The sequence below is a fragment of the Cuculus canorus genome, chromosome 21, assembly GCF_017976375.1.
Source record: "Cuculus canorus isolate bCucCan1 chromosome 21, bCucCan1.pri, whole genome shotgun sequence".
In the NCBI taxonomy this organism is placed as follows: domain Eukaryota; kingdom Metazoa; phylum Chordata; class Aves; order Cuculiformes; family Cuculidae; genus Cuculus; species Cuculus canorus.
The window spans coordinates 86612-1222420 of NC_071421.1; the positions used below are offsets into that span (position 1 = coordinate 86612).

At 47.7% G+C, this 1135809-nt stretch overlaps 15 protein-coding genes and 3 long non-coding RNA genes across 49 annotated transcripts in view; 12 read left to right on the forward strand and 6 right to left on the reverse strand.

Moving 5' to 3' along the window:
* Positions 1 to 2121: 2121 nt before the first annotated feature.
* On the forward strand, positions 2122 to 23882 carry LOC128854238 (uncharacterized). The gene is made up of 6 exons (XR_008453227.1): positions 2122 to 2273; positions 3474 to 3686; positions 7836 to 7946; positions 11750 to 11839; positions 19457 to 19661; positions 19831 to 23882. It is a non-coding gene; the product is annotated as an uncharacterized LOC128854238 (long non-coding RNA).
* Positions 23883 to 26780: 2898 nt separating this feature from the next.
* GPR157 (G protein-coupled receptor 157) lies at positions 26781 to 42872 on the forward strand. Of its 3 annotated transcripts, none has more exons than XM_054085696.1 (5): positions 26781 to 27557; positions 34438 to 34651; positions 37216 to 37410; positions 37931 to 38188; positions 42735 to 42872. In XM_054085696.1, exons 1-4 carry the CDS (start codon positions 27187 to 27189, stop codon positions 38144 to 38146), a joined length of 996 nt encoding a protein of 331 aa, XP_053941671.1. In that variant the 5' UTR covers positions 26781 to 27186; the 3' UTR covers positions 38147 to 38188; positions 42735 to 42872. The 3 variants fall into 3 exon arrangements, with proteins under 3 accessions (XP_053941671.1, XP_053941670.1, XP_009555046.1); XM_054085695.1 differs by having other exon boundaries at positions 42727 to 42863; XM_009556751.2 differs by lacking the exon at positions 42735 to 42872 and adding an exon at positions 40736 to 41563 and having other exon boundaries at positions 26782 to 27557.
* A 1562-nt stretch (positions 42873 to 44434) lies between these two features.
* On the forward strand, positions 44435 to 55842 carry SLC2A5 (solute carrier family 2 member 5). Of its 3 annotated transcripts, XM_009556710.2 has the most exons (12): positions 44435 to 44574; positions 46108 to 46206; positions 46640 to 46800; positions 47440 to 47564; positions 50853 to 51005; positions 51089 to 51214; positions 51496 to 51683; positions 52086 to 52196; positions 52688 to 52789; positions 53399 to 53474; positions 54895 to 55022; positions 55570 to 55842. In XM_009556710.2, exons 1-12 carry the CDS (start codon positions 44518 to 44520, stop codon positions 55798 to 55800), a joined length of 1557 nt encoding a protein of 518 aa, XP_009555005.1. In that variant the 5' UTR covers positions 44435 to 44517; the 3' UTR covers positions 55801 to 55842. The 3 variants fall into 3 exon arrangements, with proteins under 3 accessions (XP_009555005.1, XP_053941667.1, XP_053941668.1); XM_054085692.1 differs by lacking the exons at positions 44435 to 44574; positions 46108 to 46206 and having other exon boundaries at positions 46667 to 46800; positions 47484 to 47564; XM_054085693.1 differs by lacking the exons at positions 44435 to 44574; positions 46108 to 46206; positions 46640 to 46800; positions 47440 to 47564 and adding an exon at positions 49495 to 50281.
* Positions 55843 to 57862: 2020 nt separating this feature from the next.
* On the reverse strand, positions 57863 to 74568 carry CA6 (carbonic anhydrase 6). Of its 4 annotated transcripts, none has more exons than XM_054085690.1 (10): positions 74455 to 74568; positions 66659 to 66751; positions 64723 to 64905; positions 63129 to 63277; positions 62646 to 62741; positions 62040 to 62106; positions 61307 to 61464; positions 60027 to 60150; positions 59449 to 59547; positions 57863 to 58483 (listed from the first exon to the last, which is right to left on the reverse strand). In XM_054085690.1, exons 2-10 carry the CDS (start codon positions 66735 to 66737, stop codon positions 57870 to 57872), a joined length of 1569 nt encoding a protein of 522 aa, XP_053941665.1. In that variant the 5' UTR covers positions 66738 to 66751; positions 74455 to 74568; the 3' UTR covers positions 57863 to 57869. The 4 variants fall into 4 exon arrangements, with proteins under 4 accessions (XP_053941665.1, XP_053941663.1, XP_053941662.1 ...); XM_054085688.1 differs by having other exon boundaries at positions 74342 to 74483; XM_054085687.1 differs by lacking the exon at positions 74455 to 74568 and adding an exon at positions 72025 to 72163.
* On the forward strand, positions 60295 to 74215 carry LOC128854239 (uncharacterized). Its single transcript, XR_008453228.1, has 3 exons — positions 60295 to 60841; positions 66157 to 66240; positions 74039 to 74215. It is a non-coding gene; the product is annotated as an uncharacterized LOC128854239 (long non-coding RNA).
* Positions 74569 to 80173: 5605 nt separating the features above from the next.
* On the forward strand, positions 80174 to 92779 carry ENO1 (enolase 1). Its single transcript, XM_054085913.1, has 12 exons — positions 80174 to 80239; positions 84427 to 84520; positions 85840 to 85935; positions 87176 to 87234; positions 87825 to 87894; positions 88086 to 88219; positions 88388 to 88610; positions 90191 to 90388; positions 90591 to 90792; positions 91174 to 91282; positions 91717 to 91775; positions 92305 to 92779. Exons 2-12 carry the CDS (start codon positions 84436 to 84438, stop codon positions 92372 to 92374), a joined length of 1305 nt encoding a protein of 434 aa, XP_053941888.1. The 5' UTR covers positions 80174 to 80239; positions 84427 to 84435; the 3' UTR covers positions 92375 to 92779.
* Positions 92780 to 109740: 16961 nt separating this feature from the next.
* On the forward strand, positions 109741 to 342305 carry RERE (arginine-glutamic acid dipeptide repeats). 7 transcript variants are annotated; one of them, XM_054085460.1, is made up of 22 exons: positions 109741 to 109937; positions 187922 to 188386; positions 204700 to 204770; positions 232144 to 232249; positions 233752 to 233848; positions 237356 to 237460; positions 251620 to 251668; positions 255230 to 255354; positions 256202 to 256301; positions 268777 to 268875; positions 296239 to 296319; positions 325859 to 326021; positions 328236 to 328328; positions 329094 to 329293; positions 330545 to 330706; positions 332122 to 332235; positions 332618 to 334002; positions 334468 to 334690; positions 335971 to 336691; positions 340191 to 340337; positions 340559 to 340739; positions 341766 to 342305. In XM_054085460.1, exons 2-22 carry the CDS (start codon positions 188068 to 188070, stop codon positions 341797 to 341799), a joined length of 4575 nt encoding a protein of 1524 aa, XP_053941435.1. In that variant the 5' UTR covers positions 109741 to 109937; positions 187922 to 188067; the 3' UTR covers positions 341800 to 342305. The 7 variants fall into 7 exon arrangements, with proteins under 7 accessions (XP_053941435.1, XP_053941436.1, XP_053941432.1 ...); XM_054085461.1 differs by having other exon boundaries at positions 109742 to 109937; positions 332125 to 332235; positions 335968 to 336691; XM_054085457.1 differs by having other exon boundaries at positions 109745 to 109937; positions 335968 to 336691.
* A 138-nt stretch (positions 342306 to 342443) lies between these two features.
* SAMD11 (sterile alpha motif domain containing 11) lies at positions 342444 to 576106 on the forward strand. Of its 8 annotated transcripts, none has more exons than XM_054085465.1 (24): positions 342444 to 347749; positions 394420 to 394465; positions 397260 to 397547; positions 400882 to 400966; positions 409394 to 409521; positions 420184 to 420336; positions 420429 to 420521; positions 437782 to 437895; positions 441482 to 441568; positions 443603 to 443676; positions 444227 to 445008; positions 446055 to 446146; positions 483452 to 483630; positions 492708 to 492758; positions 518075 to 518199; positions 535247 to 535339; positions 542140 to 542304; positions 548889 to 549039; positions 558907 to 559022; positions 559396 to 559474; positions 559626 to 560329; positions 566725 to 566849; positions 570630 to 570740; positions 573232 to 576106. In XM_054085465.1, exons 11-24 carry the CDS (start codon positions 444240 to 444242, stop codon positions 573475 to 573477), a joined length of 3006 nt encoding a protein of 1001 aa, XP_053941440.1. In that variant the 5' UTR covers positions 342444 to 347749; positions 394420 to 394465; positions 397260 to 397547; positions 400882 to 400966; positions 409394 to 409521; positions 420184 to 420336; positions 420429 to 420521; positions 437782 to 437895; positions 441482 to 441568; positions 443603 to 443676; positions 444227 to 444239; the 3' UTR covers positions 573478 to 576106. The 8 variants fall into 8 exon arrangements, with proteins under 8 accessions (XP_053941440.1, XP_053941442.1, XP_053941443.1 ...); XM_054085467.1 differs by having other exon boundaries at positions 446055 to 446095; XM_054085468.1 differs by lacking the exon at positions 492708 to 492758.
* Positions 576107 to 576292: 186 nt separating this feature from the next.
* Positions 576293 to 625717, reverse strand: NOC2L (NOC2 like nucleolar associated transcriptional repressor). The gene is made up of 19 exons (XM_054085474.1): positions 625633 to 625717; positions 624924 to 625088; positions 623773 to 623941; positions 623132 to 623239; positions 622358 to 622478; positions 621018 to 621108; positions 619361 to 619439; positions 617382 to 617492; positions 614895 to 615008; positions 613555 to 613743; positions 611740 to 611879; positions 608000 to 608111; positions 600538 to 600651; positions 600272 to 600373; positions 595689 to 595832; positions 589877 to 589990; positions 584199 to 584334; positions 578514 to 578654; positions 576293 to 576715 (listed from the first exon to the last, which is right to left on the reverse strand). Exons 1-19 carry the CDS (start codon positions 625650 to 625652, stop codon positions 576570 to 576572), a joined length of 2316 nt encoding a protein of 771 aa, XP_053941449.1. The 5' UTR covers positions 625653 to 625717; the 3' UTR covers positions 576293 to 576569.
* Positions 625718 to 625748: 31 nt separating this feature from the next.
* KLHL17 (kelch like family member 17) lies at positions 625749 to 648125 on the forward strand. 4 transcript variants are annotated; one of them, XM_054085477.1, is made up of 14 exons: positions 625769 to 625814; positions 626691 to 626765; positions 629122 to 629309; positions 636837 to 637089; positions 637516 to 637637; positions 638082 to 638303; positions 639328 to 639444; positions 640072 to 640285; positions 640373 to 640517; positions 641087 to 641254; positions 641601 to 641689; positions 642742 to 642815; positions 643630 to 643811; positions 644439 to 648125. In XM_054085477.1, exons 4-14 carry the CDS (start codon positions 636879 to 636881, stop codon positions 644665 to 644667), a joined length of 1773 nt encoding a protein of 590 aa, XP_053941452.1. In that variant the 5' UTR covers positions 625769 to 625814; positions 626691 to 626765; positions 629122 to 629309; positions 636837 to 636878; the 3' UTR covers positions 644668 to 648125. The 4 variants fall into 4 exon arrangements, with proteins under 4 accessions (XP_053941450.1, XP_053941452.1, XP_053941451.1 ...); XM_054085475.1 differs by lacking the exon at positions 629122 to 629309 and having other exon boundaries at positions 625749 to 625814; XM_054085476.1 differs by lacking the exon at positions 629122 to 629309 and having other exon boundaries at positions 625776 to 625814; positions 626688 to 626765.
* A 4065-nt stretch (positions 648126 to 652190) lies between these two features.
* Positions 652191 to 678043, forward strand: PLEKHN1 (pleckstrin homology domain containing N1). The gene is made up of 16 exons (XM_054086077.1): positions 652191 to 652379; positions 654010 to 654109; positions 659733 to 659879; positions 660253 to 660333; positions 661424 to 661511; positions 665009 to 665133; positions 666477 to 666626; positions 667010 to 667090; positions 670959 to 671028; positions 671492 to 671646; positions 672588 to 672782; positions 673279 to 673539; positions 674082 to 674234; positions 675002 to 675190; positions 675608 to 675656; positions 676071 to 678043. The coding sequence occupies exons 1-16, from the start codon at positions 652300 to 652302 to the stop codon at positions 676262 to 676264; spliced, it is 2118 nt and encodes a 705-aa protein (XP_053942052.1). The 5' UTR covers positions 652191 to 652299; the 3' UTR covers positions 676265 to 678043.
* Positions 678044 to 683781: 5738 nt separating this feature from the next.
* Positions 683782 to 692658, reverse strand: PERM1 (PPARGC1 and ESRR induced regulator, muscle 1). Its single transcript, XM_054086121.1, has 4 exons — positions 692514 to 692658; positions 689916 to 691928; positions 687765 to 687881; positions 683782 to 685510 (listed from the first exon to the last, which is right to left on the reverse strand). The coding sequence occupies exons 1-4, from the start codon at positions 692569 to 692571 to the stop codon at positions 685431 to 685433; spliced, it is 2268 nt and encodes a 755-aa protein (XP_053942096.1). The 5' UTR covers positions 692572 to 692658; the 3' UTR covers positions 683782 to 685430.
* An 81028-nt stretch (positions 692659 to 773686) lies between these two features.
* On the reverse strand, positions 773687 to 775735 carry HES4 (hes family bHLH transcription factor 4). 2 transcript variants are annotated; one of them, XM_009556718.2, is made up of 4 exons: positions 775471 to 775735; positions 775285 to 775380; positions 775109 to 775196; positions 773687 to 774629 (listed from the first exon to the last, which is right to left on the reverse strand). In XM_009556718.2, exons 1-4 carry the CDS (start codon positions 775648 to 775650, stop codon positions 774061 to 774063), a joined length of 933 nt encoding a protein of 310 aa, XP_009555013.2. In that variant the 5' UTR covers positions 775651 to 775735; the 3' UTR covers positions 773687 to 774060. The 2 variants fall into 2 exon arrangements, with proteins under 2 accessions (XP_009555013.2, XP_053941822.1); XM_054085847.1 differs by having other exon boundaries at positions 773688 to 774629; positions 775540 to 775735.
* A 65848-nt stretch (positions 775736 to 841583) lies between these two features.
* On the forward strand, positions 841584 to 960505 carry AGRN (agrin). 5 transcript variants are annotated; one of them, XM_054085681.1, is made up of 38 exons: positions 841584 to 842051; positions 849789 to 850050; positions 886584 to 886604; positions 900343 to 900390; positions 916514 to 916729; positions 917975 to 918199; positions 920291 to 920515; positions 920670 to 920876; positions 926538 to 926759; positions 928480 to 928674; positions 930287 to 930487; positions 932083 to 932228; positions 932403 to 932508; positions 932841 to 932954; positions 934582 to 934746; positions 935422 to 935565; positions 935827 to 935951; positions 936357 to 936462; positions 936673 to 937056; positions 937525 to 937659; positions 939015 to 939142; positions 940981 to 941095; positions 941427 to 941546; positions 941943 to 942299; positions 943524 to 943716; positions 944297 to 944512; positions 944753 to 944982; positions 945508 to 945642; positions 945808 to 945904; positions 946294 to 946458; positions 946835 to 946946; positions 948138 to 948149; positions 949527 to 949643; positions 949950 to 950139; positions 950870 to 950957; positions 954902 to 955126; positions 956118 to 956221; positions 957662 to 960505. In XM_054085681.1, the coding sequence occupies exons 1-38, from the start codon at positions 841872 to 841874 to the stop codon at positions 957817 to 957819; spliced, it is 6189 nt and encodes a 2062-aa protein (XP_053941656.1). In that variant the 5' UTR covers positions 841584 to 841871; the 3' UTR covers positions 957820 to 960505. The 5 variants fall into 5 exon arrangements, with proteins under 5 accessions (XP_053941656.1, XP_053941657.1, XP_053941658.1 ...); XM_054085682.1 differs by lacking the exon at positions 948138 to 948149 and having other exon boundaries at positions 841585 to 842051; XM_054085683.1 differs by lacking the exon at positions 886584 to 886604 and having other exon boundaries at positions 841585 to 842051.
* A 5894-nt stretch (positions 960506 to 966399) lies between these two features.
* On the forward strand, positions 966400 to 1017806 carry LOC104055615 (tyrosine-protein phosphatase non-receptor type 11). The gene is made up of 16 exons (XM_054085866.1): positions 966400 to 966490; positions 995418 to 995540; positions 1004708 to 1004902; positions 1007569 to 1007761; positions 1007863 to 1007982; positions 1008255 to 1008368; positions 1008797 to 1008893; positions 1009228 to 1009307; positions 1010343 to 1010498; positions 1011486 to 1011617; positions 1012189 to 1012343; positions 1012715 to 1012782; positions 1013601 to 1013752; positions 1014215 to 1014315; positions 1015924 to 1016043; positions 1016462 to 1017806. Exons 1-15 carry the CDS (start codon positions 966477 to 966479, stop codon positions 1016006 to 1016008), a joined length of 1785 nt encoding a protein of 594 aa, XP_053941841.1. The 5' UTR covers positions 966400 to 966476; the 3' UTR covers positions 1016009 to 1016043; positions 1016462 to 1017806.
* Positions 1017807 to 1017989: 183 nt separating this feature from the next.
* RNF223 (ring finger protein 223) lies at positions 1017990 to 1024707 on the reverse strand. 3 transcript variants are annotated; one of them, XR_008453241.1, is made up of 4 exons: positions 1024516 to 1024707; positions 1021226 to 1021357; positions 1019223 to 1020884; positions 1017990 to 1018928 (listed from the first exon to the last, which is right to left on the reverse strand). XR_008453241.1 is itself a non-coding variant. In XM_054085867.1 (3 exons), exons 2-3 carry the CDS (start codon positions 1021275 to 1021277, stop codon positions 1020040 to 1020042), a joined length of 897 nt encoding a protein of 298 aa, XP_053941842.1. In that variant the 5' UTR covers positions 1021278 to 1021357; positions 1024516 to 1024707; the 3' UTR covers positions 1017990 to 1020039. The 3 variants fall into 3 exon arrangements, 2 of the variants coding, with proteins under 2 accessions (XP_053941842.1, XP_053941843.1); XM_054085867.1 differs by having other exon boundaries at positions 1017990 to 1020884; XM_054085868.1 differs by lacking the exon at positions 1021226 to 1021357 and having other exon boundaries at positions 1017990 to 1020884.
* Positions 1024708 to 1046317: 21610 nt separating this feature from the next.
* C21H1orf159 (chromosome 21 C1orf159 homolog) lies at positions 1046318 to 1065297 on the forward strand. Its single transcript, XM_054086101.1, has 10 exons — positions 1046318 to 1046389; positions 1047997 to 1048112; positions 1052406 to 1052496; positions 1054156 to 1054231; positions 1056199 to 1056303; positions 1057182 to 1057247; positions 1058602 to 1058736; positions 1060784 to 1060809; positions 1061138 to 1061168; positions 1062588 to 1065297. The coding sequence occupies exons 3-10, from the start codon at positions 1052425 to 1052427 to the stop codon at positions 1062683 to 1062685; spliced, it is 609 nt and encodes a 202-aa protein (XP_053942076.1). The 5' UTR covers positions 1046318 to 1046389; positions 1047997 to 1048112; positions 1052406 to 1052424; the 3' UTR covers positions 1062686 to 1065297.
* A 63511-nt stretch (positions 1065298 to 1128808) lies between these two features.
* The window catches only part of LOC128854257 (uncharacterized), a 13376-nt gene continuing 6375 nt past the window's right edge, over positions 1128809 to 1135809 (reverse strand). Inside the window, exons 2-3 of one of the 2 annotated variants that reach the window (XR_008453252.1) lie at positions 1130991 to 1131154; positions 1128809 to 1128942 (exon numbers count right to left, since the gene is read on the reverse strand). This is a non-coding gene — a long non-coding RNA (uncharacterized LOC128854257). Of the gene's footprint in view, positions 1128943 to 1129564; positions 1131155 to 1135040; positions 1135277 to 1135809 lie in introns of those variants that run through there. The other variant, XR_008453251.1, reaches the window with a different exon arrangement.

Consider the following 1135809-nt stretch of genomic DNA (forward strand, 5'->3'; position numbering starts at 1 on the left):
GTTGCCTCAGCCAGGATGTTATAATGTTCTGGGGAGTAAAACGACAGATGCAGCGCATTATGTGGCAGTGGTGTTGCTGGAAAGGAAGTGTAGACCAAAGAAATGGTGAATTGCTGCTGCAGTGCAGGCAATCCTTGGATTACTGTTGTTGCGGCACACACAAAATATCTGGACTGTATGCTGAGGGAAACAGTAAGATAAAATGCAGTTTGTAGAATCGTAGAATGCAGTTCATGTGTTTTGCCTTCTAGGAATTAAAGCTCTTCAACTGGAAACAGCCTTTTTTGGACCCCAACAAAAGCACTGCTGCTGCAGTGGAAGACTGCAGGCTGCCCTGTGGGATGATCTGTTCTGCCTCTCTTGGGAGAATTGCCTCCAAAGAGGAGGCCCAAGAGTGGAAGAGGACTCGACTGGTCTATGGACCACCTGCAGGGGTGCTGGCCACAGACTGCTGGGGACTTGGAGAAGTGCATGTGAAGGGGGTGTCCTGCTACGCTGCTGCCAAGCTGGACATCTTGGCAGGCACAACCTGCGAGCCAAGCAGAGTTTGGCCACTTTGCTCTGGAAGGTGTTGCAAACAGGCGTGGTAAGGCTTTTAAATTTTTCTCTCTAAAAGTTAATTTGTTAGCTTAACACCTTATGGTAGAGTCATAATATTGAAGTAGAGGAGACTGGACATTTGCTTAGATCACCTTATATGCAGTTTCTTGTGGTGCTGGCAAACTGATAACTTAGAATTGGAGAAGCAAAGTTCGCAGGAGACCTCAGGTGTGGGGAAAAAACTTGCAGTGTTAAATTGTTTCTGACTGTTCCTGTAAGACACACAAGTTGAATACAGCATGCAATGAGTGTACTTCTGTTGGTAGGTAGCATTCATCATATTAATATTTAGCTGATATTTAGTCTGTTTTAAGAAACTGACTCAGATTTACACATGATGATGTTTCTAGTAACAAAGCTCTTACCTCTGAGTCCTGTTGCTGGCAATGTTGGTGCGTTTAGTTGTATAAACAACTTGTGGCACAAAATCTAAAACCAGGCGTTTGACCAGCGCACATGGAACTGGTATTAGTGTGTTTGGGCAGCTTGATTTATAGCTGGCCTTTTTTTGCCGTGGTCTTGTGTTCTGAAGTGCTGCAGTAGCAGACAGGAGGGATGAGAGACCTGTGCATCTGCGTTTTCCAATGCTTTGAATTGCTGCAGTTGTGTTCTTGATGACTGCTTTATGCAGTGCCATCTCAATGGGTTCAAAGCTGCTTTTCATTAGGCAAGAATGGGCAGAGAGTTTGGAGAAGGATGGATTAGGAAGCGTTTCTTTCTGTGGTAGTTATTTCAAGCGGAATGGAGGGCTTGCAGCAGTGGTAGAGAAAGTATGGCCAGGCTTGCGGCTGTCAGTATTCTGGCACTGTTCTTGAGGTGCAAAAGTGTATGCCTGCTGCTGCATAGGCTTCCCTCTCTGAGCATGTCTGCATGTAAGGCAACTGAACCTGACCTCTTTTCCTGCTGGAAACCCTACTGGTTCCACAGATGTGAAGCATGCAACAAAATAAAGATACCTGCAGTCTGGGCATTGTGGGAGGAAGGGCGATGGCAAAAAGCCCAGGTTTCATTAAGCAGTTGACCAAAATGACCTTTTGTCTCCATCTGAATTAATAGGAAAAAGGTGATGAGCTTCTCCTAGCTGCATCTGGAGGAGATTCTTCCATCTGTACCCCTCTGTACTGCTGTGGCCCTGTGACCTTGTGCGCCTGCAGAGGCCCTTGGTGGGGAAGTCTCTTCACTAGGGCTTCCGGTTAGAGGAGGAGAAGATGCCTGGCTGCCAGGGCAAGGTTTCCCCTCTGGGTCTGCTGGCTGCCTGCCTCCCAGCAGAGGGAGGCAGAAGCACGCCAAGTTGCAGTCATGCAGCCTTCAGCTGCTCTGTGCTCTTTCAGCCTTGGTGTCATTAGAAGCAAACAAAAAAAAAAAAAAAAAAAAAAAATCCCACAACACCTTGTCAAGGAAAGAGGCATTTCTCTTGCTGCCTAACGATAAAGCCTTTGAGAAGCAGGGATTTGCTACCTGTAATTGCACCAGCTAATCCTACTAGCAAGCTCTGCCCTTCACCTTAGGTGCTATTCTTAGTTCAGTCCCTACCGGATTCTTGACAGAGCAAATGCTAAGGCTTGGTCTGTGCTTCTGGAGAGATTTGTTGAATGAGTGACTTGAGAAGCATCCTCTCTTTAAGAGGCAAAGACATGCAAGAGATTGATGGAGATGCTGCTTTTTGAAGGAAGGTAAGTCAAATGCTGATGGAAATGCTAAGGAAGTGATGGGAATGCTGTTGAATGAACTTGGAACTGCACCCAAGGGAGTGGGCTCAATGACTTAAGTTTCTTGTGACTCTTTGCTCTTGTGACCTCAGTATAAAAGTCTGTCTTTTGTTGACCTGCTTTTTTCATCTGAAATTAGATCTCCAACTTGCTGCACTTGTTCCATCAACTAAAATGCAGAATCCTTGTACCATCCAGGCCCTGCTTATGTGAGTGGGTGTGATTTTGAGGAGGAGTGACGCAGTCCAGGAGATTAATGGCTATTTGAAGACATGTCTGCTCCTTAGAGTTATAATGGGACTGCCGTGTCTCCTGTAGCATTCTTTTCCCTGAGACTACAGGGCCAGGGTTTTGAGTTGCAGAAAAGAAGTAGGATATATCAGTGTCTCAGCTTTGGGCTTTTGCAGCCTCATGATCTTCTGAGTGTCTCAGTCTGTCAGTGGTACGAGTTCTTTCTAACAGGTTGATTGCAACCACATCAGTGTGTTGAGGTGTACCTGCACCTGGCAGTTACTGCTGGATGCCATCTTCTGTGCAGCATGGAGATTGGGGGTGAGGGGGTGTCCTTGCTTTGGTTTCTATCTGATCAGGAGGGAGAGAGACCAAGAAAAGTACTGATCTTGCAACTGGTGTATGTCTGAGCAAGGCTAAACACACTATCAGAGTGAATAAGGCACTTGAGCTTGAGTAGTCAGATGTTTGTCATCACAGAAATATTCAACTGCCTGGAATGTCCTCCCTTGCGCTGTGCTTGAATTAGTACAGTTCCTTACACTAATCTCTCTGCTTCTGTTTCCTGTTCCTGCAAAAAGGGGAAATGGTCACAGGCTGTTGTACCCACAAAATGGTTCGGGAGAGAATTTGACAGAATTCTTGGTGACCAGGAGCTTCTGGGAGATGATGGTTTTGGTGATGTCTGAACGTGTTTTTGTTTAGACAGAAGCGCCTTAGGGGCCAGAACCAGCCCTGAGTTGCTGTGCACTGATGAGAGAGGCTAATTCGCATTTGGTGTGTAGAGGTAGCTTGTACATTAGACCACTACCTGTGAGGTGGTCTTTCCTTATATCTGAAGATATTTCTTCCTTCTTGTGCAAAATATGCCTTCATAAATCCTCAGAAGTGCTTATTGATGCACTTATTTTATTGCCTCCAACATTTTCACAGATTATTCTCTTGAAAATAACACCCCTGGCAATTGTGACGTGGTATAAAAGTAGCCAGAATGCGGCGAGCAGCCTGGGCCACAAAGGATCCCTGACAACCCAACCACACAGGGATTTGCGAGGGCTCACTGAACACTTGCTGCTAGATCTTCTGCTTAAAGATGAAGCAAAAGGAAAGCCCAGCACTGAGAGATGCATTTGCAGAACATGACAGGTAAAATCTGAACACTACTGCAACTAGATTGAGAATTAGAAAGACTCAAGTATTTCACGTGACTGTGAAAGTGGTAACTCAGATTTGCAAGATGAATGGGAGTGCCAATAATTTAGCAACTTAAGTGTTTGTTGTGTGCTTACTGGTACTAATCACTCTGTTTTCAACTATGCTACTGAAGACTTAGTCTCTACAAAGCACGCATGTTTGCCTGCAGCAGTCTTGCCAGAAAGCAGCCTAGGGAGAAAGTATCTGCAGAGGAGCTGAGGAAGGGTGGACTTGTATCTGAGTTTGTCAGCAAGTTCATTGCCCCATCCCTGGAGGTGTTCAAGGACAAGTTGGGTGGGGTCTTAGGCAGCCTGATCTAGTGGAAGGTGTCCATGCCCATGGCAGGAAGGTTGGAACTGGATGATCTTCAAGGCCCCTTCCAACCTGAACTTTTCTATGATTATAGTTTGTGTTCCTGTAGCAGCTATAGAACTTTTATGCTTATGTTCAAATTCCAGGTGGTTAATGTGTCTTAGTCTCCAGCCCTTTTTCACCTAGTTGCTGTGAGTAAAAGCTTGACCAGAGCACTAGCCGCAAAAGAGCGGTAATAGTATACTTAGACCCCAATGTGTTATCTCAAGTCGGATTGGTAGGTGAAATATGCTTTCATACTCGTAGGCTATAGCACATGGCAGGTGGGTGATTCAGGTAAGTGCTTCTTCAGTGTGAGCTGATAGTTGTTGTGGTAATGCCTGTTAACACAGGCTATGAGGTTGTACACGTGGATAGTTAGTCCAGCTCTATCGAAGTATGGCATAAGCTAAGGGAACTTGTTCAGACATATGACACTGCAGTTGGATGCCTTCTGCATTCACTTGCTGATCAGGTTTCCCAGCTTAGATGCTAACCGAGGCGTTTCCACAATGGAAGATGTAGAACAGGTTATTGAGGTTTCCCAGGTTTGTATGAAGAACTTGAGCGATGTCTCAGCCGTGTTTTACTTGGCCTCTGGGAAACACTCATGATAGAAGGTAAAGGGCCTGTTGGGTAGGCACAAACTATTTATATTAAGATGTGTGCACTTAATGTCATTCAGCTTAATCCTTCTGTTCAACTGTAGTGTCTCAGTTGCCTGTGAAATGACAATAGTAGTTGTTGCTGTGGTGGTGGTGTCCAATAGTGAATAGGAGTGTATTTCCAGGCTTTAAATCAGTTTGGGGTCTGTCAGACTAATACCCACCCATGCCTGGAAAACCACAGGCACTTTGGCTTTGAAACCTGCTTTTAAAGGGAGTTTCCAGGCATACCCTAACCTGTGGTGATACCATAAGGCGAACCACGTGATGGGGGGGGCCTCTTCTTGTGCTGCAGGCAATGCACTGAGCAGCATCCTGAATCAAGAGAGCAGCGATATTGCATGTTGGAAGGATGTACAGCTGCTCTGGGCTAAAGAGAGTGGGAGGGATTACAAACCCCAGAATGGTGGAAAAGAAGTGATGTTATGCACGCTAGAGTGGAAACTCATCCAAGATCTCCCTATGCAACCTAGTTCCTTCAGGCTGCCTTTGATATTGTTATTGTTCCTTTTTATGCAGTGTTGGGCGATGCAGCTATTTCACTCTGGCTTTTTCTCTTCTTCAGGGCCAGAGCATGATCTAAGAGTAGCCCTGCGATATGTAGGGAGAAAGAGAAGGCAGCTATGAGGGGCGATGAACATGGAAATAAATGTAGCATCAGTAGAAACATGCAGTGTAAAGGGCATTCTCTCATCTAGGTCTTTGCGGGTAGAGTATAGCTGAGTCACTTACTGCATTTCTCCTCCTCTGTAACAGGCTTTCTCACTTCAGTGCCAGAGAGCTGCTTTGGCACATCTGTTCTTTGTGTTTGTCCAAACGCTGATTGTCAAAGTGGCTGTAGTCACTTATGCTTGTATGCTGTTGTTGGCTCGCACGAGGGTTGATGTATGTGTGTATAATGAGGGGTTGCACCTGAAAATATCTCTGGAAAGAGGCTGCAGACTGGCTTGATATCTTGAGCGATGCCAGACCTGTGCTGCAGTGTACTAGTGACCAATGTGTAAATGAATTTCATGTAGCCAGTCTTGAAGTTATCAGATCTCTTGACCGTTTCTTTCTCTGAATGGCTTATCAAAACCATCCCTTGCCGAACAGTGGCTCTTCCAGTGACTCCTAGGGAAGTCCTTGAGGCTGTGAGAACTTGGATGCTTGTAGCACTTCCAGAGTTAGGAATACAATCAGTTGCTTTTTCTGGCTCCCTCAGCAAATAATCTCTTATTTTTTGTATGAATCCTGTAAACTATTAGCTTAAAGGTGGAGATGATAGAAAACTTGCCATCTGGATTGAATATGGTTTGCATGTTTCCTTTTGTACTTTAATATTGTAACTTTTATATTTGCTTCCTTTATAAACGGAAGTGCAGAGACTCAAAGACTTGAAATCTGTTATTTGTACCACATCAGCCAATCTCTTCATCAAACTCTGAATTGCTATTAAGAGGTGGGAGTTATGAAGGGTGCTGGGTGGGGAATTGATGGAGTTTCCTGGGTTGCTAAGACCTCTCAGCTGTTCAGAAGTTGTTAGGGTTTGGCGTTTAAAAATAATTTTATTTGAAAGCTGTCAGTTTAGAAGTTTGAGTAAGGTGGAAATCTCAGCCTCGTGAAGTAGGAGAACCCTGGTGAATTGTGTGAGCAAATGCAGAGTTGGCAATGTTGCTGTTGGAACGGTTTAGTACTTTGTACTTCTTTCCTGGACCACTCTGCTTTGCGTCTTTCCTACATGGAAAATGTTGGGGGAAGGAGTGAAAGGTGTACTCGCTTGTAGTACAAACTTAAGGAACTCCATGCATAAGGCTAGTTTATTTTTCAAATATATTTGTGGAAATGCATTTTTTAAAAAGAAAAAATACATTGGAGCTGTCAGATATCCCACTTGATCCCATCACGCTGTACATCCTGACCCCTTTTTCTTCCCGCAGCTGCATCTGTGCGTCACTGCAGGGGAAGCAAGGGCACCTGGAAGAAAGCGGAGGAGGGAAGTGCCATTTGCTGCTGCAGCAGGGGCACAGCCTCAGTGCAACCTGATCTGTGGGCACTGCAAACTTCAGAGTGGCTCTATTAATTGTTGGTTGAAAGATGCTGTAGAATTGGATAGTCTGTATAGAAGCCTATTTAGAAAGAAAAAATAACAAAGTGAAGCTTGGCTTCATTTTGCGCAGTATTTTTTTCTTATTGTAGATATAATGGGGCAAATTCTTTACTTTTTCAAGTAGGTAATAGTGAAGTCATGCAGTAAAGCATCAGGATTGCTCTGAGCTTGTGCTGTGCTAAAATCTGAATCGGGCCCTGCAGCTTTAAGAAGAAAAGTAATTGTGAACACTCGCTGATACAGAGGAAAGGAAAAATATCTGCATTGTGTAAGTGGGGAGGAGGCTGCTGCAGTTCTGTCTCTGAAGAGCTCATTATTAATTAGCTGTGTGCACAATAAGTGCTTCTCTGGAGAATGAATGAGGTGCCTTAGCCTCCTTTTGCAATTCTACTATTTGTAACAAAATGAGTGTTGGAGAGAGAGACGGGAGCATATTTGGGATGAGTGGTGGATGGGCTGGCAGGAAGGAAGCCTCCAGACCATGCTGGATGTGTTCTGATGCGTGCATTTCAAACCAGGGTCCTGCACCGATGTGTTTCTGATGTCATTGCTGCAGTACATCTCAGTTGCCAGTTTGCGCTATTTTTCCCAGTTGCTGGAGTCTCTTATGTGATTGCAAAGTTGTGGGTTGCATTCCTTTGCCAGGAAGAAGCCTGGATAGATAGTGCATTTTTCCTACTGTGGTTTTCTTAGAGTGAAACAGATAAAATTCAGCCCTGACACAAGCATGCCGAACTTGAACTGTTCCTATCTGGGGTATTTCAGCTTTACTGAGGATGCTGCATCAGAAGAAACGAGGTCCTGTTTTGTACTAAATGGATGTGTGTGACCCCTCCTGTGGTCTGCGCCAGCCTGGGGGCCACAGGAGATGGCCGGTGGTAGCCAGCTCTGACATCTGAGAGGGCTGGCTTCTCTATAACCGGGCAGGCTCAGGAAGAGGCTTTATTTGGGCTTGTCTGGGCTTGTTCAGGCCTGAGCCTGCCTTTGTCTTTGCAGTCCCAGGAACTGGAGTGGATTGAAGAGTATCTGCCTCTGCTGATGAGACCTCCTTGAGACCCCAGCAGCCATCCCTGAACTGGAGCTTTCTGACCACCTCTGTCTCTCCAGGTAAATGTTCTGTGTGTGTGTTTACTGTGCCTGCAGATGTACCGCGTGTATCTGCCTGTGTTACACTCCCTGCCAGTTTTTTCCAGAGCCTTTTTGTGTCTGAGTAGGGCTGGGGAATGTGGTGACATCTGTGCCAAAATGTACAGGTAGGTAAGCTTTCAGAGGTCTTAAAACAATAGTTTTACTACTGTGTTACAGTAACTACCCTTGCCTTTCCCTTTTTTTTCCACTTTCCTCTTTTGTAGCCCCCTTACTTTAAGGCCTTCATACACAAATGCAAACTGGGGTTGGAGATGCTGGGGTGTGTCTAGTTTTTGAGGGATTCCGAAAGTAAAAGCACATGTTGTCAAACTGTACGTGCTGCACCTGTATAGGGAACACTGGGGATGCTGCATGAATCTAGTGAGCAGTAAGTGACTCAGAGTCAGTTGTCTGGCTTCTACATCCAGGTGTCAAGGTAACTGAATTTGTGTGGTATTAGCCACTCTGCAGTTCATGGTCATGTCTAGCATTTACACATGCAAGCTGAATGATTAATTCTTTGCTCTGTGAGGAGCTGGCAGCCGTCCCCATCTCCTGCTGCACTTAGGATAGAGAAGACAGTTTGTGCTGTTTTCAGTGTTGTTACCTGGCTCAAAAATGTTCCTGCATACTCATTTTGTAAGGGTAAATGGATAAATAACATAGCTCAAGTGATAACCTAATGCTTGTATGGAGGAAGAAAGCTCAATTCTGCTGCGTTTGGTTTTGATCCCCACTGCTCCAGTTCAGTCTTGTGAGTCTTTGCTTTACCTGCATCTGCCACCCTATGCATCACTCGCCTACTTATCGTGAGGTTTTGGGTGTCTGTGCAAACTACTGATGGGATTATCTGTTAGCTGGTGAGCTGTTACCTTGCATAGGAGAAGGGCCTTTCTGTGACTTAGGAAGGACTAGCTCAGGTGAGAATTGAAAAAGGCACTAGGAATCATTTCAGATCAGAGGTGAGTACCAGTCTCTTAGAGCTAATTGTTTACACCAGCACAGATCAAGCCTGGCTTAGGGTTTGCTGTTATTTCTGCTTCTACACTTCAGAACCATCTCAGTGGGGTAGGTGAGTGGATATGAAGTTTTCCTCTGCCTTTTGAGGGCAAGCCCCCCGCCCCCCCTTGCCTTTTACATCTCTGATATAAAGTGTATTCACACATAATCAACCTACCTCTCATCTATACAGTGTGTTTTGGTCTTTTATTGTCTGTATGTTTCCCAGTGGGTTTTGGAGTTTCCACCTACTGAAAGTGTTCTGCTTATTATTGGCTTCATAACTTAAGTGCTGTGAGGTGCTTTTTTGTTGAGTAGAACCAGAGATAAGAGAGGTTATTTTGCAGGATACAAAAGTAAACATATAATATGTGGTTATGATGAATGCCATTCTCTTCTGATGACTACATTGCACCGTCAGCAAGTTTGTGGATGACACTAAGCTGGGTGGAAGTGTGGATAAGATGGAGAGTAGGGAGGCTCTGCAAAGGGATCTTAACAGGCTGGACCACTGGGCCGAGGCCAATGGCATGAGGTTCAACAAGGCCAAATACCGGGTCCTGCACTTGGGGCACAACAACCCTATGCAGTGCTACAGACTGGGGGAAGAGTGGCTGGAGAGCTGCACGGAGGAGAAGGACCTGGGGGTAATGGTTGACAGACGATGAGCATGAGCCAGCAGTGTGCCCAGGTGGCTAAGAAGGCCAATGGCATCTTGGCTTGTATCAGAAACAGTGTGACAAGCAGGTCCAGGGAGGTGATTCTCCCTCTGTACTCGGCATTGGTGAGACAGCACCTTGAGTACTGTGTTCAGTTCTGGGCCCCTCACCACAAGAAGGGTGTTGAGGCTCTGGAGCGTGTCTAGAGAAGAGCAACGAAGCTAGTGAGGGGGCTGGAGAACAAGTGTTACGAGGAGCAGCTGAGAGAGCTGGGGTTGTTTAGCCTTGAGAAGAGGAGGCTGAGGGGAGACCTTATTACTCTCCACAACTACCTGAAAGGAGGTTGTGGAGAGGAGGGAGCTGGGTTCTTCTCCCAAGTGATAGAGGACAGGACAAGGGGGAATGGCCTGAAGCTCTGCCAGGGCAGGTTCAGGCTGGATATCAGAAAAAAATTTTTCACAGAGTCATTGGCCGCTGGAACGGGCTGCCCAGGGAGCTGGTTGAGTCGCCTTCCCTGGAGGCATTTAAGGAATGGGTTGATGAAGTGCTTAGGGACATGGTTTATGGGAGCGTTAGGAATGGTCGGACTCTGATCCGGTGGGTCCTTTCCAACCTGGTGATTCTATGATTGCTTCTGCCATTGATAGTATTGGGAATCAGCAATGTTTAAAGTGTACCACTCCAGGCAAGAGTTAGGTTTGCAAGTGTTTATGTCGGCAGGCAGCTGCAGGGTGTTTCAGATCAGACTTTAACCCTTGAACACTGACAGGATCAGACTGCAGCTCTTCCAACCTTAGAAGAACTTGTAGTCTGACAGAATAAGGCATTTTGTGGGTGGTGTTGCATGTAGGACTCTGCTTCAGGCTTAATGAGGGCAACAAAGCCACGTGCACTGTGAAAACTGCCTGTTCTGGGCTCTGTGAAATGACCTACTCAGTCTAAATTTCAAACAGAGTAAGAGGGACAACGGATTTTTAAATAATGAACCTCTTTTTTTTCTTTCCTTGTACTCCATGCCTTCTGCACCTGACCTGAGGAGACTGAGTATGGGCACATCTGGTGACCACGCTTCTGTCTGGTCATCTCACGCTGTTTTCTCCCCACAAGAGAAAATTAATTGACCTATTTTAAGTAGCTCCAGAAAGCTGAGGCACAAAAGAAATATTTGAGGGGGTGAGTGATGTTGGAGCAGTAATGTGATGCTAAAGTTGCTGCTTGGGTAACTCCACTGACTTTGGAGTAATGCTAGGGATTCTTTGCTCCTTGGACTCCAGATTGAGATTCTCTAAAACTAGTTTTGTGGGGCTTTTTAATGTTCTTTTTCACTTTAGACAAGTGGTTTTTGACAGCCTTTTTGACAGACAGAACTGTGGATGAGTTTTAGGAAGGGGGTTTGATGAGAGCAGGCAAGGAAGAGCTCCTCTGAAAACAGTAGCCTCTAAGTAGTCTGTTGCTGCTAGCTGACTACTTGTGCTCTCTAGTACTTTGTTTTGATTTGTTCTGTAGCACAGAGGACGAACAGGCTTATAATGTAAGCGACACAATAACAGTTTTCATACCGATGATGAGAAGACAAGACTTTTCTGCCCTGACTTCTTGACGTCGCGGTGCATGTACCTTGTCTCAAAGCATGGGGCAGCTAGAAGGTTTTTAGAACAGATCTTGGAAAATCTTTTCCTTGCACTCACATATACTTCGGCCTTGGAAGAAAGCTGGTTAAATGAGAAAGCCATTAGTGCTTTCGTGCTGAAAACATGTCAGTCCTCTTTTCTATAAAAAAACAGTTATTTCTCCTTGTTCTTTACAGCTGGGTGGAGAATGCTTCTCCTTAGCAGGTTTCTTTGTATGGCCGGGGTCTTGTTTTGAGCATATGATGAAACATGCTAGTCCATTTTGTAGGCAAGCCTGTGTTTTCTTGTATTTTGAAGGTAGAAGACCAGTAATCTTTCTGTAACTGGTACAGACCATCTCTTAATGCAAATGGAGACAAGTTAATAACACATGAGCCATTGTTTTCTTTCCAAAGAGAGAGGCTAAGCTGAAGAGGCTTATAAAACTCTGGGACACTAATTCCAACCTTAATTTTTATGTATTTTTTTCTGTTTGCATTTGAATGTATTGCAGGACCAGTGACCGGGCATCAAAACTGCTCTCGGCCTGTCTGAAACGACATGAAATGAGAATCCTTCACCCAGTGGACAAGAGAGGGCTTTGGTAAGAGGAATTAGAGTAAACAAATTTTATACTGCTGAAAATAGTTGTTTAATCTCTCTCACTTGAGCCTCCCTGTAGATGTTCTCCCCTGGTGATGTGGGTCTACTCGTGTACTACTTTTTTACAAAGAAAGCAGCTATGATACAAGGCTCTTACCTTGTCTAGAATATTGCCGTGCACTCGGGATTAATTTGAAGGCAACTTAGTAAGGATGATAGTCCTTTTTTTCCTGCAGCTAGATAGAATCCATGTCAAGTTTTGCTAAATGCAGGCTTTATTCATCTCAGGAGTCACCTGAAGATGAAGCTCGATGGAGGAGCAGCGTCTGGCACTGTTTTGTTACAAATAACCTTGGGCAGGTTATTTGTGGGGAGGAAGATGTGCTCCTGGGGAACATCCGAGGGTAGCTTCTCCAGCTGTGTTGCATGTGTCCTATTGCCCTTTCACTAGTTTTGGTGTCACAAGGTCCATCTTGTCTCCTTGGACAGATGGGAAGGCCAGATGACATGCTGATAATAATCCTGATCTTATCTCCCTGCATGCTTTGGTGCATGGCGAGCATCTCTTGGTGTAGAGGATGGTGACCACTTCAGCTAGTGGTGCCTAAGACTCTTCTGAAGTTCCCTGGCTATTGTGGTGAGTGGCTGACTGAGCAGTAATGGGCGTCAAAATGTAGTTTCCCTAATGCAGGTCAGACAAGGGAAGAAACTGTGCAGGCAGCAGTTCCTGCTTTGACGCTCAGCCTTGTGCTTTAAGTCAGACAATTAAAAATGGGTGCATCTGCCCTTGGAAGAAAGGAAATGGGCACATCCAGTGGGAGGTCCTAGAAAGGTCCCTTGAAGTCCTAGTAAAGGAGGAGCCTGAGCTTAACAAGCAAGAAAGAATGGAACTGCTGCCACAATAATATCTCTGCTATGAATCAGCCTCCAAGAGTCCTGTCTGTCCCAGCAGATTGAATTGAGGAGACTGGTCAGGAACTTGTTGGGTTGGATAAATTGTCTTCCCCAGGCCCATCTAGGCTCTAAGACACAGGTTTTTGGGTTTGGCACTGATGTGCTAGGGTAGTCCTGGAGCTACGGACAGCTCTGACTCTGGGCTTACAATCTCTGGCTGGTGCTTGCACATTGCTTGGTTAATGAGTCATGGGTGCTGACATGTGGCTTAGTCCTCTGAAGCCTGCAGTACACTGGACTCTGCCCAGGCCTCTCCCAAGGCACTGAATCAGCAGAGCCCCTAAATAGCTCTGTGTCCTTAGTTTATACTGACTCCTGCAGAGTGGAACTGGCTAGGAAAAGGGGTGGCCTTCCTTCAAGGAGGTATGGCAGCATTGCAGCTTCCGATGGGGCTATCCACCATGCTTTACTGTTTTGCACAACTCTGTGCACATCTACCCAAAAATTAATATCACTCCTGTACACGTAGTAGCTAGCTCAGCTGCTAATGGAACTGTGAGCTGCTTGTGTAAGCTCCAAAATGACAACTCCTTAAAGACCTTCTCTAAGGTGCTGTATAGGGAGAAACTGTGTTTATGGTATTTGATAAATGACCACAGAGCAAGTTTAACAGAACTTTTTTTGCTTCTGCTTAAACCTTTTGGGTGATGAAGTTCACTCTGACCGTGTTTTATTTAAGTTAGGTAAGATCTGGAGAGGGAATTGTGTAAAGGGAAGGGGGAAATGTTGTGCACTCAGTTCAATATGTGAAATATGAAGGTCTGTCTCCTGTTTAGTGCTAGGTGCTCTTCTGGCCAGCAAGACTGGACTACTCTTGCAGTTGAAGTTCAGATGTTGCTACTGGACATCTCTGGTCTCTTTTGGGAGAGAAGAGTAGGGGGAAAAGGTAATGAAAGCTGTGAAAATCTTGTTATTACAAGGGGAAGACCATAATTTACTAGAATGCAGAGGGTTGGAGTTTTTTTATTTTCATGTAAAAAAATCTGAAAGAAAGGAAGAAGTTGCACTGAATCTGGCAAAGAATGAATTATTTAACTCTGCTGTGGAAGGAGGCTTGAGTCTGCTGTACTCTGTGTGGGTGTATTTCTCACTGCACAGTATGTGGAGAACTTCAGTAAGTGATATATATAAAGTCCATGTCTTTGTCTTATTTTGGTGTAGGGATTTAGTATTGCTTAAGCCAGTGATATTGGCCAGACCCAATGAGATACCAAATGAAGATTGGCTTAGGTGAGATGTTGTAGACTTTAAATATGATAGCTTTTAAGCAATAGGAGGCAGTTGCTCTAACTTTTCCTAATAGTATCCTTAACTTAGCATATTCTAAGGATTTTTTTTGTGTATGTATCTCTTGGAGTACATGGTCAAGTGACAGACAGCTGTCCTGCAGGTGATGTAGTAAATTGAACTCCTTCCTGAATCTTTCCTGTTGTATCAGAAAGCTTTTGTGCTTCTTGGAGTGCAGGACAGTTTGTGTAAAGAAGCTACTGAGAGTAAATCTAGATTCCATCTGCAACATGATCCCAGGACTACAAAACTGCTGCTGCTTATTCACTTGTCACCTGCAATAAGACAAAAATAGCTGGTTACCCCATGGCTGTGTCCCTCCAAGCTGAGTGACCAGCTGAGAACAAGTAGGGTTGGGAATGCAGCTGTCCTACAGGTGTAGGAATGCTGACCAGCCTCAGACTAGGACTCTTTCCCCTGTCATTCTGTCACCCATCTAGAGAGATTTTTTGCCTGTCTTACTGTATTTTAGAGAAAGGAATTGCTGGTACTGTCTACTCTTTACTCTTAATTCTACCTGTGACTCGCTGCAAAGGTATTGTCCCATTTCCTTATTAGCTGTGAGGCTGGCAGGCAGGAGCGGTGGCAGGCTGTGGGGTGGAGTTGCAGCTATAGCAAGAAAGCCGGAACTGTTTGAGTTTGCAGCGAGTCTGAATTCTGAAGCAGGTGTTTACACCGCTCTGGAACCTGTGCTCAGCTTGCTTGCAATATATCAGGGCTAGCAGTAGGAAGCTGGGGTCACCTGGGAGCCGTGATGGACTTGGGCTACCACTGCCAGATGGATCGTCTCCCACCAGAGAACTGGAAGAAACTGGTAAATATCTTTCCTGTCTCTTAAGGGAAGTTTCTGTTGTATGATGAATAAAAAAAAGGCAAACAAGTTAAGCAGCTTGTGACCTATATTTGGGCAATTAGAACGCTATGGGGGGTTGGGAGGAGAAGAAAGTGACTGGGAAAGTATGGTAATAACAATGCTTAATAAGCATTGCCAAGAGTCATAGCCTAGAACCATTTTCTGGTTAGCTTGGTGGTGTATCGCCGGTGTTGCAGTAGACCATGGGATAATGTAGCATTAGTCTGAAAATATTTGGAGAGACTGTCCCAAACCCCGTGATCCGTGTGTCATAGGACTTGTATCAAAGTCAGGATTTAACAAATATATTCTTAGCTTAAAAAGGGAAACCTGTCAAGGTTATGAGCCAGGAAAACAGACTGTATTTAGAGAAGGAAGACGTTCCTCTCCTGAAAGTTCGTAATAGGAAAGTCTGATATCTTCTCTGAAAGAAAGGAGCAAATTTTTTCTTGCCCTGTGGCCAGTACTAGTGGTTTGGTTGGTATAGCTTTAACATTATTTTTCTCTGGGATGACAGTTCATCCTGACAATAATAATAGTCAGCTGGACAACACTTCTAATTCTATGGTTTAGAAACGGTGTGTGTTTAACACAATCTAAATAAAAGACACTGAGCATCCTGATCTAGTTTTGAAGTTAGCCTTGTTTAAAGTGGGCAGTTGAATTTGCTGATCACCAAGAGTCTCTTCCAACCTAAATTTTTCTGAAGATTGAAAATTGTGATTTCATCTCTCATTCAAGCTTTCTCCTGTTGCTGAGTTTAACTCATAAATTTCATGGATGAAAATTCAGCTTTGAAAATTCAGCTTTGTTTTACCTCAAAACAGGAATTGTTTGAAGATTTCAGTGGCAGGATCTGTTGGAATCAGACTTTCAGCAGTTGTTGAAATCTTTAGAGAAAATGTTTAGGTGCTAGCTCAAGGCGTGTGACTAGGTCAGTCACAGCTTAAACCTCCGCTTGTTGACAATAGGAGGGTGACACTGCTGGGGATGAACTTGCAATAAAAATGTTTAATTAAATGGAGCATATGCCATCACGTATTTCAGTGATGACAAAATGGTTGCTGCATATCTTACCTGACAGGATTTTTTACCTCTTTGGAATGCAGTATTTCCGTAACTGGAGACTGTCTCCATCCTCCACACCCATCAGCTTGTTAGTTTAGAGTAGCAATTTTTTTTATAGGCTTATTGCTTGTATGGTTATATGATCCACTAAACAACTTTTATCTGCTGCATTGTCACAGGCAGAGTGAGATTAAGCACAATTTTTCATTTAGCCACTTAACCTAGCTCAGGATCAATGTGAGTTGGTGTGGTTTGTGCAGACTGGGTCACCTCGCTCCAGGAGAAGCGCCCCAACAAGTAATGTGAAGTGAAACAGGTCATGTGGCCAGCAGGTCAAGGGAGGGATTCTGCCCCTCTATTCCTCTCTTGTGAGAACTCATCTGGAGTATTGTGTCCAGGTCTGGAATCATCAACGTAAGAAGGAGATGGAGCTGTTGGAACAGGCCCAGAGGAGGGCTACAAAGATAATTCAAGGGCTGAAGCAGCTCCCATACAAGGACAGGCTGAGAGAGTTGGGCTTGTTCAGGCTGGAGAAGAGAAGGCTCCGAGGAGATCTTATAGCAACGTTCCAGTCCCTGAAGGCAGCTACAAGAAAGCTGGGAAGGGGCTGTTCACAAGGGGTTGTAGTGATAGGACAAGGGGCAATGGATATAAACTAGAGATGGGCAGATTTAGACATAAAGAGGAATTTCTTCACTGAGAGAGTGGTGAGGCACTGGAACAGGTTGCCTAGGGAAGTTGTGGCTGCCCCATCGCTGGAGGTGTTCAAGGCCAGGTCGGATGGGGCTTTAAGCCCCCTGATCTAGTGGGAGGTGTCCCTGCCCATCACAGAGGGGCTGGAACTGGATGATGTTTAAGGTCCCTTCCAAACCAAACTATTCTATGATTCTACAGATACAAATCTCTCTACTTCTTAAACTTGTAAAATTTGAAGGACCCTTGCATGATTGCAAGCTTGTTTGGACTCCCATTTGTGGTAAATCCGGTTCACATCTATAGAGGAGGCTTCTGCATTTCTTATTTGTTGAAAAAAATATCTGTCTATTGTCTCAGACTCACGTAAACTAAAACTTTGAGTTGCAGCTTATAGGTTCTGTCTAGGTATGTCAATAAGAGGTGAAGAAGGATGCTCCCTCACACCTGCCTGTGCTGAGATTCCATTTATACTTAATACCATGAAGATTTTTGCCTCATTAAGGAAAGATGTTCTTCTAAGCTGACTCAGCAGTGATTTGGGACAGAATTAATAAAGAATTAATATCTCATCTCATGCAAACCAGTTGTGTTGATGTTAGTGCAGAATAAACTCTTTAGGAGTAGGGATGCATTCTTGTACTATATCACAGTACTGTGCCTAGAATGGCAGTCTCCATTCAGCTGACATCTTAGACTACACTCTATAATAAACCATAGTGAGCTGCACTATAATTTAATAGATATTGTCTAGATTTATAGAACATCTGTCTGAAAGCCTATTTTTGTGTCAAACAATCTCTTTCCTGTTTCACACACTTCGTTCTTGCATGTATGCGGTGGGCTGATGCTGTCCTATGCAAATTGTTACTGAGCTGCCCTTGTGGATCCAGTGCCTTTAAGATTAAACACTTTTTCAGCTTTAGACACATTTGAATTGCAAGAAACGCATGAGAGTGTTACCTGTGCACTAATGTCCTTCCTTTCTGCATTGTCTAGAACGTACTACCACTTTGGCAGCGAGACAAAATGAGATCTTTGGCTGCTAGGAGCAGAAGTTAATGGATTAGATCCAACTGAGATGTACACTTGCATCTAGGATGCTGGCTCCTTGCAGCTGAAGGCTTGGGTAGAATTGTTTCGATCAGTTGAGTGGCACCGATGTGGAATGTTGTGCTCCCTCTTTCCTTGGGTGTTGAGCATGGATTATTTTCAGCTGCCTTTCTTGTGAGGCTTGAATACAGAGGTGGTTTTGCTGCTCTATGTTCTCCCAGAGTTTTAAACAGTTTCAGACAGGTGACTGGTTCCCTCTTTCCCTAAAGCACTAGGAATTCTGTAGGTAGCAAGCAGCAGAGGGGAAGCTTTAGTAATTTGAAAAGTTAAAAGCAGGATGATTATTCTGCTGCTCCCCAAAGCATCTTTCCCCAGTCCCTGTCATGCTTAGTTTTTAGTGGCTCAAAGGAGAGTTTTACAGTTCCCAAAACAGCAGTTATGCAGTCTTGTATGTCCGTGGAGGAGGATGACAGATGAAGTAGCATCTTCCTTTTCTGTACCAGATTGTTTTGCTCTTCTATAGCTCTGCTTGTCCCTGACCTATTAATTGCCTTTGAGATAATCTGGTTTGTTATGATCCTGGTGGGAAGTGGTGGAGGGATGATTAGGTCATTGTTCAAACAAGATGGCCAGTTCCAGAGTGGGACATCTTTTCAGGGCAAGAAGGCAGGGGCTGTTGTCAAGTCTTGATTTTGAATGTTTTGGAATTGTTAGCTTTTTTTTTCTTCAGGGTGAAAAGGTTACAGTCAAGAAGTGATTTGTTAATTAATTGGTGCTGTCTCCTGGGACACAGGGAATGGAGCCCTTGTTCTGTTATTACAATGCCTGGTGGGTATTATTATTCTTTACTCTTCTGGTTTGATTGGTGTGCACTTACAGCACTTCATTTCACCTTTGTCTGTCTCCTTTTGAGATTATATAGAGGGCATGGGCTTTTTCAGTCACCTGCACTGTCTGTACAATAGAAGCCACTGAACTTTCTTTTGTGACTCTTGCAATAAACCAAACAGGTTTGTCTTGGGTTGCTGTACACCTTTTGAAAAAACATACACATCCAAACACAGGCTGTTCCGAAGACTTGGCAACAGCCAGGAGTTTGTGTTTTAAAATAATTCTTTTTCAGTTGGAAGTGTTTCCATTTTTGCCCGTCAGTTAGTGCTCGTGCCTATCTTTGCAGGATGGCAGGATTCTGATGCTTATTGGAAGATGAAATAGTTTCCTTGTGAGGAAAACGGGATAAGAGCAAGAAAGAATTGTCTTAGCTTTCTCTGTCTTGCTATCCGAACACAACCTGAATTCCTGAGCTGTTGGAATTAGTTACCTGGTGTATTAGAAGGGGGAATAGAAGGCTTAGCTGTGTCTGAATATACCAATGTAGTGTTGCCAGTGGACCGCTGAAGTAAGTTAGAGGCTGATAAAAGTCACTGAGTGTCTAGTCATGCAGCATGTTTTACCTTTACATTCAAGTGTTGCACAAGAGGCCCCCTGAGTAATAACCTGCTCTTGAGGCTATGATGCAAGAGTTAAGGAGTTGCTTTGCCCTGAAGGCTGTTTTCTCACATGTTTCATGTGTTTCCAGTAACTGAGGATTGCAGGAATGCTAGATAAAACTGTTATCTTGTGTGTCTCGGGCTATTTGACATGCATATTGGGAAAGTCAAATGGCTTTAGTATAGCTAAGTATTGGTCCCTTTTTCATTTGTTTTGCAGGTCATTGTGTTACCAGTGAGCTCTCCTCATGTCTGAAATGTCATATGCGTGACCAAAGAGCAGAGCTGTGCAGTCAAGTGAACCCACCAAGACTCGAAACATAAACCATTATACATCTGGAGACACTTCATTGTTCTGCTGTCTTGCTCCTACAGTGTTGTGTGAAACCTGGGAGCTCATTGAGATAAGCATGGATTGCAGACAAGTAAGCTGGGTTTGTCTTGTTCCTACCTGTAATTCATAGAGGACTTAATCAAGACTGGGGTTGAGGGACAGAGTAACTGTCAATTTCTGGGTTTGAGCCTTTTCTCTTTTGAAAGCTGTTTTCTTTAGTACTGCTGCTGTTGCTCCACTGGCTCTTTGTTTGTCTCCAGGCTCTTGCTTTTTGTGAATGAGAAGACAGGAGGATCTCCAACAACCTGCCCTAACTTCCCTCCTTGCGTGATGCCAGCTGTGAGTGTTTCTTTGGCAGTGTCTTAGCTGGTTGTTGTGAACAATAGTCAAGGAAGCAATCAGCAAGTATACTGCCCTAGAAGTGCTACACATTGTTGGGCCTGCCTCACATCTCCATGGTTTGAGAGGGCGGATGGGGATCCAGGTTTGGATGCTGCCCAGCTGTGCTGTGTTGTCCTGGAGCTTGGGGTGCCTGATGGAGGAGAGGGCTGATGTCAGAAATGCCACAGGATGCTTGATGATGTGGGCACTGCATCAGAGACAAGATGAAGAAAAGGTCAACATGTTGCAAGTTACTTTGCTCTTTCTTTGTCCTTTACATGTGCATCTTCCTGAAAGTAAAATACTAGCTCTTGTTAGTAACATGACAGAAATGTAACACTGGATATTGAGAGAAGGACCAGCTTTTGGGGAGAATTTGCCTCACCCTCAGGCTGGTAATGACAAGCTAACTTGGCTTTGAGGCTACCATTGGAGCAATACACCTGTAGTTACCATCTCTCCTGGGTGCCCGTCAGCAGCTAGACATTGCCAGTACACGCAGCCAGGTGCCCAAACACTTAGCTGATCTTTCTGGGAAGAATTAATTAGATTTTAATTCTGCAACGAGACATTACATACATTGGATAAGAGGGAGGCAAGGAGGATTTATAGAATGGACAAAGCTATGGCATGGGGTCATTCTAAGGGAGGAAATGCAAGAGCATCACAACCTTGGCAGAAGGAAAGGCCTTGCCTAAACCTTTTTTTAAAACTTTCAGTACTCACATAGAGGATAAATGCTTACATTAATTTTTATCAAACCAAGTTGGTTGTGTTTTATTTTCTGTGGCCCTCACTGATTTGGCATGAGCTGGTTGTGGATCCAGGGATGCTGGAACTCCAACCCCCAAGTACATCAGATTTCCTCATAAAATACTACATTTTCATTGCTCTTTACTTTCAGACTTTTTTTTTCCTTCATAGAGCCAAAGATTACCATCAGTTCTACAGCGGGAGAGAAACAGGGTGTGTTGTTAAATGTAATGAGAATAGCTAGAACATATCATTGGAAGATCACCATGAAGATGGCTATGGAAAGTGCTTCTCTGTGTTCTGTGTAAATGCCCCTTCTGGTGCCCCATCCCACTGTGCCACTGCTCCATACTCGAGTGTTGACTTAATGGAATTGATGCAGTGACTGGAATGTGGATGGGCTGACAAACATGGGGCTTGACCTGTCTCACTTAGCATGTAATTCCTGAGGAACTTCACCTGTATTAATAAAGTCAGTGAGTTTGAATTCCATGTTATATGGTTATGTTCTGCTCTTCAGCTTTCCTGAATGTAACTTTGCAGTAGTGCTTAAATGGGTTAGTTTCTCTAAATACGTGGTCATTGTATTTCAAATAGTTTTATTAAACGTGGTCTTGGCTACCTTTTTCCATGATGGAAACAGCATTGTTGAATACCAGGTGGAGTTCTGGAGTTCTGCGTTGGGGATGTGCCTGCCGCTGACCCCAGAGTTAGATGAACGGTAGTAGCTGTTGCACCATCTGCTGGAACCTGAGCACTTGGCACCCACACATGGAGATAGAATCTGTACATTATATAACATGAATGTATTATGTCTGCCTTCAAAGAGGGAGCGTGAGGAGTATGCAACTGTTTTACTGCCCATGTTTTTCAAAGTCATATTTGGATTCTGGACTGTAGATGTCAAGTGTCCTCTTGTAGAAATAGCCTCCTGGGCTTTGTTGCACCCTTTTTCCTTTTAACAGAGTTCTCTCTGCTGCTTCACATTGTCTGTATGAAATAACTTGAGTGAGGCTTCTAGCTCAGTAACCAGGGAAGCTGCCGTGCTTCATTTCTTCTTCTTGAGAGTCTCATTATTAGCTTTTATATTCCTGTCTCATCTGTGTTAAAACTACAGGCTGTAGGCAGACCTTTCTGTTGCAAAGCACAATGCATGCCTCCAGTTTACAGTAAAAGCTACACCCTAGAAAGACTAGTTTTTGGCCTATTTTCATATCACTAAATATAAGAGATGCGGTCCATATGTTTTTATTCTAGGTAATGAGAATGGCTAAAAAAACAGCATTGGAAGTGTGCCACAAAGCTGACAATGAAGAGTACTGCTTTGTATTCTGTGCAAGTGCCCTTTCTAATGCCCTTTCCTAAAGTGCTCCCCTCCCATACTTTGGTCTGAGCTGTATGGCCTGAAGACAGAGTCTTAAGTGTAACTTTTTTTTATCGTGGCATACTATATTTCATTATCAATGTACAATATTAATATCTTCATACAGCCACAGCGTGAAGTAATATCACATATTAAAGAAAGACTGCATAAATCCCAGACTTCTCTTGCACCAGCAGGTTTTTAGTCTGTCATGCTTGCCTCGGGGCTGTTCTTCTATCCCTATGCTGAGCCTGCCAGCAATTTAAAATTTTTAATAGTTGCCTGTCATGTTGGTCTGGTTAAAGAAGATAAGGGCACTGCATATTTCACTGTCTTAATAATCACGAGGAGTCAGGCTGGAGCAGCAGACATGCCACAGTTACTACTGGGATACTGGGAACAGCCATGCCTGCCTTGGAGGGCGCCCTTCTGTGCTGTTTAACACAGGGATGGGAAGCAGGAGAAAGGTGGTAAGAATCTAGAAGTAGCAGCAGCAGGGGAAGGCATAGTATTTGGTTTAGCATAATCATAAATAAAATAGGAATTCATGTAGCATTTGTTAATTCTAGAGGACCTAGAATGAATTCAAACGGTGTAGTTACTGAACTGTGAAACTTTGCTTTGTAGGTTTGCACACAAGGAGAGTCAGGAAAAACAGTACGTATCCTTTATAGACCCAGGTCACTTTTATTGGCTGTATGTACTTCTAGGAATATTGCAGTTCAACCTCCAGAAAGTCTGTTCTCGATATGCAAAATTGCCTCCTGCTGTACCAAACTTCCAGCATGACTCTTCACATGAGAATGTCGGATTCCTCCTAGTCAACTTGATAGTACCTAGTTGTACTTGTTACAAAACTGTCTTGATGCTGGTCTTTGCCAAATGCCAACATTTTAAATCTCTGAAAACTACTTTTTTGAGAATAAAAGCAACAGTTGGCTATGGTGTCTGCACCTGTTTCATGGAGTGCCTTGTTGCTTAGCATTCTTCATAGATATGTGGGCTTTTTGCTTGATTCTTCTCAATCTATTTGAAGATGTTGTCTGGAGGAAGCAGCTATGAACAAGTTATGAATCTGTCGGGAGGTCTCCCTGCCTGTTGCAGGGGATTGGAGCTGGATGATCTTTAAGGTCCCTTCCAACCAAAACTATTCTGTGAAGGCTGTTGGTTGTAACTTTGGAATTTCTTGAGCAACCCTATATGTATTTATTGATATGCTTTATTAGATTCTATCCAAAATAGAGTCGATGGGGTTAATCAAGTCAAGGATTAGGTCCTTAATCTGCACCAGGACTGCTAGAAATGTAGATTTTTTTTTATTATTATTATTTTTGTCACATGCTAGAAAAAGAAACAAAGGAAAAACATGAGGATTTTCACCTCCTTTAGAAAACCTCTCTTAGCCACACTTCCTTGGCTTTCTTTCAGCTGATGCAGTGAACCTAAAAGTCAGGTGATGACTTAAAAATGGTCTCGTTCTTCTGGAAATGAAGAGCTCAGGTGCTGGTAAAACTGTGGGCTAGCTTTTTGTATTGTTTTATGATTCCAGGGTTAGCTTTATGTTTCCAGAGAATCAGGTTTGTTAATTCTCAAGTAGAATTTCTTATGTATCCATGGTGTGTGCATAGCCAAGCTGTGCAGAGATCTATGTCGGTGAAAGATGATGCATTTAATTTGGTGTTTCGCTGAGAAAGGTGGGTGGGAGCTGGGTGCCTCCCAGGCTGAGCCTGGAGGAGCTGATGAGTACAAGCAACAGTTGTACTGATTTCCTTCAGAAGGAACTGTGTGGTGATTTGCAAACTAAAACATTAAAGAGCTTTAGCCCAAATAGAGCCTCTAATGACTGATTTTTATAAAAAAAGGCTTTTGTTTTCTGGCGATTTCAGTACACGCTAACTTTTTTAATGGATGCAATGAAGCTGTGGTCTCTGGTTTTTCTCCGGGCTCCTACTTGAAACTGTTTCTGTCTAAGCGATGGGCATGACACAGGGATGGCAAAAGCTGGCCAAGATCTGCTGGTGTTAGAGCCATCTGCCTTTATCGGAGACAGAGCTATGGTGGAAAAGAGCTTGTTAGGGCAGGACAAAGGTGATGGGGAAAATGTTACTGCTTGGAACAGCAGTGACCTCTTGTGGGTAGTCAGCATAGCTGGGTATGCTGGTGGTTGGCACTTGAAGTCAGAGGGTATTATTGCGTTGTAATTACACCTGTGGTCTTGAAGTGGATGTGGTAAGGGGAGCTTAGATTCTCTTGGCTGGGTATCAGAAACAAACAGCTATAAGTGGTGTTAAGTCTTTCCTTCTTTGTCTGTGCGTGTGCTCTGAAGCTGTGATGTGCAACGGTGTCCTAATTGTTTAGGAGCTGCCTGGCGTCCTCTCTCCCTGGTGAAACCAGGGCTGGCCTTTGAGCACATCAGGGGAGGAAATGGAGTGGGACCAGAACTTTTGCTCATGTACTTTTTCCATGAAGTGTCTCCATCTCCTGATCAAAGCTAGTCTGGCGAAAAAACCAACCAAACAAACAAACAAAAAAAACCCCAACAAAACCAGGAAGGTAGCATGGTACTATACGAGCAATCATTGTCTGTGGTGTGCAGAGGTATTGTGGGTCTCTTGGCCCCCAGTAATCCCTTAAAAGCCCTAAGGCATATAACCATGTTCCTAGTTAACCAAGCACTGTGCCTTAGCCCAGCTGCAAAGGCAAAGTAAAAACTTCTTGTTGAAGCCTTTTTTTCAACAGAGATTATATTGGTGTGTTCTATCTCATGGTTAGTGAAGGGAAATTTGTATGAGTGCAGTGCAGTGTATAATTTCTGGCCTGTGCGCCAGAAAGCTCATTTAGTAGTCAGAGAAATGAATTCAACTTGGGAAAAAAGACTTTCTGTGTCTTTCCACCAAGTACAAGGTTGCTTCATCTCCCTGTGCTTTAAGAGTATCGGAAGGTGAAATTCTCAAAGGAGGATTTTCATTTTATCTGTTGCTTTGTGACAAGCTATCTTCTTCGATATTTACTTCTGTCTCCTCTGAGCTATACACGACGCTGCCTTTGAATTGTCATGTCTTTGGGCACCTTCCAAATATTTCTATTCCCTGGACAACTGCAGATTCTGTAGGACTGGAGGTAGGAATGTGTGTCTGGGCAGAGACAGCTGCACTGCTACCCTGCAATTAGAAGGTGACAATATCAGAATTGGAGGAATGCCACAGAGATGCTGAGTGGTGGATGTTTTGCATGTGCAGAAAATTAAAGGCAGTGGAAATCTTTTGAAAGAAATTAATAAATGGCAACGGTGCAAAACCAGGGTTCAATTAAATACTAGTTATCCTGAAAAACATACTGCTAGTGTAGTCTAAATACAAGACTGGTCAAGAGAAGCAATTAAAAAAGCTGAGACGAACCCTTTCTCTATCTGGAATGTATAACTAAAGGGACACCATGGTCAGAAGTAATACACAAACGCTGAATAATTTTGGTTTTTTTTAAAGATGTTTGTCAGATATGTTTTCTAGGATGTGATAGATGGTTTCAGGGTGCTGAGAGAAGCGTAGGTGGGGGATAAGGCACCTGCTTTCTACAGGTCAGAATAAACCTTGTTAAAAAATGAGTTCAGCAGGGATCCTTCACTGCTAGGTAGTTGGGAAATTGAGCTGTTTGAGAGAAGGTGACACCTGGAACAACGATAGTCTTGAGAAACTAAGGACGTCGCGATCCACATCAAAGGCACAAGGTATGAGCATCTGTGTGTAAGGCAATGAAGTATCAGGCAAGGTGGAAGCAAATGAGGATGTGCTTTCAACTTGTGCCTTGTTTGAAGGGGTGAAAAAACAAGCACTTTCTTAACAACAGAAATCTAAAATCCGTTTAACATGGTCATGAATGCTCTCCTGTGACTGCTTGTCATGTTCTGCCTCACAGGTTGCAGGACACTGCAAGAGTCAGTGTTGGTGTGTTTTGAAGTGAAGGATGTGGAAGGTCAAGGTAAGGGTGGTGCCACCTCAGGAAGGTGAGGAGTTGGATTAATGGGTTGATGACCTCTGCTCCTGGACATCAGAACACATACTGTTTGAGCTGTGCCCTCAGAGTGTTTGGCCAAGCACTGACAGGTATAGTTCTACCTTGGAAAGGGTTGGGGGATTGTGCGCTCCCCTTGGGGAAAGGATGGGGGAGGCAGGATGAGAGGGGAGTGGCTTTAAATTGGAAGGGGAAAGATTTAGGACATGAGGAAGAAACTCTTCACAATCTGGGTGGTGAAGCCCCAGCCCAGGTTGTCCAGAGCAGCGGTGGCAGCCCCATCCCTGGAGGGGTTCAAGGCCAAGTTGGATGGGGCTTGGAGCAACCTGACCCAGCAGGGGGTGCCCCTGCCTGTGGCAGGGGTGGAACTGGATGGGGCTTTGAGATGCCTTCCAACCCAACTCACTGTATGAAAAAAGATGTTGAGGGTGCCTTTTAGGAGATGGTAGTTATAAAAAACAGTTCTTTCGGAAATAAATTGCACCGGACAATTTTTTATTTGAAGGCAAGAGATGGTTTCTGGGCTGGCGAGTGCAGCGCGGCCTCTCTAATGCCCTTGCAGCTCCAAATCCCACGGGATGCAGGGCTTTCCCTGTGAAAAGGTTCTGGGGGACTAGTTCCCCCGGCCCCGCCCCGGGCTCGCCCCGCCCCGCCTCTCTTCTGCCCTTTCCTTGCTCATCCCCTCCTTTTCCTTCCTCGCTGCTTTCCCGTCCTGCTCCGTTCCTTGGTCTTTCCCTCCTCTCCCCTTCTCCTCATCCCTGGCTCCTTCCCTCCCCTCCCGTTCCGCTCCATCCCTAGGTCTTTCCCTCCCCTCCTGTCCCGCTCTGCCTCTGGCTCTTTTCGCTGTTCTCCCGCTCCCTCCCTCCCTCCCTCTCTCTCGTTCCGTCCCATCCCCGAGTCTTTCCTTCTTCTCCCGTCCTGCTCTATCCCTGAGTATTTCTTTCCTCTCCCGTCCCTCTCTGTCTCTGTGTTTTTCCGTCTTCTCCCGTCCTGCTCCGTCCCTGGGTCTCTCCCTCTTCTCCCGTCCCGCTCCATCCATCCGTGCGTGTCTCCCTCTTCTCCCGGCTCTGCATCCCGGTCATTCCCGGGACCAGTTCCCTCTCGGGCGATGCCATTGCCAGCTACGGAGCTTCACACCTCGGAGCGGGTGGTCGTGCTGGTGTCCTGCGTGCTCTCCTTCCTGGGTTCCAGCCTCCTGGTGTGCACCCATGCCCTCTGGCCGGAGCTGCGCACCCGTCCCAGGCAGCTCCTGCTCTACCTGTCTCTGGCAGACCTGCTCTCAGCCCTCTCCTACTTCTACGGGGTGCTGCAGGACTTCGACAAGACCTCGTGGGACTGCGTGCTGCAAGGCGCCCTGTCCACCTTCTCCAACACCAGCTCTTTCTTCTGGACCATGGCCGTTGCCCTCTATCTCTATATCATCATTGTCAGGGGCTCACCCACGGGCACGGGCTTGCTCTGCTGCTTCCACATCGTGAGGTAGGTGCTGTTTCTGGGCGAATGTGAGGTGTGGACCCCTAGGAACCCACCCTGTGGCCAGGAGCCACCATGCTGTGTGTGGAATACTCCACTTGGTGATGGAGCGCTTGTGTGGTTGCTGCAGTCACCTGCTCCCTTCTTAAGGATAGTGTCTCCTTCTCGAGTTCCCTTTAAACAGGGATTTTGCTGTTTTCTTAACTAAGCCTTGCTGATTTAACCCGCTCCCCTCTCAAGTGAAGAAATGGGGACTTGCAAAAGGTAAGAATGATCAGTTATAAGAACAACGAGCTGGTTTAAGGTTACATAGAAAAAAATCAGGCAAGAGGTAATGACTGAAAATCCTGGCTTCTGCTTTACCTCCACAATCTGCCCTGACATCCTAGAAATAATATTGTGAAACTTGCGTTTGCAGTACCTCTCTACTGCTGCCAAAAGTCTGTGTTTAGGATCTGTTTCCAAGGATCCCTGACGTCCCAGGATCAGCCTGGGCTGTAGATCCTTCCCCTTTCCCCAGGCAGGTCGCTGTAGTTCAATACTCGTAGGAGAACATAGGCTACAAGTGAGGAGTCTGCTAGAAAAGCACTCTGAAGGTTGTTTTGGCGTGTTTGATTGAAAGCAAGACAAAAAAGCCCACAGGGTAGCTGTACGGCTGAGTTTGTGCTGTTTAGGGAACTGGGTTTCCACATCACGTTTAATAAAAGCTTTCATTATGCAATTTGAGCTTGTGGAATCATGTGCTACCTCTATGCTGAGCAAAACAGTGATCCTTCAGTCCTCTGTGCTGCCAAGCTTTTGCAATAAATAAGAGGAATGAACTAGCTTAAAGCCATCAGAACAAATGCTGAATTTTCTTAGCAGAAAGCGCTGAAGGTTCTTAGCAACCTTCCAGTACCTGAAGGGGCTACAAGAAAGCTGTGGAGGAAGTGTTTGCAAAGGCTTGTAGCGATAGGACGAGGGTCAATGGCTATTAGAGAGAGGGAGATTTAGACTAGACATAAGGAGGGATTTCTTCACCATGAGAGTGGTGAGGCCCTGGTGCAGTTGCCCAGAAAAGTTGTTGCTGCCCCATCCCTGGAGGTGTTCAAGGCCAGGTGGGATGGGCCTTGGGCAGCCTGATCCAGCGGGAAGTGTCCCTGCCCATGGCAGGGGGGGTGGAACTGGATGATCTTTAAGGTGCCTTCCAACCCAAACTATTCTATGATTCTATAGTTTGTGAACACTAATCTTCAAACAGCATAATGTGGGGGATCATTGAATTAAAGATGAACCCAGCTAAAACTGGGCCAGAGAAAGACCTTAAAGCTAAGTGTGAATCAGGGAGGAACTTCAGTTCCTGCCCTACCTGTTCTATAATAATTATAGTTTGGCAGCAAGGTCTGCTTGTGAGGAAGCCTGAGGTGACTGCATGCCCACCTGGATACACCAGGCTGTCGGTGAGGTTGAGATGAGATGCAGTGAGACACTGGAGTATGTTAAGTTATTTTAAGTGAATACTGTCGCACTGTAAGAATTACAGGGCGGATGGAGTGCCAGTGAGGTGCCACACATCAAGTATGGAACAAAAAAAAGGAGTCTGACTTCTTTATGGTCATGCTGTCTCTGTTGGGGTACATCAAAGTATTAATGCAAATCTGGCCTATTGGTAATTTTCCTGTCTGTTAATCACTTGTTGTGTGATAGAGCATGGAATCGTAGAGCAGTTTGGGTTGGAAGGAACCTTAAAGATCATATAGTTCCAACACCCCTGTCATGGGCAGAGACACCTCCCACTGGAATAATATCTCTACTTTAACTTCCCCACCTGATTTAACGCTTCTCAGCCTCATCAGCTGCGAAGTTTGGAAAGAAATGGGCAGATTCACTGAGATAATCTTGGCCATAATTTGTGCACTCTGGAAGCTATAGAAGTCCTGCAAGATTGCTCTAACTCTGCCACAGAGAGGAACTACTGCAACTGATAGGAAACAATACTAGTGACTGATTAATTGCTTAAAGTAGGTGAGGGAGACCTCTCTAAGGCAGAAGGAAAGGTGGCAAAGAGCAGATTGTGTTTTAAGGATTTAAAGGCAAGTTTCCAGTATTGTTGTCTGGAGAAGAATCGGAGAGTCTCCTTGTTTCACACGTTACCAATGTGGTCATGCAGTCACCATTGTGTGAAGAGTCATTCTGAGACACTTCTGGAAGGGATTCAAACCAGGGTGGAGTTTTGTCACACATTTCTTATTCTTCACAGTTACTCATAAGGGGCAGGTGATGGTAAAGGCAAATACTTTGTTAATGTTAATTATAACCAGAGACTGTTTCTTAGCCAAGTGGCGCTGATTAAGTATGTATTGGAAGTCAGTACTTGATGTTTTCTTTTTAGGGAAATTAGGATGTCACACTGGTTCAAACCTGTCAAACAGGTTTTTTTCTATTAATTCATGTGGTAACACATCCACTTCGTTTGCTGCCGGACTAGAGAAGTACAGGCTCTGTTTTGGTTTTAAACAAGTTGAGTTCAGACTCAAGCCTCCAGTCAGCTTTGAATGTATTTATGTAGTTGCAATGTGTAGGCATCCAGAGCATAAGTTTCCAGGCTGTGTCACTTGTTTTGGATTTCTAAATATCAAATATCATTTGCTTAGGTAATGCCGTCTTTGCTGTGAGAGCAGTTGATCCGAACTCTGGGTAAGAAATGGACCAGAACTCTCCTTGGGGTTGCTTCTTGCATCACTTTTGATAGCAATTACTGTCAACGTCTAAAGTATTTGCATTTCATGATCAAGCTCTGCAGATGTTTATAAATGTGTATGCTTGCTTTTGTATAGAATAGAATAGTTTAGGTTGGAAGGGACCTTGAAGCCCATCCAGTTCCAACACCCCTGCCAGGGGCAGGGACACCTCCCACTAAATCAGGGGGCTCCAAGCCCCATCCAACCTGGCCTTGAACACCTCCAGGGATGGGGACGCCACAACTTCCCTGGGCAACCTGTTCCAGTGCCTCACCACTCTCTCAGTAAAGAAATTCCTCCTTATGTCTAGTCTAAATCTGCCCCTCTCCAGTTTATACCCATTGCCCCTCATCCTATCCCCACAAGCCTTTGTAAACGCTCTCTCCCCAGCTTTCTTGTAGCCCCTTCAGGTACTGGAAGGTGGCTCTAAGGTCTCCTTGGAGCCTTCTCTTCTCCACGCTGAGCAAGCCTAACTCTCTCAGCCTGTCCTCGTATGGGAGGTGCTCCAGCCCTCGGATCATCTTTGTAGCCTCCTCTGGACTCGTTTCAACAGCTCCATGTCCTTCTTATGTTGATAATTCCAGACCTGGACACAGTCCTCCAGATGAGGTCTCACAGGAGAGGAATAGAGGGGCAGAATCCCCTCCCTCGCCCTGCTGGCCACGCTGCTTTGGATGCTGCCCAGGGTATGGTTGGCCGTCTGGGCTGTGAGCGCACATTGTTGGCTCATGTTGAGCTTCTCAATATGTGTTTATGTGTATACAGAAGCACACACACATATCTTTTGCTTATGTATTTGTATCTATTTACATATATGTATATATGCGTGCATGTCCATGGAGTACTTGAACATCCTTTCACCTAGTACTGTGTGGTACATCTGGGTCTCCTGAACTGCCTCATGCGTGATGGTGCCAGTGCCAAATTTCAGAACCGTGTTTAAGTCCCTATGAGTTGCCTGTAAGGTGCTGGGATCTCTTAAAATTTGCTGTGGGTTTATCATCAGTTTGTAAAAGCTTTTGCATTTGCCTAGTTTGTAAAAGCTTTTGCTCAAAGCATGAGCGACCTGACTGCCAGCGCCTTAGTTCCTAAACTCTTGCTTGCTCCTCTGGAGGAGTCTCTGCTTGGTACTTTGATACTGCAAACAGCTCAATGTTTGAGGGTGAGGGGAAAGTAAAAATTATGTTGGAGCAGATTTGCTCTGGAGTTGTGCTTACAATGTATGCTTAAAGCTCTTTCCTGCGACTGGCTGGTATAGCCATAATATTGATTTTTCTCTCTTTACAGAGTAAAAATTCCTGTTCCCAGAAGGAATTGCCTGCAGGCTTGCTTGCTGGTAGAAAGATTTGTTGTCTAACCTATGCAGGCAGGTGACTGCAAATCTTCCCTGCTTGCAAAAGCCTCTGGAAAAGAAAAAAAAAAAAAAAAAACAAAAACCAACCGAAAAGCAGTTGTGCAGTGTAAATCAAAACGGGGTATTAAGCAATCTGATCCAGGCATACTGAGGGCAAGAAAACCAATACAGCTTGGGCTGTACGCTGTGGTACTTCAAGCGTCCTTGTCTTACCTTGTATAAATGTAGCATTGGTGTTAATGTGGAAAGATATGTTGGCTTACATGTGTTCTTATTAATAGATTGCCAGGGGCTGTGTTAGGGAAATAAGTCCTTTTGTTATCTGCCTTAGAGATGGCTTTGCCAGCCTTGGTACAGAGATGCAAGGAGTGGCCACCTTTCCCTTCTTTCCCTTCCCTGCTGCCTTTTTGTGTTATCTTGAATGCTTTTTATCCCAATCTTTACTTATGCCACAGGCATATAATATTCTGGTTCTCCTGGTCCTCCATTTTAAATGGGTGTAAAGCACTGATATTTTCCAGTCCTTGGGAATCTGTCATGTAGAGGTTCTTAAGAATAACAAAATCATTGTCTCATTGTCTCAGTTTTCCTCAGTTTTCTAAAAGGGAGCTGAAGAAGTTCACTGAAATGCCTGAGTCCTTTCTAGATTCTTCCTAACTTTACTTTGAGCAAAGTTCTTTGTCTTTGGTGTTAGTTAAGAGCCATCGTTTCCCAAAAAGGCTATTGCAGTGAAAATTAATTGCTTGGTATGTGGCAGTTTTCTTCCTCATTCTTCCTTTTACTAGCTAGATACTTGAAGATTTTTTTAGTGCCTTGCCTAGAAGTCTGTTATTTCCTACTGTGGCCTCTCTTACTGTTTTATGCTGTTCTTGTGTATAGCCATGCCTAGTAATTTCACTGTTTTTATCTTCTCATATAGTTCATTCAATTTCAGATCACTATGGAGATCACTCTTTAGGCAAGTAGGTTTTTTAATACACTTCCTTCTTCTAGGTGCTGGATTTGTTTGTGCTTATGTGCCTTCATATGGTTTCTTTAAGGAAGCACCAGTTCTTTTGAAGTCTTAAAGGTTTGTTGTTCCTAATGTGCAAACATTTGACTCTCTTTGCATCTGCAATCCTTGTTTTCAGGAAAATCACAGTTTCTACCAAAATGAGTCTCAATTTAGGGTTTCTACCAAAATGAGTCTCAATTTATGTCAAAAAATTCCGTAGTGGTAGCAGTGTTTGGGATGTTTTTAGCAAGCCTGCTCTATAATAAATAGCACAGGTGGGGTTTCTGCAGCAGAACTGCTCTTAAGTTACAGCAGTGGCGTGGATTGGCACTGGCTGTTCAGAACTGAAACAAAATGTTCTAGACATGCTAAAAGGTTAACTGACTTTTTTTTTCACAGAAGTATGTTTAAATTTGTTGGTTTTTCTGAGTAGGAGAACTTAGATATTATCTAAGAGTAGGAAATAGGGGTTTTGGAGATCTAATATCATGAGTTTTTCTGTGATTTTTTTTTTTTTTTCAGTTGGGCTGTGGAACTTCAGATAATCTAGTCTAAGCAACTGCTGGTTGCCTACGTGGTCCAATGCATGTGAACCTGATTTTAGGAGGAGGATCCTTTTCATGCTCTCAGCAGCTGCTCCAAGCTGTCAGTGGAAGATGAGCATGAACCAGGAAAGCAATGAGAGCAGTACAGTAATGGCTTTGTTTTCTTTGCACCTGGAGAGACCAGGAGGTTAATCCTGGAACCTCAGTCTGAGCGTTTGTGCCATTTATTAAGGAAGGGTCACTTGTCCCTCTTAAGGCTCCACAGAACCTTTCTCTGAGGATGAATGTGGGACAGGAGATGATGCATTCAGGGCAGTAGTTGCGGAGCAGTTTGACTTGTCCACCACAGGCTGGGGTAGGTCTATGAAATCCTTGGTGTTAACAGCACCCAGGAAGGGGCTGAGTATTTTTAAATTTAGGGTCATGGAATTTTTCAGTTCCTGCTCATGTTTTTTTATGGGCAGCCCAAGATGCTGAGTGACGTAAATCATGTGTGTCACCACGGTTATTTTTCTTCTAAGTGCTTCCTTCTACTTGCCTCTGCTATCAAGAGCAAATAAGTCAAAACACAGCTCCAAATGTGTGACTATGGTTCCTCTTTCTTAGCTTTTGGCTTTTAATGCCAGTGCTTTTTCTTGTGACAAGAAACTGGCCCTTTGTCCTTCAGAAATTATCCTTTTGCTCTCAAAATATTGATTCCATCTCTAGCAAACAAAAAACCCCACTGATGGAAAAAAATTGTGCATTTCTTTGTGTGCTCATCCTTTGTGCCACGTGCCGCTTAGGAACCAGCGTGTGGGATTTGGTTGCTTGTGTTCTAGAAGCTGCAAATCAGCCAGCTTGCTCTTGTATGGCTGGGCCCTGCAGGATACTCACCTTGTCCAATGCTCTGGTCTTGTCAAATCCTCAATCTCCCATTCCAGGAGAGGAGTAGCTGGAATGCCTCCTGTTCACCTTGCTGGACCCTGACTGCTTACTCTTTGGGCCAAGTCCAGTTTGGTGTCTAGCACATCATTATGCCTCTGTCCTTTAGGACTGGGGATCCAAGTTCATAGAGTGGGTCCCTAGGAAGTGGATTTGCAATTCATATGCTGTCAAATACCTGTTTATCAGCTGCTTCCTTCAGCCTGATGCAGGAGTGTCCATGTTCAGGAGTAGATATTGGCATTCCGTCTGATGAAGAATCCCTTGATCTCTCACCTGTTTTCTCTGGCTTGTGGAGGGACTAAACTGTGTTCTTGCCTGACCCTTGTTCTTTATGCTCTCTCCTCAGCTGGGGAGTCCCCCTCGGCATTACAGTGGCTGCTGTTGCTATGAAGAAGATTGGCTATGATGCCTCCAATGTTTCTGTGGGCTGGTGTTGGGTCAACTTGGATGCAGAGGATCGGGTCTTGTGGATGTTGTTAACGGGGAAAGTCTGGGAGATACTGGCATATGTGACTTTGCCGGTGCTCTACATTCTCATCAAGAAGCACATTAATAGAGCGGTGAGTATTCTGCTGCTTTCAGCTTAGGTAACAGCCCTGCTATGTGATTATATCCTCCTGTGCTCTGGAGGTTTTGCTGCATATTTAGCAGCTACACAGGCAGGAATTGCTTCATATCCCGCTGCAACGCACCCAGTGCTGGGAGAAGCAGGAAACCTGATTGAGCAGCCTGCAGTGTCATTGCACAATGAGTTGACACAAGAAGGATGTAAAAGCTTTTTGAAAACTTAAGGGGTTATGGAATATACACGAGTGAAGTGAAAGACAAAATTCAGTCTTCCATAGTTCCACTTGCACCAAGCCTGAGATGGGCATTTGGGTGTATCACAGCCAAGTGTTTTTAGGATCTCTAATGATAGTTTTTGTTGATGAATAAGTGATTTCTACGAGCAGCATAAAGTCCCATTTGGGATTCTGGGCACTATAGCATGAGGCACAATGTACTGACACCCTGTCCTGGAGGGTTTCAGAATTCTGAGGCTTATTTGCTGTTATTCCTTGTGAACACAAAGAATCCAGGCACTTTGGACATCTTTTACGTAATAGAAAAATCTAAAATGAGAGTGGCAGAAGGAACCACATCCAGAGGTTCCTTTTTTCTTAAAAGTTGTATTAGGGGAAGGTGGGGGGAATGGATTGCTGTCCTTTTGGAAAGTGCTGCCTGCTGCTTGCTGTGGTGAAGCTATGGCACTACTATGGGGATAAATGAGAATCTGGTTAGGGCAGGATCCTGCAGGTGAATTGGAAGAACAACGCAGTGTTAAGCAGCCCTGAAATTGCTGGGAGAGGAGAGCTAGGAAGGGTTTGCTAGCACCTCTCGTGTCACCTGACATAAATCGGCCAGGACTCTGTGTTCCGGCTGCTGTCAAGATAGCAGTGGGATTGCCTGGAAACCCAACCTGGCCAGGCTTGTACCCTCCTGCTCTGCCAGGGATTCCTGGGCACGCTGTTCTCCCTTCCCCACTCCCAGCCCTGACCCTCTCATAGCAGCAGTGCTGCAGGCAGACAGTTGTTGCTCTCTATTCACGTAATGGGGATCTGAGGGCTGGGGCAGCACCCAGGACTATCTGGAGTGGAGAACCTCTCTTCTCCTCAGAAGAGATGTTGCCGAGCCTGTTAGCCTGCTTACTAAACCTCTTCGCTGACAGATTTCCCACTTCCAAGGAAGAGCGATAGGCAACCAGGACTCGGTTTGGGATATATTAGTGGCTGAAGTGAGTTTTTGCACTAGTCATTCCTACGTAGTCTGAGAGGCAGAAGAAATGATGGCAGGAGCTGGTTGAGGGGGGATACGTGCAGGGTGTGTATTCCAGGCTTCCCGAATGGAAGGGACTCTATGGGAGTGGGTAGGAAGTTGCAGTGAATATCCTCTGCAGGGTTTGTCTCTCTTCTGGAGAACCAAGGCATCAGGACTGGGAATACTGGAGGAAAGGAGTAAGCTATGCATCCAACTTGTGTATGCTCTGTAACCCTGATGGTAGGAGGAATAGCTTCCTGCAGATCAGGTTTCCTGAGATGTAATCTCTTCAGCCATAAGGAAATAAGGCAACAATAGAAGTTATTCAGCAATTAAACAGCATCACTGACCCAAGTCACCAAAAGGGTCATCAGGCTCTTGCAGAGGCTGCCCATGGGAGTGGTCAAGTCACCATCCCTAGAACTATTTAAAAGACAGGTAGATGAGGTACTTATGGATATGGTTTAGTGGCAGATAGGAATGGTTGCGCTTCATGATCTCAGAGGTCTTTTCCAACCTGGTGATTCTGTGATTAACATTCTGATATTCAGCATCATGTGTCCCAGCAGCTGCTCTGTGTTGGGTTCACCTGCTCTCCCCAGCCAGGAATCTGAGTGCATCCAGGAGCTTCTGCTATTGGATGGTCTCCAGCCACTCCGATTCAGGGCATAGATTCCCAGTTTTTTTCATATGCTGGTATAGCAAGGCTTGCTGTATTGTCCAAATCCATGGAAGCCCTCTGCTGATGGTACGTGGTCAGAGATCAGGCAGCAGGTTCTACACAAACATGCTGAAGGTCTGCTTTGCATGGGTGTAAATTTCTTTTGAAACTTACTGGCTGTGGCTGTGATGAAGGCTAAAACCTTGAATAGTTTGAGAAGGATGACCCAGACTTCTCCCCATGTGTATCTCTATCTATCAAGAGGTCTTCCCAAGGCCAAACCTTTGCCATGCATTTACAGAGCAGTAATGCCAGCAGCAATGGGGCTGGGACACTGGACCAGCAAAACTGTATTGTGGAGCACCACACTTCTTTTTACATTGTTGTGACCTGATTTCTTGGCCACTATGGAGCGATGTTTTCTAATATCAGCCTTTAATGGGATTCTGAAAGGGCCAGATAACCTGTATTTGCCATTCCTTGGCTTCAGCAGGAACGTTTGTGTTAGTCAGGGCAGAATGTGGCTGAAGACTGATGCTCGTAACTGTGTCGCTTCCCACAAGATGCAAAAATTTAGTTTGCTTTGGAAAGAATCCTTGGAGCTGAATGTCCAGTGTGCCTAGCTTTTTGTTCATGTTTTTGTCTCCCTCCCATCCTCCATGGAAGCATGCAGCTCTCTCAGAGTATCGCCCCATTCTCTCAAGAGCACCTGCATTTCAGCCCCGGACTTCCATAGCAGATAAGAAGTTGATTCTCATCCCTGTCATCTTTATCATCCTCCGCATCTGGAGCACTGTGCGATTCATTCTGACCCTCTGTAACTCCCCTGCAGTGCAAAATTCAGTCCTGGTTGTTCTGCATGTAAGTATTTGTCAGGAAATTCATTAGAAAGAGGATCTGGGAGGGAGATAAAGCATTGTTGCTCTTAATATCGCCTTTTCTTTGTGGCAGGATGCACTGCATACTGTTAAAACAAAATGTGTGTTGCAAGAACATCTGCTCCCTTCTGGCAAGGGCTGCCTGGGATGTTCAGCAACAGCTATTTCAGCAGCATCTAGTGGCTACAGAGAATAACTGCAATAGGAGTGCTGGGCAATGCCTGTTGCTTGTGGGAAAAGCAGGTTCAGACTAGAAATGTTGGGTGTCTGTCTTTCAGCAGGGTTCAACCTGCTCTTCCCCTGGACCAGGCTGTAGAAATGGCAACGCACAGCAGCTGTCTGGTCCATTTCAGGTCTGAGGCTGATCTTTCTGAATCTGTTTTTCTCATTTAGGTGTCGGCTGTCAGTTTGGCAGCGCTATAGCTGATCTGACATGGTATTTGCTCTTCTCTAGAGGGTGCTTGTAGGAGCATCTCTGGTCAATTCCTTTCTTGCCCTTGCAGGGAATTGGTAACACGTTCCAAGGAGGTGCCAACTGTATCATGTTTGTCCTCTGTACGCGGGCAGTCCGGACTCGGCTCTTTTCCTCCATTTGGTGTTGCTGCTGCAATGAGTTGGATTTGGCTTCACAAAGATCAGACGGCTTCTGGCAGCACCCAGAACCCCACAAGGATGTGCCAGCCCCTGAGAGGATAAAATCCGTGCTTTCCAGCACCTGAGTCTGGGCTGCCTACATCTTGGGGTTGATTTCTTCTTTCTTGGTAAGTATTTAGTGTAGGTGTTTTGTCCTGTACTGTGTGTGCACAGCTTCATGATGTGAGGGGTAGGGAACAACTATCAGTCAGCAGCTGATGGAAGTAGGTTTGTGCTGGTGCCATGGAGGTTCCCTGTCTGGCTCTGCAGTGGCTCCCCTTTGTGCTCCTTTGGAGTGAAAACATTTACAGAACTGGTCATTCCCCTTCCCTGTGAGCTGGGGCAGTGTCTGTTACTCAGGCCTGTAAAATGAGGAAATGGACTGCAGTCTTGTCTGGCCCACAAGGTCAGGAATTAGTGGCCACTTCTGATGTAAAATACCATGTGCACCTACATATCTCCAGTACTGCACTGATCAGATATATTTAGTGCCCCAAATATTCCTCATAATATAATGCAATCATCCTAAAAAGAAAGTAGAGTGCAAGTGGTTTAGCTAAGCTTACGTAGAAAATCTGCAGGAACAAAAACTTGACAGAAGTTTCATCATTTCAGGTACAAGATTGGACACTGATGTCCTTACATTGGTCTAGTAGTGTAACATCTTGTTTCCTTGTGCTTGACCTCATGGGTGATGGCTGCAGGAAGGAACATCTAGGAGTATCAGACTTAATCCATTGAAGAGCACTTGGGTCAGGGTGCTGCATGGGCTTCTGTCTGTGAAGCAAATGCTGGCCCAGGTTGCCCAGGGAAGTTGTGGCTGCCCCATCCCTGGAGGTGTTCAAGGCCAGGCTGGATGGGGTCTTGGGCAGCCTGATCCAGTGGGAGATGTCCCTGCCCATGGCAGGGGGTGGAACTGGATGATCTCTAAGGTCCCTTCCACCCCAAACTATTCTATGATTCTATAGTGTAAAAGAGCACAGCTGAAGGAGGTAAAAACCTAGAGCAGCTGTTCTGGCTGCTTAGGTAGGCTGTGATGTGCTGGAAACTGTAGTCTCTCCAGAAGGAGTATGACACCCTATGTTTTTCTGCGGTTCTACTTATCCTGCAGGTCCTTTTGGTAAGAAGGGCTGATTCTGCCTGGGTCGTGGGGCACAGCAGGGTTTGAGCATCCTGGGAAGGAAGCTGTGGTTTGGGCTTGGTAGGTCTCTGAGTAGTACATCCATTTCTTGTCCTCCCAGACAGTGAAGCCCCCCAAAACCAGAGTATTTATTTTAAATTGATTGATGATTCGTTTTAATTTGTATAACAAGTTTTTGCGAAGAGTGGAGCCTCGTGACAGCTGTCAGGCTCCCACCACTCCAGGCACCCAACTGTTCAAAAGCTGCTCTTACTCATGTAATTCTAATAATTTTAACAGCATATAGAATAATAAAATGATAGAGTGATCTTGTGGGACTGTAGGCAGAGGTTATTCCTATTTCCTGAATTGAAGATTTGGCATTGACTTTATTATATTAACACATTTAAGCCCCTTTGTTCACAGGCTGTGTAAACATGAGAAGGTGGAGTCCTCAAGAGCTCAGGAGCTCATTTTATGGGGCTGTAAAGGGGCTCGGCTTTTTATTGTCCCCAGAGTCTTTGAAGTCTAGATGCAAGCATCTTATCTCTGGCATAAATGACTTCAAGAGGTTTTATCTGCTTTCAAAAGGCTTTTTTTAAACTTCTGAAGGCGAAGTAGCAACCTTGGTAGCTCAACCTCACGTTAATCCCACATGGCTTGGAAAGGCTATGTTAAAAACTTAGTAATGAAAGGTAGGATAGTAAATCTAAAATGTGGAGACTTATAATTGTGCTGTGTTCAGTTTTTTGGAGCCAGCCCTGAAGAGAGGAAGTTAAAACTATCGCCACCTTGGCTTAGGGGAGAACAAAACAAAACACCATGAACACCACCACCCCTTGGAACAACAAAAAGCCCAGCTACAACAACAGCAAAAGAAAACCCTAATCAAAACTGACTCCTTTTTCTCAGTTTAGCTTTGTCCATATCAGCGCTCTAAGAAATGCTTTTGGAGGAATGCGCAGATCAACAGAGCTACATTTCTATCTCCCAGGGGTTCCGGGAAGCATGCTGATGTGTCAAGGCCAGCTGTTGGCAATGGCACCTCTGCTGACACCAGTGGAAAGTCTCTGATCATCTTCTTATAAGCAAGCAGAGAAAGAAAAACAGCCAACAGAGAACTTAGAAGTGCCTGTAGTTCCTAGAACTGAAGCTGACTGCAGCCTAAATAGAATCAGTGATGGGATAATAGGGAAGTGGTGCGCAGGAATGCTTGGCTGCTCCTAGCAGGTTCCTTTCAGTCTCTGGCATCAAGTGTAAATGTAATGCTGGAACCTGGTTCTCCCTGCAGCCTGTCTGTGAAGATGACTGAACTCTTTCCTGTCAGACATGGACTGGAGAGTTTTAACTTGGATGTTTTTGGAGGTCGCTGAGGTTGGGCTATGTGGCTGTACTTCAGGAATGGGTCCATCGTGCGTGTTTTCAGCTGCTGCAAAGATGTCCCTGTGGCTTGAACCACAGCAAGGCTGTTGTCCTGGCTTAGGGAAAACCTGTGCAGACTAGTTGCAGGAGGATGGGGCAGTCCTGGATTTTAAGTGTGCTTCATTTTGTGCAGGTGCAAGTTTGTCCCAGAATCCACAGAGGGAACTAAAACCTGGGGAAAAGCACCACTGGAGTGGCTGAGGAAACGGAAGAGGTCCTGTTCCTCCTCAGCGTTCAGATCCCAGCTGCTTCCATCTTGAACTTTGCTCAGGATCTTCAGGAAGATACTGTTTGTCTGTGCTCCAGCTTCCTGGGTTTTGTCCCTCCTTGCCCTCTCCCTCCACTATAAATCTTGAAAATTGTTTGGGGTTTTGCTGTTCTGTCTGACAAGATGAATGTGTTGCAAGTTCTGGGGTGAACAAATATCATGGTGAATAGGACTGTCCTGAGCATGGATTTCAGTCCTAGTGTGTGAGGTCTTCCAGGAAGCTCCAGACTGGCTCCTGTTCTTCATTTGAATGTGGACAATATTGTACAAAGATGCTTGTTTTGTGGTGGGGATGGATGATATCTCGTGATGGTTTGTCCTGCTTGGTGGTTAGGGGCTGTTGTCATCAGGGTTTGTGGTGGCAGCATGCTTATTGTCTTCTGGGGAAATCTGAACTCTGCAGACTCCCTTGGTGCTTGGGGATATCTGGGTGTACCACCCCAGTCTCTGACAAGGAAGCCCTCACCAGCAGCCAGATGATGCCTGGTGTGTGCTCTGAACTCCAGATGTCTTCTGCCAAAGCACAGGCTGTGGTCTGTTCTTGCTTTGGGAGTGTTTATCAGAGCTGTGGAGGGGATGGGTTTTGTTTACTATTTGAAGGTAGTGTTTTACCTTATTTACAGCTCCTCGCTTGCTTGTATTTTAAACGTTTTCTCCAACTTTTACAAAATAAAGATTTATTCTTTACCAAGATCATGTTCAGGCGTGTTGTGATAGGTCTGAGCACCTTGGAGAATTTGGGTGAGAGACTGTTGCAAGATCCTCCTCTGTATTTCCTCTGTGTCCATCTTAAAGACTAAGACATGTAGGAAGACATATTTTCTATCTATTTGTAGATAATTCCTCTTTATGTATATAAATGTAACCTTGCCAATAGAGAAAGGACCAAACAGTTCCCAGACCAGCTTCTCAAATAACGTTATGGAAAGTTTACAGATCTGTTCCTGTGTTTTTATTTTGGAGGCACATCTGTGTGGTTGAGGCTGTTCGGAGATGGCCTTTGAGGGCAGCAATGGAAAAGCCAGAAGGCTGGCTGGATGCTACCTAGCATTGCTTTTGTGCAGCCAAAATAGTCTCATTTACCTCTTAGATCCAGAGCCTCATGTCTGTTACTGTTCACCTGCAGAATGTGCTTATTTCTCCAGCAACTCCCGTTCCTATTGCTAGAGGATCAGACTGTCATGTCTACCTCTTAATTGACTGGAAGCCATTTATGCAGCTGTTAACTCAGTATCTGTATATGATTTATTTGCAGGCAAATCATTTGTTACTTAAATTTATTATTTCAACTTGAGGCCCCAGTTGTTGCTCTGGACTGCATTATTGAATTATTGAATTAACCTTGACTGAACATGCAATTCCTTCCCAAAATGCAGATGAAAAAGCTGCTAATGTCACTTTTGGACATAAACTGCAGCATGTCTCCTAATAAGTATCCTTACCGCAAGAATTGCTATCAGCGTACTGCAGTGTGGCTAACTGCCAGCTCCTGACCTAACCATTGCTATTCTATAGCTCATTGCTGATGTTCTCCAGCAGACTTTATTCTTCTGGAAACTAAGCCTCCTGTCTTCATTATTTTTGCCAAAGATATAAGGACTTCATAGAATCCAGCTCTGAGCACGGATAATTGGGCTAAGTGTAAATAGTTCCCTGCATAGTTCCTCTTATTATGTGGTTGACAAGTACAGATGGGAAAAGACAGAAAGCTGAGTGAATGTCTTCAGGCAAATGCACTCTGGGCTGAAGAGCAGATGTAAGAAGATTAGTACATGCTGTAGCTGAAATGAAAATTTGCTTGTAAAATGCCTGTAAAAATGGCTTTCTGAAGTTATTGGCTCTGTTCTTTGCTTGAGTCCAACAGGATCTCAGCTGCTGAAGAAGTTATACCCCTGCAGTTGCTTTGGAAGTCCAAGGAGAAGTTCATTCACCGTCCTGTCTCCCTTCATTGATCTCTTCCAAGATCATTCCTGTGCCAATTAGTACCTTACGGATGTTGTTACTGAATTTTTGCTGTGATTTGGCAAATATTCAAAGTGGTCTGCTGCCAGAAGCAAATATTTACTGTGATGAAATGTGATTTTTGATAGCAAACATACATGTCCTGTTTGATTTCTGTAGGTAGCAAGACTATTTCTTCAAGTTTAGATAGAGAGTTCTCTTTTCTTAACATTACTGGGTATCAGAGTGGGTGTCATTCTGCCAAGAGCTCCCAGAAGAGTGATAGTGTCTTTAAAGAACAGGGAATTCCTGAAAAGTTTATCCTCCTTGCAATTTCCCCAGCCCTGGGGCAGAATTTTCTTTGCATTTTCTCTCTTCTGGCCAAAGATCTGTGAAAGTGAGAACTAAACCAGTTGCTAAGTGAGCTGTGACTGGTCCTATTTGTTTTGAGCAACGTTTGAAGGCAGCGTGAGAAAAACTGAGCTAGCTCAGTGTCTTGGTTAGTGCCAACCAGCTGTGTGACCTCAATGGGAATGCTTAGGAAAGTTGACAAAGATGGATTATGGGTGAAATATTCTAGTTTGCATCTCTCTTCAGTTAAGACACCACATGGTAGGTGAGACTAGGAAGCAGAAGTTCCTGAAAGTCATAGGAGTGTTCTTGGGTTGTGGTCCACTGTCAAGATATCTTAGCAAACAGAATCCTTAAGGATGTAAACTTAAAACAAATGCAATGAAAGGCAAATTACAAGAAGTCTAAAGACTAAGTTCTACTACCCTGAAAGGAACAGGATTCTGTTCCCTTTCTTATTTTCAGAGCAGGATAATTTCACCTGGAGGAAGGGAGGCAGCAGCTAGTCAAAGAATACGTGCAAGATGCCTCAACTCCTGTTGCTCAAGAGGATGCATTTTTTTTTTTTTTTTTTTTTTAAGCTGGCTGGTTAAGACAGATGGAACAATAACATCAAGGTTTGGTTCCAGTTTCTCCAGCTGCTGGAGCTATCTGTGAACTTTGCATTTATCTGATAAACTTCTGAAATGGTAGTCAACTGTTAACCAAGTTCTGTACTGTCCAAAGTAGACTCATAGCGTAGGAAGTTAATACTAAGCCAGCAGTACGTGGTGTCCCTTGCATGTAGAGGGAAAGGAATTAATGCTTCGAGGGAAAAACATTGTGTTCTATGCGCTATCAAAAACAAATCTAAGGGGATGAACCTGTTCTCCACAAACTGCAGAAGTGCCCTGAGCAAGCTGGTCCGTGCAAGGTAGGACAAAGAGCTGTGTATTGGCCCAAGGGCAGATATGCAGCAGCAGCTCTATTGCTATAGACTCATATTGTCCATGTGTATATGATGAGGGAAATCGGCTTGTTTAACAGTTTTTGTGATGTCTGCCCCTTCTAGTCAAACTGAGGAGCCCGTTTCCCCTGTAACCAGGCAGCACCTCTGTTTTGAGTCAGGATCCAGCAGAAGAACATCTGACCTAGTGGTGACAGCCTTGGAAAAGGAAAAGAAAGGCAAGACACAAGGGAGTCGTGCAGAGTAAGGGAACAATCGGACAACAACAACTTTGGCTGATAGAGCTTGTCATTGATTGGATGTTTTGTGAAAAGTCACAGAGGGACTGTCTGTAGGGAGTTTCCACCCCCTGCATTGTCTGTTTTAAGTATAAAAGCCTGTACTCAGCATCTGTGATTCAAACACCAAAATGAAGTTGAAAGGAGGGAAGCAGGAGACCTCCGACTGCAGTGAAGGTTCGAAGGGGGTAAGTATGCCAAACTCTATGCACCCACTTTCAGCATCCCAGAGATACAGAGCCAAGCTGTTTGGGATCTGCAGTCATTTGTAGAGGAAGGAGCAGACCAAGACCTTTTGGGCTGGCATACTCCCAGCTGATCTTGCAGGGAGAGCAGAGATGCTGATGCCTTTGACCCAGGTTTATGTCCGTCTGCAGCACAGCATTGTACTGAGTCTCCTGATTCTCTCTCTTTGCAGCTGACCTACTGTGTAACTTCTGTGTGACTTTCCCCCTTTTCTGTGTGAATTTTCTTTCCAACTTTCTAATCATTTTTGGGCTGCAGATGCTTCTGGATGGGTGCTGCTTTTCCCAGCAGCATTTTTGTGGAATCTTGCACAATGTGAAGGTTTTCCTAGAAGTGCTGAATGTAAATAATTAACACCAGTGGCTCTTTTTAACTCCTGGGATTTGTTTAACGAGAGCAACACAGCCTGCTTTTCATCACCAATGAGAAAATGTCAACAGCTTACTCCTAGAAAATGTAGCTGGAAGCCCTAGCTTCCTCCTGATCCTTAATCTGAGTTTGGCTTGAATTTTGATCTCCTGCAGTGCCTTAAACTCTGCTGATCTCTGTAGGTGAGCTGCTGAGGAATATAAGGAGTACCAGCAGCTACTTGGACAAATGTTCAATTGGGAAATGAGAGATCCTTTATGTGGAGCCTGAGTTGAGTGTTGGGGCATGAAACCTTGCAGACATTAAGGCCAATAATGGTGACAAAGATATGTGTGTGAATGAAAAATGACTTTATTGGTGTGGCAGCAGTGAGAGAGATCAGTGAGCTATAAAGCAAAAGAACCAGAACAGCTCAGCAACACAGCAGGACCAGCCTGAGGAATGAATAGCAACTAAATTGTTGCAGAAAACAAGTTGCTTGTAACCCCACATTGGTGCCACTAACGTGGCTGGTGATCCTACTCAGATGGCAATTTCGCCCTTCTGTTTAATTGCAAAGTGCTGCTTTTGTAACCCATAACGAAGCCCTCGCTGAGCTGCTTGGATAAGTTCTAATTGGCTTCAATGGCAATTGGATTAGATCCATAAACAGCTTGATGCTCAAATGTAGGAGGCAGAACAAATGAACAGGAAAGGGATTTTGCCACTTAATGCAAAATCTCTTCCTTTTCAAGCTTTCCTGTGCTGATATCCTCCGTTATTTCACTAACCAATTTGCATGTTGGAAAAAGAATAATTGCATACAACTTAGTTCCCTACGGGGTGGTATTCTAAGAATGATAACTTAGAAGTTATTCATCATTCAAATGATCCATCAACACCAACAAAGAGTAGAATGAATTATTGTAATGACTATGTGCAAATTAAGTAGAACAAAATGACTTATAATGAAAGAACCCATTGGGCTTTCTTTATACAGTAACATGAAATGCAAACCACACAAGGCGAGTCTTGGGGCATTTCTGTTTTTTACTGAATGCCATTTATGCCTATAAATCAAACCTGCTTCCAAGGTGTTTTTCTGTGTGTTTTTTTCCCCTCTACAGAAAATGACACTTTTGCTTGCCTTGGTGACACTGATATCTGCATTTGGATCTTCTTTCCAGTATGGCTACAACGTGTCTGTCATCAATTCTCCATCCCCGGTAGGTTGGACTGTGGGGTGAACCATGACCTAGGTGTAGGTTTAAAAACAAATAAGGCAGGAGTGTAATAATAGATTACGGGTGTTTGTAGGGAGATGCTTGCACTTCCCTGTGCTTTGAGTCAGCAGGCATCCGGTTAAAAAAAGTTCCCCAGGGAAGGAAACCCTTCTTTCCTTTATTTATGTTAAGGTGTATAACTTTATGCCCAGAAGAGACAGGACATGAGGAACAGCTTCCCGTCCTGAAACCAGGCAAATCCTATAAAGCAGGGTAACTTGTAGCAACAGTTTTCTATTCCAGGTTTCTAATCACCCTCTTAAATTCATTTTCTAACTCACCAGTTCTGGTTTTGATCTACACATTTGTCTAAAGCTTTATGGCATTTGCTGTTAACTCTCTTTTATAGTTAAATATGCTCTGTATTTCATTCCAGTACATGAAAGACTTTTACAACCAAACCCACTTCAACAGGACTGGAGTGCCTATGGACAAGAGCTTCCAGACACTGCTCTGGTCTCTTACTGTGTCCATGTACCCTCTGGGTGGCTTCGTTGGGTCCCTCGTGGTATGGCCTCTTGTCAACAGTTGTGGTCGGTACGTGACAGTGATGCTTAGCACTCTTCAGCAGTCATAAAATCATAGAATAGTTTTGGTTGGAAGGGACTTGAAAGGTCATCTAGTTCCTACCCCCTTGGGACGGGGAGGGACATGTCCCACTAGATCAGGCTGCCCAAGGCTCCAACCTGGCCTGGAACACCTCCAGACTGCTGGGCTCAGACAAGACCTGCCCCACCGGTCACTCCAGCTTGCCAAGCCCATCAGGAGCATGATTGTTTTCCACACACCCTGATGGCAAGGCAGGTGGGCTAGTGACTAGTTGCTGGGCTCAGCAGTGTTTTTTCATATGTGTAGAAGACTTTAAATGGTTTCAATACGGTCAAGGCCAGGCTTCGTGCTTGGCGCTGAGCCAGGTGGAGAGCAATGGTGAACGTCCTGGGCTGGGATTCGAGCTTCTGCTGACTGGTGTTTCCTGAGAAAGTTCAGTTCTTGAAGCCTTCAGTCCCTGCAGGCAATAATGGGACAATCGTCATTTTCTCTTGGATCAGTCTGTGGGATGCTGATTCATTTCAGTTTTGGAAGGGATAGCACAGAGGGGATCTTTCTGCTTTTGGGGCCTTACGAAGAAAAAAAAAAATCCAACCAGAATCTGTCTCCTTCTCTACTACTTTGCAGAAAGGGCACTTTGCTGATAAATAACCTCTTCTCCATTGCTGCAGCCATCCTTATGGGAACTTCAGAGCTATCAAAAACTCCTGGAGTAATCATCTTCTCACGGTTTATCATGGGAATATATGCTGGTAAGTGAAAGATTGGATGGTAAAGGGAGAGCAACCAATATGTTCTTGGCTATATAAAGGGGTTTTTTTATATTCTCACAACAGATGGTTTCACAGGTAGCTGTTTTAGCTATACATCTGCATAACAATGCTGTCCTTGCTTGATTAACAGTTGTCATCTGCGTGTTGCAGGACTACTAAAGATCTCTAGTAAACGATGGCAGTGAGACTGAAATTTAAGATGTAGGGAGACTTGTGTCTGTAGAATCATAGAATAGTTTGGGTTGGAAGGGACCTTAAAGCCCATCCAGTTCCAATGCCACTGCCATGGGCAGGGACACCTCCCACTACATCAGGCTGCCCAAGCCCCATCCAACCTGGCCTCGAACACCTCCAAGGATTGGGCAGCCACCAGCTTCCCTGGGCAACCTGTTCCAGGGCCTCAGCACTCTCATTGTGAAGAAATTCTTCCTTATGCCTAGTCTAAATCTGCCCCTCTCCAGTTTATACCAATTGCCCCTCGTCCTATCACTACTACCCTTTGTAAACAGTCCCTCCCCAGCTTTCTCATAGCCCGTTCAGGTACTGGAAGGTGGCTCTAAGGTCTCCTCGAGCCTTCTCTTTTCCACACTGAACCACCCCAACTCTCTCAGCCTGTCCTTGTAAGGGAGGCGCTCCAGCCCTCGGATCATCTTTGTAGCCTCTTCGGGACCCATTCCAACAGCTCCATCTCCTTATGTTGATAATTAGAGACCTGGACACAATACTCCAGATGAGCTCTCACAAGAGAGGAATAGAGGGGCAGCTCAGGACACGTTTGGTTTCTGGGCTGCGAGTGCACATTGCTGGCTCATATTGAGCTTCTCATCAACCAGCACCCCAAGTCCTTCTCTGCAGGGCTGTTCTCAATCAAAAAAAAATGCGGCTATTCTCTGCAGTAAACATCTGCTAGGCACTGGAGCTCCAACAGCCAGGAAACCTAGTGATGATTATCTGTTTTCCCAGATACCTTAAAGCAGATAGCCTGGGATTTTTTAATGTTTATTGGGTTTTTTGGGTGCTTTGGGTTTTTTTGCTTTTTAATGTAACATGAACAGAATAAATACTTCTAAATCAAAGTCATTGGAGATGATGCCAGATCCAATAATCCAGTCCTGGAACTGACTGTTCTTCCTGCAGGAGAAAAGAAATGTTAAAAGGGAGAGCAGAGGAGCTAGGGCCACTGGATTTACCATAAGGACCGTTGGAAGCCAAGGAGAAGGCTGTCTGAGTTGCTGTTATGAGTGGCTCTATTAGATCTGTAGGAATAAGGAACAAACAGAAACCGAGAATGTCTGGGTACCCCACACAGTACTGTATAGAGTATGTGCCGAACCAGGTTGATAGGGGTCCTAACAGCATTTTGGCTCAGTCAATTGGTGTTAGGCTAGTGAGGCTGACATGCTTCGTGATTTATTAGTGAGCTGGGATATCCTGTAAAGATAGAATGAGAAGACGAGAAACCACCACAGGAAAACAACTTGCTCTGTAACATGCAGCAATTGCAGTTGATGAGGTAAGGCAGGAAATTCATCCAGTCCAAAGGCTTTATTTTGGCTTTTGACTTTTCTAAGCCTGGCAGCTGCTTTTAGTGTTAGTTGTCTGAGTAAATACTAAGGGATCTGCTAAGTGTGATCCCTCTTTCCAGTTATAAATAACTGACTAAGGAATCTGTACTGGCTAACCCAACTTGTCCTTTGCAGCTTGACCTCACTCCAGCTGTGAATGTTGTGGCTGGGGAGGGAAGCTGCTGAAACAAGGCAGGCTGCTTCAGGCTCTGGTGGGATCCAAGAGTCACCCTGCCTCGCAGAAGGGCAGTTCTGGTGCTGGTAACAGTGTCTGCAGCCCTGGACTACACAGGGTCCCTCTGTGACAGGCTTGATCCATTCAAGTCTGAACAGTTCGAAAGACACTGTCACTTGAATGCAGTAGTCCAAGAGTCACTGCCAACGTGTTTTAAGTTGGGTCCAGACAATTAAATGACTGGCTATAGTGCAGACTTAAACCACCATACCTGATAAGTTTAGTTTTATAATGTTTTCTAGTGGCTTTAATATTTATTCTGTGCCTTTTGGCTCTCAGATAACAGCTCGATCACCTTTGTAACTCCAAACTCCTGAAGGCTATGAACTTTAGAAATGTAAGATAAGAGTTTTATGTGGCCATTTGACTCCAGGAATTCGTGTTACATGCCAAGCTTTACAGCATCGTCATGGGAGCTGGCAGCTCACCAGGGTTACCGTGGGTAACCATGTGACGTTCCTCAAAATAACCTGTGTCCTTACTGTTCCATTCATGTAGAAATACCCACTCCAGCATGCTGTCTGTAAGAGATCTTAAACCACCAAACCTCTCCGCAAAACCTTTACTGAGCAAGTAAAGCAAGAGGTTACATCCCTCTGCCCTTAAATCAGCTTATTTAGATACTCTTAACTTGTTTTAGGGGAAGTAGAAATTCTTCCATTCTGCTTTGGGTTGTTTCCAAACCTGAAGTAGAACACAATTATTCTTTGCGTGTTGCACGTTGAAGTACTTGCAGACCTTGCTGGGAGAAAGCTAATTTGGGGAAGGTGAACATCAAGAGCCCCATAATCATCTGCCAGGTCTGTATGCAAGACAGTCTACTGCCATCCTTCCCAGAATCCTACAATGCTTCGCTGCTGAGCAGTTAATAAGCTAGACCCTTGCAGCACCAAAAGGTGAGCAGGTTGCAGTCCTAAGGCCCACCATGCACGTGTGGTTGGTTCCTTACTGTATTTTAATTGAAATGAGTGAAACCATCTAGGCCCCTTAAATTATCTCCAGCACTGGGGTGTATCTGCAGCTTAGCCACAGAGATGATATCTGTCTGAAGGTATGTGAATGTAACACAGAAAGCCTTGGCGAAGGAACAGCATTATTTACAAACAGAGAGGCAGTGGGACAAACTTCTTTAACAACAGCACCTGGAGAAAACTGAGTTCCTGGGCCTTTCTGAGGACACTAGATACAGTAGATGGATTTTATACTTCTCCACCTATTGAATGAATTGATGCCACATAGTTTTTGTCCACGTTGCTCTGAAGATTGAGGAGAACAGATGACATTCACTGGCCAGAAGATATTAAAACTTCATCTGTAGAAAGAGGGTTTGAGTGTAAGGTTTCCATGTGCCCTGTGGGCCAGCAGGGATCATTTGAGTCTCACATGGGGAAAAAGGAGATTTACAGAAGATGGTGAGCATGCTGATGTCAGACAGCTTCATGTCTAACATTGTTCTCTACCCACCAGGTCTGGCTTCCAATGTGGTTCCAATGTTCCTTGGAGAACTGTCCCCCAAAAATCTGAGAGGTGCTATTGGGGTAGTACCCCAGCTCTTCATCACTCTAGGGATCCTTGTAGCTCAGATCCTTGGTCTCCACAGAATCCTCGGGAATGACGAAGGTAAAGCCCTTGCTCGGGACTTTTCTGTGGGCTCCACTGGGGAAAGATTTCTCATAGCTGTCACTGTGTCTCACTTGTTGCAGGCTGGCCTGTGCTGCTGGGGCTCACTGGGATCCCATCCCTAATTCAGCTCCTCACACTGCCCTTCTTCCCTGAGAGTCCCAGATATCTGCTGATACAAAAGGGCAACGAAGAGCAAGCTCGACAAGGTACAGTATCATCATCTAATGAAAGGGGAGGTGGAACAGGGTAGATCTGACTGTGGGACATGACTGACAGTGAAGGAAGCAAGTGTGAAATTCTTCATTGACATGTTGCAGGTGTATGGCTTTCTTGCAACATTGCTATTTTCTCTGTGTATGTGAATCCCTGACTTCCCACCATGGAAGCACTGCTGTCCATGGCTTACATATTGTTCAGTCTTTATTTGAAGCAAGAGAGCTCACTATAGCTCTCTGGGGTCCATAACCCACCTTCTTCTCCCAACTAGCTTTACAGAAGCTGAGAGGCTGTGATGATGTGGATTATGAGATAGAAGAAATGCGCCAAGAAGACCTGTCAGAAAAGGAAGGAGGACATTTCTCTGTGCTCAGCCTGTGTACCTTCAGAGCCTTGCGATGGCAGCTCATCTCTATTGTGGCCATGATGATGGGACAGCAGCTGTCTGGGATTAATGCGGTGAGTGAGAAAAGGTAAAGAGATGGGGCTGGGGTAAAGGGATGAGGCTTTAGTGTGGGTTATGTAGGGTGGCGCTGAGACAGGACCTAGAATCTAGGACACAGGAGTACCCTTTCGTCATGAACACTGATTCTGTATCATGTTGTGGTAGGTTGACCCTGGCCTTTACCAAACCCAGTACATACATTTACTAGATACAGAGTCAAACTGTCCTGTTATGATAGTTTGGATGTTTTTAGAGTAAGGTGCTTGTGCCTGGATCCATACACCAATGTCTCCAGAAATGAAAAAATTCAATTCTTAGGCTTCTGTGCACAAGTTCCAGGATGTAGAAGTGGCCAAAATGGGATTCCTGTGTTCTGGCTTTGGCCACATATAAACGCAGCTGTGGTTTTGCTGCAGGTCTTCTACTACGCAGACAGTATCTTCCAGTCAGCAGGTGTGCCTGAGAACGATGTCCAATATGTGACCGTGTCGATAGGTGCCATCAATGTTGTTATGACTTTGCTTGCTGTAAGTTTCTATTTGGGCTCTTTCGACTTCTACCATGTCTGGTCTTCCCTGTCTGTCACTGTTTAAATTATCAGGCTGTTATTAACACACACTGTGAGCTGCTTTGCACAGCAGATGCCCTGCGGTGTCACTTGGTTGAAGGGAGCTCTGTTGAAGTGATTAATCATGCTGATCTCTCGCATGCCTCAGAAGTTTTCAGTCTCTGGTCTGCAGGCTGATAGGTGATTTTTTGCTGTCCAGTGTTACCTTGTAGGGATTCTACACAGTTCTCACTGGGCCTGGGGACCGAAGGGTGGCCTGTGTATTCTCTGTGTCATTGACACATTCAGCTTTTTGCAGTTCCTGGGTGGCTTCATGCCCACAATCCATCAGTAGATGGTGGAAATTTCACTGAATTCCTTAAAAGACAAAGATTACCTTAATTTTTGGGGGGGAATAATCAGCACTGTGCCCTAGCTCTCTGATTTCTCACCCTCTTCTGTCTCTTTCAGGTTTTCATCGTGGAATCCCTAGGAAGGAGAATCCTTCTCCTTGCTGGCTTTGGTTTATGCTGTGTCTCCTGTGCAGTGCTAACTTTGGCCCTCAGTCTCCAGGTGTGTCATTGAATGGCTCAGGTGATGCTACCGATGCATTTCTAGATCTTCCAGCAGACAGGCCATTGGTATATTTTGAAGTTGTTTCTACAACCTGGGCAGGAGGGGGACAGTATGAAAGGTCTCTATCCTTGTACATCTACTTTGAGTAGGCCCAGGAAAAGCTATGGTCCTGCTTGTCTAAATAGAATCATAGAATAGTTTGGGTTGAAAGGGACCTTAAAGATGATCCAGTTCCAACCCCCAGCTGTGGGCAGGGACACCTTCCACTAGATCAAGCTGCCCAAGGCCTCATCCAACCTGGTCTTGAACACCTCCAGGGATGGGGCAGCCACCACTGCTCTGGGTAGCCTCTGGCAGTGCCTCACCACTCTCATAGTGAAGAAATTCCTCCTTAAATACTATTTCTTTTAAGTCCTGTTCATGGTCCCTGTTGCATCCATTTGATGGAAGCAAGGATCATACCCGGACTATGATTTTTGTGGCTAGCTATGGATACATGTGGCAACGGAGAGCGGCACTGGCTCTAGAATGCCTTCAAATCTTACTTCAAGATTATGTGATGTTCGGATAAGAACCACATCTAACCTGTGGTTACATTCTTCACAGACCACTTTCTTATGGATGTCTTACCTCAGCATTGTGTGCGTCATTGTTTACATCATTGGGCATGCTATTGGAGCCAGTAAGTATGCACAGTTTAGTATACTGTCCTCCACAAACTGAGTTAAGCCAAGTGTTATAGAAACATACAATGATGGAACAGTTTGGGTTGGAAGGGATCTTAAAGCCCATCCAGTTCCAATCCCCTGCCATGGGCAGGGACACCTCCCACTGAATCAGGGGCTCCAAGCCCCATCCAACCTGGCCTGGAACACCTCCAGGGATGGGGCAGCCACCATTGCTCTGGGTAACTAGGGCCAGTGCCTTCCCACCCTCATAGGAAAACACTTCTCTGTAGGATCTCCTCTCAATCTCCCATCTTTCAGCTTAAAACCATTCCCCCACATCCTGTCCCTGCACTCCCTGATAAAGAGCCCTGAATTTCAAATCAAAAGCTCTGTGGAGCTAATCCAAGGAGATGGAATTTCTTCACCATGTGGCCATACACCTTGTTGGTTGTCTGCCAGGCTTATATTCCAGTGATTTGCTGACTGTTTCCATAAGGCATGTAAGTATCTGGCTTTCAAGAGGAAAAGCCAAGGCACAATTGTGCGTGTGCCTGATTTTCCCTCAGTAAATTCTGAAGCATAACTACAGATAGTAATCCCTACCAACTGGGCAGAAATGTTGCGTACTGGCATCTATAGGCAGCAAATCAATGCAAGCAACTCACATTATACCTGTGACCCTGCAAATCACTTTGCAGAAAGAAGATGTGCACGTAGATGCGGGTATTGGAAAGACTTTGTCCTGACTCAGTTTCTGAGCATGGTAGTTGTCTGTTTAGCTTGGAAAGCCCTGCCAGATCCTTGCTGGATGGGGCGCTGTGTGTTTGAAATTGCTGTAGAGGCAGATAGAATTATTATTACAAACAACCCTCTCTTTTCCATCTATGCCATCAGGCAGATTCAAGCTTCAGGGCAAGGAGATTACTGAAGGGAGACCCTCCAGCCCAGCTGGACCTGTGGCCTGACCCAGGACTGTTTCTGCTTAACCATGCTGCAAGGCAGCAGCACGGGGCACCAGCCTGAGGGCTTGTTCCACAAGTTGCTTTCCATCACTTGCATGTGTTGGGATGTTTTCTGTTTTTCTTTTTTCAAGAGGCAATCGCTTGCTTAGTTGCAGCTCAGAGGATGCTTTCTGCAGAGACAGTTTGTGTTTATCAACCTTATTTTACAATTTGTGCTGGAGAGAGGTTCATGGCTAAGGTGCAGCCATAGAGAAGAGGCTGATTGGTGTATGTGAGCCTAGGGAAAGTCATTTAGTTGTCCTGGTTTTGTTTGTTTGTTTTTTTTTATTTAATCCTTTATTTGACTTATTGGCTGTTTCTAAAACTAGTAGTTTAGAAACCATTGGCTGCCACTGAAATGAACAGCGTAATCTAGGAACTTAGAGTGGGGGAAATTGCCTTTGAGATGTCCAAATACACAACTGTCTTCCAGGTCCAATTCCTTTTGTGATGATCACGGAGATGTTCCTCCAGTCATCCCGGCCTGCGGCGTTCATGGTGGGTGGGTCTGTGCACTGGCTAAGCAACTTCACTGTGGGGTTTGTGTTTGTCTACATGGAGGTAAGATGCAACTGCACAACAGGACAAGACCTCAACTTAAAATTAGCATCTTCATCCCTGTGTTATTACAGGGAACCTTTTTTAATCCTGAGACCTGTAAATGCCCAAGGTGATTTTTTTAGCTGAATGTCTGATTCTGAATTTAGGAGCATGGAAAAGTGTGCAAATTCCTCATCCTCCACTTTAACTTGTTCTAGCTTTTGACCTCTGGGTCAGCAGTTAGAACTGATCCCCATTAATAGGGCTCCATAAATTGCTACAGCTGCTGATTTTACCATGTGCAAAGGGAGCTGGTAAGTTGAGTTTGATTTATGTAACAAAACCTCACCCTCATTTTCCAGTAAATCCATGGTGGTTCCCAACAAATCCATGCTGGTAGTATGAGAGGACAGAATCTAGAACCACCTCTAACTTCTAGTTGTTCAACTTACAATATGTGCACATCACTGTGCCTGGTTTTTTTTGTGGCTATTGCTTGCTCAAATCATGCAAACTACACAACTGGAATATTACTCTGAACCTTCTCTGTCTCCTTTCATTGCGCTAGGAGGGACTGGGGCCCTACTGCTTTCTCATCTTCTGTGCCATCTGCCTCACCACGATAGTTTACATCTTCTTCATTGTTCCTGAAACAAAGAACAAAACCTTCATGGAAATCAACAGGATCATGGCCAAGAGGAACAAGGTGGAAATTCCTGAAGATGAAGAGTTTAAGGATTTCCACACTGTCCCAGGTGGACAGGCAGTGAAGAAAGAAATCTCCAGCAGTGAGCTGTGACCTAGCCCAGCGTTTGGCCTGGCACAGACATATTTCAGTATCTGTTCAGCGGGAAAACAAATACTTCAATTCATCCTTTTATACTGATCTTCGTTCAGGCCTTCTATGAACTTCCCATTGAGGAAGTTTCCAAATAAACCATGGTGTGTTGAGAGTGTTCTCATTGTGAATAATTAGCAGGACCATTCTACATCATGGCATAGCCACTGCCAAGGCAAATTACCCACTCATGGTATTTGTCACAGGGAAAAAGGCAGCATCCTCAGCCAGCTCAGTTCCTGTGATCAAGTAACCGATGTCATAAGGTGATGCATGTCTCTGATGTCCTGACTGACACAAGCCAGCACCTGGGCTGGGTTTTGGTTAGTTGTGTGCAAGGAGTGCATGATGTATCTCTGAGGAACTGTCATTCATGTATTTGAGGGTGCAGCATGAGTGATGCCAGCATTTGATGTTCTGAGGTGGAGCGGTTCAGCTGTTTTGAGGTACTTTGTTAGGCAGGCTGAAAAGGGTGTTTATCCTGTCAAATCTTATCATTCCTTCACGTGCCTCAAAGGACTACTAAACTGGAAATGCTTATCACTATCATATAACCCCCACGCCACTCACTCAACTCTCCCATTCAAATGAAACCTAGTGCTCAACTATTGCTGATGAGTCCTTCCAAAGCCTTATTCTTGAGGTGAGGAGTCATCCATCTGGCTGATGCTTATTTACCAGCCCATTTATACCCAGAGGTACATTAGTCTTTGAGCTGTTTAGCTCATTTCAGTCTTCAGTCTCTAGTGTTTATACTTCAATTGCCAAAAAGCCATGGCCCCTCTCTTAATCCTTTAATAACCCACATACTCCTATTCTGTATGTATAAGCCACTTGGACCTCATTTGTCCCCCAGGGGTACATGGTATTGAACTAAGAAAGAACCTCCCTGCTGCACTGAAGGGGATGAATTCAGGTTGATTCCTGTGCAGGGGGCTACAGGTTGGAGCCTGTATTTACAAACATGTCCAAATTTGTCTTCAGCTATTCACATTGTGTTAATTATGTTTAGTTTTTGAAATAACTTTGCTCCCAGGTACGTGAAACCGCTTGAAAATGTCTTCAAATAGTTTACAGCTTGGTCCTTCTACTGGTTTCTGGTTGTGTCCTTGAAGGGCACCATTCCACCTAAACGCTAAATGGGTTTGAAAGCTCTGAGTCTAAAGGACCTAGGGATGATTTTTCATAAGAAAGTAAAGTGCACAGTGCTAAAAATAGATGATTTCTTAAAGTATTTATTAGCTTATGGAAGTTTGGGACTAATTATGGCATAATTTAACATGGGGAAATTCAATGTTATTTGTTGTTATGCAGGGCTGCTGCCCTCTGTTTTGAAAAAAGCAGAATTGTTGAACAGCCTGGCATGGATTTTGTTATTGATGGAGATAGCCCTTCATGTGATTTACTTTAACCTTAGAAGATGAGCTTTATACATTCCCTCACACTTGTGATGTTTTATGTTGAAAAAGAAGCTGTTTCCATGCTCAGTCTCTATCCATTTCCAGAAAAGAAGCCCTGCCACTGATCAAAGCACGATGATTGCATAGGACCACACTCTGTCCGGCAAGGGTTTTATGTACCTGTTCCTATGTGATACATCTACAGGGGCAGGGGTGATGATCTGATGGTGAGAAATGGGAAGGAAGGATGCATGCAGGGCAGATGGTGAGAAACTGAGGCTGTGTGAAGAATGTGAGACATTTTACTTGAGAAAGTGGCCCCTTTGGCCAAAGGGAGTGGCTTTTTGACATGTAGCAAGATCTATGTATCGTGATCTAAATCAAACTGCTGGGAGGGATGTGACAATACAAAGTGTTGGACTGTGCCAAGTTCAGCTCTGTTCTTTGCCTCTGTCCCACTCATGGAGGCTTTGGTCCCATGTATGTGCTTTGAAAAATGACCTGAAGTGCTATCAGGTGCATTGTGAGCCTATTCACAGCAGAAGAAACAAGCAAATCACCTGCTTTCCTCAGTTTCCCCAGGAAGCAGTTTGGATTCTTCTGCTGCCTTAAAAGAAAAATAAGTTTGGGTCACTGACAGCTGGTGTCTGACTCCAGAACCACTCCCCCAAAGAGGGTCATGGAGGTTTCTCCCCATGCTATGACATCTCCCCTCAGTTGCCCTGGTTTGCACATTGCAAGTGCCCGAACATCTGCAGGGCTGAGAACTTGGCTCCACAGGTTGACATGGGTCATCCAGCCTGCAAAACCATTGGAGAAGGTGCCAAGAAGAGTGTCTCTGTCTTTCCCAAGGACAAGTGTCCCTCCAGCCTGGCTCACATACCCCTTCTGGATACTCTTTTCTTTACCAGCTGCTCCATTGAGCCATAGATTTGCCGTTCCAGACTGGGAGGCCCATGCCATGCAGTAGTGCAGCCAATCTTGTGCCTTGTGATTCAGGGGGAAGCTGATGAAATGGCTTCCTATCCACAATCCCACTTCTGTGCCCACGGTCATCACTAGCTCCTTCTCCCTCTCCTGTGTGGAGTAGGAAAGAACAGTCTGACTGCCAGCATGCTGGGCTTTTGTCCAGAAACATAAGGTGAAGGCTTGGAGGGACATATCATGGAGGACGTGGACTTTCACAAAACTCTCAATGTTTTCCACAGGGAAGTAGAAAGCTGGAAAAGTGCTGGATTTAATACCTGAAATAACCAGAAAGCCAGCTGTTACATTTACTATGCTCATACATCAGCCCAAATCCTGATGAATACATGCATAGGGACTGGCAGGGATGTGGCAGTCTTAGCTGTCTTGAGCCAAAGTCACTGGCATGTGTTGTGCCAACAGGAAAGGGGGCTTGAAATGATGAAAAGCTCACCTCCCTCACCCAGCTGTTTGGGAAAATAATCCCGCCCCTCCCTTTCTCTTTTTTTATCATAGAATCATAGAATGGTTTGAGTTGGAAGGAACCTTAAAGATCATCCAGTTCCAACCCCCATGCCATGGGCAGGGACACCTCCCACTGGATCAGGGGCTCCAAGCCCCATCCAACCTGCCCTTGAACACCTCCAGGGATGAGGCAGCCACCACTGCTCTGGGCAACCAGGGCCAGGGCCTCCCCACCCTCAGTGGAAAAATATTTCTTCCTAAGATCTCATCTAAATCTCCTCTCTTTCAGCCTAAAACTGTTTCCCCTCATCCAGCCCCTGCACTCCATGATCAAGAGCTTCAGCTTTCCTGGAGCCCCCTTCAGTACTGGAAGCTGCTCTAAAGTCTCCCCAGAGCCTTCTCTTCTCTAGGTTAAACAAACCCAACTCCGTCAGCCTGTCCTCATGTGGACAAGCACCTGGGAGGTGCTTGTATCAAAGAGATGATTATTAATCCTGGGGGAACTGTGAGCTTAGCACCCTTGCAGTTTGTAAAAAATGTTCTTACATGTTGCAGGAGAAAGGTGCAGTTGCTGTGAGAATAGCTACATTAGGGCTAGGTTTACTGATGCTGTAAATGCAGAATTTCCATCAGCAGGCCTAGATATGGGGAAAAAAAAATCTACCTACATATATCAGTACCAAATCTGTTATTGATTTAGGTCGTCAAGGAACGCAGGGCATGAGCTCTTCATCCTTGGAAGGTAAGCTGGACTTAAGAACAAAAATGTGTTTCTTACCTATGTGGCTTGCTCTGTTCAGCAACTCGCTCTTCATGTCTTGGAGCTGTGTCTGGATTTGTTCCAGCCTGAGGCTGAACTCCTCTGGATGGCATTGTTCTAGAGCAATCAGACAGCTGAATTTACAGAAGGCCAGGACCTGCACATGGTAGATTGTCTGTTCTCTAGTTTGTAGAAGGTTTTGGGATAACCTCTGTATTAAAATGCAGTTTTTTACTTCCACATGGTGTCTGGCTCATCAGCCATGCCAGAGCTGTTTCTGCAGTGGTTAATACCTCACCAATATGGATGCCGGCATGTCTGAACTTGCTGTTCTTGTGTGGTGCCATGTGGCACTGTGGGACCCCACTGCAGTCAAAGCAAGGGGCTGGCACACAACCTACAGCCACCACTGCACTGTTAGAAGCAAGATGTGTTGGGAGTGGGCAAAGAGCCCTATGGGGCATCTCCACCTGCTATGAAGGGACACTGATGCTCCTGGAAAAGGTGATCTCCACTCCTCTTAGTGATTAGCAGCTTAACTCCTTCCTCATAGGTTTTTTGCCCCTCCCAGAGTCCTGCCTGATGACTGCCTTTACCTTGAGTGCGTTTGGCTCTGAAGGAGGACTCCACCACTCGCCCATTGAGGGGCTGAGCATGCCGGTAGTCATTGCGCAGCGTCCTGTTTTGCCAGTCCAGCAACGTGTTCTCCAGGAGGTTAATCTGTGAGCAATGCAGACTTATTACGGAGGACAATGGGAACAACATTTTTACCTAGAAGTGCAACATGATCCTGTAGCTCAGGATTAAACCTAGCAATTTGTTATAGAGGAACCCACAGGGTCTCTTGCTGAGCAAGGGAAAGGAACAGAACATGAGGACTCTTATCAACTAATTCATGATAAAGATATTTAGCCTGAAGGGAGTTTCTAACAGCTCCCTGATGGTATGCATGGATGGAGATTTTACTGCTGTTCTGTAGTGTACTGCTTTCTCACAAGTGCTTAATAGCCTCCCCCCTGCCAAAAAGAGATTTCTCTTTCAAATGAGGACACACTGTGATCTTCCACTGCCGTAGTCTCCATTTATCTTGTTCTTCCTCTAGAAGAAAATGTTTCCGATGCTGCTTTTTAATTCAGAAGATGAACCTCTCTGCAAGATTCAGCAGTAAGCTTATTTACTTGTGTTACTTTTTCCCCTGCTAAGGCCCTTGTCCTGACAAGGCAGAGAGAAGAGAAAGGGATCCTGTCACGTGATGGGATTCAACTGCTGGGACAGGTGGAGTTATTGCCCTGTGCCTCCTGTGCACTCAAGGTCCTCCTTAAAGCCTCTGGAGCCTGGACAAACACTCTCCTGTCACATAGCCAGACGCTCAGCAGGCCACTACTGCTATGTTCCCATGGAGCTCAACGACGTAAGTGTAGACAAGAAAAAACCCAAAATACTCTTCTAAAAATGTGCCGATTATTCTGTAATTATTTTAGTGTCAATAATGGTTCTTTTATGTTTTTTTCTGGGGGTTGGTGTTGGTGTTGACTCTCTTGCAGTAGTTTTTGCCTTGTTGATTCTGCCTGGTCTCTTCTTTTTTTTAGTGCTTCAGTATGGTTGAGCTAAACTGAGCAGAGTGCTTCGTTATCACATACCATCCCTGAGGTGAACTGCTGCTATAGAGAAACTCTTGCTGTGATGGAGCATCACTGTGTCATTACAGCCATTTGTAATTCCATTTGCTTAGGAGGTCATCCAAAAGTTGTATGTGAGAGACACCCTCTTAGATCCACTGTCAGGCTGTTCCCAAAATCACAGGAGAACAGAAAAAGAAAAAGTGAAACGTGGAGAAGAGAGAAGCTGCTTTGTCTGGTAAACAGCTATCACTTACCTGTGTGTGTGACAGGACAATTGGAGAATGAAAAATGGTCCAGATCACACTCTCGGAGCAAGGGGGTGTTGTCAGTGAGCCCTGGTACCTGTAGAAGTGTGACAGGTTTTCTGGCAGCATGGCTCGGACATCCAGAGAAAGGAGCTTTGTTGATTGACCTCAAAAGGAAACAGAGGCAATAATAACAATGAGGGACAAAGAGAAAGGTGAGAGTACTGTTAGAGCTGGCATTGGCAAATCACTTTGCCCAGAGCACTGGTGTTTGGGACCTTTGGCAGAACTGGATGAAGATGGAGGGAAATGAATGGTCTTTTTTGCGGTTTTACAGTTTGTCACTCGGAGATACCTAGGGTCCTGGAGGTGGTGGGCAACTGCACCTCAATGCTCTGCCAGTAGCTGTTAGTTCTCCCAGGAAGCAGAGTGTCTTAGTGCAGCAGAGACCTGCTATCCGGGCATCAGGACTGCAGGATCATAGGAAGTTGTTATTCAATGATGCTGCAGTGTGTTTTGTAGCCCTGTTGGGAGTGTGTGTTGCTGCCTTGAGCATCTCCCACATCACCCTGCTGCATGGGCTGCTGTTTGAGGTGCCAGGGCAGGGATGGCGTGGAGTTGTGCATGGGTGAGGATGCTTGGCCATGTAGCTGCAAGTAAAGCAGCAGCAAAATGTGTCTCCAGTGCGTACGTACAGGTTTTGAGAATATTAAGGATGGAGAAAGACATTCCCAGGTCTTACCTGCAAACCTGATTTTTGCCAGTTTGGAAATAAATTCACTGTAGTAGGTGTTCTCAAAGTGCCCATCCTAAACGCAACATAGAAACATGAACAAAAGGTTAGTGACCTGCCTGTCTTCTATACAACTCATCAGCATGAGGGACTAATTGATGTACTGGGGGACAAAGAGAGTAAATACTATTGCAGATCTTTTGATAGGCTGGGCAATTCTAGGCATGATAAGGTACACATAGATCTTAGGTAGAGTAGTGAACTATCAGCATCCTTTTTCACCACTTCTAAATCCACACAAAATCAACTGTTCCTATTTGCAGAGCCTTGAGGTGCAGTAGGGAAAACCCAGCTGCCACACCTGATAATTTATCTGTACTTCTTATGGAGCAAACTTTTCTGGGGTTCCCAAATTGTGTTGGCTGATATTGTGTGAACCCCAGATAGCATAAGAGAATAGCCCTGCTGCCAAACAGTTTCTTCAACTGGTGGCAAACATCATCTCTTTGGACAGACATGCAAACCTAGAACAGGCTGTATGTGTCTGGACTGTGAATGTAGTATAAACAGAGGTCACAGACAGGCATGGCTCAGCAGCCCGGGCATCAAACCTACCGCATACAGGAAAGCAAGCACAGCCAGTCCATTTGGTTTGTCTTTGGCTTCTTCAAAGCTTGAGTATTCAGCTGAGTTGTAATGGACAATATGCAGCTGTCAGAAGAGAGACAGAGTCATGTGGCAAGAAGTGATAAATAGCTTCCTCAGTGCTCTAAAGGAACCCATACAGACTGAAGGGAGAGTCAGCATCCCAGTTCCTGCTGCTTGTGCCTCACAGCACAGCCACACAGACTTTTATTTTAATAGGTTTGGGATGAGTGTGGAAGAACAACTCCATCCTTGAAGGATATTAGTGCTGTTGCTACTCTTCCTGTCTTCTGTGCGCTCAGCCCCTGCATTGCACATTGCACTTGTAGGAGACTCGATTCTCCCACTTGTCTCTGAATAGCTTCCTGGAGGCTTTGAGGACTGCAGCTTCCCATTTCCCAGTTGCCAGATTTGCAATGCACCCTCCCTCCAGCCTGCTCTGTTCCCAAGTACCTCTGCAAAGTATCTCATCCCGTTGATGGTGTGTTCGGAGCCGCTGGTCTCCAGGTCCAGGCCACCCCAGTGGAGATGCATCTGTACAGCTGTGTAGAGACCTGGGAGCCCTCTGGAGATGTGCATGGTGGGTGGCAAATCAAACTGAACTGAAAAAAACCCAGGACTGGAGACAGCAATGGGTGCAGGTGTGCCCATTTTTGTAGTTACACTGCCAAGTGCTTTCTGCCACTAACACTCTCTCTGAAATAAGCTGGCACAGTCAGATCCAGAGCACTGACTCCAGTAGGTAAGGAAACCACTGAAGCTTAAAGCTTGGTGCTCTTAAAAATCTTTCCTGACGTCAGGCTCATGCACAACAAAGACCACACCAGGCACAAAGATGACTGGGCAGTAGCCATGTCTGTAGACTTTTATGTCTCAGCAGCTCTTTTTTCCTTAGGCAGTAATGAAAGTACTCGCACAGTACAGCGCATCTTGTAGAGCTCTACATGGCTTTAACTGCTTTATTTCCAAGGAAAAAAAGAGGGATAGAAATCAACAGTGACTGGCCTCATCTAACCTGTCATCATAATTTCCAGCATTCTGGACTCTGCATCTTCTAGGAACAGGCATACAGAGTTTGAAAAGGCTATGTTTAATGCTTGAAGGATTTGTAGAGACAAATCTCTGCTTCTCTTTGCCAAGGAGTAGTCACAAAGAGAACACAAAACATTTGTCTTCCTGCTAATGTACTGCCACAAATACAAACTGTATATTATGTTAATAGTTATGCCAAACCTACGAGTGAAAATGGGGAATTGCCTCATCCTACTGAAAGCCCAGAGCATGTTATAAAAATAGCAACTATCCTTGCTAATGTTCTAGCTATGACGGGTTGGAGATGAACATACAGGAGCTGCTCCTGTATCCTGCGTGGGCTGGAAAAATACACACCTGAACCCATAAAATCTCTTTTAAACCCCAAAAGCAATGTAGTAAGTTCATGCTGCACTGCCTAGGTGAAACCTCCAGAGGATACACCACAGCTTATTTATAGCTTAAAAGCAGAAATCTGTCAGGCTCAGATAATTCTTCCATTAGCTGTTCCAGCAGGAAAGTATGTTCTTTCTCCCATTAGTTGCACTGCAAGGACTAAACCCCTTATGATGCACAGAAACATGAACTCATCACTGCCGGATGGTAACAAAGTGGTGTGCATAAAAGGGTTAGGTTTTCAGGACAGACCTACTATTCAAGATATCTCATTTCAAAAGCGTAAGGCCTTTGCTTTGCTGCTGCTGACCTGTTCCTTGTACTGCTGTCACAGAAACAGTGCATGGGAGGCCCCTGGATGCTGCATGTGCAGTGATCCATGCATGTACTAAGCCTTGGCTCAGGGGCAAAATAGGGCTGAAGGATACAGGCAGCAATTGCTTCCCTCTGCCTGAGAGCTTCCCTTTCTGCTTGACAGCAGGAGCTACTGCAGGACCAATCAAACTCCTGGAGCTGCATGCCCTGATTTCTGGCTCAGGCTGCTCCTTTCTCAGCAAGAACTTCTAGACCAGCTCCTTTTTTTAGGCAGGTAATGAGAAGGATCCCAACCCAGCCTTACCAGAGTGACCATTGTTGGTCATTGTGAAATCCCCCTGCAAAGGCCCATCGTAACCGCTCAGCTCCAGCTGCAGTAACTGTGGGTTGTACATCACTTTTTTCCTCTGGATGTCAATTGGAGATTGGCGCTTGCCAGCACAGTCTGCAAATTGCTTTCCCCAGTGCTCTTCATCCAGCTCTCCTTCTGCGTGGAGGAGAAGCAAAACGGGTTATTAGGACCTGACAAAAACTGCTTTTAGCTCAGGAATCAGAAAACTCTGCTCATTTGCCAGCAGGGCATGCCAATCCAGTTGTTATAACACCAGGAGCTGCGGCAATAAAAGGTTTTTCTGCCTTCCCTAGAGTGAAAATACACATTGTTCTGTCTGCAGGACAACTGCACTGCAAAATAAGAGATCTGCATTGCAGTAAGACCTTATTGATCATGGGAAACCGAAAGAGTGTTTCTATAGAAATGGGGATTTAAATGGGTCTCAACAGCCAAAGGTGTGGAATCAAGCTCTCAACCAAAATGAGAGTGAATAGGACCAGGGCAATAGGCTGGAAGTTAACCTAGGGAGAGAGCTAACAAAGGAAGAATAGGGCTGAAATGGTTTAACTAAATAGAACCTTTTGTATGTTGTCTGGGCTGGCTTTGATGTCCTGGGCATGTTTTTTATTAACAAAGCCCCCTCCTCTCCTGAGCACAGAGATATCCCTCTTCCTGGCACTCTATTTTTATATACAACAAACAATGACAAAGCGATTCCTGGCTCTTGTGAGACAGATCCTGGTGTGGAATAGGACCTGGGTGTCCCACTTTCAGGTTTCAGTTGATTGCTCTGAGCTCTTGATGCCCCTCCAGCCCCTAGGACTCACAGGCCTCAAAGTTCATGCTAAGTCTACTGCAAAGATGGTTTGGAAGCAGAGGTTTTAAAAAGAAAATAGAATCATACAATAGTTTGGGTTAGAAGGGACTTCAAAGATCACCCAGTTCCAATCCCCCTGTCATGGGCAGGGACACCTCCCACTGGCTCAGGCTGCCCAAGCCCCATCCAACCTGGCCTTGAACACCTTCAGGGATGCGGCAGCCACAACTTCCTTGGGCAATGTGGGCCAGAAATTCCTCCTTACGTCTAGTCTAAATCTGCCCCTCTCCAATTTATAGCCACTGCCCCTAGTCCTATCACTCGATGCTACTGCGTCATCATACTAATTTCAAATTATTATAATTACAGCCACATCTGGGGATTTGTTACTATTTGCCAATTGTTTTCTTTTCATTTCATTTAAGCAATGCTAGTTTGCAAGTATTAGTTTCCTGACACAGATTAAAGATGGGAAGCTTAGGAGACGCAGGCAGCCTGGCCAAAAGAAAATCCAGAGAGAACTTCTGCAAACAGCTTAGCATCCTGATTGCAATATTGCATCTATTTAACAATATCTTTTGTTTCAGCTTGATTCCCAGCCCAGTGAAGGTAATAAAAGGACTACCATTTACTTCAATGAGCTCTGTAAATAACCAACAAATGAAAATAAGGTAAAATTTCACAAAATATATAAATAAGCACCATTTAGTGATTTGTACTGCACGGAGTATGACAATAAAGTAAAAAGCAGGCAGTATTTAAAGCTTTTCCTTCCAGGATCATCCAAAGGGCAGCTTTTATTCTAGCACATTGTAAAGATTTTCCCCATTGTTCAGACCTCATTGCTCTGCCAACTCTGACAATGTGTTCTGACCACACAAAGGAGTAAAGAGGGGTGACATTAAAGAGAATCACTTTCAAGACACACAGGCTTCAATAAAGTGGAATGAATTAACTGCTGGGTGGAGATATTTCAGTAATGGAAAGATAATCAAGCCGAGTGTTGCTTTTGCAGCACGAAAAAGGACTGGAGCATCTTTACCGAGCTGGCAGTCAGTAGCAATCCAAGACAGCCTCATTTTTCATTACCTTTGTATGTCCACTGCACAAAGTGGGAGCAGCCCAGATGCACCAGGAGTAGGTGGAACAAGACAGCCACGATCCACATGTCTCTTGCTGAATCTGCAATGGGAACAAAGGAAGGCAGTGTGTTTCTTTAAGAATCCTCAGGAAGCCTAAATACCAATTTACACCAGGTCTGGCCTTTCCAGCGCTCATCCCGCCCTTCTCCTGACCCATCCAAAGCAAGAACAGCAAACAGTACCCCAGGGATTTTTTTATTTGGACAGTCAGCTTTAAACCCTAAAGGCTTTATTGATGCTCTAAACCAAGCTGTCCATGCGGATGGAACAGGTTTCCCCCAATGGCCAAAGCTGATAGCCTTGGAGTCACAGTCTGACCCCAGCTGCTACACATGCTCCGCTTGCTTTTCCTGTCCATTCATTCCTGATGAGCACACAGAAAATCTTCATTGCAAGTATGTGTGAAACAATGCCTTGTAAGCAAAGATACCTAACCCAGACCTCAAATCTCCCAGTTGCCCTGAGCTGGCCAACTGTTTCCTGGTTACACAGAGGAAGGAGCCAAGGCAGAAGGCATTTAAGGGACTGGTTTTCAAAAGAGCTGAGTGTTCACAATCTTAGTAGAAGGTAAAATTGTAGACACTTAGCTCCTTTGAAAATCAGCCTTCTGAGGCCAGATTTAAAAGCACTCCACACCCACAAGCCTAGTATTTCAAAGCATTTTGCTTTCAGCACCTTCCCTTATTCACTGAAAATCTAGTTTTGAATGTAAGAGATTTGCAGACTTTGGAAAATTCAGAGCCCTGAAAAACTGCTTAGACTGTTCAAAGGAACAGGCATGATAAAAGATGCCAAAACCCTGGTGGATTTTTAAAAAGCATATTGGAATTAAAATAAAAATGAGCCAGTGACAGATGTCTAGACGCTTTTGCGGACTTCAGCAGCTGTTCTGTACGTATTCAGACACTTATTTCCTTAAAAATGTGTCCCAAACAAGTAATTGCCCAAGGTCCATTAGAAAAGTCATTTGGCAGCCCACAGAATAGACCATGGATCTTCTGCCTGCCTTTTTGTATCCCATCACTAGGCAAATGTCATTCCCTTTGAAAAGCCTTCTCCTTTTCCCCCTAAAATGACACACTAGTGACAGCTCTTTCTGCCCAGCAGTGCCTCCCAGCCCATAAACCCACGGCTTAATAACAGTAAGGGAGCAGAAATCTCCTGAGGAATGGAATTTTCGCCTGGTACTAAGAAGAGCTACAGCTTCCACCACACACAGTACAACTTTGCTGTTGATTTTAAGTGATGGGCAGCAATATTAAACATTTGGCAAGAAAGCTCAGATCCATGAAATCTCAGCACTTCTGTTTGCAATGTTCCTGCCACTTGCAATTACATTTGCAATTATTATTTTCAGCAATAAGGTACATAATAACAGCAATTCAGCAATAATGGCCATAGATGAGTTATAGATTTCATCCAAACTCAAGTTTCTAGGAGCAGACTGTGCTGAAACACAGAAGCAGGTCTTTTTATTCGAAATCTTATTCTTCACCAGTGAATGGTAAACACTAAAAGGCCTTTCCTGGTTTGCTGTTTTCTGCAGTGCATAATTAATCTTTGGAACCTGCTGTAATATTGTTGATTAACCAAATGTGTCTTCTTCCCTCTCTCCCTTAAAGAAGTCATTTAATCTGACAGTTGCACTGAACTGTGTAAGGACTAAACTAATCAAACATGCCCCCCAATGCACTTCATAATCCTTGTATATCCAGTTCGGTAAACAGACTTTGAAATTAGCTGAGGGAGAAATTTTGGAGGTTTATACCTGTTTACACTCCAGGATTCCACACAGCAGCATGTGAGGGTGATAACCAGAGTCAAGAACAGGTCACCTCTGCACCAAAGCATCCCTCCTGTCACTCTGCCTGTGTGCGCATGACAAGAGTGTTTAAATGGGTGTAACTTAGGGACAAGCCATTTCTCCTGGCTGGGTTTTATCAATCAGCTAACCCAGTCTGCACAAAGGATTTGAAATAAAGCCCATTCGGGAATGTACTGGTGCACGGAAACTGGAGATGACAGTGAATTAATTTTTAATGGAGCCTTTGCAACATGCTAAAATTGTGCCATTTCACTTGACATCCGCAGGAGCTGTGAGTGCTCAAAAAACACCCCTCTTAGCGCAAGCTAACTTCGCCTAAATTAGCGGCTCTGGAAGACACAGCAGCCTGGGGACAGGATTTACTAAGAGCAATAAGTATTAACTTGTTTTGGAGTTACGATAGAACAATTTTAATTAAACTCTTTAAATGTATTTGGATATTAAGCTTCTAACTACAAGTTGAATAATATGGAAGGAGTCCTCCTGTATGAAATATTGCACATGTCAATAGCCACTAACTGGCTCTTGGAGCCTTTTTTAATGTATATGGTATTAAACCTGGTTAGCTTGAAGCTTGTGTTTATTAGTGATCTGTTCTGCTACCTCAATATAATTGCTAGAGAGAAGTATGGACATAGTGCCTAGGAAGCCCCGTTCTGTGCTTGAAGTAAACTGGTGTTTTACAGGTGGAGAATATGGTAGGGATAGCAGGAATAAGCTCTGCACCCAGATTTAACCAGTGGGAAAATCTAATGTCATATATCTCAGCTATTACTATTCTTGGCATGATTTCTTCACAAAGGCTACTTTCACACAGATGCAGTTGTACAGACCTCAGCCGCCTACCTCCTACCCCGACTACAGTAGGAAATAAGCCTTTAATCCCACATCATTGGCTTCCATGCACTTCACTTTTATCTCTACAGTATTCCCTGACTCTTTGCCATCTTTTAAATCCTGCTTCTCCCAAGCTACTCCCTCTGTCCTCGCTGGCCTTAAGCTCAGCTCAAGTCTGACTTTCAGCTCCATTCTGAGTATTGGTAGCCACATTAAAACCCTGACATTGCATTGAAGTAGCTGTCTCAGTACCTCAGTGCTCCTTTGACCCAGGACTTGAAAGAGTTAACTCCTTTCCTTCTGAATCAGCAGGAATTTCATCAGCGGTTGTAGTAATAGCTAGATCGCTCCCAAGCCCAGCAAATGTTTGACCAGGAACAGGCTGTTTGATGTGAGATGGACATTGCCTTCAATCAAGCTATCTAGGTTTCTGTGAGTGAGGCTAAAACCTCTTCAAATGAACCTAAAACCTCTTCAAAAAGAGTTCTCTCTGCTGAACTCACGCTGAATGAATAGAAGTATTCAGATCCTACACACGTTTTATGAAAGAAAAAAGCAGCCAGTGCCAGTCAGTCCAAACCCTTGGGTAAATCTGGCAGTAGCTGTGTGGATTGAAACATGAGATCCTTTTATTCAACAATTCCTTTTCTAGATCTTCCTTCCAAAACTGGCCCTCGCTGCTTTGAAATCTTGTCCATGTTGTGTTTTTTCCTTCCCCTTTTGCACCCTGGCTTTCAACAGCCTGCAGAGATCACAAAGGTCAGAGGTAGAAATGTGCTAGAATTCATTTCTCCAGTTCACACAATCCCTCCAGGCCTCCTTCCCCTTATATAATATCTTGATGTGATTGGCTAAATTCACCTTCTGCTGGCATAAATTCAGTTACATTTGTTGATTCTACTGAAGCTTTGTGATAGAAACAGGCTTTGAGGCAGTCAGAGACGGACACTGGAGGTTTGCACCAGTGTTACTAAAAGCAGGATTTGCCCATTCTAAAGCAGAAAGGTTTCCACTGTGAATTCCATTTCACGGTCTAGCAGATCTCAGCATTAGCTGCCTGCAGTTCATTGTCAACCTAAATTTTCTTTTGCTCAGTTTCAGCCAATTACTCTTAGTTATAGCTATAGCCCGTGGATTATTTTAAAACACTTTTCCCCTCTTTTATGTTCACATCACTTCTGGGGTGGTTATCACTTCACCACACCATGATAGAATACAAACAGCCTTTCACTTGCCATTTCCCCAAGGTGGTGAAAAGGACAATGGGATGCTATAAAAACAGGAGAACATGGTCAAATAATCCCTCTTCATTTCCAGTTCCAGGAAATGCAATTACAGCTCTTGTAATGTCTATATAGGTCTGCTCTACAGACTGCTGAAAGCAATTTCACATTCTGGATCTCTATGTGAGCCTTTGATAAAAAACAGAATGTGAAGGGAGGATTAGGAGAGTCAATCTTCCCTCTTCATTTAGGGTGAAGTGAGCAGGAATGTGGCCCAAGCATGGGGATTGAAGGAGCACTGTTGAGACCCAGCCTGGGAGAAATTTTCCCATCATACCAGGGCTCTATGCTGTGGACTGGGTGGTGGTGGGTTAAAGAAAGAATAAATCAGTGACAAGACAGCTTTGCAGCCTGTCCAAATACCTCTCCACCTTCTGAGACACTGTGTTATTAATATTTTATGCATACCTGCACCTCCTTCCATAAAAATACTCATTTTGCTCCTGATCTCCCAGTGTAATAACATGTAGAGGAAGCACAGTTGCTGCTCAGTCTCTCTGAAAATCAGTATTAACAGCACATAAACACAGCAAAAAGCCCCACACCCCTTAACAAACAAACACTCCTCACAGAAAAAATAACGGCTCTGGAAATGTGGCTTTTGCCCATTGCTGGGTAAGCACTTTTCCTTTCTTATTTCAGCTGTATTGTGTGTTGAGCAGCTGTGACATCCAGTGGCCAAACACAATACAGTTGGGTTTGGTACAGAACCCTTCATACATGGTAACAATAACAGAGCCCTTCCACTGTGCTTCTCATCTTCAAAGAGCTGAATAAACAGGAATTCATTAACCCTCACACAGCTCAGTGCGGCAGATGAATGTAATGACCCTAATAGTACACATGAGAAGGGGAAACCACTCTCCAAGCTCCACAAGCTTGGCAAACTGCTCTCCAGAGAGGTGAAAAGCTTGCCCTGGGGCTAGAGCGCAGGACCTTCGCTTGCCTCTTCAGAAAGCAGCTGTAGAGAGACCAAGGACCAGAAAGGTGCAGCTCATTCAGCATTTGATAAAGAGGGTACACCTGAGGGAAGGGTGGTGCTCTTTTTCCCCTAGAGCAAGAGAGCCTACTGTTAGGGAAAGCTATATGAGAGGACACAGCAGGATCAGACACGGTTAGGAAGAGGTGCTTTGTCAGCAGCAAAGGCTTCTGTAGTGATTTTCTGAAGGTGAAGACTTTGTTGATAGATGTGGAAGGCAAGGAAGGGTGCCCAAACATGGATTTGGATTAAGAATACAGTGGTGCAATCAAAGAAATGTGACTGTAATGAGATCCCAGTAATTAACTGAGATTCCTGTTATGACTGGTAAATTGGAAGATTCAGAAAACAAGAAAACAAATCAGTGAAATTGAGGAGCTGGGTCTCACCTGTGGAGCAGGGCATCCCAAACTGATGCTAGGAAACGTCTATTCGACAAAGAAAAAAAAATGGACCAAGGTTTGACAGAGGTTTAATCTAGGTTTAATTTAGAGCATCTGCTGCATTTCAGGCTTTGCTCAATTCTTTGGCTGTACTTGAAGTCATGTGCTGAAGGAGCTGAGCTGCCGACAGCCTATGAGTTAGGTTTCAGTGTTACAGGTGCAGTTACTCCATAACCTAAAGAGTGCAAGATCCAGGAAGTCATGCCAAAGTTCCATGCCTAGTTACGAATTTGCCACTTTAAGATTCCTTTCTAGCCCATGCAGAGAGATATCCTTGCTACAGATGCTGTGTTCTATAAGGGTATCTTTGAGCTCAATCCAGACCTGCCTGTTTCCTTTTGATTATAAAAGCAGACTTGCGTGACTCAGAGATCTAAAGTAGGGACAGATGCATCCAGTTTCAGAGATCGGGAAATCAGTCCCCACATCTCCCAAGTCATCTGTGCCCCACTGCTTGCTCAGACCTGCAGTGGTTTTTCGCTACAGACAAAGTCCATGCAGGAACACTGAGTAAGATCAGAAGTGCCCACAGCCCCTCCTCTTCTGATAGATCATCACAACTGCCCGTGCAAGAGGGAGGAAGGCAGCAGGAGCTAAAAGTGATTCCCATGAGAACGAGATTGATATTTAAGGCAGTAAGGCAACATGAAGGAAATTTAAATCTTACCATCTGTGCTGTACCTGTTCTGTGGCAAGAGAATCCTGCTTGATAACCCTTGCGCTTTACATAAGTTTTATGCGTTCATTAAGAAAACAAATGAGTTGTTATTGGTTTACTCACACTGTTTTTCTCAAGTTTCCACTCTAAAAAACCCCTACATACCAAATAATATATAATATATAATATAATTTCTTAATGGCTAATCGATTTCTAGCTTATTTTCCCTTTTATAGCAAAATATATTTCAAAGTGAGAGAGAAAGACCTGCTCAGCAAGGAGACTTGAACACCCTGTAAGAGGCAGTGCAAGATTTGCACACTGGCCTCTATAAAGGGGATTACTTAATGATTTTGTCATGGTTTGAATGAGTAGCTATGGGTTTTGGAATCATAATTCCTGGCAATTAATATCCAGCTGATTTTAAAGCTTTCAGTCTCACCTCAGATCACCACATCAGATCATTAGCTGCTGGGAAACGTACTCTTTGGTATTTGCCCCCTGATTTGTGCATTGGTTTGCTTCCAAATAACCTTCCACCATGACCTCCAAGTGGATGTAGTAGTTTTTGATGTAGGTTAGCATTTACAGTACATATAAAGTAGTATATATTTTTCCTGTTCCAGACATTTTATCTGTTTTTTGTTGTTGTTGTCATGTTTATTGTGCAGAAATGCTCCATTTTAAAACAAATATGTTCAAATCTGCCTAGTACACGAGTGTCTGACACAGCCCTTGTTTATTCACATGGGCTGATGATAGACCCATGCTACATATTCATTGTTACACACAAAACCTGCGTCCATAGTATCAGTCCTCAAAAAACGGCCAGTTACACTCGTGTTCACCTGCATGTTCAAGATCCATCAAACTGCCTTCAGTACTGAACAAACTCTGAGCTTCCATTTAATAGGAAATCAGACATAAAAACCTCTGGCCAAAGTTTGTAAGCTCCCCGCCCTCTCCCTGCTGGCCTGCAAGCTGGGGGCAGCAATTTCCATAGAAAATTCAATCCCAAACCTACTGATTCCAGCTGGCATTAGAGAACATCAGAAATCAGACTGTCTGGCGCGATAGCAGGCTGAGATCCTTGCAGCCATGCAGGGCTTGTCCCTCTGATAGCAGATCCTCACTAACAAATCTTTGTTTAATTTTTGTGCTGTAATTGCAAGTTTTCAACATAAGGACCCAAAAAGGTCTAATTCAGACTAGGTTCTTTCCTTACAGACCTCAGTCACTGAAATGAAGTTACTTTTGATTGGCTATTAAATGAGGAACTGATGACTTTTAAATCTTTTTCAGGACACTAACCAGTTCATCTCTAAAATCCTGGGAGAATACAGGAGGAATAAGAGAAGTGGTGGAAGTTATAAGCATTAAGACATACATCAGGTCTGTCATCTCATGTCATTCGTGTGCCTAAAACCTGTGGTGTTTAATCACGGAGTTAAGCTCTAAGACACACACATGACAGAAAAGGAGGATGAAAAGCAAGAGAGAAGGATGTAAAGTCAGAGGAGGTTTTGAATGCCTGGAAGAAAATATCTTAAACAGTATTTCAATAATTTTAACAGATATCCAGAAACAGCGTTAGTCAGATATTACCTTTTCAATGGAAGTTCCTTGAAAATACCACAATCTGCTGTCAATAAAGAGAAGAAATCTGAGCGACAGTGTGCTCACTTTTGCATCTGATCGCCTTCCTCCAGAGATCTCACCTTGACTGTGGGGATGTAGGAACGCAGTCAGAAAGTCTTATTCAAAAGGCCACTTGGGTGCAGGACTGCTTTTCAAACAGAAACCTAGTGAGACATAACAGGCTGGCACTTGCAGACCTGTCAGATGGAGTTGATGAGGGTGGTGCATACACGGTAACCCAGACACGTTCTTCAGGTGTTTTGTGAAGCACTGGGGAGAAAGAGAAGTCCCTGCAGTATTCAGGAAGTGCATTCAAGGTGCTACGAAAGCTCACGCCCTGGAATGCACCTACACTGCATAATGGTTCTTAAGTATATTAATGCACTGGCAAACAAGTCCTGATCTGTGGTGGTTCTGCTCCCTGCCTTGGCATCCTCAGCCATCTGAACCAGCGATTTCACACTCGGCAGAGCTCTGAACTCTCCTGTCCAACCACTTCAAACAGGGAAGGAAAAGGCTGGCCTGGTCAGCTTCAGTGCTCATGAGCATGTGGCAAGCAATCAAAAAACTCACATGTATTACACTTACAATTTTACTATGCAAGGAACGACTAGGCCTTGCAATGCAAGGGGATTTTGATCATGAGAACTGTTTTCTGCTTCTGGATGGTAGATGACTGTAAGCCAGATTAGTGTTTCTTCTCCATCTGCTCCTTACACCAGCGTGTTGGTGTACTCGTGTGGGAGTCAAACTGAGTTTTTAGCTACAGTGGCTTTATGTTTCCTGAAAGTTTCCATTCCTAGCATCCCACCCTGAGCCCCCCGCCATACATCCCCTCTCAAACCATGACAGACATACATTAAGTGTGCATTTTGTATTTGTTTAACTGCTAACAAGCTGGGATTCCCACAGGAACTCATGCTAGCTGGATATCTCGTGGTCTTAGCAACACTCAACTTTTTCCTTAAAGAAAAAGAAGAAGGAAAATCAGGCAGAATACATGATTGAGCACTGGCATTTTTAATATCAGCTCCGCTTTTTCTTTTAATATGCATGGTGCTGCGCGATTTTAAATCTGCTCATCCAGGAAAAATTATACGAACACCTGAACAGTGCCAGACTTCTGCTCATGGATGTCTGACCAATGCTGCCTGTAGCTACTGCACTGCCAGTGTCTTCAGCTGCACCCTGTCTTGCAGACACATATTCATTGGAGCAGACTCTTGGCACGGTGTCTGTGGCCAGGATGGCGAGTGAGTGCTGCCTGCTGGGGATGGCACTGTGTGAGTATCAGAGGATGCAGGTTCTCAGCACACAGCTTGTTGCTTGCACTTCAGCAGAGGAAACGTGCTTGCTTTGTGCTGCTCTTGCAGTCACAAGGAAAGAACAGTCTAGGCAAGGGACAAGTGGGAGAATTTCGACTGGTCTTCTGCAACCAATCCTCTTTTGGTTGAATGGTAATATAGAGCTACAAAAGCCTCAGTGCTCAGTTTCCCAAGAGAGAAGATTTGCTTTGCACACCACTTCTGCTCACCACCATTCTAATTATGACCTTTCCTAACAAGCCTTCTCTTCCCAAAGAACACTCTACTGTACTTCGACATCGGCCTTTTGCTCAACTACTACAATGTTGAATTTTCCTCAGCCTTATGCTTTCTTGTGCTTCCTCTTTTCTAGCTCATTGTAAGACTTTGCACCTCTACGTGATTTTCCATGCATCAATCAAAAGACTTTTACAAAGTGGGAGATGGTGGAGCATCTCTAAACCAGCAGTTATCCAGCATAAAAAATCCAATTTTATGATTTCCAGCATCTGATGTTTTTGAAGGGAATGCTCGCCTCTCATCCCTTTGTACCAGGAAGGGTAAGGCTCCAGAATAAGTCAGGAACTACTGCCAGAGACGCTGCTATAAAGACAGATTTGGGGAGTTTGGCACTGCAAAGAATCATTTACCTATAAAGTGACAGTTTAAGCCCAAGGGCTTTTCCTGGCCAACATTGCTTTATCTCAGCTGTGCACAACCCAGAAGCATTTCAACCTCACTTATGTCTGTGCAGCCTGCAAGGCAGAAAAAGCACAAAACCCAGCACACAGTGTCATTCTGGACATGTGGGCCATATCACGCTGTCACTAAACAGCTTGGGTTTCAAACTGTGCCTCCTTCCTAAGAGCCTTGGAGTCACGCAGGGGCCCTTGCGGAGTACTGTGTCAGCGTGGCATGCTTAGAGAGGCAGTCAGTTCAACAGATCTCCTTTGCTTTTTATTGGACGTAAAGCTTGTCCCGAGGGCATGTTCTCAGGAAGAAAAGAAAAATGTGCCCAGAAGAAATGACCAGTCATAGGCTGGAAGGGCAAGGCAGTTTCTGGAGCAAGCACAAACATAATTGAACTTTGCAAGCAACAAAATGGCTTTGTATGGTGCAGTCAGGATGAACTGGGCACTGCCGGACCTCTGGAGCCTCCAGACCCCAACTCCAAGCTTGGGGAACATCACAGGTTTGATGTTAGGTGCTTGAAATACTGCAGGTCCAGGCCCCAATCCATCTGAACACAGACTGTGTAGTGCTATCTGAAATGGAAGAAAGCAAACCCAGGAGAACTGGGAATCCCCATGGGATTACACACATGGGTCTGGGCTTTGAAGTGTCAGCAAGGGAAAGCCCTGGTTTGTGCTCAGGCCTTCCCACTCTCACGGCTAGGGATGGTGCTCTGCCTTGAACAGAAGCAATTACATACCGGAGTGCAGGCTGAGGGCACAGGAAGGTGAGAAGGCACAAGGCCAGCCTTGTTCAAATGTTTTGACCTTGCAAGGGGCTTCCCCTCATTGCAGACTTGCTTCCACACTCCAATACATGGCTATCCCTCAGTTAAAAAATCCTGGAAGAAAAACAGGTTTATGGGAAGCGTGGGCACATAATAAATTCACAAAGACCTCGTCTTATGGCTGCAACTTCTCTAGTGTAGTTAAAGTAGTGTATTGCTGGGCGACTGGAGGAATGGTGGAAACCTCCGCTGAGGGCAAGGAGGCGTGCCCCGTGGTCCAGTGCTCCAGCACAGAGGAGGGGATGGAGTGAAGCCTCCCCAAGCTAGTCACAGGGAGCAACTACTGAGCAGAATTGAATAGATCCTTCACAGAAAGAGTCATTGGGCACTGGAACAGCTGCCCAGGGAGGTGGTCGAGTCGCCTTCCCTGGAGGTGTTTAAGGAACGGGTGAATGAAGTGCTTAGGGACATGGTTTAGGGAGTGTTAGGAATGGTTGGACTCGATGATCCAGTGGGTCCTTTCCAACCTGGTGATTCTGTGTGTGATTCTGTGTGTGAGATAAGCCAAGGAAGGAACAGGACCCCTCCACAGTGCCGCAGCTGGGAACAACTCATGTGAGTGGTCATGCTCTTATTAAACACCCCGACTCTGCTGAGTCCATAGAAAGTTGAGTATTACTTTCCAGGCATCGAAGCTTTTCCAATCACAGAGCACAGTTTATTCAGCAATGCGTGGTTCATACTCCACTGTAACTCAGCAGGCTAAATCATTATTAATGAATAGCTTGATGATTTTTTCCCAACATCCACACAGGGACTGGAACACGAGTCACTTCATTTTGGCAAAGTGTTTAATTCTGTGGCCTGGTGTTGACATCTGCTTCGCTCCATTGTTGTTTGGTCACAACGTGGTCTTCAAGAACATGCTTTAGGTCATCAGATGCCCTTGTGTGGATCCAGGTAAAGCACTGGAAGCTTTTGTTCCCGTTGACACAGTGGTATAGTGTCACCATGGGTCGAGGGAGTACCCTGTCTCCACTTCAGGAAGTGTAACAGTTATTCACTTCAAAACCAAAGCAAACACTTATTACATTTGTAATTAACCTTTTCCTAGAACAAATGACCCCTTCCTGTCCTCCCAGCCTTCCTCTTGCCAGTGTGCTGCTCCTATAGAATAGAATCATAGAATCACCAGGTTGGAAAGGACCCACTGGATCATAGAGTCCAACCATTACTAACACTCCCTTAAACCATGTCCCTAAGCACTTCATCAACCTGTTCCTTAAACACCTCCAGGGAAGGCGACCCAACCACCTCCCTGGGCAGCCTGTTCCAGTGCCCGATGACTCTTTCCGTGAAGAATTTTTTTCTGATATCCAGCCTGAACCTCCCCTGGCGGAACTTCAGGCCATTCCCGCTTGTCCTGGATGGTTCTAGCTGTTATTTCCTTGGGATCCATGGCTGCAGGTCTCTCCCAAGTGATATGAGAAGTAATCACTATTACAAAAAGTGGAATATTTCGATTTAAGCTAAAGTAAAGTTTCATCCAAGTAATTTTGTTCTTTGAAATCTAGACAGAACGTCCTTCTGATAGCATGTTTTCTTTAAAACAGTGTTTTTCCAGACACTGTTCATTCTTTGGAGATGATGTCTTGTGTGAAATATGATCTGTGCCAAACAGAGGTGTCTTCTTCTGTAATCTCCTCAGTTTGGAGTTTTCTTCGCATCTTAAAGGGAAGGTCAGGCACAGACCTGGAGCCAGCTCCAAATCAGCTAGAGTTTAGACCTCATCTGGAGTATTGTGGCCAGGTCTGGAATCCTCAACATAAGGAGGAGATGGAGCTGTTGGAATGGGTCCAGAAGAGGCTAGAAGGATGATCCGAGGGCTGGAGCACCTCCTATACAAGAACAGACTGAGGCAGTTTGGCTTGTTCAGCCTGGAGAAGAGAAGGCTCCAAGGAGACCTTAGAGCCACCCTCCAGTACCTGAAGGGGCTACAAGAAAGCTGGGGAGGGACTGTTCACAACGGCCTGTAGCGATAGGACTGGGAGCAATGGATATGAACTGGAGCACGGCAGATTTAGACTAGACATAAGGAAGAATTTCTTCACTATGAGAGTGATGAGGTCCTGGCACAGGTTGCCCAGGGAAGTGGTCGCTGCCCCATTCCTGGAGGTGTTCAAGGCCAAGGGCAGCCTGATCCAGTGGGAGGTGTCCCTGCCCATGGCAGGAGGGTTGGAACTGGATGGGCTTTGAGGTCCCTTCCAACCCAAACTATTCTATGATTCTACGATTCATAGTAACTTAAAATTAGACCTTGGAGAATAATAGAATATGCATAAGAATCCTGGGAAAATTTACACATATGCATATAAGTAGGAAATATATTCTGTAACCAGCTTTTGCCTCATTGCACGTCAGTTGGAGCTCACTCCTTGTGTCGCCCAGCCCTGATAAAGGATGCTTCTTTTGTAAAACTCCAAAATGAGACTTAAAGAAAGTTTATTTGCCATCATTTTCGCTACCACCAGCACACAAGCATGGATTTCTGCGACATGGCAGCAGTGACAAACCACACACTTGTGGATCCTTTGCAAAGCCAAGGCTCATCTCGCAGTTTTAGTGCCAGCCAACAGATTCAACGCCTGCTCTCTGCCCACAAACACGCGTGGATGCATGCACAGCTACTGTGCATGTACATGCATAAAGCAGCTGTGGGCTTTGCAGCAGAGAAGCCCACGGGTGGAAGATTGCTTGCACATGGTAGAGAAGCCCAAGGGTGCAGAATTCGCTGCCCCCCCCACCCCCCACGCGTGGGCCACCCGGGACGGGGCGGGGCGGGAATTTTCCACCGGCCGCCGCGGCACGTAGCGCACGCACGCATTCCCGCCTCTGGCGCGAGGCGTAGGCAGCCAATGGGAGGGCGGAGAGAGGCCGAGCCAGCCAATGGGAGAGCGAAAGCCACTGGGCCAGCCAATGGGAAGCGGGAGGCGGGAGTCTTATTTGCATAGGGTGGGCTATAGCCGGGTGCCCACGCGGCGGCCCTGTCTCAGTCAGCGGTGAGGCGAGCGTGGTGCGTAGCGGAGGGAGCGGTCGGGCCCGGTGAGTGCAGCGGGGCCGCGGCCAGGCCTCAGCGCACGGCCCTGGGCGCGACTGCCGTTCGTAGCAGCCCCGCTGCCGCTGCGGGATGCAGCCGGGTCTGCTGCGGAGGGTGAGGGTGGGGGACAGGCTGCGAGGGGTTGAGGAGGTCAGGACGTGATGGAGACCAGGCTACGAGGGGCTGGGGGATCAGGCCAGACCGCGAGGAGTGAGGGGACTAGGCCACGAGGGGGCCCAGGCCAGGCCGTGAGGGGCACAAGCCATCGTAGAGTGTAAGCCTTAATGGGAGGCCAGGGCAGGCCGTGAGGGGTCTAGGCCATGATGGGGGACCAGGCCACCATGGAGGCCAGGCCTTAATGGGAGGTCAGGCCAGGCCATGAGGGGTGAGGCGTCTAGGCCAAGTTGAGGGGCCAAGTCAGGCTGTGAGGGGGCTAGGCCGTGTTGGGAGGCCAAACCAGACCATGAGGAGTGAAGGGTCTAGGCCGTGTTGGGGGCTGGGCCAGACAACGAAGAGTGAGGGATCTAGGTCAGACCCGGTCATGAAGGTGGGGTCGCCAGGCCAGATCAAACCGTGAACAGGGCAGGCCGTTATGGTGGGCCAGGCCAAGCCATTAGGGGCTGGGGGACCAGACCAGGCTGTGAAGGGGGAGGACAGGCTAGAGCGAGCCATGAGAGGAGGGGGCAGGCCACGGGGGCGTGCTGGGACAACGACCAGGCCAGGACATCAGGGGCGGGGAGGGTGCAGGACCAGGCCATGAGTGGTGGGGCTCCAGGCCAGACCAGGAGTTGTGGGGGAGGACGCGCTGGAGGGTACTATGTGTCAGAGGGAGTGGGTCGAGGTTTCCCTCGGATGCAGTGCTTAACCCCCTCTCTTAATCATTAACAGTTGCTCTGGCATTGCATGTCGTGATTTGGACCTTCTCCTCTTTAGCAGCAGTGGATGGCCTTCAGCTTCACATATCAAATATTTAATTTGATGTCAGCACTTGGATCTGTGTGCCTTATGTCTCCTGGCGAGGCTGATAAAGTGCAAGCTGTCTCCAGGCAGCAGTTTTTGAGGGGTAGTACCTGACTGCTTGGTGCACATCTCTGAATGCTAAGGCCGGGGGAGAAAAGTTCCCTCTTAACCACCGTGTCTCATGCTGCTGGAGAGGATTTTGGTCTTTCTCCTGTTCCGTTACTCACCTGCTGAGTCACAGGGTAGGGCTGTGACTTTCTGAGCCTGGCAGGAAGTACTGAAGCTTGTCATCCAAACCCACAGATTGAGGCAATGCTATTTCAGGCTTCCATCTTGCTGAACAACGAGAAGAGAAAGTAGTTCAACATGTCTGCCACTTACTCCCTGCTAGACTTTTTTTAAAACAGGTTGCATCATGTTGCAGAGTGTAGAGGTGAATTAATACTGCACAGAATGTGAAGGAATAGCATTGGAACATGCTTTTGTTGGCCTGCATTTGCCCAGTTTTTAGGAGTGCTCCAGCAGTAGAGTTGCTCTGTTAGGATCTGATACAGTGAGCTTAAAGGTCAGAATGGTGATGGTGCGAGAGCTGCAAAAGGTCAGAGTGGTGATGATATGAGAGTCGCAGTCGTGTAGGACCTGTTAACGTCACATCAGAGTATCACTGATAGCTGCATGGAAGTTCTGTAATAAGACACTAAGTAGGATAGTTTCTAAAGCCAGACTTCACTGTAGTTGCTTAATGTCAATTCAGATGCTTGCAGTGCTCAATCTTTACCCTGTCTTGACTCAAGAGAAATATGGCTGCAAAACAGCTCACAAATAGAGCCTTTGGTGAAAAAGTTGGCTGTAAACAAAATGTCTGGAAATAACTTTAAGTAGGAGTACTCCATTTTGCTGATAGTATGCACATTTGCTATGCAGAGCACAGGATCAGCTAGGGAGTAAGTGGTGATGTCCAGGGCTTCCTTCAGTTGATAGCAAAGCAAGTGCTTGGAACTGGGAGTGGTGCACTGGGCTGTGATTTAGCCTTGAGGTAGGTAATAACATCTGCTTCCCTTCTAAAGGGAGGCACTGACCTTGCCAGCAGATTGGGGGGGGGGGTGAAATTAATCAAAGGTAATGCATGTGTTAAATAATGCTCTGGTGTTTGTGAATTTTGTTTTTTGCTAGCTCTGTCACTGAGGACAAAGGTCTGGAGCAGGCAGTGCTACTGATGAGCGCTCATGTGTTCAGTTAGCATTTCTGCAGCTAGACCTGTGCATGGGCTGGCTCTCACTTTCTAGATTGACTCTTGGTAGTGCAACACAATGCTCAGCTTCTGATGAGCTAAACAGCATTGGGCTTTTATGCAAGAATAGCTCAGTGCAAAAACTGTTACTTGAAGACAGAAGTGGGGTTCAAAATAAGCTAAAAGAAATAGTGCAAGGAATTTCTGGAATGGTGTGGTGCAGTGAAATGCCTCCCCCGAAAGCAAGGGGAGGGACTGCTGGAGAGGTCAGTTTTCAGGGACACTTGAATAGCGTCAACTCTGGCAGGCAGAAGCTCTTGCAGTGTGTATTCCTGAAGTGCCGCCTTCTTTGTTGAGGTGAACAAATGGTTCTTGCATTGCAAGGAGACCTCCTGTGAGTTGGCTGTGCCTTCTAAACCTTCTAAAGCATCTAATGTTCTGTCCTGAAGCCACGGTTCTGAAAATAAGGCAGTGCAGGTGCTAGCTGAAGAAGCTCTGAAAGCCCTTTTCAGATAAATGGGGGTGCTTTCTATTAGCCTTTGCTTGGTCCATGTGTAGAGAGATAAGCGTTGGAGTGGATGGGACTGATAACTGGAGAGTAGCAGGGATTTCTTTCTAGCTTATATACTTACTGATTAAGTACTGGCAGCAGGAAGGCCAGCTTGAAACTGAGTTGTCTTGCTTTTTAGATTAGTCATCATCTGCCAGAGTGTGGGCCTTACTGTAAAGCAAGCAGTACCTAAAAATCTTTGAGTTGTTATATGATATGCTACTTAGAGGCGTGACAACTGGAAGGGGACCTTTAAAGCCAGAGGGACAAACTAAATGTCTGCCCCTATTTTTAACATGTATACAGAAAAATATGCTGTGGAGGGATATGGAGCTTATGAAGTTAACCCCACGTGTACACCCTCTGTACAGGCAGCAGCATTTGTAAGGTCCTGTTTTCTTAATTTGGCAGTAACTGTGGAGACCATTTCTGTAAGCAGGGTTACCACTCACGCACTGGCTTGCCAGAAAGCTAGCTTCCAGTCAGTTCTGCTTCTGAGGCTGAGCTTTCTTCTCTGCAGATGAACTGGTTTGGTGCCAGTCGATGACTTACAGGCATTTGTATGGCTTGATTTTTAAAATGTAGCTGAGCTCATGTAAGGCATTGCTTACCACAGTTTTCTTAAGGATAAGTGTACAGATATGTGAGAAGGAAAAAGGAGGTATTCAGAAGGTGGTGGTGTTTTCTTTTTTTCCTTTTAGGATGAAAAGCTATTCCTGTAAATACTCAAGATGGGGCGTGACTATTAATGCAAGCTATTAATTAGAGCTGTGACTGTTTCTGTTTCAAGATAGGTTGCATTTGGCTCTGAGCAGCTGCTGTGCATATTGAGAACTGTTGTGCTTTAGTCTCTTATCAAAAATAATTCTAACTAGTAGCAGAGATATCCTGTATTGAGATTGCTTGACTGCTCTGATGGGATGACATTCCCTTAGATATCTCTGTAAACAAGGCTTCTGGTCTTAGACTGCTTTTCCCTCCCAGACTGAGATTTCTGTCCTCTCAACATACGACTTGTAACTCTTGCCAGATATAAGTTTTCTCAGTTGAAGTAGTGTGGAGTGATGGTCTTGAACTGTTCTCATGACTGCAGGTGTTTGCAAAATACAAAAGTCAAGCTGATGCTAGCAGCAGCAGTTGCTGCATTTGGAGAGGAGTGCAAGGCTGGCAAGGTCCCTAGGGAGGGGATGAGGTATGTCTGTACTCCTGGCATGCCTGGGCCGTGGGGTAAGGTGGGTGATATGAGCTGTGCCTGTGGCCAGCTCAAGCATAGAGAAGCTGTGGATACCCAGTCAGTGGGAGTTTTCAAAGTCAAATTGAGCAGAGCTTTGAGTAACCTGATCTAGTGGAAGATGTCCTTGCCTGTGGCGGGAAGGTTGGGCTTGGATGATCTTTGAAGATGCCTTCCTACCCAGACTATTCTATGATTAATGCTAAACTCTTCTATTCAGGTGTTAAAGATGTCTATTCTCAAGATCCATGCTCGTGAAATCTTTGACTCTCGTGGGAATCCCACTGTTGAGGTAGACCTCTTTACCAACAAAGGTGAGTCCTTAGCTGTAGATGTTATTCCTTTCTTCTATCTGATAGAACTAAAGAGGTAGTCAAAAGTATGCAAACTTGTCCTGTTCCAGCAGCGGAATTCTGCTTGGTCTGTTCTCCATGCATTCAGTATGTTGCTGAGCTTGTAGGAAAATCCTCTACCTCATTCTGCTAGGGTGAACTTGCTGAGATCAGGATATGGGCCTGGACAGTGAAGGGATTTTTTGTGGGGTGCCACTTGATGCAGTCTGAAATGGTGCAAGTGTTAATACAAACCTGCCTTCCTCCTCCTGCCACAAGCATAGGCTGGGACAGCACTTGGAAATCCAGAGTTAATGGGGCCTTCATGCTTGTCCTTAAACAGCTGCTGCTAGTCTCAGTTTTCCCTAAACTCTTCATGGCTGTACTTGAAGTTCAATTATTGATTTGCCTAGCAGTCACTTTGTTTAATGAAACAATCTTCTGCTGCAGAGTTGAATCTAGGGTAAGGGTTTCTTCTCTGCGCAAGTGCTCCAGGCACGACTGAACTTGTCTAATTGGGTTTTCCCATAGTCTTATATTTTTAATTATTGTAGAACTTTCCCCTGGTTTGTTACTTGTTCATCCCACATCTGATAGGATCTGACAAAGGCATTGTGCAAGCACACACCAGTGTGGTTTGGTGGAATGGGCAAACACAATAGCAGTAATACACTAACTATGTTGCTGATCTTTCTGCTTCAATAGATTAATGCAGGCATTTAATGAGATGGCTGTTTCTAAGCTCTTTGTAGTGAGGTAAGGGGAAGACTGAACCTAGTATTTTGAACCAGAGGCAGAACAGAGTCCAGTGTACTGATTTGCTCCAAGTTCAGTGTCCTTGGATGGAAGAGTGGGCTGTCTGGGTGGCTGTGCTGTTGTCAGAGGAGCTCAGTACTCATATTAACAAAACAGGCCTCCTAAATTACCTTTTTATGCTGTATCTTAGAGTTTAGGAGCTCTCCTGCCAAACTGAGCTAAAAAGTAGATTCAGGAAATAGAGCAATCTTTTTGGAAGTGGAATGGATGACTCCTGACTTCAAGACTTGCAATGCATAGTGGAAGAGAATGAATCAGTCACCTTGCTGTTGATCGGCATGAAGGAGGCACTGAACTGTTGCTGCTGTAAAGGAGCAAGCAGCTCTCTCAGGATCGCTTTATAAGTGAGCAGAGTTGTGGTTTAGAGATGACCTCTTTCATCTCCAGGGTTGGAAGTATGTTGTATGTTGGGGTGCTCTTTGCGTGGAGAATGTTTTGTGGGCTTGAATGTGCCAAGGCAGTTCTTTTTTTTGTGTTATGAACAGGTCTGTTCAGAGCCGCTGTTCCCAGTGGTGCCTCCACCGGCATCTATGAAGCTCTGGAGCTTCGTGACAATGACAAGACACGCTACATGGGGAAAGGTAAACCTGATTTTTGCTACACAGCTTGGCCTGTTACAGTGGCTGTGTTGCTGCGTATGTAATCATGGAAGATACTTTTGTTTCAGACTGCGTAATCCCTAAAGCCACTTGAGCTTTTTGTCATTAAAGATAGCCAGGATACGCAAGTCTTAATGGTGTAATATTTTAGTTGTCTGGGGGCTGATTGTGTGTTCTAAAAGAACATTAAACATAGCAGTCACCAGACTGGCTTGGAAACAAGTGTGGGGGAAAATGAATGTCTGCGTACACAATGTCATTACCTAATGAACTTCCTAATGGTAATTCTACTCAGAGCTTGGACAGTCAGGACTGCTTTTAGCTTACTGCTGTAAAAACAGTGGTGATGCCTTCCAGGTATAAGCAATCAACTTAACTTTTGGCTGGGAGAGAGAATTACTTGTCTTCAGGCTTTTCTACCAGGCTTTTTTTGTTAAGAATGATTAGAGGGGATAATTAAGGAATTGAACTTGAAGAACCTTGTTTGAGAATATGCATGGTGGTTACTTGAACACAGAAGAAACTCCTAGATGACTGACTGTTCCAAAATGCTGAAGAGCTTATGCTCTTTACCTAGGGCACTTTTCCTTGAGGAGAGCAAATGCATACTTATCTCAGCGTGCTAAACATGTGCTAAATCAGATCCTACAGGTAGTCCCTTGTGGCACACAGCTAGACAGTAGCCTGTTGTGGAAGCTCAGACTGTCACAAGTAGGTTTTTGTTGGCTGAGCAGCAGCATGAGTTATGAGAATATACTCAATAATGGGGAAGAGTTGCAGATAGCTGGTGGTTCTTCAGTAATACAGATCTGCAGACCTGGACTGTTCTGAGTCTTCCTCTCTGCCTTGGTTCTCTTGTCCGTTTCGCTTCTGTCAGGTGTATCCAGAGCTGTTAAATATGTTAATGAGTTCCTGGGGACAGCATTGTGTACACAGGTAATGGATGTGCTTTCAAGTGCAACCTTGTCACTTGGATGAAGTTCTCCAGTGCACGGTGTTGCAAACTAACATTGCAGCAGGCATTCCTAGACAATGCTGACTTCATGCAACTTCCATTCAGTTGAAGTGACCTCTGTAGGCATTCAGAATTGAAGCTCTGGTTGGATCAGGGTTCAAACAGCATGTGGTGGTATTTTTTAGATTGGATTGTTACTGAGATCACCTACTAATGCCTGCATAACCAGTGTGGTTGACCAGTGTCTGATTTGCTTGTTCCTTCCAGGTGTCTCAAAAGCTGTTGAGCACGTCAATAAAACAATTGCACCTGCATTGATTAGTAAGGTAGGAGCAATCTGTCTTCTGCTAACATCAGCTAATGCCAGTCCAATGTGCCCTAACTGATGGGTTGTCCCTCTAGAGACAGTTAGAGGAACCATATTACATGAGGGGTGTTATTCTGTGTATTGGAGTGCATGTGAACAAACTGACCCGCAGCAGTTGCTTACTTAAAAAAAAAAGTACTTAAGCGCCTGGAAATTTTAGTGGTGTGCAATTAAGATACAAGCCACTTCGTGCTTGAAAGTGGCTGAATAATGGTGAGGGGCTGGGTTTTGTCCAAGTTGACTAATTTAGAAAGGAATCTGAGGCCATCTTAAAGTCTGCTTATGTGAGATTCCTATGCACGCTGTGGGCACTAAGCCCTAGCTACAAAAAGATGGCCTGAAACCAAGCTTTTGATCTGTCAGCCTTGGTTTGCTGGCCGTGATGGGAAGGTGCTGTGTGACAAATGACGAGAACTAGTCTCTTAAACTATGGGTGGTTGCCTTTAAGCAAGTCTTGATGCCTGCCAGGGAGATGAAAATGCAGTGGGTAGGCGAGTTTGTAGAGCTATGTTTCGTGTCAAGCAGTGCTTTGCTTGCTTTTCTTTGCAGAATGTCAGTGTTGTGGAGCAAGAAAAGATTGATAAACTGATGCTGGAAATGGACGGAACTGAGAACAAGTGTAAGTGGGCTTTGTATTGTAGTGAAATGTGAAAAGATGAAGGCTTGTTTGGAGAATTCTAGCTTACTTTATCATAAACAATGGGCATTGCATGGCATGTGCTGTGCTTTTCCATAATCAAGACAATGGTGCTCATATTGCTGAACGTCTTTGTGAAGATACATTTTGTAATTAATTTCTTCCTATTTCAGCTAAATTTGGTGCCAATGCCATCCTGGGTGTATCTTTGGCTGTATGCAAAGCTGGTGCTGCTGAGAAAGGTGTCCCCTTGTACCGTCACATTGCTGACCTGGCTGGAAATGCAGAAGTCATTCTTCCAGTTCCTGTAAGTCTCTTGATAAGACTGAACTGAAGACTTGATCTGACCAGCTGCTTCATCATGTCTTGTGGTCTTGGATGAAGTGTTCTAGAGGCTGAGGAGTCTCAGTGTAAATGCTATTAGCGATTTACCCTGAAATGTTGTAACTGAACTTCTCATTTTGGTTACTCCTAGGCTTTCAATGTGATCAATGGTGGCTCTCATGCTGGCAATAAGCTGGCTATGCAGGAGTTCATGATCCTCCCTGTGGGTGCTGACAGTTTCAAGGAGGCAATGCGCATTGGGGCAGAGGTCTACCACAATCTAAAGAATGTAATCAAGGAGAAGTATGGCAAGGATGCAACCAATGTGGGTGATGAGGGTGGCTTTGCCCCCAACATCCTGGAGAATAAAGAAGGTAAGAATGAGCTAAGTGTGGAGGGAGACATAACTGATAGCCAGAGAATAAGGACTGTACCTGTCCACTATGAGCAGAAAACAAGATGAGTAGTTTGTAGGACTTGCTGCTGGTCTTTGCTGCTTATCCTGACAAACTTTCCAAGACACTATACTGGTATGGTCCAATAAAGGACCAGAGAGCTATTCCCTTGCACATCAGTTTATGCAGCTTGGCAGGATGGCTTTGACTTCAGTGCCTCATTACTGTTTCATTCTTGTAGCAACTTGACACAGTCTTACCTCTTTCCAGTTGAAAAGTGGTATGGGAATGTCTGCAGGCATTGCAGGTTTCCCTGTTGTTAGTAGTCAAAATTTAGTATTGCTTTCCTCCTTTGTCAGCAAAAAACCAGTTTGAACTATGCCTGGTAAAGTGTGGGAGTGTATGGAGGCTTGCCTTGGGAAGTTGGGCCATTTGCTGCTTCCACAGGCAAACAGTTTGTTCAGAAACCTTTGTGAGAAGGAGGCAGTTTTTGTGGAGAGTGAGATATCTGTTCCTACAAAACTATACCAGAAGAGCTGTTTTTCTGCCTCTTTTGCAGAGATGAAGCTGCTATAATAAGCCAGTAGAATACTAGAACTCTCAAGTTATCTGTTACTTGAAAACTATTATTTACATTATTGTCGAAGCTGGCCTCAGAACTTTATTGACTTTTTTGACACTGATACTGAATCGGCACCAGAAATCAGGACATCTCTGAATCCTGCAGTCTTGTGCAGCTCTTGCTAGGTCTGTACCCTCTCAGGCATCAGTGAAGACAACCTTGAATGAACATTACAGTCCAAGGAGTTTGTTGCTGCTAGCACTTGCTTTTGCAGCACTACGTGAACATTTTAAAAAGAAAACCTCCAAACAAACAAAAAAAAGCCATACCCAAAAAACCAAGCAAAACCACTTGATCTAAGCCTTTCCTACTGCAAGTAGCCTGGCTGATCCAGCTGCTTGGCTTTTAGTCATGGGTGACCGATAGTCTTGCTGGTTGTGACCATACTGAATTTCCTTGCTTGGACTCTCCCCAGCAGGGTAGTACAGTGGGTGTTATCTAGAGACTCCTACTGAGTGGTCTGTTCCCTCTTCTGCATATGAATGTGCAAGTGGAGAGCAGGCAGGTGAAAGAGTACCTGGCATAGAGGCAGGCTGTGCATCGCACTGCCTGTTGGGGCTTAGGTGCTCACCACTGCCATGGTCAGTACCTGATCTGGAGCTAAAAGGGATTAAAGTGCAGTCAGTACTTCCTGCCCACACGCACATAGCTGGAAGAGGATGTAGTATCATCTAGTATTAAGCATTCTGGGCTGACAGGTAGTCCTGCCTGAAGAGATAAATCCCATAATGGTGTCTCAATGCTATTGCAAGCTAAAAGCAGTATTAAAGTAGTGTCTTGTTCCAGTTAATTCAGAAGTGGGAGAGTTTTAAGAATGTCTTCTCTGCAGCCTTTGGGCTTTCTGTAGGGGTAATGGAGATTCTTTGCCAAGTCCTGTTAGTAAATGAATAGCTTTGGGTTAGGATGTTTGACTCAGAAATACCTTACCATGTTTCAGCTCTGGAGCTGCTGAAGACAGCCATCAGCAAGGCTGGCTACACTGATAAGGTGGTAATCGGCATGGATGTGGCTGCCTCAGAGTTCTACCGTGATGGGAAATACGACTTGGACTTCAAATCCCCTGATGATCCCAGCAGATACATTTCTCCTGATCAACTGGCTGATCTGTACAAGGGCTTTGTCAAGAACTACCCCTGTAAGTCGTTTGTCAGCAAGAAGCATGGTGGTGAATAATAGAGGTTGATTGCTGAAGGGAAGAGTTAGGATGCAGCCTTCCTTGGAAGAGGGATCAAGAGCAGAACAAATAACTAGCATTTCGGGGGTGGGTAGTGCTTGGCTGCTTTCAAACAAGACCTTTCAGGGCAGCATTGTCTAAAGCTCCTTGTATCCCTCTACAGTGGTGTCCATTGAAGACCCGTTTGACCAGGATGACTGGGCTGCCTGGAAGAAGTTCACTGGCAGTATTGGCATCCAGGTGGTTGGTGATGATCTGACTGTGACCAATCCAAAGCGTATTGCCAAGGCTGTGGAGGAGAAATCTTGCAACTGCCTCCTCCTCAAGGTCAACCAGATTGGCTCTGTGACAGAATCCCTGCAAGCGTAAGTTCTTCCCTCTTGGCCATGCCAGGGAGTGGCATTGTCTTAATTGAGGAAGAGTAACATGCGAATGGGAACTAATGGAATAGAAATCTGTTTATAGGGCATTTGTGAAAGGAGAACAATTGTTAACTCCTAGGGGATGTTGATGGGTGAACCCTTACCTTTGTGGTCTTGATATGGGGACATCAAACAACTTCACTTGGTTGAAGCCTGTTTGAAAGCAGCTTTATGTCACTGCACTATCGTGTAGCCCTGAAGTGTTCCAAAGGGTAGCTCTGTCTTGCCAAAGCAAGGCATTCCTGCTGCTTGACAGCATTGCTAGAGCAAAGGCTGCTGAGCAGATGGGAATGGTGTGGGGCTTTATCTGTTTCTCTCTTCTAGCTGCAAGCTTGCCCAGTCTAATGGCTGGGGTGTGATGGTGAGTCACCGCTCTGGAGAAACAGAAGATACCTTCATTGCTGATCTGGTAGTTGGTCTCTGCACTGGTCAGGTTGGTACCTGGTGCTGCTGTAGTTTGCCTTTTCTCTTGATGAGATAATATGGTGATGCTGTGCTGGACTTCAGATGGTGTCTATTCTGACTTAAGCATGGATGTGTGTTTCTGCGTGCAGAAAACTGATCTGTCTAATGGGAGTGTGATGAGGGGACATTTTATCTTGTGTAAACGCAACCTTAACTGCCAATTTAAAAAAATCTTAGTTAACGCCAGTGGGTGCATTGGCATTCACTGATAGTGAAGCTGTTAGCAAACAATCTTTATTGCTCCAAAGCCCTATCTGGTCTGAGTATGCAGCTATTTAGAGCCTGATGCTGAAATAAAACTTGTGATTATGCTTATTAATCTAAATGGAGTGGAGTAGTTCTGTTAGCATCTGTGGCCTTTTCTGCTCTAGTTCTTTACTAGATTTCTGGTCTCCCTTTCAGATCAAAACTGGTGCCCCTTGCCGATCTGAGCGTCTAGCCAAGTACAACCAGCTACTGAGGTGAGACTCTTGGGGCAGGGGGAAAACGGTTGAGCCTGATGTAGAATGGGTGCTCCACTAATGGATTTGTGCGGTGTGTTCTTCTGAATCTCAGAAATGCTCTGCAGCTTAAGGAGATAAACTAACACTGGCAGAGCTGCTTGTGGGCTGGTGCTGTGCTGGCAGAGCTGACTGTAGCTTAGTGGTGGCTTGGGTGGGTTATGTCTGTAACAGGCACACTAAAGGGGAACATCATACAAAGTGTCCTGTGAAACCTAGATATGAGACAATGTCCTTCTGTCTGCGTGATGCAGTTCCCTTGGACAGGCATTTAGAATGTCTGGGCGAAGTTACATAGGTTGGGTGATGCTGACCTGTGCAGTGGTGTGTGTGTGTGTATCTCATGTTGCTCGTTCAGAGCTGACTTGTGGCTCTGGCTATATCTTCAGTGCCAGGCCAGTCAGGTGATGGAGCGTAAGGTCAGCAGCTGTGCTGTTGTGGGAGTTGTGCATTCTCTGCTCACACTCAGTCCTCTCTTCCCTTACATCAGAATTGAAGAGGAACTTGGCAGCAAGGCCCGCTTTGCTGGAAGGAACTTCAGGAACCCTCGTGTCAACTAAGACGTATGGAGCAGTCAACCTCTATTCTGGTTTAGAGCACTAGTCATCTACTTAGATCACCATTACCTGTGCTAGAAAGATAAGGGCAGCTGAAGGAAAAAGACCAGTCTTGCAGGTCCTGTTCTCCCCCTAGATGATTCCTTCACCTAGCATTTGCACCAGTTCTGACTTGTTATTTGTAATGCTCTGCTGCTTCTGTAGAACTGTCCCTGGCAGGGGTTCTGTGCACAGAACACCCTCGAGGATCAGGACCTTGTGACTCTGGGCATAAATACTTTAATTCCTGTCTCTGCCTGTCTGGTCTTTGAGGTTTGGAGTTGTGTGGCTTGCAGTGTAGCAAGAGGTACCTGCAAACAGAAATAGTAGTGTTTTTACATGTGATAAATAAAAGCATCAAACAACCCAGCAACGAGTGGCTTTGAGTTACTGTGGGGGAGACTGCAGAGCAGGCATACTGACCTCTGCATAATTGTGTCCTGTTTTAGAGGCTTTCTCCTGGAAGCAACGGTTGGACTGTGGTCAGATGGTCACTGACCATGGGATTGACTTAAGTTGCTTTGTGACAAGCAGAGGAAGAATTAGCTGAATGCATGTGCTTGCTACCAAGCTAAGGGCCTTCTGGTATATGTTTAGTTGTTATGAAGGGAGACTAAGAACAGGATTCTAACTCTTATATCAACTGTGATCGTGCAGGGGAAGAGAAAAAGCTTGGAGGTCTTCTCTCACTTATCAAATATGAGAGGTATCCTGACAAAAGCTGTGGTTAACATTTATCGTGGACTGTTACAGATGTCTACTTCTCAATTTTGTCACTGAAAAATTCCATGGTAGCCTTGGCTTTTAGCAAGAGTTCAGCACAGTGTTAGCCATGTTGAAAGTGAACTTGTAACCTCCAGCTTGATCTCATGCAGCGAGGAGGAGATGTTCCACAACTCGCATCCTGTCAAACTACAATACTGTTGTACTTGGGAGAGAAAGGAAAAGCCACACATAATGAGTGATTTTAGGAGATGGTGATATACTCTGTAGATATTTTTGTGTGACATGGTACTAGGAACCCTGGTGTGAGTGGGATGCCTTATTCAATTAAGAACAAAACTGTAGTCAATGTTGGGTGCTGCATTTGTTTCATCTTTGTTAATAGCACTCTGATGTGAGGTGTAATTGAAAGTTGATCTGATTCACCTCAGTTTTTACCCTATTAGTTTCTAGGCACCATATTTCATATGGGAGAAGAGGATTCTCAGCTGTGTGAGAACAGACGGCTATAAACAAAAGGCTTGAAAGCAAATATTTTTCTTTCCAACACCCTTTGTTTTGTTCAGGCTGCAGTTCTGCTGCTTTGGCTCTACAGGGATAGGAAGGCAGGGAGGGACATGGCAAAGCATACAGCTCATCCTCAATCAGTGCTTATGTTCTTGATGAAGCTGTTGGGCCCTTACCAGGCAGGAAAAGGCAAATTGTTGTCCAGCTAAGAGCGTGGTTGTCTAGGGCTGTTCCTGTTGCTTATAGGGTTTTTTTTTTCCTGTAATTGTAGATTTGTAAGAAAAAAAAAAAAATCTGAGTCACTTCAACAACTTCTCATCTTTCAATTCCAGAAAGCTGAATTTTCTGTGGCTGGAAACCTGCTTTGAGGAGCAGAACAGTGCCCCGCTGTGGGCCTCGCTCATGTTGCAGTGTGCTGCATTATCGTGTAAGTCAGCTTTAGATCTCAGAGTTTAACATGAGTAAGATGGAAGTGGCAGAAGCTACTGTTAGGAAGTTCAGAGCTTTAAATGGCTGAGGGGTAAGGGCTGTGTGTTAAAACCCTAAAAAGACCTGCACAGCAGTGCTGTTCCCCAGAGGACAAGGGGTATGAGACTGCCTCTGAGGAGCACAGCTGGAGCAGAGGTGTCTTAGAGTTGCTGGGGGTGTTATGTCTGTGCAGTCCTAGTGTAATAGCTTTGAGAGTATTTAGTGTACAGGGGACCCTTCATGGGAAAGTCTGGCTTCCAAAGCATCTGCTGATCGATGTTTTAACTGGCAAGACTCATCTGTTGTTGGCATTTCCAATAACACCCTAGTTGGGTATTCTCCTAGATGGGAGAAGCTGCAACACCAAGAATGCTAAATGCTCCTCACATGGGAAAGGAGGAGGTTTTGGCATTGCACAGGGAAGAAGAAAAACACTGGCTTGTGTACGGTGCTGTGTTTTCTGATGTGAGCAGCCCCTGTGCAAAAGGCTGAAGCTCAGCTCTGGCCAGGATGTAGCCAATGGAGCTATGAGCTAGTTCACTTGGAAAGGAGGAAGAATATTGAACACCTGTCACCCAGGATGTGGGTGTACTTGGATCCAGGTCTGTTTTGCAATGTCCAAGTGAGTATGGACCAACTTCCATTGGGAGTAAGGTGAACTGTGCCCCCAGCCTCAATTTGGGCTTCCCCCTGGCCTTAGAGGCAGGTCAGCAGATGGAGCCTGAAACTATCACAGGCACAGCTGGCTACAGAAACAAAGACAAGAGCTGGTGCCACGAAAATATTCCTTTGTGTTAGTTGGCAACTGTTTCTCTTTGTGAGATTTATCTCCTCTGTCAAGCCCTTCTTAAGAAGAGCTTTGCTATAAATAGTGAATTTACCAGCCCAATCTCAATGTATGGTAAATGCCCCCTCTCACACATTTGTTCTTTCATAAGGCATTGGATGGAGCTGGTTGCACTCCATGCAGATTTGAAACCCAGTGCACTTTTCACACATAGCTGATCTCTGAATTAGACCTGTTACATGTAATTAGCTGGTTTATTCATTTAAATCCTATCAAGGGATTCTTCTGTCAAAGATGCATGCTTGTAAGATATGAAAAATGGTTTTGAAATCTTTTTAGGAGAGCCATTTTAGGAAGCAAGAGAGTGGCAGTTTCGCACGAGGTACTTCAGAAGTGATGTCCAAATTCTCAGCCTGCCATCCTTGGAACTTGGTGTTTACACTTGATGATGCAGGTTTTCTTTGAGTAAGCATCAGAAAGAAATCTTTAGAAAGAGCTGGGAAAGGGGGTGTTGGCTTGCCATAATTGGCAAGCCCCAAACTGGCCGCACAGCCCTTGGAAATGCCTGATGTGAGTACTGGCTGCCACCCTCTCTGCTTGTGTGCAGCTGCGCAAACCTGGGGTGAAGAGGAAGCTGCTCCCCTGAGCTGGGATCTTCCTCTGCTTGGATGAATGGTTTGGTCCTAGCTCTGACAAAAGAGCTTCTACTTCTGCTGGTTAATAACCCTGCAAATGAAGCCAAGGTCTTAATTCATTATTGTGCACACCTTGTTAGTGCGCGATGGAGAACTGTTCTATGTGCAATTACCAGATGTCATGTCCTGAAATAATCAGGATATTGCATTCAGAATGGCGGGGTTAAAAGAACATTGCCTGGGCTCCCAGGTAAAAAGCTGAAGTCAGATGCTGTTGAACTGTATGCTCCTTCCTACCCCAGGAAATCAATCCCACAATGTCAGCCGCTGTGCTCAGCTGCCCCATCATGCCATTGCTAGGTAGAGCTTTCAAGTTGAATCTCAGACAGTATTTGGGCCAGATCAGCAAGGTGCTTCTAGCTGCAGAGGATTCAGGCTCTACCTAATGAGGCTGGAGCATTGAAAGGAGTCACTTGCAAAGGAAGAAAAGAGACCAGAATGGGTAAGTGCTGAAATGCAGGACTGTGGCTGGTAGATAAGAATTGAAAGTGTGTTAGAGGAAAGTGAATGATTGATAACTGTATGTGTGTGTTTGGAGTGAGGGGAATGACTGAATAGGGAGCAAGATTTGATGGCTGAAAATCAAGACCTAAATCTGCAGTGCTAGAGAGGAGGGAGATGTGTCTACTCCTTAATCAGGGCTTGAATCCCGCTGCACAGCTCCTCACCTTTCTGTACCGTCCCCATGGAGCTGTGCTTTATAACAGAGTGCAAATGTAGCACAGCCAGTGTCTTTATTACTGTAATAATTTGTGGGGATGACACTCTTTGGAGCAGAAGGAGGCATCAGCTTAACAAACACGAACTGGGAGGCTATTCTGAGAATAGCAGGCAGCCTTAGAAGTGGATCTGAAGTGTAGGCAGAAGAGATGAGTGATGAGCAGAGGGGAGAGGCAGGCGGCACTTTCGGGAGCTATTCAGGTAACAGGATGGATAATGGACCAGTGCAAAGGCTGGAGTGGGAAAGATCTTCCATTACCCACTGGCTCTGTTTCTAGATCTGTAAAGGTAACTTTTCTGCTTTGTAGCCCAGCCTGCTTTCAGTATTAATTTCCTAGTATCCTGGCTTCTGGGGCTCGTACAGGCTCTGTCTCAAGCAGTTTATTCGGGACAGAAAGGGATGGTGCTGTCCCCCTATAATCACTGAGACCCAGTAACCCACCATTTGCTCTTCTCAGACCCTGTTAGGGAGCAAGCCCATTGTTCATAACCTTCTCTTGCAGAAACTGAAACTGTCGGTGTAAGGCATGTTTTCTGCTCCTGTGGTTATTTCAAACCACCCATATAGTCTGCTCGCTCATTTTCTGGTATCATGGGCATCAAAATTGGGCCCTAACTCCCAGCAGCAGCAGCAGCAGCAGCAATGGAGTCAAACATAACAGTGCTGTAACCTTCCTACCTTCTGTTCGGTAATGTTGGGGCTCACTGTCTGATCACGCACCTGGTAAGGACAGCTCTGTCCCTGGAGCGCAGAGAACTGACTTTGCATGTGTCTGTAATGCAATGCTGTCCGGTGTGAGGATTTGTGCGTGTGTTTCATCCTGTTCATCTTCTTTCCCCAAGTCTTGTGTAATTCAAAAAATGTTAGAAATTATTTTTTTTAACTCAGATAATTGATTTTGAAAAAAAAACAAAACCAAAATTACATTTGAACAGCTGATTGACCCTGTTCCTTGCAGGAACTGCTCAGCTCTGTGAAATCTTGAGACTTGACAGGTAGGAGATTTTCCTGCTTCTAATGTGAGCATAACAATTTTATACCCAATGCTTTTTTTTTTTCCTCCTGTTTGCTTATCCGGGCATACCTCATGGGCCACTTCCAAGCATCCCACACACAAATTCACGGTCTCATCGTGAGCAGCCAGCACGAGCAGCCTGTGGTAGGTGCTCTTCGTCCTGGTCTGCTGTGATGACTCCAGAGAGGGACCTAGCAAGCTGTGCCGCATTTCCCTGTCTCAGGAGAGTCAGAAGCTGTGGGAGTGACCTATTTTTCCTTGAGGGAAATTAACTGGCTGCACTGCTTTGTGAACACCCACTCACTCATTCATAGACAAGAAAGTGTGTGTAAACAGCCTCACACGCTGCTGGAGGCTCAGCAGCTGCAGGGAAAAAGCCCTGCAACAGTGCAGAGCACCAATAGGAGTAGATGAGGGAAGTGCAGCTGTTGTGTTTTTCCAGTTGGAAAGAGGATATTTGGATTTCCTGATGCTGTATAGACTCCAAGGAGACATGAGGGCGGATGGTGGATGTAGGGAATGAGGGTTTCTGCTGGGCAGGCAGCCAGCCCTGCCTGCCCTGCAGCAGCATCTCAGGCTGTGGCCTTGTGCTCCATTTCAAAGCAGGCTTTAAAGAACTGTGCCAGGCATCAGCTTAGTCTCACCACTCCCTTGGAAAGCTTTTATTACTGTTCTCTTTGTATTGCTGGGTAAAATGATTTCCTTGTAGATATGAGCTGTGGGTGGGTGTGAGAATGAAATGCAAGAACCCTGCTCCTCTCTGAGCACATGGGAACACGGCCTGGCCTCTCCCTGCATCTGACTGCTAGGGTCACTGTGATGGTGCTCAAGCTGCCCCATCCTGGGGAGCCCAGGTTTGGTCATTTCTAAAGTGAGGGAGATGATACCCATCTGTGTTTCCTCTTTTGGTCTGCAAGAGGAACTAAAGTGTGTTATCACATTTGACACACTCTGCTCTTTGTGCTCCATGGATAGATAGAGTCACAGAGACTGGAAGTTCAGGGTGTGGAGGAGGGTAAGAAGAAGAAATAAAGCCATATTAGCTGCAGCACTCAATTCTGCTAAGAAAAGGTGAAAGTAAAATTAAGGAGTGGAAAAAAAATATAAGGAAGAGAATGGAAGCAGAGAGGAAGAACTTGTGATAAAAATGAGAGATATGCAAACAAAACCAAAAAAACTATAAAGAAGAAATAGATCACAAGATCCAGATCACCATTTTGTGCCACATTTAAAGTATGCGGGTGGTGAAATCTCATGACTATAATACAGTGCATAGGCTTAGCTCTGTCTAGAAACACACGCATTTAATCATCCAGAGTGGCAGTTAAAGGCTTAAGTTACAGGAGAGAAAAGAAATGTAAACTAGTTCTGCAAAATAAAAGCCTTGGAAAATGCCCAGGCAAAATGACACCTTGCTGACAACAGTGTTTGCAGTGGAGACACTGCGACCAGCACTGAGCACCCCTGGGCCATCACCTTATGCTTCTAACAGGGCTGAGCCTCACTCTACCTGGCTGTGCTAGCAGCTCAGTTCAGCTCTGGTCCAGCATCTCCCATAGTTGATGCTGGCTGTCAGCAACCAGCAATTTTACCAGTGTAACAAGGTGTATGAAGTTAACCTAGTCATCCAAAGAGTAGTTTGAGAATGAGGGAGTTCTGTGATGGGCAGGGCAGTGTAGCATTCCCTTGGAAAATGAGCTGGGAATGCACCTGGATTGGTGCACTGCAAAAGTGGAACATGTGGTCTTCCTTGGTTTCTTTGCAAGGACCCAAGCACATTATCCTGTGCTGTCCAAAACATTTGTTTTCAGAAGCAGGGGCTCCTGCTCTGCCAGATGTTTCACTTCAATAGACCAAACCCCTGCTAGTAGTGAGGAATGGCAGAGCTCACTCTGCCCACCTGGAACTGTTTACAAAGTTGGCAAATTCATTTAAGCTCAAAATATTGTTTACATGATAATGTGTTTTGTTTTGGCATTTTGAGAACAAACACTTTCACTGACATAGTTTCTTTTGAAGGGATACTTCTTTTGAAAACTCTGTAAGAAAACGTTTAACTATCAAGGAAACCAAACACTTTCTGCCAGAACAAAAAAAAAAAAAAAAATTTGATTTGCTAATATTCCATTTTGCTGACTGTCTCGGTTTCAGGGTGACCCAACACGATTTGTGTGTGGACAGGGGAACAGAAACTTTGATTTTTGTGTACATTTAACTTGCAGTATGTGAGTTTCCTGAATCCCTCACTCCACAAACCCACTTGCTTTTATTTCTGAGTCTCTGTTTAATAGCAAGCATTTTACAATGTGTTTTAATCTGAGAAGTTATCCAAAAGCACCAACTGATTCTTGTTAACCAGATGCTTGCCTGTCACTTAAGGCACCAATGTCCTATAGCAGTTGCATTGGTCAAAGCAAAGGACACAGCGACAACTTCATATATCAAGATGCCAATGTGGTTCGTTTGCTTTCTGTGGGCCTCATCTCTATCTCATTGTCAGTGCTTGTTTGCACTCCCTGAAATTTTGCAGAAGGGTTTTGAATAATATATGTTCCATTAAAGAGGAATCTAGCACTGAAAAATAAGAGGACTGATTCTGTTAATTCAACTTCCTATGCAGGTTTTAAAACTAAAATGCACGTTAAGATGCTTTTCAGTCGAAGTCCCAGTAGTGAAATTTCTGTCACTGAACACTGAGAACAGAGGAGCTTAGCCCCTGCTGCCAGGCAAGGAGGGGTGGGGTGAGGGTGACTTTGGGACAGGAGAGGGCATGAGGAAAATGCCTCCACTTAGTGTTTTCAGTCTGCTTCTGAAGGCTCCTCAGTAAAATGTGTAGACCTTGGTTTTGGTGGCTTATGGTGACCTGATTCTCTGTTGCTTATTCAGTGTGATAGAATGGATGTTTATTGGACTGATCCAGTAAATGTCGGACTGCTTCTGATCAGAGATACCTCAGTATCAGCTGAGGTGATCACTGTTCGTAGATTCCAGGGACAGAAAAACACCACGAGATTAAATTGGTTTAACTTAACCAGTGTCCAAATGGCTGCCAAGGCTATGCAAATGCAGCGAATCTGAGGCTACTTTCTCCCCAAACACTGCTTAGACCAAGAAGGAAAGAGGTATGGAATTTGATAGAAGAGAACAAACATTTGTGTTGTCCTTTGGCTTCCTTCTCACTGTGACCAGAGTCCTCATAGATTTTAGGTGTGTCTGAAGAGTTGTGATGTGGGTATGCAGAGTGCAGTTGGGCCTAGAAAATGCACTGCTCATTTACTAGCCTTGCCGTGGCTTCAGAGGCCCCAGCTGGCCATGAATATCAGGATAGGAAGGACTTCTGTGTCAGAAGCCTAATGCCAACCGTGTCTCCTTTGCACTACTATGAAAGCATGCAAAATCAAAAGGATGTTGAAAAAGGCAGTGTAAGCTAGAAGTCTCTAAGAGTGTACTTCTGAGAGTAGATGACAAATCCCTGAAAAATACCTGCTTGCTAAGACAAGCGAAGCTGCAAGGCTTTTGTAAAGGCAGGTTCCAGGGTGTGCTCCCATCTCCATGCTATTTTTTGATTTGTCTCCTCGTTGAAGCAGGTATGCAAACAAAAGCTGGGGGGAAAGTGTCACAGGTGGCTGTGCTCCTCTCCCGTTGCAAAGCTGACTGATCCATTTTACAGCACTACTTTAAATAAGTCCTAACCTGTGTGTTTTATGCTCTGGAGTACTCAGGTTCTCACATCTCCTGCGATAAACAGCAATTGAAAGATGCATATTGTGGCTTTTATGTAGGCTATAAAATCACTGAAAGTGGGAATAGCTGAATTCAGAGCCTAAAAGTCTACTGTCCCATCAAAATCCGGAGAGCAGACGTTTCTAGGTATGTGCAGCCTGAACCTGTCTTCAGCCTCTAAACTGGAGAGTTATATGTCTTTAGGCAGGAAGATAGATGTCTTTGTCACTTAATAAAACCTAAAATCATCTTGCCCAGCTGTTCAGGATGAAGTGTGTTAAGAGGCCTCTCCAGTGGAGAAAGTCCTCACATGGGTGCCAGGAAGTTGTGAGGTGAGCTCTCACCCCGGACAGACTCTGAGACCTTGGATGTGTTGTTCTATTTCTCCATTGCTCACTTGTCTCATCTGTCCCATGGGATGGATGACGCTTTCCAGTAAGGTGAGAGAATTCATTGATTGATTTTCTATAGCGCTTTGAAGATAACAAGTGCGAAGGGAGAAAAAAAGAGATGATGCTTGAGATGGAAATTTTCCCATTTCCATCACTGCGTTTTCTCTCCTTTTAAGAAAGTACATTCAAATGTATCATCAAAGGTAGATGCGTTGCAATACCAGGGAAAGAGCAGCTACAGTGGGAAGGTGGGAGCCAGAAACCTCCTCCTGGAGGAGCAGATTTGCAGTGGGAAGGACAAAAATGCAAATCTGAAATCAACCCATCTCTCTCTCCCTTGAACGCTTTGGCCATTTATAACAGTTTAAAGTGAAGTCAGTCACTGAGAACAAGAAGAGAAGCTTGTAAATCCATCTACTACTTTCTGCATTACAGGAGAAGCAGTGAATTTATAGTGGAAATGCAGTAAGTGCACAGACGAGATGTTCCACATTAGCAGTAGAGGATGGCTCAAAAATATCAGAGCAAACCTTTGAACAAACAGAAAGCATGTCAGCCTTGGATCCAGATGTATCAAAGAGCTTTGTGGACTAATCTTCCCTCCACTGCCCTGGCTCTGAGTTTTCATCAAAGGCGCAGAGGTGTGTATGCCACAACTCCTTTCGATTTCCTCTTTGTTTGCAGTCTCATTTTGCTGGCAGCACAAGCCTTGTTGTCGCTCCCAAAACCTTTCCTGCCACAGTGGGGATGGAAAGCTGTGTCAGAAAATAGGGCTCTTTACCTGAGAGGTGGAATTTGGCCTCCCTAGGCAGCAGGTGAGTCTGCTTACAGCTTGGTGGACTTAACAGCAGGCATTACAAGATCTCAACTGTACATGTAAACCACTTTCTGCCTGGTTTAGCAAGACCTTGCACCTTGTCGGACCAGTGCTGTGATTCCAGAGCTCCCTTTCCTGCAAGACCAGTGAGCCTGGACCAAAACCATCATGCTTTGGTGTGTTGGAGGCAGCCAGCTTCCCAGTCTGTAATTTCAGATTCAACTGGTTTTTACGCATGCTTCTATTACAAGCAATCAATTGATGTTAACCATAAGAAACGTAAAAATGAGCCAACTCTGTGCATGTCCCAAGTTTGTTGCTGACAGCAAAGTCCATTTACAAAAGTCCAACGGTTTAGATGACATTGGAAATTTAGTGTAGAAAAGAGAAAGTTCTGGGGAGACCTTAGAGCAACCTCCCAGTGCTGAAAGGGAGCCTTCAGGAAAGCTGGGGAGGGGCTCTCTATTGGGGAGTGCAGGGATAGGATGAAGTGGAATGGTTTTAAGCTGAAAGAGGGGAGACTGAGATGAGATATTAGGAAGAAATATTTTCCTGTGAGGATGGTGAGGCCCTAGCCCAGGTTTCCCAGAGAACTGGTGGCTACCCCATCCCTGGCCAGGCTGGATGGGGCTTTTAGCAGCCTGATCCACTAGGAGGTGTCCCTGCCCATGGCAGGGGGTTGGAACTGGATGCGCTTAAAGGTCCCTTCTGACTCAAACCATTCTGTGATTGTATTAGAAAGAACCAGATTGATTTGCCCCTGGCTTCTTGGCATGAGGCTGAAGAAATAGATCTAAGCATGCCTGGGTATTTATGTGTGTGAATGTGCCTGTGCTGTTACTATTTGATGTCCAGTGGCTGCTACTGCTCAGACTCAAAGCTATGATACCTGAAAGTAAAAAGGTGCCATAATACACAAAAACTCACCACAAACCCCCGCAGTGCTTCCCATCCTCTCCACGGTGTCTTGCTTGAAAGGACTGCTTTCAGTTTGAGATGTTATTGCTATCCAATAGCTGGTTTGGATTGAAACTAAGTTAATGTTTTCTTTACTTAAAAGAAATTATCTGGTATGTAAATCACAGAATGAATTACCTTGTAATGATCCCCAGGTATAAACAGGATACAGAACTAAACATCAAGGGGTGATGTGATTAATCCCACTCATGAGGAAAGACTGTCATTAGTCATTTGCAGCTTCAGCAGTGGTGACTTTCAAGGTGTACAAATCTCTCATTAGATTCATTCATGTTCTGCAGATGGCCATTTTGTCTTCTCGCTGCGTGCACTGGAACATGCCCAAGTATACAAAAATAAGACGAACGATTGTTAGGGCTGAAAATTTTTTGTTTCTTTTCAATGGGATTTTTTTTCCTTTGCATGGCGCACATCCTGGGCTTTGATAAATGAGTCTCGCTAGACATTGTGGTAAGCCAACCACTGCTAATATTCATTATGCAGAACCCACTAGAAAATGGTCTGAGTCAGGGAAATGGAAAACCTTCAAAAGACAGAAAGAAAAAAAAAAATTATTTGCAAGGAAACTGATTTATAGCGCTTTACATTTCTGGGATATTTTAGAATGCTAATAAAAAAAGATTTCAGGGCTGGGCTGTATGGGCTATCAATGTATTGAAAACTTCATAGTAAAGATGTAATGATTGAGCCATGTGCAAAGATGAAGACAGGACTTTTTTTAAGTCACAGAAAATGTATTCAAAGGTGACTTATGAGCCTGCTGATAAAGAATCTGAAGGAAGGCACCAAGGTGGAAGCTGGGTGGGAACATGCTCTGTGCCGCTGATGCTACGATCTCTGTGGTGGGCACGTTTGCATCCCAGTAACCTTTTCCTCTTCTAGTGGCCCTGGAAGAGACCAAGAGCATCTTTACCATGGTCACTATGGGGTAGCTGATACCCAGTAACTTGTTGCTTTGTTAGTAACTTGTTTCTCCAGCTTCTAAAAAGTTGCATCAGATAAGCAAGTAACATGATTCTTTTTAACAGATTCTGTTCAGCCACTAATTTTTTATGCACTTGAATAAGCTCCAATTGATTTAAATCTCATTTACGTTACTTTTTTCTTTCATTGCACCTCATGCAGCCAGTTTTAAATAGGTAATGGTGTCTAGGAGGAGTTTGAACCGCCTAGTGCATCATCCTTCAAGTGGTATGAGACTTCCAGAAAGTTCTCTAGTAATGTGTGTAAAAAATGAGATTTTCGGTTCCTGCAATTTCTACAGTAAACAAAATGGAAAAACCTCCAAAGCAAACAGTTTTCAGTTAAGGGGCTGATATTCAGATATTACAAAGGGAAAGAAAATATAAAATCCTTTTTTTGTCAGTGGAGTTAGGTTGTCTGTAAAAGCCTCTTGGAATATTATCTTCCAAGCTAATCGCTGTATTGACATTTGCCTGTTTCATTACAGCTCAGTTTTTACTGCATTGCTGAGGTTAGAACCTGACTCATCTGTCATGGTCAAGGGCTGGTTTGTAATTTCATGACTGTAGAATAAAAAAGAAATATATCTCCATTAACTTAACCAGTAGGGTTGAAATAGCGTTCACAGAACCCCCAGTATTGGTGGTTTTTGACTTCATAGTTCCTAGTTGGATTTTTTTTTTTCTCATAGGTTTTTGTTTCATTCAGTTGGCAAAGTGAGTTACTGAAAAAGAACCATGTTAAAATACATTTGTAAGAGGCAATTTAAAAAACTGAAGATATTCCACATACACTGACATACAGATGTCAGCTGTAATAGATGCAAGTGCTAACAAAGGGAGAAATAAAGAAATGTTCTCTAAAACCACAAAGGAAGAAACAATTTAGACCAGAACTAAGTCAATTATCCATGTAATAAACCTCCATGGTTACTGACTGAACAGATGAGATCAGGATCTCTGTAATACATCGACAGGAAGCTGCAGGGAAAGGGAAGTGTCAGAAATGCAGGATCTGTACCTGAAAGAATAATTCTATGAGAATAATAGTATTAAACATTCCAAGTTCCTGCCATGTCTTTTGCCTCAGTGGATGCCGGACGCATCACCAGCAGAACTGAGCTCTGGAGCTGGGAGGCCCAAAAGGGAGCTGGCAGAAGAACTTGGGACAGGAGGTGTGTGAGGGCGTGGAAGGTAGGAAAGCAGCAGATGAGGCAGAAGTAACACTGTGTTTTCTGCTAACCTGAAAGACACATTGCAGCCTGCACAAGGCTCCTGGAACACCTACGAGTGTGCTCTTGGCTAAATGATTTCCCTGATGAACACCTACACGTCTACCAGGGACAGGCAGCCCTGCCAGAGGGTCTATGAACAGTAAGGGGACTCTGCTGTGACCCTGTTTGCAGTCAAGATGGGGTCATTTCCAGCTGACAGCAGAAGCAGTGTTTCAGATCCGTAACACTCAGCAGAAATGTTGCTGCACCAGATCTTTAGAAATATCCAGAGGTAAGGAACAGGATTTTGAGGATTAACATTTTGTGTGTAGATACCTTATGTGGCATGTTGGAATTCAAATCTCTTTGTGGATTTGGCCAATTAGGTGTTCTCTGCATCAGCAATTTTATACCTCCCAGGAGTGCTGGGGCATAGATGCCTGAAACGTTGCAAAGATGTCAGAAACTGCCTTGTTAGAGACCTGCTAGAGTCTTGTGTAGACAATCTATATGTACGTAAAATATTTTACACGTAGAATGTGCCCAGTCATTTCACCATCAATCTTTCTCCGCTGGGATGTGAACCATGAAAATCTGCAGTCACTGGAGAGAGGAGCAGTGAGCTCTCTCTGCAGCATTTGGGTCTTCCTTGATCTTCCTGGTGTTCACTAAAGCTTGTACTACTTTAGCTGGTAGAAGATTACAGGACAAGCTCTGTGGCTCTGTTGATTATTGTCCACAGGGAGGGCTGCATCTTTGAGAGGAAAAAGAAAGGGAAAGGAGAGGAGAAAGGAGAAAGGAAAAAACAGCCTCTAGTGCTGTTCTTGCAACAAACCTCTGTTTAAGAAGGAAACTTATAACTCAATCATTCATGTATAGTATGAGGATGTGGGCGTGTCTGCTGTACAAGCTGTGGATAATCACCTACTTTGCAGTTCAACTTGTGTGGATTTCAGAGGGTACAGAGATGCAATGTTATACATTACAGGGAGGAATTCCTCCCCCTCCAACAGTTTCTTTATGTTTAACAACAAAATAAGAGTAAGTGGTGATGTGATCAACGGGAGGTTAGTGGCAGAGGAAAGAGAGAGAAAAAGAGAGTGAGGCTGCTGCAGATAATTTTTCAGTCACAGAGATGGTGAAAGCTGAAGGCAAGCCTGCCGTTGTATCAATTCATACAGTTTTAACACAGACATCCAGAGACCAAGGAACATGAAATCGTAATTAGCAGAGAAAATAGGAGAGATGGAATCAGGCTCTATCAAGGACAGCTTAAGTGTAGGCTCCAAAATGGCTGTGCCAGACATTCAACTGATGTGCCTTTCTAGACGCTTATCTAAATTAGTTATTAGAACACAATCAACTTAGTGCCTCAACCTCTGGTGGTGGTGTCCCTGAAGTTATGCTAGGGATAAATTTGTCCTGTATGTTCAGGGCAAAGAACTGAATTCTTCTGATGTACAGACCTCAAATCTCCTTGTGTGTGCCTTTCTCTTCAGTGAAAACAGTTCCCACTTCCCTCTGCTAAAGGCAATAATGTTAAAAGCTTCAAACTTATCTCCTGTGATGCTACTGGAATCAGCCATGAAGATGGTTTACAGAGACAGCAAACAGTTGGGGTTACACAAGTGTAATTGAGGGCAAAATCTGTCCTGACATATCCTAGCACTTCTTCAAAAAGAAGATACAATTCCACATGAAATTTCTCAGATCCCTGGGAAGAACGTGTGACTTTCTTTACTGCCATGTGATTTATTTTGCTGGCCTGTGTTCCATGGATGAAAGGTGAGGTTAATGTTAAACAACAAGTTTGCTTCATTTTCGCTACTGGTACCTTTATGCAGTCTTTTCTAACTATGTGATAGCTCAGAGATGAAAAAGCTTAAAAAAAATCTCCTAAGTGACCAAGTATTTTATTGATTGCTACTCAGTAATTTCTAATTCTGCTGTTGTGACAGCTTCTTCACTGCACAGAGCAATAAAAAGCAGCATCAGCTTTTTATCCACCAATAAGCTTATGCATAATCTTAACTTTCATAGAATTGTTTGGGTTGGAAAAGACCTTTAAGATTGTCAAGCTGAGTCACGAAAGAATTTTTTCCAACATCCAATCTAAACCTCTCCTGACACAACTTGAGGCGATTTCCTCTTGTCCTATTGCTTGTTACTTGGGAGAAGAGACCAAAACCCACCTCACTACGACCTCCTTTCAGGCAGTTGTAGAGAGCAATGAAGTCTCTCTCGGCCTCCTCTTCTACAGGCTAAACAATCTCAGTTTCCTCAGCTGTTCCCGTAACCCCTGTGCTCCAGACGTGCTCCTGACCCTCAATGTCTGTCTTGTAGTGGAGTGCTCAAAGCTGAGCACAGGAATTGAGGTGCAGCCTCACCAGCACTGAGGTGAGTGGTGATGATCCCTCCCCTGCTCCTGCTAGCCACACTGTGGCTGATCCAAGCCAGGATGCCACTGGCCTTCTTGGCCACCTGGGCCACTGCTGGCTCCTGTTCATCCAGCTGTTGACCAACACCCTCAGGTCCTCTTCCTGGGGGAAAAGACCAGTTCACAACCAGTAACAGTGGCTTAAAGTGACTAATAGGGAGTGTGGACCTGGAAGGTCTGATGGACTGGAGTCACAAGCTTCAGATATAGCCATACAATTTTGTAACTTGTCTCTTGTTGAAGACACTTCCAACACATTTACTGTTTACTTATTCATGAGGACAAGACGACTCGGAAGAAACACTTGCATGCGAAATGCATGTTGCATGCGTACTGCCATAGAGCCTGGGGGAAGGGTGCTACGTGAAGTATTATACAAACGCCGCAATGCAATGCCGGGGATGCTCCGCCTTCGTGCTGCACCTTGTGTGTCTGCAGGGCTGGTGGGGCTGGGCTGTTTGGCTGATGCCGTCCTGCCCTGGGAGAGGGCCTCATGGCTGATGGCCACCTTGGCTAGTGGAGTGAGGACTGGGACAGGGACTGATGGCCAGTGGTCACCCTGGCCGGCAAAGTGAGAGCTGAGACAGGGTCGGATGGCCAGCAGCCACTGTGGCCAGCAGCTCCAGGCTTGGACCAGAACCCTCCACGGATGATGGGACTCATGGTCCCTATTGTATTCTCTGGCCATGGCAGTCGTGGATGAAGGCAAGCTAAAACAAATCAACCTTGCAATGCTTTTGACAGGGAATCGTTAATTGCAGAGCACACGTGTCTGTGGTCTCTGCTGGTGGGGACCGCAGTGGATGATGGTGCCTGGGTGGGTGCCGTTGCCCTAGATGGATGCTGTTGCCCTAGATGGATGCTGATGCCTTGGATGGGTACTGATATCAGGGTGAGTGCTAAGGGAAGGGTTACAGGGGTACCAGTACAAGTGCTAGTGCCGGGGTGGATGCTGTTCCCCTGGATGAGTACTGGTACTGGATTGGGTGCTGGAAGGGATACCGGTACTAGTGTGGGTGCCAGGGTGAGCGCTGGTGCCTGCATGGGTAGTGGTACCAGCACGGGTGCTCATGCCCTGGACGGGCATCGGTACTGAGATGGTGCTGGTGCCTGGATGGATACTGGTGTCTGGATGGGTACCAGTGCCAGTGCCCTGGATGGGTATTGCTACCGGGGCGGGTGCTGGTGCCTGGGTGGGTACCAGTCTCTGGAGGGGAGCCAGTACCAGTGTGGGTACTGGTGCCCGGATGTGTACCAGTACTGGTACCTGGGTGGGTGCCAGTGCCCTGGATGGGTACGGGTATTGGTACCGGGGCAGGTGCTGGTGCTGGTCCCTGGATGGGTACCAGTAACTGGATGGATGCTGGTACCAGCGTAGGTACCATTGCCTGGATAGGTATTGGTGCCGGTTCCTGGATGGATGCCATAACCGGTGTGGATACTGGTTCCAGGATGTGTACTGGTGTCTGAATGGGTATGGGTATCGGTATGGGGCGGGTACCAGTGCCTGGATGAATACTGGTACCAGTGTGAGTACCGGTGTCTGGATGGGTATTAGTGCCGGTACTAGTGTGTTTGCCGGTGCCTGGATGGATGGATGGATGGATGGATGGATGGATGGATGGGTGCCGGTGCCCTCGCCTCCGCGTCCCGCCGCCCCCTCCCCTCTTTGTGCCTCCCCTCCGCCTTCCCCCTATTCTTTTAAATCACTTCCATCCCCTCCGCCGATTGGCCGCGGGCTCCTGCCGGGTCACGGGGGTGCCTTTCTCCCGCCAATCGGCAGCGGGGATACTGGCAGGCGGCTCCGGCCTGGCTGCGGTGCCCGGTGCGTGCGGGAAGGCAGGCGGAGCAGCGCTCGGACCCCAGCCCGCTCCTCCTCCTCCTCTTCCTCCTCCTCTTCTTCTTCTTCCTCCTCCTCCTCCTCCTTTTCTTCTTCCTCCTCCTCCTCTCTCCGTGTCTCCCCGGGACGATGCTCCTGAGCTGCCGCCGCTGAGGCTCCGTGCGGGGACCCCACTGCTCGCCGCTTTTCTCCCCCTCCGCTCCCGCTTTGTCCCGCGGATCCGCCGTGGATGGTGTAAAACCCGCAGGGTAGGGGCAGGGGGCCGCGGGGATGCTGGGGTGCGGCTCTGTGCGCTCTGAGGGGGGCTTGGGGCCGTTTGGAGGGGGTTGAGTGTCCTTTAGGTTTTTTTTTTTAATGTTATTCGGGTCGGTTTTGGTGTCGTTTGGGTGTCTTTCAATTTATTCGGGTGGGTTTTGATGTAATTTGTGTTTTTCAATTTATTTGTGTGGGTTTTGGTGTCATTTCGGTTTTTTTTAAATGCTGTTTTTAATGTTGTTTGGGTTTTGTTGTCGTTTGGGTGCTTTTTTTGTGTTACTTGAATGGATTTTGGTGTCGTTTGTCTTTTAATTTATTTCGATGAGTTTTGGAATCATTTGGATGCTTTTTTATGGCATTGGAGTGTGTTTTGGTATCGTTTGGATGTCTTTTATGTTACTTGAGTGCGTTTTGATGTCGTTTGGGTGTTTTTATGTTATTTGGGTAGGTTTTGATGTTATTTGGGTGCTTTTTATGTTATTTGAGTGGGATTTGGTGTCGTTGGAGTGTTTTTTAATGTTATTTGTATGGGTTTGGGTGTCATTTGGATTTTTTTAATGTTATTTGGATGGGTTTTAGTATCGTTTGGGTGTTTTTTTAACGTTATTTGGGTGGGTTTTGATGTCATCTGGGAAGGTTTTGTAGGTATTTAGATGGATTTTGGTGTCATTTGAGTGTTTTTTTAATGTCATTTGGGAAGAGTTTAGTACTATATGGGGGCTGGTGGTGTCATTTGGGAGGGTTTTAGTGTCATTTGGGTGGGTTTTGCTACTATATGGGGGCTGGTGGTGTAATTTGGGAGGGCTTTGGTGTTGTTTGGGTAGTTTTTAATGTTATTTGGTTGCATTTTGATGCTTTGTGGGTTTTGTTGTTATTTGGGGGAGTTAGTGTCATTTGGGGGGGTTGGTGTCATTTAAGTGGTTTCTCATGTCATTTAGGTCGGTTTTGATGCTGTGGAGGGGTTTGGTGCTGTTTGGTGGGTGGGTTTTTGGTGTATTTGGAGATGTGTACTATTTTGTTGTGTCTGGTGCTTGGGAGGGGAAAGGTTCTGCGAGAGATGCAGAACTTGTGAACCTCGGAATAAACCTAAAGATAAGGTAGGGGTATTGAACCTAAATGGACACAGAAGAAACCCTTGGCGGGGGTGGGTTAGGAGGTGCAGTTGTGTGTGGTAGGTATTGAGCTGTGAAATGAAGGCTTTATGCAAATGAAGTCAAGCATAACATTTTCAATAGCAGAGGGTGGCGTTTTTCCCTTTTCTTTTTTTCCTATTTCTCTTTCTAAAGTGTGAAAAGGAGGTGACCAGAATCAGAAAAGTAGTAAGAAGCAGGCAGTATTAGAGGCTTCATCGCTGAAACTGGCTGTTCCAGAGATTGCTGGGAAGCAAACAATGTGATTCATTGTTGAGGTGTCTCTTTGCTTAGATTTATTTTTACACACTGGTTGCAGTTATTTTGATTTAGTGACTTCTTGTGCCGAGTTTTTCCTCGAAGCAGTTATGCTCTCGGAGACAAGAAGCTCCGAACATGTTTGTGCAGTCAGCAGGCTGCTGGCAGATGTCTGTTTACTCCCACGTTATGTTGACCCATTATTGAAATCAAAGACATCATTTTGCTTGTGCAGCAGTGTGACTGAAATGAGGATCCTGAGCCACTACTTCTTACCCTTACAATTTAGTAAAATTGGATTCTCAGAACAAATCTGAAGTGACATAATTCAGATAGTCTGCCTGTTCTTGAGCATGGGTTTTAGCCAGATAAAAATGAACACTGATACGAAAGCAATAGTTGTTGGTTGTAAAAGGCACGTGTCTTATTCCTAATTGATGTGCAATGTATATTTTTTCATAGTTTTAATATTGCCAGGTGAACATTTTGGGTTTTTGTACGCTGCTCCCTTAGAATTGAGAAATCCACGGCAGTTAAGAGGGGTGGAAGCATTTCTCTAATAATAGAAGCACATCTGATTTTGGTTTTACTCCTTGAGTTTGTACCTTAAACTGTAAACCGGGGTTGATTTCTGTGGCCTAGTTTGGATGATCAGCGATTTTGGAGGTTTGCCTTGCTGGTTGATGAGGTCTGGAGGGAAGAGGCGGAGGTAGATGCACACAATGCCCAGGCTGGGGAGCTCATTGTTCTTTGCTGTAAGCTCTGCTGTGTTTGGGACCGCATTTTCACTCAAACACGGTGTCTTTTTCTTTTGGGAAGTGAAAGAGAATGGGAAGCATTTTCTACCTCTTTCCTCTTTCACCAGAATGGCCTTTTGGTAACCTTGCAAGAAAGCAAAATAGTAAATTGGAAGCTAAAGGACGCCAAAACCTCCCGTGTGTGCTTTCCTTGTCCCCTCCCAGTGCTGGCTCTGCTGCTTTCTCTGGCGGTAAGTGAAGGTTTAAAGAGAGAGGGAGCACATGAGGTGATGCTCGGAAATACACTCTGTTGAGCGCCTCTCTATTTTTGTTCATGTTTCACCTTCTCCCCCCGAAAATGAAAACCCCAGCTGGCATGAAATAAAAGTTGCTCCGTTTCAGATTTGTGGGATGTTTGATCTGGAGGCTCATGTGCTGCAAAAGCTGCTGTCAATGAAGAATAGTTCAGATAAATGCATTGGGATGGCAAAAGTAAAAGGAAGTATGCAGAGGTTAGAAGGTAATTTCGGTGTAGACATGGTTTTCTTTCTTGATGTGTTGTCTAATGCTTCTGTTTTTACACTAGCATCTGTAAAAGAAACAAAACTAGCTGTGGAATTGTAGCATATTTTGAGTTGGAAGGGACTCATATGGATCATTGGACTGCTGTAGTGTGTGCTGAAGCTGTGAAAGGGCAACTGCTGCATAAGGGCTTGAGCCACTGCATAGGCTGAGTTATGAGGTATGGTCAAGTCTTTGTTAGCTCACTGGTAACTTCAACTAGCTGTGATATTGAGGGTTAAAAAATAATATGGGTGAAGATGCTTTCCTCTTTGGAAAGAGGATCTATTTTCATGACTGGCATAGTTTAATTTTGAAGCCTCTAAGTTCTGCTTTTGACTCTGTAGCTGACTTCAATATGTAGTTGGGGTAAATGACTTCACTTTCCTTACCTGAATAAAGTGTGGTGATCACCTTTGGGCTGAGGACATGGTGGGTTTTTTTTGGTTTTTTTTTTTTTTTTTTGTATTTTTCAGCCATTCCTATGGCTTTGGTGTGGAAAGTAATAATTTTAACGTTATTGTAGACTGTTGTCTGTATGAGTGCTACAGTGTGAGTTCAGAGAGGTACAGTGAAATACTTGCGCTGCCTCTCTGGCTTTATGCTTCCTTTCATATGAAATTTGCGCTATGGGGTGACTGAGAGGGGGTTAACTCTCCGTCGGGACAAAGCTCTTGATATCCTCATGCCATGGGAAGTGTTTCTGGCAGAAAAGGTGAGCGTAGCTAGGGGAAGCAGACCTGCCTTAAACAGTAATTAGGTAGTTGGATTAAGAAATAGTGATTTCTTTGCATCCAGAGGTTTGTTTTACCTTAGTGGGGGTTTTGTCTGCCTGCACAAGTCCATCCTGAAGAGCTGTGGGTATAGATTCAGTGTTGCTGCAGCAAAAGGCTGATGATCAATAATATTTACAAATGTGGTGAGATGTGTGTAATTCTTAGTGCTGATCGCATCTTAGGTGAGAAAAAATGGCCTTCTGATATTGCAGTTTAGTAATCAACTTCTTTAAATAACATGCTACTTGTAAATTTAATGTTATAGCTACAAAATGCATCTCTATTCTAGCCATACTGGGTAGTTGTTTTGCCCATAAAGAACTTATTCCGCTTTTAGGAGTGGGAGGAAAAAGCGAGTGCTGTGAGCATATAGAATTTTGCAAGTGTGTGTTACTGGCTGTGTAATGGCACAGCAGAACCTGTGTTATCCTCTCAGCAGAGCTGTTCATACATTAAGACTGCCTGAGGGTAGCTTTGATTTCATTGCGTGCCATATTTAAGGACACTGTAAGCTTCAGTAACGTGTTATTATGCTCTGTGTTGTTGGCATGTGAATGCAGTACCCGAATTTCTAGTTGAAAAAGTAATGATAACTGGGAAGCAATTAAATATTATGCGATCCTGTGAGGGAACAGCTACCTAAATTGAAAAAGGGTGGTCTGGGTTGGAGTTAACCTTTACAAACAACCAAATAACTGTCTAACTTTGTAATGTACTGGTTTGGTTTTTTTAGGATGGTGTCTTGGCTGGACTATTTTAAGGTGCATTTATTTTCCATTCTGGTTTTGCTCTGGAAATACATTGCAGTTGTTTCAGTTGCAGGAAGTCGAAACAAATCATCCTGCTTGACCTAAAGGGATGCATAGTTATCTGACTTCACCTTCGAGCTTAAATTTAAACCAATAGGCTTAAAATGTGGCATATTAAAAAAAACCCAACCCTATCTTAGAACTAAAACAAAACAAACCCCTGTATTGATTTGAGACTTGTTTGTTTAATGTGCTTTCATGAAGCTGCTTGAAACAAAGCTTGTTCTCCACTGCTGGTTTTTTTTATGTGTTGGGGCAATTGGAAGGGATTTGAGATGGGCAGTGGGAGTGTGGAAGGTGTCAGGAGGAGGTGAGGGTGATTAAACAGTTTGGAAATAGCATTTCCAGCAAGTTGCTAGGAAGAAAAATCGAACCACTCTTTTTGGAGTCATAGGAGGTGTTAGGGAGCAGGATCTACAACGCGTTATTGTGCTTTTTATGTTGGTTTGCCAGCAGCATTTTACACAAGCTTTTATAACGTTGGTAGCTGTGCCCAACTGCTCTTTTCAGAGAGGCTGATGTGTGAACAAAGGAGCAAACAAGATATGAATACTATGCTGGCTCCTTTTGATTTAGAAGTCTACTGAGGCAAGGGATTGTTGTAAGAGACTGAAAAACAAACAGATGGAAATATTAGCTGACTAGTCCCCTCTCAATAGGTGTTTTGGTGGTTTTTTTTTGTTTATTTGTTTTTTATTTTAAGACAGATGTCTGTTTAGCTCACTGAGCAGCCAGAAGAGTAGGTTGACCTAGAGAAAAGTGAAACTAGTTTGGATAGAAACCTCAGTTTCCCCTCTATGCCTAATGGGGATAATGATGGCCTTTATTTTTTGTGAAATTCTTAGAAATGTGTGCATAAAATGCACTGTGTCAGAGCTGATGGTGTTTCTTGGAATTCTGGGCACAAAGGATTACATTTGTATTTGGCATCTTAATTCTGTTAAAAGCACAACTCTGAAAATGTGGATCAGCTTAGGGATTGCTTAAATTTGATAGATTAAAAAATAAATTTTTATGACTGAGTTATCAAAAACATGGGTGATTCTTTGAACATGTCGGTTGTCCTTTGTTCTTCCTACAGAATACGAATGAGAGGCTAGTTCACTGCTTTAAGATTCAAGATAAGTGGAAGAAAATGAGTGCTCGTTAATTTTAAGGTTTTAGTTAATCTATGTATTTAATCTGCTTTTCTATATGAAAAAAAATCGTTATCGTGGTATTATCAGCCCGTGTTACTGAGAGTCAGTTTTGGCCTGTTTCAAACACATAACAGGGTTTCTGTTTTATAATGCTGGGTGTTACATGGTCTTCTCTCATGCACACAGTTGAGGTAGCGTAAACTTGAGTTTCACGATCAGCAGTACTCATGAAGCTTATGTTCCAGTAGTTCTTTGGAGGACACAGGAGCCTGGAAGTCCTGAAGTTTGCCCCCTCCATCCCTGTTGCTTTTTCTCTTTCCCTGGTCCTTCACAGGAGTTAGAATAGAATAGCTTGGGTTGGAAGGAACCTTAAAGCCCATCCAGTTCCAACCCCCCTGCCATGGGCAGGGACACCTCCCACTGGATCAGGCTGCCCAAGGCCCCATCTAACCTGGCCTTGAACACCTCCAAGAATGGGGCAGCCAAAACTTCCCTGGGCAACCTGTGGCAGTGCCTCACCACTCTCATGGTGAAGAAATTCCTCCTTATGTCTAGTCTAAATCTGCCCCTCTCCTGTTTATACCTGTTCTCCCTCGTCCTAGCACAAGCGTTTGTGAATAGCCCCTCCCCAGCTTTCTTGTAGCTCCTTCAGGGACTGGAAGTCACTATAAGATCTCCTCGGGGCCTTCTCTTGTCCAGGCTGAACAAGTCCAACTCTCTCAGCCTGTCCTCTTATGGGATGTGCTCCAGCCCTTGGATCATGCTTGGAGCCTCATGGACCAGTTCCAACAGCTCCATCTCCTTCTTATGTTAAGGATCCCAGAACTGGACACAGTACTCCAGTTGAGGTCTCAGATGAAGGGCTAAGTGGTTGTGCTGTTGGTCTAGCTGGCTGCCCAGCAAAACCTAAATGCTGGTTTCTGTCTGGCTGTGCCGTAGTGGGGATGTCATTAATTAGAGGATTCTTTCCTATTCATCTGCTGGCTTGCACAAAACTTGCAGGAATGTTGGTTATTGCTGAGATGACTGTTGTGGCAGGCTGGTTTGAAATTCATTACGCTTGAGAAGTTACTGGCATGAAATGAGAGGATAAAGGAATCGGGATGAAGAGGGGGAAGTGAGGGGAATTAGGGATTTTCTCTGAGAAACCAGGTTAAAGAAAGAGGAAGGAAATTGTCTTCCAATGCTAATAAAGGTTTCTGTCTGATGAGCGGTTTCTCCTTTATATTCATCTTTTTGATATGGTGAACTGTTTTGGGGTAGAAACAGATGTTCTTGAGCACTTGGCCCATCTTCCTGCAGATCTTTCTTCCTTCCTTCTTTGTGGAACTGTTTGGAAGCATTCTTGGTGATGAGCAGGCATCTGGTACAATACATAGGGAGAACATTCTTGTTATTAATCCTTAGCATAATACTTAAAGCCATTAAGGAGCTGAATTTCTTATTAGTGAGAGTTCACTGTTAAAATTTCACAAAATAAGGCTTTTGTTTGGTTTAACTTGGCTCTCAGTGTGTGTGCTTATACCGATTCTCTAGCAAACGAATCCTTATTTGGAGCAAGCCTAATTCATTTTATGGGACTAAAAAATGATAGATTTAATCTCGGATGCCTTCCAAGTGGTACGCATTAAATTATTTTGCAGATATTGTGTATTAAACTTGTGATCCTACAGTCAGATTTCTGTACATGGAATCATGGTAGTTCGGATGTGTGTAGGGGAGTGGATAAGGGAACCTGCTTGGGGGTGGGATTGTTGGCCATGCACATCAAGACACGCACAACATATATATACATCTTTGTGCTTGATGAGATGCAGGGTCTCATTAATGAGTTCATGTAGGATAAGTTGCTTTGTAACTGACTGAATATTGGATACGCAGCAAGTGTTCGTACTCGGTGACAGCGTATGAGAGAGATGCTGGTTTTCTTTCCCTGGAGGACAGGTAACTTCAAGCAGCCTTGTTTACTTCTCTCGTTTAGTAAATGGCTCTGGGTGCCTAACACAGAGCAGCTATGACTCATGGGACCTCATCTGTGCATTTACACCTGGAGTCGCCAGTCTGTGCAGTACTGCTCATTCCACCCAGGTATTGCATAAACTGACAAATAGTCTTGTTTTAGCTTATCTTAAAAATTTTAATGGATTATATTTTTAATGTTGTAACTAGAAGCTCTAATGAAGAGGGGTTTTAAGGCCCCTTTAAGTGAGAAATGGGTCAGAGCATGTATAAACCATGGGAGAGCTAAAATGTGTGGTGAATAGTGGACTTTTGGTGTTGGAGTTACAGCTAAAGGCATTGAGTCAGCCTTTTGATGCCAGAGATAGGTGTCAATACTGCTACCAAATCGTCTACAGGCAGCATCAGACTGTGCTTGGATTTAAACCCGAGTGCTTAGGATAATTACGCGGTTGCATTGCTGTGTAAAGCAGGATGATCTAGACTCGAGTGTGTTGGTGTGATGTAGAGAATTAAAAGAGAATATGATGGTTTCTGTGAAAGCCTATTATTTTCAAAACCAGTTTAAAGAAAAATGGCAAGTTCAGTTATTCATTTACTATGTGTTATAGGATGGTAAGGGGATCAGAGTTTTGTACTAAATATCAAAGTTATTAAACATATGCATTTAAGGATTATGAATCTTCTTAAACAAGTGTGTATATGGCATTAGCCTGCTGATAGCAACAACCACAAGGGACTAGAGTACATGATGTTGATGCTAAAATGCCTCTATCTTTGCCTTGATTTAGGATGCTTCATCCATTCATGCATGGTAACATGAAGTCATGAATATGAAAGAGGAAAATGGCAGTATATAATAGAATTTTAAGTGTTTAAAGGGTTTTTTTTTTCCTCCCAGAAATTATGCCCAGTACAAAAATGTGCTGCCCGGGCACCTTCAGGTTTGCTTTGAATTAAGGAGCGCTTGGCACGTGTGAAGGTTCTTCACCGCCATAGGGTAGACACATATATCATGTACTTTTTTCTCTGCCTGTAAGTGAAGAGTGACTGAGTTTGGAAAACTTGGAGATGAAGTGAGCTGCTTTTCTCTTAAACTTCTGTCTTCCCTTCTGTGTGTGTGTGGTTTGATTTTTTTTTTCTGTAGACTTTTAATAGTGGTGCTCATCTGTTCTTTAGAAGTTTCTCGCCCACAAAACCACCTTAACCTGTCTCTTGGAATTCTACCTGTGTGCCTTTATAATTATTCTTCAACTTGTTTTTCCTCCCCTTCTGTCTGCAATAGCTGTAATATCTCTTGTTCAGATGCGTCAGCCTCACTGTGATCATCCTCAGGGTGACCTAGAACCTTAGTCTGAACTTGAAAGTATGATACTGATGCAGAAGTATGGATTTGCAGTGGTCAAGTTGCTTAAAACCTACCTGGTGAAGGCCCAGCATCTGAGAAGATTCTGTGTGGAAAGCTTTACCTTGCTCCTTGTTCTAAGTAAGTTATAAATTGGAAAGACCACAAGTTCTTTAGGTGAACAAAGCACACACAGTTTAATGATGGTTGTGTGTTCTTCTGGTACCTGATATTTCCATGCCTGGATGGTACACCTTATACAAAAAAGGAATGCAGTATCTCCATTAGATTTCGTCGAATGAGGTCGGTACAGGAGACTTAAGTCCTTAATCCTCATTTGTATGAACTGGGAGTGAGATGCAGGAAATCTAATTTACGTCTCCAAAGTCATTTATTTTTGTGAAACTTGATAGAACTGACTTGGACGGCTCTTAAACCACTTAATTATGCTGCTTGCCTTCTGACCTGAACTCTTATGGTAAGAAAATCTACCCAGTGGTAGAATGAACTTAAAGGTATCCGTTTAGTGACTTCTGTGAGTCAAATGCCGAGCTAGTAAGAGCCATCGGGAAAGAAACTGGCTTACGATAAGACTGAGTTGAGCTACGCATTTAATTTCTAAAGTATTTTGTTTGTAAGACTTCAGCTAGAGGTTTATCATTATCACACGTGTGTTAATTTATATTACTGGGAACAAAATAAAAATGAGTGTGTTTTCAGTGAAGTAAATCTCATTTTACTCTTTGAGAAGTTGTAATGATTTGATTTGCCCCTGATATCTGTGATTAATCAGAGAAACCTCCTCCTCCTTTCTTGTTCAGTGTTTTCTGCGAGTCAGTTTCCATGGTAAATTTCATATTCCCTGCTGCTTAATTCCACTGAACTCAATACGCAAACTATGGAAGCTTTTCAGATGATGGCAGTAGGAAAACAGTTTAAGGCTGCTCTTGTGTCAGCTAGCCAAAGCTCCAGTAGGGTGTTGTTTCAGAGGTTAAGTTTTAAATCAAAGGAATTGAGTGAAAAGGGGCAAATGTGGATAACTTGAAGGTGAACGTGAAACGTGGATGGAGTATTGTAACGCAAGTGGTTCTCCTAAGGCAGAGATGCAAATCAAACAGCCTAAGTGTGAATAAAGGGAGTTTGGGTTTAGGGCTTTTCTGTGTCTCGACAGTGCTGGGGGGAGGTGGTAATGCATTCTTCTGGGTGAAAGTCTGAGCAACATTTGGGTTAGAGAAGGCCCAAGTCGGCTGTTTCCATATGCTCCTGAGAGAAAACAGGCAGAATACAAGCTCTCTTTTGACCTGCTGAAACAGCCCCTGATGCTGTTTGTGTGTCTTCAGCAAGGTCTTGAGATATTGTAGGAGTGCAGTAGGTGCAAAGATTGTGCTGCAGGTAGTCTAGTAGGCTTAATTTGTTGTACTAATTTGTAGGGAGGTGCTAGGATTATCAGTGACACCTTGATACATCCAGTGCCCTTTAGAAGGTCAGTAGAATTATATGTGGCTTATTATATTTATTTTCAAACTCTGCTTGTATTTTTGTTCATGTTACACCAATTTCTCTGCTGTGGACTTCAGGATTCTACCTGCCATTATTCTTTCTTGGTCATTAATGTGAAAGTTTGGGGGTATATTTCTTTTCCCATGAGTCTTGGTCACTATCTATCTCGGCTTACCTTCTAGGCTGGCTTTGTCAAACACACAGTCCTGTAAACAGCACATCTGCTCGGCCTTCTGGTTGGAAAAAGGCATTTGATTCTTATTTCCTGCTTCTCTTGAATAGGCTTAGTCTTTTATTGTTGCATTTTATTGTCTGACTGCATGCTTCACTTTCCACGTCTGTAAAATATGAAAAATTAAACCGGCTCCACTCATATTCTCATTGTACGTCACTTCACTTCATGCAGGATTGCTTCAATTAATGAGAGCCCTGTTCTCTCCCCTACACTAATTATTCATCACATAACTCCTTCCATAGCTTTTGTCCCAAAGTACAAATTTAGTAAGACATGGAAAGTAATTACTTTTGTGTGTGTTTAGTGAAGTCTTCTGAGCCCTGATAAGTTATATTCATGCTTTTCCTTGCTGGGACTTTTATGAGGCCCTGATGCATGTGTTCCATCTTCTTGAATAGAAAAAAAGGCTGGGAGGAATTATTAATGAATACTTGTGTTTATACCATTCTGCTTGAAATTAAACATGTTTCCTGTATTAAATCCCTAGGATATTTTAATTAGGTCATATATTTAATCCCTGAAGAAGACAAAGGATCATGCTACCAGAAGACAACAAGAGAGACTGGAAAGATTGCGTGTTGTTAATTCATAACAATAGTTTAGGTGTCATTAGTATTGCAGTATTTGGATTGTGCTCCAGGAACTTGAAAAAAAGACAACAAACCCAGCTTTTTGCATGACCTTGAGCTGAGTGACTTGTGCCAGTTGTGTTTTTCTGCTTACCAAATAGGTGTGATGGTACTTTTTCATTGGGGCCATGAAGCTTTGTAGACGCTAAGCAATAGGAAAATGCTAATTTTTAAATATCTGTTTCCTTTGCTAATCTGAAAATGTATGTTGTTCGTTACGTGTTCACTTTTTGCAATGATCATGAAATAAATAACTGGTTAATACTTTAAAAACAGCACAAACACCCTCTGAAAGCGAGCGGCTTGGCCACCCTGATATTGAGAGAGCTTCATGGCTTAGAACCATGAAGGCCTGCGCTGTGGCAGACCTGCAACTTGTGTTTGGTGGTACATTAGGGCTTGGTCTAGAGGACCGGTGAGTTGTAAAATAGTGATGAAATAGATGCGGAATCTTTAATAATGGCAGTTTGTGCTCAGCTGTGGTTACAGAGCAGTGGGTAACCTCTCTGGAACCTGTTATTTTGCTGGTGAAGTGACACCATTGCAGAAATACAATTTGAGCAGCTCTCTCCTCAGTTTGTTGCGGTTACCTGCACCTTTTCCTCCCGCCTCCTGAAGAATGAAGTTTCTCTAGTATTGTACCATGTTACTGGTTTCCTCCACCTGGAACATACCAGGGCGGTCAACCGTGCTTTAAAAGTATGGAGGTTGTTCTGGTGGTGTGTTTTTATAGAATCATAGAATAGTTTGGGTTGGAAGAGACCTTAAAGATCATCCAGTTCCAACTCCCCTGCGATGAGCAGGGACACCTCCCACTGGATCAGGCTGCCCAAGGCTCCATCCAACCTGGCCTTGAACACCTCCAAGGATGGGGCAGCCACAGCTTCTCTGGGCAACCTGTGTCAGTGCCTCACCACTCTCACAATGAAGAAATTCCTCCTTATGTCTAGTCTGAATCTGCGCCTCTCCAGTTTATACCCGTTCTCCCTCGTCCTATTATGACAAGCGTTTGTGAATAGTCCCTCCTCAGCTTTCTTGTAGTCCCTCGTGTTTTTTCCTATATTGATATTCCTGATTTAGTGGGATGTCCTTGCCCACGGCAGGGGGGTTGGAACTGGATGATCTTTAAGGTCGCTTCCAAACCAAACTATTCTATGATGCTGTGATTCTATGATATATGTTAGGTGTTCTGTTTGCACTTGTGAACTCTGTCCTATGTGGCACAGATCACCACTTTCTTGCTGCATCTTTTAATTTAAGACATAGTTGCTCTTCTTTTACTTCAAAGTCTTACTCTGATGGCAACTTTCTATTGCATCTGTGTGTTTGTTATGATGCGTCTGCATGTATCATCAATATCCAGTTGGTGTTACTTGTCCATATTGAAGTAGTTAAGGATTTTCTTATGACAGCAGCTGTGGAAAATATCCAGTTCTTCAGTATTGAATGGAAATTATTATTTTTTAAATGCCTGTTCTGTTAGCTGCCAAATTTGAGTAATAATACGTTTTCTTCTTGAAGTTTTAGAACTTCAAGTTCTTCAAGTAAACTTCAAGTTTACTGTTTGCTGTGTTTCTCTGAACCGTTTTATGCTATGGTTCTTGTCCTGGATCAAGTATGCCTTTAAAATAAGCTGTATAGGTATTACTGTAACTTATTACTCCTTGGTTTCCTAATTTGGGCTTTTAGCAGAAAATATGTCTTTATGCTCTGTAATACCAGGACGTCTCTATGTATTGCTAATGGAGAACTCCTGTACTTCATTTCCCTTTAGTTGCTAATTGACTCTTTGCTCATTCAGACAACAGTTCTTAATCAATACTGTAAACGGACTACTAACGTTCTCTCTTCCTCCCTAAAGTGAATGAAATCGGGATTTTTCTTTCAGGTGTACAAGGGTAACGATATAAATATTGAATGAACCTCTTGAGATGGAAAGAGGTGGTGCCACCCATTAGTAAGCCCAGGAAAGCCAGAAGGATATTTCCTATGTACACGTTTGCTTTTAATAAAAGAATGTTCTTTAGAATCTAGTTCAGTAGGAACATAATTTGAACCTCATTTCAATATGATTCTTTTAAATCAGCCTGTGGTTCAGTGTGTGTATGAAGAATAACATCCGTCTTCTTTCTAGCTTGCTTTCTCCTCTGCCCCCAGGTGACAGGATGGAAGGACTCCAGAGAAGAACATTAGGCAGAAGAAATTAATACTTGCAGTACAAAACATGGACCGATCCTTCTGTGATCTGAAGTTTCTATTTGAAGTCCAGCCAGGTCCATTCTATGTGTGGCTGGATATGTTTGTGAACTTGTGTTGCCTTTCTGTCTAGTCTGTGATTAGGAGAAGAGTTGGTGGTCGTAGTGAGCTGGTGTCATGAGTACAACCAAAATATAGAATCGTGGAATCATAGAATGGTTTGGGTTGGAAGGGACCTCAAAGCCCATCCAGGTCCAACACCCTGCCATGAGCAGGGACACCTCCCACTGGTTCAGATTGTCCAAGGCCCAACCAACATCCAGGGTTGAGGCAGCCACAGCTTCCCTGAGTGACCCGTTCCAGTGCCTCACCACTCCTGTAGTGATGAAATTCCTCCTTATGTCCAGTCTAAATATGCCCCTCTCCAGCTTATACCTGTTGCCCCTCGTCCTGTCGCTACAGGCCTTTGTGAACAGCCCCTCCCCAGCTTTCTTGTAGCCCCTTCAGGTACTGGAAGCTGCTCTAAGGTCTCCTCAGAGCCTTCTCTTCTCCAGGCTGAACAAGCACAACTCTCTCAGCCTGTCCTCTGATGGGAGGTACTTCAGCCCTCCCATTATCTTTGTAGCCTTCCTCTGGACCCGTTCCAACAGCTCCACCTCCTTCTTTTGTTGATGATTCCAGACCTGGACACAATACTCCAGATGAGTTCTCACAAGAAAGGAATAGAGGGTCAGAATCCCCTCCCTTGACCTGCTGGCCACTTTAAACTTGCAAGTAAAACCTGCCATCATACAAACAATTACTGGGGAGCCTGTCTGAGCAGAAGATGGTTTCCTTCTCCTTCTTTTCTGGAAGTACTCAGGCATGTTTATGAGCACCCATGAGTTGTTGAATGTCATTCACTTTTTTCCCCCCTTCTCGTTTATATTTTTGTGAGAAAACATCCACTGTTTTCATTTTCCGCACTATGACAATACCAACAGATACCAGACTTAAGATGTGCCTTAAAAGAACAGCTTCGCTGCAGCAGCAGAGCCCCTGTCTTCAGTGCTCTAAGTCCAGGCAAGTGCCTTGGTGATAACAAGTATTTTGAATTTTGAAAGTAGTGGATTTTCATGCGGGGAGAACCTATGTGGGTAGCATCACTGAAATATCCCTTGGAGATTGTTGCCTGCTTAGTTCCTTGATGTTAACAGTTCTCAGGTCGTTGGTTCCTACTTGCAGAAATAGGATGTTGGGGCCAGTCATCCACAGCGTGGTCTGACTGCTGCGGCTGTAAAAAACTGTCTTCTGTTTCCAGAGGCTGCAGATGTTAAGTGTTTGTCAGAAAGAACTTGCAGAGCATGGTATGGGGCTGATCTGCTTGCTCAAGTGACTCGTTTAGCTATGAATTTGGACGGTAGATAAATTGACTGTCAGGGTGAGCTCCAAGTGTTGTCTCTATAGCACACACGGATTTTATTTCTTTATTTTTCTTCAACCGTGGTGTCAAACCAAGCCTCTGCTGCTGTGGGAACCGAATGCTGCTGGAGCTTGCGTTGGAAGTTTTCACGTTGGTGAGAAACTGTTTAGAGATGAAGGGTGTGCAGCCAGCCCGACCCTTGGGGGTGGCGCTGGGTGATGAAATGCGTTAGATGATTTAAGAGGAGTGAGCTGATCCACGCTATTACAGTACAACATCTCCAAGAGTTGGTTTCAAAATGTGAGTGAGCTTCCTGTGAGCAATGGCACCCCTCCCTGATCCCTTTAGGAGCTCTGTATCCATCTGAATTATGTTTGGCCATTAGGATTAGTTGAGTACGTTACTGAAGAGACAAAGGCTTTGTGTAGTCTTGCTTTTCTGATGAACCTAAGCTTGAGGAAACCCACATTTCCCTGTAGTGGTAACTCACTCAGCTCTGCCTAGAACTTGATGCTCTCTTGTAGAAGGCAAAATATTTGCTATATGTTTAGTTCTCAGGGAAGTGTCACAGGTGAAATGTGTTTAAAGAAACCTATGTAAGATTCCAAGGTTTGATTTTGATTGGTAGTGCAGATATTTATTCCTTTCCCCCCCCTGATTCCACTGGGTTTTCTTGATATTTTCAGTGTAAAAAGAGCCTATGCAGTCAGTGCCCTTCATCGTGGCATAGTCTAATCCAAAGGCGTTTATATGGAAAATTTACAGGCTCACCTACACACCACTTAAGGATAGTTCATTAGGTATTTACTTTTATTTGTTACAGAGAATTCAGTTTGTGACTTTGAATAATTATAAAGCTCAGAATTGCCCAGCTAAAGTATTTGAGGTGAGAAATTGATTTGGATTTGGGATACAGGTGGATGCTACTTCTGTACTGGTCACCGGTTTGACTGTTAGCGCTACATAAAATGGTAGAGTAGAGCTTTGGACTTCACTGTTCTTGGTCAGAGGAGTGAAGATGCAGATATGTACATGGCCCATTGCGTGATTGTTGTGTGGTTGGTGCTGACAGAACTGGCCTGGATGCTGCTCGCCACAGCTATGAGACAGTGACTGGGGTAAAGGGAAGCAGAAAAAGCTTTCCTGGAGGCTTTTGGGTCATTTGAAATATTTCTAACTGGCTTTTGAAGAAGGGAAAGGAGCTTTGGCGATGATTACTAGGAGGGCTTGGGTGTGCAAAATGTAAACAAGCCAAGACATACACAGAATTGTTAAGATCTGTCTTCTGATCAGCTTTTTAGTGTGAAAAGAGCTTCCCAGTTTGGATCACAGGCTCTGGGTAAATGATCACCTGAGATTTGGTTAAAAATAGCAAATTTATATTGTGTCCAGTCAAATAAGGCTCTTGGCATTCAAAATGAATTTTCAAATGAAATCTATGTTGACTTCTCTCTGACAGCCACGTGACTCAGATTCTACATTTCTTGAAGGAAAATTACTTTTTAAAATTTTAAGTTTATTCCATTGTAGCTTGTAACAAAAAAGAATCTTGTACTGGATTTTCTTTAAAAGAACAGGATCCATAACTCTGCAAGGATGTTGTGGTTCAACTATTTAAAATTGGTTTGTTTTTTTTTTTAATGCTTATGCTAAGGCTAGTTATGATTTGTGAAAACTATTTTTTCAGTGTGAAATGGTCTGCTGAATGCTTCCTTAGCTGCTTTCTGCACACTTCAGTTTGCCAGATTAACAGAGCTGTTAATAATAGCCACTCTTGCTTTTTCAGCGCAACAGAGTTGGTAAGTGTGGAGCTATATGTAGTTTGTATTTTTAATTAAACTTGTACTGGGATTATCTTGTAATACTAGTTACCTTCTAGAAGATTATGTTCATAAAAGGTTCATGAGTTGTTAAGTAGAAGAGATTAAAGTGATTGTTGGCATGTTAGTAGAATTGTTTGTTGCCTACGCAGCATTTGTTCATAGCTTTAATTTGGTAGTAATGGCAGACAAGTAAAATGCTAGCATCTGAATTTTAAAATCTATACTAGCTGACAAACTGAGCTGTGTTTCAGAGTGATTGGCTTTTTTATTGTTATTTTTCTTTAATGTGATGTTCAGTTGTTTAGGAATATTGAGTGGAAGGGCAGTTTTTCGGTGTTTCTGTGCTGTTACTTTATGATGATGCTCTTAATGGTGTGAGCAGAAGAGTATTTTATTAAAGAATGGAAAACCACTTAAAGGATGGAGGGCACAAACGAGCATAAAGAATGGATGGGTGGATTCTGGAGGCGACTGCTTCCATTGCAGTGGGTTGTAAATCCTTGCTGGTTTGGTCAGTCTCCCAATATGGGAGAGATGTCAAAGGGATCCTGTTTGTGGATAAATAACGAAATACAATGATAGTGTGATTGCATTGTGTGTTTAGCGTTAGCTGTGAAATATGTGATGGTAATGAAGAATACAGTGGGTGTCTCTGCCGTTATCAAAACGCATTAGCAAGTTTTGCTGTGCTTGAATGCCGTTCATTGTTGTGTTTCCTGGTTCACCCCGAGAGCATTATCTGTAAATGGCATCCATTCTGCGCTGGTATAAACAGTTCCTAGATGCTGTACAAACAATGATGGTACAGTTTGAGTAAATATGTGCTTAGATTTTAATAATGGATACCAGGCAGGTTGTAGGACTTTTAGCTACAGTTGTCTATTTTAGCTACAATGAGGAGAAACAAATACAGGAGATGGTACAGCAAACCCTTATGTTGTCTGATTATGCTCAGATACACTGTAGAAATGACCTATTGTTTTGACAGGTAATCTGCAGAGTGAATTTTGTGTAGAGTAGCATGTTAAATAGATGCAGTAAATCCAGTTCCAGCGTGTTCTGTGCTGCTACAGGAACAGATTGCACTATATCACTTTGCAAGTCTCCCAATAAATATATTTTCTGCTCCTATTTTTAACAAGAGCTCCCCTAGTAGGTTCTCTGAATTTCTGTGGGCTTCGGGAAAAGGAGATCTGTCTGTCTATGGCTAAATTTGAGTTGACACATTATAGCAGCCTTGTTGCCCAATTCTGATGCTAAGCTTGCTGTCTCAAACTGATGATGTCTGCGAAACTTGACATTGCCACTCGCTCTCCCACATGCTAATACACTTACCTCAAATTGGGGGATGTTTGAAATGATTAAGAATTCTAATCTTGATTGCTCTTTGGTTGCCAACAGTGTATTCTGTTAACAATATGTCCAATTTATCTTCATCCAGCTCTCCTTCTGCCCTGTAACGATGGCGGCATTATGTTGTCAGTGTAAATATGTGCCTGGCTTACTGAATTTACAGAAAGACTGTGCTACGTGACTGTATTTGGAGGTCATGTATTGAGTGAGATGTGTCCGAGTTGAATTTGAAAGCTTACAAAGCGTTTGCTGTTCCTAGTGTTCTGCTTTGAACTGTGAAAACACAATTCCTGCCTGCAACCAACCTGCAAAACCAGATTCAGATTGCAGAACTCGTGATGAATGCATCACTGTTTTGAGACACAACTTCTTGTTTTATTTAATTTTCTTGCAGATGGGCAATAGAGGCATGATTCTGAGTCACCACGTGGTGGCAGTTTGCTGGGTAAAGAAATGCACTTGGATAAAAGGCCTGAGCTTCCCCTGCTCAAACATGAAGAATGCTATCATGCTTTAAGTTAGGTGTTAGTAACATTGATCACTGTTCTCCAGATGCAGTGTGCTTGAGAAGGGGTATAAATCAGAAGGAGCGATCGAGAAATTAATATTAGCTCTGTCTTTGAGTTTAGTATTTTATGCATGTCTAGCCGGTAGAGTGCTAAATGCATTATTTTTTTTCAATTATAAAGGTTTAGAGATTACTCTAAAATACTTCCTTTTAGATATATAATGCAAAAGGAAAATCTGGGTTCTTAATGTAAAAAACTAAAATGGAACCAGCTGCAACATTGTGCCACCCTGATACAACTTTGATGCTACGTTTTTAGCCATTAAATTAAATATTGATACCTCTTCCCTTCACCTTCCTGTTCTCTCTTAAAGCTTCTGCAGTTGTTTTTAAGTTTTATCAGAAGCTGGACCAGTTTTTCTATGATTTTTTGCCACTAGATCGTTATGAAGGATTAAGAGTTTGCTTGTAGTGTAGGGGGAAAAAACTGTGTGAGCAATTTTTCCTGTACATATACCCAAGATCAAGTAAACAGTATATGAAATTAAACTAGTAAAATGGAAAATAGAAGTGTAATTATATCACAGATGAAAGACAGATGTTAGGAACTTGGGGATTATGAGGGCTGGTATGAAAACCATGAAGCAATTTGATGCTTGTTTGAACCATATGTTTGCTCTCAAGTGTGAGTTATAAAGCACTGAAACTGCTCAGGGTACAGGAAAAATAGTTCTTATACTTCTGAGGGCTCGGAAAGTAGAGAGGTTAAGAGGAGATTTGTAAGGCTGTCGGTATATTCTGCTAGGACTGAAAATGTGGATTTGTGGGATGATAAGGAAAAGAAAATCGCTTTGCTGTGTTGCAGGGGGTACAGGTTGTCTGATGCTAGCAGCAAGGTAGTGAAGAGGTCTTATTTTCTCACTGTTGGCTTCTCAGAGTGAGCAGCTTGGCGTAGCTTAGCCCATCCCCAAATACCTCACACCTGTAAGCAAACTGGTATTTATGAAATGGATTCACTAAATGCTCTTTCCTTACTATCAAAGCAGCTGAAATGCCAAAATACTTAAAATTCTCATTTTAGTGAGCTAAAGGTGGCACTGTGCAGTGTTGTAACTGAAGGGGGGTTGGAGGATCACTGAAAATGTTTTTAGGTCCAGCTGTAAGGTCTATAAAATACTGATCTAAGTTCCGATGTCTTAATCTGGTCCTTATGGTGGTGGGAATTAAATCAATGGGAAATGTTTCAGGACTGGTCTGTCCTGACCCAAACATTGCCAAACTGTTGGTGTTTCTTTTTTAATTTCTATAGGTCGTATTGCCTTGCTTTTTATTTTGGAGAATCCTGTAGCAAACTGACTGACTACTTAAGTTGTCAGCACCAGGCTTGAAAAAAGACGTGCTAAGATGACATGACTGATAGGGCTCTCTCTTCTGATATATTGTACAGCTCTCTTCTATGTATGTGCATGTGTGTTTGCAGCTTTATCTCTAAGTAGATAGTCAAAAGCTCAAGGTCTCTAAGATGCATAGCAGATTGCTTGCTCTGTGAGTGTGTTTTAGCTTCTTGTAAGTTGATGACAACATTGAGTGCTTTGAGAAATGGCTTTTGTTGTGAAAATTTTCTGCCTTTGTACTTCTTGTGGTGTTCTGCTCACCTCCTATCTTGCCACGTGGAAAGTGGATCATAGAATCATAGAATGATAGAATAGTTTGGGTTGGAAGGGACCTTAAAGATCATCCAGTTCCAACCCCCTGCCATGGGCAGGGACACCTCCCACTAGATCAGGTTACTCCAAGCCCCATCCAGCCTGCCCTTGAACACCTCCAAGGATGGGGCAGCCACAACTTCACTGGGCAACCTGTTCCAGTGGATATCGGAGAGTGCTGAGTGCAGTTTGTCATCTGTCAGTAGCTTGGCTTTCTGCAGTAGTGGGTGTACTGGATTGTTCGGCTTGAGTTCATGTGTCTTTAACTGGGCCAAGTAGTTGTGTGAGAGAGGGATGAAGGAGAGGTCATAATGACTGAATGATGGTGAGCTTCATAGAATGATAGAATAGTTTGGGTCGGAAGGGACCTTAAAGCCAATCCAGTTCCAACACCCCTGCCATGGGCAGGGGCACCTCCCACTTTATCAGGCTGCCCAAGGCCCATCCAACCTGGCCTTGAATGCCTCCAGGGATGGGACAGCCACAACTTACCAGGGCAACCTGTGGCAGTGCCGCACCACTCTCATGGTGAAGAAATTCCTCCTTATGTCTAGTCTAAATCTGCCCCTCTCCAGTTTATACCTGTTGCCCCTCGTCCTGTCGCTACAGGCCTTTGTGAACAGCCCCTCCCCAGCTTTCTTGTAGCCCCTTCAGGTACTGGAGGGTGGCTCTAAGGTCTCCTTGGAGCCTTCTCTTCTCCAGGCTGAACAACTCCAACTCTCAGCCTGTCCTCTGATGGGAGGTAGTTCAGCCTTCCCGTTATCTTTGTAGCCTTCCTCTGGACCCGTTCCAACAGCTCCATCTCCTTCTTATGCTGAAGATTCCAGACCGGGACACAATACTCCAGATGCAATCTCAGTGTTTGTGTGTCTCACGAGTTTGCATGTGGAAGCTCAAGACCTCGCCTATATCTTTTTTGTTGAGCATAGCTTGTTTGCTTTCAGGGAAAAGCTTGGTTGTACTCTTGCTTAGAAACAACCTCCCTGCCTCTCCAAGAGTTAAAAGTCCGTCGGAAGGTGTTTGGTTTCTACATTTCTTTTTTTTCTGGATGTCGTGGCTTGCTTCCTGAGAAACATCCCTGAAGGATTTTAGGGACTAGAGTCCCAGCCTTTGATGTGCACTGGAGGTTGAGTAAAGGACACCGTTAGTTACACCAAGTTGTGATAAGCAGCACTGGCTTCCCAAACACCAATTCTTCAGCCTCTGTGACCATGACATGAATTCATCAGCTGACTGCATCATTGGAGATGGAAATTGCACTTGACTTGCCTCGAAGGATCAGATCATTGACATTCAAGGGATGGAATGCAGTCGATATTCCCCAATTCTAATAAAACTTGGCAGCTGTACAGTGACAGCCACGCATCACGGCTGGAGACTTTCACATTTACAGAATTGCCAGTAATAAGTCTTTTGACTTTGTTTTTCTAAAGAACCGTAAGCATTTGTGTGATGCAGTGGGTGGTTTCTATAAAGATGAGTAGTTCTCCAACTGGCTCTTAGATTCTTGGAAAGGCTTACTGGATAGTGTGATGTTCCGTTACTGGATAGGTATGGGAGTGAAGGGAGTTTTGGTGTTCCCTCCAGTTTGGATATGAAGCTTTCCAGGTCAAAGCCCACCCAGTGTTGCTTTTTGCTCCTGTGTGGTTGTGCGTGGAGCAGACTTGTCTGCATCTTGACTGAGGAAAGCTGTCTGCTAGGATAGAGAAGGGCGGTGGGCTGCGAGGAACCGCTGCTACAAAGCTGCTGTAAAGAGCAGGGAAGGAAATAAATGTATAGCTTCATGACGGAATGCTCTGTTGGGAAGCAGCGCGAGGGGAGAATGGCCGTATTCTGTGACAGCAGAATCAATAGGGCCTCTGCTGAAACGAATGAAAATTTTTATCTCTTGAGGCTATTGTTGAGGGCAAACTGAGGCAAATGGTGAATGTCTTCATGCTTTTGAAATAACTGTATAACTGTAAAGGAGAGAAACATGCTTTTAAAAATTGAGTGAGCAATTAGGAAAAGGAGGTTAGTTGCCACTTCTGTAAATGGTTCTGTTTGTCGGAGTTGAGTATTCAGTGTTTGAACAAGTGCCAGGGAGTCAGCAGTCACAGCAATCACAGCATTTCTGTTTATGCATTTATTTTGTGACTTCAGACTTGGTGTGTGTTGATCTGCTTGGCTGCAAAATCATAGAATCATAGAATAGTTTGGATTGGAAGGGACCTCAAAGCCCATCCAGTTCCAACCCCCTTGCCATGGGCAGGGACACCTCCCAGTGGATCAGGTTGCTCAAAACCCCATCCAACCTGGCCTTGAACACCTCCAGAGATGGGACAGCCACAACTTCCCTTGGCAGCCTGGACCAGGGCCTCATCACTCTCACAGTGAAGAAATTCTTCCTTATGTCTAGTCTAAATCTGCCTCTCTCCAGTTTATACCCATTGCCCCTATTCCTATTACTACAGCCCCTCCCCAGCTTTTGTTTATCCCCTTCAGGTACTGGAAGGTCGCTATAAGTTCATTTCAGAGCCTTCTCCAGGCTGAACAACCAGAGCATCCACACAAGTTTTTGTTCAAGGCCAGATTGGATGGGGCTTGGGCAGCCTGATCTAGTGGAATGTCCCTGCCCATGGGAGGGTTATGAAGATAGTTCTGGATAAACATGCAGCTCACTTGAATTTCATATCTAGCTGTGGTATTAATTATGCAAACAAGGAGAAACGAGTACTCACTGGGTTGCTTGGGGTGATCGTGCTTCATTGATTTTTTTTTCTAACCTATTAATTTTGTTTAAGATGGAAAATGTTGACTTAGGTCATTTGCCAAGTTTGATACTTTCTTGTGTTGTTTTTAAAATACTGGCAGTACCAAAAGTCTTCCTTACATCCTTACTTAAATTACTGCAGTGGAAACCAGGGAAGAAGCATGCTTTTTTGAAAAATGAAAGAATAGCATGAGTTTCAGGAATACTAAGCTGAAATGATTTTATTTTTTTTTTTCCCTTTTACCTTGCCAAATTAACATGATTGCATGTTTCACTTCTTATGCTAAAGAGTTTCTGATCTTCAAAGGCAACTTTCAAAAAGACGTGCTGGTTCAGCCAAGGAGACTAATATTTTAGAAGGAATATTACCAGTAATAAAAAAGACAGAATTATGATAGCTTGCATTAATTTTAATAACTTTTTGTATAGCTCTTGAGTCAAGATGTGAGAAATTAAAGGGAAGCATGGTTCCGAGTTTGACTGCGGTGTATTTATACCTGATGTATGGTGTTATCTCATGCAGATGTGGAAAAAGGCTGCATGAAATCTCTTTGTGTGGCTGTAGTAGTACTGTAACAGAGGTGCAAGTTCATTTTCTCGTCTCTCATTAGGAGCGACATGACCCTGTATCTGTATTGCCTCTGCTTGTGATCTCTGCCCTGCAAATGGGGAAAAATGCTATAAAAATGGTCTTGAAGTTCAGAAGCGCTGGGTTTAGTAGAGGGTAAAAATAATGTGGTCTGTGGCACCTAAATTCCTGTCCTTCCCATCAGAGGTTGGTAAAGAGGATAACCCTTGTTTTCTCAGACTTTTATGGTCAAATTAACATTTATTCACCAGTTTTGGATACCTGCTTTGCTGTAAAGTAATGTGACTGACATAAAATGCCTTCTGTTTAACTTTCTGAGGCTGTAGCAGCAGCTCATATTTGCAATCCACCGTGCAAGCTGGTTCCTTTGCAATTTGTGGGCCAGGAATATCAGCTCAGTTTCTTCTGGTAGTCTGGTGTAGCAGTTGATGGCATCTTCCTTCTATGAAGATCAAGCAGAGATTGATATGAAAACTTGAGTCTTGATTTTCCCCACCTTCAGATGAGACAGTAAAGAGGTACATGTGCTGGGCTCTGAGTACTGCTGGGGCTCTAGTTTGTCTCGGAGTAATGTAAGAGATGTGAATGTGACTGACCTAATCAAAAGTATGCAAATAGCACAGTGAATATTCATGGAAAAAGGAAAAAAATTAAACTTAACTGTGTTGTCAGAAATAATTATACACGCCTGACTGAGAAAATCATCTAATGATAGTGGTAAGTAGTGTTCGTCAATTAAACTTGAGCAAAGTTAAGGGGGGTCTGGAAATTATTAGAATTTTTTTCCCTGAGAACCCTGCAACCTGGTGTGATGAGTGAGGAGAAAGACGATAAGAAAGAAAGGGGTCTGTCTTGTCAGAAAGAACTCATACGGTGGCGAGTGGATGATTTAGTGCTTGGTTACTTTCTCTGCCTTCCAGTGATGTGAGCATAACAGCTTGTAGCAAGAGAAAAGGAAACCAAGAGCTGTCTTCCCTGCCCCCACATAAAAGATGCAAGTATTTCTTTTTGTACTTTATATATTATTTAGGAATGAGAATTCCTAATATATGCAGCCACCTTTTCCTCAAGTCCCAGTTATCCATACAATGCATGTTTTCCAGAAAGATGTAAAATCAGAAACAAATGTAGGTCTTCCACTTTGTGAGTATGGGACATAAACAGAATAACTGATGAGTTCCTGTGAGATGCCAAATTTCATTTATCATCATAAGCATCAACAGTGCACCAGGTGTTTTGACTGCATTTTAGTTTTGTATAAAATGAAACGTGGGCAGGGGTGCATGAAGTTCATCTTTAATGTTGCCAGAGCTGGGGCTGTTGACAACTACTGTTTGTGTTGGGTGGTTTGGGTTTTTTTTGGTGTTTCTAGCAAGATGTGTGTATGGCTTGTGTGTTTGTAGGTGTATTGCTGATAGGAAGAGTTGCTCTCAGATTAGTTACCTTCATTCAGATAAACTTATACTCGTTAGTTAATACTGCTTTGAACAATTTTTCTTCCATTCTGTAAATCAATTCCTACATTTTTGGGTTTAATAAGTAATTATGTTCCCTGTCTGCCTCTTACTTGCAGAAAGGGAGGCAAGGTTGTGAATGGTAATAATTCACAACTGGGGAGAGACTGTTTACAAAGGCTTATAGTGACAGGACAAGGGGCAATGGGTATAAACTGGAGAGGGGCAGATTCAGACTGGGCATAAGGAGGAATTTCTTCACTGTGAGAGTGATGAGGCCCTGGAACAGGTTGCCCAGGAAAGTTGTGGCTGCCCCATCCCTGGAGGTGTTCAAGGCCAGGTTGGATGAGGCCTTGGGCAGCCTGATCCAGTGGGAGGTGTCCCTGCCCATGGCAGGGTGTGGGACTGGATGGGCTTTAAGGTCCCTTCCAATCCGAACTATTCTATGATTCTATGATTCTAATTATATCTAATGTTTTTTTGTTGGAAGGTAAGCAGGAAACGTCAAATGGGTTGTGTCTTCTACTTAATAAACCTTTTGTCTAAAATGCAATCTCCAGTGATTTTGTATGTGATGCACAGCCTAAATGCTAACTAAGGCATTAGAATTTTTACTGCTAGGAGCTGATGCCAACAGTACTCTGGCTGTGTGCAGGGAGGGGTGTCTGCAGCGTGATCCGTAGCGACGTGTGGGAGCAGTAGGATAATTAAGATGGCAAACCTTGAAGATCTCGCATCCCCTCCCTCTCCCCTTAGAAAATCAGCTACGTCGTTGAAACAAGACTTGCAAAGCACGCTCTGAAGCCAGAACAAACACACTGAAATTTTTATCATAATGTTGCTTTTAAAAGTCCTAAATGTCCTCTATTTAAAATGAAATTCTTTTGTATTAACCTGCTTTCATATGCTAGCTTTCACCAGACTGCAGAATTGCCTGATTTGACTTTCTAATGTAACTGTAATGAATCTTCTGGGAAATGGAGTGATTGAATGCATATACTGTGCTGCTCCATTGTAAAATATTCTGTCAGATCTGCTATATTTCTGATTTTATTTTATTTTCAGGGGAGGGGTGTCCCTGCCAGGTATTAAAGCCTCAACCAAATGTATCCTCTGGGGAACTTGAGCTCAGACACTACAGTGTGTAATATTACCTTGATTAAATGTATTTTCAGCACCACACACATAAATACGCTGGTACCGTTATATTAAATTCAAAGGCGTGAATTTGGAGAGAGAAAGAATAAAGATGAAAATTATTGGCAGATACTCTTGTAAGGGGCACAAACAGAGCTGCTGTGTTGCGCACGCATAGATAGCAAGGTGAAATATTTGGTAGCCACATAAAGGCTGTATACAGCTGCGTATAATAGCTCATAAGGACATTTCTTCTATAGGCGTTGTTATAATATAAGCATTGTATTCTGCCCGTCAGTGTAGCAGCTGGTGGCGTTTTAAAAGGGATTTCTGTGATACAAGTTTTTTTTGTAACTGGTGTATCCACAGCGTTTGTTATTGTAATAATATAATGCTGTTTTATTTGCATGTTAGAAATCAAGAACTGGAGTTTAATAATTAAGAATTTATTAATTAAAACTTCATGTCATAATTAGCCAGCTGCTGCTGTTTTGAAATAGTTAACTGCAATTAGTTTTTTTTAATAGAAAGGTCTTGCGTTTAGTGCTGTATAGGCTCGACTTTGAGGGCTTCAGTCTTTAGAACCTATTGAAATCCAATGCTGAAGATAAATTTTCTTTTTCTTCTAGTGAAAAGCAGTCATTATACTGAAATTTCAGGCTAGGTAAGGAAATTTGGAGAACTTGAGGTTTTTGTTTTCCTTAACGTGACATTGAGGGTGGAGTGTGTGGTGGCAGTTTGGTTTTGGTTTGTTTGGTGGGGGGTGGTTGTTTTGCTTGTAAGCAAAAGATGTTTCTCTAATGCTGTATGTGTGTGGACTCTTCTATTGTTTTGGGGTTTTCTGTTCTTTTTTTTTCCCTTTATCCTAGAAACCGTGACTGTATTGATTGTTCCATTTTAGCCACAGATAATTATAGAATCATAGAATAGTTTGGGTTGGAAGGGACCTTAAAGATCATCCAGTTCTAACCCCCTACCATGGGCAGGGACGCGTCCCACTGGATCAGGCTGCTAACGGCCCCATCCAACCTGGCCTTGAACACCTCCAGGGATGAGGCAGCCACAACTTCCCTGGGCAACCTGTTCCAGTGGCTCACCACTCTCATAGTGAAGAAATTCCTCCTTATGTCCAGTCTAAATCTGCCCCTCTCCAGTTTATACCCATTGCCCCTTGTCCTGTCACTATAAGCCTTTGTAAACAGTCCCTCCCCAGTAATGTCACCAAACGGGCAACCATCTCATACCCTTACATCTCCTACATATGAGTTATCTGGGATGAAAAACATTGTGGGACAGGACTTGTAAAAATGTGTTAGTGTTTTTGTCCTGGGCAGGCATTTTTTACTAATACCTGCTTCAGTGGTGTGATGAAGTGTCCGATGAGCCCTCCTGAGAGAGGATGATTATACTGGAGAGATATCAAACTATGAATCATTTACACTAACCTCTTGTGAAGCACAGCTTGCATTTTTAATGAAGGATGATTGCGTTTCATAAACAGACCTTTAAAAATTAAAATAATATCGATTCTGTTTCATTTAGATCTATTAAAACGGGAAGATATACATCCCCTACGAATAGCTACAGGACAGATTATTTGAAAAAAATATACTAAAGTGTGCAAAATCCTCTAAATAGAGAGTATATTTTTGTACAAAGATACCTCCTTATTCTGCAGCTGTACTTAGTGTCTGACTCATGAACAAAAAGGCCATTTGAAAAATACTGCATTTTACCATATGTGAAAGGGAGGAGGGAATCCAAGTATCCAGTGTGCAGCTTGGCACCTGGATTTCCACTTCTATTTCAGGTCTGAAAGGCCTATTGTTTGCACTCTTTACAGTCAGGAAATGCTGTACTCAAAGACTGTTGTGTATTGTCTGCATTGGTCCCCTTTAAGGAGGTGTATGGAGCCTTGCTTCCCTTGGTGCCTGTATCTTCAGGGCTTTCCATGTCTCCCAGATGGCTGCTGCAACAGGTGGAGGTGGCCATCGTCATTCTTGAGCTGCATCCGACTTGTGAATGCTGCAGTGTGAATCTCATGAAGCTGTCCATACCCTCACTGTGGGTGTGATGTTACTGCAGCTTCTGGGATGCCAAATTCCTCAGTGGCAGGAGGGAAGCCAGTGGAACGAGACCTGTGTGAGCCAGGCTGTCCTTGCCTCCTTGGTCTCCTGCTGTGGTGGGGCTGTAGGATACCTCGGAAGCCTTCATCGGCTGTTGTGTGTGGAGATGTCATACCCTTCGTCTTTCTATGTCTCCTGATTCATAGGGACATAAAGGTTAGTCAGCTTTTTAGTAAAATTTCCTTGTAAATTAAGTGGAAATTAATATTTGTACAATCACTGTATCGTAGAATAGTTTGGGTTGGAAGGGACCTTAAAGATCGTTCATAGTGAAGAAATTGCTCCTCATGTCCAGTCTAAATCTGCCTCTCTCCAGTTTGTACCCATTGCCCCTTGTCCTGTCACCACAAGCCTTTGTAAACAGTTCCTCTTCAACTTTCCTGTAGCTCCTTCAGGTACTGAAAGGTTGTTATAAGGTCTCCTCAGAGCCTTCTCTTCTCCAGCCTGAACAACCCCAACTCTCTCAGCCTGTCCTCGTATGAGAGATGCTCCAGCCCTTGGGTCATCTTTGTAGCCTCCTCTGGACCCATTCCAACAGCTCCATCTTCTTCTTATGTTGAGGATTCCAGAACTGGACAGAGTATTCCAGATGAGGTCTCACACAAGAGGAATAGAGGGGCGAAATCCCCTGCCTTGCCCTGCTGGCCACGCTGCTTTTGATGCGCTCCAGGACGCGGTTGGTTTCTGGGCTGCTAATGCACATTGCTGGCTCATGTAGAGCTTCTCATCAGCCAGCACCCCTAGTCCTTCTCCACAAGGCTGCTCTCAATAATAACAATAATATTGGCAGCATTGTGAAATACTAGGTCAGAAGTTCAGGTTCTGTCTGTTTCTGCCACTGGATCCTGGTGGTGAGCAGGCTTAATATGTTTGCGGTGTTTGAGATGGAGGCCTTTTGTATGATAAATAGTCTCTTGAATTTCCTTTAATTATGTACGGGTCTGAGCCAAAGTTATTTTAAGGCCCTGTGTTGTGCTGTTACACTCTAAAACTGGGGAGTAAACAGAAGCGGCAGCCAGCATTGTGGTAGCTTCTCAGAGTAGTAGATTGGATTATTCAAAGATTATCCCATATGAGGACAGGCTGAGAGAGTTGGGGTTGTTCAGCCTGGAGAAGAGAAGGCTCTGAGGAGACCTTAGAGCAACCTTCCACGACCTGAAGGGGCTGCAGGAAAGCTGAGGAGGGGCTGTGTTCACAAAGGCTTGTGGTGGTAGGTCGAGGGGCAATGGGTATGAGCTGGAGAGGGGCAGATTTAGACTAGACATAAGGAGGAATTTCTTCACTATGAGAGTGGTGAACAGGTTGCCCAGGGAAGTTGTGGCTGCCCCATCCCTGGAGGTGTTCAAGGGCAGGTTGGATGGGGCCTTGGGCAGCCAGATCCAGGTGTCTCTGCCCATTGCAGGAAGTTGGAATTGCATGATCTTTAAGGTCCCTTCCAACCCAAACTATTCTATGATTCTATGATTAAGTGGTTTTCAAGATTTAAACATCAGATAGGTAGATGTTTCCCCCAGTGTTATGGTTATTGGATTTTCTTTTAAATTTACATGAGCATTGTAACTACACATAATAAATCTGTGTATGTAGAGATTTCAAAGTGGTCCACAAAATAGTGAAGTATCATTCAGTTTAGATCTATTATTTGAAAAGGCTGTACTTAGTAAAAGAATTGTATAGACCACTAGCTTGTTGTTGGTTTCAAAAGTGACTTTCAGCAATCTCATTTTCAGATTAGTGATTGGGGTAATCAGTAAATCTTCTTTGCATCTGCACATGTGTGTCTGTGCTGCCTTTTGGGAGAGGGCCAGGATACGGCCTTTAACAGAAAGGATAGGAAATGTTGGCAGTCGCAACTTAAGGCAGCAAAATAATCGAAGAGAATTATCTACAAGTGCTAACTTCCATCTTGGTGACTGACACAGCTTCAATTCTCCTTAAAGAGGATTTCCCCAGCAGCACATTTGCCTGACAAGGCTCCAGCTGATCTTTTCATTCAGAACGGTTTTGTACAATGCCTTCTTCTTGAAGGTAGCGAGTGGAAAATTGCCATGAATAAAACCAGGCATAGTTTATATATCTGCAGGCGAAAAAAAAAAATCAGTGTTTTCTTTGGGATTTGACGTTGAGTCCCATGGCCAAGGGGCAATTTTAAATTTAAATCTGTTTAACTTTAAAATGCAGGCGGTATATGGTAAGTTTAAGATGGATAAGTACAAATCAGGTTCTCAAGCCATGGCAAATGTTATAATTTCTATTAGGTTGGAGTGAAAATAATTGCTTTAAAAATAATTGCTATATTTTATATAGAAAATAATGAACTTTTAAAGCAGTATCTCTCATCTTAGAATAAAATTTATTAATAAAAATATTTTTTTTATTAGAATCTACGTGTTTTTGCCAACAAGAAACAAGGCTATTCTGGTAGCATAGAATTCTGGAGTCCTGGAACTGATGAGTTTTTTTTGAAGGCATTTTGAGCTGCAGCTTGGCTGTGTAAAAACTCTTGTAGGAAGTTGTTGAAATACTTGAAAATGTGGTAACTGGTGGGAGAGATCCTGGGGGGAAGCTGGGCAAGGCAAAATTTTGTAGCGCAGTTCATGCAGCTTCTGAAGAGTTGTTTGCAAGAGATAGGGTCGGGCATTGTTGTGGAGAAGAACTAGTCATTTTTGTTTGAGCAATGTTGGACATAAACATAGTTCAGGGTGCATTTTCTGGATTCCATGGCAATACTTCTCTGCTCTGGTGGTTTTGCCAGGGTTCAAGAAGTTGTAGTGGATGATTCCACTTGCTGACCACCAAACGGTGACCATGACCACATTTAGGTGCAGCTTTGGTTGGGGAAACTGTCTTGGTGCTTCACCTTGGTCCAGTCACTGTGTGGAATGCAGTTGCTTATCATGTAGTATCATAGTGTCATAGAATAGTTTGGGTTGGAAGAGACCTTAAAGATCATCCAGTTCTAACCTCCCTGCCATGGGCAGGGACATCCCACTGGATCAGGCTACCCAGGCCCCGTCCAACCTGCCTTTGAACACCTCCAAGGATGGGGCAGCCAAAACTTCCCTGTGCAACCTGTGGCAGTGCCTCACCACTCTCATGGTGAAGAAATTCCTCCTTATGTTTAGTCTATATGTGCCCCTCTCCTGTTTATACTCGTTCCCCCTCGTCCTATCTCTACAAACCTTTATTAATAGCCCCTCTCCAGCTCTCCTGTAGGCCCTTCAGGTACTGGAAGGTTGCTATAAGATCTCATTGGAGCCTTCTCTTCTCCAGGCTGAACAGACCCAACTCTCTCAGGCTGTCCTCGTAGGGAAGGTGCTCCAGCCCTCCGATTATCTTTGTAGCCTTCCTCTAGACCCGTTCCAACAGCTCCATCTCCTTATGTTGAGGATTCCAGAACTGGACACAATGCTCCTGATGAGGTCTCACAAGAGAGGAATAGAGGGGCAGAATCACTTCCCTCAACCTGCTGGCCGCACTTCTTTTCATGCAGCCCAGGATACGGTTGACCTTCTGGGCTGTGAGCGCTCATTGCTGTATGTGTATCGTATCCACGTTCCATCACACGTCACAATGCACTCAAGAAGTGGTTTGGGTTTGTTGTGCGAAAGAAGCACAGAGAAGAGCTTTTCCAATTTAGAACAAATGTTGACCAACAATTCGGATTTGTTCTTCTGTAACCGCTTGACTTGTTTTGTGTGGGTACCCTTCAATACCAGTCCTCAGCTGGTTATCATCTATCACAGAGAGACGGCTGCAACCCTCCTGATCTTCAAGGCTCTTGTTTCCGTTGATTTTTTTTGAGCCAGTGTTGAGCTCTACAGTTTTTGATGGTCCCCATGCCAAATGCTTGGTTGATATTGCTGGCAATTTCTGCTGCGTTACATCCCCTTTGAACTCCTACAACAAAACTGCTATAGTTTGCTTTTTTCCATCTTTAATTTGACAGCATAATATAAAAGAGAATAAGCGGTGAAAACAAAACCATTAGCATAAATAAGTAGAGGAAATTTCATGCTTTAAAATGGTATGCTACATGAACACAGTTAAATAAGTTTAATCCAAAATAAGCATCACAGTTTATAATGACAAAACCAGCAATTATTTTTGCACCAACCTAATATATTTTTCTTATAGAGAACCTTTTTTTTCTTTTGTCAGTTGAGTTGGGCAATTGAAATAAAGACTGGTGTTGCACAGAAAATGTTTTGTGGCCTTATCTCCATATCATGTCAGTGTTTTCCGCTCCCCTCTCTTCCCTCTCTGGTTTCCTTCCATATGAAATGTAATGCCTCAAATCCATTGTCGCAGATAGACTTGCATCTTCCTGTCTCTAAAATGAGTTATATAGAAATCAGCCTTTTGTCAGGGCATTTGAAAAAAAGCAGGCTGTGTTTGGAGTCAAGGGCTTTAAAACCTGTGTGTGTCACTGCTTCAGCACCGTGAATTTATTTTACGTGTTCCTATGTGGACGGTGTACGTGCAGTGTTTATCGATAACTGAAATCTTTCTCCTGGTTGTTGCCATTTTGCATTCTGGTTTTGTAATCATCTGGTATAAAATGGCTTTATTGTTCACTGATCAGGTGTGTCCTGACATAAATAAAACATTGGCAGTAATTGGCTGTGACAGATTTTCCGCTCTCCCTCCTCTCCCCAGTGCATGCAGGCTCTGACAACCGCAGACGGCGTCTACAGAACCCAGTCCTCACCCGGGAAGGTCCCTGAGGTAATTGGCTTTGACGGCTACTGGTTGCTGCAATAATACTGATCCATGAGCTTGTGTGAGCTGCATAATGCCTCAAGGATTTTGTACCCATCAATGTGTCCTCAGCTTGAATCATTTTTTTCATACTTTTTCCGTGGCAGTTTATTAAAAGAAACGCTTGCTACACTTACTGTGTGTTTGGTAGCTACACAACCTCGGCTGTCAGGGTAGATGAAAACACAATCCTGCTGCTCTGTGCCAAGCATCTGCAGCCGATACAAAGGGAATTTCTCCTGCAAGTGGTGGGAGATGCTTGTCTCGTATTTATGTAGGTACATTGATGTGTTAAAATTATCTATGATAATAAAACGGGAGAGTCTGTTGGGAAGAACACGGCTGCTTTTGTTTACGGAACTGAATAAGCTGTGAGACAAAACTGAAAACGTGAAGAGGCAGAGATGTGCGTGCTAAGTGAGGACCAGCACTCGGTCAGGTATAACGCAGCTCAAAGGCTTGCTGACTTGTTTCCTGCCTTAAGTAATAGCTGAGATTTCTTTTGTGGGGTCTGGTGGATAAACAAAATCTGAGAGCCAGTGGTATTGATCACACCTGATCTTACAAGGACATCCTGAGCAATGTAAATGGCAGCAAATCCACCTTGGCTGGATCCTAGGCCAAAGTTATTGGGTTCTTAACCAGAATCGGCATGCGGAGCCAAAATGCATTAAAAGTGATTCCTGGAACAGGATTACTTTTTCTCAGCTGGAATTACTGCTTGTTCACCACTTAAAGCAGAATTTCTGTGGATGAAGAGTGGGCCAGAATAATCTACTATCTCAACAGTATTGGTGATTGTTTTGGGGAAGGAGGTTTGTATAAATATCCCTGTGTGACCTTCTCTGCCAAGTTTAAGACTTTCTGTTTAGGGAATGGGTTCTAAAGGATTCCAGTAGTAGTTCAGGTAAGACTGTACAGTGGACCAAGGCTACAATGGCTGAGAACCTGCTCTTTAAATAGATAAAAATGAAATCAAGTTGTTTTGGTGTACCTCAAACCAACTTGCACCTATGATGGAATCTGAGTGGATAATGCATCTTTTGAAATGAGTGAAATGGGGAAAGGTTAGGGATTGCTTCTCATTATGTTTCGGTGCTGGGCTCTAGTCCACTGGAATTATTATTTTAACTGAACTGTGATAATTCTAACATGATTGATGGTTTGTAGTTGTGCAGTCCCAGTGTGTGGATGACTTCTCTTGGCAAATACCCGATCCCTCTCAATGGGATGTTCTGCATCTGTAATTCTAGAAACAAAACCTTTCCCAGAGAAACAAACACAATGGGGAAATCTGGCAAAATTTTCAATTCCGTGTTTCATAGACTCAGCTCTGTCTTGATACAGAAAATAAAAGTTGGCTGTTTAGTTAATTGCAGAGAGGAAGTTAATGATCAATGTCTGATTATTTGCTTCTGGGTTCCAGTTCTTTGTGACAACAAAATAATGCTTCCTATCTAGCTCATATTTTATCAGTTTCTTTTAGAACTGCTTATCTGTCTTGAATCTTTAGGCAAAATCCTGAGGAAAGGGTACTGGAATATCATTTTTTACACTAGATGAGCACAAAGTGCAGATAAAATTTAAAAAAATGGGATTTCCTTTGTTTTTGGCAGATTATCTCCCCTGGAAATTACAGTAATCATCTGGGAAGAAGCCTTTCAGAGGCAGGAAGAACAGTTTAAGCAGCTCACTTGTGCATTCAGGAGTACTTTAACTAGAATATTGCAGTGTTTTTATCCTTTTCGCCTTTTGCGTTATCCACACAGTGACCAGTCATACCAGATTCTGTCCCGTGTACATTGTGCACTGAAGATCATGTGCTGTTTTCCAGGTAAACCTTAATTTGAAAACATAATGAGATTTAAAACCATTCGGCCTCTTTTGTAGTGTGTTATTGATATCCCTCCCACCCGGAAGAACTAGGGAATATCAGTCTTTCCAATATGCCCAGCAAGGCCTTAGGAATCAAGCATAGCAAAATGCAATTACAGGCTAATTGATTAATGTAATTACATGTAAATTTGACAAAAACTGGGATCTGCAACGTTAGTGATTTAATTACAAAATGCATTATGATTGTAAAACTAGCAAAGATATTTTGCTGATAGATGTAGCTGCTATTTCACATTCCATTTTCTACATAAACCAGTCTTTAAGTAGTTAGTGTGTGAATAAGTGGAAATGGGAACTTAAGCACATTACAAGATTGCTTATGAAACTTTTAAGTTAAGAAAAGTAACTTTAATTCTTAAGGCTTTAGACTCTTGCGTGTAAATTCGATTTTAAACATCTTGTCAAGTACCAGCTAGTGAGCTCTCTCATTCTTGGACGTCATTTGGGAATGTTGAATCTATTTAGGAGGAAGCGTTTTTGCCTGGTATATATCTTCTTGCTCCTTCTGCTTCTGGTTTAGGTCTCTTTCTTTCATGGCATACTAGTAGGAGTTTTAGCGCGTGTTAGTTCAGCGGCTGACCCTGCCTAGGTAATTTTTTAAAAGCTATTTCCAAGCTTGTCTTTATTGCCTTAACCAGAAGCCTTGACGTGGAACTTAAATTTCAGGAAGAGTGACAGTTGCCTATTGGCATGGCTCGAGACCTTTGTATACAAGAAGAATACTGGATGCAGTGGGTGTAGACCAAGAATTGTGAGGCTGTGCTAGTTCTTTCTTGGGGTTTTTTGTGTTTTTTTCTTATTTGGTGAGTGGGTAGTGGACCTGAAGAGGGCAGATACTTTGGATCACAACAGTTGCGTGAAGAGGTGTATTTGAGAGAGGGATTGGTTTGGCATTTAGATTTTGGGAAGTGTCTTGGATGCAGTTAGAATCACTGTTCCCTGGGCAGAAGTTGGCAGTGGTCAAGGTGTGCAGCTTTTGTCCTTTGGTTTGCTGTCTGATCAGATGAGTAGGATGATATTCTCTTTTCTCTCCTTTTCCCTTCTCCCTCTCTGCTCTCCCCTTTGCCCTCTCTTTCCTCCAACGTAAGAAAGTTGTCATTCCAAATCGTACTAGTTGCAATGCATCTAGATGTGTTTCTAACTTTCAAAAGCTCTTTAAAATTACGGAAGGTATTGATTGGCTTGTCTCCTGTGTCTTTTTACACATGGAGGCTGACAAGACCTGAGCTGTATTTCCTAATACAGTCCTTTCAGATTTGTATGCTTAGTTTACTTTACACTCTCTGAGTACAGTTTTTTTATTCCTGTTTTTTTTCATGCATGTATATGGTTGAGGTTTTTTAGGTTTGAGTATAAGGAAGGTAATGCATTCCACCCAATGCTGGTACCAGCTACCCAGTGTCAAATTGTTTTCAGCAGAGGGATTTTCCTCTTTTAAATCAAGTGATGGAATCAGAAATGATCTTGCTAAGAATAGCAGAAATCCCTGCCGGTAGTTTGAAGAGGCCCAATGAAGACCCTGTTTGCTCTGCCTTCTAAATGAGGACTGGCACAACAGGAGTGGTGCAAATAAGGGTTTTTCTGGTGAAACCTGCTTTTGGTGTAGTTTGCTGCAACGTAAATAACTGCTGGGCCTGATCCATGTACTTTCTGATGCAAGCAAGAAACAAGCAGTGACAAGCAGCAGAAGCTCATCTGTGTGGTGTCTGTCCTGGAGAACAGTAGCATGGAAAGCTGTTGCGTTCGCCGTCTCTTTGGCATTAGTATTAGTTAGAATGACTGTCAGTAAAGGTCACAGTCCTGCTGATCCAATGTGAAAGCTACACAATCCTGTTAGCCGATACTGTAGCACGTAAAAGAGGATTACGGAGCAATAATAGCTCATAGTGGATCTTTGGATTGCTCTCCAAAGGAGATTGATTCATTTTCAGGTGTATGAATGACAAAATACAAAACTGGAGTTAACCATTTTCTCAATAAAATGTACAGTTCGTGTAATACTTCAAATGTGCTCTTCTGAATAACCTCGTAATGATCTACAAGCTTGTCCTGGCTTAAGAAGATTAAGGAATTAATGTCAAATTACAGACATAACTGCAAATAGTACTTACCGTGTTTGGCACGCAGGAGAGGCAGTTGACAAACATTACATGTTTTTTGAGGTCCTTTTTTCTTAAAGGAAGAATCACCACTGATATAATTGAATATCAGCGTGAGCTGAGTGTATGTGAGGAGAAAATGGTGTTGGGCAGTGATTGTGTCCTTCTGTTCTGGGAAGGTTTGGTGAAGGGTTTGGGCAGATTGGCTCTGGAGCAGAAGGTGTCAGTTCAGTTCGACATCAGACAGTTCCTTGGATGTCAGCAAAATCTGGAGCTGTCAGCTATGCAAAGTGTACGTGTGCAGTGAGTTAGTTTTGGTGTGAGATAGTGCTAAAATGCTTAAGAAGATTGTCTCTGTTACGTAACGCTAATGGAATTATGGTTGGATAAACATGTTAATGTGAGGGAGGGAGAAAAGGCACAGACTTCAACTGTGGGAGGAGTAAATGTTGCTGCTGAGATCCAGGGCATCATTTCTGAGCGTGTTTTTATATTCAGTGCAGCTAGTTAAAAATAACATGTAATAGATTTTATTTTTCCCAGCTGCAAATGGTTTCCATTAATCTTTCTATTTTGGTCAAATGAAAGGGAAATGAGGTCTGAGGGAAAGGCTCTTTAGCGGAAGACGGGAAAGCTACCACGACTGCTTATCTGTCAGTTGAATTACAGGTAATATGTTTGTATATGCACAGCAGTTTACTCCTGTGCACTGGTTCTACAAAAGAAATGGGTTGTGCTAGACCAGGGGCCAGACAATTGATCCTTTCCGAAAAGTAATCTGTATTGGGACATGTAGTAAAGATTTGTAGCTATCAAAGATTCTAGCTGTGTCTTTGAATAGATGCTATTTCTAGCCGCTGTTCTCAATTATTTATTTTTGATGCTCAGAGGTAAATAAACATATACAAAGGCACAAGCGTAAAACTCCCAGCTGCACCTTGCATTGACAACTGTTATAAAACTGCCACCTTCGTCTGTGTGGAGGCACAGAGCTGTGAACAGGAAGGCTGGTAGATGTTAGCTTTATGTGGCACTTAATTTGGACCTTAAAAGCTGTTACTTTACAGCTTTTGTGGCTCAAACTCCAGCATCTTGCAGGTATTATTAATCCAGCAATATTCTATGAGTTTGGCACTTATTTCCATCAGGCTATTGCTAAAGATAACATTCAAAATGATTATATTTAAGATTTGGGAACCTAATGTTAACCAGTATACGGAAACGACCTCTGTTCTAGATCATGGTCACCCACACATATGTATGGTTCTCTTGAAAAGGTTTACAAGTAGATGCTGTTTTGATATGTTGATTGAATCCAAGAAAAATAAAATCACATGTAGAGTTTGCAAGGAAGACACAACTCAATTTTTAGATTAAACTGCACATGCTGGGCTTTGGGTGATGTTTTTTGCAGTCCAAGTAGCCCAGCCTGGTTTTGGTAGCTAGGAAATAGCTGTTGTGGCTGTGATGTTGAGTTTCTGACTTGCATTTGTCAGGCAGCTGTAATTTTGAACATTTCTCTTGTTCAAGTATCTCAAGTATCAAGTATCTCAGTGGAACATCATTTCTGATGGAAGCTTATTATATCCTTTCTGTAGGCTCATGTTTCTGCCTGTTCATATTAGAAAAACCTTTTCTGACTTCTTTCTCCCCCCCAAATATTTTCTTTCCTGGCAATGACTTAGTGTCTTGGAGAGAAAAATGGTGTTTTTTCTGCCTCTTTGGCTTTATGTTGAACTTGTTTAAAAATAAACCCTTTTTTTTTTTTTTTTTTTGGTAACTCATTTTTGTACTTTAAAGGATGTACTTTAAAGGAAACGGCTGGTTGAAGATATCCCTGAAATCTATGGCGCTTAAAGCTCTTGGAATTTTTGCCTATGTCCAAAAGCAGGGTCCTTGAGATCTTTCTGAATCCCCGTAGATGAAGGATGGATATCCTCTTCAGGAAAGATTAGAAGGATAATCATAGATTTTCTGAAACAGAAGATGGGTGTCCAGTATGAGATATGTGAATAAAACTCCAGAGCATAACCTTTTAGGTTTACTTGCTTTTCTGTGACAGAAAATGTGGCCCTCAGACAGGAGAATGAAGATGGGGTGGTGGTGGTGGTGGTGAGGGAAGCTGTGCTCCGCTTAGCAAAAGCAACACCCTTTCCTAAAAGAAAATCCAAGTTTTGCCTTATCACATAGGTGTCAACAGCCTGCCTTAATATGTTGGTAGTTGTTCAAAGGTGCAAGAATTTCTTCATGCATTAGGATGCCGCTGCACCCTGGCTCTTTCACTCACCCCTCTTCCCAGCTGGTTCTGTTATATATACACACAGGTATGAATGTACACGGATGTATTTATATATTTATGGGTGTATATATGTGTAGATGTGTGTATTTATGTCTACACTCTATGCAAATTTAGCAAAGAATACACTTATCCCTTGATGTCTGAAAAATGCTGTTGTGTTTACCAATACATAACGGGTCTGTTAGCAGTTTTTGTGTAAAATGGTACCAGATTTTAGGAACCCAGAGATGCCAGTGGTGTGGATCCTTATGTGTGCAGGTGTTGGCGTTGGATGCGGTGGCAGAGGAGCTGACTCTAGAGGGCACTCCAAATCCAGGGAGTGGGCTCCTTCCCCTTCTTTCTCAAGCAAAGGTGATGTTTTGCTGAGGAAGAGCAATAAAAGTGTCTGTGCAACCCTTCTGTCCTCCTCCCCAAGCACCTGGCCTCTTAGTAGATTGGAAACGGGAATATTGGTTTGGCCTGGAGACTTGCTCTGGAAGATGCATCTTAATTATTGAGCTTGGGGGAATGATTCCTTCAGAAGGCTTCGAAAACGCTGTGAGCTCCAACATCTTGCCTGTCGTTTTCATCCTGACTTAAATAATTTGGATGTTTGAAGTATGTTTTCAGGCCTCTATAGAGTATAAATAAAAAGATGAATGGTTCAAATGTGATGGCGTTTTCTTCCTTTCTGGGACAAGAGGTAAAATACTGCATTTTTGCCTCGATATACTCAAAGCAATGTCTTCACCATCTGTGATTTTTAATATTCCTTTCTAGCTGCTAGTAATAACCGATAATATAACATGTAATAATGTACACATTCCAAATTGGTATTTCACATAAGGATTTTCTCCCTGTTGTTTTTAACTCTCCCTGTACAATTTTTTCCCTACATTTACTTAGTCTTGTGATGCTTTCCCAAACTCCCTGGTTAGAGCTTGTAAAGCTCCAAAGCCCTGCTGGTTTGTAGCTGCTTAGTGTTGGGCTGCAACATAAGGTGTCTGTTCAAATTTGTCTTTGCTCTGTGGCAAGAATGATGCATTTCTTTTACAGTTTAAAGCCTTGTCTTGACTCCTTGGAGTCCGTGGTCATTGTGGTACATGCAAAATTAGGGAATACGATTGCTTGGGCTCACTTGTCTTGTTGCACTTGAATATATTTCGCCTTTTTCCCCTGGAAAAGTATAACTCAAATATACAATCAGGTAAGATTATACGAATGTCATAATTTTTACCTCTGACTTGAGCTGTTATGAGGACAGTAATTGTTTCAGCCTGATGGAGGTTAAAACTTGTCTCCCATGTCAGTTATTAAGTGCTGGAGTAGTTGCAGGCTGTGGAATAAAATGTTTGATTTACAGTGCATCTCTGAAAGGCTATAATGCAAGAACTGTATAGATCTGTTTGGTATGAAAGCTTCATTTAAGAGGAGAAGAAGCTGCAGCCTACTAGACTGTTTCTGGTTTCTATTTAAGCAGGCTGCAGCCCAATGTGGTGATTTGTGTGGCATAATGATGGTAATTCAGTGCTGGAAGATGAGCTGTCTGTAATTTCAAGCCTTTCTCAGTGTTACAGCTCCTTATCAGCATAGTTAACAGAAGCTGAACTGTCTGTAACACATGGAGTTTTCCTCCTTTCCCAAGTTAAAGGTTAAAGTTATTACAAGTGTGTCTGTTAGCTTTTGTTGGCATTGAAGGGTTCTTTGGACACTCACACGTTATTGCTGTGGACATATTTTTCTACTTAACGCAGTGAGCAGTTGTTTAATTGGAAAAGCTGTTACTTCTCTTGATCCTGACTATAGTAAAAATCAATGTCTTCTCTGCAGTCTGAACTAATAGGAATCAAACTCATTGAAGGGTGAAAATGGTTTAATCAACAGAGAGCAGTCTTAAAAGTTATTTAAAAAAAAACTCCAACCAAACTAACCTCCTCCACCCAGACTCTAAAACTAATGAGCAAAATGCGGTGTGTCCTACCGTAAGTTGAATTAATGGAGGGGAGGTGCTAGAAGGTTTAATCTGAAATGGATATAGAGATATTGGGAGCTATTTGATTTCAAAGTCATTCCTTTTAAACACCCCTGCCTGTATCTATCTTCAGCCTTTGGATGAACTGTCAAAAATGGAGTCTAATGATGGGTTTCTTTGTAGTGGAAGCCATGAAAGGCTTTCTGTCTATTCATTCCACGAATAGAACCTAACAGGATTGTCAGGCTTGTTCTTGACCTCATTTGTCCAGTGAGATCCATTTATTTAAAATAGATCTGTCACTTGTCTGGTTATCGTGATCTAAAGGTGTAGCTTCCATTGAGAAAGAAGTAGCAAGGGGAATGACAATGGCATAGAATCATAGAATAGTTTGGGTTGGAAGGGAACTTAAAGCCCATCCAATTCCAACCCCCCCCTGCCATGGGCAGGGACACCTCCCACTGGATCAGGCTGCCCAAGGCTCCATGCAGCCTGGCCCTGAACACCTCCAGGGGTGGGGCAGCCACAACTTCCCTGGGCAACCTGTTCCAGGGCCTCACCACCCTCATAGTGAAGAAATTCCTCATGTCCAATCTAAATCTGCCCCTCTCCAGTTTATACCCATTCTCCCTCCTCCTATTACGACAAGTGCTTGTGAACAGTCCCTCCCCAGCTTTCTTGTAGCCCCTTCAGGTACTGGAAGGTCGCTCTGAGGTCTCCTCGGGGCCTTCTCTTGTCCAGGCTGAACAACCCCACCTCTCTCAGCCTGTCCTTGTACGGTAGGTGCTCCAGCCCTCGGATCATCTTTGTAGCCTCTTCTGGACCTGTTCCAACAGCTCCATCTCCTTCTTATGTTGCTGATTCCAGACCTGGACACAATCCTCCAGATGAGGTCTCACCAGAGAGGAATAGAGGGGCAGAATCCCCTCCCTCCTTTTTGGCATCCCTTGGATGCAGCCCAGGACATGGTTGGTTTCTGGGCTGTGAGCGCACATTGCTGGCTCGTATCGAGCTTCTCATCAACCAGCCCCCCAAGTCCTTCTCTGCAGGGCTGCTCTCAATTTATTTGTTGCCTTTTATTATTATTATTCGTATTTTGTTTCCTTTTCCTTTGGAAAAATGCAGGTGGTGGTGGGGTTGGGACTGATGGCTTGAGACCCTGTAAATTGGGTAAGGGAATAAGCAGTCATTGCTTATGTGTCTGTAAGGGGAGGCTATGGACATACTTTATGTTGGTTCCTTGAAACTGCATTCATTGTTAATATTTAACCACTTTTAGCAGCTGTGCTTTACAAATGAGCCTGAACGTTCAGGCTGTGATTCTACTTAGTGAACTTTCCAGTTCCCACTCTTCTCTAAATTTGTAGTAGATTCTTTTTTTCTCTTTATTCACTCCTGACAATTGCCTGCTTAATATGTGGCATCCTCATGGAAGTTAGACATTGGCAGTGTGACCTTTCTGTCTGCATAGGGGGAGGGTACAGGTTCTTGCTTTCTCTGTGTGGTTTCGTGAAGCTGGAGCTACAAGTGCATGTGCTGGAGTAGACGCGTGAATTGAAAAGTTTCATTCTGAAACTTGACAACTGGAGGCCCTAAACAGGAGCAAAGTGGATAAGCCTGTGTTCTGTGACTGCTTATTGAGAACTGTGTTCAAGTGTAACCTTTAAATTATGTTTTCATCTCTTGATATACCACCCTTGGCATCTTCAGACCCTAAAAAGCTAAGAAGCGGATTTTATTTCATGAAGAATTGCCTGCTGAGCTTTAATAAAAGTCTCATTAATGGACTGTTAATGAACTTGTGAGGTGCCCATGTATCATGTTTTCTAATAAAACACTAGCACGAAGATTCAGCAGTTCCCGTCGGTCACCTCGTCAGAGCCTAGATGTGTTTAACAGAGAAGGAGATAACAGCTCATCAACCAAATAATGCCTTTAAGGTTCTGTGCACCACATGTCTTGTGTTTCTCTGGAGTTTCGTGCACTTTATACACTGGCTTTGTTGTTGTTTAGTTCATGTTGTGATTAATGAATTGTGTCGTTAGCTGGAGTGAGAACCAAACATATTCCAGAACTTCCTTTGAGGCTGTTTCACTTTGTGCATTGTGGGTTTTTCTTCCTGCTTTCAGTGCTGTTGTCAGCACTTGACGGGGGGAAACCCAGAGGCTTAAAACTTGCAGTCACAAGTCTCTGCGTGGTGTCTCTGGCTCACTGGAATTTGCAGTGCTGGTGGGTTTTATGCTGTTTCTTTTAGGAGCCTGGCACTAGGTGGCACACCACAGCTGGGCCATGGCACCTGGTTAGAAAATGCTCACTGATGGCTCTCCAGCACTTTTTGTTGAGGGAAGTTTCCATGCAGTGGCTTTAAAGCTGTTTGTTACATTGAAAACTTGCCTCACAGCCTTGGAAACTCATGCATTTGTCCAGGGAAGCTTGCTTTTCATGTAAAATTAATGTAGAACCTGTAAGTATTCTCTTAAATGAATATTTGTTTTATGAAATTGTCCCTGTATGTGTGTTTCAGGTCTTGATTTGCAATATGCAGGGAGCTGGTTTCAACAAAGATGTGGTGTCTGGAACATGATTTAGGGTGAGAGGGTATGCTGCTCTGATGTTTTACGGTTTTCTGCAAGTACTTCTCTTGTGAAACCTCATCTAGAGTACTGTGTCCTGTTCTGGAATCTTCAACATAAGAAGGATATGGAGCTGTTGGAATGGATCCAGAGAAGGCTACAAGGACGATCTGAGGGCTGGAGCACCTACTGTACGAGGACAGGCTGGGAAAATTGGGCTTGTTCAGCCTGGAGAAGAGAAGGCTCCGAGGAGACCTTAGAGCAACCTTCCAGTACCTGAAGGGGCTACAAGAAAGCTGGGGAGGGACTGTTCACAAACTCTTGTTGTGCTAGGATGAGGGAGAACGGGTATAAACTGGAGAGGGCAGATTTAGACTAGACATAAGGAGGAATTTCTTCACTGTGAGGGTGGTGAGGCCCTGGAACAGGTTGCCCAGGGAAGTTGTGACTGCCCCATCCCTGGAGGCGTTCAAGGCCAGGTTGGATGGGGCTTGGGCAGCCTGATCCAGTGGGAGGTGACCTGAATGGTCCCTTGAGGTCCCTTGAGGTCCCTTGCAACCCAAATTGTTCTATGATTCTGTGATTCTTCTTTAAAGAAATGACGTAGATGGATCTCCCAAATCCTTATTGCTGTGTTGCCTTCACATTATTTGATTGCTTAGTTAGGTTAGCAATTACGTGTTTTGTGGTTTTCTGTTTGGTTTGTTTGGTCTGTGTAGATTTCTGTGGTTTGTCTCTGTATTACAAGAAAACTAAATAGAAGAGCTGGGATGCCTCTTACATTAAATTCTCTTTCTGAAAACCATTGAAGGAGCAGTGTTTGGGAAAAACTCGTGTGTAGCCTTGCTGAAAACACTAAGTTAATTTGTGTGTTTCTGTAGTAGCTCGATTACAAATGAAATCAAGGTGAACATACTTAACACCGGTGCGTCTTCTCCTTCAGAATTCTGGTGGAATTTCAGAGTTGGAATGCGGTCACATGAATGGGATTTTTAAGCCCTTAGTGTGACTTTGTTATTTTGTGTCATATGATGTCAAAACAATGCACGTTTTCCTAAGTAGCACAGAACTGATTTATGTTAAAATACACAGCAGGATCCATTTTCTTTTTTGAGTGTTCAATAATCTGATGTAAATCATGCTTAACTGATGCCGCCTCTTCATCTGCAGTGAGGGAAATACTGCGAGATGAATTTTCAAAGGCCTTTTTGACTGTTAATTGGTTGATATTGGCTATCAAAAATCTGCTGCTTCCTCTTAGTTCACTTCAAGCTTCTTTGTAGGTGGTTGAAGACCGCTGTGTGAAACAGATTCCTACATCAGAAAATCCCCATCTGTTAGATGAACAAATCAAAATAAAGCGAGTCTAGCAAAATGTATACATAATTTGTGTGATTTAAGGGAGGTTGTGTTGCACTCAGGGAGATACAGTTTGGAATTTATCTCTTCCTCGAGTCTTCTGAGGTGTAAAGAGACCTTTTTCTGAAGGATAAAAGCTGGTTTCTAAAGGCTGTAGCATGGCCAGGACACACACATGTCTAACACTAGGTTGCAGTTCTTCCCTTGGTATTTGTTTTTTAAGGCTCTTCAGAACTGGATTCGCGTGCGAAGGGATCAGGTTTTGACATTAAAACACTAATTCTTCCTATGAGATGGAAGCTGTCTTACTTGCTTACTCTTAGGGAGGAAACTGGAGAAGAGGAATAATCAAAGAACCTCCATATTTCTTGTTTTTAGGTGTTCTGAAGGAATAAACTAAGAACCTTCATATGATGATCTGAGGGCTGGAGCACCTACCGTACAAGGACAGGCTGAGAGAGGTGGGGTTGTTCAGCCTGGACAAGAGAAGGCTCCGAGGAGATCTTATAGTGACCTTCCAGTACCTGAAGAAGCTACAAGAAAGCTGGGGAGGGACTGTTCACAAGGGCTTGTGGTGATAGGACGAGGGGCAATGGGTATAAACTGGAGAGGGGCAGATTTAGACTAGACATAAGGAGGAATTTCTTCACTATGAGGGTGGTGAGGCCCTGGCCCAGGTTGCCCAGAGAAGTTGTGGCTACCCTATCCCTGGAGGTGTTCGAGGCCACGTTGGATGGGACTTGGGCAGCCTGATCCAGTGGGAGATGTCCCTGCCCATGGCAGGGGGTTGGAACTGGATGGCCTTTGACTTCCCTTCCAACCTGAACTGTTATATGATTCTAGAAGAGAAGGCTCAGAAGAGATCTTATAGTGACCTTCCAGTACCTGAAGGGGCCTGCAGGAAAGCTGGAGAGGGGCTATTCATAAAGGCTTGTGGGGATAGGACATGGGGGAACGGGTATAAACTGGAGGCGGTCAGATTTAGACTAGGCATTAGGAAGAATTTCTTCGCTATGAGAGTGGTGAGACACTGGAACAGGTTGCCCAGAGCAGTGGTGGCTGCGCCATCCCTGGAGGTGTTTAAGGCCAGGTTGGATGGGGCCTTGAGCAGCCTGATTTAGTGGGATGTCCCTGCCCATGGCAAGGGGATTGGAACTAGATGATCTGTGAGGTTCCTTCCAACCATAACTATTCTATGATTCTATATTATTCCATGTTTTGAGAGGTTCTGGAGGGCTGTGATGGAGCAATGCCTGTATTGAAGTCATACCTCAGGTACCTTCTCCCATGGTTTTGGGAGTTGGAGGGTTTCTTCCCCGTGTAACAGAGTCCTGTGGTTTCAGACTATTAACATTTTTTTTTTTAAGATTATAGTAGACACTTCCTGTTTTTAGGGCTTATCTCCCTGTCTGGAGGGAAAGATTATTATAGGTATGGTCACATCCTGTGGTTATTGTCACTTAAAAAAAAAGTCTATTGAATTTTCTAAAGCCTTTGAATGTGCAAGTGATTACAACACTAAAAACCTGTGAGCTGTAGTTACATCTCCACTGTGATTTCAATAAAACGCCATAAATCCACTGCAAATTTTACATAACTGTTAGTTTAACTTCTGCTGTACTTGGTGTCTTGAGAAAAATCTCTTGGTAAAGAATCTATCTTCTTCTGGAAGGAAGACTGTAAAGGAAGCATTTGGCAGTTATTTCCTTTAGCTTGTGAGTATGAGCATGCTTTATATTATAACAATTTAAACACACCACAGGCTGTTCATAAAGGTACTAAATTTTCCGTTCCCAAAGTCACTTTTAGTTGAAACTGGAGGGAGGAGCAGGCAGACTTCCATTGTTTTACAGCTGCTTTGATGGAGTTGAAAAAGATGCATTTGCTTGCTTTTTCCTTCCCTCCTTTTGGCTTTGCTACCTCCCCCTTTCCCCCTGTACATCTCACTACTTAAAAGTTTATTTTGTTAGCTTTTTAATACTTAACTGTGAACAATAACTTCTTGTTATTTATTTTTGTTTGTTTAATCTGTTTATTATTTTTTCAGGTTTGAAAATATTGCTTTTAAATATGAACATTTTCTTGACAAATATTTGAATTGTTTTTCTTGCTTTGTTTAACACTAAACCTTCTAAAATAAATCTTGTGTGTCACTTTGTAGTTAAATTCAAGAACCTGCTGAACCGGGTGGTGTCTTGCCATAAGTACCACAAAATCTGGCAGACACAACTGGATTTGGGTTTAATACTTTTGGCTTACAATGTATTATTCTGTAATTTGGAGCTTCCCAGGGTAGGGATTTTCTACAAAAAAGCTTTTGAATTCGAGTACTGGTCCCTACAGAGAAGAGGAAACAAACCAGGGGAGAGATTGGAAAAAAATAGTTATTTTTGTGATTAGCAGACTGTTTTTGCTTGAATGTCTCACTTGGTTTGTTTAGCTTTTGGGAGAGGAAAGCTGTAGCTGAGTTTCACGTTCCACATCTCCCTTCTTGTTCCGCGGTAGCTTGGTCACAATCTCCCAGCTGAGTTGATTATGCTTCATACTTAAGCACATTAAAAAAGCTTTTATTTTAAACATCTTGCTGAGTTGCTGCATTCCTCAAGTTGTCCACCTTGTTTGTTTTCTTTTTCCCCACTTTTCCCTTCCCAAAGAAAGCATCCTGTTGGTCTGGTGGAATGTTGTCTTTTTTGAGGTACCTTAGAGCATGGTCGTTGTATGAAAGTTATTAAGTTTTAGCTGTAAGTGGAAAATGGTGTGGCCCCTTCCCTACCTTTTGTTGGTTTTTCCTTAGGCTTTGTGTTAGGCACGCTGCAGACCAATTTCTGGGCGTTATGTAGCTGGTGGAATTGAGTCTTGAGTGTTTGGAGGGGGAAGAACAGTGAGAAGGGGATAGTTTGACTCTACTGTGAATGCTCACTTAATTGTGTGGGAACTGGAGATCGAGCTCCTAGTAGGCTTGGCTGTATCTCTTCGGTTTCAGTGGGTTTTTGTTCTTTTGGGTTTGTTTTTCCCCTCGACTCATGCTAAGCCAGCCCTTCCTTTGTAAAATCCAGAGGTTGCACATGTTAGCATGTGGATTGTCTTAGCCTTCACAGCTCCCTGAGGGAGCGAGTCTTGTTTTTTCTTCCCTGCTGTGACAGAAATGCTGCCTGCATTCAAGATGCCGCATAAAAATAACTAGACTTCTTCCAAAGTCATGTGGAATAGAGTGCGAGACTTAATGTCCTTGAAGTCTCTATCCCCGTCTTTAGCTGAGTGATGCATTGCCTGGACCAATAACTTTTTGGCTGTGTCACGGGTTCTGTATGGTCTGAGGTGGAATCTGAGGGAACTTACGGTTTTACCTAGTAACAAGCAGCTGTATTAACAGAGTGAGCACTACCAGAGTGTGGGGATTGGCATTTGTTTAGCTTTTTTTTCCTTTGGAGGATTTTTATTTGCTTTTGTGAATTGCTCTTGAGACTTGTGCCTCTTGTTGGGTAGAGTTGGCCCGAAGGTGTTAACTTACTGAGATGTAAAGGAGTTGGTGACAGTTGATGGTGACAGTTAGAACAAGGGTGGTGCCTGGGGCTCTGGGGCTCAAGGGCGGTTAAAATGAAGTTGGAGTTCCTCAGGCTTTTCTGTACTTGGTAGGGTCCTCCTTTCCCGGAACATCGGTGTGGTGTAAGATTTTAATCGTCGGACTTGCAGTGTGACTGGAGGTCTTCTGAAATATGAACCTGAACACCGTGTAAGTACAGAAAAGGAGGTTTAGTTCTTGAACCATAAAATACGCAATAGTGTTAGTAGTTTGGTTTAGCAGGTTCTAGGTTAGATGCTTCGTTTCTAGAGGCTTGGGGGGGAAAAAACCCTCACCCCAAACAAAGATGAACAACCAAACCTACCAAAACCAACCAGGCAAAATCTAAGCCAATGAAAAAAGTCAAACTTCTGAAGGTTCATGGTCTGCAAATGGTACAGGTACCATTTGGGGATTTGAGAGGGGTAAGGAAATGGTTGATCCAAATTTTAGCAGTTGTACACTATATTAAAATAACTCTTTGTGTGCTGCCTTTTAAGAGCTGCTGCCTACCGTACATGCAGGCGTGGTGGGTTGGAAGTGGACAAGACTGTGTTTAACTGTGTACAGCATTTACAGTCTCCTTAGGCAGGCTTGGATTACTGAATGAAATGGCCTTTTGATTATGTTGAAGCAATAATAACATTTCACTGAATTTCCTCTTCGAGATTACATTTTAATAGTGTGGAAAAGCACCCTCATATAACCATGGAGTGAGCTGTAGCTCCATCAGGGCTGTGGCAAGAGGCTGCTTAAAACTCAGTGTGTGTTTCCTGTTGTGTATTCCCATGTGCTTACAGATCCACGAGTGTGGACAAGACTTTTCCTGCTTCAAGCAGGTTTGAAGAAATTTGTGTGTAGACAGTGGTAACGGTCTTGTCAGGAGCTGAGGATCATTAATTCTCAGCTGTGTTTATAGTAATAGAACAGGGCATGATTTGCAGAGGAAGAAAAGGTCACCTCTAACCTGACCAAAGGTTTCGTGTTTGGAATAGATAGAGCCTGGATGCTTTGATGTGGAATTGAGAACAAACAGAAGCAGGTAGCAAATAGTGCTCCTGTTCTGAGCAGTTCAGAGGTGACCTTTCATGCTGCTAGCCCAGCCTGCTTTTCCTCTCCTCTGCTGAAGAGTCTGCAGTTGACCATTGGCCTCAGGAATTTTCTATCTCCTTTTCAGCTCAAACTGCCTCTACTTCAGGCTTTTTGTTTATCACTGTTGTTTTGGCTGGGAATATATGCACTGACAGTGAAAGGGTAACTTGTGATGAGGACTGGAATTAACTGACACACCAGAAAAAAGTGTTGTGGCAATATTAAGCTGTTAGCTTGTTCTCTGTGAACCTACTCCCTTCCTCTTCCCCCTACCCAATGCCAAATCCAAAGGGAGAGCTTGGTTTACGTGAAGCTCTGAAAACAGCGTTAAGTCCCCTTTTAGAAATAGGTTCAGCTTAGCGGGGGTTTAATATGTTGGACTTGTTGCTTGCCTAAGCTGGGAAGCAGTGTTATATTTTAGAAAACACTTGTCATGGTCATATCTCCGTGTGGTGTTAGAAATAAGTTGAAGGCTTCTTTTTGTACGTTTTGTGCAAGCCTGAACGTTTTAACAGAAGTTAACTGGATGGGTTACCTGCATGACTTCAGAGTGTGTGAGACAGCTTTGTCTTGGATGTCTCTTAAAAAAGAAGTTAATTTACCTGTTTAATCTGTATAACCTCATTAAGCCTGTTTACAGTTTGTTTGTGTTTCAAGTGTATACATATCTGGTAGACCTGAAATTGCTCCTTCGAAGTAGTTTTTCTAGTGGATGAGGTGTTTAAGTGTATTCTCTGCCTAATTTTGTCAGAAGGAGTGGAGAACGCTGCTGATCAATAGATCTGCTGTGGCAGGCGGCTGGAACTGGGTGGGCTTTTAAGGTCTCTTCCAACCCAAGCCATTCTGTGAGTGTATGACCTTGTGGCTTGGAGGGAATATATTTCTATTTAGTATTCCTCAAATTTGTATGCCTGTATTTAATATTCCTCAAACACGGTAGGGCTCTTGTGTGAGTTATGAATTATTCGTATTTGTTATGAGTAGTATGTCTAGAAAGCGGCACATTTTGCAGCCCTTTGAAGCTCTGCTGTCTGTCACTTCTCAGTGCTCAATCTTTCATAAGCTCAAGTGCTTAGGTGCGGTGTACAAAGTGCTACAGCATTCTAGGAAGGGCTGAGAAAGGAAACCCACGAGTTAGCGAGTGCTTTCCAGTCCTTGGTATGGAGGGAAGGTGCAACGGGGTGTGTACACGCCTTTAAGCCGTGGCAGGAGTTGCCAACAGCAAGTCAAAGCCTTATTTTTTCAGATTTCCAGCTTCTGTTGTTTATTATCACAACCTTAATTTTTTTTTCAAGTAGGTGTTCTATTTAATTATCGTGTTTATAATAAATATCAGCTCACTTGGCTGTGTGCTGGGGCCTGTGGCATGTGGAGTGCTGTGCTGTAACTGCATCCCTTGTCTCAGTTCATTATCTGTTAATGGTACTTGACATGACTGGGTCTTTTTTTTTTTTCCTTGATAAATGGAGGCTGCCAGGAAAAACAGGCTGGATTTTCTATGTGGTGGAACCGAGTTTTGTTTCATTGTGTAACAGCAGATTGCTAATGCACGCTGGACCAAGCGCAGCCACACATCGTGTGAGGTCTCTTAGTACTGTCAGGCAGTGCATCTCTGCTCTGGATCTCATTCTCTGCGATATATTTGGCCCTTGTAGAGAGATACCTTTTGCTTGAGTGGTCTTTATGGGCTTGGTGTATGTGTAATTCGCCTCCTACCCCCTTTTCTGACATGCGTGCTTTTAGAGGAGACACTTAAAGAAATGCTGTTGTCAGTGTATAATGCTGTGACTGGCAAAGGTCTGTTTGATGGCCAGGAAGAGGTTTTCATCTTTTATAATCCATTTCCAAAAGAAAAGATAAAAAGTCCCTATTGCAGAACGGAGCTTGAGGCTGTACTCTGTGCATGTTTTTTATTTGTGTCTGTGGAACAGGGGCAGAACTCTGTGTCTCATAGGAAAGCCAATTAGTGAAAGTTCAGTTGTTTCTGATGTCAGTTACAATGCTGTAGCTGCTCTGTTCATTCATGGATCTCCAATATGCTGTATAAAACCAGATGGGACTCGAGATGATTTCACTGCCATCTACCACATTGTTGGATTCTGTGGTTGGTTTGCCTTGGCTTTGCAAGACACTGTCTGAAATTGAAGACCACTTTCAATCTTGCTGTTTTTGAACTGCTGGATGCTGTGCTCTGTGCTGTTTGGACGAATCTAATCCTCGAGGGATACAAAAAATTCTACACATACACTTTGTTTTTAATTTGAGTGTATTTTCCCAATACTGACTTCTAGGATTCATGGAACAAGCTGGCTGTGTCATGTCCTAAAGGAATAAGGTGATTTTGAACAAATACCATCAAAGCGGCGAAGGGGGGGGGGGGGGGGAGAGGGATGTGTGCGGGGGGGGGGGGGTGGGGGGGGTGGGTGGGGTGGGGTGTGGGTTTTCAAATAAATGGAACTTGGCCTGAATGAACTTAGTGCTGGGAAGCTCTTCTAGAAGTTATTGGAAGTAAGTGGTGATTTCAATACATACTTGAGCAGTAAGTTCCTTTCCATGATTTGCCAGGTGTCAGGCACATTCGATTAGAGAATTGAAGTGAGGATGAAGCCAATGCAGTCGCTTTGTACTGTATTTGAGGATTGAATTTCAGCTCGGGCAGGTTTGGAGTGATCTCACAGCTACTCAGTTCCAAAGCTTGTTTTGAACCAGTTTTTTTTTTTCAAGGGATTGGCTCCAGGTCAGTTGTACAATGAACATCACGGGAGTGGAGCTTGTGCTGCTTACTGTCTTCAATTTGTATTGATCACAGCAGTCTGGCAGTGTGGCAAGGGCATTGGAATCAATCAGCTGCTTCAGCTGTGTTAGTGTTTTTTGGTAGCTATTTCTAGGGACTAGAGAATGAATTTTGAAGTTGGTCCTTTGTCTCCTGAAGGACTCATGTGCTGTGATATGAAACAAGGGAGAAGAGAATGCTCTGGGGAGACCTTATAGTGACCTCCCAGTACCTGAAAGGGCTACAAGAAAGCTGGGGAGGGGCTGTTTACAAAGGCCTGTAGTGGTAGGACTGGGGGCAATGGTTATGAACTGGAGAGGGGCAGATTTAGACTGGACATAAGGAGGAATTTCTTCACCATGAGAGTGGTGAGGCACTGGCCCAGGTTGCCCAGAGCAGTGGGGGCTGCCCCATCCCTGGAGGGGTTCCAGGCCAGGTTGGATGGGGCTTGGAGCCCCTGATCCAGTGGGAGGTGTCCCTGCCCATGGCAGGGGGCTTGGAACTGGGTGGGCTTTGAGGTCGCTTCCAACCCAAACCATTCTATGATTCTATGAAATATCTATGGATAAATAGAGAGGAAAATATAAAACAATTCATAACTAACAGCATCTGAAAGGAATAAGCTGGCAGACTTGAGCGTGTTGCTGTAATTAACTGGGTTGGTAACCTTGATTATTATTCTTTTAATTTTTATTTTTAAGCTTGGCATTGTAAAACCAGCTCTGGGAAGGTGAACTCCCTTTATTTCATAGGTAAAATACCACGGCATGGCTAGGAAATGGATTTGCTTGGCAGGGAGATGTCTCTTGCCCTCGGGTAATGGATTACATAGATGACTTGGTTTGCATTTTATTCTGCAAGGGAAATAGCAGAGCTTTGCTCTGAAATGCAGCCGGTTTCAGCTCACAGCTGAAAGGTCAGGGTGGCAGTGTTCAAGAAATGGTGACATTCCGTCAAGTTCCAGGTTTGCATGAAGACACATGGTAAGAGATAAATATTCATTATTTAAAAAAAAAATTGCCAATTAAATACAATTAAAGGGAAGATGTTTTGTTGAGCAGATGGGTCTGTTTCTGCTGGGGGGAAGGGAGGAAGAGGGGGTAAGAAGGATTTGAAACAAAATGGTTTGCTAATTGTGTACCCTGCGACAGCGTCCGTGTGGCTTGGTGGGACACGGGACAGGCGTGCCTTTCTTATCCAGCTCGGGAATGACTGTGGATGATCCCCTCCACTCATGTTCTCTGCATTTCCCCCATTCCCGGGATGCAAAACCCCCGTCGCTCTCAGGGGATGCTTTGCAGATGCTTTTTTCGCTGATCGCGCTCTTTTAGAGACCGGCCATCCGACACCGCTGCGCGGGGCAATCCCGGGGAAGGGATCCGCGCCGGGTTTTCCCTCACACCGCGTGCTCCCGGTGCCGTCCGAGACCTGCCGTGCGGGGCGCGTGGATCAGGACAAACTCCACTCCGGGTTTTCCCCCGCGCCGTGTCCGCGTGGGACCCGCGGCCGCGCTGCTGAGGGACAGGGGGAGCGCGTGGATCAGGTCAGGTTCCACTCCGTGTTTTCCCTCTCTCCGCTCCCAGTGCCGTGTGCGGGACTCTCTTGGCTTGGCTCTGGCTCCAGTCCATGTTTTCCCTCTCTCGCGCCCGGTGCCGTGTACGGGACCCTCGTGGCTCGGCTCCGGCTCCAGTCCGTGTTTCCGCGCTCTCCGCGCCGCGCGGGACCCGCGGTGCCGCTGGGGGGTGTCCCGGCGTCCCCGCTCGCTCCGGCCGCGGCGCCTCCTTTTGTTCGCCTCCTCGCCGCCCGTACCGAGCGCGCGAGTCCCGCAGCGGATGCCCGCCTGGGATTCCCCCTGGAAATCGGTGGTGGCCGCTCCTAAAGTTGCGTTTAGTCAACGCCCGCGGATGGAGAAGGAGCTCGGGGTAGCTCCTGTTCCCCCTCGAGGCTCTCGAGGACGAAGCAGGCGCTGCTTGGGAGGTGAGGAGGCGCCTTGGGGAGCTCAGGGCGCTGCGGGGGGGTTCTTTCCATAGGGAGGTTTTCTCGCAGGGCAGAAGGCTCAGCCCGAGGTGTGCTTCGTACTGGGTTTGTGAGCGCGTGAGATAAGGGGAGGAGGGTTGCGTTTGTCTTGTCCTGACACGGGGTGCTTGGTCTCTGCTCGGGCTGGGAGAGCTGGACTTGCTCAGTTTGGGGAAGAGAAAGGGTGTAGGGAGACCTTGGAGCAGCTTCCAGTATGGAAAAGGGCTCCGTTGGGACCCGGGAGCAGCTTCCAGTACAGAAAGGGGCTCCAGGAAAGCTGGGGAGGGGGTTTTGATCAGGAAGGACAGGGATGGGATGAGGGGATGGTTTTAACCTGAAAGAGGGGAGGTGGAGATGAGATCTTAGGAAAAAATGTTTTCCTGTGTGGGTGGCCCAGGTTGCCCAGAGCAGTGGTGGCTGCCCCATCCCTGGAGGTCTTCAAGGCCAGGTTGGATAGGGCTTTGGGCAGCCTGATCCAGTGGGAGGTGTCCCTGCCCATGGCAGGGGGTGGGACTGGATGGGCTTTGAGGTCCCTTCCAATCCAAACTGTTGTGGGATGCCCTGGATGGGGTTTGGAGCCCCCTGATCCAATGGGAGGTGTCTCTGCCCGTGGCAGGGAGTGGAACTGGATGGGCTTTAAGGGCCCTTCCAGCCTAAACCATTCCTGATTGTGTGATAAAATGGAATGCCTTTGAAGTACTGATCATCGTGCGGTGTGTGGTGTAACTGTTGTTTTAGCAGTGTTTAATTGAATCATGTGGTAAGATAGCCAGGCTTGCCCGGCCACTCGGTGTTCCAAGGAAGAGACTGGCTTTGCTTTGTTTTGCCTTGGGATTTAAGCTTCTCTGGAGTAGAGGTGCTCAGGGGTGATTTAGTAGGCAACAAGTACGGTTGGACTTGACGATCTCAAAGGTCTTTTTGAACTTAATGAATCTGTGATTCTTTGTTTCTATGATTCTACGTGGCTTTGCTGAGCATGGGGTGCTGTGTGCCATGTGGGGCTGCTGGGGTTGTGTGTGGAGGGAGTTGGCAGCTACAGAGAGGCTTTGCTTATTGATTTTTAATTTAACATTAGGCATAAAGTAGAGAAAAGTTCAGAGTATAAATCCAGTGAAGAAAGATGGGGAAAAAGTTTTTAGCAGGGCCTGTAGCCGTAGGACAAGGGGTAATGGTTTTAAACTAAAAGAAGAGAGGTTTAGGCTAGATAGTAGGAAGAAATTTTTCACGCTGAGGGTGGTGAAACACCGGCACAGGTTGCCCAGCCAGATGGTGGATGCCTCATCTCTGGAAACTTTCAAAGTCAGGTTGAATGGGGCTCTGAGCAACCTGATCTGGTTGAAGGTGTCTCTGCTCACTGCAGGGGGATTGGACTGGATGACCTTCATTATCCTTTCCAACTCAAACCATTCTCTGTTTCTGTAATTCTGTGATGTGTGGGTTCAGGTGCTTCACCAATATGTTTCTTCTGGGAACTCAATTTAAAGTAAACTGGATGTAAAACCCTGCAGCCGCACACTATTCCAATGTGAAGCCGTTAATCTTAAGGCAATTAGTTCCAGACGTGCAGCCAGCCCTCTGTTTCTGTCAGTTTTTGTTCTTACAGGCAATCACATTTTTGAATCCTTATGCCTAGTGACTATCACAAGGCAGACGTTTTGGATGCTTACAGTGAGTGGAGAATTGTGTGGGAGCCGCAGTGAAAAGCTTTTATTTGTTTTTCCAACCCTGTAATTTAGTAGTGTTTAAACTATTTTATAAAGATCTCTGGGAGCAGTGAAAGGTGGGTTGGAGGCCAGAGCACTCGAGTGCTTATTGTGCTCTGGCAGGCTGGGTTCTTGGCAGGCGGTTCTCCAAATGTTATTTGATCACGTTGCCTGATGGAATTGTCTGGATTACACTATCCATCCCTCCTCCAGGCTCTTGGAGAGGGATGCACCAGTGAGGGGAGTTCAATAGAGTGTGTTCAGACGCAAACTGCATGTGTTCACTTTAAGTATGTTTCCAGAGAAAGGCGGTTAAGAATGTGTCTTGTTTTGCGGTTAGGATTTATGAATTGAGGCAAGGGCTGACGTAATCCATCCTACCACTTCCTTTGTGTGTGTTTTATGTTGATAGGGCTTTGTTTTCCTTTAAATAGTGAGGGCTGTTTCCTAAATACTTTTCTATTTCCTTTACACTGTGGCCTTCAGTGTAAGTAGACAGCTTGTTCAAGTAGTGTGTGATTATGCCACTTCGAGGAAATGGTTCCGTCCTTTTGTCACTGAGGTTCAGTGGATTGCTTGTATGCTAAGTGGATGAGACTTTAATTTTAATTAACATAATGATATGTACAGCTGTTCTGTCAGAATGCATCAACTGCCTTTGCAATATTAGTACAGGATGTGGAGAATCTCTTGGTGTGTATCTCAGCCCCTTTTTTGCTTTTATTTATGTAGAGATGACAAGATGGGGCTTTTGTTTCCTGATATGAGTGGTTTATAACTCATCTATGATAGCGCTTTGTTTTGCTTTCTATGTGGGCAAAAGAAAATAAGCTATTTATTATTAAACTAATCCTAACCCTCCTTGGGTTTTTTTTGGGGGGGGAGGGGGTTATGCTGCTTATTGTTTTGCTTAAGAGTAATCAGAAGGAATCCCTCCCTTCCTGATTTCACAGGATCAGTGGTATATGTTTTCCTTTTCTTTTTTCCCTGGTGCACTGTGAATGAGTTCCTGCTGTAGTGATTGACCTGTGTGTAGGGAAAGCCCTGAAAGCTCTCTATCTGGAAAAAAACCAAACTGCTTTTCGAGTGTCGCAGCAACACCACTGCTGTTTGGCGCCTAAGGTCATCTTCATACTGCTGAAATATTCATTTAACAGACTGAATTTCAGCAAGTGAAAAATACACAGATCTCTCCAAACTCAGCAGAGTTACTTCAGCATCAACTGCAAGAACTGCTTGATATCCAGCTCATAGTCTGAAAATCCCATATTGAGAGACTACGTTAACTCTGTGGTAGCATATTATATGGTTGATGTTTATAGAGAGAAGAAGCTATCCTTCCAATAATTTCTGCTTCATCTTGGCAATGGGGTCCTGCAGATTTTTAGGAAAAGATGGTCTTTTGCAGAGATGTGTTGTGTTCTCTAATGGCTGTGCAGCTTCATAGAGCTGGCCCTGAATGCTCAGTGTGCCTATGTTACTCTTTTCCTCCTTCTGGGATGTTTTCAAGTGATACAAAGATTGTGCTGATACTGTGTATGCTGGATTAGGTGTAGAAGACTGAAAATCAGTATTTCTGTAGTTTTGTTGATCCATACCGATAACAGGGTAGTTCACTTGAGGTCTGCATACTGGTAAAAAAAAAAAAAAAAAACCAATTGCAAAGGCAGAGCGTAGAAATATGTGTTGACGTTATCATGAAATGCTGTTTTGGCCAAATGATTTTGAAGTTAAGGCTGTTTGTGTGCAGCATTAGCCTGGGCTCTGACAGATGAATGGATTAGAAGGTGGTGACTGGAGTTGTTCCAGTCTCTGGCTGTTGGCCTTTCCGTCTGGTGGCTCTTCTTACCCTGGTCCTTGAAGAAGGACTGTCTAAACCATGAGTTGATGCTGGTGTCAAGCAGACATGTTTAGTTAAACAAATCCTAATTCTGCTTTAGGGATGCAGTCGTTTTAGGGGACTTTTCTGTAGCCAAGCGATTCAGAAAACTGTGTAGAACAGTTTTTCTAGGCATTAGGAAGCAGAAATTCCGTATAGCCTGTGTTTGTCGATGGAAATGCTCAGCACTGTCAGCTTTGTAAGGACTCCAAAGTCTCAAAGCCAGGGTGGCTTTGGCTGCTTCACTGGAACGGTCACTCACTGATGTGGTTGGGTTACTCACCAGCCTTGTGTGTTGGTGTTATTAATTTCAGTGAGCTGTGATGTCTCTGCTGAGATGCCTGCTTCTTGCTTCAAATATATTCTTTTCTTTTGAACCTTGTGTATTTAAAATATAAGATGGAGCTCAGTAAATGACTTATAAGAACACTTAGTAGCTGTATTTTGCATTTTAAGGGTAAATAAGAGAAATGGAGTCTTAGGCTAGAAAGCACCTGATATGCTGATGTGAATGTCTAACATTGATAATCAGCTGCATGAATCTTTAAACAAGGTTTTCCAGTCTTTTTTGCAGAACACCGAGCATCGATTCAGAAATAGGTCTGTCCAAGAGGCAGCAAAAGTGCTTTTGGTGTGTGAGGGGAGGGAGGTTCTGCCAGTCTCCAGATCTCAGGCATCCCTGAGCCACACATAGTGCTGGTATAAGAGTTCAGTACAATGGAGATTCTCAACTGAGATAGGCAGGCCTTTGTCTGGAGTGATTTATTGCTCAGTAACATGTAGATTCACGCTCAAATATTTTCTAATATGTGTAAAATGAGATGATTGTAGAAGGGGCATTTTAGGGAAGAAGGGCTGTGCTAGGAAAACTGGGATGGTGATTGGCATAGCTCACAATGCCACATCAGCTGGACCTCGTGTAGCCTTGCTCCTTGATGAACTCTTGCTCATGTTGGTGTGTATTTCTCACAGAACAAATGTCTCTATTATGAAAGAAAACAAAAGCCTGTAGAGATGTAACACTGTGAATGAAGCAATAAAGGATAGGGCCCCTGGAAAACTTCCTACATGCTTCATGAAAAACATCACGAAGCGTCTTTGAAAAGATCAGAGGGAAATCTGTTTTTTTACTTCAACTTTCTTGACAGAGGTGAAATTCTTTCCAGAAGAATGGGCAAAAATAATATTTATTCCAGAGTTTGCCTGGGGTAGTGGTTTGTGTTCTGACCTTTGGATACAAAGTGAGAACAAATAGTGTTGAAGAATGTAAATGATTAAAACAAGCTGGCCTGCTCTAGGAAACCTTTTTTGTGAAGTTTTGCCAAGAAAAGGTCTTGGTGGTTGGATGAACATTTTACTACTGGAATAAACAGTATTTGATTGTGATACATAGATTTTTCTTATAACCCCACAGGGGTTTTTTTGGATGTAATGATGGGTTTGGAATTCAGGTTTTCTCTCATGTTAGCAAAGGCACAGAAGCAATGATGACTGTAAATTTATCATTTAGCAACGTAGCTGTACACCTGCTCTTGTGAAGGAACGACAGATTTTGAAAGTGAGCTTGCTTTGATTAGGCTTCTGAAAAGGGATATCATTTTCATGCAAGATGCTGATACAGTGTGAAATAACGAATCTAGAATGCATTAATATTGCTTCCTGAAAGTTAGATACTTGCACGTTTTTTCTGCCTCTTTCTTTTTTACTGAACTGACTTTGAAGAGCTTAGGAATAGGTAAATGTTTATTGAAGCCAACCAGCTTTGGTATAGATACATCGCTGCTTCTGTGACACCAATTTAGTACATGTAATAAACTTTGGTTTAGGTGCTAATTTGTATTTTCTTAAAACTAGCAATAAGGAAATGTTTTGTCTTTAACAATTTTTTTTCATTGTGCATTTGTAGATATCAAAATGACTTGTTTTTCAGATAAAGCTGAATTTTTGCTAATAGACAATCAGTATTTCAGCAGCATCTGGAGTCTGATAGGTTTTTATTCTGTTTAGATATTTACAACTAAAAGCATTTAGTAGTTTGAACATTATTGTCAGGTTTTGCATAGTAATCTTCTTTTAGAAGATCAGGGTCTCTGTTTTGATTGGAGGCAATGCAGGGAGTTTAGATTTACACTGGGCGTTTTAATCCTTCATTCTTTAATTGCTGTTCTTGTTCATCACGCTAGTAAAATGATCACAGTAAAAGTTCTAAATCCCAAGCCCAACATCACTTTAGGTTCTCTGCTGAGGAAGTTTCAGCCTGTTAATCCAATCTGTCCACAAAATCAACATACTGACCCGAACCAGGACTGACAGGTTACTTGCTTTGCCAGTTCATAGCCCTTTTGTTCTGCCAACGGCTTCTCACCCGATGTATTGCTTGGAAAACCATAGAGACCCAGCAGAGAGCAGGAGGTGTTTCAACCCAAGCTGAGGTTGGACCTGGGAACTTAATTTGTACTTTTTCATGTTGTGAAGTTTCTTTGGGTTTAGTTAGTGGTTGATGGCTAGAAGTGGCCTCAGCAGGTAGTTAAATTGCAATACAATATGGAAATGACTGAGCCATAATATGAGTCAATACAATTTGAGTACTTAAGGTTGGAGACTTTTTAAAGAAGTTTGACATAGTGATGGATCCCTGTAGAATTTATTCTTCCAAGCAGTCAAAACATAATCTGTTTGCTCCATTTCCTATTAAAATACAACAAAGGAGACAAAAATCAGATTCCTCTGTCCTGATAATAAAGCTATTTCTTTGAGAGCAGAGCTGGGGATGGATTTCTCTTTTTATACAGCAATTCCTGCTTATTAATTTTGCATGCTCTTAGGTCATCCTGTGTGCTGGTGTGTAGGAGGGTATGTGAGGAAGAAGACATCTGACTGGTGTGTTTAAATTAGGCTATTTGTAATTGGCATAAAGGTGGAGACCTGGCCCGTGCTTGTAGTTGAGACCCGTATAAAAGAGTTAAGAGCAGCCCAAGGTTATTAGATCATTTGGAGACTGATTACCCTTTCACAGTGTAATAAAGTAATTATGAATAGTGTATGAAAATTGGTTGCAGTCTGTTTCAACATTATGACTGCCTGTCTTTAAAAGCAATTGCATTGTCCTCTTTTGTGTGGATCTTATAATTTGCATATTCAAAGCCTGTTAGATATTTGCCACTTCCAGCTGTAAATGCTAAGTAGCATTTAAAAAAACAAATTATGCCATCTGTTTGTATAGGTTTTCTGTGAGGTTTTTCAGTTCCTGGTAATATTTCACCTTGAGTCTGTTCTCTTACAATAGTGCACACCGCTGTTGCTAAGGGAACTTGAAGCACGTTCTGGTCTAAATTGAAAGAATTCTTTCATGAATGGGTGTAGTAATCGCAACTGAGCAGGGCTGTTGCAACTTTATCTGTTTGTGGGGTAGTCTCGTGCAGCCCTGATGTAAGAAAAGGTTCTGTTTGGAAAGAAGCAGTCATGGAGCTGTTTTTTTTAACTGGGTAGCATGTGATGATGTGCTCCAGTGCAGGGGCAATACCGCTGTGAATTAGGATTAAAAAAACCCTTTATTTTTAAGTTTTAGCCTAACTTGTCTTTGTGCACAAATGAGATCTGTTGCCGTGAGGGATCCAGTTTGTGACTAAATTATGATTAATGTAAAAGCTGAGTATAGCTGTGATCTCTATCACAACTAGAAACAGCTTACCTTAGAATTGCTTTACCTGTGCTTCCTTTAGACATCCCCTCCCTGCTGGAAGGATGATTTAGCTGCTTGCCAGGGAGTTGCTGCTTCTGTGGAATTTAGCAGCATCCCTGGGTCCAAGTACCATGCTGAGTTTTCCTCCAGCAGAGTGGTAATGAGGCTGGGCAGATGCAAGCAGTACCTTCCTGTGTCACCATGCTTTTGTCTGCTGACACTTGGGAGCCAGAGGCTGCATTGGATCGACTGATTGTCTGAGGTTTGCCCTGGAAAGATGTGCAAACTCCATGTAGTTGGTAAAAGCAGTCCCTGTGGATTTTTGAAGCATGGAGCCAGGAATAAAATTAGACTGAGGCTGACAATGTACATGCTGAATTTCAGGGTTTGCTGATGTATGAAGTTACATTTTGGGGTAGTGTTGTATTGAATCCATGCTTCTGGCTGAGTTGTTTTCTTCCGAGGACACGCTGTGGTATCTGAGATGCCAAAGGTAAACATAGCGATCTTGTTCTGTTACATTCCCATGTTCAACAGTGGTTTAGGATTTCAGGAGCACTGCATGGTTTCTGACAGCAAAATCTTTGCTCTGTTCACATCTCGGCTCATTTCAAGTATAGAGAATTGATGTTGGAGATCATTTTTAAGCTTTGTATCTCAGGTTAATAAAACTCTGAGGTCATTCCTGGCTCTGAAGCCAGTGCTTTGATGTGTAGCATGCAGGTGATGGGGATCTCGGGAGGGAACTGGGAGAGGCTGCCAGCCTTGGCTGCAGCGTGCTGTGGGCGCTGCTGGGGGTGAGGGGTTGCCAGAGCCCTCTGAGTGCTGTGGGGTGGCTGGGTTCAGGGCAAAGCCCTCTGGCATGGCCAGGGTGGAAGCTTAGCATTGTGTGGGTAGGACAGCATCTCTGGATGGGCTTTATTGAAGTGATGTGAACAGACTAGTGCAATGCTGTGACATTAAGCTGAACTGATATGTTAGGTTTTTATGATATGATTTTTTTGTAGTTGAGAAATCCAGTCCTTACCAGGCTGAATACCTTGGTTTTGCTGCTGCAAGATAAGAGTACACGACGCAGAAGGCTGCCCTTTCTGTGTGCCTACATCTTTATTGCGGTTCCTAAAGATGCTGGTGCTGCTGGAAGACCCACTGGAAATATTAAACCGAGCAATGAGATTCTGCAGTGTGATTTTTTTTTGCATCGCTGTCATGGATATCTCAGAATTCAAGGAGACTCCAGCCAGGCCAGGCGTTCTTCATAAACACTGCTGTTGTTTTCCTCCAAATTTACTTTTAAATGCAGTTTGAACATGTGAAATGCAGCAGTAGCTTAAGGTTTTTTTGAGTTTGCTTCCATGAAGGGTTCTGAAGTATATTAACAGTTTTCTTAAGCAGATGAACAAATGATTGAGTCCTGTAGATGATGATTTGGATAAATGATGAATAATAGCAACTTTCCCTGTGATTCTCTTTTGGACATGTTTAAAACCTTCCAGCCTCAATTGTGTATGTGGCTTCTTCAGTTTAGTTCTGTTTTGAAGTGTAGGTGTTTTTATATGACAAAAACAGTGGGGGTGTGTTAGTTTTCTTCCGGATTTGGAATTTTTTGCCTTTTTTTTTTTTTTTTGTGTGTAGAATAGTTTTTGTGTTTTTTTTCTTTTGCTTGGAGCTCTTCCTATAGTTGTTGCTTTGTTTTGGGGTGGCGTGGGGTTTTTTGTGGGAGTTTTGGTTTGGTGTGTGTGTAGCTTTCTTAAACTTTAGGCATTATCAATGAAGGTATAGCCATTTGCAAACGCGTGGACAAAGAAATAATACACAAGCATTAGAGAAAAATTATGAGAAGGTTTTCATTTTGCTCTTGGGCTGAGAGCGTGATAGATATCCTTTTATAGGAGTTTATATTCTTGCTTGGCCCTGTCAATGCATTTGATACTAAAATGCTATATGTAAAAAATATATTTCATGTTTTGAATAAAAAAAATAGTTTGATACTTGTTTTGAAATGTAACTTACACTGAAGTTCACTCTGGTTCACAGGCCAGGTCACAATTCAGCTCGTTAAGAATGAGTCAACAGTAATAAGTCTCTCCATAGCTGTGTGTTATCTCATGGGAGAGGCGGCAGGTCTGCAGGAGAAAACAGACTGACCCCAGGGTGTTGGGTAGGTTTAATGAGGTCCCAGTTGTTTGGGTATCTGGCGCTTGGTGAATTTTTTTCTGTAGTATTTTCTAAGTATCTCTTAAGTCATCTCCTGATTAAGTCAGTGTTGGAGGACAAACTTGTGACACGAGATCCTCCTGAACTCCTGCTTGTTCAGTTCTTGGATGCTTGCGTGCAGTAAGTGGCAAACTTCATAGAGGAAAATCTTCAAAGGTACGCTTTTACAAGTAAAACTTCATTGCAGCCTGTTTATTATGGTGTAATTTGTTTTGCTGGTTTTGGTTGCTAAAGAATTACCATGGTTTTATTTGAAAGGATGAGGGAACTATGGTAATCCTAGTTTATATTATTGTGGGAATAAAGGTCTTAAGACATTCCTTGGTGAGAGATAGATAAAACACTGCCCCAAACAGTTTATGGTGTTCTGCTTCACTTAATGTCTTGTCCTCTATAGACTGCAAACAGGTTCAGTAATATTTTAACGATGTTTCAGAGCTGTTCCTGGTGTCTGACCTTAAAGCTTTACCTTGAAAATAGAGTAAGGAATTTCATACTGCTTCATTTAGGAAAATAACATCCATTTTGAAGGCGTTTTCAGTGTGATATGTGGCTGGTGTGGTCTCACTTTACATGTGATGGGTTATTAGCATGTAATTATGAAAGTGATTTTCCTTAATTTCTTACTTAATGTGCTTATTGTTCACTTTAGGTGTTTCGAGTCTCTTATTTTCGTGAGGATGTATCATTTGCTACCCAGAGAATGGGTTGTGATAGATTTAAGGAGGGCAAAGCACAAGCACTGTGGCAAAAGTTGGATTTTTGTGACCCTCTGCCATCTCCCAATTTGCTATCAGTGGCAAATAATGCGATGCGGTGTATTGTAATGTGAGTAAGGCCACTACGTTTCATGTGTGGCTTAATAATCGCTTGCATCCGTTATTCTGTGCTTAAGGGCTTATGGTCTAATTTTGCAACTTTGTTCTCAGCAGCTTACAAGATCAGACCTAAATACATTAATAGAACTGTATTGCCTCATTCTCTTACATGAGATTCCACTCCTTTGGTTCTACAATACTTAAGAATCTCTACTAAGAGCACTGGAAGGAGAAATTATATTAACATCTGAAGTGTGACCAGAGTCAGAATTTATTTCATGCAGTGTAAAATACCTCCTCTCCCTTTGGAGTAGCAGCAAACCAATCGTTTGGAGCATTTCTTCATGTTTTCTTCCCCTTCTCGTGACAGGCTCAGGCTGTTACCCCGTCCCTTTCATCGTGATTCATGGACAGTGCCCAACAGATGGTGGATCTGATGCCTCCTATAGCAGAGAGTCTGCTGTTTGAGTCATGATGCGTGGTGGTGGAATGCTGAACGCATGAGACCTAGGAACAGGTCCTTTCTTCAAAAATAGGGCTTCAGGCCTAATAAGGAATTTGCTTGTTTACTGCCCAAGAGCAGTAAAGAATGTGATTTTTTTTCCTGTTATCTTTGATACTATCTAAGTTTATTTTTAAAAGAAAACTCACTGACTTTGTGAAAAGTGAATCAGACTTAAGGGAAAAAATACAGAAGTACGGTGAGAAGTCCTACTGGATACCCTGGAGCAAATGAGAGATCTGGGATTCATGTGTGGTGTGGAAACTGGCATGAGCAGGGTGTAGGCAAGTTCCTGGGCTGTTTAACCTGCTCTAAATACAGCTCTGTTTGCCTATGTGAATGTGCTGAGAACTTCCTAATGTTGCAGGTGGTTGGAGCTGCAGGAACTGTGTGGAACTGCTGTTCCCTGGTTCTGATTTGCCTGGGTGGAATGAGCTCTGTGATGGTTTATTGTAGCAAGCACAGTAGATACAGATGAATGGATGCTGCTTTGTAGCAATAAGTTTCTGCTGGGCAGAAAAATAACATAACCTGAAAGTTGTAAAATTTTTAGTTATTGAGTCACAATGAATTTGTTTTTAATGCAGTCTGTAGTTGTAAGAGATCCTCCTGATAACCACTGCCTTGGAGTAGAGGAAACTTAAGGCTTTGGAACACTAAGGAAAAGCAGGTTTGGAAGTCAGCCAACCCTTAGAGTGTCCTGCTTGTGTGAATTTTGATGTTTGAGTATAATTCAAATAAGCTTATTGCTTATTTGTCTTAAATTAAAACATAAAGGCTGATGTGTCAGTAGGGAATTCTTGTTCTCACTCTTGGAGATTCGTATTATGTACAGTGCATGGGTGATTGTATCTGGTTTGGTTGTATTGGGATAGCTGTAGTCCAAGTTACTTGGTGGTGCTGGAGCAAGTGTTACTGCTTCCCTCGCTTGCATGGGATAATCTAAAAATGGCTATAGACAATGGGTTTTTGTTTGTGTATCTGTTCTGCTTCATGATCCTATGTATTAAGATAACCTGTATCTTCTAATTTTCTTTGGTATTTGTCAAGAAAAACAGATCTGTGGGATTTGTGTGGTTTCTCCCTTGTGTTTAACAACTTCTGACACGGAAAGATGGAATATTTCTTAATTACCTGTTCCCTGCCATTTGTTACCTGACACATTCACTCTTGGTGGTATGGGAGTAAGATGGCCCTTTCAGATTAAAATGAAATTAAGTATTGCAATGGCACAATATCACATGTTGAGCAAGGCACTCTCCTTAATTCTGGGTGGTGATGCTAGTCCCTGCTCTTTGAAGAGCCAAGAAAATAACATCGGGGATTTTGGATAGAAACAGATTTTGCTGTGATCTACTGGCATGCATAACCAGTGTCAATTTTCTTTCATGTTTTTTTTTTTTTGTAAAGTGGTAGAGATGGAGTTGAGAGGAGGAGGTAGGGGTGGAGACAGATTATTGCAGGTCTGCCAGGGTCTGAGTGTGACCTCGGACAAGTTGGATGTATTCACAGATAGCTAAAAGACCGCTCCATTTGGGGGATGAAAATATGTGGTTATTGACAGCTTTGGCTTGCTGTCATAGAATCATAGAATAGTTTGGGTTGGAAGGCACCTTAATGATCATCCAGTTCCAACAGCCCTGCCATGCGCAGGGACATCTTCCACTGGATCAGGGGCTCCAAGCCCCATCCAACCTGGCCTTGAACACCTGCAGGGATGGGGCAGCCACAGCACCCCTAGGCAATCTGTTCCAGTGCCTCCCCACTCTCCTAGTGAAGAAATTCTTCCCTATGTCTAGTCACTTCAGGTCATACAAGAGCTCACAGGATCCCTTGAAATATAGACCCTCTTAACGAATACCTTTTAAAGTGTTTTGAAGTCATTATCAAGAATATAGAAGGATACTGAGCTGTTGCATAGGTTTACTGCAGCTAACAAACTTAAACAGCATACCTGTGTCAGAACTTTGTGTGCTTGCACTTATTCGTTCTTGCATATGGTGTTGTTTGCTCTTTGAATAATATTCCTGCTGCTGCTAGCAGAAGCTGCTTGCGAAGCTGAAGAGCAGCAATCAAAGGTCAAGCTGCCACCAGTGAGGTTTTACTTCTTTAAATACTGAGTATGTGGTACCATTTTTGGTGAATGCAGTAAAGGAAGCGAGGTATAATTTAATACATTTAATTTGTTAAGCGTTATGATGAATATGCTGGCCATTTGCTGTACGTGGTCCATAATACAGGGATCAAGCCTGCATTTCACATGTGAATAAGCACACTTAATCTCGTGATTGCAACTGTGCTGCTATACTGGGAAAAGGCTTTGTAGGGAAGACAGTTCTGACGTCTGCTCTGTCATTAACCACAATAAACTGTTCCTCGGAGAAAATGAGACCAATGTCTAAAATTAAAGATTGTTTTGCTAGGCAGAAATATAATTTTTCCTGATGCTTGTGTAAAAAGTGTTTTAAGACAGTGGACAACAGAAATTCTGTCCTATTAATCTGTTGCTCATTCTGATAACATTTTGCCATGTTTTCCCCCTTTATTGCAGGACTAAAAGAGAGCACAGTTTTTGTTTCTGCTGTTGTGGGATTCTATGGAATGCTTTAGCAGCATAGCTTTCGTTAGTCTTGTGGATGGTCTCTGCAGCTCTCAGGAGGCTGCTTTCTGTAGAGAGAAATTGCTTTAATTATAGTGGAGATGTCTGGTTAGTCAGCTCGTCAGAGGAGCCCACCCTGCAGTTACTCTTCCATTTTGAGTAGTTCAAACATGCAGACAGTGGTAGGGAGCTAAAGAAAACTGTTAATATGGCTCCAGACCAGAGTTTTTGCCTTTGCTGCTCAGAAGGGTTTTCCAAAAATAACCTGATCTAGTTTTCGTCTGGGTGATTTAAGTGAAGGTAGTTTGGAGGCTTTCTAGAAGATAAAAGGATTGCAAGAGGGCGGCTGAGTGTTCAACCATTTAAAAATGCAACATCCCATGGGGAAAAGTACAGCTATAGATAGGAACGTACAGAGAAAGACAGTCTAGTAGGTATTTGTGGACATGTTGCAGAAATGGAGGTACCAAAGTAAAACTCAGAATGGAAATTGGAATTAGTTCTGAGAAAGTGTCATTTATTTGTTGATGCGTGTCTGGTCAGTGATGGTGATGATGGAACGGTTGCCTCTGCCTTTGATTTAGGTTCTCCACCCTAATCTCACTTTCTCTCCTCTGTGTTTTGTTGGCTGAAAAATCCAGTTCTGGCTTGATGTGGCTAAGTAAAGCACAGTAGTTGTGCCTGATGAAAGTCAAACTGTTCAGAATAGTCTGCTGTATATCATAACAAATTCTTGTTGAACTTTTCTCTGTTTTAAATGTTGTTAAGCAACCTTATAATGCAGATGTTTTCTAGGCTCCAAATGACATTAAATTCCCTGGATAATAGTCTTGTTACAATAGCAGCTCTTTACGGGTCCCGTGGGCCTTTTCTCCCCTAACAGCCTTTTAAAGTGAGGGAGCTGTGTGGCATTATATGGACATTTTAAAAAGTCCTATGTGTTTTTTTAATGGTGTTATGGGACAACTGCTTTACATTACTCAGGCCTAAATTGCAGCAATCATTTACATTAGCCTGAATGACTTCAGAGAAAATGTAGTAAATACATGGCTTTCTATTTGCTGTCTGTTGATTGTTGTTTGTTCCCATATGTTATGACTGTGGAGGCCATTAAAGCAGCACTTAAAATAACTGGAGGAGCATCCTTGTTTAGTAGGCTATATCAGTGTAGTAGGCTGGGGGTTGAGGTTTTGTTCTCTGGCATATGTCTGTGACATGGTTGCTCTCAGGTTTTGAAGCTTTAACCTGGCCACTTGGCCCTAGGACCTCTTGATTTTTGAGAGAGGGGAAAGGAGCAGAGGGTTTTAGAGGGGCCATCTCCAGTGTTTTATGTGTCAGAGCATGGTAAGTGAGCGTTGAACCCTCCAGCTGGTGACCACTCCTAGCAAAATGAGTGTGCAGGCAGCTCCAGTGTTCCTGCTGTTCTTCACATCCCTCACCAACCAGTAACAGCATGAGCAGGAAGTCTAGCAGATTTATCTCTGAAGTTTGGGAAATCTTATTGCGGGTAGAGAGACTTTCCAAACCTTCACTGATTTTATGTTGCTTCTCTAGAATTAATGTGAGGAGAAGTTGTGACTTATTTGGATTTACATTACTTTTATGGAAGCTTATGTGTAAAACTCTGTAAAAGCCTGTGTTCTCAGAGAGCTTTTCATAGATAACGGTTGTATGTAAATTGCCCAGTCATTTTTGGAGGAGGTAGGAGCTGGTGCATTCACCCCAAATGTTGTCCCTCATCTTTCTGTCTACTCTGTGGCCAAAGCTGACTGTCATGTAAAATTCTGTGGTTACTACTTACTCAATCTATGACCTTTTGCAGTTGGGTAGTTGTTCCACCTGTTCTGTGCTGAATAGAATACCACAAAGTAAAAATGTCGTCTTGTAAGCACATTCTAGTCTTCAAATATACTCACAATTGGCAGGTAAACCAGGCTGCTTTCTCAGGAAGGGTTTGAAAATACCAGAAACGTTCTTGAGTAAAATGAAATGGAACATGTTCCTTTTCTGGAAATGTAACTCTGAAGACATGTAGAATAGCCTTAATTTTCTGTTGATAAACTCAGAATTAATTGGTTTAGCCTTGTGAGATCTTGTTTTGCTTCTGGGAAGAATGTCCTTCACTCTCTGCTTTTCTCCTGTTTCTTTAAGTTTTGTAGCATCAACATTGTGTTGAAGAGAGGGACTTTGGATCTTATCTGAGCTGTCATCCTGCATAGCTCGTCCATCAAACAGACTCTCAACCTGGATTTCAGAATGATGCCATGATATCCCGAGTCAGAGCATGTCAGTGTGAAGGTGGAATGTGCAGTGGGAGGGAGAGTGCTGATAGGCAGCATTATGCAGGCTGTGACTTAAAGACTGACAGCTGTGAGCATGGTTGGGGTAAGGCGTGACTCAGAAATAGGAGATCCCTGGGTTTGTTTTTTTTCTCAGGTCAAGTTGGGTAAATAGCAGGGAGGTGGGAAAAAAAAGATCGTGTTCTGTCATGAGAAATTCCTTGAATTGTCTGCCTCTTTTCAAGTGTTGATTGCTTCTCAGCTGTGAGAGATGCTGCTAAAGCTGGCGTGTGTTTCTTTCTACACTTGCTTGTGAACCATTTGGGAATGATTAGCAGAGAGTAGTTCAAAGTGAAAAAAACACGCTTTTAATTGCATGCACTTAAGAGGGCTTACAAGAGCTATGGACTGTAAATATGTAACTCGTAATGACCATTGCCAGCCAGTGTTCCAGGGCTCTGTTTGTGTTACAAACTCAAAATGCCAGGGAAGGAGATAAGGAAGACAACTGATAAGAGGCATATCGTTCATTGGAGAGAGACTGTAAGAGCTTTTTTAAGAGACTTTAAGCAAACTTGCTTCCAGAAGCATTGCAGACCAGTCTCGTGAGCGTTTGAGAATGGGCAGCGGACCACTTCCACACCTGCTCGGCTGGAAAACTGGCACACATCTTCAAGGAGGGTCCTGAGGTACATGAGAGCAGAGGAGAAAATTAGCTTTATTACTGACCAGTACATTAATGTTGTAGGGAAAAAGTTTGAGTATATGTGTTAGAACAGAAGCCTTTAAAGCTTGAGCAAGACTTAGTGAATGAACCCTGAAGTAACACAAGCCTCATCATATTTACTTCATTCAGAGATCTCAAAGGTTTACAAACGCCTAAATGCTTTTAAGATACTTAAGGTTCTGCAGCAGGTACTGCTATCTGGGGATGTGGGACAGACAGATGTAGCTATCGGTGTTTTCTTTTTTTTTCAGTCAGGAAGAGTTATTTCTGTGTGAGCTGGTCATATTGTCTCTTATTAGTATGTGAATTCACGTGACTGTGTTCAGTCATATCCAGGTCTTTCTCAACAACTTATGAAACCACTACCAGTTTAGTTTCTCAGACTATTCACTGCTCCCCCAGCCTCCTTTTTTTCCTGTACAGGAGTAGCAATATTAAACCAGTATCACACTGAACCCAGCACAACAGATAGTGCAAAAGTAGCAGAGACTGCGTGAATCTCGGCTCTTTTGGCAGCTATCCACTGTTATAGAATAGTCTTGTGGGAAGTGAGATAAACCTTGGGTTCTGTGGAAATGCAGAGTCTAAAGGAACAGAAGGAACAGTGCTATCTATGAAGGTCTGGTATTGACAGGCAATTCTGTGTATGCTGCCAGGCAGGATAGTTGTCTGCTGCTGCCTTCAGGAACTGGGCTCGTTTTCCTTTCTCTTCTTCTGGCAGGGAGAGATCTGTGTTTAGGCTCTGTATGTGGCAGATGATTGGAAAATACTCTTGGATCTGGATTACAGAAGTTGAGGCGAGTATATTCAGTAAAATCTTACTCCAAACTGTGAAATAGTGTCCAAGTGTAACGGTAGGAAGCTTTTACTGTATCTTTGTTTTTTCCTTTCCCTTCCCATGCTGTCTTCTCATTGAATTTGCCTTCAGTTTGCAACCTGTGGATGTGTGTTGTGAGGCTGGTAGCTCTGGCTCTCCTGTGGGAGATGATGAATGAATTGTTGGGGTGGGCAGTGTTCTGAGGGATATTCTGAATGAACTCTAAGGGCTTTGCCACTCTGCATATTTGCAGCTCACATTATGGAAAGAACGTTGGAGAAAGTTGGTAGCGGATGTTCTTAGTCTTTCCTGAAACTCAGAGTTTAAACTTCTCTATGGGAAGAGGTGGAACTCATGCAGCTGATGAGCTTTGTTATGGGAGGAGGGATCTTTTGAAGTGTGAGCTGTATAGAAGCTGCTTTCTTGTGTGTTTGAAGCAGGCACATGAGTGTTTAGGCTGTAGTGTTGGTGCCGCATTGTCATAGTTGCCGTTTGGCTCATGGTTCTATGTTGCAGCTGAGGTTTTCTTGTTAGGTTATTTTTCACAAATGATCTTGAAAGTTTTCTTAAAGCAGTTCTTCAAACATTATGAGTGTATGAGGGAATGTTCACGGGCTGTTTAATTTAATCCCTTGCACTAAAACCAAGTTCAGATTCTTCCTTAACATCAAAATTGGAACAACTCTGTGGCAGGGATTCCGGTTCCAGCAGTTGCAGCACATGCATCCTTTAATCTGGCATTTGCCGAGAACAGACCCTTTTTATCTTGTAATACTAGACTAAAAGCTTACAGAAGAATGGTCCTGTTGTGTTTGTTTAGACTAGTAACACATGACCAAACAAATCTTGTTAGAAGATTTATCTGTCTGGCTTAAATAAGAAAAAGGAGCTCTTCTTCATGTTCTCAGCTACCCTGCATACCGAGATGCCTTCCTGTTTCACTCTCGTAGCATTTCTGTTGGACTTGCTTTCACATTATCTTTAAAACCTGACTCTTTAGTACTAGTTAAGAGGTTTAACTACTTAACGTGTAGAGAGATGGTATGTATGCAGTTTGCCTTGATAATGGTTTTCAGGTGTACAGATCAAATAGCTGCAGAGCTAGGTGTGATGCGTGGCTGCAGCTTGGTCACCTTAACAACTCACAGTGCCCAGATCTGACTGTAACTCCTTTCTCCTGGGAGTAGTAGTTTCCTGCTTTCCTGACTAGGATGGGAGGATGTGGAGGATTTTGTTTGTGAACATGATGAAACTTTAATTCGAACTAGATTTAAAATGCTGGGAAAACCTCAACCAGGTGAATGTGTGGTAATGATCGGTTGAAGATAATGATTGTGAACTTAAGCACTGCAGTTTTTTAAATGAAGTTTAAAGGTTAAATTGTGCCTGCTTGATTTCTTATAAGAAAGAGTCTTTGGCAATATGAGAGACGTTTAGTGAGACTCAGTTCTGGCACCTGGCTACTGTTGCGTTTGACAAGAGAAAGACCAGTAATGCCATGTCTGTATGCCCTGTGTCCTGAAAGGTGATTGGGACTGAGTGCATTCCTTCCTTTCTTAGCGATGTTGCTTTCAGGTTGTCTGTGAAATAGGAGACGGTTACAAAACACCACATCAGGAATGCAGGACTCTCACTGCGGTGCTTTTCCTTCTGACCTCCTTTGCACTAAAGTGTTCCTCTTGGGATTCTGTGGGCTGGAGTCACCCTGGAGACTTGTCTGAAGTTGTGACAATTTTAACTGTTCTGTGAAGCCCTTGTACAATGTTAAACATCTTTTCTCTTTAAAAATAGGGTGTTTGCAAGCACTGGGGGTGCTTGGGGTTTGGTACCAAGTAGCAGAATGCTGTAGGGGCAATCGTCTGACCTGGTGGAGCATCTATGTTCACACCTCGCTACACAGGACACTTAGTATCTGCTTGCCTTCATCATGTCTGGCCCAGATGCCTAAATTAAAGTTCCTGTCTCCTACTATAACCATTGTTTCCTCTGTTCCTTCATCTCTGGAGACCTCAAGGTTTTAACAGGAATAAGGGTATTTTGAATCATAGAATCATAGAATAGTTTGGGTTGGAAGGGACCTTAAAGATCATCTAGTTCCAATATGGCTTGAAGTTGTAGACACCTGTGTTTTCTACTAGAGAAGTAGAAAAGCAGAGAACAGACTTCCACAAGTGGCTATGCAAACGAATTTTTTTGTTTATATTTGACTTGTAAACAGTTTAGGATAGCAAGGACATTAATTGTCCAATGGCACACTGGGGGACATAAGCAGTTATACTGGATATGATAAACTTACTTGGATAAATGGACAGATCCCAAGGCTCTAGTTAAAACACAACAGCAACAAATCCTAGAGAGTGATCGCAGTGAGGCTGATGTTTTTCCACAGGTTTTTGACAATGTGTTGAACAAATACTGGGCAGGGGCTGTTCTCCTGCTCCTTGGTATACCAGTCTGAGGTGCTGTAAAGTGAATGCTTCCCTTTTAGCTTAAAAGACTTCTTTCTGAGGTTAATCACTAAAAAATTCCCTATGGAAGAAGCAATAAACCAGTATCAAAGGCGGTTAAAGCTCTTCAACCTGTGGTGTTGTAGCCTGAATTTATTGGCTGTAGTGTGATGACAGCAGCAGCTGCTCTGGTAGTGGTTTGCTGTGGTGAGATTAAGAAGCTGCCAGTGGCAAAAAACGTCTGGAACACCAAGCTACAGAGCTTGCCAAAAAACACTTAAGATTTTCAATGTATTTGCTTCTACTGTCCTAATCCAAATTTAAACATCTGTGTGAATACTGTATTTGGCAATAGACACGATGTGTTATCCCAGTTTACTTCAGAGAACAAAAAAGAAAGGTTGGAATATTTTGGTGATGATACTGTTTTTATGGGTTCCATACTCATACATAATTACGTATAGAATGGTAAAAGTGCTTAAGCACTGCAACATCTGTAACTGATGGAGGATGTTGAGCCAGCAGATACATTTTGACAGTATTTAGGTTTTGTGATTAGACAACTGTAAAGCCTTAGAATATAGGTCGTGTTCTCCTGTGTGATTGGTGGGCAAAGTAAGAATTTATGAGATGAAATGCAAATGTTTAAGTTTAGATGATGTAGTAGTTGAGTTGTAAGATACTTTCTGCTGTCTGGTTGCAGAGATCCTTCCAAACACAGGGTGTATGCTTCTGTTTGTAAATCGCTAATTGCTGTTATTTCTGATTATCAGTAAATAATAAGTGAGGAGGTAGCAGGGGAAATGCTGTGCTTCACTGTAGATGCAAAATATGTCTTGGAATCTTTGAAATGTGTTTGGATCACTGCTTAAATAATTGAATCATTAATTGAATACTTCTCTGTGATAATAACTTAATCTTAATGGGGTGGTTGCTGATAAAACAACTTTTCTTTGCTTTTCTGGTAGTCCTGTAATACTGCTACGCAGCTGAGGTCAGGAAACAGTATCTTTCCTCTTTTTAATCTAATCATGGTGCGCCTGCTCCTAAGATTATGTGACTGCTTCATTCTTAGAGAGACAGAAGTTTTTATTGTTTCATGATATTCATTTAGTCCTCCAGTATTTTTAAAATAGATTTTTTTTTTTTTTTAGTAAAGTAGTCTTGGAAATGCAATATATTTGTGTAAGGAAGTTGAGTAGTGCTTGTGAGGACATTTCTTCACTTGCCTTGTAATGCTGCTCAAACGAGATGGGGGCTCTGATTAGACAAAGAGGCTTCCTGTGCTGCACATAAACATGCTGGCTGTGAAAATTGCTTCTGTACAGATTCTCCTGAACCAGGAGATAGGAGGAAGGGGGCGATTTTGCTGTATTTGTACCTGGAAGTTTTGTAGATCAGCAGAGTAACTGAGCAAATACACATGTTCTTGTGCAGCCTTACAGTAAACTAAATCATTATAGCACGGTGTTTATCTAAAGTTACTCCTCTATACAGAACTTCGGGGCGGGGGGGGGGGAACCCTGACCACAAAATAATTGAACTTGTAATGAAAACACTGAAGTACTTTGTGTTTAATTTAAGATAAACAACAGGGACTCAAATCTGCAGTTGCATGGAGAGTTCTCTTAGGTTCTGCAGTGTTCCTTTGTGTTCATTAACAGTGAGAACTGGAATTGGTCAGAGTTTGCTCTGCAGCTGCAACCTTTGGCATTTGAGGCTTCTCTCCTTGCCCTCTGTGACAGGTTGTGTAGAGGATGTTTCTTCCTGCTGGAAGTTGGTTTTGCCTATGCCCCTAAAAAATGTTGGTGGAAATAGAAGAAATGGAGCAAAGGCAAGTGCATTGGGTGTGGGACTTCTGTGAAGTAATTTACCTGCTGTCGTGTGGACGTCACTGTGTATCTGACATGGTGTTGGCTCCTAAACAGACTCCACCAGTGTAAAATGTAGCTGGATTTTATCCATCCCTGGAGGTAACTGAATAAAATTTTTAGGTATATCCTTTAGTTTCCAATCTGTAAAGAACACATAAAGATCTCTTGTATATAAGTTGAGATGCCATTGCTTGTAATTTTTAGATTGCCCTGGGAAAGCAATTAGTTTTCATTCAAAATGAATAGATTGTTTACTCTCCAAAGTGTATTTTGTATCTACAACAATAGAAAAAAACTTCCAAGCTTGCTACTGGGTAATTTCCTAGCCTCTAGAAATTTAAGATGTTTCTTATTGAGTCCCTGTAGACCATTGCTATTTCTGTTAGCTGCAGCTTCTCTGGCAACTGACAGGTTCATAGTCTTCTCTTACTGGAGTTTCATTGGATTCCCCTCGTGGGTTATCAGGATGATGGCAGCTGCTCTACGGAAGAAAGCAAATAGAATCATTTCCTACCTGGATGATGGGTTCATTCAGGAAATGCTTGAGAGATTCAAGCCACAGCCTGAATTGTATCAGCAAAAGCAGTTTGTCTCTTTGGCAATTTCCATTGCTGGAAGTAGTAGTCAACAGGGACAGGAATGATGTAGTCTGTGATTCATGTGAGAGTGAAGAAATTTCAACTACGTAGGATCACTGACTGCTCAGCTGACTTCTTAAAAATCAAAATAGTATTTTTCCTTCTGTAATGTAGTTTCTGATGCTTAATGCTTGAACATTCAATCTTCGTAGGCCCCTGAGTTCCATTCTACACAGTGAACTAATCTCAAGTTCCAGCTTCCTGAGAACGTAGGAGCTGAGTGTGGGCAAATTCAGCTTTATCCTGAATCGGTGAAGTATGGAATGAAGTACCTTACCTTTGTATGTTGAATGTACTCGTCCTGAAATATTATTGCATGAATATTGGCAGAAAAAATGGACTGTTATGGTTCTTGTGGGGAAGGAGCTGTAACTGTTCAGGCTGCTGCTCATGAACAGTGTTAAAAGGCTTGTAAATACTCTTGTAGCAGCAAATTTGAACTTGTGTTGAAGGAATAAAAGGATGCAGTTAGATGTTAATGGTATTGATTAGGTGATCAGGGAAGTAAAAACATAAGGTTATCTCTTCCCTTCCTGTTTCCCAGCAGGAAACTGAATGGTGTGAGGGTGATGAGTTACAAAATCCATTTCTGTGTGTTCTGTTATTGTTGAAGCAAGCATGAAAGGTTGTGATTTTGATACGTGGAAAACCAGATTTTGTTAGAGCACTTGTAACTGCTGTGGTTTGGTTTTAATTAATTAATTCCTCTAATCTGTGGATTACAGGTTAGCTCTATTTTTGGAAAAACAGGGTAAAGGGAAGACTTCCTAACAGATTGCTCTGGAGTGGCAGATGGCATTCTTTACTCAGTACCGGCTTTGTAGGACATGCGCTGCTGGTAGTGTTGAGACAGAAAACGACACAGCCATTTGTTAGACTTCATTTGCTTCGAGGAAAAAAAAATGTTGTAGACTCTTCCAGTTTTTCACTTTTCTCTACTTAAATGTTTTTGTTGCACTGGCGTGCTTCTTATTCAGGTATAAAATGAGATGTAGTCTCAGTGGGCATTTCCCATCCCAGAACTAATAGTTCTGTAGTGAACAAAAGAATTTTTAAAGAATTGTGAGATCTTTTGGAGGGTGGAGACAGCTTTCAAACATTTTACAGGCACTTAAGTTATCATTTCTTCGAAGGCTTCAAAAGACCAGCTTGTATTTTGTTGTCTTGTGTACTGAAATGCTTTAGGATATGGGGTTTTCTTTGTTTGTTGTGTTTACTTTCAGAAATTGAAAGCATTTTGAATATTAACATGGGCTTTTCCCCTCTTTCTTCCCCCTCTACCTCGTCAAGAACCTTTTTAAAACTTTGGGGTTGTTGGAGTGGTTGAATTTTTCCTGGATTTGAGTGAGAAATTCAGAAGACTGAAGCCCAGGCTCACTGTCTACCTTTCACGGAGGCCCAGCCGTGAGAGGACAGAAGAAGGCACGTGGCGAATCATGACAGCGGACAAAGAAAAAGACAAAGACAAGGACAGGGATAGAGACCGGGATAAGGAACGAGACAAGAGAGACAAGGCGAGGGAGAATGAGAACTCACGTCCTCGACGGAGCTGTACGTTGGAAGGAGGCGCCAAGAATTATGCAGAAAGTGACCACAGTGAAGATGAGGACAATGACAACAACAGTGCCACCACAGAGGAGTCCACAAAGAAAAGCAAAAAGAAACCTCCCAAGAAGAAGTCCCGATATGAGAGAACAGACAACGGTGAAATAACGTCCTTTATCACAGAGGATGATGTTGTTTACAGGCCTGGAGGTAAGAAACTCTTACGTTTTGTTTCCATTGAAAGTAATTGTGCACCAGAGCTACCAGTCACTTGGCAGCAGACAGCACAGTGTGCTAGCTGTTAATTTAAATTATGATTGTCCTAGGGGCAGGTTGCCACATTTCCATTGTAGGTTAATACAGATACGCACGCTAAAGTTTTTGACTGTATCTTGTAATATCTGATTTGTTGGAATTAACTTAGCTTCTCTTTGAAAAAAAAGCCACTCTTTTTCCTGCTTTTACATTAATAATCTGTGTGTTATGTGGAATCTCTGTCCTTGGGAAGTTTAGAACTAAATTGGATAAAGCCCTGGGCACTTTGCTCTGACTTTGAAATGAAACCTGATCTGAGCTGGAGATTTGACTAGGTGGGATGTTGTCCAACCTTTCGGACAAGTTCTTCTGTGAATCTGTGGTTTCTTTATGGAGTTTCTCTCCTGTCTTCTGTCTGTGCAATATAAATGGGGTGACCTAAGATCTCATACTAGTTAGACCATTGATTTCACCCCCCTTGCTAATAGCTGGTTAATGCCTATGCACAGCAGCTTGGCTGTTGGTCAAAGCAGTATTGGTGCCAGCAAGTGTCTGGGCTGGTTTGGGGACAGAAGCAGAAGCTTGCAGTGTGCTCTGGATGTGACACTTCATTACTGCCAAGCTCACATAAGGTTTTTAGGATTCCATGTAAGGCTTCAAGATTTGACCTGTAGCTGCTGCCAGCTTCTTCTTGAAATTAAATGGCACTTGAAAATTCTATTATTCAGTTAGCTCTAGTCCTCATTTTTGAGTAGAAATTTCTGTGTTCATCTAAGCAGGATTTAGAAAGTGTTGATTGCAGTTGTTTGTTTCACCACAAGGAGTAGTTACGTTTGGCTCCACTGTTCAGAGCACTGGCTTAAGGGCTCTGGTAGTTTTATATTACTTTTCTGTAAAACGATCAGTGTGCTGTGGTACTACTGCTGGAACAGAACAGAGATGGATTCAAACTAAAAACCATGGAAACAAATGAGGTAAAATCTTGTCTGATTTTTCCATGAGGTGCTGTATATCTCAGCTACTAAAATCTCATTGTATGAGTACAGATGTAAATGTTTTAGGCGCTCTATCCAGTGGCAATTACTGTAAATGCTCTAATGTGCTCCTTGTGTGCGTGGGCGGCATCGGCTACAGATACAGATAGGCTGGAATTCTCCTGGTTTCGGAGATATAGCATTCCATACTTATTCTTCCATGTGAAAGCTGCAAGTTTGTTTCCACTTTGGTTCTGTTTGTCAGATAGGTTGTCTATTGAAATGCTTCAAATATAATTTCAACCCATTCAAAAGATGTTTTTCCCTTGATTCGCGCTTGTAGCTGATTAATATTTGTTGCTGAGCAGTAGCAGTAGGGAGACTGCACAAAAGTCATCTTCGGTGGCAATGTTACTTTCAGTGTCAGAAGATGAAAAATAATTTGGAATCTGTTAAGAGCAGCTGTTGTGTGGGCCCAGCAGCACAATGCGATACGCTGGCTGTAGCACAAGAAGGCTTTGCTTAAAATTGAGATGGAAAATCAGTTTGTGATCTCAGTTTTGTCGTGTAGTAGGATGGAGGAGCATTAGCATTCGTTATCTGTAGGTGCAGTGCTTGTAGCACCTCTGATGTAGCAGTACTGGGATAGGGATGTGTTTGCAGGACAGCAGGAATTAAACATAGTTTAAGCTGTAGTTAAACATTTTGCAGCGTTGCTAGATAATTCTCAAAGAAGGGGAGAGAGCCTATAAGTGCTGGTGGTGTGGAGGGAGCTTGAATTGGTTAAACTGTCTTTTTCGCAAGAGTATCCGTTCAGAAGAGAAGTCTTTATGTGCAGACTGGCAAGAGCTTCAGTTGTGTTATGTACCTTCACACTTGCCAGCAGTTACGCACCAGGGAGTTGCCAGGTAAAGCCTCAGTTATGGCACAGATGTTGGAGAACCCCATGCAGCAAACACTCGGTACATGCTGGCCAGTTACCACATGGGACTTAGGGACTTAAAGGAGCTGCTAGTGTGGGAGAACAATCATCCCTGACAGGCTGAGTACTTCTTCAGACTCATTTTGGTGCTGGTGGTTGCAGAAGCAATGGTAAGGGAGCCACTTGCTTGGCGAGCAATTCCTCCATATCCAAGTAGTGTTGGGCAGGGTTTGGAAGCGCTTGCCCTGGGTTTGAAAGCTGCTCTGCTCAGTCTTGACTAGAACTAGTGCTGGCCACAGGCAGCTTGCTCTGTTTTCTCTTTGCTTACCTCTTTTTGCTTTGTTATCTCTTTTGCAGTGTGTGAAAAAAGGGGTGGAGAAAGGTGGGTTGTTTCTGATCTGGAGTTAGGTTATCCAGTGAACTAGCAAGGGAAGCCACAGAACTCACGATAATTAAGGTTTTACACCTGGTTTGTAAAATCTGCTTATTAAATTTAACATTTTATTAGTAGTAATCAGCATAAGATGTGCATCCGGGCACTGAACAGTTTCTGTTTAGTTTGCTCTTTGTGCTTTTTTTAAACTGGCATCTGTCCTTGTCTGAGAGCACACATTAGCCATTGGTTCATTGTCAGAGGGACGTGAGCCTGGTCGAAACCTTAATTGACTCCTTATCTTTTTACACTGATTTAAAATTTTTTTTTTAAACATAATTTCTTAACAGGAGTGAGATTTTGAATGCACATTCTGGTGTGTAGTATATTCTAATGCAATTTTAGCTTCTGTTGGAGAAGGAAGTCTTTGCCTTCTGTCTTACAACTGGGTTACAGACAGGGAGATGTAGCTACGGGTACAGATACATAAAATTTAAGAGATTAACAGTGTTTAATTAATGAGACTTGCACAGCAAGGATTAGAAAGATGAAAATTAAAGGTGTGTGTAGAATGGATGGCTGTTTTTGGCTTGCATCTTCTAGGCATTAAGGAAAGGAAATCTTTCTATTCATTTGACTCTCTTAAATACTCTTATCTGATACAGCTGAATGCTAAAGGTCTGCATTTTCTTTCTGTGAAGGTTAAAATTTCATTCTATATTTACCCCAATGCTGTACAGTACTTAATCCAACCCTTAATATTGCTTTTTATCTGTGCTGAGCTCAGCTCTACTTGATTAATAGCAAATAAACTGTAAATAAATAGATAATCAAGATCACTGGAATTTTTCAGATGAAAGGTTACACTACATTGTTACTATATAAATACTGCTCTTAATTCGCATACATATAATGAATGTATGCATAGCTCTAAACCACGTGTTAAAATTTATTGAGTAGAGCTTAGACAACACCATGCAATTAATCTTCTCTTCTTTGTTGGAAATCACACAGTCCTGTGCTAAAAGCTTGTTGTCCCACTTCCCCATCTGTCCTCGGCTTCCACAGCCTCCCTCACGTTTCCTTCCTAGACTGATCTGCTGGGTTTGTTTTCTTCTTTTTCTCTCCCAGTTCTTACTTTGCTTTTGTCAACATGACTGTTGTGGTAGCACACGAATTTTTATTGTACAATGTGTCTTCAGATTTGCTCATGGGCTTCCTTACCATAAAGTAATGATGATACAAGGTGGTGCATCCAGACTGAGATATTTTTCTTGTCCTTTTAGATTCAGTTAGATTATTTATTGCTGAATTTCCATCTGTTTTCTATCCTAGAATCCAGCATGGTTTGAAGGGTTGATTTCCTTTGTATGCATGTGTGGTGTGGTTAATACATGGCTCTGATCAGATGCACTCTGAAATTGGTTGGTTTGTTTTATAGTATGGGTTTCTGTAGTTCTCCTTTTTTCACTTTCAGACTGAGAATGAATCTGAATGCTTTGATTCTTGGTGGTACAAACCAGACTTGGTAACTACATCTGTTGTTTGGGTTAGACGGTTGATCTCTGCGTAGGATTTTCCATATAGGAGAAGGTACGGAAGTGCTGTCAGTCAGACGGCTGTCAATGTGTCGTACTGACTTGTGTTGCTAAGGTGCTTTTGGAGCAGCTGTCCAGGCTTTTTCCATGTGTAAGGCTACTCCAGACACTGCTGAGCGTTTGAGCAGCTTGTGTGTAGGCCCTGTTTTGGGTATTTTGTTAAGAGAATGACTTGCCTAGCTGGAAGAGGAAATGAGCGCTATGTGATGGAAAACAAATAGTGCTGTCAGTACCTTGAAATTGCTGGCCTGTGTAATGAAAGTTAGGTGTCCTGGTTTCAACTGGAACGGAGTTGGCTCAGATAGAGTTGATGTTCTTCTCAGCAAGTGCTGCATTTTGGATACAGCGCACGTAAAATGTTCGTAACCACATTGGTTTATGCTTGACTGGGATAGAATTCATTTTCTTTCCAGGAGCTGCTGTTTTCTAGGTTTTAGTACAGGAAAGCTGAAAAATACTGATGTTTTTAGTTGTTGCTAAGAAACAAAGGGCTCTCTTAAGGTTCCTGTGTTTTACAAGTAAGCAAGTTTGTGAAGCTGGGAGGAGCAGAACCAGGACAGCAGATCCAAACTGGCTAATAGAAGTACTCCATACCACAAACATCACACTCCCTTTATAAGCGGAAAGTTTGTTGGGGATGCCCTTCTCTTGGTGTCTCACTTGGTCTCAACGTTGCTGCTCTAAGAGTCCAGCTGCTGGTGCTCCAGGTTCAGTTTCCATCTTCAGTGATGTCTGCACTGGCTGTGACCTCCATGCCTGCTGGAACTGCTGTGTCCACTATATGGCAGTCAATGCTTGGGGCAGCCTTTCGACTGCTGCTGTCTGGGACAGGCTATTATATTATTACTCTCTCTCCCTTATTGTTTTATTAGAACTGTTTTTATTTCAACCCACGAGTTTTCCCTTTCCTTTTCCCATTCTCCTCCAAAGTCCAGGGGATGGCAAAGCGACCATATGCTGTCTGGCTGCCAGCTAAGGGCTAAACTAAGACACGCTGTTCCCGAGAACTCTTCCATCCTTGTACTGGAGGGCAGCAACATGCTTAAATAAGTCTTACAAGGGCCTGGTGTATGGGGGTACTTTTCTTGTGTATCTTCAACTTGCCTTTGAACATGGAGATTTTAAGTATCTCAGTAAATCTCTCTTAGAAAGTAAATGAATTAAGATCCCAGAGAAGATACATTGCAGGAATATCTGCATCAAAATAATAGTAGGTGATGTGGATGCATGTATTGCCTGATATGATTATTGTTCTCTGAACTCCTTATTACCCTCCTTGCTGGAGGGAGCTGTGTGGTCCCTGCCTCCTCTCACTCTCAGTCTGATCAACAAGTCAGGACAGGGCTTTTCTGTATTAAAGCCACAAAGCTTCATACTGAGGGCATTGTTGCTCCTGGGCAGACTGCTGAAATGCCATCATGGTGGCACCTCAAATGCTGGTATGGAAGAACTTTGTTGGATGAAAGTCTTAAGTTGATTTGGAGCCTCGGGAGAACAGATGACTTTGTCACCTGGAGATAAGGACAGTGTTTGCTCTACCTACGTAGAAACATTTAAATGGATCTGCAGGTATTAAAAGGATTTATGGGGATCTGTTTCTACAGTGACATCAGTAGCTATATAAACAGCACATCAGCAAGAGTAATGAGCATGAGGTAACACAAGGTGAAATGCTTCTGTAGGGAGAGTAGTGCATTAGGAAAATTCATAGTTCTACAGATGGCTTTGGGAGAGCTCGTGTGAGAGCCCCTGTTGTAGGTCTTGTAAGAGCTGTGTGAAGCTGGAAGAGGTGCAGTGTTAGATATGGGAAATGTGGTTTGATATAGTGCAGAGAAAGAGGCAGAATTAGCTTCATGTGCATCCTGGAATATCTGGCCTAGTATACGAAGAAGTAGGAGTGTGTCTGCACTTGGAGATGGTTTAGGCAGTCACTCTATGGGGCAGCTGTGGGACTTTGGGGTTTAGTTGCCTTTTTTTTTAAGGTATGGAAAATCACCGTCATTAGGATGAAAGTGAGATATTGCTACTGGGAAATATAACCATAGTCAAGTACTGACTTCTCTAGATTTATAGGTTGATGTTACTTCACAGGTTTGCTAATTTTGTGTCCCTGAGCACTGTTCAGGAGAAACTGTGCCTCCACAAATTATCTGGAGGGCATTGGAGAAGGAAAGAGAAACAGGATTTGCAGGGTGAATGCACTGTTGTGAAACACTGCTGCTCAGTTGTCACCAAATGCGTCAAAGTGAGATCTTACATTCTTTTCACTTCGATGTGTTCTGTATGTGGCTGTTTTTAAAAGGGAGCACTCCGTAGGCTATGAAACAGTTTGCAGTCTTCAGTGACTGAGGTTAGAAGCCTGCACGTGTTGGGTTATTGCACTGTCACAGTAACAAAGATAGTCAGACATCTCTGGTGTGAATCTGAGGATCTGACATTCAAAGTCTGTCCCGTGGAGTGTGGCCAATGGAATTCCAGTCCCGGTGCAACCAGAACTGTTTACCCAAGATCTCGTCAGACTATGATTTCTTCTCAGTATCTTAAAATCCGCTGCCAGTTTTGTTATTGAGCAGGTATTAGGGCTTCCAAATTTCTAAGCTTTAGTTTTTGATGTTGTAATTAATCATTAAACATTCATTTTATTATGACTGTGCCGAGATATTTTGCATCGTTGTAACTGAGGAAATGACTGAAATGGTTGTTTTAGTCTAGAAATCTCCATCAGCTTTATAAAAATACACATAAACCAAACCCAAGCCGAAGTGCTTCCCCTCTCTGTATCAATAAGTGCTGTACTGGTATCTGGGTTGAATGTTGGTGCAATTTGAAATGCAGGTGTTTGGCTCATGCTCTGGCAGTGGTGGGTGTGCGTTGACATTGACCCATGTGTTTGTCATTCTTCTAGGTTTTGCCCTGTATTCATTCTGACAGCTTTACCAGCTGAGGAGGGTGGCTGTGCCAGAATTAAATACGTATAATGCGAACAAGATTTTTTTACTATAAACCTTGAAGTTTCAGCAAGGGATTTTTAGGCTGCTAAAAAGTTGGTAGGGGGAAAAAAGTTAATTAATCTTTGGAAAGATTTAAAATTTGAGTTTTATGCAGAAGGAGGAAAAGTAACTAAATTATTTCTTCAGGTGTAAATTTTAATTTCAGGAGGTCTTTGGACAGCCTGTTTTGTGTCCGTGTTGCACGGATTCACCAAGTTTGTCGTGGAGATGTGTATTTTTCCCCTGTTCTCTTCCCACTAAATCTTCAGAGTTGAAACGAGCTCATATTCAGAAAATGATCTGTGGATTCTATGAACAGTGGCAGCACTGTATGTGGCTCTGTCTCAGCTCAGAAGAGAATGATTGTAAAAGTGATCAGAGTTGATTTTCTTGATTTGTTTAAGAGAGTTACAAGCACAGTCTTGGGGTTTTTTTGTGTTGGGCTCATATGCTGTGTACTAAAAACTTCGTAATGTTCCCCGAGAAGCTCGTAATGTGGAATGCAAAGACCTTGTCAAACTGTGTTGGTTTGGAGCTGTTATAGGATGCGTGTGGAACTTTGCGTGAACACCCTTCTGCTGTAATTGCGTGACTGCAACAGTTATTGTTGGCAATTTGTGCTTTGACCGCCATGGGTAATGGTGGAACACAGGTAGGAGCAATTCTGCAGGCTGCATGGGGGAATTCTTTTTGCAGAGGATGTGAAATGGAGAGAGATTTTAACCTGGGCGAACACTAATCCTGGGTGGGGAGTGCAGCGTGCCGTCGGGAAATCAGGCAGATGGAAATCTTGAAATAAAAACACAGTGAGTGTGAAGTGGAAAAATTAGATTAAGGGGAAGCAGTTCCTCGAAATGGTGCTTTTCAAGGAGTGCAAGTGGAGTTTCAGTTGTTGTTCATGGCTTGTCCTCAGTTTATTTCAGTGAAAATAGTTTGTACTTCCAGTGTTTGAATTATCAGCCCTTTTTCTTTTGCTCTGTGAAGTTGCCACGTCTGTCATGGACCATTAGATAGAGGAGTGTGTGGTTGATTATAATGGCAATGCCTGTGTAAGCAGAAAATGAACCCTCATTTTAGCTTCTGTACTGGGAGCAGTGCTGCGGCTTCCCAGGTCACATAGGAATTTCTGCCAGAAGGAGAGTTTTCTGATAAATTGGGGGAGGGAGTAGAATTTAATCTGTCAGAGTTTGATCCCGGGACTGACCTTTTCTGTTTCATTTTGGAGCACAGGTTGTGTGAAAATATCTTGTAAAGGTGTTTGAGGGGGATGGAGAAGGAGGTTCATAGGTGAAGGAGGTGTTTCTCTGCAGGTTTGCCCTCAGTGCCCCAGCTGAGCAGGCTGGGAGAAGAGTGCATTACAGTGAGACTGCTGTTGGTTATTGTGTCCAGGTGGAACAGAAAATGCAGGAGGCTAAATAAGTACAACTTGACAATTGATAAAAACAAGTTCTCCTTTAGCAGTTATCTGTGTTTTCATGGTACTGCTTGATGGGCTGTATTGAGAAGGTGTTTGTCTGTAACTGGGTATCTTCTAATGGGTCATTGAATTACACTTTCCTGCAATATCGTAAGTTTTGGGCAGCCTGTTTGGTTTTCCTTTTGTCCCAAAGAGATAGTTTTGAATTAACAGCATCCGGTAGCAGATAATGTGTTGCTCTAAAGAAGCATTTGTATTGCTGTAAAGAAGCATTTTGAGCAAATTGAGCTACAAATGGAAATACTTTTGCTTTGTTTCAGCATTGGCAGGAAGAATGGATCTATGCAGTTGTCTTTTATCTTCAAAGACCAGAAAGTGTTATGGATGCTTTTGCGAAAAGCAGCGAAGATATTTAAAGCAAAAACAGTCCAAAGCCCTCCTGTAAAAGGAGTTGTGAGATATACATGAAAACTGATATAGATTTGAGACTTCTTCATTTGAATTGTTTGTTTAGGAAAGAAATATACCCAAACATGAAGCATATTTGTTTTCCTCTATCTGGAAAATTTATATTTCTGTGTTTACTGTGGTGATTCTACTCCTCTGTTTTTCTTAATCGTGAGGAAAGTTGGGTTTTTTTTATCCTGAAATGGGCATTTCTTATTTAAGCAGCTGACCAGCGTACTGGCGTGATCACTGTGCTTTAAAATACAGGAAAAAAGATGACATACCAGTATTGAATAAAGTAAATACACATCTGCTGTACAGCTGCTGCACTGACTTGTTCTGTATAAAATAAACAATAGGAAATATTTTTCTTTTAATAAAAAAACCATGTTTTCTTAAAATACAGATACTTTTTCAGAGCTGCTAGGTATTTTCAGGTAGGTGAGTGTCAGGTTAGCAGACACTAGGGAGAATGTCACATCTCTTACCTGACAGAAGCGTCTGCATTTGCATCACAGCAGACTGGGAAGCCACAGACTGCCGTGTTTGAAATAATGTTCTGTGAAAATCATCCTCACCCAAGCGACACATTTAGTTTCCCCCCTTCTGAACATGTGTTACTCTTCAGGGCTGTGCTGGCAGTTAAAAAAATGGGTTACCCTCCCCATTTAATTAATCGGGAAGATGAGGTGATAGACTGGTTGCTAAGGAAGCAGTAGTGGCTGTAATATTTTTCTAGTTGAGGGCTACACAAATAAAGCCCATTCCTATTTTGATGAGGTTTTGTAGTGTGTTGCTCTGTAATTATCAGCAGGGCAGCCGAAAGAGAAGTTAAGCAATCATTTGCTGTCTGTGATAGGCTTGGGAATAGAAGAATGTTCTCTTCCAAGTCCTTTTGGTGTGCTTGTTTTGCCTGCTAGAGCATGGAGTTACAGTTAGGCATGGTCCAGTAAAAGAACTTAAACTCAAAGCCGTGTCAAGATGCTGGTTTCCAAATCAAGTATGGTTTCATGGGCCAACTCCAGAATCGATGATCCAAGATGTCTTTTCCAGCCTGGTGATTCTATGATTCTAAGTTGTGACTGCCCCATCCCTTGAGGTGTTCAGGGCCAGGTTGGATGGGGCTTTGAGCAGCCTGATCCAGTGGGAGGTGTCCCTGTCCCCTTCCAACCCAAACTGGTCTATGATTCTATGAATTCCATGCTATTGATTTAGTTCTAATATTAGCCTTGACTCATTATCAAACCTTGGAAACATGGGAATGAAAAGTCATGAGAAGGAAGATGCTGTACGTTAAGTGATTTAGAATCCTGATCCCTTCTCCGCTTCAGGTTTTTGTGTGTATTGGCCCAGTGCCTGCTCTGTTGCAAGACATTGTGGAGGTTATTTGGTTCCACATAGACTTTGACAGCTTCTTCTCTTTGTTTCTTAAGGCTTATTACTAATGCTTGTGTTTGAGGTCTCAGAGAAATTATCTGTAGCTGTTGTTCTTCAAATATTTTGTAATTTGTGCATTAAGGAATTTTTAATAGATACAGAACTAAGGATGTGTAAAGAAGTGAGGTAATGTAGCAATGTGGTACATTTGTGGTGCTGCTCACCTTTTGTCTTCCCCAGTACTTTAGAAATGAGTGGCCGTGCAGAGCGACTGAAGTGCGTCCAGATCAGGTTTGAGACAGTGGCTGCCCAGGCATTTGTGCAATATCAGAGAAGTGTTAGGAGCAAACATTACACCTCTAGCCAAAGTTTGTGACCTTAAAAGAGCAGAAAAGACTGTCTTAAATGGCATGCCTGCAGTAAAGCTTGTCTTTTGCTGAAGAAGGAGCTCTCAGGCTGGTTATTTACTTGCACTTTATAGTGGTCTGCACTCTTTATTTCCACCTCTCCTCCTTTTTCATGTGTTTAACTGAAAAAGAAAACCAGTTCTAAGACAGGAGGACACTAACGAGTGTGAGTTAGGGGCTCAGCATCTACACAGTCTTGGTTTTCATTGTGGCATTTTTTGGTACTACTGCTTTTTATAAGATGTTGTATCAAAATTGTTGACAAAGTGTGTCTGAATGCATCTTGCAAGAACTGTAGTGGTGCGGGCATGCATGAGAAGTGCAGAAAAATAATTGGTGTGGGAAATGCTGGAGCCAAGTGCCTGAACTGCAGAGCAGCCACTTTTATAAAATTGGGAGCTGTGGACTACAATTAGCTGTCATTAATTTTCTTGAATAGAAATATGTTCCATTTATTGTGGAATCAGGAGCCAGGCTTGAATGAGTTTAAATAGATGAAATCTAAATTGGACTGACAGTCTATTAAACAGCAGCAAAACCCCTTAAAGAAAATGGATTCACTATTATACCAGTTAATAGTAAAATCATTTGCCAAATAAGAACTATAGTGTAGGCATCAGGAATGCTCCTGTGAGTTTCCAGTGAACAACAGCAAATTGGTTGAACCTTTTATTGCAGAGCAGGGGTTGTTTTCTGACAGGGAGCCAGCAGTATTGCTTGAAATCCGCTCAGCAGGAAGGGACACTCAGAGACCAGACTGGCAATTTGTTTGTTGTTGGCCATATGGGGGGGAAGAGAAGCATCTGCATCGCTCCCTGCCTGCCAGGGGTGATCTCATCCTGGTTAAAACCAGGGGTTTGTCATTCCCGATGCATTCCTGCCTGCATTTCTACTGTTACTAAACCATTGTGCCAGGTGTATTGCTGTAGTTAGAGGTTTGTCTCCATTACTGACCCTTTCAAGGGTTTGATCATTTTCCTGTGTTTGGAATTTAGATTTCAACATTTAGAATTCACTGAATGTTGCAAATGTTTTTCTAAGCCTTAGAAAAGCCCACTTTGTTATTAACGATCTGTGACTGCTAACGTTGTACTCATATTTAGCTCTTCTGGGGGGTGGTTTGTGCTGCTTTGCTGCTTAGCAGAGGGCACTAGGACAGTTAAGCCGTTTAACGTTAGACACCAGAATGGAGAGGTGTAAAGATCCTTTAATTCTGGGATGCAAATATCCTTTAGTTATTTGCCTATCCCACAACATGTATTTGCGATGTATACCTGCATCTGCATACACACATGTAGAGAGTCTGTCTCCTTCCCTTCCTTTCAGTTCCTTGTGTGTGACTCTGTAAAGTCTGTAAATAAAATTTTCTGTCTCCCAAAGAATTGGGGTCCATCTCAATAAACAATTTTCTTTCCTTTCTTGGTTAAATCCAGGATGGTTCTGATGAAATGAACCTGTTAGGCAGGGCTTGCCTGGACAATTATCTTTTACAGTCTCAGATCCATCACACATTTCTGCTCTGTTGCAGCTGAATCTGCAGACTTAGTGATGCAAGAAGCAATGTTTGTATGTCCATAATGTTAGAAGCAACTGGAGTGGACACGTGTGCTGCAGGGATAAGTAAATCTGGTTTTTAGCACACTGAATGGTTGGATATAGAGCTTGTGTTACTACTAGTTCCATGAGCCTTGTGATTGATCTGGTAGGTGGTGTCGGTGTAAGAGTTGCTGTGTGAACCACTCAAACTCAGTGTCTTCTGACCCCTCCCCTAAGTTGTACCTGAATCATTAGGAACAGTGGTTTTTACAGATCAGCTGTATCATTTTTCAGAACCTCTAACACAGAATAGCTGAAGGAAAGCAAATGGAGGGGAAGAATACATAATCCAGTAAGATACTGGGATGTCATAGCAGGAAATGTGTGTATGTTGGAACTCTGGTTGCTTACAGCTGTGCTGTGACATCTGAGCTTGAGGCTGTTGAAATGGTGGGAGAGGGTTGTGGACAATTTCTTGATGATGGCTTTCAAGAAATATCTTCCCTGTGGAAGCGTAGTTCTGTGCAGACACCCTGGGGCTTTGTTTCTTGGATAATGCAAGATTTTATCATTTGATAAAACATAGGATTTTAATTATGAAGGTGGCTACAATATAAACTGCAGATTTTGAGCTGATAAAGTTTTGGGTGTTCAGAAAAGTGAGGTGGTTGGCTTTTTTTCCCTGCCAAATATTTTTAAGTCCATTATTGAAGCTCTAATTTTTAAAGCAGCTTTTAGTGTGGGAATATTAATGTATCCCTTCAGAACTAGGGCACATCTGGTGACTATCACGAGCCCAAAGGCATAATGATGCTCTACCATGTGTTGTAAAAATGCTTCATCTCCAGTGGGACATTTTACACGAAATAGGAAAGGAAGGAAATGCATCTCATGACTGGAGACAGGCAGAAAGTCCTACTAGCTGGGCAAGGAACTTAAGATTTCTACTTCCTTTTGCCATTGTAACGGCAAAGGTTGTGGGAAGCCTTTTTAAAATAGTTTTTTTTTTTTCTGTTGGGGAGTTGCTGGTTTGTCACGAGTAAAGTCGGTGTTGTAACAGCTCAAATGGTTAACTTGACGGAGGTGGCCCTTGGAGGTGACATGTGGATGTTATCTTGCTGTGGAGAAAGCCAGAAGGTGAATTTATAGCGCACTCATTTCCTGTGGTTACTGGCTTCATGGTCATTCTTGGTTACTGACACATGCAGGGTGACCGTCTTTCAGGAAAAGAAATAAACTTACACTTCAAGTGTGTAAGATGTTCAGAGCAACAGGTTTTGTTTGCTGTATTTCATCTTATAGCTTACTTTACAGGAATCTTTGTTTTGCTGATTTTTCACTTAGTGAAAAAATATAGGGATAAAAGTGTTCTAGAAATACAGGGGAAAAAAAAAGGGTGCAACGGTGCATTCCAGTGTGCTGGGGGTAAGGAGGGGTTGTTCTGTGTTTTAAATGACTGTAAGTCTTACCTATACACGTTTCTTACATTGGAAAAATGATGCACAGGTTTTCTTTGTTGCTTGGGTCCATCTGGAATCTTTTCTTCAAAATAATGTGTTTGTATTTTGGATTCCTGGCAAATGAAAGTAATTGCTCTTATGGAGAGTTTTGAGTGGTTAATGTGAGCGCATCTATAAATGTTCTCCTTTTGGCATTTTTCCAGTTTCTAGTGCTCATGACATTGCTTTGTACCTGGATTAACTTGTTTTCTCATCTGTATGGCCTTTATTGCTTTGGAGACATCTTAACTGGATGTCATCTTTGTTTTAAATCCTGGCAGGCAGCCAGCAGCACCTTCCTTAAATGCAATATCCTCTTGAGTCAACATGTTTGCTTTATCCATAGTGGATGCCAGATTCTCATGTCAACCATTTCAGAGGGATGCTTAGCTGTTTACTCTGTGTGCTATCTGAGCACTCTGAAAACGATGCTTGCAAATCAGATATTAAAAAAGAAGACCACCTTGCAGGTAGTGATGTTTCCTGTGTCTGAGATTTTGTAGCTTTTTATACACATTTCCCATTGAATACTGCAGAACTTCCTCAGATGAGTGGTGGAGCATCACATAAATGGATCACCTGGGCTAGCAGGTGGTTGGTTTGAGTGAGTAGAGGGCTGTCTAAATCACAGAATCACTAGGTTGGAAAAGACCTCCAGAATCATCGAGTCCAACCATTCCTATTACACAGTAAACCATGGCCCTGAGCATCTCAATGAAATGATATCCAAGGAATTCTGGGATAGCAATGTGGTGTAGGAATACTTTGATGTGATTAGATTGATATAGCTTTGGAATAAACTGGTTTGAATCCTGTTGTATCAATGCAAGTAGGATTCACTTGGTTCAAGGATTCATTCTTCCCTCCCCAGAGAGACTTAATAGCTTCTGTGAGATTTCCAGGATTTGGATGAAAAATGCTATCTCAGTGTGAGTTACAAGTCAAATAGATTACTGCTCTTCTGGCATTGATGGTATTTCAGGCTTTTAAAATGCCCATCTCTGTGCTGTTGCGACAGCTGCTGCTATCCTAGCTAGGCAACACAAATCTTGAAATTGGTCGTTTAGAAAAGGCAAGTTGCACTTGAAATGAGTGGATGTAATTCTTTGTGATTTTGCTGAGATACTGGAGGTTGTTACCTACAACTGTTTATAATTATTTTCTTACTAAAAAAGAAACCCCAAGATTTTAGTGAATTTTACGTCTATGAAAATGATATTTCTCTTGAGATTACTGAAACATTTGGATTATCACATTGTAGACAGTGAAAGTACACAGCAGAATTTGGGGAAAGGTGCTAACTGCATTTAGAGCTTGGTTTGCCAGCCAGGTTACTTTGATCCTGGCATAACATCAGTTACTGAGACTAATGAAGATGGGTACTGTACACCTCTACCTCTCGTTAGAACAGGATATGGTGCTGCTGCTACATGGAAAATCAGATGCACAACCATGTAATTCTGGCATGTATCAGTGAAGGACTCTAGGCTTGAAATGCCTGGCTTGTTCCAGCTAGGTTGTTATCGCTACTAAGACTTTCTGCACCTTTTGATAGTCCTAAACGCTAAACAGCTGCTAAGTTTCTTTTATTTTAAATTGATCTTTGAGTTTACTCTGGGTGGTGAGGGAATTCCTGAGTACAGCTTGGGTTTCAAATGATTAATGAAGAGTTTCTTTATTCTTTCAGGAGGAAGATGTTTGATTGCTGTGAACAATGACACTACATCCTTAAGAGTGCTCTTTGTGGAGCGTAGAAACTAGAAAAAGATTGTCTTGAACAACTTGTAGATTTGACAAGACATGAAGCAGGGTACTGTTTGTCTTTTGAAACAAGTCTTATGAAACTCTAAGACTGATTTTTTTTTTTTTTTTTTTCCTGCAGGAATATGAATAGGTTCATGGAGAAGATAATAGTTGGTGTTTGTGTCTTCTATCTCTTGAGTAGCAGTTGACTATCTGAATATAGGAGAACACAGTGACTGTCCTTTAAATACTTGTTGGGTTTGGGGAGTTCATCTTTGCCTTCTAGCAAGCTGTGGATGAATTTCCTGCTTTCTAAGCTTGTTATCATTAATCAGGCACTTCTTTCTCATCGTCTGTAATTTTATTCAGAGGCAGTGCTTTTGTTGTGATTATTGCCAAGACTATTCAAATACAACAGACCTTATTTTACAGCAACCTCCTGGAGTCCAGTTGTCAAAAGCAAACAAAAATAATTACTTGGCTTCTGTCATGTCAAATGTAATTTGAGAAGGCCCAGTCCTTCCCTGGGGTAAATCTAATTTAGTTTGCTGCATTTCAACTATGATTGGTTGTCTTGGTTTTCTTCACAATTAGAAGAGAAAATATGTTAGTGCCAGGTTCTTAATAGCAGGCTAGCCACAAAAGAGCTGATTACTTTTCTGTCTCATTTTGATCTGGTTCATAGGTTGTGACCCAGTCATTGTTATTAACTACATTCAGAATGGTCTAATATCATTACTTATTGTTTTTCTAGCAAAATATCTATTCAGATCTAAGTTAATTTTTATGCAGTTAATTCCCTTATCGTCATAAAGTATCTTAGTTTCTATTTTTAGATAACACTTGGAATAAATTACATGTTAAGCAAATGAAATGGTGGCTCTTTCTAAGCTTAAGCTGTTCTTTTAATTTATCCTGGTTTTATGTTCTGTCTTGGAGGTACAGAAGTTAATTTCCATTATTGTAAAATCTTTTGTTTTTAAAGATTGCGTATATATTGAAAGTCGCCGGCCGAATACTCCATATTTCATCTGCAGCATTCAAGACTTCAAACTGGTAAGGAAACTTTTCACATTTCCTCCTCCTCCTCCTTTTTCCCTGCCCCGTTCTCTAGTGAAGTGGCAGTAGTTCCTAGTCTGTACCTCTTCCTGTAGCTCCTTGCTCCTTCTGAGCATACCTTTAACTGGTTTGCCATTTAGACAGCGATCTGTCCTCAGTGTAGACCTAGTGGACTAGGCTGTAGATTTCAAAGGGAGGTCTATGTTGTTACACTGTTTTGTAATCCACAGAAGTAGGAACTTTGAGTGCTTTTGGGGAATTGTGGCTCAGCGAGTTAAAGTTTTCTTGGGAAGCTAAATCTGGCTGTGCCTTTACCTCTGGTTCTATACAGCAGAGCTGCGTAAGTGGAAGTGCGTGGGCTGAGATATGGTAACCTGGGATCTCAGCTGACGGGTGAACTGACAGGGGTGCTAAGAGAGTCTGGATCTGTATGACAAGTCTGTATTAATTTGGAGAAATGTAAAGTTACATCTAAGAATGCTTTGATGCTTTATCCTTTAAAAATGAAAAGTTGGGGACTTGTGCAAACAAATTAGTTGGAGTTGTGCTTTGCCCCCTTTTATCTGAATTCATACACCTGAAAGGTTACCTGTGTTCTGTCTCGGTGTGCTATAGCTGCCCAGAAACCACTTGCTGCTTTGCTTCACTAAGGGCATCCCTGCTTTTTCTGGGCTTTGGGGTAGTGTGAGCAGGTTATTTGGAAAAGGTAACAGTTTCTGCTGATCATCATGTTGCTTTTGGTTTATGGAAGTTCTAGCTATGTTATCAAACTGTCCATCATGTCAAGATGCAGTCAGCAGATGGAAATCACCTACTTTCTGTTGCTATGAGGATAGATCTTCCTTTTCCAAGCTTTCTGACTCATGTCTTCAGTTTTACTCCTTTTTATGTGAGACCACAGTGAAGGAGAATGTGTAGCCTTTCTTCAGTATCAGTGTTTGGAGTGATGCTGGGCACTGGTGAGCACGGGTGTACTCCCTCTTCTCCGCCCTTATTTAAAGGAGTTGTTGGATGTCTAGTTCCCAGGTCCTAGCAATGGGTTAAGCCACAATTATGCTCCTCTCGTACATCAGCAGGTGCTTCTATGTCTGACTGGAATTGCAATACAAGAGCTGCTGTTCTGGGCAATAAGTTCCTGCTGTGTTGCATTAATTGCTCAGGATATTAACAACAAAAGCTGAAGCTTCTGTTGTCAGCATTGGTCTTGTACAGCATGTTAAAGCTGATTGCAAAACTATGTGTAAGCATCTTGCAGTATGTTTTAATGCAGTTTCATGCTTTCTTTTGAGTGGTTTCTATTTACTCATGTTTTTAGTGGGCAAAGGACATGGCATCAGGGTTGCTGGCAATTTTGCATATCATTTCACATGGAAATACTATCATTGCTTTCTGTTTACTTTTGCCTGCTCAGAGTTATTTAATTTCTCTTTTATATTTTTTCTTTCTGACTGACACCATGCATAAAAGGAACTCGTAAAAATGGCAAAACTTATCCCCCCTTGCTGCTGATCATGATAGGATGAGTGAATCTTCAGTGTGTTTGTCACTTGAGTTTTTACTTCTGAGGGAAAGGAAAGATGTACAGTGGAAAGGACACTCTATTTCTTTCCTGGTGTGAGATACCAACAGGAAAACAGCCTTGTTTTGCCTTCAGCTAAATATGTCAAGTGAAGTGGGAAAGCTAAAGTCAACAGTTTTGAAATGTCGTCTACTAATTAAGTACATTATCATGGAGGCTGTCATAAATTCAGTTTTTGGCTCAATGTGAGTGTCTCCCCCTGTGCTTCCAGTTCATCTAGGGGCAGTTCAGGCACAGGAGTTGATGGTGGTGGATTTTAACTGATAAAAACAAGGAATGTAAACTTGAATTAGGAAAAAAAAAGGAGAAAAGAGTTAAAAATGACAAAGCAAATGCTGTCTGGGACATGTGTAGATTGTCCTGTAGGGTGAAAGGTACTGAACTAGAGAACCATTCGGGCTCATTCTTGAAGTAAATTACTGCATTCCCTACCGAGGCGTTTACTCTCCTATGTGTGACTCAGGCTGTCCTAGGAGCAGCACCTTTGTACTTGGAACTGTTTTGCCTGCTTTGCTTTCACAAATATCAGTGTGGAAAATGGGGTGAGGATTAACTTTTTCTTCTTTAAAAGCTGTTTATGGCTTAAATGCCATACAAATTGCTTGTCTTGAAACTTGAGTTTGTACAAATAGAAGGAGGGGTTTTATGGGTGGTGGTATGGTAAATAAGAATGGAGAATCATTTAGTAGCTTGTGGGAGCTGAAGTTCCCTCATGTTTTACTGCAGTGTCATGTTCTTGGTTTAGATTTACTGCATAGGAGAGACTCGGTTTCATTGTGAGTTTTTAGGGAACTAGTTAACTTGTTTTGTTGTTCAGAATGATGCATAATATGGAAGGTACTAAGGGGAAAAGGCTATTGTGTGGCTTTAAGGAAGCTTTGGTTTGTTTCTCCCTTCACTGGAAGATGCCACAGCTAGTACAAATGTACCAGATTTTACTTTGCCTTGCCACAAAATGACAGTGGATTTCAAAACCACTTTCTAAATAGACACAGTTGCTTTCTGGTAGTCGTAGTCTTAGAATTCAAGGAAATTCAGCGCTTATTTAGGACCAAAGCAAAGGGTTAGGATTCAGGATAAGGCAACAGTGAGTATTTTTAAGTCACGGTGTCTTCAGTCTTTTCTGTTATTTTCATCGGTCTGAACTTTGCTTAATAAAGCAGATGGGCAATGTTCGGATTCTGGGAACGAGGGAAATCTCATACGTTTCAGCTGCTGGCTGCATGCTGAGCTGGGTGCTGGGTTCAGAGCCCAGCTGCCTGGTGCAGGAGCCTGTCAGTATCTGGTGGGTCTTCAGGACGAATGAGGGGAGGGATAGCAGGGAAAACAAGCAGATAATTTTCTTTCTCTCTGATTTTTAACAAATTAGAAGTGCAGTGTTGGTCATATTTATCTGTTGAATCAGATGCTTCTATGTACCACTGAATGTTTTCTTTTTAATAGGTCATATTTTTTATCTTTTGCTTTCTAATGTTTTGTCTTTGCATAATCAAGAGTTTTGTTGCTGTTTCTATAGTGGCTGTTAACGGGGATTTGCTAAATGGATAGTGAATTGTAGTTATGACATTAATTTTGACCAGCTTTCTCTTCACGTTCATTGTCTGACTTTCTCTACTTAGATAGAGAGGCGCAGCAATCTTTTTTCTGACAAACCATTGCAATGTGTGTGAGCATTCTGTAGGAATTCCATCAATATTCAGGCAGCCAGCGGAATCTAGCGTAAAGGTAATTTTGATTGCGGTTCACTAAAGGCAAAAAATTGCTGCCAAACCCTCTGTAGCCTGATCTGAACCAGATCTACTTGGCAAAGCTCCCTTAGTGTACATATCTGTTAAATTCCACAGAGATGCACCGATCTAACACAGTGCAATCGTAGAGCTGCTGGATAAAAAATATTACAGGTTTTCAAATACTGTCCTTATGTTAAATTTTTACTATACCAGGTGTCCTCACTAATAGACTTTTTTTTTTTGTAAATTTAGCTTTTATTAAGGTAACAGTGATTGCAATTTAATTTAAGCTTCTTCCTGAAAATTTTCAGCTATACGTTTAATTATGGGTGTAGTCCACTGACTGCAGAATCACAGAATCATTTAGGCTGGAAAGCACCTTTAAAATCGAGCCAATCTATAAACCTCACGCTGCCAACTCCACCACCAAACCGTGTCCCTAGGTGCCACATCTATGTGCTTTTTGAACCCCTCCAGGGATGGTGACTCCCCCGCTTCCCTGCGCAGCCTTTTCCAATGCTGGACGACCCCTTCAGTGAAGGAGTTTTTCCCAATGTGCAATCTAAACCCAGACTCATAGAATAGTTTGGGTTGGAAGGGACCTTAAAGCCCATCCGATTCAAACCCCCTGCCATGGACAGGGACACCTCCCGCTGGATCAGGCTGCCCAAGGCCCCATCCAACCTGATCTTGAACACCTCCAGGGATGGGGCAGCCACAACTTCCCTGGGCAACCTGGTCCAGGGCCTCACCACTCTCATGGTGAAGAAATTCCTCCATATGTCAAGCCCAAATCTGTCCCTCTCCAGTTTATACCCATTCCCCCTCATCGTATCACTACAAGCTGTTGTAAACAGCCCCTCCCCATCTTTCTTGTAGTCCCCTCAGCCACTGGAAGGTTGCTATAAGATCTCCTCAGAGCCTTCTCTTCTCCAGGCTGAACAAGCCCAGCTCTCTCTCCTCCCCTTGTGCAACCTGAGGCTTGGATAATTTGTGTTCAATATGTCTACCAGAGAGGCATGATGAGATGTTTTACAAATCCTTAAGGATGTAATTTATTTGGTATGGAAACGTATGTTGTTCTAGAGCCAGGGACCACCCTGCTGCCTGCTCTTCCTTCTGCGGAAGGGCTGAGGTTTGGGACAGGTGCTATTGCTGGCCAGCACTGTCCTTGGTGAAGGTGTGTTCATGGTAATGTCAACTTACCCATCTCACAGGGTTAGGGAACCCCTTTGTAACACAGATACTCACACTCCCCTAGTTACAGAAACTTTAGGGAGAGCTCTGTGATGAAGTCCATGGGAGAAGTCCAAAAGAAGTGTTCTTTCCAGTCTGGTAGAATTCAGGCAAACATTTCTATCTCTGTGCAGAGGAGCAGAGCTGTGGACACTTGGTTCCAAGCCCTTGACCTGTCTGGTAGCGCGAGCTGCTCCATCAGAGGCCACAACAGCAGCTGTAGTGGATTGTGAACAAAACAAGCCTGCAGTATTGGTTACATGATTGTTTTATCCCAGTAAGACTCTTCTCCTCACTTTAGATGGACAGCAGTTGCCTTGAATGTGTGATGCAACAGTAGTAATTGCATTTCAAATATGAATATATTAATTATGCAGTGCATCTCAAACGAGCGTATCCAGCTTTGATTACTTGTCTCAATTTAAATATCAAAAGTGGTAAAGAGCTGTGGATATTGGAAATATGTTTATCTGTATGCAGAGATCAGTAATAAAGTAAGATTACTGAATTTTAGGGTTTTGGGAGGAAGATACAAAGCACAATGCAGAACTTCCCTAAGTTTTAACCTACTGATTGTAAAATGTAGGTGATCATGGAGCATTGCACTTTGGAATGTTTTGAATATAAATTTCCGATTAATTTACTGAAACCAAGGCAATTCCAACTAAACTTCTAAGTTGAAAGAGGTGTGATAGGTTTAAGTGTAAGAAGGAGAGATGAATTGAGAAGTAAAGTAATCACGAACAACAACATAGCCACTGGGGGATAAAGGACACCCAAAGGGAACACTGGAAATAACAGGATATCTCTTGACTCTGATACCAGGTAATCTATACAAATGCAATACGTCTTGCGAATCTGACCTCTAAGTCTGTGAGTTAAACCTTTCTTGGTATGAATTTCCAGCATTTGATAAAATCTTAAAGTGGAGATTTGGGGTTATTTCTTTTTTGCCAGTGAGAGACAGACCTACCAGCAAATGGGTTTCAGCAGCGTGCTTGTGATGGTTCGCGTTTTGACTTAATTTGATATTGTGTTTAAAATGCTAATGACGACACTCCGACTCTGAACACGAGAAAGGAACTTATAAACACAGAAATGGTGAATTTGCCGTATAAAAGGAAATGTTATTAACTGTGATGTGGTTGCCCTTTGTGCCTGTCTGTTTACCTGACTGAAGCATCTTCACTGTGGTGCTTTCTCCTTGAAGCCTGATTTGAATGGAGCACACAGCTGGATTGCCCCAGGGCCTTGTAACAATTTATAGTCTGGATGGAAAGGCAGAAGTGCATAAAAAGACAGTTGTGAAATGCCGCTAGTGCCCTGTAATAGAAAATCTGTGTATGATGACCTTGGCTGTATGGGCCTATGGGATCATTTTGCTGTGATCTGAAGGATTATAACATAGAGACTATGGCATCTCACCTGGAACAAAAGAAAAAATGGAAAAAAAAAATCTGTTTTTCTATATTATGCAGAATGTGCTTCCTCTCCTTCGCATTTTTCCTGCATATGGCCTTGCATTTTAGCAAACATGTTAAAATTACATCTGTTCTTCTCTCACTTTTACAGGAGCTGGTGTTTTTGAATGCAAATATGTGTGAGGTTTCTGTAGCCACAAGCATTTATGTATTTAAAAGCCTCCTTCGGTTTGTAGATGAATTGATGCTCTGTTCCTGAACTGCCGCTGAATTAATTTGCGGGTAATTTTTCCTGGCCAGTTAGGAGGCAGCGTGACCTTTCCTTTTTGGTGTGGAAAAAATGCTGATTAATATAGATTCTTGCTCCTCCAGATTCATCTCCCTTTCTACAGCCGAGACAAGGCTGAAAGATTTTCTTTCTCCTCCAAACCTTTGCTAGAACTGCTGTCCCGTGATTACTCAATCCTGCCTTCAGCATGGAAAAGGTTGCTATTAAGGTACGGAGTGGGCTTGCTAATAGAGGCAGACGTATGAGACATGTGAAGGAGTGCTGAATTATTTAAGAAAAAAAATTTAATCTGCAAATGAGGTTGGCTTTTATGTCTAATGTGAAGCAGATTGAAATGCCTCTGTGATTACAGCAGGGCATGTGTAGGGTGGAGATGAGTATGAAAATGTGGGCATGGGGGCTCTGAACGAAGTAGCAGGGAATGATGAAGGATCAGAGGTGACAGTTTAAGGATTGCATGGCAGGAGCTGCACAGTGATTAAATTCGCTGATGCTGTCACTGAGCCGTAAGGCTGGAGATAACATTCTCTCCCTGTGCTGAAAACAAGAATCAATACAAACTCCTTGACGGGGACTAAATTATTAAATAGAGCCTTTCTTAGAATGTTTCATTATCTGGGATTTACCTCAGCTGGTGATTTGTCAGCAGTGCGGGGAGATTTGCTGGGCATTTTGTATTAAAATCATTCCAGATGGATATGAATCCATTTTGATAATTCCCTTCCTTTTAACAGTGCTTCTCCCTAGATATTTTTTTGTTTATTTTTGCCCAGTTGACGCTTCACATTTTCACAGAGACCCGAAGCTGTAGGGTTAGATCTGGTCACATACATGGAAAGAAAAAATTATTTGTGTATTAACAGACTGTTCTTCCAAGTACTGAGTTGATTTGCTTGCTTTCAGTGTGTTAAATTAGCAAGGTATTTGAAATGTCTTTCAGGTGAGAGATGGAAATTAAAGGAAGAGGCGGGAGGCTGCTGTGTGATTTACGAGGATTGGGATTTCACAACGTGGCTGAAAAATGTAGCAACATTCTTCTTACTTTGTTGTATATCTTCTGAACACAGGAGCAGAAACCATCTATTCTGAAGGAGCTAACCCAGCACATTTTGCGTTCCCAAAGTGCACAGGACAGTGTGAAGATGGATTTAGACCTGGTTGATGCTGGCAGAGATCTGTAATTTCATCAGTGGCATTATTTGGTCAAGTAAAGAGTGTTTAGCATTTTTTTTTCTTGAGGGGAGGTAGTTTGGTTTTATTTTTTGAGTGGGTTTGCAACAGACCAATGCAAGTAAATTAGTTTATACAGAGCTGCAATGTTATGTCACAGTTGCATCGTCTTTTGGAAAGGGAGAAAACATCCATATTCAGGGGGTTAAAACAGATGGTAGCATTGTTAGGAGTAAAGATTTAACAGCTGGAAGCTAAGACTGGATGTGTGTGTGTTAGGGCTCAACTCCAGTTCTTCTGCTGTTCCCCTCCATATGGCCTAGATGTTTACAATTGAAATGCAGACCTTGAGATTTAGGGGCTACATCTGAAAAAAAAAAAAACAAGCCCCAAAAAGCCAGACCTATCACCAAACTCCAGAATAATCCACAGTTGTTTTTTGTGTGATTACCTTGTTTGGGTTTGTACCGACTGGCGGTCGGAAGGCCAGCAATTGGAATTTACATTGCTGGCTTCTTGCCACATGAAAAATGAAAGCCTGGCTGGAGGCTCTGGAGGATTCGCCCCTACTGAAGGCTCCCAGAGCTCATCCACTGGCTCCAAAGCAGCTGCTGAAGCTTTTCTGTAGAGCCACTGGAACATCCCGAACGGCTCCCAGTGGCGGGAAGCCTGTCTGTGTGTGTGCACTGTTGTTACAGATGCTCTCCGAGGAGAGAATATGGCAAGCGGTGCCTTCCTGTAAGCTGATGATGCTTGTCAGCTTGTTTTAAATCAGAAAACAGCTCTCATTTATCGTAAAGCTGTTTTATTTTGAGAGCCGACTTCTGTATAAAGCAGAAAAGGGGATTCTAAGAATTGCAGGATGACAAAAATAGGACTGACACTGAAATGCCATTCTGCAATATTGCTATTGTGTTATTTTTGCTAGTTTTATGAAAAGGAAAGCAGCAAGCACAATTGATTAAAAATTCCATTAACAACGCAGCCAACTCTCCCACCTCTCATCTGACTGAGCTAAGGATGAAAACAGGCATTGAGCAAATGGGGAAGATCATTGATGTACCACTTGTGGCTGTGAAGTATCATCAGGATTGCTTCTCCCAGCCTGGGATACCAAGAGGGACACGTGTACGTGAGAACGTGTTAATAGCAGTGGCTTGACTGTAGATATGGAAACCACAGCATTTATTAACATCCCTCTGTATATCTCCAGCACTATTCTCCTGTTTTGTTTCCTCCTCCTCACCGAATTGGCTACACCTGATCTTGAGATAATCGTCAGCTAAATCAATCAATAGTTGTCAGCTTGAAAATACGGAGCAAAAATATTGTTATTTCTAGGTTTTGGAGGAGAAGTATTGAATGGTACATTAGCTGTTTTAAATGTAGCAAGAGCAAACAAAGTTAGAATAAATTTAGCCATGTCCTCTAGTGTTGAATAGCGAAAGCATCTGTCATGCTTAATAACGCTTCTGACCTTTAGGATTATTGAAGTTGAAATTTCCTCTCTGGTCATTTGGGGGTACTTGAACACCGTCAGATTTCTTGTGTCTGTGGAAGTCTCCAAAGATACATAGTTATGCTTCGTGAGCTGGTGAAGAAATTTGTTTTCCCGCTTTCAAAATGATTTTCCTTAAGTAATGTGAAATGTCACTGTGGTGACTAAATTTTAGTGTGACCCGTGCTTTGCCTTTTGCTGGGAAAGGGCAGCCTCGCTCGTGTGCTTCATATCACTCTTCAGGGTAGCGATAAAGGTCTTGTGATAGTAAAATGCTCCACGTTGCGTGTGGAGGTGTAGGGCATAATAAATATCCCACCACCCAACTGTTACTGATGCTCTTGTGACTTCAGTGGTTAGAGTTTCAGTGTTGTATTACAGTAGCTGTGCTGTAGGGATGGCTAAGGGCAGCTTGGATGCACAAGCATTTTGCTAAGCATTTGCATCCAGATTTGCTGTCTGGATGCTTAAAAATCAAACACAGGCAGAAAAAAATAATGCCTAGTCTGTAAATAGACTTCTTTGTTTTTTTCAGCTACATTGCAGAAAGTGCAGTTGAGTTGTAGTGGAGTTCAGTTGTGGAGAACATCACTGACACTGTCTAACTGAAGTAATAGATGGCATGGTTTGAATTGGAAGAGATCTCGATGTCCATACAGTTCCAATTCCTTGCCATGGGCCGGGACACCTCCCAGTGGATCAGGTTGCTGAAAGCCCCATCCAACCTGGCCTTGAACACCTCCAGGGATGGGGTAGTCAGGACTGCTCTGGGCAACCCGTGCCAGTGCCTCACCATCTTATTGTCGTAAGGGCCGTGGAAGAACAGTGCACGGTTAAAGGTGGGAGGTGGCAAGTGTTCCCACTGTTGGCAATCTTGGCAGAGAAAACTCATCACCTGAATCTGGGTAGAGATGTGAGCATACTAGGAAATCTCCGTTTCTCCTTCCCGGCCCCGTACTGCGTTGCTTGAACTCATTGTTCCCGTTTCCCTAGGTTCCTTAAGATTTCAAGACTTGGGAACGCTTACGGTTATTGGCACATATGTGTATTCATCTTGATTTGTGGTTTGCTTCCCTTGCAAGTATGTCTTGCCTTTCTGCAGTTCTGCCGCTCAAGCGGGTAGCGATTGTCTTTCTCCATAAAGAGCAGCCGTTGTTTCTCTTACTGTGAAGCACTTGCTAATGTGATAGACATTGGGCAACTGGGGTATGTTCTGAAATGTCAGCTTCCTTCATTATCACTGCTGACGTGCCGTTTCCATGCACTACCCCTACTCTTGCTGTGTGATTGCTGTGTAGAGCAAGCATGTTCTTGAAGGGAAGTGATCGTTTTATCTGCAGTTAGTAAATCTGAGGTCGGTACAGCACACGATGTTAAAGGGGTTGATTTTGTATAGATTACAAAATGCTAGGAAAGGTACAGTTTCTTGCAGGTGCTGGTGAGAGGCACAGCCTGCTGGCATGTGGAAGGGAAAACAGTACAGATGCTCTTTGAATACCTGGGATGCGTTCTGTGTCTGACTGGCAGGAAAGGTGATGCATCGCTCCCTCTGGTACAGCAGAGACTGATGGAGTCACTGAGGAAAACGCTCCAAGTCAGCTCCACCTTGTGACTGTCACGTAGAGCTTCAGATCTTTTTCAAATCCTTTTTTCCTCTGTAATACGCAGAAGGCAGGCATGAGGTCTGTGCGCTACCTGGGGCCTGTGTAGAAAGCACAAACGGGGCTCAGCGGCTGGCTCGCTGCCTGTCTGCCTGAGCTTGAGATTCCTGTGTTTTGTCTAAATGAGAGAGCCCGTTCTTTTCCCTACTTGGGACTTGGAGCGAGTAAAAAGTAGGGATGTGATGAATATGCATCTTTGACTCTGTAGTCACTGAACACTAATCCATGGAGAATTTGAACTTCTAATTTTGATTGTGATTGATTTTAAATCACCCTGAGTTCGTTTTGGGCCGTTAGAGGGTATTTAAATGGAAAATAACTCTTTAATTAAATTACTGGTGCATAAGTTTCCTGCTCTGCTTTCTAAGCAGAACTACTGTGGTTTTTTAGTCTTCTTTCAATGTCTTATTTCATAGCATATTTTAAGGTTAAAAGCAATATTAAACCAAAGCAACTTGTACTAAGCAAATCTTCAACTTCATTTGAACTCTTTTTCTCTTTGGAAGATACTCAAATATTCTTGTTCTGTAAAGCAATTTATGTTCCGTCCACCTGTACTTGCTGTTAATATGTCTTGTGTAGGAAATGCTGGTCAAACAACAAAAACTGTGTTTTCCCTTTTATTTGTAAAACATCTTTTCAAAATAAACAAAGTACCAGTTGTAATTACAGGTAAAATGTAAAGCATAAGTCGTCTAAACGCAAGGATTCTTCTCAAGAGTAAGTTCTGGCCACAGTAAGAGTTCTGAGAGTGAGTGCTCTGAAAAATAAGTGGTTCAGCAGTTACCATTTCATAACAAATTGTGGCGATGAGAGGGGACTCCTCTGCGCCTTGCAGACAGGTGTAGGTGGAGCAATCCACTTGATATAGCTGTGATTTGCTGTGGATTTCTTGAGATGAGTCTTGATGCATTCTTGACTTGGTTTAATCAAGTGCTGGGAATGCCTTCAGAGTGCTGTCTTAAGAGGTGTATTATAAAATTCAGTTCAGACATCAGCTATATCAAGTGATCTATCGACTTGAGCAGCAATAAAGAATCCAAGAATCCCAAGAGGTAATGCCTCCCATGACACTGTTTTGGCAGCTTAAAATTTGCCAAACCAAAATTCCATGTGTGATTTGCCTTTTACAGACGATAAAAGGAATTGTCTTTGCCTTGTGTGGTGTTTCAGGTACTTCTTCAGTACTGGTTTAAACATCCTGGGTTAAATAAGTTTTAATTGTAGGCAGCAGAATTGGAAGGGTGGTTCTTACCAGTCCAGATAGGGTGTGTGTCAAATTGTCTTTTTACTGCTGTTGATGTCTAAAACTAGAACAGTGCAGCTGTAGAGATCTGTCTCTCTCTTCCAGTTAACAGTGTGCAATCTGTGATTTTCTGAACCTACTTTGCAGTTGTCTGGGTAAGTGAATCTTCATGGCTCTGGTTGTTTTTTATCTTCCTTAGGTCATAAACATCTTAGAAATACTAGAAGAGTGGAGAAAGGTGAGAGAGGCACTCTAAATTGAGCCGAATGTCATGGAACTCTTTGGAAATCTTTTAGCTTTAACAGAAAATCCGACAGTTGTAGTTTTGCCGTAAAACACCGGGTAGAGGCAATGTCTCAGTATTTGGTTGTATATAGTGTCTCTTCTGGGACAAGTGGTTGGAAACCAGCCTGTGCGACCAATGCAGCAGGCTTTTGTCTAGGACGTTGTAAAATAAGATTTGATGAGCTGTAAAGAAGGTTGTTCTATCACAATTCCTTTCTTCTGTATCAGACCATATCGGCATATCACTAGGGCTGGTTGAACTTCTGGGTCTTGCTCGTTTGGATTTCATAGCTGAGTATTTGTGCAAAGCTCTATGGTTTCTTTCAGAATTGAGGTTTCCATAAAGTGGATTCATTCGTGGTCACAGCCAGTGTGAGGATTTTGGCAGATCAAATAATCGGTTTAGTTCCCTGCAATGTTGAATTTGAAAGGTGCTGGTTGCTGACAGATGTCTCATGCTGATGCCTGTGCAGAAAAAGATTTCGTCCCTTCTGCTGTGATTTGCAGTTGTAGAATTCCAGCGAATGTCTGATTCAGAGGGGGCTTTTTTTTCAAATAGCCTGACACCACCAGGGTGCTTGCACTTGCTCTTTTATATGCTCCGTATCCTCATTTTGCTGGGAAAGCTAACTAATGCTTTACAGTGAATGAACGTACTAGTCTGTATCCAGGTTTATGACTCAGGGTAATAAGCACGTTCAGAAAACATGTCAAGTATCTTAAGAATGCTAGAGCTGTTGCGTATAAAAATACATGCAGCTCATCTGCACACCAGTGCTTTCCTATGTGGGAGAGAGTTCTTGATTAGCGATAGGGCCACTTGAGAGCTTGCACAAGTAACTGTATAGTAGAAACAGGGATAAATGTGGCATCGGCATGTTTGTGTTATGTAGAAAAAGAAAACTGGGGGGGAGGGGGGGCGGAATGGTGCAGATTGAGGCTTATGCATAACCTTGCCAGAAAGGAAAGAGATGGAACATTCATGCTAGGAATATTGCAGTAGAGAAAGGAGTTGCAGCTGTTTACACCCCTAATGGCTACAAAGACGTATGGAATATTCGATTTATAGAAAGGCTGAAGTAATTAAGATAAAGAATATACAATGATTCACTACTGTGAAATAGCAAGACATAATTTATGCTCTGTATCTACTGTAGTTATGATTAGTGACCCTAAGGCTGTTGAACTTCCTCTTTATGGATTGCAGAAATGCTGTGACAGTTTTCAAGGGAATTGCTCTCTTTGAGCTTAAAGAGATGAAAATGGGCCTGCTAACAAGGAGCAGCTTCAGCATGTGCTTTCATATTCTTCATGTTTAAAAAAAAGGGGGAAAAAAAGGCAATTGGGTTCTTTGATATGGCTGAACCTTAGGACCTGGTGAGGCAGAAGGTGCATAATATATACCATCACACAATGTATGCCAAGAAATCTGTGGAAAGGCATTCCCTTGGATGCCGTTCAGAAGGTCTGTTGCTGAAAAGACTGAGAAATATGTTTTCAAAAAAGGAAGCTGTTATTTGGTGTTAGTTTTCTAATCCTGATGTGTATAGGGTTTCACATATTTTATATTATAAAATTGTTCATAAACCTGGGAATTCTTGCTCCTTCTGCTATGCTCTATGCTCAGAGATGATGGCTGTTGCCAGTATGGCCTGTGATGGAGTGCATCGCGTGCACTGGTTGAGGCACATTTGAAAGGAAATACTTGAAATTGGATACTGATTTAGGTGCTGTTTCTATGTACTTTCCTGAGTCCTTGGAGCATTCTTTCCTATAAGCTGTTTGAGTTTTGAAGTAGCTTGGGCCTTTAAACTAAAATCTTCACACACTGAAGTGCAGAATTCCATGAACACTGTGGTAAACATCATCCTAAATCTTTCATGTGGAAACTGCAGCTGTCATGATGCCTTCTACAGTCTTAGTGTACTTGCTGCTCGGTGTGGTTCTGTGCACTGTGGCTTCCCTCCTGGTTAGGAAGGGCATCTCCGCTGGCTGTGCTCCGGTGCCCACGTGTTGACTGTTGTGCTGTCAAGGAGGGCTAGTAGGGCAGCGTTGAGTTGGTAGGGTGGTGTTGATGTGGTGTTGAATGCTGGTCTTTTGATGCTGAGTGCAGAGAGGAGAGGTGATTAAACCAACAGTGTTGTGTCAGTGAGGGGTATTGAGGCAGGAAGATCTGCGGCTGGGAGAGTATCTGGAGCATCCCTGCTTTGGAAATACACAAACTGCCTAGTAAATATTTAAAGTATTGAGCTAATGATGAATTATGTTAGAGATTCATTTATTACTGTATTAATTGGAAAGCATTTGATAGAACAAGTGCAATAGTTTACTTGAAGTGGTTGGAAAGCATTTGTCAGTGTTGCTTTTGCCACACTCATGAATATTTTATTTAACTTTCCTGAGAAATAAGTACACAAGTGGCTCCACACCTCTTAGGCTCAGGCTCCAGTGCACTAGGACTCTCTTTCCATCCCCTCCAGTTCCCAGTAGTATTAAAAGTCCCTTTGAGCCTGGCAGTATCTTCACAGCTTTCCAATAGTCTGGGCATCACAGGTGTTATGAGGAGCGGCTGAGAGAAATGGGGTTGTTTAAAACCTGGAGAAAAGGAGGCTGAGGGGAGAGCTCGTTGCTCTCATGCGTCTCTCTGCAAGGAAGTTGTAGTGAGGTGGGTGCTGGTCTCTTCTCCCAAGTAACAAGTGACAGCAATGAGAGGAATGGCCTCAAACTGTGCCCAGCAGAGGTTTAGATTGGATATTAGAAGAAAGTTTCTTTACTGAAAAAGTGGTGAAGCATTTGAAGAGGCTGCCCAGGGCAGTGGTGAAGTCATCAACCCTGGAAGTGTTCCAAAAGCACGTAGATGTGGCACTTTGGGACATGGTTTAGTTGACACAGTGATGTTGGGCTGGGTTTGGACTGGATTAGCTTAGAGGCCTTTCCCAACCTTAACAATTGTATGATTCTATGAATGCATGAACTTGTGAGGAGCAGAAGTCAGAGATGACGTAGCCAGAACTGAAGACAATTGCACAAGCTTCTCAAATACCAGTTTCAATACTGATTTCAGTTAGCTTCTCCCTTTAATGTACACATCGAAGACAGGGAGAGCGCCTGGTTTAATTACATAGTCTCTAACACTTTTTTTTTTTCTCCCAAGTGAGACTGCAGTTTAAAGAACTAAAGCTCCCGGTGATTTTAAAAACAAATTTTTATGTCATGCTGATGGATTGGTTTTGGCAAAAGGAAACTAATCTAAATAATGAGCTATTGCTATAACAGTCAAATAAGGTTTTGCACAAATTTCCTTAATGAGTTTTAGTAGCACTTGATTAGGGTGGGTTTGTTTGCTTTATGAACATTTTTTTTTCTTTTCTGTAAGGTATTCTGCCCACTTTTGCAATTATAGGTAATGGTTGCACATAGAATTCTTAATCAGGTGTCCTGTTGCTTTCAATGAGTCTCTAAAATTGGCTCTGATGATGCACTTTGCATAAATCCTTGTGCCCAGAACAATGGAAAGGTGTAAACTTTCAATAACAATACATAATGATTTTCAAATCAAGAGCGTTTCAGTCTGGCAAAGATGGGTCCCATTCAGTGCCTTTAGCAATAAAGGAAATTAATTTTAATTCTATACGAGGCTGAAATGTGGTTATGGAACTCCTAGTTGGTCTCAAAGTGTTCTACTTAATGGATCTCTGACTGAAAGTAACACCTTGACTTTTTTAAATGGAAAACTGTTAGTAGCTTCATTTGTTAAAGTTGTAATGCCGTGACAATTGTATTGCCCAAGACAGATGATTAGCCTTAGAATTGTATGTCAGCTTCGCTGTCTCTGTTCCCTTTAATCTTAATTCAAATGGGAGTGCAGATGGTGTCCCTGATATGTTTATGATATATTTAAAAACTATGCATCTTTGTTTCAGACCTCCTTTTCTAGTGGCTCATCTTGTCTGTCTGTATGTTCCCACGTTATTTTTATAGCACCTGAGAAAAGGTCTTCTTTGTACTTCTCCCAGCTTTTCTTTCGAGCATTTTTCTTTTATGGCAGGTAAATGCATCCATTTTATTCTCCAGTGTAGTTACTTCTGATTTTAGCATTTTGAATATTTAGTGATTTCCAGATGAACAGAGGCCATCTTCCCAATGGATGGGCTTGGGCTGGGTGACCTGCTTCAGGGTGTATTTGCTTACTACTGATTCACATGTAAGTGCAAGGAAAAAAAGATAGTCTAGCATTACTGATTCCTGCTGTTGATACTGTGACAGTCAGCAATAATCTGTATTCGAAATTCCTGCGTGGTAAGATGCAGTCGTACCTTCTAATCCTTGACATTTTAAGACTGCTAGTTTGTTTTCTGTGTTTAATCCCTGGCCTTTCCCATCAATTACTATTTTCATTAAGGTTGTTTATCAGCCAGTGTCTGCACACCTTAATGTATGAAGCTCATGTGTAGAGAACTTTTTTTGTGGTTTAAAACATTAGGTTTTTTTCTATATAGCGGTGTGTACGGAGCAGGTTTTTAGAAATGTCAGCCTCTGAAGTAACCAACCATTTAATAAGCGAATGCTTACATCTTCTGAGGAGCTGCACAACGAAACGTTTGCTTTCCAGGCACTTATTTTCCAAATACGCTTTCTTTCCTCATAGGACCACTGTTTCGTTATATGTTGAAATAGCTAAGTCACAGAATCTGGATGATCAGTATTATAGTATTATTCTCTTTATTCTATACTTTTAAAACCCCAGCTCACTGGCAGAGTGGCCGGTTTTTGCAGGTGTCTTCAGCTTTCCTGCTATAAATTCCCCTGGACTATTGGGCGATATTTTAACAGCTGCATGACTGTTCAAACTCTGGGCTGGGGTTTGCAGAGCAAACTGTCTCCTGATTGTTTTATCCTTTCAACTCCTGGTATCTCTTTGTTAAAAGGTAAACCCCTTAGTGAGATGTTGAAGAAAATGTGGCCTCTTGATATTTTAAAGGTGAGAAATCTATTTAAAGTGTATATGATGGCTTCAAATAGTCCCACTGCTGGTGCTGCTTTGTTTAATGGAAAGTGATAGAATGCTGTGGCTGGTAGTGCTTGGCAATTAGATTTGAGCTCTATACTATAAAATGACATTTAATTGGCAAATGACAGGCACGGTCCTGAACGATATCTTCATTTGTGTTGTGTTTCTGTAGGATAATGCTTAAAAAACCTTAATGGAATTTAATTACCAGAGCATATATTCAATGATTAGTTAAATGCATTTGTAATACCATTAGTTGTTGGGTAACTGTTTGCTTATTATGCTTGACACAGAGTGTGTTTGATGTACAATGAATATCGCATGCAGTGCAGTGCTAGAGATGCTAATAAGGCTGTGTGCGAAGGAGGGTCGCCATTGACACCATGTCAGCAGCTCGCTGCCAAATTGGCGGCAGTAGACAGGCAGAAGCTGTAATCAAGGCTGAGTTTGTAGAAGCAGCAAACACGAACAGAGATGCTGTGATCAAAAATAGCGCTTATTTCTCTCTGTTATTGACTTTAATTACGGACTATTAATGACTTCTCACCCCTGTTTGTGTCTCTCAATAGGGCTTTCGTGATGCTTGTAGGGATAATAGCTGAGATACAGTACCTTCACTGCCTCATCTGTGGTTTGTACAGCAGAGCAGAGTGTACTGTGTGTGGGTTTATAGAAATGCAGGAGGTTTGTGTGTTGTGAGGCAGGGTGCAAGGTTATGTGGGTATCGCATGGAGATGGGCAATTGGGGAAAGCTTTTTTGTGCCACAAACAGCTTTAGAATGATGAATGTGTTGAGTTGGATGGGAACTTTAAAGATCATCAAGTTCCATACCCTGCTGTTTTCTGGTGTCTCATCTCATCTCCCTCTTTCAGCTTAAAACCACCCCCCCCACACCCCCCCCCCCCCCCCCTCGCTCCTATCCCTGCACTCCCTGATCAGGAGCCCCTCCCCAGCTTCCCTGGAGCCCCTTTACTGTAAACTCTTCTAAGGTCTCCCTGGAGCCTTTTCTCCAAGCCAAACAACCCCAGCTCAGTCTGTCATCGTAGGGGAGGTTGAATAGGTGGACACACTGTCCTCTAGGCCTGACAGCTGCAATTAAACAGGCTTGTTTGTGGGCTGTCACATGCTGGAATAGTGTGATTACTTTATGCATTTACTCGGCGTAACTGACACTATGAACCACAGATGGGATTCGGAGAACATAAAAGGGAAACGGAGCAGAAAGATACCACAAAGGGATTAAATGAGGTAGTAAGCTATGACCCATAACCTTCATGAAAGATATTTTGATAGTTTTACTTTAAGCCAGCCCGTTTTTAAGCATAACTGCTTTTTTACAGGATGAAATTATCTTTGTCGTTTAGAATTGCACTGAGATCTTAAAGCTATTGCCATACTTAAATGTATTTCACTGAGAGGAAAATGGGTGACTTGCGAGATCTTGGCACAGTAAGCAGCTTTATTTCTAGTAAAGCTGAAATTTTTATGGAATAAATACTATAGTTTGTTTTAAATATAGAAATTTGTCATGGTTGTTACCTGAAATGAGTAATGTTCTTTTTTCTTTGAGACCTTGAACGTGGCTACGCTTAATTCTGTTTCCTGGATTACTCAAAAGCTGAAAGCCTGTGATGAATATGTACTTAATTTCTGATATTTGATGGATTGTAGGGTGTAAGTATGCTGTGTAAGAAAGATATAAGTGTACTCTGTCCCTGTGTCACACCAGGTAAAAGTAGAGAAGATGGGACTAACTCTAAGTAGTGTAGGTAAGGAAGAATTGCCTCAGGCATTTGGTAGAAAACACAAATAACTCAGGCAAAGGATGTATAGAGTAGGTTTTTTTTCCGAGGTTCAAAAAAGTCAGGCTTCATTTTATTTGGCTCATGGCAAGGTCTCTTTTTAAAGCTATTGTTCCGTATGAGCTTGGGTTCTGGAAAGTAGGGACTATTTGCCTGTTGGTGTTTTCATTTATTCCTTGTGTTTCCTTTTTCTTTCCAATAGCGCCAAATTCACAAATTGATTATCCTATTGTTGGCGTTCCGCACATCAGTGTCAGCCTGGTGTTCAATGGGGAATTGCTGACATGCACCCCTTGGCAGTGCATTTGGAAGCAAATCATTAGAGGACATTGTTTGAAAACAGTGAGGAAAAATAGCAGCAGAAGGAAGCAGAAGAGACTCTGAAAGACTTTGTCATCTGAATCCATTCTTGACGAGAGCTACCACTCTTTGAGGATGAAGCTGATATCAATATGTTGGAGAGGAGTATTTTGTCTCTAAAAGGGGCAGTTTTAGGAGCTCAGAGCTCTTCGTTATTGATGCCCCCCTCTGTGGAGTGATATTCGGCTGACTGGTGAGGTGTGAATGTGTAACACCTCCCACTAAAGACAAAAACGGAGTTGTAACCTCTAAAGCTGCAAGCACTTTCCCTGTTTTGATGGGGATGCTTTGGGGGTGTCTGCAGGAGAACTGAAAGCTAATCTGGCACACTGATTTTACTGTGAGGATCTTCTGATGAAACTGGGTCTGGATACTGGTTAGGGTTAGTATAGCTGTGCTTGAATGACAGCTTATCACTTTTGGGTGTCTGGGCTGAATTTTGGCTTCATTATTTCAGGATGGTGTGGACATCTGGAGAGAGATTGGAAGGGAAGATATATGGGGGACACTAAATAAAATTAAGAGCTGGTAGGTAATGTTTATTCCACGTTAGTTGATATTTGTGAAAGTGATGAGGGAAGACTGAGCTATGAGGACCAGGCAGAAGGAAGACAAAAATGCATTCAAATGGTTCTGCTTGTTTAGCTTTGTCTTAGAAGTGCATCTGTTCGAAGCACAATGATAATTCAGTGCTAACCTGTATCCTCATGAGCCAGACAGTACTGTGGGATTCACTACGACTCATGCAGTCTTAGCGCCATTTGTAGCAGTTTCTGATAGATCTTTCCCTAGTTCTCAGTTACCATAATTATTCTTTGTCTGTCATACATGCTGTGGAGTTCTTGCCTTGTGGCTCATTTCTGTCCCACCAGAACATCGAGTGCTCGTGAAATGGCAGCACAGTGAGTTTTGATCATAGAGTTCTTCTGGTGAGCTGAAGACTGTTTTTTTTTTTTCTTAAGACAGTCTAGCAACTATAATGCCAAACCACCCACACTAGGAGACAGCATATGGCACCTACTGTGAATTAACATGCGGATAAGTAGCATATCACCTAGTGTTTTTAAAGGCTTGAGTATTGATGGCTGGATTCTGAGATTTTGGCTGTCTGGCTGTCACCCCACAAAGCACAAAACCCAGCCTTGCAGATGATGAGTCAAGATTAGACTAATTTTGGCCCACTTTTTGCAGTTTGTTTAAAAGTGCAGGCAATATATTGTTGGTTTTTAGTTGCAATACATGTCTGTTGTGTGTTTATAGGCTGACGTTTACAGGTGTGATTATGGGACTTGGATGCTTTCCCTTCTCCTTATGTAGGAAGCAACTCTGTCTACAAATAACCCATCTATACTGTGTAACATTTTCTGTTGTTTAGCTTTACTTCAAACTTTGTAGGAGCTCTAGTAGAGGTCTAGAACAAATAATGTTCTCAACAAAGCAGGGTGGCTCTGAGCAGGACCACGTTTCTGGGGAGACCTTAGAGCAGCCTTCCAGGACTGAAATGGGCTACAGGAAAGTTGGAGAGGGGCTTTTTATCAGGGAATGCATAGAGAAGGGGAATGGTTTTGAGCTAAAAGAGGGGAGATTGAGATCTTGGGAAGAAACTTTTTCCTGTGAAAGTGGTGAGACTCTGGCCCAGGTTGCCCAGAGAAGTTGTGGCTGCCCCATCCCTGGAGGTCTTCAAGCCAGGTTGGATGGGGCTTGGAGCAACCTGATCCGGTGGGAGGTGTCCCTGCCCATGGCCGGGGATTGGAACTTGATGAGCTTTGAGGTCCCTTCCAGCCTAAACCATTCTAGGATTCTACAGGATGGTCTTCAGGGCAGGTGAATCCCTGAGGATGTGAAAGAAATTGTGCACGTGTGCATCCGAGTGTAAAGATTTGAAATTCAGGGGAAAGGGAGTGTGATGCTTGTTTTACATCTGAGTTATTTGTACATGAGACTGAATTAATTTGTAGCATGCTGAGGTAACTTCTTGAATTCCGGAAGGAGTTTCATTTGTTTAACTTGTGAATAAAACTGACACAAGAGACATTTTTGCTGTAAAAAGTCACAAAAAATCATGAGCAAGAAGTTGGGAAAAAATCCAACGTTTTTTTTGTCAATAAATTATGTTTTCTCCTGCATAGATCACAGAAATGGGACTTTATTCTGAAAACAGCAATATTTGATACCCCAGGTAGCTTATTCCCAGCTCAGCTCACACTTCACTGAATACACTGATCGATTATCCGCGGCTTAACCAAGCCTTCTCATTTCCTGCCTTCCATTACTGTGCTCAATCAAGCTGGCGGTTCTTTGTGGCCTGCCTTGTGTGTGGCGATAAGCCATCAAGGCATGTTTCTATTAGAAAAGCTCTTGTAGATGGAATAGTCATTAGATAACACTAACAGGTTTAAAGGTTGCAATCTTTGTGCTGGTTGGGGTTAAGAGGACAGGAACCAGAAGCAGCTGCCTCGGGTGGTTGTGTTTGAGGGGCAGAGAGGATTAACCACACATTGCAGTACTTAGTGCTCTTATTTAACGTTTTATTTCTTTTTTGAATATGCATAGCTCTCACTTTTGACAATGCCTCTGTGTTTCAAGGAAGCGATTACATGTTAATATGCACACATGCATCCAAAATAAATAATCAGCTGCAAAAATAATGTTCATGTATAGGAATAGCCTCTGTATTTCCAAGCTGGGCTTTCTTGGCTTACAAACAGCCACTCAGGTTTCCTATTTAATTAGAAAACAGCCTACAAAGAGATATCCTGAGAACTTGAAATGACATGTGCTGTTGCAGAGTGGGAAGAAAAATGATCCATACTGGATCTCTTTGGCTCTTTATTTGTTTGTTCCTCTCTGCCTCCCCCCCCACTGCAGGAGATCTGGTCTCTATTTTGTTTTTTTTTTCGCCCTCCTTTTAATATTAGTAAATGTAAAAACTGAGTAAGTGTACGGATACTTGAGCAGGAGTAGGGACGTAGGTAGTGATTCGGCTCAGCAGGGGTGGGGCGTGATGAGTAGAGCGGGTCAGGTCTCGTGTTTTGGAGTCGGGGAGATGCTCTGTCGTGGGGCATCGTTAGAACTGTTTGTATGTTGTGAGATAAGCAGTTTTGGGAACAATCAGTGCACCAGTGGGTTGGGTTAAGTTGTAGTGTTAAAAAATAACTATAATATCCACTGGAAAACTGGCTTTATGGGCCAGAACTGCTGTGCTGCGGTGCAAGAGGTGTTCATTGTGCACAGTGTAGTGACCCTTAAAATATTTAGCATGGTAAAATAATACAAAGAATTCAGCAACTTAGAATAAAACACATTATTTTCAGATAGAAAAATTCATTTGTTCGAATATACCTATTAAGGGATGATGTTCCTTTCCTTGTTTCCATTTTGCTGTTTTTCTTTGTGATAGCCACTATTCTCCAACTCCAGCATGCCCATCTGTCAGCACTGGCAATTGGTATATTGCTTCCAAAGCTTGTTGTGATTTAACATGGTATCTAAGTAGGGCAAGTAATAAAGGATACTGCTTAAATCCCTCTGAAAGAGTCTGCAAGACATCTGTGATCATTTGTGTGGTTCGGTTAGTTGTAACCCTGGGAAAAGAATGTGAAATCTCTTCAGATGGGAATTGTAATGTGCGGTAAAGCTGTTTTTAAGTGTTTTCTAAGAAATAAAAACCTGCTGGCACCTTGGAATTGTCACAAATGCTATGGAAATTTGTGCATTCATATTAAAGAGAGCCTGCAAGATCAGTTTTGTCCCTTTTAAAGGAGAGGTTCATCTATAACTAGAAGTTGCCCAGATATTTGTGAACTGGGATGCTCTAATCCGTCTACAGATCTAGTTCTTGCTGAATGTCCAAAGCTGATTTATATGTTTTAAAAGGAACAAAAAAACCAAAGCAGCAGCAACAACGTGCCTCCCAAATAAGTACTTTTTGCATCAGACAGTATTTTCATTTAAGGGACAAATGGAGTTCTGTGCACAGGGAAGCTTTTTGAGCCAACAGACAGACAGACACTTTGAAACCCTTGCTCTTTCTGTGGTTTCTGCAAGGCTGGGTTTGGTGTGTGCCTGTCTACAGCCTTCGCATGTAAAGGTGTAAAAAGAAAACTAACACTGTAAGAAGGAGGGGCCGCTTCTTTTGTGTGCACATGGTTTTAAGATGCATAGTGTACCACAGAAGCTGGCGCCGTGACGCCTCCAAGAGTAGTCTGCTCGAAATGACATACGTATTTAGAAAACTGGCTGACAAAACAGCGTGTCTAGGAATTCCGGTGCAATGAAGGATGTAAATGTGGAAACCAGGATTCTGACAGACGTTTTAAATCTTCAGGGAGATTTAAGCTTCAAGTTAAACCCCACATTATAATGCATGGAGAGTAGATCCAGAAATTACTTTGAAAGAGGAAGCTTTTAAATTAATTAGACAAAAAGCAGCAATGATGGTTAAGAGAGGTATTCAGGAATGAGATCAGATACACCTCCCGCTCAAACTAAATCCAAAACTCAAGAAAACAAAAAACCTAACCAAAAACCCCACAAAGCCAAAAAGCCCACCCCAACACAGCCACAACCAGCAGAGCACAAATAGCAGCTCATCAGGATGTCAGCTTATTTTTAGTTGCATCTTTGTCCAGAGGCTCTTCTGTAAAAAGTTACTTGCCCATCTCTGTGGTAAATGATGAGCTTTTGTTGCTGTGTTCCTTACATACAGAGGCATTGAGTCATGCTATGCATTCTGTGGTTCAGTTGGTGAAGACCAGTTGGCATCGTGGAGTTGGTGCTGCTTTCTTTTTTGAAAGATGAGTCTTATTTTTTAAGATATGTACACGGGCCGTGTTTGTGTTTTCCTGTCACTTATAGTTGATTTTAAATGCCTATTTCCTAAAATTTAGTTTTTAGGGGTTAATAGTGTAGAAATTTGGTGTATGCCTTAGCTTCAAATCTATGCTTACACACACCATATGGGTTGATTGTTGTTTTTATTATCTCTTTCAGTTTTCATTATACCTTCATCTTTCTCGTCTGTAGCTCTTAAAGAGGTGTTATTTTTGTTTCTGAAGCGTAATGGAAAAGCCACTTTTCCATGTTATGAAAACCCTTGTGATTTCTTTTTCTTTGTAATCTTCCCCTCTGACAACGCCTCACAACTACATGATCAGCTTCCAGAAGTCAATCGCATTCCTCTTGGCAAGTTGCAGTGTAGGGCAATTCATCATCTCTCTGAGAATGCCTTTGGTTCAGCCAGCCTCCTGAAATTCAATCTCATTCCCCGTGCTTCCTGATTGTAAACTGATTTCAGGGGAGGGGATGTTGTTCTCTTTCGCTGTGCAGAGAACACAGTGAAGGGAAAGACTCGGGCATTCTGTGAGTCTGAGAGTTTCAAAGTGGGAACTGAGCACCCTCCCATCTGAACTAAAATGCTTTAGCTAGCGGAAGGTCTGGACTGTATACAGATGTTACGCTTTGCTAAAGTATGATATTTTTGAGTGATGAAGTGATAAAATACTGCAAAACATAGTAAATACTTTGCCTGCCTTCCTTGTGTGTTCTTGTATGAATATTCCGAATAAGCTCTTGTGTAATCCACTGCTATTCTCTTTTTTTTAATGCATTGGGAACTTTGGTGTTTGTGGTGAAGCTTGCAGGAGGGATACAGCAATGAGCCTAAACTTCTTTGCATTGACTAAACGACAAACTGGGAAAGGCTTCAGGGAGGAGGGGAGAGAGTGAGGTGGTCCCTTATGGCAGCAAGTGGAAAAACCTCGCTTCCAACCACTGGTTTCCATCCAAGTGTATCAGGATGCTTGCTGAGTGTTGACCTTGGCCTCATACCCATGCTGCTAAAAGCCCTGTGCTATTCCATAATATAATAAGAAGCAGAGACAGGGAAGTGAGGCGATTGCGTCACCATCTCCATTAGTCTTGGCCTGATGCGCAGTAAAGCTGTGACCTCACCTCTCTCTCTGCTGCTGAGGCAATGAAAACATTTGACTGTCCTGATCCCTCCCTTTTTGTTGTAAAATAACCTCAGTCGGTGCATACACAGAAGATATTCCTTTGCCCAAAGCTGTTACTCTTCCCGAGTTCCTTCTGCAAAGCTGTGCTCCTGCAGCGGAATCCCTGTGAGATTACACATGAGGTTGTGTCCGTTCAGTCATCATTTCATAACTTTGTCCTCTTCACCGTAGCGCTTTTTTATCAGCTTATACCAACTCGTTCCCTTTTCTCAGGTCTCCCCAGTGGCTGGTGGTTGGTGTTCGGACTTGTGGTGATTTGATTTGTAGATCGGCATTTGTAAGCACCATCCCTGACAAAACATGGTGTAGACTTCGAGCTCCTCTGCTTCCCTAACAAAATTCTGTACTGGATTTTGTAGCCCTCCTTTGTGGTCACAGGTACTTGTGAGCTCCTGCCTGCTTCATGCTCTGTGGAAATGTTTGGAACACACTCAACTTTAGTGGGACGGTACAAGGAAATGGGAGCACTTGATTTTGATGCCTGTTGTGAAGTGTCCCTACTTGCAAGCGAGCAGTTGTAGTTCCATGAAGTGCCACTGAGTATGTTCTTAGGGCTTCCTGTCACACACGAAGGATGCTTTTCCCTCTTAACTAAGCAATGCAAAGAGAACTTGCAGAGAAGCATGGTGTTAATGTTTCCTGTAATCATTGTATCCTGTAATGGAATTTATGAAATCAGCAAGAGGATAACAAAACATTTAACATTTTTTGTCCTCAATTCAGAGAAGCTCTTCATAAATGATGCACAGAATTTGATTTCAGAACAGAAAAGCCTGCACTCACCTCTTTTGAACAGCAGGCAGCAGCGATCAGTGTGACCTCTCAGGCTCGTTGCTTTTGATTTTGCGTTAGCCAAGCTGCTCCTATTTGGCTGTGAAAGTGTTATTTGAAAAACAAGCAGTAGGTGCAGGTTTCAGGATGTTCCTGTCTGGTTTTTGATTCCATAGAGCACATGTGGGATTCAGTAGCAAACTCTTCTCTGGCCCAATGCTGCCGCTAGCAGCTTTTCGATGGTATTACATGTAGGCTTAGTCAAAGGCTTCAGGAGTAGTGCATTTGATGGAATTATTTTGATGATATTTATTAAGCAGAAGAAGTGGAAATTGCCGGAACGACAAGGCAATAAGTGATAACGGTATGATAAGCGCTTTCTGGTGCTTCAACTTATAAAAGTGAATGTTTAAGGACAGCTTTCCAAGGGTCTGGAGGGCTGTGGTCCAGGAACAACAATGGGTGCTTGCAGCTGCCTCATGCTGAAAGAATGTTCCTTTCCCTTCAGGCATTCCTCTGTTTCTTCAAGTGTGTTGGAGCAGTAGAAAGAGTTCACTACCCAGGGTTTCAAAGATAAACTGAAGCAGGATCTCTAATAAATTGATTGAAAAATTTTCTTTTCAAGTGGTTTATGCTTCAGTTTTTCTAAGAAGGAGCAAACTGGTGCCTGGATTCTCAGATGAAAAAAGAACAGTAGAGGAAGAGTTCTGTATCAGTTTTGCTGTTGGTTTTGTGAGGTACATGAGCAGAGCCTGTAGTTATTAACGTTGAAGAGCAGCATCCTGTTCTTTGTGTAAGGGAGTGTAATAAAGTGTAAAATGTCTGAATCCATCTGTCCTTAGGGGGAGAAAAAGGTGCTATCTTTGGGTTTCAACTGTTACGAACAGCTGCATTGAATTACATTGCTTTTTGTAGTCCTTTTTCTGTGTTTAGCCATAGATACTTTTTGTTTTTAGGAATCGATCATGCTGCACAAGGCCAAAACTTCCAATCATTTTCTGATCCCTGCCTTCTCCTTTCTTGGCTTAGAGTTTTGTGCATGAATACACGAGCACTTGCTGGTCTGTTATTTAGATATACAACTGTGTGCTGATGCAGCAGATTCTCGATGCCTTTGTCCAGTTTGACAGTCAATCATTAGCACCTTGCCCTTGTTTCATTGCCATAGAAAAATGTTCTTGCTTTTGGGTCTCACCAAGTTTTCTTCGGTGTGAAAACAAATTTTATACTTAAGAAGATTGTGTTAGATGTGGTCTGATTTACTTTTTAGTAATGCCTTTAGACTTTCTTTTTCAGAGTAAACGGGACCACCTCCTTATGAATGTCAAATGGTACTATCGCCAGTCCGAAGTCCCAGATTCAGTCTATCAGCATTTGGTTCAGGACAGACACAATGAGAATGGTAAGTTAGGCTCTGGAGAGTAAAGCCTTCTTTACTTGTACTCTGAATTTCGAGTTTTAATGGTGCAGAAAGCAAGAACGCTTTTGCCTAGGGATATGAAGCAAGGATTGTTGATGAAGACAATACATTAGAAGATCAGTCGTAGTGTTTCATATCTGCCTTGTTTGTTCTAACTAGTGTATGTCCTGTGACCGTAGCCATCATCAAATACACTTCAGGTATGGTTTAAATACTCTGCTATACTGTACTAATGCCTTAAGAAGTGAAAAATAAGGTTGGATCCTTTGTAGTCTGCCTGGACAGCGTACCAATAGCTAACTGGCTGAAGACCAGGTTGTCTGAAGAAATGGTGAATCTCTTCTATTTTTTTGTAATTCTGCCATACTGTCATGAGAATTACATTTCTACATTCGTTATATTCATGTGTGGATACTCACTGTGATTATTATTGCAGTAAGTGTTCATAGAATCAGAGGATAGTTTGGGTTGGAAGGGACCTTAAAGACCATCTAGTTCCAACCCCCCTAATGTGACTGAAGAACTCGTAGCAGAGTTTCCCCATTTCTCTTTGCAAAAACAAGTGTGATCTTGGGTTTAATAAAAGCAGAAGAAACTTTAGCACATATTCCAGTGCTGTTTATTCCTTGCCTCTAGGGAAGACAGAACATTTGCTTATATTCTTACCAGGTACTTTCCTTGAGGCAGCTGTTAAAATAGAAACTCCATGCTGAATTGTGATGATAAAAATTGATGCCTGAAACGCGGCACGTTCTCTTTTTTGCAGGCATTAAGGACATTTTGTGTGTGCTTTTAGCAAAATCTGCACAAACCTAACATTTCTCTTATTTATTTGAAATTTCCAACAATGGCATTATAGACTGTCAAAAAGTGAGCATTTTAACATCACTGAGCAGGTTAACATCACTGCTTTTTTTATGTCATGCTTGTGCATGTGGAGAACTATTCTTGTGTGTTTTTCAGAGGTATAAAGAAGTCATGGAAAAACTTGTCTTCCAGTTGTCTGTTAACTCTGAGTATTTTTGTATTTGGACATGAATATTAATATTTATCTCCAAGCCAGAGCACTTAGTACTGTCGAGATTTTGTTGAAGATGTGAGTTTAAATACACAAAACAACCAAAACCTTAACATAGAACCTAAAAGCCAGTAATAGATTAGTTTGCCTCGTACCTTTCACTTGAGAGTGGCTACTTCAATGGATAAAATGTGTCATCCAACCCCTAAAATTTGTTTTCCTTCAGCAGTTCTTTAGAGATGGCAAGAGAGAGTTCATGTGTAAAAAAAGTTTCACGTTATTTCCATACCTTACAGGCCATATAAACCATTTGAACATTTGTCATCTGTCGCACTGAGGAGTGTGTATCTGACAAAGATCTTTAAACTTTGGCCTCTAAAAAGTACCTGCAAATGGTGATGGTAGATGCTTTCTGACTTCAGCTAATGTGTTGGTGGTTTTTGTTTGTATTTTTGCTTTCTGGCAGACTCTGGACGAGAGCTCGTTATTACAGACCCGGTTATCAAGAACCGAGAGCTCTTCATTTCAGATTATGTTGACACATACCACGCTGCTGCACTTAGGTAAGTTATAGGGGATGTGGTGCTGTGGATGAGAAAAATCTTTTTGAGAGAGCTGCTTTTTCTGGATTTCTGTGGGTTTGTTAGTGCACTGCTCAGCTTTCTCCTCATCTCCTGCAGTAATTAACTGCTGTTATCTGTTCCCATTCAAAAAGAAGCTATAATTCTACGGTCTCCTTATAATCTCAGTTAATCAGTGTTGCTCAGAAAATACTGTTTCCCATTATTGCTAATTGAAGTTATTGCTAGTTCCAACTTCTGCTTGGGCAGAAATACTCCCCTTCTCTCCTCGCGTTTGATTTCACTGTTAACAATAGCCTCTCCCAGTAAAGTAACTGTTGGCGTGTTGCTCTGATTAAATTGCGTTAAAGGCGTTTGCTCTGAGGCACTTGTCATTGTTGCAGCTCTGCTAAGAGCTCCATTGAAAACTGAGCCCTGAGCCATGCAGACAGGAGGTAATGGACCCCGGTGCTGTGCTCTGTGTCATCTGGCCTTCCCTGCAGGCTGCGGCTCTCTTTACCCACTCGAGTTTTGACTCAAGTGTGTAATCTTTGCTGAGGCAGAGAGGATAGAATCATAGAATCATAGAATGGTTTGGGTTGGAAGGGACCTTAAAGTTCATCCAGTTCCACCCCCCTGTGATGGGCAGGGACACCTCCCACTGGATCAGGCTGCCAAAGCCCCATCCAGCCTGGCCTTGAACACCTCCAGGGACGGGGCAACCACAACTTCCCTGGGCAACCTGGGCCAGTGCCTCACTGCTGTCATTGTGAAGAAATTCTTCCTTACGTCTAGTTTAAATCTGCCCCTCTCCAGTTCATACCCATTGCCCCTTGCCCTATCACTACAAGCCTTTGTAAACAGTCCCTCCCCAGCTTTCTTGTAGCCCCCTTCAGGTATTGGGAGGTAGCTCTGAGGTCTCCTCAGACCCTTCTCTTCTCTTTGGAGCCTTCTCTACTCCATTACTTCAAAGTGTGTTCAAATAGAAATGACGAGACATCATTTTTCAGCACATATGGTTGGACTCGATGATCCATTGGGTCCTTTCCAATCTAATGATTCCATGATTCTGTGATTTTCAGCATGCCAGACACGCACAGATATTGTCAGAACCGATCTCCCTGATGATAATGCTCCAATGATGCCTCACTAGAACCATCTGGGGACATGTTTTGTTCAGTCAGTTTGCTGAAGCTGCTTACTTTAGAACAAATTACCTGCAACTGCTGTTCTGAGGGTGGAAGAGGTTGTTGATTCACATAGACTTATTAATAAACTCGGATATTGTAACCTTATGGAATTCCACCATGCCTTCTCTGAGTTACAGAAGTTCTTCTCATTTTAAATGGACATTCTTAGAAACGAACTAGCAGGATGTTAGCTGTCTGAATGGAACCAATCTTGGAAATCTGTCTGCTTAAGTAAAGAGCAACTGAACTATGTATATGGAATTTTCCCTGGGAATGTTTTAACTTCTCTTCTACAACCTTTCTGTTTTCTTCTTTAAAGAAAAGCTAAAAATGGAACAAAAGATAAAAGCGGATTTCTTTTTCAAAGCAAACTTGAAAAATAACTTCTTTCCCCTTCTTAAGAGGATGGAGGCTGCTTAAACACCCAACTGACCATTGACACCTTTCATATAACTCCCTTGTGTCTTTGTTGGCCTGGGGTTTCAGTGCTATTTTGTTGTGTTCTGAATTGTCCATGCTTTTGATAATCTTTACAGGCTTGTAGATGGTATCTCAAGATGCTGATAGTTGGGAGGAATGCACTTTTTGCGGGATAAAGGTTATATTTTTGCTGATTATTCTCTAGCAAATTGTGATTAATACACACCAGTAATTTTCAGTGTACCATTGGAACATAAGGGTAATTGCACATGGTGTTCTTGCAGTCTGAGAACACAGATGAGGCAGAATGTATTGTGATGCATGAAAGGAGGGTTAACATGAAATTCTAATTTATTGTAATAGGAGACTATTTCTCTGCAAGCAAATAGCTCTGGTCACACAATGAATTGATGATGAACTGGGAAATAAAACCAGTGATTATAACTATCAATCTTTTGCTCCAACCAGTGGAAACATTTAACTAGAGGATACTTGTAGATCCCTGTGGAAGTGTATAATAAAAGTTATGTCCTTTTTACCTATGCGGTAATATGTAGTGCTACTTGTCTGGAATGCACTGAACAAGATGTACTGCTCTCATGAATATAGATAATAAAGGTTATCTGAAAAATGCTTATTAACTGTCAGGAATTATTGAAAGGAAACAAAATTCTTTTTTCCCAGTAATTTTAAAATGTGAATTTAATGTGAAATATCCAAACAAACACCCCTTCTCGTTTTATTTCTAAATTACTCAAGTAGGAACCTCTAACAGCTTCAGCCACCAGGGATGAAATAAATATTAGTGACCGAGTTTGCCCTTCAGTATTTCTCTGTGTGATGTCTCAATTCCAAACCTTGTTAATGTTACATTGCAACCTGGCATGACTTGTGCACAATCCAGGGTGGCTTTGTCCTTGGCCAGGATGGCAGTTGACTGAGAATTAGGCAATCCTAGGGACAGTTTTGCAGCCTCAGCTCACAGGATAGCCAGATTGATTTTTGTCTTGGAACTTTAGTCATCCTTCATCCTCCTGGGCTGCTTTCCTCACCAGCAGGAGCTGGTGTTTGTGTATTGGAGAGCCCGCGTTACAAGGCAAAGCACTTAGTGTCTGTGGTTGGTAAGTCTCTCTGAAGTGCTTTAGCGGGGAAAAATTAGGAAGGGAGCTTTGCATTTCACCTTTCTAGTGCTGTTTTCCAAGCATGCACAACCATTTAAGCTCTGCTGAGAAGAGTAGGCAAAAAGATCCACTGTTGTTACAGGCAAGATAATTATTCATCTTGGCGTACTGGTGGCAATAGCACTTTTCATTCTGTTTTAACCAAGACTGGCAAACCTTTTTTTTTATAGTGTTAAACAAGCCCCATAGCAGCTTGGTTTATAATAGCAAATGGCGTTCAGTAGGATTGCTAAAACCAGCATAGCTTTCCTTTTTAGTTAGAAACATTGTAAAACTGATGTTGTGGTTAGCTTTCTAAGTAAAAAGCTGACATTCCAAATAAAATGAATAGTAGAATTCTGGAAGCGTCTTTAAAAATGTAAGTGTAATAGGTCTGTAAAAACTTTGAAAACGCGACATTTGGAGGTTTGTATTTCTAGGGTTGATGTTGTTCATTTGTCTGATTAAATTTGGGCACCTCAGGAATGTGTACTGGCCAAATGGGAATTAATGAATCTCGGTAGAACACCATCTGAGGCACAGTAACTGAATTTTCTTCCCTTTCTGCAGTGGGAAGAATCTGCATGGTTATTTGTTACAACAGCTTATGTTTATGAAGTTCTAGACATGTATGAGAACACAAGGATGTCTGTGGCTTATACACAGATTGCAGTGGCACTTAATTAAAATAGCTCTTATTGAAGATAGAATTCTAATACTATTTTCCTTCTTTCTTGCAGAGGAAAGTGTAACATCTCCCATTTCTCTGACATCTTTGCTGCTAGAGAGTTTAAAGCCCGAGTGGACTCATTTTTCTACATACTGGGCTATAATCCAGAGACAAGGTAAGTGAAGCATCTTTTAAAGGCAAGCGTTTTGCCTCTGATCTGAGCCTGTAGGAGCAGGAAAACTACTCAAGAGAGGGAAAGTTAAAATTGAGTGTGATGCTAATTGGAAGGTGGGATGGAAGAGAAAGCAAGGACAAGCCAGCTCTTCCTGCTGAGTCTGTGCATAGGAGAAGACTGAGCAGTAGATAACAAGATTGTGAATCGTGATGCCTGGTTGCCTCTCTGGGTAAATAACATACTGCTACAGACTGGGTTTTTAGAATTGTTAAATTCTTTTGAAGGTTGCAACTATTGGCTAGAATTTTTAGCAATGTTGAAATTCACACACTTTGAAGTAATGAAATTGGAAGTTTTGAGTGTGGGAATTTGTGATTCATGTGCGAATACTCATATGGGTCCCATAGCGATAATTCCTATTTTATGCTTTGCTGGCCTGGAGCAAATTAGAGGTACAGAAAGAGCTTATTTGGGAATTAATGTGTGTTTGAGGAAGGTATGTTCAGTGTGCTTTTTCATTTCACGGTCCTTTCAGCCTGCCTGGGAATTGTCCAACCAGTCTTCATCATCTGTGTTGGGAAAGCAAAGCTTTTGTACCTTCGTTGTGTTTCTTATTTTTGCACGTATGTAGTTTTGTGAACACAATAATGCCTTACAAACACTAGCCTTAAAAGAGTTTCCTGTCTAGGAGTGTATTTGGAGTGTACTTGGAGTGCACTTGAGTATAAAATTAATGATGTATAACAGGGCTCAGCAAGGTCTGTGCTGGCTGGAGGTTGAGTTGTTTCTTTCGATGCAGGAAACATAATTAGACTGTGGGCCTTGAATTCTGGAGATATCATGGAGAACAACATTATTTTAAGTGGGGATTAGATATGCATATAAAAAAAATAAATATTGGAATTGTTACATTGTCCATTTACTGTTTTTAAGGCAGATCTGAATCTTTATGATCCAGGGCACAGCCAGCCACTGACTGCTTGCAGTTAGGAAGAATCTCCCTGTGGGGGCATATTATTCTGTAATTGCCTGTTTATGAGGCTTCCTGTACCTTGCTTCGAAGTGTTCTGAGCTGTCCGTGTGTCCGAGGCAGTTTGCTGGGCTGAGTAAACTCCCAGCATCGATTCAGGTTATGTTTATTGCAGGCGATGTCAGGGTAAGTCCCTAGAGGCCATCTGGCTGGTGTGGTGCTGAGCTCTGGCAAAAGGGCTTGAAATCCTATAATATTTTAAAACCCCAATGTTTTAAAATGTTTCGTAACGTCATTTCTGTGGGGTTTTGAGCGATCTGCCAAGGCGAGGCGTTTGTGAAGTTTGTCATGCTGAATATCAAAGGTTTCTCATCATGCTTGACCTGTGTATTTAACTTTGTCACTCTTCAGTGCATTTTAGTTTTGAGGATGTGAATGCCAAGTGAATTATTTGTATTAATGTTCAAGTTCTGTGTTTAATGGATGATTTCTCTTATGAAATGCTATTTATGTCAGTTGTCAGTGCAGTTTTAAACACACTTTCTGCATAACAGTAGGCGTTAGGTTCTTCCAGCTATTAGGAAATGTCTGAGCCTGCAAAGATCAATGAAATGACAAAGTGTGGCTCTTAGTGATCAGCTAATTACTGGGACTAGCCAGCTCTCCAGTCCTAGAGTTTTCTTTATTTGTTTGCAGCCACATTTGTTTGTTTCTCTGTGTTTGTGTGGGGTTTTTGTGGTTTTTTTTTGGTTTTTTTTTGGTTTTTTTTTCCCCATCATTCTAGCTCTGTTTTGTCTTGGAATGGGGCAAGTTTAGGAAGAGGAGTGGGGTCAGAGTTGTTGATTGTTTTTGACCTGTGTGTTTGCTGCTGCTGCCTCTTTGAATACCTAATTTTAGATTTACTTAGGTCTTGGAAGTAAAAGTGTTTTAACACACATTCCAGGATGACCTGTTGGTGGTTTGTCCAGAGAACCAAAACTTCATCTTGAACTTCAGCTTTTCGAGTGTCATGGTTTGATTTGCATGGAAAGGGTGGAAAATGTTCATGATGGCTTGAAGTAATAGGATGGTGTGGGTAACGTTTGGAGTTCTGCAGTGGGACCCCTCAGCTGCCTTGTACAAGTGTGTGAGGAGCCATTCTTAAACCAAATGAGTTGGAGTGGTGGATTTGATTTATGACAATGCGTTCCTGTTTGAGTCATTTTATTTTGCGTTCAGCCTAAGACGATCATGTACCTTTCCAGGACTCTCAAACACAGTGGAATGTGTTGGAAATCTAATAATTTTTGATGTTTTCATGTTAAAGGCTTGGGGATGCTGTTGGACATTCTGCCTGAGCTCAGACAGCTGTTTCTCACCACTCACATCTTACCGTCATTCACTACAACTCCAGTTCTTGCCCTGCCTGTAGTACAGTGCCAGATGTACCTGGTTCTGGCAAGAACTTCTCGCAGTCCTTCGTTTTATACCCTGACATGTGTATGGACTTAGAGAAACAGCTTTGGGCTCTCACTCAAGACGTGGGCGTGCCTGCACTGTTGGTGTTTGCCTGGTTTTGTAGTATACTGGTATGTACTGGGCAATTGGTTCTTTGATCTCAGGACTAAATAAATACGGGATATAATATTGTCTGACACTGACATAGATTTAAATTCCATTGGATTTGTTAGTGTTCTTGTTGGGTGATGTTGTGAGCTGAATGAGTGTTGGTGTCTCTGAGTGTTCCCAAGAGTGATATTGAAGGGGACTTACTGTTGAATTTTCTTGTCCTTTGTGGCTTCCTATTTTCTGTTGAAAGTCTGGATCAAGAGCCTCTTTTATTCCTCTTTTCTCTTTTCAGTGGAAAGGACAGTGGAAGGAGTACAAGTTTCAGTTCTAGCAGCAGATAAGAATAGTGGAGGTTCTTACAAATTCAGGAAGCGGGTACAGAGCTATGTGTGTGTACATAGCATTTTCAAAGCTTCCTCTTAATATTGCCCTTGAGAAATTGCTATCCACAACCAAAATGTGAGCACAGGCTGAAATGTGCAGAGCTCTGCTTTGCTCTTTTGATCTTTTGTCTGGTTCTTTCTCAGCAGTGAGGACACCTTCTAGTGGGAGCTGTCTCTGCCTATGGCAGGGGATGGAACTGGATGATCTTAAAGGTCTCCTCTGACCCAAACCACTCTAGGAATCTATGTTTTTGTATGGGATTGTAGTGCTTAGGGCAGTTTTGTATGGTTTTGTATGGGATTGTAATGCTTAGGGCAGTGATAAAAGGTGAAATTATCGTACTTGTTTTGAAATGTATCCATCCTTATGTCTCAAATCAGAGCCTTAAAATGAGATCTTTCTATGCTGACAGTTTGTAGAACGCTGACAATTTGTAGCGTAGGTTAAAGACCGTTCCTACAGTGTATTGAGAGTCCATTTTTTTAAAAAGAAAGGTAGGTTTAGCACTATTAAATACCAGAATCCTCCTGATGCGGGGATTGGGGGCTGTTTGTGTGGTATACCCATGTGATATGAAACAGATGGCTTCTGGATGTCTTACAAAACAAATTTGCTGTAATTTAGTATTACCCATGTCCATTATTTGCAGGAAAGAACTATGGAAGATGCTGAGCACCCTCACTTGTGTCACTAGGTGCTGTCATGGACTGAATTGCCTTGTACTTGATTTCTTTTCAACAAAACGGACACACACAGCCCACAAACTATATTTAGATAAAAGGACATGTAACTTCCTTGGGTTCTGGCTGATCTCACACCTATTATCATTTGAAAAATGTTATTTCTATGGGTACATATAGCATAAAAACTGAAAACTACTTCTCAAGTTCATGTTGTGAACTTGAAGGGGGGGAAAAAACCAACCCAAAGCAATAGCAACAAAAAAAAATGAGAAATACATTTCAGCTGTAGTTGGAATGAAGATCAGATAATGTTTGGCCTTGGCAGTGTTGGTAATTACATTGGTCGGCTGGTAACGACTGTGTAGTATCTTTGGAGTAGTTACCACCTTCTAGTCTGCAGTCAGGGAAAATTTCATCACAGTTACTTCAAACAGCGAGTCAAGTAGGGCTCCTCTTGGATTCCTGTTGTGTTCACCCATGTTTGTAAATGGCTGAGGCATTGCTGCTGAGAAGTCATTCTGTAAATGTTCTCATGTATGGCATTATCGATAGGTAGAATACAAGTAGTTTGTGAATCACCTTGCTGCTTTGTCTCCTAACAGCTGACTTGTATTTTAAAATCATCGTAGAATCATAGAGAAGTTCGGGTTGGAAGAAGGGACCTTAAAGCCCATACAGTTCCAACCCCCCTGCCATGGACAGGGACACCTCCCGCTGGATCAGGCTGTTCAAGGCCCCATCCAACCTGGCCTTGAACACCTCCAGGGATGGGGCAGTCACAACTTCCCTGGACAACCTGGGCCAGGGCCTCACCACTCTCATACTGAATAAATTCCTCCTTATGTCCAGTCTAAATCTGCCCCTTTCCAGTTTATACCCATTTCCCCTTGTCCTATCCCCACAAGTGTTTGTAAACAGCCCCTCTCCAGCTTTCTTGTAGCCCCTTCAGGTACTGGAAGGTCGCTATAAGGTCGCCTCAGAGCCTTCTCTTCTCCAGCCTGAACAAGCCCCACTCTTTTAGCCTGTCCTTGTATGGGAGGTGCTCCAGCCCTCGGATCATCTTTGTAGCCTCCTCTGGACCCATTCCAACAGCTCCATCTCCTTCTTATGTTGAGGATTCCAGACCTGGACACAGTCCTCCAGATGAGGTCTCACCAGAGAGGAATGGAGGGGCAGAATCCCCTCCCTCCCTGCTGGCCACGCTGCTTTGGATGCAACCCAGGACATGGTTGGTTTCTGGTCTGTGAGCACACATTGCTGGCTCATGTCGAGCTTCTCATCAACCAGCACCCCAAGTCCTTCTCCGCAGTGCTGTTCTCAATCACATCACCCCCATCCTGTATTGAAACCAGAAATTGCCCTGACCCAGGTTTAGACCTTGTGCTTGGCCTTGCTAAACCTCATGAGCTTCACACAGCCCCGCTTCTCCAGTCTGTCCAGGTCCCTCTGGATGACATCCTGTCCTTCCGGTCTGGCAACTATACCACTCAGCTTGGTGTCACCCGCGAACTTGCTGAGAGTGCACTCGATCTCGTTGTCTGTATCATTGATGAAGATATTAAACAGTCCTGGTCCCACTATGGACCCTTGAGGGACATGTGAAGCTCCTGCCATTTGCATCTGTGGAAACCTCTAATTTTGTTAAAAGCTAATCACAAACTAGGAAAAAAGAAAAAAGCTTTTAGAAGTCTATTTTTTTTTAAACCGGTGTGTATGTCTCTAGGAGAAGAAATGAGAAATCGGCCCCTCTAGTGCTGAGCGACTCTGTTCCCACGTGTTGGCCATCCCGGATCCCCCAGTCGAGGCCCCTTTTCCGCACGCTGGCTTGGCGTGCGAGCAGCAGAGACTGTGCCGCGCGTTGTATTTACGGAAACTGCAGGGTTGAGATTGATTGCGTGGTGAGACAGCGTGTGGATGAGGGAGGGTCACAGCACATGCTCAGTCCTGTCAGTCTGAGGGCGAAGTTTCTGCGTTCTGCGTGCAGGCTTAGGTCATAGCACAAGCTCAGTGAAAGCTCTCCGAGGTCTCTCAGACTGCATGTGCCTCCATTTTGAGTTGGTAGAGTGGAAAAGGCAGAGTTTTAGCTGTTAAGTAGAGGGTTCAGGAATACATCTAAACCCACAAGAGCCCGTCATAGTCATGGATGATCCATTCAGCCCCTGCAGGTAGGCTGCATCACTCTGGCCTCCCCTAAACCATGATGATTTTTGCTGTTATTTGTGACTTCTGAAATGTTTATGAAATCATTTCATTACTGTTGCATGTTCCACAGAACCTCCTAATCCCAGCAGCGTTGCTGTGCAGCTGCTTGGATGCTGCATGAGGGCACTGAGCAGGGACTCTGCTGCCTACGGGGTGCATGGAGCAAAACGCTGAAGCTGTGTGGGCTTATATTTTATTCCCCTCGTGGTACAGCTGTACTGTCAGTTGTGCTGTCTGCATGCCAGCCCGCTGGTGGGTCTGTAGGGAGCTGCTGAGGCGTGCTGCAAGGTGCAGGGCTGCCGGAGTAGCGATTAGGAAGTGTTCGGGCCTGCTAAAGATGTTTTAGGGAGGGCCGGGCAACAGCAGCCAGTGGCTGCTCTGAGGGTGGGTGTTTGCGTTAGAACTGAGGGGCAGTGGTCCTGCTGATGCTTCCTCAAGTATTTAGGGGGCAAAAAAGTAGGCAGCATAGTTAAAAAAAAACAATGAAGAAATGTTTTCCTGTGCGGGTGGGGACGCCCTGGTCCAGGTTGCCCAGAGAAGTGGTGGCTGCCCCATCCCTGGAGGGGTTCAAGGCCAGGTTGGATGGGGCTTGGAGGCCCTGATCCAGTGGGAGATGTCCCTGCCCATGGCAGGGGGTTAGAACTGGCTGGGCTTTGAGGTCCTTTCCAACCCAAACCATTCCATGATAGTTCTGCTTGCTTGTCAGTCCCACGCAAATACCACTTCTGCATCTAAAATATAGCAGTATTATGGTATGCATTGAGAAGCTTCTCACATGGCAGCTGGGTAAGCAATACACACGTCAGTTTTATCAGCCTACTGTATTTTTAGACGGATGTGAATAAAATAGAGGAGTTGGCTCTACAGTTTTGTGTAAAGATGGTATGTTTACAACTGGCTTTGAGGTCCTTGTGGAAGAGCTGTCACTGTCACTGCTAGATACAGATGGGTTTGAGAGGACCTGAGTGTGTGGAATTGGCAGCAAACTTGATTCTGCAGGATGTTCTCATTCACAGTAGTGTCTGAACCTGCGCAAAGCTGGATGCTGCTGTGCTGTGGCCCCTTTGCCTGGCCTCATGGCTCGCAGAACTGATCTCGGCACCATGGGGTCTGTTGCTGAGGGGAACTGCTTCCATCAGGGTAACTTGTTTGTGAGTTACTGGAGTGTGTTGAGTTTGAAGGTGATGAGATCTCTTCTGCTGGTCATGCTGATGTCTCTGGAACTTCTTAGCAGAAGGCTGACTTTTAGCTTCGCACACATAGTCCCATGCGGTGGGTGTTACTGGGTTGCCTTCTTTCTTCCTTGAACTTCAGTCTGGCTGAATCACCTCAGAGCTGAATGGGCTGACTTAAAAACATTCTTATTCCAAATTCCAGTATTGGAAAACATATATTAGAGAGAATAAAATGTACAAGCAAAATATTAACCACACATAGGTAATTCCTATGTGGAGAGAATGCTTGTTTCCTTGCAATAACTTGTGTCTCAGAATGGCTGTAATATAGTCACTTCCATCCTGCCTTTTGAGTAGAGTGTATATAAATAATATATCTATGTATATACATAAACCTGATGAAAAACAACATTATCTTTAAGCTTTCCTGTCTGATTCAAACTTCTGCAAGTGCTTCCTTCACCAAACAGAGCATGGGTGCAGAACACAGAGTCCTCAGCTTCCCTAAAGTTTTGACTGCAATCAGTCAGCAGGTTCGAGCTTGCACTGAAGATGAAAGTGTTGGCACATGTTTATTCATTCCTGCTTTAGATGGAGCAATCACTAAAAGCATTGCCATATAAGTTCCTTTGCCCTGAAACACAGGCTTGATTTTTTTCACTCGGAACACAAAATTGCCTGTGCCTTTTTTAATATAACACACTGTTACAACAGGTTTTAAACAAACTTTCTAGAGGCTGTCCGTTAGCAAAAGTATTTTCTGAGCTTTAAGATACTTAGAGAAGGGATTTTGAAGTCCTACTTATAAAAGTTTTAAGGCACAAGCGCCTGGTGGACATATGAAATGGGGGAACTTGAAGTGAAACTTTCATGTAGAAAATAATTGTTGGAAAAGCTTACCATAGAATAGTTCGGGTTGGAAAGGACCTTAAAGACCATCTAGTTCCAACCCCCCCTGCCATGGACAGGGACACCTTCCACTAGATCAGGCTGCCCAAGCCCCACCCAACCTGGCCTTGAATACCTCCAGGGATGAGGCAGCCACAACTTTTCTGGGCAACCTGTTCCACTGCCTCACCACTCTTCACAGTGAAGAAATTCCTCCTTATGTCTAGTCTAAATCTGCCCCTCTCCAGTTTATACCCATTGCCCCTCGTCCTATCACCACAAGCCTTTGTAAACAGTTCCTCCCCAGCTTTCTTGTAGCCCCTTCAGGTACTGGAAGGTTGCTATAAGGTCCCCTTCAGAGCCTTCTCTTCTCCAGCCTGAAGAACCCCAACTCTCTCAGCCTGTCCTTGTATGGGAGGTGCTCCAGCCCTCTGATCATCTTTGTAGCCTCCTCTGGACCTCCATGCGTAGATCCTCATGTAATGAAAATGAAGCAGGGTGGCCAGCTCAGTGTCTTTATGAATGACAGAGCTGCTGTTTAGAGGAGGAGAGAGGACCCGATTCTGTTGTTCCTAGTCACCTGGCTCACTGGTGCTTGGTGGTTGTGGGCATTTGGTTCAAGGTTGAGCGGCTGGAATCTGGTTGTCCTTTTTGCGTGTTGAACTGTGTAATGCAAGAACGTAAAATGCATAAGAAAGATCTTCCTGGTCAAACTGAGGTCCCGTTGGGTCAGGATCCTGTCTCCCAACAGTGACCATAAGCAAATGCTTGGAGAAAACGAGAATAGAGCTGTATTGTGTAGCCAGGCTATTCTGCATCACTGTGGTGAAATCTTATGACTTCTCTCGTGCTGCAAAAGAGCCAATATGTGTAAAGCTCTTCTTTTATAGCCAAGTCTTTGCAGACAGAGCCTGCGTAGTATTGGATGAGTGAGGAGCGTGGATTTTACTGTATGGATGCACAGAATAAGAATGTCCTACCAAATGGATCTCTTCAATGCGATGCCAGTCCCTTTCAGGCCTTGATAAACTGTTTTTTGACCAGCTGCAGTTGGAGTGGAGGAATTCAGTTCTCTGCTGTTTTGTCCGTCTAGAAATGGAACAAAATGATCCTTGCCAGATGTTTTTAGAAGTGCTGCCGAGGAGCATTTTTTTCATCTTGAGTGTTGGACTATTTGCATAAAAGGATTTTTTTGAGAATCCTTTTCTTGAGTCTTTCCTAACTACTTCAGGTGTATATTCATTTGACAGAGATCACAGATACCTAGGAGTTGCCCTGTTGTACCATACTGTCAGTTTGTGAATATGATTACCTTGCCAATAATAGTGACTGTTTGGCTACATAAGGGTTAAACTGGATAACTGCAATTGAGTATCTTTTCTGACTATAATATGTATATAGTTGATTTTGGTTTTATTAAGTCATTGATTTCCTTTCTAGGCTTCATAAATAAACCCAAATCTCGTAAGAATAATTTTGTTGCTCTAGCTTGCTGTTGCTTACTAAAAGCAAAAATCCACCTCCCCAAACCTCTGCATATCCTAGCTTTAAGTTGCGTCTTTCTTCTTTTAATCTTTTGTTATATCAAAATGACATCTTCCAACTGATTGCACCCATGTCCTTGGTGAACAATCTGTCCTCACCCTGATGGCTGATGGCATAGTAATCGCTATTCTGATACCCCTCTGGTCTTACCTCGGGAGCCCCGTCCCCTCCTCAGGCTGTGTTCCAGGGTGGGAAAGCTGCTTGGACTGATTGTGCTGCTGGTTTAATTGCCAAAACCTTCTTTTGCATGGTGTAGTTTGCGTTAGTGAGGGGTGTGTGTTGCAGTGGATTCCCACAGGTTGGATCTGAAAACCCTTTTTGGAGAGCTCTGAAGAGAATCAGAGGCTGTTTGATGGGTCATCTGAGCTGAGTGATCTGGCTGGTTGAAAAGCCTGTTGAAGCATCTCAGACCGCAATGCACAGAATCAGGAATGTTCATGCCAAGAGTGGTTGGTTAAACCAGTAGCACAGAATGCTGCCCTGTATACAACATTTGGGTTGTGTTGTATTGTTTTTTACACTTAACGGCAGCATGAAGTTATTTGGGTGTTTTCTGAGCTGCTGCTGGCTAGCAGCGAGTGTTTCAGAATGCCGGGGGAAGTGCAGTACGTGTTGGCCAGTGTTGAGTGCATGGTGACTGTGGCAGGATAAATTAAACCATATCTGTGTGGGGTTAAATGAGCTGTTGAAGACCACAGCTGGGTCAGTGTGATCCTGCAGCTGTGCCATCTCTCTCACCAATGTCTTGGGATTGTAAGTCAGTATAAAATATGTGCAATTACTGTGTAGCGTGCTTCTTGCTGAACTTTAGTAGTGAAAAGGAAAACATGAAAGAAGCAGTATTGCAGTTTCCAAGATGCCACCTTGTACATGTGATCCCAGACCTTGAAGGTCTGCCTTCCATACATACATAGTGTGTGTGGCTTCCTAGTGACGATGTGCTGGGTGAAGAACTGACTGGGATTCATGCCATGAAATCATAGAATGGTTTCGTTTGGAAAAGACCTCAAAGCCCATCCAGTTCCACCCCCTGCCATGGGCAGGGACACCTCCCACTTGAACACCTCCAGGGATGGGGCAGCCACCGCTTCTCTGAGCAACCTATTCCTGTTATGTCAAGGATAGGACAGTGCAGGGAAGTGCCATTGCCTCCAAACTCTGGAGAATTTTCCGGCTTTGAATCCTGTCTGGCTCTGATGGTGCTGCCATAGCGGTCGGTGTTGCGAATCCTGAACCCGACATGTCCCTAAGGCTGCTCTGGTGCACGTCACTGTAGTGCAGACTCTTGTGGCAGTTTGGTTGTTGACACTTTTTGGTCTATGATGGTTTGCAACACTGCATTATTTTCATGGACAAAGGCTACCGGTTGTTGGTGTAAATGATGTGAATCTGGCATAGATGATAACCAGAGTTAAACTTGTTTCTGTGCTGGAAGTCATGCAGGAGCTGTTGCTGCTGGCTTGCCTTCCTCTCTTTCCTTCTTTCTAGAGCTGATCAATGAAAGCCTTGCAGCCTGTTCTGACTCCTGTACCCCTCTCATCCTCCTCTCTCAACTATTTTCTTGTGGTGCTGCTTTGGCCTCGACCCTCCAGCCTCTCCTGTTGCTTTAGAACTGCGAGGACAAAGTGTCACTGAACTCAGCATTCTCTCTCTTCTCTGGAACTGTTTGGAACAAGCCTCTCTCGGGTTAGAGTGGGCTTGTTTTGCCCTGCTCTGTACAGAAGCTCCTTGCCTTTTTGATATGCAGTTGCTGGCTTCCATCTCCTTTCTGACCAGCCCCTGTTTACTTTGCAGAATACAACGTTGTCATGGCAACAGGTTACTTTTCAAAGGGAACATCTTGTCATTATATTTAATCCACTGCAGCTGAAGAGGACTGAAATATTAAGTTGTTGTTGCTATGGATACTGCTTTGTTACAGCAGTTTCTTTTGTGTCAGATTTCATATACAGCATTGGGTCCCCTTTCTTCTTTCTCAGAGAACAAACACAGGGAGCCGGTCCATTATTGTAATTGCTCTCTGCCAATATAATTTAGCTTAAAAATCTACAGGGCATTTTAGTTTCCATAGCAAGAATTTTCTTTCCATTTGCAAACCCATTCCTGGGGACACGGAATCAGTAAAAATTTTTTAACACACTGAGTGCTCTTGCAGAGCCATCAGCTTCGTGCACTTCTGAAACCAGGTGGGATGTGGTAAGGTGTGATAGAGTCTGAATTCAGTGCAGTCCTGACCTTTAGGAGCAGGGAAGGGAGCACCTTTGGCGTATGAATATAATCAGGGATGCTACGTGAGAGATGAAAAGGCACACAAATTTCTCTCCATGCTTAATTTTCGCATGAGGCATCATGATTAGGTAGGTAGCTTCTTGGAGTTTCCCCAGGTAACTTCACACGATGAGTGAGGAGCATGAGTCCTGTCCAAAACGTTGCTTTTTGCTTGACAATTACACGGTACTCCAGCATCCTATAATCAGTCCCCATTCCTAAATGCTTTATTTATCGTATTTGGTGTGATACAACTGGAGAACTTGGGAGCTGGGGGATATTTTGATTGCTGTTTGTGCTATCTAAACAGAAAACAGCTTAATCTTCCTTTTAAGTACAAACCCAGCTTGTGCGGGCTTGGGCTGGCCTGAAGTGTTGTGGCTGGCAGAAAACGCATGGACGTGTTTTGTGTTTGACTTGCACGGACTAGTAGAGATGCATGTGGCTTTAAAGTAAATTTGGGAATAAAGGAAGAGCATCAGCATTTTCTGTTGTCAGCTTCCCCTTTGTTCCTTACAGGGAAAAATTCTAACACTTGGTAGCTGAAAAAAAAATGTATCCAAGTATTTAATTTATAATTTTGTTGTAAATATAAAATTGATTTTCTAGTTCAGGCATTTCTTAGCATGACCTGAAAACAAGAGAACAGTGTTAGATCATGTCTTGCCAAAATATGCATTGGAGAAAAACATTTTGACATGTTCTCATTCTTATCAGGAGTCTTTTGGCACACATTTCAGTGTGGATCTGCTTACCAGGCAGGTAGCGTAGCATAGGCATCGCTGCATGAGACGGAGCGTTACAAAACCTGTGTGTATTCCTGTCTGACAGGTTCTCCTATTGTGTTTTCTTGGATGAGGTTCATGGAGATCTGCTGCTGTAGTTTGCCCACTTGTGCCACAGTGAATAACATTTCAAAATGGTCATGAGGTGAAGCAGAACTTAATAAATGTGACATATATGTGTGATTGACTTTGTGGGTGACAGTGTGTGCTTGCAGCCCAGAAACCCATCCGTATCCTGGGCTGCATCAGAAAAAGTGTCACCAGTAGGGCAAGGGAGGCAATTCTGCCCCTCTACTCTGCTTTCATGAGACCCCACCTGGAGCCTTCAGCATTGGGTTACATGGAGATTTGGATTAGTTCTTAGGAAGAAATTCTTCAGTATGAGGTGGGGGAGGCCCTGGCCCAGGTTGCCCAGAGAAGTTATGAGAGTGATATCCCACTGGACCAGGCTGCCCAAGTCCCATCCGACCTGGCCTTGAACACCTCCAGTGATGGGGCACCCATGACTTCCCTGGGCAACCTGTTCCAGTGGCTCACCACTCTCACAGTGAAGAAGTTCCTCCTTGTGTCTAGTCTAAATCTGCCCCTCTCCAGTTTATACCTTTTGCCCCTCGTCCTATCACTACAGGCCTTTGTGAACAGTCCCTCCCCAGCTTTCTTGTAGCCCCTTTTGGTACTGGAAGGTCGCTGTAAGGTTTCCCTGGAGCCTTCTCTTCTCCAGCCTGAACAGACCCAACTCTCTCAGCCTGTCCTCGTATGGAAGGGGCTCCAGCCCTCTGATCATCTTTGTAGCCTCCTCTGGACCCATTCCAGCAGCTCCATCTCCTTCTTATGCTGAGGACTCCAGAACACCAATGTTCAGATGCAGGTGCCTTTATAGACTTTAGCGATCTGGGTCTCAACAAAAGTTTTGACTTCTTAAAACTCTTGTTTTAAGAGCTGGATAGTTTTGCATGTGAAATCCTAAGTATAGTTTTCCATGAACTCTTTCTGCAAAAGGAGGAATTAGTTTTGCCAGTTCTGGTCATTCAAGGCTCTGTTCATCAAAGATTAGTATCCCAAATATTTTTATTTAAGATACTTTGTCTTTCAAAATGAACATGACCACAAAACTGTTCATGAGGTATGTGTTACTTTCCGTATATTAACCTGGAGCGCAGTGCCTAGCACACGTCCGTGTCATTGTAGGTTTGGTGTTGAAATAAGCACTCGAAGGCACAAGGGACTGGTAGCAGTCAGGTGCCATTGGAAGGCAATTCTCCCTGTAGCCAGGTTGTGAGTTGCCTGGCTAAATCACAGAATGTTCAGAGCTTGGAACACTGGAGAGGCTTCTAAAGGGTCTTGATTAGAAGATGCTTGTGCTCTTTTCAAAACGCAAACTTCACAAAGTAGAAACATGGGTGTTCCGTTACCAGCTGCCCAGTGCCTTCGTGCTGCTGCATTGACAGATCGCACTGATCCTTTTCCTGACTTCATCTTCTTGACTGGAAGTTCCAGACCTTGGTTGTTTTTTGCCATTTGCAGTGTGACCTGTAATACACTGAGAGTGTGTGTATATGTATATCCTTCTTTGTTTTCTTAGTAATGTATTCTTTTTGCTTCTCTTCCATTTCCATTGGAAATGCAATGACCAAAAAATACAGAATATGATCCTAAACTTCATTAATTAGAATTCTTTCTCATTACTAATTTTTTTTTCTTTTTATATTAGGAGGCTAAATAGCACGCAAGGTGAAATCAGAGTTGGACCCAGCCATCAGGTAAGGGATTTTGTTTGTATTTTCATATCCAGAGGATGTGCTACTTGATCTGTTCAGAGAGCACTTGTCTTAAATTGTGTGCGTTCAAATATAATGAGTGGCTTCTAGATTCATTGTAAGTTAATGAGATTTTTCTCTGTCACATGTTGGTATGTTTATGAGATTTTTAGTACCCAAAGTGCTGTTGGGTTTGTTCTAGAAGACGTTGAAGGAATCTGAGTGACTACTGGGAATGAAAGAAAAGTCCCAGCTATTATTGGGCACATTCTGGAGTTAAAGAGAAAGGCGTTCTTAGCTGGCTTCCACCAAGCGCTGTTTTTAATAAACTATAAAAATGTAATTTAGTGGTGTTTTCCAGTTATATTCAAAGTGGATCTTTTAAATTTGCTTAGTACAATTGTCAAGTCAGTAGTAAGAGTCCTTTTTTGTGAATCTAGGTATTTAAACAAAGTGGAGTTCTATTAGATGTGATTAAACAATAAGACTGCTATTTTCCAAGAACAACATAAGAAAATTAGACAGATGGGAGAACTTTAAACCTGGGAAAACGCCTTTCGTGTCTTGGAAATATATTTATTTATGTATGCATTCCTCTTTTAATGCAAGATACAGTACTTGTGAGTGTGTCTGTTAATGTCGCTGTCACTAGTGCACAATCCACTGTACACTGGCTCTCCCTTTTATATTTGGCGCTGTCTGGTGTCATGTCTGTGGCTTTGCCTTTCCTTATTGACTTGTGTTTATGCTTGGAGTCTGCACATTCTCTCTTACTTTACTGTGTTAAATGAGTTTGGGCAACTGTGTCACTTGAGCACAAGAGTCAGGGGACGCACTATGTATTTAACAGTCATCTTAAAAATGATATTAGCATTTCTAGTTGGAGTTTTGGCAGCTGTTAGGGCCAGACTTCTTTCCAAATAACCCTCATCCTATGTTGCCATATGCCAACATCACCAACACCCTCCCCCTGCCGTTAGGAGCGGGTTAGGCGGTCCTCACCCTTTGTACCTGCATAATTTTCATACAAAACAGTTTAAATTCTTTTTAGCCAGGATTTCTGGATGATTATTGAAGTATCCCTTTCGTCCATAGTCTACAGAAGTCATTTTATAATTACAGTGTCTTATTTGTGTTTCCCAGGGAGATTTTTCTGCAGGCTTTCTTTTAGCTTTCTGATGTGGTAGAGAGGATAAGTTTCGGTTTTAAAGGTAGGGAGACGTCTGCTGTATTGTTTATTTGACTGTTAGAAACTATGAGAGCTGTAAGTTCTTAAAACCAGTGCCTTAAATCATTTGGATTGTTGAAATAGAAATGGAGAAAATACGCTGAATGTATTCAAACACCAGGAAGCAGAATGAGGTTGAGACTCTGGATGTTCATTTGTTCCTGGATTGTTAGTTCTGAGTTGAGGGAAATCCTTTGTAAGTATTGAAAGTAATCTGTTCTTAAAGGGCATTAACTTACAAATTTACTCTGGTTTACAAGGCTGAATCTGTCACTAGGAGCCCAGCGCTCTCCTTTTCCTGTGGAATTGACTTTGTACTGTCTGAGTGGTGGATTTTTGCATCCAAATAATGAATGCTCGCTCACACGCTCTTTAAAATCTTGTTTAATAACTAGGGAAAGGAGACTTTTAAGGAACCTGTGTAATATTCTTAAGGCTTTATAGGAAAGAAGTTCTCGGCAGATAAACTTGCAGTATATTTTTCACCAGTCATAATAAATGCCCTGGAAATGATACCTTCACAACAACTTTCATCTCAAAATGTCATGTAATATTTTGGCAGGCATTAGTCACCTGCGCCGTAAGGTATGATTACCAAGTGCATTTATAGATGGGAAAAAAAGTGTGAAGGAAGTCCACTGATTTAGAACATTCTTAATTTTTGCTTGCTTAACATTTTAAACATCCATTGTTCTTTCCCTCATTTGCTGAGTTTGACAAATGTCATCACTGAGAGGATGTATTCTGCTCCTGTTTATTAGTAGAAGGTACAATCTTAAGATGTATAAATGGTTGATTGTAGGCCATAGTAGGAAGTCAGACTGAAGAGGACAGTTGCCACTTTCCATTCTGTAGTCTGAATCATCTTATGGAAAGCGTAAAAACAGTCTCCTCTACACCCTGGGCTTTCTTAACTTGGGGAAGGGATAAATTTTCCTCCACCCACCTCTGTGAAAAAGATGCGTAGCAGAATCCAAAACCAGCCCTGAGGTCCCAGTACTGGTTTCCGATAAAATATCTGTTGCCTTCATTTTCCTTAAATTGTGTGTGTTAGAGGTGCTAGACGACTGTTGAGGGGATTTTGATCCTTAGTGTGCAGATACCTCTAACTATTGCTTGTCTCATAACAGCAAGAGAGGCACAAGTGAGGAGAAGTGTTTGTAGAATTGCAAAATTCATGTTCGTGGGAGGAGAGCAGGTCTCTAATAAATGTTGTCCTGTGAAAACTTTTGGTGACAAATTAATGACCAGAGGTGTTAGACGGGAACTTGCTCTCAGGAGTAACTTTATTAAGGAAGTGTGTTCCTGGGGTACGTGAGGATAAATGGTAATCTGTGAAGACACCCTGGTTGCTGGAATTCATAGAGCTCATGGAAATTTCATCCTGATATAATGCCTGTTTAAACTTTTTCAGAAGAGAAGTTCAATAACACATCCATTTTCCCAGAGAAGGAGTAAAATAAAAGTACAGATTAAAGAGCAGAACATGAAAGACATCTGAACCTGTGACTTGTAATTACCAGTTACGTATACATGTTGCCTCTCAAATGTGTTTAGCATTGTAAGTATAGGAGGTAATTACAGGGCTTAAAAGCTGTTCAGAAGAGACTCTCGGCTATCTCATCCCATAGCAGTAGATGACTAAAGATGCTAATTGGGTCTCTGGATGCAGTGTAATACTTACTTAATGGCAGCCTTCATTTCCCTGAGCTGCCTTGCTTTCAGGAAATTTCTTTGTTTCTCTTTAGAGTTTTACTTATTTACTGAGGATTTAATTATAAACTTAGTGTTGAATGTTTTCACTGATTTAAAGTGGTTACACATATGGTAGCCACGTTCTTGCTGTCTTTCATATTAGTATTTTATATGAGTATATTTTAGGCCACAAGCAGGAGTTGTTACAGTATCTTTTAGACAAATGAAGAGCTGTCTCTGAGGGTAAATTGTCCAATAGTGTTTGACTTCTACCCAGTGGAGGACTACATATCCAGGACAAAATGGTTTACTTCCAAGCTGCAAACATGCTCACACTTGGTTTGTCTACTGAAGGTGGGCCGAGAGGTGATGTCAGCTCTGCAGAATTTTCAGGAGATGTACTGCCCTTGTAAAGGAAGAAATGCTGGATAAAAGAAATGGATTGGGGCTTGGTGACCCAGTTTCCTCATAAACTTGTGAAACTTTGATCAGATGGCTTCACCCTCTGTTGTCTGAACATCTCATATCTGTGTGATTGTGATATTCCAGAGAACTCGCAAACTTTATTATCAATAGCACTTGTGTATCCTCCTAACCTTATTAATAACTGTAATGTCTGAGTGACCTCTTCATTTTTTCAGGCTAAGCTTCCTGATCTACAGCCGTTTCCTTCCCCAGACGGTGACACAGTGACACAGCATGAAGAACTTGTGTGGATGCCAGGAGTCAACGACTGTGACTTACTTATGTACCTTAGGGCAGCAAGGTAATTTCAGCCAAGATACTACCAACACCTTCGGAATGCTGTAGTGGAAGCATGGTCTGCCATGTCTGTGCAGTTGGCTACGGTCACTCTTTAATGTCCTGTTTGGGTGTAGTGTGGATGTCAGGTGCATAAGGTGAAATATTTAGTTTGAGACAAGAATGCTCTGGTTTGATGTTGGGCCAGCATAGAATCTTTCCATTAGCTGTTGCTTTTGGATTTACAGTGCAAAGCCAGCAGTATGTGATAGTGTTGGATGTGTACTGTGTACCAAGGGATGTGACTGCTCTGAGTGGAATAGCTGGGATAGCTCAGAGTTCCTTCAGAGACCATGTGTTTTTTTGCATGAGCTCTAGTTTGCCTTTCAGTCTCTCGTATGCCTGGTAGATTGATTTGTTGCATTGATGGGCCTGATAATAAATCAGAGTATGAGTAAATTACCTAAAGTTTGCAAGAATTCAGAGATGTGGGGAGTCTTCAATTTAACTCCATTTTCTAACGTAATGAAGCGAAGATGAAAACATCAAGTTTGCTGTCTCTGGTGAGACTGTCCTTGTGTGTGGAGGTTTTATCTTCCATAATCCTGATCACAGGCTGTGGTACTACTGCAGTGCAGGCTTTTAATTGGTGAAACCCACTTCAGTTGGATTTTAATTTTGAATTAATTACTTGATATGCTGAGGTGCCTCGGTTTACATAACAACTAACAGTGTGTGTGGTGCCTTGTTCTCCTGGTTTCGCAAGGCCCTGAAGTTTGATTTAAGTTATAAATATACTATTTCTGTTTGCATGATGTGTGCATCAAACAGTAGTTGAAGAATTTAAACTTTTTTCCCCTCAAATTATAAAGGAGCATGGCAGCTTTTGCAGGCATGTGTGATGGAGGATCCACAGAAGACGGTTGTGTTGCAGCCTCCCGTGACGACACTACACTTAATGCACTCAATACGGTAAGTATATAAAAATACTGTATGGAGGAACAGTCTTTCCATTTTGTTTCTGGACTCCTTAAATCGTATAGTGTGTAAAATACTTAGCAGCTAAAATAGCATTGAGGATCACAGTATGAGTAGTAGCCTGGGATATCGTAACTTCTTTTCAAATACCAACTAGTTGTTAAAAGTGTAGCCTACAGAACTACAGTGGTGAACTATTGGTTGGTGCTTTTTGGTGCTGGTGACAGCCAGGGAATGTTCCATGTGGGGAGTTACTCGGGTCATGTATGCCAGCTGAAGTTGTTACTCATTCAGCTGAGAGCGGACCCAGCCATGGGTCCTTTCATTCAGTCCAGCTAGCTTCGACCTGTGGGTAAGCAATAGTTATTTCCTAGAAGGAGAATTCATAATGCTATCAGATATGTGTCATGTATGTGGTGATGCCTGGAATTCATACCCCTCATGATCCAGTTTTCTCTATAATTTATATATGGATGCCTGTATGTCCAGTTATCTCTTGCATAAACATAACGTGTAAATAAAGCGTTACTGAGTAGTGATATGGACGTGAGTGTACATTGAGATGCTCACAGAGCTTTAGTGCAGCCACAACTATTTAACTGTTTGGGGGGAGGCACTAACATCAGTAAATCATGACTCTGTGAAATGTTTTTTTTAAGATCAAGCTGAAGAAACTTGTCTGTCATTCCCTCTTTGTTGGTAACATAGCGGAATCGATAGTTGCTTGTTTTCCAGAGCCCCATCTGCAGCTTTTGGAGAATTGGTGTGGCAGTGACTATACGCTGACCTTTGTCATTTTTGTTTTCTTCCTGAAATAATAAAAGTAAATTATGTCTAACTGGTCACATGTTACTCTGAAGAAACAGATAGACAAATCTGCTGGCTCGACCAACACACAATTTTCTTTCTCTTTTTATATCACCTTTTATCCATGAAACATATCTTGGCGATATGAACAGTTGCATTCTATCCTGTCACATTGATGATTATTGGTTATTGGATGATTATAGGCACTTGTGGAAGCTGTAAAAGGGATAGAATGTACCCTTTTCTGAATGAGGTTATAAATCAGTGAAATGCTTTAGGGACAATCTCAACAGAAGTGTGCAGCCCCCATGGACAGCTGGTAGGGCTGGAAGCTGGGAGTGACTTGGTTTGAGCATGCCCAAGGAGGATGCTCTGTGTAGCTTCAGATTTAAGTTTTAAAGCTATCCTTTCCTAAAAGTAGTTTGAAGCACATTCTGCCTCGGCATCCAGGGCTGTAGCTATCTACAGTGACTCGTATATTACTTTGTTCGCTGTGCTTGAGCCTCCAGTAATTTGTTTTCATTCAGTAAGAGTAAAATAAGTAGTGATACCAACAGAAAAACACTTTACTATGTTGTACTCCTGCAGACTAATGTTAAATACCACCTAATGACCACAAGATTATGTCTGCCTCTGCTTGCTGTGCTTTTAATTATTTACAGATGCATAGTTTTAAACCATTTATTTATAAAATTCTGTAAAGCTTGTGGCTGGTTATGATGCACATCAGCAACTGAGCGATAATCACTGCACTGGAGTGCAGATTATTGGTTTGTTTAGAGGAAGGATCCTGAGCATGCTGTTATTTGGTTGTTTTATTAAAGTTAGTGGGACTGACTTTCTCAAATTAATCACATTAGGTATGCTTAACTGATTCTTTACTTCCAGTGAAGCATCTCATTATGTGAAGCTCAGGCTGTGTAACTTGTAGAACTGGTTGGTCACTGTTGATGTCCCTGATAAGGTGTGTATGACTTGAGATCTACACTGAGGTTAACATTCCTGTATTCTTAAGGTGCACAATGTTACTTATGTTACCTTAGCTTACCAAAACCATGCATGTTGCTTTTTTGCTTTATTCCTGCTTCTATTCGATTACTTGTGTTTCAGAGTACTTCAGTTTGTCATTTCTTGAAACAGCCAGGAGAAAATTGGGATTAAGACCTAAAATGTGCCTGTGTGATGCTTACTAAATGAACAGAAATGGGACTTTCTTAATCTGCAGAATAGTTTAAATACAGTCTATACGCTCACACGTGTAAACACTTCTTTGTTCTCGCTTTTATATCTGCAAAGTCAAGGATTATTCTCAGTGCTTCACAAGCACTCCACAACTGAGGTGAATGTATAAATCTTGGTCCTTTGTTCCTCTCCTGATGACCAGTGTCTTTAAGATTTGTATGCTGTTTGGTAAAAATTGCAGTTAAGTCTGTAAGGCACATCCACTGCGGTTTCTTACCCCTTTTACATTTTATTTCCTTCCTTTCTCTTGGGATAGATGCCATTTGATCCTGGGGGCTTACCACACTAGAGTTTTGTAAGTTGTTCCCTAATATAATTCTTAGGGACTCAAATCTCTGTTAAGGCCAGTAATCATCAAAGTGCTTTTTGGAATTGGAATTTCTTTCCGCTTGTCTGTATAAAAAAACTAAACCAGAAAATTTGTTTAACTTCACTGCTTCACTATCTACTTCAAGTACCCCCTTTAATCACTTGGGAGTTGAAGAAGCCTGTAGTTGTACTTGTAGACTTCTTGCTTCCGAAATTTAGATTAGTCCCAAAATATTTTGGGTTTGTTCTTCTGATTCTCTTCCCTTTGCAGTTTGAGTTCACATCTATTTTAGAAAATCACTGCTGATTCATTTTCCGAGTGGGGGAGGGTTTCAGACTTCTGAAATAAAAGATTCTGCAAACTCTTAATTGATCCTCTTAAGCATCATCTTTCTATGTAATATTTTTGGTTGCTGTTGTCATGATTTCCTCTCTCTCCCAATATGACATCTTAATGTGTAGCAGCAAGACTTGCCCTGTGGTGTTTGTGTAATCATCTCAAGGAGGTGATTCTGCCCCTCTATTCCTCTTGTGTGAGACCTCATCTGGAGTAATGTCCAGTTCTGGAATCATCAACATAAAGAGGAGATGGAGCTGTTGGAACAGGTTCAGAGGAGGCTACAAAGATTATCAGAGGGCTGGAGCCCCTCCCATACGAGGACAGGCTGAGAGAGTTGGGGTTCTTCAGGCTGGAGAAGAGAAGGCTCTGAAGGGGACCTTATAGCGACCTTTCAGTACCTGACAAAGGCTTGTGGTGGTAGGACTGGGGGCATTGGGTACAAACTGGAGAGGGGCAGATTTAGACTAGACATATGGAGGAATTTCTTCAGTATGAGAGTGGTGAGGCCCTGGCCCAGGTTGCCCAGGAAAGTTGTGGCTGCCTCATCCCTGGAGGTGTTCAAGGCCGCGATGGATGGGGCTTGGAGCAGCCGGGTCTAATGGGAGGTGTCCCTGCCCATGGCAGGGGGGTTTGGAACTGGATGGGCTTTAAGATCCCTTCCAACCCAAACTATTCAATGATTCTGTGATTCATTAACCTCAGCTTTGCTGAAGTCTTTCTTTTGTAGGTGTTGTGGGGCAAGCCCTCTTCCTCTCTAGGTTCATTCCAACCCTGTATTGACGCTATGAGGTTCCTATTAAATAGTCTGCCTGAACATGGACCGTTGTGCTTCCATGAAAAGGCAGTCTGCAAGGTTTGACCTTAATGGCTGATGAAAGGTCTCTGGGCTTCTCTGATGTTTCATTTATTCATGCTTCAAAAATCTACTCTGTGTACTAACTCTGTGCTTTCCTATTTTTAGGAATCAGTGAAAATACTTCCCTTGTTCACTTGGAGTTGTGCTGGAAAAATGTTTTCTTATGACAGAGTTCTGTCACGAGGGGTATTTTAAGAAACTTTGACTTATTTCTTATCACCTCCTTTTTTAGGCTAACTTACAACAGTTAAGAAAGGTAATCAGTCGTCCTGACACAATGGTGCCCTTTCTGTCTTGTTGTTCACTATTTAAAACTTAAGATTTATCTGATAAATAATTATGAGAACCTTTCCCCACACTGTGTTGTATTTTTGTTTAGAAATTATCATATTCAACCCAGAAGATTAATGTAGAAAAAAATGATACGGTATAATTTCTTATTATGGAAATCCAATAAACTTGAGAGCAGCACTTCATGTAAATCAGGCTTGACAAGCTCCTTTGCCAGTGTTTTATTTATGTAATAACAGATACTGTAGCCCCCAGAATGATTTATCATTAATTATAGCAGATAGCAACAAAGATCCTGGAAGGCACAATGCAACAGATCTATCAGCTCATTGAAATCATTATTCACTTAATGTTCCAGGTAAATTTGTACTCCTGTTCCTTTGTTTGGCTGTTGAGATTCGATGCCACATTTATCATTGTAACCTCTAGGAAGGAAACGACGTTTTCATGTGGAGTTTGTTGCCCTCCTGATGGGTGGTGGCTGTTGTAGTGAGAGCTATGGAGGAGAACATTTTAGTTCCTGGAAGTCATTCACCATTTTTAGCTGGAGAGGGGCAGTCCTGTTACGCTACCATAGCACAGGTAGCTGATTTTGGCTGACTCTGAAACAAGCTGGGGTTTGTGCTTCGTTTAAATATTCATGGGAGGAGGCTGTTTGATGCATTAAACCTTAAAATATTAGTCATACATGTGTTTCCCACAGCCTCCTTCCAGAACAAGGCATTTGTTACGGTCTAGAGAAGTGGTCCATGTGATGGGTGGGGGACTGGTGGACAGGTTGCACCCCGAGGGTGGTGGTCAGTAGCTCCATTTCCAACTGACAACCTGTCACAAGTGGGTTACCCCAGGGATCAGTATTGCACCCAACACAATGTCTTCCTAAGTGATACGGATAATGTAGCTTTCTGTGACCTCTAGAGCTCTGATTTAGGATCAGATCTGCTTTAAGATCCTCTTGTGCTCCGTACTAACACAAAGCCAGAAACTCATCACTTGTATCCTTTGCTGCTTTTGCTCTATGCTTGCTGTCAGAGTTTCTGCAGCTCTTTTTTCAGATAACCCAGGTAAAGAAGGTGTAAAATTACTTCTTTGTTCCCAGTTTTAAAAACATTCCAGGATAATAATTCATTCTCGGAGTTCTGCCTTACCCGTTACTCTGATTGCAGAGTAAGAGTGCGCATCAGGTATGTAGAACGACAGTCCCTAGGACAGAAGCTGGAGCTAACAGTGTGTAAACTGGGTGGATAAGAGGGAATTGCAATTTTTCATCATTTTAGTACACGTTATTTTTGCTGGGGCAATTGGAGCCAGCAACTCTTTCCTTATACAATAAGAAAATCCCCCACTTACGCTTGCGCACTGCTACATGGAAGAAAGACAAAACAATTGTATGCTAATATTGTATGTGTCTTTCTTTACTAATAGCTTTGTCCTGACTTCTCATGCCACACTATTACATGGCGACGTGTCATTATGAGTGACAGACACGACAGGGTAATATTAGTTTAAGGAAATTCACTTCTAAGTAAGATGTAACCCAGACAAATTACTCCCGGTTTTAACTTGCCCTTAGACCAGATTTTCTTGTTCATTAACTACAGACAAGGTTGAAAGCATAAAAAATTATTTAAATATATGTTAGCATTTCTTATTATTACTAGTTTTCCTTTTGGATGAATCTTAATTAACAGCTACTCTCATGGTTCAGATGAGGTAGCACAGCACTTCAGGGGCCATCGCTGTCTGCCTGGGCACGTTGGGAAATGAAGCCACTTCTAGTGCCTAAGACAATTTTGCCACTTTGAGTTTTCATTCATCCTTATACTTGCTCTTAGGGGAAACACTTCAGTGCTTTATTTGTGAGATGAGTCAGGAAACCTTTCTAGGGAAACTATTGAAACAGGCAGATGAAAGGGCCAAAAATGACTGCCATGGTTGATTCTAAAAATGGGTTTGGAATATGTAAAGTATTCTTTTTTCGAAAGTTTGGGGTTTTTTTTAAATGTTATTCCAAGTTTTGCCTGACTTTGGCAAGTTTTCACCCAAGATGCTGTGGAACTTTAGCCCTGCCTCTTCTGTTGGCCCAGGCAGCTCCCTTTGCCAATCTGTCGTCTGAGTGGGTTGGGAGAGCCCTGGTAGTGCCAGTGTGAATAGTAGATGTGGCACAAGTGTTTGGCTTTTTAATCACCATCATTAGCATCTCAGATCACTGTATATCAGTTATTTAGAAGCTTAAAATAGATAAGAACTGAGGGGCAAGAGATGGAAGTTGCTGCCCCACCCCCGCTGAATGAGGACTGATTTCTATATTTTCAAGCTGTCAGTACCACAAATTATGTATTTATGATATTAGGTATTTAAAAAAAATAGAACAAAAAAAATTTCTTTTGAATCATAGAATCATGGAATGGTTTGAGTTGGAATTTAAAGCCCATCCAGTTCCAGCCAGGGACACTTCCCAGTGGATCCAGTTGCTCCAAGCCCCATCCAATCTGGCCTTGAACACCTCCAGGGATGGGGCAGCCACCGCTTCTCTGGTTAACCTGGGCCAGGGCCTCCCCACCCTCACAGAAAAACATTTCCTTTGTAAAATGCCATCTCAATCTTCCCTCTTTCAGCTTCAAACCATTCCCCCTCGTCTTCTCCCTGCCCTCTCTGATCAAGAACCCCTCCCCAGCTTTCCTGGAGCTCCTTTCAGCACTGGAAGCTGCTCTAAGGTCTCCCTGGAGCCTTCTCTTCTCGAGGCTGAACCCCAGCTCTCTCCGCCTGGCCTCGTAGGGGAGTAGCTTACTGATTTCTGTCACCTTTTTAGTTTCAAATTCCATAGCAGGCCAAGCCCTGCCAACGAGGATGGAGTCAAAACTGTCCTATTAGCTGCGACAGCGCGGTGGCAAAACACTGCCTTTGGCAGAGCCTTTTTATTGGGAAGTAGAGTTCTCGAATGGTTCAAGGTTCCCTTGTCCTTGGGCACCAGAGGGAGCTCAGCAAAGTAATTCTCTTTTCTTAGGGCAGCATATTTTTTATGTGATCCTGATTGTTCGGTGTGCTGCAGCAGATGGGAATGAGGTAGAATTTCAAAGAGGATGGGGGAAGGAAATTCCTGGAAATAAAGGGCATTTGGGGCTAGTATTCTGTTGGGTACTGGACATGGTTTGTGAAAGTAAAATCTTGCCATTTGGGAAGATTAGCGCTTTAAAATGCTGCAAATTTGAAAACAGATTTTGCTGTTTCACCTAATAAGTTACAGTTGCTATGGAGTTTATTCCATTTGATAGTAGGGCAAGATGTCCGTAGCTATAAAGGGAATCTGCCTCAATTGAAATTTGTCAGCTCTAGTACTGAAAGAAATTGGCTGAATTAGATTTCTTATTAAGTCGGGTGCTTGGATTAAGTAATTATGCCAAAAGCCCTACCTACTCAAGCTACACGACAGCAATTCTTGTTCTGCTTTTCATTTTCCTTGTTGTCTTTTTCCTTCTCTCTTTATTTCCTACCTTCTTAAACACACTAGTTTGACAGAGCTGCTGGGTATCTTGACCATTGTCCCCCCTCAGTGAGAGAAGCAAATCCCTCCTTAACAATTAAGTGTTATTAAACATGTTTAGATTAAAATAACTGGTGCTCCAGTTAGGGTTGTATTGTGTAAATATTGGTGGTGCAGCACCCAGCACTCAGCATCATCTGTGCTTCCACTGAAGCCTCTTGCATGGCAGCAGTGAGAAAATGAACTCATCTGTATTATTTGAATCTTAAAATGCTCTTGCAATATTGGTAGTATTTACCTCATGTTTGGCAGGTTAAGCCTTGTGCCTTGACAAGTGATGGGATTTGTCCATGACCAGTAGAAGATCCAGCACCTGGAAGACTCCTCAATTCCTCTAAATGCTGGATGTGACTGTATCCCCACAAAAGTGTGTTCTGGCTGAACAATCCCTTTTACTGGCTTTTCTAGGTAGATTTCAAAGTGGTTCAGTGCTATTTTCTCACTGCACAGTAGCAATTTTTCTTTAGAGAAAAAGGCTCTGGATTCTTAACAGTGTTCTTAATGGACTGCAGTTATTTAATATTGTAGCATGAATGCAGCTGAACTCGGATGGGCTTTTCAACAGGGATCATAATGACTGTAATTGCGAAAGGATGCCTTGCTGAAGGAGAAGCTGCCAGATGCAATGCCATTCTGATCTAAAAAGGTCACAGTAAAAGGGACATTTAAATTAAGTTATAAATTACAGTTGAAGAACAATATTTTGATGAGCAAGACCAGAGATGTCAGAGCTGCAAGATGTAATTCATGGGCTCATTACAGAACAGAGGTGCCTGACAGCTGAGCCATGCCAAAAGGAGAATTTATTTGCAACATCAGGCACCAGAAAATGGCAGCTTTGTCGAGGAGCCGTAGTGGAAACGTGAAACCTTGTGGTAATGTGCAGGCTTTATGGTAATAAAGCCTGTGATCTTGTGTTGTTTAATGACTATTGTAATGTAAATGAGTGGCTTGGACACATGCACATTCAGAATTTTTCTTAAATCTAAAGGCCTGTCCAGTGATGCAGCTGTACCTTCTGTTTTAAAGAGTAAGTACGTTTGTGTCGATTCCTTTTGTTGCATTTCTATACAGGCATAATGACTCAGGTTCAAAATGTAGATGGCAGAGTTAATGCTAAAAATGGTGATTCTGTAGATGACAGGATAGTAATCTCGTGCTTATAGCAATACCTCGAGAAGTTCAACCAGAAGTTAATGAAACCATAGGCAGTCATCATTAGCTATTATTTATGTGTTGGAGCTGCTTGCCAATAAAGTGCTTGTGTATATTAAATGGCCAAAAGTAATAAGCAGAGAATGAGCTGGATTGGAACAAGTCAATTTAATTCTGGCACTTAAAAAAAATATTTTTCCTTTTTGCTGCATTATCCTACTCCTGGCACTTATAAAAGCTTTTTTTTTCCTCTGCTTGCTAAAAGTAACATTTTTCAGGAGTCTCTAAACCTCTGTCAGTTATCTTATTTTCACATCTGTCTTTTACTTCATGTGGTTCTTCCTCTTTCGTGTCTGTGCTTATGGGTTTTGTGATTGTTATTAATGTAATTACTTGGTCGAAAGTGCTTGTATTGATCTAGACCAGTTCTGATGGCCTGGAAACTCTTCAATTTGTCAGTAACCAGAGTGGTTACCCATTAGACCACTCTGTTCTTTCTGGGCTGATGTTTGCAGCTTGAACTGCTTGGGCAGTAGGGCTGCCAGGGAAAAACACGTGTTGTCCTTGAGGCAAAATAAAGGTGCCTCCAAGTTATAAAGAAGCTTTGGCATCACTGCATGTTTTGAGAGGGAGCAAAGAGGGGAAAAAAACCAGAAGCACCATTCTCTTCAACACAGCCAGATTTCCTAAGTGAAAAATCTTCAAGGTAGGGGCATGCACAGTGAAAAGCATTTGCAAGGTGAGATGGCAAAACAAACAGTGCTTTTTTCTTCAAGATGGATCCCTTCCCAGTGCTGGAGTGCAAACAAGGAGCAAATGAATTTGTACCCAGTAGAAAAGACAACATCTTATTTTCATGGCTGTAAGTAGCTATTGCATACCATGAGAGTATTAAAAAAAACAGGTTAAAAAGAAGTTTCAAGTCAATGGTGGTGTTTGAGTGTTGCATTGAGCAGTCACGCTGCAAGGCGAACTTTCTACCCTTATCAGTTGCCTCGTGGCTTACGTAAGATGGACTGAGATTGCTGTTTTGCTTGCATGGAGGTGTAGTCACGGGAGCTGGGAGTCAGTGGACGCAGATTTACCAGCCATTAGCCTGTTGTATGTTAGGAGATTTCACCTGGGGAGAGAGGTTTGAAAGTGATGGTTTCTACTAGGTGATCTCTGGTCATGTCTCTGCCTGACTTGAAGCAGCGTGGGGGACTATTGATGGCTCTGATGCGTTAATGCATCTCATAGCAGCAGCTCACAGAGATCACGTAGCTGAGGGAGGCGCATGGGGAGGAAATTATTGCTCAGAGTATCTGTAACTTCCCCATAGGTGCTATATGGAAAGCTGGAAATGAATAGAAAACCTCTCTGGGTTAATTTTCATGCTTGTTCCCATTCTGTTAGCCAAGCACGTGTTTCGCTGCAGTAACACTCTGTATGCTATTATTGGTTCAACCAGTGGTGAGGACAAAAAAAAGATGTTCAGGTCACCAGTTAAGGGAACATTACTATTTGTTCTGAAAACAAAACACACTGCAGGTAATGATTGGAGGTCTTTGCCCAGCAGTGACCTTTTATTTTTAGAAGTACTTTACTTTCTTTAAAGTCCCCCAAGTATAAATAAGTTTTGAATGCCCCAGTAACATGGTGGACGCGGAAGAATACCATCAGTTCAAGCTCTGTTCCTGCTGGTGATAGAAGATTTGAGCCAATTGGTGTGAAGTGCAACCCATATTGTACTCATTTCTCCTTTAACACAGCTAGGAACACATTCATCTCTGTCAGTAGAAGGCGTGCATTATGACTTAAAATCATGGAATCATAGCGTGATTAGGATTGGAAGGGACCTTGAAGCCCATTCAGTTCCTGCCATGGGCAGAGACACCTCCCACTGGATCAGGATGCTCCAAGCCCTGTCTAACCTGGGCTCCAACACCTTCAGGGATGGGGCAGCCATGACTTCTCTGGGCAGCCTGGGCCAGTGCAAGCATGTCTGTATTTCGCTGTAGATGCCATCGTAGCAATTGAAGTTGCCATTTCACCTTCTTCTTTCTGTAAGTTGTGTGGTGGCTTTCAAAAGTCAGTGCACAAACCTTTCATAGCAACATGATTTACTGGGACAGCTGCACAATGCTGGCTTTTTTTTGATGGAAATGGATTTGTATTATAGTCTTGCTAAAAAAAATTTCTGTAGGGCTAGTGATTTTTTTTTCCCTTCCCTTCTGTCTTGATTGGGATGTCTGCCTTTATTTCTTAATAGAGATCACTTAGACCTACATAACAGAAGTAAATGTGAGTAATTTAGAGCTCTTAAAAGTCTCTCTGAATCATTCTATTGGATGCAGTGTGAATGCAGAGCATTGTCAGGCGCCAAAGAGCTTCCACGCTGAGTTAAGATGAGATAAAAGATGCAATATAAGGAAAAAACAATTCTGTTCAGAGATGGCCCCAGGGTGGAAGGGTCTGGCCATTGTCGAACTTACATAATTGGTGTATATGGATTGGTTGAGAGATGCAAAGCTAAAGTAAGCAGCGCTAAGAAAATAATCTTGCTATTTTTATTCGAAGCAGAATTCTGTTCTGAAATTTCCCCCATTTGATGTAAGAAAAATGAGACTTTCCCTCTTGTAATCAGGTTTTGTTAAACCTTTATATTATTAGCGTCAAAGTCGTTAATAGCTTGTCACTGTTCAGTAATTGTATTCTGATCCTTGTTCAGTTCATCGGTCCTGGGGAAAATTCAAGAGTTCTGGTACTTGTCGAAGTGTTTTCTGAGAGTGTTTAAGCACAGGTTTAGCAGCTCGAATGTTTCTAGAGAGTGGGATGCAGGTGGCTCAGGATAAATTTTGGGTAGGAAGGAAAAGTAGGAGATAATCAAAATACAGAATCATATTTTGGTTGTCTCTATTGTAAAGAAACTTCTGAGGGTCTGTAAAATTCTCCACTGTTAACAGATAGCTTTTAAGCTTTGGTGTGCTTAGCACCTGGGTTAGAAAAACTGCCTGTTGGCTGTGTGAGGCAGTTTCCATGCAAATTGTAGCCCTTTTGTGTAGGAGGATAATTTGTTTTTCGTCATCCAAGCAATGTTTCTTTTAGATCATTTTCAGAAGACATAGAGCAGAGCTCTGGCCTAGTTCTTCAGTTCTTAAAATCCCACTGTACTTGGAAGACATGACAGGCTGTAAATCTGCAGTGCGCAGTGTGTTTTCTATCAAGGAGATTCTCATGGGTTCATTGTTGCATGGGTTTTTAATGTAGTTGCTTTTCTACCTCACCCTGATTTAAAAGTCTACTGTCTACTTCAGGCAGCTTTTGATCATGCAGATACCAAATTTATGGTTGAAAATAAGGTACAATGTAGTCTGTGACCAGCTGAAACAGAATGTGGACTTAGACATCCCTGTTTTTATGCACTCCTGTAGCTCTCTGTAGAGGTTTTGTTTCTTTTCTATACTCGTTTTCCAACAACGTGGTGATCTTTGCACTGCAATAAAATCAGAGAGAATGGGTGAGTAAGCTTGATATCCCATGGCTTGCAATCCCTTTTGTATGTTGGTTTTTCCAGTTGGGTTTACTAATCTGCACAAAATGTGCTGTATAAAGTACGACTCCTTTAAAAAATATTTTGTTGGAGCTTCTTCAAATTTGAATTTCTAACGTGAAAAAGAATTTTCAGGGCTTTCTTCAGTGCTTTATGGCCTCAAACATTATCTAGGACAAGTTTAGGAAGGAAGGGGAAAACATACTTGTTTCAATGCTTTTTCTTCTACTGAAAACCTCATTACCCTTCAGGTTATTTAAATTTCACTTCGTATATCAATAGTAAAAATAATTAGGCATAGTAAATCTCGTGTGGCCGCTTTAGTGGTTTTGCTCCAATATCAGATCACTGCTAATTTCGTTGAATGATCTGTTTGTCTTCTTTATTTTTTAGCTACATGAAAGTAACTATGATGCTGGAAAAGCCCTGCAGCGATTGGTGAAGAAACCGGTGCCAAAACTGATTGAGAAGTGTTGGACTGAAGATGAAGTGGTAGGGAAATTAATTATTCCCTTGCGCTTTGTATTTCATGTTGTTTCCCTTGCTTTTCTCTTTCTTTTTGTTTTATAAAGAGGTTATCTTTATGTGAAAGAAGAGGGGAAAATCTGTTGCACAGGACAGGTTTTTACACAATTGTGCCCTAGTTTAATATACGGGGCTTTATTAGGCTGGGGAAAATGCCATTCTAATAGCAGAATGAGAGAGTAGTGGGTCAAGTGGTTGGTTTTGAGAGGGTAAATGAACAGCTGCAGAACTTCTGGACTCTTAAAGTTCACTTCATTTTCACCTCCGGGAAGGCTGGCTACATTCCTTAATTGCAATAGAACAAGATGTACAAGGCATGCAAAGTATTCTTCCTGCTGGTACTGCAGGAAGCTGACAATGTCAGCTCAGCTTCGCTAACAGGAGGTTGGATATTAGTGCTTCTCCTAAGCAAAGGTTGAGATTAAATCCTTTCTTCCCCTCACATGGAATGTTGGAAAGTGTTTACTGACATAGCTCTTGATGGATGAATCTTTGACAAAGAGCAGACCAAAACAAGATTATCTGAAAGCTGGGATTTAGCCGTGCCATCCGCATTTACTGTAAAGTACATAGAAATTGTCAGGCTCCAAAACTGTCCTGAAAGCAGTGAATCCGTGTTATATGTAGTACCCAAAATGATGTATGGACATGATGGATTGGGTGTGCAGTGTGGTATTGTGTCCGCAGTTATGGGCCTGGAACCACTGAGGGATTTGGGCTCATGAAATGAATCCTGGTACACTGCAAGTCTCATCAACTTGGACAGCTTCATAGTCACTGTGTGGACTCTTCCACACGACTCCTTCAGTCCTTCCAGTGTGTGCTGTGTTAATGGTGTGGGCTTGTGATGCAGGTAGGGAAGGAACATGGGAATGTCATTCTTCTCTTCAGACAGAAGTTGATTATTGGTGTGTATGACTTTGGATCGAGATTTTACTGTTGTTATTTGCTTACTGGAAGATAATGCTCCTCAGCCTGGATGGAAAAAAATGTGATTTTGACCAAAGAAAGACTTCATAAAAGCTGGAGTTGACAGTGAGGTTGTGCTGATGGGAAAGGGCTGCGCATGCACATGGACCACTTTTATGTTTATTTCTGGGTATTTTTCCAGAATTTGGGGGAGATGATATCTGCATGAGAATTAGTGAAGCAAAGCTGCTGCTTGTGGTTCATTCTGCACCTTAATTGCTGCAATTGTGAGGTTTCTGCTGCCTTAATTTTTGTATGTATGATATAATGCAACTGTTCTTAATAAACAGTTTTCTGTAGTGTTGTAAGCCACAATGAATGATGAGAAGTTGGGAGCAAATTATAGATTCTTAATTTGCTGACAACTTGTAAACAAACATTCTTAAATACCCATTCAACACAAGATGCATTTTCTGGCAGCGTTTGGAATCCAAACGGTGCTCCATTACAACCCTTTGTTTGTCAGACTGTGCAGTGAAGCTCGCACGTGAGTGCCCAACTGTTTAAAAAGAAAAAGTAACTCTCGTGCATTTTCAGTACTCGGGCAAAATGCTGAACAAGTTCTCTTGGATTGCATCCTAAAAATATTTTGCATTTTAACGGTGCTGTTAATTGTGCTTCGCAGAAGAGATGTATGTGAAATATAACGTGTAAGAAGTCTGTGCCACTGCAGCCACCTGACGAGACATATCTGGGTTTGCGAAATGGAAAATGTTTTATTTTCAAGCTCAATAATTAGGCTGCATCGGGCATTAGAGTAGAAAATCAGATGATTGGAAGTTAGTTGTGGTAAAATGTTTATTACTGAAGAATTTCAAACTCGCTTATGGCTTTTACCTTGCACTGTTGGAAAAGCTGCTTCTCTTATGTATGGTGTTGGAATAAACAGAGGTAGCCATTCAACTGGTCAGGTAGGCTTACTGGGAACAGAAGTGAAAAAATCTGGTAGGGTAAAAGTGACAGGAGAAAAGAGTTTGATTTGTTTGTTTTCCTTGAATGAATGATTTTTTTAAGCTGGTGCAAGTGGTAAAGTATTTAAAGAGGTAAATAAAACTAAAAATCCTGTTGTCTCATCAAGCCATTGATAAAGCTGGCATTGGTGCCGTAAAAGAGAATGAAACAGTGCGGCCAGCAGGACTGGAGAAGTGATTGTGCCCCTATACTTGGCATTGGTGAGGCTGCACCTCAGACGCTGTTCTCAGTTTTGGGCCCCTCACTCCAAGGACATTGAGGTTCTGGAGCACGTCCAGAGAAGGGGAACAAAGCTGGTAAAGGAACTGGAGAACAAGTCTTAGAAGAGGTGGCTGAGGGAACCACGTTCTTTAGTCTGGAGAAAAGGGGGCTGAGGGGAGACCATATCACTGTCTATAACTACCTGAGGTTGTAGCAAGGAGAGTGTTGGTCTCTTCTTCCAAGTAACAAGTAATGGGATGATAGGAAATGGCCTCAAGTTGCTCCAGGGGAGGTATAGATGGGATATTAAGAAAAATTTCCTGACTGAAAGGGCTCTTGGGCACTGGAACAGCTGCCCAGGGCTATGGTTGAACCACCATCCCTGAAGGGGTTTAAAAGACAGGTAGATGAACTGCTCAGGGATCTGATTTAATAGTGAACAGGTGTGATTGGACTCGATGATCTCAAAGATCTTTTCCAACCAAACGGTTCTATGATTAGTAATAGGTGAAGCTTCTGCAGTTTCTTTGCATTTTTAATTATTCAGACAATGGCTGGGAGACTTTTTTTAAAGCTTGACTCTCTCTGGAAGTCTGTCAGGGAGTTATTCTGATGCATTGTGTGTGCTTGCTCTCTTCCTGGGTAAACCTTTTTGCACGAGCTCAATGGGGGGTATGGCAGCCCCTCTAAACCTGTGTCATGGCAGGCTTATTCTGAAAGAACCTTTGTGACGAGGAGATCACCTGAAGTCACAGAGCGAAAGAGGATCATGTGCCAACACCAGTAGCAAAGTGGAGACGAGGATGAGTAAAAAGCCCAGAACGCAGTTTCCTGTTTTACCTCTATCTCGTCATACAAGGGAATTTTGTTGTGGGAACTGAGTGCTGGAACAAATACTCAAGTGCTCTGCCCTGTGTTAAGTTTCTATTTGTATTATTTTAACTCTGTTTTCTCTGCGTACGTTCTTTCCTGCATTGATGGTTAAATTGTGCAGTGCCAACACTTCTTTTTTCCGTGTAGATTTTTTTCACTGCTTGTTTTTTTCCATCAGCTGCACTCAGATGTAGCTGCTGCAGCTCAGGGTTTTTTGTCGAGCACTCCACGTTCAATGACAGAGAACAGAGGCTTATGAATAGGAAAAAGCCGAGTTTATTGAGAAGTGAAACATTGCTCTGAACGTGCAAACTCTGTGAGTACAGAATAATCATCATTGACTCTATAAATCATTGTCAGTCTCAGCTCATTTTATCGTATTTGTTCTTGTTCTGTTCCATCCAAGTTTCCAGAAACACTTGGCAGCCCTCCAGCCTCAGCCCAGCCAAAGATCAAACTGTGCTCTTATTTATAGACTGCTAAGCTCCACCTGCACAACTTCAGAGCATGTTTGTCCCTGGCAGTTTGCAGAAAAGGCCAGATTAAAGCAGCTCTACTGCGCTTCTGAGCATGTCTGAGACTTGTAAGGGAATTTTCCTTACTGTTGGCTCTGTGAAAACAAGGAAAACTCGGCATGATTCACAGGGTGCTTGAGCTGCATAGGAACTCCACAACAAAGCGTTTTTCTGAAACCACTGATGTGTCAAACACAAAGTCTGGCCAAAACAATTAAGTATAGGTGAGAACCCTATTAAGTGTCCCCCCTTTGTTTCATGATGATAAGTGAGGACGAGGAGGAAGCCTTAAGTGACGTGGCTGGTTGATATACCACGAGAGACACTTCTAAGGGCAGTGGAACACCCAGGTCCAAATAGTGTTCTTCTCTGTGCTGGACTTTGAATAAATCTTTTCTAATGGCCCAGCAAACGTTTACTTACGTCGTTTTCACACCTTATACAAATAAGCAAGTTCCACCCTAGCTACAAAGCCTTGATGAGTTGCCCTTCTCGGATTTGGTGGCTGGTGACCAACTGAAAGAATGGAGATCATGGCTTTTAGTGTTTCAATTTTTCCATTCCTGCTTTTTTAATCGTATAATCATACTTTACCTGTGCCATGCCCTGGACCCCGAGAGAGTCTCACTCCTGGCTATTCTTGAGTTAATTTTCTGCCAGTTTAAGATGAGCATCAGAACTGTTCTGTTGCAGGGAGGGTGTAAGGCAATGTGGCCAGACGGAGAGCAGCTTCTGGCAGCGTCAGAAGCAACTGGAGTTGAAGTGCAGTCATACTGATTCAGGGAAAGAACTGGCTTAGTACAAAACTGATCCTTAAAACTTTACACTTCCCTAAGTCAAAAATGCCCTGGAAGTTGGGTGGTTCATCATGTGCACAAGTACTTTGAGTCCACTTCCCTCTTTGGTTAATGCAGTTGATTTTGTGATGCGCATAATAGCAACGCTGCGTCCAGCACAGGGCTCTGTACTATTTGTGATATAATCCTCTGTGAATAACTCAATTTATTGAAAATGTGTTTGTTTATAAAGCTTTAAACTTTCTCTGTGGACTCACTGTTGCCCAAAATGAATCCTTTCTTGTTAATTAAAACAACTTTGTTGCCTTTGACCAAGAGCTGCTTTGCAGTGATCAGAACTGATTAAAATAAAGGATGGAAGTTATTTTTGTTACTGATGATGTAGTTACAGAGGTTAAGATCAAATTAAACAGAGGATAAAATTTGCCCGTGATTGAATTAAATGGAAGGCTCTGTAAATATGAAGATGGAGGGTTGTTGTCTCCCTTGTGTTTCTAAACCTACGGTTATTTTTAAACCTAATTTATTCAGGTATGTAAATTCAGAGGCACACTATGAAAAACAGTCTTCCACCCTGCCTGATAGAAGTGGCCAAAAACTTCTTTACTGGTGCATCCGCAGGGAGCTCTACCAGCAGCTGCTTCCTGTTTATGACGGCTTGCGCACACCTGACAGCATCAATTTAGAATCTCAGGATGGTTTGGATTGGAAGAAACCTTAAAGATCACCCAGTTCCAAACCTCTGTGCTATGGGCAGGGACGCCTCCCACTGGATCAGGTTGCTCAAAGCACCCCATCCAACCTGGCCTCAAACACCTCCAGGGATGGGGTTTCCACAATGCAATTTCCAGCTGTGGTTTGATGAGGGGAGTTGGTTTCTCTTCTAATGTTCAGGAATTTTCTTCTGTGGACAAATTCATTGAGCAATTGCCATATATAATGCCAGATTCAAGTACTCTCTAAGGACACACTTTGTAGACCAACATTCAGCGTCACCTGGTGGAATCTTGTCCTGCAGTTTCATATAGGAAGTGATGCAGTTCAAAGTAGATGCATAATTTGGGAAGAAGCCTTGGAGCAAGGCGTCTCTTGATGCAGCTGGTGGCAGTGCTCTTTTACAAGTTTCTTACCATTGAGTGTTGTGGCATGACAGCCTCTGCTAGGGCAAGGTCAGTGTAGCTGGGAAAGCTGACTTAGCTGCGGGCATGTTTTCCGTGTGATGGTTTTGGCTTACAGGAGACTGCAGAGTAGCGACTTTTCTCCTCTGTTTTTCTTCAGCCACCTTTCCCAGTGTCCCTAAGTCCCAGTGGTTCCCAGTCTCTCTGACATTGATTTTGTCATTCTGTACAAGTTTGTTGTAGTGCAGGCCAGCTGGAGTTAGTATTTCTTGTACTTTCAGCTCACTAAGAAAACAAAAATGCTTCGCTCAAACTCTGAAAGGGATTGTCAGAGTGAGAGAGATGTGAGCTCTTCTCTGCAACTCATGGTCAACTCTAAAAAATATCTCTTCTAATCTGTGACATAGTGCAGGCATTTTTGATGCGAGCAATCTGAAATCCCTGATAAGAACAGAATGGTGCTGGTCAGTTCTTCTCCAGTTGGAAATTTTGCAAAACTAACATTGAAATTGTACAGTGAAACCTGCAGAGCTGGAGTTCATTGTCTGTGGGGGAGTAAATACAACAAACCTGAAACTCAACGCCTGTCTTAACACCCTGGTGCTTTCCCTGGTGATGTCATGCTTTGCTTTCCACAGATTCCAAGTCTGGAACTATGACCGTCAGCTTCTTTCAGATCAGGTTCAATTAAACGCTCATATTTCCTGATACGGTTTCAGTGGGAATATTTCCAAAGAAAAATTGTACTTATGTAATTTCCACCTGTTTGGGGACAAAATCTTCTCGGCAAAATGGCTTTTATAGTCCATGATCATCAGGATGATTTTGACCCTGCACTTGCTCCAGGTCCAAAAGTGAGCTTATCGTGCACCTTCTGTTTCAGATAAATACCCTATCACGTGGCTGTCACAGAGGAGACAATTTTCATCTAAGTTTTCTTATTTTAATGAAAATGTTTTCAATTCTGGCATGCATCGTATTGGAAATGGAGAAGAAAATTGAATGGTTCTTGCTTTTCTTCACATGAGCCCTGCTGGCTGGTTCTCACAGTTTTGTCTTTAGTCAGAATGTGCATTTTTCTGTCTTTTTATCAAAAGTGCTCACAAAATCAATATGGCTTACAGAAGGGAGAAATACAAATCAGAACTAAAAGAACCTGTAGTTTATTATGTTTTAAATTAAACATGATGAGCACATTTTAAATAACCCAAAGGCCTCAGGCTGAGCTGCATCTAATCGAAACAGATTAAGTCACTTGTCCACACTTGGGTAGTTATTAATTCTGTTTACTTATGCATGCTAGCTATAGGCAGAGTTCACTGCTGTTGCTGTCTTGCAGTTTATTGCACAGGGATGCTTTTGCTGCATGGAATTGTGCTCCTAATTAGCATTCAAGTGTTGATTATGAACAACACTGAGGAGGCAAAATGAACCACCTTTAAAATTCAGGGCCTTGTCTTCCAAAGTTAGAGAGAATCTGGGTGAAACAGGAGTTACACATTATTTCTCCAACACTTTATCCTTTCTTTTCTACACTTGAGATGTTAAATTCCTCAAAAGAAATTGCTCAGTCTTCCTTAGGAAGGTTTTTTGCTTGTGCATCTCCATGCAGAGCTGTTGATGGCACCCCGTGACGTCCTTGATAACTTGCTTTTATTATGAAATATGCTGCCCTTTAAATATTTTACGTTGCTTTTGATATAGAGTAGTTGAGGTAAACAACCTCTTAAATTTATGTGCAGGGATAGTTAATCCTTGCTGGCAATAAACCTTAATTGGCCATGTACATGGATTTACAAGTTCATAAATTTTAAAATATCTACACCTGGCTTTGGCTTAAAGCTCATTTGTTGTAAAACACAAGTGGAGATTCTTCTGCCAGAACTGACAAGATACAGCAAACTCCTTCCTTAATGTCTTTGTAATCCAGTGTTGCTGGTCAAGAAATTGCTTATGCAAAACACACATACTTATTTGCTTGGCTTCTTTGCCTGGAATCATCTTCAAATGTCTCTTGTTTGCCCTTTTTGGAGCATCTGCTCATGAAAACATTGGCTTTTTCTGTTTACTGCTTTGAAGCCAGGCTTTTCAGATATGCTGGAAGACAGAGCTGCTTACTGGGGCAAAAATACCATGAATTTTATTTACTGTTTATATGGCAGCTATAGAAAATGTAATTCATAGCGAAATTGAAACAGAGCCTCTGGAATAGTTGAGCAGGGGGAAATCATCCAGGGATGTTGGAAAGGGAGGCTGGCATTGCAGGGCTGCGTTTGAGAAAGCAAGTGGGCATAGAAGGTCAAGATACTCATTATTGCTCAATTTTGATATTTCTATCCACAAGAAGTAAATGTTACAGCTCCTGTGATTCTAGGATAGTGGAGTGAGAATCCCACTAAATTCACATTTTCTGGACCTTCCAAATCAAGAAGTCTGATACCATTTGCAAGTGTTTTATCAGGAACAGTTGAAAATTAACTGAGCAGTGAAATAAAAAAACGAATGCAAATTGCTGTGGTCTAGGAAGAAGAATAAATAAGATTTTAGTTCCAGAAAGAGTAGGAATGTACAGTCTTGACATAGGTTATTCCAAGAGCTTAGCATGTGAAAGAACCATCAGTCCTCACAGTAAAAGGTAACTGATGAAGGATGACATTATTCTGCTTGGGGGAAAAATGTTATTATTTAAAAGTTGCATTAAATTCCAGTTATTTAGAGTTGGCAGGTATACAGATCTGTAAGGTGCAGTTGAGCTAGAAATTATAAGGTGTAATATGACTAGAAAAGGTGTATTTAGTTTGAACACAGGCGTCTAGACCGAAGATAACCGTCTTTTTGGCTGTGATTAACTTGTATCAGTCTTTGATCCAAGCCCTTGTTTAAAGGGATCGATATCACACATAGAGTCCTGAGTTTATTGTCAAGTCCTTTCAGAAATAAGACAGTGAATTAAAAATCAATTATACGTGCAGAAAAGTTTGTGTAGGGCAATCAATTTTCTCCTTTTAGTTTGCAGAAAGATTCCATTGTTTAACCAGCTGTGGCAAGGAATGAATTTTAAAAGCCTCCAGCAAATGAAATTGCCCAAATGGGGGCGGAGGGGTGTTTGTGTGTGTGAAAAAAAAATTATTTCGGCATTTCATGTTCAGCAAAAGCTGCCTTCAGGGATAAATCCATAAATCCTGGCAGTGACCTTGGCTTCAAAATGGGTGATTTCACTGCTTTCGCTAATCTTGATCTTTCCGCAGCTGCCAGATAAGTTAGTCTTTCCATAACAATATCATTTTTTCTATTTACTTTGTTTAACCACCATATGCTTCTCAATTCATCGTCTTTCTGCCTTTATGTGGTATATTTTTATCTATTAAGCACTTACCATATTGCTGATCCCAAAGAATAACACGACAAATGTTTACACTGGCCACTTGCCACAGTGAAGAGGCTGTTTCTGAGCGGGGATGGGAAGTGAAACTCCAGACTCAAAGTTGAACTTCAGTGTAAACAGAATAATTTGTAGGGGCTTTCAGAAGCTGTTGTGTAGGTTTGTTTTCTAGAAGAAGGTTTGTAGTAGAGGGACGGTAGCACACACACATAATTCACTGTTGCCAAGGGGAAAGAATCTGCTGGTTGGAAGATTAATAAGTCTGATGGCAGTTGATTGTTGAAACCATGTTTTTCATCTCATTTTCAAGGGCATCTTAAAAATGGAGATCGCTTACACTTCCTAGCATCCTCGATCATCCTTCTGTGTTCATTTAAAAATGAGAACAAGGCACTGGAGGACTTGAGAGATTGTGTTCGCTTTCCCATAGAGCGGAGTGGTTATTTTATAAATGAAGAGGGCCAAAACCACTATCCGTCGTGGTTCCTTAGCAACAGAGCTGGAGCCAGTTTTAATGTTCGTTTATATCTCACAAGTTCTATCTATAGAAGCCCGAGCTGTGCAGCTCGGAAGTATCACACTGAAACAAAGACTATTCACCCTCGCCTTGTGCAAAGGAAGAAAATAAACCAGACGCCCTGACATGCCGTGTGGACTCGGCCGCCTTTTCCCTTCTCGCTGTCTGATGATGTTCTGGCCGGTGACACAGTGACGGTCTTCAATTCACTGACCTTTCATTCAGATTTTATCTGCTAGGAGGTCCGGAATCTGGTTTAAGTATAGCATCATCCTATGTCGTGTTCTTCTCCAAAAGGAAACTGAGCCATGACATTACAGCACTAAGAGCAGCTGGAGAGCACAGGGAGCACCAGCATTTCTAGGGCTGCTGAGCACTTTTGCCATGGCAAGCAGAACCAAGGGAGCGAGCATAAGTGTTCCTCTCTTGTGATCATGGGAAAACTCGATGACCCAGTGGGTCCCTTCCAACCTAGTGATTCTATGATTCTATGAAACTGGTTTTGCTCTTTATCTGTTTGGTTTGGGGGGCTCTGCGTGTGTGTGTCCCTGATTTAATGAAAGCTTTCTTGCTTAAATTCCACTGAGCTAGTTACTCTCCATTACTTTGTACGTACCTTAATTTACAAATTTGGGAATTTAGGTTTTTTTTTAAAGATAATCCATATTTGTTAATGTATGATTGACTTTTAAAAGACTGATAGTCTTAATAAGACACATTTCACAGTTTGCTTCTCATTCTGAATGCAAATGTAATAAATGGCGTCAGGAGGGTTCCTGGTGTGGGCTCCTTGGGATACGTTATCCCAGCACCCCAAGATCTACGATTAAGTGAGTTTGTTTATGCATTAGAAAGCAATTTTGTAATTGAAATATTACAAATATTGTTTAGCTCTCTTTTCAAAGATTTTCAAAGATTTCAAAGATTTCAAAAGATTTTGTTTGTTTTGGAAATGCTATGAGTAGTGTGATTTCAATTCAGGTTCACCTTTTCTAATGGTAGTCGGACTTGATTATTGTAGAGGTCTTTTCCTCTTAATGAGTCTATGATTCTGTAATGGTTAAGGCGGGGTGGCTGGATCATTGGCCTGGGTTGACAGCAACATCCTGAGTTCTTGGTTTGATTTCAGATTGTTTCAATAGTCCTGTCGTTTTAGTAGCTTGGTTGAGTTTCAATCTTGCCTATGTTAAGAAATTTAACTTAGTCTACAGAATCCTTACCTCTTCAATACCTAGACATGTGATTATAATATCGTAATAGTGCAATGCTTTGATAATTTTCTGTGTTTTGTCTATGATAGGAATCTCAGACGTCTTTCCAAGTAATTGTGGCTTAGGCTGAGTTAATATAGAATCACAGAATAGTTTGGGTTGGAAGGGACCTTAAAGATCATCCAGTTTCAACCCCCTGCCATGTGCAGGGACACATCCCACTGGATCAGGCTGCCCAAGGCCCATCCGACCTGGCCTTGAACACCTCCAGGGATGGGGCAGCCACAACTTCCCTGGGCAACCTGTTCCAGTGCCTCACCACTCTCATAGTGAAGAAATTCCTCCTTATGTTTAGTATAAATCTGCCCCTCTCCAGTTTATACCCATTGCCCCCAGTCCTACCACTACAAGCCTTTGTGAACAGTCCCTCCCCAGCTTTCTTGTAGCCCTTGCAGGTACTGGGAGGTCACTCTAAGGTCTCCTTGGAGCTTTCTCTTCTCCAGCCTGAAGAACCCCAACTCTCTCAGCCTGTCCTTGTATGGGAGGTGCTCCAGCCCTCTGATAATCTTTGTAACCTCCTCTGGACCTGTTCCAACAGCTCCATGTCCTTCTTATGTTGAGGATTCCAGACCTGGACACAATCCTCCAGATGAGGTCTCACATGAGAGGAACAGAGGGGCAGAATTGCCTCTCTTGCCCTGCTGGCCACTCTGCTTTTGATACAGCCCAGGACATGGTTGGCCTTCTGGGCCAACAACTTACGTTGTAATTACCCTTTACTAAATACATAGAGCCCTGAAAAGGATTACTTGATATGGCATATCACTGTTTTGTTTTGATAGTTTGCTGTCTAAACCATGGGGAATGGCAGTTTGCTGTTCCTAACAAGATTGCTTTAAAAACATAAAAACCCACCTAAAACAAAGCAATTGTGGAGACAGATTAGTGTTGTCTCCAACTTGGCAAGGTGACATTTGATTCCTACACACACATCTTTTTTTTCCCCTGCAGATAGTTTGTGTAATATCTTTGTCTTAGCCTTGGCTTCCATTCTGTTGGACCACGAGCTTTCGGCTCAGGCTGAACAAGGGGAATCCTAAGACTGAACTGCAGCTGTAGAGAGTTCAAGAATGAGCAGAACTGGAAACGGGTGAGAGCATTTTAGTAAGAAAACAAGATGGAGCTTGGTCCATGCATCAATGAACCCCCATTCTCTGTTCCAGTGTCGTGGCAGCAGTCAGTAAGAGATTGTCGTGGCAGCAGTCGGTAAGGGATATTGGTTCGTGGAAGGGATGCTCTGTGCAGAAATGGCAGAGAAGCCCTGTCGCGTTCTTGCTCAAAGCAGAATTATGGAAGAATAGAAGTTACTTTTCTAGTGTTAAATCCTAATTGTTTTTTAAATAACTATCCAGCTTCCTAAGTCTCTTCCCAGCATCTTCGGGCAATGAAAGCTACAGGTTGGATTGGAGGGGGAAGAGGAAAACTGAGTAGGTTTGCCACCTGGCTGTGGAGGGTGAGAGAACCGCACAGGCTATCTTAGAAAGCTTTAGTGTGATTAAAATTACACTTGAAATGCAGTACTCTTGCTTGAAGATTTGATTTTCATGTTGGGAAAGGCTAATGGATATTTTGCTTTTTCTAATAATTATAAAAAAAAAATAAATCTGTTTTTCTTCCAAACTATGAGCGCCACTGGATTCTCTGTGGTTCTGCCTGACAGCTTCTCTGAAATTGCTCAGTGTGGGCCAGTGGCCATCACAGCTGAAAATAACAAAATGTTTCTTGAAAGTTGTGCACTGACATAATTTTTAGTTAAGAAGCTCTAATTACAGGCACAATACGGATGCTCTGTATGCTTTAGTGCTCAGGACTTATCTGTCTTGCACAAGCATAAGCAATACAAATGCCAAAATATGCCTCATTTGTAAGTTCTGTTTACATGATAAATTTTATTCTTCTAATCTTCTCTATCAACGGCACCGATTTTTTATAATTTTTCAGGTGACATAAAAATGCATTTTAATGAAGCAGACGATAACAGCTTTGTCTCTGGTTGTGTATGAGCAGGACGGCTGTATTCAGTTAGGCTGAAAAATGATCATTTGTTCTATTACAGGCTGGAAGAGAGGGAGTGAAAAAACTGTGATCCATCACCAGTTGCTCAGCTTTGTTACTGAAATCACTTGCCATTTTGTCAGGGACTCTGAATCCTCTCCGGGAGCCATTATTTAATTTAAGTTTGTGGAGGTGTCACTTGTTTGATAATAGGCTGCTTCTGTAGTAGACGCATAGTGACTAAATATTAATCATTTTCTGCATCCATCCAAGATTCCTAATTAGTTACGAAGGTAACAGTGCCAGTAAAGCTAATAATTATACTGCCATAAAAAGAATTTGACAGTAAATAAGGACTTGATCCACAGATACTTGGTACTTGTAGAACTGTGTAAGTCTTCTAGAGCTCAAAAGGCTCAGTTTCCGAGTCTGGCTCCATGCTGCTTACACAGCAAATCATAGAATGGTTTGGGTTGGAAGGAACCTCAAAGCCCATCCAGTCCCACTCCCTGCCATGGGCAGGGACACCTCTCACTGGATCAGGGGCTCCAAGGCCCATCCAACCTGGCCTGGAACCCCTCCAGGGATGGGGCAGCCACAGGTTCCCTGGGTAACCTGGGCCTGCCCACCCTCACAGGAAAGCATTTCTTCCCAAGATCTTAACTCAAGCTCCTCTCTTGCAGCTGAAAACCATTCTCCTTTGTCCTCTCCCTGCGCTCCCTGACCAAGAGCCTCTCCCTAGCTTTCCTGGAGCCCCTTTCAGTACTGGAAGCTGGTCTAAGGTCTCCCTGGAGTCTTCTCTTCTCCTGGCTAAACAACCCCAACTCTCTCAGCCTGTCCTCAGATGGGATGTGCTCCAGCCCTCTGGTGAGGGCTTTCCTGGATCTGGAAAGAAACTTAGATCCGAGTGTGGAAATGCCACTATTGCGGAACACTGGTTTCTATTTCGTAGCAGCTGAGTAACTTCACTTTTAACCTTTTGAAAAGTTGATGTAGTTGACCCAGATAAGCCCTGGCACAGGAGTCCCGGCCAGCTTGTGAATACAGCCCATGCATCTCCGGAGCTGCTCCGAACTGGCGTGTGGTTAGGTTGGCTCTTCCTTTCTCCTTGTTTAAGTGTTGTGTAAAAGATGTGTTGTGTTGATCAGTGCTCATGAGGGTGCATTTAAAACCTACTCCTTTGTGCTCCTGTCCACTGTTGCTTTTGTATGTTCATGTGCTTTGTGGTTTTGCATGTATTGTGGTCAGGACTCTGAGTGTGTGTAGCTGCTGGGTTTGTGGTTTTGCTTCAGCTTTTACTGGCCTTCTGAGATCTCACTTGTTCCCCCATCCACTTGTGCATTGTCCACCACGGTTTTTCTTACTCCTGTGTTCCTTTCCTCATTCCTCCCTCTGCTTTTCACCCTCATTCGTAGTATATTCTCAGATTTATATAGCTTTTAGGCTACACTGAGAGATTGATCAGACAGGGACTTAAGCGTTTAGAGGAGCTAATAAATAAGCATCCCAGCGTATTACCCACCACTGCATTGGAATAACTTCAAACAGTCAAATCAAACATTCCATTTGTTACAAATTGGGGAAGGCAATTTGTTTTATTAGGGTGCATATTTCATTTATCTGTTAAGGAAGATATTGTCCAGCTCTGTGTGTCTGGAGAGGTAATTCCATGGTCTCAGCACCTTTACCTGTTTTTTGGGTTTCTTTTCAGTGTTCACCTTCGTTATAGATGCGTTTCTGGTCCTTCCTTTTCAAATCTTATTTCTTTTCTGTATTATTTGTGGGTCACTTTTTCATATTTGGCACCATTCCCACCCCCTGCCATTGTAGATGTGTTTGTTCAGTCCCTTACAAAAAGAAAAGGGAACTTCCAAATAATTTTATTCTTTTTAAAACTACTTTTCTATGTTACTGCCCAGATCACCTTATGAGCCAACGTCTTCTTTAGTGACTGAGCAGCTGCATTGCAAAGTGCATCATTCACTGTGCTGAAATCATACTTGCTTTTAACAAACCTGCTATACAGGGGACAGCTGAACAGCGAGGGCTGGGGTGTGGGTTCAGACAGAGGCTTGCAAGGAACTGAAACCCTGTGCAGTGGGACTTAGTGGTTAAAAATAATTTTAAAAATGTAATTATTTATAATCAGCAAGCTTAGCTGACTGTTGATCTACTTTGTTATTGATTTTGGTGCTCAGGGTGCCACTTGTACGTACTCTGGCAGTAGCTGAAGGGTTAGAATCTTACTATTAGGGCAGCATTGGTGCTGTTTATGACATTCTGATGCTTTTAAATATCAGGCAGTGAAGGTAGTCTTTAATTAGCAATCAGTATTCTGGAAGAGGTTAGGCTTTACCTCCTTGTTTGGAGAGGAGGCTACGTGGTGTGATTTCAGTGCGGAGTCTTGTAGCTGGGAGGGCAGTGCTGATGCTCTCCAAGAACCCGCTGCGTAGCCAGGTCAGAGCAGGCTGCACAACTGAAATAAAGAATTGATTGAGTTATTGGAATGCCAGATTGGGGTGTTCAGTTTGTATAAAAGTGTCAGTGGATGCATGTCTGTTACCATTTGGAAATTAGTCTCCTCTTTAAACTGTCACCCATCTTCTAAACAGTGCAAAGTATCCTGAGTAACATTATCTGGCCTCCACCTTCAGAGCTTTTGGGTAGCAGTCACAGACACAAAATACACTCCCACTGTCACCCAGCCCACGTCTAAAGAGGGAGTTTAAGAGCTTGCTCACATGATAAACCCTGACTGTCAAAGGAGACAGTATCATATACTTAGATTCCCCTGCAATTTATCATCTCTCATGTTTTTAACTGTCAGAATTGTCTTATAGTAAAAGCCTCAGTGCAAGAAAGAAAACACAGATTGAAAAAAGTCTTAAATTATGAGGCTTAGGAGACTAAACTTTCTGAAGAGCTGTATGGAACTTGATGTTCTGAATATGCTTAGTTTAGTCTTAAATGTTTCAGGTTTTCTGATCCTGTATCCTTTTAGGTGAAAAGAGGCATTACTAAATGTTCACCTCTCTGTAACTAAGAGTATTGAGTTCTTCAAACACATCAGAACGCCCTGATTTTTTTGTAAACAACTTGGCAGGATGAAGAACAACTGTCGGAGGAAGAAGTTTGTGTTCTGTGTGATACAGGAAAGGTGTCTCATTGTGAATGTCTGTCTTAGCCTGGAGCTCGGTTTTCTCATCACTGGTATTTATTACATCCAGGTACACATGCTCACGTTCCTCTTCCTTCCACTGCAGTTGCTTATCCTGAGAGAAAGTCGGGAAGTTTGTAGAGGTTTCTGTAAGTCGTTTAAGTAAGGGTCACAAACTGGAATTTGTATCTTCATGCTTGAACTCAACACCGAGCATTACGACTGTGCCCAACCCTGCTGCTTAATTATTTGCCTGGCAGAGTCACCGACAGAAGTGTTTGCTCTCTCTAGGTATGATTTTCTTGGAGATTTTTGCCACCATTTTGTCTCATTACTCTTGGATTTGTTCATAATATGGGAGCTGTTGAAGTGGGTTTATTTGTTTCCTTCTGTCATCTGCATTAAGGCTCCATTTGAAGGCAGAAATAGAGTCTCCAGAATAATCGACAATCATAGAATAGTTTGGGCTGGAACGGACCTTGAAGATCATCCAGTTCCAACCTCCCCTATGATGGGCAGGGACATCTCCCACTGGATCAGGCTGCCCAAGGCCCAATCCAGCTTGGCCTTGAACACCTCCAGGGATGGGGCAGCACCTCCAGGGATGGGACAATAATGGCTGAATTCCTGACGGAACAAAATTTCTACAACAGGGAGCTTCCACAAGCAATGTTTGAGCCTTGGGAGGATCAGGCAGTGTATTTCAAGGAGTCTGAGTACAGCTTTTTTGTGCTTAGTGTTACAAATTGACTGAAAGGACAAAAAAAAGTCACAGTGAAAGAGAACAATTTCAGTCTTGCATAATAGTGTTAAACTTGAGTAAACAGACATGTATTTCCATAGCTCTGTAATGGTCTGTGTAACAAAATGAACATTTTCTGTGGAAAAATACAGAGAAAGTAGAAATGTTGTGATGTTTAAGGAAAGAGCTCAGTGGAAGCTTGTTTTGTGTGAAGCCTCATGTTAGTTATTAGCCTTGTAGTCTGATCTTCTGAATGGCAGCACGTGGCCTGGGGCTGGTGTCTGTCTGTGGTCACCCACCTGTGTCTTTGCCTGGAATGGCCATCTCAGTATTGATGATTTAGATGTATGTTGTGTTAGCGGGCGGAGGGGTGTTACCTACAGGACTGTAAGTTGAGTAAAAACCCCGTTAAGAAAAACAGTATGAGGAGAATGAAGTTCAGAGGGAGGCCAACACAGGATATTTTCCTTTTGGCTTGTTTCTGCCCAGTAAAGGTGAGGAAACACAGGAGCATCTTCAGCCATGTGAAAGATGTTACACATTCTGCTGTTGGCATTATTCAAGGAAATATTCATCGCTGTAAGAATGCACTGGCATTGCAGCCTTTGGTACAGGTATTTGAGATTCAGAGTATGTGAGAAAAGGAAGGTAAATATTCCAAATTGATGCATGAGAACCATTCCTTTGGAGGATAGGTGGTAGAGTAGGGCATTGTTCATGGCCTTCAAGGGCTGCTTTTCCTGTTTGGATCATATTGCATATGCTGTTTATATCTGTTTTTCTCTGCTTGTTGATTCTGTGCTTTGACTGGTTTCATCCTGTTCAAAGAAAACCAACAACAACTGAGATGATAAATTCTTTTGTTAGAAAATGCATCTTTAACAGGTTTGGGTGAGCATGAGTTTGAGAAATGAAAAGCTAGTTTTGGGCTTTTTTTTTGGCTTGAAGTTTGCAGGTTAAGTGCTGAATTTCTACTTCTTACCTATACTAAAGGGAGGTTCTTTGACAGAGAAAAGGAACGTAGTGTTTAACTTTTTCTTTTTACTTTCTCTTTGATTTTGATGTATATGGAGGCTTTTTGTATATCAGCATTTTTACAGCAGTTTAAAATAACAATCAGAAATGAATCTCTTTGTGTACAGAAAAAGATAATCTGAAGTATAATCAAAAGCTTTCTGTTGTCTCTTGGCAACAGCACATTGGTTTGCTTCCCTGGGTCACAAATGTGCCAGACCTTTGTTCTCTTTAACTCTTGAAATGCACCTTTAAAAAGATTATTTGTGTAAAAACACACTCAAGACTTGTTTGCAGCACGGAGAAACTGTTGATTACAGGAGACAACAGTCTTCAGCTCTTGTTCTATAAATAGCAGGCTTTTTTTTTTTTTTTTTTTTTTTTTTTTTTTTTTTTGTCGTCATTGAAGGCAATCTTCAGTTTGATTTTTAAGGTTTGTGTCCATAGAGGGGGGATGGTCTTAGACTTACGGTGTGAAACCTGGATTATGGTCATGTGCAACATGATCGTTGTCTGAAGATCACAAAGAGCAAATGTCTCAGGGGGCTTTATGAGCAACAGGAACATTTCACAGGTCTGGATCTGCCTGTTTTGCCTGCATAGATGGGCCCTTGTGTCTATCATGGGCATTTAAATACAAGTGTGGGCAAGGTGGCCAGCCCAGTTTCTTGCTGGTGGAAATGATTAAGTTTAGTAAAATGCTTGCCTGTGTGTTACACAGAGCGGCCTTTTACCACAGCCATTTAGAGGAGAGGCATGTGCAGTCCTGGGGGCATTGTGAATTTCCAGCCTTCTGGAGGTTCAGGACTTGTTGCTCCCTTGGGAAGATCTTCCTGCAGTTTGACCCTCTGTTGCAGAGCCACCAGGAGTGAGTTTTCCAGACCTGGTTTGGGAAAATTAGTGCCACCTCTTCCTACCCTTCCTTTAGCAGAGTGGGGAAGTAAATTGTGAACTGAGCAGTCTTCAAACAAGAATGCTCATCATTCCCTACCTTTGTTCATCTTCCGATACTTAAGGAGCACCTAGAGGAAAGCTGGGGACAGACTTTTTAGCAAGGCCTGTTGTGATAGGATAAGGAGAATTGGCTTTAAACCAAGGGAGGAGAGATTTAGACTGGGTATGAGGAACACATTTTTCACAGAGAGGGTGGTGAGGCACTGACCTAGGTTGCCCAGGGAGGAGGGGAGGCTCTATCCCTGGAAACATTCGTGGTCAGGTTGGATGGTGCTCTGAGTAACCTGATCTGGTTGAAGATCCCTGCTCACTGCAGGGGGGTTGGACTGGGTGACCTGTAAAGGTCCCTTCCAACCCAAACCATTTTATGATTCTATCTTTCCATTGAGATATGGGACAACCATTTAGACTAGACATTAGGAAGAATTTCTTCACTATGAGAGTGGTGAGACACTGGAACAGGTTGCCCAGGGAAGTTGTGGCTGCCCCATCCCTGGAGGTGTTCAAGGCCAGGTTGGATGGGCCTTGGGCAGCCTGATTTGGTGGGAAGTGTCCCTGCCCATGGCAAGGGGTTGGAACTAGGTGATCTTTAAGGTCCCTTCCAACCCAAACTATTCTATGATTCTGTGACCACGCAGCTGCAGTAGTGGTACGATGGATGATAATGCTTGTAATAATCCATGAACTATTTTTCTAAAGAGCCAAGGTTGTTTATCAAATACCTCTTCTAGAGCTCAGGAAAAGTAGTCGGGTTTTCTTTTTCTGCTGCTGCTGCTTTAATATCCAGCCTGTTTTTGATGTGTGCATCAGCTTCTGATGTGCCACTGCAGGCTGTGCTTAGATCAGGTTTCTTGGCGTGCTGTTGACTTTATCTCGTTTACTGGATCACATTTCTGTTGCTGTACGCTGTGTGATCGCAGCCTCCCCACAGCTTTTGAACAATTAGTAATTGAGCAGGAAGTGTGTGTTCATTACAATAGCCTTTTGATTTTGATTTTACAATCACGCCGTGTTTCGCGCAGAGCAGAGGCAGGGGAGGCACTTCTCCCAAACACGTTTTTGACAGCGAGAAGTCTGTTGTTGCAGCCACTTGGCTATTTGTCAGCACTTCTCAGACATCCCTCTTGCGCAGGTTGCTTGGCAACCCAGAGCCATCGCACCATGGCCAGTGCATTTCCAAGAGCAGGTTGGGAGATGATTTATCATCAAGGCTGCGAGCGTGGTGAACCCGAGAGGCAGGACTGGACCTTTTAACAGGAACCGACATGAAATGTGAAGGCAAGAGAGACTGGCTGACTTGGGAGTGTTATCTGGGGATGTGCGGTTATCTGGGAAAGCACCCAGAGCTGATAATCAGAAGGCACAATTAGAGCAAAAATAAAAGCTCCTCATTTAGACATAATTGATTTTTTTTGGCTGTTTTGTTCTCTCTTTCTCATCTAGGCTCTTGACACAGAAACAGGTACAATGCAGAGAGTGAATCAAAGCGTTGAGAACTGCTTTAGGTGAACCTGAAATCTCTCTCTCTCTAAAACCAGCTCTGTTAAAATACTGATGGTAACGCGAAGGTGGGTTAGGCCATTAGGTTAGCAGCACCCTGACAGCTCAAAGCCTGGGGTGAGGCAATAGCTGAATTCTTCCCCAGCTTTGGAAATGTCTCAGAGCTGTTCTGTCACCTTTGATATCATGCTGCCTTTTGGAGAGACTTTTGCATTGAGCTCTGGCATTAAACAGAGAAGGGAAAGAAGAGTTTTACCAGCTTGCATTTAGGTAGTTGTTCACGCTGGGGTTGCATGTGGAACTCTTACACCTCCTTAAAACATCACCTTCAGTAAACTGAACTGAAGGAAGTTTGGATAACCTTTAGGTAAGCACCATGGTTCAGTGTCTTCTGCTAGCTTGAGTCCCTTTTCCAGGAGAGCCGTGGTAAGGAATTGGCAGTGTGTGGAGAGTACATTCACAGGAGCATTTTCACTTACTTCTAAGAAGGCAAAGAGGAAAGTAGGATGATGAATCCACTTTGACCTCTTGACTGGCAGTGTAAATTCTTTATTGAAAATCCTAAATAAATTGTTTGTAACCAGTAATCCTGCTCTGCGTGCAATCTCATTTAGCCAACTGTGTATGCAAATGTGCTATTAATGTGTTTTCATCCAGTATAAATATACAAATCTAATCTGTTTATATATGTAATTTACACACAGCTGTGCTCATGCTCACTTAATACCAATATTTTCAGCAAGCGAGAGGTATCATGGGAGATCTATTGTTCAAAACAAAAGCCAACAGTGCAGCACCATGGAAGGGGGATCATTATCATTCCTGGATCTTTTGGCATTCCCTTGAGGGAGACTGCTTAATGACTTCCCGTCTGTGTATATGGCTATGGATGTAGGGAACACAGAGCCTGGTGGATGGTGTTTGCATCTGTGTTACACTTTGGTGCTGAATCCCTTACAGTCTGAGGTAGGGTTTAATTTTTCAGTATGATTTTTCAGGAAGACCAAAGCCATCTGACTGAGAGGGAAAGCTAATTGTACAGCACCTTTAAGCCTCTCAGCTGATGTAGTTTGTTTATGGAGGACACTTGATCTCACAGTCATGTGGCCTGAGGAGTAAAGGGGTTTTATCTCATGTAGATGACCAGCACTGTGAAGAAGTGCTTTGAATAGCCGATGAGAGCGTTAATGCCTTTTAATATCGACTGGCATCTAATGAATACCATCAAAATAGTTCTGTTTTACCATAATATCCTTGAGTAAAAGGACCTGGTGAAAAAAAGCATTTTACTTTTAAAATACCACAAAGGCCAGAGGATCAGTTTGGCTTGACACAGAGAATGATTTCATTTAAATAAATCGACAAGAAAAATAAAGAGAGTAGGATCTATTAAATGAATGCCGAGTTTGTTTTTATTATGTATTTTGAACTAAGCCACAATCTGCTGATTGAAGCAGCAAATCAAGTAGCTATCTTTCAGAGGTAAGGGATGCTTTCAACCAAAAAAGTCTCTGTATACCCTCAAATACATATATATGGTTATTCTCCTCCAGCCTTGCTCTACAGAACGCTCACCTGTGTGTGTGCCTTTCTGCTTGGGCTGGAAGTCTGGAACCGTGTTTGTAGCACAATTTAAGAAACATTTAGCTGTTTAGAGTTGTGAAAGGGGATTGTTTTACCAAAAAAAAAAAAAAAAAAAAAAAAAAAAAACAGGCAAGAAACCCCCCAGCAAACAAACAAATTTGTCCCAAAATTTGTTACTTAAATCTGTAGTTTGTAATGGAGCAGCAAGAAGTGGCATTTCTTGTTCTTCACACCTCACTGTCACAGCCAGCTGGGGCAGCGTGCAGTGCACCAAGTGTACTGGAGCATCTTCACTTGCTGTTACTTCACAGCTTTCTGCAAGCCAAACAGATCATGAGAGAGCTGTGTAGTGTTGGGATCATCAGAGCACGGACATAGCCCTACAACATGGGATTTCCTAGAGAAAATGCATTTGATCTAAATGTGATGGAAGCATCACCTCAGAAGAGACCTGTCGGTAGCAATTATGAATTTACAATTTTCTCAAGTGTCTCCCTGCCTTTCTGATGCCCATAAGGTTTCAGTTTGAAATTTTTAGATTGATTAAATGGGTTATTTTATATTAGATGTTGTTCTTACGTGCTTCTAGAAGCACCTTTGGTTTAAATTTCTGCAGTAGAGAAGAAAGGTGGACTGGTAACCTCAGTTCCCCGTTAAACCTGGGGTGCTGAATCTCAGCATGCAGGAGCAAATTTATCATGCCAAGCTGTAATCTCTTGATAATAGAAACCCTGCCACATAACCTTAACTACGGCTCTGCAGTGGCATTAGCATCACATTGATAAACATGCTATCTGAGCTCTGTTCATCGGACATAATGGCTTTGTGTATCTTGTCATGATATTTGTTTCTTGGGAATAAAATATGGGACCTGCAAGTAACACACATTCAAACATTAACATGCTTGGTCCTTGTTCTTCTGTGGTTATTTACAGCTCCCTGTTTGCTCATCGTAGCAGGCTATGGCAGAATCCAATACATTTCAATGGGGAAGCTCGAATTATTAAATGGTATTGGGAGATCTTGTGTTGGGACCAGTCAACAGCCATGGTAACCACTGGTGAAGTGTAACCGTGGTGTCTGTCAGCACTGACCTAGCAAGCCAGGGAGTCCCTAATGCCCCTTCACAGCAGTTATTAACCGGAGCATTTTCTCAGTTGTGTTTATCTGCAGTACAGTACAAACAGCAACGCCAACTGAATTCTGTCATAAATGATGTTTAAAAGTGGTAAAACTGCAAGGTTTATCTTAATATATAAAAGTGCAGAACTTGGATTTTTAAACCATTGTGTTCTAGAGCCAATTCTACTTCGTATCAAACCTTCTTTTTCTCATGCTTTCAGCCTGTTGGCTCTCCCAGCCCTGGATTGTAAGGCTATTTTAATTCAGCAGCTGTCATTGTCAGATGCCTTCTGTAAGTGCAACATTTCCTGCACCATTCAAATGCAGGCAGAAGATTTGTTGCGTGTTATTTGGGCAGAGGAGAGAAAATTTCAACTGTGTTATGCGGTCTGGTTTATGAGACGCCAGAGAGCAACAGGTCGCTGCTGATTTGGCGTGCAACTAGTTGGTTCTTTTATGTTTAAAAACATTTAGCGGTCTCTCTTGTGCTTGACTTGGAGTGAAGCAGAAGCTGTTCTTGCTGCAGACACAGGGAGAACTGAACATGATGCCTGAATTAGTGGCAGAATGGGATAGGAAGCAAAATCTGAAAAAGAAAACATTTTTAATAGACCTTGATCGTTTTGTTAAGCTTTAGGTTTTCTGTTTTAAGTTCCTGAAACTAATTTTTGTGTGCTTTGTTCTTTGTGTGTTAAGAATTGGCTGTCTCTTGCCTTTCAGTAGAGGCACACAACTATTTTATAGATGGGTATCTTCCACCGCCTCGGTGGCCTAGTGGGTTCGGTGTGACAGCAACATTGGCCAATGTTTCAGTGAGGCAGAAGGATTAACTTCATTCATATTTGGAAATACAGAACAGCATTTCAAGCCCTCTCTAATTCTGTTATTCAGATAGGCTGTATGCTAGGCTCACATTCCTAATAGAGATTTCTGACATCTCATGAGCTCAAAGGAAAAAGGGTTGTCATAGGGTTTTTAATGTGGGGATGAATCGCAACACAAAACAAATATAAAATAGTTTTGTTAAAAGGAATCTTAAATAAAATGTTCCCCTCAGAATTCAGATTAGGCCAGAATTCAGGCCATAGTAAGTCTTTGGAAAAGTGAGGGAGAAGGGAATCGGGGATTTTCTTTTTATGCAATGGATTAGATTGCCTTTTCATATTTCCCCTGTGCTTTTTCACCCATTTTTTGAGTGTTCCAGCTCTCATTTCTTTTTCCCCTACAACTTTTTATGTTGCCTTTTCCAATGTATGATCTGTTAGCTGATGCTGCAGAAGCATCTTACCGTGGATATGGTCCACAAGACAGCAATGTCGGAGCTGGGAACTGAGCTGCATCGTTTAGAACCCAAGTTCCCTTTGCATCACCTGTTTTTAAATGTCTCTTAATTTAATTTGGTTTCATTCTTTGTGGTAATCTACAGACAGGAATTCTGTTGCTCTATGGGATGTCGGGAACAGCATGAGGGCACGGTTAATTGCCTTTTTGCTGCTGCCATCTTCCCTTGCCCAGAAGCACAGAAGAGGGATGCGTGTGGTGCCAGGAGTGGGTTTGTTGTCTCCCCGGAGGAAGGAAAATTCCTTGTCATTCAGGGTAAAAAGAGAAAACTGTGCGGGTGCATTAGTGCCCCATTACACACACTAGGCAGTTTTGGTGTCTTGCTCTATATTTACTATATAGATATCTGTATCTACTATAGATCTGTATTTATTTGTGTTACTTCTGCTTGGAAATGGGAGGCTGGTACCTTGCTACTAGTACAATTTTCCTCGTTTGGGAGCCCAAGCACCCCTGTTGCTGCACTCCCAAATTCCCAAGTGCTCTGTTTGCCAGTTTAAAAGGAGCAGGCAGGGATGAACAAATCACACTGGAAGGGTCTGTAATCTCAAGGCACATAGAACTGGTGGTTCATGCCTGTCTCCGTGCCCCTAGGCACGTTCCTGGGGAACCCAAGCAGTCTTGCTGGTTTTGAGGGTCAGGGTTAGGTAAGGATAGGTCCCTGTGGGAGCATTTCAAAGACACTGCTCACTCATTCAGTATTATGGTGGGAGCTTAGGAGGTGTAGAGGCACTATCTTAGGAGTGAATTACTCTTTCTGGGATTCCTTACTACGCAACATGGAAACCCCTAATCATCTGCCCACCTCCTCCAAGCAGATATTTGCAAGACAGGCGGAGAGAGTTGGGGTTGTTCAGCCTGAAGAAGAGAAGGCTTCGGGAAGACCTTAGAGCAGCTTCCAGTCCTGGAGGGGGGTCCAGGAAAGCTGGGGAGGGGCTCTTGATCAGGGAGGGTAAGGACAGGGCAGGGGGAACAGTTTTAAGATGAAAGAGAGGAGATTGAGATGAGATCTTAGGAAGAAATGTTTTCCTGTGAAGGTGGTGAGGCAGTAGCACAAGTTGTCCAGAGCAGTGGTGGCTGCCCCATCCCTGGAGGGGTTCAAGGCCAGGTTGGATGGGGCTTGGAGACCCTGATGCAGTGGGAGGTGTCCCTGCCTATGGCAGGGGCGGGACTGGGTGGGCTTTAAGGTCCCTTCCAACCCAAACCATTCCATCATTTTAAGAAAACGTTTTAAGCCAAGGCGAGGGATGCTTCCTTTTAGGTAATTATGAATTCTCATCTCCACAGAATGTTAGTGCCCGTGGTCTCAACATCCCTATATATTTTAATTTATTCTTTTTTCAAGCAGGATTTGCTATTTCCTAGTGTTCATCCCTGTAGGCTTAGCATAGGAAGGGGGGGCCTTGACTGTGTTTGCGCTCAAATCTCCTCTTACCTTAAAGAGGCCCTTGGGCAGCCTGGTCTTGTGGCATGTCCCTGCTCGTGGCAGGGGGTTGGAACTGTATGATCTTTAAGGTCCCTTCCAACCCCAACTATTCTATGAATCTGTGATTCTGCTGTGTTTGGGCTCAGTCTTGTAGTACTCAAAAGAAGGATTCTGCTGCGGTTCATCCCCTGGTACTCTGAAGAAGTATTCTGCTGTTTTTGAGCTCAGACTTGTGGTACCTAAATGAAGGGCTTTGCTGTGTTTAGGTTTGATCTTAGGCTACCCAAAGGAGGGATTCTGCTGTGTTTGGGTTTCATCTCCTGGTTCCCGTTCCCGGTGGAGATGCTAGGGGGTGGTAGGCACTGCGGGCTGGGATGGAGGGCGGCAGGGATTAACCGAGGGAAGAAGATGCTCTCCCTGGTGCGAGGAGCAAGGGTTGAGCGATCTCCCGGGCAGGCTGGTAGAGGCCAGGCACGCCCTGCATCCAGCACTCCCCGGTCCCCGCGGAGCACCCCCTGCATCCAGCACTCCCCGGTCCCCGCGGAGCACCCCCTGCATCCAGCACCCCCGGTCCCCGCGGAGCACCCCCTGCATCCAGCACTCCCCGGTACCCGCGGAGCACCCCCTGCATCCAGCACCCCCGGGTACCCGCGGAGCACCCCCTGCATCCAGCACTCCCCGGTACCCGCGGAGCACCCCCTGCATCCAGCACCCCCGGGTACCCGCGGAGCACCCCCTGCATCCAGCACTCCCCGGTACCCGCGGAGCACCCCCTGCATCCAGCACCCCCGGGTACCCGCGGAGCACCCCCTGCATCCAGCACTCCCCGGTACCCGCGGAGCACCCCCTGCATCCAGCACCCCCGGGTACCCGCGGAGCACCCCCTGCATCCAGCACCCCCTGGTACCCGCGGAGCACCCCCTGCATCCAGCACCCCCTGGTACCCGCGGAGCACCCCCTGCATCCAGCACCCCCGGGTACCCGCGGAGCACCCCCTGCATCCAGCACTCCCCGGTACCCGCGGAGCACCCCCTGCATCCAGCACCCCCGGGTACCCGCGGAGCACCCCCTGCATCCAGCACCCCCGGGTACCCGCGGAGCACCCCCTGCATCCAGCACCCCCGGGTACCCGCGGAGCACCCCCTGCATCCAGCACCCCCGGGTACCCGCGGAGCACCCCCGGGATGCAGGGCTCGGGGCGCGGGGGCGATGCTGCGATCCAGGCCGCCTTTTGCGGCGCACCCCGCGGTCCCGCCCGCCCGGCCCCGCCGCGATCACATGCTGGGCGGCCGCCTCCCTCCCGGCCCGCGGTTCCTCGTTTTTCCTCCGTTTTTCTGCCTCTTTCGCTCGCCGCCATCGCTCCCCCAGCCCCGGCTGCAGCGCAGGACGCGGCCACCAGCGCCGCGGCTCCGCTGGGATAAAGAAGGTTGGAGAGAGGGGCAAGGAAAGCGAATCGGTCAAGCTTTATCCTCGGGAAAGCTTTTATCCTCGGAAAACCGGCGCTGCGAGGAGCCCTGAGCTCCCTCGCTGGAGTCACTTTCCTCCCCCGAAAGCCAGCGTTGCGCATTTCCCTTCTCCCCGCTTGGAGAACCGGCTCCCAGGGACGAACAGCGGGATTTTGGGTCCTCCTGGAGCTCAGCCAGCTGTGGGACCGACTGATTTTATCCTTCACACGGTACAAGTTTGATGGGGAAGGGAATGGGGTTGGAATTTTTCAGCGTTTCGCCTTTCCTCGGTCGGTTTTGGGCTGCCGTGTGGGGACAGGTTTCTGCTGTCCCTGATCCAAGAATGCTGTTGTGCTGATTAACAACATCTTCTCTCCCCCCCCCCCCCCCCGCCCCTTTCTGCTGACACGCTGTTTTTGTTATCTTTTATCGCAGAAACGTTTTATTAAGGGGTTGAGGCAGTACGGCAAGAACTTCTTCAGGATCCGAAAGGAGTTGCTTCCGAATAAGGAGACTGTGAGTACATTTGGACTTAATTTGTTTTCTCGCTGCTTGATCTTACAAAACTTATTTACTTTTTACCCCAAACAGAATGATTTTCGGGTAAATACAAGAGAAATCTGCAGTAGAAAAGGTAGCTGTGATTTTTTTATCACTGTTTTTTTTAGGTCTTGGGGAATGAAAGTGTTATATAAAATAGTCGTCATTGCTGGACGGAGTTGCTAAGGTTGGACAGAGCATGTTTGTGGAGACCAAATCTAATTTTATATTCTGACATTATGCTGGGATAATACATATATGTCACCCAGTTGGGCTCAAATGGCAGTGGGTAATTAAAGAAAGCCTAAAACAAAACACAGTCTAATTGAATCTGGAAGGCTGAGGTATGTGCCGGCTGCTCCAAGACCTGCAGGATTTGGTTGTTGTATTTAACTCTTTGCCTTCCTGAAATGTGGACAGCAAGTGCATAACTTCAGTTTCTGAACAGGTCTGTGGCTCATTACGGGACTTCATAAAGCTGCCGTAGCTATAATTTTGCTGCAGATCCTGGCAGGTACTTGGGAGGAAGATGGACAGGGAGGAGTGGTTGACTTCTTCAAAGGAAAGAGGGCTTGGAAAGCCTTGGGAACCTGGCTACTTTTCCATTAGCCCTAATTTCCAAGCTTCTCTAGAAGCTTCGATTTCTGTTCTGCAGGTGTCATTGAACTGCTGGGAGGGTGCTTTGGGAAAGCGGTTTTCATATTTTTTCTGAATTCAGAGGGGAGGTAACTCAATGAAAATTGAGTGAGACGGTTTTCTAGCCATGCGTTAGTGATCTGGAAAGCATTTAAAGCATAACTAGTTGTTTAGACTTCTCTGTGTGTGGGATTTGGGTGTTCAGTGCAGAAGATTACTGTAAAATTATTTTAACCCTTATCGCTCACTTTAGGATGTTTGCGCTCTCTTCTGAGATGATGATGTGAGACAGTGCTGTGATATCGCAATCTTGCATTGGTAAATGGCTTAGTAACACCGTGAAAATCAAATAGGGGAGGAGCCCTGGAGTGCCTCAGTTGGTGCATGTTTTCACGGATTCTGTTGAGAAGGATGGGAAAACTTAATTACCGATGACAGTGGGTAGACTTTGCTTTAGTATTCTGTTGGATTTTGAGGCATGAAGGCCCAGTGTTGGAAAGATGACAGCCTAGAAGGAATGCTGAAGTAGTGTCCTTCTTTGCAACATCTAATACATTCAGCACAGAGGTGAAGCAGTCATTTCCTCTTCCCTTTAGACATCTCCCAGCAATGTTTTTAGGACGAATTGGTGTTTACTTTAGAAGCAATTTCTGCTGGTGGTAAAGCTGCTGAGAGGCAAAATTTACCACTCTGAAGTTTGTATTACAGCAGCTATGAAATACTCTTTGAAATATGAAATATGAGAGAAGAACAGTTTGCAGGGGAAAGGAAAACTGAAGAACTGAGAGTCGGGGGCAGATGTCTGACCATGTTTGTACTCCGTGACTTATACATTTGAAGCTGAGTGTTGGGCCCGAGGCTTAGGTAAAAGTTTTGCAAGTTTGTAAGTGGTGTTGAACTTCACATACTTTCTCATTTTTCAAGTGTTACACTTTAGATCTAGTTTTTAGTATGGAGGAGACTAAATATTATGTTTGAGCAGCTGGGAAGCAGGGTGTTCGGGGCTCTGAGCAGGGTGTTTTAGCCCCTAGTGGTAACTGATCTACAAATAAACTCTGACCTACAATGGGTTGTTTGACCTCCATTTCCTATTTTTGCCCACAGGTCTCATGCTTTCTTTTAATTCCCAATCTTTTTCAGACTTAATTTACAGCAGTTTTGCTGTAAATTTTTTGTAGTAAGACATGCAGAATAAAGGCTGCAGTAAACGTTTGACCATCCAGTTTTGCTTTCCTCCTTAAAGTGCAATGAATAATGTGAATTACAAAGCTGTGGAGTTTGGTTTTTCACCAGCAGAATAATTTCAGATACTTTGCCTGCCATTTTTCTGTTACAGTGTGAAATAACCCTCTAGCAATTCTAGAAACGCTAGAAAAAAAGGCCCAGCTTTTTTGTTAAGCCACCATACTAACATGAGGTGAAACTCTGAAAATTATTATATGGACACAAAAGCACTACAGTGACTCTCAAATTCTGCAATATTTACTTGAAAATGAATTAGGGGCTTTCTTGAAGTGACTTGCCCTAAATGGGAGCCAAACTATAGGGCAAAATACCCTGCATCTTTCTCATTTGTAAGGGTTTGCCTTACCAGTCACCGAAGCCTGTGGGGAGGGGAGCCAGAGTTTTGGCCCCTCTGCAAAACCCACTTAAAGTTAAATCGCCTTATTATCATGCTTATTGTAAACAAGCACTTTTTCTAGGCACTTATATTGATGCTGCTTGCATTGGTGGAGATCTTCTCCTACTGCAGCCTTAGCCCTGTGGTAGTGGCAGAGAAGGAATATAGTAAAAATACAAAATTGTTGTAGAGGCAAGGCCTCTTCTGTATGAAATCAAGCTGATGCTACTGTACAGAAAGTCAGAATATAGAGGTGAATATGACATTGTATTTCTCTTATAATTTGGAAGGTGTAAAGTGACAGACAGGAATTAGGCCATGCTGTACTGAGTTTTCACAAGCATGTTAAGGTCTGTCCTATTTGAGTTGTGTCTTTGCTTTTTTTTTCCCTTTCCATGGTTCATGTACCACATCTTTTAAGAAGAAACTGTATTGTATGTTTTCACTAATTTAACGTAGTTTTTCAAATTTTTTTTTTATTGCTTCTTTTAAACAAATAACCAGCAGGAAAGAAATCTTGGTGATAGAAAACATTTACTGCATAGCAGAGCTGTGAGTTCATTTAGGTCTTCTCTCTTCCTTTATTTCAAAGTCGATGACCAAGAGGGGTTTCCAGTGGGCATAAGTGTAAATACCTGTTGCGTTCTCTTCAACCTTTTGTGAGCAAGAGACATAGGAACTAAAATCAGCGCTTAACGTGCCCTCTGCTGAAATGGGAATGCTTAAACGGATCATGGAAAGCCAGTAGTTTTGAGGATGGGTGGATGTTAATCTGATACTCTGGAGAAAAAGTGCCTCCATGTAGATGTGTTTCAATAAAATTTGTAAAGCTTCCTTGGGTTTCCATTGAACTCGATCTTAAATAGCTTAAATATCTTCTCTGTTCCTGCGTGTCTTTCTTCCTTTCTCCTGAGCAGTTTTCTCACGGTTCTAGCTGTAGTTGAGGGCCACAGTGGGTGAAGCTTCCTGCTCTCATTTGCTTCATGCTTAAGTATCTGATTTGGCTTTAAATGCGTTACCTTTTTTCCCCATATTTCGGGAGAATTTGCTAAAACTTTGTCATAATATGGGATTTTCCAAGCATTTAAAATTCTCCTGCTCTGAATTCCTGAGGTGATTACACTGAGCTACTTGAATCTGAGAGTTCTGGGAGCACCAGCATTGTGATAGGCCTGAGATAAATGTGAAATGCCTATGAGGTCAGAGACTGACTTACCCTGTTCCTGTAACTCTGTGTTAGTGACATGCAAAAGGTAAATAGAAACATGGAATGAACTGAGCTTGTGCAGAGCAGTAATGTCCTCTTGGAGGAGAAGGCTGCCAAGCCATGGTGTCAGCTTGCTCAGATTTAGAGCTGGGTCCTGTTGCTTCAGCCTGCCCTTGTGCTGGTCACTCAAAAATACTCCATGAGCTCTGGTTAGGGTGTAGTTCCAGTCTGACTGGACTATTTAAGGCCACAGTCCCAAAAGGAACAGATTTGTTTTCCTCTGGTTGGAGTTCCCTCAGCCTGCTTTATGTCAGATGTGCTGTCTGACCAAGTAAGCTCAAACATCTTGTGCCAGTGAGTTATCATCCAGGAGTGGAAAGGGGTCATAGAATCATAAAATCATAGAATGGTTTAGGTTGGAAGAGACCTTAAAGCCCATCCAGTCCCACCCCCTGCCATAGGCAGGGACACCTCCCACTGGCTCAGGGGCTCCAAACCCCATCCAACCTGGCCTGGAGCCCCTCCAGGGATGGGGCAGTCACCACTGCTCTGGGCAACCTGGGCCAGGGCCTCCCCACCCTCACAGCAAAACATTTCTTCTGGAGATCTCATCTCAATCTCCCCTCTTTCAGTTTCAGACCATTCCCCTCGTCCCATCCCTGCCCTTCCTGATCAAGAGCTCCTTTCCAGCTTTCCTGGAGCCCCTTTCAGTACTGGAAGCTGCTCTAAGGTCTGCCTGGAGCCTTTTCTTCAGGCTGAACAACCCCACTCTCAGCCTGTTCTCATATGGGAGATGCGCCAGCCTTCAGATCATCTTCATGGCCCTTTGGCAGCCTTACACAGGTTTGACAGTAATACATGGGACTGCCATGGTGTGTGCTGCAGCTGAATGAGGTTTTGGAAGCAGCCTTTCATGGGCATAGGCCTCAGGACTTCTGACCTCTCTTCCCTGTTTTTAACACTGGGGATGGTACCTGCCTGAATGTTTTGAGGGTCTCAAATGACTCCTGCTGCATTCTTAGGGGAGGTTTGTGGTGGTGCAGTGGTTGTGACTGTGCTCTAATTGTCTGCTTGTCTCTTTTCGTGGCAGGCTGGAGCTCCTTAGTGAGGTTGGTAGAGCTGCCTGCTTAGTTAGGAGTCTAAAAAGAAGACAGTGAATATTTGTTTGCAGAGTTTGGGCTAATTTTGTGTTGAGTTTCTTTGTGAGCATATAAGTACCTTTGGTGTGTGTCGTCTTTGCTGCCTGTGATTTTGGGTTTGGCTGCTGAGCAAAAGATGACAGAATGCAGTCGAAAGGTCTTGCCTTCTGTGTTTAGCTTTAAAACGCAGTGCAAATAGAAATAATGAATATCAACTGTTTGTTGTAGATCAAAATACCTGTATTTATGTGCGTAAGAACTGAATATGAATCACTTTCTTCTTTAGGAAAAATATTCTCTTCCGATAGTAAAATCTTCCTCTGCAAATGAAATGCTGTTGGGATTTAGCTAAGAGACTAAATAAGCTGTGTTTTCTTAATGCTAGGAGACAAATTGAGTGCAGTGTGAGCTTTCAGCCTAAACTTCTGTTTAATTTTAGATTGGGGTTTAGATAAACAATTTTATTCTTGCCTCATTAATGCTTAATCTTGTGTTACATAATGTACAACGCGGGCTTCCTGCATGGCGCTTAAATATAGTGCAAACATGGAGTGGCTGCAAGGTCCCTGCAGTTCCCATATGTGCAGGCTGGCAAGGTGTTTGTCCTCTCCGAGGACAGGCTGGGAACCGCTCCTCTCAACAAACAGCCTCAGTCATGTTTGTGCAACGCTCTCGTGAGCATACGAAAGGTAAAGGCTCTTCCTCAGCATAATTGTTCAAATGGCAGTTTTCCTTTGATCGAGAACAGGGCATAATTTGGTGTGTTAGTATAAAATGATTAGTTAGACCTACATGGGCTTTTTGATGTTTGCATTGTAGCAATAGCTGAGTTTGTGTCTGGGGCATGGGCGTTATCCCTGTTGTCCTTTCCCAAAGGAGATAACATTTCATTTGCTGAGATATTCCCCTAATGAAAGGATATTAATACATTGCATACCGAAGGCCTGTTATTCACTGCCTTGCCTTTGCTGCAGGAGTGTTCAGCATGGCACAAGCTACATAAGCCTGTGCTGTTTGAAAGCTGAACCTTTTTCCTTAATAACTTGCTCTTGCCTGGATGCAGCCAGAGCTGAAATTTTCCATTAGAGTTTGAAGCGACTGCCAACGTAAACAGCCACTGCTTCTTTTCATTTCATCTCAGCTCGCTCCTGCGAGTGCTTCCATTGCGTGGCTATTGCAGCTGGAGGGTTTTGTTCTTGTAAAATCAGGGGCTGTAGCTTCACATTTTAAAAACGATAGCCCAGGACTTTTTTTCTTTAGTCCTAGCAGATACCCTGCTAGGCTTCAGTACATTTTGAAACATGGGCAGAGGCATCCGTTTGTTGCTTTTCCTGTATAAGTAAAACCACTGATTCATTTGCATAACAAACTCTTCTGCAGGGAACAGGTTGCCTTGTTTTTTCTTCCTTTTTTTTTTTAAGTGTGGCTATTTTGGGCGATTGAGGGAGAACATTACATTCATATGTTTGGCGTTAAGGTGAGGCACTCGGTGATGCAGTTCAGCTTCTCCCCAGGAGCAGAATCGGTAAGCCAAAGAATTTAATGAAAGCTGAGCTCACAGGAGCTGTGCTCAGATGGAGATATTCCCACGTTTAAGTGGTGCTGAGCTGAAGGCTGTTTTCAAAGACCCGATCGTCTGTAAAGGATGTATGTGTCTTCATGCTGATTTCCCTTGTTTTTAGAAGTTTAACTGTTAAACCTATTGCAAATATCATCAGTTTATTAGATAATAAACCAGAAGGTTTGTGAATGTCTTTAAAGAGACATAAAGGTTTACCTCTGGTATGCACCATGTTGTCTTCATCTATAAAACTGGTTTCAGGTCTTACAGGTGGGCAGAGCTGGTGACTATTTCATTGGACAAGCTCGAGCCCCATGTCCAGCTGCATGGCTTAATGCCACACGTGTTCTTTTTGTTTCAATTTCTTGAGTTTTTTCTTTTGACTCAACATATCCTGAGGGTATTTATTGCTTACCTCTTAAATCCTTGCTCTGTGAACTGCCTTTTTACGTTGGCTATTTGCTTTCCCAGCACAGGGCCACTATTTTGTGGTCATTTGATTAATGACTATGGTTATGTCTTCCAAAGACCACAATACCCTTTTGTATGCCTGAGTATCCCAATTTCAGCTGAAGCAAGTAAAACCAATGAGAGTACCTAACCTGCTTTGGTTTTATTTGTTTTAAAACTCCTAAGCTTTCTCTTAATAGAATATAATAATTCATTTTAATTGTATTATCTTACTCTTGTACTCTAAAGGTAATTTACAACATCAGCTCAGCCACAGGGCTGCTGATTTGAGTTTCTTGCTAAGAAACCTTTGCAGGTGAAGAGCATAAAACCAGGTGGTGTATTCACTGTGCCAGCCGAACTCTAGAATTGCATTTAGGGTGGGTAATAAATTAACGCTGCACTCTGTTGTTCTGGGGGTTTTTAATGATTTTGTGTTACAAAATTGAAGCTCATTGTTTATTTTTCTCTGCAAGTTCATAGGTAGGTAGTGGTAAAATATTGTTGCAAGCCAAAGAGGGCCATTAGGTGATTGCATTGAGTTCTATCAGAGAGCCAGAAGAGACAGTTTTCTGAAAGGTATGTAGTTGGAAGATCTAAGCCAAGAATATTTGGGAAATGGATACAATATTGTCTTCCTCAGTAAGAGAGAGAACACAGTGCTGCTGTGACTCCTCATCCGTTACACTTCATTTTCCTTACCTTCTCTTTGTAATTCACCATCAGAAGGCATTTTGTTTTATTTTCCTATTGTGAATTCTCTTTTTCACTTCTATGCCAAAAGGACGTGTGTGACCAATTTAAAATGGTTTTGTTCATCAAGAGCTGTGTACTTTTTATTCTGTAATTTTCTTTCCCTATGAGAAAAGATACTGGCTGCTTTTCTTCTGTAGCAGTTGTCAGATGGTATCAAATACGCAGACATCAATCCTAAGGTCCTATGCAGCTCAGATAAGTAAAACAGGTATCTGTTTGAGAGTTTGTGCAGTTCATTTTGATGGTTGAGTCTCTTACCCTGGCAAGATTCTTTTCTATGCATGCAGAGCACCAAACCCTCCATGTTGTTTATGTCTGGTTTAGTTGGAGGCTGAAGAAATGCTTTAAAACATGAAGATGGCTTTCAGAAAGGCAAAAATACAAAAGAGGGCCACAAAGATGATCGCGGGGCTGGAGCACCTCCCATACGATGGGCTGAGAGAGTTGGGATTGGCAGTTGGGGAGTTTTACGGCAGTTGTTCCAGTCTGAGCAAAACAAACTGTGGTGAAACTCAAGCAGTTTGTGCAGCTAATTCAACTTCTTTGTTTAAACTTGCTGTTTGTGGCCTCTGTGTAATTGACTTTTTGATTGTGTGTGTGTTTGAGCCACATTTTATCCCTGGTTACCCACTGGAAGCCAGCACAGACTGCTCACCGGCAATTTTTGGCAGACTAGTGGCTTGCTTACATTTGAGGAACAAGCATTTTTGTCTTGCTCCTGGATTTTCTTTTCCTCAGCACCCACACTGCTTTCTTATCTTAGTCAGGAATAATAAAGATTAATTACAAGTGTACCGTTAAGGAGGGGAAACTGGAGGAGGGGCAGTGGGGTTGTAGAGAACAGAACTGCAGATGTTATCTAGGTGTTGTCCGAAGTGGTGCCATTTAGACTACAGTTTTAAAAGGTATCCCAGCAGTTTTCTTTGAGTTTTCAAGTTCAAGAAGTAGAGGAACATTGACAGCTCTGACCTGTTGAGAGTCGGGTGATCTGGAGTTCTTCGCGGTGCTAAGTGTTTCCAGTTCCTTAACATAGACATTGATAAAATCGTTATCTGGGTTGTGTGGGATTCGGCAGAGCGAGCTGTTAGGGCTAAAAAATGGTGCACCAGGAAAAATAATCATCTGTTGGCAGGGAGTAAACTGTGCTGTTCATGAGTCCTGCCTGCCACGCTGAGCATGAAATGAACTTTCTTCCTCCACAACAGATCACTGGCCTTAATCATCCTTCCTGCCCCAGATGGCACTGTAGGAATGGTATCTACAGCTTTCTTTTGGCTCAGAATCAGCCCCCAAATACATTATTCAGTCTTAAATATCCCATAATATGCTCCTATAAATGTACTGTGAGCACAAGACAATAACAGCTACAGTAGACAGATGCGCTCATTTTGTCAGTTTTGTTTCAAACCAGCTGTAAAAAAGAAGCAGTGCTTGATTACTGGTGTTTTTCTGTTGTTTTTCTTCTTGCCAAGGAAAACTCCCAGGAATTACACAGATTGCAGAATAAACTGAGAATGGGGAGTTAAGAATTGTGGCTTTTGTTTAAAGGGGCTGTGCCATAGGGTAAACTATGGCAGTTTGTGGATCGAACAGGCTGGGTAAGCCTTGTACTTCTAACATTTAACACCGCAAGCTGGAATCTGCTGCATTTGCTTTTGTTTTGTTTCCTCTTTCTATTTTGTATCTGAAAGAAGAATGCTTAGGAGTGGTATGACAGAATTCATACTGTCCAGACATGAAAGTGCTAATATGCTTACTTGTAGGTGATGGTGGTGGTGTTTTGGGTAAGCATCCCCTGTGTTTATCACAGCAGCACTAAAGGAAGAGGCTCATCCTGCCTCTTCACTTCGTAGGAGGAAGGCTGCAAATCCAGACCACAGCCCTATATCCAATACGTGCATGTGATGGTGGGTGTGTAGTGGGGGATTCCTTTCCCTGCCAAGAGGTGGAATGCATTTTCAGGCACTTTAATGTCTTCTGGTACGTGTAAAACAAAAGGTCACGAAGCTATGAGCCATGTGAAGTGTTTAGGCATTGGGTTTCTCTTTCCTGCTAGTAATAAGTGTCTTGGAAGGCTGAGGTTCACCATTTGTGCTGTTGGTGCCTTTTGCTTGGAGTAGAAGGACCTCCCTCTGAGTGTGGCACTGCCAGTGTCCCAGGCAGAATTGATCCTGTGTCCATCACTCATTCTGTAGTGAAGAAGTTTGACAGACTGCATTGCTTCTTGCTTTTAGTCTGATTAAGAAGGTACAGGTAGTGTCGCATCAACCATTGTGTGGTCAAAGCACAGAAAACTTTTTGCTTCACAAATTTTTTTAAGATCTTAAGAGTGCTGGCAGGTGTATTTCCTTCTGATTTAGATCGTTCAAGGTTAGACTTCTCAATTCCCTTTTGCTTTGTAAATGTGAAGTTAGGAACTTTCTGTTTTGGGGAGGTGGTTTCCTAAGCAATCATTGTATTTAAGAGCTTGGGAGTCATAAGAAATTGTTACGAGATTAATGACAAAGTAATGGTTATGAGATTAATGACAGTGCTGATGTTTGGGAAACCATTATAGGTTCTGGTCATCTGGTTTATAGAAATTGGCAGGGAATATTGTTTATTTTTATGCTACCAAACTCTGGCATTAGAAGGGTGCTGATAAGTACTTTTATTGCCATGGGGAAACAGATTGTTCTCATTGGATGGAACAGTTGAGTTGATTCCTCCTTGCCTTTCTCCATACATATTTTCTGTGCTCTCTTTTGACTTTTTCCTGACATTTCTGACACAAATGGAATTATTTTGGACAATGCCTCTAACCCTTAGCCTTTAAGGAAAGGGAGAGGACATTCCAGGTTATAAACCACCTCTTTCCTCATGCAATTTGAGAAGTCCTCCCTGTTAAATTGGGAGTCTGCTCTGTGCCAGTGCCCCTTGTTGTGCAAAGCTCTAGGACAGTACTGCAGAAACTCCTGGTTTGTTTGGCTAACTCTGCCCTTCTCTGCGGGTCAGGAAACTCTAATGGTCTGTGCAGCTCTGAGATCTTTTGAGTTGAATGGTAGTAGTTCTAAGAACCTCCTTTACTACGTGAAAGTCTTAACACTTTCCACATGCTGGGTTTTTGGCGTCACAAAAAGCTCACCCCCTACAAATAATAGTTTGTACAGTGAGACGTCCTGGGCGGGGCTAGTTAATTCTGTGGGGAAATTGGGGAAGAAAAAAATGTAATGAACCCTCGGCCAACAAGGGAGATATGATACGGTGGGCGTGTTTTGTTGCCTGTTTGAACTGCTCAGGTTTGATTAGCTTTGTTTCCGGTAAGCTTAATGATGGTTCTTTTTTTTTATGGCTAAGGAGGGGATCTCTGCCAAAGCTCCAGTCTTTCATTACCTGACTTGCAGTGGGAGGGAACCAGAGAAATAAATCATGCAACCTCCTCAACAAACCAACCAAACAAAAACCCAACCAAAACGCCACCAAAATAAAATGCCACTGGACTCCAGAAAATAATGCTTTTCCCTCTGCTTTCCCTGTGCCTGCAGCTCTACCACTATTTAGTTTCCATACATAACTTTCCCTTCCCTGGAGCTTCTTTAGGTCTTTAGGGTTAGGAGTGAGTTCAGACGAGCATGAAGTGCTGGCTGCATTACTTCCATTTACTGTTGCTATGTAGTAATGCGAAATAAGGGAAGGAGAGAGTTTGCCATCCTAAATGCTGCTTATTTCTGGAAACCCAAAGTACCTGTTTATTGCCTGTCTTCGTAGGAGAAGGTGGGTCATGAAGCATCCTACCATCAGCAGAGACTACTTGCTGGTTTGCATAGGATGTGTTTGCCTGGACATTCTTCGCCTTTAGCTGTTGGGCTTCACTAGAGCTTGACTGACTTCTGCAATTTTGATGTTGCGCAGGCTAGGATTCCTGTGCAGGCTTCCTTTCATTGCATTAGATCAGTGCCATCGCCATGTGTAATGGCTTAGATTGTCTAAGAACATAATTTACAGAAATAGGTGCAGTTTGATTTGGACTCTGCAGAATTTCAGGGTTCAGATTGTGATTAAAAGCAAGTGCCTTTAACCTTGCATGCTCTGAACGCTTAAAGAGCATATGGAAAAATGCATTTATCCCTATTTCCAATGTTACTTTAGATCCAATATGTGGAATAACTCCGTGGGTTGGACTTTCGCCTTGTTATGATGAAGTGACGCAGACAAAGGCCTTCCACCTTCCCTGCTGTGTTCAAGTCGTATTGATTTAACAATTCCAGCTCATGTTCTTATTCTGTGCCATTTGATGTGATAGATTTTTGTTGTTGCTTGGCTTTAGAAGAGCGTTCTTTTGTTGTGAGCCTGAGAGTTACTAAAAGGAATTTGTCTGCTCACCATGGGCATAAAGCCCTCTTCCCTATCTTTCCCTTATTTATATTTCAAGGTCGGTAATGTTTTTTGTTTCAGAGAAATGTGTTTCTTAAACTTGTAAGCCTTTCAAAAATTATTTACAGAATCATGGAATGGCTTGAGTCAGAAAGGACCTCAAAGCCCGTCCAGATCCAACCCCCTGCCATGGGCAGGAACACCTCCCACTGGATCAGGCTGCCCGAAGCACATCCAACCTGGCTTTGAACACCTCCAGGAATGGGGCAGCCACCACTGCTCTGGGCAACCCGGGTCCTTATGTCTAATCTAAATCTGCCCCTGTCGAAATACACCCTAGCATTTCCCCACCTCATCCGCTTGCTCTTTCATAGTCCTTATTCCATGTTTACACAATCTTGAGTCATGACTCTAAAAACCATGCTTGCATTTGCAAGTTGTGACTGTAGTTTTCATTGCTTCAGCAATTAAGTACTATGTAACAAATTAATGTGAATCACCACTCAATAAGTGGGTTTATGAATTTATGTCTGTGCCAAACCACTTAAGTTCTGGGGTTTTTTTTTAATTACTGAAGTTTTGCTTTGACCTTTTCAAGTGGGCTCATGTAGAAAAGAGATGGTAGATTCCTGAAACCGAGTTTCACATTATGTTTGATTTTTTTACTTGTCAGAGCTGCAAACATGGATGAAGTCCTTCAGGCTGTAGATAAATGGCCTTTCTGGTGCACTGTTCAGCCTTAGGTTTGTTGCACTATAGGTCACACTAAAGGTCACGTTAAAATGAGGAAAACAAACTCAGAACAACATAAAACCTCAGACTAGCAGGGGCTTCTTATCTTAGAAATAAGAAGTTCTTTGGGCTACTGATTTCTCGGATGTTCTTGCTTCAGTCTCCAGGAACGTAATAGAGCATCTTTCCTTCAGTGCTGAAAGAGTCCATTGTGTAACTTCCCACTCAAATACTCCGATAATCAGCCTCCAGCTTTTGCAAGTTCATTGTGGCTGTAATGCTCTCTTGGCAAAAGGAAGGCTGAGAAGAAGAGGTGGTTTATTTCATTGGGTTAATAATGCCTGTGGTTGAGGTCTTTGCAGACCTTTGCAGAGGTCTTGAGCAGTGCAGGGGAAAACCCAGCTGGTGGAAACCTGGTGGGTGGGCACTGCTGGATGGTTTTTACCCTGACACTGCGGAGAGCCCTGTCCCTTTGGAGCAGTTGTTACAGGAGGAAGAATGGGGATGCAGGAGCTGCTCTGTTGGGTACCAAGCAGTTTACTAAGATCTTTTATTCCTCTTCTCCCCTACCTCCCAAAGTCACCTTCATCTGCAACATATAGTGGGGATTTCCATTTTATTTCATTAGAGCTATTTTTGAAGGGCAGCAGGAAAGTAAATCTGCTGCTGCCAAAGCTTTGTTGCCTCTGTACTATTTTGCCTTGTCTCTGTAATAATTATGTTGACGTTGCTTGCTTGAAGGCTGCTGGGTTCCTGGCAGCCCTGTGTTCTTCCTCCCCAGGGGATCCGTTAGCCATGGGATGTTCACCCTCTGAGATGCAGACGCTGGAAAAAATTAAGTTGCAGGTACCTGCATCTTTTTCTGAGCAGAAACAATGTACACCCATTAATTAAATATTTTAATAGGTTAAAAGCGCTTTTGTAGGAGGTTTATAATTCCTTGGTTAGCTTTGAAGCTGAGGAATTCCATGAAACAGAACCTCGTGGATGCTATGGCCTTCACGTACCTCGGTGTTTGGAGGTTGCAGGCTGTTCACCCATGCTGGGGTCAGGCTGTCACAAACTTCTCTAAGCCTGGTGAGTAACCAAACCACAGTAAAAAATGGAAAGTGAGCCACAGGAAAAGCTTTGTTTGTGTGTTCGACAACCGGAATGGTTTCAGTTGTGAGACTGCTTTGCAGTAGCATGCATGTGATGGATTAGGGAAATATGAGCAATTGAAAACCTGTCTTGCTGCTTTCTGCGCTTGAGTCTTCTGATGGGAGGGAGAAGCCTGTGTGATTTGGGTTAGCAACAGCTTTCTTCTGAATAGAGAAAGACAAATTAAGGAGGTCTTTGTGATTTTAAATATAGGCAATTACTAAGTAAATACACACAGCCACTTACTATTTGAAGTCAGAGTTGTGTGTGATATTTCCTTATATACTTTTTTCCACTTTTAACACATTTTCAGGGGTGCTGTGGGAATTTATGCCTGGTTGAGCTTTCGTTATCAAGTCTTACTGTGCTTCAAGTAACTGTCTGCTGCGATTATAAGGAAATGATTTCTATCAGTTGTAGGTTTGTTAGGTCTTGGTGTGTTTTTTGGTTTATAATTACCAGAGCACTGAGTACAGAACAGATGCTCTTCTGACATAGATACCAAGAAAGGACACAGGTAAATGCTGTTTCTTGTAATGCTTTCACTTTGTCCCACATGTTTAATCAATTTAAAAATGCAAACATGCTTAGAAGTCTGTGTATCTGTACAGTAAGTAACTGGTCTTTAATGTTAATTCCTCTGTCTAAGGCCAAAAGAAAATCAGTGTTATCCTACGTTGCTGAATGTGATTCTTTGGTGTATTAAACATTTTCTTTCGTGGTAAATTTAAATATGCACACATCCGTAGCTACAGTACCTGGAGACCATCCCAATTCAGGAAACAACCTGATTTGTTATCCTTCCCACAGTCTGTGTCTTGTGAGCTGGATTGTTCCTCTTGGGCAGAACCACAAGACAGTTTAGTAGCCGAGTAGTTAAGTGTGTCTGCACAGCCTTGCCGCGTAGGTGACACCGTGTGCTCTGCTGACCTGTTACCTTCTTTACAACAACTCCTGGTTAATTATTTTTTCCGGTTGACTGTCTTTTGAACTCTTCCTGTAGGGAAAACTACCATGGGTTTGGAAACGAACACAATGATTTTTAACTTTTAATCTTATTTGAACTTGTTAAACTTTTATTTGAATTGATGCCAAGGAACGCAGCATTGTGTGGAGGACAAAATGACTAACAGGCTTGTTACTGATCAACATGATCCTTAAAAAAAACATGATATTAGCGCTTTCCTCTCTCCCTCTTACCTGGTTGTTCAAACCTAGTGCAATGTTGCTGAAAGCCTCACTCTTTTCTGGCTGAACTAACACCACTGGCTGCCATGAAGGATAGTTATCACCGGTGATGGTGAGGTAGCTGATAATGTAGTTGTCTGCGCTTTGGAAACTGAATTAATGTTCGCTGTCTTAATTTGCTGCTTTGTTTTATTCCTATCTGAAGACTTCACCTTTATTCCTGCTGTGTCCAGCTCTGGGGAATCCCAGCCGTGCTCACATGTGTATAGGAAGCAGCTGTATCCCAGACAGCGATTCTACAAGTGAGGCCAAAGCAATGGGAACACACAAATAAATGGAGAAATTATTCAGTTACTTTATAAACAATACCTGCAAGGATGGACCAAAAATAAACAATATATTAGTGATGTTACTGTGAGGAGTTTGATGAGGTAAAAAATGGGAGCTAGAATTACTTAGAAAATTATACTGAAGACACACTCAAAGCATACCCTGTGCTTAAAACGTGCATGGCCATATCTACCAGAGTAAAATGATCTTTTTAATCAAGAAAATAGTGTTTGTGGTCTGTTCTTCATGTACCATAAGGTTTCTTTTCTAGAGTTGTGTAATGTCTGCAGTCCAGGTTATCACAAGATGTCTGCCTTGCTTGTCAGCTGTTTGGGTAACTGAACATCAGAAAGGAGCATGTATTTTTTCCTGTGAGAGTGACCCAGGTTGCACACAGCAGTGGTGGCTGCCTCATCTGTGGAGGGGTTCCAGGCCAGGTTGGATGGGGCTTGGAGCCCCTGATCCAGTGGGAGGTGTCTCTGCCCATGGCAGGTGGTTGGAACTGGATGTGCTTTGAGGTCCCTTCCAACCCAACCCCTTCTGTGATTCTGTGGTCTTCGGTTCATGGCTTTTTGTTTCTTTGACTTTTCCTAACCCTGCAAGGTATAGGATTGGTGGTTGGTAGAAGCGGGTGCTGCTCATGCAAAAACCGGACAGGCAGATAGGGAAGAGTTAAGCAGAACAGAAAGACTGTTGTGAGGTAATGATGTTGCTGTTGAATAACTTGAGGTGATGGATTGTTTGAAGCAGCAGATGCCTTTAAGAGCTGAAATGGCTGTCACTGCTGTGTTCGGCTTCTAATTGATGGAGAACTGCACATAAAGCTGAGAGCATTCTTAGATTATTGAATATTTCATATGGAAAACACAGGGATTCTGCGTTTAGAGAGGCTGCAAAGATGTCAGCCACAAAGTACCTTCGTTTTTCAGCACATAGCTTTAGAAAGTACCTCTCTTTCCTGCCTGTTACACCAAACTCAATCAGGTGCATCATTCCTCTGACTGCACTAAATCACCGCTTTCACCAGGTATGTAGATAACCACATGAAGTTCAGCGAGGCCACGTGCAAGGTCCTATGTCAGGGCAACCGCTGGTATCAATACCGGCTGGAGGATGAGTTGATTGAGAGCAACCCTGAGGAGAAGGACTTTAGGGTGCTGGTGGATGAAAAATGCATATGATCCAGCAATGTGTTGTTACTGCCCAGAAAGCCAACTGGGCTGCGTTAAACTTCAAGGTAAAATCAGGTCAAGTTTATGGTTGCAGTTCTGCTTGCTGCTACCACTTTGTTTTGTTGGATTTTTTTGCTTACAGTGTGGTGTTCCAATTTTCTCTGTAGTGCCTTTTCAGATTCAAGATGGAAAAGCTAACGTGTTTCCAAGTAGAGCCTCCTGTGTGGTACCACTGTGTTTAAGCTGGGTACCAGGGGCTGGTTTGCAGGTGGCATTGCTTGACAAACCTGCAGTCACGCTTGGGAGGAAGGAATTGAAGAAGGCAGAGGATTCCATGAAGCCAAGTTTAAGGAAAGAATGCAGTGGGGAATTTTGGTGGCTAATAGTGATCAAAGTGTCTGGTTGGAAGCGCAGGATGAGTAGTTCTGTTTGAAAATAGTGCTGTGTAGAGGTTGCCCTCTGGTTGTCTGTTGTGGCACTTGGGGACATGGCTTGGTAGGCACGGTGGGCTTGTGTTGATGGTTGGACTGGATAAGCTGCAAGGCCTTTTCCAGCCTTAACGAGTCTATGATTCTATGAATTCTATGAATTTGTGACCTGTTACTGGTACTGAGAAGCAGGTCTGAAGCATGGAAAGTGGGTGGGAGCGCCAGTTTGGGGTGGCGAAGCTGTCAAGTACCCTTCAGAGGAATTGATTGTAACATTTTGCATATCTAATAAAGCAATGATGAAGCCTTGTCTTCATTCTCTGACTGGGTAAAAGTGATGTTTTATTCCTTTTATCAGAAACTGTCTCAATCTCTACGTAACTCGTAAAAGATCTCAGGAAGGCAGACAGAGACAAGACAAGCCTGATGCCTGTGAAAAGGCAAATAAACCTGACTTGTTTTCCATGAGGGAATCGAGCTCTTCTTGGGTAGTAATGTGAAATGAAGAGAGCAGTGGTTTTGGGAAGCAAAAGGCAGCTCTAGAACAGCCTGTCCAGCTGCTGTAGGTGCTATGTACGCAGCAGGTTGGCTGGGTAATAGGTCAGCCCTTGTGTGCCAGCATTCCTGGGAGCTGCGCTTCTTTTCCCTCTGGCATAAGAATGCAGGGCCAGAACAGGCAGGGGGATTGCTGAATATAAAGTACTGTTGTCACAGGCAACCATCTCTCAAATCCCTTTCATGAACAGCTCAAACTCCATATTAAAGCTCATAAGGTCGGTAGCCATTTGTTCATTTGCCAGTGCTGCCCTTTTGCTTGAATAGCTCTAAGCTTCCCCAGTGGGTAACAGCACGTGGAGCTGTGGTTCTGTACAACAGGTGTTGTGCAGAGCCAGGCAGGTGAAGACGCCTATTCTGACGCTGCCACTGTTTTATATCATCCACTGGGTCAAAGTCTGAAATTTGCCCAACTTATGAGTAATAGCTGTTGGAAAGTTAGCTTGCCCGGTGCAGGGATTCAGAGCTCTTGGATTTTACTCTGGTCTGAGGTTTCTGGTTCTGAGCAACAGCTGATTTTTGGGTTGATGAAAAATGCTATTGCCTTAACTTCCTTATTCCATTGTGCTTCATTTCTCTCCCGCTACATGGCTCTTCTGTTGGAGGTTAGCGTCCCTGCAGCACATGTGAGAGAAAGGTAAAAATGAGCCCAGTGTTCAATTGCAGTTGGCAGTGTACACTGAAATCGGTGACATTTTAGATTAGCGCGCTCTGAAATGAGCTGCGGCAGCCCTGTCGTCTGTCATGACAGCCCTGCTGTGGATGGGACCGTGTACAGGGAGGACAGGATTGATGACAGAGACAGATTTCATTTACCATAGGATGATTTTTTAAGATCTCCTAAGTCAGGGCCCCAGGTTGTGCCCCAAATTACTGGCCTTTTTTTTTCTCCTCATCCCTGATTGTGAAGCAGAGATCAAATTCACTTTTCAAGGGAACAGCTGGATTAATGCTTGCTGGAGACACCAAGGCAGAATAGTACTGTAAAAAATTAGCAGTTGCTTTACTTCTGAGCTCACTGTGTAGGTATTATAGTAAGCTATGAAGTATTGGTCTTTTTAATACTGCTTTACAGCTCTTACCCTTGTCTTTTAGTTAAATTTTGCTTGCTGAGGGTCTTTTCCTGACAAAGAATTTGAGACTGGAGAGAAGCAACAATAACAGAGGGGTAAGCAGCTTATTCGACAGTTCTTTGTGTTTTCAGGGGCTGGGGAGCTTTACTGGATGCCCTGCTTTAGTATTCTTCTTCCCCTACATTGCTCTGATAAACAGGAAGATGCTTAAGGAGCCCTCAGCCCTCCACTCTTCATCTGGAAAATCTGCTGGTGTAGAGAAATGTTCTTGGAAAAGAATGTTCCTTCAGGAAAAGGAAAACAGCTGCTCAGGGGGCAGAGCTGAGGGAAGCGAAGTCTGTGTTGAATCAAGGCTTAATGACAGGGGGACTGGCCAGGAGGTTTTGTTTGCAGGTTTGTTATGTTGCCTACAGCTCAACTGAAGAGCAGAGCGTGAACCCATCCTCCTTAAACCCGTGTGTAGTGGGAGAGTGAAGTCAGCAGTGGTGAGCCTGGTGGTTGAGTTATTTGATGCTTTCCAGGTGTGAAATGGATGGCTTTCTTCCTCTGTCTGATTGTTTCAGGTGTTGGACATCCTGTGATAGAGATTTTTATTAAGAGGTCAAATTCCAGCAGTCTTCAGCATGGAGTCAGGGGTTGTGATAGTCTTCATCATGAAATATCCATAACACTGGCAATTAAAAAAAAGGATGGAAAATTTCTGGTTCCATGTGTTTGCACGTTCACTTTCCTCATTAGCAGTGAGGATGATTTTCCATAGTTTGCCTCCTGTTTTTCAGTGTTTTCTGAACGCTGTTGTTTTTACCATGACTTTTATTCTAAACTGTGAAAACTCAACAGCTCCCCTGTAGGCCATGAGCTGCAAAGGGGAGGAAGCTGTGTTAGGAAAGGGAATCCTTAAGTCTGACAAGCTGGGCTTTGTGTGATGCATCACAGATGTGTTTGGAAAACCACAAACATCTGTTACATCGTGGTGTGGAATGCAAGTCAGTGGGCAGACGCATCGGCACTCTGAAACAGTGCTGCTCGTGGGCAAGTTGCATTGCTGGTGATTGTCTCAGAACTAAGTGGATCTTCAATTCTTATTTCTATATTTAAATAAAAGCAGTTACAGAATGTAACATTCTAGGATAAAATGGCTAATTCCTTCCTTACATTTCGGCTCTTCTTGTGGAAAGCTGCTTACCTTCCAAACTTACAGAGTTTTCAATTGCTTATTTATTTTAGTGTCTGTTTCTTTGGTTTTTGGGATGAATCTTCTCAGTGACCACTGCCTGCCCAGGAAAGAAATGGGGCTGGGATTGCAGAGCACAGTGCAAGTGATCTTGAGGCAAAAAACAGGTCTCCAAAGGAATAAGGGGGGAAAAAGCCCTGTCTGACACCATGGGAGTGAGCTCTAACTGAGAATGTAATCAGATTCCAGTAATAGGATATCATAGAATCAGAATGCTTTGGGTTGGAAAGAACCTCAAAGCCCACCCAGTCCCACCCCCTGCCATGGGCAGGGACACCTCTCACTGAATCAGGGGCTCCAAGCCCCATCCAACCTGAACCCCTCCAGGGATGGGGCAGCCACCACTGCTCTGGGCAGCCTGGGCCAGGGCCTCCCCACCCGCACAGCAAAACATTTCTTCCTAAGATCTCATCTCAGTCTCCCTTCTTTCAGCTTGAAAATGTTCCTTCTTGTCCTCTCGCTGCACTCACTGATCCACAGCCCCTCCCCAGCTTTCCTGGAGACCCTTTCAGGACTGGAAGGCTGCTCTAAATCTGCTCTAGTATTTTGAGAATCAGAGTTGTTTTGAAATCTTATAACGTAATATATTCTAATTTTAGTCAGGAAGGCATGAGACAGACTAGTTTCGTACAAGGAAGCAAACAGAAGTCCCAGTGATCATTAACAGGAGGACAGTCCTTGGTGACCCATAAAATGTTGTAGGATTTGCACGTTTGACTATTACAGGAAAGTTTGGGGGTTGGAACTTCTTTCCAGACCATCCAGGGACCCTAGCAGTGTGGAATGATGTGCTTTGTTGGACCTGAGATGCTTGCCCACTCATGGACTAATTGGTGAGTTTTAAACTCCAGCTTGAAAGACAGCCAGAAACTTCTGTGTTAGATGTTGAAGCCCCCAGTGTGTTGGATAATCTTTGAAAGATGTGAACGCTTCACCATTTGACATAGTCCTTTCAGATCAGTAAATAGCATCCGTCGTATCACTGTGTCCAGAAGGGTAGTTTGCTGAGCTGTGCGATGTCTCTCTGGTTTAGCTAATGCAGAGTGGGGATTATTTTATTGCCTTTCCCTGATACTCTAGCAAGAGGAAACCTTTCTAGTTCTGCTGAGCTCCAAGTCAGTGATTTCTGCCATCCCTTCAGTTGTCAGTGTCAGTGCCCGCTGTGGCCAGCACAGCCCTGCAGAAATGCAGGACATTGATTCAAAGTGACAATTAACTGGAAGTGGTTCGGTTTAAATACCAACTTGTGTTATTGCTGTGAAGTAGTTGACTAACAGAACAAATAAAGCCAACAATTATAACACGGGACATGTTTTGGTAAAGTTTGGTTGGATTCTATTGTTAAATGGTCATCGTGCAATAATAAAAATCATAGAATCATAGAATAGTTACGTTGAGGATTCCAGAACTGGACACAGTACTCCAGATAAGGTCTCAGGAGAGAGGAGCAGAGGGGCAGAATCCCCTCCCTCGACCTGCTGCCCACGCTGCTTTTGATGCAGCTCAGGAAACTGTGAAGTAGTAAAACTTGGATAATCACAAGCTTAATTTCAGTTGTGCAGAATTGGAACACAAATCAGCATGTGCACACCTTACTGAGATGCGGGAGGATTAAGTTCCCTGCTGAATAATAGAATTAAATTTCTAATACTTCTGTTAAATGAAAATTATGAAAGTAGAAAGCTCTGCTGCCCTTGCAGTCGCAGTGTCGCTTCCTACACACATGTGCACATACGCAAATTAGACTTATATTTAAATTAATTAAAGCTGACAGGCAAACCACAACAGAAAGCAGTTGGGTTGGGGATGAAATTACCAAAGTCAATATTTTTGCTCGGTTTGAATAGCTGATTTGTATTTGATACAATTTTAGCCCCTATATAAAACCCATAAGCCATAGGAACCGCTGTGGTTGGTGGAAGCTTTTCCATTTTCTGGTAGCCATTCTACGCTGCCAGTACATTTTTTTTCCTAACAGTCCTTTCCCTGGCTCCGAAATGGATTTCCCCCAGCCACTGTCATTCAATTATCACCTCAGGAAATGCATGGATATAACTGATGATCCCTTTACAACATCCTGCGGTATTCCACTCCTCCCATCTTTCATTTTTCTTCTCGCTCCAGTCATTAGGTGTAACGTTGCTGATGTATATTTTATAGGGTGACCCTGACGGCTGTCGCTTTAAGGGTGTGCAGAGATAATAAGATTGTGCATGTAATGAAGGGCAGATAAATAGAAACTTGTTTACGGAATGGAGTGTGGTAGTTTTAACTGCTTTATGGCTTCCTTCTCCCTCATACCTACACCCACGTGAACCATTGATGCCTTTGTTTTAAACAGTGAAAATGTGATGTATTGGAGGCATAGAGAACGATACCATTGTGATGTAGCCACTAGCAGTGAAATGGGCTTTTGTCTCACACCTGAACTCCAGCAATATGCAGCCAAGAAACTTAATTATTGAGCTAGTGCAAAAAGAAAGTGCAGTTAAAGGGATGATGTATCAGTGCTTGGCACCTTCATTGAGAAAATCCTACTCCTTGTATTGTGCTGCTGAATTTTTTATGTCAGCGGAATGCATGGAAAAGCAAGCATGAAGGGAGAAGGATGTGATACAGTGCAGGCTGTGCTGAGCTCTGCTCTAAAAGCTTTTCTAAATACCTTGCATTTCATTTATCTGGGTATTTATCCCACTCTGCTTTTTGTCCTGATGTGTGAGCTCCGATATCAAGAACTTGTTGTTTACAAGAGGCTGGCAGCGAGGAACGGTGCATGAAAACCACTGTGAACTGCGGGAGTTCAGTGTGGGTTGTAAAATGGAATGAAAGAATTGCTGGCTCAAGAAAAGAGAGGCTTCTTCCATCTAGGGATAAGCATTTAATCTGTTCTTCAGAACAACATTGTGCTTAATTCACCTGGCCTACGTGTGTTTTGTTAGGGGCAGCACTTGGGGCATCAGGATGTCGTGTGGCAAGGGGAAAAAGGTATTTGTGTTTGCTAGGGAGAACAAAGGGATCTTGAACAGTGGGTTGAAAGGAAACTTAAGTGTGTGCCAGCCTCAGCCTCAAGAGGAAGGGAGGTATCCTGGCTCCACAGGCGCTAAATTACATTTTCTGGCTCTGTTTGCATGGAGCAGTTTGTGCTGGGTGAAGACATCTCATCAGTGCTGATGGCTTAGGCCATGCTGGGTTGGGAGAACCCTCTGTATGGCAGAGCCTGAGAAGGGCTGGTGGATGTGGGGACACACTGGGGAAGCTTAGTAGAGGAGGAGGGAAGATCACAGAATCATTGTGGTTGAAAAAAACCTCAGCTTATCCATTCCAAGCATCAACCCAACACCACTGTGCCTACTAAACCATGTCCCAAAGTGCCCCCTCTGTGTTAAATGATTGGAGTTAAAAGTGGTCAAGCAAATCAGGATTTCAGACCTCAGAAATTTTGTTAATGTAAGTTGCAAAGAGGAGCCAAGTAGAAGAAAATTCCTTGGCAAATGTGTATAAGGCAAGCAGGTTCTTAATTCTTTCCCCATATTGATAACCTGAATTGATCAAGTGCTGGAGGTGGTTGTGAGCGTACCTGGTGTCACTGGCAGTGAGTACGCGGTCCTGCAGAACTATAACCGGCTCTATTAAAGCTAGGCTCTAATAATTAATAATGGATGCAGCCAACAGTCTGTGAGTTCCTGTGGGGACTGGGAACTCTGTTGATTAACAAAGAGGCATCTCTGGAGGAAGAAGCCTTAATTACAAAAGCTTTATTTTCATTCTGGCGTGCTGTACAGCTGGAGGGAGGATCAGCAGCTTTTAACTGGGGCTGGGGCTTAAAACAAGGCACTGCGCGTTTGTTTTTGCAGAACTGATAAAGCGGGTACACAGATCCCTAGAAGTAGTCGTGGGGAGGAATAAACAGTTTGCATAGAGCAAATAGCTAAGATAAATTCCATAATGTGCCAATTATCTTATTCCCTACCAGTATGTGCAACCTTAATTATGAACACTGGAAAAAGTTAGCAAATGACCTACATGAAAATTGTGAGTTAGATGTGGCACAGAGACAGCCAGTCTTCTCCTAGAATTGTAGATGGAGTTCTTGGCAGAGACCAGGGAGAGAAGACTGCATTGCCATCCAAGAAATAATAAATAGCTAGAGGAGCTACTAGATCAAATGCCTATGCTTGTAAAATATGCTAGAGAACAGAGAGACCTGCGGGATATTCCTTAGAAAGCATCCCACAATTTTTAATGTTTTTTTTTTTGTAGTGTTAGTAAAATATTACTTGTTTTTTAAAAGCCTCTCTTAAAATTTCAGTAATGTTTCAGATTATGCAGTATTCCTGTACACCCAAGGTGAGCATTAATCAGTGCTACTGAAAAGCTGCTGCAACTTATTGCTTAATTAGAGCATATCTAAACCTATTTGTCGTAGTTGGCAGAGACACGTAGACGAGGCTTACAGTTGCAGCAGTGCCTAGGTTCAACTCTGGAGCTGCACGCAGCTGTTCTTTCTCTTCTCTGCTTCATTAGTTGAACACTTTAACTTGTTCAGACTTAAGATTTCCACATTTCCTCCATCCTTTGGCAAGAAATGGCCATGCCGTGCTCTCTGCTTGTTGCCCAGCTCTGCACTGGTGTAGCAACCAAGCTGTTCTGGAGGTGAGAGCATCGTTGTGTGACTGTGCTAGCCGCTTTCCATATATTTATCCTGAGTTGGAAAGGACCCACGAGGATCATCGAGTGCAACTCCTGTCCCTGCACAGGGCAACCCCAACATTCATACCATGTGTCTGACACCTTGTCCAAATGCTTCTGGAACATTGTTAGGCGTGGTGCAGTGACTGCTTCCCTGGGAGGTGTTCCAGTGCTCCACCACCCTCTGGGTGAAGAACCCTTTCCTGCTATCCATCCAACCTAACCCTCCCCAGGCCCATCTTCCTGCTGTTCCCTCAAGTCCTATCACTGGTCACCAGAGAGGAGAGCTCAACGCTTGCTCCTCCTCTACCCCTTGTGAGGAAGCTGTGAACTGTGATGAGGTACCCACTCAGTCTCCTTCAGGCTGAACAGACCAAGTGATTTAGCCACTCCTCACACAGCTTCCACTCTAAATGCTTCATCAACTCTGTGGCTTCCTGGACATGCTCCAGCACCTTTACATCCTTTTTATACTATGGCTTCCAGAACCAGTACCTTCAGTTCTGTCTCCCAGCATAACAGTAACCAGGGTTCTTCTGTAACATCTCAGGAAGCGACCTGGACTGTTAGCAGGACTTGGCGTTTGCAGTCCATTTTCTTGACCTTTTTTTGAGCAGATGTAACTGAGATTGCTAAAAGTAGGGGATTCAGTGGAGGAGGCAGGTGCTTCAGACAGCGTTTTACCACAGGACTTGGGTAATGGGGAGCATTAGCTAAATTGAGTTCACTTAATAAAATCTTGATGCATTCCAGAAAGGTTGTGAATTCATTAAGGCCACAGCTGGACAATCTGTTCCCCTCTGGTCTGCCGTGACTGGGTTAGAGCCATCGAAGAGAGTTGCCATTTACCTTTGCTGTTTAATTACTGTAAAGCTCTTTCCTTCAGCCTGCCCCCCCTTTTTTCCCTGGCAGAGCGATGCTCTGGGGAAATTAAACAGCAATTATTCTGTTTGCTCACTCTGTTATACCATAACAGATAGTTGAAGGTAAGGTGATGTGTTTGTGTGATTGGCTTCCATAGGAGCAGCCTCTGTGCTGTCAGACCCTCTCCAATCCCGAACTGCACAGGCAGTGTTAATCCTTTGTTTACCTAAGGCAAGACTAAACACAAACATGGAGCACAGCTTGTATTGTGTGTTTTACATTTGAAAACTACTGATAAGAAGTGAGAATCCAGGGCATGCAGCACTCACTGGCTCCTGTTAGCTTGTTAAGGGTATGGAAGAGTCAGTTTGCCTGCCCTGGGGTTTTTGGAAACAACTGGGATAGCTTGATCGAGCTGCAAAGAAATATGATTGAGAGCAGTGGCTGGAAATGGTGGGAGGGATAGGAGAAAAATGCCACACGGCAAGGACTCTCCCAGTAAATGGGCTCTAAGGTGCAAGCAGGAGCGCTAGGATGGGGAGGATGCAAGCTGTGGGGCACTCGGGCTCTCCTGTGTCAGCTCCCAAAGTCTCACTGCTCAGTGTTCCTGCAGGACTGGGTCGGAACCGTTTCTTTCTCTTTACAAATCATCCTTAGAATGGAGCTAAAAGGAGATGAAGCATGACTTCTTTCTGTCTACCTCCAACATGGGGTCATGCAGCCCTGCAGGAGAAGACCAGAGGTCTGAGGAGTTGTGCGCTCTGGCTGGATTTCAGAGTGGTTGAAAGCTGGACCCTGTTTTTTAGTGAAGAGCTCTGTCCTGTCAAGCTTCAGTAATGGGAAAGTAGATGTTCTCAAGAAATTGAATTTATTGGTAGCAGATTCAAAGGGACGGTTGTGTCGGCAACATCAGTATCCGGTGGCCTGAGAGAGGAGGTGGATTTCAGGGACACTGGCCCAAGTTGCCCAGAGAAGAGGTGGCTGCCCCATCCCTGGGGGTGTTCAAGGCCAGGTTGGATGGGGCTTTGAGCAACCTGAGCAAGTGGAAGGTGTCCCTGACCATAGCAGGGAGATTGGAACTAGATGGGCTTTGAGGTCCCTTCCAACCCAAACTATTCTATGATTTTAATGTGCATGTTACTAGCAATACCCAGTTCCTGGCACAAAAAGCTGCGAAGGAGACACAGAGTGTATTTGCAGGTGGTTAGGTTAGGGCTGTTCCCCTGGATGTAAACCTGCTACCCAGAAAATGGGATTTGGAGCAGCTGGCCACAGCGCTCCCCCAGTGAACAAGCCCCAGAGCTCCTGCCTTCATCCTGCACTTTGCAATTACAGTGAAGAGCTGTAGGATGTGTTGACTGCGAGACCTTGTGGTGAGGTGAGATCACCGGGAACAAAATGATCATTACAGGCCATTCATGTCAGCAGCTTTTATGCTTTTCTGTTTGCTTGCAAGCAAAAAACAGCAGCTAATTTGCAAGGCTGCCTTTTGTAAAAGGGCCTTTTGATCAATGCTCGCCTGTGTTAATGTTTCAGTAGGCTATTGATTTCTGCAACAGCTTTTGTTCCCTGAATTTATGTGCCACGGATTTCAGCAGTGCACACTATGCATGTTTGATTAAAGTTCATTTGACCTCACTTGCAGTGAAGCTGGAAGCTGTTTTCACTCCCTGTTTGTAGAGCCGAAGCTTTCCTGACTTACCCCTTTGTGCTCCCGCGTCTGCCACCCGTGCAGACCCCAGGATGCTGTTTCTAATCCTTCCAGACTTGCTCCACTCCAGCATTTAATCCCTTAGGTAGACAATGTAATATTAGATAGCCAGGCAGCTAATAATATCTGGCATGGAATTTTTTCAGCGTAGTACAACTCAACAGTGTGTAAGGATGTCAGAGGAACGTTCTCTGCGCCTGCTTCCTCTCTGGCTTTTACTTCTTCATCCTTGTCAGAGAGTTGAGTCATTTACTGAGTCGTAGCTCTGCAGTCGGACGATGAATTTGAAGTACAGAATGTTCTTCAGTCCTTTATCCAGATGGGGTAAAAATAGTTGGATAAACTTCTGTTTCATCTTTATCTGCTGCAGCTTTGGATGGGTCTTGGGGAAAATAAAAGCATGATGGTCATGAAGTTCATATTTTCTATAAATACATACCATTCCTTTTTTTTAAAGTTTGGTTCTTAATGCACTGTTTGTAGGAGATGTTAAACTTCCCTTGGGACCTGATGGCTTTGATGTGTAAATAGAGCTCAAATAGGTTCCGAGTTTCCTATTTTGTGATGGAGGAAAGCAGATTGGTTTGCCTTCTGCTGTTACCTGTGTCAGAGGACACATTAACTCACTGACATAAAGACATGGGATTTAATGACTTGCTTCTGGATGCTGATGCCTCAGATTTGGTAGAAAATAATTTATAGGTAAAATGTATCAGGTTTAATTTGCAAGAGACTTTCCAGCTCAGAAAAACATCACATAAGCTTTTCTGCAAGGCTTCATCCACCCGCTGGCGCAGGTCGTATCCTTGATTTGACAAACAGTTGTGCTGCGTGGACTTTGTGCCCTCTTAATGGACTCGGAGTAAAACGGCATTTCTAAAGCAAACACATACAGTGGAACACGCAGCAGCAAAGCTGGGTGCTGAGCGCCAGAACTCTCTGTTCTTCCCAGGTCTGACATAGCTTGAATGCTCATTGCCAGCCCACATCTGTTTTAGTTCTGGGTTCTCTTCAGGGAAGGCATAGATAGAATCATAGAATGGGTTGGGCTGGAAGAGACCTTAAAGATCATCCAGTTCCAACCCCTGTGCCATGGGCAGGGACACCTCCTAGTGGATCAGGATGCTCAAAGCCTCATCCAACCTGGTGAGATAGATATAGATATAAATATAGATATATATCGTAATACATATATAAAGATACATATTTATAGTAGGGCTTTTGTCCTTCAGAATCACAGTTGTAGGTAATGATCCATTTTGCGCATTTACTCCTTCCTTTCTCACCAGTCTCATTCTGCACACAGTTCAGTGCAAATATTGCTCAGGGCTGTGGGGATCAGTAGCATCGATCCGAGGCTGTGGGATGCAGATTAAAGATGCCTCTGTTTTGTCTATCACCAGATCTCACAGTTGTTGTGTTCTCTTTCTGGTGTTTCTGTTTTTAAATTAGGCATCGGCAAAATTCTTAAGGGCCTTAAATGTCAGCAACAACTGTCTAAACAGCATCCTCCTTTGGCCTCTCGAATGTTTCAGATGTCCCCGTGAAGTGAATGGGATTGCTGGTTTGTAGCCCTTGGGAGAGTTTGGATGAAGGGAGTGTCGGTATTAGAGTTAACAGAGTGATCTGCCCGGAGTATGGGCTGCAGGATTTCCCCATGGAGGGAGCGGGAGGTGGTGTTTGATCCCTTAAAATGCAGTTCAAAGAAACCTTTTGTGGGCAATTCAGGTGTGTTTGTTCTGATGTTGATTTTTCAAGGGACTGGTTAGAACTTCGTAGCCTTTCTCTTGCAACTTGAAAGAAACACCACCTTTTACCTTAGAGGCAGCGGAGTCACTAGGAAATGATGGGGTTTCAAAGTAAGAGAAAATAGATTAAAACCACATGCTGTTCTTCAGTTCGGTGTTGCATCCGCTAGTGTGAATGGCAGCTGCTCCAGGTTTTGAATGTAAGCCAGCTTCTTTATGCTGTGAAATTATCACTCATTTCTCTAGATGTGCTCTTTTAACTGCTTAATTAATTTAGATGTGGGCATATATATTCACATTAAAACACATTTTACTGTAGTAGAGTTGAGATATGGTTATAGACTTTTTGCTGAATGCATCTTTATTTCAACTTTCAGCTGCTTAAACAGGAATATTTAAAAATATTGATATGCAGAATGGAGGTTGACAAAATGGCAGTATCTGTTTGAATTGATCCTTATTCTTTCTGTAAACACCAGAGAGTTCTTGGCGGCTATCAGTTATTGGTTCTGACAGCTCACTGACAGGCAGGACCTCTCTAGATGCAATTCCTCAGGAGTTGTGCGGAGGTGCCAGCAGAATGCTGACAGCAAGATGCGGGCACCCACTGCTGAGATGTTGAGGCCAGCAGTGCCCGTAGCATCCAGGTGGAAGCTGGATACGTGCTACCCAACCTCTTTTCTAGTTGGAGGAGGAGAGGAGTAAGAAGGCATCAATGTACTTTTTGTTCCTTCCCTGCAAAAGCAAGCCAAAAATAATGAGGGTTTTTTTTTTTTTTATTTTCTGTCTTTTCCTTTTGTCTGACTGAAATCCATCGTGAAGCTTCTTACAAAAATACGTGTGCTCACTTAGGGAGAGCAAAAGGGAGGAAAAGAGCTGACGAGTCAGATTTGCATGCCCCTCTAACATACTCCTTCTGTGTTTGCAGGGAGAACTAATCACCTTCTATTACTATTGGAAGAAAACTCCTGAAGCAGCAAGTTCTCGAGCCCACCGTAGGCATCGAAGACAGGCTGTGTTTCGGAGAATTAAAACTCGAACTGCTTCCACTCCGGTCAACACTCCCTCCAGGCCCCCCTCCAGTGAATTCTGTAAGTGGAAGCTAAAGGCAATGCATTTATCTTTGTTTAGATGCAGGGAGCAACAGTAATGTAGTGGTGCTGTGCCGTCAAGTGAATGAAGCAAGGAAATGGAGTTCAGGCAGTTGCCCTCTTCTGGTCTTGTACCATTATGCTGGAATGTGATATGCGTCTTTGATCACCAAGCGCTTTGTGCAATTCGTAAGCATAAAGGCATCCCTTAAGGATGGAAACACTGCCCTGGTGTGGAATTTCCCTACTTTTTTTTGTGGGTTTGTGTTGTATTTTCTCCTAGCTTATTACAGTAATGGGGATTAGAAAATGCAGAATGGAGGGAGTCCTCCATTCCTTTAGAAAGAAGCCTCTTTCGTCCTTACTTGGTCACCCACGCCTTCTGCTTGATCACAGTGTGTGCTGCAGCCGGCACTATTGTGTCTTAACGCATCTTGGAAGAACTTTGGCCTTGACTGAAGCAGAAGTGTCTAAACCAAGAATAATGACCCAAACCAGTGGAATTCCTGCTTTGCAAAGGGTTACAATTAGTGGTGTCTGCATGGACATAGAAGATTTTATCCTGATGTCAAAGGCTTATATTACCCTGTGAGTTTTAAATCTTTCTGTGGACTAAACCCAGCACATTTCACACACCTTCTAAAGAAAAGGGACAACGTGGATGGCAGAAATGGGCAGAATCTTATTCATGTGGAGTGGGTAGAGGATGTGGTGATTAAGCAATAGAGAGAATTTTTGAAGAGAGTGCTAGTGAGGGAGTAAGAAAGGACTATAAGCTTCTCCTTGCTGAAGTTGATAGGTTTTATTGCTGATTTCTGTGTGCAGAAGTGAGGATCTTTACAGCTTGATCTAAAATACTCAGCATTTCAGAGCGCATGTGGCTGGAAGGACCTATCCATATGCATCTGACTGCAGGCTGAGAATGAAAATCAATTTAGTGAAAGAAAGCAAATCCCAGCCTGGTGTCAATTTTGCAGTCAGAGTTTGAATACCTGCAAGAATTAACGTAGAAATTGTGGCAGTCCTAGCAGGTACCATTATTAAATGGGACCCTGTGTTATTTTGAAGGGTAATGAGTTGATGACAAACACTAATGACCGGTACTGTAGAATCTCTCCTTCTCTATAACCTGCATGCAGTACAAAATATGCTCTTGCAAACTTTAGAAAAACAATATTCTTGCATCAAGGACTTCTTTTTTAATTAAAGATGTGAACAAAAGAAGCCACGGGGCTTTCTGCTTGTGGCAAATTACAGACCTGTTATGTTCTGAATTCATAGTGGCGGTGCTAGAAAAAAGCAGTACTCATTAAGAAAGGATTTACTCCTCAGTTGTTTCTTAGAAGATGAGGTAAGATGCAGTTTTTGTGATGTCTGCACGTTTTCAGTGGTTTAGATGGTGGTTTTTAGCTCACAGCCTTGTAATTAGCTAATTTGCTATTTACTGCTTGCCCTGAAGGAAAGTGGCCCGTTCCATACTCTCCACTCCTTCAAATCGTGACATTGTTGAAATGTAAGTTTGCCACAAGTTAAAACTCTTTACAGAGGCTTGCGGTAAGAAAGGGAAGGCTGATAGTATCCTTGTAGTACTTCCCCTCCGAAAGAATCACTATATTTTTCAGTCAGGTACATTATATACAAGCATCTTGTTTTCTTCCACCCATAAGACACATCCAGCTCTTGGGTTAAGTCCGGCCACTGTCTAGCAGAGCAGAACAGCAGTGCCCATCTGGGTTAGAAGATGAAGTCTGGAAACAAAATAAAACCTTAAGAGCCACCACAGTATCTGTCCATGGAATCTGATAAAGTAGGGTTAAGTATAGAATATTTGATTCTAAATTTGACCAGGTTCTAGAGATTAACATCTTTTCTCTTGAAAGCTGTGCTTTAAGAGCACAGCCTCTCTACCTATGCATAAGCAGTATTTGAACGACAACTTAATTGGAAAAGTAACGAGTACTGAATCCAAAGTTGTGTGAACGCTGTCACTTGATGCATTCCTGGAACCCTTCTTTAGTCTTCAGACTGATCAGGTCAGGCCTTGCTTAGTTTGCATGATCAGAATCCAGGCAAGGTGGTTGTAGGAAGGCACAATATGTATGTGACAGCTATTATTATTAATGGTTATTTTGGCCATGTAGGAGGAAATAGAAAATCCTGTTGAGTTGTTCTTTTCTCTTTCCCTCTTCTTTCCTTGTTCTTTACTTTATTCAGTGGACTTGAGCTCGGCCAGTGAAGATGACTTTGACAGCGAGGACAGCGAACAGGAACTGAAGGGCTACGCCTGTCGTCACTGCTTCACAACCAGTAGGCACCTGATTCATTGCCGTATTTCTCTCCTTTCTGCTGCTGCCCATATTTAATGCAGGCTCATTCAAGCAAGAGCAGTTCCTGTGCATGTACAGCTGCTCAAAAAAAGTGGGATGAATCAGCTAAAATATGTGGTGTTCCTAGCAGGGTTAGTCATGCTTTGCTATTGCAACTTAATATTGCTGCGACAAAGGAGAACGCTGAGAGGTAGATGTTTAAACAGGAAAAAAACCCTATGTAATCCATAATCTATCTAATCCACTTGTGGTATTGCACATCAGTGTGCAATGTGACTGTGCCTGTCACACACAAAACTTCTGCACCAAATCTCTTCTGTAAGTCTCATTCCTGTAGGTATTCCTGGAGGTTCTCTGATATTTGGGCATGTGCATGGCATGGAATTGCTAGCCCCAGAATAGGGAAGGAAATGAGAAGTTCATAGCTCACTTTACTTTAAGAAACCACAGCTTTGGACAACAATAGCTGCCTGTTAGTTGCCAGGTAGAGCACATGAGGCTGCTTTGTATTCAAAGCTGTAGTTGCTTAAGTAAATGAAGAGTTTGTAAACTGAATATTGAAGATGAGAAGTGGAGCATAAACTGAGCCTGGAACAGGCTAAAGTTGTCCAGAAATTTGTCTAACTTTGCCTGTTGAAAAGCAGCTGCTTTACTAGTTGTGTGCTTTTTTACTAATGCAAAGTGTTTGTGCTGAGTATCTGGTATTGATTGCATGTTTCTAAGCCGTTGCTTTTCCTGCCCCAAGCCTCCAAGGACTGGCACCACGGCGGTCGAGAAAACATTTTATTGTGCACCGATTGTCGCATCCACTTCAAAAAATACGGAGAGCTGCCACCCATCGAGAAGCCTGTAGACCCTCCGCCCTTTATGTTTAAGCCTGTCAAAGAGGAAGATGATGGACTTAGTGGAAAGCATAGCATGAGGACAAGGCGGAGTCGAGGCTCGGTAGGCTTAACACTCTTGCATTGCAGCTTCTTCTGTAAAGAGGAGGTGGTGGCTGGAAAAAGGTAGTCAAACTTTTAAAATGTCGCTTTTTCCATCTTGCTTGTTTGCTGTGTGCGTGCCTGCCACTGCCTTTGTGTGTGCAAGCGTGAGATCTGCTGATGTTGAGGCTTTCCTTGGAAAAAGGGGCTGAAGTGTCTCTTTTGCAAGCTCTAGTCAAACTTGTTATTTCCATTTTTAATGACCGGCAGTGGACTGTCATCATAAGGGGGCATTTGACCAGTGTGTCATTACAGATTGTGTACTATCATGTGTCCTTCTTCCAGCTGGATCCTGTCCGAGGTAAGCCCTTGGGCTTATTTTAAAGGAAGAGGTTTAAATTAAATGCCATTTGTGTGATCTCTTCCTGTTACTGGAGATAAAATCCCTTCCCTACAGAAAGCAGTAGTTTGCTCCTATAGTCAGTGTGCTCTGTCGCCCAGTTTTTACTTGGGGTGTAATGCCAGGAGCCTCGCTGTCTGCAAGTCACTTGTGAGATCTCTGACAGCAGCTCTGCTTAATTTGATGTTTGCTTTGGGTTCTGGCTGATAGGAAGCAGCAGATCTATTTCTTTTCCTTGCCCTCCCTGTTTATCTTTCTGATCATGATGATTGGACCATTGCTTCTAAACCTCTGGTGAGGCTGCACTGACAGGTGAGGTTGGCTTCGGTGTTTTGATGGTCACCAGTCACCCAAAGCACTGCCCTACTGGGAGGGAAACAGCATTAATGTGCTGTGCTGTGGTTCTCACCGTGTTGCAGGAGCACGTTGAAACAGTGGTTTTAGAAACAGGCCTTGGCTGCTTCAATGCCTAGTGATAGACCTGTTATTAATGGAATCCAAGGGTCCTCTCCTGCCTCATTCACTGTGTGTGATGCACGCTTGCAAATGTATGTGCATGTATTTTATGAAGAAAACTGAGCATGCGAACAGCAGCAGCTTTGGAACATCTTTCTAATGTTGTCATTTCTGGCAGGCACTATTAAGTAAAATAACTAGCACTTAATATTTTTGAGTAGACGTATCAAGGATTTGCCTCTCTAAGTCCAAATGAGCTTGCCAGAAAAAAATGTTTTGATGTCAAATGCTCTTGTTTTTTTATTTTTCAAGCTCTTATCAAGCGTGCTCTATCCATGCCCCTGCTGTAAGACAGAAAAATAAAGAGGTTGGTCAAATGATGACTTGGATATGCTTTTATTTCTGTTAAACAAATAGATGTCTACACTACGTAGTGGTCGTAAAAAGCAGCCAGCCAGCCCTGATGGTAGAGCCTCGCCTATTAATGAAGACATCCGTTCGAGTGGCCGCAACTCTCCTAGCGCTGCCAGCACTTCCAGTAATGACAGCAAAGCGGATTCAGTGAAGAAGTCTACCAAGGTAAGATTTTCCTATTCTGCTTTTCTCTTCAGACTGGACACCTGAGGCCTTGTCAGTCAGATAATGGAGATGCAGGCTCTAGGAGGTGAGGGAATCTCTTGGTGACGTGGAAATTCCTGCTTGTGTGGAGAAGCAACAAAATTAATGGTGCATCAGACTGGTGTTTTGTTCCTGGACATACGGATGTGCAGTGATAACAAACATTAATGTATCCCTGTATAACCTTACTGCTCTCATGATAAACTAATCCTTCAATTTGAGATGCAAATGCAAGCATTAGGCTCATGGAAGCAATGTTACGTTTGAGACAAGTAGACAGTTTTAGGGATTTTTTTTTTTTAAGCAGTACTTAGTCTTTGCTTACAAAGATTATGAATATGTAGTAATTGAGGCTTCTTCTGTGTGTATATTTGCTTGTTTTTTTCAGAGCAAGCTGACAGTTTAGTGTGTTTGAATGAGTAAGTGCCTTTCCAAGAGAGCACTGAAGAAACTAAGCCAGATAAAGCGGGAAGGCTGGCTATTAGGCAGCGTAAATTGAGAAGTGGCAAGTTAAAAATAAACCTAAGAGAGATCCTAAGTCAGAACTGGAGCACAGAGCAAGTTTTCACGTGATAAAACTGAAAACTTAGCAAAATGCAAAGTTAGGTTTGGTAATTATGTGATGTATGAAGCTGTCCCAGGCCATGAAAGAAGGTAGTAATCTTGTAATAGCTACTAACTGTTATCCCTGTATTTGATTGGATATAAAAATAACCCTCTCAAAATACCAGGAGTAAAGCAAGACTTCCAGAAAGAGGCTTATCCTGTGCCAGTCAGCTCAGAAATGCTTGCTTCATCCTTTGCTAACAACCGGTGTTGGTCTTGGTTGGAGGAGTACACTGGGACAGTTGATCTGGTCTGAGTTCCTGAAGGACTTGTTTTTGCACAGCTGAAGACAACTGCTTTGTTTAAAGTATTCCTTTGCTTTCAGAGCTTGAAACCATGTGATGAGGAATGCTTTACTCCATGTTCCTTTTTCCTGCTACCCTGTGTCAGAAACATGTGCGGTGTTTGTGTGCAAACTGCTCCTTGGGTTTCTGTCTGCAGAAGTAAAATTGCAGTCTGCTTGGGGTTCCCTCTTAAACTTGACCTCCAAAGGGATTCGCTCAAGTATGTAGGTGCAGGTTTTCTGCGAGCTGCTCCTTGGCGGTGGTGGAAGCAGAACCTCCAGAATGGATTCCCCTGCAACTGGACAAAGGAACAGATGCGTATTGCATTGTTAAATACCAACTATCTCAACTTCTGATCAGTTCTCCTGCTGCAGAGGAACCTTTCTAATTTTTTATTTGAGTAAATACAGTAGCTCTGGCGTATGCTCAGTTGACTTTTGCATTTACACCACTGGTAACTGTTGTGTTATGCTTTGTTTGTGACAGAAGATAAAAGAAGAGGTGTCTTCTCCTCTGAAGAACTCCAAGAGGCAGCGGGAAAAGGCAGCTTCTGACACAGAGGAACCTGACAGATCCAATGCCAAAAAATCCAAAACTCAAGTGAGTCCCACTTACGAGCATTTTGAGAGTGAAAGGGGTTGCAAACCTGCTAACAAACCAAAAAGAGTCTCTCGAAAGATGGAGTGTCCACAACTTCTCTCTGCAACCACTTTCAATGCTTGGTCACCCTTGTAGTGAAGAAATGTTTCCTGGTCTTGAGGCAGAACCTCCTTTATTTCAGTTTGCCCCCACTGAAAAAGTGTGTGGCTCTGTTATCTTTACACTCTCACTTTGGGTATTTATGTTGCCTGAGCTGTTTTAAGTCCTCTGAGGTTCAGATATTGGCCCTTGCACTTGTGTTTGTGGAATAGGTTGCATCATATGGCATGTTCTGTGTGCAGCTTTCTCATGCTTGGTGGTTGTTCTTCCCCTCTCCCTGCAGGAGATCAGCAGGCCAAACTCTCCGTCAGAGGGTGAGGGCGAAGGTGAGAGCTCTGACAGCCGCAGCGTCAATGACGAAGGGAGCAGCGATCCCAAGGACATTGACCAGGATAACCGGAGCACATCACCTAGCATCCCTAGTCCTCAAGACAATGAGAGCGACTCAGATTCATCTGCTCAACAACAAGTGCTGCAGGCACAGCCCCAAGTGCTTCAGGCACAGAGCGGTTCTGGCCAAGCTCCTCCTCCTACACCACCTGTATCGGCCCAGTTACCAGCATCGCTGCCAGCTGTGTCGAGTGCTGCTTCAGCTGCACCACAGGTCTCACCGTCAGCATCTCAGCCCCCCAGCCAGCCTCAGGCCCCTGCCCCTCCACCTCCCCATTCTCACATACAGCAGGCCCCTGCTCTGCACCCGCAGAGACTCCCGTCACCCCACCCGCCTCTACAGCCCATGAGCGTGTCGCAGAGCCAGCCCACCCCTGCCCCGTCACAGCCTCACTCGCAGCCTCCGCTCCACAGTCAGGCCCAGCCTGCCCCTCACAGCCTGCAGGCTCAGACCCTCCTGCCTCATCCTGTACCTTCCCAGCCATTCTCCCTCCCCACTCAGTCATCTCAGTCTCAGGTTCCCCTTCAGACACAAGCGCCATCTCATTCTCACTCCGCTCTCCAGGTTCAGGTGACGCAGCCTGTCCTGCCAACCACAACCTCGCTGCAGCAGGCGCAGCCTCCACGGGAGCAGCCCTTGCCCCCTGCACCCATGGCCATGCCTCATATCAAACCTCCTCCTACCACCCCCATCCCTCAGCTCCCCACTGCTCCATCCCACAAGCATCCTCCTCATCTCTCTGGCCCTTCTCCATTCTCGATGAACTCCAACTTGCCTCCACCACCTGCTTTAAAGCCTCTGAGCTCCCTCTCAACTCATCATCCTCCATCTGCGCACCCTCCTCCTTTGCAGCTGATGCCTCAGAGCCAGCCACTGCAGTCTTCGCAAGCCCAGCCTCCCATACTGACGCAGAGTCAGAGCCTTCCCCCCCCTGCTAATCATCCCCCATCTGGACTCCATCAGGTATCCTCCCAGCCCCCCTTTTCCCAGCATCCGTTTGTCCCCGGAGGCCCACCTTCCATCACGCCTCCTTCTTGCCCTTCCACTTCCACACCACCCGCTGTGCCTGGCATCCCGCTTCAGACTTCCATCTCCACATCAGCAGCTTCTAGTGGGAACGTGCCAGTGGTGACAGCCTGCACGCTACCACCTATTCAAATCAAAGAAGAAGTCCCAGACGAAGCTGAGGAACCAGAAAGTCCTCCCCCTCCACCCCGAAGTCCATCACCAGAGCCAACTGTGGTGGATACACCAAGCCATGCCAGTCAGTCAGCCAGGTATGGAGGTTGTCAGCTGTGCTTCCTTAACTTGCTCTGTTTTTGTGGGTAGCAGGGCACTCTCAAAAGCTGAGAAAGTTGGACTCGATGGTCCAGTGGGTCCTTTCCAACCTAGTGATTCTATGATTCTGTGAAAGGAGCTCCTGTGGGAGCTGAGTGTGTTTATATGTGCATCTTGTCAGGCTCTCTCGCTAGCATGGGTTTGCTCTGTTTTTCTGGAAAGGTGCTCTTTCCACCAACGTATTCAGACAGGGCGTTACAGTTTGTGATTGTGAGAGGGGTTTTGTGCTCTGCTTGTCTGTGGAGTAATATGGTACAATTCATTTTCTCATGGCTTTTGGGGAAGCTGGTAGTGCTGCTGTGTAAGTGTAAAGTGGCAATTTCTTCTTTTTTACATAGAGTTCTTAAATTGCAGAGTCTTGCATCTTTCCCAGGGCTGAGCACTTTCTGATTAATTTCTTTCAGGTTCTATAAGCATCTGGACCGTGGCTACAATTCGTGCTCAAGAGCAGACTTATACTTTATGCCTCTGGCAGGATCGAAACTGGCCAAGAAGAGAGAAGAGGTCATCGAGAAGGCCAAAAGGGAAGCAGAGCAGAAGGCCAGAGAAGAGAGGGAAAGAGAAAAAGAAAAGGAGAAGGAAAGAGAGAGGGAGCGGGAACGTGAAAGAGAAGCAGAACGAGCTGTGGTAGGTTTATTTGTAGCTAAGAGCTGTTTAAGGGAGTTGGCACGTTAGGATCTGACCTGGATGGTGACCAGAATGCAAATCCCCAGAAGCACTTTAACACATGTGCAATCAGGTATTTGTGAAAGTAGGTGCGTATGGAGTGAAAGCCAACCGGCTATGAGCACCTCCTGGCCTGCCTGGGACTTTATTCTCTTTGAAGGACATGAAGAGCTTCTATTCCCACTCTGTTTCTGATGTGTGGGAAGCCAATGCAGCTGGGGATAACCAGGCCAAGTATTTACCTGTACTTGCAGTAAAAAAAGCGCTCTGTGCAGAGATGGTGAATGCGTTTGTGCACCCTGTTCTGCTGTGCAGGCACAGGCGTGCTGTCTGCTGGAAAAAGGGATCTGAAGACTTCTAGGATTTCTAATAAACTAATTAAAGACATGTAACCTTTTTTTATGAGGAGACCTGAACTCCAGTCTTGGTATAAAGAGCCAGTACAACTGATTTGTTTCTCTGTGGCCTGTCAGAAAGGAATGATCACTTCTGGACCCACAGAACTGATGGGCTTGTAATAGAGTATTCATGCTGAAACAGAAGATGCTGATGTCTTCCTATTCCAGAGTGCATTTCAGAGATCTGATATGCACTGTGTTTCAGTAGCATTATAAAAGACAGGATATAGCATCTGTCCATGAAAGGATTTGTCCTATGAAAGGATTTGTCCTGTATAGGACTTGGCTTTATTTTGGGGATAGGGATCCTGGCGCAATTGCACGGTTAAGCTGTACTCATTCCACCCCCAAAAGTGGTGTGCAGCTCTTGTACGTGAGGGGAGAGCACGATGGAAAGTCCTGATGTGAAAGGAGTGGAATTCGTTGTGTTGCACATTGTGGAGATGAGTTTCCTTGTGTTTAGTAAGTTTTGGGTTACAGGCGAGTGTGGAGAGGAGAGCAAGAGCACTCTGCGGACAAGACTGGTGTGTAGTGATGTGTACCAGCTAGCCATTCCCATAGCTGTGATGTGTCCCAGCTGGTTGCTGTTCTGCTGACTGTAAAGCAGTTGGTGTAGCTTTGAGGCTGTTGCTACAGAGCAGTTATTGTCTGGCCCACAGGACAGACAAGATCCAGTTCTTCCCCAAAGCAGATTGGAGCACACAGCTGCAGGAGCCGCAAGGCTCAGCAGACTGAACTTGCCTCCTTGTAGAGCTTGAAGCACAGGAAGGGAAGTGTGTGCCTGCTGTGTTTTTAAGTCAGATGTGTTGAAGTAAAATTCTTTTCCCCCGTTCTGTGCAGCAGAAGGTATCCAGCTCCTCCCATGAAGGCCGTCTTGGAGAATCTCAGCTCAGCGGGCCAGCACACATGAGACCTTCATTTGAACCTCCGCCAACGACCATTGCTGCTGTACCACCTTATATTGGTCCGGATACACCTGCATTACGAACACTGAGTGAATATGCCCGTCCTCATGTCATGTCACCAACAAACCGTAACCATCCCTTCTTTGTCCCCCTGAACCCCACTGATCCACTGCTGGCCTACCATATGCCTGGCCTCTACAATGTGGATCCCACCATTCGGGAACGAGAGCTGCGAGAACGGGAAATCCGGGAGCGAGAAATCCGGGAGAGGGAGTTGAGAGAGAGAATGAAACCTGGCTTCGAGGTCAAGCCCCCGGAGCTGGATGCACTGCACCCAGCTACTAACCCGATGGAGCATTTTGCCAGGCATGGTGCACTGACTATTCCCCCAACAGCAGGACCTCACCCGTTTGCTTCCTTCCATCCGGGTTTGAACCCCCTCGAAAGAGAGAGACTTGCACTGGCAGGCCCACAGTTACGGCCTGAAATGAGCTACCCTGACAGACTGGCAGCAGAGAGAATACATGCTGAGCGGATGGCATCGCTGACAAACGACCCCTTGGCACGGCTCCAGATGTTCAATGTTACGCCTCACCATCATCAACATTCACACATACACTCGCATTTACACCTACATCAGCAGGATCCCTTACATCAAGGTGAGCCCAGGGAAATGGGTTGGGTAGTTGCCCGGGGAATCTCTCTCATCAGCTGTTAGCAGAACTTGACCTGAACCAAGCAGACTGTGACTCCTGGAATTCAAGTGGCAAAACTCCTCTTGATTTTGATGTGGCTTCGGTGCTGTATAAGGTTGTGATGAATGAAATGCAAACAGTTAGTTTTCAGTAGGGTAGACCAATAGCAGTGATAAAGTAAATGATGGTAACATAACAGCAATTTTGAGACTGTAAAAAGCTTTGCTGGGGTTTTTTTTTGTTTATATTTAAAGTACTGGAGTTCTAGAGCACCACCTTACAGTGGTGTCTGCTGTACCGGTGGGGATCCCACTAGGAGAAGAAAATTCACAAGGAGAGCTGTCATGTAACTGGTGACACTGCCAATGCTACCGGCTGCTAAAAGTTAAAACTGGAGAGGAGCTGAAGCTGGAATTTACATAGAGAAGCTGAAAAAAGACAAGTTAGAGGAGAAAGACTTCATTTCTTTAGCCATTTGACATGCCCACCATCTGGCTTTAGTTGAGCTGAAATCCTGTGTCACAATTCTCGTAAGAACCATCTGACTTTATGGTTTGGCACCTTTTGCAGCAGAGTATTCCTATGCGTGGGATTTTTTTTTCCCCCCAAAGTATTTTAGTCTCAAATGAATTTATGCAGTTCTCATTTCTAAAGCAAGATATGTGGTTACTACAGTCTGGAACCTGGAAGATGAGACACTAAGCAGGATTTTTCTGATTTTCTGGTGGCAGACTGGGTAGAAAACAGCAAGCAAGGCCCCAGGTGCAGTAGCTGCTAAGGAAGAAGAAAAAAAGGTCCAAGTATTTAAAGTGCAGCTTCTGGTGCAGCCAGCTACAAATGGAGTGTTTGTGCAAGCAAATGGAGCATACTTTGCCTTGGAGCGGTATGCATTAAACATAGCTGGGATGTCTGCTTTTTTGAGTTTTGAGTGCTGTTGCAGAAGCCGAAGTGTGTATCAAGGCTATCAGCAGGGCCCTGTGAGACTGGTCAGGGCTGGAGGGGGTTACTGTTAGGAGGCGATAGTGGTGAGTATCAGCATTCCTAAAGCTGTCAGCTTTGGGCTTGGGTTGAGACTGCACGAATTACGGACTGGTTCAGTGTGAGGCAGGTTTGCATAATAACCCCTTGATAGCAGAAGCAGTTTGTCATAGATTGTGTCTGTACAAGGAGGACAGGCTGAGAGAGTTGGGGTTGTTTGGCCTGGAGAAGAGAAGGCTCCGAGGAGACCTTAGAGCAGCTTCCAGTACCTGAAAGGGCTACAAGAAAGCTGAGGAGGGACTGTTTACAAAGGCTTGTAGTGAAAGGATGAGGGGCAACGGGTATAAACTGGAGAGGGGCAGATTTAGGCTAGACATAAGGAAGAATTTCTTCACTATGAGAGTGGTGAGGCACTGGCATCGGTTGCCCAGGAAAGTTGTGGCTGCTCTATCCCTGAAGGTGTTCAAGGCCAGGTTGGATGGGGACTTGGGCAGCCTGATCTAGTGTTTCTGCCCATGGCTGGGCACTGGAACTGGATGATCTTTAAGGTGCCTTTCAACCCAAACTATTCTGTGATTCTGTTGTCAGTAAGTCCCCGCCTCTGCGGGTGAGTCCCCCAGTTACTTGATCTGGATGAAACTATTGCTGGTACATTCTCACTCTCTGTCTAGTGAGAGACTCGGCAGACAAAGCCAGATCAAAGCCTTGTCAAGTCTCTTACCTGCATTTGAAAAGTAATTTGGCTTTAATCTCAGATGCCAGGTTAAAATTCAGTTAGGGGCTCTCAAGCATCTCCAAGTAGTTCTTGCTCCAGAGTAGCTTCATAGGTGGGTACGGCCCTAACATGCGTAACCTGTGTGTCTCCTTGAGCAGGGGTGGACAGAGGGTGAAATGACCACACATTTCTGCTCTGGACCAATACGAGCTGATGGAAAACTGTGTCAACTGTGCTGTATTCCTTCCCTTTGCAGTTCCTCTGTGATCTGCTGACAGCCTAACATGCAGAGATTTCAGATGAGCTGATGGAGTGGGTTTTAGGTTTTGCTGGTGTCTTTTTTTCATCCCATTGGTAAAACAGCATTAGAGAAGTGCTTTACAGCTGTCCCTCTCCACACAAGAGTGGTGACATTGTCATTATTTGCCAACAGAGGTTTTTGCCAGCTTTTGGTCTGTCAAGTAGTACTGGTAAAGTCAGAAGGATGCTTAAGTGCTGCTGTACTAAATGTCACTGGTAATCCTCCAGTTTCGTGTGTGTAAGGAGAAATGGGAGAGAGTTTTGGGGAAGCATTTCTAAACGCTGAGCATCTTTGTTGTGAGGAGATCAGAGGTTTTTTTCAGAAAGAGGCCGAGTGTCAGAGATTGATAGTTAAAGAAGATCACGTTGTTTTTCCCTGTCACAATGCTGTGGTAAAGCATTCCACAGTTGTCTCTTGTTTTCCTTTCTCTCCGTGTAGTTATCGGAGTTGAGCGTATTCCTTCCTCAGTTTATCTGTGGGAGCTTCACTTGCACTAACAAAAAGAAATGGGATCTTTCCCATCTTGTATTCCAAGAAGTCTCCAGAAAAATCCACCTAAGCAGTTCAGTTTGTAGCAGTATGTTTGAGTTAACTTGTAAAAGTCAAGAACAGGAGATTGCTAGGAGAGCAGAGTGTAAAATTTGGCCCAGCGATCCACAGATCAAGAGGTGGCCTCACGTTTGGCAGCGCTACAGAGTTGAAATAAAGCTGATATGGATTTGCCCAGCTGCTGATGGATTTGGTTGGGTTTTTATCTCTGTTTTCTGGCATAACAGTGGCCTGTTCCCCAGGCCAGTCCATTGTGCAGGCACACCAACAAGGATAGAGAACAAGTGAGCTGGGAGGTAAAGACTGAAGAGCAGGTTGCTTTTTTCAGAGTCCACTTAAGGTGTTTGCCAAGGTGGTTGCACTCTGAACATATGGTAGAAATATCATGATAAGCAGTTTAAAAAAACTGTACACAGGAGAGATCTTGCAAGGCCAGGAAAGGGTGAAACACAGCTGTGCAGTAGGATATCTTTTTTTAAGTCTCCAGTGTTGAACAGATTTCCCAGCAGCATCTCAATTTACTTGTGTTAGGCTGAGAAGGTCTGATCAACGAGCACTGCTGCTCTTTGTGCTGGCGGGGAGTGGGAGGAACATCTGAAAATGAAAGCTCAGGTGGGTTAGTTGCTTAATTTTTTTAAAAGAAGTGGGTTTTTTTCCCCTGCCGCTTCGTGGATGTCTTTTTCTTGTAGAAATTGAAAGCCCTGGGTTGTTGCTTTAACAGTTGAGACTATTTGGTAAGCAGATGTCACTTGAAGATAGAACAGTGGGTTTCAAATTGGATGGAGCTGTGCCTCTGGTAGTTATGTGCGAGTTAGGCCAAATGCTGATCTAACTGAAGTCAGACAGGGCTTTTGATCTCCCAATAGTGAGTGATGCTTCCTAAAGCAGATGATTGCTTTCTTTCTTTCCCTCTTTTAAAGGTTCAGCAGGACCTGTTCACCCGCTGGTGGATCCTTTAGCAGCTGGACCCCATTTGGCACGTTTTCCCTACCCACCTGGGACCATCCCCAACCCGTTGCTAGGGCAGCCACCTCACGAGCATGAAATGCTCCGGCATCCAGTCTTTGGTGAGAGCATTTTACAGTCCTCTATGAAGGTTGTCTCTTGACCTCAACTGTGTCTTTCTGGCTCCTTAACATATTTTAGGAGGGGAGTTGGTGGAGTTGAGCTGTAGCTTAAGTTACTGCCAAAGGTTGATTATTTGGTTTGTTTAAAAAAAAAAGAAAGGTTCCTGGGACAACTCTCTGCATAGCAAAGAGATGTCTAAAAAGGAGAAAATCTCTCTTAGGTACTCCTTATCCACGAGATCTGCCTGGTGCCATTCCACCTCCGATGTCAGCAGCCCACCAGCTGCAGGCCATGCACGCCCAGTCCGCAGAGCTGCAAAGACTGGCAATGGAGCAGCAGTGGTTGCACGGGCATCCTCACATGCACGGTGGTCATCTACCAAGTCAGGAAGATTATTACAGGTGAGAGAGGCACCGAAGGCATTTGGAGACTTGGGGGGTGCTACAGCTTGTTTTTTATCCACATTCCATCTTTTTTCTTCTAAATTGCCACCTGCCTTATTGTGTGCTGAGTTATTGTCCTGATGCAGTTAGGGAAGGTGGTGAAGCTGTACTGAAACCTAATCTGGGCAGAGGAGATAGGGCAAATTGGAAACTAGGTCCAAATTACTGGCATGAGAAGTAGACCAGTTGGGTCTCACATTGCAGAATTACATCTGTTTGGAGTTTTTTTGTGTGATATATGCTCTGATTGCTGCTTCAACGTCTCTTTTCCTTGAGAGCAGTGGAGAAGAGTGGGTAAGAAGCTTTCTGAATGAGGACAGGGGAGGAATTCGATGCATCTTAAGAAATTGCTGAAGGCAATAGGAAGTTGAAATGTATAAGTAATAGAGCAGACAATGCCTAGATGGATCAGGAGAGCTCCTTCTCTACAGAATGCTATATGGTGTTGATAGTAGAGTGGTTCTCCTGGCCTGCCTTATATGACAGCACATATTTCCTGTTTGGCAATGATTGCTATAATAACAAAAAGCCACCAGCACCTAGCAGGGATATTTCTGCATCTGTGAGTGGCAAGGATATATAGGAAACGGTGTATTAAACCCCTGCCTTGCACTGCTTTACTCTGGTGTTTCAGTCCTTGCTTTGCCCTGCTGGCCTTGTGCCGCGGGGCAGCCAGTCTGCCTGCAGCCGCCTGTCACATCTGCAGCTGCAGATAAAGCTGGAGCTCGATGAGCTGGCACCAGCAATCTCGCTGACATGTAAGGAGCACTTCAAGTAGAAAAAGGTCATCACTTCCTTCCAACGCAGACAGCGTTATCGCTGCTGTTACAGTGGCGTTCAGTTCTGTGCAGAAAGCTCACAAGTCCTCTTGCAGCCTCTGTTCCCTTCAGGGCAGGAGGGCGAGGTTAGTAGGAAGGCAAACTGTCTCTGAAGTGTGGTGACACCTCCTTCGTTATGTTAAAATGAGTTTTCTTTCTCTTTCAGTCGACTGAAGAAAGAAGGCGACAAACAGTTGTAATTAATTATTTATTTGTAATGCTGGCTATGGAAACCCCAGTCCTTGGGAAGGAGTGGAACATTTTTACATACAATAAGAGCTACAAAAGGAAAAGAATATCTTATAAAGATTTCTTTATATATTTAAAACAGAATCAACCACCCAGCAAGTAGAGACTTATCAGCAGTGTGTTCATTTGTAGAGAAGATTTCTCAAGACTCGTGTGGGTCTCCCTGCATGACAACGTATTCAGAAGCCTATTGAGAGTACAGGACTGTGTGAAATATTCAGAGAACTTCCTGCAATCTTGGGTTTTTTTCCTTACTAGTTTGTTTTGAGTAGGTGCTAGAATCAGGTTCACAACACAAGTCACTGTGCGTGAAGAGACACTTGATGCATCTATAGCTATTTTAAAAAAAACAAGGATTGCAAGTAGGTGACATAACAAGCTCTGAATCCAAGTGCTATAATAATAAAAATCTACTTTTATTTTAATACATTGTAGGAAATCTTCATAATTTTAAAGAGAGCTCAGTTCTGCAGCATGGCTTTTTAAGTCTGTAAATAACTTTTTTTGGGTAGAGGGGAGAAACAGAACAAAACAAAACTCCAGAAACGTTTATCTTGATTTTCAGTAACATCACAACTTGTGAATTCCTACCTGGTATTGACAGAATACAGAGTTGATTTTTTAATAAAATATATATATATAATTATCCCTTTAATTAAAGGGAACAATGGGTATCAATAATTTCAAATGGGTAAAAGCTTGAAATTTGGTTTAATATCAACAATAAGCATTAAAGGGAGTTGCAGGGATAATGTTGCAAATGACTGTTTCTGTTCTTGTTTTTTTGGTTTGTTTGGGTTTTTTTGTTAGTGTTACATCTCTCTGTTCTGAAGGTGATTTCTGTTGAGTTGGGTTTCTCAGCAGTGCAGGTGTCCCTTGGAACCAGCTTATCCTTTTGATGCCTACTTCAAGGGTTAATTTCCAGTGTGGCCATAATACACTTCTTTCCTATTACCTTTTGAAATTTAATCAATCTACATTGGTTTAAGACTTTAGGCAAGGGTTCAAAGAAATAGCCTGTTCTAAAATCTCTTTTATAAAACGTTCTGTGACTCAAACCAGTACAGCCAGAATTTTGTATGCACAGGCACGTTTTTGGAGGACGTGCTCTTTCTGGCCTCTTACGTTTGATATGTTCTTATGAAAAGCCGATAGGCAACTCAGTTAATATTCTTAAAGTTGTTTTGCGAAAAAACAGTTTGTATTTCTCTTTGACTGTTCTAATTTTGCTTTTGTAAGCAAAAACTTCTTAATTGCCACCGGTGTTCTGTATCTCAGGAGCTCGCTGCTTTGGGATTAACCGGGTATATGGACAGTAACATTTACTGACTCCCAACACAACAGGTCCATGCAGAATAACTCCTGTTGGCTAGGTCCCATGAGGATGGTAAAAGGAGAGGAACACACAGAAGGCCAGTGACCATTACTTTGGAGACAGCTCTACTTACTGTCGAGGCAGAAATTATTTTTTTACTGTTTTTCTGTGTTTTTACTTTGCTGGAGCAGAAGGTGATGCAACCAATGGACATCTGAATCTGCTGGCCATTTTTCCTGCTGGTGCATAACATCCCCCCATTCTCTCTCTTAAACTCACCGAGTGCTCTCTCTGCTGTTGTAGACTGTTCAGTGTGATGGTTGTGTCATAGGACTGTACTGAGCCATGTTTGATAAACTTGTAGTTAATCATGCATTCTGATGGAAGGCGTGGCGTGCACAGTGCTCTGTCCACCTCATGGATCTCAGACCAGTGTCAGACAGTGCCCAGTGTCAGACAGTGAGTAACATCAATTTACCAATTAAAAATACACATTAGGGTATTCTAGGTCCACTTAAGGAAAGGTGTATAGGGGAGAAAGGAAGACTATTTCAGCTGATGTTGATCTTACATTTTTTCTGTCCTCCATTCCAGATTTCTCAGTGCTTAAGAACTGCAATAGCATTTAATCAGTTCCATCTGCTATATTTGATCTCTCTGTGAAGGTATTAAAAGGAACAGCTAGTGTTCTGAAATTCGGAAACCGTGAGGTCGAGGATGGTAAAGTCATCTTCAGTTGATGCCTTCGGTCACTGTCTGCAGTGATCAGCAAGATGGTTTTCTCCTGAGGAACAGTTTTCACTGTTGCTAACAGAGGAGTAGTGCTAAGATCAGTCTGCTCAGCAGAGAGAGGGCCTCAGTTTACTTTTCAAAAGTCTCATTAGGCACATTTCAGTTAAACCTCCCCTCCTTGTTTTTACCATGTGGAATTTGGGAGTTTGAGGGAGTTCAGTCACTCTAGCCATTTTGTCTGACCCTTCTCTTTTGGTGTTATTTTTAGCTATGGTTCTTCTTAAGGAAAAAAAAGCTAATTGCCTCCGGCGGTGTTCTCTCTCTGTATTTTTTTTTCAGCTGAAGTTTGCAGTCTGTTCAAAAGCTGTTCATTGATCTCTTTTCTTTTTTTCTTCTAAGAAAAGCATTCTGATAATTTGTAGGAGTTTTTTTTCTCACATAATTCAGCAAATAAGCACTGAAATTCTTCCATTTTAGACTATTGATTAACTACAACTTTACATGCAGTGGTTTTTGAAGCCATTTTGGTGTTCGATGCCCTATTAAAACAACCCAGACCTTTTGATTTTCTTTAAGAAATCTCTCTTATTTTTCCTCTGTTTTGAAAGTTGATTTTTGTTTTATTTACTTTTGCTTTAGTGTTTTTGAAACGTCTCTCTTGTTCTATGTCGTCATGGTTGAGCTTGTTTCACTGCACCGTTAAAGCAGAGTGTACATTCTGACTGCTACATTTATATATATCTTGAAGCTTAATGTATATATGAGTAGTTTGCCATGGGATAACACAGTGTAAACAGAGTAGAAACCCAGAAATCGTGACTTCTGTGTTCTCTCCATTTGAGTATTTTGTAATTTTTTTGAAATATTTGTGGACATAAATAAAACCAAGCTACACTACAGCAGCCAGGTTTTGCCTGCAAGCGAAATGTGTCTGTTAATTGTTGTTAGTGGGAAAAGAGTTATTTTCATCTGGGATAATATGGGATGCTGGCATGGCCATCTTGTCTGTTTTAAAGCTGTCTTGTCTTTCTTGGCTTTATTTTTTCCTCCTTTGAGCTCATTTCTTTTTTAATATACAGTATACAAGCACCAACATTATGTCTCGTTACAGACATTTATTCTGCCTCCCTGAAACACATTTAATATTCAGGGTAATACTACATAACTTTGCCATGTTATTCTGTAAGTTAAGCAGTCAAATTGGTAAGAACGCATGTGTAAGAATGCTTTGGCTGTTGTGACTGCAGGAGCTTTCTGTGTACAGCGTTGCTATGTCCACTGATCTGTCTGCCTGAGCACAAACGAGAAGTTAAAATGAAGTGTGTGTGTAAGCTTTCAGTGCGTCAGCTGAAGAACAGAAAAACAAGAACTTCTAAACCAGAGTGGACAATTTTCCTCATTTCAACAGAGTAGGAAAGACTGCATGCCGTCATCTTTTAAATTTGCCTGTGAACCAAACTGTTCAGAAGACGTGCAAGGGAGAATGAACCCTGATGACTCATGAAATGGTAGCTTGAAGTTAGATTTAGTACGCTATATATACCCCAGTAGCCAAGTTTTTTACATATCTTATTTTCTAAGAGGTGTTACTTTGTGCCAGTAGAGTCATCTTGCATACAACCAATCCAGACCTGGCAAGAGATGGATTCCAAAGGGGTGGTGATTGCAGAGAGGAAGATGTACAATTCATTGTCTTTTCATTGCCTGCTGAAAAGCTGGGATTTGCTTTCAGATTGCACCAACTTGTGTTTGTGTGCATTTGTAACAGCTTCTTATCTTCTGTCTACGAGGGGTTATAATGTATTTGGGTGGGTGAGCTGCTTGAGTGTTCCATATATGATAGCAGTGTCTCCAAAGTGTTACGATGCCAGAGAGAGGGGGATGATGAGTATCTTTACAGAATAAATGTTTGGTCAAAAGGGAGACAGGAAGGCTGCATTCTTGATCCGATTCTGCTTTGGTTTTGACCTGTGACTTTTCAGAAATAGGTATTTTGACTCCAGTTCAAGCTAACCAGTGCTCTGAGTGTACTGAGAAAAGTGCCCTGTTGTTTGAGTGTGCTTGAAGCAGACTGAGAAGTATTCATGACAAATAGCGCAGGAGTTTGGAGCTGCATATTTGAAGAGGCTGCTCTATTTATACCCTGTGGCATTTTGTAAGGGGAAGGTCAGTTCTTGTCTACTGGATATAGCTTCTGAAAATGCTTTTTTTGAGGCTGGCTTGAACATGTGCTGTGGTGGATATTTTGACATTTCTCTTTGGTTTTTAATTCCTTGCACTCAGAACTTGAACGGGCTTGGGCTGCCCTCCTGCTCTTGCTATAGGCTTTGAGGTTCCAGGCTTTGAATAGTTATTCCTGCAGGGAGAAGGCCAAAGTGGATTGTTATTGCTGTATAAATTGAACAACACGGTTCCTATAGCAGTGGTGGTCTCATGTCAGCGATGTCTTGCCGATGCAAGGAAAAGGTGGGAACGCTGGCTGCCTTGTGGCTGTGTTCTGTGCGTGGGAACAGCCATCGTTCTCATGTCACATAACTGTGGAAAGTAACCCATAGAGGAGGGCTCCCATTGTTTCTCAGCCGTGGATCACTGTTACAACTTACACTCAGGCACAAGGAGGAATGCTGAAGCCTGCTGTTTTGTTTGGAAATCTGATTTTCTGTTCTTTGAACGTGAAAAAAAGGCATCTGTGGCATTGCTGCTTGTGGCATTTCTGGGCTTTGTGGAAGCTCCTGTGCACTGGGTTTGATCTCTGAGGGTCTTTAATCACTTTACTCAAGGCAAGTGTGCTGGGAGGGCGGGTCCTGCTCCAAAGGGAGTGGCTGCCCAAACCTTCTGGAAGATGCTGTGAGGGAGCCCCTCAGCCCTGGCAATGTGGGGTTGTGCAGGGAAAATGGTGGTGGGAGGGAGCCTAGGGCACAGCCTTTTCTCTCAGAGCAGCCCTGCCTGTGGAAGGAAGCCCGGATCGTGGGATTTGCTATCACCCAGCCCCTCCTGGCAGGGTTCCTTGGGAATACAGTTCCTATTGTAGCAGTGGATTTGTGTCAGCAATGCCTTGGTGGTGCAAGGACAAGGTGGGAAAGCCAGCTGCCTCGTGGCTGCTCTATCCATGGGAATAGCCTCCATTCTAATGTCATTTAGCTGTGGAAAGTAACCCAGGCAGGAGGGATTCCATCCTTGCTTGGGCATTGATGCTGTTTACAGCTTACATTTAGGCATGAGGTGAAAAGCTGAAGCCTGCTGTTTTGTTTGGAAATTTGATTTTCTGTTGTTTGAAGATGAAAAAAGGCAACTCTGACATTGCTGCTTGTGGTGTCTCGTGCACTGGGTTTGGTCTCTGAGGGTCTTTAATCACTTTACTCAAGGCAGGTGTGCTGGGAGGGCGGGTCCTGCTCCACAGGGAGTGGCTGCCCCAAACCTTCTGGAGGGTGCTGTGAAGGAGCCTCTCAGTCCTGGCAGCGTGCTGGTGTGAGGTAAGAGCGAGCCTTTCCCTTCTAGGATGGGGAAAAAGATGGCAGGAAAGGGTGGGAAGGAGTCTGGGACGCAGCTTTTTCTCTCAGAGCGGCCCTGCCTGTGGAGTGAAACCCAGATTTTGGGATGTGGTCCTTGACCCAGAAGGGAGCTAGCTTTCCCTCTGCCCCTCCTGGCACTGTCCTGTGGTCCCCAAAGAAGCTGGGTCTCTCTCTGATCCTCCTCCAAACGTCCTTTGGTCCCCGAGGCAGCTGGGACCCGGGTGCTGGTTCAGTTTGCTCAGCTCCATCCGTGTTGCTGTCACAGGTGCCCTGCGTCCCAGGCAGCTGCTCCTGTGGTGACAGTCCTGGAAGTTTTTCCTCCTTGGCTTTCCCATGTGACAGGTAAGCTTGAGAAAACTTTGTTGGTGTTTGTGTTGGGTCGTTTTCCAGGGTAGCTCTCACCCTAAAGGGTATCAGAAAGGCTCCAGATGTCTGATTTTGGAGGGAAGCCTTTGAGGTGCCCTGCCTGTCCTTTGCAAATGACTGCTCTTCTTGTTTCCCTCTTCTACTTTAAGGCAAGCTTTTTTCTCATGGTGTTGGCTTTGCAAAAACAAACAGGAGGAAAATGTAGAAACAACATCATGTGAACCACAAATCTCAAGTGGATAATTTAGTCCGGTTAATTTTGTTATTTACAAGTGCTCATAGAGTCACAGAATGATTTGGGTTGGAAGGGACCTTAAAGGTCATCCAGTTCCACCCCCTGCCGTGGGCAGGGACACCTCCCACTGGATCAGGGGCTCCAAGCCCCATCCAACCTGGCCTGGAACCCCTCCAGGGATGGGGCAGCCACCACTGCTCTGGGCACCCTGGGCCAGGGCCTCCCCACCCTCATAGGAAAAATTTCTCCCTAAAATCTCATCTAAATCTCCCCTCTTTCATCTCAAAATCATTCCCCATCGTCCCCTCCCTGCATTCCCTGATTGAGAGCCCCTCCCAGCTTTCCTGTAGCCCCATTGAAGTACTTTGCATCTGTGTAGAAGTGGTAACCTGGCTCCTGCAAAATGTATGTGAAGAATTTACTTCCCTGCTTTGTTCCTAATCACCATCCTTCTTCCCACTCTCCCCCTGAAAAAAACCCAAAAAACTGAAGGAATCTGACAAAACACATTTATCTGCATAAAGTCTCAGAAGATTTGCAAAACTATCTGCTAGGAATGGTCACCCCTAGCACCCAACAGATGTACTGGTGAATGTTGATGCAGCACAGGTTTCAGACACAACATAAACGTTTCTTCCTTGGGTCTCACAAGTGAGAGAAATGAGGCTCCCTAGTAAACATTATTCAAATCCACTTTCCAGCTGGGTAAGTAATGAGAAGAGTCAGGCTGATCTTGCATTGCTCTGCAGAAGGGAGGAAAAGTACTACGAAAAAAATAGCACTTAGTGCGTGGAGGACTCTGGGTGGCTAGCAGTCACATCCAGGACAGTATTTGATAATTCTGTTGCTTGCACAGTCTCATGTTTGAAAGTCAGAATATGTAAATTTTAGGGCACTAAATCAAGCCCAGCTTCAATATAAGCATGAATACCTTTACTGATGATTAGTATTAATGTAGTGTGCTTTCCCTTACACTAAAGCAGACTTTGGGTAACTCCAAAGTGCAGTTGTCAAAGTGACTTAGAAAAGATTCAAGATCAGACTTGTTGACCATCCTTTTGCTCTGGATTAATTTGAGTCTTTTTAGTTTCTGAATCCTGTTGCGATACCATTTCATTATTTGTTAGGTCTTTAGATGTTTGCCCCACGTCCTTACCTGTGGCAATGTCACCGGAGAGAAGTGTGCTCTACAGAGTTGTCGCTCAGCTTGTGAACACTCCTGTCTAGCTATATCTGCAAGGCTTTGAGTTTCCTGCACCAGGGAACATGTGTGTGGGAGAGGAAATTATGGAATAAATTGATGCACTGGCCTTGGAAAATAGCTGTGCGTGATGTCAATGGAGTTGTATTTCACTTTGCCTGGGGTCTTGATTTTGCTGGAACAGACTGTTAGTCAAATCTGTAAGATGGAAATTTCTCTGGCCTGGCAGAACCCTAATTACAAAGTCTCTTCCTAAGCTGGATTGTTTCATTGTTGTCTAACTGACTCTTTTATCCTTCTTTTCACTTCTCTCTGGTCTGTTACTTCACAGCTTAATGCTTTTTATATAGTAGCAAATAAAATGGCTATCAGTAGCAATATTTTGAGAAGCACAAGAGAATACTCAGTAGGAAAGGAGTGAAAGAGCACGGTACCCAGCCTCCATAGGAAGCTCTAGTGAGCTTCAGCTCTTTGTAATACCAAGTCTTATTGGTATTACAAAAGGGATGTGACAATTTATTAGAAATAGGAGGAGAGGATTAACAGAGGAAATTATTCAACAGTCGAAGTGTCCATTTTGAAATAAATTAATTCTCTGGGTGCTGTTATTTTTTTTCTGGAAAAGGGTGCACTCAGCCCTAAATCTTCTAGCGGGCAAAATTGCAGTGTCCTGCGTATCTGCCAGCAAAGGTTTTTATGTTGGAAGCGTTCCTCTAGCCATCGTTTGAGGGGAGGAAAATGTGAAGGTAAATGAAGATCGTAGTTTGGACTTCTTAGCCCTGTATAGATAAATGGCTACTGAAGATCTGTACAGGGAGAAGGGGGATTTCTCCCCTTCCAGCTGCTGTGTCAGGAAGGATAATGAGCTTGAGGAGCATCTCAGAAGGAAGGCCGGAGTGTTTCACTCCGGGTGGTTTCAACAGTTTCTGGAGCTATACCTTTGGGCATTTTGAAGGGTTTATCTTCAATAAACTTGCAAATCATTGTGATGCACTGTGCCCTTGGGCCAGCACATTTTTCACCTGACTCCTGGTGCCATCCAGTTGCTTCTCCAGAAGAGAAAAATGAGTTTGATGCAGAATGAGCAGATGCATGTTTGCAGCTGCTGCCACAATTTAAAAAGTGCACAAGTGTCTTGTGATACAGAACTGAAGTGGTTTGCAAAATGCTGGGGTTGACCTAGGGCCGCTGTGAACTGTCTCACTGCTCATAATAAACCAGCGTTTAATTAAATATTCCATCATGTGCACGTTCTGTGTTGACGTACAGGGACCCTCCAGGTGAAGGCAGGCTGTCAGGAGAGCGTCTGGGACATTTTGTACAGCTGCCTCAGCATATGGGGAAGCTTTGTCTGCGTTTGTGTAGGTTGTAACTTGTTCCAAGTTGATCTCAGAATTGGAATCTGAGCAGAGACTTCAGTCCCTAGGGTGGCACTGAGCTGTAACTAAATTCATTCCGATGACAATACTTAAGTAATTCCCTGGCTATCTCCTGTTTCACAATCTGTGGCACAGCTTTTCTTTACTTTGAAACTATTAATTAGGGGTTTTTTTTGTTTCTTGCCCCCTTTTGAACTGCTTTTTTGGCTCAAGAGGAGAATGTGCTGGACCTAGAGGACTTTGCAATTTGTCCTTCATCCCTCAAGCCTCTCCTTTAAAGCCTGATCTGTACTGAGTTTTACGGTCAGTGGTGTTGATTAGGAAGATAGAAATACATATTTTTCTTCCCCAGCTGACTGACTGCAAGATAATTTTATTGTTTATGCTTGAATCTGTTGCTTTTACTCTTGTAACCGTTGTGTAGTGCTGGAACAGGACACATTTCTAGCATGGACAAGCATTTCAACAAGAGCAGCAAAAAGCACAGGTCAGTTATTGTTTGTTGATATTTCTGTGGTAGCCGGTCATATACTTACCAAGGGCAGTGAAAATCCTCATCAGATTTGTGCTCACTGGGGAAAAAAATATTAAAATAGGTACCTTTGCAAAGCACTGCCGCTGTATCAGTACTGAAGCAATGTACCGTGCATTTTGTTTGTCAGGTGTCTGGAAGAGTTGGAGTGTGAAGAGCTGAGAGAGGCTGGAGGGTAAAGCCTGCATGGTGTATATTTGTGGTGGTATTACAGCATGGAATCCAGCCCATTGTCAGCGTGTGAGGGTTCATAGCCTGGTGGGAGGAGCCTCTGTAACCAGTACACTCACAAAGTGGGGTGTTTACCAGTTTGTGCTGGAAAAATCCATTTCCAGACACAAGCTCTTTGCTGTTTCTTCCTGATGTGAAGATGCAACTCACCTTTCACCTGTTGACATTGCTTTACTACAGATTTTGTGATTCTGGATGACAATATACTTGTGGTGGGACTGTAGAAATATGTTTTTCCCATTTCCTTCAGTGTTTAAAGAAAAGCTCCTTGACTTTACTAATTTCTTTTGGAGACTATACCTGAGGCCAGAAGCTGTTGGGAGGTGGTAACAGAAATGCCTTCATCTAAATGTAAATGTTGCTTCCCTGCCTCAGGCTGCCTTTAAGAGGCTTTTTCTATGAGAAGTAATGGTCCCAATCAATGTATTCGCGTCAATAAAAGGTCTTTTATATGTTTATTTGAAATGTATTGTTCTGGGGTGATGGGTTCACATTTGTTTTTTAAGCAGGTGCCTGAGATGGAATGAAAAATAGGGAGCATAAAGGAGAGGGAAAAAGCTTGGGGGCGGGAGGGTGCAAAAGGGTGGAAGGAACCAGGGTGCCTTAATAGTGGGACACAGGACAATGTGCAAGGTAGGAGTGGGACAGAGCTTCCTGGTGCTGCTTCCTGGGCACTGGGACAGTCCATTCTGACTGGCACTGGACCTTGAGTACACGAGTTAGTGGAGGGTCATAGAATCATTAAATGATTTGGGTTGGAAGGGACCTTAAAGCCCATACGTTCCAACGCCTGCCATGGGCAGGGACACCTCCCACTGGATCAGGGTGCTTAAAGTCTCATCCAGCCTGGCCTGGAACCCCTCCAGGGATGGGGCAGCCACCACTGCTCTGGGCAGCCTGGGCCAGGGCCTCCCCAACCTCAAAGTGGGTCCCTGACAAAGATGGAGGGAAAGATTTTCTGAATCACTGCAAGTATAGTGACATCTGCTTGTAGGTGATCATCTTAGGCTAAGTTAGCTTGAAATTCTTTTCCCACACTCCCTCCTTTCTGGTTAAAAAGGAAAGCAGGTAAAGAGGTGCCACACCAAAGTGGGAAAGATAACTGTTTCTTTGTGTATTCTATATTCCACCTTGAAGTGTGAATTCCGAATGTGTTCTGCCAGCACCACTGATGAGCGTTGCCTTATATGTGTGGAATTTCATGTCTTTTAACTTGGCCTTCATTTTGAGGTAACCTCACTGTACTGTTCCTGACAGCGAGAGGCTAGTAGGCATCTGCAGGCATTGATGGCAAATCAGCTTCCTCTGCTGGTGGGTGCCACGTGCTGTAATCCAGGCTTTCATTTCTCTCAAACAGCATTTTGGCATTCAGGACAAATTAGTTAATGGCCTGCTGAAAGCTACATCTGTCCCACAGGGCCTAGGCTGATGGCTTTCCCGGTCTGCCTGGTGACGTTTGGTTTTGCCTCTGCTGGTGTACTGTGCCTTGCTCTAGATTCTGGGTTTGTGCTTTCAAAAGAGGTTTGAGCAGATGGATTTCTACTATTTGTATTTGTGCAATATAGATGGATGAGAAGGTGCTGTTAGTAAAGGGGTTTGAGACCCTTGAATCCTAACGGCTACAGAATTAATAATTGCAGTCATGTGGTGTCACATGTGGTTTGCACCTTGGCTAATGGGGTTCCTTACACTTTCTGTTCTGCTAACAAGGCCCTGTTATGGGGTGTGGATTTGGCCCCTAATGCTCTGGAGCTGGTGCTTTAGAGGAGGCGGGAAGGTAATGCTTCCATCTCCATCGCTCTCCTCCAGTTTGCCTGACCAATCACAAGTTGCAGCATCTCTTCTGAAGTGATACCTTGTGAGCTGCCGGTTACACCACCATAAAGCAGGAGAAATGCTGTTGAGTTCAGCTGGATTTGTTTGGCGTAACTGAGAGCAATGCTTACAATGTTCTACCTAGATTTGTCATCTAAGAGCTGGTTTGCAGTGCACATGCCACCATGCACAGTCAGGTGTTTGCTCGGAGGTGCTGGGATGCTATGGATGATGAGCTGAGCCTTTGCTGCAGCATTTGGGAGGTGAAGTCTAAGCCTTTGCAATGGATAAGGTCTCTTTAGCTGGGTTTTCTTACTGGCCAAGGAATACTAACTTCCAGGCATCTCATCTCTGTCGCGTCCGAGTGTCTAGGTATGCAGCTGTTGCGTTTTTTATCACCAGTCTCACACACTGCTGTGCAGCATTCCTGCAGTGCCCTGGGTATTTTTGCCTGTGCCAGACTGAGCTCTGAGTCACTTGAGCAGACGCTCAGATGGTGGGGGACTGGACTGTTTCTGGCGGAGCCCCGGGGGCTCTTGTCCGACTGATTTTTATTTACAAGATTGCAAATAAGAAAACATGAGCAGTTGGCTGCTGGCCCTGGCGTGCGTTCCTGTGCCCAGCTGGGCTGCAGGTGCTTGGCAGAGCCGCCTTTGCAATGCCTCCTGGCTACTGGAGTGCTGGCCTGGGGCAGGGAGACTCCCTCTTCCACCTTGCGTTTTCTTACTGGCCAAGGAATACTAACTCCCAAGGGTCTCGTCTCTGTCCTCTCCAAGTGTCTAGGTCTTCCACCTTGGGTGGAGGTAGAGAGGACAGGGAAAGAAGACCAAGAGGTGGAAGCTTGCGCTGAATTGATTCCTGCTCAGTGTGATTTGGTAGTTCCCTGGAGCAGTTGGTTTGTGTTTGTGGTTCGCCCAGTCCTTTCTCCTTGTAGGAGCTGCTGGACACTGCCAGGCTCTCGCAGCCCCCGGGCTGTCCCTCTGCCCTGGCTGCCGTTGCAGCCTTTGCCACCGGATGGCAGCAGATGCTCGGATAAAGGAAATTCAACCCTCGCCCTTAAGCATCTTTCCAGGAAAACTTGAGGAACTGACACTGATTCCTGTACTGAACTCATGGTCAGAAAAACAAGGCTTCCACAAACATCACAGCATGGACTTCCTGGCTGCAGGGGTCTGTGAGACCCAGGACCACATGCTCCCACACAGCACGGCAAGCCGGGCTTTCCTTGGGTTTCATTTGTTTTGCAAAAATAAGTTTCTGTTGACAAAACTTCCCAGCTGCTTCCTCGTCTTTTCCTCGCATGGCTGTGCACTGTGCAGTTTTTAGCTTTATCTGGCACTGCAGAGTGATCGCAATTCTCTTTTCCTTTGCTTTTCTCCCCACTTTAGGGGCTGGGAGATACAAGCCAAACCTTTCCAGTGCTCTGTGTGTGTGCCCACACACGTTTATTTCCTGGGGGAATGCAGTCTCGGAATTCTAGTCTGGACTCTTGACCTCTGTGGCCCTGCATGAGCTGCACTGCTGCCTGGTGTCTTGGTTTGCCTCCCTGCAAGTGATGCTTTTGATGCCCTTGTATGGAATCGGGAATATAAACACAAGGCAGCTGCCCTGAGAATATTTGTTTCTTTTAGATGGCTTCAGCTCCAGGCTCACTCTTGAACTTGAAAAATATACAAGCCATGCAATAATATTTAACAGAACAATGCCAGCTAACAACAGCCCTCTTCTTCCACACCATTCGGCAGCTGGGTGATGGCACAAGGGGGTTTCTGCCAGATTTTCTTGGCTTGACTGTCGCAGTCTCTTGGGAGCCAGCACTTGCCTGGAGGGCATGCAGAGTGCTGTCAGTTACTGCTGAAGGCAGATGTCATTCATCAGGCAGATGGACTGCGGCGATCAATAGCTACTGTCAAACAGTATTGGTCTAGTAAGGACCGGTCTCTGTTGTATTGGTAAAGGATGCCCTACATAAAATCTTTCTGACCTTATTGATCAGTGCTCTCTCCTCTGCACATGGCTCTTGTGTACAGAGAGGGGACGTGCCTCAAGATGTCTTACAAGGGGCTTGGCTTTCTGAAAATTTCCCTTGTAATCCTGTCTCAGAGGGAGTACCCAGACCCTGGGTTGTGGGCTATGTCCAAGACTGGTGTGCATGGACTGTCCTTGGGCATAGCTTCAACACACAAGCATCTGCTAATATGGAGTCGGGGCCCCTTATTACCCAATCCTGTACTTGTGACACCCCAACCCTTGCCTTGACATTACATGCCCCCTGGTCCTTGACAGTTGGCAGGACTAAGAAGTGATGAAGGAGGTCAGGGCTCCAGGTTTGTTTGATCCGTTTGGTAGATAGATAGCACGTTTGTTTGCTGATCTGGCTGCTCCAGTCAATGGTGCTAGCATTTTCTGTTGAGGTCAATGTCCAGCGCCATTGATAGTCTTGGAGGATCTGGGTGGCAAGTGAACCGAGTGAAAGCACAGGCAATTTGGCAGCAATGCACACAGGCAGAAAGGCGGGCAGTAGAATAACGCGTCTGGCAGGACTGTTACATGAGATGCAGAGGATTTCTTGGGGCAGGCATGAAGAGGACTGCTTTTCTACTATGTGGCAAATACTTTGTCTCTGAAAAATCAGTTTTAAAAGATGGAGAATGATAGCCAGCTTTGACAGTTCCTGCTGTCTTCCCTCGTTGCTTCCCAGCCCCCGAGCTCTCCAAACCTTACAGCGTTGCAGAGCTTCTCTAAAAGTGGTTTCCCCTCATGGATCGAAGTTGGAATAGGATCATTTAACAGAATGAAATGTTTCACAGACTGATATGGAATCCTCCTGCAGCTCTGGACCTGCTCTACCATGAGCCATACTACTCCCAAGCAGGTTATGGTCAAGAACACTTGAGGATGTGGCTTGACCACAAACAGCATGCAAATCTCTGGTGAGGCATTTAATTCCAAATCATAGACTGGGGTCTCAGCTGCCTCCTCTCTGTGTGCAGCAGTGAGGTCAGTTGTGGGATTGGCTCAGCCTGCTGGCAGTAGGCAAATTTCTATGCTGTGGGTGATACCTGTGTGTCCGTACGTGAAATACGCACTAATACTTTGTGTAACTCTTTTTTTGCATCTAAATGTTATTAAGAGAGTGTGGCTAGCTGACAGTAAGAATTATTTAAAGTAAATTGAGGTAGCAATTGGCTACGTCACACAGTTATCTCTAAGTCCTGGTGTTCAGCAAGCTCTTTGGGGTCTGAGTCGTGCTTTGCCTGTATTGAGCATTCCAGCAGCACTTTGTCAGTGCTACAGGAAACAAATTGTGAGGGAGCAGGAGCTCAGAGCAACTGAGTGTGTTGCTCGAAGGCTCTGTGAGAGGCAGAGGGAGCTGACAGCGAGTGCCTGGCTCCTGCCTCCTTCAGTGGCTGGTGTTTATATATAAATGTGTAGCTTGTGTATATATCCACTCTGAACTTGTGTGTGTGCATATATTGTGTGTGCATATATTGAGCATGCAGTTCTGCCAGCGAAATGTCCATAGGGGCTGCTCTAGGTGTTTACTGCGAGCATTGAAATGCCTTTCCTTTGTCCCAGTTTTTTTATCCTGCCTCTTCGCGGATAAGGACAGCAGTAGGGTCCAGAATCAGTCGGGCATGCTGGCTGCTTCTGTATTTCTTTGATTCAAAATCAAGGAGGTAGTCTCTGTGCCATTTTTAAGTCTGCTTATACTAAAAATAGCTCCTCTGGATCAGTTTGGGGTATTTTGTGGCTGTTTGGTAGTGGTGGAAGTCTATATTACTTCTCCTTGAACCTGTGAGTGGTTTGTGGCCGTGGAAAGAAATAAGAATGTGCCTGCTTTTCAAACCTTTAGCTGCAGCAAGGCAGAACCATTATGTATTTATTGTAAATACATTTTTCAGTATGAAAGTCCCTTCTTCTATGTCTGATGTCCCTGGTCCAATACCAATATTGATTTCTTATACGCGGGGAGCAAGCTTTACTTATGTTCTGGAGACATTTCCTTGGGCTGCAGTACCATCTTTCTAGCTTCCAGAAATGCCCTTTCATTTAGCTTTAACTGCAAGGCCTCCAGCTACTCTCTAGCTCCTGGCAAGTACCACCCCTTCTACATTCCTGGTTTCACCTAATCATCTTCGGCTTTTGTTTTGAAGATGCATAAAAAGAGGGCCAACCGTAGATTCACCCTGAAAAGGACACTTAAAGTCTGGTTTTTTGACTGGAAAAACTTTTCAACAGCATCAAAGACAGACAGATGACTTTGAGAACAAGGCTCAACTCTGAGTGAGGAACCAGCTTTTTGAAAGAGACCAGAGAGAGGAGAAGAGAAATAGTTCCCGTTGCCTGTCTGCCTTTGTGTTGCTTTTGTCCCATCAATACATAGACTTGGCCAGTCTTTCGTTATCTTCTGCTTTCAGTGGAATGCAATATTAATTCTGCTTCCTGATGCCTGGAATTGGAGGTAAAAATGTATCTATTCAAGTGCTGTGGTCTTTGGACAATCTATATGGACACTGAATGCTTCCTGTGAATCACAAAGCACATTCATCTGTGTGTGTACAAGCTCTGGAGAGACACACAGTCTAATTAGCAGTGAGTGGGGAAGAGGCTCACTTGTTAGGATCAGGATGCAATAAATAAAATATTAGCAAGAGGAGGTGGGTGAGCCAGGAGATACAAACAGGGCTGCACAGAAGCTCTTTTAAAAAGAGACACTGTGGGGAGTCCACAGTAAGAGGAGATACTGTCAAAAATACACACAATATTCTGTTTGCTGCCTGCCCCAGTGGATTGCCTGGTATTATGCAGTCTTGGGCTTCTGGGAAATCAATCCCATGCACATGACTGTACTTTTTTTTCCCAACCGCAAGGAAGGATTTCAGCACATGCTAGGGAAAAGACGTGAGAATCTTCTCTTCACTGACTTGTGTTTCAGCATTTGTTCCAGTCATTAAATTGGCCCTTTAAAGACACTGGTATAGGTTGTTGATGGTTCAACACTCAGCTTGTTATGAGGAGGTTTATCTGCCTTGGCTTTCTCAGTCTTCTTCAGTGTTTCAGCTTCCTCTCCTGTAGACTTAAGAGTGGTAGGAGGCTTGCATTAAGGGTTGTTAAATGCTCTCAGATCTTAAGTGGAAAAGATCCTGAAGGCACGCAACATAATGATGGGAACCCATGATGAAAAAAGGTTGTTCATGTGTCCTAAATGAAAGATATATTAGATTTTATTTTGGTTACTAGCAGCTTGGGCAAGAATGAATAAATGTGGAAAGGGTTGGGCCTAAAAAAAAAAGCGCCTTTTTCTCCATGTTTGTAAAAAGTTAAGTGGTGCTCTTGCCTCTGAGTGATGCTCTGACAGCATCCTTAGCCCTGAGGTAGTGGCTGACTCTGGTTCCTGCCTTACAGCTGCTTGTTCTGTGCTAAGGGGGTTTGTTTGGGTGGGAGAGCAGGCTTGCCAACAGCTTCAACACTGTCAAAATGCAGTGGTAAAGTGTTTGTATTAAGGGTGAGAAGGAGGGAAGTTTTGTCTGGCTTTTCAGTGCGTGTACAGGCATTTGGAGGTGGCAGGATCTCTCCTACTGGCTGTTTCAGGGAAAGCCAAGGAGGAGAACCACTAGGTGGGGGAAAACAAGGTCAAACAAGTCCTTCTAGGGCAAAAGAGCAGTTAAAAAATCATTTTGGTCCTTAACAGGAAGGCAGTGAAGCGACTAAAAAGCGGGTGTGATATGTTGAGATAATCTAATATAAGAAAGGACCCTGGAGGCAGATGAAGCCATGTTTAAAACCATCAGCAGCTACTGGAAAGGCTTATCGGGAGCAGCAGGAAGTTGGAATAATCAATTCTAGAAGGAAAACAGTTTATTGCTGCAGCAGGTAAAGCTATGAAATATTTCACATCTTAGTAGTATGACTTGGATTACCCAAAACTCAGCAGCTGGATAAGACCTAAATAAACCCCAGTGAAACAAACCCCAAATAAATGAAAAGCCAAAGAATCCCCCCCAGCCTTGACTGTCTACTGCCATTTAGTGTCATGTGCCACTTTTCACAAGAGATCTCTAAATCCAGACCTGGAAAGTAAAAATCAGTTCTACCAAAAAGCTTTGCCAATTAACTGCATAGCACATCTTTCATGTATCATGTTAAACTGGCTTATCGTGTTTTAAGATCTCCGTTAAGAACTGCTGTACCTACTGTTGTAGCTGTGAAAGAATCATTCTCCCATAGGGTGCTTTCAGATGCGTGAGGATAGACTCTCTTTAAATTAGTACATTCAGACTTGCAAGACAGGCAACTTCATGAAGGTTTCTCAAGCTCCTAGCAATCAGCAGGGTCTGGTCCGTGGCAGCTGCAAAGAAGGAGCAGCTCATTTTTCTGCTTCTATCCTTATCGTTCAGTTCAAGGATAAAAATGATAGAAAATGGCAGTGATGCTGGGCGAAATCCAACAACTGGCGAGTTCTGAACTTGGAATCCAAAGCAGAGCAAATCCAAACAGGCTTGTGTGATTTGTGACTTAGCATTACAAACCAAAGATTTGGATTAACCTTGCCTTCCTTCTAATGCTGCACAGTGTTTGGTGAAGGGATTCCTCTCTGGGCCCTAATAGTGCCTGGGTTAGTTAGACCTCCTTCTTAATGTGTGCTGAAGTAAGACATAGCAGTGTCCTGCATTGCACTGGAAGGGTTTTCACCGCCTTCCTTAGGCAGGTAAGCGTCACCCTTGTTCGTTGTCACGAGTCCCGGCCTTGTATGTGTGTGTATGTATACATACCTATGTATGCATGGACAAATGCTTAATATTTGTATTTATCTATGTTCGCAAATATACATTCATAGAAGAGAGATCAAAAACCTGCTCAGTGAAGGGGCAGGAGTCAGACAAGGGAGGGAGGATCTGGTTGTGTAGTGCAGAGGTGAGGAAAGCTATTCCAGGCCCGTTAGAGGAAACAGATGAGACAGACCATCAACTTTAGAGCACTAAAAGACAGCGAACACTAAAAGACAGCGAGCACTGAGCTTCCAGCCGGTGCTCTGATCGTGGCATGACGGAAATGGGACAGAAGTTCAGTGTTACCACTGGCTGAGCACAGGATAATGAGGGCCCAGACAACCATGGCTGGGCTCATTAGCCATTCTGCTGCCCAATTAGGCTAGGAGCTAATTGCTCATTAATGAGACCATACCTGCTGAGGCAGCTGGGCTTCCCTAGAATTCACGGCTGGAGCCACAGCAGAGACTGGAGAGAACAGAAGCAAAATTTGAAACCAAGGAAATGGAAAAACTTGTCTGCCACTGAGGAAAGATTTTGCTGCCTCTGCCGCTGCTCCCTGGGGACAGGAGTTCGATTCCTGGCACTGCTGCTGCCTGAAAGGCATGTCAATTAGTCCCGAGCTCCCAGTGAAGGCTTCCTCTTCCTGGCATCCTACAGCCCCAACGCTGGTGACGTGGAAAGGGAGTGGCTGACGTGAAGGTGCTGGGGAATTGAAGGTGGAGGGTTATTCTGACCTTTATTTCTCTCCTGGACAGTCTCTGGAGAGAGGCCAAGTTTCTGACTAAGAGGAGGAAGTGTGGTGATTTGAAACACTACACTCACAGACAAGGGTCAGCAGTAGGGTGTTGGAGAAAGTTCTCAGTCAAGTCCATCTCCACAGGATATAGGCCCTAACGGCAGACCAGCAACAGCTTCTAGAAAATGAAAGCTGAGAGCAATAATATGCTTAACACCGTGCATGTCAGCTGCCTTTTGATACAGGCTTGTTTTATTTAGTAGTGGAAGCACAGGGACCATGAGGATGAACCTTTATGTATGTCTAAAGGTTATCTACAACACAGGTAAATATGACAATGTTGCCCACACACTAGACAAAGGCATGCGAGATGACAATTTCCTATCTAACAGCAGAGAAAGAACTTTTATTAACATTGTGGAGTTCTCTGTATATGCCCTGACATCCTGTGAAGAAGGTCATAGGATTAGGTTGGGTTTAGTTGTGAGTTTGTTACTTCCTTTCCCTTTATTCTTTCCCCCAATGTTTTCTATAGTGTTATTTTTACGATTTAGGCTTTTTTTTTTTTTTTTTTTTTTACACTAAAACAATATAGGGAATGTTTCAGCATAGTCAGAGTTGGCTGGTGGATGATTTAGGTACAAAAATGGGCTGGTTTTTAACTGGCTGTGAATGGTATGTAAGCAGCGGGCATGAGAGAGAGTGGGCATGAGGCCAGTTCTGTGCTTTTCTCTAGCCTGGTTGCTATTGGATCGAGTGTATGGGGCTCCAGCAGAATGCTGGATTGAGACCCTGCCTTGGTTTCATAGGATACGAGTGAAATAAATAGTTTTACACTGTGAATGTGTATGGGACAGTAACTGGTGAAGAAGCTTTCTGGGTGATGGTGTTTGGCAATTCCCAGCTTTGGTGATTCCATTTTAAATCTCAAAGAATTGCAATTGTGTTTTTCTTTGTAACTAAGGATAGAAATATTGTTCTGCCCTATGAACAGGTGAAGAATTTGAGGGCAGGATCTTGTATGCAATGCGTGACAGGGCTTGGAGACCCGGTTGCTATAAAGACCCATCGTATATTAAAGAACCGGGCCTTTACTATGAGGTGTAACTTCCTTTTCTAAGAGGCAGCATTAAACCAAATAGGTTTTTTTAGTCAAAATAAGCTGAATATTGTCTGAGTCTTAGCATCTCTCCAAAAATCTCAATTCCAAGTAATTCATAGCCATAGTGACATTGGTGAGAAACAGAGGTGAGGAGGGAATAACATAAGAAAGATTTTGGCAAAGAGTTTCAGAGCTGCAGGGTAGAATGCTCCTAAATGCAGGTGTGCAACCCTGAATGTGGATGAATGTGCGTAGGTGAGACTGGAGTGATTGTTTTGGTGACTAAACTCCACTTGTGATGTTTTTTAAGCAAAATCTTCCAAAGTCAGTGCTAATTCAGTTCCTCAGGTGCTATGTTTCTCTGAGAAATGGAGTTCAGTCCCACAAATGCTTTGCTTCTGTTGAATTATTTCTGTTGAATTATTAGAATTTCTGTTGAATTATTATAATAATATATGTAATTATAATAATAATAATATTATTATTACGTACTGAATGCATGTCTATACTGAAACCCTATGGAGTGGTTTGGAAGAGGAATGCAGTAATTTAGCCGTCAGAAGGGGATGAGCGCCTAGCCTTTTTTTTTTGTAGCATCACGTATCTTTCTGTCCACTCAGCATAACTTTATATTTTCCATTTCCCGCAAGCTATGCCTGAATGGGGGCTGCAGGCTGTCTGAGAGCAGCAACAGGATTAATGCACAAACTTCGTATTTTAGTTTGCAGACTCTTTGTCTCAAAGGGAAGCAGAGAAGCACTGGCTTGGGCTTCACACTCCTTTGTCTCGGAGCAGGCTGACATACTTTTTCTGTAAGCAGTTGGCTGCAGGAGAGGGAGTGGGAAGAGAGGGAATGCATTTCTCATTATGTGCTGCAGCCTCTCCACTCTGGCAGCCTGAGAAGAGAAATTTTCTCTCACTCCGCAGGCCCGCTACCCCCTGCAGCTCGCTGATTATTTTTGGCTGAGGTGGAAAGCACAACCCTAGCATTTTTCCCACAGGGGAGTGACCGAAGCAGGAGGGGATTGAAGCCTAGGCTGTTCTCTTTGTGCTTTCAATTAAAAGCCACACTTTTGCATGTCTATAGCTTCTTTCCTCCGAGTTCTTATACTGTTCCAGCTCACTTCTGCTTAGCAGAAGAGGTGAAACACAGGCACAGGGAGCTGCTGAGTGTCACACAGGGAGGCAGCAACTTTCCATCCACTTTGCTTAGGCTTTTTTTCCTCAGGCTCTTTCCATGATGTTGAAGGCCCTTATTCCCTGCTCTGATTCCGTTGTGCTGGGCTTCCCTCCTGGCTTCATGGTGCTGTCGGTGATGCCTGCAGGCTGTTACCACAACTTTGGAATAAGGTTTCTCTGGATGGTGCCTTCAGTGATCTCTTAAAATACATCTTGGAAAGGTGGCTCTGTCAGGCATGGGGTTGTAGCTGTTGAGGAATAGTGGCATGTATGTGGGATTCAGTTGAGGACAGAGCATCCACAGAAAGTGCACGTAGAAAGCTGAGTAGAGAAGAAAGTTGTGCAGAAGAAAGTGGGGTCAAGGATGCCCCAATAAGCCTGTGAGTAGTGTCTATGCCCACCCACAGAAACCAGTGCCTTGTGCAGGGTTGGATTTCCCAGGTTCTCTGCTTTCCCCGCTGACATGAGGCGAACTGCCTGTGCTTGGGAGCAGCATGGCTTGTTTTCTCAGCTAACAGAAAGCACATGAGGAGCACAGTCAGGCACAGCGACAGCTGCTGGGAGTGATTCATTTGGGACACAGACAGGATTCAGAGGCTGGCTGATCTCTGGGCAGAGCCTGTCTGCCGCTCCAAGTCTTTCCAGGGGGTGACTCTGACCTCCGGAGCCCCCTCCAGCCCCAGCAGTGACTCACTTCCTCCAGCCTTGGCAGAAGCTCTGTGCAGGAGGGCCAGGTTATGCTTTAGGGCATTAAACTTCCCAAACCTCTTTCCTCTCCCCTGCCCCTTCTGATTTTGGCTTGTTCTGCTCTGAGGGCAGAGCCCATCCATGTTTGATCAGTGAGGCCAGGAGGGGAAGCTGCACAAAGGTCTCCAGCCAGAAGTAAATAACATGTTGTAACGTGTTCATGCCAGCAAAACTGAACAGCATAGGAAAAAGCAGAATAAACCTACTGGCTGGAAAGTTTCTCTCCACTGAGAGTGTGCAGCTAAAGGAGATGTTGGGGCAGGCGGGGGGTGGGTGGGAATAGCTATTGATGATACATCCTGGTTTCTGGGGTTTATTTACTGTTCATTCACATCCTTTGCTGGCTTCTGTTAACTCCATGTTGTGACCCAGGACTGATACACAGTTCTTAGATGGTAAAGGCTGGCCCTGAGATAACCTGGATTGGGTTTTGCTTTCTCTTACTACTTATCCAACAGCTTTAGTGCTTGTTTTAAAGTCTGATGTGCTTCAAAGCACCAAAGTCTAGAATGGCAAAACTGGAGTGTCTCAGCATATAGAGTCCTGGCTTTCTTTGAAGGTAACCTGATTTTTTCCATCCTGACATGCTAGATCCCAAATTCCTATAGTGCAAGCTGCCTGTACCCTGCACTTGCAGCTCTGCTTGCTGCCCTGTGACCCAGCCAGCCCTCTGCTCCTGCTTCTCTCTCTCTGCGTGCCAGCAGGCTGGTGATTACTGGAGCAGGAGAGACAGGCAGAGGTGCCACAGTGCTGGTAACAGCAGACAGAGCAAGCAAGGAAGGAGCTTAGGAGTGAGAGAGTGTGTTCCTCCTTGACCTCTCTGAAGGCCTGGCAAGAAAAAAGCTATTTGGAAAGACCTCTAGATCCAGGCACTGCCTCTTTTGAAAGCAGGAGGGCTCTCTTTTAGGAAGCCCAGCTGCGTATGCTGAAAACTGGGGGACGATGGTGCCACCTGCTCCCCCCTTGGGACACTCCTGTCTCCCAAGGCTGCCCTCCAGAGCTGTGTGTCCCACAGAGGAATCTGAACCATGGGATGGGAAGCCTGGATGGCGCCACCATGGCCCCGTTGTGGGGATAAGCTCCAGAATTGGCCCCTCCACCCCCTCACTCCAGCAGACACCGCCAGTTGCGTCCTGAGCAGCATTGCTAGGCTGGTCATGAAGGTCTTCTTGCCCCTTTAGCTGCTGCCTGTCCTCCTCCCCTTCTCCTATTGCCCTTGCCCTTTTGCACTGATGCTGCCCTTGGAATCGGGTCTGGCAGGTGCGATGTTGTCATCAGGGCTGACACGGTATTGCACGGCTGAAAAGAGCTCGCATCTTTCCTCCTTCCTTAAAACCCTCACATTCCTTTTGTGCCCTCCGGGCTGCCTGGATACCGCACTCAGCTGTCACGGGATAATAGCTGTCAGGTCCTAATTACGAATCTCCTTGGCTTGATCAGAGGGCGGCTGGGCAGTTCCATCTAGATCATCTCTCTGGGATAGCAGTGTGGGGGACTGAAAGCAGAGGAAGTGCAGGAGAAATGGTACACAAATGTTGTGACACTCGGAAGCACACTCCAGGCCTCCAGCCTGAGACAAAAACAATCAGCTAGCCTCCAGTGGAGGCTCTGCAGCAGAACGTGGTAACAGGCGCATACCTCATCCAGCCTAGCGCAGCCCTGCGCACGCTGGATTGGAAAGGGCAGATGGACTTGATTCCAAAGCACCTCCAGGGGCCCATCTGTCAATCTGAGCTCCTCTTGGACTTCCTGCAATGAGAAGGGAAGCTAAAGAGGTTTCATCAGCTGTGTAGCATCTCCAGTGGAGACTTCGCAGGACCTGCAGAATCTCCATGACAAAGCACCGACTGCAAAAAGGCACCTGCAGGGAGGATTCCCTTGTGTCCTCTCTCTGGCCAGCTGGCTCCTCAAGGAACGAGAAGCACCCAGAACATATGCTCGTTGCTTTCCAAAGTGGCTGGAGCCATGTGGACTATAACAGCACTGCTCAGAAAAGAGAGCACGTAAAAGAAGTTGCCTCCCAAGTGCATTACTGTGAAATGATAAGGCTCGTTTTAGAACTGTAAAGGAGGGAAAAGACCTCTTGTCCTGGAGGATTTTGAAGTGAGAAAGAATCAGGCCTCCTGGTATTCCACCTGGATCAGGAGTTAAATGTGGATACGGGAAGAATCAGCTGAGAATAGAGTGAGGAGAGATACGCTGAGGGCTGGGACTTGTTGAGCAAGAGGCAAAAAGACGAGGTCTGGTTTTGTGTCTGTGCCATTTTGGAGTGGACCCCTACTCCTCACAAGCTCATATTTAATTGTTGTGAAGACTGGGGACAGTAGTGGAGGGGATGCTTCTGCTTTTACCCCTATGATGCTATTTTCTTGATATTAAGAGGCACAGTTCATTTAAAACCTGGGCAAGAATAATACGTGCGACTCTCACAAGGCATCAAAGGGTCTAGAGCAAAAACTAAATGCGTGGCAGGGACTGATCAGTCCTCTGGGGGCTAATGCAGTATGGCAGTTGCCCTGCTTGGCTTCCCGCTTCAGCATCGCTTTTCCCCTGGCCTCCCCTCGCCCTGACTCCCTGCAGGGCTCTTCTTCCCAGGAGTTATCCGAGGCCAGCAACGTGGCAGTGGCTGCCGCCGCCGCCGCTTCTGCTCCTCTTCCGCTGAGTTTAACCCAAGGTCAAGCAACATCATGACATTTGCAGCCTCCCGAGTTCTTGAGAGATTTAATTTTCAAAGTGCTCCCAACATCCTCTGGGATAGACCTTGGCCAAGGTCCAAGGCTTGTGACTGCCAAAAGGAACTGCACTAGGGCCAGACCGACAATAATAGCTTGCTTGCTCTATTCTACCAAAGAAAGAAAAGAAAAGGAGGGGAGAGGACCCAAGGCCCTTTTGGCCTTAAGCAGGCTTAGTGATGCCTGCAGCTAAGTGTAACCTACAGCTGACACGGTAATAAAGCACACAAGGATGAAGTACATGTGTACAGAGTCTTGTCCCCTCAAACACAGCTGCTGAAAATCTCCTGCCTGGCACAGAGGGGTTTGTGTGTGTGTCTGTAGGAGGAAAGAGTGTGTCCAGGGATTTTTCTCTTGGAAAACAGAGAAGGGGCTGCTCTTGGTTCTGAGGGAAGCGATGGGCTTACCAGTGCAGCTGTGGCCACATAACACATAGAGAAGCGCTGGAGAAATTGTTCTCCCCTGTCAGCTGGTGGGCTTTGCAGACACCTAAGTCCTGGCCCATAACGTCATCTGCTTTTCCAGCCGCAGGCTCTGCCACACGTGAATCTTTTGAAATGATTCTAGCCTGATTTGCTACCCTGGCTCTTTCGGTCCAGAGTGACAGCTCAGCCCCGATGCCTGCTTTCTGTTGTTTCCACACTGGATTCCTCCTTTCTGTCCTGATAGCCCCACTGTGTTTCGTTGCTGGGCATCCACTTTGGTTTCTGGAACTCTTAACGTCCTCCTTCATCTCCGGTTTCTTGCAGTCCTTCTTTTCCAATGGTTCTCAGTCTAGTGCAGTAGCAGCTCAAAGAATAGCAAAGGCAGCGATGTCAGCCACAGGTTGACATTTGAAACAGCCCTGTCCTGCTTTTGACCCTCAGAGAAGGGGTAATGGGCTGATGGAAGGTACCAGTAAGTATGAAAAATGAGAATGGTTAAAGGTGAGGGGAGGCCTGCTGGAGGAGTGTGGAGTACTCCAAGATGTAGGATGCTGGATGTGGCTTTTGGGGTTTGTAGGAGGGCATACAAGGTAAGTGATGGATGTTTGAGGATTTAGCATTTCTTGCTTGGATCATGATCCTTTCTAGAACCAAGCCCCACTCTGAAATTCCCTGGTATTTACTTTGTGACCCGGGTACTGCTATTCACTGCCCAACCGCTTTCATTACGGTGTACTTCGGAGTGCAGTTGTGTTTTCTCTTGCTGTTGTCTCAACTGAGCGTTCACTCCCTGTAGCTCCAGTCTCTCTGGGTTGAGCTGGACGGGGCTGCACTTGCCTTTCTCACTGCAATCTCCCCACAGCTGCTGAGCTGCACAGAGAATGGCCTCTGTCTGCTGTTCTTACTTTATTTTCTTTACAGTCCTAGAAGCAAGGCAGGAATTAGGGGAGGAGAGGAGGTAGTGGTTATTTTAGATGGTATTGGTCACAAGCCAGCAAGCTGGGAAGGCAGAGGATGGGGTGGTGGCGTGTGGGGAAGCAGGGGTTTACTAAGGCTAAAATGCTCTTATGTTTCTGTAGTCATGAATGCAAAACCCAAACCAGAAGTGGTTTTGGTTTTGACCTTGTAAAATGAAAACATGACAACTGAGCTGTTGCCAAACCCAATCCCCCGTCGCCTGTGCTCCATTCTAGCTCTGGTCCACTGTCCTGCCATCCCTCCCAGCTATCCTGGCAGGCAGAGGCATAAGGAAGGGGGAGGCTTGTTTCTTCCCAGATGGGCTTTAAGGTTTGCCTGCAGCAGCTTGCCTGCTAGTGGGTAGAGGAGTCTGCCTCGGATGCTCCTAAGCCTCTGCTCTGTAATCACAGCTTCCTTTGTAACTTTATTGTGCAGACCTATGCTGGAATAGTCTCTGGAACCACGTTTTGGGCTCTCCAGCAGAGTTAAAAACAGGAGCTTCCCCAGGCAGGGAGTAGAGCTGCTGGATTTGTCAGAAGACGGAGCAGCCAGATAGTGACGGAGAAGGGGAGTGTGTGAGAAAGCGGCTCCATATTCCCGTTTCCATTTCAGACTCTGGTCCCATGAGAATGCCCTGATAAAGGCTGTCTTTGGCAGGCTGCAGAGGCCTGGAGTGCAGAAAGAAGTGGGCATTGAAAGGGGAAAATGAGAGAAGGCAGATGGACGTGGCCATGGTGGCACATACTGGAATGAAAACTGATTTATGGACTTGCATATTCCAAAGAAAGATTGGGGCTAATGTTAGTTCTGAATTGGAGGATGACTCCAGCCACAGAACTGCTTTGAAGCTTTTTGACAACAAGTAGGGAACCTAACAGCAATGTCCCCTTACAAAGACAGGGAGAGCTGGGCCCTCGAGGGTCAGGGAGATCCGACCGTCCTTGTCTTTCAGGACACAGTGCCTGCTCCCAGCCTGTACCCTGGGGATGGCTACCCCGAACTCAGCAAGATGAAGGTGAATAGGGGAACTGTATTACCTCATGGAGTTCATCCTGATTTTTGTTTTTATTAGCTCAAAACGGTAAGTTCACTCTTTGTGGTCTGGCCAGCAAGTCATTTGCAGGTACTGCTGATGAGGGTTTGTACCAAAGTGACTTATGATGACCACAGTAGAAGAACTTGAATGGTAAGGATATTACTTTACACACAAAAAAAATATGTTATTCATTGTGATGTTGCAGCAAGAAGGTGGTACAGTTTTGAGAACAAGAGGTTTTCTGATGCTGTTTTCTGTTGTGTGGACAGATCAGAATTTAAGGCATGAATTTGACTGCTCCCAAATCTTATAATGTCTTATGGCAAGATTTGCACCAGAAGTGGCACCGACTGTGGCTTTATCATGACTACAATAGGAAAATATTTACTGGCTTTGAATCTCCCACCCCCAAACCAAATTCAAGGAGCAAATTCTTTTGGAGAGGAAATGTGAATGTTTCTACTAGAGAAATGTATATTATTTCTATTCTAGAAATATATTTTGGTGTTCTACTCTGGAAATGTTATAGTATGGTCTATACCACATCCTCCTCCTGCTGAGAATCAATAAATAACATAAGTATGTAACCTAATTGTTAGGTGGACAGAGTAGCCGCAGTTCCAGCATGTTAAGTGGAATTCAGGAGTGCTCTCAGCCTGTCTGAAAATCGACACATGTGGCTGCAAAAGGTAAGGTCCTGAAAAACCATAGGCAATGAGGTTGATCAGGGTGGCAAGGTTTCTAACAGTGGGGCTTGGGTTCTGGGATTTGTGTGTGCACTGTGTGACTTCTGGGCTTGTTTTTTCTAGCTCTGGCCTTAGCCCTTGGTGCTTGTCTTCAAGGAGGATGGAATTTCCTACTGAGCATACTTGGGGAAGTCAAGCCCTGTATGTGATGCTGGAAATTGATCTGTTTTGGGATTTCTGTTGTCTACGTAAAATACTCCTATTAAAAAGGGGTTGCAAGTATGGGAAGGTCTTAGTTTTGAACATGGGGAGGATCAGCTGTATATAAATGTGTGGCACAGCTACTGTGTATGGCCAGAACGGCTGCTAAGTTTCCTGAAGACTGCAGCAAGTGGTAGTTTAAAAAAAATCAGAGGAAGGGGGAATAGTCTTCCAAAATATGGAACACCTCATAAAGCTGGGGAGGTAGGAAACAAGTCAAGCAATCCCAGCCATGGTTTAAACTTGCAGGAGGCATACTGTACCATACATAAAGCCCAGGGAATCAACTCAGGATGCCAGCTAATGAGCTTTTTAATTAGCTGCAATTGCAGGCAAGGTTTAAAACAGAATCGATGAGAGGTCAGCACTTAACTGCTTTGGCATTTTAATATTTTAACTTTACAGTAAGTTTGCAGGGCCGAAGAGGAACTGCACCTTTAAGGAAGCAGAAGGCTCTCATTTTTCTGGTCTGAAGCCCTTTGGCTGGAACATGCCATCTGCAAAGATCCATAAATCATCCTGTACTCAACAGTCTGGAGTCCAGCAAGGTCTCCATGTGTTCTGGCTCTTGCCTGGAACCTGCAGGGCATTTTCAGCAAGCAAGCGCTCCTTTGTGCTGCAGTCCAGGTGTTTCTCCCCAGCCACAGTTCTCCCGTTGAGGCAACGGGAACCATGGCCACGAAACTTGCTGTCACCTTGGAAGCCTTCACTCTGCTGCTCTGCAGCAGTGAATGGTCTGTGCTTACTGCCGCAGCAATCCCTGACTTTGAACACTCAGGAAAGTCCGCTTCTTTTATGGTGAGTGGTGACAGAATGGGTGAATTGTCCCCATGTCCTGAGCTGCGTTGCCTCACAGCGCTCTCTTTTCTACAAGTGCCTGACTCCTTCCAAACTTCCCTCTCTCCCTTTGCTGTGGGGTGTTCTGTAACCATTCAGATATGTCAGACTGTTGTCCCTACCCATATCTGTGCCTTAAAAATGAGATTGTCAGCTCTGTGCAACTCGCCTGCACCAGGAGAGAAGCAACTGTGGAGACAGCTTGATTGCAAGTGTTTCATGAGAATGAGTTCCTTTCTCCTAATTGTACCCAGGAGGCAAGGCAGGGTCAGGCTCAGGAACCACAAGGTACTCAAGATCTCTTGCTACCTACGCTACCCGAGAGCTTTAGCCTTATTCAGGGGTAGCTCCTTTTAGAGGATGAGCGCACTTTTGCCATACTCATTTGTTGGCCTTGCTGTTAGAAACACAGAGGATATAATGAGGAAGTCAATATAGAGGGATTAAGTGTGGGTGCAGGCTTGGGTTGCACTCCTGTCCAGTATTAGACTAGCAGTCACCTTTATCTAAGAGAATCAGCACGTACCCAAGTTGTCAGTTTAAATCTACGGTGACTCCACTAAGGCCAGAAGTGCGTAAGTGGGTTTGTATGGGTGCAAAAGTGAGAATGTGACCCATAATCAGAGATAATTGGGAAATTAAAGGACTTGGCTCCTGTGTGGCATTAGGATTATGCAGTAGTTTTGCTAGCTGTCTTGCCCATCACTCATCACATTTGCAGGGCGTCATGCCTTTTGTATCTTTAGTCATTTTTGCAGCTCATATCATGGTTCAGAGGGCAGCAAAGTTTATTTAGAAGTAAAAAGTCACTGAGAAATTGAAGTGGTTTTAGGGCCATTTTATTTTAAACTACTGTGGATGGTGTTAGTCTGACATTTTGGGATGCTGGAGCAGCCTGTGTTGTACTGTATCGTGCATGTTGGTGTTCAGGTGTTGGTCACTGGTGATCTCTGTGTGGCTGCACACACCTTGTGGGGTAGCTGTGCAATAGCCCAGGCACCCGTCTTCTCTGGCAAAGTTGGATGCAGTGGTGTCTTGTTGGGGCTCAGGGGAAATGGTGTATTGCCGGCAACAAACTGCCACCTTTTTCACATTCTGTGCATAACATGCGTGTCAGAAGCAATTAAAAATCACCAGGATGTCCCCTTGTGCCTTTGCAAGAAGGCAGAGCAAAGTAGAAGCTGCTCTTCATTATGCCGATGCTCCTGGCTGCCTTCAGGGATGGAGAATGCTAAACAACCTCAGTCCTCCAAGTCTGAGGTGCATTGGAGAGCCAGGCAAGCACTGCAAGACAGGGCTGCCTCCCACTGCCTAAGTAGTACTGTCACATAGGCAATAATCATATCTTGCAGGGTTTGGAACAGAAGGAAATGAATTTGTCTGTAATCGTGGTGCTTTGTTAGGGTCTTTCATCTGAAGATTTCAAACGGCTTTGCGCGTATCAATTGATAAAGCCTTACTTTGCACTTCCAGAAAGAGAAATATTATTGTCCTAGAGGGAAGCCTGAGGCACAAAGAGGTCAAGTGAGCAGCCCGGCAGAGAGTTCAGCATTGGCAGAGCTGAGACTACAGTCCAGGATTTGTGTCACCCTCTGGTCAGGTGTCACCTGGTAGAGCACTGCTTTCTTTCACCTAGGAGCAGTCTAATGTTTCAGAGGGTTTAGCAAGGTGGGTGCTGTGGAGTAAGTATCGAATGGAGGACATTTAGTTCTATCAATTGTAGTTTCATTTACCAGTGTCCTGCCTTACTGCATCCTCTGTATTTCCGTTCTTGAGACAACCCCAATCAGAAGCTGCCATTTAGACCTTCTGGGTCACACAGTGCTCTCATACTTAATAAACCCATAGGGACACAAGTAGAATTTGAATCCAGGCTTTGGAATTATCAAAAGGGCCAAATATGAACATTAATAATGAGCTGCTCCTGTGGGAAAATTCATTTTGTCTTTATTTTTTAAGAAAGACAATAAAGCACACATTCCAAGCTGTTAGAATTTGGATATGCAATAGGGGCCAAATGGGTTTGTTCAAATGATGATTTACTAAGACTAGTGTAAGAGAGGGGGGAGAGAGAAATCAGAGAGGTGGGAGGCAAAGAAGAATCCAGCCCCCAGTGGCCTTGAAAGCAATTTGCAAGTGACTGCTGTCTCCATACTGATGTATTTGCTGTCACCTCTCCGTGGCGTGAGGTGACAGATTTCTCTGTTGGATGAGCCAGAACCAATACCCATCCATCACTGTGAGGACAGACAGGAGTGGAAGGAGGCATAGAGGGGGAGAAAGCAAGCCATGGTAAAATGTTTCTCTACCTTCCTTCCTTGTCAATGCTGAGTCATGGGAAAATAGGTCTTCTACGTGCAGGTGTTTCGGGTGGCCATCTCTGAAAGGATGGAGGATCAGAGGCTGGGAACAGGAGTGGAGGGGTGTGCACGTGGAGGGAAAGCTCTCTTCGGAAGGCAGAGAGCTCTATTTAGGAGGCTTCTCTTGGGACTTGTATTACCGTATCATATCGTATTGTATTATCCAGTCATGGGGGGAAGGCATCTGGAGCTGCTGGTGTGTTTGGCCTTTCTGTTGAAATTGCAGTTACTAGCAGATGGAAGGGCAGGTCACCGTGGTGTGGCAGCTGGGTCAGGGGTCTCCAAAAGGCTTGCCAGCTCTGCCTCCTATGCATGAGCAGTAGAGCCAGAGCTCAGGAACACTCTTGGGCACCTCATGTCCAAGAGACTTCTCCTTTTGTCTCTTTTCGAATTGCAGAGATAAAGTTTTATGGTTGGAGTTCCCTATCACGCCTTTTCACCCCTTCAGTGTGGTTTCAGAGCTGAAAGCAAGACAAAGGCAATGTGATGTCCGCTTTAACCCGTATTGTTGGGCAGGACAAAATGCTTTCTCCATTCCTGCAGGCTGGAAATATTAAAGACTTAGCCCTTCGATTCATTCGGGTATCTTCAGGATAGCAAGATGGGCAGGGAGGAGCTGCAAATCCTCTTTCTCTCAGATTCACGACACAGGAATGCTGTTCCTGCTCACCGAGACAGTGTCTTTCACCAGAGAGATACTGGGAAAACTTTGTTTTGCTTCGTAAAGACTGTGAGAGGAAATTGTTCTTCTCTACCAGTTAGACATCAACAGAGGTGAATAGTTACGGCACAAACTGGATGTGAGTGTTTTAGCTGGAAATCAGGAGATTGCTTCCGTGTTGCTTTAGGGCAGTGGAGTTGTAGAGGGACCTCCAAGTGATGGTACAGTGTAAGAATTATGTTTAGGATTATTTTTAGGATGAATCTTGGTCGATTTCAGACCCGTATGCAGCGTGTATCTGTGATGGGAGAGGCCTTTTCTGTCTTGTGTGACTGCTCTCCCTGATGAAGTAACTAGGACTTCTGGGGCTTGATAGTCTCGCCTGTGTTATTACCACTCCTTTGTCATGTGTAAGTAAACATCAAGGAAGTTTGGAGCATGGGTTTTGCATTTGGACAAAATCCAGATACTTCTGTTGACAAATGACAGTTGACAAATGAGAGAAGTGCTTTGCTCTTTTCTTACCAATTTCCCAAAACGGTAAAAACAAACAAACCCCTCTTCCCTTGTATGATTTCAGGTAAAAACTGTTTGTGCTCTTGTTTTTAGGATGTGATGTCAGTGGATGAGACCCTGTGTGAGGTGAACTGATTTTGCTTTATAACATTAAATTGCTCTTTTGAATCTGCCAGTTTTCACTTACAAATTAAATCATGCTCTCCTGGTAGGACCTACAGTGTTGCTCTTCTGTGCTAATCGGTGCCCTCTGAGGGCCTGCAGCAGAATGAAATGAGTCAGTTCTGAGAGCTAGACTGGAAGAGCAAGTCTAAGGAAATGACCTGCAGGAACTATATTCATTTAGTGTATCCTTAAAGAGATTTGTTTCTTGTGCAAGGAGAAAAGGGTCTGACAAACAGATGGACCAGGCATGTGGCAACATTTCTCTGTGCCTAGCCATGCCATAAAGCCAAAAGGAGTTCAGCACTTCATCCATTTAGAAGTTCTTCTGAACCCTGCAAAGCATGGTTGTCCAGGACCACAAGAAAAGCTTACAGGAAAGCAGAGGAGGGGCTCTTGATCAGGGAGTGCAGGGACAAGACAAGGGCGGATGGCTTTCAGCTGAAAGAGGGGAGCTTGAGATGAGATCTCAGAAAGAAACGTTTTCCTGTGGGGAGGAAACCTGTAGCTGTTTGCTGAAAAGCAAAAAGCACAAGAGCGTTCCTTTAAACTGAATTAGCATGCACAAACCTAGGGCTGCTGTTGAAGCCACAAACCTGGGGCTGCTGTTGAAGCTCCCAGGCCTCAGACTCTGCATCTGTTTTTTCATTTGCAATAGGCTAATGTGCTCTGACACTGCACCCCTCTGGGCAGCTGCCAACAGGTGGTGGCAATATTTCCTTTAGAAAAAACACCCCAACCTCTAAAGTGTTGCTTTAATATATGCTTTTCAGAATTAAATTACAGAGCATGCAGGCTGGAAGCCTCCACCTGAAGAAAATGTTCCCAATTCAACCTGTGCATTTCCTGCATCCCTGGAGTCCATTTTTCTGTTGTCTTGTCTTTCCCTTCTCTTCAGAGCAGAAAGGGAATGTGAATATTCCCTGTCATTTTTGGCAGCTGCTGGACCAGGCTATACAAATGTCTCAGCCAGGCTGTTGTGCTGTCAGCTGGAAGTATTCCAGTTTTCAGAAGTCAGGCACCCCAAACCTGGAGATTGGCACAATGGTCAGGAAAATTAAATACAGGCATTTGGAGGGCTGTTTCTTTTTAGTTTGCTTATTTTGTTCTGTTGTTTTACTTCTTCACTTTGACATTTGAACAATCACACTTTCACATTTGTCAAGAAACTCTCAAAGGCAAGGAATTATTCTTGGAAGGGAGAAAGATTTGGGTCTGGACATAAGCACTTGACTCCAAGAGTGAAGGCTTTGTGAAAAACACTAGGTATAAGAAGCGGTTTGTGATTAAATCACACCTGTTGATAGTAGCCAAGGTGGGTTTTCCCTGGGGCTATGGGAGTACTACTGGGAAAGGTGCAATTCACACCATGGTTCTCCTTTCCATCTGGACAAGGCTGTCTACTGAAAAGAAAATGAGAAAGGATGCACAGGATAGATCCTAACTCCAGCCTGTACCTGGCATCCACTATTAACATCACCTGTGGGTTGCTTCTTGCCAGCCCTGCTCCAATACCTGTTTGATTTCTTGGTCATCGTTTTCACAGAGTTCCTGTAACCCCTGTGCTAGCAAGCAAACTGCAAACAACCCTTACCAGCCTCGCTTTTGCTTTGGTTACGAGTGCAAGAGGTGAATTTCTTGAGCTTGTATGGTTTCTATTGGATTTTAAATAGTTCATTAAACAGTGAACTGTTTACCTTAAAGAGGGCTTGCTGAATTAGCAGCGTTGGAATATCCAACTACGGTGCTATTTTGCCCTTAAGCAGACTTGCAGTAAGCTGGCCAAAGTTAACGTTATGAGGATTTAATGGCCGGTATTTGAGGACCATGCAAGGGTAAAGACCGGCATCATTTTACTGACTTTATACTCTTAGGCAGCAGTTACTGTGAAGCTGCATTGGCCAGTCCATCACTGGAGACTTTAATCCCCCTGAACTTGCACTTAAATACCATCTGGCCCTGGTGATTTACTGTCTATGAGTTCCTCTGCTCAGTTCATAACTTCCTCTGTGGAGATTTTGCTGTGTGCTAAGGCCATAGTCTGATTTCCCATGAAAGGAGCTTTCGGAATAGGAATCTCTCCATTGTTCTCAAAGGGAGAGACAAGAAACACAATTAACTTTCCTACTACTTTCTTTTAAAGGGACTGAGGGCTTATCATCATGCATACATCCTTCTTGCTTCTTATTTATGTATCCTTCTGGTTTAAGAGAGTCTTTATTATTAGATGTATTCTCATATTATTATCTACTCAAATTTCCTGTTTGGAACTCTTATGACATAGATTATATTCTAAATGGCGACATATTAAGGGAGCAATTGTCTTTCTCAAAGATGCTGAGAAAATATGCCTTCTCTCTGAACTGTACTGGTTTTATTCTCCCTCCCTTGAAGCACACACACAGAAGCTCCTGCTGCAGCATCCAAAGTGGCTCTCCAATTAATGAGATAGGTTTGGATTCCCCTTGCCATTCTTCCATTCCCCTTTCTTTTATGTAGTTGACCAAGGATCTAAAATTACCTAAAATAAGAAAATCAGTCCTGTGGTTACGGCATCTTTAAGGTGTTCCATTTTAAACAGTTCTGCAATATCCGTGTCTTTTCTCCTATAGTTTTTATTTATATTAACTGGGATGAGTGAATCTCCAGTGCCTGCACCAAACATAATAACGAGTAGGAACAAAAAAACCTGCAGATTTCTCTCTGTGAAGAGCAACCAAGCATGTTCTTGGTCCTGTGTGGCTGAGCACTCCCATGGCAGCTCCAGCAGAAATACCTCGCAGGAGCCAGGTCTAGATGCATTCTGCAATGGCTTGGGGTATGTCCTGTGCTGTGCCTTGCCAGGCAAGGATCTACTTACGTCTAAGTGAGCTAATCTGGACCTGGAAGAGAGACAGTGCCTGTCAGAGAGATGCTCCACCCAAGACAATTACCTAACTACCTGAGAAGCAGGTTTAATTAACTTGGGTGGGTGGCTGCAGTCACGGCTGTGCTCCTCTTGTGAACTGAGCTGATTTCCCTGTGCTTTGTGGGATATGGATGGACAACTCATGTGGTGATAAATGGGATATTTCTATTCAGATGCGCTCTGCCATCCCCTTGATGAATCAGGACCACATGAATGCTGAATTAATTAACTTTCACTGTGATTTCATGGCTATTTAATGATCTCTTTGTTATGGGTGGAGAACTGAGGCACAGAGCAATTAGGGACTCTCTCAAGGTCACCCAGGAATTCTCTGGGAGAGGTGGGAACTGAAGCTGGCATTTCCTATCCATGATTTAATCACAGCAGTTCCTTATTTCTCTCAGAGAGTTGGGGACAGGTGCATGGGCTTGGAAGCTGCATCCCAAGGTTGACAGGCTGCAAGTTGTTTTTGGGAGGTGTGTAGCATGATTATCTCTCAAGAACTGTGGGTTTGTTCATAGGCTTTTAGATAAACCCTCACTGTGGCATCACAGCTCTATTCAAACACAGGAATGAGATTAAAGGTGAAGTTTCTGCCCCAAGCTCATCCTCAGGCAGGACAGAAAATAGAACCAAGAGTTCTCTGGGTTTTTCCCCAGACTGGAGATGCTCTGTTGGCCAGGATGTCATTTATGATTTTATTTGTGCTGTTCTCTCGTCCTTTCTCATTAACCCCTTCTCCTGTGTGGATCCTGCAGACTACACAGGGCTCTTCCCTGCAGCCAACATGGAATCATTCTGCCTCTCTGAACAGGAATCCCCAATATGTGGATTTTCTGCTCCTCTCTCCAGGCTCTCCTGTAGTCTTCCCTGCTTCATGTTTCTCACATTTTAACGATTTTGTAGGTCTCCCTTCTCCCTCACAACATCCCGGTCTTGCCACCTCTCCCCTTACTAACGTAAAATATTCCTCTTTCCTTCTATGTCTCCTTAAGACTCTGCTTGGAAGATGGTTGTAGGAATGGAGCCAGGCGCTGGCAGCCCCGTGTGCTAGCCCAAGAGATCTTGCTGTGTGTTTTGACAAGTTGAGTTTTATCTTTCCTACCTGCCTCTTGCCAAGCGTGCTGAGCTGAAACTTGGGAAGTTGCTTATTGTGGTTTCAAGATTTAATGCCTCACCTCTGCTCACCAGCCCTTCTTCCCCATGGCTGCTCCGGAGCAGTGGCGGCCTGCTGTGCTGTGTGGTCTGGTCAGATCTTTGGCTTTCTCTGCCTCTCAATAAGTTTGGGATAGTTCTTTATATCATAATGATAAATAAATTTTAATTCCTTGTATCATTGGGATAATTCATTATATCTTCAAAGCGCTTTGCAAATGTCAGCTCTTTTTTGTGCTACTCCTCTAAGGTAGAAAAGGACAGTAAGTCATAGAGCAACCTCAGTTAATTTACCCCTAATATTACACCCAAACAACTGTTCTGGCAAAGATACAAAGTGGACATTAAATTGGCCAGAATTTATAGATCTCTATCTGCCATTCAATCCGGTAGCCAGTTATTTAGAAAAAGGTTTCTGTTGTCATTTGTGCAACAGATTTGTGACTCCTCTTTCCCAAGGCGGCCATAAGGGGCACTGCAGGGTAAGGAACGGGGACAAACAGTGGTCCCACAGCAAGTCTGGCTTCAGAGGACACCACAGCTAAGTCTGTAGAGTCTTAAAGACTGAACGCTAAGGGAGGTTGTTGTGTGGGCGCTGCTGACATACATATCTACAGGGATTTAACCTTGTAACCGGTGGGACCTGGACGATGAAACAGTCTGGACCAGGCTTGGGTGTGTGCACAGGGGCGTACATTTTTTTAAAGCAAAGGTCTGAATGTCAGACTTTGCTTCTGAGAGGTGCATCTGTGTGATCAGTCATGAATGCTGCAGGTAGAGGAGGTGACACTACTGAGGGATAAGGAGAGCTTTGTCACAAGATGACACAGGCTTTCAGCTGCTCCCTTTCAGTTTGATTTTTCTCCTCTGTTCCAATTTTTCTTCCAAAGACCCTATTTGGTTTTAACTTAAGTGATTTCTAGCTTGCATCCAAAGTACTCCAGCATTGTCTCTACGGCTTGGAGAGCCAATGCAGAAAGTCAAACGAGGCACTGGTTTTGTCCTTGTGCTCTTCTGTGCTCCACCAGTTCCACAATAGCCTCGAAGTTTAGTAGCAACTTACACTCATTCATTCAACAAGGTCTTTGGGTTTCCATGCAGAAGCTGAGCAGTTGTGCCTTTCTAAATGTCTGTTCTCTGTTGTACAGGCTGTTTTTCTGTATTTTAAGTACAGGTGGAACTAAGATCCGCAACAAATCTAAGATATGCTTTCTCAGGAGGGGGAAGCAAGGCAGGGAGTCAGGCCTGAGCTATCACCTGCTTGTGGTCTCATCTATCACCTTGAATTGTGTTGCAGAATAAAATTACTCACCCAAACCTAATGTTAAATTAAATCAAGTCTGGAGCAAAGAGGATTAATGAGCTGTGCACACAGGCACACCTTTGGCAGAGTGGCTGCAACCCAGGCAAAGTTTGAAATGCTTTCTGGGAATTGTGAAGGTAGGCTTAGGAAGGCTGGAAGATTCTTGCATCCCTTTGCAGAATTACACGGGACTGTGGGACCAGCTTCCACCCAGTGAAATTGGAGATGACTCGTTGTGGAGTCACCTGTACTCTCTAAGAATTTATCCAAGAGGAGGAGTATCTCTGCCACGATAAGGGCCTTGTATAGATGGGGAAAAACATGGAAGAGGAAGGCTTTTAGTAAATGACTATATAAGCTCTAAACATGTTTGATGAAGACCAACAGCATCTGTGTTGCTTCTGGGGAAACAGTGGATGGTGTAAGAGCAGAGACTCTGAGTATGGACTGAGTGGTAACATTTAGTGATTGCAGAAGTCTGCTGTCAAAACCAAGGACAAAGCAATTCTTAAAGATCCTCTGTGTGTGTAAAATACAGTATTCTTTGGAGGACTGAATATGGGGCTGGGAGCTAGGACGCTTAGGTCCTCTTCTCCAGAGTAACTAGTGGTAGGATGAGAGGAAATGAGCTCAAGTTGCGCCAGTGGAGGTTTAGATTAGACGTCAGGAAAATGTTCTTCACAAAAAGGTTTCTCAAGCACTGGCACAGCTGCCCAAGGTGGTGGTGGAGTCCCCATCCCTGGAAGTGTTTGAAAGACTGGTGGATGAGGTGCTCAGGGAAATGGCTTAATAGTGGACAGGTACAGTTGGACTTGATGATCTCAAAGGTCTTTACCAACCAAAAGATTCTACGATTCTCTTCCCTGCTGTGCTCACTAGAATAGCCTGGGACAGGCTTGATGGATTCAGCGTAGCTTCATCCTCTCATGCTAGATTGGACTGGGAAAGTAGACAGTCATCAGGTTGCCCTCAGCCTTAACATCTATGAGCATTCTAGGCCTGCATAGGCAAGGATGTGGCAGCCTTTGATATTCTGTGCCTGTTGAGCAATTCAGGGACATGAATTAGTCCTGTTTCTGTGATGGGGACACTGAGGCATAGAGAGACTGTGGATACCAGGTGCTCTGATTACACCCTTCCCTGGCCTCCCTCCCACTCAAACTGCTAACTCACTTTGCCTTATCACCTGACAATGTTTTTCAAAATCAACAGCCTCATAAAGCTTTTCATAATTGACAGCAGATGCAGTGAGGAGCCCGTTTATTGGCTTCATGGAGGGAAAAACCAAACGCAAAACGAAAAACCAACCTTCTCCTAACCTGCCACACAAGCGCACTATAATAAATAAAGTAAATGTGCGTGGGGGGTGGGTAGTTCATCCCCAAAGCAAACAGGGTGTTTCTCTCCCTCTCTTGGTTTTGGCTAAAAAAAGCAAATAAACCACAGAGGAAGCGCGTCACGGTGCAAACCATAACCAGATGGCGCAGGCGAGAGCGTGGGAGGGGAGAGGGGATTTCTCCAAACAGAATATGAATGTCAAAGAGGAAAACTAAAGAGACAACCGTTATTGGACGGTTTGGGTTGCCCCTCAGCTACAGCTGAGAGCCCTCCCTGGAGGAAAGGGGGAAAAGTCTGTGACTGAAATTGAGTTTGCTGGGGGCTGCGGGTGGAGCATGAAATAGGGCAGGACTCCCCAGAGTCAGCAGCCCACGAAACACCTCACTCGGCTCCTTTCTTTTTCTGTTTCACTGCTGCATGCTACTGGGCTCTGTTAGGTGCTTCTATCTCTTTGCTCTCACTTGCCACCTCTTTTCTGAGGTTCCTAGAAACACATTTCTGGTCCTTCTCTCCTTCCTGCACCTTTCTCCATGCCTGTCCGTCAGTCTGTGCCAGGGGATGTGCTGGGGAGCCAGCCTGGCTGGACTCAGCAGAGCCAGGCTGCTGGATGCAGGTCTTGCTCTTTCTTTCGCTGCTCCCACCTTGGCCAGCATCCTGCTGGAATGATTCAAAGGCCGTTCGTCCTACAAGGCCTCCTGACAGGTAGGCATGGACATTGGCTCTTGATGAGTCTTCAGTCTTTGATGTGAGATGATGAGCTGGATTTCTATGCACTGAGCTCTTTTTCTCTCTCCTTTGCATTGGGTGACATAGAGAAAAAAAGTGTTTTCCCCCATGGTGGTTATGTACAGTGGTGTGTGGCAGAGAAACAAGCAGGGCATTCATGCTGTGAAGTGGGCACTGCTTTTGCTTCTGTAAAATATAAATCCCCTCTTGCAGGGCAGTCAGAAGGGCTCTTATTAGACTTTTTTTCCTTCAGTGTTGGTGCTCAGGCCAGCAAGGAATGGGGAAACTCCACCATGTGCTACCATAAACCAGCTCCAGCTGGGGTGGAGCCTGTGGGCATGCATGGATAAAAGGTCCTCTCTTCCTATCCCTTCAGATTGGCTCAGCCTTGTTAATGTGGTGCAGGTAATTTTTTTTTGTCACAGGGGACTGAGCAAAAAGATAAGAAGGAAAGACACTATGGAGAATGGACAAACGTTTAGAAACCTGGTTTGGCTCTGATGTTTTGTATGTGCACATGCACACATAGTCAAAGTGTCAGCAGACCCTATGTAAGCCAAGTGTGCATCTCCATACTCATATTATTTCAGAACATGGACAAGCAGCAAGGCCTTAGAACTTCTTGAGGATGTTCTCTTTCCTTATATCACTTGGCCACAGTTTTCTCAAAAGGCTTCGGAGAAAATACTGCCAATAATATTTTGAACAATGTCTTAGGAGCACTCTTCAAATGTTAACTTTCATCCTGCCTTAGGCAGGAGTGATCAGTGCCGTTTTGGGTGGGGAAACTGGGGCACAAAGAAGTGAAGAGCGTTACCTGAGGCTATGCAGTGAACTGCTGCCAATGGAAGGACTGAGGGATTCTACAATTGGTGCAGAGCCCAACTGTTTAAATCACTTGGGACAGTGGCAGTTGGGTGCTGTAAGTCTGAGCCACAGGCACAAGAAGATGAATGGGATTGTGTGAGGTGAACGTACTTATCAGCCAGGGAGGGAAAAAGACATAGAATCATAGATGCATTGGGTTGGAAGGGACCTCTACACGTCATCCAGTCCATTCCTCCTGCTGGAAGAGGGATGTCTTCAACAAGATCATGTTGCTCAGAGCCCTGTCCAACCTGACCTTGAATGTTTCCAGGAATGGGGCTTCCACTGCCTCCCTGGGCAACCTGGGGCAGTGCCTCACTACCCTTAGTGTAAAAAATTCTTCCTTATACCTAGTCTAGCTCTCCTCTCCCTTAGTTTAAAAGCATTACTCTTTGTCCTGTCACAACAGGCCTTACTGAAAAAATCTGCTCCCATCCTTCCTGTGGCTCCTTTCAGTACTGGAAGCTGCTGTAAGGTCTCCCCAGAGCTTTTTCTTCTCCAGGCTAAACAAGCCCTGTTTAGCCTGTCCTCCTAGGAGAGGTGCTTCAGCCCTCCGATAATTTTTGTGGCCTCCTCTGGACCTGTTCCAACAGCTCCATCTCCTTCCTGTCCTGAGAGATAATAAAAATATTGTAATAAAAATAGAGAATAATGTGTGAGAGTAGATAATTAGGACAACTGAGTGAACACAGGCAGGAAGGCTTGTAAATAAGGTATGGCAGGGTTGATTGATGGGAACCTGAAGAGGACAATGGTGTCTGGAGTGAAAAGCATAGTGTGACAGTATAAAAAAAGGTGTAAAGAGGAGGTTTATGGCGTGTAGTCTGTAGAAATACAAGATGGAGAAAGGAGAGATGTGGTGGTGAGGCTGCAGAGTGGGATCTGCTAGGAGCAAGAAATAGGAGTGAATGGAAAGAGATGGAGTCACAAACTTGAGGATGAAGATGGGGGTGAAGTGAGCACATGCAATAAGAGAGGATTAAGGATGGGAGAGGGAAAGGGTGCGTGTGCAGGGTTTGGATGGGACAGGGCCTGGAGCATTTGGCTTGTGCAGTGCATTAGCAACACAGAGAGCCCGGAGTGCTGTCCTGTCAAGCATGACTGATGTGGCTCCATATTTCGTGTTGTGAGTGTGGGGTGTTTGCCCGTTGGGCAGAGTGAAGTTATGCATTTTCCACCCACGGACTGTTTCAGGAAAGGGCTGCTGCAGCTCTTCTGGCAAGAGGGAGGTTTGGGCAGATCTTCACCAGTCAGAATGACAAGGGAAGAGTAGAGGGGAAAAACCCCACACAAACAAAAAGCTGTCTGTTCCCCTAAAGGAGAGGCAGCCGTCAGCAGCCCCCCGTCCCCAGTGACTCCCAGATAATTCCCATGACTGTGAAGCAGAGCTTCTGGCTCTGGACACGTAGGAATGTTTTTCAACAAAACAAAATGCAGATCTTTTTTCCCCAGCAAGTCCTTGTGCTGGCTTCTGCCTCCCTTTCCAGCTTCCATTCCAGCAATACACAGGCAGCTCCCATCCCTTTTGGTTTGATTATTGCTGCTGTGTGCTAGTCACACACTCTGGAGTAGCTTCTGGGGGGGGAGCCAAGAGCTCTGGAGGGAGAGAGGACAGGAGGAAATAAAACACCAGCAGCACCACCATGATCTAAAAGAAGCTTTGCTGGAGCAGAGGGAGTTCTCTCTTTGCTTTGATCCTCTTCCCTCTCCATTGATATTAAGGGGGACAAGATTGAGTCAACCGTGAACACATGGGTCATTATATCTACTTTCCCTCCACTGTCCACAGAGATGTGATAGTCTCTCATCAGGAGCAAGGAGAGCCGGTTGGATCCACAGGCTTCTTGGGCCAAGATGAGACTCTGCAACTGGTAATGGAGATAGTCCTGTGTTCTGGCTCTGAATAAGGTTATGGGCTGTGGCAAGCGTTCTGCCAAGGATGTAGGATTTCAGGAGCCCATCTGTGGAAGCAGAACAGGAGTAGAATTCGTCTTTGCCAAGACAGTGAGAGAGATACATGGCATATAATATTTTGTCCTTCAGGGTAAAGACTGGGGTCTAGAAGGAGCCCTTTGAATTAAGTCCTCAAAGGTGTGGGAAATTAAGTCTTCCAGAGAAACTGAAACACGGAAAACCAGAAATGAGACAGGTTCATGAGGGGAAATGGTAACAGAGCCCAAACCTGAGCTTCCCACAGCAACGGTGAGCAGCCAGCTTCGGTGGTGGCAAAGTGCTGCTGCACAACTGACTACATTATTTGAGTGTTACAAGCAGGCAGTTCTCCTGTGATGGACACAACTAATGGATTTAATGGGTTTGTTTGTCTGGACAACTGCTCTTCCACACCAAGCAGAGCAGTGCACTGCTTGCCTTAGGATTATAGTGCAACACATAATGCAATGGGCTCCTGATCTCTGCAGGTGTTGCTCTTACAGACAAGAACCTGCCTTGCTGTGGCAATTGCTATGAAATGAATGCCATAATTTGCTAGGACTCCGGACCCCATTTCTGTTGCAAACATTTTCTCTTGCTTCTCAACTCTGCGTGTGTTGCTTAATCTCTGAAATGGGGCCAGTCACTATGAACCACTTGCAGAGTTGATACTGAGGAAGAATGCGGCCCCAAGCCTCAAATCCCTAAGAAATTCATATCCTTAAGGGCTATTCATCAAATCCAGACTATGTGGCTTAGGCTAATTGCTGGCCAATATTAACTAAAAGCATTGACATGATGTGGTGTTCACTACAACTTGTTCCGTGGTCATTACCTCAGTGACCTGTTTCACAGAATCACAGAATCACAAGGTTGGAAAGGACCCATTGGATCATAGAGTCCAACCATTCCTAACACTCCCTAAACCATGTCCCTCAGCACTTCATCCACCTGTTCCTTAAACACCTCCAGGGAAGGCGACTCGACCACCTCCCTGGGCAGCTGTTCCAGTACCCAATGACTCTTACTGTTAAGAATTGTTTTCTGATATCCAGCCTGACCCTCCCCTGACGGAGCTTCAGGCCATTTCCCTCTTGTCCTGTCCTCAGTCACTTGGGAGAAGAGGCCAACTCCCTCCTCTCCACAACCTCCTTTCAGGTAGTTGTAGAGAGTAATAAGGTTCTCCCCTCAGCCTCCTCTTCTCCAGGCTAAACAACCCCAGCTCTCTCAGCCGCTCCTCATACGACTTGTTCTCCAGCCCCTTCACCAGCTTCGTTGCTCGAAGACATGTTTCATGTCTTTGACGAATAGGTTGGATTTTCCTTTGAGTGTTTGGTATCATTCGGAGGTGTTTCTCGATATCCATGTTACATGTTCCTCATCCTAAATTTCCCCACCTTTGTACTGTTCCTGAAAGGTAGGGTGAGAGTTGGCTGCCAAATGAAGTGCTGCATCTCGCTCTGTGAGCAGGGTGTTTATGTCTGAATGCTGCTGGGATACATCTGCTGGCTGGTACTAGAATGCACCGAAATGAGGCCAGAATTAGAAATCACATTAGCTCTCCCATCCCTCCCTCTTGGCAAGGGGTGGGGCAGGAGAGAGGATGGGAACTTTAGAAGGCAGTTCTGATGAAATCCATCTCCCTTTCCTGGCCCTCTGCATGGAAGCAATCCCAGCAAAACAACGATGCAGATGGTCTCACCCCTGGAGCCAATGCCTATGTCAAGCGCCTTAGAAATGTGAGACCATACCACCAATGAAGTTCAAACAGCACTGAATATCTGCTGTCAACGCTGAGCAGACTCCTCCACCCTCCTTTTCTTTTCTTTTTTTTTCTTTTTTTCTTTTTTTTTTTTTTTTTGTAATTGCTGATGCCTTTCTTGTTTTGTTTCTTTTTATTTTGTTTTTGTGTGGTTTGTTTTCTGTCTTTAGGCTTTCTTGGGGGCCTGAAGAAAAACTGATGGAAAAACAATCAGTCTTACTTGGATGGTTTTGCTAAAGGCTAGGGAGATCCTGTTTTGAGATCACATCTGGAAGGGTATTTTCTAGGTATATCTCTGTGTATCTCTACCCCTCCCTCTCCTCCCTCCTACGTTCTTTCCCCTCCCTCCAGCATTACCACTCATCAGAGTTTCAGTGGAAGAATTGAGTAATAGGTACTGTGGGACCCAACCAAGCCCCACTGATCGCAGTTCAACGTCTGACTTGTACAGAGACAGTGTTCACATCGTTGCCTCCTACCCTGCTCTGCATGCTGTACCTGAGCAAGCAGTCTCTCCAGGCTCCTCTCTCCCTTCTGTCGGCACCACAGCCTCTGTGTTTATGGTTTTCCAGCACCTGCCTTGCTCTTTCGGCACAGCCACTGCTCCATCTCTGCTGTGTCCTCAGCATGAGGTCTCTTGCTGTAATGATGCCATCCTATGAGTAAGTCTGTAGGTTTTAGCCCTTGCTGAGCCTTCTCTTTTGGTAAAGTGAAGGCTAGACTGCCTGTTCCACAAGTCAGGCTGTCCTCTCAGGCTCCGAGTGCAGAGGATGAGCAGAAGTCTCAACATTGTATTTTCTAGGCCACGTATTTCATGAACTGCTGAGCTGGAAGCAGTGACCGTTCTCCACTGTAGTGGTGGGTTTTCCAGCATCCCAGAGGAACACTGATCCTATTTCAAGCCCTGTTGGTTCATCAGACATCATACTTCAGCTGTTGGTCCTTCAAACAAAGTGAAGAAGGAAGGGCAGATGGGTGTGGAAGCTTCCTGAGCTGGAGCATCCCAAGCCTGCTGGACCAATCTGCCTCAACTCGATGGCATCCGGCAAACTCCTCCATGGGAAATGCTTTGGCACGGAATGGCCTTTTGGGCTAAACTGTCGTGCAGGCTCAAATTGATTAGAAAGCAGTAATTTGCCTGCTGACATTCTGTGCTACTCTTCCTCATGGTACATCGTGAATCGGGTTTCATCCAGGTCCAGGAGAAAAGTATGTGTGTGAGGTCCAATGTGTGTCCTCTGTGGTACCTGTGCAGGGAAGTAAATAAACTTCCTTCCATCCATCCATCCATGCATCCATCCATCCCAGACAGTTACAAGTTGTGGCTGCTTGGGAGAACGTCATAAAGAGCTACAAAATGAAAGTCCAGCTGCTGTGCTTGCTTTGAGGAGTTTCATAGGAGTATGTGAACATACTCAAAACGCACAGCAGAGGAACAGGTATTGAGAAGCTCCTGGTACTGGTGTTTCAGAATGAATTAGTTTGACATTAATAAATTGTTTCATTCATTTTGTACCTTTTCCCAGTTTTCATTTTTCTTTACTTGATTTTTTCCCCCTTTCTAGTCCTAAGTTCAAAAGGGGTGCAATACAGACAGATGACCAGCCCTCTGACTTGTCTTAGCTTTTTACTTTCTGAAGTGAAAAATAGCAGAGATCAAAACAAATCGGTATGTGTCTGGAAGAATCCAAAGCACTTGGACATGCAACAATTCACTGAATATTCAGGAAAAAAAGGAGAATTAATCAGATCAGTAAGCAACTACAAATCTAAAGGAAATAGAACCATGATAAAATTACTTATGCTGGAGCAGCATGGAGCTTAATCATTGGAGATTTTGAAAAGCTAGTATATGTTCTGAGATGTTTTTATTCTTTCAGTCATGTCTTTTGCAATAAAAAATAATAAGCTAATTAAAATGTACCCAAGCGTGGCTGTGAGAAATGAGATGAGAGTATAGACATAAAACCCCAAACAAACATGCGTACAATCCTTTGGGTGTATGGTCATGTTCCAGCTTTCTGAACGCTGGTGATATCAGTGGGAATACAGGCTTCACTCAGTGCCTGAAGACGGCATTCATCAATGGGTCAGGCAGGACTTCAGTAAAACTGCAAAGGCCCTGTTTTGCTCTTGTGCTGCTCAAAAGCTGGTACGACAAGCAGCAAGATGTATAATTAGTACCAGCATCAGAGGGCTGGAGCTTCTCCCATCCGAGGACAGGCTGAGAGAGGTGGGGTTGTTCAGCCTGAATAAGAGAAGGCTCTGAGGAGACCTTATAGCGACCTTCCAGTACCTAAAGGGGCTGCAAGAAAGCTGGAGAGGGACTGTTCACAAAGGCTTGTGGGGATAGGATGAGGGGCAATGGGTATAAACTGGAGAGGGGCAGATTTAGACTGGACATAAGGAAGAATTTCTTCACCATGAGAGTGGTGAGGCTCTGGCCCAGGTTGCCCAGGGAAGTTATGGCTGCCCCATCCCTGGAAGTGTTCCAGGCCAGGTTGGATGGGGCTTGGGCAGCCTGATCCAGTGGGAGGTGTCCCTGCCCATGGCAGGGGGGATGGAACTGGATGATCTTTAAGGTCCCTTCCAACCCAAACTATTCTATGATTAAGAGAATTCGTGGACTCCTTTACAGACAGGCCAAATGTCAGAGCCAGATAAACAGTCCTTGCTGTAGCAACACAGTACTTGCAAGGAGGTAGTGTGAGATTTTTCACATTTGACGCTGCTGCCACAGAGTGGGTGCAGCCAGGAGCTCCAGCGCTCTCACTCTTCCTGCCAGAAATGCGTTACTTCCATTTCCTGCCACAGTGGTGAGAAAAGCCTTCGCATTCCTGCCTCCTCCCTTGCCCTTTCAAACGCCCTCTCCTCAGCTGAGTCTGCTTTCTGACATACAATGTGCCCTGAGGAGGATCTGAAAGACAAAGCGTACTCAAAGGGTGCCCCCCTTGCTATGCACAGGCTTGCTGGGCAGGCAGCCTTTGGTCATCTCCTATGCCTCATTCGCAGAAACACTTGCTCTTGAACAGAAACAGCTGGTGGTTAATGTGGTTCCAGTAAAATACCTCCTGAGTAGGTAGCTAGTTTCCATAATATAGAGAAGCCTCAAGAAAAGAAAACTCTGATCTGCAACAGAGAAATCACCTATCACTGGCAGCAGGCAAGAGCATGATGTTCGGTACTGTTTTGTGTTTGCTCAGTGCTAGTTTTGACCCGACTGTATGGCTGCTGAATGTGGTTTAAACCATATATGGCTGAACTCTCACTGAACTCGCCAGGAAAAAGGTATTTTTCCAGTGTGGAATGGGGTTAGGGACAAGTAGGCCTGCAGAGAGCTGAAGTCATTCTTGTGCTCTTCAGGAAGGGAACTGCATCCGACCATTGCTGGTATTTTCTGTCCCATGGAAAATTCTGCTCAACATCTGGTTTTCCAAATGGCTTGGTGAGGCCAGGCTTTTTCCAACTGCTTTTCAAGCTCAGTTGGCTGACTTGTGTCTGAAGGTCAAGTGCCTTAACCCCATAGGTCATGGAGCAAGTGAGCACTTTGATCCTTGTCCTGACAGATGAGATCAGTTTGAGGCAGTTCTGCTGCCAGCGTTGAGGTCTGAGCTTCACGCTTTGGAGGCAGGGTGTTTCCTGGATTACAGACCTCCTTTTGCCAGGGACTAAAGGGACTGTAGGGAAAGTTTTAGTTATTTGCATCAAATTTGACCTGATCTCAGATATGAAAGCAGAAAATCTTGTTCTGTAAATGGACTGAAAATGAAGGAATAGCAAGGAATAGTTTTGCTAGCTGGCTGCTCCTGCAGTGCACACACAAGAGCATGCAGGCTTGCAGACTGAGTATTTACATTGTGGGAATGGGTTGGAAAGGTTGGTTTTTTTCATGGAAACTGATGCTCTCCACCTGCTCTGTTATGGACGCCTCTGTTGTTATATCTGAGCCAGTCAGTGCAGGTGCTCTCTGCATCATCGTTTCCCATCCTTGGAAACCTCGACAACATTAAACCTAATGATAAGAAATAAATAAGCCTGATAAGAAATAAAAGTACTGTCTGACCACCTGCCACAAATATCTGAATGCATAAACCCTCCTTTTGTGGGCAGGCAGGCTTGGATGAAGCCTAAGGTATTCCAGCTATTGCTATTCTTCCTCTTGCAGCCCTTTCTAGCATCCAGCAAGGGGAGCTGAGAACCTGCTCCCTTTCCTTTCCCCATCACAACTGCATCTAGGCTGTCCCCAAGCAAAGAAAGCAGCATCTCTGCATCAATTTACAACTCGCAAGAGCTGATTCCCATCCTGCTTCATGCCTTGTGGCTCTTGCTGGACTGGGATTCTGTTGGAAAGCCCTTGGATGGGAGCCTGCACACCAGCAGGCTAATGTGCTAAACAGCTGTTGCCAGGCCATATTTCACATTCATGCCTCACACTCAGAACCTGCGTCTCAGGAAGGCAGCGCTTTGCCCTTATTGCTTTCCACTTCTTCCATTGTGGGAGGGTTCTCTTTCACCAGAATATTTCCCCCCTGGTTTTCAGAATTCTCTTATTCCCTCCTTCCCCCCCACAGCCCCCGGTGGTGCCTGAAGCACAGGAGTTACACTGAATATAAGGGTCAAGCCATAGAGCCATGCCTGGGAAACTGCCTCGTTTCAGCAGTTCACCTCCTTACTCCCTCTGCCTTCCCTGTAAGAAGACTTCACAGGGGACAGGAAAACAACAACAGTTTAGTATTGTTCTGCTGTCTCATCCCAGGAGAAGATGGAGGCTCAGTCACACTTAGAAGTTGGCATTTCATGTGACAATCTCCGTACGCCCATGCAGAGGTTCCTGCACTAATCTCTGTGTCTTCCTTTGGTGTCAGCCTTGCCCCAGTCTTGAGCTGCATATTCTATTGGATCTCTGGTTTTGTTCCACAGGGAAAGCACAGATCCCACAGCCAGAATCCAAGTTATTCATATATGCCCTGTTCTCCCTCCTCAACCTCCCTGAAGGTGGCCAAGGAAGAAGCTTGACCTTCCTTGCCATTGCTCTACAGGGAGATCCAAGTCTCTCGTCAATACTAGATTGCCTTTAGCAAGGTTCTGCTATTAATTCCAATAGCAGCAAGGATAGATTTTTGGTTTGTGTGAGCCTGGGTGCCTATGGAGGTCTCTGTGAGAAGAATTCTATTCTCCAAGCTGTGTTTTTTTCTGTACCCATTCTAGGCTCAAGTTTTGTGGTCTTCTCCTGAGGTTTGTATCGAGGATGGGATCTCTGTCAGGGAGGGAAAGTGGTGGCACACAGTGTTTCTGGCTCTCTACAAGGTATCAAAGCCATCTAAGTTGCCTTTGCGGTGCCAAGAAGGAAGGCAGATGCTGATAAATTCCTACCTGAAATTGTATTTGTATTGGCTTCACTATGGAGAAATACAGTTTTGTTATCATCCTCAGTTGCCATCAGGCAAAGGAGAGTGACGGTGTAGATGTGAGATCTACATAGCAGGCGATTCCACAGTCACAAAGCACAGGGAAGAAGGGAATGAAGGACTGTCTTGAGCATACAAGGGGTAAATGCTTCTAAAACGACATTGAAAAATAACACAGGAACTTGAAGCTAAAAATAAAACTCACCTGAGCAGCAGCACCACAGCTCCCATCTTCCCTGAAAGCCCTTTGGACTGGGGGCTTTGGACTGGGCACTTTCAACCTTCTTTGTTTAGTGGTTTTGGCACTCAGCTTGGCAAGGAGGGATCCACAGGCAGATATCTGCCTCTGATCATGGCTTTTACATTCATTTGAATAACTTCTCATTCCAATTATCCTTTGATATGAATATATGCATGCACACGATAATTCACAGACGAGATCACCCTTCCTTGCAGGCAATGAGGCTGATCTCTGAGATCTTTGCAAGAATCATTGATCTCTCTTGCATACATTGGGTCCGTCCTGGCACTGTACGGATGGCAGGTCTCAGATTTCCCTGTTTCCTCTGGTAGGTGAAGCACCATCAGGAAAGTGATGAGCAGAGAAGTTAAATAACTCAAGGTTCACACAAAAATTTAGTGACAGCTGGAAGAATAAACCCCAGGATTCCCAGCTCCCTGCTGCCTGCCCAGTGGCAGGTACGAGATGTCAGGAAGGAGCACTGATTTCCCTGGGGCCCTGCGGCTGGCGGATGCTGCCTATCATTTTTGCTACAGCACAGTGTAGCCACATTGTCACCACACACACGGAGCTCCAAGGCAGCTTGAAAAGAATTCCATTCATTTGTAGGAAACCCCCTGAGAGCAATGTCCAAAGCTGGGGAGAAAAAAGCTTGAGGGATTTGCGTGTTTTGTTGCTCCTCCCCTTCCTTTCCCTACCTTCATACTTCCATTAAAAGACTTTTCTGTCTCCTGTCTAAGCAGTCAAACATTGCAAAATGCAGAGGCACCAGGGCAGGCTTCCCTCTGCGAGCCTTTGCTGGCCAAACCATGTGGCAGTGGGTGCCGGGAGCGCACACGTGCATGGAGAAGTAGAGAGGAGACAGAGCTGCTGCCATAAGGCCTTTTTTTTCCTACTTCTTGCCAACATAATCAAAACAACTCACTTACACCTAATAAAATAAAACGCAGAATCCAAAAGCCTTCCTTCCCTCCAGCAGTTTGCTTGGAACCTATTCCTTGAAGCTGAGCTGTGAGAGCAAGAAGGCGTTTTGGTTGTGTTGTTAATTTTTCTAGAATGAAAAGTACTAACAGCGACGCAGAAGGTGCAGCGCGTTTCTGGCACGGATGGGAGGCAAGTGTTCCTAACTCTGCTTGATCCGATGGGACCAAACTTCATGGCTAAGTCAGTGTCTGAGGTTTTTCCTTTTCTTTCTTTCTTTGTTTTTCTCTGAGAGAGAACTCTCCCCTCTCCTCTGTTTGATTTAGTCTTCGCTTTCCACAGATAGGTGGGATTTAAGCCCTCCTTCTCTCTTCTAAATACAGGTTTACACTTTTCCAGTTAGACCCAAACATTCCATTTGGTCTGTTTCCATTTAAGATTGCTTTCCACCACAGCTGTAAATCTCCGAAGTACCAGACAATGAATGTAGGAAATATCAGCAGTCCTTTACAGAGTGGCTGGAATGACCGGGGATGGTGGATCTAAAGTGCTAAGAAATAAAAGAAAGCATAAAGGCAAGAGATGCCATATGATGTACTGGCAATCCCATGTATTCATTAATCCTTTTGCATCCCCTGAATATGTAAATGGCAACAGTGAAGGGGACTGCTCCAGTCGTCAATTAAAAGCAAAGTTAATGACCTAGTGTGTTGGTGATGCAAAGCTAGGCTTGCTTCTTGGTGGTTCTGAGTAATGTTGATTGCAAAATGATCAACTGGAAATGCGAGTTTATACAAAATTGAAGGAGTTAACAAAGTTTTCAGGGGAAAAGCACTGGAAGAAATAGCCTTGGACTTGTCCATTTTATGTTTCTCCTTTGACCAGATTTCTCATATTGAATGTTACAGGGACAGACACAGCTCTGATGTGAATGCAAGCACAGCTATGCCAGCGTCAGGGAATGCAGGGGCACCCCTACCCCTGCAATGGGGCACTTTTACTCCTGCAAACTGACTCTTGGGGTGGGATGGTTGGCACAAAGCTGCAGCTGGGGAGACACGCACGGTCCTGCAGGCACCCAGCTGTCCTGCCTCACAAGCAGGACATAGGGAGCCCCTCAAGATCCAAGTCTGACACAGGACAGAGCTTGCACTCGGGACGTGCCAGCTGCCAGGAAGGTGGGAATGCAGTGGAAATTTGGTTTGAAGGATGAAATGAAGGTCCTTCAGCTCTTCCAGTAAATCTTCCTTGTCATTCCAACAGGAAAGAGTGAAATGCACCAGTATTAAGGTGACTCGGCAATGACAGTCAGCAATTGAGCCCATGAACACTGGTCTCAGTACTTGTTCTTTAGCTACAAGACTGTGGTGTACAAGAGAGATCTATATTCATGTTCAATGTTTTCTTTTTACTGTCATGCATATTTAATATGCATCTAATAAATGACTAAATTCCACAGCTTGTGCCACTGCAGCTATGAAAATATGCAATAACCCAGTGCCTCTTATCTTTGTTTCAGTTTTGTCTAATGATGGAGGGAGAAGAAGCCTGCCGTTAAAACACAGGTAAATGGGCTCTCCTGAAGTCACTGGGGCTTACGCATCTGCTCTTAAGGCACTGGTTGCCCAACTTTATTACTTGCTAAATTATGTCTTAGAAACTATTGTATTATTTCCACTTCCATCAGGCCTTACAGACTGCTGTGTCATTAAAAAAAACCCTCAAACTAAAATCTACTGGACTAAGGTGACAAATAAAAGGTAAAAATAGATTGTATAATATGAAGGTAATGGAATAAGCTCCATAGACCTTCATGCATTTATGGGCAGATTTAGCAGGGAAGCAAAGAGGACTGTGACCCCCTAATTTCTTTTACACCCTGTGTCACAACGATGAAGGAAAGTTATTCCTGTCACCAGTGGGCTGCATGCAACCCTGATGCGAGCTCTCTACTCTCCAGCGTCCCGTCTATCCCATCAGGTACTGCTCTGTGTTTCGCAGCTTCAGTAAATCCTTTTTCATTAAATCTACAGAAGCTCATGGTTCTAACGCAGCTGTTTTCCCCAGGCTGAACCCTTGGTGTTGGTCAGAGGATGCTGTCACATATGTGCACATCATCTACCCTGTAAACCCCAGTTTTTTAAAGCAGTAGATGCAAAGCAAGTAGGAAAATTAAGAGAGCTGATCCACTCACAAAAGTCAACTCTCTTGAGATCATTATGGTGTGTAACACCCCTGAGTGAAATGGAGTTATCATCCAAACCTGTAATTTCCAAGTAATCACCAAGTTGAGTGTTGTCATGCTATTACCAGCAGTAGCCAGCATGTGAAAGGGAGGCAGCAGAGGGTTTCTGTTAATAGGTAATCAAAAATGTTTTTATTAATGGCACGTTCAAAAACTGAAGCATCACAGGTGTACCTCGTGAATCCCTGTCTGTATTGGGAGCAGCAGAGCCACCATGCAGTGAAGAAAGGAAAAGTTTTGATTCTAAACTACAAAACCACCATGAAGGAGGCATAATACAGTAATTTGCAGGTTGGGATTTAAAAATATCAATGCTCAATTCTGCGTATTGAGCTATTATGTCTAAGTTGTTATTAGCAGCATAATTGCTCAGCTCAGGTGCTGGTGGCAAGAGATTTCATGACAAATGCGCCTCAAACATAAGTCAATTCTCTTCACCAGTGTTTGACTGAGGACAAATTGGGTTGTTTATGTCCAGGGATGAATTTGGTGAAAACAGCCTCTACCAAAGGGCCTGGAGGTTTGAAAAGGTAAGGTAAGATAAACATAAATGTTTCACGGTGCAGAATATTATTATCTCGTAGTAAACCTTTTTCTACAGGATTCAAATATGTAAGAGCCTGATACATATGTAGTAGCTCTGATTCTTTCTGCATGTACCAGCTCAATTTTCAGTATTGGAAGTACAGAGTAATTGTCACTTTAAATTTAACCTATCGAAGCAGACACAATTCCATTGAGACACCTGCAATTCTTCAGCCATTATCAAGACTTAGTACAAAACCTGTCCTCTTCCTTACCATTTCAAAGCTAGATTGTTAAACATCTTAAACAGTTTTGGAGGAATAATAACAGTGAAAAGATACCAACACATCACCCTTATCTCCTTAAATATCAGGGAGGGGATGAACTTTCCTTAGTGCCTTCTACAATTGTGTGTTATCATGAAAGAGGGACTATACTGCCTTGTTAAAAAGAAGGAGGGGAGGGAGGAAAATGCAGCCATTGGGGAAGTCCCAGCTCCCTAACTGTATTTCCATATAAAGTTATTTGCATTCTCTGCCTCGATCGGTCTTAGGTACCCTTTGGAGAAGTTTTGCTCCAGATACATCAGTTCAGTTTTGCTGCTGTTACTAAAAAATACCAAAATGCTTTGCTCTTATCCTCATGCCCCAGGGAACCCAAAGTGCATTCCAGGAGCCAAATGCATGGCTCGAATATTTCTTTCTTACTCCAGTGACTTGGCCTGCGTATTGCTCGTAGCACTGCAAAACTGAACCTGTATGGGACTCGGCTAAAAGCTCTTCTGTTCAGTGGCAGAGGAAGCGCAAGTGGCTGTGCACGTTCTGCATGGCCATCCCACAGGTACAACTCTCCAGTGCTCGGTACATTCCCTGCTCTTGTTATGGAATCCCTGGGTACAAATGGGAACTCTGTGTTGGAAGAGACCTTAAAGATCATCCAGTTCCAACCCCCCTGCCATGGGCAGGGACACCTCCCACTGGATCAGGGGCTCCAAGCCCCATCCAACCTGGCCTTGAACACTTCCAGGGATGGGGCAGCAACAACTTCCCTGGGCAGCCTGCTCCAGTGTCTCACCACTCTCATGGTGAAGAAATTCTTCCTTATGTCCAGTCTAAATCTGCCCCTCTCCAGTTTATACCCATTGCCCCTTGTCCTATCACTACAGACCTTTGTGAACAGTCCCTCTCCAGCTTTCTTGTAGCCCCTTCAGGTACCAGAAGGTCGCTATAAGGTCTCCCTGGAGCTTTCTCTTCTCCAGGCTGAACAACTCCAACTCTCTCAGCCTGTCCTTGTACAGGGTACCCCTTGCTACAAGAAGTCCACAAACAGATGACTTGTGGGGCAAACTGTTGCTTCACACTGGTAGAGGAGAAAGTTGCCTTGCTGCGGTTCAGCAATTGAAGCCTCTAACCTCTGTTTGTGAATTTCTTCCTAATGTCAAAGTGTTGGGGTAACAACTCAAAAAACCTTAGTCTCTACGAAAACCCTTACATAGAGAGAGAGTGTGTATGTGTGGCTGGCTGCCTTCCTGACAACCTACAGTTACCGTATGAAAATCATGCTTCCATGTTTTATCTCTCCTTCTGCAGGATCTGCCCATTGTTCTTGTCTGGATTCGTCATTAACTCAGCCTGTGTCTGTGGCAAACTGGTGACTGTCTTCCCAAGAGCCATCCCAGGTGTTGGGGCTGTATTCCTGCCTCAGGGAAAGGGAATGGAAACACGGCAAGATCGCCCACAGAAATGTGCACTAGATTAGCACCTGAATTCTTCATTCCGGTCACAAGAATTCTAATTTCATCAGCCAACATCTGAATAGAGCCTGGAATGACACGGCTAGGTGTCTCTGGTGTTTGTTCTACTCCATTCAGCTCAGAGGTAAATTCCATTGGCGGTAGAATGAGTTTTAACGAAATGTTTGCTTTGGGTTGGGTTCCCTTTTCGTTAATATTGTTTTATCAAAAACTGATGTAAGCAAAGGAATAATTAGGCTATAGATTTTTTATTTTATATGTTTTTTTAATTATTGTGGAATTGTTGAGCAAACATGCTGATTTTTGGTAACAGACTGGGATATCTCAAATGAATTTCTTAAATGCCTGTTTTTTTAGCTCAGTCCTTTGTTTCTTCATTCTTTACAGCAGGACTAGGACATAATGGGGCTGGAATGCCCTTGATTGTGCATGTTAGTTCTCTGTGTCAAGCAGAAATGAAACTCCAGCTAATCCTGCCATAAATTTAGGTATTCTTAATCCTTCAGTATTCCCACTTTTCTTCGGGTATTAGGCATGTAATCAGTCCTGTGCCAAAATAAAGAATATTAAAGAAAAAATTGGAACTGTAAGCAGCTATAAAATAATGAAAAATGCACAAGCTGCCTAGTATTGCTCAAGTTCAGACGGTTCAAAGAGCTCTTTCTTCTAACCTGTCAGGCTCTGCAGTCCCTTTGCACAGAAAAATGATATTTGGGAGCATGCAAATGTCTTTCTTGGGGGTTTTTCACAGCTCAGTACTCTTGGTACAGTGGTACGGTGGTGCTTTGCCTGCTCTTGTAGTGTTCGTTAAAGGTGCCCATCTCTGCTCTTTGTAAGTGTGGTAGAACTCAACCACAGCACCCAGCTCATGCCTGGCGCCAACAAGAAAAGGGAGCCAGTGGTGACACTTAGAGTTAGAGGGGACATTTAATGGTGTTAAGTATATCCTTTGGGGATTTAAACAGAAAAGAGTTGTTCCAAGAGAAAAGGGGCCTGTTGAGAGCTGCTGGCCCACAAGCAAGGGCCCAGTTTCAAGTTGGGTTGGTTCTTGTGAGGGTGTATGTTATCCCTTCTTCCCTGTGGAGCTGAGGAAGGGAGTCTGTGCTCTGCATTCCTCCGGCCAGAGCCACCTTAGGGACAAAACTGCTTTTCAGGCCGTGGAAATCAATAACGAGCTCAGGGCATGCAGTGCGGGAAGGGGTAAAAGGAAACAGGGCTTCAAGAAAAAGGAAAAACTAGTGCTGTTTTGTGGAGGGAAAACAAGTTGGGAGGTGGACGTCCCTGGTGCTAACAGTGAGCAGAAAATGCATCCCTATCAATCTGCACAGTGGTGTTTCGCTATGGTCTGCTCCATCGCTGTTAACCCCCTTTCCTGATGCCTTATTACTAATGTTACGTGATCCCTTGCAAAAGTAACATTTCTGCTTCCGTCTGCCTTCTTTCTAGCTTGCGTTGCATTTGTTCTTTCCTCTCCTGCTCAGTCTGTGGCTTATATTCCTGATATGTTTAAAGAAGTGAGTTAAGTTTCCTCTTCTAGGTTATATTTATTTCTTCAGGAGTTATCAGTTTCATGTATGTACACGTTATGAGGTGCTGTGCTTCTTGGCCAGTGTTTTGCTGGGGGGAGGTCCTGTTATTCTTGCTGTGACTTGAAAGGGCTTGGAGGTAGTAATTATTTTATTATTAGAGAAAAGATGGAAAGGAAAACAACCTCAGCCTGTGAAATTTAAACTCAGATGGCTACTCCATTTAAAATCAGGCTTAGAATTATCAAAGCGAACAAAGAAAATGGGGTTAGCTATAATAAACCAGTGGCTGTTTTTGAGGCATCTACCGCTTTTCAGTTGGCAGGGGACTGGAAATTGGAAGCCAGTCAGGGTATCAGTATAGGTGCAACTGCTGCCCGCTTGGACAAAGCCCAGCGACTGGAATTCTCCCGCTAAGTTCTGTATCCTACATAGTTAGACGTGTCAGCATGGGACAGCAGCCTTGCAGGCAGACTTTGGCTTGCCATCGTTTTTCTATAGCGTGGAGGATCCAAGGAAAAGGACCAGCAGGGATTTTAGTGGGAGCTATCAAAGAGGGTACAGGGAGAATCCAAGGTGAAGCGCAGCCACTGTTCCCAGCTCTGGGTTGGAGTGATGGTTTCATGCCTCTCACAGGACATTTCTAAATCATCAGGTCTGCCTATTTGAGTACCTATGGGCTCTTCCATCACAGCCATCCCTGTTCTGTGGGCCTGGTTGGAGCTAACTTGGAGAACTACCTCTGTGCACCACAGCACAAAGACCTTGGCCTGGCCCTATCACCAAAGGGGATTTTCTCCCCTTGGGCATGCTGTGTGAACCATGTATCTGGTATGTCTTTGTATCTGGTACATCTTTCTGGCTGATGTGGAGCCTTACAAGCAAGACAGCTGTCTTGAGGAGCCCACGGCCACACAGCTCCAACTTTGTCTTTTTATAAACACCAAAATAGACAATAGGGGAAAAAATAGAAATAAACAGGCTGGCTGCTTTTGATTAGGAGCAGCCCTTCTTCAGTCTGCACTAAAAGCACTCATGTTTGCTTAACAGTACAAATCATTAAGCATGTGAAAGTAGGTTCCTGGACCAGAATGAGATGGCAGGACCTTTTATGTGCTCCCACAGGCCCATTTCTGGTGGGTTCCACTAGCAACCTGTCAGTGTTCTCTGGGAGATGAAGCCTGTAGAAAAGTACAAGGATTGGTGAAATGGTTCCTTTGTCACCAGGCAGTCCTGCATCAGGCCTACCGTGTGAGATTCCTAGCTGTCTGCAGGAGGTTGTTCCCTTTTGTGCTTGGGTTCTGCTAAAATGAGAGTATGGGACTTTCCCTGTAAATCCACAAAGCAAAATAAGCAACCTGACTGGCCCTAGGAGCAGTGGCTTTACGCCGTGAGCTTATGCCTGCACACTGATTTTCACACTTGGCAGGAAAGCATATCTCTCCTTCACTTAGCAAGCAGTAGGTTTTCATGCTTTGGGCAGCCTGATCCAATGGGAAGTGTCCTTGCCCATGCAGGGGTGTTGGAACTAGATGATCTTTAAGGTCCCTTCCGACCCAAACGATTCTATAATTCTATAAAAACAAGCATGATATGCAAGTTCTGCCAAGGGCCTATGAAACTGAGGATCCTCGACTGTATTCCCAGCTTCTCTACCAACACCTCGTGGGCCTCAGTTTGTGCACCTGTAGAGTTGGGGACAGACATCTGTATGTGCCTTACAGGAATGAATGGTGTCAGGTTGAATTGAGGAACGTCTTGGAGATGCTGAGACAAAGGATGTGCTGCGAACAGTTCTTACTGGTCTTATTAAACCCTGCTCACAGGAGGGAGAAAAAGTTCTATGCCGCCTTGCTGTAAATGGGGCAGAGTGTAAGGCACAGCTACAAATGAAAACTGCTTAGATTGTTTCTTTTTTCTTTTCCCCTGCAGAGAACCTGGCCCTGCTTCTGCTGTCATGCTGGTGTGTGAGAGCAATTCAACTGGTGTCAGAGGATTCCACTGACATAAATCTAGCGTAAGCAGGAGTATCACGGGGCTCTATATTGGATGTTTTCCGCTTCCCAGGGTGAACGCGTGGACTTCTTTCAAGCAGAGAAGCCTCAGCAGGCTGCTGCTTTGTCCTTGCCCTTATTTTTTTCTTCTATTTGCCCGTGCTGTTTTGCTGTGCAAATTTTAAGAATTCTATCCCATAAATATGCATTAAAATAAGCCATAGTTAAACACTTCAGAGAGACTTTCCCACTTCCCACTGATAATCCCTTCCAAATTGGCAATAATATATAGGTTTTGCCATCCATAGGCAGGCAGCTCTGCTGGTATTTATCATGATTGATAATGACACTTTAATTAATTAATTATTTTCATAGGATTTTGAAGTATTGCAAACGTCCTGCAGAACAAACAAGCCCCAGCCCTAAGGAACTTTGCAGCAAAAGTATGTCTGATAAAGAGTATTGAATTAGACTGAGACGTGGGTACATAAGGTCAAGCTTGCTATTCTGCTTTCATATGACTTCTTCAGTAACTCCCATGGTAATAAATAATAATGATTACCTAAATAACTGTAAAGCGTAATAGCAGCTTTCATCCAAGATCTTAAAAACTCTTTGAAAGGTGGATTTTTGCAAGTGTAGAACTGTGGCACAGGCATGAACAGCTTGATTTCTATCAGACAGCATAGAATTTGCCAAGGGATACCCAGGGGAGTGTGTAGCAAAAAGGGATTGGGTTTATGCTTCTCGCAGCACTGTCCAGTGCCTCATTTTTGTGGGTGGTTGTGCCACACAATCGTCAGACATCCTTCCCACAGTGTGCGTTCTTGTCTGCCTGCCTTTTTTATGTGACCCAGAGCACTGAGTAATGTCTCTCAGGCTTATTTTTGAGACAGGTACTCCTAGAAACTTCCATCTGGTTGTAGAGCTTTTTTCCTGTAGAGCAAGAAAGCTGCATTCTCAGCTTCTCGGAGCAGCCTCCCAGGATAACCTTACACCTGAAAAGTGCAAGATCAGAAAGGTGCTGAGCATAATGTACACTGAGGGCAAATGCACAGCTCATGCGCAGAGTCACGTGTGCAGGCAACAATGTGTAGAGTTTCTTGTTAGAAGAAAATCCTTACTGAACAGTCTAGACCATTTTTGGTTTTTAATACAAATGTATTGACTGTAGGTTTTCCCTCCCTCCACTGCCATTTCTGCCAAAAGAGCAGGAGAGCTGTGGTCAATGGCAGCACTGAAGGACGTGTGGGCTGACAGCAAGTTTGCTGCGGCAACTACTGCAGCCTTTTCCAACAGAGGCAAAACAAATCACATGTTGTCAGTGGTATTCCAGGTCAAGTGTGAGTTTTGCCAGCTCCTCCAGTCTGAGCAGAAACAGAAATCCAAGCAGTGAATGGAGACAGAAAAGATGGCTGAGGCACCAGCTGCCTGCTCAGAGCTGCCCGTTTAATTTAGTTATTTGATTATATTTGTTTTCCTGGACTCTTTTTATTTAACATGCAGAGTCTCCCAATTTCCTATTATATCATTATAGTTAGGAGTGTAATTCTATGCCCAGCATCAAAGCCGTGTGTGTCAGGGTAAAAAGTTTTCAAGGTGTAGCAGGCCCAGAAGTACTTCTCTCCATGCATGCATGAGATGCTGTGATTAAAAATGGTCCCACAGAGGTGAAAATATAAACAACAGCCCAGGAACTCCTTGAAGAAAGATATTTATGTCCTAAGTTGTAAAACTAGCCAATCATCTCCCCAAAGAAACAGCAGTAACAAAACTTAGCAGTTGGAACTCAAAGATGCATTGTTCTGATTTAATAATTAATGTGGAGTTAATTGAGGCTTTTACCGAACTGAAACAGGATAAAAGAAACCCGCCAGTCTGGACGCCATGGTTCTCTGAGAACAAGTTCATTCTGTTCCCCTATGCCCCCCTCCCCACTCCCTTTCCGCACGCTGCTCCCTCTTTCCTTTTGCCCAAATGGGTGTGGAGCGTGACCGCTTCTGCTGTTGTGGACCCAAAGCAAGGAGGCAGGAAGATGGACACAGAGACATCTGGTTATGGGAAGCAGAGAGCTAGGAGAGAACCAAGTCTGGTGGTGAATGGAGCTTTCCTCCTTCTCTCTCTTGGGAAAGGAACAATGGTTTCACAGGGATTTTCCATATATGCAACTTGGGAATCTCTGAGCCATGCAGCGGTCACAAAGAATGCCTCCGAAAGGCCACAGAATGGAGAGTCGCAGAGAGAAACTGGCTCCATGTTATCTGTAAGAAAGTAAATAATGACATGGCTTTATGGCTTACAATTTACTGCTTTAGAAATTGAGTCACACAGGCCATATCCTGGACAAGATGTGTTTTAACTCCTTGGAGTATGTGTAACTACTAATAAATACTGCTCAGGTTTGTTGGAAAAAAGAGCAAAATGTTGGTGTCGGGAGTTACTGGGGAATGAAGCGATCAGAGAGCATTCCAGGTTAGGGTATGGCTGCTAGGTTTTAGATCCTCTGGAAGAAATGCTGGAGTGGCCTTCATCATGTTGTAGTCAGTAGGAGTCTTTATACCTCTTTCAAGGACTGTTGGATGAGAATTTATCAGCCTATGATGGAGGAAGAGCTGCTCTTTATAGATTTATTTCTGAATATAACAGTATGGGGGCACACAGGGCACTAGGATGGATAAGTCTTGGAGCAGATCTGCTCTAAATTCTGGCCCGTGCAGTCTCCAGCCCTGGGTCTACGTTTCATGGAAGAGCACAGCTTTCTTTTCAGCCTGCTGACATATTATGGTTAGAGAGGCAAGAGAGTTCTACTTATAAGGAAAGGGTAAAAGAAGGGTCTCTGAGAAGGAATGGCTCCTTTCTCTTGATTCTTCTTTCCTTCCTTTCGCCCCCTCCTGTGCTAGGCTCCTGCTACATTTATTCCACACATCATCATCTCTTTAGAAACCAGAGGAATAGCAACAACTGTTGGAAGTCCATGAGATGGTGGCCACTTAGTTGTTTGTGAAACAGACCTTGAATATTACTACCAAAACTCTATGCCCTGCTACTCCAAGCCACCAGTGATGTGTGGTGTGGGAGGATCAGACTCTTCTGTCACAAGGACTTGCTCTAGAGACAGCTGAACTTCTGAGATTCAATTAAACCTTATCAACACAATCCCTCCTAGAGGATGAGGGAATAGAAGTCAAGGGAACCCAAGGAAACCAGGGAGCCCCTACTATTTAGCCAATGCTTTTTTCCCTCCTAGGTTTGGTGAGGAGAGGGAAAGCAGGGGCACTGGCTGGGACTCAAGACTGAACTGGATTTTTGCTCAGTAAGCCTTCAAGCACATGCAAAATCAAGTTATACACAAACATTGAAGGTGTTTCACCTTCTTCCTCGTCCCCATCCTGTTATTCGAGTGGTTTATTAGGGAGGTCACATAGTGGTGGCTAGAAGAATTACTCCAGCAATGCTGACCCGGAGTTCAACTATCCCTCACTTCCAGTCACTGCTTTCAATTTTCCAGCTAAGGCCTCTGTTCTTTGAATCCCTTTGCACTTCCAGCCACCAGACATCCTCTCCTCTAACATCCTGCAGAGGAAGCAGTGCCATAGCATTCATTTTGCCTTGTTGCCCTAGCTGGAAGTGGGATTATATTGGAAATGTGGGAGGACCTTTGCCCATTTTCCCATGTAGCAACTGTTCTTCAGCACCTGCTCTGCGGTGGAACATTTTATTGAAAGTTTTCCCTTTATTATTCTAGGTTCACCGAACACAGTGAGTGAAAACTCCTGCCTGGAGCACAAGAAACCTGCGAAGCAAAGCTCCTCCACATTGTTGATGCTTGATGGGATCATCAAGGAATGAGGTATGCAACTCTTCTTTCTCACTGGGGATTCAGATGCTTTTTGTAAATGGGAATGCTGGAATGTTGGGTCCTTTTCCCTCCAGATGAATGGGGTGACATAGAAGATTACTAAGCTTGCAGGAAGTGCTTTTTCACCACCTCTAAGTCCTGAAAACTACCTAGGATGTCATCTCCAATGTATGGCCTCCTTAGAACACTCATCTCCAGACCTCTCTCGAGCCTGCGTGCTGGAGACAGTTATCAGCCACCTTAAGCCTTGGCCAGCTCTCCCCTTTGCCTGATTATGCACTTTAGAAAATTAAGGGTATCACATGCCTACTACAAAGCAAGCACTGCGAGCACATTCAGGAATCTGCTGTGCTCCCCCCTCTGCTCCACGTGAATCGGAAGAAGTTAGGGAATGCTGCCAGTGATGGAATTTACGATGGTAAACTGCTGCTAACGCATGCTCCACAGATGTTGGCTTGGGATCTGGTGGTACGCAGGGCATGCACACTCTGATTATGGAATGGGTGGCTCTCTGGATAAAACTACACAGCCGGTTAATGCACCATCTAAAAACTACTGTTATACCCTGCAGAGATTGGCGTCTGTCCTTTGGGTTTTTACTTTATAGCCTCATAGCTGGAGATTGAATCCCTTATTCAGGGAAGTAATTATTGTTCATGTAAATAGGCCTGCTGGAGCAGGAGGGAGGGATGGTCAGTTTTACCAATGCAAGTCTCTATGGTGTTGTCCAATGAGCAATGTAGCATTTAGTTCATGTAGGAATGGTGATAATCTGGTAGTCTGTAGAGATCCAGGTTCAGCTGCTGGCTGAGGGCATAGCCCTTCCAGGCTTCCTTCTGCATAGGATGGACTCGTAAAAGTCTGCATCAGCCCCACGCCAGTGATAGGCTGGATGGTAGGACGTGGTTCTTCCTGAAACCAGTGTTACGCAGAGAGCTCCTACTTTGGAGCTCGGATCTCAGTCTCCAAACGCCATAGGTAGCTGCTGCTAGACCACTTGACAGGGTTTTGATGAAGGAGTCTGGAGCTGTAGTTTTGCCCTCTGAATAGAAACAGGCGCCAAGGTTCAGACTCCTTCATTTTTAACAGCTAAATACATTAGATGCAATTTCTGTGGCTCAAAACAAGGGAGGTTTGCAGGAATTTATAACGTGTTGTTTCGTTAGTGCCTGTACCAGCTGGCAGCTGGGGCCGAGGGGGATCCTGCAGTGCTCACACCCTTATCACCCAAAGAGCGTTCCTGGCAGTGGTGCTGGGGCTGTCACACCAGGCCAGGAAGCAGGCGCGTGCAGCAGCAGAGCTGTGATTTTTGACTTTCCTCCCTCCATGTGGGGGAACTCTGTCAGCTGCCAAGTGGAAACATTGCAGCACACAGCACATTTCTGAGGATGGAAAAGGGGATGCTGGGCACTTGGAGTAAGAGGGAGGACCGTGAAGAACAAAACCTGAACAGAATCCCTCACTTCTTGATGCTCCTGTAAACAGGCTATATGTAAACAGAATCTCTCACTTCTTGAGGCTCATGTAAATAGGCTATATGTGGGCCTCTGCTCCCTGTTTATTAATATGGGATAGCTTTATCATCTGAGTGTAAGATGCATGTGGAGTTCAAAGAAAAGAAAGGTGCGTGGGATGAGGATCTGGTTGTGGTCATTGTTGCCAAAGAAGCCAATTTAAGGAAAAAACAAAGTTTATATCCCTGTGGGATATTATTTATGTACAGTCTCCTAGGAGCCAGAAGCCTGTATCACAGATTAGAACCATACCATAACACACGGAACTCTTGCTCCTCTACAACACTTAAATTGTTGTGATTGTGTTTTCATTTCTAGCTTTAGTTTTGCTTTTTTTGTTGATGCTGGGTTTTTTTCTTTGTTCAGTTTTGTTTTTTTTTTTTTACTGTTGTCACTTTATCTGGGGATTTATTGATCCTGCATTTGGGTAAGATTTTGAGCTGCAGTTGGTGTTGTTTTAGCTTTGTTGCCATTTAAGATAATAAGCTGGTCTAATTCTGTTCACAGCTCACCAGCTTCTGTATGAATGGACTTATGCCAGTATTGGTATTGAATCTGGAAAACCATTTGCAACTGTGTGCCAAAGCCCCGGAGGGTTTGCTGTTTAGAAACACAGAAATTAGGGAAAAAAAAGAATGGGTCCAGTGATCCAGTTCCTAAACTGTTCGTTGTATGACCGTAGGCAACTCATTTAATTTCTTTGTGCCACAGTTTATCTATCAAAAAAAAGGGCTGATATCTATTTGTCTCTTGCAATAGGGTGGGAAATCTAATAAATGTTGGCAATAAGCTTTTAATCCTGTAAAAGTAGCAGGGAATGGCAAAAGACTGTATTATTTACAAATTCATGTTTCATTTTTCATGGAATCGACATCATTATGGTGCTATTTGCAATTAAGCCAATGCTAAATAGTTTACTGAAACAGAGTACAACAGACTCTTGATTCTGGCGTTCTGGGGGTTCTAATGGCACTCAAATGCAGAGTTTCTCTTTCATTTGCTTAGGCAGCTGAATTGAGTCTTGTTGGGCATGTGGTCCCGGAGGGGAAGTAGCTTCCATGGATCGCACTTACCTGTTCTCCATCGCACCACCCCTATTCTGTGTTCCAGGCACATTAGATATGGCACAGAGTCTGACCAGGTTTCTTTGACTGTGTCCTCTCTCTTTCTCTAGGTGACTCTGTGGTTTTGGCTTAGTCAGTATAGAGAAGGATGTTGATTGTGCTGAGCTTTTATATCAAAACTGGTCCATAAACAAAATAAATCACAAACTCGGCTGGAGTTGGAGCTGTGAAAACGGGCAGTACTGGAAAATAAGCCTTGTTTAGGGAGATTTATTGAAATAAGCCATGTATTCACACCAATATGTACTGCCTATCTGTGCATGCGTACCTGGGTCTGTACAGGTGTGCATTAGACAGCAGGAAGTATTTCCTTCCCTAATGAGAAAATGGAAATAAACATAAAGAAAAAAAAAAAAGTGAAGAAAGAAGGAAAGAAGGAAAGAAGGAAGGAAAGAAAGAAGGAAAGAAAGAAAGGAAGAAAACATACAGAGGTACATTCCAGGAACAGAACACCGTCAGCTGGAACAGAGGCACAAATAAGGGACATATCTGGGTCCCAAGGCTTCCTCAGGACTGTGGTCTGCCATTCCCTAGAACATCAGACTGGGTGAGGAGAGCAGGTCCTGGATGAAGTCTCTTTCTCAAAGTCCTACAGACCTTAGGAATGGCTTAAGAGGGCACATGTGCAGCAAAGAGAAACAGGCAGAATCATGCTACACAGATGGGGAGAATTTAATTCAGGGTTTGAGACACCCGAAAGGAGATTAATACCCATAATTTAAAATATATATATATGTATACATATCTCCCTTCCATCAGAAAATCCTTTGCCTCCCAGCAGGAGAGAGGAGAGTGCGAACTGAACAGAATGTGGGATATAAGAGCAAACTGTAACCCAGTGAATTAGTCTTAACTATAGCGAAAACAGCACTTGTGTAAATGAGGTCCCTAAGGGCCGATAACCAAGCAGTAAAATGTTACAGGAGGGAAGTAAGTCAGGGCTATAAACCTGGGAAGTCAGGACTGGGTAGCCAGGATCTGGAGCATAAAACAGGTGAGATTAAAGGATGACAGATGAGGGCTGGGAAGGATGCATGAATCCTTACCAGCAGCATAAAGATTCTGTGGCTAAAGACAGGCTTGTTCCTCCGAGTACTGCTAGGTACCAGAAAATGACTGAGGTGCCCAGTGAGAACTTGAGAGGAGAGCAAGAGAGTGAGCGATATATGATAAATAAAATAAGGAAATATAATCAAATCAACATTGAGTATATTTGATTTAGGAGGACACCAATGAATAGAGAAGGGGAAAAATGCAGCAGGGTAGGAGTTGCTGTTGGATAGGGCTGCGACTTGAGTGAGATATAGTGCAAGCCCTAAATTATCATCATCATTATTTTTTGGCTGGGCTGTGTTGTGACATCAATACCAATTTACACTCCAGGTGAGCAGCACTTACTACCTTCTTGTCTTCATAAATTGTGCATTGTCCTTATTTATTTCCTTCCCTGTCCCCTTCCTCTCTTCCTACATTGCCTCTCTCTTCCTTTATAAGCAAGATGGGGATGGTTTATCCTTGCTATGTCCTTGATAAGTTTGACATCTAACCCCAGTTATGAACCCCCAGCTCCTCTCTCCATTCTTTTGTGTCAGGTATAGAATCATAGAATCATGGAGTGGTTTGGGTTGAAAGGGACCTTAAAGATCACCCAGTTCCAACCCCCTGCCATGGCCAGGGGCAACGGTGAATGTGTGTTCAATGTATGGCAACGTTCTGTTGTATTCTTTCTTGTGAGGATGGTGTGTACAAAAGAAAGCCAGGTTGATATTATTCTTGACCTGTTAACAAGTGGTTCTTTTATCACCATGCAGCCTGTATTTCCATGATATTTTGTGTTCCTCATGTCTAGCCAGGAGTAGACATGTTGGCTATTCTGAGTCAAAGCCTTCCTGACACCACGTGGTACATGTTTAAAGATCATAATTTTTATCCTTGCTTTCTCTCCAACTTTAGTAAGCCACAACCTGTTGCAAAGTCCCACTGAAGCACTGCTGTGGCATGACAAGATACCTTCAAAACTACCCTCAAGCATGGAAGAAGGAGGTTACATCATGGCAAACTTCATCAGTGCCTGGAAGCAGGTTTGCTATTTTTGATATATCCATAGGACAGAGCTACTCAATCTTTTCACTTTGTGGACTAAATTCTAACAGAGAGATCATTCTGCAGGTCACCTGCCTTCCCAGAGTACCCCTGTGATACCTACTGTAATGTGAAAAGGACAGAGTGTCATTGTTTTTCTTTGAACATATAAGAGCAGCGGAAGAAAAAAGTCCATTGTACCACTGACCACATTATCCTAGGTGACTACAACATCTGTCTCTCTGCTGTTCCCAAAACGTGCAGCTAGAGAAATGGAACCCATTTGATTGTATTGTTTTTTTCTGTAAATATGTGTTGGAGTTTTCATCCTGGAGAAAACACAGCATTGAGGAAGGAAGTGTGGGAGAATTGTAGGATGGGTTGGGCTGGAAGGGACCTCAAAACCATCCAGTTCCAATCCCCTGCCATGGGCAGGGACACTTCCCACTGGATCAGGGGCTCCTAGCCCCATCCAGCCTGGCCTTGAACACCTCCAGGGATGGGGCAGCCACCACTGCTCTGGACAACCTGGGCCAGGGCCTCCCCACTCTCACAGCAAAACATTTCTTTTTAAGATCTCATCTACATCTCCCCCTGTTTCAGCTTAAAAACACTCCCCCCAAAAAAAGATCAGACTTGAACTGTAAACTTTATGGATTACTTTATGGGAAGTTATCTGATTAGTCAACAGACTGGAGAGTTTGATTGTGGGTTGTAAGAACAGTCTGTCCCAGATGAATGATTAGATCCCAGCTACAGCAGAGTTCTCAGACACTAGAGACAGGTAATGTGTCTGGCCTGGTGTCACTCACCATCCCCTTTTGTAATCCTAATTAATTAAGAGATTTGCTTGCTCTTTTGGCATGAACAATTAAGACCATCCATCTTGAGGAGGGGAGAAAATGAAATTCAGTTACCACATTTCCTTGGAGCGGGAGAACTTTTGCCTATCTGATTACTTTTCTGGAGCAAAGCTGGAGATGTGGCGGTCCTTTCTTTGTTTTCTCTCTACTCCTTATACGCTGTTTTTTTATTCCGTAATGTTGGAAAAAGCAATCAGCTTGGTGTAGCAGAAAGTGGATGAAGTGTCTGTAACAGATAGAGGCCATGTAATTTACCAACTTGTTTTGCCCCCCATTGTCTGCTAAGGACTACAGGATTCACAGGCTGAATATCCAGGTATCTAGAAAGGAGTCCTGCAGAAAAATATTCCTTACAGCACACTGCATATTTTGTTAGAAATACCTTTGAATACATGCAATTAAAAGGAGGAAAAAGCAGTGAGGGGCTTTTCTCTATCTTGCAGACTATCAGGTGATCTTTTTGGGTACTCCTTGTCATTGGCATAAAGGAGGTCAGGACAGAAGGGAAAAGAGAAACAATGTCTGTCTGGGTTACTGGTTGAGGTCCCGCTATCCCTAGTTCCAAAAGAGTGTGAAGACATGAGCTGTGCATCCCTGGAGCACAGAGGACTCTGAATGCTTAGCAGTTCTGGTTTTAGACTGAGCTCTTACGTGGGATTTTTAACTGACGTGGCTTGTCATTTTTTATGCTAATTTCCACTGTGTCACTTGGTTGGAGAAAGGGTGTCTGTAACCACTAACAAGAGTGATGATGGAAAGAGAAGAAAAATTTGGGAAGCTTATAAGGCTCATTTTACATCAACCAGCAGAGATGCATGGGTTTTCACTGGTAGTTTGTGCTAAACCACAGAATTTTACATTGAAACACCTAGGTTGTGCACACACTCTACAGTTCTGGCCTTGTGACTGGGTCAGTGTTAAACGCATGAGACAAAGTCCACTCGGAAAGAGAATGTGTAGCAGCTTCCTTTTTTCAGTTTCATCTGAAACTCTGATATAAATTAAACAGAAAAAAAGTCTGAGTCAAAATGGGAAACCTCTTTCAGTTGCCTAAAATCTCACCTTAAGCTGATCTGATATCCCTCAGCACATGGGATAACTCTTAATCTCCTTGTGAACTGAAGTCTGACTGTCAGAGGGGCAGATGTTGAAGCTGAAACCAATAGTGTGGGCTCTTGGGTGTGGCAGGAGTGTTAAGAAGTAGAACAGAGCTCGGAGTGACAGGTTTATTTTCACAGCTTGGTGTCCACATTTACCCACCAAAAGTTGTTCTCCCACAAAAGAATGCAAGGAAGAGGGCGATGAGAAACAGCACCGTACCGTGAGCAAGTACTCACACACAAAATCCTGTTTAATGGAGAGGGGATTTCTATCTGCATAAGTACCACCATTGCATATAAGGGTGCAGAAAATCCAGAATAACAGTGGTAAATGGAGGAGAGTGGGAGATCAAATTCAGTTGGGAATGCCTCAGTTGGTGTGTTATTTCATTTGGCACACGGGTGCCAGGTGATGGGCAGTGCCACCGTCAGGAAAAGGACAGAGACTTCTTCTGTGCTAAAGGATTACAGATTTACTCTGTTATAACAAAACCTTGTCTCCTGTTCGCAGTAGTAACTCTCAATTCACACTCTCTCCTGTCATATTCTGCACCAAGTTGATTGTTTATTCCTGCATACAAGAAATACAAGGTTTCTTCCTGATTCCTGTATGATCAGTTCATTATCTGATGCTTACAGCCAACAGAACAGAAAGTTGGGAATTCGCTTTCTTTTGAGAATCTGCTTTGCTGAAATGAAAATAGATTCAGGAAAAGAACCTTGGTCGCTAGTGCCTTCCTGGAGGAAACAGGCAAAGGAGGGAGAGACAGGGAAAATAAAAGCCAATGACCTTATTTAGGAGTAGATGATTTAATAATCTCTAATGGAATTACTGGTGAGGAATCTACATGCTCCTCTCTTTCCTGTAAAGGGTTTTTTTGTTTGGGTTTTTTTCCCCCTTCACTCTGGCCTGCCGCTTTCTGCAGGGAATCAGCATGTAGACATTCTCTAGGACAGCAGCTGTGCTACAGCACCCTTGCTGTAAGGTCATGCCCTAGCATAATACATTACCAGACCGTGGGTTAGAATATGCTTAACCCTGAACGGCAGCATGGGGAAGAAGATGGACGCAAGGAACTTTTTTTTCTGCTGCCTCTGTGGAGAAGGCCCGAGGAGGCAGTGTCTCTGAAACTCCTTTTGCAGACTGTGTGATGCTGTGGGAATCTCATTCAGACTCGAATGGAGTCTAGCCCCAGGCACAGAGCCTTGGGGAGCAGCTGCCAGTGTTGAGTCCTTTAGCTTTCCTACTTTCCCTATATAAGCAGAGACTTCAAACTATAGCTTTCCATACAGTTGTAATAATGCAAACTAATTGCCAGGGTGCAGCAAAGAAAGCTGAATCACCCGCCGAAACCATACAGCACTTCTTCATTTCTATTTTCTGCCTGCATGAAGGCAGGGTAGGAATTCAAATCTTGGGGTGCACTCACACCCTCTCAGGCTGCAGCTGAACGGTAGAAATATTTGGAACTTCCCTGCTAGCTCAGTGGTTTGTTTGATTTGGGGGAAGCAGGAGAGGCAGGCCTCCCTAGCGCCCCATGCAGAAAAACATACCTTTCCTTAAACACTGCTTTCGTAAATATTCTGGGTAAATACTGGATAAAACCTGCCATGTTAGCTTTTCCTGGAGGGGATTTTTCTGGGGTTTGTCTCTCGTCTTGGAGACAAGGGACTCTCCCTATAGATAATGACACGAGAGCAGCTTCATTTCAGTTCTGATCGATGCCACTGTCTTGGACAAATATGAAAAAATAACTTGGCAAGAGGATCCTGTGTCACCCCATGGCCACCCTCGTGTCTCTGCTCATTCTCTGGCTCCCCAGAGGGTCACAAAACCATGGAATGGTTTGGATTGGAAGGCACCTCAAAGTCCACCCAGTTCCCCCCCCCCCCCGCCATGGGCAGGGACACCTCCCACTGGATCAGGAGCTCCAAGCCCCATCCAACCTGGCCTGGAACCCCTCCAGGGATGGGGCAGCCACCACTGCTCTGGGCAACCCGGGCCAGGGCCTCACCACCCACATCATGAAGAATTTCTTTCTAATGTCTGATCTAAATCTTCCCTCTTCCAATTTAAAGCCATTCTCCCTCACCCTATCCCTGCTCTCCCTGATCAAGAGCCCCCCCCAGTTTTCCTGGAGCCTCTTTCCGTGCTGGAAGCTGCTCTAAGTTCTCCCCAGAGCCTTCTCTTCTCCCGGCTGAACAACCCCATCTCTCTCAGCCTGTCCTCATAGCAGAGGTGCTCCAGCCCTCAGATCATTTTCATGGCCTCCTCTGGACCTGTTCCAACAGTTCTATATTCTTCTTATGCTGGGAATTACAGAATTGGACACAGGACTCCAGGTAGGGTCTCACCAGAGCAGAGGGGCAGAATCCCCTCCCTCACTCCGCTGGCCACGCTGCTTCAGATGCAGCCCAGGATGCATTTGCCTTTCTGGGCTGCGAGAACTGCTTAATGGGCATGGGAATTTGGGGAGGCTTTTGCTGCTGGGATCTCCCCCAGCAGCAGACAGGGGGTTGCCAGCCAACCAAGCAGCTCCAGCGCCCTGGGCACAGACACAGGGGATGATGAGGGCTGAGGTCCCTTCCAACTCAAACCACTCTGTGATTCTCAGTTTCTATGATTATCTTACTCCCTGGTTTCAAAAGAACCAGATGTTTTTTCTAGCCTAGCCTGCAGCCTTAAACTGGAGAATCCAAACTGGGAGCCAGCTAGCAAGAAATCAGAGTAGTAATGGCAAACAGCATGAGATTTGTGAATCTGGTAGAGAATCAGGGAAAAGCCCAGGATTTGTGTCCGGTAACAGTGCAGAATAAATGCTTTTCTGTCCATTAGTGTAATTTTGTGATAGACCTAAGAGGTTGTTGCTGTGCTTTATAAATCTTCATTCTGAAAGAGTTTTGTGGTGCTGGTGTTCCTGTCTTTGAATTTTTTTTCAAGGACAGATCTGATAAGTGATAAAATACGCAACTATTTGGTTTACATTCAGTTTTTGGTTTAAATCTACTTATTACAGCTGTGACATGTCTGCAGCTGTAGCCCCTCCTGTGTTGACATTCTCAGCACAGGCTCTTTTCCTGATTGGGGCTGGGCGGGGAGTTTTCCAACACAGGTGCTCAGTGAGATAGCGTAGGTGGCTGGGGTTTTGTGTGTGAGCAATACTTCAGTGCAATGGCAGGCTGGGGGGGTGTTCTGCAGCACATGGGCTTCCTAAACCACCGTGGGGCAGCCATCCTACTATAGAATCATCATACCAGGACAGGCGAGAGAGTTGGGTTTTTTCAGCCTGGAGAAGAGAAGGCTCCAAGAAGACCTTATAGCGACCTTCCAGTACCTGAAGGGGCTACAAGAAAGCTGGAGAGGGGCTGTTCACAAAGGCCTGTAGTGACAGGACTGGGGGCAATGGGTATGAACTGGAGAGGGGCAGATTTAGACTGGACATAAGGGAGAATTTCTTCACAATGAGAGTGATGAGGCAGTGGCACAGGTTTTTCAGGGAAGTTGTGGCTGCCCCATCCCTGGAGGTTTTCAAGGCCAGGTTGGAGGGACACCAGTGGGAGGTGTCCCTGTCCATGGCAGGGGGGGTTGGAACTGGATGATCTTTAAGGTCCCTTCCAACCCAAACTTAAGGGACCTTAAAGATTGTCTAGTTCCAACACCCCCCGCGATGGAGTGCCTCTCTGCAGCTCTGGTACGTACTGGTGGCTGGTGAGGTTTTAGCTCCGCTGTGGAGGGAGAGGCTGCTCTTTGGTTCTGACAGAAATTAACCTGGTGAAACAGAGCCCTAGTGATGCTCCTGCAGCAGAGCATAAGAATTCAGGGTAGATATTTGGAACATAGTGGGAAATGTGGATGTGTTGGATGTTACCCTGTAGACATAAGCATCGCTTTGAAATGATCAGTGACTCACCAATGCAGTATAATCACCAGAGACACGCAAAGCACCGAGCCATCGATCACCGAACCGACAGTGCACCCGTATGTGTGTGCTGTGCCTGCCCAAGCCTCCTGTTATAAATCCTCTTGAAATGGAGAAATGTGTGTTCCTTGTAACATACATACATACGCAGGGGTGCCCTAAGCATGTCACAGCGTTCTGTTATTGATAGACAACACCAGGCCTCTGCAGCACTGCTTGGGCTTAGCCACACTGGACAGAGAAAGCATTCTCTGAAGTTGAATTAAACCCTGCGATCTCCGTGCTGTCGCTGCATTGGAGCTTGTTGCACCTATGTGCTTTGGAACAGCCACCTCCAATACACATGGTCAGCCTTGCCCTCCCTCAGACTGGTTTATGCAGCAGGAATTTGGCATTTTGAGAATTAGGGAGAGAGAATAGTGGGCGGGCTTTGGCTGTGACCAGAGGAGTAACTGGAGTTGCCAGTGGAGTGTGTAAAGAGAGAATAAAAGGATGCAGATCCAAAGGCTGCTGTGAATGGGTGCTGTGTAGAAAAGCACTCAAGCTGTGGTAGCTGTCCTTCAGTGAAGGTAAAGCTAGTCCTGCTCCTCTTGACTTTGCTTATCTATGGAAGCTTATGGTTTGCACAGCCTTGGCAAATACATTTGCAGATGTCAGACATGCTCTGAACCATTTGAAGTTAAGCAAATGTCAATGCAACGTTCCTAGGATACAATTGAAAGAGATGTGTTGAATGGAGAAGACCATGAGGCTGACACATGGAAAGGTCCAAGAATTTTGGTGCGGTTTATATGTGAACTGCTGTGTTTAACAAGACAATTAGCATCACTGAAGAGCATTTCAGCGCTGCGTGTCAGAGAAACAGGAAGGATGTTCTGACAGCTTTTAAATGAGTTTTAATCCTTAGCGTATTTCCCCCAGTGAACTTCAAATACTTTGGAAATGTGAGTATAACATCCATTTTACAGAGGAGCATTGAGGCGTACTTATTCACACGCTTAATGCGATAGGAAGCGACAGCCCAAGTATTTCCTCAGCTACATCCAAAACTCAATCTTCTTAACCTGAAACTGGAAATACAGCCATCTTGAGTGCAACCTAATTCTGTGCTGGTGTTTTCCTTTTGCTCTTTCAAGTACGGTATGAATTCATACCATCCTTGTAGTTACCCTTCTCTGGGCTGTCCCTAGTGGTAGTATGTCCTCCTTGCAGTACAGAGATCAAACCTAAGATATGAGCACACTAAGGTTTTATATGAGGCTCTGAGCACCCTGATCCACTGCAACGTGTCCCTGCCAGTGGCAGGGGGTTGGAACTGGATGGGCTTTAGGGTCCCTCCCAACCCAACCCCTTCTATGAATTCCAGTCTCCTCACACTGAGATGCACACTACAGTGTCCTTGCTAGTATTCCAACCAGATATCTGATAGAAGCTGGCAGGATGGTGGAAGCCTGTCATTCCCTTCCTCTGTCAAAGAGCAGTGCTTTCATTAGAAACATCGCTGGCAAACAGCAGAGCCCTTGCCTGTCTCCAAGGGCAGAGGCACACACGGACACAATGCAGTGCACCCCCCTGCCAGTGTTCAGGTGGGGAAGAAGAGTGGGGGAGATGCAATGCAAAAATATGTGTGTGTAATTAAAGATGGAATAGCCATCTTTGCTGCCTTTCTTGTGCAGCATAAAATAAGACCGAGGCTGAGGGGTTGGCTTCTGGCGATCTAGCTGTGGCAGCATGAAAAATGAGGAGGAGTGCGATAAGAAACTAATAATTTATGTTCCAAGCACAGACTCACACCAGTGTGGAGGGAAATTTGTGCCAATAACTCCTACTAACTCAGAAAGGCACGCAATCTTTTATTGCACAAATTATTAACGACCAGAAAATAAATGACTCTCTAATCAGATTGGTGCTGCCGGCACTGTTCGATTCTTCTTTTATTTGTATAAATTCTGACTCCAGTCCACCCCTGAAGCTGAGGCAACAGGAACTTGTGCTGGCCTACTGCCCTGCCTGACAACAGAACAGATGAAACGATGATGAAACGGAAAAGTCCTGGTATCTCACTGCCTACCAGAGATGAGTTTACTCAACAAACAATATCTGCCCCCTTCAGCAAGAACAGCTTTGTGGGTGCACAGGGATCTCTGATTTGGGACTCCATTGCACCGCGACTGGAATAGTCAAACAGCAGCATCGTGAACCTTTATTTATGAAAATGTGCAGAAAAATAACAGCTCACCGTCATTCCCTCTTGAACCCGTCCCTTTCAGGCTCCTTTCTGTGCATCCTTCCTGTGTCCTTAAGGCTGCCGGTGTTGTATTCCACTTAATTCTGCTCTAGTTTTTCAGCATTTGTGCTCAGTATTGAGAAGTGCCAGGCACCTACAGCCATTGCTGAAGTGTACAAGAATTGTGGATTCTCCACCCTTCTTACATCACAAAGATGATCCGAGGGCTGGAACTAGAACTAGAATGGTAGAAGCAAGCAAATTTGAACCTTGAGGTAACTCTGAAACACAAACTGAGCTTCACTTTAAAGTTATCATGATAACATATGGAACCTACATCTTGATCTAGGTTCCAGCCCTGGGAGATATTTGAATTTGAAACTAAAGTTTGCAGGACTTGCTGCATCCAACCTAGGGGCCAAAGCAGCCCCCTTTTGAAGCCTGAGGCTGTGTTCTGGACAGCCAGGCTTGGCTTTTGTCCCTAGATCTACATGCAGCTGTGAGGCCCAGCTCTACCATTTACATGGGGTTCCTCTGATCCAGATGACCTATGCACACTTGTGTGACCTGGCCGAGACTCATTTAGGCCCTTTGTTTGAGGTTTGTAGGGTGGTGTTTCTTCGATAAACAGGGTTCCTTGAAGTCAAGGGCGATACTTTGTATGCAATGAGAAGCTGCCTGGCTGCATTTGGTCCATACATTTTTCATCTGGGAGACCCATATGTGAGGTTCAGATTTTTCTTCTCCCTTCCTATTCCCCCTCCCCGCTTTGATTATGTGAACCATATGATAAGGAAGAAAAGTGTTTCTATTGTTAATTCAGCCCATTCATTATCAATGGCACCATCTCCCTGATGACTTCATCTGAATAAAGGGGAAGGGGAGAATTGCTTTCCCTCTCCCTCTCTGTTTTTTATGGTGAGGGGGTTTTGATGAAGGCAGCCGGGCTGCAATAATGAATAATGCGCAGATTGTTCCCCGGGACTGCAAGTATTTTATTAATGCAGGTTTCTTTAGCCTGAATGCCCAGTCACCACAGAACCATGAAACTCAAATTGCCTTACAGCTCTCTCATGAACATACTTCTAATCTCATTGACCTGTCGTTATACTACAACACATAAATTCAGATTTGGAGATCTTATGTCCAATCATAAATTGGGCTGGCAGACTTCCGATCAACAGAATAAAACTGTCTCCTGTGAGGTGGGTTTTTTATTCACCAGGGCTGTTCCAGCAGACGGAGCAGAGGTACCGTCAGCTTTTCTTAATAAACTATTCTTTAAAAAATGGAGGGAAATAAGAAACTCAGCATAAAATTCACAGGGGAGAGAAGCAAAAACCTACAAGAAAGCTGGCTGAGGGTCTTTTTACAAGGCCACATAGTGATAGGATTGGGGGGGGGGATGGCTTTAAATAGAAAGGGAAAGATTTAGATCAGACATTAGGGAGAAATTCTTCACAATGAGGGTGAAGAGGCCCTGGCCCAGGTTGCCCAGAGCAGTCGTGGCTGCCCCATCCCTGGAAGTGTTCAAGGACAGGATGGATGGGGCTTTGAGCAACCTGATTGAGTTTGAAGGGGGCTGGAACTGGACGGGCTTTAAGGTCTCTTCCACCCCAAACCAGTCCATGATTGTATGAAATAACATTGACATTGTACTTAAACTTAGATTGTGGGAAACTGTCAATTAAAGGGTGTCACCTTCTCCAACATCATGGAGAAATGATAGAAAAATAGGAGTTTATGTATTCAGGCAGTTTTGGCCATAATTCTGTGTGGTTTTGCAGAGGGGGCACATATATGCCAACTTCATTGAATTCTTTCCTCTTTTATTATGTCTTTTCCTTCTTTTACTGAAATGAGTGACTCCGAGGAAATGTCATTTCTCCCTCTTGTTTTGCAGTGTTTTATTTTGATTCAGTAGTGAATGGGGATTTGACATTTCTACTGGTCAGTGGGAATTTTGATATGAGAAGAGATTTTGCAGTGCTGACATTGGGGGTGAGGATGCTCATGCAGCAAAGTTTCCTTGTGTGAAGAAAGATCACAACCAGTCAGTCTGCCGAGTGTTGAACACCTTAAGTGCAGTGCAACAGGCCTGTCTATGAGTGATGTCATTGCCTACAGACAATTCCTGTTGTGATCATTAGAGATGTGTCATCCCAAATGCTGGTAGAACAAGTTAGATAATTTTTTGTGTATGCAGATTTCCTTCCAGTACCCGAAGGGGCTACAAGAAAGCTGGGGAGGGACCGTTCACAAAGGTTTAGTGATAGGACGAGGGACAATGGGTATAAACTGGAGAGGGGCAGATTTAGACTAGGCATAACGAGGAATTTCTTCATTATGAGACTGGTGAGACACTGGAACAGGCTGCCCAGGGAAGTTGTTGCTGCCCCATCCTTGGAAGTGTTCAAGGCCAGGTTGGATGGGGCTTGGGCAGCCTGATCCAGTGGGAGGTGTCCCTGCCCATGGCAGGGGTGGAACTGGATGATCTTTAAGGTCCCTTCCAACCCAAACTATTCTATGATCCTCTGATTCCTCTTCGCAGGTTGTTATAGAAGGGAGTCCTGTGATGATCTGGAGATGCTAGTGGTGGTTCTAATATTTTTGGTGGAGCTGCCTCCTCAAATACAGCACACAATGTCCATGTATCATCAGTGCTTTCACGTACATTGATGTCACTTTTCAACTCTCCTCTGTGGTATGTATTAGTCCATGAGGGAAAAAAAAAAAAAAATTATCTCATACTCTTGTAAGTGTTGCTGAACCAATATTTTGTCTTTATCTCCAAAGAGTTCTACCAGGTGGCAGTGCAGGCTTCCTCAAACACGGCTACCTCCAACGTACTTCGCATCCTACCTGTTACGACTGGCTCTGCGGTTAATTGTAAGTCAGTAACATGTACCCTCATTACACCTGGCTCTGCCAGCTCAGGTAGAGCTAAGCTGGCAGTCTAGAACTAATGCGCATCCTTTCCTGTGTGTGGCTTCACCTGGGGGCACGTTGCTGCTAAAAGTAATCCCTCCCTAAAGAGAGAGAGCAGCTGAAGTTCTGTATTCCTCAAAAGGTGGAGACTTTTCCCCAGCCTTTCTAGGAGTCTGTAGTGGAATTGCCTCATTTAAAGAGTATTGTGGACTTTTCAGTGTCTTTGGAGTGTTAGCAGCACTAGAACGTCAAGAGTTATCGCATTAATATCTATCAAGCAACATTACCTCTCTTGAACTGGGCATCGGGCAGGCAGACAGTGCCCTCCGGTCAGCCTCTGTGGTGGTTTTCTTGCCCTCAGACAAGCAGAGCAGGACAGCAAACTCTGCTTTTGGACAAAGGTGCAACTTCTGGCAACTTCTTTCCTTCCAGTGCTGTCCTGTGGCATCGCTGCTGCTGCTGGCTCTGGCTTGGTTCCACTCAGCACTCCAGCCTTGTACCTCTAACGATTTAGCAGCAGTCAGCTGAGGAAATAAAGCACTTCGGACTCAGTCCCCCAGGGGTTTCTGTCCTTACAGTAATTTTTTGAAGGCCTCTGTTTTCACAGCACTGGGATAGATGGACTCCTAAAATATACAGCCAATTACACAGCAGAATTTATTAGACTTTATCCTGGTGCATGTTACCTGCTGAGGGAGAAAGAGCAAACTCTGGAAGGAAACCCATAGCAACTGAAAATGTAAGTGTGAGGATTAGAAGTCCCCGTAAATATAGCTGACTTTGCCATCTCTTTTAATTAAATGCAAGTCATGAAACACGGGCAGGGAGTGCATCGGTGACAGGGTGCAGCAGCGCTCAGAGGCAGGAAGGAAGAGTAAGTGGGGGGAACTGGCTCCATGGCCTGGGGCTGAGATGCAGAGCCAGGAGGGTTAAAACTGCGTGGGTGATTTAGAGCGAGCCTTTTGCAGCAAGGCAAAGGGAACTCTGATCAGTTATTAATGTTTCTTGTTTTATCTTTGTGGGTTTAATTGTAAATTATCCAGCATGCTGTACTTCTCTGCTGTGTTTTCTTCTCCCATCCCAGAGAGGTGGTAGAGGAGAACATGCTGATGCTAACAAGGAAAGAGGGGGCATAGGGAAGGCCAGTCCCCTCTGAGCTTTGCCTCAGGGTTGTGCAGCTATGAAGTGATTCACTCAGCTTCTGAGGCCTTCTTCCCTCAAAATGATGTGCTAGAATTTGGCTCCTGTGAGCAGTGGTGCTTGGTTTCCCTCTAGACATGCGTGGCCCAGAGGGCCATGTCTGAGAGACCAGGATGAGGTACTGTGTTAATTCAGTCCTTCTGTAAACAGCATCCTCCTTTTCTCCCCCTTCTACCTATTCAAGCATTTTTCCTTCCCCAGCTCTGTTTTGCCTTTGGTAACCTTCCCGGCATGTACTCCATCAGCGCTCCTGTGGGGTTTCTGTGTGTAGGAAATAAAGTCCATGGTTCAGCACTATCCATCTAATATCTTCTGACTGCCTTTAATCATAGCATTTTCCATTTAATTGGGAAGGTAGGCACACTTTGCATATTAATACAGCACAGCCTGCACCTCCTAAGCATTAAAACTGGAGATGGCTGGCATGTGTTCTGCAGTAGCTGCCAACCTGCTGGGTGTCCTTTAGCATCCCTGGGAATGCAGGGGCTGGTATTTGCCTTCCTTAAGGAGATAAATTAAAATAAACAACTCCACCACATCTCCCCCCCCCAAAAAAATATTCTCTCCATTTCAGTAACTGCTCGTCAGACAGTGCCACCGCACCTGTATGCATTGTCTTGCTTAGATCATAACCCTGCTGGTCCCATTGTCTGTTCAGGACAGCCAAAGGGAAAACTGTCATCTTCCCTGCAGAAATGCTGCTTGTGTAGAGTATTTCCCTTCTGCGATCCATCTATCCATGAAAGACCCATTCTTTCCTTGCCTGGCTTCATGCTGCCACCCAGGAGTCTGTGTGAAACCAATATTTTGTCTTAATGCCATTGTGGTTTTCATGCCTCTTTCTTCTCTTTGATCAAAACTTGCTTTGGGACAAACATATTTGGTTTGATTTGGGGAAATCTCAGTAGGTTTTTCACTTTGATGTTTAAAAAAGCCTTTCAGGAGCGAACTCACGGATGCACCTTGCTATGCATAAGACACAACAGGCAATTGTGGCTGTGAGTTCCTGTCAGTGTTCATTGATTGTAGGTTAGGTGCTGGTAGCCAATGTGCAGGTCTGTTACAAAGAGGAGGAGGCGTATGCTTTAGACTGGAGAGAGGTCCCACTTCCAACGTTCATAGCCTCTCGAGGTCTCCCATTCTTTAAAGTTTAAGAGTGATGTTTTGAGTTGCAGTGTCACGCTGTGTGTGAGGGACAACTTGTGTTGCCTGTCTGGCATTAGCAAACAAAGGAGAAAAATCAGACAAGCTTATCTCTTTGGGATGCTCCTACTCGAGGATCCACATGAATCCTGGAGCTTGGATTCTCCATTTCATGAAGCAGTTTATTGATCTTGCTGATTACTCTGCTCTGTCAAAACGGGTTGCAGTTCATGGAACTGTGACCTGTCCTACAGAAATAACAGCGCTGCATCGTCCCCAGTGCTTGGTTATCCCTAGGCTGTGTGTTGATATTGGGGCTTGAGCATTGTGACCCATCTGCTTGTAACGGCTGCTCACACATGTGCAGAGACATGCCAACAGTTTTATTTTTCCTTACAATCATGCCTAAATTCAGCTGCCCTTTGCTTCTACTCCAGTCTGGTTTTCTGGATTCTGATGATAAAAAGCTGCTGATTAGATTGCCCCATCAGTTTGCAGGTGTTGTGTTCCCAGTTTGAGAGTGCTTCTGGGCTTTCCAGACAGGATTTTAGAAGGACAACAGTGAATGGTGTTCCAGTTATAAAAATTAGTCGGGTGTTTTCCATAGCTATGAAAGTACAGCTTGAAAAGGACAAAATAGAGCCAGATCCTGCATGCTGCAAGTATTTCCTTACTGATCCATTGTCAGTCCTAGCCATTCCTGTTTTTCTGGTCCAGTAGGAGCTATGTCATTGCGTCTCTCTCTTGACCTACAGTTCCCTGCAGACTTCATAATTACGGCCTTCTTTAAAGCAGACATCAGTTACATGCCAGAAATTGTCACAGTGTGGAGGGATAGATCAAAATCTATTAGAGAAAAAGAAGTGACTGGATTAATTTCCACCTGAAGTTTCAGTTAAGCTTTTCTGTGTAAGAGTTAGTGTAAAAACCAAGCCTAGACATTATGACTCTGGGTTTGGAATTTTAGAATTGGTCTGATAGGAAGAAATAGGCAGAACTTTCTTGAGTTCTCAAGTACGTGGCACTGCTACAGACAACGGAGCAGAGCTGTAAATATTTCAGATGTTGAAAGCCACAAATATGTAGAGGTTCTCCTCATGTGAATGTGTCTGATGTGCTTAAAAGCTGGATATCCCACTGGAAACAAGTCAAAACAGGTTTTTCTACTCATTGTTATTTCAACTGGAGACCCAGACCTCTTTGTGTCTGTTGGAGCATGCAATAAACCAGTCCCCAAGATTATCTTAGCACACGTTATCTAATTCTATTGTCAGAAACAGCGTGGCCAGCAGGACCAGCGAAGTGATTGTGGCCCTGTACTACTTGTACCTTGAATCCTGGGTTCAGTTTTGGGCTCCTCACTACAAAACACACATTGAGGGGCTGGAGCGTGTCCAGAGAAGGGGAACAGAGCTGGTGAAGGGGCTGCAGAACAAGCCACATGAGAGTGGCTGAGGGAACTGGGGTGGTTTAGCTTGGAGAAAAGGAGGCTGAGGGGAGACCTTATCGCTGCCTATGGCTCCCTGAAAGCAGACACACACTCACTTGCACACACACACAGAGCCATACACAGAAGCTGCAGCTCTTGGGGATGGCCTTTGGAGTCCCTGAGAACAGGCTGTTATTGCACTTATTTTGTGTCACCTTATTTCTAATCAGACGCACACACATGCATACACCTCGCACTGGCTCACTTCAGCTCTAGATCTATTTTCTTTTATTATCCTGGCAGGAGACGGGCTTCATTAGGGGAGTGGAGTCTCTAACAAGGATGGGGAATGGCAACAACAAAAGGATGTAGCAATATAAAGTTATGTCAAAAAACCTTTACGAGAAAAACGACTGACATTAGAAACCGTGCATTAAAAATTCAAGACAGTGGGGAAGGGGGTTAGGACTGGGGAGACAGAAACAAATAAATACACAGGCTTTAAACTAATAAATCCTCCTATTTGGGAAATGCATCAAGTCCTGTGTGCTATTAAAACTGGGTTTATTTCTATAATTGTTGATAACAATGATAAATACCTTTTTTTCTTGGATCTCAGTGTGGACTATCAGCATTCAAAGTACACAATTAAGCGGTAAGCAATCTTTCCCTTGTACTGGTTCTGTTGCTAATATTCCATGACTGGCAAGTCTGTTTTGTTATACCCGAAATGGAACTGGCCAGCTCAGCCAGCAGTTTTGGGTGTATCTTGACCAATAGCCCCAGTTTAGTCAGCTCTGTAAAGTTACGCCAACACATCCTCCCTCTTTCCTTTGACTGATCAGATACACAGCAATCTAGTTATTCCTGTTGGTGGAGAATCAGTTGACCCAAACACAAAAGAAAAAAAAACCTCTAGGCTAATCTACAGGTACCAGATTTATCAGTTTTTGCAAGGAGCTGCAAGTCCAAATCTCCCTGTAAGGGAGAAGGGCATGGAAAGGAACTCAGATTGCTGTGTTATTTCAGCACTAGGAAATTCACTTCTTAATCTGATTTTAGCATCCAGCCCCGAAGATCATCAACATGTATTTATTTCCCTCCTCCTCTGCAAGTCGACAAAGACATTCGTATAAAGCTGGATCGCTAATCCAGTTCTGCCATTAGCAGAATTAGAAATGATACCTTCCACTTCTGTCATCTGCCTTGTTAGGAAGTAAAGAGCTGTGTGATGGGTAGAGCTTCTCTCTTCTCATACAGCTGAGCTGCACACCTGAGTGGTGACACCCTTAAGGCAGGACAGTGGCAGGGATGAGTTTGCCATTCTGCTCCTCTAACTTTGAGCATTCACAAGAGGTCCCAGATTCTCTGGCCTGGCCAATCCAGTCCTTCTCACCTACACTAAATTCATATTAACATTGTGATTGCTCCCGCCCAGCTTCTGAGCCTGGATTTGCAGTTCCTGATAAGCACGCGGGGATGTTTTTCAGGTGCAGAACCTGATATTTTCATCTGCATCTCAGGGTGTGTTAGCAGATGCCTACAGGTTACAGCATTGAGTTTGGGTTTCCTGTAGTAGGGGGCCTGGCTTCCCAGCTTCTCCTTTGTGTCAGGTTTCTCCCACTTTTTATAAGGCTCATTCGCGCTGTTGTAATTATAGGCTTTTACAGACTTTCACCAAACCAGTTCTACCCACCTGTGGTTTTAAATGCAGTTAAAAAATGACACACCGATGCAGAGAGGTTACCAGTGGTTCTTGGGAGTGCCAGAGGCTGGGCAGGGCGTGGGGGCAAAGGATTCCCCTTGCTTTGTTACTTTTGTGCATGAAAAAATGGTGAGAAAACCACCTTCCAAACAGGTAAATCAGATGGCAGAACTATCAGCACTGCCTCTCCTAAATTCAGATCTAAAAGGTCCCCCAAAACAAAGGAGATAAAACCAGGGATCTCTTTCTTTGACGCTTTCAGCTTTATTGCTCTAGAAGTGAAAGCAGCAGAGCCATTCTTATTAAATCCTGGGATTTTGGAAGTGTATTGAACTTGGCATGGTATTAAAGCTAGTTAAGAACCTGGGTGCTATTGTCTGTTGTTCTCATGGCTTACTGAATAGCTCCAACACTCTTCCAGGTGCTTTAGACAGGTCAGAAAAGGGGACTCTGCTTACATCTCACCTCTCTCCCTCTCGGTACTTCTCTCTTTGTGTCTTTACTTATTCATCTCTTCTCCCTTGCTTCTGCCCCAGCTGACAGCCATGGCCCGTCTTTCAGCCTCTCTCATGTATAGATGCATTGGTTTTACACGAAGAAGTGGGCATCCTGCTGCACACTGAGGATTTTTTCCTTTCTGTTTTCTTAATGCAACTGCTATGTGTTCCTTGAGGTCATTTTCCTAGCCATTTGAGCTTCTCTTCTCCAGATCCTTTTCCTCAGCAGCGTGAGGTTGGATATTTAGAGCTATCCAAGTAGCAGCTTTTTTAGTTCCCTTTATTACAGCTGCTCAGAAAGGGCGAAGTAACAGAAAACCTCTTGCAGTTTCTTTTAGCCTTCAGGGAGCCATATGTTCCTTAAACAGGCAAGCAGCCCTCCAGCAGGTTAGGATCTCTGTCGCTCTTCGAGGCACATTCCCAGTGGTAGTTGTGTGGAAAGAGGGTTATCCTGTTGTTTGGAAGCGCCAGTGGAGAGGGACAGTTGGGGTTAGTGTAAGACCTGCTCCTTGATTTTTTCACCTGATATAACGTAACCCAAACCAGAGGGAAAGCTTTGTGTACAGACAGACAGAGGACCTGGGTGTTTTAACATCCCACTGCAGTGTCAGGTCATCGCCCTCCGAGCCCTACACTACCTGCACATGTTTATTCACTGGCCTTCCATGTGCATCAGGGCAGGGAAAGTAGGAAAAGAGGGTGGGGAAAGGAGGCTGAGGTCAACATGTTGACAGCAAAATATCCAGAGGAAAAAAATGTTCACTTCGAAAAACAGTAACAGCCACCTTTCCTGTCTCTGTATGTGTTTGCAGGGTTGTGTGTATGTAGGTGTGCAGGCTATCGCTCTCACACACAGTTCTCTTCTTAATATTATTCATCCTTATTACATATCGTTATTCTTTATTATGATTTATATGCCGTGCCATGGCTTTATGATGATTTATACCGCTGTCCCCAAAAGAGCTTACAGAAGGCATTGCATAGCGCAAAGACAGGCATCCCTGTGCTGGGAAAGAAACACGGCTTTCTTCTTAAGCAGCTACTCTAACATTTCTTCTAGCTATAATGAACCGCATTTCTTGGCTTCCGCAAAATGATTTGGTTTTACTTGTTCCAAGTCTACAAGTCAAGCTTTCATCCAATGTTATGGTCCCCAATTCCTTTGCTGCTGAATATGAATAAATGCCAATAATGTCAATAGGAGTTGCTTGTTGCTTGCGGAAAGGAACAATATCCCTCCATTCTCCTGCTTATTCTTCTAGATCTAGATTTTCATCTTGCCTATTGAAAGAGATTCGTTTAATGAATGCCCTTAAAGCAGGCTGATCCTTGTTCTGATTGGGAAGGAACTTTCCTGGACTGCTTTACAACTACAGTTTCACTCAGTGCTACTCTTAAAATTAGTCACAATTTAGGGACATTTCCACAACTCAAAACATCACAATGATCTCTAAGGTCTTTTCCAACCTTATGATTCTATGATCAGAAGAGGCAGCATTTAATTTGAGTACATATAAGTAAATGACAATGAGCAAGTGAATAATGCTTTTTTGAGTTGCCAATAACGCTTCAGTGTTCACCTGAAAGCATCTTAGCCTCTCACTTGGTTTTGAGCAAAAAGATTCCTTGTTTTGTCAGTTTGTTGAAGGACCTAAAGAAGTGACAAGCCGTGTCTCCAGAACCCTGGACATTTTCTCCTCTCTTTGGTAAGAGAACAACTTAGCTCCCCAAAACAGAAAACTGAAGGGAGGAACCTGCTCTGCAGGCTGAAGGCAGAATCTTCAAAGAAATGTAAAAGAGACTGGAGTTGTCTCAGAATGAGACTTGCACAACTGTGTACCTGGGGAGCCCAAGGACATGTGCTTTCCACTCCCCCAGACCTTTTGTCTTCACTGAGAAAAAGATGTGTATTTTTGAAATGTATAAACTTCAATTTTTTATGGCCGTGGCCTTTCTGCTTCATCCGCATTAAAAATTAAAGCTGGGCCAGTCCTTGAGCTCCTTTGCAAAGGCCAGACTAGGCCGCAGCAGGTAACAGAGAAAAGAGGGGAGATGCAAGACCAGAGAAATAAGGAACTTATGATGTTTCCTTAAGAAATTGTGCTATTTCCTTTGTGGTGGTCGTGGTTCTCCGTGTATTCCCTGTGTTTGCTTTCTCCATTGTGCTCTATCCGCTCTCTGATCTAGCATGCCATACGTTAGAGGATGGTGATGCAGGATTGTGATGGAAAATCTCCGTGGGAGAAATAGGTCAGAGTCAGGACAAACTTTTGAGACCCATTTTGGGGCTGGGAATTCAGAAGTCAGTGCTGTGAAGTGCTATTCCATGGTGTGGGAGCTCGCTTTTTTTTTGCTTGGCTTGTGGACTTTATCATGGCAGAAATGATCTTTGCTGGGTATTCAGATCTGTGTGGAGCCCTGCGTGGCTCCTGGAGCCCCTGGGATGGAGTTATGCCAGTGAGGAGTAAAGGAGATATTAACCAAAACCTTCAAGTACAACCAGCTCCGCTGTGGGAGAGCAAACGAAACAAGCTCCAAGCTTACATTTCTTTACTGTGTTTGGGTTTTTTGATCTGACATCCAGTTTGGGTGCCAGAAGTTTCTAAAGCTGGCCTGGTGTAACCCTGATCCTGTGTGAAACCCTGGTAAAACTCATGTGGAATTCAGTAATGCAAGAAAGAGCAGAGTCTTGGAGTGTATCAGCAAGCTGTTTGGGACAGGGACCATCATTTGTCCATTGTCAGTACAGTACCTCATGCGATATGGTCCTGGTTCTGAGATCTAACAGCGCTGCAAACAACAAATAATGTTTTGTGAGTTCATCGGGGCCTCCGGCAAGTGTATGTGTGTGCCACATGTCTGTATGTGAGAGGAGGTGTCAGAATAAGGGAGTGACGAATATTTGATGGCAAGAGACCCGTTTTCTTCCCTTTTCCTGAGGAGCTGGTCACCCAGACAGCTATTTTACTTATTTATTAAGTACCCCTGCCGATAGTTCAGCAGCAGGGGAGCGCTGCTTCGTCTCCTGGATGATGATTGCTATCAGGCTTGAGAAATCAGTCATTTCTGGCAAGAGAAAGAAAAAAACCTGTTTGGTGGGTTAATGATGCAGAGTAAATACTGACAGTGGCCAGTGGTCTGAGCACACCAGACATGACCTCAGGGAATCATAGATTCTGAGGGGGCTGTGGCTGCTGCTTCTCTATAATGCGATTGCTTCTTTATAATGGCTTCAACTTCTTCTCCTGTTCCCCCCTCCTTTATCATTATTGACCAAGGCGCATCAGTGAGGCTAGAGAATAAATAGTTCCCTGACGGTTAACAACGGGCTCTCCTCCAATTGGAATTCAAGCTGTGCTCCCTCTTATATTCTTTATAATCACACTTTATTGCATGGAGCGGAAAATAATCTATCCATACCCCTCGCTCCCCTCTCTTCCTCGCTGCCCCTGGGGAATTGGGTGCTGTTCTCCTGGAGCAGGTGAGAGGAGGCTCTGGGAAGGTGGGTCAAGGTGTCCTGCAGGCTGGGACTCCCATTCCCAGTGGCAGGAATCATGGAATGTTTTGGGTTGGAAGGGACCTCAAAGCCCATCCAGTCCCACCCCCTGCCACAGGCAGGGACACCTCCCACTGCATCAGGGGCTCCAAGCCCCATCCAACCTGGCCTGGAACCCCTCCAGGGATGGGGCAGCCACCACTGCTCTGGGCACCCTGGGCCAGGGCCTCCCCACCCGCACAGGAAAACATTTCTTCTTAAAACCTCATTTCAATCTCCCTACTTTTAGCGGAGGGGGTGGGGTGAGAGAGCACACGTGCGTGTGAAAGCATGTGCTTGTGAGTGATTGAGTGTGTGTTGGTGAGAGTGTCTGTGTCTGAGTGTGCTGTGTGTGTGAGAGCGCACATATGTGAGAGCATGTGTTTGTGTCTGTGAGAGTGTGTCTGGGCGAGTGTGTTTGTGTGAGTGAGCTCTGCATGTTTGTGTGGGAGTGTGTGCAGGGTGTGGGTGAGAACGTGTCTGTGTGTGTGTGTGCTCTGTGTGTGTTTGTGTGGGAGTGTGCGTTAGAGAGTGTGTGTATGAGGTGGGTGCAGGGTGTGTGAGAGAGCACGTGTGTGACTGAGCGTGTTTGTGTGTCCGAGTGTGTGTGAGTGAGCTGTGTGCGTGTTTGTGTGGGTGTGTGTATACACGTGTGTGTTTGTGTATGCGTTTTTGTGTTAGTGTGATTGTGCGTGAGAGCTGTGTGCAGGGCACGCGAGAGACAGAGCACGTGTGTGACTGAGCGAGCATGTATTTGTGTGATGAGAGCATGTTTCATGTGTGAGTGAGCTCTGTGTGTGAGTGCATGGGATGTATATATATGTTTGTGTGAGTGTGTGTTAGAGAGTGTGAAGTGTGTGTGAGAGAGCACGTGTGTGACAGAGTGTGAGTGTGTGTACTAGAGAGTGTGTTTGTGACTGTGTGTGAGGTGTAGGGCGTGCGAGAGACAGCACATGTGTGACTGCATGTGTTTGCATCTGTGACTGTGCGAGTGAGCTCTGCGTGTGGGGTTTTGTGGGTGTGTATATATGTGTGTGCGCGTTAGAGAGTGCGAGGTGTGCGCGGGGGGTGTGGGGAGAGCGCGCGTGAGTTTGCATCTGTGCGAGTGCGGCCGGTGCCGCTGTGTGAGCCGCGGCCGTGCCCGCGGGCTCTGCCCTCGCTGACGCCGCCCGGGGCCGCTCCGGGGGCGGCGGGCGAGCCGCTTCCAGCGGTGTCTGTCAGGTCAGAGTCTGCGCCGCCCGCCGGGCTCCTCGCCGCGCTCCCCGGGTTATTTATTACCTTCTCTCCCCGGCGGCAGCGCTGCGGCTCCGGGGCCGCTGCCAGCGCCCGCGGGGGCCCCGCCGGGGGGTTCCCGAGCCCCCACGGACACCCCGGACCCTCCGGCGCCGGCTGCTGCTCGGCAGGCTGGGGGTGCGAAAGGAGCTGGAGGGGCAAGAGAAAAGGGCTTTGTGAAAGGCTGGGTGTGCAAAATCAGCTGGAGACGGAAGAGGAGAAAAGGGCTTTTCTGAAGGCTGCGTGTGCAAAAGTAATTGGAGCTGAGTGACGGGAAAAGGAGTTGCATTGGTAGGAAGAGGGGCAATGGGTATAAACCGGAGAAGGGCAGATTTAGACTGGACATAAGGAGGAATTTCTTCACTATGAGAGTGGTGAGGCCCTGGAACAGGTGGCCCAGGGAAGTCGTGGCTGCCCCATCCCCGGAGGGGTTCCAGGCCAGGCTGGATGGGGCTTGGAGCCCCTGAGCCAGTGGGAGGTGTCCATGGCAGGGGGTTGGAACTGGATGGGCTTTGAGGTCCCTTCCAACCCAAACTATTCCATGATTCTGTGGTTTGGTGGAGCTCAAGACACGGTTAGAACAGAGGTGAAAGGGATGGAGAACAAGTTTTATGAGGAGTGGCTGAAGGAGCTGGGCTTGTTTAGGCTGGAGAAAAGGAGGCTGAGGGGAGACTATCACTCCTACAGCTGCCTGAAAGGAGGTTGTAACAGGTGGGTGCTGGTCTCCCAATTGACAGGCAACAGGACGAGAACATCAAGTTGTGCCAGGACAGGTTCAGATTGGACGCAAGGTAAATTTGTTCACTGAAAGGGTTCTCGGGCACTGGAACAGCTGCACAGAGAAGAGAGGTGGTTGATTCACCATCCCTGGAGGTGTTTAAAAGATGAGTAGGTGAAGTGTTTAGGTATATGGCTTAGTAGTGGACGGGTACACTTGGACCTGTCAGTGATGGGGCAGGAACACCATGGCATTGGGGAAATGCCTGATTTGATGGTTGACTTGTCAGAAGGAAATGCCCTCTCTTGTGGAGAATTGCCACGGTGTATGGGAAAAACAGTCTTGTTTCTGTTAGAGATGGGAATTCCAGTCTAAGCTTTCGCTTCCATACCTCCTGCACTGCTCCATCCCTTGGACAGAGAACTGCTGGCTGCTGTTCTTCCTGAAAAGAGCACAAAAACCAATCTGGTGATGCAACTCTAGGGTCCCCATATCTGGCAGTCGTGCAACCTGCATTTCTTTCACAAGGGCGAGCAACTCACAATTCAATCTTTCTCCTGACAGCTCGTCTCCTAGCTATTGTTAAGGTGCCTTTCAGGCTTTAAACTTCTGTGCTGCTTGCAATGCATCAGCCAGTTAAAAAACCTGCAGGACTAGTGAGCAAATGTTTCTCTCTCATGATAAATTATACCCCTCTCGTCCTGATCAAAACTTCTGGCACACAGGGGAATACAGGAAGCAATGTAAATATTATTTTGCTATTGTTTAGCTGTATTTTTCTCGGAGTGTTGCCTGCACCGAGATCCCCACAGCTCCTGTACCCTTTTTCTTCTTCCCCTGCCAACCCCAATCTGTTGCACTCACTCTGACTCCCAAGGAGGGAAAACATGTCCTAAAAAGCTTTCCCTCTGGTTAATGGGGAGAGGAGCAACGAGACCACTACAAACTTCTAAGATGCATCAGGGCAGCTGTTGTTATAGCAGGTTAAAAGTGACACACATGGAGGGGACCCTGGTACCCTGGAGGCCAAGGGGACTGCACACACAGGTGGGGTGGCCAGCGAAAATGCTAGCAAGTGAGAGGTGGTTTTCAGCAGCCAGAAGCTGCTAATTATCCCACACTCCAGCTTGCTCTCTGGAGAGCTGGGAAACTCTCTCTTTGATCCTCCTGCATTTCATCTTATAATTGGATGGGGGTTCCAGATGTTGTTGCTGAGGAGTTTAGGGAGCTGATGGAAAGACGTGTCTTGAATCAGGGGCCTGGGACAATCCCAGAGGTATTTTCAGTGGTTTGCTAGAGGAGTGCTTGGGACAGTGCCTTCTTGTCCCTGTTAAGTTATTGCTAGGGTTTATTTGTATTGTCTCCTTAATGGCTTTTTCTTTACCATATACATCCTTAAGGTTCCACCCTTTTTTACTCATGTTTCATGGAGAACAGAGCTGAATGTTTATCTCCTGCTGCTTAGAAGAGATTTGAATTGGAAGAAGAGATTTGAATTGGATTAAGTTTGTGTCTCATTGCTGCAGTTCTGTATGACTATTCCAATAAATGGATTTACGGATCTAGTGGCATTTAGCGGCAGCTACTGCAGCAGCAAGTCTGAAGACAGGTCCAAGAACATCAATGGGAAGGGAATTTTGAATTTGTTGTTGAATGTACATGGAGAGTAGAAGGCTCCAAGGAGATCTCATAGTGATCTTGCAGCACCTGAAGGGGCTACAAGAAAGCTGGGGAGGGACCGTTCACAAAGGCTTGTAGTAATAGGACTGGGGGCAATGGCTGTAAACTGGAGAGGGGCAGATTTAGACTGGACATAAGGAGGAATTTCTTCACCATGAGAGTGGTGAGACACTGGAGCAGGCTGCCCAGGGAAGTTGTTGCTGCCCCATCCCTGGAGGTGTTCAAGGCCAGGTTGGATGGGGTTTGGGCAGCCTGATCCAGCGGGAGGTGTCCCTGCCCCTGGCAGGGGGGTTGGAACTGGATGATCTTTAAGGTCCCTTCCAACCCAAACTATTCTATGATTCTATGTTGAAAGCCTGATTCTGGCAGTTAGATCTTTTCATGACCAGTACATTCAACCTAAGCAAACCAACTTGAAATGTAAAGATGTAATTTTTGCAATAAGTTGCTCATTGATGGGCTACAGTCTTAGCAGAAATCAGTGGGGACAAAGAGTAACGCTTCCTGTCTGTTCCATGAGGTGACAAATCCACTCCCAAAACACCCAGTCTCTTCGAAGTTCTCGTTACAAACTGTCATTGCGCTGCAAGTTTCTTTCACATTTCCAGAGGAATTCCTCCTGTGGCTCAGTGATGGCAGAATGGAGAGTGACAGGGACGGAGAAAGAAGCTCTTTTGCTTTGGAAAAAAAGCATAAGTGTAGTTAAAGTACTGTAGGTATAACAGTATGGTCACTACTCCAAATAATAACGCCTTTTCCCAGCTGAAGGGAAATGAGAGAGGAAACGCTTCCCAAGTGGGAATTATGTGGTATGAAATAGCTCTGTACTTCTAGGGGTAAATTTCTTAGTGCAGCCAAACCCTGGCTCTTGTAGCTGTCCCGGGCAATGTCACAAAAGAAGGCATTAGTGTCGCTAGAGCCCAGTTTTCTAAGGAAATGTTTTCCATAATTGGCTATAATCTGAAATGAGATAATAGTGCCTAGATGCTGTAGTGACATAGATCAATGGGATGGGCCGGCTACTCTCTGTAACTATCTCCTGAGGATCTCCTTACGAATTAAAACACCCAGTCATGTGGGGGTCCACAGTGGGCTGGGGACCCCTGCTTACTGCACCCAGAAGGAGATCATGGGACGGGAAGTGGGCAGACAATATAGGACTGTGCACGAAAGTAGTACCATCCATTCACAGATTGTTTATGTATAAGCTAATCCAGTCGTGCGGAGATGTGTGTGTTAATAAAGGGTATAAGAGGCGCGTGTAAGATCAAGCGCGTGCCGGCCAGCCATGTAACTTCAATAAAGAAACTTGCTTCCACATCACCGTGTCGTGTCTCAGCAGCGACACAGTCACACATTTATCCTGAAGGCTGCAGCTCTAGATGGATTTGAAATTTCTCAGAGTTGTTTTATGCAGTATTGTTAGTGATAAACGAATGGCTTAAAGCCCTTTTTCTCTCAGTAGAATTAAGGATCCAGACAGATGTCAGCTGTCTCAGAAAGGTCTTCAAGTTGCCGTTCCAGAGTTTGCTGATGCCTTCTGGTATCTTGAACCTCCTCCTTTTGTACCACACCACACCGAGAGCAACAACATCAGTTGTCTCTTCTGTGAGGGTGGAAGCAAATGGTAGGGTCATGTGCAAACTGTGAGCAGGAGCCATGGGGACCAGAAAACTGAGGGAGAGAGGGAGAGAGAAAAAGAATAGGAGGCTCAGCCCAAAATGATGTGGATATAACATCCCTTAGCAAATCCATTTACCTGGGTTTGTACCACGTCCTGGACTTCTCAAGGCTGATGCTAATGGAGTCGTATTTGTTTTATAAAGAGAGGAATGAATGGCTTAGTTTGCATGACTGCACTTCAAAAAAGCAAATTACAAATCTGATTAGAATGAGGCATAAAATTGCATTGAGGGGGTGCATGCTTATGTGCACATGTGTACACAGAGCTTACTTCTAAGCATGTGTTTGTGGTAGTCTGACGGTTAATCCAGATTGGGATTTGATTTCCTTTTTCACTCGGCGAGTACTGATACAGTCTTTGTAGGTAAAATGAAAGTACCAAATATGTTGGAACAATGAACATTCTTGCAGTCAAATACAGCCAATTCCCTGCTGAGTTACATTAGGTCTGGCCTCCCAGGTATTGGTAGGAGAGAAGGGGAGAATCTTGCGCTCAATAATTTATGTATCCATAAAGATTTTTTTTCGAGCAAGTAATAATTCTTTGGAAATTATGGCTAATTAAAAGCAATGCTGTCCCTATAAATGCATTCAGTTACTTTGTCAAGACAATTTTATCTTTGTTTCCTATGACGTGCGTCCTACTTAGTGTTTTGCTGTAATTGTGATTAGAGACCATACCAGACAGACTCCTTACCAACTGAAAACAGAAACAAGAGCTGGGTGGTAACAGACTTGAGTGGCTTCTAGGTATTTAGAACGGATTAGGCTATTTTATTTTAGAGTCAGCACAGCCATAACCTATATGTAGTTGTTCGTGGCCAATGCCAGTGTTGCTTCTGGGTGCAGAGCATGTAGGAGAATTGTCTGCATGCTCAATGCACTTAAAAGGGAAGACAGGAACTTAAAAGGTCTCTTTCCTCCAGTGTTCATCCTCAAAGATTGGCCCCAGCTTCCTCCAAAGTCTTTCCCAGGTAGCAAAAGTCAGAATGTGTGTTGGAACTCAGCTTTTTGCCCCTTCAGCTGCTGGCACATCTGTTTGTCTGCTGAGGCTGAGATCCGAGTTACCATATGGCTGAAATGTTAGCGACTGAAATTCTGATGACTGCTCCCATAACGCCAAGCTAATATTTCAGCAGCCTGTCTTGTAGCAGTTGATATGCACAGAACCTCAGGTTTGATAGTTCAGCTCTTCCTGTCTTTCTCAGGGCACAAACCAAATGAAAACTAGCTCTCTTGTTTATCCAACATCTATTTTGTGAGCGCACATGGCTGTGAATCTCTGTGTCTCCGTGCCTAACAATGGGTGACCCTTGGTGCCAGGCTGTCACCACTGCTGTGCATGTCAGTGGCTATAGGACTGTAGCTGTTCCACTCATTTTATCCGCAGCTATTGCTAACTCAGTACTCCAGATGAAAGGAAGAGCTTTTGCGAACAGTACAATGTTCCAAATTCCTTCTTATCCCTCCCTCCTGGAGCAAAACTTTAAATGTTGTGAGTGTATGGAGTAGTTTTTCAAGTGTGCTGACACTGTATATATTCCCATGGGTACCTTTTGAGTGTGAAAAGTGAGTGAAAATAGCTCCTGCCGTGTCTGGATGCAGATCGGTTTTGGCGAAGGCAAGGGAGATGTATGACAAACAAACCCCTTTTCCTCTGCTGTGAACAGACTAGTTATTGGTATTTGCCAAAGAGTTTGGATGAAGGGTTTTAGGAATCGGGCGTCAAAATTACTTGTAAACTGCTCTGACGTTTCTGCATTTGCCTCTTGGGGTGCATTATAGCTCACGATTACTTGGGTTTGCTTAGGGATTCGGTGATTGAGCTTGAGGAAAGCAGAGGTTTGGATATCTATAGGATGAGATAGGAAGGAGTGAGGAGTGTGAGCACCTGACGAGCTGTGCTTCCCTGCTCTGCTTATAGCAACGTTTTCTCTCTGCTTTATGAGTGAAGAACCCGAATTTGGAGTCACTGGGTGAACTGCTGCCATAGTGAAGCAAAAAAGGCAGAAATAGAAGTTGGAATGCCTGACTCCACACGTAGAAAAGTTCAAGTCTGGAAGTCTGACAAACAAATAAAACTCGGCGCTAACTGGTTGCAGCAGGCAGCTTCTCTTGTCCGCAAGCACGCTGCATTGGCTGTGCAATGCAAGTGAAGGAGCAGAGAAGTTGTTCTTCTTCCAAGGAACTGAAATCACCATGAGAAGATTTGAATGTGTAAATGCTTGTTTACATATTTTTTTTCATTTCCCTTTGTTTCTGTTATTCTTCTATCTTATCTAAGTTTCTGTTTGATTAAGGCACTCTGTTGCAGTGTAGTCATGGCAACAAGTTGACTTGAATGCATCTCCTTTTCTAGGAATGGAAAATCTGAAAGAAAAGAAAAACAAAGGCAAACAAGACAAGCCTTCCTGTGGTCCTGACCCAGCATTTATTCATAATGATGGAGGCACGAGCGAGTAGAGAGTGAGGAGTGAGTACAAAGTTGTTTATGTGCATTTGTCTCCATGAGTTCACTCTGCTGATGCCCATGACTGTTCATAGACATGGTTTTGGGTATGTTTTGTTCAAATACAATGAAGATGTAGAAGAGCTCATGTAAGAGTTCTGGTCACAGTGACGCTGAAGTTATGCCTGCCTTCCTGTGCTGGCGCAGACCTAGACAGTCCCTCAGACAACTGAGGAAGCACAGCAGCACAAACTTCAGCGCGAGTTCCCTGCAGGAACAGACGTCTGTGTTGATGGAGCTCCTGTGTGGTGGTCTTAGAGTACCAGGGTTCATTTAATAACATATAGCTGCGGCAGAAGGACACTCGCAGCAGTCATAGCTGAAACTGCAGTATAGGCAGAGCCCTGACTAGAGCCAAGCTATACACAAAGATTCCCGTTGCTGTAACAATAACTGTCTGGAAACATTCCTGGTGAACTCTGCCCGTCTCTCTGGTGGGGTGCAGGTACCCTAGTGGAGAGGTGAGCTATGATAATCCTGTCATTACTAGGGCACTGTAAATCAATTTCTAGAAAGGAGGAGAATTAGAACAACACAAAACCTGTCTGCAGAGGTGCCCAATGAACTAAAGACTTTAGAACCTGTTAGCTCTAATTAACGTGTCCGAAAGCTGTGAGCCGGCTCAGGTAGTCTGTACTTCAGCACCTCCTAAATTGGTGAAGGCAGGTTCTGCCTAGTCTTTACTTTCATCTTTCTGGCTAGCATTAAAAGCAGTCACACCTGGATTACACTGGACACGTTCATCTGCCTAAACTACAGAAAGCAATCTGTTTCTGCACACGTGTTTGCCTGCACTTGGGAATTAATGGAGAGACCCACGTCTCATTCTTTTCTGGCACTGTGTCGTTGGGGTGGCACACCTAATGTTATCTGCTTTTCAGTGGTCACCAGTTCTTTTATTGTTTTAACCCAGCAGTAGATTCCAGCCATGCCCAGGTTCTTGGATCATCAGTTTTTCAAGTGCATGCTTTTGTTACTGTGATTGTAGGAGGGAAGTCAGGCAGGAAGTTATGGAAGTGGAGTAGCACAGAGTGATCTACAAGCGCTGGGACACAGCCAAGCTTGAGATTAATACAACATGACCATCATTTCACTGTCTTGTGGTAGAGTGGGTTTTTCTTAGCAGTGGAGCAGAGCAGAGGAGCACACAGGCCTTAGGAAAAAAAGAAAGAATCTGCTGGTGGCTTTCTTGTGAGTTACAAGTCTGTTATTGCAAATCTTTCACTACAGTTACGAATTAGCAACAAATAACTTCTGAGGAGAGAGGAAGGACAAGGGAGAAAGATGCATTTTTAATTGCAGTATCTGCAAAGAAGTGTAGTTAATGAAGAGGGAAGCACAGGGAGGCTGCCCAGCGACTGGAACTGCAAAGGTGGCAGCTCTTGCCTGAAAAGGAAAGAATCGGAGAGAACGGTTACTATAACAGCAGCTTTGATACCCTATTCCCTGGGTTATTTCTGTAAGGGCTGTTTTTACATCATGGAGGCATCACGTGAGTGTACCTAAATTTGTTGTTTTCCAAACCCTTTGCAAGAAGGTTTTATGGGTGTCTGGAATACCCAAAGTGTGAAGTCAGTTACAATTTGCCATTGGTTTTAATGGAAATAAGCTTGTGTCCTTTTAATTTAAACTCCTTGTTGTAGACATCTCAAGGCTGATTCTGATCTAAGCTACCACAGCACACCTGAACTTCAACCAGTAAGGAAGATGAATCGGTCCTTCTATCATTTGATAGATTTTCCTTGTCTCCCAGACAAAACTTCCCTCACTTCTCCCCAGCAGACATTTAATTCCTTTAGCGTTTTGAGTGCTGATCTACTGCGATGAGTCCCACTGCTACACAGGGCACCTGTAGGGAAGCCATTTGGAAGAGGTAGTTTGTGAATATAGTTTGATGAGAAGAGAGTTCCTTAAACCAACACTGACTGTCCCAGGCAGTTACCTTGATAAAATACAGATAAAATACCTGTATTCCACAGGGATGTATGCAATTTACAGCTCTGGTTTGTTGTGTGAATTTGTGCTACCGTGACCCTACTTTCAAGAAAGACAGAAAACCACGAGTTCCATAGTGCTTCTTTTTCACTCATTATAAAAGGCAGCGTTCTATATCAGTGGGATTAAACAGGGCACAGCCCAGCAGTTCCTGAGAAAGCATTTTTTGAGAGGCAAAGCCCTTTCTACTGTCCTCCTCCCCTGAAGACTCACCTGTGCCCTCCCTGCTGTTGCTCTGGCTGCTGGGCTGTCAAAGTATCTCTGGTAATGAAGCAGTCTGGCCTGAGGCTACTATTACCTCCAATACCGATCCCACTGAGTGTGACTCTGGCAGCATGGCTGGCTGTTCACATGCAGTGAGCACAGAGCTGGGCTACACCGGGCAAGGAATAGAAGGCAAAAAGCACTGAATCCTGGCTGTTGGACAGCTTTGATGTCCTCCAAGACTGGGAGAGGATGAATATGGTTGGCTCAGGAGGTGGTGGTGTGGCTGTTTGTTCTTCTTGCCCATCTTTTGGAAGCCTCAGCAATTTGGTAGGGACAGAGTTGTTTCCATCACTGGTGTGATAGTGTCAGAGTGATTCTCTGGAAAGATACGGAAGTAAGAAGAGGAGCTGCTAGCCTGCAGTCATAAAAGCCTAAGCAACCCAACTTCTTTGGGGGAACAACATGATTTAGAAGCTACTACACCGATTGTTGAAAGACCTGTTTTATTATCTAAGCTTTTCTGGGGTACTGGACAGAACTTTGCTGGCATAATTGGGTTTGGACTGTGAGAAGCTCACGCTACAGACCTGCTATGACATGGCTGGTGCAACCAGTGCTTCTGTTTCAGTCCAGCATAACTTGTTCCAGAGATGGAGAACTAAATGCTGGACAATGATCACTCTTTATTAAGTTTACTGTGGTAGCACTTCTGTGAGCGAGTTGAGAGTCATGGTTTCACTTTGCTGGGTGCCACAGAAACAAAAAGACATGGTAATTTGTGTCCCTAGACTTGAAAACATGTTCCGATTCCTCAGTGCAGAATTTGTGGAGCACACCTGGTTCTCCCTCTAACCACGTGTGCGTGGATTTGCTTAGATTTCTCTGATCTGCTCTCCAAAGGTGAATCTGTTTACACTAATCCCAAAGGCTCTGCTGTTAAGAGACTGGAGCGGAACAACTTCAGGCTCCTGCTGTCGAACTCAGACATCCAGAGAGAGCTCTAGTTCTTTGTTAGCGTGGGGAGGACTTGTTAGTAACTTCTAGTGCTTGTAAGAGAGTGGGAGAATCAGCTTGAATCTGTGCCTCTTGAACCCTCCAAACTTCGCTGAGTTCTTCCACAACACCTGGTGTGTGTGTGGGAAACCCTGCCTGGTCCAAGCCATGCACCTCATATTGAGCCATCATCATGAGGCCTTACTTCTCCAGTGCTGGACCTCTACACAGCTTGGCCAGTACCTATAGCACAACTGGCATCAAGTGCCTGTTTTTTCCAGGAGTGAAACACAGCCAAGTGGATGCTGCCCTTCTAGAATGGAAGACTCACCATATTCACTTCTCTTATGACCAGGTCCAGATTTGACCTCAGTTTCTTTGGACGTAAAAAGCAACTGAGCTGACATGCAGTGGGAAAATCCCTTTTCCTTCAAAATAAAAGGTAAATAAACAATCACTGGGATAGGAAAGGTCTCACTGTGGCTGTTTGATGGGGCAGACTGGATGGTAGTGCAAGGTGCTGTAAGGAGATTTGAGTGTGCATCCAACCCACAGAGATGTGAGAAGTCTACAAGTACCACAGAAGGGTTTGTTCCTGGAGGATAAAGGCCATTCTTGTGACCCTTCCTGGAAGAAGCATGGAGACTTGTCTTTGGAGAAAGCTGCAGCCAAGTGCTCTCTACACTTGGAGTTGAAGTTGCCATTAGGAATGGAGATGGAAGAAGAGTAACCCTTACAGCTGTAAAAAAAAAAAAAAAAAAAAGAAAGAGGGCTTTGACAAAAAAATACCCACTCCCCTGTAAAAAAGTGAAAAAAAAAACCCCAGTCCCACAAAGCCAAGTGACAAAGCAGAGGAGTCAAAGGAATTCTGAAGTGGTTCTGAAGCCTCTGCCGAGAGCTCTGTGCAGTTCTAGGCATGCCAGGCATGAAGGTTTGCTGACTGTTGTAAGAGCCAATAGTTCTTCTCACTGCATGGACTTCTTACCTGACCTCAGTCCAGAATCCTCTCACTCCTTTCCCAGAGAATGCCTGTCTCCCAGAGTCCCTTCCAAACATTTCCCCTGGTTCATTAGGTGATAATAGAAAGTGATTTTCCCCCTGTCATACTGAGCAATCAGAAGCATTAAGGATAAGAGCCTAAGCCTGAAAGCCTAAGTGGGAGGGTTTGATGGGTGTGCATATCTACCTCCTTCATTCCAGCAAGAAGCAAGGATGGCTTCCAGAGTTTACATTTCTTGAGAACAGGCAAGAAACAAGGATCATGGTCAAGTAGCATCGGGAGAAGATGGACGTTCAGGCCTTAGATTGCATTCCCAGAACTGCTGAACCCCACTAAGGCAGCTTCCTCCATCCCCACTGGCAAGAAGCAACAGCTTGGACCACAGGTGGTCTGTTAGTGGACTTGTTGTAGTGAGGGGTATGGTACCCTGTACGAGGACAGGCTGAGAGAGAGTTGGGGTTGTTCAGCCTGGAGAAGGAAAAGCTCCAGGAAGACCTTAGAGCAGCTTCTAGTGCTGAAAGGGGCTCCAGGAAAGCTGGAGAGGGGCTCAAGGAGTGTGGGGATAAGACCAGCAGGGACGGTTTTCAGCTGAAAGAGGGGAGATTGATATAAGATCTTAGGAAGAAATGCTTTCCTGTGAAGGTGGGGAGGCACTGGCCCAGGTAGCCCAGGGAAGAGGTGGCTGCCCCATCCCTGGAGGTGTTCAAGGCCAGGTTGGATGGGGCTTGGAGCAGCTGGATGCAGTGGGACGTGTCCCTGCCCACGGCAGTGGGTTAGAAGTGGATGGGCTTTGAGGTGCCTTCCAACCCAAACTGTTGTGGGATGCTCTGGATAGGGTTCGGAGCCCCCTGATCCAGTGGGAAGTGTCCCTGCCCACTGCAGGGGTTGCAACTAGCTGGGCTTTGAGATCCCTTCCAACCCAAACCATTCTGTGAGCCTATCAAATTGATTTTGGGCTGCGTTGTCCTCCTTGGGCAGTTTCCCACGGACCTTGCGCCGCTTCTGCCGGGGCTCCTCGTGCAAAACAAACGCACAGCGCGTCTCCTCAGCCTCGCCACGTGGGAACCGAGCCGGCTGGAGCCCGGCTGGTGCCAGCAGGAGGGCAGGAGCCCCGGCGCCGGCCCTGCCGCCCGTCGCTCCCCCCCTGCGCTCCCCTGGCCGCCGGCGCGGCGCTTGCGAGCGCCTCTGCGCTTTAAATGGGCCAACTTAGAGAAGCGGCGGCGGGGGGGGAATCTTGTTTGGTCGGAGTCTCTGAACTGTGCCGTGACTTCTGAGCACGGATCCGTGCGTGTTTGTCCCGGCTCGGGGGGTCCCCGCAGAGCCAGGCGTTTGGGGTCTGCCTAGATAGAAATATCGATGCGCGTGTGTGTGTGTATAAATACACACGCGGTGATGTGGATCTATAGATCTATAGGTCTCTCCATCTCGACAGTGATGTATGTCATGTAATACCCCGTTCTTGAAAATTTCGTGCAGGACTGGAAATTAAATGCCAGCTCGCAGCGATCAAAAAGCCTCCGGTGGGAGCGGGGCGAGGCTGCACTTTGCAGGTGAAGGGGGGGCGGCCCCGCGAAACTTCGCCACGCGGGGCGAGTGGGGCGAGCTGGGGGGCGAGCAGGGCTCCCACGCGGCGAGCTGGGGGCTGCGGGTTCCATGCGGGGCGAGTTGGGGGCTGCGGGTTCCACGGGGCAGAGGGGCGAGCTGGGGGCTGCGGGCTCCCACGGGGGAGAGCGGGGCGAGCTGGGGGCTGCGGGCTCCCCGGCGGGCCAGCAGGGCGCCCACGGGGAAAAGGAGGGCCAGCCAGCGGTGCGAGCGCCCCGCGGGGCTCCCTGGGGGCGAGCAGGGCTGCCAGGGGGCTGCGGGCTCCCGGCAGGCGCCGGAGGGGAGGGGACGGCGAGGCGGCGGCGTTTCATTTTAATTATTGCATATAAATAAATAAACCAGGTGTCAGTTTAAAGGAAGGGGGGGAAGGGTGAAAGGGGGCTGGTAGGCGGCGGGGAACCCTCCAGCTTGGTGAGAAGGTGGGTCGATCTAGGGGAATCAATAAGCTTTTTTTTTTTTTTCTTTTTTTTTAAACCAAAATAATGTCTACGGCGGCAGAGACCTCTCCGAGATGTCAGGTATTAGTCCGGAGGGGCAGATCTGCGTGGCACACACCAGCTCCCGGGTCTACGGTACATTAGCCTCTCCGTGGGAGAGGGATCCCAGACAGCTCTGCTGGGGAGCCAGCCCAGGAGATTTGTTAGCCGGGGGATACCAGCCACCTCCGGCGCCCGAGCGCCAAAGGTGCTCCTGCTGCTGCTGCTGCTGCTGCTGGCGCATTTCATCCCAACTCCAGCCAGAGCGGGGGCAAGTTGAACCGGAGACATTAGAGCCACTGCGCTTTGGAGAGGCGAGGGCGCACGGGGAGCGCAGCGGCACCATGCCTGCTATCAAGAAGGAGCGACTTGACAGGGAAGAGATGGCCCTGGCAGCCTTTAACCAGCCCATGGAAACCTTACCTGACTATCTCGCCCCTCTGGCCGCCGCTGCCATTCCGGTGGTGACCCCGCACCCGCCGGCTTACGACCAGATCTTCGCTCACCGCGCGTACCTGGGCTTCCACGAAACACACCCCCACCATCCCCACCACCTCCCCGAGGACCTGATGCTGGAGAGGTTTTCCTCCATCCCGGATTTCCAGCCTTTCTTTGACAACGGAGAGCCTTGCATCGAGGTGGAGTGCGGGGAGAACAAGGCGCTGCTCTACGTCAATAAGTTGTGCCAGGGGAGCAAAGGACCCTCTATCCGGTACCGGGGCGAGTGGCTCACGCCCAACGAGTTCCAGTTTGTGAGCGGCAGGGAAACGGCCAAGGACTGGAAGCGCAGCATCAGGCACAAAGGTAAAGGCGCTGCTCGCCCTGCGCCGGGGACCCCGCCGCTCAGCTCTTCCTTAGCATCCTCCCTCTCGCCCCCGGGAGCGGGATACCGGGGGGAGGCTTTACTGCCGATTAGCATTCGCGGGGGGGGGAAGAGCTCAGACTCTGATCTCCTCTGCCCGTGCGCCCCCCGGTCCCTCTGTACCGGATCCCCTTCTCCGAGCGCTCCGCTACCCGGAGAGCGGCTAAGTTAGCTTTTTTTTTTTTCCCCTAGCAATTTGGGCACAGTTGCTTTGCGGGGGGGGGAGGTAGATGTGGGGGGGTGTGATATATGTGTAAGGAGGGGGTTCGTCTCTTCTAGAGAGAAGTTTTCTCTTGCGGGGGGTCGAACACGGGGCAGATCGCCGGGTCGGCAGCCGAGCGGGGGGGATGCTCGGAGCCGGGCGGGGCGGAGGGGGTGTTCCCTTCGCAGCTGGGTGGCGGGGACCTCCGCGGCGCTGGAGCCTGCCCTGCCTCCCTCCTTCCCTTCTCTCCCTCCCTTCCCTCCATCCCTCCCTTCCCCTCCCGCCCGCGGTGCCGCCCGAGCCAGCGCCGCAGTCCCGGCACCGGGGCGGGCGGCAGGTGGAGAGCGAGGGGGAGACACCTAATTAGCAGAGAGCTAATTGGGAGGGTGGGGGGAGGCTGACACCGCGCCTGGTTTATTGATCGCCAGAGAAAAGGGGAATCCCTTTGGGGGCCGCGCTAATTGCCCTGGCTCCGTGCATCTCTCCTCTTTCTCTCATTCCCGGGCTCCGCGTTGCCTGCAGGAAACCTTGGGTCTGTCGGGGGTGAGTCCGGAGCGGCGGGGGAGGCGCCGAGCGGGCTGTCCCGGTGTCCCCCCCACCTATCCCCCGGCTGGGGCTCTGCCTTGGCTCCCCCCCCATCGCTGCATCTCGGCGATCTGCAGGGAGAGAGTTCCGTGAAGGGATGTTGGTGTGTGAGGAGATGCGTGCTTCCCCCCCATCCCGAAATACTTTTCCTTTGTAAAGGTGCTGATCCTTTTTCTTCTTTTTCTTCTCCTCTGCATGCAGGGAAAAGTTTGAAGACTCTTATGTCCAAAGGAATCTTACAGGTACATCCTCCAATCTGTGATTGCCCTGGGTGTCGAATTTCGTCTCCAGTGGTAAGATTATCGTTAAACTATGTGCTTTAGTTAAGACATTTTCCCTCTCCTCCGCCTCCTTCCCTTAAAAAAATCCCTTTGCCTCTGTGATGGTGAAACCCTGATGTCTGAGGGCTCATAACTGTTAGGCACTGTGTTTGCCAGGGTACCTGCAGTCGGTTAAGGGCTAGAGGAGGAGTTTGCAGGCAGAGCAGATGGGACAAGCGGTGCTTGACCCAAAGGATGAGACACACAGAGCATTTGCATGGGTTTTTTTTTGTCTGTACGCAGCAGCAGATCATTCAGTAGCCTCTTACCTGTCCTTATCCTTTCAGTTTTGTGTATTGTGCAGAAGTGTAGAATGAATGGCTAAATAAAGCAAAAGGGAGTTCTAATTGCACCCACGTGTTACAACAGCCACAGTTCACAAACCATTAGAGAAGTTTTTTTAGATTAGGAAGGACAGGCTCATCCTGAATGCTTACAACTTTTACAGCATTCACACCACAGATCACAGTTACTCTTTTCTACACCTTTTCTTCCTAACTTTTGAGTGCCTTGTGTTTTCTTTCTGCCATTATCTTGAGACTTTCAAAATCTCTAGCATCAGCGCTTTAATGACAAAGATATTGAAGCTATTGAAATCATAGTAAACTAAGGCCTTAAAACCAGTTCATCATGCGTAGGGATAAACATAAAATACAGAATGGCAAAGGTTGGGATTGTTGGGTTGTGGAACTAAAGCAGGTCCTGGTCTGGAGAAAAACCACCATGATTTAAAACATTGTCAGTAGCTCTGTGGAAACAATTTCAGCTGGGAAGGTAGGTTTTTCTATCCACTGAAATCAACTGTGTTTTCTTTAAGTGTTTCTTGGAGGTGAAAGGGAGTCTCCTTTCACACACAGTATCTTTATGATCTTTATGACAGGTGGAATTAATCATTATTTCTGCGTAGTATGGATGTGCATTTGTGCTTGTGTATACAAATATGTTCATGTGGGAAGGGGCTTAGAGCAATGATCAGCAGTTGCACAAATTAATGTGAAGATACCATCTCTGCTGCGAGTCTCTTGTGTTTGTGTGTGTAGTACAGTCCATGCCAGGCAGTAACTGCCTGGCAAGCTTTGAGTTCCGGTTATGTTGCAGCATTGTCACAGTATTTTAAGCCCAGGAAACCAGAGGAACTGAAACCTGGGTTTTCCTATGGACTCGTGTAATTCCTCTGAGCTTACAGGGCAAAGTGCAAGGCAGCTTGTTCCAGCTGTGAGTTCTGCATGTGCTTTTGTTCCCAACGAAGCAGCCCAGAGGCCAGCAGGCAGTGATCTGCAGAACAAAGTGATGTGCTGTGGTTGCTCGCGTTAAGAAGTGTGTGGCCAGATAAGTGTCTGCCGGTCCCTTTCTGGTGCCAGCTTGCATTCTGTGGTAGCAAAGGTGATCCGCCGGACTCCTCTAGCAGCAACACTTTTAGTAGTTGCGCAGGGGTGCTGTGCATTTACAGGTGGGAAGGCAGTGCTGCATGAAACAAGCATCTTTTAAAACCGAACTGACTTTGGGAAGTTCTAAAAGAGAGGTGTGTAGAGTTTTGGGAAAGAAATAAATCCTTCTGGACTTGCCTCCTAGCGCTTCCCCATCTGTGTAAATCCACGAGAGGGAGGCTGATGTCAGAATAAGCATGGGAACGACAGACCCCAATGAGAGCTTCTCTCAGAACTCTGCGCCTTGGTGCTTACTGCAGTTTCTATGCTGTACTTGGAACATAAACCTGACCAAATGACAGCGTCGTGTTTTGAACCTGAAATCTGTTGGTAGTGCCTTGTCATACCTGCGTGCACTGCACACACAAAACAGTTACACAAGGATTAAAACCAGTTTCTCCGTTTAGCGGTCCCTGCGAGATCAGAGGGGTTTTTCCTCCAATGTAGAAATGCTTTCTATTTTGCAGTGTAGGTAAGTAGGCGCTTGCAGTGCCCGGGTCCTTGTGCTGCAGGTATGGAGACCGTGAGCTGGTTCCATCAGCAGCTGGATCTGCCGATCCAATGTCGGTCCTTGGACCGCGGGAATAGGCCGGGGAAACTCAGGCACTGGCTTTGTAGCGGGTCTGCTGGTGGGCATCCGCATCTTCCCCATCTGCGTTCCGGGATCCGGGAAAGGATGCATCCAATTTATCCAGCCCTGCCAACCTTGTCCAATCAAACCAGTGGTGTCTTGGGCTTTAATTAACGGCAGTGATTATTCCGAGGCCCAGCCTGGGTCTCATTCGCGGTTGGGGAGAGGAGGAATTGATCTGGAAGAGAAACTGGGTTGGAAAACCAGACGGGAACCAGAGCTGAGCCTGGACCCGCCGTGAACCGCGAACCCCTCTCCCACCGTCACCTCCCGGGCAGGGAGAGAGAGGAGGGAAAAGGGGGAGAGAGAGGGGAGAAAGAAGAGGGGGAAGGGGAGGGAGAAGGGGGGAGCGGCGCCAGTAGCGCCGGGAGAAGCGGCGCCCGCCGCCCCCCGGGCTGGCGCCGCGCCCCCCTCCCCGCTTTGCCCCGGTCGCGGTGCCCGCAGCGCCGGGGAGCGCGGCCCCCGCTGTCCCCGGACCCCCGCCCTGCCCCGTGGCCCCTCGCTGCCCCCGTGCCCCGGCTCCTCCTGCCCCCCGGCTCCCCCCACCGCTCCCTGCAACCGCGTCCTGCCCCGTGGCTCCTCGCTGCCCCTGCGCCCCCGGCTCCGCCGCTCCCCGTTCTGCTCCACGGCCCCTCGCTGCCCCCGGCTCCTCCTCCTCCCGCCGCGTTCCCTGCCGGCTCCGGCGCCCCCCGGCTCCCCCCGCCCCGCCCCATCGCCCCTCGTTCCCCCCCGTCCCCGGCTCCCCCTCTCCCCCCCGCCGTGCCCGGCGCCTCCCCCCCCCGCAGACGGTGCCCGGCGCCGGCCCCGCCGCCCCCGCCGCCGGTTTCCTGCGCGGCGGAGCGGGAGCAGCCGCGGCGCGACGGCCGCCCTGGCGCCTCCTCCCCCGGGGCCGCCCCCGCGCCGGCACCATCGATCGGCGCCGGGGGCCGAGGCGCTGCCTGCTCGCCCGTCCCGCGGGCACCGCGTCCCCCGCTCCGTTCCACGGCCACCCCGTCCCACGCGTTCCGCATCCCTTACTTACTCCGTCTCACCCTCGCCCCCTCCCACATTCGCCCCATCCCTTACTTTACTTCGTCTCACGCTTCCCCATCCCACATTCATCTCATTCCACCTTCATCTTGTCCCACGGTCACCCCATCCGAAGCTTGCCGTATCCTTTACTTACCCTGTCTCACACTAGTCTTGTCACACGGTCATCTCATCCCGTGGTCACCCCATCCCATGCTCACCGTTTCCCATGCTTTACCTCATTCCACATTCACCCCATCCTGCATTCACCCCATCCCACACTCTCCCCATCCCTTACTCCGTCTCATGCTCGCCCCATCCCACACTCATCTCATCCCATGTTCACCCTATCTCACGCTCACCCTCTCTCAAGCTTTACCCCATCCCACGCTTAACCCAACCCCTGCTTGCCCCATCCCATGCTTTGCCCTATTCTATGCTTCACCCCATCCCACACTCACCCCAACCCGTTTACCGCATCCCACACTCGCCCTATCCCTTGCTCACTCTGTCCCATGCTCAGCCCATCCCACTCATCCCATTCCACACTCACCCTGTCCTCGCTCGCCTCATCCCACGCTCGTTGCCATCCCCTTCTCACCCCACTCCATGCCCTTCTGGAGAGTGACTGTGCCTCCGATCTTCCTGTCGCCTTTTCTTCATACCCTAGCCTTCACATCCAAGGTGTTTCAGACTGGGAGAGGAGAAATGGCACAGGTCTTGGTCCCTTCAGTTTTTTTTAGGCACAAGATGCCAAGCGTTCCCGAAGTAAGTTATCAGATGTGAGCAGGGGTCTTCCCCCATATTTGTATTTGTTAGTTCTGGGCAGACACAGCTCATCTTCTTTAGAGCCCTGGACAGATTCCAGTCTAATCTGATGAAACCCATTCACTACAGGGTTCCCTCTGTCCCCATCGAACTTCCCTCTGTGCTGCAAATACCACACGCATTCTCTCCCCATCTCCCCTTCCAAACCCACAGCTGGGGCTGGATGAGTGCTCGCTGGCAGTGGCTCTCTAGCCAGAGGGAGGGGGAAACCTAAGGATCTTGCAAACAGCACAAGAATCTTTATTGCTAAACCAAAATATCCTAGATCTGCCAAGTCCAGCATCGCATACCCCGTGTAACACAGAAGAGGCGTTCCTTAGGGTAGAGGTGCTTTGATGGCTTCCATTACCAGACAGAGTGTGATCTACTGTGTTTTCAATACAAGCCATGCTGCCTCTGAGAGTGTGTTGGGACTGGACTTCAGCTGCTCCTCATCCTCTTTTTCCCTATTTTCTTTGGCAGGGTGTCTGGAAGGTAGCCCATGCTCGAGGTAGAGGTGTGGGTCACAGGCAAAGAAGGGAGGGCAGGTTTTCAAAAAGTGATATGGCCGTATTCAAACAGAACAAAAAGCATGATAGAATTTTATCTTTTTTCACCCCATCTCCTTCCTTGCGTGTCAAGACACACAGTAATTGTCCGTAACTTGGGCCATGACAATGGTAATTCATTTGGTGACTAGGGCTGTGTTTTGCTCCTGATTTGATTTGTATGTGATGCTTTTCTGATTGCTTCTTTTTGCTTTTTGTTGTCATTATCATCCTTGTTTTCTCTCAATGTCCCTGAGGTTAAGACATTAGTCCAAGACTTTGTCAAGGATGGGAAGAGTTAACTCTCTGCTCACTTAAAAGGAGGAATGCCAGTAATCACCCAAATCCCTGTTATTTAGCCCAAAGATTTTGGTCTCAGAGGTGGAAGGCAGCGCTGCATCTCCCCCAGAGCATGGCTTTGTGTGACTTGTGCTGCTGGGTCCTGGCTGCAGCTGCATTTCACTGCCCTTCTCAGTGATGCCCTCCTGGCCACCGCAGTGCTCCACGGATCGCCTGGACAGCCAGGAACTGCACAGGGGGAAGGAAGGGAGATCCCCAGGCTACTGAGTAGATTTTTCGTGTTGTAGGATCCAAATTCAGAGGCTGGCCCAAAAAGAGGAGTCTCTCCCAACTAACTGCAGGAGCCTTTCAAGAGAACTGTCCTGTGAGAAGAGGACTTTGCCTGCTGGAAGATGTACTTGGCTGCCTGTAGAGGCAGGATTAAGTCTGAAATTTTACTTTTAACTTAATAGATGAGATTTAGGTTTCTTTCTGTGCTATGGACGTAAGGGTTGGAGCTGGAGAACCTCGGGGTTTATGTGAAGCGGGCTGTTTTCATAACTTTGCCTTCATGTCTCTGGGAGCTGCCTTATGTATGTGGAAAAAGCCTCCCTGTAAAGCAGACTTATAAACCTTTTTATCCCCCCAAGGTCTCTGGCATAGTCTGGTGATTTTTATTTGTGGTTTCATGCTGATTTGGATTGTTGCTTTTAATCCAATGTTTGAGTTTAGGTTAACATTCGTTGGAGTTTTTGAGTTGGTTGGGATTTTTTTTTTGTTTGTGTTTTGTTGTGTTGTTTTTTAATGGACTTTCCTCAGGTGAGTTTTAGAGTGTGTTGCACTGCAAACATGTGAGTTCAATGCGTAACAAAAGTTAATTCAGATCTGTCAGACATGACTTTCAGAGATAAAGGTACGTTGTGCTAGTAGAATGGGGTGAGAGACACATGTATTGGTACAGGGGAGAGGTGCTGAGTTTCAGCTCACAACCTCGGCTTGCAAGGCTTCCTAACCCAAGGGCAGCGGTAACGTGTGTCTGCTTCTCTCACATAAGGGTCTCTAAAAGCAACCACTTTTGGGTCATATAGCATGTCACGGGGAAGCTGTCAACTTGAGATGGGAATCGGTGTGGAGTAGAGAGATGCTTCTAAATATATTCTGCATTGGAAGTTGTTCCTGGTGGTCCTTCAACTCAGCTCATGAACGGGATACGCTGCAATTGATGTCCACTGTCAGAGAGGTGGAAGATGGGTGTTGCACCAATAAAGGACTGCGTATTGCTTTATGCACAGGCAGAACAAATCCAGATCAATGGCACTGAGAGTGCCAGCACAATACTGAAGGATTTAATTTTGTGGATTATTAAATACCCTCTGGAAAGGAAAATATTAATTGGATTGCAGTCTTGTGAGTGAACAGCAGAGATGTGTAAGTAGCTATGGCTTAGGAAAAGAATTTTTTCTTACGGTGGGTTTTAAGGAGTTGCAAGAGGGGGAGGTTTGCTGTGGTACAGAGCTGTAGGGAAGATCCCTGCTGTTCTGGTGAGCAGTGATGAGAAACTGGATGCAAAAGGTCTTGTGTGATGGAAGGGCAGAGGAAGATCCATCTATGAGTTTAGCCTGGTGTTCGGGAGGTGTTTGTGAACAACAGGCCAAGCTGATGCTCTCTGAAAGAGGGTGAAAGGGTATTTATGATGAATGATTCTGCTTGCGCAGAGCAATTTCCCTCCTGCTGGGATTCCATAAGGACTGCAGAGGGGCTTCTCCTTGTCCTGCAGACTTTTGTGGGGTGTTGGTTGCCGGGAAGAGCTAAGACACAGTGTGTGGCTGTGGCTTTCTGTTCTCAGGTGGGCTGAGCTGTAGGAGGAGGCACTTCCCGAGCCCTCAGCCCCTTTGGGCATATTTTATACACACTAAGGCAGCAGATACAAGATGGGCTTTGCAGCCGGCACTGCATGCTCTGAGTTGTACTGTACTCTGCCAGGTATGGAACACCCACGGGGCTGAGGAAAAGAAAGTTAGGCAAGGGAAGAAAGAGAGATAAATAAATATATAAAAGCAGGAAAAGCAGCAGCATCTTGTTAGTGATGTGTCAAGGGCAGTGTAAAGGTGACATAGGATAAGTGATTTTGCTGTCAAAATTATTTAGAGAAGTCATTAAACTGCTTAGGGCTGTCTCTGCTGCTTCAGGGCACAGGCACCTGGTTTTAATTTGCGGTGCTCTATGTCCAAACTTGCTGGCCTTACTCAAAGGGATCTGTGCTAATTTGGAGCCTGGTGGCGAATGTCTGTAGTGAACTCGAGATCTGAATAGCAGAGGTGACTAAAGGATCAGAATTAACTCCCTCATAAACTCTGTTCATTTTTCTTTTTCTCAGGTTTAAAACTATCAACACGTTCAAGTTTGCAGAGATAACGAACTTCTCAGATTGCTCGTTCTGGTTCAGTTTGAGACAGGGATTGCAGAGAAACACTTTCCTATTGGCCTTAGGCTTTGGAAAAGTGATCCACTTGGTTTTTAATGAAGTAATGCTTGGTCAGAACTTTATGCTTGCAAAACCACATTGTTTTGTCTGTTTTTTGTTTTTTTTTTTTTTTCCCTTTTTCTACCATTTTGTTTCCTGCTGCATTCTCTTATTCTGTGGCAGTCGATTCCCTTTATTTGGAAAACATTTTGCTATAGCGCAGATTCTTGTTAGACATCTGTACCCGTTTCTCTCCCTTTTGCTTTCTCCTTCTTGAAATGCATCATCTTCACTTATTCAACAGCTGAAGAATCACCATTCTCACCACTGCAGGGTTTTTTTGTGTTGGGAAACACTCAACTTCCTCACTTCTAGTAGAACCACAGAACGGTTTGGGTTGGAAGGGACCTCAAAGCCCATACAGTTCCACCCCCTGCCATGGGCGGGGACACCCTGTGTCAGGGTGCTCGAAGCCTCATCCAGCCTGGCCTTGAACGCCTCCAGCCATGGGACAACCTGTTCCAGGGCCTCCCCACCAGTGAAAAACTCATTATAGAGCTCTGTGTCCTGAAGTTTTGTTTTTCACTTGAGGGCAATGAAAGACATCTTTTTAAGAGTTACTTATTGTTGCAGAAATAATGCACAGTTTCCTAAAAAAAGCTGAGAACGTCTTCAGCTACTCTGCTTTGCTCTCGTACGGCTTGTATATGAAAGCCAATCTTCTGTGTGTACCACCTCCAGTGTTGGACATTGCATTTTCTTTCTTTTATTTTTTGGCTCTGTAATTTTAGCCAAACCAGTGAGAACATAGAGGAAATTACACATTCCCCTGGTTCGTAAATATAATCTGATAAGGGATTTTCTTGTAACGTGTCTGAGGACGAGGAGGAACGGATGGAGGGGATTCCCAAGCATGGAAGGAAAGGCTTTTGCTCATTTATCTTACTTCTAGCCAATATGGAACTTTTAGCTTTTACTGATTTCACTTTATTTTGCATGTGCATACAAAGCCACAGGATCTGGGCATGTTGTCAAGCCCAGATTTGCCCTGTTCTTTGATTACCCGTGCGAAAATACTCCTGCACATCATATCCCTCATTTGAAGGTGTCAGGATACCTTCAATTGCTACGCAAATAGGCTTTTGTAGTCTTTTCATCTTAAGCTAGAAAGACATTTATAGAATTGTAGAATCATAAAATGGTTTGGGTTGGAAGAGACCTCAAAGCCCATCCAGTTCCAACCCCCTGCCATAGGCAGAGACACTGGAGCAGGAGGCTTAAAGCCCACTCACATATGAAACCACCAATCCTTAATGCAGCCTTTTGTTTATCACACTGTAAAATGGAAAAAACTTAAATGACTTCGTACTAAGGTTTAATCAACGTCTGTCCTCTGTCTTTGCGAGATGCAGGGCAGTGCCTGTTATTGTTTGCACTGTGCTCATCAATTAGGAGGGCAGAGCTTTTTTTCAGTGGTTTCCAGAGAATTAAGAAACAGGAAAACTTGAGAGCTTTTGGTGATAGGAGAGAGCTTTTAGATCTAGAAAATACCTCTTCTAAAATATTTCTGATGATGACACTGCAGCAGAGTTGTGTGGTTGCTCATAGAGTTTAGTGCCGGGAGGTGTGGTTGTTTCAGATAATGTGGAATGCAGCTCTGGGTTTTTGAACACCTCCAATTAACCTGGGCCTCTTAATCAGCACAACTTCTTAGTGTAAAACTTTTCTCTTTCTCTTGAAAGCGAGCAGACTGCTTCACCAGATGAGTTTGCTGTTGATGAGAGCCTTGCCCCTAGGAGCCTCAACTTATCAATGCGTCTCTGGGGCCGTGCTAATTCAGAGTTATGAGTAGATTCCACTCCAATGGAAGCTGCTGTTCTGCCTATCTCTACCCATCAAATAGCAAAAACTCCCTTGTAACCCCATCCTTTCTTTTTATCTGGAGATGAATGTGATAGGTGGTACTCAGCTCGGTGGAAGCTGCTTTTGCCGGGTTGCTAAGGTAACCAGAGATCGCCCCTGAAGACAGAAAAGGGCAAGCATTCCTTTCTGCCACAGTCTGGAGCATCAGTGATAGAATGAGATTAGATAGAATTAGATAATCCTGAAATTCACAGTGGTTTGATGCCAGACCTTTATTAAATAAGTAAAAGTACCAGCCCTTATAGTAAAAATGAATTCTGTTAGATCAATAACTTTTCCCACCGTTGGTCACAGCTGTGATTCTTGAGACCTCTTTTTCTGTAACATGGGATGAACCACGCAAACACATCTTTTTTATGTCTTTTTTCTTCCCCCCCACCCCGAGGGGACTATAATATCAATTCCTCTTTTATTTTCCCCTTGCGATTCACCCACTTAACTGTAAAGAGCTCTTACAGAGGGAGGCACTACAGGATTCTTCAGCAATGGTTCAGTGAATGAGAGTTCGCAATAGTAGTGTTACTTAAAAATTGTACACCGTTAGTCTTAAGTGTTGTAGCGTTTTAGGGTCAGTTGAGGGGGAAAAAAAAAAAGAAGAAAAGCATCTGTATATTTGAATGCCTGTGTGTTTTACTATTCCTGCTATGTTCGGTGCCTAAAACTGTTCGGAGCTCATCCATGTTCCTGCTTAGCTGCGACAGAATTGATAACATCGTACTCTGAGCTAAAGTAAATGTGGGCTAAAATGAGTGTGAGCGCAGGACTGGACTTTGATCACAGCCAGTCTAGATTTACATCCATTTAACTCTGCTGACTTCTTTTTCATCTCTAGACTGGTAAAGCTTGCATCAGAATTCAATGTGCATCATAGAGGACTTGGCAGGACATGGAAATTTGGTGTGTTCTGGTCCTTGAACAATTTTGTTTCTTATGAAGGTAAATCAGCTCTTTTAGGGCAGTGGGCTGATTGATTTACTTTTTTAGTGGTGATATTGTCCCTTAGGTGCTGCTCTAAACCTCTCTGCTGCAATTCCTGCAGGCATCGTGAACAGTTTTTTGTCTCAGATGTTGAGAAGCAGCTCATCCAGAATGAGGACAGCCTGTACTCCTTATAAGGATGCTTTTAATTCTGAATATAAATATAATGCATTTAGTCTGTTGTTTTTTTTTTTTTAATCCCCAAATTAGCAATGTGTTTCCTCAAAACATTTTTAGCTTGAAATTTTTGAGCTGGTAATTCCTAGCTGGAAGTCTGTGGATCTGCACTAGTTTGCATCAGCAGTGTGGATCTGTTTTTTTGAAGTCTCGCCTTGCTGTGATGGATTTGTCATGAGTTCATTCAGTAAAAGTAATTCTATGAGGCTGGTAAGCGTTTGATTCCCCTGCTGTGTGCAAAGGGCAAAAATCATCCCTGCTTTGGGAGGATTTAGTTCTGCCGCTGATGTCTCCGTTATTGTCTTTAAACCATTATAGAATCTAGAAAAAAGTATGGTTAAAGGATGTTTGAAATTCTGTGCTCTACAAGGTACTGTGCTTTTCCTTTAGCAGTGCAATGCTGAAAAATGTACATCTTGAGAGTAATTCTGTTTTTGTGGTGGAACTCCTAATACCCAGGACTCCTGATCATGCCAAGCTCTAGAAACAAGCGCAACAACTATTGCAGGGAAACACATGCAGCAAAGTAAGAGAGAGGGAAGGGCAGAGGAGCTTGAAAAACACCTGTGTGCAAGCACTGTATCTTAAGACCAGATTTGATCTGTACAATGTCTAATTCCACCCTCACTAGCAGGATAACAGGACGTGCTGGAGAGAACATTTTTGGTTGGTACAGAAGGATACAGGCACTTGGAATCCTCACCCCTGCCTTTATCCACGATTCAAGCACACCGAAAAGAGGAGTTGAGTGATGAAGTGTCAAATCCCACTAGCAAGCAAAGTCAGGACTGCTCTGAAATACAGAAAAAGCTGGGATTCAGATCTTTACCCCACAACAGAAGCAAGATGATTCCAACTTGTGATCAGGTTTCTCACCTGTCCTGCTGCTCACTGGTTCTGGCTGCTTGGGGAAACTAGGTCCCAAGGAGACCTAGAGTGGATAAAGCAGAGGAGCTGTTGCTATATCACATCCATTCCTGGAAAAGCAGGAAATACAGTGTGAAAGCAAGAGACCCAGGAGCTGGTGACAGCTTCAGCTGGGGTAAGCATGCTCTGTTGCTTAGAGATCTGCCCCACATGGACCCTGTCAAGCTTTGGGGGCATCCAAGATGAGAGCCAGGGAAGTGTCTGACTGTGTAGGTTTAGTGGCAGTGTAGTGAAGACCACACATGAGTTTGGTACATAATAAGGCTGAGGTATCAGTTGCTTCAGTGATTTCCCATGTTTGGAAACCAGCCTCCACCTGGGGAGGTCTCTCGGCACTGACAAGGAAAATCAATTGGAAACATAAACAGTGTGGAATTCTTTGTGATGTGGATTGCGCTCCGGCTTTAAGTTGCTTCAGTGTTTGAAGTTGTACTCCAGAGAAGTTGCCCTTAATTTGTTGGAAGCCTTTAATGTCATCTCAGTGCATGATTCTACTTCTGGGGGCTTGTTCTCTGCATGGAGCTGGCTGACATGGAAAAGCATAATGGATTTGGGTGCTTAAAGCTTTTCTGTGAATTGGCATTGGGGATCATATTGGATGGCTGCGAACCACGCATGGCAGTAGGAAAGCACTGGGCATCTGGAGAGAAAGATTTTGCTTTGGCTGGTTGCTAAATATTACCACTGAACCACTGACGATGCTGCCCAATGTGAGAGACATCAGATTTTGAGGTGTCAGTTGGCAGCACTCCTTTGGCATGTTCCTACGGACAGGGAGACATCGAAAGCCAAAATATGACTATGCAAATGCAGGGTTTCATTAAGAAAGCCTGATCTGTAACTTCAGAATCAAAACCACAGCCCTGCATTTCAGGATAATAGACCTGCAAATACTGGCTCTGTTCACTTGTGGGGTAGAGCAGGGAACGCTGTGGGCTGGCAGTCAGGTTGCTTTGGCCTCTGCTTTTTTCCCTGCTAAGGATAACGTGCATTGGTCTCTTCAGCCTTTGTTTTCTAATGCAGGTTGTTGGGGATGTTTAACTTGGCTTGCCCAGCAACACGCTTTCTCAGGGTCCACGTGCCTTTTACTCCCTTTCACATCTGGGATCTGTGCAGTGATTGGGACCCTTGCATGGCCTTCGGAAGCGTTGGCATTAACCTTTTCATCACTTAGCTTCCCCATATACAGTTTGGGGAGAGGACCTCAGTACTGCTAATGGAAACAGAAATATTTAGATTTATGGGTTAAAACAGCAAGAGACCACTGTTACTCAGATTTGAGTTCTTGAACTATAGTAGCCTGCAGAAGAGAAGGCTCCAGGGAGACCTTAGAATGGCCTTCCAGTGCTGAAAGGGGCTCCAGGAAAGCTGAGGAGGGACTTTTTTTGCGAGGGCATGGAGTGAGAGGGAATGGCTTTAAATTGGAAGGGGGGAGAAATTCTTCTCAGTGAGGGTGGGGAGGCACTGGAACAGGCTGCCCAGAGCAGTGGTGGCTGCCCCATCCCAGGAGGTGTTCCAGGCCAGGTTGGATGGGGCTTGGAGCCCCTGATCCAGTGGGAGGTGTCCCTACTCATGGCAGGGGTGGAACGGGATGGGCTTTAAGGTCCCTTCCGACCCAAACTATTCTATGATTCTATGTTTACTTGTACTGTAACTTCTCATTCACAAAGTTGTGTTAGTGTAAGATCAAATAACTGGTAGAAATCTAAGCACATCGCACTAGCACTATTGTGTCGGTAAAAATGATACATTAGTTTAACTCTTTTCCATTAACAAGCTTTAATTTGCATAAATTAAATCACCCTCCTTTAATTTATTATTACTTGTCCCGTTTCCTCTATTTCATTATTTCTCCTGGGAGTTATAAAATTACTTGGGTTATTCTGCTCATGCTTTTTAAAATACAGGCGCAGTGCTGTGTTTGCCCATTTACCTTGTAATTCCTCATTGTTCTGAGGCTCATTAAAAATCTGAGGAAAGTGTCTAAAGAGCTTCTTGGGCTGGAGCTCTTGGAGAGCAAGTTATCGAAGTCTGCTGATTTAAACCAATATAACTTTACAAGTTTCTGTTTGGAGACCTCCTAATTCACTGCTGGAATGAGAAGTATTTCATTTTCATACCATGTTAGAGCTGTTCTTTTCTCCCAATGCAGAAACAAAGTATTTATTGAATATGCTTATTTTTTCAGCATTTCTGACAGTTCTGCTGTTACCATCCAGTAATGGGTTGAAACAATTATTCCCTTCTGTCCTTAATAATCTGGTGTTTACAAATCGGTTTGGAGTTTTCCAGTGAATGAAGGAATTATTAAAATCACACGTGCAATTCTTTAAGATCTTTATAACGGGTGGAGAAGGAGAAGCCTTCACCTCTACAAAGACCCTTGCCCACATGTTGTGCTGATGAAACGTCCGACTGCCTTAAAGTCTGTTACTCCATAGTGTTTACTTTGTCTCTGGTAGGATTTGTGCCTTTTTGTTCAGTGTTGGTTTAATCAGAAACCTAGTGTGTGGATTCGCGGATGACACTAAGCTGGGTGGAAGTGTGGATCTGCTGGAGGGTAGGGAGGCTCTGCAAAGGGATCTGAACAGGCTGGACCGCTGGGCCGAGGCCAATGGCATGAGGTTTAACAAGACCAAATGCCGGGTCCTGCACTTGGGGCACAACAACCCTATGCAGTGCTACAGACTGGGGGAAGAGTGGCTGGAGAGCTGCACGGAGGAGAAGGACCTGGGGGTAATGGTTGACAGCAAACTGAACATGAGCCAGCAGTGTGCCCAGGTGGCCAAGAAGGCCAATGACATCTTGGCTTGTATCAGAAATGGGGTCACCAGCAGGTCCAGGGAGGTGATTCTCCCTCTGTACTCAGCACTGGTGAGACAGCACCTTGAGTACTGTGTTCAGTTCTGGGCCCCTCACCACAAGAAGGATGTTGAGGCTCTGGAGTGTGTCCAGAGAAGAGCAACGAAGCTGGTGAGGGGGCTGGAGAACAAGTCTTACGAGGAGCAGCTGAGAGAGCTGGGGTTGTTTAGCCTGGAGAAGAGGAGGCTGAGGGGAGACCTATTACTCTCCACAACTACCTGAAAGGAGGTTGTGGAGGAGGGAGCTGGGCTCTTCTCCCAAGTGACAGAGGACAGGACAAGGGGGAATGGCCTGAAGCTCCGTCAGGGGAGGGTCAGGCTGGATATCAGAAAAAAATTCTTCACGGAAAGAGTCAGGAACAGGCTGCCCAGGGAGGTGGTCGAGTCGCCTTCCCTGGAGGCGTTTAAGGAATGGGTTGATGAAGTGCTTAGGGACATGGTTTAAGGGAATGTTAGGAATGGTTGGACCTGATGATCGGGTGGGTCCTTTTCAACCTGGTGATTCTATGATTGGCTGGTGGAACATTAGGGCCTCTGTGAAGAGAAAGATGCTTTCTCTTCACCTCCTCACTGTGGTATTTGCTGGTTGCCAGAGCAAGTGTTTACAGCTTGCAGGATCAGGTAACAAATAGATGTCTTGGGCTTCAAAGAAATGACCTCTGTGGCTTTCTTGTGAAAGCCAAAGCTTTTCCCCCTCACCTAGATGCTATCATAGTTTCTTATCTGTCTGCTTTTGTTTTCTCCTGATCTTTCAGTCAAGTCTTCCTGTCTGGCTGCCAGCTTATAGGGAGGTGGTTGAGTTGTCATCCCTGGAAGTGTTTAAAAGACAGGTAGATGAGGTGCTCAGGGATGTGGTTTAGTAGCAGACAGGTGCGTCTGGACTTGATGATCTCAAAGGTCTTTTCCAACCAACTGATTCTATGATTCTATGATTCTATAGTTCTGTGATGATGAAGCAAGGTGGTATTTGAATTATTTGAAGTGATCGTGGTGTGTTCTGTCAAAGCTTTTACAGCTCTTTTAACAGTCACATCTACCTTCCTTTGGTGTTTGCTTTAAATGATCATAGAATCATGGAATGGTTTGTGTTGGAAGCAACCTCAAAGCCCATCCAGTTCCAGCCCCTCTGCCACTAGTAAGTACACCTCCCACTGGATCAGGTTACTCCAAGCCCCATCCAACCCGGCCTGGAACCCCTCCAGGGATGGGGCAGCCACCACTGCTCTGGGCAGCCTGGGCCAGGGCCTCCCCACCCTCATTGTGAAGAATTTCTTCCTCATGTTTAATCTAAATCTTCCCCCTTCTGGTTTAAAACGGTGGCTCTTGGAAAGGTGTCAGAACAGGGTTATACTGCAGCAGAGGAGGTGGGGATGTGGCACACCTGGAACTCTGAACTTCATCTCTTACTTGAGTAGCCATCAGGAATACCCTGTCATCCATCTCCACAAGACTTGTGTTTGTCTTGTGTTTGTACAGAGACACATCCCCGCCATTGGCTTGCACTGAGTTGCTGTACTGTTAGTCTTGGCTGGCGTGAAACATCTTGATATCCTGCGAGCTGTGAAAGTCAACATATGCTAAGGCAGTCACGGGAAGAGAATCTTCCCTCAAAGCTTCCTTGGATGGTTCTGACAGTATTTAATCTGACGGGGTCTACTATTCAAACTGATCCCAGCGAGCCAACGGGTTAGGATCAATAATATCCTTGATCAGTAAATAATTCCACCTTGATCAGAGAATCCTGGTAATTAGAGATGAAAAAGATGTGTGGCATCACTCAGACTGCTCCACAGAGCACTCTGAAACGTGCCAGCATTTGTGTGTGTGTTCCTTGGGGCTTTTTTGGCTGCTCTTGTAACATAATGCTAGGCTGTGCTTTTGAAGGAGGGCTGTGTTGTTATTGCCAGAAAATGACCAATATTGGCCGCTTCGTTATTTTCCCTAAATATGAAACCCATTCTTTTAAGAATGGAAGAGATGAGGGAGGAGTGGAGCATTGGGGGGAAGCAATGACCCATTGTAATCATCCAAGATGAGAACTGGAAACAGAGTTTAGCCCCTGTGTCACAATCCCCAAGACTCTATCCCTGTTCAGTAGACGCCCTGTTTATCCTCAGACCTCTCTTCTGTCAGCTCCAAAGTGACCTCTGCTTCCATGATCAGAAGGCATTATTCCTGGGGAGCAGAAGGGATGCTCAGTCTCCATGGCTCACTCAGTCTTCTCCTGTCAGCTCAGACTGACCAAAAAGAGAGACCCTGCTGTGGTAGCACTTCAGTGTGATGTGACAGGCTGGTCGGAAGGACCTGAATGAGGATCAGCCCACTGTAATGTACAGGCTGCAAGGCACCTATTTGGCAATTACCCTTGACAGTGTCACTAGCCTAGGTTTGGCCGTAGATACCGAGGTTGATGTAAATGGCTTCCCCTCTTCTTCTCTCACTGATGCCCTCGTCTTTCCTGGGCTTTGGAATATGTGTAATTGGAACAACTTGTTTATTTGCAATGAAATCACATCATAGAATCATAGAGTGGTTTGTGTTGGAAGGCACCTTAAAGCCCATCCAGTTCCAATCTCCTGCCATGGGCAGGGACACCTCCCATGGACCAGGCTCCTCCAAGCCCCATCCAACCTGGCCTGGAACACCTCCAGGGATGGGGCAGCCACCGCTTCTCTGAGCAACCTGGGCCAGGGCCTCCCCCACCCTCATTGTGAAGAATTTCTTCTTAATGTCTAATGTAGGTCTTCCCGCTCCAATTTAAAGCCATTCCCCCTTGTCCTGTCACTCTGTGCCCTTGTAAAAAGTCCCTCCTCAGATTCCCTGGAGCCCACTTCAGGTACTGGAAGCTGCTCTAAGGTCTCGTCGGAGCCTTCTCTTCTCCATCCATGGGAATTAACCGAGCAGCTCTTGGTGCAGAGCTCGGTGGGGAGGAGAAGGTGGTGAAGGAAGGCTTTTGTCTTTTATACAGCTCTTCCATGGTAGCTGAGCATTAACTTAGAGGAGCTTAGGCAGGCTGAAAGCTTAGCTGGTTTATAAGTGGATGTGTTGGAATGGGCTGGAGTGTGCTCTGCTAGGGTGAAGGCAGTTCTGGCAGAGTCGGTCATCAGGATGCAAAGCGTACGCGTGCTTACAGTGTTCGACACCAGTCACATCAGAGGTGGAGAGAAGAATGGGTACATGTCACACGCAGAAAGCCAGCAGTAGTTTGTCATTACAGATCTTTGAAAATGAGGAAATAAAGCCAGCTTTTCAGTTTTTGTGGCTGTGAACCCATCAAACATGAATATGGCTGCTTGCCTGCAAACAGATTAGTTTTTTATTGCTTTTGCCACCTCTGTGATGCACTAAGGCCTAACGATACTATATATAGCATGATAAATCTGGTTTATATAAATGTGAACTTCGATATATTTTATTAATATCACATTTATTTGAATATTTCAGTACTCGTGGCACATACAAAACTGTTGCTTAGCTTATGCTTATTTTATTTAATTATTTTAGGTTTATAGAACACCTGTCAACTGATCATAAGTGCTGTGCCGTTAATTAAAAATACAGTTAGAAATTCAGAAGTGCCTTTCTGGCCCATCTAGATTATCCCTCTCCCTTGAACTCGTCCCTCCGTTCCTAATCAGGTCTCTTTCAGCACCATAAACCTGTTCAGTGTGATTCCGGGATGAAACCTGGGGAGGACAGGGAGCTGAGCTTTATGGTGATGTACCTATGCAGGTACCTGAACTGCAAGCTCGCATTGAAGGAGAAGAGCTTTGAGAATCCGGATTGTGGATTGCAGGCTCACTGTCATAGGTGCTATACGAACACCATCTCTGAATTACGCAGCTCCTGTCCTAGAGATTTCATGAAACAGGTTTAGGTGTAGACAGACGGGAGTGCAGCACAGACCATGTGCGGGACGAGGTGCTCTGAGCAGTTTGTTCTCACTTGCAGGCATTTTCTGGTGCTGATTCTAGAGATTTCAGTCGGATTTGGCTTAAATGCTGATGTGGTTGCCAGGGCTGCGGGATTAGACCCTCTGTGGGGTAGGGATTTGTGAGTGACACAGGCCACCACTAAGAAGTCACTGGTGGGTCAAGGGAGGAGCTGTGGCGAGTGAAGCCGTCTGACCTGGTGGTGAGTGCAAAGGACGTCATATCACGGAGGGAGGAACCCAGTGCCAACCGACTCTGTGACCTTGGGCAAGCAAACAGTTCATCCACTCTGTGCGCTCTTCATTCCAGAAGGGAAATCTGGTGAGGAAAAGTCCTCAGCAGCCTCAGCTGAAACCATATGATACCTTCCTGGGTTAACAGCGGAGAGAATTGTACCGAAGTTTGTCTGGGAAGGAGGGGAAAAGGTGAGGGACCAAGCATCCTAGGCAAAACGTTTTGAGCTGGAGGAGATGGGATGGAGCTCAGCAACTCCCTTTGCTGGCAGAGTTCCCCCTCTGAGAGCGCTGTACTGGCACTGTTGTCAGGGAGCCCTGGAGGGACCTTTCCTCCTTGCTGTGTACTGAAAGCTGTGAAGGGGAGGGTGTGGGAGTTAATGCTGCGTGAACACCCACAGCGATACCCACGCGGTTTTGAAGGGGATGTGCATCCGCATCTCTTGGCCTTCCCCGATTTCAGCCTTCCAGTCAGCAGAGAACTGATAAGAAACAGTGAGGATCTGCTGGGGACTTCCGAGGGCAGGGATAGCTTGATAAAGAATATGTGTTGGCTCTTGCTTTCTGCTACTCTCTCTGCCTAGCCTGTCCTCCCTGTCCCCCAGGCCATGTTTATCAGTAGAATTATGGCAGCCTTAGAGCAGCTTCCAGTACTGAAAGGGGCTACAAGAAAGCTGGAGAGGGACATTTTACAAGAGCATGGAGTGATAGGATGAGGGGGAATGGCTTTAAATTGGAAGGGGGAAGATTTAGATTAGACATGAGGAAGAAATTCTTCACACTGCTGAGGGTGGGGAGGCCCTGGCCCAGGTTGTCCAGAGCAGTGGTGGCTGCCCCATCCCTGGAGGTGTCCAGGCCAGGTTGGATGAAGCTTTGAGCCCCTTGATCCAGTGGGAGGTGTCCCTGCCCATGGCAGGGGGGTTGGACCTGGATGGGCTTTGAGGTCTCTTTCAACCCAAACCATTCTATGATTCTAGAAACATTTTATTGGTTATTATTTTTTGGCACATCTGGCCCACATACCGCATAGAATTCTGCAGCCCTCTTCAAAGTTTTGCATGTATAAAAAGTCAAGTTCTTATAGGTGGAAGACAGAAGGCATTGTGAGAGCATTTGCCCAACTTGGATGAAGCACTCTTGACCAAAGCAGCCTGAAATATATTTGAGATATTACTTATTATTGCTGAGTTGCCTCTTAACAGGCTACGGAGAGCTGCTGCTGCGGGGTGAACTGTGACCTCCCTTCCTGTGGGTGAAAGATCAAGCATAGCCTATTTCTGTTGCATGAAGTGGCATGGCTGTTCTGAGTAATCAGTTTAAAGAATACATGTGTATCTCTGTGTGGTACCAGAAACGCTGACTAAAATCCAGAAGGAAGTAGCGGAGCAGTTGCAAACGTGTTTCAGAAGAAATTGTCTTGCTTGATGAAATATCCATTGTTGCATTTGCATTAAAATTAGCAAGAAGGGAAAATGCCAGGGAAATTCGAGGTTAAGAAGCTTTCAAATATTTTTACAACTATTATCTTTAGTAAAAAAACCTTACGAGGAGGCTGAGGGAGCTGGCGTTGTTTTGTATGGAGAAGAAGAGGTTCAGGGGAGACCTTATCACTGGCTAAAACTGCCTCAAAGGAGGTTGCAGCGAGGTGAGTGCTGGTCTCTTCTCCCTGGTGGCCAGTGACAGGACAAGGGGAAATGGTCTCCAGTTGCGCCAGGAGAGATTTAGTTTGGATATTGGAGTTTCTTTACTGAAAGGGTTCTCGGGCACTGAAACAGCTGCCCAGGGAGGTGGTTGAGTCCCTATCCCTGGAGGTCTTTAAAAGACAAGTAGATGTTGTACTTGGGGATGTGGTGTAGTGGCTGACTTAGCAGGGCTGGGTGGATGGTTGGACTGGATGATCTGAAAGGTCTTTTGTAACCGAAACCATTGTGTGATTGTTTCTGTAAACAGCAGAGATCTTGGAGTCAGGTTTGTTCCCTCGTTCTGTTCATACAGCACCTAGCGTCGTGGAGTTAATGTTTGGGGACTCTGAGCTGCTGCTGAGCCAAAGAGTACGTAATGCTCTAAACTAGTATGTGTTGTGGGGATGACGATAGCTCAGTGCACGAGCTCTCTCTCTTTATGTTGGTAATTACAGTGATGAAGATGATGTATATCAGTGTAAAAAGAGCTGAAAAATGCCTGTGTCTGGCAACACCAAAGGCAGAAAACAGTAGATGAGCTAGGGGGCCAGAGAGGTGGGATACAGTTTATAAAAGACTGGGAGACCTTCTGAAAACTAATGAGGTGTTTGAGTTTTAGCCAGGCGTAGACAGAAAGCATTCTGTGTCAAGATTAGCTGGAGATGAGCTTGAAGACAGTTTAGTGCAGATCCTGGAGAATCCAAGGGTGTAGAACAAACCAGAGAGCTACCTTCTACCTCCTTGCTGTGTTTCCCTGCCGCCTGTACGCTGTTCTCCTTGCAAAGGACAGGACATCAGCCCGCTGGACAGGACAGAACAGTTAGCCAACTTGTTGGTCTGGTTGTGCTTTGCTTCCTTGCAGAGAAGACAGGGAATAACTTTATTTTCAAGAGAAAGTAATCTGTACTCCAGCTGCAGCTTGACAGGGAAGGGAAGCCAGGAATAAAAACTAGACCGTGGCTCTGAGGAGGAGATAACAGGTGAGAGGCAGCAGCTCAGTGGCTCAGGCTACGTGTTCCTGATAAAAAAGCATACTCACTGCTTGCCTGGTTGTTCCAAGGTCAGAAAGGCAGCAGCAGTGGTGCCAGCACAACAGATCTGCCTGAAAATAAGGCGCCCTTGTGTGGTATCCATCCTCCAGGGGAGGTGGAGCTCTTCTAATCTCCTTCCCTTTGTCCCTCTTCCAGCTGATCTCCTGGGCTCAGTAAATAATATCTCAGGAGGCTGCAGGAATTGGTGAGCAATGAGTGGCCTCCCGAGGAGCTAGGCTTGTTTTCCCCCTGAATTCCACCTTTGCTAAAGAATCCACAAACATTATTCATTTAACTTATATTTTTAAATGCTATTCTTTGCCTTCTGTTAACCCTCCCAGCTTTAAATGTGATTTGAGAGGGTTTTTTTTTAAGAGTTCCAGCTGGCACCCAGTGCCCGAACAATCCCAGACCTCTGCCTGTTGGAGTGCCTGGGTTTGCTTTAGTCTTATCTTTTCCTGTTTGGGAATGGCCCACCTGCCTGAATGTGGCACAGACGGAGATTCAGGTGAGCCCTTGGAAATGTCTGGAGGGATTTGTCCAGCTGATCCCTGTTTATTTTAATAGGGCATTTAGTTCTCAAGAGCTGATGTTGTGTTTCCAGAACCACTGGGTGTAAGATTTTGGCCCTGGCTTGATTAACTCTTTATTTTGGCTCTTTATCCATATCTGTCAGAATTTGTGTTTGTGCTGGGTTTTTTTGCATTTGATTTATTTTTGGCTGTTCAGAGACTACATGGCGGAGGTTGAATGATTTTTTGCTATACTTTGACATTTGTATCCGATTTTGTTTTGAGCTGGAGTGAGGGAAAGTCACAGAAATAGTTCAAATCCAGCCTGGAGAAGAGAAGGCTCCGGGGAGACCTTAGAGCTGCTTCCGGTACTGAAAGGGGCTCCAGGAAAGCTGGGGAGGGACTTTTGAGAAGGTCATGGAGTGATAGGACAAGGGGAACGTCTTTAAACTGGGAGGGGGAAGATTTTGATCAGATAATAGGAAGAGATGTTTTGCTACGAGGGTGGTGAGGCTCTGGCCCAGGTTGCCCAGAGCAGTGGTGGCTGCCCGATCCCTGGAGGGGTTCCAGGCCAGGTTGGATGGGGCTTGGAGCCCCTGATCCAGTGGGAGGTGTCGCTGCCATGGCAGGGAGTGGGACTGGATGGGCTTTAAGGTCCCTTCCAACCCAAACCATTCTGTGAATCTGTGAAAGAGTCTGCACTCCCTCCTTACATAGGAGTTTCTGCTAGCCAAGCGGTTGTTGGGCTGTGTTTGCGTTAGGAATCCCTGTACCAGTACCACCCCAGCACTGCAGATAAACTGCAGCTGAGCCCTGTATCCCTGCTCATTTTCTTCCCTTCACCTCTTCTCCCTTGTTTCTCTCCCTTTCCTTGATGAGTGTTGGGTGTTTATCTTCTTCATGGGGTGCGGTTAGGAAAGGGTTGCGTGGAAATTCTTGCAAGAAGCCCCAACCCTTCCACCCCCACACGCAACCCCGGGAGAGACCCAGCCGAGCCGGGTGACTCATGAGGTTGGCTGAATCCTGGGGCTGCTTGCGGGGGAAACGAAAGGCCCTGGGCCAGGCAGCTGGGGGTGGTCGCTGCCGCTTGGTTTGCTTCTCTTTCGACGCAGATGAAAGCACGGGGACCCTACACCGTGCAGAGGAGATGGTTTTCAGTTGGCTTTAGGAGCTGGAGGGAGAGAGGCACCGAAGTGAAGGAAGAGGGGAGCATGGATTTATGTTGGACACATCTCTGCTTTCTGTAGTAAGCACAGCAGGGCCAGGTAATGCCATTGAGCACCATGTAGTACCATCGTGGGACATCATCAGTACCAGTGCAGGTATCATGGAGCTACCACCTAGTGGCATTCAAGGTCCCTGACCTTACTATGTCCTTCCTGATCCGCTAAGGTGGTGAGAACATAGGAGCAGTAGTGGAGGTACCTTTGAGCAGCCTTCCAGTACCTGAAGGGGGCTACAAGAAAGCTGGAGAGGGGCTTTTCACAAGGACGTGGAGTGATAGGATGAGGGGAGATGGCTTTAAATTGGAAGGGGGAAGATTTAGATTGGACATAAGGAAGGAATTCTTCACAGTGAGGGTGGTGAGGCTCTGGCCCAGATTGCCCACAGAAGTGGTGGCTGCCCCATCCCTGGAGGTGTTCCAGGCCAGATTGGATGGGGCTTGGAGCACCCTGATCCAGTGGGAGGTGTCCCTGCTCATGGCAGGCTGGGTGGATCTTTAAGGTTCATTCCAACCCAAACTGTTCTGTTTCAGATCTGGAAGTTGGCTACTGCCTCAGCTGTTACTTTGCACCCTCTTCTGAGCTCAGCTTCCAAGAGTCACGGTCACAGCCCGGACTACCGTTTTTCATCCTTTTCTCTGTTGATCCTAGCCATTGCATAGGCTCCAAAAGTCTCTGGGAAATAATAAGGGAAAGAAAGCCTGTTAGCAGGGGATTTAAGTTCAGTCAGCAAGAGTCCAGTCCTTGAATGGAAATACTTAAGATTCAGCAGAATTTTAGCTGAATCGGAATTGATTAGAATTGGAAGCAATTGAAAACCAGTGTCTTAACTTTCCAGGTTTCTTGCATTACCTAAGCTACTCCCCGGGGCAAGGTCCACACAGGCAGAAGACCTGGACCAAGATATGGTCTGTCTTTGTCTTGTTCTTCAGACTAGAATGGCATTGACCTTGTCTGTGGTGATTTGTGGTGGTCGTGATGAGTAAAGTCAGGGCTGCTTTTAGGATTTAAATGGTCTAAACTTGGGCAGGGATGAGACAGGGAGAAGAGAATCCCCTCCTTTCTTACCTCCTGCTTGGGAAATGTGAGGAAGGTTCTGGCTTTGAACTGCTCCCTCTCCTATGCCTTCTGGACATACGGGAACACGTGAGTGCCTGTAGAAATGTGTGAAGACACGTGTGTGCTGATGGCACCCAAATATAGCAGTGGCTGCTGTTAACCTGTCAAGTGACTGCTCCCTCTCGTAGGCTGTGTCGAGTCGTGGCTATTACTCACCTCCATGACTAGTTCCCTAGAGAGAGCCCTGAATGAGGTATAAAAACAAAGTCCTGTGTCGCTCTGGGGCACAAAACATTAGGTCTTTATTCTGAATTTGGTTAATGAGAGGAGAAACTCCTGTAGATGGAGTTACCCTTGAACTGCAGACAGGGGGTTCTCAAGCAGGTTTTTTCCATAGCTTCCTGGCACCCTTACGAGGAGGCGTATTCACTGGTCCTTGCAATGCTTTGAAACTGCAGCGGTGTCTGCAGGAAGGCCCAAAGCTGTTAATTGGAAGCAGTGATTTCTACAGGAGGAAGATGGGATGGAAACATGCCCAGGGTGGGATTTCGCTTTCGTTTTCACGGACTTCTCCAATGCAGATGCTTGCTGGGTAAAACAGAGCTGCTTAACAGTGCACAAGAGGATCATGCGACCACAGAGAAGTCTGTGTCTTCTTGGAACTGCAGGGGAGGAATTAGGATTGGCAGAGGGTAATTGGTAAAGCTTGTGTTTGGCTGGGATTTTTATTTTAACAAGCCCAGAAAATCACCAAGTAAATGAGTGGGGACCTTAAGTGAGCTCTCCAGCACCTCTGAGGCAAAGTACACCCGAGTGCATTTATTCAAGAAGGAAGAGTGCCACCTATTGAGTCACAGATTACCCCTCCTTCAGAAGGCTCGGGAGTAGCTACAGCCCTAATCCATCCAGGTACTTGCAGCTCAGCATGGCTCACGTGATGGGAAGGAGCGCAGATGGCACACTCGTGTGAGAAAGCAAAAGTGTATGCACTAAACCCCGAATGGTTTTTGTTTCAGATTTTTACAGATGTGTTGCATTTTTAAGCAGTGAGCGTTGCTATCAACTTTAAAAACCTGAAGAAAACCTACAAGGCTTACAAATAGTTATGAGCAGGTTAGGTTAATGTGGCTTTATGTACATCAGACTGGTGGTTTAGTGGCTCTGGGTGAAAGAAATGAAGAATGGCTTGCAAGAAAGCTGTGAAGGGACTTTTTACGAGGTCATGGAGTGATAGAAGAAGGGAGAATGGCTTTAAATTGTAAGGGGGAAGATTTAGATTTGACATGAGGAAAAGATTCTTAACTATGAGGGTGGGGAGGACCTGGCCCAGGTTGCCCAGAGCAGTGGTGGCTGCCCCATCCCTGGAGGCGTTCAAGGCCAGGTTGGATGGGGTTTGGAGCCCCTCATCCAGTGGGAGGTGTCCCTGCCCATGGCAGGGGGTGGAACTGGGTGGGCTGTGAGGTCCCTTCCAACCCAACCCATTCCATGATTCTATGACCCCACTGTCGGTGTCAGCAGCTTCACAGCAGACTGTTTCCCAGCTCAGGGAGATGCTTAAATGCCTGAGAGGGGAGATTCTAGTTTCTAGACAAAACGTTTCACCTTTAGAAACACGCCCCTCCCACCAATTCTGTTCCAGTTAATTTTAGTTCTGGTTTTCACTCCCATGAGAGATGAAGTTTAGAAAACCCTTCCCTTTGGTATTTCTTTTTTTTTTTTTTTATTTCCAGCTTCATGGCTTTATTCTTTTCATGAATTATTTACCTCTCTTGGGTTTTGTTTTGGTTTTGTTTTTTTGATTCTCTTTGTGTTTATCTTTAAAACACACAACTCCCAACACTCCCTAATAAAACACCGCCTCCAAACACTCCCAGCTTCCATTCAGTACTCGCCAGAAAGCCACTATATTTGTTGATATTTTATTTTCCTGTGTTATATGGATGTATTGTAAATCATGCAGGATCTTCTCGTGTTGTTCCTAGTGTGCGGATCCAACTCGCTGTGTATTTCTGTGAGTAGTTTTGCTTTATCCGTTGGTTTTCTTTGTACCCACAGTCTAAGTGGAACCTGTGGTTCTAGGTTGCAGTCACAGAGAACAATGAGCACTTCTTGTAGGACACATATGGAGGTAATCAGACTGCTTGAGTTCAGGATGAAGATAAAGGCATAGGGTGTTGCATGTTTCTTCACTTCTGTTCCAGTCTTGGACCCTCTACCAATTTACTCTGTCATGATGAGCAAGTTGTCCCACCGTGCTTTCCCTTGATCTCTCTTGCCTAGAAGATGATATCAAAGTACTTCGTAGCAAGATCTGCATGCCCTCAGTGCAAAAGCTGCAGGCCTGGAGGTGAGAGGCCGTGGACGATTGCAAAGTGCTGTTACTGATTTGCTAGAGTTGGACTTGAATGTCGGCACTTTGTGTCTGTTGAGTGAGAAGAAAGGGTTTCACGTGATTTCAGGGACCGCATCTTGTGAAGTTGGTAATTATATTGTAGCTGTCAGAGCTTTTGGATGCCCATAGCAAGTGGTCTGTCTGATGCTCCATTGTTTTATACAAAGCACCAGAGCTGGGGGTTCACTCTGCTGTCTCTGCATTACGTTTTCTCTCCCCTGGCATATGTAATCTGGTTTCTGAGTAGAACTGGAGTATGACAGCAACTTGATCTTGTAGCATTGATTCTTCCCCGTGGAGGTGGGCTTTCAGATCTGTTCGTGTGGCTCCCTTAGAGCTATTACTGTGAAGCCCATAATAGTCTGCCATGGATTAGAACTTTTGCACACTGTTTAGTAGGTTGTGTGAGATGCATTCTTGCCCTGACTGGCTGATGTGAAGGACGAGTGCTGTCCTCACTCGTGATGTGCCTCCTCCTGGTGCTCTCAGCCATGAAGCATTTTGATGGGCTGAGGGCATGTCAGTCCTTAGTAGTGCCAAGAAGGAAGGGATTCCCCTGAGCCAGAGAAGCTAAGCAGGAATTTGGCTGCTTTTAGCTTCGTGCTGGATCCTCTCAGACTCTTTCCTTTCATTAACTCATCCACTCTGTGCTGCGGCTGAAGAGCACATATTAAAACTCTAAGGAGGCATGTCTAGTTGTTCAAAATCAGTTAACTTTTGATTGAAGTCAGACATCATGGGCCAAACCCACCCCGAGGGACTGGAAATGGGGAACTGCAGGCAGTCAGGACTTAGTTCAAATAACTCACTTTCTCTTCTGTGTCCACTTCTCTCAGATCCACCTAAGAAACCTCCCTATCTTTGCTTCTCCACAGCACCAAGGCTGAGAGGCCTCTGTCCCTGGCAGCCCCAGCCATCAAGATCTATTAAATTAAACATATGCACATATCACAGCCCTCAGGCTATTAACCCCCCATGCACACAAATAATCCAGTATGGTCTAAGTAGAATAACTTACGTTTGGACCCTGCTCGAGTCCAATTCATTTCCACACCTGCGGGAGTGACCTTCAAAACTTGCTTGAGGCTCTGTCTCAAAACTCATTTTCTCATTAGTGGGAATGAAATGTATTGTGGAGCTGTGGCTCTTCTCTGCTTCTCTGGGGAGACGAGTGCAGAACAACACTTCCAGCCCCTGCCCACAAATCATGCCAAGGCTGCCTTGCTCACAGTTGGTTTGCTAGAAACCCTTTTTCCCTGCCTTCTCCTTCCCTTCCCTGCACAATAATGGAATTAAGGTTAAAGAAAGTCCTTGCAGCGTGTCCCCAAAGGCTGCAATGAGCAAGGATGGCACTTTAAGTGCTGTGGGCACCTGGGTGAGCTGGTGGGCAGAGAAAGCATCTGGGGTGGCTCACAGCCTCCAGCCATCCCTGCCCGGGTTGGTCTGCACTATCCACTATCTCCCTCATCACTTGCTGGTCCGAGGACTTAATTTCTTTTAAAAGAATGTTTTTTTCCCATAGCGAACATGCTGTGGAATTGCTTGGTCTGGTACCAGTGTTTCCTCCCAGCTGTCGTTGCTGTCTGCAGGATTGTAAGAGCGTAAGGGGAGAGAAACCCCAAACTCTCCTGTTGTGCTTTGAGTCCTTGCCATCCATCACCTGGGGGTCACCGTAACTGCAGATCATACGCTCGGGTCTCAGAAATTGCAGGAAATCAGTCTTTGTTACACGGAAAATAAAGCAGTCTATAGGGAAAATAACCATAAATGTTCATTATTTGTACAGGAAAATCAATTTGTAGGCCAATTGACCAAATAAAGTAATACAATTTGCTGGGAAATCCCCCAGGTGTGGCAGGGAAATCGTGAAGTGGAAATGGAGCGTTCCATTGGAAGTGGAAATACAGCGTTTTTGTAGGGAGTCTGTGGTGGTTTAGGGGTGGGAGGCGGAGCTTAAGAAAATGAATAAAATGACAGAACGGGGCACCTTTGGCTGTGCAGCCACTTGACAGAAAGGCGCTAGTGAAAGGAGAGGAGGGAAACAGTCTTTTTCTTGATTTTTTTACTGCGGAGGGTGGTGGAAAGAGATAGCAGAGCCACTCTATGGGGGTGTAGCAAGGAAGATGCCTGCTTGAGAGGGGTGACAAACTGAGAAGGGGAGCCCTGTAAGATGGCTGGAAAATCATAGAATGTGCTTCTAGCAGCTTTCAATGCTGAAAGGGGCTGCAGGAAAGCTGGGGAGGGGCTCTTGATCAGGGAGTCATAGCAGCAGGACGAGGGGAATGGTTTTCAGCTGAAAGAGAGGAAATTAAGATGAGATCTTGGGAAGAAATGTTCTGCTGTGAGGGTGGGGAGGCCCTGGCCCAGGTTGCCCAGAGCAGTGGTGGCTGCCCCATCCCTGGAGGGGTTCCAGGCCAGGTTGGATGGGGCTTGGAGCCCCTGATCCAGTGGGAGGTGTCGCTGCCCATGGCAGGGGAGGGAACTGGATGGGCTTTGAGGTCCCTTCCGACCCAAACCACTCTGTGATTCTGTGATTGGCTGGAAATTCCAGCTGGCTTTTCCAGAAAAGCATAGCTCTCACTCTATTAAGAAATTATCCTTTAGGCTTTATAACTCACTCAGAGGTAATAAATGGGAAATGTTCCCTTCTGTTCACAGATCTTGTTCATCTGTTTCTTTAGGGCTTCAGAAAATAATGTTGTAAATATTGATGGGAAAAGCTGCAGCTTCCCTTCTGTGTAACTTTCTTTTTGTTTAAAACATATATATTTTCCCCAATTACAGCAGTACCTACAGCCCCGTTTCTCTGCACAACCTCAGACTCAACGCGTCATTCTCTGCCCCAAAGCGCTTACGGGATAGACAGGTAGAAGAGAGAGGATTTGTCACTAACAGTTTTTTGGAGCAGGCAGACTTTCCACGGTGGGATCAAGTAGTTGCCTAGGATCGCACAGGGAAATTGTACGGAATCATAGAGGTCTCTTCCATCCAGGCCAACCATCAGCCCAACTCCATGGTGCCAACTAAACCATGTCCTGAATCACAGAATCACAGAATCACAGAATCGAATCACAGAATCACAAGGGTGGAAAGGACCCATTGGATTATCGAGTCCAACCATTCCTAACACTCCCTAAACCATGTCCCTAAGCACTTAAAGTGCCACACCTACACATTTTTTTAACACTGCCAGGGATGCAGACTCCACTGCTGCCCTGGGCAGCCTCTGCCGGGGCTTCTCCACTCTTTTCAGTACAGAAGAGTTTCCCAATATCCAATCTAAACCTCCCTAGTGCAACTTGAATTCATTTCCTCCTGTCCTATTGCATGTTACTAGGGAGAAGAGACCAGCAGCCACCTTGCCACAACCTCTCAAGTAATTGTAGACAGCAATGAGGTCTCCTATCAGCCTCCTTTTCTCCAGGCTAAACAACCCCAGTTCCCTCAGCTGCTCCCCATAAGACTTGTGCTCCAGACCAAGCTGTGTTTGACAATATTTTTTTATCTTTGCTAGGCTTCTCCTTTCTCTCTCTCTCAGTTGATAAAACACCCCCCAAAAAAAGGGCTTGGAGTGTCTGTACTGGAATTGGTAGTGTCTGTATAAACCAGTTGATGACACTCAAAACTGTTACTGAGGAATCATTATGTGTAGACCTAGAGAGCCTGTTGGTTATGGTTATCCCCAGTATCTGTTGTCCCCCTGGCTCCAGCTCTTTTCGATCTCCCTGTGCCATGTTGCCTCCTCAGCTTGCCTCTAGTCGTCACCAGCACTTCCATGAAGCTCTGTTGAAGAGGGTGTCACAGTCCCCAAACCCTGGAATAGTCTTTGTAGTCCCTACTACCTCAATCTTTGGCCTGACCATTGCTGTCTGCCCTTATCTGCTCCCTCGGTACTTTGGGCCATCCCTCCTGGGCTGGAACAACTTCTATTGTAACAGTTGTGTCTCTGGAAAGAGATGATAAATAATAAACCTATTAGTGGTCAGGTTAAAGGGCTGGACTGTGGCTGACAGGGAGGCAGAAAAATAGAAGCAGCAGAGGGCTGAAGGCTGTTGTTTTATTCATTTGTTCATTACTGGAGCCTGAGACAAGATGAGAGGCTGGGCAGCTTCTTCTGTCTGCGACCTCAGGTTTGAGGGAGAAGCTGGTGAGCGCAGGGCAGCAGAACTGCGCCCGTACTGGGTTTGCTACCAAACCAGTCACCTGGTAGCACATCGTCCTCGAATGCCTAATGAAGGCCCAGGGGAGAGGGAGGATTATCTTGGAAGGCAACTGCCCATTTCTGAGGTGAAGGTAAATGCAAACTCCGTTGCTTATCCCACAGGGGGTTGTTTGTGCTCCATTGCTGCCCAATTCCCCTAATTAAAGCCATTTGACTGGGTTTATTATTTGAAAAAGTAAAAGAAAAACATCCCAGGCCCTCAGAACCGCCTCCCCTTTCCTCTTCCCTATCTTTATTATCAATAAAAAGAGAGAGAAAATGATGTCTGGACCTGAGGATTTCCTTCACATATGGAAAAGATTTTGCATTCTTCAGCTCCCAGCACTAGCAGCACACGAGCCCTCCCTTCTGTCCCCCCAGCATTCCTAGTCCGCTCCCTGTGTTTTCCAGTTCTCCCTCTACAGACAGAACGCACGTGCTGTGCCTTCTGCAGGACTGGGTTTTTATCCAATAGTGATTATTTTGGAGAGCTGGATCTCTGGCTCGTGAATCGTCTTGCAGACAGCTTGTACGTCTTCATCAGCGGGCAAACTTGTTGTGTATTCCCATTTCTGTGCATTTTTATTCCTGGTGCTGGTTCAGATGCTGAAGAAGCGATGTCTGTAGGGAGTGCACCTGCTCGTCTTCTTGGGTCGATTCCCAACGGGATCAGCTGTCCAGTGTTTGGCTGGCAGTTCATGAGGGCTGGCGAAAGCTTTGCTTTCATGTGCGTTTTTTTTTTTTTTTCCATGGAGCTTTCAGCCTCGCAGCTCTCATAGCAGAGGTCTTTCCATTGCTGGGATCAATTAAATGCTCACCAGGGAGACTCTCTGCGAGGAATCTTTCTTTTTCTGGCTGGCTTTGAATGTCACACCAGGACGTTCAGCTGTTTTGACCTTAGTGCAGTAGCTCCCAGGGCAGGAAACCTTTCCTAACCCTCCCTTCCTGTCTCTCCCCCAAGTCCTGTGCTCTCCGCCCGTCATTCCATCTGCGAGCTCTCCCAGGACTCTTATGCAACAGCTTGGGTTTTGGTATTCTTGGCTGGGAGAACATGGCTCCAAGGGAGAGCGATGAGGGGGTTGGATGGGTGGGGGGAGAAAGATCTTATTTTGTAACTCTGCTGACCTTGCTTAGCCACACAGAGCGGAATTTTTCCCCCGTGCTCTCTGTAAAGGAAGAAATATCACCATTTCCCATCTTTCTGATGATCCCTTGCTTTCATGGCAGAACGGTCATGCTTCTAGGCTTCTCCACTCAGGTAACCTACCACTGTAGCCAGGTTATTGTTTTATTTTCACTTGTGGTTGTATCTCCATACTTGGGTAATTGGTGACTTGAAATTGTGTGGTGGTGGTACTCTGTTTTTTTCCTGGGGAATGGAAATATTCTGGTCTGTGATTTTTAAAAACAAAGGAATACTCCACCCAGACAATTGCCTTTGAGAGGCAGTGAAAGCAATTATTGGTGTCAAAAGACCCCAGGAGGATGAAGTGGTGAGTGGCCGAGGGCTGGGCTGACGCAGGACCTGCTGGGTGGGCAGCTGCGTGTGTTTGGGGAATAGAGCGTTATTGACTCCAACTCCAGCTGTGTTTCGTTAGCTGGTATCATAACCCACAAAATTAATATTTAGCGATGTATAAAGGGAAGGGAGTCCTAATATGTGAGGGAGTTCTGCCGTGCTCTCAACTCTCATCCTTGTAAAAGCTTCGGAGAATTACAGGCATGTTTAACTTTCTAGTTATGATAATTAAAGAGAGGGTAAATGATGTTCTGTTATCCGCGCTCTAACCAAGGGTTGGGGGAAATTGTTGTGTTAGGAGGGGAAGGTGCAAGCTCTGAAGAGGTTTCCTCTAAGCTGAGTCAGTTTTCGTCCTGAGAGCAAACACCTTTGCCCTCTCTCAGGCACCGAAGAGGTTGTTGACGGTTGGATGCGGGGTAGGGAGAGCCAGCAGCGTGCTGGCTGCCCGTGCTTCACCCACAGACGTACGCGTTGAGAACAGGTCCTCAATGGGGATCCTACGTTCCCCCTGCTCTTGGGGTGTAATCTGTTCTTGCACCACCTTATGTCTGTACTCCGTGGGGCAGGAGGCTGGCAGGCAGGCATCCTGGCTTTGCTGGGCTTAGCTATAAGACATATTTTGTGCTATGTGTGCTTCATCTTTTTGCTGGGGGTGCTGCACCTGTACCGACAGCTGCTGGCTCTGCAGCTATGGAAGATGCTCCTTCTGACCCATCGGCCACCACAACCCTGCGAGGTTAAGCCAGCTGGCAAGCACACCTTCCCCCTCTTCTTTATGTGTGCGGAAATGGAATTATTTAATGGGAGGGTGGAGTCCCAGGGTGCCCGTCTCTGTGGCAGGAGGTGACTATTGGTCGGGTTGTTTTCCCAAGCATCAGCTGTCCCCGTGAATATCAACAGATTGGGAGGCAGTTTGCTTTTTAAAATATTCAAACCTTCTTACAAGGTTCGTGGTTCAACACCGGCATCGCAATAATGTGTGAGATCACTCTGTAATGATGCTGTCACACAAATACAAGCTTTATTTAATGTGAGATTATGAGGCTTGCATCAAATATCTATAAATCCTAATGTACCTCCCCATCTCTGTCGATGCCACTGCAGTGTCTGGGTGGGTTATTGGACGTAACACTGCTCTGCTAAGTGCATACTTTACTGCCTGCCACCGTGTGCCAAATGGTTGTTGATAACCTGGAGTCTGAGTAACTGTAGGTGTCTCAATCTCCTGCTCGGCTCTGTAGGTACATTCCTGTCCTGTGAGCTGTCTGTATGACTGGCAACAGACTTCAGCGAATACCAGAGTCATGGGAATGATTCCTGGGATGGAACGCATCTCAGAGTGAGCGTTTTTTATTTGCAGCTTAGCCCATCGCCCTTTTAAGTCAATGGGAAGACAATTGATTGAAGCAAGTTCTGGACCAGGCTTCTGGCTACCTGTGTGCTTCATTTAAAAGCAATGTGTATCTGCTGGTGAATGCCTCTGAACAGATTAAGAAAGCGCAATTGATTCAAAACTGAATGTAGATGAACATAAAAGGCAAAATTGATTGGCTTGGTCTATTTTAATTTTCTGGGAATGGAGAAATGTAATAAATAAATAAAATGCCCCAAACCTAATGGCAAAAATACAAAGTAAACACAACTTGAAAAAATGAATAATTTGTGCTGGAATGTAGGTGTTTACAGGGGCACTGGAACCACTGTGGCTCTGGTTCTGATGTTGTCCATGTCTGGCCCCTGCTCAGAGCGAAAGTAGTGCCCATGGTCTGTGAGCAGATGTTGCTGCAGATCCTCTTTCCATTCAGGTTCATTTGTTTGACTCTCAAGGGAAGAAGCTCTCTGTGTGTTAGGTGATACCTCTATAAGTCTGATATATATTTGTATATGTTCTCCCAAGTAACAGGTGATAGGGTGAGAGGAAATGGTCTCAAGTTATGTGGGGTAGGTTTAGAATTAGTATTAGGAAGAATCTCAGTGCTGAAAGAGTGGTGAAGTATTGGAAGAGGCTGCCCAGGGCAGCAGTGGAATCTCCATTCCTGGAGGGGTTCAAAAATCATGTAGAGGTGGTGCTTTGTGACATGGTTTAGCAGGCACGGTGGTGTTGGGCTGATGGTTGGACTGGATGGGAGGTCTTTTCCAGCTCTAACGAGTCTGTGATTCTATCGTTCTGTTACATATATAGGCATAGATATGTGTACGTATCCATATATATATATATATATATGGTTCTATATATGCAGCAGCTTTAGCTGTAAGGATACAGTTTACAGAAAGGCAAGGAATAAACATTCTGAGGAGCAGGGGGAAGGGGGAATCTGTGTTCTTGGTCTGACGGGCTGTTTCTGTAGGCTTAGTGCCTCCTTTTTGCTGCACTCTCACTTTTGTTATGGCTGATGAGTCCCTGGGCAGCCACTGAGACCTGGTAACTGCTCAAAGGTACCATAATAGCCATAAAATGATTTTTAGTATCTGATCAGTGCCGTTCTCTTTAGCCTGTGAAGTCACAGCAGAGAGTGAATTGCAATTATTTTGAAGCAGAAATTTCCACACCCTCCCTCCCCTCCTGCTTTAATTGTCACGATAAATTGCAACTTCAGTAAAAGATGTAAAGCTTCGGCATGATAAAGCTCATGCTGATATCGAGTCTGAGCTTTTCGGTGTGACAGATATGGTGCAAATACTGTCCTCCTTGCTTTTCTTTCCCTTCCCCTCACTTTTCCCTTTCTCTTCTCCTCTTCTCCCTGCTGTCCTTTTGGTGCTGTGCAAGCTAATTACTAAGATGGCTTTAGACAGCGGCCGAGCTCTGCTCACATCCTCTATGTGCTCTGGAGCAGGAGAGGGGACAGGGGTGGGAATGCACCTATATGGGAAAAGGATTTAAGGGTAGGAGATTCCCAATTTGTATTGCATGTTCCTCCAGGGAACAGACAGGGAGAAACCTCTTTGCAAAGGTCCGTATGTGTGGATCTCTACTACTCTGCAGAGGAGCCCATGGGCATGAGGGAAAGCATTTGCTGTTTGTTGTGTAGAATGCAGTTGGCCCCTCATAATGTAAGGTTTTACCTTGTGTGATTGGGTCTGCGTGAGTCCCCAGCAACGTTCACAGTGAGGATGTTGTCCTGTGTCTGAGTTTGGGTGTTGGGACTCACTACAAAGCCCGTTGCGGCTTGATCATGGAATCAAAGAATGGTTTGGGTTGGAAGGGACCTCAAAGATCACCCAGTTCCATGGACAGGGACACCTCCCACTGGATCAGGTTGCTCAAAGCCCCATCCAACCTGGTCCTGAACATCTCCGGGGATGGGGCAGCCACAACTTCCCTGGGCAACGTGGGCCAGGGCCTCACTGCCTTCACAGGAAAACATTGCTTCCTAAGATCTAAACTTGCATAAACTCTTGTTGGCCTTTCTCTCCGTCACTGCTGAAGATATACTGTTCATATCCACTGATTAGTATCTTAATCCAGGTTTTGTACTTGGGATACTTGGAGGTGTTGGAGTGTCCACCTTGTTGCTGTCCAAGGATGTGTTTATCTTCTTCCTCTCAAGAAGAAGGCGTATGTCTTTTACCCTATTTTCCCATTTTTAAGGCAGTTTGGCCCATTGCTCTTCTCTCCCCTGGATGTCTGCTGTGTGCAGACAGCTATGTTCCGGGCTTGGAAGTACATTGGAATGGGAAAGCTAACCTGCCTCCTTGGGGTGATGCCTTCCAGATGTATTTAGCTAATTATCACAGCAATTAAGGCTCCCCTTAATGACCACAACTGGAATTTATTGACAGAGGTAAACAAGAAGTTCTTGTTTTTTGTTTGTGGGAAGTTCTTAATTTGTTTAATTAAAAAAACATGGGCTCTACTATCCCTTAGCTTTACTCACTTCTGCCCTGCAGGAAGCTTGACTGGCTTTCCCGTGACATTCTCATTTTGCCAGGTTTGTTTGGAAAGTTGGACTGGATGTTTCAGAGAAACTGTTCCAGGTTCAATGTTACCCTGCGCTTATCTGACCTCTTTCACACACCTTTCTTTCTTTTCTTCCAGTCCTTGCTAAAAGCCTTTCTTTCCTACGACTGCTTCTATTGAAGGCAGTCCCTGCAGACCTGTGCAGAGAATGTGCATGAACTTGTGTTCTTCACACCCCCTTGCTGCAGCTCCCTTCCACAATCTATGACTTCATTTGCTAACATTTTAGATGCAATGTTGTTACTGTGTTTCCAGTGCACCCTTCCTCTGTAAGTGCTCATATTGTGGCTCTTGGTCATTACGGACAGAGCTAAACACACACACCCCAAGTGCTGGAAACAAGTTCTGTCACAGTGCAAGCTAAAAACCCAACACAATCCCTCTTGAGCTTAGAGCCATAGAACCATAGGATAGTTTGGGTTGGAAGGGACCTTAAAGCATCTCCTTCTAACATTGAGGATTCCAGAACTGGACGCAATACTCCAGATGAGATCTCACAAGAGAGGAATAGAGGGGCAGAATCCCCTCCCTCACCCTGCTGGCAGTGCTTCTTCTGATGAAGCCCAGGACATGGTTGGTTTCTGGGCTGTGGGCGCACATTGCTGGCTTATGTTGAGCTTCTCATCAACCAGCACCCCAAGTCCTTCTCCGCAGGGCTGCTTTCAACCATGCCAGTGCTAGGTTTGTATCCCTTTGTGGATCAGGCACAAAGGGTGCAGGGACAGCAATCTATAATACGTTGTCACTGTTTATAGAGGATAGGAGGTTGGGACCAGGGTTGTGTTTTGTTAGTTTTGGTACACAAACGCACATGCAGTGAAAAAAGCAGCTTTTGCCTTCTGGGAGTGTTCTTTATTTGTGTCTTGTCAGAAGTGAATTGTCGAGGGAATTACACTGCCAGGACCACGTAGGGAAAGTCTGCACAAGGTGAGACCTGCTAGATGCATCTGAACATGCAGATGGACAGTGAAAAGTAGCCTCAGTAATTCAAGTTGAAATTGAAGTGGACTGTTCGCTGGTGTGAGAGACAAACCTCCTGCTGGCTGGCAGTTTTCCCTTTGCAGTCGAAAGTGCTCTGGGTCATTCAGATCACATCTTCCCTGGGCTACTGGCAAAGGTTTTGTTTAACCTCTTCTGCTATGTTAATGTGCAACATTTGGTAGGAAATACTCTGGAGAGAGAGACCGGTGCCTAATGGTTCTTCCAGCTTCCTTTCTTGTTGGTGTGGGTGAGGTGCAAGCTAGGAATGAAGAGATGGGAAGAGGCTGAATATTAGAACTGGAAGGAACTAGGTATAGATATACCTCTGCTGAAAAGTCTTCTGCAAAGCAAACGTAGCCTTTGCTTACTCAACATATGAGTCTGAAGCCTGCCATGACTAAGTAGTGCCTTTGCAGGACAGCTGTTTGAGAAGAACTGCTTGGTTTTGAGTTGTCTAACCGAATTCTTATTTTCTTCTCTTTCCCTCCTACCTTTCCTGTTCCAACTTATTCCATCCTGTGCCAGAACCGGGGTCGCCTGGCAGAGAAGAGGACGATCCCCTTACCTCCAACCAGGATCCCGAAGAAAGAGCTGACCTCAATTTTCTCGCATAGTGACGACAGCGAAGAGAGTGATAAGAGCAATGGTCAACATCCTGAAGTAAAGCAGGAGGAGGATCTCCACATCAGTATCATGAAAAGAAGGTACTTTCCTTCCAGGGAGAGCTACTTTGGAAGAGCAAAGACGGAGAAAACTGGGCAGTGGATGACCAACCTCTCATTTTGCTCAGTGGAGTCACCTCTGGGACCTGGAATTAAAGTGCAAATGGCAATTTATACCTCAGAAAGAGGAGTTGAGTTGTCTTCTGTGCTTACTCACTCCTGTTTGGGATGAGTAGGGCTCAAAAGGGGCCTTGTGTTTGCACTAAAGGAGTCTGGATTTGCAGACTGTAAATGTTATTTTCACCCTCTGCCCAGCATTCTCCATCTTTGTGCCTGGTGAGGCTGAGGAGTTGCATGACCAAGAAGTCATCTGTGGACCTTTTGCTTAGCTGTCTGAAAATACACAGAGATGTGTGGATCCGAAGTCCTGCCTTTTGCTTTCAGTTGTCCCCAAATTCTGATGTAACACAAACTGGGTAATTTAGTGTTGGAAAACAGAGTTTGGGAAGGAGGTAGCAGCAGTGGTGGTTGTTACGTGTTCTTCAGTACAAGTGTCGAAGAGCATAGCTGTATCTCGCTGATCCTGAGAGTCTCTGTAGTATAAAAGTGGAAGTTAATGGAGTTGCATTAGGCAGAGTTACTCAGATACTGGGGTTACCTCAGTACCTGCGTATTTTTATCATGTCTTTCTCAGAGTACACATTCATCCTGGAACCATGCAGGGTTAAAGGAAGAGGAGAAGGGATTGTCTTGAGTTACATGCTGGTCACTGTCCCTTGGGCTCTCATGGATGGTCTCAGTGCCCATAATATATGCCCTGAATTTTAGTTCTCTCATCCCTCTGAAAAAAATACAATGTTTAGAAGACTTGTAACTACAGGAAAATAAACACCTGCAGGCACCACGCCTCAGCCTCGCCTGCAGATCATTGCAACTCACCTTGATTGTCATCTTCTGATGCGTAAAATCACTCAGATCCTAAGACAAGCCCTATAAAAACAGAGGAGTAGAAACTGGAAGCATGTAATTGCTTTTCTTACGTTTTATGTGTTTCTTGCTCCTGAGCAGATAAGCTATTTTCCTCCCTTGCTTTCCAACAGATGTTGGCACATTCAGCATCAAAGAGCTTTGAAAGTAGGAAAACAAAACAGAAACCAGCTCTTCCTATAAAACCCGCCTGTAATTAAAGCTGGGTTTATCATTGCAGCTGTCTGACAGCCCCATTCAGGGGTTATCTATCGGAAAAAAAGGTGTTTGAGGAATGCATCTGCGTTGTGCATGCGCACAGGAGGCACTGAGGAGAGGGAACCCTCCTAATCAGTTTGGGGAAACTGCCTTTCTCTTCCTGTCCCCTTTAATTATGCTTTTAATTCTGCAAAATTATAGTGCTAGATTGTCTCATTAGGAGGGAGAGCAACATGATAACTGTATAGTTGATATGCTGGGCCCCCCAAATATAAAGTGCTCTTATCTTAAATCTTTAATTACTGTAATTGCTTTGCCTTGTTTATTAGGAAATGAAGAAAAAAAAGTAGTTAATAGTGATTAGGCAGTGGTCCCCCAGCTTCCCGTTTTGGTGTTCTGCAGTACTTTTTTATCAGTTTGGCTGAAGGTCTCTTGTTTAAGCTTTGTCTCAATTTCTTAGAGGAGTGCATGATTCTTACCAGGTAGGTTAGACTCTCACTCATTTGTGCAGTTGTTCTCCTTTTCCTGGGAGCTCTCACACTGTGCTGGGGGATGCTGGAATAGCTGGGGCACACAGAGCCCAGGCAGCACCCTTGGTAGGTGCAGTGATAACAGGAAAAAGGGCATATAATTCAGTGCTGGATGCCCATGGAGGGAACATCCGCTGCTCAGATCTCTCAGCATTTCCAAGCATTTTGTCTCTTGCAAATGGATCTCCCAACCCTCACGTCCCAAAGAGGGGAGGACTGTCCATCCTATGGAATCATAGAATCATAGAACAGTTTGGCTTGGAAGAGACCAAGAAGGTCATCCAGTCCAACTCCCCTGCAGTGAGCAGAGACATCTTCAACTCGATGAGGTTGCTCAGAGCCCCATCCAACCTGACCTGCAATGTTTCTAGGGATGTGGCATCTACCTCCTCTCAGGGCAACCTCTACCAGTGCCTCACCAGACTCAGCATAAAAAGTTTCTTCCTAATATCTAGTCCAAACCTCTCGTCTTTTAGTTTAAAACCATTACCCCCCCTATCCTATTGCTACAGCCACTACTAAAAACATTTCCCCCTTCTTTCTTATAAGCCCTGTCTTAGTACGAAAGGCTGCAATAAGGTCTCCCCGGAGCCTTCTCTTCTCCAACGTGAACAACCCCAGCTCTCTGTCTCTCTTCCCAAGGGAATTGTTCCAGGCAATGCATGGAAGGTGACCTGACCCCACTCCTGCATGGTGCTCCTGGAGGGAGCTGGTGCTGGCTCTGTTCCCAGTGTTGTTAGCAGCCCCAGACTGGGGTGGAAGGTGTGATGGGGCCGCCTGCAGAGACAGCAGCAGCATCATAAAGGCGAGACAGCTCGCAGACACGACAGCTGGGGCCTGGCAGAGACAGTGCCCCATCTGCTTTCTGGGTTTAATTCACCTGTTGTATCCTCCCTGGTTGGTGATGGATTGGGCTGAGGTTTTATTGTCTCCCACTGAGAGGAAGAAATAGGTTAAACTGTGATAGGAAAACAAGGTCAGGGCCTGAGCAAACCTGTGTTTTCCTTTACCCCAGAATGGCCCTCCTTCACACCTGCATTATAAACACTGGCATTATTGCTTTCAACATCGTTGCTTTTTCTTTTTTTTCTCTTCTGTTCCCCATTTCTTTTATGTTATAATCGTAGAATCAGTGAGGTTGGAAAAGACGTCTCAGCTCATCCAGTCTAACCGTCAGCCCGTGCCTGCTAAACCATGTCACAGAGTGCCACGCCTACACGCTTTAACCCTTGTTGACTGTTCCCTTCCATTGCTGGCACAAGGGAATGCTTACTGCTCCTTTGAGGTCTGGACATTGGTGAAGAAAAGACTCTAGAGATTAGAATAGGAGTGGGAAGCTTAGTTTTGTGGCAGGTCCTTCACCCTGGCCTTTGACAGTGATTTCCTCTGTGATCTTAGGCGCTTACCCATGGAGGTGGCCTGCAGAGGAGGTCTAAGGCAGGGCAGACCTGTCTCATGATGTTCTTGCCATCCTAGAAAGGAGCCACTGAAGTTACTGCATTTCAGTGCACGCAGACTTATTTCACAAGCAGGTCCTTTGCAAAACTGTGTCACTTTGCTGTCTTGCACGCACGTAATTAAGGAAACCGGCCCTTGCACTGCAGTAAGCCTGGCTCATCTGCTTTGAAGTCCAGGTGACCCAAGCTTAAAGGTGAATGTTTTTGTCTTGCAGTGAGACCCCTTGAGTCTTCTTTAGCCTGCTTTGCAGGGTGTGCTAAGTAGCCTTTGTGCTCTGCCTCCTGTCTGGAAGACAGAGGGCTTAAAATCTTGTCTCATATAACCAGAGGCATCTGCTGAGCTTGATACCGTAGCTTGATACCCAGACTGTAAGCACTCAGCTCTGGAGATTATTGCGACAGCAGTGCAGAAGAAAATCCTTTTTCTTTTGATCAGATTTCGTGTTCCTGAAGATCTTACTCTTTTACATCATTACCTGCGTGCAACAGTTGCATGTCCTTAATGCTGTCTCCAAACAGACGAAGGCCAGCATAGCCAGAGAGTAAGGTTCAGCCTCACATACTCTTGGAGTCCAGCCCAGCGTTGTCTTGTGGGGACATGAATTTAATTCCTATCTTAAAGACTGTCCATTTTCATGAGCATGGGAAAGAGGAGAAATGTTGTTGATAGAGCCTGAAATTCAACATGGTTGGTTAGGAACTGTTCACACATGGCTTTGTCCAAATTCACACCAAAATGTGGTGGTGTGGTTGATAATAAGAGGTGGTAATACTCCAGCACCTCTAAAATGATGGAAGATTTGAACCTAACCTGTCTTTGAAGGAACCCATATGGATATCAGTAAACACATACACTGAACTGAGTAAGGAACGGGCAGGAGAGGAGCAAAGGGACGTGTAATGTGAAAATGCCTTTGAAATTCTTTTATTAAAAAAAGGAGGATTGGGAGCAAAAGTCAGAGCAGATTGTACAGTGAGAGCACCCAGCAGGCTGGGTTCCTTGCCAGATACCGCTCTGAAATAAAAGCCATTCTGAGGAGAAATAACAAAAGTTCTCCTGTAACAAGGTGTCTGTGCACTGAGAAGCAGATTTCTAGAGAAGGTCATGCTGCTTTCAAGTCCTTCCTCGTTTTTTTTATGTCCCTACCCCCCTACACCCCCAGTCTTCTCCGGCTGGGTCAACAGTGTGACCCCAGTGTCCAGCATCTCCTATGGGATTGGTGTCATTTCAAACCAGAGGAGACCATTTGAGAGGAAGGTACTCCTCAAGGAATGGTGGAACACTGTCTCCTTGCTCCTGTTGACATGTGAGCATGGACAGAGTCCAGACAGGGCAAGTTTTTCTCCCCGTCCCCAGCATCCCTCGCCTCGCAGATGAGCTTTACAGCATTCTTCTCGCTCAGCGCCCATTTTCTAATAGCAAAATTACTGACCTCCACTAAGCCTTAATGGCTGGTGGCTGTCAGCCTTTCCACTGCCTGCCTTTCTAAGTGAAAAGCTATTTCTTAGATCCCATAAGACTGCTGCTCTTTGACTTCCTAATTGATTGAAGATCAAACCCAAGCACCCCTCCATTATATTTGTCACATGCACCTGCTTGTAATTCAGAACCACAAGGTCCCCGTGCCTCCTCATCTGCTGTGCAACGTACACAGTGCTGCCTTTGCCTTCCTTCTCTTGCTTGGCCTCTTCCTGCAACACTCCTGAACAGTCCACCCTGGTGCTGTCCTGGGATGAGAGCTGTGGGACATCTCTGCTCCTGATGAACCTTTGTTTCATGACAGGTGATGCCACACAGCCCTGCTCTTTCCCTCCTGCCCTGGGATGAAAGCTGTGGGACATCCCCATTCTTGGTGGAGCTCAGTTTCATGGCAGATTATGCCACACAACCCTTTATTTTCAGTTGCTGCCCTGGGATGGGAGATGTGGGACATCCTTGCTCCTGGTAGAGCTCGGTTTTATGGCAGAAGATGTCACACAACCCTGCTTTTCACCTGCTGCCCAAGCCAGAGCATGCCTGCAGTCTGGGCTAAGCTGACAAGGCTCTTGCAGAAGTGCATGACTGAAGGGAGACCAGACACATGACAGAGCAGGGTTCTGACTGTGAATATGGCTCTTAGACTAGATTCGACAGCCCTTTTTCTCATTGCTATGAAGAGATGGAGGGAGGCAGGGCCCCATTTGTGGCTGGAGACATATTTTGCTGCCCTATGACACTTGTCTTTCACAGCTTCCACTGGTTGTTTTCTGTCAATCCTTTCTTCCTTTTTCTGCAACCCTTTATTTTCTCTTCTCCTTTCCCTCCCTCCCTCCCTCCCTCCCTTTCTCTGAACCATGCACCACTTAATAATATTCCTGTATTCAATAAATATATTAAAGATCCCTCTGGGAAGCAATGGCTGGACTTGGTCCAGAGTGCCAGGAAGCATGTCATTGACATAATGAGGACATATATTTAAGGGGGGAGAGAGAGAACAGTCACTTATTTCTCAGGGATGATGCAGGGTGCAATATCATAAACAGCAAGAAATCCCTTCTTGCCTAGGAAGGAGATAGGAAACCAGAAAGAAAGGTGAGGTGTGAGAATGAAAGCAAATGAAATCTTGACCCTCAAGTGCTCTTGGCTGCTCCCTGTATCTCCTTCTGTCTGACCCGTTCATTCCTTTTTGGTTCACATACACATATAAGTGATTTCATTTTTTTGCACAAACCATACACTGCCATTCTGCTCCCTTCTTGCTGCAGCACCTGATGCAGCAGGTTGGTTGTTTCCCCAGCCCACGTACTCCTCAGCCTCCCTCCCTGCTTACGGAGATCCTGTCTCCTCCTGTTGTGGGGCCAATCTGGTCATTTATTGAACACTTTCTAGCTGATTGTGGTGTCCAAGAGAGGAGGGGGAGAGATGGTAGAAGCTGGAACACCCTTGCTTGCTTGGCTGTGGATTTTATTTCCCCCCTCCTTTTCTGTTATGAGTTTGTACGGGACCGGCTCCTGCTCCCCACTCTGTACAACCCAAGGACGGGCTTCTGGAGCTGATAGTTTGCAAGTTATTAGTGGGTTGATTTCAATGGGGTGAATAACCTGTTAAAGCAGGGCGTACATTAGCCTCAGATATGTAATAACGGCAGAGATGTGGAATGACTGCTTGGTTCTGCTCCCTGTCCCTCCTCCCTCCCTGCAAAAAAGATAATTAGAATTTAATTTCATTCTCACCTATTCATTTGTCTAAATATGGGTGTTTAATTATCCATCTCGGCAGATAGATGTTTCTGCCTCTCTGTAGATCTGAGCTATTCCTTTGGTACGAGGTTTTCCCTCCCCCTACTTACAACTCTAATGCCATGTTCTTATACTTTGAAGTTTAGCTGTGCTAAGTCTCGTGAGTCATGCCTTCACGTGATGGTCAGGATCACTGTCTGCAGTCTGTCTGTGTCAGTAGCAGCAACAGATCGTGAGAAGTTAGATTTTGTGGAAGACTGAGAATTTACCTTAGAGACTGAACCCAATCTAGAGAGCCCGGAATCCAGGGAAGCTTCTGCTCCGATCATAGAGTCATAGAGTGGTTTGGATTGGAAAGGACCTCAAAGCCCGTCCAGTCGCATCACCTCTGCCATGAGCAGCATACACAGGGCTCTAACAGGAGCATGTCCGTGGTCCAGAGTGGACTGTGGTCCCCTGTTAGGTTCTTAGCACTGCTTGGAGGAAACGCACATTGCCTTCAGAAGCCCATGGGGCAGGGTACCCTAACCACAGGCTTTCTGGACTGTAAATTTTTCACTGGGAAAGGGAGCACGGAGTTTTAATCAGACAAGCATTGTGTTTAATGTATGTATAGCTTGGGGCCAAGGCCTTTCAGCATTTTTGAGGGCACTAGAGGATGTTTTATGGACAGAGAAAAAGGAGAATCACGAGGTTCCTTTTCAGACTTGAGTTTCCAGCTGGTCCCACAAAATTCCTTGCTGCGCAGTGTTTGGAGCTCCTCCCCACTTCCACTGGGGATTTGCACTGAGCAAGGTGCTGAGCTGGAATTAAAAGGGCTTTATGAAGGTTTTGTGTATGTAGGAAATGTTGTAATCCAAAATTAGGCTTAACCACCCTCCACCAATTTCTCTCTCTTGAGAGCAGGCCAGACCCTTCCCGGCCTGTGACGGCCATCAGGGCTTTTGGCTGGCTTGAACTTGCTTGGAACTTTGGGTTCAGATCAGCTTCCCTGGGGAGTCCAAACACGTCTCAGAATTTGCCCAAACTTGAATTCATGGAAATTTTATTCAGTGCTCCAGTTTGGCCTATCGTTGCCAGAAAGTTTTCTGATGTTGTCTAAATTTTAAGTTTGAAGAACGACTGTTATTGCTATAAGCTCGGTAGCTGGGAAGCACCTGTGCCTTTTGTATCTACAAAGAAAACGTTGGGAAGATTGAAAGCTAAGGTAGATTTTTTTAAACTATTACATAGGAGGAAGAAGAAGACGGAAAATTAGGTACATGTAGAACTCCTAAGTAGAGTTCTGAGCTCAGCTTTGTTGGGGAGGAGTTAATATCTACTACTGAAAGAACTACTTGCCCCTAAAAGAACTACTCCGAGAGCAGCCAGGCTCCCTTTCTGAGCCTGTCTTGCATGAAGAGTGCAAAAGGTATGCTGTCACATTAGTAAAACTTGCAGCAGCAGCACGTCTTGGAGGTGAAATGATTTCCGTGCTAAGAGCTGTTTTCGGTTGATTTCTGAACTAGGCTGAAGCAGGGGCACCCGTTCAGGAAAGCGCTTAAGCAGACACTCAAACCCGAGTTAAGTCCTATTGACTTCACTGGTCATGCTCAAGTGTTTTCTGGCCCAATTCAGACCACATTTGATTCAGAAGAAAGGCTCTCTTTTACTTCAGCAGGTTTTAGATGAGGTTTTTTCTGCAGTTAGTTGGTCTTCAGATACACACACGCTTTTTCTAGTTGAATACAGAGGCAGGAAAGCAATAGGGATGCCCAAAATCCACAAAAGTGCCTTTGGCTTCTGCTACTTGTGATATTTGCAGCCCCTTCTGTTTAACGCTTTTGGGAAGCCACATCTGCAGGAGCTGATTTACACGCTCAGCTAGGAACCAGCATGTTCCCTGGCAGATGCTGAGAGAAGTGGGACTGGGTTTGTGCAAGGATACGGCCTTGCTTGCCAGTTTGGTCTCAAATGGCTGAGCTTCTCATCAATCACGTTGACACATAGAAACAGTGGTGGTCACAGCCCTCCTCTGGGTGGTGGGGGAGATCAGCTCTGGAACACCAGACCACAGAAGGTCAAGCTCTGCCTTAGCCCTCTGGGTTGGTGTAGATGCTGTCTAGAAGCAAGGGGAGGGGGGGAAATAACAGAAAACCATCCCACTTGGCTGCTCTGTCTTAATTTAGGATATTGTTCATCTCGAATCTGCTATTCCTGCTTGTCAGCAGGCAGAGTGACAGAATATATGAAATTAATTTCCGAGGTGGGAAATTGCTAATAATTTATTTACAGCTGGAGTGAGTGTGGAGGAGGGAATGCAGCACAGATGCATTTGGGTTTTCAAATGCCAATGCTTAGCTCCTTCTGCTTCCTCTGAACACGTCCCCCTGGTTGAGACAGCATCCTGCAGTCCCTACAACCTATTAGGGAAACCACAGGCAGCAGAGAGAAGTTCTCTCACCTGCAGATAATTTTTTGCAGCACTGTGACCCGTGCAGTGGGCACTCCAGACTGCCACGTGTGTGCGGTGTGACTCATCCCACCACCCTCAGAAGGGCAGGGGTTGTGGGTGAGAGCCAGGAAAAGGGAGTTTGAGAGGGCCAAGGGTGGGTTGTCATGATGGAGTAGATCTTTTAGGAGTTTGAGAGGGCCATGGGTGGGTCATCATGGTGGAGCAGATCTTTTAAGTGGCAAGAGATGCAGTGTTCAGCGTGTGTCACTGACCTCTCTGTTTGTTTGTTAACAGGATACACACCCACTGGGATTTAAACATCTCCTTCCGAGAGACCTCTTGCAGGTACCAATTTGGGGCACCCTCTTTGTATGGTAGGCTAAGAGTTTATGATATGTTACTGGCATATGGATGCTGTTAGATGTAAATGAACATTTCTAACTGTCAGTGCTGCGGGTATTTTTCTTCCTCCCTTGTTCCTCTTTCTCCCCTTTCTCCCACATACCCTTTCCTTTTTTTATATATTGGGAAAAGTTGCCTGCGGGGGGAAACAGTATTTTTTTTTGTTGGAGTAGGGAACTGAACAGGCTTGTAAACAAAGCCCGTTATTGGGTTTGATACATTTATTCTGGTCCCTTTTTGGCAGAATGCAAGGTTGGGGTGGCACAGCTCTGTTTCCTGATGTGAGAGTCTGTGTTACATTTGCAAAGGTGATTCTTTGCTCGTTGAAAACCAAACTGACTGATGCTTCTGCATTGCTCAGGTGTTGCTGTGTTGTGCTCAGCCAACTTTAAGCAGTGCTGCCTTACAAGGTGAGCCTGTGTCTGTTAATGGCAAGAATCACTGGCTGGCAGAAGCTTTAAATGATTTGATACCACTGAGACAGCCTGGTCCTGCAAAAACTTATGCATGTAGGCATCTGACTGCACTGTTGAAGTATTGGAGCCAACAGGGGTCTGTGTTTTGCAACATGAAGTATAAATGGAGTGAACCACAGCTGCAAAAGTGCAGTACAGGAGTCGTTACATCAGCTTGGAGAAAAGTTGACATTAAAATAATGACTAGTGTTTTACAAAGCATGAATAAAAGGAATGATAATTGAAGTCTGAATTTTGAGAAGAGAAGGTTTGCCAAATCAGTCCTGTATATGGGTTTTAAAGTCTGCTTTCCTGCAGTGCCAGAGACCCTAAAAAGGTGGAAATTGATAAATTGAAGATAACCTGTTAGAAACATGAATATTCCTTTGTGACCTCAGGGCCAGCTGATATCCTGAGCACAGTGCATTTCCTTTCTGTTGCTAGTAGTCATAAACTTCTCTGATCCTTTAAAAACAGCGCTGAAGAACTTTGCTTCTGCACTGGAAAAAGACAACTGGATATTAAAAGCTCCTCTTTTATATTCAGTTGCCACATCTGAGTGAAATGGTTGAACCTGGCACATACTGCTTGTTTTCTAAACCAGGAAAAAGTAATTGTGCAGCTGTAAAACTTCTTGGGGAAGGTGGACCAGAAGGGGGTGGAGAATGCGCAGCGCATACCTTAATCTGCTTCTGTACCTGCTCCATCTGTGCGTGGATGCTGTAGAAATCAGTATCTGGTCCATTGGATCTGCTTACAAATAGCAGTGCACTACTAATGTTTTGTTTTGCTAAAAGTAGTTTCTGATGCTGTAGGTAAACGTTCTGTTCAGTTCGAGAGTTAAAACCAGTAGGAAAACACTACTGCTCCTACAATTGCTGCTGCTCTTACTGTTCCTCGTGGAGGTACCCACTGCGTGCTGGACACTGCACAAATGTTTAAGTAATGGTTCATGCTTTGTAGAGATCAGATTGTCTGGACAGGGGAGTGCAGATAATTCTATCTGATGACTTTTGTGACAAGACTTAATATGTAGAAGCCTCAGTGCAGCAGAGGCAGTGTTTCCTCAAGAGAACATTATTTAAGGACTTTAGAGAGTCCTACCTACCAGTGCTGCGGCTGATGGGGACATTTCTTTGCTGGATCTGCAAGCCTCAGAGTGTTTTGCAAATGTCAGTGTGAGACACAGGAGCAAAGTATTAGAACTTGCTTCCATCTCCATCACAGGCCTTTCAAATGCATTGCTAACTAGTTCTGCCTCTGTTCTGTGTGCTCTCTCCAAAAACTACGTGGCGCAAGAGTGAAAGCTGACAACAGAGGAGTGAGGGGCAAACAATCTGTCATTTTAATCCCTTCATACATCCCCACTTGCGCCTTTCCTGAACATGAGGACAGTTTGGGCTGTTCTGTTGTCAGTGTTGGTGTGTGAAGGTTGTAGCCTAAACTGTGCACCTGGAGAGCCGAGTCCCACTGTATTTAGTGACATTCCAGTACCTGAAAGGGGCTACAAGGAAGCTGGAGAGGGGCTATTTACAGAGACTTGTAGTGATAGGATGAGGGGCAATGGGTATAAACTGGGGAGGGGCAGATTTAGACTGGACATGAGGAACTTTCTCACTATGAGAGTGGTGAGGTGCTGGAACAGGTTGCCCAGGGAAGTTGTGGCTGCCCCGTCCCTGGAGGTGTTCGAGGCCAGGTTGGATGGGCCTCGGGCAGCCTGATCCGGTGGGAGGTGCCCATGGCAGGGGGGTTGGAACTGGATGGGCTTTTAAGATCCCTTCCAACCCAAACTACTCTATGATTTTCTGATTTGATTGAGTGCTGGAGTATAAATTGAGTCTTGGCATCCCCATGGGGCTCAGTGGGGGGTGAAGGGTGGCAAATCCGTACCCCATTAGGGAATGAGTGAGGGCAGAGATGTTCGTTGGTATTTAAATACACACAGGCTTTGGCCCTCAGGTGTAAAACCCCATAATTCCTAAAACTTACAATGTTAAGACTACAGCCCCCTACCCTGATCAGTAAGCACCCGGAAGCCAGTCTGGAAGGCACATCTCACCCAGTGCTCCTGTGAAAACGGCTGAGGCTTTCGTGTGGCAGCCTTTAGAATAAAATCCCTGGTTTACTGCTATAGGCTCTTTGGACTCTAAAACAGAAAAGAATGGGTTCCTTCCAGGCAGACCCTTTAATGATAAATTTCAGCCTAGAGCAAAGTTTTATGGCTGAATTATAAACTCTGAAAAGGCAGAGGTTTGTAATGGAAGTGCTGACATAAGCTTTAATTAACAGGCAGGTGAGCAGCGATCCTGCAGTTTTAATACGTGTGCAGCTGAGGGTGCAAACATCTTTGGAGATAAGAATCCTTAAAGAAAAGTTCTGAGCTTGCAATGCATGGAATACAATAATGGTCTGATTTGTATGTCAACAAGTTTTTTTTTTTAGGCTTCCTCAGCTGAACTCTGTGTTCCTTTTAGTTTAGCTCTCTCCCAGCAAAAACGCTGGTAGTTCCTCCTGGGATCAGAACCTTGGCTTCTGCACGTTAAATGGTTAATCCAACTATCAAAAACCGTGCCCATCCAGCTAGTTCAGAAGGAGACAGCAGGTTATGCCCTGTAGCAAAGAAATGTGTTTATGTCAGAACAGAAAAAGGTTTAAATGTATTTAAGTGACCTAAAGTACGACATCGTTCTGTAAAACATCTGGTGTAGCTAAAATACATCCTGGGATGGCACAAAGGTCTGGCTGACCTTTGTTCTCAGTGACCTGCATCCTTTGACACGTGAGAGTTACCCAGGTCATGCCAAACCCATGCCATTATGATGCACCACACCTGCAGGAACGCACACCGGGACCAAGCTGCATTAAATCAAGGTCTGAGAGCTGCCATCTGAATTTCCCTGCCTCTTTGGCAGAAATTTCTCTTTGATCTGCCTTTCCAAGTTGTCAGAGGATACCTGTATTCGTTGGATTCAGCCACCTTAGAATTACTGTCTGTGTGTCGCTGGGTAAAAAGACATTTAATTGGGTACAAATCATTCTATATGCAAAGAACCAAAAGCTGGAGCCAGGGGAGTTGTCCTGCAAGAGGAGATTAGGATCTCTCTTTGTCTTGCCAGGTGCTTTGCTTCCTTCCCTTTGAAGCTTTGAAGGTAATACAGGTTTGAGTTTTTGTTTACAGCTAGATTGCCTTTCAAATTGCCTTTTTAAGGTAAAATTCCCTCCTATGGACATAGTGTTCCTGGAATAATTTGCTGAAATGTGTTAAAGTTGCTCAGTAAACGAGGCACTTTTTCTATTTCAAGACAAACCTGTCGGATTTTGAAAGAGTAAAGACGAGGTTAAAGCCTGGTCTCTGTGACAAGATGCTTGCTTTCCGCTCCCATGGATTTCAGCGTGAGTCACAGCTGCTCAGCACCACAGGCAGGATTACCTTGCTGAGACTGAGGCATCTCATGAAAATAAATTGTGGAATAAAAAGGAGTTCCAGGGAGGAAAAGGATTTTCCTCCTATTTGTTGCCACTTGATGTCTTGAGGGAAATGCAGGGAGGTGGGTGAGAAATAGATTAGAGGCCATGCATGTTAATACTGTGTGGTGATGCAGGTCAGGATGGAGTCAACATCTTGCCCACCTGAGAATTTCAAGGCACTGTCAACGCAATTAAGCCTTGCCCGTTTCCAAGGAAATCAAGAGTTGTTTCGTGTTGCCCTTGTTAAAGCTGGCCTGACTGGTAGGAAAGGAGAAGGTAGGTAATTTACTTAAAGCTGCATCAACAGACAAGGAGCCTAAGAGAGAATTGATGGTCAGCCACACGCTTGAACTTTTGGACACATGGTAAAGCGAACTCTGAAAGAATATCCGAGGCAGCAGTTCTGTCTTCAAGGTCCTGTGCTGGTGCAGGCATCAAACAGTGAGAAAGGAGAGAGGCAGGAGCATGCAGGGGAATCTCTTTGCTGCTGTGTGTACCAAAAGCCAGTGGAGGGGACAGTCCTGGGGATAATTTTATCCAGGTATGTGCCGCATGAAGGTTGCATAAGGAGGTGGAAGGAAAACAAAGACATCGTTTGCCTTGAGCAAATAAAATTAATTTTACAACCGCAGTTTAAACGGAGATCATAGTGGTGTGTAACCAGCCTTTCTGGATGGGCACAAACCGGATTAGAATGTGTGTTAGACAGACAGACATTTGGCCAAGAACCTGTGTATCTGTGTGCGTGTGTATGTTTAAATCTGATTGTAGCATACTTATGGGCTTTTCCACTTTAAGGTAACCCTGGCATAAACCAGCCAGAACTGCACTTAAACAGCAGTGCTTAAGCTGGATTGGGACATGTATGTGTTTGGTCTAAGCTGCTCGCTTGTTAGAAAACTGCATTTAAGAAGGGATGAAACCGGTTAATCAAAAAGAGGACGTTAAACAAATCAGTCCTAGTGCAAGGATCAGATAAAAAATACCTGGGAAATGGGAGAGGAGAGGCAAACAAAAGCGAAATTCACTGATTTAGCTGTTCCCTTTGGAGGATACACAGAGAGAGAAAAAAGAAAGCAGGAGAGGAGAATTGAAAAGTAGACAGTTCTGAACATGTCAAGGCTGATCCTGACTCGGGATAAAGTATTGCTGTGTGGTGCAGGTAACGTTATCACATGCCAGAGCATCCTGCTGCTCTGCCCTTTAGGGACTGATATAGGATGGCTTCTGGGCTTTCTGTTTATTTATTTAATTATTTATTTATCTGTTTATTTCTTTTTCCTAGTAAGCTTTTGCCTTTTAATCTAGGAGACCTGAAGCAGGTATTAAAGGGTCACAAGAAGTTTTTAGCACCTGGAAGCTAAATGTAACCGCTCTACGCCCCGCAGTCTTTAGCGTCTGCTGCTAAAAGAGCTGGTATTTGTTAGAAAAGCACCTTTAAGTTAGAGCAGAAAAAACAGACAGTGGCAGAGGGACAAGAGTGCCTTCAAATGGAGACTTGCCTTCAGCCTTTCATGTCAGTCACTGATTTCTGCTGGACAACAGGGCTGAAGCAGTACCCCCAGCTGGAAAAGCTGATGGTGAGCTGAACTAAACAGAGTGAGTTGGATTTTGCCCATCTGATTTAAGTCAGGGCAGAGGACTGGTGAGATACACCAAATGGACGTAGACCTGCAGAGCTGTTTCCATGACTCATGATGACTTTGGAGGACAACTGCAAAGGTGTCTCTTGGCTGTGCGCTATAGAAAGCTTAAAAAGATCCCAGTGAAAGACCTCACAATGTATTAACCATGATTTCTGGATTGGTATGGGCAGGACACTTACTTAATATGAAGTTGAATTTGGCCCTTCCAGATTATTTCTGTGGTAGCTTTGGGATGTAGACTGCTTAAGAAAGTGTTTTAGTCCTCATCTTGGAGGAATATACAAAGAGCTCTTACCTTTGTAACTGTCAAAGCTGTGAACCAGGACGTGGTTCCTGAAGGCAAACCAAATAAATACAAGGAAGCTCTTGGCTAATGCCACTGTTGTTGGTAGTCAGGGCATGGCTACGTGGTGACAATGTGTTGGAAGGAAAAGGCTTTCCAGATGGATGAACTGAGTTTGTTCATCAAACAGAGACATACCTGTTTGATTTTAGACAATAGCTGCCCAACAAGTAAATGGATGTGTTCTTTTGTTTAACTCGGAGAAGTAAATCCACACCAAATCCACATAATGATAGACATAAACAAGAACATTCTGTGTCAGAATGAAGAGCATTTGGGAAGGTTCAGCCGAGGAGCTCAGCCTGTAGTTCTGTAGAAAAAATATGAGCAACCTTTGCTTTGCTTGTGCTTGATCACCCACAAAGCATCCATGTAAAGCTGGAGACTGTAGATATACATAAAAAGGAGGGAGCTGCTGCGTATGGGCCTCATGCTCCTCTGGATGCGTTCCACCACTTCCATATCCTGCCTACCAGGCAGAAGATTAAAACTGCTCCGGGTGCTGCAGCGAGCAGGATGGATACTGCCACCCAGACAGAGCCTCAGTGGGTCCATGCAGCCACGCAGACCCTGGGTTGTAGGCAATGCCCCCCTCCAACACCAGCCTGTGCCTCTGATACCGGCTACGCTTGTGGGAGCTGTGCACGAGTCGCAGAACTCCTTCACATGGTGGCAGAGCTGAGGGAGGAGGTGAATAGGTTAAGGACTATCAGGGAATGTGAGAGGGACATAGATCTTTGGAGCAGTGCCCTCGCACAAACCCAGCAGGCTGCTGGAGCCAATGCGGCGGAGCAGCTTGATCCTATAATCTGTGAGGCAGGGGGAACAAGAGTTGGGGGATGGCAGCAGGTTCCTGTCCGGCGTAGGAAACCTGCTCCCCCCACCCAGACAATTAACCCCCAGATAGCCCTCAGAAATAAATATGAAATGCTGCAGGTAGAACCTATTCCCCAGGAAGAAGCAGTGGAAGAAGGAGATGGTCCCCACAGCCTGGAAACATTCCCTAGGCTCCAGCATCCTCGGAGGGCCCTAAAAACATCCTCCGTCAAGAAAAAGAGGAGAGTGATCGTCTTAGGGGATTCCCTTCTTAAAGGAATGGAGGGTCCCATCTGCAGACCGGACCCGCTCCACAGGGAGGTCTGCTGCTTGCCGGGGGCTTCAGTGAGGGATATCAATAGAAAACTCCCTTCCTTGGTGAAGGAAACGGATTACTATCCCCTCTTAGTATTTCAAATAGGTAATGATGACTTACAGCGCAGAAAGCTGAAAGCCATCAAAAGAGACTTCAGGGATTTAGGGAAGATGATTGAGGGCTCTGGAGCTCAAGTGGTGTTTAGCTCCATCCCAATACTAAGGAATATGGAGCAGGAAGTCAGGAACGTACAGATGATTAATGCCTGGCTCCGAGCCTGGTGTGAGGAGAGAGGCTTTGGCTTCTTTGATCATGGGGTGACCCACCCACCCCCAGGTTTTCTTACTAGGGATGGGTCATACTTGTCTCGAAGGGGAACTAAAGTTCTCTCTAAAAATCTGGTTAGGCTCTTAAATAGAGCTTTAAACTAGATGTGAAGGGGGAAGGGGAGGAGACCAGGCTAGTTGGGAATGAGCCTGGAAGTGGGAAACCGGCGGCTGAGAAATGGTGTGCTGGAGAGGACCACCAGTACACCACAATAGGGCAAGTGAGGGCGAGTATAAGTGGGGACAGTAAGGATAAAACTGGGTCTGTGGAATTAGTTATTCCAAGGACCAGTCAATCGAGAATAAACTCTCTTCCCTTTATGAGGGCTGAAGGTTCATCAGCCCAGCTGAAGTGCATTTACACCAATGCACGCAGCATGGGCAATAAGAAGGATGAGCTGGAAGCTGTTGTAGGGCAAGGTGACTATGATGTCATTGCCATCACAGAAACGTGGTGGGATGACTCACATAACTGGACTACAGCTATGTTGGGATATAAACTCTTCAGGCGGGACAGGAAGGGTAGGATAGGAGGCGGGGTAGCCCTCTATGTCAAAGAATGCTTTGAAACTCTCGAACTGGATTACGGTGAGGACGGGATCGAGTGCCTATGGGTTAAAATCAGAGGAGCCCACAAGAAAGGGGACTTTGTGATAGGAGTCTGTTACAGACCACCCAGCCAAGAAGAAGCTGCTGATGAACTCTTCTATAAACAGCTGGGGACAGTCTCTAAATCTCTGCCTCTTGTCCTTGTGGGAGACTTTAACTTTCCGGATGTCTGCTGGGAGTACAATACAGCAGAAAGGAAACAGTCTAGGAGGTTCCTGGAGTGCATCGAAGACAACTTCCTTGCACAACTGGTTAGCGAACCAACAAGGGAGGGTGCCTTCCTAGACCTGCTGTTTGTGAATAGGGAAGGTCTTGTTGGGGATTTGACGGTTGGAGGACGCCTGGGATTAAGTGATCATGAGATGATAGGGTTTTCAGTTCTAGGTGGGATTAAGAAGGGGGTTAGCAAAGCAGTCACATTAAACTTCCAGAGGGCAGACTTTGGCCTGTTCAGAAGGTTGATTAGCAAAGTCCCGTGGGAAACAGTCCTTCAGGGCAAGGGAGCCCATGAGGGTTGGGCGCTCTTGAAAAATGAAATCCTATCAGCTCAAGAGCAGGCCATCCCTGTGTTCCGGAAAAGGAGCCGGCGGGGGGAAAAGCCAGCTTGGTGGAGCAGGGTGATCTCAAGATGCGTCAATAAGAAAAAGAAGCTCTATGTGCTCTGGAGGAAAGGACAGGCATCTTGGGTGGACTACAGGGACGAAGTGAGATCGTGCAGGGAAAAAATCAGGAGGGCCAAGGCCCAACTAGAATTAAAACTCGCTAAGTCTGTGAAAGACAACAAAAAGTCTTTCTACAAGTACATTAACAGGAAAAGGAGGACGAGGGAGAATATCCAGTCTCTAGTGGATGCAGAAGGAATAACAGTGACAGGGGATAAGGACAAGGCTGAGGTACTTAATGCCTTCTTCGCCTCAGTCTTTAATAGCAAAGAAAGTTGTTCCTTCTGTTTACAAATCCAAGAGTTAGAGGGGCAGATTGAGGCTCCCGTGATCCAAGAGGAGGCGGTTAGAGACTTGCTTGCCCAGCTAGACGTCCACAAGTCTATGGGGCCGGATGGGATCCACCCAAGAGTATTGAAGGAACTGGCGGATGTCCTTTCCAAACCCCTATCCATCATCTTCCAGAGGTCCTGGCTGACTGGGGAAGTTCCACTAGACTGGAGGCTGGCTGATGTTGTGCCCATATACAAGAAGGGTTGCAGAGAGGATCCGGGGAACTACAGGCCTGTCAGTCTCACCTCAGTGCCAGGGAAAGTCATGGAACAGGTAATCTTGAGTGCTATCATGAAGCACACGCAAGAGAACCGGGTGATCAGGCCCAGTCAACATGGGTTTACAAAAGGCAGATCTTGCCAAACTAACCTGATCACCTTCTATGACAAAATCACTCAACTACTGGATGGGGGAAAGGCTGTGGATGTAGTCTTCTTGGACTTCAGTAAAGCCTTTGACACAGTTTCTCACAGCATTCTGCTTCAGAAACTGTCAGCCTCTGGCCTGGACAGGCGCACACTCTCCTGGGTTGAAAACTGGTTGGATGGCCGGGCCCAGAGAGTGGTGGTCAATGGAGTTAACTCCAGCTGGAGGCCAGTCACAAGTGGAGTTCCTCAGGGCTCAGTACTGGGTCCAGCTCTGTTCAATGTCTTTATCAATGACCTGGATGAAGGCATTGAGTGCACCCTCAGCAAGTTTGCAGATGACACTAAGCTGGGAGGAAGTGTCGACCTGCTGGAGGGTAGGGAGGCTCTGCAAAGGGATCTGAACAGGCTGGACTGCTGGGCCGAGACCAATGGGATGAGGTTTAACAAGACCAAATGCCGGGTCCTGCACTTGGGGCACAACAACCCTATGCAGCGCTACAGACTGGGGGAAGAATGGCTGGAGAGCTGCACAGAAGAGAAGGACCTGGGGGTGCTGGTTGACAGCCGACTGAACATGAGCCAGCAGTGTGCCCAGGTGGCCAAGAAGGCCAATGGCATCTTGGCTTGTATCAGAAATGGGGTCACCAGCAGGTCCAGGGAGGTTATTCTCCCTCTGTACTCGGCACTGGTGAGACCGCACCTCGAATACTGTGTTCAGTTCTGGGCCCCTCACCACAAGAAGGATGTTGAGGCTCTGGAGCGTGTCCAGAGAAGAGCAACAAAGCTGGTGAGGGGGCTGGAGAACAAGTCTTATGAGGAGCGGCTGAGAGAGCTGGGGTTGTTTAGCCTGGAGAAGAGGAGGCTGAGGGGAGACCTTATTACTCTCTACAACTACCTGAAAGGAGGTTGTGGAGAGGAGGGAGCTGGCCTCTTCTCCCAAGTGACAGGGGACAGGACTAGAGGGAATGGCCTGAAGCTCCGTCAGGGGAGGTTCAGGTTGGATATCAGAAAAAAATTCTTCACAGTAAGAGTCATTGGGTACTGGAACAGGCTGCCCAGGGAGGTGGTCGAGTCGCCTTCCCTGGAGGTGTTTAAGGAACGGGTGGATGAAGTACTTAGGGACATGGTTTAGGGAGTGTTAGGAACGGTTGGACTCGATGATCCAATGGGTCCTTTCCAACCTTGTGTGATTCTGTGATTCTGTGATTCTTTTGTTGGGGATTCCAGAACTGGACATAGCACATCAGAAATGTTGCCATCTCTTTAGTGTATCCTTCATGGGAGGGGTATGGTGGACCTTTTGTAGGGCAGCTGAAAGGGTTCTGGGTAAACTGAGCATGTGAAGGCATCTTGAGGCCTTGGTGTTGATATACATATAAGCTTGGTTGCAGCTTTTGGGGAGCATTCTTGATATATTTAAGCCACATACTGCGATTGAAAAGAGAATCTTATCCTTCTGCTTTGAGATTGTATGTTTGATCAAAGATTCAAGGGCATGTTTCTGGACTAGGAGGTTTTCTGACCTCCCTCTTCACACCCTACTGGGAATAAGAAAGGGTTCAACTCTAAGGCTATCTTGTCCTTAATATGTGGGATGTGTGAGTGATTCCTGTAGATCATTAGTTCCCACTGTTCATTGTCTGGACTTATACTCCATTATCCATTTAAAATCGCTTATCTGAGTATTTTAATATTTCATCAGTTCAAAGCAGGCGGCCTAATGAATTGAGAAAATGAGGAGAATTTGGGATATTTAAAGGGACCTTATACCCATCAGGCACGCCAGCTGCATGTCAGCACCACGTTCCTTTTCTTGGCTGAGCAAAACATTTCTGTTTGTCTGTTACTGAGGAACCTTGGAATGCAGCATCTCGACAAGTCCAAAATTTCGTGTCAGCAGGACAAGCCCTTTGAATTTGGTACAAATCAAAAAACCTATCCAGAGAAAAATCAGGACCTCCAGGCTGCCTGGTGCTGCAGGCAGAGGAATTGTTTGGCCCTTCCCTGCACTTCCATGCATGCAGCAGGAGCAGTTGCTTAGCTTAGAGTGTGAGGCTGGGTGTTCCTTGGGTTCTGACAAGTAAGAGAGTTTTCAGAAGTGTTTTTTAAGGGATGAGTTTGGAGATCGAGCATGGGAGACCCAGGAACTTGGAGGAACTGGGGGTAAGCAGAGATGATTAGGTTGGTGTTAATGACAAACTGGGGAACTAAAAGAAGGGTGTATAAATTTGTGTGGGAAATGAGGGAAAGGAAAACGAAGAGGCAGTGCTAAACAGAATCATGGAATGGTTTGGGTTAGAAGGGAAACTAAAGCCTGTCTGTTTCTAACCCCCTGCCATGGCAGGGGCACCTCCCACTGGATCCAGTTGCTTCAAGCCCCATCCACCCTGGCCTTGAACACCTCAAGGGATGGGACAGCCACCACTTCTCTGGGCAGCCTGGACCAGGACCACATCGCCACACAGGAAAACATTTCTCCCTAAGATCTCATCTCAATCTCCCCACATTCAGCTGAAAACCGTTCCCCCTCATCCTGTCCCTGCGCTCCTTGATCAAGAGCCTTTCCCCAGCTTTCCTCCATAGGAAGGTTTTTTGCTCCCAGATTTCAACTGTGGTGCAAATGCAGGATTCAAGATGCATCAGACCTGCCTGATAGTTTTCCATGCCCAGACGCCCTGGCTCCATTGCTGCAGGCAGGAGGGGAAACCTGAGGCTAAAATGTCAGCGTGGGCATCCTCCTTGCTGAAGCCTTTGTGGCACCTTGATGAAAGGGCACATGTCAAAAGCAACTGTCAGAATAAGGTACCAGTAATGAGGACTGGGTTTGCTCTTCATCTCAGTGCTTTATCTCTTCTTGATCTCTAGTCCAGCACCAATGTGGTGTCGTTCCATCTTATTTTTATTCATGGGCTTGCAGAGAGCTGAATGACAAAGCAGGGTTACAATAAAAACATCTTTATACTTATTTCCACCTAATTTTGGACTTGCCAGCTCTACTGATCATTTTTATGAACTGTCATGAGCATTAATGAAGTTTTGTGAGCATTTTGCTTGGGACATTGCAGGGTGATTTTTTTTTTTCCTCCAAGATAAGTCTGCAGGGAGAATTAGGGCTGCGTTGCCTGTGTTTAGGATTTTCAGCTCCCAAGTTCCTCCAGTTTCTACCCAGCTCCCTCCAGCTGGTAAAACTTGTTCACCCCTTCTCCCTCTTTTCCCTTCCCTCACCTTTCCCCTTTCCTTCCCTTTCTGCCTATATCTGATGGGTGGCATCTTGTCGGAAGGTGAAGATAACCTGAGAGGCAGAACAGGGTGCTGGTAAATTGTTGTCTGTCAAGGTCTATCAAGACTGATGGCTAAGAAGGATGGAGAGTGACTGAGAGCTTTTTTTAGTCAATGATGAAGCTTTAAAAGGCAACCAAAAGACTGAGCAATAAAAAGATAACCAAGGAGGCCAAGGAATGAGAGGCAACTGCGCCTTGGGCTTTGCCTGCTGGAAATCACCCTTCTGTCTTCTGTCTAGAGTGCAAAATTCCCATGGGTTATTGCTTGCTCCTGGAGGTAGGTGGGAGTCTTCTCGTTAGCTTCAGCAAGTCCCACGTTGGATTCCTGAATCACAGGGCCAGTTGGCATTTGGTTCAGCATGTGGAAGTGCTGGTTATAAATGTCAGTTGCCAGGTAGATGGCGGGGGCGGGGGGGGGGGGGGAGGGTTTGCAGCAAAGTTAGAGATGAACTTGGAAAATAAGGCAAGGTAGCTTCCTGCCAGCAGTTTGGCACATTGCAGTTGATGCAAGGCAGAGGAGCTGAGGATGTCCTGGAGTGTCAGAACTGGGATTGGGAGAGGCAGTAAGAGGGGTCTGAGGGAGGGAGGCATCCTCTCTGCTCCTCAGAGCTGCACAAACACATGCTCGCTTGCATCCAGCTTCTTTGCCTGGGGCTTATCTGCCTGTCTATGATGGAAGAGTGACACGGGCTGTCAGCGGGTCACGCTGCCTATTGTTTAACAGTGGAAGAAACTCCACCGCTCCCCCTTGCAGCCCCTAACTTCTTTATTAGTCACCTGATCAGAGCCTTCAAATCCTTGACCCAAATCCTCCTGTGCCCAGCTTTAGGTCTTATCCTGCTCTGGCTGTTCTGTCCAGTGTCGACCTGAGAGGAAAGGTATTGGCTGTGTGCTGTGTGATTAGGGAGATACTGCTGGATGTTTTGAGCTGTGTGCAAGGTGATAAGCAGGAGCCAGGGAGGAGGGGAGAGCCCTTGATCAGTCTGAGCTGCCAGCTTTCCCTGATCCACATCCCTTCTCTGTTTCTGCTGACTCAGTGACCCCGGTTTTACTGCTGGGGAGTGTTGGAGATGGTGACCTTGCCTGCCTGCTCAAGGACCTCTGGCACTCAAAGGCCGTGCCAGGGCAAACCAAGACACACAGGGGAGAAAGTTACTTTGCAGAATTTCTTATCTCATGATGACTCTCAGCTCTGCTGGACTGGAAGGTGGTTAATCCTGCACCAATTTGGTGCTGCGCGTGTGGCAGGGAGTCAGAGTGGTCGCCTTGTGAAAGAAGCTGGTTTTCGTCTGGGTAGGAAACTGTGTGTAGTTGTGGGGAAGAAGCTGAGAGGATTCTTCAGCTGTTGGGAATAAACAGTGTATTTTACTTCCAGACCACTCAGTTCTGAGATGGAGGGGTTCTGAGATGGAGCGGGGTCTCTTCCTGGTGGGCAGAGCCGCAGGGCAGGGCACGGCACACATTTATTTCATGCTGAGATGCCACAGGATTCCGGGAGAACGATAGACTAGTTTGCAGACAGATTCTGTGCGGGAGATCAGACAAGGTAGATACAACAGTCCCTTTTGGGGCTTAAAATCAATGAATCTGTGATTAAAAGGCCCACAGAGGCTGGACATTGCAGGATAAGGGAATAAGAGTGGCGATTTATGTGGGAGCTGTGGTCTCTTGTGGCAGCACAGTGACCACAGTGGCCCAGCTCATGTTTGTCTTTCTGGGTCCTTTTAACGAACCCCAGGTTTACCCGTGCATAGGTGTTCAAGGCCAGGCTGGATGGGGATTTGAGCCCCCAGATCCAGCGGGCATTGTCCCTGCCTATGGCAGGGGGTTGGAACTGGGTGGGCTTTAAGGTCCCTTCCAACGCAAACCATTCTATGGTTCTATAGTGGGGAGAAGGAAGACGGATTTTTTTTTCAAGGGCTGGGGTGCATGTGTTTCTTGGAAATTGGTTATTAGTTTTGATTTGGGTTTAAAAAACTACTAACTAAAACATATGAGAGCTTTTGAGTGGTGGTTTTACATCAGTCCTGATATTAGGTAGTCATGCTGTTACATAAGGCTGTTTCTCAGAGCTATAATGATGCAACAGTATTTATAGACCAGTCTGGGTTTTCCTTTTAATGGCTTCCGTAAAAAGCTCATTATTCGCTTCCCACAGTCGCTGGCTGATTTACATGCGTGTCCTGTCCCTGGGCGTACACGCCGCTTTGGGTAGCCCTGAGCGACTCGCACTGCCTGCACGTCGCTAAATGACTCTGACAACAGCCTGCGTGCGACACCACGCTGGTCCTCACACCAGAAACTTGTCTTTTGGGGAGATGCTGAGTGGCGGGAGAGGAGGGTGACAGAGAAGAAGAAATCATTTGTGTTTGGGCAGGTTTTGGCCATATTGTCATCTCCTTGGAGCTGCAAACTATCGTTCCTGGCATATCAGACTGGCCAGGGGAGGGACTTGGTGTGATTAGGATGAGTGCGCACGGTACGTAGAAGGTAACAGAGTAAAGAGAGACAGGGAATCTGTTCCCTGAGCCAAGGGCACCACTGAAATCTACTCTTGAACTGGACTTGCTAAGAGAAAGGAAGGAACAGAAACTCGGCATGTGTTCCTCAGTGATGTAGGAGGGTTGGTGTGGAGGATGCACCTGTGCTGATCTCCACTCTCCCTGGTTTAATCAATGCCCTGGCGTCTTTCCCCCTGCAAGCCCTGACATTCTGCCTTTTGCATATTGGATTTTTTTTTCTTTATTGTAAGGAGGGGCAGAGAGTTGGGACAGTTTTATGGCGACTGTATTGATCGGTAAAATTTAATATAATCTCTGCACTTACTGTGTGATCGTTAAGGGGATGGAGAGCCAGTGAAACATAGTTAAAAAGAAATATTTTTCAGTTTTATTTCCTCCCATGCTACTTTTCGGAGTCTCTCTCCTCTTCCAAACCTGGCATCAATCTCCTACTTTGCACCCCTTCAAAGACAGTCGTGATTTTTGACTGTTTTTTACAGTTTGCCTTTGATTTGTTTTAAGTATTAGGAAAAAGACTTATCCAGTCTGGTCCAGTGTTAGATTAATTCACCATCTCCTCAGCTAAGGGTCTGGCAGTTTGTGGATCTCTGTGATTTTGTGTCTGCTGGAAATATCACTCCTTTTTTTTAATCTCAGATATATCTGGAGCTCCTATGGCTGAAGCACCAGGTTGTCTCCTGGTGTCTAATGCCTCCCCCTCACATAGTCCCCATGTGGATGGAGAGGAGCAGCACAAAGTGGTTAACTGACACGCCAGCGCATTCTGGGCAGGAAAGTGGAGCAGAAAAATGACAGCTTGAGTTTGAAACTTGTGCTGAATATTCTACCCACTGGAGCAGCCTGCTTTGAGTCCTGCTGAGTGGTGCTGTGCGTGATGTACCTCCTCAGCAGGGACCTGCACTTCTTGTCCCTGATGCCAAGCACTGAAAGGTTACTGTGCATGAACGTGAGTCCGGAGGAGGCCACAAAGATGATCCAAGGGCTGGAGCACCTCCCGAACAAGGCCAAGCTGAGAGAGTTGGGGTTGTTCAGCCTGGAGAAGAGAAGGTTCTGGAGAGAGCTTAGAGCAGCTTCCAGCACTGAAAGGGGCTCCAGGAAAGCTGGGGAGGGGCTCTTGATCAGGGAGTACAGGGATAGGACAATGTGGAATGGTTTTCAGATGGAAGAGCGGAGATTGATTTGAGATCTTAGGAAGAAATGTTCTGCTGTGAGAGTGGGGAGGCTCTGGCCCAGGTTGCCCAGAGCAGTGGTGGCTGCCTCATCTCTGGAGGTGTCCAAGGCCAGGTTGGATGGGGCTTGAAGCAACCTGATCCCCATGGCAGGGGGTTGGAACTGGGTGGGCTTTGAGGTCCATTCCAAACCAAACTGTTCTATGATTCTATGATCTTGCAGCTCAAAGCATGGGCAGAGCAAACCCTGTCTGCCAGCGGGATGGACGATCACTAAGACACAAACAGGGCTCATTAGGGCTCACCCTGCGAGGAGAACAGGCCTTGACATTTGTAGCGAGGCTACGGTTGTTTTGGCCTCCTTATGTTGGAAGGGGCTGCAGCAAACAAGGAGGCAGCTGCTATTGATAAGTATTTAAATCTTGACCAAATTCTCTCCTTCCCATCTCATCCTACCTCTTCACAATCACTCTTTGCAGTCACTCTGAGCTGCGTGTTGCGAGAATCACCAGACCCTGCGGGCGCCTGGCTGCCTCTGCTAGATGCGGAGGCTCTGACACTGATTTATATTTTGGTTAATTGTCTCCATCCATTAGTCTCCTCATCCTTCTCCCTGTTAAAGATGCAGTTGCTGCTAATGTCTGTAAATGAAACACGTTTAAGAGGCGTTGCTCCTAGTCTGAATGTGGCTTGGGTTAACAATCACTGGTAACTGCCACCTCCTGAAGTTCTCAAGGTCCTGTGTCTCCACCCAGGTGCCGGGCAGCCCTGGTGTTTGTTTGCATCTCTCTGCTTTCTCTCACTCCAGGGACCAAGAGCTGAAGGGGCCAAGAGGCTGAGAAGTCTGTCCGTTTGTCTAATCCCCTCTGTAAGTCACTCCATGCTGGATGTGGTGGTAGGATGGCTCCAGAACCAAGCTGAGAAGATAGATTTGAGCAGCAAGGGACTGAGGGTCCAAATGTTGGTCAGCATGAGGACCAGGGAACAAGACAGCAATAGCTGCTGCCTTCAAACACTGCCAATTTGAGGCTTATGGTGCAAACGGTTCCTAAAGGTCGGTCACACAGGATTGCTTCATGTCTGGTTACCTTGGCCTCCCTGAGGGGGCTTGCTCCTGTTTCATTTACACATCCCAAGGGACGGCTACATTTAGCAAATCTGACAGCTCAGTGGCAGTTCCTACAATGGATTTCTTCCTTGAGCACTGGTTTGGGCTCATTAGCTGGCTTAGATGATGTTGCTCATGCGATGCGAGGTTTAGCTGCTGTCCTGCAGGTGCTTCTCTGCAGACCCACAGATGAGTCAATGGATTGCTGTGACGTCTGGTCCCAAACGACACCTGCTGTCTGGGTGCTGTTTCCAGCAGTTGTTGATGTGGCTGCCTCTCCCCTCGAGTGCCTTTTCCCGTAAGCAGTGCTGCTATCAAATGACCACTGGTGGACCATTACGCTGCCATTAGGAAGGTCTCATCAGAACAACCGCCTTTGGAGGAGACAGAGGACCAGCGAGTTCCATTAAACACAGACACTGTAGCAATCAGTGTTCGCAGAGAACATTAGCAGTGTTTTTTTTTTCCTCCAGTGGTAATTTTTGCAGCCAGTAGTGATGAATGCGTCTCATTGCTTCGTTGCACTTTGCAGAGTGGGTTCCTTGTGTCAGAGCGCTGGGATGTGTTAGACCATCGCCTCTGTTAGAGTGTGAGGTTTTAGGAGGAGAAAGACTTTGTTGTTTCCCAGCATGGAAACTGCGGCACCTGCCTCCTGTGCTGCCCTCACCTGCAGTCTTCTGTTGTGGCCAGTGGAACAGGACAAGTGTTCGATGCTTTCAGAAATACCCTCCAAGGCCAGGTGGGCATTTTGTTAAAGAGCAGCTTTTCCTTTAGACAAAGGCACTATTTGGACTTGGTCTTTAAAGCTTTGTGGTGGCTGCTTGCAGCCTGCGTGGCCTGAGTTGTGGTGCCCTGGTGAGCTGCTCCATTGCCTGTGGCTTAGGCAAACCCCTTATCGCAGCTTTCCTGCGTTCCTGGTAAATGGATCTGTTGCTCCTGTGCCCTTTCTTCATCAGGATTTGAAAACTGCCCAGACCATAATAATACCCAGCCACTTCTCCAGCTGTTGCTTTTGGCACCAAGGCAGAGCTTTGCAGCAGGATGGAAATCCTATTGGATGGAAAGCAGGTTGCAAAAGCCTAGGACATGCTTTTTGGTGGATAAATGGGCAAGGCAAAGGCAGGGCAGATATACAGCATCTTTGCTTGGGATGGTTACTTTTCCAGTGTTACATGGAGCACAATAATAAGCATTTAGATGTCATTACTGCCAGCTTTACTCCTTCTTCAAGCATATTCCGTCCATGACAAGGTCTGTGCTACCTTGAAGCTACAGAGTTGGCCTTGAGAGTAGTCTACATGGCTTTTGGGAAGCTGCTGGCTTGCCCTTATTTCTTAGTAGGAGGGATGTCTTTGTGAAGATGGGATCTCACTCCTTCATCAGAGATCATCACAAACTCCTTTGCCACACGAGATCTGTATCTTCCTTTTAACATTTCATCCCTTCCTGCAGCCGCTCAGTACGATGTTGCAAGAACAGGATGGTGGATTCAAATAGAGAATGAGCAACAGCACATCAGCTGGAATTGAAAGCTACAGTGTAAGTTAATCTTTACCAGACATGTTTAGATTCTCTATTCAGATATAGGACAGGGTGAATTTGAGCATTCTAAGTTGTGGTTAAATGTGTATTGAAGTTCAGCCTCAAAACTCTTGAAGTGCTGCAAGTTCTTCTGTAAAGCTTTGCCCACCAAAATAGCAGAAATACCTGAAAAACATGTCTTGTGATCAAAGCTTTGATCATCCCGAGCCAGTTTATCAAAGAAAGGTCTCATGGGACTGTCAGTAACACTGAATCACTTCACAGTTTGAAAGCAAATCTGGCAGTGGCCAAACAGCCACGAGCCTCCTGGAATCCCTCACAGCGAGTACTCCATTTTCTACCCATCATTTTACCGCAGAGCAGAACTTGCTGCTGTGGATGAAAGTGCCCAGCCAGTTGTGCCTCACGTTCCCCTGCTGCTGCCAACACACCTGCATTACTGCAGGTCCCCAAACCATTAATTACCAAGCCCCATGCAAACTGAATGTTGCCTTGGCAACCTGCAGCCCTCCAGAAGGCTGTTTGTCTCCTCCTTGACCTTTCAGGAGATCAGTATCTTGCTCAAGCCCCCTTCTCTAACCTGTTTGTTTTTTTTTTTTTAATATAATATGATGCTACTGGAAGGGCTCAGACCTTTAATCTGATTGTGTGTGCATGTGGCAGTGCATGGTCGGGGCAGCGCCTGCATTAGCAGGCACCCAGCAGCGGCTCCGAGACAAGGGTGAAGCGCGGTGTGGCTCTGCTCTGCTGGGGCTGCAAGTGAGCACTTGGGTGGGATTATTGGTTTCAGCACACAGATGGGGGATCCCTCTACAAGGGAAGGACCAGCCCTTTCCAATCCCCTTAATGCAGGCTCCTTCTCACTGTGGTCATGCAAGAGTTGTGCTTTTGCTGATGTGCACCTGAGCAGGGATGCTGTCACACCAGTTTCAGGGCCCTTCAGCTGCAGTAGTTGCTGTGCCAGACCAAGCAGCCAAGTTTTGAGCATTACTATACATAGGGATCCCAAAAGTGTGGTTCTGGATCCTGACTTGAGGTCCTCAAGTTGTAATTCTTCTGCTTCTGCATTCCCACCGAGGGAAGGATCTTTAATCATGCATTGGCTCTGCCTGTTGGAGCCCTGAAGCCAGGCTGTGAGAATTGGGGTTGTTCAGCCTGGAGAAGAGAAGGCTCCAGGGAGACCTTAGAGCAGCTTCCGGCACTGAAAGGGGAAAAAAAGGGAAAGCTGGGGAGGGGCTCTTGATCAGCGACTGCAGGGACAGGAGGAGGGGAATGGTTTTAAGCTGAAAGAGGGGAGATTGAGATGATGTGTTAGGAAGAAGTGTTTCCCTGTGAGGGTGGGGAGGCCCTGGCCCAGGCTGCCCAGAGCAGTGGTGGCTGCCCCATCCCTGGAGGGGTTCCAGGCCAGGATGGATGGGGCTTGGAGCCCCTGATCCAGTGGGAGGTGTCCCTGCCCATGGCAGGAGGGGGACTGGGTGAGCATTAAAGGTCCCTTCTGACCCAAATCATTCCATGATTCTGTAATTGTGAGCAGGTGGAACGCACAGTGAATGCCCTGTAACCTGGCCGAGGGAGGCGATCTCATCTCTGCTCTGTGCCGCTTGTTCAGGATGCGTTCTGCACGGCTCAGCTCTGTGCATGGATATCCAGCTGCGTAGCCTCATCTGTGGGACATGGGCTTTGATGGGTGCTGGACTGGGCATAAATGTCCAGAGCCAACAGTTGTGAGCAAAGTATGAAGAATCGGGGACCAGGTAGCCAAAGCAAATTGATTGAAGCCGGTGTGGAGGACCAGGGTGGACTGCCCTGCCCAGGTGTGGACACTGAGTGAGTGCAGGTGTGGGTACAAAGTGAGTGCAGGTGCTTCTTGTCCTGCAGAGCTGCTGGTGTTGGTGGGGAAAACCAGGCTGCTCTGCTCAGGGCAGCACATTGTGCAGTCTGCAGCAGCAGGTAAGTGACTGGATGAATCTTTCAGATTTTTTGAGTTTTCTGTGGAGAAACATGCTTGCTGTTCCTAGGATTGTTATGGGAGGTGGATGAGTCAGGGCTGCGGTAGGTGTTGGGCTGCCTTGTGCTGTAGGGCTGGTGTCAGTGGTGCTTATTTTGCTGAGGTGTTCCCCTGCAGGCTGGGGGTACAGGAAGGTCTGGTCAGGACTGAGCTGTGATGGAGTTTGGCTGGGCTGGAGTTGCAGCTCATGCTTTGTAACTTTTTGTCCATGGACCAAGCAGATCTCCCAAAACCTGTGCTTTGTCTTTTGTTCTCCTGCTGGGCTAACCAGCAGCGGACAATGTGATTCCAGGGTTGGGAGCGCAGTTGCAGTGCTGTGATCCAGGGTAGTGAGTGTGCAAAACAGGGGAATTCTGAATGCTGGTGGTCCTGGCTGAGAACCCTTTTCCTGGCTCAGGCATTAAGGGGCTGGGGAAGTCCCTGAAGAACTGAGACTCACTTAAATGTTGAACTTCCACTGTCTATTAAATAGCATTGGGATGAAAGCAGTCGGTTGGACTTTGCTCTGTGGAGGTTCAGGAGGGTCTCTGGTAAAATGATGTTTGTTTGCTGTCTCATGCAGTCGTGGCTGAGGCAGAGTTCTCAAATTGAAGCTGGTGTTTCGTTCTGTTGATCCAATGTGATTGTGAAGTTCTCTGTGGTCTAGGCAGAGCCTTATACGAGTCTGTCCCTCAGCAGAGAGCCCACGAAGTCACTGGAGTCTGATTGCGGCTGGGTTTGATGGGGCCAGTTTGGCTTACAGTATTTATTTATGCTTACAGTCTTCATCTACGCAGAAAGGGATCTCATCTTTTCATAAAAACCTCTGCTTATTCACTCTCTTTTCTCATGCTACAACTGAGTTCCAGCTCTAAGCCACCTTCCATTCCGCCTGATGTAGAACAAGCCTGGAACAAAAAGGCAATCTCTGCTTCAACCGTGGCATATGCTAAGGTGAAAGGAACAACTAGGGAAGGTTTGACGTGTTAAAAGCCGTCTTGGCCTTATCTCTAGCCTTTCTTCCCTTTCCTCTCAATGTCACCTTTGTGTTCAGTTCACCTTCTGGAAAGGTATTCCAGCAAGGTCTGTTTTCCCGGGATCCTGCCCAGTTGTGACTGGGTTGAATTCAAAGAATCATGGAATGGTTTGGGTTGGAAGGGACCTCAAAGCCCATCCAGTTCCAACCGAGGGCCAGGGACACCTGGCCTGGCCTCATGGCAGGGGCATCTCCTACTGGATCCAGTTGCTCCAAGCCCCATCCAACCTGGCCTTAAACTCCTCCAGGGATGAGGCAGCCACCACTGCTCTGGGAAACTTGGGCCAGGGCCTCCCTATCCTCACAGGAAAATGTTCCTTTTGAAGATCTCATATAACCCTCCCCTCTTTCAGATGAAAACCATTCACCCTCATCCCATCCCTGCACTCTCTGATTAAGAGCCCCTCCCCAGCTGTCCTGCAGCCCCTTTCAGCACTGGAAGCTGCTCTAAGGTCTCCCTGGAGCCTTCTCTTCTCCAGGCTGGACAACCAAAACTTTCTCAGCCTGTTCTGTGCTACCTGTTGGTCCTGTGGTGTCTGCTCCTGCATGGAGTTGTAACTTGCTAAAGCACCTTTTGCATACTATGATGATTTTAATTTTAAAGCCATGGAAGATCTAAATTCGCAGGCTTATTGGGCAAGAAAAATATCAGTTCTGGTGTGGTGATGTTTCCTTCCCTGTAGGTCTCATGGTTTTAGTTCACAGTGAATCTATCACAGTATTCTGCATGCTTTGTATTTTGGAGAATCAATGTTAAGGAGTTGCAGTGCTCTTTTCCAGAGAGAGAGATAGTGGGGGATAAAACAGTTCCTTCTCGTAGTTCTCCTGATGTGTTTACGTATGAGAGGAGCTTTGGGTTCAGTTGGGATGCAAGACACTCTGCAAATGTGAAGATGTAACTATCCCATTTTTCTTTCCCCACTCCCTGCCTTTCTCCCACTTAACTGCTGGCTCCTCTCCTCCGCCCTTTCCTGTGCCTTGTGCTGATGGCAGCGTTTATCTGCATTTGTCCTCTGTCCCTGACATCCAGTTATTGATTGGCGTGATTAAAAAGAACTGATAATCACTTCACATTAATCCCATAAATGACTTAAGACACCAAAATATTTGCATAATGCATCTTAAAGGTGGCAGCTAAAAGAGGATAAGACCCAAAACTGCTTGGCACAGGAGAAATGGGCTTCCCACTCACCTGTGGGCTTGCTTAAGTAATGAGCCTTCTGCTTGCATAAGGAGGAATCTGAACTGGTTTAGTGGAGGAAGATGCAATGGGTACTCAAAGGCTTTGAGATCTGAGCATCCTCTCTGGTTGCTGAACCTGGAGGTGGGGGCAGCGTGAGGGGAGCAGCAGGAAACACTACAGCGGCTGCTGAAACGAGAGGCTGTTTTTGTCTGCTGCATCTTGTGAAAATCTGGAGCCAGACGCCTGCTGAAAGTACCTCTGTCTAAAGACTTTCTGTCATAAACTTATCTGATTAGCAGGGAGCTAGACGGCAGATTAGCCCCTGCTTCTGTGCTAGGGCTGGGCGCTCGGGAGCATCCGAGCGGATCTGCTCCTGGTGCTGGTGCTGAGAGCCCTCAGGTGGGGGGCAGCAAGTGGGGGGAGGCAAGGGGGATGAGCGGGGGATATTTAAAGGAAGATCATCACTAGGTAATTCTGCAGATAATGCACCCTCTGTGCTGCCCTGCTGGTCCCAGGTGAGGACACTCTGCTCTGCACCAGTGGGTTGATGGTCATGTGCTGGGTGTCGCAGCAGCACAGAGTGGGTGCACTTGACATGTGAGTAGAGGGTGGGAGGGAGCTGTGGATGTGGGAGGGAAGGGCAAGATTTCTAATGTGTATAATTTTTTTGTAAGTATCTCTGGTTCTTCTGCCTGTCACCTTCCATTCAGAAAGAGGGGAGGAAGAAAAATAGACACATGTAGCTTGGGGCAAGCTCCTCGTGCTACGATGGCTGAGGGATCTGGAGATGTTTAGCCTGGAGTAAAGGAGGCTGAGGGGAGACCTTATCCCTGTCTACAGCTGCCTGAAAGGAGGTTGTAGTGAGCTGGGTGCTGATCTCTTCTCCCAATTGACAAGTGATGGGATGAGAGGGAATGGCCTCAAGTTGCACCAGGGCAGGTTCAGATTGGACATCAGGAAAAATTTCTTCATGGAAAGGATTCTTGGGCACTGGCAGAGGCTGCACAGGGAGGTGCTTGGGTCTCCATTCCTGGATGTGTTGAAAAGACGGGCAGATGAGGTGCTCAGAGATCTCATGTAGTAGTGAACAGGCATGGTTGGACTCGATCTTGGAGGTCTTTTCCAACCAAACGATTCTATCAATCTATATACTGTGAACAAACAAAAGGGAGACATCCCAGATTTCCATTTAGTATCATGTATACATTTTAGCTTGTTCTTCCTCTTTGGTGTTTGCAGAGCATTTACTTGGGAATACTTTTCGAGTGGATAGCTGTATGCAAGCAAAAGCATTTGCCAGCTGAGCTGCAGGATCTGCTACAATGACTGTCTTTTTGTGTTTACCTTCTCCCTTTCCATAGAAGGGAAAAAAGGGACTAAACAAGCCTACTTAGCAGCAATCTGATGCAAGGATAACAGGCAAAATAACACTGGACTGCTCTAATGCATTCTCTTGCCCCAGAAGGAAAAGGGCATTGTTTCAGGATCTGTTAGAGTGAAGAGCTGAAAATTAGTTTTGTAAATAAATCTGTACCCTCAGTTCTGAGTAATCCCGATGTCGGTGTTTGTGGTGGGGTTCTTTCTAAAAAGAAAAACTATTATTCAAGTAAATAAATTTGCCTTGTCTTCCAGGGTTGATGGAATGGAAAAACTTACTTTTTCTTAGGAATAGCAGGGTGACAACTGATAGAAAACTATCAGTTATTCCAGTTCAAGTTTCCTATTAATGCTGGAACAGATCTGCCAATTCCTACACTTTCAGTTTTTCCATCTGAGATGTAAGTTCTGGCCCACGCAAGTTATATCTGGCAAAACTGAAATGAAGAGCTCTGGCAGCTGCGGAGTCCTTGATGGGAAATGAGTGAGCAGTTTGGGAAGTGCAGTGCACTCAGTCTACTCTCCCCAAAATGAGAGGAGGCTCCCTAGGAGCCTGATGAGAAGGAGGGGGAGAACCTTGCTTGAAATACAGCTGTGTCGGGCAGACAAAAGAATCTTGTGTGCGTACTCGTATATGCTCATACACACAAAAATCAATTACGTGGTGGCAAATAGAATTTCCTTAACTTTGTGCTTTTCTGCTCTGTTGCAGCCGTGATAACGACCTTTCCACTATCATCTCCAACTTGCATCAGAGCCGTCAGCTCGTTATGCCAGAGACCCAGAGCCGCTGCGAATTCAAGAGAAACAGCATCGACGTCAGCTTAGGAGCAGCAGGTAAGCAGATGGAGCAGGTCCTTCTTGTTTGGGTTTGTTGACTTCCCCCCTCTCTCTTTCACTCCCTTGTTTCTCATTTTCTTCTGTGGTTGTTCGTGTTCCTCTTTGGAGTGAGTCGTGTGAAGGCTTTTAATATTCTGGCTAAAGATTAACACGGAAAGGATTTCATTGTGATGTTAAAGTCATTTTGAGATCTCAGCCCTGTGTTACTCTCAAATCTAGTGGTCTGTATTAAACTACTGGCAACGGAGCTTGTGCCAGCAGAGAAGTGAAACGTCCCCAGGGTTCGTGTCCAGTGAAGCAGAAAGGCCTTGCAGAGAGCATGGTTTGATTTGTAATTTCATTAATCAGAGGTTCCCCGTGCTGCCTCTGTGCCTGCCAACTTCTTTATGAGTGTGTGTTTGTTTTTTGTAGGGCTACCTGGCTTTTTTTGTGGAAGTTCACCTGGTTTCAACTTAACATGGTGAAACCAGAAATCTCTTTTTGAATCCTGCACTGTGGATGTCAGCAAGGGAGCTTGGGGCGATGAGGCATTGGCGATAAGCTAGACATCTGCTTGTTGTTTGCAGAATCTGTGATTTGCTTTTGATTATATGTAACAGTTGTGGAAAAACTGGGAGTAATGCTGGTTTTTATATTGAGTGATCCCTGTCCTTGCAAATCCAAATTGGATCTCTCTGTGTTAGTGTAGGCCTTTCGTGAAAATCTCTGTGTTTGTGGGTTTGTTCTTGTTTTCTTGTGTGTCTTTCTGGTGACTGTGTAACTTGACCCCGCATCTGAAGTGGACACCACATCTGATATGCTTGGGAATGTCTTTGGAGGATGTTGAGTAATGTGATCGGTACCTGATTTGCCGTTTGCCTGAGGCTTGGAGGAAAGGTTCCTCCTGCCCACAGTGAAGGTGTACTGGTGCAATTGCTCTTGCAGTAAAATGTTTGATCCCGTGTATGTCTTGTGTTGAACTGAGGGCTTTGCGATAGTCTGTAAAGCAGGCACAGGCAGCTCCCAGCCTTTGCTTTCACAGCTGAGTCTCCGTATTCTCTTCATTAGCTGATCTCCACAGCCCCTTTTCCTACACAGCTCTAAGAGACAAACTGGCCAGTTAAGTTTTTCTCTGACCTTGCTTGAGTCTATAGGTCTCAGTTGACTCCATCTGTTAAATGGTTTCTATAAGATTGTTGATTGTTTGCTTTACAGAGAAACTGCTGGGCTTGATCAGCTTTGCTGAATTTCTTTAAGATACAGAAATGCAAAGGGTACTTTTCATTCCCCTAAGTGTCAAGCGGTAGAAAAGATCAGATGTAGAAGTCCTGACTCTTATTTATTACAATTCAGGTATCAGGTTCTCTACTTACCTTCTTAACCATAAGAAACAGGAAGAGGTATAAAACAACAGGCACTGCACACGTGTTGTAGCAGCGAGAACAGCAGTGTTTGGCTCTGACCTCAGCGAAAGACTAAGCAATGAAAAACATGAGTATTTGTTTGCGTAAGAAGCCACTCAGCAAGTGACGGTGATTTTCAGGACGTGATAGATTTGATGTGTCTAACAAGAGCTGACCAGCAAAAGAGTAGGTGGGGGGTGGATGGTGGGGAGATTAGGGATCTAAAGGGAAAGAGAGCACTGTCACATCTCCACAGGAACAGTTTAACTCTGTTTTTTCCCCACTGTCTGGAGCCACTTCACTCCACGTGCTTGTTTGTCGTTTGCCAAAGTCCACGCAGAACCTGCCAGCCCTGACTTTAGGGGATGTGCTGAACTGGTACCTGTGTCACCATCTCCAGGACATGGAAGCGAAGGGAACAGACAGAATGTGCTGGAATTGGTAGCTGATGCCGACTACTGGGTTTATATCTCAGTTCTGTTTGTTTGTATTGGCAGGAGCGGAAGGGGAGAAATAATCAGTGCGTATATAATTTTAAGACAGTGTTGAGTTAGTCTGTTGTTCAAACCACTTAGTAACAACAATAAGGGAAGAAGAAACATGCCCCGGTTGTTTGCTGTTTGCATTGGATGCCTTAGAGAACAATACTATGTATTTGGCTTACAAGAATCTTGCCCTCAAACAGACGTTTGGAGATGGACGATGCTGAATAAATGATCTTAATGCCGATATGTTTAAAAATCCCACATCACTCGTGACTGTAAGTTGCAATTCTCTCAGAGTAAGTTGGATTCAGCTGCTAAAATGTTTTCTGTTGCTGATGTAGCATTTCTGGTTTGAAGTCGGGCATGAAGTCCCAGCCAGGAGAGGCGGAACACTCCGAAAGCTGCTTTGCATCTACAGCTGCAGATTCTGCAGGATAAGGGGTGAGCGCACCCAGCTAAAGCAGGGTTCAGAAATGTATGTGGCTTCTTGGCTATGGCTAAGGCTAAGTGGAGGATTAGGAACAGGGATAGCACAAATGGAAGAGATTCGCTTATTGCGGGGCCCGTGGGGTTAAGAAGAGGGTTGAAGTTGGCAAGATTGGTTGGTTTACAATTAATTCTGTGAGAGAGTTCGTGATTTATAGTGAAACCAGAATTGGAGGCAGTGCTGTGGTTTTGAACAGCACGGACAGGAAAATCGGAAGTATTACTGGATCTTTAATGGTCTTTGAAATGCAGAAAGGGGCTGAAAGTAACAGAAGATAGCAGTGTAGAGTTAGTTCTGGGGCTTTTGTGGGTTCTGGGAGGTAGGTGAGACTAGAGGTATGCAAGTCAGCCCAGCAAAGAAAGGCAAATCTCCCCAAGATTGTAAAGCAAATGATCACTGAACAACAAAGCTCAGTCTCCTGTCTTGTCCTCCCAAACTTCTCTGCTGGATCTGTGTGGTGTTGTTCCACTGTGACGGTGTGGAATAAATGTGGATTATAGCTTCCTTCTAGAGATGTGGCATGAAGGATTTGGGGAGAGGGTAGAAGTGGTGCTCCTCCTGCTACTGTGTGTACTGAAGCAAGACGTCTAGATAAGAATAGCTGACGGCTTGACTCAGGTTTGAAGTGTCCCCTGATACTGGACCTTAGAGGAAATAAAGAATACCAACAGCAAAAGTCTACCAAAAAAGCAAGAATCTCCTTCAGCCAGTGCTTTCCAGTCAGACACCTGGAGACGCTGCGCTGGCAGGGGTAACTGAGGCTTTTGCAGCGACAGCAGGAGTAGGTGGCTGAGAGGCGTGTACTGATAAAATCTAATTGCCCTATCGATTGGCTTAGGAGCCACCGTCAGCTGTGGTAATGATTGAGATATTCTGATGTGTTTGATGCATATTAGCCATATCACGCTCCTCTGGGCCCACTGGGGACTGGGAGGTATTACAGAGATCTCTTAATCATGGAGCAAACTTGCATGTGTTGGGCCTGCTCTGCAGCACTACAGATTTATTACAATTACTGCTGATGTGCTTGGATTTCCTTGGGTCTCAAGGGATCCTGGCTTTCGGGAAGAGCTGCCCTGTTTGTAACTCTGAATTCTTCACTGGCTGAGGAAAGCCATCTCGCTGGTTTAGGCTTTTGCCCATCTGCACCCTCTCACACTGTTCTTCTTTCCTTCTCGTCTGGGGTGGCTGTTGACAATATCTCATCCTCAGACTTTTAAGAACAGGAAAACTCTGCCACTTCTGTTCTCTCTGCCTCTCTTAGTGACTGGGTGTGGAAGCTCTTGCTAAAGAGAGAATGCTGATTTCAATAGACTCATAGAATGGTTTGGGTTGGAAAGGACTTTAAAGCCCATCCAGTTCCAACGCCCTGCCGTAGGCAGGAACACGTCCCACTGGATCATTTTGCTCCAAGCCCCATCCAACCTGGCCTTGAACACCTCCAGGGAGGGGGCAGCCACCACTGCTCTGGGCAGCCTGGGCCAGAGCCTCACTGCCCTGATTGTGAGAATTTCTTCCTAACATCTAATCTAAATCTTCCCATTTCCAGTTTAAAGCCCTTCTCCCTCATCCTATCACTACAGGCCCCTGTATAAAGTCTTCCCTAGCTTTTCTGTAGCTCCTTTCAGTACTGGAAGCTGCTCTAAGGTCTCTTCAGAGTCTTCTCTTCTCCAGGCTGAACAACCCCAGCTCTCTCAGCCTGTCCTCTTATGGGAGGTGCTCCAGCCCTGGGATCATCAATGATGTCCTTGTATAATGTCTGTTCACCAAAAGATTGGTGCACACTGAGAATTTGCAAGTGTTCCTTGTTTCCAAGACAGATGGAAAGAGCAGTAGATTCTTGTGGTGGATCAGAGAATGTAGTGTAAAGGAAGGGCACTCACCTTTCTGCCAGCTCTGTTGCTCTTCACTGATCAAAATGATATCCAGCTGCTCTTTTGAAGTCTAGGTTATGTCTACACAGGGTTTATATCCAGCTGCTACATTTAATCTCCTCCTACTTCTCTGGCCAGTGTTGGACTTCTTTTTTACTCTTTTAAACCTGGAGCAAATTAATGCAGTTGCTGAGAGGTGAGACTGGCTCTTGGGCAGAGATTTTCTGCTCACAGAGAAGAGAGGTGAGCTGCTTCACCGAAGTTCTGACAGTCCTATGGGGCTGCACTTGGGGGAACGTATGTAGAGCCTACCTGGAAAAAAGGGCTTTGGTAATGCCCAGAGCTCCCAGGGCAGTTAACCTAGGGGATGTGAATGCTTTCTTCTCTCTTGTCACTGCAAACTTGATTTTCTTGTGGTGTTCTGCAGTGGAAAATGCTAGGGAATGCTTTCCTTGGTGCTAATTAAATTGCAGTCACGATGGGAATATAATGTGCCAAATGGAGGAAGAGAGAAAAAGTACTTCTGATGGGGTCTGTGCTTCCTTAGGAACACACAGAGGCAGCCTGCAGTCGGTGAGATTCCGTAAGAGGCTTAGCAACATCTCCAAAGGTAGAGCAAGGATGCTCAGATGCCTCAGGGGGAGCGTGCGTGTGGGAGGGGAGGGCAGGCGATGAGCCTAATGAGAATATAAAAGTCGTTTCCAAATGGATCAGATAAAGGCGAAGCAGCAGCCAGGGTGCAGGGCTGGCACTACAGAGGGGCTTACCTTGAGAGCGGATGATGGCACAAGGCGCTTTTAATCTTAATTGAGAGAGAGAGAGAGACACACACACGCAAGGATGAGCAAAGCCAGGGCTGCTTGACAAAGGCACAGTAGCAAAGCTGATGGTTTGCACATCAAACACGGATTTAGAGCCCCTTTAAGCAGCTAGCAGTGTGTCTGTAAACAAGTCCAATCCCCTCGATCCAGTTCGCCTAATGCAGTCTGCCAGGGCTTGTGTGGAGGATAGAGGAGCCCTGGCGAGTTCCAGGGCTCCTAGAGAAAGTACGAACGCCTTCTCCCTTGGGTGTGTGTGCACTTTGTACGCTGCTTGAGGATTTGAACGAGCATTTTGCAGTAGAGTCCTAGTCCCAAGACCCCAAACAGTTTCTCCTTTACAAAAATCTTCTTAATTTCTCCTCTTTCTCTTCTCAAATGCTCTCTGTTCTGCAGCTCCTTCGTGACTTTCCAGTTGCGGTAGGACTATATTTGCATGGATAGAAGTGGAGGGGTCGGGCTCGCTGATGATAAAGGAAGGTGGGTGGATCTTACCTCTCTTCCTTCTGCCCCTCATGATTAGAGAGAGTTGGCTTGGTGAGAGAAGGCACCTAATGGAGACATGGCAGAATATCAGGTCTTGCTCCAGAGAGCAAGCAATTTGCTGCTGTTCTGCATGTAATATTTGGGACTGCATGTGGGTTAAAGACCCCTTCCGCAGTGATTAGAGGCTTCTTTGGCTGTGATGTTGGGTTCAGCAACAGGCCAGCTTTCTAATGTTTTGGAGCTTCCAGAGAGCTTGGGCTTCTTCTAGGGGTTGTTGGTCAGTGAGATGGAGATGACAGACCCTTGAGAGGCTTGGCCTCAGAGCAGGGATGCTCTCAGTGACCCATGGAGCTGCATGTTAACCTGCAATGATGCCTGCAGAAATCCCGTGTGATGGGGAGAACAGAGAGTTGGGGTTGTTCAGCTTGGAGAGGAGAAGGTTGCAGGGAGACTTTAGAGCAGCTTCCAGTACTGAAAGGGTCTCCAGGAAAGCTGGGGACAGACATTTTTGCAAGGCCTGTTGTGACAGGGCAAGAAGTAATGGTTTTAAACTAAGGGAGGGGAGATCTAGACTGGATATAAGGAAGAAATTTTTCATAATGAGGGTGGTGAAACACTGGCACAGATTGCCCAGAGTTCCCATCCCTGGAAACTTTCAGGGTCAGGTTGGATGGAGCTCCGAGCAACCTGATCTGGTTGATGATGCCCCTGCTCCTGTAGGGGGTTGGACTGGATGACATGTAAAGTCCCTTTCAACCCAAAGCATTCTAAGATTCTATGATAATATGACATCTGTGTCCCTTGAGGAATCCTACTTTAGGAGTTCTGCTCCATAGGAGGCCATGCATACTCGATGCTTTTGCAGTTCTGGAAAAGCACTGATCCTCTACATATCTCAAAAACGTCCTGAAAGAGAGAGATCTCTCCTCTCTTGGTGAGGTCATTTGTTCTTCTGGGTAAGGTTATTTGCTCTTCTGTGTTAATGCTCCTTTCTCATCTTTCCACTTGAAGCTCTATTGACTAAGCAAGGGGGGAGGAGAAATTTCAGGAATGAACTGTAAACAGAGTCACACTTACAAATTGGTCTTGGAATTTTTATTGCCAAGGCAATGCTTAGAGCTCACGCACGTGGATCTGTAGCTGGTCAGACGAGTTGTCTTGCTGTCTTTGGGCCTGTCCCTGAACTCTGTGTGCCTGCCGTGGAGGGCTTCCCTGTAATTTCATTTGGCTTTGCACCAAGGCCAAGAGCTTTCATCTGCTAAGGAGGAGTTAATATTGGGTGTGACAAAGAATTGGGATCAGGGATGTTGTAGCTAATGGTTAGAGACAGAATTACAGGGAACGGCTGTTTTCAGAGTGTGTGATAATGAGCTCGGGTGCAGACATGTTTTCATTTAACAAAGCTGAACAAGAACAAAAAAAAAAAAGCAGAAGCCTTTATTGAATTGCTTCCTTAAATTGAGCAGAAAATCAGCACCAAATGGGCATCCAGGAGTAAGCCCAAGTTGTAAGCCCAGCCACATTTGCTTGCATGTTTTGCCATGAAGGACAGTTGTTTACCTAGGCAACACGAAGGGCTGGGCTCTGTCAGTGCCACTCATCCTCTTGGCTTGGATCTGGAGGATTGGCATTTCTTTGTGCTCTCTAAGTTCAGTTTTATTTCTTCTGAAGCCTTGTGGGGGTGGGAGGTAACCAGCATCCTTTTGTGTTACAAACGGAGGTCCTGAGAGGTGAAGGAAAAATGGGAAAGCCCAGCATGGAAGCGCTTCCTTTTGCTGTGCCCCACAACTGCACTTGAAGCGTAGGTTAGCATGGAGGTTTTTGCTGGTAGGAGTGTTGAGGTTTTATTCTTGACTTTGTCACTGCAGGAGGAGAAGGAGCTGAGGCAGTTCAGTGCCTTGTTCTTGGAATTCAATAAACCTTGCTCTTGGCAGGGATTTGAAGCCAGTTCCTGGCAGGAGGGTTCTTGTAGGATGACTCTGATCTTTGGGAAGGTCAGTGATGTGTTTCAAGGTGCATCTCCCTCCCTTCTAGGAAAGGAGTGCCATAGCTGGACAGGGCGCTTGCGGTAGAATCGTGGAATGGTTTGGGTCAGAAGGGACCCCAAAGCTAATCCAGTTCCACCCCCTGCCAAGGGCAGGGACACCTCCCACTTGAACAGGTTGCTTAAGGCCTCATCCAGCCTGGCCTTGAACACCTCCAGGGATGGGGCAGCCACCACTGCTCTGAGCAAGCTTAGGAACCTTGGCCTCCTCTGTGCCTGGCGTGAGCAGGGCAGAGTGAACATAGTTGAGACAGTGAGTCTGTCACTCTCCAACAGCTGGATCAGCCACCAAACTCATGGCCAGAATGTGATGTGGTGTCGAAACTGAAACAAACACTGACTCTTTCTTCCTTTCCTTGCGGCCCTAGGAAGAGCAAGATTATCCTGCTTCCAAAAATAACCTCTCCCCCACCCCCTACCTCCACCTCCTTCCCCAGGTGCCTTACAGGCAGCCAGTAAAAAGCTGAAAACAAATCATTGATGCGGTGACATCTCACTGATGTTATATATAGAAATCCAGTACTGGTTTTAATGCAGCACCTGACTTGTCCATTCTTGCTTGCTGCTGGGTGGAGAGGAGGCAGCGAGTGGCTCCTCCTGACCCTGCCACCACTCAGGTTGGTACTTCAGAGGTAGGGTTTGGGCACTGCTCCTGCTCTGGTGCCTGTGTGCGTCTCTGTGTCATCAAGATTGGAGGCTGTGGGTTTAGTCCTTCACAGCAGGGGTAATACTGTGCCTCCACAAGCTCCTCACGGCTGTGTGTCTGCAAAGCTTGTGTTGTGATTAGATGCCCAGGTAGCAGGCGTTGAGCTGCTGCTCTGCTTCTTGTTCCTTTCAAGCAGTCAGCAGGGTGCTCTATGGCTTACAGCTTCATGAGGGCTCTGAAGGTGAGGGAGAAGCCCTGCTGAAGAGGTGCTGATCTGTGGTAGATAGGAAAAGACAATAACTCTGCCTGTAATTTGGGAAAGGCCACGCGTTGAGGTTTTGCTCCCTCCTGCTGTGTCTCTGCGTAAACGGGCAAGTCCAGGTTTCCTCACAGGAACACAGTAAAGACCCTCAACTCCTTTCGCTCTGATGCCTTTCTACTGTTATTTAGCCTCTTCAGTGCAAATCAAGGAGATGAGTGGGAATTCCCAAGGGTTAAGTTGCAGACATATCCCTGTAGGGTACGGACTCGAAAGTTAAACTGGATTCTCTCCTGGTGATGCCCTCTCTCCACGTGCAAACTTGTGGTTTCAGACCTGGTCAGGAGAGCCAGCGGTGCTGAATGCTTTAGAGATCAGACATGAACAGCCTTGGGAGGAGCTGTTCTACGATGGACGGCTGGGGGTTGGGAGGATTTTATTAATGATTTGCTGTGAGCAAGAAGAGGATCAACTGCCATTAATTTTTCAGCTCTGTGCAATCTTTTTGTTCCCAATGCCTTTTCTTTTCTTTGCTTTTCTCCCCTTTCCTGCTTGTTACCCTCCTCATTGTCTTTCTTTGGTTTTCAAACCCTTTTTTCCTTCCTCTTTTCCGTTCTTAATCTCCACCTCAGATGTGCACACTTCTTCCTTTCCATTTCTCTTCCTCCCTTTAGTTCCCTTGTCCTCCTCCCTATTCTCCCTTCCCCACCCTCCCTCCATCTCCAGGCTCCTCTGGAAGAAGACAATTGGAAGGCTTTCCGCTCTGCTCTCAGCTGAGAGGCTCCTTCCCTCAAGCCAATCAATGGCAGCCTTTCAGCCCCAGTGGGGCTTGGCAAACATTAGATCAATAAGTTATTAGCACCATTCTGTCAGCTGTAATGTGGAGATTGATCGGGGCTGGGGCTCCTGCATGCTGCCTGGCACTTCCCCAGCCTGATAAAGATGACAGATTAAGGGAATAAGAAAAAGGAATTAAGGAGTCTGGCTGTCAAAGCTGTCACGGGCTGGAGGAGCGCTGTTTTTTTCAGGGGGCTGAATGAGTGCAATTGGACATTTCAATGGTTCCAAGGGCACAGCACCACCAGCAGCTCTGTTGGAAATCACTGTCTTCAGCGCTGGCTTTTCTAAAGAAAACTGGGAGGTTTGCAGAAGGAGCAGCCAGAGGAGGTGGAGCAGCTGTCCTGGGGGCTGGAGGGAATACCAGGTTGCTGGCACAGACCACACACACAAGATTCCCCCAGGGAAAAGTGAGTGCCTTCCCTGCTGCGTTGCCTTCCCTGCTTTGTGGCACGGCTGGGCATTGTGTGGCATTCCCCAGGACTGAGGTAGGAACCAAACTGATGCCAGTTTTCATAGCTTTTTATCACAGAATTGTGGCCAAGCAACCTCTACCCAAGAGGTTTGTGGTCCCTCAAGGGAAACTGGATCCTTATCGGAACCGTGCTTGTCTCCTGATTGAACAAGCTTCCCCCTTCTCCCATTTTATCCACTAGAACAGCTCCTTTCTAGAGCTGAAAAGTGATCTCCAGAAGGCCTGGACTTCCAGCCCATCCTTGTTATTTAAATCTTTTCTGGAAGAGAGCAGGGTTTCACAAGTTTGCAGTTGCTAAAAAGCCTCTCTGCAGCATATAAAATCAATTCCGATCTCCCTTAAGTGCAGTATATCCTCTCTGTGAATGTTTTTCATACTATGAATATTTACTACCTTTCCATGGCTTGGTGCATGCTGTAAAAATGAATTTTGTAAGAAACTGGGAGACAAGGAGCTGTTGGTGCACCTTCTCTAATAAACAGCCTCATTACAGACAGGAGGATGGCTCCAGCATGACCTTCACCTCCTGCTCTTGCTCCTTGGGAATTGAAATATTGGACAGTGCTTCTGGGAGCTCAGCTTCCAGCGAGGCATGTTGAGCACATGAGAGGTGGGAAGCAGCAGGGTACTGCTTGCAGGGTAGGAGGAAAGGCAGATGGCCAAGTGGTTAGAGCTGAGAAGCGGGAACACAGGCTCCTTCTCAACCCTAAGAAAGGATGGTTGATATGTTATACATTGGGAGCCCTTCTACTCAACTACTGTCTTGTTGCATGTGCCTGCAGCTTTTGTATGTGCTGGGGTTAACTCATGTTTAGGATGGAGTTGGTGACACTAGGACTGCTTTGGGACGCTTCTTCCTATGTTAGCGCCTTGAGCTCAGTGGCGTGGTTTGGTAGGCATGGTGGTGTTGGGCTGATGGCTGAACTGGATGATCTTAGAGATCTTTTCCAACCTCAGTGATTCTATTGGAGCCCTCTTCTTCGTGCCGTTGAGGAATGACTGCTCAACCAGTCTGCCAAAGTTAATCTATGTTCAAAGTGAAAAAGAGAAAAACCTTTGACTTCATACTGCATTCTTCTTGCTTTGCTGTAAGAGACCCATTAGCAGGTTGTGTTCCTCCTTTCCCTTCTTTCATTTTTAATTCCTTTTCCAAGAGTCTCTTTCACAGAACTTGAACCCATGATGCATTGGGAGCATTTGCAGATACCTTGGTCTAGACCAGGGACTGTCCTGAGCGAGGGGTGCCCAGCTTGCTCATCTATTTGTGCTATAAAGACTGGTAGAGCAGCTGGCGAAAGGATGCTTCCTGCCCTGGAGAGGTTGCAATCTAAATCTAAATGACAACCAACAAATAGATATAAATGTGGAGATATAAAGGAGCAATGAGATAACTCAGTGCAATAGCTAAGGCTTGCAGCCTGCTGCCTGCTATGTCCCTAAAGCCATTAAGCTGCCCTGTGGGGAGGAGGGTGCTACCTTTATTTCGCAGCTGTTCTGACATCCCCATTGCAAAGATCCAGCAGGAATTCCCCTTTCCCTGCTAGAACTATCCCTGCCCGAAGAGCTGGCATGCATTTGTATTGTTCTAGGATCCCAAGTCCCAGAAGCCCACTGCTTCCCTTCCCCCAGCATCCCCAATAATTTTTTTTCCATTCTCATTGCCCTCAGTTAAATTATGGCCCGTTATTCCCATGACCTTGTGCTTCACTCTCCCTTTGTTCCATTGATTCCTGCTGGCAAGGGATGGGGCCGATGTGCAGCCAGATTCCACGCTGCTGCGTGCAGCCTACTGCGTGGCCCCTCGGCCGCCAGCCTTTGTTGAGAGCAGCTCTGGGCCTGCTGGGACTCGGCAAGCTGGTGCTGCTTCTTACAAAGGCACAAGCCCATTGCCGAGGAAGGAAAGTCTCCAGGGTCCCTGCAAACCTGTCGCATTCGGCGCAGGAACAGACTGAGCAGTAGGGCTGGAGCACCAGAGTTTTTGGAGCAGAGCAGCTCCTCTGGTGACAGGCTGTTCATGCCAGAAGAAAGGGGAGAGCTGAATAAACCGAGATGCTGCCAAGATATTTCAGATTGGTCAGTGGGAATTATCATCTTCAAGGTTTAAGATGGATGGGGGAGTTGAGAGCAATGGAGGATGTTTTCCTCCTCTTAAAATAATGCGAAAGAGGTGAAAAAAGGACTCTCTTCGATGCTGGCTTTCTGAGCCTGGGTGATTTCCTATGGAAGTTGGCTCAGTTCGCTGTTTACTCAGGGTTTCTGGGTCCAAGAAGCTTTCAGAGCAAATGTGCTGATATGGGTAGGGAGCGTGAGATTGGTCTCGATCTCTTCCAGTTGTGTCTGTAGTGTAATACAGTGCAGAAAAACATGGTGCAGTGCCCGGGCCATAACTGGGACTCGCTCCATCATCCACTCTCTTAACAACATCAGGAGGTGAAAAAGTCTGTGTACACTTCATGTTTGTCTGTTTTCCCTCTCCTCCATCACTGGGACATGGGCTTGTTCGCACCCTGCTCTTGTTGTAACGTGTGTCCTTGGGGCATCTTCTCTGCCGCAGGTTCCCATGTAAAGACAGGAGATAAAGTCCTTCCCTGTTTGGGGAAACCAGGAGATAGGTTTTCTAATCTTCCCAGCTGACTTAGGCTCCCAAGTCCTCTCTTCAAAGCTGATAATGAGGCTTGAGATTCTTAGATGTGTTGGTGAACATGACTGTTAAGTCACCCGGCTCTGCTGGGTGCTGGGACGCTGCAGATTAGAGGTAGCGCAGGAGGACAGAGCAGTGTTACTTCCAGGTGATGTTTCCACCCATGGTCTCAAGCCCAAAGAGGGCTGTGATTAGATAAAACCCACATAGCCTCGGCTTCTACACGAGCTCATTTTATGGAGTCATACTTGCATCCTTTCTCTGTGGTTGCAAAGCCATCGGGTCATACCTCTGTGTGGAGGCAGAAGCGTTGTCTTTCGCCAGCTGACCTACTTTCCTGGCCTGTCTCTGTTCATATGCTGCTGTAGAAATGCAGCAGGTGAGTGCTAGACCTTTTCTTCACATGGAAGGTGTGGGGGGGAATCTGCTTTGATTTCTAGAACTTTGGGGAAAACATTTGACTTTGTTTCTAAAACCTCTCTGGATTGCTTTTTGTACCACTTTGTTAGGCCAGCAGGAGCCCGGAATGTGAAGCAGGAGTTAGGGACCTGCATGGGAGATGTGGGAGTGTGTGTGTGTGGTCAGTGCTCTGTTGCATTGGTGGCAGTAAGTGATCGGTACACTTGGGCTTCCCCTAGCACTCCTTCCTTCTATTACTGCCTGGCTTAGCTTCGTAATGTTACGGTTGTACTGATAATGTCTTTCATTTTCAGCTTTAATATTAAAAAGCTGCCCTGATTTGGCTTCCTTTCAAATGCCTTGTAGAAGGCATGAGAGAGGAGGCAAAAGCAGGAGTTTGGGAAGCCCTTCCCAACTATCTCCCCCATTCTCTGTCTAACGTGGAGCGTTGCCTTTTGCAGGTGCTTGTGCTAAGCAAATGGTTACCTTCTGGCTTTCTGGTCGATGAGTAGCAACATACTCTACAACCTGTCTCTGAGGGTGGTAGGACATCCAGAGGCAACGCTGCCAACTCATCTGAAAAACATATTTGGTTTTCCTGCTGCAGAGTTGGGGAAGGTGGTCTGGGGATGCTCCCATCCCAATGCCTTCAACCACCATCCTGGTTCTTTGTGCAAGGAATGGCTGGGTGAACCGCACGGGGGAGGCATAAAGGGATGAGTTGGATATAGGGTCCTTTAGAAGGGCACGTGTTTAGCAGGTATAAGAGGTATGGCAAAGCTCTGCATGAGGTTTAAGAGAGCAAAGGATTAGTGCCATAATACAAATACGTTGCCATTTAGGTTATACCCCAGAGCCTGTGAGTTTACCGAGTAACTAATGAAAACATGACCTGTGTCTTGCGTGCTTTGCAGCTAAGAAGGCTGAGAGGGGGTGTGACTGCTTACAACACTGGGCTGGAATTCGAAAGATTGCTTTTCATCTTGTGCCCTCCTACTGACTCAGTACATTTGGGGCAGGTTGTAGATCTTTGTGCCTCAATACTGATGGTAATTATTCCCTTTTTCTTGTATATCTTGTTGATTTAGTCCCCACGCTTCTGAGGGCAGAGAGAGTCTCTGAGAAATCCCAGGACTGTGCTTGAAACAAAGGAAAAAAGAAAGGGGGAAGGGAGGAAAATTTTCCTTCTGTGGTCTGACTGCCATAAAAACTGCTGGGAGGCAACCCAAATAGTATCTCAGTGTGTGGGATTTGGTGCTTTGGTACAATGTGAACCTGAGATGCTGGAAGGAAAATGCTGCATATCGTCCTAGAGATTAATACGCTGGAGTGGGGTCTGTCCAGAGAGCCAGTTCAAATCTCTGCTGGAAGACATCTGGGACCTTACCCGGTGGTGCCGCTGGTAGCAGCCTGTTATCCAGCTGCCAGCTCACCTGTGTGTGTGAAGTGCATCATCCCCAGCATAAGAGGGACATGGAGTGTTGGAATGGGTCCAGAGGAGGCCACGGAGATGATCCGAGGGCTGGAGGACCTCCTATAAGAGGACAGGCTGAGACGGTTGGGGTTGTTCAGCCTGGAGAAGAGAAGGCTGAGGGGGGACCTTAGAGCAGCTTCCAGTGCTGAAAGGGCTACAGGAAAGATGGGGAGAGGGGCTTTTTACAAGGTCACAGAGTGATAGGATGAGAAGGGATGGCTTTAAATTGGAGAGGGGAAGATTTAGATTGGATGTTAGGAAGAAATTCTTCACAATGGGGGTGGGGAGGCCCTGGCCCAGGTGGTGGCTGTCCCATCCCTGGAGGTGTTCAAGGCCAGGCTGAGTGGGGTTTGGAGCAACTGGATCCAGTGGGACGTGTCCCTGCCTGTGGCAGGGGGTTGGAACTGGATGGGCTTTGAGGTGCCTTCTAACCCAAACCATTCTGTGATTCTAAGTGGGTGGTTTGGGAGCGCAGGTCTGGTGGAGTTGGTGCCACTTCAGAGTTCGTGCGCAAGTTGGTGCCGCTTTAGAGTTTGTGGTCTTCCCCTGCCCAAGCACAGCTGGTTGGGAGTGAGATGGGACTTGGAACCTGTCCTGCTGACGTGCCTGGGAATATCGAGGCATGGTGCGAGTCAGAGCGAATGTCTGCTGGCAGATGGGTGCGTGGGGGCGGGAGCGGAATAGCAAGAGAGGAGTGATGAGAGGGTAACGAGGTGCCTTGGCAGAGCTGCGAAAGCAAGGAATCTTTACTGCTCATATTCTAACTGCTGTCACATGGAACTGGAGCTTCTGTCACCACTTCTTCCATGGAGTCTCTTTTGCCTGAAGTACATAAGAACAAGCCCTATTGGGTTTTGCTGCCTCCTGCCCAGGCTGGGAGGGGTAAGCAGAGCAACGGGACTTTTGTTATTTTAGAGCTACAAATCCCAGATGAGAACAGTTCTGAGGGAGTATATATGATCTTGGCCTCCAGCACTGGGGGTTTGCAGCATCAGATTAACATTTCCAGGAAAATCACCATGAGGAATGAAGAGCTCTGTGAGGAGGGAGCTTGCGGCTCTGTCTGTGCTGTGTGGCCAGGTACTTGGAGTCATAGAATCTTAGGATGCTTTGGATTTGAAGGGACCTTTACAGGTCATCCAGTCCAACCTCCTGCAGGAACAGGAGTATATTTAACTAGCCCTGATTGTTCCTAGCTTTGATGCCTGCTTGGCAAGCCAATGCTCTCTCTGGCTTTGGAGAAGTGATGTAAAGGGTAAACTGAGGCAGGAGGATTGATAAAATTCGAACTGCATTGAAAGGCTGACTCAACACCTGGACTGTAAAGCACTGAGAAAACTTAAGTGCTGTCACCGGCCAACTCTGTTCTTTCTCATCTGCTTCCCAGTTGCCACAGTTGTGTTGTGTTTACTTTGCTTTGGGCTATGGATGCAAAGCCTCTGCAATTGTCTCCAAGTGCCAGTTCTGTGAACAGGCTGGGTGACAGGGTCATGGCAAGATAAGATCGCAGGCAGCTTGTGCTCTTGAAAAACCTTGAAATGCCACTAGTAACTTCACAGAGTTCCAGAATCTCTCTCTGGATAAAGACATTGCCTGGCAGGCTCTGCCCTCAGTGCCTCAACTGTCTGCTCTCGGCACAGCTCCTGTGACAGCCACCGATCCGTGCTCCGGATCTGTGAATAAACACAATGCCAAGGCAGGGACCTGGGCTCGCTTAGGTGAATTCAAAGTGATGTGGAGTGATTCTGAGTATGAAGGACAGTTGCTTGGCTTAAAATGTCCCCTGGAACATAAGGAATTTTGTTGTCCTTCTAAACAGCACTGAGGGGGTTTGTAACCTCCCTTAAACAACACACTTTGGGCGATTGCAGCACCTCTGCGTTTGTGTTGACTCACAGGCAGATGCGATGCATCCCCACTCAGATATGGTGCTTGTTTGCAAGATATTTTTTCTTATAAGATGCTGCATCTTTAACAAGCCCTTGATAGATGGGAATTTGCTGCTTGCAGTGACAAACAGTCTCTTCCTTCCTGCCCATATGCAACATCATGCTTTCAGTTTCCCCCAGCGTTATTATGGGAGGATATTGATTTTAAATCTGCTCGGGGACGCTGTAATTGTATCTTAGATATTTTGTGTTGGGCTGTAGGGCTGCAGTAATGCAAAAGGCTTGAGTGTTTCCGTACAATCTAGAGGGGGAAGATTGCTAAGGACCTTGAGGTTTTGAAGGAGGAGGGAAGGGGGGGGAAGAGAGAGATTGAGAGAGAGAGAGAGAGAGAGAGAGATTGAGAGAGAGAGAGAGATACTGTGGTAGGAAGATTCAGAGATCTGTTGTGCTTTTTTTTTTTTGTGTGTGTTGTTTTTTTCCTCCCCTTCCTCTCCCCCAGTTGCTTTGCATCAGGGCATGAAAGGAGTGGAAACACCAGGGGGACAAAAGGCACCAGAACAAATGATGAAACTCAGTAAGGAAATCAACTGGATTCAGAATTTATAGCTTTAGAGCGTTGCATTGATCAGGGTGTGAATAGTCATTATGTGCTTTTGGACTGCGTGATTAGGAAAACAGATCAAGGCTCTCAAGATGATGATTTTTCTTACTTTCATTTTTTTTCCTCTGCCTGTAATATATGTGTGTGTGAGAGAGAGAGCAGCAAAATACCAAAGTCTCTCTGGTTGCTTCTGCAAAGAGGAAAGTACAACCTTATCTGATACTCAGGTTTCTCATCTCTCTTCTAGATGAAATTTTAGGCAAGAGAAGAGTATGTTCTCCCAACAGCAGCAGTGAGTGTCCTTTAGAAAGCAAGAAAGCCAGAAGTGAGTCCCCAAAGGGTAAGTGCTGCTTCTCCCTCCCCCTTCCCCTTTCTTCTCCTTTTTTTAAGAGTGCAACTTAATTGAAATTAAGGAGGGAGGGCAGGGAGGGTTGCGAGAGGCTGCGGTGTGGGAGCTGCAAGTATCCGGCGCTGAGGGTGCATGAAGGAGGCTACCAGCGTGTTGTGCTTTTCTTTATCTAATCGCAGGGAAGCTGGCAGTGCGTGACAGGGATTGCCTCTTAATTAGAATAATTGCTTTATGATTAAAAAAAGCAAGCTGCAGCTTTTGAGGGTGGATTTTAGGGGTGTTTCTAGTTTTCAGGCAGAATGTCTTGATTACATGTTTATTAGAAAAGATACAGCATTATTGTGCTGGCATCTGTTCCTTTAAAGGGTAAAAAAGAAGCCTAGCAGGGAGAATAGGGCTGCCTGATTCTTTCTTATGCATTCATGGCACTGTTCCTATAGAGATGGAATCTACAGAAGGTTTCTCTTTTTAGGGACTTTTTTTTTTTTTAATCTCCTCATTTATCTGACATTTTTTTTCCTATAAAGGTGATTTTTAAACTTTCTTTATGACTGGCAAAGTGGAATGTGTAATGGAGCCTGCAGTTAATGAGTTTGTCTCAAGGTTGCGTAAATGAGGTTTTGCAGGCCGTTCACTCAAAGGCTTTGTTGTTAAGTTCAGACTAATTAGCTGTCAGTAACACCCCTGTCGATCACTGTGCTAGACCTGCGCTCTTTGGCCACTACAAGTAGAAAAGCAGACAAGCTGGGTAAAGCTGGGTCCTGTTTCTTGGGTTGGGAGTCCAGTAACTGAGACTCTGTTCTCGATAACCAATCCAGGGAATCTCAGAGGGGACTTTTTGCAGCAGTTTGGAGTTTAGGAAGGCTTTAGGACATACTTTCTATTATGCTATATAAAGATATATTGTAAGGACCTGTACTGCATCCTGATTTCACATAATGTCCCAATATATTGCCTCTTCTTGACTCCTTGTCCCCAAATTATGAGCTGAAATGAAGATGCTCTGAGAGGATGTCAAATGCCAGTGTCGCTTAATATGATACTGCTAACGCTACCTAAGACCATACTGAAGCTTTTCTTTCACATAACCCTCTCCTGCCTGTTAAATCTTTAACGCAAGTGGAATCACTTTAGTTTTTTATTGGGCTTTTCTGAAAGATGTAGAGGAACCCTCTGTGCTGCTACTCTTTACCTGTTTGCCTTGATTTCTTTCATCTGCCCTGTTCCTCTTATCCTTGCGATGGTGGTAGATGTGCAGGTGAGTTCCAGCAGGATGCTTCTAAAGATTCCAAAACGCATTTGCTATACAGGAGCATGAGACTCTTGTGGTGCAGTCAATACTCCCACTGTCATCTTTGCTGTTTCTGCTGAGCCTGTTTCCACTGTAATTCCAAGACGAGGCATGCTTAGGAACTGAATCCAGGTAACAGCACCCTATGTGGCCTGGCTGAGAGTGGTCTAAACTTCAATCAAGCCATCTGAAGCCAAACTGTCACATTTGGATTCACCCTAATAAATGGCTGAACTTTCACAAATTGGTGGCTTTGCCATGGGAGCAGCAGGGTCAGATGATCCCATTCTGTTTCTTTGACTTTCCCACCATTTACTCGAGTGGGTTGAGTGCAGTGTGAAGCAGAGAAACTGCCCTTGGCTTTGCAGTGTGCACTCAGGATCTAAATCCGGCTCCTTAACTCTCAATGACTCAGGGATTCCCCCAAGTCACTGAGAGGGGTTCCTAGGAAGCCCTGAATAAAAGCAGACTTTCACTTTCTACTCCCACTTGTTTCTCAGAAAGCCTTCCCTGCCCTTTCAGAGTGTGAGATAATGGAAATTCTGAGCTGGGCCTTTTGCTCATCTCTTGTGTTACCTGTTTATTATCGTATGAGATCATTGGGGAACCCCTGTTCTCTGTAACGCTGGGGCAGGTGTTCCAAGCCTAGTTTGGTGATGCTGGAACACCATTAGAACGGCGAGGGGTTGAACAGGGGTAGAGACTTTTGTGCCTCTGGAGTCTTTATCTACCCACCCCCTGTTATGAAAAGAGAATCAAACGAGGGGCTGTAGCACTTCTGTGTCTTAAGCCCCAAACAGAGAGAGCACCTTGCAGCTGAGAACTCCCAGGGGCCTTCTCATGAGGCAACGTTCCTGTGGTATGGGAGGGCTGGGGAGGAAACAATCCCTGCGTTTCCAGCTCTGGTTGGAAACGGAAGGATCCGTGTTGTGTGACAAGCCGTTTTCAAATGCAGAGGATTCTAGTGGCCAGTTACCTGGAATTTGGGAACTGCTGCTGCAGGGCAGTGCTGCGAAGTGTGAGACTGTGCCAGAGCCCCAGTCTTGGCTGGGACCCAGGTGCTGTGAACGTAATTTGTGGTTTAGGAGTGGGAAGAGAAGCAAGGAGCAACTGGAGTTTGTAGCCTGTGCAGCCCCAGGTAGGAGCATCTCCTTGGTTAGGAGTCTGCAGCATCTCCCTGGGATGCACCCTTCCTTTCCTTCCGTCTCTATGGTGTGCCATGTGCCCTCTGCACTCTCCTGTGGTGGTGAACAGCCCACGGTGGGGACTTTTCCCCTCTCCACGCTGGCCCTGGTTGCAGCCCATGCTCGGGGCACAGCTGCAATGTCTCTGGAACCGCCTTTTGAAGAGAAGTGACCCCGCACCCGCAGCATATCTCGTGCTGCTGTGGCTGCGCCTGACAAGGCAAGGAGAACAGAGGCAGCCAAGTAAATCACTCCCTCTCTCTGACTGAGTGAAAAAACACCTGTAGGGCTGGAAACCCTTCCAGCGGGGAGGCAGTAACCTTCCCTTCCCCCGTCCCCAGCGCTCACAGTGTGCGCAGCAGAGATCAAAAGCAAGCCCTATCTCAGTGGAAATGGGGCCGCGCCAGCACTGCTGTCAAACAGAGCAGAACGTTCTCGTGTCTAATATGGAAATGCGAGCGTATCAGAGGCTCGGAGCGAGGGCTGTGCTGGCAGGTCACGGAGGAAGCTTTTCTCCCTGGGAGACAATTCCCCCACGTAAAACCCTCACTCCTGCAGCAACAGCGTGTCTGGAGATGAGCTCCTCCAGTACCTTGAGACGTGAAATAAAACCAAACGATTGCAAAAAGAGAAAATGGGGAAGAGTATTTTAGTTTCTATTTAAACTGCTGAAAAATAAATCTGGTAGAAGCCTCATCACTTGGGAAGGTTTGAAAATAGACTGGACTCGGTGCTGGAAAACAAACTTAGGGAATAATATTGCACTTCCCCCCGGGGTGGGCTGATGAGCTCATATGCTGCTCCTTCTGCCGTTTGCTTTCCTTTGCTGTTGCAGATCTGTTAAAACAAAACAAAATGGAATTGCGTCTTCGGTGAATGAAGTAGACCAGAACCAGAGCTGGAACACAGCTGAGCAATTTGGAGCCAGCCTCTGTCATCACAGAATCAGAGAATGGTTTGGGTTGGAAGATGTTAAAGCCCATCCAGTCCCACCGCCTGCCATGGGCAGGGACACCTCCCACTGGATCAGGGGCTCCAAGCCCCATCCATCCTGGCCTGGAACACCTCCAGGGATGGGGCAGCCACCACTGCTCTGGGCAACCTGGGCCAGGGCCTCCCCACCCTCACAGCAAAACTTTTCCTCCTAAGATCTCATCTCAATCTCCCATCTTTCAGTGTAAAACCATTTCCCTCCTCCTGTCCCTGCACTCCCTGATCAAGAGCTCCTTCCCAGCTTTCCTGAAGCCCCTTTCAGTGCTGGAAGCTGCTTTGAGGTCTCCCTGGAGCCTTCTCGTCTCCAGGCTGAACAACCCCAACTCTCTCAGCCTGTTGATGTGTTCCTCTCCTTTGGGCCAGGATAGCTGTGTGTTGATTGGCTTGGCAGTTCTCCCATAAAGTCAAATTGAAGAAATAAGGTTTGGCCCCATTCTTGCTACAATTTCACTGCCCCCACTAAACTTGCACTGCTGGGTATGGTGGGAGTGGACACAGTGTCTCTGCTCCGGCCAGTGACAGCTCAGGCAGCAAAGACCTTAAAGCTACTGGACAAGACCTTGTTTTGAACCTGGGTGTGAGGTACTTTTGCAGGAGGCTCCTCCAGCTTTTACTGTGGTTCAATAAAGGGAGCCTCAGCCTTGCATGGATTTTTTGTGGTGCAGGAGAGGAGATGGACAGGCTGGGTGTTCCAGCCCTGTCTGAGATTTCTGGAGGAGGACAAGCCTTATATAAGCTTGGTGGAAAGGTGATGCAGCAATGCCAAGTCCTTCAGGCTAAGCAGAAAACCCGCATCCTCCAAGAGCCTGAATTCCCTATGGCTGCTGCCCCCCTGCAGTGTTGGTGGTGGGGTGGGAGAGGGTTGGCTGGGGCAGATGGGGAGGCTCGCAGAAAAGCATGAGCCCAATGAATGCCTGCCTCGCCGTGTCTTCCCAGTGATTGTCCCAGAGTCCATTTCACACCTGGCTGCTGGAAGAGATTTGGCGGGATCAGCCTCTCGCATTACCCCCTGGTAATGACAAAAGCAGACAGCAAAGCTTCAGCAAAGCTGGAATTATCGCTGGCTGAGTCATGTGAAATCTTCCAAGTTTTAAGTGTGGAAATCCAGCCTTTCCCTGGACTCCTCCTCCTTCTTAGGCCCCCCCCTTGCCACCCTCATTTTCCCTCCCCTCCTTGCACCTGAAATCTGCTCTGCGGCGGATCTGACAGAGTTTATGGTAATTAAGTGTTATTAAATCCCCTCCTCCTTCCTTTTTTTCCTCTAATGACACAGCTGTGGGGGAAAAAAAAATACCACTGTTTTTCTAAGTCAGGTCTCTGGCGTACGGCTTTGCTCCTCAGACCTTTGGCTCAGAGTATCAGACGGGAACTGGAACAGTTGGTGCACTCCTGCATCCCTGCGGGAAGTGACAGGAGCAGCAAGAGAGAGGACGAGGATTTGGGAATCCGGCCCATGGAGTGACTTGGCGGGAAGGGGACCTGGAAGGGAATTCTGCTGCTTCCAGTGGTGTCGTTCAGGCTTGGGAACCAGAGGTGGGAGTAGGCATGGCTTGGCTGTCTCGTTCAGCCTCCCTCTTTCAGGTCTGGTTTCCAAGTGTGCTGCACGGTACAGGCTGGGGACACGGCTCCTGAACCAGCGAGCTCAGAGCTCTGCACCTGTGATGACACAGGAAGCCTGTGGTCACCGAGATGCAGATGAATGGTGCTGGGGTAGAGATCGCTGGCAGCAGATACGGCTCTGACTTGCTATGCCAATGGAGGTTCCTTGCAGAGCTGAGTTGGAGGGCACTGAAGACCCCTTTTGCAGAGGAAGCCTTGGCAGCTGGTGGTGCAACCCTTTTTTGTTGAAACTTCGGGCAGCTCAGGCTCTTTTATTATTGTTATTAGCTCCTCCTACGTTTTGGGGAGGATGTGGCTTCATTATGACACATGAAGGTTGCATCCCCAAAATTTGAGCCCCTGAATACTTGCTTAATGAGTTTGGTGGCAGACAGCACTTGGCACTAACAGCTCCTTATTCTGGCCAGGGCAGAAGTGACCCAGTCCTGAAGGTACAGGTCTCTTGGACTGTACTTGTTTGCCACAGGTTTCTGATAGCATGCTTAGGGACCTTTCACGTGGGAAAGATCCACAGATCTCTTCCCAGCCAGATGTCCAGTTGCCCGTGTGTTGGTCACGGTGCTGATGCTGGTCTGTGCTCAGAGCCACCACCTTCAATGCAGAGCCAGCCTGTCAGCAGAGTCACCTGCCATGATCCCTGAGGGACTCTGTGCAGTGAGGTGGATGGAGGAGCAGGAATCTGGGGCACACGGTAGGGTGGTCTTGTCATTCGCTGAGCGCAGCGGTGGTCTTGTGACTGCAGTATGGGGAGAGCCCGTCCTACCCCCTCCCTTCCCTTCTGCCTGTTCAGATTGTTGCTGGGAGTTCCTCTCTGAGTAATGAAAAGGCTTTGCCTGTAGGGAAGATCCAAGATAAGGTAGTGTTAGAGCAGCCACTGCCAAGGCGGAGAATGGTAATTACTCTGAGTTCTGCTTACAGTAAACATAAAGCCTCTGTGGTTTTATCTCCCTGATTGTCAGACTGGGATCCCTCCTGCCCAGGGAGCAGGCAGGGCCTTCCTCAAAGCAGGAGGTCCAGGAAGATGGAGGTGCAGGCATGGTGGGTGCAGAGGGAGCACCTCAAGGTGCTCAACCGCGTGTACAGAACTGAAACAGCCTGCTTTTGTGTCTTTCCTCCAGAGCTGGGTGGGTGAGCTGTCACCACTGTCCGTTGTGTGGTTGTCAGCATCACCTGTGCTGGATGCGAATGTCTCGCGCATTATTGTGTCTTTGCTTGGAAAGGTGGGGGAAGGAGATGCGTGTCTGATCAGGTATTAGTTGGAAAAAAGAACGCCTGTGCCCCAAGATGAAAGGGTGAGAGCTTGGTGAACTCTTCCATCCTGCCTGTCCTCTTTGCCACCTTGAGGGTAGAGAGTAGGCTGGTAATTTTGTGTTGTTACAATCCTTATCACTTGGAGCGGGGGCAGATGTTTGTCAGTTTTTTGGATGCTGTGGCAATCGAAGCTGTAGAGTTTTCTCTTCTAAGCGTGCCCATGTTTGGAGGTTTAGCAAGTTGTAGGTGTGACTTGACTGCATGTAATGGTTGATCATGCAAAGAGAGCTGCATTTGGCAGCTTGGTACATCAAGTTCAGGGGGTGCACCATGAAGATGTGGGAAATAGTGCTAATGTCCCTCTACCCTTTTTCTCTTTGCATTGTCCTTGTACTTATGTGATTTGCTGCTGTATTTGTCTTCAATAAAAACCAAAATTTTCTGCTCTTCAGAAAACTCCCACACGCCTCTGCTTGAGGACTCGGTGACTCAGATGACCCCGGAGGAGCACTACAGACGCATGATGTCAGCACTTAATGAACATGGCACGTTTGAAGAGCAGCAGCAACAACGGCTCTACCAGCTGGCCAATAGCATGGCAGTGCCCAGCCATGGAGGTATGGGCTCTTAGCAGTGGGAGAAGAGGCTCACTTTGCCTTTTGCTATAAGTCTTGTAAGATGACTCTTAACCCCTGTGTGCTCATGAGGAGGATTTATCATAGGATCACTGAATGGTTTGGGTTGGAAGGGACCTTAAAGCCCATCCAGGTCCAACCCCCTGCCATGGGCAGAGACACCTCCCACTGGATCAAGGTGCTCCAAACCCCTTCTAGCCTGGCCTTGAACACCTCCAGGGATGGGGCAGCCACAACTTCCCTGGCTAAACTGTGCCAGAGCTTCACTACCCTCATCATGAAAAATTCCTACCTAATGTCCAATCTAAATCTTCCTTCTCTCTAATTTAAAGCTATTTTCCCTTATCGCATCACTCCATGCCCTTGTAAAAAGCCCGTTCCCGGTTTTCTTGTAGCCCTCTTCAGGTACTGGAAGCTGCTCTAAGGTCTTCCCAGAGCCTTCTCTTCTCCAGGTTGAACAACCCAAACTCTCTCAACCTGTCCTCCTAGCAGAAGTGCTCCAGCCCTCAAATCATCATCATGTTCGTGAATGTCATGAACATTCAGTGTTGCATGTTCATCATGCAATGAATACAGAGGGTGCCAAAGAGTTTCCTAGAGACTGTTTCTCCCACCATCTCAGTGGGGGCGTTTGCCCTCAACCATCTATAAATGCTGATGCCTTCTGTACCTGTCTGTGGGACATTTGTTTACAGGAATAGACTAGCTGCAACTTCACAACTGTTTTTTGGCAGTAGCAGGGTAGTCCTTTTCTTCCTTTGTTTCGTGTCAGTCTGTGATTTAAGTCTTATTTGGGTCACAGTGTGGAGCAAGGGGAATGAGTACTGGCATAATGTGATGCGGGGGCATGTGATGTAGACAGTGCCAGATACTCCTGCCAGTTAGTGATGTGATCTGAAACAGCCAGATGATGTTACAAGATTTAGTTAAGCATTGATAGTGCCAGGTTTAGGTTGCTGCACACAGACATAGTGTACATTGGTGTTAAAGACCTTTTATCTAATTCTCTCTAAAGAGAATTAGATGTCTTGTGATTTTATGGACAGCTAGAATATGCAGATGAGGCTAAGTGGCAGTGAAGACAGCTTAGTAGGCAGCTGCTGAAGTCCACAGGACAGGATTGTCCATGGTTTCATCTACTGAAAACAGTTGTTTGCATCATCAAGGGTTGATCTGGTCCTTCAGCGGCCAGAACCAGATCTGCTGAGAAGTGAAGGTATGGGTTGTTGAAAGAGAGAGAACTTCTTCCATACCCAGTGTATGCCCACTTGGTGAGGACTTCTTCAGAGAATTGTCTTAAGGACCCTGTAGGTCCTTCTAGCACTAAGAAATTGTCCCCAGGCTGTCCCAGGATGGTGTGGCCCTCTGAGGTGGAGCTGGGCGCTAGAGATAGCTGAGAGAGACCTCTCACTTCTTTATTTAATGCCTGTTGTGTGCACTGCCCGTCGTGCCTCTGTGCCTGCCTGTCTGCTTTTTCTAGGCTGTAGCAGCACAGGAGTGTTCCTGCACTGATTTCTGTGTTCAAGGGATGATGCTGCCATTATATTCCTTAAAAGGAGGCTGGTGCTTGTACGGTTGTGTTAATGCAAGGAGGGGAAAATCCCAAACCTGGTCTTGAAGCCTTGTCCTGGTACTGGAGTGGTGTCCTGAGAGGACATGGGTCCTGTGATACCAGGCTCTAACAGGTCTCATGTGAATTTGAAGGATTGCTGGTGGGTTTTGCCTGGGTGGAAGCTGGCTAAATCCTGCTCGGCTGCAGGCTCCTGCGCTGTGCCTAAAGGGGGCACCAGGCAGTTACGGGTTCCGCTTGGCAAGGTGCATGAGCCACAAGCATCCCTCCACCTGCCGTTGGGCGAACAAAGCCTGCGGGGTCTGGCTCGGCTTGGTCCAGAGTCCAGCAGTGCCTGGTACCCAAGTCCTGGTTGCACAAGTGAGGGGAAGGACTCAGCTGTCTGGAGCTGGTGAAGCCAGGGAGACAGAAAGGTGATGCTGTTCCAGTGTTGGAAGCAAAGGGTTGAAGCGTCACTGCAAATCACTGCTAGCAAGAATCTGTAGCCGCGTGTTGCTTGGAGGTGTGGAGGGCTGATAAGTACCTGTCTGGGTGATGGGAGCAGCATCTGCAAAGCATCCAGACAGAGCTGGAAGAGAATCTCTAGTCCAGAGTGTAAATCCCCAAGGCTCCTTGTTAAGTTAATGAAGGAGCTGTCTTCTTTTCCACTCTGATTTGATTGGCTTCTCTAGGGGCAAGAGGCGATTGCTTTCACTGTGGAGTAAGGATTTGCTGATCAGCAAAGGCGTGGCATAAACCGGCACTGAGACAGGGCATGTGCTTCTGTGGGTGGTGGTGAGCTGTCCTGGGCATCTACAGAGATGCAAACTCCTGCAAGCGAGGTACATATGCGTGGGGCAAAGCCACGCACCGAAGGGCTGGGGTTTCCACAGATGCGTGCGATGATGAGAGCACAGAACGCGAGAGGACAACGTATGTCTTGCACGAATAGGTAACGCAGGCAGACATGCAAATGCTGCATGGTCAACGATGACTTGCAGGTCTGTGCAAACCGTGTGGGATACAACAGAGCATTTTCTTGGCACAAAACTTGTCTGTGGACCAGTATGGTCGAAGTTCAGTCATGACAGCGCAGTTAACTGGGGCACCGGGTGGCTGCTTGACGTGCAGATGCAGACACGCAAACAGAACGTGTTCTGCGGAACAGCTGGCATCACCCCCTTCTCTCCATGGAGTGAGCAAAGAGGCTCATTACCTTAAAAGCTTGACGTAGCTTTTATGATTGTGATTAAACTGGCTCCTCAGCGTTCGCTAGGGGAGGGGTCACACCGAGGTTTTGGGGTGGGCAGAGAGAGAAGAGGAGTCTGCACGGACAGGCTCTCTCGTGTAACATTGACAAGACAAAACTTGGTGTGTTTTGGATTGTCTCCACACCGCAGGGCTCTGGTCGGGCTATAAATTATTAGTGCCAGTACAAAGCGCAGTTTATCTGCGGGCTCACATGGAGGCACCAATAACATTAATAATTTAAAAAATGTTAATAATTTAGAAATCTTTTTTTTTTTTTAATTGCTTTTCACCCCCTCCCCCCTCTCATCCACCCCCATTCTCCCAGTGGCATTCATCCCACATTCTGAATTCAGTCTGTCTCGATGCCTGGAACCTCCATCCGCCAGCGTCCCGCTGTCAATCAATGTGATTTCCCAACTGTCAGAGTGCAGGATTGTAAATAACAGATCCTCGGGGGGAGGGGGGGACGGGACAACGACTGTGCAAGGGGGTAGGGGCACAGGGGAAGGGGAGGATGGAGAGGGAGAGAGAGAAGAGAGGAGAGCTGGCTGTGCGTGTGGGGGTTTGTTGCGGTCATTCAGGATCAATGCAGCTTCTGGAACTGGCAGCACGCCAGACTTCTAAATTACAGGCGCTGTGGCAATAAGGAGTGACCTGGGTTTTTCAGATAATTAATTTATAAACATTGAAGGTGCACGGGCCCTGGCTCGGAGAATTCTAGAGGCTTTTTTATGCTATCCGATGGGGTTTGTTGTTTCGCTCTTTCTTACATACTTTTGTACTTCAAAATTGTACAGCATTTTAATCATAGATGATAGAATGGATTGGGTTGTGTGGGGCCTTAAAGCCCATCCAGTTTCACCCCCTTCCACAGGCAGAAACACCTCCCACTGGATCCAGTTGCTCCAAGCCCCATCCATCCTGGCCTGGAACCCCTCCAGGGATAGGGCAGCCACCACTGCTCTGGGCAACCTGGGCCAGGGCCTCCCTACCCTCATCATGAAGAATTTCTTCCTAATGTCTGATCTAAATCTTCACCTCTCCAATTTGAAGCCATTCCTCCTCGTCCTGTCACTCCGTGCCCTTGTAAAGAGCCCCTGCCCAGGGAAGTTGTGGATGCCCCATCCCTGGAAGTGTTCAAGGCCACGTGGGTTGGGGCCTTGAGCAACGTGGTCCAGTGGGAGATGTTAGAACTGGATGACCTTTAAGTTCCTTCCCAACCCAAACTGTTCTATGAGATGGGAAGCATATCCTCAACCAGGGTCATGCAGTGCTCTTAGGTTAACCTGACTTTATGAATCAGTTGTGGGGAAAGGAGTACGATGCTGCTGGATGTGAGGTGCTTTGAGATCTCTAAGCGAGCTGATCCTCATCATGGAGTGTTCACTGAGATAAATCTTCCACTCCTTTGCTCTCCAGCTGTGTTTTCATTTCCTTTTGCAGAGCAGCGCACGGTGAACATGTGAATGAGGTTCCTCTAAGCGTGCACCTTGCGTGTCTGTTTCCCATGTAGCACGTGAAGGGCAGCGGAGGTTTTGTTGTAGGGCATAAGCAAGCTGTGTATAGGGTGTTTTCAAATAGCTATGGGAGCTAAGGACCTCCTGATGCTGAACTGTGAGAGTAGCACTCTGGAAAAAGCCTCTTTTGGTACAGCTGGTATGGGCGTCCATGTCACCAGACCTTCTCATGGGTCTGTCCAGCTGTGTTCTTCCGTGAGAAGGAAATGGCATAGCAAGTTGGCTGTGCTTCATCGCCTGCTTTTCCTTGGGCTATGCTTTGATCCCCACTATTGTGTGCTTATGGTGTATCTGGCCTGCATTGTCCATCACAGGGCAACTTGTCTGTGTTGATGTCCACCGTGGAATGGGTGCTCCTTGGCTGAGAGGGTAGGGAAATGACCTCCCATCCACAGAATCACAGAATAGTTTAGGTTGGAAAAGACCTTTAAGATCATCAAGTCTAATTGTAAACCTAATGCTGCCAACTCCACCGCCAAACCATGCCCGAGTGCCACACCTGTACGTCTTTTAGATAGCTTCTTGTGGTGAGGGGCTCAAAACGGAACCCAGGGCTCAAGGGACAGCCTCATCAACGTTGAGTACAAGGGGACAGCTCTTACATTTCATTTGAAGCATCTGACCCCCTGCTTTTGGCAGTGGCAGGAGGTGCTGGGGCGGAGGGGGCGGCGGAGGGGCAGATGCTGGGGCAGGGGAGGCTTCGGAGGGGGAGATGCTGCCCCGCCGGGGGTCCTGGGTGCCGAGCCAGCTGGAATCGGCGGCGCTCAGCGAGGGTCCTGCGGGCAGGAGGAGGTGGCTGTTCTCTCGGGAGCTTCCCCGAGCTTCTCTCCCTCTGGGCACGGCTGGACTCGAGTGGGACCGGGAGAGGGGAGGGAAAAGCCTCTTTTTCCTTTTAGCCTCCCTCCTTCCTTCCCTCCCTCCTTCCCTCCCTCCAACAGGAAGGCAATTAAACAGCAATCCACCCCCTCCCGTAGTTGCACAATTTCCTCCGCTGCCAGGCTCCCGTGGCGGTGGAGGCGGATCCGGGGCAGAGCCCGGTGAGTGCCCGGGGACCGCGGGGTCCCCTCCTTCCCCCCCAGCTCCGCTCCGCGGCGGGGGACGGGGCGGGACGCGAGCGTTCCCTGCAGCAGCCCGTGTCCCCCGGGGGAGCCGGGAGGGACGGGACGCGACGGGATGGGACAGGAGCAGCCCCAGTTGCCAGGGAGGTCTGCAGGGAGGGACGGGATGGCGTGGAAGCAGCTCCAGCAGCCGCTGCCGTTGCCTGCAGGGAGCCGGGAGCAGCCCCTGTCGCCCGGGGGGCTGCGGGGAGGGACGAGATGGGACGGGACGGGATAGGAGCAGCTCCAGCAGCAGCATCTGTCGCCTGCAGGGAGCTGGGAGCAGCCCCTGGTGCATGGGGGGTGCGGGGAGGGACGGGATAGGATGGAGCAGGGTGGGAGCAGCCCTGGCAGCAGTCCCTGTCAGCCGCGGGGCTGCAGGAGGGAAGGGGTGGAAGCAGCCCCAATTGCCCGGGGGAGCAGCCCCAGCAACAGCCCGTGTTCCCCCCTGGGGAGCCGGGAGCACCCCTTGTCACCCGGAGAGCTGCGGGGAGGGACAGGATGGGACTGGAGCAGCTCCAGCAGCTCCTGTCGCCTGCAGGGAACCAGGAGCAGACCCTGTCACCTGGGGGCTGCGGGGAGGGACAGGACAGGAGCAGCCCCAGCCACACAGAGTCTGTGAGGAAGGACGGGACACGATGGAAGCAGCTCCCTGTCGCCCAGGGTCTGCGCGGAGGAACGGGACAGGACGGGAGCAGCCCCAGCAGCAGCCTCTGTTGCCTGGAGGGAGCCGGGAGCAGCCCCTGTGCCCGGGGGGCTGCGGGAGGGAAGGGATGGGAGCAGCCCTTGCGGCAGCCTCTGTCCCCCTTAGGGAGCCAGGAGCAGCCCCAGTCGCCTGGGGGCTGTGGGGAGGGACAAGACGGGATGGCAACAGCCCCCGCAGCAGCTTCAGCCACCCAGGGACTGCGGGGAGGAATGGGACAGGGTGGGAGCAGCCCCTCTCCCCTGGGGGGCTGCAGGGAGGGATGGGAGCAGCCCCAGGACCGGGTGGGCACAGCCCCCACAGCAGCCCTTGTCACATGGGGAGCTGCGGCTGCAGGTGGGAGAGCCAGTGCAGCCCCCGCAGTGGAGGGTGGGTGGGTGGTGGGTGCCTGTGTGGCTCTGGGGTGTCCAGATCAGGCAGCAGCCGCTCATCCCTTCCCTTCTTCCCAGATCTCCTCCGGGCACGGCAAGAGGTGGCAGCGGCGGCAGCAGCACGCAACCCTGGCGCGATGGAAGCACACATCCCCTCGGCCAGCAACTCTTCCAGCCAGCGGAGGAAGCAGGGTCTCCCCCAGCACAGGGACACCCACTTCCCCGAGAGGTACAGTGGCAAGGGATGGGGAAGGGCTGGCGGTGTCTCTCCCCAGCCTCAGGGTGGGCTTTGCTCTGGTACTGTGGGAGGATCTGGGAGGAGTCAACTTTGGGATTGGGGTGCACCAGTCTGGAAAGGTGTCTGCAAGGATCTGGGAGGGGTGGGCAGGCTTGGTTTGCCCCTATCATGCATTAACGTTTCCCTTGAGCATTACGCTGGTGCCAGAGTGTGGTGGTGTGTGTGTGCATGCTGGGATGTCTGCACTCGAAGAGGGGAGATCTGTGCTTGGTGGCTGCTGGGAACAGTCCCACTCCTGCCTTGGCCTTCCAGCATGGATAGAATCATAGAGTGGTTTGAGTGGAAGGAAACTCAAAAGCCCATCCAGTTCCAATCCTCCTGCTGTGGGCAGGGACACCTCCCCATGGCTCAGGGGCTCCAAGCCCCATCCAGCGTGGCCTTGAACCCCTCCAGGGATGGGGCAGCCACAACTGCTCTGGGCAACCTGGACCAGGGCCTCCCCACGCTCACGAGAAAACATTTCTTCCTAAGATCTCATCTCAATCTCCCCTCTTTCATCTTGAATCCCTTCTCTGCACTCCCTTAGGTGCTACACTTTAACCTGTTCTTAGGCACAGAGCAGGTTAAGAAGTTCGCCTTTTCTAGCATCACAGGTTAGTGAGAGAGAACAAATGCTCTAGGACGAAATAGAAACAGAAGAAATTTTGTTTCTTAAGGAAGGAGGAGGCACAGCTTCCCTTGACTACTGATAGGAGCGCTGAAAAGCTGATTTTTCCCTCTCTTGCCCGCCCTCCCCCCCCCCCCCCCCCCCCCCCCCCCCCCCCCCCCCCGGAAATTCTAGCTCATTTATCTTGCTCTGTGCCACAAGCCATTCCCTCTGCAATCAAGAACTTCAGAAGGAAATTAAATTAAAGCTGCGTGCGTTTCTGACAAGGATAGCAAAGGTGGGAGGAGGGCCTGGCAGCCACAGGGATGCAGAGGCTCTGGGTATCGTGAGACAAGTCGTGGAAGGCTCTAGGATTTGGACTTTCTTTGCTTTCATCTTGGGGTGGGGGCAGGCTTCAATATTATTTCTGTAGTGTGCACGCGTGTGTGTTGGGGTCAGAGTTGTTCCACCTCCATTTATAGCCTTGTCTGGTTTTCCTTCTTTCTGATCAACGGGTTTGCAATGCGTAGGGGCTGCGCAGACCTGGAAAACCTTTCTCCTACAGGATGTACTTTGGCTAACCCACCTAATAAAATCCAACCCAGTCCACCCGGATTGTAAGGCAGACCTGCAAGGAATGCAGAGAGAGATGAGTTTCAGTGCAGCCAGGCATCGGGAACGTTTCTTCAGCTATGTGTGGCCTGGAGAAGTGCCAGGCCAGCCGGAGGCCTGGCTAGAAAGGCATGTACGGAAGGGTGGAGGTTCTTAAGGGGAGGTGCTGCGTATAGGAGGGGCAAATTGAAAGCGAATTTGATGAGTACAGAATCCAGAGGTACTTCCCACTGCCAGACAGGTGGTGTAGCTCATGAAGCTGGGCTAGGCTGGGAAGCGGTAAATCCTTTGGGAAGAGGGTGTTATCTAGCAGTTTAAGCAGAGAACTGGAGTTAGGGCTGGTGTTCCTCCTCGGTTATGGGAGGGAGAGAGAAGTTTCTTGCTAGCTTGGGACAGACTGAAGTCCAGGAGTTACAGTTGGAAAAGACTGCTGCTTTTTATCTCGATTCAGTTCTCCAGGCAGCCCGACAATTAGTTGTGTTGACATAAGTGAAAGGGAAATCCTGGCAAGGTGAGGTGGGGGAAGAAAAAAAAAAAGAAAGAAGTATCTGTAGGACCTTGGGTCAAGTTCGCAAGAGTTGTTCTGTGTCTCAGTTTCCCTTGCTGCGTGGTTACAGGGGTTAATGTTTTGAAAGCAAATTGTTCTTAATGTTTGGGAAGGCCTTTGAGCACCTCAGTTCAACAAGCTGTATAGTGTGGCATGTTGTGTGGAGCAAGGATATTTGCACCCTCTTACAGAGGTCTAGTTGTTTGTCTGTAAGCAAGACCAGCTCCTGGCTGTGTTGGTGGGAGTGAAACAAAGAAGCTATCTTTTTCTCTGTGCTGCATGCTCTGTAGTCTTGTTTCTGTCCGTGAGCTTGCAGGCTGAAACAAGGCTTGTAGGACATTATCAGCCCCAGTGATATTTTCCAACGCTGCTCCTACCTTGGCCTGTACATATGGGACCTGCTGACCTGCTCTAAATGCCTGGGCAGTGCAGTTCTCAAAGGAGTTTTGGGACAAACCATGTGAAACATCACTGTGGTGGACCTGGCTGGGCATGTCCCATGCTTTCTTCTTCCATCATTCCAAGGCGTGGCAGCCTGGACCGCCTGTTTTCTCAGCAGCCATCTCTTTCCACAGGGAATGTATGAGAAGCCCTGTGCCTGCCCTTGGCCAGGCTCTCAGGTGTGATAATCCTCGCTTAGCGGAGATGGGAAGTCCTGCTGGGAAACCACAGCTCTGTCCCGTAGTCATAGCTTAGTAAGTCTGCTTGGTATTGGTTCACGTGATTGTTATTTCTTCCCAGAGGTCAGCAGCCACCTGAGTGTCACTGAGGGTTGGCATGTACCTCTCTGTTCCCACTCAGAAGTGGCCTGGATGGAGTTGTCACATCCAAACTGGTTCTTGCTCCTTCGCCAAAACACCATGGGCGGGTTTGGCATGCCAGGAGAAGCCGTGGCCACTTACTGTGAAGTGCCGTATGGGTTAATTTCTCCCCATCCTCTGTCGCTCTGTTGCTGTTAGCCTTGGGTTTTGTACTTCGCTGCCATGGTCTTTGTCAACAGGGTAAATCAAAGCAGCCTCTGTGCACCTTTATTATGAAGGTATAGAAATTTTAAAAGGTTCAGGCAGACACTGACAGAGGAGAAGGCAACGGAGGAAGCTGGCTCATGTTCATAAGCAAACTGTAGGTAGATTTATAGCATCTCTTTTCCCTAGAGCAGAAGTAATAACACACGATGTACGGGCATGTGAACTGTTTGGCATGATGTTAAAACTCCATTTCAGCTTCCTGTTGAGAGACCTGGAGGGATTGGGTCAGCGCTCAAGCGCAGCAGCTTTGTGGGCAAGAAGAATCAGCCACTTCAGATCTTGGTCTTCACGTCTGGCGAGGGGGAAACCCCATTGTGGTGACCCGGTTTGTTTTATCAGGGCAGCGCTGCTGTTTTGGCAGAGGTGGGAATGGGGAGACCTTTGCCAGCTGGTGGGAACTACAGGTACAGTTTTCCAGTTTCTAGGTGCGAAGAGGTGAGTGATGAGTCTGATACAGGGAACATTTCGGAAGATAGGTGTGTTCAGACATTCATCAGCTGGTTAGCATCTGTCTCTGTTGGTCAGAAACAGGCTGGTGGGTTTAATGATGCTGAGCAGAAGGCAGGCGGGTGGGTGCTGGCTCTGAAGGGGATGTACACAGGCACACTGAACATGAATTAGCCTGGACCAGGTTCCAGGGTCCTTAACAGAGTAGTTGTCCCTTCATCTCATGGCTCCAGCTTCCTCATCTGTTGAGGAGGCTTAATAAAACTGGTACGTCTGGTCAGAAGTAGACTCAAGCTGCAAGCTTGAGAATCCATTTGGTTTCACAGTTCTGGTTTCCTAGATCCTTCTCTGTTTGATTCAGGCTTGGATTATAGAGCGCTATGCCCTGGTGGTTTGTTTGAATAGGCTGTTGAGTTCCATGTTATAAAAAGACTTGGAAGAGGAAAGGGTAAAACTAAAAGGTGCCAGTGTAATTACTCCAGCCTGGAGTAATTCCCTTCTCCACGCGGCTGTGTCTCCTGCAGAAGTGGCAGGTGGCTGCGCCATGCAGAGACAGAGTGGCTTGGATCCTGCTCTTTGGATCTTGTCTCCCAACTCTGTTGACAATGTACTTGGTTTTGCTGGGGTCGTTTAGCCTTGCGTATTCGTACCCAAGGCGCTCATCTTCTGGCAGACGTGGCAGAACTTGCATCTTGACCTGCTGGTTGTACCCTGGGCTTTGGAGTGAGCAGACCGATTCTGGCAGAGCAGGCGTGCGTGTATGCAGCCTGGGGAACACTTGGATTCACCCCATTTTACAGGAAAAATGCTACACCCTGCAAATGGAGGGCCATGGAGATGATCCCAGGGCTGGAGCACCTCCCATATGAGAGAGTTTGAGTTGTTCAGCCTGGAGAAGAGAAGGCTCCAGGGAGACCTTAGAGCAGCTTCCAATGCTGAAAGGGGCTCCAGGAAAGCTGAGGAGGAGCTTTTGATCAGGGAGTGCAGGGATAGGACGATGGGAACAGTTTTAAGCTGAAAGAGAGGAGATAAAGACGAGATCTTAGGAAGAAATATTTTTGCTGTGAGGATGGGGAAGCCCTGGCCCAGGGTGCCCAGAGCAGTGGTGGCTGCCCCATCCCTGGAGGGGTTCCAGGCCAGGTTGGATGGGGCTTGGAGCCCCTGATCCAGGGGCAGGTGTCCCTGCCCATGGCAGGGGGTGGGGACTGGGTGGGCTTTTGAAGTCCCTTCCAGCCCAAACCGTTCTGTGATTTCATGGTTTCACAGGTGCTCAGGCCAGGCTGGATGAGCTGTTGAGCAGCGTGTTGAGGGGAGACCTTATTACTCTCTACAACTACCTGAAAGGAGGTTGTGGAGAGGAGGGAGCTGGCCTCTTCTCCCAAGTGACAGGGGACAGGACTAGAGGGAATGGCCTGAAGCTCCGTCAGGGGAGGTTCAGGTTGGATATCAGAAAAAAATTCTTCACAGTAAGAGTCATTGGGTACTGGAACAGGCTGCCCAGGGAGGTGGTCGAGTCGCCTTCCCTGGAGGTGTTTAAGGAACGGGTGGATGAAGTACTTAAGGACATGGTTTAGGGAGTGTTAGGAACGGTTGGACTCGATGATCCAATGGGTCCTTTCCAACCTTGTGATTCTGTGATTCTGTGATTCTGTGATCAGTGTGGTGAAGCTTGTGGGCTAAATACAATGCATCCATTCCGTACTACGAGTTGCTTGGTCACATGTGTGCAGTGTATGGCACAGGGTCTTGTGTGCGAGAACCTGACCCTCTCTTGCAGGGGGGGAGTAAGGCTGGTTATAGTTGGAGAAAGGGTAAGTGTTGAGTCAGATGCTTTAGTAATAGATGGTACTGTCCATAAGAAGTGCTAGGGACACGATTCATTTTCCAGGACTGCAGACAACTATAGGGTGAAGGCAGGAAGAATGCCAAGGAGCAAGAAATAATGCCTGCATGAGATACCATGAGCATCTTGACCTGCTGGGGTCCTGGGGAGCTGAGCCCTTTGGCTAGACTCTTCTGGGAGTGGGAGCCACAGGGTCTTAAAGATGCACTCGTTGCCCTTTGTTGCAGAAAGCTGACAAACACTGCCATCAGCCAGAGGTCCTTTTCTGTGCAAAGATGTGCCTGGAATACCCAGCGAGGATTTTTGGATTGCGTTCTTTCCGTCTGTTGTTGCTACCGTTTCTAATTTCACTGTCTAATTCCTCCCCCTGCATCGTGCAGCCTTTCCTTTTCACTCCTGGTTCCTTGGGTAGGTTCTCCTGTCCCCTCTGGACACATCTTTTCTCTCCTCCTACTCTTGCCTATCCCTCTCTCTGCTCTGAATGCTGTCTCCCTCTATTTCTGATGTTTGCACTGGGAGGATTCCTCACCAGATCCCAGCCGGGTGAACAGAGCGAAGGCCAAAGAGCTTGACCCGATTGAACTAACTTGGTTTTCACACTAGTTTGGACTTTGAGGGAGTGATTTCCCCTGACAGCATAAACCAGATCCATCCTGCAGCCAAGCCCAGTTGCTGCCCTAGAAGGCCAGGGCCAGTACATGAGTATTTCTGCCTGGAAACCCCAAACACCTTTTTTAGAAAGCCTTTTCATTTTATTTATTCTCCTTTTCTGGCACAGACAAGTGTCTGCGGATGGTGAGCCAGCAAGGAGCTGTGTGCTGCTTGCCTATTACCTCAGGTTTAAAGTGTCTCTTCCTATCAAATGCAAAGCAGAAGAAAGCAGAGCTTTCATGCATTCTATTTTTTTGCCCCATCTTCCATCCGTTCTAAATTTATTTCCACGCCTTGCCGGTTTCAATCTGCATTTCCTGACCCTCTCTCATCTCCAGTCACAGCCTGTGCTCCGAGCCTTTCTTTTGAGCTTGGAGCGAGTCAAGGGGGAGTGCTGCTCTGGGCTTGGGAGGGTATGATGGGGTTAAAGTGAAAGCCTTGGTTTTAACAGTATAATGTGTAACCCCATAATGACTTTAAATATTGATTATTTGAAGGCCATTAGTGCTTATTGTTAAAGAAAAGTCGATACTTTTTAAGCCTTGTGAACCATTTGTCTCCTGTTAAAGGACATATCAAATTTAGCAGTGTGCAGTGCAAATCCCCTAATGCCCTGCTCACAAGCCTCCAGCTGGCATGTTGGGGGGGGAAAGAAAAGGGGGGAGTGAGGGGAGGAATACACGGTAACACAGAATTGCTCTGTGCAAGGTAAGGACAAGTCTTATCAAATGTGATTGCCAAGGGCTAAATTCACATTCTCGGGGCATGAGCCTGTAATTCAGCCCTTACACTGAGAGGTGGAGGAGGAAGAGGAAGAAAATTAGTGGGAAGGCTGATATGTACCTGGGAAAGGATGCAAAGGTTTATGTTTTGATATACGTCTGTCTAAAAGCACAGTCGCCTTTGTTAAGGTCTTTGGGGCATTTTACTCCCGGGTTTCCAGTTCATTTCTGAGCTCACTTAGCTCTATCTGTACCAGGCAGCCTGGGTGGGCATCCCAGCTCTGTGCCAGAACACAGCCGGGGCGGATTCTCTCCCTCTGGTGCCAGGTTTCCATGCTGAGGATCAGGCAGATGGGCTGGAAGGGAGCAGTGATGGGCTCCAACAGGTTCCCCGCCTGGCTGGCCAGGAGCTTGGGTTTGTGGGATGGTAGAAAGCGTCTGTCCTTGTTGCAGCGCAGGCGGTGTGAAGCGCTGCTCCACGGGGACTCTGCAGTGTGAGCTGGGGAGGCAGCCTGCCTGCAGGGAGAGGAGTCCCTTGTCCTTGGATATTTATGAGCATACCTGCTTCCTTTCCAAGCTCTCTGCTGCTGAGGGTTGGTCCTGCGCATTAGGGTGGTGGCAGGAGAGGTGCAGCTTCACGTTTCACCATTCGCAGCCTCCCTTCTCTGACATCAGACCAGGCTCTTTGGGTGAAACAGTGCCGGTCACGGGACCTTTGCTCGGTCCTGTTCATCTGGCCTCACACAGCAGCTTTGTTCTATGCCCACATTTGGTGGAGAGCTCCAGTGTTGCCGAGGGAACCACACTGTGGTCTCCGTGTGGTCTTGCTGTGTCAGGCCGGTGTGATGACAGCATGTGTAAACGTGTTTCCTTGTATTTTCCAAACCTTTGGACACATCCCCAGCACGTGTTGTGTGTGCGTAACGTAAGCAGAAATGACCTTTCATGTTCCGAGTCACTTCTGATGTGTTTCTTGCAGCCCTTCTCACAACTTTACCCCCTTCCGAGCTGATCGGGTCCTGCAACGATTGCTTCACCCCAGTGTCCCCGTTCCCTGGCCAGGGGCACGTTCACTGGCCGGTGCAACGTGTGGGTTAGTGCCTGGCCCTGAGAGGCAGGGAATATGCACCGCTCTGATGGGAGGACAGAGGGAATGAACTGCAGGTTTTTGAACAGATGTGAATTCCTTAGAGGTCAATGTCATGCCCTGCGGTGCAACATAAAAGCATAAAAATAGCCTGTCATTAACACTGGGCTGCCACCAACAGGAGAACCTCTTAATTTCCAGTGCCCAGTCCCGGTCCCCAGTGAATATAATGTTTCTTGAGAACAGATTGTATCTTCTTGGCTAAAATCAAGAAACTCTTTTTGGTTTTAGCATTGCCTTTCTGTGTGCCACCAGCACCTGGAGCTGTTGGGCATTGTTCTCTCTCCTATAGGATCCCCTTTTCTGCATATGTAAAGGCAGGCAGGGCACGACCACTGCTTGCCTGGCCACAGAATGGTTAAAAGCAACTTGATTTCCTAAATTGCTTCTTATAAAACGACCAGCACGTCTGCCAGGCTCGTCTCCCCATGATTACAGCTAATTACGATCGAACGGACACCTCCTAGCCCCCGTCATGCCGCTTTAATTGTCCGTTATTCATCTGCAGGCTGTCCGGGGTGGCAAAGCACTTGGCAGCCCAGCGACCGAGGCCTCGGCTAATTGTGAGGCCTCGGGGATTAGGGCAGGTGATTACACACTTCATGGTGTAATTACATAAGCATCGCTTGGCTGCTGCCCCGGCTCTGAGCCGAAGGTCACGCGCTGCGTTACCTGAGATTAATTGGAGCTGCCACTGAAGTGCGAGGTGCTGGCGGAGCGGTTATACGATTAGCATTAACATTTCAACAGCGACGGATCGATCTGTGGCTCTCCTCCAGACACGGCGAGCTGTGCAATTAGTTTAGAGGAGAGCTAGGGGAGGAAGGAGGAGGGGAGGAGAGATGGAGATGGCCAGGGGAAGGGGAGTGGAGACAGGCAGATGGGCAAGGGGTAGGGAGAAGGAGGAATTTTGGAGGGGAATCTGTGCTGTGGATCAGTGCGTGGCAGCGTCACCTAGAATGAGGATAAAACTACACTGGGAAGATGTAGGGAATGGACAGGAATTTTTTTCTTGATCACCTCATCCCCGAAGAGTCCTTGCCTGGCTTTTAATGAACCATGATGGGAATCCATCACCAGCTGTGTGGGGTAGGGGCATGGATGGCTGGGATTCTTGCCTTATCCCACTCTCGCACATCGTCCTCCACTGACAGGAGGGCATGGTTGCGCGTGTGGTCTGTTTGTTGCAGTGTCTCATGCACCTTCTTGCTCCCTCTCCCTTGCCCTCCAGTCTCTCCTGGAGCAAATTTTATAGGGAGATACTGTAAAATGAAAATAAATGGCACAGCACTTGGCTTTGCCTCTAGATGCCCTGGTGAAGGTAATAATGTTGTAAGTGGCCATCAAAAGGAATTAAGAGATGTGCAGCCGGAAAGCAGAGGTTTGCTTGCAGCCTCTCAGGGCAGATTTGACTAATGGAAGAGACCTTGGTTCCTACTCCTTTTCTGCCTTTTCTGTTTTGTTTTGTTTCTTTCCCCCCTACTCCAAGCAAGCCTGTCTGGCTTCCGGGCATCATCCTCTTCCTTTCTGGTCAAACCTGCCTCCTCCAGCCTACTTGCCACCTCACATCTGCTCTACCCAGTCTGGCCAGCATCACCCACCCCTTCTCCAGTAGTGCTCCTTCCCACTGACCCTGTGGCACTTCTCGCATCCTTTTCCCCATCTCTCCTATTTGTGTCTTTCTCTGCCTCACTTAAGATTTATTCTCGTGAGAAGGACTAATGTCCATCTAGGGCAGTGATTTTTTTTGTAAGGCATGCCAGTGGTGCCTTCAAATCTTCCCAGACCCTCTCCCCAGCTCCCAAAACACAGAACACCTTTTCAGCTGTGAGGTAGTTGGGATGGAAACCCAAGCTTGGCGAGGGAACAGGCAGATGCAGTATCTTCAGCCTTGCCTTTGCTACTTCTGGGTAGCCAAAACCCTGTTGAGCAGCCCAGCTGAAAGGTCCCAGTCATAAACACGTTGAGGTGGGAAATATGTGGGACCTGTGAAGTCGTGTGTGCTTTTTTCCTCTTCTAGTTCTGCTTTTGTTTTCTCTCTCCCTTTTAAAAGGTTTGCATATGGGTGAGTAGACGCATTTTTACCTTCGAACAGCCTCTGGTGCAGAATGGAGGTCATCTGCAGAAAGGATGTTCTTCCTGAGCCAAGGCTCTCTGGGCACTATGGATGGGGCCTCCAGGTTTTCAATGTGAATTTCTTTTCTGATTTCTGCAGGGAGATATCCCACCCACCACCTCTACTTTCGCCCCAAAATGCACCCCACATTGCCCTGGGGCCCCACTTGAGACCTCCTTTCCTTGGGGTGCCTTCGGCTCTGTGCCAGACACCAGGTGAGTGCCCAAACGCTTGCCATCAGCCAGGGGAGGGGGGTAGAGTGAAGGTGCAGGCTGTGACAAGCTGTCCTTTAGCCACACAGCCCAGACATGTTCTTTGTTTCCCTATTCCTCTTGTGCTGACTTCACCTTGTTTTGCAGTGATGGGACCAAGTTGCAATGGCTGCTCTCTTTTTTAATCCCCAGCCTCCCTGGTCACATGTTTCAGCAGCATTCCTCTTGGAGGGAGGGAATAGATGGGATCTAGACCAGAAAGGCAGCTCCCTGTTGCCCTTTCCTGCTCTGTTATCCCTCTGGGGAGCCAGTCCTGAGTTAGCAAAGAGCCAGTGCTAAGATTAATAACCCTGTATTATTGTTCTCCCTGTCCCAGGTTACGGGTTCCTACAGCCGGCACAAGCAGAGATGTTTGCACGGCAGCAGGAGATGCTACGAAAGCAAAACTTGGCCAGGTAAAGAAATGTTGAGGGCTGTCCTGGGCTGTCCTGAGTTTATTTGCCAGCATTTTTGGTATCAGTGCAAGCTTTTCTTCAGCATAGCTGGAGGTTAGCAGGTTGCTCACAGACCGCGTTGTGACATTCCCCTGTGCCTCTCCCACTCCAGGTTGGAGATGTCAGCCGAGATCATCCGCCAGAAGGAGCTGGAGAACCTCCACAGGCAAAGGCTACTGGCTGGTGACCCGCTGAGCCTGCATCCTGGCTTGCCTCCGGACCACCCAGCCCTACGCAACGTCCATGACATCCCCGAGGGCCACCCGCTGCGGGAGGAGCTCTCCCGGCGAAATGCCATGCTGGTGCTGCGGCACAACAACACTCCCCTGCTGTCCCTCAACCCCAGCGTCCCCAGCAGCGCCACGCCGCCCAAGGAGCAGCCCCGGCGTGGCACTCGGAAATCGGCACATCACCGCAATGAGCCACAGGGGGTGAGCGAGGCCAAGGAGCTGGTGGAGCCCCGGGCACGGGATGGGGCACCGGACTGTAATGATGAGGAGATGAAGGACTCTGAGAGTGATGCAGATGTGAGTGATGAGAAGCCGGAGAGCTTGAAGGCTGAGAGCAGCAGCTCGGTGGCTGAGCTTAAGGAGTGCAAAGAGATGGGCAAAGCCTGCGAAGGGGCCAAGGAGCTGGGTGAAACGGCTGCTGGCCAAAATGCCCCCTGCAGCTCCTCGAGCGCCGAGTCCCCCAGCCACTTGCTTGGCCCAAGCATCAACAAAAATGAGGTGAAATACCTTCCTCCAGCCTCCATCCCACCACCTCAGCCGCTGCCCTTCGGATTCCCTTACACGATGAGTCCGTACTTCCATGCTGGTGAGTGTGTGAGGGCCTGATGCTAAGACAACTGGCAGCGTGTTTTGCAACATGACAGAAGTAGGGCTCTTCTCCCTTCCTGTTCTGCAGTGTGGTTGTAGTTCTTTTTCTCTGCAGGGAACCAAGCGCCTTCTTTTGCTTATTGTAAAGAATTCTATTTGTATTGAAGCAAATCAAGGGTCATAAAGAGAAGCAGAAGGGACAAAGTGAGTCTCAAGCAAATGAGAAGGATCCCAATATGATGGATAAAGGGGTCTGATAGTTAATTTGGTCTTGTAACCGCCTTCCAGTACTGAAAAGGGCTCCAAGGAAGCTGGGGAGGCACTCTTGATCAGGGAGTGCAGAGATAGAACAAGAGGGAACGTTTTTTTGCTGAAAGATGGGAGAGTGAGATGAGGTCTTAGGGAGAAGCCTTTTCCCTGTGAGGATGGGGAGGCTCTGGCCCAGGCTGCCCAGAGCAGAGGTGGCTGCCCCATCCCTGGAGGGGTTCAAGGCCAGGTTGGATGGGGCTTTGAGCAACCTGATCCAGTGGGAGGTGTTCCCTGTGGGGTGGAGCTGGATGGGCTTTGAGGTTCCTTCAAACCCAAACCATTCTATGATTCTTTGGAAGCTGTATTTCAAGACAGATGCCAGTGAACTATAGAAGCTTCAGGAAGAGGCAGCAAAACCCAGTAATGGGTGCAAGGTGCTGCCCTGCAAAGTAAAGGGCTGGGAGTATTGCATTGAGAAGGGTGGCCTGAAAGTTTGTGAAGACTGTTGGGCTGCCCTCATGATTTCCAAGCAGTGGGGATCAGAGGGGCCAGGTCAGAAACATCCAGATACAGCCGGAGAAGTGAAGGGAATGAGAGCTTCCCGGGGTGACTTGCATCCAGCCTGTATGGACAGAGACTGTTCTGCAGGGAGAGGTGCAGAAGGCACTGGGGATGTGCAGGGCTGGAGGGTGCCGTGCTGGTTCCTGCTTTCCCCTGGGTAGCATCCTCCCTGGCCTAGCCAAGAGCCAAAATCTGCCTCAGCTAATTACTTGGCTGAGCAATTAGCAGGAGGTAGGACCCCCTCCTGCTGCGTGGAGGAGGGGGGAGCATGGCATGTGTGTCGCTGAGGCTGCCTCTTTTCTATGCAAGGAGCTGCTGTGGTTGTGAACGCGGCTGCCCATTGCTCATTAGAGTTGCTTTCCAACCAGGAAGGAGGAAGCGATTTCTCTCTGACAGGCAGGTGGCCAACATGATAAATATTCCTGCTGCCTTGGGCTGCTGCGGCTTCCTCGCAGGAGCCTTTTTCTCCCAGCCATTAAAAAGGGAAGCGCGCATCTCTGTGGCGCTCGTCGCTTGTGAGAGGCTCTGCAGGGAGGCCTGGATTGTAGATGGGTATCCTCCCTCCCCCAGCAACGCACGAGTTACTGTAATAGGCCATTTATTATTTTCGCTTCAAATTTATATCACGGTTGTGTCTTGAGGCCTCGGCAAAGATCAGGGTTGTGTTTCACTGCCCAGTTTCCAGGCAGTTCTGATTTGTGGAGCCTGTTCCAGGGCTGTAGGTCTTTTCCTGAGGGCACTTTTGCTTCTGGCTGGCTTCACACATTGTTGTGGCTGTTAATATCGCCCATTTGCAGGACAGTGGTGCTGAGTTTAGGCCGTGGTGCAACTCCATGGCAGAATCTCACAGCCCTGGCAAGACAAGGTATCTTGTTTGGTGCAGCACAGGGGAGCTGGGAGTCCAGCGACAGAAATATTGAGGGCTGTATTGATCCAAGCGCTGCTGGGGTAACGGGTGTCAATGAAAAAGGTGTTATTTTGCCCCTTGGGGAGCACAAGCTGCTTGAAGACAAGACAGACAGAGCTGCGCCCACCTCTCTCCTGGTGCCAGATAATTTCTGCAATCTTTTTTTGCAGCAGGACTGCTCTTTTGGCCTCGATGTACACTGGAGGATGATGTTATAATGAGTTAAACAAGGGAAGGTACTATTGCAGGCTGAAAGGAAGAGCCAGAGGGAGGAGAGAAGAGGCTGGCTGAGAAGGACCACTGAGTTTCAGGCAGCTCCTCTGGCCTCCCAGCAAGGGGAGGCTCCCCCTTTGGAGGCAGGGAGCTGTTTTCTGTCCCTACTGGAAAGAATATCGATGAGGCAGCCAGCGCTGGGTCGATTCCCTGAGCTGCCTTCTGGGGATCTGGCGGCTGCTCGATGACCTCATCTCATCAAGGTTTCAGCAGCCTTGCTCCCTTCCTCCTCCTCCTGCCACCCTCCTTCAGCCCCGTCCTTTGGAAAAGGTGAAGGATGGAGTGTGCAGGAGGCTAAAATCTTTCTATCGATCTGTAGTCTGGAGAGCAATTAACACAAGCCTTCCAGTGCCGCTCCGTGACCCAAACCATCTCCGGAGTGCAGGAAGGAGGAGGAGGTGCGTGTACAGGGAGGGATAGGAGAGGTGTTAGGGGTAGCAGAACTGATTAAACCCGTAGGTGGGCTGAGTTCCCCAAGTGGATTTGCTTTGTGCACTGGTCTCCTAGTTGGCATCTGAATTGTCTCCTGCGATGCTAGGAGCAAACACTCGTATGTCTCCATGCCCTGTTTGCTGGGCTGCTGGGTTTGCAGCAGAGGCTTCCCTTACTGGGGTGACCAGAAGGCCTGCTCTCCCTGACCCGTTCAGCCTTTGGCTTCTCTTCTGGAGCAGCTGGGTGTCAGAAGGAGGGAGGGAAATTATAAATGAATTGCGGCGTGGGTGGCGAGGGCTTTTACGTGGACACCTGTCTACAAGCCCCTGGCCTGGGACGATGGATTCTCTTCAGTCCCTACATGCTGGGCCCCATCTGGTGCAATGCTCCTGTAATCCATTACCAGTCTCTTCGACTGTCATTTATCATAGAGCAAGACAGAGGAGGCCTGGCAGGGAATAGATGCTGCCCTTTATGCATCCTCGCCGTCCAGCAGCATCCAGTGACATGTCATTATTATAATCAAAGGTGCATCCCTTCAAGCCGCTTGGCACCTATTTGTTATCATTCTGCAAACTGCCAGAGCAGTGGCTAGGAGGTGCGGTCATGCAGAGATGGAGCAGACGGTGCAGGATCTTCCCAAGGAGGGACAGGAGGAAGGACAGGAGCCCTTTTGCTCTAGAGACTTCAAACTTAGGGAAGGCCATTGATGGGATGCAGTGTGCTGAGGGCTGATCTTGTGCTTGTAGCAAATTAGATACGCGCTGAGGACAGAGGGGCCACTGTAATCCATTGCTGCATCCTCATGCTGAAGTCCTTCTTGGGGAAGGACCGAGTTGTTTAGCCTGGAGAAAAGACGGCTGAGGGGGAGACCTTATCGCTGCTTTAAAGGAATTTGTGACAAGGTGGGTACTGGTCTCTTCTCCCAAGTGGCAGGTGATAGGACAAGAGGGAATGGCCTTGAGTTGTGCCAGGGCACGTTCAGATTACACATCAGGAAAAACTTCACTGGAAGAGTTCTTGGGCACTGAAACAGCTGCCCAGGGAGGTGGTGGAGTCCCCATCCCTGAACGTGTTGAAAAGGCAGGTAGATGAGGCGCTCAGGGATATGGTTTAGTAGTGCACAGGTATAGTTGGACTTGATGATCTCAAAGGTCTTTTCCAACCAAGCGATTCTGAGTCCTCTGCAGTTGCTGAGATCCTGGGTTTTCCTGCAGGGAACGGGGAAGTCCTGCTGCTGAGTTCGCTGGAAATAGGTTTCCACCCTCTAGCTTTTAAGTTCTGTGGCACAGAAATGACTGATAGGCCAGAACCCAAAGCACTGGTATTTACCATCCCCTTCCCAAGAATATTCCCACCAGCTGGTCCCTGTTTCCCTGGTATAACTGGGAAGGGAAAACAAAATCACCGAGATAAATGTTTTGGCTGTATTCTGTTTCTCTGTGTGTGAGGATGTGGAAAATATTTCTTGTTCCCAAGCAGTGGGTCTGTCTTGCTCTCACTCTTGGACGCGGCAGGCTCAGTGTGTGCATCTTGACCTCTTCCTTCCTTTATTCTGGGGCCACGAAGAGACAAAGGAAGGAAAACCACAGAGGAGAGAGGCTTCTGTAGGAGAAGCAGTTGCTGGCCCAGCTCTGCTGGTGATGTCAGTAACCCTGCAAATGATCCCGCCTTCGGAGTGCATCCAGGATTGCAAGCACATGTGCAGGAGAGGGACCATAGGGAAGCCTCACACCTTTTCCCTCATCCCTGGACGAGCTCCAGCGGGGAGCGCAGCTTCGGGGCTCCATCTCTGCCCACGCTGGTGGGGACTGCCTGGCTAGGCTGAGGTTAAACTCTGCAGATGGGGCGGGCTGGCTGGTGACTGGAGACTTCATTCCCAAGCCCTGCGTTGCTGCAATTGAGTCCTTGGCTTGCTTTTGGAATAAGGAAGTACCTAATTTTAAAGCAGTTGGCTGTTACAGTCAGATCCTCTCGGAGACGCTTGCTCTGGCTGCAGATGGAGGTGTCTCGCCTGAGCATTGACTGTGCCTGGGATAATTGAGTTCAGTTCCACTTCCTCCATTTCCAAAGCTGCAGCCACTCTTCCAAAGAGGAGAAAGGGAATTATCCCCCACTCTGAGAAAGAAAAACCCTCCTCTCTAAAGATAACCCTCCCCAGTAAATAAAAAGCCCTCAGCCCTTTGAGCATTTTGTGAATTTTAACATAAGCAGCTGTGGGTTTGTCTCCTGGAAAATGGAATGCAATAGGAATGAGAATGAGGGCTCGTGTCCATCTGTCTGTCTGGTAGCTGGGGGTGGCGAGGGGAAGGAGAGCACTTGCTGGCTCTTTGGCAGCAGCCTCAGCCTCCACCTCCTGAGCTGAGGGGTGCCACGCGTGCAGGAAAGCCGCTTGTTTTCTTTGCAGCTGCTATCAGGGACACAAAAGTAGTGGAAGCTTTTTCTAGCTGGAAAAAGGAGGGGTGTGAAGGGAGTGAGAGGCTGGTGACAGGGTGACAAGGTGGGGGACAACGGATATCACAGGTAGGCAGAGCCGTCCCAGGGATCAGCAAGCAGACCATCTTGCAAGCCTGGTGCTTATGCTGGAGGGGAGAGGGCCCGGTGCCTGCAGGAAGGAAAGGTTGTGGTAGAGACTAAGGATGCGAAGGTGGTGTGAAAAGTCCAGCAGTTGCCCACAGTGAGTGCCCTGAGGGTCCTGGGCTGGTAAGGAGGCCTGCAAAGACCTGAGTCACTGAGGTGTGGGGAGAGAGAGGGACAGCCCTGTCCCTTCTCCAGAGGGCTCTCCCCATGGCTCCAGCCAAGGCGTTCTGGCACTGGTCTGTTTGCGCTGACCTGGGTGTGTAAGGAGGGATGTGGACTCACCCCTGTTTGCTGGGGGCTCCTCTCTGTGCAAGAGACAGGTGGTCCCTGGGTCTCTGTGACACCAGGACATGCACGTGGACCACCCATAGCAGGCAGGGCATAGTTTTCTGAAGCTAGTTTTATTCATTACTTGTTGGGGTTTGGAACTGGATGATCTTTAAGGTCCCTTCCAACCCAAACTATTCCATGATTCCATGATTCTGCATTTACAGTCGATAGGAGTTACCTGGCTGGCATTTCTCTCACTGTTTCCTATTCTCCGTGCACTCCTCCAGCCTCTTTTGGCTCGGTCGGTGTTCTCCCTGCTTACACATCCTGTGCTGTCAGGCACCAGCGGTGAGGGACTCTTTTCCACCCTTTTGGAACCCATCACCTTCTTCTCTGCTGACAGGGCTGGGACCTGAACCACTGTTGCGTTTCGAAGAATTGACATATCGGCTCAAACAGAGCTGTGCTGCCTTCGGAGCATCACGGGGGATGGCAGGGGTCACCCCATCACCCATCAGCTCCTCGGCCAGCAGAGATGCCCAGCTCCTGCCGTGGGGCAGAGCGGAGGCAGAGGCTGTGTCGGAGCAGACCGATCTGATGGATCTTTCAGGCTGGGATGACTTGAAAATGAACACTTGGAAAGAGCGAGACATTCTCCAGCGATTCATGCTCTGGCAAAGCAGTGGGCCACCAGGGAGAGGTGCCGGGGCCCGTTAGCATTTGGAGCACGTAGCCAGGAGAAGGGCTGGGGGAAAGAAACCCACAGGGCAGTCAGAGTTTTCCGCTTTGCGGTGCATGTGGAGAAACACTCCTTCAGGGTTTTTTCTTTCCTTTCCCTTCCCCCATCTCTTCCCTGCAGCTGAAGAACATTAAACACATGAAATGCATTAGCTAGGATTTTTCCTTTCCCCTGCCCCCCTCTTCTAAGCTGGGGACCTCCAGGAGGAAGAGGCCTATGAATTGACCCTGCCCAGTGCTTTAATTGACAGGTCATTAAAGATGAATGTGTGGCTAGAGAGAAATATTCAGATTGCAGGCTCGTTGTTGTCCGTGTGGGATTTTAATGATTTATGTTTCTTTCTCCTTCCCTCCTTCCTACCACCCAACTCCAAACAATCCAGGCACCATGGGAGGTCTCTTTCTGGATGGTGAGGAAAGCCCTGCGCTGGAAGACATCAGCAAATGGACGGTGGAGGATGTATGCAGCTTCGTCTCCAACTTGTCTGGCTGCGCCGAGTACACTCAGGTAAATCTCTTCAGAGCCTCAAGAACATCAAGGGAGGAATGTGATGTTCTCCCATCTGTGCCTATTTTGCTTGCATTTGTCCATCCTAGGAGGAAGTCTCGTCTCTCATTGTCCAGCTCAGGCTTTTTGAAGCTTCCCTGTGCTCCGTCACAGCGCTGAACACGGCGGTGGCTTTGTGTGGAGCAGCCATACTGTGGCTGGGCTGTCCGGTTGTGTCTGGATTGGGGTGGGCAGCTCATGGTGCCAATCTAAGTATTGTGGTCTCGTGCTGCGCTCAGAGCATTGCAGGCTGAGAGACTTGGGGTTGTTCAGCCTGGAGAAGGCTCCAAGGAGACCTTAGAGCAACTTCCAGTATTGAAAGGGGCTCCAGAAAAGCTGAGGAGGGGCTCTTGATCAGGGAGGGAAAGACCATTAGTTAAAAGAAGATGATGGATGGATGGATGGGTGTTTATGGGAGGGAGAAGCAGCAGGTTGGCTTGTTTAGAGGGGAGTTGAGCTGGTTTAGTGAGGATGATAAGGGATGGTGATGGTTTCAGGAGTGTACGTGTCTGGGCTGCAGTGGTCAAGCTAAAGGCTTTAAAACCAGCTACTCGCACTCTCTGTTACCCCAAGCTCAAACTGGGCTCTTGCACTGGTGGCATTGCAGTTGTGGTGCGTCTGCATTCCTGTATTGGAGAGTGAAGATCTGAGTTGCCTGGAATCTTCTGAATTAAGGAAATGTGCAGAAATCTTTAACGCTGCCACCTTGCAGAAGGATCATCTGTTTATACCAGGAGCTGGCACGGAAGGTGGACTGGTGGGGAAGAAATCAATAGCTTGCTGAGACAAAGATTCAGCAGTCTTCTCGGTGCGCTGCAAACAAAATGTTTTACGATAATGGGAGCCGCTGTAACAGCCTCCTGTCGTGGCCTTGCTCCGTTGCATTATGTAGGGGCGGGTGCATGGCTTAAGGGATGATGCATTTTTATTCACCATGGTTATATGCTTAACAGGGTTTTTACTATGTGAAAATGCCAGTGTTCAAGGGCAGCCCAGCTCCATAGCTCTAAAACTGCAAAGCTGTCTGTGCTCTCTTTTCCAAAACCACAGCTGCCGGGGAGGTCTGGCACTGCTCCGCAGGCTTCTCCTGCCAGGAAAGCCCAGGCAGAGTTTGGTGGTTACGCTGTGCATTTAGAAATGTGTTGCAGACAAACAAGAAAACTTGAGGAGAAACAAAAGTTGCCATCCCCGCTTTCAGCCCTAGACAGTATTCAGCTCTGTCCCCACAGTGGATCAGGACCTATTGGGACACATGAAGGGGACAGTTTTCTTAAGTTTTAAGGTGATTTGTGGAGGGTTTTAGTGCCAAGCAAAGGGAGGCTTTTGGCTCCCAGCCATGCTGGCTTCAGAGGAAGGAAAAGAAACCAGTATAGTAAGTTTTCATAGAATTGTTTGGTTGGAAAAGACCCTTGAGGTCATTTGAGTCCAACCGTACCTGTCCACTACTAAAGCATTTCCCTGAGCATCTCATCCACCCATCTTTTAAACCCCTCGAGGGGTGGAGACTCCACCTCCTCCCTGGGCAGCCCAAGAACCCATTTTGGTGAAGAAATCTTTCCTGACGTCTAATCTGAACCTCCCCTGGCACAATCTGAGGCCATTTTGCCAGGTCGAAGAGCAGAAACACATGCTGCAGTCATGAGGAGCTTTGCTGGTAGAGTCGAGCAGTAAAAAACACTTGAAACAGCTTAGCTGCCTTGGCTGTAACAGCCAGTGCTGCTCTCCAAAGGGATGGCTCTGGGCTACCGTCTGCAGCTGAAAAATCAGCCGTTAGAGTAAACTGACACCCCCACTCTCCCTTGTGTTTAGTAGTAATAACACTTTGCATAAACCACTGCTTGGGGAGACAGAACGCAGCAGTTCATTTGGGTGGGTGTCCAGTATGAGCTGGGCGGTGAGAACATCATAAAATCTCTAGGTTGGGAAAGACCTCTGAAATCATTGAGTCCAGAAGTACCTGTCCACTACTAAACCAGATCCCTGAGCGCTTCATCCACACGTCTTTTAAACCCCTCCAGGGATGGGGATTCCACCACCTCCCTGGGCAGCCTCTGCCAGTGCCCAAGAGCCCTTTCAGTGAAGAAATTTTTCCTGATTTCTGATCTGAACCTGCCCTGCCACAACTTGAGGCCATTTTGCCTCAAGTTTAATAAGGTGGTTTAATAAGAAAAACCAGCATCTGACTGACATCTCGCAGGGCCAGCAGGAACCTGCTGGCTGAATTACCAAATGATGGCAGGGAAGAGCGGTGTAGGTGCAGCCCTGTTCTGCACATGAAGAATGGAGCAATAAGAGCACCCAAGTCTTTGACCTTTACAGCACAGTACATACTAGATGGAAAACTCTTGCATGACTCTGTCATTTGAAATAGATAGAGGCAAAAGAAAGTATTTTTCCCCATCTTTAAGATGGTGTTAAAGTGGTATAGTTTTGCGTGGCTGGGTGTATTAGAATGTGCTCATATGAAACTGCCATTTATAAGACTGCTGTCGATTCTGTGATTATGTGTGTGTACATCACCAGGTTCTGCTTCACTCAGCTAACAGAGAGAGGGAGGGGGATTGTTAACGGAATGCAGTTGGCTCGGTAGTGCCACATTCAGTTGTATCGCGTGGCTCCCTCAGTTGATACAGGGGCTCTGCAATGTTTGTTAGTCCATGCTGCTGGAAGTGTTGGGGAATAGAAAGGGGTTGGTGCTAAAAGAGACTGGGCTTATCTTCCCTGATCTCAGCTGATACTCTGGGTATCAGGAATCGCTGCCCAACAGCGTGATGGACTCTGTTCCTTAGGCTGCTCACATGTTCTAGGGATGGTTGTGATACAGGACAGGCACAGGAGGAGAGAAAAATACCCAAAAGAAGTGCAAACCTGAGTGCTGCACATGCATGGAGCCAGCTGCAGATCGTGCTCCACAGATCTGGTTTTGTATTTTGCCTGGAGACTGGGAAATTAGCAGCTTTGAGAAGGAAATGCATGAAAAAGTGTGTTCCTCCTTTTCAGCTGCACGTTCCTCACTGAGGTCTGCAAATTCTTCTGAAGTTCCTGGATCAACTCTTTCTAAATATCCACGCAAGTGTGAGTGACCTAGGATTTGCCAAAACTTAGATTCTCATCTTTTCTCCTGTGTCTTCTGCTTTTTTTGGAGTTGGGACAGGGCCCCTGGGCATGTCACTCTTCTTTCTGAAGCCCATCATACGCTGTCAGCTGGGCTTACTCATTGTGTCGTGTTTGGGTCCACTGGTTTGGTTGCTAGACCTGAGAGTGTTCCCAGAGAAAACATTTCACACCCCATCCCAGCATGAAGGAAAAGAAGTATTGCTTTATCTAAACTGGGCCCCACCAGCCCTAATTCACATTCCCTCGTGTCTCCTTTTACGTGTTGGCTCCTAGTGTTGGGACAGGCTGCCCAGGGCAGTGGTGGAGTCTCCTTCCCTGGAGAAAAAACTTGTAGGTGTGATACTTCAGGATATGGTTTATTAGGCATGGTGGTGTGGGGCTGATCGTTGGACTGGATGATCGTAGAGATCTTTTCCAAACTTAATTATTCCATGATTGTATGAGTCTAGCTGTGGAGACAGGATTGTATAAATCTCTCATGTATTCATATTTGCTAGTTCATCACAGAGGCTCTCAAGAGGCCACCTCTTCTATGGTGTCCTTCTGCGCATAGGCAAGATGAGAGCGTTGGATCCGTCACTATTGGCATTTCTAAACTTGGACCTGTGTTCTGGTTTCTTCCAGGTATTCCGAGAGCAGGCTATTGATGGTGAGACCCTGCCCCTCCTGACAGAAGAGCACTTACTGAACAACATGGGGCTGAAACTTGGACCTGCGCTGAAGATAAGGTCACAGGTAGGAGAATTTCCTATTTAGTAGCAAGTGGCACTCTTTAAAATTGTCCATGGCTGGAATACGGCTGTCAGGAGATCTGTTTTTTTGACTATACTTTATCAAGCAGTAAGTGTTTATTTATTTGTAATTCTGGATTCAAGAAAGCTTATTCTGTTCTCCAGAAGTGTTCCATATCTTCACCTCATAGCCAGTTCAGGAAGAAAACACAGGCAGTATTCAGTGCCATGGGGGGCACAAGCAAATAGTTCAGGACAAGTGGTGGGAGGGAGTAACAGAGATGCAGCAGAAAACTCCTAAAATGTACCAGCTCCTGCTAGAAAAGACACTTCAGGCTGTTCCCACAAATACCAGTCAGGAAAGAAGAAAAGTTGTAAACGGGCAAGGCAAGGGAGGGGCTCCAAATCAACTGAACCTGAAAACGGTCATCCTGAAGTACCTGAAGAACTGGGCAAAGCCATCTCTGGAACCAGCTCTCTTTTTTTCTAGACTGGATGTGAACCCTTTGCTGCTTGGTTCCGTGTAACTAGATGGCTCGTGGTGGCTTTCCTTTGTAGCGATGCTTGAAGCACAAATGCATTTAATACGTCTCAGCATCATCTGTTGATTACTTTCCCTCCCCAGTGAGTAATGGACCAGCATTTCCCCTTCTGTGCTGTGCTAGTAACAGACTTCTGTAATGTTTTTATAGAATCATTAAGGTTAGAAAAGAGCTCTCAGCTCATCAGTCCAGCCGTCAGCCCAGCACCACTGTGCCTGCTAAACCATGTCACAAGTGCCTCAGTCATGCACTTTTTGAACCCCTTCAGGGATGGAGACTCCACCACTGCCCTGGGCAGCCTCTTTGATGCGACACAAGTCTTTTATTAAAGAATTTTTCCCTAATACCCAATCTAACCCTTATCTCTTGCCGACCATAGCTTCCTGGTCTCGCTGATGGGCTGTGTCCCCTGCCCCTGCCTGTTCACTTCTATTTTGATACCTGGAAGTAGAAATAATATTTGCCTTTGACTTAGTCAAGTTTGGTGTTTTCAGGGACCATATTTGCTCTTCAACATAATAGTTTGCTGTTGAGCCCTCATAGAATCATAGAATGGTTTGGGTCGGAAGGAACCATAAAGATCATACAGTTCCAATCTCCTTGCCATGGGCAGTGGCACCTCCCACCATAGCGATGTTTCTTCTTCTCAAAATACCATTTTCCCCTCATCTAGGACTCGGCTCTGCCTGTAGAGCCTTGCTTTCTTCAATATGCTTTGCTGCTCTGCCTTCCTGCCTGGCAGTCCCTGTGACTTCCATTTCAGTTACCTCCACTCCCCTTTGGTTGGACTCAAATCTAGACCAACATCTCTGCTTGCTTCTTTCTTTTCCCCATTTAATAATCAGAAAATAGCTTCTGACACGTGTCAAGAACAGGCCGTTCCGTTGGCTTCCCCTGGGGATTCTGTCATGCACACGGTTGTGACAGCAGTGTGCACATACATGGGCTGCACAGCATCGCTCTTCTGGCACTGCTCTCCTAACCCCACAAGCTATACATTTGTTATATTATGTTAAAACAATAAGAGCGACTTTACTGCTTTCCCTACAGCCCTCGCTGTTTATGAGGGGCCTAATAAAAAGGTTCTGTGGGCAATTGTTCCCCGTGGGTCAATTCAGTAGGAAATAAAACTCTTTATGTTTCTTAAAAAACAGAGGATGCCAAATAGCTCACAGACATTCTTAGATCGGATTTGGTGGGGGAATATGAGATATGGGCTGAAAGGAGAAAAACCCTGCTTCCATTTAATCAATAGTGTTTAAAGTTCTATAATAAGGCATGGTTGGAGGAGGGGAGTAAGTGGGGAGCAAAGTCCCGATGTTGCTAACTGAATAATGCTGCAGTTGTCTGGTTTGAACACAAGCCTGTGTTTTTGTTTAAGCTTAAATGTGAAACAGCTGTGTAGGTGCTGGAAAGTTGTGGGGCCTTTGGCCCTTGCTGGGAGGCGAGAACTGCTGCAGGAGAGGTTTCTTTCGTTCTGCAGACGAAGGGAGAGGCTGCAGGCTTACAGCTTCCTGTGCAGTTAACAGCACCCACCCTGCAGCCACATTTTCCTCCCTCACCCTGTTGTCCTTACCCCCCCACCCCTTACACATGCAAAAAGGGTCCCCACTGCAAGTCTGAGCACTTATTTTAGCCCGAGATATTATCTAGGGTAAACCTTGCAGGTCCAGCTGTACTGAAGTGCCTGGTCAAACAGAGTCAGGGTGCACTACTGCAGGGCACAGTCCTTTAGAAAAAAGGAGAGGACTCCTTCCCTGGTCTCCTTTGGTAAGTCACCAAGAGTTTTTCGGTGGACTGGGACTCTTCTGTCTGCAGTCCACTTTGGAGTACTTGGGCTTGCTGCACAAAAATGCAGATTTGATGGGTTTCTGAAGACACTTTGTGCACATTCTCATCCCTTTTTGCCCTCCTCGCGCATGTATTTAATTTATTTATTTATTTATTTAATAGGTCGCCAAAAGAGTGGGCAGAGTTTTGTACATGGCAGGCTTCCCCATGGCTTTCCCACTGCAGCCTCCTGGTTTGCGGCCGCCGGAGCGGGACCTGCCCGCAGGCGATCTCCGGCCGTCCTCCACGGGCAGTGTGGCCTCACCGTTCAGCAGCGGCCTCCCCTCCGCCAGCCGCGTTTCACCAAAGCAGGAAAACGGCAACCCCTCCATCATCGCTGGGATCGACACCACGAAACCTCCCTCCTAACTGCAGGAGAGCTCTTGGACTGCTTCTGGAACTGAGGTTCAGTTGAATAAACTGAAGGTAACGCGTTTTGGGAGCCCAGGAGAGGCTCCCTCAGCAGTGCGAGACACAGGAGGGAGGGAGGGCGGTGAGTTTTTTTGGATGCATTTGCTTTTTGGGGGAGTTTCTTTAAAAAAAAAAAAACAAAAACAAACCACCTACAGAAGTTTTAAAAACTGTGAAAAGGGAAGGAAAGAAAATGATCCAAAGATGTACTGAGACAACACAAGTGATGAGAAGATGATTCTGGAGGATGGCAGCAGCATTCCCTTCCACACCCCTTCTCGCACACCACTTTGAGATGAAGAGCACAGATGGGGAACAAATGCTTTTCTTTGCCTTTGAAGAAATGGCTTTCAGGATCTTCTGGGTGTGACTCCAAGCAAGGAAGGGGAACAGGCGCTGCTCCTCCCAACAGAGTACTCAGCCCCCCTGAGCAAAAAAAAACCCATCAACAGTGAAACCAACCACCTTCCCAGTTCTCTCCTCCTCCCTGGAAGCTGTGCTCAGTTCCTCATTCAGGTGTCTATGCATCTCTAGCAACTTTTAAAACAATACCAAAGACAGACAAAAAGAAAGATAACAAAGGCAAGTTCCGGTCCATGTTTACTTTAGAGTGGATGGTACGGCATGGCAGTTCGGTGCTGTCCCCCGCGCCGGGGCTGCCGTTGTCCCTGGCACGTTGTCCCCTTCAGCACAGGCAGAGAGGGGCTTCTGCCCACGCTCCAGCCCTGCAGAGCTTTGGTTTGTTTTCATTAGATGTTTTAGTTGAAGAGAAGAAGAGAAGAGCGTGTGCTGCGGTGGGATGCAGGGTCACAGGCCTCACTCCAGCGTGGCCCCCTCTCTCCTTCGCGTGTACAACAGACTCGATTATACATCGGGGTGGGGTTTTTTGTTCACAGGGTTGGTTTTCTTTTCAAAGCCTTGTTACAGAGGTGGATGTAGTTGCACATTCAGGCCTGCTGTGGACCATGAGATGGAAACCTGGGCATTCCCAGACGAGGGGAAGGATGCCAGGGAGTTCAGGCTACAAACAATGGGTAGAGTTTTTACTACTGTGAATGAGACGGTAACTCCTGGGGGTGACCTCCTGTGACTTGTACAGTTGTGAACAACAATCACATGTGGTACTTTTCTCTCTCCGCCCTCCCCCCCTTTCCTTTTTGTTTAAACATTGCACGTGCTACCTTTTTTCTTACAAAATAGCTTGGTGGTACATTAGCTTCTTTATATTGTAAAGAAAAAAAGTCGTTATCCATCACATCACGATAAAAAAAAATGCTTTCCAGCAATCAATTTAAATAAAAAAGACTTAATTTACAAATGGTACCCAGCTTCCTGAGCTCCCTGGAGGTGGTTGCTTGACCCAGGCAGTCTCCTTTCTTTCACCGGGTGGTCACTGGGACCATGGCCTTACCACTCACATGCTCCTTGTGCAGTGGAGCTCCTTCATCACTGGCCTAAAAGCTGATTCAAGGATGGGTTCACAGCTGCCAAAAGGCAGAGAGCACCTTGCCCTGCTAAGTTAGAGAAAGGAGAAAAAAACTCCTTTCTTTTTTGGGAAGAAAAGGTAAGTTTAAACCTTCTTCTTACAGTTAAGAGCTTTCAATTCTCATCTTGGCAGTCATATCCCAGGCTCCCATCTGTAATTGCCTGAAGATGAGTCCTAGGGAACCTCGGTCTTGACCCAAACCCCTAATGAAGCAGCAGGCGCTTTAGTCCCCTCAGAGCAGGCTATAAATGATAACAATAATTATAATAATGATAATAAATCTCAAATCACTAATTTTTGCCATTAGTCCCCACCTTATGGGATGAAGTTATCTGGGTCTAGAAAGGGCAGGTCTAGTAATTATTGCAAGTGCAGATGGGAAAAAGAAACACTCTTGATCCCTATTCCTGCCACTAACCTCCAGAAAGACGTAAGGAACTCTGAATAAAGCAAACACCCCATGACACTGCACTGAGCAGTAATGACCTGTGCAGTAATGATGTCTGGAAGCAGGAAAGAAGCACAATGACCTCTCTACATACACCGAGTTGTTATCACTTACGCACATGAGCGAGAGGGAGACAACCAGGCTACGGCACATCTGGGTTTTTATCTGCACAAAAGCACTGTTTCTGAGCTGTGGTTCTTCTGACTCCATGAAAATAGAACTTGGAAAAAAAAGTCATTCTTTCAGAATGTTTTCTAAAAAAGCATCTTGTGATGTGCAGAAGCGAAGCTACCTGCAGAGGAACACGCAGGCAGAGATGACCGTGTCTGTGCAGGTACCTTGGCAATCCCTCGCGCTGACAGAGCTACTGGCCACACTGAGCAATGGCAGCAAGAATCAAGGTCATATTTAGTCTTGGCCCTTCAGCTTCTTTTCCAAAAATCTGCATTAAGAACCACCAATACTCTTAACACACATGGTTCATTTTCAGGAGTGCAGCTGTCAGATATGCCCCTAAGAATACTTAAACTATTCCTTCTTGCCTGCACAACCACCTCCCATCTTCCCCCCAGCCTCCCCTCCATACCCTACAGCACTTACTTAAAGGTAGCTTGAACAGATAACATTACAGATAAAGGCTCCCTTTTGCAGCAAAGATTCAAAGCGCTGAAAACTCTATGTATAATCTGTATTTCTTGGCAAAAAGGAGGGTTTGGTGAAGGCCCCAGAGCAAAATCTGGGGCCACGTGGGTGGCTGAGTTGGCTGAAGAGCCAGGAGGACCTCATCCTTCCCCTTGGTCCACTAACACTCCAGCAGGAGCTGAAACAGTACCCTACGCAGATTTTAATGAGGGCTCTTTATTACCTGTGCCGAGCAGTTTGACTGGCTTTGATGTGACCACAGTTTTATTGTTAACCAAAAACAACTGGTAGAAAAAGCTTGCAAGTCCAAGTAGCGTCCCCGCTGTGTCACTGAGAAGGTCTTAGGTGGCACCTGGGATGGCCTCCCACCCACCACGCTCCCCAGCTCTTACCACTGCCGAGAACCAGCTACAGGTGCCAAAGGGTGGGCAATCCCGTAAGGGATAAGCTCAGAGCGGGTGGCTGTGAGGGTGCTCAGTCATCATCAGAGACATTCAGGTCCTCCACAATGTCCTCGTCTCCTTGGGCCAGCTGTTCAAGGTCGGAGTGTGACATCCCACGAGGGCAGCTCTTCTTCTTCTGTGACCCCTGGGAAACCTGAGCAGCTTCCTTGCCTTCCTCTGCGGGTGGAAAGAGTGAGAGGTGTAAATTCTTCTTTAACGAGAGGGAGAGTGAGGCGAGTCGAGGCAACTCATTGCTAATTAATCCCAGACACTCATTAATTTATTGGCGCCACTGCAGCTCCCAGATAGCGGCAGGAGAGCACTGCAGGGAGCTCCTTACGGCATGAGCAGAGGAGCCCTGACTGACTGTTGTGCCTGAGGCTGAAATGCAAAATAAGGGCTGGGGGCAGGAGACAGGCGGTGCCTCCAAGCCTTCAGCCCTCAGAGCAGGCGTCCCCACTAGAGATGTCAGGCTGGGCATTAAGAGCTGACAGAAAGGAGCTGTCAGAGGTAACGGCAAGACTCCCACACACAAAAAACAGCCCCAAGCTCTCCCATTTGCAGATATTTTAACAGCACAGAGCACGTGTGAGACCTGGATGGATCTACGCTGTGCTCCTACAGGCCAAAAGCAAAGGAAGCTGCCATTAGGGGTGAAGGAAGGGAGAAGCAGAGTTCCTGCTCCCCCAGACACCAAGGAAAGGTGCTTTTCCTTCAGCTACTCCAGTATGCAAAGAGGAAAACGCTCCCTCTTTATCCTTTGCAGAATTGTCAGAACACGCATCAAACACCCATCTATTCTCGGCGCCAAGGTTCGTGTATGCATGCCAAGCCACAGCCATCTGCCATGCTAAATCAGTCGGATTTCGCTCTCACTTGGACTATTTCCCCCTTCCTGCTCCCCAAACGAGTAAAAGGGAGCAGCACACAGGAGCTTTTGTGGCCGTTCCTCACAACCGCACATCCCACCCTGGCATGCTGAGGACCAGAGGCTTGGCACGCTAACACAAAAGCCTCAGCAAGTGGCACACAAACACCGGCAAAGGAGCACCACTAGCAGCCAGAGCCCCTGGCAGCCCCGCTTCCGTCTGCTGGGCTACAGCGCGACTTGGCAGGCAGAGGCGAGACCGAGCTGAGCGCAGCGAGCTGCACTGCTGGGTGCTGAGCAGGCTCTATAGCTGGCTGCGGCTCAGTGCAAGGGACGGACGGGGAAGATGCTCTCTCCTCAGCTGCAACAAAGCCTGCTTTGGCATCTAGTGCAGCCCTGGGGACACAGCTGGTGGGTTCTCAGCAGCCGTTTTGACAGCCATTCCTCTAGCCTCTCACGCTGACACCTAACCGCTCCTACCGATTCCCAGTGAGCAGCCACTAAGCAGTAAAAGTGATCAGGACCGAGCCCAGAGCGAAGCCAGTGCTTCAAGCAGAGCCTGTACTCGTACTGTGTCAGTGCAGAGACCCCAGACGAATGCAGGGCTTGGGGAGGATCACCTACTAGTCCTGTCCTGTTGAGAAGCAGCAGCTAAAGGGTTACCCCTGAGCAGCACCCCACAGCCTAGGCAGCGCTCGGATGAAGAGTGCAGCCACCCTCCACACCCCGATGCATGTGTAACCTGTGGAGAGCCTTGAAGCAAGGTTTCTGAGCCCTGCTGGGGTGGGCTGCGCTTCAAGAGTTTGTTTGAGCCTCTCTGCAGGAGGCCCCTGAAAAGAGATGAAAGAGACTGGAGCCTTGTTAGAGCAAGGCTTGCAAAGATCTTAACCCCTTCGCTCTCTTCTCAGGATAAACTCCAAACTGCCAGGTGTCCTTGTCCAGGGGGGGTGTGTGTGTATGTAAAAGTCCCTCCTGACACCCTCAGCCTAGAACAGCAGCACAGCAAGGAAAGAGGAGATAGTTTTTCTCTAGGGGAGCTCCCAGAATGCAAAGGAACCTCCAGGTACCAGCTCCATCCCTCTCCCTTTGCCCACCGGCACTACTTACCATCTGAGTCACTGCCTTCTTCCAATTCTTCTTCATCCTCCTCGATTTCATAAACTCCTTCATCATCATCGTCATCCTCACCGTATTCCTTGCTGCTTGCCTCCGAACTGTCATCTGATGCCTGCTTGGCTTTGGCTTTACCTGCAAGTATTTTCACTATGTAAATGGAAGCACAAAGCGCAGCATGCGAGCATCCCTGCAGGTGGTGTTTGGAAGGGGTAAAGTGCCACCACCCCACCAGCCACCCTCAGGAGCGCAGCACACACACACGGATGGCAAAACAGCCCTGTGGCCCAGACAAGGACATGTTTCATTTCAGAGGCACCTGCTAGTGGTCAGAGAAATCATCTTGGAAGCCCATCGCAGAGTTTTACTGCTAAAGCCCAGGATTTGCTGCTACCTGGGATTTATGGAGCATCACTGGTGCAGCACCAAGCATCCATCAAGATACCTGACTGCCCCGCACAGAGACACACGAAAGCTAGAAGAGGAAGGTGGACAGAAGAGCACAGTAAGAAGAAATGGGCCTACAAGAGGAGATGTAAAAGGAATAAATCACAAAGAGGGATCAAAGAAGGGCTGGTTCTGCTGAGAAACAGTGCCTGCGTATTCCCACCTCCACTCCTCCATGCTCCACTGAAAACAGGGGTAGACTGGTTCAGGGCATCCTTGTAAACCTCTCCTACCTTTATTCCCTTTAGTCACAACAAAAAGGGGCAGAGAGAGCTGCTAATTCTCTCTGCAGCTGGCCAGGCCGGGCCAAGGCAGCCGGAGAGGAAGCATTAAGGTATTTCAATGACAGAACATAAATTCTGCACAGAGCGAGCAGAAGACCCAGCTGCTTCTCGCCCCCTTTCAGCCACCACCCCTGAGCTAAGCTCAGCTCAGCGCTGCAGGTTGCCCTTCCTTGCTTACAAAACTACTGAAGAAGCTACTTACTCACACTGCAGACTCTGCTTGCAAACAGCCCGTGCATCTTTCTCACATTCTTGGGCCCCACTGTGGCACCTATTTTTTGCTCCCTCCTCAGCAGCTGACCTCTGTTACGCACTGAACTGGATACAGAGCCATTAATAAGCTGGCTGCTCGCGTTCCCAGCTCCCCGTCATCACCCTGCTTGCTCTGTTTTCACCCATGTGTCAGCTCTGCCAGCACGCAGCCTCTGTGCAATTGCCCCCTGAGGGATCGGAAGCCACATCTCACCGACAGAGCGCTCTCAGGTGCCTGCAGCCGTGCGGAGAGCACCCGCTCCGCAGAAGATGGATTGTGGCGCTGTTCACGGCACCACATCGTACGGACGGGCAACAACCGAGAGGGGCACGCTCTCATCCATCAGGCAATGATAGTCAAAACACTGACAGATCCAGCCACCAGCTCATCCGAGAACGTGCAGAGAAAGCAACTGTGGGCAGAAATTGGGCATGTGGCCCTCGGGTCATTCCTATGACACTGGACTCTGGAGTGTTGTGTGCTGCCCCATCCCTGGAGGTGTTCAAGGCCAGGCTGGATGGGCCTTGGGCAGTCTGATCCAGTGTGAGGTGTCCCTGTCCAGGGGGGTTGGAACTGGGTGGGCTTTAAGGTCCCTTCCAACCCAAACTGTTCTATAATTCTATGACACAGGCAGCAGGCTGCTAAGAGGAATTTACTGAACTTCTCCACCCTCCTGCTTCTCCAACCTCTTGTTCCTCACCTCTAAGCTCAGCCTCTGTGTCCTCTTCCACTGATGGACACACAGAGGGGACCCCATCCAACCTTCACGCAGAACTCAAGCTTCCATCTCCTGAGGCACAAGTGCATCAGCGAGAGTTCAGAAGAAAATGCTCAGGGATAATGAGTGCTTCTCCCCTCTTCCTCCTCCCTCTGCCTCTAGAGCCTCAAGCTGACAACCCACAGCAGGAATTCTGCTGCTGAGAAGGGCTACGATTATTCTGCTCGGAAATGAAAATGTCTGACCTCTCCTTCCACACCCCCGGCCCCCACCAGTCTGGCATTAAATTGATGTAATATGATTACGTGAGGGATAAATGAAGAAACCTGTTCAAGTTCATTAGAGGCACACCAACACCTAATGTGGACAGATCACTCATTACAGCCGGGCCCGCAGAGACGCTGCAGCCACACTCCCTTCTCGCCTTTAATTGCCTCATGACGAGGCAGCCCAGCACCTCTTTCTAAGCTATTAATAATTTCCAGGAGCAGCCGCCTTTCCTCCCGGAGATCTGTCAGCTGGTAAATGAGAAGAATGCATGAACTTCCCTACCCCCACACTACGACTGAGCAAATCCACTCTCATCTCCTGGTTCTTTCTACCCTTGTCTCCTCAGAGGTTCCAGAAATCGGGCCAACTTGTTTCTCTCCCCTCTTTGCAGAGACCCAAGCAAGGGAGTCTCTCCTGCCTGTCAAATTGTTTCTCCGTCCCAGAGGGCAGCCTGAACCGATGTGATGGAACTGTTTACATTGACCACCTTTCATGCCAGGGGAGCGCAATCCTGCTGAAGGGAGCTTTCAACTCCACCTACACAAGGCAAAAGGAGGGGGAATCTCCCCTCAGATCCACAATATTAGGAAACAATTGGATATTCATCACTTCCCATCTTTTTCCTGTGCTGCAAACATCAAAACACTGCTTACCATTAATGCCTCGGTGTGGCTGCACCGCAGCCAGGTCCAGACCAAGACAAAGCAATCAGAAATAAGAACAGGCAGCATTATCTAAGAAGTGCCGTTATGCTGGGACCCTGGACACATGAACTCAAAAGTCCTGTCTCAACTACCTCTCCCACCTCGATTATTACCCCTCAGTTTGGGAAAAATGTGCCATTCACTCCCTGCCAGGAACAGGAATGACTTCTTCAGAGCCCGCTCTGCTCAACACAAAGGTCTTTGAGGTAGAAGTTAATGAGCAATATGTTTCAGCTAGTGATGGTCAACCCAAGAACTCTATCTGCTCTCCAGGCCCACTCTCTTCCAGGGAGATTAGGGACAGTGGGAACTGAAATCAGCATTTCACCAATATAATACTTCATTTAGATCTAAAGAAAAGGTGAAGGAGGCTTCAAACAGCAGCTAAGTAACAGAAAAATGATGACTTCCTGGCTTTCAGCAGGCAATTTTCCACTCTTGTGAATTTGGTCTGGGATCTAACAGGCCAAAACAACTACTAATCGGAAGAAGAACGTCCTGTCAACACAGGGGAGCTTCTGCCAAACCAAATGCTGTGGCTGGTGAGAGATGGGAGCCTTTCTCACTACGCCTCCATACCCAACGTCCCACCAGGAAGCCACAAGGATGCTGCACCAACAACACATTCCAAAATCCAGACTTTCATGTAGTAATCATCAGGGGAAGGGAGGTTTTTTGGACCAGGGAAACCATCCTCACAGATTTAACCCACGGGGCTGCCAAACAGGATGAGTTACAGCAACAGACCACTCCAACTATTTAGGTAGGACTTTTCTGGCAGGGAATTCCTTCCTTTCCCGAAGTCCCTCCCACCCCTCTGCCTTCTTTGCAAACCTACATATCCCCCAGGAACCTAGAACTGGTTCTTTTCAGTAAGAACTCAGAAAAGTTTTGACCTCTTTCAGAGTTTGGTGTGCCGTTACCAACTGGCCATCTCTGGGTATGGTTGAACTTGCCAGTGAGCCTCCTATTCTTTCCCTACATCAGCTTTGGCATTCCCAAACCATGCCCCAGCTCCCATTCCCAGAGCAAGGAGGGCATAGCCCACCAGCCCCATCTCTTCCTGCCCATGCCTGGAAGTAGTGTTGCATCAGAAGGGCTGATCTCACACACCAGAGGCACAGCCACTTTCACAGACCCAGCCCGTCTTGGATCAGGACTCTCCCTGTCACTTTTCAAGCAGTTCAGCATCACTGGGCATTCTCAGCTATATTTCTGGTTTTCCAGCTCTATTTCTTGCTTTCCTCTCCCAGAAGATCCATCCAGGGCAGTCTTACCTTCCTGTCTAGATTTCTGCCAGCAGCTGCTCACCATGTCTCTTTTGGAAGTAGTTTGAGGGTGATTCAAGATGAACCAAAGCCCTTCCACTGTCCCAGACTCTCTCATCTTCAAACCTCACAAGTAAAGAAGTGAATACACAAGTTCATAGCAGCTGCAGGTCCTCCTAAATCCCCTTGCATCTGGCCACAAAGACAGAACTGCAGCAAACTGAAGCACTGGCCTCTCCGACTTTCCATGTGCAGCCAGGGCTGACACTCACTGAACGCATAGCATGGCTGGGAACATCTCTCACCCTATACAGAGTAAGAACAAGAGCTCATTCTATGCATTTCCCAAGACACAGGCACTTTTCCCAGCCTTCTTGTTCCCTGTCCCCTCTCAACCATGGAGTCACATCACTGTCTGGAGAGGACTTCACCCGATGCCACAGCATAGCCCCAGTGCTCCACTGTCTTCACCCAGTGCCTTGGGATCCACAGTGGGGCTGACCATGGTGGCTCCTTGAGATGGAAGCTGCCTTCAGGGCCTTCCAGTGCCTCGATGCGTTATATGTGCTCACTTTTGCTTTCCTCCCACTCTTTGCCAGATCACCTGCAAAACTCCACTGGCTTCAACCCTGAGCTATCAAACCAGAGCTTTCCAACCTCTTCATCCTCCTGTGCTACAAATGTCTGTGAGGGAGACAATGCTCCCTGGTTCTATGGTAGGTCTCAAGATTTATCCTCACACTGTACTACACGCACAACAGACAGGGACTTCATTTGTAGATTAAATCTCCAAACAAGAAAATTCTGCATTCCTGCAAGCTGCCCTACAATGCATTCTGAGAATCTGTGATATCCCAAACATTCCAAATCACAAAAAGAACATCTAAGTGTTTCCTCAAACCATGTGGTGAACATCTCAGGCAAGTTCCACAATTTACTGTGGCCCCCTCGTGGTGACAGCCAGAGACTGACATCACTCCACCTTCTCTGGAGGCTGGCTCTACGCTATCTTGGCTTGTCAAGAATACTTGCACCATCAGTCACTATAAAATAAATAAATCTCAAATGCACGCAAAGAGAAGATAACCATTCTTGGATCAAAGATCCTTGTTCTAGGAGCCAGCCCCTACAATAGCTACAACACTCATATTCCTTTTTAAGAGATGCGGAAACAAAACATGGATTTCTGCACCACCGCTTTCAGTGCAAAAAGAGAGCAAGCACTTTTGTATTCTCTAAGATGAGACTTCAGCCCAGAACCTGCGCAAATTATGAGCACAGGAAGGATGACTCACTCTTCAAGAATTACAATATAAGCCATGGCTGCTACTGGGAAGTCTTTGAAAGCAGGGTCTGTGTTCAGCCAAGCCTCCCCTTCGTTCTTGGGCTATCATGCTGAGGTCAATGTCTGTTGCAAACAAAAGGTGCTAAGGGGAGAAGAGAGAAGGGTCACATGCAGAAAAAGATCAAACCAGGCTTTAAAATGAGCTGGATTGACACAGTACGAGAGGGAGAGAACGATAAAGGCCTTCTAATCACCTTCTGTCACTTTAAAAAGCTACAGCAAAGGCATCATCACCCTGTGCTCTCTCTCCCCACCAGTTTATCTTTTGAACCAAACGTGGTTAGCATCCATCCCTCTCAAGGCAGGAGGGGATTGTGTTCAGGGATGTACTGAACCACATCACACAGGATTCTGGACAAGGAGATGCCTTGCCCAGCCCCATCTCCATACCTTTTATAGAGAATCCAGCATCCTCCTCGTCTGAGTCACTGTTCAGCTCAAAGAGGTCCTTGAATTCCTTCTTATCTTCCTCCTTGTTTTCCTGTTGCTTCTTACGCTTAATTTCTGGGAAGTTCAAATCTTCAAGCTGGGGAAAAAAGCAAAACCAACAGTAAGAACAACTTTAATTTGTACTTTTAAACATAAATGCTGAGCTTAAACACAGGAAATTGGCTTTGTCCAGTATATGTAAGCCACCCTGCCAAGAACAGTTGGGTCTGCCTGCTGCCAACTGGGGGAGCAACAGATTTGAGAGTCTGTTAGGAAGGTGAATGATACATGCAAAGCACCACTGCTCTATTGATCGTTACCTAATAAACTACTTTTGCTAATAGGCCATCTACTGCTGATACCTTAGCATGGATCAAAATGCAAGATGTCCACGACAAGCTGGCTGTACTAGACATCTGGACTGAAAGCCATGCAGGTCCTGTGAGCTTGGACAGCCAAGTGCAATCAAGCCAGGCTGCGCTGGTCATCTCCGAGGTAGCAATTTTCCTTCAATGCCAAAAACTGTGACAGCTACAGCAAAGGCTCCATCTCTTTGGCTGCAGACTTCAGCACAGTTTAACAGTGAGGTGCTGAAGAGCAAGGTGAGAGGAGGCCATGAAGGTGATCTGAGGGCTGGAGCACCTCTGCTATGAGGACAGGCTGAGAGAGTTGGGGTTGTTCAGCCTGGAGGAGAGAAGACTCCAGGGAGACAGAGCCGCTTCCAGGACCTAAAGGGGCTGCAGGAAAGCTGGGGAGGAGCTCTTGGTCAGGACCAGAGGGAACGGTTTTAAGCTGAGAGGAGATTGAGATGAGATCTTAGGAAGAAATGAGGGTGGGGAGGCCCTGGCCCAGGCTGCCCAGAGCACTGGTGTCTGTCCAACCCTGGGGGTGTTCAAGGCCAGATGGATGGGGCTCGGAGCCCCTGATCCAGTGGGGGGTGTCCCTGTCCATGGCAGGGGGTGGAACTGGGTGGGCTTTAAAGTCCCTTCCAAGCCAAACCATTTTATGATTCTCTGAAGGTGCTTAAGGTCTGTCTGTACCATGGCTTCCCCTTCTAGCTCTTACACAAATCAATGGGCCAAGAGCCTGGCTGCTGCAGACAGCCAATATCAATGCCATTAAGTACTTGCAATTGACACCACCTCGCTGCTCTTTACACCTCTCCGAAGGGGGATTAGGGGGAGGATTTACTTGCAAGGGCTCAGGCCAGCAGGGCAAAGATAATCAGAATGCAAATTAAATCCCAAGTGCTCACTGAACATCAGCTGCCCGCTGCCAGTGCCTGGCTGCACACCTCCTGGGAAGCACTCATGCATTAGCACACATTAGCTTGCTTGGAAACATTCGCCCTGCGAGTAATAACTCATTTGCTCTCTCCCACCCGTCAGACCACCCCACAAGACACTCCTTTCTGACCACATCCACTTCAGCCCTCCTGTGAGCTTCCCCCAGTGGGAAGAGAAGCAAAGCACAGCTTGTACAGAAAGGCAGCTCTCAGCAGAGAGAGAAAAAGAGTGAGAGGGGGCAGATGAGGGAGGGAGAGACAATGAGAGAGACGTGGAGATGCACATTTGCTCCTGCAGCTAACTCCAGTCATTTCTCCCAGCCCGTTTCATGGTTATGGTCCCCAGTTGGGCAATACTTGTTCTGGGAGCTAAGCGATAACCTGCAGCACTGGGAGAGAAAGTCAGGAGCTGGCCAGAGAGGGGAGCAAACCACCAACCCCCATCTGCAGGGTCCTAATTTTAAATCGTCTTCCCACTTGCTCACTGAGATGCCTCTCCTTCCACTGGCCCTGCAAAGACCTGCTGGGCTGTCTCTGTGCTGGGAAGACTCCTGAAGGAAGCAGGACCTGACTGGCTTTCCAAACAGCAGTGGTTGCATGCCAGAGGACAGGCTTGGGAAGCAAAATGCAGCAAGAGCAGCAATCCAGAGTGACTGCCAAGCGGCTGCCCTCAGTTGACCTACTGACATACTGAATCCATCCCCTCTGCTAGGGTGGTTATGCTCCCGCAAGCTCCATCGTGGGGCAGGGGAACAGCTACGGTGAAAACATTTTCCTTTGCTCCTACTAATCCTGAAGAAGATGGGCTCATGCTTCACTCCTCTCCTCTGTTCTGGCAAATAACTGTATGGAGGGTAGGAAGGCAGAGGGAGGTGCTTCAGAAACACTGACAGAATGAGAGGCTCCAGAAATAAAAGCACAAAGGTCTCAGAAGCTAAAATACATCAGCAGCGATGCTTCTAAGCCAGCATTAGGCTGTGATCACCGACACAGTTCCTGTATCTGATCCCTTTCAGTTTATACATCCCTTGCCTCTGCAAGTGCTTCACGCACGTCACGTTGCCAGCATTCCAGCCTCGGGAGAAGCACCAGCACGCCCTGCAGCCCAAGACCTGGACCACCACGTTCTCCGACAGTAGCTCCATTTGAGTTAAGACCTCTCGTGTCCCAGAGATGGTCACTCCATCAGGTACCAGGAAATGAACCCCGTGGCACACTGAGCCAGCTCTGACAGTCTCCCAGTCGCAGGCAGCATCTTTGCACTCTCTTGTGTACCAAAAGCCATGCTTACCTGCAGAGTCCCTGCCGGGCAGCACCAGTAGCTACTGCTCTTCAGCAACAGCAGCAGTTAAACAGGAGTCTGGCACTGCCTGACCAGGAAATAGTTGAGGTGGAAAGTGTCACAACAGAACCAGAAATCCAATTTTGACGACAAACAATTGCTGCATCAACTGACCAAGTCCCTGTTCTCCACAATCCTGGTTACTCTTACTCCTCAGCAGCAGTAACTGAAATGCAAAAATCATCCAAGGTCTTATTCTCCCTCCTAACGCATCCTGAGCATGGGATGTTTCCACGGAACACTTCACTTAGCGGGTTCAGAGTAGAAATGGAGTAAAAATTATCTCATGTACATGATGTGGAATAGTATTCTCCAATTCTCCAAACTTCTCCAATAAAGTGACCAAAAGAGCGAGACTTATCTCAACACTGGAATATTTCTCCAGTATCCTGAGCAGGGCGCATAGAGCAGGGAGCAGAGTTGGAACGACTTTGTATTTTCATATCGCCTAGGAAAAGTCCCATTTCGAAAGGCAGCCAACAGTTCTGGGTGGCATCAGTACTGGCTGAACTCAACCTGAGCACATTAAAAAAGACCTGGTGTTGCATCACGCTGAGCTGTGCTACCTCCGACTTCCTGAGACTCCACAGGAGTGCCTTCAAGATGGGCGCCTCAAAATAAAGGCACCAGAAAGCCCTACTACCTGCGGAGTGATCACAAAGCAAAGGAATGAGACTTGTACTGAGCCGCAGCTCCCAGATACAGCCTGTCTTCATCACACAGGAGCAGTAATTAGGTAATTTGGGGGCCAGTCTTTCAATCCCCAGCTAGAGGGTTACTATCTACTGAGTCTCACGAAGCCTATTAGTCTACATCCCATTAAAAGCCATTGGGAAAAGCAAATGGAATGGGCAGACGGGGTCAGCATTGTTATATAAGGCAAGCTGCAGCTCATAGCAGCTGAGAGCTAGGCTGATTTTTTCCGTTACTATTTCTTCCCCCCAATGGCTGCTAATGGGACATGGATTTTCCCAGCCCTAATGGGCCTCATGGTGTTCACTCTCCTGCTGGGGCTCACAATGCTGCATCATTAAGCTCGCAGTCCCCACCGAGAAAGACAACAGCCCCATTCACCAAGCAAAGATGCCAGGCAGCCACAGGCCTTCCGGAAAGCTAACTCCACAGTCTGCCTCTCTCCGGTTTATCTGTTCAGCTCCCTTTCCCCAAGTCCCAGCCGCTGCCCTTTGGACTTCCCCTGGTTTCAGAAGTTGTCCTCTAGAGCCTTGCTAGAGGAAAGCAATCCCTCTCAAAGGGAAGTCTCCACCTCAGCTGGTCCTGGCCACCCCAAGAAGGTCCCCCCTTCCCTTTAACATGACAGAAGGGCTTGTCTGATCTCCTCTGCCCTTGTGAGAGCTGCTTCAGTATGAGAAAGCCTCAGTTCACGCCAGCAAGGCCAGTTTTGGGCCAAAGATGAGCACCACTCACAGCCATCTTCTTTCTGCTCCTTAGCTCCCTCTCCCCAGTTTCCTTTCTGTAAAGGCCACATTCTCCTGCTGGGTTTACGCAGTGTGCTTTTTGGCTGCCCCAGGGAATTTCAGCGTCCTGTCCTTATCTCAGGGGGGTATACGATAGCGAGCATTTCTAGGATCTCCCAGGTCTTCTGCCACGCTCTGGGACTTGGCTCAGAGCCAACCATCCTCATGGCCCATCGATTATTTTAATTGTTCCCCACCATACGCTGGAGAAACCAATTATATCTATTTCCTCCTCCCTGGCCAAGAGCCTAGCTCAGCCACTTTCATTGCATTAGCATCGAGACCGCTTTCCTTTAGGGTCCTAATGCAAGCAAGCTCCCACCCCCACCTTCCGCATCCTGCAGTGCCAGGCGTTGGGCAAGGAGGCTGCCCTTGGGCAGGAGAGGTGGGAAATGCCAGAACGAGCACTTCTGTCCCCACAGCAATTCCCACCTCAAGAGTGAAATAAGAAAATGTAAAACAGAACTCATCTCTGATATTTCCTTTGCTAAGAAGAGCATTTTCCCTTCCCTGCTTTCTTGCAAAGTCAGGTTTTATCATAGCAATCCTGTCTGGAGAGCTGGAGAAAGAGCAAAGGGCCTCCACAAGCTCACTCCATTCTGTTTTACTATCAAGAAAGCAACACAACCTGCAAAAATGTCCAGGAAGACCTTAAAGCAGCTTCCAGTACTGAAAGGGGCTCCAGGAAAGCTGGGGAGGGGCTCTGGATCAGGGAGTGCAGGGATAGGATGAGGGGAAATGGTTCTGAGCTGAAAGAGAGGAGATTCAGATGAGATCTCCAGAAGAAATGTTTTGCTGTGAGGGTGGTGAGGCCCTGGCCCAGGTTGCCCAGAGCAGTGGTGGCTGCCCCATCCCTGGAGGGGTTCAAGGCCAGGTTGGATGGGGCTTGGAGCCCCTGAGCCAGTGGGAGGTGTCCCTGCCCATGGCAGGGGGTGGAACTAGGTGGGTTTTAAAGTCCCTTCCAACCCAAACCATTCCATGATTCTATGAATTGATGCAAATCACCTAAAGCAATGTGAGAGGGCCCATGAATATGGGGATGGGAACACAGAACCAAATCTGTGTGTACAGTCCGAACTTAAAGACTACATCATGTTTGTTCCAAATGTAACATCCACCACAAGATTATTGTCCTAGTTGCACTCACAACTACTCTGTCACCACTGTCTTCAGCTTCCCAGCCTTGAATTACAATGGCTGCTATACCAATGGGTCTTGAACAGCTTGCCTAAACCTGGACAGAGGGAAATTTACCCTAGTCCTACTTCACCCATTTTCTATTAACTTGGGCTCCAGGCAGAGGACACAGCTGTCACTCCTAGAGATCCCAGTAAGACAAATGCAGAGGGAGCTGAAGACATCGCCTAGGCTGCTGTGCTGCCACACTTGTGCTCTTTCCAAGGATTCCCAGCTTAAGCCCATTTCAGCTCCCACCAGCAGATCTGGCTTTGACCAGCCACTATCCCACTGCCAGGACATGGCTCCCATCTTCCCATGGCACATACGATGCCCAGTAAGTTGGACGTTTCATTCTTACTCTTTCTTTGCCGCTGATTTCCAGTTGTATCTCCTTCTCCCTGAGCTTCTTCCATTGAGCATAGTACTTGGTCAGAGGCGTCCCCTCCTCTTTGACCTGCTTCTCCCATTGTTCCTGTGGAAAGAAAGGATGCAAATTAAAGAAAGGGTTTCAAAGCAGTTTTCCAATACAGCTTTGGCAAACGCAGGGAGTCAAAAGCAGAGGTTAAAACCCTTTCCCAAACCACCTCTTCCCAGCTTCCAGTTAAGAAATTGGCAACCATGACTGAGAACACAAGCAGGACTAAATGTGAATTCAGGCACAATCATTTAAGCAACTACTGAGTCAGGAGTGGTGTGACTGACAATTCTCTTCAGGTAAAGCAACACCAGGGCACTGCAAGGAGATCAAAGAGAGCTGAGCTGGCCAATGCAACTGCTTGCTTCTGCAATACCAACAGAGAGGATACCAATGGCACAGAAGGACAGTGTAAGGTCCTCATAAAGGAGCATCTATATGCTGGTGCATGAGATGCTTTAGCTCATGCAAGGACATGAAACTTTCTCAGCATGGTGGCATGCAAGGTGGGTTCCCAGATCTCCATTTCTCCATTCTAGAAAAGGCTCAATTCTCAGAATTGCTAAGAACTCACACCAGGCTCTCCTAAGCCAGCTGAACACCTTCTGGGATCCATTATTACTATCTTGGCCTTGAACACGCACTTCCACTCTAGCTCTAGTGAGAAGACACTGACACAGAAGTCAAGTCAGATGATGCAGCCTACTGTAACAAAAAATAAATTACTTCCACTGAAACTTGAAGGTAGAGATCAAAGGGACAGATGAGGATCTATCAGGACAAAACTCATCCCCTGCTCCTTCAATGGATGCATTTGATCACCTGCTCAGTTCTTGATTTTCAGCTCAGAAAAACCTCATGCAAGCATTTACAAGATCTAAGCACCAAAGACGCCTGATTGCTTTTCCCCCCTGTTCTACAGCCAAGTGTTTATTTTTGAAACACACATTCCCCAGCAGGGGCTTGGACTCATCCCAACCTTGAGAAAGCAGAGCATGAAGAAGTGCCGAGCCCGTTTCCGCTGTCCAAGCAGGGAGAGCAAGGAGGTGCAAACACTGTAAATGGTGGGAACCAAATGAGCTGGTTAAAAATTCTTTTACGTTTCAATCATTTGGCATTTTAGTGGTGGTTATGTATTAAAAATACATTCATCTTAACCTGCCAACACCCCTTTTAACTTAAAACCCACACAGACTGTACCTGTTAACTGAATTACCGCAGCGCCCAGAGACTTTGCATTATCCTGCAGTAAGAAGTCAATCTAATGTAAGCAGAGAATACGAGTAGGAATCATAACAGGCAAAGCATGAAGGGAATGAGCAACAGAAACAAAAGTTGACATAGATACACTCCACACAGATCCAAAGAGAGCATCCTGAATTGAGGGTTGAGAACAAATCAGAGTTTTGTATGGGCAGCTGTGTGTACACAATGCTCCTCTTCCAAGGTGGGGGCAAAAGACCAGACCATCCTCACAGCAGAAAACACAGCAGCAGCTCAAATATTCCTCAGCAGATCCCAAATCAACTGTTTCTGAGGAGCCGACCTCCCAAACTAGGGGGCTATGGTGTGCAGGCTGCACATGAGCCCTAGTGCAGTAAAAAGTGCATTTAAAGAGCAATATTTGAACAAGAAGAGAGAAAGAGCAGGTCTCTGCGATGGATAATGGCGCAGAGCTCCTGGCTCATAGAAATAAGCAAGTACTCAGTGCGAAATACATCAGTTTATGCCAGCTCTTGATTTGGGAGGGAAGTGGAGACGATCTCTGGTCTCTGCAGCCGGCACCAGGAGCCGAACTTTGGCAATTAAATGGCGACCAGCTTATGTCACCTATGCTCCAATGGCACGGAATCTATTCACGCATCCTCCAACAGGCGCTAGCAATAGTGTCTCAAGTCAAACAGGCCCTTGCTGGTAATCACGGGTCCAGATTCACAGCCCCCACGGGATGGTGTGTCACACGGTCCTGGGGCTGGAGCCCGTGCCTGTTCTCCGGGCTCCCTCCGGCAGGCTGACTGGAAGCACGGCTGATGCACAGCCAACTGCAGCAGCCAGCATGGCTTTACTGTCGATCTGACCCACCTCTACGGCAAGAGGAGTAACTCCCGAGGAGAACAAAGTCACCTCATCTATAGATCAGGCTTGTATCGGGCTGCCAGCTGTAATCAGGCCGTTTGTTGATGCTACTTAGTATGGACAGCTTCTGACAAACTCTTCCTACAGAGGGCAAAAGTCTATTTGTTCTGTCTGATACAGCTTTTCTGGTTTTAAAAGCGTGCTGGAATCCAGAGATAAAAAGAGACCATTAAAAACACTCCCATCTTTCTACTCAGAACACCGCAATGGGAATTTTGAGAGAATGGATGCCATCACAATCCCTCTAAACGTTTGAAATTCTCCTTCTATTACAGCTTTTGCATCACTGTGCTGTCAAGCAACCCCAGCATGGATGGAGCCCACAGCGCTAGCACCTCTACAAACATAACAAAGATCATTGCCCACCCTCCAGAAAAACCTCCCCTCTGAAACATGAGATAGGGATGAATGCAGATCTGGAGAGTCCATGGAAATCAGGCAACGCTTTCCATCATCTCATTCCCTCACTTCACATTTCATTAAGCGTAACAGCCTGCTGGGCTGTTCCCCAGCAAAGATCTCCCTGGGAGCCACAGGGCTGTACTGCAGCCCAGCACACACTGTGGGTGCTGGTGCACTCTTTTCCTCCCCTGCAAATTCCTCTACCAGTCCAGAGCCCACACTAGCGCAGACAAACCTAAAATCAGAGCAGCACATCGTGCATCTGGATTCAACTTGAGCTCTAGACTCCACTTTTTTTGGCTCCCCTCACAAAGACCTCGATTAGTACAGTAACCTATTAGCACCGTACTCTCAAAAAGCACTGACTCAAACCTTAACCTGCATCTTACAGTGAAAAAGAGTAAAGTTCTCAATCTTAGAATAACGTGGAAGAAGTCAGGCTAGACGCATCTGTGCCTTTATCTCTGTCTCATGGTTCCTAGGATGCAAGGAGGGACCTCTCTGCGGTCACTTATTAACATTACACCACCATGCTCCTCCCACAATTCAATCCCCAGACTGTTCTTTCTTCAAAATTGTAACATACAGACGCTTAGGTAAATCCCAGCTTTCTAAAGCACGCCCACTACTCAGGAATAAAGATTTGATCTCATTCACAATCTTTAATTTAAGCCTATTTCTCTGGAATCCCCCCTCCTCCCTGAAAGCCACGTTTTAGCACATTGCACGGAAGAATTAGCTCAGAATTTAGGCTCTGCTCCCTACAGTGGAGCAGGCAGAAATGCATGGATGCGAATACCAGAGAGCATTTGCTTTCAATTGCTCTTGCTGGCAACGGGGACATGCAAATACCTCCCATCCCCTCACCCCTTTCATTGCCTTCCCTTTTCTGGAAGCGCTGGCTCACGAGAAGTGCGAATGCCCCACATATCTTAACAGACCGTCTGGCAAACTCAACCTAGACCTTGAAGGACACTCCAAATGGTTCTGGGAATCCCAGTCTCTGCAGGAGTTCTGGCCTTTCTTGAGAATCTACACTGTCTGCTTGAAAAGGAGTAGGGGGAAAACACAGGGCAACCTTGGCATAAAGCCTGCCTCCGGGTACAGGAGATGAACCATTACACCTCACCAAAGTACCCAGTGGGCTGTTCCTCGGCTCCCAGGAGGAAGAGGAAGGCTTCTTTCTCCCATAGGACAACACTATAATGCAAAACCACAATGAGGCATCATCCCTGAGCAGCACTGAACACTGTCGCTCTGTCCTCTTCAGCAGCAGAAGAGCTGTCTCCAAACAGTCCTGGCAAAATGGTACCGCTTCCCTTCACTACCCTCCCTTACTCTTGGCAGGCTGCTTGTTACTGCCCCTCCGGAGTCAAGCCTGCCCGATTCACGCTGTTCAGCCTCCTGGATGGCCCTGGGAAAGCACGAGCACCAACGTCAACCAGGCAGCAAGATGTTAAAATCATTGTTCAGCTCTTACACAAGGGACTTCAGCCAGAGCTGCTGGGAAAAGCAGATAGAGGCAGAGTTGTTGGAAACCCTGTTTTATTTAGCCAAAGACCTTCCGCAGCCCATCTGTTTTGTGGAGAGCCCTGGAGGCTGAAATCTCTACTTCTGCAGAGTGGGTGGGTGGTCACAGCATTGCCCACAAAAAGTGCAACCCAAACCCCCGACCACTTCACTCCAGACGGGAAGTACAATTCCTTTAGCAAAACAGTCCAACCTCGAATGGCACTTACAGAACTCAACACTGCTCACTCCAAACCCAGTTCCACCAACCCCTTAATCGCAGAATAACGCTGCTGTGTCCTGGCATTGATATGTCAGGATTTCAAGGGATAATTTTCCTGTAGGCTCCATCCCAGTGCCTGAAGACAATCAGTCCGCATCGCAACTTCTGCTCTGTGCCCACCTCCATGCCAACAGGTGAAGCCTTCAATGATGCAGAACTCCAGATTTTCCATGTGGCCAGAGAGAGATGACGCTGAGCCATCAACTGCCTCGCATGCAGAGATGTTCACCCCTCTCCTGCCATTCAAGGAAGAATCAAACCCAGTACTTCCTCACACAGAGGCACACACACACCTGCTGTTGTGTTGGATCAAAAGCAAAGGTAAGATATTCTACCCAAAGGATACAGAAACAAAACTTCATTAAAGAGGTTTCCTTCCCTTTGGCTTCATTTACACAGGGGATTTCAAACACCTCAGAGTTTAGGTCAAAATGTCCCTGAAGAAGGATGCAGCAAAGCAAAAGAAAGAAAGCTTCAAGCGAGGACACTGAAAGCAATGGACTGACAACGTGCAAACGCCATCCCTAGGAGGACCTGGCTTAGAGCAGGCAGACTCCTGAAGCAGGGGAAAACAAGCAGACAGGCAGCATCTCTCAGCCCGTTAGCCAGATGCTCAACTATCAGCTAACACACCCTCTAATCTACTGCTGTCTAGCTGTGCTACAGTGCATTTCCTAAGATAAGAGGGGGGTCTCCATCATCACCTTAGTCACGTCTCTTCATCTCATCACTAAGGTTTAACCCCGCTGCTCCAGAGGTCCTGTGAGCCACCCAGAGCAACTTTTCTAGATGTCAACTGTGCTCAGCGTTTTCTCAGCAGCCTGTATTGCTTAAGCTACACCAGCATCTCTCCTGACAAGCAACGGCAGTGCCCAGGATGCCTGATTACTGTTCTTAAGGCTTGTAACATTCCTGATTCTACAGCTCCACAAGGGCCCAAGAGTGGGAGGAAAGGTTTGCCTCAGGATCCTGAACACACCGGTCTGCTGATGGCTTGGTTCTACACTGGAGAGACTGCATTCTACAGACTAGGAGGAAACAACAAAGCAGGAACAGAATCCCCTTATCACTTTAGGCATGAACTGGCACCTACGTATCTGGAATGGAATGATGAAAAACAAGAAAATTCCCAGCAAAGGAGATGTCCTAGCAAAGCAAGGCACTTCCCATGCATGTTTGTGTGTTATAAATAATAGAAGAGCATAATTTATGGAGTATGTTTTCCATGAGGTTTTCGGCTGCAGAGTCTTGCCAACTATGGCATCAGAGCCCTGCCGAGTTCAGTTGTTTATGAACATCTGCCCCACCCCACACACTCCTGTTTCCATGATCTCGTCGTCCCTCCTCCCTCTGCCAACCGCTCAGCCCCAGCAGCCGGAGTCTGACTGTCTTTCCAGGAAGCCCAAATCGAAGTAGCAGACTCACCACAGACTCCCGGCTGGCCACGCCAAAGGTAGCTTTCTGACGCTTGCTGGCGATGTAGGCAGAATTTTCCTGCAGTTTCTCCAGGAGCTGCCGGATGGGCTTGCAGTAGTTGGCAATTTTGCATTCCTTCAGGAAAGATTTTAGCTGGGAGGAAGAAAAGAAGAGGAAGAACGAAAGCAATGTAATAGTATCCATAAACAGATCTCATTACCAAAAAAAACATTTCCCACCCCAGCGACAGAGTATAGGGTGCCTGTTCCCTTCAGTTTGTACCAAACTCCAACGTGTCACCCACAGTCAGCCCTGGGATTCCCAGCACCCTGGGCTGGGAGGATATTGGAGTGGGAATAGCAAACACAAGAGGCTGCGGATGAGACTGACAGCTGGGACTGAAGGCAGAGCTTGAGAAGCGACTGAAGTGTCTGTGGACAGGGAGTAAAGGTCTTTGGCACAGCTTGGCGGGAAAACTTGGTGCTGCTAAGCCGCAAAGCTGTGGGTCAAGACAGATGGGCATCCGCAGAGTCAAAGGGTCAAGTCTGCTTAATGTCTGACTGCACCAACCCAACTCCAACTGGCACCACTGATTCTTCAAGGGTGCAAACCCAGACACCCACCACAAAAATCTACAAAATAACCCTCTCTGCGGACAGCTTGTGCAGCATGTCCCTACACAATTCTTTCTTTTAGACCCAAGGCCCTAAGTGCAACCCTCAGGACAAGATCCAGTCTGCCAGGAAACCACAAACCCTGCTGCTGCCTGAAAGGGGAAGGACCATCCTACTCCGAGAATGTGCTTCTGCCCTCTCTCTGTGCCCAAAGCATGCTTCCCTTATTCTCAGACAATGAGACTTCATTATAAACAGAGAATGATTTTGTGTTGTTTTTTTTTTTATCTCAGTAGCTTTGTCCTCAAGCAAACCTCTTCTCCCCACCAAAGATCTCCCCTCCCAGGACAAACCACTCTCCAACACCAATGCAATGTTTTGACACCTTCAAGATTTTTAGGTAGGAGCTGAGGTAGCAGTGAATGCTCTTGCTGACAGAAAGAGAGATGGAGGCACCCAGAATGCCTTGTGGCTTGAATTCCAGTTTACTACACCGACTGCTAACAATTTTCACCAACCCCAAGACAATTTGGAGTGCTGTCCAAATTCTGCAGGCCAAGCTCTGCGCTAGAGCCATATCTACACATGCACACACACACTACAGACACTTGATTTAGAGAGAGAGATCCAGTAAGGCAAAAACAAATGGTTAACCACAACAGAACCTTCATCTCAGCTGGGTCCTGCTGATGCTATCATGACAGAGATAAAGGGTTTCTACTCAGGAAACACAGTACTGCCTTCTCTTCTTATGGCTTGGAATGTTCTGCCTCAAAAGACAGAGCTGAGGGAAGAAGACGTTTCCCTCCTGTCAAGGCTATGTATGGGCTTGATCTCACTTGCATAGTAGGTAGGTATTAAATGTTAATCAAGAGGTGACAGCCACACCTCTTCTCTCCTGATGGGTATATGGCTGCAGGATATGCTGTCTGCTACACACACGGAGAATGCCCCCCATTACCTGGCAGCAGGGGCTTCTCTCGGCCCTTCTTCCCCAGCATATGCCCACCTGCCATCATACACTCAACTCAGAAAAACGAGTTAAAATAAACACCTTTCCACAAAGCAAACTGCCCATCAAACAGGTACAAAGGAACCACCAGCAAAACTATTCTTCTGCTGGTGAAGTCTGTCCTATGCTCACCCCTCCTTTCTAAAATAGTTATTTTTTTATTGGTGCTGCATATTTATCTCCACTGAGAAAGGCATTTGTCATTCGATTTATCTCACTTGATCTCCACAGCTGCAGCCCCAGATCCATTTCATCCGCTGCCACATACATTATCATTTTTCTTCTGTTGCAGAAGTGTCACCAGAAATCCAGCAAAATCTCAGGCTCTATCTGTGCAGTTTGGTGCCGTGTGTTCGCTCTCGCAGCCGTACGCTTCATTTCTTCTTTGCCCCTCCTCTCTCCTACCCCTGCAATCCCTCACAGTCCCACCACTATCTGCCACAGATATTAACGGAACATAATGAGATCTCAGTCCCGTGTTAAGAGGCAGGGAACAACCAAGAAGGTAAAAGAAGACAGAGGAGAGAGAGAGAAAGGGACCCTGTATGCTTTTTTTTCACTCTGCCAAACACAACAACCATACATTTCCACTATTTCCACGATAAAAGCAATCAGTGTATGCACGTACGCGCGTGTGCATACATCGTTAACATCTCACATTGGTTCCTAGCTAAGCAAGCTCTGTGATCAGCGGGACTGATTCTGTCGAACTGCCAGCCTTAAACACCAATGGTTTATACCAGCAGAGACCACAGCAAAATCCGAGCTCTTCTTCCTGTAAGCTACGCAGGGAACTATAAATGACCTGAAGCAGCTGGGTACGTGTGTTGCAGAGATCCCAAATTAAGCCCAATCCACACACACCCCCCCCAAAAAAAAAAAAAAGGCAGAGGGAATATTCAGCTCAGGACAGAGTAGGAGTGGCTGCGGGCAAGGCAAACCGGCACCTCCTGTCCTTCTGTCTAGCTGCAAGTCATGCCTAGATCATGCCATCTCCTGCCTCCACCCAGCAGTTCCTACCCCTTAGCGATGCCTGCAGGGTTTTTCGCCATTGATATCTGTCCAATTTTTCCCTTTAACCACCCACTTCTGCTCTATGAAGCCCATCAGGGCACTTGAGGTGGGAAGAGGCAGCCTCGTCCAAGCATCCAGACAGACAGACTCTGCTCTCTTACCAGCCCTTGGAGGCAGTGACTGCCATGGGATCACCCAGCAGCTGGGGAGAACAAAGCCTCTGAACCGTCCCCTGACCCTACAGGCTCTCCTTTCCTTTGATCTGCCCGGGTGCTTCCTGCCTTCCAGGAAAAGAGGTTTTAAAGTTCAGTTTGAAGGCAGTTCAGCCTAGCTTCTCCCAGAGCCGCTGACCAGAAGATGAGGAATGCAACCCTCGCCAGCTGGAACACAGCCCCTACGACGCGGCACAGAGAGAAGCGTGAGCTCATCAGGGAGGAAGAATCAGGACAGATGGATTTTTACAGTTAACTGGAATCGTTCCAGGAGAAAAGCCTCCCCCCCCACGCTTTCCCGAAGACTCTGCGATTTTGGGAAGCCAACCTCAGCACCCCAGCCCAGCAGACGCCACGAGGCTGTGGTTAGTGGCAGCCAAATAGGAATCTGATAGCATTAATTCTCTGCAGAAATACAGACTGGTCCCAGGGTGTGTTTGGAAGCCACAGGGTGCTCGGTGCCAGAGGGCTGTCAGACGTTTTTCATTCCAGCTAGAACATCGGCTCAGACAGCTTCGGTGCTCTCAACAGCTGCTGGCTGAGAGGAAAGGGCTTTGTTTGCTGCCGATAAGTGAAAAGCACGCAAAGCAAGAGCAAGCACGGGAGCTGCTCTCCAAGCACAGAGAGTGCCTGTCAGCTCACATTAGCCAGAGCAGCCTGCTGCCAGCTCGGCTCTGGCCCGTGCCAGGCTGCAGGGACCCAGCCAGGAGTCACGCGCCTGGCAGATGCCACCCTATTCCACAGCAGAAACGGGGAGATTTGCCTCCCAAGCAGCCTGTCCCAACCGCAGCGCTGCTCCCACGTCAACCAGAGGCATCTTAGCAGCAGGGGACGCAGACACAGGGTTTCACAGCAGACACTAAAGCAAACAGAGGTTCATGTCCCCATGGAGAATACAATAGCAACCCTCTGCCAAACATGTATGACATCTGCCACTCATGAGTTAAAAATATCGAGAGGAAGGCAGGGACACAAGTTCCAACATGTTTTCTCCAAGCAATGTTACTCTTCAAAGCAGCGAGGTCACTGCTCATTCGAAATTGAAGCCACCCAGCTAGTAATTAGGGAAGGATTATGCACGATACACTTTAATGCACACACATCACTACAAGGCAGTTTTATTGTGGACAACGAAGTACGCAAACATGAAGCAGCTAGGAAGAACACTCTGCACTGTGGAAAGCAACGGAGACTATCCTGCAGCTCTGCTGTCAGGTGCAGCAAGGAAGAGGGATGGAGACAGGAACTGAACAGTTTTGTACAGAAGGAATTACGGAGAAAGTGCCCCAGTCGCTGGAGGCACTGTGAAAGGAGGGAACATTGCCATCTTGTGGGAAGCACGTGAGGGAGCCGTAAGGCAAGAAGTATGGGCTCCCAGAGCACAGGCACTGCTCCGAGACAAGACAGCAATTCAGAGGACTCCAAACTGCCAACTCATCTGCATTCACTACACAAAAACACATCTACAGCAGTTATGCAGCCCTCTATACCACCTTGGCTCCCAAAAGAGAAGTTAACTCCACAGCCACTTTCAAGCTACCTTCAGCTGCCTAATTAGATGTGATGCCTTTGTTCCTCCCCAAAAATTCCCCAAAATGCAAAGAAAAGCTATAATTAAGAAGATGTAAACAGCTCTCTCCTCATATCCAGAGGGCCATCTTGAGTTCACTGTTATCTTATACGACTTTACTCCGCTCAGTGCATGTTCTTGGCACAACCGAGAAGCGTCTTACACCTTACCTGAATGACTGTGGGGAGAACCAGCTCCGGGAATCCAATGCTGTGGGCTTGGCAATGGACGTATTCAAGCATCAGGTCATAGAGCTGTTCAATGAGCCCATCCTAGGTAGAGAAAGCATAAAGAGAGATAAAAGATAGGAACTACAGTGCCAGGATTGGGAAATGAGTCTCCAGCCATACAGGACAAGAACACAATGCATGTTGCTAGGGCAACTCTCTTGTTTACAGAGAAGCTGTGCACCCTTGGCTGCCGGGGTTCCACTTACTCGGTAGGCCTTCTCCTGCAAGTTGGCACTGGAGAGCTTCAAGATCACTGCAAAGTTTATAGGTTTAGCACTTATACGTCCTGGCTTCTTATTGAAATCCACTTGTTGGAAAACCTACAACAGAAAAAACTCAACGTGAAGATCATCACCCCACAAAGAAAACAAATGACCCAACTAACATCACAGAATCACTAAGGTTGGAAAAGACCTCTAAGCTCATCCAGTCGAACCAGCAACCCAAAACTACCACGCCTGCTAAAACGTGTCCTGAAGTGCCACATCTACATGCTTTTTGAGCCCCTCCAGGGACTCCACTACTTCCCTGGGTAGCCTGAGCCAATGCTCAAAGACTCTTTCAGTAAAGAAATTTTTTGGTGGCAGAACTGAGAAGATGATCCAGAAATCCCCATTCCTGCTTGCCTGTTCTGATCACTGTCCCACAGCTTTCTTAAATATAGCCTAGCAAGAGACAGTTAGGAAGCAAACACTACCCACGCTTGCCACATTAGAGACCTGAGTGCGAAAGATGCCACAAAAACGCGAGGTAAAAGGAAGCCAACACAAGCAACAGCACAAGAAAGTAGAGGTTTGTTCCTCAGACCCATGCTTCTAATGGTCAGAAATATTGGACTTCAAAGCTTGCGTGCTATTTTGGAGTTGTTTCCTATGGTAAGAAGCTTTTCAACAGCAAGCCTGAATGTTGCTTACACCAAATCCATTACCCTTTTATCATCATTGAAATAACTGTCCTAAGAAGAAGCGAGAACAGCAACTCCTCTTCACAAACACCCCTTGCCAGGCAAGGTTTCTATTCTAACACATTTCCCATTGGTGTCCCTTGTACCAGTTATAACTAAGCAGCCTTTGATTAAGTGCATATTACTCTCCATGGACACATTTTATAGCAAGGGACATGGAGAAAAACTGGCCCCATCCTGGAGTCTGAAAGGAGACCATGCACCCAGCTCATCAAAATGAGGAGCACGCACAAGCACTAGGGGACAGCTGGATGCCCAGCAGATTAGTTTGCAACATCAAAAGGCAGACCTGCACCTTGGCTCTTGTGTTTTTCCAGAGCTTATTTAATACTGATGGCTGGGGAAGGGGAGTATTTCTAAAAGAGAAGGTATGAAGCCGACATAGTAGAAAGGAGAAAAAGGAGAGAAAGTTTGCATACGTCTGCGTGACTGACTCTCCAGGGCGGCATCTCAAGTTTGGGTTTAATTAAAAAGCGACTTTATTGCCTTAAAACTTAACAAGCTAATCAAGACTAAGAACTACGAAAGCCTTTCCTCACACCCTCCTTTCTGGGAGGAGTTTCCCAGCTTCACTGAGGGAAGCGTAAAATGAATCAATAAGCATTTCCATTCTTAGCTTTCCCGCACTTTTGGCACCCAGGAAAGCTCTGGAATCAGCCAGAGCCAGAATCTGCCGTGTCCCTGCTGCCCTTGGCAGACATCAGGTATAGAGTACACGATCCAAATAAGCCTAAGTGCTGTGTTGCTCTTCCTCTGAAGCTGTGATATAGGAAGGAGCAAAAGGTTTCCAAACTGAGCAGCAATAGAAACACACCCTCTCCCAGCCTCTTAGGGACAGAGTTCAAGAGAAAGGTGGTAAGAACCACAAAGAACACTTGATCTGGGGCAGATTCCAAGAGATCCCCAAGGGAGGTCTTCACAAGCAATAAAATCTCATTTAAAAAAAAAAAAAAAAATCAGCCAAAAATTTGGTAATCATTTGCATATTTGATGATGACCATTGAGGGGGAGTGATGAGGAGCATGTCCTACCTACCCACACTTTTGAGCACCTGAGCAGCAGCCTCCACTTCCTCTCCCTGTCCCCAGCGCTCCTGAGCAGGATATAATTTCTATTCCCTCTATGCAGCAGCAACACATTCATCATCAGACCCCTACCAGCCCAGCAAGGTGGGGATGCAACACAGCGATTGCTAGAGGGTGAGGAGGAAAGGGAAGGGTGTTCAGGTCACACGGATGCCCCCAGGCCAGAAAAGCATGGAGACGACTATTGATTTTTTACATTTTATTTGTCAATCCAGGTTACTTGGAAGGGAGGGACTTGGTGGCTTGCGAAAACAAAGAGCCACAGCCTAGGGAATCGATACTATAAACCTCGTTATGCACGGTTATTTCTTTGGCCAAAACAGTAGTATTGATCCCTGAGGTCAGACGCATTAAAGAGAAAGGCACCAGGCTCAGTGGGATCCTAACATGCTGCTAGGCAAGCAGGGAAATGCAACCAGAGATCCTGAAGCTCTCCCAGGAGGTGCTAGGGAGTCGGTCAGGATGTGCGGGAAGAGGGGACAACGTGGGTCCCATCTCCAGACCGAGCAGAATGGATCAGCCAGAGGCCAGACTGAAAGAGAGGATATGTCTGGGAATCCTGTGGCAGGGTGGAAAGGTGATAACAAGAGACTAGAAGGCCAGAAAGTATCAAAATCCAACAATTTGGCTTAAGTGATAACCGCTAGCAGACAGAGGAGAGGACAGGGCAACACAGGCAAGGAGGAGGATTTTTGGCAATCACAAGCTCCCAGGCGATTTCCACGTGACTGGTTGGAAGTGTGCTCAGATACAGTTTGCAATGCCAGAGCGCAAACCAGAGAACCAACTCCATACCCACAGCATCGCCCATCCACCCCCATTTCTTTCTCTGAGGCTCTAGCAAAAGCCTCCTGGCATCTGCTTTGATCACCTCCAAGCCGGCTGCCCCAGGCCAGCTCACAGCAGGGATACAGCGCTTTGCTGGGCTGCCTGCAGCTTCCCCTCAGGTCTGTTCTCAGCCTCCCACTTCACGGAGGGAAGGGTGGGAGCCTGCTTAAGCTGCTCCGACAGAGTCTGACGATAGGAGAGTTCAGAAACTGGCTTGAAGTATTCAGTCAGAAAACAGTTAAGGTTCCCACCTTAAGGGATGGTTGGACTTTATCATCTTAGAGGTCTTTTCCAACCTCAAATGATTCTATAACCTCTAGAACACGTGTTCAGGGCCGTGCTCAGTCTGATTTTGAGAATCTCCGAGGACAGATACACTATGATTTATGCAGGAAACCTATTGTTGGTGTGTTTTATTTTCTTTTTCAGTGCTTAAGTGGGACCTGCTGTATTTCATTTTCTACGTGTTGCCTCGCCTTGTCACTAACTGCCGTAAGGAAAAATCAGGCTTTAACCTCTTTAATTCACAGAATGGTTGGGGTTGGAAGAGAGCTCTGGGAGGTCACCTTGTTCACACTGCCCTGCTCAAGCAGGGCCAGCTGCCCAGGACCACATCCAGGTTGCTTTTGAGTATCTCCAAGACCGAAGACTCAACATCCTCCCTGGGTAACGTGTGCCAGAGCTCAGCGACCCTCACAGTAAGAAAAAGCAGTTTCCTGATGTTCAGACAGACTTGCCTGTGTTTCAGTTTGTCCTGTTCTGGACAGCACTTAAAAGAGCCCGGCTCCATCTTCTGTGCCCTCTCCTTTCAGATATTTTATACATATTAATAAGACCCTCCCTGAGCCCTCTCTTCTCAAGGATAAACAGTTCCAGCTCTCACAGCTTCGTCTCACAGGACAGATGCTCCAATCCCTTAAAGCCTGTGGCTCTTCACTAGACTCACTCCAGTATGTCCATGCCTCTCTTGCCCTGGAGAGACCCAAACCAGACCAGCACCCCAGCTGCAAAAGCATCACTGGCTCTTGATCAACTTGTCACCCATGTCCTTTTCTGCAAAGCTGCTTTCCAGACAGTCACCCCCCAGGATATTGTTGTTATGGGGCTACTCTTTCTGGTGCAGGATGTTGTATTTCTCTGATGAGCTACATGAAGTTTCTGCCTGCTCATTTCTCCAAGCTGTCAAGGTCCCTCTGAACGGCAGTACCCTTATCTGGTGCCTCCCAACTCCCTATCATCCGCAAGCTTGCTGATAGTGCCACTCTGCCCCACTATCCAAGCCTTTAATGAATATGATAACCAGTATAATCCCCAGGGGAGATCACTAGTGGCCAATCTCTTGTTAGATTTCATGCCACTGATCGCAGCATGAGCCTGGAAGCCCATCCAGCTGTATACACATCTCAGCCATCTCATCTGGTCTGTAATTCATCAGCTCGCCTGCGATGAAGTTACAGGAGATGGTATCCAAAGCCTTGATAAAGCGAAGATAACTGCTCTCCCCTCATCCACTGAGCCAACCATCTCAACGTCTATTAGACTGGTGGTGATTTCACTCAAACCCCCGCTACCTGCATGGCTGTGGTCCAGAATTAAAAGCTACAACATAATGGTGGAGGAAGAAGAATGAAGAAAAGGGAAGATGTGTCTTCAGTTGGTGCAGAGGTTCAGCTTAGTCTAAAACTCCTGTTTTTCTTCTCTGTGTAAAGGAGGCAAAGAGCCCATGTCTTGCAGAAACTAATTTCAGGTCTGTGCTTAAATGCATGACAACGTCCAGCATTATCAATTCTCCAATTAATCTTCGCATCAGGCGATTTCCTCTGACACAATCTGCTGCCCACTCCCATATATGTTGCACTCAAAAACCCTGGGGACTTTCTCCAAAGCAAGCTGTGTATCCAAACCAAGAGTCAAGTCATTTAAGTGTCAAAGTGAAAACCCCATGCCTTCCTAAGCATGTCAGGGTTAAACGCCTCCCCCACCCCTCCACAGGAGAAGCCAGTTTTAAATTGGCATGCAAAGGCTGCCTGTGGGGAGATTTCTACCTTGTTTATCCACACCTGCCTTCCAGCAGAGCCACCAATTTCCCTGCTGCAGAAACCCATGTCCATCATACAATAATTGAAGTGAAAGGGGGGGAAAAAGAAAGCCTGTGATCTCACAAGCCCTTCAAGGGGAGTAACAATACAAAAATAAAAACCTTCCTGCTTTAGTCTCTCCCAAATCACTTCCTCCTCTCCAAGATGTAATTTTAGAAGTTTATTCTTTTGTTCCATCATGGAAAGCAGAGTCAGAGAGGAGACAGCACTGGGTGCCCATGATGGGCAGCGTCAGCCCTTGTCAGGACGCATCAAGCAGCCAGCTCTCCTTGCTATGGCAGGGGCTTGGGGAATTCCTGGGCCTACGGGAACTGGACAAGCAGTCAATCTGCCAACTCTTGGACACACAACAGCGTCACGGATGAGAAAGAGGGAGCAAGGGTTAGGTTTCCTTGATGGAGAGGGGGAAAGAGAAGAGTTACACAGTCATTTCTTGCACAAGAAGCTTCAGAGAATCTACACTCTAAGGCCATGTAAAGCCCTTTCCAAAAAGGGCACAAAACACAGGGTCACAAACTCCGCAGCCATGCTTTCATTGCACTTGAAGTCAGTGACAGAGCAGCCTTTCTTCATTCCTATCAAACGAAGCATACCTCGTGCTGGAAACGATTCATTCCATTCCCTTGCCATGCCCCTCAAGTCTACTCCTGGTTACCAACGCACCAATCAGATCCCTCAGCCTCAGGATGGATAATGGGCTTAACATGGATTCTGTTTGGTGTCGCAGTGCGGCATGGGGCTGGCATCTATGGACTAAGTCACTGCTGAATTTGTGATCTGGTAGAAACAGGCTCATAGTTCAAGCACTGGCCGGGCAGCAGAATGCAGATGCTCCTCCCAGTGTCACCACAGCCACCTTGGGACTCTGGGCAGAGTCACTTTCTTTCTGTGTCCTACCATCTCATCCCCACAGCGGGAAAACATCTCCTGCCTGAAAGACAGCTTGTGGAAAGACACTAAAAGGTTGTCAGAGTACTCAGATACCTCTAACAGAGACGAGGTAGCTGGGAAGAGATGGAAGCATAAAGAGAATAGCCTCAAATGAGAATGCCACAGAATATTTGAGGGACCCTTTGTAGGAAATAGGAAGGAAGAAGGGAAAGGCTGACAGCTACATGGAGTTTAACATCGTGCCAGTCATCTTGGGTTACAGAAGTTAAAGCAAAATAATTGAAGTACTGTGAAAAAGTAGGCAAGGAACACACACACACATCTACCCTGCCCCCATCTCTCCCTTGTCACCAACACCTGGACAAGCTAAGCCAAGCAGTGCCTCACAAACACACACAGCAGGATCGGATGTGGCTGGGAGTTTGTGGAAGCCGGGAGGAAGCTCCGTGTGCAGTGTGGTAACGTCTGGCTGGGGCCCGACACAGATTCCAGCCAAGGGCCTGGGGCCAGAGGGAAAAGAATGGGGGGAAGGCCCCAAGAGGAAAAAAGGCTTCACATCTCAGAACACTAAGAAGTCAACAGCAGAAGAACCATCCTCACCCCAAGCTCTACTACCCCAGAGTGGAGACACCTCCATCACTAAATCTGGTTGGGAGGATATGCACAAACAAGAGAAAGGAAGCAGGCAAAAGGCAAAGCCACACAGGCCAGGGCCAGGGCGCGGCAGAGGAGGCGGAAGAGCCAGAGGAGATTTATAAACACCGCTGCCTTCCACAGGCTCAGAGGATGTGGTTTGCAAAGGACGTTTACAACAACACAAAACCACAAGAGCCTTTACTTCAACAGAACTTGATTAGGAACGAGCCTGGCTGACTCAGGTCATTTATTACAGAAGTCTTCCTCCCTCCTCCTCTTTAGTAGCCAACCCCTCGCTGACCTACTGGGGCTTCTGCATTCTTCACCCTGCCTCGCTCACCCTACTCCAGCAAAATTTGGCTACACCAGCTTCTGGACCATCTTCTCATAGCAGCACAGCCAGAAGGACTCATGTGGAGAGACGTCAGGCATCCAACACGGGGAAAAGCTGGACAGTCTCTTAGCACCAGATTTTCACCAAGCGTACTGCATTTGCCAGGCTGCATTCACAGAGACCTTTTCCCTAAATAAATTCTTAATTCTTAAAAAGCCTTTCATAGAATCATGGAATCATTACAGTTGGAAAAGACCTCTCAGCTCATCCAGCCCAACACCACTGTGTCTGCTAAACCACATCTTGAAGTGCCACATCTACATGGTTTTTGAACCCCTCCAGGCATGGGGACTCCACCACTGCCCTGGGTGGCCTCTGCCAGGGCTTCACCACTCTTTCAGTACAGAAATGTTTTCTAATATCTAAATCTCTGACACCTATCTTTCCTTTCCATTTGACTTTGTCTGCAGTTAGAAATCTTCTTTTTGCCAAGATGTGAACACATCAGGAGGATCAAGTAACAACAGCTTGGGGAGTTACTACAACCAGTTAAGCCTCTGAATCTCTTCTTTGGCAAACCCTTTGCTGCATTAAACCACCCAGGATTGTATTTTTGCACCCAGCTGATCTCAGATACTCTCTGCTCACAGGCCAATAAACGTTTAATCCTATTTGCTAACCAAACAATACGTTCTGTCTGATGCTGTTTGACAGGGATTTTAGGGAGTAAGCAACATGGGCAATCTTGGGAGCTGCTGGAGGTACAGTGAGAGAGTGTGCTTATCAGGGAGCAGGCATCAAATATTGCTTTGTCAGCAGGAACCAACTAACCTCCAGGATAAACGGCAACACTGGGATGAAGGTCTTGGTGTTCTCAGACAACAGGGTAAGTGCACGGATGCAGTGCATGCGCAGTGGGTAGAAACGTGCCGTTGGTACCAGCCTAGAAAGGAAATAAAGGATATTAGGTCACATTCATACAGGAACTGCACCTGCAGCCTTCAGTGACACCAAAAGCCTTCACTCTACAAAAGAGAGACAGCTTTAAGCAAGGCACAGTGAACTCTTCGAGCTGCTGAAGCTATCCCAGAGCTGGAAATAAAACTCACACACGTGAAAGCTATCACACTACCACATAAATTTTTGCAACCAAAGCACTAGGCTTCCAGCTTCTGCTGAGAGAAAGTGCTACAAGAGCTTTGCAGATGAATGCTTAGTTCTGATGCTGTTTAGTCCCGTTCCACACTTCTGGCTCTCGTGCTCAAGTAGGAACGCTAGAAAACATGGCAGAAAACAGCAGTAAAAAGCTCATCTGAAGCGGCAAGTTTGACCAAGAGAAGGGCTCCCCCAGCATACCAGAGAGACTACAAGGAGGAAGATGTTTCCCATTTCAGGCTACATACCCTCTGTGTACACAGAGTTCATTCACCTCAATGGTGACTCTCTTAGCGCGGTACATCGCTTAGGCAGGAGCTGGACCAGCAGTGACCAGCACATCAGAAGAGTCAGAGTGGGAACGAGTGACCTCCCACAGCCAAATCTGTTCAGCACTCTCCAATCCAGAGGAGCGCCTGAGCTATTTCCATCTCCTTCACAGAGGCAAATGTACATTTGTACAGCCCGTGATCAGCACAGAGGAGAAAAGGCCAGACTTTTTCATCTATACTTCAAACCATTACACACTCGATTACTAAGAAAGTAGAGCAGAGTCCCTTTATAAGGCTGAGACTGAGAAGGGTCAGCTCCCCCAGCGCCACTTAAGCCAGCAAAGGAAACAAAAAACACAGAGCTATCCAAAAGACACCAGATCTCGTTACTGTGCCACTCCAGAAACCTCTCCCTCTGAAAGATCTGTGCTTCAAGACATGGACGCCTCCAGCACTAAAAAGGATTGGTTTTGGTTGTTTTTTTTTTTAATATATGCAGTTCCCAGACAACAGGCTCAAGCCTGATAAATGGAACCCTCCCCTCCCCGAAGAGCTTGCTGGGCAATCCAGGAGAGCAAAGAAAAAATGCTTGACCAGGCACCATAAATCACCTGCATCCTTCCCCCTCCAAATAGTGAAATAATTATCACTGGATCCATTATAGAAATAAATCTACTTTGCACCCCTGATCTGGCACCACTGGAGATGACGAAAGCCATTCTCAGGAATTAATTGATCGAGGAATAAACCTGTTAAGTGTATAGATTTACTGTAAACCAAGACCATTAATTTTAGAGTGCATGGCAATGCAACAATCTGCTCAACTTCCCAATGGCTGGATGCACAGGGAATACAAAACACAGCTGGGTCTCAGCTCTGCTGAGCAAGGTCCAACTCCACGGTTGCTTCAGGGAGCATCCCGGGGTTCAAGCTGACTTACATTTCGTTTCAGCAGAGAGTGCTCTCTAATGTCTTAGAACTCAAACATGAGCACACAGATCAAGAGGAGGAACTTACGGACTATGGAGGCAGAGAAAAGCACAGTGCAGAGAAAGGAAGGGGGAAATAATCTCTTCCATGTTCTGCTGTCCCTGCAATACCAAAGACACTGCTCCATTGGGCAAACTAACTGCAACCTCTCAGCTGTTTGCAAGAAGAGCATCACTCATTATTGCATGGCAATTCCATAACCAAACAGCAATGAAGTTCTTCCCAGCACCACAAAAGTCAGAACCCATCAATCCCAGCACTTCTCCATTCAGCAGTCCAACTTCCTTGGACCACATCTTGAGCACAAGTAACCTCCAGACATAGATTGGGTCCATTTCTGAAATACGTATTATCAAAAATAGTTTCAATGCATTTTATACACTGGAAAGCAAGAGACTAAGAAAACGAGGGAGTTAATTTTTATTTTAGCAGGCATCCCTCTTCTATTAGTTATCTTCTTTAAACTCTGCTTAATCCCGGGTCCCAGCCTACAGCAAAAAGGCTGTGATGGCCGGTGGCTTCTCTCCAGTCCCCTCACGTAAGAGGCCAGAATGGCATAAGGAGTCCCTCAGACAGACAGACACCCTGCTCACTGCCCTTTCGCTGGAGCCAGGCGCCACCTCCCGGTACGAAGGCACTGGGAAGGGGAGTCTTCTAGCACTACTACCACCTTCCGCATGCACCCAAAGAGCACGACACCAGGAGCAGAAGGGAAAGCAGGCATTCCAGATGTCACACAGCATCCTCCCCCATCACATGCACACACCTCTCCAAGCTCAGCAGCCCTGAGAAACATAGAGAGGAGTCCAGCTTGTTTACTCTATCAACAACAAAGAAGTCTGCTGGCAGCACCCGGATGCTAAGCAGCCCCCAGGTAGATTCATACTCCTACATGGGCCTTCCAGAAATGCATCAAGTGGTACATGAAGCAAAAAAAATCCCTGGACCTGCAGGCTAGATTATTTTATCCTCTCACCTCAAACAAAACCAAACCGAGCTCTTCTACTACACTCAGTTGCTACAGACCTAACTACAGCAGCGGATGGGGCACAGAGACCAACTCTCACTGGTGTCAGCACAGCCACCAACACTGGAAGAGGCTACCTGGACTCAAGAAGGAGCCATGAGGGATCCTGCGTACAGACAGAAGCCCACAGATCCACATCATTCACACATCTGCTAACCTACCTACCCCATTGTTAGATCCCAGACCCTGGCTTGGCTCAGTAAGAAAGCCACAGTGGGATCCAGTTCTATTTGCCCCACCCTAGAACCCATCTGATGGGTTTACAAATCTTTGAAGCCTCATCAGACAGGAACTGTACCTCACGCCAGGGAAGACCCTGTCCATCACTCAGCCAATTCACCTTTCCTTGGCCCCAGGTAGCTGATTTATCTACTTGGACAGGTAGAACACCACCTAGACTAGTCATCAGGACAGCAAAAGCTCTGCAACAGCAGCAGGAAGCAGCCTGTGTGCATGGGGGATGGGAAAAGGGATGTATAAATACTCTAACTATTGTTTAAATCTGCTTATCTTCATCATCACTTGGGAGTTTGTCAAGAGCAGGTGGGTGGTGTTTTAAAGCTGAGAATCTGGTTAATAGAGCTAACAGGATTTCAGAGATCACCAGAGATTCAGAAATTCCCTCAATGCTCATTATTAACAGCCATTTCAAAGCATAAAAATTTCATATATAAATCTATAAACTGATGGGAAAAGAGAAATTCTCAGCAGAGACACTAAAACCAGTAAGTGTGTCCTAGTTCTTCAAATTCTAACAAATACGCATAAAAAAATGCACCTTCCAACTGTATTTGCAGAGCTAGAGATGAGGATTCTATTTGGTACTTTGGCCCTGAGGCAGGCGAGTACATTTTTCCTTTCTACGACTGCGAAGATAATCAGTCCAGATTATTCAGATTGCAATTTCTTTTATACAGAGAATTTATCCTATGAAAGAATAATATACACAACTTTCTCACCACCTAAACATACAGGTGCTCACATTTTCCACTGGAACACTCAATCAAAGCAGCTCTAGGATGACTCCTTACAATGGAAGGTTAAATCCAAATCATGTCACAGTAATGCTGCTCTGACACACCGAGAGAGAGAAGTAGAGCCAAAAGAAGAAAAGAAATCCTACTTACTTGATACAGCCAATGATGACCTGCGTCAACGGATAGATCAACGGCTCCAGGACCTCACTGGGATAGATTGTGCTGAGAACACGACACCAGAAATACAGGCAGTGGATATACTGCCAGTTATAAACAGACTGGAAATTCTCCTGCAGAAAACGGAAAAATACAGGCATAAAGTTGAAAATGTGGTATCTGAGAGGAGTTTGCTCTGGTTTCTCTACAGGACTCATTTTATCCAGCAATCTCCAAGAGAACACTGTGTACTGCTTAGAGAGGAACAGCTAACACTCAAGCTGCTGTCACACCATCCAGCAAGTTCAGGTGCTGCAGTGACAGCGTTAAGATTTGGTACTAGTTAAGGACTTGGAGGAAATAATGAGCAGCACACAGACTGCTTTTCTTCACAAGCATGGCTCATTTGAGGAGGAGGATGTGATGACCCAGCTCACAGCTGACGGTGGATCCAGCCAAGCATGAGGAAACCTTTACCTGTTCCATTTGCCCACAGTCAGTAGGACAGTCCCTAGCACTCCAGTTAGAAAAGCTGGAAAGTAGTACCTCTCTCTGACACTCTTGGAAATGCTTCTGAGGGCTTTTAAGCTTACAGGAAGAGATTACACATTTGGAAGAAACGTTTTCCTGTGAGAGTGGGGAGGCCCTGGCCCAGGTTGCCCAGAGCAGTCGTGGCTGCCCCATCCCTGGAGGCGTTCAAGGCCAGGTTGGAAGGGGCTTGGAGCCCCTGATCCAGTGGGAGGTGTCCCTGCCCATGGCAGGGGTGGAACTGGATGGGCTTTAGTTCCTCTTCCAACCCAAACCATTCTATGGGTCTATGAATTGCAGCCACCAGACCAAAACTTGCAGAAGGGACCTACACCACAGCTGGAAAAGGTAAAGCTCTCTTAGTGCTTTGAGAGATGTACCAAGCAGCAATGTTCTCAGCTTCACTTGCACAGAAGCGATAACCAATCTGCTCTTGTAATCACCTTCCACAACCACCCACTACTCTATTTAAATAAATTGGCTTATTGCTTGGATTTGTATATTTTGGTGTGGCTATTGTCATTTAAAAGTTCCTACAACCCTCCCCAGCTGTGAAATCAAGTGGATTTAGTTCTTGTCTGGGCCAGGACTAAGTGTTAAGAAACCAGTGCAATCCAATTAAGGCATATGCAGCCCAGACTTCATTTATCTCTGTTCATTTATCCCCATGTCTGAACAGCCAGGAGATTTAACCGGTCGCCAATCCTGCAAAGTTTGGGAGCAGCTGAACCATTAATCTATAGGGGTCTGGTTTGCTAAACATGAATAAAGCCAGGATTAGCAATCTGACTCAGATTTCTGAGGTCAGACTGGAGAGGGCTGAAATTGGGGCTGTTCCCAAAAGGTCTGAGCTGCTTCATTCAATTAAGTCCTTTAAATAGTATGGACTTTACTGGGAAGATGCACACACCAGGATGGTTTCTAATCTTCTTTACCTTGAGATTCTGCAACAGGAGCTGCAAACAGCAGCTTGACAGTGGAAAAAGGGTGCCCAAGGGAGAAGATTGAAAGTACATCACAAACCCTTGCAAGCAGTGGAAAAGTGACTCCCAACCTGCAGTTCTTTCCTCTCCTTCCTTGCTGAAATTCCAAACACAGGCAACCATGAGGTGATCTCTGAGGCTCCTGACCCCTCATAAAAAAATTCCCTGGCACATTATGAAATGGGTCAGATGCAAGTCCTGACACTACCACAAGCCTGAAGTGGCTGATGTCATGTTTCTCTCTCTCCACACATGCCCTGCAGAAGGATAAATTTCTTCCACGCTGACAGTTACCTACCTTCTTCTTTATTGTCATTGCACTGCGCAAGTGAATGGCGAGCTGACGGATGTAGATGAAGGCATGCTGGTAAGAGATACTTGTGTCCAGGGCATACATCTCCGTCAGCGTGCGCTGCATGAAGTTGATCATGGGCAGGACATTGGGAGAAGTGAATCTGGAATTCTTCACAAATGCAATGTACATTTGCTGTGCAGGAAAGACGACACGATACAATCGCATAAACCAGAACAAAACCATACTTTCACTAACCTTCCCCATCCAGGTATGTCCAAACCAGGGGTTTTCCTTTCCTTATGAGGTGTTCCTTTCATAAGGCAAATCACTTCAAATTTATAAGCAAAAATAATCCAGCCTGCTCTTTCAGGGGAGATGGGAAATAGTCAGAATCTTTTTCATAGAATCATAGAATAGTTTGGGTTGGAAAGGACCTTAAAGATCATCCAGTTCCAACCACCCTGCAATGGGCAGGGACACCTCCCACTGGCTCAGGCTGCCCCAGGCCCATCCAACCTGGCCTTGAACCCCTCCAGGAATGGGGCAGCCAAAACTTCCCTTGGCAACCTGTTCCAGTGTCTCACCACTCTCACGGTGAAGAAATTCTTCCTAATGTCCAGTCTAAATCTGCCCCTCTCCGGTTTACACCCGTTCCCCCTGGTCCTATCCCCACAAGCCTTTATGAATAGCCCCTCTCCAGCTTTTCTGTAGGCCCTTCAGGTACTGAAGGTGCTTTAAGGTCCCCTCAGAGCCTTCTCTTCTCCAGGCTGAACAAGCCCAACCCTCTCAGCCTGTCCTCATAGGAAAGGTGCTCCAGACCTCGGACCATTTTTGTAGTCCTCCTTTGGACCCTTTTTGCACCCATGCGCTGCCAGCACAGCGCCTGGAGATGCCTCTGCCACTGCTCTCTGCAAGAAGAGAGGAACAGTGGGATGGCTTTGAGCCACACGTGCTTATGGTTTGTCACAGCTCTTTGTAACAGTGGTACCTAAGCACACTACACTCGGAAAGCTCAGCTATGAGCTGAAAGATCAGAGCAGTTCAGGAGCGCCAAGCAGTGTGTCAGCAGCTGACAAAGACCTTCGAGAACTTGGAAGGTGAGCATTCATTCAGCAGACAGCTGAGTATCTGCTAAGACCCTGTGTGCCTCCAGCAGGGAGGGCAGTAGTAAGAAGCAAGCTATCACTTCGAACAACAGGATTTCTTCCTGTTTGATTTTTCTGGAGGCAGCGAGCATCATCTCCAGCGCCCACTCTGCCTGATAGGCTGCAGCTCATGCTCTAAGATCTTCACATATAACATGAGAAAGAAAAGCTGCAGAGTACAGCAAGTACCAGCCTTACCTTGAGCAAGGGACTTAGGTACACATCTTTCTTGTAGCGGCAGATCTTGTTCAGCACAAGGAAGGCCAGTACCCTCACTGTTTCCTCACCTGTGCTCCACAAGTTAATTGCTTGCTGGAACAGAAATTACGAAGATACATGTAAGTAAAGAGACAAAGAGCTCCTTCCTGGTTACAGACAGACACAAGCTTCCCTCCTTCACACCAGAAAAGCAAAGAGGGAGGGAGAGGACACAAAGATGGCAAGCTGTGTTGCCACAGAACCAGTCCCAACAGCACTGGCAGCCATTCTGTTCTCATACTCTACTGTGAGACCACACAAAAGGCAAGACTGATGCTTCCACAATCAATAAACTGTCCAAAACTAGCATCTCTGAAAACTATGTGCACTTTTATTTGTGCGCCTGAATACCCATTTGCGCTTCTGAGCACAGGTACCAGGGTTTGCATGTCATCTCCCAGGTTTTGCAAAGCTTCCTCACCATCCTCTAGGCAGCAACACCACACTAGGTCACACGTTTGGCCGAGGCATCTTCCAGACCAGCAAAAAAAAGTAATTTTTAACTTACATTGAATTCTGCAGAATACAACTACATTGCAGTTACACTCCAGTTCTCACCAGGAACGCCAAACTCCAGTTTCTCAAGGAATGCTATTAAAGATGCATTTGTCTCTGGAGAAGGGATGCCAGGATTTGATTTCCAAATCTATGAACTTTTTTTGCTTCTGGGCAAGTAGATTGCAATCCCTGAGATACATCTCCTGATGGTAGTTCTGACTTAACTCCAGTTCCCTGGACATTCACTGTATCAATTCAAACACAGAGCAGCAGCAAGGGTTGGAGCCAGACCCAGGCGTGATGACAAGCACCCAGTGCACCACCAAAATACTGAACGCCAGCTGAAGACAGGTAGATTAACCTGTGTAGAGGTCTGGGCTAACAGACTGCCCACCACTGACAAAGAAATTCACTAATCTGAGCTTTATGCATCTCAAACTTGCACCTCTCCCCTCAACTTCTGTGTTGCTAAAAGCAAACATATATCGGTTTATATCCTAAACTTCCTGAGAAGCAAATTAAGAGGTTTTGTTTCTCCCAAGCCTGCTTGCATTTGCCTGTTCAGAGTACAGACTCACTTGGACATGGGTGGCCCTGTCAGGAAGCATCTGGTACAGCAGGATCACAATCACAGGTGACACCTCCAAAATCCAGTTACCTTATCTGCACTAATGAACTGTACAGAAAATTGGAAAGATTCCAGCTGCAGGGCCAGAAAAGCCTACTCAAAATTCCCTACTATAGCAGCGAGCAGACTGCTACACCTTCAGCTATGAGGTGTACCAGCCTCCCATCACTGTGTACCAGTCATCTTTATCAAAGGGTTCCTAGCCTCTTTTAAATGTTGTGTCACAGCTTTTTGTTTAAATGTCACCCTGCTGTCCTCTTCACTTTCCACGCCTCCTTTGTTGTTCTAAGCGCTCAGCAGTTGACTCAGTTTCTGCAAAAATATTCCACCCCCAGCTCTTGAGAGCGAAATACTATCACAGACATACACACAGACTCAGCACACAGGCAGCAACTGCTCCATCCGTGATGAGGAAGCAGACAGCTTCCCCAGAACACCGCCACGTCACTTTGCGTGGGGCTCAGTAGTAGCTACAGAGCCTCATGCCCACGCACCTCAGCATGAGAGCTTTTCAAGGCGCCTAAGAGGCTTGTAAGAGAATCATGGAATGGTTTCAGTTGGAAGGGGAACTAAAACTCATCCATTTCCAATCCCCCTGCACAGGCAGGGACACCTCCCACCGGATCAGGGGCTCCAAGCCCCATCCAACCTGGCCTGGAACCCCTCCAGGGATGGGGCAGCCACCACTGCTCTGGGCACCCTGGGCCAGGGTCTCACCACCCGCACAGCAAAACATTTCTTCCTAAGATCTCATCTCAATCTCCCCCCTTTCAGCTGAAAATCGTTGCCTCCTATCCTATCCTCGCACTCCCTGATCAAGAGCCCCTTCCCAGCTTTCCTGCAAGCCTCCTCTTTAAGTACTGGAAGGCTGCTATAAGGTCTGTAGAGCCTTCTCTTCTCCAGGCCTCAAAGGGCACGTGCTCCAGCCCTCAGATCATCTTTGTGGCCTCCTCTGGACTCACTCCAACAGCCCAATGTCCTTCCTGCACTGAGGACTCTGGAGCTGGATGCAGGGCTCCACGTGAGGTCTCACCAGAGAGGAGTAGAGAGGGAGAATCCCCTCCCCTGACTTGCTGGCCACACTTCTTTTGATGCAGCCCAGGATACAGCTGGCTTTCTGGGCTGCGAGCGCACATCGCCAGCTCAAGCAGGAATCCTTTCCAGGATCAAAAGCAAAGCAAAGGAAGAGTACAAGAGACTGAACTGTCATGGGATCCAGCCCAAATACCATGAAAAGCTCATCTGGAGGGATGAAGAAACTCCCTCAGATCTAAATGATCTGTCACAGCACATCACCTTACCTTGAGAAGTGCACGGCACTGCTTTGGAAAGGACAAATAATAAGGCACTATGGAGTTGACATGCTGAAGGACTGCTGCACCCACTGAGGCTTCTGTTAAACAAGACAGGAGCTATGGAGAGAGAACAAAACACAATCCCATTTAGCGCGTAGTCCTCATCACCTCTTCCTTTACCATTCCATCTCTATTTTGCTGTTTCAAAGTACTTCTGAGTTACCAAAAGACTGGGAGACCAGCCTTCCCTAGGACGAAGCTCAAGACCCCAAAAGCTCTATCAGGAAAGGCACAGACAAATGGCAGGTTAAGTAACTCCTCTGAAAGTACCTCACCCTGGCAAATGTGAACTCACCACACAATTTCATTTGTGCATGCTTCAAAAGCTAAGCCTATCTACAATTTAAAGCTTCTTACAAATGGCATGACACCAATGCCTCTGTGGTCTTACAAATGGTCAAAGCACAACAGAGACACTCTCAGTCTACACAAGGGGTGGAAAAAGACCGAGCTACCTGATGACTGAACTGGATTTCACTAGGATTTCTTTAATGGGAAGCTGGAATATTTAAGGCTATCAGAAGGCCAAAGATAGCTCAAGGAAAAGGCTAAACAACCTATTTGAGAAATATCTTGTATTTCCAGGTTGTTCAGCTCATTTCACTTGGAGCCAAACACAGTTTGTAATTTGAAGACAACTTCAATTTCAGACAGACTCTGCCTGATGCAGTTGTCCCTTCTTGCCTGCAGTCCCAGTTGCTGGAAGCAGAAGTATTTTTTCTACTTTTAACTTCCCTCCTCATTCTCTTGTGCTGAAAAGATTCGGCACTGAGTGGGTCACGCAGCAAAAGGAAAGGAGAAGACATTGTTCAGAAACTACCATGCCTGAAAAACACCGTAGTAAAGCCTGGGACTGAGGGCACTTGGAAGAAAGCATAGGATGAGGGATTACTCCAACAGGACTCCATTGCAGTAGGAGAGAAAAAGCAGGCAATCTTCTGCTGCTGGTAAGAGGCACCACAACTCGAGAGGAAAAGCTCTGCTGATCAAAATGCTCTTTCTGCTAAGTCACTCTGCCAGCTTACAGCTAACAGACATCAGCACTTTCTTTTTCTTTCCTCATATCCCCTTCCCTCAGCTCCTGAATAATAAGTATTCCAATGCTGTTTTGTTTTTAAAGTTCCAAATTTAGGGATGGATGATTAAGCAATCTCAAAAATTAACCAGGGGCAGGAATTTCCTTCAGAAATAATCCTTCATTGTCTCTGTAACACCAGATATCAGCAACTCTGGATGGATGGAATACCCTACTGGGATGGAGCATAATCATAATTGGAGACATTATATGTGAGAATATCGACACGACATCTTAGTATTTACTACAAGAAGCAGCAAGATCACAGTGCCAAAAATTGAATTAAAGATGCAGAATGCAGGAGCACAGCACTGCAAACTGCTTTAAAGCCCACAAAACACTGATTTGTCAGAGCAATTAAGACAGAAAGAACTGCCCGGACATTAACCTAGCTGTTCTTTACAGGCTACTTACTTTGACCCAACCATCCTATGGACCTCCAAATTGTTAGTTAGACCAAATACTTCCAAAACAAATCCAGAGAACTGGGCAGACACAGAAATCTCAGATGCCCAATGCTTCGAGACTTGGTGAGATTGCTTCTGCCTGCTGCAGTCTCAGCCAGTAAAGTCTTATTTACTCTCCACTACAGAAACAAATACCCAAGGTTCCCAGCACTGCAACGATCAGAAAATCGCCCTCAAACTGGAGTAACCACCTTTTCAAAAGGAAAAACACTTGAGGATACACTGCTCCATGCTTTGCTAATCATCTTGATTGTACGTCTCTCCTTTTAGCGATGCTGCCTACAGATGCAAAAGCCCACCTGCCCAATTTCAAAATATCCTAACCAAAAAGCCAACGATGCACAGACTGACCCCAGTAACACAAATATGCTGGAATTTCTTACCTGTATGCTACAGCTCAGGTACATTTTTATGTCCAGTCGCAGCTTGCTCCAGAGTGGGCTGGTGGAAGGAAGGACCATCCTGGAAACAAGCAAGTGTTTGGTTTAATATAAAAATCCCCACTAAATTAGATTTGATGAGCACAAAGAACAATGAGTTCGTGTGCTCTATTTTGCCAGTGAGTAAAAACAACGCTTGCAAAGCAAGAAGAGAAGTAATAATTTTGTCACAGGTGAAAAGAAGTACTTCTCTGTAAAAACTGCCTGAAGCATGGCATTAGAAAATTCAATTGAAAGAGCTTTCCAGCAGAGAACCCTGATCTCTGCAAATGTGATACAGGGAGTTGTGACAGCCAGAAAGCCTGGTGGAGATGTGAACCCCTCACACTGATGTTATCTTCTAGCCAGGCATTCTGCAGCCACTGCCTAACAGAGCAGGCTGGCTGGTGTAGCACAAAAGCCTGTTTTGGGGATCAAACTAGTCGTGAAACATTTCCTCAGTCTCTTTAAGCTTTCAACTTAAGTGGTGCCCCGAGGCCATCCCAAAATTCAGACACATTCTGGACAAATCAGGCCTGGGGAGGAAAGAGGATGGTATTTACACAAAGAACTGGAATTTGCTTCTCAGATTAGGCACCACTGTCAACAAGGAATCTAGAGGTTAGCTCACCCTTCCTCAGAAATTACCCTGGAACTGAGAGCACTTCTGAAAGACATTCAATTCTCACTCTGCTCAACAACAGGGAAAATAGGAGAGCTCAGCCTATGAAGCAAGTAATAAAACTGTGTCCAGCTGAAACTCTAGCAAGGACCGAGGTTGAAAGCTTCTTTGTAGTTGGAAAAAGGCACAGGGGCTAAATTAGACTGCTCCTGCTTGCAAAACATACTGGGAATTTCACAACTTGTTTATGAAAGTGGGTTCACAGTCCCCAGCTATTGGCACCGATTTATCCAACAAGAGTTGGTAGTTACTGAGTTTCCAGCACCTTTTCCAGTTGCTCCTGGATAAGCCATGCTGACACCTTTTCATTTACTGGCCCACCTGACTCTGAAACTTTTAAGCACCAACTCACACAGCAGTCAGAGAATTCCCGGCTCCCAGGCAGTAAATTTCTGCTCTCTAGTTAAATCAAATCACATCAGTGAACACAATACAGAGGTACTGGACCAACACTGCCATTCTGCAGAACAGTGCATCACTCTTTGCCCAGTGGCACGCTTGTTTCCATTCCATCTATGCTCTAACAGTGAGCAGCTAAATCTTAGATGATCCAGCCCTCAGACCATCAGAATTTAGGGTGTAATACAGCTGCTAAAGCCCTGAATTAGCTGAAGTCACACACTTGCGATATTCTGCTTACATACAGGCAGAAGGCTTGGTTCCTTTCTCTGAAAACCAACTCACAACACCTCAACAGCACCCCAGAGGGCAAGGCCAGGCAATTCCCAGTCCCTTTCCGTTGAGTCCAATATCACAGAGGATGCACTCCTGGTGAAGAAAGAACCACCTGGCTAGGATGACTGTGAATATAAATCAGGCAACTTTGATAGTGTTTGGGGAAAGCTGCCATCGTTTTCCAGCTTCGTAGCCAGGTCACAGGACTGGAAAACCCCAGCCAGTTTTCTCTCACCTGCAGTTCTCAAATCTCCTCAGACTTACTTTTGTTTGTTCTTCGGGGTTTTCAGAAGCAGCAGCTTCTGCAGGCAGTGGAAGAGGTCCCGGACACAGAAGGACACAAGTGCATTGAACACTGTCTCAAAAAAAGAGTCCATAAAGAATTTGTAAATTATTTTCAATATATTAGCTATAATCTTCTCAGTTAACCTGAAAAGAACTCTCCAAGGAGCTGAAGCCAGTAATTCCCACAGCAGAACTACTGCGTTTCCACAAGTTTCCAAAAAATATCAGTTTTTCTTAGCCTAGAATATTTTTATCTAAACAGCAAGATTACAACAGCTTTCTGACACAGGAACCACCTCTTTGCTCTCTGACCAAACAGCACTAAACACAAAAGCAGCCTGACCCATGATTAGAGGTCTATACTACCATTAATCTTCTCCTAAACAAAATGAGAATTAAAGACACTTTTATTTAAAAAAACGTGGTCACAGAAACAGACAACAAGTGAATTTTATGTAACATCTTGCATTAAAGAATAAGATTTACCAAAAACAGTGACAAAGAGATAAAAAGCCCTATGCTGGGCAAGAAAGAATCAAAGAGAACATGTGAGTTTAAGTAGTCTTGCTCCACTGTCAGTTCCAGATGGCACACAGCAACAAGCTAATAAAACAAAGAAGTACTTTCTAATTTAGTGGTAAAAGTAGGCAGACTGCGGGTCACATCCTCCGAGACACTAACAAAGACATTTCCCTCTCAGCCATGCTGTTGTGAGCCTAAAACAGGACTGTCTGCAAAACCTGAAGCTTATGCAAAAGGGGGCTAGGCTGGAGAGAGAGGTTGCATCTCTTTTCTTCCACAGGCACGATAATCCTGTAGAAGAGACCCAGACATTGTAGATCTAGTACTACTCTAGTAGTTCGAGAGGTCCTGGATAGGGGAACCTGAACTTGGTAGCATAATTGAACTGTGAACTGTTGTGAAGTTACAGAATGCTATTTGGTAAGGCAACCTAAAGGTAGTCTTGCAGGATTAGTTCCAAGAGGGAGAGAGCAAGGAGACGCAGCAAAAGCTGCCCCAAAAGGCGTGCACTCAAGTGTAATAATCAGCACCTAGCTTCAACTTCACTTTTAGAAGCCTGGTGAAGGAAGGGTGGTGCTTTCCTCAGCAGCCTGCAAGCCTAGCAGCCCCAGGAATGCACACCAAGAGGGACACCAGAGAGACACCACTGCACAGACCCACCACCTGGAAGATAAGCTACTTAAGCAAAATGAAGGCTATGAAAGGGTAAGTTAAGTTCTGCCAGTACTTATCCCCCACTCTCTTCCCTATCAAATGACTTCCCTCCTCACACAGAAGCAGTAAGATGACCAACTCACCCGCAGCGTCAATGATTTGAAACTTGCTGGGATCAGCCCCACCATTATCTCCTTTGGTGGTGGCTACAGCTGCTTTGAAGGCTTGAGTGATTTCATGGAAAAGTTTTGGAGTTAGATTTCTCTGGGGAAAGAACAAAAAGGATTGCTGGGGAGAAAAAGCAAGCAATACCCTGAAACTCCAAAGCACTTTACTGGGACAGGAGTATCAGAATTCCTTGTAAGTTTATGGCAAAAACAGCTCCACCCTCTAATGGGAAGGAAAAATGTCAGGACAGCATTAACCTCCACCTGCTCTAAAATGGCCTTTTAGGGCTTTTAATTAGCTGTGGGTTTGAGCAGCAATGAATCAGCTGCAAGCAACTATCCAATTTGACCTTTCCCTCCCCCTCTTAGATAGAAGCAGCAAGCCATTTCATCGCTACTAAAAATGTAAGTAAAACCATTCTTGGAGCTGCCAAAGGCACAATGCTTAGCAAAAGGCAGAAAAAAAACCAAGAGTTCTGGTCTCTTCCGAGCCACACAAGCTTCTCTAGCTTCGCCTCCAGATAGAGTGCAAGCAGTGTAATCTTGCAGCCCAAGCACAAATTGCAAAGACAATTCATGCTGTGAAGTAACAAGAGCTCTAGGAGTGTGACCTTGTGTGGAGGACACACATCTTCTCTGGAGATTTTAGTGGAAGATAAATTGAGACTCAATCTTTTAGAGGCAGCAACACACCGGGAAAAATGCTTCAAGAATGCTCAGCCACCTTGCATTCCAACTCTCCCTGCTCACCTCTGCAGCTTTTTTCCATTCTTCGACCATTTTCAAGCTCACGGGGATTAAAGAAACTCTCTTTCGTTTGACTGTTTCATGTTCTTCATCGTCTTCATCACTTGCTTCCTAGAGAAGTTGGTACCGAGACTGAGAAAAGGGTTACATGCTTTTTTCCAGCCCCACCGCTTTTGCCAAGTAGCTACTGAAGCAGAAAGGCAACAGTGACTTTTATTAATGCTGTTACCAACACTTAGGGTAAAGCAGTGATGAAATTACGAGTATCACAAATTCCAGAAAGGCTACTTAAGCCCTGCAGCTTTATTACATAAATACAACAATCAATAACATTAAACATCAAGGAGAAAGCATATCACTTGAGGCAAAACAAACTCTTTGGGAAAGGAGACACAAAACCACAGAGAATATACACTCTAAGGCTCTGCACTTTCACAATCTTTTAACCAACTCCCCATGCTCGCTTGGAATCCACAGCTGACTTCTGGATTACAAGCCTGTACACCTGCAGATGATGTTAGGGGAAGCTCCTCCCCAGCCACCTGTGCCACTACAAGCTTAAAATAAAGTTTGGACCGAAACTCAAAATACTTAACACGTAACTGTAACAACTGATTCCAGCAATCCAAAGTAAGGCTTCATACCTCCAGTGTATCAGGTGGTACATGCAACTTCTCCTCCTCGTCAGAGCTGTCCGAATCATCAAAATTCAGCAACGTGCGATCATTCTCCTCCAAAAACTTATAAAATTCAGGATCTTTGTCCTTCAGCCGGGAGAGCTGATCTTTATGTTCAGATGCCTTTCCCTTCTTCCTGGTAGATAAGAATTAATATGCATTTATTCATTGCTCCAACTCCTGCCGATGCTGTTAAGAAAAGCAAGCAACTTCTGGGCACTGAAGCACACCTGGGGCTAATCTGAATGGTGATGGATTTAGCAGGGCTGTGGCCACTTTAACACCTGCTCTAGAGGACCTGCAAAAGGTCAGTTTTATTTAACACTAAGATAGCAAAGATTGTATTGGGATAGTGGTCATAAAAATGTCTTGCAAACCCAAAATATCCTGTTTCTCCATTTCTCAGAATTACGCCTGTATGCTTCCTACAAGGAATACTGGAAGTTATACTGCCAGAGATATCTGTCAATGAAAGCTCAGTAAAATCTTATCTGGTACTAATGAACTGTAATAATGATTAATGAACTATAATAATGATCAGCAGTACCTAGAAGTACTTACCATAGCATGGTTTGGGTTGGAAGGGACCTCAAAGCCCATCCAGTTCCCTCCCCTGCCATGGGCAGGGACACCTCCCACTGGCTCAGGGGCTCCAAGCCCCATCCAACCTGGCCTGGAACCCCTCCAGGGATGGGGCAGCCACCACTGCTCTGGGCACCCTGGGCCAGGGCCTCCCCACCCGCACAGCAAAACATTTCTTCTTAAGATCTCATCTCAATCTCCCCCCTTTCAGCTGAAAATCGCTGCCTCTCACCCTCTCCCTGCACTCCCTAATAAAGAGCCCCTCCCCAGCTGTCCTGCAGCCCCTTTCAGCGCTGGAAGCTGCTCTGAGGTCTCCATGGAGCCTTCTCTTCTCCAGGCTGAACAACCCCAGCTCTCAGCCTGGCCTCGCTCAGGAGGTGCTCCAGCCCTCGGATCACCTTTGTGGCCTTCTCTCGGTGCTGCAACAGAGCTCCCCGGTTACTCATCAAAGCAAAAAACCCCAGCGCGCTTCAAGGGAGGAGCCCCGGGATGAGATGCTGAGACTCCATTTGAGCCGGGGGCAGCGCGGGCTGTACCTGCCGCCCGGCGGGCTCCGAGGCGGCCGCCTCGCGCTCCTCTCCTGTTGCACCTTCCCACCGCGCTGCCGCGGCACTGGGGCTTCATCCTCCTCAGAGATGTCGTCACGCTCCGACTCGGAGCCAGCAGCGAGGAATTCATCCAGGCTCAGCTCCGCCAGGTTCCTGAGGGGGAGCGGGAAAGGCGGGGAGACGGTAAGGAAAGAGAACGGGGAGCAAAGGCGAGGGGGGCAACGGGGAATAAATGGGAGAAGGGAAACAGTGGGGAGGGGGAGAACGGGGAGCAAATGGGAGGCGAGGGTGAACAAGGGGAGGGGGATGGCGAGCACGGGGGGGGGCAGCAAAAAAGGGGATGGGGAAGTGAGGAAGGGGAACAGGGAGCAAAGGGGACAGGCAGTAAAGGAGGGTGAGTGAGCAACGGGGGGGCAGATGGCGAGTAAAGGGGAGAATGATGGAGAGAAGGGAGGGGGTGAGCAAAGGGGGGAGAAGCGACGAAGGGGATGGGGAGCAAAGGGAGGGGGAAACGGGGAGCAGAGGGGGAGAAGCGAAAAAGGGGATGGGGTGGGCGAGCAAAGGGGAGGAAGGGCGAGCAAGTGGGAGCGGAAAGGATGGAAGGAAGGCGGGGAATGATGGGAAGAATGGAAGGGAGAGGGGGCAAAGGGTGGAAAGGGAGGGGGGAAGGCTGTAAGGGGGTCCCGTGGCCGCTCACCTCCGGCCGGGGGGGGCCATGCCGTCTCCTCGCTCCAACGCGGCCGCTGTTTCCGCTCCCGCCGCATCCGGGGCGGGGATGCTCCGCGCCCGGTCCCGCCCCCCCCCCCCCCCCCCCCCCGCCGGCGGGGCTCAGAGCGAGGGGCTGGGGCCGCCGGTGTCCCCGCATCCCCCCAGGACCCGGTGAGCGAGCGGCGTTGCGATGCGAGACCCCCTTTCCCTGGGGTTTAACGGGGGCGGGGGGTGGGAAAATCGTTCGCATCCCCCGCACAGCTTCGTGGCGGGGTTATTCCGGGTGAGGGAGGAAGCTGCGGGGTGCGGGGTCGTTACCGGTACGAGCCCTGTCCCGAGGAGGAGGAGCCCTGCTCCTGTATCCCTGCCGCGGAGCATCGCCTCAGCATCCCCGCGTCCCCCTCAGCATCCCCGGATCTCCTTAGCATCACCGGAGCCCCTCTCAGCATCCCGGAGCCCCCTCCCAGCCCCTTAACATCCCCGAGCCCCTCAGAATCCCCGGAGCCCTCCACAGCATTCCGGAACTCCCCGCAGCATCCCAGATCCCAGCCCCCCCCTCAGCATCCCCGGAGCCCCCCCTCAGCCCCGGAGCACCCCGGAGACGTGAATACTCTTCTCTCCCCGCAGGGTACCAGGTACCCGCACCCCCTGAGCCCGGTAAGCGAGTGGCGTTGCGGTGCGAGCCTCCCTTACCCTGGGGTTGAACAGCGAAGGGGATGGGGGCGCAGTTGGCAGCCCCACACAGCCCCATTGCGGGGTTATTCCAGCTGCGGAGCCGTTACTGGTCCCAGTGCCATCCCGAGGAGGAGGAAGAGCCCCGTTCCCATTTCCCTATCCCTTCTATCTCCGCTGCGGGCATCGCCCTGCGGCGTCCCGGTGCTGTGAGTCCAGCCCCACTGCTGCCCCATCCATCCCCTTCTCCCCGAAGTGGTCCCCACATCCCCTAGCGCCCAGGAGGGCATCCTGGGGCAGGGAGCGGCAGGAGAGCATCTTGGAGCCGTGAATACAGCCCGGCACTGCCTCATCCACTCCCTTCTCTCCCAGCAGTACTGGGGATCTGCATCCCCCCACTCCTGGGAGGGCATCCCGGTGTGAGAGGCAGCAGGAGAGCATCCCGGAGCCGTGAGTACAACCCCATCCATTCCCTCTCCCTCAGCAGTCCTGGGTACCTGCATCCCCCCATGCCTGGAAGCAGAAGGGCGTTCTGGGGTGGGGGAGAGGCAGGAGAGCATCCCGGAGAAGCTTTCCATTGCTCCCCATGCTCCCGATGCTGGAGAGCAAGTTTTCTTGTCAGGATACAGAACCAACTGGAGCTGTTTCTGAGCTCAGCATCTCCCTGCAGCCAAGGCTGGTAGTGGTTCTGTGCCAAGCGTGGCCTCCTTCCCCATCCACTCATCCCGTTGGTGAAGGGAAAAAGCTGCAGCGTGGAGCCTGGCGAGGTGCTGGGGCTTGGGAAGAGCTGCAGAGAGGTTCTAACAGTTGCGTTTTGCTCATCCTGGGTGGAAGTACTTGGGATATTTGGTATTGATGGCTGGGAGGAGCTGAAGGGCACAGGAAGAAATGTTATCTCAGGTTTTCTGGTAGCTTGGACAGAAGGAAAGGTTTTTTCTCGCCTCCAAAGTGACCTTTGGGGCAGGGGGTTCTGCTCCAGCTTCAGCATACTTGTTCGTGGAGGTGGTCCCAGGGAGCAGGCAACTGGTTCAGTTCTGCTGGCTGAGCAAACACCTCCCTCTCCGAGGAGCGGCGACCCTGGGGCCTCAGCTTCTCCACATCCAGGAAGAGCTGCAGTAGCTGGGTGGCTGTCCCTGCTCTCTGTGCATCAGTTCATGGTCACTGACCAAGCAGGCTTTTGTGCCAGGTTGAAAAACTGCAGAAACAGTGGCCTTGCTTTGATGGAGTTTGTTTGTGAAGGAAGTCTGTTCTCCTTTGACTTCAGTGGCCAGTATTTTGGGGTGCTCTCTCTTTCTGGAGACCACAAGGCGGGAGGTTAGTTCTGGAGTGATTCAGCAACATGTGGATGTTTGGATGCTTTTGGTCCTGCTGGTCTCCAGCAGCGTCAGGTTGACGCAGGTGACTCGGTGCCCCTAGGACAGGGCACCACTGAAATGAGTTTCAGAGAGCTACTGCCCCTTTTTTATGTATGGTCTGAAGGCATGAGCTGTGTTTAAGGATGGGAGGAGGAATGGGGCCCCCACAAGTATTTGGGATGTCTGTGCACTAGCGTTTTGTCCCAGGAGGTGCTGGTTTGTTAAAGTTCACTGTTACACGGCTCGCTAAAATTCAGTGTACAACAGCCTTTTCACTCAGCCAAGCCATCACCTCTGTGGCATCTCTCCCCTCTGCACCCCAAGTTTCTCTCCTGACCCATGAGCATCTGCTGGAAATACTTTATTCAGCGTGGCAGTGAGTAAGGCTCTTGGAGATCTTGGGAATAAAGATCTAAGTTTCCTTCCTGAGAACTGATTGATTCATGAATCCTAGCAAATAGCATTTAATTCAGAGCAGACCAGGATCTGGCATGCATAATAGTTCACCTGCTGTCTTGGCTTGGTAGTCTAGGATCCAAATGGAATCGCTGCTTAGCATTTTGGGTAGCTAGGATGTTCCCTCATGCTTTCTGTCAGCTAAGGTCAGCTTGGTGAGGATGGCAATGGAGCCTCTTTGTTCTGCCAGCCCGCCTGGTGGCCATCTGCCCTTGCTCTCATCCGCATCGGTCTGGGTCTCTAAATGGAGTGGCATGTGAAAATCCAAGCAGACTGGAGATCTGTTGGGGAGGCTGTTGTTTGTCCTGGTCTTGCTTTGCTGCATTTCAGCAGCTCAAAAATCAAACAGCCATGCTGAAGTCTCAGTGCTGGCTTCTGTATTTCCCTGCTCCAAACCTTTAGGCAAGCTGGACTTGGTAGCAGGAGAGGCCTCACCTTTTCTGCCTGGGCTGCTAGAACTGGCTGCGAGTTATGCTGCCTTCTCTAAAGGATGTGGCTCCTCAGAGAAAGGAGTTCAAGCTCCTCCGGGTGAAATTCCCAGGCTCTGGGACCTGCTGGCCTTGGCAGGTCCCCAGCGTACCAGCAAATGCGAGGCCATTGTGTCACATGCTCCTCGTAGCTCGTTTTTCATGTGTGTGGCCTGTGCCGCTGCCTGCAAGAAGCTGTGAAGGGATTCTCTTGTTTTCTGGCTTGCAAACAGGCTCTCGCTGCTCCCCAATGTGAAGAGAAAATGAGGATTTGCTTACGTGGTCCAGTACGTCTACGTTGCCAACCCACACCATGACTGAGGCTGGTAGGAGGCTTTGGAAGCTGTTCATACATGTGGCATGGGCAAAAGAGATGAGGCCAGGGTGCAGGCGGTGACCTCCTGGTTCTGAGAGTCATTCATGAGCAGGGCATCGGCAGAAGGGTTGTTCCCTGGCTTATTCATCTGGAAAAGAACCGCTTGCCGCTTTGCAGCCAGCAGACCTGAGTGCTTTTTCCTTCTTTCCCAGTTTGCTGCTGGAGCCAGTAGGTCACTCGCATCACGGAGTCAGCTTTCCCTTTTGAAGCCAAACGGTAGCTCAAGCTGAGTCCCACCAAATCCATCACTGACGTCAGGGCTTTGCTGAGCAGTAACGACCCATTCTGAACTGGCCCACTGCCACCTGCTTGAGACACCATCACCTTGCACAGCAGACAGGTAAAGGGCACCATCCCTCTTTGAAGAGCTGCTGGCGAAATATGGTGGAGGCTTTGAGCTCTTGAGCAAGTCTGAGAGCCGGGAATATTGAGATCCTCCGATACGGCTGCCTCCAATGACCTGAGCACGCTTATCTTGTCTGTTTACCTGCCTGAAAAATGAGTTGGGGACAGAGATGTCTGTCACAGGGGAGGCTAGAGGGAGTCTGGGAACACCGCAGTGATGGGTAGCGTAGCTGAAGCCGTTACCTGTCACTCTGCTGCCTGGAGAGGAGGCTTGTTTGATGTCTGTGTGTGCCTATGGCACTGCTTGTGCTGTAGATGTGACAGTGGCTCCTCTCCTGTGTCTGCTGGGGGGCACTGGGAGGGTGGGGAATTAGGACATGACCCACATTTCCAATCATCGGCAGAGGCAAAGGGCTTAGAGTTTGCTGTGCTTTGTGCTGAGCTGTAGGAACACTGTCTGATCCCAGAGAGAGCTGGAGACCTCCGCATTGTTACTGAGCACTTCAAGGCAGGAATTAGGAAAAAACAAGAAATGGAAACTAACCTGGGAATTTGGCAGTCCCAAATGTATTTGGGACTCCTTACAGCGAGTTACTCGGTGACCCAAACATCAGCACAGATGCCTCTAAATCCTCAACCATGGAGTCCTGCTTGGAGCTGCTGTGATCCCCCTGTGTGCAAAACGCTAAAGGCAAAAGCTGAATTTGAATATGTGTGCAGGAAGAGTTGCTGCCTGTATGAATTGTGTGTGAGAAAGGGAGCAGATTGTGTACCCAGGTAGGGTCTAAACAGGCTGGATACCTCTGCAGGCATTGAGGCTCTGCCTCGTGCCCGCTCTGCTCTCAGCTAAAGCAGTTCTGAGCATGAGCTGGGGTACCTGAGAGCAACTGTGAGCTGGGTTTCCAAACAAAACTCCCCAGGAGTATTGGGGAGAGAGGCTTTAATTAGAAAGGACCTCCAGCCTTCTGTGTGCACCAGAGTCAATTGATTACAACCCACTGAGTTGCTGAAAGACACCGACTAGGTCAATGTGCTGAATGCCCTTCTTGCCTGAAGCCAGCACAATCTCTGTGCCGTAGAGCTGGCAACCGTGTGCAGTTTTTCCTCGTCCTCCCCACCCCCTTGCCGAGGCTTCACATCCTCTCTGGCAGCTTGTCACTCCTCTGCAGATGTCTAGACAGGAGGATTCAGTGCGTGTCAGTTATGCCTAATTCATTAAAAACAAAAAAAACCCAACCCAAAACCCTACAGAGAGCTGGGGATTCTCAGTCCTGCAGACTCAGCGCTGTCTGCAGTGCTCTGTGCTGCCTTGAGGCTAGCTCAGAGCAGATTAATTCCACCGATCGGCAGCAGCAGCAGCACATGCCTCACCCTCCCATCTGTAGCAGGGGGCTTGGGGAATAGAAAGCAGACATGTGGTCAGGGGCAGCGCTTGGCAGCAGGAGCAGAACAGAGGATGCAGAGAGAAGAGTTGGGGATGAGGTACATGCTCCTAACTGCTCCTTGCAGCTTACCCCAGCTGCATGTTCTTGGCATGCTCCTGTCCTCCAGTGTGTCCCTCGGGAGCTGACAGAGGGGTGCAAAGTGTCAGAGTCCTCTCTCTGGCTGTCTGAAACTGCCAGCCTCCTAATTCTCCTGTCCCTCCTGACACGTCTGAAGGAGGTGCCAGGAATGACAGCTTCCCCTTGCCACGTTAAGCGACATTTCCATCGCTATTTGCAGTCCTGACCTCTGTGTAAGCGCAGCTGTAACTCAGCCGGCACAGCAGCGATGGTTGGAGCTGCAGTTGAGAGCAGATCATTCGCTTGCTGGCCCTGATCTATCAGGTCCCTCTGCTTCCTCACAATTGCTGCCTCTTCTAGGCTGAACACACAATTAACCTGATGTTAAAATGACTGAATGTGAGCTGCTGCACATTGTTAGCGTCTGTTTGCATTCCCTGGATGCAGGTAAAGTGTTCCAGGGGCTCAGGAGGGACTGAACCCCAAAGTGTTGCACTGGGGAGATGGAGTTTTCTGTCTGCATCAGTGATGCTAATGGGACAGGCCCTGGTGCGGGCAATTGGAGATTGTACCTTCTCTGCATCTGAGCCCTGGGCATATACAACTGGATGGTTTCCAGCCCTCTTTGGTTGTGTTTATGGTGAGGAAGGGGGGAGAAAAGGTAGGAATGCAATATATTTTTGTGATGAGCAGTGCCAGGCCCTCTGAAAGAAGCAAGAATTTGGAATACCCAAGTTTGAGATGTTAAAGGCAGGTAGTGTATATCTGCTGTAGCTTTTGAAAACAGCCCTGTTGTCTTCGATGTGCCTGCTGCGAGAGGATTACTGATGCAAAAATAGCACTAGTCCTCGGGTAGCTTAAAGCTTCTCTTCAGAGCCACGGACAGGGTTCGACAAAAGGGATAGCTCAGACAAATTAACGGGGCTTTCACACAGCAGTAAGGAAGGTGACAATTTGCAGGCGTGCTGTGTGCTCAGCTGCAGCTCTGGGTGCCGGTACGAGCTGTGGATTAGTGGTCTTGCTTTACAACAGCACAACAGCAGCCATTGTTACTGCTGGCTCAGCTCTTTGTGTCCCTCGACCGTTGAAGGGAAGGAAGAGAACACAGGAGCACATCTTCTTCCCAGCCTTATTTCCAGGAGGAAAGAAGCTACTTATGCTCGTGTGCACACCAAGACAGGATGTAGGGAAGATGGAGATGCCTTTGGGAGCAGCAACTGGACCCCAATGCCAAGGAAGGGGGGAAACCCCTCCCTTGAAAGGGAAAACGGCAATATGATGCCACTTTATTGACCCAGTTTCTTCTGCTGTCTGCTGTGTTAGGGCCATGGCACGCTGGGGTAGTGGTGAGTGCCAGTAAGGACTTGGTCTTATCCTGAAGGTCTAATGGCAGCGCTTTTGAGGGAGATGCAGTGCTGAGAGCAAAGCAGTGCTTTGTAGCTCATTTACCAGAAAAGAGATATCAACATAAGACATCATCTGGAGTATTGTGTCCCATTCTGGAATCCTCAATGTAAGAAGGCTACAGAGCCTTCTTATAAGAAGGCTGCGGGTCCACAGGAGGCCACTAAGATGATCGGAGGGTTGGAGCACCTCCCAGACGAGGACAGGCTGAGAGATTTGGGATTGTTCAGCCTGGAGGAGAGAAAGCTCCAGGGAGACCTTATAGCGACCTTCCAGTACCTGAAGGAGCTACAAGAAAGCTGGAGAGGGACTATTCATAAAGGCTTGTGGTGATAGGACTGGGGGCAATGGGTATAAACTGGAGAAGGGCAGATTTAGACTGGACCTAAGGAGGAATTTCTTCGCTATGAGAGCAATGAGGCCCTGGCCCAGGTTGCCCAGAGAGGCTGTGGCTGCCCCATCCCTGGAGGTGTTCAAGGCCAGGTTGGATGGGCCTTGGACAATCTGATCCAGTGGGAGGTGTCCCTGCCCATGGCAGGGGGGTTGGAACTGGATGGGCTTTGAGGTCCCTTCCAACCCAAACTATTCTGTGATTCTATGTTTCTATGAACATAGGGTAGGACACACATGGATGTGATAGACTTAGGCATGGTTAGGGAATGCCACCTTGTCCTCAGCAAGGATTCATCCCCAGCATTTGACCAGCTGTACAGGATGTCTCTTTTTGATCTCCTGGCTAGCCTGGCGGACACAAAATCCCCATCCAGGCTGTCAACAAAAAGCTATTCTCTATGGTCTTCCTGGGGAAAGGGCAGGCTCTGAACTTTTCCCTGGAGGATACTCTGTTCCCTGTTTATGGCTCAGCACACTTCTTTTCACTCTTGGCAAAATATGGTTTTTTGTGCAGAGAGAACAGACCTCCCTTTGGGTAGGGATCATTTGCATTAATTAACAGAGCTGTTATGCATGGCCACGCTCTGTCGCATAGGAGCCAAACAAACGCCGCCTTTTTTTTGTCATAACCAAAGAGTTATTGCAAGTCAGCCACCGCATCCATTATAGCTGATGTGCAACACGTGCACTCACACTGCTGCATGCTCCACAAAAGTGGGCTTGTATTTACTGCCCCCCCCCGGAACTCTGCACACTGCGTTACTGTCTCTTGTGGTCCAGGCACTGCTCCCCATTAATTATATCTTAGCGGCGCTCACAGACCTTCATTTCCTGGGAATGAAGTTTTACAAGGAAATAAGGAATATTTAGTGCTGCCAGTGAAGCTGAGAGTTCAGGCACAGGCAGCAGCGCGAGAACCATAGAATCCCTAGGCTGGAAAAGACCTTTGAGAACACTTAGTCCAACCATACCTGTTCACTACTGAATCATATCCCTAAGCACTTCGTGTAGCTGTCTTTTAAACACCTCGAGGGATGGTGACTCAATCACCTCCATGGGCAGGTGTTCCAGTGCTTGGTAACCCTTTCAGTGAAGATTTTCCTAATGTCCAATCTGAACCTCCTCTGGTGCAGCTTGAGGCCATTCCTTCTTGTCCTATCACTTGGACAAAGAAGCAGCAAGGTGTTCTCTCTTTTCTCCCACTGATTATATTCCAACCTGTTAAAGCGAAAGAACCCTGATGGGAACAGGTTTGTGCAGACCAAAGAGAAAACTGGGAAATGGGACTAAACGGGCTGCTGGACCCGTGCCAGGGCTCGCAGTGCTTCAGGATAGTGACCTTTCCCAAGGTGGGTGGGTGAGCTGCTCTCCAATGAAGGGATTGCTGAGGCTCTAGTGTGGGAGTAGTGAAAAAACATCAAGTAGAGTTGGTTCAGGCTGCAGCTGTGGGTCAAGTGCACTGTGGACTGTGGTGTGGGAATGCTCTTGGGAGGATAGTGGCTGGGTTGGCATTTCCCTCTGGTCCTGCTGGGTCACCTCAGAGATGGAATGATGCAGTGGTGGTGTATCTCAGGGTGCTGCACAGTGGTGTGGGTGAGGGAGGCACTAGTGGTGGTTCAGTTGAGCTCATCTGAGCCGTGAGGTGCATGCCAACCCTCACTGGTGACAGCAGAGACGTGTGGGTGGAGAGGGAAGTGAGCAATAGCTGGTCTCTTGGCCGTGGGAATCATTGCAAGGAAAGATAATGTCACCCTTGTCACTCTCTGCATTTGTACTCACCCAGAGTTGTGCAATGACTCAGTGGTAGGGCTGGGAAGAGAGCCCAGCGCTTCCGACCCTCTTTGGAAATGCATTTGATTACAGTGATGCCAACGCATAGGCTACAGCATCCTTCAGTCCATTGTGCCCTCTGTCTCTGTCCTGATGGCTAGAGCAGAGCTATGAGTTACCTCTGCCTTGCCAGGGCAACAAACCTTTCCTTACCAGTCCCTGACAGCGCAATGAGAAGCAGTCCCGTCTTCTTTCTGCTCCTCTGTCCTGTTCTGCATTGTCCTCCTGCTGCTGTGGAGCCAGGAGCTCCCATCCTCTGCCCAGAAGGGGCAACGCAAGTGCTCGCAGTTAGATCTGGGCTGTGACTTAGGTACTGAGGGGGAGAAGCATGCTCAGCAGTGTCTTAAGAACATAAACCAGCTTGAGCAGATCTCAAGTTTGCTGCCAGGGAGGGGAATAAAGGTGAGAAAACACTGTCTGCTCTCTGCTACTAAACCAAGTCTGGGAAAGGAGCTCTTGAGCCAAGGAAGGGATGCCAATAATTATAAACAGCCTTTGCGTGGGCACCTCTCATCCACATGTGAATTAACATGCTGAAAAGCTCAGCTGAGGGCTGTGGGAGGAGAAGGCCAGTTAAATCATGGGCTATTCTCTCCTGTCAAGGGCACAATAGCATCCTACTCTCATTGCTGGAAAGCATCAACAGGCATTGCCTTTGTTGTGTGCCTGTGAGTCTTCCCCGCTGACAGCGAGATGAGGAATCTCGTATCACGCAGAATGATGCAAATAGAAGAGGGCATTGCAGGCTTCTCTCCTGCTCAGAAAAGATGTTTATTCATCTTTCTTCCTCCCTCAGACTCTAGTACACGATACATTTGCTATTTAAAAACAACTAGATGCCTGCATTCGTGGCTGAGCAGGCACAGCGTGGTGGCTTTCTATTTTTAGGCTTGACATGGCTGGCGATGCGTAGGTGTCGTGAGGAGCACTGGGGCTGAGGGGATTCTCTCGCCGCAGGGATGCGGGGGCAGGCGCACGAGTGCAGCAGACGGGCTTTTTTTTTTTTCTTCAAGCTGCCTTTTTCTCCTGCTTCCTCCCCCTTCTTCCTTCTGCGGCTCAGTCATTCTCTCTTCACTCCTGCTGCTGCTCAGTCATTCTCTCTTTCCTTTGGGTGCTGCTGGCAGGGAGACAGTCAAACGCCTTCCGAAACACCATGAGCAGTGTAACATCTTTGCGCAAATAAATGCCCTTATTCCTTGATTAGGCAATTTTTGTTTTCTAGAAGCCTATCAAGTCTATGCTTCTGCTCGCTGCCTGGGTTGTCCCAGATTGTGTGGAAGGACAATCCTGCTCCATGGTGTGTACGTGTGCGTGCAGACTGAGTTCTGCATTGGGTCGCAGCAGCCTAATCAGCATCTCCACTCTTTGCTGGCTGTTACTCCCGTCAGCCTCGTCAAACCAAAACTACCTGAAGTTCAAAGTTGGAAGGACAGCCAGGCTCTTGGCTGGACTGCACCAGGGGGACCTGGGAGCCCTGCTTTGCTGGTTTAGCGCAGAACAGGGGTCTGTGGTGCTGGAGCAGCGCTGTTTGGTGCAGCCTTGAGGCTGTGGTGAGGTTGGACGTGCCTGGGTAGAGGATGCTGGAGAGAAGTGGAGATCAGGATCCTGGGAATGCCCATCCTCTGTCTGAAAAGAAACCTGAAATATAAAATGGCGGGAAGAGTCAAATCCCAGGTCTGCAGGTTTCTGTACTGGCACTACAGAGCTCTGTGCTGCAATTGCTTTTGCCCTCAGCCTTATCCTCCTGAACTGTGTGGGCATGGGAAGCTCTCTGAGCTTAGCTGGTGAAGTTGTGTCTTACAAATCTCCTAGCGTCTTCTGGAAGCTGGAAGGGAACAGCCACCACTCAAAGACCTGTGGTCCATGACATCACTGTTGCCTTTTAGGATATGAGGTTCCCTGGTTATTTTTTGTTTAGGCTAATCAGGGTTGTCATGTTCGCTGTCTCTAGAGGTCCGTTTAAGCTGTGTTTGATCAATGCAGGACTGGCATGCCCTGGTGAGACTTCTCAGATCAATGCTTCTGCTGATATTGCGTGGAAATGCACCTTGTTAGATTTATTTGGAGATGAAGTGGCTTCAAGGAAAAGCAGTGTGAGTGCATATGATGTAGAGCAGTACCCTTCTGGAGGCAGGGATGGAGGATATCGATCCAGAGATGAACACAGCTGGCAAGCAGTGAGTGTCACACAACAGAGAAGAGTCTCAGCATCACTTTGTGTTATTTGTGCTCTTCATGAGACTCTTTCCCAGCCATCGCTGGTTTATGAGCGGGATGGTGTTTCCCTGGCAGGAGCTGGTTAGACAGGAGCTGTTCGTGCACGGACATACCTGGGGTCTGTGGGGATTGTTTGGGGCTAGAGTGGGTAATGCTTTGGTTTTCCCCCGTGTCAGTGCCAGTGAGAAGGGAAAGCCCACCATCTACCACCTGCAGCCATGGAAGGGGGTGTGCAGCTCCTCAACCGCGACGGCCACAGCATCTCCCACAACTCCAAGCGACACTATCACGATGCCTTCGTGTGCATGAACCGCATGCGTCAGCGCGGGCTGCTCTGCGACATCGTGCTCCATGTGGGCACCAAGGAGATCAAGGCCCACAAGGTGGTGCTGGCGTCGTGCAGCCCGTACTTCCACGCCATGTTCACAAGCAAGTAGTGTCCTCTCTTCCCATTGCCAGAGTCTCCCCGCTCTTCAAACTATTTCCCCCCTGCAAACTCCTTCCCTTTCTGTCCTGCTCCTTATTCTCATTGTCTTACCCTATGGAAATATGATGTCTGTTTAGCATTTGTGTGAGCAAGTGCAGTAATAGTCCTCATTTGGCTCCCTTCCATGAAGCCCTGTGCCTGGAACACCCTACATGGGTGTCTTTATGCCCATCCTACAGGCATGGGCCCCATTCCCTGGACAATACTGCTTCTCCTCCTTATTAAGAGGTGGGCAGGAGACCTTCCTTGGCTGTGTTGCTGACCTGCGGTGGTGGATTTGGCTTGTTCCATGCATTATCAGTTCTTCCTATGGGGAAACAAATCTTGCTGTGGGACTTTGCTCATGTCTAGTATCTGTTTTGCCCCAGATGAGATGAGTGAGAGCCGTCAGACCCACGTGACGCTGCATGACATTGACCCACAGGCCCTGGAGCAGCTGGTGCAATACGCTTACACGGCTGAGATTGTGGTGGGCGAGGGGAACGTGCAGGTAGGAGCTTCCCTCCCAAATCCCTCTTCTCCACAAAGCCATTCTGTACAAGACTTGCCTTCTGGGGACTCTTATCTCCTTCTGCTCAACACTTTCAGCTGTTGTTCTGTGGTGGCGCCTGAATCTAGCAGTGCTCAGGGAGTTTGTCTGCTCCCCTGAACCAGGAGGGGTGGCTTCTCAAAGCACTAAGCAATGGCCAGGTCTAACCCAGAGCATCTGCCGTTCTCCTGCCATTTCTTGGCTCTGTGGGGGGTTACGGGTGTCCTTCTCAGCTGGTTTTTAGCTTAGTCATGTTGGAAGCAAAGAATGCTTTGTCCTCTATGTGCTTGTGTATCTCAAGGTGCTCAGTAAGCCTATTCTGTTATTGACTTGCTGTGAGACGAGGGTGAAAATGGTTTCCTTCCCCTGGAAATGTTCTTTTCCCCCATTCTTTTCGACTGCCAGACACTTCTTCCTGCTGCCAGCCTTCTTCAGCTCAATGGTGTGCGGGATGCTTGCTGCAAGTTCCTACTCAGCCAGCTCGACCCATCTAACTGCCTGGGGATCCGGGGTTTTGCTGACACACACTCCTGCAGTGACCTCCTCAAGTCTGCGCACAAGTATGTCCTGCAACATTTCGTGGAGGTGTCCAAGACAGAAGAGTTCATGTTGTTGCCTCTTAAACAGGTGAGGCCCTGATGGGAGTGTGAAGGTATGGGCGTGCCAAGGCTTTTCACCCTCTGTCCTGGAAGGCACAGTGCACATGTCAAGGGCCCAAGGAACCTGCACCGAGGGGACAGGCTTGGCAGGGGAACGTGCCCAGATTCTGTGCTGTGGTCCTCTCCGTTCAACGGAGAGACAATACATGGGACGAGTGCTGTCAGAAGGTGAGGTTAATCCTCTGTGAACTAGGAATGGGAGAGTAGCACAGAGGATAATTGCTGGTGCTGGTGCTTGCCATGTGAGCTCTGCGCACACTGCCCTCTCTCTGGGAGTACAGCCCAAGGAATAAGTCCTGCCTGCCCCTATGGCATAGCTGTGATGTTTAATTCAGAGCTCAGCTAATGTTTCCTGCTGTTCTTCCGGTAGTGCCAGTGTGGCCCCAGCTCACCCCTGTCTGCAGGGTGCTGGGCTGTGCCCTGGCCAGCAGGCATTCCCAGTCCTTGCTCTGAGTCTGTATGGTCCCTCACCAGGATACAGACACCTCGCTTTGTTCTAGAGGTGCATGGTAGCGAGAAGAGATTATGAATCTCCCCTTGCTCCAGCTCCGTAGTCCTTGGCAGATGAAGTGAGTGCTGGGAACAGACGGGGCACCTGGCTCTGTCCCATGAAATATTGAAGGGACACGTGAAAGCAGAGTCATCTGCCTGATCTCACTGATGTTGATTGGAAGTGTCAGGCGTTGCTGCAGCTTCAGACACAGAAAGGTGGGAAAGAGCCAAGGAGGATGATCGAGGGCCAGCTGGCTCCACAACAGTGCTGCAAGGGGAGGAGAGGCTCAGCTGCACCTGCCTAGTTTGGGGGACCCAGTTGCTCTTCGGATCGTTCCGTGTTCAGTGAGAGAGAGCAGCTGAGCACCCCTGCACCACCACCATCTACAGGAGGTGGGGGCTTCAGCCCTAGCAGTGCTGGGCCAGGTACTGGGGGGGGGGGTGTCCTTTCCTTCCAAACCATATCAACCAACATTTTCCCTTTCTACCTGACTCTGCAGGTGCTGGACCTCATTTCTAGTGACAGCCTCAATGTGCCATCAGAGGAGGAGGTGTACCGGGCTGTGCTCAGCTGGGTCAAACATGATGTGGACAGCAGAAGACAGCATGTCCCCAGGGTGAGTCTGCCGGGGAAGGTGGCCTGGTTCTACCCATCAGCTCTGAGTGTTCCATCTGGGTGGATACGCGGCTGAAAGAAGCTGCAGGGTGACCAGAGGGAAGGGACAGCAGGTCTCTGCCATACCACTTCCAGTCCAGGCATAGATGAGGGTGTTACTGAGAACCAGGTTTCCATCTACCCCAGGGCTTGACCCTAGAGAAGCTCTGTTTCCACCTTTGCTGGTTGTGTGCACTCAACCATCCCCTCCTGCGGGCGATGCAGGCAGTGCCAGGTGTGCTGGGCTGAGGGAGGAGGTGTCTTGGCTCTGCAGCCCCTCAGGGAGGTTTGTTACTTGTAGTATGAGACTTGGAAGAGGGTGTGGGTACCAGCAGAGGGCGGGGTGGCCGTGGGACGAGTCATGGCCAGTCTGAAAGCTTCTGGCTCTGCGGAGACATTGAGGCTGAATTACTGCATGTGCTTTGATGCCCTTTGTCACCGGCTGCCTGTCGTGCCAAGCGAGCAGGATGACATCTCCAGGTAGAGTCAAGCTTGCCAGGGTCCCCAGGGTTTGTAGGGGAGATGTAGGGGTGGCACTGGAACGAGCCCTTCCCACCCTGCTGATGGGATGCAACTCCTCTCCCCGCAGCTCATGAAGTGCGTGCGGCTGCCCCTGCTGAGCCGGGACTTCCTCATGAGCAATGTGGACACAGAGCTGCTGGTGCGGCATCACTCAGAGTGCAAGGACCTGCTGATCGAAGCCCTCAAGTACCACCTCATGCCAGAGCAGAGAGGGGTCCTTAGCAACAGCAGGACGCGGCCACGGCGCTGCGAGGGGGCCAGCACTGTGCTCTTTGCTGTAGGTAAGACCCTGCCACATGCTCGTGTACATCCAAACCCTTCCCAGGGCCTCAGACTGTTGATTGCTTCGTTTGACATCCCGTGTGCAGGTGGGGGGAGCCTGTTTGCCATCCACGGGGACTGTGAAGCCTACGACACGCGGACGGACCGGTGGCACATGGTAGCCTCCATGTCGACTCGCAGGGCCAGAGTGGGCGTTGCTGCCATTGGGAACAAGCTCTACGCCGTGGGCGGGTAAGGAGGGCACGGAGCCATGCGCAGGGAGCTGGCAGGGATGCTTTCAGCAGCTTCTGAACAGGGAAAGCCATGGGAGCAGCACAGAGCGGCTCTGGGAGCAGAGATGGCCAGTGGAGCCTCTTGGGGCCAGCCTCTGGATGAAACAATCCAGTATCTCTGGGTTATTAGCTGCAGGGCAAGCAACTGAAAAGGAATTCCTTGCCCCTGCAGTTCCAAGCAGTGAGTTTCCTAGTGGTGGCTGTGTCCTGGACTTGTGCTATTTCCTCCTATTTACCTTAGCCCTGTGCTGCAGGCTGTTAAGAGCCTGCCAACCCCCAAACCACCTCTGCCCCACTGTGGGAGTCCCTCTGAGCACTGCTGTCTTTGCAGAGCCCAGGAGAGCTCAGCTGAGAGCTCTGCGCTTCCAGCAAGTGCTTTGGTGCACTCTCCCTTGAGGAAGCTGGGGAGGGGTGGTGACAGGGAGCCAAGGATCTTGGTCAGCTGCAGAGCTGTAGGACCACCCCCCAGCCTCACCTGCAGTTCAGGCTTTCCAGCTCTTACACGTTCTCCCTTTTTCCCCCTTACAGCTACGATGGGACGTCTGATTTGGCCACAGTGGAGTCCTATGATCCTGTTACCAATTCCTGGCAACCCGAGGTGTCCATGGGCACCAGGAGGAGCTGCCTGGGTGTAGCAGCGCTTCATGGGCTTCTCTATGCTGCTGGGGGGTACGATGGGGCCTCGTGCCTGAACAGGTATGGGATCGCCTTGCTACTGGCTCTTCCACTGCTCTTGCATGCATTGTCCTTGGCGCTGGGCACCTGGGGAGCCCACAGGGCCCACTCCTGACAGATGGAGCGGTCCCAGAGTAGTTGTCTTGCTATCCAGCTCTGTCTTCCAGTGTCTTTGGCCAAGGCAAAGTTTCTTCAAGGGAAAAAGCATTTTGTAGCCCTCTGTCACAACAGAACACAGCCTCTGTCAGCTCTTCCCTTAATTGTCCCTGTCTGTTCCCAAGCTTCCTTGGGACCTTCCCCTGAGGGCCTGTGTCAAAGAGCTTTGACCTGGGCTTTGCTTATGTTCCTGTGTCCCTGCCTGCTGCAGCGCAGAGCGGTACGACCCTCTGACAGGCACCTGGACATCCATCGCTGCCATGAGCACCAGGAGACGCTACGTCCGGGTGGCAACGCTAGGTGGGTGATGGCATGAGGACCCGACTGATTTCTGTGCAGACTGTCTCTTGCGTTTCTTTTGGTTCCTTTTGATGTTCTTCTGTACCAGTTCCTGCCCCTTCTTCCTAGTTTCCCTAGCTATGAATCCGGGTAGCCCAGCTGTTCCTCTGACATGCTCCCTACCTCTGCCCTTCTCTTTGGTCTCCCTAGTAATTTGGTTTCATCACATTCTGGAGGCAGCTCCTGAGGGGACCCACAACTCGTTACCCCGTTCCTTTGTGCCCATTCTACTTTGGAGCCAGAGGGCTGGCTGTGAATGGTCACCGATCCCTAGAAAGGAAGAGACAACCTCATTACTCCTTCGTTATGAAAGCAGAACAGTCCTTTTACTGATGATCCAAACAGCAGCGCGGGGGTCAAACACAAGCTGGGGTGTTATGGTGCCATGGTGTCTCCTGGCTCCATCGAACGAGTTCTATGCTTAAGGAAGATGCAGTGTCGTTGTTTAGTGCAGTTCTGGGGTTAATGCAAGTCCCACTCTCCACCCTAGCAGGTGCTGGACCTCCCAGGGGATGCCGGAGTAGCACGCTGCTCCCACCATCCCAGGAACTGCTGTGCGGTGGTGTCCCTGTGGTGCCCTCTCCCCTGCCCTGTTCTCTGGTTTCAGTTCTCAGTGCTGACTCGGAGGTTCCCTCCCCTCCATCACCAGCTTGTACTCTTCCTCCCACAGCCTTTATTGGCATTCCCCTGCCTCCGCTGCTAAAAATAACCCATTGCTCTCGCGGGGAGCACTTGCAGCTCCCATAATGAGGAGGTCAAGAAGTGGCAGGCGAACGAGCTCTTTGGGAAGCTCGCAGCGTGGCAGAGAAATTGCCTGATGAATATTTCATGATGCTCCATGCTGCAAGGGGACAGGGAGCTGGGGGCCCTGCCGTGAGGAGCGCGGCTGCCTGGGGAGCGGGTGGCGCCGCGGCTCTGGCTCTGTGGGCACCCTGTGCAGAGTCGTAGGAGGCTGCACTGGGACCGGGGCCACGCTCTTTAGCTAACACCTCTGCGTGTGTCTGTCTTTGCAGAAGGCAACCTCTATGCCGTTGGGGGATATGACAGCTCATCCCACTTAGCCACGGTGGAGAAGTACGAGCCCCAGGTAAAGACAAGAGAGAGCGTGCCTGATAAGCCTTGTCCTTCTTCATCCAGGTGCCTGAAAGGGCCCTGCAGAAAGCCGAGGGCAACACAAGTTGCTAGAGAACTTGGCAGACAGTGAGAGGTCAGTCACTTAGCAAACTGCTGCCGTAGCAGAAGATGTGACCACTTCCTAGCAAAGTACTGCAGCAGCAGTGGAGCAGAAGGAGGGGTGCCCACACGAGCCTGCACGGCACAGACCTGCCTGCCTGCTTCGACGCCGAAGTCACCGTGTGTGACTGTAAGATGGAGTGGGTATCAGCTCCCCCTCAGGTTATCTGCAAGAGCAGAGTATTGAGATCCAGGGGGAAATGAGCCAAAGCTCATCCATACAGGCTCCAAGATCTTTCTTTGAGATTTTCAGCCGCTGGGACACTCTGTCCCCATTGCCCTGAATTGTTTCCAGCTTCCAGCTGAAGTCCTGGTTGCACGCACATCCAGAGCAGTTGGTGGGGATTATGGCAGGCTGGGGACATGTTGGCCTGGGATCTCAGGATCTCAGGCTAGATCACTGCAAAAAGATCAAAGAGAACGTCCTGGAGTTTTTTCATGAGCTGTAAAGCCACCACTGTGACTTGTACAGATTTGAAATCAGTGCAGCTCAACCCCTGTGACTGAGCTGGGATTCAGCTGTGATGTGACTGGTGTCCTGGCACCGCTCTGTCAGGAGCTCTGTGGTTAGAGCAGGACTAATATCACAGGACTGGCTTGGCCGAGGTAGGTGGTAGGTGGGAAATGACCTGTATATCTGGCTCACAAACCAACATTGTTTTTCCCAGATCAACACCTGGACGCCCATTGCCAATATGCTGAGCCGCCGGAGCAGCGCGGGAGTGGCTGTGCTGGAGGGGATGCTCTATGTGGCTGGTGGCAACGATGGGACCAGCTGCCTTAACTCTGTTGAACGCTACAACCCCAAAACCAACACATGGGAGAGCGTGGCTCCCATGAATATCCGTAGGTAAGGAACTCTTTGCCCACCCCGCTCTGGAGCTGCAGGGGAGCCTCAGCTGCTGCAGGCAGGAATGGGGATCCCATCTCACGGAGAGGCTTGCTGGTTGGCACTGCAACGGTAGAATGCACACGGCGCCCCAGGGCCTGGCTAACGCTGGCTCGGTGCTGCTTGTACAAAGGCAGCCGGTGCTCCCTGCGGCACCGCAAGGGGCTGGTGCGTGTGTGCCAGGAGGGCAGCGCAGGAATGTTCCACAGCAGGTGTTTTCTGCAGAGGGATTTATTCTCAGCAGTCTGTGGCTGAAGCCACGTAGGAGATGTTGCTGGGCTGTGGGAAGATTTAAGGTTTGGAAGTCCAAGGATTTTAGGCTCCTATGATCTGTTGTTTTGACACTCCTGCGGTGGGAAGAGGGTGTTGGGGGTGAAGGGGAAGGTCTGAGGCTACTGCAGAATACTGCACTATTCTGCTGACTGAGCCCTGGTAGCTTATTTTCCCTGTGCACTTGTGAGGCTGAACCCTCCCTTTTGCGGAGTGGTAGAGCTCTGGCTGGTTCATCTGAGGTGTTGAGCTCCTCTCCACCCCACATACACCGTGTTTGAGCCTCACACCCCTGTGGTCTTTGCCTGGTCATTCCAGGAGCACCCACGACCTGGTGGCCATGGATGGGTGGCTGTACGCAGTGGGTGGCAACGATGGGAGCTCCAGCCTCAACTCCATCGAGAAGTACAACCCCCGTACCAACAAGTGGGTAGCAGCCTCGTGCATGTTCACACGTCGGAGCAGCGTCGGCGTGGCTGTGCTGGAACTCCTCAACTTCCCACCTCCCTCCTCGCCCACCCTGTCGGTGTCTTCGACGAGCCTTTGACAAAGAATCAGGACCTACCTTACCTCAAGGGAACAGGGGCGCCCGGCAGAGCGCTAGGCCAGCGTGGCCCGCCCCACGGGGCAGCCGGTCGCTGTAGGAGGAGAGCGAAGGTACTGGCTGCTCCCTCCAGCCCCAGCACTCCCGTGAATCCCCGGAGCCATCCCCACTCTTGGTGCACACATCGGATCAGCACGACCCCAGCAGTTAGAAATGTGCTTCCTGGACGAGCACCCTCCTTGTAGAGGGCGAGGAGAGGGGGTGCTCTCTGCTCCTCCGTTCAGTCTCATCTCACCGCTCACCCAAAGGGCGTATATTGTCTTTGGGAAAGGGAAACTTTAAAACATTGCTGCTTCTTGGATTCACGTGATCCAGCCGGTGCCACACGTCAGAGCACAGCCAGCCTTGGAGGCTTCCAGGAGTCCTGTGGGGTGGCAGAGGTGGCCAGCCCTCCTCCCAAGGACACGGCTGAATGTACAATGCTCCTCTGAATGTCACTGTAGCCAAACTCTTTACCAAGCCTATTGTGCACTGTTAAAGACTCTGAGGCCACTCTATGGTTCTCAATGGTGTCTAATTGATGCCTTAAAATACACACACAAAAAAAGAAGCCCAGCTAAGGAACAGGACCTGGAAGGAGGTGAGGTTTGGAGACAAAACTGGATGCAGCAACCTGAACCCTCCAGTGTTTGCATACTCAGCTGGCCCCACCTCATTCGCTAAGATCCCAGCTGACCATTGCTCTGGGGAGTCCCAAGCCAGGCAGATGGGTTGAACAACCTTGTTTGCATCCACGCCGTTGCTGTTCCAGTAACTGTGCAGCCGCTGCCTGCTCTCCGCGCGTGGTCCTAGTTCACAGTTTGACTGGGAACAGATCAGCCTGTTTGCTGTTCCCCTCTCTGCAAAGCAGATTCTGGGTTTATGGAAAGGTATAGGTTCTTAAACAAGAACAGTTCAGCCTTCTAAATGAGGAAGATTGCCTGGCATTACTTTTTTTGGGTGTTAATTTTTGCCTTTTTTTATTTGAATTGCTAATATTTTAATTTTTAATGACTTCATACCCCTTTATTTTTTACACTACCCTGGTATTCCCCATTCCATCTGCTTTTAAGGCAGCAGAAGGGATGCAATTACTTTTCTCATTTGTTGAGGAGATGATGACTATGTCCTGGAAGATGTTCTCTATGGATGTGTGGGTGTGGGTGTGCGTGTGTGAAGGTACCGTATGGACAGTGAAAACAGCGTGGAAGGGACCATTTGCAATTAGCGACTCCTTGGCAATTAAGCAACCACTTTAAATAACTAAAGGTTGAATAAATTATTACTGTAGGCCACAGACCTTTCCTAGACCCGCTTGTGCCATTGAACCTCTTGGGTGGTGTTTTCAATGCAGATGCTGTAGGGTGCATGTGCGTGAGCCTTGAACTGAGACGTTATCAGGTGTTCCTCACACGACAGAGGGACGACTCAGCCACTGGTACCTCAGCAGTGTTCAAATGTAGCGTTGGAAATAGGGTCTAACTGTTTGTTTTGAACCAATTCCTTTATCCTTTTCCCCCTGCTCCTTCTCATTTCTCTTTTAAGGAGTTCAGGTTTCATTCGGGGTGGTTATTTGTTGGCCTAAATTTTCAAGTGGTGAGGGATTTTGTCTTTTCTTTGGGGTGAAAGGAGAGTTTGAGATGAGACAGGGACTTCCCAGTGTGAGACAATTTTTGTGGTGATATGACTTCTCCCAGGCACTGCATGTTTTACAAGCCCATATACAGTGCCTGGTATTGGACACCTGAAACGACCAGCAGCTTCTGAAAATCCGGGCTGCTTCTCCCCCGAGCCTTCCCCCAAGGGGCATCTGGGCTTCTCAGGCTGAGAAGGCCTTTGTGACTTTTAGAACAGACTCTAGCTCTGCTTTTCATTCCCCTCTCTCTTGCCAAGCCTCTACCCCAGCCTGTCACATCTCGGCAGCTCTCCCGTTCCTCTGTGGACCCTGCGAATGTCCAGGTTCTGCTGGTGCAGGTTGCCTCTTGGCTGACGTGGAGTAGGGCTGCCCTGAGCAGGTCAAACAAATCTTCTTTGTTTAAAGTAATAATGAAACCGAAAAGTCTGCTCTGTTGTGCGTGCGCCTATGCATGAGCGAGGTCTCCATCCTTTTCTTCCCATTCCTATAAACAACATCAGGATTTTAGTCTTCTGCTGGACTCATATTGATCAGGATATTCAAGGTGTCCCTGGCTGTAAGGTTGTTTTTTAAAGAGGATCAGCCTAAAAGCCACGTGGCTTTGTTGGGAGTGAAAGCTGCTGGTGCTGAGCCTCGGCCTGATGTGCCAGCATCCCACTGAGGCATCCGCGTGAGGAATGGCGAAAGGGCAGCGGAGCCCGGGCAGCATGCTGGAGGGAGTGCTGGACGCCAAGAAGAGGCAGAGCAGTGCCGGAGAGGAACTGCTGAAGGGAAAAACAGGGCTGATTTCAGACAAGGAATGAGTTGGTACAGCAGAGGCTGAGCATCTGGTCCAGCTGTGGCTGCTGTAGTGGAAGGCAGGCTGCTGCCTTGGGGAGAAACGAGCGATGTAGCGAGCTGAGGAGAATTTTTGTGCCCTGTGTCCTTGGCCCCGTCAGAATCGTTAGCCATTTACACTACAAACGGTGTGCCATGCTGTCCTGCCTCTGGAGGATCAGGGAAGCGGGCAGTGTGACTGCTGTCACCCACCACTTGGGTCCTGAGCAATATCACCACTGTTCTGCAGAAACCTGGGGAGGAGGGAGCCTTTTGTGTCTCTGGTGAATTAACTATGCAGGTGCTCACTGCTTCCTTGTCAAATAGAAAGAAGGAAGGAAAGGGCAAAATAGTTCCCCAGCAGCTTGCAGGGGTCCAGAGCACCCCGACCCACACTGTGTGGACACGAGGTGTCAGCATCTGTCCTGGGAGATCCCAGGGTGGATTTGCTTCTGGTGCTGCACGTCCCCTGCTGAGCAGGAGACCTCGGAGGGGACGTGCGTCTGTGTCTGTCTGTCTGTGCGTAGTACCCTATGTGAGGGGAGGAGAACTGTCCGTGTGTGGCTTTTCTGCCAGTTCTAGTTAGTGGTGTCTCACCCAAAATGTTATTTGTGCGATTTTTTTCCCATGTGAGCTTTTCCCAGCGGAGGAGCATCCCCGAGCGGGCAGCTCCAGGCTCTGTGTGTTGGTGTTTTACCCAGGGACCCCGGGGTCGGTCTGCAGTGAGACGGCACTCTAGAGGGGAGCCCTTGCCCCAGTGTGGGGGGAGAGCTTCGCTTGGCCATCCTGATAGGCAGACCCAGTCTACTCCATGTCAAACCCTCGTCACTTTGATTTCTCTGTAAGTTATCTGACTTATTTATGTGGAACTCTGTTTCTCTGAATTTTTTGCACTACGTGGGATTGGGGAGGGGATACAAGCAATAGAAGCCAACATGTACAATAAAGACATTTTGTTGAATACTGGATCCTGCCTCTTGCATCCTTCCTTTTTACTGCTCTGGCCCTGCTCCTGTTTTCTCCTGTGCAGAGGTGGGGAAGGATCCCGGGGCAGACAGTACGCGGGGCAGGCTGCTGAGCAGCCGCTGACGAGATCTCAGCTGCCTGGGTGCAGCCACTCCAGGCTTCCAGGTATTTGCATGGAGCAGGAAAAGGCACCTGTCTGGAGGCCACTGCAGCCATTGTGGATGTTAGAAGAGCCAAAACCAGCTTTGAAGGAACTACTGTACCACAGGTGAGCTAAAGAGAGCAGGTCTTAGCCCAGCTCCTGGCTGGGGAACTTATTTTCCTGGTGCTTCATATTCCCAGAGAGGATGCTGTGCCGGGACTGTCCACAGCTCTGTGCCTTCACCCAGAGGAAGAGCAGGTCAAAGATGCTCGCGGCGTTTGGACAGCTGGGAAAAGCCAAGCCCAAGGCACAGGGGCTTTAGAGGCAGACTGATTTACGCCTCTCCCCGCTATTAAATTCTAATTTGGTCTCCTTAGGATTCCCAGTCTCCAGTGCTGTTGACAGGCTTCCCCTGCAGTGGAAATGAAAACCAGGTGAGAAACATCCCCCTTTACCTCCAGCTGCCACATGGATCTCGCCTGGGGGCAGGTGGTGCTGGCTGGCACGGCTGAGCAGCGCGGAGGCTCTGCAGCAGCTCGGATCTGCCTTCACTGGCTGCTGCCACTCACTGCTGCCCATGGGGGAAATATGAAGCCCATTTCATGGTGGTGGGAGTGCAGGGGGTGAAAAGAGCAATGAGAAGCTGCATGGCAACATGCCATGAGGCCCGAGAGGGAGCTTTCCCATGCAAGCCCTGCAGTTAAGCCATGATGCTGTACAGTCGGCATGCCAGACTTGGCTATAGCCCTGCCGTGTCCTCTTTCTTGCTGCTCTCTAGGCTCTTGCTTCTGTTTCAGGCTTCTATAAATAGTGCACATGCTGGAAAAGTCTTTCCAAAGTCTGGAGCCTAACCTTCCTCACCAAGCTGAGGTCCTGGAAGCAGAGCAGTGGGCTCTGTGTGCCCAGCATGCGAAGAGAGGGAGCTGCCCCCAGCCACCAGTCACTCCCAATCCTTGCCAACTGTGGTGGTGTCACCGGTGTCCTAGCGAGCAAGGTGATGCGTATATGCAAGACCTGCAATAACAGCAGGAGAGAGGCAGTTCTACCACTATTTTTAGCCATAAGGTTTTATTTAGAAACGGGAGGAGGAACAGCACATTTCTGGTCACAGTGCTGACAGTGTTGGCCATGGATCTTAGTTAGAATGATACTTTTCCTGAATAAAGCCCAGTTGTTGCTGTTTGCTGTAAGTTTTGGTCTCTGCCAGGAGGTGCTGGGACACGGCTTTGCTCTTGGAAAGTTGTTTCACAGCTGTGCAGAGAAAACAGAGCTTGCAGAAGTGCCCTGCCGTGAAAATCGTGGAGTTTCTGATAGGGGCCCTCTGGAGGGGTGTCCGGCTACTTTGCTTGGCTGTGAAGAGTTAATGGATTACACAAGACAGAAAGGGGAAGGGGTGAAGAGGCTGTTTTTGAAGGTCAAAGATGTGGAGGCCTTTTAGAAATGTTATGACATGTCCGTTATCAGCAGCCCTCTCTGGGCAAGTGTTGCCTGTCTGTGCGGTTGCCTCTTTGGCTCCGTGTCAGCTCTCTTGCTGCAGGGTGGCTTCAGCGCATCGAGGCAGATGAGATAGAGAGACTAACGAATCTGTAAGACCACAGAGAAGAGAAGGCTCTGGAGAGACCTTAGAGCAGCTTCCAGGACTGAAAGGGGCTCCAGGAAAGCTGGGAAGGGGCTCTGGATCAGGGAGGGCAGGGAGAGGATGAGGGGAACGGTTTTAAGCTGAAAGAGGGGAGATTGACATAAGATCTTAGAGAGAAATGTTTTGCTGTGCGGGTGGGGAGGCCCTGGCCCAGGGTGCCCAGAGCAGTGGGGGCTGCCCCATCCCTGGAGGGGTTCCAGGCCAGGTTGGATGGGGCTTGGAGCCCCTGATCCAGTGGGAGGTGTCCCTGCCTGTGGCAGGGGGTGGGACTGGATGGGCTTTGAGGTCCCTTCCAACCCAAACCATTCCATGATTCTCTGTGTCCATAAGACCTCACATAGCAAATCCTAGTTCTACTCATTTTCTAGGAAAATATCCTCTCCTGGTTTTAAAAAACCCTTGTTGAAGAAGCTGTCACAGTCCTCTGGGAGGTGTTTTGGTAAGAAAGAACCGTCCCTGTTAGAAATGCATGCCTTGTTTCTAGGTTCAACTAATCCAGCCTCACTTTCTCTATGTCTCTCGTCACCTCTTTGCCAGCTGCTTGTCACCCGTCCAGCCTCACTGCATCCCTGCAGCCTCTGTGCTCTCAGAGCAAGATGGAGCTGCTGGACTGTCACTGGGAACAGGGTGGAGACAAAACCTGCTCTTGGAGCAGCAGGCAGACCTGCTCTTCCCAGAGAACAGCCCCTGTTCAACAGCTGCTATTGACTCTCCTGGCTGGCCAGTCTGGAATAGATTTGTGGATCTTACAGTCTTTGTGGTGCTTCAGAGTCTTGCTGGGAAGTTGCATAGATGTGTCACATCACATGAATTTATAGTAATTTCTTTATCAGCACTATTATTTATATGAACTGAATGTTTTTTTCTTTTCAATTAAGTTTGGCAAGATCTGGTTTCTATAAACCTGAATTGATTTGTATTAATTACATTCCCTTCCTTTATTTCTTAGTCAAACTCCCTAACAGCTGTTACATCATTTTGCTAGGAATCACTGTCAACTATCAAACCCATAATTACCAGGATGGTCTTCTTTACTCACTGAAATAGTGGTATCCCAATTAACTTACGCACTTTCTTTGCAAATTCCCTGGTCCTGCAATACTTACTGCAAATGAACAGCAGTGAAACTTTGCTGTTCAAGTCTTCTAAAGCTCTTGGATTTGAATTCTCTGAACCTCCATATCCAGAGCATCTAAGTTTTGTGTTTACTTTTAAACACCTACCTGCAGTACCATGGAATGACAAGGCTTTTGTCATTTCCAATTACTATATTGCCTGGGGTTTTTTTTTGATCCATAGAACAGAAATATTTATTCTGCATCTGCCTTTTGTATTATTATACAAATACAGCAGGCTTTCTCTGCCCTGCCATCCCTGTTTCCCTTGCCTGCTGTCCCTGCCACACCTGCTTTCTCTGCCCTGCCATCCTTGCCGTTCCTCCCTGCCTGGCCATTCCTACCCTCTCTACCTGCCAATGCATCTCTGCCATCCTTTCCCTTCCACCCCTGCCTTCTCTGCTATCCCTGACTGCCCTGCCATCTCTGCCACCCTTGCCATCCCTGCCTTCTCTGCCCTGTCTTCCTACCTCTGCTATCCATGCCCTGCAATCCTTGACTGCCCTGCTATGCCATCTCTGCCTTCTCTAACTGCCTTGCCATCCTTTCCCTGCCTTCTCTACTATCCCTGATTGCCTTGCCATGCCTTCCATCCCATCCCTGCCAACCAAGTCATCGCTTCCCTGCCACCCCCGGCTGCTGTGCTATCCCTAATTGCCCTGTCATCCCTGCCCTGCCATCCCTTCCCATCCCTTCCCTACCATTCCTGCCATCCCTGACTGCTGTGCTCTCCCTGTTTGCACTGCTATCCACGCCCTGCCATCCCTGCCTGCCCTGCCATCCCATTCCCGCTATCCCTGGCTGCCGTGCTATCCCTGATTGCCCTGCTATCCATGCCCTGTCATCCTTGACTGTCATGCCACACCATCCCTGCCTTCTCTGCCATCCCTGCCCTGTCTTCCCATCCCTGCCACCTCTGGCTGCCGTGCTCTCCCCGATTGCCCTGTTATCCGTGCCCTGCCTGCCCTGCCCTGCCCTCCTTTCCCTTCTCTCCCATCCCATCCCATCCCATCCCATCCCATCCCATCCCATCCCACCCCTGCCCTCCTTTCCCTTCTCTCCCATCCCATCCCATCCCACCCCATCCCTGCCCCCTCGGTGGCCGCATCCCGGCGCGGGGCGGGCGCGGGAGGTTCTCCCAGCGCACACCCACACCCACACGAGTCACCGCGGCGGAGGAGCGGCTCTCCCTCGCGCACACACACAGACACACACACACACACGCAGTCTCTCCCTCTCCAGCCGCCGCCGCCGCTCCCGGGCTCTTCCAGGCGCTGCCGGCATGGGGAACATCGCCTGCGTTCCGCAGGCACCCGGGAGGCTCGGGGGCTCTTTCCGAAGGAAACCTTCGCTGAAGAAAGAGTAAGTACTCCTGTTTTCCCTCGGCAGCGCTTTCCCGGCGGCGCGGGCTGCCCGGCTGACTTTGCCCCGTGCGATGCACTGCGCGGATCCCGCCTGGGAGCTGAGCCCGAGAAACCTGGATTGGGATACCCAGGAGTTATTGGTGCAGAATTGGGCTTTTGTAGGGGTTTGCCGGCAGTGCCAACAGCGATCGAGTGGCTGGGAAGGAATCCCGGGGCTCTCCCAGCAATGTCCCAGGGACGCAGCCCCCAGGACAGGTGTGATTTATTTCATTTAGGTTTGAAAATTAAACCTCCCCTCTGCGGAAGAAGCAGGGACACCTGCCCATCCGTGTTTGCACTCGCAATTGGTTTAGTTCGCAACTGCCGGAGTTGTGCCGAGTTGTGAAAAAACAGCATTCAAACTCTTACTTTAGAGAGAAAGCCACAAATCCTAATGCTCCGCCCGTGTGGTTTGATCTGCGTTTGTAACCCTGAAGGAAGGCACAAAAGAATACCCATGAAATCCTCTGTGGGGTCGGGTACCACACTGATGGATGGTTGTCCCAAAATAGAGCCTCCCAGGAGCTCAGGGTGAGCTTGTCAGCGCGCCGCCCTTCCCACCAGCGTAGTGACAGTGCTGCTGCTGGTAAAAGCACAGATGAAGCAGAGCTTTCCCTGTCCTGAGCGCTTTGAGCTGGCAAGGAGGTCTGTTTGGAACAAGGTGGCTTCTCACAGTCCCACCAGCCCCGTCAGCATGGGTGGGTTTTGAGACAAACCCCGTAAACTCTGCTAGGCTGAGGGAGTTCTAATCAAGAGGAGATGCTGAAACCATCCCCTTGGTCTCCTGTGCTGCCATAAACCCATAGAAGTCTGTGGAAACCTTTAGAAGTCCGTGGAACTACTGTGGAGTGAAAGAGAGGGGATCACTTGGGGGATTTAGACCCTGGAGGGCTGACATCAGGTGGCTGCGGTGATGTGGCCAAGCCCCAGAGCACCTCCTGTCGCCACTCATTCCTGGTTTCCCACGCTCATGGAGATAAGCCTGGTTTCTGCTGAACTAGATGCTGCAATCTGCTTGAAAGAGGGAGCGACTGCTGGGAAGTCCCAACAAAGCAATCCCAGTGCCTCCTAAGGGGCATCAGTGACGGCTGCTCGATGTGTGCACGCAAGGACAAGCTGGGGGCCTCGCTGGGAGTGGAAGGGAAGAGAGAGGAGAACCACAAACACAGAAATAAAACCTGTTTGTGAATATACATTGGTGGATGCGTACGCATGCATCTCCGCTCCCAAGGCTTTGGAATAGTCATCAGGATTGTATCGAGTCTTTGTGTTTTGCAATGGCACATCCAGTCCCCACGCTGATTTGGAGGCACGGATGAGACTGTTGTTGCTACCGTAGCTGATCGTTTGGTTATGCAAAGACATGTAAAAAAAAGCAAAGAAATGCCAACAAGTGCAGCACAAACCCCATTACAATTCTCCCAGGATGTTTTCCAGCCCTTCGCTGTGCTGGGATGATTAGGAAGCCCATGGCAAATCGCTTACTTAGCTTTCTGGTTTCCTTATTTCTGGGCAGAATTCACTACGTGTCAGCCTAGATCTGTGTTTGCATGTGTGTTTTGGTTTGTTTTTTTTTCTCCCCTTTGTAGACAAAATGGCAAGAAAAAACTGCCCAGCTTTTTTGGTATAGAAGGAGGGCAGGAGAGAGATACGACCACAGACAAAATCCTGCAGTATATTCCAGGAAAGGCAAGTACAAACACATCCAACCCCCCTTTCTGCTGCTCCCAGAGATTATTCCCACCCACCCCAAGGAGAGCACTGCGTGTGAGAGAGACGAAGGGTCTGGATCGGGGGTAGCAGCAGGTCTGTCTCAAGGAGACGGCGGTCAGGCCAGGAAGGGGTGAATTCTGTGCCCTTCACAGCAGCAGAACCGACTGCTTCAGGTGTCCCTGTGCAGGTGTTGAGGGGACCCACCACCAGCCAAAACGTGTGTGATGATGGGGTGGGAGGGTGGCGCTGAGAGCAAAGCAGGCAGCATGGTGGGAATATCTCACACCCCCCTTGGCTCTCGGTTCTTTTGGTTCTGGGAAGCCTGTGAAGGAAGGGAAAATTAGAGCGAGCATTCAAAGGTAGGATGATTCATTCCCACGCTGGAATGAGACGGAGCAGGCGGTGTATTAGCAATAAGCCTTGGGAAGGTAATCAGGAAGGGCAGGTCTGTCTCGGGCACGTACCAGCCTTGTGGCCATATGGCCCATTTCCCAGCACTGCTCGGGGAAAGCAGAGGTGAAAGGATGAACCCCAGTGCGTTCGCTTGGACCCTTTGGTTCAGACAGGAATGCGAACCAAGATTAGGGGCCTGTTGGGCTGTATTGTGCGCGCATTGTGCTCACCGCTTGGCAAATAGGGTGTGGGGACATGGGGGAAGGAGAAACTGAGGCAGAGGCTCACAACTAGACACAGGAAATTTCAGAGGTCAGCATCAGGGTGTGATCTCTCGGGCTTCAAGCTGCTGGTTGGGTGTATTTCAGTGGTGATGAGGTGCTTCTCAAGAGCTTGGTGCATTGCAGGACCCAGTTCTGAGCAGCTCTGCTAATGCACTTTGGGTTGCAGCGTAAATTCAAATGTCTGCTTCCCACAAGCCAGGACCCTGCAGTCCCTTTCCATTCAGCTGCTCCCAGGCTGGCCCTCTCCAACCCAAAGGACCTTAGCTTTTCCTACTGTGAGCCTGACAAGCAAAGAGAACTGGGATCCTACTCCTGGCTCATGAGGTGGCCATGGATGAGTGCCATCCTCTCTCTTTGGGAACGTGTCCTGAGCTCTAAAGGTGGGAAGCAGAGCAGAACTGGCACTGTTTCAGAGTCCTGCCCGTTATCTGTGAGTGAGGGTGATGGACATGTGGCACGGGCATGGTTCCCTGCGGGCGTCAGCTGGGATCCAGAAGGGTTGGGCAGCACTTGGTGGGATCAGTCCCTGCTGGGTGGATCGTGGACACTTCCCCTGGGGAAGCAGGGAGAGCTGTCATGTTAGTGGATCCTGGAAAATGAGTCCTGCAAACCAACAAAACAAAGGTCACTGAGAGATTATTCATTCGGGGTCACAAGAGAGTGTGGGATCTCTTCAGGGAAAGGAGGAGGGTGGAGCAGTTGTTTAGCTGTTACCCTTGCCTGAGGCAGATGGGATTCAAACTGCTCAGCCACAAGCTTCTTGTGTGGCCTGGAGAAAGCCTTACCTTTCCCACTCCCATCTTTTCAGGAGAGGCATCTCTGAGAGCAGGAGGTGCTGCAGGGCCAGGTTAAAGAGGAGCCCTCAGCATGAGACTCTTCTGGTGCTGTCTCGGAGGAGATGGGGGCACCAAACTGCTGGCCATGGCAGGCAGATTGGGACTGGGGCAACTGACATCCCTGAAAACCAGGTCCCTTGGGACCCGGCTGCACACAAAGCCAGCGCCTTCTGTTCCCCAGCCTCCCGCCCTGTTTCCCACACTTCCCAGCTACCGGCTCTGCAAAGCCTAAGCAAAACTGAGGGGGAAGGATGTGCCAGAAGAGCGATGCTTCTCATTTGCTTCTTTTATCATTAAACAGCAGCTTTTGGAGCCCCAGGGCACCAACCTTACAAGGCTGAGCTTTTCCTGCTGCCAGGGTTAGTGATTCAGCCGGGAGTCACTGGGGTCTGCAGGGGCTGAAGCGGCTTAATTATTAACTCACTCTACCTGTAGGATGAGGCGTCTGAGACAGAGGGAGAGAGGGAGGCAACATGTCAGGGCACTTGCACTGCTTTGCAAGCCCTCAGAGAAACCAGGTTTCCAATGATCTGCACTGCCTCAAAGCCAATGGGACAGCTGAGCTAACGGAAGCAGTGCTGGTCAGGATGGGGCTGGGGGAGGAGGCTGCTTGCCACTGGCACAACCCAGCGGGGAAGTAAACAGCTGGCTGAGGAGGATTTCAGAGGGATGGCAAGCACCACTTCCCTTTTCTTTTGGCTGCACATCGAGGCTTCCCCATGGTTTTGAGGGGTTCATGGGCCAGGGAGAGAAGTGATGCCCATGGAGGAGGCTGCGACAGCTGCTTTTTGAGGGGTGGTGAGATGCAGGCCATGCTGGCGGCTGTGAACCTGTCTCAGAGGGCAGGGATGTACTCGTGGATCTGAGCCCAGAGACATCCAAGTTTCAGCAGGAGCTGTTTTTTTCCTAGAGCTTTGGTTTAGGCGAGTCATCTGCGTCCTGGGAAATTGCTGTTGTGCCTGGGCAGATGATCAGATGTTTGTGGGAAGCACCATCAACCTTCCAAAGGGTTTCTGTTCTGAGTGAGAAAGCCTGAAGCAGCCCCAGTCAGCCTACTTCTCCGAGCAGAGGGCAAAGAAACCACAGGAGTTGCAGAGGACAAAGCAGAGGAGCTCATGCTCGACCTCCGAGGCTCATGGTGTGACCAGGGCAGAACGGTGCCTGATGCCATCTCTGTGCATCCAGCACGAGTGGCCTCACAGAGCAAACCACAGGATTGAAGGTGGCAGCCGTGGCCGCTTTGCCGGTGCCACCTGCACGCTGCCTGGGAACCGAGCGCTGCCCCGGGCCAAGGGCAGGCAAAGCCGCAGCTCTTCTCTCAACTTAAGGTCCCCTGCAGGAAAAACAGTGGTTGTGGTTGTGATCTTGGACAGAGAATGAAAAGCAGGAGGTAGGCATCGCCGCTGGCCCTGTTGCGGTGTACACAGGCTGTGCTTGCTTGGTTCATGCTACCTGTTGGATTTAATGATGTCCGGCTTCTTGAGGTGTGGGCAGGAGCCTGTGGACAGCTGTGAGGGCAGTTCTCCTTGCACATAAGTAAATGTTATGTTCATTTGAGGTTTAACATTGGCATCCAGTGAGGGACATAATATTGCTAGGAAAAAAAAATAGGAGAGATCTGCCTGGTAAAAGAAAAGCAAAACCCCAAAAGACCTGAACAGTCCTGCTTCTTCTAGTGCAACCACAATACCTGATCAGGAGGGATAAGACTGCTGGGACTTGAAAGACTGGTGTGGCACGGGTGGATGGAGCTGTTGCATTGAAGCCTGCAGCTGAAAGTGTGACAGGAGATCCCAGTGGCCTGATCCCCTTTTATCCACGGTCTTGGAGATGCCCCCATGCTCACCCACTAAATCCAGCTGTCTTCTCAGCCTTCCTGCAGTCCCTTGCAAGCTAGGGTTGCTTGTTTGAGAGAGGGAAGTATTCCATTTAATTAACATGAGTAATGGCAGTGGAAGCTCTGCCTACCCCTCCTGGCCCCAGGAGGATCCCTATGGAAGCTGGCAGGTAGGCTGAACTCTGCTGAAACTACTGCTGGATTCCCAGCTCCCAGGTTGCTTTTGGTGTTCAAGGCCAGGTTGGATGGGCCTTGGAGCCCCTGATCCAGTGGGAGGTGTCCCTGCCCATGGCAGGGGATGGGACTGGATGGCCTTTGAGGTCCCTTCCAACCCAAACCATTCTATGATTCTATTACTGGGTAATTTGGCTGCTGCGTTCCAGGCAGCAGCATCTCCTGGACAGCTGGTAGCTGGCATTGCTGCTTATCGTTCTGCCCGTGATTTCATTACTTAATGCTCTCCCCACTCCCTGTTACTGCCCTTATCCGAGCAGTGTTTTGGTTTTGCTGCCCCAGCTGTCAGGTGATCCATTGCTCTTTGTTCTGACAGCAGCCTGTAGCGCACATGTAATCTTTGCCTATGCTTAATTGCCTCTCAATGGGACCATTGATTGGCAGCCAGCAGGTTCCCACCTCCTGGGCAAGCGTGGGTGATGCCTGGAGCTGGCTGGAAAAGCTGGAGGGAGGCTTTCAGCAGAGAAGGGGTTAATTTATGTCCTGAAAAGAGTTATCTAAATTCAATGAGGCCCTGGAGGGAACCTCAAGGTTTGCAGGTGAAAGGGTCTGACAGCATTAGGTTCCTGTCACTGGTTTCCCAGCTTCCCGCTGGCCTGATGCCCCCAGAATGGTTATGAGAGGGGTGAATCTGGTGCCGGAGGGGTGAGTCACGGCGAGCCCAGCAGGACAGATCTGGTTAGCTCTGATGGCTCTTCATTTATCACGGGGTTCCGCAGCTGTCTCCTTGGCACAGCGGACTGGGAGCAGGCACACACGGGCCAGGCAGGTTGGGCGATGGGGATGCGGGAGCTGCTGGAAGCCCTGGCTGTGCGGAGCCGTGGGCTGTCACTCGATCCCTGCAGCTGGCTCCCTGCTCATTCCTGGAAGTGCTTTTGGAACAGAAGCTTGTGACCCCCACGGAGACACATACCACCACTACAGGCTGCCTCCCAGCTCCAGTGTGGCTATACTGGAAGCATCCCTGGGTCACCAGCGCTCAGAGTGGGTCCCACCAAGGTGGCCTCACAGCCTGGCGACCGAGCAGCAGGGCAGACCTTGCCTCCCTTTCCCTTGGGAATGAATGCCCCACAGTCTGTGATGTGTCTAACGAAGCTGACATTTCAGACTCAGATACACAAGTGAGGTGTAGACTGGGGACGGTCAGCGGTGTCCGTGGCCTCGCTGGGGCACAGCCTTTCCCTTCTCCTCGAGGAAACCAACCACCCCCCAGAAATAAAGTTGTTCTTCCCAGAGCAGGGAGAGCTTTTAACCGTTGGGATTTAGGCAGTACTCAGTGCAACAACAGCCCTGTGCCGCAGGGATATAGGTTTGTACTATTGCACAGAAGGAAGAATTTCTGTATAACTTGAAGCAGTAAATCAGAGATCCCCGTGCCTTGAGTGCTTCCTCCCTCTCATGTCAGCCCTCGCTCTCCTCCAGTGCGTGCTGCCTGCCCCTAGCTTTTTGCCCTGACAATGATCGTTTCACGACTCAGTGCCTTGCAGCTGCTTTTATAGCTGGGGGGCTCTGCCTCAAAAGTGCCTGAGCACCTGAAACAACAGATTCCACCTAGAGAAACGAAGGGATCTGAGTAGATGGGAGAGCTGAGGAATCCAGGTGTAATTAGAGCAAAAAAAACCCTTTTCCACCGACCCCAGTGGAAGGCAGGCTGTGTTTGCTTAGCCTTGATTGGTCTTCATTACTGGAATTTGATTAGGATGGCAGGAGGCCATCTGTGAAGTTGGGGGACCCTAAATGTAGGATGTGTTTCTGCACCCCCTTTCCCAACCCCGAAAACCTCCCTTTAAGTCAGTATCTTTCCTTGCTTAGGGAGGACAGCCTCCCAGCGGTAACCAAACCCCAGCTCCACACTGGCATGGAGACCCAACAACAAACATCCCAGGCTGGGCTCCTACCCAGGGTGCCCTTCTGAGGAAGCCCTTCTAGAAAGATGTTCTGGGAACATTTCTTCCAGATGTCAGACCCTCATCTTCCCCTGGCTCTGATTTGTTTATCCTGAATCCTTGCTACAGAATATTCAGAACCAGGAAAACCAGAAAGAAAACTTGGACCAGAGGTTCCCCAGCCTGTTCAAGAAGGGACGAAGGAAAACGGTTGTCAGGAATCTGGGGAAAATAATCCATTACTCCAAGGTCAAGTTTAAGTTTCAGCACTGTCAGGTAAGCTGTGACATCTGTTTGTGAGAGTTTCTCTTCCCAAGCAAGGAGTATTATCCTGTAGGACTGGGAAGTAAAGTGTAATTCTTGGAAATGTGACTTAGGGAGAGTTCCTTGAGCTATTTGTGGCCCAGCGACTTCTGCTGTCGTGTAGGGCCTGAGTACCAGCTGGCACCCACCATCTCCCCCCCCGAGGGGACCTGGGGCGCGTGCCCAGGCTCAGCTGCTGGGCTGCCAGCAGACCCACCAGCAGGCACCCAACGGTGGCTCTTGGCTAAGAGACCACTGGCTTTTCTGTGCACAGATCGGTCTGAGATGCAGAGGGAAGACGGGAGGAGGAAGGTATCCTGAAATAAACCCTATGTATTTCCTGCAGGAGGTGAATGACTGTTTCTTGGAGCTGTTCCAGTCTTACCTGTACTTCCAGTCTATGGGCTCTAACGGACTCACCTACCAGGTAGGGCATCTCCTGGACGTGCTGAGGCAAGCACTAGGGAGCTGGACAGTATAGGACAGGGTGCTGGGCAGATGGGATGGGACAGCACAGGGCAGGGGCTCTGCTCCTGGGGCTGCCACTAACTTCCTCTGAGTGATCTCAGCAAATCCCTTCTTCTGGATGCCAAGATCCTGGAGGAAGAGAGCGTTTCTTCCTAAGGACTGTCCCCAGACGATCTCAGTGCCACCTGGGTCCTTGGCCTTGGTGATACTGATGAATTACAAGCAATAGGCTGTTTTGCCCAGTGCAGCCAAAAAATCACAGCCAAACAAACAGGAAGCCCTGAATGTGTAACTAAAACTGAGCGTGGCTGTTTTGTAGATATTCATAAAATTTGTTCCTTTTAGGAATGATTTATTTTCTTCTACATGCCTTGAGGTTAATGCAATGTGCCCGTACAATCTCGAGTTCTCCAGCAATTCAGGCTCCAACTGGAAAGACATGTCATAATACAAACAATATTACAGCATCTCCCATCTACTTTATAAACACTTCTTTATGTTATTAATGGTAGAGGAATTACAAAGGAATTAAATGTGGCAGTACTGGCCCCTAGACATTACAGCAATTAGCATCTTTTACGGCCTTTGTTTAGAAAGCCCAAGACAGGGAGCACAAACTTGTCATCTGGTCCTGCGCTTCGTTACAGTGGGACTCTGAAGGACTGGAATATAGAAACCAGACAGCTCAACTTTGCTTTGTGGTCATTTCCATCTTCTGGATCTCTTGTGTTAAACCAGCAACCGTGTTTTTTTGAGATTTCTCTTAAAACTACAAGACTTGGAATACAAGGAAGGTGTTCTTGCCAGCATGGCAGGTGGTTACTGCCCCACAGAGCCCAGGGAGATGCTGGACCTGTTTCCTCTGGGGATTGTGCTGGTTCTAAGTCCCAAAATCTTTCCCTCAGAGGAACGTTTTGCAGTCTACCATTGTGAAACACAGCAGCCTGCTGGTGCCGAGTCTGGATTTCCAGTCTCCTACAGGAAAGGGACATTAATTGCAGAGCCTGTCTGCTGGCTGTCCCCCAAAATAATGGAGTGTTCTTCTGCAGGGACTGCTGCCTTTGAAAGAGCTGAGTGTGTGCGAAATTGAGAACGGGAAGAGCACCGGGCAGGAGGATCACGCTTTCCGCATTGCAGGTTTGTGCATCTCCGTTTGCTTTGAACAGAGAACACAGGGTGCATGAAGCATGACTGTCTTTGCTCTTTGTCCCGCCCTGACCTAGTCCCACAGAAGAACCACATAGTGGAAAGAGGTTGCAAAGAGCTGAAGCTCTTCCTCCCAGCATTTGCGTCTTTCCCTCCCAGCCCTTCCTGCTCCTAAACACTTGGACGGTGATGGCCAGGGTTTCAGGCAGAGAGAGGACTGGATAGGGAGTGCAGAGGAAGGATGGTCCTGTCCACTCAGGAGACATAGTGATAGTTCCCACCAGCCATGTGCTCTTTGTGCACCACATTTGAGTGAAGGAACAGAATAAAGCTCCTTCTCCTAGCTGTTGTTGGGATTTACACCCCCAGGCAGGGAATGATCCGAGCGAGCACACGTATGGCACGATGCGTGCTGCTGCGTGGCACTGCTCAACTACACAGGGTGGGCAGCAGCACCGAGAGGTGAGTTGCCTCTAGCAACGATGCCAGGCTGGCACTATCAGGACCCAACGTCACTTCACCAACTCTTCCCTCACCAGCACTCCACAAGCTTTTTAAGCTTTTCTCAGAGTGATCTTGTTTGATAAAGTTTTCCTGGCATAACGGCCTGTCTGCAGCTTGGCTGGGGGCTTCTTTGGGCTTAGTCGTCACTGAATTGCAGCAGTTGCAAGCCCCCAAGAGTAGCAGTTAAAGGCATGAAAAACACAAAGTAAGTAAACAACCCAGTAATGATACAGAGCCAAAAATCATAGAATGGTTTGGGTTGGAAAGGACCTTAAAGCCAATCCAGTTCCAACCCCTCTGCCGTGGGCAGGGACACCTCCCACCGGGCTCATTTGTGTCCTAGGCCCACTGTCCATGTCCTCTGGTGGCTTCTGTTAGGGAAAATTTATACAATGGCCACTCAAACTAAAAAATGACATAAATTATAAAAAGGAGCTGGTACCTATTAATTTTAAGGACTGCTGAGTTGTAGTCTTGTTGCGCTGTCCTAGGCAGGGCTCTCCAACTCTTTTGGGAGTCTGTAAAATGAAGGAAAGCTTCTTTCAGGTGCAGCCCATCAGAGGCACCTGCACTGGGGTGGTCGGACTTGTTCTGCTTGTATTAAAACACACAGGAGTGTGGCTGGGTGGAAAATTGCCCCAAGGTTTGTTAGGCTTGTGTCCTGCTCACGGAGAGAGCAAACCAAAGCCTTTTGGACAGAGAGTGCTGTGTTTATCAGAAAGCAGGGACACAAAGAAACCAGGGAGGTAGTGATGTTTAGCACTGCTGGGAGATCAGTGGAGCAGTTCTATTTTTCTGCTAGAAGGGAAGAAATCATGGCATGGAGGGAATCATGTCCATGGCGACACACAGAGTCAGGGTGGAAGCCTTTTGTCTTGTGACTCTGAGACACAAAAGACACACATCCATTCTCTTATGAAATCCTGTGGTGTCTGTAGTTGCCCATGAAATGCACTCTCTAGGGTAGTTCAGTACCTCAGATGCCAGCACCGTCATCGGAAGTGCGGAGGTGGAGCGTGAGAAGCCCAGCAGCATAGAGAGCCGTCCATCAGCGCATGAGAACAAAGCAGTGGATGGTGGCTGGCCATCACCTTAGCTTTGTGGTCCATCTTCTGCAAAGCCCCTGATGTTGAGGTTGTTGAGCATCTTGAGTTACCTCTGCCTCACCTGCAGATGTTGCAGCTTTTTAGTGTCTCCAGATAGAGAGATTTGGGTGGCAATAACACGCTGCTGCTCTGGGAAGGGGCTTTCTTGCTTCCAGTGTTCCTCTGGAAGCGTTTGCAAGGAAAGAGGAAGGACAGAGCAGAAGAAAAGAGCACGAGGGCTGGCACAGGTTGCTCAGCATGGCTGTGTCATGGCCCTGCTGTAAACATGCCCTTGGGGCTGAGGGAAATGCCAGTAAATGAATTAGTAGCAGCCTTTCACACTCTGCTTCACAGCCTCCCCAGCAGCTCCTCGCACGAGCTTCAGGCATGTCTCAGGCTTCAGGCTTAGGCAGAAGTTCCTCTTCTCATTTTCTTTTCCTTTGAGGCCCTATTTAGACGTGGCAACATGAATAGCCTTCAGGATATCGTCTGAGAGCCTGGCCTTGCGGGAGGTGGCAGAGAAAGCAGTGCCGTGTTATGGGTCGTGCCCTGCCAGAGAGGTTCCTGCTGTTTGTGTAAGGGCTGGGATGCCCAGAGAAGTATTCAGAGCTGCCAGAATATCTGGATAACATTAGCACCTTTATACCCTCCTGGCAACTCTGCCCCATCCCTGGAGGGGTTCAAGGCCAGGTTGGATGGGGCTTGGAGCAGGAGGTGTCCCTGTCCATGGCAGGGGGTGGAACTGGATGGGCTTTGACGTCCCTTCCAACCCAAAACATTCTGTGATTCTATGAATCACTTTATCTCCATGGCAAAACCAGGAAAACCAAGGCAAAAGAAGACTGGAGAGCTCCAGAGACGTGGGCACTTAGTGCTTGACACCTAATTAAAGGATCTGAAAGGAGTGACATATGGAAAGTCACTCAGGGAGTCTCTGCCTCAGTTTACCCTCCACTGCTTTCTCTGCGTTAGTGCATTTACTGACAGATAGAGGTGTTTCAAAGTCTTGATTATCTGTTGTTCATAAATGTTGTAGGAATTATGTCATGAAAGACTACCGAAGGGCAAAGTATTGTTCTTATCCCGTGCACTTGCTTATCTGAATACTTCCCAGTCCCACAAAGCCAGATCTTACTGAGCATGCACCGATTGTGGTTGAATATGAGATCATTGGTAAATTATTAATCATAACATGCATTCTGCAGCCTGCCAGAAGTGATTATTAACGTCACTAGGTTATATCTGTAGAGAGTAGCAGAGACTTTTTTGCCTTGTGCTACTCAGCAAATGATAGCTAGAACCATTAAAAGCAACAAGATACAGAGCTCTTCCTCCCTTTAGGAGTGTTTGAGAGCAGCTTCAGCTTGTCTGCCACAGATTGTATTTGGCAAAGCAACAAACAAACAGTGTCAGAAAGTTAGGGATGTTCTACATGTTGAGTGCCAAAGGGAAGCTAAGAAATGGCATGAAACTTTTGTGTCGAGTTAGGCAGCGTGCTGCACCACATCGGGATTGTCTCTGCCGCAGAGATGCTTTGCACAAACTCCTGGGGACTTCTAAAGCAGAAAGCTGTCTGTTAACTTCAAGCTTGACTTTTGTACTGCCTTTGATCTTTGTTCCTGGCCTGGTTTTGGACTGAGAGGTGACTGGTAGATGTGGCTGCACGAGCAGGTAGTGAGAAGGTGCTGGAGAAGTCCCTACCGAGAGCTCCCCAGCAGCCTGATGGGAGGCAAACTGTACAAGGTAGTGTCAGGAAGGACTGGAGCGTGACGTCAACAGAGCACTGCGCTCACAGGCACTGATGTGCTGAGCATAACAGCTCTGGCCACCTGATTACTTTGATGATGCTGCAATTGGTGCCCTTATCTGCTCGGCTCATCTTGTGTCTCACATACCTAGGTCCTCTGCTGAATCCCCTTATCGTGTTCTGCCCTACTGAGTCAGAGCTGAAGCAGTGGCTTTATCACCTGGAGAAACAGATCCAGCTAAATGGAGGAAGCCTCGGCTTGCCCTTCCTCTCTCAGGTTAGTGTCTGGGGATGGTGAGGCACTGCTCCTTCTGCGTTCAGTGTGAGGGATAATCTCTGCAGCCAGCCTCTTTCAGCCATTTCCCACACACTTCCAGGCACTCACCTAACACCTTCCTCTTCCAGAATCCTGAGTGCCCCGTGAGGCTCTGGGCACCTCCTCCAAGCTGCAGAGCTTGAGCAGAGGGCTGGGGATGGAAAGTGAGAAGGGCTCTGGGTCCACTCCCAAATGCTGCTTGCTGTGCTTGCTGTTCTTTCACAACATTAGAAGGAGGTGTGGGGTTTACTCCTAGCCTAATCCTCCTTTTCCACCTGCCTGAGTGCTTCCCTCCACCAGGCAGGGAGCTGATGCTCTGGCAGGATGCAATTGTGGTACCACTCGTACCGTTGCAGCCATTGCCGGGGCTGTGCATGGTCTGTAATTCAGCCCTTCAGACACGCGGCAATTGACTCCTCTCCACCAGCAGCACGTACCAGCCTTGCCAGAGCACGGGCCTCTCTGTGGCTGCTTCCTGCCTGAAGCACCTGGGCAACGTGCCTTACAGTTCTTGCTTCCTTTAGTTATTCCACCACCTCTAAAATAACGACGGATAGATATGCTAATTACCCACGCTTGACAGACATATTCTTCCTTGCGGACTCCTCTGCCTGTAGAGGAACCATGTATTCATGTTCAGATGTCCTTAGGGTTTAAGTCTGTGCAATCAGTGCCGGAGTGCGTGCAGGGTTTCAGTCTGAATGCGGTGCTCGGTACTGCTGAGACCTGACAACAGCTTGCTACATCTCTGCTGGCTGTGTGTATGCTCACAGCTTCCAGTTTTGGAGCCTGCCTTTTGTCTCCTGCGAGGGAAAGGTGCAGACAGAAAGGCTTTGCAAAAGGCATGTGTGCTGAAAGGGAGACCCGCGACCCGAAGCTGCCAGCACAACAGCCTTTGAAGGGGCAGAGGTTTGGTCTGTGCCAGAGGTGTTCTCATGCACTTGGCTGCTTGTGCATTTATCCAGAGTTTACACAACATTTGGAGGAGGAGACATGGATGGGAGCCTAGAAAACAGGACCAGATTCAAATGACCCATCTTCTTTTCCAGTCTCTGCAGGGTGTTTCAATTCCTTCCCCACCTCCATCTCCCCATTTGTAAACCAAAGATATTCCCCTTTGGAAGGCTGTGTACAGATGATGCCGAGGACCAAGTATGACTATTCAGTTCTGCCGGAAAACTGTCTCCTGCACAGATTTAGTTTCTCTTTCCTGCTTCTGCCATGCTTGCAAAGGGCACTGCGCTAGCTAAACGCTTAGGGGAGGGCATAGCTACCCTGCTGCTCAGTTCTGCTCCTGTCCCCAGAACGACTGGAAGCAGAGCTCCGTGGAGAAAGAGGAGCTGCGGTGGTCAGTGCAGAACATGCCTGTCCAGGAGTGGAGAGGGACCCAGCGGGAATCCCTAGGAGAAGTCCTCTGTGTTTCCAAAGTGAAGCTTCAGCATCTGCCTTTCGAGGTAGGACACATCTCTGGGGAGCAACCGTCTGTCAGCACGGCTCAGGAGGGGCAGTGGATGGAGGGACTAGTGCGAACTCCTGGCTGCCTGCTGCCACATTGATCCAGAGGGTCCCTGAAGGGTCTTTTACCCAGTAAATGGAAAAAGGTTTGTTACTGCTCCTGTGGCCCAGCAGTGCTGCCGGGGGACAGCACGTGCATAAGCATTTGCTGGGCAGGGGAGCTGGCAGGACTCTCCCGTGGAGCCCTGTCTCAGGGAAGCAGCTCAGCTGTTTCCAGAGCCCTTGCTTCAGGCTGCTGTCAGAGAGACAAAGAAGAGGGCTCTCTGCGTCTGAGCCTTGGCTGGTGGTTCACAGGGAACCCTCTTCCTCTTTCCTTTCCAAGGAGCAGCACGACCGGCTGTTGGTGCTTTACCCATCCACTCTGGTAATAGTGTCTGAAGAGCGCAGCAGCCTTTGCTTTAAGGTAAGTTCATTTCAGAGCACCTTCCTGCTCCCTCTCACTCATCCACAGTGGGTATTTCAGCACTTCTTTGGCTCGTTGCTCCCCTCCACCTGCATTCCCTTGTGCTCCTGGTGTTGGAAAGGGCTTTCCCTCCACGCTGCTCGCTTGCCAGCTGGCAGGTGAGCAGGCAGAGCAATGTTGCAAGCTATCTTCCCATGAGAAACACCTTGCCTTCCTACAAAAACCCGGAGGGGAAGGAGCTGGCTGCCAAGGAATCTGAGTCTCTGGGAGGAGGGAGGTTGGCATGTTTCTGTGTGGTAACGCTGGCAGAGAGCTTGCTTGAGGTGGGAGCTGGAACAGCCCCTGGGAGTGCCCCCGTGAGGGTTTTTCTTCCCAGGTCCTGCTCTGTGGGACCACTTGAAAGCAGGTAGCATCCAGGCAGTACATCTGATGCTCTTGGGGAAGGGCAGAGGCGGTTGGCTGGCAGGCAGAGAGGAGAGGAGAGGCTGCTGCTGGTGCACTGCATTTGCTGCTCTTCCTCTGTGCAACAAGGGAAAGAGCGATGTCTGGGCATGCCAGCGGAAGAGCCAGCAAGGATGGGGAAGCCTGAGTGCCCCAGGGGATAAGGTGAGCTTCTCCAGAGCACTTTGCTTGGAGGAGCAATGCTAGGAGCCTCAGCACGGATGGGCAGTGGCACTGTGGCCCCTGGGAGTTGCGTTCACATTGCCTGCAGCCTGAATGGCCCTTGAACCTGATTGCCAACATCCATCTTACACATCCTTGCAATGGCTGTTAAAGAGCCCTGTGCTTTCTGGACCTGTTTCCCTGTGCTAGAACAAACATGCTGAAAAGAGGGTTGAACTGTCTCTGAACCTGCAGGTGCAGCATCACGAGCGCATGGCAGAGCAGAACTGAGCTGCTCATCCAGAGGAGCAGCATCATTCTAAGCCATCGAGAAAGAGACCAGTGATAAGGGAACCCTGCAGGGATTGAGGGCTTGTGGAATTCAGTGTGAACTCATTGGGGTCCTCATTCCTTCCTGTCTTCAGGCTGAGAGAGTTGGGGTTGTTCAGCGTGGAGAAGAGAAGGGTCTGGGGAGACCTTTGAGCAGCTTCCAGTGCTGAAAGGGGCTCCAGGATAGCTGGGGAGGGGCTCTTGATCAGGGAGTGCAGGGAGAGGACAAAGGGCAACAGTTTTAAGCTGAAAGAGGGTGGATTGAGATGAGATTTTTAGGAAGAAATGTTTCCCTGTGCGGGTGGGGAGGCCCTGGTCCAGGTTGCCCAGAGCAGTGGTGGCTGCCCCATCCCTGGAGGGGTTCCAGGCCAGGTTGGATGGGGCTTGGAGCCCCTGAGCCGGTGGGAGGTGTCCCTGCCCATGGCAGGGGGGGGACTGGGTGGGCTTTGAGGTCCCTTCTGACCCAAACCATTCTATGATTCACGTGATTTCACCATGTCCACGTCGGCCCTGAGCCATGCAGGTGGCTTTTAATTGAGAAGACCTGCGCAGAACGTCTCCCTGGCTGAGGAGTCGGCTGTGCCTGCAACGGGAAGGGGGATGACGAGGGACATATGCGAGTCAACAGCGGAGGGTGTTTTCCAGCAGCCACTGCCTTGTGTGACGCACCTCAGACAGAGCTTGTTTTCGGGAACACATTGTTTGCAGCTCCTGGGAATGGGGCATCATGTAAGGGGGCCGTGGGCTGGGCTCTCAGATTAGCTCATCTCTTTTGAAACCTTAAACCAGATTTCTCTGCCCTGTCGCTGCAATGTTCCCTTCCCACGGTGCCTGAGCGTTGGTCCCCGGGCGTCTCGCTCGCTGGGGCAGTGGCAGGGCTCTGTGCAGCCGAGCGAGGGCAGGAGGTGATTCACCAGCCTGTGACACGGCAGCGGGAACCTGATTTTCCACAGGCATGTCACGGCACGGGAGCCTTCTCCCAGGGCTTCTGCAAATTAACTTCTCTTCCTTATGAGCAGACGCTGAGCCTACAAGTTGTGTGTGAAGGAACAACCCGGCCCTTTTGTTCTTCAGTTTCATACAAACCACAGGAGCTGCCGCTGCCAAGTTTGTGTGTGGGACAGGGAAGAGGAAGGCAGGGTCTGAGCTGCTGGGACGCGTTTCACCCAAAGCAGCGGGCTCTGGCTCAGTGCTGGTGGGAAAAGGCCCTGGGCAGGGTGTAAATCGGCGAGGTGGGAGCTGCTGGTAGGGAGCAGGTTCATGCTGTGCCCAGGAAAGGCTGGAGGGGCTCTGCAGCTGACACGCGTGCTACTGAATCATAGAATCACAGAATCATAGAATCGCAGAATCACAGAATGGTTTGGGCTGGAAGGGACCTCAAAGCCCATCCAGTCCCATGAGCGGGAACACCTCCCACTGGATCAAGGGCTCCAAGCCCCATCCAGCCTGGCCTGGAACCCCTCCAGGGATGGGGCAGCCACAGTGTCCCTGGGCAACCTGGGCCTCACCACCCATATACTGAAGAATTTCTTTCTCATATCTAATCTAATTCTCCCCTTTTTCAGCTTAAAACCTTTCTCCCTCACTCTATTCCTCTAGTCCCTAATCCAGAGCCCCTCCCCAGCTTTCCTGAGCCCCTGTCAGCACTGGAAGCTGCTCTAAGGTCTCCCTGGAGCCTTCTCTTCTGAACAACCCCAACTCTCTCAGCCTGTCCTTGTGCGGGTGGTTCTCCAGCCCTCGAATCATCTTCGTGGCCCCTGGGTGTTTCAGCCCCCTCCACAGACAGGAGGTTGTTGCCTTGGAGAGGACGAAGCACCTGGTGCCTGGGGGAGCTCTGCACAGTTGTCCTCAGTGTCAGGAGGGCTTGCTCAGACGTGCTGGTGAGCTGGAGAGCAGCAGGAGCCTGCAGCACCGGCCCCTTCCACATGCAGCCTTGCAGCACCTGCACCAGCTAGAGCGTCAAAGTCCATTTCTTGCAGCAACAAGGGAAAATGAGTCACGGAGCATTGCATAAGTTCTCTCCCAAGGTCAGCCTTGCTGTACTGCTCAGCCCACAGATTACTTCAGGTGCAGAAGAAATACCACAGAAGCCTGCGCGTGCCCACAGGCTACTGCAGAGAGGCAGCTGGCCACAAACCACTGCTGCCTGGTTGAGCTCCATATTTCTTTCATGGGAAAGCTGTCATGAGGATGGCATTCCCCAGAGCCCAGGCAGCTGGACAGCTTTGGAGTGAGGACATGGTGAGGAGTTTCTGCTAAACACCTAGTTTTGCAGCCTGTACACTTAGGCAAATGAATCCTGAATGACTGCACCTTTTGAGAGGAGTCCTCAGCACAGGAAGGAATGTGGATCTATTGGAGTGGGTCCAGGGGAGGCCACAAAGCTGATCTGAGGGCTGGAGCACTGCAGCTTGGAGAACCCCAAAGGAAGAGGAGACCTAGAGCCAAATTCAATGTTGACAAACACTTGGCCCTTCTGCCACGTTGCCCATCACAGAGAATTAAACTGTCTGTCAGTGATGACACTTAAAGGACACTTAAAGGACACATTTTGCCTGTTCCTGCTCATCCCATATTGCTCACGGGAGAACTGGGCCCACAGACCAATGTCTGTGGCATTGCAGGGGTGGCCAAGGGACACTGGATGATGGCAGAGAGGACAGTAGTGGATGGACATGGGGACACATGGTATCTTCTAACTCTGTTTTTCCAAGGACGGGCTGCTTTAGCTGCTCTGCTCAGCTCCCTGATAGCAGGAACATCCATGCAGTGCCTGCCAGGGGCAAACCCCACTCTGCCCACAAGAATGGTGTTTGCAACTGTGCCGTATGGCACAAGAGCTGTCATTTCACCAGCTGGGGCCCAACCCTGTCTTTGTAAGACTTCGCAGGGACTGTGAGACATGTGGTCCTAAGCCTGCTTCTCTCTCCAACAGGGCGAGCTGCCACTCAACGCCATCCAAGTGCTCTTTGAAGAGAATGACAAAACCTCCTTTTTAATAGAAGGTGCGTGTCTGGGATGCCGAGGGTTGTGCTGGCAGCAGCTGTGGAGCTCTCTGGGCTGGTTTTGCTAAGCTGTGGTCACCTTCCTGGCTGTGCTCGTTTGTGTGTGCAACCAAGATCTGTGAACTGAACTGCTTGGTCATCTCAGACTGTGCCGTGGCTTTGGTGGCCGGGAGAGGATGTGAGACAGCAGCAGCGCTTACACCGGGGTACCCCGTCACGGCACGGCTGCGCAGGATCCCCTCATTTACATCTGGGCTGTGATTGCCCCTGTCCCACATTCAGCCACATGCGAATGGTCTGCACCAAAGGCAGAGGTTCCTGTTGCTCCTGCACCAGTGCCACTGTGTCCAGATCCCAGGAGAATACAGGGAGGGATGGAGCAAGGGGTTTCCCATGGGTTTCTGAAGGAAGTGACACGGGTGTCTATCAAACCCAGTAAGAACAGTGAGTGATGTTTTTACAGGCCGACTAATCAACTCGATCCGGGTGATCTGCCACAGCTATGACGATTACCAGGAGTGGCTCTACTGTCTCAAAACAGCCCAGTTTCGAAACGCTGACTCCTCCCTCTCTGGATCTGAGAGTTTCTCAGGATCAAAGCAGCCACACCCCTGCCAGGTAACAGATGATGTGGGTTTGCATGGTAATCAATAGATATCTCCCGGGAGTCCCACCTGTCCTATCTCTGGCCGTGTGTGAGTACTCTCATGACACAGTGAACTTTGCTTCAAATCCTATGCTTTAAGGCTGTCATGAGGATACTGATCCCTACAAATTGTATTGGAGCCCTATATTACGTTACAATATAATACACCTTATATTGAATTCTTCCAAAAGCAGACCCCTGGCCGTGGGCTGTGACAGTGTTGTGCAGTCAGGCACTGGCGTGAGGACATTAACAGAGTCGTAGAATTGTAGGATAGAATCATAGAATCGTTAACGTTGAAAAAGACCTCTCAGCTCATCCAGCCCAACTGTCAGCCCAACACCACCAGGCCTGCTAAACCATGTCCCAAAGTGAAAAAAACACGTCTACACATTTTTTGAACCCCTCCAGGGACGGAGACTCCACCACTGCCCTGGGCAGCCTTTGCCAGTGCTTCACCACTCTTCCAGCAAAGAGATGTTTTTCTAATATCCAATCTAAACCTCTCCTGGTGCAAACTTGAGGCCATTTCCTCTTATGCTATGACTTGTTACTTGGGAGGAGAAAAAGACGGGTCTTATAAGGAAGGGGAGACACTCCTGGCCAGCGCTGCAGCTGGAATGGGGTCAGGGTGCCTGAGCACTCTTCTCCCCATTGCAAGCTCTTCTCTTTCATCCCTGTCTCCCCTGCAAGCCACACTCAGCCACTCTGTCAGCCCTGGAGGGCAGCACGCCCCATCTCACCGGATACAGCTGCTCACCACGCAGGCACAACCCAGACCCAGGTCTGACCCTGGTGTATGGACATGGAGGGCTGGGCTGGGGGTGCTCCGGTGGGAGATGGGGCTGGGGAGGGATGTGCCTGTGGCTGCACCGAGAGCTGTTCCTATGGGCTGTTCTTCTCCCCCATCTAGTTTGCCGGCAGCGGGAGAGGGTCACTCACTTCTGACGGTCGTACCAACTCCTGGGCATCAGGAGGGAGAGTGGCCACCTTAACACACGTCTCCCAGAACAGCGGCTCTCTCCATGACGGGCAGTCCTTCGTGCTGATGTCCGAGAGCAGAGTGCTTGAAGACCCCCTCTCCCCTGGCTATTCCCAACCTCTCCATGTAAGTGAACCCCCCAAACGCCAGGGTTGCACTGCCTTTGGGCAGAGTGCTCTATCCAGGCGCCTGGATGGGCTGGGCTTGGGTGGTCGGAGCTTGCTGTGCAGCATAACGAATCCATGCCTGGAGCCCGTGTTTGTCTTCGTTCAGCTTTGTCATTGCTGATAAGAGAAAAGTCTGCTAAAGGGTCCCATCCCATTACTCCACTCTGCATAAGGACTGTTGGTACAGGTTGCAAAAGGACAAATGGGACTGTTCAAAGGTCAAGAAATCCTGAAGCAAAAGCTGGATGGGTCAGGCAGGACTTTGCTCTGATTTGTACATTCGGGGGGGGCGGAATGTGTGGGGAGGAGCGTGTGGGGAGGTCCGTGGGGATGCCCGAGAACAGCGCGGTGCCCGCAGCAGCAGCCGTAGCCGGGGAGTGCTTTGCCGTGGCTGCAGTGGGTTTGTGTGCCTGGGCTGAGGAGAGCCAACTCTGGGGTCTGTCTTCTCGTTTCAGTGCCTGGCCCAAGGCAGCTGGCCAAGCACGGGGCTGCCCGCGCAGGACCTGCGGAGGGGAGGCAGTGCCAGAATATCCAGGAGCAAATGTGGGCCTTGTGGCCAGCAGCTACCCTGCCAGGACACGGAGAGGACCGTCTGCAGCCTCATTCCTGAAAACCCCAACGGCGAGCTCCTGTCCTCGGTGTACAACGAGCCGTACTCCACACACAGCTCACAGCATCACCTTGCAGCTCCCCCACCGCACCTGGACCTGAGCAATGTGAGGGACTGGGATGCTGTGGGGCTGCTCTGCTGCTTGGGAAGGGTCGAACGGAAGAGGAACGGGCGCATGGTTCACAGTTTCCTTACAGAGCTCCTTGCAGGGGCTCTAGGGCAGGCGTGAAACTCATTTCCATTTGAAAACGGCCCATGGGAGATGAGGTTAAACATAGCAAATGAAGCAACGGTTCTTGGAGCCTGGAGATGCCGGGCACTGATTCCTGAGGCAACACGAGCACCAGTGCTCTGCAAGTAGGAGTGTTATTACTTCACAGTGCTTTCCAGCCTGTGTCCATCACTGGTTCAGTGTGTGATGCCACGATTCCCTCCCTCAGCCTCAGTGACTGTGCATCTGCCCTGTGCACAGAGAAGTCCCCTTGTAAGCTCAGACACCACAGCTGGGAATCAGCCCTTCCGTCCTTCAGAGCTGAGCAGTGTCTGGGACTTGAATTGCAGGGAGATTTCCCCACTCCGATCCCTCCTGGGGATGGATTTCAAGTAGGTAACTGCATGGCATGTTCCTATTTCAATTCTGCCTTTTAGGTGAACAGATGGAGCTTGGTGGGAGGTCAATCCTCGACAGCTTCCAGCTCCCTGGAGAAGCCGTCTGTGCCCCGCTCCCCGTTGTATGCGGACCCCTATACGCCCAGCTCCCCCAGCGCTCGCAGCGTGGCAGGCTCCAGCTTCTTGGAAGAGGTACCTTTCGCCTTTGCTGCTGGTTACAGCCCTGACTCAGCGCACAGGCTCCAGAAATTGTGCCCTGGGCCATTTATTTTCCTACGGGTTGCCTGAGCTTGAGCGGGATGTGGAAACTCCAGACCTGCATTTTGGGGTGGGGCAGGGCACAGCATAGCTCAATGTTTTCTCAAGCCAGGACAGAGTCAGAGGGGAACAGGTTTCCCCTGTCTTATCACTGGGTATCAGAGTCACAACAAACCCAGGAAGAGCCAGAAACCACAAAACAAAAGCAGAGACCGAGATGCGATCCAGTCCACAGAAACTAGAGATGAGTCAATCACAGAGACCGCTTTATCCACCCCCAAAAATTACAGTTGTGATAACTGACTGCCTTTTAAAGGCTACATTTCTAGTTTTGCACATCTCTTGGGGAAAAACTCTTTCTGAGCCGGTATCTGGCATCCCCTGGACTGCTGAAGCCCTCCCTTCCCTCACAGGGCTCTTCCTGGCTCTTCTCTGTCCTTCCTCATTCCCTGAGCTGCCAGGAGGTTTCATCTTTCTGCTTTGCACACCTGGCCACCTCCCACTGCCTCTGTGGGTCGTTGCAAGGGACCCACAACCATTCTTCCTTTCCCATCTAAAGCCTTCAGAACTGGAACACAGTAGAATGTGTGAGGTAGGCAGAAAACCTTGTGCTGAAGCCTGGCTTACAGGTTACAAGCAGGAGGTTGATATTCCCCAACTCTCCGTAGCAGGTATCAAACCTAGAGTTTGTTTCGGTTAAGTTCCTGCAGTGTCACGGACAGATGGGTTCAGCACAGATGAATGGATGCCCAACCATCCCGGTACCCCAGCATTTTTCTCTGCAGAAGAGGAACAGCAGGGAGATGCCTGTGGCTCCAAGTTACAGCATCCCTGGCACCTCATGCCATCTCCAGCTGCGGCCTCCTGCTGAGGTTTCTTATCTTAAAGAGGTGAGTTTGCAAATGCAGTCCTAGTGCCCTACCTGGGGGTGCAGGGGTCCCAGCTTGCCTTTCTCCAGGCTGGAAGAATGGTTGGTCACCACAGGGCTCTGAACCTTTTGCTCTGTGACAGGGTGCATCTTGGGGAGCAGGGATTAGGGAACCAAGAGGGCTGATTCCTGGTGTGGGGGATCCTTTTAAAAGGATCCATTCAGCATTGCTTGTGGATTGATTCTTCAGTGAAATGACATGCAGGTATAGTCTTGCAGACAGGGATGTATCTTTATGGAAACCCTACCAAGAAACCCTGGTGGGGGTGCTCAAGGATGCGGCGTAAACTCCAAGATCATGAAAGCATCTTTGGGATCATCTTTGATGCCCTGGCAATGGCCGGGCATCATTCTCATCAGTGCACCTCTTTCTTTTCAGGTCTCTTCTCTGCGAGAGAAACATCTGGGCCTTTCATTGGAGCCACCAGGTGAGACTCTTGGGCATCTGCTTGGGTGCTGCAGCCCACCCTGCCTCACCGGTGCCTGTCTCTGTAAGCATCGTCCAAGGCAGGGCTGAGAAGGAATGTGGGGACTCATGCATGCCCTTCTTTCCTCCTGCTTCACCATGGTGGGACCAAGTCTGTCACCCTCCGCCTTGCTTGCATCTGTCTGATGGAGGCAGTTGCTTCCACTCCCTGCCCATCAGCTGTGGCCACCCATCACACGCTGGGGCTTGTGGTTTGTTCGATGGCACATTTGCAATTTCCACCGCTTTGCCCAGGTATCATTGCATCTGCTCTGTGACTTTGCTGACCCTTCTGTGTTCTCTCTGCTGGTGAAGGAGGTTTCAGCCGCTGGGCTGTTCATGAGCTCTCTAAGCGCTTTGGTCTGATGTTCTGCAGATGGGAACGTGGGCACTTACGACCTGCCAGAGGCCGGCTTCCACCACCGAGACTCCACAGCCTACCATGACTACGCTGAGCTCCAGAGCTTCCAGAGCGACTTCAGCTATGACAACCTGTGGGAAGCTGAGGCGAAGGAGCCAGACACGCCGCATGCCTGCCCATCACCTGGCCAGCAGTTTTACCAGGCCTGAGGTGGCCTCTATAGCCAGGCACAAAAAAGCTTTGGGCCCTTTATTTGCTGGGCTTCCCTCCGGGATGAGGACCCTGGGGCGTATGAAGAAAAGAGAAGGGCCTCACTCTGTGAAATACTGATTCCCATGTCCTGGCAGGTCCAGAGTTCAAAATTCTCCTCTCAGTCTGAGGATGGGGCAAAGCACGAGAGCGATGGCCTCTGCAGACCTGAAGCAGCAGCGCATGCGTGCTAGGAGCGTGCTCTGCCGCTGCCCTGGCTCGGGGAGCCCTGGCTTGGGAACAACGTTACTCCCCTGCAAGTAAAAAGAAAAACGAAAAGCTGCTCAGTCTTCCTCAGATAAAAGGGACTGGGTGTTCAGACGGAACAGCCACTCAGAGGCCAAAGAAAAGGGCTAGTTAGTGGCTGGGTTAGTTTGATCATTCTCCTTATTAACAGAGACTCAGGGTGGTCACTTTGAGTATCCCTGAGAATAGCTGTCAATCCAAACCTTCCTCTATTGAGCTCTGAAGACGCATGAGACGTGCCTTGTCACGGGGTGTAATGTTGGTAGCAATAACAGTGCTCATAGGAATGTCTTCCTGCAAGATCAGGGTTATCTGACAAGAGATGGAATAAAACATCCAGTCAGGGCAGACTGGGATGTTCTTTCCACTCTATGCAATGAATTCTTCCCTGCCAGTGCTGTCTCTGAACCATGATGGTGACCTGCAATATTAGGAGCCTGACACCTTGGCAGGTGGAATCAAGAAATGTGCTGCCATTAAATATACCGAGTAGCCTGTGTTTACCGAGGTCTTCCCTGGAAAAGGATGCTCTAGATTCCTGTAATGGGATGGCTTCCTTTCCTCCCACCGCTCTGCACATCACTGGACTAGAACTAAATGCTGCTATGGACATCTGTGCAGAGAGGGAAGGCAAAAAATTCACTGCAAGCTGAACTCCAGTACAGCCATAATGTTCCAGTGCTCAGGGTGGGCTGCAGTCTCTCTTGTCCCCTCCTCCAGAGCAGAAGCAGCAGGACCAGGACACAAACAACAGGGGACAGAGTCTCAGTGCTATCATTTTTCCAGCCTCTTTAGATCCTTTAGCACATATCAGGTCAACAGCAAACCCAAATGTTTTTACCTGAGGCTCCGCATTCTTAACCTTTGTTCCCTGCAGAGGCTGCAAACCAAACATATTTACAAAATCTCTATTTTTGTTCTTTCAGTGGTGCAAACAAAAAAATCCAGGAGCTCTTTGTACTTGAATATCTACCTATTACGTTGTAATTATATGTAATTTTTTTTCAGGAAATATCCAACAAAGTTTACATGCAAGGTTTGAGTGGATTTTATGTATTTAACCTGTAAATGTGGCTGAGTTGAAGATGTATTTAATTTTCTAGCTACGGATGACGTTCAGTACTGTAGAATGGGCAGCTGTCTGCACATTCGTGTGTGTTGGTTTGGGTCTTCTCACTGTTATTGTTTTGTTTCAGGTTTACTTTCATTTTGGGAAGATTTGTATCTACTAACTTAACCCCTAAAGGTTCTATTTATTCAGAACAAAAGTGCACTGGGGAACATCAGAAGCACACAGTATGCTGGGAGGCAGCTGTGACCCATGAACACGTTGACTTCGAAGACTGTCACCGTGACCCTTTTCATTGGTTTCAACAGTGATACCTGCAGCGTATCAGAAGGCAAAAGCCCCTCCTTATTGCTGTAAAGTTCCCTGATGGATTTCTGTGAGACGCAACAATTGCAATACACATTCTTCTGGAATACTTTTCTCCTCTCTTTCTTTGCCATCATTTGGTTTAATGGAGGTGAATTTTTGTTTGTGGCTTCTGTCCTTTCCAAAGCCCTTCATCCCTCGTGGGCTTTGGGTCCTCGGGTCCAGGATCTCTCGTTCAGGTCAGGCAATTGTAAACGGCTAATCCTAAAGCAAAGTCTCCCCTGTGTTTGTCGGGATACAAGACCTGGATAGAGGTTTAATGCCAAAGCTCATCAGGCTCTGCTTCAGCCCTGCATCCTGGGAGTCATGGGAAAGTGCTTCGTAAAAATGAGTTGGTGACTCCAGATGGCTCCGTGCAGTCGTGCAGCTGGGAGTGTCCATGCCATGCTGGGACTCCGGCTGCTCCGTTCTCTCTGCTCTCCAGCCAGGGGGAAAACACAGGTGAACTGAGCAGGGTACACTGGCCAGGCGCAGCAGGAGGGTCAGGTTTGGAGCTGCCAGATAGCACAGGGTTCGGCTCTGGTTCTGTCAGTCTGACCTCACTTTCATGGCAGCTGCTTTCTAACAAAAGCCAGTTGGGAAAAGGAGCTGTTCATGGCAAGGGCTTTCTTGGCAAGGAAGCATTGTCCTGGGAACTGCGTCTGGATGCCCGTAGGACACTTCTGTCCGCGCATCTGCTCTGGGCAGAAAACCCAGCATCCTGGCTGCTTCTGCAGAGAACAGCAAGGAGCTGGATGTGGCCCTCCAGTCTGAAGTTCTGTCATCTCATTGGGCTGGGAGCAGCAGGACAGGCAGAGGGCTTGTCCTCCCTCTCTGGTGCAAGACAGCCACCGCAGCGGTAGGAAAGATGGCTGGAAAAGATATCAAGCGTTTGTGCTGCATCCGGGGATGCTGAAGGAACTGAATAACTGTGCAAGAGGAAGGTGTGTTGACTGCAGAAGTCTGGTGTAGTTGTCCCCTGGTGAGCAGCTCTCCCAAGCTGTGATGTGCGGTCACATCACTGTGACAGTGACACACGAGTGCACAGGTAGCAAGGTGCGAGATCCTGGTTTCAAAACGCTGCAGGAACATAGCACAATTTCTAAAGCAATCTTAGTCCTGCTCCCAGAGTGACAACTTTCCTCCCCGGCTACATCTGGGCTAAATTTGTCTCTCTTTCCAATGCTGCCCTTTCAACATGCAGGCTGTTCATTTCTCACGCTTCCACCACGCCTTTGTGCGCAGCTGCTATGGTCTGTTTGGCTCTTATTTCAGGTCCTGAACTCCACGTCTGTGTTCGTGCCTCTGTGCTGGAGTTATTGCCTTGTTCCTGCAGTTCTGCTGGGGCAGAGTAGCTACTTCCAGCTGCTGCCCGGCACAGAACATAGCGTTTCAGGATGAAATGTGAGCGTGCCCTTAGTGAATGGACACTGTTAGGGGCTTGCAGCCAGAGAGAGCAGGGTTTGGGGTATATACAAGACCTGAGTATCCCATCCCTGAATGCTCCTCTACAGCTGATAACTAAAGCCCATTCCCTGCTGTTTCTTCACAGCTACCCTGCAGCAATTAAGGATTGTGATAGCAAACTGCCACTGAAATGGTTACAGAGCCTCTGCCATGCCAGCAGCTAAAGCATTTTAACTTAGACCCTTTCCCAGCTAGGTTTGGCTCCCCTAGAAGAAGGACTTCTTCCTGCTCTCCCTCTATCTGTCCCTACTTTAGGAGGCTAGTATAATAAATGCAGAGCAATTTATATGTGTACAAAATATTTCCAAACCAGCCCCTATAAGCATCAGATTGGTCAAGACCCACACACAATTTCCTCAACACAGCCCGGTTCCCCGGCTGAGCCATTGATTTGGCCTTTGGTTTTCCCCTGATGCTTTCCTAGCCAGATGCTGCCCTGAGTGGCTCCGTGGCAGGTGGGAACAGGGCTGTGTTTGTGAGCTCTGCTCACAACACCGGCCTCGTGGCTGTGAAAGCCCCCACTCTCTTTGCTTTTCCTCCAACACATTTCTCAGCAGATTCAGGATTTAAAAATAGAGGGTTTACTTCAAGTGGCACTAGATGTCTCAGTGCGGGTTGCATTAAAATGGAGACTGTAGCACCTGTAAACACACCAATTACCTCTCATCTCCTGAAAAATGCATTCATCCTGCACAGCCTGGCTGCAGCAGAAATGGATTCTGAACAAGGTGACCCCCCGAGTGCCACCCCAGTGCTCCCAGCAAGCCTGCACACATCCCGCTGCTCAGCTGGGTCACAGCATAGCTGTGTCTTTATTCACAGAGGCAGATGAAAGGCAGGAGATGACACTAGCTGCCAACAATTCACTCTCTGACAAATGACTTCTCCACCCACCCCACTCCCTCCACATCCTAAAAGTCCTGAATCAGGTCCCCCCTTCTGCAATCAGAGCTGGAAAACCAGAGCAGCTGTTGAAATACCATGGGCTACCGTTTTTCTCTCCGCTTTCTGATTTCCAAGCCACAATTTTGAACTTCTTTTGCTCAATGAATAAACAGTAGAGAGATATTTTTAAAAGCAGAAAGTGGGGCCTATGACCTCCTCTTTTGGCTTCAGGAGTTTGGAGGAAGAGCCCCCATAACCGAAGGCACGTTGTAGCCACAGGAGAGCAGCCCACCTGGCCGGATCCTGCTCCTTCGCTGTGGCTGGACTTGCTGATCTTTTTTATTGGGTTTACAATTCCCTTGAGGTTTGGGAATTCCTTGGTGAGCTCTTTGTATGAACGTGTCTCTTCCTGCCGGCTGCCAGTGAGCGGCTGCTGGAAAACACAGCTGAGGTCAGGGAAGAACCCACTGGGCAAACCTGCGCCCAGTTCCTGCTGGGAACACCCAGCGCCTCCCTTGCAGAGCCCTGAGGAGCTGAAGAAGAGCAGGATTTGCTCTGTGATGAGCAACTCCCTCACTGCCCTGTGGGTGGGGAAATCCACCAAAATATGTCTTGCTGGTGAAAGCAACTGGTATTGCTGTCAGTCCCAAACAAAAGGGAGGCCACTGCTCTCTCTGCTCTGCCCTCTGCCCCCCTGTGCTGTCCCTCCTGCCTCTGGCAGAGCACCATAAACCTCTCCAAATTGTTGGGAGAAGACAGTCGTGACTCAGAAATATCTATGGGAATATTTGCTCTGGTTTTATTACTGAGGTGAAGCCAAAAAGAAGAGCGAAGGAGGTGCTCTGGCAAAGCTGGTTCCTGCAGAAGAGGAGGGAAGGACAGAGCCCTCTTCCAGGCTGGGATTGCGGCAGTCGGGTGGGACACGGCGTATCGAGGCTGGATGAAATATGGAGGCAGGTCCTAAGGGTGCACCTGCCTGACTTTTTCATCTGCTTGGCAAGGCAAGGTGTCAGATGAGGGAGCTACGTGCGAGGCAAGCAAGCAGAGTGGGATGGCACAGTTCCCACCTCCAGCACTGGCGCTGTCTTTGGTGAAGCAAACGCAGTCTCACAGCAGTGAGGATGCACTGAAAAGGTCGTTTCTATTGTGGTGGCTGCTGCTATTGCAAAAGAGGGTGAGTTCCTCCAGGGTGAGATACAGGCAAGCTGACCTCGCCATGGAGGCAGAGGAGAGAGCTTAAAAGGTCGGAGAACAAACCAAGCATTAAAATTGCAGGCAAGCCCAGGCTGGTTCCCTTGAAGGACACTAGAGACACTGCTGCTTGACCGAGCAGAGCAGACATTCCTAGAGCTGATCTCCTGATACCAACAAGATTTTTCAATATTCCCTTTCACTTCTGCAGCAGACTGAAAACATTCCTTCTGAAATATTTATCTCATCCATTTCTTCCTGTAGGGAACAAAAGGAGTGTGAAGCGCACCTATAACCTGACGGATCATCTGACACCTTCTGTAACTTCTAGCAGGGGGAGGTGCCAAATCATATTTACGTCTCCAAGCCCAAGCTCTAAAGGATCAGACACCAATTATCACAGGCAAAGAGCATGCACTGGTGGAGGTGACAGGCACCTCAAGTTACCTACAGCGTGACTACTGAGCTCTCCTGGGAAGAAATCTAGCTTGAGTTTTTGAACACTAAGATAGAGCTGTTGAGAGACTGACATCCATCTCACATCCCTCGGAGTGGGAAAACAGGTGCTTGGTGCCATCATGCCTTTCCCGGATGAGCGGGTCAGTAGCCCAGGAGGCTACTTGTCCCACCCCAAGGGCAATGTTTTGGTTACACATGGCTCACCTATGGACCAGGGCATTTGAAGTAGAACATTACCTACCATTCTTGCTTCTTACGACATCTACGTCTGGATCAGATCTGGTGTTATTGCTTGCACCCAAACCACTCCTAAACCAGTTGTCTGCCCAGAAGCTTTCCTGCAGCCTCCTGTCAGTGCAGTGCCTGCCCTGTGCAGTTCAGGATAACTGATGGGTGGCTCCAACTGTAACCAAACTGTCTGCAAGCAGTAGAACAAGCCAGCTTCCAGTGAAGAAACACATAGCTGAGAACAAAACCACTTTCTCCAGGAAGATGAGGTCTCCAAAACAAGGGCTTTGCTTAGAAAAGATCCAGCTGTCACGGCTACATGCAGGCTCCCCACTTCCAGCACAGAGCCCTGCCCCATCCAAACCTCCCTGGAGGGGCTAATTAAAAGAAAGGACACAGAAGTGTCATCAACAGCATGGTTTCTGGCCAGAAGCTCTCCCAGTGCCAGTCAGATCTTCAGGCCAGCTTTGTAATCCTTGAGACACTGAGAGAAACCAGAACAGCTCTCCTGACCGTTTTGCCCAGTATTAGCTTCAGTGACTTGCAGCATGATAATTTATTAACTCCCAGCACTGCATGTCGGAGCGCTGTACGTGGCTGGGGGGGAGCTGAACTGTCCTGACTTCCTCCAGATTTGTATGGCAAGGCTAGAAAACACAGAATCTCAAAAATTCAAACCGAGCAAGAAGTCAGCAGCGACTGTTCAGGATTGAGCTGTGTCACTTACCCTGGGGACTTCACTGTGCATGAGGAATTACACAGGAGGAGCCAGAGCACCCTGAGAAGGGAGCTGGAAATCCCAGAGACCTCTTCCCTCCAGCAAACCTGTCGGCTGCCCTCCTCTGACCTTTTTGCTCAGCTCCCTGTGACAGTCTCCCAGGAAAGCCCCACATAATGGAATTGCCTGATTCCTCCAGCTGTTCCCCCATTACCCACCCACTACGCCGAGGCTGCTGTATTTCCACCTGCCGCAGAGAACGCAGAGAGCGCTTAATGGCTTATGGCTGGATAAACAGTAAAACTGAGCATATGTGAACATTTCAGCCTCCCCTGTGCCCACCGCACCGCTGCTCATCGGTCTGCTGAGCAAATCTTCCAGGGCCTGAGGCTGCCAGGCGTTCCTGGCTCAGACCAGAGAGCCTGACGAGGGCGGCTAGGGAATGCAGAGGCAGTGAGGATCGATGGACCGAAGCCGTGAGCTGCTGCTGCACATTGACTGGTGCTCACTGAGCTGTTCAGGGGGCCTGGGAGGAGCTGGCTGGAGTAGGAGTGGGGCTCTGCTCCAGTCCTGAGAGCTTCTGAGACAGGAGAAAGGACAGTGTTCTCTGGATCAGGGTCTTGGAGACATGTGATAGCCAGGATGTGTCTCAGAGGGGTATGCATGGAGACTGAGCCAAAGAAGAGAAGAAGCAGCCCATCTCTGCATACTCTGTCCTCCAGGGCTCCTAAACCCGCACATCACCTCCTACATTTTTGTATTAAGAGACGCACAAAGGAGTAAAGTCTCATTCTTTAAAATTTAACACTCATTCAACAGCTACACACACAAACAATGTAGACACAGGAATGTACACAAAAGTATTAAACGAGATAGATCTTTATTAGAAGCTTCCAGAATATTTTATCTGTTCTCCTCCTCCACAGAACCCCTCTTACTGAATATACAGCTACTACAGTCCATCTAGTGACTGTACATCTCTCTGTTGCTATTTGCTCCTCCGTATCTCACTGTACAATTGTACAGTGCTCTCTTATCAGCAATAATACATGGTCTTCAATATAACCCTACACACATTAAAATTGCATGGCACTCTGCGTTACTAAACCTCTCGTCTCTGGTTTCCTAAGACAAAAATTGCCACCAACTGTTCCTATAAAGCTCGTAGGCAGATCCACAGAGGTATGCTGGCCAGATTTCCCCCAGGACCTTTGTGGATCCGGTCCCTAAGTGCTTAATAAATCTCATATTTGTGCTGTTATTGGACTTGGGAGTGAAGAAAAACCCTCATGAATAATGCCCTTGAGTGATCAGGAAGGCACTAAAGAAAGGGAAGAAACCGGACGGCTTCCTTGTCATTTTTTGCCCCACCTTCCATTCTGGGTCTTCTCCAGCCCCACACTCAACCATGGCACCTCCTCATCCGACATTTCCTCCCAGCCAACTCTGTGTCTCAACTCTGTGTCTCTAGGATGGGAGGCAGTGTAGGGACCAACAAACCTAGACCCTTCATCTGATCATTGTCAGAGCCAAATATGTATGTGTGGCTTTTCCTCCTCTTCGACATACTCCTGTCCCTGTCAGGGCTCTTTCCTGAGGCTTCCCTGAGCTCAGCCTCTCTTCCTGCTGCCCCTACAGCCCCTTTCTGTTCTCTGCAGCCTCCTGCAGGGCCCTTCCCACCTGCCCTCCCCCGGCTCTGGCTGTGTGACACCTGCCCATCCTTTGCCTTCAGGAGTGAGATGTGTCCTTGCAGTGGATGCTCCTCACCCGCAGGGACAGACATTGCATCCACAGCTCTCGCTCCACAAGACTGAAGCAGCCACATGCAACAGAAACCTTATCTCAGCCTCCTGAACAGTTTGACCAAGCTGTGGCTTCCTGGATTGAAATCCAAGAGGATGACTTCTCCTGCAATGAGCCAAACTGGTCATGGGAGACTTGGACTTTGCCAAGCGAGCAGCTCTTCCATCTCTCTTTAGCTGCTGCCTAGCTCACCACACACAGCCAGCACATGCTCAGCAAAGCACCATGTTGGAACAGAGACAGCTTCTCCCCAAAGCTCTCCCCTCTCTTCCTTCACAGATACCCCAATCCTTTCACAGGAATGAAGCACTTTCCTCATTTCTTTTCCTCTCTCCTCCCTTCACCACCTCAGTGCCTTCCTTTGCCACCAGGTAGCTTCAGCAGGGAAGACAGACAAACACTGCCCTGGAACAGACACTGTGACTACTCCTAGGAGATAGCACAAGTACGCAAAAAGTGTGCAAAGAAAGAACAGAGCCAGCCCACTCCAGGCTCCTCTTCTGTCCAGTACAGGTACAAACTGCCTACCGTATTATAAATGACTGTCACCGGAAGGATCCTGCTTCCTGTGACATCCTGTCCCGTTTAGGGATGGGTGCAGAGAAGTCTTGATGCTGGGATCCAGGCTTCTTACACTGCCCAAGAATGAAGTCCCCGGCCTCTGCCTTCACAGTCCTTGTTTGTCCTCAGGAAGAACCTCTGGTGTGTGCTGAGCCTAGATCCGGGGTTGCCCTTCTCTGACCTGCCTTCGGAAGTAACGGATGGCAGAAAGTGTGCCAAAACTTGCCAGGAACACTGAAAAAGAGCCCAACACATTACCATGGTGAGTTTGGATGTTTCTTCCAAACCTGAAGACCTTTTCCCAAACTTGAAGATCACAAGCTACTTGGCTTTTTCTGGTCCATGGCACCTTGGGTGGTCACTCCCCTCCCTTTCTTATTTCCTGCTTAACTTTCCTCTTCATCCCCACCACACTGTGTTTGTTCCCTCTGCGTTCAGTCCTGAGCTGCCCACAGCTCAGTTGACCCCATCTAGTCCTATAGTCTGGGCATGTGGATCACACCACCATTTCACAGGAAAGGTCTTATTTTAAGAGAAATACAACATTGATTTTATATGTGTGGTAGAGATGGTTGGTGGTTAGTTGTAGAGGTTCATGTAGAGGTCTACTGGGTCTGGTGGGCAGGGCAATGAAGCTGATGAAGGGTCTGGAGCACGAGTCTTACGAAGAGCTGCTGAGAGAACTGGGAGTGTTTGGCCTGGAGAAGAGGAGGCTGAGGGGAGACAAGCAGGTTAAAACCTGAAAGAAAGCTGTAGTAAGGTGGGATCTCAAGCGCATGGTTTATTGGCAGATAGGAATGGTTAGACTAGATGACCTAAGAGGTCTTTTCCAATCTATGCTTGTCTCCTCTCCCAAGGAACAAGTAATAGGATAAGAGGGAATGGACTCAGGTTGTGTCAGGCGAGTTTTAGATTGGATATTAAAAAAAAATCTTTACCCAGAGAGCGGTGACGGAAGAGGCTGCCCAGAGCAGCGGGGAAGTCTCCATCCCTGGAGGTGTTCAAAATGTGTGTGGACAGGGCACTTTGTGACATGGTTTAGTAGGCACAATGGTGTTGGACTGGATGAGCTTAGGGGACTTTTCCAACCTTAATGATTCTGTGATTCTTTGATTCTATGACTCTAATCTTGGATAAGAAGACAACAGTAGGAAATCTCACTAGGGCTTCAGGACAATGCCTTCCTGTTCTACTTCTGTTTGGACCAGGAAGATACCAAAAAAATTACCATTTTGTGGGTGCTCTGAGGTTACTGTGATCCCAGAACAAAGCAGAAAATACCCAAACCCCGGAATGAGAAAGTGCAGAGCTACGAAAAATAACTAATGGAGATTATACACAGAATCAAGCTCTTCTCTGTATTTGTAGCCAACAGTTTTAGCTTGGTAAGAGAGGTCAAATTCCTCAGATCTCTACTCAAAAGAACCTGGGAATCCAAGTCATGCCTTTGGACTTCCCAGTTTAAATTCAGATTTGTTTTTTATTTACTTGTTAGAACCTGGGACACAGGCAGGGAAATTCAATTTGTTAAAACCTAAAATGCCAGAAGAGAATTGCCAGTCTAGGATGCCAAACTGCCTCTTGCCTCCTCTCCTCACCGGGGTGCTTATTGCACACTGGGTTATGCAATTCTCAGGGCACGAGGCCCATGTCCTGCTTTTCGCACCACCTCCGAGGCCACATCTACCATCTAATACTAAGAAGGCAAGAAGGAGCCAGCCAAAAGCTCCTTGTGATGATTGCGCTGAGCAACCTTAGCTAATAAGCTATTCTCAGCCCAGGGTGTCAGCTTCCTGTGTGACCTTAGTGGGGAACATTCCTCCCCTGGACAAGCAGCAGGAAGCCCTGGCCCCAGCATGTTGCCCTGTGGCAGGGGTCTTTGGTGCCCAGGATCTGGACCCCGCTCTGAGCTCCTGCACTTGCTGTTCCATGACCTCCCCATCGGCACTCCTTGGGCCACAGCCCAGCTAATTCGTGTGGCCCAAGCTTCCTCTCTACCCACCAGTTATTCAAATTCTGTGGTTGGAGAGGAGAAGAACTGACAGGACTCCATTTAATCATAGAATCAGAATGGTTTGGGTTGGAAGGGATCTCAAAGCCCATCCAGTCCCAGGAGTATAAACCTGTGTACTCAAGGTCCTGATTTAGCTTCCAGCCAACAGGGAGCCTCAAGAAGCCTCTTTTCTCCTGACCCACTGGTACTGATCCCTGTCAGAGGTGAAAGTTAGGAATACAGTCTTGTCCTACAGCTCAGTTCAAGTCAGCTTTGTGTGGGAAAGGACAACCTAAACAACTAGGAATCAGGACTGCCTTTTCTATAGCAGAGAGGAGATATTAGAAAGTAGCAGGACACTTTGGAAAAGGAGGAAAATGACTGCATTTTCCCACATGCACCGTTAGGTGTGTTAGCATCCCTGCCTTTCTGCCTGCTGTGTCTTCCATAAGGTCCTTCCCACACCTCTCCCACCGGGCTGGGCATGGTACGTACTGGTCTTCCAAGCATCCGGAGCTCGTAGGTCGGAGGTCTTCACTGCCCAGGATGCGAAGGCGCAGAAGACAAGGCACATGTCTTTGTGGGTCAGTGCCAACGGAACCTCGGGCCTCCCTGCGGGAACAAGAGCACAAGGCTTGGGGTTTTCTGCTGCCTCCTCTGCCACAGCAGGCTCCAGTCCCGCTGGGGACATCAGTCCTTGCACTCCCAAAGAAATCTATCTTTGTCACAAGTTTTCCCTCCCTGAAGATGTTCTTTTCCACCATTGGTGAGGTCAAACTTGTCTATTTAAGACTTTCCTAAGCAGAGGGGTTCCCTCTCAGTTCTACTCATTAAGAGCCTGAGGCAAATATTCATTAATGCTACCCACGGGCCCGGGAGGCAGAGCCAGCAGCCACCAGGACCCCTGACTGCTTCACCACCTCCTTGCAGTTCTTCCCAGAACCAACTTGCATGGCAGCTGGAAGCGTGGCTGGGGAGTAGATTCAAGGGAGAGCAATTCCTGGGACACACTGGGGCTGCAGGCAGACCCCCTTCGTGCAAGAAGATGTCCCAAGATGCACGCAGCTCTAGTAGAACACACAGCCCCCAAGAAGCTCCAGTGCTCCGCATCCCTCTGCAGATCCCGTCCCGCTCCCATTACCTGCTAGGTCCAGGGAGGGAGACAGCCCTGGGGGCTCTGCTTTACTCTCTCTGCTGTAGTTGGAGTCTAGGACAAGAGACATTGTGGCTGCCCCATCCCTGTTCCAGGCCAGGTTGGATGGGGCTTTGAGCCTCCTGATCCAGTGGGAGGTGTCCCTGCCCATGGCAGGGGGTGGGACTGGATGGGCTTTAAGGTCTTTTCCAACCCAAACTATTCTGTGATTCTATGACAACTCGAAGACAAGTTCCAAGAGCAGGTTATTTTTGCTCCTATGTTTATTTGATCGGGCTTTTAATTAAAGCTGCCTTATTAATTAGCTATGGCCGCAGCAAAGGGGGTTTTCTCTGTGCAAACTGAAGCTGTGTTTTGAGGCACCCCTTGGGATGACTCATTCATTGTTTGGTTTTGCTATTAACTGTGAGGCACTGTGCCTGTGAGCATCACATAAGCTTTAAGATAAATATGCTGTCTGTCCTAGTGGGTCAGACTTTCTCTCCCTTTATTCCAGTTTCTCTTACTAGCCTTCAGTAAGACTCAATCTTCAGGTAACCTCTGAGATCTCTGGAGGGTGTTTTTCAAATTAGTGTGTGTTTTAAAGGCCGGGACCCTTAGGTGTGTTCCACTCTGTGCACACCTATTCCCTCACCAATATTAGAGGGATTAGCCTGATCAGGACAGCATCTCAGCAGCCACTGCCTTATCTCAGGGCCACAAGTCTTTGGTACAGAAGGATTTTGCTCCTTTGCCTTCCATTTCCTCATCAGAAACCCAGGAATAGAGTCCTGCAGGCAGACGGATGGCACTGGGGTGTGGGATTCCTGCCTTTAACAAACCCTGAATTAGCACCGGATGTGTTTAACGCAGCTATCGACTTCTTTAAGTTCTTCTTGGCCAGAATGCAAAAGAATAGATTAGACCCACAGTCAGTTAAATCCATACAGGGGGACATGTGCGTCAGCTGCGATGGGGGCTTTGGGCCAGGCTGAGTTTCAGCCTGTTGCACGCACGCTGTCATGACCACCTTTGCCCCAGGGCTAGAATTCACAGGGAGCAAAGCAAGTTATGTACAAAATATACCCAGATCCCAGGTCTCCTGCAGCACGGAGAGCCGTCCTGGGGAGCCTGACCAGCAGCAGTGCCTTGGCTCAAGCACAGGGTGGGCATCACAAGAGAGAGATGATGCGACACAGCATGTCCTGCTGGTGTCTTTAGCCACGCTTCCAAGGATTCCTGTTAAAGCCCTGGGCTGCTATGTGGGGATATTAACATGCCAGGAAGATGGTTTCAGACCAGATATTCCTGGCAAATGCCACCAAAATGCTCCCATCCCTATGGTGGCTCTGGTGCCGCTGCGGCCGCAGTGGAGGCGGGTGCAGCAGGGCCAGAGCTGGCTGCCAGGCCTCCCAGGGGCGGTGGGAGCCGGGGAGACCCCACGGGCAGAGGAGCATCCCTGCGCAGCGGCAGCGGGGGCAGGAGGGCAGGAGGCAGGGACGGCAGGGCTTTACCTGTCAGCGCAAGGGTCATGTCCAGGCCTGGCTGTGTCTGGCCTCTTCCCAGCGGAGCCAGCGGGACGAGCGGGAGATTGTCTCCAGATCCTCTCCGCACAAGAGCCTGTGGGGCTGGGGCTTGGCCTCTGACGAGACTCATTGGCCTTTGCAGGAGGGATTTCAAAGCCCCCACAGCTTTCTTCACCTCGGAGGCTGGAGTGATGGAGAAAATTCCTCTCCAGCCTGCCCTGTTCCTAGGCCCATCTGGAAAGAAGTGTTCGTACACCTCAGGGACTGAGATAACCAGGGAGTCTTTAACCGGAGCCGAGTTGAGATCCTCATTTTGCAGCTGAGCATCGTCCAAGCTGCTGAATTTCTTTCGCTTCCTGTCTTTACCCTTGACTTTTTTCCTTTTTCCTTCTGGTTCCCAGAAAAAATATTCATACAGTTCAGGCAAGGATATTTCTCTTTCCAAGGGTGTTTTCTCTCCCTCCACTGAGTTCCCCATTCCTTCTTCTTCCCCTTGGGAGTCACAGAACAAATAATCGTACATCTCAGGCCAAGTCACGTCCAGGGTGTCTGCCCTGGCAGAGGTGCCGGCTGCGAAGCAAGGGGGGCCCAGCTCCCCGGGGGTCTGGGCTGCAGGCTCCTCATGAGCTCCCTCAGCAGCATCCCCTCCAAAAACAGCCACACTCTTGGGACAGGGAGGCTTCTCCGGCACCTCCTGGCATGTCTCTCCCAAAGGACTCACAGCTCCGCTGGCAGGGATCACTGGCACATTGTCACGTACGCCCAAGCCACCAGCCTGCCCGAGCTTTGCATGCTTGGTGGTCTTTGTCTTCTCCAAGGGCTGTGCTGCCGGTTCCTTCACCTTCAGCTTTGGGGAAGCGCTCACAGCCGGATCGCCCTTGTCTGTGCTGGGGCTGGGCACCGGCTGTTTGCTCTCTCCTGCCTCCTCGCTCCCCAGCTTCACAGGAGCAGGCTTGGCTGCCTTCTCCTTCCCTTTGCTCTTTCGTGAGGTCAGTGGTGAGCTTAGAGGTGCCTTCATGGGGACCACAGCCCCCTGTGCTGCAGCCCCCGCAGGCTCCTTGTCCCCCTGCGCTGCTTCGGCACCACTGGCTCCGCGTTGCTTGCGGCTCTTTCTTGTCTGCCCTGGCACCTTGGGCCTCACCACGTCTGGGGAGCTCAGCTCGGCACCCGCTCTCTCCACACTTGCCTCCTCTCGTGCCGGGCAGCCAGGAGCTCTGGGTGCTGTCTCCAGGGATGGGCTTGGTGGGTGGGCACGCAGGGGGCCCTGTTGTCCAGGCTCGGAGCGGGACACGCTGCTAGGACTTTTCCTTGCTGAACCCTCTGCAGAGGAAGGCAGTACCGGTGAGCTGCCCTGCACCGGAGCCATCGGCTGTGCCACCATTGGATTTCTATGGGGCTGCTCCCCTCCTGCGTCCCCTCCCTGCTCAGGGGTGCTTGTTCCAGCTGGGTGGCTGGGATGCTCCATGGCCTTTCTGCCGCTGGCTGCTCCTTTCTCCGATGCCGATGCCAGCTGTGATGCTGCTTCACACGCTGCGTCCTGCCCTGTGCCCCCAGCTGTGGCGGCTGTGGGGGTACAGGGGGGCTGCCTCCCCTGTGTGCTGGGCATTGGAGTGGACGAAGGGCAGCCGGGCTTGTCGCTCTCACACAGAAACCTGCTGACCGAGCCTACGTCTGCCTCGTCCTCGCTGCCTGAGAGAAGCTCCGGCAGGGCAAGGTGCCCGCCGATGGGCCAACGCAGGGAGGCGTCTCTGGGTACCCCACGTGGGGCAGAGTTTCCCGTGCCAGACCCTGGCCCGTTGCCCACCCTCGCTGCAATGTGCCCGTTTGTGCTGGCGTGGCAATCCCTCGCCGGCACGCCGTCCCCTTGTTCAATGTCACTGAGACACTGCTCCTCGGCTGTGGCCAGCGTGGCCGGCGCTAAGTTGCACTCCTCCGACGCCAAGAAGAACTCAGCCCAGTCCCTGTCATTCAGCTGAATGCTGTACTCGAAGTTGTCCATGCCTGCAGCAGCAAAGCAAGGGGAGGGGGTGGAGAGATCAGGGCGTGAGGAGGGGGCATCGGCATCAGCGGACACAGCTGAGGTGTACAGCTCCGATGCTTTCCCTCCAGGTTCCTGCCCTGCTTCCCTGCCACCCCCATTCACTCATCCTCACTGGTTCCCAGCTGCAAAGGCAGCTCCTGGCAGGCTCAGCAGGATGGACACTGCTGTGCTGGACCATAACCCAGCCAGCAATGAGAGAGACCACTACTACCCCCCTCAGGTCCCTTCTGCCTCTGCTCCCCAAGCACAGCAGCGCAGGAGGTTGGGGATTCTCTCCACAGCAGCACAGTATCATCACACCTCTCATATTATCCCCTTCCTTTGCCTACAGCTGATATATAAAAAGAGGGAGAACAATGCTCTTCAGCATTCCTGCTTCCCAGCATCATGCATGAAGCATAATCCAAACAAGGACATTTCTGCAAGCCCCAGCAGCCTCTTCTTTACCCGTTGCTCCGGGGAAGGAGAGGCAACACAGCCCCAAACCAGCAGGGGGGATCCAGCCCTAGGAGAAGAAGCAGAGAGATCACAAAGCTGCATCCTACCTGTACCACAATCTAAGCTGGTGATGGAGCCCTTCAAAGAGCCACGCAGGAAAATCATCCCAGCACAACATGATGCTGTACCCTTGATGGGGGCAGAGAGCTCGGCTCCAGCACAGATCCATTCAGGGGCTAAAAATAGACACCCCTCCTCCCTCCCCGGTGTGTCACTTGAGATCCGAGTGTGATGGGTTCAGAGAGGGCAGACCTATATATAGAAGCTTGTGGGGAAGATGTGAGGGTGCCAGCCAATGCGTTTCTGTCCCACAGCCTCTGGGGTCTCTGGGACCACTCCTGGTGCCCACTGCTTGCTTCTGCCCTCTGCCTGGGGTTTCTCCGTGGGATGGCCAGCAAAGAAGGGGTCCAGGCCCACAGAGCTCACAGCCTTCGGCACAAGGAGAAGTCATGGATGCCCCATTCCTGGAGGTGTTCAAGGTCAGGTTGGATGAGACTTTGAGCAACCTGATCCAGCAGGAGGTGTCCCTGCCCATGGCAAGGAGGGTGGAACTGAATGGATTTTAAGGTCTTTTCCAACCCAAACCATTCTTATTATTCTATGATTTGGACAGCAACGATGGCTCTTTTTTCAACACCCCCACCTCTTTGCCTCAGTCTGTAGGATATCCATTTCTAGTGTGATAAAAACATGCCTCAGGGGCATCATTTGCCTAATGATAGCGCTCCTAGGGCACTTACTGCCAGCCTACTGAATATTTACATCAAAAGACCACAGCCAGTGTCATGGTCTTGTGACAATCCTTGCATGGTGCATGGCAGCCATCCCACACTGCCCAGGAGCATCTCCTGTGGGTGGCAGAGAGCCTTGGGTCAGAGACTCAGGGTGAGCCCGGCATGAGGGAATTACAGGGAAGTGACTGCCTGGGGGTGGCCTGGTGGGTCAGCAACTAGAGCCAGCGATAGCCCTCAGCTTCTGCAAGCCCCAAAGACTGCCTCCCACTGCATGCCCCCCCCCCGGTCCCAGGAGACAAAAATAGATGCCCTGAAGTAGCCACCTGCAGCGCAGCACCCATGAACACGAGCCCAAGCCCAGCTCCAGCCCTTGCAGCCCCAAGGGGAGTCAGTAGTGCCCTGAGATTCTGACCATCCCTTTGATCATCAGGTGGCTGTAGACCCCAAACTGGAGCTGGCCAGCTGTGGAGATGTGGTGAGAGCCAAGGGGGACCCATGGGCTCTGCAAGTTCCTCGGTGGGGCTGGGGTGCTGGCCATGCCACGGTGCATGCTCCAAGGAGCTAAGGGTGAGAGGGCGACGAGGCTCCTTGCCCTGCCATGCCTTGCCATCCTGTGGGAAGGAAGCTCCCCGTCGTGGCTGCCTTCACGCACTGCACTGCCAGGGAGCGAGCCAGAAGACCACCAGCAGCCAGAGGTGAAGCACACTGCCCCACGCTATCGGGCAAATATTGACCAGGACACGCTTCCTTTCTCCGTGTTCTGGGCTGACGCACACGGGGAGATTTTTGAGCTGAGAAAATATGGAAGGAAAGAGGTCTGCTGTCTTCCTATCCTATCTCCTTTCTGATCTGGCTACACCCTTCTCCCTCTCCCCCTCACACGCGCTCACAGACGCAGAAGGGAAACCAACTGGCTTCCTTTTCTTGGCTGCAGTCAATTTCCTTCCCCTTGAGTCCAGCAGCCGGGGTTAGTCAGAGAAACCTTTAAACTCTGCCTTGCAAACCACAGCAGAGAACATAAAAGAGACAGAGGCAGCGAGACGGAACTGGAAGCCAGCAGCGGGCTGGCGGCCGGCGTTATCAGTGTCACGCTTAAAACCACCACTGGAGCAGCCGCACACCAAACCCAGCAGGAACTGCACACACCCCACCACACGGTCCACCCTGGCCTCAGAGACACAAACAAGTCTCCGTGCAGGAGACATCCAAGTATTTATTTAGTTGTCCAAGCCCACACACCATCCTTGGGGAAATTACGCATCTGCTAGCACTTCCCTGCTTTTCTCTGTGGGAGCCATAAAAGTGCAGCATGGATTTCAAGGGCGAGGCACGCTGCCCCGCACCACGCAGGCTGCAGAGGGGGCATTATGCCATCTGTGAAGGACATCCAGCAGTCGCAGCCTGGACAGACCGTCTCCAATTACCTTCTGGCGTGCGGCGCGTGACCCTGTGCCTCTCTGGGATACCTGGCTCCAGCTCGCCAGAGCTGCCTCCAGAGATGCTGATGCCAGATGCTGAGATGCCGCAGGGCTGCTCCAGCACCTCCAGACCAACATGACCGGCAGACACCACCTGCTGAGCTGTGGGCAGGTGGGCACAGACCTCCTCACCACCTCCCAGCATCTCCTGTGTTGATGCTTTGGTATTAAGGACGTTATATAAATAACTAATGTCAATGTGTAATTCAAGAAGGGCCTGAAATAAAGCAGCCCCTCTCTGCCTGATGACATAGGACACAGCGTGGGAGAAAGACACAGAATCAAGGACATGGAAAAGGGAGCTGGGCAAGAAAACTAGGAATGCCACGGAGAGGCACTTCCTTTGGCATAAAAACCTCTTCTGTGGCTTCAGGGTTCACAACTGCTATTCCCAATGTAAAGGGACTTTCAACAGGCTGACAGGGAGAAAGGAGCTATCAGAGCTATATAGAATAATACTCTAAAATAAGCGATTTCCTATCCAGGAAGCTCCATTTGGGAAAATTCTGCCTTCACAGGGCTTTTAAAATTAGTACTAAAACATCACGAGTACGGAGGGATTTGGCTGAATTCACTGCCAAGACAACACAGGCAACACAGGGAAATGTGGGTCTGATTATAAACACATTCTCCCTGTCCTGCTCTAGACCCATCACATGCTGTGTGCTAGGGGAGGAAGAGAGTGATGAGTCTGCAGGAAAAGAGATGGAGAAAAAAAAAAAAAAACCATAATGGAAAAAGAAATATGTCCACAGCTTCAGGAGCAAGAGTGTATTGGCACTTGCTGCTTCCCACTGCCTGGGACAGACAGCTCTACCTGTGGCCGTTTTCTCATGCCTTGGTCCCTGATACGGTGTGGCCTTGCCTGCCCATCTCTAGCTGATCCCTGGAGTCTTCTCTCACAGCATCAGCCTTTCCATCTTGTGATCTCCCCACCTTGATTTGATTAATTTCTCCCCTTCCTTACATTCCTGCGAGGTACCAACTGACAGAGATAGCTCAGCCCTTCCTGTCCAGGACTAGGGAATGCTGAGCTGGTCAGGTCAGCTTCGACCTCACACTCCCAAGAGCCATGAAACCTCCTTTATGATGGGCAAACAGCACACACGGAATTTATATCCACCCCAGAGAAAGCATGGATGTAACAGCTACTCCATGCTGAGGAAGGAGTTAAGTCTGCATTGAAACTCCGAGTGCAATGAAGCTGTAACCACCAGTCTGGTTTTGCTGGTTTGGGGGCAGGTGAGTGGCTAGGAATTATCACCCCCAAACCATAAGAGGTCTGCATTGTTTTTGCTTAAACCCTTTAACTGCTTTGGATTTATTTTTTTTTGCCTGAAACTCCCTCCCCAGGCTCTCTTAAAATTCAGACCCATGCTTCCCCAGCAGCCAGCAGCGGGCTCACTCAAAGGTCAGCCTTAGCTGGCTTGAAACTCAGCCCGCACTCGCCTGAAACTCTGCCAAGCTCTTCCAAAAGGCTTGTATCCTGGCCTGAGTTTCGGGTTGCTAATCCAAGTCTCACTGGGTTTCAGGTTTCCGTGCAAGCTTTGGCTTTGCTCTGCACAAGAACAGCCTCGGGTCACATCCACTCTGCTGGCCGGACCCTTCCTGCCCGGCAGGGGTGGCAGCAGGCGGCCACCGCCAATGCCAAGAAAGAGGAGAGAGGGCAAACGGGGCACGCAGCTGCCTCAGAGGCATAGGTGAGCCCAATATCATCCCCCTGCACTCACTGTCCCGGAGGGGCAGGTTCTGCAGCTCCTCGGGTTCATCCCTCATGGATGCCAGAGCAGCCAAGGGGCCGTGGGGCACCAGCCCCTGGCCCGGGGTGATGCACGGCCAGGAGACAAGGTACCAAGGGGGCCACCAAGGTGATCCGAGAGCTGGAGCACAGGCAGGGAGAGTTGGGGTTGTTCAGCCTGGAGAAGAGAAGGCTCTGGGGAGACCTTAGAGCATCTTCCAGGACTGAAAGGGGCTCCAGGAAAGCTGAGGAGGGACTCTTGATCATGGAGGGCAGGGATAGGATGAGGGGAAATGGTTTTGAGCTGAAACAGGGAAGACAGATGAGATCTTAGGGAGAAAAGTTTCCTGTGAGGGTGGGGAGGCCCTGGCCCAGGTTGCCCAGAGCAGTGGTGGCTGCCCCATCCCTGGAGGTGTCCAAGGCCAGGTTGGATGGGGCTTGGAGCAGTCATATCCAGTGGGAGGTGTCCCTGCCCACGGCAGGGGGTGGAACTGGATGGGCTTTGAGGACACTTCCAACCCAAAACACTCTTTGATTCCCTGATACAACCATAGGAGTCACAGGGACAGTTGCAAGTTGTTGGAAGACAGGCAAGATCTGAACTAACCTGAAGGACAGCAGTGCAAAGTTAGCTCAATTAATTGTTTTAATCTGAAGCATAGCCTAGTAATACCAGACCGGTGCATAGTCTGTTGTGGCTGTAGTGTTTCTGGCTCAGGACCAGCACCCGTAAGACCAGGTGACGTCTGCCATGTCACAGCCTTCTCACTTTTCACGTTCCTCTGTGACGTGAGACAAACCAAGCATGCCAAGCTCTCTGCAAGCCATATCCAGACAGAACTACTCTATTTTTTACAGATCCAGAAAAGAGGCTGTGGGGCTGAAGTTCCGGCTCATGGGAATCAGAATTTCACCACTGAATCCAACAGGATCAGTATTTTATCTGTGGAACTCATTTTTCCTGCCATTTCCACTAGATGTCACTTACAGCCAGACAGTTAGCACTTTCCCTAGGTTTTTAACCTCCTGATGCACAGGTCTATGCTAATGCTAAAAGAAAAAAAAAAAAGGGCTTAGATGTCTAGGGCATCAGGACTGTAATGGCATTAGAGCAGTCAAGAGCACAGGCTGTAAGGGGGGGTGTGTAGGAGTAGCTAACATCTCTTGAGCATCTTTTCCAGCTGGTGTGGTGCCTCTAGGGGAAAGGGAAAAGCTGCATTCCATAAGGCTGGAAGAGCAGGGTCTTTGCTAACACGGAATTGGGCATGTTGGGAGTCTCTACAGCAAGTCTGTCCTGCTTTGTGCTGCAACGTTACACGTCCAATGATCCACACGAGTAGGTCACCAGCTGCCACGTGTGGGTGTCCAAATCTCCCAGCCAGCAGGCAGCTCTATTTCCGCAGTCAGCAACCCACCCTAAGCGCTTTGGGGTGAGGTCTGTTCTGCCTTTGTACGTCATCGCACATGTGAGGTGTTTGGCCCTGAGCAAGGGCTCAGAGGTGCTGCTGCGACACAAAGCAGCAATGCCAGTCATCTCCTGCTCTTGGGGTCACTGAGGCAACTCCAAACCCTCCAGACAGCACCAAAATACTCTTGGCATCTCCATCCTAGCGCCAAGGAAGCTGTCTCGCTCACCCCACAAGGTTGACACCACACCCAAGTGCTGGCTCAGATCTTTCCTTCAGGGCTCTTCTTCATATGCAAAATAAAGGGGTGCAGCTTTGCTGAGCCATCCCTTACACCCACCCCACACTCAGCAGGACCTGGCTGCCCTCTCAGTTTCCTTCACAGTTCGATCCACAGGCTGAGCTGGGGGGCAGCTCCTCTCCTGGCATCCCAGGGTGGCTGCCCTGTCTGAAAGGCAGGACTAACAGCCCCCCTGTGTGTGCTCCCCGCTGCTGTCCCTGCCCCAGCCTCCACCTCTGTTTCCTCTGCTGATGGGAAAGGAGTGAGGGCTGCCCGAGCATGGGAGCAGGTGAGATTTGCCGCCCGCTTCTGAGGTGAGGCTCTCTACAAGACAGATGCCATGTATCTGCTACTCTCAACTTGCCCCTAAAGGGTTAACCAGCTCTTCTACTTCTGCTCAACCAAACAATAGTGTTTTGGGCAATTCCAGCTGGGATTGAGGAGGTTCTGGTCCTCAGACCCATGTGGTGAAGGCACAAAGCAAAACTTGGTGGGAGCATGAGCTGGTACCTTGGGGAACCTCTTTGACGTTGTTTCGTGCATCCTCCATCACGACACGAGGGAGAGAGGTGGCTTTGGGCTGGAGGGGAAGGCAGTGCTGACGCTGACGCTGGTCCACAGGAGCGAGAGTGAGCTACGGGATGAGACACAGAAAGAGAAAAGGACCTGAGACTTTCCCATAGAGTGTCAACTTAGCAAAGCTCTCCCCTCCCTGTTCTGGCTGTGGGCCTGGAAAGGCCAACAGTAGCTGGACCTGCAGCCACAGCTCCGTTTTTCTGTTCAAGTTGCTGATTAATTATGTTTTGGGTTGAAAGGGCCTCCCCTCCCACCCCAGCCCCAAATGCAAGCTGTTCCACATCTGCAGGACTCTGCCAGTCCTCAAGGTCCCCAGTTCTTCACCTCTGTGCTGCCCACCCCCTTCCAAACAGATCCTATTCCCAGCTGAACAGGGCATCGCGGTTGTGTTATTCTAACTCCCAGCAGATCGGCCACTCCACTGATCTCAGCCCACCCACTGTCAGCAGCTTCAAAGAGCAAAGGAGAGGTCAGGTTGCAAGCACAACAGACACCGGTAGCTCCTTGCTGCTCTGCTCACCCTCTTTCCCAAGGGCAGGAGAGCCCCAGAGCAAAGGCTCCAGCTCCAGGGGAGGCTGCTTGTGCAGCACTCCAGTCTGGCTTGAATTAAATCAGCCTTGGAGAGCTGATGGCATTAACCCTCTGAAGGCTGAGGCTGTGCAATGGGAATCCCAAAATACTTCTGGAGAGCTGCACTCTTCCCATGGAAAAGTGCTTTCGAAGTGCCCATACACATGCCGGCACTGCCTACTGCAGCAAGGGATAGAGAATCTTGTGCCGACCTGCGGGGTGAGCGATGCCAACAAGCAGCACTGCAGAGCATGGCGCTGTGCAGGCTGATCCCCAAAAGCCTGAGGAGTCCAAATACCACCGTCAATAAAGCTAACGCTCTCTGCAAATTGATGGTTCCCAAGGATCTGAGTACACGATTCACCTTTTGATATATGCTGCCATCGGTCACCGGTGAATTAAAAGCCCCAATCCTCTGACAAGCTCTTTCCAGGGACTTAATTTGTCACCACATTTTAGATACAAAAGCCCCACAGAGAATCGTGGCCAGGAGAATAACAACGAGTGGTCCTTAACTCTTCAGATTGAAGATGGTTGAAGAGGTTTCTGAGACAGAATTAGGATGAGAGCTGGGCCAGCACCATCACAACCGTTCTGGATTATCCACTGGAGTGCCTAAGGCAGCGCATGTGCTTGGAGGGCTCCCAGCAGCCTGGAGCAGCAACTGAACAAAGGAAGAAGCCTTATTTATATCCCAGTAACACTTAAGAGCTCCTGCCTGCCTGCGAGGGGGTTAATTCTACTGGAGAAGCCCAACTAGGGAGAAAAGCTGTGTGGGGTATGGAGAGAACAGTCAAACCCCAGGTGACAGGAGCTGCAGAAGCGCAGGGCTGGGGCACAATGTTCTAGCAGTCACTGGTGTCCCAATTTCAGAGACACAATCAGGAATCAGAGCCTGGCTGGCTCCAGGAACCCATATGCTGCCCTCGTCCGCTAGACTGGGACAGCTCAACTGGCCTTCACAAGTCCTGATCTCAGCTGTAGGAAGCCTTTGTAGTCCTGCGGTCAGGGAACAGAAACATCTGGGCATGATGCTTCCCCCAGATCTGCAAAGCATAAACAGTGATTAGGGACAGAGAGCTATTTGGGACTATTAACTATGGTTAACCACGCACATGCAAGCAGGCATATCCAAACACAGTACCAGAGAGGACAGGTCCTCCTGCAGCTCTCATCTTCACTTACTCTCTGCCTATGACTGCTCAAACACAAATGCTGCTGACCCCAACCTGTTCTCATTCCCTCTAACCAGGTCTGGGAGCTCACACTCACATGTACAGCTTGAGCTGGATGCGTGTGCTGCTTTCACAAACACAGAGCAGTTTCCTTTGCTCCTGCACTCATCTCCCACCGCATCACCCAACGTCCAGAGCTCCCCGTTTCCCAGCACAAAGCCCACCAACCCTGGGCACACCCACACTGCACACAGATTGCTGGCTGTGGATCAATCTGCCTCCCAGCGGAACCAACCCAACCCACCTCCCTCTATCAGGCTTTTGTCTTTTGAGGAAATGTTATTGTTCCAGTCTTTGAAATAATCCTTCAGCAAAACCCTCCCATAGCAGCGATTGCTTCCCATCTTCCTGTCTTCTCACCCCACATCTGGGAATCCTGTTTGGAGCGCACATTTTTTGCTCCCCTTCTTACTGAAAGTAGATTACTCCCTCCTATTCCTTGTGAGTGGACTGGGTGAGCAGCTTGCATTCATATTTGCATACCAGCTATTTGGGTTCTGGCTGGGGACTGGGTGTTGCTGACATCTTGGGTTCCTTTGCATGCTGCAAAAATTCTCCTGCTTCTCTGTAAAGAACTTAAGGTAGAAAATCCTGGCCTGGAGTGATAAGGAAGATGATATTTTTCATCTCCAGTAAGGCTTTTTACTGGAAAGGGCACAGAGAAGGCAGTTCCAGGACCCACGCACTGGGAAGAGGAGGCCCTGAGTGGATTTTAGGTCACCCGAGCTTTTTTGGATGACCTTCACTGGGGCTTACTCTCTCCCCTTGTGTTTCAGTGCCCGGGCTGTGGAACAGGGATACAATAGCTCCTTTGCCTGTTCAGCACATCAGCACTGGCGCTCTTTCCCCTTCCACAACGTGCCAAACACAACAAAGTGCCACTCTGGACCGGAGCCTCCAGACGCTGCTGTAATAACAGCGCTAATAATAATGACAGCCCAGATGCACAGCACTAATGGAAATCTCTGTGCTACCTGGGGCCGCCAATGACTAATCTCTGGCCATTGATTTAGCAGCTGAGACCAAGCCGAAGAGACAATAACAACTGCAAAGACAGGAGCAGACACCAGAATTACAGCTGGAGTGAGATGAAAGGCTTGGGAGGAGTGCGGTCTAGCCCTTCGCTCTCGCAGCAGCACGTAGGACTGCTCTTTGCTTCGATAGCTGAGATGATCTGAGAAATGCAGCGTTTCTACAGTTCATCTCCCCCATCTGAAGCTTGTCCTGTCCGCAGCTGTGACCGCTACTTGACCTGAAAGCAGCAACACCATCCCTGCTCTTCAGTGGGGCAAGAACCTCCGAGGCACCGTGGGCTGAGGAGGTGCCTGCTGGGCAAGGAGCCTCCAGCTTCTCCTGGGGCAGCCAGAAGTAATTGCCCAGGCAGCAGCCTGGAGCCAGGGGCAAGCAAGGGGCTGGTGAAAACAGGGGCTGAAACGAGTCAGGCTGCAGCTGACTGTTCACGCACCTTTTTATTTCTCCCCTAGGGAATAGAGGCTTAGAAAATCCCGGCATGGGATCAGGGCTCCCCTGTTCTGGCATCTTAACAAGAAGCAGCTGCTTGAGGCAGAGTGAGGAATTGCACAAGGAAAAGGCCCCATTGCATTAATTAAAGGTCATGGGGCCATTCCAGAGGCTTCCCAATTACCTCTGGAATAGTGTTGCTAATGTGAGATAATGATGTCATACAGCCACTAATGAGGCAGGTTATCCAAACCCCAGCCCCCAAGGTCCCCTCTCCCCAGAGGATGTCCTATCACCAGCAGATGAGACAGAGCAAACACGACCACTCTTCCCCCCCTCACTCCCCTTTCACTCTTCCTTAAGGACGCACCTCACGGCTGCCCTGTAAAATAATGGAACTGAGGGAGGCAGGAGGAGAGGCCAAAGCCCTCTTTGAGGTTTTTGTGCCAAGGAGCGCCTCAGCAAGGCCCCTTCTCCTCTTGCGCGGTGAATTGCTCCTCAGAAGCGATGTCAACAGGATATTGTTTGGCACTGACCCCGCTCCCACATTGCTCAGGCCAAATCCAGCCCCATTAGTGCTCCTGAATTGAATGTAATTTGGAGCTGAAAATCTGCCTCCTGGTATGGACTGCTCCAGCCCCTCGATTACTTGTGCCTGGAGCAGGGAGATCTCCAGAAGCAGGGTTGATCAGCCCTGGCTGGGGAGAAAGATCTCCAGCTCTCCCCTCATGTGGTCCTGCTCAGTGTTGGCCGGGCAGCACCGGCTCCTTCGTGTCAGGAGGCAAAGCATCGCTTGGGTCTGCCCAGGCAGGGGACGCACCATCCCGATGGGACAGTCCCCTCTGGGGAGCACCTTGCAATAGAGTCATGGAATGGCTTGGGTTGGAAGGGGCCTCAAAGCCCATCCAGTCCCACCCCCTGCCATAGGAAGAGACACCTCCTACTGGATCCGGTTGCTCCAAGCCCCATCCAACCTGGCCTGGAACCCCTCCAGGGATGGGGCAGCCACCGCTGCTCTGGGCAGCCTGGGCCAGGGCCTCCCCACCTGAACAGGGAAACACTGCTTCCTGATAGCTCATCACAATCTCCCCTCTTTCACCTGAAAACCATTTCCCCTCACCCTATCTCTGCCCTCCCTGATCAAGAGTCCCTCCTCAGCTTTCCTGGAGCCCCTTTCAGCACTGGAAGCTGCTCTGAAATCTCCCTGGAGCCTTCTCTTCTCCAGGCTGAACAACCCCAACTCTCTCAGCCTGTCCTCATATGCGAGGTTCTCCAGCCCTTGGATCATCTTTGTGGCCTCCTCTGGACTCCCTCTGATAGCTCCATGTCCTTCCTGTGCTGAGGGCTCCAGAACTGAAAGTGGGACTCCAGGTGCATTCCATGCCATCATCTCCCCTGACATCTGAGCTGGAGAAGGCTGTGCTCCCAAGAGATGCTTTGCCTGGTAAAACTTCGACTAAAGCAGCCATGCAGATGGAAGAAATGTTGAAACATTCACTTTTATCCACCCTGCACTGTGCTGCTCGCCTCTGGCTTTGGTGTCTGGGCAGTCTAGCAGTGTAAACACCTCTTAGCCTTACGGCTCAGGCACCAGGCAGGAGCTAAGGTGATACCTGCGGAGAAACACCCATCTCCCGGAGAGCTGCTGAGCCATCCCATCCCTAGCTCAACCTCCATCCTCACCCACGAGTGTACATATAAAACAAGCAAAGTCTTTCAGAGCAAGAGCTGCCAGCTGCAATTTATCAGGCAACGGGAACAGACAGCACGGGACTGGAAGCGAGAGCACGCTTGCAGGGGGAGGCAGAGGTGGAGGGAGCAGGAATCTCAGAGTTCTCCCAGGAAGACAGAGCTGAGAAGTGCTGGGGTTATTAATTATCTGCAGCTTTCATCCCTCCCACATTCTGCAAGGGAAAAAAAAGGTTGTCAGGGCGAAATGAAAATGGGCGGGAGGGAGAGATGAAAAGACTAAATGCAGAAAAAGGAGGAGCAAAGGGTATGCTGGGATCAAGCTTTGCTAGAGAGAAGGTGCCAGGACCAGGAGAACAGAGCGTTTGCTGATAAGGAGCTTTCTTGCCCATAGGGATCTTATTAATTCCCCTAACATGCTGCAGCGGCCAAGGGGTGGGGTATTTTCCATTTGCCAGTATGATTACAACTGCTTTAGGAATTCTGCTCCCATGGCTCCCCCAGACTGGGTGGGATTTTTCCATGCACTCACAGATCAGGCTAAATCAACACAATTTTCGAGTGTAGCCCTAACCTGCAGTAAAGGAAGAGACTAGGAAGGGCTGGAGCACTAAACCCTGACCTTTGCTAATCCACAGGCAATAACTCCAGGCGAGAAGTATGCTGCAGGCAATGTCAGACTTTGCTCTCCCTATGGGCAACATTTTTAACCTTAATAGCAGACGCGCTTTCCTGTCAACTTGGAGGCAGCAGCTGTGGGTCAGGGAGTTACTGCGGAACTGGGAAGCTGTCAGCTGCCTCGTGAGCGATGGGTTGCTCACAGGACAAATCCAGCAGTGTCTGGTGGGAAGGCCAACAGAGCTGGGACCTTCAGAAAAGCTGCGATGCGCTGCTGGCCTCTCAGGAGACCTTATTCAAAACGCAGCACCTCCCTTTGCTTGCTTCTTCATTTCTAGAATGGGGATAATGAGGCTGAGACCTTGGAGATGTTACTATAAAAAACAAGCACTGTCTAGCAACTGAAGTTGTTGCAGAGGATTGTGAAGGTGCTCTTGGTTCCAACCAAAATATGGATATTCTGAGCAAATTCCTTTAATCATGTTAGTATCAGGACAAGCCAAAGCCCCATTTTTGGTTCAGTTTTCTGGTCCCCAGTCTCCCTCCCCAGCCACAATGCAAATAGAGGCTGTCACCAAGCACCAGTTTTATGCAAAAACTTGCCTGTAGCAGCGTATAAAATATATCCTAGCTAAAAAAAAGTAGATAGCTGCAAAGATGAGTAACACCTGTATGCAAATCCATCCTCAGCCTTCCTCCATTCTTGCCCAGTTCCCATCACAAGGTAGCCACTGGCCCCTGGCAGAGGCAGAGCTTTCTGTTTCTGTTGGGAACATTGCTGCCCAGATACATGTTAGATATCAGGAAGAAATGTTTTGCTGTGCGGGTGGGGAGGCCCTGGCCGAGGGTGCCCAGAGCAGTGGTGGTTACCCCATCCGTGGAGGTGTTCCAGGCCAGGTTGGATGGGGCTTGGAGCCCCTGATCCAGTGGGAGGTGTCCCTGCCCATGGCAGGGGGTGGGACTGGATGGGCTTTAAGGTGCCTTCCAACCCAAACCATTCCATGATTCTATGACACGTTGATCTGTCCATTCTCTTGTGGCAAGGAAGGGGTGCAGAGATGTTTACGTTCTAAACATAAGGCAGATGGAGCGATCTGAGGTGTCCTAGGGCTCTCTCCAGCAGGATGCATGCAGTTCCCAGCTCTGTTGCTGCCTAATGATAAAATCAAAGGCCTCCTCCCAGCTGGGAGCAGGGATGCAGGATTCCCACTGGACACATCGCAAGATACAGTTCCTGCCCCCAAATACTTAAAAAGGTAAGAAGACAGTCTGTGACAGATGAGCAGATGTGCCTTGCTCATGGGGCTCCGGGACACAGCAAGACCTAACCCTGCCCCGCCACGTTCTAATTGGCAGCACTGCCCTTTATGTGCTGTTCCTGCTCCATCCAGGCAGGGACAAAGATGATGACTCGAAAGAAAATGACTCCTACAAGGCCCGGACCAAATTTGTGCTGATAGAATTGCTTCCTTGATGCCAGTTTCTGCAGACAAGGACCCGGCCTTCAGCTTTTAAACCTGACTGGCTCCTTTGTCCTGCTATCTGCCTTGAAGCCCAACTATAAATCTGGGGAATGGTTGTTTTCCACTGGAACCTGTGAGTGACTTCTCTTTAAGCAGAAAATAAACACTGAGTCTGTCACTTCTGAGTTATGGGGGAGTGTAGAGGCTGCAAGTGTGAAAAAGTTAATTGCCTAACACTCCAGTTAATCACATTGAGCCTACAGTGGCGACTGGCTTTGGTTTCTATGCAGGGCCCCGTGTGCCACAGAGCAACACTGTGTGCTGTGCCAGGGCCACCATCCAAGGGGTGGCCGGTGTTATACCCCATCGATCACCGCCTCAAGGGCTCAGTGCTGGCTGCCAAGAGGTGCCTCTGAAAGCTGCTAACCTGCTTCCGCTGACCATGGCACGTGCTGGCCGGACCGTGCAACCACCCAGGTTTTGCAATCCCACCCATTGCAGCACTCAGCTCCAGACAGAGGAGCTTGGAGGCTTTTGTGCTTATGTGGGTTTGCACAGATTGGGGTATGGCAGGGAGAAAAAGCACTTGGTAGCCTGCTTAGAACTCCAAAGCCATCAGAGAGCACTGACTGCTAGCAACCCTGGGAGCCAGCACGGTGCTGGCCATCGTGATGAATGGAGCACGGATAGATCCCATCCATAAAGTAAATGCTCCCACCCTGAGTACTGTGTGCAGTTTGCGGTGCCACAGTATAAAAAGGATCTAAAGGTGCTGGCGAGCATCCAGAGGAGACCACGGAGTTGGTGAAGGGTTTAGAGGAGAAGCATGAGGAGTAGCTGAAGTCACTTGAGTTGTTCAGCCTGGAGGAGACTGAGGGGGGTCCTCATTGCAGTTCACAGCTTCCTCACAAGGGAAGGAGGAGCAGCAGGCGTTGAGCTCTTCTCTCTGACCCAAGGGAATGGCAGGAAGATGGGCTGGGAAGGGTTAGGTTGGACTTTAGGAGAAGGTTCTTCCCCCAGAGGAGCACTGGAACAGCTCCCAGGGAAGCAGTCACAGTGCTGAGCCTGACAATATCCCAAAAGCATTTGGATAACACCCTCAGACACACGGTGTGAATGTTCGGGTTGTTCTGTGCAGGGACAGGAGTTGGATTCAATCATCCCTGTGGGTCCCTTCCAATCCAGGACATTCTATGATTCTAAAAATCAAGCACTTGACGGCAGTGAGCTGCCCCAGGCGGATTCCCCTTTCTCAAGCAACATTTTTTCGTGTGGCCCCCACATGTCCTCCTAGCACACAGGGCTCTGGGGACCAGCACAGCAGCGCTTTGCCCTGATTTCGTAAGGAGATTTTTGCTGTGAGGATCTGACAGAGCCAGGGTTGGCGGCGGCGCTGGTGGTTGTTTCTGGTTCTGGTGGATGTTAAGCAAAGGGCTAATGGGATCCATGTGACTCGGCTCTTTCTCTGGAGAGAGAACTCCTTTGCCAACAGGAGCACAACTGTCAGGGAGCCTGCCTGCAGTTTGTAACTCCCAGGGAGGCTGCGGCTGCGAGTGCCAGACACGCAGAGCCAGCGGTGATGCCTGCGGAGGCAGCCAGCTCATTAACAGCCCTCTGTGCGGCTCCCCCGGAGAAGGTGCGTCACCAGGAGCTGTCGCGCTCTCCGCTTTGCCCTGAGTGGGATTAGCGGTTCCCCAAGGAGCTGCTGCGGTGGAGAGCCAGGAACGCATCCTCCTTTTTTGAAGCTCGCCTGTGCACGCGCGCGTGTGCGCACACGTGAGGGGGAGAGAGAGCACGCATTGCAGCTCTCCTAATCACGGAGGCTGGCAGTACGGATGGGGAGCCGGGGGAGGAGGGCACCCGGAGGAGGACAGGCAGGACTTGCTGCTGCCAGGCTCCAGAAAGAGAACATCTGCCTTTTAATCATATTAACAAAGCGCCTTTGTGTGATACTGTGTGGAGCCAGGCGCTGCCCCGTGCATCTCAAGGCTGGAGGAAAGGAGGGGCAGCTTTTCCACTGGATTCAGGAGCTTCAGCAGAGGTGATGTGCAGCAGAGACGTTTACCTAAGCCGATGTTGGCACGGCACAACTCGACCCCAGCAGCTACAACACCTACAGGCTCTCTCCAGACAGCACTGAGATCCTGTGCTCTCCCGAGAGAGACAGCCTAACTCAGGAGCAGGAGGTGAGCTGCTCTCACAGACAGAGACAGTCAGCCTCTGCCTCTCACAGAGAAGGTGAACAGTCTGGTTCTGTCTCCCCCAGTGGTTCTGGGAGCTACAGGGTTGGTCTAGGGGATGGAGTCAGTCAGTCCATCTTCACCTGTCAGATGTGACCACTTTAGCCACTGACACAATTCCAGCTTCAGCTTCCATGGGTCTCTGCTCCTCCGTGCTGAAACAGGGATAAATATTCATTTCGTTGCCTAGTTTGTCTGCCCAGATGGCAGGGGTTTGCACCTGGACAGCATCTGGCACATCAGGTCTTTTATCCAACAGTGCCAGGAGGGAATGTGAGCAATACCCCAGCAGTAGTGGCACTGAGGAGGCTGGAAATAGAGATACTTATCTTCAGACCCGGTGTGGTGGCAGCTCCTTCGTGCTGGTGAGCCGTCTTCTAACTCCACACCAAGCACTGTATCACTTCACACCTACAATCGCAGAATGGTTTGGGTTGGAAGGGAACTTAAAGCCCATCCAGTCCCACCCCTGCCACGGGCAGGGACACCTCCCACTGGATCAGGGGCTCCGAGCCCCATCCAACCTGGCCTGGAACCCCTCCAGGGATGTTGCAGCCACCACTGCTCTGGGCAGCCTGGGCCAGGGAGCCTGCAAAATGCTTTTAGAAGCATTCCCAGACTCCACATCTGCACACAGCTTATCCAGTTAGCAGGACTGCGAGGGCCTGCCAGCTGGTGTGACTGGGGACTAGCCCTCAGTCCTGCCAGTTCCTGATAATACGGCTATCAGTTCTAGTAGCAAAATGCGAGTTCTGGGCAACCCTAACATCCCATCTCCCTAAATGCCAAGCACCCGTTCTTCTTTTTATCACACATATTCCAAGTGGAACAAGTCAGCCATGGTCCATGAACACTGTCAGAAGCAAAAGGAGAACTTTAAAAGCAAGATTTGCATTGGTTCAGCCTGAAGGAGGATGGGAAATTGCCTTCCTGACAATATGCATTTGCCCTTGCACATGTACCCCCTCCTGTACTGGTTTGATCACACCTTCTCCACATTCCCAGGACAGAAAATCAAAGCTTTTTTTTTTTTTGTACTTGATGCAAAGCACCATTCAAGATGGGCTCAGCTCAGCTCTGCCTTAGTGATTCCAGCCTGGTTAGTGTAACTGTAAGAGCATTCCCACAGCCTTTTGAGCTGGTTTAGCTAAGCTCACTCCACATCTGCTTTCCTCTGAAGTGATGCAGCTTTGCACAGAGCTAAGCACCAGTGCCTGGGGCCTCCCCAAGTCAAGAACTGCAAAGCAACAAGGGGCAGACAAGAAAACACGTGGGATGGAGCATCTTTGGCACCAAGCTGCAAACTTCACTTGACAAAGCAAAGGCATTAGAAGGCATTGTTCTGCTCCTTCCCTTCCCCCCTGTCTGGCACCCTTTTCCAGGCAGCCCAGCACTGCTTCCTTACTTGCGAATGTTTATCCCCTTCTCAGACCAAGTGTGAAACACTAATTGCTGTTGACACTTGCCTGGCTGGGATATTTATTGCCCCACTCCCCCCCAATGTTGTGTGCTGAACCCCCTCTCGGAAGTGGCAATATTGAGTGCAAATGCTGACCTGGTCCTCACCCACTCACACCTCTTGGGCAAGAGCCGGACCTTGTCTCCTCTGCAAAGCATGTTCCAGTTGTAGTTGGGCTTTTCCCTGCCTTCTGGGCTGAGCTTTTCCTGGAGAGCAGCGTGGTGCTCCCTGCTACATCCTTTGGATGGTACTCGGGGCTGGTTGCTGCACCTGGAGGTATATGAAAACTGGTGCTCCCTTGGTCTTCCAAAGTCCAGGATTTGGCCTGTGGATGTGTCCACATTTCTCCTGGGCTCCTGTTCAATGTATATCACAGCTTTCTGGCACGTGCAGCACCTGCCCCTGCTTGTGCTTCCCTGAGACTGACCAAGCTATAGGTCACACATGGTGAGACACAGCTTTTCCCTTATCCAAGGCAGAACGTCGTGCCTGGGCATACGCAGGATGTGAGAGTGTTCTCGAACATTGCCATCCAGCCCGCTCCCACAGAGCTCCCTGTATCTGCCACCTGCATGCACAGCTCAGCCCTGGTTTGGACTGCGTGTTCCTCCTGCAGCCAACAATGTCATCTGGGGATGAGACATCGTGACAGAAGGGATGGTTGTGGCACAGGGGATGGGAGAGTGCTGCAGTAGGACTGGGATGCAATGGGCTGATGCCAGGGGAAGGAAATGGGCACAGCTGAGCCCCCCAGGAAGGACAAAGGGGCAGAATAATCACAGAATCATAGAGTCACGAGGTTGGAAAAGACCTCTTGGGTCATCGAGTCCAACCAAGAGTTAAGCCCCCTCTCAGACCATCAAGTGTGAAAGGAGATCCCATCACTTCACAGTCTGCACTCAATCCATGAACAAAAAGTCTTTCAGAACCCTTTAAAGAGGAGCCAAGGGCAGCAGTTTGTGTCTGAAGGCAACACCCACAGCATGAGGGTAGCCAAGCTGCTGCTGGGGCTGGACTCATTGTCTCCATGGGCATTGTCCCTGGCTAATGGATAGGCCAGTCCCTAGAGGGGAGACCAAACCCCAAGGGATGTGCTTCACTGGGGAAGGTCTGTTTCTCAGCCACACGGCTGCGTGACTGACAGTCCTGTCATATGCAGGAGATGCACTTGAAGCTGTTCCAGCTGCCCTCCAGTCCAGCCCTCTAGGAGCCTGCTTCTGCAGCCGAGATGGGCTTGGGATGTGGGGTGACCTCTCGGACCAGCATCGCTGCCCTGGTCCATCCTGCCTGAAACAAAGGGGTGATTGCTCTGCCCTGCCTCCCTGAGCTGCTGCCCTTCCTCCTGTCACTGAAACAGTTAAGTGCTTGCAGATGAAAGGCATCCTGGGGATACAAAGTGTTATAAACAAATAAATAAAATCTCTGTGTGAGAGAGAGAGAAAGGGGAGGGGAAGGGGGCTCCCAGGGAACCATGCAGCCTCATAAAATGATGACGCATGCACCAAGAGCGGTGGAAGGATGCCAGGGGATCTGGAAAACAGGTTCTCCGGAAATACACCCGCTTGCCAATTCCTTCTGACGTAGGCAGGAGCGGGAGATGGAAGGGCCTTGGCTGATGGGTCCCCCCTTGTCCCTTCGGATACTCCTATCTGTGGTGCAGAGCATCCCCAGCAAGTCTAAGCCTTGCTTTGGTGCCCAGAGCCTGGAGCTGCCTGTATGCCTCCTGCCTCGGGACCCAACAAGCCTTGTTACAGGAGAGTGCAAAACGCTTCACACAGCTGCTCGGCAATGAGCAAAACGGCCTTTCTCCGCTGCATGGAGAAAGCCAAGCCCTTTCCCACCCAGCTGTGCCCTCAGAGCTGAGGTGCTAATCCCCAAGTGCCTGATTAAACCTTGAAACAATGACGATAACGACTCCGACTTCCTTCCCACCATTGTCTGCCTGCCCAGGGATGGGGAAATCTTCACTGAAATGCCTGTATAGGAGGTTTTCTTTATGGGGGCTGTTGTTTTGTTTTTCATCAGTGTCTCCCAGCCCACTGAACACCCCCAAGTCTGGGAGGAAGCAAGAAGAGAAGCAGGGGGTGTGTCAGCATCACTGACCCCAGATGGGGACACAGCTACCTCTCTTGGCAGTGTAAAGTTGACCTGGATGCGGTGTGCACGCGAAGAACTTTGTGTGAGGATGAGCCTGGTGTGTCCATCTCTTCTACTCCAAAATCAACAGAAAATGTCTGGTGGCTAAAAACTGCTCTCATCGGGGAGAGAAGAGAGGTCAGGGGATTGGCATAGCATGTTCTAAACTTTATCCTGGTGTGCTGTGTTATTCCTAGGTGGATCAGACCCGTGGTTCAGCTGGTGCAGAGTCCAATGACAGGAGAATGGACAGTATCAGACTGCCAAAAGGCACACGAATACTGCTGCCAGCAGGTGCCTGGGAGGAGAGGTTTCTTCTGAGCCTTGTGAGTCACATCTTGTCTATTCATCCGCTAAGGCCAGATCCAAGGGAATCTGTCTGAAGGGCTGAAAGACGTGAGCAAGTCCTGAAGCTTTTCTGTGTTACCATGCGCCAGCTGAGCCTTGGCAACCCTCTGCCCATCAGCTCTGCCCCTGCGGCAAACACTGTGTAACACAACCCAGCTTAGGCTGCTGGCGCTGCCAGCTAAGCTAAACGGAATTAACCTGCATTTGCTGCTGAATAAGAGCACACACACGTCAGTGGCCTCAGCTCAGCCGAGCAGGGGATTTATCTCACAGTGGTAATTTGAGCGTGGATCCGAGACTTCTCCTGTCTGTGAGACTTTAAGGTGGCAGGAAACCAGATTTAAGATGTTGACAGCATGTGCACGGCTTTCTGGGATCCCAGACTGCTCTGAGAATTGCTGTGTGCAGGGTAAGCACACGGGCGCTGTGCCAGCCCCTGCAGAAATGCAGGCAGCTCTGGGGCTGAAGTGCACGTTACATCTCTTAGGAAGCAGAGGAGGATCTGGTGAGCCAGAGACAGAGCTGCTCGGAGACTCACAAGTACCCGTGGTAGCCTCACCAGTGCTGAGCCCATGGGAAGGCCTGCAGAACTGGGATTTGCATCTTGGAAAGAGAACTGGTTTTGCAGTTCAGTCCCTGGAGATCCGGGTTTAATCCCTAGCTCTGATGCTGTCTCACTGTGCGCCCCTGGGCAAGTCCCTAAGCACCTCCTCACACGTCAATAAAATGCGAAGAATAGTTATTTATATGTCTGTGTTTTCCATGCTCTTTGGGCCAGGGACTTTTGCTTGTTCTGCATGTACAATGCCAGGCACAACGAGGTCCTGGTTTTGGGTGGGTGCCTGTAATCCAAAGAGATGCTGGAACTGACTCCCAGCCCTCTGCCCATGTGGTCCTGAGATTCTGAGAACAAGAGGCTGCATACTCTGAAATCAGAATGACATTGATGGGGGTGGGGTGGTTATTCATCGCTATTTAATGAGGACATTAAACCGTAGTGCTCAGCCGTGGCCTGTGCATTCGATGAGTCTTTGGGGAGTAATTGTGCTGAGAAATGCTTGCTCCTAGGGACGGACATTTGATGTATTAACTTTGGCAATACTTGCAAACCGTGTCATGCCAATAAGGCTATTGAGATTGAAAAAGAGCTGAACTGAAAAGGTGGGCCAGAGTGGAGACAATTGACAGAGACAGGGCAAGGGGAAGGTACTGGTGATTCCTCACTCCATCCAGATGACACCGCTTTTGGACTTAAGGAAAATTGACAGCTGAAAAAAAGAGTCTTCCCTGTCTTGCAGCACCAGTGACCTGAGAAGTCCTCGAGAGAAGCACAAATGAGCTGTAAAAGGCCTTTGTGATAGAAGAGGTGAGATCAGTATCCCTAAGCTCTGCCTCACTGCACACACTATGATTGAGCCCGGTAGCTCAAGGGCTGGGACTCACCTGCTTGCTCCCAGCTGATGGAGGACATCTCCAATCTCTCCATCAGTTGCCATTTAACCCCTTCGGAAGTACTGCCTATGTTTCCAAAGTAGCCACTGCAAGGAGTCCAGATCCTTGATACCCTCTTTTGGCACCCAACTGATCTGCCCCAACGGGCAAGGATCGGTCTGCTCCCTTGGTGAATATTTTCCTCACAAATTAAAAGTGGGTTAGCAAAACCCATCTGCATCCCCTTTAGAGAGTAGCAGCCTGTCCTTGCTGTTGATCTTGGCTGCTGTGGGAGCATGCGGTATTTTTTCAGCTGCAGAGTTTGGGATTTGCTCTTTCTGTCTCTCTTTCCCTTTTTTTTTTTTTTTTTTTTTATTTCCCAAGCCAGATTCATATCAAGTTGTGTTATTCTGTATGCAAAGTGTAAACATCATCCCCGGTGCCAAAGGCGACGCCACACACACAGACATACACGAGGAAATAAGGCAGAGGCAGTGTGTGGCAGGGCAGGCAGCGTGAGCCAAACGATGGAATGTGCAGGCAACCCTGGCTTCCCCCTTCTGTGGACATGAACCCTCTGACACGGAAACTGCTGCTGCTGCACGAGGACGTGGCTGCAGAGGCTGCCTCCTGCGTCTCCCTTCTTCCTCTGCCCGCTTCCCCATCCCTTGCAGATCACTGCAGAGTGAGGAGGGCATCCAGGCAGAGGAGTGCGGTGGGGTTGTTGACTCTGAAGCCTAAGGAGGAACAATGCAGGGCACTTCTAATTAACCATTGCATTAACAGCCGGGAGAAGAAATGGCTGCAGGGAGACCTTAGAGCAACTTCCAGTACTGAAAGGGGCTACAGGAAAGCTGGGGAGGGGCTCTTGCTCAAGGATTGCAGGGATAGGATGAAGGGAATGGTTTTAAGCTGAAAGAGGGGAGATTGAGATGAGATTTTAGGAAGAAATATTTTCCAGGGAGAGTGGGGAGCTGTGATGCAGCCTGGGGGGCTGGAGCAGCTGCAAAGCCTCACAGCCTGCCCTGCAGCAGACACAGCTCCGGACCCTGTGCTGCAGCCGCCTCTGCTTGCCTTCTCCCGGTGAACCTTTGAGGACCTGTCTCGCGGCATGCTGATTACAATAAATTAGCAACGCCTGCTGCTGTGCAGAGGGTGGAGCGCCCAGCCCTTGGGTGGATGTGTTGGAGACAAGCTCACCTCTATTACTCCATCCTCCTATTTTTGCCTCGGGACTCAGGGACAGGCCCTGATGAGCCACATGCACCTTCATGCAGTCTCCTCAGTCAGCTGGAGATATCCAGGGTCTGAACCTGATCCAGCGGGAGGCGTTCCTGCCCATGGCAGGGGTTGGAGCTGTGTGGGCTTTGAGGTCTCTTCCAACCCAAACCGTTCTGTGATTCTATGACTAACACAGAGCCTGTTAGGGTTTCACCACTGGCATCAGCAGCCCTTGGACCAGGTCCCTTGGACAGAAATCTCAGGCTGTCTCCCAGTTCACTGCTGGCTCACGCTGTGGAAGAGGGTGTGGGACTGCAGGCAGGGCGATCCTGTTGGTTTACAGCTGACTTCATACCGGGGCTGTGAATGAGGCTGAATGGAAAAGCTGCTCCTGAACAACTCCAAGTGCATGGAAAATTCAGAGATCCTTGTTTGGATGTCTCTACGGCTAGACACTCCTCATTTTGATTTGCAAGGACATCCAAGCAGGAGCAGGAGGGGGAAGGAAGATGAAGGGAGAAAAGTGGCTGCAGGATGCTCTTGGCTCTCGCCTCTCTGTGGGCCATTTATGGCCTCAGGTAGAGCCGTGTGTGTTCTGTGGCACTTTGATGGCTGAACTGACGAGAAATCAGAGGTCTCAGCTGAGTTTATTTCTAGGGGATTTAGATAGCGACCAGAGGGTTTGAAACCACTGTGGTTACAACCAAAACGCTCCTGTTGATACTCATAGCTCTGATTACAATTTCTCTGTTGCTCTTTGAGATTGCGGAGCTCTCGGCATGGGACAGACAGTTCCCATTAGCATCTTCTGCACTGGTCTAGACAGCACAAGGGCATCTTTGTCATGAGAAAAATACACCACCACACGCCCACCTCTCACCAGCTGGGTCTGTCTTCATCTCCATGCCTGCCTACATGCCCCTGCCTCCCTCTGGGCTGAAACCACCCTGGAGCAGACGGAATTCTCTCCCTTTTCCCAGGGTCAGGCAACTTGTGCTGGGAGACAGGGCTGCTGATAAGAAACAGGGCATAAAATGCGTTTAAGGGCTCCACATACTCGCCTCCCCGGAGCATTCCCTTTCTTCCCACCGCCCTCGCTGCTGGGTGCAATTCATTAACCTGGGTGTCCAGGCCCAGCCCTAGGTCCGACGGGCGGTCTGGCTGCGGGCGAGCCAAGGGGTGGAGAGTTCCCACGCTTCCCTGCAGGTGAGCGTTGGGGCAGCCCATGGTGTGGGCGTCCGTGCCGGTGTGTCGGGGCCGGAGGCCGCGGACACAGGTGCAACCCAGCGAGGAACCCAGCCATTTCCGCCCTCTGCCCGCCCCTGCCCTTTGTGCCGGGAGGACAATTCCCCTTGTGTTAGGTCAGCCAGTCTGCTGGGAAGAAAGGAGCTTTGTTCAACTGATACTTGCAAAAAAAAAAAGAGAGAGAGAAAGCTCAGCACCACGTTTCCTCTCTGAAGCAGCACGAGCAGGGTGCTGTGCGAGCCGGTCATGGCAGATTAGCCACAGCAGCAGCCCCGGCTTGCAGAGCAAGGCTGGCCTCCAACAGGAGCCATCCTGCAGCAGTCTCAGCTCTTGGTGTTGCTGAGGAGCGGATGCAGAGCAGCAGCCAGGGTGCTTCTGGTGTCGCTGCTTGTTGTAACCATGCCTGCCGTAGCAGAATCATGGAATCCCAGAATGGTTGCAGTTGGAAGGGAATTCTGGAGCTCATCTAGTCCAACCGCCTTGCTAGAGCAGGATCTGGCAGCCGCACAGGAGCATCCAGGCAAGTCTGGATCTCTTCAGAGAAGGAAACTCCACACCTCCCTGGGCAGCCTATGCCAGGGCTCCGTCACCCACACAGGGAAGAAGCTTTTCCTCATGTTCAGGTGGAAAATCCTGTGCTCCAGTTTGTGCCTGGTGCCTCTTGTCCTGTTGCTGGGCACCACTGAAAAGAGTCTAGCCCCATCCTCCTGCCTTTTGCCCTTTAGATATTGATAAGCATTGATAAGATCCCCCTCAGTCTTCTCTTTTCCAGGCTAAACAGACCCTGGTCTCTCTCCAGTCGTTCCTTGGCTTCAGAATCATAGAATAGTCTGGGTTGGAAAGGGACCTTAAAGCCCATCCAGTTCCAACCCCCCAACATGGGCAGGGACACCTCCCACTGGATCAGGCTGCCCAAGCCCCATCCAACCTGGCCTGGAACCCCTCCAGGGATGGGGCAGCCACAGCTTCCCTGGACAACCTGTTCCAGGGCTTCACAACCCTCATGGTGAAGAAATTCCTCCTTATGTCCAGTCTAAATCTGCCCCTCTCCAGCTCCGTCACCAACTGGGGACAGGCAGCAGGTCCTAGCCTGGAGCCACGGTTCCACCAGGACTGGATGTCACCGGCTGTTTCAGGTTTCCTACTCATTAGTAATATTGCTAATTACTTTGTGGTCCACTCCAGAGAGCTGTAGGCTGCTAGATCAGCCAGCCTGCCGATACCTGGAATATCAGCCTTTGTGGTTTTGGCAGCTGGGTAAACTCTGAGGAGACAGCAGCACGTGGGCAACCAGGTCCTGTCACCTAACATCAAACAAGCAGGGCCTTCCAGCACCTGGGATGTTTACAGTCATTATCAGCTCTATTCGGAAAGAGGGCACTTACCCCAAGATGCCTTTTATTTGTTGTTATAGCCAGATAAATATCTCCATATAAATGCATGCAAACAGGCAGACAAATATGTGCATACACAATATACACGATTTCATACGCTGGTGAGACACATTCCATTGATGTTCATACATGGAGACACGTATGTTATGCAAATTCTTATCAGAAAGGCAGGAATGTATGAAGCCCTGGTTCAAGAAAGCGCTTAAACAGGGGCTTAGAATAAGACATGGACTTAAGCACTTTGTTGAATCCAAAAGCACTTAAGAAAATACTTAAATGCCATCTTAAAGAAAGCTGCTTTCCAGAATCACAGACAAGTGGCAGAGCCAGCAGAGAGGAAACTGTTGTGTTGATGTAGAAACTGAATTATTTATTTTGTCTGACTTCAAATCCTTTCCTCTTACATCTGAGATACTGAGCAAAGATGCGCTGATTTCCTGAGGATGCCAAGCCCCTTACTATTTCTATGTAAAAAATGAAGCTCCCATCCTCATCCCAGCAAGGGTGCCTCTCACTGGAAATAGCATTTACAGAAAGATTCATTGTTTTGGTGCTGAACTGGAGTAATGGGGGGAAACAAAGACTTCAGCAGTTTCTGTTCACTTCAGAGCTGTCTCTGTGAGGTCTCATGCTCCAGGTTCTTGCACAGTCAGTTCTTTCCCAGGTGTTGCAGAAGTTTGTCCAGTTGTTTTGCTGCCCTGGTTTATATTTCTGGGCTAATGGTTGTGCTGGATGATCTTCCAGTACCTGAAGGGGATGAGAGCTCAGAGAAGTGATTCTGTCAGCCTATGCAAAGGGCTATTCTGCTTTTCTAGTTTCAGATCCTTAAGAGGCATCAATGCCCATTTGCACCATGCAAGACTCTGGTGCTGACTGGTTTTTGGTCTGCTGCTAAAAATCTTTAGCAAGAGACATTCTCCCACTTCCTCAAAAGGCAGTTGGTCACAGACAAGGTCTCAGTGACAGGAGGTGCTTCTGCTCTTCAACGGAGAGGTTGCCATCCTTAATTTGAAACTCTCAGGAAAAATATAAGCGTGAAGAAGTTGACAAGAACTTTCCTAATCTCAAGTGAGCAGCCTGCAGTGATGGAAAGGACACGGCACACTGGGGGATCCTGAGGTGCTTAGTGGGGAGTGCAATAGCACAGAAATAATCAGCTAACAAGTGGGTAAAGGTGGGTCTGGTCGGTGAGTCTGCCCTTCTTCCTCTTCACTGCAAAGTATTCCACCTGCTAGCTCCAGCCATAAAGTCATTCCGGGGGCCGCAAGGAGCACTTGTAAAATCAACAGGGCTTATCAGACCTAAACTTTGGTAAATACTCGGACAATCACTCCCCTTGTGCTTTTATCCCAGGAGTGTGTTAGAAGCTAACAGGCTCGATAATATACCAGTAAAGATGAAGTCTCTCAGGAGCACAAGCCTTATCCCCGTGCTGCCAGAGCCCCTCCCTGCCATCCGCCTGCTGTGTGGGGCTGGCCCATGGCAGAGGTGCCCCACACAGGCAGCCTGCTGCAAACCTTCGGCTGCACAGCCTTGCATGCATTCTATACGAGGGTTTACTCCAGAAACAAAACATCTGCATTCACTCCTCAGGGCTATAAGGAGTTGAGGGGATGTAGACGATGGAAACATCTGGGACAGGATGGAGCGAGTCCACAGAGCCTGGAAAATGAGGAAGGTGATGTGGAACAGATGCTGAAAAGGCTCGGGATCCGGCAGAGCTTTGGAAGGGCCAGGCTAGGGGTGCGTGCCTGCTTTCACGTGTGTGTGATATCTTTGCGTCTTCTCCCAAGGCAGCGCTGAAAGAACCAGATTTGTTTGATACCTGCCACCCAAGGAGGACGTTGCCTTCCTGAAGACATCTGTGCCAGTCAGTGATTCAGGAGCCAGGGGCTGTTTTGCCAAGAGCGCACATTTCTCAGAGCAACTCATGCCACTGCTGGAAAAGAAAGCCAGCTTTGTGGCTGAGCAGATGCTGCACGTGCTGTGCTCATCCAGCCCCTGGAAAGCTCCAGGAAGACAGCTGGATGCTTTCCTCAGTCTAACTATTGTTACTAGCAGAGAAGAGCTCCATCCTGGCTGCAGTTATCTCTGAGGATACTCTTAGCAGCTGGACAGAGTGCCCTGCTTCTGGGCAGCAGTCATCTGATCTATGACTTGGCTGGACTGGCGTCAGCAGGAGAGCTGCATGTTACAGAGCAACCAGCTGGTTTGTTTGCAGGGCTCCAGACAGGGTTGCATAACGTGGCGAGGTCTAGCTTGGGCTCTGGGGAGGAAGAGACGAGGACAAAGGAGAAGACTCCAGCACGCCTGCCTTCAAACTCATGTGTGGGTTTAGAACACATCTAGAGAGCAACTCTGCATCTTCCTGGTGTCTTTATTGCAGCGCCTGGATGGCTTTATCATCTTTTGGCATCCCTGGCTCCCTGTTGCCCTGCAGCTGTACTGACTGGAGCTGCAATACAGCACAGGTTTATATAGGATGGCCTGGCAGCTGGAATCCTGGCTCCTTTGCCTTTGTCTTTGGGTGCTACCTAGTTCAGAGGCACCTCACTGAAATAACACCTGAGAGCTGAGGCTGACACAGGACACTCTGTCCGAGAGAGAGAGAGAATACGCACTCACAAAGACCTTTGAGATCATGGTAGGGCTGTTCCCCCTGAGCAAACGGGTAATGGAGGGCATTTGTAGGCCAAGCAAGGATCAAGTCAGGACAAAATGGGCTGCTTTAATTGCAGGTGAAGCTACAGATGCCGCAGAGGTTCAGTATCGGGGTCAGAGAATGCAAGTTAAGGCTAAGAGCTAAGACTGTTCCTTTCTAAACAGTCTAGATTCAGTCTAGATTTAGACTAGACATAAGGAAGACATTCTTCACTATGACGGTGGTGAGGCCCTGGCCCAGGTTGCCCAGAGCAGTGGTGGCTGCCCCATCCCTGGAGGTGTTCAAGGCCAGGTTGGATGGGGCTTGGAGCCCCTGATCCAGTGGGAGGTGTCCATGGCAGGGGGTTGGAACTGGATGGGCTTTGAGGTCCCTTCCAACCCAAACCATTCCATGATTCTATGTTTCTATAAAACCAAAGAGCCAGCTTTCTTCTCTCAGCTGGGACATCCCCTGTAATTGCAGTCCTGAAGACACCAAACAGCAAGACCAGGGAAGCTCTACTGCACCAGGGCTCACATTGTCAGAGGAACGGCTTCCCTCATATCCACCAAACCCAAGCCCTTGTGTTAGAGCCAAGTGCAAGCCAGAGAGAGGCAGCAATCCAGACACTTGAATTTGCTCTCTGTTACAAATTACCCACACCCAAACGAAGCAGGGCCTCTGCTTTTTGAAAATCTATCCCTGAGTGTTTATTATAGAAACCAGTTGCCCTCTTTGTTGACAGCCAAATTGCAAAGGGCTGTTGGAGCTGTAAGGTCCATGCAGAGCCGTGGCCTCAGCTGAAAAACCCGCGGAACTCCCTCTCTGCATCTAGGGACACGGAGCTCTCATTAGATCCTGCTGGGATTTGAACCTAACGCTTGAGAAAGTCTGGCTGTTCCGGGCGTGAGGCTAAAACCAGCCCCTCCAGCATCACAGAATACTCTCACTGTAGAGAACAGGCTTTGTATTAACACGGGCAGTAAGCAGCCAAGTTCCCAAACGTTTGCAGTGCCAGAAAGAACACAGACGGTAATAATTAAATAAGAGAGGCGATGTGAGTTCCTTTTTATCCCAGCAATGCTAGCTGGCCACATTTTTCTATGCCTCTATTGCCTTCAGCTACCTGACTGCCAAAGCTAAGAGATACGTGTCTCCCCGGCTGCTGAGCACAAGACTGAAGGTTATCTTGGGAAGGATTTTCCTTGAAGCATTTTTTGTTAAAACTGCATTGATGGCCCTCCTGAGGTGAGCGCTACCCGAAAGGCCCTGGGCTGTGCCATTAAACGGCTTTGCACTGTGGTAAAACTAGAGAGGAGCCTCTCAGGGCTTCCAGAAGGGGGGTCCTAATGCCATGTTCCCTACACGCACATATTGCACAGACGGACGCATGTGAGGGCACACAAAGCCCAGGGGTTATCATGGGCAGAGAGTCAGAAAGGTTGGTTCCTGGCCGTGCTGCTGCCTCACAGCGTGAGTCACTTCCCTTCCCTCTATCTCATGCGTTTCCCACTGGTAAAACCTTGATAACCACAGGTGTGTTTACAGGATTTAACTCCAGAGTGACCACAAAGTGCTGTAGGACAGTAGGAAAATGCAAAGTGCCTTGTTGGAGCTGCTGGCCTTTCTCACGGGCGCTTATCCCTGGGCTCTCCTTGCTTTTATCTTCTAGGCTTTGGTTAAATAAAACAGCAAGAGAACCCAACACTTGGCCCGAGTGGGCCAGTGAATGGCCAGTGAAATGGTACTGCTAGTGGCACAGAGCTCTCTCTCAAGGGGCATTTTCTTTATCCTTGGGCAACCTAGACCAACAATGCCTTTAAGCCAGCCCTCATGGCCATCCTCTTCCTCCCACCTTTCCTTGGAGAGTAGAACTTGTCCCAGTGTAGCCTGCTAGAAACATCCCAGAGCAGCACGAGCAGCACAAGCAGCGAGCTTCTTGCTGCCTTTCTCAGCTTGGCATCTGCAAGGCCAGGGAATTATCTGGAGCTGAACAGTCATAGGGCGGTGGTGGAGAGGGAGGTGAAGCAACTTGCCCAGTGGGTCGCAGTGGAGTGTGGCAAAGCCTCCGGAGGCGGCCAGCTCAGCCAGGTGCTCGAGGCAGAACATCATCTCCCTGGGAGCAGCCACCCAGCTCATCCCATGGCCACATCCCTGACCTCGCTGTGGCTGGGTGAGGAAGCACGCCGGCTTCGCTCCCCGACCATTCCCACACCCGGGAGTCCTGCACACCTGCAAGGCACACCCTGTGCTCCTCCTGGCAGGGCTGCACGCTCCGGCACCTGGCAAAAGGGATCCAATAACCCAGTTCCAGCCCTTGTTAACCGAGCTGCAGACCCCAGCCCACCCTGGGAAACGCAGAGCCCCCGCCCCATCCAGGAGAGGCACTGGGATCTCTCATCTCTCTTCTGCGACTTGGGAGTCTCTCTCCCCCTCTCCCCAGCTTTGCTGGTGTCTGCCTGCTGACTGAAGCTGTCATTATCAGCTCAATAAATCTCTGGCGCGGGTTTTATTGAATCCCTGCCTGAGGGGGAACAAGCCTGTAAAGGTTGAGGAGAGCAGAGCTTTCCCACGCCTAAGACACGCTGCCGGAGCTCTTGCACACATTCCGGGCCTGCCAGCGCTCTGCAAATGTTTGGACAGCCTTGAACAAATAACACACCTTTAAAGAGGCCAGCATGAAATTTTCCCTCAACCACCCAGCCACCCTCCCAGCGCCGCTTCCCCCTCCGCCTCCCCCGAGCATCCCAGCGCCGTGTGTGTGTGCATGCGTGTGTGCGCTTGTGTGCGTGCGTGTTTATTTTAGGCTTGTCTTCCCCTTTGTGTTTAGGTTGAGCAGTTCGTGGCTGCGTTCCAGCCGTATTTTGTGGGAGGAATTCTGGCCTCCGCTCTAGCTAACGCTGACTCCAGGCAGTGGGGGAGGCGGGGGCCGGGATGGGACAGAGCGTGGAAAAGGGAGGAGGTTTGGCTTTTCTCCTGCCCAGATTTCCTTCAGCAGGTAGAAACCAGCCAGCAGGGATTTTCTGCTGACAGCGTGCCAGGCTGCAGTGGTAACCTCTGGATGCCAAGATTTTTCCAGCAAGGCCAGCCTGCTTTGCACATTGGTGTAAGGTTCCAGCGACAGTCTGCTGGGGCTGGCACGCTCCGCTTGCCCACAGAACTGCTCTAATTAGTGCAGTGGCTTCCTTCACCCAGCCCTGCTGATGTGTCTTGACCCCGACCTTAAAGGAACTTCCCCAGGGCACCAGGGTCTGCAGGTGGAGGCAGTTCCTCTGCAGCGCTTGGGTTGACCAAATGGTCTCTGGAGGGGTGTTGAGCTCCAAAGGTTTCTTGGAGACAGCCCCTGGGATGCAGATTTCACATGCTGAGCTCCAAAGCTTTCTTGGAGACAGCCCCTGGGATGCTGATTTCACATGGGGCGAGGAGATAGTCCTGCAAAGCATCCAAGTTTTCTTGGGGGGTCTGGAAAGCAGCTCCTGCAGCTGGGCCAAGGAGGAAGAAAAACACAAATGTAACAGCAACACCCAGCTGAGAAAAGAGCAGCACAGTCCACTGACTCTGTCGGGGAGGCTTTCCTGTGCCTTCCTGAGTGAAAATGGAATCTCTCTCTGAGCTTTTCACTTCTGCTCACACACAGCCTGCTTGCCACGAAAACCCAGCTGGGAGTAGGGAACTCTGAAACGGCTCAGGCTTAGTCAAAGTCTGTGGTAGGCAAGAAAGACAGGCACACAGGTCCTGTTTTCTCTTTCAGAGAGATGGAACACAGCTGCGGGTGTTTCCCTATCATGATGTGCAAGGGGATAAGGGCAGGATGGGACCATGCTTTGCATGTTCTATGGGCATAATAGGAATGCATTTGTGGGGCAAAAGAGAAAATTGGAAAGGATTAATAGACCAGACAGCTGCCTGCCTGCTGAGTTCTGGGAATGTAAAACACTGCAGCCATCTCAACAGCTCCTAAAATTCCCCCTGACTCGTTTCCTGTTGCTGCTTTCCCAATGTTGAAAGGCTTGGGCTCCCGCGGATAAGAAATTGGAGAGAATCCAGAATTTAGGTTTCTGCCTACTCGATCTTTCCTGTCAACGGATCGTTAAATAAGAAGCAGAAATGTTGTATTCACCATACGCTCATCACCAAAGAGCTAAGTGAAAATCCTGCTTTAGGAAACAAGTGACAATTAGTGTGATGGTTCTGTGTTCCTCAGGTTATGTCGGCCAACTTAACCAAGTCATTGCACACGTTAGGTAGTGAGGCACCAAGGTCATGCTTGCTTTGAAAGGAACAGTATGAGCAGAGGAGCTGCAAAGTTAAAGGTTTAGATCTCTTTGGGGAAATGAAGGCATGGAAATCATCCATGCATAAAATAGGAATGCTGCAAGTCACAGTGACAAAATCCAAGCTGTTGCATGTACCAGTTGACAACCCCACCTTGGACATAGAATTATTGAATGGTTTGGGTTGGAAAGGACCTTAAAGACCACCCAGTTCCAACCCCTTGCCGTGGGGTGGGACACCTTCCTCTAGGTCATCCGCTGATGAAGGAGCTAAAAAAGGAACAGGATAAATACTGAAGTACATTAGCTGACACATGGGAAGAGCCAGCACTAGATGACAGGGGCAAAGCAGATGAGGAAAGGGTCATGCAGGAGGTGTCGGCTGGGGTATCTGCTCTGCAGAGGCACATGGAGCAGAGGGCTGGCTGCGAGATGGAGAATTAGGGCACCGTCAGGCAAGAACGAAGGTTGAGGTACGCCGGCACAGCAGAGCTCAGTACGAAGTTCGTTGTCATTGCCCTCATAAACTGCGGATAAGGAAGCTCAGAAAATCTCTGAAATTGATTTAGGTACCAGTGAAGTGGCCTTGATTTGGTCACTCATGGAAGGCGGGGTGTAGTTCATGCCATTTTCCCAGCTCGCCTTTGGTCTGCGGTGGCCTTTACAGCCCCTCCACCCTAGGATGCTGTTACACCCAGTCAGGTCCTGCCATGGTGGATGGTATCAACCTGTGCTGCCTTGATACTTCATGAATTTGCTCACTGGCCTTTACAGTCCCTCTGAATTGCGCAAGGCACACTGGTGACGGGCAGTGATGGGACCATATGCACATGGCTGCTGTTTTGGCTGGTGAAACAGAATCACAGAATGGTTTAGGTTGGAAGGAACCTTAAAACCCACCCAGTTCCAACCCTCTGCCATGGGCAGGGACAACTCCCACTGGATCAGGCTGCTCCAAGCCCATCCAACCTGGCCTTGAACACCTCCAGAGATGGAGCAACCACCACTGCTCTGGGCAACCTGGGCCAGTGCCTCAGCACCCCACCCTGCAGGCAGTGTGCAGGTACACGCTTGGCACGGGGCTGCTGGCTGCCATGTGCACCGTGCTATGGGTTGCGTGTGCCCTGGCACGGGCTGTGCGTGTTCCACCATGGGCTATAGCTGTCCCAGCAGGAACTGTGTCCTGGTGTGGGATGTGTGTGTCCTCATGTGGGGTGTCCCCCACACAATGTGAGCTGCCTGTGCCCTGGAGCGGCTGACAGATCTGTGTCCTTTGCCCCCACAGCACGCACGGCTCCACATCGCCTCGCGCGAGTGCATATGTGTGCACCTCCTTGTGCTGTGCAAGGACTGTGCTCACAGCCCCTGACACTGCATCCCTGAGGAACTGCATCCTTGTCCCCTGCTCCACACAGGCAGGACCCCGTTTAAAACAGGACCTGTGAGAGAGCCCTGTGTTGTATGCCCTGTGTTCCTGCCTCTCAGAGCCCACGCTGGGGCAGGCAGGCTGTGCGGCCAGAGCACGAGGGCTGCAGGCTGTTCTCTGCAATGCCTTGTAAACCATTCGCCTGAAGGAACCAGATGCCAAGAGCTGGGACCCTGAAGGCTGTGCCAGTGGCGATGCCCAGGCTGGAGAAGGAGTTCTCTCACAGCAGCATCTGCCAGAGACAAGCAGCAGGAGTGATGTGCTGCCAGGCAAGGGCTGGCTGCTGGGCTGCCAGAGGTGCTGGCCTTCTCTCTCTCCCCTTGCTCTGTGAGCCACGGTACCTGGCTGAGCTCTGCTTTGGCTCCGGTTTGAATCTCGAATGCTGGTCTGACTCCCGGAGTGGTTATTACAGAGCAGAGAATAGGCTGCCCTCTCCTCCTCCTCTCCATATCAAGTCTGGTGGACACTGGCTTTCACTCAGAAGTGCAGAAGTTCTGCTGTAGGTTGGATTTGACTTTTTAAGCCTTTGTAGAGGGCAAGGCACAGGTCTTACTGGGGATGAGGGGGTTAATACTTCCTTCCTCAACCAGGACCCGCAGCTTTTAAGTTGCTTTTGAGCCCTGATGCTGAGTGGAGGTTGGGCTGCTTCCTTCTGAGCCTGGGGTTTGGAGCATCCCAGAAACCACCCTGGGCTGAAACTCCGCAAGGTTCAGACAAGGTCTCAGTCTGGTTAACTTGTGCAGCTGCCCCCCAAAAAAGGACAGGAACCACTAATTTACAACAGGAGGTAGACAAAAATCGTCTGTTTACTTTCAAGCCTCAAATTATCTGTTAGCAAAGTGCAGACCACAAAATGGGTGGCCCCTTTCCTGGAGAAACTGTGAAAACCTGCTTAGTTCCTGCACTAGTAAAGCAAACAAACAAACAGGACCTGGAGTTGGGTTTCAGCTACTTTGCCCTCACCGGTGCATGAGAGCATCTGAAAACAAACTAAGAAACCCCTGCCTTGTTGATAAGAACCAGCCATGACAACAACTGATGGGAGAACCCAGAGATGCAATTAGGAATTGGAAATGTTTGAAACAAAGGGCAAAAGCAATCAGCAAAAGGTAATTAAAATGGATTAAATGAAGCAAAATCATCTGAGCAGAATGCTGGGAACCAGTCCAGCCAGGCAGGGGAGATAACTATGTGAAATGTGGGCTCTGAGTTTGTGCATTAATATTACTTTGCGCTTCTGCAAATCTTTGAGGACCTCAGAGCAGTCTGCAAGCAATTAAACCTCACAACACCCTGGGGAAGCAGAGGTTATTCTACACACTTCCAGGGTGGTTCTACTGAGAGGGCAGAAGTGATTTATGCTGAGGCCACATGGCATGTTTAGAGCCAGAGTGGGAATAAACCTGAGAGTCCTGAGTCCTAGCAGTGTGTTTTACCAGCGAGGCAGAGGGATGGTGCCATCTGAAGAGAGTATTTTGGCTTCCACGGTAGGCCCGGTGCGAGTTCATTCCTCTAAGCCGTTTTGTTTATATTTAGCACCTAAGTTTATATCAGGAATGACAAATTTGGCACTTGTGCTCGGATGTGGCTAGGACAGGAGCAGCTTGCAACAATAAAACCTTAAACAGGCTGTGGCTGCCTCTTCCTCTCTCTGTCGGCGAGCTCTGTGCATTGCTCACTTCTGGAAGAGGCTGTGGGGAGCCAGGCACTGCCTGCCTGTGCTTAAGAGTAGTGGGAAATCCCACTGGAGACGCTCACACTGAAAGCTTTGACGTTCAACAGTAGCAAACAGATAAAAGAGAAGAGCGGGATGTGCTGCTTGTCCGTAGGCAAAAGAAAACCTGTCTCGTGTCTCTATTTAAAAAGCAAACTCGTGTCGTTGGTAAATGAATCTGGGATATGGGCTGATGTATTCACTCCAAGGGCTTAGCTTCAGAAGTGAAAGAAGGGGTAGAAAAAAAAGAAAAAATAACCCCCAGGGCTTCAATTTTCCCATGGGACAGCATGGAAGTAAAGCGTGAAGAGCTCTGCTTGCCAAGGTTCTGCCTCCATATGCTTTAGGCTTGACTTTTGCAGGGGACAGAATGTTCGAACAGCAGGCGAAGAGTCATCCCTGTCGAGTCTCTCCTGTCGTTCTGGCCAGCTCCTTTCCTTCTTTTTAAAAGTCATTTGTTTAATTGGTTGTCATTTTAATTTCAACACACCTGCTGAAATGGAGGGCTGGGCAGTGTCCTGCCTGTTGGGAAGGGGAGATTAGAGAGCAATTAGAGGAGAACTCCTACTTCGACCTCTTCAGTGTGCAGCCGAAACCCGTCATCGATCAGTCCCTCGGCGCTGAGGCCGCCAGCCTGCAGCTGACCGTGCGTGAGCCGATCCTTGTGCTGTGTCAGACCAGGGCTGATGAGTTTCAGTTCCCCATTCTTTGAGTACCTTGAGGGACACAGAGATCTGAATCTTCCTTCCCTTTGAAGATAGCTTCTGATATTTGCATCCAGCTCTTTTAAGAAGTAGCCTACCCTGCCTAGACCTATTACGCCCCAAGTTCTCAGCATGAGGCTTGTGCATTTGGCCTCCGTTTCTTACTCTCCAGGCTTTAGCACATGCAGCTGAGCATGCCCTGAGTTGCACGAGGTGTTTAAAATCCCACAGCCATTGCTGCATTGCAGGAAAGCAAATTGGATGGCGAGCATCCTCGTCCTGCATCCCACAAATGCCTCCATGAGTCATAAGACTGCAGGGTCTCAGTTGCACAGATGTGGATGGTGCCTTTTGTTGCGGCCCAAAATGAATGGACCCTTAGGAACACATCCAACAGCTAGGAATACCCTGAAGCAGCCAAGCAGGCCCCATACAGGGTACATTTCACTTATGCCTACGTGATTCTCTGGATTTGGGTCCCACATAAGATGCTCCATGCAGGATTGTCGAGCACAAGGCGGGCAGAGAGTAGTCGGGATTAGATGGAGCAAGGATTAGGTGCTCATATGCAATCGCCAGGATTAGGCATTCGCTTGAATAACAGGGAAACATCCAGTTACAGTAAGAAGGATGAAGCATCGTGCTTGGGGCATGAATTAAGCCAGCACTGTCTGTGTGTAGGAAGACCTTTTGCTCGAGGGCAGTAGGTTATCCAGTAGAAGGCTGCTGTTCTGAAAAGGTATTTTAGGGGCACTCCATCCTCTGCAGTGACTTGCGCTGCTCACTGTCAGAGATAGGAGGCCGCTCCGGACAGACCATCCGTCTTATCCAGCCTAGCAGCTCCCTGTGTTTTGGCTAGAGCGTACAGATAGGAATTAGTGACTGTGCAGTGTTTGTTCTCACAAAACAGGAGGGGAGGCTGACAGAGAAAGAAATACAGAGCAAGAGAAAAAAATAGCAAGGGAGAGAAGGAAGGAAGGGGAGGGGATGTGTGCAAACATATAAATATACATCATGCTTTCAAGATGAGCTGGGCACAATGGAGAAGTCCCCCCTGAATCCATCCCACACTGAAATTTGAGCACAAACAGCTTTGGGAAGGGGGATGTGCCTGAATTCGCAGACCTCAGTGGGTCTAAGTGCTGAGTAGGTGCTGCACCCGCGGCGTGTGCCGCACAAGCGATGGCGAGGGAGCAGAGCGAGCAAGGAGCAAGCGGAGGAGGAGGTGGGGCAAGCAGGGAGGTTGACGAGGTGCTCTTCTGACACACGACAGCAGCTCCAGTCTCAGGCTGCGTGGGTGGCAGCGCGGGCTGCGTGCCTGGCTTGCCTTTCCCAGGCACGAAGCAGACAGCCTGCTGCACAAAGAAAGTGGTCATTATGTGACTGGTACTCCCACCTCACTCTCCCCGCTCAGCTCCCCTCCCTGCTGGAGTAGGCACAGTTCTTCTTTCAGTGCCTTTTCAAAGCACTCGAGCCTCTCAATTCATTACTGCGTTTGCACCAGGACAGGACGGGATGGAATGGGACAGGATGGGATTGTGGCTGGGCAGCCAGACAAGGAACATGCCATCATTAATTCCTGACACAGACGGGGGCCAGGCCAGCTCAGGAAAAGGTATCAGGGCAGACCACACTTTGCTCAGAGCATCAGTGATGGAGGCAAAGGTTTTGCTGAAGGATACTTCTCCCCTGTCAATGTACAAACTGGTATAACCTTGTCACTAAGGTGAGGACAACAAGTCCAAGCCAGGGGTAAACAGTGCATCTGGCTCACAGAACCCTGGACACAAATGTTTTCTGGGTGGCAGGGTGAGGTTAGAGCCTCTACGGTTAGTTTAGTGCGTGGGTTTTAAATAAACTTCACTGTCCAGATCACAGCCTATCGGTAACTGCCAAGCATGTGTTCACTTTGGGTAATGCATTTTTCAAGTTCAGTCTGAAGTCCCCTGCTTGCTGGATGCACCTTCTCGAGAGTGTCCCACCAGCAGCACGGCGGCTATGAAAGCTTGGGCTGTTGATGCCAGCCTTGGGAGAGAGCCTGTTCAAGGTATCGATTCAATGATATAGGTCAGCTTTAGTCATTATGCATAGGGATCAATCACACCAGACAGGCTCAGTGCAACTTTAATCAGCGTGACAAAATCAGAGGTGGAGGAGGGGGCTGAAGTTAGTTTTGCCCTAGATTTTTTTCCCTTTATCTCCAACTCTGTTCCCGTCAGTTGGTGAAATAGGATATAAGATGAAGCAGTAAAATGCTTTGGGTTCCTTAGTGTTACCACACTGGAGGGGCAGGAAAGGTTCAATGATTCCTTCACAGCCTCTGAAACAAATCCCAGTGACTTCATGAGGAGACTCTTTTCTTAAAATAAGGGGATTGTTCAAATTCTCTTCCTGGTGCTGTTTGAGTACAGAAACGCCACCTCTTCGTCCTCTGAAGGATGAGGTCTGACAGTCTGGGATTTGGGGAGGACACTGTAAAAACAACACCTTGAACCCCCAAGACATGTTTCACCATGCATCCTGCTTTGGTAGATGCAGAGGGATCTTTTTAAACCATGGTTCCTGGAAGCAGTTTGTGCTGTAGGGTCTTTGCCTCTTCCTCTGTTGCACTAGCCAGCAGCGTGTATCCTATAGGGCCTCTGTGGGTGAGCTCCGAGCCAGGCAGACACAAGCTTGCTCCAAACCGCAAGCTTTGTGGCCTCAGTTAGCACCGCGCCAAGCGAAAGAAGATGCAGCTGTGCTCTCAGAGGGATGTGTACAGCTCTCATGTAGTTCACACTCTACCCTGAGTGCCCCCGGAGCAAACGATAAAGTTGCACAAGGAGCAACCAAATCCCTCTTCCATCTCCCTTTTGCGATTTCCTGTAATCTGCTCCAGCTCTGGTGGGTGAAAAGAATTTAAAAAACAGCTCCTGCACATAGACCAGGATGTGCAGCTCTGGATACACATAATTTCCAGGCTTCTTCGGGAGAAAGGTCCCATTTACATGCAGTCTCTATGAGAACTGGTGGGAGACAGCACGTTTCCTTAGCACGGGGCTTATCAGTCCCATTGCCTTTGTGCCCCTCCCTGTCTGTCTGGTAGGCTACCTGGCCTGCGAGCAGAGATGGTATCGCAGGAGAGACTGATAAGGGCAATGAGGATGTGGCAATCACTGGTCAGAACCTCCCCTTTAATCGGATCTGGTAGGACTGCCCATCAGTAAACAGATTGCCGTGTTTCGCAGGCTCCCCCTGCACCCTATCTGCGTTGCTTTCTGCACTGAAATACGGTGTTTGAGCCATTCATTTCCTTTGGAAAGCTCTGAGCAGGTGACTCATGCCGTGTACCTTGACTTCTCTTTTCGCCCTGCCAACACCGATGCTCTCTTGTTTTTTTTTAAGTTTTTATGGCTGGAATTTGCCCCTCTCGCTTCGACCCTGACAAACACCACCCCCACTGCCCTGGCTTGGTGGGGGTTTCATGCGAGGGCAACTCTTCTCCGCATGCTTTGTATGAGGAGCACGGGGCGGGGGAGTCCGCCTGTATCATGTCAAGGAGGGACTGGTTGTCTCTAAGGACCAGTCATGCCATGCAGCAGCTCACCCTGCTCTCCCTTTCCTGAGAGGCCAGAGTTTGACCAAAGACTCTTGCTGGATGCTCGGTTCCATGTAGGAATTGGGCAGATGGGCTGCAGTCCATTTCCCAGTGAGCACGTGTCTCTCTGATGGAGAAGGGTGATTTATGGCCTCTGTGAGGGACAGTCTAAGCAGAGAAGCCAAGGGCAGAGAGGGACAGAGAGCCTGACACCCCACTCTCATCCCCGGAGGTGGCCTCTTTCACAGCAGGGCTTCATCTGGAAAAGCTCCTCTGCCTTCATTACTTGGTCTGCATATAAAGGGACAGCTTGAGTGTGTAGCGCTATCAACCCAGCACACCTCCCCAGTCCTTAGACAACACTTTGCACGGGTCTTCTTTCATTTTTCTTATAATCTTTACAGTACTTCTGGAAATAAATCCATCTTCTTGGTTTAGATCTGCAGCCTGACAAACAGTTGGTAGCCTGTAGTAAGCTCTGCTGCCAGGCTTATTTCTCCCTTTTAATGTGATCCAGCTGAGGAGACAGAAGGGCAAAATGTGGCTGGGATGACCAAATAACTGGTTTTGAAGGGTCTCACCTTCAGCAACAACTTAATGATGGTCATGGTTGTCATGGCATACATTTACTAACTCTGAGAAAGCAGTCTGATGTTAATTAAAATATCAGATGCAGAACTAAAAGTGGCTGCAATGGGAGCCAGTCTTGGATTTATGGTCCCTCTTACATTAGCTAGTTAAAAAAATAGTACAAACATTTAAACACCAGTGGCAGTAAAGATAAAATTGTAAGCTTGATTAGATAAAGATATGTGTTTTATATTTACACCTGGACCATAACCTTTGTTTGCTTCAAGTGAGGGCTACTCAAGTGCACAAGTATTAAGCAGAGATTTCCTGGAGGCCCAAACACCTCCTAGTGTAAATGAACTTTTGGGGTGTGGGTGTACAATCACTTTGAAAACCAGCTAAGTGCTTGTGACTTCCCTCCAGCCGGAATAGAGGGTCAGAAAGGTGGATGTGAGCTCTCTTTTGGACAGAATCAGAGGTGTTAGAGCAAGCCTCTCTCAGTGGGGAATTCGACCAAGGTGTGAGGATAATGTTTTCCAGCAGAGAGGTGGGTTGGGGACAGGGACACTATTAGCATGTGCAGCTGCCTCTGACAGACCATCTACTGCAAAGCAATGGGGTCTATAGTGAAGTCTACAGACTCTTTTGGCTGAGAATTGCTCAGGAGGAAGCAAGGTATGAGTTGCTGTGCTGCTGGATCTTCACTGCTGGGATGTCAGTGCTCATAGAATCATAGAATGGTTTGGGTTGGAAGGGATCTCCAAGCCCACCCAGTCCCACCCCCTGCCATGGGCAGGGACACCTCCCACTGGCTCAGGGGCTCCAAGCCCCATCCAACCTGGCCTTGAACCCCTCCAGGGATGGGGCAGCCACCACTGCTCTGGGCAGCCTGGGCCAGGGCCTCCCCACCTGAAGAGCAAAACATTTCTTCCGGACATCTCATCTGAATCTCCTCTCTTTCAGCTCAAAACTGTTCCCCCTCATCCTATCCCTGCACTCCCTGATCCAGAGCCCCTCCCCAGCTCTTCTGGAGCCCCTTTCAGCCCTGGAAGCTGCTCTAAGGTCTCCCCTGGGCCTTCTCTTCTCCACGCTGAATGACTGCAACTCTCTCAGCTTCTCCTCTTATGGGAGCTGTTCCATCACTCTTATCATCTTTGTGGTTCCTCTGGACTCACTCTATCAGCTCCACGTCCTTCCTGTGCTGAGGAATCCAGAACTGAATGCAGGGCTGCAGGTGAGGAGGCCCCACTCCCTATGGGCTCAAGGAAGCTGAGAAGACACACAGGCCCTCCCACGAGGAAGGTGTGGGTTATCACACGCCTGGAGCTGTGACAAGTTGGGCATAAAGAGCACATCCCCTCAGATCCACATCAAAACCTAATGTGAAGCTGAGGTCGCAGCAAACTCCTCACTCACGTAGCAATTAGCAGTGTCCTCCCCACTGTCATCACCACTGGAACAACCAGCCAAGCCCAGCTCACCCCACGGTCTGACAGGTCTGGTGTCTCTCCTATCTACCAGGACCAGGTGTTGTAGGAGGGATAGACCCTTGCATCTGCTTTCACAATGGATGCGATTGCCACTTGCACTGCACAAATCCCAGTTCTTTGGCTCTGTCGTCCGTTGACATCGAGGTTAAATTAGTGCAGCTCTCTGGACTTGGTGGCACTGCCTGCCTCCAAGACACGTGTCAAGGGCAGAGAGAAGCAGGCCTTGGGGACACGGTGGCACATGCCTCTCTCTCTTTTTTTTTTTTATATATGCACACGTCAACTGAGCAGATTCCATTTTAATGTCACGCCTGTGCAGTGGTGGTGCATTCCTTTGAGCGTTGCCATGTGAGGCCAGGATGGTGTTTGGCTGCGGTTAAAGTGCTTTATCAGTTTCTGAAGTCACTTTGTAAATAGCGGCAGCCAAGAAGCCGGAGCCGGGGAGGGAGGGGGAAAGAAGGGAGAAAAATAAAAGCAGGAAGAAAAAGAGCTTTGTTAATTTTATTAGGGTGTGTTATGTTCCTCCTTCATCTCCCAGATATGCCACACTCGGCGATGACAGCCCTGCTTTATGGAGAACTCGGTCTCCTCTAACCCCCCCATCTGAGATAGAAATCCCACACTGCATAGCAGAGAATAACTCGCATTGCACTTCTGGCAGGCGAGGGTAAAACGCGGCTCTGTTTTCATCACGGAAAAGCCTCCGGGCGCATATTTTTGTAATTAGGCTTTTCTGCTCAGCAGTTTTTGCAGCTGTGATGACACTTGGGTGTCGCCCCCCGGTTTCTCACGCTCTCCCTGCCAAGGCGCCGAGCGGCTGGGCTGCAGCCAGCGCCGAGGTCGGACGGCCGGACGGCCCCCGCACCGCCTGCACGCGCTGAGGAGAAGGCGCTTTGCTCTGCAGCGCATGGAAATGGGCCATGGTTCCTCCTCAAGGTCACTGCTAAAGCTTTCAGCTCGCTGCTTGGTCTGGCAGCAGGGAATGGGCAAGCTGGGGGCTTTGGATCTGGGGGCTTTGCTCCCTCTTCTGCCTATGGGTGTGCTACCATTTCTCCCTTCAGGCAAAGAGGTTTCCTCTTCCACTGGCTTCCCTGCTAGCGCCTGGCTTTTAAACAGGCTTTTCTTAGCCCGGGGAGCCCCTGGGGAGCCTTCCCTCCCTGCCTGCCTGGGGATGAGGAAGGAGGAGGTGGAAAGGTCTGGAGTGGTTCCCAACGCTCAGGGGCTGTAAGGCTCCTTGCTCCTTGCCAACTCCAGCTCCGGGAAGCGGCAGGCGTGAGCTGGACACTGGCGGGCTGCTCGCCACCCGCCCGGCTGCTCGCTCGCGTTCTCTCTCCCCCTCAGCTGCCGGCCCGGAAACCTCACTCCAGCTGTGGCTTATTAAAGCCGGAATGTCTCTGTGGGACCGGGGAGAGCCAGAAGGATCATTAATAACAAGTAACTATGCTGCCTTGCGTGCCAACCCGGGCCTGAAGCAGCAGCTCCCACACAAGAGGCAAGGAACGCGCTCCTCCAGCAGCACCACTTTGTGGCACCCACCTCCCCAGCTGGAGCCCTTGCCCCATGCCCCCTTCCCACCCAGGGACAAGGCAGATGGATGTGCTTCTTCCCACCAGAGCTAAGAATGTCACAGGGATCCCTTCACTGGGATTCCGTGCTCATTAAATGCAGCTTTAGCGAGAGACAAAATCTGGTAGGGGCCTGACCCCTCCCTGCTCGCCTTCCCCCAGGGGTAAAAGCTGGAACAAGTGATGCTCTGCGTTGTGCCTGGAGCGGCAAATCCTCCAAACAGATGCATTTTCTGTCCTAACAAGTGCCTGAGACCCAAAGCCTGGGCTCCACACTCAAATGTTGATCGACTAAGTGATCGTGGGCAAGCAAACTCATTTCTGGCCTCAGTTTCTCCCCTCTACCTTGCTTATTTAATTAAGGACGTGTTACTTAGAGGAGCGGTGGTTTCTTTACACATGCAGGGGACCTGATGCTTCTTGTGTTCCTAGCCCCTAACAGAATTAACATTTAGTAGGGATCATAAAGCATTCGGTGAATTTGCCTCTTTTTCCTCTTTGTGAGTACATCGGAACAGGATCCTTAGTTCCGTGATTGCAGGCTCTGGCCCAAAGCCAGTTCTCATCTAAGTGGGTGGATGTCATCTCATTGAGGCCACTTAGCTCTGCATTTCAGCATCCATTGCAACAACTGACTGTCTGCCTTTGCTCTGGGAAGTTGCTGGGCTTTCCCAGTTCAAAATACTTGGATTATAAAGAGCAACATGGCAAGTCTACTTAGTATGAGTACCACGTGCCACTAAGCAAATGGAGACTCTGGCCATCCTTTTCAAGAAACAGGGATGTACTCCTGTTCAAGAGCTCTTTGATGCCCTTCATGAAGTGGAGCTGAGGTTCATAGCCCGGTTCTTGTCAGGTAGTTTTTCATGCCCCTTGTTTTGCAGTTGCCTTTACGCTGTCCAATACAAGTGGCAGCAACAAAGAATTGGATCACAGAGTGGGGCTTGGGGGTCAGTGTGATTTCACCACCTCTAGCAGAGCTTTAATCCCTGGGAATTTTCCTGGTGACATGTCTGCTATATCTAAGCATCTAATATATAGGAAAATGCACATTTTCATTTTGCACAGGACTTTCTTTCCAGTCCCACTTGCAGAATAGTGGATTGAGCAGCCAGACACACCAAAAAGACACCTTAAAAGCACAGCATTTAAAAAGCAGATCATCTTTTGACACCAGGTTATTTGTTATGACAATGAAGGCTCTAGACATGCTTCTTTTTAATTTCAAATGCAAGTTGTTTTTCAAGCTGATATCACTTGACTCCAGGAGCTGCAACCTGGAGTAGCATCACTTTGTGCCGTAAAATGCTCTGCTGAATCCAGACCCAGCAGAAGCATGCTTTCTCTGAAAACTCAAGTCTTCCCATAATCAGGAAGAGGAAAGAAGCCAGCAGCTTTGAAAGAACTTACTAAAGCGCTCTCCTTTATTCTTACTCCTAAGACTTGCATGCCAGCTTCCTTGTAAAACTCCTCTGTAAAAAATATCTAGAAGGAAATTAGATTTAAAAAAAAAAACCAGAAACAAACCTCTTTCCTATCAATGCACAAACCAACTTGTTCAGAACCAGAGCAATAAGATGCATTTCTGGCCTTTCTTTTATTAAGTGATAGAGCGGCTTGATTCAGAGCAGAACAAACCAGCAGTTTCTGCTCAGGAGCCCACATCTTGCCTCCTGGATGGAATTCACCCTTGAGACATTGCTGGTTTCCTTTGGCATGAGGGATTTCAACCTCTGAGCTGCATCTCCACGTGTTTTGTTTTGGCATATTGCATATTCTCCTCCTCCACAAGTTATACCAGCAGCTCAGGGCAGATCCACCGTTGGTCAAGCAGCCCCAGAGCACTCAGAGCAGAAGTCAGTTTGGCTTCTGTGGCTTTTCTGTTAGTATTTCAGTCAATTGGCTTCATTTGTAGCTGTTTCCTTCTCCGTCTCTGAGAGTGGAGGCCTGGTCAGTGGGCCATGGTGGCCAGCCGCTGGAACCAGGCCCACGTTAAGCACTGTCAGAAATCTCTCCTGGCACCACTGACAACTGCTACGATTCCCGTAAAACCCATTTGGCATCTGCCTCGAGAAGTCCACTCCTGATGGGCTGGAGGTAAGCTTAAACTCAGGGGCTGGTGAAGGGGGGTTGAGGATTTCGTTTGGGCTGAAGGGTGTTAAGACTACCACAGGCCTCTGCTGTTGTTCCTGCGATGAACCCCCGGGTGCTCTGGGGTGGATCGCAGGGGGGTTGTTGCAGTGTGGTCGGTGGCTGCGGCACTGCAGATCTTCACCTCTGGTGCACGCACTGTGCGTGCCAGTGTTTGTAAGTGGAGAAACTGAGGCAGGGAGCAGTGCTGGTGTTTGCTGAGCCTGGAGCAGGCTGGGAGGACAGCATGGTGCAAGGAGGTCTCATGGTATGAGGCAGAGCCGTGAACCGGCAGTCCTTCCATCAGCTGGTTCACGTGGACTGAAGTCCTGAGCACCCTGATCCAGTGGGACATATCCCTGCCCATGGCAGAGGGATTGGAACCGGGTGGGCTTTGAGGTCCCTTCCAACCCAAACCATTCCACGGTTCTGTGACTACTTGGGCTGAACACTGCTTATGTTTGCTTGTGTGAACCGACAGTATCTTCAAGCCTCAGCAGAGCCGATGCTCTATAAACGAGCACAACACTTGAACTGGTGGCTCCCAACCCTGACACAATTATGTGAAATTAAGTTCCAAATAAATTACAGAGGGAGAAGATGGGGGATCAAGGAAGAGAAGATTTTGGGAAAGCCTGTATAATTGGCCTAGGCCTTTTGACCCTGTCTATTATTGAGGATCTAAGGCGCCTTCATTACCCAGCTCCACGTGCATTGTAAGTGTCAGCTCTCTCCCTGAGCAAGCTTTTAGAGGCATTTAGAATCAGACAAGTGTAGAAAATCCTCCAAGCTCTCCCAGATAAAGTCCTCGGAGGATTCAGGTCTCCAAGCCACTCTTGCGCCTTGCGTTTGGCCTTTTCATTTTGGTGCAGAAACCTGCCATTAGTCACTGACCCTTCAATAAAGCTTAGTCAGAGTTCATTGGAGGCGAAGGGAATCGCACAGCCTGCTCGAGGCTGCCGTGGGGAGGCGGGGGCAAAGGCTGCCAGCGCCAGGAGACACTGGGAATTGTCCTCTTACAAAAGGAATATTTAGCTGATGCCATTTCTATGAAATTCCTTTCTCTCTGCTTTTTTTTGGTCAGAGCACAGCTTTTTAGGGAGAGTGGCACAGAGAGCAGGGCTTCATGCGTCCTATACCCGAGAAGCACTGACTGCAGGAGGGGTGAGGACACATGGAGCAGGGACTGGATCCTTCCCATACAAATTGGCTGTGAAGTTTACAGCATGCAGTGGAGTCCAGGACTTCCTCCACCAGTGCAGAACAGGGTTATTAAAGAATGCAGATCCCAGACCCCATCCTCACCGCTAAGCTCCTCCAAACCACTTCTTTTGAGTGGTGCTGGCTCCACTGGACTCCAGCACTGTGAGGCAGAGGAGGGGTTGTCCATTCTGAGCCCCCCTGAGGCTCTCAAGATAGCTTGAGAAACACACGTGCAAAGCGTGCGAGTCTGTCGATGGAAAGTCACTCATCAAACACATGTGCCTTTTCCTACTTTGAACCATCCCTTGTAGAATCAGACAAGTGTAGAAAATCCTTAGACTGGAGAAGCAGAGGCTGAGGGGACACCTCATCACTCTCTGCAGATCCCTGGAAGGAGGTTGTAGTGAGGTGGGTGCTGGTCTCTTCAACCTAGTAACAAGTGATAGAACAAGACGAAGTGGCTTCAAGTTGTGTTAGGGAAGGGTTAGATTGGATATTAGGAAAAATGTCTTTTCTGGAAGAGTGGTGAAGCATTGGAAGAGGCTGCCCAGGGCAGTGGGGGAGTCTCCATCACTGGAGGCATTCAAAGAGTGTGGTGCTTCAGGATATGGTCTAGTAGGCACTATGGTATTGCATTGATGGTTGGACTTCATGACCATAGAAGTCTTTTCCAGACTTAATGATTCTATACTAATGGGAATGATGGATATTTGGAGCAGTCTCAGGGATAACGTGATGAGAAAGGAGCACTGTCACTGGATTCACCATGGAACAAGGACCAGAAAGAGTGTGATTTTTTTTCTTCCCCTTGATCGCAGATCTCAGAATATTCTCAGGATACGTTATTTGTCTTTGTGCAGTGCAGATCAGTCCTTGGGACAGTCTGTCATAATGGGCAGCTATGCCGGGTAATAATACAGATCTGAGACCCTGTATTTCACTCCATCATTAGCCGACACTTTAAAAATGCTGCATCTTTTCTCCTTAAATGACAGACAGGAACGCACTTGGACTTTCCAGCCTGATCCACAGCTGTTAGCAGGTGAGAGCTGGTGTTTGTCAGCAGGGATTAGTTTCCTTCAGACTTCTTCCTCTCTGTTGTGATTTCTAAATATTTCCCAGCAATTTTTACAATGCTGCCATTTTTAAAAGTAGCTTTTTCATGCCTTTCTTATTGCCTGCTTTTGAGGCAGTATGTGACACAGACCTGTCAGTTCCCAGCTCAGAGTCTTTCTCCAAATTTCTAATATATCAGCAATCCTGCTGTAGCTGACACAGTTTTAGCTCATTGCCAATTGGGGATGAATTATGATATATCCACATTTAGAAAGAACTTTGAGATCTTCCAGTTACAAATAGCTCCCAGAGAAGGGAAAAGATTCAGTGAAGCTGACAGGCGCTATTTATGAAGGTTACAAGGAAGTACTGTAGACTGATTTGGACCATTTTTATGATTACATATGTTTTTAGGGTATCATAGAAGCATGGAACGGGTTGGGTTGGAAGGGGCCTCAAAGCCCATCCAGTTCCAACCCCCCTGCTGTGGGCAGGGACACCTCCCACTGGATCAGGGGCTCCAAGCCCAGTCCAACTTGGCTTTGAACCCCTCCAGGGATGGGGCAGCCACCACTGCTCTGGGCAACCTGGGCCAGGGTCTCCCCACTCTCACAGGAAAACATTGCTCTCTAAAATCTCATCTCAATCTCCCCTCTTTCAGCTTAAAACCTTTCTCCCTTGTCCTACCCCTGCACTCCCTGAAAAAAAGCCTCTTCCCAGCTTTTCTGGAGCCCCTTTCAGTACTGGAAGGATATGGTATCTGGTATCTCTGCTTTGCTGTTGCCAGCAGTGATTTAGGAGTTCCTTCCTGCATTTTTTGTTGTTTTGTTTTTATTTCCTTTTACCTTCTCACTTTTCACTATTCCATTTGATTAATCATGGTTGAATTCTGTGCTTCAACCTGTGAACAAGATGACCAAAATACAGCAGAAAGTATCTATGAGTATTGTGTGTTGGAAAGCTTCTGTCACATACACAGTTGTGGGAAATCCCATGCTTGATTCATTTTAAAATAGGGTGAAAACAACACAGGAGCAAATTTAGTAAAGGCTATCCCCCAGTGTCTTGAAGTGATTGCACAGGAATTCTCCCTCTGTTCTCTGCGTTGGCTTGGCCCTTGAGGCACTGGAAGAATGACACTTGGTGTCCCCAAGCATTCACAAAATCACGAGTCAGCCCTATATGTACATGAAGATCAAGAAAAGAAATTTAAAGTTGTGAGACTTAGAAGAAACGTGGGGTTTGATTGGCCTTGCAGTTTTTTAGCCTCTGGTGTTTCCTCAGATTACATTTTTGAGCTTTCCTCTGTAGCCACAAGGGCCGTATTTTGATCACTTTTTAAATGAGAGCTGAGATTCTCATAGAGTCCTATGACTGCAGAAGCTGCCTCTTTCCACAAAATACAGCATGAACTGTAGTAAAATGTGAATTTATCTACCATGAGAGCTCAGGATTTTCAGCAAATGAGCAGTAATGACCGATTTAAATGTGTTGGAGGTATAGGAGCAAACAGGCTGAATATGTTCTAGGGAATTTCAAACCAATTTCTTTAAAAAATGCATGTGTGCTAGAAGCTGTACCTGCTGCCAAGTCAAGACAGTCTTTGCCAGAATTTGCTAGAAGCCATGAGGTGATCTAGGACTGGGGACCTGAGGTCTGTGCGGTTGTCAAAAAGAAGGGAAGGAGATGGCCCTTCTCTCTGACGAGCCATAAGGTAAAGTTTTGTAGGTTTGCAGAGTCCAATCATTGCCATTCAGTGCTTTTGAATATTCAGAGCTGTAGCTGAGGGAGAAGGGTCTTGGGATTTGTTCACATGAAGGTTTGCTTAGATGTAAGGCCACCAAGTAAATACAGGATCTTATGAATTCTCATCTTGCTCCCAAAGTCAATTCTAAACAGAGAGCTTTGGTATGGTCTGGGCATATGGTTGTTCACAGAAGTCATAGAAGCCCCATCCCTGGAGGGGTTCCAGGCCAGGCTGGATGGGGCTTGGAGCCCCTGATCCAGTGGCAGGTGTCCCTGCCCATGGCAGGGGGTGGGACTGGATGGGCCTTGAGACCCAAACCGTTCTATGATTCTATGGCACAGTGAAACGAGTCTCAATGCCTTGGTGTCCCCATCTCAACCATGATTCTCCACCGCCTGCTGTTGGAAGAAGATCTTGGTTTAATGGATGAGATGCAGGATGAGTAGAAGGCTAGAGTCCTGTTTTCAGTTGTAGGCTCTTGGTTGCCTTTGGTCAGGAGCTGCAACTGAGCTTATTTTCAGGGCTGTTTTGAAAGCACATACTTGAACGTTTCTCTCTGTCAACCGACTTGTTCGATAACACTTTTGTTCAGTTTCTTTTCCAAGGCGAAATGCAACACAGTAGAGAGAGGTCAAGGCAGCAGGGGCCCTGCTAGAGTGGAGGGTGGGAAAACACAGGCCAGAAGCCACAGCCATCCATATATTATGAGGAAAAGAGAGAAAACCGCCTGGGTTTTAGTGAGTGCCCTTCTCTAGCTGCACCAGCCTCCCCTAGAAATGAGTCTCTTTACTCTTGTAGTTGGAACAGGGAGACGCAGAATTCAGCTCTGCTCTGCAACTGCTGATCTCTGTGGCCTTGGGGGAGCTCCTTTCCCTCCTGGTATCTGAGTTCTCCGTGCAGAGAAGCACCCCTGAGGGCTGACTGACAGATGAACTGCAGCAAGGAGTGCAACGCAGTTCTCGTTGGTGGAAAGGGCAGCTGAGGACTGAGCTTTGCTGCTGCAACGCGGGACAGGGACCTGAGGTGCCGATGATGGACGGAGAGCTGGGCACCCTCCTCGCCCCCAGCTGCTCACGAGAGAGGTGCTCAAGGTCCCTGCCTGCAGTACTACTGCATCCAAGGCAGCACTGTGGGAGAAAGGGAGGAGAAATAGCTGCATGTGTTTCTTCTGCAGCTCGGTTTCAAGGAAAATTTGCCCTTTCACAGTTGCTTAAGCGAAATGTCAGCGAATGCCAAATGCCCGGAGCCACATATGCTCTACACAAGAGAGGCTCCATAAATCAGGGAGCAGTTAGTGGGAAAAAATCAGGTTCCAAGGAGGAAAACAGTGGGATACGATTTTTTTTCCTTAAAGCTAGGGCAGCAGTGTTTCAGTTTATTATGCGGCCCAGCAGTGAAGGAATTCATCACATTGTCACTCCCCTTCTTTTTTTATCCACGGAGAGAGTGAGAGAATGTGTGTGTGCGTGTGTGTGTGTGCGCGCGCGTATACGTGTGTGAGGTGGGGGAGGAACAAAGCAGCCGTGCAATCAACTTTGTATAAAATTGGCGCCGTGTCCCACTCACAATGCGGGACAAAGGCTGGGGGGCTGGTGGCTCAGCTGGGAGTCAAGGCAGCACAGCTGTGACCAATGCCAACACAGTTCCCGTCAATATGGAGTGACCCTGGCTCTTTTTGCAACCTGCTTCCAGGCTCATCTCCAATAATTCTCACAAAAGACGGGAACAAACAAAACCTTTGTCAGCACTTCCAAGACTTTCCCTCAAAAATCTTAAATATTTCATTATACTCTTCTTGCCCCTTTCTTTCTCTTTTTACCTGATCTGGGTTTAGGGAAAAAAAAAAAAAAAAGCAAATGTGGACACTAAAACTCTGGGTCAACAAATGATTAAAGGAAAGGCTAAAAAGGAGAAGGTTTAGTAGTGGGGAAGCGACTCGTGCTGCTGTCCAGAGAGAAACACTACAAAAGCAAGCAAAAAGAAAGAAACTCTCCCTCTTTTCATTTAGCACTCCAGGCAGGTACAGTATTTTTCTTAAACCTGTTTACTTAGAGAGGTCCGGGCTGAAGTACTTGTAGCTGGGAGGTCTGGAGTGAGTGGTGGCACGGGGCCTGGGTTCAGAACAAGCTGAGAACCTGTGCCCCATACTGGAGGATCTGAAGCTGGTGGGTATGGTGTTACCCATCCTGCTGCCCCGTGGAGAGCAGAACTGCCGAGCAGCGACACTGGCTGGGGTGAAGGAGTGCTTCTCGGTCTCCCTTTCTGGAGTAGGTCTTCTAGTCAGCCTAGAAGTTCAAGCTCTGCCTGTCTTTGACGAATCCCAATACATACAAAGGAGCTGGGCCAATCCGTATGCGGATCAGTGCCAGCCTCCCAGCTTTCCCTCTGCCATGCGATAGCATGGAGGAAAATGCCATGCTGTTCCTTTGCAACCTGAATAAGCTTGAGCCCACCTGAGTCAGGAAAGAAAATTAATGAGTTACCCTTCATCTGGGAAGAAAGCTTTGGGGAACCAACATTTGGCCTGTCACCATCATGTGTCCTCTTAGACATTAGGATGAGAGGAAATGGAGTCAAGTTATACAAGGAGAGTTTCAGATTAGATAGCTGGAAAAATTTCTTCACCAGAAGTGTTTTTGGACACTGGAAGAACTGCCCAGGGAGGTGGTGGAGTCTCCATCCCTGGAGATGTTGAAAAGATGGGTAGACGAAGTGCTCAGCTGTATGGTTTGGTAGTGGACAGGTACGGTTGGACTTGATTATCTCAAAGATCTTTTCCAACCAAACGATTCTACGATTCTAAGAGTACTGGGTTGCTCACATCATCCAGGATCAAAACCAGGGAAAGCATGCATCCAAAAACCATCCCGCATGCCAACACTCAGGATGACAGGACCTCCATCCTTCTGAGGAAAACTTGGCTAAAAGGTGTAAACCCTTCAGAAAGGGGAGGTGAAGAAGGGAAAGAAAGAAGTCAAATCCTGCCTCTCCTAACCTTGACAGTGTTTGTAAAATGACCCTTTTCCTAGGTTATCAGGGCTCTGATTTGCTCCACAGGCTTGCCCAGGCATCCCTGAGCTAACAAAAGGATCTGGTAACAAATATTAAACACTTCTTAATAACTCTGCCATGCCATGAAACAGAGTCCATTCTGGTTCACTAAATGACTCTGAAAGGACTTTTTTCCTCCCCTGCTTCCCTCCTCTTGCCTGGTTTTAAATAGGCCCTGAGTGGTAGGAGTCGGCACAATGGCATCACTGCAGCTTTGTTTCAGCCTTGATTTAGCCACCCTTTTAAGGACCCTACTGAATAATTCAGTGTTATCATTCAGGATGACGCTGGATTATTACAAGGGTTTCTTCCCTCCCTTCCCCCTCCTCCTTTTTCCCCCCATAACCTTTAAATTCTTTTCACACGTGAATGGGTTCAAAGGAAGTCGTGTAAGGAAAACACACAACAAGGAGGTTGTTGCTCTCCCCCTCTGCTGTCAGTTTGATAAATATAATGTGTCACCAATTAAAAACTCATTGCCATTCTCCTGCTGCAGCCATCGCCTCGTTAAGGTCCTCCTCCCGGGGTGGCTCCCAGGATCCGCTCCTATCATTGTTGATAACAGAGGGTCTGTTTTTTTCCCATCCTGGGCCATTTCAGTGCTACACATTGGCATGTAAATAAGTTATTCACTCGACATCACTTTCTGATAGAAAAATGACCATGAAACTCTTTGATTTTGGGTTTGCTCTTGTCACAAGCGCACAATGAAATCAAGAGTTTCAGTTTTGTGTCTGTGGCTTGTGGAGGGCTTTTTTTTTTCTTCCTTTTTTTTTGGCTTTTCTCTTTTGCAACTGCCTCTTTTCAGCATTTGTATGGAAATTGTCCCATCACACAATTTAATGCAGGCATAGTTTGACCTGGTAGGTGTCCCAACTTCAATATAGCAGATTGTTGTTTATTTTTGCCCTCCCCAGGAACATTAAAAAACAATCTAGCTCATCAATAAAAAGTTGTTTTCTTTTTTCTTTCCTCTTTGCGCTACTAATGCCTTTGAAGAGGAGAGGTGTGGCTGGCACCAGAGACCCCCTGACTCTTTCCCATCAAGGGACACATGGAAGGGACCTGACTGGGACAGTCTCGCAGCTCTGCTTTGCAGTAGGGTGCAGCAAGAGGGAGTAAATTCCAGGGAAGGCCAGTGGTTATGGAGGGCAAACTCTCCCTGGAATATTAATGCTTGCCTTCAGTCTCCCTGCCTCTCTCTGGCTGCTTTTCATAGAAACACTGAGTGGTCTGGGTTGGAAGGGACCTCAAAGCTCACCCAGAGGACTGAGACAGTTTCCTAAGGGGGGTTAGATATCACTCCTCCAAATTTCAGCCTGGTGGAAAAGTTCCTTTCCAAACTTCTTTGTATCAGGATTTAGTGCAGTTACCTGTACCCATTTCTATGAGGCTGTGCTTGTGTTTCCGTTCTGCGTTTTTGTTTTGAGGTGACCAAAATCACTGTTCTTTTCTAACTTGAAAAGTTCTATCTATGTGGTTTTCATCACAACGCCACCAAGTGCTTTTTCATTTCAAAAAGCTATCATGTTAGACTAGACCTAAGGAGGAATTTCTTCAGTATGAGAGTGGTGAGACCCTCACCCAGGTTGCCCAGGGAAGTTGTGGCTGCCCCATCCCTGGAGGTGTTCCAGGCCAGGTTGGATGGGGTTTGGGCAGCCTGATCCAGCAGGAGGTGTCCCTGTCCATGGCAGGGGGGCTGGAGCTAGCTGATCTTTAAGGTCCCTTTCAACCGAACTGTTCTATGATTCTATGTTATCATTGGAAAGCTGTCCAGGACACTGGTAGAAGTAGGAAATCTGGATCCTTGGGTGCTGTGTGCCTAGGTTTCCGCCTGGGACTGGCTTTTGGGAATCCAAAGCTGAAATGTGTCCACCTACTCAGCTCCCTTGTGGTCAAAGCTCCCCATTTCATCATCTTAAGAGCTTCACTGTTTTGCTCTCAAGTCATAGTAACCTAACATAGAACATTTCCAGGCAGGGAACATCATCACTAAGCTTTGGGTCTTCCTTTGTTGCCTTTGTTGTTTTGGTTTTTTTTTTTGGTTTGATTTTGTTTTTAGACTTCAGCAGAGCTTTTGGAGAGAGACTGGAGAAGCTGGGGAGCTGGGACACGATTTTAGTAGTAAGGGTGATTCTGTGTAGTGTTTGAAGTGGAAATGCATGCAGATTTGAAACATATATGCTTCCAGCAACACTCTGGAAAGCCTTGATTGTTAGAACAATTTAATAAAGCGATGAGTTTCTCCCACTCAGCCCACCCCCTTGCTTGCCCATCACCTCTCCAGGGCTCAGCCTGCAATTTCTGTTGTGAAGTTCTCCCTCCTCTGCCAGGCACTAACTTCAAGAAGGGGAGTTCCCTGGAGCTGAGAGACAAAACAATTTGCAATCAAAGCCTTGGAATAGGGGGAAAAAAAGGGAAAAAAAATAAAAGGCTTCAAAAAGTTTTTCCGTGTACAACCGTGCTGTCTAAGCAGCTTGAAAGTGGAGGGGGGAGAACTGTGGATTTGTCTTGCCCCATTTACAACGAAGATGTGTGGGCACAGCCATGGGGACATGGTTGTGTCCCATCACCCTGGATCTCCCAGCCAATGGATCTACAAAGGCACATGAATGTTGGCTGCCAGAGTCTCTTATCTCCTTTTGTGGCCCCGTGATAGAAAGAGGAGGATGATAGAGTTTAATCATGTGGGACGTAAACTTGCTTTTATATGCACTGTTGTGCCTGCTTGGCTTTCGAGAGAACATGCTCTCTGCTTCGGTGCGAACTAAAGAAGGATCAAGTTCTATGGGAGAAGCAGAAGGGAATGAAAGAAGGTGTGCGTTAGAGGTGGAACCTTATATGCTCAGTCTCATTCTTTTTTTTAAGTTAAATGCCTTTTAAGAGAGTTGAGAGGTAAAAATCATCCCACAGCAAAAGCCTGCAACTGAAGTCAACTGCATTTTCAAGTCTTAAAAACGAGAGAGGCAATAGCCATAGCCCTGTTGGGGACAGGAGAGAGAAGATGTGGTGTAAGAAAAGCAGTCTAGAAAGGGGTGGAAACAGAGCAGGACAATCTTGTTTCATTCTCACAGATCTGCAGTGCTGCGGTACCTCTGTCTGGCTCGGAGAGGGAAGAAAACAGAGCTTGGGGCATCCACAGAAATGATTGCAGTGTCTTAGGAAAGTACAGCCCTCATGGCATCCATGAAAGGCCTTTGTGAGGTTTGTCTCCTTGGGGGGAAAGGAAGCGCTGATTGCTGACACAGCTGAAAAGCCACCTCTGTAACCAGCGTGATGACTTTTGCCTTTTCTCCCTTCCGATATTATTTACCTCACTCTTGGTTGGAAGTCCTCAAAGCTAGGATGAAGCCCCACGTTTCGGCCCACCCCCTCCTCCACCTTCGTTATTCTTTAACTTTCTAAGGCGACTGTCCGCTCTGTTTACCCGGCTGCGGTGCCAAAGGCGAGGGTGCCCCGAGACTGTTTATCTGCTGTCAGTCTATAACGCAGCATCCCTCACCCCTGGGGTCACCCAAAGGATTGACACCTTCACCCAGGGACCTGGATTCCGCACTGCCCTCCTTAGAGATGCACCAAGCTGTCAGTAACAAGGCCACAGGTTTATTCAACAGAGATCTCCAGATCTCAAAAGATAATCTGTGAATAATTGGGACTTAAGGAACTTGTGGGAATCTGATTTTTTTCTGCAGTGCTGCCATTCACGAAACAGATGGACATCTTATTTCTCTCTAATTTGATGGGCTTTCTTGACAAAATGGCAGAGGTTGCACTTTGCTACAATAATAACCTGCCACTCAGAGTTTGTAAGGGGTTTGTGTAGATTTCTTCCTAATTAGACCGTGTCTCGCTATCAGGGAGGAGATGCGTGCGTGTGTGCAGAGCGAGGATACAGTGAGCAGCTTCTCTGCATGATGGAGCCTAGAAAAGAGGGGAGAAGAATCAGGGGGCTTTCATGTTTGTGTCAGGGGGTTGGGTTTTGTTTTGTTTTTTTTTAGTCTCATTTGAAAAATAAAGATTGGGATGTGAGCTCATTGTCTAGATGATAATGTATTCATGGATTTGCTCCTTCTCACCCTGCAACTAAACAGCAGTGAGGGGCAGATTTCCTTGAGCTGCGGGGCAAGTTTGAAAGCTTTGCAAACCATTGGGATTACTCTCAGGTTTGCAAAACCCTTTTTTTCACTTGCAAAAAACTTTCCAATCCTGCCATTTAACCCCTGACCTTCTCTTCTGCTTCCCTTTCCCTCCTCTCCCCCACCGAAGTGGGTCATTTGGTCAAAGCCTGGATCCCAGCCTCCTCTCAAGCCCACCGGTGTCAGTCAGTATTTTGCTTCTCTGCTATGCGACTAAAAATCAATTGGAAATTTTTTAATTGCTCAGATGTTCAAGCTCCTTAATCAAGCTCTGAGCAGTGATGACTGGTTAAAGAACCAAACAAATCCCAACCACTACCAAAAATGGGCATATTTGATGTTATTTTTGTTTACCTCATTTCTGTGTCTTTAGGGACTGTGTTTTTAGCTTTTCTCTGGGGCCAGATAAACTAGCAATTTACTTGTTGAAAGCTGAGCTTATCATACAATTGCTTGACTTCAGAGACTGGGATATGAGGACACCCAGTACTGTGAGGTAGTACCACTGCAAACCGTAGCCTATTCTGCGTACAAGGAAATGGAGCAACTTCATGCTCTAGAATAGTATGAGCTTAACATTAGCTTGACAACTTCATTAGCATTACCCTCTCTTCATTTTCACTGCTCAGAAATGGAACATAAAACTTGCAGGAGGCACAAGTCCCCAAGGAAGGAGGAGCCAACAGAGGTGACAAGTAAGTCTGATTGTATCCTCTGTCAACAGTACTGTGGCATCTTCATTCATTTTGCTCTTTATTCAGCTTCCTGCATGTTTTGTCAGCTGTCATAACCAGGCTTATCATAGAATCATTAAGGTTGGAAAAGACCTCTAAGATCATCTCGTGCTTACTAAACCACAAAAGGTTCTGCTCCTGGCAGGGTTGACTCTAGTCATAGCGAGAATGAAGGGCTTTCTGAAGAGGACCTGAAAACCACATGTCTTATGTGTTGTGTTTTCAGAGAGCAAGTTGGCTAAAATGCCACCATGAGATGTTGCCATCCTCTGCTCCGAGGGATCTCTTCCAGCGGGATCTATTGAATAGGAGGCAGAGGTTGCACCAGCACCACTTTCCCCAAGGGTTTATCTTTCACCTCGTTAATAGACAACTGTTCCTGTCAAGAATCCCAAACCAGGCAGATGGAATCTGTGCTCCCCCCAATAAGGAGTTTTGTTAATAATTTTGTGACAGTAACTGCTAAAGGGATACCATGCCTTTCTCCCCTTTGTGTGGAGTGCATGAGGTGAGAGTTCTGGCCAGCATTTGTGGCCTGCTTTTGTGACTAGATGCCCATGGTGAGTTCCTCTCCCTAGCAAAGAATGATAGAGTAAATCTAGTAGCAATTAGATGAGTCACCACGTCTTCACAGGGCTGAGCTTTACCTTCTACTGTCTGTCTAAAGGGTCCAATTGATTATTTTTCCCAGAGCTGCTTCTGTCTGGGAGCTTGGTCTGGGATTATATTCCTGGGAGGCGTTTTGGAGGATGTTTTAGGAGATTTGGGCTATGTTTTGCGGAGTAAAGTGTGTGCTACTTCCCAATCCTACCTAGCAACTCTTGGCTCTCCTGAGCCCTTAGTAAGATGCTACATTTCTTGACGTTGAGGCAGCCTGGGGCAGTGTGTGAGAACGCACTGAGCTCATTGTCTGCAGCCTGGTGCACCAAGGGGCCTTTGGCAGCCCTGCTCGGCCTGTTTGCCATGGCCATGCCAGCAGACTGAGCTTCTACAACACTTGATTCACCATTCTCAGTGCTCACTTCCACAAAAAACTACCTTCTTCACCATGAGGGTGGGGAGGCCCTGGCCCAGGCTGTCCAGGGAAGTGGTGGCTGCAAGGTGTTCAAGGCCAGGCTGGATGGGACCCTGAGCAGCCTGATCCAGTGGGAGGTGTCCCTGCCCATGGCAGGGGGTTGGAATTAGACAGTCTTTGAGATTCCTTCCAACTCAAACCATTCTACCATTCTATGATTCTAAAGGATCGAACCCTCCTCCTCCACTGAGATCATTACTGCTAAAATAAGATTCCTTCCCATCAGCTTGGGCTCAAGATATTTTCCCTCTGACTCTTTGCAAACCTCCAGGGCAACCGTGTGTAAATAACCCACAGTGCTTGGAGGAGCAAGAGTTTAAAGCAAGGTCAGAGCCGTCGGACCACCTTGTGCAAACACAGCCCTGACTTGCCTACATGGAGCCGAACGGCTGCCAGGACTTGGAAGAAATTCGAACTTCTTCCAGGATTACACGCTTTTTCATGTGCGGGGACCAATGCGAAGGATTGATTTATCCCTTCGCAGGGATGAGGTGGCACGAAGGATTTCAAGAAGCCTATCTAATAGAGTGCTGGAAATTATAAATCAGTGGGGCTTTGTAAAGGTTATTACTTTAAACAAAGAAGGGGCTGAATGGAACCAATTAAATGGCACCTGAATTGATAAACAAACTTGTTATTCTACAGGACTATTCTGCGGCTCTGGGGTCCCCCTTGCTCTGAGGTTGGAGCTGAATACGGAGCAAGGCCTGGGGATAAATTTACATGTGATTGGAGTTTAATGGGCTGCACCAGGCTTCCCATCCCATCGCCATGGAAACCGGCCCTTTCTCAAGATTTTAAACAGTCTGAAATGTCCTTTTATTGTCTGCTTCCAATGTGTCATGTGAGCCCAACGGGGTGGGCGCTTGTATGTATCAATTTGTTTCTGTCTCCGGGCATGGCATTGCGAGGCCATGAATATATGTGGGGGGACGAGGGGACAAAGGGTTTGGCTGATGGGGCTCCATGGAGACCCCACCGCCCCGCGCGCAGGAATGGTGACATATGGTCCAGCCTGACCCTGGGCAGCCCCACAATAGGCAACCATGATGCCCTGCTCAACCGCAGAGGCCGTCCCCCCTTTAGCGTTGGCTATTCATCCCTTGGCCAAGTCAACTTGCAGAGTCCACGCCCGGGCTTGTTTGGCTTCTTTTTGTTTCTCCAAATCTCAGCCGTTGATCACTAGAGCCTGGCAAAAGGAAGAATGAGAGAGAGAAAAGAAATAAAGGCAGAAAGAAAAGGCTCTCGATGTCCCAGAGATGTTTGCTTTCCACTTGATTGGAAGCTAAATTAACATTAACATTGAAGCAGCACGAACGCTGGGCAGGAGCGGGAGGAATGTTTTCCAGGATTTGAATGGTTAAGCTAGATCAGGCTGAGGATCCCCCTGGCCCTGGATTTTATCTGTTATGGTGGAATCATAGAGTGGCTTGGATTGGAAAGGACCTCAAAGCCCATCCAGTTCCAACCCCTGCCATGGGCAGGAACATTTTGCACTGGATCAGGTTGCTCCAAGCCCCATCCAACCTGGTCTTGGACACCTCCAGGTATGGGGCAGCCACAACTGCTCTGGGCAACCTGGGCCAGGGCCTCACCACCCTCACTTCCTAAGATCACCATCTTTCTTCCTAAGATCTAGTAGTAACCGGCATTAAATGGCTCTGACAAGGACAGGGCACCTGAGGGTATACTCACCCCCACACCAAAATTCAAATTTTTCCAGGTGACTTGCATGTCAAACCAGATTGTTTTGCATTGTTTTACCTCCCTGACAACAATGTGAACCGTATAACTCTGAAACCTGTTTTCCTATGAACATTCCACCTGCGAGCTCTGCTGAGACCTTGGTTGCAACCGTCAGCGAATCCAAAAGCCAACAGTATTTGCACGTGGACATGTAATCCAGTTACACTCTTCCTCTAGGAATGTTGGTCCAAGGGAAAGCCACGGGTACAGATAACTTGTAAATTAATCCAAAATTTAGTCCTTTACAAGGCATCAGAAATGCTGTGCAGGCACCAGTCAGAGAACTGGAAGGCAACCAGGTGAACAGCCGTGCCAGTCACAGCCAGTCAAACAGCTCCCTGTCAAAACACACAGGGACTGGGCTGGGAACAAACAGGAGCTGGCAAAACTGGGGAAGAAATGCTTCTTTCAAAATAATGAATTTACTGAAGAAAAACCTTCCACAAACAGGAAAAAAAAACCCATTCACTGCAATGTATTTGCCAAACTCTAGGTAATGCTCACAATATTGTTTGTTTCTTAAGAAGTGATTTTTTTCCCAAATGTTGCTATGAAATAAGATGCTGTCTGTGATATTAAAAGGTCAGTTTCCACTGCTTTCCATCCATAGTCATCTTCTGCTTTCAAAGCCATCCTGCATTCTGCTGTGGGCATGCAACTGGTGTTAAAGGGGGGCTGGAGATAAGCTGCATCACCCCTTTTGTCTCGGGGATGTGAGTTTGTCTACAGCTGCAGGACGCGAGGAAGTTATTTCCTGACAGTTTAGTAGTCTGCATGCATCAAGTCCAACAGATCTGAGAGAGCAAAAAGTCTAGTGTCTCTTGTACCTCTTGTCTCAGGAAAGGTACAGAAGTCGGAGCATAAAGTGAGAGGGAATTTCTGAAAGCCAGGACTGGAACTTTTGGCAGCGCAGTGCAACATGTCTGTAGCAGAGGCTTCTCCTCAGGAGACCAGGAGATCTGTTCTGATGTCTGCTTCAGTGGAAACTGGGCTATAGGAGATCTCCTGACTTCTAGATCCCAGTTCAGGTCTTCCTTGCTGCATTTCTGGCACTTGCAAATCAGTTCATTTTACACGTTCCTGGTGTTATCCTCTCCCATCATTTTGCTTTGCATCAGGGAAACCATGTGGTTTTAAAACTGATTGAAGTTGAACTGGTGCAAACCCATTAGTTTGAGGGAATGTGTGCTTCTTTGGTCTCACTTTTCATTAATACATCCCAGAGTTGAGCTTAGCTTGAGATTTAATGCCTTAATTTTACAGCTACCAGCTTCTCCTGGGAAAAACTAGTTCTTATCCTTGGAAGACCTTTCTGAGAAGTCTTTAGTCATGATACCTACTAGGCCATTTCGATTTGGCTTGATTTTTAAAAATCCCTTTTTTAAAGGAGTCTGATCCTGCTGTTATGCTGGGATCCGTGGAGGTTCGGCAGCCAGCAATACATTCACCCATGACAGCAAAGCATCCTCTCTTTTGCATATCACGGCCCCACCATTTGCTTAGGAGTAATTTTCCTGCCAAGTTTATTGCCATTCCTTGCATTTGAAAGAAAATTGCTCTTATTTAGCTGGTGTCATCTGAGCAGGAGAATAGCATGAAACAAAAGGGAAGGTTAAAATCTTGCAAAAAGGCATTCGCCTGCAAGGTGAGACTGGAGCGTAATGGATTTGTTTCCAAATCATAGCCTGTAAGTGCAGGAAGCTTCACTTTTAAACAAATCTGGGTAATACACCACGTCACCAATCCTCTGCAGAATGATTTAATTGTTGGCTGAAGAGAAAAGGAAGGTTGTGAGGTGAGACTGAAAGAGAGGAAGTGACGCCAATACAACATCACATCCTGACATTTAGCACGCTCTTCTGCTTGGAAGTTCAGGAATGAATCCTTCTCTCTCGCTAGCTAATTACCCGAGGTACTTCCAGCATCCCTCCTGCTCATCAAGAATAGTGCATGCTATAAATGGAGCGGGAGGAAATGGCCAGCGTGCAGCGTGTGGGAATTGCACTGTTTAGTCTTTCTTTAGTCCCTGGAATTGCTGCCTAAAAGTGCAGATGCAACAGCACCCAGCTAGGCAGACTCTCAGTGATGGATGAGGGGAGATTTTCAGATGGAAAAGGGATGGAAATCTGTACAGTGGGGAAACGACTGTCATGAGAATCTTCATCCCTAGAGAAGTCTGATTTAGAAAGCCTGTGCAGAAGGCTAAGGTTTAGTTTCTCCTTTGCAGGCTGGGTAAATTCTTGGTAACGTGGAGTTATAATCAAAGCAATAGGAATAAACCCAAAATTTCTGGTTTATAGCATCCATTTGGTCCTTAATGGATTAATGTTCTCTGTGTTTCTCGCAGGCTTTAACATTTGTGCCTGTTGTAAACTACATTTTTCTCTCTTCTGCTCTTGTCTGCTCTCCAAATGGCTGCCCTCACCCTCCCACACTGGGTCGCAGTCCCTTCAAAAAGTCATTTAGCAAAGCTGCTGCCTTGCGGACTCTGTGTCTTGACAATGTCAGTAAAGTTCAAACGCTGCGAACAGGCCTGGGACAGAGCAGGACTGGAGGATGTGTTCACCCGGGCCTGGGCAGACAGAGGTTGACACTGGTGCTGCTGAGGGTTACAGCTGAGGGATCAAGATGTATTTATTTTAAAGTCTGTAGGCAGCACAATACCCTCAGTGGGCCCCAGGCTGTGGAAAACATCTCCCCTTGTAGTGAAGAAAGTCATTCTGCAAAGAGATGACAATGTGGCCACACAGATGCTTATTGCCTCTGTGAGGGCTCCACCAGCTTGGCTCCGTTTAACGCTGAAAATGCACATCTTAAAAACTGTATTGGCCATTGTCCTCTCAGTTACGTCAGCGTATTCCTCACCTGTGACAAAAATGAACCCAAATTCAGCTCTGTACTCATGGTTGTCAGTCTCGCCAGGGGGAGAATGCAGAGTCCCTTGCCCCAACCATACCTCATACATCTCACAGTCAGGATGGTACCCCGGCGAGTGCTCTGCGGGAACGCTTAATGTGCAGCAAAAGTGATTTGGTCCAGGAACCACCACAGAAGCTGTGAAAATTGCTCAGGCTACACACCTACCCAACAAATTCTGGGGTCAAGGTAGGAAGCTCAGAGAGCTGAAGAAGCCAGGGCAGAGGCTGGAAGCACCCCCATGCTGTCTGTCCGTCTGTCTGTGCTCCTGCACCTGGAGGGCTATTTGTTGGGACAGTGTTTAGCCCAAACACAGCCCTGTGCTGAGATAGCCACAATCTCTTAGCATGGCTCTGCATTTCATTGATCCTTCCTTTCTGAAGTGCCCTTGAGAATGCCAGACAAGCCCCAATCTTCCTGTCACATTGGGTCAAAAGCTTTGTTAAAAGTGAATTAGCCGAGCTGTTAAACCCTAATTGCTCAAGGATTGCTCTTCACAGCAAATAGTAAATCCAGTTACCTGCTGGGGGAGGAGAGGCTGTTGGTGCTTCTTTTGGGGGGGTTGTGGGCTGTGTGGCTGGGATGTGAGAGTGGCTATGAGGGTGCCCAGAGCAGTGGTGGCTGCCCCATCCCTGGAGGGGTTCAAGGCCAGGTTGGATGGGGCTCGGAACAACCTGATCCCCATAGCAAAATGCAAGCCAGGAAGTGGCCTCAGCCCCAAAGGATGGATGTACCAAAAGAAAAGAAAGGGATATTCAGAGTGCACCAGAATTCCTCTAAAGCAAAGTGTGTACCTTCCCTCTCCAGCTTTGTTTTATGTTTCGGTACTTCTGGTGGGAAGTATTGCAAGAGAGACAACGTCTGGGCTGGACATCATAGAACAGTTTGGGTTGGAAGGGAACTTAAAGGTTGTCATAGGGAAGTGTTCATTTAGGTTCTGTGTGAGAGACGGGTGGAGGTTGGATCAGAGCTGCCAAGGAGAGGCAGAGGCATAAAGGTGGTTAAATTGAGCAAACATTTGGGAAACTCCTGTTGTCAGTGCACCCCTCGAGTTTGAATGAGCATGAACACACCTTGGGGAATCAATTACAGTGCTGCACAGTGAGCTTTCTGCTAAGTTTAAAGTAACCTGTAAGACACAAACCTTCTTTTGTTTCCTCAGAGGATGAAATAGTGCAGGGTTACTCTTCCCCCTCTAGGAAAGGACACTGGCAGGATATATAGTGGAGATCCCAGCTATCCTCATTTATCATGAGAAGGAAGATAAACAGGAATATAGGGAACATATACAACCAATGTTCTGATGTGTTGCCTTTAGGAAGAGCTGAACTGTCCTGGGAATCAAAAGCTAAGCCAGAAATCCCAGGCGTTTCCCAGCTCCCCATTGCATGGCTGCTCCCATTCAGAGAAGAATCCCTTGTCTTTAAAGAGAGGGCTTCAAGTGTGTCTAATTTAGTCTCCAAGGTGGGCACAGGAAATTGTGGATGAAGCAAGGCAAACTGTGGTCTGTGAAATTCATTTGCAGTCCTCCAAATAGTATGCTAGACACGCTGCTGTGGTCTTTGTTCAAACCACCGGTTTGAGGGATTAAATACCTATTGATGCTATGGAAAATACTTTAATATTTGTTTTCGGTTCTAAGACCAGTACAAATGATTTCTTTCCTCATGAAAATCAGCTCAACTGCTATTAACAATAATGGGTTTTGTCTCTGGGTCTGGGCTCTCTCTATGAGCTGGTTTAAAGCAGGAATACCTACATTGTAAGCGCCTGAAATGATTCCTCCTTGCACTTTCCTTCTCAGATGCATACTGCTATCTCCATATACATGTAGAAGCTTTATTGTCCAAATATCTTTTAATGTATCCTGCAGGACAATTCCTACAGCAAGTACTCTCTGCAATAAAAATGTTTGCAGGATTAGGCTATGAGAGCACTCTGTGTGTATCAGCTGCAGGAAAAACCAAATCCATGCTTGTAAACAGTCAGACTTCCTACCCTCTTCTGAGAAAACACTAGTTGTGACCCAAATTTACCCTCTTTCCTAGAAAAATCCTTGTTAGTATAATACATTTTAAACAGATGATAAATGTTAGCTTGCTTTTTCTGGGGTTTCAGTGTTCCAAAAGGCTTTCCCAGCAAAATCCCATGGGGTTTTTTTGAGGTGCTCAGGTCCTGCTTTTTTTGCGGTGCTGAGGGATCTGGTTCAGTAGTGGACAAGTACGGTTGGACTCAATCTCAAAGGTCATTTCTAACCAAACGATTCAGTGATTCTATGAATTCTCATCCCTTTGGAGAGGCAGAGTATATACACCTTATATACACCAGAGCTGAATCTCTCAGGCTCCACGTATTTTGATGGGTTGGCAGAAGAGTTCTGCCTCTCTCTGCAGCCTGTAGAATGTCACAAGATGTTACTGTACCATATAGAATGAAAAGCAAAAAGGATCCGCTGCTTAGAAAGGGTAAACTATCCGGTTTTCCAAAGAAAATCTTTCTGCAGAACGCCTGCAAATGAATCTCTGTGAGTTCTGGGCTTGCCTTTCTCCAGCATCTGCTTGAAATACAATAAAAGCGACATCAAAGGCAGAGAGAAGGCTGTGTCTCCTACCATATAATCCTTGTGTTTGGCTGCCGCGCGGATGCTTGGCAGCGTGTGAACGATATCATCACCTCTGTCACTCCCACTGAAGGGCGTCAGACCCAGACGCACACCCGGCCAGGCGAGTCCAGGGCTTTATCTATCCCTCTAGTCGCTCGCTGTGCCAGGGCATGGGGAGGCATCAGCCATGGGGGTGTTTTGGGGTATCTCTCTGCTTTGGGGGTACTCTGCTGTTCTGCCAGCTCACCATGCTCTTCTGAAGCAGAAGTGGGTGTCACTGTTGCAGAGCCTGGTGGCTGGGCTGGAGGAGGTAAAGGAAAGCTGGTGCCAGTCTTTAGGATGTATTTTAGGACTGCTGTCACAGCTCCTATGCAAGGAGGTTAATCACCCCAAAAACTGCTTCCCCAGAATTTCCCAGGATGTAGGATGCACTTAGACAGCAAATGCCTGCTGCCTGAGGGCTAAGATAAGCATGCCAAGGCCAAAATGTGCCACTGAACTTACTGCTGGTGGCTTCAGTGAGCTGGGGGTCAGCTCCAAGATCACCAAAGAGGGATGTTGCGTTTGCTCAGCACTAAGAGCAAATGCAGTAAGAGCTCTGGAAAACACAGATGTGCTCTAATGCCTCTCTGATGTGTTTTGAGGCTTAGTCTGTGTTTATATGCAATAGATAGCTTTGAAAAATGTCTTTTTTTCTTTTTTCTTTTTTTTTAGCTTAGCTTATTGCTCTCTCTTGCTCCCATTTCTAACGAAATACAGGAGATGAAGACAGTTTTGAGTTAATGTCTCTGTGTACAAGTCCCTTCCTCCCTTCTCTCTTTTCTTTTTCCCAACGCCACCCTATCAGCTGCACTGTTCATGAACTGAAACACGAGGTACAAACCTAGAGCATGCAGGCATCAGAGCTGCTCCCTGAGCAGGGTCTCAGCCCTGGACACAGCACAATCCCATGGAGCAACTGCTCCTTAGAGACGTACCTGACCTGGGAGGAACCAGTGTGGAAGTGGAGGAGCTCAAACATCAGAGAACTTCCTCCCAGGAGTGGAGAGAGGAACCACATGTGTGGTGAGGTGGAAGGAGTTGCTTTTAATGGTGGTTTTATTTCAGTAATTATTGAGCAAATAATGCAGCCACGCCTGAGTAGGGACTGGATGGGCGAGATGAGCAGGTCCCTGCTGCTGGAGTGCTAGCACAAATGAGTCAGCAGGTCAGAAAGATCATTATTGGGGCATTGGCATCTCACCTCCATGATCAGTTCAAGGAAGCCGTTCCAACAGGGACTGCTTGGAGTTACTCAGAAGCCTGGCAGACCTGGTATCCCATTGGGACACCTCGAAGGTTCCTCTCACCCCCATGTTCCTGAGCCGTGCTACCCTGTCTTATGAATACCGGCCACGTTCTGCTTCAGTGGTGGCTGCTTTTACCGGTGGTCCCAGTAAAGCTCTCTGGGTTATTCCTCTGCAGTCCTCAGTGCAATGCTGCAATGAGCAGAGTGGATGAGATGGGCTTTGGCTGCTGTAAACCAGCAGATCTACAACAAGTCTGTGAAACTGTGGCAGTTGATTATCAGCCAAGTCTGTAACCCTCACGGCATGTTGCTCTGTTTGGGGACAGCTGAGGAGCACTGGAGATGCTTCGGTGCAGCTCATAAGCAGAAAAGCCCTTTCTCTCTTCAGCCTTCTCTTCTTCCCCACAGTTCCTTTCCACTGCTTCTCAGACAACCTTCACGTAGCTCCTTTCTCCCGGGGAAACAAATCTCTCAGCAGATCAGATTCCTTCTTTTCATCTCTGTGGGCCAAACAGCCAAGAGAGACCCGTGCATCCAAGCTGATGTGGAGATAACTTTGGGATGTAGTGTTTTCCTGGCACTTAGCTCTGGGACATCTGGGTGAACAGAGCTCTCTAGAAAATCTGCCCTCGTGAATATATTTAGGTCTTCTGTGCTTTCCACATTAATCATTAAGTCCATTAGACAGGATCATAGCCTGGCCTTGTGAAATCTCCCGAGGCTGTGCAGGGATATCCCAGGGAAGAGAAGGGATGGAGAGCATGGCAGCTGAGGAGACAGCAGCTCAGCGCCTTGCTCCACTCTCTGCTTGGCTGTATGGGCGCGTAGCTGTCACTACGCTCCCTTGCAAGTCTTTGGCACCAGCAAAGTCCACAGCATTCACTGGACGTGTCCTCTTTGATATAAAGAGAATGACTGCTCTAAAGCAGCGTCTCTTCCCAACAGAAAAAAAAAAAAATCATCCTTTCAGTTCTGTCACCCTTCGAACAAGCCCTGTAGCTGCTTTGGATGTTCTGTCTCAGTGGCTAACACCAAGCAGGGAGGAAAACAAACAAGCAAACAGAGCGACAAGAGAAAAATGAAGCCCTAGAAGGACAAAAAAAAAGCAACATGTCTAGAAGACAACTCAAGGGCATCCAGTGATGGGCAGGAGAAATCCTGCCACTTCCAGTCATATCAAGGGAGAGGAAAGTCATGCAGACACTGTGTTATCATCCTTAAAGTACTCAGGTTAGGGAGAATTATGACAGCTGTGTCTGTAATGCATGTGAACATGGGCAGAGAGCTGATGAAGGCTCTGGCTTCTCCTGGCAAGCACGTAGCGTGCTGGCTTTGGGCAGCAGGCGAGGCGAAGGAAGGTGTGTCTGCTGTACCAATTGTGTTGTTCACCCCTGTGCCGCAGCGATGCAGCCTCAGGGGGAAAGGTTTGTGTTACCAGCCTGAAGGATGGGTGGGAAGCACGTTTTTCAGGCCACTGCTTGGATCCAGGATGGTCTGCTCACCTTTTTGGGGAGTGTGGAGGGTGCTGGGGCTGGCAGGCACCCACCAGGCACCACAGTCAGGGCTGGAAAGCTTTCCATCTCACTGTATACTGTCAAGTGCTCGAACGCCTCTCTCGTAGGTGAGATCCCCAGGTGAAGGTGAAGACCTCTGAGATTGCAACTGTGCTCTTAGGAAAACCACTCATTTCTGTGCAAATGAAAGGTCAGTTCCTTTTTACCAGGGGAGTCAAAAAGAATCAAATCCATTGTGATTCACTCCTGAGATGGTGAAAGTGAGCTGGGAAAGGCATGAGCAACTACTTAATCCCCTTCCCATAGCTCGCAGGCAGCCAGATACCAGAGCTAATCAGTGCTCCTGCCAAGAGCCCAGCCCCCAGCAGGGCTGCTGAGCAGAGGTGCTGGGCTCTGTCGCAGAGTTTGGCAGCGGCAGCAGTGGTGGGAAACAGCTGGGACATGCCCATGGCATGTCTGGAGGAGGGAGAGACCCTGCGAGCCGGGCAAGGTGCAGGGGATGTGGGGGCGGCAGCACACCACACCTGCAATTCACCTGGGAACTGGAACCAGGGCTGCTCCTGGTGCAGGGAGCAGCGTGGCTGGTGGCCAGCAGCACTTCGCCCTGCACAGACACAGTGGCAGAAGGAACCTTTTTCCTGAAGGGCTTCTGAATGAAGAGAAGCGATTTGAGGGAGGTCATTTAATGGGGCAGAATGAGGGAGTTGGGAAAGAGGAGCATGGAAAAGGGCACTTCATAGGTGGAGAATAGAAGGGAAAACCTAGGACGCAGAGAGGAGCAGAGAGAAGGAAAAAATTACAGGACTCCAAATGCGAAGCTGAAACATCCAGGCAGCAACAGCTATGTGAGCCCCAGATCTGACTTGGAGGGGGAAAGCCTCTGCTATCACATGCAAACAATTTAGCTGGGGAAACATGGTTTTATTGCCTGCCGAGTGCTTTTCCAAACGGGTCCTGGAGCTTTCACACAGTTCTCTGCCTCTTCTGCATTCTCTTATTCCTCAGAGGCAGAGGCATTTTTATCTTCATCCAGCATTAAAAAAAAAAAAAATCCATAAAACCAGCTGCCTTAAAAATAAAGCCCCTTTCCTACTCTATGCTAATAATTTACTATTATTCCAGGTTTTATTACAAGCTCTTTCAAGGGCTGCCCAGAACCCCATCCGTAAATAGCACATAACTCAGGCCAGGAGGATTTCCTCCCCGGTGGGACTTTTAATGTCTAAACCAGAGGTGTCAAACAAGCAGCTCAAAGACCCGTTGTGGCCCTGGAGAGTTCTACATCTGGACTATATCTCAGTGCTTAACACATTAGCTTTTGCCCCAAGCAGCTCCGGATTTCCCTCCTCAGTTTGCACTGAACCTGAGGTAGGTTTGATTTAAGAGGCTGAGCATTGAAAGGAAAAGAAAAGGCACCTGCTTAACCGTTCAAAGTGCTGCCCTGGAGGCTCCCAAGGTTTTGGAGCAGCGTGCAGACACATCTCTTGCATCCAGACCTACTTGGGAGAGACAGAGAGGAAAGAAGGGCTCTGTGTGCCAGGTGCTGGTCCCACACACCACCCCTTCTCTCTAGTTATCGTTACATCTACGCACAACCTGCAGGCTTGTGGCTGCGTGTGCTAGAGAGCCCTCAAAACCCGATTCATCCCTCCAGCAGGCAGAGCAGGCAGAGAAGCTGTAGCCCCTGTGTCCTCGCACAGGAAGGGAGCACCAGTGGTCCCGTGTCCTCTTTTTCCCCTGCAGGAAATGGTGTGACCTCAAAGGGGGAATTCAGGGGACTCAGGCTCTTTTCCTGCTTCTTCCATTCCCTTCATGGCACTAAGTCCTGCTTTTTGTCCTGCTTGGTCTCTGTGTATTCTGAAGCTGGGACCGTCCCCTTCATCTGTTCGTGTCCAGCACAGGAAGGCTCTGATCTCAGCTGGGCCAGTAGGATATGACAGTGTAAACAAGTAAAACACTGACGTGTCACTTGCATAGAGAGACGGACACTGTGCTGCTTCCCTCCTCCTGCTGCAGAAATATTGGACACCAATAAAGTTTTGGGATCAATTCCTTTCTGTAGGTTGGTTAGACGGCTCTTGAGCTTGCCGATTCCAGTCCCAAACTGGGCAACCGGTCTGGAGCATTGATGAAAAAGGAGCCGGGGCAGATGACGTGGGTCTCACAGCCCTACAGTTCAAAACCGAGCCCAGCTTGAAGGCTCAGCCCTGGGATTTGACCCATTCTGAGTATGAAAAAGATCGGGATTAGGGGAGGAAAAGAAACTCAAAAAAACATTTTTTCCTGTCCTAACTCTTCTTGATGTGTTAAATCCTGAGCCCATCTGTGGCCTAAACTTCCCTGAGTATAATATTTCACGAGATCATGACAGTGGGATTGTACAGTGCTGGTTTATTTGGTTGTAGCAGCCACCTCTGAGCAGCCTGAATTCCTGCAGCCGTTGCTCAGGGGCTCAGCATCAGCCAGGATCTGGCACACTCCTTGGGCAGAGCGCTCCCTGGTTTCCCTGCAGCACAGCTCCAACAGCCAGCAGGGATGTGGATGGATTTACCTGTCAGAAAGGGGCTGGGGAGAGTACCCAGCCACCCCATATGCCCCGAGGAGGCCCGGTGCCTTTGTTTCTCTTCCGTTTGAGGTTTATGTCTCAGCTCTCCCCAAGACGCAGGTGTGCTGGGGAAGCCAGCCCAGCCAACCCATCCCGTGTTCCTTCCGCACGGCACCTGCTGCGTTGCTAAAGCTTCTCCCCTCGCTGCCTTCATGTGAGGTCTGGGTGGATCCTGTTAAACTACCCGGCAGAAGGCAGGGCACACGCTAGTGCCAGGTCTGCAGGCTCTCCAGTGACTCTCTGCCGCCTTTCCTCTTCGGACACCCACTCCCTTCCCCCCGGCCCCCTCCTTGTTCTCGTCTGCCTGCAGCAGGTTGATAGGCGAAACCTGCTGCTCCTGTGTAAGTGTTGTAATGACATTAACAATCTGCCACCGGCAAGTTTCCAGCGTGAGGCGAGCAGCCTCCGCTCCGAGCGTGCAATCTTGGCAGGCTGACACTTTCCCATGCCTTCTGCCCTCTGTCAGCGGGGAGGTGGGCCACTCCCAGCCTGACAGCTCCGACAGGATACCTTCACAATGACTGAAATAATAGACCTAGCGATGGGAAAATGAGGCCAAGAGAACCCAAGGGTGAATTACAAGATGAATAACTTCCCTGAAGCCACATCCCAGAGCATGCCTTGGCCTGCCGTTGATTCACCAGCTGACTTCCCCTCCTTTGCCTTGCTCCACCGCCCTCTGCTCTCCTCCCGGGAGACAGACCTGTCTGGATTCTGTCACTCGCCTAAAATAACTGAGAGGGTTCAGAGAGGAGAGGAAAGGCAGCAGAGAGGACAGGCGTAGAAAAGCGTTGAGCGAGCCCTGCAAAGCGTCAGTCCTGCGTGCTCAAAGAAACGCACTGAGCGGGACTTTCAGAAACGGCAACCACACGAGGACGAGCAACTGGGCTTTTGTCAGCAAAAACTGCAGAAGTTGCTTTAGTTCACTGCCCAGGCCCACGCTTCTTGGCCTCATACTTTAAAATAAACCTTCACAAGGAATTTCTAAGCTGTGTTTGCTCAGGTAGAAGCAAGAAGCAGTAGCACCTACTGCTCTAGATAGTTCTGTACTCTCCAGACTGGGAAGCCCGTGCCGCACAGCTGGGTGTGTGCTCACTGACAGAGGTACAAAGAGGCGGGTAAAAGAAGCAGGGCAAAGCGGGCAGCACTACACTGCTTGCAAAAGGTAAGCGTGGCAGCAGAAGGGTCCCCTTGCCCTCTGCTGCTGGCTGTTTGAGTTTTCGAGGAAGCAGCCAGTCCTGGGGCTAAGCAGTGAGACTAAGAGACAGCTCATTACCGAGCGAGCGACATGAGGAACCCTGCGCGTCGCAGCACTCTGCAGTGTCAGCACAGGGCTGTCTTACAACGACGCTGGGCTGGTGCTACCCTGCCTACCACCTACAGCACTTGAACTTTCCACCAGGATGCTATTAGCAAGAAGGATGAAACAGCCCTAACAGCGAGCAATGAGTTTAATGTTCCCCAACAGGTAATCAAAGTGAATGCCAGTACAGCATTATGGCAAGGTGTTCTGCCCACAATACCTTAAAACTTGCTTTTTGCCCTGGGTTTTAAAATGCACAAGGGCTATGTCCAGCTGGAGATGCGTCCTGTTTCTATTCACATTCCATATTCTGCAATTCGTATACACGTCAATCAAAACTGTTGTTAGCCATAGCTGTCACGTCAAGTCCACGTCTAACAACACGAGTGATTGACAGCAAAGTTTGTTATCTGTGAATGTGTCATCCCATCCTGCACCCAGTGCCGGAGTGCTGCCTGACAGGTCATCAGTGGGAGACTTCCATCATCCATACATTATGAGATGGTTCGAACAAATCATTTTTCAGCTACTCTCAGACACACGCGTTCTTCTGCATCCCTGTTAAGCTGAGATATAAGATTTGACAGTGGAAGGGAGGCGGAGGCTGATGGACCTTGGTGAGGCAAATCCTGGAGGGTCAGCAAATAAAAACAGGCTGTATCCATTTCTGTCCTAACTCTTCTGAAGGAATTTGAGGTAGCAGGTTCACAAAGAAACAGAGTATGGGAAGAAAATCATTGCAAAGGAGCAGACCCTTGAAAAGCCCTAGCATATGGTAGCTTAACAAATTCTTACACAGACTGAGAGCTCAAAGAGAGCTCATTTGGCTTCTTGCTTTCTTATTTTCCATAAGAACCAGCCCAAATCCTCCTTTGCAAAGGACTGCATGGAAAAGGGAAGCGATACATAGAGAGTGACCCACTCTTGTCAGCCAAAAGAAAGTTGGGAGGAGTCCTGAATGGAAGTTGCTGTTAGCAGTTAATTGATTTCATATACAGGTTCACTGGCTGCAAAACTCAGTGGAACGGAAAGACTCCAGTTCATCTTGATAAACTTAGAGTCATGCCTTCAGTGCAACCTGATCCCAAAGAGGTGAGTGTTTCGGGCCCCGATAAACGTTAGCAGGGCAGCTCAAGTTTGAGAATAGCTGCACACAAACCAGGGTGAGAACTTGGGAATGAAGTCACGAGTGAATGTCCGCGGCTCAAGTTTCAAGTGATATGAAAAAACAGCATCTTGTCAGATTAATTGTTTTAAGCTTATTTTTCTTTTTAATACTATAAATATTATTCCATGTGAATGCTTTAATCACAGAATCATAGAATGGTTTGGATTGGAAGGGACCTCAAAGCCCATCCAGTTCCAGCCACCCTGCCAATAGCTCAATTTATCTTGAGCAGAATCTGCCTTCAAAGCCACAATCTGTAATTCAGTAAGACTGGATCCTTTCTACCATGTAGCCTCCACACGAACCATTAGACACAAAAAAAGTGAGCTGCCAGTTTGACTGCTGAAAGCAGAGTTATCCATCCCAAGACAGACACTGATTGGTATCTTTTCATAAAGCTCGTGTCTCACCTAGGATGGGACTAATGTCACCAATACCTGCCCTTACACCAGACAAACTCCAAACGGCAATTCACATCTGGAAAATTGGGTTCGTGTCCCCACTGCTATTGAAGTGATCCAGCTCCCATTTAGTAGGGTCTCAGTGAAGCAGCCAGAAGGACCTCAACAGGGAGTGGCATCCTGGTTTTGGGGAACAAATCTGCAGGAATGTGTCTGTAATGGATGAGATAGCTTTAGTCTGGGAGCTTGGATGTAAACAGTAAAGCCACAATGCCTAAGTTCCATAGAATCATTAAGGAAAGACCACTAAGATCATCCAGTCCAACCGTCAGCTGCTAAACCATGTCACAAAGTGCCACATCTACACAAGTTTTGAACCCCTCCTGGGATGGGGACTCCACCACTGCCCTGGTTCTGCCAGTGGTTCAACACTCTTTCAGTAAAGAATTTTTTTCTACTACCCAATTTAAACCTTCTCTGGTGCAAAGTTGAGAGTTTCAGTCACCGAACACGTAGCCAGGATCCCGGACTTGCTGCACTGCTGCTAGTCAGGATAAAGCTGCCTCATGGGTATTCCCGCAGAACGCACACCCCCCTCCTGAGAGCTCTTCCAGCCGTGCACCGTTACCTGACTCTGGACAGGGATGCACGTACAAGTTAGCTGCACAGGTGTGAACTCAAGATGCTCTCTCACACCTGAGGCAGGTTTCCCGATAGTGCTGGTATATGGCAGCTCAGGAGCACACCCAGGCACCACGGAGCGGGGCAGCGGCTACGGTGCCACTGTTTGCAGGTGATGGCCCGTTTTTTGTCCACAGCTGCATTTAAGTAGTGCTTTGTTTTCCCCTCTGAACTGAGCCACTTGAAGTTGTATCTCCCACATAGTCCCACGTATAGAGAAATAAAGGCAGGAGGGTGGAAATACGTGATCTTTAAGGTCCCTTCCAATTCAAACCATTCTATGATTCTATGAAAATAGGGAGATTAATCTTGCTACTCGTGTTTTCTGGGCTGATGCATTTTAAATCAAGCACCCTCCATAGCAAGATCCATAGCCATGGGATTGAGTCACACTCCTCTGCGAGCAGACCTTTGTCTCCAGCAAAGTTACATTACCTTGCTTTACATTAACACGTGTTGTCAGTTTAACAGTAGTAAGTGAATGGCAATGGGAAAGAAGAAAAAAGCTTCTAAAGGATGTGGCTGTGTCTCCTGTTAGCGGGCTGACCTTGTGCTTCCAGTCACATGTGTGCAAGGGGCACAGGCAGCTTCAGTTCTCCGCTAGCCAGGGGCCAGGGCACTCCAAGGCTTGTAAACATGCTGCTACTAAAGGATAGTCCACTTTGGCAGGAGGGGGAAAGACAGTGAGGTCCATAGCACAGGTCACATTGCTATGTGAAATGATCACCAGCCAGGATCATTGCTCTTTCCAATCGAGTTGAGTTGCTCCAAGGCAGTCGAATTTACCCTCCTCACAGCCAGGTCACAGCAGTTTGGTCCTTACTAAAAATAACCAGGCAATAGATGTGTCTTGGTCTATCTGAGTCTCAAATAGCAGTTTGTGTCATCTCACAGCTTTTGTGTACAGTTCAACGCTGTTGTCTTTCCAAAGTTGTTACACAAAGAAAGCAACGAGGCTTTTGATGGCCAGCCGTGATGGAAAGATAATTCCCGTTTGGACTTAGAGTGAGAAAAAATTGTTCACAAAGGAAAATATGCTAAAAAAATTACTTACCAGTTCTGGTGATTCTTCACAGCCTCTCTAATGCCTTTGGGTGTCAGTGTCTTGCAGAGTAGGGTCCCATTCCTTGACTGGAGTTTAAGTCGATGTTGACATACCGTGTGCAGATAACAGCAGCGATAACACATGTCACTGCATTTGCTATTAGCGTCTGGATCATACAGTCACATAGAATCCAATAGAATCATAGAATGGTTTGGGTTGGAAGGGACCTCAAAGCCCATGCAGTCCCACCCCCTGCCATGGGCAGGGACACCTCCCACTGGATCAGGGGCTCCAAGCCCCATCCAACCTGGCCTGGAACCCCTCCAGGGATGGGGCAGCCACCACTGCTCTGGGCAGCCTGGGCCAGGGCCTCCCCACCCTCACAGCAAAACATTTCTCCCTAAAATCTCATCTCAATCTCCCCTCTTTCAGCTGAAAACCATTCCCCCTTATCCTATCCCTTCACTCCCTGATCAAGAGCCCCTCCCCAGCTTCCCTGGAGCCCCTTTCACTCCTGGAAGCTGCTCTAAGGTCTCCCTGGAGCCTTCTCTTCTCCAGGCTGAACAACCCCAACTCAGTCTACACTCTTACAGGAGGGTCTCCATCCCTCGGATCATCTCTGTGGCCTCCTCTGGACTCACTTCAACAGCTCCGCGTCCTTCCTGTGTTGAGGATTCTAGAACTGGACACAGGACTTCAGATGAGGTCTCACAGGAGCAGAGCAGAGGGGCAGAATCCCCTCCCTCACGCTGGTTTTCACGCTCCTTTTGATGCAGCCCAGGACACAGTTGGCTCTCTGGGCTGCGAGTGCACATTGCCGGGCTGTGGATCACACGCCTCTGGATGGATCTGTCATCCATGCAGAGATGAGCAGTTTTTCTTTCTCCCTGTTTGAACAGCAGAACTGTTCAGAGGCAAATATTTGTAAACAGGCTTGTTTTGAAAGAAGAGAAAGATTTCAAGGCCAAAACATAAAAATAGACTGCGGCAGATGGAAAGGAGGCATGAGAATCCACGCTGGTGTAACAAAGGCCTAAGTCAGAGTCTCTGAGCAACCCCTGTTTTTTTTTGACAGCGTTTGGGTGCTAAAGCAGCTGACAAATACTGAGGGCAGAGGCTCCGCTACCAATTCCCCATCCCTTATGGAGCGACAGAGGCAGGTGAGGAATCCTTCAGCAGCGTGGGTGGGATGGTGTGAAGGCAAAAGCTTTCCCCAGAAATCTAAAATCAATTAGCAGCATTTAGAAGCTATATTTAACTCTGTTTCTGAAAGCAGACAGATCTTGATTTTCAGTTTTCTCAGCAAGGCTGTTTACACGCCTAGAGATTTTCTTCCCGCCCCCCCCCCCCCCCCAATCTGAAGGAGATAAACCAAGTATGAAGTGCTTTGCTCACAAACGGGCAATTGCTAGAGCGCAGATTTTCTCTGGGAAGATGAAGAAGCATCAGTTTGGAGAGAGTGGTCAGATTCTGGTCTTGCGAGTGATGTAATTGGGTTTAGATCCTGTCCGCTTGTATAGAAGTCCCACCTTCCCTTTGTGAATCATAAAATTAAGTCCTGACCCACTTTGATGTGCGGTATTTTTCACAAGAGCACAAGACACAGTGACCCACCCAGATCTAGTCAGGATATGGGCATCTTGCATCCCCTTCCATTTCCCCTCTAACTTCCTTCCTTCCCTGCTCCAGGCACGCTGTTGTGTGGTTCTGCACTGAGGCCATCTATGACGCGAGGAAGACTGTGCCGAGTGCTGGGTTCTTTAGGGTCCCGTCTTGTACCTTCCAGACCCTGTGCATCCTAAAAGCAGGGACAAGAGATGAGGAAATGAGAAGATAGAATTTCAGTTCTGTGGTCCTCAGCACAGGAAGGACATGGATCTGTTGGGGTCATCCCAGAGGAGGCCACGGAGATGATCTGAGGGCTGGAGCACCTCCTCTATGAGGACAGGCTGAGAGAAGAGAAGGCTCCAGGGAACTGCTCATGCAGCTCTGCCTAAAGATGTGATGCACCTATATCGCACTTCTAATCCAGTGAAATCATACACATCTTGCTATATAGTGAAATGGAGACATCAGCCCCACATGGTTTGATAGAATTAAGAAAGAATTAATTGCTTTCAATCAATGCATTCAGATGTAAGAAACATCCTTCTCCTTACAGGGACTGCAGGAGGAACACAAGAGTCCCACACAAGCGTACGTGCTAATTGGCTCTGCTAACTTCTGGCCGAGCAGTTATACAATGGACAAGCTTTCAGTGCTTTTAATGCATGTGGGATCCAGCTTGTCCGTTGCATAAGAGCTGTTCCATAGTCATGCAGGAGTGATTTATCTCTGGGTAATATGATGGGCTCTTGAATTGCAATGAAAACCCCTTTCTTTAACAATAGTTCAGGGTAACCTTATAATAACCTCCTCCACCTTCCCCAGAGAAATGCTTCAGTCAGATAAAGGAATTTGTTATCCGCACCGAAACATCTGCCCCCTTCCTCCGACAGGGCTGACTTAGAGTGACAGTTACCCTTTCCGCACTGTTCTGCATCGCTTTTTAAAACAACAACAATATCAAGCTGGGACCGAGTTGTTGGGTTTGTTTTTTTTTACCTACCGGCGTTGGTTGCAGAAAGATCACCTGAGCTGGATTTGTAGGGTTTTATTTCATAATGATGGATGTGCTGGTTAAATGTAATGGAAGAGGCAAGATAGCAGAGCAGAAATTTGGCGCCAACAGCCCCGCTTTGAAAGAGCCTGCATTCCAGCCTGCCTAAGAGGGGCTAAATGGAAAGATCTGATTAAGCGTCTCAGTGTTGTGACCCTGACCTCAAAGAACACGCCGATTCTCTGGAGGAACTTCATTTCAATTAATCAACTTAACAGCCTGAGTAAATCTGGCTGCATCCATTGAGCCAGAGGAGCCGCTCTGTGGCCTCGGAGGGTCTTTGGGATGCACGACCCGAAAGGACAAGGGGATGCGAAGGGAGGGGATGGGGGACAAAGTCCCCACGTGGAAAGGGAGGGGTGGGCATCTCCCATCCCTGCACCCCCAGAGCTTGCAGCCACCCTTCGGCTTCTCCTGTGCTGTGCTGGGCCAGGCTGCGTCACTCCCTCCGGGTAAGGAAGGGGAAAAGCAAAGCAGTAGCAGGGAAGGAGATGTAGCTGGGGGCGGAGAGCGAGGAAACAGCTGCGTGAGGCGGGGAGCGGAGCCCTGGCAGGAGGATAACCCCAGGAAATTTCCTCTCTGGGAAACCAGTCAACAGATAAAAAAAGCACCGAGAGATGGGAAGGGGAAACCATGTCCGCCTGAGCCTCAGGTTCTTCTCCCAGGTGGTTCTTTGCCAGCTGGTGAAAGGGACTTTGCTTCTTGCCTGGGGCCTTGCAGGAGACTCTTTCCTTGCTCCTAAGGGCACTTCTCAGGGGATGCCCGCTGGGGCGGCAGTGCCGTGGAGGCACAGCTGAGCTACTGCGAAACCTTTCACTGGCTTTTGTAGCTGGAACTAAACCCCCTGCTCTGGTTAGCCTTGTGCTGGCTCTGGAAATGGGTAGTTAATGGCTATCTCTGTATTTTACCCCTTGGAACAAGGTAGAGCTGTTGAAGTTAAGTTCGGATGAAGGAAGCATCGTGGGCTAGCTGGGTTTCACTGCTGTCTTCCTCCCACCTGGCCTTGCTCCACCACACCCAGATCAGGCCATTCCACCCATGGACTTCTGGCTGCCTGCACCATTATCACTTTGCCACTGTGTCCATCCCTTTGGACTTTCACCTTTCAGCAGAGGCACACTTTGCTCTTTTACTGCTCCTTTAAAGGGATAAGACCAAATTTAGCACAGTCTGGAAAAGTACCTGTATAAGAAGCCCCCCAGATGTAGAGGAATAGGATGACAAGAGCCAGGAGAGCAATTGCAGAAGGACAGGGTGTGGGTACATCCCCAGTGACCGAACCTTCTCAAGCTATCCAGAGTCAAGAGCAACAACATCCCTTGCTGCCGAAGGATTTTGAGCTCCTAGCACTCAAGTTTGTTGGTGCTGTGCGCCTCATGTCCAGCTTCCTTGGCACTGGGCAGTCTCTGACTTGCCCAAGGTCCAAAAAGGATAGTGGGTGGCAATGCTGGATGTAAAATAAGGGTGCTGACTGCTGGGATTCTGCCGGGTTTGTGTTTTGTATGAAATGACAGTGGTATCCTTACACGCTTGCATCTCAGGGTCTCACTCGAGAGGCAGAGCGGTGACTGTGCCTCTCACGCTGGGAGATGAGCATCCCGGAGAAACGCCACGGGGTGTGTCATGTTTGCACCGCTGCAATCATTCAAAACCCACTCAGAAAAGAGGGTTGGGTTCTTTTCTGTGCCTGAACTCAGCAGTGTAGCGGTTGGCGGTCTGGCTTTTGGCCTGGGTACCTTGTCAATAAAAGAAATTTGCTGAATCTGGGGGCGATCTGGAGGGGAACGAGCAGTGAGGGACAAGCCCAGAGACGTGGTGCAGCCCTGGGGAGGTATATAGTTACAGGCAGGCGACAGGCAGACTTTCATCTGCTTTTCCAAGCCTTCTTCAGACAGAAGAGGAGGGGTAGTGACTGGCTGTGGGGGATGGAAGGGAATTGCTGTAACATGATTTTATGCCTGTGATTGCATAACAAAACCTCCTGGGAACCTCCTGATTCAAATGGATACCTAGTTCTGGTTGTGCATGGAGGACTTTCAGCAGTGATCGATAGCCCACGCTTTGGTGCAGAGGAATTGCTGGACTGGATCAGTACCAGGCTCCAAGCAGCCTGTGCTCCCTTATCTAACCTTGGCTGGAATCCCATGAAGGTGTAAAGAAGCCCTCAGAGGTGGATAATCTGTTTTGTAGACCACACAATGCCTTGTTCTCACAGAAGCTGCAACCTGCTTGCTGATGGAACTAGACCTTGAAAGATAAAATTGCATTCCCATTCAGTAAAATCCCCAGGCCCGTGGTATTAATTGGATGTTCTGCAAACATCAACTCATTCTCTGAACTGCTGGTCCCATCAGGACCCATCCCGCTGAGCCCAAGCGCCAGGATAAACCCTACACTTTAGGGAGGAGCAGGGGTGGGAGAAACAGCTTTGCCTATGGGGATCCCCCAGCCTTGAGGATGGAGGAAGCCCAGCCAAGACGGATCATGCCTCTGGACGTGGCTTTGGCATGCGCACATGTCATCTGTTGGCTTTGCTCTCCCAGATTACATGATAGCCCCACCTCATAAATTTGGAGCAAAGCACACAAAGCTTTCCTTTCCGTGCCGTGCATTCACTCCTAATGGTCTTTCTCCACACCACGGCCTTATTAATTGGTGACAATTGGAAGTGGTTAGTTCTGTGTGTGCGAGGCTGCAATTGCTTCCACTTGGCCAGGATTCAAGTACTGAGGGTGAGTCAGAATGGGTGGCAAAACTGTCTTTTCCTCAGTTCTCCTGCTTACTGGAAAGAAAAGGGAAAAAAAAAAAAAGAAAAAGCCACAAATCCGAGTTATTCTCTTTTATGAGGTAGGCATTGTGAGGCCAGGCAATTGAATTTACAACAGCATTGAGTATCAGAGTCTATCTGGCCCTGTCAATGAGAGTGGTGAGAAAAAAAAAGACACACATTAACCCTCAGCTCCGAGTTCCCAGGCGTTTCAATAGGGTTCCCAACTTCCCAAAGAGCCCGCTGCATACTCGATGAGACCCTTTATACCTTCTAATTACCCTCCTCACAATAGGGACAGACTCTCTTGCCTCTTTTGTAGGCGAGATAGTAACTTTTGGGCACGCCACCCCCACAGGGAAGCCCTAAGGAAGGTGGGAAGGAGTGAAATCTTAAAAACAAAGTTATTCCAGGAGCTCTCACAGGCACCAAGCTGTTTCCTCAGGTTCCAGGAGCAGATTTTTAGGCATCCGTTTCATCCAAGTGGGAACACAACATTTGCAAAGCCCTTAGGAGACATTTAACTCTTCCCGACTCCCTCCCAGCCCCATCACCTTCCCTCAAAAAGCTGCTTTTCACAGCAATTTCTTCACTACTTAAGGCCACAGAAGTTCACTCCTACTTTTTGCACAGGCAGGATGAGCTTCTCCCTGCCCTCTCTCACCCAACAAAACGAAAAGAAGGGGGGGAAAATAGAATTTAAATCTATTTCAAAGAGTTTATTTATTTAAACATCTGCGATTTTTTTTTCTCTTTTCTTGGAAGTCTTCAACACAGGCACGCACACACACACAGACCAACAGGATACAAACAACTTTGGCATTAAACTTTTGAATATTTGTTACAAAACTATTTCTCATTTATTTTTTTTTTTTAAAAAAAGTATCTCAAATAAAGAAATTTCAAAGGAGTAAAAATACAAGTTGAGATCCCAACCTTCGAAAATAATAAATAGCAGGTTCATAGCGAGGTCCTTTTTTATCTTTCTGTTTAAATCTGCTTAAAAAACCCAAACATAACAGGGCTCCATACAACGGAGCCAACAGATGAGGTTTTTTTGCGGGGTGGAATCGCTTTAGATAAGTCACCAAGGCCTCCAGACGGATTCACTTCGCTCTCCGATGGGACTTCCCGCCTGGGACGCTGGAACAATGCTGCCCCCAAATGATGTCAACCCCTGCACGGGGGATGCTGATGGGGTGGTGGCCGTGTTCCCGGAGGACACGGGGACGTTGGAGTTGGCATAGAGGGGAATAACTGGTCCAGAACTGGGAGGAAAGGCTGGGTTCGGGATGAGAAAAGCAAACTGGCCGTCGGTAGCAGGGACGAGTTGGAAGCCCCCATAGACTTTTGGGGACAGGGCTTCAGCGGGGTTCAGTTTGCAGGGCACGGGCACGGCTCCGGCTGCTGCGGGCGGCAGCTGGACGTGCAGAGGCTGCTGTGCCAGATGTGCGGGCTGGCCGGACGGCGGTGGCGGAGGGTAGTTCATGGCCACAATCTGACCCAGGCAAGCCGAGAGGTGACTGAGGAGACGGGTACGGACATCGGTGTTCACTCCCTCGCAGGTGGACAGGAACCGGGTCACCTCATTCATGCACTCATTGAATCCAGCCCGGTACTTGCCAAGGACAGTGGGGTCGGCGCTCAGAGCAGCTGGAAGGTAAATTGGGTAGAAAGTGAGATGCAGGTCAGGAGCCCGTTTCCCTGTTTACCAGTCTCCGGTGCAGAGTCCCCGTTTCCTAGTTCCCATACTATGGTCCAGAGCCCCCATTTCCCTGTCCCTGGTCCGCAGCCCCCGGAGCAGTTCCCCGGTCCCCATCCCTCTGCTCCAGAACCTGCTTCCTAGTCCTGAGCCCCCAGTTCCATGAGCCCAGCCCCTGGTTCATAGCCCTCATTTCCCAATTCCCGGTCCCCAACCCCCCCATTCTCCCGTCCCCCCCATCCCGGTCCAGAGCCCCCGTTTCCCAGTTCCCCTCCCTCCAGTCCAGAGCCCCCGTTTCCCAGTTCCCATCCCTCTGGTCCAGAGTCCCCGTTTCCCAGTCCCCGGTCCCCATCCCTCCGGTCCAGATCCCTTGTTTCCCAGTCCCATCCCTCCGGTCCAGACTCCCCCGGGCAGGGAAGGTGTCCCTTACCCGTCATCTGCGCCCGCTGCAGGTTCCGCAGGTGCTTGACTGTCATCTCCAGGATGTCTGCCTTCTCCAGCTTGGAGTGCCGGGAGCTCTGCAGGAGGAGAACGGCCCCGTTAGAGCTGCCCGCTGCCAGCCGTTCCCCCGACATCCCCGCACCGTACCCCCGACCCCCGACTCACATCCTTCTTAAGCGCATCCAGGATGAGGGTCTTGAGCTGCCCCAGGCTCTCATTGATGCGCGCGCGGCGCCGCTTCTCCATGATGGGTTTGGAGGACTGCGGGGAAGAGCAAGAACCCATCAAGACCCCCTTTTAGCAGCCGAGACCCGCGCCCCCCCGGGCCCGCCGGAGCCCCAGCACACCGACCTCAGCACGGCCGCGGGCTCGCCGCCATCCAGCGCCGCTGCTGCTCCCCGGCCGGCACCCTCCATTTACCTTCCGGTGCTCGCTGGCGCTCCGCGGCTTATCCGGCGTGTGGCTCGCGCTGGCCGGTGCCCCAGCGATGGGCGAGGCGGTGGGTTTCTCCATGCCCGTATCGGCGGGCATGGTGACAGAGACGGAGAGGACGGTGCCGCTGCGGAAGAGCGCGTTCGGCGGCGCGGCGGAACCGGCACTGCCGGCAGCGCGGCGCCCCCCGCGCTCTTATACCGGGGCGCGCGCGCCCCGCTCGTGTGAAACCGCCGCCGCCGCCGTTCCCACACTCCGAGCCGCCAATCGGCTGCTCGCCCGCACCCGGACGCGTCCCGCCTCGCTTTCCCATTGGCTGCCGCGCGGCGCGCTGCACTTCCCCATTGGCTGCTGCCTCCGCGGCGCGCGTTCCCATTGGCCGCCGCCCCCCCTCCCCGCCGCGCGCCGCCCCATTGGCTCGCTGCCCGCGCCGCGCGCTCCCCCATTGGCTGTCGGCCCCGCCGCCCGCCAGTCACGCGCCGCCCTCCCTGCCGGCGGCCGCCCGGCGCGCGGCCACGTGGGCGACAAGCGGGAGGGATTGGGGGGGGTGGCAGCCGCGGGGGCTTTGCGCTTCGCTCAGCTCCACGGGGACGGCCGCGAAGCCGCTCGCCCCGCATCCTGGTGGCCTTTCTGCTTGTGACACATGAGGATGGGGGGGTCAGCCCGGCGGCTGGCGCGGCACGCGGCCGCCCTATGTGTGTGTGTGGAGGGAGCTGCGGGCTCTCGGCCAATGGGCGCGGGGGGGGGGGCGAGGCTCGCTCCCCATTGGCCGCCGCGCGCCCCCGCTGTCAATCAGGCGGTGGCGCTCGTGCCTCCGCCCCCGAGGCGCGCGCGGCCTCCCCCCCTCCCGCCCCGAGCGCGTGCCAGCGCGGCTCCTCGCGCCCGGCGCGCCCCGAGCGCGGGAAAACCCCGCCCAGAGCGGCGCGGGCCGTGGCCCGGGGTGGGGGGGGCACCGGGGGGGACACAGGGGACACGGGGCAGAGCAGTGCGGAACCCCGAAAATCATAGCAACTGGAATCACGGAACTGCACAACCCCAAAAATCCTAGAATCGTGGAATTGCAGAATTACAGAACCCCGAAATCATAGAAACGTAGAATGGGAAAATTGCAAAACCCAAAAATCATAGAAATGTAGAATCATAGAATTGCAGAACCCCCAAAATAATAAAACCACAGAATCACAGAATCAGATAATCACAAAATCACAGAGTCAGAGAAACACGGAACCATAAAATCACGGAAATATAGAATGAGAGAACTGCAGAACCCCAAAAATCATAGAATCATGGAACTGCAGAATCACAGACCCACAGAAACACAGAATTACGGAATGACAGAATCACGGAATCATGAAAACATAGAAACAAATTCATAGAATAATAGAATCACAGAGTCAGACAATCAGAGAAACGCAGAACCATAAAACCACAGAGACGTAGAGTCACAGAATCACGGGATCGTAGAACCATAGAATCAAAGAACTACAGAATGATGGAATCCTGGAATCACAGAACCATGGAATCACAGAAGCAGTGAACCACAGAACTGCAGAATCACAGAACCATAGAAACAGGAATCATGGAATCGTAGAATCACAGAACCATAGGATCACAGATCCATGGAATCACAGAATGGTGTGTGTCGGGAGAGGCCTCGAGGCCCACCCAGTTCCACTCAGTGTGTGGGAGCTGAATTCCCTTGAACAGCTTTCTCTTCACAACTGCTCCATGGAGCAGCTGCTGCGCAGTGGTGTCTGCTCAGCCCAGGAAGCACTGACACCACCAGGCTGCTGGCCCGAAATGATGAAAGAAGTTTGAGGCATAGCATCAGCTAGAAAGATGCTGTCCCCTCCAACCCCATTTGTTAATCACTGAATCATGGAATTGTTTTGGTTGGAAGGGACCTTAAGGCCCATCCAGTTCCAACCCCTCTGAGTGCCCAGGGTGGTCTCCCAAGCTGTGCTCCCTCCTTTCCTGGCGCAGTGCACCCCTGCATTGCTCGATTCCTCTGCGCTCACATCCAAATACTTTCCTTTAATGTGGAAGTGTGATGGTTAAGCAGCTTTCAAGCTCTTGACTAATTTCAAAACCTGCCTATTTAAAGACCTTTATAGAAAACGCAGCATATGTATTAAATCTCTCCACTGCAGGCTTAAATCTTTTAATAATCATCAATTGGGTTTTAGCTTTCCATAGACCATCATCTGAAATGCAGGATGATATCTTGACTTGAAATGCGTGATGCCTTTTTTCCTTTTCTTACCAATTCTGAATCAAGGCTAAAAGAGTCAGTTGCTAAACATTTGAAATCTCTTGTATGAAAATGAGTCCGATTCTCCCTCTGAAAAGCAAGCGCGACATGGCTTCTTTTGGGGAGATTTTTTTGGAGGAGAATACAACCACGTACTGCGTTTAATCCCTATTGTTGGCCCGACTCGTGCTTAGCTTTTCATTTGCTCCAATGAATCATCCCGTTTGGCTTAACCGTTTGTGCAGCCAGGGCTGTAACTTGTGCATTTCCTGGCACTGCTGCTGTGCCATGGAGATGGTCCCACACCTGAGCGGGGACAGTCCCAGAGTGCCACCTTCTGCCTGCTGCCACGCTCCTGTCTTCACCAAGCTGGGTCCCTGGGGTGTAACAAGGATTTGCAGCCCAGCTGGGTGGATGCAGCCATCCCACAACTGAGCAGGGACAGTCCCCGAGTGCCACCTTCTGCCTGCTGCCACCTGAGTCCTTCACCGAGCTGGGTCCCTGCTGTGCCCCGAGGCTGTGCAGTCCAGCTGCCTTGGGTGCATTCTTCTGCCTCACCCCAGGCTGAGTGCCCGCTCTGGGGAAGAGCCTTGCTCTGCTCTGAAAGCACAAGTACAATGAGTTGGGTGGCCTCAGCCTGGCCCGGGCTGCGGAGCTGCAGGTGAGCCAGCCAGAGCTGAAGGTGTGAGGCGGCAGGAGGGGTTCAGTCCCTGCATTTCACAAAGGGATGCCAGAAGCAGGATTGGTGCCTGGAATGCGTCCCAGACTCCTGCCTGCCGGGGTAGAGGAGCAGAAGGAGTGTGCCTGTTTGCCTGCACTGGGTGGGTGAATGAATGAATGGATGGAAGGAAGGAAGAAACACGCCAGGAAACATTTCCGTTCTCATTGCTGCATCAGATTCTGGTCCTTTCAAGTGCAGTTTTAGGTGGTTCGCCACACACAGACTGCAAAACGCACTCAGGTAAGAAACAGCATCACCCTCCTGCAGACATCAAAGGGCGGAGGGGAATACAGTTATTTCAGAATCCTTTTCCTCTATCACAGCAACACCCACGTGACCACAGAAACAACAGTTCTTGGCTGAATTGTGATTTTTGGTTTGTGGGAGGTATGTTGTGTTTATGGGTCAGCGCTACTTATCTCAATGCCTTTTCTTTTGCAAAAAGCGCACCAAGGTGCATGTTGTCTTACTGAAGAATAATAAACGTTTGCTTTATAAGTCTCATTGGAACTGTTCTGGGATCTGTTTCCTTATGAGACCAATAAAATGCCGGACAACAGCCCTTTGTGCAACCTCCCTTACTCATGTAAAAACACTGTGAGGAAGTAACTAATAACAAAAACAGTGTTGCTTCTTTGACAGCTAATTTTGAATGCTTTAATTACCTACTGACAGTGAAAAAAAAATACCAAACGAGCACGTTTTTTAACAGAATCTACATGAAATGATGCAATTCCCAGGCTGGGAGCAGTGATTATTGACTGTCGTCCTCAGAGGGAATTCTCCGTGTGACAAGTTGGGAGAATTTTTGTCGCTTTAAGGCTCTGACATCACACACAGCTTTTCTCCTCGAATTTCAAATGCGTTTGGGTTTCAAAGCTCAGTGAAATCTGTGAAAAGACTCTCATTTCCTTAAGTAACTTCAGATTAAGGCAGAATTCTGTCTTACCCCAGGACTGGTATTTTGGGGGTGTTGTGTTACTGAATCTTTTTCCTAACTAAGCCCACATTTTGATGGTGTTGCAGCTCCAAACCTAAGCCAGAGGTTGATTGCAAACCCCTTTGGGAACAGGGAGAGAAGCTCAATTGCAGTGTGGAAGTGCATTCTTGCAATGACTGTTTGGGGGCACTGACATCCCAGTAGTGCTCATTCTGCACATTGGCTGAACTGTTTCATTGATTGGATTCTGTGGGTGAACCTTGTCCTGCCCCCCTTTTGTGCTGTAAGTCAGTGGGCTGTCAAGGCAGCGGTGTTAAAGGAGATAGGGGTACTTCCCAGCAGGCCCCCGTCTGCAATATTTTACATCCCTTTAGTGGCAATTTAGCCTGCACAACGGTGACAGGATGGGACACAAACAACTTGCTTTTCCCTCCAAGTGGGTCGCCTCTGGCTGTATTCTGCGTGGGAGACAGAGATGGAGCTCCTCAGCTGCGGCCAACTGATGCTGCTCGCAGCATCCCGTCCCTACAGGAGGCTCCCGAGGCTGGCAGGGAGCACCCAGGGACTGGAAAGCTCCCCCCACCCAGCTGCAGCCAAGATGTAAGGACTACAGAAACTGCCCAGGGGTGAGGAACAATTGGATGTCCTGTCTGCAGCTGGCTTCACTTTCAGGAGTTGTGCAAGGGCACATGGGGACTGGGCAGAGCACACCAGGTCCCTGGGGATTTTGGCTGCCTGCAGGGTGTCAGCAAAACATGGGGCTGTTGGGACATCAGGACAGGAAATGGTGCTGAGCAGAGAGTGGGGAGACCGTCTTTCACAAGCACTTTTCTCCTTATGATCAGCTCTTCTCCATCACAGGTTGTGCTTGTTTTGTTTACTTCTAGTTTTATTGTGGATCCTTCACTGGCAAGGTCCCTAGGAGATGCCAAAGAAACAAAAAGCATGGCTGGTGAATGACAATGCCACTGGAATTGCAGTTATTCACTTGCATTTAATGTTACTCTCATGCAATTATTCACTTGTAGTTAGCATTATTCTGGCTTGGTGTAATTTGGGTTTTACAGTTTGTGTCACACACAACCTGCCCTGAGTACGGACTGGGAAAGTGAAAGCCTTTAAACTGTTTCTGGATGGAAACCCGGGATTTTCTTTTTTAAGGCTTATGTGAAAAGTCCCCGTGGTTCCTCTCTGGGAGTGGCTTATATATTTAATCCTGAACCCTTTAAAACTCATCATGTTCGTACAGGTCATGTTTTTAAAAATACAGCTTAAAGGCTCCTTCCGTTTGAAGACTGGCAACATGAGCCAGGTTATTAATCCTAATATTGGTGTTTGATTAGATGGGAGAGAACAGAAGAGGACAAACTGCTCGTGACCGTCTCCACTTGTCCTTACCCAGCCCGGATATGCACTGGATCTCCAGCTCTCTTTGATCACTAAACCCAATTTTATTACAGCCGGGCTTCTAAAATTTGGAAGCACAACTCAAAAGCTTTGCAGCTGGGGTGAAAAGGCTCATAAAAGGCTCTGGGTCCCAGGGGGCTGAATGCAGGTTTTGTCTCCTTCCTGCGTCCTGCCTTCTTGTGCCCCTGGCCGTGCCTTGTTCCCTCGGCGCTGTTTGTTCGGGGTATTGTTGGGCAGACAGCTGTGGCTGTGTTCAACCACTCCAGTGCCTGTTTGCCCAGGGATTGGGCTGTAATCCCTCCTGGATTTCCCTCTGCTTGATCCCATGCAATCATCCCCCTGCCATACATCACTTTGGATAGTGTGTCAAAGGGAATGCTGAAGGAGAAATTAAGACATTAAGGCCTGGCGGATTGTGAGGAGATTCTTTAGCAGACTATAATGTGTAACAAATTACAGTACAGCCTTCTGCCCCTGGCATCCTTTACAAACCTAGCACGGCCTCTTTTGTGCCTCTGGAGCTTACCGCTCTTAATCAGCTGAAATTAATTATGAGGGTCGCATGACTCGCAGAATTCCCCAAACAAGCCCGGGGCCAGAAAGGGGATCGGGGAAACACATAGCAGGGTTTTCATAGAATCATTTGGTTGGGAAAGACCTTAGAGATCATCAAGTCCAACTGTACCTGTCCACTACTAAACCAGATCCCTGAGCACCTGAGATGGGTACATCTTATAAACCCTCCAGGGATGGGGACTCAAGGAGTTCGTGCACACCTGCCTCCCTCCAACCCCATGGCCCTTTTCTGCTGCTCTCCGCCCCTCTGTTTCCCTCTGCTGTGGGCTGGAGTCACCTTCAAACAGCTTCGGGCAAGGAATAACCTGCAGGCCTGGACTTCAGTGCAGCTTTCTCCCTCTTATCCATAGAGCCAGGCTGGGCTCAGGTGCCTTTGCAAAGGTGCGGGCTTCAGAACTGAGGTTGGATGTCACGGTTTAGCGCTGGCCCAACCAATTTTGCCAGCTAAAACTGAGCAGTTGGGCTCCCAATTCCCTTCCCTTTACCCCCAGGGAAAGGGTAGTGAGAGGAAAAGACTTACAGGTTGGAAATTAATTAAGATGAAAACAGCTTTAATGAATTATTATTATTATTAATAGAGAAAATATTACTAATAAGAAAATAATAATGAAATGCATACAAATATATGAAATTGCATCCCCACCCCTCAACGATTACGTTACCACAGATGCTGCAGAACAGGCACAGGGAAGGGTCCAGGCTAGGAGGGAACTGGACTCAGGAACCGGGTTCAGGAATGCACAGATTCGAGATCGAGGGCAAAGGGGTCCTCACTGGACTCCGGCCATCGGAGAAGAGATTGAGACCCTCATGATCTCTCAGTTTTATACTGAGTGTGACATATATGGTATAGAATCCTCTGTTGTCAGTTTAGGGTCCCCTGTTCTGGCCACCCCCCCTGCAGGTGTGACCCTTTTTTCTTTGACTTATGACACTCCATCAGCTCAAAGACGGTCTTGGTTTCTACAGGAATAAGTGCAAGCATTGGCCTTTCTTCATCCCAGTGCCCCGTGGTATGACTTCTGGAGAGAAACACTGCCTGAAAAAAACGGCAGTTAACCGTCAGAAAATGAAGTTGCTCAGACAAGACTGAGCTGAAGTGAGAAAACTGATTCTACTTTAGCTCAAACCAGAACACCAGGTCTTTCAAGGCACAGGCTTTTCCTCAACTGCCTCTCAAGGTGTGCAAAAGGTTTCCCCCATTCCCCCATTCCTCCATTTGCTTGGTTTCACACTCTTTGGTTTCTGTGTGCTTCCAGAACTGCACGCAGCACGTTCCTTGCGTCCGCCACGTGCTGACCACTCGGGCTGCACCATCGTGCTGTGCGTGGGAACTCAATTAGAATAAACCAAAGGCATTCTTTCGCTCCGAGGCAATGTGAGGGCTCTTTCAGCTAAATGCAAAGATATTTCTAAGAAAATTACTGTCTGCGCTAATAAACTATTATTCATTGTGCCTGCTGCTATTAAGGACATCCTTTTCAGGGCTGGGAAACTGAGAATGCAATGATGGTAACACGGTAGGAATCTTGCAGCATTAGAAATGGAGATTTGCTGGCACTCTTTTACTATGAAGCAAATGGGCTTTAATTTCTTTTCTCACCTCCCTTCCTTCTTCCCCGCCCTTGGAAATTTTAGCAAAAAGAAAATTGCAAGCCTGTACACAAAAAACCTTTCTGAAGACATCGCCCTGGTTTTGTCTCTCCTTGCTGAGAGCCTCCGTTGAGCTGCAGCGATAGAATAGACCAGCTGATTGAGACAGATGTTCTCTTCTTTAGCAAGTGCCAACACTTTGCCCAAACACATATTTGCTGACTTACCCTTCACTGGAAAACATCTTGAAAAGGCGGCGGAGATAAAAAGGAAGGGAACGAAGCCGCGTTGTGTCCAGATTTAACACAGCCCAGTGCTCCATTCTCTAAAACCAGTCCTGGTTGAAGAGGTCCCTTTCACTGGGTCCTGTCCATTTGTTGATGGATAATAGGGGCTGAGTTGCGGCAATCTGTGTGCAGAAAGCAGAAAATAGAGTCAATTACATCTGTATTAGGTGGCCTTGGGGAGAAAATCTCCTTACATGCTTTCCACTGATACTGTTCTTAATTATATTGGATAAGGAGCTGCCTATGTTAAATCCAAGCACAATTCGAGTTGCTCTAAATATAGAGCCTAAAATACCTCTTGGGAAGGTGATGTAACTTTCCAGCAGGACTTTAAATTAGGCTTTTTATTTTGCCCGCAATTAACATCTCAAAGTGAGATGCTGTGATGATGCCATCACCCCCATTCTGTGCCAGGAGCACCTGACCCCATGCAGCCCCGTTTCTCCTAGGAGGGGATGAAGCTCCTGGGCTCAGAACTGAGCACAGGATGCACCACCATTACGGCAACAAGTCCCTAGCCTGCAGGGACTCGGTTGCAGCTTGACAGGTTCCTGGGGCAGCAGCTCCATGCGGAGCAGAAGCAGGTGACTCAAAGCTGCCCCGCCAGGACCTGCATCAGGTTCAGAGCAGAGTCTTGAAAACTTGCCCTTTCGCTGCTTCTCTGCTTCCCTAGGGAGAAATGAGCAGCAGGATGGTGCCAGAATTGAGTCTGCATCACTTTCCTCTGCCCTGGCTGGGGCCATCTGGCCGAAGCAGCCCTCTGGCTGAAGGAGGAGGAGGCCTGCTGCAGCCCAGGGTAGGCTGGGCAGAGCAGAGTGTCCAGGAAAAAGCTCCACGGCCAAGCCACCGCAGAGAGCTCTCCATGGGATACCTCTCCATGGACAAATCTCCGTGTGGACAACTCTCCGCAGTGGCAGGGGCAGCTGCTTGCCCACATTCCTGGTTGTCCAGGGCTGAGGAGGTTGGTGGGACGCTGTGACTGCAAGTCTTTCGATTTAAGAAACAACATACCCTCCTAAAAAAAAGAGAACAAAAAAACAACCCGGTGCTTGGGGGTCCATGCACAGAGTTGTCCTCACAGAGAGTCTGCTGTATAGAGTTGTCACATGGAGAGCTGGCTTCTGTGGAGGGTTGGCCGCTGTGGAGAGCCCCTTTCCCTAGAGCAGGAGGCTACAGGGCAGGAGCCAGGGCTGGAGGGATGGTAGCCTCCCTTCAGCCTTCTCAGGTGGAGTCAGTTATGTTGTCCTGTTTTTCCACCCCTTGGCTGGGTGCTGCAGTCTCCTGGAGTATGGAAGAGCACGAGCAGTAACTAGGAGTGGGAGAATGATACACGTACACTTTCTAAGGGACCTGGGAGCATAAATGATACAGAATAGGGTCTTTTTTTCTCAAGGTTTTATGTAGAGTAGGTAAACTCCATCAGCCTATGCCATCCAAACACCCAGAACAAGTATCTGCGGTATTTTCCAACCCCTTTAATTTTGCTTTCTCTTAATCTTATTAAGTGTCTGTTCCCATACCTGGAAAAAGAAAAAGCCATCAATTATATTTGCTTTGCCTTTGAAAAGATTTGTCATTTTGCCATCTGTAGGCAAGCATGCTCTGCGACAATAGGTTTTGTTTGACTTCTCTAGTAAAAAGGTCCCTAGTTTTTCTCTTGGCCCCGTCCGCAGCTTGCTTTCCCCCCGCCTCATTCTTTTCAGCGAGCCTGTTGATGAGCTTGGCCTAATCAGATTAACTCAACCCAGACACAGCAGTGGCAGTTTATTCTCTTTTAAAAGGACTCCACGGTTTCCTACAAACTTTTTTGTAAACTCTTCATCTCCGGCTAAACTCTTTTGTAAGCTGTATCCAATGGACTCTTTGAGAGACCCACACTCCCTGTCAATGAAGACCTGTTAGAATGGGTCACTAATCCAAAAGAGTGGAGAAATGCCTTTAAAGCCGTGCACTGAGGCATTGGGAGCCCTGACTAGCACCCGCGGGAACAGAGAATTGAATTCCCAAATAGCTGGAACGTTTAATTTGATTCCAAAAATAAATATTTTTTAAAAGTCCATCTTGTTTACAACGCTAATGCAATAAGCTGTGTTCTTCTGAAGTTCTCAGGGTGCTAGGACACGCTTTGGGCTCTGGTCTTTGCCCAGTCCACTCCCACACGGAGCTCAGAAGAAGACAGAAAACAAAGCAACAGCTTGTTGACTAGTTTTTACAGTTCTGGGTGTTCACAGCACTTTTCTTTTGGCAGGCACCAGGAAAAGATCTGTTTCTGGCCTTAATGCACCACTATTCTTGATCCATCTGGGAGGCTCTAAGGGGCACTACGTGATGCTGCTGCATGCAGGGTTTCTCCCTTCGCTTTGGTATTTTGATTCCATCCCACTGAAAGGATGGCAAGGTCCTCCATCATTAGTGGGTGCGAGGCCAGGATCGAGTGGGCTGGGTGTGTTTGTAACAAGAATGCGTGCCTGTAACCCAGAGCCCCCCGAGCTGGACATGAGAGCTGTCGCTTGCCCACATCTCCCATCCCTGGAGGTGTTCCAGGCCAGGTTGGGAGGGGCTCGGAGCACCCTGCTCCAGTGGGAGGTGTCCCTGCCCACAGCGGAACTGGACGGACTTTAAGGTCCCTTCCAACCCAAACCATTCTATGATTCTCCCTTTATCACTGCTGTTCCAGAGCTTGGAAGATAAGACTAATCAGCCATATGTAATTTAAAGGCTTCTGGTGCACCAGGGCTGGAAAAAAGCATTTTGATGATTGTTGCTTTACCTTTTAGCTGGAGGTGCAAAGCCTGGGGTGAACAGACAAGGCAGAAAACACCCTTTTCCCGCAGGCAGGTTGGATGCAGGTGCAGGCCTGCCTATGGCCATGCACCTCCAGTAGGCACAGCCAGCCCCAGTGCAGTGCTGCAGCCAGCCCTGATGCGATGCTGCAGCCTGCCCCAATGCAGTGATGCAGCCAGCCTAATCACAGCACCGCAGCCTGCCCCAATGCAGCGATGCAGCCAGCCTCACGGCAGCACCACAGCCTGCCCCAATGCAGCAATGCAGCCAGCCTCACGGCAGCACCGCAGCCTGCCCCAATGCAGCGATACAGCCAGCCTCATCGCAGCACCGCAGCCTGCCCCAATGCAGCCAGCCTCATTGCAGTGTCGCAGGCAGCTCCGGCACAGCATTGCAGTGCTGGCCATGGCCCCACGTTGCAGTGTGGTCCGTGCTGAGCCCATCCCGCCCATCCTGAGTCGCAGATGCAGTGAGCCCCGGAGGCCGGTGGTTCAGCAATCACTGTGGCTGCAAGCGAAAGGGGAAAGCAGGGAATGCTCAAAGTCAGCTTGGCTGTTGGCGCAGACACACATTTTCTCATGTATCCCTGCAAGTGCAGGAATGGGGAATCCTGCAAAGCCAGGAAGAGGAGGGAGCCCAAACTCTCATTCTCCCATTTCCCTACAGGTATGCACTAGCTCTTGTGCTTGTAAAACACCCATACGGACACACGTTTTAACATCTAGAGATCCTCTTACTCACATCAGGCCAGGCCTTTTCCTTCCAGGAAGTTTTTCACTTCCGTAGTTGCTGTGGACTTGTGATTGGCATGTCTGAACAACTTCATTGTTGGGGATTTCATGGCATTCAGTGGAAATTTCCACTTCTTTAGAGTAGCACAGAGAAGATTAATGTTGTGACTTCATTCCCCTGCCATTGTCACTGTGACTTAGAGTCATTTTATGTCTTTGATAAAACTTGCCTGACTTCAAAACAAGCAAAGAAGATCCCACAATGCACACAATGAGCAAAATGACTCCCTGAGAAATACCCAATTGTCTTCCAAGGAGAAGACCATAACTTTTCATTGTACCATCTTTATATTAAAAATGGCATTGAATGGTAAAAAGAGTTCTCTTAATTGGTCAGGAGAGACAGAACACCTGATCTGGCCTACCTCCCACTCCCTGCAGAGCAGTAACAGTCACAGTCCCTTGCTAGATCATGGTCTGAGGATGCATTTGCTCCCCTGAGCATCACAGGGAGAATGTTGTGTCTCCAGAGGTTTCTCATGTAGCTTTTTCTCTCCATACTTTGAACCTCAACTCACCGAATTTCCTATTAACATTTGTTCTAGTTTCCACCTGATATTCTTACTAAAGACATTTATGCCTGGATTAAAACCTGTTTGAAGTTAAGATGATAAAAATGAGTCTAGGATTTGTCTTTTGAAGGAAGTAGAACTCAGATGAATCCTTCTTAAGCTTACACTTAACTTACCCAGTTAAGTGTGTGTGAGGCATGGGAAGGAGGAAAATGGACAAACCCAGAGACAAGTGGGCAAGATCCTGATACAAGGTAATCTGCAAGCCCCCAAGACGCTGCCCGTGGAGAGGTGATGTGCTGTGCTCAGACTAGGGCTAACCTGCAACACACATGGCTGGTGCAGCATCCTGTATGCCACCGGCTGCTTTCCAGCCAGCCTTCTCCATCTGTCCAGAAGGAGAAGGTTTCATAAAGGTTTCTCTGCCCGTTCCTTACTTTACCATTCTCAGCCTGGAGAAGAGAAGGTTCTGTGGAGCAGTGGTGGCTGCCCCATCCCTGGAGGGGTTCCAGGCCAGGTTGGATGGGGCTTGGAGCCCCTGATCCAGTGGGAGGTGTCTCTGCCCATGGCAGGGGGTGGGACTGGATGGGCTTTAAGATCCCTTCCAACCCAAATCATTCCGTGATTCTGTGTCCTGGCCAGATAGCTTTTTCACTGTCCCCTCTGGATCGTCAGGAAGGAGACTCCCTAGTCTGCACCCTCAAGACTGGGCATGGGTGAAAGTGCTGAGGTGGCGTGTTTGCAGCAGTCAGCCTTTATCACCAGACATTAATGGTTTATGGCATTTGAAGAGAGCGATGAAAGGGAAATTGCTCTGGCTGCTGAGGGCCTTTGAATGATCCTCTTGGTTTCCCAGGATGGATAACAAAACCAGCCCCTCTGGAGAACGCCAGGGCCATTTGGCCAGCTCAAAGGGATACTGGGAGAGCTCCAATCACCAGGCTCTTGCCAAGTGTCCCAGTGGCTGCAGCAGGGCTGGCTGATCATCCTGAAGTCTCCCTGGGTTTCCCATGGGTTGAGCTGTGGCCTCAGACTTGAGGCATGCAGTGGGTCTCGCTCCCACCAAAGTCCTCCACCACTAATCCAAACCCTTGCTCTTACCCCCAAGCTTTAACAACAGGAAATCTTTTGTTTAAAAAAAGGGACAGAAAGGGAAGCCAGGCCGGTCTGGTTGGGAGAGACAGGTTTTCTGCCGACTTTATTATGTGCTAATTGGCAGTTTCACAAAGATTGTTCCGTCATGTGCAGGTGGACAGTGACAACATGCCTGTGACTGAAGAGCAAGTCTTAACATAAGGAGAGCCCTGGAGCTTGCTGGGAGCCAGCTCTTCCTGTCTGATCTTCTGTGTGCCCGTCTGGCGCTCCATGAATAATTAATAAATTAATGATACACCTCACTGCTGTACGTTAAAGACAATGGCATCTTGCAGCTGAAACCTGCTGCTGCGCAAAAGCCTGGTGGAGTGCTTGGGTGTGGGCAGATCGGTTTGTTACTGTGGGGCGGCACGTGGAAAGCCGGCTCTGGACAGGGATGCTTCATGCGGAAGGGTGCAGAGAGCCCTGCCAAGTTTTGCAGCACCCTCCATCCGCAAGGAAGATCAAACCCTGTTAATGTGATCCGTCTGTGTAGGTGGGACCAGGCTATATTTACACCATGTTTCTTGGCCATGGAGACATTTGGAGAGTGAGAAGGTGAAGGGTGTTTTGTGGAGGTGGAGTTTGGTCCCATCTGTGTGTGACTCTGCCAGTGGAGTGGTCCCTGACAGTGGGCTTTCCTGGGTTTATAGTTGCTCTTCTGGGAAAGGGCCAATCTGACAGCACCAGTGGATTTCTAATAGGGGGTTCATCTAGCTTTTCCTTTTGGTTTGCCAAAAATGCTCAGTCAGGAGTTACTGCACTCCATCTCAATGATTTCTCAGGTCAGCTGCAGAAAAATATAAACTGCAGCAAACGATCTAGAAAAGCTGGTACCAGAATGTTATTGCCAAAAGACAATCATAGAATCATAGAATCATTTAGGTTGGAAAAGACCTCTAAGACCATCAAGTCCAACCATCAGCCCAACACGCTGCAAAATCAGGCATATGACACTTTGGAATCGGTGCTCCAGCTTGGAGCGCTGCCCCATCTCTCCACCATGCATGTGTGACGGTGTCTTTAACACTGTGGTCATGAGCCATGTCCATGTAGGAGACTCAGCTCATCTTGGTCGATATTTGCTGAGTCCTTGGTTCACATACAGCAGGAGCTGGAAAATAAATGCAACAGGGGCACTTGGGGATGAAAAGGAAGATCTCCTCCAAGGAGTTTCATCCCCTCTGAGTTTGCTGCAGGCATCTCCTTTCCTGCAAAAGCAGACACCTAGTATGGAAAATTTCAGCTCAGGCACCTGAGGTCTGGCAGAGTTACAAGCAACAAAACCTGAGGTCTTATAACAGGATGCTTCAAGCAATCCCTTCAGCGGGCTGCACTCCAAGCCACCCCTCTGGCACCCGCTGTGAGCTCACAGCACCGCACTGTGGGCTCAGCACCTGCAAAAAGCACACAGCTCACCGGCTCGGTCATCACCCGCTCCGAGCAAACGGAAGACTCACAGCGGCTGTGCCTTCAAGGTCTCCCTGCTCCAGCAAAGCGGGTGGCATTTGAAATTCAAGCCAGGCTGGGCTTTGCAGAGGCAGCTGTGCCCTCCCAGCTTGGCTCTGAGTGGCAGAAGCCTTTGCCCAAGGTGGTGTGAAATCCTCTGTCCTCTCCTGACGTGCCAGGCATATAAAGACAACGTTTTCCTGGTCCCTGCAGAAGCCTGCTGCATCGCAGGGGGAAAAGGTTTAATGAAAAATTTAAAGGCCGTCGTCTTAAAATAAATTCCAATCCTGGCTGAAATTTCACAGCGGCTGCTAAATGTCTCTCGCTCTAGGACTTGTGTGCGGGAAGCGAAACAATTGCTCTCTTCCAAGAGAGAAAAAATGGGCCTTGTTCCCTCGCTGGGCTGGTGAGACATGAAGCCAGCTCCACCAGAGGGGTGGGAGGTGATGGATGTAATTAAAAGCCCAGAGGGAGGGAGGGAGGAGGGAGAGAGGGAAGAACAATAAATGGAGGGAGCTTATCTTGCGGCCGAAAGCTGATCTTCATGGACATGTAACATATGGTATTTTCAATAATGGATAAACAGTTTAAAGGGGACCTGCAAATGTTGTCTTTTAATGAGCTAGCAGCAGGGTTATGTGCTGAATACCCTCAACTCACCTTTTATCTTGCTCCCAGATCCCCCCAGTTGTGGCCGGCCAGGCTCCCGCTGGGCTCTCAAGCCCCAGCACGCACTATGTCATGTCACAGCTGCCATGGACCCAGCCCGTGGGGTCGAGGGGGTGAAGATAATTACCCACGCTGGACTTCAGCCAGGACAGCGGGGCGAGTTCCCTTACTCTTGCAAAAAAAAAAACTGCTGTGGGATCTTTAATTACCACCGTAGGTCAAGACCCTTGGTTTTACCAGTACATTTCATCTCTAAGACAGCATTGCTGGCAGCTCAGGGGCTCGCAGCAGCAGCGTTAGCTTCAGAGCGCTGGATTGTGCCTATTTTACAGGTGCCGCCTCTTGGAAATCCATGGAAGCAGCAAACAAATGTTATGAGCAGGTTTCAGGCTTGCAGCTTCAGGCATCTGTTTCGTGGATCCCCAGAGGAGACAGGCTGGAGGGCAATGTTCGGAGGAGGCTCTGCAACAGCCACGCAGCCCCTGCTGCTGCGCCTGCTCGGTAGACCTCCTCCCTGGGAGAGAAGAGATCGTATGAAGAAATGCTTTGCTGTGAGGGTGGGGAGGCCCTGGCCCAGGTTGCCCAGAGCAGCAGTGGCTGCCCCATCCCTGGAGGTGTTCCAGGCCAGGTTGGATGGGGCTTGGAGCCCCTGAGCCATGGGGAGGTGTCCCTGCCTGTGGCAAGGGGTTGGAACTGGGTGGGCTTTCAGGTCCTTTCCAACCCAAACCATTCTATGATTCTAAAATCACTCTGCAGAGGACCTCAGGAAATGCTGTGCCTGTATTTCCCGCACAAGCCATGTCCGGCTGAAAACAGGCAGACTTGAAGGGGCAAGTTGAGGTCTTGACTCCACCTGCATCTTGTGGGCTGAAGTAGAGCTTAGGGAGCTTTAAGGCACTTGGAAGAGACATATTCAGCCCTAAAAGTAGTTTTCCATCAATGGGATTTAATTTAATCTCTGGGTTCATTTATTTTCTTCCCACAGGGAAATAGTGGCAGCGATGCCTGTCCACCATGCATGTTGAGAGCAGTGCTAAGTGGTGGCCATGTAGAAGGCAGTTGTGAAAGCTTTTCCCTGCATGGCTTTCCCTTTGTTTCCACGTGCAGCCTGGGAAGAGGAGATTCTAGTTGCCTCCTTGCTGCGCTCATGGCAGCCGAGGGTGAAATGCGGCAACCAGTGCATGAGGGTTTTGGAACTCCACCATCCCCACCACTGACAGGTCCTGTCTCTGTGAGGCAAGAGGTGTGTTTTAAATCACTGTGAGGATTCAGCCGGGTGAGGCTCAAGATACCAGCTCCAGCAGAATGAGAGGATGCGCTGCCCGGTTAATCTCCAGTGCCTCACAGTCTAATAGCACGCTTCCAGAGGGTTAAACTGAATCCACTTTTGAGGCTAAGCTTTCAGCTGGCATAAATCTGTGTGGATCCTTCAAAGCTCTGGTGCTTTACATCAGCTCAGGCTGCGGGCAGCCATGCTCTCTTTTCATGCTGTAATCTCCGCACATGCTTATGCTTGGAATTATCTTCTTCATCCTCTGACATCCTCTGATGCCCACCAACAGCCCTCTCGCATCCACATTGTCCTTTATGTTTGTGTTAGCTTCTGCTGGACCACAGCTGAGCATCCCTTGTGCCTCCTGCTCCTTGGGGAAGCTCAGCTGCACTGGAGCCCATCACACATAAACAGGGGTGTGGAGATAAGGCAAGAGAGGTCTCCTATCTGAGAGGAAGATGGGATTTGCTTTTAAGAGGCATCCGTCATGCAGACAAGATTCAGAGCTTTTGTTTGATACCTTTCTATGGGTCAGCTTAGCCCCTGCGAGCAACTATGGGAGAGAAACTGAGCACAAGTCACGCTGGTGCTGAACAGACTGCAGGGCAGGACACGCTCCCGCAGCCCAGGCTCCTCTGAACCCAGAGCTAGGCTCCTCCTCCAGCCCCTGAAAACCCCTGTTTCCCTCTGTTGGCACATTTTCTTGCCTGGGTTCAAACCCTTCCCATCTTTCAGCCAAATCCCTGGGAGTCTGGGGCATTTTTAGTTAACTGCAAATATACATGTGTTTTGGGAGCCATCTCCTTTTGTACCAGCTCATTAGAGGAAATAAATGGCCCCTGACCATCTGTCATCTTTGTGCAGGTACCTGGCAGAGAGGGGTGGGAAAAAGGCGCAGAGGAGCCTTAATCCGCTCAGGCTTCGGCAAAGTGAACGGTGCTTCCCACAATATAATTACAGCAGTCCTGCTGCAAAGTGACAGACCTAGTGAGTGGAAATAGATGAATGTAATTAAAATCCCAGGGCGAGAGCGATGGAGATGGAGACACACAGAAGAGCAGCAGAGGGAGAGAGAGTGGTGGAGGGTGATGAACCAACTGACAGGAGGCGGCTGGTCTTCAGGATAGAGACAATATCCTGATTACATTAATGAAGAAAAAGGATAGAAGCTCATTACTGATAAATTCTTGTCTTTTCCTCTCTTCTACTTGCTAATTTCAAGGATTTAAAGCAAGTATAACCAACCAGTCTGATCTGATATGTAAACCCAGCCCCAGTGAGCTTTGCATCCAGATATGAGGTTTTGCCTTCAGAAGCTCCATGCCTGTGGATTAAAGAAATGGAGCACCCCTGGTTTAAGAGCTACTGGTATCTGGTGATGAGCTGCAAGAAGTCATCAGGAGATGCCTCCCAAATTCTTCCACGGGCATGTGTGTGAGGAAAGGCTGGCACTGAGTCAGGCACAGCTTCATAGCCGTGAGAGCAAAGTGCTTGGGAACCTGGGGCAGGGATTTTTCAGCAGAAAGCTTTGCTGAAATTGGCCCCGCATGAAGTAGAAACCCAGCCAAGAGAGGTTTAGATTGGATATTAGGAAAAACTTCTTCACTGAAAGAGTGGTGAAGCATTAGAAGAGGCTGCCCGGGGCAGTGTTGGAGTCACTGTCCCTGGAGGGTTTCGGAAAACAAATAGATGTGGCACTTTGGGACGAGGTTTAGCAGGCACGGTGGTTCTGGGCTGACAGTTGGCCTGAATGAGCTTAGAAGTCTTTTCCAACCTTAATGATTCTATGATTTTATGATTCACTTTCAGATCTCTGACAGCAGTGACAGCTTTAGACCTTCCCTTCTCACACTGTCCTGTGTCTCTCCTCTCCCTTTGGTAACCACAGGAGCAGCAAGCCCGGCTCTCTGTGGCTCTTCTCTTCATCCAATTGGTACCCCTCATCCTTATCCCCTCTCTCTTGTAGCAAGAGTTGGCCATCATCTCATCCTCAGGAAGCCAAAAGTCACCTTTATCTGCCTTGCAGCAGGCTGGCTCCAGCGCTTGCCACCATAATCACGCTAAAGGAGGTGACTGCTGGCTGCAAAATCCAAGCATCAGCTTGCCAAGTGACTGGTCAGAGACAGAAACCTCAGGGAACACATTTCCTGGGGTCCTTTTAAAGCTCTCAGGGCTGGCACACAAACCCCACAGCCCCAGGATCCCAAGTGCCCCTGCAAAGCCTGGTGTGATCTGTGCAGACTGTTTGGTGCTGGGCTCTTGCATGCTTGTGCTTTAAAGCCACTCTCTGAAGCACTGTAATGGTATTGATCAGCAATGGTTGTTTTCCCTCTTCTTTCCTCTTTAAAAAGCCTTTTTTCTTCCTGCCATCTCTTTGATGTCTTTTAATTACCTTTCCCCTCCTCCACACCCCCCTTTTAGAGGGCTCTGAATAGGTGGGTGAGGTTTATTTATTGGCTTTGCTATGGATGAGACTGGGCGTTGAACAGCCCCTTCCTTGAGTAAGTCGTCTTCGGGTGAAGTAATGCAACAACTGGGGCCAGGGTGCTTCCTTGGCAGAGGCTGACAAGCACCGTTACTTCTCCGCACAGCCTTTGTGTCAGCGCACAGCCCCCCAGCAGTCCCCAGTGTGGAGCTGTGGTGGATTCCTGGGATGCTCTGAGGAGGAGGAGGCTCTTGTAGATGAAGTGGCTGTCAGGGAACACCTTGCTCCCACCGTGGGAACAACCAAACCGTCTCCTAGTTTGGTTTGAGAGATGAGAGAAGACTGGACTCCACACAGGGAAGGAGGGAAAGGGGTTTGGATCCCCATCTTGAGGAGATCTTCACCTCCCCATAGCGGACCCCGAGGTTGGTTTAGCATGGGTCAGGCCTAGGATGAGCAGCTCCCCGTTCTCAGCATAAGGATTTTGCCCCTCCTTTAAGATAAACCTCTCTCCAGAGAGAGGCATTTTGTCCCCATCCCCCTCCTCCACCCTCCTCTCACTCAGGATGGATGGGAAATTTGAGGAATGTTCAGATTTTACTCATTAGCCCAACCTCCTGCTGGCCCTGGTTTAAAACAACCTGCAGGGGCTTCCCTTGATCGGTGATGTATGAGTGGCAGCGATGGGGCAAGCCAGACATTGAGCCTGGCTGGAGTCGGACTGCCTCACATTTCACTGCTAACTTGTCTTCTGTGACTGGACATGATTTAGACTAATTGTCTTCATGTGGGTTTCTTTCATCATGGCTACAATCCGGTTTAGCCAGCGGCTAACAAGGACATTTCAATGAGTGTTGGTCTCGTCCATCTCTGCTGCTTCTCGCTCTCTCAGTTTCCCAGGGCAGGGCTGGTAGCCGCTCTCTGATGGGAAGAAGGGATAGTTTTCTGAAGAACAGGGAGAAATTGGGTAGAGGAGATGGACCATACTTGTCTCAGCAATGAGCTCTGGTGTAGATCACACAGCTGATCCTGCTTCATTGCTCACGTCCCTCTCTCAGCGAGCAGAGAAGGTAAAACAGCTCTACCTTTTGCCTAGCTGGGAGAAATTGCATAGATATAAATCCTGAATCTTGGCCAGAAGGATGAGAAACTGCCATTACTGTCCATCCTTGCTGCTGTTGGAGACAGGGAGCCGTAGAAATAAATAAGCCACAATCAGAGGTCCTACTTTGGAGCCTCGTGCTCCCAGCCAGCATGGAGTAGACTTGTAATGTTCTCCCATTGCTCTCCAGCAATGGCACACAGGTCATGGTAATTGCTGGGAAGCAGGTTCTGGGAACCCCTGGAGGCCGGGAGGCACCCTCAGTTCCAGCAATTATCATAGAATCACAGAATGGTTTGGGTTGGAAGGGACCCCAAAGGCCTTCTATTCCAATCCCCCTGCAGTGAGCAGGGACATCTTCAACCAGATCAGGTTGCTCAGACCTCTCAGAGGTTTGTTTTGCTGAAACAGGGTTCCCCAGAGCTGAGAGGCTGCCGGGTCCATGCTCTGTAGACTCAGTTTTTTCCCGTGGCCAGGCAATCGCGTCCCCGCAGGAGCATTTCCTTGTTTGCTCCGATGTGCTGTGCGCACAAGGTGCCTTCAGCCATTGCTGCTTCCAGAAAGGACCTCCGTGGCAGCTGTCCTCACTGATGCTTGCAGAGCGCACCGTAGCTCCCAGCATCCCAAACCACACATGTCCTTCTGATGCCTGTGAGGTGCCTGGAGCAAGCGGAAAGCACTTCAACCCCGTCTCAGGGACAGAAGACGTCTTGGGAAAACTGGGCACATGCCTGTGTCTCTGGGCTGCCGGCAGCCCACTTTCTTCTCAAGAGCTGCTCAGGGCCCGTGCAGCCACCCAGCCAGAATTACCTTGCCCTTTTTACGAGATGTTTGGGTTTGGGGTTTTGTTGTTGTTGTTGGGGGGGATTGTCGCTTTGGTATTCTTGGAAGCATGTTCCTCGATTTTGATGGGAAGAAGCTGGCGTTTCATGAAAGCCTACTCCCTCATTATTTAATGTTAAAGCACTTCAATTAGTTTCATTTGATTTACTTTGATGCTTTTGTTCCCCGAGGTTTCCAGCACACAGGGCTGCTCCACCTCTCGGTGGCTGCTCCACTTTGATCTCGGCAGCGCTGCTAAGGGCCTCCTGCCACTCCCCAGGCATCGGGACAGAAGCATCCACGCACAGCAAAACCCAGTCCTGGCGCTGGCACCGCTGGGGCTGCAGCTCTGGCTGCTCCGCTTCCCCCCATCCTGTCGTCACCCCCATCTGTTCCAAAAACCAATATTGACTCGGGAGTGCGGGAGCCCCCCACCAGGCTGTTTTAATCAAAGCTTTCCCCAGCAAATGAAGTTTTTACAAGAAGGTCTCCAGGTGCTCCAGTGAGGGGAGGTGGACACAATGGCCAGCCCGGCAGGGGCTTGCTGCTATGGCAAAGACGGGGAGCTGGAGGGGCCGGGAGCCCCGGGTGAACTCCTAGGGTTAGGCTGTATCTACAGGAGCCAGACAGCGGTTTGAACACAGAGCCAAAACATTTGACATTTGCAAACCAATTAAGAAGGGAGAGAAGCAGGGAGGGGAGGTCGGGGCATTTCAGCACAGAAACTGGTTCTCATGAGAATGCTGCAGCACAGCCCTCTGTGACAGATGCCCTCCACCAGAGTCCCCCAGCTTTGCCATAAAATTCCCTTTCCCAATACCACTCACCGTAGTTTTCAAAAGTCGTTGTTTGCCTGGCTGCTGCTTCTTGCCAAAGGTTCATAGCACGATCTGGGTCTCTAGAGACTTGCTGTAATGATTTGCAGGAGAAGCGTTAACACAATGTTAGGATTGACCACAAACTCAAAGCAGCTGCCTCCGAAGGCCAGAGCAGAGGGAAGAGTGGGCAAATATAGGAAGAACATTGTGTTGGTGACTTCTGTCTTGTCGTGAGGTCTCAGTAATGATTTTACCTGTGTCCAGACAGGGCTGGAATAGGAAGCAAGTTGCATAGGCAATATGAGTGCAAGTGAGGGACATATTGCCACGCTGACTTGGGAAGCAGGAATGGTTAAGAAGACCGCTTGAGTGATGTGCAGCCTGGGCCAGGTACCACATGCATGTGGCAGTGGCCAGTTCAAGACTTGCTCCTGACATTTTTGCCTTCAGGTACCGCTTCTACTGCCTGCCTTGTGAGAATATAGGGACATCTGCCCTCCTCCCAGGCTGGCTTGCTTGCCTGGCTTGCTTGGAGACAGCACATCTCAGCCCCGAACCAACGAATGATAGCATGGCACAACAAATTAGTGGCCATCTGCATGGAATTATAGAATCATAGAATGGTTTGGGTTGGAAGGGACCTCAAAGCCCATCCAGTCCCATCCCCTGCCATGGGCAGGGACACCTCCCACTGGATCAGGTGCTCCGAGCCCCATCCAACCTGGCCTGGAACCCCTCCAGGGATGGGGCAGCCACAACTTCTCTGGGAAACCTGGGCCAGGGTCTCACCACTCTCACAGGAAAACATTTCTTCCTAAGATCGCATCTCAGCCTCCTCTCTTTCAGCTTAAACCCCTTACCCCTTGTCCTATCCTTGCCCTGGATCGAGCCAGAGTGTGGGACACAGAGGTGAACAGGTGAGGTGAGACAAACTCCAGAGCCATAGTGAGATAGCTCAGTGCTCTATGGGTGCTCCTGTGCAAAACGGGAAAAAATACTAGTGATGAGTTAAAAATGCATCTCTTGAAAACAAATAAACAGCTCAAAAGAATGGGTTAGGGGCTGGCACAGGAGAGCAGACAGACCCATGGGATGAAATATTATGTGCTGAAAATCAGCATTTATAAGTAAATTACAATCTTAACACCACTTTTCAACTGCTTGGAATATTTCCCCCGCCATGGAGGTCGCTGCCCGAAGGCAATTTGAGGTAGGAGCAGCATAAGGGGTCTGTGGTTGAAAAATCAGTGCTTTGGAGGCAATTATAAAATGCTACCAGGCTTCCCAGTAAACGAAGCGTCTTTTATTTTCTTTGCTTTAAAGGGAATGTAATTAGTTTAAAACCAGCAGCAGGGAAGCACTATGGCTCCTTTTCCAGGGACAATGGCAAAATAAGTGTATCAACACCCCGGCCAGCATATTTTGCCTTCCTGATGAGACCAGCTATTGCCTGGAGCCTCTCTTCTCCCCTCAGAACTACCCTGGGGCTGCTCTGAATTGTGCACTTTTATTACAGAGCTGGGGGCACAGCAGGACACCTGGCTCCGACCCCATGGGAATCCTCACGTGACCTTCCATGGGCACCTGACCCATAGGTGACTGCAGCCACCGGCTTCCCAGGACCACGGCTCCATGTCAGGGATTACACATCTACAAGAAGGCTCAAAAACGTTGGCCAAGCTTTCCAGCTGTCTTTCTGGTATCTGTCCCAGTGCGTGTCTGCTTGACCTGCGTGTGGGAACTTGGATGCAATGATCTCAAAGGTCTTTTCCAACCAAACAGTTCTAACATCACCCCCACGAGGAAAGCAAAAAGCTCTTATTTGCTTTGGCTTCCGCTTACCAATATTTGCCAGTTTCTGAAACAAATTCTCTGGCAAAACTAAACCAAACAATATCTCACCAACAAGGAAAACCAAAAGCTTTCCAGCCACAACCTTTGTCCTCCCTCATGAGACTGAGCTTTGTATCAGGTCCAGCTCTGCTGAAGGAGAAAAAGTCATGCCGAGCTTTTTGCATTTGTCTCCACATTTTGGGAAAGGCAGATTACACTGCTCCCGCCTGTTGCTGGGCAGGGAACCAGAGTCTGCATTGGAGATGCTGCTGCTTGGCTGGCCTGTTGACGGTCAAGCCATGGGTTCCTCTAGGATGGCTCTCCCAGCACCCATGGAAGCTCCTTGCCCTCTGGAGAAGCTGGGACTGCTCTCTTTTCCCTCACCTGGATCAGGAGGCAGCAGTCCCAGTCCCATCTTGCCAGGGACGTGACTCCATCCCAGCCAGCCTGGGGGACACATTATTATTTCCCCATTGATAAGGTTCAGTGGGACTGAAAGAACTACATGCCCTCTGGTAATTTGCAGTTTGTCGATGCTGAGCTGACATTTAACTGAACCCAGGGCAGCAGCAGGCAGTGAGGAGCGAGGAATCGCTTCGCTATTGTAATACCCGAGACACTAGGAGCTTGGCTAATAGGGGACATTCTTTCCTCCCAGGACTTCCTCCATGACTTTAATGCATCCAGGATCAGACTTCGTTATTTGGACTCGTTAATGGCTGCATTTGGGTGACTGTCTTCCCCATGTCCCTCGCATTAATATTATCCCTATTTTGGTCTGCATTGTTCATAACCGGGGGGGACAATTAATCAGAGCAGAAAGGACTTTATTCAGCTGGAATTCCTTCCACAGCTGCACCACTGAGAACAAATTAGCAGTTCACACATCGCAATTGGCCTTTTCTGTGGATGCAGAGTTTGGACCCCAGTCACTTCTGAGGGGTGCGAGGGAGCCTGGACCTTCCCCCTGCGTGGGAGCATCACTAGAGGCTGCCTGAGCTGTTGAAGGGGTTCCTGCCTTCTTGGAGAGCACTGCAGGAAGGCTAGAGCTTCTAGGAGACCAGAGCTTATTCAGAAAGACCTCGAAGTGGCAACTAACCCCCAACTTTAAGCAGTTAAATTCATGTCTGCTCCTAATTTAGGTTTGCTGCCTTCCCCACCCTTTCCTAACTGCTTTTTGTTTACATGTCCAGGCAGAGAAGTGGTAAAAATGGACATTCATCTTCCCTGGTGCCACTCGAGGCCATTTCCTCTCATCCTATCACTCGTTCCTTGGGAGAAGAGACCAAAACCCACCTCAGTACAACCTCCTTTCAGGCAGTTGTAGAGAGCGATGAGGTCTCCTCTCAGCCTCCTCTTCTCCAGGCTAAACAATGCCGGTTCCCTCAGCCGCTCCTCATAACCCCTGTGACCCTTCACCATCCTCATTGCCATTCTCTGGACACACTCCAGCAGCTCAGTATCTTTCTTGTACTGAGGGGCTCAAAACTGAACCCAGGATCCAAGGTATGGCCCCATCAGCACTGAACAGAGGGGCAAAATCTGTTGTGCCCCTTGCTTTGACTGCTGCTTTAGCAGGATTTAGGTGGCCGTCGCTCTGGCACGACGCTATCGACCTGGTGGCTGAGTGGAGGGGGACGTAGAGACTAATGGAGTTAAGGGATTCTCTGACTCAGAGGCTAAACACAGCTTCATTCATTGGGCGGTGAATGCTAATTGCTGATTAAAAACTGGTACTTGACGTGCAGCTCTTCCCAGAGGACACACCAGTAAAACTGCAGCTATTGTGAATGTCCTAAGCACGTGTTCCTCACCATGAAATACAGCGCTCTGGAGCCATTATTTTCCATCAGCTCCACGTTGCAAACCATTTCCCAGGTGAAGGACTAAAAGGATCAGCTTCCCTGTTCTCTACAACATGTGACTATTGATATCTTCTGCCTTGGGAGGTGTTCAAAGCTGCTCTTGAGATGCTCAGTATTGATTAGGAGGTTTAGTTTGATAGTCCTGATCTGCCTAGCTGCTGAGCTTTGGGAGCTTCCATAGTGGTGAAGCAGACCTCGACCCTAGAAACAAACACTTCCTTCAAAATATATCAGGAAGAAGGGGCAAGGAACTGAGATGCTTGAGATGCTGAGGTGTGCTAAGGACGCTGGAGTTGTTTGAGGAGCAGGACAGCACTTGGATGGTGCTCCAGAGACACAGCTGGCTCTGTGCTCCTGGGGGTGCTGGTCTGGTGGCAGCTGCCTCATCCACAAAGTCCAAGATCATCTCACAGGGAGGTGAATTTGAAATATAGCTCCTTTCTGCTCGCTAACTGCAGGATTCAGGCGGTGTGAGAGCATGAAGCCTTCTGGTCATAGCCAGATCAGCTGAGGTCACTAGAAGCCAGATGCTCCTGCCTTCTGATGGCTGTTTTAAGAGTGCTCAAAACTGAGTGACCTCAGCTTGCTCTGTTCAGGCACAATAGATTCAACCTGCAGCCTGTGTGCTCTCTCGGCAGGCACTGGAGAGCAGCCCAAGGACTGGACCTGTCATAGAGCATTGGGTCTTGAGAGGTGTTTCTGCAGCAGAGAAGCAGCAGATTGGGATTGAGTCTGTGGCAATTCCTTTCCCTTGTCCCTTGTCCCTTGTCCCCTCTCCTTTTTCCCTTCTTCCTTTTCCTTTTCCTTTTCCCTTTCCTTTTCTTTCCTTTTGTTCATGATAAACACTCTGCAGGCAGACAATCCCCAGCTGCTGTCCCTGCTGTACAAGCATCTGTGTTGCACACATCATGACGTCTGCCCTGGGATGCCAGATGCAAAAATAACCCCCAATCTGGTTTACATTTCCCAGATTTTATCAGGCATGGATTCTTTGAGGTTTTTAAAGACTCCTGACCTAATGGCAGCTACAGTTTTTGGGCTGCAATGTTCGTTTACCAGAACCTGGGAGCTCTGTGGTGCTCAGTCCACGCGAGTCAATCTACATGGTTTGCTTCTCCTGTGTCTTTCCCAGCTCAAAGGCATGGGAGCAAGGAGTTTGCTCTCCGCAGCCCATTGGGAGCATTGATCTAAGACGTTGCTCAGCAAAACCATTATTTCTACCTGCAGCAGGGCTCAGCTCCTCGCCCCACGACCCTTAGCTCAGCATCCTGACTCTGTGGCTGTTATCAAGGATGCCTCCAAGGTGTCTCAGCAGCACAGTAAATGACCTGTTCGTCGGGGTGTGAGTTAATGTGGGAGGTGAGCTTGGCCCTTCAGGCTCTGTGGTCTCCAGGTCTGTGTTTGAACCCTACAATCATGTCTTTTCAACAGCCCACACCCCTGTCTCCGATGCTAGACGCCCTACTCTCTGAGGCTACACATACAGCTCTTCACAAGGTCCCCAGGGACACCACGTGCCCAGGCCACACACCCTGACCATTGCAATGACTTGGCTCATGGAGTAGAAGGGAGTGGCAGTCACAAAAAGGTTAACTTTCTGAGAGGACAATGAACTCGGGATGTTCAGACAAGCCAAGCCAGCTCCGTCCTTGTGCTACAGATTTGCTCCAGCAGGCATGAAACTAGAAAGAAGTGATTCAGCTGCTGACCTGCAAGGCAGCCTCATGGGGCTTGACAGGTTTTGTTGGAGAGAAGGACATGTTCCTGCCTGTGAGCTTCCAACACTCTTGCCGAGGTGCAGGTTAGCAGTGGCGAACCCCGGCTGACCCAGCTGGGAAGGGAATGGGGTCTGCAAAGAGCTCTCCTAGGAGCTGCATCCTTTCTGGTGAGACCAAACAGATCCTCTGCCTGAGACCATGGGAGCTTGAAGGGTTTTGGCTCATGGCTTCCACAGTTCACAGAGGCCACTTTGGGAGGCAGAACCATTTTCCCACCTACGGTTTAATGAGGGGTGAGAGCTTTAGCCATCCCGCTGGGGCTCCTTATGGCTGCAGCTCCACAACATTTGTGCTCTCCAGCCTGCATGGGGCTGTGCAGAAAAGACAGAAGGGAGCACAATAATACTGTGTATCTCCATAAGGACTCTCATCAATGTTGGCACTTTGAGGTAGTACTGCCACACACAGCAAGGATGACGAAGGCATGCCAGCCACCCACCCCAGCTGGAGCACACAAGAGCATGTGGCCACACGGGCTGGGGAGCAGAGGGCAGAGCCGTGGGGTGGGGAGACCCTCCTGGGTGCCTCCTGCTAGGATGCTTCTCTCCACCAGAAATGCATTAAGAAGAAATTGAGTTTGGCTAGCAGTCATTCCTCCAATCGATGAGATGAAATTTGATAAGGAAGCAGCAGAAATGTGCTCAGCACATGCAAAAACCCTTCTTCATATCTTGCCCTGTGGGAAATGAAGGCAGGAGGGATGGGGCTGTGAATATCAGCCTTCCTGGAAGGCTTTTCTTGCTGATCTCTGCCTTGGGCAGCCCAGTGGAGTTTTCAAGCTGGTTGCATCTCGGAAGCCACACAGCCCACATGCATTGAAGGCTATCGGAGGCTGGCTGGTTTCAGCAGGGCAAGGTCCAGAGGGAGGCATTGCCCTTCTAAGCAGGTGTAGAAGAACCAATTTCCCAGCAAACCTGCTCCTGACTACCCAAACTGGAGCACTTTCAGACTGGCTTCTCTTGGAGCAATGCCATTTTTATGTGAGCGTACCTGAGAGGGGAATCCCACCAAAGAGTGGCTGTGCTTTCATTGGATCAAGGATTTCTGCACGTGTCTTTCATTACTGAACATGCAAACCCTGCCTGGAGGCAGGCAGAGGGCAGCCAGCCACGGGGCAAACATCCAGCCCTTTCACCAGAGAGCAGCACCGCGTGTGGAAAGGATGTGTAGGAAGGGTTGAGACTCTCTGAGACACTCCAGAGGGCTGAGAACTTGTTATGGAGCTGCTCTGACTTTGCTCAGTGATAAATGTCACACAGGGACACAAGCAACAGCCCTGCCTTCCCTGCACAAATGGAAACAGGGAGGGGGCTGTTTGATCCCCTGGCGCCTGTGCTGCAGCTTGAAATATGGGCTCGTGTCAGCATCAATTTCAAAACGTCTCTGTCAGGCAGGCACGCTCCCCTCGGATGCGTGGTGGTGGCAGGCAGCACACCACGACTGCGATAAATAAAATCTGCTCATTTACTGAAATGAGGGGGCAATCTCCACCGAACCACGCTGCAGGAAGCGTGCCCTCCTCCCGACGCACCCAGTGAGTCACTGCGGCTCCCTCAAGTATCAAGATCTGGAAAGCACCCAAGACAACAATCAACTAAATCGGGTCTTGGCGATAACGCTGCATTATCAGGCTCCATCCAGCTGCTGAGTCAGCCCTACCCGCCCTCTCAGCCTGGCAGGCAACCAGCGCCAGGGCTGCTGCCTGAGCGATAGGGGATCAGGGCCCCTTTCCGCGCCGCGCAGCTTCCTCTGCAGCTGATAATCCCCCCGGCTGCAGTCGTCTGCTCTGCAAACCCACACAGATGGGTGGCCAGTGCCAGCACCGAGGGCGACAGTGACGACCTCTGGGGTTAATTTGCTGGCAGTCGTGCAGATGGGCCAAACCAGAGCCCGGCTGCTCTCGCCACTGCACCGGCACAGGCGGATATGTGTAGCTTTCCTCCCGGCAGCCGGGGCTGCGGATACAGTGATGGCTTTGCCCATCAGCTGGTGGCACTGTGCCCGTTTCCCCAGCTGAGTGTCTGGCCATTCCATCCCACTGGCTGCTGGGATCCAGCAGGGACAGGAGCTGGGAGCAGCAGGCAGAATGCCTTGCCGTGGCGCAGGCAGCCTGGGCTCCGGTTTCCCGTGGCTCACCCTTGCCCGTAGGCTTCTGCTTCAGGACAGGGCTGGAGGAGGCAGATGAGCAGAGCTGCAAGTGTGCATAGGCTGAGAGGAAGCGAAGCAGCAGGAGAAGGAGGCCCTGAGGAGCAAAGCCATGTGACCGTCACCCTGTGGAGAGGTGCTCTTTGATGGTCACATCCGATAGCTCCGGCGCAGCAGCCGCAGCCTGCCCACAGCCGCTCTCCGAGGAGCACGGCTGGTGTTTGCTCTTCATACTGGAAATCCCTGCACCTCGCACACACGGCTGCTTTTTGGTGAGCCCCTCAGCCAGCAACACTAATAAAAATCAGGAGAATAGCCTCTACTCGCTGTTCCCCCTGCTCCCACAGGTGCACAGGCTGTGGGGGTTCAGTCTCAACCAGGCTGACCAACTGGTCAGGAGGCCAGGTCTTCAGCTCAGCTGAGCCGTCATAGCATCCTGGAATCTTTTAGGTTGGAAAAGAGCTTTAAAATCATCATCTGTAAACCTAACACTGCCAATTCCACCACTAAACCATGTCCCTAAGCACCAAATCTTCCAGTCTTTTAAATCCCTACAGGGATGGCGATTCAACCACCCCCTAGGCAGCCTCTTCCAATGCTGGTGAAGATGTTTTTCCCAATATCCAATCTGAACATCCCTTGGTGCAACTTGAGGCCATTTCCTCTTGTCCTATCACTTGTTACTTGAGAAAAGAGACCAGCACCCACCTCGCTACAGCCTCCTTTCTGGCAGTTGTAGAGAGCAACAAGGTGTCCCCTCAGCCTCCTCCAGACTGAACAGCCCCAGTTCCCTCAGTTGCTTCTGTTAAGACTTGTGCTCCAGATCCTTCCCCAGCTTCACTCCCTTTCTTTGGACACTTTCTCCTGGACCTCCAGCAGAAGACTGGGCCAAGCAGGATCATAGCCACAGAGCTGGCAGGAAGACACCCTGCCTCTGCGGCACTGGCCATGGCATGGCCAGACCGTTTCCTAGTTGCCTGTGTCCCAGAGCCTCCACCACTGGAAGGAATTAGTCTGGGAATGCCTAGGACTGCTGAGAAGAGCTGGACATGATGATCTTCCATCCCTGGAGGTGTTCAAGGCCTGTTTGGATGGGCCTTGGGCAGCCTGATCCAGTGGGAGGTGTCCCTGCCCATGCCAGGGGGTTGGAACTAGATGATCTTTAAGGTCCCTTCCAACCCAAACTATTCTATGATTCCATGATTCTGTTATAATGCAGGTGGGACTGCTCAGAAAAGCTGCAAAGCATCTCATTTTTTGCAATATTGTCTCCAGCACCGCACTGTTTGTGTTGCAGTAGATCATCAGTGATGTGCTGCTGTGTTCCCATGTCTTCAAGTTTCAACATTTGTTTGACTATAATTTAGGCATTGTGACCAACAGTGGTTTGGAACTAAAACAGGTCTGGAAAAGGCATAGTTTTTTGCAGAGCGCAAACTTAGCTTTGCAGCTCCATTTACTTCCTACTCAGCTTTCAAACCTCCACAGGTTCTTCCCCACCAAGCTTTACTTTGAGTCTCACTTCTAAAGCTGTCACATTTCACTTGCTTTAGCACTCAAATGAGAGACAGACCCCAGCGGGCAAACCCTGGACCAGAACGTTCGGTATCTTTGCAGCTGGATCCATTAACTCAGGACCAGAGGGTGGAAATTCCCAGCGCATTCAGTGGGAAACGCACACAGGATGGTGAGTGGAGCCGGGGACTTAGCGGAGCTCATTCCAGGGGATCCCAGCCAGCACCTGCACATCATTCATCTTCTTTTATTGCCCTTTCTCAGCTCCTTGCTGTATTTTAATGCAAAGCCTGATACCCTCTTTGGAAAGAGACATTCTCCAGGCCTTCCCTCATGCTTGGGAACGCTGCTGGCGCTGTGTTCTGGCCAAATAAATAGCCAGAACAAGAATTTGGAAGCAGGGATGTGATGAAAGTGTTTTCACCATCAGAAACCTTGCTTCCCTCTGACTGCCTGAGCTAAGTCTGGGCCACGAGGCCATGACCTGGACGCAGGCTTTCTGGAAATGCACATTTCTATTCAGCCCCAGAGCAGCACTGGAGTCTAGGTTAATAATTCAGAGTTTTCTCTGACTTCCAGGATGCTTTTGTCCTTCCAGGCTTCATCCTGAGCTGGGGACAGGCAGCAGCCGCCCCTGCTGTGGCAGCCTGCCTCAACATCTCTTTTTCCATTTCCCAGTGCTGGGATCCAGTGTCCAGCACCATCAGCAGGTCACGATCCAGAAGCCCTGCAGCATTGCCCCATGTTTTGTGTGCCCATGCAGTGCAAACCCACCGGAGCAGGGTGGAAGGATGGGAATGAGGCACTCAGGGCAGGGCAGCCAAGAAGTCAGCAAGGATGGAACTAAGCCTGGCCCCTGTTCCTGGCTCTGGTGCAGCTCGCGCTGGCTTTGCAGCAGCAGGTGTGGTGGGACATGTTCGCTCTGGGGCTAATCCCTTGTCCCTATTTTCCTCTCAGCATGGGAAAGCAAATCACTACTTTTAATCTCATTTTCCAGCTCACACTCCAGGGGGGTCCAGGCCCAGGTGAGAATGTCACGGCATCCCGGCTCTGTTTATTTTATCCCCTGATCTGATGGGGGGGACTTTCCCATCTACAGGACAGTAAGAGCTTTTGGGGCCACAGGGAGCTGTGTGGTCACGAGAAAGGGAGGCTGCACGCCACTGAGCACGAGGGCCACCAGAAAACGGGGAAGAGCAGCCCAGGGTCCTCTGGGTATATCCCTCACATCTGATCTAACAACCTGATCCACTGGATGATGTTCCTGGGCATGGCAGGAGGGTTGGAACTGGATGGGCTTTAAGGTCTCTTCTCTCCTAAGCCATTCCATGGTCTGTGACTCAGACTTTTTCTCACTGGCATAGACCTCGGGTTGCTAAACCAGACCCTTTGCATTAAGACAGGCTTCCCCGCGTTGCACATCCCTCACGCGCTCCTCCCTAGCCCCGATCCCCAGCAGAGCAGGGACCCCAAGCCCACTGCCAAGACAAGGAGGAAAGAGAAGAACAGTGGAGCTCAGGCAGCTGCCGGCATTGCCCCAGGTTTCCCCCTCCTAGCAGCGCTCTGGGTCCCTGTCCCAGATAACCGCCAGTGATCCCAGAGCATCTCCCTCCCTCTCCCAGCCCTGTCTGCAGCTCTGGGGTTGCAGCTTCTTAGCAGGCGGCAGATTCAGACACATTTTGCGGCCACACGCAGAGACAATAATCACTTCTAGTCTGGCCTCGGCTTTGCCAACAGCCTGGCTGGCTGCTTCAGAGGCAGCAAGGATGGCATCTTGGTGTGCGAACAGCATTCCTCACCATCCTGGTGTGGGGCTGCCCCTCTCCCACCCGCAGGAACCCCCGCAGGACCCCTGCCTCGGGGCAGCACGGGTTAAAAGAGCAGCCAGGATTTTCCCACTGTGCAGCAGCCCACAGAGCCCCACATGGGTTTGCCGGAGGCTGAAACGTGACTGGAGCTGGGTTGTGGTAAGTGGGTGGGATGAGAGTTTCACGACCTGGTTCCAGCAAAGGCGTGGGCAGCATCGCTAGAATGATTAATGCTGGGGGGAGGCAGCGAGAGACCTAGCAGTGTGCTGATAAGGGAGGGCTGACAGAGACGAACGGCAATAACAGAAAGGACCCGCTTGTCAGTCACCGCAAGAAATCCCCCCCTCAAGGAAATGATAAATTGTGCGTGCCACCTGCTTCCACCTCTGTTGACTCAACCCATGGGATACCTGGGAGGCCAGCGCTCACGCTATGTGAGATTTCCAGTGTTATTTATTTGAGCTCGTAATTCAGATGAGAAAATGGAAAATATCATGCGCCTCTCCTCCCAGCTGCCTCCCAGGCTGCCCAGCCTGCTTGCTGCTTTCTCCTCCCTGCCTCCCAGCTCCTGGCAGCTGAGAGGTGAAGCGCACAAGAATCCAGATGATGGCTAAACCCTCGCTTCCTGGGGCTCTGGAGAGCTGGGTCCTTGCAAATTCACTCTGCAGCTGCCAGAGAGAGGGTGGGGAGGGGTGAGGGGAGAAAAGGAACAGATCCCCTTCAGAGAGAGCAGCTCGGAGACACTCAGCGCTCGGTATGGGCACTTGTGATTCTGCTGCCTGCTCTGGGACCTGTGCTTGTCCACCCTTGCAGATGTGGCAGCAGAATTAAGTGGCGTATTAGCAATAAGAGGTCTTGCCCTTCTTATTACTGTTTATAACTACATAGCAGCAGCTACTGCCAACCGTAAACTGCTTCTAGACAAACAGGTGGGGAATCTTAGTGTAACCACAGGATCAGCAGAGGAGCTCAGGTTCAACATGAGCCGGTAATGTGCACTCGTAGCCCAGAAGGCCAGCTGTATCCTGGGCTGCATCCCAAGCAGCGTGGCCAGCAGGGCGAGGGAGGGGATTCTGCCCCTCTGCTCCGCTTCGGTGAGACCTCATTTGGAGTCCTGTGCCCAGTTCTGGAATCTCCAACATAAGAAGGATAATGAACTGTTGAAACAGGTCCAGAGGAGGCTACAAACACGATCTGAGGGCTGGAGCGTCTCTGCTATGAGGACAGGCTGAGAGAGATGGGGTCGTTCAGCCGGGAGAAGAGAAGGCTCCAGAGGCACCTTAGAGCCGCTTCCAGAACTGAAGGGGGCTCCAGAAAAGCTGGGGAGGGGCGTTTTACAAAGGCTTGGAGTGATGGGATGAGGAGGAATGGCTTGGAAGGGGGAAAATTTAGGTTAGACTTTAGGAAGATATTCTTCACAAGGAGGGTGGGGAAGACCCGGCCCAGGCTGCCCAGGGAAGTCGTGGCTGCCCCATCCCTGGAGGGGTTCCAGGCCAGTCTGGATGGGGCTTGGAACACCTGATCCAGCGGGAGGTGTCCCTGCCCATGGCAGAGGGAACTGGATGGACTTTAATGTCCCTTCCAACCCACGCCACTCTTTATGGGCTTTATGGGCAGCGAAGCACCCTTCTAGCTGGGCTTTGGGGTCACCTCTCTCCCACCGCTGGCTGCCTTGGGAATGTCATGAGTCCAGAAGGGACTTGTGAGGACGGCAGAGGTGAAGGAGGTGCAGCGGCTCAGCCCGGGGGGCGCTGCCCGCCCCCCCCGCCGCGCCGGCACCGGCTGCAGCGTGCGCTGCCCTCTCGCGGCTCCGCGGCGCCTCCCTGGGAAGCACCCCTGGAACGGGGCGGGCGAAGGGGCTCCTGTCCGAGGGGTTGGATACAGCTCTCCCCGCGTGGGGCGGAGGGGGGGCAACCCGGGACCGCGGGCAGCAGCTGAGGGCGGGATAAAACCCCGTGAAGCAAGAGCATCCCCGCACCGGGCAGGGATGGGGTGGAAAGGAGGGGCGGGTTGTAGGGTGGGGCAGCGCGGTGGGGCAGCAGAGGTGCTCTGGGGCCGTGGATTCGGGGTGAGATGAGCCGGGCTGTGCTCTGCCCACCGTCCCGCAGTCCCCGAGCCCCCTCAGCCGGGCTGAGAGCACCCCCGCGCGGTGCGGGCTGGGGATGGACCGCGCCGCGACGGAGCGGGGAGAGGCGGGGATGGCAACAACACCGACGGGAGAAGCCCCCGGAGGGTGAAAGGGGTCACCCAGGCAGAGCGGCTCTCCTGGTCCCCAGCATCACTGGGCTCCGCATCCCCCGGGGGAGGTGATGCTGCCTTCGGGGTGGGGGCCTCAGCGCATCACAGAGTCATGGAATGGTTTGGGCTGAAAGGGACCTATCCGGCTCCCCCCCCTGCCATGGGCAGGGACACCTCCCACTGGATCAGGGGCTCCAAGCCCCATCCAACCTGGCCTGGAACCCCTCCAGGGATGGGGCAGCCACCACTGCTCTGGGCAGCCTGGGCCAGGGCCTCCCCACCCTCACAGCAAAACATTTCTTCCTAAAATCTCACCTCAATCTCTCCTCTTTCCGATCAAAACCTTCGCCTTGTCCTCTCCCTTCACTCCCTGATCCAGAGCCCCTCCCCAGTTTTCCTGGAGCCCCTTTCAACACTGGAAGCTGCTCTAAGGTCTCCCTGAAGCCTTCTCTGCTCCAGACTGAACCCCAACTCTCCCAGCCAGCTTTACACTGGGACAGGAGAGAGAGAAAGAGGAACTCTGTAACAGATACACAGCTCTTGACATCCCTTTGGAAAGGCAATTTGGACAATGCTAAAGCTTTACATACATGCATGCATACATACATACATGGATGTGTGTGTGCATATGGATGTGTGTGTGCATATGTATGTGTGTGATCTCATTCCGCAGCTGTAAAGTTGAGCTTTTGCAGGATTTTAGTCGTTTAAAAGCCTGTGAATTGAAGCAGCATACTGCAAATCCCACCCCGAGTTAAATAGGACTTCTCTGTAGATGCAGGTGTGGGTGATTGTAGGGTAGAGCTTGCGGCAAAGTGATCAGGTGTGCAGGGGTTGATGTGGGAATGAAAGACAGGAGGCTGGGATCAGCCCCTGTGATGGGGAGGCAGGAAAAGCTCTGACTGTCTGCAGGTTCTGCTCTGCAAACGCTGCAGGGAAGGCTGAGGACAAGCGGACTTGGCTGAGCTTTGTGCTGGTGAACCCGACCCTTCCTCAGCCTCTGGAGCTGCAGTGAAGCTCAGTGGTTTCCACCTTCTGCAGGGCATGGGTGAGCTGGCAGGGTGAGGGGAGGTGGGCGATGCGTCCCTGGGGCTGCAGGTTGGAGAAGGGGCTGCTTTCCTCCCTTCGCTCCCATGGCACCAGGCTCTTGGGCTTCCGCATCTTCCACACCGTGTGATGGTTCTAAGGCTGGTGCAGCGCGGCCAGCAGCCCTGGATCTGGTACAGTCCAGGAGGGTAATGGGTATTGGATTGCTCCCTTAGGTCTGTTCTTGAACCTAATCCTCATTAGACTGAAACCCATTTCAATTAAGACAGGCTGGGCTCCTCCTTTGTCTTTCTTTTAATTGGACTGTTCCCGCTGCTAAATGGGCAGCTTAAGCATCCCAAAGACCCTGAGAAAAGCCCTGCACGTCCCCTAATGGGGTTTGAAAGTGGAGAAATAACAGCATAATCAGTCTCTTCCTCTTTGTGTCAGCCCTTGATTCACACCGCCTGCCCCCCTCCCCTTCACACCCTTTCACTGAGTGGCTGCTGACAGATGGGAACAGGACCGCCGCATCAATGGGGTTTGTCGGGGGCTTTCATGGGCCCTGTTGCCATTCTCTGTCCTTCTTCTTCTTCTGCTCTCGGCCTTTGTGCCAAGACTGGGAACAAGCTGAGAAAGCTGAGCCTGTCCTGTAAATACCAACCTCCGCTGGATCAGATTAGGGCTTAAAGAATGGGACAGGGAATGCTTGGCACAGCTCCTCTGCTCGCTTTGCTTTCTCTCCTCCTTCCTCACTTATTCCTTTACTTTAGTACTTATATACCATGTTTTCCTCTCGTGTGCTTTTCATATCTCTCCGTTTTTTCTACCCCCTTTTCCTACAGCAGCCTTGCATCGTCTCCTTTTGCTCTTGTTCTCCTTTCAGTGGCTATTTTGGTGGCTGTCACTGGCCAGCTTTTGGCTCACAGGGCCCTGTGCATCACCAGGATCTTGTAAAGGATGCATGACCTGCTGCCAGCGGAGTCAAAACCGAGGTAATTGCTGGGTAAACAGCCCCTGCACCTGCCTGCCCTGACACTCCTCACGCTTTTCTGCCCCAGCATCCATGCGTTTGGAGCAAGCGGCTGGAGAAGCGCGTGCTTCTCTGCGTACAGCAGACTTTTTACCTGGTAGAGTGGTCCAAACCAAGGCTTGCGCTCTCGCAGGGTCTAACACGCTTGGTCAAGCCCAGGCTTAGGGCTCTCCCCAGTTCAAAACCCAGGAGCTCTGCTTAAGCACCTGGGCAGGTCTGCTCAGGTCTGGGCAGGATTGTCTACGTGCCTGGTGCCCGGGCAGGCACTGATTCACAGTGGCTGGAGAGGGGAATCCTTCATTTCCAGCGGCTGGAACGTTGGGGGCTTTCTCTTGTGCTGGCAGCAGAAGGCAAGCTCAACACTGAATTAATTTGGGGAAAAGATTTGTTGAGTGACTTGCTGTATCCACCAGTGCTAATAGTCAGGAGGGTGTCCTAACCCGTCTCTGCCACTAGTGACTAGTGGGGAGGTGGCTTAAGGACCCTGGAATGGTCCAAGACCTCCTAGGACAAGAGAGGGCTTTGATCCCCTTTGTAAGTAAGTAAAAGTGGCTGAAGAGATCCTCCACTCACACTGAAGACCCCTGGCAGCTGCCGGTGGGGGAGAAGGGTTCATATAGAGGCTTCTCTCGCTGCTGGAGAACCAGCTTTGTGCTGGGAACACCTCAACTCTTCTCATGGCTGGAGAACCAGCCTGGTGCTGAGGACATCCTGGAGTGCCTCTTGAGCTCCATGCAAGGGGAGGTGACCTTCTGGGAGACGATTGTGGGCTGCATCGGCCCTTAGCTGACCAACAGCTCCTGTCCTCACTCCTCTCAGCTGACCCCCAGGCTCGGCTCCTCCTCGAGCTGCGTGTGCTGAGCTGTAAGACAAAAGCCAGTGGGAGGCACCCGGTGTACGTCAACCTGCTTAAGGCAGACAGGTCACCTCCAGATTAACTTGCGTAAATCCTGACTTCATTAAAACTGCAATCCCCTTTGGCACAGAGCTCTGGCGAGCTGGGGTGAACATGCACTAACCAGGTTGTCCATCCGAGCCCAGGGTAGCTCTGCCTCATGTCGGTCCCGAGGCAGCAAGGATAAGATAAATCTTTCTCACTTTGGAGCATCTCAAAGGAAGAATGAGGTTAACACCTGCCTGGGAGCTGGGGCAAAGGTGTTTGGAGGGAAAAGTAAGAAAGCAGAGCAAGACAAAAACTGAACAGTGGATGCTCAGGTCAGTAAATCATGGATCCTCTTCACAACATCACAGCTGGAAGCAAAGGGAACTGCCGAGGTCTGCATGTGAACTCTGCCTGCCTGTGGACATAGAGGACCGCGGTCTCATTTATCACATGGTCACCAGAGTGTGTTTCTGCCATCCCACCCACAAAGGAGGAAGAAAAGTGAAATATGGGGAAAGCTGGCATGGTTTTTAGCTTGTTTTGGGAAGATCCCTGCCCTTCTTAATTCAACTTTCCAGAGGAGCTGGATTTTGGAGGGGGTCTCCTCTTCCATCTCTCTGTGTGCATCTCCTCGAGCATCTCGCTGCATGTTTCTTCCCATGTGACGCTCAATCTGTGCTCTTCTGGGCTGAGGTTTCTGCACACGATGAACCATTACATTTGTTTCAGAGCTGCCTGGAAGCAGCCGCAGGGGCAACACGCCATCGCTGCCTTCTTCCCACACTTCACCTCCCAGCTGCTGAAACTTGCCCTGTACGTCCACCACGATGCTCATGCATGAGCTAATTGCACGCTTGGGTGTGTGCTGACAGAGCACTCATGCACGAATAATTAGTCAATCATGCAGGTATTAATCAGGCACTGATGCAAGAACTGATTGGGCACTCATGCATGATGTAATTGGGCGCCCGGGCATGATAAGTGCTCATGCATAAATTAATTGGGTGCTCAGATGTGATGCAAATGTGTACTCATACATGCTCCAATTGGGAGCTCAGGCATGAGCTAACAGCTCAGATGTCGACTTATTGGGTGCCCATGTGTGACATAATTGAGCAATCAAATCAATTGGGTGTTCTTGCATGAAACTAAGGAGGTGCTGCATGTGTGCTAATTGGGCCCTCATGCATGAATTACCTAAGTGGTCATGCATGAACCTGTTGGGCTCTCATGCGTGTGCAGAATGGATGCTTGTGCATGAACGGCCTGGGTGATGATGTGTTAATGAATTGGTCATGGAGGCCATCTGGGCAAGCTCTGCTCGTGATGGGCATGCTGGGACTTGTGGTTCTTGCCTGTGGCAGCTGGAGCAGAGTTGCCCAGAGGCAGATGGGGTGGGTGGGGACTGTCTGGGATCCCTCTACAGATGCCACCTCCATGGGTTCCACTCTGTGTGTGCCCACATGCTTTGCAAGGCAGGGGAGGGTGCGTGGCAGGCAGGAGATTTCAGCCCCCAAAGCAGTAGCTGGTCAAGATTCAAGTAACAATTCCCAAAGGACATCATAGAATGGTTTGGGTTGAAAGGGACCTTAAAGCCCATCCAGTTCCAACCCCCCTGCCATGGGCAGGGACACCTCCCACGGGAGCAGGGTTTTCAAAGCCCCATCCAACCTGGCCTTGAACCCCTCCAGATTTGGGGCAGCCACCACTGCTCTGGGCAACCTGGGCCGGGGCCTCCCCACCCTCATTGTGAAGAATTTCCTCCTGGCTAGTCTAAATCCTCCTCCCTCCAATTTAAAGCCATTCCCCCTCATCCTATCGCTCCATGCCTTTGTAAAAAGCCCCTCTCCAGCTTTTCTGCAGCCCCTTTCAGCACTGCACGCTGTGCTAAGATCTCCTCGGAGCCGTCTCTTCTCCAGGCTGAACGACCCCAACTCTCTCAGCCTGTCCTCCAGCCTGAGCCATGCTCTCGATTGCCCTTCCCCATGGTGCACTCCTGAGTTTGTGCACGTGTTGGAGAAGTCAGATCTCAGCTGTGAGTTTGAGTGTCGCCTCTTCATTTGTAGATACATAAACTCGTGTATGCAAGATGCATCAGTAACCGCTAATGACCTTTTTTTAATAGCAGATGCCTGAATACAGCAATGTTCTCCACAGAAACGCGCCAGTAGGGATGGGATAGACCAGGCATGTCTTTCCTGCTCTGTTCTAATGGGTGCAATCTCACCTCTGTGCATGCATGTACCAGTACATTTGTGGCCACAGCCTTACCAAGAGGTCCTGCTATTGTTCTACAAACATGACCTGCACTAAAGCTATGCTCAGCTCTCGGTGTGGGCTGCTGTATCGTGATACACCACACAGGGAGCTCAAACCAATAAGCTGGCACTTGGGGGGGATGCAGGGGAAAAAAATCCCAGCAAATTACATTGAATTAATGTATAATTAATGCACTTTCTAGCTTCCTGTGTTTCTGCACAGCGCTCTGGCTTTGCCTGCATGACAGACACTTGGTTGCTTCTGCGGTTACTCAGAAGCTAAGCCAGAACTCGAGTAGGGCTGCACAGGTCTGCAATCTCTGTCCTTTTGCCAACTGTTCAATATTTTCCAGAGTTGAGGGGATACCGTTTTACATCTTTCACATCAGATGTGACCTAATCCGAGCCCTTGGGCTCCTGGAAGCCTGACCTGTCTTTACCAGCACATACAGATATGTGGAGAGACTCCCTTTGCATAGTGAGGCTGTGAAAGGTAGGAGAGCTTGAGGAGCTCCAACTCCAACACCCGCTCTCACAGCCAGGGTGCCCAAATCTTTCACTCCCACTGCTGGCTGCAACGCGTTTGCAAGAGGAGCTCTGGCTCGTTGGCCGTGGCTCTTTGCTTCCCACCGGTGAAGATCATGGATTGTAGCACATGATGTGATCTACAGGCATTTTAATGACCTCTCATATATCACCCGACACTGAAAATATTAGGAGGCTTCTCTGCTCTAGTACCGAAAAAGAGCCTGGTTTATGTAGCACTGTCAGGGCATGTCAGTCCCTCCTGGCTCCTTATAGGCATGAACTCGACCTCCTTTTCCTCCCTGCTCCAAGCGGGTCAGACGTACCGGGGGGCTCTTTTCTCTTCCATATGGTGTCAAGCCCACCTTGGGCCAGAGACCCTGGGAGAGTGCCTGGCAGACAGCTGGGAACAGAGGGAAAACAGCAGCCGCTGCTACTGTAACTTGCAAAGGGCCGCAGCAGGACGGGAGAGGGATGCAGCACCAGGAGCCGTCTCCCTGGAAACCGCAGCGTAGGAGACATAATGAGGAGTGTCCCTCCCCTCAACCCGCTCTTTAATTCCTTCTTCATCTTTCTTTACAGCCGGGGGAGTGAGGAGCTGAGCGACGGGGCAGGGTGTCCCCCTCAGCCCAGCCTATTGTCAGTTTATGACGCCCAGCCTTAGAAAAGCACGTTTTTTAACCCAGCTGCCGCTATAACTTATTGCAATGCCTTGTTATAGCTTGGGAGCGGAGGGGGAGGGACAAGAGAGGAGGTCATGCAAAGGGTGCCGTGTGTCCCAGAAGGACCCTCAAGAAAAGTCAGAGAGGGGAAAAAGACGCGGGCTCCCATCTCTTTCTTGTTTGGCTCTTCCTATAACTGCGGGATCTAAATGGTACTTTTAGGATGGGGGCATCCAAAGCCACGGTGTGGACAGAGCAACGATACAGGCATATTAATTCATGCTGCTTAAAAGTGTGTACGTTCTTACATTCCAAAGGCAGATTCCAATGCAGGTGACTAATGGGGAGGAGGGATAACAGCCCCATGGAGATGAGGTCCCCCTGACATTGCTCCTGCTCTTTCCTGGGACCTTGGTAAGACCCTGGAGGGTGAGCTCGCTGCCCAGCGCAGTGCTCTGAAGGTTCTCAGCCTCGTGACCTGCAGCTGCACCCTGGGGTGCCCACCTCATGTGCAGAAGCAGTCAGACACCCCATGCAGGAACAGCTGAGGAAAGCAAGCTCCATCCAAGGGGAGAGGTGCCTCTTCCCCAGGCTCTTGATGCCTATGGAGTCCTCAGGACAGGAAGGACATGGATATGTTGGAGCGAGTTCAGAGGAGGCCACAAAGATGATGTGAGGGCTGGAGCACCTCCCGTATGAGGACAGGCTGAGAGGGTTGGAGTTGTTCAGCCTGGAGAAGAGCAGTCTCCAGTACTGAAAACATCCCTCTGGTGTCCTCCAGCCAAGGGCACCCACCTCCACTGGGGCTGAGGCACAAAGGCAGAGCAACCGTGCCGCTGCGCATCAGTAGTTGGCCCTCCCTTGTGCAGGGGCAGAGCTGGATGCTCTGCCTTGCAACAGACTCTCGGGCTGCTGGTGCCCAAAGGAGAAAGCAAAGGAGCTTCTGCAACAGCGAGGTTGGAGCTGCTGCTGTTGTGGCCTCTTCAAAAGGCTTGGCAGAGGCTTGAGTTCCTGAGCAATTTGGACCTTTTCTCCTTCCCCTTCACCTACATCCACTCTGTCTCTGCTGACAAATGTCAGCGCTGACATTCAAGGCTGGAAACTAACCTCCCTGAAGCCCAGACATGCTCCTTTCCTTGGAGGTGCCCAGCGCTGGACCAAGGAGGCGCCTGCAGAGAACAGCCAGCCCCTCCGAGTGGGAAGAAGGATCGCTCCCCAGGGAAGCTCATCCAGAGGCATCCGGCCCTTTTTCCCAGCAATGCCAGGCAGTTCTCCCCTGCCCAGCCCCATCCCTTGCCACCTCCCTTTTTGTCCTTCCTCCTTGTTTTTTTTTTTTTTTTGTTATTTGAGAAATGAATTTTCAAAAATGGAATCACTTTTCCCTTTGGGGGGATTAAAACCCTCAGCATTCAAGCTCCCAGTGCAGGAAACAGTGGCTTTTCTTCTGGTGCAACTTGGAAAGACATGGCTCTCTGTTCTCCCTGAAAGCCTCTCACACTGAATGACCCACAGGCCCTGAATGAAGTGCCTCTCAATTAAAAGTTTCCCATTGATGCCGTCTGAATGAGACCTTGCTGTGGAATTCACCCTGGCTGAATGGCCTGGGCCTTCATCAAATATTAAGGGGCCAATAGATTTCCCACAATATTTGTACACCTTCCTTTGAGGGGATTTTTCCCTTCATTGAACCAGAAACTCTTAACACATCCGCTCCCGACGTGCCCCCTTCTGCTGCTCATTAGGGGCCGCGGCAGGGACGGTGGCTGCGTGCCACCCCCAGGATGGGCTCGGGGAGGGCCACCTGCTTGTATTCATCCTCCAGTGAGAAGCCACGCTTGGAATTCCATGGAGAAAAACAGGCTGGAGAAACAGGAGCAGGATGCTTCCCTCTCCTGTCCCTGCCCAGAGCTCCGGGCAAGGCCTGGCGTCACCTGGATGGAGAAGCGGCGCTGGTGGCACCAACCCTGGCTCTCTCCTGGTGGTCCCAGGGACAAGGCAGGGAAAGGAGAGCCTCCCCTCCCGCTACCCCTTCCCAGCACAAAAGGAAAGTGGTTTTAAGTCCGGGGCTCCCTTCTGTCAGAGGACAAAAGCTCTGGGACACTTGAACAGCACCGAGGGCCTGGCTGACAGCTCTGATTGTTAAAGCGCTGTGACAGCAAAGCTGCCCCCTCCCCTATTAATGATGCTAATTAGAAACCATGCAGGGCAGCCTCTTGGGGGTGGGGGTGAGGACAGAGGGGTGGGCTCTGCATAATTTATTCTCACTTAATCTCATTAAGTGGAAAAAGAGAGAGAGAGATGAGTGTGGGAATGCAGGAGAACCTCTGCTTTGTCCTTTTCCAGCATGTTTTTCTGCCACAGGACTCGCTGGAGCGCAGTGTCGTCACCTCTGCTTTCCAGGTGGGGAGAGCGGGCACGGAAGAGGGCGGCTGAGGCTGCACAGCAGGTCAGCAAGAGCTGAGAACTGAACCCAGGGCGTCGACGCCTCCTTACACCTTCTCCCACTGCCATTTTCTCTTCCTGCATTACTCTGGAGAGGGTGATTCCCGGAGGGCTGGAGAGGTAAAGGTGTCCCAGGCTGATGGAGCCAGGCGGGGCAGGGATGGGCTGCGACCTTGCACTGGCAGCAGCACTTTCACAGAATCATGGAATGGTTTGGATTGGAAGGGACCTTAAAGCCCATCCAGTTCCACCTCTGGGCATGGATGCTTCCCACTGGATCAGGGGGCTCAAATCCCCGGCCAACCTGGCCTTGAATACTTAATTTCTTCAGAAAGTGCTTGAAGAAGCCACAGCTGGTGGTCACCAGGGGTTATGTGAGACAAGCTGGGGAGTGTCTGTCCTTGCAGCCCCCCTGGGATCCTGCCCACGTACAAGCAGCGCCTGCAGAGAGGCTCCACACACTTGTGGTGGTGCTGGGAGAAGGATGAACCTGCCCTACTTTCTTGGACCGCCGTCTGGCGGCTCCAGAGCAATGCAGATCGGAACAACCCCTTGATTTCCCTCCCACCTCAGGCAGAGCCCCCACCCCACAGCGTCTGCAGGCTGAGCAAGGTGTGCAAAGCAAATTGATGTGCATCGTACTTGAAGCAATTGCAGGGAAAGGACTTGGGGTGCCCATAATCACCTGTCAGCATCCTCAAACCACGCCAGCTCTCGTTAGCTCTCCTCTGAACCCCACTGTTTTTATTCTGTTGCTGTTTCACAAAGCTATTGCACAGCCAATGGTAATAACATTCATGCATAGCTGCCCAGAGGGACAGGACCCTCGTGACTCCCAACAAATGCAGACGTTCTGGCATAAGTTAAAGTAAGAGTAAAGCAAAATAAGGAAATACAGTAATATTTATTTTTGTCTTTGTTTTTCAGCTTCTCTAAGAAGCTTCCTTCTGCTCCTCAGGTCTGCCTGCCCAAAAGAGCTCCTTCCAAAGAGGAAACCAGAAGGAGAGAGACATAATGACCGGGCTCGTCACTGGCCTCGCTGCTGCTTGCCAGTTCAAGCATGAAGTGCTTGTGGAAATGAAAGAGCTTTTTCCAAGGGCTCCATGGAAATGTGACCTGAAGAAATCCAGGACTGCTGTAAGCAAAGGTACATGGGATGCATGCTGTGTCCTGGCGAGGTACAGCACAACCAGGTATGTGTCAGAGGTGTGGCCACAGCCACTGTGGGTGGCTGCGTGGGAATGATGCTAACGCTGGACAGTATCTGGATACCACCACGGTGTCAGCTCTAGGAGGTCTCCAGGAGAAAGGGGCAGTGGATTTTGGTTGGATGGGTTGTTCAGGAGCACTGTGCCTGCTTTCTAACTGCCTCATTCTCAACAGGCTGGTGAGCAGGCAGTGTGGGACCAGAGAGCAGGGCTCGTGCTCACCCTTGTGGACATGGAGGGGTCTGGGATGAGGGCAGAGGAAGGCGAGGATTGCTGTTCCTTGAATCTGCCTTCTGGGCTGTGGCAGGGGGCTGTGAAAACCATATCCTGCTATCCTCTTGAGCAGACAAAATTGCCATTCCTTCCCTCCACTGACCTGGAAATTGTTAACATGTTCCTGCGGGCCGTGGGTCAGCAGCAGCGTTGCCTGGGTCGCCACGCTGCATTGTGTGGGGGGGAATTAGCCACCTGTTCCCCAGCCCTAATCCTGCACACGGGGCAAGGGCAGCTCCACTTCATTGGCTTCTCGCTCTGTTGACTCCGCAGGCACAAAAAGGCCAGTTAACCTGGGAAATGTCTTGCTTGAAGATCAAGGGAAAAGGGGCTTCCTTTGGGAAGGGGAGCTGGGCTGTGGGAAGGGCATGGTGGAGGGGGAGAGCTGAACGTTGCCTCCGGTAGGAGAGCTGGACCAGTTCAGCAGCTCTACCAAGGTCTCATGAGCCCTTTGGCTGCACGCATTTGTGCTGCAGGTGGGCAGACATGGTGCTGGGTGCCAGAACTGGTTCCTCAGCTTGCTTTACACACACTTGCACTGCTCAGGGCTGCAGATAAACCTCGTTTGTACCTATCAGCATAGACTAAGCAACACGTGGAGCCAGCATCTTCCAGCTGTGCTTTGCCAGCAGGCATCGCTGGGCACAGGAGCAAGGCAAGACTTCTCAGCTCCATCAGCACTGCTTGGAACGCAAGGGCAGCTGCCTTTGAGTCCTGTCCTTCCAGAGCAAATGGCAGGAGGAAAGGGAGAAAGGGAAAAACACTGAATTGGAAATGGAACTAGATCACAAGCTCAGGCTGCGTGTGTTCCTCACCATCAGCTTTCCAGCCCTGCGCTCAGGGATGAATGAGCGGAGCGGTGGGCTGTCCTCCAGAGCCCTCAAAACTCTTGCGGTACTCTGAAAACCCTTTTCCTGGGACACCCCAACATGAAGTACGGCCAAGACACAACTTCTGGATGCAGAACTGTGTGTGTGTCTTCTGAATTCTGAGCTTTGGACCCAATGTTTTGACCTAGTTTTAGGCAGAAAGAAGAGATGACATTCACTCACAGATTTCTGCCTAGTGAAGGTGGCTGGTGAGATTCCTTCAGTGGGGTCTACAACAAAGGGAATGCTTGCAAACTGGCTACAGGTTCCAAAAAGCACATATCTTATTTATCTGAGCTGCCTGCCTTCAGCCTTCTGCATGGGTTTCCTTTCTCTGCAGATCTCTGCCCACACAGCCACAGGGAATGAGGCTTTAAGCACCTTCTGAACCGCCGTCTTGGCAGCCCAAAGGACAAAGTGCAAAGGAAGGTGGATGGCTGAGTGGAAAACAGGCAGGGCTGCCTGTGATAAAATGTGATAAAATGGGCTGTGAATTCCCCACAGCCTCTGATGCAGAGCACAGAGCTGTGGAGAGCAAGCAGCCACAGCTCTGCTCAGCAAGTAGAATAGTAGCACTGGCAACACTCCCCAACTGTGTGTTGTCCCAGGAAGCTCTGGAGCCATCCATATGGGGACCACGTGCAATTTACCATGCAGTGTGCTCTGCATGTGTCTTAAGCACATGGAGGGAACGGTTCCAAAGCCAAGGGACCGAAAAAAAAAAAAAAAAAAAGGCGAAAATGAATGCTTGTGTTGAAAAGCTTTAATCAGACCCCCTACTTCCACACTTTGATGCATTACTCAGCCCAACTTTGGACTGTTTGCAGATGGGATAAAGCTTTGATGGATCAGACTTAGAATTCCTGAGAAAAACCCAAGGCTTTTTAGAATGGATATCTAGACTCCTGCTATGGGTGGAAGTTGTCAAGAAGGATGTCAGAAACGTTTTGTTATCCCCATCCCAGTGCTCTGTGGCACCCTCAGCTGGAAATGTGCAGGCAAAACAGAGACCGTCCTTGAGCTGTTGTGAGAATCAGAATCACTGAATGGTTTGGGCTGGAAGGGACCTCAAAGCCCATCCAGTTCCAACCCCCTGCCATGGGCAGGGACACCTCCCACTGGATCAGGGGCTCCAAGCCCCATCCAACCTGGCCTTGAACCCCTCCAGGGATGGGGCAGCCACCACTGCTCTGGGCAACCTGGGCCAGGTCCTCCCCACCCTCACAGCAAAACATTTCTTACTCATATCTCATCTGAATCTCCCCTCTTTCAGCTGGAAAGTCACTGTGTTTTGGCAGCTCTTAAAAATCACCTGCTTGTTCCTCCTGTGCTATCACACAGCCCAGCAAGAAGGGATACAGACCAGTGACAACAGCCACCGGGATACAGGGACAGCCAGATAAGAGACTACATGACCACATCTGTGTGTGAGGGGCCGCCACAGCTGCCGTAGTGCTCGTGGAAGCACCCCATGGCTCCATCTGGTTTGGGGATAATCCCAGTTCTCGTGGAAACACATGGCTGACATCTGGGGAAACAGGAAACGATGGCAAGCGTTGTCCCAGCAACGGCGTGCCCCTCCGTCTGGTCCCCCACTGGGAGAGCCATGGGATCGGCAGCTCGCCACTCAGGGAATTCAAAGTACGAGACCAAGGCGACTGATTGATGGGTCGGGTTCAATGGGGAGGGATATGATTAATAAGTGTTATGGCCCCATTGTTCCTGCTGTGCGGCTGTCAGTGCCGGTTAGTGCTGATGGACGCTTTGATGACTCTATGCCCAAGAGCGAGCCACCGACTTGATGAATCTCAGCCAGCAGAATAATATTTGCTATGAACCCGTTCTGCCTCCCTTGGACAATAGCAGGGCCAGCCTGCATTGTGTGTGGTGTGGGATCCGGGCTGGGTACTGAGACCTGAGTTTTCTCCAGCGCAGCATCCCTGCAGCACCAGCCTCTTTCCGTCAGGTCACTCCCCTTACAGATCCCAGTTGGCAGCTGGCTGTGCCAGAGAAGGATAAGAAATTGCTGCTCTTTCTTAGAAATGCAAACACAGGGGTTTTCAGGCTGGCCTGTCACCATGGTCTGGAACCAACAGCGAAGTGCTCCTTCGTGCCAAATATTTGTGTTTTGCAGCCCAATGTATTTTCTTTAGGCACTGTGCACCCTGTCAAGGAGCAGGTGCATAGAATAGAATCACTAGGTTGGAAAAGATCTTGGAGATCATCAAGCCCAACCATACCTGTGCACTAATAAACCATATCTCTGAGCATTTCATCTACCTGTCTTTTAAATCCCTCCAGGGATGGGGACTCCACCACCTCCCCACACAAGTGTGCCAGTGCCTGAGAGCCCTTTTGGTGAATAAATATTTCCTGATGTCCAATTTGAACCTGCCCTAATGTGACTTGAGGCCATTCCCTCTTGTCCTGTCACTCAGGAGAAGAGACCAGCGCCCACCTCACTACAACCTCCTTTCAGGTGTTTGTAGGCAGCGATAAGTGTCTCTTCAGCCTCCTTTCATGCTGTGACAGTCCTGTGAGCTGTGCTTTAATGAGTTCTGCTGTTGGCTCACTCTGGGTGTACAGGACAGTCGCACACTTGGCCCGTGCCATGACCACCCTCTAGCACTTGGGCTGCTCAGAGGCACCTTTTGGGACAGAAGAATGACAGGGCTGTACTGGTTCTCCTCCCCTGTGGCTGCTGCAGCCTGGATCGTCCCTGCCAAAGATGCCCTGCGACAAGCAGTAACTGCACCAGCAGGAACCTTCTTCGAAGAGTGCTGTCCTGCTGTTCAGGACAAAACGATGCCTGAATGCAGAGCTCAGCCGCATTCTCCTTCTGCTCAGACCTGGACAAAGCAAACCCCTTCCCTCTACAAAGCAGCAAACAGGTCTGGGATTGCAGAGGGAGGGGATGCTCAGCCAGAGCTGTTCCAACACGCTCTATCCAGTATGGCTCATTGACTCCACCGGTTTGTCTCCTGCTGCTTGTCTGTCCTTTCTGATGTTTTAATAAGATTGCTGCCACCGAGGGTGAGCCAGCGCCGGAGCTTCGTGTACACAGAAGGTGACAAAGTTTGTTTTAGAACTGCTTTTGTTCGGGTTGGGGGTAACAGTATAAATCTCAGCTGTGCGCTACAGAATCACAGCGTGGCTGTGGGTTAGAAGGGCCCTCTGGAGCTCTACCTGCTAAAGCAGAGTCACCTCCAGCAGCGGCACAGGAGTGTCCAGGTGGATTTGGATCTCTCCAGAGAAGGAGACCCCACACCCCCCTGGCAGCCTGGGACAGTGCTCCTTCACCTGCACAGGGAAGATGTTTTTCTTCCTGTTCAGGTGGAACCTCCCATGTACAAGTTTGTGACCCCTGTCCTGTTGCTGAGCATGGCTGGAAAGAACTGAATACATTGAATTGGAATTGAACAGACTGCTCCAGTTGGAAGGGACCCACAATGACGATCTGGTCCGGCCGCCTGACCGCTTCAGTGCTGGGAAAAAGTTAAACCATGTTATTAAGGGCATTGTCCAGGTGCCCTGTCCTCCTGACTCCCACCCTTTGGATAGCGATAAGCATTGATAAGGTTCTCCGAGATGTTCCTAGTGGTTTACACCGAGCCCAGCCAGCAGCTGCCCCAGCCTGGGCTGTAGCAGAGAAAGATCCTGCTGTGGTGTCCCGGGGAGGCAAATCTGCGGCAGGAGGGGCTCTGTCCTGCCTGGGGGCAGAGGCAGCCCTGCTCCCCCAGCCCCGCTCCCCCTCCAGCCCCGCACCGCGGGCCGCTCGTGCCCCCTGCCGGCCCCGTCCGGGCGGGATGCGGGGATGGAGGGATGCGGGGATGGAGGGATGCGGGGATGCGGCTCTTCGGAGCGACAGCTCTGCTGATGGATGAGAAGTTCGACAGGAGCCGCAATGTGCGCTCCCAGTGCAGAAACCAACCGTGTCCTGGGCTGCAGCCGGAGCAGCGTGGCCAGCGGGGAGGGATGGGATTCTGCCCCTCTGCTCCTCTCTGGGGAGACCTCATCTGGAGGGTAGTGTCCAGCTCTGGAATCCTCAACATAAGGAGAAGATGGAGCTGTTGGAATGGGTCCAGAGGAGGCTACAGAGATGATCTGATGGCTGGAGCATCTCCCATACAAGGACAGGCTGAGAGAGTTGGGGTTGTTTAGTCTGGAGAAGAGAAGGCTCCAGGGAGACCTTATAGCGACCTTCCAGTACCTGAAGGGGCTACAAGAAAGCTGGGGAGGGGCTGCTCACAAAGGCTTGGAGTGATAGGACGAGGGGCAATGGGGATAAACTGGAGAGGGGCAGATTTAGACAGGACATAAGGAAGAATTTCTTCACCATGAGAGTGGTGAGGCACTGGAACAGGTTTTCCAGGGAAGTTGTGGCTGCCCCATCCCTGGAGGGGTTCCAGGCCAGGTTGGATGCAGTTTGGGCAGCCTGATCCAGTGGGAGGTGTCCCTGCCCATGGCAGGGGGTTGGAACTGGATGATCTTTAAGGTCCTTTCCAAGTCAAACTATTCTATGATTCTATTTGTATTAAATTCATGCTTTTGGCTCAGCCCTGAGCGTGCTCCGGTGTCTGGATACTCTGCAGGAGTCTGCACAGAGTAGGTAGAGCATCAAAGCAGTGACGGTGAAGAGCAGGAGAACAGAGCAGGTTCACAGTGCTTGCCTATCATGGGAAAACTTTTCTCCCCCCAGATTGTCCATCCCCAGGTCTGCTCCTGCTGATTCCCTTTCTTCCCAGGGGATGCACAGGTTTCCCTGCTCCCATCCCTCCTTGGGCCTGGATGGCAGGACGTCTGTCCCACCCCTTCACACCAAGGCAAGGTGCCAGCCCAGGGAAGTTCAGGCACTGCTGCTCCAGTCCCTGCTCCTGCTGATTCCCTTTCTTCCCAGGGGATGCACGGCTCGGGCTGGGCACCACAGGACTCCCTGTACACAGGGGGTGAGAGGAAATGGCCTCAAGTTGCACCAGGGAAGGTTTGGATCAGCTATTAGGAAAAATGTGTTTACTGAAAGAGATGTGAAGCCCTGGCAGAGGCTGCTCAGAGCAGTGGTGGAGACCCCATCCCTGGGGGGGTTCAGAAGCCGTGTGGATGTGGCATTTTGGGACACGGTTTAGCAGGCACGGTGGTGCTGGGCTGATGGTTGGACCGGATGAGCTGAAAGCTCTTTTCCAGCCTTAACGATTCTACGACCCCTCCTTGGGCGCCGGAGACAGAACCTCTGTCCGCATCCCTCCCCCCAGGCGCGGTGCGGCGCAGGGAGCTCCGGGCACTGCGGCTCCAGGTGCACCACAGCTTTCATCCACGAGAGGCCACTTTCCTCCAGCGTTTGTGGCTGCAGCAGAAAGCTTTCCCCGGCCGGGGAAACACTGGGAAGAAGGACAAGGGCTCACTTGGACCAATGAGCAGAGGAAAGCCCGTCCCAGGCTTGGGGTGGGGTGTCTCCTGCAGCGTGTGACTGGTTCTGCTTTTCTGCAGGAGCTCCTGTTCGGTTGTCATAAAAAATAGAATGGTTTACGTTGGAAAAGATCTTAATGCTCACCCAGCTCCCCCCTCTGCCATGGGCAGGGACACCTCCCACTGGATCAGGGGCTCCAAGCCCCATCCAACCTGGCCTGGAACCCCTCCAGGGATGGGGCAGCCACCACTGCTCTGGGCAACCTGGGCCAGGGCCTCCCCACCCCACATTTCTCCCTGACAGCTCATCTAAACCTCCCCTCTTTCACCTGAAAATCATTCCCCTCATCCTATCCCTGCAATCCCTTAACAAAAGCCCCTCCCCAGCTTTCTTGGAGCCCCTTTCAGTGCTGGAAGCTGCTCTAAGGTCTCCCTGGAGCCTTCTCTTCTCTGGACTGAATGACTCCAACTCTCCCAGCCTGTCCTCATCAGGACGTGCTCCAGCCCTCCGATCATCTCTGTCGTCTCCTCTGGACTTGCTTCAACAGATCCATGTCCTTCCTGTGCTGAGGACTCCAGGACTGAACGCAGGGCTCCAGGTGAGTTCTCATGAGAGCAGAGTAGAAGGGCAGAATCACCTCCCTCCAGCTGCTGTTTACACTTCTTCTGCAGCCCAGCTTTTCCCAAACTGCTTCATTGGTAAGAAACTGCACTGACATTTTTGTTGGAACAGTAGCTCCTGCCTGGCTTGCTTAGGTAATACCTTAGGCCTGACCCACAGCATGCCTGTGAGAGCCAGGTGGGACCAGAGAAGCAGCAGCACAGAGCAGTCTTGGGGTTGTATCCCACCTCTGATGTCAGCAATGCCTCAATTCGTGTCCAGGCAGCAGAAAGTCACACTGCCCACAGTGCCCTGCAGGAGGACAACTTGGTCATCTCGCCAGTCAAGCCTATAAACAATGTGGCTTTGTGCTTAGGGGGTGCCAAAGGGCAAAGAAGGGCTTTGAGCAGGCGACCAAAACTTTGAGTAGGAGCAGTTGAACGTCTCGGGGCCACCCATGGCCATCGGCTGCCTGGCAGGCTGCAGGGTCAGCTCTTGGCAAGGAGACAGACTGGTTAATTGGAAAGGCAAATGGCCCAGGGCCCTCTGCTCGCTCACAAAGGGGTGTTCTGCACTGTCTCTCTCTTCCAGCCATGCAGCTGGATGGCAGCCCGGAAAGTCTCGCCCTAGCACAGGGCACTTAGAGCTGGAAAAGCCACCTCCTGTCTGTGGGAAGGGAGCAGGACTGGGTGCTACGTGAGGTGCTGCGCCCTTCTCTCCCGGCACCCAGAGCCAGAGGAGCAAAGCAGTGCAACACCAGCGTTTCTCTCATGTCTGGGTTTTGTCTGCCCAAAGCAAGACCAGGGCAAGAGTTGCTAAGCCACCTCTGTGCACCCAGTCTCACCAGCCCTTGAGAACTCACGTCTACAATGCTGGAGAAAGCTCTGAACCACTTGTGCTTGCCGTGCACTCTGCTCTCCAGGGTGAGAGGCTCTTAAATGACTTTTGCTGTTGGATGCTGCGCTGCGCTGACCTATTTAGGGTTGGTTTATTTGGGAGATCCTGCTCAGGAGCAGAATGAAGTTAGACTGGTGCATGTGCTGTGGTAGAAAGCAACACTTCCGTCCTCCTGGCTTCTCCTTTATCCTCTCCTGAGATTCCCTCTGTGCCAGCATGGCAATTACTTAGGACCCGATTTCCTCCTTTCTCCCCACGTAGGAAGGCTGCATTGCAATAGCCGGTCCATAACTCAATCAGCGTGAGTAATACCTGAGCACTGCGTCTTGGAGCTCTTATTGTTCCCCATTTGGTAAAGGTTTACGGCATTTCATTTCATAGAAGCTTTCCTGCTGCCAAAGCCTCAAGCCAGCCTTTTACTTTAGCTGTATTAATTCTCCTGGGCCAGCCCTGTCTTATATTGTGTTTTTAATTGAACATTCTTTTCCTGTCTTGCTTTTGCAAATTCAGCCTTGATTTTCTTCCAGGCATTGGCTGACCGAGGGGTAGCGCTTGTGAGAGGGACCCACCTTCAGCCGAACCAGCTCCCCAGCCAGGATAGGGATGAAGTGGAAGGTCCTGATGAAGACGAGTAGGAAAGAAGTAAGGGGGACTTTACTTGGAGAGAGCTTTGTCTCCTCTGGTCCCTCAGATTCCAGAATGCTGGGGTTATGTCTGCTTTTTGTTCCAGCAACCTGTCCTGCCTGGTCACAGCAGGCAAGCAACACACGTTCTTCCTGATCCAGGACCAGCACTGGGATTGGCATCTCCCTTGGCTTCAGTAGTGTTTGTCCCCACACAGGTGGGAGGTCAGGGGAGAGAGATGTTGCTTCCAGACCCCACAGCTCTTCCTGTTCTTTTCTGCTGGCACAACCGGAATGGCCAACATGACCCAGACTGCCCGAACTGGGAGAAAAACACAGCTCAGGAGGAAAGATCTTCAAACTGGTTCTGACTGGAGTGAAGCTCTGGCTTGAGGTGAAGCAGGTGTTGTAATAGCAGAACATCAGAGCTATGTGAGAGGATTTCTAAGGCCTGAGACTTGTGAACCTGCTTCTGTACCGGGGCTAGCACCAGCAAGCCTGGTTTGGCCTTGCTTTCGATGCTAAGCGTAAGCACAATTAATAACGGCGCCTTGCCAGGGAGAAGAGCATGGGTGATGCCAGCCTGCCTCAGGCTGAGGTCAGCACAGCTCCTCTTGCAGCTATCAGCATCCACAGTGGAGACATCTCCTGCTTGCTGTAGAGATATCCAGGGCACTAATGGTTTCCAAAAGTGGATTTGACCGACTGAATTATAAAGCCAAAATAGAGCAAGGTGCTTGCAACAAATCCTGCTTGACTAGACTATAACCAAGCCCTGGGCAAATCTCTGGTCCCAGACCTGAGCTGTGATTTGAACAGCTAAACCAAGAGCAACAAAAGCGATTAGCTTCCCTTGCCTCCCCCTCTCCCCCCACCTCCAAAAGCCTCTGGGCTTAAAACTTCTGGCTCTGGTCCATTTCTGCACTATTTTGGGAAGTTTTAATTTAGTTTTACCTTATTGGCCATTCAGTAAATAAGATGGGGTCAACCCCAGTTCTGACAGCTCTGCAACACAGCGTCTTATTCCTAATGCTCTTTACAGCCCGGGAAAGGGGGCAAGAAGAGCCAAGAGCCCCTCTCTTTGTGGAGGCAGAACTCCAAAGGCTGCAGTCAGCTCATCCAGACAGAGTAGGTCTGTTCACCAGGGCTTCCTTCTTTCCCGAATCTCCCCTTTTGCCATCTCCCCGCAGGGTCCATGGCTGGCAGAGGCTGTTGGCTTCCCCGTGGTGCCAGCGCTGGGTCAGGAGTCCCCCAGACACCCAGCTGCCTGCCAGGAACGTAACCGCTGCCCGGCCTCGCGGGGGGTGAATGTGTGCACTGTCCCGGCTGCCTCCAGCTTGGCAGCTGATAACACGGGCGCATGGACACAGCCAGGACATGAGAAGCTGCTCAGCTTTAAGATCCTAGCTCAGAGCTGTTCACCCTTGTATGGCCTGGCTTCTCAGCGAGGATTATGTGTCTGAACAAGCCCTCAGCTCGGGAGCAGCTGTTTTCCAGCTATTGCCTAACAAAGAAAACTTTTGTGACTAGAGGAAAAGAACAGGACTTGGTTTTTCTGTATCAGCCATCTGATTTGAGAGCAGTGTGGCTTAGGAACAACACCTCCTCAGCCCCCTGAGGGGCTGCGTTGTTCCTCAGGTGTGTGGTCAATCACACCCTCACGCAAGCATCGAGCAGGACCCACCAGCTCTGCACCACCCCACGCTGGAGGAGGTGATAACACCCATGGAGGGAGATGCACACGCATGAACGCACAACGCCTTCTGCTTTGGTCAAGTGTGCCTGTCCCCCTGCCTGCCTTACCTGACTGAAAACATTGCCAGGTTTCCCCACTGACCTGGACATGGCACCATTCTGCCTCGAGTTGCCTCCGCTCGTACAATGCGGAGCCTGCCTGGGGCTGCAAGGTTTGCTTTGTTACAGTGAGGTTATTTCTTTCGCCTTCCTTTTCTCTTCCTTTCTGCTTTTTTAGAGAAACCAATTTCCCAAATGCAGCGCGATGGAGAGAGCAGACAGTCTGCAAGTGCCTGAGTCAGATGAGCCTAATGGATGAGGCGGCAATTCACTGAAGCACTTTGTTTAATTGAAAGGCTCTGCCTGTTGCTGCCAAAGGGAGTCAGAATGTGGTTCCCCTGACAGGCCCTAAGTAGATGACACAATATATGGAGGCTCGGTCCCCAGCCCTGCTGTGTTTGGCTCCTTGGCTCGCTTCCTGCTCCCTGCAGCAGCTGAGTCGCCTTGGCAGGAAGGCAGTATCTCGCCTGAAGTCTTTTACTGCAGTGCCCCATGGCCATGAATCCACCAGACAGGCTCTGGCTCTGCCAGCGGGAGGGGGGTGACTGCTCCCCCCTGGGTGCAGCAGCTCATGTGGTGTGCAGAGGGCTGCACCCTGCTGGGAAGGGCCTCTCCCAGCTGGGTAGTGTCCTCACCTCAGACCTCAAGAAGGATATGGACCTGTTAGAGCGAGTCCAGAGGAGGCCATGAGGATGATCTGAGGGCTGGAGCACCTCCCTCACGAGCACAGGCTGAGAGACTTGGGGTTGTTCAGTCCGGAGAAGAGAAGGGTCGGGAGAGACCTTAGAGCAGCTTCCAGCACTGAAAGGGGCTCCAGGAAAGCTGGGGAGGGGCTCTGGATCAGGGAGTGCAGGGACAGGATGAGGGGAAATGGTCTTGAGCTGCAAGAGGGGAGATTCAGATGAGATCTTAGGGAGAAATGTTTTGCTGTGAGGGTGGGGAGGCCCTGGCCCAGGGTGCCCAGAGCAGTGGTGGCTGCCCCATCCCTGGAGGGGTTCCAGGCCAGGTTGGATGGGGCTTGGAGCCCCTGATCCCGTGGAAGGTGTCCCTGCCCATGGCAGAGGGTGGGACTGGATGGGCTTTGAGGACCCTTCCAACCCAAACCATTCAGTGATTAACAAATGAGGTTGGAAGGGACAGTATCTTTCTGGCTGCTGCTGTGGCTCAGATTCCCTTTATCATTTTGGGCCAGCTGCTTGGTGCTGTCAGTCCCTCCTCGACTGATAAGAGCACAGAAAACTGTGCAGAAGCTGCTTCACGGAGCTGTTGTGAATAGAAAGGTGTGAAAGGAGTTCAGCTCCCAGGTATTGCAGCATAGTGGGAGCATCCAGGGCTTTGGTCAGGCTGGATGCTGGGTCTGCTAAAGCCCAGCCAGCAAGGAGTGTGGGGCAGCCAGTCGCTATGGGTGCTGTGGAGAGGCACGAGCTCTGCTGGGAGTGCTGTGTCTGTCTGTCACTCCTGCTCCGATCTGGTACATAGCATGATGCTGACTATCCTTTCACCCTAACATGTGCAGCTAATTTTTCTCACCCTCTCTTGTCACTTTTCAATGATGCCAAGCCTTTTTTTTTATTTAGATTCAGCCCTTTGCAGTGCATCCAGCAGAGAGATTGAGGGGAAAGAGAATTCTGTAGAGTCTGTTAAGTGCCATCTGGGCAGGGGCACTGGGAGGGCAGGCTGCCTTCCTCCATCCTCTTTGACCGTGTTGCTGGGGACAGCAGGACCCTCAGCTGACAATGACTCTGGCAATGAACCCCAGATGCAGCTCGGCTGTGCCTGAGGACTTAAAGCCTGGGCTACCGCATTAGTGGGGAGGGATTCCTACCACCAGCCCAGCCTCTTGCCAGGGGCAGCCAGCACCTTCATCTCCCAGGTCTCCTGTCCCCTCTCCTTGCATGACCTGAATTAAGTCAGGAGGGGTTAAGCTGGGCACAAGTTCCCGTGGCACAACTGCTCGGCACATGACCTGCAAACACAAAGAAATATTCGATGAAGAAGTTGTCAAGCGATGCTCGGATCTTGCTTGATTTGAAAGTCTAATGTACCGTGGACTGAAACAGGAGACCAAGCAGGAGACCACTGTACCCATTGCCTGCAGCGCTGCTAGCGCCCACCCAGCCTGATGGACCATCCAGACGTGCACAAAGATGCAGCCTTGCCCCTTCACTGTCTCCAATTTACACCTCGATGTTGTCTCCTATTTACACCTGGGAAAGGTAAGACAAAGCAAAGCAGTGGTGCTCAGCGGCTGGGTGGTCCTGCTCTGCCTCAGCAGCATCCCTTCACTTTCCCGTGGAAGAGCAGGCAGCAAGAGGTTAACTCAGCCCGAGTCCCTGCTCCGTGTGCAGAATAATGAATGCAGAGCAGAGCATTTGGGAGATTCAATGCAGGCAGCATAGCCCCAGTGCTGACTTCTCTCAGCTTGGCACCAAGAGGATGAAATATTTCCCGGTCATTCTGTGTGTGTGCACTAAGGAATTAATTTTCAAATAGAAGAAGAAATCCTTTAAGGGCTGATAGTTTCAATGTCTTTTTTTTTTTTCCTCTTCCCCGCCCTCCCCCCCTTTTTTTTAATTTTTTTTATTTTGCCCACACTAATGGCAACAGCAACAGCTGCATTAACTGTTTTGGATCAAATTAAACACAAAAGCCTCTATCTCCCTAAGAGTCTGGTCCAATAAATCCTGTCTTTAACTATGAAATGGGTTTAGGGGAGTATGAAACCACAAGGCGGGTGGGCTCGCTCCCTCCCCGCTGGTCTGTGGGCATTCCAGCCCAGCAGCCTCGCTGGGCACCACGCAGACCTTTTGTCGGAGGAGCCCAGCAGCGAGGAGCTGGGCAGCAGCTCCAGCCCGCCAGCAGCTTTGCAGGGGTTGCCAAGGGCCCTCTAACGGAGTGCTAAAACCTTGGCTCCTTGCTCCTTGACTAAGGGGAGGGAAAGGAAAAAAGCCCAATCCTTGCATGCCCTGAATCCTAATCTCTTCTCTTTCAGCTCCTTCTCAGCACCCTCAATGCTTTCTGTTGAAGGCACCTCCAGTTTCAGCTGGGCAAAACCCCCAGCCTCCCTTAGAACGTGTGTCGCTGGTGTCAAAGACGACTTGTTCTTTAAACCAGGAAAGACTCTTCGTGTGTTATCTGGAGAGGAGGTAGATACCCCATCCCTGGAAACATTGCAGGCAATGAGCGACCTGAGTTGGTTAAAGATGTCCCTGCTGCTGTGGGGATGTTGGACTGGATGACCTTCATGGCCCCTTCCAACCCAAATCACTCTATGATTCATTCAGAACGTTCGGACCCATATTGCTGTGTCCATGATCTCTGGACCAAAACCTGCACCGTGCTGGTGCCGCGGGACCACCGGTGTCCACAAACCCATTGCAGGGGGTGGACTCTCTCTCTGCATCATCACCTGAGCATTGGAGAGCTGAAATTTTTGCTTTATGGTAATGAAAAAAATGCTTTGGTTGCACTTTCTCTCCAGCTAATCCAATTTGTCTTCTTACTGCTTTCAAATGCCTTTTAAAGATTCCTAGCGATGTATTATAGAAATCCATTTGCTGAGACGCAGCAAAGAGAGGCATTTTTATTTTACAGTTATTAGCGAGTGACAAGGTAAGTAACTTGGAGGAGATTGATCACCCGACTAAGCATTTTTACTTTCTCAATTAATCCTGGCATGATTGTAATAAATCCAGGAGTGGGAGTAATTAGATGTGAACGGACCTCACTTCCTTTTGCTGCTGCGTGTCAGGGGTAATGGATAGAGACATCTTTCTCTTGGAAGTGGCCTAGGGAGACGTCCAGTTAGATGGGATTTCTGGAAAGAAAGATAGATGTCAGGGGCCAGTGTTCACTTTTCCCTCAATGGAGAACAGATTTATGCTATCAATCCACATTAAGAAGACTTCATGGCTACATAGAAATCCAGCAAGAGTAATTCAATTAGCCTCATGCACTTTTTAAGATGGGATTTGATAATGGAGGATCATCTGCCCTGAAGTTCAAGCTGAATTTTCTTTTTCCTCCTTTCCTCCTTTCCTCCTTAAAAAAATCTGTCATTTGTTTCACTGGATGCTTTTGCCTCCAAGCTGAGAGGTTGCTGGGTTAAATCCTAAACCATGCTGGATGTTCACGGCCACTGCAAACGCAGCTAGGTAACACCTGTGTGCGTGCGTGTCCGTGCTGATACTCTGTCCCTCTTGCAATGACAAACCGAGAGCATCTTTTTTAGCTTGAAGTACCAAGTGAAGGTACAAGGGGAGGCTCAGAGAGAAAAGTACCTGTTTTTGTGAGATGCCGGGCTGGTTCCAGCATGAGGGATGACTGCAGACAGTGCCATGGCCAGCACGCCTCCTTCCCAACCCTCCACGAAGCCCCAGGCAGTGGGCAGTGCTGGCCACTGAACCCACAGAGGCTTCCAGCCCCCTCCTTTAGTAGAGTTCTATAGGTCTGGGGTGCCTGGAGACCGACTGCTGCTCCAATCTGCAGTTTAGAGGCACAAAACGCCCACCTCCCTGTGTGACTGTAGCCCTTCATCTCCGTGCCATCGTAAACCAGGGTGCAGGCAGGGGATTTGTCCAGGCTGAATTCCTCATAAACCGTTATTATACCACGGTGCTCATAATACTCAGTGGTTTGGAGTTTTATACTCTGTCTCCTGGAGTCATGTGAATATGTGCAAATCTCAGCATTCTTTCCTGGTTTTAAAGTTGAAGGTTTACGTTCGTACTGTTGAGAAAAGTTGGATTCCTGTAGCTTCTAAACCTCGGAGCAAAACTGAAAAACCCTGAAAACTAGCTCTGGATTTTTAACTCAATACTACAGCTGCCGTCCTGATTTGGGGAGGAAAAGACTGACTTCTTGAATTCATCTCTTGGGTCTTATCTAGAACATGTGACAAGATGAGAAGAAATGGCCTCAAGTTGCACCAGGAGAGGTTTAGATTAGATATTAGGACAAATGTCTTTACTGAAAGCACTGGCAGAGGCTGCCCAGGGCAGTGGTGGAGTCCCCATCCCTGGAGGGGTTCAAAATGTGTACATTTGGCACTTTGGAACATGGGTTAGTAGGCACGGTGGTGTTGTGTTGATGGTTGGATTGGATGATCTTGGAGGTCTTTTCCAACCTCAACGATTCCATGATTCAATGACAGATCCCAGTTTGTTCCTCGCTTTCCCCCACCCCTAAGGGGAAAAGGCTGTGCAGGTTGCTGCCGTGCACCCACGCTGCAGCCAGTGCTGCAGTCCAAGCACCTCCTGTCCCCCACCAGTGACCAGGGTCAGCACCTCTCTGTGACTCCCCTTGTGATGCTGCAGTGCCCATCGCAGCCAAAGCAAACACACCGGTGCTGCTGCGGCACGAAGCCCCTCTTGTGCTGGTCCTCTGGCAGAGAGCTACTCCCCAGCCCTCAGCCCCGCTCCCACCGAGGTCTCATTAATAGATTTACTTATTTGAAAATCATTATACGGGCAGACAGCCTCGTAGATGTAGGATCCCAGGGGCAACTTGTTAGCAGCTGCTCTGTAGCTACATCAAGAGATTTTCTGACGGTACACAAAAGCTATTTGACAATGTCAGAAACCACCGAGAGGGATTAACTTAAAAGAGAAAGGAGAGAAAAAAAAAACACCCCACATTAAAACATGTCTTGGAGCTTATCAGAGATGGAGCAGAAAAACCAGGCAGTGGAGTGTGGAGGCAACTAGCAAAGAAATTGGGGGGCCAGCCCAAGCAGGAATGGGGACCCAGTTTCTCCCCCCTGGGGAAGCATTTCCGATTAACGTCAGGGCTCTGTTTTGCTTTGTCAGAGTATTCACGCCGGTCTTTTATTTGCTTTGAAGGCTTGGCCTAAAATCTTGCAGGTTTCCTGCTATGACGTGTGTGCCATACCCGTGTGAATGAAAAGCTCTGCCCTCGGCCCCTCGCTGTGCTCAGAGGTCGGCAGACAGAGGTATTTACCTTGTGGTTACTGACACTGTGGCTGCTGCTCAGGTACCAGAGGTGAGACACCTTAAATGATCTGCTCTCAGCAAGCACCCAGCACCTGCCCAAGGACGCTAGGGTCCCACCAGGGGAAGCAGACAGGGAATCACGGAATCATGGAATGGTTTGGGTTAGAAGGGACTTCAAAGTCCATCCAGTTCCAACTGCCTGCCATGGGCAGGGACACCTCCCACTGGATCAGGGGCTCCAAGCCCCATCCACCATCAAACACTTCCAGGAATGGAGCAGCCACCACTGCTCTGGGCAAACCTGGGTGACTGTCTCGCCACCCTTACAGCAAAATATTTCTTCCTGATATCTCATACAAACCTCGCCTCTTTCAGCTTAAAACCATTCTCCTCGTCCTCTCCATGCACTCCCTGATCAAGAGCCCCTCCCTAGCATTCCTGGAGTCCTTTTCAGTAACTGGAAGCTGCTCTAAGGTCTCCCTGGAGCTTTTATTCTCCAGGTGGAACAACCCCAAGTTTCTCAGCCTGTGCTCATAGAGGAGGTGCTCCTGCTCCTGGATCATCTCTGTGGCCTCCTCTGGACTGACTCCAACAGATCCATGTCCTTCCAGTGCTGAGGATTCCAGAACTGAATACAGAGCTCCAGGTGGGGTCTCATGAGAGCAGAATAGAAGGTCAGAATCCCCTCCCTCACTCTGCTGGTCACTCATCTTCTGATGCCTCGCAGGACACGGTTGGCTTTCTGATATGACACTTGTGATAGCCTCGGCTGAGAGCTGTGATAACAAATATCTTGAAACCAAAGTGCTTTTGGGTCAAATGGCAGAGAGATGCTGGTATGAAAGTGCTGAGTGCAGCAGGAGTGTCTGTACAGTCGTTCTGAGGAGGCAATAACTCGCAATAAATGAGAGACCTTTACAGAGTTACTCAGCCTAACCTAAAAGAAGCTCATTTGTCTGTGCCACGGGTTGTTAAAACTGGAAAAAAATGTTCAAAGGACATGAAAAAAAATTAGAATCCTGTCAAAAACGTGACAGTTGCTACAGCTGGAGGGAAAAGCCCTGGTCAGGCAAAGCCTTAGCCTGGCTGTTGACCTCAGATGTGTAAGAAATGCTGTGGAGTGTGCACAGCTGAAGCTTGCCGAGGGCTGGGAGTTGGACTGGTGGCTACAGGTCAGCGTTGCTCAGTCATCTGGTGCTGGCAATGGTCTCACAACACCAGAGGGCTTTATGAAACCGCTGGCTGCTGTAACGACCTAATCGAAAGCATCACAGTCCTCTCTTCTCCCTCTCCTCACTCCTCTCCTCTCCCTCAAAAATTTAGGGCCTTCCTGCAAGAAAATCTAGGAAATCATAGAATCATGGAATGGTTTGGGTTGGGTTGGAAGGGACCTCAAAGCCCATCCAGTCCCACCCCCTGCCATGGGCAGGGACACCTCCCACTGGATCAGAGGCTCTGAGCCCCATCCAACCTGGCCTGGAACACCTCCAGGGATGGGGCAGCCACCACTGCTCTGGGCAGCCTGGGCCAAGAAGGACCCAAAAGCAGGCAGAGGTGTCATAAAGCAAAGAGGACACAAGTCCTTGTCGGTTTTCCAAGACCTCTTGATTTTTCAGGGTCCTACTGAGCTTGTCAGCTTAGTTTACTGGCAGGTTTTGCAAGCCCCAGGTTTACAATAGCTGTCTTGTAAAGAGCCTGGACAAACCCCAGTGATTTCTTATTTGTGTCACTTACTCCATTTATTTATTTGGTGTGCTGAGTTGCCAAATAGTTTGTTGCAGTTTTCCCACAGAAAGATCAGCTTCTTGGCTGGTTCCTCCTCTTGTCAGGGTGAGGCTGCGGAGCAGAGCGATACCATGAAGGATTGTGCAGCTCCACACGGGTTCCCAGTGCACATTGTCCCTAGGAGAGGTATTCAGAGCCACTGCACTCCTTTGCTCGCCTTTTAGTGCCATGCTTTGAAAAACCCAACTGCCCTGTCTGCATGAACTTCATTAAACCTGCACATGGAATTATAAAATCGTAGAACCACCAGGTTGGAAAAGATCTCTGAGATTGAGTCCAACCATATCTATCTGCCACTAAACCATATCCTCAAGTACCTCATCTACCCATCTTTTAAATCCCTCTAGGGATGGTGATTCAACCACCTTCTTGGGCGGCTGCTCCTGTGCCTGATGACCCTTTTGGTGAAAAATCGTTTCCTGATATCCAGTCTGACTCTCCCCTGGTGCAGCTTGAGGCCATTCCCCCTTGTCCCATCACCTGTCACTTGGGAGAAGAGCCCATCTCCCTGCTCTCTACAACCTCCTTTCGGGTAGTTGTAGGGAGCAATAAGGTCTCCCCTCAGCCTCCTCCAGGCTAAACAACTCCAGGTCCCACACAAAGACTTACCATCCTGGGGTAAATACATCCAAAAAGTTGGTAAAATGCATTTTTCTCTTCGCAGCTTTGAAAGCAGATGGTGAGGCAAGGCCAGAAGGAGAGGACTAACACACAGAAAATAGTACAAACGTAAATAATATTTCCCCTCTCCTCTTTGCAAAGTGTGGGCGCAGAATATTGTAGCTGGTTTCTTCCATGTTGGACTGAGGTTGTTTCTGTGATTTACACTCGAGCAGCGCTCGAGGAATACAATAAAAATTAATAATTAAAATAGCAAAAATAATCTGCCAGGCACTGAAATATTTTTAGCTGATTGCTTGAGTTTATAATAGCAGCAATGTAATAATGGAGTCCTTTTTGTTAAACCTCTGCTGTTTAACAGTGATGACTGCGGAGCCTGGACACCACATTGCTCTTGGCTTGTGATGGAATCTCCCCACTGCAGCTGAACGCGGCCCCCTTGCCCCTCAGCCAGAAACCATACATTTCAGTGAAGTTTTTTAGTAGATACAGGCAGAAAATCAGATGTAGAATCACAGAATGATTTGATTTGGAAGGGACTTTAAAGCCCATCCAGTCCCACCCCCTGCCATGGGCAGGGACACCTCCCACTGGATGAGGGGCTCCAAGCCCCATCCAACCTGGCCTGGAACCCCTCCAGGGACGGGGCACCACCACTGCTCTGGGCACCCTGAGCCGCTGCCTCACCAACCGCAAAGGAAAAAAGTATTTTTAATATCTCATTTCCATCTCCCCTCTTTCACCTTAAATCCATCCCTCTCACCCTATCCCTGCACTCCCTGACCAAGAGCCCCTCCCCAGCTGTCCTGCAGCCCCTTTCAGTGCTGGAAGCTGCTCTAAGGTCTCCCTGGAGCCTTCTCTTCTCCAGGCTGAACAACCCCAAGTGTCCCAGCCTGTCGGGTACGCAAGGTGCTTCAGCTCTTGGATAATTTTTGTGGCCCTATACATTGTGTATCTTGCTTTGAATCCCTTTGCCCTGCACCACCTTGTCCTCAATGAGGGAGAGCACAGGGACTTGTTCTTTCTGGGGTTTCTACAGGAGACAGGTGGGTTTGGGTGAGGAAAGCCTTGCCAGGTTCCCCGCAGACCTGACTATGTTGTGGGCCACTTTCTTCTGAAAACCACAACACTAAAGCCCCCACCGAGGTCATTAAATCCTGTGTGCTTGTGAACAGGCAGCCCTCCTTCGGTGCTGAGCAGAAAACTTAGTTTTGTGGGTTAGAAATGGAAGCTTTGAGCAGAAGGGGACCTGGCAGAGGGCATGAGGTTTACAAGAACAGCCCCAACACTGAGAGCAAAGTCACTGTGCAAATGCCAAGTGCCTGGTTTAAGGGAGAACATGCACAGTACCCCTTCCCTGTAAAACCCCCAGCAGTTTTGATATCTCCAGACAGATTTATGCCATCTCTGGTATTTCATCCTCTTCAGGGCAGAAAGTAGGCTTGGACAGCATTTTGAACACTCAGTAAGATTCATTTATTCCTATCTTGTACTTAATTTCTCTTTATGTTCCAGGGGAGAGAAAAAGGACTGGCACACACACAATTCTAGCGGAAAACAGAGCAAATAGCACAAAGAGCACTGCTCAAAACTTAGAGGACGGACTTGGGGGATGGATGGTCACCGTGCAATGCAGGATGCTGCTGTGTATGGCAATATGCTCATCAGAGAAAGACACGGGCACCGTGGTTAAACTTCACCCGCGATAGGTAATTCACCCCCTCGGCCCTGGGTCACAGACACGGCTTGTTTAGGGCCATCAAGTAAAACAGCCTTGTAAAACGCCTCTGGGGGACGGCTAATTTATGGAGGGGTGAAACAATATCCCTCCCCTGGTGCCACTTAACTTTTCATTTTATATTTGCAGTGATTGCACATGACATCTGGAAAAATTGCCATCCAGTCCCTGGAGAAAGCCAGGGCAGGAGGTCACGGTGCTCCAGGGGCAGACGCAGGCCATTCCACCCCTTCCCAAGGTGGGGGAGCCCCGAGCACCATCTCCCCCCTGGGAACACAGCAGAAGGTGATGGACCAGGCGTGGGTGAGGGGTGGAGGGCTCGTGGGAGCTTTGAAGCAGGGCTCCCCAGCTGCCCGGAGCCTCAGTTTCCCCCAGAGGGAAAACAGGAGCAGCCTTGATGTGCCAAACGTAAAGCTGGGGGGGACAGGGAGAGAAGCAGGGGAGCGCTGGGACCTTCCCCACCGCCCCCTCCTGCGCTCCAGGGCTGCGGGAGCGGGGCGGGGGGCAGCCCTGCATCCCTGAGCATCCCTGGGACGGGAGCCCCCGGGCGGGGGCTGGGGAGGCAGGGAGCCTCTCGGCAAGCGGTCCCTACACCTTTAAAAGTCTCCTCACGTTGGCGCGCTGATTATCCATTAACCTGATGCGAGCTCCCTTTCCTGGGGGTGGCGTCCTCGGCAGCGCCGCAATAAGAGCCGGCGGCAGGGCTGCCTCCCGCCCCGCTCCCTCCTTATCAGCAATTCAGATTGCATGCAAATCTGCGGGCTTCCTTACCGGGGGGCAAGGCAGAGGACCGAGCTCCCCTCTCTTCGAGGAGGGGGGGGAGAGCGATATCTCCTCCTCCTCCTGGGATTTTCTTCCTTCTCCCCTCCCCTGCTTTCCCCTCCCCTCTCTTTCTTTCCTCCTTTTCACCTCCTCGAACAAAAGTAGCCCTTCTCTCCTCGCTCGGGCGAGCGGAGCCGCTTTGTTTGCCCGCACCCTCGGGGTTCGGGGCGATGGGAGGGCGAGCGGCGGCCGCCCGGGCTCTGCTGGGCGTGCTGGGCTTGGGGCTAGCGCTGGCCACTTGCCCCGAGCGGGAGCTGGAGCGGAGGGAGGAGGAAGCCAACGTGGTACTGACGGGCACGGTGGAGGAGATCATGAACGTGGACCCCGTGCACCACACCTACTCCTGCAAGGTAAGGAGGAGGGGGAAACTTTCGGCTACATGTGGTTCTTATTGTATGCGCTGGAGCTTTGGTGTGTAATTATGTATTTTTAGCCTGCGGAGGCTCGCCCTGCTGGGGCTGTGTGGAGCGGGGAATCTCGCAAGGTTTGCTTTTTATGGGCATTTCTCTCCTTTCCATCATGAGGAGCTGACTCTCAACTTTCTGCCCTGGCAGGGTTGAGGTGTTGGGAGCCGCTCGGTGGTTTTGCGTGTAGCTCCCTGTTTACTCTCACAGCGTCTTGGAGTTCCTTTAGCTCAAGCTATTGTTTAACTACGAATCTGGCCTCTGGCTATGTTTTTTTTTCCTCCCCCCCCCCAAGCTGAGAGATGGTAAAGTACTGAGCAACCTGAAATACCATCCGCCTGGTTGTCAGAAAACGTGCTGTATGGCTTTAACCCTTCCCGGGGCGGCAGTCTCACTTTGGGAAGACTCTCTGCTTGCATCGCTTTATCCTCTTCTGCTCATCCTTAAAAAAGTCCTGTGGTTAGTGGGAAGCGGAGCCTGGGGTGATGGCAGCAGCGTGTTTGTGGGAGAGAATGGTTAACTTTATACCATGGCATTGCCCTCTCTTCTGGAGCATCTCTCAACCCACTAAACTACTTGGAACAGCTTCTGTCTGTCCAGCTGGTGCCCAGTGCTTCACGCTCGCTCCCCTCGCGATGCTGCGCTGTACAATCTGTACCTTGCTCGTGTAAATTAGATCCCAGACCCTCCAGGCTAGAGCACGGACCGTATGTTTGCAGAGTGTCTGGCACATCTTGGGTGCTATGTTGAAAACTAATAAGCTGCTGTGAGCAGCCGGTGTCCTGCGGCAGCTCGGGGCACATATGGTTGGATGGACGTGGGCCACCTGACGTTGGGGCAAGAAGGCAGGAGGTGGTCCAGGGAGGCCAGTGATGAGGCAGGAGTGCTCAGCTAAGAAATGGGGCTCTTTCCTCCCACTGCAGACACTCAGCAAGGTGTCTGGCTAGCATCAAAATCCAGGCATCGTCTTGCGGCATCAGAACAAGACTCTGGGCCAGGAAAACCGTTTTGCCTGGGCTCCTGTGGTGGGAAACCTGCTTGCTCAGCAGCTCTGCCTTTGAAAGGCTGCAATCAAGTCCAAGTAAGAGCAGCTACGGAGCAATGTGTGGGGAAGAACCTGGTCTGCAGGTGGTGGCTTTATTTGAAACACAGTTTGCATTGCTCAGCTTGGGAAGAGAGGCTCTTGCCTGCTTTTCCACGAGCCATCCCAAGCAAGGCCGTGCGGGTGGCTTGTGCTACTTTGGGTTTAACTGTGGGATTTTGCTTCTGCTGATTACTTGTGTCATAAGAGCACCTGAAGGCCAGAACCTGCCCCCCAAGATACCTTTCCAGTCCTGGAGTCTTTTAAAAGAAAGTAAAAGGAGAAAAACCTCTCTTTGCCATGCCTTGCCATGCCTTGCCATGCCTTGCCATGCCTTGCCATGCCTTGCCATGCCTTGCCATGCCTTGCCATGCCGTGACATTAAGGAGTTTTCTCAGAACAGTGGCTCTTCAGTCCCTTTTACCTTCACATCACTCTTTTCTATGTAATTTCTAATGGTGTGCTTACAGGAAAAAGCTTTGAAATGGGTCTTGGGGTGTCTTAAGGACCTGAAAGCAGGTAAATCTCTCCTAGCTGTGACTTAGCAGGGCATAATGCTTATGATTTGTAGATGTGTAGCTTTGCAGCAGCAGCTGGCCTGTTTTACTCCAAGATCTCTCCATGTATTGAAATCGCTGTGGTTTCTGCTGATGCTGGGTTGCAGGGTTAAACATATTTGCATTTTGGGTTGGTTTGGATTTTTTTACCAAGCACCTAGATTCCAAGAAGGGCAGTTTGGGCATTAAACCTGACCAGTGGCTCCCACTGCCCTCATACCAACCCTGGTGCCCTGTGAAGCCAGAGTGAGCCAGGATGCTGAAGGGATCTTGCTGGTGAGAAAACACGTGTCTGCCTCCTTGCTGTCCTATTCCGGTAACTGTTCCTTAGGCCCCAGGGTTACCTCCAAATACCACAGTTATCTCTTGTCAGGTTCTTCTTTATCTGAAGAGGAAAGGCGAGGGCCAAGTGTGCGGTAGGAGTTTCCTAGAGCCCACACCCAAAATAGCGAGTGTTACTGGTGCTGGGTGGTCTGTGAATATCTGAGGGTGCTGCGTGAGGGTATTGTTCCTCCTGGTTAAACTCTAAACCCTCCCAGCTGAAGCCTTTGATAGATGAAGATAAGCACATTACAACTCAGAAGAGATGTGAAGTTAATGTTAAACACCCTTCCTTAGCTACCAGCCATTCATAGATGAAATGAATAATAAAGAAGAACAGGCTGACAGAACTCTCAAAATTGATTCTGAAACTGGTTCGATGTGCTGCTTTACCAAGGGATTTGACATAGGAACAGGGGTGCTGTGCTTGCTCCTTGCTTGCTCTTCTTCCCAAGCTTGCGGTTCTGCCACTCGTCCTATTTACAGCCCGTTAGCATCGTCCCTTCCTGCTTTTGAGTCTGTGCGCCTTATTCTGCTCTGACCTGATATTTATGGGGAAAGCTCCTATTTATAGGACACATACAGGTCCTATACGTGCTATAGGAAGTGTTGAAAAGGATGTGGATCCTGTTCCAAACAATAGAGCCCATATTTTGGGGAGTTACAGGGGCAATTCTCAGCCAGTTGCTGGGGGAGGTGGGTTTGTTGCTCTGCAAACTCCTAGGGAAAGGGGAGCTGGCTTCTGCCAGGGGAAGACACAGAGAGTGACCAGCAAGGGGAGAGGGATGACGTGTGGTCAGGAGGGAAGGATTTGGCAGGGCTGTGTGTGAAGCTGCAAGCAGAGCCGATGCTAAGCCGGTGTTCTTCATCTTTAAGAACTGCCAAAATCCAGTGGCGACTCTTTTGACTTCTGTTCAGAGTGACAGCTGTCTTCCTGAGGAGAGTATGTTCCGACTTCTTATCTTTCTTTACAAGACCAAGGCTGGTGTTTCTGAAAGCATCTTCCTGGCAGGAATTCATGAGCACGATGCAGGTGGTCCCTTTCCCTGCCTTGGGATGGACCCCCATGGAACATTGGACAATCCTTTTACGTTCTGGTTTTAGACTACACTTGCAATATACCCTTGGAAGGATCTGCTTAAATAAAGTCTTCACTGTTCTTACTCTGCCTCCCTGTAGCTGCCAGGAGTCTTGTAAAACAGTCTTAATCCAGTGTTTTATGCGCTTGCTGGCGAAGGAGAGCGAGTTCTGCTATAGGGAAGGGACCTCTTGGAACTAGGTTCCAGCCTAATTTTTTTTCTCTCTCTCCCTTTTCTTCTCGGATCCCGATGGAGCCGGTGAGTCACCAGTGACAAAGTCTTAATTGTGTGTGATGATGAATGGGATGCCCTACAGGTAATTGCTCGGCCTTTGGTGCCTTCACGTCCCTTCATTATGGAGGATAAGGGTGGAGAGAAAGCTGGTGGACTCTGATGTTGCTTGCGAACGCTGTGGCCTGGCTCTGAGGTGCATGACTAGAGCAGCCATGCTAATTAACTCCAATTACCATCTGCTTCAGAAGCAGGGGTAGGTTTTAGCCCTTCTCTCCCCACCCCTTAGACCTAGCTGTGAAAATGCCCGGCTGCTACCTTTCAGCACAAGCCTCGGGCTGTGCTCTCTGCCTGCCTGGCTTATTTTTTTTTTCCCTTTGTCTCCTTTGTGTTCCTGGGGTTTTGCCCTGGTTGCCGGTGCACCTCAGCTCCTGGCAGCCAGCGCCTGCCCTGCGGCTGCTGCCGAGCCGAGGGGAGGTGCGGCTCCATGAAGGTGTCTTGACTTGACCGTGGCGAGGAGCACAACCACAGGGAGCTGTGCTGCTATGAAACGCTGGAGAAGCAGCTGGTCCTGGGTGAAGGAGCGAGGAGGCTTGCACTGAAGCTGTGCTCCTTAGCGCCCTGCCTCCTCGGCTCCCCTGTCTGCAGGCCCCAGCCTGGCTCTGAAGAGCTCCTGCATGTGGTGGAGCAGTTGCCTCTGTGTCCGTACTGGGATTCCTGCAAGAGCAGAGGGTAGGAAAGCAGCCTGTGGCAGCTACCCCTCCTTGCCATCCGAATCTCCCTCTGTTTGCTTGTTCGCTGCCATCTCACTCAAGAAAAAAGCTCGTGCTGGTGGGGCTGCCTATAACTGAGCAGTCAGTTTTTCATACAGGCTGCTTAAAATGGTTTGGGTTGGAAGAGACCTTAAAGACCAGCCTGTTCCAACCCCCTGCCATGGGCAGGGACACCTCCCAGTGGATCAGGGGCTCCAAGCCCCATCCAACCTGGCCTGGAACCCCTCCAGGGATGGGGCACCACCACTGCTCGGGGCAGCCTGGGCCTCCCCACCCTCACAGGAAAATATTTCTTCCTGAGAAGAATCATCTCGATCTCAGTCATCTCAATCATCTCAATTTCAGTTTAAAACCATTCCCCCATGTCCTATCTCTGCACGCCGTGACCCAGAGCCTTCTTGGGCTGAAATAGGCGGCACAAATGGCTTTGAAGGCACTGCCTCTTCAGGTCCTTCTCTTACCCCTGCCCAGCAGTGAGTGTGGACTGAGGAGAGCCCGTGTGTCGGTTCCTGCCTGTCCTTGGGTTGTGGCATTGCTTAGCACTGGCCTGAGGGGAGCTGACTCCGGGAAGACAAATGAGGGCATGTGAGTACGTCTCCAGCTGACCTCCCCACATCTGGGAGCAGCTACGGCATGTGCAGCTTCCATAGAGGAGTTGTCACTGTGGTGTTTATACCTGGGGTGGCTTTTGATCGTGGGTATGGAGGAGAACAGAGCTCACCTCCATAAAATACAGTGGCTGTTGGCTGGATCACAGGACCTGCTGGGCTGTATGGGGCTGAGACCCATCAAGTTCAGAGTCCTCCAGGGGAAGGGGTGAGAAGTAGTAGAGTCTGAGAGTAAAATACGCTCCTAAACTTTGTTCTTAACCTTCAGTTACACACGTAGGGTACGGCGGCACTGAATTCATTCCCTTTTTCTGCTTGACAGGTGAATTCTATGCTGAGCAGGAGGGTCTCACGGCAGCTTGTTTGCTCCTGTGGTGGTGGGAATGGTCCAGAGGGGCACCTCCCTCCGGATCAGGGTGCTCAAAGCCCCATCCAGCCTGAAAATGGCTCATTCTAGAGTGGAATAATGTCTGCTCTGTGCTTTCCTCCTAAACTGTAACAGGTTCCCCCCCACCCCGCAACTGCTATGTCAGGCACAGAAGCTGTGGTGTGAACAACTGTCTGCTTCCCTGACAGCCCTGGTGTCCCCAAAGGGTGAGAGAGAACCTGTCTGCCTGTGAGCATCCTTCCTCTGCCCCTTGCCATCCCTTCAGTACTCTTGAAGTACGTATGTGCGTGCCTGTTTCGGAGAGAGGGGATCAGGAGCCCCCTTATCTCTGAGCCACCACCTCCCTGACTGCCTTGGTGCTTGGCACGGTGCGCTGAAGGGCTCTTTGGGCGGTGGAGACAGCTGGAGAATGCAGGTGACTGGGCACTCCGGCTGCGGTAGGAGGGGAGATGCTGATGGAGAGTGTGATAAAGCGTGCTCTGAGCGTGCCAGGCCAGAGATGGCTGCGGTCACAGCGATACCCATGCACTGCAGCCGCCCTTGCTCCAAGCTGAAACCTCAGGCAGCTCTCTGAGCTGTTCCCATCACATGCAACTCGCCGACTCGGCTCTGCCTCATGTTCCCCCTGCAGTGGAATTGCTGGAGGAGGATTTCTGACCTCTTAAGAGTGGATGTAGTGTCCAACGTGCACTAAAGATTAACTTTAGGGCTGATTTTTCCCTCCTGTGTGCGAGTTTTGGGCAGTTTGCTGCAGAGTGTGTCACTGGAGAGAGATTGCCTTGTGGTTATGCACTGCTCTCGCTTTTCTTAGGCCGGGGGACGAGCCAGCAGTGAGGTCCAGGGAGGCTGCTCTAGAACCACTGGCAGTAGAAGAGAAGACAGTGGGACTGCTGTGGCCAGGACTTATTTTAGTTCCTGAAATTTGGTTGAGTGAAAGCAAATGGGCTTCTACTGCCAGATCCTCCCATGTGTTTTAGCAAACCCAGTCTGCTAATGCAACGGTTCTCTTTAGCCGTTTATAGGAACATAAATTGCCTTTGACATCTACACTGAGTGTTATCTGCTCTGACTGTCGTCTTCCCAAGGCACCAGTGCCTTCTCAGAGCCAGAAGACCCCCTTCTTTCATTCACCCCACCCACCTGCCTCCTCCTGCTCCGCTTTTAGGCTCCTCTGTCACTGTTCAGAGCCCCTCTCATGGACAGATGGTGCTCTCTTTAGCTGTGCAACCTTACCTGGTTCAGGGTTTCCAGCTATTTAATGTTCTCATCAAAGCTTTTATCTTTTAAAGAAGTGTTTTATTCTCCGTTGATATGTTTCACCACTAAGGTTTTGTTACAAGTTAGGATATCTCTGGGAGAACTGTACCAGCTGGAGTCTGTCACCTTGAATGATGCTGCCTGGGAATAGCAGGGGGTTCCTCTGGCCAGGCTGAGACATGCATGTTGCCCTTGACAGGGCTTGAATCGTGTCCTTGACCTCGTGGCTTGTGGCTGCAGAGGTCAGGCTTCCAGCTTACGTAGGGAAAGGGTCGGTAGTAGGTGAGGTGAACCTCGCTTCTGTTCAAGCATCCAGTCCAGGAGTGCATCTCCTGCTACTAATTATTAATAATGGGCAGGAACAGGTCCGTTCTGATGATTGTTTTTAAATGAATTATTTTCCTGGATGGGGCTCTGCCAGCTTCTTCTGGCTAAGTGCAGCATCCCTTGTTGGAGAGCAGTGTTTTCTGTCATATCCAGTCATGTGGCAACTGAAGTGGCTGTTGTGAGCATAAAGGTTAGAGCAGTATCAGAAGGAAAAGGTGGATTAGCTCATCCTCTGTCTTACTGGTTGTGTACAGCACAAGCAAAACTGCAGCAGAGGCTTCTCCTTCTGCCAGAGAAATGCTTGAACAGCCTTCCTGGCCTGAGTTGAGCTGTGCTGCAGAGGCTTTCGAGGTCTGCTCAGCCCTTCCGCCCCACCTCTGCCTCCTGCCTGGCTGCTTGGGCTGTCCCATGGGATTCTCCCCCTTACGAAGCTCTCCTGTGCCATGTCGGAGGCTGGCTTCTGCACACCTGTGGTGCCTGCTGGTGGCCCTCAAGTGTGTGCTGAGAAGCAGCAACTTACCTGGAGCCATTGTGCTTGCCTGAACAAAGGAAAGGGGCATTGCCACCCTCCGCCAGCACCAGCACCCTTTGTGCCAGGGGCTTGCTGGGTGTTTGCACTTGGGGTGCAGAAGCTGAGCCCTCCTCTGGGTTCGTGATGGAGATGGGGGGGAAAGAAAGTTGTTTTGGTTTTGTGGGCCTCTGAGGAGGTGAATCAAGGCAGCTCGTGGTAGGGTTTGGTGCGGAGCAGCTCTTCATCAGGTTGTTTAGAGCCTCCAGCAGCAGTGACTGGGCTGGTGGCGCAGTTGGTAGCAGGCTCTGGGCCAGCAGGAGAGTCGGTGCAGCTTGGGCAAAGAGTAGTATGAGCTTTAGTCTTCATTGCCCACTCGCTCTGTGCTTTTAGAGGGATGGTGATTGAAATTAGCTCTGCTGGAAGGCTTTGCCAGCCTGAACCACTCCTGTGCATCCTGTGACAACAGGGTGAAAAATTAACTGGGTCAGAAGGTGTCAATTGTCTGTGGCTGTGAAACGGTCTCATGTGCTCTTTCTCCTTCTTGTTCAAGGTGAGAGTCTGGCGTTATCTGAAAGGCAAAGACATCGTTACTCATGAAATCCTCTTGGATGGTGGGAACAAGGTGGTTATCGGTGGCTTCGGGGACCCGTTAATCTGCGACAACCAAGTCTCGACTGGAGACACACGGATTTTCTTCGTCAACCCTGCCCCGCAGTACATGTGGCCAGCACACCGCAACGAGCTGATGCTGAACTCCAGCCTCATGCGGATAACGCTGCGCAACCTGGAGGAGGTGGAGCACTGTGTGGAAGGTGAGGCTGGAACGTGGGTGCCTGGCTTTCCCTGGGGTGCGCTGAGCATGGAGATGCAGCAGTGGCCAAGCCTTGGCTCCGTTGGTGCACTTAGCTTGTAAATGATTGATTGGCAAATGATCTCATTGTTGATGAGGCAGATCAGTTCTGCTGTTCTACATGTGTCTAGGGTAGAGTCATACTGCTCTGTGGACTCGCTTGTCACAGGGACGGTGTCTGTCATTGACCTTGTTGTCAGAGGCAATGGTTGCAACTGAGGTACAGCCAAGCAAAGTTCTTTTATGTTATTCTTGCTCCAGATTCGATCTCCTCGAGTCTGCTCTGTAATGAGTCTGATGTGGTTGAGAACATCCCCACTGCAAGTCCTGTCCTAACACAAGGGTGACAGGCACTTACCAGGCAATTTAGATTCCTCACACCTGCATTAGATTTTCCTGTAGGTGTAGAGCTAATAAGTTAATGGGTTAATGCTGTGTTGAAGGCCTGTCCTTCGTGGAAGTAAAGTCTCAGCGCTTCCTCCCTTGCTAGGTCAGCCTCGGGTACTCCTGTAGGCATTGTAGAAGCCAGCCAAGTTTTCCTTGGGGGTGAAGCTTGCTTCTCGAAGGTATAACTAAGCCAGAACCAAGCTAAGCAGCTGAGTGATTTTTGAGAGGTATGAGTTCGGCTTCTGTATTGTTGTGGTGAAGTGCTTTATTCTTTACACATTAATCTCTCTGGAGCCTTTGCGTCTGCTGCTAAAGGAGCTCAGATGAAGTGGGTTGTAATGTTCTGCTGTGCTCATGGTGGACGTGTGCACCACATGGACGTGGTTTATCAGGCAGGGTGGGGTTGGGCTGATAGTTGGACTGGATGAGCTTGAGGGTCTTTTCCAACCTTGATGATTCTATGATTCTATTCTTCTGCTTGTTGCCCAACCACCTTGAAAACATACACGTGCAATAACCCATTTGCTGGCTTCTCTTCCCCCTTCGCGCTTATCCTGTGCTCCAGCCCATGAGCTCCGAGCTCGTGGGGGAATGCAGTGCCCCAAAAGGGCTTTGCTGGAGTCTGAGTGTGTCCTGAGAGCAGATGAGTAAACAAGGGAAGGAATGCAGGAATTCTGCACAGACAACAAATAAACATGCAGATCGGCTCCCTCTTCCCCTCGGACATGCAGAGGAGAGGCCATAACCTCTTTTTCCAGCTGTGAATGCTGACAGAGGTAAATGACTGAACCCTTGGTCTGGGAGGCTGGGAGAGAGCTGTTTCAGCAAAGTGGCTCACAAGAGGCACATGTCTCAAGTGGTTTTGGTAAGAGGGAGAGACGCTGGAGTTTTTTTGCTTATGTATATATATTTCATTCTGTATTGTCCTTGGAATGTATCAGTCTGGCTCCTGCCTTGCACCTAGTGGAGAGGGAGGGAGGAGAAAGAGTATGTGTAGTTTTTGTTCAACCTCAGCGAACATTTGGAAGAAATCTGTCTTCACTCAGTTTGCTGTGCTCTTTGCATGCTCATTCTGCACACGCTGGACGTGAGCTGGGGTGCCATACCCAGTGGACTTCTTCCCACATCTTGGAAGCCTGGATGCTGCGTGACTATCCTGTATGCTAGGTGTTAGCAGGTTTACTATAGAGTGCATGGAACAACTTGGCCCCCAAAACCTTGGTTTTCCTTGAGCACCTCAAAGCTCAGACCTCTTCTGAGGTCTGTGAAAGTCCCTTTCGGCTCGCCCAGTGCAGCTGCTCTGCTGGCTTCTGGAAGGCCATGCAAAACCAGCCATGAGAACCTGTTCCTGCCATCCTGGGAACCATTTCTGAGCTCTGACCCTGAGAATTCATCTCCAGGACTTATTTCCCATCAGCTCCCCACAGGAGGGTTCAAAGCAAAGCTGCCCAGAACACTGCTCATTGCTGCACTTTGAGTTTAAAAACAAACCTTTGAGTGCTTTTGCAGAAAGAATTGGAAGAATGGTGGCAGCTGAGTGGAAAAACATGAATATTTTCAGTATCTTTGTCTCCTGTCGCTCCAGCTTGGAAAAATCCTAGACATCAAAATCTTTCCTGTCTAAGCAGGGAGTTCAAACCAGGGCATCTCTGTGAAACAGCTCAGGTTAAAGTGTTTTGATTACACTTAATTGGAGTAAAAACACTTTGACCAACTGAGGCTTCAGCTGAGCTCTGCAAACTTGCTTCAGCAGTGAAGGTGCCTGGAGGGAAGTTTTTCAGTGCTGAGGAGCAGGTCTGGGGCTTGTGTGGGACGCTGGGACTCAGGCTTCGGAGAATCATAGAATGTCCTGAGTTGGAAGGGACCCACAAGGATCATTGAGCCCAACTCCTGTCCCTGCACAGTACACCTCAGTGTTCACACCATGTGTCTAAGGGCATTTGCCAAATGCTTCTGGGATATTGTCAGGCTCAGTGCAGTGACTGCTTCCCTGGGAGCTGCTCCACCACTCTCTGGGGGAAGAGCCTTTTCCTAATGTCCAACCTCACCCTCCCCAGTCCACCTTCCTGCCGTTTCCTCAGGTCCTGTCATTGGTCACCAGAGAGAAGAGCTCAGTTTCTGCTCCTCCTTCCCTTATGGGGAAGCTGTAAACTGTGATGGAGGTCCTCCCTCAGTCTCCTCCAGGTTTGCAGCAGGTCCCTGGGTGAAGGGGATGTTCACTCTGGTGCCTCTGCGGGGGAACACATGGAGAGGAAGGTGGCCCCACGCAGTGCCACTCCAAGAGCGGGTTTCATCTTGTTCTTCAAGGCATCTGGATGAGGCATCCTGGGGAAAGAGTTAATCTTGCTGTATTTGTGACTTGAACACTGGCACTGCACAAGGAGAGCTGGAGCCACCGCGCAGGTGTTGGAGCTTCCCAAGGCACATCTTGGCAGGCTCAGCGCTAAGGGCAGTGCTTTCCTCTCCTTGCTCTCCCTTGACAACACCATCAAGCACGCTCTTCTGGAGTTCAGCAGCTGACTAATCCCTGAGAGATCTTCCCCTGTGCATGTGTGTCTCATGTTCCACTTTGATCGCAACTGCATTTGAAGAAAATCAAGATTTTTGTGTATGGTGTGGGAGGGGCTGTGTGGTGACTCCGCACTGAGACGTCTGGGTGGAAGGAAGTTCAGATTAAGCCTTTGTTAGGGCCTTGGTTAATGAGAACCCAGTGCTCCTTTTAAACAGTGCCTTGCTTGTGGCATGATTTGCATTAACGCTGGGGCGATTGCACCAGCCGAGACTGCTTTGCTCGCTTTGGGGATGTGCACGGACTTTGAGCCTCCTGGAAAAGCCATGTACATTGGCTTTATGTGTACAGTGCGTAGTGAAACCGGGTAATGTTGGGTACAGTAAGCATACAACAGAAGGTCCTGCTGGTGGCTTGAGACCCTCATCCCAAAGCAGTGCGTCCAATAACTCTTGCTCTGTGTTGTAACCAGTGCAGTGTCACCTCTCAGGTAATACGGAAAATAGGGCCCATGAATGAAATTTGAGGTGTTAAGCCTTTTGGTAAGGATGGCTCTGCCCATCTTGATAGTATCCTGGGCGATACTCTACCTCCCTGATGGGAATTATTCCATCAGTGAGAACAAGACTGAGCACTGTAGAATGGGAAGTTCCACCTGAACATGAGGAAAAACTTCTTTCCTGTGTGGGTGAGGGAGCCCTGGCACAGGCTGCCAGGGAGGTGTGGAGTCTCCTTCTCTGGAGAGATCCAAACCCGTCTGGATGCTCCTGTGCAGCTGCTGGAGGTGACTCTGCTTTAGCAGGGGGTTGAACTGGGTGAGCTCCGGAGGCCCCTTCCAACCCTGACCACGCTGTGATTCCGCGTCTCGGGGCGCTGCTGTGAGGATAGCGTACAGGCCTTCAAAAATCTTTTCCATCTAGATACCCATGATAAAGCCAACTCCTCTGGCTTGGGTTCAACCTGCAGTATGCTGCAGATGCTCCATATGTTTAAAAACGTCACTTACCTGTTAATGAAATTCTGATTTGAGCCAGTCTGGAACTCTCCTCTGACTTTTCATCTCTGTGGCAACCCCGTTAATTACTACATCCAGTCCTGCAGCCTCGGTTCTCCCATGTTTTTTACCCAGGGAGATAGCTTGGGTTTTCTTTCCTTCTTTGATCTCTTCTTCCCGTGTTGTGCGTTCCCCTGTGTGCCTTTTGTCCGGGGTTCTTCCTGGCTCTGCAAGCATCCCCCGCGCTCGCAGCACTCGCTCGCTTCTCGCTGCTTTGGGGGAGCCTGGGGGCTGCAGGCGAGGAAAGGTGAAACACCTCAAGTGTCTGCAGACAGTATAGGGGGTGGGAAGGAAGGCAGAGGGTGAAGCTGCTCCTTGAGGCCTCCTGCCTTCTTTTGGGGGGGACCATCTGCGGGTCCTGGGCACTGTGGGCTGCAGCCAAGGTGCAAGGTGAGCGCCTGGTGCACACCAACCTGCAGGGATCGACCTGAGATGTGGGAACAGCCAGGGCTGAGGTGGCTTTTCTGTCCCAGGCTTCCTCTGCTCTGCTTTGCCCTTCCCTGGGAAGGTTTCTGGTGAACTTTGGAGCAGGACTGCTTTGAAAAGCATCGCCCTTTTGAAGTTATACACTGTCCATTCTGTTGTCTTCTGCCCGTTCACTTTTATTCTGGCCTCTCTTTCTTTTTTAGGTCTCTGCCTCCGTAGAACTGAGACGTTTTGTTCTTGTAAACCAGCCCATGCAAAATTTTCTTTTCAGGCTCCTTCCAGACACTATAAGGCACACACAGTAGGCTCCTCTCAGCAAGGAAATTGCTGGCACGGGGTTGTGTTAGGTGATTCGGGCTGTGGTCACTTCCCATGCTTTAGTCTCTCTGCAGCCCTTCTCTACCCTTGCAACGATTTCTTTTTAAACCATCCCCAGCTCTTCATTGTGCTTCAGAACAGGCGAGGGAGGGGGCTGGAGGAGGGTTAGTGTGTGGGTTTCTTTGTAAAGAAGGGTTTTTTTAACTTCCCTCCTCTTCTTGGCGCTGTTTTGAATTGAAGATGATGAGAGCAGCATCAACAACCTCCATCTCAGGAGAGTGAGAGTTAGCCAGCAGCTGTAAAATATAGTAAACTGAGAGGAGAGAATCCACCACTGGGCACTTCTAGGGCCCCTTCCAGCCTCCTCATCCATGGGCTGGGGCAGCATGGGCGCAGCAGGCAGCTCAAGTGGCTGTTGGGGCCGGAACAGGTTTCTTCTGGGAGTTGCCGCGTGAGACCGGCACTGGGGAGAGTGGGGACTTTCTTGGGAGTGAGGTGTTGGTGCTGCAGGGGTGGATGGAACCAGGAGCGATGGCTGGTGCTGCAGAAGCCAGGCAGTCCCATCCACGACGCTGGAGCAGCGTTTGCAGGAGATGCTCTTGCGGCCAGCATGGGGGGCCCTGTGCGTGGGCCAAGCACAAGGGTCTGTTTCCTCTCTCCCTTGTGTGGTTGTAATGCAAAACATCCCCTGGGTTTATGGCAGTAGCTAAAAGTCAATTTGTTTAGCAAATTCCTATGGAATTTTAATCTGGTGTGGGAGGCTACTGGTCTGGGAAGGCTCCTTTGGCCCCGTTTCCCACTCCAGCACATCCTGCTGCATTGCTCGGCAGGATCAGCTGGGGTTTTTGGTGAGCAGCACAGACGGCGTATCTCTTGGCAGTGCTGGCCATGCAGTTATGACAAGTGCTGGGCCTTGGCCATGTGCTCTTGGTTCTGCTTTTCCTTTGTTTGCTCTGCTAACAGCTTGGAGGGGTCCGTGGCTCGCTGGCTGCTGTGCTGCCGAGGGGAGCCGTGGGCTCTGCGCCTCCTCCTGCAGTGTGTGTTCCTGTTGAAGCGATCGGTGCTAATCCAGGGCTGGTACATCACCTCCTGGCTGGTGGGAAGGCACAGGGAAGCAGCATTCTCCCCATTTGATCCTTTTTTGTACAGCCATGGAGTAGAAGGGTGGAAAAGGGAAGGGATGTGGAGTGGGAAAGGTATTATGATTTTCCATAGGGGACCTAGCCTGGAACCTCCATGTCCCGCTCTCATCGGTCCCTGCAGCTCCTTTTGGTGCTTCCTGCTGCGGGATATTTGCACAGCATCAGCCTTGCTTGGGGGGCTTGGTGGGAGCTGTGTTGTGGTGCTCCCAGGCAGGAGGTGGCTGTAGGGAGCTCCTCTGTGGGCATGTGAAGCCTTCGGAGGGGCCGGGGGGCTGCGTGCCGGAGAGGGGACCCCGCTGTGGGGCTGGCAGGGGCTGGGTGTGTGTGGTGTGACACTTCCTACTGGCATCACCAGTCCTCCTGACAAGGCTGGCTCTGAATCTCTCCCTCTGAGCATGTCCCACACTGAATGCCTGCAGATCTGGGACTCTGGCGTCTCCTTTATCTCTTTGCATCCCCTGGCTTTGCAGAACTGTGGTTTCGATTCCTTGATAAGCTGTTGTGAGGCAGAACTGGGGTGCAGCTTTTCTTTCTCTCTGCCTCTCTCAGACCCACTGCCCCTGTCCTGCAGCCAGCATGTAAAATAGGGAGCTACATCCCTCCTTTCTCCAAGAGGATGAGTAGCTGGGAGCCTGTGCTACTCTTGGCCCCACTCCGCCTTACTTCAGGTGCTAATGCTGCAAGCTGCGAGGCCAGGCTTCGTAGCCTGTTCTGTGTGAGCCCCTGTGCACTGACTGTTGCTTTTGGTCACAGTGTCAGCAGGCCGTAAATCTGCAACTTTAACAAAAGGTGTTGCTGTGCTGTAACTGCTTCTGTCCAACCCCTCCTTGTCACTGGTTTTCATATCTCTTCGCACAGCATCAGGCATGGGAGGGAGCAGTCAGCCCTGTCACGCCGTAAGTGCTAGAAGTGTAAATTAAACGTACAGGCGTGGCTGCTTGCAGAATTCAACCAGACAGTCACGTATATCAATCTAGATTATTTTAATGCTGGAACCAATTTGCAGCCACCTAGGACTGAGCTGCTCTGACTTTCTGGCAGGGGCAGAACTCGTCTCTGTCTCTCTCTGCGAATTCCTGGCTCCTGCTGCTCGAGGCGAGTGATGCTCTCCCTTTGCCCAAGGCTCACGCTGTCTGTCTTGGACACTTTCTTGTTGAGAGCTGTGGCATATGGTCACACAGGTCAGCCTGGGTATCCACAGAGACTGTTTCAGTAGAAGGGATGCAAGGGAGACAGCTCAGTACTCATCTAGTTTCCAAACTAATCTCGGGAGCTGGGCTCTGGCTGGCAGGGAGGACTGAGCTGACCTGCCCCAGCCTTTGGGCTGTCCAGAGCTGTGCCGAGGTGATGGGCAGCACTGGGCAAGCCAGCCTTTGCCCGTCAACCCCGTGGGGCTCTGCCCATCAGAGCTGCCAGGCTCCTGCCGGAACTGCCGGCACCCGCCTGGGCTTGCTCCATGCTAATCCTTACCGGGGAGTGGGACTTGGGTTTGTTTACCTTATTAAACACTCTGCAAAGATCTTGCATTCCTTTGGGATGACTTCCAGGAGCAGGAGAGCTCTTTGATGTGCTGTGTGGCCAGGGTGGGGACAGAGGGGCCTCGCACCAGGACTGGATGCATAACCTCCTCTCCCTGGTGGGCTGGAGGAGCTGAACGATGCTCTGCAAGTTGCTTCCGTCTTACCAAAGCTATTCTAGCAGTGCCTTTTTCTTTCTTCCTTGAAAAACTGCTGCTCTTCCCATATTTTCAGCTCCCTGGAATAATTTTCTTTGATTAGCAGAGGAAATGGGACTCTAGTGCTTTCAATAATTCATACCCAATTTGGCTAATTTCAGCCTGGCTGCAGCATGGACTACAAAGTGAATAAGAACGTGTGAGGTTTCAAACCACATTTTCTTACCCGCTTCTAAGTTTTGCTCCCCTGGTTCTTGCTGCGTCCAGCAGCCGCATCGGGTTCTGTTAATTTTAAACCATGGAAAGCTGAGCAGAGCGTGGCCGAGTGTGCAGGGGCACAGCCTGGGCTCCCTCTCCAGTCCTGTCTTTCTAAGCTTGCGTTCTCCCACCCACCATCTCACCTGCTTTCTTTGGTTGATCGGTAGGTTTATGACCTACATCGATGGCTTAAAATTGGAGGGGGGAATATTTAGGGGAAGTAATTCTTCACGGTGAGGGTAGGGAGGCCCTGGCCCAGGCTGCTCAGAGCAGCGGTGGCTGCCCCAGCATCCCTGGAGGGATTCAAGGCCAGGTTGGATGGGGCTTGGAGCCCCTGATCCAGTGGGAGGTGTCCCTGCCTGTGGCAGGGGGCGGAACTGGACAGGCTTTCAGGTCCCTTCCAACCCAAACCATTCCATGACGCTGTGATCACCTTTGCAGCTGAGGCCCTGAGGTGACCAATAGCTCTGAGCTCCTCTGCCTTGACCACATCCCAGCCCTATTAATTCCCTTTGCCTCCACCCTTGCCTCTCTCCCCAGTTTGGTTGAGACCAATTCTGACCCAAAATATTCCTGTGTGTCTGAAGAGGGTTGTGAGCTAGTGTCTGTGTTGGCCTGGCCCTGCTCGCCCGAAACACAGAACGGAGGACTAAATACGCAAAGAGAAGCAGTGGACTAAGAAGTGCAGAGATCAGCAAAAGCTCCCTCAGCCTTTTTCTATTCCCCTTGTTTTAATTGAGCGTCACCCACAAATCAAAGCTGCTGCTGCACAGCTAGTCCTCCAGTTCACTTAGGCTAATTAGCATCCCTGCAAGACAGTAAGAGCCCTGTGGTCTAATATTAGACAGAAGATGCACTTACAGCCCATCAAGATGACACGACATCCTCTGGGAGTGTGCAGTTCTTTTCCGACATCCACTATGACACAGGGAGTAAAAAATGGTATAGAAAGAGGTAATCGATCATGGAACGTGTTAAGGTTTGTTTCCTGAATCTGGAGAGGGGCAGCAGAGCTATTTAAACCTGCCTTCCTTCTCCCAAAGAGACAGTCCAAGAGGAGATATTGGAATAAGCAAGCTACAGAGTGGGGCTGCAGGCAAAGCCCAGCTGCGAAAGGGGCTCTTTATCAGGGATTGTGGTGATAGGACAAGGGGGAATGGTTTGAAGCTGAAAGAGGAGAGATTGACGTGAAATATTGGATAGAAATGTTGCCCTGTTCAGGTGGGGAGGCCCTGGCCCAGGTTGCCCAGAGCAGTGGTGGCTGCTCCATCCCTGGAGGGGTTCAAGGCCAGGTTGGATGGGGCTTGGAGCCCCTGATCCGGTGGGAGGTGTCCCTACCATGGCAGGGAGGTGGAACTGAATGGGCTTTAAGGTTCCTTCCACCCCAAACCACTCCATGATTCTATGATTCTTCCCAGCCTCTTGTGCTGTGGCAGCGTTTGCAGGTGGAAAGTTGTACCCACAGCCTTGAGCCTGCCTGGGTACGTGTTAGCTCCTACTGGAGCAGGAACTTCCAGGTGCTCAGCTTTGGTAACCAAAGGGTTTAATAAGCCCTCCAGGGCTTGCAGCACTTCTGAACCCCTAAACTGCAGAAGAGAAGTCACTGGAGGGCAAGGGAGAGAAAAATCAACCAATACATTACTTGCCAACTCTAACTCAGCTGCCAAATTGTGATTGTCTTGGCTCTGAAGCTGTTCTCCTTGGCCAAGAAGCACCGTATCTCGCTCTGTTTCTGGGAAAAAAACCAATGCTCTAGGGCTTTAGGTCAGTTCAGGCCTCCAAGTACTTCTGTAAAATCCAGGAATGACTGCATTACAAAGGTAGCATCAACTCCAAAGAAGTGGTGGTGGTGGTCAGGGTGTAAGTGTAAGTGATCTGGATGAGGACTCTGGCTACGTAAAGCTGGATCCTGGCTTCCTATCTGAGACAGGACAGTCCCAAACACACTTTCCTGGTCTACATGGCCTGGCAAACAGCTGGCGGGGATGGGCATGGACACAGAAAATAGAGTTGGCCATTTGGACCTGTAAGGTGTGTTTCCAGCTCTGTGTTCTGTTAAAAATGGTGAGATTCCTGGTTCCTATGGAAGGCAAAGATCATCTGAGCTTGGCAAGAAAGGAGAGGAGCAATAAAGAGGTTAGAGTTGTTCTGGGGGCCGTGCCTCAGCACCTGGGGCTCCTTTTATCAGTACTGTGGGCTGACTTATCTGTCTTCTCTGTGGTGCTGAGATCCCCTCTCCCACTGCCCATGGTGGTACCCACTGGGCTTTTCCGGGGGGTCTGGAACTGCCTGTGAGGGTCAGGGCAGGCTGGCCACATAACTCGGGCAATGTTTCTCCTGGGTACCGGTGGAAGCTGAGCACAAAACCTCCGGGGAAGGAGCACAGTGCCCATGTGTGATACGAGGGATGCGTCTCACACCCCTGCGAGCAGAGGCAGATGGTGGGCAAGGATGGTTTTGGCCCCCTTCCTAGGGTTTCTTTGTCCAGAGGCCATTTCCCAGTCTCTCCGTGCAGCCAGCTGGGAAAGAGGTGCTTCCTTGGGCTGGGCTGGATGCTGCCTTTCGACAGCCCCAGCCCTCCCCCTTGCACCTTTCTGCCCATAAACCTTAATCTGCTCTTGGCTGAGGGGCAGTGGCTGGGCAGGCGGCCAGGGGCGGCATTCCAGGCATAGCTCAGCCAGGTAGGCTGGCAGGAGAAGCCCTGATCTGCCGAGCGAGGTGTGGGAGGAGCAGCCTGCCTGCAGGAAAGGGGTGTCTTGGGGTGCGAGGGGTGCCCAGCTCTACTGGGGTGATGGGTGCAGGCGGGGGTCGCGTCCTTCCCCAGCACGGGTGGGGTGGTCTCTTCTCGCTGGTCCTCTCCTCTCTGGGTCCCTGCCCCTTCGACACAAAGCAGTGCCACCGTCTCTCTCTTGTTGGCTGTCCTGGTAGAAGAGGACATACTCTGAGTTGTACATGCTAGAACGGCAATTGCTGGGGAAAACCTGGCACCTGGCAGTTTGCAGCAGACCAGAAAGGTCCTGGCTTTGAATTTGGGACTGATCTTGTAACTCCTGAGTGGCCGCATTTGAAACGGATGCCCAGCAGGAGAGGGCTGGCTTGTGCACCCCTTCTGAGCTGTGCTGTGGGATGCTGCAGTCTGCTTATGGACCAGCAAGTGTCTGGGCACTGATTTCCTGGAGGGAATGGTTCCTTCACTGTCACATTTTATATAATCGAGATAATTTTCTGTGGCGTTTTTGTTACGGAGCGTTCTTCCTCTACAGGAGGTGCAGGATTGTACCAAGGCTCCATCCCTTCTGCAGTGATATTTTGATTTATTTGGGCTGATCCTTTTTCTGCCACTTCTCATTCTGTTGGTACCTAAAAACTTTACTAACGAACAGATCCATCAAAGCTATGGAGTCAGAACTGAATTCTCTTCCTCACTTGATTATTCAAGCAAATCCTTTTGGCTGGGATGAGGGAGACATCCGTGTGGCTTGGGGCTGGTGAGAGCTTGGCCACAACTGGGCTCTTGGGGAGACAGCCTTTGAGAAAACAGGTTCTTTGTCTGTTTTATTTGTCCATCCCCTGCTCATAGCCAGTTTCTCTCTCAGCTTTCCTGGTTACACTGGGCTGTCTGTTTATGTAGTGATAAAATCCCTGAGCAAATTGTTTTAACTGATGCTGTTTATCTAAGAGATAAACTAGGATCAGTGGAAGCTCCTGGCAGTTGTATGGGGAAACTCTGTCAATGAGGAGTTGTTGAAGCTCTGTCTAGGTGAGCGTTTCTGCTTCTTTCAGTGGACTTGCTGCCTTAAACTTGTCTCAGACCTAGAACACAGGATCGCAAGGACCAAGACTCACATAAATTGCCTCGTTCTGGGCTGCAGTGACCGCGGGCTGTCTCTCTAGTGGCCAGCAGCCCCATACCCACCCCACCGCCTGCTGCTCCCTCACCCCAACCCTGCTTCTCAGCAGGGAACAACCTGTTCTTCTGTTTTACTGAGTCATGAAAGCCTGGGGGCTGCCTTCCTCGGTAGTGGCAAGGCATAAAACAAAGCTCAAGTAGTTCTTACAGGGCATCACCTCCCCTATGAGGACAGGCTGAGAGAGTTGGGGTTGTTCAGGCTGGAGAAGAGAAGGCTCTGAGGAGACCTTAGAGCGACCTTCCAGTACCTGAAGGGGCTGCAAGAAAGCTGAGGAGGGGCTGTTCATAAAGGCTTGTGGTGATAGGACGAGGGGCAATGGGTATAAACTGGAGAGGGACAGATTTAGACTGGACATAAGGGAGAATTTCTTCACTGTGGAAGTGGTGAGGCCCTGGCCCAGGTTGCCCAGGGAAGTTGTGGCTGCCCCGTCCCTGGAGGTGTTCAAGGCCAGGTTGGATGGAGCTTGGAACAGCCTGATCCAGTGGGAGGTGTCCCTGCCCATGGCAGGGGGTTGGAACTGGATGATCTTTAAGGTCCCTTCCAACTTAAACTGTTCTATGATTCTATGATCTTTGCAGCCAGCAGAACATCAGTGTAGTATTTGGAAGTCTCTTAGGATGTGGGTTGGCTAAAAGGTGGATTGAGGTATGGGGAAGCTGCAGACCCTGGATGGTTGCAGATATGGCTCCTGCATCTGTGCACGCTTTGTGTGACCTGGTGCTCTGACGGGTCCTGCAGCCAGGCCTGGAGCCGGGTGCTGGAGCCGCTGGTGTCTAGCTGCCCTCTGCTCCAGGGGTGACTGGGTTTCCTCAGATAAGTAGCCAGGTCACTTGTGGCTTTGTTTAATCGATGTGCTGAGGGAGATCTTGTGTGCAGGATGCATTTCCCACCAGCCACATCTCCCTGCCCCCACGAGCTGCTGCATTCCTGGGCAGTGAGGTTGCCTGCAAACAATGGCACTGAGATGCTTGTCCCTATACGGTGATGGTGGTGGGTGATGTAACCCTGGTAAGGAAGAGACCCCTTCTCCATGGGTTCCCCTTTGTCTCTGGCAGCTGCCTGGGGCATGGTTAAATCTCTGTCTTGGGTGCTGCAGTTCTGAATCCCCACAAATTTGGGAAGGGGGGTGGAAGTCTCTGGTCACTCAATGTGGCTTCTTGCCACTGTGCCTGGGGACAGCAATTGCATGGTGCTCTGGGTCAGGGAAGGAGGAAACTGTGGGGTTGGAGCCGGGCCACCCGCTCTGCTGCATCTTCAGGTCCCAGTTCTGGTGGCTCTGAGCACAAGAGAGCTTGGCAGAGAGGAGGAAGATCCTGTTTGCCCATTGCTTGCTCTCCCCAAGCACAGAGAGGGGGATGCAAAGCCAGGCTCTCAAGGCTTCAGTGCCGTAGCCCCAGTCCCCGCTGTGCTCCCTTTTGGGGTGCCCCAGCCTGCGAGGAGGCTGCACGTCTGCCTGTGTGTGCACGCTTGGGCTCTCTGTTTGCAGGGCAGGCGGGTGGCCTCCTCAGCGCAAGGCTGGGCAGGTCCTCGTGCTGCAAAAACTTGCCTAAGAAGCTGCTTCTCTTTCTCCAGTCCCCTTCTGGCCCAATTTCAGTTGTGCCTGTCCTCCCCTGCATTGCTGGCCCAGCAGCCTGCAGATTTTGGGGCGAGTAATCGCTTGGCTCTGTAGCCCATCCTCAGCCTACCCCTCCTGCTCAGCTCCACGCTGCAGGCTTGAAGGAAGGAAGGGGATGCAGTGTCATCCCAGTGAGTCCTGTTTGAGCTTATGTCCTCCCTTGTGGTCATAGTGCCCAGAGAAGGGTGACAGTGCTGGAAGAACAGTCCTGCTCCTTTCCTGCCTCTGGGGGAACTCGGGCAAGACAAGATGTGGTGGGATCTCGTCTTCCTCCCTCTGCAGTGCTTAGAAAGGACAATCTCTGTCATACTGACTTGCTGGTGGTGAGTTGGAAGGGTCAGAGTGGAGTGTTGGAAGGATTTGGCTTGGGGACTCTTAAATGTGTACAGAGATACAGCTCCTTCTCCAGCCTTTTCCCCCCTTTTCCTGCTCAAGACTGCTCTCCCTCACGGCTCTGTTTGCGTAACCTGTTCTGGCTTGTGCCCTGGTCAGGTGGATTGTGTGCGGCACAGCTCTGCCAGCCTGGAATGCCAGCTATGCAGCATCCCCTGAGCGCCTCTGGATGCAGAGGCAGACACCGGCTTGGAAGGATGCTGGTTGCTTCCCTGCAGCACTGGTGCCTCTTGAAGAGAATTTGGGCAATGCCAGAGCTTGTCAAAGGGTGGGAGAGGCGAAGGCTGGGGTGGCGGCACCTCTGCCGGGCTGGGGAAGAAGAGCAGTGCTTGTGCAAGGCTGGGTCTGGAGGGTAGGATGGGAGGCTGCTGGAAAGGCTTCTTGTGTGGACTTGTTTGGGGGCTGCAAGCTCTTCCTCTCCTTCCACGGGAGGCGTGGGAGGCTCTGGGGTGGAGAGCTGGAGATGCGGAGTGCTTGTGGAGCTCCAGCAAGGGAAGGCAGCTGCTGGCTTAGCAGCTTGTGCTTGAAGAGTAGAAGCATGATGTCCTGTGTGCACACGCTTCTTGCAGAGTTCCCCTTCCCTCCCTCATCAGTTGTTGTTCATGTAAAAAGGTTTTAATCTCTTTACGGAGAGCCCTGCTGGTTATTTTCCACTCGCACCCGGGTGGGACTGCGCCAGGCACAGTGCTGCACTGTTCTCTGCAGGAAGCTGAGGGTGAAACTTCTAATCCTGCAGGAAAAAAAAAAAAAAAGCAATTTTCCATTTGAGGCAATGCTGAAATATCTGTAAATCCATGTTCTTTCAGTGCCTGCCCCAGAACAGCAGGTTCCTGGCTCCTGCTTGGTACCAGGGCTGTAGTGGGCAGGAGGGAGCTAATTCCTGCGATGTCCTCATAGGCAGTGCAGTTATTCTTAGAGGGCTGGGTAAATCCTACAATATTATCAGGGTTCCTGCAGTCCTTGTTGCCAGAGTTTGTCAGTGACCCCAAGGGACTCAGGCATATATTTAGCTCGCAGAACAAGCCCTGTTTTGCTTGGTGGAATAGCATGGCTGGAGATAATTGCTTGGAGGATGCTGAAGGAGCATCCTCTGCCCCTAGAGGTAATTCTTACGAAGAGCAGAATCCTACTCTACACGGCCGGGTCTCCTGCTTATTGGCTGGGGCTGCGCTCCCTGCTTGCACCTGATTTTTCAGGTTAGATGGTTCAAGTGCTCACCTTTGCCTCTGGACTGTGCTGTCACTCAAGGCAGAAGAATTCAAGATCCAAATCAACTGGCTGTCTTAAGCTGAACTCAGGTGGTCACTTGTTCCCAGACTTGCCCTTGTCGGCACACAAAAGCTGAACATATGAGGTTATTATCCCCAACATAAGAAGGATACAGAACTATTAGAATGGGTCCAGAGCACCTCTGCTGTGAGGCCAGGCTGAGAGAGTTGGGGTTGTTCAGCCTGGAGAAGAGAAGAAGGCTCCAGGGAGACCTTAGAGCAGCTTCCAGGACTGAAAGAAGCTCCAGGAAAGTCGAGGAGGCGCTTTTTGTGAGGGCATGGAGTGATGGGACGAGGGGGAATGGCTTTAAATTGGAGGGAGGAAGACTTAGATTAGACGTTAGGAAGAAATTCTTCACCATGAGGGTGGGGAGGCCCTGGCCCAGGTTTCCCAGAGCAGTGGTGGCTGCCCCATCCCTGGAGGGGTTCACAACCAGGTTGGATGGGGCTTGGAGCCCCTGATAGGATCTTTAAAGTCTGTTCCAATGCAAACCATTCTGTGATTCTACGATTCTATGATTTATTCCTTGGTGCTGAAGTTGGTGTGTGAGTGGAAAACTGGGATGAGAGGGGTGCCAATGGTCAAGGTCCTGCTCCTTCCGTCTCATAACATTCATGAGAATAGCTGCTTTATACTGAACAGACAGCAAGCCTGAGCTCCCTGGTACGTCTTGTGTGACCAGATATACCACCAGAGGACACGGTGCTCCTTGGAGCAGTGCTGCAGAACAGCCGTGTCTGGGCTGTGTGCAGCCTTTTCTTGACAGATGAGCTAGAGCAGTAAATAGCAGACACATGGGGTGGAGGGATGCATGATTCCTGGTGTTCGTAGGGTCGTGTCGCACCAGCTGGTCCCTCTCTTGTATCTCAGCTGAGCAGAGCCCTGAGCCCACCGTGGCAGGACCAGCATTGCACTGCACAAAGCGCTGTCGAGCCTTGCCGCATGACAGCCTGTCTTTCAGCTTTGTAAAAGCTTCCTCTTCTGCCAGTTTTACGTGTTCTATTTATTGCATGGATGTGGTGGCAGAGGGCTCTGGGTCTGGTTTAGGTGGCACTGCCAGACTGCAAATGAGGCTTGTCTCTCGTTATTCATTTCTCCCTTCCCTGCTTGCGGCAGAGCCCCCTGTGCTGGGCTCATCTGTGTCACTATTGAGATCTGGGGCTCCCTTCGGGGGGGAAGAGGATGGTGAGAGGAAGCGGGGAGGGGGCAGCTGTGTGCCTGCTGGAGCTGGGAAGAAAAGCTCCCCGGCAGCCCTGAGAACGCCTGGCTGGAGCGTGGTGTTGAGGCAAGCACCTTCCTGTCTTTGCTGTGCTGCCTGGGAGACGGTCATGGTCTGGGCTGCTGGGGGATGGAGTCAAACTTGTTGAGTTTCTTATTGCTCTGGTTATAAAGATCATTAAAGGTGGGAAAATGACTACAGAAATATGATGGAAACTGGCTTTCTGGGATGGCAGCTTGCACAGAGCATCTTGCCTGTCTGCCCTGATTCGGAGACCAACCTTGTCCTTTTTCTGCTTAGAAGTTGCTTATGTACTTGAAAGCAGCTGATCTCCCCTCTCTGATGCCTTTCCTCTAGACTGAGCAGCTCTTTTGGTCTGTGCTAGTTTTATTCTGGTTTCCAGGACTGAAATCCATTGCTACTACTTTTCAGGTTGCCTTTTTCAACCTGCTTACTCGTGTCTGCTGCCTGTCGTGCTGACCATGGAATGATGACCTGGATGACATCCAGCTTGCAGCTACCTGGGAAAGGCTCTCTGGGCAGGGTGAGATAAGGCTGTGGTGAAGCTGCCTTGCCCAGAACCGCTACCTGCTGAGCATGCATGCGGGGAGCAGCTTTGTTGGGATGGCTTTTCCTGGAGCTTTAGTGCAGGTTTTGGGCAGTCTGTGCCACCCAGTCTGCATGTGATGTCTGAGAGTGGAAAACAACTGCCTTTTGGTTATTCCATGGACCACATGCAGTTTGCCTTCCATGGAAATGAAATTCTTTCCCACTTTATCTGCCGGATATATCCTGTTGTGAAGTTTGTTTGGTGTTTTTATCTGCTGTAGTCCATCTTTGTTTTGGAGCCACTCAGTGGAACATCAAAGGCTGGATTTTCCCACCCACTTATTCGGGGAAGTACGCAGCTGGCTGAGCCCAGCGGCAGCACTGCCGGATGGCAGAGCAAGAGCCTTCGTTGGAGCAAGTGCCCGCTTCGCTTCTACACGCGCTGAGGGATCTTGAGTAATAACCCAGACCAGCCTTAAAGTACTGACAGAGTCCTGGGCAAGGCTTCAAACCTGGTGATGGGAGAGAGAAGCTTCTCCCTCCAGAAGCGGCTCTAGTAAATAGAAAAAAGGTTGTCTGAGTTTAGATCCTATAGCAAAGGGAGGTGATGCTTTCACTGGTTTGTGAAAGCAGAGCCCCTGGAATCCCCTGAGAAACTCTTGGCACCCAGAACAAATTACACATCTTGATGTCTGACTGCGTACAGACCCTGGTGGGGCAGAGCGGCGAGAGCTGCAGGTGCCTGGGCATCCCTTGATCATAGAACCATAGAGCGGTTTGGTTGGAAAGTACCTCAAAGCCCATCCAGTTCCCTCCCCTGCCATGGGCAGGGACGCCTCCCACTGGCTCAGGGGCTCCAAACCCCATCCAACCTGGCCTGGAACCCCTCCCGGGATGGGGCAGCCACCACTGCTGGGCTTTGAGCAGCTTGGAGCCAGGAGGTCCTGGGGCGGTGAATCACGACTGGCAGTGCAGCCAGGTTTGGATCGCTGCCTCTCCCCACCTTACCTGCGGGGAGACATTCTTTCTGCATCTCCTCACCAAGCCTTGCACTGGCTGAGGTTCACCTGCCACCTGCTGGGTCTCTTTCCTGGGCAGAGAGGAGATGTGTTCGTTATGGCAGCCCAGTCGTGGGTGATGCAGCTCCTCTCGTGATGTCTTCCTTGGGTTTGCTTCCCTGTTGCAGGTAGAGGTCAGCCAGGCTGTGCCCCATCGCCAGGGGCTGTTAGCTACAGCCCTCTGAGCTGGAGAGCAAACCACAGGGCTTTCCAGCCAGCTAATGCTGCTGTAAGCCTGTGATTCCAGATGAAAACCAGACACACTGCTACCAACAGCTTCCTCGTAGAAGCCTGGAAGGGTGTTCTACAGGAGCTGTCTGTCTGATGTGGCGCAGGGTAAACATGTACTTCCCAACCTCACTTCGTGTGGTTTTGCTTTTCAGATGAACTTGATTTTTCTCTCCTGGAGTGTGCTGAGTTCTCATCCCCTGGGAAAGGAGTTGTCTTGCTTCCTCATCCTTCCCTGCAGGGTCCTGCTACAAGTTCTGATCTCACTGGAGCTTCGACTGCTCCCTGGTTTGCAGGGTTTTTCTTTGCTTGACGGGGCAGTTCCCAGGTCAGCTCATGTTCCAGGGCCACAGAGATGACCTGAGGGCTGAAGCACCTCCTGTACGCGGACAGGCTGAGAGAGTTGGGATTGTTCTGCCTGGAGAAGAGAAGGTTCCAAAGGAGACCTTAGAGCTGCTGCTAGTACTGAGAGGGGCTCCAGGAAAGCTGGAGAGGGACTGTGCAAATATCAGGTGCTCTTTGCGGTAAAGCACTAGAAGTCTGTCTGTTTTCACTTGGGGTTCACAACAGCATGGGCAAATTGTTTGAATAGAGCAAGACCCTTCCACCTATGGGTGAAAGCAAAGCTGATGGTAGACAGAAATAGCTCGGAGATCTGTAGTGGATGCAGCTTTGGTTGCCTGGGAGCATCTCTGCTTTGGATTCAAGCTAGGGGCCCATATCCTAAGCTCTGCCTTCATCCCAAGCTTCCTGCTGACACCAGCTGATCTGCTTCATGCTCTTCTGGCTCATGAGAACCCTCGCCTGCTGATCTCGGAGCTGCTGGCTGGGACCCAGTTCCCAGGCACTGAAGCAGGAGGGAACCTAAAGAAACCCAGGCTGGAATTGTTTTTCTAGACTGATAATTTCTCCCAGACAGCTCTGTTAGACTCCTAGCCAGCGGGACTTGCACTTTCTTTGCCCAAGGGACTCTTTTCTAGACTCTGATGGCCTCGTGGAAGCGCAGCCTGGCTCCCTTGAAGCTGCAAGCGATTCTTTTGGCAACTCTGCTTGAGGCATCTGGATTTAAATGCCATGGAGCCAGAAGAGAGAGGGGCAGGACTGGTGGGAGAAGCTGGCTGTGACTTGAAGGTGTGTGGATGGTGACGTGTAGCCTTACAAAAGCTGCAAGCAGCCTCTGCTCAGGAGTACAGTTCTGGGAACAGCCTTGCGAACGGGAGTATAGGGTGTGCAGCGTTGCCTTCTGCATTGAGTGCCTGCTCCGAACTCCTCTTAACTTGACATTGTGTGCTACTGTCGTGCAAACTCCAGTGCAGGAACCACAGGTCCATCTGGATGGAGCCAGTCTTCTCCATATACTCTTTTTCCGCAGAGCATTGCCTTTGTGCTTGAGGCTGGGCGTTGACAAACACACCTGTTGCAGAGTGACTGGAAGAGTGGAGGAAACGGAAGGGGAGAGATGCTGTAAGACGGCAGCTGGACCGCTCCTGCTGGTGCAGGCCTGTGGGCAAGCTGCCTCTGAAGGCAGGGGGCTGCGTTTGTGTCCCGTTTCTGCCTTGCTGTTCACTGCTCTGCCGCCTGCCCTCCCACCCACAGGGACAGTGGCCATGCCAGAGCTGGTGGGTGTCACCCCGGGGAGCGTGCCAGTGTTCTCGCACTCCCGCAGAGCCTGGACTTGCTCTCCAGGAGCATCGTGCTTGGTGCTGGGAGCGCTGGGCTGTCGTACACCCAAAGGGAGCTGCCAGCAGCTGTGTGCTTGGTTGTGCTGTGTCTGCAGAAAGGGGAGTGTGATAAGTGCTTTCTTCTTCCCCAAAGTGGGATTTTGGATGTCCCAGCCCTTTCGCCCAGCCAAAGCGTGGGAACTCTTCAGTGAAGTGCTGCCCCCAGAAATCAGTCCGGGTCGGTGTTTTTCTGCCAGAGGATGAAGGGAAGCAGCAGTGTGGGTTGGAGCCTCTGCCCTGTGAACCCAACCAGTGAGCTTCCAGCCCCTAGGGACCCTCTGGCCATTGCATCTGTCACGATAAGAGAAAATACTGCTCCGGGGCTTCTGTTTCCCTAGTGGAGTCTGGTGGCTGGCTGGCTCCTTCACACATATTCTGTGCCTTTTGCTCTGCTTTCCAGTGGGAGCTTTTCCTCCCTCACCGCAGAGGTCTGCCCCGACCCTATGCACGCAGAGACTTGATGTAGCGAATGGATGCTTTCTGCACCACGAGGGGTTTATCGGTGCAGAGGGCTCCTGGGGCTGTGGATCCAGCCATCTCTGGCCTGGCGAGGTGCAAAGAAGGGGAACAATGATGAGGGATTAGGCTACTGGGGCTTTTATGCAGGAGATCCCACTTGCCTCTCGGCTCCAGGTGCAGGAGGGAAGGTTTGGGAGCTCCCTGCTGGGACCGTGCGTGAAGGAGACAGGACACAGCAGCAGCTGTGGAAGGGCAATGGGGATGTGCACAGTGTTGGTGGGACCCACGCTGTTCCTGTCTGAACAGGAGGGGCGCGTGACTCACCTGTGCTGCAGGAGGGGTCTTGGATATAGCCTGGTGTGGTCAGAGGTTTGCGTGGGGAACACCAGCTCGTCAGAGGGAGCTCCTCTTCCCAGCAGCTACAGTGCCTCATTTCGTGGGACATAATGGGACTTAAGTGAGTTGGACGCTGGGGCTGTGCTCTGCCAGACAGGTTGGTCCGTGTGGCGCATGGCTCACAGAGCGGTCACGGTTCACACAAATCATAGAACTATAGAATGTCCTGAGTTGGAAGGGACCCACTAGGATCATGGAATCCAGCTCCTGTCCCTGCACAGGACAACCCCAACATTCATATAGGGTGTCTGAGAGCATTGTCCAAATGCTTCTGGAATATTGTTAGGCTTGGCGCTGTGGCCGCCTCCCTGGGAGCTGTTCCAGTGCTCCACCACCCTCTGGAGGAAAAATGTTTTCCTAATGTCCATCCTAACCCTCCTCAGCCCATCTTCCTGCCATTCCTTCAGATCCTGTCATTGGAGCAGCTCTCCAGCAGTTGGTGGGGCTGGGAATCTGTCCTGTAAGCTCTGCCCTCGCTCCTCCTCGGCGACAGCTGGTCCTCCAGCAGTGGCTGCGAGGATAGAGTTGAAAGGAGCTGGCACTTGCTTGAAGCCTGCCTCAGATTAAAGGCTTTCCCTTCTCAGCAAATCTTGCATGTCTTATATCTTAACCTGTTAAATTCTTTGCCCTGAAGCTAGGTTGGAAACCAGCCACTGTAACACTGACCTGTGAGAGGAATCGCGCCCGTGTATGACGCAGGAGATGTGGGGGTCATGCTGGATGCTGCTCCCAACAGGGATGGGAACCGATTGGCTTCGCTGTGTGGGAGTTTTGGTCAACAGGACGGGCAAAGTCACAGCTTGGGCTGTGGAAGCAGTGTGGTGGGGCTGTGGGGTCTTGCGTGGTGTTTAATGCCCATAGAGGACAGATAATTGGCTGTGCTGGTTCATTTCCACCGTATCTTAACTTGTATGCGTGCTTTCAGGGTTTGGTGGTTGTTTCAAACTAATCCTAGCGCTAGCTTTGCCTCTGCAGCTAATGGCAGTTTAACACCAGTTAACAGCCTCGCAGTTCAGACAGATGGTCTGACCACGCTACGGGGGTGTCAAAACACAGGAATAATTGTTTACAGGCAGAAAACTGCCTACGTGGCAATCAACATCCAAAATCTGTTGGAATTTGTTTGGAAGGAGCCCGTGGCCTCGATCAATGAAGGATGTGGGCAGTGGGCTGCCTCTCCCCAGAGGAGGGGCTGTCAGAGCAGCTCAAAGGTGGGAGAATCATCGTAGAGTGATGGAATGGTTTGGGTTGGAAGGGACCTTAAAGCCCACCCAGTCCCACCCCTGCCATGGGCAGGGACACCTCCCACTGGATCAGGGGCTCCAAGCCCCGTCCAACCTGGCCTTGAACCCCTCCAGGGATGGGGCAGCCACCACTGCTCTGGGCAACCTGGGCCAGTGCTTCCCTGCCTTCACAGGAAAACATTTCTTGCTAAGATCTCATCTAAATATCCCATGTTTTAGCTTAAAACCATTCCCCTTGTCCTATCCCTGTGCCCTCTGATAAATGGTGGGGCTTGCCTGGTGTCATGGGGTAAGCAACATGACCTGGCCGGGCTGATGGGCATTGTCCTCTCCCTTCCAACCACTGAACTCCTGGGAAATAAGTGCTAAGAGGACAAGATGCTTTATGGTCAGAGCTCCCTCCTTGTGGGCTGCAGTGACTCACTGCCTAAAGGCACGATGGAGCATGGACCTCTGCTTCTAGGTACCATGGGGAAGAGTCCTGGGAGGGAGAGGTGGCTGCGGGAGCGTGGTCTCTCCTGCCTTGCCTTGGCCGAGAGAGAGGAGCAGGGCACATTCCTCTGCCCTGACTTCAAAGGTTGTTGCTGCATATACAGAGCCCAGCAGCCTTGGCAACCCTTGCTGGCTGGAGCATTGGCAGCAGCTGTTTGCTGCTGTTCCCTGGCTCTGCTGGGCTCTCGCTGCCCTTTTGGCCTTACCGCTTTGGGAGAGATGCCCGCTCCCTTGCGACAGGAGCCAGGGTATGTGCTAGGGGTATGTGACTCCGCTTTCCCCTGGCCTGCTGCTCCCAAACCCCTTCCAAGCGGTTTGTACCTGCTCCCTGAGTCTGTGCTGTCTCCCACGCTGATCTCAAGGGCGTTTTGGAGTGCCTCTAACTTGCATTTCAGTGATGCGCTGTGACAGGACGAGGGGCAGTGGGCACAAACTGGAGCACAGGAAGATCTACCTGAACATGCGGAAAAACTTCTTTCCTGTATAGGTGACGGAGCCCTGGCACAGTCTGCCAGGGAGGTGCGGAGTCTCCTTCTCTGGAGAGATCCAAACCTGTCTGGATGCTCCTGTGCAGCAGCAGCTGGAGATGACCCTGCTTTAGCAGAGGTGTTGGACTGGATGATCTCTAGAATTCCCTTCCAACCCCAACCATTCTGGGATGCTGTGATTGACATCCGTAGGTCTTTCCAGGCAAGTCCCTCTTGTCCCATGGTTTCTCCCCTACTTAGGCAGAGCAATAACCCTTTGTGTCTAGGGCAGCGTGAGTGAGGGGACTGGGTCATCCTGAGTGCTGGTGGAGATGTTGAGACTTTTCCAGCCCTGGCTGCTTGCCCAACTTTTTTTGAGCCATCCAGGTGACTTCAGCTGCTGTCCCTGTGCTCGGAGAGTTGCTGCAGCCGCATTAGGAAATTAAAGACTGCTATTAAGAAATGAGACTGATGCAGCGTGCGCCAGCAGTAGTTTCTTGCTCTCAGCTCCTCCAGCTGATTGTGATTCACTGTCTCTCTGAAGTTGCCTGAGCTTTGCCTACCTGATCCCAGCCCTCAGAGGGGGCTGCAGGATAAGATGTGTAATAGCTGTGTGTTTGCATCACAGAGCGTTTCAGGTACATCCCTGGTGGTAGAAGAGAAAAGAAGCCTGTGTTGCACTGAACAGATGTGGCAGGGAGCTCGTAGAGGAAGAGGTGTTAATGGGATTGCCAACAGCAGCTGTGGAAGATCCTTGCGAGTCTTTGCTGTATGACCTGTTTGGTGCGCGTGGTGATGTGAGACAGATGGACCTGAGACCTCCAGGGCCGGAGGTTCTGCTCACTCGCTCGCCTCTGTCTTTCCTCTGTGCTGAGGTCCCATGCGATACGCTGGCTGCTGCACTGCAGAGCTCTGAGGCTTTATGGAAATCTAGTGCGAGAGGCGTTGCCAGAAAAGAAATAAACTTGGCTGCTGCTTTCTTCCTCCTCCCCATCTTCACTGTGCGTGCATCCTTTGACTGCTCCATGTCCTGGATATCCTTGCAATATCCCCTCCACCCTGAGAGGTGCCACTTGGCTGTTTCTTTGGCCAATGGATCCTTTTCCCTTGAGGTGTGTGACCTGTTTCATGCTGCACTAACTCTGTTCCACACCACTGTGCCTCTTCTTTGCCACCAAACACATTATTTGTGTGGATTTTAGTGGGTGCCTCCAACTGGCTGGTTGGCTCGAGCGCTGCTCAGCCATCTCCCCTTCCTGGGAAGGGCAAGTGCTCTTCTGCTTCTTAATCTGTCTGCTTTCCCCTTATCAGTTAACTTCTGTTATAGAAAAGAGGAGGAGACGTGGCTAGACTGTGGCCCATGGGACTTGGGGTGCTGCACAGCTTTGTTCTGGGGGTGTAAGAGTCACTTGGGGTGCTGGGGGGGTTCACGAGCCACTTATTAGCGGTGTGGCAGGAACCAGATCTGCGGAGGTCAGAGCAGCTCCCTTCATGGGCTTTGATCCGCACCGTTTCTCTGGCTCTGAGTCGGGATGGGTGTGGATGCTTTGCAGGACTGCTGGGCGGTTTGCGGCTCTTGGGGGGCTGCAGGCTTCTGAGGGTGAGTGAGAGTTGGGAAGCGGGGGAACCTCTCCTTCAGGGCGGAGGAATCAAACCTGGGGGCTGGCTGAGCACGGGGACCCTGCCCTCGCTCCAGGTCCAGCGAGCTTTTCTCCATGGCCAACGGAACCATCCCGCACTGCCCAGGGAGGAGCGGAGCAGAGCAGCTCTGCTTATCGAATCTGTGAGCAGGGTTTACCCTGGTCTGACCAACTGTTCTTGCTCTGTTTTTTTTGCATGTGCTGTCCTCTCCCACGTGGATTCTGGATTATTCATTACTAGGTAAGAACAGCACTTATCTTCTTTCTTGGACTGAAAGTGGGGCAGGGGAGGCTGGGATACACGAGGATGCCTTGTGTGATGGGAACTTATGGCTTCAAGGGAGCAGAGTACGTGTGTGTGGGAGGCTGATGATTTGGAGCAGGCTGTTCCTGGGCAGTCGCTAGCCCAGCCAGCAGAGAGCGGGTGCTGGTGGCTGGAGGGCTTCTCGGAGTGGAGGGAGTTCTCCTGTGCAGGTGGCAGGGGTCAGCAGAGCATGTGGAGAGGGAGGAGAAAGAGCTTGTCCCCTTAGACACAAAAGAAACTGCCTCTACCCCGTTCTCTTTATGGTTAGAGAAGTGTGAATAAAAGTCCTGTTTTCCAGAAACAGGATGGGCTCTGTCTGAGCCGCTGCGGCATCAGTGGCTGGGGAGGGGTCGTGAAGATGGAGATGGGGATACCTGGAACGCTTTGAAGCGGGGACTGTCTTTCTCCCGTGTCTCTGCACCAACAGCCAGGGTTGGTAGTGATCCTTTCCATCCTAGGAAAGGCGAGAGGACTGGCTTCTCTTGCTGCTTCCACATCCCCGCTGTGTGACTGGGACCCACACCAGGCATCCTTTGGGGATGGATTGAACCTTTCATCTCCGTTCAGTTTTAACTCTTCTACATAAACCTTGGTCTTCTCAGCTTCCTGCTAAGGACCACAAATACTCTGCATCCCAGGACAGACCCCCAGCTTGTCTTCCTAGCCCTCCTGTGGGCAGAAACAGGGCAGAGCCTTCGGAGTTCTGCAGAAGAGCCAGTGAGGGGCGGGCAAGAGGAAACGCTGACGGCTGCAGGACTCTGAGGAATAAAGGAGATAGTGCTGTTGGATACTGTCAGGCTGTTGCTTTGTACCTCAGTACGATGGCTTAGAGAAGTAGGAGGGAGGTAGTTTTTAATGAGGTTTATTTTGTTTTTTTCCCTTGTTTTACCACTAAGGCTCCAGGCAGCTACAAGTCCTCCACTGAACCTCTCTGCCAGCCCTGCTGGCCTCTGTTGCTGGCTCAGAACTTGTTTGTTTGGAGTGACTGGCTGCTGCTTCTCTAATCTTGCTTTACCTGGCTGTGGGCATTTGTGCCACACTGTCTCCCAGCTTGTTTCCTTTCATGCTAATGATCCTTTAAAACAGCCCTGTTTGCTCTCAGCATTTTGCAGTTAGAGATTGTTCTGCGTCCTAGTGCCTGTCTCTTGGATTTTGCTGCACTCTTAAGTACATAATGTACCTGGAAAGGACTCTAAATCTTTCATGGTTTGCCCTTCTTGGTCCAGAAGATGATGTGGTAGTGGGAGATGTCCTGCTGGATGCTTTCTTCCCCCTGCTTGTGTACCAGACCCGGCCTATCACAGAATCACTTAATGATTCTATTTCTGCTGGGAGTTTTTTGGGGCATCTGTCTGTTCTGAAGTGCCTGCTTGTTCCTTTACCGAGAGGAGAAAAGGGTCAGCTTATGCTTAAAAGGAAAGTGTGAGGTTAATGGTCAGTGCGAGTACAACATTCTCACTTGCTGGTAACTTCCCTTCTGGAAATAAAACCCACATGGGTTTGACTTCGGTGAAGATCAATAGGATTTATAGAGGCTGTTCAAAATCTTTAGGGTCAGTTGGTCAAGTGGGGTAAATTGGGAGAGCTTCACTGAAGGTTATAACACTTAATTGGTAACAGTGCCTGCAGTCTGGTGTTGTGATTTAAGAGGAAACCCTCTCTGCGCAGCCTCTGTGCTGGGGGAGCAGTGGCCTGGGAGCCGGCAGCTGCTGCAGGTGATGGTGAAGAGCCTCTTACACGAAAGCCCAATAGGGTTTAATTGCCTCAGCATCATTTTAAGAGCACTAACGCCAGCTCTGACCTTTAATTTTTACCTGGTCTCTGCTGTTTTCCGTATGCATTAGGTTATTGGGTGGCTTAACCAAGGGCCACCCCTCCTGCATCACAGATGCTCCAGGAAGGGACACTTTGGCCTTTTAATATGACTTAGAATCATAGAATGCTTTGCGTTGGAAGGGACCTTTACGGGTCATCCAGTCCAACCCCTCTGCAGAAGTGGGGACATCTTTACCTACACCATTTGGCTCAGAGTCCCACCCAACCTGGTCTTGGATGTTTCCAGGGATGGGGCATCCACTGTTTCCCTGGGCAACGTGGGCTGGTGTTTCACCACTCTCAGCGTAAAATATTTAGAATCGTAGAATAGTTCAGGCTGGAAGAGACCTTAAAGATCATCCAGTTCCAACCCCCCTGCCATGGGCAGGGACACCTCCCACTGGCTCAGGCTGCCCAAGGCCCATCCAACCTGGCCTGGAACCCCTCCAGGGATGGGGCAGCCACAACTTCCCTGGGCAACCTGGGCCAGGGCCTCAACACTGTCATGGTGAAGAAATTCCTCCTTATGTCCAGTCTGTTCGCATCCTTCCTTCTGGAATGATTTAGTAGTGGACAGGTATGGTTGGAACTGATGATCTCAAAGTTCTTTTCCAACCTAATAATTGTATGGATGTGTCTAGTAGCTGGAGAGGCGGGACAGCAGCTTACTGGGGCGAGGAAGGGGCCAAGGGGGCTGCTTTGCTGGCTCCGAGCAGGAGCCTGGCATTGTGCTGTGCTCCTGCTGTGGGCTGCTGGGACAGGAGGAGCGATGGGGAAACGGTGGAGCTTAAATGGGTTGAAGGTGGTAGAGCAAAGGCAGGATTCGTGCTGGAATCAGGCAGGAGTGAGATTAGTAGGCTGATGATGGGAAGCAGTGGAGGATGTTGTGTTTTCTTTAAGCAATTAAGAGGGAATTTTCTTTAGCTAGAGAGAACTGAGTTAAATGCTGTGAACGGAGGCAGCTGCTTGTGCTGTCTGCCCTACATGGGACTCCGGCAATGACAATTCTCCAAAGGGAAGGAGAATGAATTTTAATGAAATCTTGAAAGACTTTAAATTTTCATGTTAACTTCAATTATTCAGGACAGTCAAAAAGCAACTTTAAAGCTTTGTAAAAAGAAAGGAAAATAAGAGGCCAGTTTGATTTTTTTTTTCTTTAGGATTAATTGATTTGCATTTTGTTCCACTGCAGTAGAACATGGACGTTCTAAAGACATCGGTGTTGGCTATTGCATCTGACAGCGATGCTGTGGAGGAAGGATAGCAGCAAATGAATTATGTACTGCCTGAGGCATGGTGGAGGTACCGAAAGAGCCCAGTGGGGCAAAAGGCTGTGCTGTTGAGGGCGAGGGGGGGCAGTTTCCATCCTGGGCAGCTAATGGGGTTGCCTGCTGCCCTTGCTGCTCGACCCAGAAGATTGCCTGTGTGGGAAGACCCTGTGTGCTTTCAGCCTCACCGGCGCTGTGCTGCGTCGCTGTTGGCAGCAGAGAGGACGGCTGGTCTCCTCGTCTGGGGAATCCATTCCCACTTTCTGACCGAGGAAGGGCAGGTATGAGCCAGACCACGGCTTGCACCGAGCGTGAAGCCAAGCCATAGCTCTGTCCCCGCTGACCCTGGGCTCTCGCACAAATGGGAGCAGCCGCTGCCTCTGTTGGGATGGGCTTTCCACCCCGCTGCACTCCCAGCAGCTGGGGCTGAGCCCGTGGAAGTGGGTGTGATGGTGAAGAGGACAAGGGTGAGGTTTCACTGTCTCCTGACCAGCTGTGCAGAGGGCGTGAGAGCATTGGAGCTGCGTTCAGGTGCTTATGGGGGTCTAGTTTGGTGCTGCCAGGGCTTGGGTACCACTGAGACATCCACAAGCCCTGCAGGGTGGGATGCTCTGCCTCTGCAATGACTTCTGGAGGGAGCAAAGGGCTCTTATTGTTATCCAGTCCACGGTGCCGGCGCTCAGTGCCGCGCTGCAGAGAAGGAAATCCCCGGGGACTGTGCGCTCAGCCTTGGCAGCGGTGAGCGTGAAGAAATGGCTGGCGAAGCACAGGGCTGCCTGCCTGCCTCCTGAGCCCGCTGCCCTCTGGGATGGAGGGAGGGAGCTCCACTGCAGCTGAGGTCCCTGCTGTTCGTGCTGAAATGCAGCTTGCTTTTGGTGGGAACTGTCTCTGTGCTCCGCTGAGCCTCTGGCTCCTGCTTGGATTGGCCCCGGTGTTCAGAGCATCCTCAGTTCCCACCGATTTCAGCAGCCTGGGCGCTCCCAGCTCTTGGAAGCGAGGTGCCGTGCATCTTGCCTGTGCCCAGGGGCCGTGTTTGCTGCTGGTTGCACAGCTCTTCCTCGAACAAGGCGCTTGCTTCTCTCTGTCCTGTGGTCTTTCTCACTCCCCTCTCACTGAGCGCAGGGCATCTGTCTGCATTTCTGTTTCAGATCCCCAGCAGGCTGATGCCTTGCCTCCCTTTGAAGGTGCCCCACTGGTGCAGAGGGGCTCCATAGCACAAACACGTCTTTTATTCCCTGCTGCTGAGAGCTGCCAGGCCTGGCTCTCTTCCCAGAAAGCAGTGCTGGTTTAGAACATAAGCAGCTATTGTCTTAGCCCTGGAGACTGCGATCTGAGCTCTGCTGGCGTTGGGGAGGCGGAGGAGAAGGGATACAGCATGCAAAAGGGACTTGAGAAAGGAGCCCAAGGAATAGGGGAGATTTGCAGGCTCTCAATTATGCTCGTCTCACCAAAAATAATGCTGGTGCCTGCTCCTCTTTTGACATTCGAATCGCTCTTCCACCCTGTCCCTGGGGATGGCTGTTACAGTTAATTTATGTCTAGCAAAGACTGGGTCCTTTGTTTTGCATGGGCTGGAGAAGGAAATGAGGGGGGGAAGAGTGGCCCTACAGTAAGGGTCTCCCACTAGGAATGGGGTCCCTCACACCATCCCAAGTGTAGGGACAGGGAGGTGGCCTAGGGCATGGACTGTCTCTAGCGAGGTGGCCAAGTGTCCTGTTGCTGGTGAATGTCATGTTGAATGCAGCAGGTACAGCCCTCCCCGTGCAGTGTTGTATCCTCATAGCTCATTCCCCTTACTGTGGGATGTCAGGGGTTGATTCTCATGCTGTGGGTACGAGGTGCTGCTTCCCAGGGTTTTCTGTCTTGGGATGATAAACCACGGGCCCCTGCACAAGGGCTGTATCCCAACTCAGCATCCCCAGGAGGGAGTGGGACCCTGGGGAGGACAGCAGTGCGGCACAGCTGGCCATACGGGTGCTAAACTGCTGCTCACCCCCCACTGTTTCTGTGGTGTGGAGTGCAAGGAGGCAGAATTGTGAAGATATCTGCTATAAATCAGAGATTCTGCCTATGGTTTTATTTTAAGAAGTTTAAATCAGCGCAAGAACAAAGGGGTAGTTTAGTAAAATGAATAGGTGGTGAGTTGTCACCTGACGGGGGGAAATTTGTGCAGCATGGAGAAAAGAATGGCTCTGGGTACCACAGGGATTTGGAAGGGCCAGGGGCTGAGCAGAGAGGGTCTTGTCCTGTCCCTGAGGTGGCTCGTGGCTGTCCTCCCTTGTTTTGGGTCTTCCTGTTCCGAGGAATGGAAGCAGCTCTGCAGTTCTGTGCAAGGACCTGATTGACTTGTTCTCATTTGCGCCTTTGGCTTTGATTTGTTCTGGATTTAGCCCTGTAATCCAAGGAAAATCACTGCACAGATAAAATTACAAGTGGAGATGGTTGGATAAGGGGAGCCTGGAGTCCCTGCCAGCTCCTCTAACCAGCCTTGAGTTGCAGGGAAGGGGATGAGTTCCTGGAGTGTCTCCTGCCTGTTTTTCCCCTTACGAAAGCAGGGAGGGTGGAGGGAGTTAATCATGAGGCTATTTCACAAATCATTTGGCTGTGATGAGCCGTGCTCAAGGAAGAGAGTTTGGGATGCTGGGTTTTTCAGCTTAATCTGCTGGAGCAGTGATCCTCTGCCACTTGGACGCCTGCAGCCAGCCCAGGCTGGGTAAACTTTCCCTGCCTTCAGTAAAAATGTTAGTGTAGAGAGACTGCCCTGTGGGTTTTTTCCCTTTCCCCTCATCAATGCGTCCTGGTACCCAACCCACAGCAGCTTCTTAAAAGTGTGTTTGGTGGTGGCACAGAGGGGAAACCTCAAATCCGTGCAAAGCAATTACTGCTAATGAGACACTTCCTACACATCTGGCTTCAATTCGGGCTGTGTTTTGGGGACTGTTCTTCAGAGCTTGTTCTTCAGAGCCTGGGAAGGGAGGAAGACGGGAAAATCCCTGCCTCCCCTTCTCCCTTCAACAGCACCCTTCTCCCAAGGTGGCACTCGGGCTGCTCGTTAGCTCCCATCTCACTTGCAAACCTAAACAATTAACACACAAAATTGCACCTCTCCAGGGAGGCTGAGTTTCAGCAGCAGCAATTATTGGATGCTGATCGCATGCCAATTGATTGATATGTTTTTGAGAGCAAGTGTAATGTGTTTAATTAGCGTGCAGTTTACAAGAGCAGGGATGCCTGGATGCCCCAGACTTAAGAAAATATCTGAATTAAGTGCCAAGTGCAAAGAAAATGGAGAAATTTTCTTATTTAGTGTGTGCAATTGTTTAGTTTTCATTTCTTTATGTAGGGATTTAATGTTAAATTGATGAAAATTGTCTCTGTCTCTTCTTGCTTCCAGTACTCAAAGGGGCTGTGCGAAAGCCGGGGAGGGGCTCTCAATCAGAGAGTGAAGGGACAGGATGAGGGGGAATGGTTTTCACCTGGAAGAGGAAGATAGAGATGGAGATATCAGGAAAAAATGTTGCCCAGAGCAGTGGTGGCTGCCCCATCCCTGGAAGGGTTCCAGGCCAGGTTGGATGGGGCTTGGAGCCCCTGATCCAGTAGGAGGTGTCCCTGCCCATGGCAGGGGTGGGACTGGATGGGCTTTGAGGTCCCTTCCAGCCCAAACCGTTCCATGACTCTGACTTTCTCCAGCCCCTCGTCTCAGTTGCTGGAGGCAGAAGGTTCAGCAGAGCTCCTGTTCCCGCGGGGCTGAGCTGACAGCTCGCCTGGCTGCTGTCTCCAGCACTGCCTTCCCGCTGCCTGGGAGGTGGGTGCCCGTGGGACCTTGGTACCCTGGCACTGAACTCTTCCAGAGATCCCACGCTGGCCTTGGGTGGATTAGGTAGGCTGTAACCCCAGGGCTTCGTCTCCAGTTTCTGACCATTCAGATCAGGTCTCTGCTTGAACACAGATTTCTGTCGCTCCTGGACTCCTCTGGCTGCTGGTTTTGGCAGCCTTGTTATCTCAGTGTAGAGCGTGGCCTTGGGGCAGGATGCGGAGAAACAGTAGGGAGGGTCATGGAGAGAGGGATTTCAGGAAGTCTGTGTTGCTTTTGTGTGCTGAGCAGCGGGAAGGTGGCGTGGGAACCCTTGGCTTGTTTCCTTGCGAATGAGACAGTCCAACCTGGATCTCACTGGCAGGCTTATCAGGGACGTTTGTCTTAGGGCAAAGAAACCATCATGTGTTTGGGTTCCTGGGATCCATCAGGGACCCCTCTTGGCCCCGTGGAGCCTGGTTCTGGCTCTGCAGGCAGTTCAGCTTCTTTGCGTACAGTCATCTGACTGAGGGAGGTGGGTACAGGTGGGCAACATCCACTCCCATCCCCTTCGTTGGTATGTGGTGGGTTCTGCCTTCAAAAGAGGACTTGTGGATTGAACCTCCTGCTCTGCATTGTGGCCTGATGCTGAGCCCTTGTTTGATTAGCGGTTGTCTTTCTGCAAGACCGTCTTACAGGGCTTCCTCTTCAGGGTGGGATTTCCAAGCAGAGCTTTCCCAGAAGCCAGCTTGCCTTGGTGAGTCCTTCTGACCCAAGCGGCTGGGAAGTGGTTTGGGATACTCATTGGAGTGTCTCGGGAAGTGAGCTGTTAGGCAAGGAGATAGTTCTGGCCTTATGGCAGCTGTGTTGGGTGACTTGAGCAAGTCACACGTGGCTTCTCAGAAGTACCACTTTGCATGGCTCAGCCCCTGGCAGGAGTCGGTTGAAAAGCATGTGCTGGGTGCTCCAGAGAGGGAGATCTGCTCTGTTCCAGCCACAGCTTCACGCCTGGGCAGTGCTCCCCACGCGTGGCACTCCATCAGCACCACGTTCCTGCTCTGAGCTACTTCTCTGCAAAGCTCAAACTTGTTCCCTTGCTCTGAGTATGTTTGTGTCCAGGAAAACTTTCCACAGTCAAGTGCCTGACCTTGGAACAGAGCCTCCCGCTCTCCTTTCTTTTTTGTTTTATTTAATATATAGTAAAATAAACTTATTTTCCCCTTCTTGATGTTAACAGCTGCCTCACTGAGCCACAGCACGATGACGGGGAATATGAAAGCCCAGTGAAATTTGCTGGAGTTGAAAGGCAGGTCAGGCTCTGGGGTTGCTCATCTCAATTGCACTTTTGTTCTGAAAAGGAGAATGTGTGCACCCTGCCAGACTGGTGTGAGCTCCTGAGCCTTAGGAGGATGGAGCAGGAGTTGCAGAGTGGGAGCTCTGCAGGTCAGCCTGGGAGGGAAGGTGCTGGGGTAGCCAGGACTCCATCCGGCGGCGTTGGCGCTGGAGCGGTGCTGCGTGGGTGGGTGGCTGTTGCTGAATGGTCCAAGCTGCCTTTGGCTTGGAAGCCTTCATGAGTCACAGGCGCCTTTTGGCTCCATGGAGTCAAGTGTTCAGTCTTGCTGTCCCAAGTGGATGCATCTTAACTCCCTTAACTCTTCTGGGATTCTGTTCCCCACCCCTAAACTAGAGCTGGCAGCGCTCACAGGGGACACTGACCCCTTTCTCCACCCAGCTCTCATCCCTTGTGCTTCTGCAGCCCAGGCAGCCAGGTGGGATTTGTGCTTGGAGCAGGACTTGTGTCTCTTGTCCTGGTGCGATGAAGCTGCATTTCCCAGTTCCTGAGGGCTACAGCACTCAAGTTGGCAGCTCTGCAGGGCTCTTGGCAACTTCGTCTTCTCTTTTTTGCTGTCTTGCTCTTTCTGGATTTCCCTGGACTCTGAAGAGCAGCTGCTGTTACAGTCCCAGTGAACACCAGGTTTTGGTGTCTGCATGCGAAAGCTTTGGTTGCTATCGAGTGGGCAGGCAGTGATGTTTTGTTCCCCAGCACAGAGCCCCAGCTGGACCTGAGGGTCTCCACACCCCACTTGGACCCACCTGCAGGGCACCTTAAAGACAAGGGGCTGCTTTGGGAATGCTGCACTGTTGCACACGGGGAATGAGATCTTTGCTTCCAGTTTGACCTCTGTTCTGTGCACGCTGTGTACTGCCACGGTGTCTCACTCAGCAGCTTTGGGTGCATCGCTTGTCCTGTGGGTGTTAAGTGATGTGGTCTGGACTGCCTGGTGGTGGGGGTGTGGTTGAGTGATGCGGTGCTCTGCCGGGGGGTCCCTGGGGTGCCAGGGCTGAACCGCTTCTGCCAGCGGCTGAGAGACCCACCTGCGGTGAAGCGGTTGGGTGAGAAGCTCTGTGTGCGCAGTAAATGATGTGTGACCAAGCCAAGTGTGACGGCTGCTGCCAGGCAGCTGCTGGCTCCCTGCCGTGGTGCCCGAGGTGACGAAGCTGAGCTGGGTGAGCTGCCTTACGCCCACGCAGCAAAGGCGGGGGACAGGAGACTTCCCCTGCTCAATGAGAGCGTCCCTCAAAATACACAACGCCGACTGCCCACGCTGCGTTCCCCGCAGTCACTGCCTGTCTCCCACACTGGCATTCACAGCCTCTGCTCGGCAAAGGATGGGGATTGAGTCACATCCCCTGAGACATGGTGGGCACAGCTTTGCAGAAACCCCGGCTAAGCATGCCTCGTCCCCAGGGCTTCTCTGTCTGAATGTACCTCATCCCCAGAGCTTCTGTGTCTGAACACCTCAGGAAAAGTCCCCAATCCCTTCTTGCAGTGACAAAATCAAATCTGTTCTGCTGTCCCAAACACGTTGCTGCTGCTCCTGTGACTTTCTGTGCTGCCTTGGCAAGAAGAGGATCTCCTGCTGCTCCCCAGGAGTAGCAGCGCAAGAGGAGGTGGGTCCTGTTGCCTCTTGCAATCCCACACTGTGCTCTCCAGGCTCCCAGGAGAGCCATCTCTTCTGCCAGGTGACAAAAGGATGCGATGGAGATAGCACAATCCATGTAATTTTTTGAGAGGCAGCAGGGCGAAGAGGGGGAGGGAGCGCTGCAGCCAGACACTGATGTTCCATCTGTACCAGAGCTGGCCATGGGGTCTTGGCTTTCGTTTCTGTTTTTCTTCCTCTTTTCATAAATTAAAATCCCAAAATAACCGTGCTGCTCTGGGATATTTTAAGCTGTTTTTCCCCTCTTCCTTTCTTCCCTGCATCTCCCAACAGCTTATAGCTGAGAGAGTTCTTGGTTGCCAGCGGAGAGGACTACACGTCACTTCCTTGGCATGGGGCCGTCTCCTGCTCTCAATGCGCACTTTGTTTTTCCCTTCATAGTCTCAGTGAGCTGTCAGGACTCTTCACAGTGTCACATTCCCCATGTCCCACAACCCATTGTGGGAGCTGCTGTTAATGTTACACGCAGGACATGGAGGAGGCCTCGGGACCCCTCAGCCCGGGTACCAGGGCAGCAGGTGATGCTCTTTGATCCAGCTGCATCCTTGCCTTTCTTCTCCTCTGTTTCCTGTGCTATGTGCCCCAGCGTGCTCCCTTTCTCTGGGAAGTCACCCGCCTCCAGCCTCTGCATCCCACCCGTCTGGCTGTGCTTCCCTTGGGGCTCTGTGTCAGTCCTCTTTGAGCAGCCGTGGAGAGTCCATCCTGAGAAGAGCACACAAGAAGCACCACGTACTCCAAACTGCACCCTGCTCTGAGCTGCCTAGTAGCTAGTGTGAGGAAACAGAGTGGTCTGGGTGGAAGAGGAAAGAGATTGAGAGTTGCATGTCACACTAGGAGATCCCCGTGTCCTGGTGGGACACAGACCTGCCTGTAAGGACATCTATTTCCATAGGCATCTAGAATGACTGCTGTAATGGTTATAGGGCTTCTATACTGCCATGGATTACTTGCAGATAAATAAGCTGTGCTCAGTGACAACTATTAAAATGCTCAGCTGTTTAACAACCTTCTCTTTCATCGTGTGTGTTGGGGACCTTGGTTCGTCTTGTGCTCTGGTTTCCTAGACTTCAAAACCAGTTCTGGCTCGGGTGATGCGTTTGGATAGGAGATCCCAAGCTGCAGCAGTAAAGGATGTGCCCCTTCGAGTTGTCTGGGGAACATCTGAGCCTTGGTAGCCTGTTGTATTGGGAAGCTGGCATGACTGCAGGTAGCTCCGGGCTTGGGTGCTGGAGCTTCCAAACACATCCGAATTGTGAGTTTGGTTTCAGAAAATCATCTGTATGTCAGTAGAAGGCAACCCGCGCGGTTTAACAGTTAATGCACGTTGGCTTCTGAGTCTTTGGCTGGACTTGCTGCGTTCTCCAGGACCTCCTTTAGCCGTCCTTGTAAGGAAAGAGTGCAGGCTTCTCCATGGATCAAATCAACTGCGGTATCTAATCAGCACGCTTGTGTGGGTGATAGGTGCCGAGATGTTGCTGATGCACTTTTTGTTGTCGTTTGCACATACTTCCTATTCTGGTTCTGAGGCTCTCCCTTTCTCGCTTCTTTTGCTGTGGGTGATTTAGGCTCTTGCAGTGTGCAGTATCATCTGTTTAACCTCAGATATCTGCAGATTTGGGAGCCCATTGTGCCATGAAAATATGTTTAAGTCAATGAGCTTGGAAGGCCCCCAACCCTGCCCACATCTTCTGGGCTGATTTGGGAGCTCCGTGCTGCCTGGGAAGGGCTGGGAGAGGTGGATGGAAGCTGCTTCAGGTGGTGTTGACAGTGGAACGTTGGAGGAGGGGGCTCAGGGGAGGGTAAGAAATCTTTGGGTTAGCTGTCTGTTTTCTTGTTTCTAACTGTTTTGTTCTCTCCTTTTTCTCCTCCCCTGCTTTCTAAAGAACATAGGAAGCTTCTTGCTGGTAAGTGGTGGTGTGTCATACAAAACGAATCCCATCTTTTCCATCCACCATCAGACTCACTGGCTAGTCCATGTCATTCCCCATCCACCCAGGATGCGCCAGAGCAATAGGTACCTTCTGGAGGTGGGGACTGGCACACCCATCCCCGCAGCCTCTTGGTGTGTGCGCTCACCTCAAAGGGAGCTATTGCTTTTAGATCACAGTTTGAAGAACTGCTTTCTCCTCTGCCTCCGCGCTGCTCAGCCTGAGGTTGTTGCCCGGGCTTGATTGGATTGCTGCTGTCCTCGCACAAAGCAAGCGCTGGCTGCTGCGGCACCAAGCCTCTGGAGCGCAGTGGGTGCGAAACTGTGATCTAAGGACTCCTCTCACCTAGTGATTGTCTCATATCTGACTCCATCCTCAGCCTCTCACCTTCACCAGCTTCCTGGGGAGGGTGGGTGAGCACGTTGTCCCAGCTCAAACTAGAGGTAAATGGGGCAGATTTGCCTGTTAACCTGGCTTGGGGGGGTTGTGCCAGGTGCTGTAATTAATGAATGAGGGCAGAGCCTGTGTGTGTCCTCCATCCTGGCTGAGCTGTGAAACCGCAGGTGTGGGGCAAACACGCCACAGACCATTCTTCTGGACATCTTTCTAGCAAGAGCAAGTGAAGCATGGGCACACGTTGAAGCCCTCGAGGTGCTTCTGTCCCTGCTGCTCTGGTCCCCACGCCTGCTCTGTGCTGTCAGCAGTGGTTCATCCCATCCTCAGCTGTCATCTGCACAGACAGTTGGTTTAAACAGGGAATCCCGGTCATTAAAACAAACCATGTGCATGCCCTGGCTGATGAGAGCAGCCCTGAGCAGGCGAGGGAAGGGTGTGTGCGGTGTACAGGCTGCAGCCTGGCTGGATGCCTGCTTCCCTCTGATCGCTGGTGCTGGGAATCCCGGCATCCCCCGGAGCCTCGTGGCCAGCTCTTTGTTTGGTGGCTGTGGATACAGACCGTATGTGAGGAAGGCGCTTGGCATGCGGTTGGGGCTGGCGGTTCATCTCACGCCCTCCCCGTGCATGCACAAACCTTTATGCACATCCACCGGTGGTAAGGCTGGCTTGGGCTGGGGGACAAGGCAAGCAGAGTGTCGCCCTGTGCTGCTGCCCCTCTCCAGCACATCCAGAAGCTGCCCTACCACAGCAAAAGGTTCCAGGTCCGTGTTTACCGTGGATGGGCAGTTGTCCCCTGCTTGTACAGGCAGGTCTGGGTGTAGAGATACCCAAACACTTCTCTGCACCAGCTTTGACTTTGGGGCTGCTCTTCAGCCCACTGTGTGCTCATCTTGAGACCTTTAGGTTCATTGCTGACCCGCGTGCGTAGCTGGATAAGCAGCTGGCGCTTTGGTGTGATGTGGAGTGGGATGGAGCTGTGGCAGCTCAGCCAGCCTTGGTCTGGGCATTGCGTCTGCCTGTGTCAAAGCCCCCTGAGCCAAGGAGGAGGGATTTACACCAGGATTGGTTGGAGTTGATGATCACAAAGGTCTTTTCCAACCCCATGGTTCTATGACTGGACCAGCTGTAGTGGGTGAGCTGTTTAAAGCAATTGCTGTTGTATTTCCTCCCTGTTTTGTGCCTCTTATTATGTACAATATATAGACTACGTTGTGCAGATCGAGAGGGTTCACTAAGGGTTTGCTTGGAAATGTGCCTTTGCTGCAAAGTTGCTGCAGAGGGAACAGAGGTACATAAAAGTTTTTTATTGAGAGCTGCATACTCCTGGCCTGGACCCTGGGCCTCTCTGGGTCCAGAAGGAGTGAGGAGAGAAGCTATCCAAGCCGACAGCATCCTCTGGCGGCTAACGCTCCCCGTGCCTCAGCTCTGAGATGCATCAGCCAAGTTGAGAGCGTTCTGCTCACATCCTGGGTGCAGGAGCCCCACCAGCCGGATGCAGTTCACTACTTGCAACATTGGCACACACATTGGCTTTTGCTTTCAGCTGCCTGTGGTTGACAGCGTGATAGCTGGATGCCACCTCCTTTTGTCTCTCCCAGTCTGCAGGTGGGCAGGGGAAAAGGGTCTGGGTTCCCAGTGCTGCCTATTGACCCCTGCTCTGTTCTCTTCCCAATCCACGGGCTCCTCTGCAGTGCCTGCGAGTGGTCTCCAAGCAGGTGTGTAGTTGATCAGAGAGGCTCTTGCAGCTCTCCCTGCCTTCCTGGTCCAACTGGAGCAGCTGCCTTCCTTCCCTGAGGGTGTGTGCAAGCCTACATTTTTCCTGGCTCTGTCTCCTTTCTAGTGATGTTTTTAAGCTCTCTTTTTTTTCACCTTACTGCATAGCTCGGGGGGCTTTGCTCTCCCTAGGGAAGCAGCCTGCCCTGGATTTGTCTGAGCACCGCTGCTGTGGACCAGTAGTGAACCCATCGCCCAGATGGGCTGTGCGTCCTCCTCTGCGCTGCAGGAGGGGACGATGCTGCTGCCTCTCGCCCTGCTGGTAAGCCTGGCTTTGTGTGCTCCCAGGAGGGCTGTCGTGCGCCGCTCTGTGGCTCTTGTGCTTTATACGAAGTGGTTAACAAAGCTGTGCTGCAGCAGGCGGCTTGGCTCGGGCTGGGGTGGGTGCTGCTGTCTGGGGTGGGTGCTGCACCCAGCTACGACCGCGTGCCTGTCACGGAGCTGCTCTGTGGGGTCGCAGTGCCCTGCTTCTGTGGCAGACACTGGCACGGAGCTGCACCGCTCAAGGGTGCAGGTGTGATTTCCAGGCAGTGTAAACCCTCTTGTGGATTAACAGGTGCAGTGAGAGCACTTGGCTGCCATCGCTCAGTTCCTGGTGCAGGGTTGGGAGCAGCGTGAGGTATCTGGCTGAACACAGGCAACCTCCTGTTCCTTTGAAGAGCTCTGGCTGGAAGGAAGGAGGTGGCAGAGCGCTGCCCGCCTGCCCTGTGGTGTGGCATTCAGCTGCTGCTCTCTGGAGCAGCTCTGGCTTTCCTGAATAGTGCTCCCAGCACTCCCTCTGCCTGCAGCACTGTGTACAGCTGGCATGGCAAAGGGATGCTTCTGCTGTTAACATGACTCAACTTTGCGCAGGGCAGGTGCTGGACGTTCCTCCCTCGCCCCACTGCTGCTACTCAGCTCCTTAAAGTCAGTAGTGGGTAGGGACTGAGATGCTTAAGTGAAGTATTGCTGCTTTCACCCTCTCTGCATTCCTGGTTCTCACTGGCACGATGTGTTTTCTCAATAGTTGAGCTCTTGAGGCTGAGAAATTTGGAGTTGTTCAGCCTGAAGAAGAGAAGGCTGTGGGGAGACCTTAGAGCAGCTTCCAGTGCTGAAAGGGGCTCCAGGAAAGCTGGGGAGGGACTTTTTATGAGGACGTGGAGTGATAGGATGAGGAAGAATGGCTTTAAATTAGAAGGGGGAAGATTTAGATTAGACATTAGGAAGAAATTCATCACGGTGAGGGTGGGGAGGTACCGGCCCAGATTGCCCAGAGAAGCTGTGGCTGCCCCATCCCAGGAGGCATTCCAGGCCAGGTTGGATGGGGCTTGGAGCCCCTGATCCAGCGGGAGGTGTCCCTGCCCGTGGCAGAGGAGTTGGAACTGGATGGGTTTTAAGGTCCCTTTCAACCCAAGACATTCTGTGGTGCTATGATTCTCTGCTGATGCGCTTTTAGGAATCTGAGACCTGTTAGGTGGTTACTGGCAGAACCCTAACTCCAGCCAACGCTGCTGTTTGGGATGTACCCCCATCCCTGCTGCTGAAGGATGTCATTCATTGTCTGGAAGCCCTCTGGTGACAGCTGCTTCCTCGGTGGGAAGTTATCCAGAGTGCCAGGAATACCTGCTAATTTTAGCCTGCTGGGTGTTTGCTCCAGAAATGTGCTGTCGGCTTGTTTCATCATTTGTTTTCTACTGTTTCTTCCTATTTGCACCCTCCCCGTGTTATCGTATCCCGGAGGAACTCTGCAGCACCAGCTGATCCTCACGCCCTCTCGCAGATGAACAAGTTGACATCAGCTTGCAAAGCAACTGGTGTGCGTTTGGAAGAGGGTTGGCGAAAGCGACATCTGGCAGCTCAGTCAGCACGGAGAGAGGCCGAAGGCTCGAGCAATTCAGCAGTCCAGTAGTCAGGCAAGGTTCTTCCTCTGGTGGAGGGAGTTGGTGCCATCTCAGGGGAGCAGAAGCCACAGGATAGTGTCAGCTCAGGGCAGACTGTAGCCCCTGAAGCGTTTGAAAGGTGTGTTTGTCCCCAGCAAGGGAGAGGCTTCTCTTCCTCATCACCCTTATGTTGTGTTAGTGCCACAGCTGGAGTTCCTTACGGTGCAAAGGGGTTGGGAGAGCGGCAGGTGGCAGTGTGAGCCCGCTGGAAGGGCTGGGGCTGCTGGGGTGACAGGGCTGGGCGAAGGGTGCTTCAGCTCCTTGGCCAGAACAGTGGGGTCTGTGTGGCTTAGTGCCGGGATGCATCGCATCCCTCCCTTGGGTTGCTTTTCCTTTGCTGTGTGTCTCCTTTTGGGCAGCACCCCTGTTCTTTTATATCTGGACACCGAGTTTGACATGCAAACCTTGTTATATTTTCCCTTTTTAATAGTAAAACCCATTGACCGTTGCGTGTAGGCAGCTGGGTGGAAGAGGTGTGAGCTTCGTGTGGTGTGGGAACACGGAGTCCTAGAATCCTTCAGGTTGGAAGGGACCTCTAAGCTCATTCCCAGTCCAACCATCAGCCCAACCCCACCGTGCCTCCTAAACCATGTCCAGAATTGATGCGGGGGCTGCTTTATAGTTGTGACCACCAGCTCAGAGAAGGGTCTGCAGTGCTGGGAGGGGGTGGCCTGTATTTCCTCGGGCGCACACATGTGGCCCATTCTGACGCTGTGCTTGGGCATCCTTGAGCACATCTGGAAGACAGCTGTGCAGCCCAGAGTCGCGTGATAGGAAGGAGCTGTTTCAGAATAGAGTCATTAAGTGGGGAAACCCTCCTGATCAGAGCAGGCAGCCAGGCACCCCTTGTCCAGCGCCGTGTGGCACGGCTGTTTATTAGGAATGGTGTGAATTAACACCCCTTTCCACTCCCAGCACACGTACCAACCCGGCCGCCACCCGCTCCCCTGTCTCCCCTTGGTAGGGTTTAAAAGCTCTTTATTTCCAAGTGCTGCTCAGCAGGAGTCAAGCTGGGTCCTGCCAAGTGTTAAATGAAATAATTAAAATCCCCACTTTCTCCCCCTCCTGCTCCTTTCTCTGTAATGCTGGTAATTAGCCTGTAAAACTGCAGGAGGGGATGGGGAAGGGAGAATGTGCAAACGCCTTCTGCAGGCTCCCTCCTCCTTCTCCCCAGAGGAAGAGCAAAATGGATCTCTAGGCATTGGGTGCTGCCAGATAAATCCCAATTAGCTCCTTGCCAAACAGGATTAGGGAGAAGGGAGCCGGATGGGGGGAAGCAGCCTGGCAAAAACAGGAGCTGGGGATTTCTGCCAGGTCTGTGAGGAGGGAGAGATTGACAGCTGTCGGTCGGGTCCCAGAGCAGCCCTAGGTTTTGGTGCTGCAGGCTGGTTTCTGGCCTTTGGTCGCCAAAAATGAAGGAAATAAAACTGCTGTTGCCTGCTGGTGTTCTCTTTTCCCAAGTAACCAGTGGCTTGAGGGCATGGTGTCCCCCAAGATGCTTGCGAGCCTCCCCCGTCAGTGCAGAGACGCAGGGCAGCACCCATGGGTCGTGCTGCTCCCAGTGCTGATGTGCTGGGGCGAGTCCGTGTCTCCTGCCAGCCTCGTGCTTGAGAAGCAAGAGGATAGAGCTACCATCCTGCCATGCTGAGCACTGCCGGCTGCACCCAGCCCAGCCCCTTCTGCCTGGCTGCGGCGTTTTGGCAGCAGCTGTGACATCCTCGCTGTGCAAGCCCAGAAATAAACCCATTAATGGCACCAGGTTTTAAACTGGCTGGTGACTACATGGAGGCCTTAATGCAGCGAACGCTTTAATTTGGAAAACTGGGGGGGGGGGGAGAGAATATGGATGAGCTCAAGGATAATGTTTTCTTGCCTGTAGTAGAAGAATAGCAGCTGTGTCTGAGGATGCTGAATTGGCCTGAGGTCACTCATCCCTCCCTCTTCTTCCCTGGCAGCCGCGGTGACTTTCTGCCTCTTGCTCCCTGCTGGGGCTGCCCTCCTCCCAGCACCTGCAGCCTCGGTCAGGATGCTCCCAGTCCCAGCGGGGAGGAAAGGGAGAAGTACTGTCAGCACAGGCGCTTGGCATTGCTTAGAGAGGGGGTGATGAGCAGTGGATGGAGCCTTGGTGTGGCTGAGGGACAATTCCCTCCTGCCTGTGGCTGGGCAGGGCTGTCCCGGTGCGGACTGAACTACAGTTAGAGGTACTGGGAGGTCCGAGCTGTCCCTATATCTCTGGTGGCTTTGGCTCATGCAGAGCCACTCCTTTGCGCTTCAGGCTGGCCTGGAGCTGGTGGTGTGCATTCAGTGCTACTGGGCTCACTGGTCAGCTCTTCCAGATGTTCACTTCTGAGCCAAGATTATGGAACCAAAGCTGGCTTTTATGTGCTCTTCCAACTTGTCGAGTCTTGCTGTACTTTCCTGTCTGGTCCTTCATGTGCTGCTGTCTGAAGTGTAAAGGGAAGAGCTGAGCGTGTGTGGTGGGCATGGTCAGCAGAGAGGGGGTAGCAGACGGGCTGTCCCTGTGTGCTGTAGCTGGCGCGAGAGGATCCTATAGCTCTACACGGGTGTCTGCATGCAGCCAGTTCTGGGGAGAAGGGGGATAAAGAGACAAAGAACAAAAATGATGACCTACATGGATGGACCAGGCAAGTGTGATGTCTCCCCAGTGCAAATGGCTTTTCTGATTATAAAGCTTCATCTAAAAAACTCACGAGGGGCAAAGATGCAAGCGCTTTGTCTTTCCCAAGATGATGATGAGCTGATTTGCCCATGCTGGAGTGTGAACCTGCCTCCTGCAGGACACAAAGGCTGCTCAGATCAGAGACAGCGCTACCCCTCAAAGTGGCCCCCACATGGCTGGAGGGGCAGAGTCCTGCAGCCCTTGGAAGAAAAGCAGGACTGTGCAGTGGCTGATTTGCATGTGTAAACATGTGCGCAGAAGGATGCAAATGTCCTTGCTTCCACCGTCCTCGCTTCCCTTTGGGGATTTGTTTCTTCCTTTATTCGAAGTCAAGGCTTTGGGCTTAGCCTCCGAGTGCTGGGATTGCCAGGGGAGCCCCAGTGGAGGCATCAGGTGGGAGTTTGGCACCTGCATCCCAGAACAGAGCAGATGCAGGACTAGGCCAAGCAGCGGGGAGGGCAAAGGCACTCTGCCTCACGTTTTGGGAAGATCTTGGCTTCTTGTGTGATGCTCCAGGAATTCCCAGGGAGCTGTGGTAGCTGGGGAGCGTCCTGGCAGTGAGGCAGCAGTGGCAAGGACTTGAGCTTACGCTTTGAGGGTTGGAAGAGTGGGGGTCTCCATCTGCTTATCAGGGTGCTCCAACTTGCTCAGTCCTCATGCCTCATCCCTGACGAAGGGAGGGGTGTTGTGCCATGTCCCAGGAGGCAGCCTCACGGCTTCTGGTGCTGGCTGAGGAGCCCTTTCTCACCTGGCTCATCACCACTCTCCCCAGAGAGGGCTTTGCTTGTGAGGGGGCTCCTGAGATGTGTTCCTAGCAGGAATCTGCTTGGGAGAAACTTTTTGGCAGCGTGTTTCCTGCTGAGCCCTCATTACATTTGAGCTCTCTGGGGCTCTTTGCAGCCCTTGTGTGTGTTTTGGGAAGAGCATGGCTCCTGGGGTGCATGCCCATCTGCTGTACTGCTTGGACGTGAGGCCATCAAGCACCCCTCTCGTGTGGGCTCCCCTGCTGGCAGGGTGGTTAGGATGCAGCCCATGCCTTCCTGCAAGCTGGGATCATGTTCTGCCAGTCCCCAGGGAGGGGAGGGAATGATGCAGGTTTAAAGAGGAGCAACGTCTGGGACGTGACTTGGATTTCTTTCCTCCCTTCTCTGTTTTTCGTCTTCACTGTACTGCTCTTGGCGAGTTGCACCTGCGGTGCTGGGACACCCAGGATGCTCCCAGCCCGTGGCTCCAGCGGAGAGGCGCAGCGTGGCTTTGTGGAGAGGCTGTAGGGCAGCTTGTGTTGGTTCCACAAGGAGATCCTGCAACCTGCTGCCTCCTGGTGCCCAAGATGACCTGCTAAAGGACCACTCATCTCCTCTGCCTCTCCCTGCTGGAGGGGAGAGTGGGTGGATTCAGCTTCTGTGTTTGTGTCCCTCAGGCTCCAGGTGAATTGCCAAGGGAAGGGAGGGAGGGGCAGCACGGCGGGAGCAGGCAGAGGCAGGGAGGCCTCAGCAAGGGTTATTCTCCCATCTCAAGTCGGTGTTGCCTTTTGGAGGAGCGGGTGGTGGGAATGCTGCTGGCCAGCCAGCTGGGCACCTCCCAGGAAGAGAGGGCTGTGCAGCTCTGCAGGTGGCATCGCTGGCATCGCCGCTGTGCCTGCCTCGCATGGAGCCACAGCACCGGATAATCCCAGGGGGAGAATAGAGGAGAGCACTGCCGAGCGGTGGGGCAGTGCCACAACCCAGCTGGGGGGAAGCTGTGCTTCTCTTCCCGGCCGTGGCAGCTGCTGGGCTGGTGCTGAGCAAGGGAAGATGTGAGGAAATTAAAGCAGCTTCTCTGCAGTGAGCTTCCCAGTTTGACCGCAGTGGATTTTCCTGCTGTCACATTCCCACAGTGCTCATCTTGCTTTTTGAGCATGGGATGAGTGTTTGAGAACTCCTTCCTTGCCTCGCGCGCGATGCTGCGGGGTACAGACAGCCCCTCCGCAGTGCCCGGGGGGACAGGGGAGGCTGCAAGAGCTTTTCTCTCCCATGACCTGGATGATAAAGCAGCCTCTGAAAGTGCAGGGTGTGCACAGTCAGCCCAGACTTGTGTTCAGGTGGCTCTGTAATAGAAGAGCCTTCCTCTCGCAGTTTGGTTTGTAGTCTTCAGAGCCGCTTTCTTCCTCCGTGGTGAGGAAGAGCTCAGCCCCTTTGCCAAGGACCATGGTGCCTTCCAAATGAGGTGGCAGGGGTCGCGGCGCTGTAGGTGTGTGGTGGTACTGTGGGCAGGGAAGCAGCTTTCCAGGAGCTGTGTGCTTTGCCAGGGAACACCGTCTCACCAGAAACTCAGCCTGGAGAGGTGCTGTGAAGAACAGGTACAGAGCGGAGGGGCTGGGACCGCAGTTTTATCTTGTGGGCACCAGGTATCACTTGCCTTTGGGGTGGCTCAGGCTCTGGCTGCCCTGCCCTGCTGTTTGCTTTTGCTCCACTGCTGGACCTTCACCCAAGAAATTGGGCTCTTTGGCCTTGACCTCCCTCTGGCTTTCAGCCCAGCTCTGCTCTTGCCAGCTCTCCTCTCTGTTCTGGCAGAATCCTGCCAAAGGGAAGCTGTGATCGAAGGCTTCTGGAGGGCAGAAATACCCAGGTAGGCAAGGAAGGGAGCAGCACAGCTTGATGGTGCATCTGTCCCCCTGCTCCTCTTTTCTCCTCTCCGTGCTCTCCTCCTCCCTGGTCCAGCTGGTGCGCTGGCAGTGCCAGCAAGGACCCAGAGCAGGCAGGGGTTCCGGCTCCAGCTGCGTCCCTGCGACCGCAGCCCGGTCCAGCTGCTTGGGCATTTGTGGTGGGATTGTCCTGTCCATCAGGGCGTGCCAATGCCTTGCCATTTGGAATAAATGTCCTAAAAAATAGGAACTAGGGGCTGCTCTTGCTGGTTTCATGGCTCTGTCATAGAATTGTAGAACTGTTTGGTTGGAAAAGATCTTTGAGATCGAGTCCAACCGTCCCTGTCCACTGCTAAACCAGATCCCTGAGCACCTCTTCTACCCACCTTTTAAACCCCACCGGGGATGGGGACTCCACCACCTCCCCGGGCAGCTCTGCGAGTGCCTCAGAGCCCTTTCGGGGAAGAAATCTTTCCTGATAGCCGGTCTGACCCTGCCCTGTCCCTGCGGGTCTCAGCCCTGTCTGCCTGGGGCGATGCTGGGGAGGACGCGGGGGCTTTTCTCCACCTCTCGGCATCCCGAGGGGGCAAACAGGGTGAGGAGAAGGTCTTCCCAAGTCCCGTCCCCCTGCTCTGCCTCTGCACAAGTCTCGGGGGAGCCCGGAGCATCTCGACCCCGCTACCTCCCCTCTCTTTGTCTGCGCTGCTCCCGCCCCTTTGTTGGCCTCCGACGGATCGGGAGGGGCTTCCCCGCTTCTCCCCATCCCTTTTTGCCGGGGCTCGACCGAAAGGGGGAGGGAATGGGGGCAGCACCGACCCCCGTGGGGCAGAGGAGCAGGCGGGGGAACTCCGGGGCGTGGGGCGGGCGCTCGGGCTGCTCCGGCTGCTCCCTGCTCGGGGTCTGATGCTGCCGGGGCTTCTCTCCTCCCTGCCTGATGCTGCCGGGGCTTGGGCTTCTCTCTCCGTTTCTCTCTTCTCTGATGCTCCCAGGGCTTGGGCTTCTCCTTGCTCTCTCGTCTGATGCCGCTGGGGCTCGGGCTTCTCTCCTCGTTGTCTGACGCGGTGGGGGATTGGGTTTCTCTCCTCGTTTCTGCGTTCTCTGATGCTGCGCGATCCTTTCTCCACGCGTGGGGTGATGCTCGGGGGCTGGAATTAGGTCTCGGAGCTCCTGCTGCACGCCCACCCCCATCACCCACCCACCCAGCCGGGGCATCCACCTCTCCCATCGCTGTCACCCGCTCCTGTGTCGCTTCTCCATGCCGGGCTCCACCGGGAGCTGGAATCTCTCCGGGAAGGACTGGCATGTCACAGCAGCGTGAGGAGGGCAGCTGGCCCGCCCTGGCCACGGTGTCTGCGCTGGGGAGTGTCGATCTCTGCCGGCGAGGTTTGCAAAGCAGCAGCCCACCGAGGGAGAGAAGCCAGCCTGCAGCCTCTTCTTTTTCATCGGAAGGCTGGAAGGGTGCCGGGGAGCTGGAGCCCGACTCGCTTGAGGACGGGAGGCGGCGAGGGAGCGCTGAGCACCGGCTGCACGGCAGGAAAGCGGAGCTGAGCGGGGATGGATGTGTGGCGGCTGTGAAGGGAGCCTGGGCGTGGAAACAGGAGTGCCTGCACTCAGCCAGGGTGTGGGCAAACTGAGCAGCATCCTTGGGCCGCTCGCGGTACCTGGAGGAGCTGCTTGGGAGGGTCAGAAGCCGGTGAGGGTGGGGGTACCTGCCCCGGAGCAGACGTGCGGACAACGGAGGGAGCTCAGCATTCCTGGAGCGACGCTGGTGGGGAGCCGAGGGGCAGCTGCACGCTGCCAGCGCGGTGAGACCTCCCCTCCCATCTCTGCCAAGAGGATACAGACATTGCCAAGGCTGCGAGACTGAAAGCGGTCCCATGCCGGCACCCCTCGCGCTGTCCCTGTCCCAGCCCTGCTCCTGGGAGCCGGCGCGTGTCGGTGCTGTGACAGCCCTCACCGTCCCCACGCCGGTAGCAGCTTGTCCCTGTCCTGGTGGGCTCAGCCGTGGAACTTCAGCTCTCAGCGCTTTTGTGTGAGGTTGTTGAGTTTGCTTTCTACGAACAAGCGTGGATCGACATCTCCCAGGCTGGACGAGGGATTGCTGAGCGCAGGACTGAGGGTGCCTCTCTGGAACGGGCTCAGACCTGGCCCCTAAGCTGTGCTTCTGAGATGGCAGATGTGGGGACAAACTCTTGCTCCTGAAGGTGTCCCCAACCTGCCCTGCCCTCCGGCGAGCGGAGGATGGGAACTTCTGGGAAAACTTAGGTCTTGTGGCTGCCAAAGACAACCAGGGACGGGGGGAAGAGGGATCTGTGTGAGCTTTGTGGCTACTCTGCTTCGGATGGGTCGGCAGCGGGTTGAGCTTTGGCCTGCAGCGTGACGGCCGAGCATGACAGCTTGCCAGTACCCCATGGCGCCGGGGGCCCTGGAGCGGGACCGCATGTATCAGCACAAGGTCTCCTTGGTGGTGCGATATTTCATGATCCCGTGCAACATCTGCCTCATTCTCCTGGCCACTTCGACCCTGGGATTTGCTGTGCTGCTCTTCCTCAACAACTGTAGGTGTCCTCAGGTGCATGGCAGGTGCTGGGGAGGGAGAGGCTGGGGTTAGGTCAGTGGTGCCCGGGGCTCCGATGCTGCTGAGTGCTCATCACTCACCTGCTGCTCTCTGGGGAGAAGCCAGGGAGGTGACAGCCCCCTCCACAGCTCTGCCCCACTTTTCCTTGAGATGCTGTTGTCCCAGAGCTGCGGAGCGGAGCTGTATGGTTGCATGGGTCACCCCCAGCTCCCCACCGTGTATGTGTGCTCGTGCTCTCAGCTGTGCCAGCACCCTCTGTGTCCCATGTCCCATTCCCCTTGCTCCCAAAATACTGCATCTTGTGACCTGCTGCTCGAGGTCACGTCCTGGGGGGGATGCAGTCCCTCTGTGTACGAGGTGGGGGTCTCAGCAAGGTTGTTTGGGACCTGGGGGGCAAAGGGTGGGCTCCTGTGAGCCCTCCTGGGTAGGGGCTTCTGCTGCTCCCTTGTTATAAACTGCGGAATCCTCAGGCCCCCGTCACTATGCACAGTGGGTGGGAGATGTACCTCCTAAGCTGCTCCAGGATCCTTGCTCTCTATACACTCTCCTGCTCAGAACAATCAGCACAGGGCTGAGGCAAGACGGAGGACTTTTTCCTGTGGTTGGGCTGTTGATCTGAGCCCTGGTGTGGCTGAGTAGATCGCAGGTCTGGGTACGTCCATGTATTCCAGCTGCTCTAGGAACTACGTTCTCTTGCCTCATCCTCACACAGGTGCTTGTCCGCTTGGTGCCTGGCTTTCTCTAGGCACAGCCTGTGGATAACTCCATTGTGCATTGATTTCTTTGGCCTCCTTGATGCTGGAAAGTGCCAAACACCTGCTGTGAGAAAAACCTTTAGAGGGCAGGCGAATCCTCCAGCCTAGTTTGGGAATGCTGTGTTTCCCCTGCTGTGTGCGTGGTTAGAAAAGAGCTGGGTAAAGCTGTAAAACACAAATGTGTTTAAAAAGCACTGGTGGGAGCCGGGCCTGGGTGATGGCAGGGGAAGAGCCTGGCTGGTAAGGAGTGGGCTGCCCTCTGCCACAGCCTGGCTGGGCTGCCCTGGGCACATTGCTTCATGGAGGGCAGAGCCCAGTTTGAAACTGGCTTTGGGGTGTTTCCCGTTCAGGACAACAGGGTCTGACTGGCACTCTTCTCGCCCTCCTGCTTAATCAAGAGTGACCCAAATCACAGAGTCATTCAGAGTGGAAAAGATCTCTAAGATCAGCCAGTCCAAACGTCAGCCCAGCCCCACTGTGCCCACTAAGCCAGCTAGAGAGGGCTGGCTGGGGCTGAGGCTGTGCCACCTTGCTCAGGGACCTGTGGTCGTGTCGGTGAGAGCTTTCCTCTTCTGCTGCCCCAAACCCCTCCTTTCTTCCACCTTTCTGTTCTTGCCTTGGAGGCTGCAGCGCTCTCCTGCCACCCCACTCAACCCAAACGACTTGGTGAGTCAGGTGGGCGCGTGTACGAGAGGTGATACGCAGCGTGATGGGCATTGCAGCCCTGGGTGGAAGCCCCAGCCCTGCCAGGCAGCAGAGGGCTGCTGCCAGATCCCAAGCCAGAGATGCTCCGTTGATAGAGGTGGGAGAGCTGGGGCTCCTGGCTCCTGTTCCTGCTGCTCCCTCCAAGCTGCAGGACCTCCCGGGGGTCGATGCCTGCTTGTGCTGGGCACGTGTGCTGAAGGACTGAAATACTGGGCTCTGGGGTGAGGAGGAGAGGGTGTGCAAAAGCAAACTGCTGATAGCCCTGTGTTTTCTGTTTCTTTACAGACAAGCCCAATAGTTATTTTACTCAGACGCCACCGACGCCACGAGATGGTAAGTACACCGTCGCTTGCTGAAGCTCAGTTCCTGTGCTCAGGATGCACTTGAGAGCGAATGGCTTGAGCCTCTCGTGCTTCCAACAGCAGCACTCCTGACCTACTGATCTATTTTGCAGCTGCCTGGCTGCTCTCTGTGCCCGGAGCAGTCCTGCATCGTGCCTGTGCCCTGCGCTTGCCCCTGCCCTGGGAATGCAGGAGCGTGGCTTTGCGGGATGAGGAGGGAGGGAGGGAGGGGAGAGTGTCTGTCCCTGCGAGGCACAGAAGCCCTTTCTCTGCGGAGTGTTCCCAGGTGGCTGTAGTGGAGGTGGGGAAGGAAGATGGGATCGTCCGTGAGCTCCAGCAGTTTGCAGAGCTTTACTGGTTCTTCTACTGAGGCTGTGGAAGGGACTGGAGAAAGGGACCTTGTCCTCAAAAGCAGCGGTGTTGAATCCAGTTCTGTGTTTGTCCCTGTCTTCCTGGCAAAAAGAGGAGGAAGCAGAAGCTGATGTGGGAGGGCGTGCTGCTCTGCGAGCACAGGAGCAAACCAACCAAAGGCAAATGGCTTTGTGGCAGCGTTACAGTTGAGAGAAGGACCACGGGAAGGTGATGGGCTGAGGAAACAGCTACAAAGAACATTCTGCTTCCCTTGGTCCATCTGTTTTTCTGGTGTAGTGTCAGAGCAACCTGGACAGTGAGGGAGGTGACTTGTTTCAGCTCCTGGGCCTTGGAGCTCAAGGCTGCATCTCGCTATGAGCAGTAGATCTTCCCTCTCCAGCCCTGCGAGCAAGGGTAGGCCGAGCAGAGAGAAATGACGTGGACGTGGTGTTCCCCTGGGACTCTTTGCTACCTTAGCTGGTGTTGGTCTCACTGGAAGAGAACTAGAGTTGGTTGTGCTGGCTCGTGGCAGCAAGATGTGAAGTGGGTACAAAGCAGGGAGGAATCTCTCTGGTGCAAGTACGTGGGACGTGGGCTGAGCAACTCGGGGAGAGGTGATTTTTGAGGTTAGCAGAGGTTGCTGAGATGCTGTTGGTGCTTTACTAAGTTACTGCTTCTGCTGTGCAGCCAGAGTTGATTCATCCCAGCCCATCCAGTCTTGGATTAGTCAGCTGGTAACACCGTGTAAATGCTAACGAAAACTCCACTGGGCTTGTGTTCCAGCTGGCAAATGATTTCAGCCTTATCCGCATCAAGAGCCCCTTGGAAGCTGATGTTCAGCTGGACATCAGGTATCTCAACTACACTGGCCAGAAAGAGGTATCACTCATCCGTGGAGGTGTTCAAGGCCAGGTTGGATTGGGCATTGAGCAAACTGATCCAATGGAAGTTGTCCCTGCCCATGGCAGAGGGGTAGAACTGTATGGGCTTTAAGGTCTCTTTTAACCCAAACCATTCTGTGATGAGCAGTGTACTCATCAGCATCTCACACCTTTCCTCTGGGCTTACTAAAGCCTTTGAGTCTCACAGACCTGTAGGAACTTTGGGTTTTGAGGCCATGCTGTTATCAGTCAATGGTTTTAAAAGCTGTTGGATGCGGGCAGGCAAGCACATACTCAGATAATGTCATCATAGGAGCTTTGTTTTCTCTGGAAATCAGGCTTAAAATGCCTTGCTTTCCTCTGGCAGTCTGCTCAGTCACCTTCCCCAGCCTCCCTAGTTTCACGTGTGCGGATAAGAACCCAACCGAAAACAGCAGCCAATTAATAACACGTTTGTTTCTTTCTATCTTGTCTTCTCTGATGGGGGTGGGGAAGGAGGCGGAGGAGAAACGGATGCTAGATAAAATGTGATTAATCTATAATTGGACCAGAGAAGACATCCAAAGCAAAAATAAAAACGAACGTAGGTGTAACTCCTAGCTTAGGGCTCCAAAATATTAGCAGCCCAGCCCAGCCAGATGACATACTCCAAAAGATCTCTGGTCCCCACAGGAGATGGAAAACTACCACCCTTGGTGGGCTGCCAAATGAGGCTCCTCCTTTTGTGAGTCTAATATGGTGCAAATGCCTCACGTCATCTTTGGGGAGTGTTTCTGGGTAGAGGGGAGCAGGGGGCATGGGAAGAGGTTCCCCTTGGGGCTGGTCCTTTCTGTTTCTCTTTACCAGGGGCATTGTTCATCACCTGGGCTGGCTTGGAGATGTGGCTCTGGTTCGTGTGGAGCCCATGGATGTAGATGGGGCTGTGATGTCGCTTTTAAGCTGATGGAGTTTGGCTGAGGTTTGCCAAGTAATGACACTGGCTCTCCTGTCCTGGGCTTGCTCTCAGGGTGGCTTTGGTGGGAGGACAAGGTGTTGTGCTGGTGAGAACCGTGCCTGGCTGTCTGACCAACAGGAGCTGCTGACTCCTGCTGCCTTCCCCTCCCCATCCATGAGGGACAGGCAGGGGAGAGTCTCTGCCTCCTGCACCGCGTTCCTTTCCCCAGGCTGTACCTGGTGGTGGGACAAAAGTGGTGGGTGAGGAATCGGTGGGTGATGAATGCTCTGAGGAGGGGGCTGTGACCCAGCACGAGAGTGTGACAGTGCCAGCGTCTGTCACAGCAAGGTTCCTCGATTGCTGCATCTCCTGCTGAGCTCCCTGGAGGTTGTCACCTCTTCTGGGCCAGATCCTCATCATCTACAAGCCTGCCCAGCTCTGTGGCGAGCAGTGCGTTGCCACCAGCTGGCAGCCAGCACCGTGAGCCAACAGATCTCTGCCCAGCGGTACTGGCCAAGGCTCTACAACTTGGTATTTCTCTCTGGAAACCCTGTTACTGGAGGGTCTGCTGTGATCCTTTCCTGGTGCAAAGCTGTCAGGAGTCATCAGCTGCCCTGGCAATGTCACACCTCATTTTTCATGTGAAATGGCTTCTCCTGCACCTCGGGCATCTCTTCTGCAAAGACCCTCTCCTGGGTACACAAAAGGTACTGCAGCCACAACCACTCCCCAGCGATGCTGGAGGTGAAAGACTTTGTCAGCCAGCAGGGAGGTGTCTCTAATTAGCACTCATGCTATTTATCTCTTCTTTCCCTCCAATACCAATTTCTACCCCAGAAAACTCTTCAGAAACGCATCAATCTATAGAGCGGTGTCTGCTTCATTTTGAAACGAGCCCATTAGTGCTGTTAACTTGCTGCTTTCTCCCAAATCTCTGGCATTCCCGCAGCTGGGCAGGGGATTGTTAAGTTCTATAGTCTTAAAGACTGTCTGACTTAAATTCTATGCTCTGTGGAGGCTGTTGCCTTTTCCCCAGCTGAAGGACTGGCCTGTGGCATCCCAGCTGCCTCGTTCTTCTCAGTGGCAGGCAGGAGCTGGGGAGTGTCTGAGGAGCTGGAGAGGGGGAGGATGTTGGCTCAGCTGCGTCCCCCAGGGCAGGAGAGCTCTGGAGGGGGTGTTGGCAGGTGCAGGGCAGGGGGCAGGCAGGGTGGGCTCTGCTTTGCTGCATCCCCTGGGGTGAAAGAGATGGTGGTGCTGGATTTGGAGGATACCTCCTCCCCTCTCCTTGTTTTTGCAGCATCTGTGACGAGGGGTTTGATTTCTGTTTGTTTGCAGTGTACCTTGGTGGAGGCGCGTGCGGGAGGCAAGATTCATTGCGGTGTTTGCACTGCAGAGGGCAGGGAGAAGAATAAGCCTTCTCTGAGCCTTGGAGCCAGGCTGGAGAAAGCTGGGGTGGCTGCTCAGGTGGAACATAGGATGAAGCAGTGGGTTCTCAGGCTCGGCACCCCGTTATCCCTCTCTTCCTACCGCCTTTCTCCCCACGGTGCTCTGCAGGGGTGTGGAAAGCCCTTGCGGCCTCGGTGCTTAGTGAGGTCCACGTGGAACACGATGGCAGAGCCAAGAGCAGACCGCTCTGGAGCCACGAGCAGCCAGCAGGACTCAAAGCTGCTCTGCTCACGTGGGAGCCAGGGAAGGAGTGCCAAGCTTGACAATATTTAAGAATCATAGAATCACTAGGTTGGAAACAATCTTTGAGATCATTGAGTCCAACTGTACCTGTCCATTACTAAGCCATATAGAAGCATTTGGACAAGCTCTCAGACACATGGGGTGAGTGTTGGGGTTGTCCTACACAGAGATGATCCTTGTGAGTCCCTTCCAGCTTGGGGCATTCAATGTTTTTATGGATGCCCCTGGATTTGGGTTGTTCGCTGCCCCAGGGCCATGTTACTCGGTGGAGATGCTCTGCTGCCTGATGGTGGTGTTTGCGTTCCTCTCCCAAGCCCTATTATGCTGAGTCTATGTGTGGAGAAGCATGGTGGGGAGCAGGGAGAGGTTTGCATCCTCTACCTGAGCACCTCGCACCTGCTGGGTGGCACTGGGGTATCCTGCCTCCAAGACTCTCGGGCAGAGCTTCAGCGGCATGAGCAGTGACGGTGCTCCAGCAGCTCTGGCTGCATCAGCTGGGTCGAGGCTGGTGTTGCTGAGCGAGAAGGGACTCAAGAGCATCGGAGCGTGGCGGGAAGTCTTGTCACACATCACGGAACAGAAAAGAAAACCGCTCTGTGCAAGGTGAAATTTTTGTGCCAGGCTTTTCAGGAGCTGCTCGCTTTTAATTACGTGGTGCCTACTCCTTCTTGAAGACTTCACTGCAGCGCAGACTGAAACGCTGATCCTCCTGCAGTGCCGGTATGGCCTTGCATCCAGGTGAGAGGGTGACCTGGAGTGCTTTCCTGCTTGCCCCAGAACTCTGGGCAGTTCACACCTCCAGCGTGAAGCTGGCCAGCCCCTGCTGCGATCCTGCGATGAAGTTGCTGTGGTTCCATCTTTGGGTTCCCCTTCTTTTTCTCTCACTCATACTCACGCCCTGCGGCAGTGAGGCAGCAGCTCGGGAGCCAAGACTGGGCTCTCTGCTTGTGGACCTTCATCCCCGTGTGCTCACCAGTGTGGCTTTCTTGCCTGCTGCCGCAGTGGGAGCGAAGGTTTCCCTCAGCACCGCAGCAAAGCGTGCTTCAGCCGAACCAGCTCTGACTGCTTCAGGGTTGCTCTGGAGAGAAAGGAGAGATGCTAAACATAGCTCTTCAAAAGCTGAGCGGTAGACAAGGTAGCAGCAGTTATTAGACACCACGTTTGATCTCTTGAGAGCATTTTCTTCTCCATTTACAGTGAGATTTGAGCTTTCTCTTGGGGATCAATTTATGCACTTTCATGTTATGTGGCTTAAGAACTAGAGGAGGAGAAGATGGGAGAACTGCTAAGATGCGTTCATGTTTTTCCCTGTATTGAGTCCTTGCTAAGGTTGCAGATCCCCAAGCGTGCCTCACTCTCCCCACATCTCTGCCTCCTGTCTCCCAAGGCTATCTTTTGGGTGTCATGACAAAGATACAACTTTTGTTTTGCTTTGTCTTCTCTTCTTGGCTGTGTCATGCAGGAGCGGATGTGTGATACCTTTCAGAGAGAGCGAGTGCATCGTTACCGGCTCCCAAGTCAGCCCGCTGCAAATCCTGCCTGGCGCTGTGCTGTGGCACAGGCTTTCTTGCCCATTGAATGTTAGTTTTGCAGGAATGTGCTCCGTGGTCTTAGCATCATAGCATCATAGAATGGTTGGGCTGGAAGAGACCTCAAATCCATCCAGTTCCAACTCCCTGCTGTGGGCAGGGATGCCTCTCACTGGATCAGGGGCTCCAAGCCCCATCCAACCTGGCCTTGAACACCTCCAGGGATGGGGCAGCCACGATGACACAAGGATTCTCGCCATTTCGGTGGCAGGAAGGTGTTTGCTGGGAACAGGAGTGGCTGTAGTTGTTGTGGATGTGTTTGTTCCAGATGTGCCAAGTGCTGCTCAGCTGAGCCAGGCATCTTCTGCCCGCAGCAGGGATCCAGGAGCTCCTCCAGGAGGATGTGGGGCTGGGGCAGTCTGGGAGGCTGTCCTGTGTAAACGAGCGCTCTGCCTGCTGGGTTCATCAAGGCTGGATACAGAATCACTCAGATTGGAAAAGACCTTTTAAGATCAAGTCCACCATAAACACTGCCAAGGTCACCACTAAACCATATCCCTAAGCACCACATCTACAGGTCTCTTAAATACCTCCAGGGCTGTCTTCTCTTCTGGGTGGGGCATGGGATGGATGCCCCCTCCTCTGTCCCACAGGAAAAGGCCAGCCAGGATGGACTCGTGTGGTGGAGGCAGCCGAGGGTAGGCCAGGCTTGGTGTAGACCCTTAGGGATGCAGTCGCTGTGTTTTGTGTTTCATAAGGGGTAGATGGAGAGCAAAGAACAGCAGGAGGCATGGAGCTGGCTGAGACCACCAGGTTCTGAGCCAACTCCTTGCAAAGAGCACGAGTAGATCTTGCAGAGTGCCCGGCAGCCTGGGGCTTGGGAAAGGTTGGCAAAAGGCAGCGTGATGTTTTTATCCAACCATGCAGCTGAATACTGGCTTTGGACCTGCTGCAGCTGGGGAGGAGCTGCTGTTCCCTCCAGGTGTCCAGAGCCTCCTGCAGCCTTCCTTCATTTGCCGAGCTTTCTAATCTCCCTGATATGTAAACACTCTGCTTTGCAGAGCGTGGCCTCTGCAGGCAGGTGGGAGCAGGTTATAATAATCCAAGTATTTTTATTCCTGCCCTTGCTTCCCTCCCTCGCGTGGGCTGTGTATGGGCTGCCATCCCAGCTGGATGCATTCTTTGGGTGCGCTAATCTTTGGGTGTTCTGCTGCAGCGCGGCTCCTTGGGGCAGATTCCTGCTCTTGGCCACTTGCTGTGTTGTCATAGAAAGATTTGGGTCAGAAGGCACCTAAAAGCCCATCCATTTCCACCCCCTGCCACGGGCAGGGACACCTCCCACTGGATCAGGGGCTCCAAGGCCCATCCAACCTGGCCTGGAACCCCTCCAGGGATGGGGCAGCCACCACTGCTCTGGGCAGCCTGGGCCAGGGTCTCACCACCCTCACAGCAAAACATTTTTCCTTAAGATCTCATCTCAATCTCCCCTCTTTCAGCTGAAAATCATTCCCTCTCATTCTCTCCCTGATCCAGAGCCCCTCCCCAGCTTTCTTGCAGCCCCTTTCAGTCCTGGAAGGCTGCTGTAAGGTCTCCCCAGGGCGTTCGCTTCTGCTGAACAACCTCAAGTGTCTCAGTCTGTCCTCCTCCAGCTCTCCGATCATCTTTGTGGCCTCCTCTGGACTTGCTCTAACAGACCCATGTCCTTTGTGCGCTGAGGACTCCAGAATGGAACACAGGGCTCCAGGTGGGCTCTCGTGAGAGCAGAGCAGAGAGGCAGAATCCCCTCCCTTGCCCTGCTGGTCCCACTGGTTGTGATGCAGTGGGATCTGCGTGTGTTGGGGTGTGCAGAGGGCAGTGGGAGCCTGCTGCTGTGGCTTCTCGCTCACATCCCTTGTGGAGCACATTTCCAAACTGCTCCGATCTCTGATGGAGGCTGATGAATTCTCCCAGTGATTAGGAGCCGTGACAATCTGCTCAGAGCTGTTCTTGCAGGACTCATGACAGATTAATGAGAATCTTTTAAGACAATGTTTGATTTGCAAGAGTGACTTTGATGTTTTAAACCCAAGAACATGATGCTTTCAACTCCTCCCTGCTCCACCCCGCCCTGACCGCCCCCAGCACCACCTTCGCCTTCCTTATTACCATCTCCTTGAGATCTTCCAGCTGATCAACCTTGTTTTCCTTGCTGACCATCCCTCTCAACACCCAATTATAGACTGTGCAGTCACCTCTCCTCCTGCTCCTCCTTTGGCTGCCCTGGCCCGTGCTGTCCACATCGCTGGTGTCAGCCCTGTGAGGGTCCAGGCTGCCCTTTCCCAGGTGGACATGAGCTTCGGTGCTGACCATTCTGCTGCTGCTCACAGATTAGATTTCAGCTGTGGTGGCTTTTAGAGGTGAAGAGTGTTTTCAGACAGCTGGGCTGTAAAAGGTTGTGGCTTGTGTTGACCACATTTCTGGGTTTTCCTGCTCTCTCCTCATGTGACACAGGAGATGAGAGGTGTTTGATGATGCTGAACTACCACGCTGCGGTCTCAAGAGGAGATACCTGGCTGCCCAGAGATCTCTGACACATGAAGAGCTGTGCAAGAAAGGTCCTTAGAGAGCTGAGAACATCACAGAGGCTCCCAAACGGGATGGTGGATGCCTACTGTTCTCTTGGTTTCTTAAGGACATCCCAGCTTGAAAACTGAAGTGGTATGGGAAGTTGTTCTGCAGAGGTTCTTATGGCCTTGGGGACCTCATATTTGCAGCTGCTGTGGAACAGAAGACGTGCACAGTCCTGATGAGCGCGGAAGGCTGCTGCCTTCCTCATCCCCTTTGGTACCTTTCGAGCTGTACACAGGGGTGCTGGCAGCGCCTTTAGCAGCATTTGTCCCTGGTTTGCTGCTGTCCAGTGACACAAACCTCAGCTTTCCAGAGCCACATCAGTGGTATCGCGTGGAGTCCCTGTCCTATGTGGTCGGCAGGGAAGTGGGTAAAGATAGGCGAGTGCTGGAGCACAAGTTGGACACAAGTCTTATGAGGAGCAGCTGAGGGACCTGGGATTGTTTAGCCTGGAGAAAAGGAAGATAAGGGGAGATGTCATTACACTCCACATCTCCCTGAAAGGAGTTTGTAGCAAAGTGGGTGCTGTTATTTTCTCCCAAGCAAGAAGGGATAGGACAAGAGGAAATGGTCTTGAGCTCCACCAGGGGAGGTTTAGACTGGGTATTAGGAGATAGAACCTCACCAAACAGGCAGTGAAGCATTGGAACAGCTGCCCAGGGAAGTGGTGGAGTCACCCTCCCTGGAGGGATTTGAAGGATTAGGAGATATGATGCTTAGGGGCATGGTTTAGTGGTGGAGTTGGCAATGTTAGGTTTACAGTTGGACTTGATGATCTTAAGGTCTCTTCTAGCCTAAAGTATTCTGTGATTCTAAAGCTGAGGCTGGAGGACTCGGTGTCAGCGTGGCCCTGGTGCAGCTCTGCCTATGCCAGGGGTAGGGGTTCTAAGCAAAAGTGACGGAGTTAAGCAGTGTGGTGTCACTGGCACTTGATCTGGTGGCTTTGCACTTGTGTGCCGGGAGAGCCGGTTCCAATCTCAACGTGGCCTGGGAGGTGCTGAGCCACGTGTAGCCAGGGCGGTGGGAGGATGGCCACCCCGGCTCTGCTGCCGGTGCCGGCGTGAGGCTCTCTCAGCCCCAGCCTTTGAGGAGGGCAGGTGGCTCCTTCTCCCTCACCGAGCAAGCCCTGGCCGATGCAATTAATATTGATGACAGGGAGGGTGGGCCGGAGAAGAGGAGTAAATGTGCACGGGCGAGAGGCTCGTCTGGAGCGCCAGCCGAACCCATCTCCATGGCAACGGGCACCTCTCGCTCATGCAGAATTAATGCTGGCCCTCGCTGTCCTGACACACTCGCGCAGCCCCATCCTCGAGGCTTGCGTTTCCCTCTGTCCTTTGGGCTCAAGGAAGCCCCCAAAGCAGCTCTGCCCTGCTTTTTGCTGGCTTCCCCCGTCTTTGGTGTCTGTGTTGTCCTTGGGTGCTGGATGGCAGCAGGCAGCCTTGCTTAGGTTGAGTTGGGGCTTTGCCCCTTCTCCAGAAGAAAGGGTTGACCTCAGCCCCCAGGGTTTGTCACACGCACACCCTCACCCTTGGCCGTGCTTGCTGCTGCCTCGTGTGTGCTTCTTGTCTTCTGGCTGAGGAACAGTCATAGAATCATAGAATGGTTTGGATTGGAAGGGAACTCCAAGCCCATCCAGTTCCACCCCCTGCCTTGGGCAGGGACACCTCCCACTGGATCATCCAACCTGTCCTTGAACCCCTCCAGGGATGGGGCAGCCACCACTGCTCTGGGCAACCTGTTCCAGCAGATGTTCTCTGGGCTCCAAGGGCACGGTCCAGCGTTTCCCATGGCTTCTTGCCTGCTCTGTGGTGGTGGATTCTTCTCTCTAACATCATAGATATTTAACGGTGAAAGGATCTGGGACAGGACAAGTCACAATTGTGGCCAGTAGTGGAACTTGAGGCCATTTCCTCTCATCCGAACGCTTGTTACTTGGGAGAAGACACTAACACCCACTTCACTTCAGCCTCCTTTCAGGCAGTTGTAGGGAGTAATGAGGTCTCCCTCCAGCCTCCTCTTCTCCAGGCTAAACAACTCAGTTCCCTCAGCCACTCTGCATAAGACTTGGTTCTCCAGCCCCTCTGTGGCCTTTGCCACAGAGATTTGTGGCCGAATCTGTCCAGAGCACAGTAATGAGGTTGTTGTGCGCTGTCAGCCTTTCTTGTCTCCTACCCCTTGCCTGGCACTGGAGACACTTTAAGCCATGAAAGCAGGCACATCCCATCCTCCTATCTCCCACCCGCAAGCTGTAATCAAGTTTCTGGCTGTGCTTTTCTGATTATCTCGGGCTGTTCAGAGAAGGGATGGACTCCCCTGGGATCTGGAGTGTGTCCAGGCTGGCAAACACTCGCTCTGCCTTCAGCAGCAGATCTTGCTGGGGAGGGGGGAGCTGCCAGGAGTCGCCTGTGCATTTTCTCCTCATCTCCCTCCTCTGTAGGTGTTCGGGTCCCTCCTCCTCTTCCTTCTCCTCCTCCCTTGGCAGAATTCCTACTGAGAGAAGGCTTCTAGAGCCCCTCTCTGGTGCTCCTCTTGGTGGCCGGGTGATGCTGGGGAACGCGGGCAAGCGAGTAGAGGAGCTGGCAGGGTGCAATAAGCAGGCAGCAGGCAGCTCTGGTAGCGTTTTTTTTCTTCTCTGTACAGTGGAAAAGAGCAATTTTGACATTACGTTTATGATTATTGTTATTAAGCTGGAGAAACATTTTAATGTGAATGCTTGGGGCTTATTAGACAGAGCTCTTCACCTCAAGATCTCAAAGCACTTGACGAAGCTAGCTTGTTATTAATTCCTGCTACTTATATTGAGCTATTTACCCTCTGACATTGGGGGCTTGGTGATTATTCTTATCCACACTTTTTGTAAACGGGAGAACTAAGGTGGATGGGGAGTTGAAGCTGGAAGCAGAAGGTGCTTTCCACCATCCCTGCCTGCAGCTGGCTGCTGTCTCCCTGCTGCCTGTCCTCACTACTCCAGTCCAGGAGGCTTGGAAGAAGGTTGGCATGGATTGAAAAGCTGACCCAGGATTTCTACCTGGAACATTTGATGCCAGCAGTGGTGTGGCCATACCTGGAGCTGGGGGAGAAGTGGAGGTCCAGGCTGGGGAGGGTAGCACACAACTTAAAGCCTTGGCTGCTGTCTTTTTTTGTATGTAGGGGGCTGAAGAAGGGCACAGTGCAAACCTCTGTGTGTGGGGAGAGAGGATTGCAGAGGCACAGAGCGAGCCCTTTGCATACACGTGTTGCCGTGGACTCCCGCTTGGTAAAATAGTTCTTGCCACCTCCAGTCCAGGAGTGCCCCAGGACGGGCCAGTGTATGTGTATGCATCCTGCAGCATCTTTACCCGTTCTCTTGGGCCCAGCTCAAGCGTCCAATTCAACACCAGCGTTCTCCTGAGCTGCCTGCAGCCTCTCACCAACTCTCACATCTCTCTGTGGAGCGAAGTCTCAGTGGTTTGGAGCCATTCTCACTGGAGCCCTCCCTGTCAGCCACAGCAGAGTCATCCTATTCTCAGCTGTCCTTCCAGCCGTTTTGGGCATCTGCAGGCACTGTTGGATGCGAGGAGGTGGAGCTGGTGCCATCTGCCCTGGCAGCTACTCGTGAAGTACCAGCCACCTGTGCCCCCCCCCGCCTGCTCGGGGAAATGCTGAACTGAACCTTGGCAGATGCTTCCCTGGTAATGAAGCATCCCGCTCCCTTCCTGCTGCTAATTAGGGGCTGCCTGAAGAAGTGTCGTGGTTGGGATGGGAGGTTTGGATCTGAGCTGGTGTCACCACACCTGGTGCAATGGGTGGCCATTCTTTCTGCAGGAGCAGCTCGGTTCTGGTGAACACGGGCAGCTCAGGGCTGGGACTGCAGTAAGAAGTGCTCAGCGACCCTTGACTCTCATTCTTCCCACTCCAGTTTCAGCTGCCAGAGGCTCCTCTCAGCTTGTCATCTCTCCTTTCCCCTTTTCCTTTCTGTGGTTCCTTGATCAGTCCAGACAAGGGCTGGAGAAGGTGTCTCTGTAGGTGTCTTCTGTCACTTGGTTGCTCTGCCTGGGTGGTGCTGCTCCTCTGCCTTTTTGGAGGAGTGATCCCCTCTCTCGCCCCAGCGTTTGCCGTGGGGCCCTTGGATGCAAGGTACAGCCTCAGAGGAAAACGTCTTAGCTAGAGCCGAGGCTCTGAACCCAGCCAGCAATTTTCCTTAGGCTTGATCTCTTCTAAAAGCCTTTCTTGCTTTCGCAGGCTCAGCCTGGTGCTGCTGAGGGAGAGGAGACCACGCTGTCTGCCCATGGAGTCACGCTGACTCAGTTGTGGTGGGAAATGCATTGCCATGAATTATTTTCAGCAACACCTTTGGCTTTTCCGCTCTTCTCCAGCAATGCACTTTTTATTATTGCTGTTATTATTGTTGTTGTTGTTATTGTTATTTATTATCCTGTTTCTGCTCCAGTGCTGCTAAGAGACACGGAGAGGCTTGGCTGGTATTCAGCATGGTTACAATGAGCCCAAGCCCTCCCTTTTGTCTCTACAGCTTGCTCGAGTGTTGTATGGATACCTCACTTCAGCTGTTTCTCTCCCTCATCTTCGGCGGCTCAGGAGGTTTGGGAAAGGTCAGCTCCTAGCTGTAGCTTTTTTCTGCTCCAGACAAGCGCTGCTCTCATTGTTTGCCAAAAGCCTTGCTGCGCCTTGTCTCTGCAGCGCTAGGATTCTTTAACTAGAGCCGTGCTTCGCTTCAGATCCAGCCCGCTCCCTGACCCTGCGGCACAGCCCTGCCGTGGGCTTTGTAGACGGTTTTGAAGCACCGTCTTGAACAAGTACTGAGAGAACCCACCTCCCCTCTGTGAGCGGGGAACACGCACAACAGGCTGCAGCCTCCAACATCCCGAGCAGGGGCTCTTTCTGCTGACTCTGGTTCACCACCGCCTTCTACTGTCTCCCCGCAGAGGTGTCTGTCCAAGCTGGCTCAAAAAACTCCGCTTGTGAAGTTGCTGTGGGTAAGGCAGGCTTCAGGTTTGGTCTCCACTAAGCCCTGTCCTGGCACGGCTGTTGGGTGGTGTAGAAGGCACTGGTAGGAAAAGAGACGGTCTCTACCCTGGTGATGATGTAGAGCTGTCACCAGAGGGGCAGCACACAGGCAGAGCCTTTGCACACCCCTGCTCTGTGGTGGAGTAGCAGGTAGACAATTCCCTCACCATGCTGGTGAGCACCATCTCTGTGCTCCTGCCTGCCCTGTCTCATCTCAAGCTTGGGAACGTGAAGACCAAGCCGGTTCCTTTGTTGTATCTTGGCCTGATGCCCTGAAATAGCAGTGGTACTGGGAATAGAGCATGGACTGCAACCCCTTTCTTGTAAGGTGCTTTTGATAGCGTGGTCTTCATCAGCACTGTTGGCAATCAAATTTGAGAGGTTCTTGCACTTCTGGGCACTTTATCTGGTGCCTGGAGTTTATTTGGGCTGTCACGTACCGGTATTAGGACAAGAGAACTTTGTGCCTCACTTATTGCTGCCTTAGAATCATAGAACTGTTTGTTTGGAAAAGACCTTTGAGATCGCTGAGTCCAATCATACCTGTCTCCTACTAAACCAGATCCCTTCTGTCCAGACCCAGCAAGGCGCTTCTGTCTGTGGTGTCTCTGCACAGGGAGTGGCATCTGAAGGCTTCATCAGCGCTGAGTATGCTGGAATTGAGCTGCTAGCTGCTGCTTTTTGCTTCTGATTTCCCAGTTTTTATTCCTTCTGCATCAGCGATGGTTATGCTTCTTGCATCCTCCCAGGTAAAATTAGAGCAAGAGAGGGAGAGATGCTGGGGGAGAAGGAAGCTCCCTCGAAATTTCATCCTTTGCAGAGCGTGTTGGGTTGAGTCATCTGAGTAGGCATAATAACCCTGTTTCTTCTCCTGGGCCTGGTAGGGGAATTAAGGCATTTGATTTTATTCTTGTTGGTGTTCTGAGCTTGCATCATCCAACCGCATCACAATATTGGATGGGTGAGTTTTCAAGATCACCTGCTGTGAACAAATAGGCTTGTTCACCAGTAGCACTGGCGATGATTAGAACTGAAGGAAACTTAAACAACCAATTTGCTTGTCACAATTTGTTTCTGGTTTGAAACATTTTCTTCCTCGCTTTGTCTGCTTCTTGGTCTGATCCCTGAAACTCAGTGAAACTGTGTCTTCATCTGGAAGAAGGACTGAATTGTAGTGGTTAGGCATTGCACCTTGCCATAGAACCATGCAATGGCTTGGGTTGGAAGGGAGCTCCAAGCCCATCCAGTTCACCCCTGCCATGGGCAGGGACACCTCCCACTGGATCAGGGGCTCCAAGCCCCATCCAACCTGGCCTGGAACCCCTCCAGGGATGGGGCAGCCACCACTGCTCTGGGCAGCCTGGGCCAGGGCCTCCCCATCCTCACAGGAAAGCATTTCTGCCTAAAATCTCATCTCAATCCCACCTCTATCAGCTGAAAACTGTTCACTCCTCATCCTGTCCCAGCACTCCTTGATCCAGAGCCCCTCCCCAGCTTTCCTGGAGCCCCTTTCAGTACTGGAAGCTGCTCTAAGGTCTCCCAGGAGCCTTCTCTTCTCCAGGCTGAACGACCCTAACTCTCTCTGGGCGGTGCTCCAGCCCTCGGATCATCTCCATGGCCTCCTCTGGACTCACTCCATGAGCTCCATGTCCTTCCTGTGCTGAGGACTCCAGAACTGAACGCAGCTCCCTTCTTTTCCCTTCCCTAGATCTGATCTCTAAGACAGCTCCATCTCTGCCTTCCCTCTCGCTGGCAGCTGGTTGTGCACCGTGCCGTTACACTTCTGCTCCACCAACCTGTGCCTCGGGGTGGGTGGACAGGATGAACCTCCACTTGTCCTGCATTTCACATTCCTCACTTGCGCACCTCCCCTGCACCCTCTAATCTCAGAGCTCAACAGGCTCATCTGCATTAAAAAAAAAAACCCAAAAGCGACAAACAGTGAGAAAGAGCAGCAATGGAAAGAGCAGAGAGACTATCCAGAGCGCTTCATAAAAATGATGAATTGCTTTTAGATATTGGGCAGGAAAGAAAGAGAGCTCTTTTTTATTTGATGATATTAGTCTCTTAGTGGTGCATTGTTGCTGTTCATATGAGCTCAAAATCTCAAGGCAGGCAAAGGCAAACGCCCGGGAATTGAAGTGTAAATGAGCCGCTGTTGAGCATTTTATTTTGCCTTTTATGATTTCTCTTTCCCTCATTATGTAGGTCAGTCTCTCTTTCTTACGTACGCCGTGCGCGGGATGGTGAGGGGTGCCCAGGGGTGCCCGCTGTAGCAGCGCAGGACTGCCCTGGGCATGCAGGGGGGCATGACCGCGGTGAGATGCACGCCGCCCTGCGTCTGCAGCCCTACAGCCCCACCGCGGTGTGTTGGGAGCGTAGAGCTGTGCCCGTGGCAGTCACCGCTGGGCAAAGAGCTCTGGCATCTCTTGCTCTCAGTCTCACCTGCAGACCACTGAGGTGGAGATACCCTATCGTCTCCCTTTCTCCAACCAAAGAGTTACGTTTCTCCCGCATTAGAAATTCAGATGCTGAACTGGTCTGTGCTGGCTGCCGTGATTAGTGGATGTGATAAAGAGATTCGTGCATCTCCTTTAGAGAGACACCAGCCACGTGATTCGGCTGCTTTGCAAAATGGCAATGAATAAAGCAGTGTGTGTGTGAGGGAAGACCTTATCTACAACTGCCTAAAGGAGGTTGTAGTGAAGTGGGTGTTGGTCTCTTCTCCCAAGTGACAAGTGATGGGACAAGAGGAAATGGGCTCAAGTGGCAAGGTTGGCTTTGCCTCCCTACACCGTTAATGCAGCCTACGCGTCCCTGGAGAAGGACCCACCTAAACCCCCTGGTTCCTTGTAGGCAGTGAGAGGTGACGTGCTAAGATGATAACATCTCACCCTAAGCCAGGAGAGGACCTTGCTGTGCTTAGAGCATCCTCCACTTGCTGACCTTTGCAGTCCTGGCACCCTAGAGGGCTACAGCCCTTCCCGAAGCATGGGTGCTGTGAGCAGCTCTGCCAGGGGCGACAGCAGGGGTGTGGGTGGGTGCCTGGGTGCTGCTCCGCACCCTTCCTTGTTTGCAGAGGAGTGGTGGTGGCTCACCAGTGTCTGTCTGTGCCCACAGTGTGTCGAGGGATGCTGTGCGGGTTCGGGGCGGTGTGCGAGAGGAGCCCCACTGACCCTTCTCAGGCCTCCTGCGTCTGTAAGAAGACCGCTTGCCCCATCGTGGTGGCTCCCGTGTGCGGCTCGGACTATTCCACCTACAGCAACGAGTGTGAGCTGGAGAAGGCGCAGTGCAACCAGCAGAGACGGATCAAAGTCATCAGCAAGGGACCGTGTGGTGAGTGCAGGCGTTCTCCTTTCAGGAGGCGACCTTGTGAAGCCAGGGAGACTTATCCTGAGCTCATATCATCATCGCAGTGCTGGTGACATCCAGGGCGATGGGGACAGGTCTGACGAGAAGGGATGTGAGAGAATCCTCAGCTGTGCCTTGGTGAGCAGTGGAGTTTAATAAGCAGGAATATTGATGGCCAAAGGCTGTTCAAGAGCTGAGCAGCAGTGTGGTGGGGACCAGCCCTCTGTCTCGGGCAGCTGTGCCTCCCCAGAGTCCTCCCCAGGGTAGAAGTTGGAGAGGTCAGGCCGTGTGCACAGGCTGGGTGGGCTGATGAAAGCCCTTCCTTAGGCTGGCATTCACCAGCTGTGAGCAAGGAGTGGCGTAAATGAGACCCCAGTTTCCTCATCTCAGAGTAAATTAACTTGACCTTTCTCTCATGCAGTGCTCTGGCTCACAATAAATCTGCACCCGGCGCTCCTGCTGGGATTCTTGTCAAAAGGGAGAGAGTGCTGAGTGATTTATTCAAAATAATGATCATAAAAAAGTGATAAATACAGGGGGAAAAAAAGGCAAAACCGTTGGCAAATAAATTTGGGCCCTACCCTGTCAGTGAGGAAATTGCTCCTTGAGCTCTTCCTCTAATTACGGTTTGCAGGGGTGCTGTAAGGACCCTCGTTTCGCTCATTTGCTGAAGCAAGAGGCTCTCGGAGAGCATGTGCAGGGAAGGGAGCTCGCAGCAGTGAGGCTGAGAGGTTTAGAAAGGAGAGACTGTCTGAAGTGCCAGGTGGGGAGTGAGCTCCCTTCCTCGCATATCATGGGATTGGGGCTGATCCTCCAGCCTCACAATCCTGCCTGCTTCCACGGATATTGGGGTGGATGAGCTTGCTGCTGTGGGACCACCTACAAGGTAAGGACATCAGCTGCGCTCGGAGGGAGTGGAGCTGTCTGGGTAGATATTGTGGTGTGTTGGGCTTATTTGTCCCAGGAGAGGAGTGAGCGGGGACGCTGCTGTGCTCATCCCTGTGCCGTGTCCCCTCCTCTCTTCTTCACGCTGAGGGTGGGGAGGCCCTGGCCCAGGCTGCCCAGAGCAGTGGTGGCTGCCCCATCCCTGGAGGGGCTCCAGGCCAGGTTGGATGGGGCTTGGAGCCCCTGAGCCAGTGGGAGGTGTCCCTGCCCATGGCAGGGAGTGGAACTGCATGAGCTTTAAGATCCTTTCCAACCCAAGCCATTCTATGATTCTCTCTCCTGCAGGCTCCAAGGATCCCTGCGCAGAGGTGACCTGCAGCTTTGGCAGCACGTGCGTCCGCTCCACTGATGGCCAGTCAGCCAAGTGTGTCTGCCCGTCATCCTGCAGCGGCGTGCCCGAGAGCACGGTGTGTGGCAGCGACGGCAAAGACTACCGCAGCGAGTGTGACCTCAACAAGCACGCCTGCGACAAGCAGGAGAATGTTTTCAAGAAGTTTGATGGCGCCTGCGGTGAGTTGTGGTGGGGTTCGCTTTAAAAATACCTCCTGCATCCAGAGTATCGAGGGCAGTCCAGGGGGAAATGGCAAGGCTTGGGGAGAAAAACTTGCCTGCACACCTGCTGTCATCAGCTGAAAACCACAGGCTGGGCAGAAAAAGGTCAATCTGTGGGTGATGGTGTCTGAAATTCAGACCAAGCCAGCGCTTTCCCTGTGGCGTTTGGCTGCGAGTGTAACTGCTCGGGACCCAGTGACCCAGAGAGCAGCTGCAACATCTGCGCCACCTCCTTTTCCTCCTGCCATTTCCCCTGGCTGGAGTCCCCCGGTTGGCAAGGCGCCTGCTGCTTGCCGCGTCCCAGGGCTCACGGGCAGGCAGCTCCTTCTAATTAAAGGAGCCCGACAGGCACAGATCCCGGAGTGCAAACACAGCCTCGCCACTCCGAGGATGACTTTCTCTTTGACTAACAATGACTGGGGATACTTGTAATTAAAAGCAACTGTATTCATTAGGAAAACTATGAGCTCAGCCAGGACACGTGCCACAGACATGTTTGTCTGTGGGGGAAGGAGTGTGAGGGAGTCTTTGGGCAGGAGTGCAGACCTGGAAGAGCTTTAATTGGGCTTTCGCTGCTCTGTCCCAAGGAGAGCAAGATGGGTGCGAGTGGGAGGTGAAGAAGTGGTGTTGTGCTGGGTGCTCTTGGTTTCTAGGGCAGAGAGGAGGCTTTGAGCCTCCCTGCTCCTTTGAGGTCCTCTTGATTTTAGCTGGGCATCAGCAGAAACTCAGGCAGTCAGGCTTGAGCAGCTGGGCTATAGAACCTGCAAATACTTGAAGGCGTTTGGGCTTTGTTAGTTGTGCGGCAAGGCTTGAGGATGAGCTCCAAGGTAGGGGAGGAAGTAGGGATGAGCCGTGTGGGAATAGCACATCTCAAATATCCTCATCATGCAGTACCTGAGATACTTCCCTGCATCTGCCTCATCCCCAGCCCCTGCGATGTGCACATCTCTCTAGCTGTGCCTCACCACTGCCCCATGGCAGCAGCTTTATTTACCTACAGCTCCTCGAGGCCGCACAAGATGTTCTTGTGATTTTGTTGGGGTTTGTAGAGGCTTCCAAGAAGGTACCACATCCCTCGCTGCTGTCTGCTAGAGTGACTGTGGGGCAGCAGCGAGCACAAGCAGCTCTTGCCAGAGGGGGAATGGGAGGTAGATTGGATAGGTCCTGTGGGAGCTCCTTCATCTGCTTCATTTCCATGATTACTGCACATGTTGAAATGGAGAAAGCAAAAGACTTCATCTGTGACCCTGTCTGAGACTGGCCAAGGGCTGTAGAGGTGGCCAAAAGGATCACCTTGCTTGTGAGAGGCTGGGGAACCAAGGTGCTGTATTGTTTCCTCCCCACGTCAAGCTGGGACCGTGGTCAATGCAGGGATTTCACACTGGTGGGATTAAAGGGTGGAAACATTTGATTGTGTTCCTGCAATTGCAGAAGATGAATTGGCACTCTCCAGGTACCATGCTTGACAAGGAAGAGAAAAAACAAGGCTGGAGCAGGGATTAGTGAAGAGCGGGCTTGTTTTGCCCATGGCTTTGGTATGTTAATCTGAGTTTATCAGAGAAGGTGATCTGGATGAGGGAGATCTGAGTGGTGGGGCAAGGCAGCCTGTGGTCCTGGCTACCTTTGAGGCTCTTCCAGCACTTTGGGAAGACAGGGAGGGAGAGTGGGAGGAGCAGGGTGGGAGCAGCAAGCATCTCACAATGTCCAGCCAACACTCCTTGGACTCCAGGTCTGCCTGGGTCAGGGCAGAGAGCCCTGTCCATGCATAGAGGCAAGTGAAGGCAGCTCGGGATGGGGAAAAAAGGCAGAGATTCATCCTATCCAATGATCGCTTTGGAAAGGGCACGTGTCCTCAGTGTGTGCAGCTCGGTAAAAAATGAGTCTTTGGTGTGCAGAGCCCTACAGGTGTCCATTCCCAAAGAAGAGATGAGCACACACTGAGTGCTCCTGGGGGAGGTACAGAGGCTCTTGGGGCCAGCTGGGAGGAGGAGGCGCCTCTCTGGGCAGAGCATGAGTGTGGCTTATTCTCTGCTCTGGCTCTGTGCTCAGACCCGTGCAAAGGCGTCCTCAATGACATGAATCGTGTTTGCCGGGTGAACCCCCGCACCCGAAGGGCAGACCTGCTCTCCCGCCCTGAGAACTGTCCCCCAAAGAGGGAGCTCGTGTGCGGCGACGACGGGGTGACTTATGACAACGAGTGTATGATGGGGCGCTCGGGGGCCATCCGAGGGCTGGAGATCCAGAAGGTGCGTTCAGGGCAGTGCCAGCATCAGGGTAAGTACCTCTCTGTTTCCTTGGGAACGGGATCATTTGGGTTCCTGACCTTCCCACCACTCTCAGCATGTTCCATTCTCATTGGCCATGAGAATATACCCCCTTCCCTGGTCCCTGGGGTGAATGTGAGTGGCGTTATCCTCTCTCCTCCCAGACAAATGCAAGGAGGAGTGCAAGTTCAACGCTGTCTGCCTGAACCGCCGGGGCACCGCTCGCTGCTCCTGTGACCGCATCACCTGCGACGGTGCCTACCGACCTGTCTGTGGCCGGGACAGCCGGACCTACAGCAACGACTGTGAGCGTCAGAAGGCCGAGTGCCACCAGAAAGCTGCCATCCCAGTAAAGCACAGCGGACCCTGTGGTAAGCACTGGTGCGGCCAGGCTGGGTGCCTGCAGGAACACTGGTACCTCCCACACCTCTCACTTCCCAGCCCCAGCAGCCACTTTAAGCCCAGTTTGCATCAGTCCCTTCCGTGCAGGCAACGGTGCTCGTGTTGATGCTGGAAAGCTGCAGGTGAGTTGTGACTGGGTGCCCACTGTCTGAGCAAGGCACGGGCTCCCTTCAGTCTTGCAGCCAACGAGCCCTGCGTATCCGTCCCTCCCAGTTGTTCTTTCCTTCCAGCGGTCCTTGTGTGAGTGTGTGCATGTGTTCCTCTGTGGTCCTGTGTCTCTCTGATGGTCTCAGTAACACATAGAAGAATAATTCCTGTTTAAACAGTACCAAAGTGTCTGTGATGTCCAACTGGTCCCTCTCATTCACTACCATGGCCAAGCGCACATTCACCACCACGCAGTTCCCGTGCAGCCCATGTCATTCATTTCTCCTCCCAGGGTAGTGCCAGTCCCCAAGCTCCTTCCATGCTGCCCCCTCCATCCCTACCTGCTTCTCTCAGCTCTAGGTACTCTCCGTAAGGAACTCTTCCCAGCGCACCTGCTCTCTGGAGGTCTCGCCGTGTCTTTGTCTCATCTCAGGGAGAAGCTTTTGACCTTTCCAATGAATGCTTTTTCAGGGATATGTGATAGGATGGGGCTTTGGCTCCCTCGGATGTGGGAAATATCCAATTTTAAAGCTATTACACAGAAAATTCAGGCTAAACACGGTCAGTGGATTGATTTGTATGAGTTGGATGACTGTTCATTTCAATTCAAATTGGTTTTTACTAGATCTAGAACTGAGTCCTATTATTTTAAGCCGGTATCAGCTGTATCAAACCTTCTGAAATACTTGGAAATCAAGCCCCACATTGTGGATCTGTTTTGTTGGCTTTGTGCTCCTGCAGTGGGTTTTGAAAGCTGCCAAGCCCAGCTGCTTGCAAACTGTCAGGCTCCCAAAATCGCACTCTCTAAATATAATCACAACTGTTATTTTTAATTCTCCATTTCAGTGTGTTTCTGGTGGTTGACTGATTAGGAGTCAGTTCCCCGAGTTTCTCTCTGTCAGGGGGGCAACAGAAGCACCTTTCAGTCCTCCGTCTCCCTGGGCCACGGGGATGGATGGCAACCAGCAAGTCTGGTGCTCGTTTTCCTGCCCTGTTGTGCTGCTGCGAAGCTTTGCTGGAGGTGGGACCAGCCTCTAGGGCTGGCACGGGAACGCCCAGGGCTGCTCCGGTGGACCAGGATGCTTGGCGCAGGGGAGGGTGAAGCGAGGTGGCTGAGCTCCTGAGGGCAACTCTGGGGCAGTGGGGCCAGGAGCTGGTGGTTACAGCTGGGTAGTGAGTCCATGGTGTCCTGAGCTTTCTACAAACCCTTTCCTGTACCTCCTTTAGAGTCAGGCCCTTGCTAAGGCTTCCTGGATCTCTAGGGCGAGCAGAGAGCTTGGTTACCCTGCTGTCCGATGCCCATCACTGGCCCCATGTTCAGAGGAGTGAGGCCGGTGGGCAGCAGGATACGGTCCCTATGCATCTGCCCATCTTATTCTATTTTAGCTTTCCCCCAACTTCTCTTCCTCCAGGTGAGGACAGCAGATGGGCACATCTGCTTGCAGGAGCTACGTCCTTGTGGGGTGGGAGCAGCAAAGCCTGTCATCGGTGGGTAATAAATCAAATCTGGGGCTCTGTCTGCCAAAGCCTCGGGTTTCAAAGTCCACTTAACTGCTCCAGGCTGCCCTGTAACAGCCTCTGTGCTGTGAGGATACAGGAGATGGATGAGATGAGGAGGGGGAGGGAAAAAAAAGACAAGCTTTTAGAACGGTCCCAGTTTTTTAATCTCTCATGTACCTGTTTAATGAACTCTAAGCTCTGCTGCTGTCTTTTTCCAGCGTCAAGGCAAAGGAGACAAAGCCAAACAAAACAGTCCAGGCCTTGTTTTTAATCCTTCTCTGCTTTTACACCATGATAGGGCAGTTGAGAAGAAAGGGATGGGATGAGACCGGTGTGGACAGGAGGTAGAGGGAAGGTGTCTGTAGCTGCATCTGTCTTTTCCTCCCTGCCTCTCTCTGTCTTCTGCCCTGCTCTCTTTCCCTTTCTGCTCTCTCTCTCTTTCCTTTTTGGTCTGTGTCTTGTGTTTTACAGCGTTGCCTGTTTGGAGGAAGGAATTTTGTCCTCGCAGCACCCTTCTGCTCCCTACCTGGACATCTCTGCTAGGAGGTCGGCTTTCCCCCTTTCTCCGTAGCCAGTGAGAGTCCTGGCCTCTTCTCACTGCTCCCCTCCGTCTCTAGTTTTGCTTGAGAGCCCTTGGGATGGAGAGATTGCCCTGGTTTTGCTCCCATCCCTCACCCCAAAACACTTCCTGCTGGAATGGAAATGCCTTGCAGTGCAGTGGGGTTTTGTCTGATGCTTGCTGTGGCTTGACCCTTCGAGGCGAATGAGAGTGGGAGCAGAGGTGGGTGCTGTGAGCCCTGAGTCCTCAGCAAACCCCTCTTTGGCTGAGACATCAGTCTGGACTGCTCCTGGTTGATCTTACCTCTCCTTTTGCCCCCAACTAACCCCCTTTTGTTCCCCACATCCTTTTTCCCAGAGACTTCTGCCTGCCTAGGACTGTGATGCTTGTCCCTTTGCTCTCCGTAGCGTGTGTCATGCTTGTCTGTGCAACTGCGATGGGCAGGGGCTCTGCAGAGACTGCAGCTCCCCTTCCCAGTGTCCAGCAAAGCACCATATGCCTTTTGGAAGCCCTGAAGAAATGTCTGTGCTCGGATGTGATTCTTCTCTAAGAATACTCCTGTGGAGCTGATGCTGGAGCCCACTGGGTGTCACGGGCAGAGGTCGATGGGGCGTGATGGGTTAGAAAGCAGCTTTGGAGCGACCTGATCCAGTGGGAGGTGTCCCTGCCTATGGTGGGGGAGGTGGAACTGGATGGGCTATAAGGTCCCTTCCAATCTGAACCATTCTGTGATTCAGAGCCTCTGCCCCATAGCCGTCCAGAGAGCGAGGCTTGCAGGAGAGCTCGGTTTCCCCAGGACTTGGTGAGCTTTCTGCACAGCTTGGCAGCGGGTAAGGAGGGATCTCGCCTTTGCATGAACCAGGATGCAGAATGAGTATTTTTGCTCCGTGACTCGGTTTCCCTGCCTACAAGATGGAGAAGGGCCAGGAATCAAAGCAGGTCTTGATTAAAGCACAGTCGAAGGTCTTCGCTTGGTAGGTCTTCATTATACCCACTCACATCAAAATCGGTGCCAAAGCTCCCGTTGACATCTGCAGGTGCCCAGGGCTGTTCGGGAAATTTCACAGGGTGAAGTTCAGGCTATGAAGGAACTTGATGTGCTTCATCTTTGCAGATTTGCTTCCTTAAGAAGGGTGAGAAACGTCAGGGCAGGGTTCTCCCATCAGGCCAAGCACTTCCCTGCACTCTCAGTGTTCACTTGTTCGCTGAGACAAGAGTGTGAATTTGGATCTCAAATGAACGAATGTATTTATTTCCTGCCTAGCTCACTGCATCCTCGCTGCCTCGTTATGTCCAGCGGAGGTGTTTTCTCCATGCAGGTGTGTGTTTCTGTGTTTAGGGGACATGATTATGGTTCAGATGTTGCTTTAAAAAAGCGAAACGCAAGCAGTTGTGAACATCATCCCAAGGCCAAGCACAGCACGAAGCAGTTCCTGATCCTTGGGAACTCTTCACCGAATCTTCAGCTGTAGAGAAGTTGGGGACACGGTTGAAAAGGCTGAGCTGAAGTAGTGGTCATGTGCCTGAACTGTTCCCCTCTTCCCTGTTCCTTTGCAGCTCTAAGGTTTTGACTCAGTAGGTGCTTCCAAGGAGCGAAACCCAAAATTCAGACTTGCCTGTGCCCACGCTGTGGGCTGTGTTCTCGCTGGCTGACAGTGTGCGGTCGGGATCCTGAGGGCTCAAGCCTTGCTCTTGCTCTGCAGAAGTGCCACCGTGGTCCTAGAAGGGGAGGAAAAGGGACACTGTGCCCTGTGCCACACCAGCAGGCTCTGGAGGGCTTTGTCGTTCCCAGCACATTCCAACTTTGTGCCTACCTCGCTGTCTGGTGCTGGTGGGGCTGCACTGTGTCTGCCTGTTGCATCCATCTCGTCCTGGCCGCGTTGTCTGTTCCCCACATCCCTTTCGTTATGTGTCCTTGTCACTGTTCAGCACGGTTTAAATCTCTGTCCTTTCCTTGCCCCAGGTCCTCAGGGCTTTTATCTCGAGTCACAAGAAGGGGTGGCTGAGCAGTGCTGGGTCTCTCGCCAGTCCTGCCTTTTAGCTGCCTGGCTCGGCTTCTGGATGGCCGAGGGGTTTGGAGGTTGCCGAGGGAAGTCCTGGCTGCCCCGTCCCTGGAGCTGTTCCAGGCCAGGTTGGATGGGCCTTGGAGCACCCTGATCCAGTGGGAGGTGTCCCTGCCCATGGCAGGGATGGAACTGAATGGGTTTTGAGGCCCCTTCCAACCCAAACCGCTCCGTGATGCGTGGAGGGACACACCTGCCTTCAGCAAGCAGGTCGGGAACCGGGTGGAACCGCAGGGCTTTCCCTGCAAGCAGCTGCCGAGCTGTACCAGAGGGTCGGGCGCAGCCTTTTCTCTTTGCTGTCACCGTCGGGGTTGGCTGCTCAGCTCGTCTCTGCCGGGCACCTTGCGGGGGAAGGTGCCGTCTGCTCTGACTTCGATTAAGCAGCTTCAGTTTGTGAGCAGCGGGTCTGCAGCCCGTGCTGTGGGGCATCACCCATCCTCAGGGAGCTTCAGGGCGCTGCTTCTGGAGCCAGAAGCGCGAGGACTGGGCCGAAGCAAGGACACCAGGTCTCTCCATCCTGACCTTTCAAACACCAGCTTGCAAGAGCAGGGGAGAGGAGAGAGACAGGCTGTGCGGTGAAGCCAAATGCAGGTGTCCTCTCCAGCCAGGTCTTCCTGGGTGTTGCCGCAGGAGGTTTTCAATGAGCCGTGGTGTGATTCTGAGGCATCGGTGGAGGAAACTATCCTCCTGCGATCTTTTTGGCTACCGAGGGTTTGGCAGGCGGTGCCAGGTACTGCGTGATGGTGCTGCACGTGTCCTGGAGGCACCCAGAGCCATGCTGAGGAGGGCTTTCTGCTGCCTCCTGCCCTGTGCCGCACAGCTCCTCATTCAGATCCAGCTTCACAGGCAGATCCGTGGCACTGCCGCTGCATGGGAAAAGCAGTGCCGGCTCCCCTTCAGGGCAACGAGAGGCCTCGGTCTGTGTTGCCCTTCCTCAGCACATGGTGCTGCTTCTTGCTGCTGGCGGCGAGCTGTTGGGGAGACCCAGGCATCGGGGTTTGATGCAGAAATCCGTGGGGCTGGTCCCACTTCTGGCTGGTCCCTTGGGGCAGATCGTAGCTGAGATGGGATGGAGGAGGCAGGGCAGGATGGTGTAGAGGGAGATCTTGTGCCTGCTTCCCATCCCTAACCTCTGCCGAGCATGGGGGAGACGCTGAGCCGGGCATGTCGGGGTGGCATGGAGGGGCAGGGGCTGGGCTGGTGCCAGGGTCAGGAGCTCTGTGCATTCGCCATGGCTTGGGGGAGGCAGGCGAGGGCCTGGGGCTGAGGGTGCTGGCATGCAGTGCTGTGCACAGTGCAGGGCGAGCTGGGGAAGCAGCAGACTGAGACCCGTGCCTCTCTCTCTCCTTTCCCCTCTGCAGACCTGGGCACGCCCAGCCCGTGCCTGAGCGTGGAGTGCACCTTCGGGGCCACCTGTGTGGTGAAGAACCAGGAGGCCGTGTGCGAGTGCCAGCAGGTGTGCCAGGGCCGCTACGACCCCGTGTGCGGCACCGACAACCGCACCTACGGCAACCCCTGCGAGCTCGACTCCATGGCCTGTGTCCTCAAGAGGGAGATCAAAGTGAAACACAAGGGGCCCTGCGGTAAGAGACGATCTCTGTGGGTCGCTCCTTCTTGCGCTGGTGGCCCTAGCCTGGCTTTGCTGGCCGCGTCCCCGGGTTTGCTGGCCTCGGGTTTGCAAGCCCAGGTTTGCTTGCTGGGAGCAGACGGTGTGTTAAGCCGAAGTGTGACCCTGGCCACAGGGAGAGAGGGCTTTTGGCTTTAGTTGCTGCCACATAGCTTATTTATCTCAAACCATCCACAGCAGTTCTATCTCCAAGCTCTCTCTTTGTCCCAGCACAGCTTTCCCGATCAGAAAGCGTTTGCGTACAGGCACAGCCCGGGCTGGCTGGGTTCGCCTGGGACAAAATCTGCTGGGATGTTCAGGCAAGGCCAGTTTCATTGTGGTTTTGTCAAATTACGGTCTTTCTGCCCCTAATCTTCAGGATGGTAGCAGGAGCTGGCGCCTGTCTCTCCATCCAAGGCTGGTGTGTGCATCAATGTCGCTGTCAAAGCTGGGTTTGATCCCTGACAGTCATTTCCCCACTGAGCTGCACCGTGCAGTCCTGCTTGGGAAACGTGATCCTGAGCTATGAGGGCTTTGAGGCAGCAGAGAAAAAGATGATCCTTCCTTCAGGAAAGAAAGACTCCCTCCAACCTGCAGAGCATCCTGCTGCAGAGGGCCGAGGGATTCGGGTCAGAAGGAAATGCTGGTACCGACCCCACACAGTTAGAGGAGAAAGCAAATACTTTGGCCGTCAGGCACACGAATTGAGGGCCCTGTAGGAAGGAGCTCCTGTGTCTGCGCACAGCCTGTCTTGAGCAGCCCCTCTCCCAGCCTGCAGAGCTTTGTGCTGTAGATAGAAACCTCGCAGCCAACAGCCTGCACGAACCAAGCAGGGGGTTGTTGCATCTTTCCCTCCCCCATGCAAAGGCAGCAGCTGCCACGTGAAAGAAAAATAAGAAAACCCATCTTTGAGCCAAAATCCTCATGAATTGAATGGTGAGGAGGGAAGAAGGGGATTTGTCTGAAAGAGAAAATGAAGCTGGGAACCACGAAATACCAAGGAGTCAGGAGATGTGCTGCCTGAAGTCCTATCTCTCGTGCTATGAGTGATAGCTCCTTTGCAAGTGAGTTATTGCAAAGAGAAATGTCTTCTCTGACCCGAGCTCACGTGTGTGCGCTGGGCGTGTGTTTGCAGAGCAGGGTGAGGATCCCACCGGGCGAGGAGGCAGGGTGCTCTGGGTCGGTGCTATATTATACGTGTACCCAGCGCTGCTGTCACCCTGATGAACTCGGAGAAGGCAGTGTCCTCCTTCCTGGCCGGCCACCTCCTCCCTCCCTGCTGCCCTGCCATGTGGGAATCGGTTACCGCTTGCTGCCTGGGATGCTGCGCTCCTCCTCCCATGGCCAGAGCTGATTTATCACCCCTCGTAATTGCATTCAGCCCCATGCTCTCTCCCACCTCCTATTTAGCTCTAACGGCATACAGCTCCGGTGACATTTCATCACGGTTACTCCTGGCCCTGACAGCTTTTACGAGTAGTTATAGCCTTTCTGCCTCCCAGCCTGACTCTCCCTCCTCCCGCAACCTCAATCCTTCCTCGCACTGTGCCCTGGGGCTCCTGCCGGCATCTGCAGGGGCTCAGCCTGGGGGAGGAGGTCACCGAAGGGGGATTATTTCGGCTCTGGCACTTTGTTAGGCAGCGATGCCTGCCTGCCCTGTTATTTTAACCTACTGGGTTTGTTCTTTTTCTGCGCAGACCGCTGTGGCAAGTGCCAATTTGGGGCCATCTGTGAGGCGGAGACAGGAAGGTGCGTGTGCCCCACGGAGTGCGTTCCCTCCTCTCAGCCCGTGTGCGGCACAGATGGCAACACATACGGCAGCGAGTGCGAGCTCCACGTCCGGGCGTGCACGCAGCAGACAAACATTTTGGTGGCTGCCCAAGGAGACTGCAGTGAGTCTGGCAAGGTCCCTTTCTTCCCTCGTCTCACTCCTGCTGGTGGCATTTCAGAGAGCGGATGCTCGGCGCCGCTGGCTGCCCGGGCCCCGCTGAGGTGCCTGGCTGTGCCCATCCAAGGCTCGCCAGCCCTTTGTAGCGTTTGCAGCCCATGGTTTGCCAGCCTTGGGAGGCACCAGAGAAACCCCAGGATGGGAATGTGTGGAGAGTCTCCCCAGAGCTCCTCTTGGTGCCTTGATTGGTTGGTTTTTGGATGTCCCAAGAGGATCGCAGCTCCAGAAGGCTTGTCTAGGGATGCCCAGCAGCTTGCAGTTCCTGGCTAGTCACTCAGAGACCCTGCCTGAGGCTTTTCACCTTGTCTGGTATTGTCTTCCATTTCGGTTCCATGAGAATTGGGCATCTTGAGACTCTCAAGCACCTCATTAGCTCCAGCTATGCACCATAGGTGGGATCTGCCCTCTTCGTTACTCTTCTGAGCCAAGCAAAGAAATTGGCCTAATGCCTGTTGAACCAAGAAAAGAAATTGGGCTAAAAATAGGTTAATAGCTACCACCTGAATGGAAGGCACTGAGGGTCTGTCTGGTCACACAGTTCATCTCAGTAGCTTTCCCTTCTCCCCATCCCCTGGGGTTAATTCCTCTTTGCTCTTATGTTTCTTCCCTGCTCCCCAGTCCTCCCCAGGACTAATTTCTTAATGAATTAAAAGCCCTGCCTAAGTTCTTCATTAGGACAAATGCTACTTCAGTAAAAGCAATGCTTTGAGCCTAATGAAACCTGTCCAGCTGGGTCTGTGTTGCAAGGCGGAGCTGTGAGTGGAGATCCTCTCTAAATCCGGAGAGAAGAGTGACCCAGGGTGACAGATGGCTCTCAGTGCTCCACTGGCAGAGCGAGCAGCAGGAGGCTGAAGTCAGGATACGCCATGAGAGTAAATGGGATTTCTTACCCAATCAGCATGTGTGGGTGCTGATGGGAATCAGAAATTGTAGAATCGTAGAATGCTTTGTGTTGGAAGGGGCCGTAAAGGTCATCCAGTCCAATCCCCCTGCAGGAGCAGGGACATCTTTAACTCTAATCAGGTTGCTCAGAGCCCTGTCCAAGCTGGCTTTGAATGTTTCCAGGGACGGTGCCTCCACTGCCTCCCTGGGCAACCTGGGCCGGTGTTTCATCACCCTCAGCGTAAAAATTTCTTCTTTATATCCAGTCTAAATCTCCCCTCCCTTTGTTTAAAACCGTTGTTCCTTGTCCTGTCACAACCGGCCTTGCTAAAAAGTCTGTCCCCAGCTTTCCTGGAGCCTCCTTCAGTACTGGAAGCTGCTCTAAGGTCTCTGCAAAGCCTTCTCTTCTCCAGGCTGAACAACCCCAACTCTCTCAGCCTGTCCTCAGATGGGAGGTGCTCCAGCCCTCAGATCATCTTTGTGCCCTCCTCACCTGTCCGCCGCAGACTCTTTGAATGGTTTAAACGAGCGATAACAAACCACTCTACAGAAGGAGAACTTCTCTCCTGGCGTCTGCTAGCACGGCTTTAGCAGCCCCAGCTCTGTGACGCTGGGCACTTGGCTGCCAGGGTTCCTACGATGCCTCACTGTGGTTCCTCCCTCTTGCCCCACAGAGTCCTGCGGCAGCACCGTGTGCTCCTTCGGCAGCAAGTGTGTGGGTGGGCAGTGCGTGTGCCCACGCTGCGAGAAGCAACCCTTCGCTCAGGTCTGCGGGAGCGATGGCATCACCTACGACAACCAGTGTGAGCTGCAGGTGGCCTCCTGCCAGCAGAAGAAGAGCATCGAGGTTGCCAGGATGGGGCCGTGTGAGGACGGTAGGTTGATGCCATTCCTCCAGCTGTGCGGGTGCGAAAGGTGGGAGAAAGGACTGAGGCTGCACACAGTGGGCTCTTCCCCTCCCTGCTCCGCTGTGCCCAACTGCCACGTGAGCCCTGCGATGTGGAGCTGGGGCGTGGTGTCCTGCGACTTCCCCAGCGTGCCCAGCGCAGCGGGTCTGCTGTCAGCACCGCTCTCCTTCCATCCCGGCCGGCTGCCCGCCGTCACCCAGCACCTCGCCTGCTGCTCCCTTTCCCCTTTGCCTTTCTGTATCCAGCAGCAATGAGAGATGATGCCACCTGACTGGCCGGGCAAGGGGGTGGTCACCGCTTGAATTTCACCCTCGGCCCTGGGAAACAGAGCCGTTCCCGGGGCAGGGAGCCTGGCTGCCAGTCTGCTTCCCTCTGCCCCGCTGTTGACTCACCAGGGGCGGTCGTGGGGGTGGCTGTAACTTGCTCGGCCGAACTACAAACGAAGAACCTGCTGAGTTTTGCTACTGTAAGAGGAAAGCTGTGGCTTAACGCTGGCTGAATCCAAGTGCAGGAGGCGTGTAAACCTCACTGCTCTGATGTGCTGACCCATCGAGCTGAGATTCCCTGGCTCCTGGCACATGTAGTCTAGCTGGAAAAGACTTCAGTGCTATGGCAGAGCTTAGGGAGATGGGAAGACGTAACGTGGTGTTTGATGGCGGCTCTCCTTGGGGAATTTCAGGTTGATGTCCCTCTGGGAAAAGATCTTAAATAATTCTCTGTGTAATGCCAAATCCCGGCCTTTGATCACTCAATGAAAAGGGCCAGCTTTTCCTTCCCCTTCCCCTTTAAGAAGCCTTTGAAATCAGCAACATCTCTCTCTTGCTGCTGGAGCTGTGAGCATCATGTGGAGAGGCAGCCAGGTTCGGGACAGACTTTATACATTAAGAATGTGCCTAACTGAACTTCAAACTAAACCCGAACCCCATCCCTTCCTCTGCTCTGGTTTCCATCGCTCCTTTAGCAGCAGCGCTCTGTGTTTGGGAGGGCAGGAGAAGGGGAAGGAGTCAGATCAAGGCAGGGATCTAAGCTGTCACTCAGTCAAGTGGCAGCCCTTCCTCCTGTGCGTGGCTGTTAGCTGTGTGACCTCCAGGCAGCCTGCAGGGTGCTGGATCCTTGCTTTTGCTCCTGAGGTGATGCTGTAGAGAGGCTTCTTGCTAAAGCGTCCCTTTGCAGTTTTCATTATGTAGGTTTAGTGCAACCTTCTGGCAGTGGTGGGAGAATCTGCCTTCTCCAAGGGAGAGGGAGCTTCTGTGAGGTTGTAGAATCATAGAATGGTTTGGGTTAGAAGAGACCTCAAAGCCCATCCAGTTCCAAACCCCCTGGGACACCTCCCACTGGATCAGGTTGCTCATAACGTTGTCCAACCTGGCTTTGAACACCCACAGGACTAAGCATAGAATCCTAATCTGTGCGGGTCCAGGATTTTTGTGATCCGCGTGGGCCTGTGCAGCTTCCCCTGTCCTCGTGTCGCGGAGGTGGCTTCAGCCCCGTCCCCTCTCCTTTCCCCTGTCTCTGCCCTGCCGAGTGGAGCCCTTTCTCACCACGCTGCTCCTTTGCTCCAGAGTGTGGCTCAGGGGGTTCGGGCTCTGGCGATGGTAGTGAGTGTGAACAGGACCGGTGCCGGCAGTACGGCGGCTGGTGGGACGAGGATGCCGAGGATGACCGCTGTGTGTGTGACTTCACCTGCCTGGCAGTGCCACGCAACCCGGTAAGCACGTGGAGCTGTTGTGGGCTGCCTGCTGCAGTCCTTGCTCCCCGTCCACTCTTCTCCCTGGTGGCCTTCCCACATGCTTCCCGGGCAGGAGAGGGCATCCCACGGGAAGGCAACCTGCCTTCCTGTGCCAGGGACTGTGCTGAGCAGCTTCCCTCCCTGTCCTGGCAGGTGTGTGGCTCTGATGGTGTGACCTACACCAACGAGTGTGAGCTGAAGAAGACACGGTGTGAAAAGCGCCAGGATCTCTATGTCACTAGCCAAGGAGCCTGCCGCGGTGAGTCCCCTGGGGGCAGCCAGTCCCCGAGGCTGGCCCAAACTGGGGGCACTGGGCCCCAGCCTGGTGCCCTTTCCCTGGGGCTAAGCAAGGAAGTGCTCGCTAAGGACAGTGTCCATGCTGGTTTGCTGATCCCTGCTGCATCATTCCTGTTCCCTGCCTTCTGCTTTCCCTGCTTTTCCCTGAGGTAGGACCTCACCTCATAACTGGTTCTCAGGGACCACGTGGTTTTGCAGGAATGCTGCTAACTGTTTGATCCATGCATTGGCAATACTGCCCTGCAGCAGCCTTCCTGCCAAAAATAACCTACACCTCTTTGCCTTCCTCTGCAGTCCTGGCCACAACACCACCACCTCTCCTGGTTGTGCACTGCAGCCAGACCATCTACGGATGCTGCCCAGACAACATGACCTTGGCACTCGGAGTGGGTGCAGCTGGATGCCCAAGTGAGTAAACGCTGTGTTCCCAACTAGGGGGCACAGAGGACCTTCAAGGAAGGCGGGAGAGATCCTGTAGAGGGGAGACTTGGGGTCCCATCCATGGGAAATGAAGGAAGGCGGACCCTCCCCGTTCTTTAGCTAACTAGTGACCTCCTAGGCTCACGTATCTCTGTTTATCCCCAGCTCCAGGCTCTCAGCATGCACGCATGGAGATGGGCACGTGTGCTTTGCTTTCTGAATCTACTAGTGGTGCTCTTGACCTTCCAAAAGCCCCAAGTCAACATTCAGGTCTAAGTCTTTATGAAATGCATGAAGACAGGATGGTGGCTTAGAACTTGTCTGGTGCTGAGTCCATGCTGGACACCACAAAAGGTGCCTCTAGGGCCAGACCATCCGCCTGTGCCTTCGACGCATTGCTAGAGACTTGACTGGGCTGAGTGGCAAAACTGTTCCTTGTATTCTTGCGTTGCAGGCTGAGGTGGAATAGAGCTTTTGGGTTCACCTAGGGACCTTCTCCAGGACGCCACGGGCCCAGTGACCAGTGGGTGACTGCCCCGTGGAGGAAGCTGAGCTAGCAGATGTTTTATTAATATTTGCTAAATAATTATTGGAGTCAGCACTCAAGCAGAGGGCACATTTTGAAAGGCATTAGCAAACTCTTAACAGCTGAGGCTGTGGCCGCCTGCTAGGGAAGCCCATTACCCCGTGGAGACACGATTCATGCCATGCTTCAGCCTGCCTAATGCCTGCTTGATGGGGATGTGGTGCTGTTTAACGTGCCGTATAATTTAAAAAGCAACAGGATTCAGGGCATGTCCCAACATCTCCTGTTCGTAGTGGGTGCTGGAAGAGCAGGCTTGTGGTGGCGTGGCGTGTGTTGACCAAGAGGGGCCCACAGAGCAGGGAGGAAATGAGTGTTTTGGCTTCAGTGTTGCTCTGCCAGTGGTGGTTGGTAGTGATGATCCCCTGTGTCTCTGGTGGAAGTCTGTCCCCTGCCATGCGGGCACAGCTTCCTAACTGACTGGGATTCAGACTCCCACCAGTTTCTGCCCTTCCTGTGTCCCTGTCCTGGCAGCAAGCATACATTAGGAGGTAATGACCACTTAACCAGCAGCTGGAAGCCCCTGGGGCGGATTTATCCATCGCTGACTCTTCTGGACATCCCATTTCTCTGCCTCTGGGATATGCATGTGCACCCTACTTGCTGCTCCCAAGGTCTTCCCTTCTCTCCAGCTCTGCCCCATGTCCCTTTTGTACTGCTCCCTGCGGATAAAGGGAGCGTCTCTCTGTCTGTCTTTGGATCATTTCCCTCCATCAAGTTCCTAATTAATGAATTAATAATAAACTTCTAATAGCTTCCTCCCCCTTTGATGTTAATGAGAGAGGAGTTCTTGATGACAGCAAAGCAAGCGGGTTAATCCCTGAAGGTTTAGTTCCCCCTTGTAGCTGGGGCAGAGGAGAACTGTTGGGAGCAGCTGGTGAAACCTCCTCCTGCCCGGCCAGAGATCACGTTCCTGTCCTGGCTGAGCAGCTCAGTGGCTCAGCAGTCGATCCCTTTACCCTGATGGACGCCCCAGCATCTCCTTTCCTCCTTGGCCGGGTCCCAGTCTGATGCTCGCTCTGTGTCTCACAGGCACCTGCCAGTGCAACCCCTATGGCTCCTACGGGGGAGCCTGTGACCCCGCCACGGGGCAGTGCTCCTGCAAGCCAGGCGTGGGGGGCTTGAAGTGTGACCGCTGCGAGCCCGGCTTCTGGAACTTCCGCGGCATCGTCACCGACAGCAAGAGCGGCTGCACGCGTGAGTGCGGGCAGGGCTGGGTTGGTGCTCCTCATCCCATGCAGCTCTGCCCTGGCACAGCTCCCTGGCTTGCTCAGTGGGGTTCAGGCATGGTCGGCTATCGTGCTGTTTCAGACCACGAGCTCTATTGTTGGTCCTGTTGAAAGTCATCTCCAGCAGCCACTTTTGCAGAGCTTGGTGACTTGCTCCATGCAAGAGAGACAGGGTGGCCCGAAGCGCTGTGCCGGTGCTATTCCTCCACTGTGGTGCAGCTCAGCTTGGAGATGGCGTCTCCTTTCGCAGACCTGCTCCATGACCAGATGTTCTGCAGCACTGCTTGAGCCCAGCGTGAATGGGCCTTGCTGTCCCTGCCTGTGGAGCAGATCGTGGAATCACAGAATGCCCTGGGTTGGAAGGGACCCACAGGGACCACTGAGTCTGACCCAGTCCCTGCACAGGACATCCCCACAAGGGTTGGGATCAAAGCTGTAGAAGAGTAGGCAGATGGCAGCAGGTGGAGGCAGGCTCCTCTCATGGGTTTGGGGTCGTTAAGTACACAGTAGCAGTCAGCATTGTGGTCTTCCCCTGGAACCTTCTCCTCGCTCTTCTCTTGGATGCTTCAGGAACCTGAGCAACTCTGCTGTTGGCTCCACGAATCCACCAGCAAAACAATGTCTTTTTTCCCTTCCTGCCCAGCCTGTAACTGCGACCCGGTAGGATCAGTGCGCGATGACTGTGAGCAGATGACTGGGCTGTGCTCCTGCAAGACTGGGATTACTGGCATGAAGTGCAACCAGTGCCCCAATGGCAGCAAGCTGGGCATGACTGGCTGTGAGAAAGGTGAGGGGGTCACATACCACAGGGGTTGTGTGGGGCACCAAGGGACGGGTGCCTGAGTACTGTTTCAGGGCAACACAGGGTCATGAAATAAGTGCCTCCCTCTGTTTTTCTGTTTGGTGAAAGTCTGTTTTCTCCATTGGTCTGAACTGCCTGGAAATGCTGAGACCCACCGGGAGGAGAGAGGGATTTTGATTCAGCATAGCCTGTAGGGTCGGTGCGTGCTTTGTTGGTCATCTCTTCCCCATTCTCTCCCTACCCCAGACCCGTCAGCGCCAAAATCCTGTGAGGAAATGAACTGTGAGTTTGGAGCCTCGTGCGTGGAAGTCAATGGCTTTGCCCACTGCGAGTGCCCATCCCCGCTCTGCTCGGAGGCCAACATGACCAAGGTTTGCAGGGGAGGCGCCTGTGGGGGGCTGGACGGCATGGGGGGGCTGTAGCAAGCTTGGCTGTGTCAGGCTGGTGCAGGCAGCATGGCAGTCTGATGTCTCTTCTCCCCGCCGAGAAGCGAGCAGGCAGGTTTGCTTGCTCTGCAGTGCGTGTGGAAGGGTGACACGGGAGCTGTAGGTGTCTCCCAGCAAAGCTGGGTGCTCTGTACCCCATCTTGCACCTCTGAGCTGCTCTGCTCCTGGGCTTCTACACCCACCCTCAGATCCCTCTGTGCAGACCATCGCCTCTGTGCCTTAGAGGGATCCCTGCAAAGCCTCTGCTCGCAGCATTTAGAGACTGGTTTATTGTGCTCAGGGCTTGGAGAAGGGCAGGGGTGCAGCTCACGTTTGCCCTCTGCCTCCCAGGTGTGTGGCTCTGATGGTGTCACTTACGGGGACCAGTGCCAGCTGCAGACCATCGCCTGCCGGCAGGGCCAAGTCATCACAGTGAAGCATGTGGGGCAGTGCCACGGTGAGTGCCGGCTCTGGGGTTTGGCGCTGGGCCTGGGTCAGGCTGCCTCCCTCTGCTGTTCCTCACTGTGCAGCGGTGACTCTCCATGGCCCAGCAGCTGCGCTTGCCCAGGGCAGGTGCCTGAGGCTTTGCGACATGCTTCCCAGTGCCACAGCCAGCCTTTCCCAGACTTTCTTCTCCTTACCTACCCTGTCTTGCTGTTCCTTTCAGAATCTATCACCCACACAAGCCATACATCACCTCCCACACCACTGCCCACGCTGCCCTTGGACAAGTTAATCCTTCCTCCGCCGCTGTGGCTCACCACCCGGGCTCCAGAACCCACCAAGCTGGCTACCAGCTCCTTGCTGTTGGAAGCCAAACCTACCGAAAGAGCTCACCCTACAACAAGGCGCATCACGACTGCCAGACCAGCCACTACGCCATGGATGACCCACGGGGTGTATAAGACCACCATCCGCCCTCTCTCCACCGCACCAGTGGTCCAGGCCACCACCCAGCCTGCCTTTGTGGAATCGGGCAGTGCAGAAGGCAGTGGAGACCAAGAGATGGGCATCAGTGGAGACCAGGAGTCTAGTGGGGCAGGCTCTGCCGGTGAGTGTGTGCTGCTTAGGTTTGTCAGATTGGTTGTAGGCTAAACCATACCTGTCTCTTGGGAAGAGATGAAGCTGTGTCTCAGCCTCAGTCTGTAATACAGAGGTTAGGTTTTACCTTTATGTCAGAAATGGTGTGGCCAGCAGGAGTAGGGAAGGGATTGTCCCACCCTACTTGGTGCTGGTGAAACCATACCTGGCATCCTTACTTTTGGGTCCCTCACTACATGAAAGACATTGAGGTACTGGAACACGCCCAGAGAAGGGCAACGAAGCTGGTGAAGGATCTGGAGAACAAGTGTTACGAGAAGGGGCTGAGAGAACTGGGGTTATGGTGCTTGGAGTCATGGTTTAGAGGTCAACTTGGTAGTGTTAAGGGTTGAGCTTGATGTTCTTAGAGGTCTTTCCCAACTTTCTGTGATTCTATTCTATACCTCCTGCTGGTAAATGCTCCCTTAATGCCCTGCAGGGGAAGAGGAGGTGGAGGAAAGCCAGGTAACTTCCACCCCAGCCATCGAGAGGGCGACATGTTACAACACTCCACTGGGATGCTGCTCTGATGGCAAGACTGCGGCTGCTGATGCTGAAGGCAGCAACTGTCCGGGTGAGTTTGTTGTCGGGACTGGGCTCTGGGCTTCCTTCCAGTGATCAGGACTCGGGGAGCTAGGGGGGCAGAGATGCCACTGAGAGCTGCCCAGCGGGGCGAGCAGAACGGTGTGTGCCTGGCTGGCAGGGAGCGTGTTCCTGTGTCCAGCCTAGGGGCTGGCGTGTCCCTGAGGGGGTGTTTCTGGGAACGTTTGGAGCCCTGAGGACTGGCAGATGTTGTGCCCACCTGCCACAGCCCCGGTGCCTGGGTGGGTGCTGCTGTTCACCCGGGGAGGCAGGACTCTGAAGTTTTCATCACTTAGATGACCACTTTCTTCCTTGACTGCTACAGCCTTTTGCCCAGGCTTCTGCACAGCTCACGACTGGCACGAGGAGGGAATCGTTTGGATTCCCGTTTTATCTATGTTGACAGCTGTAAAAGGAGCTGGACTGACCTGGACTGTAACCCCAGGCTCCCTGTTGGACTTCCAGGGGCATCTGAGCTCTCTTGACTCTCGCTGTGGTTCTCAGGGGTGCATACTGCTCTCATGACCTAGGCAGGATCTGTCCTGCCCACTCACAGTCCTTCACACTGTCCATGTTGAAGAAACGCACAGCCACCAGGGCTCAGTCAGATCATTGGCCTGTACATCCTTGTTACTCTAATTTTTGCTCTGGAGCCATCTCCCAGGTGTTTCCTCACTGCTCACTGAGGTTCTTCTTAACTGTCCTTCCTTGAGGTTTCGAGCAGGACATCCCCTTTTCCTCTGGACATCACATTTCCCTTTTAACCCACGACAGCACAGCTGCTGAGAACCTCCCGTGTGGTTGCCACAGCGGGGATCTCTCTGTGGCTGCCTCTGTTCCCCTGGAGAGGAACCACACCTTGGGTTCCTGTTGCAGTTTCAGTCTGGTTTTGCAAGGCTGGCCATAGCCTTTAGCTAGCAAGATCTCTGCTTCCCTTTCCCAGCACAGGTCTTCTCCTTGCCCAAGGTCCACGTTTCACCCTCCTCTGCCCCGTTTGCATGCACGTGTCTGATCCTGCTGTATTGACTATGTGCTTCTCTGGCTAACGTCTTTCTCTTGTTACTCAGCCGGTGCAGGGGGGCTGCAATCCGGGCCGGAGCTCAGAGGAAACCGTATGGTAAAAGCTGCCATCTCCAGCCTGGTCTTTGCCATCTGCTCCAGCACCCTCTGATACTAATCCTCCATGGCGCTCTCCCAGACCCATCCAGACTAACCTCAACACTGGCACTACCCGCACACTGCCATCACCCTTTCCCCCCCAGGGACTCGAACGCTGTCAGCCACACGCCTGTCCCCTGCCCACAAGCCAACTAAAAGCATTTGTCTTGTTTACCCTCCCTCCCGTAGCTACCAAAGTCTTCCAAGGAGTCCTCATCCTGGAGGAGGTGGAAGGCCAGGAGCTGTTCTACACACCCGAGATGGCTGACCCCAAGTCGGAGCTCTTTGGGGAGACGGCCAGGAGCATTGAGAGTGCGGTGAGTCCTTTGCACTTGGTCTAAGGTCTGGCTGGGGCTCTTCTGGCCTCTTCTCGTTCATCACAGCTTCCAGGGAGGTTATGGTCTGTTATCCCTGTCTATCAAATGGGAGCATGGAGACCTATCTACGAAATGTGTTGAGTGCCTTGGAGGGGCATTGCTCCATGCCAGGTTGTTTTTTTGAGATGGGATTAAGCTACAAAAGTTGGGAGTGAACATGACATATCACCGTGGCCGGCACCTTCATAAGGTGGGCACTTAAGTGTCTAAGGAGATGATGCAGCAGTTCTATCAAAGAAGTGCCCTCTGTGAATTTATCCAATGCCTTTTTAATCTATGTGCATTATTGACCTTTACCATGTGCTGTGGCCCATCCTTTATGTGTGAGTTCCATCCTTTATGTGCTTTTTTATCCATTTTTAGCTGTTTAGATGAGGTGGGGGTCTTTAGATGATAGGTACTGCCTTAACACCTTGGATGTCCCAAAGTGTCATATCTCCATGAAAAGCCCTTAGACAAAAACATGTCCAAAACCCCTTTGCCTCTCCAGTTCAGCTACACAACTTGAGAAGCTGCTTGTGTAAATCCGCTCTCTCACCTTTAAGGAGAACCTCTCTGCATTGCCAGCTCGTGGGGCAATCGGGCTTTGTGTGGCGATGGGTATGTATGGCGATGCCAAGGAAGCGCTGGCTGGGGTAGCAGCATTCTGCTGTAGCCTGCAGCACGGCACAGCAAATACAAAGCATCTTTGCAAGGAGAGTAGCATATTTGGAACTGGTTCCAAGCTGCACTTGAAAGTTGGCAAAGCCCTCAGTACAGTCCGGTAAGCAGATGTGTGCTTGGCATGTGGACCATATGGTTCCTGCAGCTCTGCATCACAGGAGCAATATTTCCCAATACAACGATGGCTTCTGTCTGAGGATGCAAACATGCCCACAGAAGCTTCATTCACTGGTTCCTCCATTCTCCCTGCCCTGACAAAGCAAGAAGCTTTGCTGGTTTCTGTTTTCTCAGGCTGGGGGAAATGAAAACATGATACAGGCCTTGTGTTTTGGAGGACATGTGTGGGTAGGCTGAGTTCCTGTCATGGCCACGTGCTGCAGAGACCTATTGCTCCAGTGCAACCTACCTTCCCATGGGTGTGATGTGCTCCTTTTTCCCTCTGGGATGATTATGGCTGAATTTATAGGGGGAGATTCTCCCATGGGACCAGCAACTTTTGTCGTCTTTGCCTTGAAGCCAAAGGAAGGACAGGGTGGCCTCTATCTGTGGTGACTGCTGGTCCAGCACCGGGCTGGGCAGATAGGTACAAGGATTTTAAAGCCTTGCTGTAAGGCTTGGACTGTCATGGTCTCCTTCATGTGACTTCAGACAAATCCTGCCATGTCTGAGAGCCAAGTTTTAAAAGGCAATCAGGTACTTAAAGATGCAGAACAGCGCTTTGTGAGATTTCCCAAAGTACCTAAGCAGGTTTACACAGCTTTAGAAGAGATCACTGGGGCTTAGATGCCACACAATAGAAAATCCCTGTATGAACTGCAAGGTGTCTCTGGTCTGCCTCTGTTCTTCTCCCTGTCGGGATGATAGGAATAAGTAATTTTCCCCACTCTGTGCATCCAGTTCTTACCTTTGAAGAATAGGGACCATGTTAAATTATCACCTTACACAAGGATCCTTGTTTTCTGCGTGGGTCAGAGGGATGTCTTGCAAAGGTTTGGATGCAAACCCCTGTAGGGTGAAACCAAGCAGACTCACGGAGACTCAAAGTCTGCTATGCCCTGGGATCTCCCCACTAATCAGTTCCTGTATCTTCCCTTTCTCACCTCCAACCATTTTAGCTGGATGAGCTGTTCCGCAGTTCTGACGTTAAGAAGGATTTCAAGAGCATCCGTGTTCGAGACCTGGGGCAGAGCAGTGCTGTCCGTGTCATTGTGGAGTCCCACTTTGACCCAGGTAAGAGGCTTCTCGGTGCTGATTCACCTCCTGAGGAGGGAGCAGGCACTCCCAGAGGGGATCCAGCCTGAGAAACATGCTTGGGACAAGGAGCATGAATGAACCGTATTAAGATTTGCCAGGGATACATCTGTGTCCAGCAAAATCAACAGATGCTGCAAGAAGAACTGGGAGGAGGCACACCCTAAGCTGGTGGCTGGAAGGCTGGAAGCATTTTGCTAGGGAAAGGAACGATGTGGATATGTCATGGGGAGGTCAGGAGAGGGAAACTGCTGGGTAGGGCTGCGTTTCCAACTCCTGCCTTTCTCCTTTCCCCTCCGGCTACAATCAGCCACGTCCTACACGGCAGCTGATGTCCAAGGGGCCCTGTTGAAGCAGATCAAAGCATCCAAGAAGAAGACCATTCTGGTGAAGAAGCCCCAGCAGGAGCATGTAAAATTCATGGACTTTGGTGAGTCCCCTCCCTCTGGAATCAGCCCTCCTCTCATGGTTTAGGCTTTCAGATGGGCAGGCAGGCTCTTCTGGGCTTGCCAGGCTGTAGCAGTAACCCATCAAATGCTTCCCCAAGCAGTGCCCTCCAGAGCCAAGGCTCTGAGGTTAATCCATGTGCCCGGGCTTGTTCTCAACTCAGGAAGGCTATAAGCTGGGGTAACATCGCTCCTGTGGCAGTGCTGCGCCATGGTGATGTGACAGTGCCCGTGGTGATGGAAAATGAGCCCTTCCTGGCATTTCTGAGGGGGTGGTCAGCCTCTCTTTTGCCACCTCGCCCCAAAAGCCTGAGCAGCTTTCCCTGCCTGCAGAGAGGGTTGCAAAGCACCGGCCCCCAGCTGCATTTTCTGTGTCTCAGACTGGATCCCCAGGCTCTTCACCACTACTGTGACCACCACCACGGCCACCACCATGGCCCCCGCCACCACGCGGAGGTACACCACGGCCTCCGCTGCCACCACAGCCCACGTCCTGCGCCCAGACGCTGCAGGACGACCCAGCAGCAAGATGGCAGGAGCTGCAAGCACCAAGAGACCCACGTCCACCCTCCCTGCCACCACGCGGCGGAAGCCCATGCGCCAGCCCTCCACTACGAAGAAGCCCTCGCGGCCCTGCGACTCTCACCCCTGCCTGCACGGTGGCACCTGCGAGGATGACGGGAAGGAGTTCACCTGCAGCTGCCCGGCAGGCAAAGGAGGAGCCGTCTGTGAGAAACGTACGTGCCTCGGGCCTGTGTCTGTCCATACTCCAGCAGAATGCATTGATGGAGAGATGTGGGGCATGTGCAAACCCTGCCCCATAACTAGAGCTGCCACCACAGCAGGCAATGTAGGGGTTGGGGGTCTGGAGAACGTCTTATGAAGAGCAGCTCATAAGACGCTCATAAGCAGCTTATGAAGAGAACTGGGGTTGTTTAGCCGGGAGAAAAGGAGGCTGAGGGGAGACCTTATCACTGCCTACAACTGCCTGGAAGAAGGTTGTTGAGAGGTGGATGTTGGTCTCTTCTCCCAAGTAACAAGTGATGGGATGAGAAGAAATGGCCTCAAGTTGCACCAGGGGAGATTTAGATTAGATAGTAGGAAAAACTTCTTCACCGAAAGGGTTCTTGGGCCTTGGAACAGCCGCTCAGGGAGTGGTTGAGTCTCCATCCCTGGAGGTGTTGAAAAAATGGGTAGATGACATGGTTTAGTAGTGGACAGGTACGGTTGGACTCAATTTCAAAGATCTTTTCCAGCCAAACGATTCTCTGATTCTTTGAATTTAATCAGCTTTCTTAACTCTACTAAGAACAGGTTGTATGTGCGCTGTGTGTGGTAAGAGGTGCACAAGGTGCCAGGAGCAATTTCTTCCTGGCTGCTCTTCTGATACATCAGTGCCCTGAAGGATGCGGATTGTGAGCTGCTGTGAGCTTTCCAGATCCCTTAGAAATTCTCAGCTGCAATAAATATAACCCTGGGGTGATGAACGTAGATCCATCACGGGATTCTGGAAGGACAGATAAAAATTATCTGTGAGCAAGGAAGTTGAGTTAGGACAAGCTGTGCGTGCAGCAGAGCGCAGCTGAGGGCACAGGGGATGAGACCTGGGCACGGAAAGGACCAACAGCACTGATCCTTACCTGTGGGCACTGGGGCACCATTAAAGCGAAGTGCAGAGGGAGCAGTACCACAGATCTCTAGAGCCTGGGAGCATCTAGGGGCGTGCCATCACGGCAGGAGGTGGTTGCTACCACTAAGAGTGTCTGGGAGGAGGTGACAGGAGATGATTGCACAGGAGCGTCAGCCCAGAGGAGAGAGCGAGCTTCTTTCTGCCACTTCTCTTTGCTTGTACAGGTAGAAAAGCTTTCACAGGCTCATGTCAGGCCTTTAATTGCTCTCTGTTCTTTCCTCTGCTTCATCCTTTCTCCCTTTCTCTGCCCTCGCTTCCTGATCATTTACAGCCATCAGGTACTTCATCCCCAGCTTTGGTGGCAAGTCCTACCTGGCCTTCAAGATGATGAAGGCGTACCACACGGTGCGCATTGCCATGGAGTTCAGGACTGTGGAGCTCAGTGGGCTGCTGCTCTACAACGGGCAGAACCGCGGCAAAGACTTCATCTCCCTGGCGCTGGTGGGCGGTTTTGTGGAGCTCAGGTGAGTGCTCAGTCCTGGGTGGTGTGGAGGAGGTGGAGCAAAGAATGGTCCCCATGGAACACCAGGAGGGTGCTTAGGCATCAAATGGGCATCAAATGGGAAAGAAAGAGGGGCTTTTCTTCCCATTGCAACAGGAATACTAAGGGGACTTCTCAACAAAGTTAATTCCCTTATTTCAGTTTGAGTTTTGAAAAGCCTAAAAGGTGTGGGAGGCTGATTTTTTTGAGCAAGTGAGAGGTCTTTTTTTGGCACCGTTTTTGCTCTGGGAAAAGAGATGCAGAGGGAAGAAGAAAGGCCCCAGAAATTTGTGCTGGAATGGTATTACCAATTCCAAAAGCCAAAGGTGTAGATTTGGAATGAGGTGAGGTGGAAGGCAGATCTCTGGGGAGTGCAAAGTCCAGATGAGTTCTCAAGCAGTCCCGATGCTCAGTGAGGGATGGCTGGTCCAAAAGTGGGAAGAGAAGGGGGATCCCAAGTGTTCCCAGCTTCTCCCTGGGATGCAGCAGCCCCTGTGCCATGGTGCAGATGTCACCTTCTTGCAAGATGGCACAAACACAGGTCTCTGTGTCTTCTGCTCCAGGTTTAACACTGGCTCCGGCACAGGCATCATCACCAGCAAGGTCCGCGTTGAGCCTGGCAAGTGGCACCAGTTAGTGGTGAACCGCAACCGGCGCAGCGGCATGCTGTCGGTCGACGGGGAGCCCCACGTCAGCGGGGAAAGCCCCACGGGCACCGACGGGCTCAACCTTGACACGGACCTCTTCATCGGTGGAGCACCAGAGGACCAAATGGCTGTGTAAGTGCAGGCGCTGTGGGTGCTGCAGCGTCTGCTGCTGATGGAGCATCCGTGGCGGCTGCAGCCCCCTCTCTGCTGCCTGGGTCCGTGTGGTGGCTGGGTGGTTCTTGTGGGGCTTCTCTGGGTTTGGGAGGCCTCAACACCCAACCGAGGAGCACAACCTGACGCAGATGCTGGAGGGCCTCTGCATTTTTGTCCTTGGGGACAACCCTCCGCCTACTTTGTCTTTTGTCCCCTCAGGGTGGCAGATCGTACTGCTGCTACAACTGGCCTGAAGGGCTGCATCCGCCTCCTGGATGTGAACAACCAGATGTACGACCTGCGGGAGAAAGGCAGTGACGTGCTGTATGGCAGCGGGGTGGGCGAGTGCGGCAATGACCCCTGCCACCCCAACCCATGTCACCATGGTGGCATCTGCCATGTCAAGGAGGCAGAAATGTTCCACTGCGAGTGTCTCCACAGCTACACCGGTACGGGAAGGGGGCTACAGACAGAGCATTGCGGGGGCTTCTGACCCCACTGGCCGGCCCTGAGTGACCACAAAGCCTCTGGGGCTCACGTTAGGAGCCACAACAGGGAGGGATGTGGGGTGGGGTGTCAGCAGTGGGTTAGAGGGAGAAGTGCAGGATGAAGGCGCATCCAGTGATGTTGACGAATCTTGTTCAGATGCACCCAAGGCAAGAGTCAGGGTCTGTTTGTCCTTGTGCACAAAAAAAATCTCCCCTTGCATTTTAGGGGTGTAATCATAGAATCATAGAATAGTTTGGGTTGGAAGGGACTTTAAAGGTAATTTAATTCCAGCCCCATGGCAGGGACACTTCCCACTAGATCAGGCAATCTGGCAATGGTTTCATTTGCCGTTTGTAGGGTCCACTGTCTGGGGCTTCTTGGGTCATGGGAACCCAACCTGGGACAGGAGCCGTCAGAGATGTTTGTCTCTGGCCAAACCATGGCTGTTGGTTCGAGATGCTGACAGGCTGCCTTTTGTGCCGCAGGTCCAACATGTGCTGATGAGAGGAATCCCTGTGACCCTACGCCCTGCCACGTCTCTGCCACCTGCCTGGTGCTGCCAGAGGGAGGTGCCTTGTGCGCCTGTCCCATGGGCCGGGAAGGAGAATTCTGCGAGCTAGGTGGGACGGGAGCTGGCAGAGGAGCGGGTCTGGGGAAGGGGGTGGAACTGAAGGTGCTGATTTCCCCAGCCTGGGTGACCAGGAGGCTTTGCCTGCTGTGGCTCTGGGGCACTGGCTAAAGCTGCTCTGCCTCCTCTTCCTCACCCTTCCCTCGTTTGTGCCCAGTGACAGAGCAGGACCACACTATACCCTTCCTCCCGGAGTTCAACGGCTTCTCCTACCTGGAGCTGAATGGGCTGCAGACCTTCGTTCCTGACCTGCAGTAAGTACCAGGGGATGGGAGAGGGGTTGGCAAGCGCATCACCTGCATGGCTGCTGTAGGAGAGAGAATGCGCTCTGAGCCTCACCTTTCACGTGCTGGACCTCCCCAGAGGTCTTTTGGAGGTTTTGTCCAGAGGGACTGGCACTGTCCCTGCAGCCAGACTGAGCCAGCAATGCTCCGCGGGGGCTTGGTGTTGCAAGGGGCTTGGTGAAACAGCACCGTGGAGTGGCGTCCTAGACCTGGCAGATGGATATTTTGCCTGGCAAGGGCGCCTTAAAGGGGTGGCATCTCTCTGCCATACCTGTAGTCCCAGGTCTTCCAAGAGGGTTGGAGGAAGGGAGCGTGTGGGCAGCTGGATTGGAAGGTATCCATAATCCTTTTCTCTTCAGGGACAAAATGTCTATGGAAGTTGTGTTCCTGGCCAAGAATCCCAGCGGTATGATCTTCTACAACGGGCAGAAGACAGATGGCAAAGGGGACTTTGTCTCTCTAGCCTTACACGACGGTTACCTGGAGTACAGATACGACCTGGGCAAAGGGGCAGCTGTGCTCAGGTAGAGTGGTGGGCTGTGCGTGGGGAGCTGGTCATCAGGGTGGTGGTGATGACAGAGGCAGGAAAGGGACAGTGGTGGCTTTTGGTGTCCAGCACTGGCTTTGAGCTTCCCATAAAACCCATAAGGAAGCAGGGAGGAGCAGGCTTCGTACTGGCCTTGGCTGTTTGCACTCATGGCTCTTGGTCAGCTGCCCCTCTGTGGGACTTGTGCTTCTTTCCCAAGCTAATGCCAGGCTGTCGTTGAGCTGGGGCAGCCTGAGCTGGTCAAGCTGTGGTGGCCTGGGCAGCCCAAACTGGTCAAATGAGGTTTCCAGTGCTGTGTTTTGCAGGTGGTGACAGCAGAATTCTCACCCATTTGTCTTCTCCTCCCTTCTCAGGAGCAAAGAGCCGGTTCCTCTCAACACCTGGCTAAGTGTCTTGTTGGAGAGGAATGGGCGCAAAGGGGTAATGAGGATCAACAACGGCGAGAGGGTGATGGGAGAGTCGCCGGTAAGCTGAGAGGCCAGAGAGAGCTCTCTGGGCTTCTAGTCCTGCTCCTCTCGTGTGTGAAATGAGCTGAGAAGTTCCCAGGCCTGTGGGCTTTTAATCCCTGTGGTGCGTGACTTTAAGGGTGGAAGAATGGGCAAGCGCAGTAGGACAGCAGCTGCACACCTCTTCCAGCTCTTCCTCCCTCTTTGTCCCCCACCACGCTGAGCCACAGCCCCTTTGCCAGCAACACGCATGCCCTGATTCCCGGGGCCGTGGTTTCAGAGCGGTGTTTGAGCCCCTCCTCACACACTTGCATACACGCAGACCCCTTTTCTGCAGGTCCTTGAGTGTCCCTTTATTGGGGCAGGTGCGCCAGGCATCCGTGCTGCCACCGTGTTGGCTCTGTGTGGGTTCCACCTGCGCCCCGCTGCTGGGCTCAGGAACCGCTGCCGTGCTGGCCACGCAGAGAGCGCGGCCGGGAGGAGGTCACGGAGAAGCAAAAGCCTTGTTGCTGAATCCATTAGTGCCTTTTCTGCTCTGTTTCCAGGCTGGCAGCTTACCTCTCTGCCTTCTCCCATGTCCTGTCCCCAACTGCACTTCTGTCTCTGCCCAAGCAGTGGTTCCGTGGGGTTTTGTGGCAGAGCCACTGTACTGCCTTTCATCTGCCTTTCCAGCGGGGAAGCTGATAGTGCAGGAAAAGCCCAGATTGCTGCTGAACTCATCATTAAGATCCGCCTAGAAATGCAGCACCAAGATGACACAGCATTCATAGAATCACAGAATGGTTTGGGTTGGAAGGAACCTTAAAGCCCATCCAGTCCCATCCCCTGCCACAAGCAGGGACACCTCCCACTGGATCAGTGGCTCCAAGCCCCATCCAACATAGCCTTGAACACCTCCAGGGGCTTCCCTGGGCAACCTGGGCCAGTGCCATCACATTCCTACAAAAGAAGGGATTTTTTTCCTCCCCTCGCTCTTGTCTTTTGAAGCTTCTCTTCAAGCGAAAGTTACCCCTGGCTGATGGGGTGGCAGTGGCCTCTCCTTTGCCTTCTGCTGCTCCCCTTCCCCTTTGTGACCACACCAGGCACCGATTGCAGCCTTGATCTTACAGCCCTGCGTGTTATGATGTTACCCACTGATCTCCCTTTTCTCTTTCTCTCTCTCCCTTTGATTTTCATTTGTATTTCCCTCCCCCTGCTGTCTGGATCCCAGAAATCCCGTAAGGTAAAGATAAGTATGACCCACCACGCCTCCATCTCATCTGCCATCGGCACATTGTTCTTTTTTCGTTTTCCATTCCGATCTCAGTGTTTCACGCACCCCTTCCCATGTGACCGAGCAGTTTTAGGATCTCTGTAGATTAGCAGACCCTTGTTTTTTCTTCCATCATTAATTTCCAGCCAGTTGTTACATCTTGTTTCAGAAGCATTTCAATTAATCCGGTCATGTTTCTTGTGTTAACTCCACAAAGCATTAGCTAGTGTTTCATGTAACTGCGCCTTTGCCCGGCTGCTGCACCTCGGGCTCCATCCCAGGAGGGGACGTGGCTCCTGGTGTGTGCTTGGAGAACCTGGTGGCTGGAGACTCACCTGGGACTTGCTGGGCTGTGCAGCTGGGGCTGTGAGATGATGGCAAGGAGGGGATCTTTCTCTTCCACCCTCATCCATGTGAGAGGCAGGAGAACCTTCTCTAGCCATTTGCTGTAAGGGAACTGCAGCAGCCAGGTGGCCCTGAGCTGAAACCTTCTGCTAGGAGGTCACATTTAAATGTTAGTCCTGGTGAGACTTTGTTTACGTGGGTTTAGGGGCCACTCAAAGCCAGCGGCCTCCGCACCCGAGAGCATTAGAACAGCATCTCTCCGAAGTTCAATTAACAGGAAAATCTTTTCCTTGTGTGCCTGCTGGCAGGTAGGACCTTGCAGCTTGGCATGAGGAGGTTCACTGGAGGCTTTTTTCTCCCAACACCCTCCACACCGCCTGCTTTGGTGCCAGCGACGTGGAGCTCATCTGCTCGCTGTGCTCAGCAGTGGCTCAGCTGGCAGTGCCGTGGCTGGTGGCCAGCTGCAGGTCCCGGTGGCCAGTCAAGGAGACAGAGGATGTGGGTTTCAGGGCATGTGAGGTGGCTGGGCTGGAGCAGGGTGGCTGGCAGGAGCAGCACAGAGAATGGAGGAGAAGGTGGAGAGCTGGTCCCAAGAGGATATTGAGCCCATCGTGCCTTCCTGTGCCCAACCCACCTCCTGCCTGCTGTCCTGCAGCAGGGCTGCGCTGCGGCAGGGGCTGTGCTGGGTCCCTGCAGTGGTTTCTGAGGGGCTCTCCTGCTCCAGCCACCGCAGAGAATGTCCCCCACACGAGCTCTGCCCCAGGACACAGCCCGTGCCTTGAGGGAGGATGGCAGGGTGTGGGAGAACATGGGGTGCAGACAGTTGTTGATTGCTTTCCCACCAGCCCAGCTTCTGGTTGTGCCTGGGTACCTGCTCTGCCCGCAGTGCTGCCCTGCTCGCAGCCTCTTCTGGTCCCCGTGGAGCCTGGCCAAGTGCCCAGCTTGCAGCTTAGGGATAGCCTGACATCCTTTCCATCTCACCTTCTCCCATCTCCTCCCCAGGTGCCTCACACCTTCCTGAACCTGAAGGAACCGTTTTATGTGGGGGGAGCCCCCGATTTCAGCAAGCTAGCTCGAGCAGCTGCCATCTCCACCAGCTTTGATGGAGCTGTGCAGAGGGTAAGGCTCTACGCATGTGCTGTTGGGTGTAGGGCTGGGAGATGTGCCATGTGTGCTGGCATCACTGGAGGAGAGCAAGGATGAGCCTGGGAGGGGCTGCCTCAGTGCGTGGGTCCATGCGTGTGCCCAGTTGAAAAGTGGCAGTGGTGGGTGGCGAGGGTGCCTTGCAGGAACACGTGGACCTTGGGGTTGGGTTCCTGTGTCCCCCTTCCCCTGGGGCTGCTGGGCTCTGTCTCCCCACAGCCCTGCAGAGAGGTGGGCTGGTGGAGGCTGACTCTGGTGCTTCCTCCTGCTTACACCTGCCAGATCTCCATCAAGGGGGTGCCAGTGCTGAAGGAGGAGAACATCCGCAGCGCCATTGAGATCTCTCCGTTCCGAGGCCACCCCTGTACCCAGAAACCCAATCCTTGCCAAAACGGAGGCGCTTGCAGCCCCCGGCTGGAGAGCTATGAGTGTGCCTGCCAGAGAGGCTTCTCCGGGGCTCACTGTGAGAAAGGTGAGACTGCTGAGGAGGGCTGGGCATGGACCTTCACCTGCCAGCCAGGCGTGGTGGCAGCAGGACAGTGCACCGCTTTGGCTGAGCTTGAGGTCCTGTCCTTGTGGCTGCTGGGAGGGATCCAGGGGCAACGGGCTGTGGGGTTTGCAGGCTGGCGCTGCTGGGAAGCCAGGGCAGGTTCGCAGAAATGCAGGCGTTGTGCTGCATGCAGCAGGGCAAACGCTGCTGCCCACGGGTGCCACCCGGCCCTGTCACCTCCTCCTCTCAGTGCACTCTAATCCTGTATTATGTTGCTGTGCTCACTTGAAGCAGCTTGGGACTGGGAAACATGGTTTGGTGCTGTAGCAGCTTCATCTGAAGGGCAGAGCAGTCTCCTAGCCATCTCCAGACCAGGGTTTCTTCCCTGCTCCCTCCTGAGATGAGCACTTGGGCCATCACCAAGCCCAGGTTCTTCCCCAGCTTCAGCCAGAATACCAACAAGGCTGCAGATTCCACGACAGTTGGCTGCAAAACTGGGAGATGGTCCAAACTCATGGGCTCTGAAGCCATGGGAAGCCTTTGCAGGGGCTTGCTTACAGTGCCACAGTGCTGATGTGCCCCAAGGGATGGCAGGTTTGTGCATGCCTTCATCCTATTATTAATGCTCAGCGTAAAGGGGGATTTCCTTGGTCTCCAAGGACAGACAGGTCATGCTACATTGCCTGACAACTCTTCTTTTTCCCATCTCCAGTGATCATTGAGAAGGCTGCTGGAGATGCAGAGGCCATTGCTTTTGATGGTAGGACATACATGGAGTACCACAATGCCGTGACAAAGAGGTAATTTGGCTGCTCAGCTGAACTGAGGTCAAAACAAGGAGTTGAGGGCTGCTCGCAGGAGGAGGAGCTGGGGTTGAAGAAGTCCGAGTGCAGTGCTCAGAGAGGGGCAAGCCAAACTGGGGTGATGTGGGCTTCCAGCCCTTACCTCTAAAGCTACCTTGGTGACAGAGGGCAGTGCCTGGCCTGGTTCAGATCTGGATGCTCTCATTCTGCAGCGTGTGGGCCACCTTCTGGGTTAGCATAGTCTGGAGTGGGATAGAGCTGGATGAAGATGGTTGATGTGGCCTGTGTCCTGCTCCTGGTTGTGCCTTTCTTTGCCTACGTGTTCAGGAAAGGGCTCTGGGCTGGGTGAGCTCTGTTGAGGAGAGAGGTAGCTCTGCCTGGGGTTTCATTCACGCCTGTCTGTCAGCTCCTTTGTCTCCGTGGCTGTTTGTGCAGGTAGGGTTGGTTCTGCCAGCAGGGATGAGGCCTGGCCAGCCTTCTCCAGCACCTGCTTCAACCTGACCCTGTGGGCTGGGGGCACGTGTTTGAGCCCTGTGGTCTCTGGTGGCTGCAATGGTCCCTGGGGCTTCTCTCTCAAGATAAGCAGAGCAGCTGCTGACTGAGGTCCTCTTCACCCTCTGGGCTGGATGTTTCTCAGGAGACTCTTGGTCCATGGCAGTCTGGCTCAGTACCCTTCCTCAGCACTGTGCATCTACAGTCCCTCTGGCTAATTCCCAGCTTCACGGTGTTGGATTAGGCTCGGTCCATCTGCCTCAGATTTCCTGCTGCCCTAACACCCTGCCTGGAGAGAGGATGTCTGTGTTGACCTGTTGTTTGTCGCTCTCTGTCTGTCTGTCTCTTCTCAATGTCCTTGTTTCTTTGTTTTCAAGCCACCTGACCAATGAGATCCCTGCGTAAGTACAGTCCTCCCCACTGCCCAGCTCCTCCCTGCAGCCATCTGCCCTCCGCCACGTCTCCCATTGCCACCCTGACCACCAGCCCACCCTCCAGGGAATGCAGAGAGGTCAGCAGAGCATGTGGAGAAGGAGTACAGGCGCACTCCCAGGGATCTGCTATGTGCAGGCATTCCCAGTTCAGGATGAGGAGGATGCAGGTACTGACTGCAGCTCTACAGGAGCCCAAACGCAGCCAAGATGCAGCCAGAGCTGTGCTGCTCGGCTCTGCTGCAGTCAGACCTTGTCCCAGCTGCAATTTTGCCTTAGTTTAAGCAGATTAGCAGAAAGGAAGAAAGTTACTGTAACTTAACCTCTTCCATCGGCAGCAAAGGCATTGGCAGTGGGAGTATAGGTGGCTGATCCTGCCTTGATTTTTCCAGAACGTGATGTTGCTGCTATAGCGAGGAGGCCAGAGTGGTGCTTGGAGCATGTTCCCAGTCAGGGGTGCGAACCCCTTCCAGCGTGCAGTGCAGCTGGGGCAGAGGATGGGGAGGAAGCCTTCTTCCCCAGAGCGGGCTTGACAGCTTTGATTTGCTATCTGCCTGTCTTGTTGAGCGGTAGGAGTGGACGAGAAGCACTGGTTCACACAGATCTGTTCCCCACTGTGTCAGGGAGAGTTTGAGTGATACCTGCCTGTCACATCCCCATTTCACCTCATTTTCTGCAAGCTGGGGTGGGACAGAAGCTCAGGAGGCTGAGCTGCATGCATGCATGTCGACACCTGGGCAGCCACAGAGCCCATCACCTGCACCTTCAATTTGGGAGGAGCTCTGGGTTGCTCTGATGTTTTGGAAAGGGCTTTCTAGAAGCTAAGAATCCTCCTAAGCTAGACAGTGCCCTGTAGCAGGGAGGGGCGTGTAGTTGCCTGCGTGACAGTTCTGCCACCTAGCAGAGCACCCATAGACGTGAGCCACATCCCTGCAGATGAGTAGAAACCTGCTGTCTTCGTGTCCTGCCTCTCCCAGTGCTCTGCAAAGGGAAGGTCACCACCCCAGCCTATTTTAGCTGTGCGTGCCCCATCCTGCAAGGGAGGGTAGCGCTTCTCCTCACATCTCTGTGCTGGGATTTGGCCACAGCGCTCACTAGCCCTGCCAGGGCTGAAGGACCCACTGCGCTGCCCATAAAAAGTAGTTTCTTCTGCCTCCAGGCAGACACCAGGGTGTGCCTGGGGTGGGACAATTGCTTCTCCGGGCTCTGCTGGCCACAACATGCCCATACATTTTTTTTTTTAATGTACACTTTTATATATACATCAAGTTAGAGCTGATTGTAATGCTGGGCCTGTAGCCCCTAACGCTTGCAGGCTATGCCAGCAGGACAGCTGGAGGCCTGGGTTTCCCCTTCTCCATGCACACCCTGCTGCCCAAGTGCCCCGAGGCTGACTCAGATGCCGTACGTGTCCGTTCAGCTGTGGGCTGAGGTGGGAGCATCCTGAAGAACCAGCCTGAGACCTGCTTGCAGGTCTGCCCTGGAAAGGCTCCTCACTTGGGGCTGTGGACCAAAAGCTGCCTTCCCCCAGCACTGCTGCTCTCTCTCTCTCTCCTGTCCTGGGATGCCCTTCCACCCCAGGAACACTGGTAGTCCTGACCTAGGAGAGCTTTGCAGAGTTGCTGGCATTATTAGGTTCACCCTGGCTAAGCAAAAACTTGCAAACGTGTCTTGCTGCCTTGAGGAAACTCAACCCTGAGAACCTTGAGGCTTCCTGCTGATGCTGGGCAGTTTCCTCGGCTTGGGCATTGTGGAGAGTGAAGAGCTGTTGCTGTTGAGCAGGGCTGTCCCCTGTCCTGGAGCGGGGTGGGAGGGAAGGGTCTCCTCTGCTGTCCTGCGCTTATCGCATGCTCCCCTTTCTTCCCGCATCTAAGTCCCGAAGCGCTGGACTATCCTGCGGAGCCCAGGTGAGTCTGTGCCAGGCTTTCAGCTCTTGTGTCTTGTGCTCTGCTGTTGCTGCCTCAGCATGTCTCTGTCTGTGTTCTGTGTGTCCACCCCCTGGGCTTTTTATTGATAAGGGATACAGCTCTGCAGGTGATGAGGAAGCCGTGTCCTTCCTGCATAGGAAGAGTAGTTCCTGTGCAGCTCCAGACCCTCACTCCTGAGGGACCAAATAGACAGCAAATAGGGTGAGATGAGAGGCTGAGTTACCTGAACAACACAGCCCTTGTCCAGACCTCTGGTACGCGGTGTCCCTTGGGAATAAAAAGCTGTCTGTGTTGTCCATGTTGTCTGGTCCATGTTCGCCCATGTGTCAGCGGTGTGTTTCAGAGCATCCCAGGAGAGTGGATAGTGACTCCATATGGCAAAGTCACCTCTTGCCAAGACCTTTTTGTCCCTTCCAGAAGGGACTGAGCGAAGATTGGGATGCTAGTCCATGGGAATCCTGTCCTTCCTTCCTTCCTCCCTTGGGAAAAGACACCACATCTAGGAGAAAGAAGGCTTTGCTGCCTCTTTGGACAGTCTCCATCCCCTCAAACTGCAGGGTGCTCATCTTCTCACACTCCCCGGTCGTCGCTTCCCGTTGGGTTTTGGGCTTTGGTCAAGCAGAGGCAGTGGTAGAACAAATGCCTTCAAGGCTGCTGGCTGAGTGGTGATGGAATGGGGAGTGGTCGTCCACAGGCACCTCGTCTCTTCTTCCGCTTTGCCCACCTGCCAGCAGGATGGTGAAATGGTATTGACCCCAGGTCAGATGCTGCCCGCAGCCCTCCTGATCTGGCCGACAGAGCCCTCTTTATTGGGACCTCTCCCAACTCAAAGGCAGCTCTGTGGGGGAAACCCTTCTGCTGGCCAGACTGGGGCCATCCCAGTCCTATTCACCAGCCTGGCACTATTCAGTGCAGCAGGTAGGGACGGAGACCTCGTGCACGGCCTGATGCCGAAGGCTGGCTGAAGGTTATCCTCAGCAGGTGAGCTAGTTGACTAGAGAAGGCTGCTCCAAGGAGCTGACTACTTGCTTTTGTAGCCATGGTTTTAACTCTGCTCTGTCTTCCTCCCTGCTCCCATCTCCTCGTGCAGCGAGAAGGCGTTGCAATCAAACCACTTTGAACTAAACATCAAAACAGAAGCCACTCAAGGGCTGATCCTGTGGAGCGGGAAGGGGTTGGAGCGATCGGACTACATCGCCCTGGCCATAGTGGATGGCTTCGTCCAAATGACCTACGACCTGGGCTCCAAACCAGTCGTCCTACGATCCACGGTCCCCGTCAACACCAACCAGTGGATTCATATCAAAGCGTACAGGTGTGAAAGAGAGCAGGACCGTGGCAGATTATTTTGGGATGGGCAAGCTGTGAACTTGGGAGTCTGAGTCATGACTGTGGCTCCATGCCCTGTGCTCCCCAAGGGTCACTGCTCTTCCTGGATAATAATAGAGGAGAGGCATGTGGGCAGTGCTGCGCTGGAGGGGTGCGTGTTGTGGCACGCCTGGAAATGTCAAAGGGGCAGGCTCAAGGAGGTACGAAAGGTCCGTGCCTTTTATTTTAGCTGGCTGAGGGTTTGACATTCTGTTCGTGTTGAGCCCGAGCCGTCCCTTTTATTTTTATTGATGGTGGGAGTGGTGAGTGGATCATGCGGCTGGCATGCCAGGGATTTCTGCTGGTGGGGCTGGGGGGCGTGAGAGGAAGCTGTGGCCACTGGCAAAGCTGGTGGTGGGGCTGTGGGATGCCCAGGGGATGCTGGAGGGGATAGGTTGCCACCAGCTGCGTGGCGTCGCATCAAGGATCACTCTGTGCTATGCAGTCTGAGGGAGAGCTCTGCTCACCACTCTTCTCCAAGTGGAGAAGGACTGATCATAGAATATTGAAATGAACCAAAAATTGGTTCTGGTGTGGAATAATTACCAGCTTCCTTTCGTAGTTCCATCTTTTTGTGCTTAATAAATATATTTCTGTTGGGCAGAAAACATGTTACTGAATATTCATTTTGTAGCGATGCAAAGGAACCTAATGAAGTAAAGAAAGTGTAGGGTTTTGTGTCTTAGGAGGAACAACCCCACGCTCGGGTACAGGTTAGGGGTTGACCAGCTGGAAAGCAACTGTGTGGAGAAAGACCTGGGAGTTTGGGTAGAAAACAAGTTGATGACGAGCCAGGAATGTGCTCTCATGGACAAGAAGGCCAATGGTGTCATAGCATCAAATGGTGCCCCATGTCTGGATCTAGAGAAAAGCAAAGGGCAGCTCTAGATTTTCCTCTAAGGTTGCTGATCATCTTCTATCTCTTCTTCTGGGAGCAGGGTACAGAGAGAAGGTTCCCTTCAAGTTGGCAACGAAGCCCCCATCGCTGGCTCTTCTCCGCTTGGTGCGACACAGCTAGACACAGACGGGGCCCTGTGGCTGGGTAAGTCAGCGTGGAAAGGGTGAACCTCCTCTGCACGTGGGCCTTGGAGTTGGGGCACTGATGCTCCCTCATTTCTTTCAGTGCAACATCTTTGCCTCCCTGGTGGCTTTGACCTAAAAATGCCCCCTGCTTGTTCTCTGCTTATTGGGGCAGGATGCTAGTGACAGCTGAGGGTCAAAGGGTTGGCTTTACCAGATCCCAGTCCTTTTCATGCCGCCGTGGCCGCTGAAGAGAGGTGTTAGCTGGCCTGTGGCTCTGGAACCCCTGCTACCAATGGCATGGAGCACCTTCTCCGTCTTCAAACAGGGCGTGTGCCTTCCCATTGAATTCCCTCATGCATGGGAACCTCTGTTAGCTCACAGGCTTCCCAAACATCACTTCCTTGGGTAACTCTGGTTCCCAAAGGCAAAATAGCTGAATTGAGAGTCTATTCTGTTTGGAAATATGTAAATACCCAGATTTTAGATGTTGCGTTATTTGCTTAACCTAGAATAAAGCAGACCTGCCAGAACATGCCTGTGTGTGCAGCAGAATCGGTTCCATTTGTGTACATGTGGGTATTTTGATCCTGCAAACAGAGTTTGGCCCATTGCATCCCTCTTGCACTGCCTGTGGCAGGTCTGTCAGCACAGCCAGAAGATGGATTTGTCCTACAACAGCTCAGAATCAGCAAGAAATTCACCCACAAGGGCAGGATAATTGTGCTTGAATAGTACCAGTACTAACCTGAGCCAAGAGGATAGTAAAGTCTGTTTTGGAGCCTGAAGGGATGAAAGAAGGATGCCCACTGGATAGGGGATGCTGTAGGTCCTGGGCTTTGTTTGTCTCCTGAGGAACTTGCCAGGCTCGGTTCTCCATCTTTAAGTTTAGGAGTGGGCTCCTCCTCAGGCAGGTCTGTACAGTCCTAGCATTCAGGATTGCAAGGGGGCCACAGAAATCAAGTGTTTGTCTGGGAATATCATCTGTAATGAACAAAGAATTGGATATTCTTCATGCTTTTTGGAAGCATCTATTCTTATCTTCCTAGCTTGAGTGTGTAGCTTCAGGTTCAACCTGGCTTACAAAGAGTCCATATTCAAAAGAGCGGAGATTGAGATGAGACCTTAGGAAGAAATGTTTTCCTTTGAGGGTGGGGAGGCCCTGGCCCAGGTTGCCCAGAGCAGTGGTGGCTGCCCCATCCCTGGAGGTGTCCAAGGCCAGGTCGGATGGGGCTTGGAACCCCTGATCCAGTGGGAGGTGTCCCTGCTTGTGACAAGCGGTTGGAACTTGGTGGGCTTTACGATTCTTTCCAACCCAAACCACTCTGTGATTCTGTGGACCAGCACAGAGGTTCTCCTCCAGCGCCTCCGTGGGTGACACTGCCTGAGGGCTGGCTGCTGGCCTGCACAGCCGTGTGTCCGTTGCCTTCCCACCCAACCTTCTGCTCTCTCTCTCTTGCAGGGGGAATGGAGAAGCTGAGCGTGGCTCACAAGCTGCCCAAAGCCTACAGCACCGGCTTTATTGGCTGCATAAGGGACGTGATTGTCGACCGCCAAGAACTGCATCTGGTGGAGGACGCTTTAAACAACCCCACGATATTACACTGCTCAGCCAAATAGACCCCCAGGGACCCTTCCTTCTCCTTCCCTCCCTCCTGCCTATTGCTGTAATTATTTTCTATTTTTGTAAACTTATTGCTTTTTATATTTTGGGGGGAGGGGGGAAAGGGAGGGGAGGAAACACCTTTTCTTTTGGGTTATCTGTTCGGTTGCAGTCTATCCAGGTCAGTCAGACTCTAAGCAAACAGCAGCAACAAAGAACAAACCTTGAACCAAGTCTCCAAGAAGTGACAGAAGAACTTCCCCATTGCACCTGCATTGTAAATCTTATTTGTACTTGAAGCTTCTTTTTTGGGTTCTTTTTCCCACTCCTTACTTGTGTTCTTGGATTGTTGTTCACGCCCGTGGGGGAAAGGATGCTGGTGCTGGCAAGACGTGTGGCCTTTGTGGATTCACTGCCTTCCCATCTCGGGCCTGGCCCCACGGCCCGCTCTGCGAGTGCCACCTGAGCAGGGAAGTGGCCATCAGAGAAAAGCAGGAATTACCACTCTGGCTCTGCCAAGCCTTCTCCTGGCCCTGTGTTCACCCTGGCTCCCTCCTCCCTTTCTTCCTCTCACTATAATTTATGTGTGTAAGAATCTCAAGTGCTTTTCTCCTTTATGCTCTGTTAAAATCAGGGATGCCATGCACTGGAAGAGAGACCGAGGTCTGCTCTGAGCAGGCAGAAAAGCATTGCTCGTTGGTTGTCTTATGACTGTTTGCTGGACTGAGAGGTGCTGGGGGGGAAACGTTGATTTCTGTTGGCTCTCCTCCTCCTCCTCCTCTTGGACATGTGCAGAAGCAGCTGTGAAACCTCATTTCCACACTTTGTGTTTATCCAGACGTGTCTTTAACCACCTGCTTGCCCTGGCTGCTCTTCCCCAGAGCTTCTGTGTACCAAGCGTTGCCCTCCCGTGCACCAGTGAGAACTTGCAGCACATCTTCAAGAGCTGGAAGTGCTCCTCTTCTTCCAGTGCTGTCAAATGGGCTGTGAGGGCACGGGGACTTGGGTCCCTTTTCACTTTAAAAAACATCTGTTAGATGTTTTCTTCCATGACCTGTGTCCATTTTCCAGCCTCGGGGCATGACTTGCCCTCTGTCTACCATGAGGGTGCTTGCAGCTGGCCAGCGTGTGAATCTCTGTCGAGCTGCTATCAGAGCCTCTCCCATGAAGAGCAATCGGTGTTTTACCTTTGACTTCAAGTTTTTGCAATGCCCAGTGCAATGCAGGGTCTTCCACACCTTGATCAAAGCTTCTCGGGATGCTGCGAGCCCAGCGGCGATAGCTTCAACTGAGACGGGACTGGGACGTGAGTCAGCTGTCAAGGCAGTAGTGTTTGGGAGGAGGGGTTTTTTTAAGTATTTTCTTCCTCCTTGCTAATCTTGAAAGGAAAAATACTGTGGTGCCAGTTACAAAGCCAGTATGTGTGTTTCTGAATGAATGTGTGTGTTTGCGAGTGTCTGTCAACCAGCGCACATTTGCATGCGAACACTTGAATCCCTGTTGACGAACTAATGGATTTGCATTTCGTGTTCCTTCTCCACGGAAAGAATGTACTGATGCTGTCTAGCATCTCTGTCCCTTTCCACCATGGGGACACAACTGTCCCTTTCCCACCCTGAGGTGGCAGCTGGGTAAAACCTGCTTTATGGAGGGGTTCCAGGCCAGGTTGGATGGGCCTTGGGCAGCCTGATCCAGTGGGAGGTGTCCCTGCCCATGGCAGGAGGGTTGGAACTGGACGATCTTTAAGGTTCCTTCCAACCCAAACTATTCTATGATTCTATGGAGTGCAGGGAATGAATCTGAAGGGTCTTGCCAGGTATCAAGTGTTCCTTAGTAACCCAGGGTGCCATGATTTTGCAGTTTAGCCCTCAATTTCTGGCACTCCCTTTACGAAGTAGTGCGCCCCTTAAAAATATTGGTTCTTGGCACTGAATTTTGAGCCGTGAAAAATCAAATTACTCTTCTCAGGGTGAGCTCTGAACACAGATGCAACAAAGGGGAAGAAGGCAGTGTAAAATCACTTGGGTTGCTTTTTTCTTTCTTTTTTTTTAGTTAAAATAAATCTGTCCCCCCCCCCTTGCCCATCTCTGCCTTATCGATTGACATTCCTCTAAAAATCCAGTGGTTCGATATTTCACGGGGGGCTGTGCCCGCCGTGGGATGCAGCCTCCGGAGTGTGCGTGCGCGTGGCTGTGTGTGTGGCAATACCACATTTTAAGTGGCTACTGTATATAAATTGTGGTTCCGGGGTGGGGGGAGTACCGTGTCTGTGTCGTGAAAGGGATGAACTGCTGTATTTTGAGGTGTAGATAGCCAGAGGCTCACTAGAACTGTGGGATGGGAGGGATGCGAAACCCTCAATCTGTGTTTTGAGAACGCTGAGTCCTACCTGGGCAACGCAGCTGAGACCGAGGGTTGAATGTGCCGACTCCAGCAGCAGAGGGGCAAGCACAGAGGAAGCTGCTAATCTCCTAGGATGCCACTGAAATGAAGCCAGGGTCACTGCAAAAAAAAAAACCCAAACAAAAACTCTGTCTGCTTTTGCTGGGGCTTGGAAATGCCTTAAAACAGGACCTTGCGTCCTCGTTGTCAAGCATCTTGAACCAAGGTCCGATTCAGCAGTGCTCCCTAGGGGCTGTGCACTTAACTTCGGCTTTATTTTTAATAGCATTTATAACATGTATGTTAAAAAAAAAACAAAAACAAAGACATTGAGGTTTTTTTTTATTTTCTGAGGTTTTTTTGCTTTTTTTTTTTTTTTAAAAAAAAAAAGAAGATGTCCATGTGGCTTCATTTATAGGGTAAATTAATGACCATTGTGAACTGCTGTATGAATTCTGAAGGGCAATGCACAGTAGAGGAGCAGCATGATATAACCATTACTAACTTGTGTCTTTCGTCAATCACCATGAAATAAAGTTTGAAAACTATTAAATATGTTTTTAAGGGGCCTGTTGCTTTTTTTTATTCTTTTGGTACTGTGTGCCTCATGCTTGCTCACTGGTTTGTCCGTCTCCTGGGCAGATATGAGTCCAGAGGAGGCCATAAAGATGATCCGAGGGCTGAAGCAGCTCCGCTATGAGGACAGGCTGAGAGAGTTGCGGTTCAGCCTGGAGAAGAGAAGGCTCCAAGGAGACCTTAGAGCAGCTTCCAGGACTGAAAGGGGCACCAGAGAAGCCGGGGAGGGGCTCTGGATCAAGGAGTGCAGGGAGAGGATGAGGGAAATGGTTTTAAGGTGAAAGAGGGGAGATTGAGATGAGATTTTAGGAAGAAATGTTCTTCCTAAACATTTTGGTTTAGGAAGGGTGAGGCAGGTGAGGATGGGCAGGCCCTGGCCCAGGGTGCCCAGAGCAGTGGGGGCTGCCCCATCCCTGGAGGGGTTCCAGGCCAGGTTGGATGGGGCTTGGAGCCCCTGATCCAGTGGGAGGTGTCCCTGCCTGTGGCAGGGGATGGAACTAAGTAATCTTTTAAGGTTCCTTGCAAACCATTCTATGATTCTGTGTGAAGTAAAGCAGAATGTCCCTCTCTATTTCCCTTAGAACCAGTGGCTCATGCAGGTACCTGCTGTATCTTCTAAATGCAGCCTCTTTGTGAATGCCAGCCTCAATCCTATCCACCCAGTGCTTGTAGGAGGAAGACTTCCTGTGTCTTTATTTCTCTTCCTCTGTAGCCATCTGATCGCACTCTGATGGGTTTCACCTATTCAAGTATCCACCAGCTTCTCCTCCTTTGCCATGCATGCTTTTATCATTTCTTCTTAGGTAGCATTTTCAGAAGAGGCTTTGTACCCATTGCCATCACACCATATCAACGAGACTGAAGTAATGCTTCTGCGACCTGCTCCTCACTGACGGCAGCAGTTTCCCCTGGGTTTTGTCCTCTGGAAAGTCAACAGCAAGCATGCATGCAGGGTGAGAGGTGGGTGCTGGTCCAAGTGACAGCTGACAGGACAAGGGGGAACAGCCTCAAGCTGCACCAGGGGAGGTTCAGATTGGACATTAGGAAAAGATTTTTCACCGAAAGGGTCATCAGGCATAGGAACAGCCACCCAGGGAGGTGGTTGAATCACCGTCCCTAGAGGGATTTAAAAGATAAGTAGATGAGGTACTTGAGGATATGTTTTGGTGGCAGATAGGTATGGTTGGACTCGATCTCAGGGGTCTTTTCCAACCTGGTGATTCTATGATGTGGTTTGAGATGTACCAGCATCTAAGCTTCTGCCCAAAACAGGTCTTCCTAATGGGGCCTTTCCACCTGGGCAGAGCCCCAGCGCTCTGATCTCTGCAGCTTCATCTTTCTGCGAGAAGGTGAGAGGGGGAGAATTTTGTTTAATCAGGAGCTCATGTTCATCAAAGAGGTGTGAAGCGAGAAATGAATGTGAGTTTCTTGCCATTTGTGACAGCTAATTAAGGAAAGCGAGTCACTGGTCTCCAGCAATGATGCCTGTTGGATTGCTGTCTGCACCAGCTCCATCAGAACCAGCTTTTCAAGGGACAAGGAGACGCCGAAGACTCACAATGGGGAACAATGAGGCCAGTGTTTGCACAGCCACAGGGGTTGCGCAACTCACAACCGGGGCCACGTTTTGCTCAAGATCAGCCTCCTGGTGCAGCATCATCTTGACAATGACCTTATTATGCCACGACAGGCAAGGACTTGCAAAGTCAGTACCTCTTTCACAGGCGTTCTGCCAGCTCGCTGCAAAGCAGTAGGACAAAAAGCTGTCGTTGTCTTAGCCAGAAGGAAAAGCTGAGCTCTGGCAGCTGGATTTCTTTTTTACAACAGACTGGAAAAACCTATTGTGAGGGGAAAGAGGAAAGAAAGAAGGATGGGGGCACGCTTGGGCAGGCAGCAAGCGTGATGCAAGGGAATGGCCTGGCCGTGCTTTCTAGCAGCCCTTGCTCAGGAACACCCCATGCGTGCACCAAGCCTGCTTGCCCAGTCCACTCTGCTGGGGAGCAAAGGCAACCAGGTGGTATCTTCAAGAAGAAGAGGGCAGGTGGGGCTGGATGGTCCCACCCACCCTCAGGTCGCTCTGGCACCCCGAGGCTCTGGGAATGGCTAACGCCAACAGCCTCTTTGAGCCTCTCCTACGTCGAGGAGCTCCCTTCTTCTTAAACCACTGAGCTGAGGCTTCAGCAGGAGGGTGAGGGAGCTGATGAGGGGACCCTGGGGAAGCAAAGGGCGGTGGGTGTGCTGCTTTGGCGATCACGTGAATGGTCTCGCAGGGCTGTCCCAGGGGATTTTGGTGTGGTGGCTCACCTACAGCTGCTCACTCTGAGCGCTTGGCTGGTTAGTGTGAAGGACAGACTGATTAGCTTGCTGTTCCTGAGGTGCTGCTGCTCGCCGGGCTGGTGGGGCTTGTCCTGCTGGTGTGGCAGAGCAGACCCAGATCTCTGCTGAGAGTTATTCGTGGCCCATGTCCCTTTGCCCTTAGCCTGGGGCAGTGGCTGTTGATAGATCTGGACTCCTCAGCTCCGTGGCTGCTTGGCCTCATTTTGTAGCATGTAGCAGGAGCTGTGGATTTCTTTCTCCGCTCTGCTGCTGACACAGCCTGTGCGCTGGGCTGGTCGCTCCCACTGCCTGCCCGGTGCTCTCCTCGCCTGCCAAAGCATAGTAATGATCCATTATCCTGCTCTGTAATGCACCTCCGTGTCTCTGGCTGAGAAGATGTGATTATTCAGAGAGAAAAGGAGCTGCAATACTTGTAAGCAGACAACTTGGCTCACGAGCACGATCCTTCTGGCTCTTCATCAAAGGAGCCTGTCACAGCGTCTACAGTTCAGGGCTATTTAGATGCCCTGAATTTAGGAGTTTATGGAGCTCCTGCAGCTGCGGCTGGGAGTGAAAACATCTTCCCAATGCTGAGCACACGTGGTGGTGCTGCGCTGCCTCCGCTGCCGCCTCTCAGGTGGGTCCAACCTGAGGGTGCTGGACGCTTCTTAGCAAATATGTCCCGGCCTCGTGTGGACCTGAGGGAATGGGACCCATTTACAGCTTCTGGCCAAAGTGCACCTGAGGGAATTCCAGCGGACTGGAATCCCAGTCGCTCCCTCTGCATTCCCAGCACCAGCTATGTGATGTGGCCGTGTCCTGGTCCTCAGCCATCCCTTTCCAGCCTGCAAAGGAAAGAGCAAGCGTGTGAATCTGTGCTCATATCAATGAACAGCCCAGGAGGAAAGGATGAGGGACTCTGAGCAGCACTGCGCGCTCTCCTGGATGACTGACGCAGCTGAAATGGGATCTCGATAGCTTTCACTGTGGACATAAGGGCATCTGGGAGCGTTGTTCCCAGAACTTCACGTCTTCAGAGGCACTCCCTGCGGAGAGTCTGGTGACTTAACCCAGAGATCAGCCTGGACAGAAAGGCTCCTGAGGAGCTTTCTCCTCAGTCTCCTGTTCCATGTGACTGCTTCTCCCCTCTAGCAGTACCCACGGGCTGGAGCACCTCCCGTATGAAAACAGGCTGTGAGAGCTGGAGTTGTTCAGCCTGGAGAAGGCTCTGGGAAGAACTTAGAGCAGCTTCCAGTACTGAAAGGGGCTCCAGGAAAGCTGGGGAGGGGCTCTTGATCGGGGAGTGCAGGGACGGGATGAGGGGCGGTGGTTTTCATCTGAAAGAGGGGAGATTGAGATGAGATCTTAGGGAGAACTATTTTCCTTTGAGGGTGGAGAGGCCCTGGAGATGGCTGCCCCATCCCTGGAGGGGTTCCAGGCCAGGTTGGATGGGGCTTGGAGCCCCTGATCCAGTGGGAGGTGTCCCTGCCCATGGCAGGGGGTGGAACTGGATGGGCTTTAAGGTCTTTTCCAACCCAAACCATTCTATAATTCTATGATTTGTTCTTAACTAAGAGGCTGAGCCCCTCACTGACCTTGAGCATTGCCCTGAGACAGGGTCTCGTTTCCTTCCCCGCACACAGAAGTCTCAGTTGGGTCTCTCACAATGAAGTCTCAGTGCTCTAAAAGAAGGTCTCATTAACTAAGAGCCCCGATGGCAGGGTGAAGAGGAAGGAAAGGACAGGGGTCATTGTTATCAGGGTTGCTATTTGGCCTCTGTGGTTCTCGTTGCCCCATGAGCAATCCAGCGGCACGCAGGAAAGCTATGCAACCCGCCAGTCATCCTCAGTGAGAAACGAGCTGGCTCTTGCTGCCAGCTCTCTGGGTATTCCCCGAATAGACATGGAATTCGCTGAGTCTTATTATAGTTATAAAACTGCTATTTTTGTCACTACGGGTAGACTCGGGGCCGGGGGGGGGGTTGCTCATTGGCTGTATCCTGGCTTTTTCTCTTTCCCTTGGACAGCTGGCTTTGTTTTCTCACCCAGCATTCATGAAAGGTGCCAGATTCAGGGCATTTCTTTGGGTTAATTTCTGTCTTTTATGTGAAGCAACATGTATTTCACATGGCTTTATCAAAGGCTTCTGAATTTACACGTCAGATGGCAAAATGTGCTCTATTTGAATCAGGCGTGCAGCGTGCTTATAGCACACCTGACCCCAGCTTACCCTGGAGGAAGATTTGGCTGTCACCATCCCTGTCTCACCACGGACGTTGGGGGAGAGCAAAGAACCCACCCTGGGGACATTGTCCTCTCCCAACTCCAAAGCGGCCCCTGCGCTGGGGGTGTTTGGGGGTGACGGCAAACGTGGCTGAGCTTCGCCAGATGGACACCTGCTCAGACTCAGCCGCCAGTGGGGTGGCTCTCAGGGCTTTGTGAACTCCAAAGCCTCGTGGAGGGCTGTGAAGGTGACAATGAGGGGACTGCAGCCTCTCTCTTACAAAGAAATGCTGAGAGGCCTGGGTCTGTTCAGCCTGGGGAGGGACTGCTGGAGGGGATCTTATCAACACTTAGGAATATCTGATGGGGGGGAGGTGCTAGAAGGATGGGTCCAGAACCTTCATAGAATCATGGAATGGTTTGGGTTGGAAAAGACCTTAAAGCCCATCCAGTCCCACCCCCTGCCATGGGCAGGGACACCTCCCACTGGATCAGGGGCTCCATCCAACCTGGCCTGGAACCCCTCCAGGGATGGGGCAGCCACCACTGCTCTGGGCACCCTGGGCCAGGGCCTCACCACCCTCACAGCAAAACATTTCTCCCCAAGATCTCAGCTCAGTCTCCCCTCTTTCAGCTCTAAACCATTCCCCCTCATCCCATCGCTGCCCTCCCCGATCCAGAGCCCCTCCCCAGCTTTCCTGGCGCCCCTTTCAGCCCTGGAAGCTGCTCCGAGGTCTCTGCAGAACCTCCTCTTCTCCAGGCGGAGCACCCCCCGCTCTCCCAGCCCTTCCGGCGGGGCCCACGGACAGGGACGGCAGCGCTGGGAGTTCCCCCTGAACGCGAGGAAGAACTTCTGTGCCGAGGGGCGATGGAGCTCCGGCACAGGCGGTGGAGGCCCCGTCCCCGCAGGGGTTTACGGAGGGGGTGCTCGGGGATCTGCTTTAGCAGTGGGAGGTGGAGATGCACTGGGTGATCTCCAAGGTTTTTTCCAACCCAGCAACGCGATGAAATCGCTGCTCCCGCCGGGATGCGGGGATGGAGCATCCCGAGGGTGGGGCGGGGAGGGCGGGAGGGGCGGGGAGAGGGCGGGGATTCCCTCTCGTCACAGGGAGGGGTTTCCCCGGCAGCCCCGGGGCAGCCGCCCCGCCGGGGCAGTGCGCTGCGAGCCGCGCCGAGCCATGACCTCCCGCAGGTAAGGGCCGAGCGGCACCGCCGCAGCACCGGGCAGCCGTGGCCACAGGGCAGCCTCCTGCTCCCCTCCTGCTCCCCTCCTGCTCCCCTCCTGCTCCCCTCCAGCTCCCCTCCTGCTGCCCTCCTGCTCCCCTCCTGCTGCCCTCCTGCTCCCCTCCTGCTCCCCTCCTGCTGCCCTCCTGCTCCCCTCCTGCCCCCCTCCTGCAGCCCTCCAGCTCCCCTCCAGCTCCCCTCCAGCTCCCCTCCAGCTCCCCTCCTGCTCCCCTCCTGCTCCCCTCCAGCTCCCCTTCTGCTCCCCTCCTGCTCCACCGCCGGCCGCTGCCTTCCCCCTTCCCCTGGTCCCTTTCTCCTTCCCCAGCATAAATCTCTTCCCCCTGCCCCAGCCCTGGCCCTTTCCTCCTGCCCCAGCCTTGGTCCCTGCCCCAGCCTTGGTCCCTGCCCCAGCCTTGGTCCCTGCCCCAGCCTTGGTCCCTTCCCCAGCATTTCCCCCTGCCCCAGCCTTGGCCCCAGCATTTCCCCCTTGCCCTGCCTTCCCCCTTCCCCTGCTCCCTTCCCCTGCCTTCCTCCTTCCCCAGCATTAACATCTTCTCCCTTCCCCAGCCCTGTCCCCTTCCCCCTTCCCCAGCATTTCCCCCTGCCCCAGCATTTCCCCCTTCCCCAGCCTTGCCCCCTGCCCCACGGGCCGGTTCAGGTCCCCCCGTGCCCCCTTTGTAGGAGAAGCCCTCTCCTTTAAAGCATCTCATCCTAACAGGCTCCATAACCTGTGCCGGAGATGCTGAAGGGGGTGACAGAATGGGACAGAGCTTTAAAACTTCCTTGAAGTCGTAACCCCTGCCCTGCCACCTCGTGCGAGCCCTGTCCTGACCTTGGCCCCCGCCCCACCGCTGGGTTGAGTCGCCCCATGCCCTTTTTGCAGGAGAAACCCTCCACCTTAACGCATCTCGTCCTAGCAAGCTCTGTAATCTCTGCCAGAGATGCTAAAGAGGGAATGCCAAAACAGGACTAAGCTTCAAAACTTGCTTGAAATATCTTTGTGGGCTGCGAGCTGAGAAAAAGATAAGTTTGGTGCATCTGGTGTGTTGCCGGTGCCTTCCTAGCTTCTCTTGATTAAGCTCTTTCAAAGCTTCAGTCTCTTTTTCTCAGTGGCGGCAGGAGTGTGACTTGAGGACATCATCCCTTCTCAGTTCCTCCTCCTCTGCTGTGGCCTCGAGAGGGGTAAATAAGCAGCCATCCAGTGGACGGCCTCTTGCTGTGTCTCTTTGGCCTCCAAGCACCGGGTCGCGTGCGTGCCTCCTGCCTGCTGCAGCACAGAGGGGTTTCTCAGTGCTGGTTTGGGGGTTCTTGCCTGTCCTTTCACAGAGACAGCCTTTAGGTGACCTGGAAAAGCGTTTGTTGCTCTTAGAAGTCAAGTGTGTTTTGTAAAACCCCGAGGAGGGCGGTGGCTGGGGAGCAGCCGTACAGCTGACGGGCGCTTCAAGCCGAGAAATGGGATCGGTTACAGGACAGGGAGAGCTTATTTGGTGTTGGTGCAGGACCAAATGCGGACAGGTCATGAGTGGGGCTTCCACCACCATCTCTTGAACATCTAACAGCTCCCAATTCCCCACACGCACATTCCTGCAACACTGGGGTTCAGAGGTTTGGTTGGTTTATGGTGTTTTGGGTCACTTTTTTCCATCCTGGCTGTCTCTCCTGTCCAAGTCTCCGATTCAAAGTGTGCTGAAGACATTTAGGAAGAGGCAGTGTCTATCGGGGTGGTGCCCCGTTAAGTTACGAAGCATGCTTGGCGATGGTGTAAAAAGCAGAGGGCTGCGACTTGGGGGCCCTGGATTTCATTCTTGGCTCTGGTAGTGCTCTCGGTGCCCCCAGGCAAGTCAATATTTGTCCACGCTGCCTGTACCTTGCGAGCTCCACCTTGTCGGGCAGTGACCTAGGGCAGCAGACTGCTAGAGACAGCAAAAAGGTTGTGATGCTGCTGCCAGCTAAGTCCTAAGAAACCTGGCTAGCTGGTAAAGCTGCTGAGACGAGGTCAGAGCTGTGCAGACTGGCTTTTGTATTGGGGGTTGATTGCTCTCAGCATCTGTTGTCTCCATCCTGTGCACCAGAGCATTGGATTCACTGCCTCTGGTTCTGTAACACTGCCCAGGTCCTCTTTCCCCATGTTGAGGCTCAACTGGCTTGGCTCCAGCCTTTCTTCTCTTGCCTAGCGACGCGTAGGGTGCCTACCAGATTTGTACGGCATCTCTGTCTTCTGCCTGAACCCTGGCTGATGTTTTTCTCCCTCAGGTTCAAAGCATGGCCTGATTCTGCCCAAGTGGATCTACTGAGATCATGACCTGTGTTGGTGGAGTGTTAAAGGGCTCAAGTGGTCCCTCGGGAGGGACGGCCACTGCAAGGCCAAACTGAAGTACTGAATAGTGAATGCTTTGCATCGTCAGCGTAGTACCTGCATCCTTTTTTGCAGGATGTTCAGGCTTGCATGGGAACCCTTGGGATGAAGGGCGCTTTGGCATTAATAGGCTCATGGGCTGGCTTACACAAGCGGGTGGTGTGGAGCTGCTGAGAGCCGGCGTACAGCTGCCTGGTGTGCTGGAAGAAGGGACTGTGAAATAGGGGTATCTGTGAGGAAGTGATTTCTCAGCAGCTCCATCCTAGCCAAGGTGCTGGTTCCTCTCTGCGGGGACCACCTCTGTGGCTGCATCTTCGCTTTGCATCAGAGGCTGTCGCCAGTTGAAAATCTTAGGAGGTGGTGTGGATACAAGTGTGAATGTGCACTGTCACTCGGGTCTCGAGTGTGCGTGACCTGCTGTGACTGTCCCATGGCTGTAAGGTAGGATGCTCTGGTGGATGCAATTGAACTTTCAAGAGGATCTGCTGGGACTGAAGGATGCTGTGTTCCTTTCTGCTCTGGCACAAGGACAAGGTGATATGGATCAGGGAAATGACTTCAGGAGCAGGCGTGATGGGCACTTAAAAGCCTGCAGTGAAATAGTGACATATGTAATCACCCAGGGGTTGTTTTTCCCCCTCAATCCTCTCCCCAGTCTGTGTGACTCTACCAATGTGAGAGCAGTTTGGATAAATACGTATCTCAGCAACTGGTGCTCTCTGGGAAGCACAAGTTGTATGAGTGCTGGGACCAGTAACTGATGCTGAGCGTTGGGTGCTGCTTAACGCCTCTCCTCCTCCCTGCATGGGAGCGTGTCTGTGGAGGGACTGGGAGGAGATGGGGTGACTCCCTAGCTGAGGGGAACAGCTTTACACTGGGGATACTGCTGTGTGGAAGGAAGGCACGTGGAACAGGAAATAAACCTCTTTCTGGGCATTTGATTTGTTAGGTAAGCTCTGCTTGTGGCTGTGCCATGCTGTGGGGAGCGGTATGAAGGACTGGGAGATGCTGCTCACACTTCTGATGGTCTGAAAGCCTGGAGAGCAGTGGCCATGTGTGCATGTGTGACATGATGGAGAACCAAGCCCTGGTGTAGAAATAAAGCAAATTTGTTGCCGTCAGCCTAAACCACAAAGCTGTTGCAAATACTGAACTCCAAGCTGCTGCCAGGGGCTTGTTGCGTTATTTCTTAGAAACAGCTTGCTGGAAGAATCATAGTTTCTTTCCCTCTCCCAGCTTTACTGGCATGTGAATTCTCAACTGCAGGAAAGGTTTGGAGGTCAGGGATGCGCCATCCTCCAGCAAGGACAGAGCAATCATGGGCCTTCTGGATCAGCAAGAGCCCTGGAGTCGAAGAGCAAATGCTGCCCCTCCTCTGCTTCTATCCGTCAGCTTCAATTAAAGGCCTTTTGCTGTGGTGTAGAGACCTTAGGGGATAAACCTCTCCTCCCCATCGCTGATGAGTGGCTTGCAGGTCCCAAAAGCACTCTTTCTTTTCCAAGAAAGGAGTTGCATAGTGTCTGGAGCACTTGGTAGGTCTTATCTGCAGGGCAGGCTTTTGCATTACAGCCAGGTTTCCTGGGACGCTGTGGCTGGGAGGAAGGGAAAGTCTGGAGGAAATGAATAAATGCCAGGTTCTGGAGCCTGAATTCTGCAGGACTGAGTGCTGAGTGGTACTGTCACAGAATTGGTGCCTGGTTTGCACAGCTCCTGTCCTGGAGGGTTACTGAAGAGGGGCTCCAGGAGGGCTGGGGAGGGGCTCTTGATCAGGGAATGCAGGGATAGGATGAGAGAGAATGGTTTTAAGGTGAAAGAGGGGAGATTGAGGTGAGATCTTAGGAAGAAATGTTTTCCTGTGAGGCCCTGGCCCAGGGTGCCCAGAGCAGTGGGGGCTGCCCCATCCCTGGAGGGGTTCCAGGCCAGGTTGGATGGAGCCCCTGATCCAGTGGGAGGTGTCCCTGCCCATGGCAGGGGGTGGACTGGATGGGCTTTGAGGTCCTTTCCAACCTAAACCATTCTGTGATTCTATGCTGAGTGCTTTCCTGTGTCCAGCACTGAGTACAGTTGTTTGACATGTTTCCTCTGCATTCGGATGAACCTTTCTAAAATCTAGTTTACTATTTAGCTGAATTACTTTGTCCACACTGATTTTATGGTGTGTTGTGAGTGGTTCCCGTTAAAGTCGCTTGGGACTGCTTGTAATTCTGAGTGTAAGCAGGGCTGCTGCAGCCACCGGGGTGGGACGCAGTGGCCGCTCCAGCATGGCTGATAAGTCGGGGTTGGCCAAAGTCCTGCATGTGCTTTCTCCGAGACGGCTTCCCTTGCTTTTGCAGGCCACGTTGCTGAGTATCAAATGCATCCAGCTGGATGCTGAAACCTTGCTTGCTGTCCAACCTTGAGCATCTGCTGCAGGGACAGGATATATAGTGCCCTGACCAGCTGAGCAGCCTGCGGTCCCAGCTTTCCCACTCCCGTTACCAGTGAGAAAACACACGCTTCCTGTGCTGAATCCAAATGTAAATAGTAACCTTAAGTATTTGCAATAGCTGCTTACTTTGGCAACTTGGGTGGCGGTGGGGATGTGGTAATTTCTGGTCCAGGAAGCAAAACCAGGTCAGTGTTTTGGCATTTGGATATTCATCAACAACACATCATGGGCAGAGCATAGGGTGATGGTGGTTGGAACCAGGGTGGTGGCAGATCTCGCTGGTGGGAGCACGCTCCAGCCCATGGCTGCCGTGTCTCTGAAGGGCAGGCCCCAAGCGGTAAGCTCAGAAACATCCTCTGGCGATTGTTTGTGAGCTGTTTGTCTCCATCTCTTCAGGGTGTGCTTCTTGGCTCTGGAGCTGACTTGTGCTCAGCTCAGCTCTGAAGGGGTCAGCCAGCCTGGGCAGCTGGAGACAGGTCGCAGCAGCAGCTTGGATTCACACCCTGGCTTCCTTTGCTCACGAGCTTCGTGAGACCTTTGCAGCGAGGCAGCTGGTGCCTTTTTCTTCCCTCCTTTGCTGTTGCTGCACCTGAATCTCGGCTCAGATTTCCTCTGCTTTTCTCTCTGCCCAGGCTGTATGAAGATGACTTTGCACACAGGCTCTGTTTGCAGCACTATGGGAGAATCAAAGCTCAAAGGCTTTTGTGCAACGTGTGCTAAGACTGCTTGCACGCACCCTGCCTGGACAGGTAGGGAGGTGGGAAATGCAGTAAAAGGAGCAGGCGTGCTTTTTCACCAGGCTTTACTATGGTTAACAGGGGCAAAAACATTGCCAGCAACTTAAATTACATTTCAATTCCAAGCCCCCAGCCTGTTGTTTAATTCCAAATAGGGCAAGTTCCTTACTGCAGGTCATGAGATGCATTAATGCCCTCTTCTCTCTCCTTTTCCTGTGAGGAAATAAGAATGGTTAATGGAGAAAGGGCGAAAACTACCCTTCCCTAGGAGAGGTTTTTGGCTCAGGCCCTCGGTGATTTTCCAGTATCCTATGGTTCCCCCAAGGCAGAGCGAGCAGCTCTCGTTATGGTCCCAAGACAAATGAAGCGCTCTCAGTCCTGGAAGACGTTTCTCGGATGCAGCTGTATCTCTTTTGCGGGCTGCCAAGGAGAATTCCTCGCCGTCTGCAGTGGCAGGGAAGGCAAAGCGCACCGAAGAGGAAGCCGGTCTTCCAGCTCAGACTGCCAAAGCTATATGGAGGGCAAGTTTCCTTTGTGGTTGGGTGGTACCGGAGCTGCTCGCTGCTGCTTCCAGCAGGGTTGGAATTGATCAAATTTCTAGGAGATGGTTCTTCTCAGGAGCCTCGGAGGCACCTGAATGCATGAATCGGAGCTTTGTGCTCTAACGGAGCGATGCCAGCGGAGCAGCAGTAGCCAGCTGGACTCTTCCAGGTGTCCAAATGCAGAGCAGGCGCGGGGAAGGCTGCTCCCAGTGTCCCCAGCTCCTGAGCTGTCCCCACAGCGAGAGCCTTCTCCCCAGGGTATGCGGTGGAGGGCCACCAGAAGCATCCCTGCAGCTCTGCAGCTGGAAAATGCCGCTTCTGGGAAAGGGGAACAGAGCTCGGGGCTTCTAGCACAGCCACATAAAACCTGGATCATGTGTCAGTCCCGGAGGTGCTTCTTGATGTGCAAAAAGGTGGGCATTGTCCCTTCCTGCTGCTCAGCGAGGCAAACCTCTGAGCTTTTCTCAGAGGCTGGGTGTCTCGCTGACTCCATTTAAGACACTTAGAGGGAAAGTTTGTGCTCTGTAATGAGGGCTTTGATACATTCCTCAATTTGAAAAGGACTGGCCTAGCCAAGGGCTCCTTCACCCCTGGAGCCGGTCGGTCTATGAGCACACCAGCAGCCTGGTCCCTCTTAAGGAGGGTCCTATGAGTGGGGAACCTGGAGCAGAGAGCTTTTCTGTTCCCAGCTGGATTTATTGCCTCTCTCCGTAGTGTTTTGTGGTGTTCACCCTCCTACCCCTGCAGTCTGGGTGCCCTTGGATTCCCAGATTGCTCACTAAAAACTTCCCAAATGCTGACATGTGGGTTTCCATCCCTGCCTTGAGGGATGAGCAGAGCTAATACCTATTTCCAAGCTAAAAACAGGCTGGGAAAGGGAATTTTCTGGAAAAGGGGAAGGAGTTTTTCTGGAAAAAGGAAAAATATCCTTTTTCCTGCAGTAGGAATGGGTTTTTTTTTCTGTTGCTTTTTCACTTCCTTGACCAAAAGCAGAGGCTTGAGCAGGGCTGCACTTGCTCCCCTATGAGATGAGCGGTGGGGAGGGTTGGAAAGTGGCTCCTGCAGCCCAATTGCATGTTCCAGGAAATGTGCGTAGGATGAAGCCTAATGAGATTATGGGGCTGGTCAGTTTGCAGGCTTCCTGCGCGAGTCTGAAGGGAAGAAGGAAATTCTTTGCGTTAAACCGAGCTGGAAATCAGGAACTGTGTGCTTCCTCTATCTGAGTGTTTTTTTCTGCAAACGGCTCATGCTGCTGCTTGTATCAGCGAGGCTCTCCGAAGCCCTCTGCCTGCTTGCAGTGGCCGAGGGACAGACTTGGAAGAGATGTGCACATCAGCATCTCCTTTTGGGCTTTCTGAGCTGCTCTCCTGTAGCCGGTGCTGTGGCTCTTGCAGGTGTCCTCACTGCCTCCCTGGGGGCTGTTCCAGTGCTCCACCACCCTCTGGGGGAAGAAGGTTTTCCTAATGTTCAACCTAACCCTCCCCTGGCCCATCTTCCTGCCGTTCCCTTGGGCTTTCTATTGGCCTTGACGCTGAGATGGGTTCTGAGGAGATGGGTGCTGTGGGTGCCAAGAGGGTGTGAAAAGACAGTGGTTGGGTTGACAAAACAATGGTAAAAGACCTGCCTTAAAAAGATGAATAGGATACAAGCAAGAGATCAGAACATGCAACTTCCCCCTCTCCAGCTGCAAAATCGTAGGATCCATTGTTTGGAAAAGACCTTTGAGATCATCAAGTCAAACCATACCTGTGCACTACTAAACCAGATTCCTGAGCAGAAACTGAGGGACAAACTCCTCCCGGTGACAGGATGGTGAGCACTTGGCGGCATCAGCAGCCGTTGTGCTGGGGCTCTCTGCTAGCTCCTACCCCCAAGGAAACCGTGAGGTTCTTCACAGGGCTTGGACTTTGTTGGCTCCTCCAGCCATGGTTTGTAACAGTTTGCCATTCCCTTCCACAGCGCATGACAGAGGGTACGGACAGCTTGAACAGTCTTGGGAGTTGAATAACAATAGAATCATAGAATGGTTTGGGTTGAAAGGGACCTTAAAGATCATCCAGTTCCAACCAAATACTAGACATAGGCAGAGGAGAGCCCATCCCTTGGGACGTGTTGTTTGGCCTTCAGGATTTCAGGAGGGTGGGAAGGTGACAAAGATTTAATTTCAAAACAACAAAAAGTCCCCTTTCACACCCTTGAGCAGCATCCCTACCATGTAAGGTAGTTGCCAGGACTATATTTGTCTTTGGTTTAGGTTTTTAGAGTACTTAAGATTGTTTGTTTGTTTGTTCCTCTCTTCCTCCCACCCTCCCAAAATATTTCTCTCCATCTCCTCTCGAAGAAGTCTAACGAGCCCTGCCACTGATTAAACTCTAATTATAGCCATGGTATTTTTTTTCTCTCCAATTCTTCATGATGTATCTAGGTAAAAAATAGCCTTGGCGACTCTTCAAAGGGGACATGGACCTGCTATGGGCTATATTTTCATCTTGTCACCCTGCCCGGGTCCGAAATAAACCTCCTCATTTTTAATTAGCTCGTTGGGTTATATAATCCTGAAAGCTGAGGATTTCTGGGCTCAGCAAGAACGCACGTGATTCCTTGGGCTCAGGCAGATCGTGGCAGGCGAAGGTGCATGTCAGGGTTGGGGCGACACAGCAGGAACCTCCTCTGTTGCTACTGACCCTGGTGCCAAGTGGGAGGGAGCCTGGGGAAGCCAAGATGCTGTAACACAAGGGCACCCGTCTGGTCCCTCTCATCCTCTGCTCTTGCCTTGCTTCCTTATTCCTTGCGGTACTTGCAGAGGAACCTGCTGAATGAGGAAGAGCCCAGTTAACCATGAAGGCTCCTTGGCTGTCTGTGTTACTTTGGAGTCTGGTTTTGGGTTTCCTTTGCTCCGGGAAGAATGGGTCAGGGTTTTTCTGCCATTGGCATCATCCTAACAGTAAGTTGGTTTACTCTCGGCTGAGTGGAGGGCATTTGTTTTTCCGTAGCCCATGTCTGAATGCTTAAGCGTTACCCTACTCCCATCATCCAGCGTGAAAGGTGGGACCCAAATGATTCCCTCAGTCTGATGCTGTCAGGTGCTGCTGGACTCTGGCCCTAATGCTACTGCTTTACTTGCTCGCAAACCATTTCTCCGGAGTGCCTGCCCGAGGATTGCTGCTGTAGAAAGTGGCCACCCTTGTGGTTTTTATGTGGGAGCCCAACTGACTCTTCAGGTTCTCATGCCCAAAACAACCTTGGCTGTCCAATGTGGAGGTGATCCCCTCCTATGAGCATTCAGCTGCCGACTTCTCTTCCAAAATGCTTCCCTGCGCTTACCGAAACGGCTCACCCCAAGCTTCTCTTCAACCTCACCAGACGGATAGCCCAGAAGATGAGCAGGCCATGCAGGGCAGCAGCGCGTGTTTGTTCTACGCAGCTTTAAAAAGTTTGTAACCACCAGATGGAGCAAAGGAACTCAAAAGGGGAGGGGGAGGGTGGTGAGGCGCTCGCCCAGGTTTCCCAGAGAAGTTGTAGTGCCCCATCCCTGGAGGTGTTCAAGGCCAGGTTGGATGAGGCTTTGAGCTACCTGATCCAGTGGGAGGTGTCCCTGCCCATGGCGGGAGGTTTAAAGTGGATGGACTTTAAGGTCTTTTCCAACTCAAACCATTCCATGATTCTGTGAAAACAACCATGTTTGACACCTTGACCAGGCACTGCTGTTGGGCGCTGAGGTATAACCACTCCCCGTGGGCAGATGCTGGACCTGTGTCTTGCCAGGCTTCTTATTGACTTCCTTCTCTCAAGCCGTTCCCCAGAAAGCAAGGCTCAGGGTTGTCCTGGCTGTCTGGGCAAGGTGGCAGGTGAGCACAGCTCCATGCCTTGCCCTGTGGTCCTAACCTGCTGTACGGATTGCAGTTTCCGCTCCGTGACACATCTTTAGTCAGGGCTTCTTCCAACCTGTGCGAGAGGAGGATGTGCTGCAATAGCAATGACAGTTTGCTCTTTGTGTTGAACCAACCCACCGCCTGCTGTCATCTGTGTCTCAGACCAGAGTTTCAGTCCTGTTCCGGGGAGGGTTGAAGAGTAGGGGTGTCGGCATTTGTTGCTGCTGTAGCTTTAAAGCAGTGGAAACTTTCGCTGTTGTCATCTCGATGGTCAAAGCTAAGAGGAACTGGTGTATTTCGAGAACTGCAATTTAGTGAGGAAGATGTAGTTTTCAAGTGTTTGACTGGGTTGCAATTGGCAAGTTTTGGGTCCATCCTGACCTCTGGAAGAAGAGAGATGCGATGCATCTCTGAGATTTGAATAGGCTTCTCCAGTCCTTAAAGCTCTGCTTTGGTGCTTAGCAGAACTGGGCATAGGGTCTCCAGACTAGGACAAGCAGAAATGGGCCGGAATTTCCCATGGCTGGTGTTCAGATGTGTGCCTCCAAGTGGCCAGCTGGTGATCTCGGGACGAAGAGCAGTGCAGGCTGTTTGCATGCGGTCCCTCTTGTGTCATGAGCCATCCTAGGAGCGATCAGCTCCCGCAGCAGGCCCTGCGACATCAGCCAGGGCAGCCATCCCACGTCTTGTCGCGCATACTTCACGCACCGGTGTTTGGGCAGTGACTGTCTAAGGAAGAAAAGGCAGCCAGCCGTTTCTCCTCTTTGCCTCATACAAACATTTATCCTAGAGGAAGGCTCTTGCCTCGGTTGCTGCTGCTCATGGCAGAGGGTTCTGGCAAGCGTATTCGGGGAGAAGAGAGGAGGTTTCTGCATGAAGGGATGGCTAAAAGGCAGTGGAAGGCACGATACTGTTGGGTAGTGACTATATGAGAAAGCTGAGATGTTTGAACTCTGCGAAGAATCCTTACTGCAGCAATGAAGCACTTTAACAGAGTGTAAAGGGGAGAGCTTGAGGAAGACAGCGCAGGATCACATGCCAACAGCTGGCCCTGGCTCTAGCTGTCTGGTTTCAAGGGATAAATGCCCTGGGGTTTATATTTAAGCACAGCATCTTGAAAAGCCCAATTAAAGGTTCTTCTTCAGTGCTGAGCAGACAAGAGGCTTTTGACATCAGCGAGTTGGGTGATGTTGAAGAAAGCAGAGGTGTCCCCTTGTTCCGTGCTCTCCTGCCAGCCCTGCGATAGTCTTGCGTGGTCACCCCTGTGTGCTGGTGGCAGGTTGGCTTGTTCAGCCCAGAAGCGAGGGCGTTGGAACTGGATGGTCTTTGAGTTCCTTTCCAACCCAAACCATCCAGTGATTCTAGGATATGAGGAGAGTGCAAGCGCCAGTTCCAAGCAGTGCTCTTCCCAGAGACAGAAAACACGTTTTTTTGAGGCTTCATAGCTGTGTAGAGGCCACCTTTTCCTGCTGACACAGCACTGGTTTTTATGAGAGGAGATGCAGAACTATCCCTAAAACAGAAGCTGTTGAGCCCTCCTGGATCTATAAGCACTGTGCAGCGTTGGCCATGAGCCATGGTTTAGGATTGCTTTTCCAGGACTCACTAAAAGCACCATTGCTGGGCTTATGGAATGACCCAGAGAAACGGTGAAAGGATGAAAAAGCCGTGCCAGGAGCTCAGAGCCAGACCGGCCTTGTGCAGAACTGCCACGCTAAGCCTCTCTGCTGCTTTAAGGCTCTCCAGGGTCCATGGAAGCTTAAAAGCCTTCCCTGGCGTATGAAGCGAGGGCAGCCAGTTTGCATGGGAGCAGCTGTTCCCCCGGCGGAGCGCTCGCCGCCGCGAGCAGGGATGTGCGATGAGACGGAGTGTGGATTTCAAGAGCGGTCAGTGGTGCAGGTGGGGCGGTGGCTCTGGCTGGGCAGAGGTCCCTGGTGTGATTCAGCTGATGCTGCTTTGACTAAGCAGAACCACGTACGTGCTCAGTGCAGGCTGTCTGTCCAGGGAACAGGAGGGAATTCCTCTTGTGCAAAAATCAGCCCGGTAGGCTCTTCCTCATGTTGAAAGCCGTTTGAGTTTGTGCACAGGCAAGGGAGAAAGCTGGGAAGTTGTCAGCGTGGCTGTTGTGAGCAGTTCTGCTGCCTGTGAGCCCCATGGCTGAGTGAGCATCTCCAATGCTCTTTGGTAGCACTTCGCCTGAGCAAAGTGAGTGCTGGTCTCTTCTCCCAAGTAACAAGTGATAGGATGAGAGGAAATGGCCTTAAGTTGCACCAGAGGAGTTTTAGATGGGATCTCTTTACAGAGAGTGGTGGAGCCCTGGCAGAGGCTGCCCAGGGCAGTGGTGGTGTCTCTGTCCCTGGAGCGGTTAAAAAAAATAAATCTATAGATGTTGCGCTTTGGACATGGTTTGGCACGCAAGGTGGTACTGGGCTGATGGTTGGACTGAATGGGCTTAGAGGTCTTTTCCAACCTTAACGGTTCTATGACTGTGAGCTGAGTGAACGGCAGATGGAGTGCTGCTGTTGCTCTGCCACTGACCCCTTGCACATCCTGGGGCAAAACATTTTGTCTTTGGCTCCTCACTGCCCCGACTGCAGCGTTCTGAGACCCTGTGGGAAGTGCTGTTCTGAGGGCACCAGGCGCCCAGGGAGCAAACGGGGAACGTGGGCACTATTGGAGGGCTTCCTGGATCTCCTCCATTAGCAGGAATTACATCCCTGAGTTGCTCCAAGTCTCCCTTTGGAGCTGTCAGCTTTTCCTTTTGGCTTGGAAGTGAGCATCCTTCTTGAGCCTAAGAGCTACTCTTCCTCCTTTAGCAGGATGAGAAGCCCTGCTCTTGTTCTACGAGCCACTTGGGTGGGGACAAACCATAAAAGCAGACCTGTGGGGTCAGTCTCCGGGCAGCCCAGCATTTCCAAGCTCACGGCGGTGAGATGGGACTTCCAGAGTGTTCGTCTTTGCTCTGCGGTTGAGACTCTTGCTGGTCTCTAATCTCCTCTGTGCCTCAGCTGCTCTGTTGGCACATTAAGGGCTGGCCACAAAGCAACCATAATTGTGCTAAGTGTCTGTGGGATAATGGACTAAATACTCAGGATTGCAGAGGCAGCCGCATTCCCAGCTATTTAATACCTTGATTGATGTATATTTAGTTGTTTGCCAGCCCACAGGAGGAGAGCGTTCTGAGCTCTTGTTTTTCCTCCTCTATGTGATGCAAGGATATTAAAGAACCAGGCAGGAGGGAGCTGTTGGCCACTTGTGTGGTTGTAATGCTCGCAAGCTGGGAGGACTGGGTGTTGTGGTCTTCCTCCCCAGCTCGCTGAGCCAAGCGAGGGAGGTTGGTGATCGGTTTAGGTTCTGTTTGGAAGAGTGGAGTTGTCCTCTGTCACTGCAGCCTTTGGTTTCTTGCAGGACTGAGAACACAATTTCTTTGTGCTCAGGGTGGCCTGAGTAAAGGTGTGTGTGCCTGAAACTTGGCTGCATTTTTCCAATTGTATCATCTCATCTAATAAAAGATGTTACCTCCCCCTGTAAACCTTGCTGTATCTCCATGTTAAACCCTAGACCTGGATGTGTTGAGATGCTTTGGCTGTCTAACTTGAGGCATCTATGTTGAGTGGGTGCAATGAGTTTCTCAGTCTCGTTGGGGGAGAGAACTGGGTTCTGTTCTGCATCACCCTCAGGAAGTGACTATTTCTCTCCATTCCCGAGTAAAGGGACCGGAATCTAGCTTCGGTGCCCTACAGCGGCATGGTCTGCATGCTCCTGTCGGCTGTCCAGACAAAGCTGGCTCAGAAGGGCTGTGTAGAGCCGCCTCTGCTCAAGGTACAGTTGTCTTTGGGCCCCAGCAGGACGTGCTGGTTAACACGCAGAGCAGGGCAGTTTGTCTCCCTGAGAGCTCACGGGGCAGAGCGATAAGGTGCACAAGTGAAGGGTTATGAACCCTGCTTTGGAGGGCAGAGGAACCCGGTCAGAGCCAAATGAAGGGACTGCTTCTTAAGCTGAAATTAGGAAACCCAAAAAGTAAGGAAGGATACAAAGATGTTTTGGAGCATCTGAATATCTTGAAGGTTTGTCCTGCAGGAGCGTGGTAGTCCTGTCCCCAGCAAGAGCGGAGCCTGGGTCTGTGAGCGGGTGCTCTGCCCTCCCAGACACGTTGAAGGCAATGACGGCTTCTTCAGCGGAGCTGCTCAGCACTGGAAATGTGGAGCAGAAACCTCTTTTGGTGCTTTGCATGGAGGAAAAGGACTTCATAGAGTTGCTGTTCAGATACAGGAGCTCCATGGGCTATAACTTTGCCCGTTAGCCGTTCTTTCTTCTTTCTCTTTCTTTAGCTTTGGCTGCCCATAAACTGTGACGGGCAGATGTTGTCACACACCATGTGCATGTGGTGGTTACGCTCCCCAGTTCCCTTCTAAACACTCAATTCACAGCTGCTGGCTTTGTACCGATAAGAAAACGAGATGACTTCCTTTTCTTCTCTCCACCCCCACTCCCTTCCAGAATAAGCTGGGCTGTTTTTTGGTAAATAACTAGCTGTCACTTCTTCACTTGAAACTTTCCAGGCTCCACCACCTTGGCCAACCCTCCTGAAGGATGCTGGAGGCTTGAACGTTCCTATCGGGCAGCAAACTGCCTTCCGCATCCTAGAGCAAGCTCTCCCCACCTCCCATATCCTACGAATCTTACTGCCTTTTGAGCTGTCCTGTGGTTTCTGTGGACTAACGAGTTTCTCTGCGTACTCTGCCGGGTCGGGAGCCTTGACCAGTTATGGTGAGGTAGGATATCTGTTCTGTGTATGTCTAGCTTCTATTTTTAACAAAGCTGATATTTCTGAGTGGGAGCAAAGCAGAGGGGAGAAGGCATGGAGGTCATCTCTGTAGTTTAGATAGTACAGAAAGGTTCCACTTGTGCTATAGGAGGATGTGAGCTAATTACAGAGAGCACCTACGAAGGTGTGAGTGCTATTAGGGTGAGAAGAGTGATTAACACAGACTAGCAAATTTTCTTCTGCAGATGTGCAGGATTCTCCAGTGGAAACTACCCTTCAGATGCCTCTGCAGCACATGGGTGATGGTAACCTTCTCCCTGTGCTGGCTTCAGCACTGGGAAACGGCGCATTAGCAGTTTTGTTTTATACAATTACTATTCCTATTGTTAATATGATTACTGATGAGACTCTTGGTGCTGACTGCAGCCTGGGAGAGGTTAGCCCTGCAGTGAGTAGTATTTTGTGATGTTAATAGATTTTTATCTTGTATTACCTTGTTAGCAAGGCTGTATTAATAGTTACTCGCTTATCTCTTCATTTGCCTTGCCGTGTCTGTAGCTGAGCATGCGTTCGTGCGCTGATAACCAGCTTGCCTGTGTTGGAGCATTGCAATGTAAGGTGCTGGACACCTCCAGCTGCTTACAAACTGCATGAAATCTTAGATTGGGTTGGGTTGGAAGGAATCTTAAAGCTCAACCAGTTCCACCCCTTCCATGGGCAGGGACACCTCCCACTGGATCAGGGGCTCCAAGCCTCCCCACCCGCACAGCAAAACCTTTCTTCCCAAGATCTCATCTCAATCTCCCCTCTTTCCTCTTAAAACCATTCCCTTACATCCTGTCTCTGCACCCCTGGATAAAGAGCCCCTCCCCAGCTGTCCTGCAGCCCCTTTCAGTGCTGGAAGCTGCTCTAAGGTCTCCCTGGAGCCTTCTCTTCTCCAGGCTGAACAACCCCAGCTCTCTCAGCCTGTCCTTGCACGGGAGGTGCTCCAGCCCTCGGATCATCTTTGTGGTCCTGGTTGACAACATTTAGTCAGGAGGGCTGCTGGTGAAGTAGTGAAGGTTATACGAGGTGTGAACTGTGAAAGCAGCTGTATGGGAAAGGGTCCTCTGGGGTGGGAAGGGAGTCTGGAATGATCCCGGGAAGCAGAGCAGGCAAGCGCATGTGTGAAGAAAGCAATTCTGGCTGCTGGAAACACAAGGAACAGATTCAGGGCAGGACCTGGGCTGTGTCTGAAGCCGTGTTTGAGGTTCTTAAATGCAGTGGGATCGTTGTGCAAGTGGCGATGGCTCTCTGCCATGGAGCGTAATGTGGAGCGTGCCTTGGGTTTTCCTTCCTTCCATGGGTGTGCAGAGGGCGTGGGCTGGCCTGCAGCTCTCTGCAGGGATTCAGATGATGAAAGTTGCTAACAGCCTAGTTTACATCCCCTTGTATCTCAAAGAGCATCCCGAGGCTTTTGTCCTAACCTCTGTTCTCTCACACATTGCAGAAGTGACTGATTTTGCAGTCTCCGGTCTCTTCTTTGTGTGTGTTCTGCTTCCCTGGATCACAGCAAAGCCGCTAAACAAATACCTTTCTGCTCCACGAGGAAGCCTGTCTGAAGGACAGGGCTGGTTTCGGTGCTGGCTGGGGAGATGTATTTTTAATGCCCCAACTGTCTGGCAGGTGGGCTGACAGTGTAATTCTAACATGCTTTATGAGAATAAAACCATTTGTAATACAGAGGCCAGTAAACTTTCATGAATGGAGGGAGTTCAAAAGAGATTTCTCCCACTATGAGATCTTTTGAGACTAGTAGGCAAAGTGGCTCTGTGGCTGAGGTTAATGTGTAGCTTGGTGTTTGTAGTGGTCCTAACAGTGGAATGGATAGAAAAGTAGGAAAGATTGATTCAAATAGCAGTTCAATTCAGAGAATTAATTCAGAAAATTTGCAACTGGCAGCTGAAAATAATAACCTTGCACACCCTTGGGACTGTTGCATTCCAAACAGCTTGAGGGACTTTGCTACACCTTTTTTAATTAGAAGAACATGGGTGTAAATGCTCGGGGCAGCTTGGAAGAGCCCCAGCTGCCGGTTTCCTGCTGGTGCAGGTGAGCGTAACTGGGTGTTGAAACGCTCGTTGGCCTGATATGGCTCTGCCTCTCCCGTTCTGTGGAAACTGAGACTTGTCAGGCAAAATTTGTGTCTTTTCGCCAGTGGTTTTGTGCTGTGTTTTCTGCCCTCTGCCTCAGTGTAGCATGTTGTCCAGAGCAGTGGTGGCTGCCCCATCCCCGGAGGGGTTCCAGGCCAGGTTGGATGGGGTTTGGAGCCCCTGATCCAGTGGGAGGTGTCCCTGCCCATGGCAGGGGGTGGGACGGGATGGGCATTGAGGTCCCTCCCAACTCAAACCATTCTATGAACTAACCCAGCAGCTGCCTTCTTGCCCAAGGTCTGCTGTGCGTGCTGGAAGGGGTTCCCAAGGGCAGGACCACCGGGAGGGGCACACCTGGGAGCACAGCCTGGTTGAGGAACCAGCATGATAAATGTTATTTATGGAGTGAGCAAATATTTGGACACGGAGCTTCTGCCCTTGGGGTGCGAGGCCCTAAACTCACAGCACGATCGATGGGGATTGTACTTGTGCCAACTGGGTACAGGGCAGGAGTAAGTTTTTCACCTGAAAGCACCCATTGGACATGGGATGGCTCCTGGATCTGTGCAGGTAGAGTGGAAGCTGGGAGGGCTGTGGGTACATCACTTGGGTAGCATTACCAAGCCTGACAGTTGCTCACCTGCTGCACCCTGCTGCCCTCCTGGAGCAGCCTTCTGCTGGCTACCAAGTGCCCTTAGTCCCTAGCTGGAAAAGTCCCCTCTGCCCAAACCATGTGCGTATCCCCTGACTGGCATGTGTTCTTGGCAGTGAAGAGGGGCTGTATTTGTGTGCAAAGTTCATATCCTCAGTGGCCAAACCAACTTTTGAGGTGGCTGTGTGTTTAAATCACATGTACAACGAGTGGGAATACTGTGTCTCTTTTCAGTGCTCAAGAATGGGAAGCTTCATTGACAGATTCACGTGTAGAGGTACCAGGTTTGCTGGGTCCCAAGATGCAGATACTTTGCTCCAGTGTGGTCGTGAATTTTGCCTCACCTTTTTGGAGAAGCACAGGGGATATGCTCTAATACCGCACTGCAGTGGGGTGGTAGGGTAGTCTGTTCTCACCTAGCACCCTAGGGAAGAATAGGGGCTTGTTTTCTCCTAATCAGACCTCCTGAGATAATCTCCATGCTGCTTTCCGATATCTGGCTCCAGGTGCAACTGGAGAGACCGTGCTGCTTTCATAGAATCATAGACTCTTTTGGTTGGAGAAGACCTTTGAGATCATCGAGTCCAACCATACCTGTCCGCAACCAAACCATATCTCTGAGCAAGAGATCTGGGCCCAGAGGAAAAGTTGACAAGACGCTACATCCTCCACCTCCAAACACAAACAAGGGAAACTATTGAGATGCAGAAGTGAGGGCTGAAAACCCACATCTTGCAGAGCATGCTTAGACTTCACTTTCTGCAAAAACAAGCTACCTTGTGGTGTTGGCGATCCATGCTAGGAGGGATTCTCTGTTCCCAGAGAAACTGAGTACAGGGAAGACCTTTGCACAAGGGCTTTTCTCTTGGCTATCGCCTCAAACTGCCAGAGTCTACAGTGGCATCTTTGAGACTTGACAGGGGTTGGTCTGCAAATGCCTGATTTTCTTCCTCTGTTACAGCATATATGCCAGTGTTTCTACCATCATCTTTCTGATGTCACTCTGTCCTTGGAGACCTCTGACTGCTGATAACACGTAAATTGGTGAGGATAGGCCCTTGCAGGATAGAAAACTTTGTGATGCTCCAGGGAAGGAACTCTTGCCTCCAAGCAAGAGCGTCTAATATCTTATTTTGGAAGTGAAAAATATAAGTTTGCACTTGTGGTGGGAGGCCAAACTCTCTAACAACTCCTCCTTCCTTCCTGCCTTCAGTTCTTAGTTTGAAGTGCTTCTTCCTGTGGCAAGAGAGGACCAGCTGGAGCCCAATGTTTGACAGTGCCCTTCCGTGGCTATAGTTAGGCACGCTGCATATGGTAGCTACAAGGCAGCGTGGGTGCAAGAATACCCAAGCATAAAGGCGAACGGGGTCACTCCTTTTTACATTGGTCCACAGCAGAGTGGAATGATGAGTTTGACTTTTCCCTATCCCCTCTGCCACCACTGTGTCCTAATGCTCGCTCTACGCCCTTTGAACAGATTCTCCTGGCTGCATGAGTTGGCCAAAGAGAAAGTCTGAGCTACCACTTCTGCAGCCAGCGTGAATGAAATGGATATTAAGGTGTTTTTAGCAAGGAGGGAACTTGAGCAATATATGTGCTCGAGTTTCTATAAGCTGTTGCTCTAAGGACCAGCGTTGGAAGACCAAGTGTTTGCAAAACGATGGACCATGAGTGATGGTAGACCTTCAAAATGATAATCTCTCTCATTTCTTGTACTTGTGCTCACCCTGTCACAGCCTCCCAGCTGTGCTGGCCTCGGTGGGGTGAGAGGACAAGAGCGGCAGTGTGGGCAGCAGCTGCTTGCTGAGCTGAGCTGAGCTGAGGAGAAGACAGCAACGCAGCCGGCCGGTGCCAGTCTCTTTCACATCCTCTGTGTGCACCGATGCGATCACGTAACGCAACTCGGCTCTGCGCTGCAGCTGAAGGCCAGGTCACACACTCCTGCTCTGGTGCTTCACTGTTTGCTCTAGTCCTGCGGAGTCTGTTTTGCCTACAGATGATGTGGGTTTGTGTCCTAGGTTCTTGTTTTGTCTGTGGTTTCTTCTCGCTGTAGGGCCTTTATCTGAGGAGCGCAAGACGTGATGGTGAAAGAGGTTTTCCATATCAGCAGTGTGGAATGGGCTGTGAGGAAGTCCCTACGATAGGCAGAGCCTTCAGACTCTGGTTTAACGTGTGTGCAGGCGGGGGATCAGGCTCTCGGCAGCCACTTCATCTTGGATGGAGCTTAGACTGACTGCTGGAAGGACCAATTAGCTGTGAAATCAGCATCTGCATGAGCTCTTCTCCCTTTTAGACCTCCTGATCTTTTTCCATCGTCCCTGAAGCCAGGTTGATCCCTAAGACTAGAGCTGAAAGATCCGGATAGAAATGCCATTGAAAGAGATGTGTGCTTAAATGAGTGTCAGAAATGGGGCAGCATGTGTGCCAAAGACCCATGCCGGAATGTCAGCAGGAAATCGCCCTAGCTTTCCCCTCGAGAAACTGAACGTGCATACAGAAAAGATGTGCTGATGGGCTGTTCTGCCTGCAGTGGCCGAGTTGCTGCTGCCCGTGACAAAGAGCTGCTGTAGAGCTGTGGGAGTTGGTAGGAAGGGACTTGGCTGAGATGGTTTGTGTCACAGCCTCCCGCCTGGCCAGCCTGAGTTTGGGTCAGAAGGAAGAATATGAATCCGTCCGTCTCTCACCCCCGGGCGAGGCTGTCGCGCTGCATAGTGAGAGGGATAAGAACATGACCTTTTGTCTGTAAAATTTGCCCAGGCTTTCTTAGCATGGAGAGAAAATCATGCGGTGCACCCTGAATAGAAGTATTCTGCGCAAAAGGAAGGTCTGCATTGGCAGTTTCTGGCTTTTCTTCTGGCAATAACTGTTTTTGAGCTGGTGACCTGATAAACAGACCTGGGTTTCCCCCAAGAGATAACAGGTGACCGTGTGATTGCATTTTGACTCCTTGCGTCTTCGAGCTTAGCCTTTTTAGAGAAGTGAACTTGTGCTCTCAGAGGTTCTCCCAGTGCTTGTGCTCTGCATAGAGCAGAGTGGCTTTCACAGAGCGAAAGACTCTGTCTTGGCTACACAGGAGAATCATAGAGTGGTTTGGGTTGGAAGGCACCTTAAAGATCATCGATTCCAATGCCCTGCCATGGGCAGGGACACTTCCCACTGGATCAGGGGCTCCAAGCCCCATCCAACCTGGCCTGGAACCCCTCCAGGGATGGGGCAGCCACCGCTGCTCTGGACAACCTCCCCACCCTCATAGAAAACATTTCTTCCTAAAATCTCATCTCAGTCTCCCCTCTTTCAGCTTAAAACCGTTCCCCCTCACCCTATCCCTGCACTCCCTGATCCAGAGCCCCTCCCCAGCATTCCTAGCCAGGCCAGGGAAGGCAGTGTTGTTGCTGCACACAGCTGGAGCAGCGCTGTCTTGGGTAGTGCAGCTGCTACATCCCTGTGGTAAAGTGGCTGGTCCGTGGCTCTGGAGATGGAGGAGGGTGTGCTGCAGCTGTGTGCTTTGCTTTGCATTAGTGAGAGAGAACAAAAAAGTCAGATCTGTTTCTGAAGTGGAAAGAGCCCCAGTCAAAATACTAATTTTAACAGTTTCACATTAAAGCAGGGAAGCAGAGTCAACCCTTGCAACGCAGAGAGTCTGGGACTGCAGAGAGGTGCCAGGTCCCCTGGATGATGGGTTTGCCTGTGCATCCATCCCGGGCAGAGGAACCGATGCGCAGCCTTAACTGGCTGCTATTTATGTGACAGGAGGGTTTTGTGGTATTTGTCCTTGGAGTGATTTCTCTCTGTTCTGGTGTCAGCCAGATTTAACAAGCTATCCAGTTTCTTAGGCAAAATCATTGCTTTAGACGTCTAACCAGCTCGAAACCCTTTGCTGAGAGACTGTGACAGATCATGAACGTGTTGCTGCTCTTAGGAGGCAGGAGAAATGGAGTGGATGGCTCCAAAGGTGAATGAATGGGACAGCCGTGAAGAGAGGAAGATGTGCCAGTGGCAAGCATGGACTAGAATAATTTAGATAAAGGGGCTGAATCATAGGGAGGAGACGAGCAGAGAATCTTGCATGTGTCACGGAGATAGGACAGATGTGGATTTATATTAATTAACAATTAATGCCAGCTGAGGCTCCAGAGCCAGTAAATGGAAACTGTCTGTCTGCACCAGCTCCCTGCCAGGAAGGTGCTGCCTGCTCCTGTTTCTGTAAAGCCTGCGGAAAGAGCTCCTGGAGTGCTTTACTGCTGTCTCTGGGTTTTGTATGTGCGTTCTCTCTTCCTGTTTCAGCAAAAGCCACCCCCTCCCCCAGGTCTGTCCAGCCACCTTCCTCCGGGGCTCCAGGGACAGGGCTGAAACGGGAATTAAATGACAAAGTCATAAAGCTGCTCTTGCCCCGTAGTCAGAGGCCGCTGCTAATCTCTAGCTGAAGCCAGTTGCTTTGAAACCACTCTGCCCGGTGCACGGTCGTGCAAGTGACATTTAAGGAAAAGCTTTTCTGAAGAGCTGTATATGAAACCATTTCTGACTGTAGTATTTGAGTTTCAAACCGAAACGTGGGTGGCGAATTAAAACCCCTCTTTGAACGTGACACAGAGGAGCGGTGAGGTACGCGGCTGCTCTGCAGCTCAAAGCGGCTCTGCTTTGCCTTTCCTGAAGGTCATCGTCTAATGGGCAGAGATGTAGGCTGAGGTTTCCATTGCCACAGCCAAGGCTGTTTCACACCCGCTTCAGTGGCACATCCTGCAGAAGGGCGGTGGGGCTGGTCTCCTGAAGGACTGGGCCACAGACTGATGAGCGAAAAGGAGATGTTGCCCTTACCTTGATATTGAGCTTTGGTATTGAGCTCTGACATTTTAGCTGGCTCAGAAAGGTGCTGAGAAGGCAGCGGGTGCTGGGAAGGTAGACCTCCGGGGACAGGGAGGGAGGGCTTCACTTGGGGTGATATCTGAGCTGCCAAGAGGGTGGGAGCAGGTCCTACAGCACAGTCTGACGGTGCACGAAGGCTGAGCGGTGCTGGTCATCCTTCACAGCTGTTGAAAACAGCAGCAGGGGCTTCGTTGGGGTTGCTGGTGGGCCAGCAGCCTTGGTATGCGGGACCAGGACTCTGGGGTTTGTGTCTCTGGCTCTCCTGCTTTGCTGAGCCTGAGTGAGACCCTCTCTGACCTGAGCCTGGCAGAGGAGTTCTGCAGGACCCGACCATGCATAATGCACGCAGTTAAGCTAATCGCCCCCCCAAAGCTGTCTGTGCCCACTGCTGGCACATCACTGCGCTTCCGCTGGGCTGCTTTGCCTCGTCTCTTCTCTCTGACATAGAGCTCTGCATTGTTCTGGTTGTGTTTTCTCTGGGGAAGTCCCTCTGTGCGCACACATTCACTAACCATATGCCTTGAAATTTAGAAGGGGGTAGGGGAAACCACTGAGCAAAACCCCGGCTCTCTTCACGGGGTCGCAATGGAAACCTGGCCCTTCTCAAGGATGTGGGGCTGATGGTTGGAAACACGCGCACCTCCTCAGCCCAGGCTGGCTGCTGCTCATGAGGGGGTGCCAGCGTCTGCTTTTTCTTGTGGTCTCCAAGTCCAGGGGGGCACATCAGCTGGTTAAAGGAGAAGTCTACAAAACCCTGTGAATAGATAGTTTGCGCCCATTTGCCTCTCCTGAAATGAGAGGTTGACTCTGCTTTGCAGCAGAGAAGGGTCTGCGGCACCTTCCAACTCAGCAAACATTTCCATCCTTGCTGTTTAACTTTGTTCTCTTTTCCAGCATTCAACCATGGCCCAGCTTCCATTGGGAAGCTGTTTACTCATGTCAAAAGCATGGCAGGGTTTTATCCTACTGTTACTCTGAGCCTGCGTTACTTTTATTGAAGGGTTCATCAAGAACCAGCGAACCTCAATGATATCACGTGGAGCATAGGTTATGCTGCGTGACTCAGGCTTCTGTGCCTCTCTGTCCCAGATGGAGCACTGGAGTCTTTCTTTGGGTGTCCAGACCTGTTGACAAAGGGACACGGAGTGGTTTGAAGGTGCTCTGAGTGGCTGGAGAGGTTGCAGCAAGACTGGAGGCACCAACCTTCTCTCTGAGACAATGTGCGAAGTGGATGCAAACTGGAAAGGTGCCTCAAGTTGTGCCAGGGAAGGTTTAGATTGGATATTGGGAAATATTTCTTTACTGAAAGAGTGGTGAAGCGTTGGAAGAGGCTGCCCAGGGGAAGTGGTGGAATCTCCATCCACAGAGGTGCTCAAAAAATGTGTAGTTGTGGCTCTTCAGGACATGGTTTAGTAGGTATGTTGATATTGTGTTGATGATTGGAATGGATGACCTTAGAGGTCTTTTCCAACCTTAACAATTCTATGATTCTGTGGGATCAATCGTTATTGGGAGCAATCCCAACAACCTCTGTTCAGGGTCAGGATCTCGGCAGCCACTCCATCTGCTCTTTGCTGTTGCTTGTGGCGTTCCTTGTCTTTAAGTGCTGGAGTAAACGGCACCGCTCGTGGAAACGGGCCAGACTTTCTGCATAAACACCTCGTTTGCTTTGAGTTGTCTGCCAGTGGTGAGAACCTGATTTGTGCAAAAGCTGGGATCTTCAGATAAGCTGAAGGATGTTAAACATCTAGATTCTACTGGAATTTGGTGAAAATAAGGTGTGTATCTTGTAGAAAGCAGCTCACCGTTCTCACCCAAGTGTGACATCCATTAGGAAAATACTCAGTAAAATATATAGGAAGCAAGCTGGTTTCTATAGAAGTGATTGTTGCACCCCAGAGAGTACAACACAGACTTCTGTACCTGCTGTGGAAATGGATATGCTGATTTGAAAAGGTAGTAAGAGGGTTTTTTTTGTGTTTTAAAGTTGTTTACAGAAGTCTTGGGGGATGTTAGATGATGTGCACTGGCGCGGTTAGCTGTCATGATGCTAACTGCTTTAGGAAAATGGAAATATTTACCTGTATGTAGAGCTGAATAGATTTGCAGGGTATATTTATTTAATACACTCCCTTGAGGCTATGCTTGGTGTAATGAGTCTTCTGATGGGATTTGAATTGAACCAGACTGGAACCCACGAAGGAGGCTGCTGCGGCTCTGTCAGGGTTGAGAAATGCGTTATATGCAGCCAGGCCTGTGTAGAACAGCTTTGAATGAAGACGTAAATGCTAATAATTCAATATGGGAGCATCTTGAAACCAACAGCAGCCTTGCTGCAGTTTGCTAAATTAAGCCTTAATGTTGCAGGACAAGTATGACCTCTCCTCAACTAACCTGGAGTTGCTTATTTCTCTCTTTTTAGGAAAGTCTGTTGTGGTTTGGTTTTTTTTTCTCTTTGGGTCATGCAAGTTGGCCTCTGTGTTTCTCTGCTGGAAGAAGCTTCAGTTGTTTATTTGCTTGGCTGCTTCCAAGGGCAGGGTCCGCATCCTGCCCTTCCCTCGCGGCAGTGGGAGGTGGGATGTCTCTGGCTGTGGAACCGGGCGCTCTATCTGCCCTGTATCGACAGCATCTGCTGTGAACACTGACCCTTGCTCCTAGTGTCAAGAGGCTGTAGCATAGCAGAAGGGAAGTCTGGTGACAGTTGATCCCCCCCTCCTCTTTTTCCAGTTCCTTGAACCACCTCAGCTTGCTAGGTTGGACTTTGTGTCGAGCTGAACAGTGTTAGCCACACACGAAGCGCGTAGGCTTTGTCTCTCGAGCCACATTTGCTTTGATCCTCTCCAAGCCTAACAAAAAGAAGTTTTACCATTACAAATGCTCCAAAATATCTTACTGACAGGCTAAACCCAGGCACGAGGGGGCTGCAATAGATGTGCACCTGGTGCTGGCTTCTCTGGGGATGCCCCAAAATAAGTGAAACCCTGGACAAATGTTGTTCCAAGCCCTGTGGCGATTCCTTTCAAGTGTTCAGTGGTGACTCTGGCTTTCATGTGTGCAGTATTGTGGAGTGGACGTCCTGTGTCCGTGCAGAGGAGTGCGGGTCTAGGAGCCTCAGCAGCCCGGTGTGTTTCCTTGGCAGCCCTCTCTTCTGAGCAAGATGCACGTGGTACCTTCCTTGAGAAGTGATCTGCAATAACTTGCTGCCATCTCCTTTGGGACTTCACTTAGGAACTTTATTGTTCAACTGTAGGTTGTGAGAGCTCACCTGGAGTCCTGCATTCAGTTCTGGAGACCTCAGCACAGGAAGGACGTGGATCTGTTAGAGTGAGTCCAGAGGAGCCCATGAAGATGATCCGAGGGCTGGAGCACCTCCTGTACAAGGACAGGCTGAGAGATTTGGGGTTGTTCAGCCTGGAGAAGAGAAGGCTGTGGGGAGACCTTAGAGCAGCTTCCAGCACTGAAAGGGGCTCCAGGAAAGCTGGGGAGAGGCTCTTGGTCAGGGAGTGCGAGGATAGGACAGGGGGGAGTGGTTTTGAGCAGAAAGAGGGGAGATTTAGTACTGGAAGGTTGCTTTAAGGTCTCTCTGGAGCCTTCTCCAGGCTGAACAACCCCAATTCTCTCAGCCTGCCCTTGTACAGGAGGTGCTCCAACCCTCTGAGATGAGAAAGTTGTTAGATCCTCACTCTTATTTCACTCAATTCTTCAGGGCTGACTCACTTCTGCCAAAAGCAGTTGCCGCAGTTGAGTGGTTGCCTGAATGACCTACTGCTCAACAACGTTTGTGCTTTTCTGACACTGAAACAACGGCGTGATATTAATAATGCTTTTTTGGGGGGTCCTCTTCATTTGCTTTCCTTCTCAGAATATTGCCAGTCTTCCTATAAACTGTGTGTGAGACCAAGAGGTCTGACTTGAAGCCTGGTTGGTGGGACTTGCTCCTCCGCTGCAGCGCTAGAGCTCGCAGCCTGTGGGACTGCCCAGGGCTCTTTGCAGGTTTTTAGTATTGCCATTTAGTGAGAGATGTGTGGGTTGGTGCTTTCTGCTTGCCGGCTCTGTTGTGGGTTGGCTTTGCTTACCAACAAATCTACTCCAGTGAGAACCATAATGAAAAACAGTTCTAACGATGCTTTCTGCATTACCGTTTACATCAGGTCAGGAGAAAAACAAGCTGTGTTGATCGAAGCACCTCCGGCTCTGCAGTCGCTGTGGCAGTTGTGCCTCCACTCACAAGGTGAAGCGACAGAGAGAGCTTCAGAGCAGGCAGGCTCGTGGGTCTGGAGCATAAGTCTTGCGAGGGAACTGAGATTGTTTAGCCTGGAGAAGAGAAGGCTGAGGGATGACCTTATCACTCTCTACAACCACCTGAAAGGAGGGTGCTGGCCTCTCCTCCCAAATAACGAGGCATAGGACAGGAGGAAATGGTCTCAGGTTTTGCCAGGGGAGGTTTAAACTGGCTATTAGGAAAAATTTCTTTACGGAAAGAGTGGTGAAGCAGTGGCAGAGGAGTAGTGGAGTCTCTATCCCTGGAGGGGTTCACAAAACATGTAGTTGTGGCACTTTGGGACATGTTTTAGTAGGCATGGTGGCGTTGGGCTGGTGGTTGGACTGAATGACCTTGGAGGTCTTTTCCAACCTTAACATTCTCTGATTCTGTGATTTGGTGTGCGCTGAGAGAGTATGATGTGGGCAACCTTCACAAGCCAACGAGTCTTAAGTTCAGTTTTGGCTGATTTTGCTGTTGTTTTTTATTCCACTGTTTAAAGCAATAGGGAGAGATCCTGAGAAAAAAGGGGGTGAGGGGAGGTGTGAGTATGTAGGGTTCCTGTGGTGTGCACCCCAGGTGGACGCTGCTGTCATGCATACCGGGGTGTTCTTGGAACCAGGCTGTGCTCACGGCTATGGCTACGTACCAACAAGAGCTCTCATCCTATTCTTTTACCAGAGATGTTTCCTTAGTCTTTTTTCCTGCTGTGTTCTGGCTGGTTTTATTGTCATTAGGCATTCAGTGGAAACGTTCTGTGTGGCCTCTGGCAGCTTTGTGTTGTCCTTGAGCTCCATTAAGCTCCATTAGATGCATTCATTCCTATGCCAGAAGCAGTTTCATGGCACTGTTAAGTGCTGGCCCTGCAGACGATGGATTGATGAAGGAGTGTCACTCTTGTGATGTCAGGAATACAAGGCTTGGAAACACTGGGATTCCTGTTTACCATCTGTTTCCATGGCCTTTCCCTAACAGACCTCTCCTCCTCTGCAATTCAAGGATCTTTAATCAAAACTGTTTGGCTTGTGGTGGGAGAGAGGAAATCCCAAACTGTGGAGGAGACAGTGACATTTCTTGACCTTTTCCATGAGTATCTTCGAGACAAACATAGTCTAATGAATGTGTGCTTACGCTTGTAGGTTTAGTCTTTGGGTGTATTTCCTAAGGTGGGCACTCGGTTAAGCATTTCTCTGCAACGATAGAGAGAGGTAAACTTGCCAACCCTTTTGGGGGACAGCACGTGAGCTAATCTGATCCGCAGACAGCTGCGTACAAGAAACAAGCTTACTAAATATTTCCAGCTATGCTCCTCTTGAGAACCTGCATTTCACTTTGCTTGGAAAACTTAGGTGTTGTGGTTTTGAGTCGTTTGATGCAGACTTGCCCGCTGATGCAGGACCTCTCACAGCATCATCCTTTGCTTTGAAGGTGTGCAGCCTATTCTCTTGCAGTTGGTGCTGCTCAGAAACCACTCCAAAAGCCTTGTTATGGCTCACCTTCTCCTCTTTGCTCATGAAGAATATGACAGTGGTCCCATGCAGAAGAAATGTCTGATGGAGCATGATCTAAACCTGAGCAATATTTTCAGAACTGAGGGATTCTCAGTTTTGAGTGCTCTTTGTGGCACTTGTGACATTACTCAAAAGAGTCTGGCATTTAGTAAGTGGATTTTCAGTGGCTTCTTCTGAAAAACTGAGCCGTGAAACTGGTACCACATGAGAAATCATTGGTCTGGTATGCATATTTAGCACTCATTAAAGCTTGGGGAAACGCTAATTCTTGCGATTCCGTCAAGAAAACTTGATCAAGACTGATAACATCAGAAATGAGGTCAGTGGGTGGTTTGATGACACTTAAAATAGGAAGATTGCATTAAAGTAGCACACAGGAGGATGAAACATTTTCCCCCTTCGGGTGAGCTGTCTCTCTTTGCCTTTGCTGTGTCCTGCTGCCCAGGTACACCAACAGCACTGCTGCTTTCCAGCAGCATCTCCTTTGCTGCTGCTTCCCTGGCTGTGCCATGGTCCTGTGCGGTGACCTTTGCTTTTGATGCAGCAGTTCTGTGGTTGGGGTTATGTCTGAGAAGAACGTTCTCCGTGGTAATATCTGAATGGAGGGCTTTTCTGAGTGAAAAAGCAGCGTGGTGGGAGGAAGACGGGTGTGCTGCTAGGTAGGATGAGGGCTCTGTGCCTGCCTCACAGGCAGGAGATGGTGTCTGTCCCGAGGGCAGGCAGAGCAGGGGCAGGCTAATTCCCGTTTCACATGCCACATTTTCACTTTGCAGGTGGTTTCATCCCAACATCAGCGGAATTGAGGCAGAGAAGCTGCTCCTGACTAGAGGTGTCCATGGCAGCTTTCTGGCTCGACCCAGTAAGAGCAACCCAGGAGATTTCACTCTCTCTGTCAGGTAAGCAGACAGCAGCAGACGAGGGCTGGAGGAAGGGCTGTCTCGAGCTCTCCAGCACGCCCTGCTCCAATTAATTCATGTACAAGGGGAGAGACGCTGCTCGGAGATGACGTCTCTATGGCACCACTTGCAGTTAAAGCATCACTGAACTCTCCCCAGCACTGCAGAGGCTGAGCTGAAAGCCACACACTACTTCCCCCTGGTTTATTCATCCCTGTGGGCTGCACGCGCCTTTGTCCTGCCAGGTTTGATTCTGTGCTTGTGGCATGTGTTTCCAGAGCCACTGTTGCCAGAGGAGGGAATATAATGAACCCACTTACATTTCTGAGGAGACCGTGTTCAATCCCAGCAGGCGTGAATCATCTCTCTCCAATTTCAAAAGAACTTAACTTAGCTGCCTTTGGGAGACAGATGTTTTCTGTGTCTTTGAGGGATCCCAGGAGCACCTTCATAAGAGAGTGAACTTGCTGACCAGCCTCACAGTGCCTGCGCTCCCAGACTCATGTGCTTCACCTCTAAAGTGCTCTTTGTCCTCTGGGACCAAGATCGTTGCAGAAAGGAAAGCTGCAGTTCCGCTGATGTCTTTGTGAATGCAGCCCCTTATGACACGGGGGAGCAGATGCAATGGGTATCTGAAGGTGAACTAAAGGGAAGAGTGACATTAATCCAAAAGGTCCCTGAGATCATAGAATCACAGAATGAGTTGGATTTAAAAGGACCTGAAAGCCCACCCAGTACCCCCCTGCCATGGGCAGGGACACCTCCCCATGGCTCAGGGGCTCCAAGCCCCATCCAGCCTGGCCTGGAACCCCTCCAGGGATGGGGCAGCCACCACTGCTCTGGGCAACCTGGGACAGGGCCTCCCCACCCTCACAGGAAAACATTTCTCCCTAAGATCTCATCTAAATCTACTCTCTTTTACCTTCAAGCCATTCTCCCTTGTCCTATGACTCCCTTGTCCTTGCACTCCCTAAGATAAAAGGAACAAGTTGTGGGTTCAAGGCATGAACCTTCCATGAACACCAGCGAGCAAAGGTTTCACCCTGTGCTTCTAACATAGACTTCTTTTTTTTTGTGGTGGCTCCTGTGTAGTTTAAACAGCCCTCATTTTGTTTAGGCAACTCCAGTGAGTTTATAAATCCTTCCACCAACACTGTGTTTAGAGAAACTTTGTGCACATGACAACGTGGACACAGCATTTCCACCTGGCAGGGCACTGACATCTAAGAGGCTGCGAGCATCACCAGGGCAGTTTGAGCCTCAGTTCCCCGCCTGTGCACCTCCTCCCCCCCAGCCAGGTGCTGTGGGAGCTGCTGGCAGCTCAGAACAGTGTTGTGACTCTGGTGAGACTTTACCTTCTCTTTGTTGCCTTAACTGCTCAGATGAAACCCTTCTTGGCCATATTTCATAGAATCACAGAATGGTTTGGGTCGGAAGGGTCCGTGAAGGTCATCCAGTCCAACCCCACTGCAGCGAGCAGAGACATCTTCAACTCGATCAGGTTGCTCAGAGCCCCATCCAACCTGACTTTGAATATTTACAGGGATGGGTCATCTACCACCTCACTGGGCAGCCGGTGCCAGTGCCTCACCGCCCTCAGCGTAAAATGTTTCTTTCTTCCTAATATCTCATCTAAACATCTCCTCTTTTAGTTGAAAACCATTACCCCTTGTCCTATCGCTACAGGCCCTGCCAAAAAGTTTCACTCCATCTTTCTTATAAACCCCCTTTAAGTATTGAAAGACTGCGAGTGGGTCTCCACAGGCTCTTCTCCAGCTGAACAACCCCAACTCTCTGTCTCTTTTCGCAGGGGAGGTGTTCCAGCCCTTTGATCATTTTTCTCCCCCCTTGAATTGTCCCTGGGCTTGAGCCTGCCCTCCTCTCTGCCACGAGCCGTCAGTTCGCAGCTTGGCAAGAGGGAGGCTTTGCAGCTGCCTTATTTTTGTAAATGCTTCCCTTTTATTGAGGAACACAACCCAGCGCTTCGACCCTTTGCCTGTCCAACAGCTCTGGCTGCTCCGTACTGTGAGGAGCTGTGGTCAACACAGTGGAAGGGGGAAAAATCCAGCTTTTCCAGTGCATTGGCTGGGTGGGGAGTGTGGATCTGCCTTCAGCAGCTCCTCAGTAATCTGGCGATCAGAAGTGCCTGTGAGTTAATGAGAGGCAGGAAGTGCTTCTAATTAGAATGGGAAATAAACTCGGTTGCGGAGAACTGCCTTAAGCGAGCTATGACAGCAAGGGAATACGTGTAAAATAGGGGGTTATCTTCGTGTGAGAGCTCAGTGTTGCTCTTCATGTAATTTTGTGAGTCAGGGTGTTGTCTGGTTGTACTGACAGCTCCTGCTTAGCCAGGCAGGGTGCAAGCAGGCGCAGGTTAGGGCTGTGCAACAGTGTCCTGATGCAGAAAGATACCCAGCTAGCAGCATAATTACGCTGAATCAGCAGGGTAAATTGCTTTGCCAGGAGAGCCAGTTTGCATTGCTCCACTCGTGTCTCGTGCTGTGGAGTCAGTCCACAAGTTTGCATAGTTTTGCTTCCCTGTAGCTCCATCCCTCAGCCAAAGGGCACGTGTGTTGCTGCCCTTGTGGTTTGTTATCTTCCACCTGCCCTGGTCCACTGCCTCCCCTCTTCCAGCTGTGGCACGTGTTGAGGCTGTGTGTAAAAGCTCGGCCGCTCATGGAAAAGCTACGGTCAGCTTCGGAGTCCCAGAGTGGTGTTATTATTGCTATTGTTTCTTTACTCCTTTCTGCTTTCTTTGTGGCAGAAAGCAGCGGGGAGGGAGCATCAGATTATCAAGAGGGGATTTAGACCACTTCCTCCTTCAGGGAGACTTTTGTGTTGCAGTAAATGTTTAATAACACTATGGTTTTGGCTATAAGATCGAGCCAATTAATGCTTTTAATGCACGAATGGTGCCCTGCAGTAATGAGGTGCGAGTTAAGAGAGACCAATACAGCATGCTTTAATATGATGGAATTAAACAATACGACCACAGCTCACTGGCAGATGGTGGCTCAGTGGAAAGTCTGACCGACTCTCACAGTTCTGAGTAAACCAAAGCTGTGACACATACCATGATTCCAGGAAAGCACATTAAACATGACACACAACCTTAGGGGCAACGTGTTGGGCTTTGAAGCGTCATGAATTGAAGACAAGGAGCGAATTCGTTCATTGACTGCTTTTATCTGCAAGTCCTTGTTCCTTCCTATTCCGTAACTTGAGGCAAGAGTTATCCTGTAGGCTTGAGTATGGAAAACTTGCTTGGACATGGTCACTGGTTAGGTAGACCAGTTTTGCTTACACTTCATCTGAGCAATATGTTCTTTTCCACCCCAAAGTGTGCATAAATGTTCTTGAGCATTAGAGCTGCAACACCTAATAGAGTACGGAATATGTAGCATTAAGTGCTGTGAAAGCTGATGACTTGGGGGGCTCCTTTCCCCCTGTTTTCCTCTCTCCATGTTAAATTATGCATACATAGATGGACCAATGTATTATTATTCTCACCTGGACTTGTATCCTGATAGAGCTTTCTTTTTCATCTCTGAACTGGACGTGTCTCTATTATTTTTTCCTTTTTGAGAAATAAAAGGTTTTCAAAGGAAACAATAAGATATCTTTGAAAAAGTACCTAAAATAAAGGTGTCCGTAGGAGAAAGTACCTTTAGGAAAACGATCAAAACCTCTTCCTCCTTCTTTCAACTCCTCTTCTGCTTCTTCAAGGGTTTTTGAAAGACTATGAGGGGAAATGCAGCTCCTTTTAATTACAGAGAGGATGTGGGCTGAAAAGAAGGCAGGGAATGGAATTTTGGCTGACCAGACCACACATCAAGTGACCACGTGCTGGTGCGTGTCCATATATGTGTCCCTGAAGAGAAGCTGGGAAATAATACTGCAGAAGTTATGAGAAGGTTTTCATGCAACTCGGTGGCTGCTTTCCATTTCTTTAGATCTGTGCACTTTTTCAGCCTTTAGCGTTACAGCGACAAGAAAAAGTGTGACCAGCAGGGTGAGGGAAGGGGTTCTCCCCCTCTACCCTGCTCTCATGAGACCTCACCTGGGGTCCTGTGTTCAGCTGTGGTGTCTTCAGCACAGGAAGAACGTGGATCTGTTAGAGCAAGTCCAGAGGAGGCCACGAAAATGATCGGAGGGCTGGAGTGCATCCCGTGTGAGCACAGGCTGAGAGAGCTGGGGTTGTTCAGCCTGGAGAAGAGAAGGCTTCATGAAGACCTTAGAGCAGCTTCCAGTGCTGAAAGGGGCTGCAGGACAGCTGGGGAGGGGGTTCGAGCTGAGTGGGCTTTAAGATGCCAACCCAAACCATTCCATGATTCTTCCCAGGGCTTTGTGTTCTCAGCTCTCGAGAGAAAGAGGCAAGCCACACAGAGAGGACACGGTACGGTTAATGAACGAATGTTTTTTGTTCTGGTCTTAAAATAACAGAAAAAAAAAAACTCTTCAAAAAATCCTCAGCTCTGAGTCCAAACAGCTGGCATCTTGTGATGGGCCAAGCCCGGCTCCTTTTGCCAGCCCTCCCTCTTCTGAAACGGGCTCCTTCTTGGGATGTTTCTGCAGATAAGTGGAAGAGCTTTTTGCACCTAGAGGGTCAGGCAGCCTTGCCATAGTCCAGCGCCAGAAGGGCTGCTTTTCTGAGAGGGCTTTGATGTGATGGTGGTACATCAGTTCCAGGTACTGGATTTGGATTTATTGGCTCATCTTATTCTCTGGGCACTTCAGCAAATACGTGGAGTGCATCAACAGAGAGGAAAGTGGTCTGGCAACTTCAGCTCAAGTGTGATGGTGACTGAGTCGTTTTGAGTAAGGCTATAGTAACATCCGCTGCGTCTGTGCGTGAGCTGTCTTGTTTCATGCTGTGGTGTTGCTACAGCGCTGCTCTCTGCAGATATTTCGGTGTTGCCTCAGCCCGGACAATGAGACAGTGCTGTCTCAGTGGGTCACTGAATGTGGGTGATATTCCTCGTTGCAGGGACTGGCTCCTGCAGGTCATGAGCACTAAGGTAACGTCATCACTCCAGCGTGTCATGCTCTCTGTAGAATGGCTCACAAAACCTGCGCTGAATGGGGCCGTTTGGAGGACAGCTGAGCCTCGGAGGGGCTGTAAGTTGGTGCTGGGCTTGCAGGAGAGCTGTGGAAGATGTTCTGGATGGTGGGAGCTGAGCCTGCCAGTCAAGGGTTTTTTTGAGGATGTAAGTTTAACATCCTACAAATGTGGCTGCCCCATTCCTAGAGGGGTTCCAGGCCAGGTTGGATGGGGTTTGGAGCCCCTGAGCCAGTGGGAGGTGTCCCTGCCCATCACAGGGGTTGGAACTGGATGGACTTTGAGGTCTCTTCCAACTCAAACCATTCTGTGATTCTATCCTAACTAGTATTTATTTGAGTGTTGCGGTTCCGGGGAGTGGCTGTTATAAAATCCTCCTTGCCTCTCTTACAGTCTATGTCACATCTCCTTTCCTAGAAGGACCTGGTACTGCATTTGCTTTAGATATTGAGTCTTCCAACTTTTCATCCTAGTGCTTAAGAACGTTCAGCACCTTCTCAGATTCACAAGTTGGAATATGTTTGTTGGATCTAGAAACACTCCTGAATATCTGTCTAGCTAAGGAGTTGTGCTGATAGTGCAAAGACGCTTAGCTTGGAACAGAGGCAACTCTCGTTGCCTGACTGCTGACTCTGGAGTTGCCGAAAAAGCTGACATCTTCACTTAAACAGTGTTGCACCCCTGTACAAGAGCTGTGTGTCTGTCAGAAGTAACCGCGCCCTGCAGCACAGGGCAGCTGAGGACTTCGGGCATCTCCTTTGTGCTTTATTGCGCCAGCCAGCGTGTTGGGGGCACAGTTTAATGCATGCTGCTACCGCGCAGTCCGGTTCTGCTGCCCAGTTTGGCACAAGCTCTGAGAGAAGAAAATGGGAAGGAAATGAGGAGCTCGATCAATGCCCTTTGTGTTCAGCATGGTCTTGAGGGCTCATGGGATAAATGACCCTGATTATCTCTCTGCTTTTCATCCCTGAAGTGCTGGGAGGCCTTGGGGGTGGGGTTGTGGGTCTGTGAACTGAGCCTTTGTAGGTCTCTAATGCGCTTGGGTTGTGGGGATGGAGCTGTGCGAAGAAGGGAGCTTTTGAGCCTCAGGCCAAGTGGGGAAAACAGTTTCGTCTGCTGCTGTCTGTGCTGCACAAAGGCTCTACACGTCCAGCTGCCGGTGTAAATGGTCAAAGCTCTTCGTGTGCCAGCTCCTCTCGGAGAAGAGGCATTGTCATTGGAGCTCTGGCTGGGATCTGAATTTCACAGCCAGTTTTCATTTCCATCGAGTGGGTTCTGCTCATACCCGAGATGCAAATATTGGCAAACTTTGAGGTCTCTGCCGATAGGACAGCTGGAGCTGGCGTGCCAGGCCGGGTCAGAACTGTACTTGCCAGATATACCAGGGTGAGTTAACTGTGTCTCTCTAAACATCCAAGAGTGCCATTCATCGGCTTCCAATGTTACAGACAGTTGGCTTCTGTCTCCAAGGCCTTGATTGTCTAGGTGTAGCGTGACTCTCCAGGACCAGATGCAGATTTTGACACCTCAGACCTGTTTGTCAGTCTTTTGCTGGTTCTGTTCTGTTATTAATGTGGGCTGAGGGCAATACTGTGGATGCTGTTTCTGTTCACACTCGGTTGGTCGTTGCCACTGAATTGGCACTAAGTGGAAATCACCTCAATGCCAGACAAAGCATCCAAGAAGGGCTGTGTGAACACAATCTGGAATCGCTGATTCTACGTTGACAAAGTCCTCTTTAGCAACAAGGATGGAGTAGATGGGAACACAGCCATCTACCAGGGCAGTGTTTTAGGGAGAACGAAGTGACATTTGGTGACCGTGGCTGAGAGTGTTGCCATCTAATTATGTCCTGCCTCTAATAAGGGCAGGTCTGAAGGGAAGGCATAAGTGGCGGTGCTTGCACGGTGCTGTTAATGTTCCTGTGGGCTCTCCAAGGTTTAGCACACTGAGATCCTAGTGCCAAGTTCCAGCCTGGCCTCATCCTGTTGCCAGGTGGCCGCTGCCCTGTACTCTAGCACAGCTCGTTGGACGGTTGGCATTTACTCCGCTTGTGCACATGACAAGTCCCTCACACGCGAAGAGCCATAGCTCTTAAAATCCCCAAGATATGTGGAAACAGCAAAATCCATGGCATTAGATAAAAGTAACTGTGCCCCAGCAACATGAGCGCATCCTGGGGGTGGTAGTGATCATCCTGTCACTGTGAGAAGGTGCTGTGCTTCTTGCAGCACTCTGTGTGCCCTTGGCGAGCCATACGACAGTTCTGCAGATGCACAACCCTGGGCTCATGGAATTTGACGTCCTCTGCAGTCAGCCCTTTTGGGAGAGGGAGCTGTTGTAAAGTCAGCAGAGTCCTCCCAGGTGGACTCTCATTAGACCTTACGGTGCGTAGTTTAATGCAGTATTCAAGAGGAGGTACCAGGGAGGAGGTTGCTTCTAACCTTATCTGAGGACCCAGGTGTCCGTCTTGCTTATTGCAGGGTGGAAAAGCTAGGGAGGGCTTGGCCACCTTGGTGCTGCTCTAAGCACAAGAGGAGTTTGCACAAAGGTGAACCCTGTGCAGACTTAGCTTGATACCGGGAACGTCAGGGAGCGAGCAGTCCAGACTCTGTTACACAGAGATAGCGTCCGGACTCTCTGTTACACAGTACAGACAGCCCAAGAAGGCTAAACAGGCGAGGATTTTGTGGAGCTGGAGCTAGATATCCAATACCATCCAGACATCTGGTCTTTCCTTGCTGCAGGGCTGTACCCTGCTGCAGAAAGATAATAGAAATAGGGCAGCGCCACTGCTGAGAGCCCCAGAGCTCCTGCTGTTGATCCAGCTCTTCCTTCCATTTAACCTCATGCCCAGCCCACTGTAGCTTCCCAGATTCCCCACTCCATGAAATGGCTTTTCTATCTGACCCGCGACGCTGCTTATACCACCTCGAGTCTGGCTGTCACGGTTGCTTTGGCAACAAATGGAGAGAAGCTGGGAGCAGCTCAGCACGGGCAAGATGGGGAAATTTGCCCAGATTTACGAGTTGCTGTGACCCAGCTCGTCCATCAAGCTACGGGCTCCCAGCCATGTCTCCTCAGCTCAGGGGGGTTGCTGCTAAGTGCATCTAAAATGCAATTAACCTGCTTCTCCGAGGTTACTGCGGCCTTCTGAGGAAGGAGGCTGGGCTTTGGGGATGAGGGAGCTCTTGGAACTGGGCTGAGAAAGGCACCCAGCCCTGTTCCCTTGAGCCTGGAGGGCACCGCTGGAGAGCGGAAAGCATTAACCCTTCTGGTACAGTTTATAGGGTTTGTGAATATTAGGCAATATAATGGTTTGGGTGATTTATTTTCCTGTTCTTTTAAACTAATTAGATGACAGAGAGCGGCTCTGTGCTTAGAAAACTTTTCTCTGCAAAGCAGAGTGAGGTCAGAGGCTCAATCAGCCAAGAGGGTAAGTAGTGTAGGAAGTGGAAGGGATCACAGAATGGTTTGGATTGGAAGGGATCTCAAAGCCCATCCAGTTCCACTCCCCTGCCATGGGCAGGGACACCTCCCACTGGATCAGGGGGCTCAAAGACCCATCCAGGGGCTTTTACAAAGGCTTGTAGTGAGAGAACGAGGGGCAATGGGTATGAACTGGAGGGGGTCAGATTTAGAGTAGACATAAAGAGGAATTTCTTCCCCATAAGAGTGGCCCAGGTTGCCCAGAGCAGTGGGGGCTGCCCCATCCCTGGAGATGTTCCAGGCCAGGTTGGATGGGGCTTTGAGCACCCTGCTCGAGTGGGAGGTGTCCCTGCCCATCGCAGAGCGATTGGAACTGGATGGTCTTTAAGGTCCCTTCCAACCCAAACTATTCTATGATGGCAGAGGAGGAATTATTCACCTCCTCTGTGTGAGGTTTTCTGGGAAGCTGGGTGGGAGCTTGTTGAGGTACAAAGCCAGTTCTTGGCTGAGCAATCCTGGCCAAGAAGTATCCATCCCTACCCCTACTGCAGAAACGTGCCCAGCATGAGCAGCATCTGCGTGAGCGGAGAGTGCATGATGCAGCTTAAAGGGGTGGGTGTGTTCAGGGATTTGTGGTGGTTTCTTCTCCCGTGCATACAGTCTTGTTTGTCTTCATCAGGAGAAATGATGAGGTGACACACATTAAGATCCAGAACACTGGGGATTACTATGATCTGTACGGAGGTGAGAAGTTTGCTACCCTTGCAGAGCTGGTGCAGTACTACACCGAGCAGCAGGGGCTGCTGCGGGAGAAGAACAGCAACGTCATCGAGCTGAAGTACCCTCTCAACTGCCAGGACCCCACCTCGGAAAGGTAAATCACGCTCTCTAACAGCCTCAATGGTGACGGTGATGCTGCCTTCCCAAGGTGATGCCAGGCTTTGGAAAGGAGCCTGAAAGGAGTGGTTCTGGGTGTGTTTTGGGTTTTGTGACCTAAGAGCTGCTCTGCCCGCAGAAGCTGGTTCAGTACCATTGGCGAGGCCCAGAAGCTGATGCTCGCTCAGTGTCAGCCTGTGCTGAGAGCTTTGTGTAGCTTTTGGGCACCTGGGAGCAGGAGCATAGAAGGATTTGAGTTGGAAGGGACCTTAAAGCTCATCCAGTTCCAACTCCCCTGCCTTGGGCAGGGACACCTCCCACTAGGTCTGCAAAGGGTCCTGCAGGTGTATCCTCAGAGGCACGCAGCTTTGGTTTTAAAAGAAACAAAAGGCTTGCAGATTACTTGTGTCTGCCTGCAGAACACTGGGTAGAAATGCCCTGAAAAAGATCTTCCCCCGCCCCATCTGAGCCTGTAACCACCGTTCATCCTAGAAGCAGCACGCTGCTGTCTCACAGGGATGGGGATGACTGACTCGCTGTGAGAAGCAGCTTGCCTCAGGCTGCTTCAGGACGTCTCCACCAGCCAATTAGTGACCTTCTTTCCTCCCCTCTGTCTGTGACACTCCAGTGAACCGTTTTTTCCTTTTCTTCCCCCTCGGTTTCCCCAGGGTCATATGTGGTGGCTGACACGGTGCGTTGGGAAGGGCAGCTCCTAGTCAGGCGGCTGGCGATGCCAAAGCGGGGCCTCTAGTGACTCTAACTTTAGCAGCCAGGGTAAGGCAAAGCTGTGACAAGTCTCGGTTCCTGAAATGAAGCAGAGGCACCCCCCTCCACACCGTCGTGTGAGCCAAGGCTCTGGGAAGTCCCTCCAGCTCATGTGCGCCCTTGTTGCCAGGGGGGATTTCTTTGCTCCTTGCAGATCACAGCATAAAAAGCAGCTGGGCAGCCACTCACATCAGCAGAAGATCTTGGAAAGTGGAAAATGCCTTCAGCTGGGTTTCCCCCTCTTCTCCCGCCAAGGAAAGTCTGGCTTGAAAGCAAGCTCCATAAAGGTTCCTGCTCCAGACCACCCATCTGGTGGCATCAGGGAGGAGAGAGGGAAAAGGGTCCAAGTCTTCTTAATAGCAGCACTGTAAGCAGGCGCCGAGGCGCTTGGCCAGAGGAGGGCCATTCTGCCCTCAGCGGCTGTACAGCTCGTGCCACCCTGCCATCCAAACCCCTTCTCGAGCCTGCAGGAAGGAGTCTTGCCCTTTAGAGGTCTTTGCAGCGTGCTGAGTCGGGGTTGGAAAGGCCCAGCATCACTGCCTGCTGTTCTCTAAACGTTGTCCTCTGGGACAAAGTTGCTGAGACGTGACGTGATGCCATTGCATTGCCCCTGGAACATTATTTTGAGCCTCTGTGAATTCCTGGCAGCTTGGTTGGCCGGCCAGGAGCCAGCAGTGTCTTCAAAGTGGGATCTGTGGCATCTGCCCAGAGTCACGGCTGAGTGTTGATGGGGTTTGAAGGCTCCGAGGCAAACAGAAACTCTGCTTCGCTCCAGACCGTTCTGCCTACAGAAGGCTGGAGCAGAGTGCTAGCGTGGGTAGCTGCTCTGGGGTAGGTGAGACCCGCTGCCCTGCGGAGCTGCTGTGCAGCAAAGGCCAGCACAGCCAGAGCACCGAGAGAGAGCAGTCGGGCTGCACTTTGAGCCGCAGAGGACGTGCCCGGGATGGGCAGATTATTATGTGCTTAACCCCAAAGCAGGGATTTCTGACCAAGCCAGTTGAAAGATAGCCTGGATTTCCCTGGGAGCGGAGTCTAAGTATGTCAGCAGACCAAGAGAAAGGATTATGAGAGATTAGATGGAGAAACAGGGGCATGTGTGTGTAAGATGGACACAGACGGAGAGGCAGAGCAACTTGTGCCCATGAAGTGAGGATAGGGAAGAGCTGAGCACAAACCTCTGTGTGTTTTAATCGCCACTGGCTGGAGACACAGCTGCGGGCAGGGCTGGAGGGGGAGAAGCCTCCTTGCACAGTGGGGAGCCAGGTTACGCCACTCTGGGTGAGCGTGCAGGGTGCTTCTGTTCTCCCTTAGCCGGCCTGAGCTGAGCTTGGTGACCTGGGAGAGGAGCAGCAGTGATGACAGCTAGGAGGACCCTTCTGAAAATCCTTCCCAAACTGTGTCAAAGCATCTTGTTCCTGGTCGGTGTTGCCCATGCTCACTGTCCAGCTGTTGTCTGCTGGCTCCAAGTGTTCTCCAATTCTTCCTTATTAAAAAAATAAAGGAAAACACAACCCCCTTCAAGTAAGAACTGCCAGGATCCTGCTCCTTATAGCTTTGTCGGAAGCTATTCCTAGATGACAGTGCTTGTCATACGTCACGTGGCAGTTTAATATACGGATGACATTTCATATTTGGCTGGAGGATTGAGCAAAGCCCTGACACTTCCAGCCTCAGGGTAAGGTATTGATGTGACATTGCAAAGTGTTGGAGGAAAGTCACCGGGGACTGTTTCTAAAATAACTCAAGCTGGTGTTGTGCCAGTGGGGAGAGGAATCGGGTTGAGAGCCTGGAAATGGGCTTCCCGTGAACACTGTTCCCAGCACTGAGTGTAGCTCGGGTCTAAAAGCAAGGCTTTCTACGTGTCTGAGCTGACCTTGCTCTCCATTGCTGCTCCCCAAGGTGGTACCATGGTCACCTCACTGGCAAGGAGGCAGAGAAGCTTTTGACAGAGAAGGGGAAACCAGGGAGCTTTCTGGTACGGGAAAGCCAGAGCAAACCAGGAGACTTTGTACTGTCGGTGCTGACGAATGAGGATAAGATGGAGAGTGGAGACCGCAAACCCCACGTGACCCATGTGATGATCCACTACCAGGTGAGAAACGTGCTGTCCGTGCTCGCCCTGTGACAAGAGCTGGGTGGGTGACCCAGCTGGGTTTGAGTCTCACTGCGGTTGTGTCTCATTCTGTCCTGCAGCCAGATGGAAAGTATGACGTTGGAGGAGGAGAGAGGTTCGACACGCTCACAGACCTGGTGGAGCACTATAAGAAAAACCCCATGGTGGAGAAGTCTGGAGCTGTGGTTCATCTGAAGCAGGTAATAGCTGCTCTAGCACATATTTGTTGGTTGCCCAGACTCCTGATGGTATGCACAGATCTGCCTGTGCTCTTCGGGAACTCCCTGTCCCCAGAACATCCCACTGGCGACTCATTATGCTTGTCCAGAGCGGTCCTTGGCCGTGCGCTCAAGGCCTCAGGAATGGACCAAACTCCTGCCCACACCCCCAGGAATTTTGGAACTGTTTTTTTCAAAGGGAAAGTTGTCTCTCTGTTATTAAAAGTGATTTCTGTTCTGTCTTCCTCTTCCAGCCGTTCAATGCCACACGCATCAATGCAGCTAACATTGAGAACAGAGTGAAGGAGCTGAACAAAATGGCAGATCACAGCGAGAAGGCCAAGCAGGGCTTCTGGGAAGAGTTTGAGGTACGGGATGCTCCTGTGCTCTGTCTCTCTTGTGCCTGTGGGTGAAGAATATTGAATTTGCATGGGAGTGTCATGGTTTTCCAGCACTGAGGACCTCTTCTCAACACTGTTTCTCATTTCCCTGTTTTCCGTATTTGACTGAGTTACTTTTTAGTCCTTTTTTTCATTGCTTTTTCTCATGTCTGAGGCAGTTTCTCTTTCCTCATCCTAGAACTGCATGCCTTCTGCTCCCTGCAGGGATTTGTGCCTTCTCCCCCCATTAACTCCCGCATCAAGCTGCTTCTTGGCTCCCTTTCCCTTCCTGCCAGCGCTCCCTCTCCTCTTCTCAGCTTTAGGAAGCCAAGCAGCAAGTTGAAAGAGCCCTTCCTTTGCCTCTGACTCCCCTTGCCTGCCCAGAACAGTTTTTTCTTCTATACTTTGCTCCACAGATGCTGCAGCAGCAAGAGTGCAAGCTCCTCTACCCCAGGAAGGAGGGACAACGACCAGAGAACAAGGCTAAGAATCGCTACAAGAACATTCTTCCCTGTAAGGAGACTTTAAATACTGGTTTGGGGTTTTTAACCATGATTTCTGCTTGTTAACCTTGCAGAGCTTTCTGATATAGATGAGGTGGAAAGAGGTGTTACACCAGCCTAGTGGAGCGGTCCAGTTAGTTCATGGTGTCCTCCATCCCCTTTCTAACCCAGTCCTTCCCTTTTGCATAGGAAATGGGTAAATTGCTCAGCTTCAGAGCTCAAGTGTGATTCAAAAATCTTATAGAGGCCTTGCTGAGAGCTGCCGACTGCCCTGCAGCAACGCCCACCCGTGCTCCTGTGTGCGAGACTCACTCCCGTGTTCATTCTGGACTCTTCTCTTTCAGTCGACACCACTCGGGTGGCACTGCGAGATGTAGATGAGAGCGTGCCTGGGTCAGACTACATCAATGCCAACTATATCAAGGTACTTGGGAGAGGGAAGATACCCCGTGGGTGTTGCCTTCAGCCCCATGCGGTATTTGTGGTGGGTATGTGCAGTGATGGGTTAAGTCTTGAGGGAATGGTTTGTCAGGACCGGTGTCTTTTGCTGGGTAGAGGCCAAACACTTTTTTTTCTACTATATCGCAAGAGATCTCATCGTTCTACCATGTCCTATTGGCCCCCGTCTAAGAGTTTATCTCAATCCCCTCCTTTCCTTACCAGTTCAGGACATCCTAGGGGACTGACCCAGACTCCAGACTCTCTGTCATTGAACATTATCTCTAAGGTCAAATTATAGTTGTCACCTTTAAGCTAAGAGCTGCTTGAAGCTCTGTTTCCAGCAGTGCTGCTCTGGCACTTAAGGACCAGCCTTTGGGAAGCCTTCAAGGTGGCTTCACTCCAGCCAGGTCCAACTTCTGCAGCTGGGGGCTCACAAGAGTCCGTTGGACAGTCCTGTGCGTTACAGCTGCATAAAGGTCCCTGGAGGCAGGAAGGCCATTTTGGTGGCAGCTGTTGAAGCTGGTGATGAGAGTGGTTCAGGCTCACGGGTCTGGTGAATAGAGGAAAATAGAATCACAGAGATATTAAGGTTGGAAAAGACCTCTAAGCTCATCCAGTCCAACAGACCAACACCACCGTGTCTACTAAACCATGTCTTGAAGTGCCACCTCTACAGATTTTTTGAACCCCTCCAGGGATGGAGACTCCCCCACTGCCCTGGGCAGCCTCTGCCAGGGTTTCAGCCCTCTTGCAGCAATTTTTCCTAATATCCAGTCTAAACCTCCCCTGGTGCAACTTAAGGGCAGTGTCCTCTCATCCTATTGTTACCTGGGAGAAGCGATCAGCACCCACCTCGCTTACTGCTTCCTTTCAGGGGGTTGTAGAGAGTAATAAGCTCAGAAATCCTGCATGGCGAGGTGTGCTGACTTGGCTGCTAAAAGTGCACTAAAGCAGTTCTTGTTTCCCCCCTCCATCACCACTGACCTTTTTTTATTCCCCCCTTTCCTTTGCTCCTCAGAGCATCCCTGAAGATGGAAGGAACTCGGAGCACTGCAAGATCTATATAGCCACCCAGGGCTGCCTGCAGACGACTGTGAATGACTTCTGGGCCATGGTGTATCAAGAGAACAGTCATGTCATTGTCATGACAACCAAGGAGGTGGAGCGGGGCAGGGTGAGTGCTTGTGGGATGCCGTCTCCAAGCCTGACAGTTACCTGCTGCTGGTACAAATAGTGTTTGGTTAAGTTGTCTCCGGCCAGCTTTCATTTCATTTCTCCTCTGTCTTGTAATGTGGCTTTAGCTCTTCTTCATGAAAAAAACATACCACTCTGCTCTGCACAGCCAATCTTCCCAGCTCGATAAATATTAATGGGATGTCCCTTCTATGACTTGCTTCAAGGCTCTGGGGAACTGCAGGTGGCAGAGAAGGAGAGAGAGAGAGAAAGCATCGTGCTTGTTACAGCAAGCTGGAGAGCGTGTGGAGGGGGGTGTTGCAAGCTGTGTGAGGGACAAAAGCAATTATACAACCTGTCTGCGTGTCACCTGTGTGCGTTTCTCTGAGAGGGGAGTGGCAGAGGCCAAGGAATACAGTGAATTTCCATGCAGAGACGTTTACCAGAACAGGCTTTCCTAGCAGAGAGGGGGCTAAATCTGACTGGCACTCGCAGTTTTGCTTAGGAATCAGGGGGAGGCTGCGCTTGCAGCAGCCTAGTGCAGAGATGAGATAAAGATAGCTCGCCTTGCAAGCCTTCCTTTGTGTTGGCAAAGTCACTGTAGCAAAGAGGGGATGGGCTGGAGGACCGGAGGGGTTTAGGCAGGGTATATTGCCCCTCGAGGGGCTCAGGAGTCGGGCAGTGACCAAACCAACAACTCCAGTGCTCTATGTCAGGACTATGCCTTTGGCAAAGCAATGCTTAGCTGAGGCTGGAGCTGGCTGGAGAGGGAGATTCCCCTCGGGACCACCTCTCTGATGTAGGAATGGCCCTTTCAATTACGTACCCAGTTTGAAGGAAACACTCTGTTTGTGTGACCGTGCCTTAAACCCCTCCACGGGGGCTACGCACCCTCTGACTGCAGCAGCGTCCCTGAGCAAGGTGTCCAGGGCTTCGCCCTCCGGCTCCCCACGCTTGACTAATGAGCTGCTCTCTGTTGTTGCTGCAGAACAAATGCTTCCGTTACTGGCCCGACCAGGGCTGCGCCAAGGAGTACGGGTGCGTCTGTGTGCGGAACGTGAGCGAGAGGGAGGCCCAGGGCTACTACCTGCGGGAGCTGGAGATCTTGCGCTCTGACAGGGTGAGTCTGCTGGGAAAAGGGCAGGTGCCTGAACGCCCAGCAGGGAGCTGGGGCTTCTCTGCTTGTTGGGTTTTTTACTTAGTGGTCCCACTGCTTAAGTTCTGGGCCACTTGGCCCCAGCTTTGGTAGAAAGATGGAGAAGCCTCCTGGTAGGCAGGGTTTTCTGACTCTGCTGCATCAAAAGCAGCAAAGCCTGGAGAAGAGAAGGCTCTGGGGAGACCTTCCAGTACTGGAAGGAGCCTGCAAGAAAGCTGGGGAGGGGCTCTTGATCAGGGAGGGCAGGGACAGGATGAGGGGAATGGCTTTAAACTGAGAGGAGGGAGATTGAGATGAGATTTTAGGAGGAAATATTTTCCAGTGAGGGTGGGGAGGCCCTGGCCCAGGCTGCCCAGAGCAGTGGTGGCTGCCCCATCCCTGGAGGGGTGCACGGCCAGGTTGGATGGGGCTTGGAGCCCCTGATCCAGTGGGAGGTGTCCCTGCCTATGGAACAGGGTGATCTTTAAGGTCCCTTCCAACCCAAACCATTCTATGATTCTGTTCTATCACTGTGATATGTCTCTGCTCCCTGCAGGACGAGCGCCCGAGGCTGGTGAAGCACTATCAGTATTTCAGCTGGCCAGACCACGGGGTGCCCAACGAACCAGGGGGGGTTCTGAGCTTTCTGGACCAAGTGAATCGGGCACAGCGAAGCATTCCAGACACGGGGCCGATCGTAGTGCACTGCAGGTACAGACCAGTGGGCTGCCACCGGGGCACTGCAGTGGGGAGGGGTAAGAAAAATGCATATCTCTTCTTTTTTGTTACACCGGCAGCTTGGTCATCCCTTGAGGTGCTGGTGAGCAGCTGGGATATAGGTAAATACATGGGAAAATACAGAACCTCGCTGTTGACAGCGCAGGGAAGATCTGGCAGTGGTAGCTCTGATGCAGCCTGCCTGGCCCTGATCTCCTAGGGTCAGCATTTGGCTGGGCTTATCTTACAGCAGCTGTTCCAGATGTGCCCAGGGCAGACCAGGCATGCGGATCAGCGTGGAAGCTGAGCTGACTCGCTCTGGGGGATGTTTCCTCCTGCAGTGATTTTTTCTTTTCTCTTTCCAGTGCTGGAATAGGACGCACGGGCACCATCATAGTGATAGATATTCTGGTGGATATTATTCACAGGCAAGGTATGTCTCCCTGTCTGCCTCGCGGCTTTTGCTGTTTGCCTCGCTCTGACTAGTTATGGGATTCCCCTGCCCTTGTGGAAGCCGTGGGTACGCGATCTCCAAGCAGCAGGTTTATTTGTCTGGGAACAGTGAGCACTGGCTTAGCCTCAATGTAGAGCAAGAAGGGGTTTTGTGCTGTGCCCAATTCCCTGCTTCTCTGCGGGCCAAGAAATGGAGCTCTACCATAGTGAAATGTGAACCGTCCCTCAATGAGTGTGAACAGCCCTTTAGATGGTTTCAGCAGCACAGGACAATCTTCTCATTGTCATCAGTGGGGCAAGGATCTCAAGGTGTCCTGGACAACTCTTTTTTTACCGGGTAGTGGGGGTTCAGTAATGGTGTAACTTCAGTGCGCTTTTAGAAATGATTCCCCCAAATCCTTCTGTGTAGAAGGGCTGTCACCCTTACCTGAAGTTCTAGAGCTGTTATGGAACTCTCTGTGATATCTCTGGGTCTGATCTGGAAGCCTTCAGGCAGGTGGACCCTCTTCAGAAGTGATTCTGTTTAGTTCATAAACCACACAACGGTGGATCTGTAGGAAGCTACTGCAGAACAGACCTAATTTCCCAAGGAAGTCCGCCCCGTCTCAGCCATTCCCAGCCCAGGGTGCTCTGGCAAGATCTCCTAAGCAGAGATGCACCAAATCCTTTAACAGTATTCTGGGGCTTTGCTGGCAGTGGGTGCAGTGAGATACTGACAGCTTTCAAAGTAGGCTTTAAGAAAGTGATTTTTCAACCTAGTTCTCGCTCTCTAAACCTCCCCTTCTCCCTCTTGAGCAGGTTTGGACTGCGATATCGACATCCCCAAAACCATCCAGATGGTCCGCAGGCAGCGTTCGGGCATGGTGCAAACAGAGGCACAGTACAAGTTTGTTTACATGGCCGTTCAGCAGTTCATTGAGGCTGAGCAGAAGAGGTTGGAAGAAGAGCAGGTGAGTCTCGTTCGGCTTGCTTGGAAAAGCAAAGGCAGAACTTGCCCCACACCAAATACTGCTTCATAGAGTTATGGAATCATGAAGGTTGGAAAAGACCTCTAAGCCCATCCAGTCCAACCATCATTCCAACCCCACTGTGCCTGCTAAACCATGGCCTGAAATGCCACACCTACATGCTTTTTGAACCCCTCCAGGAATGGAGACCTCACCACTGCTCTCAGCAGCCTCTCTCAGGGCTTCACCACTCTCCCAGTAAATAATTTTTTCCTAATATCCAATCAAAACTTCCCTGATGCAGCTTGAGGCCACTTCCTTGGCCATCATCTCCCTAGAGCTCAAATAATACTCTGAACACATGGAAATAAACCCACTGCTTTCCTGCTGGCATATGGGATTTTGTAAAGCTTTCCTTTGTATCTGCTTTGTGTGGGATTTTATTGTCTTTCCCTTCTCTTTCAGAGGAGTAAAAGGAAAGAGCGAGACTACTTGAACATCGGCTACTCTCCTATGGAAAAAGGCAGAGCCAAAGGGCAGCCCCCCTCACCGCGGACCCAGTCTGTGTAAGTGGCACGTTTCTCTGCCTGGCCAAACTGCTTCTGCAGCATCAGAGAGAACAGCTTGAGCAAAGGTCCCGGTATTTCTGCTTTGCCAGCCTCCCTCTCCCATCCCTGAAACCTGAGCAGTTCCTGTCTATCGCATGGGGATGGCTAAAACAAACAGTTGATCCCACGGTGCTGTCAGCAGTGGTGGTAGCAGCCCACCTTGCTTGTGTGCTACACTTTTGGAAAGGAGAGGAGGAAACAGATCCAAGCCTCTAGCGAGCAGCTCCCTGTATGCTTTTTTTCTGGAGAATCAGCCAGAGTGGAACTGTCTGACCGCCACTGAGGGACTTTTATAGCAAAATCTGAAGGCAGATGAGAAGAGAGCAGATGAGAAGGAGGTGGGTTCGCACCCATGTGGAGAGGAGCAAATGCTAAGGAGCATGAATTCCTTACATAAGCAGGGATAAAAAAACTCCAAATAGTGATTTTCCCTCTTGCCCCAAGTAATGGGACATCAGCAAGTGATGGAGAAGGGGTTATAAGTTGAAGGTGAGCGAGCAGGGACGTACGTCAGTTATAATATCAGAGCTTTTGGGCACGCTGAATCGCATGGTTGGTTTTGAAAGAAGAGACAGCAGCGCAGGAGCAGAGGAGTGGGTGTTAAAGTGGAAGCAGAAATGCTTGAGCACATGCAGAATGAAAAACCCAACTGTAGAGAAGAGAGCAAAAGATGTCATGCGCTCTTCTCCCGGCATTTGGCCACCATCGGAGTACGGGTGGCTCCTGCCCACTGTGCACAGCCGTGTGCTGTCCAGAGCTAATTCTGCGGGAAGAGCCAGAGCCAGGCTGGCAGCCGGGGCGCTGTGGGATGGAGCTGGAGCAGCTGCTGCCCTGGGAGCCAGGAGAGGGCAGGAGGAGGCAGGGAAGGGCGCTGCTTGGCTCCCGTGGCACTTTGTTCCGGTGGTGCATTAGTGACCTTGCTTTCATGTAGCTTAAAGCTGAAATCTGGATCTTTTGCCGGCATCAGGAACCTTCCAAATCCTGCTGGATTTGGTGTCTGCATCTGGTTTAAAATGCCCAACTTTGAAACTGCAGCTCTGGTAAATGAGGACAGGGAGGACTGTGTGGGACTGAGATGTGCAAGGTGAGCGCTGGTATACCATGGCTGGTATTGTCGGCTCCAGAGAGCTCCTGTGCGTTCAGCTTTGGGTGTCAGACTGCTTTTAGAAGTATTTGGGTCTGGCCTTTGGAGCAGCCCTTTCCTTCCATCAGATTTTTGAAAATCCAGAGAAATGGGGTATGTAGAGAAAGCGAGTGTAGGAAGTACCAGGAACTGTAGCTGCTGATCCTGCAGAAGCTTTACATTCGTGCAAGGTTGACACATGGAAGGAGGTTCAGGGCTCCATCCCTAAGCTGTATGTGAACCTAAGCGGGGGTCGCCCAGCCAGAAGGAGAGAAAACAATGATTGAGAACAGTAGGTAGCTGAATGTTGTCCTGTCAACAAGGCTGGGGAGGGAAAAAGGGAGCTTTTCTTGGGCCATTACCCGTTTCCCACTGGCCACCTGCCTTTGAGGAAAGATCCAGAGCGGTGAGGCTGTTAATAACAAGCCTTTGTTTCTTGACAGGGTTGACGATGAGTCAGCTTCCGTCTACGAGAACCTCAACATCAAAAGCCCAAAGGTTTCGGGAATGAGTAACATGGGGCGATAAGGGAGCCGGAGGTGAGCTGTATGGAGGCTGTACAGGTAGGAATGCTTCCCTCGATTAACTGGAGTGTCACCACACTCTGTTTACGTTGCGTTTGATCCAGCTCATCTTCAGCTCAGCTTCTGTAGATCCCTGTGGCTCTGCCTCCATCAGGGAAGGCAGCTGTGCTTTGAAATTTGATGGAGCCTAAAGCTGTGGCTGAGCCCCGCGGCTGGAGGGAGAACAGGGGGAAATGGGTAATGAGATCTCAACAGGGAAAGACATTTAAAACATTACCAGGGAGGGGGAGATCAGCTTTTTTGGACTGCTATGTCAGGGAGCCACCAGGCTGGGAGAACATGAGGTGCTATGTGGCAAACATAGGAGAGACTGGGAGTGTCTCAGCCCTGTAACCTTATCAGCCCACTTTTCTCCCACTTATAAACCGCCCTTCTTCCTTCTTGTTTTGGAATGCAGGATTTACAGTGTTTACGTCCACCCTTTCCAAGTTCTGCGATCACGGACAATTTGTTTTGCCTGTCTTGCCTTCCCCAAGCACCTTGGATTCAGCGAGGAAGGAAGAAGCTGACTGTAAGAAGCAAGCGGAGTCTGTGCCTAAGAACACGCCTTGACCTAACTTATTCACGAGAAGGATCTTCTCTCGTTCTCTCCTGTTATCAGTAGGTTGATATTTATGCGGAAGAGCCTCTGGACATTCATTAGGGCATCAAGGCTCAGTTTTAATTCTTTTTTTTCTTTTTTGTTTTTTTTTTTAATTTAAGATTCTTATTTTTTACACAGAAATTGTTAAAAGGAATGGAAATGGTTGCTTGCTTAGGAGCTTTCCCAGGGCTGCCCGCTTCGGGCGTTAGCAAAACGTTAGTACACTTTAATGTTTTCATTAGGTCAATCATTTCTAAACTGGAAGTGTTTTTAGACTGAATCCTGGAGTAACTTTGCCTGTGAGGGTGAGAAATAGAGAGCACTGCCTGGCCCCAGGTATTTGCACCTCGGTCAATTCTTCTCACACTTTTGGCTGTACCAGTTCTTGATTTCTGCCAAAGCTCACCGAGCAGTCCCTGCTGCTGTCGTTCGGCGTGAGAGCCCGCTAGCTGCTCTGCACGTGGGTTTGACAGCAGAACTGGGAGACAGAGGTGAGCATCTTCATCTCTGTGTGGGTCTGAGTGTTGAGCTAAGTGAGCTCCCACCCATCTGCGGGGTGCTGAGGAGTAGGAGGGCAGCTTTGGCTGTGTGCTGTGCTTTTAGCCACCTCTAGTGAGTAACAGCCTAGGATACAGAGCTGAACCTTTTGAGCTGGGCCCCGCTGAGCTTGGTGCAGCTCTGCCGTTACCTCGCTGCGTGACCTCTTTTTTTCCCTGCAGCTCTATAACAAGGCAAGTGTTGTGTCTGCTGAGTAGGGGTGTTGTAGGAGTGGTTGTGATTTGACCAGTGCCTTGACAATGAGTGTGTCATTGAGTGGAGTATTTCAGCTCGGTCAATGAGTCTTGACTTGTGACCGCCAGTGCTTCCTGCTGTTCCAGCCCCAAGGCCTGCAAATAGTCCTGCCAAAGAACGCCTTCCTGCAGGATTCATCGGTGTCTGAAAGTGCCTTGGCTCCAAATGCCAGTGCCTGAACCTCCAGAGCGCGTGTCGGGCTGATGTTGAAGTCCTCCTGGGTCTCTGGAAGGGGATGGACTTGTTGCATGGTTGGGGTGTCAGTGGCTGGAGTGCCGGCTCCGGGTGTGGAGCAGAAGGGGTTGAACAAAAGCACAATGACATACGTTGGCTGTATTTCCTGCCTGGTCTTTCTGGCCCCTTGTCACAGGGACAGAAAAACTGTTTATTTTTATTGCACTTTTAATAAATGTTGAATATTCTCAAGGCTTTTTTTTTTTTTTTTGCTTTTCTTTTTGGGAAAGTGGCTGACAGTGGGGGCGGGGCAGCGTCGGGAATGTCTCCCATCGCCAAATGGTACTGTTCAGGGCCCTGTTTTCACTTGCTTTGAGTCTTCCTTTTGACCATACGTGAGTGAGAGGTTCAGCTGCGTGTCAGCTACCCCTTCAACCTTTGTTTCCAAACATACAGTGAGATTGGGAAGTAAAAAGGGACAGTCTGAAAGATGCTGTGACAGACCACTAGGAACAGCTGGAGCTGTGAGAACATGTCTGTGATCCTCCTGCCACCATAACAGTAGATTTTATGAGGCTGAAGATGTTCTTTCCCTCTCCCCTGCCCTTAGATCTCATCAGCGGGAGGTGAATGGTAGCAGAAGTGTAATGATAAAGCATTTCATCTCCAGTAGTGTCTCTGGGCTGGGCTTAGTCCCAAAGCACCCAGATGGAAGCGCCTTCTCTGCCTTAAGTCTCGGTGAGTCACTTTTTCCAAGAATTGGTGCTGTGAAGGTACCCTTTCAGTGTCGAAGCACAGCGGAACGGACAGGATGGTCCGAGTGAGAACCCCCGTCGAGCCCGATGGCTTTGGCTGAAGTTGTTGCCCTGCCTGGTTTGTGCAGACACGTGGCTGGCACGGGTAACTCCAGCCTGCAGCCCAGCAGCGAAGCAGTGGCACATCCAGCAGCTTTCCACAGGAGCTTTGCACAGCAGGAGACTTGAGTCGCTTCTGCTGTTGCTTCAGCCTCTCCTATTTCAACTTAGATTTTTCTGGAAAGGGAGACTGGAGGCATCTTTCATCCGGCTGGGGGGAAGTGAAAGAGGAGCAGTCTTTGCAGCTTCTCATTTTTCAGCTCAAATCAGGTAAACACAGAGGGAAGTTGCACCTGGGACAACACTGCCTCGATGGAAATAAGGGTGAATTTACAGGACAAAGCTGTCCGTGTGTGCAGGATAGTGCGACACGAGGACAGCTGATGGACGGGCCAGAGTCCAGATATTACCTGCTGTGTAGCTACCGTGATCTGGGAATGGAGCTCAGTGAACACCTCCAGCTGCAAGCAAGAAGGGAAATGTGGAGTAATTGCTACAAATTGACACCTTGCATTGTAGAAAACATAATTTAATATATACACGTATGGTACTTGCATACAATACTGTCTTACATCCATGTGTTTGAATAGAAAACATTTAATCGTAAGGCGCCTTCATCATGAAGACTTTTGTTAATCACTGTCAGAAGATCATTGCATTAAATAAAAATATAATGTAAGCAACTGGCCTGTGTCTTAATACTGACACATTTAAAGATCAGGAGGGTAAGGCTTGTCAACAGGTGTAAAACTTACGTTGTTTTGGTGAGAGTTTGCCTATGAGAAGTATGAAGGAAGCACACTGGTGAAGGAACTCGAGGGGCAGGGTGACGCTGCTGTGTCCGTGTGCCTAACAGAACTCGCCCCCTGTGTTCAAAACCTCGTTCTGGGTAGGGATGAGTGATTTTTAAGCGTCTTCTTAGGAAAATCGAGTCGATTGGTTACTCAGTTCTGTTCAAAAGCTCATCAAGTAACATAACTCAGGTGGTGGGTAGCGGGGATCAGGCCATGCTCTGTCAGCAGGAGGCAGCATTTACACCTCCAACATCAAATAACGTGACGGAAATGTTTCCAGCATGTGGATTAAGGATAATTATCAGTTGCGTATATGACTTTGACATGTTTTACCCTCCCAATCCCAGCTCCTCTTAGGAATAATAATGTAGATCCTTCAGTTTGCAAAAATAGCCCTTTATTCCCTAAGGGAGTGGGAAGAACTGCACCCATCTGGTATCCAGCCAAGCCAGCGCACGGCCATGTGCCACTGGAAGCAAACAGTCCTAGAAACCAGTCTTGTTGCTTTTAAGGCTCTGGTTTCCTTGGGGAGTTTGGCAGCAGAATGCCGAGGCGGCTCCTTGGAGCATTCCCAGGCTGGAGACAGCTCGGCAGGTGAGTGTTTCAGCCCAGCTCCTGGAAGCGGGATGCAGGTGTCCGATGTGGGCACAGAGCTGTGAGGGGAGCCGGCCACGGGGTCTCACAACAAACCGAGGAGTGCCGTCAGGGCAGCGGGATCTGTTCCTGCCTCCCTGATGTGCCGTGGAGCGCTAGATGGGAGCCAAAGGCTGCCTCACTGCTATGGGAAGATTTGTGTCACGGGAGGTGCTGCCGTGGTGTGTTTAGGGGGAAGATACTCTGGCCTGGTCATTGCAACAGTCCTTGTGAAGCAGCGGAGGTTCCCCGTCTTCAGAGCGCACTGGACGGGCCACAGAATGATGCAGAAGAGGATGATGATCAACGCAGAGAGGAGGACTATGCGTTTCCAGTCATCGCACATGTCGCAGCGGGACAACCTCCCGGCTAACCCCGTCGGAGGGGCCTCCGGGCTTTCTGGCTTGCTCATGGCGACGTCGATGGAGATGCACGAGTCTGGGTTCTCAGGGTCATCAGACGGCTCACGGCAGCAGAGCTTGGTCCCTTCCATCCAGAGCACCTTCTCCTGCTGGAGTTCAGGAGGCAGTGTGGCAAGGAGCTCCTTGCTGGTTTGAAGCGCTGGGGCTCCTTCCTGAGGGATGCTGGTTAGCTGCCGGCAGAAGGGACAGGGGAGCTGGTCCTCTGGGTGGTTTGGGGGTAGCCCTGTGCTCAGGCGGGCCACGCACTCCAGGCAGAAAACGTGGGAGCACTGGAGCAGCTTGGGTGTCTTGAAGGTGTTGTCATAAGTGTTGAAGCAAATGGAACACTCAACAGGGGAGGTTGGCTTCGGAGATGTGGGGTTCGGAGAGCCTGGCTTGTCGGTTGGGGACCTCGCCTTCCTCTTGCCATCTCCTGGGGAGGTGACAACAATGGGGCTGATGGGGATAGGGATTTCACTTGGAGATGCAGGGATGGGGCTGGTGGGAGAGTCTGGCGTGTTGGAGTGCCACAGCTGCGTGAAGCACGACATGGCGGAGCCGGTGGAAATAAACAGAGCCCTGGGAGACTCTAGAAGAGAAGAAAACCACAGCCTTCATTTTAAAAAACGTGAAGACACCCATCACCAGATGCATGTTTAACACCTTGAAAGGAACAAAGAGCAAGTTCATGGTTTCCACTGCATCCTGAGCCTGGAATAGATCCCTGCAAGAGGTAAGAATGGCACAGGTAACCTGTTGGAAGCTGCAGACTAAAGGTGAAGTTAAACATCCTGCAAAGAAGCAAGCGACCAGCAGAGTTCCACCATCCAGCCAAAGCCTTTCACCAGAACCACCACGGCATTATAGATGGGTGCAGTCTTTCCCCTTACATGGCCCCCTCTGGGCAGAAAGAACACAACAAAAACCTACCCCAGCTGGTGCTCCCCGACACCCGAGCAGGGAGGAGAGCAGAAGACTCCATGAGGTCAAGTAGGGACCTCACTATGGCAGTCTATTAGTCTGGGAGACACTCAGATATTATGGTGGCAGCATGAGCAAGGCCTAAGAGACAGATAAGACTGTTCAGTTGGGGAGGCAAAAGGGGGGCGTCAATCTTTTCTCTTTGGTGTGCTCGGGTAGAGCTTTGTGCCTTCAATCGGGGCTCTGCTCGCTGCCCAGCGGGCAAGTGAGGCCCAACCCAACGGTGCTGCCTGGGTTTGTCTGTCCACGGTGGGACCTGAACCCCCTCATGTCACAGGAGGCGATCAGGGAGGTGAGAAAACACTGTTATCTTGCAAAGTTTGTTCCCTCCTCGTCGCTGAGAAGCATCTCTGTCTTGTCACCGTGACACAGCAAGAACAGCAGCGTTGGAGAAACGGCCTCAGTGCCAGAGCAAGGGGAATTCTCCGCTGTTTCCTTGTTGCTCTGTTTTCCCCAGGGAAAGGCAGTTCTCGCCTATTCTTGGCCCTGGAGGAGTGCCAGCACAGCCCCAGCCTTGCTGCGGGCTCTCTGCTTGCTTGTGGCGTGCACGCAGGACCCTGGAGTTGCGTTAGGAACACACCAGTTCTAGAAAATTGGTTTACAAGTCACTCCAGGCTTTCCAGCAACCCAAGTATTACCTTGAATTCCAGTTATCCTCGGCCAGACACGCAGCTTCACTACATCCCAACACTCAGATGTGGGACTTTTGAGCTATTTAAGCACTTTTACCTGAAAGCAAGTGTTTAGCTTTCAGGAAATTCCCAGCAACGGGCCCCGATGCGGGATGCCTGGGGAGCATTTTTGTAGGCTGTGTCACTGAACCGACCAGCTAGGCTTGATTCTTGGTGTTGGGAGATGACAAGCCAGAAATGCTCAGATTGCTGCTGTAATTATAGGTCTCCAGGCAATGCCTCAGCAGCATGGGACAGAGCCTCCACGTCTCGGCATGACGAGCTGATTTAAGGTATCAGAAAGACCACGTATCTCTCACATTGCATGAAAAAAACCTCTATTATTTAAAAATGAAGTATCTTCCCTTCTCCCATCACAGCCAGTATTGCCAGAGCTGAAACCAACTTTATAATCCTCCCTTATTTTTCTCCTCTTATTCTAAATTAAGACATAGAATCACAGAACAGTTTGGGTTGGAAGGGACCTTAAAGATCATCCAGTCCCCCCCCTGCCATGGGCAGGGACACCTCCCACTGGATCAGGGACTCCATCCAACCTGGCCTTGAACCCCTCCAGGGATGGGGCAGCCACAGCTTCTCTGGGGCACCTGTTCCAGTGCCTCCCCACCCTCATAGTGAAGAAATTCTCCCTTATATCCAGTCTAAATCTGCCCCTCTCCAGTTTATCCCCATTGCCCCTCGTCCCATCCCCACAGCCGTTGTGAACAGTCCCTCCCCAGCTTTCTTGCAGCCCCTCCAGGTACTGAAGCTGCTCTAAGGTCTCCTCGCAGCCTTCTCTTCTCCAGGCTGAACAACCCCAACTCCCTCAGCCTGTCCTCATAGGGAAGGTGCTCAGCCCTCGGATCATCCTTGTAGCCTCATGGACCCGTGCCAACAGCTCCTTCTCCTTCTCATATTGAGGATTCCAGAACTGGACACAATACTTCTAACAATTCCCCTTCTAACCCAAACCATTCTCTAATATGATTGCTGTGAAGCTTCTCCTCAAGTTAATTTTCCCCTCACAGACACTCTGCGCTTTTCAGCTGTGATGTCTCTTTACCCTATTTTTTTTTCTGCTTACAAATCACCGTGCGTGTTTTAACACAGCCTGGCAGATGCCGATGGATTACAAATCCAAGCCTGCCTCAGCACAGAGATGAGGGAAACCCTGTTCTTCTTCTTTAACTAAATCTTCTGGTTCGCGGTACTCCCTCCCCTGTGCCCACCTCTTCGCAGTTGCTCAGCTCGGAGGATTTGTCAGATATTACGAGCAGTAAAACCAGTGGCCAAAGGTAACCTCAGAAGGAGACAGCCTTTGCTTACGCAAACTCTAATTTCATCATCTATGTGAGAAAGCTGTTCTGCTGTGGTTTTTATTAGTTTGTAGTGTGACAGCTTTAGCAACAGCAGTATCCTGACGGTAAACTTGAGGCAGTTTACTCACGTAAGTTACTTTTAAAGGAAGATACAAGCTTATGCCCGCATTTTCCCTACCCTAAAGAGGATCGTGACATTTTAGATGTTTATTAGTTTTAATCAATTTAAGAGTCTACTTTTTTTAATCAACATCTTGGTGTGATGCAGAATCTTCATCAGAGTTAACTGATTGACTTAAACAGGGAAGATACAAAGAGGAAGCCATGGAGTTGTAGCATAGGAAAGACAGTTTTAATTCATGTTCTGCCACAGAGGATGGGCCACTCCCTGCCTGCTCTTGTACCTCTCGGCGTGTGCTGGAGCGCTGATGCTGAGAAAGTTACCCCGGGTTTGGGCAGCAGGTAGCTCAGGGACCAAGACTGCTCCTGGGTGCTACTAAACGAGAGCCCACCACTAAAGCTGGAGAGTCCTGATGGAGAAACGGCTATAAACTGGAGAGGGACAGATTTAGATCAGACATTAGGAAGAAATTCTTCATGATGAGGGTAGTGATGCCCTGGCCCAGGGTGCCCAGAGCAGCGGTGGCTGCCCCATCCCTGGAGGGGTTCAAGGCCAGGTTGGATGGGGCTTGGAGCCCCTGATCCAGTGGGAGGTGTCCCTGCCCATGGCAAGGGTGGAACTGGATGGGCTTCAAGGTCCCTTCCAACCCAACCCATTCTGTGATTCTATGAGACATGCAGTGATCTCAACAGAACCACTCAGGGTTTGGGGTTTTTGTTTGTTTTCTGTTGGTTTTTTTTTTTTTTTCACTGCAAAATCACATAATTTTTTTATTTAATACAAGAACGTATCTCCCGTTGTTCAACCCTCACACTGCATTTCTCAGATCCCGCAGCAATTTGCCTCGCTTCCCCAGCTGTTTACCTGGGGTTTACAAAAACTTTGGCAACATCAGTAAATAACTAAACCATTCAGGAGAGACACATAACCTCAGATTTAAAACTAAGTCCTTTTTACTTCCCACCAAGTTCTAGAAAACTTCTTTCCACACCATAAAACCAGACAGAAGAGACCGCGCCGTTAATAAGTGCCCAACACTACTTCGTACTATGATTCCTACAGGTAGCTTTAACTCAGCTCAATACACAGCAAGTTAAGAGGTGTACAGCAGATTAAATCTATAAATACCTGTTCAGAGTGATGGTTAGAAGGAGAAAAGCATGTTCTTGGCTCTTGATTTCTACCCCTGAAGAGTCTTCTCTCCAGAGGAGAGTCTTAGGCTCAGGGTCTTTTGTATTTATAAGCTGCCTCCTGGTAGTGGAGCTTCCCGAGCTGTTTCCAACCACAGTAGGTCTGGCGAGACAAGTAACCTCTAAGAGCTCCCTGCGTACAAGTGGCCCTGCTGCTGTAATTCAGGTGTCTTTTATACCTTCCTGTCTAGAGGTGACTTACCTGCTCCACCTGCCCTTCCCCATCAGCACTGAATCACGCCGCTGGCTGTGAGCGCGCTCCCGCTCCGGCCGGTTCCTATGACAAACAGGGCAGGCTGGAATGCTCCTGATAAGGGCCAGCAGCACCGACACCTGCCTCTGCCTGCCCTGGGGAAACCAGCGAAGAAATAGTTACTGCTTCATCTTCACTGGCCTGGGAAAGACCTTCAGCTTTCTGGTAAACGCTTGCAGTCCTTCAACGACGTAATCCAGTGTGTGGATGGCCATGGTCTCGCAGGGCAGTGAATCTTCTGAAGGAAAACTTCAGGACACGTAAAACTGGCAGTTATTGTTCTCTTGTTTCTCCACAAAGGACAAATAATTTCAAGGTGTCCTTCGTTAATAGCAGGAACAAGATTCTGACGGCAAAATTCTTTGTGATTGGCTAAGAAAAATATTCTTGCAATAGAAATATTCAGTATAAACTTGAAAGCCATTTATAGATTAATTGAATCCCTCGATATAATCAACCATACGTCTGCCTCAAGCTCCTGTAACATCACTCTAAATAATACTGTATGGATCGGCACAGAGGAGGGGTTGCATTCTTTGCAGATTTGGTACTAATTGACATACAGAAATATTATTCAACCTGAAAACATTTTGTGGTTCAAAGGACATCAGATCCAGGAGGAAGAACCAACAAGTTTACACTCATGTGCAGAAAAGGAAACGAGTATAACAAACATTCAAAACTTGGTCCAGTTGTCATTCGTTGCAAATATTACTTTTCTTTGTTCAGTTTCTCAAAAAAAAAACCCACCAACACAATGCTGGGCTGTGGGGTTTTTTCAGGATGGTGTCAGGAAGCTTCTTAAAAAATGGTTGGGAAACTGCACTCTAAAAGTTTATGGAATTGGGTTCATCTCTTGGGACTGGGAAGGTCTAAATCCCATAGGTTTAAGTGGCAGTCAGGTACATCTCACCTTGGCTTTCCCGTTTCTCTGCTTCAGGTCCCACTGCTCTGTTCTAGCGAGCTCAAATCCAACATGAGGATTTTAAGAACGAGAAATTATCCAAGTTTTAAATGCGTTTTAGGATTAGAACTCAGGTTACCTGACCCTTCCGCAGCTGGAAGGATCTCGACTAGAGCACTGTTCCTCAAATGGATTCAAGATGAGCTCCATGGGTGACTCTGGAAGACAAACACCCAGTGGAGACTGCAAGTTAAGACCTGACTTGCCCAGCGCTGCATCGCGATGGTGCAGCTCCCTCGGTGCAGTTCCTGTACCACAGGGATAACAACCCATCTGCTAGAGCCATCCCAGCACCTATTTATGTTGCTGTTCAGCGATGAGTGAGGCCGGGAGCAAACGCTGTCTACAGCTGACAAAGCAGGATGTTTGTCCTTCCAGTACCTGAAGGGGCTGCAAGAAAGCTGGGGAGGAGCTGTTCATAAAGGCCTGTGGGGATGGGACGAGGGACAGTGGGGATAAACTGGAGAGGGGCAGATTTAGACTGAACATAAAGAGGAATTTCTTCACCATGAGAGCAGTGAGGCACTGGAAGAGGTTGCCCAGAGCTGCCCCATCCCTGGAGGGGTTCCAGGCCAGGCTGGATGGGGCTTGGAGCCCCTGATCCAGTGGGAGGTGTCCCTGCCCGTGGCAGGGGTGGAACGGGATGGGCTTTAAGATCCCTTCCAACCCAAACTATTCTATGAATGGATGTAAATCAGATTTTTAAGTCTTGCTTGTTTAGACATTTGCATAACCACTTTGGCAAACTGGGCTCAAAATTAATGATATTTCAGGCACAGAGTGGGGTATGTTACACTCAGTGACACACTGAGGAACGCAAGCCCTTGGTTTTGGTCTAGCTGAACCCCTTTCCCCTGCTAGTCAGTGGAACAACACTGAATCACGTCTTCCTCGTACTCTAAAAACAGACATAGACCTCTTTTAAGCCCTTTCTCCGCCGACAAGACCTGAGCTGCGGTGGGAGCAGACTCCTGCCCTCTCTGAGTTTCGGTGTTTCTGAGGCTGCTTTCCCATCAGCCTCAACTCGTGACTGTGTTTGGAACGGGTTGAGTGCGACTCAGAAGCTGAGAGCCTGGGGCAAACTGGGCCGCCCCACACATGCCCTCCCTCCGCACGGATGCAGGAACAGAGTGTGCCGACACCTCACACCTTGCTGGGATGACGATGAGGGCTTGGCTTCCAAAAGTGAGTGGGAGGCTTGCTGTTATTTTTATCTTCTGCTTGGAGGAACAGACTGAGCATGTCAGGAGCTGCAGCTGGTCTTGGGTGGATCCCAGAGGATCGGGAGCAATCAGTTGTGGGAGCACAGATTTTCATGTTTGCACTTAAAGGAGCAGTGGTACTAAGTCAAAACTGTTATTTTATTAATTCTATTATTGCCTTGAACTTGCATTACACAGGCACACCTCAGGTCCTTCTCAAAGGACTCTAAAGATACTGTTCTAAAGTGATTTTTGCTCAGCTAAGCCATGTAGGAATGAAGATGATGTAGCTGGAACACTGAGATGAGATGTAGGAGATACAGATCTCTAGCATAAACACCTTATTTCAGTGGACTTCTGTGGCTCATTTCCTACATAAATAAATAGGTAAATGAAATAAAATTAAGAAAAGGAATTACAAGCCTTCCTTTTTGGTCATAGCGTTTGTTTAGATTGTGTATTTGAAAGGGAACCTGGGAGGGATGGGTGTTGCCTGGTCCCCAGGGCTGGTCAGATTGGCTCCATCCAGAGACCTGGTGTAGGATCCCACCTGCAGTGAATAACTGTGATTGAAACCTTGAGGCTTTTCATTGTTAGACCCTCCCCACCACCACCTGTCCTTATTTCACCAGCATCAGGAAACGTTCTCATCTCCTCCGGGATCGTAGATGAAATGATGCGATCATCTAAACGGTATTCTTTTCGAGGGGGGGAGGTTTGTGTATGATGACTATTCTTATCAGTACCCAAAAACTGGTTGAGAAGATGACATTTAAGCAGTTGCAAGCCAGGCTCCTTAGTGTGAAGAGAAGCAAAGTAAACTGCAGAGTAATAAAATCAGACTGGTGATTACAGCTTTAGGCTCTCCCCTTGGCTTGTCTTTACCTCCACTACTACCCAAGTATATAACCCTCTTCATTATCTGTGTGGTTCATCTCAGTAGATAAATTAAAGCCATCAAATGAAGATGGGTAGAGAAAAAAACGAAAAATGACCAAGCACTGAGCAAGAAGCTTCCTCTGCTCTCCTTCCCTTCATCCAGGGCTAGCTAGTTTCTCACTATTATCTATCACTTACCACATCTGGGGTGCTACCTTTTTGTTCATGTTTTGGGCATTGTTTACAGCTCTGATTTGTTGGGCTATATCCTAAGGCAGTGTATGAAGCCTGGAAGGGCTTTAGAAGGCTTTTTGTGCTGGGAGAAGCCCAAGGGAGCCACTGTTATGGAAGCACAAATGTGTCAAGAGCCAAACTAGGTTGGACTTGGTCTTTGCAGGACAAAACTCCAATCTATGTAGTGTATATTATATTATTATACAAAACACATGTCTGCTAGGTTTGTGGAGCTGTACCTTCATTTTGAGAAGAAAATATACAGGTATGGCTTAGGACAGATGTACTGGTTTTAACTGGGTGAGAACAAGCCTGTCTGAATCAAATAGACTTGCACAACATGGAATACAAGTCTCTGTGGGGTTAAATGCTTACAGCAGGAGGACACCACTTAGCCTATGTCTTCTACTAGCTCATGCCTTTGTGTGCCAGCCCTTCAGCTGCTGAAAGCCAGTGAGAATACATACATACACACGCACCCCCGCTTGCGTGGCGGTGGGCAGCTCTCCACCTTACGCTGCTATCGTCTCTTCGTCAGACGCAAAAGAAGCGGTGAGACCCAGTGCTGCTCGAGTTTTCCTGGCAAACAATTCTTTGGCCTCGAGCTAGCACCACCTCTTCATCCTGAGAGTGTTCCTGGGAGTCAGAAGGCCTGGTGCTCCGTGCGATTAATGCTCCGGGGTGGTAAACAGCACCATTAAGTGATGCTTCCCACGCTAACTCATGGATCTCTTTTGTTTGCCTGCCTTCACGTGCAGCTCGCTGCCCGGCCAGGTGTGGGCTGTGAAGCCTTATCATTGCTGCCGTAGCTCTGCACCTACGGCTAGACTGGGCTATTTAAATTCCAAAGTATGCATTATTTACTGTCAGGAAAGAGCCTGGGTGAGTCACCTGATAAGCCAGAAGTGAACCACCTGTGGGATCCTTCTAATATAATTATATTTCATCCTTCTCTAACTGTTTCTATCAGACAATCTCAAGACACCTCACAGAGCCAGTGAACTTAGCCTTCCAATAACTTTGTTTATGGAGGACGTTATCTCGTTTTACAGCTAGGCAAGTTTTGAGGTGCACGGGAAGCCCAGACAACATTGAGAAATGCTGCTGTGACCTTTGTGCAAGCAGCAATTCCTGGACAAGCTGTGCCCCTTAGCAGGGTGACTTACAAGAGATGATCTTTCAGATCCCTTCCAACCCAAACCATTCTATGACAAGACTGTAAGCGGACGGTGGAGCGAGAAAAGCTCTCAGAGTCGTGCACTACCAATAAATGTCCACTAAAGTATCTTGATAGACATTTAGAGAAAAACCACTCCTGTTACGTGGAGCCACAGATTGTGCCCTTCAGGTGACTCCCATGCTTTAAACGATGCCCATCCTTACTGGCCAAGCCCAAGTTCTGGACCCATGTGCCTCTGTATTTCAATCTCATTCAAACACTGGATCCGCCTGGCACCTAACTTTGCGCTATTCTTCATTTCCTGTCGTCACCAGGCAAGCAGCATGATTAGATAATCATTACAAGGTACGGGTGCAGCATAGCAATTTTCCTGATAGCCTCTAACTCATGTGACTATTATTCTTCAGTGGCTTGAGGCTGTGTGATTCAGCCACTCGCAGCTGGATTCTCAAATAGCAAGAATAGCATCCATTCCCTGGACATAAGGTCAGGTCTTTTTTTCTAGCCCAAGCTTTCTGAAGAAGTAAGCGACCAACAGCTCAACTGTGGTCTAGAAGTCACTGGTGATCCATGATGCCATGCCTGGGAGACTGTTGGCTTTCCAAATGTCTATGCTGCTTCTATAGCGGCTTGCAAGGAAAGTTTGATAGCAGTGATCATAAACAGTGGCTCAAAGGAAGAGTAAATCACACCAGAATTAAGGCTTCGTAAGTATTCAACGAGTGTGGCAGTTCTTCCAGTGATGATACCCACAATGTGGCCCATAAGCAGAGTGGGCTTAGCTGAAAGAATCATAGAATGGTTTGGGTTGGAAGGGACCTTAAAGATCCTCTAGTTCCAAATCCCCCATGGGCAGGGACACCTCCCACTGGATCAGGATGCCCAAGGCCCCATCCGACCTGGCCTTGAACACCTCCAGGGATGGGGCAGCCACCACTGCTCTGGGCACCCTGGGCCAGGGCCTCCCCACCCTCACGGTGAAGAAATTCTTCCTTATGTCCAGTCTAAATCTGCCTCTCTCCAGTTTATCCCCATTGCCCCTCGTCCTGTCGCCTCAAGCCTTGGTGAACAGCCCCTCCCCAGCTTTCCTGTAGCCCCTTCAGGTCACTAAAAGGTCTTCTCGGAAAGGTAGTTAGATGTTCCCAAGAACTACGTTGCCAGCTCTTTTGGATGCTGTAAGGGGCTCAGATGCAGCTGCAACTGAGGTGTAGTGCATGGGAACCAAAGCAATTGCTCTCCTGAAGCGCAAACGGATGCTCTTCCCACGATCTGGTGAGGCAGCTGCTGTTGTTGCCAGCCCCAGAGTAAGTTATTCAGAGGCAGCTGCAGTCATAACATGTTGCTGATGAGGGAGACTCTCAGCAGGACTGGAGGAGATGGCAATAGAAGTAAGGCGAAGGGTGCTGTTAACGAGCTCTCACCAACACACTGTTAATTGCTGTCATGATGGTCCCACAGAGGTCATGTTCCGGCAGTGTTACTCACTTCCCGGCCTGGTGTGGTGACATAATGAACTTGGGAAACAGCCTGTGATGTCAGAGCTGAGGAGTGAACGTCTGCAGGGATATCTTGCTTCTCTCCAGTGACTTTTCCTTGTGTCACAAGCCACCTGTCCTCTGCTGGCTCGGTTCTCCCCTTCCATGTGTGAACTGTGCTCAGACCGACGATGAAATAGATGCCTCACCCCACAGTGGGGTTCCTTTGTGCTCATCAGAGCTCAACCAGCCAGGAAGAGGGTGTTGGGGTGCTAATGCATCTGACCAGGAACATTTTCTGGTACACCAGACCTCAGTGTGTGGCTGCCCACCAGGTCACTACACAAAGGATCTGGTGGTGGTGATGAGGTTCAGGGTTCTCTGTGGTTTCTGTGGTAAAGGCTCACACCCTGAGAGCTCTCTACTAACACAGATTTTTTCAGGTTACAAATAGCACTTTCTGAGCTGATCCCTTTTGCTTTCTTCACTCTGCAAGAGAAGGATCAGATGATTGAGACACCTTCTCGGCAATCCCCAAGGAGAAGCATATCCCTAAGCTCTCTGTTTCTCTGCCACGTTCTCCCCACCCCCAAGGATGAACCAGCAGTCTTCTTTTTCTTCTCCCCGTGGATGTAATCACACAGCCCCTATGTGTGAGCTGAGAAATCAAGAGACGATTTTCCACAGAGCTCAGCACAGCAAGGTGGCCAAGGGAAGCTCTGTAACTTCCAGCTGGGGGGTGGTCACCATCACACCTTGCTCTCAGTGGCACAGCGTCTCCTGCGCTGAGCAAGCACAGCACTCCACCTACTGTCTCCTTCCCTTTCCCGTCCCAGAAGCTTAATCACTTCTGAGTCGTATCACAGGCCTAAAACTTTGCGGTAAGGAAATGCTTCTTATCATTTCGGTTTGGGTTGGGTTTTTTCCCCTTTCTCTAAGGCCCCAGAGAGAAATACAGAGCAGTTCCTTCTTTGCTCTCTACTCAGCACAGAATCAACAGATGTGATGAATAAACCTGGGAGATGCCATCTGAGCTGTCCTTTTTAAATTCTAATCATTTTATATCCCTATTTTATATATGATGTCTGTATTTACTTTTAATTTCTGGAGTCTCTGATGTGTTGATAAGGATTGATCTTTTCCAGAAAGTGGTCAAGTGCTTTTTCAAGTGTGACACTTCAGTTATGGCCAATGCGTGACAGTTGGTTTAGTTCTTGTAATTAGATCTGCAGTTGGATATTCATTCATATTACTAATAATCATTCAACTGCTTATATAGGATAACATCCCAGATGTGAGACTGGCTAAAAGTGCAGGAAGAAAAATATCTTGGTGTTGTCCATGCTGAAGAGAGCAATTTATACTTCATTCCTAAAGAATGTGGTGGGACAAGAATGCAAAACCTATCCTCATAGGAATTTGTAAATACATCAGTAGATGCAGAGATGGAAACCGAGTTCCAGTAAGATAAGGCAAATCAAAAGCAGTCAGTGTTGGCACAAGGGTAAAACGTCCTCTAGTGCATCAGATACTTTATCATTATTACCCTTATATGGAGTTATAAAAAGAACATAAGGATGTTCTTTGTGCCTTCATAAAAGTTTAATTTATAACTTCATCCTTGGGTCTGGTTCTGTCCCCAAACACTTTCTGACACACAGATCTGAGCTGCAGAGATGCTCTCATGCCTGGCATTCCAGCAAGAGACGTAATTTCAGTTAACGATTCCAAAGGAAAGAGCAATCATGAGTGACGTCCTTTTAATATATTTCCACTATTTTCCATATACATATTTATTATGCTATTTTAGCAAAGTAGGACACCAGAGCCCTTTGCAGCTCTCGCCTAAGGCTCCCCAGTGCTCGCTGTTCTCTCCGGGGACTGGTGGAGCCACAAAAGCTGGTGTTTCCTAAGCGTGTGACTAGAGAGAACAAAAGTAGGCGATAACTCACCGGCTTCGTGGTGGATACAAGTGGGTTTTACACTGGGTCACTCTGGAGTTCCCTGGTGTGCTCACAATCAGCGAGGATTCAGAGTTCGGAGGAAAAAGCAGGCTGGGCCGTGAGCAGTTCTCTTCCCTCAGTACACGTACACACACGTGTCCAGAGCGGCACAGATAAATGCTGCTCTCGTTCTGATTATATTCCCCTTCCACGGTCCTTACCCATCACACGCTCTGGGTTCTGCGCCCTGTGCCCTTCCCTCCACACTGGCAGCAATCAGTGCTAGCGGAGCAACGATATTCCAGTGGCATTAGTGGACAGACACTATCCAGTCAGGACTGTCTGTCCCAGCATAGCCCAAGTAGGAACTTGGAAGAGCGTTGTGGGATTTGGCCCTCTGCAAATAATGGAAAGGCAGAACCCTTTATGCATGTCATAAACCACAGAGGGACATTACAGTATTTGTATTCACAGTGCAAGCCATTTTCCATCTGTTAAAGCAGATACGAACTCTAGTTTACATATAAAATGCAAATGTTTGTGGTTCTTTTTACACTCACTTCCTTCAAGCCTAATCCTACGCTAAATAACAACTAATTCCAATGAGTTCAGTGGAAAACAAGGATGCTCGGCAGCTTCTGGGAATGGACCTTTGGCTCTTGGACAGGTTCAGCATCGTGCCCTGCTCCTCATTCTGATTAAAAACCTGCACTCCAACAGAAGAGTGAAATCTTTTGAAGTTGAAATATAATTGCCGCATATTCTCCATAGAAATCCTCCATCTAGTTAGCAGGATGAAAGATTAAGTTCTAGATTGTGGATCTCAGGTATCAAATGCCCAGTGACTTGACTCTGAATTTGATTTTCAAGGCGGGGATATGGGCGTACGGTGCCTCAAGATACTGCACGAACTGTGCACCTTAGAGATTCCTCCTACCACTGCTCCGTCTCCGTGAACACATCAGAGAAGACAGCTAAGCTCTCCTGCTTAGCTGTGGACCTTTTGTGAAAGGGAATTAATCAGAACAGATGCTTCGATTGATATTACGCCGGGGCAGGAGTGACCTCCAGCCCTCCCGCCGTCACTTTGTGTTGCAGGCTTCCCACCCCGTTGGCTGGACCTTCTCCCAGCTACAGAACTACGCGGGCAACACCCCCTGGGAAGGTCAACACCTGGGTTTAGTTAGTCCTCAGGTAAGTAGTTCTCACTGATCAGAACATAAAGTGAGAGTAGAGCCCCTCTGGAGGGACTTTGATGTATTTTTAATGTCCCGCATGCAGACAGAGAGTGTTTTAGCAATGGAGATGATATTAACAGCTAAAGTAATTGTGTGCCAATTTGCTTTTCCTAAGTGCAATCTTAAATATTTGTACAATCAACATGGAATAAATAATTAAGTTTCTCTAATCCTTCTTACCATTCTTGGTAATTATCCGTATTTATGGTATAAAATCAGTTTTTTGAAGAGCAACAAGCTTCCCTGGGTCTGCTCAGAGGCTTTCTTTCCCACATCTTGGTCTTCCGAGTTAGGCTTAATACAGTTTTCACTAGGGAAATAAATACTGGCTGTGACCCAGGTGTCAGGAGGGGACAAGTCTCTGCATTATAGAAGGGCCTTTGATCAAAACTGACATCAGGGAGACAGAGATGAGGGAAAAACTTAGGGAGATCTCAGTGAACTGTGACAATAGTGACAAAAAGCGGAGAGGGAAATGGATAAAGCACGTGGCTGTTGCTTTGCAGGTTCGCGAAATGCACTATAAATCCATCAGTTCTGTATTTTTACAGCTCTGTGGCATAAAAAATACATCTCAGTCCTCCATGCCATGTGTAAAACAGTTCTTGAAAGTGCAGCTCGTGTGCTAAAAGGGACGGCTCATAGATCCAGTACCGGTCTAGTAATGGATATACTGGCCAGGCTGAATATCCATTTCATTAGCACCGTGCAGTCCATCGTGGACCTCTTCACATAGTTAAGGAGATACAACAATTTAAAAAAACCCTAAAAGCAGCCGCTGTTCTTTTTCTTCCGTGACCTGAAAATGATTGGGATAATATGCAATGGCAACTTTTTGAGTTGCAATTTAGATTAAACCTCGTATTTCAAATCAATGCCCAAATGCAAACTGATACATCAATGACTGTTCCCGTTTACTTCACTGCACTCTCTTTACAGAAGGAACGCTAAATACTGACAGGTCTGGCATCTCCAAAGGGAGGTGGGAATCTCGAGACTTCACTTTCTCAAACAGGAGGAAGATTTGTCTTTCCATTTCTTCCTTTTTTTTGCTATTTTCTATAAGTGAGAATTCTACAACAAAATATAGTGTAACATTCTTTTGCTATTACTTTTTATTTTGCGCATCATTCATGTTTATTTTAAACGTTCTTGAGACAGCTGGAATGACATAGATCTGCCTTCCTCGCCCAACAATGCCTGCTCCTTTCACATTTCAAATGTAGTGCAGTCACAGTGCTGAGCTGATGGGAGAATTATAGTGCTGGAAACAGACTGCCGTGTCATAAAAATCAGATCTTGTTGCCTGATCGCTGGGATAGATGGTGCTGCACCACTTACAAACTGAGCCGCTGTAGAGAAGATAGATGAAGCATTTACAGAAGACACAGGTCATCTCCATGTTTTTTCTTTAAACTACGGAACATCCTTAAACACACTTAGAATCACAGAATAGTTTGGGTTGGAAAGGACCTTAAAGACCATCCAGTTTCACTTCCTTGCCATGGGCAGGGACACCTCCCACTGGATCAGGGGCTCCAAACCCCATCCAACCTGGCCTGGAACCCCTCCAGGGATGGGGCAGCCACAGCTTCCCTGGACAACCTCTTCCAGTGCCTCCCCACTCTCATAGTGAAGAAATTCCTCCTTATGTCCAGTCTAAATCTGCCCCTCTCCAGTTTACCCCCATTGCCCCTCATCCCATCCCCACAGGCCTTTGTGAACAGCCCCCCTCCAGCTTTCTTGTAGCCCCTTCAGGTACTGGAAGGTCGCTATAAGGCTGCCTACAAGAAAGCTGGGGAGGGGCTCTTTGTCAGAGATTGCAGGGATAGGATGAGGGGTTTTCATCTGAAAGAGGGGAGATTGAGATGAGATCTAGGAAGAAATTTATTTCTCTCAGGGTGGGGAGACGTTGCCCAGAGAAGTTGTGGTGTTCCAGGACAGGTTGGATGGGGCTTTGAGCAACCTGATCCAGTGGGAGGTGTCCCTGCCCATGGCAGGGAACTGGATGGGCTTTGAGGTCCCTTCCAACCCAAACCATTCTAAGATTCTACATTCTCACTTAGTCTCATTGTTAGTAACAGAGAGAGTGCAGTAGTTTTTATCTTCGTGGTGAGCTACAGGGCTCATAGAAAGCCTTGTCTTGTCCCTGTAGTATCTACGGTGAAAGAGAAAGGAAAGAAAAGCTGTTCGATGCATAAGCTGGGAGATCACACACAACCCGATCCAAGCATCTATTGTTTAGGAAATTCCTTTATGTATGGAGCACTTCAATTCAAAGAGACTGTGATCCCAGCTCACCTCCCCAGAGCTCTCACCCCCAGGAAACAAAACTATGACTCAGTTCGTTCTGCTTTTCTGTTTATGACGAGATATGTCTGGTTGTAAGAGAGCTCTTTAAACCTACACTGTCGCCTACGTGCCGAGGCGCTTTAAAGTCCTGTTGCCCTACAGATGTCACTCTGAGCACGGTAGCCTCCAGCAAGTGGGTGATCACAAGTGCCATATTGTGCTAATATTGTACAGGAGAGATTTTACAGCCATGAGTGGATGTCTGGAAAATTGCTGGTTCATCGGCTTACTTCCCGTGTCTGCAAGGATGCACGTTCCCTTCTGGCTTTCCAGCCCTGGATAAACACGCGCTGCCTCATTTCTGCATGCCCCAAGGTGATGGGGAAGGAATACCATGGTAGCAGAGGAGGAGTAGACTGGTTTATGGTTTTGGGTTCCCAACGCTCATTCTCTGAAGGGTTAAACACACATTTAACATGGGAACAGTCCAAAGCTGCACCACGGGTGGTTTAGGCTGGACATGAGGAAGCATTTCTTTCCTGAGATTGGGGTCAAGCACTTGAACAGGCTTCCTGGGGAGGTGGTTGATACCCCAAGCCTGTGGGTGTTTAAAAGGCATTTGGACAATGCACTTAATAACGTGCTTTAACTTTTGGTCAGTCTTGAATTGCTCAAGCAGTTGGACCAGATCATCATTGTAGGTCCCTTCCGACTATTAGTCTAGTCTATTCTCATAAACTGGCAGATGAATTCCTTGAATTTTTTATTGCATTACATTGATTTGCCATATTCTTGTTTATGCTTTTCCCTGGATTTAGTTACTTACTTTTCCTCGTAGAAACTTTGTCAGCATTCAGATACTCATAGAACTCTTTTTGTTTATTTTATTTATTTGCACTTACTGTGAACAAAGTAGTATTTAAATACTGCTGCATGTGGAGATGATCTCTTGCTTCTGGTTCCAGAAAACTGGAGGTATGGAATGAGAGATTTAGTAGCTGTTAAATAAAAGAAAGGGAAGGAGGTATCTCTGGCTTAGTATAAGCCAAGCACAGAGTTAAAAGCATTTCAGATCAGAGGTGTGAGCAGCAAGCTCCTGCAGGTGTGCCTCGAGTAGGTGGGAATTTGGGAGGATTGGAGTATAAATAGGAAAGCCCAGTGCTAGGAAGGGCTTTTTCTTCTTTCCTTTGTGTCTTTTGCTTTCATGAACTGAAGACAGGAGAGTGCTAATCGAGTGCCAGAAGATTAGCTCAAAGAAAGTGAGTTGTAATTATAATTTTGATGTCCCTAATGTCTTCCCTGACAGGCTGTGAACTGCGGGATGGGAGCTGGTGGTGAATTCTATTTTACAGAAGCTGTTGCCACTCAGCAAAGTCTTAGGGAAGATGGCACGAGGTTGTCAGGACTGTCTCTTCAAAGAGAATTTCCATTCTAGGGTGTGATTGCCTTGCTAAACCCAGGGAGCAGGTTATTTTCCATAAGCCTCTCCTGCCATAAGCCGAGCTAATTCAAATAAAAATATAAGTTTTAAAGCTAGCGATGGATTTCTCCTGTTATTCAAGACAACAGCCTAAAGCTGAATTTCTGGGAGAGTTTGGGAACTCAAAAGTGAAGTTTTTGTAGGAAGAGGTAATAGCTTTCTTCTAGACCGATTCTGTTAAGCTTTCAGCTGTGAGAATAGCTGAAAGAGAATGGCCCTGAGCTGGTGATGGAGATGCAGCGACAGGGGTGCGAGGCTGGCGGCAGGTGCTGCTGTGCCACAGGAGGTACCTTCTTTCACGAAAGCACTACAAGAAGCTGCCGCCCTCCTTCCTCCCCGCAGCCGCCAGTGTGCCTTTGGAAGTATGCAGCGAATTTCCTGGAGATGAGAAAGGCATTTATGAAGCAGCGACTACTCGCTGAGGAAGGGAGAAGGTAACCCCCGGGGACAGCTTAATAAACGGCCTCATCCTCCACACTCCTCTGAGTAGGAGAGCCCCCACATCACCCGGTGTCGGTGGCTGCGACAGAAGCCTCCCGGCAGGAAATCCTGTTGCGCAAATCTCTTTCCTTGTTCCTTCCTGTGCTGTAATTTTTTATTTATTTATTTATTTTTTTCAAAACCAATCCGTCTCCTGAATGCTGCGAAGGTCTGAGGGAGCTGAGGTTTTGCTGTGCCTCGATTTATGCTTTGCTTGACTTTGCTCCCAGGTCCTTTGGAGAAATCCAAGAGCCAAGGTTGTTCTCTCCAAGATACTCCGGTGCTCCTTCTACTCGCTCTGGGTGGAGAACAAGTCCTGCGAGGAGCGGCTGAGGGATCTGGGGTTGTTTAGCTGGAGAAAAGGGGGCCGAGGGGAGACCTTGTCACTACCTACAACTGCCTGAAAGGAGGTTGTAGTGAGGTGGGTGCTGGGCTCCTCTCCCAAGTGACAAGTGATGGATGAGAGGGAACGGCCTTGCGCTGCACCAGGGCAGGTTCAGAATAGACACCAGGAAAAAATTCCTCGCTGAAAGGGTTATAAGGCACTGGCAGAGCTGCCCAGGGAGGTGGTTGAGTCCCCATCCCTGGAGGTGTTTACAAGATGAGTAGATGAAGTACTAGGGGATCTGGTTTAGTAGCGCACAGGTACATTTGGTGAGCTGAAAGGTCTTTTCCAACCAAGTAAATCTGTGATTGAATTGTGAGCTGATTTTTCTGTGGTTCAGCAACTAAGTCTCCTGTGAACAGAGCACAGATGTGAAAGAGGCTCTGATAAAAGAGGAATGCATTGAATTGGGACAATGCAAAAGGCAGTGAGAAAAAATCCAGGAGTTTGCATCAGTTCAGATAAAGCAGTTCCTCAGGGGAGTAGAGCAGATTTCCTGAACAGCTTTTGGAGTTGTGCCGCTCTGATAATTGCTCAGAACTTGGGAAGAAATGTTTTCCTGTGCAGGCAGTGAGGCACTGGCACAGATTGCCCAGAGAAGTTGTGGCTGCCCCATCCCTGGAGGTGTTTGAGGCCAGGTTGGATGGGGCATCCAACTCCCCAAACTAGTTAAAAAAGGGGTCCTTAGAGCTGCAGAGCTACTTTCCTCCTGGAAATTTTCTGCATGTCTGGGCTTCTAAATCCAGTCAAGTCTTTAGGAAGGTCCATAGAATCATAGAATAGTTTAGGTTGGAAGGGACCTTGAAGATCATCCAGTTCCAACCCCCTTGCCATGGGCAGGGACGTCCCACTGGATCAGGGGCTCCAAGCCCCATCCAACCTGGCCCATGGAACAAGAATCACCCCCCAGGCTTTCTACAGCCTCTGCCCCAAAGGCTCATCCTTACCTTCGCACTGATAATAGCTAATGAACTTGTAAACACAAGTCTTCCACTTAAGACTAATGTTTATCTTTTTAATAAGTACTACTCCCTAAAGCAGTAAATTAATGAGTCACCAAGGGGAAAACAAACAAACAAACGAACCCCAGAAACTCCAGGGGTTGCAGAAATGATGGCATTTTATTTTTAAAATGCAGTAGCAATTCTTCTGATTGCTCAAGAATATTATGCTCTTGCTCCTGCCCTCAACTCGGTGAGACCCACTGCTGTGCATCTTGCCCAGGCACTGCTCATTCATTCACAAGCTCATTCCAGCTGATTTTATAGCAGGATGCATGCCAGCAAGGAGTACGTTTTGGGACAGCTATGCAATGCGCTGATCTCTTCAGGCTGCTAAATATACCCTCCGATATCGATTTTTGTGCTTATCAAGCCAAATGAAAAATCCTGCCAAAGCAGAATGCAATTTACTTTTTAATAAAACTTAAATGGAAGTCAATATATCACTGAAAATCTCTTTTCAATGCGATAGTAATTAAAGCTATATATTACTGGAAACATTAATACTTTACTACACTTTCACACATATTTTTATAGCTTATATTCAGTCTTTATACTCCCAGCAAGAGCCTCAAAAGTGATTCCCCACCACCTGTCTCCTTCTCCCTGAGTGAAAGGTATAGATAATGCTTGCAAAGGCATGGAAATTGAACAAGAGTTAAGCCTAATTAGCTGTAATTCATATAATTATCATATTTGATAAATTTACCTCCACCTATACATGCAGAAATAAATGTGTCATTAAGAATGATGAATATTTATGTTTTCCCAACCCCTACCTTTGCATACTTTGCAAATATTTGAATATGAAGGCACTGTTTTGTTTTATGGCAGAGTGAAAACATATGGAGAGAAAAAAAACGCGTCTATACCACTTGTAGGATTGGCAAAATACGATTTCTGGAACTAGAAAAGTTTAGCTAACAGCGATCATAAATTGCCATGAATCTCTTCCATGTCCACACAGGTATAGTTTAAGCAGAAACCTAGATTCTCCTTATGTCACGAATCAGTAGATACTTGGGAGAGGAGGGGGAGAAATTTGTTTATATACACTGGAATCTACAGAATTTTCAGTCCGTATTACATTCATCTATACAAATTGCTTAGTTCTATAGACTATGTACCTGGATAATTCTTATAAATTCTTTTTTTTCCAGGCCAACATTTTATTTAGTATTTAGTATGCAACAGCCTACTTTGGAGGTTTGGGTCTTTCGGTTACACATAGGTATTCAGACTGATTAAACTATATAATACTTGTGGTCTGAAATTTCTAAGCAGAAATTATAGTTCCTTACAAAAGATGAAGCCGACGAGCAACTCACAGCATGATGAACTTCTAGATGAAGCCTAAAAGATTTTTAATTTCCATGCCACAACGCTGTTGTCGACCAGCAGCTCCTGCATAAACATCTGATGCAAATGAGTAGCTGGCTTGGAAACACCAGAATTAAATCTCTGTGTGCTCCGAAGTGGTCGGGGAGCTCTAGAAATGGGGTGGTTGCTACTCCTCATATACGTGCAAAATAATAACAGATTAAACCACACAAAAAAGGACCTGTAATAATGACTGCCCCTTGCAGAATCAACTGGCTGTGCCTGTGGTCCCTAATCTGTGGTTTGCAGACACCTGAGGATGTGTAAATAACTTCTAAGGGATTTACATATCAGTATTTAGCTAAGAAAAACAAAAGTGTTTTCTCCTGTGCAGGAATTATTCATAAAGGACTCTACACTCCATTAGAGAAAAAAAAAAACACAGAAAATCAGAGAAGGCTGAAAAGCACTGTACAAAACAGAAGTTTTCAAGCTTTTATTCTGTACTTGTGTACTACAATAAGAGCAATGTAATTGCACAGACAAAGCCATTTAGCTATCTGATAAGCCGTGCGCTTACAATAACTCCTCACTTTCCACTGGTGTGGAAACCACAAGCGCAGCAGTAAATTGCAAGCGAGAGCGTGGCAGTACTTTTTACTGTAAACATTGTTATAGAGCATTGGTTGCCGTATTCCAAACAGAAAGAAGGTTTACTGTCAACAGGGACAATATCTTATGCTTCTGACCCTGATGGGTTTGCTTTTTGCTTTTGCATTTTTTAAACAGGAACAATTTACTTTTCAATGCATTAATAATCAAATTTGCTTGAACTGCTTTTGTTTTTTGTTCTCGAGTGCTTTTCTCCTCTGTTCTTTCTAGCTACTTCTTTCTTTCTCAGGATCAAACTTGACTTTTCACAGGTATCTCAACACAGAATCATGAAAGCCTTAAATGGAAAGGTGCTTTTAAGTTGGCACTGAAATGAACAGGCAGGAAGGTTCTAGCTTGGGGCGGGGGGGAAAGGACTTGAATTCTTCTGTATTAGTTTCAAATTGTCCATTAAAATCAGTCTGGAATTTCCCCCTCCCTGCTTTCTTCTCCCCAAAAAACATTAGCAAATGAAAGAAGTAAAGGGCATATTAGGAGCAGAAAACCTAAGCAATGGGCTCCTGCTCGATAGGAGCATCACCATCACGCGTGGCAGTAGACAGCCCCATATGTGTTAGTTCAAATGGATAATGTTTGGAACATCTTTTGCCTTGACTGAAAGGTGCTCCCCAAGATGGTCTTTAATTCCCGTAAATCACACAATGAGTCGTCAGGGAATCCTCTTCATATTTCTCAATTAACAGTTAAGTAATCTCAGAATGACAACTGTTAAACTGCCTCGATCCCTCCAATTACCTCGGTAATACAGCGCTCCTGAAGGGTTGCTATTTGTGTCAGGAATACATCAAGACTGCTTCCTCAGTTAACAGAAACATTGCCGGTGGATTAGCAGACCATAAAATTATGTCAATGCTAGCAGTGATTGTCTTGACAAGGCGACTAACGTTTTTACTTCTGTTATGTAGGTCATAGCTGCTCAAAAGCAATAGCTTTCTGCTCGACTGCCTTGCTGTGTGCCATCCAGGTAATCTTCCAGGAAAGGTAGAGGATGAGCCAAGGTACTTGTGAAAGGGAGCATCATTTACCATCTGGTCTGCAATGTTTGAGTCCTGGTACCAATTTTACAGATAACTTGTATGTTCTTCTTAAAAACAGAAAGCTTTCGAGCTTTTCCTTAATATGAATTCAAATCTACCAGCAGACTTTTATCATTTAAAACTGATTTGAAAGAGAAAAGGCTGAAGCCTTCCTGTTCCTTCTTTGATCAAAAGCAGACCTTAGAAACTGTCAATATGAAATCAGCAGCACTCGCTTAGTGAAGAGGAACCCTGGATGTTTGACATGGTGTCATCTAGAGGCGCTGTCAGGGCCAACAGACTAGTGGATAGAATTCCAGAGTAGAAGATTAAAGATAGTGACTAATCTGGGGCAGTTTGAATAGGAAGGAGTGCATCTAAGAACTGACGCTTTAATTTATTAGAGGTAAGGTAGGTCAGAGGTGGGAAAACTTGGCAGAATCAGCACAGATGGTGTTATGTTCCATGCGAGTCAATATTCCAAGCTTTTTCCTTAAGGATATGGTATTTGCTGAAAAATGCCATTGGCCAAAGATATAATAGAATATGCCCAGAGGCTTCCAGCTTCCTACAATAACCTGTAGTCTGATCCCCACCCCCCAAGTCTATCAAAGCAGCCTTTTGGACAGCAATATCAGAAAGCAGTTGGTCATCATCTCTGTTGTGGATGAGAGGAACCCAGTTACCTGCCAGTGTGTCATTAGCAGCTTTACAGAACATCTCTCTGTAACAGCAGCTCTTGCATAGAGCAGAAATCTCTCTGAAGAAAATCATTGCCTGAATAACTGTGCCCTGTATTTTCTGCTTTGTTTCAGAGCTGCTACGCAACATGCAAAGTGAGAGTGTTTTCGCTTTGTCTCTCAGGGGAAATCTTGGTAACTGCTTCAACCAAAAGCCACAAATTGGGAAGTCTAAATGACACAATACTTCAGTGGCAGTTGTGAGCAGAAATACAAGTCAGGAAGCCAAGTGCAGAAACTGAATTAATATAACCACTGCAAAAGCAAGGCTAGATTTCAACTTGCAGGATGCTGAAGTACCTCCTAAACAGAACAGAAACTGTGCAGTTTCCTCTCAGCTATACACACTTTTGGAGGTGCCTACGTGTTACCCCAGTCTACTGGAAATACCCTACAGTGAACATGGATAATATGATCTAAAATAGTATTTTGTTTTCCTTTCTCACAGCCTGACAATAGAGTTGATAGATTAGATCTTTCCATAAAGTAACACACAATACACCATAATAGTTGTTTTGTTTAGTTTGAAGCAATTTGTAATTCTTTGTCTACCAAAGCAATGTTAATTTTGACACCTTTTGTGTCAAGCATTCAAAACAACGTTAAAGAGTTAAAACCGCGGCAAAGTTACATCTGCCAACATCACTTTGAAGAGGTGCCTGGACTTGTGTGAGAACACAGTAATCAACAGAGAGCTGGATGGAATAATTCAATCAGTGAGAATTAATTTAAAAGCACTATTGAAGTACAGTAGACACATTTGGAAAGTATTTTATTCATCATGTATTTGGTTGCAGTTAATTGTCATAGTAGCTTCCACTTTTATACAATGAAACTTTCCACAACCTCCCACTTTCCCTCCACCCTCAGATTGCAAAAGTCACTGCAAAAAGCTGTTTGAACTGTATGTCCCATTCATTTACTTACTCTTTTATTCTGGTGAAATATGTGCTCTGAGCAGCAACCTAGTGTTGAACATCTGCACTTTAGTGCTGCAGTGGCAATAACTATGGGACCAGTCAGAAACACAGATATTTAGTGTATTCATTTGTTTTGCCAGCATGTACAATTCTTTTTCAGCAATTTTATTGCACAGCAATGCTGCTCTCTGAGTTATGGGGGGTGGGAGGGAAACACACCAGAACCCTAGCTGTCTGTGCATGTGCAGAACATTTTTCTGCCTCATAAATTAAGGTGTTTGTTGACCTTAAATTCAAACCTCACAATTTTTACCTTTCTAAACTATTCACAGGATTTAAATCGCAGCCTCTTACATACATTGAATCTGCTGGGCCAGAAAAATTCCAGTATCTGTACCACTATGTATTCAGCCAAGTGTCCTATTTTGTGAATGGTGATAGAAGGCTGGGGTGGGATCACAAAAGGCTTACAAAGCTGCAGAACAAATTTCAAGTGACACATTTACAAAGTAATGCAAACCACAATGCACAGCTAAGAAAAGACAAGAAGTTCTTTTCCTGGCAATGAAGTCATTCTAAGTTTTATACCCAGCAAACAGAATAAAAGGTAGAAGGCTTAATCTTTGACGAGAAGAATGAATTGGATATTGAGAAAAAGCAGTGCTTTTAAAACAAAATACTCTGTCATAGTATAATTTTATGTGCTTTTTTGCATCCAGTAACTCACTGGGTACAAAGGTATTTGAGCATCATTTTAACTGCTCTGCTAATGTGCGAATTATACATCTCTGGAGGTTCAGTGTAACCACAAATGAAACCAATGATAACTATTCACTTGCAGTTTCAATGCTGCAGCTACTCTGTGTTGCTGGGACAAAGAGCTGAAATCAAACAAGTCTGACCACCTGCTTCCCCGTTTTCAACTCTTTAGCAAAGTGTACTGGATAAACCCAAAGAATTTAAATATATCAAAATCTTTTATTAAAAAAAGTCCATTCTATAGCACTGATATCTTTACCCAAATGGCACTTGGCACTGTCTATAATCATAAAACGATTTGGGTTGGAACGGACCTTAAAGATCATCCAAATCTAACCCTCCTGTCATGGGGAGAGACACTTTCCACTAGAAATGTACTGACATCTCAAACTTGGAATGGGTTTTAGATCACTCCTTCAGGAGCAAGATAACTTCTGCAGCACAACGGGGCAGATGTTTGGATCGAAGGTGCAGATTTAGGACTGAAGGCACAGACTTTTGGATCGAAGGCACAGATTTCTGGATTGAAGGCACAGAGTTTTGGATCGAAGGCACTGATTTCAGATCGAAGATGTAGATTTCAGATCAGAAGGGCAGCTTTTACCGTCCCACCCTTCCCAAGCACTGGGGTTGCCAAGAGATCCTGCCTTTTCCGGTGCATTTCAGCTATTAAATGGGCTGAGGCGCGATGGTGGCAGAGTGCTGAGGCGGGCAGGCGTGCGGTGGGAGCCCTCCTGCTGGACACCCTGCCTTTCCCAGTGCTTTCTTCCCTTGAAATCTCACTCCTGTCAGGGAGTCGCTGCCAGGCCATACCAGAAGACTCTTGTAAGGCCTTGGGAAGAGTCCAGACGCGCCGTGGCCTCCTCGTGCCCCCTATCCCGGCCCTTCTTAATGATATAATTAGTCCTTTCATCATGATGTCCCTGGGGAGGGGAGAAAGGGCCTTCGCCTCCCGGCAGCGGCTTCGCGCTTCTTCCCGGGGCGTCCGCGTCGCCAAGCAACGCCTAAGATGGCCTCATCCGCGCAAGGCTCGCCGGGAGTTGTAGTCCAAGAGCCAGGCTCTTCCTCAGGCCGCCTACGGACGCGGGACTCCATTTCCCAGAAGGCACCGCGCGCGGCACAGCGGCGAAGAAAACACGCTGCGGGAGAAGCCCAAGGGAGGGGGTTTACCTGCGGGGAGGAGGGCACAGGTAGGTCGCAGCGCGAGGACTGGTGGGAGTTGTAGTCCATCGTGTACGCGCCTTTCGGGCAACTTAAGGGCGGGCTGGGAGGTAGAGAACTACAACTCCCAGGGTGCCGAGCGAAGGAGCGGGCAGGGCACCGCCTGAGGGCGGGGGGTACGAAAGGGAACCTGCAGCCGGTGCCGCCGGCTTGTTCAGGTGAGGATGCGGCGTGGAGGGAGGGGAGGAAGGAGAACGGGGAACCCTAAGGGAGGCGGCGACCATGGGGCGTTGCTCTGTTGTTTAGGGAGCGAGGAGAAGGGGATGTGGGGAGAGGATGGGGGCCCCGAGCGGCCTCCTTCGGCCGGGCACCAGCAGCGTGGCCAGCAGGGAGACACCCCACCTGCAGCCCTGTGTCCACTTCTGGAATCCTCAGCATAAGAAGGACGTGGATATGTTAGAGCAAATCCAGCGGAGGCTGCAGAGATGATCTGAGATCTGGAGCATCTCTACTATGAGGACAGGCTGAAAGAGCTGGGATTGTTCAGTCAGGAGAAGAGAAGGGAGACCTCAGAGCAGCTTCCAGTACTGAAAGGGGCTCCAGGACAGCTGGGGAGGGGCTCTGGATCAGGGAGGGCAGGGATAGGATGAGGGGGAATGGCTTTAAATTGGAATGGGGAGGTTTGGATCGAACATTACGAAGTAATGCTTCACGATGAGCGTGGGGAGGCCCTGGCTCGTGTTGCCCAGAGCAGTGGTGGCTGCCCCATCCCCAGAGGGGTTCAAGACCAGGTTGGATGGGGCTTGGGGCAAGCTGATCCAGTGGGAGGTGTCCCTGCCCATGGTGGTGGGCTGTGTGTGCACTGGATGGGTTTCAAGGTCCTTTCCAACCCATTCTATGATTTACCAAGCAATGGGGTTGGCATGACCACAGATCCAGTGTTGGTGGAATGCAGACTTTATGAAAGGTGGCTGAGGGAGCTGGGTTCTTTAGCTTGCAGAAATGTGGGTTGAGGTGAGACCTTGTTGCTCTCTACAGCTCCCTGAAAGGAGGTTGTAGCGAGGTGGGCGATGGTCTCTTCTCCTAAGTAACAAGTGATAAGACAAGAGGAACTGGTCCTAAGTTGCACTGGGGAAGTTTAAATTGGATATCAGGAAAAATGTCTTCATCGAAAGGGGTATTGGGCACTGGCACAGCTGCCCAGGGCAGTGGTTGAGTCACCATTCCTGGAGATACTTAAAGGACAGGTAGATGAGGTGCTCAGGAATATGGTTTAGTAGTGGACAGATATGGCTGGATTCAATCTTCAGGGTCTTTTCCAACCAATGGATTATATGATTCTCTATAATACAGACTTCTATTGCACTCTTTGCTGGGGGGGTGGGGGAACCCTAAACAGGCCATGCTTATGTTGTGTTTCCAAAACAAAGCCTATAGCTGTACTATTGGCAACTGAATTGCCCCAATATGCATTTCTGCTCTCAGTTTTTGAGGCTGCAATGACTGTTGTAACAGCAAAATGTGCTATTGCCAAATTTCTGTTGACTGACCAACAGTAAATGTTGGTATTAACTGGTGTTTGCTGTAGGCACGTTCCAGGTACGAAACTGCTTTTGGAACAAAGCCTAGCTGAAAGTAGATATCTTTATTGTCTTGAACAGGAGGTGTGTATTTTTAATTGTTGGCTTATTGCATAATCATTTTGGTGTCAGGGTAGCAGTGGTTTTCATGGGTGCGTGTTAAGAAAGCTGGAAAAACAAGTCCTTCTTCAGCTTTATAAAAGATTGTTCTAATCACAACCCTTATCTGTTCTTCTGCCGTGCAGGTTTATTGTGAAACTGTTGCAGCATAATGAGAAATTAGCAGTAAACCACATACCACAAGCACTCAGTGTTATCTGAGGAAGATGCTGTGTTCTAGTGCGTGCCTCTGAAGGAGCTGGTAAGTGAGGGCTTAGGCCTTTACATGTCTCATTTGTAAGACTGAAATATTGACTTTTCTGGTGTCACTGTTTTATAGGGACTAATTCAAGAATTACGAAGCCTTTGGCAGGGGAATAAATGTGCTATAGTTTCTGCAGAGAGATGTATGAAAACACTTGAAGTTTAGGCAAGGTTTCCTTTTACTGCCATCTTTTTCCGTGTACCTGAGTAGCTTACCTTGCTCCAACAGTCCTCCAGCAAGACTTCAAGCAAGAAAGATAATGATAGTAAAATAGAGTATTAGATACACAACCAATGTGTAGATAATGTAGACATAAAGATGAATTAAAGCATACTTGCTTCCAAGAGTGGGAGGAAAAAGTCTTCTAGCTTTTAGTGTTTATGAATTGTTTGTGTTCTTTTTTAAAAACAACAAGAGAAAGAATTCCCGTAGTGAATCTCGATGTGTTTAGCTTATGTGTATTGTGGCACTTGAGATCCAAGTTGACAGTGACTTGCGATTTGTTTTCAACTGCAGAACTCTGGTGTGAAATACTTGTTTTAATTAAAATGTCTGTGTTCTCCAAACTGTGTTGGCATCTCAAGCATAAATACTTTCAAATTTGGGCTTCAGTTTGTGCATGACATTATCTTCCCCCTCCCTAATCCAGAGCGAAAATGCTGCCAAACATGGAACGATCAAATTCACGTACTTAATTTAAAAACTAAAGCTTCAGCTACCTCCTTCAGAGGCATGGTTGGTATTCATGTGAACTGAATATCTTGGAGACTCAGGCTTTTTCCTTTCTAAAGTTAAAATTATGGTGTAAAATATTGTTCAGGTTGGCAGTAGAATGGTTTTGATTGACTTGTGGCTGGAAAGCAGTAAAATGAGTTGTGTTACTTCTGTGGTTTTGTACAGGGAGAGCAATTAGCAGTACAAATCCCTGCTTGAGGTTCTTGCTTTGTTTGGACTTGATTTATTCTTTGACTTAGAAGTCACGAGCTCTTTCCAGCCCTGCTGAGCTGTGGCACAACCTTTAGGAACACTGTCTGTGTCTTTTATATTATTACACATAAAGACTATAGATGCCTACATCTGTCTAATATCTTTCATGGGCATTACCCTAAAATAAAGAGTAGGTATCTACTGTTAACTTCATGGCTTGAATTTCTGTTTCATTCAGACAGCTGTTAGTTATATATTATGTTAATAGACTTATCATTCTTACTGGCTGATAGAGAATCCAGCAGGATGTGGTTCTGGGACCCAGAATAAAGTGTGTGTTATATTTAATCAATTTGCATCTCATATGTTTGGAAGTTGTAAAGCAGCTTGTTCTTCTGTTTTCCTTTTCCTGCAGTTAAAACTAGCTCAAACGGAAAACAACCAAGCAACACCAATAAATAAATAAATAAAAAGCTTAGATATTGCTTCTCTCTCAGAGAAATAAAAAATATTGGCTGATGATTTAAGAGCAAATAGATCTAGTGTCCTATTTCTACTGGAAAAGCTGCAGGGCAGATGCTCTAGTTTGTTAGAGTCACTAGTGGCTGTGAACAAATATCTGTCCATAAATGCAACAGTGTGGTTGATTAGTATCTTCGTTTATTTTGGGAATGGAAATACAACCAATATTGATCTTATGCTGTGTAGCTATTTGCATTCACAAAGAGGAGAGTTGGGCACTTGGAAGCAGCTACTTTCACAAATGGTTTCTTGTTTAGTGTGACTTGTTCCTGAAAATAAATATTTTTCTAGATAACAAGAGTATACTTATTTAAACAAATGCCTTTTTCATCTGCATTTTCTTAGTGTTTGCAGATACTGTAATAATCAGGTACTGACTAAAATCTGTTCAAAGCATCTAAGACAATGAATCAATGAATCAGCAAATGTCTTTACCAACTCTTATTATTTTCTTCAGATGAAGTATACCTCAGCCAAGAAGCAGTATCTTATTTCTCACGATAGATTGTAGAAACCTGGTGGGTAATAAGGCAACTCTCTGTATGTGTTTGTTTAAAATCCATCCATCGCTGCCCTGTGAACACCCTGAGGATTGTTTTAACGTTAGACTCTGCTGGATTGCCTTGAAAACCCCTATGTGTTACTTGACTTTTGCTGCACTGGAGAGGCATTAAAAGAAAAAAAACCCCTCTTTTTAAAAGATTAAATGTGCAAATTAAAGCTGTAACCAATGTGATCTAGACCAGAATTATTCATAGTTTTTGCATAAGTACTTATGCTGTCACAGACAAGTGGAAAGCTCTCTGTCAAACTAGGTAAGTGCAATGCCTGCATCAGCAATCCTTTACTGAGTCATAAGTAGCTTCTGCTCTGCTCAAACATGTGCAAGAGGCAAATTCCCATCAAAGCTCTCAGTTGGGTGTTGTGGGAATGTACTACGCTCCAGAAAGGTGTCTCCTTTCCTCTTCTAAGATGACCTCACTTTTTTGTTAAAACAGGTGTTTGCCTTTGAGGCCTCTCATCACCTCAGGTATTGGTGATGAGATTTAAAATAACATTAAAGCTTTTTAGTCAGCAATTTATCAGCTTAGCTGCAGATCAGAAATGTATCTTTCCATCCACATGTAAAATTCCCAAAGCTATATTTTCCCTGCCATCACCTTCCAGCAGTTCTGTCAACTGCCATAATCCATCTTAATTCTCCCTCCAGGATGTGATGGCAGTACCATTCCTGAAGATACCTAGCTCGTAGTATCTCAGTCTGGAGAATGCTTGTGTGTAGAAAGGCTCCTTGCTGCTTAGTTTCCTTGGTTCCTGTAATCCACATTGCCAACAGCAAGGCTAATCAGGTGCTGCCTTGGTGTTTGTCAGCTGGCATCACACACATAGTGCGCTGACTGTTTTTCCTTCTAGTGTAGGTGTCACTTCACTTATGTATATGTAAGTGTGAACTGATGAAATTGTGGATGCTGCATGGACGTTGGCTGCTTGACATCCACTGTTATGCTTTAATTGGAAGGTATTGTGACAGTGCAAGCTTTTCCTGCTCTGCCCCAGTCCTCATTAACTGTAAAAATTAGTTGTAGCAGCAAGGCTGGAGTTTGGTTTTCAAGCTTTTCAGTCCTTGATCTTGGAGCTTTCAGCTGATAACTGGGGATAATAAGTTTTCCCACCAGGCTGAACTAATCTTATTTTGAAGTTGAGGCAACAGGCTATGTGCAAGTTATTTAAAAAACTGAACAGAAATTAATCACAGGAATCGCTCAATGATTTTGTTCTTCAGAAAAACAACGTGCCAAGGTTCATGATACATACTTTGCAGTAGTTTTAAAGCTCATCCACTGGAGTTTTCAAAAATAGTAACAATTCAGTTTGTGAAATGAGTCACTAGAGGAGTTTTCCTCTACAGCTGAATGTTTTCTTTCAGACACTTTCCTCTTACTAAGCTGTGGTTAGAGGACCTTGTCTCTCCCCATGTTTTATTTATAGTAGGAAAGACTGTTTTCCTAACGCTACCAGGCTGCAGGTAGAGTGGCTCTGAGAACTGAGTGTGGCTTCCAATGTTATATTGACTAAAGAATAGGCAGGCAGGTATTATAATATTGACATAAGGAGTGTCTGAACAATGCAGGTCAGGCATGATGTAGCACCTTTTAGATTATCCGAACAATTTAATGTAAGACATTTGGCTTTCTTTAACTTATATGTGGAGTTACATGGCAAAAGAAAAGGAAGGGGGCATAAAAGCAAGGCTGGTAGCAGACTACACACGATACTCTGTTCTGCATTAAGAAGGTCTGTTCTTAGGCAATTGAGAAATACTACTTATTAACAGACAGACTTCATTAATGCTTCATGACTGTGCTGTCATGAGAGAAATTAATCACAGTATTGCCTTTCCAAAGTGTGTGTGCTCTCTGTCCTGAAACAAATCCATCACCATTCAATGCTGCAGCCAGAGGAGCCTGACACTGTGGGGAGGCTTATCAGTGGCGGTGCCAGGCGGTAGCCGTTCTGTAGCAATCACATTGATTTTTAGATCCTGGGTGTGGAATAGTCTCTGCATGGCCCAGTTTGGAGCAGACTGATAAGGCTCCTTGTTTCTTAGCAACCACAGTCTGCCACAGCCTGGAACCTGCCCCTCTGCAGCTGGAGGGAGAATTCTGAGTGTCTCAAATTTGTATCTCGAAGCAAGGTAAGTCATTCCCACCTCAGCATATTTAATTTAAAGGTCTTTGCATTCAAATAAAAGAAATGTGTTGGCACAAGTTCCTTAACAAAGGGAAAGCATAACTTCTCTGTCATTAATAAGGCATTCTAATTTCTTTCCTTGATCTTTAGACCTGTGTTTTTGCTGGGCATGGAGATGCCGTATGTCCTTCTCTTAACTAGACTCGTAGCAGAAGTTGCCAGCAAATCTACTGAAAGTTTGGTAGGTACTTCATGGTTTTTGTCATGCTATAGGAATTATAAAAAAAGAAGGATGGATCATTTTCCACTCACGTTGCAGTTCATTGAAGGCTTTCTAATTCAACAGAAATTACCTATACCGCTAGCAGTTGTTAACTGAAATTTTTTACAGTGGGTAAATTTGCTACCAGGGCTGATTGCCTGTTAAAGCATTGAATTCTTCCTAGTCGTGTGCTTCTAGGCAAGCAGGGATGCAACAGGTAATGCCTCACACCATGTGGAAAAAGCGCCCTGATGATCAACCCCCTACTTTCCAAGCTACTTGCCAGTTTAACTACAGTCTAAACCACGGATACCCAAAAATTAGCTTTTCAAATGACTGAGAAGCTCTGAAGCAAATGCTGCTTCAAGTCACAGAAAAAGATCACGGTGTAAAATTCTGCTTGCAGAAGAGTTCGATCAACAAAACTTTTAAAGAAACTGGTCCTAAGCTTCTTATCTATAGATCTTCTGGCTCTTTCTTGTAGTCTGCCTCCCCGTGATGCACACACAGTGTGAAGTCAGCCTGCTAATTTTAGTTTTGACAGTCGCAACCAGTTCTCCTGATAGTTTTGATCTTTGTCACCCCTGGATTTGATGGGTTTTGGTGATTAGATGAATAATACTGTCTGTTACAAGTTGGGTGCATTTGAGTTACTTACACGACTGAGTATAGATCTTGTTGCTTTTAACTGAGAATACTCCATCTCTTTTTAAGAGTGATTTGACACCCAATATTCTTTAGGGGAATGTACCTGCACAACTTTAAAAGACACAGGAGTTTTGTGGCTTATTTTTCTTGTACAGACTGAGAGAATGGATATTCCTAAGTCTATATGGGATGTTACTAATACCTATCAAAAGAACTGTTTATCTCTAAGCATATGTCACCGTTTGTTGTAATTTTTAAATAATTTTGAAACTGGCTTTTATATAAACAAACAAAAATAAAAATAAACAATGTGCCTTCAGGAAATGAGAAGTTACTCTTTTATATTAATGTTGAAGGAGGAAGCTTTTGTAGTTCTAGTGGGTTACTTTGTTGAATGTAGATGTTATCATCACTTGCAATATGGGCATTCCGTGAAAACTGGTTTTAGCCAGTCATTTTGCCAATAGTGCTTCTGAGCAAATCTGTTAGGGCGCTTGTGAGAGGCAGTGGGAAGTATACCTCCCCCTCTGAACTCTGCTTCAAATTTAGCCACAAATTTAGCAAGTATAGTTCTAAAACAGGTTTTGAGGCTTTCTTAACAGCAGAGTCTGCATTTGTTCTCCAAGTGTTAGTTTCGGTAGCATCTGCCAGGTCAAAATCAGCTTGATGATGCCTCTAGCTTGTGTTAAGTCACCATCCTTGGAGGTCTTTAAAAGACGAGTAGATGCTGTACTTGGGAACGCGGTCCAGTGACCGACTTAGCAGGGCTGGATCAATGGTTGGACGTGATGATACTAAAGGTCTTTTCCAACCAAAACCATTCTATGTTTCTCTCCTTGTAGGGCTGCTTGATGCAAAAAAGAAAAAGTTACAGCCAGTTTTAACTGCAATAACCACTTATTCCTCTGTTTTCTGTAGATTTTCTTTTTTGTTGAAGCATTTTAGTAGACTTAAGAACTGTGCAAAATGTAATGTAGTTTCTATTCCTAGGTTTCAGAAACAGAATGTTGTGTGGATATGTTGGATTCAAACAGTTCCTGTCCAGTAACCAACCAGTGCAGTCCAGGTATAGTGTGTCATTTAATAAAATTCCAGATTGTTTTTGACAGTTAACACCAAAATGCAATGCCTGATTTATTGGGGAGTGAAAACCAAATAATCAGTGCATGTACACGTATATTTTTCCTCTATGAACACAAGGTAATGCTTCCTATGACTCGCAAATGTTTTTCTTGCATGGTAAGGAGAATAGACAACTCTTATTAAGGTTATTTTTTTATCTTTTTTTTTATTTAGTTTGCGGTTGGATTATGTAAGAGCTATTGTAAATGTTTAAGAGCCCTAAAAGCTCATGTAACGAGCATAAAAAGCCAAAATGCTGTAATATGTATCTAAGGAATAATTCCCATATTGTCTTGTTAGCGCAGAATGCCTCGCTCTTCCTTGTGCCACATATGCAGAGGTGTTTTCTTCTCAATAAAGTTAAAAACTTATTTTGTCAACCTCCTGACAGGAGCAGAAGAGTGGTCTTTTTTTTTTATGCCATTTTATTTAAAATCTGAAAGTAAAAGCAAGCTAATGGCTTCAGAGCCTGCACTAACAAGACAATTAGTGACTTAAAAATAGAGGTCTACTTCTGGGTGCAGTCATTTCCTTGTGACACTTGTTAAAGCATTTTAAGCCTACTTATTTCCACTGCTTCATTAGCTTTTCCAACTGTTGCTTCATTGAATGCGTTTACTTCTGCTTCTAAATGATCTTAGTTATGCTATAAACAATTGTCTCCAAATTATGGGATTGTGTTCTCTTAAATCTTACTGTAAACTGATAATCTACCAATATCTTTGGTGTCAGATGGATGCTTTGATGTTTCCTTCCTATTGCTATAAGAAGTCTTTGCCCTTATATTGAGTCTGTTTGTGTTTAGATTAAATGTCAGATGTAATTTATTACTTTGGGCATCAAATGTGCTGCTTCTCTCAAAGGGAAACATAGCAGCAGAGCTGTTTCCAAATCAGCACCTTACTAATGGTTTGCTTTATGGGATAATTGATACCAGTTTGGCTCATGGCGCTATAGGACTGGATTGTAGCCAGCACAGTAAGTTTACTTCCTTTAAGTGCAGGCTGTAATACGATCCAGTAGGAATATCCTTCTAATCTTCATGTCTCAAGTCTAAGCCTCAAGTGAAACCACCACAGCTTTATTGTATTAAATGGAGTTGTTATTGAAGATGTGCCCTAACTTTTTTTTTTTTTCGTAACAAAGACAAAGCACTATGTGCATTTAAACATAAATTGAGAGATTTGAACATCAAAGACACAGGCCAAGATGAAAGTTTAATCAGTTTACAGCCTGCATGGTAGGGTGACTGATATAAAACACTCGCCATCTGTCACAGAGTAGTTTAAAGAGGCTTGGCTTCTTCTTAAAGTGAAACAGATATAGTACAATACTTGAGAGGACTGAGGCATCGGAAAAAGACTCTATTATGACAGTATCTGTATTTTTAGCTTGCTGTGCTTCAAGTGATTGACTGTAGGGATGCCAGTATCTTTTTTAATCCAAGCACACTCTTTCTAGTTTTTAACATCTTTGTCACTGCCTATTTCTGTTTTCAATACTGTAAATTAAAATGACATTACATTTTGTTTGGATAGTTGATGACCTCTGAAAATAGGCAGTAAAATTCTGCTTCTGTTTTAGTATTGTTGGGGGTAGTTACGGGTTGTTTGACACTTAAAAAATTAGTTTTTTTTCTTAAAACTAAATTGTGTGAAGCAGTGAATGGAGCAATGTTGAAATTACTCTCTGGGAGTTGTTAGCTTGTAACTCTTTCTTCTTCTTAGTCCTTGAAAAATCATTTTTTCTGGAATAAACACTTGGAAATGAAACCTCTTGACATATAGTAGGAAGCAAGAGAGGTATGTAAGAGGGAATTTCTGTTGCCTCTGCCTCTTTCTGAAGATGAGGAAATTTGTCCAGGGTTGCTTTTGTTGTTTTCAAACCTCTGTACGTCTTATTCTTGTACAGGTTGTTACAGACGATGGAATGAGGATGGTAGTAGTAGCTGCATTAAATGCAAAAATGAAACCCTTCCTGTTTCTTCTGTTTACAATCTGACAGAATGCAGAAATAGTGAGTCATTTACCGTCTCTTTGTTTTAATGAGTGCTTTTTCATATTGAAATCTCTTCCTGCATGCATGGTCCACAACAGTAAAAACTGTTCAAGAGGACGTCAAATGTTGCATGTTTTATTTCCCTCCCTTGTAAAACTTCAACCTTTTCCAAAGTCCTAATATAACTGAGCTTTTGAACATGCAACAAACCTATGGAAACTTGGAAATTTTAGTGCAAACTGCTGTGGAACCACCCTAGAGTCTCTGTGTGTATGTGAAATCAAAATCTCTTTATGTATTAGAGTCTCCAGTCTGTGAAACCAAATGTGACCTTAAAAAAATATAATTTTGACCAATGTAAGGTCCTTAAAATAAAAGTTCTAAATATCAAAATTATTTTACTTAGAGTAGGACCTGTATCACACCTATAATGAATACCGAATTTTGTGGGTGCTTTTATCCCTGCTGCAAGTAAAAGGCATTTACTGTGGGAGTTTGGTAGGGCTGTCTCAGGAGCACAAAATAGCTCAGGCTGTACATGTTCCTTGAAAAATCTGTATTAGGAAGGCTAGAATAATTTTGTACATGTGCTTTGTCTGAGAGGTGAGAACCCTTCAATTCCTTATAAATTTTTTAATGAAAGAGGTAAACTTGATCTAAGTTTCTGGGGAATGCAGCAGTGAATTATTTTCCTTTTGGACCAATTATGGTGATGTTTGCTTCCTTTTTTTAATTTTCTTAGAAATGATCTTAAGAATAAGTTTTTCATGGGAGAAATCAGGATTATGATGCAATTTCAAGTAATTACTAAGAAGTATGACAGCATTTTACCAAGACTTTCAATAAACCTGCAGGTTTTGTCAGATTTTACTTTAAAAAATTCTTTTTTGTTACAGCTGGTATCAGAGCAATGAATTTCCAAATGAATATAAGCACTGTAACTCCTTTCATACAGAACATAGGTGAGTAAATTGAAAGAGCTGTTGGGTGCAGGCTTTGTGATTGTTTACTGCATACCAATATCTTCATGACACAGTGTTTGAGACAAGTTGTAAAATATGTTTTTCTGTAGTGTAAGTTTTATTCTAAAGATAGTGGCCACTTTTACTTTCTGTCTTGTTCTCAACATGATTCTTTTATCAGCCATGGAGTTGAATTTAGAGGTAACCATATTTTCCTGAATGGTTCTTTCATCTTGTCCTGGTGATCTTGAAGTGATTTTCTGGTGCAGGTCGAGCAGGTTATTTATGAAATGCCATAATGTGAGTTTTGAACTTTATGCTGCAAGATTTTTGAGTTTTTAGGGCTGAGGCAGTTACACTTCTGTCACGTCTTGGTTAGCCTTTCTATAGGTTGTTTTTATCACTGCTGCCCAGTCATTTCTGTTAAATCTCCTAAAAATATTTGTAAGAATAATACAAGTTGAGAATATTTGGATGGCAGCATTATATGCTTCAGCAAGAGACAGAATGCCAAATGAAGTGATTTACTTACAGAGTGAGTGCTTATCATTGGTGCTCTTAAAGAAAAGCTAAGCAGCCGTGGCAAATTTGGGTGCTGCTGATCCCTCGCTAACATTTGTCCTGTGTGTGTACTTGACCTGAAGTAGCTGTTGCTCTTCAGAATGTGGACTTCTCAAGCAGAGTTTGTCAAGAGATCTGTTGTCTTAGTTTGTCTGCAATAAGATTATAAATAACTTTTGCTTCTTAAAAGACTTGCTCTTTGGGATCATAATCTTAAATAAATAAAATAGTAGAATAAATATGCAGAGCGTTTTTTTTGAGGCAGAGAAAGTGAAATAAAGTCAAAGGAGGGCACGTTTTGCTAATTGCCTCCTTCGTATGGTTTCTTTATCAGTCACTTATGGAAAACATAATGCTGGGTGTACTGTACCAGTGGTACGTATTGTCTGTCGATGACTCATGTCTTTAGGAGACTTCATTTAAAGAATAAAAGGAACAATATGAATGTTGAGTGCCTCCCAGCAATAGTTTTGAAAGTTTTATAAGAAACTGAACGATGGATTAAAAATTTGTGGCTATGTTCAAGGAAGTAGAGATTAAGGCTGTCCTGACATTTAGCAGGTGGGGTTGGAGTTGTTTGTATAACAGAATGAGTATTGAAAGATCATTGCAAATGTTTCAGTGAGGTCTGTCTACTAAAAAAAAAAAAAAGCAACAATCCACTGTTTTTTCACCTATAAGTATCAGGAAGTTGTTCTTTATCTTTTGTTTAACCCTCTATTAGAAGAAATTTCAGGTGAATAATAGTCTTTTCTCTCTTTTTCTTATATATATATTTTTTTTTTTTGTGCAGGGGGCCCAGAAGTGGCAGCCTCTCTCATCTTAGGGACGTTTTTCATCAGTTTATTCCTGATTCTGTCTGTTGCTTCTTTCTTCTACCTCAAACGTGCCAATAAACTTCCTAATGTTTTCTACAGAAGAAACAAAGGTAAAATAACTCTAATTGTCTACTTAATCGCTAAAATTTTGCCCTTTGCTCAGTTTCTTGATTTAAAACCTTTTTAGTTTCTTCATGTCAGTGTTCTTACTTGCGTAGGTGCTCTGATCTCTTTTGATCATCCAAAGCAATGCAAACTCATGAACGGCTTCCTCCTGCTGTGTGTTTATGATATCACGTTCTCATGGCAGCGCAGAGGATGTCTGCTTTCAGACTAAGCGTGTGTAGCTGCATATTTCACAGTACCTCTCGTCAACCCAGCTATTGTTCTTTTGTAGCTTTCATAGATTTGCCAGAGTACAATACCTGATGGCAGTTGTCACTAAATATTATGTATCTGATTTCAAAAAGGGAAAAAACAAATCAGTCAGCGCTTTTTGCTCAGAGGGCATTTTTATAGAACTTAATAATACTTGTTTATTTTGGTACATGAAATGCCAGACATTTATAAAGCCTTACAAAAAGTAGTTATTGTTCATTCTTGGTTTAGAGAGAAGGGAACTGTAATACTAAAGGGCAGTGTACTTACCATGGAGGTGTCGGCAGCAGGAGAAAGGAAATGGAATTTGAGGCTCCTCATTATTGCACTACTCCTTCAACTGTGTTTGCCCTCTAAATGCAGGATTTACTGCAGCTTGGAAGAGCTACCTGCTGGATTACGATTTTTAAAAGCAAACACCCCTTAGCTTTTCCTTTTATAATGAATCGTATTCTTTTTCTGCTGTTCCTGTTGCTGAGAAATGGAGCCATGTGATTAAAATTCAGTGACCTGACTTCATGCCAAAGCGATTCCAGAAAAGCTAGGGGAGGAACACCTGGGATTTGCTTGGCTGTAGGGTGCTAAGGCTTTATGTAGACATGTGGCTCTTTGAGGTACTTCAGTTTCTGTGAAGTTGTTCTGTGTCCACATCTTACTGGTCTTCAGTTTCTGGGAGGTGCTGAGCAAAATATGAAACTCTGTCTTACCCCCTCAATGCAATCACTTTGAAGGATACCCATCACTACCTCTAGCACAGCATTTGCTGTGTTAGAGCTCCTTCTGTTGAAAGCAAGCTGTTCACTGGTTAGGAGGTCTATTTGTTTAGCGCACCTGTTATTTTCATTCATGTCTTATAGGACTGAGCTCCAGCTAGATTGTCACAATAGAAATAAACTTAAAAAGAGAGAAAGAAGAGGTGGGTGGAGTGATAAAATTCTGTTGTTTGGTGTAGAATGTTGTATCTAGGTATAGTAACTTCATGGAATGTCAGATTTCCAGTCTCTGGTATCATTTAATGTAAAAGTACACAACAGAAGCTACCTAAACTTCTACCTAAGTTGATCAGTGCCTCAGGAACGGCAAATATCCTAATCACAACTGCCATATTGTAACATTTAGACTGCTTTTGCCTGAGTCTTCGAGTTGATTTTGTTAGTACAAGAAGACTCCTTCAGATCTTAAATGGGTCGAGAGGTGTTGTGCTATGATGTTTCTAAGCTGGCAGGACACCAGGTTTCTGAGGCTTCAGTGACAGCGATCAGGCTTCCACATTTCACACTGATAGTTCACTCTGGTCCAGCAGGCTATAGTGTTGATGTCTTCCTTTGAAGGAGAAGCATTAGAAACGTTTCTCTGGCTTATTAGCATGTTAGCTTTCATTCTGTCTGGATGATGATTATCATGTGGCCCATAAAGACAGCAGCCTCCTGTATAAAAGGACTGCATCTTTCAGTGCTCAATTGTTTTCTATTTGTACTGCCTTTTTCTGGTGGTTGACTCAAAGAGGCTCATTTTTCCTATTGAAGCTGCCTTGTATTAAAGAGACACTGCTGGGGCTACCTTCTCTGAAAGCAAAATAAGTCATTCTCGGAGACCTTTGCAACCCTTTATCTCTACTAATGGGATTTCTGAATGTGCTGATCTGCTTTGGTAGTCTTTGTGACAAAACTATTTTTTAACAATAGAACTATTCTGTGTCATGTGTGTATTTTTAAGAAACTAGCAGTTCTGGCCTTCTAGATTAATGATGGTTAGTGTCTCTCTCTTTCTCTCTTTTAGCATCTGTTCTCCAGCCTAGTGAAACAGTAAGTAAATTCTTTCCTTCCAATAGGAAAAAGCAAGCACAAAAAATCGAGTAAATGATAACTTAGTTTTAACAGTTCATTAGGCAGCTACTTGATCTGTTGTATGAGAGACTGAAATAAAAGTAAAAGAAGTCTTGGGGTCCTTTGCCCAAACTGGAGAAAGTAGTGAAAGATGAATACTGACCACATGGGTTCTATTGAGTAACTTTCTCCAAGAAAGACTGTGTGTAAATATTATTGGAACCCTATAAAGTTCCTGTATTTGTTTTAATGAAAGACTGAAGAGAAAAGCAGCTTTGTTTGACGTGATCATTCTTCTGTTGTGCAGGCATCCATGATACCTCCCCCAGCTTCTTCAGGTGAGGAACTGTTCTCTGGGCCATGCTGCTACAAATATTTCACCTGTTGGCTTCCCTTTTATGCGTCTCATTATTGAAAAGCAGGCAGACGGTCTCAAAGTGGATATGCTAAGAACACACAGCAAGTCAAAACAATTACCTGTAAAGCCTGGTCTAGGACTGTGGAATATGTTGAGGGGACAGAAATCCAATTAAATCTGTCTAGTAGACCTTTTACATAGGATTTATTGCTTTAATTAATGTAAGCATACAGTATTGATGGAGTACTTTGTGTTAAAATAGATCTTTGACAGCTCCTAAAATAGATCTTCGACTTCTCTCTCCTAATAGCGAAGTCATCTATGTAGATGCGATATTTCTTCATAAGGGCTCAAAAATAAATTATTCAGGCTGGGACCTATTTCCAGCATTGGAATTTTCTTGAGAATGCCAGACTGGCTCATTTTTGGGCTTGCCGATTTGAAGCTTTTCAGCTTCTTGAAACAAGTAACAGAAACTGCTTGGAATATAGTTTTGTTTGTATGTGGTCTAGGGGGTGTTTGTACATTTGCTTTTTTTTGGCAAGGTGGGTTTTTAATACATGTGAAATTCAGAGAGAAATTTATTTCTTGGAAGACTTCATCTAATCACTTTTCCTCCCCTGTTTCTCATAATTTCAACCTATAAATATTACTGAGAATTTAATACTGCAATTCACTGGTTTAGACCAGATCTGGGTAATCCAAGAGTAAAAGCTTGCTTTTTGGTGGGCCTCTAAATTTGTGCTGCTACTTGGAAATAGCAGTAGATATCCATCTACTTTCAAGACAATGATAGAACTTCTGGTGACTTAAAAGTCAGACAGACCAAATCTTCTAAAAACTTAAGAAATAATGGCCTTCTAAGCTTAGCAAGATTTCTGGTCTCACTTTTCATATGTGCATAGGCCTTTTTAAACAAGATGGTATAATTAAAATTTAATTGTTATTAATGCAGTCTTTAACTTTTAAACATTTTAAATTTGTTCCAAGCTTGCTCTGGGTCTTGGTGTTAAGCTGACAGCCAGTGCTGCTTGTGAAAAGTCTTAGTTTCCTTACCTTAATTTATATGTCTGTTAAAAAGAGAGAAGAGTTATGGGGTTGTTTTGTGGGGCTGAAAATGGAAAGCTACACATACTGTAAACACTTAGAAATAATGGAAATGCCAGTTTGCAAAGAGGACCTTATTTAGTAGACCATTAGAGGCTTGTTTTAAAAGTTTATTTGTGGACTTTTACTCTATGAGCTCTATGCAGGGGTTTTGTTGTTCGATTTTGGGGTTTTTTTTAAGGTTCAGAGTGACTTTGGTCGCTTGGGAGTTGTTGGATGGCATATGGTGTTATGACTTAAAGGCATGCTTAAACAGCAGGTGCTAATGATGTTTCTATGCCCACTATTTCAGTTCGGAAGCCACGATATGTCAGACGAGAACGGTCACTAGTGACGTCTACATCTGCTGCTATGATCTCTTCTTCCGAAACCAGGGTCAGCAATGTTTAGCCTTCATTCTTGACTGAGGACTTTGTAAGTGTACACGATGTCGAAGAAACTTTCTGAACACAGTGAAGTGCCAGGAAAACTTTGCACGGAGCTGACCTAAATGGAAGCCAAATTACTGTGTCAAAGGGTTTGTGCCAAATGTTAACAGAGGAATGAACCAATGCAAAGATACTGATGACAGGCTGCATCCAGTTCAGTTAACTGCTTTGGTGATCTCTAAATGCACTATTCCAGCTCTGTGGGTTCGTCTGTGTCCTACAGATGCTGTGTTTAAAGTCTTTAAAGAATCTGCCTTTCTTTGGTACACTTTCAGCTTTGGCAAGAAGTCCTTCCTGTGTCATGATGTGTTCTGTGTCCCCAGAGCTGAACGTCTCAGTGCTGCAGGCGGATAGAAAATACTGGGATCACTCCAGGATGTGGACTTGTTTGTACGACCCTCTTGTAAACGCTTACACTAAGTGCCACAGCTCTAACATTTAGGACAATACAACAAAACTTACCATGCAGTATCCTTCTAAAGCAAAAAAAAAAAATGTCTCTCCTGGAGCATCCTCTTCAGCCTATGACATAGCTGACCATGGTTTTTAACTGTGGTTATAGACCCACTATCCAGATACTGTTGTTCTTGGTGCTTTTTAAGGCTGTGGTCAGTAAGGGTCCAATCTTAAGTGTGGGAATTTGTTGGGAAGCTTTTCCAACTGACTTTAGCTCAGTCCTTGGATAAAGAGCAGCTGATAGGCTGCTATGTCTGCCCTGCAATGAGTGTTTGTGCGAGCTGCCTTCCCTTAAAGCAGCAGCTGAAGGGAAACCAGGATTCCTTCAGGGCAGCTGTGCATCCGTTAGACATGTCAGTGTGTATCGGGATGAACTGGAGAGGTCAGGAGTATTTCTGCTAATGCAATAATGGGTTTCTTTCATCAAGCCCTTTGTTAACATGCCTGACATCTGCAGGCCAGCACCTTATGACAGACCTCAACAAGGATTTCCATGTTGAAAGTGCCAACCTAAATAGCCCCCACTCTCAGATGCCCGTTCTTGCCCATCTGATGCCAGCTCTGTGGCAGAGAAGTCACTTGGTCAGGAAATGAAAGTAGCTGTAAAATCTTTTTTGGGGGCTCAGTTATCCTTTACCTATTTTTTTCCTGGCATGGTTGACTCTGTTGCCACGTGAACCCATACTGGGCACAGCGGAACGGGCATAAGAGTGGGTGACTGGTAAGTAAGTGAAAAAACTGAGGTTGCTAGATTGGTTGAAGTGTCACTGTCACCATATGTGAAACTATAACTATGCAGCTTGTGTGTTCCCACCTACCTGCGTTGCTATTGCCTGGTTTGGTTCAGCTGGCATTCCATTATGGGTCTGTGCTCCTAAAATAGACTGCTTGGAAGCTCTTCATCAGCATCCACTGGCATGAACATAAACTGGAACAGTCGGTTCTCTTTTTTGGGAATATGTGAGCATAACTGTCTTGAGCTGACGTGACACCCATATGGAGAGTCCAAACCTTGTGATCCACATTCCCTGTTCTCCATAGTTAAAAGCTCATTCAAAGCTAAAAGATGAGAACTGAGACGGGAGGAGCTATACTTATCTCACTGAATAGACCTGGGTTTATGTAAGCTTCAGTGCAGTTATGTTTCCTTTTTCCTCTTCTCACGAGGTAATGAGATCTCTTGTAGCATCCAAACAAGCTAAAGATCTGAGATAAAGAACAAATCGTAAGAGGCCCCTGTGCCAAAACAAAGCCTGAACTGCTGTATGGAGACACTTAAGATTTTATTTATCATTGTGATAGAAAGATAACTTTTGTTCTATTGGGAAAACCTAAAGACAGCAGACTGCCATTTTGAAATCTTTCAGCTTTCAATATGAAATGTGCTTTATAGTTCCTGTGTTCCAAGTTCAGGAGGAGGCAGGTTCGTTTCTGTCATTTTGATGTCTCTTTGTCTTTGTGCTGCTGTGATTTTTCCACGGGTAGAAATTATGTCTGGAGGTCATAGGTTTTTCCTGAACTTAATTCCTCAGTATTTTCCTGACTGCTAAAGAAAATGAGTAACTATGCAAATCATGCCAAGAAACTGCACCTTTGAAAGCAGGGAGTTTCTGCTTGCGAACCTGTCCGTGATAGTGCATTCTTGTGTCGCTTAGTTGCTAATATATTCTTTCTACCCAAATCATTGGAGGCTCATTCCTTTCATTGTACTGTCTGAACCCTCTCTTATCCTCAAGTGCGTATTGTAACTTAATGTCACGAATCTAATGCTCTGACTTCTGTGCAGTCAAGTTTTTCTCAATGATAACCTCTCTTTTCCCCTCCTCATACTCTTCCCAACCCTTGAAAACTCTTTGAAATGCAGCAGATATTTTTACTATTTTTTTGTGTGTTTCAGAAACCAGTCAGCTTTTGTTCTTGCTGTCTGATGTAGTGGACTCCTGATCTAAACAGTTTCTCCTTTGTTTGCACTGTCGAGTTAAATATATAATGTGGTGTTTTGGTTTCCATCTCCCTTCAAAATTATGATACATACCTATATATTTTAAAAAATTGGCTTCAATGAACCCTGATATTTAATGTATTTGTATATTTTTAAATTGTGCCAAAATAAACATATTTGAGCTTTTTTTTAAGGACTGTGGAGGTCATTCATGCGTTTTCCTTTCAAGCACAGAATGAAGGGAGGAAGATTAGCACTGGAAGTAGATTGTTGTGTCAGCTCATATGGTGTGTTACCTCCACCAGGGCTGGCAGAGAATGTAGCTTTAATAAATGACAGAATTGTTATGTTAGTGTATGTTTGCTTAATTCTCATTCAGGAGTGGCTGAGGGGAGACCTCCTCACTCTCTGCAGCTCCCTGAAAGGAGGTTGTAGCAAGGTGAGTGTTGGTCTCTTCTCCTGAGTAACAAGTGATAGGATGAGAGGATATGGCCTCAAGTTGCGCCTGGGTGGGTTTAGATTAGATATTAGGAAAAAAAATTCTTTACTGACAGAGTGGTGAAGCATAGGAAGAGGCTGCCCAGGGCAGTGGTGGAGTCTCCATCACTGGAGGGCTTCAAAAAGCATGCGGTTGTGGCACTTTGAGACATGTTTAGCAGTCATGGTGGTGTTGAACTGAATGAGCTTAGAGGTCTTCTCCAACCGTAATGATTCTGAGTCTCTATGATTCATTTGAAGAAGATAGTTCTCTTGCTACTCCCACTAAAAGAGCAGGCTGCCCAGCCATGCCTAATATACCAGAAATTGAGATAATCAGAATACTTCCTTATGAACTGAAGATTATGGTCCAGGGGTCTGCAGATTTTGGTATCTCCCTCCATCTGATCACTGATTAATTTTTAAAATCTTCTGTTTCTCCCTTCCCTCCCCGGGAATTTGGTACTCCTGGACTGTTTGTTTTTGGGTTTTTTTTACAAGTGTCTCTTGTGTTCTTAACTCCAGTTGCCAAAACACTATGATGACAAGAGCTGAGCCAAAGGAAATGGGGATGCTGAGCCATATGGCCTGAAATACTAGCAGTTAAATTTGGCCGTGCTCTTTTCCCTCGCACAGCTACCTGGAGTAGCCTGATGTATGGGGAGGATGCTGCTTTTAGTGGAGTATGCTGATGAGGAAGGATGAGCCGAGTGCTTTAATGCCCACTGTGCATGCACTGTGCAAAGTCTAATAAACTTTCTTGTCAAAGCCAAGGTGACAGTGTCACATATAACAAGAGATCGACCTGGAAAATTATCCCACTGGGAAAGGAAGACTTAAAAGTGGATCTGTCAGTTAAATGGACTCTGACCACCATGCACGCCAAAATATAACAGCCTTTGGGAAGAGGAAATACTGAGTGTCCTTGCCATTAGTCATCCGACTGAATTCAGGAGGTGAAATTGGCGGTAGTGAGCTGGAAGGGGATGTACGGCAGGGTACAATTTGAGACTGTATTTTGCACACCTGAGAGGAGCCATCTCCCTCATCCACATGACATCGTCTGAAGGTGAGTGCATTGTAGGTGGAAGGCTGTGACAGTAATTTCTTCAAATTGTAAGTCTAAAACCTTGTGTTTTGCTGAAATCTGTTATTCAGTTACAGGCCCTCCTGAAGGTTGATATCAACATGCACGAAGAATGAAACAGAAATGATTTTGTGTACAGACACTCCTGAGTGTTTCGCTGTATGAAGCTTGCTAGAACAAACGATAAAGCTTTGTGCCAGCATAATGACTCAGGTTCAAGCTCCCTTCCCCTCGGCATTGATCAAAGTTCACAAAAGCTGCGTTCTGAAGTTCTCTTGTGGTGTTCTCTGCTTTTTTTCTTCCCTCCCCATCAAAAGCTTGTTGGGAACACCGCTTGGAAAAACACTTGGGGTTATGGGCACAAGTCTGTAACTTCCCAACAGTGAGACCTGAAAGCTGTTAAACTGCAGAAGAAACTGGAGGGGAGAGTGGAAAAAGAGGTTGGGAAGACAACTTAGGTGCTAATTGGGGAAAAGGAGCAATAAGGCTTTTGCTTGTGTCCCTCTACAGTTCCACAGGATGTGATCTAAATTGCATGGGCACAGGGAATGGAAGAGTAGGAAGGAATACCTAAGTTGATGAGAGCGCCTCAAGCTTTTTGTATCTACTTGAGATTTGTAGATAAATGGGTGGGGAAACTCAGCTGTGTGTGACTGCATGGAAATGCTGTCTGCTACAAACTGCTGAGCTTAGGAAAGGGTAGCTGTGCAGTGCCAAGCTCGTGCCGACACTGGAGTGATAGGAACTTGGATTTAAAAAACAACAAAAAGTTGTGCCTGCTTGCATTTGGAATGAATTTGGTCATTTTAAGTTGTTTGAGAGAATGCACTTGAGTTATAGTGAGTATCAATCTACTCGCCTTGCTCTCACTGCCAACACAATGAGGTTTGTTGCAACGTCTAAAGGCTGCTTTGCATTTTTGTCATTCATTTTTAATGCTTCCTGGTGAGATAAAAAATGAAATGATATAGTGTTTATCATTTTAATAGCCTTGACACGTTTTTATTGCTAACTGATTGGAAGCAACACTATTCGGATAATTGCACTTCCTCTTTCAGAGCCTGGTGATTTATGTTCTTTAGTAAAGTGTTAAAACTAGTTTTAAATGATAGTTTCAATAAGAAGTGATACAGCTTGGACATATTTGCTCCAAATGATTAGCTCTTTAGCATTAAAATTGCTGCATTCTGTAACAGGACTAATATAGAAGGCGTTAGGTTTTAGACCCGTCGTACTGCTTTTGTAATGAGTGTTGTTTATAAATGTCATCTGCTTTGTTGCAGTTTTACATCCATAATATTCCTAGAACCACAGAATGGTTTGGGTTGAAGGGACCTCAAAGCCCATCCATTTCCAACCCCCCTACCACAGGCAGGGACACCTCCCACTGGATCAGGGGCTCCGAGCCCCATCCAACCTGGCCTTGAACCCCTCCAGGGATGGGGCAGCCACCGCTGCTCTGGGCAGCCTGGGCCAGGGCCTCCCCACCCGCACAGCAAAGCATTTCTTCCTAATGTTCAATCAAAATCTTCCTCCTTCCGATTTATGATGTACTGCTGCACAATCCCAGTCCCCACGGGAACGCCGTCACCTGGAGCACTCAGCTTCCCAAACTGTCCCACAGTGCTGTGGTGTCGTCCATCCACTCATCAAATAACTACAACTTGATGTCAGTGTCTGTAAACCTCAAATAACATCTGATGGTAATTATTGCCCTTTAAATACCGATGTGTAAATGTTTTTTTCCTAGAGCATGATCTTTTCTTACAAACTTATTCAGCTACTTTCTCTCCATTATCTCCATACGTTCATCCTGCAGACCCTGAGGATACAAAGGACAGGAGGTGGCACCAGCATTTTATTCGCTCCTTCAGGTATGAAGAATTTCTAGGCTTACATAATGGAATTGGGAACTTTCAGTGGGGTTAAGGAAATGGAAGACCTGCAAAAAGAGTTCATTTTATACGTGTATACGTATACACACATAATATACATGCATACACACACACACAAAGTGAAGCTAATTTTAAATGCTGCTCAAACTATTTTTGGCAGAGCTTAAAACAGCTACAGAAATGGGGTTTTTTTAGCAGTAATTGCACTGAGGATAATGATTTAGGAATAAGTTAACTGCGGGGAGGCATCTTGTTTGCATGCAACTTTCTATAACGCGTAATGAACTGCTAGCTGATTATGTGTTGAGAAATGAGGTGCAGGTAGTGAGGTTTGGGACCTTACTTGACTGAGGGCACTCGTGATTAGATCTGTTGAGGGGAAAAATGGTTTTCATCAGCATCTGCTGCCAATGTACATTAAGCCTAAATCGTTCCTGCCTGCAAGCTTCGGCAGTCTGCCTGCTGTGACTTGAGTTTGGCAGCCCCTTCCCAGCACGGGACTGGCCATGTCCGTGGCCTCCAGAACTGGGGTGTTGGGTAATTCGGCTGATGTTGCTGCTGCTCCCACCCAGCAGAATTGCATCCCCTCCTCTGCATTCAAGAATAAGGGTTGGATCTGCATTCCCCATCACCTCAACCCCTTTCTGTGTGAAAACAGCATGTACGTCGTAGCTGACAAAAAGAAAAACACTTAGAAAGGTGCCCCCCCCATGGCAGGGGGTTGGAACTGGATAATCTTTAAGGTCCTTTCCAACCCAAACCATTTTATGATTCTATGAAAGGACAAAAATGGCAATGGGTCATATTTCAACGATGTTGGCTGGACCATGACCTTTAAAATTAGACCACGACCTAAAAGACAAATCAGTCTTTGCAATGCAGCAATTATGGATGAGACAGAAGATTCTTCAGGTCTTTGGACCCCTATAACTGTAGAATTATTTTTAGCATGACCTTATCTGATAAGGGCGACTTTACATAGTTGAGTGCAAACGGTCCTGCAGTAGCTTTGTTGCTGTTAGCAGGATTTGAACAGCTTCTCCTCCAAAACCCCTGCAACGCTGACAGCGTGGAAGTGTGCCTGTGCTAACACACGCGTCTGAGAGGCATGGGCTCCTATTAGCTCTGTGGGTAAATAATTCCTGAATCACTGTTGGCTTCCATCCTGCTGGCTCCGAGACCCGGCGGGAGAGAATACACAGTTTTACATATCTCTCGAATGTGAGCTATGTGTGTACAGTCTCCATATCAGACTACTTCACATACTTATGAAATGAAACCTATGAAATTAAACCATTGGGCACCTTCTCCGCATTCAGTAGAAGTCAAAAAGGCTGTAGGGATTAGTTTAATGTTGTGCTTTGAATCCAAGCAGCTGAGAAAAAGCATCCCCTGCTCTCTCACTAAGCCGTTAGCATCCACGCTGACTTAGCTTTCTCTGTTGCTCGCGCTGACAGACTAAATAGACAAAAGCGCAGTAACAGCTTTCAGTTATGGAGCAGTTGACACAAAATAGTGATAATTGATTTGCATATATGTGCCATCAACTGGGAGAAGTAAAACTTATCTTCATTCTCAAGGGAATACGTTGAACCTGCAATTCCAGTGGTCAAACACCTGACAAAATGCAAGAGCAGCAGTGAAGGTTAAGTATTACTTGAACTGGATGCTCTTTTGATGAGAGTTTATGGTCTGTATCTTAGCTAAAGAGCCAGTTAGAGCAGGGGAGGGTGAGATTTTACTCAGACTAGATAGTTAATTTTCTGTTGCTGGAGTGATAAAGACAATTATCGAGATGGGTTATAGTGTTATACACTGTAATTTGGTGTGAGATTAAACCTCAGCTCTTAACTTTGAGCATGCCCTGATTTCTTGGTATGGTTTGTGTTGGGAAGTGGGAGGTGTCCCTGCCCATGGCAGGGGGGTTGGAACTAGATGATCTTTAAGGTCCCTTCCAACCCATACCATTCTATGATTTGACATGCATGGCTTTTTCAGGCAGCGTAGTGGAGCTTTAGTGGGCTCCAAGAGCTTTATGTGCGGGTTTCTTGTGTCTGGGGCCATAAAGACCCCGCTGTGCTTGCTCAGATCAGGGCTCTGCCCGCTCTGCAATCGACTGCTGGATAAAACAGGCCTTGAGAATCACTGGAATTGGTGTTCTGGACCTGGTCTTCCAAAACCCACACAAATGCTGCAGTTCTGAGAACATACGGGGCTCGCAGCCCTTTCTTCCTTAGCGCAGAGGGGAGCTGGAGGCTGTGCTGGGGGGCTGCAGGCGTGGCCCTGGCTGGGTCCATCAGCGGCTTTTGGTGGGGACAATGTCCCTTGGGTGCGGCTGATCACTGGGAGGGCTCCAGGTGGCCAAGGGCAGCATGGACTTCTTGGTGGAGTTGGAGAAAATCAGGTAAAACTGCTTGGGACACTTGGTTTGTGTCATCCTCGTTGCTGGGGTGTTGCGGGTGCTGCTGGGCTGTCCTGCAGCCCGACCTCCCGCCTGCGGAGAGTGGCTGAGTACCTGCAACACTGGGGAGTGATGTGAGATACCTTGGGAGCCTGCAAAGAGCACGAGCAGACGTTGCACTAACTCGCCAAGGGCTGTGAAAGCACCTTTGTGCTCATCCCTTTATCCGTGGTGTGGATCCAGCCCGTCTCCATGCTTCCCCTTGGCCTGAGCTCGCCTGGAGCCTTCCCTTGGCTCTTGCGAACTGGAAGTGGCTACAGAACGTGGCTGCAAAGCCTGGACAGTCCCCGGCATGGCAGGCAGCTCTGCTTTGTGGCATGTTTTAGTTTCTCTGCAGGTTTGCTCAGTGTCTCTCTGGGTGTTTGTAGTGGCTCGTCCCCCTGGAGCCAAGCGACGCTGCCGGCTGGTTCCAGTGGGCTGTAAAGCAGTCCCAAAATCCATCCAGACTAAAATGGTTTGGAGCACTTGCATTATCCTTCCTCTCCTCCCCCAAAAGAAACAGCAGAATTTAACCCCTCATTTTCCTTGCATTTAGCTGTGCTTTCCGTACAATCTCTTGTGTCTGCACTTGCGTTGTTTGGGGAGAGCAGGAGAACATCGCCGGTGGATGCTCTAACACGCGTCGCTGATGGGTAACATTGAGAAAGTTACTGCTGAGTGATGTCACTCTTCTTCCAAACGCAACTGCTTCGTTTGGACTTTCTTTTGGGCTCAAATCTGTCTCCAGCCGGGTGGTGGTTTGGGTGCGCCCGGCCGGATGGAGCACAGTTACTCCTGGGCGAAACGGCTCGGGGCTTTTCTCCAGCCCCGGGAAAGCACGTCTTGCTGACTGTAAACCCTTCCCAAATGTATTGACTTTGGCAATCCTGAATCTGAAAGGGTTGCTGTTTTGCAGTTAGACTTCCTTTCTGTTTTACATAATTAGGAAGAAAGGTTTTAGCAAAATAAAATAGAGCGATGTTTTCTTAAGGAGCTCCCTGGGAAGTTCTGCCAGCCCAACGCCGATGGTGGTTTTCTGCTCCTGGCAGATATCTGACTCGCAGAAAGCAACAGTGTCATTCTTTGTCTGGCTTTAATGTTCACAGTCTTGGAGATGGGAATAGAAAAAGTGAAAAAAGTATAAGAAGAGTTAATGGAGAAGTACATTCTGCTGCAAGTACATGGCAGCAGGAGAGCTTACTTTTAATTTTCACTGCCTAATCTCATTTTGGTAAGGCAGAAGAGAGCCGAATGCCCTGGTGTCAGTGCTTTAGATGTCAATATTCTACCTCTTCAAGTTAAGCGAGGGGGAGGTGGTTAGTGAAAGGTGATTAATTTAATGCTAATTATAAAGAAGGGATAAAAAGCCTCCCTGAAACCTGTTGTGGGTGTCCTGTAGCCTGATGCAGCTGGAAGGCTCTCTTGCACACTCCTCTGACTCCGGGGCTGAGTTAACAGTGTTGAAATCTTTACCTTGCCTTTCTCCTTCTTTGTGGTGAAGGCGCTGTTGGCGGTTCTGCCTGCCCTGCAACGAGCCGCGGGGCTGGTCCAGAGACCAGCAGCGAGCGTCTCTTCATCCCTGCAAATCACTGACCAAGGATGGCTTGGATAACCAGCCTGAGCCTGGGCTGTTTGATACCTCTGTAGGTCTGAGAACCCCCAGCGGGGTCAGGATTCACACACTGTGCAAACCAGAACTAGGAATAACTTACTGGCTGCTGTCTTAGTGGTCTCAGCCATGGCCAAAGATCAGGTAGGCTACCAGATGCCATGGATTTTATTGCCTGTACAGCACAATTTTTTCTGCCAGCAAAGCAGTGATCTCTGTTTGTATCGTTGCTGCTGCGTACCCAGAAGCACTTCCATTCTTTACAGGCTGTTGATCATGCTGACAGCTTTTAGTAGCTGTAAGTGAGCATCCGTTGTTAATTACTTTTCCATCAATTTCCAAGGAGGATGGCAAAGATCCTAAGTAAGTTAATTGCATGATAGATTAGGGTATGCTCTGAACCGCAGAGTGTTTCACTGCAGAAAAGCTTTGGAGCATCAGCTTTTTTCCTAAAAAAAAGGAAATCAAACTTCAATATAACCTAAAAGAAGCACTGTTAAAAATAATAATAAAAAAATTAAAATTAACTATCTGGAGGAACTAAGGAATTCCAAATTGAAATTAAAGCTCCAGTCATGGAGTGCTTTGAGTTGGAAAGGAGCTTTTCAGGTTATCCAGTCCAACCCCCCCGCAGGAGCGGGGACACCTTTAACCAGACCCGGTTGCTCAGAGTCCCATCCAACCTGGCCTTGAGTGTCCTCAGGGGTGGGGCACCCACTGCCTCGCTGGGCAACCCGGATTAGTAGAGCACTTAGTACTAGTACTCCAGTAACTACTAAGCGTACTGTTGTAGTTCATCTTTCATAATGTGGGAGACATTTTAATCGTTACCTCTCGAAAGGCGTCAGCTTAAATCTGCTCTCAGCGATGCTTCTTTCTTTGTGTGCATCAGTGAGGTTTTATCAGCCCTTGGGAGCGTGAGGCAAAGGACTCAGACTGGGCAAGAAACGTGGAAATGGAGAACTACATCAGTCTCTCTGTACTCAGATAGCACTGATGCGTATTTGCAGCGGCTTTCGTGAGCTGATGGATTCAGAAAGAGTTTATGTGCCTGTTGATAGGAATACTGTCCTGAGTTGTGTTGCAATTTGTGCCTCCAGGTGCCGGTTGGGAATTGCAGCCTGTAGGCTCCACTCCTTCTTTCTTATCCCTTCTGTTGTGCTTCAGTGTTAGAGTTATTGTGCTGTGCTCGGAACAATATCCAGAACGAAGGAGAGAGTATCGCTTTTCTGTACAGATGGAAGGTGAGCGGAGGGGCAGTGCTGTGACTGCGATGCGCGAGTCCTTCCTTTAGGCTTTCCGCACAGTCCTTGAGCAAATTACCTGAGAACAAAGAGGCAGCATTATTTCCAGGCTTACTGGAGAGAGTATTAAAGGTTGGGAAGTGCTTGGGCTCCACATAAGTGTGTGGCGTGGAAATCGAGCCTTTCTAGCGATACGCAATGCAAATACAGAATTGAAGCACTACTTAAACTCAGAGAGCGAAGAGCAAACGGGAACAGCTTCAGATCTGTCTGCCTGAGAGCCTCATCTCGGAATAGCTCTGTCTGTAAGCCGGTGTCCCTGCCCTGCTTGACACATCCGAGTCCTCTTTTAGCTGCGCCGGAATGCTGCAGGAGCGGTGAAGAAAGTGTGAACAGGAAGATCTGTTAAGAGCAACTTACCCTGAAGCTTGCTAAAGCCAGGGCTTGGCCAACGACGGGAGTCGGGGGACAGGGAGGGACAATCAACGGTTAAAATATTGCTCCACAGGGAGGCAGGTCACGAAGCAAACACTCGAGGGAAGTGGCTGTTTCTTGGGGAGTTGTAGTTGCTTATTATTCTCTAGAGGAGTGCTGTGCTCTGACAGGAATTCCTGTTGGGAGAATGGCCCCCGGTGCTGATCTGAGAAATGGGCAGGAGATCTGGAGAGCAATAGGTCACGGGCGTGTGGTACATCGGCTCCGAGACCTGCGGATTGCAGGTTTAATCCAAGACTTAACTATTTTGACATACAAAGCAGATTTTTACTCTCGCCTCTACTCTGACTTCGTCTAAAGGGCAAAAAGCTGTACCCTTTGCTTAAGAGATGCCTCAGCCCAAATCCTCAGCACATCTCACATGAGCAGGACTGCGATGAGGGGACTGGGTGGTGGGGCAGAAGGGATCTGATGTGCTAGTTTTATTGTTGCATGCATTCAACTCCCTGTAGAATTCCAGACTCGGAAGGATCGGTGAAGCTTCTTTACAACATTGCTCTTTGTAGATTATTTTGTTGTGTTTGAAGCATCGCCCACATTCCCATGGCTTGTAGTTCAAGTTAGAACAAAGCTGATTAGTTGCTGTTGGTGTTTAGAATGTCCATCACTATAAATTAAGTACAACTCTATCAGCAACACTGAGGATCTTCTCTCTTACAGCACAGCAAACAAGTGCTAATTAGTTTTTAGGGGGTTTTTTTAGGGTTTTCTATAATACCCCCAGGATACTAAACAGCATCTACAGGTCCCAACTTCAGATGTAAGGCTTGAGGATTAGGTGCAGACTATCTTAGGACACTTATGGTTTGGTGTATTTGACGTACAGAGTGCATATAGAGAGTTTTTCAAGCTCTCCATAGGATTTGTGTAATTAAACTAAGATTTGTCCTTTGGGAGCAGAAATGCCATTATGAGTGTATTTATTTTCTTGAAGCCAGACAAGCTCAGGGAGAGAAGGTGACTGTCCTTTATATCTGTCTTTCTGTTAGAAGCTGGTTGACAACCTGGTCCCACTGCTAACCTGGTTGGAGGGGAAAATGGAAGAGTCTGAGAAGTTCTGTGAGACTGGAATCATGCGTGCACATAGTCTGAAATACCCCATCTCACCGTGGAAAAGGACGAGTTTGGATTATGTTTATTGTCCTGCAAGCCTCGCATGCTTCTTCCAAATAAATGCATGTGAGGAAAGATCCTTACAGAGAAGAATCTACAGCCTTGCAGCCCTGGTGGTACCGGTGGGATCTCTCTGAAAATGCATCATCTTAGACGGCCTTTTTCCGTGGGATCCTTAAGCTCTGCTGTTGTACACCAGAACACTGTCAGTTGTCTTTGTCATTCCGAATTCCACACGGGCAAATTGTGCTGCTTACCAGCTTTCTGTACGAGTCGGGAGCTCTGGTTGGTCGCTGCACACCAGGTCTATGACCCGCTGGTGCCTGTGCACCCCAAAGCCGGGAGTACGGAGAATGATGGTGGATTTTCAGCTTTGCTATCAACCAGGAACTCTCTAATCTGCTGTGTGTTGCCACTTTGCCTCTTTCTTGTACAATGCGGTTCCCGCTGCCTCAGGCGCTATCTGTGAAGTCTGTCTGATTATTCTTGCTTTGACCAGCATCCCGGTAAATATTGTTTGAAGGCAAGGGTTATATTCCTGATGTGCTGTTTTACAACATACCGCACTGAGCTTTATTGCTGAGTGACACAAAGTCCAGGGCCGTGACCTTTGGAAGCTCTCACTCTCCCCTAAGGAATTCCACAGGTAAATCACTGACTTTTCTTGCAGATTGTTGCAGTTAAGCCATGGGGAATGAGTCCCCTGCCTAATTTTAATGATTTGAGGGCGTTAAAACCTCCTGTATGAGGCCAGGCTGAGAGAGTTGGGGTTGTTCAGGCTGGAGAAGAGAAGGCTCCGAGGAGACCTTAGAGCAGCGTCATTACCTGAAGGGGCTGCAGGAAAGCTGGGGAGGGGCTGTTCATAAAGGCTTGTGGGGATGGGACGAGGGGCAATGGGGATAAACTGGAGAGAATTGAAAAACCTTAACTGAATGCTCCTGGAAGGGCAGTTTCTGCCCCTGCAGTGGTACGGCTCCACTCTGCCACTGCAACATCCGACTAGAGGTGGCTCAAAGAAAATGTGAGTTCTGCTTACGAGTGCTCTCACTCATGACTTGTTTCTAAGAATGTTCCTCTTGTTAAAAGAGCTGAATCGGTCTGAAAACAAGTTTTACAGCTAAATCACAGGGAAAAGATGGCTGGAGATATTTGTTCTTGTTTACATTTTGAACACTTTGTAACCGCATCAGTTCTTGAATGAATTTTCTTTAACAAGGATGGCTTGAAGAGATAAGTGCTCTCTTTATAACCCTTGACTCAGACAAGTAAACAAAGAGCTGGTTGTGACCGGTGTGGAAACAGAACCTGTTCTGCTGCAGCAAAATCACGTTCCAGCCAGATCTGCTGTTCCTGGGCTCTGAGACCCCCTCTAAAAGGGGGGGAGGGTAGACAGACGGGGGGTGTTTGTGTGTTTGTGCCCGTCTAAGGAACAAGGCGTCTGATGAGCTTCTGCTGCTAATGGTGCTTCCCGTAACCAAAAGGAAAGGATCTTGCATTATGTTCACATTACATGGGAACTCTAGGAAGGCTGTGATGCTGAGCGCTTAAAAGCTGTGACGTGTGCAAGAAACCGATTCTAGTGACTGTCATTTGCACCACTTAGTATTTTTATTTGTGTATAGACCTTTGGTGCCTCTTTCTTTTAAAATGAAAGCTGTAGGCTGATACCAATAGCCAATTCTCTCTCTGTGTATTGCAGTGTGAGCCTGCACTGCTGTGGAAGGCAGGTGATGGCCTGTGCAAGCAGGACACCGGCTGTTGAGGACTCTATGGGCTGTGATTCTTCCTTAGGCCCCTAGTGCCCTGCGTCAGGGCATGGAAGAGAGCTAAATCCCTTTTTTACAGAGCAGGACACTTTTTGTCCATGCAAGCCCTCTGGCTTAGACCCCGGCTGTTTGGGTTTCCAGTGTCTGTCCAATGGAAGATGGATTGTGTGCTGAAGCACTCAGCTGAGCACTCAGCCCTTGCGGCTCAGTTCTGCTCTCCTTTAGAGTTCGGTGGCACTTTGGAGGGCTTGAGAGCGTGACTTCCACTAGACAGGCACCGCTTCCTCCCAGAGCTCCTTCATCCGAGCTCAGTCCTCTTGCATCTGTGCAGCAGGAGGTGGGCTGTGTTGTAGAGGAGAGGTGGCTCTTTATTTGATGTTCACATGGCTGTCGCTCCACCCCTTCCCCATTGTTCTCCCAGCACATAACAGGGCTTCTTTTTGGTTCTGCGCTGTGTTCGAGGCCTCTGGTTTTCCTGGGAGGTGCAGAGTCCTGCAGTCGTATTTATGTGCAGGAAGAAAGGCGAGCCTGTTCAGTCGGACAAAGCTGGCATTGTGCTGCGTGCTGAAATAGAGGATTGTCAAAGGCTTCGTGCTCTAAACATCCCCTGGGCAGTGCTTGCTCAGAGCCCCCCGGCAGCTGAGCAGAGCGAGTGCCACTTACGGGAGGCTTCTTTTCTCCAAGGGAAGGGGAAGGCGGGCTCCAATCAGAGTTTAATGCGCTTGACTACCTGATGGAGTTGGTATCTGGAGCTGTGAGAGCACTAAGGCGGAGAGGAGGATGCGATAGGAAGCAGCAAAAGTGATAAAGGAATGCATCCCCCACTCCTGATGCCATAGGAAGCAGTTGTGCAGAAGCAACAAAAGCAATAAGGGAATGCAGCCGCTGCTCCTCGCTGATAGAGGCTGTGGACAAAAAGAGGAGAGGGGGCTTTAAAGGTTATCCATGCATGAAGTTGTAAGAGATTTTCTCTATTTCCCTGAGCTTTCTGCTTCTTAATCTAAAATATCTCCTCGATAAACTTCTGGGGGTGTGGATCTGTCTGGTAGTTGGCGTAGATCAGCTATGGGAGGTTTTTCTTCTCTGGAACACCCAGGCAGCCTCAATATATTTCATCCATTAGTGAAAACTCTGCAGTCTTACTGCATCCCGCTGGCATATCTTAGAGGAATAAATCAGAGTTTCTTAGCAGAGGCTGCTTGAAGGGGAGCGATGCACTATAGCACTTTCCTTGCATCCTTGTTTGTGTTTCTTTGCATCATAATGGTTGTTGGATGCGTAAAATTTGTAGGAGCTTTTCCAGAAAGCTCAGGTATCCATGTTTCCACAAGGTTGTTTCTCCTGGTCAGACACACTGAAAGCTTCCGGTGTTGTTTTGAGGGGGTTTTAGTGGGCATTTGATAAAGTTTAGCGTGCTTTTCATAATAGTTTTCTTGGCAGAGTTAGTTCAGGAAACACTGGGATGTCTATCATCACCATGGAATAAAACAGATCCGTGTGTTATGTTCTGGACCACTCTTCCTTAAAAAGCTGCTCCTTGTCAAGGCTTTGAGGTGCTCTGAAGAGAAGCCCCATCCTGCAGCTGCCTCTTGGTACGTGGTATAGGAGTGACATCTCGTGGTACACAACCATCTCTCTGCTTCGTACTCTGCAGAGCGAGTGCTGACCCAGCTCTGTGCCGGAGGGTGCACACGCTTCCCTGATGGATTGGTGCCCAAGATTTCATTGCCTCTGGCTCTCTTAAGGCCAAAGTAGAGGCAGCCGGTGGAGTTTTGCTAATGTAGAAGTTGTTAATAAAAAGGGAATCACATCTTTGGCTTTGGAATGTGCTTTGGGTGCTGCTCCAGAGCTGATTCTGTGCACATTCTGACACTTCAAAGTGGTGAAATGGCAAGACAGAAAGTATTAAACATCAGAAAAGATCCAGTCTTTCTATATAGCGGTCTCGACATTTTTATAACAGATCAAGAATCAATTCAGCACAAGTATTTGACATTTTAATTGGCTTGGTTGTAGTTTTGAATATATACACCAAAGATATAAAATAATGGTGGATGCCTCATTTAATTACAGATTATTTCCTCATTCTACAATACAATTTCAGTAAGAAAATGTATTTCTGATTAAGAGAGAGGGTGGTAAATAGAATCTTATTCTCTGTCGTGCTGATAGGAGAAGGTCTTTCTGTTGAATGAGGGAAGAGAAAGTCCTGACGCTGCACTTAATTTTAGATTGCAACCTGTCAAAAACCTTCTCGTTCATGAGAAATTCTCAATTGGGAACTATAACAAAGAGAACAAGTGGGGAGGTAATATTTGAAAATCTAATTCAAAGCATATGCTGCCCTCCGATAACGCAGCAAGAGCTAATCTAGTTCTACAGGTAAATATCCTTTCAGGAGATTCAGAGCTGAATGGTGATTAAGATGAACCGAGCGTGTAATTTCATGAATTATCCACATTCTCACTTCAGATTCAGCAGGGAAAGCGCTTTGTCTAATTCCGAAAGGGAGACGAATGTCTGCACTGCTCTCTGATGAAACCTTCATTATCTCCAGTGTTCTTTTTTTTTTTTAAAACAAATTTTAATTCTCTGTAACTGAAGGCTTCTTAATTTTGGCAGAGCCCTGAATGTACGGTTGATAACAGCGTAAGCGAATATGGGCTTTGGTGTAGGAGTCTGTGTGTGAATATCTGCCCCACCAGGACAAAGGGTCAGTGGAACACAGGGAATAGAACTCACTCAAGAGCTGCTAGAGCTGAATTTTTGTACAGCAGAGAATGGGAATGTAAGAAAATCAATAGTTGTGATGTAAGAGGAATGAAACTGCATAAACCCATGCTCATTTAAAAAGAAATTATCTTTTCTGAGTGTGCTTTTCTGTGGAAAACAGGGTTTTCTAAACAAAAAGGGAATTGATTGGGGTCTGAGCGACAGGGATTCCGTATTGTCCTGACAGTGCACTGCTGCAGAGGGATGTGTGTGACGGGACCCTGTTAATTAAGTTGTGTCTAATCAACAGTTACTGCACTGCTTTTGCTCAGCTGTTGGAAACAACGGGCAACCTGGAGCAGGAATGTTCCATCTGAAGGGATCCATTGCCCTCGAACGCAGGAGAGCTGTCAGCTCCCAATCTTAACTGCCTACAGGCACACAGAGTTGCCCGTTGCTCCCTGCCAGGTGTTTGTAGACACCTGCTACCCCTTCAACACCAAAATGAAGCAGAAACCTTCCAGTAAGAGTTTAGGATCAGGTTTGTGTGTGTGTGATAGAAATTGAGTGCTCCCATCCTACATTCTGAGATCTGAGGACACCCAAAACTGTGATATAAATGGAAGGAGCGCCCTTTTCCTCTGTGGTGTTGTTCCGCAGCCACAGCACTCCGCTATTACCTTACCTTTTATTCTGACCTCATTATTTCCAGCGTCTCATCCCCTGGAAAACCATCATCTGTAGTGGGAGACGGCTGATCTATTGGGGCTCTAAACTTAGCAGATATCGCACGAGCCTTTGGTAGAAGGTTGGCCAAGCACTTGCTGTTCAGGAGTTGATTACCGTGAAGGAAAACCATAAAACCAACATTCCATATACTGTAACTCTTCCTTGGTTCCCCTGTCTTTGAAATTAGTTCTCAGTATACAGGGGTTGTGGTAATTACACTTTTATAAGGGAGTAAATGTTTAATATCACTGTTTAACAGTGCATGTGAGGCTGATAAAACCTACTTTAAGAGCCTTGAATGTCCCTGCTGCTGCTTCACTTCTTTTTAGCGCTGATGCAGCTTGGACAGTGGGTTTCGCCTTGGTATCTCTGTGTATTTAGTTCATGTGCTAGGGGGCAAATCAGGGGAGAGAGAATCTTGCTGGGAAAGCCATTTAAAACTTTATATGTGGATCTTTTCCCTAATGGTGAATCCATGCTGAAGTTTTTCTCTTTGTGTAGTTTCTTATTGGTGGGGATTTTGCAGAATATAAAGCAGTTAAAATATGTGGAGTCTCACAATTAGTAATCTAAATGATTAAGTGAAGGTGGAAGAATATGGACATCCCCCCTACTGCACGCAGAGCACGAAGGAGATATTTCTTGGTCTGCCTTAAAACCAAGAACAACAATATCTATTGCGGAGCAGTCGTGTCCTGAAATTGGGAGCTAATTTGAGAGCAAATGCAGCCACAACTTGAAAACAAAACCACACAACAGCTAAAAAAGTCTTTGACCTATAGACCTGGTCCACAGTTGTCAAAGCTGAGTCCTGGGAATGGTTTGGCAAAGTGTGGTTATTTAATACACAGAGGATTCGGCCACAGAGAAAACGGTTCAGGAAGCAGCCTAAGGGTAAGGGCTTGGGGAAGGCAGCTTGAATCCGTCTGAGCAGAATCTATGGCAGCGATGCTTTCCCCTAACGCAGCTGGGGACCCCCCTTGGAAGCCTGATGGTTCCTCTCAGCTGCAGCGGCCGCGAGCCGGCTGTGCCCGAAACGGAGACCTCAGGAGATGTCGGCAGCCTGGGTTCGGCTGCTGGAGCAGGGCTTGTGCTTCCCCATCTTCAGCCTTAAGGATAGTGAATCTCTTCACCATCAATGCCATATTTCCCCCCTCCTTTATCCTCAGGAAGACCGTCTCTCGGGCAGCAGTTTCCATCCGTGTTGAGATGGAGCTTGACTTGTCATACGTTTTTCTGTCACCGTACCAAAATACGCTTTCCAGGTGCGCTCTTCTGTATTGCAGCGCTGGGACTGCTGTGCTGTATTTGCGATGGAATCCACCACTTACCGGGTAGAGAAGCCTTTGTTAAATTATTTTTTTATAAAGCAATATCACTCCTTTGAATTCTGTTTCCAGTTTCAGGAGTGTCAAAACTGATTTTGGAAGAAATGGAGTTATAGCCATAACTAGCTGGGAGAATTTCTTGTAAAGTATTTTTCACTTTAGTGCTACGTTATGTCTAAAACCGCTCAGAAAAAGAAAATACAGCACCATTCGCTTCAACACTGTAAAACATGCTTCCACAAATCTCATTGCACATCTGTTTCCTGAACTCTGTGGACACTGTTCTTTAAGTCTTTAAGGAATTCTCGGGCTGAAGGGGGTTGCAGTTAGAGTTGAACGATAATGAAAAAGCTGATGTGGAAGTAGAAGGTCCCTAAAAGTCTGACTAACAAAGAAGTGAGGGGATTAACACTTCTCCCCAAGTAAACTCCGGTGATGTGTCAGGAGGCTGTACTAATGTAGGGCTTGTGGTTCAGAGGCTGGCTCAATTAGGCAGTATACAGTACAATTAACTGCCTGCAATTAGAATGAGTGCCTTAATTACTATGTTTACATTTTACAACCCCTCTGCTCTGATCAGACAAAGCCTTCTCTGCATATAAAGCCGGGCATAAACATTTTACTTTTCACTCTTGTTTCCCTACCATATGCTAATTTAAAGATCTGAGATTGAGTTCTGGCAAATGATTATCTAGCTCAAATAACGCAATATAAAGCAACAAAGGCAGCAAAGTTTTGACAGTTGTTTTGGTCTCCCTTTTGCCTTTATACTTAATGGATATGGATGTTTGCTAATCGCTTTACATTCATAACTATTCCTCCCAGTTGCAAGCATACATAAAACGGACTTTAAAGCCTCTTATAAGATGCTTTGTCTGGAGTTGCTTTCTTTTCCATTAGCACTTTGGTTAAACAGGGATGTTTGTCTGCTGTTGCAGGCAGGAGGATATTTTCTTCCCCTATCCCAAGTGGCTGATGCTTAAGGCTTGTTTCCAAGGTGTTTCAGAAGTTAACGCCACAATATCCTCAACTCCTTTGCGAGGTCAGATTTGGCTTTTGAAAATCCAGAGCTCCCACGATTGTAAGTTTGGCTACTGGGCTCGCTCCGTAACTTCAAGACCAGTTTCCAGGTATGGCCACCCGAATATTTAGCTAATATATATTAGCTGAGATATTTATACATCCTCTGAATGGACTCTATGCTGCTGTATTGGTAAATGAACGGTTTGCCGTTTGAATTCAGCTGCGTAGATGAGGCAAATGAAGCTTATGTGTTAAATCCAAAGCAGCTGATAAATAGGAGTATGCGACAGCTTGATAGGCAGCATGTACAGCGGGAGCTCTGTGGTGGCTTAAGATTTAGGGAAGGAGAGAAAGAGCATTGTATGCAAAATATGTTTCATGGTCAGGGTATTGTGAAATAAAACCTGGTACCGTTCCCATCAAAACGGAGCAGGTGACTCCTTGTGTTGCCCAACACACTGAACCTGGCCTCAGACTTTTCATGTCTATCTTGTCATCTTGCCAAGCTTCCACCACAACCGAGACAAAAACCAGTTTCACTGAGACCCATCCTCTCGCTTGGTGGCTTGGAGCTCTTCCTCCGGCTGGCTCTGCTCACTGCTGGGCTCCGCAGCGAGGGCCGAAGCTCTGAATCTGAGGGGAAGGTGGTGGTCAGCTAGTCCGGTCTCTTAAACAAGCCCTAACCCTGAACTAGCGATACCCACAGAACTTCCAGTTGTGTTAGCAGAGGTCTTCCTGGAAGACACCCGGCCTTGATCCCAAAGATTCCAAATGGGAGAATCCCATATGTTCTTAGGGATGCTGCTCTCATGATTTCATTTTTGACTTGTGCAGTGTTTTTACCTTTGCAGACCACTTTCAGATTAAAATCAGATGAAGAATGATCTGTTTATTGATGTCTTTTGTGTACCGTCTCGGTGCCCTCGGAGCTACCACCAGGCAAATATTTACCTTACCAAGTGGCTTAAACAGGTTGGAGATACTGAAGTATTTTGAGCTCTAATTGGAGTAAATTATCAGATTATGTGAGTAAATCTATGTGGGAGAGGTTACTTATCTGTTTGCCTTATCTTAATGCATGCTCAAAAATAGGAAGGCAGTGATAAGGATGGTTCAAGAAGGGAGGGAAAGGCTCAAGAGGGCAGAAGTCAGAGGACAGAGGGATGAAAGTGGAGCAGCTTATGAGTGAATATCCTAAACCTCAAGGATTTAACTCAGCTGGCGTTAGAGGGGGCTCAGAGGCTGAAGGCTTGCGTTCTTCAGGGTAGGTGGAGCAGAATGCTTTAGGTCACTGTTGCCCTGCCTTGTAGAGGCCTCCGTGTTCCATAATACTTAGCATTCTCTTTGTATCAATTCCTTTTTAAGGGTATTTCAGATCTGGCAAGTTGACTAACACTGTCAAATAATTCTGAAGCTACAGGTTAGGGTCTCCTCTACTGTAACAGCATCACAGACAGCAGGAAATGCGTTACCTTACTTACGCTGTTCTCTTCTTTGCTGGTGTTACTTATTTCAAAGGTATTTTTTATGTCACTGGTTCTTAATGAGCCTTGAGAAGGGATGCAAGAATAGAACTTAGTAGAGAGATGTGTGAATATGCAAGTTGACTCCATGAGTGGTGTTCTGCGGTTCGATTAGCTAGTGGTGGGCCAGTGAGCTCTGGGATAGCGCATGTTCTTGCTGCTTTGCTGGTAATACACAATTTAAGTGCTGGGCAAACACATTATGAGAATTACAGGAACAAGTGTAGTCTTATTACTTTCCTTTTTGGATAAAAGTCTGTGGTTATTGCAGCGGATGTCTAGGTTTTGCAATTACAGTTGCATGGTCGCAGTCTTTGGGGCTTCAAATGTGACAAGCTGCACGGTGGATGTATCCCTATCCCACTGAACTGCTGATGGAGAGAAGGAATGGAGTTAGAGAAGGTGAGGTAGTGTTATACCTGATTGGTGCTAGGATGAAAGGCAGGACTGAGTAGTGTCGATATTTGGTTTTATCCTACTGAAAGCTGGCGGATGAAGGAAGTCTTTGGCAATATTTCTGAAGTACCTTTATTCACGAAAAGTAAACCATTGCAGCACCTCTAAACTATAGGTAGGCCATAAAATTTCAGTGTCAGCTTGCCTCGGGTTCCCTAAATACCCGAGGTAGTATATAAGCCATTTATCCCAACAAACAAGTGATAGGACAAGAGGAAATGGCCTCAAATTGTGCCGGGGAGGTTTAGATCTGATATTAGGAAAAAATTCTTTACCAAAAGACCAGTGAAGCTTTGGAAGAGGCTGCCTGGGGCAATGGTGGAGTCACCATCCCTGGAGAGGTTCAAAAAGCATGTGGATGTGGTGTTTCAGGACATGGTTTAGCAGGCACAGTGGTGTTGGGCTGACGGTTGCACTGGATGAGATTAGAAGTCTTTTCCAACCTTAACGATTCTATCCTTGAACAGATACAGATTAAATATATTTTGAAGCCAAAGGTTCCCTCTTCAGGTATTTTTCACACTGGACAGGTGCTTACAAGCACAGTCGTCAGTAACTCTGGGCGTTAAATCGATGTATTCAACAATGCCCATTCACTCTCGGAGAAATACAGCAAACAACTGAAAAGGAACCAAGCTCACAGGATTCAGAGCACGGGTTTGTTTTGGTTTGCTTTATTTTAATTGGGTCTCCCAGGGAAATGCATGGGAGTTGTGAGCTGCTGTTTCCCTTCTTCCCTCCCCCATCAATCTTGGGGAACTTTTTAGCAGGTAATTGCTAATTTTCTTAATGCATGTGAAATATCACATTGCTGGTGGGGTAAGCTGACACAGAGCCGCTGACTGCTGGAGCTGTATTTAATTTCACTGAGTGCTTACAATGATGCTTTATGTAGTTCTAGGTAGATGTAGGGGTGTCACCTTGCAATGCAGTTGCACCTTGGTTGTAAAGCTCTGAGCTTTTCATCATTTGCAGCACAACAAAGACTCTTTAAGGTATCTTGGTGGCAGGAAGCCCTATGGATTTCAGGTGTCTTTGACGAGATGTGATAATCTGGGTTGTAACGCACACAAAATTGTCAGTCTTGGTGAGCATTTCTGCTAGAAACTCTAACTTGCCACTGAAGAAGAAAAAAGACGTGGTTGTCTATCAGTTTAATGGACGTGGATGTAAGGGGAGTTCCCTAATTTGCTGGAGTAGACTGAACTGTGTTGGATGTGTCTTTTCCAGGCAGCTGATTGTTCTTCCCATGGTTCTATATTGGTACAGATCTTGGGTTTCTCTGATCAAGACCTTCCCTACTCCAGACTAGCGTTGTCACCAGTTCTGCCTCTGCCTTAAAAACTTCGGCTTTCTGCTGTGAAAAGTCTGTGTCTCTCCCTCTCCTCCTTTCTTTTCCCTCTTTTAGTTTTCCTTTTGCATTCACAACCCAAGCTCGCTGCCTCTGCCAGTGTCCGGGCAGGGGAAACCCACAGACCAAGAGGAAGCAGAGCTCTGTCCTTGTGGCCACTTGGGGGGGTTGGAAGGCAACGGGTGGTGCCCTCCTCCTGCCCAGGGAGCTTTGGCTTTCCAGCCAAGCAGTGGGGTGGGAAGAATGGGTGGAACTCCTCTTCCAGGAGATGTTTTAGTCAGTGTTGCTGGCTTGGTTTAGTTTCTGAGTGTCAAGAAACTCGATGGGTGATGGCAAACACAACCAATTTACAATTAAAAAAAAAGAAAAAAAGTAAAACCAAACAAACCCCAAAAAACCTCCTAGCCAGAGAAATCATAGAATCATGGAATGGTTTGGGTTGGAAGGGACCTCAAAGTCCATCCAGTTCCATGCCCTGCCATGGGCAGGGACACCTCCCACTGGGTCAGGTTGCTCATAGCCTCATCCAGCCTGGTCTCGAACACCTCCAGGGATGCAGCATCCAAGACTTCTGAAGCCTTTCTCTTATTGTAGGTTTTCTCTGAAGAGGTTAATTTCTGTCTTGCAGCATCAGCTATTGTTGGAATAAGAAATGGAGGAGCCCACATGGATTGCAACTGAAAGAGTCCCTTCTTTTAGTGGTGTCACACCTGCCTTTCTGCATTGTTCAGCCCCCTCTGGGTGTCCCAACAGCAGTAACTCCCAGTATGAGCCAGTTCTCCACCCACCAGTTGGGTTTCAGCTGATGTTTTGGTCCATCGCCTCCGTCATCTGAAGACTACATAAAACTACATGTAGGCAGTTCACTTTGGTGCTCTTTCTGTACTGGGTTCGTGCGATCCTGAAAAATGCAAGTGCTACCTCAGGGCACTCTTGTAGGAGAAAAAACCAAAGCTTAGTTCTGAAACAGCCTGATTAAACTTTGAACTAGAAATAGATATGGATGGGAGGGGCACGGTGAACTCTTCATCCTCACGGGAGCTTTTGAATATTTCAGGATCATAGAATAAGTGGACTTTTTGAACACAGAAGTTATGCTGTAACCAAAATTTTTGTATAGTCATGACCAGCAGGTTAATCCTCCCTTTTCAACGCACACCTACTTCTGCAAGCTGTTCCTTTATACTGGTTGTCTCTACTAATAAGCTTTGAAAAGCAAGTTCGTTAATGCATTGACTGCCAGACTGTGCTTTAATGAGCCTTTCTCAATGCCTCCTATCTTATCTTGAGCTTGATAAGTACAAAACGTTCCTGTGACATTGCTATAAATCACATTTTATTGATGCATCTCAATATGAAATGCCTGCTGCGGTTTGATGGTGTCTGTTTGCTTTGGAAGGGATAGCATTGTACAAACAGAGCTCTGCGGTTTTCTTCTGTCGTGGGGATTGCTGGGGAAAGATTTTTTTTGAGGAGCTTACATGGGAGGCTTCTGCAGGCGTTTGAAAAAGGAGGACATTGCCAGTTGCCTTCCATGTCAATCAGTTCTTGAATTGTGCGAGATTGTTGTTAATTCTGAGCACTAATTTTATCCGAAATTAGAACTTCATTTTTTTCTTTCTTCTCTCAAGACTACATAAAAACTACAGGGTTACTTTGCTCTGTACAACAGGTAGGTTAGTGGCTATGAGTCAGCCTGCTGAAGACCTGAGCTAATGGTGGAGTTACGTCCCTCTGCTCTGCTTTCTCGGCACACAGATGCGTTGAAGATCGTAGAATCATTAGGTTGGAAAGGACCCACTGGATCAGATGAGGGGTGTAATTGAAAAGGCAAATGTAATAAATAAACTGTCTGGTACAAGACATACAAACCTGGTGGTGAAGGTGAACTATGCTCAACGTGAAGAATCTACAGACAGAAGTAATGCGTGCTGGACCTGATTGTTTCGCACTGTAACCTTGAGCAGCTTTAAGAGTGCTCTAATGGCTTCAGTGCATCAGCCTGCAGGAGAAGGGGGTCCTGAGCAGCCCATCCAGCGGCACTTCCCACTCTGCTGCCGGTAGAAAGGTGGAGAATGACTTTCACAAATGTTACTTAACTGCTTTTTGTGGAGTGAAGACTCCCTTTGCCGCCTAAAGGAGCCCTGCTCAGGGATGTACATATTGCAAAAGTGAAGCGCCTGTAATTAATCCTGGAAGCATGATTTTAAATACCTCTATGCCTTCTGTATCCCTAAAAGAAACACAAGGTGTTTGTCCTTCATCGACTGTGTGGGTGGGGAAGCGAGCTGTGACTTTGAACTCCCTGTGATGGATGTTGCTTAGTGATAGTTTCCAATTGCTGTGGGCAGCATCTGTTTAAGAAACACCTGTGTGCGTGTTCCCAGGTTGTCCAGAGATGGGCGTGATTCGGTTTACATTCAACAGCGTCAGTCACGGATGTTTTGCAGGGTTTTTGTTTCAGTGCTTTCAGCTAATGTACATTGTTATTCATGCTGCTGTTTGTCTACCTGAAAAAAACAGACCAGCCGGTCTTTCAGCCCTTCCTCAACAGGCCTGGATTTTCAGTTGATGCAAATTTTAATGGCTATCAGGAAGTTGAATTTGGGAGAGTTTATTGGTTTCGGATTTAAACAGCAAATCTTTGTTGTTTTCATTGAGCCAAGCTGTGAAGATTTGTCTGTACTTGCATGCGAGAGTGGCTTTCAAGTCACACAATGTATAAAATGCATAAAAGCTGTCTGTGGGCTCAAATTTTGGTGCTTCTGCTAGTGCTGCATTTCAGAGGGAAATTATTTATTTCTCTAAACTTTTCTCTTTTATTTGTGCTTTGGTCAAATCCTATTTCTAAGCGTTATTATCTGTAACTGGGGCGCTGAGTGCTTTGAAAAATAACAGTTCCGCTCTCTTCTTGGCCTCAAGTTGTGCCAGAGAAAGTTTAGATCGGATATTAGGAAAAAATTCTTTATTGAAAGAGTGGTGAAGCACTGACAGAGGCTGCCCGGGGCACTGGGGGAGTCTCCATCCCCAGAGTGGCTGAAAAACCATGTGGATGTGGCACTTTGGGACGTGGTTCGGTAGCCACGGTGGTGTTGGACTGGATGAGCTTAGAGGTCTTTTCCAATCTTAACAATTCTATGGTTCTGGATCTGGGTGGAGTCTTTGGAAGCATTTGAGACTCTTGGATTACAGGACTCATTGTCTTTACAGCAAGCCATTTAACTGTTGATTAGGCAAAGTCCGTACCCGAGTTTAGAAGCAAACCCTTTCCTCCTTCTCTGCAAACACAAGAGCTGCAAGTTACATGATATCTGCCACATATCCATGTGTTCTTAACAATTTCCTTTCCAGAACCTCTGCATCATCCACTTGGAAGGGTGGGGAGGCCCTGGCCCAGGTAGCCCAGAGCAGTGGTGGCTGCCCCATCCCTGGAGGGGTTCCAGGCCAGGTTGGATGGGGCTTGGAGCCCCTGAGCCAGTGGGAGGTGTCCCTGCCCATGGCAGGGGTGGGACTGGATGGGCTTTGAGGTCCCTTCCATCCCAAATCATTCTAGGATTCTATGATTCTACTCTTTTTTTAAAACCCAGGCTCTTGCTTTGATACTTTCGGTGCGGTTAACAACGAAACCCATCAGTCTGTGTTATCACTCCATACATCCCTACGTTGTGCAGTAAATGACAATAGGAATACAGAAACATCCTTTTGAGTAAGGAGCATTGACAATTTGATTTAAGAGAATGTTTCCCTCTTCTCTGAGATGTATCTGACTGTGCTATATTCCCAGTTCGCTAATGAGGAGAGATTTCAACTTACTGAATTACACATTCTCTGTTTGCTACAGAGAGGAAGATGGGACCAAACCAGAGAATTATGTTTGCTTCATTCTGACCAACTCGGGGGCTTTATTCAACTGATTTTTTTCTAGTCTAACAACATGTAATCATCGGAGACAGCAATTTTAAACGTCTGTTTTAACGAAGCTTTAATTGTGCAGGTGCTCAACAACTATACTACTAACTCCACAGCTTTCAGGGTAGAAAAGGGCAGCTGCTGTGTTGAAGAAAAGTGATCAAACCTGGGTATAACAATGCCGTGCACAATAATAACACAGTGCTTTATGAAAGGACTGAGATATTTGCAACGGAGCTCAGTTGGTATTGCCAGGTTTGTGGTTTAGTGTGTCTGAATATGCTTCTGCCTGCAGGGAAGGAGGCGATTTCTGCACTGGGCTTTGTTGTGAGAATAGACATCTCTTACCAGAAAGATGGTAAAATGTACCTGAGGCCAAAAATGAGGGCGATTAAACTGATTCTTACAGCCTTGAATGAATTATTCTGCTCATTTCTATGCAGGCATTGGTTGTGATTGTTTGCTGAGGACTGCATCATCCTGGAAGGAGAAAAGCATCACCTGGAAAAACCACCTACTAGTGGGATGAGCATGGGTCTGGGTGGGGTTCAGTGGGTTCTTGGTGCTGTCTTGCTGAATGATGTACTTTGCTATAACTCTTTCTCAGTATCCTGGCCTACATTGCCAGATGGAAGGGTGCTTGGATAACTCACATTACCAAGTTATTTAACTTCAGTCCGTTTGAAAGTCTCATCTTTTAAATGCCTGAATACAGTTCAGGAGATGGGGTCTATTCCCAGCTCTGGAGAGACCTTACAGAGACCTTCCAGTACCTGAAGGGGCTGCAAGAAAGCTGGGGAGGGGCTGTTTGCAAAGGCTTGTGGGGATGGGACTGGGGGCAGTGGGTATGAACTGGAGAGGGGCAGATTTAGACTGGACATAAGGAGGAATTTCTTCACTATGAGAGTGGTGAGACCCTGGTCCAGGTTGCCCAGAGCAGTGGTGGCTGCCCCATCCCTGGAGGGGTTCCAGGCCAGGTTGGATGGGGTTTGGAGCCCCTGATCCAGTGGGAGGTGTCCCTGCCCAGGGCAGGGGGTGGGACTGGATGGGCTTTGAGGTCCCTTCCAACCCAAACCATTCTATAATGCTATATTTCTATGAAACAGCAAATTAGAATTGCTAACTCACGCTGTTTTAGCAGTTTGGAGTGGATTAGGTTGGATCACTCACAGATCAGTAAAATTATTTCTATTTAAAAAAATAATAATAATAAATTAACTGGGAATTGACATAACCTGCAGTTCCTGGAAGATATAATCTCTGAGTTATAGAACCATAGAATAGTTTGGGATGGAAGGGACCCTAAAGATCACCTAGTTCCAACCCCCCTGCCATGAGTTATCTCTTCATGGGTTATCTATGTGGTTATCTCTTCACCTTCCAGGAAAAGTTCATCATCTTGGTGCTAACCCCTTCCCTTCACTCCCTCCACCCCAGGGCAGCAGCTGGAGGAGATGGTGGGGGTGTGTTCCCCCCTTCCTCAATTAGGAGCTCTCTTTCTTTTAAATAATTAAATAAAACCTAATCAAGCAGACAGAGCATACGAGCCCCTGTTTTCCCTCCCAGACTTGAAGTTAAAAATTATTCAATGTAAAATTCCTGGCCTGTGAAACAGAGGCTCTGCACTGTACCAGGCAAAGATTTTCACCAGCATTCTCTTGCTTAGCCAAGGCTGAGATAACAGACACTGTAAAGCGCTTGGTGGAATAAATCTACGGTTCCGAGATTCCACTGGGGTGTTCGTCTTCCACTTTGTTTTTCCTTTGCTCACTAAGGTACTGCGTGAACTTAAAGTTGATATTTGACTTGACTCTCTTTCTTAATGCCAACAGCACCAAACGAAGCTCGATGCTGTTGTTTTGGTGATGGTTTTTGCTTCGCATTTCAATGACAACAACCGGAGAGAACAAGTAAGTGGTTAGACTTTATCTTCTTTTAATGATGGATTTTCCTGAGGGTGGGTTGTAATCGTGCTTTGCTATGTTTTGACGCAGTTTTCAAGGTGGTTTAGGAACAAAAGGGTAAAAAAAACTGGATTTTGAGACACTCAGAAGAAATAAGGCTGAATGGCAATAGTTCTCTGGTGCACGGTGACATCCTGAGGCAGCGATTAATAGCAAGGTGATTATTGTTGTTGACTTGTGTAGTAAAAGAGCTGCCTGCAAGGTACTTCCTAGCTTTCTGCTGATCTCTGAAAACGTCCAGCCACTGATATGGTTGCTTGAAAAGCAGGAGGGAAATTACCAGGGCAAGACAAAGCCAAAACACTTACTTTCTATTTTTTTGGGTTTTTTTGAAACACAAGGATCTGTAGTGATGGATGTTGTTTGTAATCATATCTTGCCTATTTACTTGAGGATGGGAACTCCCACTGCTAGCTTCTTACTGTAACCATCAGCCAGGCTGCGAGAGCCATTTCTTAGTCAGAGAGATCTCAGATTTAGCAGCAAACTCAGATTTACGTTGCTGTGTGGGGCTTGTGGCAATAGGTATGCGGGGAATCTTTCAACAAAGGAGGCCTAATGCAAAATCTGTGTTCTTTCTGAGGAGAGGATGGTTGAGAAACCATCGCTGGGTAGAGGGGTGAGTTCTTAGGCAGATGTAATATGCATCCAGAGGCTAAGCTGTAGGAGTGTTTCCAGCTTGCTGTCTGAGAACGAGCTAGATTCTAGTAAGTGGGTACTCTTTTCCTCTTTTATGGGGTACTTTATACGTCTATGGGTGCTCAGGGAGCTCGTTGAGTCCCTGTCCCTGGAGGAGTTTAAAAGATAGGTGAGCAAGGTGTTCAGGGGTCTGGTTTAGTAGTGGACAGGTACAGGACTCCATGATCTCAAAGGTCTTTTTAGACCAAACGATTCAATGATTCTAATATCCATGGGGAAATTATCTTTTTTTTTATAAAAGAGATTTTAAAATCCCACCAAAATGATTGTAAATTGCAAATTGAGATTAATACTACAGTAGAGTGCAGGGGACAAATGTGGGGCTGTGCTTTGAATCCAGTCATCAAAAATAACATAGCAACAACGATCTGCAGTCCCTGCTGACGTGGTGCCAAGCATTCAGGGCAACCTGAAAAAAGAAACAATGCCCTAAGGTCACTTCAGCTTCCCCGTGAGAACGCTACGGGAATAGTTGCTATTTATTTCAGTGGGAAATTTTCAGAAGACCAAGTGTCTGTCCCTTCCCGCTGGGAACTGGTGCACACCTGTAAAAAATTTCTTGGGCCAATTAAGGCCGGTATCGGGGACGGCACCATAAGTGGCAAGGCCGGAGTCAAGGACAGGTTCTTCTGATCCTCAGCTACTCTCTGGAGTACAATCCATGGGTCAGAAATGACTCCTGGTAAAACCACTGCCCGTTATTGTTGGCGAGCAAAGGAACAATGGGAGAAACAATCTGAGAGAGGTGAGGGTGTTCAGCCTGGAGAAGAGAAAGCTCCAGAGAGACCTTAGAGCAACTTCCAGTCCCTGAAGGGGCTGCAAGAAAGCTGGGGAGGGGCTGTTCACAAAGGCTTGTGGGGATGGGACGAGGGGCAATGGGGATAAACTGGAGAGGGGCAGATTTAGACTGGTCATAAGGAGGAATTTCCCCAGTATGAGAGCAGCGAGGCCCTGGCCCAGGGTGCCCAGAGCAGTGGTGGCTGCCCCATCCCTGGAGGGGTTCCAGGCCAGGTTGGATGGGGTTTGGAGCCCCTGATCCAGCAGGAGGTGTCCCTGCCCATGGCAGGGGTGGGACTGTATGATCCTTAAGGTCCCATCTGACCTAAACTATCCTACGATTCTATGAAACCTGGTGTCCTATAAAACATCCTAAGCGGTCTTTCTTGTGCTGTGGTGGCAGAGTATAGAAACAGGGTGTTGCTGCTTGTCCTTCAGGGGTTAAAGAACCGACATGAGGAAAAACTGCCTTAAAAACCTACTCTTCTGTCTGTCAGACATTCCTCCACCCTGGTTGATGACTCACTGGTGTAGTTCATGTTTTCCCATGGCCAGCCAATAGCCTGGCCATGCGTGTCTGCTCCGAGTCAGCAACCTTGGTGTGAAACCTAACGCTGGTCTGATCTACAAGTAGCCTCTGAAGCACTGCTCCTTCCTCACAAAGAAAACTCACGTTTCTTCTTCAAATGTTTTCAACCTATAAAGTTTTTCACCTTTTTGATATCCATGAATAAAACTCAGCTGCAGGGCTGTCTTTCCTGAGCGCAAGGGTTTGCCTCTTTGTACCTGGAGCAGGTTGAATATTTGTAACAGCCTCTTGGCCAATGGAAATCAATGCAGTTATGTGATGTGTACTCAGCTGAGCAGCTCATTGGCCCGAGTCCCAGAGATTTAGAAACCCCTGAACTCTCTTTTCCTTCTGTGCACAAATGCAAATTTGTGTATTTCTTAGACCACCTGCAGTAAATTACTTCTCAAATTGCTGCTTAAATTACAACTCAGAAATGTCTATTTTGTGAAGTATTGCAACTGCGTGAGTGCCTCTTCCAGCGTGTTGCTTTGGGGTCTCCCATGGTATCAGAACTACTCATGTGACTATTTGTTTTACCTATTCCTTCAGAATCTCATCAGCCTTTTAGAGGCATTTCCAACTCAATATGATAACAAACAAGGCTTCATCCTTTTTTATAAAGATATCCTGCTCCTGAGCGATGAGGAACACTGCAAACAGCAAGAACGGTAGAAGTTGTAATGCTAAGGGGCAGACCTGGAGCTTATGTAGAGACTTCCCATTAATGTGAGACCTGGAATTCAGCAATATCTAAAGAACACGTATATTGTGTTATGTTTCCTCTGTTTCACAAACAGGGCAGTAGGAAACAAAGTGTGCACTGCGGTTTTCTGGAAGTCAGAGCTTATATGGGCTGCATGTTGGTCATATCCTCCTTTTTCCAGGAAGCGTTGATGGCATCAAAGGTTTAAGGTTCTCTGTTTTGTATCTCTTGGTCTGCACTTCAAGCAGCCTGAGCGTGCTGCTGCACTAATGGTATTGTTCATCACAGAAAGCCACTCCTGCCTTTCAAGTTATGTACATTGAGGGATGCTTCGATTTCACGCTGGCCATGCAAACCTGGATCTGCTGTAGGAGAAACGAGTTAGGGAGAAGGGACCAGTTGTGGTAGCCACTGATGTGAATCTCCACTGATTCATGCCAGGGATGTGCAATTCAGAGCATTAGCTCACTTGCTTTCTTCCTGATTGTATAGATCTGTGCTCTCGATCTGAGGCGCCTGGATTCAGGTGGCTCTTGCATTATCCTGGTGGGACAAGCCCTGAGATGGATTGCAGTGACTCACATGAACCTTACAGTGTTTGCATTTAGGTAACTGGGCAAACAAATGTTCTAAAGGCATCTTCTCCCTGCCTTCGTGCCCCTTTCAGATTTAGACCTAGTAGCAGGACTGAGTTAGGCAAAGATTGCATCATATAATTAATCATTCTATATCTTCTACCTTCGGGACTGCTTTTAAACACAGTCTTTGCCAAAAGGACTGAAACCTCATTAAGGAAAAGGCACCGAAGGTTTGTTACAAGATATGATGGGGTTGAATAGCCCCCCAAAAATATCTTTCCATCCTGTCCATCTGCTTTGAACCAGGTATGCTTGTTCTGCATGTTAGTAAGGAATAAAAATTCAAGAAAACAAGATAGTTGAAGCAGTTCACTGATTTCCCCGCAGCCCATGATGAAGGCAGGGATTCTCCCAGAAATGTCTGTTCTCATCAGTACGCAGAGAAACCACATTTGGCTCAAGGCTCTGCATAGAGGATGCAAATTATTATTTCTATAGCTGAGATGGCGGGGTTGGGGGGGGGCAGGGGGAAAGCATTTTCCGTCTCTTCTTGTTCCCAGCTAGTCCAGCTGAGATAAGAAATTCTGCAGGCCTTGGGGAAAGCATCATAGATTCATAGAATAGTTAGGGTTGGAAGGGACCTTAAAGATCATCCAGTTCTGGGGCAGAAGGCTGTGTCGTTTGTTTTTATCAGCTTCTGAAGCTCTCTGCCCGGCTGCCAAGTAGTTAAAAAAGACTGAGATGTGTGAGGAGTGGTTCCAGCAATCATTTTCAGACTTTCAAACTTCTCGTTCTCTTGCTCCAGTGTCTTTTTTTTTATTTTTTAGTTTCAGTTTTCAACAGAATTGAACATCAAATAAATTCGTCTAAAACTAACGAGGCTGAGGAACCCCAGTTCTTAATTAGGGTGCTCATGCTAAGAGTAGAGAGCAAGAGATGGTGTGTGACCTGTCTGTTATGAACATATGGGCAGGATTTATGAATGTGAGGGAAATTTATGCAGGCTTTCAAGAATCTGTAGCTAAAAAACTTCCTGGAATGAGAGCAGAAGACATGAAATATCTACTCAGTCCCTTCCAATGAAATGAGATTTCAGTGGGCTTAAAATTTATCCTCTTTCATTATATATAGAAAGAAGAAAAGTGGAGGAAGTTTTCACACTGATTGTTGTCCTTTACCAATCTCAGCTACCAGGATACGCAACTGAAATCTTTCCCCTTTTAGAGTTTCAGGCAATCTTTAGTTTTCTTTAAAGATTAGCTATGAAGCCAGCATAATGTTTAACCTTCTTGCCCTGATTAGGATGGAATGTTAATTAATACTTATTCACTACTTAATGTCAAGTGCTGTTGAATGTGCAAAAGAGCAACATGAACACAGTTCAAAAATTATGATAATGAGGTCCTTCACTTGGAACCTTTGATTTTACTACCGTTATAATTCTCTAGATTCCTGTTCATATTCTAATTTGTTAGAGACGTATTTGATTTTTCCAGGCAATTGCTTTGCTTTGTATATATGTGCTAATGATCTTTCTTAGTGAGTTAAGCTTTGGAATGAGTTAATCATGTCAGACTTATTCACTCATTGGCCACCTACTTCAGCTCTTGTAGTGCTGTTCAGACAAAGGATGCTGCAGTCAGTTGCAAACTGAACATTTGGACCAATTAGCTAAGAAATTTGAATTCCAGCTTTCCTCCTAGCTACGGGTTTGCCAGTCTATCTCCATCATCCTGATCCAGCAGGAGGTGTCCCTGCCCATGGCAGAGGGGTTAGAACTAGATGATCTTCAAGGTCCCTTCCAACCCAAACTATTCTATGATTCTATGGTCATAGTTAGCGTTATTTCTGCTGTCCTTAACTCTCACGGCAGACACAGCTGTCTGTCTCGGTTCTTGCATTAAACGTGTCTGCTGTCTTCTTTCTATGTCTTAATTGTGCTCTGTGGAAGGACTGCTTTCCCAGTCTTTGGCAATACTGATTTGGGAAAGGCAGTAAGGACATTCGAGTGTGATTTTCCAATTGAGAGATGAAAGGAGTCCAGTACAGGCAGGAAATAGAGGATGGATAAATCATAGATGCAGAGAATGGTTTGGGTTGGAGGGGACCTTAAAGCTCATCCAGTTCCAACCCCTCCCCCTGCCATAGGCAGGGACACCTCCCACTGGATCAGGGTGATCAAAGCCCCATCCAACCTGGCCTGGAACCCCTCCAGGGATGGGGCAGCCCCCACTGCTCTGGGCAGCCTGGGCCAGGGCCTCCCCACCCTCACAGACAACATTCCTTTCTAAGTTCTCATCTAAATCTCCCCTTTTTCAGCTGAGAACCATTCCCTCTCACCCTATCCCTGCCCTCCCTGATCCAGAGCCCCTCCCCAGCTTTCCTGCAGCCCCTTTCAGTCCTGGAAGGTCTCTGTAAGGTCTCCCTGGAGCCTTCTCTTCTCCAGGCTGAGCAACCCCAGCTCTCTCAGCCTGTCCTCACAGCAGAGATGATGCCCCATGGCCTCCTCTGGACTTGCTTCAACAGATCCATGTCCTTCCTGTGCTGAGGGCTCCAGGACTGAATGCAGGACTTCAGGTGAGGTCTCACCAGAGTGGAACAGAGGGGGAGCATCCCTTCCCTCGCTCTGCTGCTCACACTTCTTTGGATGCAGCCCAGGATACGGTTTTGCTTTCTGGGCTGCTGCAGCTCGTGTGGAGCTTCTCGTCCACCAGTACCCCCAAGTCCTTCTCTTCAGGGCTACTTTCAATCCATCCCCCACCCAGCCTGTGGTGGTGCTTGTATCCCTCTTTGTGCCAGGGCATTAGCGTTCAGAAGACTGTTACCTGAATCACAAGTGAAACAGTTCATATAACTGATATGAGACATCATATCATATAACTGAGGTGAGACATCAGCTGATTTATCTTCTGTTGAGGTTCCTAGATTCATCCAAGCTGGCAGCAAGCCTGGCTCTTTGTCCACTTTTATCCCTGCTTCATCCAGTACAGCTAACTCTAACCCACTGGGATAGTAAATCTAGTCAGTGGAGACGCGACCACTGGATCTCCTTGGTCATTATTGGGTGAAAAATTCAATAAGGATGAAACAGCAACACGAGGGGTTAATGTGCTGTAGGTCGATATCTTTTTTTTCCGGTTCAACCCAAACTGCCAGAGAATCCTGTTCCAGAGCTTGGTTGAGTTCCTGCACAACCTCTGATTAAACAGGAAAAACCTGTGAATTGTTGGCTTTGAATCCTGGACTGAGGACAGGGTGCACTTGAGTAGCATGCATGCTTCGGTGTTTCATTTGAATTTCTAAAGCTTCAGAGGAAAGGGAAAAAAAAAAAATCTGGGTCTTTCTATAAGAAGGGGGGAAAGATCTAATCTGTTTACACCCTGCATTCCTTACGTTCCTTTGATAGTCTGCTTCTATAAATGCCCTCAGTCCCACCTACAATGTGAGCTTAATGGAGCTGCAGAAAAGCTAATTCTTTCCAGATATGACATAATGTTTCCCAAGGTCCTGTCTCACTTAGACACCAGCGCGTCTAAATTGTGTTTGTGATTGTTCAGTGCTCTGAACAGGTCTTGGTTTTCCTTCAGAGGAGGAGATGGGCATGTACCCACCTTATTTCTAAAAGGCACCTTCCCCTGGTGAGGCTTTAAAAGAGATGTGGGAATGCCCTTTCTGGAATACGAAGCTTGGGTTTTTTGTTTTTTTTTTCTGTTAGTTGTTCTTTTTTCCCTCCTGTTTGAACGTGATGATTCAAACTTGGTGCAAATCCAAGGCAAATAAAAGGTGCAGGAGCCTACAGCTGGTTAACTCCTGAGTAGCTGGGAATGGAGATCACAAAGCAGACTAAAACTGCTTTCCAGTGGTGTGGGCTCCACCCCTCTCTCTTCCCAATCCTATTGGGGGTACTAGGTACTCTCCTGACTGAAGTATAGATGGGAGTTGAAGATTCCTTATCTTCTGCTGCTTTGGTTTTTTCAATCTTCCCCTTTGCTGCAGTTTATTGTAGCGGTGGCGTTCACAGCACTTGATTTACTTTGGTCTATTTTCCCATCTGCACTCTTTTAGAACGGAGCCAGATGTTTGGTTATTTTCCTGTAACACTGTTGTCTTGGGCCGTTGGATCAATCAACACCTCCACAGCAGTAGCAGCTGGATCAGGACCCATGAAATGTGAGAGCACATTGTATTTAAGCAGACAGTGTGGATGTTGAACCACTGAAGGTCTCTGAGGTGGAGATACCTTCTTCACCTGTTGGATGGTAACACTGAACAGAGACTGTTGTTCAGGTGACTGGGAGGAAAGGAGCCGAACCCTCACGGTACCAGTGTCAAAAATGCAAAGTTAAATGTCTCCAGGGGGTATAATATAGACAGAGCTTTCACGTTCTACAATATTTAACCTCTCGCTTTGGAAGTCAGTAGTACATTCTGTCTCTCTTTAAACTCACGGGGGCAGAGAGATTAAGTTTTACCTTCAGTGAAAGGACATAAATCTCCCACATTTTACTTGTCCTCCTGTGAATATCTTTAACTTTGCCTTGAGAAGTCCTTGAAGAAATCAGTGGCTCTAATAATTAACGTTGGAAATGAGGGTACACTTTGCATAACTAAACACTAATATCCTGTCAGGTGTTTCTGAAACAAAGACAATACAGGGAAGAAATGGCAACAGAATATCAACAGCTCCCATCAGAACTAATCTAAGCTCAGTGACCAGCATTTCATAACCAAAAAGCTATTTGAATAGCGTAGCCTTGAATCACAGCTTCCTCCTATGATTTAGCTCTGATTTTATTTGCAAATGAAAGCATAAGCACAACAATATTTGCTTTAATATTAAAGGCTTTTCTGGAAAACAATCTGAATATAATGGAACAAATCCTCAAAGTGTTTAAAAAAAATAATCAAAGAAAGCAAATGAAATGAAAAACCTCCTGATGCTGCGCAGCTCGATCTTCAGTCAGCTGTGGGTCATGCTCCTTTCTTCCTGGTACTCGTCTCTCCATTTCCCTGTTCCTACCACTATCGCCCTTAAATATCAGGAGGACAGCATGCAATCCTGCATTGTCTGAGTTAAACACTTGTTCCTTTTGCACAAATCCTCGCTGGAATTCCACCTTGGCCCCAGTGTTGTTTTCACTCCTGACTCAGCAGGTGAAGGACCACTGAGTTGTGACCTCTTGCAATGGTTTCTTGCCTTCTGCTTCAGAAACAAATTGGGCTTGTTAATTAGCACTGTTCCTGTAAGCTGAGGATTCAGTCTCTGCCTCCAATTGGTTTCCCTCTCGATTGTCAGAATTAGGGAAGGATCTTGTCAATTCGGAGGGCTGCGTGGTTCTCCACCATTAAGAAGGCAGAACTGAGGTGCAAAATCCTGCTCGCTGGGGTATGTTGTAGATGTGGAGGGGGGAAGACCAGCAGTGCTTCCCCTGAGGTCAGCTTTTCCACTGGAAAGTTGGGAAGTGGTTGGTAAGGGTGGTGGCAGCAATAGAGTTGCTTTTGGAAACCCTTGAACAACTTACACTGTGATTGGGTCAGTGTTTAACAGTCTAGCTACAAAGAAAGGTATTTAAAACAATCCTTTGCTGTACCACTGGTTGAAGAAGGGCTTAGGAAGTGTCTCATCCACTGGGATGAGTGCTGTGACACAGTGAAGCTCTGCTGACACGAGAGAGCAGTGCTGTTTTATACCAGACATGAACCTTCAACTGAGAGCACAGCAGTGAATTAATGTCTGTGCAGCTGGGAGCTCCCTCAGTGGAGGAGGTTTGTTTCATTCTGTTCCACACTTCATAGAATGGTTTGGGTTGGAATAGACCTTAAAGCCCATCCAGATCCAAACCCCTGCCACGGGCAGGGACACCGCAAACTGGACCAGGGTGCTCATAACCTCCTCCAACCTGGTCTTTATACTCTAGGCTTCGGTTTTACTCTTTGTTTGCACACTTCTCCTGTAGCGTTCAGGTCATTCAAGCATCTCCTGCTTCAATACAGGTCACCAATTAGGGAAGCTGCCACTTGAAGTGCTGGTAGGAGGTTTCAGGGCAGTGGGACTCCTCCAAGGAGGGGCTGATGGGTGCTACGCAGCCCTGACCCGGCTCAGCACCGCTGTGGTTCTCCAGTCCAGCCGTGCCTGGCACATGGTGCTCAGCCCAAGGAATATTATGGAAGCACACACTGCCTGGCATTAGGGGCACAGAAAGGGTTGCAGAGATAGATAAGCTGCGAGTTAATGAGTTATAGAAGCAGTAAGAGATGATGTAACCAACCACAGGAGACTTACACTAACTAAGTGCATTACTAAAGAAATTTATTTACTAGTCAATCTGAATACGGAGATGCTTCCCAGAACTCTTCATGCTCTCCAACTCCCTGTAGGGTGTTTTTTGGATATTTTTTTTTTTTTCCCAAGGCTGTGATCTACATTTTTGGTGGGTGATTCACAATGTTGTCACCCGATACTTCCTCCTCTGACTGAGGGTTAGCTATTAACCGCCCATCCCGTCTGCCTCCCAGTTTGAGATTAGGCCTGTACGTTTTCCGCCCTGTGTGTGAGGTTGTAAGGCTCTTATAGAGGATGCAAGGCTGAAATGCACTGTTGGTTCCCTCTAAGTAGAAGGGACCACGGCAGATAGTTTAGCAACGTTGTGTTTGATGCAGGCCTGGGCAGGGCAAAGGCAGTTTTCATTAGCCAGCTCCTATGTGGACATGGGGTAGAAGAAAGCATTCTCCATCACTAGTAAAGCAAGGCTTCCTAGAGCCATGGTTGAACAGCTGCAGGGACTTGGTTTACTCCAAGACGAGCCGTTTCAGTACCTTGTCTCTGGTTGTTTGAATTCAGTTCAGAGCTGGACTTGTCTCAAGTCTTGTTTTGGATAGAGCGCATAGCAAAAAGCCATTCCTCAAACACTGTCTGACTCCTTTACAGCATTCTTCTTGTTCCATCATTTGCATCCCTTGGCTTCCATTTGTCATTTGTTTTGCTGCTTCTGTTTCCCCAAAGGTGCCTCATCTCAAAGGAATGAAATGTTTTGAGCCAACGCCTGGAGGCCCTGTGTTAATTTGTTTTATGGTCCTTTTCTACCAGCTCATCCCTCCTATTTTCTGCAAACAGAAATTCCTTTTTCATCTAGAGCAGCCGTTTGAATCAGCAAGTTGAAAACATCACCATCAATCAAGTTCATGTTCAGTTTAACTTCCAAGCGTCCAAGTGATTTAGAAACTTGAGTTCTGTTTGTAGAAGTGATCAAAGTCCATATGCCAGATTTGAAGGTATTTCAGAGCTTACATCCATTGATTTGAAGGAAAGTTCAGTTCCTAAACACATGCCATCATGATTCCATGCCTTGGGGCTGACATCCTCTAAGGTATGTGGCTTTCTAGCATCTACAGGAACCATGGAAGCTATGAAAGAGGAATCTAGGAGTTTGGAGATGCTTTTTTTCAACATTATGGATTAAATTCAGTAACAGAGACTTCTATTTTAAAGTCCCAAGATATGCAGTTAAAATAGATGAATGTTGGTGGAGGCAGCAATCCCTCATCTCCTTCTTTGCCTCCAGGCTCTTCCAACACCCCCTCAAATTTACTTGTTTAGGAAGGATTCACATCTTGGAGTACAGGGAGAAATGACGTCCCCTAAGCTCTTATTTCAGATACTGACTTGTCCTTTCTGCTTGAAGCATGTGGGCTCCAACAATCGAGGTCGACCTCTGGCCTGAAATACGTCCAGAAAACCTGCAGTTTAACAGTATTGTGTTTGTCTAGGAACCATTTGCAAAACAACATCATGCGACTTATTGACAATGGTTTCTGTGCTGTGTGAGCAGCCTGTAACTGTCTCCCTGGCGATTTCTCCAGCCTGAACAACCCCAACTCTCTCAACCTGGCCCTGTACGGGAGGTGCTCCAGCCCTCGGATCATCCTTGGAGCCTCCTCTGGACCTGTTCCAACAGCTCCATCTCCTTCTTATGTTGAGGATTCCAGAACTGGACACAATGCTCCAGCTGAGGTCTCACCAGAGCGGAGCAGAGGGGCAGAATCCCCTCCCTCCATGCTGGCCTTCTGGACGTGGTAATTGGGCTTTCTGTAAGCGGCTCAGGCAGCTGGGCAGTCCACCTCTATTAAAACAACCTCCTTCGTGCTAGACTGATGTCCCCAAATAAAGGTAGAGGAGGCAACTGACTGCCATGGGCTGTGAGGGGTAGCAGAGGGACCATGGTTCTACTTCTTAACTCCAATTATTCCAAAGACCGGCAGCAGCTGCCCCACAGGGGTCAGGCATCAAACATTCCAAGAGAAATAAAGCAGATAGTGAGTGCAGGAGGAGACCAGGCCTTCCTAAAAGTGGAAACTTCCCACTGTCTGTAGCATCCAGAGCAGCAAACCCCTTCTCCAGTGCCCATGGATCCAGCGCCCTTTGCTCTGAGCCTTTCCTCTGAAGAAGATCTCTCCTTGTTTCCTTTTGCCTGACCTTCTGAGAAGGCTTGAATGGGCTCAGCCGTGGGACAACTGGTCCCAAGCTTCCTTTGTCTTTAACATCTCTTTTCTTTGCTGCTTCTACAGAGTAAAAGAAACAGCATCATCTATAGGCAGGGATCAGCTGAACAGCCTTGGGACCACAAGAAGACACATCCCAGCCTTTACCAAAGCTGCTGACCTGGGTGTTTGGGCTACAGCCGTATCAACTTTGAATATTTGATAATGAATTCAGCCACAGTAAGTCATAATCAGTCATGCTGTAAATGATAAATAGAATAAAACTCTCTCCTGCAGCTCTAAATTGTGGATTAGCTCATCTGTCACTTCCAACTTTTCTTTTGTTCTTATCAGCAAACTACAGATTAGAAGGAGGGGGCTTTGAAACTGTCCTTAACTATTCTTATAAATCATAGTTTTTAACCCTTTCAGCAGCACGAATATAAAATGGACCATAAAAGGGTAAAAAGCATTAATTTTCTCTTTTCTTAAAGAATTAAAGTGGTGTAAGAGAGCAAGTAACCAGAACAACGATTAAAAACTGGATTTCTTTAAGGCAGCGTACACAAGCTTTTTGACTGAATATGCAATTTCAGTGTAGGAAAAGTAAGAATACTTTTTTTTTCCAAACAAAAATAATACTGATAAACTGAGTTATAGGCTAATTTCCTCATTTAGGGAAAATTATCAGCAATTGGTTAAGAAGAAAAAGAGCAGAATGGGTTATGTTTCATTGATCCTTCTCTTCCTTTTGTTTCTTCTAGGACGACAGGGAATTGGGTGAAGCAGTGGAAAAGAAATCTATGTATTTTATGATGCTTTAATAATTTTGCAGCCTGACCCTTAAGGAAAGGATTGCTTTACAAGTAAAACATAATAATCCCAGCGCGTTGCTGACAGAGCAGCCAGAAAAAGATACAGTTCCCCTCAGTGACCCCACTTAGAGCTTCTGTTGCAGTGGGAATTCTGCATGATGTCAAACCATGTTTGGGTTGCTTCACAGCAGCGTGCTGCAAGCAGCTAAAGAAGTGGAGGGGGGGTGAGTGGGACTTGGTGATTGGCAAATTCATTCATCAGCAGCGTTATTATTCATTTTTACACGGGCATCAGCTAACACAGCAAAATACAGCAAGGAAAATGTGCCTAATGAGTGACAGACTCTTGGCTTGAAAGGGTCAGGTCTTCTGGTGTAATAAAACAACAAAGCAGTGCAGGACAATGATCCGAAAGCCATGGAACAGATAATGAGAAGGGGAGGAGGAACCTGGGAGGTCACCTAGTCTGTTCCTCTGCCCCAGGCAGGATGAACTCTAAAAACCATCCCTTGCAGACCTTTGATGCCACTGACATCTTTCACTGACCGGTATTTTGCAGGTTGACCAGTAAAGTCAAGGCATTTTCAGAACAAGTGAGCTTTCCTCTGTTTTCTGAGGAGCACACAAAGGAATTGCACTAGTACATCATCTGCAAGGCAATTTTAGGTGTCTTGGAGGTGAAAACACTCCTGGAGTTCACATCATTGAAGAACTGTGGAGTCTGTTGAGATAATCAAGTGTCTGCAGCTCTCCTGCTGTCCTCAGCACAACCGTTGCCCTCTGTCCCAGCCTAAGGTTAGGCTGTTAGAGACAAACACGAGAGTGATGTTGGAGGAAGAAGTTTCAGCTTGCCTATGAGGAAGGTAAGAAAAGTAGGAATAGGGGACATGACTGTTTTGCAAACTCACTCAGGGGGCGGTGGAGCACTGGAACAGCCCCCAGGGAACCAGTCGTGGCGACAAGCCTGACTATTGCAGAAGCATTTGGCCAACACGGTGTGAGTGTCGGAGTTGTCCTGTGCGGGGACAGGAGTTGGACTCGACTACCCTTGTGAGTCCACTCCGATCCAGGCTGTTCTATGAATTTGATGGTACTGCATACCTCTGAGGTTTTTTCCGTAGCATCTGTCAAGGGAGCAGCTTTTTTTAAACAGAGCTGTTTCATCACCCAGACTGAAATCTTTTGCCTTTACCTGCGTGTCTGTCCCTCTCTAACGTAGGTCATCAGCGTGGTATCTTGTGCTACTTGCATCACGCTCTCCTACACTTGGAGAGGCGAACTGCCAGGCCTTGGCTACCTGTCCCTTTCTCGCTGATTATGAGGAATAGCAGGGGAAAAAAGGAGAAAACCTTAGGTCAGAGACACAGTTGTTTGTTCATGTGGCATGGGGTGCTCTCATAGGATTTTTCCTACAGCTTAAGCTGTTTGGTTCTATCAAACACCATGTTGAAGCGAGCTATAATGCACTATCGCCCTTTCCACTTGATAGCAATTACAATCATGGTGGCCAAGCCCACCTCAGAGTAAGCAATCAAGAGGCCATCAAGTGATATCTAATTGCAGTCATTAACATTTTAGCAAACTTACAAGTGAGAAAAATCAGTGCTCAAAGTAGAGCTGGACTTAAAACCATAGAATCGGAATAGTTTGGGTTGCAAGGGACCTTAAAGATCATCCAGTTCCAACCCCTCTGCGATGGGCAGGGACACCTCGCACCTGATCAGGCTGCCCGGATCAGCCAGGGCCACCCCACATTGCTGACGTACCTTGCAGCACGGAACGCAGATCCCTGCATCTTGCACTGTGCAGCAGCAGTGGTGCATGCCTTCAGCTCAAAAGATTTGTCTTTCCTTTATGACAGCAACGCTAATATTTCTCGGTGGTGAGTCAAGGGCAGGATTCCTGTACAGCAAGGGGACGGATCTCTTAATCTCTTGCTGGTGACTTTTGTAAATTCCTGCACAGGCTAGAAAAATGTTTGTAAACACTGAAAATGCTTACAGTGCTGGAAATCATCAAATGATTGTAGCAAAACTGCCAAAACCTGATTTTGTCCAGCTGTGTGGCAAATATTTGCTTTTTCTTATACTCTTCACTCTCCTTATTATAGACATTTTCCTTACAATGACCTCCCGCTCTTTACATGCAACTAGATGTCTCTTGACTTTCAATTTTAAACCCTCTGCGTTCAATTAGCTCGGTAGTTCCTGCCGTTAGGAGACAGTTTTCAAAGAGAAGTGAAATGGGAGGAGTAGCAGCACAGAACTTGTCTTGTCTAATGAAGCAAGCCAAGCAAGGCCATGCCAGGGTTATCTAGGTACGGTTGTATTTGATAATGACTCAGCCAGGGAGCTTCCTGGCTGGCCAACACCCATTCCTACAAACTGCTCTGGTGGGAAGGATGACTCAGGGTGTGCTCAGTGGTGCGCCTGCTGCTCTGCTGGGAACAGTGTTCTGGTGCCCTTTCTGTAGGGGCTCCCTTGGAGGGTGCCAAGAGAGAAAAAGACATGTTCCAACGAGCTGCTTTTTTTGTGAGCGAGGTACCTTTTAAATAAATAGAGCTTGCTTTGTTCGAAGTTGGAAACTAAACCAGGAAATTCAGAGTTAAGGACAGTACTTTCTCATCTAAACCTCCCAAATATCTCTTGGGTCACACCAAAGTGTTAGTGTTCTCAGAAGGTTCAGTGGAAATACAGTCTCCTTATATTATTTGCACAGTGTGACCACTTACGTGGTCGGCTACGCAACCTGACTGGTCATGAGCAAGGAAAGGGGTGGGTTTTACCCTCCCAGTGCCCTTGGATTGACATTGTACTTGAGCAGAGCCTGTCTGACTTTGTGTAGGGCAAACATCAACTCAAAAGCTAAAATCTTGCCCCTGTGTGTCTGACAGTGACACAATTTGTAATTTAAGGGCAAGAGCACCTGGGCTTTTCTCCTCCTTTTCAAAGGAGTCACTTCAGCGAAGCTGTTATTTGTCTACACTTCCACATCCCCATCTATAAAATAGGAAGAAGGTTCATTTCCTCCATAAAATGGCTTACGATCTGCCAGTGATGGAGACAATAGATGTTTTGGTTGTTGGTACCAGTCCTTCTGCCGCAGTACACAAACAACGCTTTGAAAACATTAAGCTGTAATCATACTTCCCTGTAAGAAAAATAGCAGTCTTAAGGCAACCTCTCTACTAAACCCAAATGATGTTCTAAGAACTTATGGGTTTGGCTCCACAAACGTCGTAAAATTAATGAAGAACAGAATGTGGGTTTTTTTAGAAAATGTAGAAATACGCAGCAGCATACGGGAATTTTTCAGAAACTGGACTGAAGAGGCCCTGACTCCATTTGCCCCAAACTTTTGGCTTCAGCAAACCAAATGAAGCATTTTTAGAAGTTACAGACACTCAATACTGTCTTTAACTATGTTGTTTTAATCAACAAAATATGGGCACAATCATTCTTCCCTTTGCAGTTGGTTGTTTATGGCTTTTCTCCCTTGTATTTTTTCCGTTTGGTCTTTTCCCAGATTTTTCTGGGTCTGATTCTCCCCTCTCCTTATCCCCCCAATCAGCTGCTTGCAACGTTTACTGTAAGCATAGCTGTGTGGAATTTGCTCGTACCATTTGCTTTATTAACTTGGCTAGTTAATGAAAAATCAGATGAAATCTGGCTCTGTCTCTTAGCCTGGCATATAAATGGATTGATGCTACTCTACATCCCTATTTTTTTTCCTGGCTGAAGAATATCTAGAGTTTCAGAACTGTTGCTGTGTTAGTAGTGATTAGGTTTGGAGACAATTGTTATCCCTGTTTATGTGCCTGCTCGAGTCTAATTAAGGCAAAAGGGAAAATGCACTCAAAAGACTCGCTTGTATTCTAGGAAATATGATAATGCTTATAAGAAACTACCAAAAAAATTAACCTTAAAGACTCCATATTTGTGAACAGATCTTTCATTGTGAGTAGAAGTAAAAAGTTACCCTGAATAGTGAGAGTACTGGGATTTTTTTTTCCAATTGATACGTGTATGGGCTGGACTCTAAGCGCAGAGTGAAAGCCTACAGGCTATGCAACACCAGCTTCAACCAAAGGCTGATGTTCGCACATGTTTGCTCACTCGCAGTGGTTTGGGTGCAATGTGTGAAAAAGAATGACTGGAAACATTAAAAAAAAAACAAGTCTTGAATCAAGTCCCATTGCAAGCAAGGGCAGGATTGACCATAAACATTTGGGAGCAGTTTGGGTGAGTGGTTCACAAGAAAGAGAAGGTTCATGAAATGAATTGCTTTCCCTTTCGTTCACTGCAGGAAATTGTAAATCCAAACATTTGTGTTTGCTGGGGTTTGTGCCTCTCTATTTCAGTTTGGCCCCTGTAGAATAACTCCAAAATCACTGGATAATGGAGAGGTTGGAAGCAGCACTCGCTCTCTTAATGTTTTCTGTCTGTTGGCTTTGGTTGCTCTTGACAGAAGAACTTTTCAGAATGGAAATCCCCTGTGTACTACTCTAAGTACCGGTATAAGGATACTAAAGATCAGTTAAAACAACAGGTCTAGCTTCTTCTGGAGGCTCCAATGTTTGGTGGGATACTCTAGCTTCCCCCGTCACAAAGCTGATCCCGTGCAGTTGGATGCCTGCTGCAGCACGCTGCCAAGAAAAGAAGATGCTCCATTGATGACCTTGTCTTCTCAAGTAGTTGTCATAAGCAGAGCACGCCCACTGCGCAGGCATATCCTAGTCTGGGATAAGCAGCAGCACGGAGAAGGTTGTTTACACCTCAGCTGGTGAGACTCAAAAACCAAAATGATGTGGAAGTGGTAATTATTTGATGACTGAAAAAAAAAAGGAGGCCTAATAACTGACTAGTTCAGCTCTGCCATAGTATTGAACTGTGTGGCTCATGTCTAGAATGTCCTGTTTCAACATGCTGCCATCAGCTGGGGTTCGGCTGTTGCCTTCTTTTTCCCTAGAGAGATTTATTTGTTGTTACACAGTGCTGGTGATTTAAGTAATGCATTATTTAACCCTTTTACTGGCAAAAGCTGCTGTGATGCACGTTTGTGTGATACAGGGTGTGAATTTAACGGTCTCCCCGTATGTTTTTATTAAAAAGAAAACAAAAAGAAAAAGATATAACTCCATCTAACAGGTGATGTAAGGCTCAACCCTTCTCCCCTCCTCCTCCTCTCCCTCTGCAGTAATCACATTATTCACTGGGATGGAAAAAAGAGTTGGTGTTAGTTTCCTCCATTCCCACACCTTGCAACCCAGCACAAGTTACTGCCATTTCTTGTCCTTCAGAGACCAATTATTGTAGACGAACTCAGGCACAGAAGCAGCGTTGCTAGGAGTGGGAAATGGGGACTGGGGCTTTATGCAAGTTTTTGAGACCGGCAAGGTGCAAAAATCCAGATTGACCCTTTGTAAGCCATGTAGAACGGAAATTTTGGGGCAGTTTGAAAGTGGCGTGTATGAGATCTAGGAAATGGCCTGAGTCAAGTCTCCTGCATCTGATGTCCTGTAGGGGCAACCTCAGGAGCATGAGGGGTGATGTCTGGGTGGGCCCCGAGATGACAGAGCTTGTGCTATGCCCTCTAGGTTCTGATACGGCTTTGAAGGGGGACGCTCTGGAGTATTAGTCACATAATGCTGAGGTCCTCCACACTTGATTCTTGTGGAACTCGTAGACTCATAGAATCAGTATGGTTGGAAAAGACCTCCGAGATCATCCAGTGCAACTGTCAGCCCAACACCCCCATGCCAACTAAATCATGTCCTGAAGTGCCGTGTCTACACACTTACTGAACCCCTCCAGGGATGGAGACTCCACCGCCTCCCCAGGCAGCCTGTTCCAGTGCTTCACCACTCTCAGTAATGATTCTTTTTCTAATACCCAATCTAAACCTCTTGTGAAACAACTGAGGCCATTTCCTCCCATCCTATCACTTGTTACTGGGGAGAAGAGGCCAACGCCTGCCTCACTACAACCTCCTTTCAGGTAGCTGGAGAGAGTGATAGGGTCTCCCCTCAGCCTCCTCTTCTCCAGACTAACACCCCCAGGTCCCTCAGCCGCTTCCATGACCCCTGTGCTCCGGACCCTTGAAGTTCTCTTTAAGCCCTGTGGTATTCTTTCACATCTCTTGTCTCAGCTTAGACAGTGTGGGCACCATTTCCACTGTCTGCAAACACCTTTTGGGGTTTGCTCTTGTGTGTCTATATCACAACTTCTTTCTTGAGAAAAGGCTGTTTTTCCAGCTTTGTTCGTGTAATTACAGTGCAGGGCAGACTGGGAGAGAAGGACCATAATTAAGATTTTTTCAAAGAGCATTTCCTGTGATGACTACTGATCTCCTACCAGTGCTGCCTCCGCTGTCTCTTGAATAGTACCTGCCTCCTTTCTGCACTTAAGGCCAGCTGTCAGGAAGGCACAGTTTGTCTCCTTTTTTCTTTGTAAAAAGTTTTTTTTACTTCTTTTTTTTCCTGCTGCTTTCCCTGATGGTGTTGTCAAATGAAGGGCATTGTAAAACTACAGTGCTCTCTGCTGCTGGAGAATATTTTTCAACCCAAACCTTAATGTAATATTCAAACACTCAGTATTAACTAGCTATATGTTATTTTTATTCATTTTCTGGATGGGCTGACTCATGTTTCATAGGTTTAAATTAGGGCTACTTATAACTTTCTCAAGGATTTCTTTCTTCAGACACATCTTTGGAAGTTTTAGGTACAGTTCTCTTTCTAAACAGCCACTCTCTGGGGGTGCAGGGTGGTGGGAAACATTGTATTTAGAACCCTTGGAGAGTCACAGTGCTAAAAAATTACACAAAAGGTATCTACCTGAAGATACTCCTTCCAGAAAAGGTTTTCCATGTTGGCACACAAATGATCATCTTAGTTTTTGCAGCACTTTCCAAGGCAATACAGTAGGCTTCCAGTGGAGTCCAGAACTAAGCCCAGTAGGTAGGTCTAAACAATTCCTTTTTCCAAATAGCTGTGTCTAGCATTCAGTTCTGGAGTCCTCAGTACAGGAGGGACATGGATCTGTTGGAACAAGTCCAGAGGAGGCCACAAAGGTGATCAGAGGGCTGGAGCACCTCTTATATCAGGACAGGCTGAGAGAGTTGATCTCGAAGGTCCCTTCCAACCCAAACCATCCTACAACTCTATGATTCATTTGAAATTCTCACTGCTCTGATAAATCTAGCAAAATAATCCTTTCTATTTACTTCCACTTTAATACACACTTCAGCTCTCGCTGTACATAGTCTGAAAGGTCAAATAGCCACAATTTCTCTGTGATTTCTTGTACACAGTGTTTGGTTTTTCCAGTCCAGACATTTTTTTCCCAGCAGGATATTAACCAAGGTGATTGAGCTGCCCATTGCTTTCCAGGAAGACCAAAAAGATTCCTGCACTCCATCAGGATGGGCAGCCCAAGCTAACAAGAGCGGAGCTGTCTGGGGAGTGGCTGGGAACTCGGCATGCTCTGTGCTCTCTTTGCCTCCCATCAGCAGGGCTGCCTCATCGCTTGCCTGTCCGGGCACGTCCTGAAGCTCTCTCTGCTGCCTGATAGCGTACGAAGCTGCCAGGTGAGCTCAGATGAACGCTATCCCGGTGTCCTGGGTGCTTTTTTGGCTCTGCCAATTACTGCCTCGTCTGGACAATAAATACGCTCTTTGGGGAAGCTTCCTGCATTTCTCAAAAGCCTGCAAAGACACACCTGCAACTTCATCTTTGCTGATGCTTTCCCTAGCTCTGACCAAATGAAGCTCTAAGTGATTCAAGTAACCAGAGAAATAATGGGATGCCAGATGCAATCTCAATGGGAAGAGAGTCCAGCCTACATTTAGGGAGAAGTTCATATCCCTCCCCTTGGAGCAGGAAGGAAAACCATCTCTTCTAAAGTATAAAATCTGATTGAACAAAAAGCATATTTTCGTCACCAATTTTACTATTAAAAACTCCAGTAAGACCCCATAGCATGGTTATTGTGCATCAGTGTCCTATTGCTGAGTCTTTGGTGATGATTTGTGGTATTTTTGCTTTGCAGCATCCTAGGATCAACTCAGATGAGTCAATATGCCGTGTCTTTATCATTGTATTATTTGGCATTCAAATACGTGCAGTCAGCGAAGCACTCATCAGTTTCCTCATTTGAATTATCCATGCAAAGTTGATCTGGTTTCAAAATGTCGTTTTACTCCCTGGCTTGTTGGCTGTTTAGGTTCCAGAAGATCTAATGCTACTGAAGTTGTGTCACAAGCTCTCATTTCGCAGTCATCCTCCACATGTTGTTTGGGGAGGGAGCAGGAGGAATTGGCCACAGGTTATAAATGTCTGTCACGGGACTGCTATTGATGTGTCAGCCTTTGATATCTTGTTTTAACCCAGTATGGTTTTGTAAGGACCTAGGAAACTGGTCATGTTCTTGACATTCTCTGTTTTCACTGTGCAGCACAGTTGTGGCTGTGATTTTTGTCTTCTTTCTCGTCCTACCTCGCTTTGCCATCACCCTCCTGCCAAAAGTCAAGCACAGCTCGAAGCTTTGCTCGCTGTAGTTGCGTATGCCACTTGCTGGCACAAGGTAGTGACAATCTCTTCTTGTCCTTTGCACCTTTTTCATCCTACAGGAGGTGGCAATATGACTTTCTTTGTGTTGTCCTGGCATCTCCTTTGCAGTTCCATGCTTACCGTCACCCACGTCCTCGCCACCTGTGATTTGAATGAGTAATTCCTGACACTTGTTTTCAAGCAGGTGGCTCTGACACACCCTGACTCCCACATTCAAATACAGCAGGAACATACATACAGGAAGGGACGTGGACGTCGTCTCGTTTCACAGAGCTGAGCAGGAACATCACCCCATCAGGTAAATGTACAAAGAACACTGCATGAACGTGTCTTGTGTTGCAGGAGACAGGAGGGCTATGGGGAAATGACAAAGTGGGTTGACCTACAAAGATTAGGTCTTCCCCAGTCTCTGCATTTATATTAATGACAGGTTTACATCAAAACTCACATCAGACTCTTGACAAACTTTATGAAGCTTTGTCGCCTGTCACAAAACAGCATTTGGGCTTTTGATGTTCCTGGATGTTGATAATTTAAACCCACCGTCACGTGAATAGTGGAAGTGTTTGGCAACTATGGGCTGAAGGTGTGTGGGTTCTCTGGAACAACTCTGACTGAAACACCACTGAGCATGCAAGTAGGTGACCATACACTGTGAAGTAAAGCTGAGCTGTTCCACACCACCGAACAGTCTCGTGACTGTGAGATGTACCTTTTTCAGAGCAAAACGATACCCTAGAGTACAGTGATCCTTAAAGGAATTGTTTCTGTGCTGCATATTCACAGAGTAATACTGTTTAGAGATTGGAATATCTCGTTAAATCTGTTTTTTTACAGGTGCTGTTTGGTTCCTGTGTGTGTTATTAGTAGTTGATTTTTATATACCCTCCTGTTACACGCTGTCATGTTTCTATGTGGAAGACTCTATTTCAGAGGCCACGTTCTGTGCACTGCTCTGGGTGTTCCCTTTCTGTCTGGAAAAGATGGCTGTTCCCTGCCTTTTTGTCTACTCGTTTTACCACTCCTGCAGTGTAGAGATGGATGTGGATCCGGTACTTCCGTATACACAGATGACTTCTTGAGGAACGTTGTATCACCATAAATCAGATAAGTATTGTGATTTCCAGCCTAGACCTGAGATGAGGAGAAAAAACGTAAGTTCTGCTCATTCCACTTGGTGCTAAGAAGGCCCAGGCTTTAAAAGTTTCGATAACTAAGAAAACAATACGATACAGGTATCAGAAGTCATCATCCTATGCGCACTCTTATTCCTTGCTCCAAACTGAGGAGAGAGAACACTTCTACTTGGAGTCCCAGACATCCAAGGAGAGAACAGCTCAGCAAAGCCTTTAACTACACAGAAAGGATAAAACAGTGCTGGTAAAGAACTGAGCGATGCTATGGCTGCAACCCAAAATTAAACTTAATGGGGAAGGAAGTGGTCAGGGTAAGTTGTACCGGAGCTGGGTGACTCCAGGGGCTGAAACCTGCTTTCCTGAGGTTAATGACAAAGTCCCTGCTGTCTTCAATGTGAAGAGCTCTGAGTGTGGTAATGTAGCCAACATCATCTGAAGTGAGTAAGCTTTCAGAGGGGTAGAATATTTTGCCATCAATCTGAACACTGAGTCTTCTATGGTCTATTCTGTCTGTTAGGGTCTTCTATGATATATTCTGGGTCCTGCATAACAAGATTTTGCTCCCCTACTTGGTGTATCCCCATTCTTACTGTGATCTGGAGTTAGCATGCTTTTAAGAGTGAAAATGATGCCCATTGTTCTAGTTTTTGTGGGTATTTATGCTGTAATTCACTGACTTGATCTGCAGCAAACCTGCTTTTAACTGCAGATCTAATGTGGGGGATTGTTCAAAAGGCAAGGTGTGTCTCACTGATTAGCTGAGTTGAAGTCACCTGGCCCTGAACAAATAGTTCCTGACCTGAATTTTATGTTAGCTTTATTTACTTAATATAGAAACGTTAAAATTGGGCTGCAGTGAGCTGTGCCTTTAACCATTTCCTTTCCTGTGCCGTTTTGTAGTTTTATGGAGTCAGTCTTAAAGCATTGAACCGTGCTGTGGATTTGGTGGTTTTGCTGTTGGGTCATTCTCACTCCATGGATTCAACACCTTCCCAGGTGGCGGATTTGGAGAAGCAGGTACCTATAAAGCTGTTACAACACGTAATGGAAGTGTGAAGGGAGGGGTGGGGGAAGGAAGGAACTTATTCACTGAGGCATACCATGGGCTGGTGATTCAGAGGCCGGCGTGCCATTGGCTCTGCCCTGCGAGCTGCAGTTTGGAGGCAACGCGCTTGCAGAACCTGAGTGCTGACTCTCCTGTTCGTGCTCACTCCTGGCACGGGACGGTGGTGAAGTCAGGGCTGTATTTGCAGTGTCACGCGATGCAGTTAGGGAAGATCTGCTCTGCTGGTGACTGCTGTCTGGACTAGCAAGCGTGTGCTAGAATGGGAACGGTCTCTATGTAGGCAGAGATGTTGTCAGTGACGCTTTGTTGCCCCGTAGGTTCCTGATTACATGTTGAGCAGGTCTGAATGAAAAGGGAGCGCTGCCCTAATATAAAGATACAGTTTGTGGGCGGGGAGAAGAAAACCAGATTAATGCTTAGAGGTTCTTTGCTGGGACAGTTGGAAAAGCGCTGCTGCTGCTAATAGTTGAGAGGCATGACAGAGAAATACCATGCAAGCCATTCCTCTTTGTCTTATGATCTTAGCTTTCCTCTCAGTCTTCTTTTCTTTACCTATGATACGTGCTGCCAAGTTTGGAAAAGTCAGTCAATCATTCCGGTAAAATCCTATGCTCTTCTCAGCTATTGCCTTTACTCAGACTGGTGCTGAGCTACGGGCGATGGCACTGTGGTACATCCACGTAGATCGGTGAGAGCCTGAACCCTGCTAACCCAACAGCCTTGTTGCAGCACTACTTTAGTGCATACCTTGACCAGATGACTTGGCCAACCTGTGGTCTGGTACGTGTCTAACTACCCTTACCTAGCAGTTATGCTAAACTCACATTCCAGCACCTCTGAGCACAAGGAACGGTTCACGTAAGCCACCAAAACAACTTCAAATCTAAACCCTAGTGCGAATCAGGGCTCCGCACTAACAGCGGCTGCACAACGTTGAAAGACAGTGCTCATGTTCACCTGCAAGAAAGGGCTTTGTATTTGCAGTTGTGATTAGATTAGATCTTTGTGTGGGGTCTGTCTGTAAAATGTAAGATCTGGGGGCATTTCCAAATTTATGCTGGTAAAAGAAGTTCAATCACATTTGGTGCAATAGTGCATTACATGAGCTTTGTTGGACTGATTATCCCTAAGGCTGCGAAATAATGCGAGGAGATAGTGTTATTGCCACGGCCTTCACGGGCGTTGCGTTTAGGGCCCTGCCATCTCCTATGAATGGATCGACTATCAGAGCTTCCCAAAGCAGCTCTGAACTTCGCTTCACTATAGAAAGCCTCATTTTAAGAACAGAAGTCTGTGTAAAGATGAAAACAACATGAAATTAAACTGCATTCAAAAGTAGAAACATTGCTCGGAGGTGCTGCACGGAGCTGTTAACGTGGCTGTGTTCCACAGCAGCTCGGTGCCCGGCTCCACTCACTGCCTGGGACACAGGAGCTGTTGCTGGGTCTGGCTGAATGTACCAGAGATTAGCAGGGCAGGCAAACACCTGCTTCCACTTAACTGATCTGAGAGGAAATAAAGGGCAAGAAAAGGGATGGCCTGAACAACACAGGATAGGATGAAAACTAATCTCTATCTTCACATTGGCAGTTGGCAGCCGTAACCCTCAATTTAAAGCAGCTGAGAGTCCCAGCGCTTTAGATCTAAAATCTCGCTGCTATGAAGATGAAAGACTTTGTTCCACACACCCACCCCACTCCCTCTTTTTTTTTCCTTCCCCCTCTTTTTCTTTTCACTGGGCTGTGTCCGAGTGGGGAGTAGGCAGATGGGAGTTCGGGCAGACCCAGATGCCAAGCTGCTGCGCTTCACAATAGGCAGCGAGGAGTGGCACCAACTCAGCCAGAAGGAAAAGGTGGAAACTTACTGATCATTGTTTAGGAGCTCAGTGAGCCCCTTGAGTTGATGGGCTTGGCCGGGACTCGCTGGTGACCACAATATGGGCTCTTGTTCAGATATGGGGTTGGAATTCTGAGGATGGGAAAGAAGGGAATGTGGTGTTTTCATTGACTTCAGTGAGGTCTCAAGGAAGGTTTCTAAAGTTGGATTCTCAAAAATTATCTGCTGAGACCAAGACCATTCAAAAGGTGAGCAAGAAGGCTGGACAATCATCATTTGAGGTGCAGTTCCATTGCCTGACTCTGAACGGCGTTTCATTCAGAAATTGAACTTAATATCATTTAAAATACACTGCCATTGGTGTCTTTTTCACCTCTGTTTGTTTTGATGGGAACAGGAACAGTTCTTCAACCTATTACAAAACAGAGATACCCCACACTGCAAACCAGGCCCCTTCAGGGCTGTTGTGCAGTGATGAACTGAACTCTGGTGGCCTCTCCGGGGGCTCTCGCCAATGCCAGGTTGCTATGGTTTATGTGTGCGTGCGTGTGTTTTACCTTTTGCTTCTTCACCAGCTTGGGCCCTATGGAAACACGTTTTCAGCCTGGCAGATTGGGTGGCTGGCATTAACTTAGGATGTTTGCAAAGGGAAGGGAAGGCTTGTAAGAGTATAAAACTCCCTTTTCGAGTTCAAGTAAACACAGATCACCCTTATTTGCGTGCCCATGGCTTGTGTCGTCTTCAGAGCAGTAAAGAAACACTGAAATGGCTCTGTGACCTTACACTCCAACACCGGCAAAGCGTGTTTTAGCTGTGGACTGTTCGATTGCGTGCAAGCTGTCCCTCCAGGTTATTGCACCTCTCCAAACGCTGCGAAGAGCAGTGTACTTCTCCCCTCCTCCTTTGCTTGCTTAACTTGTTAAGACATGGAAGGTTACTCCTGCTGTGACTCCTATTCCTGACCTGACAGGTGGTGCCTTGAGCTGAACTTTGCTCTCACAAACACGGTTGAGTTTCACGTATCAGCGTCCCATTTAGTGGACTCGCCCATCCGCACTGAATTTAGCAGTTCTGGCAAGGCACGCTGCTGCCATTGTCTCGGTGCCGGGTTAAGGAGCTCCGAGCACAGGCGCGTGCTGCATGAACAAACGAGGGCAAAGGATTCCACACGTTTAATCTCAGGCCTTTAACTTCTCTAGATTGTGCAATGAGTTGCTGAGTGCAGGTAAGAAGATGAAAGAGATTGAGGTGATGCAGGAAGCGATACTACTGGCTATAGCCCTCAGATGAAAGAAATAAAGCCCTTTATGGGCCTGCACAGGTGTGACCTCTTCCTGCAGAGCTGCACCAGGCACAAAGAACTGTAATATCGGATCAGAAGTCCAACGTGTTTTGCAGCCTGTTTTGAAGGACTGCTTAGCAGGAGCTTATTGAAGAAAGACGAATGAACTGCTATGAGGAATGGCTGTGAAATGATTTGCTTATAGATGTTTCTTTTCAACACAAGAAATGCTATGTTTGAACTGTGTGGCAAGGAACGTTTGCATCCTTTCTTTCTCCAGCCTAAAGCCATGGGCATTCTCCTATAGCCATAATCAGTGCTTTCCTTTGAAGAGTTCTCTCCTACCAAACTTTTGGTGTCAGTGACATCCTGTGCTATAGTCGTGGGTTAACCCTGTCTGGTTTTCGTCTTTATTTTCCCTTCTTCACACTTATCCCTGCATTTTTTTAATATTTAATCATTCTATGCCAGCCTTTTCCCGATTTTTGTGTTGTGAAAGTAGAATCAGCCGTGCTGCTGAGTCCCAGTCACTAAGTAACCCAGGACACACTATTTAACAGTAGCAGTCCTTCTAACTCCAATGCACTGTATATCTGCATTTCTTGGGTTAAATCCTGCAGTTTTCACCCAATTGTCATTCGGAGAAGATTCCTGTTCACATTAGCTTATCTGCATTTACCTGAGGGAGGATTATTAGTGTGGGGATCTGATTTGCTGTTGATGGCCCAGATATAGCTGAATTGTTTTGATAACCACAGAAAAGAATATTTCAGTAGTAAGTGTAATAAGTGACACATTAATCTTTTTAAAGATGAAAAATACATTATAAAGTCTTCTCTGCTGTATTTTACAATGTGCAGAGCCAACACCTTCTGCATAAACACATCTTGTCAGTGTTCCGTGAGTGAAATTTCATCCTTGACGTTCAAAGATCATAAAGCCCCGTGTCCAGCTAGTACATTGCTATTTCTGATCAAAATATAAGAGGTGGATTAGAGTTAAACATTTTTGGAAGAATGGAGATAATAGAATCATAGAATGGTTTGGGTTGGAAGGGACCTCAAAGCCCATCCAGTCCCACCCCTGCCATGGGCAGGGACACCTCCCACTGGATCAGGGGCTCCAAACCCCATCCAACCTGGCCTGGAACCCCTCCAGGGATGGGGCAGCCACCAGTGCTCTGGGCAGCCTGGGCCAGGGTCTGACCCCTCTCATACTGAAGAAATTCCTCTTTCTGTCCAGTCTAAATCTGCCCCTCTCCAGTTTATCCCCGTTGCCCCTCATTCTATCACTATGAGCCTTTGTGAACAGCCCCTCCTCAGCTTTCTTGTAGCCCCTTCAGGTACTGGAAATGAAAATAGTTTTTAATTTCACAGTCCTATACGGTGGTACAATCCACTGGATGTCAATAGAAGTACTGACTGGTATAGAGTAAGAAGGGATAATAAATCAAAGGTTTGGGCTGGAATGTAATAGCTTGGATATTCTGGCTCTGCTGCAGCTTTTCCTGTGTGATCCTGAGCAAGTCACTTCAACTCTCTTAATCCCTCCCTCAAATACAGAACAATGCATGTATTCTTTATAGACGTTTTCAAGCTAACATTCTTACTTTGGTAAGGTACACAGGCACTGTGCTGTGGGGCTGAAAGCTATCCAGGCACTAAGTTGAGGCTTTTCACAAAGACAGATCGGTGGTCAGTCACGTGAGAATGTGTTAGATGTTCAGGTGGGAGCTTTACAGACATCAAAGACCTTTGCAGACGAAATTATCATAAGTCTCTTGATACAGACACCAGATAAGTCTTCCTGACCTGTACCTTACGCTGTGCAAAAGATGGGCTACTGTTCTTGGCTTGAAACAAGGTATAAGAGCCACATAGAGATGGGATTGTCGCGGCAGAGAAGTGTTTAGGATTATAATCAAGCACGTATGTGATACGCAAGCGTGCTGCCTTTGCAATCAAATGGCTCCTGTGCGCTAACCCAGGACAGGGTGCAGCTTCTTGCTAACAATTAGTTGTTTTTCTGTTGCTGATGACAGAGAGGCTCATTTGCAGCCATTTCATGACTCGCTTTCTGAGGAGAGCCATGATTGCCTTATTCTGTCACAATAATTCAGTTCTCTGTGTTGTTCTCAAGAACAATAGAAATGGATGGAGGGCAGAAAAGCGCAGTCGTGGGGAAACAGGGTTTGGTTGGAAGAGTTCCCAGGGATCCTACAGGGTGGTCAGCAGGTCAAAGGAGGAGATCAGAGCAGCTGATGGCCACACAGGTTAAAATCTCGAATGCCCTAAGTGTCCGGGTGACCTGGCCTAATAGCCATGTGGGCTGTGTCTATATCGCAATACAGGATGGTGGTGTAGCATAGTACTGACAGACGTGTTTTATTCATCCAGGTGTTGAATCACTGTCAAGACGCAGTTGAAAAGGTCAATGAGTCATAATCTTTTAAGAAAGGTAGGACACTGGCACCAGGAATTTACCTCCTGTGTTGCAGCCAATGGCACTCTAGCATCACAGCTACAAACAGCGCTTTAGCCAGGCCTCCACGGACATCCATCACATCTCCCAGCTGCAGTTCACGTATCCCAGAGGGGTGCGTTTTCAGGAGGCTGATTGTTTTCTGTAGTTTATAGAGGCTATTTATGGCATTGGACACAGAAATTCTCTATTTGGAAACCTATTTAATAACTTTGACTTTTAAATTCTTTTGAGGGTACACAAATGCAGATTCATTTATTTCAGGCATGAGTTTCTTCTCCAAAATACTGTGGGCTGGACTTGTCCCCGGCAAAACTTTGCATCTTGAAGCTACAGCTCTTGCAGATCGGAGAGGAAAAGGAAAAAGCCGGCCTGCTCAGAAGCCCATCTGACAGCACAATAGAATTGCAGACTGCGTAATACCCTTGCAGGAGGAATCAGTATTTTGCAACTAAAGGTTTCCAAGGTTTCTTTTGAGTTAGTTATGAGGATAAGTTGGGTCTTAGGGGAATTCTTCTGCCAGTTGGGCTAATTAGCATGATAATTTCTTGTTTCATTAGCTACATCTTTCATGGGAAATACGAGTGTGTTTCCTTCATAACAATGAGAAAACATGTTACTTGTTTTTCTTTTTTCATGACACTGATGAGAATTTTCTGTAAACCTCCTTGAAAGGGGATGAAAAGAGTATTTAGAAAGCCACGATTTCAGTTCTTCTTTCTTCTACTTTAAATGCTTTATACTAAGCATGCTTAGAACTGAGCACTGGTTCTGTCTGAAACCCGTTTCTACATAGGATCATAGAATAGTTTGGGTTGGAAGGGACCTCAAAGATCATCCAGTTCCACCCCTGCCATGGGCAGGGACACCTCCCACTGGGTCAGGCTGCCCAAGGCCCATCCAACCTGGCCTTGAACACCTCCAGGGATGGGGCAGCCACAGCTTCCCTGGGCAACCTGGGCCAGGGCCTCACCACTCTAATCCTTTAATACATTCAAAGCTAGAATTTGTCATTGAAGAGATTCAACTCCTCAATATCCAAGGAGCACTTTTTACAGGGAAAGAGGATAGTGTATGATGTAGCCAAAACAGGGCCTTTATTTTTCTTAGTCTTCCCATGTGTCCACATCAAAAAAGGACTTTTCACCTGGCTAATCTAAGAGTAAATACCACAAACAGATGGGCTGAAGTTTCCTGTAGTCATTGTAATCTCAATCGTGGTGCCTGTGAATGGACATAATAATCCAATTGTAGACCTCTGTTTTTACAACTTGTATATATCAAGAGATGTGGCTTCTGGATGGACATTTTTATTAGTTTCTGAAACTATTTTGGGTATCAACACGAGATGGTGATGGGATTAAACAAGAAATCAGCTCTTGTGAATTTACCAGCAAAATTGTATACATGCTCTTCATCAAGTCCCTGCCTCTATCTCTGCTTTAGATTCTTTCTCTATATGTTGCATCTTTTGTTTGGCAGAGAGATCACTAATCTCAGTGTCCTGTTATTCTGTTGCAGGTTACGTGGCCTAAGAGAGTTCCAGTTAAACAATCTGATCTCTGATTCAGTGGGAGTCATAGTCTGGTTGGCTGAACCACTAGATGGCCGATAAAATACCAGCTCATCGGTATGGTAGTCGTGGTGGTGGGCAGATGAAAACTGGCCTGCAAGAGAAGAGCATCTGGAGGTTGATTTTAAAGTAAGAGAAGAACACCCCTTCATCCTGAACTGTTGATTGCCAGTAGACTTGTTTCTTACGTAACTTAAGAACTCTTGTTTCTGGAGCACCTTCCATGTGAGGACAGGCTGAGAGAGTTGGGGTTGTTCAGCCTGGAGAAGAGAAGGGTCCGAGGAGAACTTATAGCGACCTTCCAGTACCTGAAGGGGCTGCAAGAAAGCTGGGGAGGGACTGTTCACAAAGCCTTGTTGGGATAGGACGAGGGGCAATGGGGATAAACTGGAGAGGGGCAGATTTAGACTGGACATTAGGAAGAATTTCTTCACCATGAGAGTGGTGAGGCCCTGGCCCAGGTTGCCCAGAGCAGTGGTGGCTGCCCCAGCCCTGGAAGTGTTCAAGGCCAGGTTGGATGGGCCTTGGGCAGCCTGATCCAGTGGGAGGTGTCCCTGCCCATGGCAGGGGGGTTGGAACTAGAGGATCCTTAAGGTCCCTTCCAACCCAAACTATTCTATGATTCTAAATCTTAAGGGTATCTAGCAGGAGCCTAAAAAGGTGTGGTGGAACAGCAGTATCAAACTGAATCTTTGCTCAGTAAATAGCTCGTTCTTTGTTAGAGCCTGGCAGAGGTGGTGAGCCCCTCGAGAGGCAGGTCTCCCGCACGGCGTGCCTGCAGCACACCAGTGGGTTTCAGTCCAGCCGCTCCCTGAGCGGAGGACACACCTGTTCATAGCAAGAGGGCAGGAGATTGGTTGGACGTGAAGAATGCACCTGCGCAGGGAGGGGTGAAGGACTACATGTAAGACGAGCCTTAGACACTCACCGTCTCTTCTCAATTCCAGCTTAAACAAGCAACACCGCTCTGGGCTGCAAAGAAAACCACGCACCTTTTAATCCTTTGCTTTCTTTTTTTTTAAAAAAAAATTAGGTTTTATTTCAGTAATCCAATTCAATTTAGAAGTGTGTTGTTTTTTTCAGGTACAGTTCTATTTTTTTTTTAATCTTCATTTGTTTCATGTGAATTTTACTGCGAAAGCCTCTCGCTCCAAGTTCGTCTTTTCCAGGACACGGAAAGATCAGAAGACGAAAACTCTTGTGCGCGCTCTCCTGATGATCATTTCGTCCTTTTTGTTACCCACTTGAAGGCTGATGATCTTGGTTTGGGAGAAGGTGGTTGTGCTTCCAGCACTGAAGTTGCTTGCATGTGTGTGTGTTCATGGTCCTGGTAAGCCATAGTGTCCAGGTACTGTGGTAAAAAGCGATCTAACTAGCATGGAGAATGACTTCTTTAATGCCTTTTGTAACTCGTTTATCAATATTCTTCTCTCAACTTAACTTTCTATAGGACTCTGTCCTCTTTTTCTCTTCCCCCTCCTTTCCCCAGGTGGATTAAAGAGGGTTTTGTTATACGTATCAGGTTTTGTCTGCTCAGAGTTATGGGGGAGGGGAGAACAGCACATGAATTCAAACGTTCATTTTACAACTAGACAAACCAGTCAGGGCAGGTAAAAGCAGACCCAAGAAATTGAATAGGAGGGAGCCAGTGGGGGAAAGCTGGTTTCACCGAGGTGTCACGGGGAACTTGGGGAAAAAAGAAAAAGGCTTCTTTGGAAAAGGTTTGTTGTGACTAAAATAAAATTATTATAAAATTTAAGAGCTTTCGCAAAAGAGTATCCTCGTGTTTCAAATAGGATCCAACTCTATTGGATCTACACTGCTGTATTAACAGCAGTGGCGTTTCTAAATCCAAGTGTGCTATCGGCTCCTTTCCAATTTCGACGTAGTGATTGCCATTTTTTAATTAGTTTTTCAATTACCTGGCATTTTGATGCATTTTATTGCCATTGAAAAGACGTCCAATCCTCTAGTTTTAGTTTCTCTCCTGCTTTGGAGTAAAAATTGATTCCTCAGATAAGGAGTGAAGGTAACAGATTTGGAATTTTCCAACCGACGTTTTTGTTTAAGGGGAAGTCAAGGAAAGATCTCTTTCTGCTTTAGTCATCGGTTTCCGCTCATGGCACGGAGAAGCCATTTTGGGTTCATTTTGTTTATTCTTTTCTTACCTGAGGCTTTTTTTTTGTGTGCATGACAACATGAGCATAATTAAATCTTCTCTTCACTCTTGTTACGGAGCTCCCTGTGCCAGCTGAGGCTCGTCTTTTCTTGTGCTGGCTAGTTGGACACCGAGGAGAAGACAAAACAAAGCGATTTGCTTCATTTTTTTGAAGTGTGAAGTCTAGTTGCGGGTTGGAGGCGATAACCACGCTGCTTTCTCAGACTGGAAGATGGAGGAACCTAAAAAAAACCCCTTCCCGTCTTTTAGAGTTTGGTTGGTAGCTGGGAGGTGGCACTGCTGATGTGATAACTTTGGATGAAGACTAAGAGGTGTTTTGTAAGGAAGGAGGCCTCTTGTATAATTCATCTGCCCCGATTCAGGAAGGAGCGTTAGGCTGCCTTTGTAGGCACTGAGGTAGTCAGCAGAAAATGTTTGCTCACTCGTTCCCTCCACCCCTTCAGTAAAACAGCCTTCTGGAACCTTCGGCGGGGCACAAAGCTCGGAATAATTTCAGTTTTCGGCTGAAATCATTTCAGAGTATCCAACTTTTCAGAAATAAGGAGGCAAAGTGTGTACCGATCTACATGCTGTTTGATTTATTTAGTTTCAAGATGGTCTTTAAGAGCTTTTTTCCTGAAAAATTTCGTCAGAAACGCATGAAATATTGCCATTTTCAGCCAGGTTGATGTTTGATTTTTTGTTTTCCGCTTCCTAATATTTTCTTGTTGTAATTGCAAGTATTTAAATTCAGCTGACCTAACTTCTTGATTGAAAAAAACTATAATTTAAAGTTTATTTTGCATTATTCTAGACGCCTCTGTAACAGATTAGTTTATGCTTGCTTGAATCTCGGAGAACAGCATTAAGAACTAAAAATTGTGTGCTGTTCTGTCTGTAAACAAATACAGAAACACTCAGGCTGGATAAAAGATTTTCTCTGCAGGACTAAACATTTCATTTTGACTTTGCAAATTCAGGAATAGTCTCAGTCTTTTTAATTGGTTTTAATACCTTTTTTAATTTAAGCAGCTTGCAAGCGTGGGTGTCTGAAGTTGTGCCTACACAGAGCTGGAGACGTTACACGGCAAAGCTTTCGAAAGCACCTTTGCTTTGTGGGTGTCTCAACCGCTCTCAGAATTCATTAATTTAATTATTGAATTATTCTTATAAATTACTACTGCTGGAGAATATGGGCTGCTAAAAGGTATTGGTACATGGGCAACTAGTTTTAGAGAAATTGGAAGAAAACTAAATTTCCAAATTGTAGAAAATCATATAAATGCCAGGATTTTGGAAACTTTTAGCTAAACACTCAATTCTGTCTCCTTTTCCTGCACAGCACGCGTTGATCCCAGTGAAGGTACAGGTATTTCTCACACAAATTATCCTATTTGCAGTGTAATCACGAATAGAAACGTGGCTGTTTTAGTACATTTCAGTGAAGTTAACAATCAGAATTTAAAAATCTGGCATCTTATGGAATACTGAATTTAGATGTCACCAGCGTGAAACTTGAAAGGTCAGACACAGCGATGCTGTGAAGATTTTCAAATGGAGCAGGATAAATTCCTCTCGTGTTCTACCGGACAGTCCTGGTGTGGAACCTGCCTCTGTTTAACTGAAATGTTGGTCCACGCCGTGAAGGAGTTCAAAAGAGTGCGAGTCCTGAGGCTGACCTGGTGACACAGTTTTACTGGTACGTTTTGCTGTAGAAGAAAAACTGAGTAGTATTTCTTTATTTCAGGAAAAGAGGGGAAATCCTCCCTGGAAAAAAAATGCTTTTAATTTAATCATACTCTAAATGAATTAAAGGACACATTAAAATATATATCAGATTATGATAGTGTTTGAAAACTGTTTCGAGACGACACTCATAAAACTTCAAAAATTCTCCTAGGCTTCCCCTCTTTTGTGATGGTTTATTATGTAGGAAAGAAGGTTTTCTTAGTGTCCTTCATCTAAAAATCATAGAGGAAGGCTGAAGTGATAATTTTCTGCGTTTCTACTAAAAAGACGGATAATGAGATTTAGAATTACAAAAATGCAAACCGGACACGAAGGATCCACGCACTTGGCTGTTCGTTCGTTAGGCATTTTGTTTGCAAAACCAGTTAATTAGAATGTTCTGAGTATATTTGGGGCAGGGGAAAGTGGCCTGAGGAAATTGCATTTTACAGTTGGGATGCGCATTTCACTTTAATGAGGTTTAGTTTAATGGCTCTGTCATTAAAGTCAGATAACTCGGTTTTAGAAGTTGACTTTTATTTAATCTCAGGTTGTGGCAGAAGTAATCGCAAATTGATAAGCAGCCTGAACTCTAAAACAGAACTTAGTTTGCATTGATGCTTTTAAGCTTTCAAATAAGCCCCTCTGTCCTTTCAAACTCCAGGTATCTTTTATCTGATGGAGCTTGAAGATATAAAGGCTTAAGTTTCACATGCTTTGTTCTTTTCATCGCTGTTGACTATTGATTAAGGCTCAGCCCTACAGGTTAACTAACAAGTTCTTTTTTGCCCCCGCTGGAGCTGCATTCTTTCTCAGACCTGCAGCTACCTGGGTAAAAACGGGCATCTCGGTATTCCCACTCGCAGGATAATTGATACCCAATTGTTTTAAGGCTGCTGGAACTTTGTCCTTGTACTTCAGAAGAGAGTGGGGGAGGCAGTGAGGAAGTAGAAGAGGGGAGGAGAAAGAAAGGTAATATAGGTACAAAGCTAATTACTAGTGCTGGTTAAAGGAAAAGGGGATAAAGTGGGGGTGGGGTTCATTTAAGTCCCTTGTTTTCCACTCCTCTTGGGTCATTCTTTCCTTTTTTCTCAAGGCTTGAACATTGGTAATAATGGTGATGATTAACTAAATGAAGTCGGTAACCTGGGTGACCATTAGGGTGGTTTTATATTTCATGGGTACCGAATAGGCAGCGAAAGCACTCTGGGGAGGACTCCAGAAATGAGATGGGGCGTTCGGGGGGTTTTGGTGGGGTTTGGGTTTTTTCACGTTGTGGTTATTTTTTTACTTTGCATTTTGTGCCTCGATGTTCTGCAACGGTAAGGTTATAACCACCTTCTTCCAGGTTTCCCTTCTTCTCCTGTCTTTTCATTGCTTCTCTTCTCAACTTCCCACTCCGGAAAGACTCTGCACCTGAGTGCAGTTATAGTTCCCTGTTTGCAGACTGACCTGTAAAATATGGTCCTGGGGAGGAGAAAGGAGGCAAAAGGAAGGATTTCTTTCTCCGTATATTACTTAAATGCTGGATTAATTGACGTGGAGACTTTTCATGACGTATCTTAGACTTGTCCTGCTTCTGTCACGATAACTTAGAGTTATTCTCTCCAGACAAAGCATTTAATTGTGTGCTATTGCCACGCTTGTATTGAGGGCACTAAAACCAAGTGCCATCTAAGTCTTAGGCCTCTGAACTGTACATTTCAGTGGCCGTGGTAATGTAAGCAGCAAGCGGGTTGGATAATTAGCAGGTTTTTTCTTTTTCTTTCTGTAAATACTAATAATTCATGTGTTTGCTGGGTGTTAAATGAGTCTCGCTCGAAACAGACTTTATAAATGAGCTGACATTGTTTATCGGTCCAACGGGAAATAAGCTTACTGTAAGTTTCTAACAAACTGCTCCTATTTTCTGAACTGGCTTGGAACAAATGTATTAAAAAAGCGAAAGATCTGGAGTTACTATTGGGTGTGAAGGCAGGATTGATCGGAGGAATGTGTGCCTTAGAAGGGAATGTTTCCCTTTGGCTTGTCTTCACGCAGGCTGAGGTGGTTCGTAGAATCCATAACTCATTTGTATAGCGTCCTGTGCCTTTCGGGGGTTCCGTGCCTCCCAGTTTGTCATCGCAAGCCGAGCCGTGGCTAGCAGGTGGCTGTGCTGTGTGGATTATACAGTAGAGCTGTGTCTCCGAGTCACCTTCTTGGGGAACACTAAGCAAAGCATTCTGTGCTTTATGAAATTCTTGGCAGCTCCTGTAGTAAAGAAAAAGAACTGTGAACGTTCTTTCCCTCCTGTGTACAGAGGCTGCGAAAGTGAAGGGCAAATGCATTTCTCAAATAAAAATCACACAAAATTACACTTAACCATTTAAGCTAAATAATTTTCTTAACTCATAGTAGTTGCTATTAAGCTTTTAAGATAGCAGCTACTCCATTTACTAGACCCATGATAAAAAAATGTTAATTTTCTGGTCTCGGTTTTGGGATGATAAGAGCTATGTAAACTCTTATTAAGTACTGTAGATATAAAACGTCTTAGCAGAGATGAAAGTTTGGTGCTTGTCTTTTGCCTGCTAACAAAAGCACAGAATTGCCACCTTTTTGAGCATGGGATAAGTTTTCCTTGAATTCATTCATTATAATTCACTTCTGAAAGGTCTTATATATATATATAAAGCATCTCCTATTGTAACAACAGGAAAAGAAGTCAAACAGATGTAGTTCTGTGCAGATGACGCAAAGGCCCTTTCTCTCCTCCTGTGATCCACTATTGACAGCAGTTAGGCAAACCAAGCAGAGTATTATTAGTAGTAGTAGTAGTAGTAGTACTAGTAGTAGTAGTAGTATTGGTGTTATTATTATTGGTATTATTATTATTTATGTTTCCATTTGTGTTTGCGTTATCATTGGTATTATTATTGGTATGTGGATTAGCTCTAGAAGAATTCCAGGTGAAGCCCTATGAAGGACTTAGCACTTTTTGCAAACTATTTCGCAGTTTTTGTCTGTTACAATGTCAAATTTTAAATTTTTACTGTTTATTTTCCCCGGAAGACATAATTTCTATTGCACCGTCATGATGGATAGGCTGTAAGTGATGTGAAGTCTTTTAAAAGAAAATTCACAGGCCATTGTTGGGTTGATTAACAATTAACACACCAGCAAGGCATAGGGATTGTTTATTAGAACTGCATTATGCAGCTAAGAAATATGTGCCTTTGTAATTCTCATGGCATGCTACCTTTCCCCAGCTTAGATATGAAACCTACGCAGAGGTGGGTTTTTTTTTTGTTTTGTTTTGTGGTGGTGGGGTTTAGTATTGTTGTTTTTCCTTTTGACTCCAGCTGCAGGTTCTTCTGGTTGACTTAGTCCTCAGGTGTTTAGCTCTTATGGAAGTCAATACAGGACAAGGTCTTAAGAAGTGACTGTTGAAGCTCCACCTGAGAGTCAGTGTAGGGATGTAGTCAGTGTAGCCAGGGATGTAGTTCTGATGCGTTCGGGAAGGTGATGTCTTTAATTCACTCGGAAGCAGCAGTTTGACCTCTGGTGTCTAACCACGTTCTCTTGAGTACACCAGTGAGGAGTCCGTATTTTCACTGAAGCAGAATTGGAGGAGGTTGCAAAGTACGTGGTTACTGCAAGGGCTTCAGGAGCCCAGTCCAGGGCAGCCCTAAGGCACAGGAACCTTTTGAGAACCGTCCCATCTGGACTATCCTATTTGGAACGGGTCCAGAGGAGGCTATGAAGATGATCGGAGGGCTGGAGCAGCTCCCATATGAGGACAGACTGAGACAGTTGGGGTTGTTCAGCCTGGAGAAGGCTCCAGGGAGACTGGAGTACTTTCTAGTACTGAAAGGGGCTCCAGAAAAGCTGGGGAGGGGCTGTTGACAAAGGCTTGGAGTGATAGGACGAGGGGCAATGGGTATAAACTGAAGAGGGGCAGATTTAGAGTAGATATAAAGAGGAATTTCTTCACCATGAGAGTGGGGAGGCCCTGGCCCAGGTTGCCCAGGGCAGTGGTGGCTGTTCCACCCCTGGAGGTGTTCCAGGCCAGGTTGGATGGGCCTTGGAGCCCCTGATCCAGTGGGAGGTGTCCCTGCCCATGGCAGGGGGGTTGGAACTAGATGATCTTTAAGGTCCCTTCCAACCTAAACTATTCTGATTCCATCAAAGGCTGGATATGGAGAAAGCACGGAGGAAGGACTGGATGACTTAGCAGGTCTGCTCTGATTGCATAACATTAAGTATTGTCTTTTCATAGCAGTGCATTGTGAATCAAATCCTGCTCTTGGCAACTCTACCTGACGTGGCACTGGCTTGCATTTCATATTGTCACTGGCTGTGGGGAGCGGAGGCAGAATGTCATTGGCCCAAACCTCTTCATCCAGTCATACCACGTTACGTATTCTGATTTCTGGCGTACGTCTGCTGTTCCAAGACTGTAAATAGCTATCGATGATGCAGCCTACGGAGGGAGCCAGGACAGAGCAGAATGAGTGATTGTAAAAATTGTCAGCAAAGAATATGGCATATTAAGAAAAGGATCTTTTTTTTTCCGTTCTCATAAGGAGCTGTAGGAAATCAAATAATGGATGGAGGCTTTTTTGCCATTCTGCAGTGAATTTAATCCAGAATGGTACTTTTTTTTTTTCTTTCTCTCGGCATGTGTGACGGGAATTGGTTGATCCAATTTCATTTCTTTCATAACAGGTGTATTTATATCAGCACACCCCCTCACAGATTACTTAGCCTTTTGTTTGCAATTGCAGAAGGCAAGGTAAGAAATGAAAGAGCTTTAAATTAAGGTGGAGAATGAGGTTCCTCTCCAGATTGTTGGAGAACTGTGTGAACACCTGGCTGAGGGCTCCTGACAAACATGCCTGGCTGTTGTGGGGCACTGATGAAAAGTGGCTGTTGTCCTCTCGACTTACCACGTGGGTTTTTTGCAATGAACCCATCTAATGTACTCGCTTTGCTTTATGGAAGACACTTTGACCTTTCAAGCAGCATCAGCAGAAGGAAGGACGTTTCTAGCAAAAGCTAGAGTTAAGCTTAGGGCTAACTTTTCCTCAAGGGTTTTTCTCCATCACAAAATGCATCAAAGCCAGGAGGATGAAAGCTCTTAAAGGAAAAGGCCCAAAATAATTCCTCGTTTTTGTCCTTTTTGACTTTCCCTTTGGTCTAAACCTGTTGCAGAAGGAACGAACACTTTCCTATTGAGATCTCACTTTAATTTGGGTCTTTTCCAGCTCTGTTGAGCAGGAAAGACATGAGAGATGCTATAATACTACTCCCTAGGTACCAGTGCGCTGGCATAGTTTTGTACATTCTGGAGACAGAAAAGAGTTCTACTGAATCTCTTGATGAGATTTGGATTTTAAGTGTTAGTTTGTGGCATTCACATAAATGTGTTTTGGCTTGAACATTCATTTGGTTCAGTGAAATTGTTGAAAGGTTCCCATAGTAAGAAACGGGCATAAGGAAAGACCCACGGAGAGCCAGGAGGGGCGAGGCTGTTGCCTGAGGGCAGTAGTTTGTTAGCTTAGGGTACATTTCTAGGACAGTTTTTCCTCTCGTGCTTGTAAAAGCTGGAGATGTCACCTTCTAGCTGGGAAACAGATGAAAATACTTTGTACCTGTCTGAAACATTCCTTCACCATTGGAAAATTACAGGATCCTGCCAACACCTCTCCCTATTGGGTTGCTTCCCAGTACATCAGAAATGAAATGGTGACTGCTTATGGCATCTTGGAGATGTCACCAGAAATACTAGGTCACAGAAAATTCAGTTTGGGTTGGGCCAATAAAGGTCATCCAGTCTGATCTAAAGCCGGATCTGATAGCTCAGGGCCTTTTCCGACTGAGTTCTGAAAATCAGCAAGGATGCAGCTTTCACAGCCTCTTGTCTCGCACCAGGTCTGGCAGTCTGTGACACAGCTTCACTCCATTCTATGTCAAGAGAAGGTGCACTGATGACAGTGCACTTGAATGCTAATGTGAAATATTTATGCATTTTTCCTTTCGCAGTCACTATTTTTAAGTGAGAAAGCAGTTTCCTGGCAGCATTCCATGGTTACTGTAGTGTAAAATGTTAAGATTTAGCTTTTATCAGCTGAGGAGGATATCCTAAAGAAAAAAACCAACAAAACCCAAACAAAACAACCCTCTGTGTTCTCTACAAGCACTGATGTCTTGGGCATTTTCTATTCCAAGTTCAAGGGAGAAACATTCCCTTGTCCATATCAATTATAGGGAGCATTGGCAAACTGTACCCACACGGCAGCTTCCATTTGAGGGCAGAACTAGAGTGGTAAATTCAAGTATTTGGTTGCACGTACACTGCTGTGATGAGATATATCATATTATAGTGCATACTTAAGTTTCCTGACTTGAGACAAGTCCATGAACGCAATTTTGAAGAAGTGGCTTATGTGGAACAGCTTCCTTTGCTGTGTGGCTGTAGCATAGCAACTCCTGTTTTTGCAGCTCCGGGATCAATGGCCAAACCAAGGAGCTAAAAAAAGCCTTTTTGTTACTTGACAGTGAAAGCAATGGCAAGGATTTAAGTGTGGCAACAGCAAAACTGATACCTATCCTGAAACCCCCTCAAAATATCTTCTTCACAGAACAATAAATCTCTCCCAACAGGAGACCAGAACCCACAGAACCTCTCAGTGTTTCTGGCTTGTGATTTCTGCTGGATGGACTTTTCCATCAGTGGTGTGGTTTCATCTCTTAGGAGTTTTAAATCAGACAGTCCAGGCCTATTTACATATGTTCATCACCTTAGACCTTTAAGCAATTAATGAAAATTGTTCAGACGCCAGTATCAACGCCAAATAGGAAGCAGTCATATCTCAAGGAATGAAAGACATTGTTTGCGCTATTAAAAATCTGACATGTCTCTACCAATGGGACACTAGAAGACAATGTCTTGTTTTATTGGTTATTTAATTCTGGTCATTAAGTGAGACATTGTATAATATATTTCTAGTGCAATTGTGCAACCATCTGTCTGTAATGGGTTTATCTTAGTTGAAAACCACCTGTAAGACTGATGTTTTCTTTCTTAATTCCCAAAGTCAGTCATATGCTATTGAATTTTTTGCTCCAATTATAACTAAGCATTATGGGATTTCTGTAAACTCCGATCATTCTAGCAAATTATTATTATCGGCATTAAATGGATAACAGAACTGGTTGCTAAGTATCAAAACAGAGTTTAACACAGTGTGGGGTTTTATTCTTTAGAAAGCTTCCACTTTCCCTACTTTTATTCCAGCTACAGCTATCGCATCTACCATGTAGGCTCCTTTAGACAAAGAGCTATTGTCTAATTCTGCTTGTTGACTTTCTTTATTCCACATTATTGATGTAGTAAAGGCACTTTCGTTTGTAATGGTTAAGTGGAGCCTGTCTGCTCGTGAGCTGCTTTAGTGAGGCTGAGGAAACGGTTCAGTGCTGTCTGGTTAAGAAAAAAATCCCACAAAAGAGCAAATGCAAAAAACACAAACAGAGAGACGGGGTTTGGTTTTGTTTTTTTTTGCAGTGGTCTGCTTGGTTATTTGCAGAATTGCGACCTGAAATGGAGCAAGGAGTTCAAAGATGCGTTTGTACGGGCATGGCACACACTATGAGAGTTTCAAAGCTGCCTGGGGTACCCTCCTGGAAGAACTCTTTTAATATAAAAAGCATAGAATCTTTAAGGTTGGAAAAGTCCTCTAAGCTCATCCAGTCCAACACCGCTGTGCCTACTAAGCCCAAAGGGCCACATCCACAACCCCTTCAGGGATGGAGACTCCACCACCGCCCTAGGCAGCCCGTTCTAACGTTTCACTAACATTTCGGTAAAGAAATGTTTCCTAATATCCAACCTAAACCTCCTCGCGTGCCACGTGGGGCCATTTCCTCTCATCACTTGTTACTTGGGAGATTTCTTTAAGTGAAAATTTGAGTGGAATATCTCTTAAACAAACCTTGAGATGTTCTCTGCAGTGTAGGAACCCCTCTAAACTCTCGGGCACTGCACAGAATGACACAGCAGATGTAGATATCTTCAACTGGCATGGGATTCTAATGGCAACAATGACTTTGTTTGTTACCTTTGAGCTATTTTTACTTGATTTTCACCATCTTTATATGGAATGCATTCTTGCCATTCAAAGGGTTACGGTACGGCTGAGGGGTTGGGAATGGCCTCCACCTTAGCGCTGTTTTGAAGTCCTCGGTGTAAGCAGTAAGGGTATTTTTGTTCTTGTCGCTTTTGTAAGTTACAACGTCAGTTCCTTTTATTCAGAAATTACTCCTTTCAGGAGTTATCAGGAATCAAACAAAATTTTCCTTTCCCCTACCTTTAGCTGCACCTTTGGCATCCCTCAATGCCAAAGACGTGGGTGGAAGGAGAGACCAACCAACACCATCCCGTAGCCTCTAGGCTGTGGAAGCTTTAGCAGCAATGTCTGGCACACAGATTTCCAATGGGCTTCAGAATGCACCTGAAGGTTTTTTTGTTGGGTCTTTTCTTTTCAAGGGTGTTAAATGTCAATGCTGAGTTTCTTTGTGGTGAGCAAATCTGGTTGCTCCAGAGCTGTTTAGAGGAATAGGATTGTTTTTTAATGTACATGAGTCAACGTCGTAAAAAATACACAGATGCAAAATCTTGTGAACATTAAGAGATGATGTGAGGAGTAAGAGGCTCCAAACACTCAGCATTTAAATATTCACAGCGTCTTCGTAATAGCAATGCTTTGCAAGATCTTTGGACTCCCCAAATATGAAAGATAACCGAAGGGATCGGTAAATAGGAGTTGCCTAATAAAAATGTAGATAAAGCTGAAATGGTTGGAGGCACTGGAAGAAAGGTAAGAGTTACAGACCTAAGGCTGCAAGCCTGTGTTCCTTCCTGGATTTTGCATTTCCCCACACTTTTAATTTGCAGTAGCAGATAGGCCATAGGGTTGGCTGGAGTTGCCCATAGCTCAAATACCACCGTACGTTTTTCAGTTGATAAGTGTCATTCAATAGGTGTAAATATAAATAAGACCATTTATGGGTATGTTACAATTCTGCGTGGGGCGGGGGGAGCACGGTGGGAAGGACCAGGACTGTATGACCTGTTCA

Bases quoted from the DNA above. Each gene is read 5' to 3' on its own strand.
- ENO1 (XM_054085913.1), top strand. From the start codon at position 84,436: ATGTCTATTCTCAAGATCCATGCTCGTGAAATCTTTGACTCTCGTGGG. The intron at 88,220-88,387 runs GTAAGTCTCTTG...GGTTACTCCTAG, and splicing joins AAGTCATTCTTCCAGTTCCT to GCTTTCAATGTGATCAATGG. The intron at 91,776-92,304 runs GTGAGACTCTTG...CCCTTACATCAG, and splicing joins AAGTACAACCAGCTACTGAG to AATTGAAGAGGAACTTGGCA.
- AGRN (XM_054085681.1), top strand. From the start codon at position 841,872: ATGGGAGGGCGAGCGGCGGCCGCCCGGGCTCTGCTGGGCGTGCTGGGC. The intron at 930,488-932,082 runs GTAGGTTGATGC...CCTTTGCTCCAG, and splicing joins GATGGGGCCGTGTGAGGACG to AGTGTGGCTCAGGGGGTTCG. The intron at 935,952-936,356 runs GTTTGCAGGGGA...TCTGCCTCCCAG, and splicing joins CGGAGGCCAACATGACCAAG to GTGTGTGGCTCTGATGGTGT.
- SLC2A5 (XM_009556710.2), top strand. From the start codon at position 44,518: ATGAAGTTGAAAGGAGGGAAGCAGGAGACCTCCGACTGCAGTGAAGGT. The intron at 53,475-54,894 runs GTAAGTATGCAC...ACTGTCTTCCAG, and splicing joins TGGGCATGCTATTGGAGCCA to GTCCAATTCCTTTTGTGATG. The intron at 55,023-55,569 runs GTAAGATGCAAC...TCATTGCGCTAG, and splicing joins TTGTGTTTGTCTACATGGAG to GAGGGACTGGGGCCCTACTG.
- RERE (XM_054085457.1), top strand. From the start codon at position 188,068: ATGACAGCGGACAAAGAAAAAGACAAAGACAAGGACAGGGATAGAGAC. The intron at 296,320-325,858 runs GTGAGTACATTT...CTGTGTTTGCAG, and splicing joins TGCTTCCGAATAAGGAGACT to GGAGAACTAATCACCTTCTA. The intron at 334,003-334,467 runs GTATGGAGGTTG...AATTTCTTTCAG, and splicing joins CATGCCAGTCAGTCAGCCAG to GTTCTATAAGCATCTGGACC.
- HES4 (XM_009556718.2), bottom strand. From the start codon at position 775,650: ATGCCCGCCGATACGGGCATGGAGAAACCCACCGCCTCGCCCATCGCT. The intron at 775,381-775,470 runs GTCGGTGTGCTG...TCTTCCCCGCAG, and splicing joins GAGCCCGCGGCCGTGCTGAG to TCCTCCAAACCCATCATGGA. The intron at 775,197-775,284 runs GTGAGTCGGGGG...CTCCTCCTGCAG, and splicing joins TGGATGCGCTTAAGAAGGAT to AGCTCCCGGCACTCCAAGCT.
- LOC104055615 (XM_054085866.1), top strand. The intron at 1,011,618-1,012,188 runs GTGAGTCTGCTG...TGCTCCCTGCAG, and splicing joins AGATCTTGCGCTCTGACAGG to GACGAGCGCCCGAGGCTGGT. The intron at 1,014,316-1,015,923 runs GTAAGTGGCACG...GTTTCTTGACAG, and splicing joins TCACCGCGGACCCAGTCTGT to GGTTGACGATGAGTCAGCTT.
- KLHL17 (XM_054085475.1), top strand. From the start codon at position 636,879: ATGGAAGGGGGTGTGCAGCTCCTCAACCGCGACGGCCACAGCATCTCC. The intron at 637,638-638,081 runs GTAGGAGCTTCC...TTCGACTGCCAG, and splicing joins TGGGCGAGGGGAACGTGCAG to ACACTTCTTCCTGCTGCCAG. The intron at 641,255-641,600 runs GTATGGGATCGC...TGCCTGCTGCAG, and splicing joins GGGGCCTCGTGCCTGAACAG to CGCAGAGCGGTACGACCCTC.
- NOC2L (XM_054085474.1), bottom strand. From the start codon at position 625,652: ATGGCCCCCCCCGGCCGGAG. The intron at 578,655-584,198 runs GTATGGAGATGG...AAATACTTGCAG, and splicing joins TGCTGGATTCTCTATAAAAG to GTAAAGCCAAAGCCAAGCAG. The intron at 576,716-578,513 runs GTAAGTAGTGCC...TTCCACCCGCAG, and splicing joins AGAAGGCAGTGACTCAGATG to AGGAAGGCAAGGAAGCTGCT.
- GPR157 (XM_054085696.1), top strand. From the start codon at position 27,187: ATGCCATTGCCAGCTACGGAGCTTCACACCTCGGAGCGGGTGGTCGTG. The intron at 27,558-34,437 runs GTAGGTGCTGTT...CTCTCTCCTCAG, and splicing joins TGCTGCTTCCACATCGTGAG to CTGGGGAGTCCCCCTCGGCA. The intron at 37,411-37,930 runs GTAAGTATTTGT...TTGCCCTTGCAG, and splicing joins CAGTCCTGGTTGTTCTGCAT to GGAATTGGTAACACGTTCCA.
- SAMD11 (XM_054085465.1), top strand. From the start codon at position 444,240: ATGTCAGGTATTAGTCCGGAGGGGCAGATCTGCGTGGCACACACCAGC. The intron at 483,631-492,707 runs GTACTTTCCTTC...GTTTGTTAACAG, and splicing joins ATCAGTATCATGAAAAGAAG to GATACACACCCACTGGGATT. The intron at 566,850-570,629 runs GTAAATCTCTTC...GGTTTCTTCCAG, and splicing joins GCTGCGCCGAGTACACTCAG to GTATTCCGAGAGCAGGCTAT.
- PERM1 (XM_054086121.1), bottom strand. From the start codon at position 692,571: ATGATTTTCCTGCGTGGCTCTTTGAAGGGCTCCATCACCAGCTTAGAT. The intron at 691,929-692,513 runs GTAGGATGCAGC...TTGCTGCTGCAG, and splicing joins CAGCTTAGATTGTGGTACAG to GCATGGACAACTTCGAGTAC. The intron at 687,882-689,915 runs GTAAAGCCCTGC...TTGTTCCCGCAG, and splicing joins CATGACCCTTGCGCTGACAG to GGAGGCCCGAGGTTCCGTTG.
- C21H1orf159 (XM_054086101.1), top strand. From the start codon at position 1,052,425: ATGGAGATGCCGTATGTCCTTCTCTTAACTAGACTCGTAGCAGAAGTT. The intron at 1,058,737-1,060,783 runs GTAAAATAACTC...TCTCTCTTTTAG, and splicing joins TTTCTACAGAAGAAACAAAG to CATCTGTTCTCCAGCCTAGT. The intron at 1,060,810-1,061,137 runs GTAAGTAAATTC...TCTGTTGTGCAG, and splicing joins TTCTCCAGCCTAGTGAAACA to GCATCCATGATACCTCCCCC.
- RNF223 (XM_054085867.1), bottom strand. From the start codon at position 1,021,277: ATGGAGTCTTCTGCTCTCCTCCCTGCTCGGGTGTCGGGGAGCACCAGC. The intron at 1,020,885-1,021,225 runs GTAGGTTTTTGT...CTTCTCTTCTAG, and splicing joins GTCGGGGAGCACCAGCTGGG to AGTCTCCCAGGGCTCTGTTT.
- CA6 (XM_054085687.1), bottom strand. The intron at 63,278-64,722 runs GTAAGGCTGGGT...GGTTTTTTTCAG, and splicing joins GACCAACAATGGTCACTCTG to TTCAGTTTGATTTGCCACCC. The intron at 62,742-63,128 runs GTACTTGGGAAC...CTCTTCTGACAG, and splicing joins GGATGAGATACTTTGCAGAG to CTGCATATTGTCCATTACAA.
- PLEKHN1 (XM_054086077.1), top strand. From the start codon at position 652,300: ATGGGGAACATCGCCTGCGTTCCGCAGGCACCCGGGAGGCTCGGGGGC. The intron at 667,091-670,958 runs GTAAGTTCATTT...TCTCTCCAACAG, and splicing joins GCAGCAGCCTTTGCTTTAAG to GGCGAGCTGCCACTCAACGC. The intron at 671,647-672,587 runs GTAACAGATGAT...TCCCCCATCTAG, and splicing joins AGCAGCCACACCCCTGCCAG to TTTGCCGGCAGCGGGAGAGG.